The 1,148,661-nt window shown below is 38.7% G+C and overlaps 9 protein-coding genes, 4 long non-coding RNA genes and 15 pseudogenes across 117 annotated transcripts, besides 46 other annotated features; 15 read left to right on the top strand and 13 right to left on the bottom strand.

Moving 5' to 3' along the window:
- Nucleotides 1-8,468: 8,468 nt before the first annotated feature.
- PIGK (phosphatidylinositol glycan anchor biosynthesis class K) lies at nt 8,469-138,910 on the bottom strand. The gene is made up of 11 exons (NM_005482.3): nt 138,790-138,910; nt 129,916-129,969; nt 126,120-126,211; nt 88,740-88,875; nt 86,199-86,310; nt 83,326-83,422; nt 81,074-81,191; nt 80,775-80,885; nt 73,929-74,101; nt 41,755-41,839; nt 8,469-11,970 (listed from the first exon to the last, which is right to left on the bottom strand). Exons 1-11 carry the CDS (start codon nt 138,880-138,882, stop codon nt 11,854-11,856), a joined length of 1,188 nt encoding a protein of 395 aa, NP_005473.1. The 5' UTR covers nt 138,883-138,910; the 3' UTR covers nt 8,469-11,853.
- RPL17P6 (ribosomal protein L17 pseudogene 6) lies at nt 48,573-49,183 on the top strand (annotated as a pseudogene).
- LOC100421400 (alanyl-tRNA synthetase domain containing 1 pseudogene) lies at nt 114,298-114,949 on the top strand (annotated as a pseudogene).
- Nucleotides 138,594-138,703: an enhancer, noted in NCBI's record as "active region_1214". NCBI's record gives its function as "activates an Ori minimal core promoter by ATAC-STARR-seq in GM12878 lymphoblastoid cells {active_cell/tissue: GM12878}" and the evidence as "EXISTENCE:reporter gene assay evidence [ECO:0000049][PMID:35858748]".
- An 89-nt stretch (nt 138,911-138,999) lies between the features above and the next one.
- On the top strand, nt 139,000-171,590 carry LOC105378808 (uncharacterized). Of its 3 annotated transcripts, XR_001738109.2 has the most exons (3): nt 139,000-139,133; nt 140,268-140,473; nt 166,627-171,590. It is a non-coding gene; the product is annotated as an uncharacterized LOC105378808 (long non-coding RNA). The 3 variants fall into 3 exon arrangements; XR_007066176.1 differs by lacking the exon at nt 166,627-171,590 and having other exon boundaries at nt 140,268-153,149; XR_007066177.1 differs by lacking the exon at nt 166,627-171,590 and having other exon boundaries at nt 139,000-139,040; nt 140,268-153,149.
- Nucleotides 184,687-185,204: an enhancer, noted in NCBI's record as "OCT4-NANOG hESC enhancer chr1:77730892-77731409 (GRCh37/hg19 assembly coordinates)". NCBI's record gives its function as "activates a minimal SCP1, AML or CMV promoter by ChIP-STARR-seq in primed H9 embryonic stem cells {active_cell/tissue: H9 hESC(primed)}" and the evidence as "EXISTENCE:reporter gene assay evidence [ECO:0000049][PMID:30033119]".
- Nucleotides 201,359-201,418: a silencer, noted in NCBI's record as "silent region_1001". NCBI's record gives its function as "represses an Ori minimal core promoter by ATAC-STARR-seq in GM12878 lymphoblastoid cells {active_cell/tissue: GM12878}" and the evidence as "EXISTENCE:reporter gene assay evidence [ECO:0000049][PMID:35858748]".
- Nucleotides 201,499-479,446, top strand: AK5 (adenylate kinase 5). 8 transcript variants are annotated; one of them, XM_047417721.1, is made up of 15 exons: nt 202,567-202,693; nt 203,055-203,091; nt 206,421-206,607; nt 213,273-213,440; nt 217,039-217,208; nt 217,314-217,427; nt 259,857-260,048; nt 330,461-330,551; nt 337,119-337,195; nt 402,797-402,839; nt 405,788-405,832; nt 438,044-438,207; nt 441,307-441,423; nt 455,327-455,518; nt 478,082-479,446. In XM_047417721.1, exons 3-15 carry the CDS (start codon nt 206,439-206,441, stop codon nt 478,148-478,150), a joined length of 1,611 nt encoding a protein of 536 aa, XP_047273677.1. In that variant the 5' UTR covers nt 202,567-202,693; nt 203,055-203,091; nt 206,421-206,438; the 3' UTR covers nt 478,151-479,446. The 8 variants fall into 8 exon arrangements, with proteins under 8 accessions (NP_777283.1, XP_005270796.1, XP_016856501.1 ...); NM_174858.3 differs by lacking the exons at nt 202,567-202,693; nt 203,055-203,091 and adding an exon at nt 201,499-201,853; XM_005270739.6 differs by lacking the exons at nt 202,567-202,693; nt 203,055-203,091 and adding an exon at nt 201,499-201,853 and having other exon boundaries at nt 213,345-213,440.
- Nucleotides 231,430-231,931: an enhancer, noted in NCBI's record as "H3K27ac hESC enhancer chr1:77777635-77778136 (GRCh37/hg19 assembly coordinates)". NCBI's record gives its function as "activates a minimal SCP1, AML or CMV promoter by ChIP-STARR-seq in primed H9 embryonic stem cells {active_cell/tissue: H9 hESC(primed)}" and the evidence as "EXISTENCE:reporter gene assay evidence [ECO:0000049][PMID:30033119]".
- Nucleotides 241,724-242,018: an enhancer, noted in NCBI's record as "tiled region #3902; HepG2 Activating DNase matched - State 24:Quies". NCBI's record gives its function as "activates a minimal TATA promoter and a strong SV40 promoter by Sharpr-MPRA in HepG2 cells {active_cell/tissue: HepG2}" and the evidence as "EXISTENCE:reporter gene assay evidence [ECO:0000049][PMID:27701403]".
- Nucleotides 339,806-339,864, top strand: RNU7-8P (RNA, U7 small nuclear 8 pseudogene; annotated as a pseudogene).
- LOC124904202 (uncharacterized) lies at nt 352,213-357,084 on the bottom strand. The gene is made up of 2 exons (XR_007066178.1): nt 356,900-357,084; nt 352,213-352,667 (listed from the first exon to the last, which is right to left on the bottom strand). It is a non-coding gene; the product is annotated as an uncharacterized LOC124904202 (long non-coding RNA).
- Nucleotides 415,965-417,164: an enhancer, noted in NCBI's record as "BRD4-independent group 4 enhancer chr1:77962170-77963369 (GRCh37/hg19 assembly coordinates)". NCBI's record gives its function as "activates an origin of replication core promoter dependent on BRD2, P300/CBP, MED14 and CDK7 cofactors, and independent of BRD4, by STARR-seq in HCT116 cells {active_cell/tissue: HCT116}" and the evidence as "EXISTENCE:reporter gene assay evidence [ECO:0000049][PMID:35650434]".
- Nucleotides 433,825-434,793: an enhancer, noted in NCBI's record as "OCT4-NANOG-H3K27ac hESC enhancer chr1:77980030-77980998 (GRCh37/hg19 assembly coordinates)". NCBI's record gives its function as "activates a minimal SCP1, AML or CMV promoter by ChIP-STARR-seq in naive and primed H9 embryonic stem cells {active_cell/tissue: H9 hESC(naive and primed)}" and the evidence as "EXISTENCE:reporter gene assay evidence [ECO:0000049][PMID:30033119]".
- Nucleotides 473,084-473,378: a silencer, noted in NCBI's record as "tiled region #12904; K562 Repressive DNase matched - State 8:EnhW". NCBI's record gives its function as "represses a minimal TATA promoter and a strong SV40 promoter by Sharpr-MPRA in K562 cells {active_cell/tissue: K562}" and the evidence as "EXISTENCE:reporter gene assay evidence [ECO:0000049][PMID:27701403]".
- A 2,449-nt stretch (nt 479,447-481,895) lies between the features above and the next one.
- On the bottom strand, nt 481,896-602,878 carry ZZZ3 (zinc finger ZZ-type containing 3). Of its 22 annotated transcripts, none has more exons than NR_164775.1 (15): nt 602,742-602,878; nt 561,002-561,135; nt 560,864-560,926; nt 558,929-559,082; nt 551,315-552,885; nt 503,997-504,135; nt 501,459-501,606; nt 501,256-501,368; nt 500,478-500,549; nt 499,007-499,108; nt 498,254-498,349; nt 495,548-495,700; nt 487,812-487,946; nt 485,561-485,661; nt 481,896-485,264 (listed from the first exon to the last, which is right to left on the bottom strand). NR_164775.1 is itself a non-coding variant. In NM_001376148.1 (15 exons), exons 5-15 carry the CDS (start codon nt 552,832-552,834, stop codon nt 485,120-485,122), a joined length of 2,709 nt encoding a protein of 902 aa, NP_001363077.1. In that variant the 5' UTR covers nt 552,835-552,885; nt 558,929-559,082; nt 560,864-560,926; nt 561,002-561,135; nt 602,742-602,878; the 3' UTR covers nt 481,896-485,119. The 22 variants fall into 22 exon arrangements, 19 of the variants coding, with proteins under 19 accessions (NP_001363077.1, NP_001363075.1, NP_001363083.1 ...); NR_164777.1 differs by lacking the exons at nt 560,864-560,926; nt 602,742-602,878 and adding exons at nt 504,247-504,309; nt 602,065-602,138 and having other exon boundaries at nt 501,256-501,371; NR_164776.1 differs by lacking the exon at nt 602,742-602,878 and adding an exon at nt 602,065-602,138.
- Nucleotides 513,897-514,016: an enhancer, noted in NCBI's record as "active region_1215". NCBI's record gives its function as "activates an Ori minimal core promoter by ATAC-STARR-seq in GM12878 lymphoblastoid cells {active_cell/tissue: GM12878}" and the evidence as "EXISTENCE:reporter gene assay evidence [ECO:0000049][PMID:35858748]".
- On the top strand, nt 534,349-534,432 carry RNA5SP20 (RNA, 5S ribosomal pseudogene 20; annotated as a pseudogene).
- On the top strand, nt 564,804-565,098 carry RN7SL370P (RNA, 7SL, cytoplasmic 370, pseudogene; annotated as a pseudogene).
- Nucleotides 581,584-582,083: an enhancer, noted in NCBI's record as "H3K27ac hESC enhancer chr1:78127789-78128288 (GRCh37/hg19 assembly coordinates)". NCBI's record gives its function as "activates a minimal SCP1, AML or CMV promoter by ChIP-STARR-seq in primed H9 embryonic stem cells {active_cell/tissue: H9 hESC(primed)}" and the evidence as "EXISTENCE:reporter gene assay evidence [ECO:0000049][PMID:30033119]".
- Nucleotides 602,194-602,273: an enhancer, noted in NCBI's record as "active region_1216". NCBI's record gives its function as "activates an Ori minimal core promoter by ATAC-STARR-seq in GM12878 lymphoblastoid cells {active_cell/tissue: GM12878}" and the evidence as "EXISTENCE:reporter gene assay evidence [ECO:0000049][PMID:35858748]".
- Nucleotides 602,654-603,073: a silencer, noted in NCBI's record as "silent region_1002". NCBI's record gives its function as "represses an Ori minimal core promoter by ATAC-STARR-seq in GM12878 lymphoblastoid cells {active_cell/tissue: GM12878}" and the evidence as "EXISTENCE:reporter gene assay evidence [ECO:0000049][PMID:35858748]".
- Nucleotides 603,084-603,143: a silencer, noted in NCBI's record as "silent region_1003". NCBI's record gives its function as "represses an Ori minimal core promoter by ATAC-STARR-seq in GM12878 lymphoblastoid cells {active_cell/tissue: GM12878}" and the evidence as "EXISTENCE:reporter gene assay evidence [ECO:0000049][PMID:35858748]".
- Nucleotides 603,084-603,864: a biological region, named in NCBI's record as "H3K27ac hESC enhancer GRCh37_chr1:78149296-78150069".
- Nucleotides 603,091-603,864: an enhancer, noted in NCBI's record as "H3K27ac hESC enhancer chr1:78149296-78150069 (GRCh37/hg19 assembly coordinates)". NCBI's record gives its function as "activates a minimal SCP1, AML or CMV promoter by ChIP-STARR-seq in naive H9 embryonic stem cells {active_cell/tissue: H9 hESC(naive)}" and the evidence as "EXISTENCE:reporter gene assay evidence [ECO:0000049][PMID:30033119]".
- Nucleotides 603,294-603,393: an enhancer, noted in NCBI's record as "active region_1217". NCBI's record gives its function as "activates an Ori minimal core promoter by ATAC-STARR-seq in GM12878 lymphoblastoid cells {active_cell/tissue: GM12878}" and the evidence as "EXISTENCE:reporter gene assay evidence [ECO:0000049][PMID:35858748]".
- On the bottom strand, nt 615,467-679,332 carry USP33 (ubiquitin specific peptidase 33). Of its 16 annotated transcripts, NM_001377439.1 has the most exons (26): nt 679,123-679,332; nt 664,901-665,079; nt 661,097-661,228; nt 660,856-660,909; nt 660,357-660,419; nt 658,745-658,897; nt 655,536-655,638; nt 653,827-653,896; nt 651,629-651,680; nt 650,098-650,211; nt 649,340-649,418; nt 647,775-648,192; nt 645,102-645,242; nt 642,811-642,923; nt 641,504-641,676; nt 641,311-641,405; nt 640,652-640,685; nt 638,076-638,121; nt 637,347-637,527; nt 635,222-635,348; nt 634,094-634,263; nt 632,680-632,761; nt 631,227-631,335; nt 620,849-620,951; nt 617,343-617,411; nt 615,467-616,954 (listed from the first exon to the last, which is right to left on the bottom strand). In NM_001377439.1, the coding sequence occupies exons 8-26, from the start codon at nt 653,852-653,854 to the stop codon at nt 616,797-616,799; spliced, it is 2,292 nt and encodes a 763-aa protein (NP_001364368.1). In that variant the 5' UTR covers nt 653,855-653,896; nt 655,536-655,638; nt 658,745-658,897; nt 660,357-660,419; nt 660,856-660,909; nt 661,097-661,228; nt 664,901-665,079; nt 679,123-679,332; the 3' UTR covers nt 615,467-616,796. The 16 variants fall into 16 exon arrangements, with proteins under 16 accessions (NP_001364368.1, NP_001364367.1, NP_001364359.1 ...); NM_001377438.1 differs by lacking the exon at nt 664,901-665,079; NM_001377430.1 differs by lacking the exon at nt 651,629-651,680 and having other exon boundaries at nt 641,311-641,381.
- Nucleotides 675,879-675,928: an enhancer, noted in NCBI's record as "active region_1218". NCBI's record gives its function as "activates an Ori minimal core promoter by ATAC-STARR-seq in GM12878 lymphoblastoid cells {active_cell/tissue: GM12878}" and the evidence as "EXISTENCE:reporter gene assay evidence [ECO:0000049][PMID:35858748]".
- Nucleotides 679,242-679,521: a silencer, noted in NCBI's record as "silent region_1004". NCBI's record gives its function as "represses an Ori minimal core promoter by ATAC-STARR-seq in GM12878 lymphoblastoid cells {active_cell/tissue: GM12878}" and the evidence as "EXISTENCE:reporter gene assay evidence [ECO:0000049][PMID:35858748]".
- Nucleotides 689,499-689,728: an enhancer, noted in NCBI's record as "active region_1219". NCBI's record gives its function as "activates an Ori minimal core promoter by ATAC-STARR-seq in GM12878 lymphoblastoid cells {active_cell/tissue: GM12878}" and the evidence as "EXISTENCE:reporter gene assay evidence [ECO:0000049][PMID:35858748]".
- Nucleotides 690,209-690,398: an enhancer, noted in NCBI's record as "active region_1220". NCBI's record gives its function as "activates an Ori minimal core promoter by ATAC-STARR-seq in GM12878 lymphoblastoid cells {active_cell/tissue: GM12878}" and the evidence as "EXISTENCE:reporter gene assay evidence [ECO:0000049][PMID:35858748]".
- ACTG1P21 (actin gamma 1 pseudogene 21) lies at nt 693,348-694,359 on the bottom strand (annotated as a pseudogene).
- Nucleotides 695,117-695,641: an enhancer, noted in NCBI's record as "H3K27ac-H3K4me1 hESC enhancer chr1:78241322-78241846 (GRCh37/hg19 assembly coordinates)". NCBI's record gives its function as "activates a minimal SCP1, AML or CMV promoter by ChIP-STARR-seq in primed H9 embryonic stem cells {active_cell/tissue: H9 hESC(primed)}" and the evidence as "EXISTENCE:reporter gene assay evidence [ECO:0000049][PMID:30033119]".
- Nucleotides 699,016-699,105: an enhancer, noted in NCBI's record as "active region_1221". NCBI's record gives its function as "activates an Ori minimal core promoter by ATAC-STARR-seq in GM12878 lymphoblastoid cells {active_cell/tissue: GM12878}" and the evidence as "EXISTENCE:reporter gene assay evidence [ECO:0000049][PMID:35858748]".
- Nucleotides 699,129-799,020, top strand: MIGA1 (mitoguardin 1). 17 transcript variants are annotated; one of them, NM_198549.4, is made up of 16 exons: nt 699,129-699,216; nt 702,718-702,831; nt 720,811-720,988; nt 722,750-722,886; nt 726,455-726,581; nt 733,214-733,347; nt 734,588-734,711; nt 762,787-762,887; nt 778,418-778,536; nt 778,794-778,866; nt 779,520-779,606; nt 780,704-780,802; nt 783,374-783,508; nt 785,818-785,871; nt 792,484-792,600; nt 794,326-799,020. In NM_198549.4, exons 1-16 carry the CDS (start codon nt 699,136-699,138, stop codon nt 794,542-794,544), a joined length of 1,899 nt encoding a protein of 632 aa, NP_940951.1. In that variant the 5' UTR covers nt 699,129-699,135; the 3' UTR covers nt 794,545-799,020. The 17 variants fall into 16 exon arrangements, with proteins under 17 accessions (NP_001257313.1, NP_940951.1, NP_001403049.1 ...); NM_001270384.2 differs by having other exon boundaries at nt 792,481-792,600; NM_001394566.1 differs by having other exon boundaries at nt 702,718-702,747.
- On the top strand, nt 699,384-699,479 carry RNA5SP21 (RNA, 5S ribosomal pseudogene 21; annotated as a pseudogene).
- LOC653631 (axin interactor, dorsalization associated pseudogene) lies at nt 729,248-731,415 on the bottom strand (annotated as a pseudogene).
- Nucleotides 766,560-768,479, top strand: NSRP1P1 (nuclear speckle splicing regulatory protein 1 pseudogene 1; annotated as a pseudogene).
- Nucleotides 772,803-773,363, top strand: HSPE1P25 (heat shock protein family E (Hsp10) member 1 pseudogene 25; annotated as a pseudogene).
- Nucleotides 790,026-790,896: an enhancer, noted in NCBI's record as "H3K27ac-H3K4me1 hESC enhancer chr1:78336231-78337101 (GRCh37/hg19 assembly coordinates)". NCBI's record gives its function as "activates a minimal SCP1, AML or CMV promoter by ChIP-STARR-seq in naive and primed H9 embryonic stem cells {active_cell/tissue: H9 hESC(naive and primed)}" and the evidence as "EXISTENCE:reporter gene assay evidence [ECO:0000049][PMID:30033119]".
- A 1,807-nt stretch (nt 799,021-800,827) lies between the features above and the next one.
- NEXN-AS1 (NEXN antisense RNA 1) lies at nt 800,828-809,019 on the bottom strand. The gene is made up of 3 exons (NR_103535.1): nt 808,948-809,019; nt 807,080-808,748; nt 800,828-801,378 (listed from the first exon to the last, which is right to left on the bottom strand). It is a non-coding gene; the product is annotated as an NEXN antisense RNA 1 (long non-coding RNA).
- Nucleotides 808,049-808,108: an enhancer, noted in NCBI's record as "active region_1222". NCBI's record gives its function as "activates an Ori minimal core promoter by ATAC-STARR-seq in GM12878 lymphoblastoid cells {active_cell/tissue: GM12878}" and the evidence as "EXISTENCE:reporter gene assay evidence [ECO:0000049][PMID:35858748]".
- NEXN (nexilin F-actin binding protein) lies at nt 808,104-863,375 on the top strand. Of its 7 annotated transcripts, XM_005271322.5 has the most exons (14): nt 808,104-808,239; nt 835,535-835,613; nt 837,046-837,237; nt 837,440-837,518; nt 837,605-837,753; nt 844,668-844,709; nt 845,894-846,091; nt 846,196-846,372; nt 848,796-848,984; nt 852,762-852,959; nt 855,303-855,524; nt 861,503-861,688; nt 861,941-862,298; nt 862,380-863,375. In XM_005271322.5, the coding sequence occupies exons 2-14, from the start codon at nt 835,587-835,589 to the stop codon at nt 862,391-862,393; spliced, it is 2,031 nt and encodes a 676-aa protein (XP_005271379.1). In that variant the 5' UTR covers nt 808,104-808,239; nt 835,535-835,586; the 3' UTR covers nt 862,394-863,375. The 7 variants fall into 7 exon arrangements, with proteins under 7 accessions (XP_005271379.1, NP_653174.3, XP_005271382.1 ...); NM_144573.4 differs by having other exon boundaries at nt 861,941-863,375; XM_005271325.5 differs by lacking the exon at nt 855,303-855,524.
- Nucleotides 808,349-808,488: a silencer, noted in NCBI's record as "silent region_1005". NCBI's record gives its function as "represses an Ori minimal core promoter by ATAC-STARR-seq in GM12878 lymphoblastoid cells {active_cell/tissue: GM12878}" and the evidence as "EXISTENCE:reporter gene assay evidence [ECO:0000049][PMID:35858748]".
- Nucleotides 828,773-828,926: a silencer, noted in NCBI's record as "fragment chr1:78374978-78375131 (GRCh37/hg19 assembly coordinates)". NCBI's record gives its function as "represses an EF-1alpha promoter that drives an FKBP-Casp9 reporter gene in an ReSE screen in K562 erythroleukemia cells {active_cell/tissue: K562}" and the evidence as "EXISTENCE:reporter gene assay evidence [ECO:0000049][PMID:32094911]".
- Nucleotides 837,483-838,682: an enhancer, noted in NCBI's record as "BRD4-independent group 4 enhancer chr1:78383688-78384887 (GRCh37/hg19 assembly coordinates)". NCBI's record gives its function as "activates an origin of replication core promoter dependent on BRD2, P300/CBP, MED14 and CDK7 cofactors, and independent of BRD4, by STARR-seq in HCT116 cells {active_cell/tissue: HCT116}" and the evidence as "EXISTENCE:reporter gene assay evidence [ECO:0000049][PMID:35650434]".
- On the bottom strand, nt 863,535-898,981 carry FUBP1 (far upstream element binding protein 1). 31 transcript variants are annotated; one of them, XR_007064840.1, is made up of 23 exons: nt 898,877-898,981; nt 898,365-898,539; nt 889,405-889,495; nt 887,645-887,683; nt 887,107-887,146; nt 886,529-886,578; nt 886,364-886,435; nt 886,174-886,231; nt 884,549-884,711; nt 884,350-884,448; nt 884,126-884,227; nt 883,734-883,836; nt 883,542-883,642; nt 883,054-883,195; nt 882,250-882,410; nt 879,824-879,975; nt 879,664-879,743; nt 876,052-876,180; nt 874,735-874,809; nt 868,635-868,780; nt 866,010-866,056; nt 864,986-865,122; nt 863,535-863,749 (listed from the first exon to the last, which is right to left on the bottom strand). XR_007064840.1 is itself a non-coding variant. In XM_017002739.2 (23 exons), exons 2-23 carry the CDS (start codon nt 898,482-898,484, stop codon nt 865,092-865,094), a joined length of 2,067 nt encoding a protein of 688 aa, XP_016858228.1. In that variant the 5' UTR covers nt 898,485-898,539; nt 898,877-898,981; the 3' UTR covers nt 863,535-865,091. The 31 variants fall into 31 exon arrangements, 16 of the variants coding, with proteins under 16 accessions (XP_016858228.1, XP_047289443.1, XP_047289441.1 ...); XR_007064839.1 differs by having other exon boundaries at nt 886,529-886,581; NR_146539.2 differs by lacking the exon at nt 898,877-898,981 and adding an exon at nt 866,933-867,032 and having other exon boundaries at nt 898,365-898,552.
- Nucleotides 870,608-870,667: a silencer, noted in NCBI's record as "silent region_1006". NCBI's record gives its function as "represses an Ori minimal core promoter by ATAC-STARR-seq in GM12878 lymphoblastoid cells {active_cell/tissue: GM12878}" and the evidence as "EXISTENCE:reporter gene assay evidence [ECO:0000049][PMID:35858748]".
- Nucleotides 885,096-885,298: a silencer, noted in NCBI's record as "fragment chr1:78431300-78431502 (GRCh37/hg19 assembly coordinates)". NCBI's record gives its function as "represses an EF-1alpha promoter that drives an FKBP-Casp9 reporter gene in an ReSE screen in HepG2 liver carcinoma cells {active_cell/tissue: HepG2}" and the evidence as "EXISTENCE:reporter gene assay evidence [ECO:0000049][PMID:32094911]".
- Nucleotides 898,116-898,165: an enhancer, noted in NCBI's record as "active region_1223". NCBI's record gives its function as "activates an Ori minimal core promoter by ATAC-STARR-seq in GM12878 lymphoblastoid cells {active_cell/tissue: GM12878}" and the evidence as "EXISTENCE:reporter gene assay evidence [ECO:0000049][PMID:35858748]".
- Nucleotides 898,236-898,285: an enhancer, noted in NCBI's record as "active region_1224". NCBI's record gives its function as "activates an Ori minimal core promoter by ATAC-STARR-seq in GM12878 lymphoblastoid cells {active_cell/tissue: GM12878}" and the evidence as "EXISTENCE:reporter gene assay evidence [ECO:0000049][PMID:35858748]".
- Nucleotides 898,296-898,355: an enhancer, noted in NCBI's record as "active region_1225". NCBI's record gives its function as "activates an Ori minimal core promoter by ATAC-STARR-seq in GM12878 lymphoblastoid cells {active_cell/tissue: GM12878}" and the evidence as "EXISTENCE:reporter gene assay evidence [ECO:0000049][PMID:35858748]".
- Nucleotides 898,366-898,495: an enhancer, noted in NCBI's record as "active region_1226". NCBI's record gives its function as "activates an Ori minimal core promoter by ATAC-STARR-seq in GM12878 lymphoblastoid cells {active_cell/tissue: GM12878}" and the evidence as "EXISTENCE:reporter gene assay evidence [ECO:0000049][PMID:35858748]".
- On the top strand, nt 898,655-937,444 carry DNAJB4 (DnaJ heat shock protein family (Hsp40) member B4). 6 transcript variants are annotated; one of them, NM_001317100.2, is made up of 4 exons: nt 898,655-899,099; nt 912,234-912,346; nt 932,531-933,099; nt 935,494-937,444. In NM_001317100.2, the coding sequence occupies exons 2-4, from the start codon at nt 912,256-912,258 to the stop codon at nt 935,725-935,727; spliced, it is 894 nt and encodes a 297-aa protein (NP_001304029.1). In that variant the 5' UTR covers nt 898,655-899,099; nt 912,234-912,255; the 3' UTR covers nt 935,728-937,444. The 6 variants fall into 6 exon arrangements, with proteins under 6 accessions (NP_001304029.1, NP_001304030.1, NP_001304031.1 ...); NM_001317099.2 differs by lacking the exons at nt 898,655-899,099; nt 912,234-912,346 and adding exons at nt 899,664-899,802; nt 924,560-924,801; NM_001317101.2 differs by lacking the exon at nt 912,234-912,346.
- Nucleotides 898,806-898,955: an enhancer, noted in NCBI's record as "active region_1227". NCBI's record gives its function as "activates an Ori minimal core promoter by ATAC-STARR-seq in GM12878 lymphoblastoid cells {active_cell/tissue: GM12878}" and the evidence as "EXISTENCE:reporter gene assay evidence [ECO:0000049][PMID:35858748]".
- Nucleotides 898,966-899,025: an enhancer, noted in NCBI's record as "active region_1228". NCBI's record gives its function as "activates an Ori minimal core promoter by ATAC-STARR-seq in GM12878 lymphoblastoid cells {active_cell/tissue: GM12878}" and the evidence as "EXISTENCE:reporter gene assay evidence [ECO:0000049][PMID:35858748]".
- Nucleotides 937,445-962,566: 25,122 nt separating the features above from the next.
- Nucleotides 962,567-963,692, bottom strand: LOC100131495 (nitrilase family member 2 pseudogene; annotated as a pseudogene).
- Nucleotides 964,450-1,057,924, top strand: GIPC2 (GIPC PDZ domain containing family member 2). Of its 3 annotated transcripts, none has more exons than NM_001304725.2 (6): nt 964,450-964,574; nt 1,000,155-1,000,340; nt 1,014,432-1,014,612; nt 1,038,873-1,038,979; nt 1,045,361-1,045,442; nt 1,055,072-1,057,924. In NM_001304725.2, exons 1-6 carry the CDS (start codon nt 964,557-964,559, stop codon nt 1,055,221-1,055,223), a joined length of 726 nt encoding a protein of 241 aa, NP_001291654.1. In that variant the 5' UTR covers nt 964,450-964,556; the 3' UTR covers nt 1,055,224-1,057,924. The 3 variants fall into 3 exon arrangements, with proteins under 3 accessions (NP_001291654.1, XP_047279186.1, NP_060125.4); XM_047423230.1 differs by lacking the exon at nt 964,450-964,574 and adding an exon at nt 965,446-965,964; NM_017655.6 differs by lacking the exon at nt 964,450-964,574 and adding an exon at nt 965,446-965,814.
- Nucleotides 980,737-980,786: an enhancer, noted in NCBI's record as "active region_1229". NCBI's record gives its function as "activates an Ori minimal core promoter by ATAC-STARR-seq in GM12878 lymphoblastoid cells {active_cell/tissue: GM12878}" and the evidence as "EXISTENCE:reporter gene assay evidence [ECO:0000049][PMID:35858748]".
- Nucleotides 980,897-980,976: an enhancer, noted in NCBI's record as "active region_1230". NCBI's record gives its function as "activates an Ori minimal core promoter by ATAC-STARR-seq in GM12878 lymphoblastoid cells {active_cell/tissue: GM12878}" and the evidence as "EXISTENCE:reporter gene assay evidence [ECO:0000049][PMID:35858748]".
- Nucleotides 1,008,468-1,008,563, bottom strand: RNU6-1102P (RNA, U6 small nuclear 1102, pseudogene; annotated as a pseudogene).
- Nucleotides 1,010,886-1,011,675, top strand: LOC100422537 (signal sequence receptor subunit 3 pseudogene; annotated as a pseudogene).
- Nucleotides 1,014,287-1,014,395, bottom strand: RNA5SP22 (RNA, 5S ribosomal pseudogene 22; annotated as a pseudogene).
- Nucleotides 1,045,460-1,066,079, bottom strand: LOC107984997 (uncharacterized). Its single transcript, XR_001738110.3, has 3 exons — nt 1,062,821-1,066,079; nt 1,054,529-1,054,661; nt 1,045,460-1,046,415 (listed from the first exon to the last, which is right to left on the bottom strand). It is a non-coding gene; the product is annotated as an uncharacterized LOC107984997 (long non-coding RNA).
- Nucleotides 1,061,322-1,061,381: an enhancer, noted in NCBI's record as "active region_1231". NCBI's record gives its function as "activates an Ori minimal core promoter by ATAC-STARR-seq in GM12878 lymphoblastoid cells {active_cell/tissue: GM12878}" and the evidence as "EXISTENCE:reporter gene assay evidence [ECO:0000049][PMID:35858748]".
- Nucleotides 1,061,552-1,061,601: an enhancer, noted in NCBI's record as "active region_1232". NCBI's record gives its function as "activates an Ori minimal core promoter by ATAC-STARR-seq in GM12878 lymphoblastoid cells {active_cell/tissue: GM12878}" and the evidence as "EXISTENCE:reporter gene assay evidence [ECO:0000049][PMID:35858748]".
- Nucleotides 1,062,898-1,063,067: an enhancer, noted in NCBI's record as "active region_1233". NCBI's record gives its function as "activates an Ori minimal core promoter by ATAC-STARR-seq in GM12878 lymphoblastoid cells {active_cell/tissue: GM12878}" and the evidence as "EXISTENCE:reporter gene assay evidence [ECO:0000049][PMID:35858748]".
- Nucleotides 1,074,442-1,075,034: an enhancer, noted in NCBI's record as "OCT4-NANOG hESC enhancer chr1:78620646-78621238 (GRCh37/hg19 assembly coordinates)". NCBI's record gives its function as "activates a minimal SCP1, AML or CMV promoter by ChIP-STARR-seq in naive H9 embryonic stem cells {active_cell/tissue: H9 hESC(naive)}" and the evidence as "EXISTENCE:reporter gene assay evidence [ECO:0000049][PMID:30033119]".
- Nucleotides 1,078,088-1,078,618: an enhancer, noted in NCBI's record as "H3K4me1 hESC enhancer chr1:78624292-78624822 (GRCh37/hg19 assembly coordinates)". NCBI's record gives its function as "activates a minimal SCP1, AML or CMV promoter by ChIP-STARR-seq in naive H9 embryonic stem cells {active_cell/tissue: H9 hESC(naive)}" and the evidence as "EXISTENCE:reporter gene assay evidence [ECO:0000049][PMID:30033119]".
- Nucleotides 1,078,619-1,079,149: an enhancer, noted in NCBI's record as "H3K4me1 hESC enhancer chr1:78624823-78625353 (GRCh37/hg19 assembly coordinates)". NCBI's record gives its function as "activates a minimal SCP1, AML or CMV promoter by ChIP-STARR-seq in naive H9 embryonic stem cells {active_cell/tissue: H9 hESC(naive)}" and the evidence as "EXISTENCE:reporter gene assay evidence [ECO:0000049][PMID:30033119]".
- On the bottom strand, nt 1,089,320-1,090,712 carry RNFT1P2 (ring finger protein, transmembrane 1 pseudogene 2; annotated as a pseudogene).
- Nucleotides 1,131,450-1,131,700: a silencer, noted in NCBI's record as "fragment chr1:78677654-78677904 (GRCh37/hg19 assembly coordinates)". NCBI's record gives its function as "represses an EF-1alpha promoter that drives an FKBP-Casp9 reporter gene in an ReSE screen in HepG2 liver carcinoma cells {active_cell/tissue: HepG2}" and the evidence as "EXISTENCE:reporter gene assay evidence [ECO:0000049][PMID:32094911]".
- Nucleotides 1,131,450-1,131,955: a biological region, named in NCBI's record as "H3K4me1 hESC enhancer GRCh37_chr1:78677659-78678159".
- Nucleotides 1,131,455-1,131,955: an enhancer, noted in NCBI's record as "H3K4me1 hESC enhancer chr1:78677659-78678159 (GRCh37/hg19 assembly coordinates)". NCBI's record gives its function as "activates a minimal SCP1, AML or CMV promoter by ChIP-STARR-seq in naive H9 embryonic stem cells {active_cell/tissue: H9 hESC(naive)}" and the evidence as "EXISTENCE:reporter gene assay evidence [ECO:0000049][PMID:30033119]".

Raw genomic sequence — 1,148,661 nt, forward strand, 5'->3', positions numbered from 1 at the left:
GAAACATAAACTTTTCCTCCAGTTCATGATGCTTTAGGGTTTGGAACTATTATGGTCATATTTGCGACCACAAGGGGAGCCACCTTGAGAATGGGGATATTTCAGGGAAGCAGAGCTGAGAGATGCATCTTAGAATATCATTGAGTCCTGGATCAAGCTGAGCCTGAAGACAAATGTTTCCTAAACATTCAGTTATGTAAATAAATTCTACTTTTTATTTAAGGATACTCGAAATGGATTTTCTGTAGCTTCCAAAAAAATTATGACCAACAGATACTCTAATTTAATGACATGTAGAAACCCTTCTAGAGCTCTCTTCACTGGTATCCTGGCTTCCCATCCCCTATTGTAAGTACCTTACAGATAAAAAGTATTTATATTTCATATATGTTGGGGGAACAAAGACACAATATATAGACCAGATCGGCAATAGGGAGTAGTAAAGTGCATTTTCAGTACAAAGATGTTGTAGTGATTCTACCACCCTTTTGGGCACTTTCCTTGCCTGTGGTTCTCTATGCTGTCATTGAATTGGCTTGGTAGGAATCCTGGAGTTGCTAATGTAGGTAGATACAGCTGGGAAGCTGTAAACAGAACTATAATACAGTAGAATACAAGAAGAAAAGATATGCTATTAGAAGAAAGAGTATTGTATTGTGAAACTGTTAATTATATAGATACATACACATATGTGTATTGGGACACAATGTTAAATGTATTTCTTAGTGTGGATGGAAGTACTTTTTTTTTTTTTCTTTTGAGACAGAGTCTCACTCTGTCACCAGGCTGGAGTGTAGTGGCACAATCTCGGCTCACTGCAACCTCTGCCTCCCGGGTTCAAGCAATTCTCCTGCCTCAGCCTCCTGAGTAGCTGGGACTACAGGCATGTGCCACCACGCCCAGCCAATTTTTGTATTTTTAGTAGAGATGGGGTTTCACCATGTTGCCCAGGATGGTCTCTATCTCTTGACCTCTTGATCTGCCCGCCTCAGCCTCCCAAAGTGTTGGGATTACAGGCATGTAATCCCGTGCCTGGCCAGCAAAATATTTTTAAAAACCATTGCTCCAGCTCCCACGAGACAATTCTGTAATACACAATACAAAAGAAAGTAACAGAGGGCATGATATTAGAGAGGGTATTTATTTTACAAAATTTCTTTTTCAGTTATATAGATATATACGTGTATGTATGTATTGAGTCACTATATGAAATGTACTTCTTATTGTGGGTGGTAGCCCAAAAGTTTGAAAACCACTGACTTGCTCTCTACCTGTGGCCTGAAATGTTACAGAACAGTACGATTGTCTAAACTGCAGCCAGGAATGTGAGGAGAAGAAGGAGAGTCCTTAATAACCTCCGCAACTAGAGCTATGTAGGCAGGCAATATATCTGTAGAGTGATTCCTGGGCTTCCTGGCAAGCAGTGAAGTGCTTGTCTACAGGACTGCTTGCAGAGCCAAGGCAGACAACAGAGCTGGCCAAGCCAGGGTATGTATCTTTCCAGCCTGTTTCCATGGCCAACTCCTCAAGGTATCTAATTAAAGGCCACGCAGACACAGGAGACAAGAGCCTTTGGAGAAAGAGGAGCTTGAAGAGGTTAAACATTTTGAACTGCTTGCTACCTTCGGCTTTGGCCTAAAGGAACCCTGAGGGATGCTTTGCAAAGAACCTGGCCTCCGGAATCAAAAGTACAGAGACAATCTACTGGAATGTGTGGCTGCTTTAGTATTTGGAGAATAATAATAAGAAAAGCCAGATGTCTTTAAAAAGCAGGTAATTTGCTTTTCAAAAAAATGTTTGCTCTTCTCATGTTTTAAATTGTTCAGCTCTTGTCTTCTATATTTAGGTTGTTTTGTTCTCTAAATGTTTAGCACTTAGAGAATGTTATATTCCTTTGACTAGATTTTCGCTTAGTTTTTATCTTCCTTTAAAATGTTTCAGCTACCTGGCTTACTCTTTCTATTCCATTTAATTTTTTCCTCCATTGTTTTCACTTGAAAACATTGTTGTTTCCTTTTCTCCTTAAGCTTTATTCGCAACTATATCCTTGAAATTCTACGTTTCTGATTTTAACATCTAAAATTTTAATTCTTTTATCTCATTTTTCCCTAGTTATACTTCTAATTTCTGAGTTCCTGGTTTTCTTTTTTAACCCGTTCAATGTGTTCTGTATTCCTTTTGTTTGATTTCTCTTATTTCAACCTCCATTTTTCTCCTCCACGTTTGGTTTTCTTGGTTTATAAATGTATTTTCTTATTTGTAATTTTAATCATTATGTTCCTTGTATAGTGTACATTTATCAGGCTGACAAATGACAGAAATACAAAGCTTAGGCTTTTAACCTCTATACCATTCAGGCTTAATCTGCAAACAGCTTTGTAGCTAACTAAACTAGAACATTTCCTACACCGATTGGCCGCTAACATGTTTTTTTCTCTTTTGACCTATCTCCCTTATTAGCAGGGTTACAGGGGGCTCCTCCTGCTCCTGAATCTTTCCATTTCCTGTACTTGTCAGAAGAAGCAAGGAGAGGCTGCCTAAAGCTAGAAGAATTCAGGGTTACTAAAAAAAAAAAAAAAAAAAAACAGTCGCTCAGACTCTTGTGGGATGGCTTTCACATATATGATAGGTCTGTGCGTCATATAGACCAGCTGCAACTCCCAGAACGATATCAGAAGGTGGTGCCTTTTCACATCTTTCTTTTTTTAACTTTTATTTTAGGTTTGCGGCCACATGTGCAGGTTTGTTACCTAGGTGAACTCGTGTCACGGGGATTTGTTGTACAGAATTATTTCATCACTCAGGTATTAAGCCCAGCACCCAGTAGTTACCTTTTCTGAGCCTCTCCCTCCTCCCACCCTCCACCCCCAAGTAGTTCCCAGTGTCTTTGTTGTTCCATTCTTCATGTGTTCTCATCCTTTAGCTCCCATTTATAAGTGAGAATATGTGGTGTTTGGTTTTCTGTTCCTGCATTAGCTTGCTAAGAATAGCCTCCAACTCCATCTATGTTCCTGCAAAGGACATGATCTCATTCTTTTTTATGGCTGCATAGCATTCCATGGTGTATCTATAACACTTCTTCTTTATCCAGTCTATCATTGATGGGTATTTAGGTTGATTCCATGTCTTTGCTATTGTGAATAGTGTTGCAATGAACATTCGCATCGCAGGGAAGCCTTCAGAATTAGGGAAGGTGGTCAAGAATGGGCTCTGACCCTTTGTTCATCTCTTTTGGAGAGAATAAGACTTTTCCTTAAACCCAGAGGAATAATCTGAAAAATTTAAATGACCATGGCCAAGAATTTCATCATGTAATACCATCTAGTTTCTTTAAGAACTTGTATCAGTGAAAGTCCAATCAGGACACAGAAATCACATAGTAATTTGAAGAAAGAATTAGAGTAAAGGGGCAGTTGCTAGTGAGAGATAACAAGTACTCTAAAGAATATAGGAATGGCAGGCATTCTCTTGAGCTTTGCTACTTTGGAGGTCTTTGCCCCCAAAAGGGGGAATTCATTAGGAGACAAACAGTAATTTCACTGAATTTGAAGAGAAGATTGCCACCTGGTCATTTGAGGCTGTTTATGTCACTAAACCAATGGGCCAAAAATAAGGAGTTGCTTCACTGGCTGGAGTGATTGATCCCAATTACCAAAGGGAAATTGAATTGGCAGCCCCCTCCCCTAGGACTAAGCCAGAAGTCCAAGGAAGAAGCCAACTCCTCCCAGGGCTGAGATCAGACATCGTTGGAGAGGGCATGGCAAGGCACACTGGCAGAGAAGTTCACTGAAGTGTCGTTGTCAGTGGAGCTTGCTGGAAAACTGCCCTTTGGAGTGCTAAGGTCATATCCTCAGGGAGGAGCCATGTCTCAGAACTCACTGAAAAGCCACCTGAAGGAATGTGGGGAAAGTTGTCCAGAGGAAGGTGCCCTGTTAGCAGCTCTCTGCAAGGAGGTATGCTGGGGGAAGATGTTCATGAGAATGTGCCCACCATCTGTACCTTGCTTAAAATGGCTGGAACCAGTTGCCTGAGGCAGCCATTCAAGTGAAGATGCTTTGCTGGTAGCCCTCCCACTATAAAGTTGTCCACAGGAAGGTGCTCTGTGCTGCCGGCCACTGGGCACTGCAGAAAACACAGAATGTGTGCACACACACGTACTCTCTCTCTCTCTCTCTCCCTCCCCCTGCAGGAGAAGATCACCTGAAACAAGAAGAAAAGCTCCTTTTTTCTGTGATCCTCCAGCACTGTCTATTGACAAAGCTTAGCAACATGTTCACTGTAAAGAAGAAATTCTTAAAGGGGTCAGCTCCATTATCATAGAATGGTAATAAGTGGATTGGGGGTTGAGACAATGAGTTGATAACTGGGAACAGTACATTCCTTTAGCTACTCATTTTCCATATTTACCCTTCACTCATGTGAGTTCTGTACAATGAAGCAACTCTGTGTTTCCACCTAACAAGATATTGCTATTCTCACAAGTGAAGAAATTCTCACCCTTCACAAAATAAAGAGATGCATAGTCCTAACCATCACTGTATCCATTGGCAGCTATAGTCATTACTCCTCAAATTCTATCATAGTTTCATTGATTATTTTCTTGCCTAAAGACTATTATGTATGGTTAAGCACCACTAGTTTGTGTAAAAACAAAAATGGAAAAAGGAGAAACAGCCTACACACATAAACATATAATAGCCAAAGAGAAAATACACAAAGCCACTACAGTCCTCATTTCAGTAGCTGGGCACAAGGCCATAGTTGATACCTCTGGCTTATATTTCTTTTGCCCTTGGCCAGAAGTTCAGCGGGTCAATTCTTTATCCAGCAGAGGGACCTAAACCTTCCTTCAGAAGGGTAAAGTCCTTAGTCATCTGCCTTTTTATTTTTTTTGGTTGTTATAAGAAGTGCTAATGGGCACCCCAGATAATCCCCTGGATTCCACATAATCCTCCTTCTCCCCAGTGTGTAGCAGCAACTCAATATCCCTTTGATAATTGAGATCAATCACTCCAACCAGTGAAGCAACTCCCTATTTTTGGCCTGTTGGTTTAGTGACATAAACAGCCTCAAATGACCAGGTGGCAATGTTCTCTTCAAATTCAGTGAAATTGTTGTATCTCATGATGAAAGCATTCTCCCTCTTGGGGGCAAAGACCTCCAAATTAGCAAAGTTCAAAGTTTCCATTGGATTTGGCAGTTCCATCACTGATAGCAGTAAAGGAAATCATTTCAGGGGAGTAGTGGGAACAAAAGCCAGATTACAAGGGGGTTTACAATGAAGAGAAGGCAAGGCAGGGAAGCCAGTAAGTGAATGCAGCCCACTCTTTCGAAAGAAAAGCTATGAAATTAAGTAGAGGAGAGCTCTGTAAAGCACTCAGAAGAGGACACAGGATTTTGAGAGGAATTTTTAAAATGAGGAAAACTTACACATCTTATAAAATTCAAGGGGAAGCTCTTCTATGTAAAAAGAAATTGAAGGAAGACATGAGTAAACAAGCTCCCAAATGGGATGGGATCAATAACTCAAAGCAGAGGCATCTCTGCCTCAGTATCTGAGCCCAAAGAAGTGGGGTAGGGGTGTGATGGGAGAAAATAAAGGCAAATTTGTAGAAGGTGGAGCAGGAAGTTGAGCTGGTTACCTTCTCCCAGTTTAATTTTCAGATTACAAAGCAAAGCCTTTTGATGAAAGAACTAAGTTGGTAGAGCAGGAAGACTGAAGAAAATGCACAATTTTGAAAAGAACAATAGTGGAAAATAGAGAGGGGCAAGAGATAGAGAAATCTAATCTGGTTGTCTATAAATCATGACTCAAATTTTACTTCCTCCTTGATGTATGCTCTGCCTCTTCAACTGATAGTAAATAAAAGATTAATAATATATCTATATAGCAATTAAAAACAGAAGTTTCTCTTTAAGTGCCTGTCCTATAGCTCTTACATAGCACTCGTCATTTTCTGCTATGTAGTTTTTTTCCTTTCTATAATCCACTGGTAACTCTTTAATTAATTAGATTTTTGTATCCCTCATAAGCATCTACTAGAGTGTGTAACTCATTAACACAGTGTTTCAATAACTAATTGTTGTACAACAAACCACTCTATACTAATGGAGTAAAATAACAATCTTTTGTAATTATTCTCTCTCATGGTTCTGGGGATAACTAAGTGGTTCTCACTTGGGGGTCTCTCCTGTGGTTGCAGTCAGGGAACATCTGGAGGCTCCTTCCTGCACATCTCTGGAGTGTGATGTTGGCTCCTGGCTGGGACCTCAGCCGGGAGGCTGCCCTCCACAATACACATATGTGACTTCTCCATGCGGCTTGGGCTTCCTCAGGGGATGGTGGCTGGGTTCCGAGAGCAAGTGTCCTAGAAAAGAGCTGGGCAGGTGTTATAATCCTTTTTATGATCTCTGAAGTCATGCAGTAGTATTCGGTAACACTCTATTTATTAGAATTAAGTCACTAAGGCCAGCCCATATTCAAGGGGCAGGGAGTTTAGACTCCATGTCTTGATGAGAGGAGTGTCAAGGGATTTGAAGATACTACACATATAAATGCTAATTAGCTGCTTGTTTTAAGCATTTAGTGTATTTTGAAAAAGCCTCAGAAAGAAAGAGAATGAGAGTGGTACACAGTCTTACAAGGTCTGAATAGAAGTCAGGAATAATGCTAAAGAGTCAATTAACCATAAAAGATGCTACCCATGGCTGCTTATTTCGCAAGTGTTTGTGATCTTCTTTTACAATCTCTTTTTAGGAGATAAAATTGAGCTATTTTGTCTAGAAAGGTGTAGTAGGTCAGTGCTTCTCCTACTTTATGGGCACACAAACTCCTCGGGATATTGTTAAAATGCAGATTCTGATTCAGTAGGTCTGAGGTGGGCATCACATTCTGCATTTCTAGGAAGCTACAGGGGGGATACTGCAGCTCCATGAGCCACCCATTGAACAGCAAGTTAGCAGAAAGTAATAAGGGTAACTGCCTGGCTCCTGTGATCCCATCCTTCTCTGGGAGGAGTGCTAATGGGGTATGCCACCAGAGGTCCTTATGGGCTTACAAGACCTTAGCCCTCTGGCCTGTGAACCTGTGATGCCAATAAGGTTAATCTATTCTTCCATAAGACTTGTAGAACTGGAATTAAAGGAAGACAGTAATTTACCTCTCTCTTGTGGTAGAAGCATGGGATATGAGGTTCTATCCATCATGTGAGAAAGTCAGTTTCCAGGAGGAATAAAGGGAACACAGAGAGAGAGAGTGAGTCCAGGTGATACTCCAGTGCCTGATGAGGCTCAGACCTGACCCCACTTCTGAAAGATTATACAAAATATCCTAATATTCTTCTGGCAAATTCCCCTCTTGGCCTACATTTGTTCTACTTTGGTTGTTATCATTTGAAACTAAAAAAGCTCTAACAAAGGGTAGGGAAAGTAGGGGATATGTTCTCTTGGAAATGTAATGCTCACTGTTTTGCAGTACTAGATTATTATCCAGACATCTGCAACCTGAGGGTGAGGAAAGACTGTCCCTTAAATCATGTTAAAGGTATGTTCCCAACAGAGTGGACTGAATATGAAAAAAGAAGACAGTGGAACACTAAGGCTGAGGGAAGATGAGAAAAGCCTCAATCTACCTAAAATAGGAGAAAAATCTAGAAAAGGGAGGCAAGAGAGTCTATGGATTAAAATCGTTGGATAGTATCGAAAGAAACTGTTACCCAAAATTTATGCCTGCTGAAAACAGATGGGAAAAGGACAGTCTAGGAATAGCAAAGCTAATGTTCTCTAAAGAGTGACAAGACCCTGGGCCTGAGTGGAAGTTAAAAGCAAGATAGTCCTGCCCAGCAAAGAACAAAACATTGACTTTTCCTATATGTCAGACATTGTGTGATTTGCTTTACATTTTTTTTTTTTTTTTTTTTTTGAGACGGAGTCTCGCTCTGTCGCCCAGGCTGGAGTGCAGTGGCGCAATCTCGGCTCACTGCAGGCTCCGCCCCCCGGAGGTTCACGCCATTCTCCTGCCTCAGCCTCCCGAGTAGCTGGGACTACAGGCACCCGCCACCTCGCCCGGCTAATTTTTTGTATTTTCAGTAGAGATGGGGTTTCACCGTGTTAGCCAGGATGGTCTCAATCTCCTGAACTCATGATCCACCCGCCTCTGCCTCCCAAAGTGCTGGGATTACAGGTATGAGCCACCATGCCCAGCCAATTTGCTTTACATTTATGACCTTATTAAATGACCCCCCCTAAGAAAGTTTCGCTCATGTCCGTCCCTGAAACTCTAGCACAGTCAAAGCTGGCACTACCATAGTCAAAAGAGAGAAAACTGAACGTGGGTCGTATCATGTGATTCCCACCTGGCAGACCCTATGACTGGGTATACCTCAGCAGGCAAATCTCAGAGTCCTCTGAAGTCTCTGAGACTGCAAACTGTGCAGGTGACACAAGAATGACACTGCCACCTTTCCATGTTTGGAGTAAATAAATTTTTAATAACCAGTTTCTTGGTTACAACTTCATCTATATAAATCCCCTTATTCTAGGATCTACACAGTTAAACCTAATATTTCACAGCACATTTCCAAAACAGTACAGTTTTTACACTAAGAAAAAAAAATAAAAATAAAAGCCTGGTTACCACCAAGGTGTATTGTCCATGAATTGAAAGGCTTTCCTATTTAAGTAGCAGGTACATGTGTAAATAGGGCAGGCAGCAACAGAACAGCAATATTGGAGAACTCTTTCTTTGTAGTAAATGCCCTTGAGTATGAGATGTGACACTGAAGCAATAAGGCCAATTCTTTAAAGCAAAAATGGATACTGATCTCATTGTTTTATAGCCATATCTTGTGGTATGTTTATAACGTATTTCTTTCACATGTTAAAACAGTATCTACTAAAGATGGGCTTAATTTTGGTAAAGTCAACTGAAAAAAGTTATATGTTAATGCAACATTTGTTGTAAAGATTCCAGAAACACAGGAGTCAAAATTTCAAATTATGATTCCCACAGTAACTGTAACTCTGGTATACAACATACATAATGGAAGAAATGTTATCAATATATACCATAGTAGAAAATACTCAGTAAGCAGAAACAAGCTGAGTTATGCTTCTTGTGGGAATCATCATTTTCAACTAGCTGGGAATATATAAAAATCAAAACCATAAATGCATGGATTATTTTTTGCATTTAATTCTAATATTTCTTGATCCAATTTAATCAGCTTTGTATCCAAACTACATTTTCCTTTCATAAACTGCAAATGAATGTCTTTCGTAATTTTAAAATCCACATTATTTGATTTCTTTTTCTCACACAGGCTGCCTTTGCAGGATGGCATCATTATACCCTGTCCCTCCCTGAAATGTCAGGACACATCTGCAGGGATTCATTTATCTACATTCCTTTTCTCTCTGAAGGACACCATGGGGGAGGAGAAAAAGAACAGCAAAGAGAACAAGAATCACATTGAGTAGCTTAGAAAGCTACATAAGTGCACTGTGACCATTAACTTCCCCTTTGGTATCCTCCTAAGCCGACATAAGAACAATAATGCCACCATATATTTACAATTTCAGAAGTGTTTAGTCAAAATACTATCTCATCTGATTCTCACCACAACACTGTGAGAAAGGCAAAAACAAAACACCTTTCTGTTGTTCAGCTTTTGTGACTCAAGTAGAATATATTTAAGGATTTGTTTTTATGATACTGTTTAAAGTGTAGGCCATTTAATTGCACTGACAATATTTCCTAAACGTACTCATCTACCACATGCAGAGGATTTAGTTATTATGAAGGCAGAGTATGCTCTATGTAAAAAGATTATGGTTATAAGTGAAACATTTAACATATTTTAAGCTTTTGGCTTTAACTATATTCTGAAGATTCAATAATGAAACAGAGGAACAACTGCCCTTTGAAATTCTGCTGAGGCAAAATTTATCCTGAATATTTTATCCAGTATTACTTTTCCCAGTTTGGTTTTAACTAAGAAGGGCACCTTCTACAACCTCTGAAGACGAATCCTTTTACTTTCTAGCAGTCTTTACAGGGTATGTTTCATTATATTCAAACTAAATTACTTTGGCTCAAGAACAATCATAATTCCTTTACCACCCTAAATAGCTCCGCCTCACCGTGGTGTCCACGACCTTGTATGAGTGTCTGGAGGGCAACATGGTCAATCTTTTTGTGTCTCAGTGCTACTATAATCAGTCTATTCAATTGCAAGTTTATTTTCCCTTCTTTTCATGTACAGAAAGATCCTTCACATAATCAGACAAAATTTTTCTTCCTCATTTATATAACACATCAATAAAAAGATCAATTAAAATAAAGATTCAGAGCTGGCAAAAAGCCTCAATATCATTTGTTCTAACTAGGGAGATAACACAGTCAATCCTTTGCCTTTTGAAAAGTATGACAATCTTGCATGCAATTAAAAGGTAATATTATAAGTGCAAAAGGAAAAACAAATCTTAAGGAATATTAATTTTAGGAGGTTTTCTTGTGGAGGAAGAGTTGTCTTAATGTTACCTACAATTATAAACAAAATTTAAAAAAAAATCTTTGCACTGAATAAAGATGAACACATAAATTCTTGCATAAAACAGATAAGACACCTGAAGGTATCCCCCCAGACATAAATACTTAACTTTTAGGCTTTTCCTCTACTCATATGCAAAAGTTTGAAAAGAAAAAACAACATCAGGGGTTGGTCATAGCACAGTCTCAATATTATTTCCAAACTAAAATGTCAGTGATGGGGATATGAGCTCTTGCATCTTACCAGAGACTAGAAAAGGGGCTTACTGCCTTATAGGATACATCAGCCAGACATGAAGGCTAGGCCATAAGCATACATTTTCTTCACAGGTCCATCCACTTTATGGGATTTTTCTCAAGGAAAGTATAGATACAGCCAGTGGGCAAGGAGGTTTACCTAAAACAGAATGAAATAAAGTCCTTGTTGGCTCTCTCTTTCAAGATGGAAAATGAAGAGGACGTGACCAATTGTAGAAGATCACAGAACGCTTACAAATGAAAAACAATGGGGTATGTTTCTCTTGAGCAGTCAGTACGTGAAATTATCAAAGGTCTAAAATTTCCCAAATAAACTGACAACAAACATATAAGGTCCTGGAGATTGTCAGTGCCATAGATTAAAAAACCAATTTTTCATCTTTGCTTTTAATTAAAGCTGCAGGATTCCATGAGTGACCAGCAGTAAAATATTAATACATTAAAGAATAAACCAAAGGAAAACATTTGGTACAATGTAAGTGGTCCAACAATAGAAGACTGTGAAATGAATTAAATATTCATAAAGTGAATACTATGCAGTCATTCACAATGTATTTTTGAGAGGGAAAAGGTTGATAATACATTGTAAAATGAAAAAAGACATTACAAAATAGTACATTCCATATGATCTCCATATTGGGAAAAAATATGTGCATAAGTCAAAAGATTGGGAGGATATACAAAAAATAATTAACCAAAGTTACTTCTGTTAGTGAGAATTTAATGTCTTCACAATTGTTTCTTTTCCAAATGAAAAGGGGATAAGGGGAAATTACTATTTTCAAAAACAGTCAATGTATTCTGATCTCTGTCTCATTCGCTTTTATAATACACAAAATACAAAACTGGAATATATTTAGTGCCATTAAGCAGTTGCATTAACAATTATTTTTCTTTAAGTTATAAAATTAATAGTTGATTCAAATTTAGTTTCCTTATACTTATTTCCAATTCATACAAGAGAAACACATTTTTAAAAATATATAATGACATAAATTATTATCCAAGTTTGCAGTCCTCCATGCATTCTTCATTCATCATCAAGTCTAAAAAATGAACTTCATATGCTTAATTCCATAAGTTTTGAAGAAAACCATGATAATAAGTGCCCATAATCCCAGAATAAAGCCCCCAGGAGGATGCCAGTCTTTCAGCTTCGGTTTCTGCAAAACAAGAATAACATGATAAATTTTATAACAGGTAAATAATTCAGCAATCAATAAAGCAAACATTGATGAAAAAGATAAATTTCACTGGTTGTGTTTGAATGGGGACTAGTTAGTCAAATTAAACACATTGGGATAGCAACAATGGTAAAGACTTCAGACAGGGTAAATATCCTACAGGGTAAACTGGCTCCTAACAAAGATCAGTTTCAGCTTATATTTTGTTTCCTCAAAGAGTCCTTCCCTGACTACCTAATCATACCATCTATCCTCACTCAAGTTACTCAGTAGCCTAACAGTCTTTCTCACTTTGGATTTATATATTCATTAATTTGTCGGTTTTATCTATCTCTATTAGACTGTAGTTTCATGACGGTCATCTTATTATATTCCCAGCACCAACCTGCCATGGTGCTTGCCATTCAGGAGGCATTCATATATCATAGTGAGTAAATCAGTGGAAGAACAAACGCTACCCAATTCCATTCAGCTATTCAACACACACTTGTTTAAGTGCCAGTGCCTTGGGTCATGTTTTTCCCTTGAGGTAGAATGCTCCTTAACCTATTCATTGTGCCTATTCAAAACTCACTAACTCAAATGCCTCCTCCAGACTCTCCCACCTGATATGTTATTTTCTTTGAGTTCCCATAGTACCTGAACTATAACTCCTTCTATTGTTACTCCTATTCACTATTATATTTATCTTTATCATTTATCTCCCTGCACACTCCCTGGGATCAAAGTCCATCTAAGTCAATTTTTTATCCCCCTTCTCTATTCCCCACCCCACAAGTGTCACGTATGCTTTTTTGTCCAGCAAGACCAGTCTTCTCCATTTAGTTGTCATTTCAACAGCTACATTACAGCCTTGTAATTGGAAGTTTGTGACAATGATTTCTTTTCTACTTACTGAATTACTGGCCAAGACTGTAATGACAGTTATGATATTAGAATCACATTTTAGACAATAGGGGAGAGAAATAGTAAGCTAAAATTTGCTTTAGTCATCATGTATAATGTCCATCAATTCAAAATTAACTTTTCAAACTAAAAGGAAAGAAAGCTACCTCAATATTTTAACTTGAATCATAATTCTAGAGTTTTCAGAGCTTTTAATCAAATGCTTAATATAAACTGACCTACCAACGTTTAAAGTGGTTACATTCCATCTTCATTCCTATGCTTACCCTCAACCTCTACCAGTCCATCCAGAAAACTCCCCCAAAATTTATCCCAAAATATTAAATCCAATTTTTCTCATGTTATTTTCCACTTAAGAGTCTGCAGTGGCTTCCACTCAACATGTGTGATGATAATGGCAAAAGTCCTTGCCCTCTAATATCCTACAAGACGGTAAGTTCGGTGGTTCTCAAACCATTTCTAATGGCAAAGCTCTTGGAAGTTACAGTGCTTTCTGTGCAATACTGTGACAAATCTTAATTCAATTCCAGTAGAAAATCTAGAATAATTAATAAAAAGCAAAGCTATATTAAAGATAAGTAATATAAATATCACAAGCACGTGTCAATGAAAAAATAAGTGAGTGAACTAAACAAGACTACTGCTCAGTTTTTGTCCTGTTTATTTTCTACTAGTCAAACAATTTGTAATTCACACAAAAGGGTTGAAAATGTTTAAGATCTAAAACTACTTTTCCACATACCGGGAAAAGGTTACCGTTATTCATTATTAGTGGAAGCACATTTTATACAACCTATAGATATTCCCTGAAAGCCCAGTTTAAAAGCACTGACCTAGTTTGAGAGATCAGATACTGATTTTCCCTAACAACTAGGAGTCCCTCATTTATATGGCATTTAAAAACACTCACAATTAGGTTACTACTGTAAAAAAGTTAAATACATATTGTCAAAATCTGGCACCAATGTAAACTCTTAACTAAGGAGAACAGGCTATAGACAATTGTTCCATAAATCCAATTAATGAACTTCAGTGCTAAAAGACTTAAGAAGGCATTTAAACCAAGTCATGTTTTTCAAAAAATGGTGAACATCATTCAAGCTCTACATTCATCAGAGATTATAGAAACAATAATCAAGTAGTTATAGCACATCTTAATTCTGCAGCTGTAATAACTCCAGTTACTTTCCAATGAGATGGACTCCCTGAGGTTGTAATTTTACTATTAAATCTTAAACTTAGCAGCCAGAAACAGTTGCCAGAGATAAGACAACTATGGAAAAAATAGCATCTTTGAAAGTAACTATCATTTTTCCAAAGATTCAACAACTAGTCCTGGCAGCTATTTTGACCCATTATTCCACAGGCTGGCTTGGAGAATTCTGGAGGCACTTCATTCTGGTCTTTCAACCTCCTTGACAGGTATGTGTTTCACATCTAGACCGCTGATGGCCAGGGTAGGAACAAAGAGAAAATCAAAGTGCTATTTCTCCAACAGCAAACTTTAAAAGTAATAATGGAGGACTAAGAAATATATGTAATTTCTGCAAAATTATAATGGAACAGTAAACTTATTCACATGATAACACTGCATAAGCTACCAAAAGCAGCAAATCCTGGCCTTTCAAAACTGCTCTTTGCAGTTGCTATGTTTCTTAATGTTCGTTCAATACATTTTTTTGATTAATAAAAAATGGAAAATGCATTATGAACTAAATGCACTTTGGACTCAGCTTAAGAAGGTATCTGAATAGAATCCCCTAGTGCAGTCTCTCCCACCTTCTCACAATAATCCATACAAAGGCACAGAAAAAGACAACAGCACACCCTACCAAAATTCAGTTAACCTCTGATGAGAAATCTCTGACAGTTTCCCAGAAACAAGGATTAGAAACAAATTAATGGTAGGCTTAGTTTTCTGTTTGGTATATACCATGCAACGGCTTGCTTTGCTCTGTGAAACACAATACTTCTGCAGCTGAGTAAGGGACTTTAGCTCACTCCCTTTTTCCACCTGCTGTTTAACAGACACAGTGCTTATGCAGTAGAAAGATGGCTTTATGAGGCAGCCAGAGTTGTGTAACTCATTCCCAGTTCCCAGTGGCACACCTCTTTATATGTCCATTTAAATATAATTCCCAGCAAGCAATATGACAAAAGGGTAGGGGGGCACTGACAATGGTTCACTGCTTCCTGGAAGGCTTAGTATCACAGGAAAAGCTCTGCAGAGACCAGAAAATGCAGGGAAAACCCTGTTAGTAGTACACGTTTTAAAAATATGTTTTTTTCCATATACTTCACCTTTTTTTAAGTGCCCCAAAAAACAGGCATAAGTGGCATGGTAGCAGATGATCCTAGTTTAAGCCACATTTAGAGTGGTCTAAGAACCAGTCACTTGGAACCATATAACAACCTATTCCTCAGATACAGATTTGAGAAGGCATTTAAACCTAAGTGGATAGTGAAAACCATCCACACACTCTGTTGGCAAATACCAACAGTGTCCAAATAAAAAGGAAAAATTGAGGTGGGCTCTATGAGGAAAAATCCTCCCAAACATGAGAAATAAATTATAATCTGAAGAGGCAGAGAAGATCTCCCTGAGAAAAATTTAATAAGGAACCAAAAATTAATTTTAGACAATTTTTATCTGGCATGGATTTGAATAAAGATTCACAACGAACCAAAAATGAAAGAACAATATAAAGAGAAAAAGAATACATGATACAAAGACAACAGGCTGAAATAAAAAGGGAGCTGGATGACATAATTTTGTAACAGCAAAATTAAAATCCACATTTACAAGGAACATAGTGTTCTAAGCACATCTTCGAGTCCTTCATTCATCCAATTGTATGTTAGATTGATGGGCAAACATGGCCCTAATTACCCATTCTTGGCTGTGTCCATACCCTCTGCAACGTGACTTTATAGAAGCTGTCAGCAAGAGGTAGAATCTATATCCCTATCCTTTGAATCAGCAGGTCTTATGACTTCTTTTGGCCAACAAAATGCAACACAAGTAACAATGTCCCAGCTCTAAGTTAGCCTCAAGAGGCTTGGCTTGCTTCTGCTCTCTCTCAGACCTCTTCCACCACCAGGAGAAAAAGCCTACACTTCCAGCTACAGAAGAGCCGAGCTTCCCTCCAGCTAATAACCAGCCAACTATAAGGGCAAAACCATCTTACTAATCAAGTTGACCACACCACAGACTCATGACGGAGCCTAACTGAGAACACAACTGCCCAGCTAAACTCATCCTAAATTGCCAACTTGCAGAATTGTGAGCTAAATAAATGACTGATGTTTTAAATTACTAAGTTTGGAGTGGTTCATGATACATCAAAAGTTATGAAATACATCCACAGCGGTGACAACGTGAAGAAAAGAAAAACCCTGATCCTTTATCACCATAACAAAACAGAAAAAGTTCCCATCTCCATACTTGTAGCTTCGGGTTTTTCTTTTTTTTTTTTTTTTGTTTTTTTGTTTTTTTGTTTTGTTTTGTTTTGTTTGTTTTTTTAATTATGCTTTAAGTTTTAGGGTACATGTGTTTATTGCGGCATTATTCACAATAGCAAAGACTTGGAACCAACCCAAATGTCCAACAATGATAGACTGGATTAAGAAAATGTGGCACATATACACCATGGAATACTATGCAGCCATAAAAAATGATGAGTTCATGTCCTTTGTAGGGACATGGATGAAATTGGAAAGCTTCGGGTTTTTCTAACAATGGCATAAGAACAGCATGACGGGCAGCAAATCAAGCCCTCAGTTTAGTGGAGATGCAGTGCTGCTCTCCTCTAGCTCTCCTTTATAGTCTTCCGGAAAGAGAGAAACTCCAACTGCCACCATGCCAGGAATTGCTTTCAAGGAAATGACGGTGACACAGGGGAATCTAGAAACTAACTCATCTAGCTTCCCTTTAGGCATCTTCCAACTGAAGTCTAGATCTGAAGTTTGGTTCCTCTTCCCTTTAAAGTTACCAATTAGAGGTAATCACATGTTGCGCCCGTGCTGGAGAAATGCACACTACCCAAGATCTTTATGTACCTTTTTCCATGATAAATGTGCAAGGCAGTTAATGTAATCTAGAAAATTAAGGATGATTTGTTTTCAACTATGATTTGGGTTTTAATTGAAAGATGACCACAGTTTTTCCTTAATCGTGATTTTAACTTTCCTGTGATAAGAACACCCATTGTTAACATTATTAGTTAACATTACTCTGGAATTTCTAGCCAATCCAGACATAACATGTAGGAAGGGAAAGTAAATTTTCATTACTCATAGATATGATTATTAGATATCAAAAAGCTCCATAAAATCAATTCTTACAATTATTGAGAATAAAGGGCTCGGATTTCATATAAATATTTTAAAAAATCATTATCTTTCAAGTATGTCAGCAAATATGAGTCAGAAAATAGAAAAAAATGTCATTCACAATAACAATTAAAAAAAACTATGAATACCCATAACATGAGATGTAAGGTAAACAATCTACATTACTCTACAGAGAGGGGTAAACAGTCAGAAATATTAAAAAATATATATAACGCTAAACAATAATGTGATTCCAATGCAAGTGTAGAAAGACGAATAAAACAGAATAGAAACTAGACAATCAGTCCAGTATCCCAGGATTTAGTATATTATAAAAGGGCTATCACAGATCAGTGGGAAAGGGAATAGTAGTCCTACTGGTGCTGTAAACAATGGATTAGCATTTGGAAACAAAATCAATTTTGTTCCTAACCCAACACTGTAAACAAAAACACACTTTACATGGTTCAGAATTAAATGTAAAAATAGAAGAAGAAAAAAAAGAGATAAAATGTAGGAGAATCTGTACGATAAGGCTATTAATAAGCCTAAAGGCAGTGAGTGAAAATAAAGAGAAGGTGGAGGAAATTTTTTTTTTTTTGAGACAGGGTCTTTGTCACACAGGCTGGTGTGCAGTGGCATTATCTCAGCTCACTGCAGACTCCTCAATCTCCCAAGTTCAAGTGATCCTCCTGCCTCAACACCTCCCTCAAGTAGCTGGGATTACAGGTGTATGCCACCATGCCTGGCTAATTTTTGTATTTTTGGCAGAGATAGGGTTTTGCCATGTTGACCTGGCTGGTCTCAAACTCCTGAGCTCAAGCAATCCTCCACCCACCTTGGCCTCCTAAAGTGTTAGGATTACCAGGGTGAACTACCACGCCTGGCTGCAAAGGTATTTTTACAAAAGTTTTTGGAAAGATCTGTATTTCAAAATGTATAGAAATCAAATTAAAAGGCACATAAATGGAATTTATGACAGAAAAGGGGATAAATTCAATACATGAGGGTCTCCCGCAAATCAGTAAGACACAAGGGTATATCAATAAATGGAACAGGGAAATATTTTCACAAAAGAATAATTACAAATGGCTAACACTTGAAAAAAATCATTTTTCTTCATCATAAACACAATATATTAAGTATTTCTTTCTCTTCTTACAATTAAACCAGTAAATGTTAATAAGGACAGTTAACTTTTCTGGAAAATAACCCATTAACATGTTTAGAGGTCTTTAAAATATTCATTTACTCTAATTCCTAGGATTTGTAACACTTCTAGGATCTATATTAAGGAATTCAGAAACGCTCACAAAGGTTTTCTTCTCAGTGGCTACATAATAAAAAACAGGAAGGAATCTATAGTCACATAATACAGGAAACATTGTACATCCACATATTAATCAATAAAAATATTTTCAAATAATTTTAATGATTTGGAGATGCTTATACTAAAATAGTAAAATGGAAACAAGATGCAAATTGAATCTGAAATATGATGTTTCCTATAACAATATTCAAAGAAGGGAAACATACTAAAGTCTTAGTGTTTTTCTGGGGGAAGCAGGAATACAGTTGGCTTTAAATCTCTTCTCTATACTTACCTAAGCTTTTGAAAATGTTTTCTACAATGAGTATGTCTTACTTTAGTTATTTTGGGGAGAAATTGGATTATGCAGCAAAAATCTGTATTGAAAGACTCCACCTAGAAGAATCTTCATATATTCCTTTCCAAATAGGAGAAACACTGCAGCAACACTGTTTATTACTGATGTCCAACTTTAAGAAAAAGTAACCCGGATAGCATTACAGCAACATAATGTAATAAAGTGCTTTTTCAGTATGTGTTTAATGATATCGCTGACATATGACAACAATGCTATTTTTAAAACAACTATATGTAACCTTTTAGACATTTTACAATGATTTTACTTACAATCAAGTGACAAAATTGGTATAATTATTGCATTTGGCAGTATAACTGCATTTGAGGTAAGTTCATATTAAAGCATATCTTGTAATTTCATTTGTGTCCATTAGAGCTTCTTAAAAAAATGACTGACTTTATGTATTAAGGTACTCTAGTGACTGCCATTAAATGCACTCCTCTTTTTTTAAACTTTCACAATAAGTTACAATACAAAGGTGAAAAGCGTACATAAAACACGGCAATATGTTATAAGCAAACACTTAAAAGCTTAAGGGCTACCCTCTTATTGAAATGCCTTAATATTTCAAATTTAAAAGAGAGGTAGCTAAGCAACACTGTACTTCCAATTGCGAATAGTACTCAGTTTCCCCCTCCATGTTGCTAGGAGAACATTACCACATAACTTTAAAAATAGTTAACAGAGCACAGATCTAAGTATTAAAATTATGTAAAAAGAAAAAACTTAGGATTTTGAAAACTGTACACATTTATTGGGAAGCAAATGGAAAATTTCCAAGGTTTCAATGAGATTCTTAAATGTATAATGAGCATATGAGTTCAGTTAAATTGTATTTTAAGGACAGAAAGTATAAAACAATCTACTAAGGTTATAGTTATAATTATTTCAGAAAATAGCTGTGTTCAACTATTTAATTAGTGGTGGTTTATTAGTATTTCCAGTCTATCTATATCCTTTATATAAAATGCAATTTGTATTTCTCTAATTATATTAATAGTGTAAGTCAAACTGTGGTAGGCAGAATGTAAGACAGCTTCTAAGATTCCCTCAACCTGGGATAAATGCCCTATATAATACCTATCCCTTGAGTCTGGACAAGACCTGTGAATATGATGCACTATCACTCCTATGATTAGGCTGAATTATATGGCATATGAGGGATTCTGAGGATATAATCAAGGTACCTAATCAGTTGATTCTCAGTTAATAAAAAAGGAGATTATCCAGGGCATAGGGAAAGAGGTGGGAAATAAGGCACTGATCTAATCAGATGGGCCCTTTAAAAGGAGGTCTAGATATCAGAGATTGAAGTTGGAAAGATAGATATATTCGAAGTAGCCAAGATGCTCTCCTGTTGGCCTCCCAGAATCAAGCGGCCGTGTTGTACGGTGCACCAGACACAGAATGGCAGACAGCCTTTACAACTGACTGACACCCTCAGTCCTACAAACACAAAGAACTGAATTCTTTTAAACAGTAGGCTTGGAAGAGAACCCTGAGCCTCAAATAAGATTACAGTCCTGGTGGATGCCTTGATTAAAACTTTGTGAGACCCTGAACAGAGGAACTAACTAAGCTATGCCTGGACTCCTGACTCATGGAAAGTGCGAGATAATAATGGTTTTAAATCACTAAGTTTGTTATACACCAATAAAACTAATTCACAAATAAATCTGCCAAACCTGGATGAATAAACAATACATGAACAAGACATGAAACTATTTATTACATCTGATACTAAAAAAAATGCAAGGAATCTACTTGCATTGTTGGCAGAGTTCCTTGGGTGGAATAACACTTAAAGTTATGACATTACCTTTATGTTTTAAAAAAATAGAAGTAAAGAAAAATAGCTGAATTCTTCCTAGTCTTCCATACCTATTTATTATTCTCTAAGACCTACCTCAAATTTCACCTCCAGGTTAAGTCTATTCTCATACCCCAGTAAGAATTAATTTCTTCTTTTCAGGGCACTGGTGATATTTGGTTTATTATCTCACACTACAGCTAATATATGGGTGTGATTCTACTACATTTTGATCTGTTTGTGATACCTATTTTTGAACCTGATCAGGTCCTCACAAGCTCTGGATACAACAGGCCAATTTGTCTTAGTTATGTATTATTTTCCTCTTGAAGACAAGAAATATAAAATACTCAAATATAAACATCATCTATTAAATGCCAATTCATTAATGTTCTTGGTTTTAGGATTTAAGGAAAAATTAAGAATTATAGTGATCAACTGTATAATCTAGTTTAGGATTCCACAGTGAGAAGTCATAAATTAAAAAATATTCTTTTGGCCAGGTGCGGTGGCTCACACCTGTAATCCCAGCACTTTGGGATGCCAAGGCGGGTGAATCACAAGGTCAAGAGATCAAGACCATCCTGGCCAACATGGTGAAACCCCATCTCTACTAAAAATACAAAAATTAGCTGGGCGTGGTGGTGCATGCCTGTAGTCCCAGCTACTTGGGAGGGGGAGGCAGGAGAATCACTTGAACCCAGGAGGCGGAGGCTGCAGTGAGCTGAGATGGTGCCACTGCACTCCAGCCTGGCGACAGAGTGAGAATCCATCTCACACACAAAAAAAATTCTTCTAAAATCATGTAAAAGATAGAATTCCAATGGAGGAGATTAAAAGACTTTCCAATTGGGCAAAGTAACTACAGTTGGTGAAAACATTCAAAGGTGGCAGCAAGACCTGTTGTGGTATTCCATTCAGTGGATCTCATTTCAATGTATTACTTCATTGTGCGATTAATGAAATCCAAGAATCTCCACAGGAGAGGCATCCACTGAAGAGGCATCCAGGCTTAGTTTCCTGGTGACCACTCCTAATTATTTGGATTCTATTATATTTCTAGAGGCAACACCCTCCAATATTGTGAGTGGTATGCTTTAAAATTGAAGATTATGGATGAAATTAAATTTGCTAATCCATTGACCTTAAAATAGTGAGATTATACTGGATTATTTAGGTGAGCCCAATAGTATCACAAGTGTTCTTCAGTGTGGTAGAAGGAGGCAGAATAGGGAGAACAAGAGCGATGACAACTTAAGAAGGGACTCCGGCTGACTTTGAAGGTGGAGGAAAGGGGTCATGAGCCATAGGATGTGGGTGGTCTCTAGAAGCTTGATAAGGCAAGGAAACTGATTCTTCCCCACACCCTCCAGAAATGACTGACATCTTGATTTTAGCCCAGTGAGACCCCTGTTGGACAGCTGACCTTCAGAACTGTAAAACAATACATCTGGGTTGTTTTAAACCACCAAATTTCGGTAATTTGTTACAGCAGTGATAGAAAACGCATACAACAGCAGAAGCTTTTGATGCAGATAGTCCAGATGTTTATTATATGTCTACATTTCAGCTTTTATATTTAAATTTCCAAGAGCTCTTTCTCATACAAAGAAGCTTTTTTTGTTTGTTTTATACCATCCTAGTCTTCTTTAGTATATAAAATAAGGGTCAGATGGCAATGGCATTCTATCTTTAATTTACTTTGAAGAAAATAACTCATCCTAGGATTCAACACTGAGGGTGAAAGAAAGAGGGAAGGAAGCAAGAAACCAAAGTAAAGTCCAGTTGTTTGTGTAAATGCCCTTCAGTTTGGATCCTTCTGATGTTTTCTCATGATTAGATTCAGGTTATGCATATTGTTTGTTTATTAGAAATACTTTGTAAGTAATACTGAGTCCTAATTGTATCACATTATGAGGCATACAATATCAGTTTGTTCCATTATTGGTGATGTTGGCTATGGTGGCATCCTTCAAGTTATAATGCAATAAAATTACTATTTTTACTCTTTGTAATTGGTAAGTAATTTATGGGACAATAACGATTCTCTTTTCTACTCAAAAAAAAAGTAAAGAATTTGAAGTTCAAAGTAAATGAATGTATTTTTTAGTTCTTAACTGAGAAAAATAACCCATAGTCCCCTCAAATAAATAATAAAGCTTCATTTATCAACAGTGTCTACCAGTGTCTGTTTAGGGGTAATCAGAGTTATGCTTCCACCTATGACAAATTAAATGCTAAGGAATTATCTGCCCATCTTGAACAATTAGAAAGTCAGACAAAAGGTAATAAACAATGGTTTTCAGACATTGGACAATTTGCACCAGTTTTCTGATCCCTGAGAAAAACGAAACAAATGAGTCCTTTAATTGCCCCAAGCTCATTGCCTGTAGGCAGTTTCCAAATTACAGCACAAGAAAAGAGACCCAAACACAGCCTGGCAGTCTTCCTGAGTGGAAGTGACACAAATTAGAATTCAGGGAGGTTTAGGCGGTTAGAATTTGCAGGATAGAAGAGGAGGGAGCTGCACAGAAAGAAATACACGAAGGAGCTCCAGAGAGCTGCAGAGGAATCTACCTGCGTTTTTGGCAGAGTTCTATTCTATGCATGCATGACAAGAAACTACCTATAGCTGGTAGAAGGGAAAAAAATATCAAAAGGCCAAACAATTCCCAAAGCTCCTTCAGGGTTGGGAATTGTTCATGTACACACTTAGAGAAATGGACAGACCTTGTAAGATACAAAAGCATCAGGTCACAGCTTATAGTGAGGCTAAATCAGGATAGTGGGGCTATCTTAAAAAAAAAAAAAAAGACTACTCTGGATCTGTTGGTAACAACTTAAGAGCAATTCTTAAAGTGATCAAACTTACCCTCAAACAAAATTCATCACTCACTATATAAATAAAACAAAAATCTAAAGTCCAGCAGCTAACAGCAACAAAAAAACTAAAAACATCTAGCATCCAATTTAAAAATCCAGGCATGCAAAAAAGAGATATATGACATACAGCCAGGAGGAAAAACAATTACTAGAAAAAGACTTATGAAAAAGATGATGATTTCAATGGACAGGGATCTGAAAGCAGATATTTTAAATCAAATGTAAAGAAAAACATGAACACATGAGGAGAGAAATAGAATATTTAAATAAGACACATATAAGATCTTGAGATAAAAAATATGAAATTTCATTTCATATGAAATAAAAAATACATTGGATGGAATTAACAGCAGATAATACACTGGAAAAGAAACATCAGAGAACAAATAAAATAGCAATAGAAATTATTCATAATGAAGCACAGAAGAAAAAGGGCAGGGAAAAAAATAAACAGAGCCTAAATAAGCTATGGCAAATATCAAGCAGGATAATATTTGCCTAATTGGAGTCCCAAGTAGGAAGGGAGAAAAATATCTAAAACCAATAATGACACAGGATTTTCTCGCGCCTTCAACAAACTCGCAACACAGGCACCCTGTTTACTCAGCCCACCATGCTCAACTCCTTGTGGGAGGGAGCATGTGAGCAAGCGAGTGTGGGATCTGACTGGCCGTTCCAGGCACTGGCAGGAGAAAGCTCCATGCAAGGCCAACAGCAGCACCCAGGTGAGGGTGCCCACGACTCTCAAGCCCCAGAGTGGGTGTTACAGTGTTCTCTTAGTTCTGCTGTCTGTAGACAGCAGTGTGTTAGCAGCTCAGTTGGCCCCTTGCCTCAGTGCATGGAGCAACGGGGCGACTTCCCTCTACTAGCGAGGGTAAAAGGCTGGTGTGAGAGCCTTTCTAGGTACCCACGCTTGGTGGGTCCTGAGCTCTTGTCTGGTGTCCAAGAAGAATAAGGTTGTGTAGACAATTGAAGGATGGTGAAGGTAGAGAATGTTATTGAGCAATGAAAACAGCTCTCAGTGGACAAGGGAGCTGGAGAGGGGACAGAAATGGCATGTCATCTTCCCTGAAGTCAGGTTATCTCTTCTTAAGTTCAGCCGTCTCCCTCGAAGTCCAGCCATCTCCCTCCCTACCAACTGAGTCTGGGGTCTTTATAAGCACAGGATGGGGGTGGGGCAGGCCATAGGTAGTTTTGGAAAAGGCAACATTCGATTGGTAAAAAGGCATTATTCAGAAAGAACCAATTGGGAGAGAGTGGGCAAACTTTGGGCCATGGGTTTCAGGCTGTTTGCTTTTTTGGCTTGAAGGTGGGGTTTCAGTGGGGACCCACCCCTATCTGCCTAGAATTTCTCGGTCTCCTGCCTCTATCAATAATAGCTGAAATTTTTCAAAATTTCATGAAAACTAGAAACTACCAGATCCCTAAAGCTCAACACCAAGCAGAAGAAACACAGAGAAAACTACACAAAGGGACAGCTTAATCAAAACACTGACAATGACAGAGAATATCTTTAAAAACAGTCAGAGAAAAAGGGATTTGTTTTTACAGAGCAGGGTTCAGTAAACTACAATACACATGATGGACATCTGTTTTTATAACTAAAGTTTTGATGTAACATAGCCATGCTCTTTCATTTACACATTATCTATTGGGGCTTTCACACTATACCAAAAATTGAGTAGTTGTAACAAACACCATGTGGCCCACAGGCCTAAAATATTTACTATTTGGCCCTTTAAGAAAAAGTTTGTAGTTCCTTGCTACAGAGAAACAAAAATAAGAATGACTGAAGCTAGGCTGTCAGAAGCCATGGAGGGCAGAAAACAACGGAAAGACATCTTTAAAGTGCTGAAAGAAAAACTAAAAATCTTAATCTTGAATTATACGGAAAATGCACCAAGTTAAAAATCCAAAAAGTACATTAAAACTATATTTTACATGGTATCAAAAGAAAACCATCAACACACCAAAAATGAATAATGCTTGTTTCCCGTTACGCAAATATTCCTAAATGGGCAAACAGTTAATGGGACAAGTTTTAAATTTACTATAACAGGATTTTGTTACTTTGCTACTTAAAAGGTAATTCCAACTCCTTGTTTTTAGGCAGAATTTCTTTAACTTCTTTAATATGGATCTCTCAAGAGAATCATCACATGCTTTCAAGTGGAAAAGGAGGACTGGCATCCTCCTTCTGAGATACATAGGCTGAAGAACAAATCATTAAGCCTCCCACTGTGCTTAAATGAAATCACTCTTGGGAGAAAATAGTTAATTTCAGTCAAATTAACTTTTTGGAACACTATTTACTTGTATTAAAAATGATCATAAACAACATTCCTTTTAAAATAAATTATCTAAAGTTTGAAAAAGTATTTTTAACAAAAGTAGTCACTTTCAGTCATGGTAATCATACAAATGTTTAACATATTTGTACAACAAAAATGAATCTTATAATTACTTTTCCCATACTCTACTTATAATGATCTTTCCCATGGATAAAGGCCCTCTATGTGGTTTACTCAATGACAATAACCTGAAACAGTCCTTTTCTGCTTCTATATACTAGTTGAAGACAGCACGCTAATGTTTATTGTCTATTATAATAATTACTTGATAATTTAGTTATACTAGATACAGCTATTTAGCACGAGGAAAATGTTTAGCATCTACATATCAATATATAATTTATACATCTCTCTCTAGCAATGTTACAGATTGAATAACACTACCCTTTAAAAGTAAACATTAATTTATTTGCGTAGAGGTGTTTATAGTATTCTCTGATGGTAGTTTGTATTTCTCTGGGATCAGTGGTGATATCCCCTTTATCATTTTTTATTGCGTCTATTTGATTCTTCTCTCTTTTCTTCTTTATTAGTCTTGCTAGAGGTCTATCAATTTTGTTGATCTTTTCAAAAAAACAGCTCCTGGATTCATTGAATTTTCGAAGGGTTTTTTGTGTCTCTATCTCCTTCAGTTCTGCTCTGATCTTAGTTATTTCTTGCCTTCTGCTAGCTTTTGAATGTGTTTACTCTTGCTTCTCTAGTTCTTTTAATTGTGATGTTAGGGTGTCCATTTTAGATCTTTCCTGCTTTCTCTTGTGGGCATTTAGTGCTATAAATTTCCCTCTACACACTGCTTTAAATGTGTCCCAGAGATTCTGGTATGTTGTGACTTTGTTCTCGTTGGTTTCGAAGAACATCTTTATTTCTGCCTTCATTTCATTATGTACCCAGTAGTCATTCAGGAGCAGGTTGTTCAGTTTCCATGTAGTTGAGCAGTTTTCAGTGAGTTTCTTAATCCTGAGTTCTAGTTTGATTGCACTGTGGTCTGAGAGACACTTAGTTATAATTTCTGTTCTTTTACATTTGCTGAGGAGTGCTTTACTTCCAACTATGTGGTCAATGTTGGAATAAGTGCGATGTGGTGCTGAGAAGAATGTATATTTTGTTGATTTGGGGTGGAGAGTTCTGTAGATGTCTATTAGGTCTGCTTGGTGCAGAGCTGAGTTCAATTCCTGGGTATCCTTGTTAACTTTCTGTCTTGTTGATCTGTCTAATGTTGACAGTGGGGTGTTAAAGTCTCCCATTATTATTGTGTGGGAGTCTAAGTCTCTTTGTAGGTCTCTAACGACTTGCTTTATGAATCTGGGTGCTCCTGTATTGGGTGCATATATATTTACGATAGTTAGCTCTTCTTGTTGAATTGATCCCTATACCATTATGTCATGGCCTTCTTTGTCTCTTTTGATCTTTGTTGGTTTAAAGTCTGTTTTATCAGAGACTAGGATTGCAATCCCTGCCTTTTTTTGTTTTCCATTTGCTTGGTAGATCTTCCTCCATCCCTTTATTTTGAGCCTATGTGAGTCTCTGCACATGAGATGGGTTTCCTGAATACAGCACACTGATGGCTCTTGACTCTTTATCCAATTTGCCAGTCTGTGTCTTTTAATTGGAGCATTTAGCCCATTTACATTTAAGGTTAATATTGTTATGTGTGAATTTGATCCTGTCACTATGATGTTAGCTGGTTATTTCGCTCGTTAGTTGATGCAGTTTCTTCTTAGCATCGATGGTCTTTATAATTTCGCATGTTTTTGCAGTGGCTGGTAGTGGTTGTTCCTCTCCATGTTTAGTGCTTCCTTCAGGAGCTCTTGAAAGGCAGGCCTGGTGGTGACAAAATCTCTCAGCATTTGCTTGTCTGTAAAGGATTTTATATCTCCTTCACTTATGAAGCTTAGTTTGGCTGCATATGAAATTCTGGGTTGAAAATTCTTTTCTTTAAGAATGTTGAATATTGGCCCCCACTCTCTTCTGGCTTGTAGAGTTTCTGCCGAGAGATCTGCTGTTAGTCTGATGGGCTTCCCTTTGTGGGTAACCCGACCTTTCTCTCTGGCTGCCCTTAACATTTTTTCCTTCATTTCAACTTTGGTGAATCTGATAAATTATGTGTCTTGGAGTTGCTCTTCTCGAGGAGTATCTTTGTGGCATTCTCTGTATTTCCTGAATTTGAATGTTGGCCTGCCTTGCTAGGCTGGGGAAGTTCTCCTGGAAAATATCCTGCAGAGTGTTTTCCAAGTTGGTTCCATTCTCCCCGTCACTTTCAGGTACACCAATCAAATGTAGGTTTGGTCTTTTTACATAGTCCCATATTTCTTGGAGGCTTTGTTCATTTCTTTCTATTCTTTTTTCTCTAAACGTCTCTTCTCGCTTCATTTTATTCATTTGATCTTCAATCACTGATACCCTTTCTTCAAGTTGATTGAATTGGCTACTGAAGCGTGTGCATTTGTCACGTAGTTCTTGTGCCATGGTTTTCAGCTCCATCAGGTCATTTAAGGACTTCTCTACATTGGTTATTCTAGTTAGCCATTCGTCTAACCTTTTTATCTAGAAGAAATGGATAAATTCCTCAACACATACACCCTCCCAAGACTAAACCAGGAAGAAGTTGAATCTCTGAATAGACCAGTAACAGGCTCTGAAATTGAGGCAATAACTAATAGCTTACCAACCAAAAAAAGTCCAGGACCAGATGGATTCACAGCCGAATTCCACCAGAGGTACAAGGAGGAGCTGGTACCGTTCCTTCTGAAACTATTCCAATTAATAGAAAAAGAGGGAATCCTCCCTAACTCATTTTATGAGGCCAGCATCATCCTGATACCAAAGCCTGGCAGAGACACAACAACAAAAGAGAATTTTAGACCAATATCCCTGATTAACATCAATGCAAAAATCCTCAATAAAATACTGGCAAACCAAATCCAGCAGCACATCAAAAAGCTTATCCACCATGATCAAGTGGGCTTCATCCCTGGGATGCAAGGCTGGTTCAATGTTCGCAAATCAATAAACGTAATCCAGCATATAAACAGAACCAAAGACAAAAACCACATGATTATCTCAATAGATGCAGAAAAGGCCTTTGACAAAATTCAACCACACTTCATGCTAAAAACTCTACATAAATTAGGTATTGATGGGATGTTATCTCAAAATAATAAGAGCTATTTATGACAAACCCACAGCCAATATCATACTGAATGGGCAAAAACTGGAAGCATTCCCTTTGAAAACTGGCACAAGACAGGGATGCCCTCTCTCACCACTCCTATTCAACATAGTGTTGGAAGTTCTGGCCAGGGCAATTAGGGAGGAGAAGGAAATAAAGGGTATTCAATTAGGAAAAGAGGAAGTCAAATTGTCCCTGTTTGCAGATGACATGATTGTATATCTAGAAAACCCCATTGTCTCAGCCCAAAATCTCCTTAGCTGATAAGCAACTTCAGCAAAGTCTCAGGATAAAAAATCAATGGGCAAAAATCACAAGCATTCTTACACACCAATAACAGACAAACAGAGAGCCAAATCATGAGTGAACTCCCATTCACAATTGCTTCAAAGAGAATAAAATACCTAGAAATCCAGCTTACAAGGGATGTGAAGGACCTCTTCAAGGAGAACTACAAACCACTGCTCAAAGAAATAAAAGAGGACACAAACAAATGGAAGACTATTCCATGCTCATGGGTAGGAAGAATCAATATCGAGAAAATGGCCATACTGCCCAAGGTAATTTATAGATTCAATGCCATCCCCATCAAGTGCCAATGACTTTCTTCACAGAATTGGAAAAAACTACTTTAAAGTTCATATGGAACCAAAAAAGAGCCCGCATTGCCAAGTCAATCCTAAGCCAAAAGAACAAAGCTGGAGGCATCACACTACCTGACTTCAAACTATACTACAAGGCTACAGTAACCAAAACAGCATGGTACTGGTACCAAAACAGAGATATAGACCAATGGAACAGAACAGAGCCCTCAGAAATAATACCACACATCTACAACCATCTGATCTTTGACAAACCTGACAAAAACAAGAACAAGGGAAAGGATTCCCTATTTAATAAATGGTGCTGGGAAAACTGGCTAGCCATATGTAGAAAGCTGAAACTGGATCCCTTCCTTACACCTTATACAAAAATTAATTCAAGATGGATTAAAGACTTACATGTTAGAACTAAACCCATAAAAACCATAGAAGAAAACCTAGGCAATACCATTCAGGACATAGGCATGGGCAAGGACTTCACGACTAAAACACCAAAAGCAATGGCAACAAAAGCAAAAATTGACAAATGGGATCTAATTAAACTAAAGAGTTTGTGCACAGCAAAAGAAACTACTATCAGAGTGAACAGGCAACCTACAGAGTGGGAGAAAATTTTTGCAATCTACTCATCTGACAAAGGGCTAATATCCAGAATCTACAAAGAACTCAAACAAATTTACAAGAAAAAAACAACCCCATCAACAAGTGGGCAAAGGATATGAACAGACACTTCTCAAAAGAAGATATTTATGCAGCCAAAAGACACATGAAAAAATGCTCATCATCACTGGCCATCAGAGAAATGCAAATCAAAACCACAATGAGATACCATCTCACACCAGTTAGAATGGCGATCATTAAAAAGTCAGGAAACAACAGGTGCTGGAGAGGATGTGGAGAAATAGGAACACTTTTACACTGTTGGTGGTACTGTAAACTAGTTCAACCATTGTGGAAGACAGTGTGGCGACTCATCAGGGATCTAGAACTAGAAATACCATTTGACCCAGCCATCCTATTACCGGGTATATACCCAAAGGATTATAAATCATGCTGCTATAAAGACACATGCACACATATGTTTATTGTGGCACTATTCACAATAGCAAAGACTTGGAACCAACCCAAATGTCCATCAATGACAGACTGGATTAAGAAAATGTGGCACATATACACCATGGAATACTATGCAGCCATAAAAAATGATGAATTCCTGTCCTTTGTAGGGACATGGATGAAGACGGAAACCATCATTCTCAGCAAACTATCGCAAGGACAAAAAACCAAACACCACATGTTCTCACTCATAGGTGGGAATTGAACAATGAGAACACTTGGACACAGGAAGGAGAACATCACACACTGGGGCCTGTTGTGGGGTGGAGGGAGGGGGGAGGGTTAGCATTAGGAGATATACCTAATGCTAAATAACGAGTTAATGGGTGCAGCACACCAACATGGCATATGTATACATATGTAACAAACCTGCACGTTGTGCACATGTACCCTAGAACTTAAAGTATAATAATAAAAAATAAAATTATAAAGAAATTTTTAAAAAGTAAACATTAATTATTTCACAAGACTAAGATATCTATTGGCATATTTTAAACTAGAAACACCTTAGTAAATCAAAACTAGGTAACATGGATACTATTCTGTCTTCGCAAAGTATTAATAGCCTTGGATATAGAATTGGTAAATAAAAAAGATACACAAAATCAAATAATTAAATACACTGATTAGGCACTGCTAAATATATATGAATGTAGATTAAATAAAATAGTCTTTTAAAGGAAAATCTGTGTTTATCTAAGAATGATCAGAAATTATAATCTGAGATAACTGACATAATACACAAGTTACCCACCAAACATGACTGGTATGATAAAATGAAAGTTAACTGTGAATGTTAAAAATCTGTAACTAAAGATATTGATTCCTTTTATATAAAATGTGACTTTTCTGACATGCATATACCAGTTTTAAAGAGAATGATAATCTTAACTCTTATCAGGAAGCACATTAAGGTGATTTCAGGTCAACTTAGATGGCAGATTAACTAACTCCTAGTTACATTATTTCAATCAGCTGCAAGTCAGTATCTAAACTACTGCCAAGAATATAGCATGAGGCTGAAGGGAACTGTGTTTTAATTTGTCTCTATCCAGTCAGTTTCTGTATTTATATGAGAAGAGATCCCCCGTTACCAGTGATACTTCTGGTAATGTTTTTGGTGGATCCCTGGATTTGAGTGATGTTAAGATAGGCATATAATAACAAATGGATAAAAGTAACAATGTATTTTCCTCACTTTTTGCTTTTATCAATTTGTTATTATATGCCTATCTTTTTCTTTCCTTTAACTAAGATGTTAACTTACCTTATTACGTTGTAAGTCAAAACCATCCCACTAGAAAAACAGGATGCATTGGGCATGAGTAATTTCATTCTATTTTCTTCACTGTATAATGCACCTTTTTTTCCCTGTACAGTTTCTCTACCTTAAAAGCAGGTACAAATATACAGCTAGAGAACCAAGAAGCACCACTTTTCCATTCCCTGGAGCTGAAAATGGCCCATTTTCTCACTTTCAGTACTGCTTACCTCAACTTCCAGAAAGTCAACATTTATTAAAAACCAACAATCCTCCAGCAAAGCATACATATGCCCCTAATACTATGGTTTACACTTCGCCCTTAAAACAAATACAGTTAGAAAAACCTAATAATATATCAGATGCTATGTGATACATTTTGGCATAAGGGACAACAGAAAAAGAAAACATTCTTCATATTTGGCATAGTTATAAAATTGCAATGAATTTTAAAGGATCAAAACTCAGTTTAGAACAGTCATTATGATTCTATCATGTCTTATTAAAATCAAAATCTACTATAAAGCATATTTAATGTCTTTAATATTTATAAAAAATTTTTAAAAGAAAAAGAAAAATTTATTACATATTATTTGTGAAGAAGCACCAAAAACTTTTCTGAAAGCCTCTTTCTTAGTAACTAAGTTGATGAAGATGTAATAGAAAGGCAGAAAAGTTAATTACTACCAAGTATCTTAATATTCAAAGCAATACAAAGGGTCAAATGTCTAATATTCTTTAGGGATGTTTGTATTCTAAATGTGATGAACCCTAAATTACTATGACTTGTGAAGATGTGTATCTGTCTAGTTGTTTTTAATTACTAATTGTTTTAGTTGTATGTAGCTAATTCTTAAGTATTCAAGGTCCACTCATAAGTTAATGCTTATCAAGGCTCTTTGACACTCATTTTTCTCACAACTTTGGACATTCCACTATGAGCTCCCCACAGTAGTGGGAAAGAGATTTAAAAAAAATAGTACAGGCAATCTTCAACCAGTGAATGAGTTATATTCTAAACATTCTCCTTATCATCAGTTTTATGGAAATTAAAAATGATTTTATTGAAAATTGCGTTATGAATGGTGGCTAGATTATCCAGATAGTTCAAAAATGCCTATTAAATTCTTAAGGCCATTGCACTACTTAAACTACATGGAACCTCAGAATAGGTGACCACATAGCAAAAACTTTCTCTTTTCAAGTGAGCCATCCATAGGCAAAATTTTAAATAAGCAAAGATAATCTTTAGCACTCTCCCCTATCATTTTTTGAACCCACATCTCTTCATATCTCTACATGTCTTAAACCCTCTTTGGGAAGTCAAGTGCAGCTGGGGTGAAGAAAGCAATTGCAAACAGCATTGAGAAGGTGACTCTCTTTAGCCCAGTATCTAAATAAATGGATACTCATTTGCTGAAGAATTTTGAACTAAATCTGTTGATATTTATTCTTCCAAAATACATTTTCAATTCATCAGAACATGAATTACACCTGTTGACACCTCCTTCATCAAAATTTTCTGGAAACAAAGCCTTTGTGAAAAAATGTTCATAAGGAGGAAGTATACCACAGTAGTTAAGAAGATAAATTTTGGAGTCAAACAGACCCAGAATCAAATACTGGCTATCCCACTTATAAGATAGAAGATCTTAGGCAAATTATTTAAACTATTCTGAACCTCAGTTAATTCATGTATAAAATGGGAACAATTTCATCAACGGTACTAGTTATTTTTGGGTGATCATTATCATTATCAACTGTAAAATATGTTTTGCACCTATTTACAGTTGTACAACAAAAATGAAAAGAAACAGATGCTTCCTCAACTATTCTTAGTTTAAAAATCTTTATAAATTTGGTGAAAACAGGTATCTGTTTCTGCTTGGGAATACTTATGACTAGTGACACAATTTCCATTTCTATTATAGAAATTTCACATATCAGAAAAGGGATGTAATGACAAATTTGTAGGTGGACCAAAAATTTTCAAACTTAAAAGTTGATGATAATTATTAAAATGTTGATTGTCATTCTCAAACAGCTTTACCCTTGCATTTATTCCTTGATAAGTGACATTTTTGGAAGTGGCTGTAATAAGTTATAATATGAAAGCTGAGGTTAATTTATATTAATTTAAAAACATATCTGATATTAAGAGATTAGCCCATGACCTTCAAAAAGTTTAGTTTTCATTACTTGCCTTATCACTTGAATAAAAATAAATGAAAAATGTATTATTTTTCACTAGACATCAGTTTTAAAGTTGCTATGGTTAGGGAAAGCGCTACAAGATTTTAAAGCAATATAAGTCAGTCCTGAGGCAGACAGAGTGCTAGGGATTCAGCATCCTTTTGATGAGTTTCCAGATATTGATAATTCAATAGGCACATTTTTTAAAACAAGGTGGCAGAGATTTCTACTTGATAGACATTTCAGTCAACCTTTAGTAAAGTTTAGCTGTAATGGGGTAGGTATTACTGTAATGGAAAAACACTAAAATGCCAAAATTGCAACAGTGGAACAACATGAAGAGTAATGATAAACAAAAACAGAAGAATTGAAAAATTACCACAATCCATGTCATATAATGTAAAGAGCTAGAATTACAGAGCCCGGGACAACATTTCAGGATGCAGAAAAGTGAGAAGAGATTCTCAACTATATATATTTTGAAATATCCCAATTACAAGAGTAAGAGGCTAATTATACAAATAAAATGTTTGTGTATGGGCAGAGACTGCAAATAATTCAAATTACCTGTATTGGTCCTCAACCTGAGGTGGTACTGTGTTCCACAGGCGGGGAGGAGTTCAGAAAAGGTGAGGGCATTTTTTTTTTTTTAGCATCACAATGACTAAGCAGTGCTATTGGCAACCAGTATTTGGAAGGAGAAGGGATGCCAAACATCCTGCGATGCACAGATCAGTCCTGCACAATGAAAGAACTGTCCCATCCAAATACCTAGAATACTCCCAAAGAGCAACAACGGACACACCAGGATACTGTATGAACTGGTTACACTGGAAAAAAATACCTCTAGGACTAAAAAGGAGTAACAAAGAACAGATGAAACAAGACTTTGCAAGATAATCTTCTATGTTTTAAGCAAGAGTCTTGCAGGAGACCCCAGTACTTCTCTCCAAGAAACTAAATCTGTAATGGATACATAGCTCTAATCTTTTGTGCAGCTTATCTTAAAAAAAGAGAATAGTAAGGTGATACTGTACCACCATCATGTACAGTGTGCAGAGGGGCATTAAAAATAGAAATCTTGCAACGTATTAATCTTATCAAAATATTAAAGGATTTGTAGGAGGTCTTGTATCTGAAATAGGGGGAACCAGAGAAAGCCTAGAAGATGGTTAAGAACACAGTGGGGAAAACAATAGATATTTCTCCACCAAGACAAGGTATTCACTGATATATAACATTTGAGTAAGTTAAAGTTTTTTAAAGCATACATGGGTTTATGGCTTTGTTTACACGGAGCCTCTGCCTTAGTGGAGGGACCTAAATTCATGAAGATAAAATTGACTCATAATGGTGACTCCCAGAATTGAATCTCTCACACATCTTTCTCTTTTTTTTTTGAGACAGAGTCTCGCTCTGTCGCCCAGGCTGGAGAGCAGTGGCACGATCTCGGCTCACTGAAAGCTCCACCTCCCGGGTTCACACCATTCTCCTGCCTCAGCCTCCCAAGTAGCTGGGACTACAGGCGCCCACCACCACGCCCGGCTAATTTTTTTTGTGTTTTTAGTAGAGACGGGGTTTCACCATGTTAGCCAGGATGGTCTCGATCTCCTGACCTCGTGATTCGCCCACCTCAGCCTCCCAAAGTGCTGGGATTACAGGCGTGAGCCACCGTGCCTGGCCGAATTTCTCACACATCTTAAACCCCAGCAGGCAAGCATCTACCAAAAGGTTTCTAAACAAGCTGTTTAAATGTGTCTCTGTGTGTGTGTGTGTGTGTGTGTGTGTGTGTGTGCGCGTGTGTGTGTGTGTGTATGCTTGCTTAATATAAGAAGCTGAGATACTAAAGATAAACTTAGTGTCACAACAGAAATAATAGTCATCAGGACCAAGAACAGAGAGACTCCTGGGATGTTTAAGTTCAGTACTTAGTTTACTGAGTTCACACCATGCTGCTGATGCCTTTCATAGCATAGTACAGTCGAGTAATCATATTAACAGTCGAGTCATCATACTTACCATCACACATTTTTGTTAAATAATTGTTTCATAATTATAACTATGTAACTATTGAGACATAAAATATTGATAATATATCTTTTCTTGTATTAACGTAACTTTTACTACTGAAACTACTAGTTGCTTCATTACCCTGTTCACTTAATTTTCTGTTGCTCTAACTAAATCTACTCAACTTTAAAACTTCTTTTAGCATGGTCAGACACATTAGATAATTTGCCACCATTCCACTGACTGCAGACACCCATCTTGGAGTCCTTCATTGTCTTGCTCCAATTTGTACTCTTTACTCTTTAAACTTCTACACAATTGTCACCTCAGGATGCACTTCACCATAAACTTGAGAATTTCACTAGCATCTCACCATGATGGCACAATCTCTTATGCCTTGGATAATTTCCCCTCAGGATTTTTGGTTTGCTCTTTCATTTAATGAATCATATCTCAAGTAGCTTCTTGACAAAGGATGAATAAGAAAAATTATCTATTGAGACTTGGAATGTCTTTCCTATTTTATGATACTTAAACCATAATTTGGAAATGAACAGAACCTTAAGTTGGAAATGATTTTCTCACATAATTTTGAAGACATCACTCCATTGCTTTCTGGTTTGACTGGTATCTTCGGGGAGGAATTCCTCAATCTTCTGCTAATAAAATATAAGCCTAAATTCCAGTGTTCTGAAAGCTAAACAGGAGGAAGACACTTTGGAGGAAGACAAGAGGGTGTTTCTCTTTGCACCCAATCTCTGAGGTGCCTGGTACCTACCTTCCCAGAGTTCTGCAGTATAAACTGGCTGGTTCTTATAGGGCTCCTGTGTGATGGAAGTTAGGGCTCAGCTTTTCCACTCTGCTAAATTGGTTATCATTTATCCAACTACTTTCCTCCTTCCAAATTGTGTTACCACTCTCATCTGTCATTCTCTTTTCCATTTTCTTTGTCTTTTGGGGTTTATCTATTTTTATGTCTTTGTTTTCATTTTAGTAGTGTTCTTCAGGAGGGTAAAGCATAAAAATATGTCTTCAACCTGTCATGCTTAACTAATTTATAAACATACTTGCAAATGTTGGTACCAATTACCACAGTGTCCTCAATTTATGCCAATTTATACTCTCCTCCAGTAGTATCACTGCCTCAGGCATCACTGAGTATTACTACTTTTCATATATTTGCTTGAAGTTAAAAAAAAATGAAACTTTCTGATAAAAATAAACAATTCTAACATCATTAATGAACATCAACATGTTTTTTATCAGTTTATTATGCTCTGCTATTTCAACTTTTGAGGCATGTCTGTGTGAGTCTATGTAAGTTCATTAGGCTGTTCAGTTTTTTGTCATTCTGTAAGAGCTCTTTATATATGAAGGTGTTAATTCCATGAGGAAAATATTTTTCCACTTTGATATCTGCCTTTTCTTTTCTTTCTTTCTTTTTGAGACAGGATCTCACTCTGTTGCCCAGGCTGGAGTACAGTGGCGTGATCGCAGCTCACTGTAACCTCAAAAACTCCTGGGCTCAGGGTATCCTCCTGCCTCATCCTCCTGAGTAGCTATGATTACAAGTGCCCATCACCATGCCTGGTTAATTTATGGTTTTTTTGTAGAGATGGGGTTTCACTCTGTTGCCCAGGCTGGTTTGCCTTTTCATTTCGATGTATAGAAATTTAACATTTTTACAAAGTCAAATATATCAATTTTCCTTTGTAGTTTTTGCCACAATTTTCATGCTTAGAAAGTTCTCATCCAAAAATTTTGCCAACATACTTTTCTAATTGTTTTGCCATTTCGCATTTTTTGCATTAAGCTTTAATCCTATTGGAATGTACTTTTCCATGTATTATGATGCAAGAACATAGTATCCCCCTCCAGTAGTTAATCAACTCTCTCAGCATAATTTATTGAATGATCTTTTAATTTCCCATTGATCTGTGATGTCACCTTTATCATTTATATAAACCATATACGTATTAGGGTATCTAGGTTTGTGATGGTTAGTACTGAGTGTCCACTTGATTGGACTGAAGGATGCAAAGTATTGTTCCTGGGTGTGTCTGTGGGGGTGTTGCTAAAGGAGATTAACATTTGAGTCAGTGGACTGTGAGAGACAGAACCACCCTACACATCAAAAGTTATTACGCATATAAATATTTCTTATCATGAATTGGAATCCATAAAGTTTGAAATTCACTCCTCCATGTGTTCCACTGATCCTCTTGTCTATTCCTTTGTCCATATAATATTTATCTGATTACAGCTGCGTTAGGCTAATATTCTGATATCCGGTAAAACCAGTGCCTCTCTTACATACTTTCTTTGGTTATTCTTGGACATTTGGTCTTCTACATAAATCATGTGGTCATTTTTTCCTAACATTAAAAAAGAAAAACTTGTTTCTACTCTAATTAGAATTGCTAAATTGGGAGAATTTACACTTATACTTTCATCATGTTGTTTATTTGGTATGTCTTTCTGTTTCTGAAACATAGTACTTTCCATGATTCTTATTATACAGGTCTATGGTTTACTTGTTAAATCTAATTGTAATTATTTTATAGTTCTCTTCACTGCTGTGACAGAAAAATTTTCCCATTTTCATTTCTGTGTGTTTACTGCAAATGCAGAGAAGCTATCAATTTTATTTAAGAAGCCAATTTTATTTGGCTATCTCATCACATTCTCTTATTAATTTTATTGTTCATAACTTGAGTCTCCTGGGTTTCCTAGGTATACAGTCATATTTTCTAGGATGGCTAGAAAAATGGTAAATAATTTGACAGCATAAAATGGTAGTAGTGAGAATCCTATCTCCTGATTGTAAAAAGCAGTTTAAATATCACACACAATAAATGAATTACTGAAATGACTGATGCTCATTCCTCTCTCTTCTGTTTCTCAAGTTTCTCCTTCTGTTTCAGCCTCTGTCCCTGCTTTGAAAGCCTCCATCTCTCCTGCAGCTTCTAAGTTGTGCTACTAGTGAGAGTCCTTGGCTTCTGGTGCCTGGGTAGTAGGGAAAAGAGGTGGTCCTGGCTTTCAACATACCATTAAAAATACGTTATCTATCCATTTATCTATACGTTATCTATCCATTTAGAGATATGTATACATAGTACAAAGCAAGATGCTAAAAGAAATATCAAGAAACTGAGACTGTCCAGAAAGATGATAAAATAGGATATATAAGACATAAAAATAAGTAACTCTATTTTAAATAGAAATGACATGAGCTCCTAAACAGGTGTAGGTAAAGTATAAGATTATTTCTCATGAAAATAGTTACAGGGGGAGATTATACACTACAATAATGCTATAATTTAGATATAGATCAAAAAGCTTTTGTGAAACTAGCTAACCTAATTATCACATGTATTACTGTTCTCTTAGGAAAAAAGTTGCATGCATTCATTTATTTATCAAGACAGGGTCTCACTCTGTCACCCAGACTGGAGTGCAGTGCCACAATCTCAGCTCACTGTAGCCTCAATCTGGATCCCAGGCCCAGGAGATAGTCCCACCTCAGCCTCCCGAGTAGGTGGGACTACAGGCACGCACCACTAAGCCCAGCTAATTTTCTGTATTACTTGTAGACATAGGGTTTTGTTATGTTGCCCGGGCTGGTCCTGAACTCCTGGGCTCAAGTGATCCATCCACCTCAGCCTCCCAAAGGGCTGGGATTATAGGCATGGGATACCACGTGCCCGGCCAAAATTTGCTTTTAAATAACGGACTTATCAGTTAATTTCTGGCAACGTAACTCTTATGTTTCTAAAAGACCAGTTGGACCGGCTAATGGTAACAGTCCTTAAGTTGTAGTACTGTCAAAAAAGGGAAATAACAAAAGGAATAAATGAAGAGTCTGCTATTAACAATGACCTGTCCTGACTATTCTTTAACTGAGAACAGAATTCATTTTATTCAATAAAAATAAAATACATAAATTCCTATTGTGTAAAATTTCTTAAAGATAGGTATTTAGTAAAATCAAGTGCTACTGAATTTTAATATAATGTTTGTAATTCAGTGTTAAAATTAACAAAGTCTCTTGTACTGCCAAAAAAATCACAATCTAAAATTTTCACCAGGGTCAAAAATTTTTTATCTTGGAATTCACACAGTGTATAACAGTCAAATGCAGCTGTTACATAAACCAGGTAGTTTATTGGTTCATCCATGCTATAAAAATATTACTGACATTTCATCTGGTCAACCATCTTAAAGGTTAATTCTTGTTTCCTCTTTCAGATTTTATTCTAGGTGAACTGTTCTGGGCAGATTCTATTTACCAATTCTGAGCAAACCACAAACTGTTTCATCGCTCACTCTTACTGTTAAGAACATATTGACTTGCTGCCTGCTCTGCTGTTTAATTCATTTATGCTGAGAGTCAGGCATGAAGACAGAATTTTAAATGTGACATTCGCAGACTGTTAGGTCATTTAAGCTCTGACAACACTAGGGAATTCCTGACATATAAACTGGACCTGATTACCAAGCACAGACGAGCTTCCCAAAGGTGTAAATTTCTGATCATTTTTTGTAATTTCTCACAGAATTGCAATATTAAATTTTAATGTCAATGAAAAATATATATAGCCAACATTTTAAAGTAAAAGCCTCTGTTTCTTTTAATAAAGTTCTAACTGGCACTTCTAATCAATACATATCAGCTAAATAAAAATTATTTTGATGGAAAAAGGCATATGGAAAAACTCACAATAACAATCAACATTCATAACAATTCTGAGAAACTCTGCCATTTAAGGGCTTTAAATATTTACTATAATATGTAAGTTTCTGAAATCTCTGCTAGGTCTAAAGGCTATAACTCTAGTCAACAGAACATTTAAAATTATTAGATTCTGGCACAGCAGGGCAGAGGTTATATGCTGTCAAATTATAGTACAAAGTCTAAGCTTACATGCTTACAACACTGCCTTCTCAATGATTACAGTTATGTAGAACGGATGATAAAATCATTATAATTGGAAATGAACAAATTGCCCACATGACATGCAGAATTATACTTTGCAAGGGTTGATGATTGGGCAGGGTAAAGGATGCAGGGCAAGATTGTTTTCTCTTTTTAGTGACTCCAAAAAATTACTCTCAATGATATTTTTGCAGCTCTTTTTCCTTGTCACTAAGTACTATACACAATGGGTCAAAATGAAAGTTTTCTGAAATTAAATTTTATAATTAAATAATGCACAAAAGATAATCCTTATTTTATCCCATATTTTATGTAAGTAAGAATTCTAGTGTTAAACAGCAAGTAGCCTTTTAATATTGTGCTTTGAATGGGACTTTCAACTGTAATAGGGGTAGTCTAAATAGGGATAGACAGCCCAGAATGCCTTTCAGCTATAGCACATTGATTCTGAAAAACCTAACAAAAGCAATTACTTCTCAGCGATTAAAAATCTTGTTTCTTTCAAAAGAATAAAATGAAATGCAAACCTGGTGTATTATCTGAGCTACAGGAAGTTGTTCAGCATATTTCAGAGGTTCCATTAGTTTCTCATCCATCTGGTCTTCCTTATAGCTGGAAAAGATAATTTAAAAACACAGAGCTAAGGCAAATACTATTTTGAAATATAGCAAATATTTAAATATGTCAAATATGAAATATAGTAAAATGCATAGATTTTTTTTGAAATAATCAGTATTTATCAATAATCTTTGAAACACTACCATTGAAAAATTTTAAATGACTATAGAAGTATTCAGACTACATTAAGTAACTATGCAATAAAATGAGCTAGCATCACTTAATGTTCTCAGATCCTGTCTTTCTCTGAGACAAAAATGTTTCAGAATTCTCTGTCCAAAAGAGGGTGTTTCTTTCATAGCACTTAAAGGTCTTCAAAACCTGGCTCCAACCAAACTCAAGCCTCATCTCCAGCAACCCTTTCTCTATTTAACAGTCTACTGTTTTAGTTATATTTAACTACTGGCCAAACCCCATTGGGACTTGCACCTCCAGGAGTCTCTCAGTTTCCCCGTGCTGTTATATCTGTTTGGACCAACCAACAATTCTCTTCTTTATTTATTCTTCTTTTTAATATATTAATTTGTTTATCGCCATCTAGGTATATTATTTTCACTTCCTTGAAGATGAAACCCATGTCTTCTTCTTTGTATATCTAATATTTATCAAAAAGACTCAAATGTTTATTGACTGAATAATAAATATATGAATAAAATGAAATAAAAATAATTCTGAGAGGTTATTTTATATAGACAATATTTCTAATATCTACATGTACAATGAGATACAAAGCTGATATAATCCATATCTAGGACAATATGAAACAGTAAATTTAAAAACTTTTCAAATGAAGAAAATGTAGTATAATGATTTTTAAAATTACTGACCCTTTCAGAAATAGCAAGTAAACATTTGATTTCAAGACAATAAAACCTAAAAACATTTAAACTTCCTTTTGCCTTTTCTGTGAATTACACATCAGCTTATCAACTTAAAAATTACTAAACTTTAATTATCTTGAAAAATAAATGAAACAAGATTGGCTAAGTCTCTAGGGCTTCAGTTAAGGAATCTAATGAGAACTCTAGAATCTCTCCCATGAAAAAGGCAGATATACAAAAAAAGACAAAATTTTCATATGATTTAAGAGCTTCAAGAACCTCTTATCTAGGTAAAAGTTTGTGGATATCTTGCAGAATTTGCATAAAAATAACTAGCTTAATTTGAGAGAACTCTGAAGATTCTCACTAATGATGGAAAAAAAAAACTGCCTCAAAACATGTTTCACAGAGACAGAAAGCAGAATGGTGGCTGCCAGGAGCTGGGAGGAGGGGACACTGGGGAGTAATTGTTTAACAGATAGAGGTTCCGTTCGCAAGATGAAAAAAGTTCTGGAGATGGATGGGGGGATGATAGTTACACAATAATATAAATGTATTTAATGCCACTAAAGTGTATACTGAAAAATGATTAAAATGATACGTTTTATGTTATGTATTTGTTATGGGCTGAATTGTGCCCTTCAACAAACTCCAAAATTCACATTTTGAAGCCTAACCACCAGTACCTTAGAACGTGACTGTATTTGTAGACAGGGTCTTTAAAGTAGTAATTAGCTTACATGAGGTCATTAGGGTTGATCCTACTCAAATATGACTGGTATCTTTATAAGAGGAGGAGCGCAGGACACCGAGACAGTAAAGATCACATGAAGACACTAGAGGAAAATGGCCATCTACACGTCAAGGAGAGAGACCTTAGGAGAAATCAATCCTGCTGACATCATCTAGCCTCCAGACTGTGAGGAAATACATTTATGTTGTTTAAGCCATCCAGTCTCTGGTATTTTGTTATGGCAACCCTAGCAAACTAATATCTATTAGCATTAGATATTTTTACCTCAATTAAAAAATAAACTAAAGTAAATACTCATTGACCAAAAAAAAACACAACTTGCTTTAAAGCATTTCACAGTGTATCTTTTAAAAGTTTATTTACATTATGTATAAAAAACACATACAGGCCAGGCACAGTGGCTCACGCCTGTAATCCCAGCACTTTGGGAGGCCGAGGCGGGTGCATCTCTTGAAGTCAGGAATTCGAGACCAGCCTGGCCAACACAGTGAAACCTCGTCTCTACTAAAAATACAAAAATTAGCCAGGCATGGTGGTGCGCACCTGTAGTCCCAGCTGCTTGGGAGGCTGAGGCAGGAGAACTGCTTGAACCCGGGAGATGGAGGTTGCAGTGAGCCAAGACTGCGCCACTGCACTCCAGCCTGGGAGACAGAGCAAGAGTCTCAAAACAAACAAACAACAAAAAAAAAAACACACACACGCAGCAACAAAAGAAAAAGCAGACAAACTGTATAGACATCATCAAATTTCAAGACTCCTTTGTTTCAAAGGACACAATCAGAATGAAAAAACAGTCTACAGAATGGGAGAAACTTTTTGCAAATCATATAACCAAAAAGGGACTTGTATTAAGAATGCATAAATACAACTCAAGAATAAAAAAGCGAACAACTCAATATTTTTCCTTCCTTATCAAGGACATTCTTAAGTGCAAATGATGTATTTTTGTTTGTTTCTTTTCTACTGTGGTCAATGGTGGGAAGAATACAGTGACCACTTGTGCAGTTTGATTCCAGTGCCTTGATTCCTGTTAAGGCACCAGCAGTTTTAATAAATATCTTCTGAAAAAATAAAAATTAAATCACTGACATTAATTCTAAGAGTATAAAAGAAATATGACAAAGTCACTCTTCATTGGCTCTTCCAAAAATCTAAAACAAGATGAAATACATTTTTTTCTCACAAAATGTCTCTTACTCAATATAAAAGATATTCTTTAGGTATACAAAAATATTTGAAATCTGGCAACTTGTTTTGAATAACTTTTTAAAATGCCATGTAGCTGTTATGAAAAATTCCAAACATGTTTCTGTATTTTTTATATTATTTTCACGGAAACATTTAAAAGTGAGCTGCAGATACCATGACAGTTCACATCTAAATATTTCAGCAAAATGTTTATCAACCAAGGATATGTCTGAAATGTTTCTTAATAACAGCAGCACTTTTTCCAAATGCAATTCACAAGTAATCTTGAGTATCACTGTGGATATATGAGTATTTTACTTATCCAGTGTTTCATAATCAATTAAAATGATTACTCATTTTTATAATTTCTTAAAAACACATGTCCATTGCTTTCTTGCTTTATTTTGATATCAAGAAGTGTGATGCTAAATTGGTTCTATGTTAATTATTTTCATTTTTAATTACTTTTAATTTTTAAATTACTAATTTATTGGCTTAGAAGCTCAGGCAGCTTTTATTTTCCCTTTTGTTTTAAGGTCTAATACTATATCTTAAAAGTTGATTGTTATAAATCAAGTTTCCCAGGTATACAGGAAACAGGAGTCCTTTCAATATGGAAATTCAGATCTCATTTTATTTCAAAAAAAGTTTTATTATAACTTTAAATACCATATCTGTTAATTTTCCACTTGTTTCCTAGTTCAAGGTGTTGAACTAAATATATGGAAAATTCTCTTTCTGATCCTTTTTATTTCTCTTATTGCAGATTATTTTCTTGGCTCTTTCCATTCTTTACGTCTTTTATTGAACTTTTGGAATATCTATCTTCCCTTGTCTACCTTGTGATTTACTTTTCATTTCTGAGATGATTTTTGTCTTTTTTCACCATTTACTTTCCCGAGTTCAGTCAGCTGCTGTTTCACATATCTTCCTGTTTGTCCATTTCAACTGTGAGTTTTTGAATGTCTGATTCATGGTGTCCTTTCATAATGCAATTGCTTGTTTAATATAGGTTATTCGTGTTCAGATGTTTCATTTCAGTTTTCCTGTTTTGTAATTTTTCTTTGATTTCTTCCCTTTTTATTTGTGCTTTCATTCTGTGTGTGTGTAATTTACTAAGAAGATTTGATTTTAATTTTGTTTTATACTTACTGTGACTTTGTAAAGGTGCTGGCTTCTTTTTCTGTTGAGGATTATTTGTATTGGCTTTTTTAGAATGAGCAGTAACAAGTTATCTTGCAATGGAGGGTGAACGGAGGTAAGCTGACTTACTAGGTTTCTCAGTTCAACAGCACCCTCTTCTGTGGCTTCACTGAAGTGTAGTTGCTTTAATAAGTGGCACTTTTTGTGGTGGGAGGGACAAGATTTGTCTTAAAAAAAAAATCATCTTGTTCCCATAGTGCCCTTATCTTCAGCTGCTTTCTTCTTTCCTTTCACCACCACGACTCCAAGGGACACCACAGCCCCACTCTGTCCTTTGCAAGGTGTCTTCCATTATCCCAGAATTCATGGTTTCCCAAGATTGTCACCTTAAGGTCATCCATACATTCTAAGCCCCATCTTGCAAATCATTATTAGTCAGGTCTCTGACAAACCATATATAATTCAGAATGAGAAAACTACAAATATTAATTTCAATTTACATGTGGCAGCCATCCTAAAGGAACCTGGAACTTTTCTCCTGTAAAATGGTAAAGTTCTCTTTTCTTAAAGTCATCCAAGTGTTCCTTTTACTTAACATTTTGAGTCATTTCAGAAGCCCCCCTAAAAGAATGTTCTTTTTCCATGATCTCTTTCCAAGGTCCTTCACTAAGAAAATCTACTTAAATAACTTAATAAGGGAATAATTTCTACATGGAAAAAGCTGTGCATTCCTTATTTTGCTTTACTATTTTTTTAAATAGAGATTTTGTAGAAGACAACACATGGTATTTGCTTACTTTATAATAGGATTTTGACTCCAATAGAGTCATACTACCATCTCAAATGAAAAGACAATTAAAATACTGTCCAAATCCTCTGCATAAATAAAATACTCCTGGCAAATTATGAAGCCTATGAAGTTAGTCTTTACAATCCCCCTGTGCTTTCTGTATCCTTTTTCTCTTTCATGTTTATCCAGTGCCTGAAAAATCTTTCTCTTCTGTGCTATCCAAGTACTCCTAAAATAACACTGTAAAATTATTTACTGTGTCCACACAGAAGGTTCTCTCTAACTCAGAAAGAGTAAAGTTTATATTCTATAGTGCCACACTGAGATCAGACAATTCACGTATAAAATAACATACAGCCAGGTATGATGGCATGTTCCTATAGTCCCAGCTACGTGGGAGATTGAGGAGGAAGGATCATTTGAGCCTAGGAATTAGATACCAGCCTGGGTTACATAGTGAGACCCCATCACAAATAAATAAACATAAAATTACATAGTTTATTTCAGGTAGAAGGCCAAAGCATCTTTCCAAACACTGGAAATAAAGCCAACAAAACGAACAAGAAAGCAGAGACACTGTGCTATGCTAGAAACAAACTAAAAATTAAGAATATCAATAAATAATTAAAGACACATCATCTAGAGTAATCCAAAATCATTAGGAAGAAATTCTCTACACATACCAAAAATAGGAAGGTAGCCCAATAGTTAGTATAACCTGTTTTGAAAATGACAGCTCAAAGAAGCACTTGAAACTAAAAGGAAATAATAGAGAAATCAAATTAATTTCTTCTTACAATCTTTGGAAAAAAGGATAGAAAAGTTCACACTCCTAAACTGCATTTTTAAATGTTCATATAGTTATATAATAGATAACACATATTGTACAAGATATAATTGATAAACCTGAAAATTTAAAGACACTCCGAGTGAAGAAAACTGAAGTTTATTGGTCAATGGAGACAAACACAAAATGCTATTACAAATTCAGAAAGGTCCCAAGAGTCACTAAAGATTATTTTTGTGAAAACAGATTATACAGCAATGAGAAAACAATTTAATACATTATTTCCCTCAAAATGAGATCCCCTCCAAACTCCCTGCATCACTATTTTTCTAATTATCAAACTAAAAACTTGTGAGAGAAGATATGAAAATAGAACTTCAGTTAAAAGCTACTTTAAAGAAGCACAAGAAAGATGGTAAGCCAGGGAAAAAAGACATAATATGAGGCAGAGAACAGCAAGTTAAGTCCAAAGAGAACTAAGGTTACACTAATTTATGGCCCAACTGTTGATACACATCTTATTTACTGTCAGTTTCCAATGTAGTATAAAAATGCACACACCAGTTAAATAAGAAGACCTGCCAAGCAACTCAGTAAAGCTGATATAATAAAATCCCAGAAAAATAAACTCTTTTTCTCATTTGAGAGACTTTAAAAGTAACTTCTTGTATGGTAAAAATTATAGGCAGGCTTTCCAGAAGTTCACACAACCAGCTAACCTGAATGCACAAGGAACTATCTGTGTAGAGTCAAAGGCAATTCTAAAATAGTAGTGTAGAGTTCTGGGGGATGTCAGAGAAAAAACTTGTCAAAATCATTGAGCACTTACTCTGAACTCTACTAAATCTATCAGGAGTTAATGTATATTGTTCCAGTCATTTTATTTTGCTTTTACACACATATTTATATACACATGAAATATATATAGAATATCTACAAATCATTTCATTAATAAATTATACAGTGTAATTCAGCCACTAGCTTTTTTCATTCAAATGTGAGCTCAAATGTGACCTGTCACCTGTTTCTGTATGTCCTGTTAGCTAAGAATGGCTTTTATGTTTTTGAATGGTTAGAAAAAATAAGTCTAAAGAAAAATAACATTTCATGACTAGTGAAAATTACACAAAATTTGAATTTCAGTGTTGCACTATAACAGCAGAGCTGCATATTTACAACTGAGACCATATGGCCTATGACCTACAAATGCTTTAAATATTTACTATCTAGCTCTTTCCCTAAGCAGCCTGAGGTAATCTGTGAAAATGGTTCGCTACTCACTTGACCCGGAGAACCCCACGAAATCATGCAAATCAAGAGGTTCCAATCTTCGTGTTCACTTTAAGAACACTCGTGAAACTGCTCAGGCCATCAAGGGTATGCATATACAAAAAGCCACGAAGTATCTGAAAGATGTCACTTTACAGAAACAGTGTGTACCATTCCGACGTTACAATGGTGGAGTTGGCAGGTGTGCGCAGGCCAAGCAGTGGGGCTGGACACAAGGTCGGTGGCCCAAAAAGAGTGCTGAATTTTTGCTGCACATGCTTAAAAACACAGAGAGTAATGCTGAACTTAAGGGTTTAGATGTAGATTCTCTGGTCATTGAGCATATCCAAGTGAACAAAGCACCTAAGATGCGCCGCCGGACCTACAGAGCTCATGGTCGGATTAACCCATACATGAGCTCTCCCTGCCACATTGAGATGATCCTTACGGAAAAGGAACAGATTGTTCCTAAACCAGAAGAGGAGGTTGCCCAGAAGAAAAAGATATCCCAGAAGAAACTGAAGAAACAAAAACTTATGGCACGGGAGTAAATTCAGCATTAAAATAAATGTAATTAAAAGGAAAAATAAAAAATAAAAATAAATAAATAAATAAATAAATATTTACTATCTGGCCCTTTACAGAAAAAGTTGCCCAACCTATACATTAGAATAATTATTTAGAAGTGGACTTGCTGGGTCATAAGTTATGTACATTTTAAATTTTGCTAGAAACAAGTAAATTGCTATCCAAAATGACTGTATCAATTTATACTGCCACCAGAAATGCATTAAGTTCCTATTTCCTTTCATCATCACCACTTAAATTTTTATAAGAAATAGTATCTCATTGTTTTAATGTCCATTTCCCTTCTAAAATCACCTTTAGGTGATCACTAACATGAGTCTTTTCCTCTTCTTAAACTGTATTTCTTTTTTCTTCTATTTGGTTTGTCTTTTAAAAAATTAATATGTGGCGTTATTTCGATAATCTAGACAGAAATTCTTTGAAATAGATGTTACAAATAACGTCACCACACTTTTTCTTCTCTTTTAACTTTGTTTGCATTGTCTTTTTTTTTTTTTTTTGCTATATATGATATTCTATTTCGTTAATCTTTGACAATCTTTTTCTATTAGCTGTGATTTGGGTAGTGTGACACCTTTCCCTACTCCTAAGCAAAAAAAAAAAAAAAAAAAAAAAAAAAAAGACATTCTGCAATAATTCTGATGTTTTCTTTTTGCATTTTTATCTTTAATCCATTTGTATTTTGTTTTTACGTACAGTGTAAAGGGGAAATCTAATTTTGTTTCTCCATGGCAAACCAATTGCTTCAACGTAGAATTTTTTGACTTACCTATCCTTTCCTCCAAGTAAAACCATATCTATCACACATATATCGTTATGCATGAGTCTGTGGGGGCTTTATAATATGTTGTATATTTATTTACCTAATCTGAACCAATATCACATTATCTGAATCATCACAACTTTAAAATAGAAAATGCTGGTGTCAGACAGACTAAATGCCTCTCCCACCACTACTGTTCATACTCCTTAGTCATCCAAATGGCTTTGGCTTTTTCTTCCTTTACTAGTCCACATGAATTTGATAGCCAGCTTATTACGTTCCATGAAGAATCCTAGAAAGGCAGAATGTAGTAATAGTTAAGAGAGCATACCTGGAGTCAGACAGCTAGCACTTCCACTTATGAGTTGTGTGACCAGATACAAACCTCTCCACATCTGTAGTCACATATAAAATGACTACATACTCCACAGCTGCTTTGAGGATTAAACAAGTTAATAAATTCAAAGTGCTTAGAATAGTGTTGGGTATTTATTAAATACTGGAAGTTTAAGAGAAATTGAATTGTATTTATTTACAGATAATTTAGATAAAATTATATGATAATTTATTCTTCTCATCCCTAAACATGTTCCACCTCTCCATTTATAGGTGTTCCTTTATGATCTATAATTAATTTTATTTTGTCTCCATAAAGAAGATGTACATCTTTTAAGATGTATAATCGGGTGGCTTATAGCTTTTGTTGCTTATTTTGTATTAATACATCTATAGACACATGCATATATCTATTATATATAAATAATATAGGAATATATACTATTGATTTCCATGTAATGATCTTTTATCTGGCAATCTTACTAAACTCTCTTATTAAATTTAATATTGGTAGATTCACTTAGATTTTTCCATTACATAGCATCTGTGAAAAAAAGGAAGGGAGAGTTCCTGATCCTCACACCTCCTATTTCTTTTCCTTACTCCATTAGTTGAGACTTTTTGTGCAGTAACAAATAGATGGGATTATAGCATGTATTCTTATCTTGTCCCCGATTTTCATCGAAATGCTTCTATAATTTCACACTATATAAAGTTTGCTGCTAGCTTTAGACACATTCCCTTTATTATCTCCCATTTATCTGCAGTGTCTAAGCCACATTGCCTTTTTAAAAAACATTATCATTTATGATTAATGATTTTATTCAAATGTTTTTTCTGTATCTACTGAAATAATTACAAAATATTTCTCATTTAATGTATTGATATGATGAAATACACTAGTATATTTTCTAATCCTGAATCATTCCTGTAATTTTAAGATAATTTCTATTTGGTCATGAAATGTTTTTATACATTACTGAATTTGAATTTTATTTAAGATTTGTACATCTGTGATCACAAGTGAGGCTGACTCTCTATTTTCTTCATTCTCTCTGTCTTGTTTTGGTTTCAGAATTATATTCGTTCCACCAAATGAGGTAGGAAGCTTTTTTATTCTGTTCATATTATGTCAGCACCTCAAGTGGTTAATAAATGTCAAATGTAAAAACCATCTAAGTCTGCTGTCTTGTTTGCAGTTTGTTGGGAAAGGGTACATGTTTTATACAATTAAAAAAGGAGTATCCTTCAGTTGAAGGCTTAATTTATTTCTTTTACTTACTTTCTTTCTAAATCTAAATATTACGTTAGCCACCTCCAAAGTGATTTTTATATCCTTATACTGAAAATGTCTCATGTAAATAGCACATTTTTAGGTTATGTTTTTAATTTAGTATGACTTTTTTCTTTGAAATAGGGTACTTGGTCCAATTACATTTAATGTAATAAGTGATATAGCTGGATTTACAACTACTACCTATTTTCTATCTCCCATCTGTTTGAATTTCCTTTTTCTTCTTTTGAATCAGCCAAATATTTTATTACATCTTTTTTTCTGCTATCAACTTGATAGGTGTATTTTTACCATTATCGTAACAATTACCTTGGACATTAGAACACCCAACTTGGACCTGGTAGTCTAATCAAACTGTTCAACATTACCATTTCTTCAATAATAGTAGTACCTTACAACACTTTGACTCCATTTGTCCTCCTGCCTTTGACCTTATTATTGTCATACATTTTAATTCTATGAATACTTTAAACTCAACAAGATGGTGGGGTTTTTTGTCTGATTAATAGTCAATTATTTTAATTGATATATTTACTGATTCTGGCTCTCTTCATTCTTTACTGAATTTTGTTGTTTCTCTTTATAATCATTTTATTTCTGGCTGAAGAATTTCATTTAGTTTTATTTTATTTCAAGTGCATTGGCAACAAATTCTCTGTCTGAAAAACATTTTGATTTCATCTTCACTTATGTAAGATATTTTTGCTGTGTAGAGAATGATAGGTTAAAAGTTTTCTTCCTTTCACCACTTTAAACATGTCATTCTATTGTTTTATGGTTCTGATTGTAATAATATGTCAGTATTAAAGATAATGTCAGGCTTTCCTTCTCTGTCAGGCTTTTAAGTTTGTTCTCTATGTTTTTTCAGCATTTTGACTATGATGTGGCAAATTGTGGTTTTCTTTGCATTCATTTTGCTTACAATGAATTAACTGAATATGTGGTCCGATATATTTCATTAGTTTAGGAAAATGTTTATTATCACTTTAAATATTGTCTGTTCTTCCTTATTTTCAATCTGTCATCTAGTTTGGGATGTTATTTACACACATGTTGGACCATTTTTCTGTGTCTAACATATCTCGTACTGTTTGTTTTTTCTGTGCTTCAGTTTCAATATTTTCTATTGTACTGTCTTCAAGTTCACTAATTCTATCATCTTCTGTATCCAATTTGCTGTTAAGCCATCGATTGAGTTCTTAACTTCAGATACCATATTTTTCAATATTAGAATGTTCATTATTTTAGTTATAAGCTCTGGTGAAACTCCCCACCTTTTCATCTATTTTCAAGAATATTTTTCCTATTTTCTTGAACATCTTAAACATAGTTATTTTAAAGTTTTTGTCTACTACCTCCAAGTTCTGGATCACTTCTGAGTTTGCTTCTATATTCTGTGTTTTGTTTTTCTCTTGGTATATGATTACGGTGTACTAGTAATTTTTAATTGATGGATGTAGGAAACTGCATACTTAAGAAAGGTTATATACAGTGTTATTTTCCACTTAAGAAGGTCCATGTGTTCCTCTGCTGGGCAGTTAAGAGTGATACTCTGATCACTTTTACTCATTCAGGGACTGAGCTGAATTTAGACCACCTGAAAATTTTGATAAAACTAATTCATTACACCTTAATGTGGCCCTATTCTAATGGTGAGGCCCTTCAAGGTTTTCAGTTGAAAGCCTGGCAGGTCTTTGTCTCAACACAGAGAGAGTAAGACTATAGAGATTTCTAATATAATTTTCAAAGGTTTCTGACTTACATTTTTGGACTATTGTCCTGCACAGCTTAAGAATTTGGCATGCCAGCCTCACTGAACTGCCAAAAGCTGTACTGATCACTCTGTCCCCGTTAGTAACCCTTTATCAGAGGCCAAGCCCAAATTCTCACCTATAGCGCAGAGGTATGTGACTTTTCTATGCAACTAATCACCTCAATCATTATAGTATGAAAGCAGCCATGATGATATGTAAATCAGTGAATAAGGCTGTTTTCCAATAAAACTTTATTTTAAAAAATAGGCAACAAGAAGATTTGGCCCATGGGCCATAGTCTGCTGACTTCTGCTTTTGCTGCACCCGGAAAAAGCAAGTGTACCCAAGAGAAAAAAGTGGCTAGAAACTGTCAGCATTAGTTCACCACAATCTCCAGAGCTGTCACCTCTTACCTGGTACATTCTTAAGGGGCTCTCATCCTGAAGATGTTTATCTCCTCAGTAATACAAGACTAGTAAATTCATAGCTCTGGTTATCAGATGTTTTTTGCTTAGTAATTTAGTTTCCCTTTAGTTTTAGAATTTGGCAAGTATTTTGAAAGGAAAATTGGTAATATGATTGAGGCAAATATCTTGAAAAGGAAAGTTATTTTGAGTGAATGACAATTATGTCACTCTAGCCTAACACAGTCACCAAAAATGTTGCTGGTGAAATTTCTCTATACTCTAGCAGTGGCCCACTGCCAAGCCCAGATTCTCAACCTTTGGTCTACTCCCAGAATTGGCGAATGATTACAGAGAAAAATTGGCTACAGATTCTCAGCTCATCTCTGAGAAGTTTCCCCAAATCTAGATTTTTAGATTCTCAGTCCTCATTGCTTCTACATCTGATATTTTTAAAAATACGATTTAATCTGCCTTTCCTAATTGTTCTTGGTGAGCTCATAAGCCTACTGCAAATTATTCCATCCTGTTCAGAAGTAGAAATTGTACACTACTACTTTTGATATTTTCATTATCACTTAGTCCCAAGTATTTTTTTAATTTTCATAGGTTTTTAAATATTATTCTAAGAATTATTCAAAGAGTGTTTTCAAATTCCCAAATATATGTTTTAAACAATTCTTTTTTACTCATGATTATAACTATTACACTGTGATCCGAAAAAAAATGCTCCTCAAGATTCCAACACCTTATGTTATTAAGACTTACTCTTTTGGCCTAGTATTGGTTAATATTTGTAAACATTACAGTTGGTCTTAAAGAGAATGCTTATTCCCTAATTGTTCAATTTCTTGGCTCAAGTTTATTGATTATGTTGCTTACATTTTTAATTTTAAAACTTTTGGATGGCTCTTTTATTGGTTTCTGATAATGTAATACTGAAATATTCCATTATAATGATAAACTTATCAACCTGTTTTTTAAATATGTAAATTTTTGTTTTAAATATTTTGTGGTTATATTACTAATTAAGAGTTTAACATGCTTTTCTCTTCCTGATGAGATAAACCTTTACTTAGTTATCTTGCTTATGATTAATAATGTTATATGTTATATACTCTATGTACTATGTACTATGTGTATACACATATATGTATATGTACTATGTATATATTTTACACTATAAGTATTTAAGCTTTCTTTTGGTGAGCAGTAGTTGCCTGTAATCCTTTCATTTTCAACTATTTAATATCATTATATTTTCTGTCTGTAGTTATGCCTCTTTTTATCCTAATGCAGTATTGTTATAAACTATTATTATTCACTTATTTAAAATGTGATTAAAAAATTATCATTATTTCTCTTCACTCCTTTTACTGCCTTCTCATTGATTTTTTAATTTCACTTTTTCTCCTGCAATGTTTCTGATCTTATTTCCTCTATTTCTATTCATTTATTAATCACTCTAAAAATGTAAACTGCATACTTTCCTCACTGTCTAAAGCTATTAAAATTTACAACCCTTTTCCCAAAGGAAAAAAAAAAAAAGCTGAAACTCCAGAATACTTTAACCAATCACTTCCTCTTCTCTTACACAATGTTGTTATTAAATACATTAATACTTTGGTTTATCTTACTCCCCAAATAATTATTGTCATTGTCATTATCATCATAATTATAAAATATATTCAGTTTTTGCTTAAATTTACTCACATTTTACCAATTTATTACAGCGTTCCTATTTACACTCAGACCTCTTTTCTGGTTCATTTCCCTTTTTCAAAAAGTGCATCCCTTTAGGTATTAAGGTATTTTGATACCAAACACTCTCAGCTTTTGCATGTTTGAAAATGTCCTTATTTTTCATTCAGTCCTTAATGGTAGCTTAGCCAGCTTAAATTCTAAGCTAATAGTAATTTTCTCTCAGTACTTTATTGGTATTACTGTACTATCTTTTGGTTTCCGCTGTTGCTATTAAGATGTTTGCTGTCGGCCGGGCGCGGTGGCTCACGCCTGTAATCCCAGCACTTTGGGAGGCCGAGGCGGGCGGATCACGAGGTCAGGAGATCGAGACCATCCCGGCTAAAACGGTGAAACCCCGTCTCTACTAAAAATACAAAAAATTAGCCGGGCGTAGTGGCGGGCGCCTGTAGTCCCAGCTACTTGGGAGGCTGAGGCAGGAGAACGGCGTGAACCCGGGAGGCGGAGCTTGCAGTGAGCCGAGATCCCGCCACTGCACTCCAGCCTGGGCGACTGGGCGACAGAGCGAGACTCCGTCTCAAAAAAAAAAAAAAAAAAAAAAAAGATGTTTGCTGTCAACTTAGTTGTTACCCATTGTAGATGCCATTTTTCTCTTTGACTGATTTTTAAATCTCTTATGTACTTAGGGAGTTCTAAAATGTTCACATGAAGTATATACTCCCTGTATTGTGCTTTGGATTTGTTGAACTACCTTCAAAATGCAAAAGTATAAGCCATTATCTCTTATATTGCCTTTTGCTCATTCTATATTTTCTTCTCCCTGGAACTCTAATTAGACATAGCTAACAGTTTCCAATATTATCTTCATGTCTCATAACCTGTCCTAACACTTTCCATCTCTCTGTCTATATTTCATACTGAGTTATTTCTTTAGATCTATCTTATTTTACTAATTCTCCTTTCAGGTATGAGAAATCTTACAAAAATCATTAAAATCTTTTACTCTTTCCTGTATCTATTCATACCTTTTTGAGATACAACTTTGTAGCTCCTTCTAAGAAAAGATACAGTCTGCTTTTCCAGCCCTTGAATTTTACTTGGATTTGTGATTCCTTCTGCACAATAGGATGCAGCAAGAATAACAGGGCTCCAGTTTCAAATCTAGGCCACAAAACGTCTTGCATGCTTTTGGGACCCATGGATAACCTCCTGGAGGATAAAGGACCACATGGGAGCTGAATCAACATCAAAAGCCCCAGAAATGTGAGATAGTATAGCCAAAATCAGAAGTCACTCACTCAACCCAAAGATGACAAATTCTGAGAAAGCACAACATAAGCTAGAAGAACCATGAAGGTTGAGCCCATCCTACATTGTCAACCCTCAGAATCAAAAGCTAAATATGTGGTTGTTATTTAGACATTAAGTTTTGGAATGGTTTGTGATGCATCAATACCTCAATAATATGTCTATTATTTAATCTGTTTATTACATTTTTAATTTGAATAATTGTGGTTTACAAATATGAAAGTCTATTTGGCCTTTTCCAAATATGCCTCATCATTCTTTATCATGTAATCCTTGTGTAATCCTTCATTTCTTTCTTTTGTTTTTATTTTATCTTATTTTCCTCTTTTATTTGTATTTTATTTTATTTTGAGACAGAGTCTTACTCTTGTCACCCAGGCTGGAGTGCAATGGCACAATCTTGGTTTGGCTCACTGCAACCTCCGCCTCCTGGATTCCAGCAATCCTCCTGCCTCAGCCTCCCGAGTAGCTGGGATTACAGGTGCATACCACCACACCCGGCTAATTTTTGTATTTTTAGTAGAGACGGGGTTTCACCATGTTGGCCAGGCTGGTCGTGAACTACTAACCTCAAGTGATTTGTCCACCTCGGCCTCCCAAAGTGCTGGGACTACAGGAGTGAGCCACCACGCCTGGCCCCTTTTATTTCAAAAAATAATTTAAATGGTTATTTTGTATTTTGTAATTGATAAGTCATATATCTAATGTTCTTGTAGGTCTAATTCTCCTGATTATTCTGTATTGTGGTAAGCAAAATTCTAAGATGACCCTCAAGATTCTTATCCCTTGGTGTTCATATGCCCTGTATTGTCCACTTTCCTGGAGAATAGGCAGGACTGTGAATAAGATAAACTTCACTCCTATGATAAGGTTATGTTATATGACAAAAGTGAGGGAATTTTGCAAATATAATTAAGGTCTGAAATCAGTTCACACTTAGTTAATCAGAAGGAGACTGTCCTGAATGGGCTTGACCTAACCAGGCAAACCATTAAAAGGACCATGCCCTTCCTAAAGTTAGACAGATTGAAAATAGGAGAGACTCTACTGCAGGCTTTGAAGACACAAACAGCCATACTGTGAACTGCCTTTGGAGGGGCCATGAGGCAAGGACCTAAGACAGCTTATAGAAGCTATGGATAGTGTTTGGTTAATACTCATAAGAAAATGGGATTTCAGCCCTACATGTGCAAGGAACTGAATTTTGTCAACAATGAGTGAGCTTGGAAGAGGACGCCAAGCCTCAGATGAGACCACAGTATCAAGTGGTCTTTTTCAGCCTGTGAAACTTTAGGTAAAGGACCCAGCCAACCTGTACGCACACTTCCAACCTACAGATACTGTGAGATAATACATGGGTGTTGTCTTGCACTGCTGAGTTTGTGGTAGCTTGTTATACAGCAGTAGAAAACTAATACTCTCACGGGATTAGCTTGCTTTCTCAAATTGTCTGTAATTTAAGAACATGAACACCTTAATCCGTGAGGATCCTGAGGAACCTCAATTGAGAATGATTCCTAAATCGAATTTGAGTTTGCTTCTGTCTTGCTTTGGGTTACTATCAATCTAGTATCACTTCAACTGAATTGCTCAACTTTAAATTTCTTGGGCCAAGAAGGTTAACCATGTTAAATCACATGAGAGTATGACTGATTACATATTCCCAGGGAAGCCTCTTTTACCCCCATATCTCTAGCCAAGGCAAGAGAAACGTCCTCATTTTCTTCCCCTCAGGCTGTTAGATTTTATTCCAGCCCACTCTCTGATTGAGGGTAAAGCCTTAGAAGTTAATGGTTTTATGTAGAGGTCTTAAGCTCAACTGTCAACAAATGGATCCACAGTCTTTTCTCCTAACCCTCACACAAAGCCATTCTAACTCAAAACTCTAGGTTTCTATATTAGTACATGTTAGGCCGTCCTGCCTTCCACATTCATTCGGCACTTGAGTTTTAGCGTCTATGTGTTTTTTCCCAAGAGATTTCCCTACTGTTGAGCAAAGTGGAGCTTCCTCTGTTGCAAGCCACTGTTCAGCAATAGGCTCCTGCGAATACTTTCTGCTACTAGATAAAAAGACCAATAGCAGGATAAGTCACACAGTCCCCTGTAAAGGTTTCTTTAGATGAAGGTGCAGCTGGAAACACCATGGGTTGGATCAAGGAGGAAATTACAACCCTAAATCACATGAGAGCCCTAAAGCAAGAAAGGGCTCCCATAGACACTCCCGCTTTTTAAAGTAAATCTATACTGTCCTTGCAAAAGGAGACAGTCTGAGCTTGCTGCCAACTGCTCAGGGAAGCTGCATGTTTAGAACACCAGCTGTTACTATCTAGAAACACTGTAGGAAGTAGAACCCATGTAGTCCTTACCACTGAATGAGGGGGTGCCACCAGCTCTGCTTCAATGTGGAAGAAGCCAGCAATGCTATTCATCAAATGTTGTTTGTCTCTACACACTTACTTTCTTGGCAGCTCAGCTAAGCATTTAAAAAGATCTTTTTAAAATATAATTTATAGTGCATCTAGGTATCTTGTAACGGAATAATTTTCAGAAAAATCCTGTCAGCAACATTACAAAAGTGAAGTCAATTGATTATTCTTTATTATTAACTTCAAACCATCCCTCTAAACTCATTTACATTAATTTTTTGTTCCGAGAAAGTGAAATGTTGTATCTCATTCTAATATTACAGGGTGTTCTTTTATTGAGAAATGTTTCCTTCTAATGAAATGTGAAACTATGAATGCCAAAGGCTACTGAATTCAAGCTGTATTTTTATATCTGATATAGTTTAGATATTTGTCCCTGCTCAAATATCAGGTTGAACTGTAATCCCCAATGCTGGAGGTGGTGCCTGATGGAAGGTGTTTGGGTCATGAGGGCAGATCCCTCATGGCTTGGTGCTGTCTTCACCATAGTGAGTGAGTTCCCGCAAGATATGGTCGTTTAAAAGTGTGTGGCACCTCCCCAGTGCATGCTCACACTCACTCACTCTTTCTCTCTTGCACTCTCTCCCAAACCCTTGCCTTCCTCCCTCCCTCTCTCTCTTGCTCTCACTCTCTTACTCTCCCCCAACCCCCCTGCCCCGCTCACTTACACTTGCTCCGGTTCTCATTCCTATTCTCACCATATGATGTGCCTGTTCCCCATTTGCCCTCTACCATAATTGGAAGCTTCCTGACGCCTCCCCAAAAGTAGATACCCCTATGCTTCCTGTACAGACTGCAGAACAATAAGCCAATTACCCAGTCTCAGGTATTTCTTTATAGCAGTGCAAGAACAACCTAATACAACATCTAAGGTAAAAGTGGGTTTTTTCATATTTAGTGTTAACTCATGGGAACGTCATGTACTCTTTTATTACCAGAAGTTACCTAATTTCTGGATATTCAAGGTTTTACTATATCTAACTTTCAAAGAAATAGCAGAAAAACAAAACAAAAAAAACCACTACATTTGACACTAAAACCATACAAGATTAATTTTAATCATTTTCTATGATTTAGAAGATACGTATCAGTGTTTTTACATGCAAAAGAGAAATCATTGTGAATATCACTTATTTTTTAAAGCATAAGTTAGAGCTTTCCCTTTAGTTAGATATAAGCTTTTAAAATACCTTGCTTATGCATAGCAATTACAGTAGTTACAACTGTATGTCACACTGTATAGTTCCTTATCACCTGTTTCAGTACCTTAAAGGAAAAGTACCAAAGATTGCTATAAAGCATGCAATCTTTAAATCACCTAAGAGAAATATAAAATACTATTTTCTTGCTCCATCTCTCAATATACATGCTCTAAATATACACATCTTTGCTATAAAGAAATAAACATTATAAAAATTAGATATATTAATTTTAATAAAACCCAGTTTAAACTGCTTACCAAGTATCTCTGAATCTCTGGCTGGCAATATAGTTCAGGCCAAGCAAACTAAGTCCATTACTACTTGCAGTGTAGTACAATATAATTCTCAGCCAGCACACTTAGTTATCATGTGACATAGGTATTCTGAGATCATATCCTAAGAACTCTTATATTTCATTATTTTGTCTGCTCTTTACTTCTTGGGAAATCATACTAGAACATATTAATATTAGAAGCTGATGCCATCAGATAAGGAACAGAGAACGGCTCTTAATATTGAAGTTAAAATGAAGGAACTGAAAAAGGCATTCCATACAATATAAGCTGCACGCTTCCCTTAGTAAAAGTACTTTCAGAATAATAAGTCACAATTTCATCAAATTAAAGAAAGTACCAAGCCTGGAATATCTTTGAGTATAACAAGAACTTTGTATATAATGAATGAATTTAAAGCAGAGAAAGATGGAGCATAATACAGCTCGTCAATGTTGGTAAGTCCCCTGATTTTCCTTTATTTTTATGAGAAAAATAATTTCAAAATGAAAATCTTTAATTACTTGATAGTAATTTATCTATAACATCTGTAGAAAAACATACTTTAAACAATATTTACTATATTAATTTAATAAAAGCTCACAAAAATAACCTTACTTTGACTTTTTAGGTCCACTTTGGCATTATTCAAAAAATTTTTATTATTAAATTTTGATTTTTTTGATTAAGCCCTGAGAAATCAGCTTTCTAACAAATAAAAGTTAACAGCTGTGACCCAAAATTGGTATCCAACATCAAGGATATCATGAGCAAAGATCACAGATCCGTATCATTTACCAGGTCCATTTTTCCCCCACAATAAAAGCCATAAATAGTTCAATACTAATATGGCAATGTCAGAATGAGTATTAAAAAAGACTAATAGGCTATAATACTGAATTAACACTAGTAAGATAAAAACATAAAGAAATAGGCATAAATCCTGAAATTGAGTTGTTTTTTGTTTTGTTTTGTTTTGTTTTTTAAGTCAGCTACACTGGTAAGTATGGGAAAGTCAGGCTAATAATAATTCCTGTCAGAATGGGCTATAGATGGCATGGCTGATAAAAACACAAATCAAGCTATAGAAACAGAACTATAATACACCAAATAAAGATGGCATTGTATTGCTCATTGTATCTCTTGCACTGGAGGAAGACATCAATATGACTGTGATGAGTTTTAGATGGCACACTTTTAAAAAGGCATTGACAAAGTATGTTCATTTTATATACACTACCTTCAATCTTCAAAATAACTCAGAAGGTAGAGAGTAGATCACCCTATGACAGATAAAGTATCTGAGTCTTAGAGAGATTAAATAAGGTACTGTATTAGTCCATTTCACACTGCTATAAAGAAATATCCAAGCTGGGTAATTTATAAAGGAAAGCATTTTAATTGACTCACACTTCCACATGGCTGGGGAGGCCTTAGGAAACTTACGAACATGGCAGAAGGCAAAGGGGAAGCAAGGACCTTCTTCATATGGTGGCAGGAGAGAGAAGTGCAAGCAGGGGAAAGGCCAGACACTTATAAAACCATCAGATCTTATAAGAACCCACTCACTATCACAAGAATGGCATGGGGGAAATCACACCATGACCCAATCACCTTCCTCCTTCTCTCCACACATGGGGATTACAATCCAGATGAGATTTGAGTGGGGACACAGAGTCAAACCATATTGGGAACCCAAAAAAAGCAAAATTTGAATGCAAGTCCATTCATCTCCGTGCTCTTTCTACTAGATCATGTTGCCTTAAAAGTTTCTTCTAGCACTAGGAGGGGGCAATTTGGCCATACTTCACTTGTAGAATATTTGAAAACCCAGTAGCAAGGCACACCATTATGCCAACAAAAATTGACATTTCTGAAATGGGATTACAGATTTATATATTAATGTAAATGTCTTTTCCTTCTTGTTTTACCTAACAGCTACAATCCTAAAGTGTTATTGTATAAATCAATTTTTAAAATGGAATACACTTTCCCCAATGATAAGCTAGAAATAAAGATTGTCTTATTACTAATTAGTAATAAATAATCCTCACACACAAACACCCCTTAACTTTTTTTGACCCTTCAATTTCTTGGTCAAGTATTTAATAACATGGAAACTAATATCTAAAAATATGCCATAAGTATCTGATAGATTCATCTATTTCATAGATAAACTTCCATATTGTTAGGTTTTTTTAAAGCCTACACTTACATATAGAGAGAAATTTTTACCATCCTTTATAAAAAATTTTTGTGACCCAAAATTGATATCCAACATAAAGGATATCATAAGCAAAGACCGCAGGTCTGTATCATTTACCAGGTCCATTTTTCCCCCATAATAAAAGCCATATAAAAAAATTTACATATAGAGAGAAATTTTTACCAACCTTTATAAACTGACAATTCAATATCAAAATTATTTTTCTCTACCAGTTGCCTGAAAAAACAACAATCATAATTTATTTGAAGGTATAACCTACCTTGATCGCCAGCATTTAAAAATATTAGACAGTTCCCTATATACAAATATATGATACTACTGCCATCTTCTGGTACAACACAATTTCCAAATTCTGTATAGTATTTCTATAAATGAGAATCCACCAAATATGAAATAACTAGTTTATATTACTGAAAGCAGAATTGATAACCAGCTAAATGGCTAAAATGCAGTTCAAATAGAATTCTAGCAATAATTAATTTTTATCAGTGTGTGAGATAAGTTCTCTCAATAATACTTAACACTTACTGAGTGCTTCACTATATTTGAGGCATAGAATTAAGTGCTTTCTAAGCAAAATAAAAATTACTTTAATAACTATATGAGGTAGAGTTATTATTCTCATTTTACAGATGCAGAAACTGAGGACAGAAGAGGTCCAGTAGTTTTCCCAAGGTTACATAGCTAGTAAACGGCAGAGGATCTGAATTTAGGAGCTTATTGATTCCAATGACTTTGCTTTTATTATTATATTGTAATATCCCCTATAATGTCAGATAGTAGACAATAAGTAAGTCTGTTAACTCATTTAGAATGGTAAGATTTAATTTAGTGGAGTGGAACAATAATATTACAATTAGTGCAAAGATCAGAAGAGTCACATAAATCAAAAAGACATAAATCAAAGAACTAAAAGAAACCTTAAGGGTCTCAGAATTTATTTTTCCATATGATACAGAACTTTATCGTCTAAAAATCCAAATGAATTTGCCTCTAATTGTTTTATAAATATCATATGATTTGTAGATTTTATACAATCAAAAAGTTTAGGTGCTATGCATTTAGTGTTTAAATTAAAATTAACTTTGCTTTGACATATTTAAGAATATTAATAAACATTAGTTGGAAACTACTACTCCTAGTAAACATATTTGCCAATTTATATTTAGAGATGTTTTATTAACACAAAGGGATATGGTACTATGTTGTGCTATACTATTTATATATACTGATTTCTTAGAAGTCATAAAGCAACTCAATAGACGCTTTTGTTAATTACAGATAGGGCAGTGAAATAAACTGCTAAAAAACAAAAACAAAAAACTACCCATGATATGACCAATCCATTTTGAAACTATAACAATAAGAACTTTATCCATATGCAAAATGACAAAATGAGTAATTTAATTATGTTTTGGTGCCTTTATAAATTAAACGAATCACATCTAATTTCTGAAATTTCATTTTAATGAGCTTTTGAATAACTGAAGTGACAAACAGCTGTAAATAACAATATAAAATAAATGACAAAATAAAATGCTGAGATAATGTGGAATTATACTGATGAGTAAATTAATCACTTTGAAAAATATAGTAACATGTAGAAAAGTATAGGAGAAATCCTGTCAACTGTTACTTGAATCATTTTGGTGAATTTTTGGTTCATAAAGTTTTATAATTGTATCAATTTACTATCAGCAATTTTAAGCGAATCATGTGATCATAGTTTCATATTCTTCACAATCAATTTTACCCGAATCTCAAAGAGATGTTACTATTGAATATGTAAATTTAACTTTTGATTTAATTTCCTAGTAAATATTATAAATAGACTAGAATCCATATGTTCAATAATGTAATATATACTATAGTAGGTCCTTTACATTTCCATATAAATTTTGGAATCAGCTTGTCAATCTCTACCGAAAAATAAAAAAATAAAAAGCCTGCTGGGGTTTTGATTGGAATTGGGTTGACCCCAAATCAATAAGATCTCAGAAAAACAGTCAATATAAAATCAATTGTAATACTTCTGCATTTGAGCAACAAACAAATGTAATGTTTTAAAAATAACATACAAAATGTTTAGGAATAAATTTAATAAAATGTGTAGGAAATATCTACAATAAAACAATATAGAGAAATTACATGAGATCTAAATAACTGTAGAGATATACTCACGGATTGTGAGGACTCAATACTGTTAAGCTGTGATACAGCCCAATATAAAGTTAATTCAATCCCAATCAAAATCCCAGTAGGCTTTTATTCTTTTTCTTTTTTTACTTTAAGAAACCTACAAGCTGATTCATAAACTTATATGAAAATGCAAAGAACCTAGAACACTGAAAACAACCTTGAAAATGAAAAAAAAAATTTGGAGGACTTATATAATTTCAGGAGTTTCTATAAAACTACAATAATCAAGAATGTAATAGTGGTATAAAGATAGAAATATTACAATGCAACAAAATAAAGTCCAGAAATAGACCCCCAAAACATGATTTTTTGACAAAGGGATCAACATAATTCAATGAGGAATAAATACAGATGCTGCTCAACTTATGATGGAGTTATGTCCCAATAAACTCATTGTAAATAAAAAATACTGTAAATTGAAAATGAATTTAATACCATGATAAACCCACTATGAAGTCAAAAATGATAAGTCGAACCATTGTAAGTAAGTTGGAGACCATCTGTAATTTTTTCAACAAATGTTACTGGAATATTTGGATGTCCATATGGAAAAAAAAATGAACCTTAACCCCTACCTCACACAATACTCAAAAATTAATTCAAAATGGATCACAGACCTACACATAAAAGCTAAAACTATAAAACTTCTAGAAGAAAACAAGAAAATCCTAATGACCCTGGTTAAGCAAAGACTGCTTGCATAATAGGTACTAAGCATAAAGAAAAAATAAGTGGATTTCACCAACATTTAAATTTCTACCCTTCAAAAGACATCACTAAGAAAATGAGGCTTGGCACCACAGCTCATGCCTCTAATCCCAGTGCTTTGGGAGACACAAGCAGGAGGATCGCCTGAGGCCAGTAGTTTTAGATCAGCCTGGATAACATAGCAAGACCCTGTCTCTAAAAAAAATGTAAAAGAGGCCTGGCAAGATGGCTCACACATGTAATCCCAGCACTTTGGGAGGCAGAGGCAGGTGGATTGCCTGAGCTCAGGAGTTCGAGGCCAGCCTGGGCAACACGGCGAAACCCCGTCTCTACTAAAATACAAAAAAATTAGCCAGGCATGGCAGCATGCACCTGTAGTCCCAGCTACTCAGGAGGCTAAGGCAGGAGAATTGCTAGAACCCGGGAGGCGGAGGTTGCGGTGAGCCAAGATTGTGCCACTGCACTCCAGCCTGGGCGACACAGCGAGACTCTGTCTAAAAAAAAAAAAGTAAAAGAAAAATTAGCCAGGCATGGCAGCTTGAGCTTGTAGTCCCAGCTACTTGGGAGGCTGAGGTGGGAGGATCACCTAAGCCTGAAAGTTCAAGGGTACAGTGAGCTATGACTCTGCATAGGCAAGAGAGAAAGACCCTGTGAGGGAAGATGAGGGAAAGAAGGGAGAGACAGGAAGGAGGGGAGGGGAGGTGCATTAGTCTGTTTTCACACTGCTGACAAAGACACACTCGAGACTGGGAAGAAAAATAGGTTTAATGGACTCACAGTTCCTCATAGCTGGGGAGGCCTCAAAATCATGGCAGAAGGCAAAAGGCGCTTCTTACTTGGTGGCAGTAAGAGAGAATGAGAGGGGAGCAAAAGCAGAAGCCCCTTATAAAGCCATCAGATCTCGTGAGACTTATTCACTACCATGAGAACAGTATGGGGGAAACCACCCCCATGATTCAATTATCTCCCACCGGGTCCCTCCCACAACACATGGGAATTAGGGAAGTAAAATTCAAGATGAGATTTGGGTGGGGACACAGAGCCAAACCATATCAGGAGGAGAGAGGAGGGAACGGGAGGGGAGGTGAGGGCAGGGGAGAAAAATTCAGACTAGGTAAGTTTCTTCTAACCCACTAACATAAGAGGTGAGTGTTTAGAGTTCATAATGTCTTAGATTCTGTTTTTCCTTAGGTAATTCTATAGAATTTAGACTTCTACAAATTTGGTAACACTAAAATGTGCAAAATTTTTACAGTCACAACCTGGAGGATATCTTCCTAATACAGAAAAGATACAAAACTGGTAACCTCAGTAAAAGGTTTTCTGACACAGAATTACCACCAGATTCAAAAAACCCAACTCTTTGAAGAGGAAGAGAGTTTATCTGTCTGCATACTTATCCAAAGCCAGCCTATGTATACTACGATGAAGCTGTTTAAAATCAAGTTACCTAAGCAAAGCTTATTACAATCAGTCCTTATTTTACCTCATCTGCTCTTGCAAATAAATTACAACACAATTAGTAAGACATATGCAGAAACAAAGGGTTGTTACTATATAACTTTATCTTACTTAACATATGTAAGTTTCAGAAGACACATAAAAACAATTCTTATTTCATAAAGGTACTCCCAATCAGTTTTATGTACTAAAGTTCTCCATCATATCTGATTTTACTCTAGTGTACTACACAAAATATAAAATATGAATAACTGAATCAATGGACTCCACTGTTTCCCTAATATGTGTAGAAAGTATTTCTAACTGTCAATTTTAATAACAGTGTGTTGATAATTTAACCTAAGATTTTTTTAAATGCATATATACTCCAGCCTATAATTTCCTTAATAAAATAGTTTTTTATGATATCTGATCTCTCATTATATACTTTAAATAAACTTTGGATTGCCATTCATATTTGCATGCAAACAGCACCTACATACAATGAGATAATATTTATAGCATCTATGTAAAAATTCCTGAACCACTGGGAGCCTGATTCTCATAAATTAACTGAATAAAGTACACCAATAATTATGAAGCCATCTGGTAAATAGCAACATTGTAAATAAAATTTATTTATAAACACTAGAGGGTGCTCTAATTCAACAGTGCTTGATATCTGGCTGTGATATTTAAAGTAATTTTCTCCTTGATTAAAAACAACAATCTTCGGCAATGACAATTTTTGCTACTGTGCTAATACATACAAATAATTTAAGAGCCAAATTCCATTCTTCCAGAACATATAACAAAACAATTTGTCAACATAGGCAATATAAAAAAAACGCAAATTGTGACATCAAAAATTCAAAATGTCGGGGGAGAGGGAGTTAATGTGCACAGGTTTTGGTTTGTTTGTTTGCTTCTTTTCTCTTTTTTGGTGATTGAAGTTACGTTAGCATCAGTTTTTGTTTTTTGGTTTTTTTTTTTTGAGACAGAGTCTTGCTCTGTCGCCAAGCTGGAGTGCAGTGGCGCGATCTCGGCTTACTGCAGCCCCCGCCTCCTGGGTTCAAGCAATTATCCTGCCTCACCCTCTTAAGTAGCTGGGACTACAGGTGCGCACTGCCACGCTCAGCTAATTTTTTTGTATTTTTAGTAGAGATGGGGTTTCACCATGTTGGCCAGAATGGTGTTGATCTCCTGACCTAGTGATCTGCCCACCTTGGCCTCCCAAAGTGCTGGGATTACAGGCGTGAGCCACCACGCCCAGCCATATCAGTTTTAAATAACTTATTAGAACTATACGATTTTTAATGAACCTAATGGTAACCACAAAGCAAAAACCTATAATAGATACACTAAAAGCAAAAAGCAATGAATTAAAACATACTACCAGGGAAAATCATTTAATCGCAAAGGAAAATAGAAAAAAAGGAAGAGAGGAGTTACAAAATAACTAGAAAACAAATAACAAAATGGCTACAGTAAGCCCTTACCTACCAATAATAATACTGAATATAAATTGACTAAATTCTCCAATTAAAAGACATCATAATTAAAAGACATGACTAACTGGATTAAAAAACAAGACCCACCTATATGTTGCCTACAAGAAACTCACTTCACCTATAAAGATACAGACAAAAAATGAACAAATAGAAAAAGATATTTTATGTAAATGAAAACCAAAAAAGAGCATGAGTAGCAATGCTTATATCAGATAAAACAGACTTTAAGTCAAAAACCATAAAAAGAAACAAAGAAGGTCATCATATAATGATAAAGGAGTCAATTTAGCAAGAGAATATAATAATAGTAAATATGTATATACCCATTGCAGTATTACCCAAATATAAAGCAAATATGATTAGATCTAAAGGAAGAGGCAAACTGTAATACAATAATAGTATAGCACTTCAACACCCCACTTTCAACAACAGACAGATCATCCAAGCAGAAAATCTACAAAGAAGGATTGGAGTCTATACTCTAGACCAAATGGACCTAATAGACATTTATAGAACATTTCAGTCTGCTGCTGCAGATTATACATTTTCCTCATCAGCACATAAAACATTATCCAGGATAGACCATATGTTAGGTCACAAAACAAGTCTCAACAAATTCAAAAAAGCTGAAATCATTTCAAGTATCTTTTTCTGACTATAAAAAAAAAACCTAAAAGTCAATAACAAGAGGACCTTTGGAAAACTATACAAATACATGGAAATAACATTCTCCTGAATAACAAATGGGTCAATGGAGAAATTAAGAAGAAAATTTAAAAATGTCTTGAAACAAATGAAAATACAAACACAACATATCAGAATATGGGATACAGTAAAAGTAGTATTAAAAGGAAAGTTTATAGCAATAAACGCCTACATCAAAAAGAAAGATTTCAAATAAACAACTTAACTATGCAACTTAAAGAACTCAAAAATCAAGAGCAAAACAAATCCAAAATTAGTAGAAGAAAAGAAATAAGGATCAGACTGGGCGCAGTGGCTTACACTTGTAACCCCAGCACTTTGGGAGGCCAAGGTGGGAGGATCGTTTGAGCCCAGGAGTTCAAGACCAGCCTAGGCAACATACGGAGACCCCCATCTCTACAAAAAATAAAAAGAAATTAGCCTGGTGTGGTGGTGCATGTCTGTAGTCCCAGTTATGTGGGAGGCTGAGGCAAAAGGATCGCTTGAGCCCAGGAGTTCCAGACTAGCTTGAGCAACAGAGCAAGACTCAATCTCAAAAAAAAAAAAAAGAAAGAAAGAAAGAAAAAGAAATTGAGACTAAAAAGTATATAAAAGATCAACAAAGCAAACTGTTAGTTTTTTGAAAATATAAAATTGACAAACCTGTAGTTAGACTAAGAAAAAAGATTAAGAGCCCAAATAAATAAAATCAGGGATAAAAAAGAAAACATTTCAACTGATACCACAGAAATACAAAAGCTCCTTAGACAATATCGTGAACAAGTACATGCCGAAAAAACTGGAAAATCTAGAAGAAACATATAAAATCCTGGACACATACAACCTACCATCATTGAACCAGAAAGAAACAGAAAATCTAAACAGACCAATAATGAGTAACAAGATCAAAATAGTAGTAAAAAATCTCCCATCAAAGAAAAGCTCAGGACCTGATGGATTCACTACTGAATTCTGCCAAACATTTAAAGAACTAATACCAAGTCTACTCAAACTATTTCAAAAAACTGAAGGAGGGAATACTTCCAAATTCATCTATGAGGCTAGCATTACCCTGATAACAAAACCAGACAAGGCCACCACACACACACATAAAAAATCTAAAGGCCAATATCTCTGATGAACATAAATGCAGAAATCCTCCACAAAATACTAGCAAACTGAATTCCACAGCACATTAAAAAAAGACCATTCCATCATGATCAAGTGGGATTCATCCCAGATATGCAATAATGGTTCAATACATGCAAATCAATAAACATGATACATGATCAACAGAATCAAGGACAAAATCCATATGATAATTTCAACAGATGCTGAAAAAGCATTCAATAAAATTCAGCATCCCTTCATGATAAAAACTCTCAACAAACTGGATTAGAAGGAACATACATCAACATGATAAAGGCCATACATAACAAACCCACAGCTAATATCATACTTAATGCGGAACAACTGAAAGACTTTCCACTAAGATCTGGAACAAGATAAGAATGTTCACTCTCATCACTTCTATCCAACATAGTACTGGAATTCCAAGCCAGAGCAATTAGGCAAGAGAAAGAAATAAGGCGTGTCCAAATTGGAAAGGAAGAAGTCAAATTATCTTTGTGTGCAGACAACATGATCTTACACTTAAAAAAACCTAAAGAGTCCACCAAAACATTCTTAGAACTGATGAACAAATTCAGTAAAGTTTTAGGATATAACATCAACATACAGAAATCAGTAGCATTTTTATCCAACAGTTATCAATCTGAAAAAGGCATCAAGAAAGCAATCTCACTTGCAATACCTACCAAAGGAAAAAATAATCTAGGAATAAATTTTACCAAAGTGAAAGATCTCTACAGGAAAAACTACACAAACCTGATGAAATAAATTGAAGAAGACACAAAAAATGGAAAGACATCCCATGCTCATGGATTGCACGAAATAACATTGCTAAAATGTCCATACTACCAGAAGAAGTATATTTATTGATCTATACATATGCAATAATCTCTATCAAAATTCCAATGGCACTTTTCATATAAATAGAAAAATCAACCCTAAAATTTCTATGGAACCACAAAAGACCCAGAATAGCTAAAGCAACCCTGAGCAAGAAGAACAAAGCTGGACGCATCATACTATTTGATTTCAAATTATACTACATAGCTACAGTAATCAAAACAGCATGGTATAGGGATAAAAACAGACACACAGACCAATGGAACAAATAGAAAACTCAGAAATAAATCCAAGCACTTACAGCCAACTCATTTCCAACAAAGGTGCCAAGAATATACATTGGGAAAGGACACTCTGTTTAATAATCGTGCTGGGAAAACTGGATATCCATATGCAGAAGAATGAAACTAGATCCCCAACTTTCACCATATCCCAAAATCAAATCAAAATGGATTAAAGACTTAAATCTAAGACCTGAAACTGTGACACTACTAAAAGGAAACACTGGGGAAATGTTCCAGGACATTATTCTGGGCAGAAATTTTTTAGGTAAAACCTCAAAAATCATAGGCAACAAAAGCAAAAACAGAAAAATGAAATTACATCAAGCTAAAAAGATTCTGCATAGCAAAGGAAACAATGTTTAAGGTGAAGAGACAACGTACAGAATGAGAGAAAATATTTGCAATTCATCCACCTGACAAGCAATTAATAACCAGAAAATATAAGGAATTTGAAACAACTCAATGGCAAAAAACAAAACAAAACAAAACAAAAAAACAAAAAAACAAAAAAAATCTAATTATAAAATGGGCAAATCATCTGAATAGACATTTCACAGAAGAAGACAACAGGTATATGAAAAAATGCTCAAAATCACTAATCATCAAAGAAATGCAAATCAAAACTACAAGATATCATCTCATCTCAGTTAGCTTATAAAAAAGACCAAAAAATAACAAATGCTGGCAAGGATGTGGAGAAAAGGAACACTCATACACTATTGGTGGGAATGCAAAATAGGACAGTCATTATAGAAAACAGTACAGAGGTTGCTCAAAAAATTAAAAATAAAACTACCATATGATCCAGCAATCCCACATCTAGCTACATATCCAGAAAAAAGGAAATCAGTATACTGAAGAGTTATCTGCACTCCCATGTCTATTGCAGCAGTATTCACAATAGCCAAGGTATGGAATCAAGATGTGTCCATCAACAGATTAATGGAAAAGGAAAATGTATATATACACAATAAAATGTTATTCAGCCACAAAAAAGAATGAAATCTTGTTATTTGTAACAACATGGATGGAACTGGAAGTTATTGTTAAGTGAAATATGCCAGGCACAGAAAGACAAATATCACATATTCTCATTCACATGTGGGAGCAAAACGAGTGGATGTCAAGGAGGTAGAGGGTAGACCAGAGGCTGGGTAGGGAAAGTGTTTGGGAGGAGAATGAAGAGAAGTTGGTTAAGCAGTATAAAAATACAGTTAGAAGATATAAGTTCTAGTATTTGACAGAATAGTAGGGAAATTATTAACAATTTATTGCATATTTCAAAATATCCAGAAAAAAATAGTAATGTACCCAACACAAAGAAAAGACAAATGTCTGAGGTGATGGATATTCCAGTTACCCTGATTTAATCATTAAACACTGTACACAGGTATCAAAATATCACATGTACCCCAAAAATATGTACAAATATTATACATCAATTAAAAAAAAAGAAACTGTTGTAACTAGAATCAAAGAAAAGCATCTTGTGCCAGTGTTTGAATTTATTCCTACAACATTCATAAGCTCAATTACAAATCTTTGAAATTTTGAAAATTGCTGTAATTGTATATATTGCCATTTTTCAATCCAAAAAAGTTCCCTATAGTATGAGTTTCTAATAGATAGCAACAGATAATCACAAATAACAAAGTTTCATGGCTAACAACATATGCCATTATATATTTCAAGAAAGTAGCTATTGACTGACCCATTATTTATTTCTAATAAAGTATTTTACCTTTAAAAATGGTTACAGAGAAAATAAAACAAATTATAAGTATTTCTAAAATTCACATACCCAAAGTGAACCAATGTCTCCCAACTTCCTCTCTCTTACAAATGTCTGTACTCACTCACTGCTCACTCACATACAATTCACTCCCCAAGGCAGTACCTGGTTTACACTTCTCATTCCTTTCCCTAATGTTACCAGGAGGCCTAACAGAAAATTATGGCGCTGGGATAGCCAGTTATGGGAAAAGTTTTAGGCCTTTGTGGCAAGTATCAAACTGAACCACTAGCAAGATTGTCTTTTGGAGCTCCAACATAATCCTAACGATGATCTTAGTTTCCACTAATATTGATAGTTTTTACATATAAATCTGAAAAGCATACAGCCTACATAAAGTGAAGACTGGGTATAAATGTGTAATTTTATTTACAAACACCAACTTTTGCCTCTTAATACAATGTTTCAAAAAAATGTACAAACTGTGAGACTAGTATTCTATTCAAATAATGGTTTAAGATGAATACCTGCTTTCCATGATTTCTGAATCCTGTTGCAATTTAATAGTCTCTGTTGTAATTTCCACTTTCCGTACACTTCCAAAGAAATCAGTTATCAGTACATTTTTAGGATCCCTCTGAAAAAGATCAGTGCGATGTCCAGGAGTAGACACACACAGACTTTTGGGACATACCTGAAACTGAAAAAATATATAATAATAAATGCATGCATCCACACACATACCACATTTATTAAATCCAATCACATAATTCACTAAACTATAGTGTATTTTTAAAACTCTCCCAACCTAAAGAAGCTATGTGTTCTAAAGACCTTAAAGATTAAAGTTTCATTCCTATCATAATGCTTGGAATTTTAAGAAAACTATACAGACATTAGGACAGTAATAAAAAGGTAGCTGGCCACTGTGGGAAAAGGCATACTCACTTTCTTGAATTATATGCTTCAAAGTGTATTGTGAACCCTTAACTCTGAGAACTCATACTCAACACGATGAAAACAGAATTGCTCTTTTTCTTTGTCTGTATCCATCACAGTGCAGTGTTCTACTAGAATGGTTTTCAAACGTTTTGTAATCATGCCTCTTGATTCAAACTTCAAATTCAAATAAAGTAGTACATGGAGCCCCAATATGTAAAAAACATTTAAGTGGAGTTGCTCTGGATTTTAGAAAACTGAAGCACAGCCTCTCTACTGCATATCCTCTTGCTCTCTGTTGTACTCCTATGTAGCATTTTATATATCAAAGCACTTTCTTAGTTTATTTATGAAAATAAGCCCAAGCTACCTCCACAAATACTCCAGTGCTCCAAAGAATACAGTCTGAAAAGCCACAACTTCACTGCAAAACAGACATCACAGTAATTTTTCTGTTAATCTTATCACTGATACTCCATGTCAGTGAATTACCAAGGACAGACATATATTCACTCACTCAGCAAAGCATATAAAGTGTCTATTACATAGAATTCATACTGTTACTTTCCACAGAGGATACAAAGATTGATAAGACATGGTCCTGTCCTCAAGGATTTAAGTCTAGTTACAGATGAATAAACATAACAAGGTAGAAAAAAATGATAAGTCCCACTTCAGAAAAGGATAAACTTCTTATAGTTTGAGGATGGGGAAAAAACAGAGAGTGAAATTCAAGCCATTTTTTTTTTTCTTGAAGGAAAACGAGGACTTACTGGTGGGAAATAAGAGCATTCCTAATAAAAGAGCAGTTGCAGAGACGTGCAAAGCAAATTATTTAGTTTGGCTGAAGCATGAGAGATATGAGGAAAAATATTATAGGCCTGCCAGGAAGGGTCCAGGCGCACAGCACCTATCCACCTGTAGAGATAAGACTGTCTGCACTGGCAATCACCAATATGAAGGCAGAAAGGTGGAGAAGGGTAGAGCGGCTACAATTTATAAAACACAGTGTTCCAAGCACTGTGCTAAGCAGTTTGCAGATATTCTCATTTAAGCCTACCAATAACTCTGAGGTATACAAAACTTATATCTCCACTTCAAACTAAGGCTCAAAGAGATTAAGTAATTTACCTAATACCACACTGCCAGCAATCCTTGTCATCCCTATTCAGGAAAGCAGTACAAGGAAACACAAAGAAGGACTCAGGATACAAATTAAAAAGGAAAAAAAAGTAAAATGCCAAACAGGAATAACAGATAGAAGATTGGAGAAAAAAATGACAGATAAAATAAAATAAGCAGAGATAAAGTTGAAAGTCCCAAGAATACTGAAGATCTCTTGGGTATTCCTGTATGAACAACTTGATGGGCTTTCTTAGGTACCAGCAGAAGAAAACATTTAAGAGTATAGTCAAATGGGCCTGGGAAACACTGAATAATATTATCCTATTCTTTGCTGCCAAAATAAACATACTTCACCTTATTATGAAGTCACTCCTTTCTTTTAAGAATTTTTATCATATCAATCTGATTTCCTTAGCTCACATAACACAATGACCCACAGGTCCCATATTACTCAGTTTAATTTTCAATAATCTCCTTCAATTACAGAATGTCCTCACTCTAGCCAGGCCATTATCAAAGATAAGAATCATCTATTATTCCAACTTCTGTGTATCTGCACATATTCTATTTCCTTAGTGTATGCTATACCTCTCTTCCTTCAAACCATCCTTCCTTCAACCCATTATCAAAGAAAAGGATCATCCATTATTCCAACTTCCATGTGTCTGCGGGTATTTTATTTCCCTAGAGTATGCTATACTTCTTCTCTTCCTTCAAACCTGTACTTACTTTTCCAAGAAAAAGTTATGACTAATCTCACTATATTTAAAGGAACCATATAAATTGCATTGTTATCATGTCCTTTCATTCATTTAGTAGATATTCAATGAGCATCTACAAATAAACCAGGTACTGTAATTAAGTTCTGTGGAGTGTAAGATGAATATAACATGGTCCTTACACCTCGCATTCAAGAAGCTCAAAGCCTTGAGGAAACATCACAAATATAAACAATTACAGTGCAATACTAAAAGTATAATAAAGGTACATGGCAAGAGTTATATGTTCACAAAGGAAAGAAAATTACCTGGAGGATCCAGACATTTCACATAACAAGTAATGTTTTATAAATGTGCTCTTCAACTGTCACCAATGACACTATAAATTTTTAAGGGGCTAACACCAGGTCTTCAAATTTTGCTACTCCTAAAGCAACTAACATAGTGCTGTGAATACAGCTGATACTCAGCAAACTTTACTATACACATATACTCTAATAGAAAATAGGTATTATTATACAATTGAGCTAGAGATAGGTTAAGTCACTGCCCCAGTAAACTGCCAGAAAATCAATCATTCTTATTGAATAAGATTACAATAGTCATCATTAAATCTTAAAAATAAAGGTGGTAGGGTAAGATGAGGTATTAGTGAGGAATGTTTATTAAAAACTAAATAGCAATTAAGAGCAATAAAAAAATTAGTTTCCTTAATCTTTCCTGTATAATCAATAGAAGTATTTTTTAAACGATCATTAGATATTCAATGTGCAAGGTACATATATTTAAACTTTCGAGATAGCATGTCATGCCTTACATAAATTATAAAATGTACAATCCAAAAATGAGAACTTTCAAATTGAAGTAATTGGAACTTAGGTGACTATAATTTTTTTACAGTTAAAGTAGCATTATCACAAGTTTTAATATTCAAATTCATATCAAGATTTAATAAACATCAACATATATAATCTTCAAAACGAAGTTAGAAAGTAGTTGATATAGTTTGGCTATGTCCCCACCCAAATCTCATCTTGAATTACAGCTCCCATAAGTCCCACATATTATGGGACAGACTTGGTAGGAGGTAACTGAATCATAGGGGCAAATCTTTCCCATGCTGTTCTCATGACTGAATAAGTCTCACAAGATCTGATGGTTTTATAGCGGACAGTTCCCCTGCACATGCTCTCTTGACTGCCACCATGTAAGATGTGCCCTTACACCTCCTTTGCCTTCCACAATGATTGTGAGGCCTCTCCAGCCATGTGGAACTATAAGCCCATTAAACCTCTTTTTTGTTATTTTTGTTTGTTTGTTTGTTTGTATTGAGACAGAGTCTCACTCTGTCACCCAGGCTGGAGTGCAGTGGCGCAATCTCAGCTCACTGCAACCTCTGCCTCCCAGGTTCAAGTGATGCTTCTGCCTCAGCCTCCCGAGTAGCTGGGATTACAGGCATGTGCCACCATGCCCAGCTAATTTTTGTATTTTTAGTAGAGATGGGGTTTCACCATGTTGGCCAGGCTGGTCTAGAACTCCTGACCTCAAGTAATCCGCCCACCTCAACCTCCCAAAGTGCTGGGATTACAGGCATGAGCCACTGAGCCCAGCCTAAATCTCTCTTTTTTTTTTTAATAAATTACCCAGTCTCAGGTATTTCTTCATAGCAGTATGAAAATGTACAAATACAGTAAATTGGTACCAGCAGAGCGGGTTACTGCTATTAAGATACCCGAAAATGTGGAAGTAACTTTGGTACTGGGTAACAGGCAGATGTTGGAACAGTATGGAGGGCTCAGAAGAAAACAGGAAGATGCGAAAAAGTCTGGAGCTTCTTAGAGACTTGTTGAATGGTTTTAACCAAAAAGTCCAGGCTGAGGTGGACTCAGATGGAGATGAGGAACTACTGGGAATTGGAGCAAAGGTGATTCTTGCTATGCTTTAGCAAAGAGACTGGCAGTATTTTGCCCCTGCCCTAGAGATCTGTGGAACTTCGAAATTGAGGGAGATGATTTAGGGTATCTGGTGGAAGAAATTTCTAAGCAGCAAAGCGTTCAAGAGGAGACTTGGGTGCTGTTAAAATCATTCAAGTTTATGTATTCATGAAGATATGGTTTGGAATTGGACCTTATATTTAAAAGGGAAGCAGAGCATAAAAGTTCAGAAAATTTGCATCCTGACAATGCAATAAAAAATAAAAACCCATTTTCTGAGGAGAAATTCAAGCCAGCTGCAGAAATTTGCTAAGTAATGAGGAGCCAAATGTTAATTGCCAAGACAATGGGGAAAATGTCTCCAGGGCATGTCAGAGACCTTCACAGCAGCCCCTCCCATCACAGGCCCTGAGGCCTGTGGATAAAATGATTTTGTGGGCTGGGCCTAGGACCCCCTGCACTGTGCAGTCTAGGGACTTGATGTCCTGTGTCCCAGCCACTCCAGCTGTGGCTAAAATGGGCCAAAGTACATCTTGGCCCATAGCTTCAGAGGGTGTAAGCTCCAAGCCTGGGCAGCTTACACATGGTGTTAAGCCTGAAGGTGCACAGAAGTCAAGAACTCAGGTTTAAGAACCTCCACCTAGATTTCAGAGGATGTATGGAAATGCCTAGATGTCCAAGCAGAAGTTTGCTGCAGGGGCAGGCCCTCATGGAGAACCTCTGCTAGGGCAGTGCAGAAGGAAAATGTGGGGTTGGAGCCCCCACACAGAGTCCCCAGTGGGGTACTGCCTAGTGGAGCTGTGAGAAGAGGGCCACCGTCCTCCAGGTCCCAGAATGGTAGATCCACTGACAGCTTCCACTGTGTACCTGGAAAAGCCACAGACTCTCAATGCCAGCCCGTAAAAGCAAACAGGATGGGGGCCGTATCCTGCAAAGCCACAAGGGCAAAGCTGCCCAAGGACATGGGAGCCCACGTCTTTCATATGTGACCTGGATGTGAGACATGGAGTCAAAGGAGATCATTTTGGAACTTTAAGGTTTAATGACTGCCCTATTGGATTTCTACATGGGGCCTGTAGTGCCTTCGTTTTGGCCAATTTCTCCCAAGTGGAACAGGTGTATTTACCCAATGCCTGTACCCCCATTGTATCTAGGAAGTAACTAACTTGCTTTTGATTTTGCAGGCTCACAGGCAGAAGGGACTTGTCTTGTCTCAGATGAGACTTTGGACTGTGGACTTTGAGTTAATGATGAAATGAGTTAAGACTTTGGAGTACTGTTGGGAAGGCACGATTGGTTTTGAAATACGAGAATAGGAGCTCTGGGAGGGGCCAGAGGCAGAATGATATAATTTGGCTGTGTCCTCACTCAAATCTCATCTTGAATTGTAGCTCCCATAATTCCCACATGTCATGGGAGGGACTTGGTGGGAGGTAATTTAATCATGTGGGGCAGTTACTCTCATGCTATTCTCATGATAGTGAGTTCTCATGAGATCTGATGGTTGTATAAAGTGTAATTCCCCTGCACACGCTCTCTTGCCTGCCACCATGTAAGATGTGCCTTTGCTCCTCCTTCACCTTCTGCCATGATTATGAAGCCTCCTCAGCCATGTGGAACTGTGAGTCCATTAATCTTCTTTTTCTTTATAAATTACCCAGGCCCAGGTATTTCTTCATAGCAGTATGAAAATGAACTAATACAGTAGTTCTATCAAATTTCACAGCCTATAGCAGTGGGCTTCAGAATCTGAGAATTTACCTAAAAGATTTATATATAATTAAAGAGATCAATGCAAAGCTGCTTGGCTGAAGTGCTAGAGGACAGAGCCCTGTCTACTCAGTCTCACCTTCATTCTAAGTCCCATGAAAGCAGGAACGGCATCTGCCTCTTTCATTAGGAACAGCCTGTGCTTGGCACTTAGCAAACACTCAAGAAACATTTATGAAAGAATAAACAGACTATAAATTAATGGAGAAAAGAATGAAAGTCATTGACACATAGTAAATTATCCAGTCTAGAATTGTTGTTTCAAGCTTTTTGTTATGCCTACTTTCAACAGCAACTTCAAAGTAGATTTAATGAAAAGAATCAGCACAAAAAAATTCAGGAAAAAAATCTAAATTAAATTCAACAAGCCTTGTCAAATGACTATACTATAAATTGTAGGGCCCACAAAAATATGTAAGAAAAGGTCTCTCTTTTCCAGGAGTTTCCCATTCAGTGAGAAAGACTTACATTCAATTAGTAAGGTCAATAAAAGACTGTGGTAAATGTTACCAAGGAGAAATAAAGGTCTATGGAGGCTCTGAAAAAAAACAAGAAATTCCCACAGGGAAGAATTCGGGGAGACTTCCTGAAGGAGACACAATCTGAGGTGGCCCCTGAAGAATATGTAGAATTTCAAAAGTTGAATCTAAAAAAAGTACATTTCTGGTAAGGAAAAGAAAATGAGTAAATAAAGGAAAACATCAGGCCTCTTGTAGAGAGACAGAGAAATACTAATATACAGGTAAAAGGTAGATATCAAATAGTTTTAAAAGCTATAATTCAACACATAAAACAAGATCCTCTAGGAGTGCAGGGAATAATACACTTCTTTTCACATTAAGGTTAGCATACCTATGTGCTATAATCAAATCAAGTGAATACTTACAAGGTCATTCATATTAGTTTGGCTAGCTGGGTTAATTTCTTCCAAAAATTCCAAGACATAAAATGTGTATCTATCCATAAGATGGACTCCAATTGCAGGATCAGGTTGATGCTATGGAAAGGGGGAAAAAAAGTATTTCTAACAGTATCATTATAACAAAATGTTTTAAATGTAACCAAAATTTCCTTCTAATGTATTAGTCTAAGAAAGAACAGATACATTCATAAAGCATTTAATTGGTTTCAGAAATAGCTGCACATTCCAAAGACACAGTTTACAAATGGGGAAAATGCACATACCGAGAGTGAATCTTCTCCCACTTGACTACTAGCTAGAGCCATTATGTTAGGAGAATAAAATCGTTCATACATGGATGCTCCTTGGCAAGTATCAATAATAAACAGTAGCTCATTGTAGCTGAAAGAAAAATGATAACATCTTTGACAAGGATCATGCTGTAAATCATACACTAATATTTCTACAATACTTTTGTAAGATGTTTAAATCATATCTTAGTCATTTCATTAGCTAAAAGTTTTCAGCAGAATTCCCAACAGAAATTTGACCTCAGAAAAGTTAAAGGTATAAATTTGTCCAAGGAAACCACAGCGAGTCTTATTGTGCCCAAGGTGGCTGCCCCAGCTCTTTTCCCTCTTCCTTGTCTATGCCATATAATTCAGAATCTAAATGAATATTCCATTCAACAAGCACTTATTTGGCACCCATGCTGTCATAGAAATTGAGCTAGGTTCAGAAAAAGAAGTATGACTTAGTAACTATACTCAAAGAGCATAAACTCTAAGTGGAACACAGACAAACATACAACTACATTGGAACGTGATGAGTACTATAAATATATATTGAGTGCCTACAATGTGCCTGATATTATGCTGGAGATGCAATAGTCCCTGCCCTCATATAGCCTAGAGTCTAACAAAATCAAAGTGTTGAATGAACACTGAGAAAGGACTAAGGAGGAACTGCAAAGAAAAGCAGATCAGAGAAAGGTGATGCCCAATACGGACAATGAGGGATGTTATTTTGTTTTACAGAGAAAAGAAGATGACATTCCAGCAGAGAGAAAAGCACATAATGTAAAAAAGTATAAGTGCTTGGGAACAGATCTGTGTAGCTAGGATTTAAAGTAAATTTGGGAGAATGGAGGGAAATTGGTTTCAAAAAGGTAGAATAGGTTCAATTTGTAAAGGATACCATATGAAGTCTGGATCTTATCCTATAAGTTTGGAGAAACCATGAAAGGTTTTTGTTTTTGTTGTTGTTTTAATGAAAGAATAATATAATCAGGTATCCATTGCACAATAAGCTGGCTAGCTGGCAAAAGTTAAAGTAGAGAGGAGACATATTTTCTGGGAAGTTTTTCTCAGACACTGGGTCTAGGTAAACAGCTAACATGGAACCTAGAAAACAAAGCATTGAATCTTGAACCACAGTATCATCGAAGAAAGTGACAGGAGACACAATTAATATGACACATTTGTTCTGTGGCAAAATATGTGGAGGCTCCTATGCATTAGAAACACCCAAAGTTAGGAGAGGTTGTGGAGTAAACAAGAGAGCAAGCTCTAGGACTGAACCATTTGGGCATGAATCCTAGCTGTGTCAAGTTTGGCAAGTTACTACTAGCTGTGTAAAGTTCCACAAGTTATTTAATCTTTCTGTGCCTCAGTTCACTCACTTGTAAAAAGGGAATAATAATAGTATCTACCCCATAGAGTTGTAAAATTAAATGAGACAATAGATGTAAAATACAGTATGCAGCCCCCAGTATGCATTCTATAACTGTAAGCTATGAATAAGACATAATCAGTGCCTAGTAAAAGCTTCCTCAACACTTCCACACATTGCTTATGCTTTTATTTTAACATTACAGTATTTATTTTGTAGCATCATTGTATACATATTTCTCTTTTCCATTAGATTGTAAACACTTTGAAGGCAGAATAAGCATCATATTCCACTTTCTGCCATAGGAATGGAAGATAGCCTATAAGTGTTTATTGAAAGTAATCAAGTTAAAAGTTTTTTCACTTACAGTCATATGCATGACAGCTTCCAACTAAAGAGATGCTTAGCAAGGGTTACTAACAATCATCCTTAATGTGAGTTGTTACAAATTTTATGCTAATCATAATTTCAGCGATTTTTTTTTCCATAGAAGAAATACGTCTATAACATTAGGGGCCAAAGAATGAGCTAGAAAGAATAGGTACAAGTTGAAAAATAAACAGATGTTCATAATCTCCATAATAATAGCTAACTTGGTTGGAGGGACACTTATTTCCTCTAAAAAAGATGCTAAATAACAAGAGATGGAATCTTAAAAGGTTAACTATTTCATGTTATAGAATAACTCTCAGTTTTTCTTTTAAAAACAACCCAGTTCAGAGGAAATAACAAATGTAAATTTAAAAGAGTCAAAGAAATTGTCAAAATAAGTTAAAAATCTTAAAAAATAAAAATTACAAATCTACGAACCATGTGAAAATTAGGTATGAATATAGCTTATGAAAAGAAGTAATTTGCTAATTACCGTCTTTTCTGCCACATTTGTTCAAAAGCATCCGCGAGTTCTATGTTGGTAATTTCTTCAGAATCTTGAAATTTTAAGAAACCATTTCCACCATGCCCTTGTATAAAGAGTAAAAAAGATCAATAGATTTTTTAATGCAAACTGCATATATCTAGATATATACATTTACTTCATTCATTACATTTTGACATCGCTTGTTATTTTATACTCTAAAATGTATACTATGAAAACAAACAAATTGAATTTTCTACTATGCCAATTAAAAAGAGAATGATAGACTATATAAAATAGCAGATATAATATCTTTAATAGGGTTTCTAATATTCAATTACAGAAACCTATATTTATGCTCTTCCACTGGCTCCATTATTATATCAGAAATGAGTTTCCATTCACAAAATGTTTCAAATACCAGGCAAACATTTTTGATGAGAAAGAAGCTGAAGACATTAGCTAGTCCCACATTTTTACTACAAGAGGTGGAGCAGAAGATTGTGCTATTTGTATGCAATCTAGAGGCAGGTTGCCTGGATTCAAATGGTAACTATGCCATGTTAGTTTAGGAAAATAATTTAATATTTCTATGCTTCAGTTTCCTCAGCCATAAAGTGAGAAATGTATCTGCAACACTATCATTAGCTTACTTATACAGTTGCTTTGCACAGGTTTTTAAAAGGTACTTTCAACTGGGCATGAAAGTAGAAAAAAAAAACTAGTCTCCTCACCTTCCTCTTGGATACATGCAGCCCTGCAGGCTTACAAGTGGTTAGTTGACTATGCCTTTGTGGGAGAAAAAAGTATCCCTCCCTTCCATTAGAATACAACCCTGTGGTAGGGCAGATCGCTTAGTAAGTGTAAGCACATACGAGATTTCAGTTCCCACTTAACACCCTGGCCAGATTCTTGGGTGCACTATACAACCCACACAACCACATACAGCAACCTTGAATATCGGCACCTAAGTCAATGCACTGCTGTGAGAATGAAATGAGTTAATAGCCACAATGATTTAGAATACTGCCTGACGTATACTATGCCTCCATAAATATTATTATCATATTATCATAATTATCAACGTTTTTATTCTCTTACAGACCCTGGCAACCTTCTACAAAAGATCAGGTAGTAAATATTTTTGGCTTGTGAGCCATATTGTCTCTAGCACAACTACTGAACTCTGCTGTGGTAGTATGGAAGCAGTCACAGAAACTGTGTAAACCAAATGGATGCAACTGTGTTTCAATAAAACTTCCAAAACAGGCAGCCAGTTCACAGGCCATAGTTTATCAAATCCTATCTTCAACTACTGGAATTTGTTCCAAGCCTGCAGTTACCCTGAAAGAGTTCCAACAGAATCAGGAAACAAACAAAAAATAATAATAATAAATCCTTTAGTTTAGTACATCAAATAAAGCTAAGCTACAAAAAACTGCACTTCATCTTGTTTGCCATAAAAGCTTGAAAATTCCTTGTAATTTTCAGATAAAGTAAAATAAAATTTTTCCTGGCTTCATTAACTCTATTGAGTTAATTTATAAAGTTTATAAATTAAGCCTTGAAAGTTATAAATAAATGCAACACGATAGAGAAAAGCCACTAAGTAGGGGTCATTAACTATGTTGACATGTGATATCTAAGAATCATTCTGCACCTGCTTTATCATCAGTTGAATGGAATGCCCTCCAAAAAATTTATAGAACATCTTTTGATTAACATCCATATTTACCGAATACTACTACAAGACAGGCAACTGGTGATAAAAAAAAAAAAAAGCAAGAAATATATAATCAATGACATCTTGGAATTCAAAATACAGTGAAGGCAACAGATACCCAAACAATAAAGTAATAGTAAGTTAAATGCTATGAAAGAAACTAAAAATTAACATGGGCATGCACAGAGGAAAGTCCAGACCAGCCAAGGAGAAGAGAAATATCTTTAGATAAGAAAAATGTAAGCTGTGTTATTCATACCAATTCTGAAGGAGAAAGCAGAAACTATTAATAATAACACTGGGACAACAGGTGTAAACTACAACTGTCCCAGGTAATTGGAAACATCAGTCACCCTAGACTTAGAAAGGAAGTCATGGAAGGGAGTGACTCCTGAGCTAAAACTAAAACCATATGGAATAATCAAGCAGGCAAAGTGGACTGAAAAGACGTCATAAGCAAATGCAAGAGCTTAAACAAATGTTTGAAGGACAGAACATTCAAGCTTGGAAGAGAATTAGAAAAAGTATTAAGAACTAAGACAAACTAAATAATATAGCTAAATCATTACATATATTATTATGTGTAATACATATGATAACTATATTATATTATGGTACACTTTATCTCCAATATTCCTCAAAGTATAATCAAAAGACTACTGTATCTCATATCTGAGGAGTATATCCACAATGCAATTTCATGAATCCCAACCCAGATGAAAATTAAGTAAGAATTCTAAAATAAGGCCTAAGTATCTACAGTTGGTAATCTTCATGTACAGCAAAATTTGAGATGGAAAACCATTATAAAGTTTTAAGCAGAAGAGGGACAGATTTGCAATTTCTATTAGACACTTTCACAGGATGATTAGCAGGAGAACAAAACTGAAGGATGCTGTAGCAGGATACCAAGCAAAAGGTGCTAAGTTTACCAAGTCAATAGTAAAAAAATATAGAGATAAGAAAATCAGGAACAGCACAAAATGTTATACTGTTTTCAGATATCATCTCAAATAGTTCTACATTATGGAAAATATAACTACATGAGAAACCATTTTAACCAAAAATCATTTCACGTGTTTAAATTTCTTTCCATTTGCCTTTCTTTTCAAAGAGTTTCAATATACTCTACTATAAAAACTCTAAATTATGAAATTACCTGTCATATAAATTAGAATATTGCTTCTGTCATCAGAAAGAAGACGTTTTGACCGAGGAGTACTAGGTGGGATCCTCCCAGTTAATACCCGTAAAAAATTCTCCACAGTTACCTAAGGGGGAAAAAACAAGAAAAATCAGATGAAATAAAACCTGGGAAATCTTGACAAATTACTTTTTACTTTCAAAAATGTTCATTGTTCTTTCTCCATATATTACTCAGCACCAACTGAAAATAAAACACCCAAAAATTATATAACTCAATTAAAATATATTCATTTAAACATATACCTCCAAGTAACTTTGTTACTATTTTTAAAAGTACTAAAAACTAACAAAGAAGGCAGGCCATGGTGGCTCATGCCTATCAACTCAGCACTTTGTGAGGCAAGGCAAGAGGACTGCTTGTGGGCAGGAGTTCAAGATCAGCCTAAGCAACATAGTGAGACCCCATTTCTATGCACACACACAAAAAATGTTTAAAATAGCCAGGTATGGTAACATGCTCCTGTAGTTCTAGCTACTCAGAAGGCTGAGGCAGAAGGCTCATTTGAGCCCAGGAGTTCACCACTGCACTCCAGCCTGGGCAAGAGAGCAAGACTATGTCTCTTAGAAAAAAACAAAAAACAAAAACAAGCAAAGTAAAACTACCTTGGAGAAAAATAAGTTCTGAATTTAAAACTTTAAATGCTATGTGAAGTGCTGCCTTTAAAAACTACTAAAAAGCTGCAAAATTATTTATCTGGCTGGGCATGATGGCTCACACCTGTAATTCCAACTTCTCAGGAGGCTGAGGCAGGAGGATCACCTGAGGCCAAGTGTTCAAAAACAGCCTGGACAACCTAGTAAGACCCCCATCTCTGGAAAAATAAAATAAATTAGCCAGGCAAGGTGGTGCACACCTGTAGTCCCTGCTACTCAGGAGGCTGAGGCAGGAGGATCACTTGAGCCCAGGAGTTCAAGGCTGCAGTGAGCTATGACATGGCCACTATACTCCTACCTGGGTGACAGAGCAAGACTCCAGCTCTAGCAAAATAAAAAATAAAAATTATTAATCCCTCTGCATAGGCAATTCTGTGGGAAGATACAAAATATAAGAATTTTTAAATAAATTCAACTACATTATTGCAGCTAATCTGTACAACTACTTAGTCAATTATAGATTAACCATGAAATAAAATAGTTCCATGTTCACTACCTGGGTGACAGGCTCAATCATACCCCAAACCTCAGCATCACACAATATACCTTTGTAACAAACCTGCACATATATCCCCTGAATTTAAAATAAAGGTTGAAAAAGAAAAAAAAAAAGTTCCATATATATTTCCCCAAAATTACGTATCTTTAATTTTTGAATGCACTTTGTTGCTCAGATTTTGTTAGTGGTATCTTTAACATGTAAAAAATTCATAACACTTTAAACGAGATTTTCCCAATCTAGAATTTCTATCCCTCTGGGATTCTTTGAAGGCATATTTAAAGTTATAGAGAGTAAAACACTGATTTAAAGCCAACAGCTGAGTCATATATTATGCATATCTACATTTAAAAAGTAGAAAATCTATCCAGTTTTCTTGTTCAACTATTTCCTAGAACATGAGTGTATAAATTGTATGTATACACATTTGTGCGTGTGTAAACTGTTTGATTTACATTTTTCCTGCAAGACAGCAAAATGCTAATTGTTTTAACAGGAATTCTTGTTGGCCAACAAGGAAGGAAAATGTTTGGCCTATATTTTCCTAAAATATGACTAAATAAACAAGTAAAAGGTTAAACATACATATTTAATTCAATGAGCCAACATTTTTGAGTGCCTAACACCAGGCTCTAGGTACTTGCCAGCTATATGATACATGAGACACAGGCCCTCTTAGCTTACAGTCTAGGAGGAGATAGATATGCTTTTAAAATTGCTTCAAAAGTGGTCTAGGAACACACAGGAAATTGTGTCTTACTTTTGGTAGGCTTGGTAAAAGGGGAAGGATTATCTAAGAAGACTTCATAAAAGAAGACTTCAAATATTAAGCGTATTCACAATCTTTTATATTTAAAATGAAGTTTCAAAGGGAGAAAATAGAGTATAATACCATTTTTTACATTTACATTTTTATTTCTTATCACATATTCATAAAAAACACTGGAAGTATATTGAAACTATAGTCACTATAGTTTTTCCACAATTAATACAATTACTAAAACTAATAAACTTGGAATTTTAGGTCAAATATGAAAAATACACATTTACTATAAAATATATTTACTGTAAAAGAAAGTTGACACAGGAAAACTCACTATAATACTCTAACATTGAAGCCAATATAAAGTTTTTCTGTCCTAGATAAAAACATAAAATGTTCATGTTTTAATATTTTACTTATATATCATTGCCTTAATATGAACTTCAGAGAAGTTACATCAAGGCTTCAGTGACAATTAAATTTAAAGAAAAATAATAAGACAATTTTATTCTGCCATTGTTTTAGAGCCTAAAAGTAACAATGCCATTTTAAAAATGTGGCTAGATTAAAGAATTTACCTCGTAACTTCTATAATCCACTTCCACATCATCTCCATACACATTTAGTTCCATATTCTTGTGACTAAACACTGTAGCTGGTTTGGGATTTCTAGGATTACAGGCCATATCATCTGCAAGCATTAGGACAATGTGACTAGGGAAAAAAAATCCAGTAAATATATAATTTAGATAAAAGGAAAAAGTTAAACACAAATTTATTTATATCATGTAGCTACTGTGTTCATTTTTCTCCTCCTTAAAAAAAAATTTTCAACTACATAGTTGAAGGCAATTTAATTATTTTTTTCATATCCTTGTGTACTATATATTTTAAAGTAGAGAAATTAGTGCAATCTGGCATAAAGTTATGAAGGCACTTTAATTATTTTTTTCATATCCTTGTGTGCGATACATTTTAAAGTAGAGAAATTGGCGCAATCTGGCATAAACTTATGAACAGAATTTCAAGTTACAATGTTTTTCTGAACAATGTATACTTTATGCCACATAGCAAAGGGAAGCTAAAGAAACTGTCTTCCTTAAGCATCAAAAATATTTTTTAGTAAAATTTTACATTCTCAAGACTTACAGAGTCCACGTTAAACTATGATGTCCCAAAGAATTTAACTTTCAGAATCCCAAATGCTTGAGTATAAAAACATGCAACTGATCAGCAAGTACAATCAGTTTAGCACAAGAGCACACCTCCAAGCCAATCACTCCTCACAAGATCCACAAATCCACTCCATTTCCCTAACACCAGCAACCACCATCTTCTGGCTAGATGCTGGAATAGCTCCCTACCTGGCATCCTGCTTCTACTCTCACCCTCTTTCAGTTCATTCTCCTAATAGCCCCCAGAGTGATCTTCCTTAAATAAGTCAAATTATTAAATGTTCCCACTTAAAAGTTTCCAAGGACTCCCCATTATATCTTTTTTTATTTTTATTTTTGTTCACCTGCAGTTCCATGCATCCCCATTGCATTTAGAGAGAAACTGCAACTCCTTACATCATCTAAAAGGCTCATATAATCTGGTCTCTGTCTCTCCAACTTCAGCCTCTACCACCCACATTCTCTATGCTACCTCCACACTGGCCTTTCTGTTCTTAGAATATGCCAAGCCTTTCCCACTTAAGTGGCTACTGACCAAATTTAGACTTCACTCCTCCCAGATCTTCATATAATTCCAGCCTTAGCTATGGTACTCTATCTTATTGTGTGTTTTATTTTCTTCAGGACATCTATGAATCTGAAATCCCCATCATCTCCTATCACCACCACCCCCATTAGGATATAAGCTCTCTGAGGGCAGGGGCTATATCTGTCCTGTTCACCACTGTATCACTCATACTACATACTAGGGCCTGACATACAGTATGTACTCAGTAAATAATTTTAAGTGAATGAAATGTTTTAATTTTTGCATATAATTTCTTTAGAAGGAAATAAAATCTCTCTTTGATACTTCTCATCTTCACTCTACCATTAAAACTGGTGAGTAACAATCAGGAAATTCTCCATTCTACCATATCTTGAGTTTCCCAAGCATAAGGGAAAAATTAATGTGGCATACGTAATTAGTTTGGCAGGAGACAGCAAGAAGAAAATGTTCTGCTACATATGTTCCAAATACATTAAAGTTCAAAACTGAAACATTATTTTTCTTGAAAATTGGCTAGATTTCTACTTTGAAAGTGTTCCAACCCTGTCACGTTCAAAGATCAGATCTTCAGCTGTTACTGATTCATTTTCACAGAATAGTGAGTCATTCCTCTTAAAACAGAAAATACATCTTCTCTTTTTTAAAACTTGAGATCATTAATTTACATTAAATAAATATCAATCATATATTCCTTTGTTAAACAAGACTGAATTGACCTCCAAATGGCAATATAAAAATGAATATTTCTGGCCAGGCACAGTGGCTCACGCCTGTAATCCCAGCACTTTGGGAGGCTGAGGCGGGCGGATCACGAGGTCAGGAGATCGAGACCATCCTGGTTAACACAGTGAAACCCTGTCTCTACTAAAAATACAAAAAAATTAGCCGGGCATGGTGGCAGGCGCCTGTAGTCCCAGCTACTCCAGAGGCTGAGGCAGGAGAATGGCATGAACCCAGGAGGCGGAGCTCGCAGTGAGCCGACATCGCGTCACTGCACTCCAGCCTGGGCAACAGAGCAAGACTCCACCTCAAAAAAAAAAAAAAAAAAAAAAAAAAAGAATATTTCTTTAGGCTATGTTTTCTGTTTAGGGTTAATTTCACTCTGTGAAACTAAATAATTATTCAATAGCTATATAATGTCAATATCAATCAGAAAGAAGTACTAACTTCAACTTAAAATCATAAATGTAATCAACATTTCTCTTAGAGATAATTTTAAGCCTCAATATAAGTACTATGACCTGTTAACATAATCAATATATTATAAAACACTGTACTTGGAATAATACGGAAAAAGAGAAGTTGGGAAACAGAATGGATTTCAAACGTTTTGAAGTCCAACCACATATTCTAATTCACTGTTTCTAAAACTTAAGAAATGTACAGAACTCTTTTCTAGAGAAAAAAATAATTCTCATTTGATCCAAGTGTTAAATTATTTATATAACAGTACTTAAGCATATAAATGCAAACAAACTACGTAGGCTTATAGTTCTTACAAAACTATGAAATCAAGAGAAAATTATAAATTAAATTCTAACAAAACTAGCAAACTAATAATACCCTAAAAACATTAATCCCATTGAAGATGACATTATTTTCCAAAAACTAAATGCCTGCTGCTGTGTTTAACAGAAGAGCTTCAAGTCTGGTTCTACATTTAATTTTTTTTTTTTTTTTTTTTGTATTTTGACATCCTTAATTGTTTAAGCAAACTAAAACGGCCTGATAAGGACTCCATACTTCCATATTTGAGTCCTGGTGGACAAACCACAACCTAACTTAATAGGTAGACAAGATTGAAAACCCAATTTAGGAGTATGCACCTGTAACAATGACTGAGTCTTGGCCAATCCCAGCAGCCATACTTCAACCACCCATATACTGCCAAGTGCTCAAACTGTGTTCAAATAAGTAAAATGCCAACCTGTAACCAATCCAGTTGTTTCTGTATCTCACTTCCAATTTCTGTACCTCACTTCGCTTTTTTTGTCTCTAATCTTCTTCCGCCATGTGGCTGCATTGGAGTCTCTCTGAATCTGCTGTGATTCTGGGGGCTTGCCAATTAGTGAATTGACAGCAACTGACCTGGGTGCAGGATCAAATTTGATCCAGTAATTAACTGACTTGAATCCAGTTAGAGGCTTCTTACATCTGAATGGGTCAGAAAGAAACTGGTAGTAAGTGGTAATATTGCAGGGGCTATAAAATTTGGCTTTTAAAAATTCGCAGGGGCCAGGGGTGGTGTGGCTCACACCTGTAATGCCAGCATGTTGGGAGGTGGAGGAGGGTGGATCACGAGGTCAGGAGATTGAGACCATCCTGGCTAACACGGTGAAACCCCGTCTCTACAAAAAATACAAAAAAATTAGCCGGGCGTGATGGCAGGTGCCTGTACTCCCAGCTACTCGGGAGGCTGAGGAAAGAGAATGGCATGAACCTGGGAGGTGGAGATTGCAATGAGCCGAGATCACGCCACTGCACTCCAGCCTGGGCGACAGAGCGAGACTCCGCCTCAGAAAAAAATAATAATAATAATAAATTTGCAGGGATTTTTGTGTTCTACCCCTTTGTTTCATTTTTCTCGTGCACTTAGGTAGGAAAAGAAATCATTGGCTAAGTTAATCAAGGGAACCCAAGAGCAAAGCCAATATTTTTGGTAAAAATGAGATTCTTAATTTCTGAAGAACTGAGTTCCTTCTGGCTTATACATGCATAAATAAGTGTTAGGCCCCAGAAGCAGTGAAGTCTTACAGAAATGGTGAGATCTTACTAAAGATAACTTACAATAGAACATTCCAAATGAACAACGCAGTGAAATGCATTTAAAACAATGAGGCTCCCAAATTAGTCTCATCTACGGATGCCTACTGATATGCAGAAACTTCTAAAAAGATTTCAATATTTTTATTTAAAGCACACATATTTTACTCTGGCCAGAATGGAAAATATTAGAATTCGGGTCCCCCATACAACTGGTTGGGCAGCAACTTGCAAAATTGAGATAATTTTGCCTGTGGTTCCATTATTTTCCTTTGTGATGCAGTTTGGCCCCCAGAACTATGGTGTGGTAAGCAGGGTCACTGAGGCTACTCAGGGAAGGGGAACCCAGAAACCTGACAAGCCAGCAAAAGGGCAAGAATTTCTTACCAGACTTCTGGCCTCTCTCTGTGCAAACTGGTTAAATGAATGGTAAAAATCACTGTTTAGTTCCTCTGTAAAGTTTTAATTAATGCAAAAAAAGGATTCTGAGGCTATTCTTAAGCTGTAGCAAATTTGGTGTCCTTGTCTTTCTGTATGGTTCTGTTATAAAGAGTACTTTAGGAATATAACATAGGCTTAGGACCCCATAAGCTCACTATTAAAGACGGCCCAGCAAGCTGGTCAATAACAAACGTTGCTGCAGTTCCCTGAAACAAACAAAAAAACTGCCTGAGGTCTCCATCTTGTTTTGTCCTTGGGAGCTTAACTGTGTAATCATGTGGTGGTACTTTCTCTTAGTCTCCACCTTCCAGGGAAAAGGAATTTTGGGGTTCATGTCATAGCTAGCTCCGAAAATTATCTTGAGCAGTTAAAAGCCTTTGCAAACTCAAAATTGACTGCTCTAGACTTCTAGGAAGAGCAATGGAAGCTATCCAATATAGCTCAGTAGCTAAGGCCTTGCCTTTTTACAATGGTGGCCTGAGTTCAATTCCTGGCTTAGGGAACGAGTCCTTTCTGGTTTGATATCTGTATGAAACTTACCATCTGTTGATTCTCTTCCCCTCCATAAACTGTATTACAATTTTCTTTCTCTAAGCGAGAAATATTGGCTGTTTTGCCTGGCTAAAGTGGGGTAGTAAGAAATTTAAAAGGACTTTTATAGAGGGCTAGAGTTAAAAGTCAGCTTAATTAAAAGTGGATATTCAAGCTCTAACAGCCTGGGACTCCTTGGGAAAAGCAGAGGAGGCACCACACACCGTGTTTTGGGAAAAACCTCTGTTTTCCTCAAGAAACCTCAGGAATTAAAAGTGGATAGATCCCTCTCAAAATCTAAGACTCTGTTCTGTTTTGTATTGCTTTATCTGATGTTTCCGACTTTGGGGAGTATCGGAAATGACTTTGCATCACAAGACAGCTTTGGTGTGTAATAATCAGGTAGGAAATATACTTTTAGGGATAGCTAATGGCAGTTATGGGGAGATACTCAGCTCTGCACATTTGGATCAGAGAAAGCATGCTCTTGGCCACCTAGAAGTTATGGAAATGTCCCCACCCACCACTAAGAGATAAGACACCCATGGGAGCTTGGCTGATTCCCCCTTTATGGGATCCAGGATCTGATATAAAAATGAGAATGAGACCCTTAATTTCTGAGATCTATTTTTCCTTCCAGCTGTGCCTGCTTATTATATTAATCTGTAGAAACTGCATGTTCCTGGCCCTGTTCCTCCAAGGACTCCACTCTAAAGCCAGTAATCCGATTAAAAACCTTAAAAACTGGCAAATAAAAAATCTTACAACTACTGGATCTTCTTCTGTCTATCTGTATAGTTATGTATGCGTTCTGTGTGTGATGTTTCTATAAAAGAGCTCTAATTAATTGGCTTGAAGAAAAATAGGACCTTAAATCAAATATTTGAAAGAAGAAACCATAAAGCTTTTTAGTTCACGTAACTTTAGTAATCTTTGGGAAATAAAAAATTTTAAAGATTATTGGTAAAATAAAGACATTTGTTCTTAATCAGGCAGGTCAGATATTAGGTTTGCTAAATGCTTTAAGGTCATAAACTGCTTTGACTTTTGAAAATTGTTCAATTTACCTATCTTGGAAATGATAGATTCTAGATAAGGCCTGGGGAAATGTGGAATCAGCCACGTCCTCTAGCTATGCAAAGAAGGTTATAAAGAAAAGAGATTTTATATAAGAAAGGATCCTGTATGGTAAATTCTTGTCCTGAAGTAAAATAACTGGTTGGTTAAAAACAGGGATGCTTAGGACAAGTCAGAAAGTCCAAGCATGACGTAGGTGGTCTGTGTAAGTCATGAAAGGATTCATGAAAGGAAATTTATGCACCAAAAGTAAACGCTGCTAAGAGTTACTATTATAACATGTAATTGAGACTACTGAAATAACAGTTTTACATGCAAGGTGTATAAGGAAAGTAAAATTTGTTTTTGGTAAAAAAAAATTATAAGAAAGCATGAGAATGTAAATTTTTGCCTAGTGTAGAGGGTTAACAGATTGTTTTAAATTAGATAAGACAAAGCTAAATGTTGAGCAAGTTGTGGAAGGTTTGTAAAAATTAATTGTAAAAGAGATTCTGTGTGTAAACATATTGGCTACAGTTAAAGGGATATTATTCAGTTTTTACATAAAGTGAACATTTAAAAAAAAGCACAATAGGTTTTTCTTAGAGCACTGATCTGCTCTTTAACAAAAATTCTAAAGAGTTATAAAAGGTTTGTAAGAATCTCACCTTATGGCCAAACTGATTAAGATTGATAAATTTTTCTATAAAGTTTTATTAAAAATTGAGGTTGACATTAATAGTAGACTTATGAAAGGGTGAAATTTGGCTCTCCCTGAACAAGATTTTCATGTAATATTAAAGGATAATAAAAAAATTTTGTTTGCCTTTTGAATAAACTAGGAAAAAAAGAAGGGAAAGACAAAAGACAGATGGTTTGGAAAGCTAAGTCTCCCCTCTATCAATGAGTAAAAGGTTTTTGCCTTTTTAGAAATTCTTCATCATTTTGGCTAAATGAATGACTATGGTGTCCAGTAATTCTATTTCATATCAAGTGTTTAAAACTCTAACATGTTTGATAGGCTTCCTAAAATCAAATTTCAGCTTCAAAATTATCTTTTCTGACCTCTAACTTTGGGATGCTACAGAGGGCCCCTGAAGAATCCAAAAGACAGGTAAACAGGATTATTTGACATGTTATTTGGGAAGCACTGTAAAAATAAAAAATAATGCTTAACCTTCTTTAGGTTATATTTTAGTGTATGTCATCAATATGTTCCAATATTGCATGGGATTTCTAAAATTCTAATATGTCTAAGTAATGCTATCAATCATAATTATGGTTATTATGTTATTATAGACCACAGAAATTGTCCTTGTCAGCTGTGTTTTTAACTATGACTATTTAAAGTCACTTCCAGTTAATTGCTTAATGCTCCTGCAGTTTCTCAAAACTTGACAAGCACACAAAATCCTAGAATATGGTGTCTTTTAGGAGGTTCATGAAAGGATGGAAAGAACCTGAAAAGCACTCTTGAATACAGGTTCCTGATAACATAAGTCAAATTACCTATGATAACCCATCAGTTAGTTATCAGTGCTATACACCTAAATTGGAAAAAACAACTGGCATTCAAGATGACATAAGTCCAATGTCAAGCATGGACTCTTGGAGAACCAGAACAGCCACCTTGTCCTTCCTGAGTCCTTAAAGTTTTTGTTATTAAAAGTTATGCATTCCAAAACATCATGGAAAAGAGAAAATAATTCAAATTAAATATTGGTGTGGTAACTTACAAATTGCTAAAATAGTTTATAACCAATGTTTGGTTTGTCAAACCCATATTCATGGGAAAACAATCAAAGCTTCAGCTCCATTTGGTTACCTGACGGTAACCAGATGGTTGGGCCACTTAAACATTTTATAAAGGGATTTCATTCAATTGTCATTTTCAATGCATGTTTTCTGGTTGTATAAAAGCTCTCCCATCCAAGTGGGCTGACGTTATAATGTAGACTATTATGCTACAGTGTATTTTCACCAGGTAAAGAAAGCTTTTTATGGTTCACTGAGGACAGTCAACCCCTTCTGTTGGGAATAGGCCCCCAAATCTGCCATAAACTGGCACCAAAACTGGCCATAAACAAAATCTCTGCAGCATTGTGACATGTCTTGAGATGGCCATGATGCCCACACTGGAAGGTTGTGGGTTTACCAGAATAAGGGCAAGGAACACCAGGCCCACCCAGGGCAGAAAGCCGCTTAAAGGCGTTCTTAAACCACAAACAATAGCATGAGCAATCTGTGCCTTAAGGACATGCTCCTGCTGCAGATAACTAGCCAAAGCCCATCCCTTTACTTCGGTCCATCCCTTTGTTTCCTGTAAGGAATACTTTTAGTTAATCTATAATCTATAAAAACAATGCTTATCACTCCTTGCTCTCAATAAATATGTGGGTAAATCTCTGTTCGAGGCTCTCAGCTCTGAAGGCTGTGAGACCCCTGATTTCCCACTCCACACCTCTATATTTCTGTGTGTGTGCCTTTAATTCCTCTAGCGCCGCTGAGTTAGGATCTCCCCGACTGAGCTGGTCTCGGCACCCTTCTGTCTAGAACCCAAAGACTGGATCTTCTGAAAACATCAGAGAAACACTGCCCACACCATCCACACTGCAACAAAACTTTGGAACCTTGAACTTTGGATTCATAATCTCACAACTGGGAAAGATTCCTCCACACTCTTAGAACTGTACACCCATTTGGACCCTTAAGGTAAAGCTAACCAGGAAAGTTTCTCCCCAGAAGAAGATGGCATCTTTTCCCAAGATGACAGCTTTTCCCAAGATCACGAATCAAGACTTCTCTACTATCATGACACTCTTATCTTTGAATGTTTTTTCCTTGTTTATGCCTCTATGAACAATAGAAATAAAAAGGGGGTCTCTTGTGTGCACTTTGGGTATACTTTTATTTATGAAGGATTTTGCAGCCAGTCTTATATACAGATAAACTTATGCCTTGACAGATAAAAAATGAAGGCCCAATGTACACGATAAACTTTAATGGTATATACATTGCCTCATAATCAGTCAGAAACAGACCATTGGTTCATTCCTCTTAACCCACATCACAGGTTAAAGAGAACATTGCCAGGAGGCCTTCATACTTCTAGAAGGGCATCATTTGTTAGGTCCTTTTTCCATGGTTTGGAGTAAAAACGGCAATGATTAGAAGTGTATCCTTAATGATAGGCTCTATAGCAGATTCTACTGTAATATGTATAGTTACACAACAGACTTTAAATTCTCTTATGAAAGGTATGCTAAATAACACAATTGGCTACACAGAAAAGTATCTCTGCAGCTGCTGGCATTTGTGGTCTAGGAGAAATACATCAAACGTAGATTATAGAGATTCAGTTTTAGGGCATTAACGGAGAGACTGCTTAGTTAAGTGAGTAGACTCTTTATCTAGCTCATTCTTTAATCTATTTGATTTTAGGTGATTTGGTTTATGGGGACCCTGGGTAAGGAGCATATTCCAAACTCTTCATATTGTCCTCCTGATAGTCATAATAATAGTCTCCTTGGTGCGCTATATTTTCTCAAAGGTTTTAAATGTTTACAAGTCAGCCATCTCTAAAATGTCAAATGGTCTCTCTTCAACTGGAATGACAAGAGCTGAAAGAAATGTGTGACCATGAGGACACCGTAACCTATGACTGACATGCTGAGACCAGAAACCCAAAATGATGGTAACTGAGAGTGGCACTAATGCCGTAAGTTTTGGTCACACTCTCACCTAAGTGAGAACCTGACTAAAAAGGGGAAATTTTTTTAAAAGTTATGGGTGGCCACTGTTTTGGACTGAGATCATGCGCTAGGCCCCAACAGACCACAAAAAATGGAGCTGCTTGTGCTAAATGGGACAATAAAACTAAGACTTTAAGGAAACACACAAATCCTAGAACAGACCAGGTTTGTTTTCCTCCTGTTAACAAGACGTTCCAACATCAGGAGGTACCCTCTACTCAGTCCTTGGTCCTACCTTTGCAAAACTCACTGTTCTACTGTTTCCCAGTGGGTTTCAAGACCAAATAAGTACATTTATGATAGTGACAGTGACATTAATGATTAAAGTTTTGGTCAATCTCTCAAAATTGAGAAAATAACCAAAAGGGGGGAATTGGTAAAGTGAACTAAATGTGGTCTGAGAAGGACTCTGCTACATTTGAGTCCTTGTGGACAAACTGCAACCTAACTTAATAGGTAGACAACACTGAAAACCTAATTTAGGAGTATGCTCCTGTAACAATAGCTGAGTCTTGACCAATCCCAGGAGCCATACTTCACTCTTATACTGCTGAGTGCTCAAACTGTGTTCAAATAAGGCAAACGCTGAGCTGTAACCAATCCAGTTGTTCCTGTTCCCATTTCCAATTTCTGTACTTCCTTTCCCTTTTTTTTCTCTATAAATATTCTTCCACCACATGGCTGCACTGGAGTCTCTCAGAATCTACTGTGATTCTGGGGGCTGCCTGATTCATGAATCGCTCATTGCTCAATTAAACTCCTTTAAATTTAATTTGGCTGAAGTTTTTCTTTTAATACACTATAAACATAATTTGATGATATAGATAATGTCTGTTCATAAAAGTATGTTGTACACTATGTAATTCATAATTTCCAGGTTCTGTTTACTGTTCAGAACAATCAGATATTATATTTACATAAGCTTTTGCCAATAAACATTCTTTGAATGCCATTTATCATAAGGTCTCATTTGATAACTCAAAGTGTCTTTTTCACTTGAATACCAGGTCAGCATCACAGCAGTTATTTAAATCTGCACTGAATAAGCATCAAGTCAATCACTGCTGAAATCAAGACTCAAAAAAAGAAGCTACTCTAAAGACATACTACTGCATTCCTATAAATAACAGTAACAAGTTTTTGTATCTTATTAAAATGATAAAATTCCCAAAATATCCCCAATAGATACAAGAATATGTTGTTTTTATAGTTTGGCAACCCTATTCTACCATGCATGATGATTCAACTCACACTTTATTCTTTTCAAGCCCCTGCAAAACCTATTTCACAAAACACAGCATACATAATATGACCTTCTCTCAACACAAAGCCAAAAGAAAAAGTGGGCACTGGAATTGTATAGCAAGTGTAGTTACACAGTAGTTATTTATGTAAATAGATTCCACATTTTCAAAATCATGCATTCCTATTAGTTAAAAAAAATGGGAGGGCACATACATATACATCTACTTATTTATAAGTCATACATATTTACTACTTTAAGTATATACAATAAATACTAGTGAAGTGTGAACCCCCAAAATATGAGACAGGTCTCAGTCAGTTTAGGAAGTTTATTTTGCCAAAGTTAAGGACACGTGCCCAGGACACAGCCTCAGGAGGTCCTACCAACATGTACCTAAGGTGGTTAGAGCACAAGTTGGTTTTTATATATTTTAGGGAAACATAAGACATCAATCAACATATGTAAGATCAACATTGGTTCCGTGGGTAGGGAAAGGCAGGACAACTAGAAGTGGGTGGGGGTGGGGGGGGCTTCCAGGTCATAGGTAGATAAGAGACAAATGGTTGCATTCTTCTGAGTTTCTGATTAGCCTTTCCAAAGGAGGCAATCAGATATAGATTTATCTCAGCGAGCAGAGGGGTGACTTTGAATAGAATGGGAGGCAGGTTTGCCCTAAGCAGTTCCCAGCTTGACTTTTCCCTTTAGCTTAAGTGATTTTGGGGCCCCAAGATTTATTTTCCTTTCACAGAAGCATAATTTCTTTCTTCTTTCCTAGATAAAAACAAAGAAAACTGCTAATATTTTCTTCCCTTACCACTTTTTGGTTACTTCATCTAAATAGAATATCTGGATCATGCCTATATAGATATTTTTAAGATCATCATCAATATAAAAGTGAAATTTTAAAAATTCTCAAAAAAAGTAGTCAGGAAGCCCAATCTGATAAACATATATGAAGGGAAAAATAGCCTAAAATAATAATTTCCCATTATTATGTTGCCCAAACACTGAAAAACCAGGTAAGCCCTTCATCAGGGCTGCTAGGCCATTCTTTACCTGCCTCCCTGAAATTCCTCTGCAGCCCAATCAGGAACTAGTGACCGGTAGGTAAAAAAAATATACATATTTCAAATAGATGAACAATCTTTCACAGTCCTGGACCATTAGAGTGTGAAATTTCAAAAAACACAACTTTTCGTTTGTAATAAACTGGTATTACCTTAATAAAAAATTTTCACGGAATGAAATTTAAATAAATTGTATTGGTTAAAATGTTTTTAAACTGTTCGCTTAAAAATGTTATATATAATAATATATAATGTTTTCCACAGCCATGCCTAATCACATACTACCTTAGAGCATTGTTTAGCTACTAGAGCTAAGATCTTCAGGCTTATCTTCCAGAAAAGCATCATCCCAAGCTAGAATAGTAACTGAAATTAACACAGCAGGAAATATGAGGGTCACAGGAATCTCTGATGCCCTCTTAAATTTCTGGGTTTCTGCCTCATAGGTGTTGCTTTTCCCCCTGACACAAATTATTAAGGATACTCTGTAGATTACTGGTTCTACAGCAATGTAATTAGGTCAAGCAAATTCAACAAGTCAAGCTAATCAGCAGCTTAATGCCAGGGTAAATTACCTTTTGGTTTTTCTTCCTCCTCCCTTCCCATGTCTTGAGGAATCTTCAAGTTAATAACTCTAGCCACCAATGCACTGTGAAATTCATCGTAATAAATCTACTAACCACAGATGCTTGACCATCAAGATTTTCTGAATTACTTTCAATTTGCCAAATGTTGAACAATTAGCATTCTTCGATACATGATTCCAGGTATTCTGTACTCATATTATCAGAAATAAAAACTGAAAAAATTGCACTGCAGACAATTACTGACAGACTCATCAGTAAGCAGACATGTTATCACAGAGACAAATTACATGAGGGTAGAGCTAGCTAGCTATAGGCTCATATATTTAAAGTTACATGTGGTTGAATATAACGAAGATAACAGCTAACATTTATTGAGCACTCCTGTGATGGTTACAACTGAGAGTCAACTTGATTAGATTGCGCAAGGGCAGGAAGCATCCAGCAGGGGAGAAAGATGTAGTATTGGAGGCTAGGCCAAGCTAGTCTTTTCACATTATTCTGCCTTCTTTATATTCTAGCCATACTGGCAGCTGCTTAGATGGTGCCCACCCAGATTAAGGGTGGGTCTGCCTTTCCCAGCCTCAAATGTTAATTCAAAAGTTAAACCAAAGGGTTAATCTCCTCTGGAAACACCCTCGCAGACACACCCAGGATCAATCTATCTATCTATCTATCTGTACACACACACACACACACACACATATGTGAGTTTATTAAGTGTTATATATATTTGCATACTATTAGTTCTATCCCTCTAGAGAACCTTGACTAGTATAGATTTTGGTACGAGGAGTGATCCTAGAGGAACAGAATATTAAGGATGGAGTTCTTTCATTGGTTTTGGGGTTTCTGGATTTGGCTGCTTAATATGATCAGTCCCCAAAATGCTAAGGACTCTACTTCTAATAGTATGGAGAACACTGATAGTCCTTAGCATAAACTATTGTGACAGTTATGCAAAATAAATTCATTTGACACACCTGATTCCCTGCTCATGAGAGACAAGGAGTTTAGTAACTCTATACATAATACCTTTGACCATATCTGGAGAACCAAGGAACATAATGAAGCTGGTTGGTTGCTCCTAAGCTTGGTGGACAAAGTGATAAAAAAATGATGAACTCAGGGATTCTGTCTCCCGGCTTCAGATACTGAGCCTCCCATCTGCTAAGATTGCCCTGACTGAGAGTCTTATCTCCTGTAGAGAAAGAGTTGAAATTGTGGAAAAACAGACACAAGTTCTTATCATGCAAGTGGCTGACCTGTAATGAAAAATGCATGGACAGCCTCACTAGGCGTCTATTGTTAAACTGAGGGCATTGATTGGAAAAGAATGAGACCCTGCAACTTGGAATGGGAACATATGGAGGACCCAGATGAAGCTGGGGTCACTGAGTTTGTAAACTCTGATGAACCTTTTCTGCCAGAAGAAACAGCTTCCCCATCCCCAGCAGTGGCAACATCCCCTCTCCGACCCATGCTGCCATAAGCCTTTCCACCTTTGTCTGAGGAGATAAATCCTATGCTGCCTGAGGCAACAGTAACGGCCTCCCCTGAGGCAGTTGTTAGGCAAAATAATGTTGATTCTCCTCAGGAGCCACCTCCAACACCCCTGTTTGCTTTCAGATCTATAACAAGTCCTGGCAGGCCCCTACAGGTGAGGTTCAGAGTGTGACCCATGAGGAGGTGCACTACACTTGAAGTGCTTGAGTTTTCTAATTTTTATAAACAGAAATCTGGAGAACAGGCATGGGAATGGATATTAAGGGTGTGGGATAATGGTTGAAGGAACATAGAGTTAGATCAGGCTAAATTTATTGACTTGGGCCCACTAAGTAGGGACTCTGCATTTAATGTTGCACCTCGAGGAGGGGGAGTTCTAATCGTTTATTTGCTTGATTAGCTGAAATATGGATTAAAAGATGGCCCACTGTGAGAGGTGGAAATGCCTGATCTCCCTTGGTTTAATGTAGAGAAAGGGACCCAAAGGATTAGGGAGATTGGGATAGTGGAGTGGATTAGTCACTTTAGACCTATTCATCCCAGCAGAGAGGATCCAGAAGATATATCCTTGACCAATGCCTTGCGAAATAGATTTCTGAGGGCAGCAACTGCATTTTTGAAGAGCCCTGTTATTGCTCTTCTCTGTATGTCAGATCTGACAGTGGGAACCGCAGTTGCTCAACTACAAAATTTAAATACAGTGGAAATAATGGGATCCCAAGGTGGCAAGGGCCAAGTGGCATCACTCAGCTGTCAAAGGAAAGGTAGGCATAGCTACTCTAATGGACAGCAAAGGCAAAGTGGCAATCAGAATATTCTAACTGGTGTAGAGCTCTGGCACTGGCTAATTAATCACGGTGCTCCTAGAAGTGAAATTGACAGGAAGCCTACTGCATTCCTACTTAATTTAACAAGCAGAAAACTTCGAGGTCAAATGGACAAAAGACTGATTTGAATTACAAAAACAGAGAATCATGGCCCCTCAATCAATTTGCAGACTTGAGCCAGTTTACAGATCCAGAATCCCTGGGATGAAGGGGAGGTCAGGTCCCCTTGAGGAAGGACCCCACTACATAACCAACAGCTTATGCAGTGAATCTTTCTCCCATCCTTCCCACAAGAAAACCTCCAGCCCTTTACCAGAGTAACTGTGCACTGCGGAAAGGGAAATGATCAGACATTTCAGGAACTACTGGACACTGGCTCTGAGCTAACATTGATTCCAAGGGACTCAAAACATCATTGTGGTCCTCCAGTTAAAGTAGGGGCTCATGGAGGACAGGTAATTAATGGGGTTTTAGCTCAGGTCCAACTTACAGTGTGTCCAGTGGATCCCCAGACTCATCTTGTGGTCATTTCCCCAGTGCCAGAATGCAAAATTGGCACAGACATTCTTAACAGCTGGCAGAACCCCCATATTGGCTCCTTGACTGGTAGGGTGAGCACTATTACAGTGGGAAAGACCAAATGGAAGCCATTAGAGCTGCCTCTACCTATAAAAATAGTAAAGCAAAAACAGTATCACATCCTGGAGGGACTGTGGAGATCAGTGCCACCATCAAGGACTTGAAAGATGCAGGGGTGGTGAGTCCTACCACATCCCTGTTCAACTCTCCCACCTGGCCTGGGCAGAAGACAGATGGATCTTGGAGAATGACAGCAGATTATCATAAACTTAACCAAGTGGCGACTCCAATTACAGCTGCTGTTCCCGATGTGGTTTCATTGCTTGAGCAAATTAACACATCTCCTGGTACCTGGTATGTAGCCACTGATTCGGCAAATACCTTTTTCTCCATGCCTGTCTACAAGGCCCACCAGAAGCAACTTGCCTTCAGCTGGCAAGGCCAGCAATATACCTTTACTGTCCTGCCTCAGGGGTATATCAACTCTCTAGTTTTGTGTCATAATCTTATTTAGAGAGACCTTGATCCTTTTTGCTTCCATAAGATATCACCCTGGTACATTACATTGATGACATTATGCTGATTGGATCCAGTGAGCAAGAACTGGCAAACACACTAGACTTATTGGTGAGACATTTGCATGCCAGAGGATGGGAAATAAATCCAACTAAAATTCAGGGACCTTCTACCTCAGTAAAATTTCTAGGGATCCAGTGGTGTGGGGCCTGTCAAAATATTTCGTCTAAGGTGAAGGATAAGTTGCTGCATTTGGCCCCTCCTACCACCAAGAAAGAGGCACAATGCCCAGTGGGCCTAACTGGATTTTGGAGGCAACACATTCCTCACTGGGGTGTGTTACTCCGGCCCATTTATTGAGTGACCTGAAAGGCTGCCAGTTTTGAGTGGGGTCCAGAACAGGAGAAGGCTCTGCAACAGGTCCAGGCTGCTGTGCAAGCTGCTCTGCCACATGGGCCATATGACACAGCAGATCCAATGGTGCTTGAGGTGTCAGTGGCAAGCAGGGATGCTGTTTGGAGCCTTTGGCAGGCCCTCATAGGTGAACCACAGCGGAGGCCTCTAGGATTTTGGAGCAAGGCCCTGCCATCTTCTGCAGATAACTATTCTCCTTTTGAGAGACAGCTCTTGGCCTGTTACTGGGCTTTGGTGGAAACTGAACATTTGACTATGTGTCATCAAGTCACCATGCGACCTGAACCGCCTATCATGAACTGGGTGCTTTCTGACCCATCCAGCCATAAAGTAGGTCATGCACAGCAGCATTCCATCATCAAATGGAAGTGGCATATACGTGATCAGGCTTGACCAGGTCCTGAAGGCACAAGTTAGTTACATGAGGAGGTGGCTCAAATGCCTATGGTCTCCACTCTTGCCACCCTGCCTTCTCTCCCCAAGCCTCCATGGATGGCCTCATGGGGAGTTCCCTATGATCAGCTGATGGAGGAAGAGAAGAGGAGGGCCTGATTCACAGATGGTTCTGCACAATATGTGGGCACCACCTGAAAGTGGACAGCTGCAGCACTACTGCCCGTCTAGGACATCCCTGAAGGACAGCGGTAAAGGGAAATCTCCCCAGTGGGCAGAACTTCGAGCAGTGCACCTGGTTGTGCACTTTGCATGGAAGGAGAAATGGTCCAATGTGTGACTATATACTGATTCATGGGCTGTAGCCAATGATCTGGCTGGATGGTCAGGGACTTGGAAGAAGCATGATTGGAAAATTGGTGACAAAGAAATTTGGGGAAGAGGTATGTGGATGGACCTGAGGGGTCAAAAATGTAAAGATATTTGTATCCCATGTGAGAGCTCAGCAATGGGTGACTTCAGCAGAGGAGGATTTTAACAATCAAGTAGATATGAGGACCCGTTCTGTGGACATCACTCAGCCTGTTTCCCCAGTCACCCCTGTCATCACCCAATGGGCCCATGAACAAAGTGGCTATGGTGGCAGGGATGGAGGTTACACAGGAGTTCAGCAACATGGATTTCCACTCACCAACGCTGACCTGGTTATGGCCACTGCTGAGTGCCCAATTTGCCAGCAGCAGAGACCAACACTGACCCCTCAATATGGCACCATTCCTCGGCATGATTAGGCAGCTACCTGGTGGCAGGTTGATTATATTGAACCTCTTCCATCACGAAAAGGGCAGTGGTTTGTCCCCACTGGAATAAACACTTACTCTGGATATGGGTTTGCCTATCCTGCACACAGTGCTTCTGCCAAGACTACCATCTGTGGCCTCACAAATGCCTTATCCACCGTCATGGTATTTCACACATCATCACCTCTGAACAATGCACTCAGTTTACGGCTAAAGAAGTGCAGCAGTGGGCTCGTGCTCATGGAATTCACTGGTCTTACCATGTTCCCCATCATCCTCAAGCAGGTGGATTGATAGAACAGTGGAATGGCCTTTTGAAGTCACAATTAAAACACCAACTAGATGGCAGAGTTCTCCCAAAGGCCATGTATGCTCTGAATCAGCATCCAATATATGGTACTGTTTCTCCCATAGCCAGGATTCACAGGTCCAGGAATCAAGGGGTAGATGTGGAAGTGGCACCACTCATCATCACCCCTAGTGATCCACTAGCAAAATTTTTGCTGCCTGTTCCTGCAACATTACGCTCTTCTGGCCTAGAGGTCTTACCTCCAGCAGGAGGAACACTGACACCAGGAGACACAACAATGATTCCATTAAACTAGAAGTTAAGATTGCCACCTGGACACTTTGGGCTCCTCCTACCTTTAAGTCAACAGGCTAATAAGGGAGTTACAGTGTCAGTTACAGTGACTGACCCAGACTATCAAGATGAAATCAGTCCACTACTCCACAACAGAGGTAAGGAAGAATATGCATGGAATACAGAAGATCCATTAGGGCATTTCTTAGTATTATCACGCCCTGTGATTAAGGTCAATGGGAAACTATAACAGCCCAATCCAGGCAGGAGTACAAATGGCCCAGACCCTTCAGGAATGAAGGTGTGGGTCACCTGTTGCGGGAAGTCAGGGACCCCAAACGGATGGACCGGCTGAAGCCATGGCAGAAGAATGTAGATTGTGAAGATTTTATGGACATTTTATTAGTTCCCCAAATTAATACTTTTATAATTTCTTATGCCTGTCTTTACTGCAATCTCTAAACATAAATTGTAAAGATTTCATGGACACTTATCACTTCCCCAATCAATACCCTTGTGATTTCCTATGTCTGTCTTTACTTTAATCTCTTAATCCTGTCAGCCGAGGAAGATGTATGTCGCCTCAGGACCCTGCACTAATTGCATTAACTGCACAAATTGTACAGCATGTGTGTTTGAGCAATATGAAATGTGGGCATCTTGAAAAAAGAACAGGATAACAGCAATTGTTCAGGGAATAAGAGAGATAACCTTAAACTCTGACCACTGGTGAGCCGGGCAGAACAGAGCCATATTTCTCTTCTTTCAAAAGCAAATGGGAGAAATATCGCTGAATTCTTTTTCTCAGCATGGAACATCCCTGAGAAAGAGAATATGTGCCTGGAGGTATAGGCTTATAAACAGCCCCCCCAGGTGCGCCTGTCTCTTATGTCGAAACTGCAGAGATGAAATATACTCCAGTCTCCCATAGCACTCCCAGGCTTATTAGGAAGAGGAAATTCCCACCTAATAAATTTTGGTCAGACCGGTTGATCTCAAAACCCTGTCTCCTGATAAGATGTTATCAATGACAATGGTGCCCGAAACTTCATTAGCAATTTTAATTTCACCTCGGTCCTGTGGTCCTGTGGTCCTGTGATCTCGCCCTGCCTCCACTTGCCTTGTGATATTCTATTACCCTGTTAAGTACTTGATGTCTGTCACCCACACCTATTCACACCCTCCCTCCCTTTTTGAAAATCCCTAATAAAAACTTGCTGGTTTTTGTGGCTTGTGGGGCATCACGGATCCTACCAACGTGTGATGTCTCCCCTGGATGCCCAGCTTTAAAATTTCTCTCTTTTGTACTCTGTCCCTTTATTTCTCAAGCCGGCCGATGCTTAGGAAAAATAGAAAAGAACCTATGTGATTATCGGGGCAGGTTCCCCGATAGTCACCCCACTAGGAAAAAAACCAAGACTTGTTAAGGTGCTTGCTGAAGGCAAAAGGAATACAGGATGTATAGTAAAAGAAAGTAGTCATCTATACCAGCTATGATCATGTGACCAGCTGCAGAAACAGGAACTGTAATTGTCATGAGTATTTCCTCCCTCTTTTGTTAAAAACATGATTGTGCATGTATACATTTGTACTTAGAAAATATCTTCAGTTTATTTCCTTTTTCCTTTATCATATGACATAAGATTTATTGACTTCATATCAGCATTTAAGTATTCTTAACTTTATACAACAGTACATTTGGGTTTGGGATTGATGTGTTTCCAGTTGTACAAAGGATAGTTGTATTATGTTAGGCAAAATTATGTTTTTAGGCAAAAGACTTATTATTGTCTTTATTTGAAGATTACATATAATCTCAGATGTGTATGGGTTCAAGTTGACAAGGGATAGACTTGTGATGGTTACTGAGTGTCAACTTGATTGCATTGAAAGATGCAAAGTATTGGTCCTGGGTGTGTCTGTGAGGGTGTTGCCAAAAGAGATTAACATTTGAGTCAGTGGGCTAGGAAAGGCAGACCCACCTTTAACCTGGGTTAGTACCATCTAATCAGCTGCCAGGGTGGCTAGAATATAAAGCAGACAGAAAAACATGAAAGACTAGACTGGCCTAGGCTCCCAGCTGACATCTTTCTCCCATGTTGGATGCTTTCTGCCCTCAAACATTGGACTCCAAGTTTCAGTTTTGGGACTTGGACTGGTTCTCCTTGCTCCTCAGCTTGCAGACAGCCTATTGTGGGACCTTGTGATTGTGTGAGTTAACAATAAACTCATATATATATATATATATATATATATATATATATATATATATATATATATATATACACACACACACACACACACACACACACAGATATACAGATATACATATACGTATATGTATATTTGATTAGTTCTGTCCCTCTAGAGAACCCTAATACAACTCAGTATGTCTCAAGTATTGCAGTCATAAAATAAGCACATTACAAGCATTATCTCATACACTATTTTTATGAGCTATATGTTATTATCATCTCCATTTTACAGGTTATGTGATGGAAGCACACACATGCCCCAGGTCACACAGCTAGCAAGTAGTGGCGTTTGAATTCAAACCCAGATTTGTCTGACATGAACGTCTGCTTTTAATAACTTTGCATTATGCTGAAACTAAGAGAACTGCCATTTGAAAGCATTTAATAGCCGGGCATAGTGGCTCATGCCTGTAATCTTGACACTTTGGGAAGCTGAGGTGGGAGGATCGTTTGAGGCCAGGAGTTCAAGACCAGCCTGGGCCACTTGGTGAGACTCCATCTCTACCAAAAAAAAACAAAAAACAAAAAAAAATTAGCTGATTGTGATATCGCATGGCTGTAGTCCTAGCTACTCAGGAGGCCGAGGCGGGAGGACTGCCTAAACCCAGGAGATCGAAGTTACAGTGAGCTACGATCATGCCATTGCACTTTAGCCTGTGCAACAGAGCAAGACCTTGTCTCAAAAAAAAGAAAAAGAAAAAGAAAAAAGGATTTAATGATATGTTTTTGTCTTAAATTGATAATGGACTCTGACGATTAGGTTAGATACATGACCTCATCATTGCTGTTTAATATTTATGGCACATAATTAAAATAAAACAGGCTCTTGAAATTCTAAATCAAACCATCCAGAGACCTGAGTAAAAATTCTCAAAGAACAGCACTAGAGCATATAATTTCACCTGTAAATGTAGTAAGATACAAATGAAAAATCTCAGTGCCTCAATTGTAAAACTAAGATAACAGAACTTCAAAGAGATAAAGAGGCTAATATTCTAGACAGTCTCCAATTAATTCCCCAAAGCCCCTGACTCATTTCTACAGAGAGGTATTGGGGCTGCATCCTGCTGCTGGTTCTTAGCCATCAGTTCTTTTCAGCCACCAGGACTGCCACTTTCACTCTCAACCATGTGTACCAGTAGCCTACACCTTAAATCTTCACTGCTTCACCTCTACCTTCAAATATTCCCCAATGTTAATCAGTCTTCCAATAGCAGGAGAGGGGGCAAACAGCACAGCCACCTCACCGTTCCCTTCCCCATTCCTCTCAGGATGAAAATCAGTACAGCGTTGACAAGTTCTCCATCTCTTTCTTCCTGTTTTCCATTGCTTAACTCCCCACTAATTAGTTTACTAACTTACTAAAGCACACAAACCTCAGGCTTATAATTCAAATCTGTGCATTACATTACCAAAATTACAAGTTACTATCTTTCTGATCATTTTGGATGGCTCACAGAAATAGTCAAAATCAAGAGTGTTGTAGTCATGAATGTCACTGATCTAGCGTAACTTTCTTTTTGCTAAAATGTATAGGACAAAATTTTTTAAAATCTTCATACATTGCATACAGTCTATCATAACTTAAACTACTATGTGCAATCTTTCACATATTCTCACGTTCAACAGAAATTTTACTTTTGTTATTTTTCCAATAATGATCTGTACTGACTTAGTCAGTCTCCCTAACTAAGCTACTATAATAAAAGTATTTTGGAACCTTGCTTAGCACCAAAAGATTTTAACAGTCTACATCTAACCTCTTTAGAGTGCTGCAAGCAATTTCCTAGGACTTGACCACATCCTGAATTATACATTTTGCCTAAAAAATGTATGCAAACATCACTAATATGCCTTTTATGATACATTTCTAGCGTCAAATGGCAAGAAAATCAAAAGATCTGCTTAGTTTTCTCCAGGCGGAAAGCAAGATAACAAAGATATTCTTTTCATTAAAGAACTCAGATGTCTATTTTTCTTCTGAGCCATCACTTTTATCATTTTCTTAAAAATCTTTTGGCAATGGCCAGGCACAGTGGCTCATGCCTGTAATCCCATTACTTTGGGAGGCCAAGGTGGGCGGATCGCTTGAGCCCAGGAGTTTGAGACCAGCCCAGGCAACATGGCAAAACCCTGTCTCTACAAAAAATACAAAAATTAGCCAGGCATGGTGATACCTGAGTAACCTCCCACTCATGCTCAGGCCAAATTCTTAGAAACCATTAATATAAAACTCTGTGGAATATCTTCCTCCAAAGAAATCGAATTCTATTCACAAATGTTAATTTCACTTTTGTCCCAGCTACTCAGGAGATTGAGGCAGGAGGACTGCTTGTGCCCAGGAGGTCCAGGCTGCAGTGAGCCGAGACCGCGCCACTGCATTCTAGCCTGGGATACAGAGCAGGACCCTGTCTCAAAAAAAAAAAAATCTTTTGGCAAGGACTAAATATAGGGACACAACACTAGTCGTGAAGAGTACTTTGCCACTGCTCTGCTCTTCAGTTTGATCATAAAAGCCAACTAAGACAAAAATTAAAGGGAAAAAATATAGAATGAGGACTGTCACAGATGAAATCAAATTAATTAGAAGATATTAACAAATCTCAATTAAATGTAATTCAACAATACATACATTTTAAAAGCAATATAATGGTGTTCATTCTCATGAATTTGATTTAACTATTACACATTAAATTGTTCAGGCACTTACTTTATCAATATTTTAGATTCCACATTGCAATAAGATTATGGAAAAATAAAATTAAACTTTACGGAATAATGGAAACAAGATTACAGAATTAGCCAGCAAACTTCATTTTCAGGGAGTAGAAGAAAAAATTGGTTTAAACCAGTTTTCTACCATATTGAATAATATGGTAGAGATGACTTGTGAACACATATTTTTAGTAGATAACCACATTAAAAATAAAAGAGAAGGCAGAGTTCTGGATAAGAAACTTTTAAAATTTCTTCCACTTCTAACATAGAAGTAGTGATTAAAATTTAGTCACAACATGCTAGAGTTAATGGGTATAGAGTACAGGATGGTGGAAATAAATACAGAATAAGTCTTAAAATACATTTAGGACTAAAATACATTAGTCCTAAAAATAAGCTCTCTAATAAGATCTTTCTTGATTGTCCTTTGCTTCTTTTCTTTAGATATCCTGTATGGTGAAAAGTTGACAGGTTCTGATTAATATAGGTTTTACTTTCTAAAACCATATCTGAATTTCATGATTGGAAGGCTTAGAGATGGATACCACTTTAAATATATAAGTTAACAGACAGATGTAAGGATTTAACATCAGAGCACCTTTTACTGAATTGAGTAACTTCCCACTCATGCTTTGGCCAAATTCTTAGAAACCATTAATATAAAACTCTGTGAAATATCTTTCCTCCAAAGGAAGCAAATTCTTTTCACAAATGTTAATTTATCCTTTTAATTTCTTTTAAAGAGATATAACATAACACAGTAAGAACAGTTTCCATCAGACTGTTAGCTGACAGTGTGGCATGAGAATGTGTGTGTGTGTGTGTGTGTGTGTGTGTGTGTGTGTGTTTCTCCTAAGCTTTGTTCTTTCCGGTGACAACTCAGGTAGGAGGAAAAGAGAATTACAATGGCTGAGCAGAATATCCACCTTTGCGTAGAAGTTACATGCCACACTGGAGTTTGTGCCTTATGTAGCAACTCCATAAATACAGTTTTCAGGGTGTCTAAAAGGAACAGACTCAATTACAAGAATCATTGCACTCTGGAAAGCCCGAAGATATGTCTTTCTCCTCAGGCATTCATCATTTATTCATCCTAGTCCAGTTGTAGTCATCTAATGAATAAGGGAACATTTTTACCATAAGCAACATTGCCTGCCTTTGTCATATTTCCAAGGGAACAAAGTTAGAAAGCAAACACAAGTCAAATTCTTACACAGAAGGAAAGGGCTTTGTTAACCCTTTTCTATATCTTAATATTTATTCTAGTCATTATTTTTAATTGCAAGGAATCACTAAAGCTAGATCAAGAAAGAAGGATATACTATTCTGGACATAGGCCCTGGCAAAGATTTCATGACGCAGATACCAAAAGCAATTGCAACGAAAACAAAAATTGATAAATGGGACCTAATTAAAATAAAGAGCTTCTGCACAGGAAAAGAAACCATCAGCAGAGTAAACAATCTACAGACTGGGAGAAAATGTCTGCAAACTATGCATCTAACAAAGGTCTAATATCCAGAATCTATAAGGAGCTTAAAAAAATTAATGAGTAAAAAATAAACAACCTTATTAAAAACTGAGCAAAGGACATGAACAGACACTTCTCAAAAGAAGACAAACAGCCAACAAACATAGGAAAAAATGCTCAGCATCACTAATCATTAGAGAAATGCAACTCAAAACCACAGTAAGATACCATCTCATGCCAGTCAGAATGACTATTATGAAGTCAAAAAATAACATATGCTGGCAAAGTTGTGGAGAAAAGGAATGTTTATACACTGCTGGTGGGAATATAAATTGATTCAGCCACTGTGGAAAGCAGTTTGGAGATTTCTCAAAGAACTTAAACTACTATTCAACCTAGCAATCCCACTGGGTACATATTCAAAGGAATATAAGTCATTCTACTTTGCTGTTATATAAGGGATATATAATATCAACCTAGGTGCCCATAAATAGTGGATTGGATAAAGAAAAATGTAGTACATAACACCATGAAATACTACACAGCCATAAAAAAACACACAATTTTGCCCTTTGCAGCAACATGGATGAAACTAGAGGCTATTATCCTAAGTGAATTAATGCAGGAACAGAAAACCAAATGCCACATGTTCTCACTTATAAGTAGGAGCTAAACACTGGGTACACATGGACACAAAGAGGGAAACAACAGACACCAGAACCTATTTGTGGGTGGAGGGTGGGGGGAGGGTGGTGATCAAATAACTACCTATTAGGTACTATGTTTATTATCTGTGTGACAAAACAATTTGTACACCAAACCCTGTGATACACAATTTACCCATATAACAAATCTGCATATGTACCTCCTGAACCTAAAATAAACGTTGAAAAGAAAAAAAAAAAAAGACTCAGTGACCAGGTCATCAAGATTCTGGGCACTGAGAAACGGAAAAAGAACAAAACCAACCTGATATTTCGGACAGGGAACCAGGTGGTCAAATGGATGGACAGAAGTCATGGAACTGAAAAAGCACTGACTACTCCTGCTTAAGTGTGGAGCAGAGGATCACGTGGAAGCAGTGAAAAAGCTCCAAACTCCACCAAGCTCCTGCAGAAGAATAACCTGAATCTGCTCAGAGACCTGGCTGTGCACACTGCCCATAGCAGGAACAACCCAGACTGGTGAGGTGTGGTCATATTACACAGGAAGGAGGGTGATTCAGAGTTCATGAATATCATTGCCAATGAGATTGGGTCAGAGGAGACCCTCCTGTTCTTAACCGTGGGCGATGAGAAAGGTGCTGGACTTTTCTTACTGGCAGGGCGACCTGCAGCTGTGGAGACCTTGGGGCCCAGGGTGGCTGAGGTCCTGGAAGGCAAAGGAGCAGGGAAGAAAGGCTGTTTTCAGGGCAAGACCACCAAGTTGAGCCAGCGGGCGGAGGCACAGGCACTTCTCCAGGACTACATCAGCACGCAGAGTGCTAAGGAGTGAGAGCTTAGGGTGCTCACTTCCTGTTTCCACAGGAATCTTTTGGTCAATAAAATAGTTTGACTCAGAAAAAAAGAAAAGAATGACTATTAAAATGGCACACAGTTTTACGGAAATTCAAGAATAAGGCCTTACAGAGATTACAACTCAAAAGTAGTTCTAGATATATCAACATTAACAACTGGTGGAACTTCACGGGCTCCAGTATTTTGCCACTAATGTGCTAATGTGACTAGTTATTCTGCAAACATCTGCTTCTTTCTCCTTTCCCTGCTAATAGGCTTATTATTCCTGTGACGTCTGTACACAAGTCATCACTAAAAATGGCTCAACTTACAAACATCTACTTTTTATGACCTTTCATATATATACAGAATATATAGAATCTAGATATTTATATATCTATATATTTAAAGTATAAATATATACATTTTTTGACTTTTATTTTGCATTCAGGGGGTACATATGCAGGTTTGCTACATGGGTATATTGTGTAATGCTGAGGTTTGGGGTACTAATAATCCTGCTACCCAGGTACTAAGCATAGTATTCAATAGGTAGTTTTTCAGCCTTTGCCATTCCCCCCAACTCTAGAGGTCCCCAGTGTTTATTATTCCCATCTTTATGTGCATGTGTACTCAATGCTTAGCTCTCACACTTATAAGTAAGAACATGTAGTATCTGGTTTTCTGTTCCTGCATTAATTCACTTAGTAAAATGGCCTCCAGCTGTACGCATGTAGCTGGAAAGGACATGATCTTTGTTCTTTTTATGGCTGCATAGTATTCCATGGTGTATATGTACCACATTTTCTTTATCCAGTCCAATGTTGATGGGCATGTAGGTTTATTCTATGTCTTTGCTATTGTAAACAGTGCTGCAATGAAAATATGAGTGCATGTGTCTTTATGGTAGAACAATTTATATTCCTTTGGGTAGGTGCCCAATAATGGGATTGGTGGGTCAAATGGTAGTTTAAGTTCTTTGACAAATCTCCAAACTACTTTCCACCGTAACTGAACTAATTTACATTCCTACCAACAGTGTAAATGTGTCCCCTTTTCTCTGCAGCCTTGCCAACATCTTTTATTTTTTGACTTTTTAAGTCATTCTGACTGGTGTGAGATGGTATCTCACTGTGGTTTTGATTTGCATTTCTCTAGTAATTAGTGATGTTGAGCACCTTTTCATGTTTTTTGGCCGTTTGTATGTCTTCTTTTGAGAAGTGTCTGTTTATATCCTTTGCCCAGTTTTTAATGGGGTTATTTGGTTTTTGCTTGTTGAGTTGTTTATGTTCCTTATAGATTCTAGAAATTAGACCTTTATCAGATGCACAGTTTGTAAATATTTTCTCCCACTCTGTAGGTTGTCCGTTTACTCTGTTGATAGTTTCTTTTCCTGTGCAAAAGCTCTTTATTTTAATTAGGTACAACCTGTCAACTTTTATTTTTGTTGTAATTGCTTTTGAGGACTTAGCCATGAATTATTTGCCAAGGCCAGCATCCAGAATGGTATTTCCTAAGTTTTCTTCTAGAATTTTTAGTTGGAGATCTTACATTTATATCTGTAATCCATCTTGAGTTAATTTTTGTATATGCCTTTTTATGATCTTTCTAATGATATTTAACACTCTCACAGTAATAATAAAACTAGTATTTGGCATCATTAAATTAATGCCAAGTAAGTTAATGCTAAACCAATGCAATCAACGTAATTAGAAAACATGATAGGCTGATTCAGGAGATTATATAATGAAGCAAAGGAGAACAAAGCTGGGAATTACAGCTGGGCCAGCCAACCAAAAATATTCACCCCTTTTAAGTATTGTTTCCCCTCTAAGTATTGTTACAGATGAAAAAACTAAGGCCAAGAGAGATTAATTTTTCCAAGATCAAAAAATGAATAGTGACATTCTCAGGCTATTTCCAGGTTTACTGAAGGCCTGATGATACAGGAAGAAGTAAAACATGTAAACATGAACCTCAGGCACAGCGAAGAATTGTCTTACGTAATAATAGGTAGAACTTCAGGTGACAAAGCAGTTGTTCTACAGACTATTCTGAATTCCTCTGCCCTGTCTGATTTCTTACTCTCTGCAGGCTGTGCCAACTGCTAAACTTCACAATCACCACAGTGAGAAACAAGGGAAGTAGAGAGGCAATGCAGCCACTCATGTTCTCGTCACATATATGCTTTGTATTACTTCTTTGTTGGTTTGATAGTAATCTGAGTAAAAGCAACTTAAGTAAAGTCATCATTTTTGCCCATCTCTGAAGCAAGGCTAAACTTTGTGGTCTGGCCTAACTCACTAACAGAACCATGATTTAAACTAAAGTAGTCTGATTCTGGGGCTTATATTCTGAAACACTATTAACTGCCTCCCATCTAAGTTGTCATATTCTTATGTTTACACAATCCTTGAAAGCACCTGAATTTTAAACTAGTTTATAATTTATTTTAAAGCAACCATTAAACAAAGTTATTTAACAAAGCCATCACAGGAAACCAAGTTTTTGTACATTATGACATAAATATTAGATATAAGACACCAATAGGTTCACCTTATTAGGAATACCAAAGTGAAAATAAAAATAGTTTGCTGAGTTATCCTCAAATGGAAATAAATAGCTCTAAAGAAAGCTTATTAAAGGAAAAAGCTCTGAAGATAGGCTACTGTAATTTTGGTAAAGTTATTAGATTATTTATTAGTAAATCAAATAAAAATTATCATGCAGACATCAATTTCATAAAGCATATTGGCATTTATCTTTATTTTCAATGAATTGCTTTCATTTATCCTTTTTCTTTATTATTACATTTATTTACACTGATGAATTTGGCAACATAGTATAATATAATCTCAATACCCAATTCTAGTATTAGGTCTGCCACTATGCAGCTGTTAACTGTAAACATCACGTTACCTCTCAATAATACATTTTTCTCATGTATAAAATAAAGAATTTATCTGCACTATTAGTTTTGAGGTCTTTAAAGATTACTTTTATTCCAAATTTTTTAAATATGAAAAGCTTTTGAAGATTAAAGAATGTTTTAAAGGTACAAAGATTTGAAAGGATGAAAACTCATTGTTTGAAGATTTTATGGCTATCAAAAATAAAAATTTATAGTCAATTATTAGAATTAATAGGAGTTTAGCAAGTTGCTAGAACAATATATAAAAATCAACTGCATACACAGCAACAGAAGTTAGAAAATGTATTTTTGGAAAGGTACCATTTACAATAATAACAAAAAATAAGATAACTTTAAAAAGCTACCAAAGATGTTTATGGAGAAAAATTAAAAAATTATAAAACTTGAATGCTATTAAACCCGTAATTAAATAGATAAACCTTATTCATAAATTGAAAGACTTAATACCAAAAAGAAGCCCCTTCTCTCTAAATTAATCTATAAACTCACTGCAATGCCAATGAGAATCCTAACAGGGATTAAGAACTTGACAAACCAATTCCAAAATTAATATGGAAGAACAAGACCTAAGAATAGGCAAGACCATTCTAAAAAAGAATAAAGCCAAGGAAATGAAGTTAACAGATATAAAGATAGTGACAGTAGTAAAGACATTGTGGTATTGGTGAAGGAATAAGCATCTTTCTCTTCAGTATCAAAATCTTCCTATCTATTTACAAATCAATAAAGAAATTTCCCCTATGCTTCATAAACCCCATTCATGGTCTTGTTAGACTTGCAAATTGGTCCTACATATGATCTAAACATAAGAGCATCAAGGTAGTGGCCAAACTTCTCCTTTTACCTTGTCACTGTTCTCCTCAGAACACATTTCAACTTCCTAACTATTCTAAGTGTTTCTCTATTCAAGATATTATACACTTCTCCACAAGGAACATCATGTAGAGTGGCAGATCAGCTGCCAATATGTGAATAAAATGACAGATTGTTCAGAATACATAAGTATACTTATTCAAACACTATTATTTATATTTTTAGGAAGTATTTTAGAAAAAACTGTTGAGAAGTGATAGGAGACAAGAGAAGAACATTCAAAGGCATGAGTTAAAATTATCTTCACAATAACTATGATTGTACATTGCAAATTATTTACAAAACTTATTGCAGGATGGAAAAATCCTTTTGTTCATAAAAAATGAGACAAAATCACCAAATATGATTATCAATATATTAAAATAACATAAAATAGTAATATAATAAATGTAAAATACATTTAGAAATTTTAATAAATGAATTGTAATGGCATAAAAATAAAATCAGTGACCACCCTAATCAGAGCAATCTATGAAGTTCTACACACAGGGAAACAAAGGAACAAAAGATATTTAGATAGAAAAGAACACAAGATATTCTAGGTTTTCTAGGTTCCACAGCATTTACTTATATCACAGCTATCTTCTCCCCAAGAATTACAACAGTTAATATTCATGTAACATTTACAATTAGAAAATTATTTTAATATACATTATCTCATTTTATTCCTATGACACTATACAGATTGGTATAATTATGTGCACTCATCACTAAAATACCTTATTAAATTCTAGGTGTGCTAAATCACCAAAAACAGAAATGAAAGTAACCATGTAGTAGTTGTCACAACAAATCAACAAATGAAAATATTGAGTTGGAATTAATAAAGTAGTTAAGGCCTGAAGCCTGGATGAAAATTTTGGATTTGTTAGAAAGGCAACAGAGTTACTGCAGGTTCTTAATTGTGGAAGTGAAAAGATGAAAGCAGTGTCTGAGAAATAATTCTAACAGTTATGTGTAGGATGAGTTGGAGGGGGAAAGGGACTAGAAGCAGGGAATAAACAGCTACAAAAGGGTTGAAGTACAGAAGCACGTACCATAGCTACAATGTATATTGAAGTACATGAATACTGAAGAAGCATGAAGTACATGAAGCATGAAATAATAAAGTCTTAGACAAAAGTAAAAATAAAAATATGAAAAAAGTAAGAAAATGATAAAATCAGAGAAGCATTTCTTATATTTATTTAATATTAACTATTTTTGCACACCCCCTAGTCACCACATTCAACATATACACATTTTAGAATTTAATAAGGTATTTAATGATGAGTATGCATAATTATACTAATATCTATAGACTGTCATAAGAATAAAATGAGACAATGTATATTATATACATTTTAGAATAAGGTATTTAATGAGTGTGCATAATTGTAGTAATATCTATAGATTGTCATAAAAATAAAATCAGACAATGTATATTAAAAGAATTCATTCATTATAAATGTTACACAAATATTAATTGTTTTAATTTCTTGGGGAGAAGACAGCTGTGCTAAAACAGTAATGCTCTGGCCATAAAGTCAGAAGACCTGAATTCAAATTGTGATCCTATTTTTATTAATATTTAATTGACCTTAAGCAAGTCATTTAACCACTCTGAGCAACCATTTTTAGTATGTAAAATGTGAAAAAACAATCTCTCATAAAGGTCTCAAGGAATAAATAAAATAATTCATTATAAAATTCCTAACACAGTCTCTGAATTATGGTGGATAGTGAATGTGTATTACAAGAGAGGGAGGGGAATCCATTTTGGCAGCTGTTATTGAACAGAAAGCCACAAGTATTTTTAAAGAAGCATTTTAAGGAATTACCATACAGTAAGATTGCTAAACAGCTTATTAACGCTCCACTTCAAACAATGTCCTCTTACGTATAAGGCCAAATCCACAGCAGCATAAAGAGCAATAGGCAAAAGCTATATGATCAACATGATTTAAAAAACAACAATAACAAAAATTAGTGACTTTTTCTACTTACAGAAACATTACCAGAATTTACATAACTGACCAAATAGCTCCTACTTCTAATTCTAATATTTATTAACTGGGAAAGAAGTTAAAAGGGACAAAAGACAAAAAGGAAACAAATGCATCCTGAAGGAACTTAAATGGTAATACATAAGGTCAAGGGTGACTTGTTTTGGGCAAGACTCTTACGGATTTCTGATAGAAATAAATCAATTGAAGTGCCCTGGTAAGATTGCCCCAGCCATAGATCCCTCAAGAATAAGTTAGAAGACAGTTCACAAAAATCAACTATAGCTGGGCACAATGGCTCAAGCCTGTAATCCCAGTAGTTTGAGAGGCCAAGGTGGGTGGATCACTTGAGGCCAGGAGTGTGAGACCAGCCTGGCCAACGTGGCAAAACCTTGTCTCTATTAAAAATACAAAAACACACCTGAAATCCCAGCTACTCAGGAGGCTGAGGCACAAGAATCCTTTGAACCTGGGAGGCAGAGGTTGCAGTGAGCCAAGGTTGCTCCACTGCACTCCAGCCTGGGGTACAGAGCAAGGCTCTGTCTCAAATATAAAAAACAAGAAAAAAAAATCTACTATAGCTCAGCACAGTGGCTCAGTGCCTGTAATCCCAGCACTTTGGGAGGTCAAGGTGGGAGGATCACTTGAGCTCAGGAGTTCAAGAACAGCCTGGGCACCATTGTGAGACATCAACTCTACAAAAAAATTAAAAAATTAGCCAGGCATGGTGGTGCGCACCTGTAGTTCCAGCTACTTGGGAGGCTGAGGAGGGAAGATCACTTGAGCCCAGGAGGTTGAGGCTGCAGTGAGCCGTGTTTGTGTCACTGTAACCCACCCAGGGCAATGGAGTGAGACAATCAAAAAAAAAAAAATACCTGACTAAAAACAACCAGACTATACAGCACTGTTAGCTCAGTGGGGGTTGAGAAACAAGATTAAGAGAATATAAGTAAATGGTATTCATAAAAGTTTCCTTTCTCGTCTAGACTAATGAGGTTCTACTTAGCTATGGGTCTTTAGCACACTATTCATTCACTCATTCACTCTGCAACAACATACCAAAGAATGCACTGTGAGAAATACATAGTATAACATCCAGCCTTGAAGATATAAGATCAACACATGTAACAAAGTGCCAAAAGAGAGGCACAAATACAGTATTTATGCAAGAAAGACCCAGAAAGCTTTAGGGAATTCATGGATTGAATCTGGACATCAGAAAACTAGAGGGGAAGGAGAAAGAAAAGAACTGTAGGTGAGCGACCAGTGCAAGGTAATGAAGGACAATACAGTGACTAGGAAGAAAATGGCTGGAGCGTAAGAGACTGAAACTGAAAGATCAGAATGTCAGATTTGGAATCAGACTGCAAAAAGTCTTCAGTACCAGGATAAGTGATTTGAACTTTATTCTAAATACTCTAAAAAGCTTTGAGTAAGAGGAAATAAAGAATAAAAGTTTTAAATTAGGAAGATTAATCTCACAAAAGACTGAAATACAGAATAAGAAAAAAAACAGTGTTAGATGGACTCAGAAAAGCTATTGGATTTTATAGAAACAATGCATCAGACAGGGATCACTACATAAACTCACATCCACCCAACCTGTAGTAGAGCTAAATTGTATTTTTAAATACATTATATAGACATTTTACTCTGTGAACTAAATCTTTTGCACTCAGCCAAAAGAGCGTGACAGAGACAGATTATGTCTCTCAATCTAATACTAAATGCATTTATTCCCTAGAGTAAACAGGAATGGGAGCTATGATTCTACATTCCCTCAGTCAGCCTCAATTCCCATGTGCTTCGCAGAGCATGGAGAACACAATTCTAGTGTTAAAGATATGTATATTTTTTCATAAACATGGCTCTAATCATAAGTAAACCACTTTATTCACTGTGCAAACGAAGAAAATAGTAATAGCACTGGAGGAAAAACTAGCTGTGGTAGACTTGATGAAAGACAATACTAAACTGCAATTTATGTGCTATTTGGGAAACTTTCAGGAGTGATTGTGGCTCAATGTTTGCTTCACATACTAACCTTAGAACCTAACCCCTACTTAATGCCTTTTCTTCATCTTAATCATACTAAACATACTGAAGGTAGCTAAACAGGGATTTAGTCCAAAACAATTATTTGAGGGCAGAAAATTCCCTAAAAATAATGAAACATTTTAGGAAGCTAAAACCAGGCAAATAAAAACATAATCTCCATAAGGTTAGAGATTTGTGTGGGTACAAAGTACAAAAACCTCACCTGCATGGAACTTAGATAAGAAACTGGTCATACTCGAGCTACAGAGCACTTATGAGGGTCTTATGAGTGTATCTTTGCATTTTCTCCCAGAACCATAATAACCCTTTTCCCTGAGTCAATATTTTCAAATATTAGAAAATTCTGGCAACCTATTTATTAAAATATCTTTAATATCATACTAACATTTTCTAATGCTGGGGGAAGTCAGGGACCCCGAACAGAGGGACCAGCTGAAGCCACAGCAGAAGGACATAAATTGTGAAGATTTCATGGACATTTATTAGTTACCCAAATTAATACTTTTATAATTTCTTACACCTGTCTTTACTGCAATCTCTGAACATAAATTGTGAAGATTTCATGGACATTTATCACTTCCCCAATCATTACTCTTATAATTTCCTATGCCTGTCTTTAGTTTAATCTCTTAATCCCATCATCTTGGTAAACTGAGGATGTATGTTGCTTCAGGATCCTGAGATGATTGTGCTATCTGCACAAATTGTTTGTAGAGCATGTGTGTTTGAACAATATGAAATCTGGGCATCCAAAAGGAATACAATGGCTGCGATTTTCAGGGAAGAAGGGAGATAACCTTGTTATCTCCTGACTAGGGCCTGACTGCCTAAGGGGCCAGACAGAACAGAGTCATATTTTTCTCCTTACAAAAGTGAATAGGAGAAATATTGCTGAATTGTTTTTCTCAGCAAGGAACAGCCCTGAGAAAGAGAATGCATTCCTAGGGAGAGGTCTCTAAAATGGCCACTCTGGGAATGTCTGTCTTATACGGTTGCAGATAAGGGATGAAATAAGCCCAGTCTCCTGTAGCGCTCCCAGGCCTATTAGGATTAGGAAATTCCTGCCTAGTAAATTTAGGCAGACTGGTTGTCTGCTCTCAAACCCTGCCTCCTGATAAGATGTTATCAATGATAATGCGTGCCCAGTGGGACATGAAACTTCATCAGCAATTCTAATTTCACCCTGGTCCTGTGATCTCACTCTGCCCCCATTTGCCATGTGATATTTTATTGCCCTTGAAGCATGTGATCTCTGTGACCCACACCCTATTCGTACACCCCTTCCCTTTTGAAATCCATAATAAAAACTTGCTGGTTTTGCGGCTCAGGGGGAATCATAGAACCTGCCGACATGTGATGTCTCCCCTGGACATCCAGCTTTAAAATTTCTCCCTTTTGTACTCTTTCCCTTTATTTCTCAGACCGGCCGACACTTAGGAAAAATAGAAAAGAACCTACGTTGAAATATCAGGGGCTGATTCCCCTGATATTCTAACACTAGACTAACAAAATTTAGGGGATATAAATATTTTACTTTTAAAATACAAACTGTGTTTGCTTTGCACAACTGATAAAATATTTCCAAATCATACATTTATTTATTTACCCAATACTAGCTGAGCAGAATCTTTTCTATTGATTTCTATTTATTAAATAACAAATGGCTTAAATCACCAACTGTTTAAATCCTTAATTACCCCACTACAAAGACTTCATAAACACAGTTATAGATAAGCAATTATTTGAAACAGAAATAAGCTTTTAAATAACATTCTTCAGAAACCTAAGGACAAACCTACTAAACATAATATACAAAATACATCCTATTGCTATTGTCTATTCCTAAAAACTCCTTCCAAATCTAACTTAAATCATTTAAATATATCTTAATGATTGACTCATAGAAGAAAGATTAATTTACCAAAGAAAAACTATTGCCAAGCCATGCATAGTGATTCTCTAGAAGAGTATATCCAGTATAGACGCAAGAGCCGTTAAAGACCAAAAGCTAACTACATAGGCCTATTTGAGAAAAACCAATTGACAAATGACAAGAATTATATCTATACACTTGATATAACAAATCAACCTCCTTCTCAGACTTAATGTAATTTTAAAATAGTAATATTATCTAGTTGCCATGATTTCCAGATGAAATATGGAAATTATAGTTTTGTCAGTTACTCAGACTGAAATGATCTATTCACAAAGACTGTAATATAACTTTGTTTCCTCAGTCATTCACTGCTTCCTTTCTGTTCCTGCAGCACTTTATGCATAACTCTTATTTGTTTTTACTGGAAGTACTTGAATCCTGAAAGAAGGTACTATTATTACCATGTAACAAATGAGAAACAAGCTTATTATGGTAAAGTGACTTAAAGAAAAATCACCATTAAAGCCAGATTTCAAAGTCATATCTAACTACAAGGCTCTTTCCACACTGACTCACTGGTACTAAATAAATCAAACCTAAATAACTGAATTGACTACAGTTTCTTGCTATAGCTGCTTTGGTAGTAGGAAAAACAAATCTATCATGGACAAAACAATGTAGAAGACATGCTCTGAGTGAAGGTGTGGGGATACCGCCTATTACCTAAACTCACTCCCTACAAGTAGGAAAATTCCCACTTTACGAGTCTTCATATAAAGCAAAGCCCACCTTCCTATATAGAGGCTAATAATGCCATATACTAGCTCTTCCAGTCACCCTGCAGCACAGACATGGGTGCTGAACCTAGACTTTACCAATATAACATTCCCACCAAGACCTCTATAAGAGAGACAGTAAGAAGTTGGGACAGCAAAGTTCAAATTTTGGCAGCAGGAGGCAATAGCAACATTAAGTTTCAAAAGGAAACAAACAGTAGCAGCTATGCAGTAGCTGAGTCTAGGCTTCAGCAATTTGCAGCTCCATTATTGTCACCAGACTGTTTTAGGTCATTTTTTTGCTATGTCTCTTCTAATATCTAGGCTTCCTTGTTCCTGGCTATTAAAGGATACAACCTTCTCACTAATTTGGCAAGGTAATCAATATGCTTTCAATAAATCCCTTTTCCACTTGAATCAATCAGAATTGCACTCCATTATCTGCAATTAAAAACCCTGACTGAGCCATTTACTAATTAAATACATTACACTAAATAATTATATTTTATCCAATCTTTTTACCTTAGCATTTGTTCTTTTATATAATTTGTCATTATGGTCTTAAGTAACATCTAATTTATACATGGTAGTATGCTCTAATGAGAACAAAAAATCTTCAAATCAGATTTTTTTTTTTACCTTTTTCAAAAGTAACACAAAATACAAATATAATAACAATTATCTAAGGGTTATTTTCACTGAAGTTCAAGGTTAAGCTTTATTAAGGCTTCTTACCTGTCAGGAATACCTAGCCTCTTGACACTTCTATAAACAGAAAGGGTATTTGCAACATGTCGATAATTAAACCAGAATCGGGATGTACACACCTGAAGTATTAAAACAAAAACAGAATTTTTATGCATCAAGGCTAACCATGGAGCTGCAGAGTATTTTTCTTTAAGTAGGATACAGAGATCTCTAAGAAACAGTATGCCATAATTCAGGCTTTAAAACAGCAAACACAAAAAATTGTCAGTAAAGGCCAGGCACAGTGGCTCATGCCTGTAATACCAACACTTTGGGAAGCCCAGGCGGGAAGATCACTTGGGTCCAGGAGTTCGAGACCAGCCTGGCCAACATGGCAAAACCCCACCTCTACTAAAAATACAAAAATTACCCAGGTGTGGTGGCGTGCACCTGTAGTTGCAGCTACTTGGGAGGCTGAGGCATGAGAATCGCTTAAACCTGGGAGGTGGAGGTTGCAGGGAGTGGAGATGGCACCACTGCACTCCAGCCTTGTCGACAGAGCAAGACTCTGTCTCAACAAAAAAAGAATTGTCAGTAAAACTAATCGCTCCAAAGAGAAGTCTTTCATAACTAGTATTAGATTTTAAAAAACCATTCAGCTTAAGAGAAAGCATATCTTTGGGAAATTAAATCAAATACTGAACCAACTTAGTTATCACAATTTCTGTGACTCAGTAACATTCCTATTTCTAAAAAATTAAATTCTTTAGAATCAAAGACAATGCCCATAATTTCTTCACAGAATAGAGAAGAAAATTAGCTACATAGGGTTATACAATATTTGTTTCATTCCACATTGCTTCCTTTATTGTGAGAAACGTAGGACACAGGATAAAACATAACATATAAAACAGTTGTAAATGTACATAAGAGAGTGCATTATAAAGAAGCTATTGAACTCAAGAGAAAATTAGAAACAATCCAACCAAGTTTTATAGTTTAAAAAAATTCCTGAGAATTATATTAAAGGTGCTAGGAAAATCTAATTCCATGCCTCAAAAGTTAGTGTTGTTCAGAACCCATTCTAAGGTAGGTAAATATAGATTGGGGTCACTTGGTAATATATCTACCAAGTACAATCCCGGCTTCTATCACATGCCTGTGCCTTTAGTAGGTATAATGACAATTTTGAGAACAGCATAAGTGTTCTTGCCCCTGACAAACAGAAAGGAACTACATGGTTTTTTTTTAAATTAAGTTTTCAACCTAGAATCCAATCAGGAAAAGACTAAATTTTTGACTATATAAAAATGTAAAATTCCATATATCAAAAATATCATAAAATTCTAGCTGGACACAGTAGCTTACACCTATAATCCTAGCAGTTTGGGAGGCCAAGATGGAAGGATCACTTGAGGTTAGGAGTTAAAGAACGGCCTAGGCAACACAATGAGACCCCCATCTCTACAAAAAAAAATGTAAAATTTAGCAAGGAGTGGTAGTTTGTGGTTGTAGTTCTAGCTACTTGGGAAGCTGACGTGGGAGGATCACTTGAGCCCAGGAGTTCAGGGCTACAGTGAGCTATGATCACACCACTGCACTCCAGCCTGGGAGACAGTGCAAGACCTCATCTCCAAAAACTCCCTTTTTAATTTTAAAAAATAAAATATAATTTATTAAAGTTTCACTATACTAATATGTAAAATATTGGACAAAAAAAAGAAAACTGTAGTTGTAATACAATGCTCAGTAATGTTTCTTTTTCATCTTTTATTTTTTACCAGGTTACTGAAATTGAAGAGAGGTTTGGTTAGAGGTTTCCCAGAGCAAGGAAGGCTTTCATATGTGTGTCAGTATAAGCTAACAGTATTTTAGTTCCAAAAGATAAGCCCTTTGCAATTGGTGGTCTGCACATAGGCAGTTATTGCCTCTTGAACATGGAGGGGCTCCTAGTTTCCTGTAGAAAAAGTTTATCCTGTCAAATTGGTAGATGATGGCCTGGCTCCCAATAGTTCTCCTTACTTTTAAGTAGGCATTGAAATCCTCTCTCCTTATCTTTAGCAGTCTTTTCTCAGTAACTTCAGAAAAATTTCTTGTGAAGGGTAGCATATATAAGAGGTTTTTTTCTTGAAGAACAAGAAAATGAGCCATGGACCCATGTTACACTGTCCTATTTAATCACAATGCTATTACATTTAAAACAAACAAGTATAGAACTTGGAATCACCCTATTTACTTATAGGAACCTATAGATAATTCATTATCTATATTTTTATCAAATGTGTTTGTCAAATGATTCTCAATAAATTTACAAAGCCTCAAACTTCATTTGGCGTCAGTAAGTTAATTATAGTCTTGCATGTTTATTCTGCACTTTAAGCTGAATTCCTCTATCCATCTCCTTTACATTCCCACTATATTCTTACCATTTATAATCCCCAGTTTTCTTCCTTTTCCAACATGCATTACTGGCTTTGAGATGCTGTACATTCTCTGCTCCCTTTTTCACAAAATCAGCTTCCTTTCCTGCCTCTTTGAACCTATTCTCTATTTCCCCATTGTTTCTTCCAGTCCAATCCTTGTACATGTTTTTTCATTAAGTCAACATTATATTTTCTAATCATATAAATGCCATTAAATGAAACTCCAGTAATGAAACTATTATCCAAATATTTTCCAAGCATAGGAAAAACAAATTTGATTATGTGAATTCTGTTTGAGGAATTAAAACTACAAATTTCTGAATCCAGAAAAATTAAAGATGGTAATTCACACTAAGGTTGGGCAAAAGGCAGAAGAAAAAAAAAGGGCCAATAAGCAGGCCTTACTAAAAATCAAAACAATGCAAATTAAAACAAAATGTAATGTGTTGACCAGCAGTCAAAAAGTTAAGATAAAAATTAAGAATACATAGCTGACTTGAATTTAGAAAAAGACCCACAGTCTTTCTGGAGGCAATCATGCTCCATGACTTCACATTCTTACACTTAGGAATTTATCCTAAAGAGAAAATCAGTCAGGTCACAGAGTTATGTGTATAAGAATGTTCAACACAGCCCTGTTTACAATAACAAAAAATTTAGATTCTAAATGCCCATAAACTGGAGGTTACAGTACATTCACAAAACAGAAGAAAATACAGCTTTTGGAAAAGATTATATGTCTCCATACCTACTGGCAGGGAAAGATCCCTAAGATAATACTAAAGGGTTGCAAAATAGCAGGTATAATATGATCCCAATTATATAAAATCATATATCTATATATCTTTATGCTTATATATGAAGAGGGAAAGGGCTTGAACAATGCTCACCAAAATATTAACTCTGGGATGTGGGACTTGAAGCCATTTTCCCTGTCTTCTTTAATTGAGGTGAAATTCACAAAACAAAATTAGTCTGCCTTCTTTAAACTTTTCTGTATAACTTGAACTTCTACAGTGGTCATTTATTATTTTTATAAGCAGAAAAAACAACTGAAAAAATTTTAAAAAGTGTAAGTAGAAAGTATCTATCAACTAATACTATAAATAACAGATGCAATTAGTAGTTTCCAGCATTAAAATATTTCTACCTCTTATAAAATGTTTCCTTTAACAATAGCATTCCTAATTTATTCTTACATTTATTTTCAGATCACCACTTGACAGATATTCTGAGGACAAAGAATATTACTAGATTATTATAGTTGATGTGGTCAATTTAAAATATAGCCAAATCAAAATAAAGAATTTCTGATATAAAATGTAAAAAAATAAATTGTATTTTCAAAAATTTGATTCACACAAATTTCTCAGATACATATCTAATGTGAACAGCAAGGTATACTTTTACAGTATACTTACCAGAACAGCCCAGTTGTTTGTATGGCCACTTCTAAAGAATTGTTCTGCTTGATCCTAAATAAAGCAAAACAAATAGAAGAAAAAGGCACAATTTCTCAGAATAAAGACTGATAATGGACAGTTGAGACTCGTGTAGTTTTTACAGTTGTAATAACAATCATCTTACGTAAGTTTATGAAGATTCCAGTATTTGTCATTATGGACTACACAAAGAATCAAAAGAGCTTATTGCTTAAGACACTATAAGGACAAAAGTCCTGAACTGGAAATCTGGAGAACTGGGTTTCATTCTTGGCTTAGACACCAATTAAACAGAGTAACCTTGATTAAGATACTTAACCTCCCTGGAGACTCAGTTTCCTCATGTGCAAAATGAAAGCAATGCCAATCCTACATCACAGGGCTCTTTTAGAGAACTATAAGGTATATGTGCAAGAGCTTCTGCTTTAAAATATTATTTAGCATTACTCAAATGAAAGCATACTTACTATATAACTCATATCTTTCTATTTCCCGTACCCTGAGAATTATTAAGAAAGTAGAATGTATGTTCAATTAAGAACGTACAATCTGCTTGTTCAACATTTAACAAGGCTATTATTTAAAACTGCAACCTCGCCCCACCATTTTTCTTACTATAATTTATTTTTTCTACTGTGTTTATCATCTTCTTACATTATATATATAATTAACTTATTTATTATGTGTATTAATCGTCTGTCTTTCCCAAAACAATGTAAGCTTCAGTAAGGCAGGGGCTTTCATCAGTTATATTCAATGATGTATTCCAAGTAAGTTTGGCATATAGTGGGTTTTTAATAAATATTTTTTGAATTAATGAATCCATGGTCCAAATGCCTTTACTCTCGGTGAACAAATCAAGAGTCATCTATGGAAAACTGAAACCGCATGGTTGATAGGTTCAGAATATGGTAAGAAGGTTATTACATAAAGGTTGTACTATAAAGTTGTAACTTTCAAAATCTCCTTTTAGGTTGTACTCTGATAATTCCTCTATTAAAGTGATCACTCTCTACAGTGAGAAGGCAAGGTAAAAATGCATATGCCAGGAATTTAACCAAAGATTAATATTTCACTTTTAGTAATGCCATACAGATAATTTTTATCCTCGTGAATTGCTTGTGAGATATAATCTCCCTACATCCTCAACAAAAACAAAATTATCACTCTTTGAACTTCTCATAGACATCTTTTTAATCCTTTAATCATTTAATAGTCATCTCAGTTGATTCTCTAAAATCTCTGCAATTATGTTAACCAATTCTTTAATATTGGTCACAATATTAAAAATTAAAGATCAGACAAATGTGCTACAACACCCATAAAGATTGCTGAGGTTTCTTTCTTTCTTTTTTTTTTTTTTTCTGGGAGATATAATTGAAAGAGAGAGGGGCCTGATTGCTTTTAAACATTTTTTCTCAAACACAGACAGGTCTTCTTCATATGCTTCTAATTTTCCATTCAGTCCTGTAATTGTGAATGACTTATTTCATGTCTTCATTCTACACATAAGTTAATATGCTTCCTGTTAAAAATTTCATTCAGTATCCATTCTTACTAGGTACTTTATTTGAACTCACCAATATAGCTGATTGAGCACATCCTCTAGCATTCTGCCAGGGACCACTTCACCAATCTATTAAAGTAAGTCTAAATTATATTTGCCATCTCAAGACACTAAAATTTTCTAACACCATCCTGACACCTAATGAACATGATTTTGATTATATATTAAAATAATAGTGGATATAAGCCATACTGACCTCAGATCAGCTCCCAAACATTAATTACTAGACCTGTCAGAATGTCTAGGTTCGAATCTGGGCTCTATTACTTACTAGGTGTATAAACAGGAAAGTTCTTTAACTTTTCTGTGCCTCCAAATCTCCATCTATAAAACAGTAATAATATTATCTGACTCAGAGAATGTAGGAATAGTGACTGGAACATACTACTAGTCTGAAAAACATTAACAGCTTTAATTTTGAGCTAACAAGAAAATTTCAGGGAGAATAAATTTAAACTTCCACTTGTACACACATCTGTACCTGTGTGTACAAGCACACACACAAGTGTAAAGACCCAAGTATTGTATATGCTGCCTACAAGAAACTCACTTCACCTATAAACACGCATAGACAAAGTGAATGAATGAAAAAGGACATTCCACACAAATGGAAAACAAAAGGGAGCAGGAGTAGCTGTACTTAGATCAGATAAAAGACTTTAAATCAAAAACTATAAAAAAGAGACAAAGGTCACTATACAACGATAAAGGAATCAATTCAGCAAGAGAGCATACAATTATAAGTATGTATGCACCCAACACTGGAGCACCCAGATGTATAAATCAAATGTTATTAGATCTAAAGGGAGAGAAGAGATCACAATACAATACTAGGTGGGGACTTCAACACTCCACTCTCCATTGGACGGATCATCTGGACAGAAAATCAACAAGGAAACATTGAATTTATTTTATTTTTGAGATGGAGTCTCATTCTGTCACCCAGGCTGGAGTGCAGTAGCATGATCTTGCCTCACTGCAACCTCCACCTCCTAGATTCAAGCGATTCTCCTGCCTCAGCCTCCCGAGGAGCTGGGACTACAGGTGTGCATCACCACACCCAGCTAATTTTTGTATTTTTGGTAGAGACAGGGTTTCACCATGTTGGCCAGGCTGGTCTCGAACTCCTGACCTCAAGTGATCCACCCGCCTCAGCCTCCCAAAGTGCTGGGATTACAGGCAAACAGAACTAACAGACATTTACAGGACATTTCTTCCAACAATGGCAGATTACACATTCTTCTCGTCAGCACGTGGAACATTCTCCAGGACAGACTGACCATGTGGTAGGCACAAAACAAGCCTCAGTGAATTTGAAAAAATCAAAATTATGTCAAAAATCTCTTCTGACTACAATAGAAAAGAACTAGCAATCAATTAACATGACAAATTTTGGAAAATGTTCAAATATATGGAAATTAAACAACACGCTCCTGAACAACCAATGGGTCAAAGAAGAAATTAATAAGAAAATTAAAAATTTCCTTTAATACATGAAAATAGAAACACAACATAACAAAACCTATGAGATACAGCAAAACAGTACTAAAAGGTAGGTTTATTGCAATAATCGCCTACATCAAAAAGTACAAAGATTTAACCTAATAACACATCTCAAGGTACTAGAGAAGAACAGACCAAACACAAAATAAGAAAAGAAATAATACAGATCAGAGCAGAAATAAACAAAAGAGAATTAAAAAATACAAAAAAAGTCAATGAAGCAAAAAGCTGGCTCTTTAAAAAAATAAACAATATCAACAAACCTTTAGCCAAACTAAGAAAAAGAGAAGACCCAAATAAATATATTCAGAAACAAAAAAGGAGATATTACAAATGGATCACTGAAGTACAAAGAATCACTAGAGACTATTATAAACAACTATACACAAATACACTGGAAAATCTAGAAGAAATGGATAAATTCCTGAACACATACAAGCTACCATGACTGAATCAGGAAGAAAGAGAAACCTGAATGGACTGAGGCTGAGTAATGCGCTTGAAGCAGTAATAAAAGTCCCTCAATGAAGAAAAGCCCAGAACGGGATGGCTTCACTGCTGAATTCTACCAAACTTTTAAAGAACTAACACCAATTCTTCTCAAACTATCCCAAAAAAACTGAAGAAGGAATTCTTCCCAATTTGTTTTATGAGGCCAGCATTACCCTGATAACAAAACCAGAAAACAAGCATACAACAAAAAAAAGGAAACTACAGGCCAATACCCGTGATGAACATAGATGCAAAAATCTTCAACAAAATACTAGCAAACTGAATCCAACAGCACAACAAAAAGATAATACACCACAATAGAGTAGTGTTAATTGCAAATCAATATACATGATGTATCACATCAACAAAATGAAGGACAAAAAACATATGACTGTCTCAGTAGACACAGAAAGAGCATTTGATAAAATTCAACATCCCCTCACGATAAAAACTCTCAACAAATTGGGTATAGAAGGAACACACCTAAACACAAAAAGGCCATCTATGAAAACCCACATCCAACATCATATTGAACAGGGAAAAGTTGAAATCTTTCCCTTTAAGAACTAGAACAAGACAAGGATACCCACTCTCACCACTCTTATCAACATACCACTGGAAGTTCTAGCCAGAGCAATTAATCAAGAGAAAGAAATAAAAGGCATCCCAACTGAAAAGGAGGAAGTCAAACTGTCCTTGTTCACAAACAACATGATCTTATATTTAGAAAAACCTAAACACTCCACAAAAAACTCTTAGAACTGATAAGACTAATTCAGTAAAGTTGCAAGACTCAAAAATCAATAGACAAAAATCAATGGCGTTTCTATATACCAATAATGAACTAGTTGAAGAAAAATCAGGAATGCAATCCCACTTACAATAACTACAGAAAAATTAAACACCTAGGAATAAATTTAACCAAGAAGTGAAAAATCTCTACAATGAAAACTACAAAATATTGATGGAAAATGAAGAGAACACAAAAAGATGAAAATGCTTCCATGCATTGAATTGGAAGAATAAATACTGTATTGTTAAAATGACCACATCACCTAAAGTGATCTACAGTTCAATGCAATCTCTATCAAAATACCAATGATATTCTTCACAGAAATAGAAAAGCAATCCTGAAATATTTGCAAACTATTCATCCAATAAGGGATTAACATCCAAAATATACAAGGAACTCAAACTTATGCTAACAGCAAAAAAAACCAAATAATCTAATTAAAAACGAGCAAAGGATCTGAATAGATATTTCTCAAAAGACATACAAATGGCCCACAAGTGTATGAAAAAATGCTCAATATCACTAATCACCAAGGATATGCAAACCAAAACCACAATGAGATATCATCTTAGTGCCTATTATCAAAAAGACAAAAAAATAACAAATGCTAGTTAAGATGTAGACAAAAGGGAATTGGGAATTCTTATACACTGCTGGTGGGAATGTAAATTAGTATAGCCACTATAGTGAACAGTATGGAAGCTCCTCAAAACACTCAAAATAAAACTACCATATGATCCAGCAATTCCACTACTGGGCATATATTCAAAGGAAAGGAAACCAGTAGGCCAAAGAGATATCTACACTCCATATTTATTGCAGCACTATTCACAATAACCAAGATATAGCATCAACCTGAGTGTCTATCAGTAGATGAATGGATAAAGCAAATGTGTGTGTGTGCGTGCACACACGTGTATATATAAAATGGAGTATTATTCATCCATAAAAAGAATAAAATCCTTTCATAAACAGGTACGTGGATGAACCTGGAGGAAATTACATTAAGTGAAATAAGTCAGGCACAGAAATTTAAATTTTTTAATTTCAATATCACCCAGATACGGACATTTTTAAAAACTTGATCTCATGGAAATAGAGTAGAATAGAGGCTGGGAAGAATAGGAAGGTGACGGGGGGAGTACAGAGAGACATTCGTTAACAGATACAAAATTACAGATAGCAGGAATAAGTTCTAGCCTTCTATAGCACTTTAGAGTAACTATAGTAAACAATAATTTATTATATTTTCTCAACTACCTAGAAATCTTTTCTAACATTTTGAATATTATCAACACAAAGAAATGATAAAGTTTTGAGGTGACAGATATGCTGATTACTCTGATTTGATCATTTCATATTGAATATGTCTGAAAATATCACACTATATACCCCATAAATATGCACAATTATTGTGCCAATTAAAATATACATATTACAAAAAGAGAGGCATCGCTTAAAGAGAATACAACATTGGTCAGAAAGTAAAGTATCTATTTCTGGAGATTTGTGAAATATCATTAACAGATTTTAGAGTGTACATGTAACCCTCAAGAATATCAATTTTCATTAGAATATCATTTGCTGTAGTAATACAAGTTAATTCTTACGTTAACTACCAATAGAGATGGAAAAAACTGATCTCTGAAATTACTATGGCTAGGATAAAATACCCTTAATTTAGCAAGGCAATAACATAGTATTTCACATTAAATGAAACTATAATGGGTTGTCTATTGTTAAGCATTGTTTCTGATAAATTGACATGATAAATATAGAATAATAACCTGAACAAAAAGTGTGTGTGTGGCATGTGTGTGTGGGGGGGTGTGTGTGTGTGTATTTTTCCCCCTCCAAACTCAACAGCTGCCTGGATGTTAAAGAAAGCAATGTGCTACAGTGGTTAAGCATTGATTTGGGAATTCAAAGACCTAAGCTAAAATTTAGGTCCTATCTCGCAACTGGCTGTGAAATTGCGGTAAGTCATTTAGCTCTTTAGACTTGACTATCCTCATGTCTCTAATGTGCCTTCCACCTCCAAAGTTCTTACTTCTTTCAGACCTTAGTGAAAAAATTTAGATGGCAAAACTTTTTTGTGGTTGTCTAGACAATACAGTCATTATAAAGTTATTCATTCTACATACAGTAAATGCAGCACCTATTATGTGCCAGATACCATTAATATATAGTGATACAAAAATCACTAAAAAGCATGCTGCTTTCTCTCAAGAATCCAGAGTTCAATAAAGAGGAGCATGCAAACACATTACACTATAATTATTACATTCATTAATTCATCACACTCATTGGGCAACATGCCAGTCACTGCCCTGAGTGCTCCAAATACAATGCTGGGCAAAAATAGCCATAGTACTGCCTTCAAATAGGTTACTATCTAATTGGATAGATATACATTTAACAGATAAGGAAAGACACACAATATAATAAGAGTACAACAGAGGGACCTGACCTGGTCAGGAAAGTTTTCCTAAAGAAGTGACTGTTGGGTTAAAATCCAAAAGATGAAGAAAAGAGGAAATACAATTCCAGACAGAGGGGAGACAGCTCTAATGTGAGAAAAAGCTTAAAGGTTTTGAGAAACTGAAAGAAAGTTAGCCTAACTAGAAGTTTGAAAGAGAAAGAAAAAATTTGAAGTGTAGTCAGGGCCCAAAAAATATGCAGGGTTTTTGTTTGTGGGTCATGGTGGAGAGTTTAGAGCAACATTAAGGTGATCTTTTGAGCAACATCAAGGTCCCTGGGTGACATGATTGGAACTGCATTTTTAAAAGTTACTCTGGCTTCAATTTGGAGAACAGATTGAAAGGAAAAAACAACGACTCAAGGCAAAACATTTAGGAAACTGTTGCTCCTATCTCTAAGTGAGATATGATGGAATAACAGTACAAACCATACACGGGTTATAGTAAATGAGTGCTGTATCAAGTGTACAAATTACAAGAGTAAAGGCAAAGGTAAGAGATAGGGAAACGTTCTACAGAGGTTATGCCTTTACTGTATCTTAGCACATGAACAGAGGAAACACAATGTATAAAATATTGTAATGTGAAAAAGCACAGCAATTATGTAACTACAAAAAACAGTAATAGTATCCAAGATGAAGCAGTCAAAGTTAGAATAAAGGAGGGAAACAGAACTTCTATTTACTCATATTTATGTTCTCTAAAAATTATGCTATATAAACATCAAATATATAAATTAACAGTAATTCATAAATATATATGAAGTTCATGCTCAATATCTTTTTTTAACTGATAGGGTGTGTATTCAAAAAGTTTGGAGTCCACTGGTCTAAGCTCAAGGTGCCCAGGTGGTGGGGAGAAGAGGTTCCAATATGGAACACTGGAAAAGTAGGCAAGCACCAGGTCATAACGTTTAGACTTTATTCTGTATGCAATTAATAAATATTTAAAAGATTTCATCAGAAGAATAACCTGATCAGGCTTACATTTCGTGTAGACGAATCTAGCACCAAACTCAGGGAGTATGGAGGCCTATGGAAAACAAGATAAAGTAATCGCAAGAGTCTAGACAAGAAGTGATCACAGCCTGAATTAAGTCAGTGGAACTGGAGAGGTGAGGGCAATTTTAAGAACTCAGATCACAAAATTTAGTGATAATTAGAATATGGGATAAAGAGATTAAGACTCTCAGGTTTCTAGCTTAGGAGCAGCACATCTGGTTGAGAAATGGAGGAGAAAAGGGGTGCTTAGTTTTTCAGTGTCTTTTTAAGAGGAGGTAGGATAAGCAGAAGATAAAACTTTGCACACGGATTTTCAAATGTCTCCTGACTATCCCGGATTCTTAGTCAGCTGGATATGCAGGCCTGAAAAAGATACCAGACATCTAGATTGTAGACCGGGACTGAGGAATCATCAGAGTATGGTGAATAGTAAAAGCATTATAGAGCACCAGAACATCCTGTGTCCACGTTTAAAAATGGGAAGCTGGAGGAGCCCAGGATAAAACTAAGCACCCCTTTTCTCTTCCATTTCTTAACCCAGACGTGTTGCCCCTAAGCCAGAAACTTGAGAGTTTTAATAAACACTTATATTTATCCCATGTTCTAATTATCACTAAATTCTATTATCTGGATTCTTAAAATTGCCCTCATCTCTCCAGTTCCGTCTGACTCCTATCAAAACAGAGGGCTGCAGTTGAGTAGTAGGAAAGCAGTTGCTGCACACTGACATTTCACGAGCCTCTTGCTCGTATTTCACCTAAGAACTGCACACATGTAGGAGCAAAGGATCAGGTCCTCCTCTGTCTCCGAGGGTTTGATTATTTCAATTCATCGTTTTAAAACGCTGAAACAGACCAACAGTGTCCTAACCCGTGCCCAGTGATACCCTCCTCAAACCCAGCCTGGGTCAGGGGCTGATTGACTCCAGGAGGCGTCCCTCAGCTACTGTGTATCGGACATCTGCTGGAGGGCTCACAGCCGGCCTCCCGGCTGTGGTCAAATGAGCCTGACTCCTACCTCGATATGACTAGCGGCCACGCTGCCGAAGGACAAGAGCAACACAGTTGCCAAGACAGTCGCAGCCCGGCTGAGGCTGTCGGTGACGGCCATGTTTACCGGCTTCAGACTTCCCGCACCTGAAGGGGCGGAGGCAGTGCCGTAAAGTAGCGCTGCGGGTTTTTGCGACACCATCCGCGCCTCTTCGAGGTGGCCCTCTGGTCCGGCTTTAGAACTCTGCGGTTTTGTGGAGCTCGAGAGTCCGGGACAAGGTAGACGCAGGATATTGACCTTTTTATTTTTAACTGCATTTTCAGTTTGGAGGTTGTAAAATAGGTATAACATTTAAGAAAAAAAATTGAAAGGTGAGTGGAGGGAAAACCCGTAACTCCTTAAACTTTAAAAACTTATTTCTCTGTTCCCTTATTTATTTTATTTATTTATTTATTTATTTATTTATTTATTTTGCCGAGTGCTGCCAATTCTTTGAAAATATGAAGCTGGATGTGGTGGGAAGAACAAGCGTTTTGGCACAAAAAGATGATTAATTGGATAAACTATAAATGGAAAATGTGGGTGGGCGCTGCAATTTAGAGGCTTGGGGTCTACTACCTGGTGAAAGGATTAACATGGGAAGCTAGTTACGTTTTTGTTTCTTGAGTATCTTCTGTAATTATGGAACTAAAGCCTATCTGGAAGAGACACAGCTGGTGTATATGTATGGTCCACCATTCTCTTTATTATGTGAGTTCAGTTTTAATTTATGCATTTCATCTAGTATGACATAAACGTTTCCACGCTGCTTCCTCACAATTTTAACATTTAATGGTGAGATAAAATTCCATCCATTATTGATGCCTCAGCCAAAGTAATTGTCCCTCTGCTGCACAATGCAAAGTTTTTAAGTTTTACTATGAAAATAATATTGTAAAGAGTATCTTTTGTGTGTTTGGCTTTTTAAATCTGTTGAATTATTTTGTTTGTATAATTTTCCTGAACTAGGAATTTGGGGTCAAAATATTCCAAAACATTTTAATAACTATAAATGATGTTGCTTTCCAAAATGAACAAGCTTACAGCACTATCAGAATACACAACACCAAACCATACCATTTTTTTTCCTTTAAATTCTTTGGTATGAAATGTTACCCCTAGGTAACTATACTTATAATTCTTTGGTTACTATCAAGATCTGATGTCTTTCTTGTGTTTCTAAACTATCTCTGTGTCCTCTGATGTAAATTCTTTGTTTATATATTTATGTTTTGCATATGAATTTGAATAATATATTTATAAATAAGTAACATTAGCCTTTGCCATATTTTATGCTATTGCTTTTCCCATTCTCTTGTCTCTCTTTTCCTTTTATTTGTTTCTTTTGCTATTGCACTTTGTGAGAGGTTTCATGCTATTTAGTCAAATTTAGGTTTTCCGTTACGTGAATCCTAGAAAGTAAATACACTGCCAGAATATCTTCCATGTATTCATTAATTCAACAGATATCTATTGGATGCTGATGATTATGAAACAAAGTAGCAAAGATAAGAAGCCATTTGCTCATTCTGCTCCTTTGCCAGCAATATTTCACAAAGCCCCTGACTCATTGACTGTGAGCAGCCTTGTGGAAGAATGCCTTGAAGACCATAAGCAGGATAGGGAATAGGTTTGCACATCTCTTGCCTGAATCACTGAATTTTTACAAAAGGTAAGTTTGGTGATCCTAGCCCTTGCCTCTTCCTGTACATAAGATAATGTCTGACAAGATTAATGATTATGCCTCAAATTCATGACCAGATGTAACTTCATACCCACACTTTGATGAGACTTTACTTGTATTAACCCATTTTCATACTGCTATGAAGAAATACCCAAGACTGCATAATTTCTAAAGAAAAAGGCTTAGTGGACTCACAGTTCCACATGGCTGGGGAAGCCTCACAATCATGGTAGAAGATGAAGAAGGAGCAAAGGCACATCTTACATGGCAGCAGGTGAGAGAGCATGTGCAGAGGAACTACCCTTTATAAAACCATCAGAGGCCAGGTGCAGTGGCTCACACCTGTAATCCTAGCACTTTGGGAGGCCGAGGCAGGCAGATCATCTGAGGTCAGGCATTCAAGACCAGCCTGGCCAACATGGCAAAACCCCATGTTTCAAAATTAGCTCAGTGTGGGGGCACATGCCTGTAATACCAGCTACTAGGGAGGCTGAGGCAGGAGAATCGCTTGAACCTGGGAGGCAGAGGTTGCAGTGAGCCAAGATCACGCTACTGTACTCCAGCCTGGGCAACAGAGCCAGACTTTGTCTCAAAAAATAAAATGAAATAAAATAAAAATAAATAAATAGATAGATAAATAAAACCATCAGAGCTCGTGAGAACTCACTACCATGACAACATGAGGGTAACTGATCCCATAATTAAATTACTTCCCATCAGGTCCCTCCCTTGACACTTGGGGATTATGGGAGCTACAATTCAAGATGAGATTTGGGTTGGGACACAGCCAAACCATATCATTCCACCCTGGCCCCTCCAAAATCTCCTGTCCTCACATTTCAAAAGCAATCATGCCTTACCAGCAGTCCCCCAAAGTCTTAACTCATTTCAGCATTAACTCAAAAGTCTACAGTCCAAAGTCTCATCTGAGACAAGGCAAGTCCCTTCTGCCTATGAGCTTGTAAAATCATAAGCAAGTTAAGTTACTTCCTAAATACAATGGGGGTACAAGCATTGGGTAAATACACCCATTCCAAATGGGAGAAATAGGCCAAAATGAAGGGACTACAGGGCCCATGCAAGTCCAAAATCCAGCAGGGCAGTCAAATCTTAAAGCTCCAAAATGATCTGCTTTGACTCCGTGTCTCACATCCAGTTCACGTTGATACAAGAGGTAGGTTGCCATGGTCTTGGGCAGCTCTGCCCCTGTGGCTTTGCAAGATACAGCCTCCTTCCCAGCTGCTTTAACAGGCTGGCATTGAGTGTCTCTGGCTTTCCCAGGCATATGCTGCAAGCTGTTGGTGGATCTACCATCCTGGGGTCTGGAGGATGGTGGCCCTCTTCTCACAGCTCCACTAGGCACTGCCCCAGTGGGGACTCTGTGTGGGGGATCCCACCCCACATTTCCCTTCTGCATTGCCCTTCTGCCTTAGCAGAGGTCGTGCATGAGGGCCCTGCCCCTGCAGCACACCTCTGCCTGAACATCCGGGTGTTTCCATACATCCTCTGAAATCTAGGCAGGGTTCCCAAACCTCAATTCTTGACTTCCGTGCACCCACAGTCCCAATATCACATGTGAGCAGCCTGAGACTGCACAAAGCAGCAAGGCCCTGGGCCCAGCCCATAAACCCATTTTTCCTCCTTGGCCTCCTGGCTTGTGATGAGAGGGACTTCCAGGAAGACCTCTTACATGCCCTGGAGACATTTTTCCCATTGTCGTGGTAATTAACATGTGGCTTCTTGTTACTTATGCAAATTTCTGCAGCAGGCTTGAATTTCTCCGCAAAAAATGGGTTTTTCTTTTCTATCACGTCATCAGGCTGCAAGTTTTCCTTTTATGCTCTGCTTCCTCTTGAACGCTTTGCCACTTAGAAATTTCTTCCCTCAGGTACCCTAAATCATCTCTCTAAAGTTCAAAGTTCCACAGATAACTAGGGCAGGGGCAAAATGCCACCAGTCTCTTTGCTAAAGCATAGCAAGAGTGACCTTTATTCCATTTCCCAACAAGTTCCTCATCTCCATCTGAGACCACCTCAGCCTGGACTTCTTTGTCCGTATCCCTATTAGCCTTCTGATCAAAGCCATTCAACAAGTCTCTAGGAAGTTCCAAACTTTCCTACATCTTTCTGTCTTCTGAGCCCTCCAAGTCTCTAGGAAGTTCCAGAGTTTCCCACATTTTCCTGTCTTCTTCTGAGCCCTCCAAACTGTTCCAACCTCTGCCTGTTACCCTGTTCCAAAGTTGCTTCAACATTTTCTGTTAACCTTATAGCAGAGCCCCACTACCTCAGTTCCAATTTACTGTATTAGTCCATTTTCATACTACTGTGAAGAAATAGCCAAGACTGGGTAATTTATAAAGAAAAAGAGGTTCAGTGGACTCACAGTTCCACATGGCTGGGGAGGCCTCACAATCGTGACAGAAGGCAAAGGAGGAGCAAAGACACATCTTACCTGGCAGCAAGGCAAGAGAGAGAGCATGTGCGGAGGAACTGCCCTTTATGAAACCATCAGATTTCCTGAGATTTATTCACTATCATGAGACCAGCAGGGGAAAAACTTGCCCCCATGATTAAATTACTTCCCACCGGGTCCTACCATTGACACATGGGGATTATGGGAGCTACAATTCAAGATGAGATTTGAGTGGGGACACAGCCAAACCATGTCATTAATGTAATTTCTGAGCACATTTGATGTAACTTCTTAACACATGCAGAGCAACCACCACCTATGTTTAAGCTATGGGGTGAATCAATGCTTTGCAGCAATATAACAAACTCTTTGAAAGATTCTCCCAGGTTGCAGTACTCAGTAGGACTTCTGAATAAAATTAACTTTAATTATTTAAAAGCCTGTTTTTTTTTCTTTAGTTGACATAACATACCAGGATATTGTAGCTGGAAATACATAGGAGGTTCTTGCTCTCACGAACCTTACATTCCAGTAAGGAAAACAGACAATAAGAAAAAAGAAAAATGAATACAATAAATTCTCATGGTGATACAAATAAGGTAAGATGACAGAAACTGAAGGGAGAGGGAGACACTACTTCAGTGAGGTGGTCAGTGAAAACCTCTCTGCAAAGGTGGTGTGAAATCTGAGACCTGAATGACAAGAAAGAACTAGCGATGCAAACATCTGCGGGTGGCACATTTCTAATATTTATTTTTTACTAGTTTTATTTTGTGTTAATTTTACGTTTAACTATCTGGAATATATTTTGGTACAGGAGTCCCCCTTATCCAAGGGGGATATGTATCAAGCCCCCCAGTGGATACCTGAAATCACAGATAGCGCTGAACCCTATATGTACTGTTTTTTCCTACATATATGTATCTATGATAAAGTTTAATTTATAAATTAGGCATAGTAAGATATTTACAAAAATAATAATAAAATTGAACAGTTATAACAATATACTGTATAAATCTTATGTGAATGTGATCTCTCTCTCTCTCAAAATCTGCCATACTTACCTATTGCCAGACCACAGTTGACCATGGCTAACTGAAATCATGGAAAGCAAAACCACAAATAGGGAGGGCTACTGTATGTTCTATAAGATAATATGTGAATTGTCTATTGCTACATAACAAACCACCCAAAACTTTGTGATGTGTCCAAGCCCAAGGATGCAAGGTTTCCAAGCTTCCAGATCCCAAGGATACCAGGAAACAGGATTCCCAGGAGGCCATTGCTATAATGATCTACCACTATTTTTACCAAAACTGGTATTTGTATTAGGCTGTTCTCCCATTGCTGTAAAGAAATACCTGAGACTGGCTAATTTGTAAAGAAAAGAGGTTCCATAGGCTGTACAGGAAGCATGATGCTAGCATCTTCTCAGCTTCTGGGGAAGCCTCAGGAAACTTACAATCATGGTGGAGGGCAAAGTGGGAGTCAGTACGTCACATGGCCAGAGCAGTGAGAGAGGAGGGAGGTGATACACACTTTTTAAATGGCCAGATGTCAGGAGAACTCACTATCCTGAGGACAGTACCAAGGGAGATGCTGCTAAACCATTCATGAGTAATCCACTCATCCACCACCACGATCCAATCACCTCCCACAAGGCCCCACCTCCAATATTGGGGATCACAACCCCACATGAGATTTGGGTGGGGACACAGATTCTGTATCAGTGTTGTTATTCAAAAAATTTTGTACATAGTCCTTACCTTTCCCATTTCCTTGTGATATTCCTTTATGAAATTGTTAGAAGAAATAGAATATTTCAGCTGGGTGCAGCCGGTAATCCCAGCACTTTGGGAGGCTGAAGCGGGTGGACCATATGAGACCAGGAGTTCTGAGATCAGCCTGGCCAACATGGCGAAACCCCATCTCTACTAAAAATACAAAAATTAGCTGGGCGTGGTGGTACATGCCTAAAATACCAGCTACTTGGGAGGCTGAGGCACGAGAATTGTTTGAACCTGGGAGACAGAGGTTGCAGTGAGCCAAGATCGCACCACCGCACTCCAACCTGGGCAACAGAGCGAAACTGTCTCAAAAAAAAGAAAAAGGCGGTATTTCTAGGTATTCTGTTCCTTCTACACAACTATTTTGAGGCCAGTGCCATGTTAATTATTGTTGCTTTTAATATGTCCTAATATTTAACCATTAGGGCTAACCATTTTGCTATTTCATTTTTCACAAAATTATTGATTTCACCTGAAAATTTTCTAACCAAATTTTACACAAATTTGTTCAAGTTAAAAGAAATGCTACTTGGATTTTTAGTGGGATTATACAAAATCTATTAATAAGTTTAATAGAAACTGACATCTTTATATTTACTCTTCTCATCTGAGAACATGGAGATCTATTTATTTGAGAGATTTTAAAAAATTATTTTTGGCCAGGCACAGTGGCTCACGCCTGTAATCCCAGCACTTTGGGAGGCTGAGGTGGGCAGATTGCCTGAAGTCAGGAGTTCGAGACCAGACTGGCCAACATGGTGAAACCCCATCTCTACTAAAAATACAAAAAATTAGCTGGGCGTGGTGGTGTGCACCTGTAGTCCCAGCTACTCAGGATGCTGAGGCAGGAGAATTGCTTGAATCCGGGAGGCGGAGGCTGCAGTAAGCCAAGATTGCGCCACTGCACTCCAGCCTGGCGACAGAATGAGACTCCATCTCAAAAAAAAAATTATTTTCAGTAAAACTTTAAGCCACAGATATCGATGATTAAACTATTTCCTAAGTATTTTTAACATTCGTTAAAACACTTAATGTATTTTTTTATTTGGTAGGAAATATATAAAAATTATTATATATGTGTGTAATATCTGTAATATTCATTATATATTCAAATCAGTTATTGCCAATATACAGATCATATTTCATGTCCAACTGTTCTTTCATTATTTTAATAAGAATTATTTTAATAATGAAAATTATTTAAAAACTTTTGTTCAACAGACTGGACTTTTCTAGTTCTACAATGTCTGTCAATTATCTTTTTGTCCCTTTATAGTATTCTTTCTCGATTTCTTTTTCACAGCTTGTTATGGCTCAATATTTATAAAGTTGATAGCAAGTAGCTTTTTTTATTTTGTTTTTGTTTTAAAATTAAGGTTTTAGCAGCTTTTCATTAAGTTTATCATTAGTTATTGGATTAGAATACTCATTATCATGCTAAAGAAGTAGATTTGTATTCCTCTTTATTTGTTTGTTTGTTTGTTTCATTAAACTGCTGATTTTCAAGTGCAGGATAGAGGCAGCTTCCTACCTAAATGAAGGACATGAGCAGTTGTAAACACGATTCAATATTGGAAATAATAATTCCTTTTATCTGTGAGTATATGAGATAGCATTGTTTATAATTTGTATGGTTAGAATTGTTAACCATAGTCTGCGTTTAAACTAGAACTCAATTTAGTTATTCATTAATTTATTATTGAGATATTCATTAAGTGAGTTAATACAATTTGGCAACTAAAACCAAATATGAGTATTTGATTGATCAAAATTACACACACACACACACACACACACACACACACACGCATATATATTTCTGGCTTCTCTAATAAAAGTTTTTATAACTGACCCTCACAGTAAGTCATGCCACAAAGCCTATCCATGCTGTTTTTACTGTTGTTCTTCAATCGAATGACAACTTAAGATTGACCCTACAGAATCTAAGATCACAATTAGATCACTCTTTATTTTATTCTTGCCCCCTCCTCTTACCTATATCCCTTCCATATCTTCTTTTTAATTCTCTTTTTCCCTCTGCTTCCTTATGCACCAGGAACACAATTGTGTTACTCATTCACTCAATGAATATTTATTAAGCACTATGTACCAGGTATTGTGCTAGGCACCAGCAATACAGGAGAGAGCAAAAATTGAACAAGTTCCTGGCCTTACAGAGCTCACACACAGTCCAGGGGAGCCAGACGTTAATAATAGAAGCATTTATAGAAATGTAAAATTCTAATAGGAGACCATTTAAGAAAAATCAGAGTAAGTTTCTCTGAGGAAATGGACTGAGCTGAAATTAATGAGTTAATGAGGTAGATACGGAGAAGAAGGAAGAGCTTTCAAGGCAGAGGAAACAGCCCTTCCAAAGACGTGTGGCATAACAGAGCTTGGCTTATTAGAGGAACTTACAGAATTACACTGGTCTTGCAGTTCAGAAAACAAAGGGGAGAGTGCTAAATTGCTAAGGGGAGAGGCTGAATTGCTAAGCAGGTACCACCTCTCTCCATGGACTTGTGGGTCAGGTTAGATTTTGGTCTGTATCCTAAGGGCAAAAGAAAGCATCACAGTGGGAAAGATTATGTTGCTTCCAATGAGGAGAACTGGGAAATGCTTTAGGTACAGCATTTAAAAGGCCACTGCCACAGTCCAGGCAATGGTAGCTTAGACCAGAGTGTTAAGAGTGGAGATGAAAAGTGGAGGGAACCAATAGGGATTTTAGAATTACAACTCAAAGAACATGATGATGGATTATATTTGGGAAGTAAGAGAGAGGACAATTTCAAGGACGACTTTTAAATATCTGGCTTGTACAACTGAATGCATGGCAGTGCCATTTTTTAAAGCATAGGAACCACAGGAAGTGGAGCAGGTTTAGGATTTATATACAAGTGAAGTCTGGTTTAAATATTTATCCAGAGCTATTTGAAAGGAAAATTTACATAAACCTATTATAAATACTTTTGTGACTGCTAAATAAATGTTGTTACAAAATAAAATAAGTGGAAAAGATACATTTAATCAGGATAAGAATATAGACCCTGAGAGAGATTTTACAATATATTTAATACTATATATTGCTATAGGCAATTCTGTTTGCTACAAAAATCTGTGCCAAAACTATTTTATGGAAGCATTTCATATCTAACAGTCAAAATGTTTTTGGGGGCCGGACATGGTGGCACACACCTATAATCCCAGCACTTTGGAAGGACAAAGCGGGTGGATCACTTGAGGTCAGGAGTTCAAGACCAGCCCGGCCAACATGATGAAACCCCATCTCTACTAAAAATACAAAACTTAGCCAGGCATGGTCGTGGGTGCCTGTAATCCCAGCTACTCGGTAGGCTGAGGCACAAGAATCGCTTGAACCTGGGAGGCAGAAGCTGCAGTGAGCCAAAATCGTGCCACTGCAATCCAGCCTAGGTGACAGAGCAAAACGCCATCTCAAAAAAAAATGGTTTTCAGAGCAAGGTAAAATTCAGTAAAAGGAAAGTATATATGTAATAAAATACAAGTAGAAAAAAGTAAGTAAAGCCAAAGGGCTTTCATTCTAGTGTATTTATACCATTTCCTTGTATTTATATGTATTTCCTATCATGATCTTGATATTGCACCACCTTAAATTCCTTTTCAGTTTGGCCTGAAATACTTTTCTTCCCTCCTTCCAGTGAGCCATTTAACAATAGTTTGTTATTCTGCTATAATCCATTTCCATCTCATGACCTTCTCATTAACTTCAGACTAAGCCATAATAACAGTGCTTCAATACAAGAATAGAGCAACTGCCCTTCAAAGTCTCATTTTTTGAAATCCTGTGCTATTATAAAATGCCATAATGACCTGAACATAAAGCCATGTCAAATGCTTTAGCAATGTAAAACTTGCTGTCTCATTAAGAGTATAGTCCTCCATTGTTAAACAAGAAACCACCAGCTCTGTTGGCATAAAGCCAATCAATAGAGAGTTTAGTTCTACATGAGGCTGAGAATTTTCTACAAGTGCAATTAATTTTATTCAGTTGATTTTTATTCAGTTGTACATTGATTTTATTCGTTAAGCATCTTGTGACACTCTGAAATCCCAGGGACATTTAGTAGATATTTTAATCATACCACATATTGTAAAGTATGGGACATCCTGAAAGATCTCTCTTAGGAAGATATTAGAATAATGGAAAGGGTAGGGAGGAATGTGTGTGTTTTATAGAAAATTGCTAGAAATGTACCATGGTAGGCAAAATAGTGGCTCCCTGAAGATGTCTATGTCCTAATCCCTAGAACTTGTGAATATGTTACCTTATATGGCAAAAGGGACTTTGCAAATGTATTAAAGTAAGGATATTGGGATAAGGAGATAATAATGACTTATCTGGATAGGCCCAATGTAATCACAGGGGTTCTTTTAAGAGGAGGGCAAGGGGGTCAGAGAAGAGAAAGAGATGTGAAGACCAAACCAGTGGTCACAGTGATGAAGGGCCACCAGCAAAGGCATGTCTGTTGCTTCTAGAGGCTGGAAAAGACAAAGAAACTAATTTTTCCCTAGAGTCTACAGAAGGAACACAGCTCTACCAATCCAATTTGGACTTCAGACCTTCAGAGGTGCCAGGTAATACATTTGCTTTATTTTAAGCCACTAAATTTGTGGTTACTTATTATGGTAGCAATAGGAAACTAATACAGGTACCTCAACTGTTAGCCGTGGTTACTCCCTAGAGGTTTGGAAATGAAGATCAGAGTTGAAGAGGACTTTTATTCTCCATTGTTCATGTTATTTGAACTGTTATCATGGATTTATGTTGGTTTTATTATGGATCTATATTGCTTCTTAAATAAAAATAATTAAGAGCAGAAGTAGCTAATATTAAGTGAAAAGATAGTGTAGAAAATTGTATAAAGGGTAATTGTTCAACCATGAAAAAATAGAAAAAAAATAAGAAGGAAACTTACTAAAATGTTATCCAGTTGTTTTTCCTGAGTATTAAGAGTGTGCATGTTCTATTTTCATTTATCCTCTGAGTCACTCAAGTTATTCATTAAGCATCTACTCTGTGTTAAAGAATGTGCTAGGAACTGAGAATGCAGTGGGGAATAAGAGAGACACAATTTCTGCCCTCATGGAACAAGGCAGATTAAACAGATGATCAGACAAATTATTAATTAATTATATTGTAATAAGTTCAATATAGGCAAGATACAGACTGAAATCACCATGCACTAGGGCAACATAACGTAGTCAGGGAATGCTTTCCTAAGGAATTTCAGCTTGGAATTAAATGAGAATTTTCCAGTCAGAGACAGGAAATAAAATTTTTTACAAAGAGGACATACCCCCTTTTTATCAGGAGAAAAATGAACATTTTAAATTTTTTTTAAAAAGAAATAGTTAACATTTCTCTATCCTTTTATATCTGGTAACAGCAGCTGCTCAGTGCTGGAAATGGTCTGCTTTTTCTGCTTGATTTAGCCAAATTCAGTTTAATGATCAGACTTTTTTTTCTCTTGTTCAAGCACTTCAGGCAAATGAAATATTTAAGTGAATAAATTGAGGCCACTAGACAAAAAAGTAAAATAATAATGGTTAAATATCTTCCGTATCCAGAGCTCACATTATTAAACTATTAGATCTAATACTTTTTGGTTGTCAATCTATCAAAAAAAGCTTGTGATAGGCCCTTAATATTGATTGACCTTGACAGAAATAAGACCCGGTGTCTTTGCCAGTTGAAGTTCTGTTTTTATCCAACCAAAACTAAGAAACACAAATGAAGAAGCAAAGAACAAGAATTATTTTGAAATCGACATAAAATGTATCACTAATCGAATTTTTCTCAAAAGAATTTCATAGATGAAATCTGTATCACTGGGTACTAAAAATTAAGAATTTCAAATTTCTCAACTTTAGAATCTTCTCTTATAATTTCCAGATGAGTAGTAATTTTCCAGATGATGGTTTGGGATTACTTTCAGCACAAGAGCAGGGAGAATAACATCTCTGTAATGAATAGGCACTAATGATTTCATAGTTAATGATTAACATCTCTGGAAAAAAAAACAAAATAAAAATAGAGAGCCTATTAATAAATGTCATGCCACCAAAAATCACTACGTGAAATTACGTTAAATTTTTTTTGTTAAAAATTTTATTTACTTGATCCTTTTTGTTTGTTGTTTGCTTGCTTTCCAGTATACTTATGTGTCTGTAACACTTAGAGCAGTAATGTCCTTTAATGAAAATCAGAATAAATATGACTATGTTTAACAAAAAATGTATCATAATGTAGAATTGACTTACAATGACAATGATGTAATGAGAAGTTATGTACTGTATATGACAGAGATTACTAGGTAAATTGCAAATAGAAGATACTATAAACATATCATTGAGAATGTCATGAAAATGGAATGTTTGAAGTTCAGATATTCTTTCTACAAATGCAATAAAATATTTAGAATTTTTAGTTGGTTGAATAGTGTTCCCCCCAAGTTCATGTACTCCCAGAACCTCAGAATGTGAGCAAATTTAGTAATAGAGTCTTTGCAAATATAATCAAGGTAAGGATTAATATAAGATCATACTGAATTATAGTGGTCCCTAAATCCAATATCTGGTGTCCTTAATAAGAGGAGGAAAGGACACAGACATAAACAGGAAAAAAAAAAAGGCCATGTAAAGATGGAGGAAAATATTACAGTGATGCAACTACAACCAGAATGCCAAGGATTGCCAGAAGCCACAAGAAGCAGGAAAGAAGCAAATAAGGATATCTTCCCTAGAGTCTTCAGAGAGCCCATAGACCTGAAAACACCTTGATTTCAAACTTGTAGCCTCCAGAACTGTGGGACAATTAATTTCTGTTGTTTTAAGCAATCTAGTTTGCAATAATTTATATTGTAACACTAGGAAACTAATACAGGATTTAATATAGATAGCCATTTTCATAATCAAGTATTTTTTAGAATTATGTTATCTGCACTCATTCTTCCTCTTTAACCTCTTTTATGGTAGAAAGGGAGATGGACAAAGAGAACAATTTGTTTTGTGATGTTTGTAACAGTTGTATTTGTTCAACAAAAATTTGAGCACTGAATCAGTTAGGATGATTTTGCCCATGAGTAACAGAACCCCTACTAAAAGTGACTTAAGATATAAGGTTATTTAATAAACTGACAAGACTAGCAGTCCACTGAAAGCTTGTTTCAAAGTAGGTGTGCAAACGCAATGACTTCTTCAATAGCCCTCCTGCTCTGCCACCTCAGTATATTGGCTTTGGGATTCTGATTTGTTTCTCATGGTAGCAGAATGTCTGCTGAAGCTCCAAATATTATATGCTTGTCTTTTATCAAGGAACACATTCTTAGTAGCCTCCTAGAAGACAGCTTCTAATATTTGATTGTCCAGGGTTTGGTCACATGCCCATTTCCAGACCAATCACTGACAAACAGTACAGGATTGCTAGAATTAGTCAAGATCAATCACTGTTTGTCCAAGAGGGCTGGTGATGTTGCTTCAGAAAAGGAGTTTGGGTTCTTTGAGCAAGGAAGAAAGAATTGCCAGGTTAAAAGATAGGCATATTTAATTTGAATAGGTGGAGCCAGATTGCTTTCTAAAAGCAAATCTCCATCTAAACTCCCACCAGAAGAGCATGAGGATTCCTATATCCCCACACTTGGCATTTCTCTTTTTTGTTTTTTTCCCATTCTAATAGGGGAAAAGTGATAGTTCAGATACGCATTTATCTGATTACTAATACTTTTGAACATGTTTTCATATGCTTGTTAACCTTTCAGATTTCCTCTTTTGTTAATTACCTGTTCATACTGTTTACCCATTTTTAAGTTGTGTTTTCTATCCCTTTTTTGGTCTATTTGCAGTGATTCCTCACATAGTCCAGATATTTAATCTTTTGTTGGCTTTATATATTTCAGATAAGTTCTCCCCACTCTGTCCTGGTCTTTCAACTTTTTCTTTTCTTTTCTTTTCTTTTTTGGTTTCTTTTTGAGACAGAGTTTCACTCTTGTTGCCCAGGCTGGAGTGCAATGGCACGATCTCAGCTCACTGCAACCTCCGCCTCCCGGGTTCAAGCGATTCTCCTGCCTCAGCCTCCCGAGTAGCTGGGATTATAGGCATGTGCCACCACACCCGGCTAATTGCTGTACTTTTAGTAGAGACAGGGTTTCTCCATGTTGGTCAGGCTGGTCTTGAATGCCCGACCTCAGGTGATCCACCCACCTCGGCCTCCCAAAGTGCTGGGATTACAGGCGTGAGCCATGGAGCCCAGCCCTCAACTTTTTCTATGTTACCCTTCATTGACCAGAAATCCTTAATTTAATAAAATTGAAGTATGCATACCTCATGGAGTTATCGTTAACTTTAAATATGAAGATGTACCTAAACCTCTTGGCCATAGTCGTAAGTACAAAGTAAGAACTCAATGAATAAATCTCAAATATTATTAATTGTTATGGTTGTTATTCATTTGACCCTACCAATTCCAAAAGGATTGCAACTCTCTTTTGTTCCCATAACGCCCTACATGTATTTCTATTGTGGCATCTATTATATTATCTCACATGGTGGACAGATTGAATTATTTCCAGCCAAAGACATCAAAGGTCTTATTCATTTTGTAATCTTGTATTCCCACGATCTAGGACAATGCTAAAAGGTGCTTAATAAATATTTGTTAAATAAATATACACACAAATGAGTTTTCAAAGAAATTCAATGAATAAAGAATACTAATTGAAGAGAGGAATAACTCTAGAAATCACAGAATAATTTTAGATTGAAACAATGAAATAGAAAATATTTCCAAAGACACATCTGGTGAAAGACTTATCTAAAATATACAAGGAACTTATAAAAGTCAGCAACAAGAAAACAACCTGATAAATAAGCAAAAGACCTGAACAGACACTTCACCAAAGAAGATCTACAGATGGTAAATAAGTATATGAAAAGATGTTCAACATCATATGTTATTAGAGAAATGCAAATTAAAAGAACAATGAGATACCACACATACCTATCAAAATGACCTAAACACTGAAATCCTAAACACTGAAAACATCAAATGCCAGCAAGAATGTGGAACAACAGGAACTCTCATTCATTGCTTGTAGGAATGCAAAATGCTACAGCCACTTTGGAAGAACATTTGGCTGTTTCTTACAAAATTAAACATAATCTTACCGTATAATCTAGCAATTGCACTTCTTGGTATTTAACCAATGAACTGAAAACTTAGGTCCACATGAAACCTGTACATAGATATTCATAGCAGCTTTATTCATAATTGCCAAAAGTTGGAAGCAACCAAGATGTCCTTCAAGGGATGAATGGCTAAATAAACTGTGGTACATTCAGACAACGGAATATTATTCAATACTAAAAATAAATGAACTGTTAAGCCATGAAAAGACATAGATGAAATTTAATGCATAATTACTAAGTGAAAGAAGCCAATCTAAAAAGGGTACACATTGTATGGTTCCAACTATATCGCATTCTGGGAAAGTCAAAACTATGGAGACAGTAAACAGGTCAGTGGTTTCCAGGAGTTGGATGGGAGAGAGAGATGAATAGGCAGAAGTCAGAGGATTTTTGAGGCAAGGAAAAAGTTCTGTATGATACTACAGTGGTGGATATATTTCATTATACATGTTTCAAAACCCAGAGAATGTATAACACCAAGAGTGGACCCTAATGTAGACTATGGACTTTGGGTTAAAATGATGTGTTAGTGTAATTTCATTTATTATAACAAATCTATGGCTGTGGTGAGGGATGTTGATAGTGGAAATGGTTGTGTGTGTGAGGCAGCATGGAGAATATGTTAATTCTGTACTTTTTGCTCAATTTTGCTGTGAACACTAAACTGCTAAAAAAAATTCTATTTAAAAATGAAAGACATCAATAAAAAGTACAGATCACGTGATTGTCACTAAAAATAGACAATTGGCAAGGACTAAATTAAGAGAATGAATCTTTTTTAAAAATGACATGGTATATGAGAAAAAAGCAATATGAGTCTATCAGAAAAGTGGGGATATTTAAAAAGATAACTGTAGAATATATAATTTTATTTTGACTAAGTGTTATTGTAACTCCTAACAAATATTTTTAACCATGTCTGCTAACAATTAACAAGATGGATAGATTTTAGTTGCAAATAAACCAAGCAATTATATGGAGCAGTCAGTCAGTGAGAAGGAGAAGAGTAGAAGGGCATGGGCCATCCGTGTGCATAATCATTACCTAGACCTTTAGTGTTGGCTATATAATAACACTTGACAGATTCATCAACTACTGAGAAATTGAGACTCACAAAATTTTTCATCAGCCTAAAACTTCTGCCCAATAAGGAACCTGAATTTACCCAAATGTTACTATTTGCTTGCAGAGTTACACTCACCATTTTATATAGTTTCCTTGAACATATATGAATGAGCAAATGGTCATCCTTCATGCTTAAGGAAGTAAGGGGTTTAAATTTTAGTTCGATAGATTTAGGTTAGACATCAAAAAGAAATTCATGACCATAATGATTTTTAAGGAGGTTGTGAGCTACCCTAATGGTTTTGGCCTCTTCAGTTGTCATCTAAAATTGTATTATTCTATGTGTATGTCTTAATCTTTCTATTTGTGCATTTGGTGTTCTTATTGTTTAAGGAGCATACCTAAAGTGTGGGGCCCCTTCTAAGGACCCCAAGACCAAGAGTCTTAACTAGAAGTGTTTTTCTCAATTTTCTATTTGTTGAATTTCTAAACTTGAACCTAACAATCTTACATATAATCACCATAAATTACTGTTTATGGAGGCCAGTGCTGAATACAGAATCACTAGAGCTCCTCATAGGTCTCTTGAGTCTGTTGTAGCATAGTGATTCAAGGGCAGCGACTAGAGTAAGGACTGCTTGGGTTTTGGTCTAAGCTGGACATTACTAGCTGTATCTCTTTGGGCAGGTTATATACTCTTTCTGAGCTTTGGTTTCCTCATATATGAAATGGTAGTAATAAAAATGCCTATGTTATGATTTGAATGTGTCCCTCAAAGTTCACGAGTTGGAAACTTGATTCCCAATGCAGCAATATTGAGAGTTCCATGCTAATGGTAGGCGTTTCGGTCATGGGAGCATCACCTTCATGAGTGGATTAATGCCATTATTGCAGGAGTGGGTACATTATTGCAAGAGTGTTCTCCTTATAAAAGGATGAGTTCAGCCACCTCTCGCTTTCTTTTTCTTGCACCCTTTCTTTGCTCTTCTGCCATGAATAATGCAACCAGAAGGCTTTCATCAGATGTCAGCCTCTCAATTTTGAACTTCCCAGCTTCCAGAACCATGAGCCAAATCATTGCTGTTCATTATAAATTACCCAGTCTGTGGCATTCTGTTACAGCAGCACAAAATGGACTAAGACAGCCTACTTCATAGAGTTATCTGAGATAATGCATATATACAAGCTAAAGACCTTAGCTCAGTGTCCAGTACATACTGAGCACTCAGTTAATACTAGTTATTGTATTAGTCCATTCTCACACTGCTATAAAGTTAACTGGCTAATTTATAAACAAAAGAGGTTTAATTGACTCATAGTTCTGCATGGCTGGGGAGGCCTCAGGAAACTTACAATCATGGCAGAAGGCAAAAGGGAAGCAAGGCAAGTCTTACATGGCAGCAGGAGAGAGACAGAGATCAGGGGAAACTGTCACTTTTAAACCATCAGATCTCATGAGAACTCCCTCACTATCATGAAAACAGCATGGAGAAAACCACCCCCATGATCCAATCACCTTCTACCACGTCCCTCCCTTGACACTTGGGGATTACACTTAGAGATAGATTTGGATGGTGACACAGAGCCAACCATATCAGTTATTATTTTCCTCTTCTGTCCCCCATTGCCAGCTCTCTTCACTGTCTCTAGCAAGTTTGCTATCTTGTTCTCTCCCTGCCCTACTAGAACACCACATTGCAAGTCTCTGGGGGCAAAAATTATTCTGGTAGTCTGACTTTTATCTGCATTGCAAAATTTACTTCCACTGCCTTCCTGAGTTTCAGTTTGATGATTAATAAAATCATTTCTTTTCAATGTTCTTGTTTATCCCAAAACATTGAGGAAATCTTTATAAAATTCATATTAGTATTTCTAATATTTATATCAATGGAAGTAGCAAAATAAATAGAGTTAAGTTATAATTCACATGGCCAGACATCTCTCTTTGTATTAGCGTATTCTGGCAAAAAAAAACCCATAAAATTTTCATAAAAACTAGATCTTTTATAGACTTTATAATTTTATCTGTCAGTTCTGATGAAAAAGCCTAATCTATTCATATGTGATTTCAAAAGCTTCCTTTCTAATAAGAAACAGATTGTTTTGAATAGAGAAGTACCCATCAGCGAAAGATACGTAGGGCTATAATGTCAGTTAATTTCTATAGCTGCAGTCTTATTGTTTAAAAAATACAAAAATTACTTTAGTTCTTAAGGGCATCATTAAGTATAGAGGTCTCCAAACAAATTTAATGCATTTTTACTCATTTTGTTTTGTGTCAGTACTACAAAATGAATATGAATGCTTTGTTTACATTTTTCGTTCTCTTTACAGTTGGAGCTTTTTATCATTTGAGATCAAAGTCAATTTTTTAAATAAATAAAATAATTTTTAATATCTCCATGTGGTACTCTTTTATTTTCTCCTCTTCTATAAAGGGATTTACAATTATTTATTCAAAAGAAGGTAATGAGGCAATTTTAAGCCAGACTTAATAATTCAAGGACATAATTTTAAAAAGTTATCTAAAACTGACTTTGGGCATCTTAGTAAAAACCCAAGTCATGCAAGATAAAGCACTTTCTGGCTAACTACTATGTGCCAGGCATCACAGTGAGCCCCAAGAATAAGAAACAGAACTGCAGTTCTTAGTTGCAAAGGCTCATTCTGCAGGAAGAGAGGCAGAGAGCAGCCTCTTGAATAAATAATTGTTCAACAAGGTTTTAGAGCCATAATAAAGCTATATCTGAAGTCCTACTGGAATTCAGATAAATTGTTCATTCTAGTTAATGTAGCTAACTTTTTTCTTTATTTCTATAATGGAGACTAACATTACCCCTATCACATAGGATTGTTAAAAAGGTTAAATGAAATAATAAATGTGAAGTGTTCATTACAGTGTCTGGCCTATGGTAAATTCTCAAGGAAAGCCAGTGTCATTTTTTTTTTTAGTATTGCTATAATTATTATTAGGAGTCAGGGAAGACTTTGCTGGGGAGGCAACATTAGAACTTATCAGGAAAGGAAAGAATAAGAAGGAGTAAGGGGCCTGTTTGGAAGAGGCAAGGGGCATTTCAGGCAGATGTACAGAATCAGAGAAAGGCATGTTGTGAGCTTTTGAGGAAGGATGAGCAACCCAAGTAACTGAAACAGAGAGCATGGGCTTGAGTAATAGGAAATGGTGCTCATCTGTGAAGAACCATGTACTCTGCCAGAGTGCTAAACTTCTTCTTGTGAATAGTCCACAGCTATCAATTCAAGCAGCCTGAAATGGTGGCATGAGCCTGTAATTCCAGATGCTCAGCAGGCTGAGTGGGGAGAATCTCTTGAGCCCAGAGTTTGAGACCAGCCTGGGCAACGTAGTGAGACCCTGTCTCAAAAAAAAAAATTAAGCATCAGGGTAACATGATCAAATGTATATTTTAGGAAGACAGCAATAAAGAGACTAGAAATAGACCATAATAATAGTTTATGTGAGAAAAGTAATGACTAACACATAATGCTCATTATGTGCCTATGTTAATTGTTTACCATATATTTATGTGCATTAATTCTTGTAACAGCTTTATAAAGAAGATGTTATTATTTTGTCGTTTTATATATGTACAACTGGGGTATACAGTTTTTATGTAATTTGCCTCAGGTTCCATGCCCAGTAGGTGTTGAAGCTAGGATTCAAACTCAAGTAGTCTTACTCTTGAATTTGCACACTTAATGAACATCCTTCACTGCTTCTCAAGTAAGTGTCAGGCTAGAGTGCTGGCAGGGTGGCCTGCACCCGTATACCAGCTGGTCAGGAGGGTTAGTCAGGAGGATTGCTTGAGCCTAAAGGTTTGAGGCTGCAGGGAGCTATGATGGAACCACTGCATCCAGCCTGAGCAACAGAGCGAGACTCTGACCCTAAAACAAATTTTTTTAAGCTACTTAAAAAAAAATAGGCTAAAGAAAAAAAGTACAAATCGGAAAGGGAAGTTGTATTCAACAGAATTGACTAGCTTGTTTTTTAATGCCATAAAGACTTACTGGGTTCCTATCACCTGGCAACAATGTTGCAGCCATAACAATGAAAAAACAATTTTTAAAAAGCACCTACAACAATACAACAATGAAAAAACCATCAAAAAGCAATGAAAAGGCCTGTTCTTATAAAGTCTGTTTGCCAGTGAAGGAGCAGACAATATGTGGGGCGGAGGCACATTGAAGGGAGGAAAAGTAAAATTTTACCTCTCTCCCCTTAGGGCTTTTTGGCTACGGCTGAGAATTAAATTGACATAAAAGAAACAAGTAGGAGAAAAGCATATGAATTTATTTAATACAAGTTTTATGTGGCACAGGGGGCTTCATAAGAAAGTAAAGACCCGAAGAGCCAATTAGAATCGAACACTTACATACTGAATTGGACAAAGAGTAGTAAATTATGAGACTGTAATTAGGCAAAGGGGCTTGGGCAAGGGTAGTTAACTGGGTAGAGAAGTGAGTAGGAAGATAAGGGTTAGTTTAACCAGGTTTGTTTGTAGAGAATTCTCCCCCCTCAACTTCCTATTACTGAAAATAAGAATAGAACTTTCTTTCTGGTACAGGAGGATTTTTCCATGTAGGGGTTTTATCTTCAACTTTCAGGAAGAAAAAGGGGAGGATTAGAGCGCCTTTCTTGCAGCCACTGTTGTTCTTTTTCTAAAGTGCCTTTATATCAAAATAATCCTTATGCCAAAGTGGTGTATTTGCAGATGGCATATTCTGCCATCCTTCATTTCCCTCCTTTGAACCTTCCCCAAGAAGTTTCATAGTTCAGAAGCTGAGTTGATAGATTGCAACCTTATCTTACTGAAAATCTCTTACTCCTGGAGAACAGGTCAGTTCCATTAAACAAACAGTTGTGTTTCATTTCAGGAGACAATGTTGCAGGTGGGTTCCTACCAAAGTTAGGCCTCCATATGGTCCGAGCAATCAGGCATTCCTATGGAAACAAACAAACAAACAAAAAAATCTGTTTATGAGTCCAGAGGGCAGCCAGTCAAGAAGATTTCTAGATATTGGGCTCGAAGCATCTTCTTTTGCTGTCTGAAAGTCTCTGGTGATGTCACCAGGTGATATGGGTGAACTTTCTGAGTAGTCCCCACAGCAACAGGCATGAAGCTTGTTTATATGTTTATATATGAGTTTTTGTGGTGATTTCTATGAAGTTTATATCAAGTCACCCAGCTTCGGCTTGCAAGGCTTTGGGAAAGGGGCAGTTTTATTTTTTGGTATTTCAAGTCAGAAAGGTGGGAGAAAATTGGAAATGTTAGTTTGGAGAGTCATAGCCAGATATTGGAGGAAACTAGAAGAATTCAGGATACAGTCCAGTTTACAGAAAGATAACAAAACCTCAAAGACAATGAACAAGGCTAGAATTGAATTACTATAGTTTTCTACAGTGCACATAATTTTTCTGTCTATAGTCACCCTCATGTTTCACAAACATAATCATAGTAAGACTAATTTGTTTGTAAAATAAGTCTAGTCTCATTAAATTTGGCCTGATTATTTAAATAAGCAAAGCAAGAATAGTGACTGGTCATATAGACACTTTTTAAATCTGCTTTGCTGGAACTTTTAATAAGGAATCTCTGATTAGACTTTTAAAAGCCTCTCCATTCCAGACTCAATGGTGCATGCCTATAGTCCCAGTTACTCAGGAGGCTGACGCAGGAGGATTGTTTGAGCCCAGGAGTTCAAGACTCGCCTGGGAAACATAGCAAGACCTCATCTCTAAAAAAAATACAATAAATATATATACATACATAGTTAAACATAGAATTAAAAAATAAAATAAAGGCTGGGCCCAGTGGCTCATGCCTGTAATCCTAGCACCTTGGGAAGCCAAGGCGGGTGGATCACCTGAGGTCGGGAGTTCAAGACCAGCCTGAGCAACATGGAGAAACCCCATCTCTACTAAAAATACAAAATTAGCTGGGCGTGGTGGCGCATGCCTGTAATCCCAGCTACTCGGGAGGCTGAGGCAGGAGAATCACTTGAACCTGGGAGGCAGAGGTTGCAGTGAGCTGAGATCACGCCATTGCACTCCAGCCTGGGCAAGAGGAGTGAAATTTCATCTAAAAATAAATAAATAAATAAAATAAAATAAAAATAAAAGCCTCTTCAAGCTATAAAGCTAAGCTAGGGACTTTGCATTAGACTTCACCTACCTATAGATTTAGGTGAATTCCTCATTTCTCAAGGCTCTCAAAATATTATCAGCCTCCTAGGCCTACCAGGAAGTGATGTTCCTTACTCACCTGTAAGGTTGGAATCCTTTGAAGCCAGGTACTAGTCTTTTTTTTTTTTTTTCTAAGTGGCTTTATTGGGTTCATAAAATCAACCTTAGTTCATTAAAGCTGTCTGGTTATATCTGATCCTATGCATATAATTCTCAAATATGACATTCTAGTCAAAGCCTTGGTAATATAATCAATGTTTCCAATTATATCATGTTACAAAGAAAATATATTCTTATTGATCTTATGTAAATAACTATATTGCCATGAAAATAATACTCAATAAGAGTTTCTGAATTTTGGAGGGATCAGGTAGGGAACAGATAAATGCTTCAAATCTGTTTCCAAAGTATACTTTACTAGATTGCTGCAAGCTATAACTAGCTTAAATAAAAACAGAAAAAGTGTTCTTCACATCTGGAAAACAAAATATTAAAGCATTAATATAATGGTTTAATAAAGTCATAAAAATAATAATCATCCTCATCAGTTTATTTACTCCCACTAATTACTTCTCGTTGTGCTTAATCCTGGGTTAGAAGTTTTATGAATCAATCAGTTTATCCACTTGATTTTTAGAAATTCTTATCAAGCTCAGTGGTATGATCTTATAGTTATCAGAAGCCTGCACTTGTCAGAGTCTTTTCTGTGAATCTCTTTAACGATAAAGCAGTTTTGTCTGTAGTTGATTTCAGGAAAACATCAGAGTAAAACAACTATCTGTGAATGACAAATGCTTTTAAATGGCCATGGTCAAAAATCTCATGAGAGATCATTACAATGCAATTGATAAGAAAATTTGGTTATTTCTGTGACATGCAACATTTTAAGATAATAACTAGGATTATGACTGATGACATTATACCAGGACATATCAGATTTCTAGAAATTTTATATAATTTCTTTAACACTTATATTAATAATATATATTCCTACAAATAACACATAACTCTAATTATTTTAATATCTCTCTTTCAGAAAGATAAAAAACAAATCTTTTGAGATTTTCCAGGGGCTCTCTGGAAAATCCCAAAGTTACTTTGAGGTCAAAAGCACTTTAGAATTTGATCCTGGGAGTTCAAATATTGTCAAAAATGTCAAAAGGTTTAAAACTCTTGATAAAATAGGATCACAGATCACTTTGAAACAATACTCAGTTATCTATTGTATTAGTCTGTCTGTGTTGCTACAGAGGAATACCTGAGACTGGGTAATTTATAAAGAAAAGAGGTTTATTTTAGCTCGTGGTTCTTCAGCCTGTGCAGGAAGCATAGTGCTGGCATCTCCTTCTGGTGAGGGCCTCAGGAAGCTTGCAATCATGGCAGAAAGTGAAAGGGGAGCCAACATATTACATCATAAGAGAGGGAGCAAGAGAGTTGGTGAGGAGGGGGGCAGGCTTTTTAAAGAACTAGCTCTTGCATGAACTCATTACCGCTCACTACCACAGGGAGGGAACCAAGCCATTTATGAGGAATCTGCCCCCATGACCCAACACCTCTGGCTAGACTCCACCTCCAACATCAGGGGTCACTTTTCTTTCTTTCTTTCTCTTTCTTTCTTCCTCTTTTTTTCTTTCTTTTCTTCTCTTTTCCTTCCTTTCTTTCTTTATCTTTCTTTCTTTCCTTCTTTCTTTTTTCTGAGACAGGGCCGAACTCTGTTGCCCAAGCTGAAGTGCAGTGACACCATCTCAACTCACCGCAACCTTTGTCTCCCAGGTTCAAGCAATTCTCCCACCTCAGTCTCTCAAGTAGCTGGAACCACAGGCACATGCCACCATGTCCAGCTATTTTTTTTTTTTTTTTTTTTGGTAGAGATGGGGTTTCACTATGTTGGCCAGGCTGGAGGGGGTCACATTTCACCATGAGATTTGGATGGGACAGATTTCCAAACCACGTCATCTATTTAACCACAGTGACAAAGATTTCAAAGACAAATACACAAAGTTGCATACTTGTAAAAATAAAACAAAAACTTTGCTCTTGTAATGTCTTTTGTGTTGTTGTTGAGACAGCATCTCACTGTTGCCCAGGCTGGAGTGAAATAGTGCAATCATAGCACACTGTAACTCTGAACTCCTGGGCTCAAGCAATTCTCACACCTTAGCCTCCTGAGTAGCTGAGACTACAGGTGTGCACTATCATGCCCAGCTAATTTTTCATTTTTTGGTAGAGACCAGGTCTTGCTATGTTGTCCAAGCTAGTCTCAAACATCTGGCATCAGGCATTCCTCCCACCTCAGCCTCCTAAAGCATCGGGATTACAGGTATGATTCACCATGCCTGGCCTTCTTTCAATATCTTTTAATATTTTGTTTTCTTAAGTAATCAAAGACCTGATAAGGACAACAAGGAGAACAAAAAAATTATTTTGATAATTTGATTATTTGACAGGTAATGAAAACTCTTGTACAAAAATCAAGAAAACTTTGTTCTTTCAACAGAGAAAAGACCAAATTCTAGTTTGCTCACTTGCTTGCTTGCTCTTGGCTCTCTCTCTGCCTCTCTCTTTTCCCACCTTTCTATATTCACTTAATTTTTGTCTTTTATTCTTCTCTTTTTAAAATTACAAAACAATCTTTAAATAACCTCTAAACTAGGATAAAATTATTCTCCTTTTCCCTCAACAAAATTCATCTTTTTATACCTCACAACTTTTCTTGCCAAAAACACATCCTACTTTCATTACGTTCTTTGCATACAGAGTTTTGTTTCTTGTTATTTCCAGTAGTTTTATGACATATTTTTGTTTGAATTTTAACCTTAATAACCCTAATTCCCAGTAACAACTAGAAATAAGCAATTGTGAACTTCGTGTTGTGTACTAGCATTCTGTCATAGATTAGGCAAGTTGTGAACAAACCATTTCATAATTTCTGGAGGCGTAGGCCTCTTTCATAGCTTAATTTTTTTAATGTAACAAGAAGAACACATTATTAACAGGTCCAAATATCTTTTGTCTTTGTATCAATTAAGAAGCTCAAGTAGATGAACTTATATTCAGTAATTAATGTTTTGGTATTTCATCTTATTTGTAAATGATCTAAATATTCAATTAATATTTATCATTTAACTTAACATAGTATAACTTTAAGATTTCAAATTTCCAAAAAGATTTTGGAAACTATTTTTAAGCAGATATATTTTTATAAAACATAATCATTATTATAAGGTTTATTTGTAAACTTTTATCCTATTTACATGTATTTAATTGACTTATTCTTTAAAATTATGTTTCAATTACTCATGAAAATTCCATGAGATATTAGACAAAGTTAGTCCTCATTTTAAGCTCTTTTTCTTATCGGTAATTTTTATAACCTATTAGGCAACCATCAAACATCATAGAAGCAAAGCACCAGAAAATTTAAACATATAGCTTTTTTCCCCTTTACCATCACTCTAGACATACATTAAGAAATTTACTTTTGTTGTATGTTTCATTTTTAAGTTGAATTTATAATCTTAAAAACTTAAATGTCAAACAGAGATAACATGGTTTGTTTGACTAGTAACCCCAGATAGAAAAAAATTATATATTTGAATTATATTTGACAACCTGAAGACATGCCTGTTTTTATTAAACCAACAAACTTGAGCTAGCTTTATTTACCAAAAATTATCCCACCTCATATGAGCTTGGAAAACATGTGAGTTAGTCTCTATATTTCTCTATATATAAGCATTTATGTTTTTTTCTTTAAGGCAATTAAATAGAGCTCTTTTACAAGTTACTTTCGGCAATACCATCCAGGGGTAGAAAAAATATTATATATATCAACAATCACACTCATACATAAACGCATAGCCCAGATGCAAACAGAGATATTATAGCTTTCATTCTAAAATTTTAGCCGTGAAGCAGGTATAATAACACAGAACTCACTAGTTTATCACTAGTTTATAAAAGAAAAGTTGGTGCTAAACTGTGTTTCAGGCAGATGGAAAAAGTTAAGTTCACCTGCTCAGATACAGATGACTTTTTAAAAATATTTGTGGAGAGACTTTTAAGATTTTTTATTTGCTTTTGATAGGTAATCTCATGGAGGCTATGAACTAGATTGGGGGAAAGGAAATGTTCCTCATGGTTCGGAGTTGTTTGGTTTTTAAGCCACTTTTTTCTGTTGTTTTTTTAGTTGCAGCTGGGCTGGGCATAGAAATTGTTTTAGTTAACTCCTCAGATGTTTACATTGTGAAGACATAGTAAGGTTTACATCTCCAGGGGACTGAGAAAAGATGTGGGTTTTCTCCAAGAAAGACTTTTGGAATATATTTGCCTATTATTAGGCATATAGGGTAATTTTTTCTTTTTCTTAAATATTTATATTACTTTGAGTGTAATGAGATGCTTCTTAGTGTTTCAAGATGGAGAGTGAATTGGTGTTGAGAAAAGGGGAATTGCTGAGGAGCAGTTGAGTATTATTTCAGAACGAGTGACTAAGAAGATGATGCTGTTTTTACCACAGATGGTGAATACAAATTGGGTTGTGAGGGCTAATAGTGAATTCAGTCTCAAACATTTAGAGTTTGAATTACTTACTTAACCTCTAAGCTAAAAACATTGGTCTATACTGACTTACTAGTAAAAGAGTCAAGGGCAAGCATCAATATTTGTAAGTCATAAGGTGATCCATAAGTGATAATTCCATAAAGGGAGCACCTGCAGATCAGGGCTTAGGCAGAGAAACATCAAAAGCCAATGTGAGGCCGGGCACGGTGGCTCATGCCTGTAATCCCAGCACTTTGGGAGGCTGAGGCGGGCAGATTGCCTAGGTCAGGAGTTTGAGACCAGACTGGCCAACATGGTGAAACCCCGTCTCTACTAAAAATACAAAAATTAGCCAGGCGTGGTGGTGGACACCTGTAATCCCAGCTACTCGGGAGGCTGAGCCAGGAGAATTGCTTGAACCTAGGAGGCAGAGGTTGCAGTGAGCTGAGATGGCGCCACTGCACTCCACACTCCAGCCTGGGTGATAGAGTGAAACTCAGTCTCAAAAAAAAAAAAAAAAAAAAAAAAAGCCAACCTGAAAGGAAGCATTCAGTGAGGCAGAAGGACCAAAAGAGAGGTGGGAGGTGTGCTGAAGAAAACCGAGTAAGAAAAAAATCACAAGGAGAGAAGGAGTAAAGAGAGTACATGCAACAAATGTCAGAAAAGGAGAGGCCTGGAAATCAGGGCTAGATTTGGGGATTCCGATGTCATTATTATCTTTGCAATTAAAAATCATTCTTCATTTTCCACAGAAACTGATGCAGAGCCTCATCAGTTTAATTTCTGCAACAACCAAAAAAATTACTTACATGCAACTGGTATAGATAGATGTTGTTTTTATATTTTATGTTTCTGTTTTATGATTATAACAATTCCTTGTTTTACTTCCTGTTATTATTTTGTGTTTCCAATAGAAAAGGTTCAATTAAGTGGTTGAAAAGCTTCAGGAAGAAATTTAAGCTAAATTGAAATGAGGGAGTAACATCAGCAAGATAATGAAATGGAGGATCCCCTACTATCACTCCCTCCATAAAAATACAACTAGAAACTACTTAAAGACAAGAACACAACCCTGAGTTCACCACAATTCAAGGGAGAATTGAAGAAACCTCCGGGGCCCTCAGAATTGAGAGAAGCTGTGACAGGTATGAAAAATGGCTGTTTCAGACATTGCAGCCCCCTCCATCAAGCTGGCATAATGTCGCTCATAGAGAATTTTCCTAGACTCATGGTTTCTAAGGTAAGAAGAGGGAGTTGGAAGTGGACATACGATCTCCCCACCAGTCTGGGAATCTTCTCAGGAAGCCCACTTCTGCCCCATCCCATGGGAACAATTGGGAGTGTCAGAAGGGCTGACCAACCTTGGATGAAATGAGACAAAGAGTGGGACACTGATCATAGTGACTGGCACGTGGATCTTGGCAGTTAACTCTTCACTCCAATCAGTATGGACACCACATTGAAGAGACTGGCTGGCACCATAGTGCTATAGGGGACACAGTCTGTGAGAAGGCCTGAATCCCTGGACAGATTTCAACAAAGACTAGGTGTTCCCATGGAGCCTCCACTGGACCAGAAACAACTAGAAACGTTGGGATTGAGTTCCAGTGACTGCTTAAGTCTTCCACAAACTGGGAGACAGTGGCAGGGCAGCCACATAGCTCCAGAGCATTGTTAACTTAGTACTCACAATAAGTTTTCCCCACACTGGGAAATAGTGGCAGGGCAAAAGTTAGTTCCAGTGCAGTGATTTAGTTCTGGTACTCACTATAAATTCTCCCAAAAAAAAAAAAAAAAAAAAGAATATCAGCAGTTAAGTTCTGATACTAAGTAGTAAAGGTCAAACACCACCAAAGAATACCTGCAAGTAATGGAAGAGGTAGCTATCTCCTAAAATGTGCAGGTATTAAGGCAAACCCACAAGAATTGTAAAAACCCAGGGAAATATGACCTTACCAAAAGAAATCAACAAAGCTCCAGCAATGGAGCTAGAAGAAGTGAAGACCTAGGAAATGTTAAACAGACAATTCAAAATAATCCTCTTAAACAAATTTAGAGAATCATAAGAAAATATGGATAGAAAAAAAATAAAATTTGGAAAGTAACCCAGGAACAAAATGAGATATTTGACAAAGAAATAAAAGAAATAAGAAATAAAAACAAACAAATCCATTATTTCTAGGGTTTCTAGAAATAAAGAAACCGTAACTAAACTGACACAATAACTAAACTGAAAAACTCATTGGAAAGCTTCAACATCAGACTTGATTAGAGAAAAGAATTAGCAAGTTTGAAGACAGCACATATGAAATTACCTAATCAGAGGAGAAAAAAAGAAAAAAGAATTTAAAAGCATAAAAAAGAACTTTTTAAGAATTATGGCACATGATCAAGCAAACTAACCTCTGCATAGTAGGAATTCCCAAAGGAGGCAAGAGAGAAAAAGGCCTAGAAGACATATTTAACAAAACAATGGTGAAAATTTCCCAAAGATGGAGAAAGAGGACACCATTCAGATACAGGAATCTTGGAGGTCATCAATCAAATTAAACCCAAAGAGGAAATCCCTAAGGCATATCACAATCAAATTAGCAAAAATCAGAGACAACAAAAATACTCAGTGCAGCAAAAGAAAAGAAAAATATTACATTAAACAAAGCACCAATACAGCTTTCACTGGATTTCACAGCAGAAATCCTACAGGCCAGGTGAGAATGGGAAGCTTGAAAGTGCTGAAAGAAAAAAAAAAACTGTCAACCAAGAATAATGTGCCCAGCAAAGCTATTAAAACAAGAAGAGAGATAAAGACTTTCTCAGACAAACAAAAACTGAGGGAATTTGTCAGCACCAGACCTGTGTTACAAGACATGCTAAAGAGAGTTCTTCAATCTGAAAGAAATGGATGCTAATGTGTAACAAGAAACAATCTGCAGGTATGAAACTCATTGGTAAAAGAAAGAAAACAGACCAATTCAGAACACATCAATAGTGAAATTAGGGTAAGTAAATGACCTATATCTTAAATATGAAGATTAAAAGACAAAACCACTAAAAACAATAACTACAATTTATTAAGAGATGCACAATGTAAAAAAAGTAAATTGAAACACAAAAAAGTCAAAATGTGGTGAGAGGATGTTATTAAAGTGTAGAGTTTGTTGTTTCTTATCTTTTCTTTGCAATAAAATATAAGTCACTATCAGTTTAAAATAACTTATTATAAATATAAGAGGGTTTTTGTAAGCCTCACGTTAACCATAAAGCAAAAACCTACAATAGATATATAAAAATAAATAGCATGAAATAAAAACGTACTACCAGAGGAAATCACTTAACCACAAAGGAAGAGAGTGAGAGAGGAAAAGGGAAGAATTCACAAAACAACAAGAAGTCAAGTAACAAAATGGCAGTAGTAAACCCTTACTGTGAATAATAACTTTGAATGTAAATGGATCAAATTGTCCAACCAAAAGACATAGAGTGGCTGAATGGATTTAAAAAACAAGATCCAACTGTATGCTATCTACAAGTACTTCACTTAATCTATGAAGACATTCACAGACTAAAAGTGAAGGAATGAAAAAAGATATTTCATGCAAATAGAAACCAAAAAGGAACAGGGATAGGTTTACTAATATCAGATAAACTAGACTTGAAGCCAAGAGTCATTTTTAAAATGACAAAAAAGAAAGCCATTATATAATGATATAGGGGACAGTACAGCAAGAATACATAACAATTGTAAATATATATGCACCCAATACTGGAACACACAAATATGTAAAAAAGTTAATAGACTTAAAGGGAGAGATTGACTACAATAAATAGTACTAGGAGATTTCAACACCCCATTTTCAGTGATGGCCAGATCACTCAGACAGAAAAGTAACAAAGAAACATTGGAGTTAAAATGAACTCTAGACCAAAGGAACATAACAGATATTTTATGTTATGTTATATTTTATTTTATTTTATGTTACAGATATTACAGAACATTCCATCCAACAGCTGCAGAATACACATTTTTCTCAACAGCACATAGAAGATTATCCAGGATAGATCATATGTTAGGTCCCAAAACAAGTCTTGACACATTCTTTAAAAATCCAAATCATATCAAGTGCATTTCTTACCACAATTATTCCAATTATTCTACCATTCTGGAATAAAACTAGAAACCAGTTTTAAAAAAAGGAACACTGGAAATTGTACAAACTCATGGAAATGAAACAACATACTCCTGAACACTGAATGGGTCAACGAAGAAATTAAAAAGGAAATTTAAAATTATCTTCAGACAAATGAAAATGGAAACATGACATACTAAAGCCTATGTAATATATCAAAGCAGTTCTAAGAGCAGTTCTGTAGCAATAAATGCCTACATCAAAAAAGTAGAAAGACTTCAAATAAACAACCTAAAGATCACCTCAAGGAACTAGACAAGCAAAAACAAACAACACTCATAATTCAGATAAAGTATCTATCTGAACAATACAAAAGATTGAAGTAGCAAAAATTGCATTTTTGAAATAATAAATGAAATTAACAAAACTTTAGCTAGACCAAAGAAAAGAGAGAGGACTCAAATAAATAAAATCAGAAACAAAAAAGGAGATATTACAATGGATACCACAGAAATAGAGAATCATTAGAGATTATTATGAATAACTATATGCCAATAAATTGGAAAAACTAGGAAGAAAAAGATTAATTCCTGGGCCCTTACAACCTACCAAGATGAAACCAGGAAGAAATAGAAAACCTGAACAGACCAATAACAAGTAATGAGATTAAAACAGTAATAAAAAGTATCCCATCAAAGAAAAGCCCAAGATCTGAAGGATTCACTGTTGAATTCTACCAAACATTTAAAGAAGAATTAATGCCAATTCTACACAAACTATTCAAAAATCTTAAAGAAGAAGGAATACTTCCAAACTCATTCTATAAGGCCAGCATTACCAAGATACCAAAACTAGACAAATATACAATTAAAAAAGAAAACCACATATCAATTTCATTGATAAACATAGATGCAAAAATTCTTAACAAATATCATCAAACTGAATTCCACAACATATTTTAAAAGATCATTCCATCATAGTCAAGTGAGATTTATCCAAGAGATGCAATAATGGTTCAACATATGCAAATCAGTAAACTTGATACACCACACTGACAGAATCAAGAATAAAAATTGTATGATCATTTCAATAAATGCTTAAAAAGTATTTGATAAATTTCAACATTTTTTCCATGATTAAAACTCTCAACTAATTGGGTATAGAGGGAACATACTTCAAAAAAATGAAGGTGAATATGTGAAAAACCCACAGCTAACATACTGAATAAGGAAAAACTGAAAGCCTTTCCTCTAAGATCTGGAACACAACAAGGATCCCCATTCTCACCACTTTTTCAATAGAGTACTGGAAGTTCTAGCCAGAAAAACTAGACAAGAGAAAGAAAATAAAGGACAACTAAATTGGAAAGGAAGAAGTCAAGTTATCTTTGTTCATAGATGACATGATTCTAGGTTTTGAAAACTTTGCAATTCCATGAAGAAACTATAATAACTAATAAACAAATTTGGTAAAGTTTCAGGATACAAAATCAACATATAAAAATTAGTAGCACTTCTACATGCCAGTGGAAACAATCTGAAAACAATCAATAAAGTAATCCCATTTATAATAGCAACAAAAAATTGAAATAGCTAAAAATAAATTTAACTGAAGAAATGAAACCTCTCTACAAGGAAAACTATAAAACACTGACGAAAGAAGTTATAGAAGACTCACAAAAAATGGAATGATATCCCATGTTCATGGATTGGAATAATCAATATTGCTAAAATGTCCATACTACCCAAAACAATCTACAAAGTCAATGCAATCCCTATCAAAACACCAATGATATTATTCACAGAAGAAGAAAAAAACAATTTTAAAATTTGTTTGGAACCACTAAAGACCCCAAATAACCAAAGCAAACCTGAGAAAAAGAACAAAGCTGGAGGTATTACACTGATTTCAGAATATACTGCAAGGCTATAGTAATAAAAACAGCGTACTGGCATAAAAACAGACACTTAGGCCCAATGGAACAGAATAGAGAACACAGAAATAAATCCACATGTTTATAACCAAATCATTTTTGACAAAGGTGCCAAGAACATACTTTGGGGAAAGAACAATCTCTTCAATACATGGGAAAGCTAGATATCCATATGCAGAAAAATAAAATTAGATTTCTATCCTTCACAATATTCCAATACCAAATATAAAGGGATAAAAGATTTAAAAATAAGACCTGAAACTATGAAATTACTAAAAGAAAACAGCGAGGAATCACTTCAGGACATTGGTGTGGGCAAAGATGTATGGGGTAAGACCTCAAAAGCACACACAATAAAACCTGGATATAGACAAGTTGGATTACATCAAGCTAAAAATGTTTTACATAGCAAAGAAAACAATCTATAAAGTTAAGAGACAACCTACAGAATGGAAGAAAATATTTGCAAAGCATCTATCTGAAAAGTGATTACTAAACAGAATATATAAGGAACTCAAACAACTCAATAAGAAAAAAACAAATAATTCAATTTTTAAAATGGGCAAATGATCTAAATAGACATTTCGCCAAAGCAGACATACAAATGGCAAAGAGGAATATAAGACAAGTGTTCAGTACTGCTCATCATCAGGGAAATATAAATCAAAACTACAGTGGGATATCATCTCACCCCGGTTAGAATGGCTATTATCAAAAAGACAAAAAATAACAAATGCTGGCAAGGATGTGGCGAAAGGGGAATGGTCATATACTGTTGGTGGGATAGTAAATTAGGCTGCCTCTATGGAAAACAGTATGGAAGTTTCTTCAAAAACTTAAAATTAATCCACAATATGATCTGCTGAGTATATAGCCAAAAAAGAAAGGAAATCAGTACACCAAAGAGATATTGGAGGAAGAAGCAAAGCAAGATGGCCAGATAGAACCCTCCAGTGATTGTCCCCACTGCAGGAATACCAAATTGAATAAATATCTTTGCAAGAAAACACCTTCATAAGAAACAATAATATGTTGAGCCTTCACAGTGCCTGGTTTTAATATGGTATCAAGGAAAGAGGAACTGAAAAGGATAGGAAAGACTGTCTTGCATCGGCTACACTACCCATCCCCCATCCTGGGAAATGCATGGAAAGAAAATCTATGTGCTTGGGGGAGGGAGAGTGAAGTGATTGTGGGACTTTGCATTGGAACTCAGTGCTGCCCTATCACAGAGGAACCCAGCACAGGGAAGAATTCTACCATTGCCCATGGAGGGAGAATATAGAATAGCCTCAGCCAGAGTAGAATCCTCTGCCCCAAAGAAGTTCCAGCTAGCTCCACCATGGACTCACTACAGTGACCTAGAGTCCTGAATATATTTGAAAGGCAGGCAGGCCACAAGGACTGCAGTCTCTAAGCAAGTCCTGGTGCTGCACTGGGCTCGAAGTCAGTGGACTAGTGGACTTGGGGTGCAGCAACCCAGTGAAACATCAGCTGCTACAGTTAAGGGAAGGCTTACATCACCCCTCCAAAAACTCCAAGCAGTACAGCTCAAGTCGACTCCTTCCACTTGCAGAAAAGAGAGGGAAGATTACAGAGGACTTTGCCTTGCAACGTGGGTACCAGCTCAGCCACAATGAACTAAAGCATCAGGCAGATTCCTGAAGCCCCTGATTCCAGGCCCTAGTTTCTGGACAAGCATTTCTAGACCCACCCTGTGCCAGAAGGCAACCCAATACCCAGAAGGCAAAGACCCAGTCCTGGCAGGATTCACCACCTGATGACTAAAGAACTGTTGGTCTTTGAATGAACATCAGTGATAGCCAGGCAGTAGTAACCATGGGCCTTGGGCAAGATATAGCAATATGCTGACTTCAGGTGTGATCCAGCACAGTCCCAGCTGTGGTGGCCAGGGAAGTGCTTGCATCACAACTTCCCCAACTCCAGGCAGCCCAGCATGGAAAGAGAGGCTCCTGTTTGGGGTAAGTGAGGGAAGAAAATGAGAGATCCTGCTTGGTAATCCAGGGGATTCTTCTGGATCTTACCCAAGCCCTCTTTGAGCCTGCAAGTGTCACAGTGTTACTGGGCTCAGGGTGCTCTCTAGTCCAGATACAGCTGCAGTGACCAGAGACTTAGATGACAACATTCAATTCTCTTTGAATATCCCAAAAGTCTTCTCAAGAAAGATTGGTACAAACAAGCCCAGACTGTGAATATTAGAATAAATACCTAATTCTTCAATGTCCAGGCATCAATAAACATCCATAGGCATCAAGACTATCCAGGAAAACATGACCTCACCAAACAAACTAAATAAGGCACCAGTGACCAATCCTGCAGTGACAGAGATGTGTGAACTTTCACACGGGGAATTCAAAATAGTTACTTTAAGGAAGCTCAACAAACTTCAAGATAATACAGACAAGGAATCCAGAATTCTATCAAAAATTTTTAACAAAGAGATTGAATCTTTTTTAAAAAATTAAGAAGAAATTCTGGAGTGGAAAAATTCAACTGACAAACTGAAAAATGCATCAGAGACTCTAAACAGCAGAATTGATTAAGCAGAAGAAAAAATTAGTGAGCTTCACGACAGGGTATATGAAAATATACGGTCAGAGGAGAAAAAATTGAAATGAATAAAAAAGAATGAAGCATGCCTACAAGATATAGAAAACAGCATCAAAAGGGCAAACCTTAAGAGTTATTGGCCTTAAAGAAGAGGTAGAGATATTGAGCTAGAAAACTTATTCAAATAAATAACAGAACTTTCCAAACCTGCAGAAAGATACCAATATTCAAGTATAAGAAGGTCATAGAACACCAGGAAGATTTAACCCAAATAAGACTATCTCAAGATATTTAATAAAACCTCAAAGGTCAAGGATAAAGGATTCTAAAGGCAACAAAAGAAAAGAAGCAAATAACATATAAAGAGCTCCAATGTGTCTGGCAGACTTCTCAGTGGAAACCTTATAGTCCAGGAGATAGTGGCATGACATATTTAAAGTGCTGAAGGAAATAAAATTTTTATCCTAGAGTAGTATATCCAGTGAAAATTCCTTAAAACATGAAGAAGAAATAAAGACTTTCCCAGACAAATAAAAGCTGGCTGATTTTGTCAACACCAGACCTGTCTACAAGAAATGCTAAAGGGACTCCTTCAATCTGAAAGAAAGGGTTGTTAATGAGCAATAAAAAATTATCCAAAGTTACAAAACACTGGTAAGAGTAAGTACACAGATAAATGCAGAATACTCTAACACTGTGTGGTGTATAAACCACTCATTTACTGAGTAGGAATACTAAAAGACAAAACTGTCAAATACAATAACTACAACAAAGTTTTAAGAGGCAGAGTGTATAAAAAGGTAAGAAACAACAAAATGTTTAAAAAGTCAGGGGGATGGAGTTAAAGTGTAGAACTTTTATTAGTTTTCTCTTTGCTTTTTTGTTTTTGTTGTTTTTCTGTAATCAGAGTTAAGCTGTTATGAGTTTAAAATAGTTATATCATTTACAAGCCTCATGGTAACCTCAAATTAAAAAAAACCTACAACAGATACACAAAAAATAAACAGCAAGAAATGAAAGCATACTACCAGAGAAAAATCACTTTTACACAAAGAAACCGGGAAGGAAGGAAAACCAAAAATCAACCAGAAAATAAATAAAATGGCATTAGTGCCATGTGATCCAGCAATCTCAATGCTGAGTTAGAAAAGATAGGAAATTGGTACATCCAAGAGATATCTGCACCCCCATGTTTATTGCAGCACTATTCACAATAGCCAAGATTTGGAATCAACCTAAGTATCCATCAACAGGTGAATGGATAGAGAAAATGTGGTACATATACACCAAGCTGGTCCAACCCATGGCCCATGGGCCACATGTGGCCCAGGATGGTTTTGAAGGCAGTCCAACACAAATTCATAAACTTTCTTAAAACATTATGAGATTTTTGTGTGTGTGTGTGTGTGTGTGTTTTTTTTTTAGCTCATCAGCTATCATTAGTGTTAGTGTATTTTAAGTGTGGCCCAAGACAATTCTTCTTGCAATGTGGCCCATGGAAGCTAAAATGTTGGACACCCCCAAATGGAATATTATTCAGCCTGTCATTTGCAACAACATGAACGGAACTGGAGGACATTGCGTCAGGCACAGAAAGACAAATTTTGCATCTTCTCATACATATTTGGGAGCTAAAAATTAAAACAATGGAACTCATGGAACTAGAAAGTAGAATGATGCTTACCAGAGGCTGGGAAATGTAGCAGGGAGTAGAAGAAAGACTGGGGATAGTTAATGGGTATAAAAATATAGTTAGAATAAATAAGATCTAGTATTTAATACCACAACTGGGTGACTTTATTTTTTTTTAAGTTCAGAGGTACATGTGCAGGATGTGCAGGTTTGTTACATAGGTAAATGTGTGTCAAGGGGGTTTGTAGTACAGAATATTTCATTAGCCAGGTATTAAGTAAGCCTAGTATCCATTATTTAGTTTTCCTGATCCTCTCCCTCCTCCCACCCTCCGAGAGGCCCCAGTATGCATTGTTCACCTGTATGTGTCCATCTGTTCTCATCATTTAGCTCCCACTTCTAAGTGAGGACACATGGTATTTGGTTTTCTGTTCCTACATTAGTTTGCTAAGGATGATGGCCTCCAACTCCATCCATGTTCCTGCAAAGGACATGATCTCATTCCCTTTTATGGCTGCATGATATTCCATGGTGTATATGTACCACATCTTTTTTATCCAGTCTATCGTTGATGGGCATTTAGGTTGATTCCATGTCTTTGCTATTGTGAATAGGGCTGCAATGAACACACACGTGCATGTGTCTTTATAAAAGAATGATTTCTATTCCATTGGGTATATACCCAGTAATGGGAGTGCTGGATCAAATGGCATTTCTGTCTCTAGGTCTTTGAGGGATCATCACACTATCTTCCACAATGGTTGAACTAATTTACACTCCCACCAACAGTGAAAAGCATTCCTTTTTCTCCACGACCTTGCCAGCATCTATTATTTTTTGACTTTTTAATAATAGCCATTCTGACTGACGTGAGATGATATCTCATTGTGGTTTTGATTTGCCTTTCTCTAATGATGAATGATGCACAACTGGGTGACTTTAGTCAACAATAATTTATTGTATATTTAAAAATAACTAAAATAGTAGAATTGGAATGGCACTAATATAAAGAAATGATGAATGTTTGAGGTGATGGATACTCCAATTACCCTGATGTGATTATTACACTTTGTATGCCTATATCAAAACATCACATGTACCCCATAAATATATATACCTATTATATACCCACAATAATTAAAAATCCATTTTTTTAAAAAAACTGGTGCAGTGGCTCATTCCTATAATCCTAGCACTTTTGGAGGCCAGGGTGAGAAGATCACTTGAGATCAGGAGTTCAAGACCAGCCTGAGCAACATAGCAAGACTTTGCCTCTAAAAATAAAAATAAAAAATTAACCAGGTATAGTGGTAAGCACCTGCAGTACCAGCTACTTGGGAGGCTGAGGGAGGAGGATCACATGAGTCCAGAAGTTAGAGGTTGCAGTGATCTATGACTGCACCACTGCAATCCAGCCTCAGCAACAGAGTGAGACCCTGTCTCTATAAAATTTTTTTTTAATTTACAGAGGTATCTGCACTTCCATGTTTATTGCAGCATTATTCACAATAGCCAAGATGTAGCAGCAACCTAAGTGTCCATCAGTGGATAAATGGATAAAGAAAAAGTGGTATATATACACAATGAAATATTATTCAGCCATAAAAAAGAATGAAATCCTGTTATGTGCAGCAACATAAATGGAAGTGGAGGACATTTTGCTAAGTGAAGTAAGCCAGACTCAATAAAATAAATATTGCATGTTCTCATTCATATGTGGAAGCTAAAATGTTGATATCAAGAAGAAATAAGCCAGATTCAATAAGACAAATATTGCATGTTCTTATTCACATGTGGAAGCTAAAATGTTGACATGATGAAGATAGAGAGTAGAATGATGGTTACCAGAGGCTGGGAAGGGAAGGGGCAAAGGGGATATGAAGAGAGGCCGGTTGATGGGTACAAACATACAGTTATATAGAAGGAATAAGTTACGGTGTTTGATAGCACAGCAGAGTGACAAAAGTTAATAATTTATTGCATATTTCTAACTAGAACAGAAGATTTGGAATGTTCCTAACACAAAGAAATGATAAATGTTGGGGGTGATGATTATCCTAATTATCCTGATTTAATCATCATGCATTGTATGCTTGTATCAAAATATTACATATACTCCATAACTATATATAATTATTATGTATCAATAAGATAAATAAACAAATAATAAAATCAAATTGGAAGTAAGTGTATATTTTCCAAAGGGAAATGGGGGAGGGGGTATGGTGGAGGTACTTCAGATATCTGAAAAGACAGATGTCCAAAAGCAAAAAGTAGTGGAGAGGTGGTAATTAGACCAATTTAGTGGACTGGCTAAAGGTTCTTTTATGAATGTTGTTGGCAGTAAAGCTAGAAAGCTCATTAGTGACAGAACACAGAAGAGCTTACATGTAAGACTGAAGATTTTTGTTTATTCTCCTGCAATATACAAACATGTTGTATACTGTATATATACATGTTGTATATACAAACATGAGGGATCCGCACAGACTAGGAAGTAAGGAAGACAAAGAACCAAACTACCATTAATGTGAGGATGGTGTGCAGTAGATTGCGGGCAGCAAGGCAAGTTCGTCTGAAGCCTTTTCCCAGTTAGAGAGAGGTCAGGTGAGAACTAGTCTCTATCAAGTGGAAGTTTCATCAATCAAGTCACATCTAGAGTTGGGACAAGAGACTGAAAAACAAATACTCTGTGAGACACTTAGACCCAGAGCCAGGCTAGAACACCCAAAATCTATTTACCCATCTAAAAAGCAAGTTGAAATGTGGAAACCAAGGTGTAGAGCCAAAACAGGGTAAAAGTAACCGAGAGATCCAGCCAGGATGGACAGGGCAGAAGGAGGCAACAGTAGGAAATTCCTAAGTCAGAGTGCAACTACTGGGCTAATAGGCTGCCACAGGCCCTTGGGGAGAGTCAGAATGCAGATGGGGTTGCAAATATAAGAGATATTTCAAAATAATAATGCATGAGATTTGATGACTGTTAGAAGCCAAAAGCAAGAATAATTGTCAACACCGTGACCAGAAAAATGGGGAGGAAAGTGAGAGTTAGTTTTGAAAGGTGGGGAGAAGATGAAGAGTATGTTTTTGGACACGTTACTTTGAGGTGATGATAGGCCCTAGTAAAAATGTCTTCATGGTCATTGAAATGTGAGATTGGAGGTCAGGATGGTAACCAGGCATTAGTTTGTATAGATATACCACAGGATCGTATAGAAATGCTTGAAGTTTCAAAAAGACAGAGGGTAAGAAGGGAGAACAATCAAGAGCCAAAATCAGAATCTCACTGTTTGGGACAAAACAGAGAAAAAAAAGTAGAAACAGAGAAAAAAGAAGCGACTGAAGTGACTGAAGAGGTAAGAAAAAACTTAAAGCAGACTGATGAAAAAGGTAGGAAGAAAATTAAAATAGATGAAGGTAGTAGAACCTGGAGAGGAATATACAAATGGCAGTGTTCACTAGGTCAGAGTAGATGCCGTGGGATAATAGCTTCAGGTACTCACCAATGTGTCTTCCAGTCCCTTCTACATCCTCATCCTCTGCCCATTCCCTAGCACTTCCTCACATAAGTAGCTCCCACTACTTGGTCAAGACATCATTGCCTCCAGGGGGTAGCAGAAAGAAATGGTCAACACTCATATTTTGAATTTCAAACTAGGCTCTTGAAGTTAATAGGTTTTTGAGTTTTAAGAGACTGAGCTGTAGAACTGAGGTCTGGGATTTCTTCTTATAAAGAGCCAGAGTAATACGCACTTGCCGTCCTCTCAGAAGTTTCAAGAGCAGAAGGAGAAAGCTTAGTCCCTGACAGGTCCATATGGAAGGTCTTTTTCCGGCCCACTCCAAGAACTGGTCTTCGGGAAGTGTGGTGGATACCAGGCCCACCATAAAACTTTGGGGGATTTCCATAAAGGAATTTGTGTCTGCTTCATATCTGCAACTCTGAAAATGAAACACAGATGACCTCAAAGAAGTGCTTTGAACACAATGAGAAGAAGTAGTGGGACAGATAGCCTGATGGCAGCTCTGGGTTGTTCATAGCCCCAAAGAGGGATGAGGCTGACCAAACCTTCCCTTCACTCCAGAGAATAACTTATACAAAGGAAACAGCGAGAGGCCCAAATATCTTATAGTCCATGAAGACCACATCTGAAGATACCAATGTGGACTGTGCAAATAGGAAACCAGATGCAGACCCAGTGTATGTGAGCATGCACAATTACCAGCCACCTCAGTAAATTCCAGAGCAGAATTCTCTGCGTATCCAATGCCATAATGCCATATGCGATGCCCCCAGTCCCTGCCCCCTCGCTAAAAGAGATGCCATCCTGGGAGAAGGGAAGAAAAGAAAGTGCTCTGAACTGGACTACATTTAAACCTAAATAATTGGGAAATTACTGTATTCTCCTGAGTTTACCTCAAGTAACAAGATAAAGCTTTCTGCCATCAGGAGGAAACAGGAGCTAGAAGTAGAAATGAAATTTAGTTATGGGAAAATAAAGTGAGTTGCCATTTTTGCACACATGAATTTGTGTCTGTGAAACTTGTATCTGCTACACATACAAGCCTAACAACTATTTTGATCCATGAAAAATCACAATATTCTATTTTTGATAGAGACAAAAAAAGGCAAAAAATGCTAAAAAAAATTAAGGACAAAATTGTGCCTAAGCAATATGTAACAGTGCTGCAGCATTATATATAAGGTTATGGGTGTTGGTGAAAAATAAATTTGCATTCTGTTGTATATAATTGATACATTCACTTAGTTTTTTATTACTGCTCTTCCAGCGATGGCTATAAAGGGTAGCAAATATCATTTGTACAGCTTAAGTATATGAAATACCATTCAATTTCTATTCTATGAATATATAAATGGAATCTCCCAGAAACAAGTCAATAGAATGTTTTTGAAATTACTTGAACAAAAGATCAGTTTTTACCTCAAAATATCATATCGTGGAAGAAGGTGCTTTTAAAAATTTATTCATTATTTCATCTGAGGGATGTAAGTAAAGTGTAGTGTAATTTAGACTAATGAAAAAAGCTTTATAAAGAAAATCTAACTCCATTTACTACTCTGAATTAATGTCATAGAATACTTATTAAGATAAAAGGAGCAGTGTGCTACTTCAGTGTCAAGCAGTGTTAGATTTAATCAATTTCAGATGTATACAACCCTGGCTTTCCCAGGCACCCCAACCAGATAGCAGAGAGGCAAGGGGGTGAGTATAGCAAAACTAGGTAATGAATGTAGTCTTTGGTGCTGAACTTTTACCCAGCAGAATTACTGAAATTAATCGGTTTTGCACTGCAAAATTTCTCAGGAACCTCAACTCTCTTCTATTTTAGTGTTAATTCCTTTATCAGACAGGGGACTTACTGAGAGGTTCAGGAAGTCTTTGTTCCCCACTGTTTGCTCAAGAGTTCTAGTCTTACCATGCCATTATCAATCTAGATAGATCCTGTCTAAATTTCTGATTAGTCCTTTCAGGTGTCCATTACAGAAAACCCATAATGGGTATGTGGATTAGTTCTACTTCTAGGTGCTTCCTATAGTAGACAAAATGTATTAACCCTAAAATACAAAAGGCATTTCCACTGCAGAAACCCAAAATCCATTCTCTGGCACATGCCATGATACATGATTTATCAAAGCCTAGAAAGCTCATGCCTGCCAGGGGGCTCTCAGAATAAGACCACCATGCTCTCAGCCTCTATTTATCCAATGGCAAGAGTAAGGAGTGGAGGCAGAAAGACTTATGTCCTCTTGAACTCACAGTCCATCATCAGCAAACTCTTATTTTCTCAGTCTCTTCTGTCAACATTTCTCTCACCTTCTTGCTTTACTGTAAACTTGGCTCTCCCCAGAGCCCTCTCATGTGGTAGCTGTTTTTCTTTCATATTCTGAAAATATTATGCCTGCAGGTAACACAGAAGTAGGCGTCCTCCTTTTTTCACTCCAAATAATTCTCTTTTCATCCTCCCTAAAACTCTCTAACTTTGAATCTCATATCACCTGACTAGACAATACCATTGCCTCTTCTTGTTGCAGGCATCCACCAGATTTCAATTACAGATCATGGTCACCCTCTTCAACATTATTACTGTCTTAATTCTTAGTGATTTCAAAATCCACATAGATGATCCTTCCAATACTCTAGCCTCTAACTTCCTTTACCTCCCCTTCTCCAGGATCCTGTTTATCACCACCATTGCTCATTCTTATGGTATATCTTAGACTTTAAAATTACCAAAAATTGCAACTCTTCCTTAACCTAAATTTCCACCATCCGTCTTCCCACCGCCATCTATTTACCTTCCCTCCCCTCCTATCTCCTGCCCTCCCCTCCCCTCCCCTCCCCTCCCTTTCCCTTTCCTTCCCTTCCCCTCCCTCCCCTTCCCTTTCCTTCCCTTCCCCTCCCTTCCCCTCCCTTCCCCTCCCCTCCCCTCCCCTGTCCTCTCCTCCCCTCCCCTCCCCTCCCCTTCCCTTCCCCTCCCCTCCCCTCCCCTTTGCTGACAGTCTCACTCTGCATCCAGGCTGGAGTGCAGTGGCACAATCTCTGCTCACTGCAACCTCCTCCTTGTAGGCTCAAGTGACCCTCCCATACAGCCTCCCAAGTAGCTGGAACTACAGGTGTATGCCACTACACAAGGCTAATTGTTGTATTTTTTGTAGAGACAGGATCTCATTTTGTTGCCCAGGCTGGTCTCTAACTCCTGGGCTCAAGTAATCTGCCTGCCTTGGCCTCCCAAAGTGCTAGGATTATAGGCATGAGCCACCACACTGCCGCTATTTTTCTTAGAACCCTGTCTCCAAAGGTAAGATTTCTGACCATGTCAAAGCCAACAATCTACTGACTCTGCCACCTTTTCACTTTCCCTCACCTCATCAAGGTCCTCACAGCCCTCTTCCTGTAACTTAACGTCTGTGTTCAATTATTATAATCAGTCCTCTTGTATTCATGCTTACTTCATCATGCTTCAGCATACAGCTTACATGCTTGGCTAAAGCCTAAACCTTGTTAAATCCAACTCTTGATTGATAACATGGTCACATCCCATATCGAATCCATTATCAAACATGTCTTCAGAATATAACCTAAATACAACTGATTTTTATCACCTCCACCATCAACAGCCTGGTTTTTATCACCTCCACCATCAACACCCTGATCTAAGCCACCATCATCTCTCTCTGGATCATTGTAATAGCCTCCTGGTTTCTCTGCCCTTGATCCCTAGACTCTGTGCTCCAAACAGTAGCCATAGTCAATCTGTAAGTCAGATCATGTCATTCCTCTGCTCAAAACACTCCAATCACTTCCATCTCACCCAGAGTAAAAGCTAAAGTCTTCAGAGTGACCTACAAAGGCATATCAAACAAATATTTGCAGTAAGTAAATATTTGTTGAATGAATGAACATGTATGCATAAGGGACCATTCAAAAACTCATCCATAGCATCTGGGGATGCCTTCTCTGTGCTCTCCTCCCTTCAAGGCTAAGAACTGCAGACTCAAAATGCATCTGACAGGCTCAAAATTGACATCTGATATACCCTCCAGACCATTAGTGGAATTTTTTTTTTTTTTAATTCGACTTGAACTCTGTGAGGTCAAGATTCAGATGTTTACTTTTATAGCCTTATCACTTAACATGGTGCCTGGCTCAGAGTAGACATGCATATATTTGCTGTGTACACTGCAAAATAAGATATGTTGGGGAGGAAAGGATCTATGTAGAATTGGCAAACCTGCCCAGAGTGGTTGGAGAAATTTAGGAACCAACATTATATAAATAAATCCCTGTCGCTACTCCTCCTAAAGAGTACTGCAAAAAACTCTCACCTGAGAAAGATCTTCATCAGAAATTAGCAACTGCAATTTGAAGGGCCTACCCCTATGAATTTCCCATTGGGATCCACATCTGAAATTCTAGTCTGGTTTCTCTGTCCTTGATCTTTTAATCTGTGTGGAACTTCTTCCAGTTGGCAGTACAAAACAAACTTCCTGTACGTCAGTGTCAGTTGCTTTAGAGGATAACTGCCTACTCTTTTGGAATGACCCATTGGCTTCTCCAAAATGAATTTCATCTCTGTTACACAGTCTGTATTTTAAACCAACCCATCTTAAATGAATTCCTCTCAAGTGTGATGGAATATCGCCTAGGTATTTTTGTATGATATGGTAACAGAGACAAATAGATAGAAACTTCATTCTATTTACATAAAATAAAAGCATATGCTTTTATATTTATAGATACTTTCTGTAAAGAAAAATAAGACCCTACTAATAGTAGGTACCCTTTGGCAATGGGATAAAATGTTGGCATAGAAGGTGAAAAAGTAGAATTTTCTTTTTCACTTCTATATCTTTTGAAATTTTAAATCCTTGAGTCTATATTCTTGATTTGTTAATTCTTTATTCAACAAATATTTATCAAGCATATAATGTGGGCAAGGTGCCTACTTGGCTAGACCAAAAGATAACTATCATTCAGCAGAAAATATAATTTCAACAATAAAAATCATTTAGTGTGCATGGACACTGGAATGTATGAGAGGAGAGGAAGAAATCCCAGGATACGAAGAACAAGATTCTAAATTCAGTTTAGCAGAAGTTCCAGAAGCCAATAGATGTTAGTGAATATTTACCTGCTGCCACTGATGTGGGGTAGTAGCTTGAATTTCTTCATTCACCCTTCACAGTGACATGGAATGTCAGGCTAGCATCTAGCCTGTGCTAGACCACATGCTGGATTCTTCTTTTGACCTAATGGAGTAAGGGGCCACCTGCTGCTCCAAGGAGGCAGGGGGACTCATGGTTCTCCTGCAACCAAACCCTGCTATTGCGTCTCCTTCAGCTTTACTGGGAGTTTTCACCTCCTGCAGATTCTCAGCACACAGGGCATACATACTATATCAGCTGGATTTACACTTTTCTTTTCCCCTAGAATAACACACAGAGGGGAAGGTCAAACTCTCATTCAATGGTGCCTTTTCCCATTAAATCCTCACAGCAGGTGTGCAGAGGAGCTCAATATCATCCCTCCCAGCCACACTTAGTGGTCACTTCTGCTTCTCAGCCTGCATGTCCTTGCTATCTGAACTCCTCTTCTCCTGCTAAAGCCCCTGCCTAGAGTTCTCTTCAATTTGGGAAGAAAGTTGTATTATTTGTATATTTTGAAAATAGCTTAAATTAAGAAAAATCCTGAATTAATCTTTATAGAAATTCTGCAGATGTACTTTGTTTCTGTGTTGCCTTGTCCACTGGTCTCACTGAAGCCACTTCACAATAATAATAACAGCTAACATTTAATGAACACCAATTCAAGCTTTGCATGTATTAACTCATTGAATACTCACAACAACTCACTACAGTAGTACTAATTTTATCCGCATTGTTCAGATGAGGAAATTAAGGTATTGAGAGCTTGAGTCACTTGCCAAAGAGCATACGTGACTTGCTATAAAGGGCAGAGCCGGGATTTAGATCCCATCCATCAGACTCTAGAGTCTGCCTTCTTAACTAGTATACACTGCTTCTTCTTATCCAAAAATTAAAAAGAGATTTTTCTAAGAATAAAAAATAATGAAGTGGACTTTAGTTCATTGCAGGTTTTCAAAGTAAAATTTTGGCCAGCTAGTTTCTATTCCACATTGGTTAAAATACAATGACATATATATTACAAACAAATTAGTAATAAAAAAAGATCCCCAAATCCTGCACAGGGGTGCAGGACAGTTGTCTCGGTGAACCTGGTTTGTGAAATTGGCACAGAGAGAAGGGTCTGGTCTGGCAGAATCATGGCTCTAGGGCAAAGAAAGATGGGCAATACCACCCATACCCAGCCCAGAGGAGAGACACCAACCTGGGGCAACAGGGGCTGTACATGAAGCTGAATGATCTATGGAGAAGAAAGGGTGATGAGTGGGATGTAGAAACAGGATCTTGCTATGTTAACCAGGCTGGTTTCTAACTCCTGGCCTCAAACAATTCTCCTGCCTCAGCCTTCCAGAGTGCTGGGATTACAGGCATGAGCCACCATGCCTGGCCTGGAACTTAGCTTCTTACTGGGAGAAGGCCATCCAATAGAAACTATAAACAACAAACTGTCAAACTGTATAGTTTGTTAGGTAGTGATCAGCAGTATATAGAAAAATAAGACAGGAGAGAGGAATAGGAAGTTCTGGGGCAGTCAGGGAAAGGAGGTTTACAGTTTAAAATAAGGTTGTCAAGGAAGGGAAGGAACCACCGAGAAGAGGACATTAGAGCAAAGGCATGAGGAGGTTAGGGAATAGACCACATGGTAATTTGAGGGAAGAGCAGTCCAGGCAGAAGAAACAGCAAGTGAGAGGCCCTGAGAAAAGAACATACCTGGAGGGACCTGGGAATCACAGGGAAGCAGAATGAAGAAGGCAGAGAAGGATGGGAATAGTAGGAGATAGGTCATGAGGTTAGAACAAAGGAGTGGAGAAGTATAGTTGTGTGTGTGTGTGTGTGTGTGTGTTTAAGGGTGGGTTACATAGGGCACTTTTGGCCACTGTAAAATAATTTTGGGTTTTTCTCTGATGTGTGATGGGTTTTGAGTAAAGAATGACAGGATTGGACTTAATTTTTGACAGCACCACTCTAGTTGCTGAGTTGAGAATAGAGGCAGGCAGCAGAAAGTGAAAGCAGGGAGACCAGCAGGAGGCTACTGCAAAAATGCAGGTGAGAAATGATGGTATTTGGATCAAGGTGGTGGTAATGATGATGGTGAAGAGAAGTTAGATTCTGGATACGTTTTGAAGCTACAGTCAACAGGATGTGAGTGATGAAAGAAAGATTCAAGAATAACCCCAAACTTCTTCTGGCCTAGGCAACTGGCAGAATTCACTTGCCATTAACAGAGGTGGAAAAAACTTCATAAGGACTAGGAGAAGAGGGGATGATCAGGAAGTTGATTTAGGAATATTAAATTGGAGGTGCCAATTAGACTTTAGAGTGGAATTAACAAGTAGGCATTGTATACAAGAGTTTCTGTAGTTTGAGTAAATGTCTAGGCTGAGGACATAAATTTCTAAAGACTAAGGGCATATAGATGGCATATAAAGCCATGAGGCTGGATGAGATCACAAAGGGAGTAAGTCCATACAGAGAAAAACAAGGTGTCCAAGGGCTGAGTGCTGGTGCCTTTCACAATTAGCAGTCAGGGAGATGAAGAGGAAGCAATGAAATAACAAAAAAGGAACCATCAGCGAGGTAGAGAAAAATGTGGGATGTATTATTCTGCTGACACTTGAGTTTATTGCTAATTTGAGTATTAGACTTCTACATGATTCATATATTGATAATGTAAATCAACAACTGATTCTGAACTCCATCTGATTTTTTTCATCTGCTTTTAAAAAAGCAAATATGACAAAAAGACAAGGTGAGGCAGAGCCTATAGCTAGAAAGCACTCAGTGCTCATAGATGAGTGGGGAAGAGGGACTGACAACAGAACATTTGAATTTGCAGGTGCCTCAGAACATCCGGGAGTATGATTGCTATAGTTGTAACATAGAAGAGAGTCATTGTAATCACAGGCAGCAGAAACATCGGGGCAGTATTGAAATTGTGAGTACACATGATTAGGAGATCAGATCTGAACTAAGAAAATTCAGACAGAAATATTTTTATTTAAATAATAAACGATAGATATCTAGGTATAGGAAATATCTGGATGCTTTACAGCTTCTCTATTTTCATATCGATGGTGTGGGTTTGCGTACATTATGTCATCCTGAATTAAGAAGCTTGAATGATGTTTGTTTTTGCTGTTTTTTATTTAATGGATGTTAGTAAACATCTTTTTTGGTGTAGAGAAATGCTATGGATAAATAGGAAAAATAAATTACCAGAAACAAAATCTCAGTATCCTTTGTTATTTACGTGATTATAGAATTGGTAAATTATACTATTTTAGGAATACATTCTTGTTATTTGTTATTCTTTTCACAAATAGCCTGTTTTCTCCATACTTTTTCCATCTAGACATGTACCTATTCAGCTCTTTAGAAGGAATTAAAATAATTTTTTGATGTTTCAGGACAAAATACTCCTACTAGTTTGGAGGAGAACTGGGAGCTAAAAATAATCTAATTGGCAACCTTTTGAGAATTAAATAAAAAATTCTCATCTCTCCATTTCCACTGTCTAAAAAACAAGTCTCAAGGATTTCATTAATGTCTAAAGTTTATTTTCACATTTTATTTTTATTTATTTACCTATGATTTATTAAGGAAGTATATTTTAGCTTAAAGATTCTACAAAGTAATACCAATAACAAACAGACTTTAACCTCAGTGTGGTTCTTGGCAATGCAGGCTGTCTATAATATATAGTAGGAAAATTGGCTAAGAGATTCATCAAAACTTATTCATACAAAGCAAATAGTAAGCAGGGACCAGAGATTCTGACTTCCCTGTTATAGAAAAAGTAAGACTTGCGAGAAAGGTGGGGGAAAAAAGAAAAAGAAAAGTAACACAGCCACAGCATATAGTAATCATACTAATAGTAATTGCCATTGTTTGTGTGTCAGGAACTGTATTTGAACTCTGTGCACGTTATTTTTAATCCTTATACAATCCAACAGGGTAGCTATTATTTTATCTTTTCTAAAGATAAAGAAATTGAGGCAGATAGATTAAGCAATGTGCCCAAGACCACATACATAATAGGTGACAGAACTGAGAAATGAAGCTGCTCTACTTCATTTCAAAATAGGCTCTATCATAGATCGTTTTTCTGCATCACACTACTTCTACAATACATTGCTTCTTAAAACAATGTAATTATTCAGACTTTTTGTGATCCAATTTTTTCTTTACTCAATGTGTAGGGAGTCAGAAATCCAGACTTGAAAACCCAGCTATACAACATCAATATACATACTTTATTTTGTTTATGACCATTCTAGACTTCCCCTGAACCCCTCATTCATTGTCTTAAAGCTTAGTGTCATATAATCATTTAAATACCCATTTGGGTAGTACTCAGTCTTAGATAAACATATATCAGCTCTTAGGCGGCCTTCCCTTGCCTCCCTTCCTGAAATCATCATCATGTGATGAGGGCAAGATGTGGCCTGGTGAGGATGTGACAGAAAAAACTTCTCAGACACCAGATCCTCTGCCTCCTCTGGTCTGCTGGATGATGTCCTTTGTTTAGCTGTTGCTTGACCTAGAGCTATTAGAACCCAAGATCTGAAGCTCATACAATTCATGATCTGGAATCTACTGGCTTAGTTAGGGGTCAGTCTCCCCAACTAACTCTGCCTCATCTCAGGGAAGGGAAAGGGATGAATGTATTCTTACTAGACTACCCAGGGTTACTGGATTGATGCAGTCTTTCCTGGATGTAACCACTGTGCTCTTTTATGACTGCTTCCACCAGTGTGGTGGCAGAGTTGTTGTCCCCTTTCTGTGATTTTCACCATTGATCCAGCTTCTGACCTACTGTCTCAGTATGGGATGAGTGGGGACCCAACAGACTCAGATCCCTAAAACTCTCCATGGTCACTGGTGGTACTTTGTGAGACTGGGCCTGCTCAGTTGGAGAATACCTATTTAGCATGAGGCTACATCCTTTTTATGCAGGGCCCCTTCCTTTCATGCTGCAGCAATCCCCAGCAAGCCTGTGCTCCCTCCCATCTCATAGACTCTCTGCTGTATCTCTTGGGAGTAGTGAGCTTGCAGGGAAAGTTCTTCTCTCAGACCACCTGGCTTACTACAGTGATACCATCTCTTGCCAGTGATCTCTCCCTCACTCCAATAGCCCTAGGGCAGAACAGCAAGCCCTGGGTCCGCAGACAACCACCAGGATTTGAGATGTCAGACTTTTCTTTTCTTTTTTTTTTTTGAGATGGAGTCTTGCTCTTTCGCCCAGGCCGGACTGCAGTGGCCTATCTCGGCTCACTGCAAGCTCCGCCTCCCGGGTTCACGCCATTCTCCTGCCTCAGCCTCCCGAGTAGCTGGGACTACAGGCGCCCGCCACTACACTCGGCTAATTTTTTGTATTTTTAGTAGAGACGGGGTTTCACCGTGTTAGCCAGGATGGTCTCAATCTACTGACCTCGTGATCCGCCCGCGTTGGCCTCCCAAAGTCCTGGGATTACAGGCGTGAGCCACCGCACCCGGCAGAGATGTCAGACTTTTCTTCTGCCAGCCCGTCCACAAACTTTAGGAGGGCATCTCTTGGCCTACCTTCCTTCAGCTTCAAGAAAGGGAAGCATTTGAGTGTTTCCTTCTTTCCTCCATGAAAGAGGAGGAGATAATCCCTAAAACACTCTACTCTCCCAGTCCCCCGGGGCTTCTTATCTTTCTCACTGGTAAAGATCATCAGTTCAGTTTGGCTTCTTTCACCTGGGAATAAACCAGAAGTCTCTTACCAAGAACAGGGCCTCTGTTAAAACTGAGCACTACAAACTTCAGTAATTTTATTCTCAATCAGGTGTTATCTCTTATAACCCCACACTATTTGTCACCTGGAGCTGGAAAAGGTCTCCCATAATACTTCACACTGTCCTGTTAGTCATCCAAAATGATGTCAACTCATTTAAGATTCAAGACATTTTATTCATTTTTCTTCAATTCTTAATATAACTGTGTTTTTGTTTGTGTTTTTTTGTTTGTTTAACAGATTTCTTTCATTTCCCTTCATGTGGTGGTTTCCATTATGGTCACTGAAAGTTTGAAAATTTATAAAATAACTGCCTTCTGATCATTGTTACTGGTATTTTTTAAGGAATAATTTTAATCAGATGCCCTTTGTACAAAACACAGTTTTTCACAAAGCAAGCACAGAATCATAAAACTCAGGTGTAAAAGAGATGTTACACATCAGCTGAACCAAATTTCTTCTTTTACAAATGAGAAAACTAAGACTCAGAGGGTTAAGTAATTTGGCCAGTGCCATATTGCTAGTTAATTAGCAGGGTTTGGTCAGGACTCCCTAGTCCTTCAGAACACATATAAATCTTGTAGCTGGAATTATTTGTGTAATTGTGAATGTACAGTCTGACTTACTCCACCCCCAAACACACATACACACACACACTTAAGCTCTTTCCAGGGAGGAATTATCTGTTTTGTTCTCTGCTGAATCCCCAGTGCCTATCACAGGCTCTTGAATATAAATATCTGTAAAATAAAGGAATGAATGAATGAGTGGATATATTCAACAGATATGTGTGCAGATACTACTATTATGTAGATAGCAGTGCTTGGTTTGGGAGATGTAAAGATGAATAAGACAGGGTCCTGAAGAGAGGCGGACACAGAAACCAAGGGCACAGGAGCCCAGGGGAATGATTCATTCTGGGAAATTGTGTTTCTTCTGGTCCTGCATTGGGAAGACAGCTCTAAGGAATATGTACAGAGAGCTGCAGCCCTGAAGACCTTCATCACCTCCTGCAAGATCCAGCACATAGATCTCCACTCAAGACCTTGCACACTATTTCCTCTTAGACAATTGCATATTGCATTTCTGTTCTGTTTTATTCTAGAAGAGTGGCTCATAGTAAGTTAAAAATATACCAATGTGTCCACAATTTCAGTGGAACAGATGACTCACAGTTCAAATCACATGAAGGGAAATGATTATAAGTCAGCTGTGAACTTATTGGTTCCAGAATAATTTAAGGCACTAGCCTGCCTAGTTCAATGAAGACACTGGTGGAATTTTTTCCATATGTGGTTCATAATCACATGTAGAATTGATTTCCCAGTCTCCTCAGGAGCCTTTTGATGTTGCTATGTGGTGCTATAACATTAGAGAGGCTATGTAATAGTCAGGTTCAATATTTTTTCCATCAGTGAGGGCACCAAAGGAGAGAGATCAGGTTCCTTCTTTTCTGTGTTCACATTCAAACTTCCAGTCATGGGGCTGTGAAGAAGGGAGTGCTCTCAGCTCATAATAGCCACTCAACAAATTATTACCAGATCCTATTTTCCTAACAACTAATGAGAAAGTGGTATGTGCCACTAAAAAAGAATGGTGAACACTTCCCCAGGGGCATAAGTTATGCCCATCTATTAGATTTACCTTCTCTCAGGAGGATGCCCAGGTTGGGCACTCCACCCTATGACTGAGGTAAAGGTGAAGGTGCAGCTGCTATATGTAGAAACGGTTAAAATAGGAAACAAGTTTATATCACCAGTTCCCTCGTGCTAATTTGGGTCAAGTATTTCAATGTGAAATGTCTCATATAGAAATTTAGCAGTGGGCAATGGCAATCAGCAGACTGTTTTCCAAGGGTCATTTGGGTAATATAAGCCTTCTGTATAGAGTAAAATAACTAAGAATGCTGGTTAAATGAAGATAACAGATAAATAAAGAAAAAATGCATATCAAATCTTAGAGAATATGGGAAATATGCAGCAGAGATATTCAATAAAAAATCTTTTGTTAATAAAAGATATACAATTCTAGAGAACCTGGAAAGTAAAAAATAAGTTCTTTGGCAGTATTAACAACAACAAAAAGGGGGTATTTATGCTATATAGTGTGTTTTGGCTGGTAGAGAGAGATAAAATGACCAAGATCTTGAAATTCAATGTCTAGAGGTGCTAAATCAACAGTGTTTTAAAACTCCTGCTAATGACCAATGCAGAAACAATACAAGAAAGCAAACAAAAAGACCTTTTGCTTCAGTGCATAGAGTATGAAAGTATATCTGTGAATTGGGATTAATACGGTAGAGTTGTTCACAGAGTTCATTGGAATCATTTGTACATATTCATATGTAAACTCATATTATACATAATTCAGAGTAGAGATGATAGTTTCTCCTGTGAGAGGAGGTATGATTAGCAGTATCGGTGGACATGTAAAACTATCTGCAACTGTCTACTGGTTTGGTTCCAGTACCTGTGCTCCTTGCCTAGTTGTTGATGACTGCCATGAAATTGGCGATAGTTCACCATAAAATCATATTTACTCCTCAGAGAGCCTAGGCATTTAGTAGAGATCAATGACATTTACTAATATTTGCACAAACACAGAAAGTGATTTTGGTAATAAATGATTTAAATTATTATGTATTCTCAAAGTCCTTGAAATCAAACTTTCTAACAACAATGAGTACCAAATTGCTTCTATAAATATATTTTTTATGAAGATTCAACATATTTATTGGATGAGTGGTCTAATGGCATATGAAGCAAATTAGATTACAGCGAAATCCACTCTTCATTCAATAATTAAAACATTCCTAAGCTCTAGATGCTAACATATTTTCAAGTATTCAAGACTTTAGAGAGATGGTTCAAACAAAAATAAGCCAACAAACCCATGTTTACTAAGAACCAGGGTAACAAATACAGCTTAAAAACACCCACTTTGAAGGTGCACATAAGGACTTATATCAGCTGGTTTTTATATCTGGTTCATTATCACCATTTCCAATTTGCTTTAGAATCAGCTTCCTGAAGAGAATGAGAAGGTAAATGTGGGGAAGTAGAAGTAGCAAGGGCTGACTGAGGGCTGGCCATGGAGAAAACTGATCATCCCTTTTCCACACTCCCTTAGGTTCTTTTCATTTCAAAGTGAAGATTGCATCACCACATCTTTCTCAAGCTCAAATGACAAACTATTGCTACAGTTATAATGTTTTTGATGCACTGATATTAATTACCATTCTTATTCTAGTACTCCATGTACCTTGCTTCATAAAAGCATATTTTTAAAAAATGCTGCAGGATTTTATGGGAAGCAGTTATTTCATGATGCAGAAGCCAAGAAAGCTTTATGAAGAAGATGATATTTCAACAAGATCCTTGAAGCAGGAAGAATTTAGCCACGCAGAACTGGGGAGGTATTCCAGGCAGACAGACTACTCAGAGCATCAGACAAGTGCACCCAATCAATTCAACGTGCATTTACAACGAGGGAGAGGGAGTAATGGTTAATGAGGATCAGGGTCTTCAATGATAGATTAAGAAATTCAGTAGGCAATGAATTGGAATTTGGAGGCTGAGAATTAGATTTAGTTTCAACTCTGCACTTACCAGCTCAATTAACCCTCACAACAATTCAGTGAGCTAGGGATTAATATGCTCATTTTCATAAAGGAGAAAACTGAGGCTTGGACTCGTTAGTAAATTGTGGACATCAGATAGCTGAGTAAGAATGAGACAAGGCTAGAAATTATGACTCCACAGCCTATGCTGTTTCTACTCTGTTTTTATAGTCTCTCTGGTTTAGTAGCCTTTTCCTTTGGGGAGATCATGAGCATTTTGCCACACTGGCTATGACTTTGTTTCCTAAAAACCTAGCACAGTGCTTGGCATATAGTATGTGATCAATAAATGTTAGCTAAATGAAACTATGGATATCTAGCAACCCATTGCCACGGCAGAAGTGGAGCACAGAAAAGCCAAGGCTGAAGATAAACAGGTAAAAACGTCGCCTTCTGAGAGGCCATTGGTGTAACTATAAGATAGATGAGTTGAAAGGTGTTTAGAATACATTTAAAAAGTATTTAATGAATACTTCAGACTGAGCATAAGAATACTTTTTCCTTTTACTCTTATCAAATTGTAGATATGAAATGCCAGGGTGATTGTCCCCATGAAGCCACCAGGGCCATGTTAGGAAACACCTTCTTTTGAAAGTGGGTGCTCAGGATAACAGAGATATACAAAAACTTCTCTTCTGCTTTCATAAAAGTGACAGAGACAGGAGATAACCAAGGATCCCCGGCGAAATCCCACCTTCAAGCCTAAAACAGCCTGAAGGCTGACAGAGCAGACTGCTGGTCCCAGATGAAACCCAGACCCAGAGGGAGAACTGCCCCTGTTTACCCACCCTTTCTCAACTAATTCTTTCTGAATAGTGCCCACATGAGCACTGGGGGGATGGGGTGGAGCCACAGGAATTCGTTCCTTGCGCAGCAGGGAGGAGCCTGGCCTCTTCAGCCCATGGGTGGTGGCCTGGCGTTCTGTTCAATCTGTGAGGTGGGAGCCTATTAGCAGGACCTCTTCTTTTTTTGCTGAGAGCTTTCTTTTAATAAATTCTGCTCTCCTCACCTTTCAATGTGTCTGCATGCCTAATCTTTCCTGGTTGCAGGACAAGAACCTCGTTTTAGCTGAACTAAGGAGCAAAAATGTCTGCATCAAAAGTAGTTCCAACATTGAGACTTCCAACATTTCATTAGCATGAAATAATCTTAACAAATATCACCTTCCAATTTCTGAAAATTACAAACAAGAATATTGTGGAAGACAAGAGGAACACAATACAACATTTCCTTAAAAGGAATATGCCATGGGCTTGTGTTGTATTTTCTGGAGGTGAGATGATTAATGACCTCTGAGAATCTATTTGGAGCTTGTAATTTGAAAATAGATTAACTGATGAGAAGCTTTGTTTTGATCCAAATAATGGAAGTGTAACAACAGGCTAGTTTTTAGAAACGGCACGAACAAGCTCATAACAATCTTTTTCTGTCCTAATGATTGCGATTCTGTAAAACTGGTGACCAGGGACAGCTGGATGGGAAGGACACCTAGCACCAATTATCAGGGATTAGTAGACACTCTATTTGTTTGATTTAAATTGCATCCTGTTTGTTAGCTACAGGCATGAGAGATAATCATGAAGGCAATTCAAATACTCGAGCACAAATCATAGTCATGAATAGAGAAACTTGGGTCTATAACTTGCTGCAATTAGTCTTCTTTTCCCCGACATCTCAAGATTAGTTAATGTTGATAGAATTTGAAAATGATAACCCTAGAAAATAACGGAGCAAATACATTTACAAATTCAAAGCACATCAAGCAATGGGGCTGCATATGCTCACAAAACAGAAGTAATATTTAAATGTATTATAAATTATTCAAATCATAATTTTAGAGTATTTATTATGTACATGATAAACTGCATAAGGGTAAACCATGAAGACACATTTTTGGGTCAAGGCAGATGAGAAAAACAAAGGTACATAAATAAGGAAGAAGGCAGGATAGAGGTACAAGTAACATTCTAAAGAGGATAAAGGAAGAAATCACTTAAATCCATTAGGGCTAAATAAAGATGGCTTTTAGAGAGAAGGTTGTCTTTAAATGGAGCCTTGGAGGTATGGAAATATTTGACTAAGTACAAAACAGGAAACTAATTGTATTTGTCAGGTTGGTGCAAAAGTAAATGCAGTTTTTGCCATTAAAAATAATTGCAAATGGCAAAAACTGCAATTACTTTTGCACCAATCTAATATTTAAGTGTAAATAGCCATGTGACGCTAGTGAGTACCATAATGGATGGTGAAGAAAATGGTGGCCACTCAACATTTTTGCACAAGAGAGGGACATTCTTGGAGAAATGTTTTGGTATTAGTTTTCCTCTGCACAATCTAAAATGTTGATTTATTTGGGGAAGGGACCTCTTTAACTTAATCACTACTCATATATCTCCAATAGATCTTTAATTTTATGATTTCATCTGATTAGAAAAACAGTGTAAATGTTAATTGTATTGCAGAAGGACAATTAATAGAAGAAACGTGGTTAAACAGACTAGCTAAAAACAGGAACAGATGGTAAATTCTGGTAAGTTTTAAAATTTTCCAGCACACCAACATGAATGCCTTGTGACTACTGAGAAAAAACACATTTTATTCCTTGGATGGAAAGATTTTATCTTACTCATCCTCGGCTGATTAGTGTATGCAACACTAATACATTGTTCATGAGACATATAGTAAAGACAAAAATAAGCAATGTAAACAACTCAGAAGGGCATACTGGTCCTGATACATATGTATGACTTAGAAATTTTAGGCCTCTAGGCTCAACAGAATTGCTGCTTGTCAATAATGATAAAAATAATAATATAATAAAAACTTAAATGTGTTATTTGCATTCTGTGAAAACAAATTTTTAAAAATCTGTTTTAAAAAATAATCTGTTAAAAATGATCTGTTCGTTTTTCTCTAAGACCTCCAAAAGCTTTTAGTTCTAAGCATATGTTAGAATATTTCTTTAAATCAAAACAATAATGTTTCTCTCTGTATTTTACCTGCAGCTTTGAAACTTAGAGGGTCTTTGGAGTTCAAGTTGCTCCCTTATTTATATCTATCATAGCCAAGTTAGGATTACTGGTTGATGGATGAAGACTAGATTTGATGGAATTACAGATTTCGCATGGGCAGGTAAAATATTCGTGCAGAATGGACATTGAAGTTCTAAAACATTTAAGTTGAAAGCATATCCTGAAGCAAGTGTAAATTCCCCTCTTCCACTTGCACAGAGGTTGTACAATGTGTGAGTCAACCTAACATGTAGGTTACCTTTAGAGCTCAAATGGCTGCTATAAGCCAAGGGTTGCAGATGAAAATGAAGAAATACGGTCAGTAAGCAGTAGGGAGAACCTACCATCTGCCAGACTCCCTTCAGAGCCAGTTGTCCTGTTGCTTCTCTGGGTTGCATAGAGTTCTTTACCATCTAACTATTAAATAATTTTGTAAGTTAGTAAGCCTCTTGAGGCCAATTAATTGTCTCCACACTATCCTCAGGCCAAAAACCATGAAGTCATACTTGAGGATTTCTTTTTCTCTCATATACTACATCCAAGCTGTCAAGAAACCCTATTTGTTCTATCTTCAAAATATATCTAGGATTTAACCAGTTCTCATTGTCTCTGCTGCCAATATTTGAGTCCATGCCTTCGTCACCTCACACCTGAGTCACAATAGCCTTCCAAGTGTTCTCCCCACTCCTACCTTTTCTCTCTTACATATACCTAAACCAGCAGACAGAGAAGCCTTTTAAAATGTAAGTCAGATCATATTAGTCTTGGCTTGAAACGTTTCTCTAACTTCCCATTAGAGAAGAACTGACAATGGTTTACAAGGTCCCAAGTGCTTTGGCCCCATTCCTCTCTGTTCTTCTCCTTCCTCACCCTGTTCCTGCTACACTAGCCTCCTTGCTGTTGCCAGAAAGTGCCAGGAATCTGCCCTTGCTAGGACATTTGAAGTGGTTGCTCTCTCACTTTCTCAAACCTTTGCTGGAATTTCACCTTCTCAATGAGGCCTTCCCTGACCACTCTGTATAAAACTGAAGCCAGCCTTCTAGTTCTCCTTACCCTCCTCTACTTTTCCTTTTCCCATGGTATTTATCACCATCTAACAACAATTTCATATACTTGTTTATTATATCTGTTGCAAATTATCTCCTGCTCCTAGATAAATGCTCCATGCATGTGTTTTATTCACCTACGCGCCTGACAGCACAGCAGTGCCAGCGATGCCTGGCACACAGGAGATGCACAAGAAATATCTGTTGACTGAATGAATTATCATAAAACACTATTTTCATTGTGACTCGTAAATCATGTATTTATACACCATTATATTTCTAGACATTACGAAGACATTGCTTGAGCTAGATTTTCTCAGCACCTAAACATACTCCTACATGGTAAATCAGGAATCTCTATATATGGCATTTACTCTTTCAAGCCATCATGGTGTAATTTTTAAAGACTTCAACATATTTGTTTTTTAAAATAGAAAGTTTACTTTTTCCTGCTAGGGTACCTTTCTAAATTTCTTTGGCTGAGTCCTAAGCATTCTATAGATACAGCTATAGATATTTTATTCCTCCATTCATCTGTACCTATCATGACTCAGGGAAACATTCCCACCAAGAGTCTGAAGGATGCCTAGCCCTTTGGAAGTCCTAGTCATCATCCCAATGGTTATTCCTTTTTCTTTTCTTTTTTTTTTTTTTTTTTTTTTTTTGGAGCGGAGTCTTGCTCTGTCGCACAGGCTGGAGTGCAGTGGCGCCATCTCGGCTCACTGCAAGCTCCGCCTCCCGGGTTCACGCCATTCTCCTGCCTCAGCCTCCCGAGTAGCTGGGACTACAGGTGCTCGCTACCACTCCCGGCTAATTTTTTGTATTTTTAGTAGAGACGGGTTTTCACCGTGTTAGCCAGAATGGTCTTGATCTCCTGACCTCGTGATCCTCCCTCCTCGGCCTCCCAAAGTGCTGAGATTACAGGCGTGAGCCACCGTGCCCGGCCCCTAATGGTTATTCTTACTCCCATTTCCTCAGCTGCTTCCACAGAACAGACCTGGAGCCTCTGCCCCCTTGTTTCAAATCAACAACTCTGATTTTCGTCATCAGTTATCACTAACTGATATGTTCTTGTTTATGTCCTTCTTTGTATTTTTTAATCACTATGTGATGTTGTCTATGCATTTTTATTTGCTTATTGTTCATCTGCACTTCTTACACACACTCTTCATAGAATTTAAGTTCCTTGACAGCAAGGATCATGTCTGTTATTCACTGCTATATCTCAGAACCTAGCACCCTCTCTCAAGACGTGATGACAAGAGAGTCTATCCGAAGACATCCGACATGCAGTAACCATTTTGATTCATTATAGCTTGCAGGAAAGCATTCCCAAATAAACAAAGGGCCAAGGGCCATGAGCCTTCTATATACCCACACATAGAATTTCATCACAGGGAATGAGAGGCCAGCTTTCCCACAGCAAGGATGTATTTAGTGTTCCTTGTCCTTTCTCTTTCCTCTCTTTTGAACCATTAGCTTGGCTTTTAAGCATTATATCTCTCTCATGTAGCCCCTCCCTACAAAGCCACAACTTCCTTTGCAAAAGTAATTATGAACATCTTCCTCTTTCACGCATCTCTCTCCACCCTGGCACACACCAAAATACACTAATTGTCTCTGCATAAGGCTACTTGAAAACTTGCCGTATCACCATTTACTACATTTTTCAGGCTATCTACAATTTTTAGTGCAGTGCAGTCTTTCTTATCCATTCTCTTTTTACAAGCAAGTTGCCAACACTTGTCCGGTAACACTAAAGTACACTTAGAATTATGCATTTCTTCAAGGGAAGACAGGTGAGCCATGCTCTGCCAGATTCTTGTCTGCAAAGGATGACCTTGAAAAGTCCTGGAGAAACTGGCCTTTTCATTCCTGCGTGTTCACCTCCACTGTGCCTGCTCACAAAGGAAGCCTTAATGCCACGGACCATTGTACTTTTCAAGCATCATTGCATAGGGAAGAGACACTGCCTTCACTACTGCCATAGCCAATCTTAAATAAGCTAAAGAAATACTAGAAGTTGGGACTGTAAGTGAAATGGCATATTCTAAGGGCAAAAACCAATTTCCATGGAACTGAAATACCTGCCTCGTTTAAGGCAACCATATGACACACGGGTTCACAAGTGCTAAAAGTTCATTTACTCCCTCAGGTAAAACAAAGCTGCAGCTGTAGTTAAGGCTTGAGCTGCAGTTGTTTCCGGAACAAGAAATAGAACCAAGAAAAGATCTGCAAAGAAGCACTTGAAATGGACATTCAGACTCTATAGTTTTTTAAAGCAGTGGCAGCGTTGCTTCTTTCTCCAGCCAGACCCCAGATACCAGTGCCTACCAAAGTGTCCTCTCTCACACACCCTCCTACAGTGTTAGGCTTTGTGGGAAGTTAGAGATCATATTCTCCGGGGGCAAGGACTATCTCCCAAATAGGCAATGTGAAGACATCTTAGCAGGGAATTGAGTCATCTTGGGAGCTAGGAGGAAGATGGGTTACACCTTAACAATGGTCTGCAGCAGGAAGATCCATTAACCATTATGCCTTAGCGCACCCACTCATACTCACTCATATTCCCCCAGGGGTGCTCTGATACGACACTGTCCACGGACTGCACACTCTTCAGGTCTAATTAATGATGCCCACCCTCCCCACCTACTAAACACATTTGCAATTTAAGCATCTCTAGCTCTCCACTACCACCCACCTTTCTCCTCCACTGTCCCTTCTTCTCCATGGAGATAATTAACTAGTTGACTACTTATTAGTCCTTCAGTTGATTAGGATTTCAGGCTCACACTAAGGCCTTATCCTAAAGTCTATAAAGATTTGTGACACCGACAGGGTAAAAATTCGAAACCAGCTAGCAAAACTTTCCTGAAGGATAGAGATACTCAAGATCTAAAAATTATCTGAAGGGTTGGATTCCACACCATGAATCCCCTTTTCCCCCTTCCCCACAGCTCCCTATAGTGAAAGATCCGTAACCTTAGGAATAAATGATAAATCCTGTGACTATTAGGTTTTTCCTGGGAGTTCCTCGGAGACCCGGAGGTAACCGTGTATGTGCGTGCGAGTGTGTCTGTGTGCGTACAAGGTCCGGAGAAGCGAAACGGTCGCAGGTTCCTACAGACCCCGACCCTGTTCCCTTGGCCACCTGGTCCCCGGTAGCTGCATCCCTGGGCGGCGCACGCAGTGAAGCGTCGCGCTCTGGCGCCGGTGCCGCACCGAGGGGTATGACTACGACCCCTTGCGCGTGCCCGCCCCCACCTCCGCACCTCGCGCCAGCCCGCGCAGCGTGACCGGCAGCCGCCGCAGACCCGGCTCGGGGAGGCGCGGAGCGCGGCGCGCTGAACCGGAGAGGCGGGCCGGCTGCTGCCTTGCGTTCGCCACGCTGTCCTCCCTCCTCCGCTCCCTGCGCCCCACCCCTGGCGGCCGCGCTGCCTGGCAGCCCGGGAAGCCGCGGCACAGCTGCTCGGCGCCTGCAGCTCCGGCTCGGGGGCTGGAACCGAAGCGGGGGCGGCGGGAGCGCGGAGACCACAGCCCCCGGGGAGAGGCGGAGGGGGTCCCTGGCCTGGGCGGAGAGGCTGAGCTGAGTGCGCGTGAGAAAGAGGGCTGCACCGCTGCTCGGCGCGGACTCTGCCAGCCCCAGCTTCAGCCCCGGCTCAGGTCGCCGCAGCCCGGGAGCCTCCCCGCTTGCGCCCCAAGGCACGCGCGGCACAGCCATGAACACCAACGATGCCAAGGAGTATCTGGCCCGGAGGGAAATCCCTCAGCTTTTTGAGGTAGGGCTAGAGCTGGCCGACGGGCGGTAGCATCCGGGGACTGCATCTCAGGGGTTCGGGTTGAGGCAGCCGCGCCCCGTCCCACCTTCCCCACACGGGGCATGTAATGAAGGGGCTTGTAGAAGCGCACTCGCCCGCTCCCCCGAGGGTAGTCGCCTTTCCCGCGGGTTGCCAGGGTCCTTGTCAGAAGGCTGGGCTTAGAAGCCTGCATCTCACAGATCAAGTTTCAGTCTTCCAGCAGGGTTCTGAAAGCAGCCTGCTCCCATCGCGCCCCTCGGATGTGGACACCCAGGGTGGGCTGCAGACCGCGGCCGGGCCGCACTCTCTGGGGGCGAGGGCCAGGTCAGGTGGCTGCACTGTCGCCCAGCAGCGAGTAAAGACTCGAAACTGAGGGAGCCAGAGCCCTAGTCACTCTGCTGGTCGAGGGTCGGAACCCCTGGGGGAAAGAGGAAATGTGGACGAAGGCAGCCCTTCCTGGAGACAGCTTGGAAGAGAGGGATGAAGATGCAAAAAGCAAAACCCAACCTATCAAGTGCCACCTCCCCGGTGACAGGCCCCCAGCCTTGCTCTGCGCTTTCGCTGAATGAACTCCTGAGCACGTTTTTCCCGTTGCCTAGGAAGGGTTGGGCCGCAGGTTTCGCCAGTGCTCGACAACCCACCTGGAGATAGCGGGTCGGGGAGGGAGCTGCGAGGGGGGCGGACTCCTGTTGCTCAGTCTTCAGACCGCAGCACAGCATCATCTGCACCGGGACCCGGGAATGGGGGGACACTTGGAGACTGAGAGAGAGGAGGCTCGAGGAATGAACCTTGGTCTGTTCTAAGCCACAACCCCTGTCTCAGGTCGTTTGGCTTCCTTTCCTTCTCTTTGTATTTGAATTTAAAAACATTCCTGAATCTCAAGTGCTTTTGCTTGAAGTAGGGGGGAGGAGGAGAAAAGAATAGAAGCAAGCCAGGCTTCCTAAGCGAGCTCTGAAAGGAGAAATCCATTCACTGCAAACCTCGTTCCCCATTTCTGAAAACGGATAGACTGATATCGTAAACTAAAGGTCATGAGGGTTTTTCCCCCCGGTTTGGGGGATTTGTTCTGTTAAAAGGAATTTTAAAGCACCACTTGAGAAAATAATTTTGCCTCAGTTTCCCTAAACTATCTTTAAAATGGGTTGCCATAATTACAGGTCTTCTTTTCTCTCACCTCTATAAGCCACCGTTTTCAGGTCATCTGAAGTCAAGATTTCCAGGTAAACCACTCACTGAACTCAAGCGTGGTATGTGAAGCCCAAATCTAGCAAATGTGTTACTCCTGCGTGAAAATAATTAGGTGGTGTTGCATAAGGACAGGTCTTGAGAATATGTGGGAATCTTAAGAGTTGTTTTTTTTGTTTGTTTTTATTTTCAAAAAGTAAATATGGAAATTAAGAGGCGAAGGTTTTTCTCACAAAGATTACTACTGAGATATATTTCATTTCTACGCTTCTAAAAGAATCATTAAAAACATCTGTAGGAGGACCACGTGATTGCAAAAATTCCTACATAGTACATCTTTTTTTCTTTGTAAATGTGGGTACTGTTTTTCCTCCTTGGTGGAAGGTAACCACAGAGAAGTTTGATAGTTTATTAAAATCTACACTGTGCATGCAAATAAGTTATGGCAGGCCTTTTTGTTAAGGTTTTATGTTTCTTATTTACTTTTCTGCATATGAATGGGATAAATAATGCACACCCAGAAAAGGAAGTCAACTTGCTTGGGTGAAATACAGTAATGGACTTAGATTCACTTGTGGACAATGAGAAGATGGAAGTAGACTGCTGGTGACCTCAAAGGCTACATCCTTCAGTAAGACGAATCTGTGCTATGCGCAGCTCAAGAGGGAAGGAAAATCTGGCAGTTCTCCATGTGATTAGTGTAGACTGTAAAACTAAAAACTTTAGGTTTTTAAAATGGATTTTGCCCACCACAATATTTTAGGTGTACAAAGTTTAACAATTAGCTGTCTACTAAACACCAAGACATTGGCCCCAGCTGTGGATTTTAGACGCTATTACAGACAAACTGACTGATTATTGTATTGACGTATTGTCAGACAAGTAAATATATCTAACTGACCTTTTCAGATTTTTTCCTAATTTGAGACATCATGTAAGCTAAATGGAATATGGGATATCTCTGGTACGTTCATGTTTGAAATGTGTTTCCAGTTTTAGACTTTTTTAAACCCACTTTCTTATTATTTTGTCATGAGTTCTTAATTCTGGCTAACCTTATGGTGTGTATATTGATCTTGTAGCTTACAGCAGAGATTTGGCAATCAATTTGAATACTGTGGAAAGTCAGATTATTCAAGGTCTCAAAGGGTTCACTCAGAGACTGAGCAATAATATGTGCTGGTTGTCTTCAATCCCTGATAGTGGCTGGCTATTAGAAGAAAAGATTTGAATTATCCGTGAAGGAATGGAGCTCATTGTCCCATTTTAAAATCAATGCCCTTTGGTGAACCAGTATTGTTTAAGGACGCTGGAAATGTATATTTTCAGAAAAGAGTCATTGAGAGTGTTCACCCATTTCAGGCAATAGTAGGGATAAAAAGAGGGCATTTTGCAGAGGGCACAGAGAATCTCATGTTTTCTTTTATCTCATATCACGTTTCTGCAACAGGTACAGAGAAGAACATATGGGTTTTGGAATTGGAAACATTGAATTGAAATCCTGGGCCTAGGAGTTTCTAGTTGAGTAAACTAGAGCCATCACTAATATCTCTGAGCCATGATTTCCTAATCTATAAAATGGGGATAATAAAGTCACACAGGGCTGAGAATGCACTGGGTATGCAAATAAATATATGACACAGAGGCTTTTATTTATTAATGAGGCTAATACTGGCTTGGCGTATGGGAAGAATGTGAGAAGCTCAACTGCAATGTGTGTGTATATGGGACAGATTTTGACAAACAAACTGAATTGGATGCCCGGGTAATTTTTTCTGCTCCCTCTGCAATTGAACTTGGCTGATGGAGGTGCACACTCTAGCTTACTCTATTTAGGATTTCAGAAAACAAATGTACCTAGTGAGAATTGCCTACCATTCTGAGGAAATTACACAGGAAATAATTGAAAATAAAATACTGTATTTAAACAGATGTCAGCCCTTCAAAGGGTGTTTTGTATACTAACAATGTATATTGGTAAGAATAATCCTTTATGCATTTTCCATGAAATACTCTAAAGGAAAATATTTTGCACATCAGTCCAGCTTCCAGGAATCAGCATTTCCAAACTGGTAGCATTTTTAGAATCTAGTGCCAGTGACACATCAGACACCATGAACCAAAAAAGTAATAGCAGGATCATGCTTTGTTTCTTTTCCCCTCTGGAATCTCAGTGGATATCGTAGTGACTTACTCTATGTCAAATAGTAATTTTTTTTTTTAGTCTCAGACCTAAATTTTTTTGAGTCTCAGTTAGACTTGAGCTTTGAGGGATTTTTTTTTTCCAATTGGAAAACAGTTAAATATGCACCTACCAAATGCCAGGGAAAGCATCAGTATCTGGGGATTGAAAAATGAATTAGACTCACTCTGTGTTGTTGAAGAGCTTATAGTTTAGAAGAAAGACTATTGCATAACCGAATGGTTTCAGTATAAATGACAAGTATGATGTTTTATGCTGGATACCATGGGAACACAGAAGAAGGGGTTCACAGACAAACCTAGGGATTCAGAGAAGACTTCCTGATAGTAATAATAACTAAAACCAACAAAGTTTATTGGGCACTTACTATGTGCCAAGCATTTAATATGCACTGTACAAATATGAAATTATTTAATTCTTAAAAAACTCTATGAGGTATTTATTATTACCCCCATTTTCTAAAAGAAGAAACTGAGGTTTAGAGACATAAAGGGTGGGTAGGAGTGAGATAAATAATGACCAGGGGCATTTTCACATGCTGCATTTTATCTCACTGTGATGAAGTGAATGGCTCTTCCATTTTAAACTATCTAGTTGCCTGAATTGCTTAAGAGGCAGAGAATGCTGAACTGAAAACTAATTAGGCAAGAATTTAAGGGATTATCTTAATGACTCCATCAGATCGTAATTTCAACTCTAATTGTTTATTAAAAGACAAATGCAAAGGACAAAAACAATCAGAATTCAAAGATGAGCCATAATACTATTTTAACAAAGGTGGGTGGGGTCACGTGCAGTGGCTCATGCCTGTAATCCCAACACTTTGGAAGGCGGAGGTAGGTGGATCGCTTGAGTTAAGGAGTTCGAAACCAACCTGGCCAACATGGTGAAACCCTGTCTCTACTAAAAATACAAAAAGTAGCTGGGCATAATGGTGTGCACCTGTAATCCCAGCTACTCGGGAGGCTGAGGCAGGAGAATCACTTGAACCAAGGAGGTAGAAGTTGCAGTGAGCCAAGATTGTGCCACTGCACTCCAGCCTGGGCAGCAGAGTGAGACTCTATTTCAAAAAAATTAATTAATTAAATTAAATTAAATTAAAGAAAAAACAAAGGTGGGTTTAAAAGATATTTTATTTGTACATATTTTGTTATATTTCAGAGCCTTTTGAATGGACTGATGTGTTCTAAGCCCGAAGATCCAGTAGAATACTTGGAAAGTTGTTTACAAAAAGTAAAGGAACTGGGTGGCTGTGACAAGGTGAAATGGGATACATTTGTAAGCCAGGAAAAGAAGACCTTACCTCCACTAAATGGAGGACAGTCACGGAGATCCTTTCTAAGAAATGGTAATGTATATGGAGAATAATAGACAGTTTTATAGTTATAGCAATTCTCTTTAAAACATGCCATATAGACTATACACAGTGATTTCATTTTTTGAGTTTATAAATGCCTGAAGTCATTGGATCACGATTAATTTTTCTCTGCTACTAATTCTAATCACTTCCATAAAAAGACAAACAAAATTATCTACCATTGTCCAACAATTCACTAGAGGCTTAATGAAATTTTTTATTACTGACTTTATTATTTTGCAAAATAAATTACATTAGCAAGCCATACATACATTTTCCTTAAAATTGCAAACAAGATTTCTCCAAATAAATGAATAGAATACGGGTATAATTGATAGTTATTACATAGCAGTTCAGCATTTTTTATTAGCTAGAAAGAGATTTGGCTTACTAATATTTCCAAGTTCAGAGTTCATATTAATGCATCTGCATAAATGCATGTAAAGTTTATACTAGTGATAAAAGAAAAACTTCAGCCAAGTTAAATCTAAAGGAGTTTAAGTGAGCAATGAACAATTCATGAATTGGGCAACCCCCAGAAACACAGCAGATTCACAGAGAAGCCAGCGCAGCCACGTGGTGGAAGAAGATTTATAGACAAAAAAAGGGAAATGATGTATAGATATCGGAAGTGAGGTACAGAATGGCTGGATTGGTTACGGTTCAGCATTTGCCTTATTGAACACAGTTTGAACACTCAGCAGTGTATGAATGGTTGAAGTACAGCTGCTGGGATCAGCCAAGACTCAGCTATTGTTACAGGCGCATACTCCTAAGTTAGGTTTTCAATCTTGTCTACCTATTAAGCTAGGTTGCAGTTTGTCCACAAGGACTCAAATATAGAGGTACAGAGTCCTTCTCAGGCCATATTTAGTTCACTTTAACACTAGTTAATTCAATAAAAGTGTATTAAGCATCTACTGAATGCAATGTATTAATCTAACACATTAATCTAATCTAGGCATTTGGGTGCTATAAAGGAAGTTGGAGAAGTAAACTTGTTTAAATTTTAGGAGTTGTTTAGAACTAAAAACCGCAGTTCATTAGAGAAGATTTGTGGTGTTTTGATCTCTTTCTGAAATATGTGCTTATCAGAATTAGGGGTTCAACATGAGCCAACCAGCCTTTCAGGCTCTAGATGAATTTGAGACGTATAATAGTATGTGCAAATTAGAATCAGTTCAAATCAGGGGGAACTAAATTCTGTTCTAGTGGCCAAAATCATTATATTTTCAAAACTGAAACCATTCTCAAAAATTGTACAACAAAAGGTTTATGCTATACAGACAGAACCTGAAATGGAGACAATTCTATCTGCAATGAATATCAGCAGGAAGCAATCTTAGTTGCTTAACCTTATTAGTCATGACCTACATAGATTTTATTTGAATGCAGTGTGGGAAAAAGCCATAGTGTGCTAATTTTCAAGGAACACAAGCAAAAGAAGGCAAACAGAAATAGCTTTTCCTCAGAAACATCTCTAAAGAAAAGAGTCCTTCACCATTCATGCAGAAGTCAATGATATGACTCTGACCAAACTTCCCACTGCTGCTGAGAAGTAATGAGATGTCTGAAACTGCTATTTAAAACTAATTTTAGAAACTTTCAAATGTTATAACGGACCAAAAAACAGAGAAATAGAAAATTTTTGATGTGACTATAAGGTAATAAGATTAGCATTCTGAGTCTTAGAGAGCAATTAATCCCATTAACCTACACGGTCTCTCACCACTGTCCATCTTACATAGGCAGGAGGTAAAATAACACTCAGCACAAAATAGCCATGTGGTTACATTCTATGGGAAGTCCTAAGGTAAGGTTGTGTCTTTATATACTTACTAAATCAAATTTGCACCAAATATTTTTATTTGACCCTTAGAAACCTTACAATACCAAAGAGATTTTTCTCTTACCATACAATCTATTCATAGACCCACTTTCTGGTTTGATAACCAAGATGAGTCCCAGGTATAAAGTTCACGCTTTGTAAATCAGCAGGATTTCTGGTTCACTGAGAACAGCCTGGTACACGAGTAGCAAATGAGCAGAATTGGAGTTTAGGACTCCAAACTGTGCAGACACAGCTTAGATGTGCCCTCTTTGTGGGCAGCAGGTACTCATGGTTGTATCTTTAGCCAGTTGCTGCTGCAGCACACCACTTAATACATTACTGCTTTAGTGAATAAATGATATTTTTGTGGGCTTGAACAGTTCATACACATCCCCAGCATATGGGAAGCTTACTTCCCAGGGTGTCGTCATACTTAATGTCTGGCTCCCTGTTAAATACATACCCCATACTTTTGTTACATCAAGGGGGGTAAATATGGGGATCTACTTTCTAAACCTTAAAGTACTAATAAACCTCAGGTATACATTTTAAAAATTAAATCTAAGAAGTTATGACATCTACTTAGTCGGAAAGCTGCTCTGACTGGGTGTAAAAGTGACTGCAACAAAATGAAATCTTGATGCTTCTATTTGATACTATGATTGTACACAGAAGATAGGCATGTGTCAATAGAGAATGGTAAGGACTGTGGTCAAACTAGAGAGAAGAACTAGAGAGAACAGTCATTGTTTAAAAACAGTCAAGTACACCTGTAGTCCCAGCTACTCGGGAGGCTGAGGCAGGAGAATGGGGTGAACCCGGGAGGCGGAGCTTGCAGTGAGCTGAGATCCCGCCAGTGCACTCCAGCCTGGGCGACACAGAGAGACTCCGTCTCAAAAAAAAAAAAAAAAAAAAAAAAAAGTCAATTACAAATTTTGTAAAAATGTCCAGCTGAACAAAACACATCTGTGGGGCTATATTGGGTACACAAATTGTGAGTTTGGAATTCCTGATCTAGCAGGATAAGCTAAAACAAGAATGGAAAATGTAGGCTTAATTTTCATTAAAATAAGATTGCATGTTAATTTTAGGTTCTCCATACCTACTGATACTTTACCAAAATTCCCACACAGGGATCTTTTAGTTAATCATCAAATACAAACTTTTCGTATACCTATGGTGGTAAGAATGTTGCATCACACGGTCTTGTATCTGAAAGGTATGCTAAAAAACGGAAAATGATTTCTAAACTGGTTGGTCCTGTAATAATACAATTCTGTTTCATGAAATGCTTTCTTCATTTGTGCTTTGAAGGTTTTAGCTATAATGTGTGGAATAGTTTATTACATTCAACAAAATTGCTAACTGCCCAGTATCTTAAAGCATACTGATTATTTCTAGAAATGATTTTTGAAAAAATATTGCCATAGCTATGTTAATGTGTTATTACTATGAAAAATTATTCTGTGAAATGAAACATTTTCATCATCTAATCAAGTTACTTTCCTAAGTTAAAATATGATAAAGCAAGGATTAAATTATTGGCTGACTGTCTTTAAAGCATTAAATATGAGATAAGCATCCCTTTCTTTCTGCCACATGCATACAATTGAATAATTATCTGTGAATAAGAGTTCTAATCCCATAACCCCAAACATTCATAGAGCCCATCTTCCAGAATATCTCATTATCTTATATTCAACATGTCCAAAACCAAACACACTATATTTACTTCAAAACCAGCACTTACTTCTTTTCCTGTTTCCATGAAGTCAGCCAGTAAGTCAGTTGGGCAATAAATTAACCATTTATTGAGTACTACTATGTGTCAGACATTCTTTTAGGACTGAAAATACAACCACCAGGAAAGAACAGACATGGCACCTTCCTTTGGGGACCTTACAGTCCAGCAGTGAAATCAAGCAGTAGAAATATAAGCAGGAGCACAATGGCACTATAGGAAAATCATAGGTTAAGGAATTAACCATGTTAACAAAGGGCTGAATCTAACCTAGCTTGGGGTTCAGGGTCGGCTTCCTGGAAGAGGTGATGTGCTTATACTTGGAGCAGAAAGCTAAGTGTGTGTTAGCTAGAGAAGGATGAAAGAGATTGTACCAGGGAACAGAGAAGAGAATTTCCTGAGGCAGACAAAGAGGCTGTAATTTGGTCAGGAATGAGAGAAGTCCAATATTGCTGGAGCAGAAAAGAGAGAGCAGAAAGATACTATATGAAATGCAGTATGGTCCTTATCCTTTTAGACTTGAAACCTGGAAATTGTTTTTGAACTGTCACCTCCTTTCATTTCTCATATTCCAACCCTAATCATATCCTTCAGATCTGGCCATCCATTTCCATTTCCCCTGCTGCCACTCTAGCCTAAGCCTTCATTTCTCATCTGTTGATTACTTTAACAGCCTAGCTGCTACTTTTTCTGCTCTTAGTCTTTCCCTGCTCCAATTCATTCTAACTAGCAGATTAACCTTCCTAAAACCTATATTTCATTTCATTGTTTCCTTTCTCTTACCAACCCTCCCCTGCAAATCCTCCACTGGCTTTCTACTAGATTAAAGCTAAACCCTTTACCATGGTAAAGGATTCAGGGACCTCCATATTGAACCACGCTCTACCCACCCATTTTATCTTCTGAGTTTTCTCTATGGGAAACTATTTCAGTAAGATGTTCTTTTTATTACTAATTCAACAAATATTTATTGGACACTGACCATCTGCCAAGCACAGTTCTAGATCCCAGGGATACAGAGCTCCAGACCGTAGGTAAGGCCCCTGCTCTCATGAAACTTATAATCCAATAGGAGAAGACAAACAATGAATGAATGGATAAATGAAAAAACTCTCAGATGGTGAAGTAGATGCTGTGCAGAGCATTAGAGTGATGTCCCTGAGACTCACTAGGAGGCTGCACTGGATTAGGAAGTCAGCAAAGTCCTCTTGCAGGAGGTGGCCTTTAAGGTAAAGTGTCAATGACAAGAAGCAGTCAGCCATGGGAGCAACAGGGGAAGAACATTTCAGGCAGTTGATTGTGGTGGCAAGCATGGAAGCAGGTAGATCAGTAAATAGTCTATTGTGATATTCCAGGTAAAATATGATGATGGCTTGGGAAGAGTTGTGATAGTAGAGATGGAGAGAAGCATATGCATTTGGTATATGTTTTGCAAATAAAGTCTTGTGAGTAGATGTGCAGAGAGAGGAAAAGAAAGTAATCAAGGATAATGTTTTGAATTTTGTCTAATGTTGGATGAACTGATTAAATTTCAAGGCAGAATAGGATACTGTTGTTGGTGCTTTTCCTGATGTAGCCCTTCCCAGCTCTTTCTAAAAGAGATCTACTGTCATCTGCAGACTACCCAGTGCTTTTCATGAAGCTAAAATGAATCTAGTGGGTCTGTGGTCAATGGCCTTATTTATTGTATCAACAGAGAATGGAAAGTTCTAACAGATCAACATCCCTGGGAGGAGATGTGAGCCTTATGCCATGCTAAGATACAGTAGTCATCTTAGCAGAATTCCTCATGGAAGGGCAGGTGGCCTCCTGTTTGCTTTGTGCAAGTGCCTTTTGGGTAGTTAGTGCTTCTCTGTGCCTCCTGGAATACTGACCCCTGAGGTAAAGAAGAGGGAGCCATAAACTATATATCGACAACAGGTTGAGACCATCTCCCTGGTTTGGACTTGCCAGCCCTGTCTTCCGGTCCTTTTGAGTATGTCATTTGAATTTCTGACTCAGAGTCTTTGTACTGTTCCCACCAACTGTGTTATATTTCCTGCATTTCATCACCTGTGCTTGTCTTTCAAAGTTCAGGTCCTGCCTCCTTTGCAAGTCCTTTCTTACCACTGCAGCCCAAATGTAATTCATTAAATTACCGTGGTGCTTATCAGAGAGATACTCATTTTAACACTTATCGTGGCTGGTGTTCATACAGCTATAAGATATAAACATATAAGCTCTAGTTTATAAGCACTGAAGGGACAGGTCTACATCTTATTCTTATGCCAAATTACTCTTAACACACTAACGTATTGGCATGTTATAAACGGCAACAAATAGCAAATATTTGTTGCCATTGTAGATACAAACTTAAACTTTTACATCTTTTAATCAAGTAGATTAAAAATAATAAGTAAATTGATAAAGTAAAATTAGATGATGTTACAAGATATTCCAATTGTAGGAATTGTTTGCACCCTCCTACTGACCGTGACAGTACCTTAATTTTTTATTCATTATGCCACCAAGCCATTCCATTGGACCACAGTAGCATTTCTGGGTCGTAGAAAGCAGCTTATCTATATTTGTTGAATGAATGAAATACACAATATATAAGCATTAGCTTTATGGACAGGCTGCTGCATATGCTTGTGAAGGTTATGTACTACATAACTCCAGAGAGCACCATTTGCAGAGGCCACGATGTATACAACCTACCAAACAAGACTAGGCAGTATCTGAGAAGGTTCCTCTTAGGGCAGAGGGCGGCAAAGTTTCATGAGCCAAGTTCATCTCACTGCCTGTTTTTATAAATGAAGTTTTATTGGAACACAGGCACACTCGTTTGTTTATTATGTTGTTTATGACCACTTTCATACTACCATGGCCAAGTTGAATAGAAACTGCACGGCTCTCAAAGCCCAAAATATTGACTATCTGACCCTTTACAATAAAGCCTGCTGACCACTTAGGGAGACTTCTTCCAGTTAAGAAAAAAACAAACCCATTTAATTTTAAAATTGCTTTTACTAACTGTTTAAGTGTGAAGAGTGTTTTATTATGGTGTTTTTTCCTTTTCAAAGTTATCTTACTCTTTTGCAGTAATGCCTGAAAACTCAAACTTTCCATATCGGCGGTATGACCGGCTCCCTCCAATCCATCAATTCTCCATAGAAAGTGACACGGATCTCTCTGAGACTGCAGAGTTGATTGAGGAGTATGAGGTTTTTGATCCTACCAGACCTCGACCAAAAATCATTCTTGTTATAGGTATGAGGACAGAAAGCAAAAATTCTCATACCGTTGCTGCCTTTGTTTATATATTTACATTTCAAAAAAGTAAATCATATATGTGCAAATAGTTGGATAATGACAAGCAATAGAAACAAAAGCTCAAGGGACAATAAATGGAAATATTCTTAGTATAAGTTTCAATAAAATAGAAATTGTTATAATTATATAATCTAATGCCTATTGCATTTTCATAGATTCCCAATAAAAGGTCATAGAAATTCTCTATAATGAATCGAAAGTAATACCTTCAAGATTTATTGTCCTGTGGTTTTATTTATTTAATCTTGATCACAGATAACTGAGCCAATTGAAGTTTTCTGAGAGCTGAATGTGGTGGTAGTCCCAGCTAGTAGGCAGGCTGAGCCAGGAGGATCCCTTGAACCCAGGAGTCCAGCCTGGGCAACCTAGTGAGACTATTTCTAGAAGAAAAAAAGAAAGTTTTCTAAACATGATGTGATTTTTCCCCCTTTAAATCAACAAATTAAATTTTTACTCACTATTAACTTTAGAGGGAAAAATAAATAATAATATATTGGTAAAGATTCATATAAATGAATCTTCTTTATGGCAAATTGGCACCTATAATAAATCCAAAGTTTCACTGTTAAAAGACAAACAAATCTAATAGAATAGTGTTTTACATAGCACATAACATCTGAGTATTAACCAAAATAACAATGATAATAGTTCATTTTAAAAGTTGCCACTATGAATCTTATGTTAAATATGGAATTATCGGCCCCATGACATTTCACAAGGAATATAAAATGAAAATGTTTTAAATATTTTTGAAAAATTCCTTTTTGGTCAAGGAGGGAGGATCACTTGAGCCCAGGAGTTTCAGACCAGCCTGGTCAACATAGTGAGACCCTGTCTCTACAAAAAATTTTTAAAATTAGCTGGGCGTGGTGACACACACCTGTTGTCCCAACTATTTGGGAGGCTGAGGTGGGAAGATAGCTTGAGCCCAGGAGTTCAAGGTTGCAGTGAACTCCACTGCACTCCAGTCTGGGTGACAGAGAGACCTCATCTCAAAAAAAGAAAAAAAAATTGTGGCTATTTTTGCAAAGTCTTTCTCAAAATCTATAACAATCATGAAGAGACCTGTGAACATGCAACATGTAGTCATTGTTTTCACATTCCAGTTAGAATCACCTTTCACAGAGATGACCAAAAGCAAAACTCTGGCATGAAATATTCAAAGCTGTTCTAGCCAGTTGCATTAACAGAGTGTCAAATTTATGGAGACCCCATGCAAGGAAGTAGTGCTTCAGAGGACATAGCAATGTTGACAACTAGGACAAAAGCATGCAAATAAACACACCAAGCTATAACAAGAATTTAAGCTCACCAGACTAGAAGGAATGACATTTGTACATTTTAAAGTGAAATGAAAATGAAATTGTAAATATATCTACCTTGAATTGTTAAAAACAAAATTACAGAAAGAGAGTTTAAAGTCAGTTTTTGAAGAGTTAAAATATTTTTATGGCTTTATGGTAGCCGCTGTTACGCCATAAACCTCTATTCTTGCAAGTGGAATACATTCTTTTTATGCTTAAAACTTTCAAGTCCTTACATAGAAGACAAGGAAACACTTAAATAAATGATAGAACTACAGATGAAAAATAATCGGGAAGTATCTCATCATTTTATGATGAGATTTGTACGTGGACAGAACACATTCTTTCTATTTTGTTGTTCTTGCTGCTAGTAATAAAGTATTGGTCATTATTAACAGGATGAACAAATGGAAGCTCGATTGTTCATGAAAATGGTTTGATAGCAAATTAATCTTGTATAAAAGAGCACAAATATTTTTTGTGTGTACTATGAATTTTATATGAAAATGATTAAAATATTTCAATAAACTAAGATCTTCGGAGAATATGTAAATACTCAAATCTCTCCCACTTCACATTTCTTTCTATTCAGTGAAATCAACTTGTTTCCCAAAGTTATGATTCTTGTTATAGGCTTACATGCTGTGTTGTAACATTTTATATATTACAAGAATGATGAAGAACCAATAAGTGTAAATAATTTCAAGAGGATTGAAACAAGGGAAGAAAGAAGAGGGTGGATCTTAGGTTGTCTGAGAGAATTGGGACAATTTTATGACTTTTATGGAATTATAAAATAATTGTACCTGAACCTTACAAATTTGTATTAGTTCCAACCTAAAAATGTGAGAGTGAGGTATAGATGCCCACATGGTTTCTCTTCCAGCACTGCAGAATTTTTTTAAAGCTGGCTCTCTTGGAACAGATACGAATCTCTCTCATGTTAACGTAATCATAAAATTTCAGTGAGATGGACCCTAATATTTATAAGTTTTAGAGATAAGTGAACAGAACAAAATTAAGCCCATTCTGGCTTTAGACAGAAGTAAAATTAATTTGATAGAAACATTCAGTAATTAAGCTCATCCAACAAATTAATGGCAGAGAATATCTCTGTCAATTGTGCCAATCATATTTTTTGTTGTCTACTATTGCCTCCATTAGTTGACAAAAAATTTTTTTTCTTGAAAGTACAATAACATTCTCAATGTGTCTGAATTTTTTAAATTAATGGAGTGTATAATCTCTTAGTTTGGTGGTTGTGATTAAGTGTGGAAATATAGTTTCTGAAAGATACCTGATTCTTCAAGGAATAAATCAGTTTGAATTTGCCAATGGAATTGGTCAGATAATTTTTTTATTTCAAGCCAATTCATGATTTGCCCATATATTAGTAGGTTAAAGCAGCTATTTAAAACCAAAACTTACTTTTGATTTAAAAAATAATCTCATAGAAGTCTTTAATCCATTTTAATTTTATTTTGCATATGACAAAGAGATAGAGATCTAGTTTATTTCCTCTGTATATGGATATGTAGTTTTTCCAGCATCATTTATTGAAGAGACTGCTTTTTACACAGTGTGTGTTCTTGGCATCTTTGTGGAAAATGAGTTCACTGTAGGTGTGTGGATTTGTTTCTAAGTTCTCTATTCTGTTCCATTGGTCTATATGTCTATGTTTACATTGCATAAAACTCTAGAATTCAAAGGATATAAGGCAAGGACAGGCATGAGCAAACATTTCAAAAAAGATTTAAATAAGCTGTGTAAATACTGGTAGGCGTTTGTCTAAAAATAATGGTTACGTTTCACCGAATTACACATTAACTCTGTTGGCATGGAATCTATTATTGTTATTTTGATCATTGTTTTTTATATTCCACAGATTTTTCTTTGATTACAGAGGGAAAAATGTTAGATTTTACATAGAAAAAAGTCAAGATTTCTTTCAACTACACTGTTCAAAAATTTTTTTAATTAGCTATTTGCTCAAATAGGTAGAGGAAAAACCTGTATCTCTCATTTAATACAGTTGGTCAAGACAATTCTTTCCTTGACAAAGTCTCTACTTGCTTTACATTCAAAGGCAGCACTGAGAATGCCACAAATGGAACTGTTAACCACCCTGTCTTGGTGACACAGAATTTGCATCCCAGATGAAGTAGTAGTTGTATAAAAGGGAGGTCCTTATTGTATCAGAAGATCACAGTTTTGCCTGTTTTAAATACTAGGTGGTCCAGGAAGTGGAAAGGGTACTCAGAGTTTGAAAATTGCAGAACGATATGGATTCCAATACATTTCTGTGGGAGAATTATTAAGAAAGAAGATCCACAGTACCAGCAGCAATAGGAAATGGAGTCTTATTGCCAAGATAATTACAACTGGAGAATTGGCCCCACAGGTACTGCTGTATAATTATCTTTTATTCTGCAAAATGTTTTCATACCGATTGAGTATACTAAGTTTAACTGTGGGGTTTTTTTGTCATCCTTTCTGTTTATAAAAGGAAACAACAATTACAGAGATAAAACAAAAATTGATGCAAATACCTGATGAAGAGGGCATTGTTATTGATGGATTTCCAAGAGATGTTGCCCAGGCTCTATCTTTTGAGGACCAAGTAAGAATATCTCCTTATATTTTAAATGAACTACTTTTTGCTTAAAATTTTGGGAATAAAAACAAAAAGACTTCTTGGAAGACTTGCGATGCTTTTGAATGAATTCTGGTCTGAAAACAGGCAAATACATCAGTATGGGTTGGCAGAAGGTCATTTCTTTGGCAAACACTTAAAAATTAAAGACAGTCTCTGCCAAAAGGAAAGATAACTAATAATAGAATTCATTTTATTGAAAAATGCAAATCTCTCTAAAATTTATTTCAAAATACTTTTCATACAATTTTTTTTTATTTTGAATTACTAAGAATAAGCCTTATTCAGTACTGTCCAGGGATGCAAAACATTACCCTGTACTTATATTCATGCCAACTAAGGAAACTTTCTTCAGGTTGTGAAATACTGAACCACCTACGTAGATTAAGATAGGGTTCAGTTGCCAAAATTTGAGTAGGCTATGCCTGCTCAACCCCCAATACATCTGTTTTAAAGGAAAATAAATCAATTAAAATATTTTATATATCTATTTAAGCTTTGAAAAGCTTATGTTAATTGATTTTTCATTAAAAAAAATTAAGGCTGGACTCAGTGGCTCACGCCTGTAATCCCAACACTTCGGAAGGCTGAGGCGGATGGATGGCTTGAGCCCAGGAGTTCCAGACCAGCCTGGGCAATATGACGAAACCCCATCTCTACAAAAAAAAAAAACCACACACACACACACACAAAATTAACCGGGTATAGTGGCGCACACCTATAGGCCCAGCTACTCAGGAGGCTAAGAGAGACTGAGAGGCAGGAGAATCACCTGAGCCCAGGACATCAAGGCTGCAGTGAGCCAAGATGGCACCACTGCACTTCAGCCTGGGTGACACAGCAAGACCCTGCTTCAAAAAAATTTTCTTTTAATTACAGAAGTAATATATGCTCATACAAATTTTAAGTCTATCTGTAAAACGTGAAAGTCCATCAATACCCTCCCATTCCGCTGCTCCTCCTTTCCTGAGAAATAGGAGTACTGTTAGGTTTGTTATATATTCTTCCAGACCTTTTTCTATACTTACATGCATACATACATGTATGGACACATGTGCACATGCTCATATACAAATGCATTCTAAATTTTTATAATGACTTTTCCAAGTTATATCAATGTTGAATGACAGTATCTTTTTCTACAGACCCTTTCCAACCAGATACGATTCATGTTTAAAATTTTTGCAAACCTGATGAGTAAATGGCATTTTGTGTTTTAAATTTGCATTTCATGGGTTACTATTAAGGTTAAGTATATTTTCATACACTCATTGGCCATGTGTATTTCTTCCTTATGTGAATTGCTTGTTCTCCTTTGCCCATTTTTCTACAGACTTTTTAATCTTTTTCTTATTTATTTCAAGGAGCATTTAACATATTACAGATATCGTATTAAACAGTATTAAGTAAAATATGATGTCAGTTTATGCATCACATGAAAGAAGCCTGGAGTTGGGCAGTTCACGGCCAGGGGTAGCTTTACAAAACATTTTTTTGAATGTTCCCATTAACGGTTTTGGATCACCTATTGTGCTAGAATGTCTGCCTCCCCTTCTTAGGTTTCCTCTCCCACCATAAGTCCAGAAACTCTGGTGCTCAGTCAGCTTAAAGGCTTGGTTCTAATTGTTCTGGCTTTGAAGAGAGAAAAACTGGAAAATATCTGATGAAGTTTTGTTATTGCTGTTGCTACCACATTATATTGCTGTTGAAAGCGGGTGCTATGGCAGCCATTCCATGTGATTCTTGATTATTGGTAGAAGTGTGATAGGCAGGGAGGCAGGCATTGCCACCCAAACCTGGTTCTCCCACCCACATATTGAATGTGCTAAACTTGGTAGGTACAAGCAGATGAAGCTACTTGATTTTTTTTTAATTGCTTTTTAAACATGCTATGTTGAATATCTTTCTTTTTTGTTGAATTATAACTCAGGAAGAGTCCCTGGCTTTTCTGGTGACTTAAAAAACATTAACAAAATATCTCATTTTCAGCTCTTAAAAAGTCCAGTCCAATCTAAATCAAAACTTTAATTTCGTATTCACTTTAACATATATCTGCTGTCCCCAGCTTGGACCAGATTCAGACTCAGAAAGCTAAGGTGGTGTATCAGAATCCTGAAATTCCTACTCATGTGACTTGCAGTAGGTGGGAGAGGGAGGGAAGAGAGGATTCCCTCCGAAAAGCATAACCCTCTGGTAACTCTCTGGATACCTGATCAATCTACATCTTCTCTTATATAGCCTAGTCACGGGTAACAGTACCGATTTGGGGTCTGTTAGCAAATTCTATAGGATGGTCTGTTATCTCTATGTAGAATGAGCAGTAACTTACATTTATTGTTTTCAACCACACTTCTGAGGCTGAAAAGTTCCAATTTAACATCTTCTTAGGTTGACATTCCAGCAGCCTAGAGGTTCTTTGCCACTGTGGGCAGTACAGAGGTGTCTGAGGTCAATGTCATCTTTGCTCATCCTGCGGGAGTTAAGCGGGTGTGGAGGCAAAGCTGAAATGTTTATGTAAAGCAGTGTCAGGGTCAGCCCTGATTATTCTACACCCTGTGTAGGCTTAAGCTTCTGGGGTGTCTTTTTTTCTGCTACCACTTCTGAGACCAAATGTGTGGGGTCTTCCACACCAGTTCTCCAATTCTCCAACACCAACTGGGTGCCTAAGAATTCAGTTCAACTTGGACACTATCCAGAGTTAGTTCAGACCCCACAGGTTAAGAGCTTAGTTCCACAAGTCTGTTCCTGCTTCAGACATCAGTTGCAAGTCCCAGCAACCACCTGTACTTCTGATTGACAGTCTATAAATTCAAGGTTTCCATAACACTCTCCACAGGTTGTATAATTCACTGCAGTGACTCAGAACCCAGAAAAACACATTTAGTGGTTTATCATAAAGGATACAACTATATTTTTTTTATTATACTGCATCTCCTCAAGGTTTTGCGTTAACTTAGTTTTTGTTTGTTTGTTTGTTAGTGCAAATGTAGGCACATACACACATGCCAACATTTTCCCCAAGATTTCCTCACAGATCTGGGGTGTGAGAAGAGGTGAATTTCTGGTATCAGCCATATATGGGTGATGGTCAGACCACTGTAACAAAAGGGCCTAACACTTAAATGGCTTTTAGGATGAAGAAGTGTATTTTTCTTCTTTTGGAATAGTCTCCATATGAACAGTCCAGCTTGACTGGGCAGCTTTTTTCCTTGAGATCATTTAGGGACCATGGTTCCTCCCAGGTTTTTCTGCCATCTCCTAGGACACTGTCACTGGCCGCGTGGTTGAAAAAGTGTTGTCATCACATATGGGTTCCAGCTGGAATGGACGGGGAAGAGAATGTGAAGGTCTGAAGTCTCAGATCTGGAAGTGACATCCATCGCTTCTGCTCACAAGGCATTGCTGAGAATTTAGTCCTGTTGGAACTGAGAGGAAGGCCGGGAAGTAGAGTCCAGCTGGGCAGCCAGGTGCCTGGCAGCAATGCTATTACTATGGAAGTCTGGGAGAACTAACTAGCATCTTCTCCCACAGTTTGCCTCTCTGGCCATGCAAATGCTCGCCTGCTCCCTTCTTCCCACACATACAATGTACTCACTCACTCCCCAAGTAAAACAACCAGAGTCCCATCATTTAGTTCAAAAGTGGAGAATCTCTACTCTATATATAGTTTTCTTCATCAGGTCTAGCTTTGACTTCTCATACTCAGCCACCTGGAAACTGAACTTCATGTTATCTTCCTTGTCTACCACTAATAAAGAGTGGAGGAGCAAGCCCAGGACAATGAAATAAAGGCTCCTATTCAAAAAAGGAAAGTTTGAGAATATACACAGTACTCACTGAACCACAGTGAATCCTGTTAGGCAGGGATTGCAAAGGTCCTTGCCCTGGCAGTTCCTCTGAGAAGTTCTTCCTTGTCCATTATCTGCATGACACATTGAAGTAGTATATTGGAGACTAATATGCTATCCTCTCCTTTTTTTTTTTTTCCTAAGTGACAAGATCCTTCTCTGTCAGCCAGGGTGGAGTGCAGGGGCACCACTGTAGCTCACTGCAGCCTCGAACTCCTGGACCACACTCAGCTAGTTTTTTAAAAACTTTTTGTGGAGACAGGGGCTCCCTGTGTTACCCAGGCTGGTTTCAAACTCCTGGCCTCAAGTGATCATCCTCTCTCAGCCTCCTAAGTGCTGGGATTACAGGTGTGAGCCACTGCAACTGGCTGAGACCTATTTTAAGTTAAAAAAAAAATGCCTTTTTTTGGCTAGAATTATGTTTATTTTGGTAAAAACTGTTTCTTTCCAAATTTGGTAGATTTCCTCTCAAAAAGAGGAAAAAGCAAAAAGCTTCCAGTCCGTGCTAGTAACTATATCATAAGTCCTTTTCCAGAGATAGTTATTAAGCTGCTTTCTTTTTTATCTTCCCGTTTTTCCTTTTTCTGTTCATTTTTATAGATTGAGGGTACAAGTGCAGTTTCATTACGCAGATATATTGCATAGTGGTGATTTCTTTGCTTTCTCATTTTAATGACAATTAGCTTCAGGCCATCTAAAACAGCAGGCTTGGGTAGAAAGGCAGCATCCTTAGTCTAGGTTTTGCTTCAGGGCTAGGTGCCCTGTTTTTTGGTGGTAGTGGTGGGTAAATGGGAATTCTTTTTGCAATAGCCTAATCTCCTGCTGTTTGGAGGTATACAGGCAGTTGGCTTTTTTAACCTTGTGCGGTCTTAAATTAGTGGATACTTTCTTTTTTCTTATATCTGCTCGCAAAGCAGTCAATTCTTTCTTGAGTTAATCTATTTCTTGTAATATGTTGCTAAACGCAGCAAAGAGCAGTCAGTGTACACAGACACTCTAGCTCTTTCCAGCCATTTCTTTAGCTATGGGCTCCATTGGAACATGACCTGCCTCCCAAGTTATCACAGTAATAATGATGTTATGCAATGACATAACAGGGGTTATCAATTTTCCATCCTAAAATGTCTGTGCCCTTACTACCCAAGCAAATCAATGTCGCATGTTTTAGTTTTTTTGATATAGTAGCATGCCCCCACTTATGTAACTATTGGCTGTATTATTTAGAGTAAATCCCAGGTGCTATAATAGAAAGACACAATGACACAGTAGCATAATACAGAAACTTATTTCCCTTTTATATAATGGATGGCCTCACTGTGAATGAGGGGAGGACAGTTTTAGTCCTCACATTCATGCAGAGATGCGGGGTTTTTTCCAGCTCATTGTCTTTCCAACTCTAGAGCAACAGCTCTAAAATTTTTGGTCACAGGACCTCTTTACACTTTTTAAAAATTGTTAAGGACCTCAAAAAGCTTTCATTTATATGTGCTATATCTATTGATATTCACCATATGAGAAATCAAAACAAATTTTAAAATATTTGTTAAGTCCTTCAAAATAACAATAAATCCACACAAGTTAACTTGAATAACATATTTTTAGAAAAGTAATCATATTTTCCAAAACTTAAAAAGTGTTGAGAGAGATATTGCTTTATATATTTGCAAATCTCTTTAACTTCTAGCTAATAGAAGAGAGTTGTATTCTCATATCTGCTTTTGTATTCAAACTGCTGTGACATCACACTTCCTGTCGCCACTGCGAAACTCCACTGTACCTTTGTGAGAAAGTGAGAGTAAAAAAGGCACATAATGTCATAGTGTTAGTAGGAAAATAGTTTTGACCTATGACCTTCTGGAAGGGGTCTTGACGATCCTCAGAGGTTTAAGAGCACAATTTCAGAACAACTGCCCTGGGACATTGTAGACATCTGCATGTTGAAAGCTAGGTCACTGCCATGGCCAGGTTCCAGCTGATTGGAAGGGGAAGAGAGTGCAGAGGATCTATGCTCAAATTCTTTTTTAAACTTTTTTTATTTTAACTTTTGTGGGTACATAGTAGGTATATATATTTAAGGGGCACATGAGATATTTGGATACAGGTGTGCAGTGTGAAATAAGCACATCATGAAGAATGGGATATCCATCCCCTCAAGCATTTATCCATTGAGTTGCAAACAATCCAATTACACTCTTTAAGTTATTTTAAAATGTACAGTTATTATTGACTATAGTCTCCCTGTTTTGCTATCAAATAGTAGGTCTTATTCATTCTTTCTAACATTTTTTGTACCCATTAACCATCTCTGCCTCCACCCCCCGACACATCCGCAACCCCTTATTACCGACCCTTCCTGGCCTCTGATAACCATCCTTTTACTGTCTATCTCCATGACTTCAATTGTTTTGATTTTTAGATCCCACAAATAAGTGAGAACATGTGATGTTTGTCTTTCTATGCCTGTCTTATTTTACTTAACATAATCACCTCCATCCATGTTGTTGCGTATGACAGGATCTCATTCTTTTTTATGGCCAAACAGTACTCCGTTGTATATATGTACCATATTTTCTTTTCTTTTCTTTTTTTTTTTTGACATGGAGTTTCATTCTTGTTGCCCAGGCTGGAATGCAATGGCACAATCTCGGCTCACCGCAGCGTCTGTCTCCTGGGTTCAAGCAATTCTCCTGCCTCAGCCTCCTGAATAGCTCAGTTTACAGGCATGCACCACCACGCCCAACTAATTTTGTATTTTTAGTAGACACGGGGTTTCTCCATGTTGGTCAGGCTGGTCTCGAACTCCAGACCTCGGGTGATCCACCCGCCTCTGCCTCCCAAAGTGCTGGGATTACAGGCATAAGCCACCATGCCCGGCCTTATGTACCACATTTGCTTTATCCATTCATCTGTGGATGAACACTTAGTTTGCTTGCAAATCTTAGCTATTGTAAACAGTCCTGCAACAAACATAGGAATGCAGATATCTCTTCGATATACTGATTTCCTTTCTTTTGGCTATATACCCAGCAGTGGGATTGCAGAATCATATGGGAGCTTCATTTTTAGTTTTTTGAGGAACCTCCAAACTGTTCTTCCTAGTGGTTGGACTATTTACATTCCCATAAACAGTGTACGAGGATTCCCTTTTCTCCACATCCTCGTCAGCATTTGTTGTTGCCTGTCTTTTGTATATAAACCATTTAACTGGGGTGAGATGATATCTTATTGTAGTTTTGATTTGCATTTATTTGATAATCAGTGATGTTGAACACTTTTTCACATGCCCGTTTGCCATTTGTATATTGTCTTTTGAGAATGTCTATTCAAATCTTTTGCCTGTCTTTTGATTAGATTTTTTTCTGTAGAGTTGTTTGCGCTCCTTGTATATTCTGGTTATTAATCCATTGTCAGAGGGGTAGTTTGCAAATTTTTTTTGCAACCCACCATTCTGTGGGTTGTCTTTTTACTTTGTTGCTTGTATCCTTTGCTGTGCAAAAGCTTTTAAATTTGATGTGATCCCATTTGTCCATCTTTTCTTTGGTTGCCTGTGCTTATGGGATATTGCTCAAGACATTTTTGCCCAGACCAATGTCCTGGAGATTTCCCCCAGTGTTTTCTTTTAGTAGTTTCATAGTTTGAGGTCTTGGATTTAAGTCTTTAATCCATTTTTATTTTATTTTTGTATATGGTGAGAGATAAGGGTCTAGTTTTATTTTTCTGCATATGGACATCCAGTTTTCCCAGAACCATTTATTAAGGCAGAAAGAGACTGTCTTTTCCCAATGGATGTTCTTGATACCTTTGTTGAAAATGAGTTCACTGTAGATGTGTGGATTTATTTCTGGGTTCTCTATTGTGTTTGATTGGTCTATGTGTCTGTTTTCATGCCAGTACCACGCTGTTTTGGTTACTACAGCTCTGTAGTATAATTTGAAGTCAGGTAATGTGATTCTTCCAGTTGTGTTCTTTTTGCTCAGGATGGCTTTGGCTATTCTGGGTCTTTTGTGGTTCTATATACATTTTAGAGTTGTTTTTTTCTATTTCTGTGAAGAATGTCATTGGTATTTTGTTAGGGATTAGATTGAATCTATAGATTGCTTGGGTAGTATGGATATTTTGACAATATTGATTCTTCCAATCCATGAAAATGGATTTTTTTTTCATTTTTTGGTGTCTTCAGTTTCTTTCATCAGTGTTTTATAGTTTTCATTACAGAGATTGTTTGGTTAATTCCTAGGTATTTAATTTTATGTGTAGCTATTGCTCTAGCTAGGACTTCTAGTACTATGTTGAATAATGATGGTGACAGTAGGCATCCTTGTCATGTTTCCAATCTTAGAGGAAAGGCTTCAGTTTTTCCCCATTCAGTATGATACTAGCTGTGGGTCTGTCCTATATGGCTTTTGTTATGTTGAGGTATCCTCCTTCTGTCTCCATTTTTTTGAGGGCTTTTGTAATGAAGGGATGTTTAATTTTATCAAATGCTTTTCAGCATCAATTGAAATGATCATGTGATTTTTACCCATCATTCTATTCATATGATGTATCATGTTGATTGATTTATGTATGTTGAACCATCTTTGCATCCCAGAGATAAATCTCACTTGGTTATGATGAATGATCTTTCTAATGCATTGTTGAATTCAATTTGCTAGGTTTTTTTTTGTTTTTTTTTTTTTTTTTGAGGATTTTTGCATCAGTATTCATCAGAGACATTGGCTCTTAGTTTTCTTTTTTTTGATACGTCTTTCTCTGGTTTTGGTATCAAGGTAATACTGGCTTCATAAAATGACTTTGGAATTATTTCCTCCTCCTCTATTTTTTGGAATGGTTTGAATATGATTGGTAGTAGTTCTTCTTTAAATGTTTGGTAGAATTCAACAGTGAAGCCATCTGGTCCCAGGCTTTTTCTTAACTGGGAGATTTTTTATTGCAGTTTTGATCTTGTTACTTGTTACTGGTCTGTTCAGGTTTGGGATTTCTTCTTGATAAGTGGCATGCATCTCAGAATTTGTTCATTTCTTCTAGATTTCCCAATTTATTGGCGTATAGCTGCTCATATCAGCCACTAATGATCCTTGAATTTCTACAGTATCAGTTGTAATGTCTTCATTTTCATTTCCAATTTTATTTATTTGGATCTTGTCTCTTTTTTTTCCTAGCCTGGCTAAAAGCTGCAAATATTTTCTTTGTCAATTTCATTTTACTTTTCAAAAAACCAAATTTTTGTTTCCTTAACCTTTTATTGTTTTTTCATTTCAGTTTCATTTATTTCTGCTCTGATCTTTATTTCTTTTCTTCTACTAATTTTTTTTGTTTGATTTGCTTTTGCTTTTTTAAAATTCAGGATGCATCTTTAGATTATTTATTTGAAGTCTTTCCTGTTTTTTGATGTAGGCACTTATAGCTATAAACTTCCTTCTTAATACTGCTTTTGCTGTATCCCATAGATTTTGGTATGTTTTGTTTTCATTATCATTTGTTTGAAAATTTTTTTCAGTTTCCTTCTTAATTTCTTGATTGACCCACTGGTCAATCAAGAAATTATATTTGTATAATTATATATCACATATATTTGTATTTTTTCCAGAATTCCTCTTATTATTAATTTCTATTTTTATTCCGTTTTGGTTAGAGAAGATGCTTGATCTTATTTCAATTTTTTAATGTTTTAAGACTTATTTTGTGACCTAAAATATTGTCTGTCCTTGAGAATGATCCATGTGCTGAGGAAAAGAATGTGTATTCTGCAGCTCTTAGATGAAATGCTCTGTAAATATCTATTAGATACATTTGGTCCATAGGTGCAGATTAAGTATGAAGTTTCTTTGTTGATTTTCTGTCTGGAAGATCTTTCCAATGCTGAAAGTGAGGTGTTGAAGTCTCCAATGCTTCTTCTGTGTTCTCCCTCCCCTGGCACCCAGAGAGGCTCTCAGAACTACACCGCCACTTCCAGGGATGAGGGAGGAGTGGCATCTGCAATTTAGGACTGTTTTTTCTATCTTGTCAGTACTTCTTTCAGCAATATGAAGTTAAAACCAGGTACTGTTAGTGCTCACCTGGTTTTCGGTTTTCATGAAGGTGTTTTTTCTATATAGATAGTCGTCAACTTGGTGTCTTTACAAGAGGGACGATGGTGGAGCTGTCTATTCTGACATCTTGCTCCGCCTCAGGTGATGCTCAATTTCTTAAGTCCCAGACACATCATTTCTCATGCTCCATTGATGAGAATTTAAGTCACATGGCTTTATCTCGACTGTAAAGGAGGTGGGAAATGTGATCAAGTGGTCAGTCATGGGTCTCTACAGAGCTGTTATCATGGAAGAAAGGAAAACAGGTTTTGATAGACAACTAGGAGTCTACCACAAGCCGCTTGCAGTGCATAGCGCCATTTTTCCTTACTTCTCAGCCCAAGAGCTGGACTCTCCCAGTCCCCAGGCCTGTCATTTTAAAAGAAGAGGAGGAGATAAGACTGTACTTATCTGCCATAGTAGCCACCTGGCCCTACTTCTTGGCTTTGTATAGTAGTTTCTCCAGGAGATGGAGCTTGCAGTGAGCTGAGATAGCGCCACGGCACTCCAGCCTGGGCGACAGCGAGACTCTGTCTCAAAAAAAAAAAAAAAAAAAAAATCTTTTTCTCATCTTTTGGCCTGATTGTTTAAAGGTTAGTGAGGGGAAAGGAATCAAGATGGGCAAGCATGGGAAGTCTAAGATCTTTTCACTGCCAACTAAACATGCTGCTAGCCAAGATTTCACTAGATAGCCCAGAGTCCACAGTGACAACCTAAGCGATGTGTTTTTAAAAGGTTATAGAATTTCGTATTTCATGGAATGGGAGTGGGGCGAAAAGGTGGATTTCCATAGGGAGGTTTTATTAACCAAGCAGTAAAGCTGAAACTAATAAGAGCTCCATGACGTTATTATTGAAAATGGAGTTCAAGGCCAGCCTGGGCAACATGGCAAAACTCCATCTCTGCAAAAAATACAAAAATTAGCTGGGTGTGATGACGTGTGCCTACAGTCCCAGCTACTCGGAAGGCTGAGGTGGGAAAATTGCTTGAGCCTGGGAGGCTGAGGCTGCAGTGAGCTGACATGGTGCCACTGTACTCCAGCCTAGCTGACAGAGTGAGACACTGTCTTAAAAAAAAAAAGACAACCGAGCACCACATGTTCTCACTTATAAGTGGGAGCAGAACAATGAGAACACATAGACACAGGAAGAGGACCAGCATACACTGGGGCCTGCAGGGTGGTGGGGTCGGGGGAGGGAGAACATTAGGAAAAATAGCTAATGCATGTGGGGCTTAATACCTAGGTGATGAGTTGACAGGTGTGCAAAGTACTGTGGCACACTTTTACCTATGTACCTGTGTAACAAACCTGCACATCCTGCACGTGTCCTGGAACTTAAAATAAAAATAAAAATTGAAAAAAAGAAAGAAAATGAAGGAGGGAAGTCTATAGCAAATCTATAAACACACACGAACACTCAAATTGATCGTGATTAACAATATATTCAACTATCTGGTCCCAACTAATTTTCCAGTTTTATATACCTGTCTACACGTTCGACATGCTGTACCACTTCCTGTTTTTCACAGTGATCTGCTCCTGCTCTTTCCTCAGTGCTATTTATATAATTCTATAACTTGCTTTTATCACTGTGCATTCTGTTTTTGAGCTTATCTGTGTTGATACATATAGACCTAGCTCATCCTTATAACGATTTCATGTTACACTCTATAAATACATTATATTTTATTAGTGAACTTTCATGTTGCTTTAAAATTTGTTTTATCATCAGTACTTACCTTTTTATTTTATTTATCTGATGGATTAGAAGTGTTTCTGTATCACTATTTTAATTTGCATTCTTCAAATTACTAGTGAACTGAAACATTTAGAAATGTGTTTTTTGGCCACTTGTATTTCATTTTTTGAGAATTTCTAAAACATAACCCTGCCCCCACTCTTTTCTTGTTAGATTGTTTGAGTTTTTAAAATCGATTTGGATGTTCTAGATACTAATCCTTTGCTACATATCTTATAATATTTTCTTTCATTTATATTTTTTCTCAGTCATGTTCGAGATATGTTTTGTCCTGCAGAAATTTTAAATTGGAATTGGTGTATTTTTCATTATTTTCCCTTTGGCTTTTGCATTTGGATCTTAAGAAAGTGTTCCCCATAATCTCATAAAAATCTTCTATAGTTTTCTAGTTATTTTTAGTTTTGTTTTAAAGGTCCAGGTATTTATTCTATGTGCACTAATTCTTTTGTATAGTGTGAGGTAGCAATATAACTTTATTGCATGTTTTGAATGGAAATGAAAAATGTATTCAGTGGTCCAAAGAACGTTTGTTGACTTGCGCATCTTTTCCTTCATTGAAATGACTTATTCCTGTATAGACACTGGTCTGTATATGGTTTCTCTATTCAGTTCTTTCTTCTGTTTATATATTTCTGCACCAATATCATGGTTCCAGTTGAAGAAATCTAAATTATATCCTGATATCCAAAGAACAATCCCACCCCTTCTGTTTTTTTGGTTTTTATTTTTTTTTCTTTTGAGACAGAGTCTTACTCAGTAGCCCAGGCTGGAGTGCAGTGATGCGATCTCGGCTCACTGCAAGCTCCGCCTTCCGGGTTCACGCCACTCTCCCGCCTCAGCCTCCCGAGTAGCTGGGACTACAGGCACTCGCAACCACGCCCGGCTAATTTTTTTTGTATTTTTAGTAGAGACGGGGTTTCACCGTGTTAGCCAGGATGGTCTCAATCTCCTGACCTGGTGATCCACCCGCCTCGGCCTCCCAAAGTGCTGGGATTACAGGCATGAGCCACCGCACCCGGCCCTATTCTTTTTTAAGTTAGGTATGCCTATACATTTATTCTTCTTTATAAATTTTAGTATCAGTTTGTCAGATTCTGCTGAGATTTTGATTTGAATTTCAATATAGATTATATTATGTATATAGATTAATTTTAAGAGAACTCACATATTCCCATCCATGAACATTGTCATGTCACTCTGTTTATTCAAGTCTAGCTTTATGTTCTTCATTAAATAAGGTTTTATAATTTTTCATATAAATATCTTGTATGGTTTTGTTAGTTTTGTTCCTAAATATAATCGTTTATAGGTTTGCTACTATTGTGAATGAGCTACTTTTTTCTAACCAATTCTTAACGCTCCATCTTTATAGAATTATTGTTTGTGTTTGTGGGTATGTCTGTTTGTCTCCCTAGACAGCCTTCTTTTCTGTTCTCTTTACGGCACAGCTGACTCATTCATGTTGTAAACTTCCTTCTTTTCTTCTTCCCTTCTTACCACTGCCACCTTCAGGACCCTCACACCTGCCTGCCAACTTAGAACATTCCTTTACTACACTGAGTTCTATTAAATGTATGTTGATTTGAAGTGGCAAATAAATATTTGTGTCATGGATATTCAGAAAAAGGAAAGATTCAAGTGGCTGCATAAAAAGTGATCTTGAGTTTAATTTCTGAGATTCTTATTTCTCAGCTCCTCATATAAATCAATAGAGTTAATTATAGCATCAGCGAAGTATAGTAGTTTGACTCTCATTCAATGTGTACTACTGGCTAATTTATGGACCCTCTTGAAGCCTCGGTGTTTGCCTTTCAAGAATGAGAATAATAATGTCTCACAAGATTATTGTGAAGATTAAATGATATAAAATATCTATAGTTCTAGTACAGTTTGTGGCTCATGGTAAACACTCAATAAAAGAAAGTCGTTATTGTCGTTAGACCATATTAAAGATAAACACTCCATAGATTTATAAGGAGAAGAGCCAACTCTTCCCTTTCTTTTGTCAGAGCTTTTTCCCCCTGATACTGAATCCATTACTCATTGTCAGAGGCTTTGAAGGCAGAAGAACCAGGTTCCTTCTAGGGACTGTTTTTCAAATTGGTTGATGAAACCCTTAGAGGCCACTTTGAGGTGTTAAAGGCTGCCCAGAACAGTTCTGATTTTGTTCTGTTCTGAGGTTCCATGTAAGACTTTGAAGAAGGTTTTCAACTGCTAAGAATGGCTGGAAACCACTCTAGTGATCTGTCAGCTGGAGTCCTGGGACATTCACACCACTGGGCAAGAAGCATTTAGAAGCCCACTAATGAGCACAACCCATTTCCCTCATCCCTTCCTCCCCTACAGCTCCTGAAGCAAAAAAGAAATAATAATTCGTTATTTTCGGCCAGAAGGGATGATAATCCAGAGTTCCAAAATAAGTCCATGGTAGCAGAAGTAATATTTAGGAAGTACGTGCCAAGTGCCAGGCACCTAGCTGTGGTTTAAATACATGATTACAATTCACGTCAATTCTATGAGGAAGTTGTTGACAATCCCGTCTCTAAATTAGCATTGGGTGGTCTCACTTCTTCTAGGTACATGGATATGGGTTGAGTTGTATAGTCGCTGTGCCCTTCACCATAATCTTCTATCAACTCTGCCTTCTAAGAATTGGTTCCTAAAGCAATCTAAGGCTGGACATGGTGGCTCATGCCTGTTATCCCAGCACTTTGGGAGGCCGAGGCAGGTGGATGACTTGAGGTCAGGAGTTCAAGACCAGGCTGGCCAATATGGCAAAACCCTGTCTCTACTAAAAATACAAAAATCAGCCAGGCGTGGTGGCACATGCCTGTAATCCCAACTACTTGAGAGGCTGAGGCAGGAGAATCACTTGAAGCCAGGAGGCGGAGGTTGCAGTGAGGCAAGATTGCATCACCACACTCCAGCCTGGGTGACAGAGCGAGTCTGTCTAAAAAAAAAAAAAAAAAACAAAAAGTCCCTTAAGCAATCTGGTTCATTCACATCACCACGGATGCAATCAGCACAGACAACCACAGAGCTGAGGTGTTCTTAAATATGCATCTTGGTTTTATATATTTAGTGTAACCCAAAGTCCCTCCATTACACGTACTGTCTTTTTTTCCATCCAGTTTTTCTTCCAGTTTTTCCCTCTGAGGGGTTGATCCCACAGTGCTGCCTTCTTCCCTGTCCTAATTAGGCTTGTATATTCACTTCCATGTGATTTTCATGTGAGGAGTGGTTTCGTGTCCCCAGCTGCCTTTTAAGAACCTATGCAGACCTTCCTTCATAATGATGCTGGCTAGTTCTCTTCCAAATGTGTACCAAAAAAATTATTTCTGTGACCCCAAATGTTGCAAAGATCCAGACTTCTTCTTTCTATTGTATTTATAGACACTGATTGATGTTAAACTGATCTGGTTTTTCCACCATTTCTGTATTTATTTTCTGTTTTTGGTACAAGCAAAGTATATTGTTTCTACAATAGTATTTATATTTGAATGTATACATTTTATTCCTGATTTTTATCATGTTATCACTTTACTCCCCAAGATTAGCTGTCATTATTCCACTTTACAGGTAAGGAAACCAAGGCTCAGATGATAACTTGCTTAAAGCCACCAGCAGGCAAGAACAGAGCTAGGCTTCCAATCTTGGAGGGCATACAGACTCTAGACCACTAGCTTTCTCTAACCTTGAGGTCACAAACAGGCAGCCCTGAGGCTGAATGTGGGCTGCAGACAATTTTTTAGGTGTGCACCAAATTTTAAAATTGGGAGGTTACCAATTCAAAAGCAGACTTTTGCTTTTCTTGAAAATTTTGGAGATTTGGCAGCTTTGAGTCTACATTCCTACATGTGTGTAGTGTCTGTTGTTAGGCAAGGTAGGTGCTCCCCAGTTCACAGCAGCTTCCCTCCCTCCCTAGCCCGGCCCTCTCTCTCCTTTCCATCACCAACCTGGTCCTTATAAGGCGATGGAGTCCATACTCTACAGCACACCCTGTCCTCCCCTGTCTCAGTTATGGCCCTCTGCTGGCAGAACTGGGTTTGTGGGTTTGCTTTCCGTACCCTGTGGTACCATGGCAGCTGCTGCCGTGATTCTTAGGATCCTGTTACTTCTTTTACTTCTTTTTCAGTACAGCCTACGCCCTCAGACAAAGATGCCTGTGCAGTCAGATCCTCTCCCTTACGCTGCTCCCTGCGGGGTATGTCCAGTCCGTCAAGATTCTCCCTAAAGACACAGCCTGTAAGAAAGCAGAAGTCTTTGCCTCTGCCTGCCACATATCTTCCTTGAGGCAATGAAGTACAGAGCTGGCTATTTGCTTGATGGACAAAGGGGAAGAGGGGGAGAAATAATAAAATAATTGTAGTCATAGTAATGACAATATTGAACATATATTGAGAATTTGCTATGTGCCATTGTTCTGAACCCATATATGTTAATATATTGATGTTAATCCTCAAAACAATCTTATGATATGAATTGAAGAGTCGTTCTAATTTTATATGTGAGGAGATGGAGGCTACGTTTTCAAGGAGGCTGGAGAATCTGCTCCAAGTCACATGTATCAAGAGGCAGAGGTGGTATTTGAACCAGGCTAAGCAGGTCCTGAGGCTTCAGTCTTAACTACCACCTACTTTTTTAGAAACATAGATTAATATGCCGGAATATTCTCTAGCTACAATTGTTGGGCTTTTATAACCTAAAATCAACTCATACTAAATGAATCAAACAAACGACAACCAAAAAAATAAAAAAAAAAAAGACCAGGAGAATGGACCAAGAAATACAGATGATATAAACACAATACATTTAAAGATATTATTTTTTGTACTTTTTAATGTAGCTTAATTTTTTAATTGATACACAATCATATATTTATGGAGTACAGAATGATGTTTCAATACATATAGTGTATGGTGATCAGATCAGGGTGATTAGCATATCCATCATCTCAAACATTTATCATTTCTTTATGTTGGGAACATTCAATATCCTCCATCCTCCTTTTAGCTATTTGAAACTATATATTTATTGTTAAGTATAGTCATCCTACAGTGGCATAGAACACTAGAACTTATTTATTCAATCTAGCTATAATTTTGTAAAGGTACTGTTTAATTCTAGCAGGAGAATAAAGTGAATGGGAGAGAGGCGAACACCTGTAAGGTCCATAGTATTCCAGATTATGAAATGACACAGATATCTCAGGAGAAGATGAGAGCTTTTCACATAATCATTCCAAGAAGTTTCATTTAACAACAGATATTTATTGAGATGCTATCATGTTCTAGGCTATTGTACTTTGTCCTGGAAACACAAAGATGAATGAATAATGTACCCTTACGGTAAAATACGTGTACATATAATCATGCATAATAGAGTATAAATACATACAATGATTAGCATATGGTCTCTCATTTTTTTAAACTTTAATTTCAAATAGACAACACATTTAGGTAGCTGAATATTTTAAGGATATAAAATTACATACACTGGAAACTCTCTCTTATTCTTGTCTCCAGGTACCTTCCCAGAAAGCAGACACCTTATCCTTCCAGAGATATTTTATACAAGGAAGGATGTGTATAGATTCTTGCTCTCACATTTTTGTTTTTTTCACTTAACACATTTGGATATTATTCGCCATACTTTTTTGGTCATGCATACTACCAGTAAGTTATTTGAGCCCTTAGTATACATTAGAAAGTGAATTATAAAACATAGAGAATATTTAAGAAGGAGAAATGAAGGTGAAATAACCAATAATTTTAGCAATTTATATTCTATTTTAGTATAAAAATGATTTTATCTCACTAACATTTTAAGCACAATGTGATTTAAAATGAAACTACTTTGAAGAAACTTGGTTAAAACTTTATGAAATAGGATTCAAAGATTTGATTAAAAACTTTATGAGACAGGATTCAAAGGTTTGATTAAAACTAAACTGATTGGATAGTGATACTTGATTTTATTTGTTGTTTTGTCACAAAAAATAAAATGTATCACAAAATATGTAGCTCCTATGTAGGCGACAGGTGACTGATACAGTGGGCGCCACAATGTCAGTCTTTATGCCAAAGACTGGTGAAGCTTAATTTATTCTGCTTGTTAAATTTAAAAAGTCAATTTGAACAGAAGATATAATATTTCTTTTTGCACCCCAATTTATCATCTCGAGCCATCCTCCTGGATGTGTGCACCCTACTTAAGGAATCCCGGGCTAGGGAATCAAACATGTCTGATACCAAACTCTCAGCAATCTTGTGGGGAATGACTGAAGGAATGGTTTCTTTAACACAAATTCAAACTCCTGTCGAAAGCAGCAGTTCATGGTGGTGCTTTTGTTTTCTAAGGTGTGAAGTATGCTGTTTATAAAAGTACTGATGCTTGGTGCTAGCAGACACAAAGCATTTTTACCACGATCATAGTGGAGTGGTCATGATGGGAAGGGACTTTAAAGCCCCCATGACCTCCTAAATGCCACTCTTACTCAGTTGCATTCCTTCTGGCTTCTTGAGTAAGACAGAAAGGACTCCAGGAATTGTGCTTAGGAAGGTTGTGGCCCTGGAGCAAACACAGCCCTTGTGAACTCCATTTGTCATGCATGCATTGTGGGATGAGAGAGTGAGGCCTGCTGAAGCATGTAGAATGACTATCTGTTCATTTTTTTTTTCTTTTTCTATTTGTGATTTCCTCTAGGATCTGTAATTTAGCCTCAGCATTGCCATTTAAGGAGTCTAAAATAGAGTAAGTTCTGAGTTTGAGTGAGTGAGAGTGGATATATGAAAAATTCTCAACTAGATAAATATGGTTTTTTAAAAAACGTTAGAGATAAAAGAAAATTAACCCTCAGAGGGCTATCATCCTACTTGCATAGTGAATTGATTTGACAAACTCATAATTTGATTTGCTGTGCCTAAGGGAGACAAATTTGATTTCCTCCTAAGGGAGAGTGATTTAATTTTAATTATGCAATATGTTTTCTAAGCATTAGCACTTTCATGAAAATATTAAAAGAAAATGTTGATGCTTTCTCCTGGAACTAATGACTTAGCTTGTTTATAATTATTTAATAATTAGGTTTTGAAATTGATAATATGTTAGTAGAAGATGATTATTCATTTATTTTTATTGCAATTTGCTGTGATGCTACAAAAGACCATTAAAGTTAAAAGGCTGATGAGATATTTATAATTGCCTTATGCCAAGTGGAGAGTCAATATCCAAACTTTGTGTAAAGATAAAATTAGAGTCATCTTTGATTTTGCCATGTATATCAAGGCATGGTTGCTGCATAACGAATCAACCCAAAAACTTACTGGCTTAAAACAACAATATTTATAATTTCACGTGCTTTATATGGGTCAGGAAATCAAGAACTGCTCAGCTGATTGGTTTCAACTCAGCATCGCTTTTGAGGTTGCATTTAAATGGTGATTGGGGTTGCAGTAATCTCAAAGTCTTCTCAATCTGTATACCTCATGCTTGGTTTGGGAAGACTCCAACTGTTGAGTGCTGGAACAGCTGAGGCTCCTCAGGCATCTCTTCTCATCTCTCTGCATGGAAGTCTCAGGGTAGCTGGACTCCATAGCAGCTCAGGGCTCTAAAGGCATTAACTTGAGAGAGCCAGAAGGAAGCCCTATCACCTTTTGTAACCTAGCTTCAGGAGTCATACAGTGTCGCTTCTATCACTTTCTATTTGTTAAGAATGAGCCACTGAGACTGGCCTATATTCAAGGGGAAGGGAATTAGAATCCACTTTTTTTTTAAATAGGAAGAGTGTAAAAAAACACTTGTTGACATGTTTTAAACCCCCACACCATAAAGCTCAATAAATAATAAATACCTGCCCATTTTTCACTTTGCTGATATGTGTCCCTTCCCTTCATTTTGTTTCTTGCTCATCTTTTCATGCCAGGTGTTCAGTCCCATCTATTTGAACTTTTAGAGTCTTCTCTTAACTACCTTCCCTGTCCTCATTCTTTCCACATCTAGTCTGTCTGTGTCCTGTGGCCAGACTAATCTTTCTGAAAGACCACTGCCATTAGTTCACCCCTTTGATTGAAAACCTTTCATGACAATTATTGTCCACAAATATGTTTCTCCTTCTATGGTTTGATTCAGAATCAAGTACATGTCTTGTTAAAAAATGTGTATTGTCCAGTCTCCCTGAGAGAATTACTGAATTAGAATTTCTGGTGAGCGGAACCCAAGAATCTGCAAGTTTACAAATCAGCAACTTTTAGTAACGTTTATTCTTAAACACATTAGCATGCAAACTTTAGTCTATAATGGCACACAGCAAAGATTCTCAGCCATAGCATGTTGTCATAGTTATGAAACAAGTGGTCTGTTGCGAATAATAGTGAAGCACTGAAATTGGAGCACATCCATCATTATCCCAATTGTATTAGTTCATTCTCACACTGCTATAAAGAAATACCTGAGACTGGGTAATTTATATAGAAAAGAAGTTTAAGTGGCTCACAGTTCCACAGGCTGTACAGGAAGCATGGCAGCATCTGCTTGGTGTCAATCATGGCGGAATCTTAAAGGGGTAGATGGCACTTCACATGGCTGGAGCAGGAGGAAGAAAGAGAGGCGGGGAGATGCTACACACTTGTAAACAACTAGATCTTGTGAGAACTTACTCATTATACAGGAGCAAGGGAGGATGCTGCTAAACCATTCATGAGAACTTTGCCCCCATGATCTAATCACCTCTCACCAGGCCCCTTCTCCAACATTGGAGATTAAAATTTGACATGAGATTTGGGTGGGGACATGATTCAAATCATAACATCAGTAATGTCACCTTCACTAGTCTTCACACTTTCTGACTGGAAGAGAAATTCCTTAGACTATGAGGAATTTCAAGTAAGATGTGTTCCCAGTATTAATGTCATTAGGTGCATGAGTCTCCATGGAATCACTACCCTAAACAATCTGATTTGAACAATCCGATTTGAGCAGGACCCGGCTTGTTTTACCAGTGTGCCTTCAATACACTTTGTTCTTGCTCCCTCACTGCTTGTCTCTCTTCAGTGGGTCTTTTTTTTTTTCTGCTTGTCCAGTCTCCCCTTCTCTTGGACATCTTCCTTTAGGACCCTAAGAGTTGGAGATTTCTGTCTACTCTCCACTTCTTCAGCAAATTATGTTACAATTTACAATATTTATATGATCCTTATCGTATAATGCTTTATATTGCTAATTATTAGTTCATCATATTGCTGTGTCAGGTTCCAGCAGGAAAGCAATGGCATACTCAAATAGGCTGAACAGAAGAGTGTTTAATAAAGGTGTGCATAGGACATGAGGAAAAAATGGAAAGGTATGTGTGGGACAAACAACAAAAGATAGTTCAATACTACAGGGCTGCTGGAAGTGGGTTCTGTTTCCATCCCAAGGCCTATAGGTTCAAGGAGGAGGAGTAGTTACTTCAACCTAGAAAAAGACAGATGTATGAAGAAAGGTTCCTTATAGGGGCCTTGACCTTTAGTAGAGAGAGGTAGCCAGCTCATGATGATTCCACAGGATGAGAGCCAAGGGAATAAATTTCAAGACTTTCCTTTCCTCCCTTCCTCTGATCTCCTACTGATGCTTACCGTTGGTCAAAAACAGCTGCAAGCCAGAGATCAAGAGAACTGATTTATACATTTCAGAAGAGTCATCAGGGCACAGAATTGGGGAGAGAATGGTAGAGTAGAGCTAGAGGGGCAAAGGGAAAATGGATAACACAATCAGATTTATTAAGGGCTGAAACTCTTTTATCTACTTTTTGTATTTCTCATGGCTCTGCAAGGCACTGCCCACAGCAGTTGTTCAATGACTGTGTCTTCATTCTTTTATGCCAGCACACACTGGTTTGATTCCTCCAGAATGCCTCATAAGGATGAGTGACAAAAGGCTGCCCAGTGGTAACATTTTGTATTTTCTGCACCAAGATTCACTCAAACATAAACTATTGTATTTCCTTAATTTCCAGGCCCAATTTCCTTAATGTCTTTAATAGAAAAGACCAGTTTCTTGAGAAAATGCAGAGACAGTTATAATTTGGATATCTTAAGTAATTGCCAAAAATATAAATTCAAATTAAACTGGCTGTCATATATGTTGGAAGTCCAAGATACTATTCTCAGATCCTACTGATTTAGTCTCACTGACTATAAGCACATTGCATTCTGTGAAGAATGATTATGTGTACAAGTGTGCCCCACGTTATGAGAAAAATGTTAGAGATGCTGAATTTCTAAAATGAATAAACAGGGTAATTGTTTATTCTACAGAAGGTGTATTAGTCCATTCTCATGCTACTATGCAGAAATACCCAAGACTGGTAATTTACAAAGAAAAGAGGTTTAATTGACTCACAGTTTTGCATGGTTGGGGAAGCCTCAGGAAACTTAAAATCATGGCAGAAGACAAAGGGAAAGAAAGGCACCTTTTTCACAGGGCGGCAGGAAGAAGTGCTGAGCAAAGTGGGGAAAGCCCCTTAGAAAACCATCGGGTCTCATGAGAACTCAGTATCATGAGAACAGCATGGGGGTAAATGCCCCCATGATTCAATTACCTTGCATCTGGTCCCTACCTTGACACGTGGAGATTTTGGGAACTACAATTCAAGATGAGATTTGGGTGGGGACTCAGCCAAACCGTATTGGAAGGATTTCTACCATAACGGAAAGATTAAAATGGGATTTTCATTATGTGGGTAGAAATAAGCATACTTCATTTTTACAAGAGACACTTTTTAAACAATTAAAACGCAGATTGAAAGTAAAGGATTAAAAAGGTATAACCAAGCCAGGTGCGGTGGCTCATGCCTGTAATCTCACCACTTTGGGAGGCTGAGGCAGGTGGGTCACCTGAGGTCAGGAGTTTGGGACCAGCCTGGTCAATATGGTGAAACCCCATCTCTACTAAAAATACAAAAATTAGCCAGGTATGGTGGTGCATGCCTGTAATACCAGCTACTCAGGAAGCTGAGACAGGAGAATTGCTTGAATCCGAGAAGCAGAGATTGCAGTGAGCTGAGATCACGCCATTGCACTCCAGCCTGGGTGTTGACAAGCAAGACTCTGTCTAAAAAAAAGGTATACCATGAAAACACTACACATAAGAAAGCTGGAGTGATGTTACTGACATTAAAGTAGACTTCAGACAGAGTATCACCAGAGACAGAGGAATACTCCATAGTGGTGAATGCATCAATTCATCAGAAAGACATACAATTTATAAATGTGTATATACCTAATAAAAAGTTTCAATATCCATGACTCAAAAATTGATAGAAATAAAGGAAGAAATAGACAAATGCAAACTCATAATTGGAAATGTTAACAATCTTCTCTCAGTATTTAATATTAACAACTAGGCAAAATACCAGTACAGACATAGAAAATCTAAAGAACAATAGACATGTCTAGAACACTGTATCAAACAACTGAATAATGCACAGTGATTTTGAGTGTGTATGGTACATTCACCAAGATAAACCATTTACTAAGCCATTAATACAAGTCTCGGCCGGGCGTGGTGGCTCACTCCTATAATCCCAGCATTTTGGGAGGCTGAGGTGGGCGGATCACCTGAGGTCAGGAGTTTGACAGCAGTCTGGCCAACACGGTGAAACCCCATCTCTACTAAAAATACAAAACAGCCAGGTGCGGTGGTGCCGCCTGTAGTCCCAGCTACTCAGGAAGCTAAGGCAAGAGAATCACTTGAACCCGAGAGGCGTAGGTTGCAGTGAGCTGAGGTCTCGCCACTGCACTGCAGCATGGGCAATAGATAGAGCGAGACTCCGTCTCAAAAAAAAAAAAAGTCTCAGTACATTTTAAAAGCTTGATGTTCTTTTTGATCATAGTAGCAGAAAAAGCATTTGACAACATTGAACATAAGTTCATTAAAAAACCAGCAAATTGGGATTGGAAGGGAATTCTCCTCTAATAGGGAGCATCTACAAAAACCTATATAGCTAACGTCATACTTAATGGTAAAATGTTGAGTGCTGCCCCCTAATATTGGGAATTGTGAGGGTGTCGGCTTTTACCATTTCTATTTAACGTTGTTAAATAGAAGTAGTAAAAATTCTAAATAGTGGTCTGAGAAGTTCTAAATAGTGCTCTGAGACAAGAAAAAGAAACAAAAGGCATAATACAGGAAAGGAAGGACTAATATTGTCTATATTGTTGAAATACATGATTGTTTACAAAGAAAATCCTAAGGAATCTACAAAATGTGTACCAAAACTATTAGTTAAATTTAGCAAGGTCATGGAATACAAGGTCAATTTACTAATCAATTGTATTTCTATATATTAGCAGCAAATTTTTATGTACTATGAAAACAGGGTGAGCCGTGTCTAGCTTATTATTTAACTTTCCATGATGATTATTTCCTAAAATATTGACTGAGAAGAATAATATCTTTATTTTTAAAATAGCATTGTTTGAATACATAGTCATGGGTATTTGTCCAAATACGTGGATGGGATAGAGGGTGATATGCTTGTGTTTGCATCAGAAGAATGAATAGTGACTAATTTACTAATGTGGTGAGTAGCCCTTGATTATAGGATTTAATCTGTTTGTAGTCCTTGGTTCTTTTTTTCTTCTTTTTTTTTCTGTGAGTCATGGCCTAAAGAAATTCTTTCTCTTCATTCTTTAACTAATGGTCTCCATGAGTACATTGATTCATAGAAGAGTAACTCAAGCACAAATTTTACCGGCTACTTTATCTGGCTTCAGGTGACTGGTGGTTCCTCCCTCTGGGGGTTGCTGAGTCATTGCAGAGGAAAGCAAACCTAGGCAAACAGAAGCATTTTCTCAATCAACTGATGCCAAAAGTACAGCTTTACCATGTGGAGATTCTTGGGATTTTAAAAAAAGCAAAAACAAAGACAAAAAAACTTTAAAAACGGTCTTTGAACTAAAAAAGATTGGTAGCTACTGATCTCATTTTGTAAATGAGAAAATTGAGTCCCAGAGAGATTAAATGACTGGCTGGAATTCACACATCTAGTTAACGTGAGAGCTAAATTACGCACCTTACTGTCTTTTCTCCAGTGCTCTCTCCACCCAACTATACTATCTCCCTAAGCAATAAAAAAGGTCGATCTAGTCTCAAAGGACTGCTGTTTAGATTCAGAAGATCCTGTCTGAAGTTAGATCCCAAAATGCTCTGAGCAGTGGACAACATATTAAAGTGAATTTTTAATTTTCCAAATGCCCTATTTTGTAAGAGAGAATGCATTTAGTTTCACAGAGAATGCATTTAGTTTCACAAGTTCTGCGCTGTTTATTTCAAAATCTTTGTTTTTCTTTTCTTTTTTTTTTTCTTTTGAGACAGAATTTCGCTCTGTCACCCAGGCTGGAGTCCAGTGGCACAATCTCGGCTCATTGCCACCTCCACCTCCCAGGTTCAAGCAGTTCTCCTGCCTCAGCCTCCTCAAGTAGCTGCGACTACAGGCATGCACCACCACGCCCGGCTAATTTTTTTTGTATTTTTAGTAGAGACAGAGTTTCGCCATGTTGGCCGGACTGGTCTCAAATGCCTGACCTCAGGGGATCTGCCTACCTTGGCCTCCCAAAGTGCTGGGATTATAGGTGTGAACCAACGCACCCAGCCTGTTTTTCTTTATAGTCATCTCCTTATAACTGTTTCCCATGCATGTAAAAGAGTTTTTAAATAGCATGTTGTCTGCTTCTTTTCTGCTGAGTAAATAAATTTGCATTTAAGAAAACAATTTTGAATTTATATAGGAGAAACATCTCCTTAAAAGTACCATAAACATTAGAGCAAATTATTAGAGCCAATCATTGATTCTTCTTGTCTGAAAAGTTTTAGGAATTCTTTAATATTATTTTTGTACATATAAACACTCAATATTTACTGAATGAATGATCGAAATGAACGAGCAAATGAATAATTAGAATGAATAATGGTTTAAAATCCCTAGCAGGCCTTTCCATATCTGAACTTCTTTGCTTTCTATTATAATTTAATAATAAGCCTTTTGGAAATTAACTCAAATATATTCCACTTGAACTACCAAATATTCTAATAAATATCATTCTTTAGTCAGTGTGTGTTTATGTATGTGTATGTGTGTGCATACATACACGTGTGTGTAGATAGATATAACACACACACAGAGAAAGAAATAGAGGAGAGAAATATTTGGAAAGGGTTTCCAGTTCAGATTAGTTTCTGTCCAAATCACTCATACATTTCCAAAAATAAGGAAACAATAAAGCACCAAATCAATAATCTAAAAATATCCTGTGAGAATGATTACATTTCAGTGCTCTGGCTCCCTGCTGGAGCAGAAGACCAGGGTGAAAGCAGCTGCTGCTGCTGCTGCAGCCAACAGAGACTCAAAAGTCTGGGTTCAACTCAAGGCACCAGCACAATTTGAAAAGACCCGTTCTTATAATAGCTATTGCCTTGTAGAGCCTTGGCAATCTACCCATTTACTAATGAGAAAGTAGGGTGAAGATTAGCCTGCTGAAAATGCCGAACATTAAGAAATGGCATGAACAATGTTAGGAAATAACTTCTCTGATTTTAATGAAAATGTCTCTTCTGTCCACCACTGCTTTAAAAATTCAATTAATTAAGTGTGGAACATATTAAAAAAAAGTTCACCATTTGCGTGTGTGTGTGTGTGTGTGTGTGTGTGTGTGTGTGTCTTACTCATGGCTATAGAATAAGACTAAAACTAATTTTCGTGTATGCCTATAGAGCCACCTCATTTATGTGTATAAACCAATGGTGGCAAAAAGATTTCATCTTGTGTACCACATTCAAATTGCAACGACTGCCTAACCCAGTATGCTGAGAAGGATTCTGAAGCTGTATCTAAAGTGCAGTGATAATTAGTAATGATGATTCTCTGCTCATCCCAGATATAAACCCACCTGAATGGGGCCACACCCCCCAGGATGTAGACCGCAGAGTTAAACCATTTGAATTCTCATCTCAGATGTTCTAGAAACTCTGAATCTACCAAGACATTTATTAGATCTTTATAGGGAAAAAAAAAAAACCTCTACCCTCCTCCTGGAAGTAGGGTTGTAGTTAAAGGGGCATGAGGCGAGATGGGGAAATTGTTGAACAGAGACTGTTCCTGATTGTCTGAAGGAGACTTGATTTCATGTATTCTGCAGATCGTTTCATTGGGTAGTCTCTCGGCTTAGCTTCCTCTTCTGGATGTGATGGTGGCTACCAGGCCATCAGCCTCTAACTTGAAGCTTGAATTCATCATTCTCTATTACATCAGAGCAATTTAGAGCTGGATGTCAGATTACGAGCTACTTTTTTTTTTGAGACGGAGGCTTGTTCTGTCATCCAGGCTGGAGTGCAGTGGTGCAATCTCGGCTCACTACACTGCAACCTCTGCTTCCTGGGTTCAAGCAATTCTCCTGCCTCAACCTCCTGAGTAGCTGGGATTACAGGCACATGCCACCATGCCTGGCTAATTTTTGTAGGTTTTTTGTTTTTTTTTTTTTTTGTATTTTGTATTTTTTGACGGGGTTTCACCACGTTGGTCAGGCTGGTCTCAAGCTCCTGACCTGGTGATCCGCCCACCTCGGCCTCCCAAAGTGTTGGGATTACAGGCATAAGCCAATGCACCTGACCACCACTTTTTAAATACAAAATGCAACTATTATATTTCTGGTAGTAGTAGAATAAAATCTCACTAATGACTGATAGAAAGGTAATTTGATTATATCATCAGGGTTTCTCACAGACCCATTTTTGCCTGCCAGGACACAACCTTGGATGTAACTCCTTATTTTCTTCCTCTCCCTACACACTTTTACGGGAAAAGCAGAGTCCTAAAAAGTTGCTGGGGAAAGACAACATGCCATATGATCATGTGCTGCTCACGTCGACCACAAGTTTCCAGACCTCAAGGCCCTCTTCTCTACCTCTGTTACACCCTGTGCTGGTCTCCATTTTGGGACTATATTCCAATATAGTGAAACTTCCATACAATTCCACTGTATTGAAATAATATTTTATGTGTCTGCTTCTACAATGGATTGGGAGAACCTTGTGGGGAGGGACTATATCTTGCCCATTTTGCATCTCTTTCATCTAGTGTGGTATTTGGCTCATAGCAAATGCTTAGTAAATGTTTGTTGAACTGAAGTGGACACCTATCAGTGCATTTCCAGGTGGTTTTAGAACCATACTTGTCAGAAAATGTTTAAAAAGAAAAAGAAATGAATGAAGAATAGTGAGCTAGTTTAACCTGTTAAAGGTACATATTAAACAATTAATAAATGTTTATGGATTGGAGTGGAAAAATGAGTGATTCTTCCTTAATGTTTCTTATATGTAGGATGTGCAAGAAAAATTTGAGAACAAGATGCACTAAAGATATATTATCAAATTATGGCTGGACTTTAGGTGTTACTTAATGCCTCAAATATTGGCTGATGATATGTTTAAATTATTTTTTCATTACCAATATGAAAGAGGAGAGTTATTCTGAGATAACTCTCTGAGATAAGCGGAGAGATCTGGTTAAGACCTAATGAATAGAGTGCAATACCATCACTCCTCCATCCATTAATAACTTAATAGCCTTATGAATTTCTTTGGAGACAGTCTTTGTGTTTGAGTGGTAAGAAATAAATGTGGATAAGTGTGAAATAGGACTATATTAAGCATGAATCTTCTTTTGAAGTGTTAGCTTCTTTCAGCTACGTAAATCAAAGTAACTTATTCCTAAAAAAAAGATACCAGTTTGCCTTTGGAATAACACCAAAGTTTTTTTTTTTTAAAGTACTTTCATGTAAGTTTCAAATGGAAATCTTTAATAATGACATTTTGTGTCAAGTTTTTAGTCTATTTTCCATTCAGTAGGTTTGTGCATGAAGTATTAATGGTGCTATCACATAATTTCTCACTCTTTTGTATTCTCCCATTATCAGTTCACATTTAATATACTCTGGAGTTTTATTTTCCTCCAAGAAATGCTTTTAAAAGATTTGAAAATGTGCTTCTTCCTTTAAGAATGTCTAAATCACTTTTCTAATACTTCCTTTGAATAGATGCAATATGTGTGAAAGTATAAAATCCAGTTGTCCAAAGTAGGTAGATCAAGGAGAAATAACACTGTTATTTCTTTTTTAAATGAATACAATGAAACTAAAGATACATATTTTTAGTTAGCTCCAAATTTTTTTTGAAGATTAATTGCTATGCAGATTAAATAGGAATTTGGACCACATGATCTTTAAGGATTCTTCTCAATCTTTGCTTCCATGAATTCATGAACATAGTAGTCAATATACGTCAGGATTGTGTTCACATACCAATAACAGAATCTCATGGGCAATCATTCCTATAGTCAATATCATGAATTTAAATGTTAAATGTTTGTAAGAAGGCAGGTAGAGAGAGCTGGCTTAGAAGTTTGCTAAATGGGGCAGGGTGCAATGCCTCATGTCTGTAATCCCAGCACTTTGAAAGGCCAAGGTGGCAGGATTGTTTGAGGCCAGGAGTTCAAGACCAGCCTGGGCAAACCAGGAAGACCCTATCTCTACAAATACATAAGTAAATAAATAAACTGGGCATGGTGGCATGCACCAGTAGTCCCAGCTATTCAAGAGCTGAGGTGGGAGAATCACCTGAGCCAAAGAGTTTGAGACTGCAGTGAGCTATGATTGTGCCACTGCATTCCAGCCTGGGCAACAGAGCAAGATCCTGTCTCAAAAAAAAAAAAAAAAAACACATACACACAAAGAAGTTTGCTAAATGGTGACATTAACAACATGCTGAAGAAAATCTCTGCAGTGATTTTTCCTGGCTGAGTCTGGCAACATCGGCCAACATTATCGTCCAGTCATTTGACTGCTTCTTAATAGACACTGTTTGCAGTTTATTCAATCATGCATTACATGCACTAGTAATGAGGAATCCATAAACTGATCACCATGAACCAGGCAGGCATAGCTCACCCCACAGGTGTAGAAACAGCTGATGTATTTTTTAACTTTACTCATTTGCCTTCGTTTCTCCCTCCCCTCCAATTTCAGAAAGTTATTTTGTCTAATCTCAGTGCTGTTTGCCTAGTGTTAGCACTTATGGTCATAAAGATCATGTTTTACATTATATGTTATTTGCCCTCTATTCATAAAGGGCACATAATTATAGACAGTTCAGGCTCATTAGCTCTTCCAGATGATCTGTTTGCCTCTAGTCTCTCCCCATCCAGTCTGCTGCCTGCACTGCCATTAGCACTCTAAAGGACAAAATAAAATATATTACTCCCATGTATATGAAACAAAACCCCAGCTGCTTAGCATGGAAGACAATGCCAGCCCATCTAGTCTCAGTCTACCTTTCCAGAACTTCACTTCTAGCTCATAATAGGATCCTAGTAAATACTAGCTGAATAAATGTATAAATAAATGAAATAGATGCCTGAATAATCAAGTTAGCAGTGAGGAAAAGACATCTTGGGGAAAAGAAATAGCTTTGTAACTTTACATTCATTTCCTTATTGTCAACCTGGTATATACTATTCATTAAAACTTCAGGCCAGGTGCAGTGGCTCACGCCTGTAATTGCAGCACTTTGGGATGCTGAGGTGGGCAGATCACGAGGTCAGGAGTTCAAGACCAGCCTGACCAACATAGTGAAACCCTGTGTCTACTAAAAATACAAAAAATTAGCCGGGCGTGGTGGCGGGAGCCTGTAATCCCAGCTACTCAGGAGGCTGAGGCAGGAGAATTGCCTGAACCCAGGAGGCGGAGGTTGCAGTGAGCCGAGATCGCACCGTTGCACTCCCAGGTGACAGTGTGAGACTCCATCTCAAAAAAAAAGAAAAAAAAAAACTTCAACTTTTTCCTCTTTATTAAAGTCCTATATCTTGAGAGCCTAATGTACCCCAATCACTCTTATTGAAATGAAGATTTGAGCCATAAAAATGAAGCCACAGAAATGTATGTTTCATAAACTAATTTTAATGATATATTTTTGAATCCACTAACGATATACTCTGTTCAGCAGATATGATTAATTAGGCTTCTGAAAGGACAGAGTAACTTAGTAACTAACTTATTTACTAAAGTAGTAGAACAATATGCATTTGGGGCTGTAAGAGATTACCACAGGATCATGGAAATGGATAGTGTCTTAGTTCCTTTTATGCTGTTATAACAATACCACAGCCTGGGTAATTTATAAAGAACGGAAGTGAATATGGCTTATGGTTCTTGAGGCTGGGAAGCCTAAGAGGCTGTTGCCAGCGTCTGGCAAGAGTCATCCCATGGCCGAAGGGTGGATGAGAGAACACAAGACAGCAAAGGGGGCTGAACTCCCACTGTAATGGTATTAACCCAATTGCCTCCCAAAGGCCCCACCTCTTAATACCAATAGAATGGCAACTAAATTGCCAACACGTGAACTTTTGGTGGACATACTCAAACAATAACAGATGGAGCGCAGCTTTTCAACAGGAAATGGCTAAACCACCAAAATAAAGATTCATATACTAGTTGTCTCCCTCAGTGAAAAAAAAAAAAAAAGCTTTTTTTTTTCATTTTCATGGTTAATCATATTGATACACTTTGGATTTTTATTGTTGTTATTATTTTACTTTTAAATACCCTACAACTTCACTGAGGTCCCATCTTGACCACTCATTTCTGTGTAGAAAGTTTCTTATAATATAAAGAAGAGGTTAAAACACACTTTCATGGGTCCCATTTCCAGAGATTCTGGTTCAATAAAGCAGAATGGAGCCCATAAATTTGCATTTTTTAAATGGGGTGTTTCTGTGTTGCCCAGGCTGGTCTCAAACTCCTGGGCTGAACTGATCATTCCACCTCATCCTCCTGAGTAGCTGGAATTACAGGTGTGCCACTGTGCCTGGCCATATGAATTTGCATTTCTAACAGGCTTCTAGAGGATGCCTGAACAAGGGCAACTAGTGCAAGGACTACCTTTTCAGAAACAAAACCATTCCTTTGCTGTGAAACTTTGTTATCAAATCCAAGGGGAGTCCCAAAATGCTATCTGAACCACATGAAGAATTCCTTTTATCTGGGCTGGGGATAGCCTGGAGCCTGGGACCAAAGCTGACCAAAGCCTCCTCCAATCCTAATTTCACCCCCAGTCTCAGGTTGCCGTGCTATTGTCACAAAAATGTTGATTCAGGCAATGCTAGTGGAGAAGAAGCCAGGAACTGGAGCCAGAGAACCATAAACTCTGTCAGCTCTTAGCTGCCCAACAGAGGTCTTCTGAGAATTAAGTCAGGCAGATCTCACTAGCTGCATAGAAAAAGCAAGTTCAAAATAGAAAGATGAGCAGCAGACAGAAAGAAAGATGGATATTCTCCAGCCTCTTGGAGATAAAAGAGAGGCAAACCATACCTCTGCTCAGAATTGTAGCAGAGTGAAAAGTCTTTCTGACCAACTGTAGACAACTATTTTCTCCTCAAAAATGAAGAGAGGGAATGAGGTTGGTTATACGTGTGGCAAACATCTCCTGTGTAGCTGACATTTTCTTACTCTTAATGGAGTATTTTAATAATAAGTGTGTTTTTCTCTATTTTAAAGCAATCTATTTTATCAAACTTTTCTTTTATGGTTAGAGTTTTCTAGGTTCTGTTTGAGAAATCCTTACCAACCCTAAGATATAGAAACTATTTTCTTATGTATTATCTTCTAGACTATTTATCATTTTGTCTTTCACATTTAGATCTGAAAATCCATCTAGAATGAATTGTTTGCATATCATATAATGTAGGGAGTCCAGAGTCATTGTTTTCCATATGGACATCCACTTTACCCAGTACCATTTGTTGAAAAGACTGTCCTTTTCCCTACTGCATTGCAGAGCCACCTTTGCCATAAATCAGACTCCCATATATTTGGGCAGTGAATCTGTCTCTAGGTTCTCTCTTCTGTTCCAGTGTTCTACTAGTTTTCCTTACAGCAATACCACACTATCTATTGCTTTATTCTTTTTCCTCAAGATTGGCTTGAAGATCACCTTGGTTATTCTTGATCTTCTGCATTTCCAAATAAATTTGAATCAGCTTTCCAATTTCTGTATCCCTCCCCAGAAAACCTGTTGGAATTTAGGGATTACATTTAATCTACAGATCAATTTGGGAAAAAATGACATATTTTATGATATTAAGTGTTCCATCCATGAATATGGCACATGCCTCATTTTAAGTCTTCTTTAATGTCTACCAAGATTAGTATAGTGTTTTTGTACCATCCTTCATTAGATTTTCCCCCTAGGTAATTAAATGACTTTTTAAAATTTAATATTTTTATTTCCATTTTAAGTTATTTGTTGCTAGTACATAGAAATAAAGTTGATTTTTGTATATTAGCCTTATGCTAATATACAAAAATATAATATGCTAATATACAAAAATATAATATAATTATGCAGACCATGCTAAATTTGCATATTCTAATAGTTTTAAATTTTTCATTTTTATATATACAATCATATCATATGCAAATAATGGCAATTGTATTTCTTTCTTTCCAAACTTGTGTTTTATTTCTTTTTTGTGTCTTATTGAACTGTCTAAAATCTCTATTACAATGTTAACTAGAAGTGATGATAATGAGCATCTTTGTTTCAGTCCTGATCTTGAAGGGAAAGGTTTCAACATTTCCCAATTAAGTATGATGCTTGCTATTCATTTTGTATATTTGTTCTTTATCACATGAAAGAAGACCTCTTGAATTCCTAGTTTGATAAGAGTATCATGAATGAATGTTAAATATTACCAAAGCTTTTTCCGTATTTATTAATTTATTAAGATTATCAAATGATTTTCCCCTTTATTCTATTCATTTCATAAACTACAGTGCTTGGTTTTTGAAAGGTAAATCAATTTTTCACCCACAGGTTAAATCCAAATTGGTCATGATATGTATAATCCTTTTTATATATTGACAGATTCATTTGCTATATTATTAGAATTTTTGTGTCTATGTTCATGAGTGAGATCGGCCTAAAATTTTTTTTTCTTCTAATGTTGTTCTCAGGCTTTGGATTATGGTAGCCTCATAAAATGAATTGGAAAATATTCCCTTTTTTTGGTATTTTACAGAAGGCTTTTGTTAGATTGGTTTCTAGTACATTTCACCAGTGAAGCCACCTAGGTCTATGGTTTTGTTTTTGTGAGAGTTTTGAATTATGGATTTAATATCTTTCATAAATATAGGACTATTTAGACTTTCTGTTCATTCTTTTGTCAGTATGGAGAAGTTGAGTTTTTCTAGAAATCTGTTCTTTCTTTTTGAGACAGGGTCTCATTCTGTCACCCAGGCTGGAGTGCAGTGGCACCATCATGGCTCACTGCAGCCTTGACTTCCCCAGGCTCAGGGGATCCTCCCACCTTAGCCTCTTGAGTAGGTAGGACTACAGACATGCACTATCATGTCCCACTGAAATCTGTTCATTTTATATAACATTTCCAAATTGTTTTCATAAAGTTATTCTTAATATCCTCTTTTAGTATCTTAAACTTTATAGAATATTTAGAGATTCATTTATTTTTATTTGCAATATTATTCGTGCCTTTCCTCTTTTTCTTCATTAGTTTTACCAGGGATTATCAATTTTATTAGTCTTTTCAAAAAACCAACCCCTTAGCTATAATATGCTTATTTTATATTTTATTACTTTCTACTCTTTATCTTTTCTTCTTTCTACTTTTTAGTAGACCTTAAAAGGTCTAAATTTTTCTTTTTTTTTTTACCATTTTGACACAGATAGATCACTGATTTCAACCTTGCAAATGTTTTAGAATGTCACAATTTTGTTATAATTTAATATAAAATATTATTTTTTGCCATGGTGATTTTTCAACCCAGGAAATATATTATTAGTGTGTCATTTAATTTCTATACATGGGGATTTTCTAGTTATATTTTTATTATTTATTTGATTATTTATTTATTTATTTATTTATTTATTTTTATTATTTATGCCGAGCTTATTTCTACTACAGCCATTGATGATTATATGATTTCAATCATTTCAAACTTGCTGAGGCTTCCTTTATGGCTCAGAATATATTCAACTTTTATGACAACTTCTCTGTGTGTTTTTAAAGACTTTATCCTCAACTGGATGGTTGCAGCATTATAAATAAATGTTGGTTTGTTAATTGTGTTGAAATATTCTGTACTCTGAGTTTTTTGCTACTTATTCTATCAGTTGCTCAGAAAGATATATTAAAATTTGCTACTATAATTGTGGATTTGTGACTTTCTCCTTTTAGTTCTGTTCAAGTTCAGCTTTAAATACTTTGAGCTAGCTTACTAGATCATGCAAATTAAAAGTTATTGTTTCTTCCTGGATAATTAAACCTTTTATCATAATGACATGGCACTCTTTAGCTCTAGGTAATACTTTTCTCCCTACAGTCTACTGCTGTGTTTGATATTTGTATAGTTTTACGAGCTTTCTGTTGTTTAGTGTCTTCATGGTATGTTTTCTCATCCTTTTACCTTTAGCTTTTTCACATCTTTAAAGTGTACTCTGTATCAAACACCTCTGAGGCCCCACCTCATAACCTCTGAGTCCACCTTTTACTTAGCCGTTTTTGCTGTGACTAGCTTTGTGCCGGTGTGGCACACATGCACAGGAGAACCCAGCCTAAGACACTCTTATGAACAGCAAGTACTTGAGTTTTGTTTTTGTTTTTATCCAGTTCATATTTTTTTAATTAAAATATTTATTCTGTTCAAATCTAATGTAATTACTTATATACTTAGGTTTAAATCCAGTATTTTACAATTTACCTTCTATTTGTTCCACTTGTTTTGTGTTTCTTTCCTCCTTTCTTACTTTTTTTGAATTAAGCAATTTTTATTTTTAAATCTCCCCCCCACCATGCTAGTTGATTGTATCTTATGTGACAACTTTTTTTGTGATTATTCTAGAGCAGGGGTCAGCAAACTATGGCCCATGTGCCAAGTCCTACTGGCTGCCTGTCCTTGTAAATAAGTTTTATTGGAACACAGCCATGCCCATTATTTTGCTTATTGTCTGTGCTACTTGCACGCTACAAGACCATATGGCCGGCAAAGCCTGAAATATTTGCCATCTGGTCCTTTACAGAAAGAGTTTACCCACTCCTCTTCTAGAAATTATGGCATATTATCATTAACTAACTTATTAATGTCTCATAGAAATCAGTACTTTTACAGTGGTAAAGGTACAATTCCTGAACAAGTAAAAGATTTTAGAACAGTTGAACTTCATTTACTGCCTCATGATTTATGTACTGTCTTTATTTGTAAATACCACAAGATACTTTTACTATTCTTTTATATGGTTAATATTTATTTAGGTTTACCTACATATTTACCATTTTCATTGCCCTTCGTTCATTCTTCTGGGCCAACTTTCTATCCTGGATCATTTTTCTTCTACCTAAAGAATACTCTTTGATGTTTTAATTACTATAGAATTTCTGATGACAAATTCTCTCAGTTTTTGTTTGTTTGGAAATGCTGTATTTAGTCTTCAGTTTTGAAAGATTTTTTTGCTGGATATAAAAATGTAGGTTGGCAGTTATTATATATCAACACTTTAAAAAAATAGTGTCATTGTTTTCTGACTTTCATTGTTTCTTTTGAAAATTTAGCTGTCAGTCTAATTGTTGCTTCTCTGAAAGTAATCTCTCATTTCTTTTTTGGCTGCTTTAAAGATATTTTTTGGTCTGTCTAGGTTTTCAGTTTTACTATGATGTGCTTAGATCTGAGTTTTCTGCTTATTATTGTTGGTTTTTGTATTGCTTCTTGGATCTGGGACTTGATGGCTTTTGTCAGTTTGGAAAATTCTTAGGTATTATATTTTCAAATATTGCTTCTTCATTTTCTCTCCGTTTCTAGAGCCTTCTAACCATGTCTCAGGTGTCTCTTTTGCTCCTTTCCATATTTTTTCTACCTTTTTCTTCTTTTGCTTCATTCTGGATTATTTTCTTCTGACCTGTCCTTTTTGTTCTCTTTTCATTTGTCTCTGTTAAACACATTCAATCACCTTAACACAATAAGAGTTTGAGAGTATCCTAAATGAAATTTAGTTATCTAAGGGTGGTTCACACATACTCTGATGGTATACCATTTTGGAGTCCAACAAAAGCCTGGGGGTGGGGTTTGGTGTGGTTACTTTCTAGAGCCTCTTCCCCTGGGTGGGCCCCATATATCACTTTTTGTCCCCTAACCCTGTGATCTGTTGAAAGCTCTGTCCAGAAATTACCTCCATGTTAAATGATAGCAAAGTCCAGTTGTCTGTCTTTTTTCCTTTTTTTAGAAAGTTTTTGTTTCAACTGTGATTTTCTCTTTTCTTTAGTACTTTACTTTCTGTTTTCTGACAGTTTAGCTTATCTGAATTATGGAGTCTAGACCTTCTAACACTTCTTCATAAAGAATAGGGCAGTCAAAAGTACTGACAGTTAAGAACAAGGAGCATTAAAATGAGCTCACTTTGCAGTCTGACACAATGAATATGTCTTTGCTTATACAAAGGCAGTCACAGGTTCTTTTAACAGAACAGTCATTCAAGTAAAGGCTTTAAAAATGGACAGAGGAAGATTGAGTTGTCTGTGTAATGAAAGAAGAAAAAAAGACTGAATTTGTTGATTCCGCAGGAGAAACAATATCAATAATTTGAAAGTTTACTTCCATGTAGACAAAAGTGATGCCTCAGTTTTTTGGGTTTTTTTTTTTTTTTGTAACTTATTTATTCACTCATTCAATCAGCACATATTTTTTGAGAACATACGCTAAGGAAAAGGATGCAAAGGATCTTATGACCACTGTTTTGTTTGCTGATACTTCTCAACATTTCACAGTGAATTTCTTAAAAACTTTCTGGGGTCTTCACATCTTTTAAAATAGAATGATGTCTGCTACTAAAGTTTTGGGAAAACATAAACAATTTAAGTATATTTTCCCTTTAAAATGGAGCACTATTGGAGAACATCAGGCCATAATGTATGCAGGGGTTACAAGGAATCCCATGAGCATCCTTATGGCTGGGGTGGAGCAGTCAGCTGATTACGCCTACCTGCTGTGGTGATCTTGGCTATTTTGTATTTTAATCTTTTTTACTCCCAGTCATATGTTATTTATCTATTTATCCAGGCTTAAAAACAGTGGAAATTTACTTCTCACAGTTCTGGAGGCTAAGAAGTGCAAGATCAAGGCACTGGCATATTTGGTGTCTAGTGAGGGCCTGCTTCCTGGTTCATAGCGGTCTTTTCTCTGTGCACTCACATGGTGAAAGGGACAGGGAATCTCTGGTTTCTATCTTATGAGGGCACCAATCTCATTCATGCTTTTTATTTATTTGTGTATTCATTGTATGTTTTTTGGTTTGAGGTTACCATGAGGCTTGCACATACTATCTTATAACCCTTTTTTTTTTTTTTTGAGATGGAGTCTCACTCTGTTGCCAGGCTGGAGTGCAGTGGCGCGATCTCATCTCACTGCAACCTCCGCCTCCCGGGTTCAAGTGATTCTCCTGCCTCAGCCTCCCGAATAGCTGGGACTACAGGCATGCGCCACCACGCCCAGCTACTTTTTGTATTTTTAGTGGAGACAGGGTTTCACCATGTTGGTCAGGATGGTCTCGATCTCTTAACCTCATGATCTGCCCACCTCAGCCTCCCAAAGTGCTAGGATTACAGGCATGAGCCACTGTACCTGGCCATAACCCATATTTTAATCTGATAACAACACTGTTTGCATAAACAAGCAAGCAAAAAGACAACTAATAAAAACTCTATGCCTTAACTTCATCCCCTCATTTTTAAACTTTTTTGTTGTTTTTATTTATATCTTATGTCTTGTAAAGTTATCATCGTTATTATTTTTGACTGGTGCATCATTTAGTCTTTCTACTTAGGATAAAAGTAGCTTACACACTACAGCTACAGTATTATAATATTCTGTGGTTTTTTTTGTGTGTGTGTACTTACTATTGCCAGTGAGTTTTCTACCTTCATATGATTTCTTATTGCTCATTAACTAACTTTTCTTTCTGGTTGAAGTACTCCCTTTAGCATTTCTTGTAGGACAGGTCTGGTGTTGATGAAATCTCTCAGCTTTTGTTTGTCTGGGAAAGTCTTTATTTCTCCTTCATGTTTGAAGGATATTTTTGCTGGATATGCTATTCCAGGGTAATGGTATTTTTTTCCTTCAGCATTTTAAATATGTCATGCTACTCTCTCCTGGCCTGTAAGGTTTCCACTGAACTAGTCATATGGCATTAATTTATACCAAGGAAAGACAGCAAATTAATCACAGTTATAACATTAAATAGCTTAGCAGATTCATTTCAAGGTCATCTTTTTCAGGCCTGAAGTTGCATTTATTGATCAAAAATCTTATGTATTCCACTCAATTTTTCTGTAAACCTAAAACTGCTTGGAAAAAGTCTAACTAAAAACATACATAAACAAAATGCAATTTTATTCAAAGTATTAAAAAACCACATAAATTTCAAGCTGTCGCTAGTGTTTCAAAAGCCAATACCTGTAGTAAAAGACAAAATATAGTGATGATTGTAATTGTTGTAGTAATCCCACATAGGTAGAAGGCTATCCATGGCCTTACTGTGTCAAGCAAAGAGAAGCACTTACATTAACAGACTAAAATAAACACAAAATGTATTAAAGTAAAACATTTCAGTGCAAAATGCAAAAATTTAAAAATGCAAGTTTTTATCTGCATTCAATGCTGAGTTAGAAGTTTTTTCTTATATTTTAATATGCGTTATCTCCAAACCAAGCACAATATATCATTTTATTTGTCAAAAAAATTTCTTATGTAATTTATTTAAAGTAAATTTTAAATTATATCTTTTATTATAGTGGCTGAAGCTGGATGTTACTGGTAATTATGTTAACTATGAATTTTATAACATAATATTTGATAAAAATAAAAGCTTTAACTTCAGGTAATCTCTTTATCATATATCATACAAATACTACAAGTGATTCTCTAATTTTTTAAGGTTTCTCAAAAATGATTTGCATGTTGTTTAAAAATTGGGAAATACTAACTTCTGAGTTGGGAGTTTATTCCTTACTTTGCAGCGGGGAAAACTGAGGTTCAAAGGGATTGAACAATTTGCACAAGGACAAACAACGAATAGAAGGCAGATTCTAGATTCAAACTCAGTATTGTCTGATTCTACAATCCATGCTCCTAATCACCTTTCCTAGCATACGCCTGTGCTTACACAGTGGCAATGAGAATTGAAGACGAGACATCTGAACAATGTTTTCTTTTTATTTTTTTTTTTTTTTTGAGACAGAGTCTTGCTCTTGTCACCCAGGCTGGAGTGCAATGGCACGATCTCAGCTCACTGCAACCTCCGCTTCCCGGGTTCAAGTGATTCTCCTGTCTCTGTGTCCTGAGTAGCTGGGACTACAGGCACACGCCATCGCACCCGGCTATTTTTTTTATTTTTAGTAGAGACGGGGTTTTGCCATTTTGGCCAGACTGGTCTCGAACTCCTGACCTCATGATCTGCCTGCCTCAGCTTCCCAAAGTGCTGGGATTACAGGCATGAGCCAATGCACCTGGCCATTTGAACAATGTTTTAAAGACAAAATCAATAGGCAACAGTGATAACTTGGATAGATAGAAGTTTAGATGGGTAAGGGTTAGAATAGATACTAAGTCTTCTAGCTAAGAGATTTAGGAAAGGAGTGTTGCTACAATAAAAATAAATAAGTTGAGATTTTATTTAGGTGGGAAGTTGCTGAGATTAATTTTTGGTCTTGCTGAGTCACAGGTAACATTCAGATGTAAATAGAGCTGTCACATAGACATTTGAAAACATAGAACTGGGTACTATTGAAAGTCAGTGCTGACAGTGTAGATTTGAACTTTATCAGCAAAAGGTAGTGGTTGAAACCAAAACAGTGGAAGGGCACTGAAAGAGTGAGAACCTGGAGAGGGAAGAGTATGATCTAAGCCTTGGAAAACACCCCCACTTCAGGGATCTGAGGAGGAACAAATGTGAGCAGAGGACAAAACAACAAAATAAAAAATAAGAAGTTAAAGGAGAACCAGGACCACATAGAATCATGAAAACTAAGAGATAGTAAATGTGGCTAAAATGTATTGAGCACCTGCCATGAAACATACATGCTATGTATTTTATATTATTTAATCTTCATAATAACTCAAGGAGGTAAGTTCCTGTATCTCTATTGACAGATAAGGACATAGAGGTTTAGCAAGATTAAATTATGTGCCTGTTGTTCAGCTAGTAAGTCCTGGGGCAAAAAAACTGGAATCCATGTCTTCCAGCCTCCCAAGTCCATTTTTTAACTAGTGGTCTCCAGAGTGCACAAAGCAAACCACTGTGATATGGGAAAAAAATCATTAAAATTACAATAATAGAATCCCATCCTTTAAAAATTGTATTTTCATATATATATTTTACAATGTGCATTCTGCACTAGTATAGTAATACATGCATATCATATGTACATGCATAATTTGTAAATTAATAAGTAATTGCGGCATATGCTTAAAACATTTACTAATGTGAAGAGGCAGTAAAACACTTTGGAGATTATTGCTTCAAACCACTATGCAAACTGTCTTTTTGCCTCGTCCCATTCTCAGTTGTAAGCTGCATTCACTTCATATAGTCGTGCTATGTTTTAAATGCAATGCTAGTTCTAATTTAGTTAAATAGAAACTTTTTACTTCATAGGTTCTTTTCATCCTACTTCTTAGTATTTTCTGAAATTTATGAAGACCTTTGGGCCTTTTAGTGCTTTGTGATAGTGAAAGGAACAGAGGCCTTAGACCAGACAGACTTGAGTTCAAACATTAACTTTTACTTTACTGACCATGTGATCTCAGACAAGTACTTAATTTCTCAGAGCCTCAGCTCATCTATGAAATGGAGATAACATTTACCTTGCAGATTGTTGTAAAATTTAGCAATATCTTTTTTTTTTTTTTTTTTTGAGATGGAGTCTTGCTCTGTCACCCAGGCTGGAGTGCAATGGCACAATCTCAGCTCACTGCAACCTCCACCTCCCAGGTTCAAGCAATTCTCTTGCCTTAGACTCCTGAGTAGCTGGGATTACAGGTGCGTGCCACCACCTGTAGAGACGGTTTCACCATGTTGGTCAGGCTGGTATTGAACTTCTGACCTCATGATTCTCCCGCCTCAGCCTCCCAAAGTGCTGAAATTACAGGTGTGAGCCACCACGCCCAGCCAGCAATATCTTAAGGAAACAGCATTGGGCCTGGCATACAGTAGATAATTTTTAAATGGCACCAAATAGTAATAATAACAATAGTACTTGTTTGCTGTAGAGAACATCTGTGGCCCAGTAGTTCCTCCCATCTAAAATCAAGTTGCATATATAATATTTTTAGCAAAGTTTGGCTGAGACTGTTCTTAATTCAACTTGGAAACTTATTTGAGCATATATAAAAAGTGTTGGCTACTGCATATGGCCACATGAGTTAGAGAATGCTATTTACATGGACTACAGTGGGAATGGCTGCTCCTGGCCTTGGGTAGAGCAGCAGCCCTGGAAATACACTGTCAAAAACATAGAGGGCCAAATATATGGCAGCCTCCACAGAACAAAAGGAAATGAATGCAGCTGCCCACACATGCATTAGTTGGTATGTTGAATGCCTCTCTATTTGTTGATGCTCTCCACAGATCTGTACCCCCGATTTGGTGGTATTCCTGGCTTGTGCTAATCAGAGACTCAAAGAAAGATTACTGAAGCGTGCAGAACAGCAGGGCCGACCAGACGACAATGTAAAAGCTACCCAAAGGAGACTAATGAACTTCAAGCAGAATGCTGCTCCATTGGTTAAATACTTCCAGGAAAAGGGGCTCATCATGACAGTAAGTTAGCTCGACTTTTACAAGTCCAATACAAGAGCGCTCTTTCAGATTTCTCATTAGCCCATGTTCTCATGTAGAAATCCTCTTTACCTTAAAAAGTGGCTTTTGGGGGGTACAGAACCAATGGAAAAAAATGTATCATTTTGACCTGATTTGCCTTTTTAAGCCATCATGTTTTTTTAAAAAAACTTTCTTTTTAATTTAATTGATTTTTATGAAAGAAGATAAATTTTAACCTTGGCCAAAATTCTGTAGTCCTCAAGTAAAAAAGTGTTTTAAAGTAACTGTCTGGGTGATTGTAAGCAATATTTGTCCAGTCTCTCCACTCTTTTGTCTGTCTTTGGAAGCCTAACAAAATTGATAGACTTATAACCACACAGTTGATGTGGGGTTATAATAGATTTAAGCGTTGTTTGTCATGATCTACTACATAAAGAAATGAGGTTCTGACTTCACAGAAAAAGTTTCCTAAGGGTTTGACTTGTCATAAAGAAGTGATAATGTATCAAAATGGGAGGTAGTCACCCTTCTGCTCCTTTGATACAATGCAAATATTAATGTTTTCCTAAATTTTTAGTTTGTTTTATGGCTAATGATATTCAATGTGCCAATGAAAGATGACACTGAATCATTAGTTTGTACAGTTTTTAGAATCTAGAACATTAGAGGTGAAGGTTCAGCTAAATTTATGATAATCACAGCATCAGATTCCAGCATTAAAGCGTAGAGGAGACAAAGAGGATAATGGGTCATCTGAAGAAAGCACTTTATGCAAGAGGACACTAAAACCACAGCAGCTGCTTGACAGCTAGATGGTGGCAGACCTTGGCAGAATCCTCCTCTCAGCCCTCGGGCCCGGGCCAGTGGACCAAAGAGTTTTGTGTAGTTGGGTTACAAGCCTCTGTAGAGAATCTAATCAAAGCGATGCATGCCCATCCCAATAAAAAGCACATAAAGACTTTTTTTCACAAATTTTAGGTAAATCAGCTGAAGCCCATCCAGAGAGCTCCTGTGATCTTGACAATTCCTGGGTTAAAACTCTCTTCATTAGACTAGGATGCCCTTAGACCTGAAAGAGACAGACATGACATTTGAAGAATAATTTCTTTGCAATCTTTTTAGCACCATAAAGAAATATTTAACGTGATTTGCTCTTTGAGTCAAAGTTGTCATGTCGCAGAGTTGTAAGTCTGATCTGGAAATTGTTCACAATGCCAGGGTTCATATTTTGATCTAAAGCAGGCATTGAGTAATTGAAAAGATTTGGGAAAATCAGGGTGGATGCTTCTGTGGCTATGTTTTGTTGGGGTTATTGTTTGGTTTTTGTTTTGTTTTGGTTTGGTTTTTTGAGTTGGAGTCTTGCTCTGTCACCTGGGCTGGAGTGCAATGGCGTGATCTCAGCTTACTGCAACCTCCATCTCCTGGGTTCAAGCGATTCTCCTACCTCAGCCTCCCAAGTAGCTGGGATTACAGGTGCACACCACCACGCCCAGCTAAATTTTTGTATTTTTAGTAGAGATGGGGTTTCACCATGTTGGCCAGGCTGGTCTTGAACTCCTGACCTCATGATCTGCCCACCTCGGCCTCCCAAAGTGCTAGGATTACAGGCTGTTGTTTGTTTTTCTCACCAGTTACCAACACTAACTTCCACATTGTATCATAAAAAAAGAAATTTGCCCTACAAACCAAACCCCAACTGTAAGGTGCAGGGCCAGATTTAATTGATGTTTGTAAGGCTCAAAGGTGTTACCAGAGTGTCTCTGATTACTCCCTGCTTGTCACATTCGTCATCACAAGCAGAGCAGATTTCTCAAATGAATGCGGAGTGGATATTATTAATTTACTAATATTTTGCATGGAGGTGAAATGCCATTGCCTCTAATTGAGGGAGTCAATAACAATGTGGATGACAGCCTGTAACCTCACTGCTAAAACCAAATGAGCTTTAAGATAAATGCTTCTAATTACTGACAGAAAACTTGCCTAGTAAAGTCGCCTTTTGGAAAGCAATGAACGCAAACACAGGCTAAGCTCTGGGGAATATAATTTGAAAAAATTTGACAAAGAAGCAAAACATGTGTCCTCTTTTAGAACCTGGATCATAGTTTATTGCTGGAATTAAAATATATTTGGTGACACTTCTGCTTTTAAAGATGAGTTAAATAATAAAAATGATCATTTGTATTAATAATAAGCATGTTAAGATTTTAATAAAAATCTGGGGGTTAATAGATCAAACCCAAATATTTCCTTTTCTCTGTAGTTTTTTTTTTTTCCTTTTCTCCCACCTGCCCCTCCTGATTCATTCATTTACTCATTCAGTAAATATTTACTGAAAACCAGGATACTCTGCTAGGGGACAGGGGTGCAGAGCTAAATAAACAAAGGGTAAGGATCTTTATTTTGGCACAGACATATTGCAGACACCTAGAACAGTACCTTCTCACTATATAGTAAGCTCCAGGAAATGAACAGAGCTTGCAGTGTGTGGAGAAAGAGACATTAAACAATCAGTTATTAAGTGTGATGACTGTTGAGTTATGTGTTATAATTGTGATGGATTATTAAGTGTGAAAATGTGCAGGGTGTCCTCACATATGTCATGCACTGTTTTAGGGATTGGGATTCCCTGTGGTGAATAAAATAGACTGTCTCCACACTCCAATAGCATTAATCACTTATCTCTGCACAAAGTTCTTAAGGGCCACAGAGACCATGTCCCTGTTTAGTCCAGTTGAGAAACTTCATGTTAGTACCCCTCTTCTCTGGCGCTTTGGTGTCTGAATCCTGTCACTTGGAATCTCAGTTCCGTTGCCATTTAATAATTTCATGATGCCCTACAAGGTATAGCCTCTAGGACTTGATCTCTCTATCTCTAAATTGGAGACAGTGTTACCTACCTCATAATATTGTTGTGTGGGTGAAATGAGAGAATATGTATAACATGGTAGATGATAGTAATGCAGAGAGCGTGTTTTAAGATGCTCCATGCAGCCGCTTTGCCTGATTCAGATTCCAGCTGCACCACCTACCACCTGTGTGACTTTCTGCAGGTTACTTATCTGCTCTGCAACTCGTATGCCTTACCTGTAAAATAGGTATAATAATCAATCCTACCTCAGTGTGATTATGAGGAGTAAATGGATGTCAAGAGCTTAAAACGGTGTCTAGAATATTGTAAGGGTAAATGACATGATTGATATTATTGTACAGTTTTTATATTTCTTTGTCTTTCTTCCTTCCCCAGCAAATGCTCATCTTTTAGAATCTACAGTAACCACTAGCAATTCTGTGCCCTTTGAGGGAACTCTGTTGCCTTTTCTCCAATACATAGGTTATTGAAGAAATCCAAAATGAATAGGTTGTAAAAACTTTAGACATAATTCATCTTTTTCTTTAAAAGTGTCTATTAATGAGTTGTAAGTTTGACTCAGTGTCTTCTTTAGATTCTATATTGTCCGTGTAATCAAGCTACATAGTGGCTGTGTCTGAATAGTAACAGACATCATTCCACTCTTTTCTTTTTTACCTCATTGACTATATCTGTTGGCATATTTGACTAGAGAACAAACCCAGTTTGACTGAAAAGAAAGCCTAATCAGATTAGCCAAGAAAAACATGCTGTTGCTTGAATACTGTATCTTACTGACATAGTTTCCATTACATGGACTTCTTCATTTTTGTTCTTGTATTATACATGTCCATATGCAGTCATGTGTGCAAATATGAATGAAAATAATATGAAATCATAAGGCTAGTATATTAGAAACTTCTTCATAGAACTTTCTCAGACATATTTATATGTTGTCTTTAACTTACCCTGAAGTTGGATGTAATTTCTCAATACATCTTTTACTGCTTTATGCTTGTGATTAAAGATTAGGATGCTGTGAGTTCCCAATGTTTGGCAGAAGATTTTTCTTGTAGTTAGTTTAGATATTGCTGGATCTAGGAAAGCTACTTTTACTATTGCTGAGTAAGCTGTGTCTCTTGACATTTTGGAGCACTTGGACTTGAAACTGTATAACTCTTGAATAATAATTTCCCTTTTATAGATTTTTACAGTTCCAATAAAATGTCTGTTTCATGATAATTTTTAATCTTTCTTGTAAAAGTTTTTTTCAACTAGTCTTCATTTCAATCAGTCTCACCAAGTTGGAACACTTTTTTTCTTTTTTTTAATTTATATTTATTGTACATGAATAAGTTCTTTAGCGGTGATTTCTGAGATTTTAGTGTGCCCATCACCTGAGCAGTATTTACTGTACCCAATGTGTAGTCTTTGATCCCTCATCCCCCTCAGGAACCCTTTTCTAAGAAACAGAATTAATTAAGACAAGTCAAGTTTTTGTAAGTTTTATGAACTTTTTAAAAAATATATGCAATTTTGTTTATTTTTAAAGAAAAAGGTCTTCTTAAATTGTGCAAAAAAAAAAAAAGCTCAGATGCAATGTATATGTTATTTTTTCCAGAATGCATTCAAAACTTTGTGCCATTAGATGTTCTATTCAGCCAGAAAAACATGGATTTCACCAGGGAAATGGATATACACTTGTGTGCATTGAAAAAATGCTACTGAATATTGGTAATAATCATTAAAATCCACATTTAGCTTTAGACTGTGAAGTAAACAAATAGTCATTTTCCTTCTGGACTTTTTGTAGGAGTATAACTTGAAATCAGAGGTAAGCTGTGGTCACAGGATGTATGAAAAGGCCTACTAATTCATACGCAGGTTTACCAACTAAATCTCTTCAGCCAGGAAAGGCAGAGGCTGAAAAAAGGTTAAAATCAGGATTATTTATTGTTCACCAATACCAGGTTTCCTGGGAAGTGGTCAAGGAATGTGGGAAGGGCTACACTGCTATTTAGCAAGGCTGTATAGACCAATGTTTCCCTAATTTTAGTACTTACTAGACCAGAAAAAATATTTTTTAAGTAGGGGTGAGATGACTTTTTAATTTTACGAAGTGAAGGCATTAGAAAAAAACTCCCAATACTTGCCTTATTTTTCTAATTTTGCTGTGGATTGGGAAACACTCATCACAAACCAGCATCAGTGCTGGGAAACGATTGACATAGAGAGCACAGGCCTGTCAAACTACACCATTGTTTATTACCAGACATTGTCCCCAAGTCCCAGATAACCCCATTCACACTACGATTGCTTCATTTGCCCCATATCACTTCCTTCAAATTTGAGAATCCCCGCATTATGCATTTCAAATTTACCACTGAAACTATGCACAGTTGACCCTTGAATAACGCAAGGATTGGGGTGCCAGCTCCCATGCAACTGAAAATCCATGTATAACTTTGAGTCCCCCCAAACAGAACTACTACTAATAGCCTACTGTCAACCAGAGCCTTATCAATAACATAAACAGCTGATTAACACATATTTTGTATGTTATATGTATTATATACTGATTCTTACCATAAAGTAAGATAGAGAAAAGAAAATATTATTAAGAAAGTCACAAGGAAAAGAAAATATATTTATTGTTCGTTAAGTGGAAATGCATCATCATAAAGTTCTTCATTCTTGTTATCTTCACACTGAGTAGACTGAGGAGGAGGAGGAAGAAGAGGGGTTGGTGCTTCTGTCTCAGAGTGGCAGAGGTGGACCAAAGTGGACCATGCCCTTCAAACCCCTGTCGTGAAGGATCCACTGTAATTCCCATCCCATCAGACACTCCTAGCCACAGGAAAAATAAGTAGGAATAGTAAAAGTTAATTTAGAGAGAACTGCTGAATAATTATTTGTTAACTGACTTCACATTTCATAGGAACCAACACTAACATTTAAAGTATAATAATACATTTATCCCTAAACTCTCAACGTACAGCCATTGGTTAATTATCACCAACTCCACTTAGCATCACTGCACATATGGTGGAAATGGAAAGAAAAATAACCCAAAGGAGAAAAGAATTTTTTTGTGGGGGATAGGGTCTGGCTGTGTTGCCCAGGCTGAAGTGCAGTGGCGTGACCTCAGCTCACTGCAACCTCTGCCTCCCAGGTTCAAGCCATCCTCCCACCTTTGCCTCCCAAGTAGCTGGAACTACAGGTGTATGCCACCATGCCCACCTAATTTTTCGTATGTTTTGTAGAGACAGGGTCTCACTTTGTCCCTCAGGCTGGTCTCGGACTCCTGAGCTAAAGCAATCCACCCACCTCAGCCTCCCAAAGTGCTGGGACTACAGGATGAGCCACCACACCCAGCCAGGAGAAAAGAAAACTAAACAGCATGAACACTTATCAGCAACCCACCTAAACATAAGAAAAGCAAACAAACATTTGATAACAACTTGCCCCAAAAAACCCATTCTCCTAAAATTACTAGGAAAAAAATTCTGTTACAGCGTCTCAATAGGTAAGGGGTTGATGAGTTTGTAATGTGTTACATAATGAAGCTGTATTTCCTTTGAGTACCATCACTTATATCCTGTTTGAGCATCCATTGTCATGTAACCAAAAGCTCCCACTAATTCCTATTTCTGGATTTAGTGACTAAGAAAATAGTCGAGGAAGAGTTTTTAAAGGTTAATAGGAAAGGCCATGGAAGTATTCTGGAAGATATTTACTTAGGTAACAATGATATCTATATTCACATGGATATATGGTCCCCTAAATTGCTTTTCAGTTGCCAGAGTGTGTTTAAATTAAGTAAACAGTGCCTTCTGGCACAAAACCTGATGCTGATAGAACCTCAGTGAGAGCCCTGAAGCAACATGAGAAATACCGTATCCATTTTTGACTGGAATAAAGAGCAGCTTAAAAGGAATCACATCCTCTGGGCAACAAGCACTTATCAAATCTTAACTGTGTGTAGAGCTGCCAAGATGGTGCCGTTCTCAGAAAAGTCCTGTTGCTTCCCTAAGGAGCTTGCCATCTCTGGGGATTACTCAGTGTTGCCCACTTAATTTACCTATTTACATACCTATCTGTAATTTTGGTTTTAAAATATCCAGAACTAAATTGAAAAGTGAATCTGATTACTTTCATATACTGTCATTATTGTGGGCTCTAAAACCTAAAATACCGTGATCACAATTTCTCTTTCAATCTTTTGGATAGAAAGGAAAATAAAAGCACAAAGATAAAGCCATTTGCTCACAAAATGGCAACCCGCATATAGCAAAGTATATCATCCACTGTCCTGGGCAGCAAATTCTGCTAGTTCCTGAACAGCATCAAAACAACAGGAAGAACAAGCAGATACCACATTTATAGCTCATCCTGGCAATCTGTCTCTGTCATAAGCAACGCCCTGACTCACAACTTTTCCATCCCCAAAGCTCCCTCACTTCCAGTCGTCTTCACACCCCGTAGACAGAAAGCAAACCAAATGACTCAGCAAATGCATCTCTCTCGAGGTTGGAAACTGCTGCTGATTATATGGCAGTCCTACTGTCAGCATCGGATGAGAAGAGCTCTTGCACCAAAAATGCAATATTTTATTGTGATGTTTTATACAGGTATTAACAGGAAAAATAAGGAAGAACTTTAAAAATGAACAACTTCCTCCCCCAACAGAATGTAAAATATTTTTCTGTTGATTTTATTATTACCGACACTCATAAAACAGAGTCTGAAGAGCCCCATGAACAATTTTTTAATCATCTGAAGTAGAAAGCAAGGCTCTCACATGATAACTATAAAACAAATAATGTGGACAAAATCGAGATAATTCAAGTGAAGACCTTTGGAGGTTCACATTAAGAAAATTCTGTGTGTTCTCATTGTTCAATTCCCACCTATGAGTGAGTTTTGTCCTTGCGATAGTTTGCTGAGAATGATGGTTTCCAGCTTCATCCGTGTCCCTACAAAGGACATGAACTCATCATTTTTTATGGCTGCATAGTAACATGGCACATGTATACATATGTAACAAACCTGCATGTTGTGCACATGTACCCTAAAACTTAAAGTATAATAAAAAAAAAATTCTGATTCCAAGAACTGTTACTGACAGGTCTATCTACAAATACTCTAGTTAAGGTCTGTGCTATTTCTATGGGACTGTCTTCAACAATAGCTTGTCTTTTTAATTTTTTTAAAGCAAAAGAAAACAAATTACTAAATAGTTGGTAGCTGAATGTCATGTCATACTAACAACTTCCTATAAACTGCTGTTTCAACCCTGCAGGTTCTATATGTATACACACCCACACACCCACACACCCACACACACACACAAACACATATTTTTAGCTGGTTATTCTCCAGGAGACACTCTGTGATCAGAACAATAATGTTGACAATAATGTCAACAAATATTCCAGACTTCAGAGTTAGGTCTTCATTTGAAATGTTTTACTAAGACTTACTGAGAACATGTGTAAGAAAATAATACTTTTGGTAATGTCCCTAGACTAAATTTTTTTCATGTTTAAGGCCAAACTAATTGGAATTAATCAATATCTTTTAAAGAGACCTGGCACTATAGTTAAATTAAATGTCCCCCCTCCAAAAAAAAGAAGACAAAATAAAAGAAAAAGAATAAGCATTTAAGGCTTGCCCGTCAGGAAAATACAACAAAATATTATGAATAGATGGTGCCTTAGGAAACAATAGCTAACAATTCCTGAATGCTTAATACGTGCCTAGTACTATTCGGAATGTTTCTGTTCTCACTTATAAGTGGGAGCTAAACATTGAGTACAATTACCTATATAACAAACTTGCACATGTACCTCTGAACCTAAAATAAACATTAAAAAAAACTAAAAAACAAACAGAAAATGTTTCACATACGATAACTCATTATTTCTCACCTAATCTTGTTGGGGCAGATACTATTATTATCTCCATTTTGTAAATGAGAAAAACGAAAGCACATGAAAGTGTAGCCTACCAGGATCCCACAAGAGCAGTGGAGTCTCAACCCAGATCACACTGCTGGCCCCAAAGGCTGTTTTGTGATCATTCTGTTGTTCATTCATCAAAATGCTTTCTCCAGGCACTTGTCATTTGACAGGCATCTCTATGCAGCTGTAATCTCTTCATTTCTGTTTTTTAGAAAAGAATAAATGGGAAAATTAATTATATTGGTACATTACATTGAGAAGTTTTAAAAGTAATTTTTGCTAGGTAATAGATGTAAAATAATTAAGATAAATCATAAAATTGATTAAGCACACATTAGAAGTGAAGAAATTATACTACAAATGGCCAATTGTTGGACCTTGTATTTTTGTTTATCTATACTACTATCTCTTTCTTACCTATCTCCTTCTTGCTCAGTCCTACAAATCGAACGTAAAACTGAGGCTTCAGTTCTGGGACAGGCAAAGCACTGTCCTTGTCTCCCTTAAGTCTTACGTTCCATTTCCCCATTATGATAGTCCTTTTATAGTCATTCATTCAAACCATTTTATTGAGGGCCTATGTATTCATGGCACCCTTTTCATCAGACAACAGTGATCCTCCTTTTACTCAACAGCTATCTGTTGACATGCCTGATCATGACATTTTCCCATATCCAGGGTACCACAGCAGGCACTGCAAGGAATACAAAGATGATGTGGAGCCAGATCCTGTCTTCAGGGAGTTTGTGACGCAGGCACAGAGATGATAGAAAGATAAATAACTTGAACTCAGCTGGAGAAGTGGTATGAGCCACCACACTGAAGTAATAGAACAGGCCAGGAAGAATAAAGGGCAGGGAGTGACTTCTTCCTGGAAAGATTAGGGAAGGCTTTCCTGGAAACATTGACCCTTGAGAGGCAGGAAGGAGTTGGAACCCAGAAATAGGAAAGAAGGTCATGATAAGCAGACACGTGTAGAACAGAGTAGTGAGAAGTAGAAACCAGGGGACAGAGGTGCTGTCATCAAACTGAGCAAGGCACTGAAGTGCTAGGCTAAGGAGGAAGGGTTTTTCTGTTGGCAAGGGCCACATTGAAAGGCTTGGAGCATGGGAGTGACACAGCTAGAAATATTAAGCTGGTAGCTGTGTGTGAAACAGTGAATGGAGGAAGCATCTGGAAGAGGCGTGACAAGGGCCTGGACTGGAATAGTGACTGACACAAGGTTTTACTTCTCCATATGGCAGATCGGCAACCATCTGGCACGGATGGCAAACATGGGAGTAATTGGAAAAGTTCTCTAAGGGAAAATAGCACTCAAAAATCACCTGCATCATAGGCGTAACATACATTTTCCCAGTTTAACCATTTTGGTTTACCCTTTGGATAGTGTTCATGGCAAGGCTGAAAGGAAAGGAGATAGGGAAGGAAAGGGAATGTAATCAGGACTCTGACAAGCTAAAGCATTATCAAGTGACATTAAAATCCAAGCAAAGGGAGAGTAGAGTCAGTTGAATCACAAATTTTTCTTTCCACTAATAACTGTTTCAAAATAGTTCATTAAGTAAGTTAATGAATTAATTCAATCGTTATACATGGAACCATTTATTTTCATGGCAGACAGCCCTGCACATCTTGCAGCAGTGAGGACATAATTCCATTAAAGCACTGTGCAATAATTGGTCTTCACCAAAAATAAAAGGTTTGTTTCATTACAATAAAAGAATAACTGGGCCGGGCGCGGTGGCTCATGTCTGTAATCCCAACACTTTGGGAGGCTGAAATGGGTGGATTGCTTGAGGCCAGGAATTGAAGACCAGCCTGGGCAACATGGCGAAACCCCATCTCTACCAAAAATACAAAAAATTAGTTGGGCATGGTGGTGCACACCTGCAGTCCCGGCTACTTGGGAAGCTGAGGTGGGAGGATCACTTGAGCCCAGGAGATGGAGGTTGCAATGAGCCATGATTGCAGCACTGCACTCCAGCCTGGGCAACAGAGCAAGACCCTGTCTCTAAATAAATAAATAAATATATGAATAGCTATGGCTTAAATTAACAGGTTTATTTGATGTGTGTAAAAATATGTTCAGAGATGGACGATCTAGGAGTAGTACAATGACTACATGGTGTCATCAAGGACCCAGGCCCCTTCTGTCTTTCTGTTCCAACATCTTTAATGCTTTCTCATAGTGACAAAATCATCCAGTCTACCTTCCACACAGAAAAAAGGTGAGATAGTAAAGGGCTGGGAAGCCACAGCTATTGCCTTTCTTTAGGAAAGCAAAAGCTTTCCCATAAACCCCCTCTCCCTCCCTCATTGACTGGCACCTGTATCTCATTGGTCAGAAGTGGAGCATGTGTTTCCCCTACCTTCAGGGGAGGCTGCAAAACGGAGTTTTTAGCTTTACAACCTCTGATGTAGAAGAAGACAAAGGAGAAAGGAGCTGGAATAAATGAGTGAGCCAACCTACAATAACCACCAAAAGGTTAAAAATAATCCTTTTTTCTGTTTGAAAAGATACGTAAAATACATCTGCAAGTAATTCTTTTTTTTTTTTTTTTCTTGAGATGGAGTTTCGCTCTTGTTGCCCAGGCTGGAGTGCAGTGGTGCAATCTCGGCTCACTGCAACCTCTGCCTTCCGGTTTCAAGCAATTCTCCTGCCTCAGCCTCCCAAGTAGCTGGCATTACAGGTGCCTGCCACCATGCCCGGCTAATTTTTGTATTTTTAGTAGAGACTGGGTTTCACCATGTTGGCCAGGGTGGTCTCGAACTCCTGACCTTGTGATCCGCCCACCTTGGCCTCCCAAAGTGCTGGAATTAAAGGTGTGAGCCACCATGCCCGGCCCATTTGCAAGTAGTTCTATGAAAAATGGTTAAAATAGAAAATGTGCTTAATAATATTAGCTACTTTTCAGTAAGCACTTTCAATATACCAGACTCCTTATTCATCTTATATCTAATTCTTCCAACAGTGTTTTAAAATTAATGAAAGAAACAGAGGCCCAGAGAAGGTCAGGAACATGCCATAAAGCCTGAAGCCAGTAAACAAGGGAGCTGAGGTTTGAAATAGATTCTATGTTAGAGGATCCCTCAGTTAATGACAGGGAATTCAACCAGAACTTATGTCCAAGTAGAGTTAAACACCCCTCTCAAAACAGCCAGAAAATATATTGATAATGCCTGTTAATGTGAACCTGCAGGTTTTTGCTGTTTGAGAAGCAATGATACCTGTTAAAAGGTGAACTGAGGCACAATAAAATTTGAAAGAGTTTATTTGCACAAACAGCGACTGATAAATTGAACAACTCCAAGCTGGAAGTGGTTCAGGAGATCCAACCAGGGAACACCAGGGGAAGGCTTTTCTAGGGCAAACACAGAAGGAAGTGAAGAAAAGAAAACATTTGATTGGTTACTGTTATACAGTTGCCTTATTTGATCTATCTTGCTGGAAAGTCCTTAGTTAAATAAGTTATTTGGCAGCTTCTGATAGGTTAGTCTTAAGTTTCATTTTTTCTTTAATACAGGCATTTACAAGAAGTAGCACAAGTTTGGTTTATGTTTGCAAATTGAGCAAAGTTAAGGTCACTTATGAGACCTAATTGGCTTTATCTTCTCAGAGATTCTTCAAGTCTGGTCTCCATTTTAATTTACCTTTACATACTTAATTATTTTTTTAAAAAAAATAAGAAATTTGTTTCTAAGAGATGTGAAGAACTAACATACTGTATCCAGTGCAGCGCCAACTGATTTACACATTTTTAACTATTTTAATCACTCACCTCTGTCATGTAGGTATTAAAATTATTTAGTGCCAGCCAGGCATGGTGGCTCAAGCCTGTAATCTCAGCACTTTGGGAGGCCAAGGTGGGCGGATTGCCTGAGGTCAGGAGTTCAAGACCAGCCTAGCCAACATGGTAAAATCCTGTCTCTACTAAAAATACAAAAATTAGGCAGGCATGGTGTTCCATGCCTGTAATCCCAGCTACTCAGGAGGCTGAGGCAGGAGAATCGCTTGAACCCAGGAGGCGGATGTTGCAGTGAGCCAAAATCGTGCCACTGTACTCCAGCCAGGGCGGTAGAGCAAGACTCCATCTCAAAAAAAGAAAAAAAATTATTTAGTGCCTTGTGTGTGCCAGGTGTTTCTATTTAGATTATCTCATTTCAGGTAAAGATAGGGACTTGCTACCTTTTCTCAGATAAACTCTAAACTGCGCAGTCTTACTCTTGCCTTACCCACTCTGCGTCTCACTCTGACATTACTCCTTGATCCCAGTCTGCCCTGTTTCACCCTTCAGACTCAACTGCTGTTGTCTTCCTCAATATAATGGGCTTCCCTTGTCTGTGTTTTTGCCTCCCACTCAGCTGGCCTCTGGAGGGCCCTTCCCCAGGCACAACTGCAGGATGCTTCCAGCTAGTTTAACCCAACCTGGCAGGTGGGACACAGGCAGGTACACAGACACGCCACTGCTCTGAGGGAGCCCATAGAGAAAAGGGAGGAAAGGAGATCAGTGAGTGGCCTCATTGCATCTGACCATTGTAATGATAGGAGGAAGGATGTACAAAAGGCTGCAGGAGGGAGTAAATTGCACCTGCCTTTCCATGATAACTCTGGTGGGACTGGATGAACTTGACACTCTGGAACAGAGATTATTCCATGCATTCAAGAAGAAATGAGACATCTGAAATTTCTAAGTGGAGTTACAGCCATTACCAAGTTCAGGATTGGAAATGGGAGTAAGTGGTGGGAAAGACAGAATCAAGAGATAAGCAGCCAGGGAAGGAGTAGGGAATAAAATAAATTTTATCTAAACCATTCTAATTTCTTGTTGCTCTCTCCCTGCTCAACAACCCCACTGAGGAATTTAATTTAGCTTAGTATAAAATAATCTACAAATATATTCATTCATCAATTTCTTTTTAGGCAATTATTCTGAGATTTCTAGCTAATGGGGGGGTACTGAAAGATGTATGAAAATGTTGATTTTTGGCTTTAAGAGCTCCTATATGAAGTAAGAAAGCCAACTCTGAATTTAAAGGGATGTCTGTGGAAGGGAAGCTTGAATGTGTGTAAGTTGTAATGTGATGCAGGCTATTCTTTTCAGTAGTCCACTTAGTAGGGACTGTGCAGCCAGCGCAGTGCCAGACTGTAGTGGGTGCTTTGAATTATTTGTTAACTTAATGCATACATTAATGAATTGTACTACATCCGTTCATCCTAATAAGCTGAGAGTGAACAAGAACCTCTTTAGACTTCATTCACTAGGATTGAATAAACAGCTTTTCAGTAATGCTTCAAATTTGAGCTTTCAAAAATTCATGCTTTCCACTGTGGCCTAGTCTCTAACCATTGCCAATTCACAGGTTATTTGAAGGTGTCAGCAACCATGAGAGATTTCTCAGAAAATACCACAGAGTGTTGCTTCAAAGAATTTCCACAATTGCTGTCAAGTTCAGGATCAAGGAGGAAAAATAGAAGTAATAGATTTTTTTGTAAAGAAAAAATCTTGTATCTTACCTGAAAGTTTAATTTCAAAAGATAAATAGTGCTGTGTATTATAAGATATGATTTTTCCTCTATTCTGAAATTTATGCTTAAAAATCTGAATACAGACATCACGATCACTTGATATATACTTGATAATGTTTATTTTTTCGTTTTTTTACCAAAGCTTTATTTAGAGTTCATATGTTCATGACAAATGAATTCTAGCAGAAGCCCAAAAAGATGATATGGTCTCATACAACTGAATGATTAATGCAGCAGTAATTTCCAACTAAATTCTGTCTGTCTCAGAAGATTTTGTAAAGCCTTAGGTGAAATCCTTTTGGCTCAGTGAGCAGTTGCTGCATGACTGCAGCGTACTTGTGATTGCTGGCTCATTTCATCGGTTCAATCTGAATTCTTAAAACAATGAAATCTGATATTAAAAATATCAAGTAGTGCATTTTCTAAAATCCCATGGATAGGTAATTCCACAGTTGTACTGCTCCACTTCATATTCTGTGAAATGATAGCCCTACTTTAAAATTGTAAGAGAAGAGACAAAACATAGGAAACTTCAGTTATCTCAAATTTTCCTCTGTTACTTGTAGTTGTTCAAAATGGCATTCTCTGCAGCTAAGGACTTTTCCCTCTCCCTGCAGTCCTGATCAACCTCATCACCCTGTCTTGACCTGGATTCTTCTGGGAAGCCACCCTGATGGGGACAGATGCCCCCACTCTGAGGTCCCATAACACCCCATTTTGAGTCCATTCATGGCAATTATGTTATTTTATAATTCTACTTCTTTATGATTCTACCATCTTTCTACTATAACTCTGTCTTTATAATTCCACTGTCTGCTCTCCTTTTTATAATTCTGCTGTCATCATCAATATTTTATTTCCAGCAGCTGGCTTGGAGCCCATAAATTCACCTTCAATATATATTTACTAAATGAATAGACATTACTGGACTGTGAATTTTTTGATGACCCTCATTAAATACACACACACACACACACACACACACACACACACACATATATATATACACACACTTAATATATATAGTTAATATATATGGGGGAAGAAAGAGCAAAAACAAAGCCTGAAAAAATGTTTCCACTTGAAAACCATTTTTCAAATCTTCTCTGCAGTTGATCATAGGTAACACCTTTCAAGATCTCTAGTCTTTAAATTGCTGTAAACATGCTTTGTTTTCATTTTAAGACTTAGATCTCTTGGTTAAACTGCACATCAAATTTTGACATTTTTTGCTTCTACACTCGCATAAAGTAAATTGAAATTCTTCAAATAATGCAAATTTCAGAAATAATGTGTAATGTCACTGAAACAAAAGCTCTATAAGAGAAAGTATTTTGACTGAATTCTTTACTATTGTATCTCAATCTCCTAGAACACTTGGTACATAGTAAGTGCTAAATAAATATTTGTTGAGCGAAACATAGATTTAAACCAACACCCTAATCACAACCTGGATTTGGAAACATAAAGAGAAGAATATAGAAAAAATGAACAGGACCAGACAAGTGAAAGCAACTCTTGTCTATCAAAGGACAAAAACAGGGCTGGTGATTAAAAACTCAGAAGTCAGGGGCAAACAGATCACAGTTCTAGGCCATTCACGAGTTCTTGACCTTTTGCACAAGTTTTTGAAACTCTTAGGGCCTCAGTTCTACCATCTGAAAACTGAATCTCATAATGCCTGCCTCCTAAGTGGGCTGTGAGGACTGAGTGAGAAAAGGTAATTAAAGAACTAAGCACAGTGCCCAGCACAGAAAAAGCACTAACAAGACACAGATATTCTTATTATTTTGATGAGATTGGCCTTGGTACTGTCCAGAAGAATTATTAGTGCTATGGTAGCCATATGTGCTATGTACTTTCACATACTGATTCTTTCAATGTATTGGATTTCTGACAAGAGAGAAATTCCCATAATCCAGTGGTATTTTTAAAATCTCAGGAAAGTGGCTCCCACAGCTCCTATGAAATGATGAGCTGAGAAAAGTGAACACAGCTTAACAGTCAGAAGAAGTGTTGCCAAGCCTGTCACCAACTATAAAAGCCCTTCAGAAGCTATTTGATAAGCTCTTGTGTTGATTTTTTCTCTCTTCTTCTGTCTTCTTCCGATTTGGCTTCCACTGTCTATTGATTTTTTTCCCTTCTCTCTCTTTGAGCATGGTCTCAGTAGACACCAAGGACATTGGGTAGGACTGCCAATTTCATATTTTGTTCATGCCTATGTTATTCACAAACCTTCTCAATTTTTATTATATTCAAATAAACCTTATGCTGGTGAAATGTTGCAAGGAACTCAATGATAAATATTACATTAAGCAAAATGTAGTTTGGTATGGTGATCCAAGGGCTGACTTTGAAGTCACAAAGACAAGGGTTTGAATTCTGGCAAGTCTCTTAATCTCTCTAAGATGAAATGTCCTCATCTGTAAAATGGGAATGAAGGTAAGTGACTTGCAAGATTAATTAAGGATTATAGATAATATATATAAACCTCTCATATCACATGAGTGTTGAAATAAATTATATCTGTGGTTATTAGTGTAATCTATAATAGCATATACTCCAAAACATAAATGATCTAATCAAAATATGTGCTAAATAATGACAAATAATACCTTACATTCATTGAGCACTTCACTGAGCTGGACAACATCATGCAAATATGTTTTAGGAAGATGATAGGTACCTGGTGATCAATTCTCTTCTACTGCATGCTCAGTTATATCTAAGGTATATCTATTCAAAGTGATGGATTCCATGAGAAACCTGAAATCCAGTTCTGAGAGCTACTCATTACTTTTCAAAATGACTAAATCAGAAGACAACACCAACAGCTACTTATTTTAATGAAGACATTTTTCAGAAGAAATGTCAACCACAAATCTGTCTTGGCAGTTGCACGCCATGTTATTTTCTATCATTTTACTTTTCAACATTGGCAAGCGGGAGCTGCCTGAAGGATGAGCAGCTTTCAAGTTTCTATCAAGAGAAGGAAAATGGAGTCTGTTTACTTCTGTTTTTAGTTCTTTCTATCTAAAAATCTTACAGTTCCTTTTTAAAACATGTAATATTTATGGAGAGTAGTGTGTGTGTGTGTGTGTGTGTGTGTGAGAGAGAGAGAGAGAGAGAGACAGAGAGATCAAGCGTGTGCTCATCTATGGGTGGGTGCTGCTGAGGGTCAAGAATGCAGAAGAATATAAGAAGAAAGTAAAAATCACCCATTATTCTGAAGCCCAGAAATAACCATTGTTATCATTTTGAGTCTTTTTCTGTGCAGTGTTTTTCTATGATATTTTGACAGTATGATGGTTGAAATCATATTGTACTCTGCTTTAAAAATTTTTTAACTTAAAATTATTCACAAGCATGTTTACAAGGCATCAATTGGGCAATTTATTTACCCCCAAAAGCCTCAGTGGTAATGACCCAGTGTTTCTACTTCACAGAGTTGGCATGAGGTTCAAATTAGAAAACACGTGAGAACCCTTTGTAAGTCACTTACAGAACGCACAAATGAAATTATTTGTTCTCATCTCCATGTCTTGAGGAGTCAAAAGGTCCCCATTGATTAAGCAGCTGCAGAACCCTCTGCAGATCACTCTGAGGATCTAGAAAAGACCAAGACAACTATTGGTCTGAGAGTTTACAGAATGATCCCAGAGATAAAGCCAAAACATGAAAACATTAAGGAAAAAAGTAGAGGCTTAAACTCTCCTTTTGACACAAGTAGAATTTTGTCTTAATTACTTAAAAAGATTATCCAATACTGAATTCCTTCTATCCTTAGCTCTTTCAATTTGAAAATGAGTCATGCTTCAAAAAATTATTTTTTCTTACCTCAGACAAAATTATAATTTTACCTGCAATAATGTGATTTGTCAGTTGAATAGTAAGTTTCCTATCCCCTGAAAAAAAAAAGAGGAAAGAAAAAGCCTATTTTTGTAAATTCAGATTATTTATAAGGATTGGTTTAAATTAAAACCAGTGTTTTTACTGAGGAAAAAAAATCTTGAACTAAAACAAAAAAAAAAGAAGAAGAAAAGGAAAAGAATAAAAGAATTACAGGCGGTGCATGGTGGCTCACACCTGTAATCCCAGCACTTTGAGAGGCTGAGGCGGGCGGATCACGAGGTCAGGAGATCGAGACCATCCTGGCTAACGCGGTGAAACCCCGTCTCTATTAAAAATACAAAAACTTAGCCGGGCATAGTGGTGGGTGCCTGTAGTCCCAGCTACTCAGGAGGCTGAGGCAGAAGAATGGCGTGAACCTGGGAGGCAGAGCTTACAGTGAGCCGAGATTACGCCACTGCACTCCAGCCTGGCGACAGAGCGAGACTCTGTCTCAAAAAAAAAAAAAGAATTATAAAAGAGAACCCATTAAGATTCTATTAATTTATGTTATAGAAAAAATTAAAACTATTTGTTTTCACCACAAGCATATAAAGAATATTTTTTCATAATTAACATGTTACTATGGAAAATCCATATGTAGCATGTTAATGCCTGGAAGTTAAAATGGTTTTTATATTTTTTCTTATCCTTTTCTACAAATTTTTTATATGTATTCTGTAAACTTTTTTGTAAAAACTTTTCTGTAAATTTTTAACATGTATACTGTTGATAATCTGAAAAAAAAATGGATAAAAATGGTTTAAAACAGCATATACTTCAAAGTAAAACATAACAGTAAACCAGCCAGCTGAAATAAATGAGGAATGGGAGAATTCAGCTCAAACAGACAAAACATAGCAATATGGTATCTGCAGGAAACCAATCAAATATTTGCCATAAGGGAAAGTGCATGCATAACTTATTCGAACTTTTTATAAATCCTCTCCCTATGTAATTCGCTAGCTTTACTTCACATTATTTATTTGGTTTCACAGTATGTCAAACAGCTGTCAAATACAATGGCAGTGTTTTTTCCTGCCTTCATGAAGTCTACCAGGAATATAAAATATCAGAAGTTGTCCAAAGTTAAACAACTTTGTCAGAGCCGGGAATTGAATTAATAGGCCAAGGGACGAACCTTGAGTTAGCTGGAGCTGAGAGATAGATTGGTAAGGGACCAAGTAGAGTTTACCAATACTCAGAAGAAGATGAAGAATAACACAGGAAAAGAGGTCAAATGAAGCAGTCAGCACAAAGAGAGGGAAATGGATTTTCTTAGGGGCCAGCCCATAGAAAGCACTAGGTTGTTTTCCCATTCATTAATTCGGTAAGTATGCATTACCATTGGTGAATAGATTAGAGTTGAATAACATTGACTAGAGAGCAACAAAACATCTGAGCCAAAGCAACATCTTAGGACTGATAGAGGAAGAAGAGTCGGGGAGGGGAAGAGAAGGTGGTCAAAGATGTGAGAGAAAATGAGAATTGGGATATCATAGATGCTAAATTTAAAATGTTCCAGGGAGAGAAATGTCAACTGTCCAAAGTTGCTTCTCTGAGAAGTCAAGCAAGATGAGGACAGTAAAAGCCTGTTCATTTCAACAGCTGGCAGGAAGTTTGTGAGTTTTATCATCTATTGCTTGTTTGGTGGATTGACAGAGACAGAAACCAGGATAGAGTAGGCAGAGAAGTTAGGGGGGGTGGATGTCAGAAAATGGAGTTGGATGAGCAGATGCAGAAGACTAAAGACATCTGACTGCAAAGGAAAGAAAAAAACTAAGGCAGCAGTTAGAAGGGGAAAGGAGGAATGGAGAAAAGAGTTTTTGGTGTGTTTGTGTGCTTGTTTGGTTTGGTTTTGTATTACATTGGTTTTGTTTTTGGGAATGAGAGACTTGAGCATGCTTCAGTGCTGGATGAAGGTACACATTTGAGAGGGAGAGACTGACTTTTAATCTGTGACTGTAAGCAGCCTTGTTGAAAAGTCTAGAATAGATCAAAACCAGCAATTCAGCTAACTTCAACGAATATGTGTTATTCTTATGGGCCAGGGATCAAACATGAACAAGATAAACTCCCTGCCTTTTAGAAGCTATAGTTTGGGGAAAACTTGCTCATAGGAAGGATATTCAGGCAACGGGCAGGAGGCCACATAATGAAAATGTGACAAAATACAGTCCAGAAGAAAATTACCAGAAAAATAAAGACCAATGCAAGCCCACAAGCCACCACAAACTCTCCCTTCTAGCTTGGCCTCCTAATGCTCCCTGTCCAGTTTTCCCATCCAAGCTTTGCTGCTCACTTGAGATGCTCTGGCTCTTCTATTCTACCTTTCAGATCCTATATTTTACTGTCATTCATTATTTCACCTATTTTCCCTGACTACTCAAGCCTCTACAGTCTCCTCTGTTTCTAAATTCCTTTACTACTTAATGTTCGTAACAGACATTTTGGTTCTTAAGTATTTCCTGAGAGGCAATGTGGTATTAAGGGAAGGAGCTCTAACTTTGGTCTCAAAGCGACCTGGTTCAAATCCAGCTTCTATCACTTACTACCTATAGGACCTGACAACTACTGTATTTAGTTTCTCCATCTCTAGAATGGACAGAGAAGTTTACCTCTGATGGTTACTATTAAGACTAAGTGAAATAATATGTATAAAGCAACTATTAAGACTAAGTGAAATACTATTAAGACTAAGTGAAATAATATGTATAAAGCAACTTATACAAAGTTTGGGCAACTTATACAAAGTTGTGTGTATCATGAGCCCTGTGTATTAGTCCATTTTCATGCTGCTGTTAAAGACATACTGAGACTGGGCAATTTATAAAAGAAAGAGTTTAATTAGACTCACAGTTCCACGTGGCTGGGGAGGCCTCACGATAATGGCAGAAGGCAAAGAGGAGCAAGTCACATCTTATGTGGATGACAGCAAGCAAAGAGAGCTTGTGCAGGGTAATTTCCATTTTTAAACCCATCAGATCTCATGAGACTCATTCGCTATGACAAGAACAGCGCAGGAAAGACATCCTCACCCCCGCCGTAATTCAGTCACCTCCTACCGGGTTCCTCCCAGGACATGTGGGAATTGTGGGAGTTACAATTCCAGGTGAGATTTGGGTGGGGACACAGCCAAATCATATCACCCTACTCTGCTGTGGCATCTTGGGTAGGTAACTTACCATGACTGTGCCCCAGATTCCTCCTTATAAAAAATGATTCCTAATTGGTATCCATCTCATAGAGTTGTTGAGAAGAATGGGGCAATAAGAAGAATGAGGGAATACACATATGGTGCTTAGAACAGGACCAGGTTCTTAGGAAATAAATGTTTGTTGGATTTTTTTTCTTTACTGCCATTATGTTATCACAGTAAAGGATAGTTTACTTAAAATGTTTGCAACTCACCCTCAAGCAATATTGACATTCTTATTTTCAGATCATTTCACTTCAGTGAGCACAATGTTTTAATTTTTAAAAACGTTTTTGCATTCTTTTGATTTTTCTCTTACGTGGTTTAAAAAGTGGGCTTTATTATATATGCTTCCTCAATTGTAGTTCAATACTTTAATACTTTAAAACCGCCATTATCTGTCCAAGCATATATTAATTAAATGACCTGGTCATTTAAATATATGTCATTTAATGTCACAACTCATGAGCCACCGGAAGGATCACTATGGTATCAACTAATCTTTCTTCATAGCCTATACTTCCTTATTGTATACCAAAAAACCCAAAAGATTATAAATAATTAAGACTCATAAAGTTACACATTATGCAAATCACAATCACTTTTTAAAAGCACCCCAACAGAAAACTTTCTCTAAGCAGGACATGAAGCATGAATGCACAGAAGAAATAGAAATAATCATCAAACAAATTATAAAAACTTGTTTTACAAGTCATCAGAAAAATCAAATCAGTAGTAAGACTCCATGTTTATATGTGTCAAATTAAAAGAGATTGCTTTAAAGCATAATGTTCAGTGTTGGCTGGTAATATAAATTGCTGCCACTTTGAAAAGTAATTTGGTAATATGAATCAAAATCCTTAGCCATGTGCATACCCTTTGACCCAATAATTTCACTCTTAGAAATCTGTCCTGATGCAATGACCATAGATAAGGATAAGTGTTTATGAAGAAGAATATTCAAACACATAATCACTTCCTTGGTGATCTCATTTACCCTCATGTTTATAGACATCCCTATACAATGCTGACTCTCAAATTTATATTTCCAAGCTTGACCTCTTCCTTGAACTCTGGAGTCCTATATGCAACTGCCCATTGACACCTCCACTTGGATGTCTAATAGGCGTCTCAGGTGTAACACATACAGACTGACCCCCTGCCTTCTCAGCCCCCAACACATACAACCCTATGCTACTACCAGTCTTCTCCATTTCTGTTGGTGGCACCTCTATCCTTCTATAGGAGTCTGAGCCAAAAGCTTTGTGGTCTTTTTCAATAAGTCCTACTGGTTCTTCCTTCAGAACATATCCAGAATTCCACTGCTTCCCACAGCCTCTACCACTACCACTCTTGTCCAAGCCACACCATCTCTCTACTGGATTCTTGCCGTGGCCTCTTAACTGGTCTTCCTGCTTTTGACCTTGCCCTCTTGCAGTCTAGTCACATAGCAGCCCAAGGAAACATTTTTTAAAGTTAATAAGATGATGTCACTTTCCTATTTGAACCCTTCAATGACATTCACTCTCACTCAGAATTAAATCCAAAGTCATTCCCATGTCCCAGGAGGCCTTCTGTATGATGTAGTATCCTGTTCTCTCTATGACCTTATCAGCTCCTGCTTTCCTCTTTGTTTATCCCACTTCTCTCACTGTCCCCCCACTGTTGTTAGAGGCCCCATGCACAATTCCACCTCAGGGCCTTTTGCTGTTTCCCTCTGCTTCCATGCTGTGCCCTGATAGTCACATGGCTTGCTTCTTACTCTCTTCAAGTCTTTGTTCAAATGTTACCTTCTCATTGAGATCTTCCTTGACCCACTATTAAAAATGCAACACCCCTTAACCACACTCCTGATCCTTCCTACCTGCTTTATTTTTCTCCAGGACATTTATTACTTTCTAGTATACCATTTCATTTATGTTATTCTTTGTCTACCTCTTCTGGTTAGATTGTAAGCTCCATGAAGGCCGGGATTTTTTTTGTCTGTTTTATTCATTGCTGTGCAATGCCTAGAGTGGTGCATGGTACGTGGAAAGTGTTCAATAAATATTTGTTGAATGAGTTAATAAATTTACAAGAGCAAAAAAAGGAAATAAAGTCCAACAATAGAATTGTCAATTATATCATGGTACATTCAAACAATGATATGTTAATGGACATTAAGAATTAGTTTTCAGAGACTTTTAATACCATAGAAATGTATGGAATTAAAGATTATCTTAACACATTATACTTTTTAAGTTTTATTTTTTAATTGACATATAATAATTGTACATATTTATGGGGCACATAGTGATATTTCAGTACATGTAAGGTGCAATGATCAGATCAGGGTAATTGGGTTTTCTGTCATTTCAAACATTAATCATTTCTTTGTGTTGGGAACATTAACTATCTTCCTTCTAGCTATTTGAAATTGTATGATATGCTATTGTTAACTATAGTCATCCTATAGTAGTATGTAACTCTAGAACTTATTCTTTCTATCTAGCTGTAATTTTGTAGCCCTTAACAAATCTCTGTATCATCCCCTTCCCCCTACTCTTCCTGGCCTCTAGCATCCTTTGTTCTTTTTACTTTTGTGAGATCAACTTTTTCAGCTTCCACCTATGAGTGAGACCATGTAGTGTTTAATTTTCTGTTCCTGGCTTATTTTACTTAACATAACGTCCTTCAGTTCCATCTGTATTGCTGCAAATGACAGGATTTCATTATTTTTTGTGACTGAATAGTATTCTGTTGGATGTGTATAGGACATTTAGTTTATCCATTCGTCTGTTGATGAACATAGGTTGATTCCATATCTTGGCTTTTGTGAATAGAGCTTCAATAAACATGGGGGTACAGCTGTCTCTTCAGTATACTGATTGCTTTTCCTTTGGATAAATGCCCAGTAGTGGGACTGCTGGACCATACAGTACTTCTACTTTTATTGTTTTTGAGGAGCCTCCATACTGTTCTCCATAGTGGCTGTACTAGTTTACATTCCCAACAACAGTGTATGGCCTACCCCTGTTTTTGCACCTTCACCAACATTTGTTGTTTTTTTTATCTTTTGATAACATTCATGCTACCTGGTGAGATGATACTTCATTGTATTTTGTTTTGCATTTCCTTGATGATTAGTGATATTGAACATTTTTTCATATATTTGTTGGCCATTTTTCTTCTTTTAAAAAATGCCTGTTCAGGTCAATGGCTCATTTTTTAATTGGATTGTTTGTGTTTCCGCTGTGGAGATGTTTGAGTTCCTTGTATATTCTGGATCTTAATCTCCTGTTGGATGAATAGTTTGCAAGTATCTTCTCCCATTCTGTAGGTTGTCTTTTTACTCTGTTAAAAAAAATTTTCCTGTCACCTGGGCTGAAGTGCAGTGGCACGATCCTAGCTCAGTGCAGCCTCAAACTCCTGGGTTTGGGCAATGTTATACTTTGTTTCATCTTGAAGGAAATATAGCAAATTATTAACTCTGGTGTTCTGTAGGTCAGCAGTCCCCAACCTCTTTGGCACAAGGGACCAGTTTTGTGGAAAACAATTTTTCCATGGGGTTGGGGGATTGTTTCAGGATGAAACTGTTCCACCTCAGATGGTCAGGCATTAGTTAGATTCTCATAAGAAGCACACAACCTAGATCCCTTGCATGTGCAGTCCACAATAGGGTTCACGCTTCTATGAGAATCTAATGGCACTGCTGATCTGACAGGAGATGGAGCTCAGGCAGTAATGCTCCCTTGCCCACTGCTCACTTCCTGCTGTGCAGCCCAGTTCCAGCAGGCCATGGACAGGACCAGTCTGTGGCCTGGGACTTGGGGACCTCTGCTCTAGGTGATGTTTCCAAGAGGTTTCTTTTATCTCTTTTGTAATTCTCTTTTATTTCTAAATATGCACATTGCTTTTATAATCAGAGTTTTCTTTCAAAAGCTATATAATTCATGTTTCTTTTCAAAAAAACATGTAATGGCACTGCTTGGGCAATGGGTGCACCAGAATCTCAGAAATCACCACTAAAGAACTTATCCATGTGACCAAACACCACCTGTTCCCCGAAAACCTATTGAAATAAAAATAAGAAGACTGGAAAAAATGTAATGGAAATTAAATCATAATAATAATTATAGCTACTATTGATAAAGGGTATCAGAGACTTTATGCACAAGGGCTAGGTCTTCTATGCCCATTATGAAAGAGACAGAAAAAAACAAGTTTTATAGTCAGGTCCTACTTAGTTTCTTTAAGCCTCTATTTGCTCATCTGTGAACTAGCCTAACAATACCCCCAGAGAATTTCTCTGCAGATTAAATGAGGTTAGGCATATAAAATATTTGGTCCAGTGCCTAGCACATTATAAGCCCTTGATAATTTGTAGGTGCTATTCCTATTTTTGTTTTGGTTGCCATCATTATCTCCCATATGTTTAACAACCTTTAATTATAATATGGATAAGACTATTATATTTATAGAGATAAAATAATTTGTCCAAGTTCACACAGCAAGTGAGTGATAGATCCAGAATTTGTTTCATCCCTGCCAAGATGCAAAGCCCATGCCTGGTCTCTCTACCACACCATTCTACCTCTACCCCAGGAATAAGGGTTGCAAAGCTTTATTTTCACAGTGAGCACCAAAGTGTATGGTATCAAGTTATTCATACTCAGCTGCCTTATTTTTGACATTCTCCTCTGGATGAATGTGTGAACATGAACCATATGTCTTAGAGTTAAACTTTCAGGAAAGAACGTGTGATTTTCAACTTGTGGACAATTTTTAGTTTATAGTATCTCTACTCTTCAGTAAGGTCAAATCATAATGACAAGAGGTTGTCACCGGGCTACAATGCTGGTAAATTACTCAGTGACTTAAAATTCGCTTTTAACTTATATATACCTTAAGCAGAAGACTTAGTATTTTTTCCATCTTTAAAATAAAGGTTTTTATATTAGCCTTCACCCATCATTGTTAAATGTCAACGGTCTACCTGTGAATAGTATCATCTTCACTTCAGAAATGCCAAGGCTCTGAAGCTATTTTCTGTTGGTCTTTGGTTCCGAAATTAATCATTCTCAGGCAAACTTGTGAGGTGTATTAAAGGAGGCTCTTTATTTCTTCCAATTGAATCATGAGTTCATTATTTAATAGTTATACATGCATCCTTAAGGATTAATATAGTATATGGGTTGAGTATCCTTTATACAAAATGCTTGGGACCAGAAGTGTTTCAGATTTGGGGTTTTTTTTGGGGGGAGGGTGGGATTTTGGATAATTTGCATATACATAGTGAGATATCTTGGGCATAGGACCCAAGTCTAAACATGAAATTTATTTATGCTTTTTGGATTTCTGGTTTTTGTTTTTTGAGACAGGATCTCACTCTGTCACCCAGGCTGCAGTGCAGTGGAGCAACCATGGCCCACTGAGACCTCCCAGGCTCAAGCCATCCTCCTACCTCAGTTTCCCAAGTAGCTAGGCGCATGCACCACCACACCTGGCTAGTTTTTTTTTGTTTGTTTTGTTTTTTTGTAGAGACAGGTTTTCCCTATGTTGCCCAGACTCATTTATGTTATTTTTATATATATATATATATATATAATATATATGTTATATATGTAATATATATGTAATATATATGTTATATATGTAATATATATGTTATGTTATATATGTTATATATATGTTATATATAATATATATGTTATATATACGTTATATGTTATATATATGTTATATATAATATATGTTATATATACGTTATATGTTATATATGTTATATATAATATATGTTATATATAATATATGTTATATATGTTATATATAATATATGTTATATATATTATATATAATATATGTTATATATATTATATATAATATATAATATATGTGATATATAATATAAAATATATGTGATATATATTATATATAAAATATATGTGATATATATTATATATAATATATATGTTATATATATATATATAGCTTCAGAGCCTTGGCATTTCTGAAGTGAAGATGATACTATTCACAGGTAGACCGTTGACTTTTAACAATGATGGGTGAAGGCTAATATGAGTCAAAAACCTTTATTTTAAAGATGGAAAAAATACTAAGTCTTCTGCTTAAGGTATATATAAGTTAAAAGCGAATTTTAAGTCACTGAGTAATTTACCAGCATTGTAGCCCGGTGACAACCTCTTGTCATTATGATTTGACCTTACTGAAGAGTAGAGATACTATATATATATATATATATATATATATATATATATATAATATATATGTTATATATATGTTATATATGTTATATATATGTTATATATAATATATATGTTATATATAATATATATGTTATATATGTTATATATATATGTTGTGTATATATATACACACACACACACCTTATACACATAGCCTGAAGGTAATTTTATGCAATATTTTAAATAATGTTGTACATGAAACAAGGTTTGTGTACATTGAGCCATGAGAAAGCAAAGATGTCACTATCTCAGCCACCCGTGTGGACAATCTGCGGTTGTTGGCATCACCATCATTCCTGACTCTGAATTCATATGCTAATGATAAGCAATCATTTTCTTACACTTACTCACACATAGGACTTAATGGTAAAAAATATAGCATATCATTAATACAGTGAAAAAATAATGTGTTCCGTGTAGCTAAGCAGCACAGTAGCATCACCAGAATCCCTGTACGGGTTGAGCCTTCCTAATCTGAGTATCTGAAATCTGAAATGTCAAGTGTGGAATTTTCCACTTGTGGCATCATGGCAGCACTCAAAAAGTTTCAGATTTTGTTCATTTCAGATTTTCAGATTAGGGATGTTCAACCGGAATATATAATCTTAATTTTATGATCCAGCTCCATTTAACAATTAAAGGTGGTTATGTATCACTCCTTAGTCAACCTATAATATTTGCAGTTTATGTCAAGTCTACCAAATGCTTGATTTATTTAAGTGGTGCTCATTCATCCTTATTAAAACCCTTATTCAAAGTGTTTGAGATGATGGATATACTGATTACCCTGATCTATTCACCATAAATTATATGTATCAAAACATCACTATGTATGCCATGAATATGTACAATTATTATTTGTCAGTAAAAAATAAAATTATATTTTAAAATGTTTTATAAAAAATTATATTCAAAGGAGTTTTTGTTATCCACTTTACAGATCAGAAAGCTCAAGTTCAGGGAGGCTAAATAACCTTTCTAAAATCAGACAGTCAGTGATAAAGCCAGGCTTCAAACCAAGATCTGTCTAATTCCAAAGCCTGTGCTCTCCCCAGTCCACAAGCTCAAAATTATTGAGAAGAGTATACATTTTTATCAAGATCCAGTTTTAAAATATAGAGAAATATCAAACATTTTAGAGAAGTGTTTTATTAGAAAATTGTTTTTTCTTATGAAAGCAGATGCTCCTATTATTTTTCCCTAATTTTCTTCTTCAAATAAATAATACATACTTCTCTCTTGGAATGTTGTAGGCTTTCCCAAATTATTCATAGTAATACAGTCCTCTGTTGTCATCTTGATCTGCCATCACATGTATTAATCTTTTTGTCTCCTATATCAACTGATCATGAGAGTTATATTAATTATGGCCTCTTTATATAATCCGAAGATAAAAATGGGACCATACTTCCTTTTGCATTATATACAGTATAGAAAAATGGTAAATGTGAATTCTTTAAAATAAGAATGTACAATATTAGAATTACTTGTATTATAAAGAAATAGTATTTTACTTTAGAGGTAACCATTGCTTTCTAAAGGTAGGAAACATTTGAGTAGTTTCAAAAAGTGTTTTGACAAAAGCATTAAGGATAAATTTGTCATAAATTATTAAAGGAAAACAAACAAGTTTTAGAGTTAAGAGTGTAGTCATGCCCTTCCACAAAACGCACTTTAATGCCGCTGCCAATAAATGGCATTTGCAATATGGCATTTGCTATTAATGTGAGATAGCAGTTATATCTGCTTTGAGAAAGTCATATAATTTCTCCATGTTGCTTTCCTTCCCAAAGCAGCATCCAGTGTTGTAGGGAGGAACTTTTCCCCGCAGCTCCTGTTCTGTCCTTGCAGAATAAGTCCAAAGTGGCAGGAGCTGCCTGCTGTGAGCCTGGGAGTAGAGACTAGACAGGTGTCTTCTAGAGGGTTCTGATCCCACCCTGCTGGTCCTCACCTGCTCACTCCTGTCCCAAGCCACGGGTACACAGCTTTTGTTTTCACACTTCACCTCCAGCTCCGTGGAGAACTCCAGCAGTGAGCTTGGCTGCCCTAACACTTTTCCCCGTAAGTCACTGAAAAGCTCAAATCTCAAAGCTGAAAGGAAGCAACTAACAGACAAACTCTGTCTCACAAACTCACACGCAACCTCAAAGCCCTACAGGCTCTCTCAAAGTAAACTTTCACACCATGCAGAAAAAACTACAAACAGACTTGGGGGGACTTGGATCACAATTTATTTTCCAACTTTTTGCATGATTACTAGATAATCCACCACATTTTAATGAAAGGGGTTTAAAAACTTTAAAGATGAAAATAAAAATTAAAATTAAAAAAAACTTTAGAGATGGATCAGGATTCTCAAAGGGGACAGTGGATAGAATGGAATGGACATGACATTCTTCCTCTTGGCTGTTCTCCCATTTAGTACAGTCTCTTGTACTGGAAAGTCACAGAGAGTGGAAGGAAAGAAGTCTTTTACCGCACTGTGGGTAAAAAGTGAGTGCCAGACTCCAACCCCAGCCCAGTCCAGCTGGGCAAACCTGCCAAGCAGTGCCAGGCCAGCAGCTTAGGAACCAGATTCTGGGATCCTCCATCCCAGCTGCACATAGCTTCCAGACAGGCCAGGGCCTCCTGAATCATTCAAGTGCTCCTGAAGTTATTCTGGCTGTCCATTGCTATCCTAAGTTGACAATGAGTGCCATACTTTGTTCTACAGCTTCTTTTGAAGTCTTTCTTACCAGTTATGCTTTCTTCTTTCTAAATCATTTATGTGTGGCTGGATGTCACATTTCATTACCTATGACTCCATCCCATGCTGACCCAGAGAGGATGTGGGTATGAAAGGAACTATAAATATTTACACTCCCTTTCCATTTGCATGTCTTCACACAGTTAAGGCACATCCCCCTTGCAGTCAGAATTCTGCTTAGGCTCTGATTCATGGTAATGTGCTTTTATTCCTAACCACAGTTCTCACATGACCAGGACCCCTTCTTGGCACCATTTAGCATCTTCCAAGGATATATTTATATGGGTTATTTAAAGGAGCAGTCCCACGCTGTCCAGGAGCTGGTTATCTAGTCTGTCTATTCTCTATGCAAGAGGACGAAGGGGCTCAATATTATAATTTTCCCTGAAGCCAGGAGATCTCCAGGTGGAAAGAGTACTTTACAGCACTGGAGGTGCTATTTGGAAAGGGGGTTTCAACCCAATGACACTATCAGTCCTGCTGGTAAGTCCTTCCCTATCTTGAGTACCTTAATCTGGTTAATTTTTTTTTCTCATGGCCACCCACCCCACAGGCATTTAATCGTTCACTTGAGAGTATAGTGCAAAGAATGTAGGCTTCCAAGTTGGGAAGATGTAAGTGCTGACCTCTGACTCAGCTGACACTGGAGCAATTTACTGTCCATCTGGGTCAGCTTGCTTCTTTACAGGCAGAAATGAATAACTCCTCCTCTACAGGTTATTAGAAGGACTTAAAAAGATAAGGAGCTTGGCATTTAATAAATGGAAGTCTCTATGATTTCACTATTCCATAGATAGTATGCAGACTAAAGAATAATGGAGGGAAAAGAAATTAATAGTTATTAAGTTCTGATACTTATTAACACTCCTTGGAAAGATCCATCATGGGAGAAGGAAGAGGGAAGGAAGTAACAGAATTAGGTGATTTGATTGGTCAAACTGCTTGACCTCTCAGAAGTGATCAGTAGAAAGACTTGCACTTCCCCATGAAGGTGTGAGTTCATCTGAACTTTTGGGTTTCTTTTATCTGCTTCTGATTTTGTTTATCAATCTTTTTCCCAATTCTTACTAATGCAACATGTGCTGTTAGCATGTCCTTATCTTTGATAAACCACTTCAAATAATACCACATACTTCTCATACATTTTTAATCACTGTCACTTACCAGACCTTGAATAATAACACTAGATTTAAAACAAAAAAAAAATTCCTTGGAAATGTTACAGTGAATTTTAGAAAAGTGCTTAATGAAAATCTAACAACAAAAATTGCACAACAAATAGAAATGGATGCCATTTTCTCTTTCACAGTAAGTTATGAAAATGCAACCATTAACCCAATCATGATAATAATTTTTATGAGCCCTTGAACACCAAAATTTAGACATCCAAAGACTTCCCACACACCACTCTCACCTTTTTAATGGAAAAACAGTTATTACATTTCAACACTCCAGGAAATTAAAAGAAGAGGCATCTTCAACAAACTAGGCTTGTGGTTAAATCTCTATGTTTAATATTCTGAAAAAGAAGTATGACTCTTAGTCATTCTTAATACATTTAACTTACAGTGTCAAAATATCAATGTTTCCTAATGAGCTTCTAAACCTTGTGTTTTCTTTGATCAAGAAGAAGTATCTACCAAATCACTTTGGATATATAAGGACTCAAAATTACTCATGCAAAAAGTAGTATTGGGTAAAAGAGACTGGGAAGTCTTGTAGTCACCTGAATGTCACAATTTTCAAACATTTTGGTGTTCTTTCTAAATAAAATGTGTGTGTGTGTGCGTGTGTGTGTGTGTGTGTGTACATGTGAGATGAAAGCATCTTGTATATATGAGTTAGTGCCAAATATTTGTTCTTAGAATTTTAATGTGAGCATTGACCAGTGACAAATCCCACATAAACACCACTTCAGTGGCCGCCTTGTATTCTATTATAGGGATCTATGTCATTTGTTTCACCATTCTTTTATTCTTTGATGTTTAGGTTTCCAAGTTTTTAACCATTATAAAAATGTGACAAGCATCTTTGCTTTCTTTATGTCCACACTTTTAATTATTTTTTTGGAATTGTGTCTAAGAAGGAAATTTCAGATTATTTTTTATCCTCTTGATACATATTGCAAAATTACTTTCCAGAATAAGCTTGTAACCGTTTATACTCCCACCAGTTGTGTAGGAAGTTCCCACTTCATAACATCCTTGCCAGCATGGGCACTCTCATTTAAAAAAAAATATTTTACATTTGAGGCATAGACTTCAAAGATGAGAGTCTTAGATGCCATTTAGTGTAACCTTTTATTCAATAATTTGTCCTCCCAATGCTCTAACCGTAAATTCCTTGAAGAGGATTCCATGTTATCTATTACTATAATCCCCAATTGCTTACATATATTAATAGTAATACAGTAATATTTGCTGAGGTAGTGAGTGAATATGTGAATTAACATATGATTGAGGCCAGCTGCGATTGCTCATGCCTGTAATCCCAGCATTTTGGAAGGCCGAGGCGGGTGGATCACTTGAGGTCAGGAGTCGAGACCAGCCTGGCCAACATGGTGAAACCCTGCCTCTGCTAAAAATACAAAAATTAGCCAGGCATGGTGGCAGGAGCTTGTAATCCCAGCTACTCGGGAGGCTGAGGCAGAACAATCGCTTGAACCCGGGAGGTGGAGGTTGCAGTGAGCCGAGATCGTGCCATTGCACTCCAGCTGGGGAGGCAGAGCAAGACTCCATCTCAAAAAAGAAAAAAAAAAAACAAAAAACATATGATTGAATAGATGTCCTTAACAGATAGTCATCTAATTGTGAGATCATTATTCAAAATTTAACTGTGTACTCCCTGAAGTAAATTGTAAATTTACTTTTGCTTTTGAAGTTACCATATTCTTCATTTTTTAAATTATTGCGAAATCTTAAGCATTACACTGTAATAAGTATATCAGAAAAGCCTACTTAAAATATTATCCTAACATCAAAAATTGCCCAAGAAACTATATGTATGCCTTTCAGCCCATAAAATACATATATAGAGTAAATGTGTCATTTCTGAGATTTTCATTTAGAACACTGTCATTTCCCAACGGAATTAATTCTAGCTCATAGTCCGTAAGAACTCACCTGAAATTAGATTGGTATCTCAGCTTCTTTACTGAGGCATGTACCAAAAACATAGAATTAAGTTTTAGCCTCTTAATTTGCACCATTCTCAATACTGTCTCATAATAATTCAAAGTGGGTTTTTTTGTTCTCTTGGCCAAGCAAAATGCCCTTGGGCTTGCTTTTACTCTTTCTCTTTTACCTTACTTGATAGCAAAGTGTCCAATTAATTCTCCAAGTAGTTATCATGAAATCCTCCCAAATAGAATTTCCTTCAGATTGAAGTTCTCATTGCATTTCAGTTCAGTCCTTTTATGCCAATTGAGGTAATGCTTTTTTTTTTTTTTTTTTAAGAACCAAGAGAAGGAAGCCCAAAGGTCAGGTTTAGTAATACCCCTTCCAAATATGTTTTATATTCCTGGGTCTCTTCTTCTATAAGTACGACTTTGTTTTAAAGAAAGAGTATATAGTAGAAAAACTTAAAAGTTGTCATTGAGGCTGAGGTGGAAAGATCACATCAGGCCAGTAGTGCGAGACTAACCTGAGAAGCACAATGAGACCCTATCTCTACACAAAATGTAAAAATTTAGCCAGATGTGGTGGCACCTATTTGTAGTTCTAGCTACTCAGGAGACCAAGGCAGAATGTTGCTTGAGCCCAGGAGTTCAAGGTTACAGTGAGCTATGATCTCACCACTACTCTCCAGCCTGGACAACAGAGTGAGACCCTGTCTCAGAAAAAAAAAAAAAGAAGAAGTTATTGAAAAATCAGTTAAATATTCACTACAGTTATCTGATTTTCTGATTTGTCCATTTTAATTATATTAGTAAATGCATTCTTACCAAACTCTTAAAATTAATTATTTTCCTTTTGACACGGGCCTATGTACCCTCAGTAACAAGGTCACCATTTATTCTGTGCTTATTACATGCCAGGCAATGAGCTAAGTGACTCATATTTATTATCTCATTTAGTCCTCTCAATAACGCTGTACTATAGGGTATTATTAGTTTCACTTTATAAATGAGGAAACAGGCTAGAGACACTTGAAGATACTTGGCCAAGTCACTGAGCTGAAGAGCAAGAGTGTTTTAATTGAGTCAAGCCAGGTCAGACCTTACGCTCATGATACTTGGAGGTAACACAGAGTAGTGCAGATCATCAACCTAAGCAGGAATTACAAAATAATTTTATCTGGCATGCCAAACTTGATCAGTAGCCCATTTACGTGCTGTGTTGAGGCAGGTGAACAATTTGAGTTCTATCAGAAAGAGTGTCACATTCTGCAGTAAATGCAGGAAAAGGACATCGGGGCATGCATGCTGGGGATCTGCCATCCCAGGCCTAAAAGAAACAATATCAAGTGGAAATAAGAACAGCCTCAGAGCTGTACTTCCCTAGGTGCTGATGCTCCATGCCCCATCTCCTACCTTCTCCTTGGGCTTTGTTAAATGTGCCAAGAGATTTTCTTTTTACAATCTATAGGTTACAAATGTTTTGATGGACTGGATCTTCAGCTATTCTGCAAGTCTTCCTAGGTCCCTGTCTAGGAGTATTTGCAATATGTCATCTGTAGAGCTGGGAAACTGAATCATCTTAGTGCTGCACTTGGCCCTTTCCTCCTACAGCCACACAATAGAATGCAGCTCTTTAGAGACGCTGTGATAATCAAATAGATTCAAAGCATTGGTTGTGTATGGGAGATAGTGTAGTGCAAAGGATCATGGTTTGGAATTTGGAAGCCTGCGACTGACTCTTCACCCTGCCACTTGCTACATGTGTAACCTAATGACTGAACATCTGAACCCCTGTTTTCTCATCTGTGGGAATAAATAAATCATGTTAATATTTATTTCCCTAGGCCGCTGTGATGCTTAACTGAGAGAATGAAGGTACAAATGTATTGTAAACTATCAAGACCTCGTTATTAGAGATTGGTGTAGTAGCTAATGCTGATATTTTTAAAATGTTTAACAGTTTCTTATGCAAAATACAGCAGTAAAATTTATACTGCAGTGTCGAACACATTCAGCACAGCTTCAGACTCCTGGCTGTGCGTGAAAACTCCAAGAGGATACCACTGGTTTATGTCACTTGAGACTCCAGACATTGAACAGTAATTAGGGAACATGACAGTAATTTGATTTAAAGTCTGCAGCCACAGAGTTCAGGCTCCATCCCTCTCTCCATCATTCTCCCTGAGTGCAAATCCAGAGGGAGGGCAAGTAGGTCGAAGCAGACTCTGATGGTGTTTACTTACTTGCCAGAGATTAGAGAAAGTGTGCCCACTAGGTCTACAGTAGTGCAAAACCAAGCCAAAAAGTGAGCACTTCAGTGCACTCAATGCCAAAAAAAAAAAAAAAAACAAAAAAAAAAAACATGTCTTACTTTTTTTGTCATTACTGACTTCATGAGTAGTGCATGTAACTATTTCTATGGGTCTTCTCTTTGATTTTTTTTCTCTTTGATTTTCAAAAAGAACCATTAACATTTTAATGTTATATTTACTGAGAGGTTGCATGATATCAGCCAAAGTAAAAGGGATATGGATGAAATAAGAAATACAGAAGTCTGGCCAGGCACAGTGGCTCATGCCTGTCATCCCAACACTTTGGGAAGACGAGGTGAGAGGATCACTTGAGTTGAGGAGTTTGAGACCAGCTGGGCAGCATAGTGAGACCTCCTGTCTACAAAAAGATAAAAAAAATTAGCTGATCATCATGGCTCCTTGGGAAGCTGAGGTGAGAGGATCGCTTGAGTCTGAAGGTTGAGGCTGCAGTGAGCCAAGATGGTGCCACTGCACTCCAGCCTGGGCAACAGAGTGAAACTCTGTCTCAAAGAAAAGAAAGGAAATATAGAAGTCTCACTTTAATCATTAAGTCACACCATTAAATAACACTGGTCCGTACTAAAGCTGAAATAAGCAATTATATGACTCTACTTGAATACTTAAATAAATATGACAATAATTTGCCCCAGCAGTACGAAGCAGATCCTCTCCCATCTTTTGTGGGCTGTTTCTCCCCTCAGATTCTGTGTTGTCTTTCTTGGTTTCTCTCTTGACTCTTGTCATACTCTTTATGGAAGCTCAAAACACATATACCAGACTCCCTGTCAGTGGGGTCCTCTCTACTTGGGTGTCACACAACCAACTGAGTTTAACACAGTTTATCCAAGACTGAATTTATAGTTTCTTCCCATCCCCAAACATGCTTCTTTCCTATGTCCCTTACCTCAATAAATGTCAACACCATCTCCTAAGATGCTTATGTCAAAAACCTCAGTCATGCTAGACCACCCTCTCTCACTTAGGCCCAAGTTCTCATCACCCCAACCTCTTGATGTCTCTTCAGGTCAGCCCCTCCTCATTAGTCCTGCTGCCACTGTTTTGATTTAGTCTCTTCCTCCCTCCCATGCCATCTTTTCTTGCTGACATTACTACAATAACTCACTGCTTTCCCTTTTTCTAGCCTAGTCCTTTCCAACCAATATCCACATGCTTCATGGGCAATGTGTATGATCATGTCACTCAACTGCTTAAAATCCTTTAGTGCTTTCTTATTATCTCTTGGGTAAAATGAGGATCTCTTAGCATGACACTTAGGGCTACTCTATCATGTTATCTTCTGACTGTATAGAAATACTAATGGTTCCTTAAGCGGGTGATATAGTTCCATACTTCTGTGCTTTAAGAGATGTTCCTTTACATGCCTTGTTTCTTTTTTTATTTAATTTTTCTTGTTATCCTGTTAGCATCCCAGTATACCTTTGCATGCCTTTTCCCCTAGGAGAATGCCCAATGACTCTTTAAGCCTTAACTTGAATATCACAATCTCTATGAAACTTTTCTCCTTTGTGTTCCTATAGCAACCTGTAAATACTTCCTTGATAGCACTTATCATGTTGTTTTATTATGAATGTTTTTTTCTAAACATCATGAGACAATTTTATTCAAATTTCTTATATGCATCTCTAACATCGGGTATATGTCATCATAAAAGCCACTCTTTAAGTTCTCTCAGTTTTCCAGAATGCATGAAACTCACTTCCACGTAAGCTGTTTGAGACACAGCGCTTTAAAAATCCATGTAGGGTGTTATGAAAATTTTATCCCAAGTCTTGAATACCCATTTGAATAACATTTAATTTTTTTCATTCTTCTTATATGTGCATATTGATAATCTCTGCAATGTGATGACTTACATTGTAAGGTCCTTACACTACAGGAGAAACAGTATAATAGTATTTTTTTTTTAGATGGAGTTTCGCTTTTGTTGCCCAGGCTGTATGCAATGGCACGATATCAGCTCACTGCAACCTCCGCCTCTCGGGTTCAAGTGATTCTCTTGCCTCAGCCTCCCAAGTAGCTGGGATTACAGGCATGCACCACCACGCCCAGCTAATTTGTATTTTTAGAAGAGATAGGGTTTCACCCATGTTGATCAGGCTGGTCTCAAATTCCTGACCTCAAGTGATCCACCCACCTTGGCCTCCCAAAGTGCTGGGATTACAGGCATAAGCCATCGCACCAGGCCAGTATAATAGTATTTGAAGGCAGACTCTGATTAACTAAAAATTCATATTAAAGCAAGTTTGGATTAATAAAAAACCTGGAGAGAGAATATGTGAAAAAAATATGCAGATGGAACTGAGAGAGCTCTCCAGGGAAGATAAAGGAGCTATTAAGGTAACAAGAACTAAGGTTGATGCAATTAAAATGTCAGGAATGCTTACAATCTCTAGGCTGAGGGGAGTTTTAGATAGGCAGGACAGCAAACTGCCGTCAGTCTGAATAGAAAAGAGGTAAAATAAACAGTATTGGAAGTGGGTTGTTATTCCAGCTGTTATGTTTGAGATGGGCCTGCTTTCATAGTCTTGGAGGTCTGGGCAGAAACACACCACAGCAGGCACAAGAGACAACATGCTGGGTTGCTGCTCTGTAAAAATCATGTTTCCTAATCCTGCTCCCCAGGCCCACAGTTTTGTGGCCAGAACCTGTCATGTGTTCTTTGATCTTTGTGGGTCTGGGGTGATCCAGCATGAGAGGAACCAGCGGTTGAACAGGAAGGAGCACTGTGTGGCAGGGGTCCCTTGCTTTGGGTAAGCCCTAGCAGAAAGCTTCCGATGGCTGTCTTCCCCATAGATAAATACCTCCCTTGCGATGGATGCAGTTGGCATCTTCAGCACCCCTTCTGGAGACTTGCCTACTGTGGTTCACAGAGCACATTAATCATCATCATTATCGCAGATCCCAGAAAGGAAGAGGCTTTAGGTTTCTTGCTTCCTTTCTCTGCTGGCAGCAGGTGACAGCAGAATTATTTATCCTTTGGACTTAGGAGTCCCATAGATTAGCGTCAGAGATTTGGCCTAGGACTCTGCACAGATTTAAAGGGCCACTGGTTGTTGTATTTAGTGTCCTTTGTTCCTAGTAACCCAGGTAACCTTCATGGTGGCAGTATGATCCCCTGATACTGCAGGAAACGTAAGGGTGAAGGAGCATGTTCTGTGTTATAAATTTATGACTTAATTAGTTACTTTCTTAACATCTTAGGTAGGAATTTGGGCTTAAGCAGGGCACATCTATCTTTAAAGAATACACAAGTTTTCCAAGTTGAAATTTGAAAGTAAAATAAATGTAAGGAACAGAAACAAGAGAGATTATATACTTCATTACTGCTGTTTGATCTCCATGCTTTCATTGCATGGTAATTTTTCTCAGATTTTAACTTGTATATTACATGAATCTAACAAACATAAATAACGTATCTGGGTCAGTATTTAACATATACATTTCGTAAAGGTCTTGAAAGCCAATGGGGTCTAAAACATGTTTGATTATTTATTGTAAGAAGGCTGGATTTTAAATCTGCTTCTGTAGCATCTCAACAGCTTGCAGGGTTCCAAGGAACTCATAATTATTAATGATAAATCCTGAAGTGTCCCACTGAGCCCACAGAGTAAAGAATGCTTGAGTAAAGAATACTATTAAGAAGGCAGACACTGAATGAGCCAGCTGAAATGCAAAGACACGAGAGTGCAATTTCTCTTTGGCATCCTCCTCGGCAAGGTGGGATGCCAGAAACAACTGCTGAGTACACCATCATGCCAGCCCTGGAGGTTGGAAGGATAATGGGGTGACAGGCAAAACCCAAGCCTAGAGCCCCCAGAGCAGTAATAATAGCTCACGTTTATCAAGCACTTGCTGAGTACCAGATTCTGTGCTAAGTACTTTATAGCCAATCCTCTCAAAATACCCTCATTTTTGAGACTAGAAAGGGTAGGTAACTGCCTCAAGTCACACAACTAGTTAAGTGATAGAGCCAGGACTCTAGAGCCTGCATTTCCAACCAGTTGCACTCTACCATTCCCCACATTTCATCTGGAGGAGTCTCACTCAGTTCCTCAAATATTTATTGACCATTTACAATGTACAACACATGTGCTATGCCCCAGTGGAAAACTGTGAACATATTTACTGATTTAATCAACAATCATTTATTAAGCATCTTCTCTGTACCAGGCACTGTGCTAAATAAGCACTGGGGAGTGCAAATATGACTAAGACATGATCCCTGACCTCAAGGAAAGTATAGGCTAGTGTTGGGCACAGACAAGTCACTCAACAGTCCTGGGTACCATGTGCTGTCAAGATGTGTGCCGCAGAGACAAGGCCATCTAAGAAGGTCAGAGAAAGTCTCCAAAGAAGAGATGGCCCTGAGCTGAGTCATGAAGGGAAGATAGGAATTAGCTGGGTGAAGTGTGGGGACCAAGGCATCCTAGCCAGAGAGAGCATGGAGGTGAAAGTGTGGCATGGTGAGGAAACTCCATTGTGGCTGGAGTTTAGAGTGAGGTAGGACTTTGAAGAAGTGACTCTGAAAATCCTAACTCCACTTTTCATTTTAATACTGTTAATGCTTTAAGCTTGAGGGTCTCTCGGAGCATTAATTCTCTCTTTCTTAAGCAAAAGATTCATTTTAGCACATGCTATAGATTGAATGTTTGTGTTCCCCCCCGAATTTGTACATTGGAACCTAGCATGTAATGGAATTAGGAAGTTGCTTCCACATCAACAACCTTTGGAAGGGGCTAGAGAGACCTTTGGGAGGTGATCAGGTAATACCCAGATGGCTCACTTTACCCTTCTACCCTGTGAAGTTATAGCAACAAGAATGTTTATGAACTGGAAAGAGGGCCCTCACCAGACACTGAATCAGTCAGTGCCTTGATTTTGGACTTCTCCTCCACCAGAACTGGGAAAAATAAATTTCTGTTGTTTGTAACGGACCTAATCTATGATATTTTGTTATACCCAATGGGCTAAGACAGCCCAGATTCCAGTCACTTATTTATTTCTTCAACAGATATTTAACACAGGCCAGCTATGTACAAGACACATGTACAAGACACCATGCTTGGCACCAAAAGAACAAAACATGGTCCTGCTTTGAAAGACATTGTGTACAGGAGGGCAAGACAGACATGCAAACAAGCAGTAGCAAAATATTACTTTACTAAGTGCTCAATAGTGGGATATCCTTGACTTCACAGGGGTTTGCTTAACAGGTCTGAACAAAGGAAATCTGAACAATTTTCTTCAGCTTATAAATATTTGGGGTTCCCAGGTAACTCTATTTTATCATTACCACTATTCTCCTACTATTACCCACTAGAGCATTCAGAGTTCTCTATTTTGTATATTCAGCTAAATTATAGAGACACTTATTTAAAAGTAACTAACATCTTACTAGGTGAAATAAATTCCACATTGACATGGAAGCAACCCTAATAAGGATGCTAGATAGCATTAAAATAAACAAAGTAGTAGATTAATGAGAAAAAACTTAAATGCATTATTGCTTGCCAGACCTCCTCCGCCATGCACATGCCACACCCCTCCACCCACCCTCTGCACAGGGAGAGGCTGCCCAGGTCAAAGGTGGTTGCTGCATTGCCTGGAGATCTCGGACAACCATTTTCACCAGTTCCTCCATGAACTTTTATAAAAAAGATTTTCAGACATTCTTTTCATTAAGAAATCTTTTTCTGCATTAAAAATGATATTAAGTCCTTTCAATCGTTTTCCCATAAAAGAACCCAGATCCTTTTACACTTTCTCGTAAGACCCATTTTATAATCTTTTAATTTTTTTTTTTTTTTTTTGCTTATTTCTGTTTATAAATTATGCTCAAAATGCAAAACTGGAGCAAATGATAGTACCAGATTTAAATATTGCCATTTCCACTAAAGATGTAAAACACTTTTTTAAATTTTTCATTTGTTTTAGAGACAGGGTCTCACTCTGTCACCTAGGCTGGAATGCAATGGTGTAATCACAGCTCACTGCAACCTCAAACTTCCAGGCTCAAATAATCCTCCCATCTCAGCTACCTGAGTAACTAGGAATACAGGCACGCACCATCATGCCTGGCTAATTTTTAATTTTTTATAGAGAGAGGATCTCACTCTGTTGCCCAAGCTGATCTCAAACTCTTGGCCTCAAGTGAGTCACCCGTCTCAGCTTCCCAAAGTGTTGATATTACAGGCATAAGCCAGTGCGCCCAGCCTAGAACACATTTTTGTATGTTTTTATTCTATTTTATCCCACCAACCATCTGTGGATTCTTGGGCAAGTCATTAACATCTTGGGGCTTTGGTTTCCTCAACTGCTAATAAAGAGTTAACATGGATACTAAGCACTGTCTAACAGATCTTCTAGCCTTCAAACCCTATAGTGATGGATGTTATTGTTAATAATAATACTCTTTCATCCAGAATCACAGTATTCTTGAGACACCTTTCATCTTGAGCCTAAATCCTGCCAAGTTGATTGCTAAAAGTAAAGCTTGTTCAGACAACCCACTTATGGTCCTAAATAAAAGAAATACAAAGAGAACAAATGAATATGTTCACAAATTCATTTGTTATACCTAAATAAAGTGTATCCCTAGAACATAGTTTAGTACCATATTAGAAAAACCATTATTATGATAAATGTCAGCAGAATGATTCAAAAACATCATAATGAGTATTTGAATAGATTGCTTTAAAAGACATTTGATTAAAGTCGTACATTTTTCTGGAGTTTTTGAAAAGTAAAGTTTAAGCATAAAATTACTCTTAAAGTAATATTTACTGAAAATTAAGAGTCACTATACTTAACAAAAATATATTACACACATTTCCAAACAAAACAAGAGTACACTTTAGTGCACTCAAGTTATCTATATTATTAAGGATTCCTGCCACTGTGAGAAGTCATAAAAAATGGGGGATTAACACAGGAATAAAGAAAGACAAAGATTACCATTTGCAAACCATTTATGGTTAGGAAATCCAGGGTAATAAACTGAAAGCTATGTGTGATGATCTAGAAAATCTAGTAAAGTGATCATAAAATGAACAATAATGAAGGAAAAGAGATGCCATTCCCCGTATCAAAAAAATGCTAAATATCTGCTACTTATGCTAATATGGCATTCTCTAGCACTGAATAAAAAATATTATGAAACCTTCATGGGAAAAGCAAAGGACTATTTGAGTAAAAGCCAATATATTTCTTGTTTCTGACCCTAATGTTGAAGAACCGTCAAAGTTACTACAATTCCAATTAAAATATCAAAATGTAATATCAACATGTAAAGAACTTTATAAAATATGAAATATAGAGATATGTTAAATCAAGTGTTTTTAAGTGATAATAATGCCCTATGAAATGAGTAGCTATCAACATTAAGAAAAATAAGCCACAATGAACTCTAGTTGAATGAAACAGTTAAATATATGGGGTTTTTCAATTTAAAATGTAATATAATTGCTCCAGTTATTAAGGAAAATGTATTTCCCTTCACTATTGAGCAAATAGAAAAAGGGTGGATGAATTTCATTATTAAAAGATTAAAAATGTTATATTAGAGATATAATAAAACCACCATGAATATGACAGTTTCTTCATATCTAAATTTCACATTTTTAAAAAAAGCCATAAGCATAATAGCAGGCCCTTATTCTACAGATGGGCACGAACAGACATTATTTAGAAAAAAGTTCATACTTGGCTGTTAATCAGGGAAATATTAAGTAACTCAAACGTGCAGTACCACCTCACAACTACTTAAATTATCAAAAATAAAGAAACTCTACAGCGACAGAGCTGTAGAGTATATTCATACATTGCAGGCAGCAGTGTTTTACACTATGGTTGTAAAAGATAGTTGAAAGAATGTAACAAAATCTTTCAAAATCCTTTTTAAGTGCAATATTTCTAGAACTATGTAGTGATGGTGATAATTATATCTACTACACTTACTGGAAAACTAAATTAAGCCCTGCACTGGACACTTTATAGATATTATTTCATATCCTTACTGAAATGCTACAGGTGGACATTACTGACTGTGTTTTAAAGATAAGGAAATTGAGACTCAGAAAGGGACTCAGAAAAGCTACATAAGTCGATCAGATCAGAGAGATTCAAGTCTTGGTTTACCCAAGCTCTTTCTACCACCCCATGCTGCCTCTGAAACAGTGCAAAAGAAAAACAGAAGAGAAAATAAGGAAAAAGAAAGATGAAGGAAAATAAAAGAAATAGGACACCTTTCTGAACTAATCCACATGCCTCATAACAGAAACTAGAAATAATTCAATGCCCAACAGTCACTATGGAAGTGAGTTCAAAGTATATAATAGCATCTATCAAAATGGACACACCCCTCGTATGCAGCAATACTTCTAGGATTCGGTAATGATGACACTACTACTACTACAAGTGATAACCAATTAGTGAATAGCAGGACTGAGGGTTGTTTGGTAGTCGTGGAGTGAGAGGCAGAATGGTATAGTGGAAGTACATCGCCTGGGTGCAAGTCCTAGCTCTGCCCCTTACTAGATGTAGAACAGTAAGTTTAACTCTTAAACTCTATTCATCAACAGCCAAAATTTGTTGATTAATATATTGCTATTAAGTGGGTGAGATGCTCAGGACAGGGCAGTTTTCTTCATGTATCAGTGACATTTTGGGTAGTCTGACTTCATGAAGGTAAATTGAGACTTTACAAAGTGTTTTTTTGTTTTTGTTTTGTTTTGTTTTGTTTTGGAGACAGAGTCTCGCTCTGTCGCCCAGGCTGGAGTGCAGTGGCACAATCTCGGCTCACTGCAAGCTCCGCCTCCCGGGTTCACGCCATTCTCCTGCCTCAGCCTCCCGAGTAGCTGGGACTACAGGTGCCCGCCACCACGCCCGGCTAATTTTTTGTATTTTTAGTAGAGAGGGGGTTTCACCGTGCTGGCCAGGATGGTCTCGATCTCCTGATCTCATGATCCACCCACCTTGGCCTCCCAAAGTGGTGGGATTACAGGCTTGAGCCACTGCGCCCGGCCAGACTTTACAAAGTTTTTAAGTGTGTGTTTCTGTTTCTGTCTTCTCCCTCTTCTCTGCACCCCTCTCAAAATAATAAATATTTTGGCTACATTTTACTATTAGGCATCAAATTCCCACTGTTCATAAATATGTGTGGTCAACGAAAAGGCCTTTTGAGGAAAGCTTTCAATATGAATGCAGGTGCAATATACACAACAAAAAGCAATGAACCTGGAAGAAATGGAGGTAACACAGGAAATGCGAGAAAACATTAGCAGCAGTCTAGTTACATCTTCAGAGAAATATGAGAAAGTAGTGTCACCACAGAACAGGAACAGGATTCCATGAGAGAATGAATCATGTAGTAGAAAAGAGTGGCATAATAGTATTTAGAGATCACAACCATAGGAGGTGAAAAGTGGTATAAGAGATAAATCCTAAAACTGAGAAATCAAGAAATAGCAGTCAAATATATTGTTTATAATGGCAATAACTTCCAGCGGAAACAGCTAAAATAAAAATAAGTTTGCCTGCAAGAGAGTAGACTGCTATTTTTCATGAAGCCTTTTGATATCATATTATCTTTCTTTTCAAACTCTGTGTATATATTACTTTGATTTAATTATTTTTAAATTTTTAAGAGGCTTGGAATAGTCATAACCTTGCTTAGTATAATAGTTGTGTTCCTGGCAATCACAGAGTAATTTTTAATAAATCAATATTAGTTTTCTTTGAGCCCTTAGTAAATCAAATACATTATTTTAGGCTGTGTGTGAAATTTAGAGACTTGCAAGAAGTCCATTCCTTCCAAGAGTCTATCATTTATTCAGGATGGCAATATTATAAGGCAACATATTCCAAATATTAAATAAGAGTAACAGACTGACACTGTCTGTCTCTGGACTTAAGGGTGGAGATGATGTAGGCTTCAGTTCATGGAGAAGGGGGCTAGAGCTGAGTGTTTAAAAGAACCTTGTGATTACACAGAGGAGTGTGGAGGACTGTGGGGTGAAAGGGAGCACACAGGAGCAGAGGCAGGCAGCTCATATGACACTGTGAGATGAGTAGTAAGCCAGGTTGGCAGCAGCATAAGATATGTATTGAAAGGGTGGGGGAAAATCATTATGAAAGGGCAGCCTGAAGATACCATGTCAGGGGAGGATTTTATCTCATAGGAAATAATAAGTCCCTGAATGTCTTGTATGTGTTTGAAAATTTCTGGAGTGTATGATAAAAGCTGTTACATATGTATAATGTGTAGTGATCAAGTCAGAGGTATTCAGGGCATCCATCACCTGAGTACAATACATTTTTGTTAAGTATAGTCATCCTACTCTGTTATCAACATCATTTAATTTATTCCCTTTATTTTAACCTATTTCTCTTCATCCTCCCCTCTCCCTGCCTGCGCTCACCCTTCCCAGTCTCTATTATCTATTTTTTTCACTTCCTACCTCTATGTGTTCAAATTTTTTCTCTCTCACATGTAAGTGAGAACATGCAATATTTGTCTTTTTGTGTCTGGCTTATTTCACTCAAGATAACGACCTCCAGTTCTACCCATGTTGCTGCAAATGACAGGATTTCATTCCTTTTATGGCTGAATAGAATTCCATTGTGTAAATGTGCTACATTTTCTTTGTCCGTTCATCTGTTCATGGATGCACAGGTTGATTTCATTTCTTAGCTATGGTGAATAGTGCTGCACCTGAATGTTTTTGAGCAAGATATAGGCAAGATCAGCCTGCTGGTAATATGTGGCTTGCTGTGACCAGAAGACTAAGCCAGAAGTCAAGAAGGAGTTAAGCAATTATAGCAACCTTTCAGCTAGGACATGAGCATGACTTTAACTTGAACAATGGCATTGGCAATGGAAAGGAGGAATATTAGAATGTTAAAGATACAAAAACTTAGGGATACACAATTTTTTCATCTCTGAGGAACATTAAATATTATTTTACCCTAATTGTCACTGTAAATTTCTAGAATGTCATTATAATCAATCAGAGCTTTGACCAGCATGAGTTAACCACTATTACTACTAAGTTGACAAGGCCAAGCAAAGAAACTCAAGGTTTTAGCTTACATTTAGAGCATCTTCGTGACATAAATACAATTCCCATTAGGCATTCTGAAATGCAAAATATTTTTTAAAGTAACTTGTGGATGCTTATCACTGCTTTCCTAAACCCCAATCATACTCCCAGGCTGGAAACCACTGACTGGACCTAGAACGTCTTCATTTATAGGTGAAGAAGCTTAATCACATGTGTCTGAAAACATACTCCAAGTGATGAGCAGCATGGAGTCAAAACAAGCCTCTTGCATCTTGCTTAAAGTTAGCTACATTCTGCTGGGAATTAACAGGACTTGGTATCTGATTAGTAACATTTTTAGGGAACAACTGAATCATTTGAAAAGCAAATAATCATCCTTTCATTTATCTTTTGTTTAAGACTGGCTTTCCATTAGTAAAGGTTTGCTCAGAGCAATGTAAACCATTATTTCTGTGTTAAAATTGGCTGCTAAAACCACCACCTGGATACTTTTGTCTAACATTGATTTCTCAGCTGCTTATTTTCTTATTATCCTGCCATTTTAAATGACAAGCATTACTGTTTCTTGATCCATTATGACATAATGCCATATTAACAATCATATTGTTTGAAAGTTCCATTGTCATGCACATATATAAATGAGGCTTTAAGAGACTCAAGGTTTGAATTCCTCTTATTCTACTCTGTAACATTTTTTCTTCCATAATTCTGCAAATACAATATCACAAGTGTTGGGCATTAATTGCTTATTCAGATCAATCTCACTGGTCTCCGTAGTGACATGCATATTTTATGATACAAGTCAAGCTGCTAGATTAACAGATGTTTGTCTTTAAAGGAAAGGAAAAGTGAAACAGCAGTCACAGCATCTCTGTCCCTGTATGCATTCAATGTTAAATGCTACATTTAGAGAACAAATTAATAGGTGTATTATCTCTGAATTATCATCACCCCAAGCACTGTCCTCTGTCAGTAAGTTATTTTCAGCATTCAGGTAGTCTTTGCCACTAAATCTTTAACATCTGAGAAACCCAAAGCCATGTAAAAGAACCTGGTCGTTCTTTTGGTTGTTTTGTTGTTGTTGTTGTTGTTGTTTTTGCATTAAGCATTCCTCATGTATGGGAAACTATGATAATTCAGAATGAAAAACGTGGGAGAAATACCTTTAAAATGTTATCAGCTACATAAAGCCTGACATTTAAGAAAACTATTATGCTCTACTGAAAACAATGTGGGAAGCATAAGCTCTATGGAAAAAAAAAAAAAAGATTAATTACAGCCTTGAACTTTCTCCACTTGGCCAAAAGGAGAATAAGAGAATGTGAAGTGTGAAAGCTCTTTTGACGTGGTGACTGGAAGGGCTGCTGTTGCAATGGACAGTCTGAATCACAGACCGCAAATGAAGGAAGCAAATTCAGAATATCAGGGAAGTGGAGGAAAGTAGAAGAGAAGAACCAGGAGACTGGATGGAAGCAGAGCTAGCTCCGAAATGAGAACTACCTTGTCTGGAAAAAAGAAGGCTTACTGATAGTCAAGCAGCATAATTAAGGATCAGTGAAGCTTACAACGTTGAGAATAGTAACTGACTTCTTTGACTAGAGAGCAGCCTGAATTGGAGGGGACTGTACTGTGGGACCCTGTGAGGTATGAAAGTGGATATCCCAAGGCTGCCTTTCTGATGTCTCCAGAGAGAGACTGTAGAATTACTTTGATGTGATACACTATTGGTAAAAGCCAAGACCACATCTGCCTGAGAAAAGAAAATGGTGGAAATGAGGGAATAGAAACATTCCATTTTCAAACGTGTAGTTAAGATGTTTGCAAATTCTTGTCCCAAACGCCAGGAAAGAAAGTGGATGAATCAATGGCTACTGCAAGAATAGTTTCTGTGCCTTGCTAATAGGGAAGAAGGAAGTATCATTATCTGGGCCACTGAGGCTGCCTGAAACAGGAGAAATGCTGGATTACATAAGTTAAATACAGAAAAGTGACAGAAGGATGTAGTGAGGAGGAGAAGATGACTGCAGAAAAAAGGAAGATGGAGGAAATGAATACAATTTTAGCTTTTCATAGAAACTGATAGTGTGATTAATAGGAAATTTGTGAAAATTTGGGAGGTTAAATAATTGCAAATTATTTTATGCATAATATGACACCACAGTGTCTCTAAAATTTGTTTTTTAAGGCTGGGCACGATGGCTCATGCCTGTAATCTCAGTACTTTGGGACGCTGAGACAGACAGATTGCTTGAGCCCAGGAGTTCAAGACCAGTCTGGGCAACATGGTGAAACCCCATCTCTACAAAAAATACAAGAATCAGCTGGATGTGGTGGTGAATGCCTGTAGTTCCAGATACTTGGGAGGCTAAGGTGGGAGGTTCACTTGAGCCCAAGAGGTGGAGGCTGCAGTGAGCCATGATCTCACCACTGCACTCCAAGTTGGGCAACAGAATGAGACTCTGTCTCAAAAAGAAAAAAAAAATCTTTTTTAAAAAAAGAGTATAATTTCATGGCAGGCAGACTTCAAGCCTTTGGTCTGTCCAAATTCAGGAGTGAGAAGAGGGTCTCAGCTGGACATTCAAGGTCTATTTTAACCCTGTAATTCTGTGATTTGGTGAAGGATCACCAGTTATGAAGGATAATTAGCCATTCAGTAAGAGACCTGCAGAATATTAAGAAATTCATTCTGTTCATTTCTGACATTCCTACCCAGGTAAAATCAGTTATGTTTAGTTTCTTTAAAAAGCCACATAAGCACAGTTCTAATGGTGTGAAATCCCTGTACCAGGCATTCATCTATAATTATTTATAATTGCATTATTTGTCATGGTTTACAAAACACAGATGCAAAAGTTTTTACTAGAGCACATATTTCACTATGTGAAAATTATTTCCCTAGACTACTGCATATATGTTGGATGGCCTCATTACTCAGTATCAGTAAACAGTTAACTGATAAAAATGTTATTCTGGACACTCAGGTGAGAGGGGAGAAGCCCATTTTAGCTCAGAGTTGATGATGCTAACAACTTACTCTTACACAAAAGGACAAGCCCAGACCACTTGTAATGAGTGAATGAAAAAAAGGCAATAGGAATAAACATGGAACCAGGGAGATCATCAAAATCACCAATCTGTTTTAAAAAGTAGAAAGGATTTTATTTCAACTTTGGAAGAACATAGGAAATAAAAGCAAACACAAAATGTTTAAAAGTTCTTAAATAATATTTTTGTTCAACTTAATTTACATCTTTTTATGTATATAATACTATATGTAGAATAGCATGATTTTTTTATGTTTAAAGATGAAGGAGCTCTAAAAAAGCTAAAGTAACAAAGAAAGGCAGAGGCACCTTAATAAGAATACTTAAAATGTTTGTGTACAATCACTTTGGAAGAACAATAGATTATTTGTGTCTGTGTATTTTAAGGAAGCTGTAGAAAGATTTGGTTAGCCATTATTTATTTACTTGAAACCTGTATTGCTGTCAAAATTATTATCAAAATAATCCACGGACAAACTTTGTCTTGGGTTAGATCTCCTGGCAGCAGACCCTCTGACAAGGTCTGTTGAGGGAGTTCTCTCAGAAGACACCTGTCATTGAGCGAAGGGAAAAGCAGAAGGGAGGAAAAGGAGTCAGACACAAATAAATGGGTTCAGGAGAAGTCCAGCCTCAGCCTGGTTGCATGGGCAGGTAGGATGATTATGGAAACAGCCCCAGGGGTTGAGTCCTGCTCCCAGACAGCACCCATTAGCTAAGAGCAGTCCTCTAGAGAAGGGTGCAGAAGTGAGCTCTTAGCTCTTAGCTGCCAACACTCACAGCAGCTGAGGCATAGGCACATCACCCTGGTATACATTTATTTGTCTGTCTCAGTACTTTATGCAAAAAAAAAAATATATATATATATACACACACATATATATGTATATATATACATATATACATATATGTGTGTGTATATATATATACACATATGTGTGTGTGTATGTGTGTGTGTGTATATATATATATATATATATATATATATATATCTCCTCAGGCTGTTGTTGCAGTATCTATCCATCCCAAGTGTTCAATTAATAGCTAATGGGTGAATGAACAGATGGATAGGTGCTACAAAAAAAAGACACTGAAGAACCAGATTCTAAGAAATAAATCATAATAATAACCAGCATCTAGAAAACATTTCCCATGTGCAGACACACTGCTTGGATTATTTTCATCAGGTAGGAATTGTTATTATCTTGATTTTATGCCTGCAGAAACTGAGATGGATGTTTTCCAGAGCCACATGGCTGGTGTGACATCAGAGCTGACACATTTAACTTCTTCGTTACACCAAATGCTCAGAAATTAGGAAGGTGAAATAAATGGGGTGAAACAAATATTGATAACTACTTATCCTGAGTCATTTATAGCTTCATAGAGTGGCTTTGTTTTCCTTTTAAAAGATAGAATTAACAGCTGCATTTTCCTCGTTCTACAACAAATGGACAGGTACGTAGACTCCAACATACTCCTTGAATAAAAATGAGAAATTCTAGAATCCTTGGATCATGCAGAGTACTTGAAACATCCAGAAGATTCTCAGTATTTTTGTCTCCGCTATATTACAGATTAACCATTGACTGTGAAGATATATAATTATACAATCTAAATTGATTATGTTTAGGCCTGCCTGTAGTTTAAAATATACTATGAGTATTATTACAAGGCATGAGATTAAAATGGATGTTAATTTTTCAGTATTCCTCCTAAGCACAAGTTTCCAAGCCCAAATCTCATGAATGGAATGTGAAAGAGCCTCTGATACATTTGAGGCCTTTTTAATGAGTTGCTTAGCTCTTCTTCAGGGTAATTACTGATTTGTTCTGTGCTGTATATGAGATAACTGACTTAAAGTTTAAGCCAAAATCCCTCTGTAATTCACTTGACATATTAGAGAAAGAAATAAAATAACACATTTTAAACAAACACTAATGTTTTCTTAAAGTGAGATAAGTATCTGGCTACTTACAAATCATTAAAAATTATGTATCTGGATTTTAGAAAGAGAGAACCTATATTGGTTTCTCTTCCGTGTGTGCCCAGGGAGTTGTGTTCAACTCTCTCGGCTGTCATTCAGCTGTGTTAATTGTGACTGGCAAACACAGAATCCAAATCCGCACATTCATAATAATAGTTCTGACTCTTCTGACAAGACCGCTAAGTAGGTCATGATTTTATGCCAAAAGGAAATGGCCTTTTGGTGGCCAAAGGAATGATTGCTGGGTTTTTTTTTTAATATAATTCATGGAAATCTATTCTGCAATCTAGTGTTAATGTCATTGTTGTAGTTTCTCATTCCAAATTCATCACTTTGCCCACCATGTCCCATTTTGCCCTTCCAACCAGGACATAGTAGTGGGATTTCCTTTAAAATATTTTATTTATTTATTTAGATTTATATTTTTGAGACAGGGTCTTGCTCTGTCACCCAGGCTGGAGTGCGGTGATGTGATCACAGCTCACTGCAGTCTCGACCTTCTGGGCTCAATCAGTCTTCCGACCTCAGCCTTCCAAGTAGCTGGGACTGCAGGTATGCCCCACCACACGCAGCTACTTATTTTTATTTATTAATTAATTTATTTTTTGTACAGACAGGGTCTCACTATGTTGTCCAGGCTAGTAAAATCTTTTAAAACTGAGGAAAGCATTTTGTGATACTGTAACTATAGTTATTACTACTTCAGAGTAAACACATCAATCTAGCTAGTTGTCAGGGCATAATTTTTGTAATACCTTTTACTTCTTTTGGAGGAAAAGCCATTGAGACAGCAATTCATTTATTCACTTGCAGGGCATCTCCTTTAAGTTAGTGTCTGCTTGATTCAAAAGCGATTATGGAAATGTGAAAGCTAGGCACAGATTGGGACAATTTGTTGCTATTGTGGCTTTTCTTTTATCATTGTTATAATGGTATTTATGAAATAAATGTAAAACGGGATTTTTAAAAAGTAGTGATCATGAGAGCTAAGAAGTTGTCAGAAAGATATGTAAGTCATTTTGGACTTAAAAGAATTTATCCCACCTCAAATACTTCCAGAAAACGTGATTCTACATAGACAACCACTTGCCACTTCCCAGTGTGGTAATTGGCAACACTTAGATTTACTACATGCAAAGTTCTGTACTAATAATGGATTTTCTACCTTTCAGCATTCCATACCCACATGACACTATTTTCTAGACGAGGAAAGAAGCTTAGAGAATCAGTAACTCCTCCAGAGTCACATAGCTAGTAAGGTGTGCCTGGGATTTGATCCAGGTGGTCTACCTCTCCACCTCATCACTTCCCTTGAGTGTGACCTGTGGTCAAAGAGAAACAGTGCATTATTGTTGATATTATTAAGAAACTGATTTATCAAGCCAGATTTTAAAATAATGTAAATCTTGGCCAGGCACAGTGGCTCATGCCTGTTCATCCCAGCACTTTGGGAGGTTGAGGTGGGCCTATCACTTGAAGTCAGGAGTTCGAGACCAGCCTGGCCAACATGGTGAAACCCTGTCTCTACTAAAAATACAAAAATTAACTGGCTGTGGTGACGTGTACCTGTAGTTCCAGCTACTCGGGAGGCTGAGGCAGGAGAATGGAGTGAACCCGGGAGGCAGAGCTTGCAGTGAGCTGAGATCATGCCACTGCACTCCAACCTGGGTGACAGAGCGAGACTCCATCTCAAAAAAAAAAAAAGAAAAAGAAAAAATGTCGTAAATCTGAATGTGTGCTTTGTGATTCATGAATTCTTGTCAGATAAAGAGTATGTGGTGGGGCAGCCACAAACTCAAACAAGGATCTTCATGGGCCTGGAATATTGTGGGCTCAAATTCTCTCTCTCCTATGACACTTTCTTTAATCCTCATTCCCACTTACTCCACAAAACCTTCTTAATCCTCCTTCCCTCTCTGGGACCAGTTAATCCTTCTTTCTCTTTTGATCTCCTACTGTAGTTCTCTATACAGCTCTGTGACAGCCCTTATTTTGCATTAATGTTAGGGTTAAGTAAAAGTCTCCCTCATTGGATTGTGGACTCTTTAAAGGCAAGAGTCCTATTTTACTGAACAATGAACTCTAGTGCATGGCATATAGTAGGTGCACAACAAGTTTTTGTAATGAATTAATTAATATAAATGGCCACACAGTAATGTCACTTTCTCACTCATCTCTAATGGAAGTTCCTACTTGGACAGGGAGAGGACATTCTTAAAAGGTCAAAACATAATCTATATTATATGATACTAGAGAAAAACATCTTTTCATACTATCCGCAACAAATGTATGTACTCAATAAATATTGGTTGAGTCATAATCAACTGTTAAAAACTTCCAATGAGCTTGCGAATTCAAGAATTTACTGGGAAGTTTACCAAAAAATTAATTGTAACTCACATAGCTTTTAAGAGACACAGGATCTAAGAATACTCAGGACAAGAGACCTTTAAATCTGCACTCCCCTCAGTAATTTTAAAAGTGAATATGAGGGCCCTCCTCTCCCTCATTTGTTCCTGCAGTGAAAGAAGGAGATCACTTTGGGAGAGTTCAAACATGATATTGATCTCCTACACTGCTGAGAGACATAATGGATTCTTTTTTTTTTAGGATAAGAATGGAGCTTTGTTTGGAAGAAAAGGGGTCCTGCAAAATGTGATAAACTTTCCAAATATCCTACAAAGTCTCTTTGTCATTTTGTAAAAGTGGACATACTGCCTTTGTTTTTGTGTGATCAAGTTTGACTCATTCTGCAAAGCCTGAGGGTTGCATTTAAAATTGGCATTAATTTTGTTTTTCACAGGCTTAGCTTTTTTCCCTGAGGCTTCTAACAAATTCTAGTTGGCTTCTGTCTCTATTATTGACCATGTGTACCAAGTGGAATATTGTCTATAAAAATTTGAAGGCATCTGTTGCTTTGCAAAGACTATGTGCCTTTTATGCCTTAGGTAAGCTTATCAATTCCAGTCCCCTTTAAGAGGAGGCTGACCATGCCCATGGTTGCAGAGGTGAAAATATAAAGAGAAGCAGATGTGGCTTGAGGCAGCAGAAGGCTAAGAGGCTCTTCAGAGCCTGTGCTCACTTTGTCTTTGAGTGAAGCTGCATCTTTGCAGAACAGCATCTCTCATTGCAAATGTCTTTGGAAGGCTCAAGCATATTTGAAAAAAATAAAAGAGGCATAACTAAACAAAACATAACCTCAAACAAAAGTGATAGAGAAGGTTGAGCCAGGACACATATAAACAGGTTTCGATGGGATGAGAAGTTATTCGAAGGCCTCCAAATAACTGTAGGAAGCCAGAAAGAGCATCGTCTATTTCTTCTCGGATAATCCCAAGATTCTTATCTATATCCCCTGACTCACTCCTCTTCATCCCCTCTATCAGCCCAACTCAACTACTGCCTGAAAGATCTATCAATACCATTCTTACTCAACAGGATCAACATTAGGCTATACATGATTCTGAACTTGCTGAGTTCATAGTTCATTGATATGTGGCTAAAAAATTATTTTTCTGTATGATCCACAATTCAGAAAATAAAATATAGGTATGGATGGCAGGTAATCTCTTTTTCTACATGTTGCTTCCTGTCAAAGCCAATTCTTCTGCCATTTTAGTGGAAGAATAAGAAGAGTAACTACCCATAGAGTTGAGTCAGCTAAATTCACATAAAGTCTTAGCATCAAAAGCATTTATAAGGATTTTTAAATCTATTTGCATATTTTCTTCCTCTGCCCATGGAGGTAAATGTCAATTCCATTATTGTAAATCTGATTTCCAGTCTCATAATTTTCTTTGTCTCTCCTGCTTCATTTATACTTTTCCTAAAACTTGGGGAAAAATTGTTCAATTACACAAAGAGCCCAGTAGCCCAGTGGCTATTAAGTTGTTAAACAAGCCCCCATTCTGTTTTCATTCTGTAATTATTTCTTAAATCAAGCCTGTCATAGCCATCTTGCTAATAAGTTAATTATCCTGAAACAAAGATCAATTTGGTGTTTTGGGAACTTGGTACAAACAATATTAACACAAAGTTATAGACCTGGGAATAGTGAGTAAGGGAAAAAATGAGGATGGTTGTTTAAACGGCTCTGAATTTGGAAATGACCCTCAAGCTAAAAATAGGAAGGAAAAACAAATGAATGTGGGATAACTAGGAACATAGGATTTGTTCTTGCAGAGCTGAAATAGCTTAATGCTTAAGAGCACAGGCATTGTAGTAAGACAGACTTGAGTTCTTATCCAAGATGTGTTCTTCCCTAATTGTATGACCTTAAGTAAGTACTTAGCCCTTTAAATTCTTTCCTTGGGAAAGTGTTACGTTGTGATTGTTCTGGGATTTAACTGGGATGTTTGCAAGATGCTTTGCCTATTACCTAGCATATATAGTAAATGCTTAATAAATGGTAACTCGTGCCATGCACATGAGCCCACCTGTCACATTCCTGTGTGCCCATCACAGCACCCACTCACTACAGACACATGCCCAGGGATTTCTGGTAGAGAATAGTCAGCTACCAGGTGTTAAAATCCCAAGAAAGCCTTCAGATAACTGTAAGAAAAGGACATCTCCCCTTCTCAGAATAATCCCAAGATTTTAAGGCAGAGGCACCCTCATCTTCTTCAAAGAAGTTACATCTTTCTTACCTTCATTTCTTCTCACGGCACTTCCTCTCCCTGGTATGCCCTTCCTTTCCTTTCTTCACCTGCTTAGTCTCACTTGTTCAGAACCTCCCCGAGCCCCACATTGCCACACGTACCCACCGCCTGGCCCCCAGGACCTCCAAGCACACCTCCATCACAGCCCTTCCCACAATGAAGTAATGATTGTCTTAGCAGTCTCTTGGCGCTTCCTCCGTCATGAGGGCAGAGACGTTGCCGTGTTTGACTGAATTAAATTATTTCCCCCAAGTCATCCTTACTTTGAGTCCACTTCTCCAACAGGGGGAAACATTAGCACAATTTTTCTAGCAGCTACTTTACTATCCAGAATGATTGTCCACTAATCCAATTAAATTTTTTTAATAAACATTAAGCTTCTCACTACTGGCAACATTAAATGTGTGTATTAACTAAAAAGAAATTTGGGCTGGGAGCACTGACTCACATCTGTAATTCTAGTACTTTGGGAAGCCAAAGCAGGAGAATCACTTGAACCCAAGAGTTCGAAACCAGCCTGGGAAACATAGTGAGACCTTGTCTCTACAAAAAATTTAAACATAAAAAATTAGCCAGGTATGGTGCCACGTGCCTGTAGCCCCAGCTACTCAGGAGGCTGAGGCAGGAGCATCACTTGGGCCCAGAAGTTAGAGACTGCAGTAAGCTATAATCATCCCACTGCACTCTAGTCTAGGCAACGGAACAAGACGGTCTCTAAATAAATAAATAAATAAAATTAAAATCTAAAATCCAAATGCTTTTTCTACTTTATTAGTGGTATCTCTCATCATAATGTCCTGTCTTCCTACTGCAAGATGCATTCCCCTTAGTTTTCCATCTTCTAAGCTGTTCTTTTTGATTCCACTTGATCTCCATTGAATCTTACAATAATTATGAACTGACCATATTTGGCCATGGTAGTTAACGTCAAAATTGCAGGAGATAAATTTTTTTAAAGGATGAATCACATGGACTTAAACAAGTAATAATAAAAGGAAAGAGAAGGAAAAATAATAAAAGAAAATAGAATGAGCCTGATCTTCCCAGGGCCTAAATTAGCCCCTAGTCACACATCTGTTGCTCAGGCAGCACAGCGGGTTTTTTTCAGGCTTTCAGGGTACCACTTAGAGCTCTGTAGCAGGGAGACACTCGAGCATTAAAGAGAATGGAGCCTGTAATTAGGAGAGGTACCAATGTCACATGAGGCTGAAATTTGACTTCTGAGGCTTTAACGAATTTCTTTAGTTTGGAAGCTTTCTTGGCAAAGCTTTAAATCTCAATGCCACTACTTTGTAGTTTTGCAAAGCCTCAAATTGCTGGAATGCTGGGAGGAGAGAAGAGAAAATAGAAAGGGGAAAAGGGTATGTTAATTAATTTAATTTTCTGGTTAATTCAGCTTGACGAGTATTTGTCTAACTGCTGGGCTCAGAATGCTGTAGGTGCAGTAGAGAAAAAACGAGAACTGCACAGTGTAATTCTTGTCTAAAACGAGCATATCATTTTTCTCATTTTCTCCCTTTAACGCTTTCTTTACCAAGTCATTTCAAAGTATTTTAGTCCTCACTAGTGGTTTAATAAGTACAGAAAAGCCAATATGATTTAATCTTGCTTCCATGCATCTCCAATGATCAGTCTAATACCTAGAACAAAGTAGGTGTTCAATATATCTATATTGAATTGCATCCTGTAGGTGGTATACGAGATTGGGTCCAATCTATATGGATCTCAAGAGATATTCTAAAAGTTTATTTATTTGACGAAATCTATTAATCACCCTATTTTCTGGGCTACAGATCCCTTTCTTAAGCAACTTTTGATTGAGAAGCAATGCATTATCTAGTCAGTATCATCTTAATGAAATCTTAAATCCTCTTGGTATTTACTACATTGGGGTTTATTTCAGCTACCCCCAATAGAAGTAAGTGCTTTCTGCAGCAACTTAATTTTAGAAGTGTTCTGTCATAGTACCCAAAGATTAGCGAGCAGAATATTGGGCACTTGATATCTGCTCATGATCTGGACATTGGTCAAGCTAAGGATGTTTGCTCTGGGGCTGTACCTGAATCTATAAAATTTAGACAATCGGCCACTGCAGCCACCCTCCCTTCAGCTAAAGAATTGTTCCGAACCCCGATTACCACCACTGACTTGGATTCTTTTCTCTTGGGCCCTTTTCTCTCAACCACAACCTCCTGCATGGCCTGAAACCGAGCCTCTCCCTTCTTATTGTTAGTGGTCTGGCTTTGAATCGACTGTCTCCTAATTAGACAGCCAGATCAAGGGGCTCTGGGAAAGGAGTCTGGAATGCTTTCTCTCAGTCAAAGGGGATAGGGGGCCAAAGCCCTGGTTGGGCTGTGAGGGAGGGGCAGCTAAGCTGGGCCCATGTGTGTGGGTGCTGGTGGCTGGAACTCTGGGACAGAACCAGAGCAGCTTCTTTAGGAAGTGCCAGACCAGACATGGCCCATATCAGAAATCCATTCTCCCATCTCAGAGAGGCTCTTGGAAGGAGGCTAGGCCCACTCTTCCTTTGATTCCTGAGGGAGACCGAATAGTGATGAGAGGAGAAAAACAGAATCCATGCTAGATGACCTCAATCCTCTCAGCAAACTAAAAGGCAGGGTTATTTGCAAAGAGGTTTAGAAGGCTGCTGTGGGGTGCAACTAGAGTCAACAATAGACAAAGAGGATTGCTGGGCAGTAGCCAGTTTCCCTGTAGCTTTAAGCTACCAACCCACACAGACCCATAGGAGTTGGGAAGTCATCTGCCTCTTGCAGTCAACTTTGCCTGCCCTTGCTCCTTCTGATTTCCTGGCCAGTCTGCAGGAAGGTTCTTCTGCCAACAACCACAGCCACCCAGCAAGGTACATGCATCATGCAGAGAAACAGAATCACCTACTAAGGTCCCCAAATGGGGAAGAAGATAAAGAATATTTCAGTATATTGCATCTGGACCTGGCTTGGCACAGTTTCTGAGGATTCTTGGGGGTCCATCCTAAGACTACTTCCAAAAGCCCTGCTTTGTTCTGCAAGTGCCCAGCTAAGATCTGATCCTGCCAGCCTTGGCATCTGCATCTGTCTGATGCAGACAGATGTGGATTTGGATCCTGGCTCTGCAATGTAGTTACACAACCTGGACAAGTTATTTAATCTCTTTGAGGCTCAGTTTTTGAATCTTTAAAATGGAGATAATGTTTTATAATGTTATTGTAGGAATCGAATAAATCCATATAAAATCCAAGTGATAAATTAAAATTGATAAAAAATGTATAAAGAAAACCTCTAATGCAGTGTGTGGCACATAGTAGTTGTTCAGTAAATGGCGTTACCTGGTGCTCCTGTTGTTGAGTGCTGATGAAGATTCCAAAAAATATTCTCTGAGCTAATGTCGTAGGAATAATCAAAGTTATCTTAAGTTAACCTTCTCTGCTAGGTTTCTATAGCAGAATAAATCAAAGTCACTATTACAGTGTTAAGCTTCATGTTCAAGGAGAAGTTTTTCATAAAACAGTTCATAAATATCACAACAATTTTCTCTAGTATCTCTTTATTGTGTTGACTTTTTCCCCACAAAGTTCTCTGGGTGCTGCCTATATCCAGTGAAATAAAGATTCTGTACAGAAGGCTTAGAAAATAAGTGTTTTACTCAGATATACACAGCCTTCAAGTGTTCTGTACTCATCCCTTTGCATACCAATCATGTCTGTTTTTAGATCTGTCTTCTTTCATGATTTGTCCTTCTTTCATTCTGTTAAAAAAAAAAAAAAAAAAAAAAGTATGTTCCGCCAAGCTTGGTTCAGCAGGGCTGTACCACAGGAATTCTCATCAAAACATGGGACTGACTCTACTTTCTCAGAGAATTGTTCCCACCCATCTCACTCACCACGTCCACTTAGGTGTTTCTCTTTCAAATTTTGTAGTTAATTATGAGGCTTTAGAAATATGGTTCTGCAAAGTAGTCTCAATGGTTGTTACTCCATTGCTGATAACTTCACTCCAGGAGCCATGAGTTTTTAAAGTTTATTACTCTTTTAGTGCAATCTTCAATTTTTAGTTGAAGAAAAACAAAGTCACTGCAAAGAGAACACCAATCAATCAATCTTTTGGAGGGACATCTCCAAACATATAAAAGAAATTTTGAAGGGCCAGTTATTTGCATGTTGAAGGAGCTTCAGTAACAAACAAGAAATGCCATTGGTGGAGAGCCTGCTTAATTGAAATCTCTTGCATGAATCAAGGGAGAAGTAAAAATTTCAAGAAGCTCATTTGGTTCTTAGAGAATGACACTTATGGGATATATAACACTGAAACAAAACAGCCAATTGATTTCCCCATCAAGAAGGAGAGGAAAAAAATGGGAGACAGACCTAAGTTTAATCAAAAGCAGAATCGCAGAGGAAAGATTGAACTGGTACCATCCCTTTTCAGTCCATTTAGGGTGTCTCATAGACATAACATTGCTCATTATGTGGCAAGCCCTATCTCTATTGCAGTTTGAAAATCAGAGCCAAAAGAAAATAAAAACAAAAACTCATTTCCGCCATTAAAAATGCAAACCATGATTATAGTTTTCTCCTCAGATGGTGCATAATTCTCCTCCCTCTGCTATAATTCCCTTTCCTAATCTAGATATATTTTGTAGACTTTTGAAAGTTGTTACTGCATTTGTTATTCAAATTAAAACATGTGTTGTGAATGAACTAGGGAATTTGGTGAGCATTTCATTTTGAAATTTCCAATTGACCTCTCTAGCCCTCTTATATTAAATGACATAAAACAGATTATGCAGACCACATCCTCTGCAAATTCTGTCCTTAGGAATAAGAAAAGGATTTTCTTAAGATTCCTAGACATTAAATAACAATTACCTAAAACATAGCATCCATCTAATCACAGAATTTCAGAGCTGTGAGCAACTTTAGACATCATCTGGTCTATTGTCCTGCAATTATATCTCCCTGGATCCTTTTCTGACCCATGAAATGTAAATAAATTTTTATTCCTAGAAACTCATCACTCTACCTATGCTACCGCTGCAGCACTATCACTCCTGCTACCCTTTGTATTTTGAAGTTAACATCCAAGGTTCTTGTAGCTGAAAACTTTTTCATTATTATTATTATTATTATTGTACTTTAAGTTTTAGGGTACATGTGCACAACGTGCAGGTTTGTTACATATGTATACATGTGCCATGCTGGTGCGCTGCACCCATTAACTCATCATTTAGCATTAGGTATATCTCCTAATGCTATCCCTCCCCCCTCCCCCCACCCCACAACAGTCCCCGGTGTGTGATGTTCCCCTTCCTGTGTCCATGTGTTCTCATTGTTCAATTCCCACCTATGAGTGAGAACATGCGGTGTTTGGTTTTCTGTCCTTGCGATAGTTTGCTGAGAATGATGATTTCCAGCTTCATCCATGTCCCTACAAAGGACACGAACTCATCATTTTTTATGGCTGCATAGTATTCCATGGTGTATATGTGCCACATTTTCTTAATCCAGTCTATCATTGTTGGACATTTGGGTTGGTTCCAAGTCTTTGCTATTGTGAATAGTGCCGCAATAAACATACGTGTGCATGTGTCTTTATAGCAGCATGATTTATAGTCCTTTGTGTATATACCCAGTAATGGGATGGCTGGGTCAAATGGTATTTCTAGTTCTAGATCCCTGAGGAATCGCCACACTGTCTTCCACAATGGTTGAGCTAGTTTACAGTCCCACCAACACTGTAAAAGTGTTCCTATTTCTCCACATCCTCTCCAGCACCTGTTGTTTCCTGACTTTTTAATGATTGCCATTCTAACTGGTGTGAGATGGTATCTCATTGTGGTTTTGATTTTCATTTCTCTGATGGCCAGTGATGATGAGCATTTTTTCATGTGTTTTTTGGCTGCATAAATGTCTTCTTCTGAGAAGTGTCTGTTCATATCCTTCGCCCACTTTTTGATGGGGTTGTTTGTTTTTTTCTTGTAAATTTGTTTGAGTTCATTGTAGATTCTGGATATTAGCCCTTTGTCAGATGAGTAGGTTGCAAAAATGTTCTCCCATTCTGTAGGTTGCCTGTTCACTCTGATGGTAGTTTCTTTTTCTGTGCAGAAGCTCTTTAGTTTAATTAGATCCCATTTGTCAATTTTGGCTTTTGTTGCCATTGCTTTTGGTGTTTTAGTCATGAAGTCCTTGCCCATGCCTATGTCCTGAATCGTATTGCCTAGGTTTTCTTCTAGGGTTTTTATGGTTTTAGGTCTAACATTTAAGTCTTTAATCCATCTTGAATTAATTTTTGTATAAGGTGTAAGGAAGGGATCCAGTTTCAGCTTTCTACATATGGCTAGCCAGTCTTCCCAGCACCATTTATTAAATAGGGAATCCTTTCCCCATTGCTTGTTTTTCTCAGGTTTGTCAAAGATCAGATAGTTGTAGCCATGCGGCATTATTTCTGAGGGCTCTGTTCTGTTCCACTGGTCTATATCTCTGTTTTGGTACCAGTACCATGCTGTTTTGGTGACTGTAGCCTTGTAGTATAGTTTGAAGTCAGGTAGCGTGATGCCTCCAGCTTTGTTCTTTTGGCTTAGGATTGACTTGGCAATGCGGGCTCTTTTTTGATTCCATATGAACTTTAAAGTAGCTTTTTCCAATTCTGTGAAGAAAGTCATTGGTAGCTTGATGGGGATGGCATTGAATCTATAAATTACCTTAGGCAGTATGGCCATTTTCATGATATTGATTCTTCCTACCCATGAGCATGGAATGTTCTTCCATTTGTTTTGTATCCTCTTTTATTTCGTTGAGCAGTGGTTTGTAGTTCTCCTTGAAGAGGTCCTTCACATCCCTCGTAAGTTGGATTCCTAGGTATTTTATTCTCTTTGAAGCAATTGTGAATGGGAGTTCACTCATGATTTGGCTCTCTGTTTGTCTGTTATTGGTGTATAAGAATGCTTGTGATTTAAAACATCACTATTTCAATTTCAAAACACTGTTTAAAAATCCCAAAGTCAAGAAAACCTAATGTATGTAAGGGCTTCACAATTTTTTCACGACTGACATTTTATGAGATGGGACAAATCTTTGTTGTGAGGATGGCTGTCCTGGGTACTGTAGGATATTTAGCAGCATCCCTGGCAAGTAGCCCCCTGACCCCCTGCAAGTGTGACAACCAAAAATGTCTCCTGCCATTGCCACGTTTCCTTGGGGGAGTGGGGATCGTTTCTGCTTGTTAAGTATCAACATATGTTGTTTATGAAAAACAAGTGAGAAAAAAAGGTTGATGATCTAGAAGCCAGTTCTCCCTTCACCATACACACAACCTCTCCAACACTGAATGTCATCATTTTGTAAAAATCTTTGCCAATTAAGTGGCAATTATGATAATATTCAATCAGAATGCTCTTCAGGGTTCAGTGCCATAATATTTGCTAAAAGAATTAAAAGAAAAGTCCCATGCCACTCTGGAGTTGTAGAAGTGAAATGTTGTAGAAAATGAAATCTGACTTAATTCTGTGGTCCTGATATAAGAGTAAATTGGCTTCAGCAGCATCTGCGCCATCCCATGGCTGAGTTGACTATATGAATGTTATCTTCATTCCTCATGGCTCTACGTTTGTATGTCCAGAGCTTAAGTGGTCAGTTGAAGAATCCACATGTGAATAGCTAGTACATAGTAGTTATTCAACAAATACTTGTTAAATGATTTTATGAATTGTGCTTTATCTTTTCCTCTTGAATTGGACAATCAGCCATTTTAGTCTATGCTGGAAATAAAAATATTCTTGTTCAAATTACTCGGAGGATATAAGACCCCCTAGAAAGTCTCAACGTTTCTTATATTCCTCACTCTACATCCCCAAGTTTTAAAAAAATGTGTATGTGTTTGAGAGAGGGAGAGATCATATGCATGTATGTTACAGAAGCAATCAAAAATATATGGGACATGGTCTCTCAGCCGTAGGGTCTCAAAGAGAGAAATGAAAGTGACAATTTGTGTCAGGCTTTATGCTGGGATATTAAATAGACCATCTCTGTAGTCCTCACAACAATCCCTTGAGGTGGATATTATCACCACTATTGTATAGATGCTAAGAAATAAGTTGCTCAAAGTCAGACAGCTGCTACACGGGAGAGCAGAAACTCCAGTTAAGCACTAGCTGTGTTTTCAGCTGTCTGAACCGGGTTTACAAGCCTCCCATGGCTCACTTGGCCTCATGTGCCCCCTTGGCCTCGGTTGCTTCTTGAATGGAGAGCTCTGTCTGCTACTGCCCTGACTGTCACCGCATATCCTAACCTTGGTGATGGCCCCAGCCAGCCTCTTCAAGGTTGAGGGCTGGACCTCATCATTCTCACCATTGTGGGATCTCCTGCAGAGCCAGTACCTAGACCCCAGCAGACCAGACTTACAGAGGTGCTGGCTCTTTCAGCACTTCTAGATTCAGGGGCTGTGCTGCTCCCTGAGCCCTGGCTTCCCAGTGGCTGCTCAGAGAGGCTGGGCAGTGTAACCAAGAAGTGGAGGGATCCAACTCCCCCTAGGAAAACTTGGAGCAGTGAAAGACAGGAGACTGGAGGAACCAGCAGCTGAAGTCCCCTCACTCCCTCCCCCTACCAGACTGGCCTGAGATAGAGTAGCTCCATGTAGCCCTTCTGGAGACCATGTTGCCGGCTGTGTTTATTAATGAAGCTGGGGTGCAGCTCATAACATTGCCCTCCTTCTTTGCCTTACTCCCCTTTTCCACTTCACGCTTAATGCCCACACACTTAAAATGTTAACTTGGAAGTTTTGCCTTAGTTTCCATTTTCTAGGGAACCCTGGCTAAAACATAAATCTTTAATTTATAAAATGACAGTGCTGCTGCCCATCCCTCAAAAGTTCAAGGAAAAATAGAAACAAAACCCCTGTTAGTAGATATTGCCCCAGACTGATGATAACTAACAGATATCTGAAAAGAAAAACAGCCAGCATATGTAGATGTGAAAAGCAGTGCATTGAGATGGCACTCACTGTACCTTTGTGGCCACCTTGTATCTGCCCTAAACTACCAGTTTTCAAGACACTGGACATCAAGCAATGAAGTGGTCCCTGGTAGAAGGGAAACAAATGCAGTGAGCCCTGTGATTGCTTCAGAGCCTGGAGATGTTTCCAGGCCACGGTGCAGGAAAAAGGAAACCCTTTGGAGGCTGGTGGACTCCATGAGTTGAGGAGATGGAACTGAGAGTCCAAGAAATCAAGGTGGCTAGAGTTGCAGGACAAAAGTATCAGAGATGAGAGAGATACACAGTTGACTCTGGAAATATGCAGAGGGCCTAATCAGATATTCAGTGGCCACCTTGTATCTGTCCTAATGATATCCTGTTTTTTCCCCCTTGCTTTTAGACAGAAGGGCTGTGTCAACACTTACTGGAGTAGAATGGCTGCCTTTGTCTTACTATAATGACCATATGCCACCTGGTAAGATGGAAAGTGTCAGTCATCCCAAGTTCAAATCTTAGCTCTTCTGCATGCACATGAGGAAATTGCCTGATGCTGAGGAAAAAAAAAAAACATACAAAAGGATTAGAGAAAACAGTACCTGGTGCTCACACCAGGCTTGGAATAGTGCCAGTGTCCTTCAGGCAGACTGGAAAACTTCATAATTCACAAAACATGGGGAGAGGCTTTGCTCAACAGTGGGGAATAATTAGCCCTAAACACTGCTCTGATCCAACCTAACAAATCTTAAAAGCAAGACCTGAAAGATGAAACTGTTTCCAAGTAACTAAACTGCATTCCAGAACAAAGCTCAAGAATATTTATAGAAATACAAAAATATCCAGCATCCAACAAGGTCAAATTGTCAATGTCTGGCATCCAGTAAAAAATTACCAGGCATGCAAAGAAACAGGAAAATATACCCCATAATGAGGTAAAAAAAAAAAAAAAATCAACTGAAACTGACTCAGAACTGACACAAATGTTACAATTAACAGAGAAAGACATTAAAAGTAACTGTAATTTTATTTCAGATGTTCAAAAGCTTAAATGGAGACATGGAAAATTTTTTTAAAAGGCTCAAATCAGACATTTAGAGTTGAAAACTACAATGTCTGAGATGACAGATATCCAGGATGGGCTTAATATATCCACACAATGGAATACTAATGAATAATGAAAAGGAATGAACTAAGGATATAACAACATTGATGAATCTCAGAATAATAGTACTGAGTGAAAGAACCCAGACAAAAATAGTTGCATACGGTATTATTCATTTTATGTAAAAATCTAGAAAATGTAAAATAATCTGTGGTTACAGAAAGCAGATAAATGGTTACCTGGGGAGAGGAGAAGGAAAAGGGATTCCAAAGGGGCATGAGGAGTCTTTGGGGGGTGATGGGTATGTTAACTATTTTTATTTTTATGATGGTTTCACGGGTGTAGACATATATCAAAACTTATAATTTGTTTTTTTAAATATAATTTCAATTTTTATTTTGATTTGGGGTACATGTGCAGATTTGCTACCTGGGTATGTTGCATGCTGCTGAGGTTTAGAGTATGATTGACGCCATCACCCGGGTAGTGAACACAGTACCCAATAGATAGTTTTTCAAACTTTGTCCCCCACCTTCCCTCCCCTCTCTAGTAGTCCCCAGAGTCTGTTGTTCCCATCTTTATCTCCCTGCATAACCAGTGTTTAGCTTCCACTTATAAGTGAGAACATGTGGTATTTGGTTTTCTGTTCCTTTGCTAATTCACTTAGCATAATGGCTTCCAGATGCTTCCATGTTGCTGCAAAGGACATGATTTCATTCTTTTTTATGGCTGTGTCTTATTCCATGATGTATATGTACCACATTTTCTTTATCCAGTCCACCATTGTTGGGGACCCAGGTTAATTCCATGTCTTTGCTATTGTGAATAGTGCTGTAATGAACATATGAGTGCATTTGTCTTTTTAGTAGAATGATTTATTTTCTTTGGATATATACCCAGTAATGGAATTCCTGGGTCAAATGGTCAAAGAACCTGTTTTAAGTTCTTTGAGAAATCTCCAAACTGCATTCCACAGTGGCTGAACTAATTTGTATTCCCACCAATAGTAAAAACATTTCCTTTTCTCTGCAGCCTCTGCAGCATCCATCTTTTTTTGTCTCTTTAATAATAGCCTTCTGACTGGTGTGAGATGGTATCTCATTGTAGTTTTGATTTGCATTTCTCTGATGATTAATGATGTTGAGCATTTTTTCATGTTTTTTGGCCACTTGTAAGTCTTTTTTTGAGAAGTGTTTATGTCTTTTGCCCACTTTTTAATAGGGTTATTTGTTTTTTGCTTGTTGAATTGTTTAAGTTTCTTATAAATTCTGGATATTAGACCTTTGTTGGATGTGTAGTTTGTGAATATTTTCTCTCATTCTGTAGGTTGTGTGTTTGCTCTGTTGGTAGTTTCTTTTGCTGTGCAAAAGCTCTTTGGTTTAATTAGGTCCCACTTATCAATTTTTAAAACTTATAATCTGCATATTTTAAATATGTGCAGTTCATTGTGTATCACTTAGAACTCAGTAAAGTTATTTTTATTTTTGTTTGTCATGTTATCTATTTTTTTCTTTTTTAATTTTTATTTTTGGTTTGGGGGCACATGTAAAGGTTTGTTACATAGGTAAACATATGTCATTGGGGTTTGTTATACATATTATTTCATCACCCAGGTATTAAGCCCGGTATCTAATAGTTATATTTTCTGCTTCTCTGCCTCCTCCTACTCTCCCCGCTCAAGTAAACCCCAGTGTCTGTTGTTTCCTTCTTTGTGTTCATAAGTTCTTATCGTTTAGCTCCCACTTACAAGTAAGGACATGTGGTATTTGGTTTTCTGTTCCTGCATTAGTTTTGTAAGGACAATGACCTCCAGTTCCATCTGTGTTCCCACAGAAGACATGACTTCATTCTTTTTTATGGCTGCATAGTATTCCATGGTATATATGTACCACATTTCCTTTTTCCAATCTGTCATTGATGGGTATTTAGGTTGATTCCATGTATTTGCTATTGTGAATAATGCTGCAATGAAGATTCACGTGTATGTGTCTTTATGGGAGAATGGTTTATACTCCGCCAGGTATATGCCCAGTAATGGGGTTGCTGGGTCAAATGGTAGTTCTGCTTTTACTCTTCGAGGAATTGCCGTACTGCTTTCCACAATGGTCAAACTAATTTACACTCCCACCAACACAACCTCACTACCATCTGTTATTTTTTCACTTTTTAATAATAGTCATTCTGATTGCTATGAGATGGTATCTCATTGGGGCTTTGATTTGCATTTCTCTAATGATCAGTGATATTGAGCTTTTTTTTCATATGCTTGATGGCTGCATGTATGTCTTCTTTTGAGACATGTCTGTTCATGTCCTTTGCCCAATTTTTAATGGAGGTATTTGTTTTACTCTTGTAAATTTGTTTAAGTTCTTTGTAAGATGCTGGATAGTAGACCTTTGTCAGATGCATAGTTTGCAAATATTTTCTCCCATTCTGTAGGTTGTCTGTTTACTCTGCTGGTAGTTTCTTTAGCAGTGCAGAAGCTCTCAAGTTTAATTAGATCCCACTTGTCAATTTTTGCTGTTGTTGCTATTGCTTTTCATATCTTTGTCATGAAATCTTTGCCCATTCCTGTGTCCAGGATGGTATTGCCTAGGTTGTCTTCTAGGAATTTTATAGTTTTGGGTTTTACATCTAAGACTTTAATCTATCTTAAGTTCATTTTCATATATGGTGTAAGGAAGGGGTTCAGCTTCAATCTTCTGCATACGGCTAGCCAGTTATCCCAGCACTATTTATTGAATAGGGAGTCTTTTCTGCATTACTTGTTTTTGTCATAGTAAAGCTATTTTTAAAAACTAAAGGGACAAAAATGTGTTAACAAACCACTGAAAAACTCAGAAAATAGAGAATTCATAAATATAACTATGTCATTTTAAAATATTTAAAATTTTGTAAATTTTAGAGAATTATAAAATAAATATTTAAATCTATAATTTTTGTTATATCTAAATCCATAGAATCCACAGACCACATCTATAATATTGTATCTAGTATAGTATCTGAAATTTGGTTTGGAGGTTTTGTTGTTGTTGTTGTTGTTTTTGGAGACAGAGTCTCAGTCTGTCCCCCAGGCTGGAGTACAGCAGCGCCATCTTGGCTCACTACAACCTCTGCCTCCCGGGTTCAAGTGATTCTCGTGCCTCAGCCTCCCTAGTAGCTGGGACTACAGGCACATGCCACCATGCCTGGCTAATTTTTTTGTATTTTTAGTAGAGACGGGGTTTTGCCGTGTTGGCCAGGCTGGTCTCAAACTCCTGGCCTCAAGCAACCTGCCCACCTCGGCCTCCCAAAGTGCTAGGATTACAGGAGTGAGCCACTGCACCCAGCCTCTTTGTGTTTTTGTTTTTGTTTTTGTTTTTAACAATAAGTTTAGAACATCTACTGTTTAGAACTATATATTTTCATGTTTTTCAAATTAGAAAAATGAAGTCAGAAAGCCACAAGATAAATTTCAGTTAGTTTTTCCAAACGTGCTCCATAAATTAAGAAAATATTACACTTTTTTTTAACCATAAGTGACTGTACATTTATTCCCTAATACTCTTCTCTGTTCGATAGGAGGTCTGGGCTTAAAACCCTCTAAATGTCTGATTAAAGACTCAAATGCTTTAATTCCTGTTGTTCTGCTTCATTAGAGATACAGTTGTGTGATGGATGCTCATTATATTTTTGAATTAACTAATTTGTGTATTCTCACATTCCAAACTTGTCTGTCCTGATTTCCCCCAGTTTGATGCCGACCGCGATGAGGATGAGGTGTTCTATGACATCAGCATGGCAGTTGACAACAAGTTATTTCCAAACAAAGAGGCTGCAGCAGGTAAGTCACTGTGTCCTTTAGACAACAGTACGCCGTGATCACCTGCCAAATGTCTGGGGCTTTGTATTAATGGTTGAAGTTCAACAAACTGCTGCAAGTTTTGAAGGATGACAAAGTCTTATACTTTCTGGTATAAAAATAAAAGTATAAAACAAAGTAGAGAGGAAAGGCTATAAATCTGTTCCTTATAGTTGCTGCTTTTCTTCCAGTCATTGCACATGTAAATTACCAGGTAGTCACAATGTAACATAGGGCCTATGTTACTATAATAGAAAAATATCTAACCTAACCCATACTTTGTACAATTAAAATTTACAATATCTCCAGGACCCCCTAACTCATACGATAGGTTTCTACCTCATTGCCTGGATAAAAGCATCCCCTCCAATCTGGTAGCCACTCCCATCCCAACCCACAGCTCCTGTGTGACCCTACCTCTTCTCTTCCTAAGTGCTCTTGCCTGGAATTTTGACTTTGGACTCTGATGTAGAGTAATCATACCTCCTAATGTAGGCAGTACTCATGGTTCTGTCCTGACCCCCCTCTCATTCTCTCCGTACTCTGACCCTGAGCCAACTCATTGTCACAGGTGGCTTCAACATCAATTCTATGTGGATGACTCTCCAATCTTAGTCTCAGTCCTGACCTTCTTTCTTCTGAGTAATGATCTCAAAGGGTAAAGACCAAAAGCTTGGGGCCACAAAGAAAAAAGGCTAAACACTTAACATTTTAAATCACTATTTGAAGCCACCTAAGAGTAGCTTCAAAGAAAGACAGAATTACAAGGGTAAGGTGGTAGTCTTTCTGGGCAGACCCACAGAACACAGATAACCGATGTAAACTCATCTGCCTAACTTTCTGATGAGATTTATAAAAAGTTGGCCTATTGCAAGAAAGATGAAATATTGAGAATCATTTAAGATTATGAAAACATGACTACTGCTGCTCTGAAAAATACTATGACTCTGTGCTTTTCAAGTTAATATTTTATTTAGAAGATGCTTTAGAAGTGACTACCTCTAACGACAAATATCTAACTGCTAGATATCCTCAGTTTGCTAATACAGTGGGATGGAGGGGCTGATTTAAGCCACCCCTTCTTTGGGACACCCAGCACTTCGTGGCTCCCTAGCGGTGTTTCTCCACTAGGGAGCCTTGTGCCCTGCAGTGATGCAACTGTGCTGGTTTCTGTACCAATAGGAAACCGCCTGAGGACACGTGCTGTGTCCTCATTCTCTTAAGGTCCCCTTGGTAAAGTGCATAGTGCCTGAGCCTTAACAGCAGTTTCCAGGTGTCTACTTTCTCCTCTCTGTACCTCAGAGCTCATAAACAGAAGACTCTGTGCTTGCAGCCTCAACTCCCGCTAACTCTTCCACTCCTGAGACCCCCTGAAAGCTGGCTTCTGCTTCAGCCTTAGAATAAGTTTGTTTTCTCTAAAACAGCCCTAGGTGAATAAAGTGCAGTAAACTAGAAGTAAATGGTGCCTCCCCTGCAGGAGGCAGATACTGTGTAGCTCCAGGAAACTGTCGCTGTTAAGGAACAATGGTGAAATCTCCTGGCTTATAAATGTTGATGACTCACCCAATAAATAAGTCATATCCATGGCCTCTGCTCTATGAATTGTCAGCCTCCAGGTTTGGTCCCGCCACTGTTTTTTTCTCTCTCAACTCTCTTTCTGCAGAATCTCAGCTGCCCCACAGCTCCCATATCGCCTCCTATGAATGGCATCCAATTCTCTTTCTCTCACCTTGACCTTTCTCCGGGGAGCCAGGCAGAAGTGTTCTTGCCCTCACACTCCACACTGATCATCAATCCACGGGGGCACCTTGGGAGTCCAAACCTTTGTCTTTATTCCCACTGCAGTCACCAAACGCTTTGTCATTCCTCATCCCTGGCCTCTCCTGTCTGTCATGAATGTCCTGCTGCCATGGAGATCTTCACAGAATGCAGCTCTAATCATCCTGCCTTTCTGAAAAAAAAACAAAACAAAACCTTCAATGACTCCTGCAGGCTGGCCACGAGTACCCTTAGCACAGAAGAAAGCCCCAAATCCTTTGCTTTCCTGCAGTGGTCCTGTTACTGCCATAACATCCCCTCCCCAACGTCACTGGCACCAGCTTCCCCCAGTTCTCTGAATACCTCAAGTTCCTTCCTGCCTTAGGCATTTTCCACCTGCTCTTCTCTCTGCTTAGAAAATGCCTCTCCTCATTTGCATCCCTCTCACTCTCCCAACCCCATAGAGCCCCATCCTGCACCTGGCCAGATTCTACTTTGCGCCTCAGAGTAAACGTGGTGATTTTCTCAAGGAGACTTTCTCAGACCCCACCCCAGACTAGATTAGGCCCTTGAATAGCACCCTGTGACCCACAGGTGTACCAGGACTTTTCTTAGAGACTACCATTGCTCTGATCGTCTGCTTCTTCAAGGCCTGTCTACAGTGTCTCCCCCTCAATGAAGCCCTCCACCCACACTTCTAGCAAAGCCATCTGGCTGCGTCACTCAACTGCTCTGGGCCTCCATCTCCTTATCTATAAAGAGGGGATAATAATAGCAGCTACCCCAGAGGATTGTTCTGAAAAATAAATGGTTTCTGTATGCAAAGTATGTGGTTGTCACATTGAAAAGGCTATCTATGGGTTCCTGTCTTTGCAGCAGATTTGAGGGCTCATGGGGAGAAACCACATCTTACACAATACAACTTTCTCCACTTTTCCTGGATCTACTTCTTCTCTCTTCTCCTTCTCTGCCCTCCTCCCTGCCCCAACCCTGTCCTGGAGTAACTGAAAAACTCCCCACTTCCCCTTCTCACCCAGAGCAACCCATCAACACCCAGATCCCTCAAAGAGTTCTAGTCCCAAATACCGTCAGAATATTTTTCCAAGTAAATACAGTGCTCTTCCTACACATTGTAATGAACACTTTCCATGCCTGTGGAATTCGAGCTGGCCTCTCAGTGCTTAATGCAGGTCAGGCACTTATAGGAGACATTTAATGTTTGTAGCATGGATCAATGAGAGCAAGACCTGTACAGGTAAAGTGGAAGTGTCCTTTCATTTTTAGTCATTTGGTACGTATGCATTGAACACATGTACCTTCTAAGTTTTGTTCTTAGATTCAGAAATGAAACACAACCCTTACAGGTTTAATTTTCGTTAAAATTAAACTGTAACGAAACTGTTAATGAAAATAAAACTGTAAGCTACGCTGTAAGGGACAGGACAAGGGAGAAACTGCTTTCCTCAGAGGGTGCAGTTTAAGGGTTGGAGGAGTTTTATTTACGGACACCCTTCACTGCTTAAGAAGCCCTGCAATTGTAGGAGTGTCTTTATGGGGTACTCAAAGTGGGAGGAGGATTTTCCTAAAACTTTGAGTTAAAGATCCACTAGGAGGAAAAACATCTGTAACGTTGACCCAGAAAGTAATATGGTTAGCCTCTGGTACCTCTAAAGCTAATTTGTATCACCTTCCCCCTTAAATTTAAGGAGCCAACCTGAAAATAATATTTCTGAAGGCCATTCTAAAACTAGCAGCACTGGGTGCTTCCTCTAGGGTTCTGTATTTCAGCGCATACCTTTCTCTGTCATCTATAGAAATAATATTTTTAAATCTGGAAAGAAATTGAAAAATTCAAAACGGGGAAAATGAAAGCTACACTATCACTTTTTCGTAACATCCTAATTTTTCTGTCTTTTTTGAGTAACAATATCATTGCAGTTGTTTTATGTGTTAAATTATCCAACGAAAGAAGGCAGTAATGTGTACATTTGTCTATATTTTCCCTCTATTTTTTGTGTCAAACCTTAGAGTATTATTAAAGGTCCCATTTTCAGCAAACCAAGAAACCAATGCTAAAAGAAAATGAAAGCCATTCAATCATTATCCAAGCTGATAATGATATCCTTTGTCTGTTGCCTCCTATGATATATTAATCCTGTTGCCAGGAGTAACAATGTTTCAAGAAATTTCATCCCTAATGATACAATATAATTCCTGTTGAAAGCATCTTATTGCAACAGAGGGAGACTCTGTCAAAAAAAAACAACATACATTTTATTAGGAAATCCAATCTCTTCTTACTTATAAGCATGAAGCTTTCTTTTAAACAAAGGTATTTTCATTCTACCATTGCTGATGATAGTTTTCTAATTATCTTGCTCCGTTTTCAAGTATTAACGTGTAATATCCGTTAACTGAGTTGTTTAAGAGCCTTTCACATTGTCGTTTTTGAAAACAACGGAAAGAACACTTTGTAATTAAATAAAATAAGTAGGACACGGGTACTAAAAGCAGCTATATGTTTAAAAAGATTTCATGTTCAGATCACAGTACTCACTCCACATGAATCACTCTAAGTACAGGTGAAGCAAAGGTATCATTTGAATCCAATAGCTATCACCACTTCCACCAGTCAGTGGCAGATAATAATCATATTGTGGAAGTAAAGAAAGCCAGATAAAATTTGTGTTATCTTTAATGATGCTTTCAATAGCAGCCACCTAGAAGGGAGCATTGATTGTTACCAGCTTGAATGAGACTCCTTAATTCCACTTCTGATTCTTCCATTTCCACAGCCACCCTATGACCTGCGTCATCATCAACCATTCACTGTTCCTCATTTTCTCAGCACATGGACTTGACAGCATGCTCCTCCAGGTCCTTTCCTGCAGAGCACTGTAGCGAAAGAGGGTCTGTATAAACCCATTTCGATTGCCCTTGCTTAGAATTTGGAGTCAGCATGGTGTGTTATAAAGAGAAGTAGGAGCTACTGGCTCTGCCTTTGGTCTCAGGCACTTTCTACATGACCTAGGCCAAGTTTTTTAACTTCTCTGCATCTCATTTTCCTCTTTTCTAAAATGAGAAGTGGGATTCTGTGAAACAGACGTTGAAAGTAGTGGCAAAAACCACAATTTCTTTTGCACCAACCTGATAGTTCTAAAATGTCTATTATCTTATAATGGGAAAAATACATATATAGATTTTTTTTTTATTTCTGATACTTACTGCCTCACAACATAAGTGCAAACTGACCTTCAAACTGGGCTTTACGACGGCTGAGTATTTTGGCCCCAAAATACACCTTACAAAATTATTTATTTGAAAAAAATACCAAAAGTACAAAGGTAGAAAAATTATGTATAATCCCACTAATGTTAAAATACATATGTAAATTAAAGTTTCCCACCTCTACCTTCTAATCTCTGTTAATAGTATGGTGGGTAGTCTTGCCAACTCCATTCTAGCAGCCATCTTATGAACAGTGGTCTGGCAAGGGCTGTGCTGACAGCATGACTAGCATCACCCAGGGTTGTTCTGAACACACTTATGCAACTGCAACTCTTCATGGCAACGCTATGATTACTTTTCCAAAATGGTTTGATGGTTTAGTATGTCCATTTTGAAAAACTTTATCATCCTGTAAAAAATGTAAAGATATAAACACAGTAAACACTGGCATTACTGCTTAGAACTTAATCAATTTGGTAATGGCTATTACTTTGTCAAGTTGGTAGACAGCAGGGACAATGATAAGAGAAGAGAAGGGGGAAAAAAGAGAAGAGATGAGAGAAGACTGTGTAAGGACATACCCCGACTCATTTGGAAAGAAAATATGAAAGCAACATCGGGGACAGGTCTATATCTGAGAAGTGTATGAGATGCTTAACATTTTTTACAAATTTATATTCATTATGCATTACTCATTGGATATTCTGACTAAGAATGATTTGCCAAGGCCAAGTTTACAGTGAAACAATGTTTTTTCACAGGATATATAATATTTTATGGGCAGCACTGAATTCAGTCTTTCTGGGTAGTTAGATGATATATATTTCCTAGCAGGAAAGAGTTATTAAATGAGAATGATGAATCAGTTGTGCTTCAGAAGTCCCATTGTAAAAATTACCAGTTTAAGTCTGAGCCTTGGGGATTAATGGGTAACTGATTTAATGAAACCTGTAGTACCTAAGGGAAATAATCTCTCTATTCATACATTAAGTTAACCCGATTTTTCTTACCTTCAGCAACTAAGGTGACCCGAAGGCTTGAGGAAAAACTCGAGTTTTCAGGGAGTACGCAAACTTAGCCCTTCCTGTTTCTGGAAACCCCTTACTCTCCTCCCACTCTGTACTTTGCTCATGGTGTTCCTTCTACTTCCATTATTGTTGCAAATCCTGAAACTGCTCCCCCTCCTGGACAACCTGTATTCACCCTCAAAATTCAGGATCATAGATTAGTACCTCATGAAGAATCTTAACTCCACCATCACCTCTACTACTAATCAGAATTAGTAGCTCACTCTCTTGGGTTGCTGAACCTTTAATAATAACTCTTGTTGACAAATTATTCTTCCTCACAGTATTTTCTTCTTCTTAAGGATGCAGACAGTGTCCAGAGTCTCTGCATTTTGAATCTCCAGCAAAACATTGTACCTGGCAGATGAGAACAGTCTAGAAATGTTTGTGAATTTAATGTGATATAGGAAAATATGGAAACCTAGTGAGAGACTGTTTGCTTTAGAAACATACATAGACAACCTCCATCCACTTATCTTTTCTTTCCTAATCTTAGGTTCAAGTGACCTTGATCCTTCGATGATATTGGACACTGGAGAGATCATTGATACAGGATCTGATTATGAAGATCAGGTAATTAAAATCTGAAAATAGTTCTCTATTTAAATGTTTTTAAGTTGAACCTTTGTAAATGTTTTATGAAAATTTGAATTATAAAAACTCATTTTGTGAAATATATACAGATAACTAATAACATATTACATGATAAATTACAGTAGTCTACAGTTTTCATTCACTAAGTTTGGCTTTTTGGCACTCCCTTGTCCTAAGATTCAAAACACAGTGAATTAAAGAAAGGTTTATCATCAAACGTTAACATGGGATAGAAATGAGGTTCTCTTGCCCAAGAATTTGCCTGTGTCTCTATCCCTTCCCACTAATAAACTAATAATATTTACTGAGCATCAGCTACAGGTTCAGGGCTCTGCTATTTTATCGCTAACTGTATTAGTCCATTTTCAAGCTGCTGATAAAGACATACCCAAGACTGGGCAATTTATAAAAGAAAGAGGTTTAATGGAGAACTCACAGTTTCACATGACTGGGGAGACCTCACAATCATGGCAGAAGACAAGGAGGAGCAAGTCACATCTTACATGGATGGCAGCAGGCAAAGGGAGAACTTGTCCAGGGAAACTCCTGATTTTAAAACCATCGGATCTTGTGAGACCCATTCACTATCACAACAGCACAGAAAAGACCCGCCCCTGTGATTCAGTCATCTCCCACTGGCTCCCTCTCACAACATGTGGGAATTATGGGAGCTACAAGATGAGATTTGGGTGGGGACACAGAGCCAAACCATATCACTAGTCTGTGGAAGGGAATGATGAACGAGGAAAGCATAGCCAAGAAGTTAAATACATTTTCTCTTTGAATAAAACTGAAGACATTTATCTGGGTCATTTTCCTCTCAGCAGAAGAACTCTCTCTGCTGCTATATTTTAATGAACCAAAATAGTTGGCAAATGAGCCAACCCCCTAATTAGGCTTTATTTTTAAAAAAGAAAAATGTCCAAAACTTTCTTCCGCCTCTCATCAGTGCTCCTCAGCAATGGCTAAAAGCCAAGTGAACATGTTCTTGGGGGAGGCTTTGTTCCCATCTTTAACTAATATTCATCACAAATAAAGCAAACAGATCAGACCAGTGTCCATGTGTAATGGCTGGCTGTATATTTCATATACGTATTCAGGAGCTATTTTCTTGAGTATAAAGTTCTTTCCTTATAGCACAAAGCAAGGAGATGATGTTGGCAAGTGCTATAATAGCTACACATGTTTATAGTAATTTTTAACATCTATTAAGCACTTATTACATGCAAAACGTTGTGCCGAGTTTCTTATATTAACTCAGCAATTCTTCACAACATCTCTAGGAAGTAAGAATTATTATCTCTATATCACAGACAAAAAAAAAAAGGACTAGAAGAGTAATTTACCCAAGGTTACATAAATAGTTTCACAATAAGGATGTGAACTTAGGGCACATTCTCTAGCATACCCAAGACTGGGCAATTTACAAAAGAAAGAGGTTGTGCTGCCTCTGCCACAATGTACTGCCTCCCATCCTAACCTCCAAAGACAGGTCATTCAATGATATGTATTGGGAGCCTTTTCAGTTGCTGACCCATAAGACTCCAGCAGAGGCTAATGCAAAACAACCACTTACAATCTAAAATTACAGACTGCACAAAGAAATGATTCACAACAAGGAAGCCAGCTAGTTAAAGAAATGGAAGACTCCACACCCCCCAAGAACTAGAAAGAACAGAAAAATCTGAAAGAAATCATAATATAAGGATATTCAAAATATTGAAAGGGAAGATTAGAAGCCATGAAACAAATACATGAACAAATGGAAAAGAAGAAAGAAAAAGGGAAGAAACAGGCATTGTAGGCACACACAAAAATATCGTCAATTGAAACAGAAATTCAATTAACGGTTGAATAGTAAACTAGATGCAGCTAAAAAGGCACTTGATAGAGTAGAGGAAATTGCCATAGAATAAAACACAGAGCTAAATAGTTGTCAAATATGAGAAAGAACTTAGGAGACATTGAGGATAGAATGATTGGTTCAACATATTCTAAAAGGAATTCCAGAAAGAGAGAATGGAGGTGATGGAGCCGAGGTTATTTTTTAACAGTTAATAGTTGAGAATTTTACAGTTATTTTTTAACAGATAATAGTTGAGAATTTTACAGAGATGAATAAGACAAGTCCCAGTCCCAAGATGGAAGGAACATATCCAGTCCTGAGCAGGATTTTTTTTTAATCCTCATCTACTCTTTTTTCATTTAATCATTCAACAAGTATTAATTGGACACCGACTGTGTGCCAGTTTCTGTTTAGGCACTTAGAATATAATTACATAAAAGAAGCAAGGGCTCTTGTGGCAAGAAGCTTACATCAGAGTGCAGAAGACAGAAAGTAAACAATAAACATAGTAAATTAGTCAGTTTTCTAGATTGTCAGAGGTGATAAACTCTATGAGAAAAGAAAGTAGAAAAGGTAAGGGGGTTAGGAATGCTGGGGGAGGAACAGATTACCACATTAATCAGGATGGTCCATATTAAATGGTATGCCCTCATTAAAGAGGTGAGATTTGAGCAGTGACTTAAAATATAATGTAAACCAGCAGAAGATGGAAGAGAAAACTAAAATATTAAAAGTGAAAATATAGTGTTACAGCTCTTTTAGAATTTGTCTAGCAGGCTTTCTAGTTTTTGCTGGAAAGCCCAGAAAAAAAAATTCTTTTAAAAAATTAAAAAGTGAAAATGCAGTTACTATAAAGGAATGACAATTTTGTTTGCAGCAGATTAAATGAAACAAGAACTTGCATTTATTTAGCACCTACTCTAAACCAGGAATGTGTTTTATGGTTTACATGCATTATTGCTGATCCTTACAATAACTCAAGAAGTAAGCTCTGTTAATCCCTAATTTGAAGCCAAGGAAATTGAAGCTCACAAAAGTTAACTGACTTCCCAAGACCATAAAGCTAGCAAGCTGTAGAGTCAGAAATCAAACTTTGATTTGCCTGGCACCAAAATCTATTCTCCACTTTCCCCACTCCAATAAAGCCATTAACAAGCTCACTAGTAATCTTTTGCCAATTCCAGTTAACCCTTTTTAGTTATCTTTCTTGACCTTTGCTGCATTTGACACCGTAAACTAGGGATCACCACACTTTTTCTGTAAAGGACCAGGCAGTGTAAATATTTTAGGCTTTGTGGGCCCGTATGTTATCTGTTGCAACTACTCAAACTCTGCCATCATTGAGCAAAACAGCCATAACAATATGTAAACAATGAATGTGGCTTTGTTGCAGTAAAACATCATATGTGGATACTGAAATTCAAATTCCATATAATTTTCATGTCATTTATTTCCACCATTTAAAAATGTAAAATTCATTCTTGCTGAAAGGCCATATAAAAATAGGCAGCAGAGTGGATTTGACCTGCAGGCCATAGTTTGCTGACTCCTGTCGTGAACCATTCCCCCATTCCTGACATTCTTTCCATTAGCTTTCAACATTTCTAGAGCTTTTAATACTTGTCGGTGTGCTTCATATTTATTACCTCATTTTATCCTCAGACAACTATATTATTATTATCCCAATTTTCCTGATGAGGGATCTGAGGCACAGAGAAATTAAGAAGTTTACTCAAGGTCACATGGTTGGCAAGAGGTAAAGCCAGGATTCAAAAGGTAGAGCTAGGATTCAAATCCAGCTGTGTGACTCCAGAGCCAGGCGCAGGAAAGATAGGCTAGGTTATGCTGGTATAATTAATAAAACTCAAAATCTGAGAGCTTTCCTTCCAGAGTTCCTTTTACATGTGATCTCCAAAGGGATTATGGATGGGAAGGAGAAGAACTTGAGGAAGATGCACCTGCATTTAATTGCACATTACCTCATCTCACATTCAGTAGCAACCCTAGTCACTGGCTCTACCTAGATGCAAGGAGGCTGAGAAATGGAGCTTATTTATATGCCCAGGAAGGGAGAGATGGGTTTGTTGAGCACCAAGCCAGTCTCAGCCACAAAGCTTCTGCTCCTAACCACAGGCTGCAGCACCTGCCTCCATGTGATCCCTCCCTCTTACTTCTCGCTTCACTCATTCTTGGTTTCCTTGCTGAACTCCTCTCCATCAGTCTATTATTTAACTGTGAACACTCCCCAGCATACTGACCATGGCCCCTTCTCTCCTAACTGCACATGTTCTCCTGTGAGAGGCTCAGTCACAGCCATGGTTTTGACTTCACTTAAGGCTTCCTGGTGAGCTCCTGTTGCATATGTCTGACTACTAAGTAACACCAGTTGGATTTCCCATGTGCATCTTGAATTCAACATGTCCAAAACCACGCTCACCATCTTCCCCCACAAAATCTGTTCTTCCTTCTGTTCTTCCTATTTCTGTGAATGATACCACCATTCTCCAGCTGCCCAAGCCAGACACAAGGGCGTCTTCCTAGCCTCCTTCCTTTCTCTCTCTTCCTACATCAGTTTGATCAAGAAGCTACTCAGTTCTCCTGTGCAGGAATTGCTTCTCCCACTCCACTGCCCATGCTTTGGTTCACACCCTCAGCCTTCCTCCCTGGGACCATAGGGCCAGCCTCCTAACCAGTCTCCTTCCCTCAGTCTGCTCACCCATCAAATTATCTTCCTGAAAGCACACACAATCATGGCATTCCATGGCTTAAAACTTTTCTTGGCTCTTCATCGATTTCAGAATTAAACTGGAAGCTCTTAGAAGATTCATAGAAACTTTCAAATCTGAATATGACCCCTACATTTTTCTCCAAACTCATCCATTGCCACTTATCAAAACACACTGACTGCTCCAGCCACACAAAGCCATTCTCAGGTCCCTCAAATGGGTCATGTTTGCACAGTCCCTTTCCTCTATATGGAAGTTTCCTCAACCCTATTGCTTCTGTCCCGTGTGACCTCTACTCATGCACCATCAGGACCAAGCTTCCCCTCTAGGAAACCCTTCTCTTGTCACAGGTTTGGTTCACCTTCTCAGGGGGCCCGTGATACTCTGTGTTGTAATATTATCTTGCATTTCAGGTACTATGTTCTGCTCTCTGTATCCCCAGTGCCTGCCACGGAGCCTGGCATATGGCATATGCTCAATAAATGCCCATTTGTTTAAAGCCAAGAACATGAATTCCAGTTCTTCTACTTAATGTGTGATGTTTTTATGCCTTACTGAGCCCCTTTTGGGCCTCAATTTTCCCTTCGAGAAAATGGTGGTGACAACCCCACTTAGAAGTACTGTTGGCTGGGTGCGGTGGCTCACGCCTGTAATCCCAGCACTTTGGGAGGCCAAGGTGGGTGGATCACGAGGTCAGGAGATTGAGACCATCCTGGCTAACATGGTGAAACCTTGTCTCTACTAAAAATACAAAAACAAAAAATTAGCCGGGCGTGGTGGTGGGCACCTGTAGTCCCAGCTACTTGGGAGGCTGAGGCAGGAGAATGGCGTGAACCCGGGAGGTGGAGCTTACAGTGGGCCAAGATAGCACCACTGCACTCCTGCCTGGGCAACAGAGCAAGACTCCGTCTAAAAAAAAAAATAAAAAAAAAAGAAGAACTACTGTTGTCAGAGGTAGGGAGTGCAGGGTACCTTGTACAGAACAAATGCTGCATAAATGTGAGTTCCCTACCTTCCCTCTTTCAAATATGACTGAACTTTTCAAGATAGCCTTCTATAGCTGACAGAGGCCACCTCTTCTTCAACTAAGTGAATGCCAGTTGTCTGAGCACTTCTGATTCCTGGACTGGCATGTGAGGCACTTAGAAGTTGCTGCTCTATCCTAACAACCAGTAAAAAGCTGAACAACTGAAAATAAACAATCACTCTTAGATCTGTCAGAGAAGTGAGGTTACAGGACAAACCCTTACCCCAAAGATTGGAGAGACAATCAGAGAATCACAACTTACCCAAACAGAAACCCTCAAGCAGAAACGTCTGTAGAAGCCTGTACCAGGGCTGGAAACACTGAACAGTGATAATAGCTGGAGGTTCAGTGTGGACAATATGAGAGTTAAAAATCCCAGAGAGATCCAGTCATGGGACCCCACACTTCTGTAAGTTTTACCTCCAGGAGCTTTGCCAGGTCCTCACAGTGAATATCTGGAAAAATTCCCCTCAGTCTTCTGGCCGTGGGAGGAGAAAAAAAAAACACTTTGAAATATGCTAAAGCATTCTGCTCCTTAACAAGGCCTGCCCTCAGAAGAAACTACTTTACCAGGGCATAACATTCCTAGAGCAAGAGAAAACCCAACTCTAGCCACCTCTAGCCATCCTGTCCCACCCAAAGGGAGAAAAGTATCGAAAAACACTGGCAGAGTTCACAGTCCAGGGCCACAGGCTCACCAAAAGACTGAGACCTAATTATAGGACTGTAGAACAATTCCCCGGCCCCATACTTTATCACAGCATTACTAAAGATTATTTACTGTGGTTCCTTTTATTCAGTATATCAGGTCCATCTGTCAAGGAAAAATTACAAGGTATGTCAAAAGGCAAAAAACATGATTTGAATAGACTAAGCATCAGAACCAGTCATATATAGCAGGAATGTGGGTCATCAGACCAGGAACATTTTATTTTATTTTTTAGAGACAGACTTTTGCTGTGTTGCCCAGGTTGAAGTGCAGTGGCATGATCATAGCTCACTGCAGCCTTGAGCTCCTCAGCTCAAGCAATCCTCTTGCCTCAGCCTCTTGAGTAGCTAGGACTACAGATGTACACCACCATGCCTGGCTAATTTTATTTTTTGTGTAGATGAGTCATGCTGTGTTGCCCAGGCTGGGAATTTTTTAAAACTATGATTAATATGCCAAGGACTTTAATGATAATAAATAGACAACATGCAAGAACAAATGGATAATGTAAGCAGAGAAGGAAATTCTAACACAGAAGCAAAAAGAAATTCTAGAGATCAAAAACACTGTAATAGAGGTGAAGAATGCCTTTGATGGGTACATTTAATAGACTGCACATGGCTGGGGAGAGAATCTCTGAGCTTGAGTATATGACAATAGAAACTTTCAAGGCTGAAAAACAAAGGGAAAGGCTGAAAAAACAGAACTGAATATCTGAGAAACATAGGACAGCTACAAAAGATGTAACATATGCATAATGGGAATACCAGAAGGAAAAGAAAGAGAGTAATGAACAGAAGCAATATTTGAAGCAACATTAACTGAGAATTTCCCCTAGATTAATGAACAACACCAAACCACAGATCCAGGAATCTCAGAAAATATCAAGCAAGATAAACGCCCCAAAACAAAAGGCCTTTATATACAAACTTCAGAAAATCAAAAATAGAGAAACAAATCTTGAAAGAAGCCAGATTTTAAAAATGCCTTACCTGTAGTAGAGCGAAGATCAAAATCATTTTTACTTTCTTTTCAGAAACTTTGCATGCAGGAAGAAAATGGAGTAAAATATTTAAAGTGTTGAAAGAGGGGAATAAAGCACCAACCTAGAATTCTGTACTCGACAAAATTATCCTTCAAAAATGAAGGAGAAATAGAGACTTTCTGAGATCAACAAAAATTGGGGGAATTTGTTGCCAGCAGACCTGCCTGGCAAGAAATGTTAAAAGAACTTCTTTAAAGAAGAAAAAATGACATAGAGCCAGGCATGGTGGCTCACGCCTGTAATCCCAGCACTTTGGGAGGCCAAGGCAGGTGGATTGCTTGAGGTCAGGAGTTTGAGACCAGCTTGGCCAACATGGTGAAACCCCATCTCTACTAAAAATCCAAAAAATTGGCCGGGTATGGTGGCACACGCCTGTAGTCCCAGCTACTCAGGAGGCTGAGGCAGGAGAATTGCTTGAAACCAGGAGGCGGAGGTTGCAGTGAGCCAAGATCATGCCACTGCACTCCGGCCTGGGTGATAGAGCAAGACTCTGTCTCAAAAAAAAGAAAAGAAAAGAAAAATGATGTAGTTCAGAAACTCAAATCTATGTAAAGAAAGGAAGAGCATGAGAGAATGAATAAGTGAAGATAAAATAAAGAAATTTTTCTTATTCTTAATTGATCTAACAGATGAGTATGTTCAAAATAATAGCAACAATATATTTAATTATATATACTTATGATTCTGTATACATGTTTATGTGTAAGTGAAATAAATGAGAGCAATGATACAAAGAACAGAAAGGAGGAATTAGGAATGTTTTGTTATTACAAGGTACTTGCACTACCCATGAAGCAGTAGAGTGTTATTTGAAAGTGGACTTGAAATAGTTGCAAATGTTTATTGCAAATTTCAGGACAACCAATTTAAAAAGTGAGAAAAGAAGTATATGTGGTATGCTCATAAAGGAGAGAAAAAGACTCATAATGCTCAAATAAAACTACAAAAGGCAGAAAAAGTTTGCCAGACAAAAATAGGAACAAAGAACAAAAGCAACAAATAGGAAACAGTAACAAATATGGTATATATTAATCCAAGTATATCAATAATCACTTTAAATTTCAGTGATCTAAGCACACCTATCAAATGACAGAGATTGTCAGAGTGGATCAAAAATCAAGACCCCACTATATGTTGTCTACAAGAAACCCACTTTTAAGTATAAAGACACATATAGATTAAAAGTAAATAGAGAAAGCTCTACCACGCTAACGCTAATCAAAAGAAAGCAGGAGTTGCTATATTAATTTCAGACAGAGCAGAATTTAGAGGAAGGAAAGTTATCAGAGATTTTTTAAAGCATTACATAATGATAAAGAGGTTAATTCTCCAAGAGGACATAATAATTCTTAATGTGTATGTGCCTAACAACTAAGCATCAAAACACGTAAGGCAAAAACTAGTAGAATAGCAAGGAGAAATAAGTGAATTCACTATTATAGCTGGAGACTTCAACACTCCTCTATCAGAAATGGACAGATCCAACCAGAAGAAAATCAATAAGGTTGTAGTTGAACTCAATAATACCACCAAACACCACCAGTCAACTGGATATAACTGGCATCTATAGACTGCTTTATCCAACAACAACAGAATACACATTCTTCTCAAGCTCACATGGAATATTCACCAAGACTACATTCTGGGTCATAAAACATACCTTAACAAGTTTAAAAGAATATAAATCATACAGTGTCTGCTCTCAGAACACAGTCAAATTAAACTAGTATTCAATAACAGAAAGATAGAAAATCCTCAAATACCTGGTGATTAAACAGCACATTTCTAAATAACACTTGGGTCAAATAAAAAACCTCAAGAGAAATGTTAAAATATTTTGAACTAAATGAAAATGAAAATTTAACAAAATTTGTGAGATGCACCAAAAGCAGTGATAATGGGGAAATTTATACAATTGAATGGATATATTTGTATATACATTGAATTCATATATTAGAACAAAAGAAAAATTAAAACTAATAAAAGCCTCCACTGTAGAAAACTAGAAAAAGAAGACCAAATTAAGTCCAAAGTAAGCCAAAGAAAAAAAACTAATAAAAATTAAAGCAGAAATCAATGAAATTATAAATAGGAAATCAAAACAGAAAACTAACAAAACCAAAAGCTGGATCTTTGAAAAGATCCATAAAATCAATGAGCCTCTAGCCAGGCTAACCAAGGAAAAAATAGAGAAACACAAATTATTATCAGAAATAGAAGATGGGAAATCACTACAGATCTCATGGACATTAAAGGGATAATAAAGAAATATTATTAACAATGCTATGCCCACGAATTTGATATGAAATGGACCAATTCTTTGAAAGACACAGCCAAAACTCATACAAGAAGAAACAAACTATCTGAATAGGTATATATTATTAAATAAATTGAATCAATAACTAATAATCTCCCAAAACAGAAAGCTCTAGGTTCACTGGTGAATTTTACCAAACATTTAAGGAAGAAATCATACCAATTCTCTATCAGAAGATAGAAGCAGAGGGAATATTTTCTAACTCATTCTATGAACCATTCTCTATATACCAACACTAGACAAAGACATTACAAAAAAAGAAAACTGCAGACCAGTATCTTTATAAGTGCAGATGTGAAAATCATCAACAACATATGTAAAAAGCCTACAGCTAACATCATACTTAATGATGAGAAACTTGAAGCTTTCCTGCTTTTCTGCTAAGAAAAGAAATAAGGCAAGGATGTCTCCTTTCACCATTGCTTTTCAGCATTATACATAGAAGCCCAAGCTAATGCAATAAGACAAGAAAATAAAAAGCATATAGATTAAGAAGGAATAAATAAAAGTGTCCTTGTTCACAGATGAACACATAAAATGGGAACTCACTTATTACCACAAGGACAGAACCAAGCTATTCATGAAGGATCTGCCTCCATGACCCAAACACCTCTCATAGGCCACATCTCCAACAGGGGAGGTCACATTTCAACATGAGATGAGATGGGACAGAACCTCCAAATCGTATTAATGACAGTGGCTTTTTAGATATAGCACCAAAGGTATAATCCACAAAAGAAAAAGTGCATAATCTGGACTCCATTAAAATGTAAAACTTCTGCTAATGGTCTGAGCAGAGTGTGTAGAGTTGCTGAGCCCACACACTAAATCTGAAAATGACACCAGATTGACAAAGGTCACACCAAGGAAAATGTGTGCTGTTCCTCTTCTCTGTGTACTTTTTTGTTCATTGAAAATACCTGCTCAACACAGAGAAAACTATCACTTAGGTTCTCAAAACCTGAAGCCACACTTCTGCAGCTTCAGCTATCCAGAGGAACAAATGCCCCATCAATAAAAGTACTGACTTTTTCCCATAGGATGAAAAACCAAAACCAAAAACACTGATGAAGGTGATAGCCCAGGCCTTCCACTCCATTATTAGGCTTATTTGTACCTTTGTCCATTCAACCAGCTTCAAAGGAGGAGGTGTGCAGCTTGTCTTCAGGTTTATGCTCTATCCAAGTTCTTTTTTTTTTAATTTTTTTAATTATACTTTAAGTTTTAGGGTACATGTGCACAACGTGCAGGTTAGTTACGTATGTATACATGTGCCATGTTGGTGTACTGCGCCCAGTAACTTGTCATTTAACATTAGGTATATCTCCAAATGCTACCCCTACCCCCTCCCCTCACCCCACAACAGGCCCCAGTGTGTGATGTTCCCCTTCCTGTGTCCATGTGTTCTCATTGTTCAATTCCCACCTATGAGTGAGAACATGCGGTGTTTGGTTTTTTGTCCTTGCGATAGTTTGCTGAGAATGATGGTTTCCAGCTTCATCCATGTCCCTACAAAGGACATGAACTCATCATTTTTATGGCTGCATAGTATTCCACGGTGTATATGTGCCTTTTCTTAATCCAGTCTATCATTGTTGGACATTTGGGTTGGTTCCAAGTCTTTGCTATTGTGAATAGTGCCACAATAAACATATGTGTGTGTGTGTGTCTTTATAGCTGCATGATTTATAATCCTTTGGGTATATACCCAGTAATGGGATGGCTGGGTCAAATGGTATTTCTAGTTCTAGATCCCTGAGGAATCGCCACACTGACTTCCACAATGGTTGAACTAGTTTACAATCCCACCAACAGTGTAAAAGTGTTCCTATTTCTCCACATCCTCTCCAGCACCTGTTGTTTCCTGACTTTTTAATGATCGCCATTCTAACTGGTGTGAGATGGTATCTCATTGTGGTTTTGATTTTCATTTCTCCAATGGCCAGTGATGATGAGCACTTTTTCATGTGTCTTTTGGCTGCATAAATGTCTTCTTTTGAGAAGTGTCTGTTCATATCCTTTGCCCACTTTTTGATGGGGTTGTTTTTTTCTTGTAAATTCAATGTGCCAGACTCTATATGAGGTGCTGGGGATACATTGGTGGGCAAAAGATGGCACAGTTCCTGCTATCATAGAGCTTATAGTAGAACTAGACAAGAATAGAATAGTCAGAGAAATAAAGTTAAAACTGTGAAGTACTTGGGAGAATAAGTGCATGGTGCTGTGTGTAGATGTGGTTGGTGAGGTGAGGAAAGTCTTCTCCAGGATGGTCTAGATCTCCTGACCTCGTGATCCGCCCGCCTCGGCCTCCAAAAGTGCTGGGATTACAGGCGTGAGCCACTGCACCTGGCGGGCAAGAGATTCTTGAATTGAGATCTGTAAGATTGGTCATAGGTAACCAAGTATGTATGAGAACAGGAAAGAACTGGGGAGAAGAGAAAGGGATGTTCAAAAAGAGGAAATAGCAGGATGAAGCAGGAAGAAGCATGGCATCCAAAAGAAGACCAGGATAGCTGGAGTGCAGATGAGCCTGGAAAGTAGGGCTTTGTAGAGCAGGTTAGGGGTTTTGACTTTATCCTAAGAGCAATGGGGAACCTTGAAGAGTTGGGGTTTCTGAGGAGGGAGGAGAGTGTGTTGACATAATTATATTTGTGTTTATTTTTTAAAACATTTTTCTGGCTGCAATGTGGAAAACACATTGGAGAAAAGCAATCTATGGAGTTCAAAAAAAAAAAACAAAAAAACAAGGCATCTATGGAGTCCAGAGTGGGAGGCTGCAGTGGTCCAAACAAGAGTTGATGGTGACACTGGAGTAAAAAAGGGGACAGAGAGAAAGAGGTGTATTTGAGAAGAACTTGTGACGAAAGTCAACAGGACTTCATGTTGGAATGGATATGGGAGCCAACAGGGGGTGAGCTGTTGAAGATGACTTCTGGGTTTTCAACTGGTACAGCTGGGTAGACAGTGGTGGCATTCACTGAGAAAAGACGAGTTCTGTAAAGATAGGGCATGAGTGTAATTTTAGACATGCTGAGTTCAAAGTGCCTTAACATATCCAAGTAGAAAATTTCAGTGAGCAATTAAATATATAGGTCTGGTGTTCAGAGGAAATATCTGAGCTGGAAATACAAATTTGTGAGCCTTTTTAATATAGATAGGACTTGAATTTGTGAGTGGAGATGAGATAGAGAAAGAAAACAAAATTGAGAGAAGAGGCTCTATAGCTGAACACCGAGGAAATTTAAAGTCTTAGTAGAGAAAGATGAAAGAGCAGAAAGACGTAGAAGAAGCCATTAGAGAGATATGAGGAAAATCAGTAGAATGTGGTGTTCCAAAAGCCAGAGAAAACAGTATTTCAGGAGGCAGGGAGTGCCAAATGTGGCTGAGAAGATAAGGAAGAGAGAGACTGGAAAATAATCATTGAATATAGAAACACGGAGGAAATTGAGAACTTTACAAAGCGCTATAAAGTGAAGACACTTAAGCATGTTTTAACTCACAGGAAAGGTCTACTTGTTTGTGAAAAGGAGAATATACAAGTATAAGAGAGAGGAAAGTCTATCTGAATGTGGTAGGACTGGGTTCTCCAGCCCTGGTGGAGAGACTGGCATGAGACCAAAAGAGTCTCGTGTGGGTTAAGACAGAAGGAACATTGATAGGATAGGAGGATGGGTTTGTATATTTAATGGTGGGAAGTCAAAGAGTTCCTGTAAGATGACTTCCAGAGGCAAAGCCATCTGTTGAGATTTCAGGGTTTCAAGAGAGTAGAAGCCTGAACTGTTGTGAAATCTAGCAGGCAATGTGCTAAGGAAACACAACAGGATTACCAAGCATTTCATTTGATATTAGTGAATTGAGAGCCCATTTGACATTAGTGACTAGAAATTTATTTTGACGAATCAATCATTTTCATTTTTTTCATTCCTTTAGCAAATGTTTATTGGGTGGCCTTAGGTGCCAGACACTCTTATAGGCGCTATACTGAGTGTTGTGGAATTCTAGCAGGACACAGAGAAGGTCAGTAATTTGGTTCACACAGTGATGGAATTTTAGCAAATATGTGGTTCAGAAAGGCAGAGAGCAAAGCATTGGCAGAGTATAAGTGGTAATGAGCTGAGGATTCTAAGCAGTTTAGGAAGGAAGTGGGTAGAGAACAATTAGGAGCCAACGCCCAAAAGCACTAGAAGCATATTTGACTTCTTTAAAAATATAACCCTATGTCACTCTTTTAAATCAAGAGTGCTATCTCTTGGTTTAAAAGAATATTTGATCCTAGCAAATTGTGTCATTCTAAATAACAGAGAGGGAAATTCTCTAACAGAAAATGATATTTATTCAGAAATGGGCATTGCAATAGGAATATGGGTGCCATTGTAAACTATGTGTGTATTCAGGGAGGTAAAGGAAGACAAAGGTCTTGTAAGAAAAAAATGAGGAGGATTACATAATAGTTTTGAGATAATTATCCTTGGCTACAAGGATAAGTAACAAAGGTGGTGTCAGTCCAAGTTTGGAAAGGCAATTGCTGGGCAGATGTCCTCAAAGAAGTGTTTTCTGTGTAAGGTTGTGATGGCCTTTGTGTGAAGTTGTAGTTTTTGCAGAATTTTTTGTGGTAGTTTTGTTATCAAGAACTTGTGCGTGAGAATCCTCCCTTTATGGCCTTCCCAAGCACTGTTTTTCAGCTGTTTTTGGTTTTGTTTTTTTCTTGTTGACACAAGTGACTCTATTTTGATTCTGATAACTTTCACATTTCCCCCCTTTTGATCAAGATCTTTTTCTGAAAGTATCACCATTCAATCATCCTGTAGTTAGATTTTCATTGTCCCTTGGTGCCAGGATGTGTCCCAGATTGTTGGTCTGGTCCCATATCAGAAGACGTGATTGGTGAGTAGGAATCTGTGTCAAAAGCGTTCTAGCCACATTTGAGCAACAAGGGAGGCTTGGAGGAAATGGCTCTCAGGCTAAGTCTACCTGGAATTTATTGCTATGTTCAGTTTTGTCTATTCCATAGTATTTTGGCCACAATCTCAAAGCACTGGGCCAGCATTATTCTGTTAGGAGTTGTACTTCTGCAGAAATTTAACAAGCAACAGGTACAAGTTTTAAAAACAAAAATATAAAATAAAATTAATAGTAATATGGTAAATCCAAGTTTGTATAATGGTTTTGAGCCATGAATCCAGTCTTAAAGACAAACAATTGAATAAAGCAAATGACCATTGAGAATTAGATGACATCTGTTGTTACTGTGTGACCCATTTAAAAAATTCTGTGGATATGGGCCTCAACTTCCCCAGAGGAATTTACCCAAGTATAACATGTAGTATTAGTGGAAGCGTAGACTTTTTTTTATTTAAACAATAGATACCTAAGAGGTCATGTTCTTTTAAGTTATGAGCAGAAGCTGCTGATTGTGAAATCTGAATTACATCATTATCTTGCCAAAGAAAAAGGTAAGCATAAGAAAGGAAAAATTAAGAGGGGCAAGAGTCTCATTTTGATGGAGTGTCTTGGGAAACGCTGCCTATAGCATGAAGCCATCAACTTCTCTTGGCTTGCAGTTTGAATTCTCTGCTATGGTATCAGGTGGATTGGTGAACTTTCTGTGTGGCACAAGACTTGTCCTTCTTTTTTCGGGTATGAGACTTGTCTCTTGAAATTTATATCAAGTTGTCTAGCTTCATCTTCTAAGGCGGCAAGCACAGAGCAGTTTTTGCTCTTAGTTGGAGAGTTGCAGCCAAATATTGAAGAAAATTAGGAGAATTCAGGTTCTGATCAGATCTACAGGTAGAAGAGAAGAACTTGAAAACAATGCACAGGGGCACAGCCTAATAATAGGTGTATTATAGTTTTTTTCTTTAGAAACATAACATTCTCTCTATAGTCATCCTTATTTTTACCAAAGATAATCACAGTAAGACTAATTTGTTTGTAAAATATGTTTAGTTTTATCAAATTTTGCCAGCAAGAATAGTGATTTGACCATACGGTAATCTCAAACTTAAAAACTTCTTGAGGGTAGGAAGCCAAACCAAAGCTGACTTCAGACTTTATCTGTAGTACCTATAAACAATTTAAATATGACAATTTAGTCAAAACTTTTGTGATAAAACCAATGTTTCCACTTGTATCCCATAATAAAGAGAACAGATTCTTATCAAACTTAAGTAAACAATCATATTGTCATGAATAGTTTTCCCATTTTGGAGGGATCAGGTAGGAAGAAAAAGTAAATGCTTTCATTTTTGTTCACAAATGTTTACTTTACCAAGCAGCTGTAAACTATAGATGGCTTAAGACAAAAAGTTTTCTTCAATCTGGAAAACAAAACATTGAGGAAAAGAACCAGCAATGTTTCAAATAAATAGGCTATAAAATTTTTTATCAGTTCATTTAATTTCATGTAATTAATTCTTTTCCTGCTTGAGCTTGATTATTAGTTTCATAAATTTATTAGTTTCTTCATTAGAGTTCTGAAAATTTTTATTTAGTACATAATTTTTATTTATTTTATTATCTAATAACTTTGATCTTAAAGTTATTAGAAACTTATATTTAAGACTACTTCTTAGAGTCTTTTCCATGAATCTGATTGAGTATGTCTTTAGAAAAGAACTCAAACCAGTAACCGTGGATGACAAAAAGATAGAAAACAACCGTGGCTTAAAATCTGATGAAATCAGAAAAATAGAGTGCAAAGCATAAATAAATAAATAAATAAATAAATAAATAAATAAATAAATAAAATTTGATGAAAGTTCATGATAACCAGAAATTGACAAGGAAATTTGGTTACTTTGCGGCATACAACATAATAAGAATTCTGACTGATATATTAGATTTCTAAGAGTTTTATATGATCTTGGAACATTCATATCAATAACATACTCATAAATGTAACTGAAAAAAGATCTAGCATCACTTATCGTTTGACAATGCTTCCCATACAATTTACTAAGTAAACCTAATCATTTAATATCTCTATAAGTTGAGAGATACAGTCTTTGAGGCTCTCCAGGGCCCAACTGGAAAAATCACAAAATTAGTTTTAGGTCAGAAAGATTAAACTTAGAACTTGACCCTAGGGAAAACTTTCAAAAACTGTCAAGAGGCTGAAAACACTTGATCAAAATTAGATTACAGAAAGACTTCAAAAACAATACAGAAAGTTCCATGGATATAAAACAAACCAACAAAAATCCTTAACCTTTCCAAAGCTCAGTTTTCCTAAATAATCAAAAAACATAATAAAGACAATGTGAAGCACAGGAACTTACAAAAATCTTCATCTTAGGCCAATTACCAAAAGGGGGAAAGAAAGAAAAAGCTTCCTGCAATATAATTGCTTCTTACTGGAAGCCCGTTTAAATAACCTGGAAGTCTAACCTGATGAAAAACTACTTGAATTTAATCAGACACAAGAAGAGTGGGTCCAGTGGTATGAGTTTACATCATATCATAGAAGAAGTAAACAAGAAAACTAGTACCTTGAGCAGAGGAATACATGGCTCTTTAAAAAAGTGAAAACATGAAATTGCCTGGTTAGATGGAACAATTCAAACATATCAAGAAAAACCAAGATTGCAGAATCAAGATATACTGGAGGGGAACATTGCTTTTCTAGGGCTTCAAGACAAACATTTGAGCATCAGGTCATAACAGCAGAGCTTGAAGTAGAGAAAAAAGTTTCAGGAGCTGACGAAAAAGTTGAAGGAGCGAGTTATCAACCTAGCCAAGCAAAAAGATGTATCCTCTCAAGGAGGGACAGGAAGAGCAGAAGGCAGTGTTGTATGACCTCAAATCCTGTGCTGCAAGATACAGCAAAAATTGTACTTCTGAGATATGAATCTGAAAAGCTTCAAGAGGAAAACTTTACCTCAAGAAATGAAATTACCATCCTAAATGAAGAACATAGCACTTTTAATTTGAAACTAGGGAAAGTAAATAGACTGTAAAACAGAGGCTGGGCATGGTGGCTCACGCCTGTAATCCCAGCACTTTGGGAGGCTGAAGCCAGGGGATCACAGGGTGAAGAGACCGAGACCATCGTGGCCTACATGGTGAAACCCCATCTCCATTAAAAATATAAAAATTAGCTTGGCATGGTGGCGTACACCTGCAGTCCCAGCTACTCAGGAGGCTGAGGCAGGAGAATCGTTTGAACCCGGAAGGCAGAAGTTGCAGTGAGCCAAGATGGCGCCAGCACTCCAGCCTGGTGACAGAGCAAGACTCTGTCTCAAAAAAAAAAAAAAAAGAAGCTGCAGTTTAGAAGATGGCTGAAATTTTACAGAATTAAAAATCAAAGACTTTCACAAATTTTACTAAGAGCAGATTAGTACTTCAAGAAAACTCTGTTGTTCTAATATAAGAAACCAAAATCTTAGTTTTATATCTTAGTTGTAAATTAAGTTTTAACTTATAAACTAAGTTATGTATATAATCCTTAATCCTTAGAAAGATATACATAATTCCCTTTTATTTATAGCAAACTTGATTACACACACAAAACTCCTTTTATAAAATTCATCCCTCAAAAACCTTTCACGATCTGCACAGACCTTTGATGGCATGCTTAAGCCGTTAGTTTTGTCCTATACATTCGCTTTTTAAAATAACAAGTCACCTTAGGATAAAAATTTACTTTCCTTGTTCCCTTGTTATTTTGAAAAATTATTCACTTCTAACATTCCATGCCAAAAATACATCTTCACACTTAAAACTTTCTTCACATCTCTGTTTCCTACTTACTGGTTCCTTTCTGTCTTGTTTCTATTTCCTTTCTAAATTCGTATTTTGAAACAATCTTTAAATAACCTCTAAATTAGACAAATTTTTCTTTTTCTCAACAAAGAACATATTTTTATCCCTTTCTTATAACTTCTCCTCCCAAAACACATTTTACATTTATTGGTATGCTTTGTATACAGAATTATATATGTTAATTAAAATTCAAACTCTTAGTAACATTAATTTCTAATGAAAGTGTAGGAAGCAAGAAATTTTGAACTGTTCCATATCAGTATTTTATATATAAGAATGATTTTATAATTTTGGAAACATGTTTCCTCATAATTTTAATGTGTATTAATGAACCCAAATATATTTGTTTTTCTATAAAATTTAAGAAGCCAAGAACAAACTTATATTTGTGTTCAGCAATTTGTTTCAATATTTTATCTTATTTTGAAATGACCCAGATACTTAATGAGTATCTGTTACTTAATTTAACATAACTTTAAAATTTTAAGTTATCAAAAAGATTTTTTGAAACTAAGAAGAATTAATTTATAAATGATTATACCATTTACATTCACCTAATTTGTTTATTTTTAACAATTATAACTATATTACTTATGAAAACTAAGATATTAGACAAGGCTAGTAATTATTTCAGGCTAATTCCTTGTTAGCCGTTTTTACAGGCTGTGACTATTAAGCATTCCTCACCCAACTAAGAACCATAAAGTTAAATACTTCAGTATCTTGCCAATAACTCAGAAAATACAGCTGCTTTCATTAAATCAACAATATTAAATTAGTATTACTTATCAAGGAATTACATAAACAAAGATCGTTCTCTTTTTAGGATGGATTCATAGTTCTATGACATTCATGTCAAACACTGACTCCTTAAAATATATCTAACAAAGATAAATGTAAAACTGCCTGACCAGTAAACTCAGGCACAAATCTTTGCTGACAATTCTTAAGACATTTCTGTTTTTATTTTATCAACAATTTTAAAATCAGTTTACTTATCAAACATTTACCCAAGTCAGGTGAACTTAAAAACTTTGAGGTGGCTATTATGTTTTTGATAACATACTTGATTGAAGTGCTTAATTTTTCCCTTTAATTAATTAATTAATTAGCTCTTTGATATATTTTGGTAGAAAAATACATACATGCAACATAAAAACATACAGACAACATGAATACATCGAAGCAGATTCTTTAGCTTTCATTTTGAAATGTTAATCATGAGACAGCAAAACATAGTAATTTAAACTTACCAGTTTATAAAAGGACAGTTGAATCCAAATTATATTTCTGACAAAATGGGACCTGTTCACATGGCTAAATTTTATTTGCCCTGATAGGTGATCTTATGAAGGCTGTGGACCAAAGCTTTGGGTAAAGCAGTTTCCACAGCAGTTTGATTTTTAGAAACCTCTTTTTCTCCTTCAAGTTTTAAACTGGTACAGAGGTTAAATATTCAAACATTTTCATTTTAGATAGCACCAACTAAATTGTGTAGAAAAACAAAATACCCCGGTGGCCTTGAATTCCGGCAATAAATTTATCTTTTTATTTGTTTGTCTGATTTACTTGATTAGTCGATGCAGGCAGGAAAGCATTTTAGAAAAAGGTATTTAAAGGGTTTTTTTTTCCCCTCAGCTTTTCCTGGCTCACATACAGCAGACAAAGCAAAATTTTTATGTCAAAGATACCTTCTATTATTCCCCTGAGCTCAAGATTTCGACCTGTTTGATCTGAGAGCCTAACTTTTGTAAACCTTAATCTAGTTCTTTCCTTCTTAGACTATCTAGCTTTTAATTAACTAAAGCAATTGTTAAATCACCCTAAGCAATTGCTAGTCAATCAAAACTAAATTAACATTTCCAAAAGGGATGACTCTTAGGTGTACTGGATAGCTTGTTGGCTGTCATGGAACTACTGTAATTTGAAAGCCCTCTCTTTTTTTGTTATTTTGGCTGAAATGCTCTTTAAAAAACTTGTAAGTAGCTTTGGAAACTAGCAAAATTAGGTTATTTTAATACAAGTGAAAAAGCAGATTCAGAGAAGCAGAGATGGGGAAAAAAAGGAGAAAAAAAGAAGTTGAGAGCCTCTACATACCAGCATTTTGTTTTAACCCTATATTTGGTACAAAAAAAAAAAAAAAAAAAAAAAAAAAAAACAAGCTTGGGGAGTTCAAATAACGCCTAAGATGGCCATTGGTTTAAAAACATGCATGAGGAAAAACCATGTAGCTGGCTGGAGTCCCAGAAAAACTGGCATGCCTTAATGTTTGAGAATCTCGTTTTGTTTCTTATTAATCTCTTGAGAGAAAAGAAATCTATGCATTCTATCAGGGAATGTCAGGAGTTTGGTATTTTAGATAGTGGCTTTTAATTGGCCATCTCACACCTACCACTTTGTATGTTTATTTTTGCTCTGGGAAGATGTTCAAAAGCAAGCAAGAAGAGAAAAAAAGTACAAGATTCAAATTATTTATAGATGTGCATAACCAGACCAAAATGAAACCAAAATTAGAGTGCTCACAAAAATGTTAAGCCAGGCATGCTAATCAACCAAAATATCAAACTAGGCATGCAGACCAAAAGTGAATTCACCAGAAGAGACATGCATCACAAACAAAGTACACGTTCTATAAAAACCAGAGTACTCGAACCAGAAGAACATTGTCCTTAAACCAGAAAGGGCTTGCCAGAAAAGACAAAAGTTTTTATCATTCCAGGGGGAATGCAAGGTCCATTATTAAGGTGGCCTTACAATCAAATCAGATCCCAAATAATGTCCAAAAAACTCACCAAAGGGAGAGAGTCAGAAAATCTGAGAAGAAATTCTCCAGGACCAAAAAGGCGACTCGTAGAAACGAAGAGCACAAAGGGCTCAGGTGATACTGCTCTCCATTTCAGGGGCTGATAATCTATCTAAGGTGAGCTGACTTAGATCTCACTTCTGACACCATTTATATAATCCTAAATAAGAGAGAGAGAGACTCTCTGAAAGAAAATAATATTTATTTGGGAATGTACATTGCCATGGGAATACATTTGCTGTAGTAATCTATGTGCATATTTAGGGAGGCAAAGGAAGCGAACATTTTCTAAAGGAAAAATGAGGAAGATTACATAATTTTTATTGATACATATTGTACATATGGGGAACAGGTGATATTTTGGTGCACGCATACAATGTGTAATGATCAGGTAATTAGGATATCTATCACCTCAAACATTTATCATTTCTTTACATTGGGAACATTACAAATCTAGCCATTTTGAAATACACAATGAATTATTAACTATAGTCACCCTACTTTGCTATCAAAAACTAGAAATTATTCTTTTTATCTAACTGCATTTTTATACCCATTAACCAACCTCTCTTCACCTCCTCTCCCTCATCACTCTTCCTAGCCTCTGGTAACCAACATTTAACTCTCTGCCTCCATGATATTTACTTTTTTAGCCCTTGCATATGAGTCAGAACTGTGATATTTATCTTTTTGTGCCTGGCTTATTTCACTTAACATAATGTCCTCCAGTTCCATCCATATTGCTGCAAATGACAGTATTTATATAAAATTTGGCCATAAAAAAGAATATGTATGTATATACATATATATGTATGTATACATGTATATGTATATACATACATATATATGTATGTATGTATATCTCATTTTCCTTATTCATTCATCCATTGATGGACACTCAGGTTGATTCCATATCTTTGTTATTGTAAACAGTGCTGCAATAAACTTGGAAGTGCTATATCTCTTCAGCATACTGCTTTCTGGGGTTTTGTATATCCTTTGTTCTTGCTTTCTTATTTATTGTTATTGCAGTTTGGTGGGTTTTTTGTAGTGATAAGCTTTGATTCTTTTCTTTCTCTTTGGTGTATCTATTCCACCAGTGAGTTTTATACTTTCATGTTTTTTCGTAATGATGATGATGATCTTTTTGCTTCCAGGTGTAGGGCTCCCTTGAGCATTTCTTGTGAAGCCAGTCTAGTGCTTTCAAATTTTCTCAGTTTTTGGTTGTCTGGGAAAGACTTTATTTCTCCCTCATTTCTGAAGGGTAGTTTTGTTGGATATGCTATTCTTGACTGACAATTTTTTGCCATTCTTTGAATATGTCATCTCATTTTCTTCTGGCCTATAAGGTTTCTCCTGAGAAATCTGCTGTTCCTCTAATAGGGATTCCCTTATAAGTAGCTCTATGCTTTTCTCTTACTGTTTTTAAAATTCTCTCTTTGCCTTTGATTTTTGATAATTTGACTATAGTGTACTTTGGAGAGGACTTTTTGGGTTGAATCTGTTTGGGGACTTTTGAGCTTCCTGGATTTGAATGTCCATATATCCCCTCAGACTTGGGAAGTTTCTAGCTATTACATCATTAAATAGGCTTTTTTACACCCTTTACAACATCTTCTCTTTCTGAAACTTCCAACTTCCAGAATAAAAATATTTGTTCACTTAATGGTGTCCCATAAGTCTTGTAGGCTGTCTTCAGTCTTTTGTCTTTTTCATTCTTTTTTTTTCTCTAACTGTATAATTTATAATGGCCTATATTCAAGTTCAGAGGCTCTTTTTTTTTTTGTTGTTTTGTTTTTTGAGACAGTCTCACTCTGTCACCCAGGCTGGAGTGCAATGGCATGCAATCTCAGCTCACTGCAACCTCCACCTCCCAGGTTTAAGCTATTCTTCTGCCTCAGCCTCCCAAGAAGCTGGGATTACAGGAGCCCACCATGCCCAGCTAATTTTTGTATTTTTAGTAGAGACGGGGTTTCGCCATGTTGGCCAGGCTGGTCTCCAACTCCTGACCTCAGGTAATTCACCTGCCTTGGCCTCCCAAAGTGCTGAGATTACAGGCGTGAGCCACCGTGCTCAGCCAGAGGTTCTTTGTTCTGCTTGATAAAGTCTGCTTTTTCAGCTCTCTATTGCATTTTTTATTTCATTAATTGAATTCTTTAGCTGCGGGATTTCTGTTTGGTTTTTTAAATGATATCTCTGTTGTACTTCTCATTCATATCATGAATTGTTTTCTTGATTTTATTGAATTGTCCATCTGTATTTTCTAGTACATCATTGAGTTTCCTTAAGATAATTATTTTTTAATTCCTTTTCCATCAATTCATTGATTTACTTTTTATTGGGGTCTCTTACTAGAGAGTTATGTTCCTTTAGTGATATTAAACTTCCATGCTCTTTTATGTTTTATGTGTCCCTGCATTCATGTCTGTGCATTTAGTGGAACAATCACCTCTTCCAAACTTTCTAGAGTGGCTTTCATAGAAAAAGACTCATCTACAGTTGGGTCCTGGTGTGCTCGTTGGGAAAGATGTGGTGACTCTGTTTCCAAGTAGGTGCCATTTTATAGTCTCTCTGCAGCTTCTCTGGCTGTGTTGAACATCAGTAATAACTGTAGGCACCTCAGTGGTTTAGGCTGTAGGACTTTGTGGTAGCTGTAGTGGCAGTGTTTATTGTTAATATCCTCAGTGGCAAGGGCTTCCGGGGTCTTCCTATTCTTATTTTCCCCACAATGGGGACACTTAGCTGAGAGGATCCTTCTTGATGTCAGGTCTGACACAGCCTAGAAGCAATTGCAGTGGCACTGGTCACAGAGGCAGGTGCCCAGAGTGGCTGTGGGGCCAGAGTTCTGTGCTCAAGATCTCTCAAACCTATTGTGACACTTGGGTATTGGGGTGCAGATTTGCTCTCTGTGGCAGCGTTGGAGGTAGGTTGTTCACAGAGCCAGGATCTGTGACTCTGAGGTACCCCCTAGCAGCTTGGGTCCAGGAGGTTGGGTTGTAGCTGTGATTCTGCCCTGGGAGGCAGGGCACAGCCCTGGCCTGACTCCAAGAAATAAAGGATACTCTGGAGGTTTTAGCCCAGGGCACAGGATATGGCTGCAATTTGGAAGCCTGAACCAGTAGGGCTTGGTGGCAACTCGGGTCCCTAGACATGAGGCACTGTGTAGTGGTAACAGATGGGGAAAGGTATGACAGTGGCTCAAAACTCAGCTTAGGGATGTCAAGCCATGGGCAGGGATGATTCAAAAGCAGTTTAGACTCAGGGATGAAAGACTGCCATGGCTACTCGCACCCAGAGCAAGATACACTCCAGCAGTAATTCCATTTCCAAGATGGTGTGTAGGGCAGTAGCCATGTGGGCACAGAGGGTGGGGCTCCTTCTCTAGAGGGAAGAGAGCTATATGGACTCCAGGCAGCTCCTTCAACTGGGCTTAAGTGCTTGTGAGGGCTGCAGAGGACCCCAGTGGTAAGGACTGTAGGTATCCAAGGTGCTGACAGGAGCTGCTGCGATCCTCTTGCTTACTTTTTCCCTATGGAGAGAAGTTCCTCCAGGTTCCCAGCTTATCCTAGCTGGGGGATAGGGTGGTGGAAGTCAGGTGTTTCCTTCTGTTCTCTGTGTGACCATCCTGAGTTTCTGTGCTCCCCGGAGTTTCTGTTATTGTTTGGATGTACTTCAGTGCCCTCCTTCAGTTATTTTTATTAAAATGTAATTATTTCTTCATTGTTTTATCTGTCTTTGTTGAGGGGACAAGCGCTAAGGACTTCTAGACAGCCATCTTGCTGATGTCACCATCTGCATAATTGTTTTGAGATAATTATCCTTGGCTGCAAGGATCAATAACAAGGATGGTGTCAGTCCAAGGTTGGATGGGCAATTGCTTGGCAGATGTCCTCCCAGAAGCATTTTTTGTGTCAAGTAGCAATGGCCTTTGTGTAAAATTGTGGGGTTTGCAGAATTTTTTTATTGTTTTATCAGGCATTTGTGCATGAGAACCCTTCCTTCATGACCTTCTCTGTCTCCATTTTTCAAGGTTGTTTTTAACACAACTGACTCCATTTTGATTCTGACAACTTTCACACCTACCGGGATTTAAAATTAAATTCTGCATCTTCTGACTTGAGATCTTCTGTAATAATTAAACATTAATTTCCTGCCACTGAACTCCTAAAGCATTAGAGGCTCATACCTTAAGTCTTAGCACTTGATTATACATGTTGAGTATCTCTTACTCAAAATTATTGAGACTAGAAGTGTTTGGGATTTCAGATTTTTTCTGGTCTGGGGTGCTCAACTGGTATTTAATTTTATAATTCATTGTGTACTGACTCGTATTACTCCCTAACTGTCTCCTGTATGCTATATGCATCCATTACAAACAAGAGCATGGAGTCTTAACCCAGATAGACATGGATCAAATTGCAAGGTGCAAGATACTTAACCTCTTCAAGCCTGCATTTGTCTGTAAAACTGACATAACTTGCAGACTATTTTGATTAAAAGAGATAATCTATGTAAAAGCACCTAGCACAGTAGACCATCCAGGAAGTATTTCTTCTTCTTTCTTTCCTTCTTGAGAGGGAGGGCCTATCAGTACTTCTTTTGTGTCCACTGCACTGTGACAGGGACACTGTAGAGATCCAAATAGATTTAATGAATAAAATAATAATGCCGCATTCCATGGCCAGAACAGAGTTTACTGTGGGGAGTCTGTGTGTGTGTGTGTGTGTGTGTGTGTGTGTGTGTGTGTGTGTGTGTTCAACTGAATTTCCATAGTGATATTGAGCTTCTAAATCAAGAAAAATATTTTTTTCTAATTTATTTTTTAAATATTTTAAGTAAACTTTATTGTATATGTGTAAGGTATACAACATGATGTTAAGAGATACATCTATATAGTAAAATAATTATTATAGTGGAACAGATTGACACATATGTCATCTCACATAGTTACCTTTTGTCCTACCCACCCACCCAAGACATGAGCAGCTATAAGATACTTATTTAGAAAAAATCCTGACTGCAGTACACTATTATTAACTATAGTCCTCATGTTGTACATTAAATCTTTTCACTTATTCATCCTACATATTTGCTACTTTGTATCCTTTGACCTATAGCTACCCATTTCCTGTCCTCTCCCTGCCACTGCCCAACCCTGATCCTAGTAACTGCTATTTTATTCTCTCTCTCTCTCACTCTCTCTCTATATATATGTCAGATAAGTGGTATATATATATATATATACCACTTATGTATATATATATAGTATATATATACACAACATATGTGTATATATATAGTATATATACACAACATATGTGTATATATATAGTATATATACACAATATATGTGTATATATATAGTATATATACACAATATATGTGTATATATAGTATAAATATATACTATATATAGTATATATAGTATAAATATATACTATATATAGTATATACATAGTATAAATATATACTATATATAGTATATACATAGTATAAATATATACTATATATAGTATATACATAGTATAAATATATACTATATATAGTATATACATAGTATAAATATATACTATATATAGTATATACATAGTATAAATATATACTATATATAGTATATACATAGTATAAATATATACTATATATAGTATATACATAGTATAAATATATACTATATATAGTATATACATAGTATAAATATATACTATATATAGTATATACATAGTATAAATATTTATATATTGTATAAATATATACAAATATATGTATATATTTGACTTTTCTGTAGAGATTGGGGGGAGGGTCTCACTTTCTTGACCCCAGGGGTCTTGAACTCCTGGGCTCAAGCAGTCCTCCCACCTTGGCCTCCCAAAGTGCTGGGATTATCAGGTATAAAACACCATCGCTGGCCAATATCTGATCTTTATTTAAAGATTCCACATATAAGTGAGAGATCATGCAATATTTTTCTGTGTCTGGCTTATTTCACTTAGCAGAATGTCCTCCAGATCCATCCATGTTGTGACAAATGGCAGGATCTCTTTCTCTTTTACAGATGAATGATATTCTATTGGTATATCTAGATTGTTTCCATATCTTGGCTATTGTGAAAAATGCTGCAATGAGCATGGCAGTACAGACATCTTTATGCGGTGGTGATTACATTTCCTTTGGGTATGAAAGGAAGAGATTGCTGCATCATATGGTAGTTCTACTTTAAATTTCTTTAGGAACCTCCATGTTGTTTTTCATAATGACTACAGTATTATACATTCCCACAAACAGTATACAAAAGTATTCCCTTTTCTTCACACCCTCACCAACACTTGTTATGTTGTCTGATAGTAGCAATCCTAACAAGTGTGAAGTGGTATCTCATGGTGGTTATTATTTGCATTTTCCTCATTATTAGGGATGTTGAGTACCTTTTCATGTACCTGTTGGCCATTTTTAATATCATCTTTGGAGAAATGTCTATCCAAGTCCTTTGCCCATTTTGTAATCAGCTTATATATTTTCCTGCTACCAGAGTGTATGAGTTCTTTACAAATCTTGAATATTAACCACTTATCTGACATATGGTTTGCAAATACTTTTTCCTAATCTGTAGGTTAACCTTTCATACTTTATTTTTTTGAGACAGAGTCTCACTTTGTCACCCAGGCTGGAGTGCAGTGGCATGATCTCAGCTCACTGCAACCTCTGCCTCCCAGGTTCAAGCGATTCTCCTGCCTCAGCCTCCTGAGTAGCTGGGATTACAGGCACCTGCCACCATACCCGGCTAATTTTTGTATTTTTAGTAGAGATGGGGTTTCACCATGTTGGCCAGGCTGGTCTTGAACTCCTGACCTCAAGTGATCCACCTTCCTCGGCCTCCCTAAGTGCTGGGATTGCAGCCCTGAGCCACCACGCCTGGTCAGCCTTTCCTATTTTTTATTGTTTCGTTCACTGTGCAGCTTTTTAGTTTGATGTAGTTCCATGTATTTATTTTTGCTTTTGTAGCCTGAGCTTTTGGTGTAATACACAATAAATCATTGCCAAGGCCAATGTCAAGATCTTTTCTCCTGTGTTTTCTTTTAGGAGTTTTATTATTTCAGTCTTACTTTTGGGTCTCTTATCCATTTTGAGTTGAGTTTTGTATCTGGTATAAAATAAGAGTCCAATTTCACTCTTTTGCAAGTGGAAATCTAGCTTCCCTAGCACCATTTATTGCAGAGACTATCCTTTCCCCATTGTGTCTTTTTGGTGCCCTTGCTGAAAATTGGTTGACCATATATGTTTGCAATTATTTCTGGACTCTATTCTGTTCCACTGGTCTATATTTCTGTTTTTATGCCAGTATCCTACTGTTTTGATTACTATAGCTTTGTAATATAATTTCAAATCAGGAAGTGTGATGCCACCAACTTTGTTTTTCCTCTCAGAATTGCTTTGGGTATTCAGGATCTTTTGTGGATAAATACAAATTTTAGAATTGCTTTTTCTATTTCTGAGAAAAATATCTTTGGGATTTTTATAGGGATTGTATTGAATATATATATTGCTTTAGGTTGTATGGCCATTTTCACAATATTAATTACTCTGATCCATGAGCACTTATTTGTATCCTTTTAATTTCCTTCATCAATATTTTATAGCTTTCAGTATACAGGTCTTTCACTTCCTTCGTTAAATTTATTCCTAAATATTTTACTTCTTTGATGCTATCATAAATGGGATTGTTTTCTTGTTTGTTGTTATTGTTGTTGTTGTTGTTATTGTTCAGGTCATTGGTCAATAAATATTACATTTAGATGAAGCATGTGTTAGCTTATATTTGTAAAGCCGATTTAAAATTAAAATGTGCCATTCCCAAGGCAGTATATTTCAGTAACACAGTGCTGATTATAATTTGAGGACTTAGCAAGTTGTAGCTGACACACTGAGTCCTGTTCCAATAGGTAAGTCGAGGGTTTGGGGCAAGTCCTATGAGGATCAGCTGGAGCCGGGAAGCTGGAATGGCCGGGTTTGCCTCCCGGCTCTGCAGGAAACACTTGTGCTTGATGTTGAAAGTCATTGGTGGTCTACTGCAAAAATAAGAACAGGGATATTGAAGAGGAACAGAGGTCAAAAGGATGTAAGTCCAGCTTTCCCCAAAGACTGAAATAAAAATACTTGCCACAGTTGGTTCAGGCAGCCAGCAATTCCTGGCTATCTCCATTGGCCCTGGGGCCTTAGGGCTAATTGATTCTGTAAGAAGAAAGACAAGTTCCACTTTTAAACCTCATAAATTCATATGGATAAATTTTCACCATTCTTGACTAAAAAGTCAGAAATGTCCTTCATAGCTTCAGTATAAATATTAAACAGTGTCAGTATATCACTTAGGTTGCCAATTCTGAGCAAGGAATTCAATAGATTTCCACTCTGAAGACATAAAAGTGAATGCCTCATCACTATGCATAGCTGGCATGCTCTGTCACAGGAATATAGGAGAAACCTTTGCAGAAGGAAATGAAAACTCATAGAATTATTTATTTCAAAGCAACAGGATATACTCTAGGGTTAGAAAACATATGAAGGACTGATCAGTAGAGACTGTTTTCTTTTAAAAAAAACCCTGTTATTCTTGTCAGACAGGTATTATAATTAATTTCGTGGCTTCTCTAACATCTTATTAACCAGATGACCTTGAATGCCAAGTAATTCTGAAGGCAAGATGAAATCATTTGTGATAACACAATAGTATCACTGCCTAATAAAGAAAAGGAATTAGAACTCAGGTGTAACCCATAATCTGGTATGTCTTGGAGCCTTAAAAGACAGGAAACTGTTGTTAATGAGAAACCAAATAACCTCCTGGGATTATTGTGTATTTACAAAAGGATTGGGTAGTATGCAAAAACCTGGAAACCCAGTCTAAAAGCAAACATAGGCTTATAGGCTTATGCAAACTTAAATGTGGGTGGTAGGAGAGAGATGTGATGAGGTTGCCCTTTGTTCCTCATAGGTAGTTGCCAAGGAGCAGAAGTTACCATTGTCTAACCATTGTCCATCCAGGCTTAGGGCACCGACGAGCATGGAAGGGAGGCTGACAGGGGGCTTAGGGCTGCTCAGCTGAGGCCTACAGGTCCCCCTTGACATGAACAGCCTGGGCACTGTGGACAGCGGGTTGATGGCAGTAGGAAAAAGACATGCCCTTGGGTGGAAAGGGGCGGGTCCTGGTGAAGCCCCACCTTCACACCAGGGATGGCCTGAAGCATGGGGGCCAGGCTGCCAGTTCACAGACTGGAGTAAGAACTTGTGGTGCTCTTTTCAGGCCCATCCATGGCTTCCCATGGGCCAATCAGCATGCCCTTCTTCCCCTCCAAAGCCCATAAAAATCTCAGACTCTGCCAAACTTGGGCAGACGATGGGACAACCTGCCTGCAGATAGGAAATACCCACTCTGGGTCTCCTCTCCGCTGAGGGCTGCAGAGACATTGGGATGACCTGCCTGTGGACAGCAGCTACCCACTCCAGTCTCCTCTCCACTGAGGGATACAGAAACATCAGGACAACCTGCCTGTGGATAGGAACTACCCACTTCAGGTCTCCTGAGAGTGGTATTGTTGCTTAATAAAGCACCTCTTTGCCTTGCTCACCCTCCAGTTTTCTGCATACCTCATTCTTCCTGGTTGCAGGACAAGCACTTGGAACCCATGGCAGGACTGAAAGAGCTATAACACAAACAGGACTGAAACATGCCCTTCACTCACCACATTGCAGACAACAAGAAGGAGGGAAGAAAGAGAGAAGAGCTGTGGCCCTCTGGGGAACCCAGACTTAGGAACTCCCTGAGCCAGGGCTGTAACACCCTCTTTGAGGCTCTGTGGTTCCAGTGTCTCCGAGCTTCCAGGTGCCACCATGTTCCCTGGTGCTCACAGTGGAAGCCACTTGCAGTATGCCTGGTCCAGCCACAGCAGAGAGCTGGCAACAAGAATTGAGGTTTGGGAACCTCCGCCTATATTTCAGAGGATATATGGAAATGCCTGGATGTCCAGGGAGAAGTTTGCTGCAGGGGCGGGCTCTCATAGAGAACCTCTGCTAGGGAAGTACAAAAGGGAAATGTGGGGTCAGAGCCCCTACACAGAGTCCCTACTGGGGCACCACCTAATGGAGCTATGAGAAGAGGTCCACTGTCCTCCAGACCCCAGAATTGTAGATCCACAGACAGTTAGCACCATGCACCTGGAAAAGCCACAGACACTCAACACCAGCCCATGAAAGCAGCCAGAAGAGGGGGGTATACCCTGCAAAGCCACAGGGGCAGAGCTGCCCAAGACCATGGGAATCCACTTCTTGCATCAGTGTGGCCTGGATGTGAGACACAGAGTCAAAGGAGATCATTCTGGAGCTTTAATATTTGACTACCCTGCTGGATTTCAGAGTTGCATGGAGCCTGTAGCCCCTTCATTTTGGCCAATTTCTCCCATTTGGAATGGCTGTATTCACCTAGTGCCTATACCTCCATTGTGTCTGGGAAGTAACTAACTTGCTTTTGATTTTACAGGCTCATAGGCAGAAGGGACTTGCCTTGTCTCAGATGAGACTTTGGACTGTGGACTTTTGAGTTAATGCTGAAATTAGTTAAGACTTTAGGGGACTGTTGAGAAGGCATGATTGGTTTTGAAATGTGAGGACATGAGATTTGGGAGGGGCCAAGAGTGTAATGATAAGGTTTGGCTATGTCCCCACCCAAATCTTATCTTGAATTGTAACTCCCACAATTCCTGCCTTTTATGGGAGGAACCCAGTGGGAGGTAATTGAGTCATGGGAGGGGTTGACATGCCCTGGAGACATTTTCCCCATTGTCTTGGGGATTAACATTCGGCTCCTCATTACTTACGCAAATTTCTGCAGCCAGCTTGAGTTTCTCCTTAGAAAATGGGATTTTCTTTTCTATTGCAATGTCATGCTACAAATTTTCCACACTTTTATGCTGTTTCCCTTTTAAAACTAAATGTCTTTAACAACACCCAAGTCACATCTTGAATGCTTTGCTGCTTAGAAATTTCTTCCACCAGATACCCTAAGTCATCTCTCTCAAGTTCAAAGTTCCACAAATCTCTAGGGCAGGGGCAAAATGCTTCCAGTCTCTGCTAAAACAGCAAGAGTCACCTTTGCTGCAGTTCCCAACAAGTTCCTCATCTCCATCTGAGCCCACCTCAGCCTGCACCTTGTTGTTCGTATCACTATCAGCATTTTTGTTAAAGCCATTCAACAAGTCTCTAGGAAGTTCCAAACTTTCCCACATTTTCCTGTCTTCTTCTGAGCCCTCCAAACTATTCCAACCTCTGCCTGTTACCCAGTTCCAAAGTCGCTTCCATATTTTCAGGTATCTCTTCAGCAATGCCCCACTCTACTGGTACCAAATTACTGTATTAGTCTGTTTTCACACTGCTCATAAAGACAAACCCCTTCTAACCAAATGAGAACACACTTAAAATGTCCAGTTTTTCACTGAATATTCATACTCTTTAAGAAATATCAGAGTCAACAGTTTTTATTAAGTGCCTATCCTGTGCCAAGAGTTCTCATGATCTGGTTTAATCTTCACAACAGTAAAAAAATTATCATTATCCCCAAGGTCACACAACTAATAACGTCCTCACTCTAAGTTCATCACTTTCCAATAAGGCATGCTGCTGCCCCAGAATCTATAATAACTATCCTCAACAACCTTCTGCTAACCCCCTCAAAAAACTAGCTTGATCTTAACATCATATTTGCAATCATGTAAGTTAATTTCTTCACGGGTTTGTAAAATGAGCAAGTTATATAAACATATGCCTAAGATTGTAAGAAATGTCAAGTTTGTGTTTGCTTGTCTTTCAAGCATAATACTCTTTGATTTCCTTATTTTGTTAAATTTAATAACTTTTTTATTATTTATAAAAGCAAAACTAAGCTGGTGCAGTGGTTCACACCTGTAATCCCAGCACTTTTGGAGGTCGAAGCAGGAGTATCATTTGAGCCCAGGAGTTCAAGACCAGCCTGGGCAACATAGTGAGCCCTCATCTCTAAAAAACTTTTTTTAATTAGCCAGGCATGATGGTATGTGCCTGTAGCCCTAGCTATTCAGGAAGCTGAGCTGGGAGGATCACTTGAGCCTGGGAGGTTGAGGCTGCAGTGAGCCATGATTCTACCACTGCACTACAGCCTAGGCAACAGAGAGACCCTGTCTCGAAAAAAAAATAAATACATAAAGACATAAAAGCAAAACTACATGCTATGGAAAATTTGAAAAAAAATACAAAAAGTATAAAGAAGAAAATTAACATTGACATTATGAAGCATTTCCTTGATTGATAGACATTTAATAATGTTATAATCAGATTTTGCATTTAATAATATAGAATTTCCCATGTCATCAAATAATTTTTGTAAACACATTTTAATGGCACTATAAAATATAATTCTATAGGAACACCATATTTATTTTCATCATTCCCTTATTGCAGAACGCCTGTTTTTCCTTTCATCTTTTCACTGTTATAAATAATGCTGCCCTGGCACATCATGGCACATAAACTTTTCCTAAATCTCTGAATATTACTCTAGGAGTAAATAAGGACCAAAGCGTATAACGGATAGCATTTTCAAACCCTCTGAATCTCAATTTGCACATGTAAGTACTTGGGTACATAGGAGCTGCTTAATAAATAATCTTGAATGAATAAACATGACAGTAACGTCAGTCTCTCAGGGTTGTACTTGCAGTTTTCCAAATCATTCTCTTCCTCTCAACCATGCTTTTGTATATTCTATATTCTGTCGGCGATTGCCTTTGCACCATTTCACCTGGTTAACTGGTGCCTGTCCAGAGAAATCTCTCCTGACAAGACCCTCCTACCCCAGGGACCTGAAATCTGTAAGGTACCCATTTGAAGCAGTCTGTGCTTACTGAATTAATCATGTGGAACAATCACATGTTTCTACCTATGTCTGCCCGCCAGATTGTGAGTTCCTTGAGGACAAGGACTATGTTTTATTTCTTTATTTATGTACTTTTCTCAGGTGCAGAGGCCCAAGTTAAACATATCTTTCGGTTCAGGGAAAATTGCCATTATTTCTGTGAAAATCCACTTCGTATTTTCCCCCTTTGATATATTACTTTTTAATTTATTCTTTTTTATATCCCCGTAATCATCTTCCATTTTTCTCTCCTGCACAAGCATCCATTATAATGCAATTATATGTATCTTTTTGTTTGTATGTATTTTCAAAATGAGCTATGTTGTTCTATATATGTATGTCTTACTTAATTTTAATGAATCGACATACTTCTGTATCAACACTTGTTCATGACTGGCATATCTTTAATTTTCAATAAATGCCTGTGGAATTATGAAGAAAAAAGGATAGCATTGCAATATTCTCCTTCTTTCTTATCAGATATACTTTAATAATAAATCAAGGATTATTGATTGGGCAAAGGACTCCAAAAAGGAAGATTTTTAGATAAGGCTGTTTATTTAAATGTTTGGAGTAAGAGCTGTCAGATTGGATCCAATTTAGTCCCACATGACTCATGATGCAGAGTATATTAAATGCTAAAATATCTGCAGTCTGTTGATCAATAAGGTAGTTCTCCAAAATGCCAGTCACCTATGCGGCCAGGCTAGATTAAACGGTGCCACAACAACATGCATTAGAGCCTCTCATGCTTTTCCATGGAACAAGTTCACTCCACATTCAGTCCTTCATTCAGCCAAGCATAGATAGAACAAACAAGTTTCACTGGGCCTGGCTGTCTGCTAGTGCTTCCATGAGCTTCTAGAAACAACAATATTATTCAAAACATCCAAGAGTTCTTGTAATTTCCAAGCACACATGCTTTCTTAAATACCTACAGCCAGAGTCCAGAACATATCCATTTATCTTCCTATGTTTCATTTGATCTCATTTTATCTGTGGAGGCAAATGTGTTTTTATTAAAAAGAAAAGAAATTTGTGGACACTAAACTAGGAAGCAAAATTAAATAGATTGTATAAAATATTTCATACAGACTAAAAGCTATAGAGAATGATATAACAAACATCATTTATCCACTGCCAAGCTTAAGAAATAAAACATTGCAAATAACTGAAAACCTCTGTGCATCCCCTCTTTAGTCACATTCCTCTGGCCTGTCCCCAGAGATGTCCCCGTTCTGAATTCAGTGTTTGTCAATCCCATATTTGTCTTTCTATTTCTGCTGCATGTGTAGGTATATCTGTAGAATGTGAGTTCCCAGAAAGCAAGTACTTTTCTCTGTTCACTGATACATCACCAGCACCTAGAGCAACACATGGCACATGGCAGGTTTTCAAAAAGTATTTATTGACTGTTGAATAAATAATGTATTTGTAATAATGTCAGGATTTTTTCATATTTTAACCCCTTATAAAGTGTTTCATATTGTATATATCCTTCTGCAACTTAATTTGTTTGTTCAATCTATGCTGATAATGTAACTTGGCTCCATTCATTTCACTGCAGTATAGTATTCCAATGTAAGATTAGAAGACTATTTATTTATCTGTTCCAATCATGGGCATCTAGGTTGTTTCCGATTTCTAATATTGTAAATTTGTTGCAGTGAATGTCCTGATACTGTTTTTTTGCTCCATTGTGTAAGAGTTTTTCTATAATAAACAGCAGGGGAGAAAGTGAGAAGGGACTGACTCTTGCCTCTACTATATTTCTTCCTCTTCCAAATCTCTAGGTGAATGGGAAGTTGGGAAATCAGCTCAGCCCTCTGGGCATCAGCTTCCTCACAAAGAAGATGAGGCCAGTTGGTCAGCCAATCTTTTAATGGGTTTATGTATCTTCGACTTTATTATTAGCAACAACGGTATAAGTAGTTAGGAAAGGACTAATTTCCTCCATGTAAACTTTCTGTATTTTTCTGAATCAGTTTCATTCCATAGCCCTATTCTTATTGGTAAAGGAACTTTCATTCTCAGTCATTGTACGGGGAGCCCCTTTTTCCTCTTCTCCAGGGTCTTAATAGGGTCTGGAAAGACTCACCTGGTCCAAAAAGTTTGAGGAAGAAGCTTCTAGTCTTCAGCTCTGTAGGGTCAACATGAGATGCTTATTGTTCAAGCCTGTGTGATCCACCCAAAAGTAGGCTGCTCTACTACGGCATCCATGCTGCTGTGACCGGATGGACCACAGGACAGTTGAGACCCCAGCTAGATATCTGCCAAACCCAGGACTGTCAGCAAGGGAATAGGGTTCAGGTCTTCTCCATTTATAAACTACCAACCCCTCTTTACTCTGGAATATTCTCACTCTCCTGGCTGGGATAGACAGTGTTGGCTCATTCCACTCCCCTCAAATCCTACTCCTAATTGTATGCCATCTTGGTCAGTATTACTCCATCCACCCCAGGAGCCCAGAGCCTAGCCATTCTCTCTCTCTCTCTTTCATGAACCAACAGCAGGAAAAGAAAAAGATATGGTTACTTTCTCATCACATATCTAGCTAGCTTTATTTCTAGATATTTTAATTATTTGTATTTTCATCTGCTTTATTTACTCTGAAAATGATTGCATTCTAACAAAATATATTTAAATTCTGTAGACCAGACCATAGCTATTTTGTTTAATTTATACTTTCCAAAGAGAATTAATAGATTTACCAAAATAGGAAATTAATGTTTATCACCAAAACAAATCATTATCAGGCAAAGTCAAGTTGAATATATAACACTTATACCCGCAGCTCTTCACAATGGAAAAGTTTTAACTGATTTCATCTCGCACACAAATAATTTGATGACATTAGTCTTACACATTTTCTTGAGTGGGTCTAAGTTGCCATTTAAATGGATATGTTCTCTCTCAAGTTTTTTTTTTTCTTTTGTGGAGTTTAGTTCATAAATTACAATCCTTATCAAGAGTTAAAACTTCAAGTGTCATCTTCTCTCTGGACAAAGATGTTGAGCAAGATAGTTAATCATGTTGCCTTTCCTTTTTTGCTCTATGATAAGAAGCTTTTTCCACTATCCAAGCAATGATGATTAACAGCTCACTTTTGCTGAGCACTCAATTTGGGTCAAGTATTAAACTGAGTGTTTCACATACTTCTTTATCCATACCAGAGCCCTATCTAGCGGGCATTAGTAAGCCCGTTTCATAGATGAGAAAACTGAGACTCTGAGTGTGAAATTACTTGGCCAAAAACATCTAGTATATCGCTAACGCAGGAATTGAACCAAATCTCCCTGACTTCAAAACTGCTGTAATCTGAATGATTGTTTTCCCCCACAATTCACCTGTTGAAACCTAATCACCAATATGACCGTGTTGGGAAGTAAGGCCTTTGGGAGGTGATTAGGTCGTGAGGGCAGAGCCATCATGAAGACATGAGTGCCTTATAAAAGAGGCCCCAGCTTGCCCCAGCAAGCTGCCTTGCCCATCCCACCATGAGAAGGAATTCCACCATGGCAGGCAATGTTTGCTGGAGAAAATGAAGAGGGGAAGCCCCTAAAACAGCAAGTAATTCCTCAATATAAGTTTTGAGATTTAATAGTGAGGGCACAGCCAGAAGGCATCATCTATGAACAAAAAAACAGGCCCTCACCAGACACTGAATCTGCCAGAGCCTTGAACTTCTACTTCCCAGCATCCAGAACGGTGAGCTATAAATTTCCATTGCTTGTAACTCACCTAGTCTATGATGTTTTATTATAGCAGCCCAAACAGATGAAGGCAAAAACTACTGCTCTGTACCCAATAGTCATTACCCTAGCTGCACATTAGAATCACCGGGTGAGCTGTAAAACCTCCCCACGTTCACGCCCCACCCCCAGAGATTCTGAGAATGAAGGCTGAGCAAAGTTAGGTTTTGAAATCTCCCCAGGTGATTGTAATGTGTGTCTGGCATGAGACCCACTGTAACTAGCTAGGAAGGCTGACAGCTGAAAGGGATCAAGTCTTCCAGAATAGAGCAGATCAAAAGCACCAGGAGTGGTGGTCTCCAAAATGTAAGAAAGTATGATTTTTAAAATTCATTTAAATGTGAAGGAAATGTGCTAATTCATGAAAGTAACCCATAAAATCAGAGAAGAGTACCTGAAGTGCCTAGGATTGTGCAGTTTCCATGCAGTTATTCAGCTCGGACTTTGTCCACTCTAAGGCAATGTCTGTTTGGAGAAAATGAACAGTGGAAGCCCCTAAAACAGCAAGTAATTCCTCAATACTAAGAGTGAGGTTTCATAGAATTTAGAGAACTGTAATGATAAGACTCTACTACCGCAGTTGTTTCCTCAGCTGATTGAGCCCTGTGGCAGATTTTATCTTTGTTTTTCCACCTGCTTAAGGACACTAGTTTCTGATCTCCCAGGAAACTGGGAGTAAACCCCAACCTGACTGCAGCTCTCACCTCAGCATGGAGAGGTTTCACTTGGCATCTGCCTGAATACAGATGTCTCCGAAGGTTAACAGCCTGTTCTGGTGTTACACCTTGCTAGAGAAGAGAGCCATCTTGACCTGGATACATTTCTCCATCTCCAAGCTTGGGCTGGGGCTCAGGGGGAGAGTAAGAAATGACTGGGCAGAGAGCATGTGCCAGGGAGCAAGAACAGCACCTTCGAAGGCACAGACTTAAAAGAACGAGGATGGGCCTCAGTTCCAAGTATGGAGACCAGCTGTCCCAGCTTACCTGGTAAAATGCCCCATCTTAGGAAACCTCTTCATCCTGAGAAAATGGGATGGTTGGTCACCCTAGTTCCAAAGAACCATGCAGAATGGGGAAGGAGTGACGTGCAGGGCATCACTGAAGCCTAAAGCCTGCTCTTCTCACCTGCCCCATGCAGCCTTTTCTGAAAACCAATTAACTCCTCTGTGTGGGCCTGGTTGAGCCTCATTCTAGTATCTGGGGTCTGTTGTCTTCCTCTCTATGCATCACTTCACTTTTCTGGAGCACATCCTGTAGTAGTTTCCTTAAAAAAAAAAAAAAAGTCAATGGGAGGTACATTTTCTAAAAGTCTTCCATTGCAAATGGCTTTATTCTTTCCTCATAATTTTCTGACAGTTTGCCTGGGTTTTTAATCCTTGTGTTCGCAAATCAGTTTTCCTCCAACATTTTGAGCCACTGTCTTCTGCCTTGCCATATTGTGGTCAGGCGTTGTTCTGATTTTCAGTCCCCTATCCTTGTGACCTGTGCCCTCCTCTCTCCTCACATTCCTGGAAGTTTTAAAGATCCTGTCTGTGTTCCTGGTGTTCTGAAGTATCCCACTGATGTACCTTGGTGCAGATCTTCTTTCATTCACTGGGCTGCACACCTGGTGTGATCTCTCAATGTGGAGACGCAGGTCCCTCGGGCTTGGGACATTTTACAGTTGGTTTTTATTCTTTGCTCATTTTCTACCCTCTGCTCTTTCTGTTCTTGCTTTTTAGAATTGGATATAAGGCTTTCAGAATTGATTCTCTCCTTCTCTACCTAAATTTTCTCTCATTTTCTACCTAAATTTTCTACTACCTTCTGCTTGCTGCAGACTTCCTTAACTTCACCTTCCATCTGTTCTATTGAGTTTATTTCAGCTATCATAGTTTTAATTTTCAAGAGCTCTTTCTTTCTTTAACTGTTCCTTTTTCAAACCATATGTTTTTAGTTTTGTGGGTGTAATATCTTCTTGTATCTTTCTGAGAATAATGTTTAAATTGCTTTCTAAATTTTCTTTGTCTGTTGCATTATTTTTGTTTCCTTTGGATTTTGTTTATTGGGACCTCTTTCCTTTATATTTAAAAGTTTTCTCCTAAGTTTTGAGATTCCTGGCTGCCCATTTGTATTCGTGTGTGCCTGGGGGCCACTGGAGTAGGAGGCTCAGCCAGTGGTGGGCTTTAGTCCAGCATATTTAGGCCGTCTATTAGCTTCCTATTTGCTATAACAAATTACCACAAACTTAGTGACTTAACACAAATTTATCATCTTATAGTTCTGGAGACTGGAAGTCCTAAAGTCAAGATGTCAACAGAAGCCAGGCATGGTGCCCAGCCCCTGTGGTCCCAGCTACTCAAGAGGCTGAGGCAAGAGGATCACTGGAGCCTAGGAGTTAGAGGCTGCAGTGAGATATGATTGTGCCACTTCACTCCAGCTTGAGAGGCAAGATGAGGCCCCATTTCTTAAAAAAAAAAAAAAAAAAAGGGCAAAACAAAACAAATGTCAGGGGTGGTTCCTTCTGGAGGCTCTAGGGGAAAATCCATTTCCTTGCCCTTTTCAGCTTCTAGAGGCTACACACTCCCTACTTTATGGCTCCTTCTGTCATCTTTAAGGCCAGCCTTTTCAAATCTCTCACTCCTCTATTGTCCCCTCTCTTCCTTGCTTTCTCGCACTGCTTCTTTCATTATGTCTCCTCTCTGACAGTGACCCTCCTGTGCACCAAACCTGAGTAGTCAGTATCATCTCCCCATCTTAAGATCCTTAACTCAATCACCTCTGCAAATTCCCTTTTGTAATGTAAAGTGTATTCGTCCATTTTCATGCTGCTGATAAAGACATACCTGAGACTGATCAATTTACAAAGGAAAGAGGTTTAATGGAGAACTCACAGCTCCACATTACTGGGGAAACTTCACAATCATGACGGAAGGCAAGGAGGAGCAAGTCACGTCTTATGTGGATGGCAGCAGGCAAAGAGAGAGCTTGTGCAGAGAAACTCCTGTTTTTAAAACCATCAGATCTTGTGAGACTCATTCACTATCAGGAGAACAGCATGGGAAGACCCACCCCCAGGATTCAATTATCTCCCACCAGGTCCCACCATATGGGAATTATGGGAGCTACAAGATGAGATTTGAGTGGGGACACAGAGACAAACCACATCATAAAGTAACATATTCACAGCTTCTGGGGATTAATACATGAACTTCTCTGGGAAGGGGAGTGGCATTATTTAGCTTACCACAGGCAGGGACCAGTCATTCCTAGTAGACCTCCAAAGCCAGAAGAGAGAGAATTTGCTGTCTTTTTCTAAACAGGGAACTTCTGGTGTCTTGCCCAGGGAGCAGGATCCTGGCTGTTGGTTCCTCACTGCACAGGGAGTTGGTGGTCTGGTTGCCACATAAGCACATTTTAATCTCATTTTCAGCCTCTGGATTCCCTCAGAGGTCCTGGGACCTGGGGCCTTTGTCTTCCACATGTATCCTATGTGGAAAATGTCCACATCACACTTCCACACTTTTCTCCGAAGGACTCAGACATCTTATTTTTAAATAGATCTAAATTTATTGCTGTCTTCCTTAAAACCCTTTTAATGGCTTCTCACTGCCCTTAAGATGAATTTCAAACTCCTTACATGGATTATACTTTTCCAAATGGTTAGGCCCTTGCTCACCTCTCCAGCCTGTAACAGTTTTCCAAGCATTCTTTACGTCCCCTGCTGCAGCCAGTTTTGGGGTTTGTCTTTGCCAATTTATTTCTCTGTGTGCCCCACCACCACCACTACCCCAGTAGACTGGAAGATCCACAAAGGCAGAAACCACTGTCTTCACTCATCTGCTTAACCCAGTGGTTCTCAAGCTTTAAGGAGCATGAGAATCATCTAGAACACTGATTAGAACACAGTCTGCTGGGCCCCATCCCTACAGTTTCTGATTCAATAGGTCTGAGGTAGCCTAAGAATTTGCCTTTGTAATGAGTCCTCAGGTAATGCCGATGGTCCAGGGACCACACTTTGAGAACCACAGATTTAACAAATACTTATTAAGCATTATCTTGTTCACCTCTATACCCCAGCAGCTATCATAGTATCTGGCTCATAGTAGAGCCTCAGTACATGGTGGCTATCATTATTATCATGACCAATAAAAGGAGTTAGAAAAGGAAGTGGGAAGAAGAGCTACTGTGTACATTTTTCTAGAGTTTCTTGAACTAGAAAATAGTTGCTTAACTGTGACTTCTGAATCATTAAAATACATTTTATAATATTTTAAAGAAATGCAATTTATAATCTTTAATCTAGTATAATGCAAGTACCAAGAAGAAACACTGACATTCATTGAAACCTGTCAAGGCTCTAGATCTTATGGTCTTAATGAGCAGAACAATCACTTCAGGCTCAAAGTACATCTGGTATCTCAGAGATATGACACACTTCCTGAACTTGCACAAGAATGCAAATTTCATTAATAAAGGAGTCACTGAGGCATCAAGACAAAAATAAAGAGTATTTTAAAACACAAGACTGTGTCCAATCAATGCTGATAAAGTGATTCAGACCTCACAGAATGGGTCACCATAGTCACAAATTAAGCAAAGGTGTAGATAAGAGATTATATTATTGCTAGCTTCATTACAAAAGATGAATCAAATGAAGAGCATTTAGAATAGTAGCAAACGTCACAGGAAATATACAAAGCAAGACAAAGAAGGAATGGATATTTGTATATAAACACATTCCTTCCTCATTCAAACAGATCTGCTATTGAATCCAAATTAAAATTAGAACATACATTTGTTTGTTCATAGACTTTGGCTCCAGTAAAAATGAAAGAAATATAATCTCCACTGTCTTTTAGAAGTTAATTTGCCAGTCCTGAGAATGCTCTATATTTCAAATTCGTTTAAAATGATTCAGAAGGACAATCAAAATGTTGTATGCATACACAATGAAATACTATTCAGCCATAAAAAAGAACTAAATCCTGCTATTTGCAACAATATGGCTGAACATGGAGGACATGATCTTAAGTGAAATAAGCCAGGCACAGAAAGACAAACACTGCATGATTTCATTTTATGTGGAATTTTTTTTTTTTCTTTTTGAGACAGAGTCTCACCCTGTCACTCAGGCTGGAGTGCAGTGATGCAATCTCGGCTCACTGCAACCTCTGCCTCCTGGGTTCAAGCTATTCTCATGCCTCAGCCTCCCAAGTAGCTAGGATTACAGGCACGTACCACCATGCCTGGCTAATTTTTGTATTTTTAGTAGAGACAGGGTTTCACTATATTGGCCAGGCTAGTCTTGGGCTTCTGACCTCAAGTGATCCACCTTACTCAGCCTTCCAAAGTGCTGGATTACAGGCGTGAGCCACCACACCCAGCCTGTATGTGAAATTTTTTTTTTTTTTTTTTGAGACGGAGTCTGGGTCTTTCGCCCAGGCTGGACTGCAGTGGTGCTATCTCGGCTCACTGCAAGCTCTGCCTCCTGGGTTCACACCATTCTCCTGCCTCAGCCTCCCGAGTAGCTGAGACTACAGGTGCCCACCACCGCGCCTGGCTAATTTTTTGTATTTTTAGTAGAGATGGGGTTTCACCGTGTTAGCCAGGATGATCTCAATCTCCTGACCTCGTGATCCACCCACCTCGACCTCCCAAAGTGCTGGGATTACAGGCGTGAGCCACCGCACCCGGCCCTGTATGTGGAATTTTTAAAAGTTGATCTCATAGAAATAGAAAGTAAAATGTGGTTACCAGAGGCTGGGGTGGTTAGTGGGGAGGGGGGAATGGGGAGATGTCAGTCAAAGCATATATAATGACAGGTAGAAAGAATACATTCAAGAAATCTATTGTGGCCGGGCACGGTGGCTTACGCCTGTAATCCCAGCACTTTGGGAGGCCTAGGTGGGCAGATCACGAGGTCAAGAGATCAAGACCACCCTGGCCAACATGGTGAAATCCCGTCTCTACTAAAATTAGAAAAATTAGCGGGGCATGGTGGTGCGCAACTGTAATCCCAGCTACTCAGGAGGCTGAGGCAGGAGAATTGCTTGAACCCGGGAGGTGGAGGTTGCAGTGAGCAGAGATCGCGCCATTCCACTCCAACCTGGGCAACAGGGCAAGACTCTGTCTCAAAAAAAAAAAAAAAGAAAGAAATCTATTGTACAGCATAGTGACTATAGTTAGCAAAGATATATTGTATTCTTGAAAAATGCAAAGAAAGTGGATGTTAGTGTTCTCACCACAAAAATGATAACTATGTGAGATGATATATTTGTTAATTAGCTAGGTTTAGCCATTTCACAATGTATATATACTGCAAAACGTGTGTGATGAATACATACAATTTTATCTGTCAATTTAAAGTGTTCTAGGAACATTATTTGAAGAATGAAAAGTTTTCTTTATAGAAAGATAAATAGTAGTCTTTAGAAAAACATTTCTGACTTTATGCTTTCTAAAAAGATTTCCTATTTTTTCACAAGCTCTTATCCTACTCGAAATTCATACACAGGAGAGCCAATGGTGTATATTATACACACCATAAACTTTTAGCATTACAACTTCCACACAAGAAAGTGATCAAGCCAAGGAACCCTCTCACTGCCTTGATCCAGCGAGGCTGGACCTGGCATGTTGTAGATGCTTAACAAATATTTGTTGGATAGATGGATGGATGGATGGATGGATGGATGGATGGATGGATGGATAGGTGAATAGGCAGATGAATGGATGATTTATATGTGAGTCCTGAATTTTCCATTTAAATTTTTTTACTTGAGCAATACATATTCATTTTATAAATATTATAAAATATAGATACTTAAAAGGAAAAGCATCTATAACCATGCACTCACATTTAAGCTATTTAATATGCTAACATCTTTTTATTATAAATTCTTGTGAATATATATATACAGTTTTATAAAAATGGGATCACAGTATATCCACTATTTAGTTACCTGTCTATTCACATAATATGTTATGAATCTCTTTCAGTATTAATACACATGCTTTCTCACTATCATTTTTAATAGCTGCATAAAAGTAGGAAAAATACAATAATTTGGGTATTTTCTGGGCTTCCTAAGCCTCAATTTCAAAATTATAATCAATAAATATGGTGGTACTGTTCCCTATACTTTAAAACAATAAAACCGAGTTTGTTGAAAATACCATTGAGATAGCTAAGAAGACAATTATTACTGATAACTTGAACCCTGCTTTACTGGAGAAAATAATTTGTCTCAATTCTTCATAAAGTGGAAGCTCTGCAATCCTTAAAGTTATCTTAAAATTCATTCTAGCTTATTGTGACTAGCTTGATTATACCCCTGCTGCCTTATTTGCAATTTAGTACCAAATCTTTCTTTTTATGATGTGCAAAGAATCTAGATTCTAATGGGATTCTCATAAACATGGATTACTTGGGTATGGATTAATGAACCATTACAAATAAATTATAGAATTTATAGACGTTGGAGGGGGGAACTTCTTCTCTCCTAATGTTTAAGAAGGGCCCAATAACAAGCACCCCAACTCCTCCCTGACTGACTTCTGAACAACTGAGAAGTCTCCAAATAATCTCTCCTTCTCTGGGGAGGAGTAAGTGAGGGATCAGAGCACAGCACAGTTAGTCTGATCATGATCAGCTTGGTTCACATTGATTTAGAGCTTTATGGTTTTTGTACATCTCACTTAATTCAAGAAAATGTCAACGTGTCAATTCAACAAGCACATACTGAACATCTACTAAATGTCAGGCACTATGCCAGATTCTGGGGTTACAAAACTTAATCAAGATTTACCTAGTCCTTGCTTTCAAAAATCTCAGTCTCTTGGGAAAGACAGGCAATTTAAAAACATTCCTTCACTATGTGAGTGTCTTGGTTAAGATTCTTTAGGTTGTAAGACACAAAAACCTGTTTAGCTTTAAAAAAAAAAAAAAGGTAAATTTATTGTAAACCTATGGAGTCCTCTCAAAAATCCAAGAAAGAATGCATCTGAACCCTAGGAACAGTGTGGAACTGGGTGTGGAAAGGTCATTAAGAATTTCCCTCCGTTGTGTGTCTGTTTCCCTCTATTTTTCCCTTATTATAGGCCTGTTTCTTCCCTTAGTTACATAGTAAAAGCATCTACCAACTGGTACAGCCCCCAGCAGGGAGGCCAGTCTCTTTCAGTCTGAATTCCTAGAGAAGGATGCTCATTGTCCAAGCTTGGTTCAGGTACACTCCTCATCCAATCACCTGTGGTCAGGCTTACATGATAGGGGTAGGAGGGGTGCTTAAGCAGAGTCCAATAGGTATCCAGTATATTGAGAATTATAAAAGTGCTATGGGTTAATGAGGAGGGAGCCACTTACTCTGCCTTCTATGTTCAAGGCACTATGAAAGATGAAAAGTTGAATAAAATACACAACTAATTCTGACATAGGACAGAGTATTGTTGTAGCACTTTTGCTTAGTTCAGCTGAAGACAGGGTCCTTTGTCCCACAGCCATGAAAATTCAGGCTTGCAGACAATTTGAATGGTAAGACAGTTTTAATGGGTGAAAAGGAAGAAAAGGGGGAAACAGGGACTCTCTCAAGGCCAGAGTCCCCTGCTAGAATGCTTCCCACCTGGCAGATTGAATGCCAGGTTCCACACAGGAAGAGGAGGGGCCAGGCTCCTTCCTGCTGCAAAGGGTGCCAACTTCCCCGAGGCTCCACCCCAGTGCGCAGGCCGGTTGGAGTTTTTCCGGAGACCTCCTCCCACCTGGCTGTTTCAGTACGATGTGATGTGCACAGTTACAGAGATGTAACATGCTCAGTGAACACATTGGAGAGGAGATTGGTTCCAGTGGGGGAAGAAGAGTGACTTGAGTTCAGTCTTAAAATGAGTCTTTTAATGAGATGAGTTGGGTAGGTAGCTAGGCAGATCATTCTAGGTGAAGATGATAGGCTGAACAGAAGACAGGGCATATTGAGGGACAGCCGGGAGGATGTCTGGGCTCATCAGTGGCAAAGATAAGCCTACGGGATAGGCTGGCCCAGATCAGAAAGAGTTTTGCATACTACAGTAGTGTAAAGTCCCTGGCAGCCTTGGAGCAGAGCGATAACATGGAAACATGACATTGCCACTCATGTGGAGAATGGACTGAAGTGGAGAGACTGGTTTCAGGGATGCTAGTCAGAGGGCATTTTAATTATTAGGCCAAAAGAGATGATGGAGGTGCAGCCAGGGGAGAAGCAGGGGGAATAATGAGAGGAGAGAGAGATTTAGGAGAACAAGGGAGAGCGAATATCCAGTACCTTTTATCTAATTCCAGAATTAAATTCTGATGGCAGACTTTGGGAACTCTTTGCCAAGAACCAGGGTGCTAACTTTGTGGTTGCTCTTGGAAAGAGGGAGCAGCGTCTTCCCTTTGCTTCTCTGCTTCTCACTGTGCTTGCCCTCCTGCTCTGCACACTGCTTAAATATTGTTAGCTGGTGCAAGGTTTGAATCCTGATGAAATTTCCAAACCCTCTCTTCCTGGGATATAGTTTTCTCATTCATGAAATGGAAGTGCTGCCACTTCAGGGTCCTGTAAAGAGATAATGCTGATGCCAGGCCAGGGAAAAAAGCAGTACTCAAGATCACCTTTTTTTAAAGTTCACTGCAACATTCAGTAGATGAAAAATGTGTAGCTGTAATTCATTGAAGGCAATGAGTAGTCTGTTCTTGAGTTACCATGGCAACTGCTCAATTAAGTGAAAAAAAATGAAAAAATAAATATACTACAGTTTCTCTTGAGCTTAACATCCTTTAAAAAGAAACAAAAGAAAGTAATATGCTTGGTGAGATATTTTCCCCAAAGCTTTCCTAGGACTTTGCATTTCTTTGCTTTACCTCTTAACCGGGACGTCTTATTCACCTGCTGCATACTGGGCTGAATGCTAGAGTTGTTGTTCATGGTTGGGAACACACACACCTTAAATTTTCCCCTCAGAATGCTCTTTGGTAATGTTTCCTTACACCGATGCTTAAACAGAATTCTGAGGTGGTGGAGTGGAGCCTGTATCAGAAGGGTAAGTGGGAGTCGTGGCTGGGTTCTAGCACTGGATGTGACCCCAAACTTTCTTTGTAACTTTAAACAAGCAATATGACTTCTGAAACTATGAACAATAGCTCCTGCCTTGACCATACTAAGAAACAAATGATATAATGATAACATCTTACATTTGTACAAGAATTTACAAAATTCTTGCGATCATCTCATTTCCTCTTAGTAGCCACCCTCTGGAGTGAACATTGTTCTTCCCACTTGAGACAGAAGGAAACCTCCAGGCCATGCTTTACACAGAATCTAGAGTGATCTTTTTTAAAAAGCACAAAACTGATCATGCCACTTCCCAGCTTCCAGCCCTCTAATGTCTTACTTCTCGTTGCTCCTGGGATAAAACCCGACTCCCTCACCATGGCCCGTGAGGCTCTGCTGGAGTCCTCTGTGCAGCGTCTTCCCAGCTCTCTGAGCCCCAGCCTCACTGGCTTGCTTTCAGCTTCTCTAAGGCATGTGCTGCTCTTCCTGCAGCCCTTTGCATCCGCTGGTGCTCTTCCTGGGACATGTTTGTCACTCCCCACCCATTCACCCTTCCTTTTCCTTCCCTTCTCCACTTGCCCAACTCAGAGTCCACTCCTCAGCCCAATCCAGATCAGAGCTCCTGTTTTAATCATCCTAGAACTCTATACTTTATATACACCCATGTTCAACATACATTTACTTATATCGTTACCTAATATCAGTTAGCTAGACATTAGACTTCATGAGGAGAGGGACCATGTTTGTTAATCTGCCATTGCACCCCCAGCCTGGGCACAATACCTGGCAGATCAGGACAGATCACGCCCTCAAAGCTGAATAAAGACCTCATTGATGTTAACAAGAGTCCAAAGCAGAATTTGACCCAAACCTAGTGACTTAGCCCATTTTGTGCTGCTGTAACAAAATACCACAGACTGGGTGATTTATAAAAAACAAAAATTTAATCCTCACACTTCTGGAGTCTGGAAACCAAGATCAAGGTGCCAGCATCTGGTGAGGGCCTGTTTGCTACGTCCTCACATGTTGGAACACAGAAGGGCGGCAGAGAACCCACATCCACAAGCCCTTTTTAAGAGGGCTCTGCCCTCATGATCTAAACACCTCCCAGTGGTCCACACCTTCTAACATGGTTGCGCTGGGGATTAAGTTTTCAACACATGAGTCTTGGAGGGGACCAAAACATTCAAACCATAGCAACCATAGCACCCAGGGTAGGGATCTAGTGCTTTTGCCAACATCCCACACTGCATTGCAGGTAGCAGAAATGAAAATATTTTCCATGTATAAAGCAACATATACATGCAAGACACTGAAATTTAAAGAAAATACAATAGCTTCTATGGGACCACATTAACTTAGATGTGAACATGCATCAAATTGTAACTCTCCCTGAATTGTAACATACTCCTGTATAGAAAGTAATATCAAATTGCCTCTTTTATTCATTCCTGGATAGGGAAAAATGCATGGAGTCTTTGGAGTTCAGTCCCCTGGGTCAAGGTATCAGCTCTCTTACATACCAGGTGTGAGACTTTGGTCCTTGTGTCATTCCCTCACCCAAGCCTCACTTTCTTTCCTTGTAAAGTGGAGGCTCCTAGTTTCTCCTTCATGGGTTTCTGTGAACAGACTCACACAATGAATGCATTCACAACAATGAGAATTTCTCCTTCCACCCCACAGACTTCTGTTCTGCGCAGAGCCTGCTGCTCAGTAATAAGTAGAAAATGAATAGGAAAAACACTTCGGAAATCCAAGGCTGATGATTTGGAAATGTGCCTTTGTGAAGCTGATGTTCAAAGATAAAAACTGTTTTGAGCATAAAATAGTTATTTTACAGTCCACTTAGTTCTCATATGGTAATTTCATACCTGATTTTTTTTCTAAAATATATACTAATGTGTCAAATCCATGGCATAATCTTCTTCGTATTTACTCCTCTTTAAGGCTTTTAATTCTTCGATTTTAGTACACATAAAGAAAAGCCATGAAGAGGCATTGATGACAAGTATTGATTCCAGCCTATGAAATATTCCCACTGTCCTTTAAAGTTTTAGGTCTTTACAACCTCAGGGGAAGGAGGAGAGGAGGCTGCTCTGAATTCATACGGTATATCTGAGAGGACCAGCCCTGTCCTCTCTCAAGGTGGACTGGTTTCAGAAGCAGTGAGCATGCCCTGCACTTACATCATCCCTTCCTCATCATCCCTCACCCGGTGCTCATAGCAGTATCATCATGTAAGCACAGGAAAGGAATGGCTGCTCTATTAGGAGTCACTGAAGGCTGAGACCAGCAGCAGCAGCAGCTCCAGAATGTTTACAGAAGAGGGGCTTAAGTGCTGGGGTAGGGTTAAAGGGGGTCTTAGAGGACTGGCCTGAGGCCACTTTAGTACACCAAGCCTCTTGGCTTATAAATGGAGGCATGTTTATTTGAACTCTTGAGGGGGTGGGAGATGTGGTTGCAGTGTCTGACTGATACCATTGAAGCAGCATTTGCAAAAGCAGTAAAATTCTGCTTTGCTTCTTTTTCCCTGTACTCTCTTTCCTTAACATTTAATATGGAAAAAATTGATAAACCTTCACCTCAAGTCAGGCCACTGCTAGCCCATATGGTACTTTTGTGCAGATTAGAAAAAGATCCCCGTCTTGGCAGACACATCAGTGAGACACACAGGTTGGTAACTGGATTCAGTCCCTACTCAGCTCCTTAGCCAGGAATATTTGTGAAGTGCACAACTGTAGAGCTGTACCTGGCAGCCGTGCCTCAGAGGCAGGCCTGTGGCTTCAGGCCCCAGGAAAGGGCTGCCTTCACTCAGTGGCAAGGGTCCAGCCCTGGATTTTGAATTTCCCAGCTTTTAAGAGTTAACTCTCATGCTTGCTTTTCTGTCCTGAGCCTCTTTCATTTCTGCTTTTGGCAGTTTTCTTTTTTCTATACCACATTATATATGATGGACTTTCAGAAGTAGAAAAGAGCAGGCCGGTTTCCTTGGCTCTTCCATCTATTTGTGTTTGGTACTTGGTTGAATGTGTGCTTTTCCAGATGATGTCACCATGTCTTTAAATAGTCCTCAAATACTCTTTGCTAAAGGCTTTTCAAAAGACAGTAAAATGTTTCTCTTTACCTGCTTTGGAGCTTAGTACTGTGATTTTAAGACAAACAGGAGCTATAAAGGCTGGCTTTTGAGTTCAACACGTTTCCAGGAGGCACAGAGCTAGGCTAGGTCACTCTAGAAACCAACCTGGTAGCTGTCTTCTGCATTGTCTTGGGGAAATTATAGCAGACAGCCAAAATAGAAAGGGTAAAAGTCCTTGGGCTAAAGGATTTTCGAATATTGTTTCAAAGTAAGAAGTGCTGCATATGCAGTTAACTGTTGCTGTGTCACTGCCTAGATCTTAATGGCTTAAAACAACATCCATTTATTATTCCTCTTGGTTACTTTGGAGGGAGGGAGGGTTGGCTGAGCAGTTCCACTGATCTAGGCTGGGCTCTATTGATCTCAGCTCACTCACACATCTGCAGTGGGATGGACAGTTTTGTGTGTCAACTTTGCTAAGCTATTGTACCCAGTTATTTAATCAAATACTAATCTAAGTGTTGCTGTGAAGGTGTTTTGTAGATTTGATTAACATCTACAATCAGTTGACTTTGAGGAGAGTTCCTCGATAACCTGGGTGAGCTTCATCCAATTCATTGAGAAGCCTTAAGAACAAAATTGAGGTTTCCCAGAGGAAGAAGGAATTTGGCATATGGCCCGCAGTGAGAGCTCTTGCCCAACAGTTTCCAGCCTGCCCACCTGCCTTATGGATTTCAGACTTACCTAACCAGCCCCTACAATTGTGTAAGCCAATTTCTTGCAATAAATCTCATAGGCATAGACAGCAACATAAATAAACAACAGGTTCTGTATCTCTGTGGAACCCTAACTAATCCATGTGGTCAGCCGCTGGGTCAGCCAGAGCCTTGCTGATCTGGGACGGCCTCAGCTGGGATGACCCAAACTGTGCTCCATATGGTCCCTCATTTTCATGTCCTCATGACAGTGGCAGGAGCCTAAGGGAGGAAATGGAAGCATGCAGGATACTTGAAGCATAGCCGTGGAACTAGCATACTGTAACCTCTTCCTCATTCTATTGGCTGAACAGCAAGTAACAAGACTGGCACAGGTTAAAGGGTCGGGGGAAAATAATCACCTCTGGATGTGAGGATCTACAAAGTGACACTGTAGGAGGCAAGAATGCAAGGAAAAGTGAACATCTGAGGCTACAGTTGTCATTGATCTGCCATAGACAGTTTGGTACAATGGTGCAGGAAAGGACAAACATCGGAATGTTTTGTAACTTCCAATATGCCTTTTTCCTCTCCTTAAGGGAGTTAAAACTATGAAGTAAAATACTCATAGTCTTAATTTTCTCACTTACAAATAAAGGATAATGAAGCTTACCTTGTGGTGTTAGCATGAGAATAATGAGATAGCTACAAAAGCGTCTGTTGCACTACCTGTCAGGAGCTCAATAAATAATGCATCCCTGGCCGGGCGCAGTGGCTCACACCTGTAGTCCCAGCACTTAGTGAAGCCAAGGCGGGAGGATCACTTGAGCTCAGGAGTTCAAGACCATCCTGGGCAACCTAGCAAAATCCTGTCTCCACAAAAAATACAAAAATTAGCCAGGCATGGTGGTGTGTGCCTGTAATCCCAGCTACTCGGATGGCTGAGGTGGGAAGATCACTTGAGCCTGGGAGGCGGAGGTTGCAGTAAGCTGAGATGATGCCACTGCACTCCAGCCTGGATGACAGAGTGAGACCCTGACTCAAATAATAATAATATTAGTAACAACACATCTCTTTACCAGCAACACTTGAGCATGTACTGCATGTAAGAATAAAGAAGACAAAATCAACTGGAGGCACAGGACTGGAAATTTTATTTAAGTGTCTTTGTAGAATCAATATTCATAGGTAAAAACTCTGTTCAATAGAAAATATTTGTTTGACAAATAGTTAAGTCTTATGTGGTAATTCCAACAAAGTTTTGAATTTATAGGCAAAAAACACCTTATGAGCACAAACACAACCCAGTCCCCATAATTTGTCTTCATGATTTTGAATTTTCTCATTTTAATGGCACATTTAGAATATATATATATATATATATATATATATATATATATATATATATATATATTTTTTTTTTTTTTTTTTTTTTTGAGACAGAGTCTCATTCTGTGGCCCAGGCTGGAGTGCAGTGGCATGATCTTGGCTCACTGCAACCTCTGCCTCCTGGGTTCAAGCAATTCTCCTGCCTCAGCCTCCTGAGTAGCTGGGACTAAAGGCGTGTGCCACCATGCCTGGCTAATTTTTTTTTTATTTTTAGTAGAGACGTGGTTTCACCGTGTTAGCCAAGATGGTATCAATCTCCTGACCTCGTGATCCACCCGCCTCAGCCTCCCAAAGTGCTGGAATTACAGGCGTGAGCCACAGCGTTTGGCCTAGAAGACATATTTTTTAAAGCTGGTGCCCAGGTTTTGGAATCAAGCAGACCTGAATTCGAACTCTATCTCACACACTTTCTAGCTCTATGATTGAGGCACATCCCCTAAGCCCTAAGACACAGCTTTAGATCTGTCAAATGGGGATAATACCTCCTTCAGTTGGCTGCTGTGGTAAGCAAATTAAATAATACAAAGTAAATGTAGTTATTGTTATTGTAACCATATAGTATGATGACAGAAACATTCATTCAGGGTTTATAGTGCACTGACATGCTTTCTAAATTGTTTCCACTGCCCACTTACTTCACCTGTTCATGCTTTTCCCCACTGCAATAGTACTGACCTTTATTAAACTAGCACTTTGGGGCTGGTTAGAGACCTATCTTCTGCAACTGGAGTAGTATGGAGTTTCATCTAGAAACCATAGAACTTGTGGGTCTTAAAGCCTATCCCCAAAGATATCCAATGCAAAGGAAGTATCTGTCATTGGAGTGCCAAAGGACATATGGAATGCCACATAAGGTGGCATTAACACCCCACAGCAAATTAAATTGGTAGTAATGAAGATAAAGTCATCATAATTAATAATGAAAAAGCAAGAATAGCAGCAAAATGCATCCTTCCTGAAAACTGTTAAGATTGCCAGTTTCAGTATGTGTACACATTCTGTAGGAGCATTGAACATTGTCGGCCTTGTACAGCGGCCAGATTCTTAAGAGAATGCTGAACTGGAGTTCTCCAAAGCTCTACAAACATGCTGAGTTAAGTTATGGATTCCAAATATTCTTAACCCTTAATAACTTATTTATTAGATTAATGATAAGTGCCTTTTAAATGTAAGCCAAAAATGAAATTGTATATACTCATACCAGTATTCACCCAAGAAAGGATTTTGCAATTGTGCATAAGTTAAGCAGTATTCAGTGAACTTGCTGCCTGCCACCTGCAAGTAACCTAGCTAAAATTGTCATAAACAATTAAAAATGTTATTTTCTTCCTTACCCACATTTTAAAGGTAGATGATCCCAGAGTTGGTCCAGCAGGGACACAAGGTCACATGGGGCCCAGGCAGTTTCCCTATTTCCATCTGCCCTCCTTAACGCATAGGGGATGCCTCCTTTTGTGGTCGCAGGGTGGCAGTGGTGGATCCAAACGTGGCATCTCACACAACCACTTGTAAAACCAGAATGGGAGAGTGAGGCTGATTCTCCCATGTGTGTCTCTCTTTTTTAATAGAGAAAACCTCTTTCTCCCAAAGTCCCCCAGAAGATTGCTTTTTCACATCCTCTTGGCCCTGATTTGGTCACAGACCCATACCCATAATGCAAGGGAGGATGGAAATGCAAGGATCTGGCATTTTCTGCATCCAAAAAGAGAGGTGGGCTCTACCTGCAAGAAAAGAAGAGGAGGGAGGGAGGGCCGGGCACAGTGGCTCATGCCTGTAATCCCAGGACTTTGGGAGGCCAAGGCAGGTGGATCGCTTGAGCTCAGGAGTTCGAGAACAGCCTGGACAACATGGTAAAATACCATCTCTACTAAAAATGAATTTTTTTAAAAAAGACTGGGCGTGGTGGCACACACCTGTGGTCCCAGCTACTGATGAGGCAATTCTTCTGGAGGCTCTAGGGAGAAATCCATTTCCCTGTCTTTTTCAGATTCTAGTTGCCCACATCCCTTGGCTTGTGGCTCCTTCCATCAGTGGCATCATTCTGACCTCTGCTTCTGTTGCCACCTCTCCTCTGACTCTGACCCTCTTGACTCTTTCTTAGAAGGACCCTTGTGATTGCGTTGAGCCCGCCCAGATAATCCAGGATGATCTTCCCATCTCAGGATCCTTAACTTATCCACATCTGCAAAATCCCTTTGGCCATGTAAGGTAACATATTCACAAGTTCCAAGTATTAGGACATGGACATCTTTGCTGGGGGTGGGAGGATTATTCTACCACAGAACTCAGTAAATATTGGTTGAATTGTTGCATGAGCAGTAGAATCTCAGCATTGGAAGCTTCTTGGGGTTTTTTTTTTTTTGGTGTTTTGTTTGTTTTGTTTTGTTTGAGACAGGGTCTCTGTTGCCCAGGCTGGAGTGCAGTGGTACGATCACAACTCACTGCAGCCTCAAACTCCTTGTCTCAAGCTATCCTCCCACCTCAGCCTCTCAAAGTACTTGGATTACAGGCATGAGACACCATGCCCAGCCTCAGAAGCTTCTTTAGACAGCACCTAATCTAACCTCCTACACGGTCTAAGAATCTCTTGACTGCCAGATAGTTAATCTGCCTCCACCTGAATACCTCTGGTGCTGGGATCTTCCAAATCTACACTTCCAGGATTGGACAGCTACGGACATTAAACATTTAGACCTTTCTAATTGCCTATGCACTGATATTACTTCTGCCCTTCTTCCTTCTGGAGAAATCTACTGATTGTATCTTCTCTATCACTATTTTTACTATATTTTGAAAAAAGAAGCTGTCTTCTTATATTCATCATTTACAAATCTTTACTTAGCATGTCTCTGTTAGTCATTTGGGTGCAAAAAGATAAAAGACAGCCCCATCTTTGAGAAGGATTTTGGAAAAACGAATTCTGCACATATGTAGTTAAGTAGCAATACAATTAAATGAGATCATCTACGTAAAGAGCTTAGTGCTGTCCCTGGCATACAGCAAATGCTCCAAAAATGCTCTTGTTGCTCTTCTTACCACTCACACATGCTCTGAGCCAAATGGATGATTCATGGGGAGTTTGGTGAGGGTAAAGTGACTGGCAAAGGCTCAGGGAGGAGGGGAGGTGTAAGAAGGGGCAGAATGTAAACAAGCTCAAGGCAAAGGGGAAGGCATTCCAGGCTGGACAAACAATAAGCAGGGGTCCAGAAGGCAGATTAAACGGGTCAAGCTCTGGGGAAATTAATGGACTCATTTGTCTCATGTGGAGTTTATCTTAACTAGCTTGGGCAAACCAGCCAGTACTTTATAAATATTGTCAATAGTAGCTATAGATAGCAACTGCTCAGCAGTCTCTCCCGAATGTCTCCTCCTGAGCCCTTCTCAGGCTGGTAGACTCAGAGTAAAGCCTGTCACCTCAGGCCCCCATATTGTTTCTAATGGGAAGAAGACTTCTTTTGACCTGCCTCTTTGATTCCCAACTCCGACCTGGATATCATCTTTCATTCCTCCCTGGCTCTATGTCCCACTGCCACTAACTAGCTCTGTCTCACTTTCCACTCAGGCTTACCCTCTAGAGCCTTGGGGATTGAACACAGACATTCATGTTGAGGAATAATGAAAGCAGGAGAAGTAGGGTCCAGGTCAGACTGTAGGCTTCGGAGTGGTTGATGGAAAACTGTTGCTTCTATGACAGTGATGATCAAGAAGTGCTTCAGGCTGCAGGGAAAGCATTAATTAGGGTACAGTGTGACCAATGGAGGAACTCAGAAGGAAGAGGACTGGAGAAGGAGTTGTCAGTCCCTTAAGCTCTCCACTGGCTCACCTCATCTGGACCCACCTTCCCCCAATCTTACTTCCTTCTTAAAGAAAGGTGATGTGACAAAGGATGATGCCTCTGGGTGATCCTTTTTCTCCCTGAAAACACACAAACACACATATAATGTGTTTTATTCTTTTATTTATTTATTTTTGAGACAGAGTCTCTTTCTTTCACCCAGGCTAGAGCACAGTGGTGCAATCACAGCTCACTGCAGCCTCAAACACTTAAATTCAAGTGATCCTCCCACCTCAGTCTCCTGAGTAGCTGAAACTATAGGTGTGCACCATGTCTAGCTATTTTTTTAACTTCTTTGTACAGACGGGGTCTCACTATGTTTACCAGGCTGATCTTGAAGTCCTGGCTTCAAACAATCCTCCCACCTCAGCCTCCCAAAGTGCTGAGATTACAGGTGTGAGCCACTGTGCTCAACCTAGTGTGTTTTATTCTAATAATAAATCTGATTTTCCATTTTGCTAGGAGTATGTGTGTGTGCATGTATATATATATATATATATATATATATATGTGTGTGTGTGTGTGTGTATTCTATATACTCCATATATAGATATATAAAGGCTCCATATATAGATATAGAGAGAAATATATATATTACTCAGGGAGGTGGGGAGGTAGAAGGGGCAGAATGTAAACAAGCTCAGGGCAAATGTATATATATACATATATATTATATATATACAAATATATATTATATATATGTATATATATAATATATATGTATATATATACTATATATTATATATATGTATATATATTATATATATACAAATATATATTATATATGTATATATATTATATATATACAAATATATATTATATATATATGTATATATATTATATATATACAAATATATATTATATATATATATGTATTACTCTCTCTGTATATCTATATATGGATCCTGTATATATGTATGGCACCTAATAAAAGTTAAGAGACAAGCCAGTGTGCTCTGTAATTCCCAGTGACTGAAGCTCAGCTTTGCCATTTTATTTCTGTTTTACAAGGAATTAGAAAACAAAGAGGTAAAGGTCAAATAATTCCTTGGCAAGACTAGTCAGATGTGACTTTATGGCCAACATTAACTTTACATGAAATTAAAATGGGAACTTTGCCCCTTCCTTTAAACCACCAGCCTGACAAAGCTCTTCTTAACAATGGTGCTACATTTGGCATCTGAAGACAAGATCAAAGTGTTTCATAATCTTCTAGCAGAGAGTTGAGTTGAACACGTATTTGAGATGATGAAAAAAGGAACTTAGAGAAAAACAGTGAGAAAATTTTTTTCTTTAAAATTTCTTATTAGAGACACTAATATTGCAATTTATATGTAAGAGAAGAAAAATACCATTTCTCCTAGAGAACTAGGTCTGTTAAAGCAGTTTATATAGAGAAACTGCAATTTAATACAACTGGAAAAAGTTAGCCTAGCATCTACCACATTTTTTTCAACTCTGTTTACTCAGTTATACAAGTACTTTACAGCAAGCAGACCTCTAATTGTGTAGTTCAGTGAATGAGAAATGGGACTTGCTGCGGAATAAATTCTGGGGTGTAACTAAATTACACACCATTTCCCATACTTTTTTTCTTTCAAATTGCCCATTACTTTAAATGAAAACATGGTTTAGAAAAGAACTGTAACCACTCAAAATTTCTGAAGGACCAGTCTCCCTTCTCCCTGGTGATAAAATGTACTTATGTTTGTATTTTTCAACATTCTCCTGCTGAAGTTCCAAGGGATTTCAAAACTTCATTCACAGTTTTCCAGTAAAACCTGTAAAATTCATTTTCAGATCATTGGTTTAGCATGATCCAGCTTCAGCTCCACTTTTAGCAAATGAATCCATCTTCGTTTCTATTCATATGACACCAGGAGCATTTCTAACGATGCCCCTCCCTGCTCACCATACTCCGTCATCCTGCACTTATGTATCATCTCACGCCAGCCGGGTCAGCCGGAGGAAGGCAGAACATGGGCTTGGGGAATTGGGAAGCCCGACCCACCAGGGCATCCTGCACAAGTTGCATAAGCTTTCTGAGCTTCAGTTTCCTCATCTGAAAAATGGGAAACATCAAACTTGCCTACTTCCTAGTTTTTTTCTGAGATCAGATGAGATTGCACATGCTGAAAACACTCTAAGTACTACTGAAATAATAGTTCCAGTAATCATTTTCTAAAATTGTTTAATGTGTGAGGTGTTTTGCTGTTTTTTTAAAAAAAAAAAACAGGTATAAGGAAAGTGCAAAAAAATTCATTTTCAGGTAAAAAGATGAGGAAATAGCCTGATCTATTTTTGATTGTTCTTTTTAGTGTGTGTGTGTGTGTGTGTGTGTGTGCGTGTGTGTGTTTCTGAGACAGGGTCTCACTCTGTCATCCAGGCTAGAGTGTACTGATGCAGTCATGGCTTACTGCAGCCTCAACCTCCTAGGCCCAAGCCGTCCTCCAGCCTTAGCCTCCTGAGTAGCTGGGACCACAGGTGCACACCACCATGCCCAGCTAATTTTTTAAATTTTTTGTAGAGCAGGGTCTCACTATGTTGCCCAGGCTAGTCTCAAACTCCTGGGCTCAAATGATCCTCCCTCCTTGGCCTTCCAAAGTGCTGGGATTATAGACATGAGCCACCACATCTGGCCTGGTTGTTCTTTTTAAATTATTATTCCATCCTATTAAGATTCTGCCCCTCAATGAAGTGAACCCTTCCAAGAACTTACACGATATTTTTTTGCTCCACCTCTATCCCCACCACTCTGCTATTACTTCCTGTAACCAGAGAGAAGTCACTAGACCAATTTAAATAGAAATCTAGGAAAATCCTCATATGCTAGCATTTCATGGTTCATGATTCTTCCAGAATTTGAGTTATTCTGTTTAGTACTCATTGAGGTAAGAAAAAATTAGAAAAGACTGCTCCTTACATTATCTTAGAGACTAAGGAATCACTTTTAAATCCTTTTTTCTTTTTTCTTTTTTTTTGCATTTTGAAGTTATCTATGTTCAGTGTCAGAAAAACAAAGTCTCCTTTTTTTGCAGCATTCATTTGTGAATTTTAGAGCAAGAAATTAATCTTAGCTGTAACATTTTAATGTCAAGTAAGCCCCTTTCTCATAACCCCATTTGAAGTTACACATTTTGCTACCATGAAACACACATGCTGGTTAATACAAACAAGTTACTCTGAACTGGGAATACACCCCCAAAATGACCTATTACTTCTTTCTCCTTCTCAGGAGAACTTTAATTTTGTGGCCTCCAAAAGCATTTTTAAAAACCAAAACGGTTTAAGGAAGGACGGTGGGCATATCTGAATACATGATTGTCATCTCCAAGAGCAGTAAGAGGATGCTGCTGAGGAAGCAGAGGTTAGTGTCAGAGAGCTGACTTCAAAGTTCAGCTCACCTCTTGTGCCATGGGAAGCCCAGGCACATCCCCATCCTGTGCTCCCTCAGAATCTCAACTACAAGTTCCTCATCCATGAGGTTGCAGTGAGGGTCCAGTGAGATCATATCTGCAAACAGGCTTGCAAGCTGAATTATTTAAATGTCAGCTTCTTATGATGAGGTGATCTGTGATATGGTTTGGCTCTGTGTCCCCACCCAAATCTCATCTTGTAGCTCCCATAATTCCCACATGTTGTGGGAGGGATCTGGTGGGAAATGATTGAATCATGGGGGCGGGTCTTTCCTATGCTGTTCTCATGATAGTGAATGGGTCTCAGGAGATCTGATGGTTTTAAAAATTGGAGTTCTCTACACAAGCTCTCCTTGCCTGCTGCCATCCACATAAGATGTGACTTGCTCCTCCTTCTCTTCCGCCATAATTGTGAGGGTTCTTCAGCCACGTGGGACCATGAGTTCTCCATTAAACCTCTTTCCTTTGGAAATTGCCCAATCTCAGGTATGTCTTTATCAGCTGTATGAAAACAAACTAACACAATCTACTGTGGCAATGCCACAGAAATTGGTTCTGTCACCAGGAGCAGTCACTATGCTGTAATCAAACCCAGTTGAAGAAGATAGTTTCTTAAAATTGGTGAACCCATCTGTGAGACTAAGTTGTTCTATTTTGATCTCCCTCATTTAAAATTCAATAATTCAAGGAAATGGAAATGACTAGACATGAATATCTTAAGGTGGTGATGATAGGCACCCTGATCCTAAAGGAAAGCACATATATACCCCAATTAGCCACTCTTCATACAAATGATAGTACCAGAACCCAGCCTTGCAAAAGTAGTTTTTTTTTTTTTTGCATATACACCTACACAGGGAAATAAGGTTGAATGTGGGTTCCTTTTGCCCTCCTAATGGGTCTTGATTGACTGGAAGATGAGGGATAGAGACCAAAGCAAGTCTCTAATCCAAATCTGCAGTTTTCCATAGCCAGTAATCCCACTTTGAAATTTTAAATGTGTCCCTTCAATAGAATTCTAGATTTCTCCTCATCAATTACCAACATATTACCCAATCTATAGCATCAAAATGAGGTAGCAACCTGAAATTGTCTTTTTTTTTTTTTTTTTTTTTTTTTGAGGCGGAATTTCGCTCTTGTTGCCCAGGCTGGAGTGCAGTGGCATGATCTCAGCTCACTGCAACCTCCGCCTCCCAGGTTTCAAGGGAGTCTCCTGCCTAAACTTCCTGAGTACCTAGGATTACAGGCATGCGCCACTATGCCCGGCTAATTTTTGTATTTTTAGTAGAGACGGAGTTTCTCCATGTTGATCAGACTGGTCTCAAACTCCCAACTTCAGGTGATCCGTCTGCCTTGGCCTCCCAAAGTGCTGGGATTACAGGCGTGAGCCACCGTACCCGGCCTGAAATTGTCTTTTGGTGTTAGTGGGTTTGCTGCAGCTTCTCCCACCTTAACAGTATTAATCACAGCATTGCAGGCTGTGCCTTGGCGCCCCATACATGTGAGTCTTAAAGGTCACTTAAATCAAATGTGTGACTATATTTATACTCTCTCTCTCTCTCTTTGTCAGTTCAGAAGATTTAGTATCCCACTTCATGTACCTCAAAACCTAGTTTAATACTATGGAAAGTCACCTATGTCCCGTTGTGCACACAAAGCCTAACTCCATAATTCAGACTTAAGGTGACAAAGGGTGGACTAGATGGAGCCTCAACACAGAAAAAGGCCAGAACACAAAGAGGCACCCACAGACACTCAGAGTGGTGGCTAATGGGTTGAGTCTTCTCAAGTGATGCCTCATTGAAGAGGAAGCTCCAAGGCGACTGAGCATAAACACCTGATCAGACGTCTCCTGAATAAGCCTACAGCCTTTGGTTCCTTGTCCAAGTGACATTCTGAAATTAATGCCTTTCATGCAGAACACACCCAACATTTGAAAAGTAACAAGATTTAGTGCTTACAGGGGCTGTTTGGTATCTTTTTCACCAAAACCAGAAGTGTTTCCCATTCACCCCGAGTGTGTGTGTGTGTGTGTGTGTGTGTGTGTGTGTGTGTAAGATGCCAGATTAATTTTGTTTACAAAATATTCACATTGGAACCATGAGGTTTATTGAGAGTCCCTGGTTACACCCTCCAATCAAACATCTCATTCACCTGGGCTTTCATGTCAGTGCACCGCATTCCTGGTGAGAGTTGATGACAGTTGCATCTATGTCCCAGCAGCCTGTTCACTATTGATGAATTAATGAAAATAAAGCTGGGGCTCATGTGAAACATTTGAGCAAGTGTAATAGAAGGCTGTGAATAATAGCTGTGGATACAAATAGGTCAGACTCAGGAAGCCTGGCAGAGGTCAGATGGGCCCTTTTACAGTGGGATGCACTGTTTCAGGAATTCACATTAACCACGATCAGACTCCCCAAACATGATAGCCATGTAGAAGAAAGATCTAATACAGCCTAGCCTATAAGGTGGGTATAAGTCTGATAATCTAACAATAATATTAAAAATTGAGGGAGAGGACTCCATGGTTTCCTCTCAACATTACCTAGATAGATTCAATAGCTGTTTGACAAACAATAAGAAGATTTAGATTAAACAATCCTTTTCCAGGAAATACTCTTGAGCCTGTTCTATGCAGCTGCACCTTAGGCAAACTTATTAATTGCTTCAAATAGGTCCCTGTCTTAAATCCAAAATTCCCTGAGAATTTGGGAACTCCTCAAGGTCCCTGTCTTGAGCAGTAATTGATATTTTTCCCCTAGAAGCAGAGCCTGAGACAAGAATTCTCATGCAAGTGCATTATTAGGGAGCCCTCTGAGGAGAAGCAGGATAGGGCAGGGGTAAGAGCTAAGCAAAGATGTGGTCCTGGCTCCATCCTAACTTCAGCCTGAGACCATGGTGAGCTCTGGGGCTCAGCTTGCACCATGGATTCATCCCAGCTTGAGGCAGGGAGCCAGACTGTAGTGGGCCCTTAGCAGCAGTTCGGTGGCTGGGTGCCTGGCCAGGTGAGCAGAGGAGAGGGGATGCCCCTACACTGATGAGACCAAATGCATAGCAGCCATGCAAAGTGGTAAAAGAAGTGGTTCTCATCCCATCCTGACGTCACTAAGGACATGACGGCATGGCCATGGGCCCTTCGCATGACCTCTCTGAACATCAGTTTCCTCATCTGTAAAATGGAAGAGTGGGTGGCAGGATTGGATTAGGTGATCCCTAAACTCCAAGCTCTGAATTGCGGTAATTTCAACAAGGGAAGTGGTGGAGAGGCTTGTTGAGGAATAATTGATGTTTTTTCTATTCACAGAAGAGAATTCATTAATGTAAATGTGTCCCTGAATGACCACTCTGTTAATAGCTCTTCTCTTACCTGGAATAGCACTGAATGCACAGGCAACTCTAAGAAGATGAGCAGTAAAATTTCCCTGAAGGCATATATTCTAAACAGGACAGCAAGAATCTGTCTTTAAATAAAGTGTTTTGAGGGCGGTTTACCTCAAGGGAGTGTTAATACAACCAGACAACCTCATTTAACTGACTCAGGCATCAAAGTGAATTAGAGGCAAGAGGCCAGCATAAAGCACAAGCCAGAGGCTGTCCCTTCAAAATGGTACAACCTCTGTGGGGAGCAGTTTGGCAAAATTCGATCAAAATTATAAATACATTTACTCTTTGACCATGCAGTCCCCTCTCTCGAAATTTAGCCTGCAGTATGAAATGATATTTATGCCAATTTACTCACTGTGCCACTTTTTCCAAAAAAAGTTTGAGACTGGAAACTACTCACTGATCCATCAATAAAGGACTAATTAAACAACAACAATTATGGTACCACATATACAATAGAATGCTGTGCAACTGATGATATTTGGTACTGAGAACATTCTGTACTTATATGGAAATTTCTCCAGGATACATTGATCAGAGAAAAAGCAAGTGGAGGAGCAATGTATTATAGAATAGTATTATATCGTAAACACATATGCATGTATAATAAAAGTATAATGCTTTTGTATAAGAAGTGGAGATCATAATATCTATTTATGTTCACATGTATCCCTGGATATCTAGAAGTCATTTTTGTTTGCCTCAAGAAAAATCTGTATAAGTGGTTACCTATGAGGGGTGACAGAGTGGAGAAATGATACAGGTGAAGACATAGGTGAGAGTGAGAGTTCTCACCTAGTGCCTTTTTATAAAATGTTTTTCTGAATTTTTTTCCAACCACCATGGGCTACTCCATAAGGAATAGAGCATCTGTTTGATTAAATTATTTTTTAATGAAAACTTTAAGGTAGGAATCAATAAAAACTGATCACCCCTACTTCCTTTATTTCATGCTTTGGTTCGGGGATTGGCAAATTATGGCTAAATAGTTGCCCTGTAGGGGCCGGGCACGGTGGCTCATGTCTGTAATCCCAGCACTTTGAAAGGCCGAGGTAGGCAGATCACTTGAGGTCAGGAGTTTGAGACCAGCCTGGCCAACATGGTGAAACTCTGTCTCTACTAAAAATACAAAAATTAGCGCAGCACGGTGGTACATGCCTGTATTGCCAGGTACTGGGGAGGCTGAGGCCCAAGTTGTTTGAACCCGGGAGGTGGAGGTTGCAGTGAGCCGAGACTGCACCACTGCGCTCCAGCCTGGGCAACAGGGCGAGACTATGTCTCAAAAAAAAAAAAAAATGGTAGTTGCTACAGGGGACATGTTGCTCACAATGATGAAAATAGTTACTATCTGGCCCTTTACAGAAAACTGTTTCCAACCCCAGCTTTAAAATTTGGAGTTACTCATAAAACCGCTGTGATCACACCTACCACTAAGCTTCTGATACCAAAGGATTTTGTCTTCTTGAAGTCAGCCTTCCTGTCCACAGATAGTTTTTGCACTTTAAAAAAAAAAAAAAAAAAAAAAAAAAAAAAAAAAAAAAAAAAAAAAAAGAGGTGAGATACTGTACTGGTTAAGAAGAGAGCATGTACTTGGGACAGATGACCCAGGTTTAATTCTGAGCTCTGTCCCTCACTACCCTGTCACCTTTGGAAAGTTAACTTTTAGAATTCTCAGTGTCTTTGTCTGTAAAATATTGTCCCTCATAAAATTGTTTGGAGGTGCCTCCCTCTTACAGTTGTTAGGAAGTTCAAGTAGGCCAGTGTTGCCAAGGAGTTCAGCAAAATACCTGCTGTTATTATTATCTAATATTGTGATTTTTTTAACAGGGTGATGACCAGTTAAATGTATTTGGAGAGGACACTATGGGAGGTGAGTTTTCCTTACTGATCAGATCAAAGTTGTCATTTTAGTAACTTTGACCATGCCTTTTTAATTAAACATCAACTTGAGAGAAAAAATATTAACAGCATCACTTTTTCCTTGGCCAGGGAGCATGATTAAGAGTAGAACTCTTTGGGTCTTTCCTGCCTCCATCCATGTAAAGAACCAAAGGGGTGCATTGCTAAGTGATGCATTTCTTAACTGCCCAGAGAACATGATTCCCGAGAGGCTCAGCGAAAAGAGGATGCTCTACTCAAATATCTTTGAAACATGCTTAACACCAACTCCCCACTGGAAGATCCAAGTATATAATAGCATCCAAAGCTCCCACAAGTCCTGCAGTAAAAAGAGTTGTTAAACTTTAATTCAACATTCATTAAACATAATTGAAACACAAAAATATTTTTCCTGCCTGGTAGTTACTATTCCACGTGTACCTTTGGAACTCAACCTACCCTACACCAGGATTATACTGCTTTGTAATTTTTGTCATATTAAAAGTTTTGCAAATGGCCAGGTGCAGTGGCTCACGCCTGTAATCCCAGCACTTTGGGAGGCCAAGGCGGCCGGATCACTTGAGGTCAGGAATTAAAGACCCTGGCCAATATGGTGAAACCCTGTCTCTACTAAAAATACAAAAAAATTTAGAAAGGCATGGTGGTGCACACCTGTAATCCCAGCTACTCAGGAGGCTGAGGCAGGAGAATTGCTTGAACCCAGGACGATGAGGTTTCAGTGAGCCAAGTTTGCGTCATTGCACTCTTGGCGACAGAGTGAGACTACGTCTCAAAAAAAAAAAAAAAAGTCTTGCAAAAAGTAAAAATTCCACCCATAACTAGCTATGCATGTAACTGAAAATAGATATGATTATGTGAATTTGGGACTATCCAAAAAAGAAAAGGTTCATAATTGTCCTAAGTAAAAATACCTTCTAACATATCTACCCTGTAATAAAAGTTATAATATAAGTCATGGAAATATGTTTATAGTATTGATTCTAAACACATATAAGTAAGTGATTTAGCTTTTTAAATAACCCCAGCTCTAATCCTGCACAGATCCATGAGCACAAGGTGGTGGGTAAAGTGTCATTTGATGATAATGGCAAGAGCAGTATGTGAAAATCACAGTCACCAAATGACATCTTGGTGATTCATGAGGAGAGGTACAAATATATGAGCCATAACTTAGCTGTCACTTAGCTAAGTGCAAATAATCAACTTGGTCTCAACTGGATAGGGGATGACTGATTGCCTAAGAAATTTTCTCTTTTATTCTAGTTATAAAATTAACACATACTATAGAAATTTTTTAACGTATAAAATAAGAGCCATTTAAAACCTTATGACATAAATTATCATGGTTAACATTTTGGTACATTTCATTCCAATGCATTGCCTATATATCTATTTTTACATAGTTGAGAATGCATGTGTATATATAAGTATCTCCAAATGTTTTGTATATATCACAACATAAACATGTTCCCATGTCATTAAAAACTATATACTTAATTTGTAATGACTACATTAGATGAATGTCATGTACCATCATTCATTTTAAAACAACTATTTTTTAAAACTGAAATAGGATACAATCATACCAAAAAAAATCACAATAATAACCAGGACCATTTTCCTAGATTGCAAATAGGCTCAGAGTTCCTCAGCTTCGTAAATGTAAACTCACAGGCTAGAGAACCTGAGATGACCATCTGGTTCCACATGTTAGGAACACCAGTGTATCTGCCTTTAATAGAAAACTCCAAACAATGTAAGGTGTTTCCTGTCACCATGGGTTATTCTGTAAAGAGACTGGATTTGATTTAAAAATTCTCTTTGTTTGTTTGTTTTTTGTTGTGGAAACCATATGGTTTCAACGATCCCAAACTTACTTCTATCCTCTGTTTCCAGCTCTTTCTCCTCTCTTTGTCCCCAACCCAATTCATCATGCCCCATGCTCTCTCTTTCTCTGGTAGAGTTGGGGCTTCACTCAGCTGATTGTGAATTCCTACAAAATGTGGTATCGTGCATATAAATGAACTACCCCAATTTCACTAAAAAATGTTTCCTGTCAGAATAATGATCTAACTTTCAAAAGTAGTTATCTACAGAAAATATGAACTGCTGTTACTCAGATACATTTATTTTAAAAGGAAATTTTATATCACTACCTTAAATGTAAAATAACATTATTTGCTCTAAGTGAAACTATTTTTTAAAATATTATTTCCCAGATACTCTACTTGTGTTTTAACCATCTGTATATAAAGGAAGCTTAGCAAATGTTTTAAATGTGAAATAACACCAAACTGAGATAGTTAGGATGATTTAAAAGTAATTTTTAAAAATAGCTTTCTTTGTGATTCATGCTATTAAATGACGTAAATTTTTGCCACCAAAAGTTGATCGTGCATGTTAAAATAAAAATACATTACCGGGGTGGGGGAATAAGACTGAAATAAGCAGGGCACGGTGGCTCACACCTGTAATCCCAGGACTTTGGGAGGCCAAGGCAGGTGGATCACTTGAGGCCAGGAGTTCAAGACCAGCCTGGCCAACATGGTGAAACCCCCTCTTTAATAAAAATACAAAAAGTAGCCAGGTGTGGTGGCATGCCTATAATCCCAGCTATCCAGGAGCCTGAGACAGGAGAATGGCTTGAACCTGAGAGGTGGAGGTTGCAGTGAGACAAGATCGAGCCACTGCACTCCAGCCTGAGCAACAGGGTGAGACCATCTCAAAAAACAAACAAACAAACAAAAACACTGAAATGGTCATTGGTGCCTACTAATTGTAGCCTATTCACACATTTATTCAACTTCAAGCTTTTTATCAAATAAAACTACAAGGTTTGGGTTTTTATATAATATGAGTAAAACCAGGGCTTCAGTACAGTTTTTCTTGCCAATAACTTAAGTTATTCTTATTTTAAAGGTTTCATGGAAGATTTGAGAAAGTGTAAAATTATTTTCATAATTGGTGAGTAACAGCCCTTGCATTTTCTAACAATACAATTGCTAATAATAAGAATTTGGTAGTGGGCCAGGTGCGGTGGCTTACACCTGTAATCCCAGCACTGTGGGAGGCCAAGGCGGGCAGATCACGAGGTCAGGAGATCGAGACCATCCTGGCTAACACAGTGAAACCCCATCTCTAGTAAAAATACAAAAAAAAATTAGCCGGGCATGGTGGCGGGCGCCTGTAGTCCCAGCTACTCGGGAGGCTGAGGCAGGAGAATGGTGTGAACCCGGGAGGCAGAGCTTGCAGTGAGCCGAGATCGCGCCACTGCACTCCACCTGGGTGACAGAGCAAGACTCTGTCAAAAAAAAAAAAAAAGGAATTTGGTAGTGAAAGAGACTATTTATTTCTCATCCTGTTTTGAAGTCTTTTTGGTCAAAATAGTACCCCAAGTTTTCCGGTTATTTCTTTCACGTATGCAGTTGTATATTGCTTTGGGATTTGTATCTTTTCAGCATGGAAAAAGTAGGGCTTGAAAGAATGTCAAACTTCTGAGTTTAGCTCTACAATAACAAAGTGCATTAAAAAGGTAAGAGGTTGTCATGTATTAAAATCTAACACACATCTTTTCAGTTTAAACACTGACCCCCTCCTTCCTAAACTGAATGCATCAATTGCCTCATGTTCAAATATAGCTCAATAGCCAGATCCTGATTCTATACAGCAAACAGTAAAAACTATCTAATTTGCTCTTTGCTCTAGTACAGTGAAACTTATTGATGGATTAATTGTGGGAGAAAATGTGTTTGAGGTTTACCAACATTTTCTGAGCACCCACTATGCTCCAGGTTATCTCAATTAATCCTTATACAATCCCATTACCTAGTCTATTCCTATTACATATCTATTACATAGACAAGAAAAATGAGACTCACAAAGGTTAAGGAATTTGTCCAAGATTATGAAGCTAATGAGTGTGTGAGGGCCAGATTTCCAGTTTTCCTCATGGAAATAAAGGGAACTAGTTGTGCAGTAGTTAAAAATGCATAAAAAAAGGACAAATATTATCCTTTCAAAACTTAGTACTTTTTCCTCTAATCATTCAAGTGCCTCAAAAAATTAGTACACCTACCTGTACATTTTCCAGAAAATGTCTATTTATATTCAGAAATAATGAAAAGGTCCACACCTCCTCAATGAGTGGGAAAAGAATGGTTGTCAACACTACAGAAATATAATCAGATAAACTTAAGACTCTTGCAAGTTAAGATCAGAGTGCCTCCTTGGAAATCTCTGGGTAAAGTTCTCTCATTGTTAGATGAGGAAACTGAGGCCCAGAGAAGTTAAGGGGTCTGATCACAGTCATTCAATTAACTGGTATCAGGGAGAGGACCAGGGTCTCTGACTGTAGTTCCTCACTCCAGGCTTCTCCCTCCTCTGCCACTCAGTTGTGTTGGTTGTTAACCTGAACGCAAGCTGTCTCACACATTCAGCCATCTGACACATGCTTATTGACTGTTGGACCCCTGCTGGGCAGTGAGGAGTCACAGAGCTGCCATCTTAGATGAAGAGAATAATGGATATATCATTAACCTTGAAAAGTATTAGGAAGGAACCAAAGAGCTGAAATAGGGAACAACCTGGGTCAAGTGTTTGGAGTAAAATTAGGTGATTACTTTAGAGAGGGTGACCAGGGAAGGCTTCCCTAAGAATGTAACATTTAAGCAGAGAGATAAAAGGAGAGATGGGCCCAGTGAAGGGATGAATGGGAGGTGAGAGGAGGCAAAGAGAACAGTATGTGTCAAGCAGTGGGAATTCTTGAGACCTACCTTAGTTCCAGTTGTCATCTGCTTACCTCTAGCTGACCTTAACTGTGGAAACTGGATGGACTCTTCCCACACTTATTTTACGTTTTTTTCAGAAAGTAAAACTATATATTGCTTATATCTCTTATTGAAGAGTAACCCAATGTCATAATTGCAAAGGAAAATTAGTTGTGCTATAGATTACTAAAATTCCCTTTTCCACATAAGTTTTAATAATCAATTTTCCTGGCATCCAGACCATACAGAGTCTTATATTTTCTATTCAATCTTTATATTAGGAGCCAAGTTAGGAAAAGGGGAGACCCTTTAAACTTGACAGCTAGGAATTCACAGTAGGAGCCTGTATTAGTCAGCGTTCTCTAGAGGGACAGAACTAATAGAATACATATATACATATAGGAATTTATTAAGTATTAACTTACGTGATCACAAGGTCCCACAACAGGCTGTCTGCAAGCTCAGGAGCAAGGAGAGCCAGTCCGAGTCGCAAAACTGAAGAACTTGGAGTTTGAGGGTAGGAAGCATCCAGCATGGGGGAAACATGCAGGCTGAGAGGGTAGGCCAGTCTCTCCTTTTCACATGTTTCTGCCTGCTTTATATTTGCTGGCAGCTGATTAGATTGTGCCCACCAGATTAAGAGTGGATCTGCCTTCCTCAGACCACTGACTCAAATGTTAATCCCTTTTGGCAACAGCCTCACAGACACACCCAGGATCAATACTTTGTATCCTTCAATCCAATCAAGTCCACTCAGTATTAACCATCACAGAGCCCTTTATTATCACATAGAAATCTGTGTTTTTAATAATGTGGTCCAAAGAAGCTTCCAAAAATAATACAGTATGTTTTGTGGTGGTTGTTACTGTCTTGGCAGTAATATTACTTCAGATTTATCCATTGTTTAACACTCACAGTTGAACTGTGAAATGCGTTGTCAAATGCCACTTCCTTCTCTCTAGGCATAACTAAAGACCTCACCTGTTACTAAGTCCTGTGCCCTTCAAAAGGTCAAACAGCACAGTAGAAGATCTTTGGAATTAGACAAAGCTCGAAACCTCCAAGGGTCCACAGACCACCCTCTAAGAATTGCTGCACTGAGCAAAAGATTTTTCTTCTATCTAACAAAACTCTCCTGTATTTCAATTTACTGATCAGTCACTCTTCTAGTAAAAGAGATTTCAGCTTGCTGTTTGGGCCATAGAAGGTACAAAGCCACTGTGATACAAGGGAAAACGACTGCTCTTCTTCTACTGTACATACTGAACTCTGAGAATTAAGGCCTTAGTTCTAAATATGTCCTTGACAGGTGGCAGAATGGTATTTTGGGACTGCTTTATTGTAAGTCAATTTAACCTTATGAAAATATTCCAGATGTCATAGACACACCCATAGCTGTTTTGATGAGTTCACTTTCAGTGAAACAGAGTGGTTTTGTCTATTTGAGAAGATGACTGGATTGTCACTTTTCAAATTATTGTCTTGGCATATACCCGAAAAACATTGGGGCTGCAGTATTAGCCAGAGTCTAGGTTGACATCCTCACTATTCGCCTTAAGACAAAATTAATATGCCTAAAGCATTCTTCCCCTGTTTTAACATATCCATTAGATCCTTTTTGTCCACAGAAAGGTCCAGACTTCTTAGACTGGCCTTCTGGTCTTTCCCATTTCCCGCCACACTCCCATGTCAATCTTTGGCTCCAGCCACACCTGCATCCTTATTATCGCTTGAGCTTGTCGCACTTTGCCAGCCCTTTCACTTGAAATGTCTTCTCCCCTATTAATCATGCCCCAAGGTCAGGGTTAAGTTCTAGCTCCCTGAGAACTCCGCTGTAATCACCATCCTTCCTCCTCTGCGCTCCTCCTCCCTTGTGTCTACATCATTCATTTGGGTACTACTTAATGACTAGAACAACAAATATTTGTTGGAATAATGAATTCTTTAAGAAGCAGTGTGGTCTGTTTCCATAACAACCAAAATTGCAATTGGAATTCCTGGCCTAGAACTGACAAGCAGCTTGTTGCTGCTGTGGCTGTTTCTTGCAGGATGGTTTTCATGTTAATTAGGAGCCTAATCAGATGCTCCTTTCTCCATGAAGCTGCTACCCTCTCACTGAGAGCAAGCAAAAGCAACTTTTCCCCTGAGCTGGTGCTGTTTCTTGCTCATTTGCAGGGCAGTAGTCACAGGTGGGAGCAGGTGATAGCCCTGATGGTCATCTGAGTGGAAAAAATGTTCAGGGCAAGTGTACCATCTGCACCAAAGGGGAAGGTGGCAAGGACGGACCCAGTCCACCCTTTGAATAATGTGTGACTATATATTCTTGTTCCCGAAGAAAGCAGCTCAGTAGCTGTTTATAAAGAAATACTTTTCAAAAAACAAAGAAGGGATTCCCACAGGGTAGGACCAGATGATCCAAAGGATTGAAAAAGATTCTATGGACTTCAGTTGTTCACATACAAGATATAAGAACCTGCACTGATATACAAGACAGGAGCTCAATCACTTCTGAAAACTGAAAATTATTTGGAAAATGTAAAAATAGCCTTTAAAGGGCCTCATTATGTCCCACTAACAGGTTCCTACAGTTTTTCACAACCTTTTCTGGTACATTTCTTTCCTTTTTTCTTTTTTTTTTTTTTTAAATCTCTTGATCATTATTTTGCTATGAGCCCATTTATTCTGGCGTCTTTTTCCCTTCTCCATTTTTCATTGCCTGCCTATGCCCAAAATGTGACATAATCTAAATTCCTACTAATTTATATCCAAAGCTTGGGTAGAAGTGCTCCAATTTGGGAAACACATCTGACTTTTCAGGTGAGGTATGGTATTAACAACATAATGATCAAGACATCATTCAAAGGCCATAGCTTTCAATGTGTCTGGGACACACGTGGCCTGGTGTACATTGGCATTGATGCTGTGATAAACTGTTTTTAAGTAGTGAACTTTGGGAGGTATTTTGGCAATATTTTATGTTAATTTGTGCATTTTTAACCACTACAAAAATAGTCCTATCTATTTTCCTAAGGAAAACTGGAGTAATAAGAATTTTTGCTTAAAACTCAATATTGCAATGCCTGGCACTATTTCATTATAGCCATGTTGCCATTTCATTATTGCCTTATTATTAAAAAAACATGAATTGAATTTTTTTTTTTTTTTTTTTTGAGATGGAGTTTTGCTCTTTCTCCCAGGCTGGAGTGCAGTGGTGCTATCTCGGCTCACTGCAACCTCCGCCTTCTGTTTTCAAGTGATTCTCCTGCCTCAGCCTCCCGAGTAGCTGGGATTACAGGCGCCTGCCATGGCGCCCGGCTAATTTTTGTGTTTTTCGTAGAGACGGGGTTTCACCATGTTGGCCAGGCTGGTCTCGAACTCCTGACCTCGTGATCCACCGGCCTTGGCCTCCCAAAGTGCTGGGATTACAGGCATGAGTCACCGTGCTCAGCCATGAATTGATTATTTAAAGTATCTACCTGCTGCTTAACATGAGCACTTTTGATGGAATTGACCCACGTATTTGGTTAAATTAAATATGAAAGAACTCGGATTATTTTAACTCAGTGTAGCTGTAATAGCAGTCAACATTTATTGAGCAGTTAACACGTACCAGACACTACATAAAGCACTTTATAATGTTATCTTATTGAATGCTCCTATCCATCTTCTGGAGTAAGCACTATTACTCTCCTGATTTTTCAAGTAAGACATTAGGGAGTTCAGTTATTAGATACTAAGTGGTGGATCTGGAGGTTGAAAGCATGGATTTTTGCAAAAATCACTGCCTGTTGTTTTTGTTTTTTCTTGAAGTGACAGGCTTTATTTATTTTCAAGAAAATTTCTGCCAGATTCTCAAGTCTGAAAAAAACCACAGTTCGTTTGTTAGATGCTCTTTCAGAAAGTAGATACAGTGTTCACTTTTAAAAGCAACTGATTCAGCTACTTAAATAATCACACAAGTGCTTTTCCCAAAACAAAAGCAAAAACCATAGGTGTGCTAAAGGGCCTTATGCGTATTTCCCATTTTGTCACACAAAATATTAAAATGATGTGTGCTTAAGGGTAAAAATTAAATAAAATGTGTCTTTTTTACTGCTTCATCAAGGGCATTCTTATGTAACATTGGCATTTTCTTTCTTTTCTCTGTTTTTTACTGTGAGTACATGGTAATGAAGCACACAACTAGTACAGCAGGACTAATAACACTGCTGCCGTGCACCACAGGTTTACAACCATTGCTTCTGCACCACCTCCGAAATGCTAATAACCTCTTAGTGTTATAATGAATATAGGGGACCTCTAATGTCTGTGGACCACACTTTGAGAACCACCACCATGGGGTTACTTGGGGGTTGGGGTGGGTGTGTTGAGCACATACATAGGACAGAGAGAAACCCCAGATTTAGCACTTAGGGATCTCAAAGGGAAAAAGTTCCTTGTGCCTTTCCAAGCAAATAACCTCAAAAATGTGAGGAAGATGTCAGGGGGAAAATAGCGCATCTGCTGAAAGCCCTGTTTCTCTGGGCTCCTGTAGGCCTGGAAAAAGTTCTGAGTGTTTCTCTGTGCCCAGTAGTGCAAGGGATAACTAAAAGGAAAGTCTGTGCACTTGTCAGAAGAAGACAAAGAGGACTGTAGCAGGAGGTCCCAAAGCAGGGGGCTGGATGGAAGGTGGAGGGGGTACAGCCTAGGGGAGCAACAGCACCAGGAAGAACGAGAACTGAAGGGAGGGCAAAGAAAACCTGCAAGGTGGGAGAATGGCCCTGACATGGAGACTGAACTTTGAACTGGACTATCAAGGTTATCAGAAATCACTGGATTGGACTAAGAAAACCCAGACTGGATTTGATTGTGTTTCCACTCTGAAGTGAAATCGGGCAGCTCATGAGCTAGGGGCAGGTGTGATGGTTAATTTTAGGTGTCAACTTGACTGGGTTAAGGGATACACAGCTAGCTGGTAGAGCATTATTTCTGGCTGTGTCTGTGAAAGTATTTCCAGAAGAGATTGGCATTTGAATCAGTGGACTGAGTAAGGAAGATCCACCCTCACCAGTGTGGGTGGGCACCATCCAATCTGTTCTGGCTCAGCTAGAACAAAAAGGCCGAGGAAAGATGAATTTGCTCTCTCTCTTCTGGAGCTGGGTCATCCATTTTCTCCTGCCCTTGGACACCAGCAGCCCCCCCCAGGTTCTCAGGCCTTTGGACTCAGACTGAACTATACTCCCCCACCTTCCCTGTTCCTCTGCTTATAGAAGGCCTATTATGGAACTCCTTGGCCTCTATAATGGAGTGAACCAATTCTCATAATGAGCCCATATGTATATATGGGCTTATAATGGGAATAATAAGCAACAGGATATATACGTCCAGTCGCTTCTGTTTCTCTGGAGAACCCTGACACATACAGCTGGGATCACCTACAAAATAAGTTGCCATCTGACTCTCCAGCCTTTGGCCTGGCCCAACTGGAGCACTGTTCCAGCTCCAAACACAGACACCAGATCTCCACAGTTCTTTCTCTCCTGAAGGGATGCAGACACAAGGGCCTCTTTCACACTCTTCCAGGCCCGACACCTGTATTTTCAAAGTCCAGGCCATTCAGGATGGTAGAGTAAAGAAAAAGAGACATTGGACTACTTTCCAAGAGACCCTCAAATGCATTTACCAACTAATGAGATATCTTTCTAATGTTGGAGAAATGTGGGCATTTTGTGGTGACAATGAACCTACTTAATGATACAAACCTTTTCACTGCAAAAGGGTTCCAAGTAATGTTGAACTAGAATGCAATGCATTCTTCATTTAATCAAAGCAAATTAATAAGCCTTTATCAAGGGCTTATTATGGTCAAAGAACCGTGAAATTCAAAAAGACATAAAACAGTCCTTGCAACACTGCATGACATGGCAGGAATTTAGGACTCATCTAGAAGGGCAAATTACTGCTAAACAGAAAAGAGCCCAAGTACATGAGGTTACCAGTAAAGGGAATGGAGGCCTCATACTCATTGTGTCCCTACCCATTGGTTGAAATCTTTGGAAGCACTATTAATTCACCAGCTGAGTCACCTGATGAAGTTTTAGGTATTTGGCCTGTTCACTAAAGGCTAAGTGTATTCAAGGAAATGGCCAATGTTCCTTGTCTGTGTTATCCTGGTTATTGATTAGCAATTGAGTTAAGGGACATCTCCAGGCTGACTCACTGAGAGCCTCTTTTGCTTGTTTAGAGAGCCACTCTGAATGATCAGGGGGCAGTAGCAGATGCTGCAGGATCTAGCAGGCCCCAGCACTGGAGAGGAGAGAATACCCAAAGTCTTGTGTTTGTATCCAAGTTCTGTGTACCCTTGGGCCAACCCCTTATCTCCTCTGGATTTCTTTTAAAATAACAAAATCTCTGTCAACTCCAAATTTGAGCGACTAACAAGTTAACACATTGTTAACTGTTCTCTTAATTGGAAACTTGTACAACAGAGACATAGCCCAAGGAAGTGAAGCATGAAGGCAATTAAATAAGTCAAAAACCCCATCCTCTAGCCTAAAATATTCATTTTTATTACCTAATAGCAAGATTAAAACTAACATATACTGGTGACTTACTGTGTTCCAGATACTGTGCTGTCTTCATATGCAGTATCTTTTTTTTTTTTTTGAGACGGAGTCTTGCTCTGTTGCCCAGGCTGGAGTGCAGTGGCTCTATCTGAACTCACTACAAGCTCCGCCTCCCAGGTTCACGCCATTCTCCTGCCTCAGCCTCCCGGGTAGCTGGGACTACAGGTGCCCGTCACCACGCTCGGCTAATTTTTTTGTATTTTTAATAGAGACGGGGTTTCACCATGTTAGCCAGGATGGTCTCAATATCCTGACCTCGTGATCTGCCTGCCTCGGCCTCCTGAAATGCTGGGATTACAGGTGTGAGCCACCGCACCCGGCCCCCATATGCAGTATCTTATTTAATCCTCACACCAGTCATCAGCACTCATATTCTTCCCCATTTTACAGGGAAGAAATGGAAGAAATCAAGGCTCAAAAAGGTTAAATAACTTTCCCAAGGTTACACAGTTAATAAGTGACAGAATTGAGACTCAGACCCAAGTTTCTCAGACATCAAAGCCCATGCTCTAGAAGTTTCTGTAAAAGCAAGGAAACCAAAATGTAGGTGAAGTTGTGGGAATATAGTGGGTGAGAGACGTTTGCCATAATTATTTGAATAAGTACTGCAATTTTCTGTTTTACTTTGCGCCTATGTATCTAGCCATTGGTGTCTGAAAACAAAGGTCAAATACGATAGCAAGTGAATATTAATGACAAAGACCTCTGTCTACCCCAGCCATGTTTCTCTCAAGTATGTAAAATTCCATTTTAACTTCAAAACAGGAAACAATTTGAACCCATAAAAGTACCCTAAACCATCACTGAAAGTACAGTGATTTTAGAATTTATGCTATGTCTTTTACCGTAAAGAAATAGCATAGGCACTTGTTTTGTGAGCACTGCCAAAACTACTTCTGAGGGCCATTGGCAGCAATCAGCAAGTGTTTGAGCGTGTGATGCTGAGTGGGTCTGAGGGAACCTGGTCATGCTGAGATTTTCTCTGTGGGTGGGATGGAGAAGCTCCCCTGTATACTGATCTCAAACAGTGGCCTAGTATGGAGGTGGAGGGGGAAAATCCTACACAAGCAGATATATAGACTTAAAGGGGGGTGCTTAAACTCCCCACATGATAAAGATATTCTCTCTCTGCTATAGTACATTCATCTGTTAGGTATATATGGCTTTGGGTGAATTTTGTTAGTTCATTTGACACATTTATTGAGTTTCTACTATATATCAGCAAAATGGCAGCCTAAGGATACAAAGATGAAAGGCAAGTCTTCCCAGTCTAAAGGAGCTCATGTTGTAGGGAGGAAGCCAACAAATAGCACAGCTTGGCACACGCAATGGCAGAGGCACAGGCAATGGGGAGCAAGACTGAAGTAGGGATCAGAGTTGAGAGAGGAAGTCAGAGCTGAGTCCAAAAGAAGAAAAGGAATTGGCCAAGTGCTAACTGGGAAGAAAGTGGGGGTGAGCCTAAGGCAAGGACTGAGGGAATGGTGTGTGCAGGAGGCAGCCTCAGAGATGAGATGGATGGGAAGTGGTAAGAGCAGAGCTGAAGACAAGGCAAAATCTGGGTCATGAGAGACTGTGATCCCAGGAGAGATAGTATGAACTTCATCCTGTGGCAGTGAGGTGCCATGAAGGCTTTTACTCAGTGACACATCATCAGCTTCCAACTTCAGATGGAGCACTCTGCCAACCAGGACAGGAAGCCTAGGCTTCAGCAGGAGGTCAGCCAAGGTCATCAGAATGGTCATTCAGGTAAGGAAAAAGGAGACAGTTGAGGTGAAAAAAGAAAAGCAGATCCAAGAGATTTAGGAGGCAGAATCAATGGACCATAAAGATCCATTATGGGAACAGGTGAATGAAAGGACCTGAGCATGTCTCAGAAGCAGCTGGTTTAGACAGCCACATGGATGGAAGTGAGAGGTGAAGCCAGCTGGGCTTCTGGGTTGGGTGGGGACTTGGAGAACTTTTGTGTCTAGCTAAAGGATTGTAAATGCACCAATCAGCACTCTGTGTCTAGCTAAAGGATTGTAAACGCACCAATCAGCACTCTGTAAAAATGCACCAATCGGCATTCTGTAAAATGGACCAATCAGCACTCTGTAAAATGGACCAATCAGCACTCTGTAAAATGGACTAATTGGCACGCTGTAAAATGGACCAATCGGCACTCTGTAAAATGGACCAATCAGCAGGATGTGGGCAGGGACAAATAAGGGAATAAAAGCTGGCCACCCCAGCCAGCAGCAGCAACCCACTGGGGTCCCCTTCCATGCTGTGGAAGCTTTGTTCTTTCGCTTTTCACAATAAATCTTGCTGCTGCTGATCACTTTTTGGGTCTGCACTGCCTTTATGAGCTGTAACACTCACTGGTGGCTTCACTCCTGAAGGCAGCAAGACCACGAACCCACTGGGAGGAACAAACAACTCCGGACGTGCCACCCTTAAGAGCTGTAACGCTCACTGCGAAGGTCTGCGGCTTCACTCCTGAAGTCCCCGAGACCATGAACCCACCGGGAGGAACAAACAACTCTGGATGTGCCACCTTTAAGAGCTGTAACACTCACTGCAAAGGTCTGCGTCTTCACTCCTGAAGTCAAGCAAGACCACAAACCCACCGGAAGGAAGAAACTCCGGACACATCCGAACATGTGAAGGAACAAACTCCGGACACACCATCTTCATGAACTGTAACAGTCACCACGAGGGTCCGTGGCTTCATTCTTGAAGTCAGTGAGACCAAGAACCCACTGGAAGGAACCAATTCCAGAGACAGAAGTGCCATGCAAAGAGAAGGAATTTGCAGAAGAAATAGAGTTTGAGAGACAGATGAGTTTAGTTTTAAACTTTTTTGTTTGTTGTTGTCAGCCTTTCTCACCCAGGCTGAAGTGCAGTGGTGCAATCATGGCTCACTGCAACCCCGACTTCCCAAGTTCAGGTGATCCTCCCACCTCGGCCCCCGGAGTAGCTGAGACTACAGGCACGCACCACCACGCCCGGCTTATTTGGTAGAGTATTTTGTATTTTCACCATGTTGCCCAGGCTGGTTTTGAACTCTTGGGCTCAAGCCATCCACCTGCCTTGGCCTCCCAAAGCACTGGGATTACAGGCATGAGCCACTGCACCTGGCCAGTTTTAAACATCTTAAGATTGAGATGCTTATGAGATATCCAAGCAGTGATGTACATTAAACAAGAGATTTTTCACAGCTGACACCAAAAATACAAGTTCTGGCTATAGACACAGATGTGAAGCCATGTGTGTGCAAGAAGTCACCCAGTGAACTTAGGGAGGGTGAGGCTGGAAGAGAGCTAAGACCTGAAACCTTCCCAAGAGCCCTGCCAGAGCCAGAGGAGAAGAGCACAGGGAGGAAAGGGGGATATCTAGAGCAAATGGCATCACAGCAGGCAAGGGAGGAAAATTTTCTTCTGGGAAAGGTTCACTAAAGTATAATGAAAATTGTCTGTGGGGTTTGGCAACAGGTGAGTTATTGGTGACTGGTGACAGCAGTTCCAGAGGAATGGGAAGGGGTAAAGCCAGACGGTTACGGGTGACTAGGAAGTAAGTAAATGGGGATCTGTACAGACAACACTTTCAAGAAAGTTGACTCTGAAAGAGTCTGAAAGAGACTGTTTAAAGCAAAGTGAATATTCAGGGTGGAATATTTTTAAAACGAGAGACTCAAGGTCATTTTTATAAAGAGGGAGGCATTACAGGCTCTAGTCAAAAGCAACACTACATGAGTTCGAATGTCGGCTCCTACATGTACAGCTGTGTGACCTTGGGCATCATCCTTCCACTCACTGTTCCTCAGTTTCTTCACCTGTCATGTGGAAGTATTGATTGTGTCTAGGTCATGGGGTTGATGGGAGAGTGAAATGAGTTAGCACATGCAGCAGGGCTCCTAGTGAATACAAACATTACCTGTCACTGTAGGTACTCTATGCAGAGTGAAGGGAGACATCCAATGAGAGGGAGAGAGTCTTGAGAAAAGGAGGATGAGGATGGGTTCAGAAGTGAATTGGAACAAGGAAAGGAACAAGATGAGGAAACCATAACAGAAGTTTAGAGGTTAAATTCCTGTTTGTTTCCTCAATGTTTCTTCCTCAACATTTCTTGTTAAAATTAAACACTCCCTAAGGGACTGAGCTGTTAAGTGGTGTTTCACCTACAACCAGCTGTAGTTGGCTGAGATCAATCAGTTGAAATGAGAATGTGTCTCTGAAGCCCTGGGCTTAAACTTGCCTATATGCTGCCATTTCCTCTAGCTGACACATTCTTGCAGTTGTCAACAACCCAGCCCTGTAGGAGACCATTTTACCATAGGAGATCATTTTTTGCCTTGAAGAATGAAGCAGAGTAACAAGCCAGTGATTAAGGAGTCAGTGACTATTTTGGCCCTCCAAATGTAACACTCACAAAGTATTTCCTTTCCAACTTGCTCCAGGCTCCTCTGAACCAGGAGTCTGAGTGTTTTCTTAGCTGCAAATGAAAACATATTTAAACCAACCTTCAGGTGGTTAAGGCAAAAAAGGACTCTTTCCTCTTGTAACAGAGTGTAGCTGTTTTGCTTTACTGTGACATGTTACTGCGACTCAGGTGATATTTTTTCTCATATTTGTCTGGGGCACTGACTCTGAAGATGTTCCTCCTGGTTCTGCCAGGCTGCAGGGAATCCCTTCAACTAGGAAGTGGATCACGCGTTACTGCCACGCATCCACCCATCACCACCGGCCCAGCGACCTTGGTGTAAAGTGCATTGAACCTATTTGGGCCAGTTGCGTATGACCCTGTTTGGACTATTGTAGTCAATGCAGGGAAAGCTGGTGGGGAAGAGCCACAAGCAGAACACCCTGGTTTTTTTGGAAGTCCTCAGCATGGTCTGGGTGGAGCTGTTGAGGCAAGCACTGAGACTGCCTCTCATTCCAACATCTGCTGTTGAGAAAGGAAGAGAATGTTCAGCAGTGAGAAACCTGGCCGAGGCCAGCCATCAGACTCCTAGAGAGACCCCTTGGGAACCTCTTCAGAGGACGATTTGCTAGAAGGCCAGTGATAGCCAGTTGATTGGAAGGTGACCTTTACTAAATCTCCTAGATGACAGAGACCATGCCCTTTTTCCATTTTTTTTTTTTTTTTTTTTTTTTTTTTTTTGGTTTGCTTCTGCAGCACCTATCAGGATGCCTGGCATTTAGTAGGCATTCAGTATATGTCTTTAGAATGAATGAATGGAAAATGATGAAAGCTCAGATTAAGTTACTTCCCCCCAAGTTCCTCAAACTCAGGTGTGACTAATACAGACCCATTATCAGAAGCAAATGTACTAATCTGTCTTCCAGTAATAACCATCTCAGAGCCATAATGATAAGAGCAGAGGCTTGAGGTAAAACAATGAGGCATGGCTATTTTTAAGAACTAACCATAACTAAGAAACTCTTCCTCTGGTCCTGAAGGATCAATGCGGAGTCTTTATAAAGTCTTTATGGCCCCTTCCCACAAAATAAATAAAACCAAAAAAAGAGATACAGCTTTTGGTAAATTTGGCTTAGTAAAGTAGCACACGGTTTCCGTATTAGACTCAGGTTTTAGTCCACCATTAGGTAGCTGGCACCATGAGGAAGCAAAGTCAAAATACAAAACAGATAACAGTTATATTGATGATACAGGTCCCAAATGTCACCATCCTTCAAAGAATGGAGTGTGTACTGGAGTTGATGTGTTGATAAAGTGTCCATTAAAGACAAAAGAAGGCAAGGCACGGTGGCTCACTCCTGTAATCCCAGCACTTTAGGAGGCCGAGGCAGGCAGATCACCTGAGGTCAGGAGTTCGAGATCAGCCTGAGTGAGCAACATGGTGAAACCCCGTCTCTACTAAAAATATTAAAAAATTAGCCAGGTGTGGTGGGTGCCTATAATCCCAGCTACTCGGGAGGCTGAGGCAGGAGAAACTCTTGAACCTAGGAGGCAGAGGTTGCAGTGAGCCGAGATTGCACCACTGCACTCCAGCCTGGGCAACAGAGCGAGACTCCATCTCACAAACAACAACAACAGCAACAAAAAAACAAGCAAAGGCTGAATTATCCATCGTTGTGATAAGTACAGTGAAGTTCGTTTTTTGTTTTGTTTTGTTTTTTTTTATGTTCCTACCCATCCCAGAACCTATAATCTGTTCAGTGAAGCCAGAATTCATGCTTATGAAAACTTCAGAGCCCATACAGCGCAGTGTAGAATTAACTGAAAAAGAACCATTCGGTGAAGGTTACCAGGGGTAAGAGGACAAAGAAACCACAATGGTTGGAGTCTCTTCCTAGAAAAGCTGAGAATCGAGGGGAGTCTCAAAGAATGGATGGGATTCCCTAAGTTTGAGAGAGGGCTGAGGAGAGAGGGATTGCAAGCAGGGAGATTCCAAGTTAGGAGCAAATCACAGCAGTAGGGCTATGCCCCTCGTAGCCCAGGAACGGGAAGGAGATGGGCCAAACCTTGAAAGGCCTAGATGCATGAATGTGATGTTGACTGAAGACCAGTCCAGAGCTGGTGAGCAGGGCAGGCAAGGAAACACCAGGAGGACAACTGCCCTCCACGAATTCTCCCATATACAGTCATGCATCACTTAACAACAGGGGTGCATTCTGAGGAATGCCTCATCAGGCAATTTCCTTGTTATGAGAGCATCCTAGTGTGTACTCACACAAACCTAGACAGTGTAGCCTACTATGCGCCTAGGCTACATGGTATAGCCTATTGCTCCCAGGCTGCAAACCCATACAGCATGTTACCATAACAAATAGTATAAATACATAATAACACCACGGTAAGTATTTGTGTATTTCAGCATAGAAAAGACACAGTAAAAATACAGTGTATTATAATATCATGGGACCATCCTTTATGCAGTTCATCATTGAGCGAAATGTTGTTATGCAGCCCTTCTCCTTTTACTTTTTTCTTTTAATACTGTCCATGAATGTAAGGGTGGAAGGATGCAAATATAGAAAAAGGTTTACATTTAAAGTAGGGCTCAGGTCAAACAAAATTAGAGCCCTTGTCTTCTAGTCTTCTCCAAAGAAGAAAGAATCCTGAACTAAAATATCAGCCCCAGCACTGCACAACATCACTAGATAGTGTAAAATCAGAGACTGTGCCTATTTCACTCACTCCTGTTTGGCAGGAGGAGCACAGAGCTCAAAGAGAGGTTAGTCTAGCTTAATTCCCTAATCAAGTCAAGAAGTGAGTCTTGAACATCACTGACAGATAACTATCTAGTCTTGACTTCAGTATTTTGAGTGTCAGGATATTCACTATCCTATTAATAATAGATGACTAATAACAATTGCCCCACTTGGAACTTTGAATCAGTTAGGATTTTGTTTGGCTGAAAGTTTTTAAAAAAATAACTGAAGTTAAACAAGGTAGAAATTTATTTTATGTAAATTTTAGGTACAAGCAGTCATAGCAGTGGTATGACATGCTATGGCCTCAGAGACTCAGGTTCCCTATATTTTTCTGCTCCTTTGAGTGGCTTCTCCAGAGTTATCTCATGTCCCAAATGGTTGCTGAAGCTCCAGCCCTTATGTCCTAAGCCCATTAAAAAGGAAAGAGGAAATGGGGCAGAAGAACTTGCTTCTTCCCTTTAAGGACCTGCCTGGAAGTTGCATTCACCAGTTCCACTAACATCTCATTGGTCAGGAGGACACTTTCACCTGCAAGGGAGGCTAATAAATGTAGTCCGTATTTCAGAGAGCCTTGTGCCCACAATAAAAATCATGAGGTTTAATTTTTTACAAAGAAGGAGAAAGTAGATAACATGTTTCTATGACAGAGTCTAATGTAGGCCTCCTCCTGGAAAATCCAGGAAAAGTGGATTTGGCTTTTAAAAAAAAAGTTTTGATTTTTAATCTTCCCTGGTAGGACCATGCTCACCAAAACAATAGGAAGAAGATGCTCATCTGTGGAGTGGCTGTTACCAACTATGTCCATGGCAGCAGCAGAGTTTAGCTGCACCTCCCAGAGGCCTACAGTTTACTCTCAAAGTGAGAACATAGCAAGTAGGCAGAAGCTGCACCCCTGCTTTTGAAGTCCTTCTTTTGGAGCTGCCCAACAATCCCTCTTGGACTACTCACCAAAGCCCCAGGAATGCCACCCCCTCTCACACCCTGCTGTGGTATAGGTGAACTCAGGTGGCACTGTCCTAGCCTTGAGCCCTAGTAGAAGACGCTGGCTGCATCCACTTGGTCTCCCCAGCAGAGGAGATGGTGTGTTTCTATTGGGCATCTGTTGTCCATAGGAAAGTCTTCCTAAGACTGCGTCAAAACCTGCTCTGTCAGAAATTCCAATATTTAGGCATTTCTGTCTGGTGTCCTAGGCTCTATATCTAGTACATAATTAAAATCACCTATCAGGTTTTTCACCAAAGATAAAAATTGCTGAGAGTTAACATTGTAACATGTAATTAAGACTACTAAAAACCATCAGTTTCACATGCCAGGCCTGTGAGGAAGTGAAATGTGCTTTTAGTAAAAGATTATAAGAAGATACGGGAATGTACATTTTTGCCTAGTTTAGAGGGCTAAAGGATTGTTTTAAATTAGATATGATAAACCTAAATGTTTGAGCAAGTTTTGGAAGGTTTGTGAAAAATTAATTGTAAAAGAGATTCTGTGTATGAACATATTGGCTAAATTTAAAGGGGTATTATTCAGTTTTTTCCATGCTTTTGGAATAAAGCACAACATGGTTTTCTTAGAGCATGGATCTGCTCTTTAACAAGAATTTGTAAAGGGTTATAAAAGGTTTATGAGAAGCTCACCTTATGGTTAAACTGATTAAGACTGGATAGATTTGTCTATAAGGTTTTATTAAAAATTGGGGTGGAGGCCGGGCACAGTGGCTCAAACCTATAATCCCAGCACTTTGGGAGGCCGAGGCAGACGGATCACCTGAGGTCAGGAGTTCGAGACCAGCCTAGCCAACATGGTGAAACCCTGTCTCTACTAAATATACCAAAAAAATGAGCCAGGTGTGGTGGCGGGCGCCTGCAATCCCAGCTACTCAGAAGGCTGAGGCAGGAGAATTGCTTGAACCCAGGAGGTGGAGGTTGCAGTGAGCCGAGATTGTGCCACTGTACTCCAGCCTGGGTGACAAGAGACTGTCTCAAAAAAAAAAGAAAAAAAAATGGGGTTGAAAAAAATTTTTCACTGTTTAGTCTAGTCCTGCCATACAGAGAAAATTAGCTTTCTCTCCACCCTGCCGATTCAAATATTTGAAGACATATACACTTTTCTTGTGATTTATGTCTTCATCCAATTAAAAACATGCAGCTTTTTCTGTTGTAAATTGCAGGTTCCTCAAGAGCAGAGTGCTATCTTCTTGTCTCTGTGTCCCCAGTCCTTACACTGCCTAGCGCATGTGGATTCCTCACATTTTCTTGTGGAATGAATGAATAAATTCTACTTTTATTATTTCCCCCTAAGTCATGTCTCTTTAGACACATGCAGCCCAAATCTCTCCTAAAACAGATTGGCGAGAACATTTTTAAATTTAAGGATTTCTTTTCTTTTTACAAAAAATAATACATCTTCATTCTAGAAAACGTGTATCAACAATAACAAAATCACAAACAGCCCAATACCTGGGAATGAATACTATTAGTATTTTGATTTATATTCCTCTTAGTTTTTTTCTGTGTATATATATATTTTTTTTAATATACATTTTTCATCAGAATGAGATCATATAATTTAAAAACCTACTTTTTATACTTAACAAAACCTCATGGGCATCTTTCCAAGATAGTATTCCTGAATATGCCATGTCATTTTTTAAAGTTCTTTTGTAATTCAACCGAAATACAAAAACAGAAAAGTGCACAAGTCTTAAGTATTCTGTTTGATGAAATTTCACTAATTGGACGCATGTGTCTTACCAAGATGAAGATCAGAAAATTGAACGTGACCAGAACCTCAGAAATCTCCCTTGTGTCTCCTCCTCATCACTACTCCCTGCAAGGACTACCATAGGCATTTTTTAACTTCCATAGATGGAATCACACTATATAACTGTATATATTATTTTCTAGCTGTCTTCTTTCAGCACATCATTTTAATGACTGCATCCTATTCCTTTATTTTGCTGTAATAGAATTTATTCAGTTTATACCTATGATTGTGTTGTCATAATACATTATTTTTTCAACTTTTGCTTTTATTAAAAATTCTGTAATGAATATCTGTGTCCTAAAACAGTGATTTTTTTCTCTTACGGTAAAATTCACAGATATGAATTAAACTTTTAAGATTTGTTTACTTATATTGCCAAATTGCCCTTCAAAACAGTTGTGCCCGTTTTATGTTCCCATCACAATGTGTAAGACTTCCAGTTTCCGTGATGTGGTCTAGAATTGAACATAAAACCTCAGATGTAATCCAGCTAACATTTGCCCTGAATGTCTCACTTCCCTTTACTGTGCACAAATAGACTGCAAGCACAGATAATCTCGAAGTTCTCTGACAAAGACAAAAGTTAGGGTGATAGTGCTGGAAATGACCTTGGAACAGTAAGATACTTATTTTCCATCAACAAGCTTATTTTCAGATGAGAATCCAGAAGCCCAAAGAGGTGAGATATCAGAGCAGACAGATTCCCAAAGAAAACCAAACTAGAAAACCACATGTAGGAAAAAAGCAGCAGAGAAACAAAACAAAATGTGTCTTTAGCAGTTACCTATGGGGAGCGAAACTATTTTTCTTCTTCTTTTTACTTTTCTGAATTATCTAAATCTTCAGTAAGGAGCATATATTTCTTTCCCAGTGGAGAAAAAAAGTATTTCTTTAAAACAAGAGGGCCGACATGGTGGTGCACACCTGTAATCCCGGCACTTTGAGAGACCGAGGCAAGTGGATAACTTGAGGCCAGGAGTTCAAGACTAGCCTGGCCAACATGGTGAAACCCTGTCTCTACTAAAAATAAAATAAAGTAAAAAAAAAAAAACAAAAATTAGCTGAGCATGGTCTTGCATGCTGCATACCTGTAATCTCAGCTACTCAGGAGGCTGAGGCACAAGAATCACTTGAACCTGGGAGGTGGAGGTGGAGATGGCAGTGAGCCAAGATCGGCAGCCTGGGCAACAGAGCAAGACTCCATCTCAAAAAATAAAATAAATAAATAGAAGGAAAAATAGAAAGGAGGAGGTAAATTTGTAATTTCCTATTCTATACACTTAATATATGCCTAAGACCTAGTACAAAGTAGGCTACAAAGTAGGAAAAATGGTGTGTTTAAAAATCTGGAAGAGGCAGGGCACTCTAGAACAATGAATTCCAAGAATTCAGAAACCCAGGCAAGCAGAACCTGAGTGAAGTGACTTTTGAAAAGCAGCTCTGGTCTGTCAATTTGGAAAAATAAATGTGCTTGATGAGCTGGGTCTGGAACAGGCGCTGGAGACCTCTGGGTGAAGAAACAAAGGATCGGTGTTTGGTTGGTTGGTTGGTTGGTTGGTTGGTTGGTTGGTTGTTTTTTTTCATTTTTTGGGGTTTTTTTAATTTTTTAATTTTTCTGTAGATTCATATTCAGCTGAAAGGACAAGTGATTTAATGGTGTTTTCTTATGAGCAGTTTGGAAATCTTGTCTGTGTCTCTGTTCAGAGATGGGGGTAGGGTGAAGATGGGGTTAGGGTGCTGTGAGCTGTAGGAGGTCACCAGCTTCATGGGGTAAAAACATTTCAGAACCACCACCAACAGGCACCAGGAAAGGTATCTGCCCTTTCCTGTCACCTGAGACCTGAACCTTCCTCATTTTCTGTCCATGTAAGAGCTGGAGTCATGGCATTTGGTTTCAGAGTCTTGATTAATGAGGGATTTCACATCTCGCTGTGGCTATGGTGGGTGTTGGCTGAATGAATTGTAAAATCATAGAGTGTTAGTTAGAACATAGATGAAATCACATCCCTAAAGTCTACTATTCATTGTTAATGGGGCCGGGCACGGTGGCTCACACCTGTAATCCTAGCATTCTGGGAGGCTGAAGCGGGCAGATCACTTGAGGCCAGGAGTTCGAAACCAGCCTGGCCAAGATGGCGAAACCCCATCCCTACTAAAAATACAAAAATTAGTTGGGCGTGGTGGCACAAGCCTGTAATCCCAGCTATTCTGGATGCTGAGTCAGGAGAATCGCTTGAAGCCAGAAGGCAGAGGCTGCAGTGAGCCAAGATCACACCACTGCACTCCAGCCTGGGTAAGAGGTTGAGACTCAGTCTCAAAAAAAAAAACCACATAGTTAATAAATAATGGGGCCTGATAAGGTTGCCAGATTTAACAAATGAAAATACAAGAGCCATAGTTAGATTTGAATTTTAGATAAACAGTGACATGGCCTTTAGTCTAAGTCTCATGCAGGATTTGACTGGGTGTCCTGTATTTTATCTGGCCACCTGACGGGGCCATGATGAAAGCCCAGCTCCCAGTGACCATTCCAGTCAACTGCAGGCTGTGCAGTGCATTTCCCAAAGGAGGTCTGTCTGATTTCCAGAAAGACAGGCCAGAAGTGCCCCACATATGAGAGGCTGTAGAGTTTAATGGTACCAGGACACAGTTGGCCCTTGGCATGGTTTCTTCATCTTGTTATAGGATTACAAACAGCACCTGTTTCAAATAGCTGTTGTAAGAATTAAATAATTACAAGTAGAACACATAAAACAGATATTTATTAGATAAAATATCAAGCCAAAAGTATTGTGACTTTTATCTGAGTAGTCTGCAATGACTTCTCAAACATATTTGGTCTCTCAACTATACCACTGGTGTGAAATAGGCCACAGTTCCCCTACTATTCTCTCCAGCTTTATGCTGAGAAAACCAAAAATTCCTCTCATCTGCAAGAGAGAGGTATGGCCCTGATTTTGATAAGGCAATAAGGATTTTTATTAACCATCATAATAATTATTCATTCATGATAGAACCATTATCTTAGCATTATTACGTTGTAAATATAAAAAGAAAAATCAACAAAGACTTCCTGCAGTGACATTGGAGAGTTCACAGCAAATTGCCTTCCTTAGATTATCTAATCTAGAAGTTCCAAATCAGGCTAACCATCAGAATCACCTGGGGAATTATCCTTTTTTATTATGAAAATATTTCAAACATACAGCAAGCTGAAAGAATATTACAGTGAACACTTGTATACCCACCACCTAGTCTTCAATCAACATCTTACTACAAGCTGAGTATCCCTACTCCAAAAATCCAAAATCCAAAATGTTCCAAAGTCCTAATCTTTTTGCATGCCAACGTAACGCTCAAAGGAACTGCTCATTGGAGCATTTGGGATTTTGAATTTTAGGATTTGGGATGCTCAACTAGTAAGTATAATGCAAGTATCCCAAAATAAAAAAAAATTAAAATATAAAACACTTCTGATCCCAAGCATTTCAGATAAGGAGTGCTCCAACCTGTATATCTTGTCTTGTTATTTATCTGTCCCTCTATTCATCCATCAGTACATCTCTTTTTCCTGTCCACTTCCAAGTAAATTGCAGATGTCTGTACACTTTCCCTGGGGAATTTTCTAAAACTATAAGTTCCCAAGCCTCAGCCCAGAGATGTACAGATCTGCTAATTCAGGAATTTTTCCAAACAACTCCCCAGCTTCACTCTGGTAACCATGCTGATGGAGCCCTTATTAGCCGAAACATTACCAGTCTCATGGCAAAGGGAAAAGACCTGGCATACCATGTGCTGGGCGTAAAAACCTCTGCTCCAAACCAGTACACATCCACCTCTGCCCACATTTCATTGACCAAAACAAGTCCCTTGGAACTCTTAACTTCAAGAAGTTTGGGGCAGGCTGGGCACGGTGGCTCTCACCTGTAATACCAGCACTTTGGGAGGCTGAGGTGGGTGGATCACCTGAGGTCAGGAGTTCGAGACCAGCCTGGCCAACGTGGCAAAACCCCGTCTCTACTAAAAATACGAAAAACAGCCAGGTGTGGTGGTGGGTGCCTGTAATCCCAGCTACTCGAGAGGCTGAGGCAGGAGAATCACTTGAACCCTGGTGGCGGAGGTTGCAGTGAACCAAGATCATGCCATTGCACTCCAGCCTTGGCGGCAGAGCGAGACTCCATCTCAAAAAAAAAAAAAAGAAGAAGGTGGGGATGAGTAATCCTTCCACAGGCATGGGGAGAAGCACTATGGAAGGAAAGCTGGGATATTTAAGAAAGTAATACAATCTAACACAGGAAGCCACTCATTTAATTCAGCTTCTTCACTTTACAGACAGAGAAGCTAGCACCCAAAGAGGCAAAGTGACTCTCCCAGAATCACTCGACTAGTTCAAAGCAGGAGTGGTCAAGAGCCAAGGTCCCCTAATTGACTTTCTTGTCATGTACAGGGTTGCCTCTGTGAAGCTCACAGATAGTCCATCATTCATTCACTGATATACTATACACGGGCACTGATAAATAAGGCATGGTTTCTGCTATCAAGACATTCCCAGTCCCATTTAAAGTTTTTCCATATAACCTTCAGCTGACCCTGGCATATTTCCACATATTCACCAAATAACCTGAAGCAGTCAGTGCTTTTCAGAACTAATAAAGATGTTGTCTTTGAGGATAAAGATCTATTTATCTCAATTGTTTTCGGTCCAAGAGTGTCAGTTCCCAGCAACAGCCTGCTGAAGCTTGGCACAGTGATGCAGCTCTTCCCAGATGGAGAAGGTTTCAACTGACCCATGGGCCCAGAATGGTTGAGGATCATTCTTAGGGCACGGTCAGTTCATGATCTGATGGCATAATAATTTTTCTCAGAAAAGAGTCATTCGGTCACAAAAACCTTAACCCAACATAGGGACCTATTTTCATTTAGGGAGAAAGAAATATTTCAACAGGCAGAAATATGATAGATTTCTAAAATATGAAGATTAGAAATAAGATAGTTTGATTTGCAAAAGATATTTGATCCTCTCACAAGCTGTAACTGGGAAGGCTATGCACCTTTAAAGGTGTTAAAACAGTACCAGGATATAAAACTGCTGTGTCCAACCTTTGTAAGCTCATGGAATTTTACTGGGAGTAAGTTAGAAAGAGTTAGAAAGACTTTTAAACATCACCAACAGTAGCTGCCTCATTTTGCAGATAATAATTATGATGTTTATTGTGTGTTTCACTTTGCCAGCTACCAATCCAAGAGATTCACATGCATTATTTTGTCCTCACAACCAACAGGTATTGTGACCACCCCCATTTTGTAACTGAAGAGGTTGAAGCTCAGAGCAGATATGTGACTTGATCAAAGTCATCTAACCAGATGGAGAATGGCCTGAGGTGTGAACCTGGAACTCAAGCCCTTGGGTCCAGTGATCCTTTTATGTGAAAGGAGCAGAGTTGTCATTTTTGTGGGGCCACAGGCTCCTGGACACTGGCTCTTGTTAACAATTGTCTATGACACTGGGCCAGGTTCTGTGGGGATGCCAGCCTAAGTGAAGTGGTTTCTGCCCTCTGCGAGCTTCAGCCTGGCAAAGAAAGGAAGAGAACGTGAGCAAACTGTGTGTGCTAGAGGCCAGAGAAAGAGAGAATTTTGAGATGTTGGTCGTTGGTGTTACAGAGTCAAAGGTATCAAAGACTAGAAGCAAGCCAAAAAGTAATATGACAAATATGCAATCACTGTTGAACTATAAAAGAGCAATTTCAGAATGTGATGAGGTATGAGATAGTTTCCAAGAGGATAGGGAGTCAATAAATGAAGAAGAAATGGAAACAGGCAGTTTTCCGCTGCTAAAAAAAAGAAAAAGAAAGAAAGAAAAAGAATACAAAGATAACTCAGAGGACACACGCAATGGTAGAAATATTTTCATTTGGACTAGGGAGAACCGAGCTGATGTTATACAGAAGAAAAGATGCCAACCGAGAGAAATATATTTCATATGGACAAAAAAGAGAGCGTCAAGTTCTTGGAACAGGCAGGAGAGGATCCATTTATCATTAAATTTTTTAGTCTTTCAGCTGCTATTATAAAGTGTCTATTATATTTCAGGCACTGTGTTTGTGCACCATGACGAGCAAAGCAGACCCAGATCCCATACTCAGATACCATAGAGCCTAATAAGGAAGACAAAATTTTAAGTAAATAATATATATCATACATATAAACTAGATACATGTATCTGTACATACATATGCTTTATCTATTAATATATTTTATATGTATATAATTTCCCTGCTTTGTCTCCTGTAAAATATAATATATATATTTACATTATATATATTTCTATTTTATTTATATTCATATTTATATTTTACGGGGCCAAAGCAGGGAAATCATATATATAGTACCACAATAGCTGGTAAAATAGTACCACAGTATAAAAAAAGCTGCATCCAACCTTTGTAAGATTATGGAATTTTACTAGGAATAAGCTAGAAAGGTTTCTAACCATCACCAACAGTAACTGCCTCATTTTACAGATAATAATTCTGATCCTTATTGTGTGGACTGGGGAAAACTGAGCATGACATTACACAGAAAAGAAGCTGCCAACCAAGAGAAATAAATTTCATCTGGACAAAAAAGAGGGTATCAAGTTATCTGTAATATATGTATGTATTTTATGGGAGCCAAAGCAGAGAAATTAGCCTTAAGCTAAATGGCATAAAGTTTTCCAAACAGGATAAAGAAGGATGGAGGGCAAAGGATAGAAACATCAATGTTTTGAAAATGCTGAGGAAATGAGACAGTCTTCATCTTAGTGAGTAAGAGGGTTAAAAATGTTAAGAGTGAGAGGAATGAGGATGTGTTGAAGGACAGTGGGAAATATTAGCATCCATTCATGGACATCCAATTGATGTCCAACTTGATACCAGGAGAAAGAAGGATATTTGCCAAGAAGCATTAAAAACTATTATGAAGTTAGATAGCATGACTCAGTTGGCTCAGTTTTTGGACTCTCTCAAGGGAACTCTTAGCAGCCCAGAGTAGATGCAAATAAAGCCTATGGTGGCCTGGGCAGGGAGAGCAGGCTGATGGTGACACGGCAGGTTCCATAGAACTGAAGTAGGGCAAAGGATTCAAAGTTGCTAGAAAGGGGCTGGCGTCCAGCTAGCTAGGGAGGTAAGTGGAGCTCAAAGGGAATGGGCCAACCCTGTGAGGTCATAACGACAGCAAGGAACAAGTTGAGAAGTGAGGTCAAGGGAAAAGTGAAAGGGAGAGAAAGATGCTATCAGAGTGGGAGAATAGATCCAAATAACGAACGCTCAGTTTCAGCTAGAGCTGCAGGGGGCTGAAATTGGGTTAGTGATGAAGGTCATTGGTGCTGAGGAGGCTTAAATACCTCTCAGACTGGGGTGGAATAGGAATTAAAGCCTAGAAAGCTTTGTTGATAGCAATTAAACCCAGACAATACTGTTCTCTCTGCTTTGAAACTTAGAGAAAATAAACGTTGAGTTCTAAACTAGATACGTATATCTTCACATACGCTGTCACATATATACGTATGTGTGTGTGTGTGAGAGAGAGAGAGACAGAGAGAGAGAGAGATCGTGCACACACGGGTATATCTTAAGTACCTGCAAGTGGCCTGGAAGTCTGGAATTAATGGCTAGTTCCCAAATTCATTACTGACTTTGGATTATGTTTAATTTAAACCTTGATGTGCCAGACAACGTAACTCAGGAAGAGCTATAGAGGTGTATAACCCCCCTTCATTGTAAATAGCTTTTGCCAAGCACCAATATTTTAACAGAGAGATGGGAATAGGAACATTTTTGTTGACATTTGGGGGAACGGGACAAATTTCAGAGACTTTTTTTTTATTATACTTTAAGTTTTAGGGTACATGTGCTAGTTCAACCATTGTGGAAGTCAGTGTGGTGATTCCTCAGGGATCTAGAACTAGAAATACCATTTGACCCAGCCATCCCATTACTGGGTATATACCCAAAGGACTATAAATCATGCTGCTATAAAGACACATGCACACGTATGTTTATTGCGGCACTATTCACAATAGCAAAGACTTGGAACCAAGCCAAATGTCCAACAATGATAGACTGGATTAAGAAAATGTGGCACATATACACCATGGAATACTATGCAGCCATAAAAAATGATGAGTTCATGTCCTTTGTAGGGATATGGATGAAGCTGGAGACTTTTCAAATGTAGACTTGACAGAGCTTGGCAACTGATCAGGTATGGGAGATGAGGAGGGAGACCCTAAAGTGGAATGAGGCAGAAAGTTGGTGATTATTTCCCCCCATTTTACAGATAAGAAACTAAGATTCAGAGAAATTAAAAGATTGCTCTATAACCACGTGACTAGTAAGTGGTGGAACCAGTGTTGATTGTCAGATCACCCATCCCGTGCCCTTCATGATACTTCATACTCCTCCACTTCCACCCCTGTGCAGATGCAGAGCCCTTTCATGCTCCAAGTTCCATTACTGAAGACACCAGGCTCAGCCTTATGCCATCTTTCCCACACTTTCCTTGTGCTGGCAAAGGTGATTAATTACCCTTCCCCTTCCTAAGGAGTCCCAGCCAGTGCTTCTGCGATGGTGTTTACAGCCCCCACTCATAGAACCTATCACACTGCTGTGATGATGGTTCCCCTGTCCATCCTCCCCACTAGATTGTGACCTCTCTGATGGAAAAGACCCAGTTCTGGGTCTTTTTATTTCTAGTGCTTAGCAGTGTCAAACCCATTCTAGCTGTCCAATAGATGTTTCTTTAAAAAGAGCTGTGTTAATTAACTTCATGCTTAATTCCAGGTAACATCCTGGAGTTAGTAAGATGCAATAAAATGTCAACAAAAGTCATTTTAGGCCAGGCCCAGTGACTCACACCTGTAATTCCAGCACTTCGGGAGGCCGAGGTGGGCGGATCACTTGAGGTCAGGAGTTCGAGACCAGCCTGGTCAACGTGGTGAAACCTTGCCCCTACTAAAAATACAAAAATTAGCCAGGAGTGGTGGCACTCGCCTGTAGTCCCAGCTACTCGGGAGGCTGAGGCAGGAGAATCGCTTGAACCTGGGAGGCGGAGGCTGGTCCTTATCTTAAGGAGTCCAGCTCAGGATGCTGAATCCAGGAGCTATCTCACAGGAGAGGATTGCTCCTGTCAATACAAAGCAAACTGGAAAACGTGACCCACGTGGGCATGCCGAGGTGATGCAGATGGTTTCAGTTCTACTTCTCAAAGAACACCAGGTACCGAAGAGAAGGCAGACTTAGACTCCCTGGGCTGGCAATTCCCATACAGTCTCTCCCCTCCCTTCCTTCTGTGGCAATGCTGTCGAGACCTGTAGGGAAATGACTTACTCAGATGCAAATTGGGCGTTCACAGTACATGCACTTTTCACAATATATAGCACCTTTGGCCTCACAGGGAACGCTTTTTACATTTTTCCACCTTTTTTTGAGGTATTCACAGACAACTTCAAAATAGAATCTCATATTCCACAATCTCTTTGTGAATCATATCACGTGGTATGGTGTATGGGCTTATTCAGGGGTTCGAGCCTTGGGTAATGGTACACTAAAAATGAGTGAGATGACAGTAAATGTGACAGCTCCTGTCTGTCATCAGTCGTCTTGCCACCAGAGGACACAGCCCACTCATTCTGAGATGCGGTTCCTCAAAATATCTTTTGCCGGGTAACAAATTATCCTGGAGGGATATCAAGGCCCCATTGTTTTTTTATTTAAAAGTCATAAGTTAAGACCTCAAAGATATGTCGGTGGCAGTATATGAAAATTTATGTTTCTACCAGCAGTTTTTGTGCTTTCACTGCAGTGATAAAATCACTTTGTTTTTCAGTTTGGAGCCAAGGGAAGAATCAAGCTATTGTGTAGATTACTTAAAATTCCACAGTGCCTGCGCCATTTGGCCAAAGAATGCTAAAAATTTGCAGCTGTTGCTCCCACGAAAGTTTCTAACTGGGGCAGCGGCTGCTGTTCAACACACAGCTGTTGTTAATTTGAGCTGAAGATTTTTAATTGCCTTTGTGTCGAGATTTATTAAATAACATTTTAGAGGAACAAAAACTGTAATAGTCATATTAGCAGGATGCTAAAGGAAGAAAATAATTGGAACATGGCATTTTTGCCTTGTAAGCCAAGTCTGAAAATATCTTTTCCACATGGAGGGCTCCCAACCATCCCAGGAAAAGCATTTCCAGGTAAATCCAGCCACAGAAGCCCTGATGGCCTTTTCAGGAGCTCAGCCACTTGCACCCCTTAGTCATTTACCTGGAAGCACCACTTCTCCAGAGTGGCCACCTTGTTCCCACACTCTCCATTCCTATTATACTGAGAGACGGGAGGCATAGTGCTTACAGTAAACATAGCATTAGCTGGCAGTTGGCTGCTTCTTTAAGTGGTCTGCATTATTTTGGGGAGCCTCCATAATTGCTGTTTTCCTATTACATCCAGCCCATCCCTGACTCCCTGACAATACTATGAGGGGTCTGACCTCCTCCCCATTTGGCTTAGAGCAGCTGTATAGATGAGCAGAAGATAGAAAACTCAGACCTTTCCTGGATTTTCTGGCAAGGCAAAGAAGGGGGAAGGAGGGGCCCTTCTATTAGAAAGGGTCAACAACTAATGTTGTCCCTTAAGAGGGAAGTTGCCAACCGCACAAAGAAAGGAGTTTTAAGTATGAAAAAAGGCAAACCAGGAAAACCGCAGAATGAGTTGTAAATCCTCATTACCATACTAAAATTTCAATCATGTTTTGCATGCTGATGGTAAATGTTTCCTTTTAGCAAGAAAACTTTGTCAGGCATTTATGGTGCACTTACGATGTGCAAAGTGCTGTGTGATGTGCTCAGGGCACCCAGAGAAGCTTGCAGGGCCGGCGACCAGTGAGGGAGCTGCAGCCCAAGAGTAAGACAGGCAGGGAGCACCCGGCGCTGTTTACAGCATTGGCTCCAACAGAGCTGAGGGTGAGAGGTCTGGCTCCTGCCAGAAGGGGGAAACATGTGATCTGGACCTAAGGGCTGAGGACGACCTTGATCATTAAAAAAAAGGATGAATGTGACCGGGCACAGTGGCTCAGGCCTGTAATCCCAGAAGTTTGGCAGGCTGAGGTGAGAGGATCGCTTGAGGCCAGGAGTTCAAGACCAGCCTGGGCAACATAGCAAGAGACCCTGTCTCTACAAAAAATCTGAAAATTAGCTGGGTGTGGTGATGTGCACCTGTGGGACCCGTAGTCCCAGCTAACTCAAGAGGCCAAGGCAAGAGGATTGCTTCAGCCCGGGAGTTTTGAGTTCAAGGATGCAGTGAACTGTGATTGTGCCACTGTGCTCCAGCCTGGGGACAGAGCAAGACCCTATCTCAAAGAAAAAAAAGAAAGAAAGAAAAGATGAATGGGTAAAAAAATGTGCTAGAATATAGAATATTATTCAGCCATAAAAAGACAGAAATCCTGCCATTTGTGACAACATATTGGAAGACATTATGCTAAGTGAAATAAGCCAGGCACAGAAAGACAAATACTGCATGATCTCACGTGTACGTGGAATCATAAAAAGTCAAATTCATGGAAGCAGATTGTAAGAATGGTGGTTGCCAGGGGCTAGGGAAGTGAGGAGATGTGGTTCTGGAGACCTCATGTACAGCATGATGGCTACAGTTAACAACACTGTATTGTATACTTGAAATTAGCTAGAATAGATGTGAAATGTCTTCAGCACCAGAAAAAAAAAAGATTATGTGAGGTGGAGGTTTATTAACTTGATTGTGGTAATTATTTCACAATATATATGTATATCAAACATCACATTGTACATCTTAAATTTATAGTTTTATCAATGATACCTCAATAAAGCTGGGGGAGAAAACAAAGAGAAGAGGAGGAAGGAAGGGCCTTTCAAGCTGAGGACCAAGAAGAACAAAAGCGTGGTAGCCTGGAAAAGTCTGTGTGGGCATAGGAGGCCATTGAATGCTATGGAGGTGGGAGTGCCCTCCTTTCCAGGCACATGGAAAGCATTGAAAGTCCAAGAATTGTGTTAGTTGGACATGACAGTGCTGGAGGAGGGTAAGAAATGGGGAGAGGGGCCCGGCACAGTGGCTCATGCCTGTAATCCCAGCATTTCAGGAGGCTGAGGCGGGTGCATCACTTGAAGCCAGGAGTTCGACACCAGCCTGGCCAACGTAGTGAAACCCTGTCTGTATCAAAAAATACAAAAATTAGCCAGGCATGGTGGTGCGCACCTGTAATCCCAGCTAATTGGGAGGCTGAGGCAGGAGAATCACTTGAACCTGGGGGGTGGAGGTTGCAGTGGGCTGAGATCACACCACTGCACTCCAGCCTGGTCGATAAAGCAAGACCATCTCAAAAAAAAAAAAAAAGAAGAAGAAGAAATAGCGGGGAAAGATGCTGGAGAGGTAAAGTCGGACTAGATTCTGGAGAGTTGGGGTGCTGCTGTAGGGAATTTGAATTTTACTCTGGGAGCATAGGAGGCCATTGAGTGCTATGGAGGTGGGAGTGCCCTGCTTTCCAGGCACATCATCCTGCTAGCAAGTCTGTGGGGCTCCAAAGCCCCTCCGATTCTGACATGCAGAGGTGGAGTGATTGCCATACGCCAGGCGGAGAAGATGAGGACCTGAAGTGTGGCCAGGTCAATGTGGCCACAATGGGGAGGAGAGAAGGGAACACCTCTGAGAGTCAGAGCCCAGGCTTCAAATCCTAGGCTTGCTACTCACTAGCAGTGCAGCCTAGGCAATGGATTTAACTTCTCTGTGCCTCTGCTTCCTCGTCTGTAAAATGGGAATAATAACAGTGCATGCCTCTTAAGGTTATTTTATATAACCTTGTACGTAATACCTAAAATGTTTAGAATAATGGCTGGTACAGTAAGCGCTTGATAAAGGTCAGCTATTATTATTATTTTCAGACATAAAATCCTATGACATACTATTATGAAAGGGATATGGCAGATACTCAGAATTGATAATAGCTAAGGAAAAAAATAAGGTAATAAAACATATTGAGGGACATTCTACAAAATAACTATTCATAATCTTCAAATGTGTCAAGGAAACCCACAGAAACTGTTCTATACTGAAGGAAAGCAGAAGGACATGGCAACTAAAGGCAATGTATGATCCTGAACTTGACCCATTGACTTCAGAGGACATTATTGAGTCAATTGGGACAATTCAGTTGAAATTTGTAGGGGTCCAAGGATATCATTATGATGGAGGATATGCTTGTTTCCTTGTTTGTAGGAAATGACACTAAAAGGTTCTGGAGTAAAGAGGCATCCAATTAGCAACTTATTCCCAAGTGTTTCTGAAAGTTCTTTGTCCTCACAACCCTTCTGTAAGTTGGTGATTGCTGAAAATAAAAACACTTATTTTTTTAAATTAAAAGCTAGCATTTGTTGAGCATTCACTAAGTATCAGGAATTGTGGCCAGTGCTTTGCACATGAGTGGGTTCGGTTCTCCAAGGAAACTTTTCTGACTTTGCATCTCTACCAAAACGGAGCCAAGTACCCCTCCTCTGTGCCCCGATAGTAGGCTGTACTCATCTTCACTAACTGCCTGTGACCATGGGTTACAAGTGGTCTATGAAAAGTAACTGCTTGTTTTTCTGTAACACCTGCCCCCTCCCGCTTCATGGATAATCTAAGCTCTTTAAAGGCAAGGGCTGCATCCCATTCTCCACTTGCATCCACCACTCTCAGCACAGCTCCTGGTATAGCAAATCTCAAGTTCCCAATACATGCTTAGTGACTGGAACACTGAGGCTTGCTCACCATGGTGACTACCATTAAAAATGAGGCACCAGACTTGGAATGCATGTCTGACACATGACTTCTTTTCAAGGTGGTCCTGGCTCTGGCAAAGGCACACAGTGTGAAAAGCTGGTGGAAAAATATGGATTTACACATCTCTCAACTGGCGAGCTCCTGCGTGAGGAACTGGCATCAGAATCTGAAAGAAGCAAATTGATCAGAGACATTATGGAACGTGGAGACCTGGTGCCCTCAGTAAGCAACATGGCCTGACCCACATTACTGCCTTTCCTGTCTGGGGAGACCTTTGGGGTTTTTGTAATGAATCTGAGCTGCTGGAACTAAGAAACCCAAAGAAACAATAGCTGTATATTATTTCCCTCCTTTGCAGCAATCCAGATGCAGGCAGGTCTACAGCAGACAGACCTTCTACTCAACCAGGTCGAGCTGGCCCAGGCTCCTTCCATCTTGTTGCTCTACCAGGCCCTCAAATGTTGGCCTAATTTCACATTTTTCCCCTAAATTCATCCCACTTTAGAATTGGAAAGGCTTCAAAATAGAAGTGAGTGTGGTGCAGCAGAGCCTAGAATTAGAAACCCCCAGAAAATATAAAATAATGCTTTGGTTTAGTTCTGGGAGGTATGATTATCTTGAAATTTGGTATCTTCTTGTGTAATTTAAGAATATCCCCTTTTCTATCTTTTTTCTTCTAAAGTCACCATCCATCTCTAAGAAGCTGAATGGTAGGGATATCAAGAAATATTCATCCCTGCCACACTGGGTCCCATGATAGGCTCTGTAATGAGGGCCGTATGATACAGTCTCTGTTAGCAACAGAGCTGTCTGATTTCTCTATAACCAGCTGCACTCTGTTTCCCACCTGGAAGCCAGAATGGTCCTCATGAAAGGAAAACAGACCATTACAGCTGCCACTTAGCTGGCCTCCTGGAGCCCACTCTTTTCCCTAAAGTCTCCTCTTTTCACAGCAGCTGTTACCAGAAAGGGGTCCCAATCCAGACCCCAAGAGAGGGTTCTTGGATCTTGTGCAAGAAAGAATTCAGGGCAAGTTGTAAAGTGAAAGGAAGTTCATTAAGAAAGTAGAGGAATAAAAGAATGGCTGCTCCATGGACAAAGCAGCCCCAAGGGCTACTGGTTACCCATTTTATGTGTTATTTCTTGATGATATGCTAAACAAGGGATGGATTATTCATGCCTCCCCTTTTTTACCATATAGGGTAACTTCCTGACATTGCTGTGGCATTTGTAAACTGTCATGGCGCTGATGGGAGTGTAGCAGTGATGACAACCAGAGGTCACCCTTGTTGCCATCTTGGTTTTGGTGGGTTTTACCCAGTTTCTCTACTGCAACCTGCTTTATCAGCAAGGTCTTTATGACCTGTGTCTTGTACTGACCTCCTATCTCATCCTGTGACTTAGAATGCTTAACCTGGCAGGGCGCAGTGGCTCATGCCTGTAATCCCAGCACTTTGGGAGGCCGAGGCAGGTGAATCACGAGGTCAGGAGTTTGAGACCAGCCTGGCCAACATGGTGAAACCCCATCTCTACTAAAACTACAAAAAATTAGCTGGGCATGGTGGCGGGCACCTGTAATCCCAGCTACCTGGAAGACTGAGGCAGGGGAATTGCTTGAACCTGGGAGGCAGAGGTTGCAGTGAACCAAGATCACGCCTCTGCACTCCAGCCCAGGCAACAGCGTGAAACTCCATCTCAAAAAAAAAAAAAAAAAAAGAGAATACCTTAACCTTCTGGGAATGCAGCCCAGTAGGTCTTAGCCTTATTTTATCCAGCCTTTATTCAAGATGGAGTTGCTCTGGTTCAAACACTTCTGACACAGCCAGAATGATTTCTTTGAAACATTTATCAAAGTGTGTTATTCCCTTCCTCAAAACCTTCCAATGGCTGCCCGCCACACTTAGGATGAAATCAGAGTCCTTTCTGTAGCTCTGGCCTCCAGCTCCCTCTCCAGTGTTATTTCTCACCACTCTCACCTTGCTCACTCCCACCCACCACTAGCCTCCTTGTTCCTCCCACAAGTCAGCCTGTTCCTGCCTCAGGGCCTTTGCATTTGCTGTGTCTGCAGCCTGATGCTCTCCCTTCATACAGTCACATAGTTTGGTCCTTGACTTCATCCAGATCTCCACTTCAGTGTTACACTTTATCAGATGCCTTCCCTGACCACCCTATAGAAAGTAACACCTCTAGCATTCTGTACCTCTTTGTCCTGCTTTAATTTTGTACCTATCAGTTATCTTCGCTGACTCTTCATTATATATTTATTTGTTCATCTATGGTCTGTCTTCTTCATTAGAATATAAACTTCATGAGGACTTCATTCACGATTATCTAGGGATAGATTCTAACCACACTTGCAATGGCCGCATTCCCCAAGCCCCTGCCAAAAGCCAGAGAGCCCACGAAAAGGGAATTCCTCCACTGGCAGCTGATTGCGTTTTTCCTCTACCAATTTCCAGACTCTGGTGTATTTCTCCTACTTCATTTACCATAGCACTTGCTAAATACAAATTTTCAACAAAGAAAGTGATGTTACTTGAAAATGCTACTTTACATCTACCTAAAGTCTTTTAAGTCAGTAGATGTCAAATTTTATAAAATATTTACTGGAAAAAAAGTTAACAGTAAGATACCTTTTTTTTTTTTTGAGACACAGTCTCGCTCGTCACCCAGGCTGGAGGGCTGTGGCAGGATCTTGACTTGCTGCAGTTTCCACCTCCCGAGTTCAAGCGATTCTCCTGCCTCAACCTCCTGAGTAGCTGGGATTACAGGTGCCCACGGCAATGCCCGGCCAATTTTTGTATTTTTAATAGAGATGGGGTTTCACCATGGTGGCCAGGCTGGTCTTGAACTCCTGACCTCAGGTGATCCACGCACCTCGGCCTCTCAACATGCTAGGATTACAGGCATGAGCCACCGCACCCGGCCAGTAAAATACTTTTTATACCATGTTTTGTCTAGTTTTAAATTGCCATTATGCCTAATTCATGGAGTGCTACCATATGAAATGCAGCTACCTTACCTCATCTAATCTAAGATGCCAATATTTTAAGACAGATAACTGGTAAGAATATACCAGTAAGAAAAAAACACTAACAATTAAACTATGACTCAGAACTGATTATAAATACCTGCCAATTTCATAGATATTAAAATATGGGGTGGAGGTGGAAGAGTGAAATGAAATATGGTCAATTGCTGTCTGCTGTTAACCTTACCTGAACCTTCCTCCCTCCCTCAGTGGATGACTGAAGGAGACTTGGGGTACTTCTAGTGTTCTGTGAAAGAGCTCAGGTCCTGACCACTCTCGCTTTGCTCCAGGGCATCGTTTTGGAGCTCCTGAAGGAGGCCATGGTGGCCAGCCTCGGGGACACCAGGGGCTTCCTGATTGACGGCTATCCTCGGGAGGTGAAGCAAGGGGAAGAGTTCGGACGCAGGGTGAGTGGTTGTTACGGGCATCCTTCCAGAAGAAAAATAGGGGACATCCTTGAGGTTGGGTGATAATTCAAAGTCTATTTCTTTCCCAATTACATTAATGAAAACTTTAAGGGGCAGAAACTTGACTCAAACTAGAAATTTAAAAAAAGGAGATTTATTGACTTAAGTAACTAAAACACCCAGCAGTGGTTTAGATTTGGTTGACTCCAGATATCCAAATGTGTTCATCAATTGTCTGACTCTCTCTCTCTCTCTCTAATTCTCTTTCCTTTGTGTTGGTCTCATTTTCTTCCTGATCAAGGCTTACCTTCTACCATCTAAGTGGCTTCATAGAAAAGTGTTTCTGTTTCCCAGTGGGTCCAGCAAAAGACCCAGAGTTGTGTTTCCTATCCTGGATTTGGTCACAGTCCCATCATCACTGAACCAATTACTGAGGCCGAGAGGGAAGAAGAGGGAATACGCTGGCTGGCCCAGCCTGGAGGACCAAGGAAGGATGGGAAGGGAGGAGGGAGCAAGGGCACCACACCTGAACCACACAGGGAAGGAAAATTACCCCCAGGAAAAGTAGGGCTGCCCTTACAAGAAGACGGGGGAATGGGTGCTGGACAGGCAGAATCAGAACTACACACCACCCTCCCACTATCCTCCCACCATCCCACCTCCCTGCCCACCCTCTCCTAGTGAGGAGGGTGGGTCAGGGATACTCACAGGGGAGCAGCAGTAAGTAAAAACCATTGTGGCTGCCACGTATTGAACCCACTCTGGGCCAGATCCTGTGCCCACACTTTATAGAGAGTACCTGTAATCTTACAAGTCCAGGCAAGAAGGGTAAAACTGGCCTCATTGTTAAACAAATACTGACTTGAGAACTTAAAAGAAATTCATATTTATAGAGATATCTCTTCAGACTAGTTTTGAAACATTTTTCATATACAGTTTTCTCGTTTTTTTTTAATAACCTTTTTAGATAGATAGGGGAAGTATTGTCCTCATGTTAAAGGTGATGAGTGAAGCCCAGAAAGGGTTAATGACTTCCCCATGGCCACACAGCTGGTGACAACTTACTGGTAAGTGCCAACTGCTAGCAGGACTAAGATTTTGCGGGACCCATCGCCATCCACTTCTAGTAACATTGATTGAGGTGAATTATACTTGTGTGTCTCTGGGGGTTTACTTTGACCTCCTTCTGAGCCTGTTTCATTTAATTTCCTTAGTGTCAAAATACTTCAAGGTCAATTGCTCATCTTCCCCTACACTTCCTACATGAAACCAGAGTCAAAGAAAACATGTCTAGGTCTAGTTGGCATGGGTGGACCCTGGACCCATTCTGGCTGTCCCTCGACTCCAGAGCTTCCATCAGCAAGATGGGGGTGGGCAGGGAGAAGTGGATTTGCAGAGCAGAGCCCCATTACTGTGGAAGTTTTAGGCAGTTCTTGATGGGGGACACTCACATGCCCAAGTTCTAATGAGCTTTTTCCCATGAAAAAAATCACTTCAAGAGCACAAACCTCAATATAAATTAACTAGTTTTTTACAAGATGGAATTGGGAGCGTTGTTCTACTTTTTAAATAATTGTGGTAAAATAGACATAACAAAATTTGTCATCTTAACCATTTTTAAGTGTACAGTTCAAGGATGTTAAGTACATTCATATTGTTATGAAACCATCACCACCATCTTGAGAACTCTTTTTATCTGCTAAACTGAAACTCTACCTACTATTTATTTTATTTATTTTTATTTTTGGAGACAAGGTTTTGCCCTGTTGCCCTGGCTGGAGTGCAGTGGTGCATTCATAGCTCACTGCATCCTCAACCTCAAGGCCCAAGCAATCCTCTCACCTCAGCCTCCTGAGCAACTGGGACTGCACCACCACACCCAGCTAAACTTTTTGATTTTTTGTAGAGATGGGGATCTCACTCTGTTACAAGGGCTGGACTTGAACTCCTGGGGTCAGGTGATCCTCTCACCTCAGCCTCCCAAAGTGCTGGGATTACAGGTGTGAGCCACCGCACCTGCCTGAAACTCTACCCTCTCCCTCCTTTCCCCAGCTCCTGACAACCACCATTTTTCTTCCTATCTCTGTGAATTTCACTATTCTAGGTACCTCTTATTTCACTTAACAAAATGTCCACAAGGTTCATTAATGTTGTAGCATGTGTCAGAATTTCCTTCCTTTTCTGGGTCAAATAACATTCCATTGTATGTATATGCCACATTATTTTTATTCATTCACCTATCGATAGAGACTGGGGTTGCTTTCACTTTCTGGCTATTGTGAATAATGTTGCCATGACTACATGTGTACAATATCTGTTCAAGTTCCTGCATTAGTTCTTTTGGGTATATACCCACAAGTGGAATTGCTAGATCATATGGTAATTCTATTTTTAATTTTTTGAGGAGCCACCATACTACACATATACATACATACTGCCAGCCATAGTGGCCACACCACTTTACATTCCTACCGACAATGCGTGAGAATTTCAATTTCTTCTCACCAACACTTGTTATTTTATGGGTTTTTTTGATAGTGGCCATCCTAATGGGTGTGAGGTGGTATCTTATTGTGGTTTTGATTTGCAGTTCTCTAATGATTAGTGACATTGAGCATCTTTTCATGTGCTTTAAATGAAGTTGTTTTCTTTTTGTTGTTGTCTAGTTGTAGGAGTTCTTTATATATTTTGGATAGTAACTCCTTATCAGATATATGACTTACAGATATTTTCTTTCATTTGATAGGCTGTCTTTTCACTCTTTTGGTTGTGTCCTTTGATGCACAAAAGCTTTTCATTTTGGTGTAGTCCAATTTATCTATTTTTACTTCTGTTGCCTGTGCTTTTTGTCCTGTACAAGAAGTTATTACCTAATCCCCATGAAGCCTTCCCTCCGTATTTTCTTCTAAAAGCTTTGTAGTTTTAGCGCTTATATATTTAGGTATTTTGATCCAGTTTGTTTGTTTGTTTCTTTGTTTGTTTGTGATGGAGTTTCAGTCTGTCGCCCAGGCTGGAGTACAGTGGTGAATCTTGGCTCACTGCAACCTCTACCTACCAGGTTCAAGCAATTCTCGTGCCTCAGCCTCCCAAGTAGCTGGGACTACAGGCACATGCCACCACGCCTGGCTAATTTTTTTGTACTTTTAGTAGAGACGGAGTTTCACCATGTTGCCCAGGCTTGTGTTGAACTCCTGGCCTCATGTGACCCGCCTGCCTTGGCCTCCCAAAGTGCTGGGATTACAGGCGTGAGCTACCATGCCCAGCCTTGATCCATTTTCAGCTAATTTTTTATATATGGTGTCAGATTATTTTGCATACGGATATCTAGTTTTCCCAATGCCATTTGTTGGAAGAATATTTTCTCCTACAGAATGATCTTGACATTTATGTTAGTCCGTTCGCATTGCTATGAGGAATACCTGAGGCTGGGTAATTTATAAAGAAAAGAGGTTATTTTGGCTCATGGTTCTGCAGCCTGTACAGGAAGCATGGCATTGACATCTGCTTCTGGTGAGGCCTCAGGAAGCTTCCACTCACAGCGGAAGGTGAGGGAGAAGCCAGTGCATCACATGTTGAGAGAGAGATGGCAGAGGCCCCTGACGCTTTTCTATAATCACATCTTCCATGAACTTAGAGAATGAGAACTCAGTCATTACCACGAGGATAGCACCAAGCTGTTCATGAGCAATCTGCCCCCATGACCCAAACACCTCCAACTGGCCCCACTTCCAACACTGGCGGTCACATTTCAACATGGGATTTGGAGGGAACAAATTCCAAACCATACTAGCATCCTCATGAAAAATCATTTGACCATATATATGTGAGAGTTTATTTTTGGACTGTCTATTCTATTGGTCTATATATCTGTCTTTATGCCTGTACCACATTCTTTTGATTACTGTAGCTTAGTAATAAGTTTTGAAATCAGGAAGTGTGAGACCTCCAGCTTTGTTGTTCTTTTTGGTGATTGTTTTGGCAATTGAGGGCCTCTTGAGATTCTATATGGTTTTAAAATGATGTTTCTATTCCTGGAAAAAAAAATTAGGATTTTGATAGGGATTACATTAAATCTGTAGATCACTTTGGGTAATATCGACATCTTAGCAATATTAAGCCTTCCATGGATTGTTTTAGATTTTGTTTATTCTAATCTTCTAGCCAACGTCTAGGCTGTGGATAAGTCCCTAGGGATACATTCTAAGTAACTGAGGAACAGGAGTATTTTTCTTACACCACCTTAGAATCAAGGCCTGTGCAGGGCTGGGGGGTTGGAGGGGAAAGGAAGAGGAAGGTGTGGTACAAACGTTGAGAAGCTTCCTGTCTATGAGGATTGGCAGTTGTGTAAACATGACACTAACATACAATTGTAGATGTGTAATAACTGCTGCAGGGTCAACAGTGTTTCAGGCTTTTCCCACTTACCTTGCCCTTGAACTTAAGGTTAGAAGAGCTCTGAGAGACCCTCCAGGAAAGTCAGGACAGGTCCTGCGCATGTTTGGAAGCGATGGGAATAAAAGTCTTTTTTTTTTTTTTTTTTTTTTTTTTTTGAGACGGAGTCTCGCTCTGTCGCCCAGGCTGGAGTGCCGTGGTGCGATCTTGGCTCACTGCAAGCTCTGCCTCCCGGGTTCACGCCATTCTCCTGCCTCAGCCTCCCAAGTAGCTGGGACTACAGGCGCCCGCCACCACACCTGGCTAATTTTTTGTATTTTTAGTAGAGATGGGGTTTCACCGTGTTAGCCAGGATGGTCTTGATCTCCTGACCTCGTGATCTGCCCTCTCAGCCTCCCAAAGTGCTGGGATTACAGGCTTGAGCCACCTCGCCTGGCCAAGTCTTTTTTTTTTTTTAATTGCTCTGAGAGGTGGTAGAACATTCTCTTGAAACCCTCAAATGATCGAGGACAAGATGTATAGTAAATAAATAAGGTCTCTCTCTCTCTCTCGGTCAACAACAACAAAATTAAATTATAATCCTTATTCTTCTTTGGGGAATTTTAAAATTGAGTCTGAAGGCAAACCCCAGAACTTAACGCCTATGGGGTTCCACATCATTTTGAGCAATGACAACCCTGGACCTTCCCAAGGTGGAATCATTAAAAGCATGTCACTCGTGTACTCTGGAGTCAGAAAATCTAGGTTTTCACCTGTCATTTATTATGGAGATAATAATACCTGTTAACACCTATTTAAAAGGTTTTGTAAACATCAGATCATATAACATGCATAAATGTCTTCTAAGCTATAAAAGTTTATAAAATATTATCTAGTTTAGCATCACTCATTTGTTAATCACACCTCATACAAGCCTCTAAAATTCCTGCTCCATCACCACTTCCTCCTTTGCTTAAAACCCAGTTAGGGTGAGCTCAGAGCTCTATGCAGCCCATTGGTCTGTCCTCTGGCGTAAGTATGAATTCAAATGGTCCATGTGATCTTCCCTAAAGTAAAGCAAAAAACTTCCTCTCCCACTGTGGTCCCCGTTCAGACCGGTTTTAGAATGTGGCAGAGAAGAAGCCTAACTAGAACTAAGGAACAAGAAAGTCATCAACATGGTGACTGGACAGTTACACTCAATGCTAAAATTCATGATTCCATTTCAAACAACACACAGGTAACACATTTCATTACTGAGCATACAACCGTTAAGTGAGATTTTAGACATCTACAAAGATGATTTCTTACATACTGCTAGGAGGAACTTACAGAGACCAAGAGTGACATTGATTTGTCCCTGGGTACAGTAACTTTAGAAGATTCTAGTATCAATTAAGCAGGTGTGCAAGAGAACACATCCAGCCCTCCAGAATGAGCTCCTGCTTTAAACCTGACCAGATGGCCGGGCACGGTGGCTCACGCCTGTAATCCCAGCACTTTGGGAGGCCGAGGCGGGCAGATCACCTGAGGTCAGGAGTTTGAGACAAGCCAGACTAACATGGCGAAACCCCGTCTCTACTAAAAATACAAAATTAGCGGGACGTGGTGGCACATGCCTGTAATCCCAGCTACTTGGGAGGCTGAGGCAGGAGAATCGCTTGAACCCAGGAGGCAGAGGTTGCAGTGAGCCAAGATCGCACCACTGCATTCCAGCCTGGGCAACAGAGTGAAACTCCATCTCAAATAATAATAATAATAATAAAACCTGACCAGATGAACAAAGATGCTACAAACACAGAATGAGCTACTGTTGACTCCTTAATGCCCTGCAGGGCCCTTCATTTGTAGCTCCCCTCCAAATTACAAGCAAGAAATTCATTTGAAATTTGACAAAGACAAATGCAGACATCTGATTTTCCCCAGAGATTCAAAGTAATCAGCTTGGTTGAAAGCATAGTATTTCCCCTAGTGCATCAGGCCTGCAACTATGTTTGAGGTCCATTCAAGCCTGGAGAGGTTTTAACCAGCCCACAAAAATCTCACCAGCCTTTCTGTGTCACCGAGATTGATGCGTCCGATGCATTGGACCATCAGTTCCTTTAAAAATTCAGTTAGTTAGGCTGACACTTTTGCATACCTGTAGCTGAGTTCTCCGAGATACAAGGTCCTTTGAGGATTTCCTTGGACACTGCATATGACATCGCTAAAAATCAAATGCAAACTAATGTCCACAGCTTAAGGGTAAGTCTATGTGTGGTTTCTGTTACCTTCCTATCTTCTATTCCCCAAGCTGGTTTTATCCCTGTTGAATTACAACCTATACCTTCAGTTTACAGAATGATTACTGGGGGAGGGGCTGTGTATATGTACATGTATGTAATGCATGTATGCATGTAGATGTGTGTAATGAGGCAGAAGGAATATGAGGGAGGAGTCAGGGTTTCTGATCACCATCCTCATTCCCCACTCCAGCTGAGAACCCCTGGTTATAGTGACTCTGGTGTGAACAGGCCTGTATTTGGAGCCTGGCTTTGTAATTCATTGGCTGGTAAGCAAGTCAGCTAACTTTGTAGATCTCCTTCTCCTCTTCTACAAAATGTTGGTTGGAAATACATACCTCAGTGATTGTTGGGAAGATTGGATGGGATCCTTGACAAGTGCCTTTACACACTTATAAGCCTACATATGGTGTTCAATAAGTCTTTACAGTTTTTTTAATAATGTGTATTTTTTCTGACTATAGAAATAAAAATTATATAGTATGAAACAATACACAAAAATATAAAACAAAGAATAACTAACCACCCAGTGATAATACCTATTAATATTTAATGTATGTTCTCCCCAAGCTTTGTTCTGCCTGTTTTTGCTTAGTTAAAATCATACAGAACATAGGAATAGTAATTATTTTTTGAGTACTTACAATGCGCCAGAAACTGAACTTGATGCTTTACACATTTCATTTGATTAATTTTTACAGTCCTACTTAACAGGTGTTAGGACCCCCGTTTTATAGGTTTTTTTTTTTTTTTTTGAGACGGAGTCTTGCTCTGTCCCACAGGCTGGAGTGCAATGGCGTGATCTCAGCTCACTGCAACCTCCGCCTCCTGGGCTCAAGTGATTCTCCTGCCTCAGCAGCGGGGATTACAGGTGCCCACCACCACGTCCAGCTAATTTTTATATTTTTAGTAGAGATGGGGTTTCACCATGTTGGTCAGGCTAGTCTTGAACTCCTGACCTCGTGATCTGCCCACCTCGGCCTCCCAAAGTGCAGGGACTATAGGCGTGAGCCATTTTATAGATTCTTACCATCTTGAGAAGGGCTCTGTGCTTAGCCTGACTCCCTGGTGTGAAATTGAAATGCTTTCCTGTATTAAGCCAATCTCATACTCAACATCAGCCAAATTAACCACATATTAACAGAAGTCATATTAACAAAAGTCATATTAATGGAAGTCATATTAACAGAAGTCATATTAATGGAAGTCATATTAACAGAAATCATATTAATGGAAGTCATATTAACAGAAGTCATATTAATAGAAGTAGAATGCATGGGTTTGCTCTTGGCTTTTCCCTCCCAAAAGACTCTTAGCTGAAATTCTGCCTTTAGCCAGAATATGTACATAACTCTCGTGGAGGTGGGAATGATGGCTTCACAGTGATCCCTCTGCCTTACTACTCTCAACTATCTCATGACACTTCATTGACAGAACCAGTGTTTCTGTTTATAAGTGTATTCTAATCTTCAGAATGAGCTCTTAACACACACACACGTGCACATATGCACACATACACAAAGTTTGAGTCTGGCCAAGGGAATGTCCAGTTGGTGTGTTCTAGTTGTTTAGAATTGTGGGGAGCCCTGGAGGCCACATAGGATTTTTCACTTGAGATGTTTCTGCTCTCTTCTGATTCCCGGTTCACTGCAGAACTTAGAGCTGCGTAATGGTGTGTGGGGGGAGAAGTTATATATCAATTGAGTAGTATTACTATCATTAGGGTTGTGTATTCAGGAATGCTGGAATGACCCAGATATTCCTCCTCTAGTGAGGTTCCCCCAAGGGGACATACCTCAAGGTGAGAGCAAATGAGAAATAGGCATGCCACTTTCTTTTCAGCCAGGGCCCTTTCCTGCCAGCACAGGGAGACTCTGGTAAACATGCTGTAGCATGCGACTTAGGCTAAAAGCCTGAGTGAGGCCGCTGACTCTTTCTAGACCTAAATCTGACCAGTGGGATACTTTACAGGTCAAAAGGATGACTATGTTGCAAAGCCCACCTTAAATAACATTAGCTCCCATTTATGTAGTGTTTGAAGTGAGTCAGGCGCTTTACATGTACAAACTCATTTAACCCTCACAATAGTCCTGTGAGTCAAATACTATTATTATCCTCATTTTTAAATGAGGAAACTGAGGCATACACCAAGAATAAGATAGTTGTTATTCTCAACAAAGAGTTCCTGGATGGCATGGAGAGCTCCTGCCCACTGGTAAACGTGGCCTAACCCCCATTCTGACTTAATCAGAAGAAAACTAAGGTGGGGGTGGAGTCAGAGGGCAGGAGGGCAAACTTCTCCTCCCGCTCCACTTGCTGGAATGACCAAAGCAAAACCATGATCACAGTCCACAATGCTCATGTCCTTGTGCTGGTGGGCTGCCCTCATGCCCTGAGGGGTGCAAGGATGAGTGTGGTCCTGTGTCCGGAAATGGTGGGTTCTTGGTCTCACTGACTTAAAGAATGAAGCCGTGGACCCTCGCGGTGAGTGTTACCATTCTTAAAGGCAGCGTGTCCGGAGTTTGTTCCTTCTGATGTTCGGATGTGTTCGGAGTTTATTCCTTCTGGTGGGTTCGTGGTCTCGCTGGCTCAGGAGTGAAGCTGCAGACCTTCGCAGTGTTACAGCTCATAAAGGCAGTGTGGACCCAAAGAGTGAGCAGTAGCAAGATTTACCGCAAAGAGCAAAAGAACAAAGCTTCCACAGTGTGGACGGGGACCCCAGCGGGTTGCCACTGCAGGCTAGGATCTGGCCCCACCCACATCCTGCTGATTGGTCCATTTTACAGAGAGCTGATTGGTCCGTTTTGACAGGGTGCTGATTGGTGCGTTTACAATCCCTGAGCTAGACACAAGTTTTCCAAGTCCCCACCAGGGTAGCTAGATACAGAGTGTGGACACAAAGGTTCTCCAAGTCCCCACCAGAGTAGCTAGATACAGAGTGTTGATTGGTGCATTCACAAACCCTGAGCTATCCACAGGGTGCTGATTGGTGTGTTTACAAACCTTGAGCTAGATACAGAGTGCCGATTGGTGTATTTACAATCCCTTAGCTAGACATAAAGGTTCTCCAAGTCCCCACCAGACTCAGGAGCCCAGCTGGCTTCACCCAGTGGATCCTGCACTGGGCCACAGGTGGAGCTGCCTGCCAGTCCCGCGCCCTGCGCCCGCACTCCTCAGGGTGGATGGGACTGGGCGCCGTGGAGCAGGGGGCTGCGCTCGTCGGGGAGGCTGGTGCCGCGCAGGAGACCAGGGGGAGGTGGGGGGGAAGGCTCAGGCATGGCGGGGGCTGCAGGTCCCGAGCCCTGCCCCGCGGGGAGGCAGCTAAGGCCCGGCGAGAAATCGAGCACAGCAGCTGCTGGCCCAGGTGCTAAGCCCCTCACTGCCTGCGGCCATCCGGCCGGCCGGCCGGCCGCTCCGAGTGCGGGGCTCGCGGAATCCACGCCCACCTGGAGCTCTGCGCACGCGCCTGCAAGCGCTGCGCACAGTCCCGGTTCCCGCCTGCGCCTCTCCCTCCACACCTCCCTGCAAGCTAAGGAAGCCGGCTCCGGCCTTGGGCAGCCCAGAAAGGGGCTCCCACAGTGCAGCGGCGGGCTGAAGGGCTCCTCAAGCGCGGCCAGAGTGGGCGCCAAGGCGGAGGAGGCGCTGACATCGAGCGGGGGCTGTGAGGGCTGCCAGCATGCTGTCACCTCTCAGTCCCACTAGATCCCAAGAGGCAGCAGAGGCAGCTTCTGAAAAATAAAATAAGTGAGTAGGCACCCCACCCCACTCGCTCCCTTTCCCACGGCCCCACCCCCCTCTCCTGGTTCCATTTGGCCCACTCAGCTTCTTGCCCAAACTTCATTCTGAAGGCGTTGGCTCTCTCCATCAGGGTGAGGTCACCAAGCTTTGGGGTTACATGTATCTGCTTCAGGCCTGTCACTCACTAGTCCCTAGTGACCTTGGGAAGGTTAACCTCTGAGGGCCTCCATTTCCTCATCCTTAAAGTGGGAATAATCATACTTCCCGGCAAGAGCGCCAGAGGGCTTATGGGATGGCTGTTTGTAAAGCCCTTAGCACAGTGAAGCATAGCCAGCTGCTGAAATGTTGCTGATGGCATCTCAGCAGCCCTTCCAAGGGCACTTGTGCTCTAACTAAGGTCCCCTGAAAACCAAAGGCCATGGAGAATCCGGTGAGGCTGGTGCCAGAGCCCCAGGGTGCCAGCAGGGTGATGTTGGGGGCAGGCCAATGTCCCCAAGTCTCTGATTCATTCAGCCAAGGGCAGAGTTCTCTGCTCGTCTGCTTACTTGATGTTGAAGACTAACCACAGTCCGGTGAAAACAAGAGCAGAGCTAGGAACCAGACAGCTACTCCAAGGGACTTTCTAATGATACATAGCGAAGCATTTTGAAAAAAATTAGATGGTATCTCATTGAAACATTTCAAAAAATTTTAGGTATTAAAAACAAATGGTTCAGGTCACTTCCAAATAGAATAACTGATCGATAGCTTTTTATATAGGAAGAGAGTGCTGATTCCAGGAGAGAGAGGTTAGGTCAAACCCCCTAGTTTTGGCACAGGAAAATGGCTTGTCAGAGTAGCTTCTCAAACTATGATGCTGTGAAGACTCACTTAGGGATCTGGTTAAGATGCAGACTCTAGGCTGGGTGCGGTGGCTCACACCTGTAATCCCAGTACTTTGAGAGGCTGAGGTGGGTGGATCACTTGAGGTCAGGAGTTCATGACCAGCCTGGCCACCATGGTGAAACCCCGTCTCTACTAAAAATACAAAAATTAGCCGGGTGTGGTGGTGCACACCTGTAATCCCAGCTACTTGGGAGGCTAAGACAGGAGGATTGCTTGAACCTGGGAGGCAGAGGTTGCAGTGATCACATCACTGCACTCCAGCCTAGGCTGCAGAGCAAGACTCTGTCACCAAAAAAAAAAAAAAAAAAAAAAAAAACAGATTCTGCTTCAGCAGGTCGCGTGTTGTGCCTGAGAGTCTATATTTCTAACAAGCTTCCAAATGACATGCTGCTGGTCCGTGGGCCACACTTTGGGAATCAGTGTGGAAGAAAAAGCTACCTCTCTGCCCCGTGCTTATTTTGGTCTAAAAGGTCATTTGCTGCCGGCTCCTGCTCAGTGACATATAATCTCTGTTTGTACCTGTGTCCCTGAATTATCTTTCCTGTCCCCACAAATGGCCTGAAAATAACCCCACAATTGGAAAAATCGCCTGGCTGTCTCATGCAACCCTAACCCAAAGTTGTTTCAGGGAGAACATTAAGCCGCCTCCCAAGCTCGCCCTCTGCTGGTGAACAAGGGTCATTTTTTTCCTAAACCCTCACCCAGCCTTTCTTGCTGCACAAATGCTCTTTTTTTTTTTCCTTCCAATTAATACAGACAGAAAAGTCGCATGACCTATTCCAGAGGTTTATTGCACTGTTGTCGATTTTGGAGAATGTTTCCACTCTGTTCCTTAAAGTACACCCCTCAGAGGAGGTAGATAAATGTTTGACCAACACTGTCTGGCAACTCACGATATTACGAGTTCTCCGTGTTGCCTAAACATCCTCTTCTTGACTGAACTTTGTTCTCATCCCACCCCACACACTTTCTACAGTGGTGGCAAGCCTTCATTTACTCACAGCTCGAATGTGGCAAGGTCAGGGGGAGTAATGGTTTCCTCTGATCCAGGGTTGGAGGAGGATGCAAAGTAAGCATGTCCCAGAGACAAAAGAACATTTAAGAGAAGGATATGGAGATGGGGAGACTCATAACACAGATCATACCACCATCACTCATTCATTAAAACATTTCTTCATCACCTACTGTGTGCAAGACTTGGGACTAGGAGCAGAGAATTCTTAATCCCTGCACACGGGGAACCTAAGCCTCATAGAGGAAATAAGCGTAACAGTGAATCGTTAGTGAGTGTCTGCTGTATGCCAAGGAGCATACGTATGTTACCTTATTTAATTTTATTTCATCCTCACAGCAATCCTATGATCATCCTCATTGTATGAATGAGAAGACTCAGATGCAGAGAAGTTGAGTCAGACTTCTAGTTAATGAGGAAGTCAGTTTAAATGAACAATATGTAAGTCTGGCACAGTGGCATGTGTGTGTAGCCCCAGCTACTCCGGAAGCTGAGGCAAGAGGATCACTTGAGTTCAGGAGTTCAAGACTGTATAGTGCACTATAATTATGCCATGAATAGCCATTGCACTCCAGCCTGGGCATCAGAGCGAGACCCCATCTCTTACAAAAGAAAAGAAAATAAAAACTTTAAAGAACAATTTGTTATTATCTCTCGTGGTTCTGGAAGTTATGGGGCTCAGCGGGCTGGTTCTCACTTGGGGTTCCTTATGCAATTGCACTCAGACAGTGGCTGGGGCTGAGATCCATGTCTGGAGCCAGGGCTGGGATATCTAAAACAGTTGGGGGCTGGTAGGGCATCTCCGTCCACATGGCCTCTCCACATGGCTAACTTGGGCTTCCTCTCAGCCTGGCAGTCTCAGGATAGTTGGACATCTTAGATGGCAGCGGACTCCCCACTGCAGCAAGTGTTCCACAAAACCAGACAGAAACTGCAAACTTTCTTGTGACCTAGACTCTAAAAGCATGGACATTATTTCCGCTACAGTCTGTTGGTCAAAATAGTTACAGGTCAGATTCAAGGTGTTTCTGTGTCTCAGTGGGAGAGTAGCTTACAAGTAAAGTGAGATAACGAATTGATGAAGCCCATCCTGGAGACAAGTCATGACACCAGGGTTTGACCCTAAGCAGCCTGATTCCAGCCTCTGTGTGCTAAAGCATTATGCCCCACTCACCTGACACAGTACAGGCACAGCCACAGAATGCCACCTGTGGCTGTTATATCACGGTGGCTTGAAGGAGAAGTGATTAGCTGTGCCTCAGGTGGTCAGGAAAGGCTTCACATTAGAGGAAACACCCCCTCACACATACATACTCCTTTCTTCTCAGTGCAGAAGAAGACAGACAGTGGCTGCAGTGGGTGGCATATACTCGTCTGCATCACGTGAGGTGGCCTAAAAGCTGAGGGCAAGAGACAGCTCTGAGGCAGTGTGTAGAAGGGAACTGACCTGGAAGGGGGGAGCTATGGAGTCCAGTCCCAGCTGCACCATAGTGTAATGCTGGGACCTTGAAGGGAACCAGAAGGCCAAGAAAGGAAAAACCAGAGGCCCTGGGCCTTTCCAGAACATCAGCAGGGTGAGGTTTCTGACTGTGTTGTGCTCCACTCCCATCTCCAGATTGGAGACCCACAGTTGGTGATCTGTATGGACTGCTCGGCAGACACCATGACCAACCGCCTTCTCCAAAGGAGCCGGAGCAGCCTGCCTGTGGACGACACCACCAAGACCATCGCCAAGCGCCTAGAAGCCTACTACCGAGCGTCCATCCCCGTGATCGCCTACTACGAGACAAAAACACAGCTACACAAGGCGAGTCACTTCACTTTCTCCTCTGAAATGAGCCGCTTACCTTTTTTTTTTTTTTCCAAGAAAAGAGAAAAAGCTGAGAACATTTTAGTTAAGGGATCTGGGAATTAGAACTCTGTGCAGCTGCAGCACTGGGGCCAAAAGGCCCAGCACAGTGGCTTATGCCTGTAATCCCAACACTGTGGGAAGTCAAGGCGGGTGTATTGCTTGAGCCCAGGAGTTCAAGACCAGCCTAAGCAACATAGTGAGACCCCTGCCTCTGCAAAAAATTAGCTGGGTATGGTGGCACATGCCTATAATCCCAGCTACTCAAGAGGCTGACGTGGGAGGATTGCTTGAGCCCCAGAGGTGGAGGCTGTAGTGAGCTGAGATTGTGCCACTACACTCCAGCCTGGGCAACAGAGCAAGACCCTGTCTCAAAGAAAACAACAACAAGAATTTGGACCAAATTATGAATCCCTTACTCTTCACTTCTATTTCAATCAAAATTAAATATCTGTCGTCATATAGACCATAAAAAGGTGGTCATATAATTTTCACAGATCCCCTTATAGTTGCTGAAAACAACTCCTTTTTCCCAAAAAAGAGAGAGAGGGAGAGAGGAAGGGAAGAAGGCAGGGAGGGAGGGAGGCATAGATGAGACGTAGGCTCTGCCACTGACTCTGGACTGTGAGATTATTCACTAGAGCTAAGATTCAATGACTTTGAATTTCTATAATTTTACATCGTTCACAATTGGCTCTTGGCTCCTTTGCCTCAATTTCTTGTGATAACCAACATTTTTAGAAGAAGCTGCATATGGGGCCAGGAGAGCAGGTAATTAAGTAAAACAATGAAGATAGTGTGAGGAAATGAGTGTATCAACCTAGTGATCATGAGCTCTCTGCTGAGTCACCATCAGTTTTATGAATTTGGGAAAACTGCCCAGTCCTCATCCTTCCACTCATCCCATAACTATGTATCAGGAACCCATAGTCCATCAATTGCACTAGTGGTTTGGATGCAAATAAATAAGATTCTTGAATCCTTGCAAAGCTTAGGGTTTCAGTAGGAGAGAGAGACAAACGTGTGATCACACAATGAGATCAAAGCAAGCACAGAATGTGTGGCAAGGGCCCTTTCCTCCAGTGTAAGGGGAAAGGAAAGGATCCAGGAAGGTGGCCTGAGGAGGACTCGGCTGAGTCTCTGAAGCGGGGGTGCACGCCACACCAGAGAAGCCCCAAGTGGAGAAGGTCAGGAAAACCAAGTAACTCCACGAGGCTGTGACATAAAGTGCCAAGGAAAAGAGGGTTAAGAGATGGAGATGGAGAGGCAAGCAAGGACTAGATCAAGATGGATCATATGTAGGAGCAAATAATTGTCCTCTGAGTGATGGGAACTACCAAAGGGGCAGGAATAATCAGGATTTCAATCTAGAAAGCTCAATCCATCATCCTTATGGGGAATGGATGCAAGAAGGTAAGGCTAGGAGACCACTGAGAGGCTAGAACAGTATCCAGGAACAAATCCATAAGGATGACAGAGTGAGCTTTTGTCCAGGAACAAAATCCTGAGTACTCGAACTGGAGAAGGGAGAGTGGGATCTCTTGCTGTTCACAGGATAAGAGACATCATCAATAAATAACAAACTTGTCTCTGAGGAAGCTACATTACTGATTCCTTGGGGGAAAACCATTGATAATGAATTCTTATCTTCTAACTCTGTTAATGGTCCGCTTTCCAGAATCCTAAGAAACACTGGGTATAGAAGTCTGAAAGATGCCTCTGCATTTAACTGAGTGTCAAATATGTGGCATGAGAGACATAATCCCCTACTTCCACATCCATGGCCATTGCTAGTTGATCCCAGCACTGTTTCTCAGTCAGCAGGTGTGGCCTGAGAATGTTTGTCAACACAGCACTCCAGGCAGCTACTGCCAATTAATAGGACTTGATGTGCAACCTGAGACTTATTTGTTGTGCTTTATATAACCTCTGGCTGCCACATTTTAAAAATAAAGACTTCGATCTTTAATAACAGGGCCAAGTGCAATGGCTCACACCCGTTATCCCAGTTCTTTGGGAGGCCAAGACAGGAGGATTACTTGAGTCCAGGAGTTTGAAGACCAGCCTAGGCAACATTTCGAGACCCTGTCTCTCCAAAAAATGCAAAAATTAACTGGACTTGGTGGTATATGCCTGCAGTCCCAGCTACTTGGGAGACTGAAATGGGAGGATCACTTGAGCCTGGGAGGTCAAGGCTGCAGTTTGCCATGATCGCACCACTGCACTCCAGCCTGGGCAACAGAGCAAGACTGTCTCTCAAAAAAAAACAACAACAACAACAAAAAAAAAAAACATAAACAAAAGTGTTTTTGTTATATAAGAGCAATGTCTTAAGAATTCAGGGCTGCAAAGGCCTTTCCAAAATTAGATTGTCTAGTGATTTCCACCTTTTGAGCAGCCTGGAACATTAAAAAAAAAAAAAATCCTGGTGTGGTGGCGCGTGCCTGTAATCCCAGCTACTCAGGATGCTAAGGCAGAAGAATTGCTTGAACCCAGGAGACAGAGGTTGCAGTGAGCTGAAATCACACCACTGCACTCCAGCCTGGGTGACAGAGAGTCCCTGTCTCAAAAAATAAAAAAAAAAATTAAAAAAAAGAAAGGTATTTCTTCCACTTTTAAGATTTGTAAAGGTGGGAAAATTCCTAAGTAATTCAGGATTTAACCACTTTTAGAGTTGGAAAATCCCTCTTAGCTCTCTGTTGTATTATTCCAACCTGAATTCTACAAACTCACAAATGACTGCTCGTGAGTACAGGGTTGAGTTCTCAGACAAATCTGATTTCTGGAATCTTCCTTAGAGCTTTCTAAGTTAGTGGTGTCCAAAAGACCAGATTACAACACATTTAAAGATCTTCATTGGCTTTTATTCATGATTCTAGAATTGGGCAGACCTCAGGACCAGAAAAATGTTTGAAGAATAAGCCACATGGTCAAGCAATATTTATGTTTAGAAAACAGAAGTGAGGAACTGAGGTTAATTAGTTACAGCCTTATGTGAATCAGCTGGCTACCTACTATTGACTTAAGCTCAGCTGCTGGAACTACCAAAACTCAGCCATCTGTTACAGTGTGTACATCCAAGTTGTTTGTTTCATTTAGCACGGATGACTCCACGTTGGTTCGGCCTGTTGGGCCCAGAACGGGAGCCTAGTCCAAACCAATGGCCTCCTACAAATTTTATTTAATGGTGGAAAAGAGGTTTGCAGTCCCCTGGCTCATCTCTTCAACTTCCCCTGCATTTTGGAGATGCTGGCTGCTGGGTGCGTGGTGAGGTAACATTATGATCCACTGCACAAATATGTAAAACCTCTCCAGCCCGGACTGCAGAGCAGCGTGAGCTTCAGCCTTCAGGACTCCCAGAGAGTCTCAGGGAGGCTGCTTCATCCCACTGCCCCTGCCCAGGGCCATCCCCTACCCACACAGCTGCAAAGATGAACAGTCCTCCCTACACACCTAGCATAGAAACAGTGTGTGCTGGGCCCAGGAAGCTGAGATTTGTCTGCAGGTACCCGTGGGGTTTGCCAGTAGCTAGGGTGACAAGAGCGGGGACTGCAGGAGAAGCAGGGGAGGGGACAGGATTGTTTGCCGCTGGAGAGGGAGAAAGCCACTGGCCCACTCTGTTGTCTGGCCTCTGGGTTTTTGCCCAGTCCTCCTGCATCAGCTTAATCTCCCTTGGTTCCTAAGTAACAGCTTGTGGCCTGCTCCTGTGATGCTGTTTGGATTGTTTGCCCCTCCTCCCTGTTGTTTTACTGGACCCAAGACAGGGCTGCTCACCCAAGAGGACCTCTGGGTCACTTAAGGAGCTTTCTTAAAACTAGGTGGGGCTGGTGAATGCACTTCAAGAAAGCAAGTGAGATGAATCAGCAGTTCTGTGAGATTTATTTAGGAATTAAAGCCACAGGGGGGGCCAACCCATGCAGCCCACAAATAGGCCACAAGCACCGCCCTCAGGCCTCTACCCAGCAATGCTGACATTGAACCCATCATCTGACACCCTCCATCCCCCACTCCATGACAAGTCAGCCCTTTGGCCACCAGCTAGCTAAGGAAAGTGCAGCAAAATTTCAAACAAAGATAATTTTTAAAGCAAAGCAGAATTTATACAGCCACTCCCTTATTCTTTATGTCATCATAATGCCATCCTTGTACAATAAAGTTAGAACTTCTTGTAACGTGCACACCAGAGATGGAAGTACATGTGATACAGGTGTATCCCTTTCTGCCTGTTTTTCTCCCTCTCATAAAGCAGAGGTTTGCCCTGCATCTGAGAAAGAATTAGAACAGAACTTTCCTCCATTTCATTCCCCACCTCACTACACTTGGGCCAGGCAGCGTTCGCCAGTCATGGCACTTCCTACCAAGTCTGAATGCTGTCTCAGAAACTTGCTCAACACAGCCGTATGGACCATCACCCCCAACTGACTAGAATTAGCCTACAAGAAGAAGTTTTCTTTCACCTTAGTGAGATAATTTATTATGGCCATAAGTAACTGAAATGTAGCATTTGGGGATGAAAAGCACAGTTACCAGCCAAAGACTCCCTGGGGGATGGCGGGGGGAATATGGGCCTGTGCATCAGAAAGCCCCAGGCACACTTTCATCAACTTCGGTGAGTCATTTTACTGCTTCACCTCTCAGTTCTTCTTCCTAAAGTGGATAGAACACGATCTACTAGAATTGACCAAGTCTATTATTATAAAAGTAACACATACTTGCTTTATAAAATATAGAAAACTGGTCAGGTGTGGTGGCACATGTCTATAATCACAGCAGTTTGGGAAGCCAAGGAGAGTGTGGGTCACTGGAGCTTAGGAGTTTTTTTTTGTTTGTTTCTTTTTTTTTTAGAGATGGAGTCTCGCTCTGTCACCCAGGCTGGAATGCAATGGCGCAATCTTGGCTCACTGCAACCTCCACCTCCTGGGTTCAAGCCATTCTTCTGCCTCAGCCTCATGAGTAGCTGGGATTACAGGCACCCACCACCACACCCAGCTAATGTTTTGTATTTTTATTAGAGATGGGGTTTCTCTTATGTTGGCCAGGCTGGTCTCGAACTCCTGACCTTGTGATCTGCCTGCCTTGGCCTCCCAAGGTGCTGGGATTACAGGCGTGAGCTACCACGCCCAGCCAGGAGCCTAGGAGTTCTTGACTATCTTGGGCAACATGGCAAAACCCATCTCTACAAAAAATACAAAAGTTAGCCAGGCGTGGTGGAACACATCTGTGGTCACAGCCACTCAGGGGACTAAGGTGGGAGGATTATTTGAGCCCAGGAGGTTGAGGCTGCAGTGAACCAAGATAGTGCCACTGCACTCAACTGGCGAGATCCTGTTTCCAAAAAAAGAAAAAAGAAACAAAGAAAATGTAGAAAACTAGGTAGTCCCACCACTCAGAGGCAAACATTGTGGGGCGTTTTCACCACATCTTTTTGCTGTGAATTTTAAAAACATGATTGTGATTGTAGGTAATACTGAGCCAGACTCTGTGGTTGTAGGTAGCAGGTGCCAACTCCCGCTGGCCTAACCTGAAACACAGAACTTCATTATAAGGTTAGAAGACTCAAGGCTGAGGCACAGCAGGCCCTAGAAGGCGTGTGGGATCAGGCCTAAAAGGCTCACAGTGCTCCCTACTGCTTCACAAACACCGTTTCCTTCTCTCTAAGCTGGGTTTTTTTTCTTTCTCTGGCTTATAAGCCAGAATATGCCCACCTGACAGCTTTCGCATTTGCACATTACCACGGCACTCTGATTCCCAGCTCCAGATTCCTGAGAGAAATGATGTGGTTGGCCTTGCTTTGCTCAGGGTCTCCTTGGCTCTCTTAGCTGTGGACAGGCAGCTGGGGTCACAGGGGGCTTTTTTATTTTTTTCTGTACTTTATTGAGTGCATATGGTATGTGTGGGACACGACACTTGGTGCTGGGGACACAGCAGTCAACGTGACAAAGCCCCTCACTGAAAAGAGAAAAACAGGCCAGGCACGGTGGCTCACACCTGTAATCCCAGCCCTTTGGGAGGCCAAAGCAGGCAGATCACAAGGTCGGCAGTTCGAGACCAGCCTGGCCAACATGGCAAATGTCTCTACTAAAAATATAAAAATTCGCTAGACGTGGTGGTGCGCATATGTAATCCCAGCTACTGAGGAGGCTGAGGCACGAGAATTACTTGAACCTGGGAGGCGGAGGTTGCGGTAAGCCAAGATCACACCACTGCACTCTGGCCTGGATGACAAAACGAGACTCGGTCTCAAAAAAAAAGAGCAAAACCGTATACAAGAAAATAAAGCAACCACTAACAAGTTCTGTGGATAAAACAAAACAGAATGCATTGTTGGGAGTGAGCACTGTGGGCAGCTGTTTGGAAAGTCTGAGGAGGTAGCATTTGAATTAGGACCTGACTGATATAAACATGGTTACCTGGGACTCTTCCCTGTGAAGCAGATGGAGGACAAGGAATACCCAGAGAGAAGGGCTCGTTGTGAGCTGAGAGAAACCACAGAAATAGCTATCTCAAGTGGCATAGGCAGAATTGTATCAAATGATATTTAAAGCCTCTTTTTTTCCTAAGTATAAGTAACAACTACACATTGTTTAAAAAAGAAACAAACTAGAAAATTTAAGACTATAAAGGTAAACATTAAAATTATTGAGAATTATTCCACCCAAAGATAATCACCAATGAACATTATGATATATTTCCGTACATTTTGGTTTTTTTCCATTTTTATATACATTTTGTTCATGGCATAATTAGCCCAGAAACACCCCAGGCCATAGATGAAGAGGGCCTGGTAACAGATTATTTCTGTCCCTGCGTTATTTGCTACTCTTAACTGATTAAAAAAATAAAAAGAGAGCCCAGTGACTCATTAAACATGAGTTTTGCAGACAGACAATCAAGTTCCTTGGCAACTCTGCTTTTGTAGAGGAGATAATAAGCTTTTTTCCTCAGCAATTCTGCTGCTGCAGTGTCTCAACTTTGTAAATAGTTTGACCGTTTCCATTAGGTCCTGAAATGCAATGGTCCACATTGTTCTGGTCACCATGCTGTCAGGAGAAGCCCTATGAATTGAGGCAAGAAGAGTGAGAAGTTTCTGCAGTTTCTGGTATTACTGAGGAAAGTGGAAGCAGAAGGTACCATAAGGTCACATTTCACCGCTTGGTTGCAAAATCTACTGGGTAATTCATAACTGACTGGATCCCCAAGTTTGGAGTCTAACACAAGTAAAGGAAAACCCAAAATTACTTGTATACCTTGAATTCTCTGTACTAAATTCTTAATTTTGATTCTTCTTTCAGTTGGCTAAAGTAACTCAACTAATTTTGAGTTCAATTTCTCATTGAATATCTGAGAATGCCATTATAGTGGCTTCACACACAAATGACAGTTTGACTGGACATAATTTAAGTCATAATAATTATTTTTCTACCAAAAGTCAGTAAACATTGCTCTATTTTTTTTTTATTGTTTGTTTTGAGACAGGGTCTCTCTGTGTTGCCTAGTCGGGTTTGCAGTGGTGCAATTACGGCTCATTGCAGCCTCAACTTCCCTGGGCCCAAGTAATACTCCCACTTCAGCCTCTCAAGTAGCTGGGACCATAGACATGAACCACTGGCGATAGGGAGCAGTCCAAGTTTTCAGAATTCTTGTGACTATTCTCATTTATGGGGGTCTTCAGGAGTATTTTCGTAGGAAGCTGGGAAGCTGTATTGGGATGCTGGCCAGATTCCATGCGAGGTAAGAGCAGGGACAATGGAGGGAATATTTTCCATCTCCGGTTAGTTGAATCTGCAGGTGCAGAACTTTGGATACAGAGAGTAGACTGTATATATTTATGTGTGTATGTGAGAGTACACACACACACACACACACACAGTCATGCATCATTTAACAGTAAGGATACGATCTGAGAAATGCATCATTAAGCAATTTTGTCATTGTGCAAACATCAGAGAGTGTACTAACACAAACCTAGATGGTATAGCCTACTACACACGACAGCCTGTCACTGTATTGAATACTGTGGGAATTGTAAGACAATGGTAACCATTTGTGTATCTAAACATATCAAAATATGGCAAAGATACAGTAAGAATACAGAATAAAAAATTTCAGTGGTAAACTTGCTGTATAGAGTGTTTACCATGAATCCAGCTTTCAGGACTGGAAGGTGCTCTGGATGAGTCACTGAGTGAATGTGAAGGCCTAGGATGTTACTGTATACTACTGTAGGCTTTATAAATGCTGTACAGTTAGGCTATGCTACATTTGTAAAATATTTTTCTTTCTTCAATAATAACTTTGGCTTACTATAACCTTTTTACTTTATAAGCTTTTAAAATTTTTTCACTTTTGACCGTTTCATAGAACTTAGTTTAAAACACAAACACATTGTACAGACGTACATAAATATTTTTTCTTTATATCCTTATTCTATGTTTTTTTCTATTTTAAAAAAAGTCTTTTTTTTTTTACTTTTTAAGCTTTTTTTCTTAAAAACTGAGATGGAGACACACACATTCGCCTAGGCCTGCCTACACAGGGTTAGAATCATCATGCCACTGTCTTTACCTCCGTATCTTGCCCACTGGAAGGTCTTCAGGGGCAGTAACATGCATGGAGCTGTCGTCTGCTTTGATAACAAGGCCTTTTTCTGGAACATTCCTGAAGGACCTGCCTGAGGCTGTTTGACAGTTAGCTCTTTTTTAACAAGTAGAAAAAATGCACTCTGAAATAATAATTGAAAGTATAATATAGGAAATACATAAACCAGAAACATAGTCATTTATTGTCATTATCAAGCATTGCGTACTTTACGTGATTGTACGTGCTATACTTTTCCAACACCGGCAGCACAGTGGATTTCTTTACACCAGCATCACCACAAACATGTGAGTAATCCATTGCGCTGTGACATTGTGATGGCTACCACATCACAAGGCGCTGGAAAATTTTCAGCTTCATTATAATCTTATGAGACTGCCATTGTATAAGCAGTCTGTCATTGACCAAAACATTGTTATCAGTGCATGACTATATATACCCACACGCCCGCAATTAACAATGCCCTTCACAACCTTGCCTCCCTCAAGTAACCAATGTGAACAGCTTATTGTGTATCCTTCCACCTCTCCTCACTTCCTCCTTTTCCTCCTCCTTCTGTTCTCTTTCTCTCTTTCTTTTCTTCTTTCCTCCAGCCCCTCATTCTTTCTCTCTGAAATCAAACTTTTTACTACAGACACACACACACAACCATGGTGGGGGAGGGCTGATTTCATGCAAATACTCCCAAGCTGTACGCATTTCTGTGAAACACCTCCAGGTTAACACATCACAATATTGTTTTCTTTTTAATAGCTATATAATATGCCACAATATAGATATTCTACAGTTTATTCAACTAGGTTGTTTCTAGTTCAGTTTGGTTGTTTTTACCTACTACTAACAACGATGCAGTGGAAAGACATGCTTAATTAGATTTTTTTCTAGTAGGAGCGACTGCTGAGCTATTTTAAGCAAAGGCTGATTTTTTTTAACTCATTCATTTCTACTCCCCTGGCTCTCCATGTTGCCCTGGGAAGAGTTCTTTGAAGTATAACAAGTAAAACAAGGAGCTTTGGAATTTCCCAGCTCCTTGATGCTTAGCCTCTTTTAGCAGTGCCCCACCTTCACTGGGGGTGCCTATCAGTTTCAAGTCTGAAGCGTCCCTGCATTTCATCTGGGCCTGCCTTGGTTGACAACTAGAAACCTAGATTTAGATACAGCCCTCCCTCCTGCTGGTGCAGTGAAGAGAAAGGTGTGCCTGAAGGAGAGAGTGACTTAGAGGAACCCTAAGGTTCTATCCTCTCACTTGACAAATGAAGCATAAGTCTTCCATCTGGCTCTGAGAGACTTAAGAGACTTTTTCTTTATGACTCTGCTTAAAATAGTCTTCTCTCCACCCCCTTTCCTTCCTGATTGTCAGACCTTCACCAGATTCCCGCAAAGACGTTTTGATTCGATGCAATACTGTTTGCACCCCTGCGGTCCTGCTGAAATGAGTTGTGCTTGCTGCGTGTGTGTCTCCTCCCCAAACAGCAAGCAGAAGAGAATTCCAGGCCCTTTTGACTCATCTGTACACACTCTTGATTTCTTCCTCTGTGGTTGCTATAATCACATAGCAGATTTTGCCTTTGCCCATGTTAGGGCACCCCCTTCACTGAGGTCCACTTTAACTCAGAACCCCTCCCAGAGTCACTGACATGAATTCTACCAGCAAAGAATTGGCACCATTCTATGTAAGGTCTTTGACATGCTCAGCAGACATTTACTGGGCATCTCTAAGGTCCAAGGCATGCCACTTAATGTTGGGAATTCATAGGAAAAAGACATGTGCTTGTAATCCCAGCACTTTGGGAGGCCGAGGAGGGCAGATCTCTTGAGGTCAGGAGTTTGAGACCAGTGTGGCCAACATGGTGAAACTCCATCTCTACTAACATTACAAAAATTAGATGGGTGTGGTGGTGTGCGTCTGTAATCCCAGCTACTCGGGAGGCTGAGGCACAAGAATTGTTTGAACCCATGAGGCAGAGGCTGCAGTGAGCTGAGATCGCGCCACTGCACTCCAGCCTGAGCGACAGTGTGAGACTCTGTCTCTACACAAAACAAAACAAAAAAGACTTGTGAAACTCTGTGACACATGAAACCCCAGCGAAGTAGTAGGTGCCATAATAGGATCTACAGAATGCTCCAGGCCTTTGGGGCACAGAGCTCGGGCCTGGGAAGGCAAGTAAATGCTTCAGAGAAAAGAGGACATTTGAGCTGGGTCCTAAAGGATGAAGAGAAACTCAAGCCAGATGAAGGAGAAGGAACAAAGCCACTGACACGTGAAAGCGCCAGGAATGCTGGCCCAGATGAAGTGCCAAATAGATGAATTAAAGTCGTGGCAGATGAGACTAAAGAGCAAGATTGAAGCAAGTGGTGAAGGGCTTTGAATCCATTCATTTATTCATTCTTCCTGCATTCAGTAAATTTGCTAGATCAGCACTGTCAAAAGAAATAGAATGTGGGCCACATGTATAATTTAAACTTTTATAGTAGTCACATAAACAAAAGTAAAAAGAAACAGGTGAAATTAATTTAACAATATATTTTATTTAACTATTTAACCTAATATATCCTAAGTATCATTTCAACATGTAATCAATATAAAGTTCTCTTTTTTTTTTTTTTTTTTTTTGAGACAGAGTCTCACTCTGTCACCAGGCTGGAGTGCAGTGGCACGATCTCAGCTCACTGCAACCTCCGCCTCCTGGGTTCAAGTGATTCTCCTGCCTCAGCCTCCCAGGTAGCTGGAAGTACAGGTGTGTGCCACCATGTGTGGCTAATTTTTGTATTTTTAGTAGAGACGGGGTTTCGCCATGTTGGCCATGATGGTCTCAATCTCTTAACCTCTTGATCTGCCCGCCTCGGCCTCTCAAAGTGCTGGGATTACAGACATGAGCCACTGTACCCAGCCATAAAATTCTTAATGAAATATTTTTACATTTTTTTTATGAACTATGTATTCAAAATCTGGTACTTAGGGCTTTACCTCAAATTTAGTTGCTAAGTTTCCATAAAAAATACTGGAACTATATTTATATTTCATAAAATTTACAGTTGAAAAGTAGATTTCACATACCCAAGTCATTCCAAATATAGTTCTTAATTTTCCAAAAATTGGATCAAATGCCAGGTTTAAATTTTAGATTAATTTTAATTAAACAGTATTAAAAATCAGTTCCTTTCTTGTGCTAGTCAGATTTCAAGTGCCCAGAAACCACGTGTGGCTAGGGGCTACCATATTGCATAGTTCTAGACTACCCAAGGATGTTTGGACTGAATACTGAAAGTACTCAGTTCTAGGAGGGAAGCACTGAGTAACTTTAAACAGGAAAATGATTGAGCAGGTGTTTTAGAGAGGTCATTTTTAGAAAGGATGATTTTTTTTCATATCTGCTAAAAGATGTTATTCAAAACTTTAGGCAGAATGGAGAGGAAGAGAAAAGGAAAAACAGTTACTTAAAACGTTTAAGTGGACAGACTGCACGTACTATGGGAAGTCCTATTTATAGACAGGCCATTAATGTGCTGATTATAAGTCATCCTTATATTTTTGCTGAAGTTTGTCCTTAAATCTCTCTACAGTCAATGTATATATAGTCCTCCTTCTTTCTATGGCTTTGATAACGAGGAGAACTGTGTGGCCTGACTGGATATGTGAACTGGATGACCCCCATGAGCAGTCTTTTACATAACCCCAACTTTTGAAAACTGCATTTGATGATTTTCCCCAGATCATGCCCAGGTTCTGCACACTGAGGTCTACCTTGCTGAGCCGCTGCTGTTATCCTCTGGCAGTGAGGGATCCCTGTGGTGTGAGGCTGTGTCTTGTTTAACAGGGGACAAGATTAGAAAAGGAAGGTGCTGGCACACAGACCGTGATCCTAAACCATGCTGTAACAGCTTGGCTTTGTCCCAGAGGTTCCATGGTGCCAATACATGAAAAATAAAATGAAACTCAAGCAATGGTTTCAACTGTCTGGGAAAATTCAGGAAAAACACAACTAGACATAGGCAATGTTTGGACCAGCCAACTGTTTTATGATTTACAAATCCATGGAACTAAAGAGGAAGAGTAAACAAAATGTGTAATTCCCAAAGCAGTGTAATTGCTTTCCTCATTTAGTCATATGTTCTGTTGACTGTTGGGTAGAAATATTATCACTGACTGCTCTACTTTTCCTTCAAGAAGTCAGGTAAAAGCTCAGAAATTTACTATTTCCTGTTCACTTGCTTTTAGCTTTTTTTTTTTTTTTTTTTTTGAGACTGAGTTTCATTCTGTCACTCTGCTCACTGCAACCTCCGCCTCTCGGGGTCAAGCGATTCTCCTGCCTTAGCCTCCCGAGTAGCAGGAATTACAGGTACCTGCCACCACACCCGTCTACTTTTTGTATTTTTAGTAGAGACTGGGTTTCACCATGTTGGCCAGGCTGGTCTTGAACTCCTGACCTCAGGTGATCCGCCCTCCTCGGCCTCCCAAAGTCCTGGGATTACAGGCATGAGCCACCGTGCCTGGCCTGCTTTTAGCTTTTTAATAAAATAATATTTTGCTACACTGGTCAGAACATCACTTACTGTGGGATTTTTATATCATGTCTCAGACCAAAAATGGTAAATTCTTTTTTTTATGTTTATTTCTTCCTTAAAACTTTTAACTTTTGTGGGTACATATTGGGTGTATATATTTATGGGGTACGTAAGCTACTTTGATACAGGCATGCAGTATGTTAGGATCACGTCAGGGTAAATGAGGTATCTATCACCTCAAGCGTTTGTCCTTTCTTTGTGTTATAGATAATCCGATTATAGTCTTTTAGTTATTTTTAAGTGTACAATAAGTTATTGTTGACTAGAGTTACCCTCTTGTGCTATCAAATACTAGATCACATTCATTCTATCTACCTAAATTTTTGTATCCATTAGCCATTCCCACTTCCCCCTCTCCCTTCCCAGACACTGGTAACTATCAATCTACTATCTGTCTCCATGAGTTCAATTGCTTTAATATTTAGCTCTCAGAAATAAGTGAGAACATTCGAAGTCTGTCTTTCTGTGCCTGGCTTATTTCACTTAACATGACTTCCAGTTCCATACATGTTGTTGCAAATGACAGGATCTCATTCTTTCTTATAGCTGAATAGTACTCCATCATGTATGTGTACCACATTTTCTTTTTTCTTTTTTTGAGACAGGATCTCACTCTTTCACCCAGGCTGGAGTATAGTGGCACAATCATGGCTCACTGCAGCCTCAACCTCCTAGGCTCAAGTGACCCTCCCACCTCAGCCTCTTTTATTTATTTATTTTTTTTTTTTAAGGGACAAGGTCTTACCCTGTTGCCCAGGCTGGAGTGAGTGCAGTAGCTCCATCACAGCTCATTTTAGCCTTGAACTCCTGGCCTCAAGCCATCGTTCACCTCAGCCTCTCCAGTAGCTAGGACTACTGGCATGTGCCTAGCTAATTTTTTTATTTTTGTAGAGACACTGTATTTCCCAAGCTGGTCTCGAGCTCCTGGGCTGAAGCAATCCTCCTACCTCAGCCTCCTAAAGCATGGGCAGTTTACAGGCGTGAGCCATTCCATCCAGCTGGTAAATTCTTGAAGTCAGAAGCAAATCTACTTACCTAGTTTCTAACTAAATTAAATACATTAAGACCTCATACATTCTGATTTTGCTGACTCAGAATTGCAGATCTTTCGGAGAAAGGTCACGATGAAACTTACTTTTGACTGTTCATGATAAAAGAGGGTTACTATAAATTAATATTATAATAATTGATTATAGAGGAAACACACCCTATATTGCAGGACGTATTACTTTTAAGTTTACACAATTACTGAGGAAGTCTCATTCACAGAAAACAGTCAGTAAGCTGATTGTGCAGGATTGTTCTCTGTTTGCTAAGGACATTAAACACCAGCACCCTTATAAGCTAACTGGTTTAAATTTGCTAAAGCTCTAAGCACGAAGAAAAGTTCCTGTAACTTTGAAAGCATTTAGTAAATTGGTTCTTTTCCATTTCTTTTGAGTTGCAGTTATATACAAAAAGATAAATGCCACTTATTCTCTTAAAATACTCTCCACATGGGAATTAGATGAGCAAAGAGAATCTACTTTGAGACTTAGGAAGAGTCGAGCTAACCTGTAGAATGAAAGGAGAAATTTGGAGAGTAGATAAAAGGTTTTGTTCCCACCCAATTCAACTGGGCTCTCTTTTGCTCCTTAAAAATACACTTCAGGCCAGGGGCAGTGGCTCCCACCTGTAATTCCAGCACTTTGGGAGGCCAAGGCAGGCAGATCACCTGAGGTCAGGAGTTTGAGACCAGCCTGGCCAACATGGTGAAACCCCGTCTCTACTAAAAATACAAAAATTAGCTGGACGTGGTGGCACATGCCTGTAATTCCAGCTACTCGGGAGGCTGAGGCAGAAGAATTGCTTGAACCCGGGAGGTGGGGGTTGCAGTGAACTTAGATCATACCATTGCACTCCAGCCTGGGAGACAAGAGCGAAACTCCATCTCAAAACAAAACAAAACAAAAATGCATTCAGAAATCCAGGCCTTTCCCAACACACACACACACACACACACACCTTCTATAAGACAACAGAAATTGCCTCACTGACTTTATTCTCAGAACTTGGCATCTTGGTCCTAAGGAGGATCCCAGATAACTTCACAGAGTTTTCTAGTCACCCAAGTAAAAGACTGCTTTTCCCATCTAGAAAGCCTTATCATTTGATTTTGTCTTTAAACCTACCCATATCTTTGGGCTCCACAGGGGCAAGCACTACAGTACATGACTCTGACTGGTTGGCAATAAGCAGGTTTTTAATTTCATTAATAAACCCCCATATTTAAGCCACACAACAAAATGAGGAGGGGGATTGGGGTTGGAAATAGAGGTGGGCAATGGTCCACTGAGAGCTCTGGGACCCTTCCCAGCTCTCCCCAAAACATTAGCTCTGGCCTGATTGACAGAAAGTAACTAGCACTGCCCTTGAGGTGCTGCGTGCTGAGTCCTCTGTGCTGAAACCAAGTCGCCTTGTTTTTAGAAGGCAGAATCCCTTCTCCTTCCATAAAGCCTAGACTACAGAAAATGGGCTCTAAGAACATGTTTCCTCCCCTACAACAGTTCATTTCTATGAGGAAAGAAAGAGCAAATGTGGGAATAGAGGATACATTCTTTTGTTTACCTTTTTTGTTTTTTGCCTTTCTACCTAGAGCCAGGCACGGGGGGATACTACACTGAGTAATGACCTCGTGCTCATGGAGCTTATTGTCTAGCTGGATGTTGACAAAGGTTCTCTGCTGACCAAACTTTAGTCAAACTCTTAAACCTTCTCCTAGGCCCATCTGTGCACTTCCTCGTAAAACCCAGTTTTAGCAAAGAACTCTGCTAAATCACTTTAGCAAGATCCCCTACTCTGAATATCTGATTGGGGTGCTCATCCTCCATCATCCCCAGGTGCTGTCTGATCATATTGGTCTGTCTTCAGCAAGAGTCCTGTTAGGTCGGTGTAGCCAGAACTTTCCTTACTCCTGATGTTATTACCTCTTAGTAATTTTCCATCCACTGACTCCCAGCCTGCTCTTTGACTATAAATTCCCACTTGCCCACGCTGTATTCAGAGTTGAATCCCATCCCTCTCCCCCACTGCAAAATTCTGTTGCCGTAGTCCCTATACCCATCGTAATGGTCCCCAATAAAGCCTCCCTTACCGTGCTTTAACAAGAATCATTGAACATTTTTTTTCTTTAACAATATACAAATACTTGGGTTAAGACTGGGTTTTATCTGGCCAAGAAGTGAAAAGTTAAATGTTGCAGTGAATTGCAACAAGTAAATGGCCACTGTGATAGTCAGTGGGGAAGGTAATACAGAAAGAGCCTTTAGTTCACTGTGATAGTAAAAGGCAGAAGGTAATAGAGTGCATTCAAAGGTTGTTGTAATGAGCAAATGTGTTTTTATCAGAGTCTAAAAGAAATCCTGGACAAGGATCAACCCAATTTATGTGAGTGTAACACTGGCATTATGTTGAATGACCAAGTTATCCATTATGAAACACAGAGGAAATAGAACATAATGCATGTGTTCTTGGCCAGGCACAGTGGCTTACACCTAAAATTTCAGCACTTTGGGAGGCTGAGGTGGGAGGATTGCTTGAGGTCAGGACTTCAAGCCCAGCCTGGGCAACATAGCAAGACCCCATCTCTACAAAAACATACAAAAAATTAGCTGGGCATGGGGGCACACGCCTGTAGTCTCAGCTAATCAGGAGGCTGAGGCAGGAGGACTGCTTGAGCCCAGGAGTTAGAGGTTACAGTGAGCTATGATCTCACTACTGCACTCCAGCCTGGGTGAGAGAGCAAAACCTTACCTCTTAAAGAAAAAGGGGGTTCTTTAAAAAATTTGTATATTAATAGTGTTAAAAGACACATTACGAGTATGAGAAACATAGGTATGGTTTTCTTTTGGAAAGAAGGTAAATTTGGAAAATCATATATAAAGTTGGGAATGTTAAGTAGTATTGGTTGCAGAAGACAGATTGGAGGAGAGAAATGTTTCAGGGCCAAGGAGCAGAAATAGACCATGCTAAGTCAGTTAAATGCAAGGGACTGGTGGAATTCAGCAAGAGGCTGGAGAACAGATAAATAATGAGGAAGATGCTGCAAAATATCTACCACTTGGTGAGGACAAGAACGGGCCCTAGAACACAGTTGGGTTTGTACAGATGAAGCAGAGGGCGTAACTGAGGCTGAAAAGTCCCACTACACATGTGCCTCAATTAGGTAGTGATATTGTAGTGAGAAAATTCACATGCATTTGAAGTAGATGGTCACTTGGGATCATTCCGTAGGCTAATTATATTCCTCTTCTGGGGAAGATATGGAGCTGATTTGGGGCAGTGTTTGTGCCAAAGACAAAAAATTGGATCACTAGGGTGAAGAACTTACATTATGCACAGAAGAGTTGTATTTGAGTCTGTCCTCATGGAACTTCTTGGGGACCAGTGACAGACCTGATGCATTTTCCACTGATACGATCATGGACAGTGTAAATAATAAATCAAGCGTTTGTGGATTTACACCTTCTTACCCGTCCCTGCTACAGGGGAGGAAACTTGAGAAGGGGCGGGAATGTGAGTTAGCAACCCCTTCCTTTCCTCCCTCCTCCCAGCGTTTGATAAGGCGAGCTCAGGTGACTGTATAGTGGGCTGTGGGCAGAAACAGATTTGCTGAAAAGAGATGAGGAAGGCAGACATCCCAAGGCATGTTTGGAACATTCGGGTTAAATGCAGCATAGCATTATTCAGCAATAAAAAGGAATACAGTATTGATATCCACTACAACATAAACGAACCTTGAAAACATTATGCCAAGAAACCAGTCACAAAAGACCATATATTGTGTGATTTCATTGATATAAAATGTCCTGAGTAGGCAAATCTATGGCGACACCTCATTCCAACCTATTTTTCCAGCTTCCTCTTTTTATCTGCCTGCCCCCATCACCCCATGCAGCATTTGCTCTGTCCTCAACAAATGACCCACTGTTCACTGAAAAATCTATGTGCTTTCAGATCTCTACACCTTTGCCACCTTTATTATCTTCCAGTACATGTCTATTCTTCTAGGCCGAGCTTAACTGGCAACACCAAACTAAACTGAACAATCCTGACACCTGCTGAGAGGAGCTCATCCCCACTAAAAAGTGAGCTCAGATTTGGAATAGCATAGAACATCCAGGCTGGAACCAGACCTGGAGGTTATCTAGTCCTAGTTCAGTCCCTTCATATGATAGAGGAGGAAACTGAGGCCCCAAGAGGATGAATGGCCTGTCAAGTCCTGAAGCACACTGAGGGCAATCCCAGGCACGCCTCATACAGGGCTCTTTGCCTTGCACTTCAACCTTTCTGCAGTTTTTTTGTTTTATTTGGGTTTTGTTTTTGTTTTTGTTTTTGTTTGAGACGGAGTCTCACTCTGTTGCCCAGGCTGGAGTGCAGTGGCGCGATCTCAGCTCACTGTCAGCTCCACCTCCCGGGTTCACGCCATTCTCCTGCCTGAGCCTCCCGAGTAGCTGGGACTACAGGCGCCCGCCACCATGCCCGGCTATTTTTTTTTTTTTTTTTTGTATTTTTAGTAGAGACGGGGTTTCGCCATGTTAGCCGGGATGGTCTCTATCTCCTGACCTCGTGATCCACCCGCCTTGGCCTCCCAAAGTGCTGGGATTACAGGCGTGAGCCACCATGCCCAGCCTCTGCGGTTATTTTTGATGGAACAAATATTTATCAAATATTTGCTGTGTACCCATATTTTATGATGTCAGCCCATTCCTTAAAAACTCTTACATGGGCTGGGCACCTGTAATCCCAGCACTTTGGGAGGCTGAGGTAGGCAGATTACTTGAGGCCAGGAGTTCAAGATCAGCCTGGCCAACATGGTGAAACCCCATCTCTACTAAAAAGACAAATGGCCAGGCATGGTGGCACACACCTATAATCCCAGCTACTCGGGAGGCTGAGGCAGGAGAATCGCCTGAACTTGGGAGGCAGAGGTTGCAGTGAGCTGAGATCGTGCCACTGCACTCCAGCCTGGGTGACAGAGCAAGACCCTGTTTTAAAAAACAAAAAACAAACAAAAAAACAATTCTTACGTGGTTCCTCATTATCGTCATGCAATAGGGTACATAAGCCTCTTCATAGCCTAGCCTGTCCCTACAATTCCAGCTTCACTCCTTGCTACTCCCCCTCATATCTGGCCATCCACCATTTTGAACTGGTCAGCATAGTGTAATGTAGTCAACACGTGCAAAGACTTCAGAATCAAAGGCCTGGGTGTGAACCAGTTCTCTCCACTTACTTAACCACATTATCTTGAAAAAATTTAATTCATCTTTCAGAGCCCCTGTTTCATCATCTGTAAAACTGGGATAACAATACTTCTAAGATCATTGATAGGATTACTTTGGTTATTTAAAAAGCATTCCTGTGCCATTACTAGTAATATTTATCATTTTAAATGATGACAATTATTACTTTCCTCAGAAAGCTTCTCTGCCCTCCCCACATTATGGAAGGTGCCCTTATAGCTCCTGTGCTTATCTCCTAACAGTGTAAATTCCTGTTGAATGTTCATCTCTACCACTGAGCGTGAGCTCTTGGAAAACAGGACCATTGTTTCTCGTTCAACTTGGTTAACTGCAAAACATTGATGATAACCAGGAAATGCTTGTTGGTTGAAAGGAAAAGAAGAAAGAAGTAAAGCAATAAGCAAGGTGCTGTGGGGGCCATGAACATGGCAAAGGCAAAGCCCCTACCATCCAGATGTAGAACCTGTAGCTGGACAGACAAATTGCAGATTGCTATCTTTGAGTCTCCTGTAAGGATGAAGTATATTTATGAGAGGGGAAAAAGAACTTTAAAAAAACTTATTTTTTCCTTATTGTGGGCTATATCATACATACAGGAATGCATAAAAGTAGTATGTAGAGTTTGAGGAATAAAATGAACACTCATGTAACCACCATGCAGGAAAAGAAATAGAAGAGAGTTGCAGAAGCTCCACCCTCCCCATATGTCTCCCCTGTCACAGCTTCCTTCCTCTCCCCAAGAAGTAACTCATGTCCTGGATTTCGTGATAATCATTTCCTTGCTTCTCTTTATGACTTTATTGCCTATGTATGGATCCCTAACCAATATAGCTTTGTTTTTGAACCTTATATAAACTGAACCATACTGTATTCATATTCTTGAGACTGGCTTGTGTCTCTCAAGTTTGTGAAATTAATCCATGTTGTTGAAGATAGCTGTGGTTCTTTTTCTTTTAATTACTATAGTATTCCATTATATGACTATGTCACAATTTATCCATCTATTGCTAATGGACATACAGGATTTTTCCAGTTGGGGAACGACAAACAGTGCTTCCGTTAATATTGTTGTATCCATTTTCTCCACTATCTGAACATGCAGCATTCTTTTTGTTGATATTGTTGAGAATTCACTCTACCTCTGGAAGCAGTGAAAGCCCTAGGGGAAGAAAAATTCAAACTAGTTTGCACAAAGAAGATTTAAATAGGTAGACAAGAGTCTCAAAGTGTGCTTGTAAATGTGTGTTTGAAAACTTTGTGTTTCTCAAAGTGTGCTCCAAGATGGCCCACAACAAAATCATGTGGAGAATTTGTTAAATATACAGATTAAAGACCCAGCCCAAACCCACCAACCAAGACCCTCTGCAGTTATGGCCTGGAAAGCTGTGTTTTAGCAAGCTTACCACCGCCCGCCCCCCACATGACTCATGTAGATCACCAACCCTCTACCTTTTTTTTTTCCTTTTTTCGTTTGTTAGCATTTAGTTAAGCTCCCTCCTTGTGGCTTGAAGCCACCAGAACACAGCCTCCCTACCTCCCCCCACATATACACCCTTAATCTTCTCCCAGCTCTCCTGCCGAAGAACTTGGCCTTCGTGACAGCAGGCTACTTTGGGAGTTTCCCTTCCTCAGAATTCTGCAGTAGCCCATAGCACTCCATCAATGATGGGAGCAGCTCCAGCCTGTTTTATTTATTATTATTTTTTTTTGTCAGCGTGTGATTACTCATGTCTCCTGACTGACCAAGGTCCACATTTGTCAAGGTCAAGAGTTGGGCAGAAGCTCTGGTTTCTCTTTAAGAGGTAATGCCTCATAACCAACTTTACCAAAGTAACCTGGGTGACACTCATGGAAGTTGATGCATACCACCAGCATTTCCCTGGCCTCCCAGGTGCTTCCCGTGCTTGGCCAGGCCTTTACTTTCTGTAGATGATACAGGTGTAATGGAACAAATCTCAGCGGTGGGTGCGTTAGGAGAGGAGAAGGGGCAGTACTTTCGTGCCCAGAAAATCAGCTTCCCTTCATATGTCCTCCTTGGGCTAGCATGCCAACAGTCTCCAAGCGGACTCTACCTTAGCACACCTACACACTGCGGTCCTAGTCTTTTGCTTTCTTCTCCACATCTCTCTCCCTCATCCCTCAATCTCTCCCCTATTCCCAAATGCTGCAGAACACTCAGAAGTCTCATTTTAAGTAACTCCGAAGTCTTTCCATGACCCCTAGCAATGTTTTACCTAAATAGGCACTTATTGTTTTAAATAGACTTTCCTTTTTAGAGAAGTCTTAGCTTCACTGCAGAATTGGGCATAGAGTTCCCATATACTAGTTACACTGCTCTAAAAATCCTGTGCTCTACCTACTCATCCCACCCCCCACCGCCCTCTGTTCATCGATCATTGATCTTTTTAAACCTGCCTCCAGTTTTGACTTTTCCAGAATGTCATATAATTGGAACCATACAATATGTACCCTCTTCAGAGGAGCTTGTATCACTGAGTAATATATATTTAAGTTTAGTGCTGAATAATATTCCCCTGTCCATCTGGATATATCAGTTTATCCATCCATTAAAATACTGAAGATCATCCTGGGTGCTTCCAAGTTTTGTCAATTATGCATGAAGTTGCTGTCAACATCCATATGCAGGTTTTTGGGTAGATGTTCAGGTTTCAGCTCATTTGGGTAAACACCAAGAAGTGCAATTGCTAAAAAGTATGGTAAGAGTATGTTCAGTTTAAGAAACTGCAGTGTCTTCTGAAGTGGGTGTACCATTTTGTGTTCCCACAAGCAATGAGTGAGAGTTCCTATTGCTCCATGTCCTCACCAGCATTTGGCGGTGTCAGTGCTTTGGATTTTGGCTATTCTAATAGATGTGTAGTGGTACTTCATTGTTTTTTTAATTGAGACACCTAGTTTTAAAACTACTCTTCACTTTTTTCTCTGTGTTTTGGGGGGGGTCTTGTGTTTTAAAATTTTGCAGAGCAAATTATGAGCAAGTGATAGTGTTCTTTCATTATTAAACATGATTTACAGATATTTCAGACTAACTCTCTTTTTTTCCTTTTAAATATAGATAAATGCAGAGGGAACACCAGAGGACGTTTTTCTTCAACTCTGCACAGCTATTGACTCTATTTTCTGAAGGCAAAAATGCATGTTTGTTAGAATGGAAACAGAAAAACATTAAAAAGTTCATTCCTTAACACAATGTTTCAAGTTAAACCTTTTGTGTCACCGCCCCCACCAACCACCACCTCCTAAATCCTGACAGCACTGTTTGCTTCCCAGCTAGACCTGTGTGAGAGGTGTCTGGAAATCATGCATGGTGTATTTGGGACTATATCAACCTATTCTCCACACTTCAGACAACTGTCTGCACTCACGGCACACACACTTTGTATCATGCAGGCCACACTCAGAGCTAGTCAGTACATGAACAGTGGTGCGGTGCCAGTCTGTGTCCGTTGTGATCACAGGCCTTGCTAGACCCTGATCATCTGGTTCTCCTCTCATTAAGCATCCCTAACCCCCAGTCACACCTTCCTCTTACATACTGTTCCCCAATGGAGGCCCCTGGCATAGGGGACAGCCCTGGGCATCTTCCTTTGGTGTCTGGCTGTTTTGTCAACTCTCATCCACTGGTGGCTCAGAGCCATAAGGTGGGTTGATTACACAATGCCTTGTACATGATATAGAGGCATCAAGCAAGTAAAATTTGACAGAAATTTTAAAATATGAAGATGTATAGCTTTCCCAAGATGATGGTAAAACCCAGGTTAGTCATCAGTAACCTTCTCTATTATTATTATTTTTTAGAAACTTGGAATACTGTCGTCATGGCTAAGAGAACAAATCTGATAAATTGTGTAACCTAGTCTCTTCTCTACATGGTGATGCATTTCAGCAATTATAAATTAATATAAATGACCAAAAGTAACTTAAAAGCATGAGATATTTGCTATTTCATTCATTGGGCACATATCAAATTATAATTTTGATTTTAAATGGTCACCCATGTATTTATTTGTTGCCAAGCAAGTAAAAAAATACCCTAACAAACCTGATGTGGGTGGGAGGGGCATGTCAGTAAGTGGTGTGTTCAATGTGTTTGTTTCATATGGGCCCTTTCCAGGAGTTTGCAAACCTTGTCATACCCATATGCAAAACTGTGTTTCCTTGCATTAAACCAGTGAAGTTTGGGTTCTCTTTTGTGCTATCAATCAGTTGTAAAATCAGAGCTGCTTATATATTCTACTGGAATAACTGCATCTTCCACTCAGTCACTACAAAAAAGCATAGTTTCAGTTTGCATGAATTTTTTTTTTTTTCTTCAATGGCTGTGCAGATAAGGATCCATTTCTGGGATAGAATTGTATTTTTTAAGTCATTTTTTTTTCTTGAAATGGATATGTACAAATAAAATAAATGGAAGACAGGATAACTCTTTTTCTATTTATTTGTAACTCACATCATTCTGGAAAGCATTTGAAGCCTTATTCCAAACAGAATTAGAAGCGAACACAGAAATAGTCAAGATGATTTACGATACGCTTATATGGTTTTAATTTTAGCTATAGATCAGTTTTGAGTTATTACAGAGAGAACTCAATGTATTCATGATACATGGTAACTGTCATATTTCCTCTTTCTCTAGCACTCATTCTGAAACAGAAATGTTAGTGTTTGCTAAAGAAGAAATTAAATTTCTTTGGTTACAGTTACGCCTCTATTAACAAAAAGGGGCATGTTCCCATAACTCCCAACAGTTGTCAAATACTTTAATACTACCCCAAGTTGTCACACTCTCTATCGGGGAGCATAATAAGTACCTGAGCAAACTGGAAAAAAAAAAGGTTACAGGATGAAAATCATCAGTTGTGCCAGAAAACATAAAATGACTCTTTGTAGGGATTGACATTCTTGAAACACATACCATATACTGGCAGACACAGTCCATGCCCAGCACAGCTCTGACTGCACAGGTAAGGAAAATGAGACAGCAGAGGGGCAGAAAGGTCCAGCCATCTTTTACAGGCTTCTACGGCTGTAGCTGACAGCCACCTTGAAAAATTTAGCAAGGGTAAATGGCTTTGCCCCTGAAGAGTATCTAGAAGTGCAAATCAACTCTTCTCTAGAACACATTACTGATTTGAATGGCTTGAAATGATATCACTACTTTAAAGTCATAAGATTTTAATACTGGAAAAGACCTTAGAGGTCTCTGTCTAGCGAAAGACCTGTGTGTATGTAGAAGACATCAGAACACAATCTAAACTCCTTTACAATGATGTGTTTTCAAGGCCACATCTGAGCTGGCTTGTGCCCTCTTCGACGCCATCAACTACTACTCTCCTCTTGCTCATTTGGCTTAAGCTACTCTGGCCATCTTAATGTTGCCAGAACAAGCCACGGTCTACTGGCTCAGGGCCCGTGTGCTACTGCTATCCTTCTGCCCCTTCCTACAGATTATTCATGCAGCAAATTCCCTTGCTCTATTCTGGTTTCTATTTGAATTTACCCTGGCCAATAGAGGATTTCTTTGCTTATTCCATCTAAAATGGCAGACTATTCCCCATTCTCCCATTATTATTTTTCTCTGAGCATTACTTATCTTCAAAGCATTTATCCCTGCCTGAATTGAAGTAATAGTTTTTATTTACTTACTTATTGCTGGTCTTCTGCATTAGATTATAACCTCCATAAGGACACGGCTTGGTATCTCCAGTCCCACACACAGTAATTATTATTGAGAGCTAACATATTTAACATACTCTCTGCACCTCCAGTTTTCTCATGTATACAATGGAGAACATAATAGTAATGAACCTCATAGAGGAACTGAGGATTAAACAAAAGTTAGTAAGACACACGAATCATTTACTAGCTCCTAATGTGCAATGAAAGGTAGTTCTTTGTCAACACTTACTGAGTGCTTCACTTCCACAACTGGGACTAAGACCCAGAATTTTCACTCCAGTGTCCTTTCCATTACCTTGCTTTTTTTTTTTTTTTTTTTTGAGACAGCGTTCTCCCCCAGGCTATTATGCCATGGCACCATCTCGGCTTACTGCAGCCTCAACGTCCCAAGTTCAGGTGATTCCCCCAAACTCAGCCTCCCGAGTAGCTGAGACTACAGCCACGTGCCACCATGCCCATTTGTTTGTATTTTAAGTAAAGACAGGGTTTTGCCATGTTGCCCAGGCTGGTCTCAAACTCCTGGGCTCAAGCAATCTACCTGCCTCGGCTTCCCAAAGTGTTGGGATTACAGACGTGAGCCACCATGCCCAGCCCCATTACACTACTCTTAAAAACATGGAAGAGAATCAAGATACACAGCCTATCTAGGGTCCCACAGAGAACCAAAACCACCTCTGCCACCCAGGGTTGAATCACAGCCTTTGGGTAAGATAGAGTCCAATTCCCCTGTCCTCTCACAGAACTGTCAAGATGACCTTCTGATGCAAGGCCTCTAAGGATCTCACAGACACACTCAATCATAGGTGGTGTCTCTCAAGTTCCTGGAGGAAAAAAATGTAAACTCACCAAAATGTTGGTCATACAACCAACACATATTTATTGAGAATCTATTAAATGCCAGGCCCTAGAGATACAGACAGACATGGATCGTCTCTGTTCTCATGGAGCTAAATGTATTATAACTCTGAAAACTCTAGTTAACTAGCTACATTAACTGTAGAAAAAAAAAGTTGTATCTTTTTTCTGGGATCATATAAATAGAAGAACATTTTTCATCAAGAAATAAAAACAGTTTACAGCCTAAACAGAACAATGTCTTCATAAGCTTGTGGAAAACCCTACTGAAATCTGAAGACTTCCAATCCCATCCAGTGCATCTATAGATGAACAACAGGCTTCAAACTTCAATATCCACAATAAGAAATAGTTTTATATAGCACACAACACATATTTATGATTGAAAAAGACATTTCACAAAACAATATTTATCTTTATTACATGTGATGTACCATTTTCTCTATTCCATTTTTTCAAATGTTCATACCTAGTAAATTTTTGTGTTCTGTGAATCAATTTAAACAAAAAGGGGAAGGGGGGAAAACAGACAAGGCATACTATTAGGTTAAGTGAGAAGCACCCAACATGCATAGAAGAAAATCCTACCCAAGGCAGGAAACACAAGCCTTAGTCCCAGCTTTGCCTGAGACTTTGCAAGCCTGGACATATGCTCAGGTTTGTACTCTTAGGAAGCACACCACATCAGGAAAACAGAATGTAAGGCAACATCTGCACACCTCCACTCCTAACACCTAGTGTTGCCTGACACAAGGGGAAATTCCTGCTCAGGAAACAGGATAGTAAGGCAGACGCTGACTCTGAAGTAATCTGCCTAGGTTAAAATCCAAGCATGACCACTTTACTAACTATACGACCTTGGGCAGGTTAATTAACTTCTCTCTGGCGAGATTTCCTCATATGACAACAGGATAATAAATGACCCTGCCTCATAGAGTTGTTAAGAATTAGTTATCATATGCTTGCTTGGCACATAGTAAACACTGTATCAGTGTTTTCTATTATTATGCATCACACAAAAGGAAACCTCCTCTACCTAAATCTTACAACAATGGTTTTAGATATTAAAAGTTTCTTAAGATGTGCAAATAACTTGAGCACAATATATCAGGAAATAGATCTTATCTACTGAATACCACTGAATAAGCAATGCTTTAGCAAGTAGGTCTTTTACAGTCTGTTTTAGCTTACAGTCCAATAATTCTATGTAGGCAGATGGTAGCCTACCGGCAAATGACAGCTCTGCCCATTATTCCTGCAACTCTCAAATTAAAACAATAACAAAACACTACCTACTACTATCTGAACTTCAGGGCCTTTTAAAGCCATGGGGGCTGTTTCCTTGGAGCTGAAAAATGCAAAACAAACACATCTTCTGCTCAAGCCGAAAAATCTTCTTAACTCAAAAATCTCAAAAAATGTTTGCCCTAGAAAAATGCATTCAAATGGTTTGTCTATTCCATTTATATAACAATTGTATCACTCATATCCCTCTTCCAAAGCATACATCATACTTTATGGAATTTTTGAATGGATCTGAATGGCTTTCCAAAACTAACTGGTATTATTTCTACACAAACATAGAAGTTACCATCAAGCATTACTATCTTGCCTAATTACAAGTTGAAGGCAGATCTTCTGGCATATTCACAAAACATTTAATATAAAAACGCCCAGAATGCTAATGATTCCCCTCTTCACCCACTAATAATTCCAGGGTGAGAAGTTAAGCTCAAGTCCATTTACTTTCCTTCTGTTATGATATATTATATCTATATCATCAGTGATCTTTAATCAATATATTACTTTAAAATTCTCATATTTCTATATTTAAAATTCTATTACTTTTCTCAATTAAAAAAAATTCAGGGTATGATTTTAGTACCCTGCTATGTACTGAAGAGAACTAGTAAATAATGTTCCCTTGATTTAAAATAGGAAAAAACAGGTGATTCTAAAAATTGGGTCAAATATAACAATCAATCTTAGAATATTTATACTATCTTTTCCTATAGTTAATAGTAATTTCCAGGAAACAAGGTGATTTTTCAAAAGCCATCTGTTTAAATACATGGGGGCTTATCTTCATGAGACACAACTAGAAAAAAAATTTTCAACTTTAGTTTTCACACCTGAGCATTAATAATTGCCTTTTTCTTTAACCATGGTCCGTGTTTCCTTTTTGTAAGCTAGTTTAATTTAGTGTTTCAGCACACACTGAGTAAAAATCTTTACCATTTTTTACAGGGTTGCTTAAGATCACCCTCTTTTCCATAATACATTCCTTATTCTTCATAAATGACAGAAAGAAAACTCTTAAATATGTGAAGCAAACCATTTTAAAAAATACCAATTTCTGGTTTTAACACTGGTAAAAAAAAAAATCCAAAATCTAACCAAAAGGAAGTCACAACAAGCATTCTATAATATAAACAGACAGTATCCACATAGTTTATTTCTCACAGTTCTCCTGACAAATGAACATCATTCAAGAACATACTGTATACACAGATAAGAAGAAACATACAAAATGTTTTAAATGATGCACAACAAAATCCAGCAGTATAAAAGAATGCATGTGAACCCTTGCTCACTGTGCAGACTAAATTTAATCACTTGTTTAAATAGTAATAAAAATACAATCTTTTATGGATCTTGTGCAGACTACAAAAGAGGGAAATTATTACCATATATATGATTTTTATATTAGGCAGTTTTCTTTGATGAGTTGTACTGACAACTCCAAATACAGAGGCAGAAGGCTGTGTATTTTAAAGGAATTAATGTTGTGAATTAGAAACTTTACACAGTTACTACCACTGGCACTTTTCACCATAGTTTGTACACATCACATGATCATCTTATATAACATTACATTTAAAAAATATATCTGAGTGACAATTTTATAACATTCACACACCATGAGCTGGTTAAGGAAGCAATGCCACAGTTGCCTCCTGTAGTGCTTCACTGTTGGTAATTAAGGACAATTCATTGTGGTTAAAAGAAATTAGATATCAATATGATTAAGCAGCTCCAATTTACTAAAGGCCATCAATGACCACCACTGGGACAGTGAGTTCTTTTAAAGTGTATATCCTAGAAGCAAACACCATCATTGGTTAAAACTTTGTCTAAAGAAGTCAGTTTCTGTGCTGAAAACTATTTTCACAAAACTGAAGGCTACTAAACTGTTTTAATATAAATACTTTGTCTTCTCATTATCATATTTATGACCAAGTTCTTTGAAACCTTTGGAATTTACTCTCTCTTTAATGTGTGCTCTCGTTCCATCTCACCCATTTAAGATCACCACCTAAAACGCAGTGGTGAAAAATTCACCAGGGAAACCTTTGCTCACCAGGAATGTTCAGCTGCTGAACAGTGATCTAGAGCCACAACGGTGCAGAGCTGTACTTGACGAGAACACTCAGGAAGCTCTCATGCTGTGAGTGTCATTTCTGGGAAAGCAGAGAATCTTTCCAAACTGTGCACATAATTAACAATGATACCATTGCTATGTGTTGAAGAGGACTAGTAAATGATGTTCTCTTCCATGTCATCTGTTTGCTGGAAAGTAGTTTGGGTCAAGGTAATTGTAACTGGTGCCCTGAGACACACAGTAGTCTCTGTCTAAGAATGTCTCTGACCTATAAATAGGTTCTAATTGGTGATCTTCCTTGTGAATATCTGTTTCATGTAGACTGTAAAGAAAAAAAGACACACATCATTACATGGTAGTGGATGCATTTTAGTCTGTGTATTACAAAGCTTCCTCACAGCTCTCCCTGTTTAAATCCATTAATCTATCAAAATCTCCAACGGAAAGTTACTTGACATGTGGTATGATTACAGAAAAAAATTAATTGCCTAGAACAACAAAATTTAATTCACTAAGTGTGGGTATTAATATTTTCTATGTTTGGAAATCAAATTCACTAATGGCTGAGAAGCTCTTTTCTTGTCTAAGTTGAAGACTGACAATGAAGAAAACACTTACCAGTCTGAACAAGAATCACAGAAATCCAAAGACATTTCTGGAGGACAATCCTGGCAATGCCACCGAACACCCTGGATGGGTTCTATGCCACAGTTATCACACTATAACAGATTCAGAGAGAAAATGTATTAAGTTATACTGTTCCACGATCTTTTTTATTTTCCACAAGGAAACACATGATGTGCACACAGACATCTTCTCTTCTCTCTCCATGCACAGGACAGTAATATAACACACAAATGGTTATGTGTTAGAGACAATTTCTAGCAAACTAGGTAAAATTCCATCCACTCAATATCAAGATATGGGTGAGTGAGAGGAACATTGGAAGGGATAATCTTCAATCAGCTTAAATTTATTTAAAAATTTTTAAAAGTAAATCATCTCCAACTTGGGTGTTTTGTTATTTGTAATCATCTACTTGAAAGGTACCTCAGACCACTGTATGATGACTATGGTTGAGAAACAGAGAGTTAATACCATAGTTAAAACTATCCAAATACTGGTTAAGGAAGCAATGCCACAGCTGCCTCCTGTAGTGCTTCACTGTTGGTAATTGATACAGAATTGTTTTAGCAGGTTCTCTTGGCTAACATAAACCCAGGCAACAATGAAATTCTGTCTAAACTTTTATCTCTTATTGAATCGCTCTCCCAAAGCCTAAAGACTCCTAATAACCAATGCCCATCATGTCAAAAAGGCAGATCTAGCTCTTTCTCAGCGTGGTGGCATTGTGACAGTCCTCAGTGTGTTCTGTGCACTTTTGGAAATCAAAGGATCTATCATTTCTAGTTTCTTTGATCATCTGGTCAACTATAGTGGCTGACAGAATGGCAAACAAGCCATGGCTGGGTTTTGCAGCAAAATTAGGAGAAGTGAAGCAAGTTTTTCTGAAAGGCCAGAGCTGCCAGTTAGGAAAATCTCTATTGGAGAAACAGGGTCACTGAAAGATCAAGAGGGAAAATCATTTAATATAGTATGGTTACTGGCTACTCTAGAGGATCAAAGGTATAACTTTGTTTTTAATTTGGTTTACCAGTCACAGCACACATCAGTACTTTCATGTGCACCCACCAACACCACCAAGTTTATGGTCTCATTATTACTTCCTCCAGTCCAACCAAGTCAATTCTAATGCCTAAAGGCTTCTCAAACTTGCCAATCTTTATTTCCATGGCCACCAGTCAAGTTCAGGACACCCTCCTCTTTTGTCTAAATTATCAAAAGAATCTCTAACCAGTTTCCTTGACTCTAGTCTTGCCTTCCTCTAATTAAGTTTCCATACTATGGCCAAAATGATGAGGGGAAAAGCTGGTCAGTTCCAAACCCACTGCTTTCCTAAAGATCATCACCCCCAATAGTTTAAGTAACTAGAATGATTCTTTCCAAAACGTAAATGTCATGTTACTTTCTGCTTAAAATCATTCAATGGTTCCCCCCACCAACCTCTCAGGATAGTGTGAGCTCCTTGGCAAAATTTATAAGGCGGTGCAAGCAGCCTCTAACTACTCTCTAGTATGTACTCTAGCCACGCTCAACTATTTTGTTTAACTTCTCTAAATTCCTTATGAGAATGAAAACAGAGTAAGGGCAAGAACTGAGTCTGTCTTGTTTACTGCTGAATCTCTAGCACTTAGCAAAGTGACTGGAACATAATGTGTATTACAAAATTCTGCAGAATGAGTATATGCATTTCTATTAGCCTCTCAATCAGAAAGGGAAAAAAACCCATTTCTGACCCATGAACAACAGCAACAAAAAGAGAAACGGCTAAACAAAAGCCCCTCACATTTTACCTCAATTGATAGCTACCTGTATGTCTGTCTTCACTCTACTAAATAATAAACTCTTCACATCAGGAACGATGGCACCACTGCTTTGCATAAATGAATGGGATAAAAGATAACTTTTTCCTACATGCTTAGCAATTCTGGAGTTTAACACTACAGAAACCACTTTAAAGTATCTCTTATCACCCTTTTAAAATTAAATGAATACTGCAGCCTGGCCAACATGGTGAAACCCCCATCTCTATTAAAAATACAAAAATTAGCTGGGTATAGTGGCACACACCTGTAATCCCAGCTACTTGGGTGGCTGAGACACGAGAATCGCTTGAACCCGGGAGGCAGAGGTTGCAGTAAGCTGAGATCACGCCACTGCACTCCAGCCTGGGCAACAGAGTGAGACTCTGTCTCTAAATAAATAAATAAATAAAATGAAATGAATCCTAAAATTAAATAGAACTTACCTTAAAGCCCACATGTTGCACAAATCCACTTTCAGCTTGCATTTGCTGAAGTTTCTGCTTCTTTAACTTTTTAAACTGTAATAGTTCTTTATATTCAGGTAAATTCCTATACATGATAGGAATACTTTCGTCATCCTATCAAAAAAAAAAAAAAAAAAAAATGTTGGTTTGGTAATTAAAATGAATTAAGTGTAAGTAATACTGATACAGAATATTTTTCTACTGATATTTTTCATTTTTAAAATATCTCTTAGTACTCATAGAAAATTAGTGCTGTTATTAGCAGTATTTTCCACTAATGCTTTTGGACTTTTTTTTTTTTTTTTTTTTAACACAACAGTAATTCTGAATTGTAGCAGACTACTTCAATGCAGGTAAAAGGGAAGCACGGCCATGATTACCACCTCTGTCACACACTATTGCAAACCCAATCCCATCTTTATATTTTCACGGTTACTTGAGTGACTTGTAATCTACTTCTCCCTCATTTAAGGAAGTTCCTCTTCTCCAATCTAACAGATTTTTACATTTGCTCCTGTAAACATGACACTTTCTTAATAACAAGCAAACCAACCTCTGCTCTTGTTTTTTGCTCTGTACTCCCAATGATCAAAGTAGAACATTTCTCTCCTACTCAACAAGATGAACTGAGTTACAAAGACGACTATTTAGAATGGACTGTAAGAGACATAAACAGTAAAAACTATATAAATGTATTAAGTAGGCTAGGTGCAGTGGCTTATACCTGTAATCCCAGCACTTTGGGAGGCCGAGGTGGACGGATCACTTTAGGTCAGGAGTTCAAGACCAGCCTAGCCAACATGGCAAAAGCCTGTCTCTACTAAAAATACAAAAATTAGTTGGGCATGGTGGCACGCACCTGTAATACCAGCTACTCGGGAAGCTGAGGCAGGAGAATTGCTTGCACCTGGGAGGCGGAGGTTGCAGTGAGCCAAGACTGTGCCACTGCACTCCAGCCTGGGAGACAGAGTGAGACTCCGTCTCAAAATTAAAAAATAAAATAAATGTATTAAGTTGAAGTATCCCTTAATAAACTGGCCTTCAAGGTATAAAGTCTATTTATGATTCCGAACTTTTAGATACATATGTTCGGGACCATCCCCCACCTCCCAAATTGACAAGTAGCTTTCTACTCAAAGTATTAACATGCAAAATTTGTCTATTTAAAATTGCTGACAACACTGTGGTTCATCATCCTAGACAACTTCAAGATTATCACAGATGCCCAACTCGCTATTTCTGGCCTCTAATCTTACACTGATTCTACTGAAATAATCTTCATCTTCATTCCTTCTCAGAGTCTCCCACTCCAACAGCCATACCTTGGACCTTGCCTTCAACTATAAGTGTTTTACATCCCAAATATTAAGCTTAGATTTCCTACCTCCACTGTTATTCCTACTTCTCTCATATTCTCACCCCAAATAATCAGCTTATTTTTTTAACCTCATTGAAATTTCTAATCACTATTCTGCTTCCTATTCTCCCAATTCATTTGTGCTCTGCCACCCAGGTTCCATTTCTTTTCTTTGCTACCTTATGACTGATCCCGTGCTCACTTATTTCCTAAAAGCATCCCCAATTCTCTGATCCATGCTCTGTAAATTCCCAATCCCGGACCAGACAAGCCCTACCCCACCCATTCCTCCTGCTACATTAGGTATTAAGTGCTATGTTTATTTTATATCAAGTAAACAAAAGCTTACACAAAGCAGCCCAAGTCAGAAATCTAAGTGTTATCCTCAGTTTTTCTTTTTTTTCTTTTTTTGAGACAGAGTTTCACTCTGTCACCCAGGCTGGAGCGCAGTGGCGCGATCTTGGCTCACTGCAAACTCTGCCTTCTGGGTTCACACCATTCTCCTGCCCCAGCCTCCCAAGTAGCTGGGACTACAGGTGCCCGTCACCACACCCAGCTAATTTTTTTGTATTTTTAGTACAGACGGGGTTTCACCGTGTTAGCCGGGATGGTCTCGATCTCCTGACCTCGTGATCTGCCTGCCTCAGCCTCCCAAAGTGCTGGGATTACAGGCATACCACACCTGGCCTATCCTCAGTTATTCACTCTGTCTTATATCGAATGTAACAAATCCTGTCATTTCTTAATACTTTCTACAATCGCTTTCAAATCGGTCCTCTAGTATCCACCCCCTCCTTTGCCCCTTACCATTACTTAAAATTTCCCAATGGTTTCCTGACTATCTACAGCATCAAGTCCAAAGTCTTTGGCTGAATAAAAGATTCTTCACAATTTCACACTTCATCTATCTTATCTCCCACTTTTTCCTGTTATTTTATTTTTATTTTTATTATTTTATTATTATTATTATTTTTTTGAGAGAGGGTTTCACTCTGTCACCCAGGCTGGAGTGCAATGGTGGGGCTCTCTGCAGACTTGACCTCCCAAGCTCAAGTGATTCTCCCACCTCAGCCTCCTCAGTAGCTGAGATGACAGGCGCACACCACCAAGCCTGGCTAATTTTTTTTTTTTTTTTTTTTTTGTAGAGACGGGGTTTCGTCATGTTGCTCAGGCTGGTCTCGAACTTCTGGGCTCCAGTGATTTGCTCATCTAGGCCTCACTTATTGCTGGGATTACAGCATGAGCCACTGCGCCTGGCCCCACTATCCATTTCAAATTCTTGTCAACTAAAGATGTTTGATGATTGTTATTACCATACTATGTCACCACTGAGAAAGACAACATTAAGTAATGCTATACACTAATAAATAAGTGACCCGAATAATTAGATAATATAGTAAGACACGTCTTAATGAAATTTACTTAATTCAGATATTTTGCAAATGCAAAGAGTGTAAACACTTTTAAATTTTTAGATTTGCATTTAAATGCTAAGGATATTATTAAATGTGATCAGCAAGGCTAAGATTAAGAAAAGTTAAATCACCTCACACCCAGTAGGTGGCTACTACTGAAAAAATAAATAAATAAATAACCAGTGTTGGTAAGGATGTAAATAAATTGGAATCCTTATGCACTGTTGGTGAGAATGTAAATGGTACAGCTCCTATGGAAAACAGTATGGTGGTTCCTCAAAAAATTTAGCATAAAATTACCATACAATCTAGCAATTCTACTTCCCAAAAGAACTGAAAGCAGGATATTTGTATACCTATGTTCACAGTAGCATTATTCACAATAGCCAAAAGGTGGAAGCAACCCAAGTATCCATCAACAAATGAATGGATAAACAAAATGTGGCATACAATATTGGGAATATAATGCAGCCTTAAAAAGGAAAGAAATTGTGATACATGCTACAAAATGGATGAACCTTGAAGACCATACGCTGGGTGAAACGAGCCAGTCACAAAAGGACAAATACTGTATGCTTCCACTTATTTGAGGTATGTAGAGTAGTCAAATTTATAGATATGGAAAGCAGAATAATGACTGCCAGAGGCTAGAAAAAGGGGTGCTGGGGAGATGTTTAATACATACAGAGTTTCAGTCATGTAAGCTGAGAGCTCTGGAAACCGGTTGCACAATAATGTGACTGTACATAGCATTGCTGAACTGTATACTATAAAAATGGTGAGGATGGTAAATTTCATGTTATGTGTATTTCACCAAAATTAAAAGAAAAATTTTTTAAAGCCTCATAGATTTCCTAATCATAATCACTTTAAACTTACTTAAAGGGGACTAATATCAAATGGAGCTAAAACTGTATACAGATTTCGAAGCCACGGGTAAATAACATGTAAGTAAGTGTTCTATCTATTGCTTTTTGAAAAGAGAAACTAAAATCTATAAACTTTTCCACCAGATGCTTCATAAATATACATCTTGAGTAGCTATTTTAAAGTGATCAGAATAATTTGAACTGGCACTCATTTTTAAATAAATAAACTCAACAACAACAAAAATTACATCAAATCTAATCCACTCTATTATATTTTGCCAATTTGTCAAACTGTACCTTTGGGTTTTGTTTTTTGTGGGTTTTTCTGAGGGTTTTGGGTTTTTTTGTTTTGTTTTGTTTTTTGAGACGGAGTCTCACTCTGTCTTCCAGGCTGGAGTGCAGTGGCACGATCTCGGCTCACTGCAAACCTCTGCCTCCTAGGTTCAAGTGATCCTCCTGCCTCAGCCTCCCGAGTAGCTGGGACTACAAGCATGCACCACCATACCTGGCTAATTTTTGTATTTTTAGTAGAGACGGGGTTTCACCATATTGGCCAGGCTGGTCTCCAACACCTGACCTCATGATTCATCTGCCTCGGCCTCCCAAAATGCTGGGATTACAGGTGTGAGACACTGCGCCCGGCCTTTTTGTTTGTTTTTTTAAGACAGAGTCTCCCTCTGTCGCCCAGGCTGGAATGCAGTGGCGTCATCCAGGTTCACTGCAGGCCCAATTTCCCAGGCTCAAGTGATCCTCCCATCTCAGCCTCTTGAGTAGATGGGACTTCAGGAATGCACCACCATGCCAGGCTGATAATTTTTTCTTTTTTCTTTTTTGTAGAGATGGGGTCTCACTATGTTGCCCAGGCTGGTCTTGAACTCCCAGGCTCAAGCGATCCTCCTGCCTCAGCTTCCAACAGTACTAGGATTACAGCTGTGAGCCACCACACCTAGCCAAATTGTACTTTTTTTAAGTACTCCACCACCACTCTTCATCTGGCCAATTTTTATCCATACTTCAAGTACCATCTTCACTGTCACCCTCTCAGGTCTTCCACTGAAACTCTCAATCTAAATTAAGTACCTCTTAAATAATTATGTTAGCATCTCTTTTTCCTTTGAAGCATTTTTTAATTTATTTTTTTGGAGCTGGAGTTTTTGCCCTTGTTGCCCAGGCTGGAGTGCAGTGGTGCAATCCCAGCTCCTGGCAACCTCTGCCTCCCGGGTTCAGGCAATTATCCTGCCTCAGCCTCCTGAGTAGCTGAGATTACAGGCATGCACCACCATGCCCAGCTAATTTTTTTTTTTTTTAAGTAGAGATGAGGTTTTACCATGTTGGCCAGGCTGGTCTTGAACTCCTGACCTCAGGTGATCTGCCCACCTCAGCCTCCCAAAGTGCTGGGATTACAGGCGTGAGCCACAGTGCCCGGTCTGAAGTACTTTTTTAAATGTGTGATTTACTGATGTGATTACACATTTATCTCCTCCCATAGACGAAAATTTATGAGCACAAAGATCAGACATATTTTGTTCATAACTACGTATCTAATCCCTAGCAAAGCCTGATAAATAGTAAGTTTAAATAAATATTTCTCAGATGTACAATTCTAATAATCACAAAGTATGAAATTATACACAAATGCTGTTTAAAACACAGCAATGATAGTAGTCATTTTTCAAAAGACAAGTTTAAAAGGAAATTTTAAAATTTTTATGAATACAGTTATTAAGGTAGTTTGATGCCAAAGTATACAATCAGTATTCGATTAATCTAGCTATAGAACAAAGGAGCTTACTTTTATTTGATAACTTTTCATTAAAATATCCTTTTCCAATTCTATATAATCAGAGTATTAAGGAAGATATAGGGTGATCTTTATGTCCTTTTAAGCAAGGAATCAGAATCAGGTTAAGTATTGAGAAAATAATTTCAGGAATAGTAAATAATAAAAAATATTAACAGCAACAAAAAGAAATCCCTATATATGTAAAGTAAAATAAAGTGAATTAACCTAAATTAATATCCAACCATGGCAACAGTGAGAGGGATTATTTATTCCAAGATAATTTAAAAACCAATTTGACTTTACTTCTGTAGTGGGATATATATATATCTATAGATATAGATATATATATAGATAGATTTACATATAGATATATATAGATTTATATATAGATATATATAGATTTATATAGATATATCTATATATATGGCAAAATAAAGAACTGAAAAACAAACTGTTTTCAGGAACCATATTAATAGTAGTGTTGGTTATTAATATATTCTGAGATTGTTCTGGGCAGTGTGAGACAAAGGAAGTAAGTATTACATTGATGTCATTGAGAACTATGATTTTTAACCCGCAGAAAGGAGATACATATTTAAGATCGATTAGGGTAGATAAAAGTCCTAGAGTTCTTAAGTTGAATTTGCAATTAAAATATGAACTTAATGATGTCTTTCATCCTTAAATAAAATAAAAATGTATCATATTTCCCAGCTCTGTCCATTAACAGGCCTACAAACAATGATGAACCCAGCAGCAAGTAACATTCCTACAGTCAGGATATAGTCTCTAAATACCATTTCCCAGTAAAAAGAAGGACTGACTCTGGGTCTGAGGCAGGAAATATACAAGATGAGCCTGGATTTTCCTTGTTAAAAATGGGTATTAAGCTATTAAACACTATTAGAGTCTTATCAAAAGAACTTATAAGCCAACTTAAATAGGCTACAACAAACCAAAGATGGGCCACTTTGAACACTAACAAAGGCAGTAACATCAATGAATTGAAATACATTAAATACATTTAGGGCCAATAGTTCATAAGAATACAAAAAATTTTTAAACCTCATTGGTCATCTTTGAAGGATATGAGAAAATGAACTCATTATTTTAAAAACCAGAAAACAGGCCAGGCATGGTGGCTCACGCCTATAATCTCAGCACTTTGGGAGGCCGAGGCAGGCAGATCACGAGGTCAGGACATCGAGAATATCCTGGCCAACATAGTGAACCCCCGCCTCTACTGAAAATACAAAAACTAGCCGGGCATGGTGGCACATGCCTGTAGTCTCAGCTACTCAGGTGCCTGAGGCAGGAGAATCACTTGAACCTGGGAGGCAGAGGCTGCAGTGAGCCGAGATTGCACCACTGCACTCCTGCCTGGGCGACAGAGCGAGACTCTGCCTAAAAAAGAAAGAAAAAGAAAAAAAAGGGAGAATTGAGCAATTATCCCACCTTTTCTATATGTACCTCAGAGTAACCAAATAGTTGACTAGGGGGCAGGGGGATTACTTTTAGAATAGTCCAGCAAGTAAATGAAGAAATGATAGCATAATCACTATTCTGTAACATCTAATGAATTAATCAATTTAGTCAATGATCAGTGGCTGTTATGCCAAAAAAAGAGACAACCAGGCTGATGAAAGTAAACGTGAAGTAGTCCTGCCCACCCTAACAAACAAATACATCTGAATCTCATCAATGCTCTTGACCTACTATGAATTTACAGGAAGTTCAGAAAACAGAGGAACAGATTAAATGACAAGAAGATGTAATCAATAAAATCCATACTGCAAAATTCTATAAGACAAATGAACCAGTTCTTCAACAAAAACATTGGGAGAGGGAAAAAAGGAAAGTGAAAGAGGGAGAATGAACCTATTGTGATTTATGGGCTTTATTTGGATCCAAACCCAAATGAAGAAATTAGAAAAAAAATCATGAACAGTGACTATATATTTCACTGTATAACAAATTACCTTTTATAAACATGATAATTATATTGTGTAATATCTGGGACTTGCTCCAAAATAATCCAGAGCAGAGTTGAGGTGGGTAGGGAGTAGAGATTAAAATAAGGTAGCTTCATGTTGATAATTGTTAAGGTTCATTATACTATTCTATTTTTGTATATGTTTGAAATTTTCCTCACAAAAGTACATTACTTAAAAACTATACATTTGACTTGTTCATTAAAAGAAACCAACATTCTCTGAAGAGTGGAAATAATTAGAAAATCCTACTCTCTTCTATACCTTGATGTATATAACAACTTGATGTGTATAACTTACTGATGCATCTTCAACAGCAGTGTTCATGTGGCTATGAAAACAAGATCGGTCATCATCTTCATCCATATACACTGGCGGTTCATGTGAAGTCATGAAAGTGGAAGGCTTAAAGAGATGCTTATTAAGAGGGTGCTGTCGTCTGCTTGTTGAAGACTAAGTAAGAAAACAAATTTTTAATTGGTTCAGTGAAAAATCATTACAAGAATCAAAAATATAAAAATACAAATGTTACTTCCAACAAGTCTATCAGAAGAATTTCACTCTATCCTTTAGCATACTCTTATGTTGTTGCTTTTTCTGTTTTCTGCGTTTTTAAAGCATAACTAGCTTTAAAAAATTTTTTTTAAATGTAGGGGAAATACCCCAACAACGGTAAAATGGACCACATGTTTAATATCTAGCTTATATTTGTATCCCCAGCATTTATCATACTCTTGGCAGTCAAATGCTGGCTGCACTGAATTCTTATGATCATCTTATAGAAGATCAGACAGGATGAAGTGGCCTATGCCAGACATAAAACTATCCAGTAAAAAGTAAAAGGAAAATTTCTATAACATTATGAATATCTGAAAATACTTATCTAACATTGATTGACTGCTTATTCTATGCCAGGGTTGTCCAATCTTTGGCTTCCCCGGGCTACATTGGAAGAATTGTCTTGGGCCACACATAAAATACACTCACACTAAAAAAAAAAACAAAAAAACAACAAAAAAAAAATTTCTTGTAATGTTTTAAGAAAGTTTACCAATTTGTGTTGGGCCACATTCAAAGCTGTCGTGGGCCACATGTGGTACGTGGGTCATGGGTTGGACAAGCTTGCTCTATGCCAATGTCATTTAATCCTTACAACATTCCTATAACGTAGTTATCATCACCTCTAATTTAAAAATGAGAAAACTGAGGACAGGGAGGTTAAGTTTCTTGTTCAGTGTGTTGCAGCTAGATAGTGGTAGAACCAGGATTATAAACTAGGCCTATGTGGTGCCCAAATTCTCACTTTCCACCACTATGCAGCCTGCCTGTCTTGATCAATAGCACAGTCACAAAGAACACCCTCAGCTACATGAAGAACCATCATTTCACCTGTTTCCAAATTTAAACTCTAACAATGGCAAGCAATCATTGTAAATATAGCTGTACTAGATCTTCACAGCCAAAATACAGTACACCTAAGGGAAAAAAACACATGTACGTTCTCCAGTATTCCTTTTGTTATCATTATCCAGTGTTAATGATGAAAACATGGTTACATCTATAAAATTAGCTTAGAAATTAACCATGAAAATAAGAGCTCTTACATTAAACACAGGTTAATGTAAGGTTCCAATATTCCACAGTTATAGGATGAACTCTACAAATCTACACAGGTTGTGCTATATTTGGTGGGAAACCCAAAATATTTAAAACAATTGGCAAATTAAAACAAGCTTCCAAAGCTCGGTTAAAAAAAATTTTTTTTTAATGTGTAAAACATGAAACTGTATAGACAATATTCTTAATGTAAAATTACATGAAATAGCTTCAGTATGGAAGGATAACAGCACTAGATATACTCTTAGCTTCTCTTTATGAGAAAGATGTCAGTGGTGGGGAGGGAAAAGTAACAGGATAACTTATTAAGAAAATTTAAAACAGCCAATTAGGTGTCTTTATTTTTTGCGATTACAAGAACGAACAGCTGGGACTGCAGGTGCGTGCCACCACACCCGGCTAATTTTTGTATTCTTAGTAGAGACGGGGTTTCACCATATTGGCCAGGCTGGTCTTGAACTCCTGACCTCGTGATCCACCCGCCTCGGCCTCCCAAAGTGCTGGGATTACAGGCGTGAGCCACCGTGCCCGGCCGAAACTGGCTACATTTTAATGTAGTGTCCTGTTTGGGAAAGAAACAGTAGCTTCTCCACTGTAGAAAGCAACAGAGAAAAGTGGAAAAAGTGTGGCATCAGAATGGGAGAGAATCAGTGGTTCCCAGACTTAGCAGCTAAGCAACTAGATAATTCACTCAACATACCTGAGGGCCCAGTTTCCTTACCAAATAAAAGGTTATAGAACAGTAGAGTCTGGCTCAGAGCCCTCAATATAACAGCTAGCTATTAATATTATGTCAGTAAAGTGAAGATGATAAGACTACTTATATTTCAAGAATTGTAGAAAGGATTAAATACAATATTTTATTTTTTTAAAGATACGGGACCTCACTATGTTGCCTAAGTTGGACTCAAACTCCTGGCCTCAAGTGTTCCTCGTGCCTCAGCCTCCCAAGTAGCTGGGACAACAGGTGCACACCACTGTGCCTGGCTTTAGAATATCATAATAAACCTTTCTATTCTTGGATTTATGTAGCATTATCTACAAAACAGAAATTGATCTATTAAATTTATTAAATGATTGATTTATTAAATAATCAAATATCCTAAAAACTTTACCCTCACAAAGGCCTTTCTAACATATTTTGAATCTAAAATCTTTCAAGTAGCACTCATTCACATTACTCCAAAGAAAATAATGAAGAATCATGAATTTCACTGAGCAGCAATAATGGAGTCCTTACCCTCCACTTTTGCACAATATAAGGAAATGCTTAGAATGAACAGAAGTTTTAAAATACAACACTATTCTGTCAAATGTGTAGATTTTTACATAGCAATTCTTACTTTAATAAATTTAATCTACAGTTTACTTTCATGTATTTTCTTTTACCTTTTTGGAGTATATATATAAGTTTGGTGTTCTGCCTGGTACTGGAATGCCAGCTTTAGTTAGCTTTATGAAATACTTCTGTACTCGGCTGGCAACCTAAGGAAACATGACAAGTCTCTTAACACAATGAGATGACATACAATACCTGAGTCGTTTTTAAAAATTAAAACGTACATGAGTATCTAATGAATGCTAAGAATTCAATACTCATCATGAATCTAGAATTAACAATAAACTGCCACCAAATACACATATATTTTAAAATCTAGGCCAAACAAAAATTATTCAAGTAAATTTAAATTTGATTCTAAAGCTAAACACATATTTCAACTTGTGAACACTTACATTTGTAGTATAAAAACACATCTATTAATATAGATGGGAATATGAAGGAGTAAACTGCAAGATACATTTTTAGAAAGACAACCAGGAAACACTAAGGCAATGAAACAAATCTGTTTGCTCAGTATAACCAAAAAGTATACAATTAGTATATTTAGTAAGCATTCAAGAGAAATTAAGTCCATTATATGTTCATTTTTTAATATTTCGTAATGATCCAAAGCAGAAGTATCTCAAGTTGTTTCTGAAATCAACGAAAATATATACAATTTTTTTAAAAAAACACCACATACTACAGCACTCTGTAGCTGAAAGTGTTATGGCAGATCGCCCAATGTCAGCTGCATTATTCTCCTTTATTAAAAAACTACCAAAAGCATACCAGCAATCTGCAGTCATCTCCTCAATTACCTGTTTTGCTGTCCTGTTGCCCAATTCATCTGCTATCTTCTGCCAGCGTCGAGATTCTACTTCTTCAGGAGGGTATTTGATGAGTAGCTGTTCCAGCTTTTTCTAAGCCATACCCAAGACCAAATTTAAGAAAATATGTATTTAATTTTAAATATTGGATTTCTAAATAAATACATTCACATTTCATTTCAAAATGTAATACTCTCTCCCACCTTTGGGGGTTACGTAATTAGAAATCCTCATGGTAGGAAAAATTTCTAGTTAGAAACTTAAGACTTCACAGGGAACAATGAAATTAGAGAATAAACTTATGAAAGAGCTTAGAAAAGTTTTCTATTCACATAAGTAAAAATATCTCATAAGAAAACAGAAAATAAGTAAACAAATTGGTAGATTACACATTTTAGTGATTTCCACTGAAATCACTAAATCCACTGAAATCCAAGAAAAGATGGTCAATCTTTTCTTACTTTTCTTTCCCCTACAGTTTTAACAAAAACGTGTAAATTCACTTAAATTTCGACTATTAAAAGAGGCTTTTCCTTCTTTTGTATGGTCCTTTATTCAAATATTTGATTTTAATATTCCTTCTTGTCTCCTGTATCTTCTCATAGTCCTAAAGATGCAGAAAAATCTGGATGCTTGAAATAAATAGATTTCCCAAAGCTTTTTATAAACTGTTAAATGTATAGCTGTGGGGTTAATAGCCATATGAGACAAAGATGTGCCTCAAACTTCACCCACTAACAACCCTAGCCATTAGCCAAAAAACAATTCTAAACTGTATGCCAAAACTGACTTGACTTCCTCACCTCCCTTCGACAACAAAAATAAGAATGCACTTTGAAGCTCAGCTTTACTGGCCTCAGGTTTTTCTCTCTCCCAAAGCTACATTACAAAAACATCTATTTTATTCTATCCACTTCTACTCCCCTCTCAAAACCCAGGTTCCTTCTTTTAAAATTATCCCCAAACAAAAGTTTACACATTCTCAAAATCCAAAATTCTTGACGTATGCAAAAAGGTATACAAAAATAAGCCTAAATATTTAAAACTCATGGCTAACAGGCATCACATACAACAATATACACCTGACTCAAAATACAGGCTCTTTTCTTTTTGAGATGGAGTCTCACTCTGTTGCCCAGCCTGGAGTGCAGTGGCATGATCCTGGCTCAATGCAACCTCTGCCTCCTGGGTTCAAGCAATTCTCCTGCCTCAGCCTCCCGAGTAGCTGGGATTATATATGCACACGCCATCACACCCGGCTAATTTTTGTATTTTTAGTAGGGTTTCACCATGTTGGCCAGGTTGGTCTTGAACTCCTGACTTCAAGTGATCCACCCATATCAGCCTCCCAAAGTGCTGGGATTACAGGCGTGAGCCACTGGACCTGGCCTCATAATACTGACTCTGATGTTAACTGTTTACTTGTTTTTTTAAGCCTACACGATTTTGAAATATTTATTACCTGTTCTTCAACAGTCCACAACTGGTTAAATGTTTCAGGTTTGGTATCATCACACAAGCGTCCTCTTATCATCTGCACATAAGACAAGGCTTTTGTCAGAGAGAAAATAACAACACCTATCCTTTGATATAGCCAAATAACACGCAAATTGTGGAATTTTTAAATTAATTTCAAAATATTTGAGTAAATTTGTTTTTTAATGTATATGCTTTTTTTTTAACTGTTTACAAAATGCCTTCACATTATTTTATTTTGTTTGGTTTTATACTCTCAGCAATCCTGTGAAATACATAATAGTACTGTAACTTCATTTTTTAAAAAAGGGAAAGGAAATGTGGGCTCAGAATTGAAAAGTAACATGTCCACTGAGGTTCATCTAACTAAGAGTGGCAAGGCCAGGACTCAAATCCTGGTCACATTTCACTACACACAAAGGAACTACTATTTTTAGAGTAAATACTATGTGTCGGATACTGTACTAGGCACATTGCATATACTACCTATTTAACCCTCACCAACAACCCTACAAGATAGGTAATATCAACTACATTTTATACAAAAGGAAACTGCAGCTTAGAGACTTCAACGTAAATGATGTCTGAAGGTTCACGGCTAGTAAGTTAGGACTCCAACCTAAGTTTCTCTTAATTTCAAAGTTCTTATCTCCTTTATCTTCCAGTGAAAGACTGCTTTAATTTTAAGAACACAAACCAGCAAAATGTTAAATTGTTTTGTCTAAAATTCAAATTCTCCTACTCCAATATTTCACACTGCTTACCTGAGGACGACTGCTTGAGCCTTCTGGACCATCACTCAAAGGCAACATAGAATATGAAAGGGACTCTCCATCCTTCTTAGGATCTAAAGGACTTTTTGGTCTAGCAGGTAAACCTACTGAAAAATAAGACCACATACAGAACTGTTAAAGCAAAACATTGCCAGATATTTTTCTACTTAAATTCTTATCATATGATTTCTTACCTTTATCAAAAACTAGCTTAACTCTTCTAGTATGTCTTTTACGATTTTTAAATTCTCTTTCAAAATTCCCAAGGCTATGGGTATATTGGTCCCATACGATCTCAGGCAATTGAACAACTCTCTGTGGATATGGAAGCCCAATATCAGCCTGGAGGCAGGGGAGAAAAAACAAAATAAAGTAAAAGTCTAAATTTAATTAAAGAAATAATCCACCACAGTCAAATTTTCAGATGACTCCAAATCCAAATAATCAATGGGGCATTTCTATTCATGTTTAAATCCAAGAGACAATAAAGTTAATTAATATAGTCTAAATATTAAATGCTAAAGATGATAAGTAAAGAAATGAATTTAGCAAAACCTAAGTACGACTTCTAGTTGGAGGGCAGTGTCTTTTAAAATAATGATAGTAATATAAAATAAAACTAACAACCCATAAATGTTCTCTGCATTCCATATACCAATATATATCACCAGTTTCATTAATATGAACTAGGAGGAATTTTTTATATGTCCACTAAAACAAACAAGTTACCAGTCAACAACATAACTAATATGATAAACCTAAATAAAATAGGCAAATTGAGTTGGCATGAGCAAACCCAGAAAAATAGAAGAATCAATCTTTTAAATTAAACCTAGTAGGAAAATTTTTTTCCAAAGAACATAGGACTTTCATGGTAATTTTTTTCTTTTTTTTTTTTTTAAGTCCCAGACACTGATAACCTCATGGTTATTAAAATATCTTAATTTAATATATTTCCATGTAATTGTATAAAAAATTATTAAGATGGTCAACATCACATCTTTATTTCTGAAATAAAGTGAAAAGAAATTCCATTCTAGGCTGAGCGCAGTGGCTCATGCCTGTAATCTCAGCACTTTGGGAAGCCAAGGCTGGTGGATCACTTCGGGTCAGGAGTTCAGACCAACCTGGCCAACATGGTGAAACCCAGTCTCTACTAAAAATAAAAAAATTAGCCAGGTGTAGTACAGTGCATTTGCAGTCCCAGATACTCAGGAGGCTGAGGCAGAAGAATCTGTTGAACCTGGGAGGCGGAAGTTACAGTGAACTGAGATCAGACCCCACTGCACTCCAGCCTGGGTGACCTAGTGAGATTCCATCTCAAAAAAAAAAGAAAAAAGAAAGAAATGAAAGTCCGTTCTAAACTAAACCTGAAAGTGAAGAATCAGGAAATAATCAACTGCATGCAAATCTAGTAAATATGCCTAATTGCATCTTTTTGCCTACCCGGGAAAGTAAATGAAATGAAATTAAGGTTAACAAATTTTTCATTAGTAAAGTAAAAATTTCGTTTCAAATTTTTACTTTACTAACACCATCTGTTTTAGTTGAATCCATTGTAAATAACCATTATAAGTCTTATATCTTTTTGTACCAGTAAATTATTTAATAACAGCAATGCAGAATCAATAAACACTTAAAGGGGCCTCATTTTAACACAGAAGGTACACCAAAATTCTAAAAACCTTAGAAGTTTTAACAAATCAACATATAGGCTCTATATCTATTACGATATTCAATGTTTTCTAAAAGCATGAAGAGAAAGAAATGTTTACCAACTAAATAATATACCTAGGAAAATTCAAATAATAAATTAACACAACTAGTGAAATAAAGTCCCCAGGGCTGCTCTCCTAACACCTGGTAGACCACTTTTGTAACTCACTAAAAACAGGTAACTCATAAAGATACTAAAGTTGTCATACAAGATAAGGTTTCGTTTCTTTTTTAAGAAGAGGATTCTTTTTCATCATTTTTCAGTTTTAATCTTTTCATACAATGCTGATTAACATTATACCTCTCAAATTTAATGAACAATTAGTGGGTCCCTATTACAGCACAAATGCACATCAAGATCATCTCCATATTTACACACCAAGAAACTCATTATAAAAACCTGTATCGCTTTTAAGTGGTTAAGTATTAAACACGAAAGTTCTGTTTTCAGAAAAACAAAATTATGGAGAATTTTCCCACTTAAAAAAAGCATTTTAAAATTAAGTAAAATTTATACTTCTTCCTCATGGACTTGGCTATCGTAACTCTAAAGATATTTAAAATAGATTTTGTTTTGATCACCATTGTTTTCTCTCTCAAAATGCACAAAGGTACTAGTGTGCAAAAGTAGCCCAGAAACAGAAGTAGTTAATCAATTCTGAAGTACTTTTTTCTTTTAGCTTTATTAATCCCTAAGTCCTGAAACAGAGGAGGAAAAATACTCAAAGAAGGGGAAGATAACAGGAAAAGCTAGAAAAAAAATGGCTAAGGAATAGGACAAGTTCCCATACAAATATCCAATAAAAGCTTCTAGCTATTTTCATTTGGATATATTTTATTGTGTGCCTGGTGGAGGTGGAAGAAGTTGGTATCTTGCCTTAAGTAGTACGGCTAATTATAGACGAAAAAAATTAAACATTTTAAAAAGTATATACCCATAAAAAAGAATTAACCAAATTCTCTTAAGCTATTCCCAAATAGATCTTAGTAAATCTTAAAAACAGTTCAATGTATACCTTCTTCTGGAGTTTTTCCACAAATCCAATGGGATTTTTCAGTGCTTCTCTCTGGTGCCTGCCTAAACTTTCAAGGTCTTGGACTGCTTGAGAACGCTGAGCCTCGAGTACAGCAATCGTCTGTAATAGTCTCTGATAACTACAGAGACAAAGAAAAATATTTCACAAAAATTTTCTAGTAACAACAATAAATAAAAACTGAGTTCAAGCCATGATCTACTATTAAGTCACACAGTCTTTTAAGAGTTACCTGAAAGAGTTTAGTAAAACATATTACTGGGAATAAATGAGGTCTTCCTGAGTTACGAAGTACCTACAGAAAATAAGAGTTAGAGAAAGCAAAGCCTTCTTCCCCCATCTTAAGTTTTTAATTCTTGAACCTGAACAAGTACCAAAATAAAAGAGCATTTTGATCTTCCAACAATCAAAGTCGTTAAGAAACTGCTAGATAAAAAAAATATAATTAAAATGATAAAATCTTAATACTAGGAGGAATCACTCAATTCAGGCACTTGGTTGTACTCTGTTGAAATAGGGAAATCTGAGGTATGTTTTCTCGCCCAGAGACACATGACACTGTCACATAATTCCAATGTGATTTTAGTCTCATGATTTCCATTTGCTCTATTATACCCTCCTTCCTATTTTAAAGGTTTACTTTTCCATCAACAAATCTGCTGTTTTTTTCCTCTGCATGAAAGATAAAGACAAATGTTCAATTCTTAAGTATTAATCATTTAAAGAGAAGAAAGGCCATAAAGATATTTATACTTTCCTGCTTGCAAAGGTCCATTTGGCACAACAAACATATAGTTTTACCCACACAAATATATTACATGTCATTATCCTGAAATCTCACTACAATACATCTATTCTAATATTCTCCCTCTGTTTAAATTGTCCTGCCTCTCTAATATTTAACTTCACATTATCAATACACATAGAGAAATACATTAAACCCAAAGCTCCGAATGCTCAAATACATTTTGCAAAACAACTCAAGGAAAAGTCACTCCAAGTTCACTTTAAAATAACTGGTTAAATCCTTAAAGTATAAGCAAAGCACAATTTTTCTATATGGCTTCAGATAACTTTCATTTTGTTTCCTACTAGACTAAACTCCATAATGGCAAGTTCATCTGTTTTGTTCATTGTTTTGTTTAGCTAGTATGCAACATACTTCCCAGCACATAGATGTTCAATAAATATTTTCTAAAGGAATAGATATTCTGCGAATCTTTTAAGTTCTGAAGTAAGCAAACAGCAGAAGTATCAAAGGTGAAATACTGCAGTTTTGAAGTTCACAGGCCGTCATGGCAACATGATGTTCTCTATCAGAATACTTTTCACAGCCTCCTCTCTAAAACAAATCTTATTCTTGTTTTCAAGTCCTTGTTAACTAATCCTTGATGAAATTTTTAATAATTAAGGTAAAACTGCTAACATTGAAGGGCAAGACTCCTCTCCAGCTAGAGATATTTCATTTAAAACTAGAACTATGAGTGGGAAAGGTAGAGCTATACTAAGTCACTACTGGATAAATTACAGAGGGTAAATCTAAATTCACTTTCACTAAGCCTTCTTTTGCTTTGAGGTGTATGCAGTGTACAAATACTGTCTCAGCTGGCTGTTTCTACTAAGCAGGCTCACATAGGCTCAATCTTAGGGTGATGGTAGTGATCTGAATGCTAGAAGCTGTCCTCTCTATATAATACTCTTAACTGTCATACTTCACCTTCAGAATTCCTATCCCACCAGCTGAATACAACCAAAGACTTATATTGCCTCTATCCCTGTTTTAAGCAGGAGTTACACACTTCGGTATCACTTTAAAAACAACTGTGAATCTATTAAAACTTCAGTAAATGCTGTAGGTACAGTAACAACTAATAAGGCACAAGTAAAAATAGGGTTACAAAAAAACAAGCTTGAAAAAGGTGCTACAGTCAATTACATTGGCAGCCGTCTTTTTGTTAGGTTTGGAGCAAACAGACACTGGGAAGAAGGGCCTCTAATTTGAAGCCAACAAATTACCACAATTTTACAGTATGTAAATTTTTCCACAATAAATCTGACTTAAAAAAAAATTCCAACAAAGATGGCAAATAAAGTACAGTTCTTCAATTCTGCTTCCATTTAGTTAAGACAAAATGATTATCAGATTGGAAGGCCTATGATAAACATTGGTAAAGTCTTCAAGCTCAAAATAATGAAGACTCTAAGAAAATAGTAAATTCAAGTCTTCTATCCCAGATAATTGGAATTATTTCCCAGCATACTCAGACACTGCACCAGTAAGATTACCATATATATCCATGAGCAGATATGGAAGAAATTATTTAAACAAAACTGGGGTGACATCTAAAAAACAGTAAATATAGACAAATCTATTTTCAATCCTGCTCACCCACCTACACAAGCAAACTACAGAAGCTGATCCAGGCATAAATCCAAGGCAAGATTCAATTTTTCATTAATTCAACAATTATCTACTTAGAAAACAAAGCATTATACTAAAAGCATTAGTAATTATCAAGATAAACCAGGCATGGAGTCTAAGTGTAATAGAGGAGCTACAATTATACCACGGAGGAACTAGATGAAGTACAAATACGGCTGGATTGGTTGTGTTGCTGGGGATGGAGGATGGGTGTATGAGGGTCCACCATACTAGTCCATCTAGTTTTTTATGTTTTAAATTCTCCACAATGAATGTTTAAAAATCAACTCCAACTTTGACCCTTTTTTTTTTTTTTTTTTTTTTGAGACAGAGTCTCGCTCTGTTGCCCAGACTGGAGTGGGCAGTGGTGTGATCTCGGCTCCCTGCAAGCTCTGCCTCCCGGGTTCAGGCAATTCTCCTGCCTCAGCCTCCTGAGTAGGTGGGACTACAGGCACCCGCCACCACATCCGGCTAATTTTTTGTATTTTTAGTAGAGATGGGGTTTCACCATGTTAGCCAGGATGTTCTCGATCTCATGACCTCGTGATCCGCCCGCCTCGGCCTCCCAAAGTGCTGGGATTACAGGCGTGAGCCACCGCGCCCAGCCCTTTGACCCATATTAATGGGGGAGGTGCCGACTGTACTACTCCTTCTGGGCTGATCAGATCACAGCTGTCACTGCATTCAGCTACGCTTTAAGAAAGACAAACAGGTTCATAAATAGACAAGATGGATGAGAAACAATGTAAGATGAAATAACAATACAGTTGGCCCTTGAACAACACAACACAGTTCGAACTGCGTGGATCCACTTATACACAAATTTTCTTCTACCTCTGACATCTCTGAGACAGCAATACCAACCCCACCTCTTCCTCCTCTACCTCAGCCTACTCAACGTGAGGACAATGAGGGTGAATACTTTTAGGTTGGTCCACTTTCACTTAATGAATAGTAAATGTATTTTCTCTTTATTTTGATTTTCTTAATAACATCTTCTGTTTTCTAGCTTACTTTGTTGAAGGAATACAGTATAAAGTACATGTAACAGACAACATTTGTGTTAATCAACTGTTTATGTTATATAGTAAAGCTTCTGGGTCAACAGTAGGCTATTAGTAGTCAAGTTTTAGGGGAGTCAAAAGTTATACATGGATTTTCAACTACACAGGAGGTCTATGCCCAATCCCTGTGTTGTTCAAGGGTCAACTGTGGTGTCTAACATTTACTGAATGCGTACTACATGCCAGACAAATGTTGCATTTTAAATGTAATAACTCAATCCTCACAATAAATTTATGAGCCCAGTACCAACATTCTTAATTTTAAAGATAAGGAAACCAAGCACAGATTAAGTAACTCCCCAAGATCATACAAGCTATTTATGGTGGAGCTGCAATGTGAGGAATGGTTAAAGACCCTGAGAATATTTAGTCAAGAAATGAAAACCTCCACTAGAATACCACTTCCATTTTTACTTAACAAACAGCTATGCAGGAAAAAAAAAAATAGACTTGTTTTATAGAGTATAAAGGGTCAAACCAGGAGCAAATTGTGATAAAGACACAATATGAAGAAAAACCTTGTCTCAGTCAAAACTAATAAAAGATGGTAGGATAGCACCCAATCACCATAGATGTTCAGACAGATATTTAAAAGAAATTCAAGCACTAAAAACCTGAAACTCTTTAATTCCAATAAATATCCTACTTTTACTTTTGCTACTCACTGAACCAAGCAAGAGAATAGAATAACTCAAAAAAAAAATTACACATATTTTTGCCTGGATAAAATCATAGTTATACCTTTTCCGTAAGGATAGCTTTGTATTAAATCTATTAAAATTATTTGTTATTTATGTCTAAATCTAAATCTTACACAATGCTAACAACAGTGAACTTACTTGTGTCAAAGAATTAGGGTTTTCTTATTTTCGCCTTTTGAGACAGGGAGTCGCTGTGTTACCCTGGCAGGTGGGCAACGTCAGATCATGGCTCAATGCAGCCTCTACCTCTCGAGCTCAAGCAATCCTCTCACTTCAGCCTCCCACGTAGCTGGGACAGGTGTGTACCACCATGCCCAGCTACTTTTTAAATTTTTTGTAGAGAAAGGGTCTTGCTGTGTCGCCCAGGCTGATCTCAAACTCCTGGTCTCAAGCTTTCCTCCCACCTTGGCCTCCCAAAGTGTTGGGATTATAGGCGTGAGCCCCCACACCCAACCAGAACTGTTTTTACTTTTACATCTCAAACAGAAAGACATTTTAGCTTTATATATTTGGCCAAAGTATAAATGCCCCTTCAAGTCCTTATCTAAGTTATTTTTACTACTTTTCAATACCCAAGTCCTCTTGAATTATTTATATTCATGAATATAAAAACATTTATATGAAAGAGTATACAGGTAAAAATCCTGACATCTGAAGAGAACATCAAGGAATTAGCAATCTGGAGGTTGATTTTATTTATTTATTTATTTATTTATTTATTTATTTATTTATTTATTTGATGGAGTCTCACGCTCACCCAGGTTGAAGGGCAGTGGTGCAATCATAGCTCACTGCGGCCTCAAACTCCTGGGCTAAAGTGATCCTCTCGCCTCAGCCTCCCGAGTAGCTAGGGCCACAGGTATGCCACCATTCCCAGCGAATTTTGTTCTCTGGGGTTTGGTTTGGTTTGGTTTTTTTTGTAGGGACAGGGTCTCGCTTTGTTGCCCAGGCTCGTCTCAAACTCCTGGCTTCAAACACTCCTCCCGCCACAGCCTCCGAAAGTGCTAGGATTATAGGCATGAACCACTGTGCTCGGCCTATAAGTTAATTTTACTGTCCAATTTCTAGGCAGTAATATTACATACACAATAATCAGGGAGGGATGGAAGGAAGGCGTGCAGGAGGGAGGCACAGACAGGCAGACAGAAACAGAAGGAAAGATTTTATATTCAACTGCATCAGAATCTTTTTAAAAAAACTAGATTTCCATTTCTACTGTGGTAATAACCCTTAAGATTCCATGGGCATTTGTAATCTAAAAAAACTAATGGAGAAACATTTTTAAAAATCCATATCAAGGACACTCTGCCAAAATATCAGCCTGATTCTTCAAAACTCATTAAATAGTGTCATTAAAAACAAAAAAGAGGGCCAGGTGCAGTGGCTCACGCCTGTAATCCCAGCACTTTGGGAGGCCAAGGCAGGCGGATCACCAGAGGTCAAGGGTTCGAGACCAGCCTGGCCAACATGGTGAAGCCCCTGTCTCTACTAAAAATACAAAAATTAGCTGGACATGGTGGTGCATGCCTGTAATCTCAGCTACCTGGGAGGCTGAGGCAGGAGAACTGCTTGAACCCGGGAGGTAGAGGTTGTTGTGAGCTGAGATCATGCCATTGCTTACTCCAGCCTGGGTGACAGAGCAAGACTCCGTCTCAAAAAACAAAAAGAGGGACAGCTATTTTACAATAGGAGTCTAACTAAAGTTTTATTGGAACATAGCCACACTCATTTGTTTACATAATTTCTATGGCTGCTTTCTAGCTATAATGACAAAGAGGAGGAGCTGCAATAGAACCACATTATCCACCAAGCCTAAAATATTTACTATCTGGTCCTTTAAGAAAGTTTGCCAAGCCATGCTCTAGATTAAAGGACACAAGGACATGACAAGCAAATGTAATGCATAATCTTGGGCTAGATCCCCCCAGGGGGTTAAACAGCTATAAAGGACATTTTTGCAGATAAATGGAAAAATTTAAATATAGATTGTGCAGTATATAATTTTATTGTACCAATGTTAAATTGCTGGAGTATAATAATGGTATTTAAAGTTATACAGGGAAATGCCCTTCTTTTTAGGAGATATTTGCGGAAGTATGAGTGATGAGTCTACAACCTACTTTTAAATGACTAAGCAATTTTAAAAGTACATTGTACCAGATGGGAAGGAGAATAAGGGTAAAAGGAGAGAAAATACATTAGAAAATGTTAAATTGTTAACAACTGGTGAATTTAGGTGAAGGTTATGCAGATTCTTATCATATTACTGTTCTAGTTTTTCTAAGTTTTATACTTTTCCTAAATAAAAACCAAGGAACAAAAAGTCTTCATTATACTTTGCTACTCAAAAAGAGCAGCTTGATTTCCCTATGAACACTGAGCCTCATTAAACATACTGAAAACAACCAGAGGACATAAGGTGACGTAACGATAAATATATGTTATGCAGCACGCAAAATTTTAAAAATTATTTAGTGAAATAAGAGCTGTATAATAAGATGCTTTCTCTTCCTTAATGAAGGGCTCAAAGAGTTTACAGGAAGTGCAAATTCAGTAACTCACAAATAATCTCCCACTTTCTTTCTCTTTCTTTTCTTTTCCTCCCTCCCTCTCTCCTTCTCCCTCTTCGTTCTTTTCTTTCATTATAGATGGTGTCTCACTCTGTTGCCCAGGCTGGAGTACACAATCATAGGTCACTGCAGCCTCAAACTCAGGGCTCAAGTTGTCCTCCCACCCCAGCCTCCCAAGTAGCTGGGACTACAGGCGCATAGCACCATGCCTGGCTAATTTTAAAAACATTTTTGTAGAGACAGGTTCTTGCTATGTGGCTCAGGTTGGTCTTGAACTCCTGGCCTCAAGGGATCCTCCCAGGTCAGCCTACCAAAGTGCTGGGATTACAAGGCATAAGCCAGGCCCACTCACTTTCAATAAAACTCCAGAAGTCAATGGTGATCAAAAGCCTTTTATGATATTCTGTGTTAAGACATAAACTAATACCTCAGCTCTCAATAATATGTCTTCCAGGTATAAAGATCAACTCTGTATTGAAAATAAGTAAAACCCTGAATTTAAAATGAGCAAAGAAAAAAACAGGTACTTGTTTATTTCAGAAGTATGGACAAATCAGCAAGATACTAAGCCCAAAATCTAAGTGAAAGAATAAACTGACAGGGGCAAAAGGAGAACTAAAATTGCTTTTGGCTTGAGGACAGGTACTGAACCATGCAAGCTTGAGCTCAATTTTCTAGACTTCACTTGGCCAAGGAACGTAAGACAAAGCCACCAAGATAGATAGTCTCTCCCCATTAAGCTGGGACCCTATCCCTCACTCCAGCCCCCAAGGAGAGTTGCCTTGGGACTGAGGAAAGAATACATATTTACTGCCCCAAATTATATTAGCTGGGTGGTCCCCAAAACCTCAACCCATGACTACAGTTTAAGTCAATGGCCCTGGACTGGGACACAACTCCCTCCCACCTCCAACCCTGAATCAAGATACCCACAGAAGCAAATGCAATCCTGTCTAGAGAAATATGTTTTCATCCTGGGCCTCAAAGATAATCCATAAGTAATTTTCCAAAGAAAGTGAATAGCTCACATTAAAAAAGTTTCGCTCTGTCCCCCAGGATAGAGTGCAGTGGCGTGATCTCAGCTCACTGCAACCTCCGCCTCCCGGGTTCAAGTGATTCTCCTGCCTCAGCCTCTGAGTAGCTGGGATTACAGGTGCACACCACCACGCCTGGCTATTTTTTGTATTTTTAGTAGAGACGGGGTTTCACCATGTTGGTCAGGCTGGTTTCGAAATCCTGACCTCAAGTGACCTGCCCACCCCGGCCTCCCAAAGTGTTGGGATTACAGGCGTGAACAACCGTGCCCAGCCTGCTCACATTAAAAAATTATCAAGCATGCAAGAAAGCAAGACACAAAGAATAAGAATAAAAGCTGAGCTCAAAAATATTTATGAGGTATAGGAAACTACAAAAATTGAGCATGTAGCTTCTAAAAGGAAGCAAATAAAATATTTAAAAATACAGTAACTAAAACTAAAAGGTCAGTCGGTTCAAATTTTCACTTCTGGAAAACAGACGAGGCAAATTCAGAACAAACTCTTCCCTGAAGACAACCAATATACAGCTGGAGAAAATATTTGAAAGTTCTTAAAAGCATCAAAGAGCTAACAAAATTGTGAGTTATTACGAGGTAAAGATCCACAAGAAGATGGAAACCAGAAAGATAAAACATGTTTTTGGGGCACTTTTGCCTGGAGCAATTTATTGATCCAGAAGAGAGGACTGAGAGGCTGAGCAGTCCTTTTGACAGCTTAAAACAGTAGAAGATCAGAGTTGGAGTCTAGGGCCTATCAAGAGAGAACTTTGAAACCAGCCCAGCCCTTGGGTTGGGATCCTGAAAGGCTATACCTTAGAACTAAGGGTGAACAGGAAACAAACAGCTTTCTCAGAACAGACTAGAATATCTCAGTTTGGAATTAATTAGTAAAGTTGAAGATGTACATACCCTAAGATCCAGACATCCCATACCTAGGTACGACCTCAAGAAACTCTTGAATATACACAGTATAAGACATATGTTCATAGCAGCCTTATTAATAACCCCAAAGTCCATCTAATACTAATGCTTAATATAGCAATGAAAATGGACATCTATTTATATAAACACATACAAATATCACAAACATAATGTATTACAAATGAACAGATACAGTACGGTTCAAAAGCATGAAAAACTAAACTTTATTGTTAAAAGGATACACATATAGGTGGTTACAAGTTTTTAAAACAGCAAAGAATTATTTTCTCAAAAGTAAGATCATATTTACCTCTGGGAAGAGGAAAGGGGCAAGGTATAACTGAAGAACTATTCCTAGGAGACTTGTAAAGTGCTATCAATATTTTATTTCTTAACCTGGATAGTGATTAAACAACTATAGGCTATTTGATTTCATAATTACTCTATAACTGTGCATAAATACTTCATTAGTCTTATATGCATAAGATATTGCACAATTTTTTTTAAGGGAAAATAACTTTTCTAGGAAGAAAATGTTACAAAGAGATCACCTGCACTCTTTAGAACTTTTTAAGAGTCCTAGTTCAAGTCCCAGCTCTACCAGCAACTAACCATGGAACTTTATTCAAGTCATTAAACCTTGGGTCTTGCTTCTTTGTCTTTAAAATGAAAATGGACAAAATGGATAATTGCAAAAGCTTTTTTTCTAAGCAAAACATTCAAGGATCCTAAGATACTTGTACCACTCAGGTCACTCATTACTATATATTCTTTCTGAGTTGTAAATGGATTCCATTTATGTTGTATACACAAATACAGCATTAAGTCTCCACTTTCTTCATACAGAATCGTATCTGACAACTGGGCTTATTGGCTCTGCCCACAGCTAGAAGTATGCAAAGTTACTGCCTTCAAAGAGGAGAATATTTAAAAAGACCTATGTGATAAGTTTCTCCTACTTTATAGTGTCTACTCATGAGGCATAATAACTTTTCTCTCACAAAAGTCACTTCTAAAAGGAAATTATCAGGAATATTATGGCTGGTTTATGAAGAGACTGGCTGTTCCCTAGGTCACTAAACAGTATACTGCCTGAAGGCAAAAATTTTTAGGTACACCTATCCCTTTAGTTCTTAAAATGAATGTCTTATTTTATTATATTGTGTGATTTTTTAAGAGGAAAGCCATTTTTCTACATCTTTAATGCTGTCCCATAGCATAGTAAGGTTCAAGAAACAGAAAGTGCTCATAAAAATGAAAACAGAAACTACAAAAGAAAATAAGAGCTGAGTAGTTATACAGATGGATGACTCTTCAATGACGACAGTTCAGATATAGTTCTAGACTATATTTAGAGCACTGTTTTAATATTCTGTTTATGACATCTTGGGAGTTCTTTAAGTATGCTAAAGGAACATACAAGCCTCAATTCTTTTCAACACTTAACACTTAAATGAACACATAAAAAACAAACTTGCCAAATTTATGAACATGAAGCTGAGAAGGATAGCAAATACTATAGATTAAAAAAATCAGGATTAAGAAATAACAGGCAAGCTAGAAAACTAGACCAACAACAAGATAACATTTAACTACATAAACAAAAAATATGGCATTGAATTACAAAACAACCAGATAAGTATAGGATGGTATGAACTTGCCTTGACAGGCCCAAAAAAAAAAAAAAAAAAAAAAAATTGTGGTCCTCTCAGCTGGATCATTAGCTTACTATGAGGCAAAGTATAAAGTGCTGCTCAACAAACATTATTTGTAATATTATCTTGAACTTGCATCAACCCATTCAAACACTTACCATGCACATTCACTGTATGTTCTGTTACATCAACCATTCTAAAGGAGGCACATATAACCAACATGCAGCACTACCTTCAAGATCATTACAATTTAGGGAAGAAGATGTGACTGTGTGAACAGTAGTTGTTTATTTAAATATTGAAAAATAAGAAAGCTTATAAAATTCTTAGTGAATTCCTAGAATTTGCCAGAGTTTTAATGATTAATGTACTCTAAGAGAAATACACATATGCAAAATTTAACTAGCCATGATGAATGCATAAGCATGTTATGAACAAAATGATCATTTCAGGGAGATACAAACAATGCATCATATAAGAAGTAAAAAGCAAGTTGAATCCTGAAAAATAGATGGGATTTCAAAAGGAAAGGCAAAAAGAGGTTAAGACATTCTAGACAGAATATCAAATATTACACCTTATCAGGCTTTTAGTTTCCTCTTCTACAAAATAGGAGACTCTCTAAAATCTCTGTCCAATTCCAGAATCCCCAGGAAGTAGAGCATCTATATATTTTTTAAAACTCCACAGATTATTGTGAAGCATGCCCTTCACAAATTATTGTAAAGTGTACCATTCTAATGCAATACGGAGTAAATGTAAGTTTTAAACAATTAAATGATGATACAAGCAAACATTTGCATTTGGAAGGCTAATATGATCACAATGTATAAGATAAATTGGAGAGAGATGAAAATGGCAAAGGAAACTTCAAAGAAAGCTATGTAGCTGACGTATAAAATTACACTCTGAGCATCCTATTTAGCACCGAAGTTGTTAACTAACTGAAAAGCAGAAAACTTAAAGAAGAGGGTATACTGAAAAGCAAAAGAGGGTATACTGAAACTGCATTCAAGATACGAATACTTGCTACGTAGAAAAGAGAACAGACCTATTTCAAGTCATCCCACAGTCAAATCCAAATCACTGGGTAGAATTTCTGGGGAGGAATTTGAGGCTTAATACCAAGTAAAGAATTTCTGTTATAACAAACAATGGTATGTGCTACTTCATAAGCTAGTGAATTCCCTAGAACTAGATAAACTGAAACAGATATTGAATGACTGACCATCAAAGGATGCTGCAGAGAGGTGGTATATGAGATGAAAGTTTGGATTAGACTTTAATCAAAGTTATTCTAAATCAATGTTTCTAAAGATACTAGGAAAGAACATTAAAAAATTTTTCTTCAGTCTAAAAGGCTACATATACTTTATGATTCTCATTATATGACAATTCATAAAAGGCAAAACTACAGAGACAATAAAAACATCAGTAGTTCCTAGAAGTTCAATGGGGTTGGAGGAGGATTGCATACATGAAGCAAAGGGAATTTTTTTTCAGACTGGTGAGGTGAAACTATTTCATATAACACTGCAATGTTGGGTATATAATACCATGCATTTATCAAAACCCATAAACCTTTTAAGCACAAAGAATTAACCTTAATGTATACAAATTTTTTAAAAGTTATTTACAAGTTCAGGAATAAAAGAATCTGACTATATTACGAATGTCTCAAACAACCTCACTGAGGGGCAGGAAGAAAAGGCGCTGACCTATGTAATTGGAAATGAGTGGCATCTGTAAGACCAAAGGCAAGAGGAACTGTACATAGCACTGTATTCTAGTTGATAAGAGTTTTTCACAATTCACAATTAACAATTCTGATACTGATGTCCATATATAATGAAATTAAATAATTAAATAGTTGACAGGTGGCCAGGATTGCCACTTCTGGAGTGGAATTGTACAGATAAACAAGGGAAGGAGGCTAGAATGATCCATGTGGTGATGGATTAGAGTTGGGAGTCATTACATGAACTCAGGTTTAGCTCAGTTTATAGATATGTGCATATACATGGGTTCATATACACAATTTTCTTGCTCTATCAGCTGAGACAGCTAAATAAAAGCAACAATAAACACATTTGGCACCCAAATTTTGGTTTCTAATACCATTCTCCAATAGGAACTAGGGTTCCCTGGACAGATGGCCGATTCTAGAACTAAGGGAGGAAATATACAAAATGAGCGTCAAGTATTTTATAGTGTCAAAAAGTAAGAAGCACTCAAAAAACAACAAAAAAAGACATCACCTTGATGGGGTTATATCACAGGGACACAAAAGCCAATAGAAAGGTTCCCAACAACCAAAAGCTGGAACAATTTGAGCAACAATAAAGCAGTACCACATTATAATCCAAAGTATAAAACTGTCAGTCCACACTGATATAAATAAATGAGTAAATAAATACATGAGGAAAAAGAGAAAAAGTCTCCCTTGAAGAATTCCAAATAACTTATGCAGACACTCTGCCCTCAAGAATAGGGAACGCAGCTCCCCATTCCTTCAGTGTGGCCTGTGCATAGTGACTTCCTTCCAAAGAATACAGTATGAAAAGGGGAGGAAAAAAGAATAATTACAGTGGAGAAACCTGACCAACACTACCCTCAGCTGGGTGATTAAAGTCACATCAATAGCAATAAATCTTATTGCTAGTATGCACCCTGGTAGCATGTGATAGAAATGGCATTTTACTTCTATTGTTTTCCTTTCAAAAACCCATAACCCCAGTCTAATCATGAGAAAAATATCAGACAAATTCAAATAGAGAGGCATCTGTAATACCTGACTAGTACCCCTCAGAACTGTTCAGATCAACAACAAGGCAAGTCTGAAAAACTGCTCCAGCCAAGCGAAGACTCAGGAGACATGAAAACTAAATGTAATGTGGTATCCTACATGGGATTCTGGAACACAAAAAGGACATTAGGTAAAAACTAAGGAACTCAATAATGTATAAAGTTGAGTTAATAACAATGTTGATTCATTAATTGTAACAAATGAACCATACCATACTACTGTAAGATAGTAATAATACAGGAAATTGGGTATAGAGTATACAGTAACCCTGTAATATGTTCTAGATATTTCTGTAAATCTAAAACCATGCTTTTTTAAAAGTCTATTTTTAAAAATAAATAAATACAGTCGACCCTTGAGCAACAACAGGGGTTAGGAGCACAGATGCTCCCACTGCAGTCTAAAATACTTTTGACTCCCGAAAACTTAACTACTAAGACTACTGTTGACCCAGAAGCCTTACCATATAACATAAACAGTCGATTAACAGATATTTTGTATGATACCTATAATACATACTATATTCTTAAAATAAAGTAAGCTAGAGAACAGAATATGTTATTCAGAAAATCATAAGGAAGAGAAAATATATTTACTACTCATTAAGTAGAAGTGAACCATCCTAAAGGTCTTCATCTTCATTATCCTCACATTGAATAGGCTGAGGAGAAGGAAGAGGAGGGGTTGGTCTTGCTGTTCCAGGGGTGTCAGATGCAGGACAAAATTTGCACATAAGTGGACCTGCGCAGTTTGAACCCATGTACTGTAAATATAAATTTATCAACCTTCCTTGTAGCCACTATTGCTTTATCTTGGAACAGCAAATGAGAAAGTATTTAGTTAAGGTACATATTTAAGATTGCACCAGTTGAAATATCACAATTTAAGAGATCCCGTCTGATTAATTTAAAATTTACCTTTTTATGTTAGCAAATTTATTGCCATTTATTTCTGGTTAAACATTAAGACATAGTGCAATCATGCCACCAGTTCCGGAACTCAACAATTTGTAAATAATTCTCAGCTGCTATCTAGACTCAATGGAGAGATTTATTCGAAATACCTTTTTAGATATTATCTCTATTTTACTTAAGAGTGACAGTTGCTAAAGCATTTCCCATGTTGTAAAACCTTTCTCCAACAAATCTAATCTTTAGACCTACTGTAGTTATATAACTTTAGCTATTAAGTAAGTACACTTCTACTGTTTCAATTTTAGTGCTTTAGCACAGTAGTTAAACCGGCCCCATTATATCTGGCACAGCTACTATATATTCTTAATACATTCTGATGAGGAGGCTGGAGAGACGACAAATTCAAGGGCAACAGTTCCTTCAATTTAGTAATGGTAGTCCTTTTATAGAATCATATTAGACCAACTTAAGCATTTACATGACAGTGGTTTTTAAAGAGTATTTAAATAAATAAATAAATAGTAAAAGTAGTATTTAGGTATATGAGCATCTGGTAAAGGCTCAGTTTATATAAATTTTAAAATCACAAGACAAAATTAAAACTTGTAAAGAAATTATTATATAGCTATTTGCTACCTTATATTATTCATTATACTTTTACAATTCTATTAATTTTATTCTTTATACTGGTATTACCTAACTTATACACTCATTCCACAAATATTTATTGAATATACATTAGTTATGATTACATATGTAATCATACTTATACTTGATGAAAAACCCTTTGAAATAGGTATTATTACCACTTTACAGATGACATAAACAAAATTCAGAAAAGTTAAGTATGGGTGGAAGATTCTTGCCATACAATTCTTTTCATAATATAATTATTTACAAATACTAATTTATCTGTAATACTGAGCTCAGATTTTATACATTGGGACAGTTAACCTACATCTAAAACTCAGAAATGATCCAAAACCTAAATGAGGCCTTAATTTATTGCCTTACTTTTAAATACAGCAGAACGAGTAAAAAAATTAGTCTGTTTAACAACTCTTCCTGCTCTTATTCATCTGCTAGTACAAATACTAATTCAGTAACAGAATACAAAGGCAGAGAAAGAAGAGTACTAGATTTTTAAAAAAATTAAATGTATATATATCAGAGTAGACAATCTTCTAACAAAACATGTCATCCATAATTTAAAAGTTTTTATAACCTCAAACAATTGTACAAAAACACCTGCCTCTTTCCAAAAAGTCTTCATTATATATGTTATCTATGTTAGCCCTCAGAAAGAAGTATATTTTCTAATGTGTTTCAGATGTTATTTTCTTTTGCATGAAAGGTTTCATCAACAATCCTGAAAATATAGCCATTCTTTCAATGGCCTCTATTACAATGGTTACCAGGTTTCTCTTCCCAGAATCTATCCTAATTTGGAAGGTAGACTACATCCACATTAGAGTGCACAATATGTATATGTCCCTATAAGACTTAAAAAAAAAAAATCATGTTTGACAGCTAAGCTATATTTTCCTTGTTTTGTTTATTTGGCTTAAAACTGTAAGAAAAGATTAGCCACTTGGTGTGGTTTACATAGAAGGCTTAAATAAGCCAAACATATACTCAGGCTAAAGTAAAGATGTTTAATATCTTTTTTCTTAGTTCTAAATACCTGAAGAACCAGCAAGATTTCACCCATTTATTCATTAATTCATTTTTACCTATTAAGCTAAGGTACGGTACTAAGCACTGGAGATATAACAGTGAACAAATAGACAAAGAACTTTTCCTAACAGAGGATATCAGTCAAGGGAGAAAGCTGAGAAAATTATATTTATTTGCACAGTTAAGTAAATAAAATACGAGGTGTTAAGTGCTAAAAAGAGAGAAGCACATAATTTAGGAGGGCATCAAACAAAAATCTCTAAGGGTCAGGGGTGGCTTCCCAAAAGAAGTTCAACAGAGACCAGGCAGAAGAAAGACAATTAGCTAAGAAAAGGTAGTAAAAGGGAAAGGGTTCCCGGGGTTGTTCCAAACAGAAGAGATAACATGCAGAAACGTTTTTAGGCAAAGCACAGGACTTTAGGACCACAAACAGCTTTGGCGTGACTTGGAGTGAAAAAAGAGTTGAGACTCAAGAGGAAGAAAGGAATCAATTACACAGTGCTCTATAAAACCAAAACTGTACTCAGACTAGACTAACTAGGACGGAGTTTTAAAGACAGGAATCAATTACACAGTGCTCTATAAAACCAAGACTGGACTCAGACTAGACTGAGTTTTAACCTGAGTTTTCAGTCAGACTAGGATGGAGTTTTAACCTGGAGAATCACAAAAGTTTTGCATTTTACAAAGATCATTCACATCAGAACAAGAAGAATGGATTAGAATGGAACAAGACTCTAGAGAAAGACCAATTAAGGAGCTGTTGTGATAATCCAAGAGAAAGTGGACTGTATTAAGGTAGTGGGGATGGAGATAGAAAAGGTAAGTAGGGTGAATTTGAGAGCTTTGTAAGATAGGCCCTATAGAACTTGGTGACTGTCTAGACAAAAATAATACCACAGAAACTGGAAAAATGTTTCAAGAAGGAGGGTATGACCTACCAAACCGACTACTAATGAAGAATCTAAGGTAAAACAATGAGATGTCTCCACTGGACTTCACACAAGGAAATCACTAGTAAGTCATTTCAGTGGAGTGATGAGGGTCAAACCTAGATTTCAATGGTAAGAGTAAGTGAAAGATGAACAAAACAGAAATAGAAAATAGAATCAAGTTATTCAAGAAATTGCGATGGGAAGAAAGTAAATAGAACAGTAGTTGCAAAAGTATACAGGATATAAAAAAGAGGATTTTTTAAATAAGAAAAAATTGTATCATGTTTAAATGCTGATAGGAACAGGGCCAATAGAAAGGTTGATTTTGAAAAATCAGTGAAGAGTAAGAATACAGCAAGGTCCCAAAAGGGATAGGACCCAATTCACTGGCAGTAGGCTTAGCTTAGAGTAAAAGAGAGAAAGAGATCCCTTCATTTCCCTGTTTAAAAGACGGTTTACATTATCATCATCATTTTGCATTGAAAATTTAGTACTTATAAGATACTATGCTAAGCCCTTTACAACCTCTAGGAGTCCTATAAGTATTACTGCCCTCACTTTATAGATTAGGAAACCAAACTTCAAGAAGGTTAACTAACCTTGCCTAAGGTTTCAAGGGTGGATTTGAACCCACCTAAGCCTGACTGCCAAGAGCATAATCAATAGGCTATATACTCTCAGGAAGGATGGGGACAGATACAGACAAATTAGGTTTGGTGGCAAGATGTTGGCTAAGGAAGTTCCGCTCTGCTAATCTGCTGAATGAGGATATGGCAGCTTAATGAAAGTGAAAAAGATTTTAAATAAACATAAATAAAAAGCTACGTAAGAGAAACATGGAAGGTACAGGGCACCTGAGAGGCTCCCAACTATAATTGGAAACCATGCCTTTAGAGTTGTAGCAATATGCAGAAATATGTGATTTTTCCTCAACAAGAGCAAAGACAATGGGAGAAAGGAAGAAAAACTGTTGGCAAGAAAGCTATGCACTTTAAAGAACAGGCCATCTAAGCCACATAAGTAAAGGAAGCAAGTATAGGTAAGGGGAAATACAGAAAAGGTGCAGCTGTAACAAAATAAATAACTTCATGTATTCTTCTATGTATTTATCTCTCAATTATTACTTGTCCACCTATTCAGAGTAAACCAACAGCAGTACAGAGTGCATATTTGTTTGATTGATAAAATTAAAGACTCTATAATCTAAAGCATTGGGGTTGACCACAGGTAATTACTCTAGCACTGAAATATTATACTTGGAATCCTAAATCATAATGCCAGTGACCAACCAGAATTTCAATTATCATTAAGAACACTAAATAAGAGAAAACAGATGCAGGTCCAGACACAACCATTATTTTTACTGATTTTTTTTTTTTTTTTTTTTTGAGACTGAGTCTTGCTCAGCTGCTCAGGCTGAAGTGCAATGGCGTGATCAGGGCTCACTGCAACATCTGCCTCCTGGGTTCAGGCAATTCTCCTGCCTCAGCCTCCCCAGTAGCTGGGATTACAGATGTGCATCACCATATCTGGCTAATTTTTGTATTTTTAGTAGAGACGGGGTTTCACCATGTTGGCCAGGCTGGTATTGAACTCCTGACCTCGTGATCTGCCCACCTCGGCCTCCCAAAGTGCTGGGATTACAACATGAGTCACCACGCTCGGCTACATGAGTTATGAGTATGATGAACAGGGTACTGCAATTTTTTTCACTCTATCTTCAAGGCAGTTTTAAATTAATTAGTCAGACCTATGACTCTGAACTTAAATAAAAATTGCCATATCTAGCAGTGAAAAAAAAAAACTTCTGAAAACCAGAACATACCTATTTCTTTAAGAACCTGTCAACTTTTTTTTTTTAAACAGAGTCTTGCTCTGTTGCCCAGGCTGGAGTGCAGTAGGATACGATCATGGCTCACTGCAGCCTTGATCTCCTGGGCTGAATCAATCCTCCCACCTCAACCTCCCAAGTAGCTGGGACTACAGGCGCAAGCCACAATGCCCAGCTATTTTTTGGATTTTCTGTAGAGTCAGGGTTTTACCATGTTGCCCAGACTGGTCTTAAACTCCCGGGCTCAAGTGATCCTCCTAACCTTGGACTCCCAAGTGCTACGATTATAGGAATGAGCCACCATGCCTGGCCCCAACTATTAATACAATAGAAATCATACCACAAAAAACCATACCTATGTTTTCTTTGCCTCAATAATTTTCTTCCAAGCAAAGTGAAGATTGTATTTCTCTTCCACCTGCAAAAGTAGGGTCATGGGAATCTCTTAAGAATAAAAGAAAAAGCTTCTAAGGGTCAGGTTTCCCAAAGCGGTGTAAGGACTAGATTATGTGCATGAATATCCCCAAGATGCAAAGTTAAACATCCGGGTGCCCATTTCCTGTCCCTAATCTACTAAAACACTCTCTAAATGCAGACCTAGGAATCTACATTTTTAACAGGACAAGGCAAAATTTTTTTATACTCAAGGTCTAATACATAAGGTAAGTTTTATATAAAGATTATGAGCCACTGATTCGAAGAGCTTCTTAAAAAAAAAGAGGAATATTTCAGATCTCAGATCTTATTTCTGACATAAAACTTTTAACAACAAAATTATTATTTCCGACAACAAAATTAAACTAAAATATCAAGCAGGCTGGGTGGAGCAGCTCATGCCTATAATCCAAGCACTTTGGGAGGCTGATGCAGGAGGATTACTTGATGCTTGGATTTTGAGACTAGCCCAGGCAACATAGTGAGAACCCATCTCTACAAAAAAAAAAATTTAAAAATTACTGGGTATGGTGGTCCACACCGGTAGTCCTAGCTACTCAGGAGGCTGAAGTGGGAGGATCGCTTGAGCCCAGGATTCAAAGCTGCAGGCTGCTATGTCTCCAATTATGAGTAGCCACTGCACTCTAGCCTAGGCTAGAGATATTGTAGTGGGACGCCGTTTTAAAAAAAATTGGTAATAGAGATGACTGAGGCTTCACAGATTAATTAAATTAGATTCTCTAAGGCAGGGCTAGGCATTCATATATTTTTATAACATCCCAAGTGATTCTAATATGCAGCTAGATTTGAAAACCACTACACTGTATCATTCTTAAAAAGAAATAGATTCATTAAGAATTACTAGTAATAGAGAACAAACTGCTATTCATAAGTAAAATGAAAGAATGAAATAACTCTAAACATTAAGGTACAAAGATAATATATAATTGCAACACAATTTTTTTAAAGTATTTGCAGGCTAGATTTCTAAAATCTTCGTAAATCAAGAAAGCAAGAATTACCAGCATCATCTACTAGAAGTAATATTTCTAGTAAACTACGTGAGAACAGGCAACTCAAGCATCCCCTATGTTCTAAATCCATTCCCTTAGATCGATAACCTTGTTGAATGGCTGTATACTTTTGAATGTAAACATGTTTAAATTAAGGCTTACCACACCTCAAAATATTTCAATAAGCATTTGATAGTATCAGTTTACACTTAACCATATTCTTTTTCCTTTTTTTCTCTGCCACTGTAGTGCAAAATACACTTAACCACATTCCAAAGTTTCCTATGTTGTATCTGATAAAATTTTCTAAAAGAATGCTTGTCATTGTTTATAGACCAGCTCCATTATCCATTTATACACGTATCCCTGCCAACACACAAATTTTTTTAACTGCAAAGTGTAGGAGAAAATGTTTCACTTAGAAGATTTTGACTGAAAAAAATCCTAAAGAGGGGCAGAGCAAGATAGCCGAGTATAAGGCTCCACCGATGGTCCCCCCAAAAAGGAACACTAAATCTAACAACTATCTACCCAAAAAAACAGAACCTTCATGAGATCCAAAAATCAGGTGAACACTCACAGTACTTGGTTTTAACTTCATGTTGCTGAAAGAGGCACTGAAGAGGGTAGGAAAGACAGTCTTGAGTTGCAGATGCCACCCCTTCCCTATCCCCCAGCAGTGACCACAAGGCACAGAGAGAAAATCTATGATTAATGAGAGAGAGGGCACTCATCATGAGACTACATCAAATTCCATGCTGCCATCACAGTAGAAAGCAAAACCAGGCAGCTAACGCCCGCTCACACCAGCCCTAGCCAGAGGGCAATTGTTCATTCAGTTCCAGCAACCCTGGCCACCTGGACTAAAGTGCTCTAGAGCATTAAATAAACTTGAAAAGCAGCCTAGGCCACAACTGCAGTTCCTAGGCAAGTTCTAGTTGTCAGCTGGGCTCGAAGCCAGGAGACATGGGGGGCATGTGACCTACTGAGACTCCAGCCAGAGCAATTAAGGGAGTGCTTGCACCACCCTTCCCCTAACCACAGGCAACACAGCTCGTGACCCCTTTCTTTCACTTGAGGAAAGGAGAGAAGAGTAATGAGGACTTTGTCTTGCATCTTGGTTATAAGCTCAGCCACAGTAGGATAGGGAAACAGACAAGGTCATGAGGCCCCCATTCCAGGCCATAGCTCCCAAATAACATTTCTAGACACACCCTGGGCCAGAAAGGAACCCACTGCCTTGAAGGGAAGGAACCAGTCCTGGCAGCATCCATCATTTGCTGACTAAAGAGCCTGTGGACCTTGAATAACCAGCAGTGACACGCAGGTAGTACATCATGGGCCTTGGGTGAGACTCTGAAATGTGCTGGCTTCAGGTGAGACCTAGCACATTCCCAGCTATGATGGCTATGGTGAGAAACTCCTTCTGCTTAAGAAAAGCAGAGGGAAAAGCAAAGTGGACTTTGTCTTGTACCTTAAGTATCAGCTCAGCCACAGTGGGATAGAGCACCAAGCAGGCTCTTGGGGTCCCCAATTCCAGGCCTTAGCTCTTAGATGGCATTTCTGGACTTGCCCTGAGCCAGAAGGGGGTCCACTACCCTGAAGTGTTACTCCCCAACCTGGCAGCATTGACTACAAGTTGACTGAAGAGGCCTTGGGCCTTCAGTGAAAATTAGTGGCAGCCTGACAGTACTCCCCACGGGCCTGTGGTGATGGTGGCCATGGGGTGAGGCTCCTCTGCCTATGGCATGCAGGGAAAGGTGGGAAGCACCATGTCTCATGGTTTGAGTGCTAGCTCGGCTGCAGGAGAATAGAACACCAGGTAGATATCTAAAGTTTTTTACTTCAGTCCCTGGCTCCGGGATGGCATCTCTAGACCTCCCCAGAGTCTCAGGGAACTCACCGCCCTGAAGGGAAGGACACAAGCCTGGCTGGGGTTGCTACATGAATATAAAGCCCTAGAGCCTTGAGCAAACATAGGCTGTAGCCAGGTAGTGGATATAGCGGGCCTTGGGTGAGACTCAGTGCTGTGCTGCCTTCAAGTCTAACCAAGCCCAGTCCCAGTGGTGGTGGCCACAGGGGTGCTTGTCACCCCATGCCCAGCCCCAAGCAGCTCAGCACAGAGAAAGAAACTCTATTTGAGAGAAAGTAAGGGAAGAGAAAAAGAATCTTTGCCTGGTAATCCAGAGAATTCTTTCAGATCTTATCCAAGACCACCAAGGTAGTATGTCTGTAAGAACTACAATGTTACTGGGCTTGGGATGCCCTCTAATACAGATATAGCTTAGATCACAACACTCAAGTCCTTTCAAATACCTGGAAAGCCTTCCCAAGAAGGACAGCTACAAACAAGCCCAGACTGAGAAGACTAAAATAAATACCTAACTCCTCAATGTCCAGACACTGTAGTAGATGTCCAAGCATCTACTACAAGCATCAAGCCAACACAGGAAAACAGAACCTCACCAAATGAACTAAACAAGGCACCAGGGACCAATCTTGGAGAAACAGACATATGTGACCTTTCAGACAGAGAATTCAAAATAGCTGTGTGTCTGTTCTCATGCTACTAATAAAGACATACTTGAGACTGGGTAATTTGGACAGGAAAGCGGTTTAATTGACTCACAATTCCACATGGCTGGGGAGGCCTCACAATCATGGCTGAAGGCAAATGAGGAACAAAGTCACGTCTTACATGGGGGCATGCAAAAGGACTTGTGCAGGGGAATGTCCATTTATAAAACCATCAGATCTTGGGAGACTTACTACTACAAGAATAGTATGCAGGAAACCATCCCCATGATTCAATTATCTCCACCTGGCCCTGCCCTTGACACATGGGGATTATTACAATTCAAGGTGAGACTTGGGTGGGAACACAGCCAAACCATATCAAACTGTTTTGAGGAAACTCAGAGAAATTCAAGATATCATTGAGAAAGAATTCAAAACTCTATCAGATAAATTTAACAAAGAGATTGAAAGAAAAAGAAACAGAAATTCTGCAGCTGAAAAATGCAACTGATATACTGAAGAATGAATCAGAGTCTGTTAATAGAAAAACTGATCACACAGAAGAAAGAATTAGTGAGCTTTAAGACAGGCTATTTGAAAATACAGAGAGGAGGCCGGGCACAGTGGCTCACCTGTAATCCCAGCACTTTGGGAGGCCGAGGCAGGCAGATCACAAGGTCAGGAGTTCGAGACCAGCCTGGCGAACATGGTGAAACCTTATCTCTCCTAAAAATACAAAAATTAGCTGGGTGTGGTGGCACGTGCCTGTAGTCCCAGCTGTGGGAGGCTGACGCAGGAGAATTGCTTGAATCTGGGAGGCAGAGGTTGCAGTGAGTTGAGATCATGCCACTGCACTCCAGCCTGGGCGACAGAACAAGACTCTGTCTCAAAAAAAAAAAAAAAAAGGAAGGAGGGAAGGGAAAATACACAGAGGAAACAACAACAAAAGAATACAAAACAATGAAGCATGACTACAGGATCTGGAAAATAGCCTCACAAGGGCAAATCTAAGAGTTATTAGCCTTAAAGAGGAGGCAAAGAAAGACATAGGGGTAGAAAGTTTATTCAAAGGGATAAGAACAGAGAACTTCCCAAACCTAGAGAAAGGTATCCAAGTACAAGAAGGTTCTAGAAAACCAAGGAGATTTAGCCCAAAGAAAACTACCTCAAGTCATTTAATAATCAAACTCCCAAAGGTCAAGGATAAAGAGAGGATCCCAAAAGCAGCAAATGAAAAGAAACAAATTACAACATAGCTCCAATATGTCTGGCAGCAGACTTTTCAGTGGAAAGCTCACAGGCCCAAAGAGAGTGGCATGACAAACTTAAAGTGCTGAAGGAAAAAAATTTTACCCTAGAATAGTATATGCAGTGAAAATATGCTTTAAACATGAAGGAGAAATAATGACTTTCCCAAACAAAATCTGAAGGATTTCATCAACATCAGACCTGTCCTACAAGAAATGCTAAAGGAAGTACTTCAATCAGAAAGAAAAGGACATTAGTGAGCAATAAGAAATCATCTGAAGGTACAAAACTCACTGGCAATAGTAAGTACCCAGGAAAACACAGAATAATATAACACTGTAACTGTGGTGTGTAAGCTACTCTTAAGTAGAAAGACTAAAAGATGAACCAGTCAAAAATGACTATAACTTTTCAAGACATAGCACAAAAAGATATGAAACAATAAAAAGTTAAAAAGCAGAGGGACAAGGTTAAAGTGTAGAGTTTTTTTAAGTCTTGTTTTTGTTTATTTGTTTATGCAGGCAGTGTGAAGTTGTTATCAGGTTAAAATAATGGGTTAAAGATAGTCTCTGCAAGCCTCATGGTAACCTTACCTCAAATGAAAAAACATATAACACATACACAAAAAATAAAATGGTAGAAATTAAATCACAACACCAGAGAAAATCACCTTCACTAAAAAAAGACACGAAGAGAGGACCACAAAACAACCAGAAAATAAATAACAAAATGGCAGGAGTAAGTCTTTACTTATCAGTAATAACATTAAATGTAAATGGACTAAATTCTCCAATCAAAAGACACAGACTGGCTGAACGGATGAAAAATAAACAAGACCCATGGATCTGCTGCCTACAAGAAACACACTTCACCTATAAAGACAGACATACACTGAAAATAAAGCGATGAAAAAAGATATTTCCTGCCAATGGAAACCAAAAAAGAGCAGGAATAGCTATACTTTTATCAAACAAAATAGATTTTAAGACAAAATCTATAAAAAGAGACAAAGAAGGTCACTATGTAATGATGAAGGGATCAATTCAGCAAGAGGATATATCAATTAGAAATATATATGCACTCAACACTGAAGCACTCAGATATATAAAGCAAATATTGTTAGAGCTAAAGAGAGAGATAGACCCCAATACAGTAACAGCTGGAGATTTCAACACCCCACTTTCAGCATTGGACTGATCTTCCAGACAGAAAAATAAACAAAGAAACAGCAGACTTAATCTGCACTATAGACCGACCAAATGGACCTAACAGATACAGAACATTTCATCCAATGTCTGCAGAATACACATCCTTTTCCTCAGCAAAAGGGTCATTTTTGAGGACAGAATATGTTAGGTCACAAAACAAGTCTTAAAACATTCAAAAAGACTAAAAATAATATCAAGCATCTTCTCTGATCACAATGGAATAAAACTAGAAATCAGTAAAAAGAGGATTTTGGAAACAATACCAACACATGCAAATTAAACAATATACTCCTGAATGACCCGTGGGTCAATGAAGAAATTTAAAAGGAAATTGAAAAACTTTTTGAAACAAATGATAATGAAAACACAACATACCATAACCTATAGGATACAGCAAAAGCCATGCTAAAAGGGAAGTTTATAGGTATCAGTGCCAACATAAAAAACAAAAAACTTCAAATAGATAACCTAAAATGCATCTTAAAGCAAGAGCAAACCAAACCCAAAATTAGAAGAAATCATATAGATCAGAAGTAAATGAAATTGAAACAAAGAAAATAATACAAATGATCAATTTGAAAAGACAAACAAAACTGACAAACTTTGGCCAGACTTAAAAAAAAAGAGCACTCCAAATAAAATCAGAGATAAAAAAAAAAAAGCAGACTTTACAATCAACACCACAGAAAGTCAAAGGATCATTAGAGCAACTAATTGCTCTAATTGGAAAATCTGGAATAGATAAATTGCTAGATATAATCTGCCAAGACTAAGCCATGAAAAAATCCAAAACCTGAACAGACCAATAACAAGTAACAAGATCAAAGCCATAATAAAAAGTCTCCCAGTAAAGAAAACCCTGGGACCCAATGGCTTCATTGCTGAATTCTACCAAACATTTAAAGACGAACTAATACCAATCCTACTCAAACTATACCAAAAAATAGAGGAGGAGGGAATACTTCTAAATTCATTATATGAAGTATTACCCTGATACTCAAACCAGACAAAGACACGTTAAAAAAAGAAAACTACAGGCCAATATCTCTGATGACTGTTGAAACAAAAACCCTCAACAAAATACAAGCAAACAAAATTCAACAATACATTAAAAAAAAAAATTCATCATGGCCAATTAGGACTTATCCCTGGGATGAAAGGATGGTTCAACATATGCAAATCAATGCGATACATCATATCAACAGAATGAAGGACAAAAACTATGATCATTTCAATTGGTGCAGAAAAAGCACTGGCAAAGTTTGACATCCCTTCATGATTAAAAAAAAAAACTCTCAACAAATTAAATACAGAAGGAATGTACCTCAACACCCTCAACACAATAAAGGCCATATACAACAAGCCCACAGCTGACATCATACTCAAGGGTGAAAAGTTGAATGTTTTTCCTCTAAGATCTGAAAAAAGACAAGGATCCCCAAACCACTTCCATTCAACCCAGTAATAGAAGTCCTAGACACAGCAATTAGTCAAGAGAAAGAAATAAATAGCATCTAAATTGGAAAGGAAAAAATTAAATCATCACCATTTGCAGATGACATGATCTTATACATAGAAAACCCTAAAGACTCTACCCAAAACACTTTTAGAATAAACAAATTTAGTATTAGTTAAGTTGCAGGATACAAAAATCAACATACAATAATCAGTAGCATTTCTATACACTAACAATGAATTATCCAAAAAAGAAACCAGGAAAACAATCCCATTTAAAAATACCTACCAAAAAAAAAAAAAAAAAACAACCCACATGCAAAAAAACACAAAAACTCTTAGGAATAACTTTAACCAAGAAGGTAAAAGAACTCTACGCTGAAAACTATAAAATACTGATGAAAGCAACTCAGGAAGATAGAAATACATGGGAAGAATTAATACTATTAAAATGTCCATACTACTCGAAGCAACCTACAGATTTAATGCAATCCCTATCAAAATTCCAATGTCATTTTTCATAGATATAGAAAAAACAATCCTAAAATTTGTATGGAACCACAAAAGACTCCAAATAGCCAAAGCAATCTTGAGCAAAAAACAAAAACAAAACCCAAAGCCGGAAGCATCACACTCAATGATTTCAAAATATACTACACAAAGCTATTACAATCAAAATAGGATGGTACTGACATAAAAAACAGAAAATGAAGTAAAACAGTGCAGAAATAAACCCACGTGTTTGCAGTCAATTGGTCTTTGACAAAGGTGGCGAAAACACACAATAAGGGACAGTCAGTTCAATAAACGATGCTGGGGAAACTGGATATCCACAAGCATAAGGACAAAATTAGACCTTTATCCCATACCATATACAAAAATCAAATGAAAACGAGTGAAAGACCTAAATATAAGACCCAAAACCATAAACTAGAAGAGAACATAGGAGGAAAGTTCCTCAACATTGGTGTTGGCAATGATTTTTTGGGTAATACACAAAAAGCTTAGCTACAAAGGTAAAAATAAATGAGACTAGCTCAAACTAAAAAGCTTCAGCGTGGCAAAGGAAACAAACAACAAAATAAAAAGGCAACCTACAAAGAAGGAAAAATGTTTGCAAATCAAATATCTGATAAGGGATTAGTATCTAAAATTTAAAGACAAATAATCCAATTTAAAAATGAGCAAAGGAGTTGAACAGATATTTCTCCAAAGACATAAAAATGGTCAATGGGTATATGAAAAGGTACTCAACATCACTAATCATCAGGGAAATGCAAATTAAGTCCACTATATGATATAACCTCACACCCATAAGGATGGCTGTTAGCAAAAAGACAGATGATAATAAATGCTGGTTGAGGGTATGGAGAAAGGAAACCTTAGCACACTGTTGGTGGAAATGTAGATTGATACAACCATTATACCAAACAGTATGGAAGTTCCTAAAGACATTTTTAAAAGAACTACCATATGACATAGCAATCCCTCCTCTGGGCATTTACCCAAAGGAGATGCCCAGAGGCATAAAGATATCTGCACTACCATGTTCACTGAAGCATTATTCACAATAGCTAAGATATGGAAACAACCTAAATGTCCATTGACAGACAACGGACAAAGAAATGTGGTACATATATACACAATGAAATACTATTCAATTTTTTAAAAGGAGATACTGCCATTTGCCACAACACCAACAGACCTAGAGGGCATTATGCTACATGAAATAAGCCAGACACAGAAAGACAAATATTGCGTGATCTGGTCTATATGTGGAATATTAGAAAAGAAAAAGAGCTCTAATACACAGAGATAATGAAACAGTGGATACCACTGGCAGGGGGGTGGGGAAAGAGAATATGAGGAGACATAGGTCAAAGGATACAAAATTGTAGATACCTAGGATGATCAAGTTTAGAGAGCTAATATACAGCATGAAAACTAAAGTTAATAAATTATATTAGAGATTTTTATTAAGTAAGCAGATTTCAGTTGCTCTTGTCACCAAAAATGTAGCTATATGAGATGATAGATATGTTAATGTGCTTCACTATAGTAACCACTTACTACCTATATGTATCCTATAACATATTACTAACTTCAAATCTACACAATAAAATTTATTATTTTGTAAATAAAGTGTCTGATAGTCTTTACTTCCACCAATTCTTTAGGTTGTAGTTGACACATTTTGCCTTCAGTAAATCATTTAAGACATCATATAGATGTTGGTAACTTCTTCATGGATTATTAGTCTTTAGTATGAACCACAGAAACACTAACAACATAGAATACAGGGATTACTCTTCCATTTGCAGAAAAAATGTAATCATAATTGAGATTTCTCTGAAAGAGAAATTTGTTTTCATTTGCATTTAGTTGAGTTACACTTTCAAATCCTAACCACACAATTAACCTGTGAAGACTAGGTCTTAAAAAGCAAGATATTTACTACATTATTTATTAGAACCAAGATAAATAAAACTCATTATTCTTCACTGCTATTCCACGCCTTTAAAAAAAAAAAAAAGCATCTATTTTTAAACGCTGCTTCTCAGGTATCTATCATTAAAGAGTTTCTTGGTATATGTTTATATGGTAGGTAGAGACTGAGGAACCAAAATGTCTCCTCTCTAGTGTTGCTATGCAATTGTAAGGAAGAGAGAGTAAGTAAAGAGACTTTTTTAAAGGAGGAAATAAATTAAATTATCCATTTATTAGAATAAAATAAAGACATCCAGCCAAGGACCTTTCTCTTTTCTCCTGACCTTCTCCATTCCCTGCCACACACATACCAAGAGTGCTATTCCTACCTGATAAACTAAACAAGTTATATCCTACATATTGACTTTTCCCCTATGTCGAATATATATTAAAATTTGAAAATCTAGGATCTCTTTAAGCATAGTCTATAATACATTTTTAATATATCAAAAATTTCAAAGGGCCCTTAGACTGAATGCCACAATAACTTAATAACAAATACAAAACAGTTAAAGCTCTGCAGTGCTACCTCTGATGCAGACTGCATGACATCTTTTTAAAAACATAGCAAGCCCACAAAACATAGCTATAAACAATAAATAGAAAATTATTTTAAATGCATCTCTCAGCTAAGGTCTTCCAGTAATACATACAGATTAATGACATGACACTAATGTAAAATATTTTTTAAATATGCTTTTTAAACATATGCAGATTGCTATCAAGACTTAAACACAACCCTTAAATTACTTTAGCCACAGAATGTTTCTGACAGTAGCTTATCAAGATACATCCAATGCTGTAAAACCGGATGCCTCTCCTAAGCCGACTCTAGTGGAACAGCAACTACAGATGCCACGTAATCATAGAGTAACAAGGCTAGAAGTTACCACCTCAAGGATAAACACAACCTCTTCATCTCACAATTGAAAAAATGAAGTTCAAAGAGATTGACTCCTTCATGATTACCCAGCTAAGGGCTAAGACCCCCATTAACGTCTCTTGATTCTGTAACTTAGTTCTGTTTCCTCATCAGCACAAGAAAACTAAAGTTGGTTTCTTTTTAAATCCCCTATAATATCTTTATGAGACTAAATTTTGTTTTTCATTATTTAAATATTTTCTAATTATATTACAAGACAAACTCAGTGCAAAAATGTAAAACATGAAAAGAAATAAAGTTCCAATAATCCTAACACTATATATCACTTTTTTAAGCTTTGAGAAAAAATAAATTTTAATAAGTTAAATATACTGTAAATCAATATACAGGGGAATATGTTACTAGATAAATTTCTTGTTCTAAAGGTTCCAAATCCCACACAGTATTTATCTACTTTCAAATCAAAACAGGACTTCAGGTTCTAACCATGGTCATGAAACCAGATGTTAAAATCTATTTCTAATATTAATGAAGAAAATATAAATAGAACATTCATGTTTATGGCCATACCAGCCCGAATGTGCCCAATCTCATCTGATCTCAGAAGCAAAGCAGGGTCAGGAGTGGTAGGCTTTAAAAAAAAATAAAAATTCATTCTTCAGAGAAGCATTAACTGAATGGGGTAGCAGTAGTGCAGATGACACAGTGGTGGCAGCAAGAGTGGAGGAATCCAGAGCAATCACTGCCTCCACACTGGTACAACTGCTCACTCTTTTCTCTATGCTTTTACAATTGATGATCAATAGACCAAACAATTCAAGGAAGCTTTCTTCCTACCTAACAACAAAAATGGTGACATCACAGTAAATGAATTTTGGATAGCCAAGGGTCATTCGAATTTCAACAGATGCAGAATTACAAAATATAATCAAAGAAGGTTATCAATAACAGTATGAATTCCCAGAATGCTTTTTACCAATATGTTTAGAAAAAGACACACAGAGGGGAAAAAATATCCACACAATATTCTGAATCTTTAAACAAGTATGACAACGGTTAAAATCAACATGGAGAAAGTACATCATAGAAACAAACTTGGCATCTAGCTTCAACAATCTCACAATCTAGGAAAAAAGATGGTTAAATTAACAGTCCACTAAGTGTTACATGCTATATGGTGCGTATGCAAAATGCCTATGGAGTTGTTCTGCTAGAATTCTTTAGAGCCAAATTTATGAGTCACATTTAGTTCAGGTTAGTGAGACATGAAAGGACATAAGTTTCACTACTTATAATTTTATTTTTGACAAAAAATATATTTCTCCATGTTACATATTTCTGCATAATTAAAAATTCTAGTAAAAATTAAATATCCTTTAAAAGGAACTGCCACCACTGAGGATATTCTGCAAACTGTTCCAAAAGTTGAGTTCCAAATATATTTTGAACAACAAGGATTGAGTCCAGTAAAGTGAGGTACTGATTCTTATAAAGAGGAAAACATTCTATTTGGTTTTATTTTTTAGATAAAACTTGGTAATTCAGTAGTGCTACCTTACAGGCATATGCTACCTAATGTAACCACTACATAATTCCTGTGTGTCAAAGGGCCCCCCCACCACACACACACACACAAAATTAACTAGTTTTTCTTTTTAATCACAATTTTAAAAGGAAATAACCACAATGACATGGAACACACTGTGTATAATGTTTATACACATTATACACTGAGTTATTTTTATCTAATAATTTGTCTCTTAAAGAATTCTCATTAATTAGTCAGACACGCTTCTTACCCCTGCTCTTGAGGAAATCATGACTCTTTCCCCCCTCAATCGTTGATTTTTCTTTAAACGCCAAATGTTCATACTTATTATCATTAGTGTTATTGGCTTCATAGTTTCTGAGTATAAAGAACATTAACAAGTTTCTAATGCCCAAGAACACTCTGGTGCTCTTCTTAGGAACACCTGCCACATTTAAAATGTCAGTGCAGTTTTAAAAGATGACACCATTTGCTTAAAAGCAACCCAAGTTATTTTCAAGACTGTTAAGTAAATGTCCATTGAACCCTGTAGTTTCTCTAAATGTGTTACTAGGATTCTGTAACCTATATACTTCAAGAGAATCTGGCACTGTGTTTAAAAACTTCCCCTAAATGCTGAAGTAAAAAATTATTGAGCAATAGGTGGCTTTTCCTTATTAAAAACAACAATTTTCACACTTTTTGCTCTATGCATCTCTACTGGTAAAAAATTAAAATTGTCAGCCGGGCGCGGAGGCTCACGCCTGTAATCCCAGTACTTTGGGAGGTCGAGGTGGGTGGATCACGAGGTCAGGAGTTCAAGACCAGTCTGGCCAATATGGTGAAACCCCATCTCTACTAAAACAAATACAAAAATTAGCCGGGGGTGGTGGCACCCACCTGTAGTCCCAGCCCAGGAGGGAGACTGAAGCAGGAGAATCGCTGGAACCCAGGAGGCGGAGGTTGCAGTGAGCCAAGATCGCGCCACTGCACTCCAGCCTGGGAAACAGAGTGAGACTTCGTCTCTAAAATAAATAAATAAATAAAATAAAAATAAAAATAAAAATTGTCAGGCATGTTCCCAATATATGTACACTTACTTATAAACTATATGTTCTACTATACTTAAATGCATTACAAATATATGTTATAATGTATTTCAAAAAACCCAGACATTCTTAAAATGAGCAAAAAACCTCTAAGTAGTATTTTCTTCTATCTCCCAGTGGATGATCTTGTGCATACCCTGGTATGCACTAATCCCCCCACGCTTTAGTTTCATCTGTCTGTGGTAAAAATCACATAAAATTTACCTTTTTAACCATTTTAAAGTATATAATCCAGTGGCACTTAGTACATTCACAATGTTGTGCAACCATCACCATTATCCAGTTCCAAAACATTTTCATCACCCCAAAAGGAAATCCTATACACATTATGCAGTCAGTCCTCATTCTACCCTTCCCCGACCCCCTGGGTAACCATTCATCTGCTTTCAGTCTCTATAAATTTGCCTCTTCTGGATTATTTCATATAAATAGAAACATATATGACCTATTGTGTCTGGTTTCTTTCATTGGTACAATGGTTTCAAGATTCATTCATATTGCAGCTTCATTCCTTTTTACAGTTGAATACAATTCCATTGTATTGATATACCTTGTTTTGTGTATCCATTCATCAGCTGATGGACACTTGAACTGTTTCTACCTTTTGGCTATTGTGAATTGTGCTGCTGTGAACATCTGTGTACAAGTTCATGTTTAAACACCTATCTTTCATTATTTGGAGTATACATCTAAAAGTGGAATTGCTGAGCCAGACGTGGTGGCTCATGCCTGTAATCCCAGCACTTTGGGAGGCCCAGGTGGGTGAATCATTTGAGGTCAGGCATTGGAGACCAGCCAAGCCAACACGTGAAACCCTGCCTCTACTGAAAAAAAAAAAAAAAAAAATTAGCCAGGCGTGGTGACAAGCACCTGTAGTCTCAGCTACTTGGGAGGCTGAGGCAAGAGAATCACTTGAACCCAGAAGGCGGAGGTTGCAGTGAAACAAGATTGCACCACTGCACTCCAGCCTAGGTGACAGAGCAAAACTCCATCTCAAAAAATAAATAAATAAATGTGGAATTGCTGAATCATATGGTAATTCTATGTTTAACTTATTGAGGAACCACCAAACTGTTATCCACAGTGGGTGCACCATTTTACCCTGCAACCAGCAATGTATTAGTGTTTCCATATCTTATTTTATAAACAATTGACCAAGAGTACAATTTTACCCAAAAAGCTAAATGGTCTATAATGGGCATGTTTTGGCAGCCTACCAACCTGCCCACATACCTTTTTGCTGGAAGATATACCCTTGCTCTAGAAGAGTAGACCAATGCAGCCTTTTTTTTTTTTTTTTTTTTTTTTTTTTGTCCAATAATCCCACCCCTGACAATTGATAATTCGGCCAGGGATGGACTGACCAAGGAAGCCAATCTATTGGATAGTCAAGAACCAGGTTCTCTTTAGAGACTGTGACGAGGCTCTGGGAATAAAATGTCATATAAAGTTGGGATCATGACAAGCACAGTAGGAAGCCAATGCCATCTGCAAAATGAAATTTCAGGGGAAAGGAAGAAAGTGTGCAAAAAACATTAATAAAATAAGAAAAACTAGCCTGTACTGTACAAAGACAAGCAGTGGTGAGAGAGTATATATAATCTTGAATACTGACAGGTTATAATTTCATGAGGTCTGCCTCGAATTTGTTTTCTGATCATGAGTATTCGCAAGATTGTTTGCTATCATTTATTTAAAATAAACCCCTTTGTTGTTTGAGATACTCTGAGTGAATTTCTGATTCCTGCAACAAGCTGCAAACAAGTTCTGATTACCTTAACTTTATTGTCCTTGTTAGTTTTAAATAGCTTAAAGAAGTTATTTACTAGTCACTGAATTTAAGTAACTTGTATAGGAAATTTTAAAACAATCTGTCAGTGTTTTTTAATCACATTATTATAACCTTCAAAAAATGGTCTTTTTCCCCTGAAGACTCAAAGATTCTTATGGGAACAGACCTTAAAAGATGACCTTTTCAATTTATCCCTAGGTTCTGCTTTTCTAAATATATGCCACAGAATTCTTGAGTTTTCTCTCTTAAAATAGAAAGCTAAATGCAACTATATTATAGCTAACAGAATAAAAATTTCACAATCATCTAGAAAAAAACCCCTGACAACCAGTCAGATCAAGATTCCCTTGATATTTCCCTACTCCAGAATTTTAGATTACCTATTCTATGAAACAATCCACTGTAAAATCTAAAATGTTTACCTCTTATTCTAGTATTACAAATACATAAAAGTTTCATATAACAGAGGCAAGTTAGTAACTTCTAGTTAAAAACTAATACTGTAACAAACAACATACCTCAAATATAGCCCAAACTACATGTATGTTAAACTATATGTAGGCTATCATTTCATAGTAACTGCAAAGACACAGCACATGTCATTTTAAATTAATTGTAGCATCTACTCAAAATTATGAGTTTTTAACCAAGAAAGTTGAGTACTATCCTCTACTGAAAATCTTTAATAGAACAGACACACATAAAAAGGCAAGGACACACATTTTCTTTCAAGTCCTTCAATTCAGTAAAGACAACCACAATCAAATTCTTAACCACTCTGTAGGCTTCTAATGCCTACTGGCAAAACTCTAGATTGTAAAATTGTATTTACAATCATATAAAACATTCTGATAATACCAAACCTAAATTTATTTTATAACACAATGACTTCTCTTTGGGAGTCTGGTATTATTAAAAACTGAACTTACATTTCTTATATGACCATGTAAAAACATGATTTTACCACTAGGTAACAAACTCGGACAACTCATCTGTAAACATGAGACTCCTCTTATATGTCTCCACATAGCTGAGTTAAATTAACCATATGAATGATGATATCGCATATTTTTCTTTCGAAAATTTAAATGTTAAAAAATCACTAACACTATATAAAATTCAGAATCTTGAAAGTCAAATAATGGTATTTAAATTTTTCTACTATGAAAAGCATGCTAAATTTTTCTCTGACATTTTCAAAGCAGTATAATGCTTGAAATTTCACCACCGATACATCAACCAACCAGACAGACATGATTCTCTCAAAGAGCTTATGGTCTCTTGTACACATTTACAGGCAATTATAACTACAACACAGCACACAAGGAGCAACTAATAATCAGGCCTAAAGATAAGATTTCTCAGAGAATATGATGTCTAAATTCAGAAAGGCTTTGTAGAAGTAGCACAATAATCAAGAAAACAGGGAAAAGGTAGAGCAGGCAGTTAGGCATATGAGGAGGGCCTAGAATGAGAGAACATAATTAAGGAACTAAGGAAATCAAGATTCAATTGGAATAGAATGTACAGTGAGAGGCAGACAGTAAAAGACATGTTTAAAAATCATGCAATGATTCATTTTAAAGAGTCGATTTTATTCTAAGACATTTACTCCAGCTACAGTATAAGAATTCATTGGCAAAGTAAACTAGCACCACAGAAAGCAAATAAGGAAGTATGTTAAGTAATCCAGAAAAGAGATGACAGTGGCCTACATTAGAAAGAAAGAAAGAACGAAAGAATGGAAGGAAGGAAGGAAGGAAGGAAGGAAGGAAGGAAGGAAGGAAGGAAGGAAACTGAGCTGAATCAGTAAGAACAGTAGGAGAGGAAGGTGTAGTAAACAAGTAGTTGAAGAATACTTTGCTTTTTCTGGATTGGGCAAGTAAAAGACTCCACCAAATCAAGGAAAAAACGTGAATATTCAATGTGAGTATGAAAGAAGCAGTAAGTTCAGTTTCAGACATGTTCCACTGGGTATACTATGGGACATGGAAATGCAGCTATCCACTAAATGGTCTGATACTCAAGAATAATCTAAGCTGGTGATAGGCATTTCAAAATTCATCAGTATATAGATAGTAATTTAAGCCACAGCAGTGAGTGGGAACACCCAGAGAGAGGATGCAAAGGAAGAACAAAGCCAGTAACTGAAGCCTAAGCAGTGCCAAAAATAAGGGCAAGAACACAGAAAGAAGTGAGTCCAAAACCATGTATATAATACACTAATTATAACTACAGAAATCAAAATAAAGTTTTTTTGTAGAAACAAAAGCTTAGCATCATACTGCCAGCGAAAAATAATTGGAAGGCAGTTGTAGAGTTCCTCAAATCTAGCCCAATCACCTTGATTTGGTAAATAATTTAAAGATAAAGTTTAACAATATAGTGAGATTCTAGATCTAAATAATATAAGCATCTTGAAAATAAAAACATTATCTAGTTATAATTAGTGTCTCAAAAAACACTACTGGCCAGGCACAGTGGCTCGTAACTGTAATCCCAAGACTTTGGGAGGATCACTTGACACCCAAAGTTCGTGACCAGCCTGGGCAACACAGAAGGAGCCTGTCTCTACAAAAAAATTAAATAAAATTAGAAGGCTGAGGCGGGAGGATCACTTGAGCCCAGGAGTTCAAGGCTGCAGTGAGCCATGATTGTGTCACTGCACTTGAGCCTGGGTGACAGAGTGAGACCCTCCCTTTAAAAAAAAAATCCAGTGAAGAAAGAGTTTGGGAAAAAATTTAAGAAATAAAAATTTAAATTTAAATTTAAGTTAAAAAAAAAAAAAAAAAGTCCAGGCATGGTGCCTCACACCTGCAATCCCAGCACTTTGGGAGGCCAAGGTGGGCGGATGGCTTGAGCCCAGGAGTTTGAGACCAGCCTGGGCAACATGACAAAACCCCATCTCTACAAGAAAATATAAAAATTAGCCACGTGTGGTGGTACGCACCTGTAGTCCCAGCTACTTGGGAAGCCAAGGCAGGAGGATTTCCTGTGCCCAGGAAATCGAGGCTGCGGTAAGGCATGATCACACCACTGTACTCCAGCCTGGGGAACAGAGCAAGACCCTGTCTTGAAAAAATATAAATATAATAACGATAAAAGAAAAAAGAATATACTTCCAGTTTTTATTGTAATCTTAACTGACATCTTACACTTTTTCAATCTCACATCTCACATGTTAAGACGGTAACATGATCCTTCCCTCCAACTAAAAGTTTAAGCATAATCTTAATTATGTTTTGAGAACCTTTAGTTAAAATATATGAATGCGTTAATAACTGAAGGGTCGGGTGTGCTGGCTTATGCCTGTAATCCCAACACTTTGGGAGGCCGAGGAAAGAGGCCAGGAGTTCAAAACTAGCCTGGGCAACATAATGAGGCCTTGTCTCCACAAAAAAAAAAAAAAAAAAAAATTAGCCAGGTGTGGTGGCACACACCTGTAGTCCCAGCTACTCAGGCAGCTGAGGTGGGAGGATTGCTTGAGCCGGAGGGGCTGAGGCTGCAGTGAGCCTAGACTGTGCCACTGCACTACAACCTGGGTGACAGAGTGAGAACCTGTCTCAAAAGAAACAAAACAAACAAAATAAACTAAAAGGAATGATAATGTAAAACAAATGAAAAATAGCAAAAAAAAAAAAAAAAAACCTGAATCAAATTTTTCCAACACAAATGGTAAAAATTAAAGTACAAGGAAAAATAGATTTCTCCAAAATACTTTACATTTAAATTTATTTAAAAAGAAAACCATCTACTAGAAACTGGATTGAAAAAGAACATATTCACCATGGCTTTATTAAAATATTATACAGCAAATCTGGTACAACAAAAATCCTTGAAATATCTGTGAAAAATAGCTAACAAATACGTAATTTCTTAGACTCTTAGAATTACCATTTGAAACCTAGTAAAAAAGTTTCATATCTTTTTGTATGTCACCTTCTCTCTTTTACCCATCCTCAAGAACTTTATCTCACCAGTAACCTAATTTTTATTTCTGTTCCAACCTCAGCAATACCTAATCATAACTAAAACAAGTAGGTAGAAGTTACCATCATTCTTCAATTAAAATTCTTACTGTTACAATTTCTGACTTCAACTTCTTTAAAAAAAAGAAGTTGCTGAAACTATTTTTTAAGGTATAAGTAAAAGCTCGCCCACAGTAATCCCCAGATAATCAAACTGCAGGCTTGGGTTTGAGTATTATAGGAAGAAAACATACCCAGTGCATACTAAAATTACATCAGAGACATCCACTTACAGTCATAACAGAGTAACTGACACAGAATGGCCATCCTGCCATCCACAACTACAAAACTGGAGAAAATATACAAATAATAACTATTTCCAAACATTAGACAACAGACAGCATGTAACTGTGATCTGTGAGAGAAGGCAAACAGATGAAATAAGCCCTATTATCACCCTCTCTTTCTACTTGGAAGTACTGTCAGTACTATAGAACAGGGAGGTGTGTTGCTCAGCAGAGAGACAGAAAACAGTTTGGGGAAGCTGAAGCGGCTAGAATTTGTGGGACGGAGTATCAAAAAGGAAGAAGCAACACAGAAAGACAAACAATGCTATCTGCATAGAGGTCCTCTTGAGTCTGGCTGAATATAATGCTGCACACACATAAGATGAGACTCCACAAACCAAGCAAAGAACAACTACCAAGGAGCTATATAAAGAACAACTAACAGTGTCCTCATAAGGCTAGAAACATTCATGATTCTATCAACCATAGTAAATTACCTCTTTAAACAAGATATCACTAAGACCATACTATAGAAGGCTAACCGAGATCTAGAGAACAGGCTACTCTGTACTTCCCCTAACAAAGGTAAGCATAAGCCTTAACAGGACCAAGTTTATCCCCAAATTAACTGCCTGTCAGAACAAATGTCAACATTTTTTAAGGAAAGAAAACAAAATCCTGACCCTCAGCAACATATGTACAATGTCTATAATCCAATTCCCAAGATTAGTAGACATGTGAAAATTCAATCACAGCACACCACAGAAAATCTTGCCTGAGAGGGTCCTGCACAAATTATTAGTCTCCTCTGGCCACATTCAGATTTTCCCTATGTTAAAATCAGAGAATAAAGAGACAAACAAAAGCAGCTTTCCACAGTAAAAGAAATAAAAGTTAAACAAACAAAAAGATTCCACTGAAAAGTAAGACCAAAAAAAAAGAGAGAAGTAGATCACAACACAGATCTTCCCATTTATTACTATACATTACAATATCTGATAACATGAAACAACACAAAAAATAGCATATATGGTATACTCTTCTTACTAATATGTAAAAATACAACATTCCTAAGCCTACTTGTGAAATAATAAAAAGTAAATATATTGGTCTCTACTCCCAGTTCTGGGCATAGAGCTCCTAAAACTCTTGTAAATAGGGATGCTAGAAAAATCTTTGTTCCTAATAGTTGGTCTTTGATCCCAGTTCCTGACACAGAGCTCCTAAGACCTCTACAATTTCCTGAGTGACAGGAGTGCCTGACACAGAGTTCCTGAATCCCTTAGAATTTCCTGGATGATAGGAGACCCTTTTGTTCTAATAAAGTCACTCTGGGTGGAGTCCTGGGTGGAGGATGGTCATTACAAAGAGCAAGCCATCATTACAACTTACAAGCCCCAACCCTTGTGTGCTCTGGGGAGGTTAGAAGAGCTGGAGATTGAGTTAATAATCATGCATGCCTGAGAAATGAAGCTCCATTTTGAAAAACCCCTAAAAGACAAAGTTTAGAGAGCTACTAGATTGGTGAACACATCTACGAGCTATGAGGGTTGCTGACCCAAACTCCACAGGAAAAAAAGCTTCTGTGCCTGGGACCCTTCCAGACCTTGCCGTACATACATATCTCTTCATCTGACTCTTCATTTGGATCCTTCGAAATATCCTTTGTAATTAATCAGCCGTAATAAGTAAATTGTTTTCCTGAGGTCTGTGAGCCACTCTAGCAAATTATCAAATCTGAGGAGGGGGTGGTGGGACCCTCCAATTTGTAGCCAAGTCAGACCGAAACTGTGGGTAACCTGAGGACCTACCATTTGTGATTGGCTTCTGAAGTGGGAGGCAGTCTTGTAGGATGGAGACCTTAACCTGTGGGGTCTGCACTAACTCCAGTTAGTGTCAGAATATTGAATGGAATCATAGGACATTCAACTGAGTCAGAGAATTGGTCAGTGGGAAAAACCACCACAAATCTGGTCACAGAAGTGTTGAGTGTGAGTAGAGAGAAAAACAGTTGAGGTTTCCTATAGATCTGGTGTCAGAAGTGAAGTACTGAGACAGAGTGAGTATAGAAGGAAAAAAGTTGGGTTTTCTGTACACTTCTATAAAAAATTACCAAAATTAAGTTTCTGCAACTAAAAGCTAAGCTTCAATTAGTGTCAAAATTGTAGATAAATAATTGTTTTAGATGGGGTTTATTGCTAAGTGAGTCTTTCTTACCATATATATAAGGAAATAATTATTGTTTCTCTGTTCAGAATTTAGATCTGGTAACTTACATGAAACACAGCCCCTAAACCGGAAAGCATACAAACAAGAAAACACAATCAAACATCCCACACACTAACACATATTCATTCAAAGATAAACTCCTCAATGTATCAATCACTAAAGAATCATGAGACATAATTCTGACAAGTGTTATTCTGATATCCAATTTCAGAGAAAACTAAAAGCAGTCAATTAGAAGGAAAGTCTTAGTTACTAAAGGAAGGTGACTCATGAAAGCCAACAAAAATGAAGAAAACAATAAAAAGTCACAGAACTTAGAAAAGAACATAGAAAAGAAACAGATTATAAGAACATAAAAAACCAAGTAGCCCAAAATAATTTATCACAGGAAAAAAACAGACCTATTCTGGCAATGATGCCAGAAAAGTATTACTTCATAACCTCTGTCAAAAAGATGAACCTAAATCAAAAAGAAAAGGTTAAGCCAGGCATGGTGGCTCACACCTGTAATCCCAGCACTTTGGGAGGCTGAGGGGGGCGGATCACTTGAGGTCAGGAGTTCGAGACCAGCCTGGTCAACATGATGAAACTCTGTCTCTACTAAAAAAAAAAAAAATACAAAAACTAGCCGGGTGTGGTGGCACGTCTGTAATCCCAGCTACTCAGGAGGCTGAGGCAGGAGAATCACTTGAACCTGGGAGGCAGAGGTTGCAGTGAGCTGAGATGGCACCACTGCACTCCAGCCTGGGTGACAGAGTGAGACCCTGTCTCAAAAAAAAAAGAAAAAAAAGAAAAGGTTAAATTATACTTGGGTACAAATATACTTGGATTACAGCAGAGAATCACTTTTAGATACCATCTACAGTAGTTGAAACAAAACAAGTTGGTATTCAAAGGAAAAAGCAAAAAATTCACTTAATGTTTTGGTTAGTCAATGGCTTACTCTACTTACAAGCAAAAATTACATATTTTAGAGCAGCAGTCCCCAACCTTTTTGGCACTGGGAACTGGTTTCATGAAGGACAATTTTTTCCACAGACTGGGTGATGGGGTTGTTTCAGGATGATTCAAGCACATTACATTTACTGTGTACTTTATTTCTATTATCCTTATTATTCCATTGTAATATCTAATGAAATAATTATACAACTCACCATAATGTAGAATCAGTGGGAGCCCTAAGCTTGTTTTCCTGCAACTAGACGATCTCATCTGGGGGTGATAAGAGACAGTGACAGATCATCAGGCATTAGATTCTCATAAGGAGCGTGCAACCTAGATCCCTCACATGCATGGTTCACAATAGAGTTCGTGCTCCTATGAGAATCTAATTTCACTGTTGATCTGACAGGAGGTGCTGTTCACCTCCTGGTGTGCAGCCCAGTTCCTAACAGGCCATGGACTGGTTGGGGACCCCTGTTTTAGAAAGCTACCTCTCTCTTCCCATTAATCTTTGTGCCAGACCAGAGGGGTAAATCCGGCTATTATTCTACAGCCTTTTCTGGTGAGTTGAGAAGGTACACCAAGCATGAGTTTTCCTTAGTAATCTTTGACTTTAATATACCTACCGCATTCTAAAATACCCCAGAGTATTCTTTTCATATTATTCAAATCCTCTATTTGAAATCAAGCTACAGCCATAGTTTTATTTCACCAGTTTATTCTTCACAAATAAGATGTTCTTTAAAATAATGAACATGAAAGTATTTCATTCAATAAATAAAGCAAAGTACTTACCTATAATGCTGATTCTGTAACAAATAAAAATCAGATAATCATGACTACAATTACAGAACCTAACCTCAGGGTAAAGAATTCCTGACAACTGAGTCCCCAAGATCTGCTCCATGAGGGTTCTCAACATAGAAACCCAAAAGCCCATGAAGTAAGTCCTCACTGGATGAGGTAACCAAGTATAGTTCAAACTAGTAATTAAAAGATAGAAGTTTGATCCTATTTAGTAATTCATTATATTACTTAAAATTAATAATCTAAAATTCTTAATTACGAGTTAGGAAATGGGGACTGTATAACGGTGCCTATCCTGTCTACTTTCAAACTGTCATGATAGTCAAATGAGAAACTAATGAAATTGCTTTGTAAATTATGAAGCACAATACAGATGTAAAATTATCTTATTCAGGGTAGGATGACTCCTCTAGTGATTTTTAAGCAAGATCCTGGAGTTTTTCTGGCCCCTTGAAAGAAATTACTTTGACCAACAGTAAAAGTAGACTCTCAATAAGTAAATCTCCAAGAACTGATTAAGATTTTCTCTATGCAGCTTCCAAAATTGATGAAAATATCAAATGTTTGTTTAATCAACTATGAAATAAGCATGGTGCAATAAGAAGGACATATTATAATTATTTACTATCATTAACGTTTTCCAAAATCCAAGTTTAACACAATTCTTAGAAACTCTTAAACGTGACTTGAAAATAATATTCTCACCTGCAGAGTACCTGAGCAACACTCTTAGATGAGCAATAACTATCTTACAGGTTCATTATCTAGAAACTTAAGAACTGGTATAAATGTTAGCAATCTGTTATCAATGAGTTAATCTTTGTAAGAGCTCAAGAATCTAGAATCCCTAAATTTGACTTTTCACCCCCTTATCTGTTCATGAAATGTTATAATACCAAAGATCCTTAAATGAAGATACCCAAGGTCTTTCAAACACAAATTTATTTAAGTAATGTTGCACAATGATAATTCAGAGGCAGCTGACCAAAGCACATTTTCATTTAGAAGTTTATTTTCCAGTGATTACGTTTTGAATTGGAAGAAACGCTCTGAACATTAAAACCTAAGACCTAAAATCTTCCACACTTGTGCTTCCTAGAGCCAGACCTTCAAAATTTAGAGATCTGTTTCAGTGCTCCTGATTCAAAAATTAGCAAGGTCAATTCCGAAACAGAAAGGGCAATCACAGTTAAGTAAATAATCTCATTCAGTGAGGCTATTTAAGCCTAAAAAGAAATCATTAGGTACTGTATTATCTAACACTTTAACAGATTCTATCAACCCTGAAGATCAAAGAGCCTTCAGATAAAGAATATTTCTTTTGATCCTCCACCCCTAATCTTTCAGAAGGCATGTCTAATAAAATAATCCACAGATGGAATCTTGCCAGAGAAAAAGATATTCTCTGGTCCCTTTCTCACAGTGGGGTTCTCCATTTGGAAAAATAAATATATAAAAGCACACTGTGGATTTATGCGCTAGAGAAGAGGGATGGCATCTAGAGAGGCATCAAGCTAGTACCCAGAACATCCACAGATTTGTTTCCCTGGTCTAATGCCTAATTTACTATAAATCACATCTAAGACTAGGATTCTACACAATACTTTCGCAAACATTTACAAGTGATCGGATGACCTTATATGGGATATCTTTGCACACAAGACAGATAAACTGTAAGCTGAACACTAGGATAGAAGGCTGTTGATCACTGTTAGGTTAGAGGAAAAGTTTCAACTAGAATAACACAGAGTTATGTCCTCCTGGCTCTAGACAAAGAATTATGCCATGCTCAGTATTTTCTATTAACAACTTACTTTTAAAACTGGCTATCAAGAAGTATTCATTCCCTACTGGTAGAGATATTCATATTTAGGCTGGGCAATGCTCAACCTCGGTTTCAAAAAGCAATTACCTGGAGAACGTTTCTAGCACAGGGAGAATAAGGAAGAGAAGTAACATTTGACAAGGTATGTACATATGTGTGTACAGGAGGAGAATAAACCATCTCCTTCAAGTGCCTTTTTTTAAAACCCAAGTGCTTTTTAACATCATTTTCAAACTGCCAGAAATTTACTTGAGACTTGAAAGCACCAGACAGGTGTCATGATGCTACTTTTAGCGATGGCAACTTGGATTAAAAAGAGCCAACATTATATCCAACCAACTCTTGGCTCTAGACAATGAAGGTATGGGGGAGGAAAGAGACTTTACTGAAAGAGATTAGATCTGACATGATCAAACACCCTCTCCCAATTTTCCTTAAATTAGCTCTGAGATGCTAATCATGATACTCCATCTCATTTCTGATTTGCTTCCTTTGAAAAAAAAGAAAAAAGAGAAAAGTCTCAAAAGTGCGATCCTAGCCAGGTTAGGTGGTTCATGCCTGTAATCCCAGCACTTTGGGAGGCCAAGGCGGGCAGATCGCTCGAACCCAGGAGTTCAAGATCAGCCTGGACAACATGGCGAACCCCTGTCTCAATTAAAATTACAAAAAATTAGACAGGTGTGATGGCGTACACCTGTAGTCCCAGCAGCAACTTGGGAGGCTGAGGTGGGAGGATAACCTAAGCCTGGGAGGTAGGTCAAAGCTGCAGTGAGCCACGACTGTGCCACTGCACTCCAGCCCGGGTGGCAGAGTGAGACTCTGTCTCCAAAACAAAAAACAAACAAACAAAAAAAGTGCTATCCTTCAAAAGATCTGGAGCAAGGCAAAAAGGCAAGAATCAGTAATTTTTTCCCCAATGTCACCCAATGAGGCATTAATTTGAAAACACTGTTCTAACAAAGCAACTAGCATCCAAATTCCAAAGGAGTCTCTATATCTTAAGGAACACATGAAAAATAAACATATAAAAGCACACTATATAAAATGTATAAAAGCACCAATTAAGCTGTATTGTTCTCATCCTCAAAGGGTTATGAATGTGGAATATCAATGTTATGACTGTATCTTTAGGTAACTGTTTTATGTGAACATCATCCTTCAGAATTATTATCGGGCAATCTCTTACAAAAAGTAATACTGTAGTGAATTACTAGAAAAAAAATTTCCACAATCAATAACGAGTCAAGACTAAAACAATAAAAAGCAAAGAACAGAACTAACATATATCATTTTATAAAAATTCACATTTCTTTAGTTTTTGGTATTTTCCTAAGACATACGCTCTCCTTCCCTGCACTGCAGATAAACAGGTCTACTTTTAAAAACTGATACTAGGCCAGGTGCAGTGGCTCATGCCTATACTCAATACTCTGGGAGGCTGAGGTGGGAGGATCAATCGAGCCCAGGAGATTAAGACGAGCCTGGGCACCATGGTGAAAACCTGCCTCTACAAAATACAAAAAAATATTAGCCAGGAGTGGTGGCATGTGCCTGTAGTCCCAGCTACTTGGGAGGCTGAGATGGGAGGATTGCTTGAGCCCAGGGAAGTCAAGGTTGCAGTGAGCCATGATTGCACCTGTGTACTCAAGCCTGGGCAACAAGTGCGATGCTGTCTCAAAAAACGAAAAACAAAAACAAACAAACAAACAAAAAAACTGACAGTATATATGAACAGCAGAACTCAACTTATTTCTAATACAAAAAAAACTTCATTTATGAGTTGTTTTGCTATCTAAAACTGGACTTCAAATATTCCAAATACTCGAGACTCCTAACATTTTCACAAAATTGTAAAATGCTCAGATGACATGAACTATCAAATACAATATTAAGATAGTATTTCAAAAGAAAGCAGAAGAAAACTTTTCAGAAGGGGCCTATGCTGAAAGACCACTGTATTACCATATACAAATCTACACTATCTACAATGCATGGCAAAAAAAATATTATGTCCCACAACCAGGATTTGATACTTTGATCTGACACATACCAGGGTCTGGCAATTGTCACAACAAAACCACTAGAAATGTTCCTCAAATCAAAGTATTTATGTACAGTCTATATAATCTGGTTGTGATATTAATTCAAAAGCCTACCCTGTAGCAATAAAGGTAATTAACTTATTACATAAGTCTGTCTTTTATTGTTGCTAATCATGATATTTATGATGAGCACTGTGTGTTCTAGTTCTTTTCAGGATTATCTAGACATAGTAAGCTCCAAATCTTTTGTGTTATGGCCCTGAATACTTTATAGGAAATCTAGGCAAGAAATATTGTGAAAAATTTGGATACAGAATTCTTTATTTACAACAGTGACTTAGCAAAGGTTGAGAGCTGATAATATTTTAAGATAGTCTTCCTTTATATTTAGTATCAGGAAAAGCTATGTCAAATGTTTTATGTAAACTATCCAGTAGACTAACCCTTGCTAATATGCTAATTACAATATACTGTCATAGTGTTAATAGTAATATCCACTTCTCTAAGTCAAAGTCAAAGATGATGCATAAAGCACATTTTTTAATAAAAAATTTTAATTGGGAATTAAATGTAAGTAAGATAAAAGTAGATGTCAAGCCTGCCAGACTTCACATATCTGGATGATGTCTAAGCACTCATTAATTGTCCTATGCTATCTAGAACTATAAATCAAAGCATACTGTGGTAACTCAATGTGTTTCCATTGTATAAATTAACTAAAAATGATATAAAACATATTAAAAAAACAAAAACACTACCAACCATGTCTTTTCTAATTGAGACATGAAATATCAGAACTGGAAAGACCATGTTGTCATAGAACACACGTGTAAAGTTGAGTTTAAGTCTTTTTTTGGAGTTTTTCTAAGAGTTGAGAAAATCATATTAAACCTAAAATTTTAGTGAAAACATTAATTTTGGCTGTAATAAAAACACTACGAATAGATACTGAAAAACTTGGGGAATAATAAACAAAGCAGAATTCATGGTTACCATATTTACACATACTCTTTGTTGTGTTTCAGTGCCACATGATCTGATTCAAAGTAATAAACATCAGGATCATCATCTTCCTCTTCTGTAATGTGCTGACTGGCACTCTCTTTGGCAGATGGCAAATGTCCAATATTGAGTCTTGCCTCTGAGGGTGGTTTACTTACTCCTTCACTTCCATTATTTTGAGAGTCACAACATATCCCTTTTTCATTTTGAGAAATTTCACCAGGATTTGTAGGAGATTGACTTACATTATCACTAACAGTTGCATTTGTTTCATTAGGACTAAGATTATTCTCCTCAAATTGTCCATTTTCTCTGTAAGGAGAACTGTTTTTAGTGGGACTACCTCTGGTAGGGGCTGCCCTTCGTGGTGAGGTTCTCAGAGTATAACGATGTTCTTGAGGTTCTGATAAAGACATCATTTGAGCTGAAACACAGTCTAGAACAGGAGATGGTTCAGGTTCTCCGGAGGCTGGCATACTCTCAAGACTTGTGTCCAGTTCGTTATTGGTGTTTTCTTTACACTGCTCTTTTGAGGCACTGCTATCTCCCACCACATCTACTTCCTCCTCAGAATCCCTTAAAGATGACTGAGTTTCAGAAAAGGGCCCTGTAGCTGGCTCAGTAGTCAGCTGATTAACATGTTCCACAGGCAAGCAGGCAGTTACTATTTTGTGGTCCTCCAACTTGACCTGCACTTGTGAATCTGTGCAAGGCACCTTATGGTCTATATAACTGTCCTCCTTCCTACTATCAAGGAACATTGAAGTTTGGGTATCCGTATCCCCATTTTCAGCTACTGATTTTTCCTGTAACACATAGGAACCAATGCTATTTTGTTTAGTGTTCCCATCAGGCTGACAGTCATCACAGTTTATAACAGCTGAATCACTGTCATCAACACCATTGACAGCCAAATAGCCTGTGATTTCTTCAACTACTGCAGAATTAAGTGGCCCTTCCTCACTGACATTCACCTTTTTAATTTCCCTTTTCTCACAATCATCCAGTATAAGACATCGACAAGCTCGTTTAGTCCCTTGAAAATCTGCATCATTGTCCACTACTGTACTCCTCTGTTCTACTGACTCCTTGTCTGATTTTATAGGAGAATCTTCTTCTGAACTGTTTGGTGCTTCAGATCTAAGACAACGCTTAATTCTTTTTAAAACTGGTGAAACAGGTTCTGTTTGCCTTCTCTCACAATTTTCTATAGCCTGCCTTTCTATGTTATCCTTTTCTGAAGAAGAAAGTCCTCTTTTCCTAGGGCTTACCCATGATTCTCGGGTACTCTGCTGTTTTAAATCAGTGGTTCTCCCATTATTATTTCCTTTCTGAATTGGCACAGGCTCTGGTCTCTTCTTTGGTGATCTTGATCGTACTTGAGAATTAGAAGAGATTTCTTCAGGATGCGCAATGCTACGATTCCTTAAAGTTCTACCACAAAAAGATTCATCCAAGCCGTTTAACCCCACTGTTGATCTTGTAACACGAGTAGATCGGGAAGCAGCCATACTATGGCAAGTCCCTACAATACGGTCATCATGATCCACTCATTGGGAAACCTTCAAAAATGTAAACAAAATAATGAGAAAAAGGTAATAGTTAATATACCCAGAACGAAAGTATAAAGCTATAACTTTTTAATCCAAGTATACTTGGACATTACAGTCTATAACTATCTATATAACTGCCAATATTAAATTATGTGATAAAAATTCTTTAACGTTTCCAATAATGATATAAATTATAGCTAACAAGCATACAGTACTTAATATGTTCCATGAGTCTTTCTATATGCCTTACATACATTAACTCACTTAAGTCTCACAACAACTCAGATAGGTGCTACTATCATCCCTACTTCACGAATGAGATTAAAGCACACTCTGAATATTCTATCCAAGGTCACAACTCTAGTAAGTAGCAAGGCAGGGCTCTAGAGACCATAACTGCCTCACTGTGTATCTGCCTCTCAGGCATAAAACACCCAGAAGAGATCTATCCTAAAGATGTGATTTCATTTTGGTCATTAAAATAATAATCTTCGGCCGGGCGCAGTGGCTCACACCTGTAATCTTAGCACTTTGGGAGGCTGAGGCGGGAGGATCATGAGGTCAGGAGTTCAAGACCAGCCTGACCAACATGGTGAAACGCTGTCTCTACTAAAAATACAAAAATTAGCCAGGTGTGGTGGCACACGCCTGTAATCCCAGATACTCAGGAGGCTGAGGCAGGAAAATTACTTGAACCCGGGAGGCAGAGTTTGCAGTGAGCCGAGATCATGCCACTGCACTCCAGCTTGGGCGACAGAGTGAGACTGTCTCAAAAAAATAAATAAATAAATAAATAAAATAAATAAAATAATAATCTTGAACTTATATAGCAGCTATCTTTCAAAAAACTATTCCAATCATTTCTCGTGTTCTTTCAAAATGTTCCCGGTATACAGAAAGGCAGGCTCTCCTCTTTTTAATTTACTTTTGCTAAAATGAGTTTCAGATCAAATCCCTTAATAATAATCTGGCATCCAAAAATTTTTTATTGCAGTATAATTTTTCATAACTAAATAGACAAAAATCACAATGCTAGCTTGCATTGGCTAAGAACAAAACAAAGCAAACCCAAGCCTTCCTAGTCTCTAGAAATAAAGCCATAAATTAGCAAGTGAAAGGGAGTGTTCCAAAGACCAGAAAAGAAAATGGGGAAGAAGCCTCTGAAGCAAATACTTACATTTAAGAAATCAAGACTACTCCTGTAATCCCACCCTTTCCTTCTTTGAACTCCTGTGTATAGCATATGCCAGTGCCAGTTTTAATGTGTGGTTTGGGAGATGAGCAGGTATTCTGGTGTGGATGCTTGAGGTTTATATGACAGAAATGTAAGGGATATAGAAAAATGCCTTGATTGATCCATTTGGGTAAACTAGTGATTTGGTGATATTTTCCAGAGGCTCTCCCATCAAGCAGAATAAAGGAGCTGTTAATATTTGAAGTCTCTATTCCCCGACTCCTCTTCTGTTTAGTTTTCACAAGGTACCCTGTCATTTTATTTCCTAACTTTGAATGAGATGCAGGATGATTAGTTAGAGAAAGAGGCCAGTGGTGGCAATAGTGCAAAGTTTCACAGTCCCTTCCTCCTGCCTTTGGTCATCAACAGTCTCCCTTCTCATGTAAACCTCCAAATGCCATTCTGACTCCTACCCCTAAAAATCAAACACAATTTCTCCTTGCTTCAACTAGAACTATCTAACAGTGGAAAGTTTGGAAGAATTATAGAAGACACAGCAACATGCTACCACATATAAAAAAGAAACACTACAGGAAATAATCTCCCTGTTCCTGCCTGCTGACAAGTGAATTAAGTGAGAAAGTACCCTGTAAAATATTTAAGTTGCCTGAGTTTAGTGTTGTCTCAAAGTATGGCATACTTTTAAATTTTTAATTAACAATTTTTTTAAATCTTATAAGAATCACAAAACTAGCCCTGGAATTAAAGCATGGTTATATGTTCTACAGAATTTCATAGCAACCAAGTGAACAATAAGTACAAGACACAAATCAGAACTTAGAAACACATTTCTTACAGTAGTAAACTTTCATTGTTTGGGGGATTCATTAAAAGAACAGCTGACATTTAATTATCGTTTGCTAATATATTATCATGAAGATTACAATCTGTTTCTTTCATGGGTAACAAACACTGAGTGTCCCATAATTTTCCACTTTTAATTGTAAAACATTTAAGTTAAACTTCAAATGATGTTTTAAAAGAACACAAACTGGCCAGGGGCAGTGGCTCATGCCTGTAATCCCGGTACTTTGGGAGGCCAAGGCAGACGGATTACTTGAGGTCAGGAGTTCGTGACCAGCCTGGCCAACATGGTGAAACCCCGTCTCTACTAAAAATACAAAAACTAGTAGGGCATGGTGGCACATGCCTGTAATCCCAGCTACTCGGGAGGCTGAGGCAGGAGAATCGCTTGAACCCAGGAGGCAAAGGTTGCAGTGAGCCGAGATCGCGCCACTGCACTCTAGCCTGGGCAACAGAGCGAGACTCTGTCTCAAAAAAAAATAAAAAGAAAAGAACACAAACTGAAATACATGAAAAGCAACTTACTTGTTTCATGTATCCAAATCTGGCACTCTAAAGGGTTAAGATTACTTATTTTTAAATATTAAATATGTATGTAAATGCACAAAAAAAGCATAAGGCTAAGTTAAATTTAATAACTAAAATGCCTACAAAATCTAATACATATTATCTTTAATGTAAATTCAACTATACTCATAATTTATGGTTCAAAAATAATACTGACAATAGAAATACTTTATAAACACACAAAAGAATCTGTTAGTCTTTACTTTTTAAAATGCAATCCCAATTAAGGGCATAAAAACCTCTTAAATTATTCCAATAATAAGACTTCCTTAACCTTTTCTTTCCACACCAATCTGAATGGGAGCAAAATTTGCCTTGCAGTACAAACTTCTCAAAGAGAGACTATTTTGGATGAAATGAACCTATTATTAGTAGTACTAAAAACCTTTTTTTTATACATATATTCTTTACTATAAAATATCACCTATAAGCTGGTCATGGTGGCTCAGGCCTGTAATCCCAGGACTTTGGGAAACCGAGGTAGGTGGATCACTTGAGCCCAGGAATTCGAGACCAAACTGGGCAACATGGCGAAACCCTGTCTCTACTAAAAATACAAAAAATTTATCCAGGTGTAGTGAAGCCTGCCTGTAGTCCCAGGTACTAGGGAGGCTGAGTGGGAGGATCACTTGAGCCTGGGAAGTCAAGGGTGTAGTGATGTGACTGCCCTTCAGCCTGGGTGATGGGAGCAAGGCCCTGTCTTGAAAAAAAAAAAAAAAAAAAAAAAATCACGTATAGTAAGGCCTATCTTAATTTTTCACCATTCCACTGATTAAAATATGAAAACACTGATTAATACAAAAGTTAAATAAAATATGAAAACACTGATTAATATAAAAGATTAAGGTTCTTTCCATTTCTTCTGTACCCTAAAAATGCTTTTATTTCACTCAATAACTAGAACAAAGCCCTAGTGCTAGGATTGTCAAATTCTGTGCTATTGGGCTGTATTGAAAGAGAACTTGTTTTATAACAAGGATCCTTGTGGTACCTCAGGCTCTTGCAGCTCAATCACGGGCATCTCCTGGAAGCTTGTTAGAAATGCAGAATACGAGGCTCCGCCCCAGACCTACCAACGAATTAGGCTCCTAGGTGATTCATGTATGTATTAGGGTTTGAGAAGCACTGCCTTAGGCTAGTGAACCCAGACAGAATTCTAATAAGATAATAGTCATCAAGTTTCAAACTAAATTAGAACTATTTATAAAATACCCTTTAATTTCTTACTGGATCCTAATAATAAAAAAATTTATAAATAAGACCAAGGAAGCACCAAATGGAAGACTATAAAAAATCTTACCTGAAATTAACATGTGATGTGCACTTGAGGTAATAAACTGGTTAAAATTATTAAGATCAGAGTTAAACAAAATTTTGCTAATCTTCCCTCTGATCATTTTTTTCTGTTCTAACCTTTTTCTTCATATCTTTTCTATTTTGGATAGGCATATATAAAGGTACACACTTTCTATAATTATCTAATAAACTGAGTGCAAAATTCAGTTAATAAAAAGGGACCAAAAATGTCTAGATTAGCCAGGTGCAGGGGCAGGGAAGTGGGGGCACCTACAGTCACAGATACTCAGGAGGCTGAGGCAAGAGGATCACTTGAGCCCAGGAGTTTGAGAACTGCCTGGACAATAGTGAGACCCTTTCTGTTAGAAAATAAAAAATAAAAAGTCTGTATTATCTCAACCAAGTCTCAACATTGTTTTGCCAAGCTTAGCAAAATATTATAGACTAAAGCAGTTGTTTTCCTCATTTTAGCTGCATTGCAAAATGTTTCTTAAGAATACAATAAAGAAGCTTAGAGTACAAAATTATATTTCTGCCAAATATTGTTAAGGAATAAAAATGAACTTATTTACAAATTATCTCAGGAAATAACCCTGTTGGCTAACAAAATAAGAGGTATATGGTAAAAACCTTAGCCAGCATCCATCTGAAATTAGAAATGCAATCAATCTAGTTTTAGAAATAAGGGAAGCCATTAATTAACATATTCATATGGGCAAAACGCAATCTAACTAACAACTACACTGGAGTTTTTCCTATATGTTATCTACCAAATAATGAATGGTTGCACTTTCTAGAATTCAGAGAAAAAAGAGTGTGGTCAGTAACTAGAATTAACCAGACTCCCTCCCTCTCTTCCCCACCTTCATAAATTCTCATCCTCTTGGAGGCCATATCTGAGAAGGACTAGTCAACCGAATTTCAACTTGTCCATTCATATTAAGCCCTCAATCCTACCTATAATTTCACATATCCTACCCACATATTTGCTGCTGAATTGCCCTCTCATAAATTTGAATCTACTGTTACCCAAATATAACTATAGGATTCTGAAAAACACTCTTTGAAGCATTATCAGCTACATTTCAGGTCATAAATTTCCAGCTCCTATGATCATACCTGTAGAACTGTACGCATAAGAACTAAAACAGATAATAATTATTAAACAAAAAAGGCCCACCTAATGACACACTTCTCCAGCTATTTACTTAAGAGAAAGAAATTTCAAAAAGATATTTCAAAGACCTTGCCTATAAGCTTTTGTTCCTACTATAATCACCAAAGTGGTACAGTTTATTTTGGGAATTGAGCAGCTGGCAATCTTCCATCACACCAATGGTTTAGCTGATATTTATTATCATAATATTTAGTTTTATTAAGTGAAAAATTTTTAGTAAACTGGTCATGATACCAGAATATATTCACATAGACAAACCAAAGTAAAAGGAAAAAAGAGCAAATGCAACTGGAAAGTGTAACCAATATGATTCTTTTTCTAGTTGTCTAAACATAAACTATTTAATAACGTTGAGGCCATGTTTGTCATATAATTATTTTAAGACAATACCTCAGCAGTGCAATTACCACCATATCTATAATGTTAAAAGTAGAAGAGTAAAACCTGGCTGGTAACCCACCCATGCAATTCAACTTAAGGTTCTTAAATAGTCACCTCTTTGAAGTCTGGGAACTCTATTATGCATTGTTTTACATAAAGAGACTTCTTATTTCTTTCCCATTAAGAGAAACTGATATATGACAGATGGTCGGTAGGTAGGTAGGTAGGTAGGTAGGCAGGCAGATAAGCGGACAGTCAGACAGACAGACAGACAGATAGACAAAAGTAAATGAACACACACTTTAAAAGACGATCAGGAAAAGGAAGTCAAGGAATTTCACAATGCCTCCTGAGTAAAAAATTCCAACATAATCAGTCACTTCATTTATACCCCATTGAAAAAAAAAGGGAGGGAAATATTTCATTCCTAACCCATTCCCTGCAGCTCCATACTCCTATAAACAGCCAGCCAAACTACAAGTTGCCACCCAGAGGATGTATGGAAAAATAACAAGTCTCCCCATCTCAAAAAAAAAAAAGAAGAAGAAGTCAAACTATAGCTGTCTTCACTACTGCAAAACTAAATAACTTACCTGTACAACCAAAGATCTATCATTGTGGAAATATAATCTCTTTTCCTTATATCCTGAAGGAGTTGGAGCTATGATCTAGAATGGAGCTTAAGCATCAGGGTTTCAGACTCTCTCAGCTTCAGCCATGAAGAATACTAGAACCTCCTAAATTTTTCTTTAAAATAAAATAATGAAAAAAAAGGATTAAAGAAGATGATGAACTTATGCTAATAGATTTACTCCTTCTATAATAAGAAGAAATACAGGTACAGAAACTGTTCATAGTGACATCTTTCATGCTTCTCGGTAACTCTGTAGCCTCAAGAATACTAAGAAACTGAAATAGGATTTTTAGAAATCAACAAAAGCAAACCAAAAAGATACTAAAATATACCAAATCCTTACAACTCAATATTAGTTTGAACTGAGTCAAAATGTGACTTGCTCTTTTCTAGACATTGCTCTAAGGGAGTATTTTTTTTTTTTTTTGCGGTGATAAAGGTTGCCCTTGATAGCATTTCTCATAACAGAATTTATAATATCATCTCGTACTCTTGTCCTAGAGGACTTCCCAAATTCTCGACATCAAGTATACATAACCATTTAGGTTATGCATAAAAGAATCACACAAATAATCAACCAAATCTTCTATACCTATAGGAAAACCTTGATGCTTATTCAAGTGCTACAAAATTCAATTACAAAAGGACATTTCTATTATTTTTGGCATATGTATTTTTAACAAGAACAAGAACAACAAGGATTTTCCGGTTTTAGTACCCAATTAGCCAGACAATTTAATTAATCTAATTACATTCCATTTCTTAGAACAGTCTGGTTAATTTTTACTATATAATAATTTATTATGATATCCTTTTCAAAGAATGTACAGGCCAGGTGCAGTGGCTCGCACCTGTAATCCCAGCACTTTGGGAGGCCAAGACAGGTGGATCACAAGGTCAGGAGTTCGAGACCAGCCTGGCCAACATGGTGAAACCCCATCTCTACTAAAAATACAAAAAATTAGCTGGGCATGGTGGTGTGCGCCTGTAATCCTAGCTACTCAGGAGGCTGAGGCAGGAGAATCGCTTGAACCTGGGAGGCAGAGGTTGCAGTGAGCCAAGATCACCCCATTGCACTCCAGCCTGGGCAACAAGAGCAAAACTCAGTCTCAAAAAAAAAAAAAAAAAGAGAGAATGTACAATCTGCTAAATGGGTTACTATGAGTGCCCATCTGAAAACAAGGAAGAGGACTAAGAAAACGACCAGCAGATGTTTATGACAGAAACTGTCGCTTTATTATAAGCATAAAACTAGATATTATAATAGTGATACATTTTGGGGAAAGCATTACAACTTAAAGACTGATATAATTACAAAATCTTGTAATTACTAGGCAGACTTACTGCATAATAAAAATAGGTTACTGCTCTAGTCAGCTAGAAAGAGAATAGGGATAGTAATATCTAATATCTATAGATGCCACCTCTCCCAAACATGCCCTGGAAATGCTTTAAAAAGCACAAGGTAGGAAAATTGTCTAATAACCATTTAATACTACAGTACATTAAGAAATGTTCTAAGTTAACATGGGGAGAAGCTCAGCGAAAACATGATCCTACATAAAGTAACCCTTGACTTGAAAACCCACTCTTCTTATAACAGACTCCAAGTGACAACTCCTTTGTACCAAACACTGAAGCCTTTCACAAACATGGCAAAACATTACGTTTTACAGTGTGTGATGGTAGTAGCAATCATCAAAAGCAAAGAACATCTACAACTTAAAGTATATCTCTGAGCATACTGGAATGTGCCCTAGTAGCACTCTATCAAGTTCTAATCAACCACATAACTACTCTATTTGAATAGAGTTCACTATAGGAAGATTATCCACTACGATATTTAGCAGGCAAGAACATCTGCAACTGTTATTTTCACAGAACTGATACTTACAGCTGAGCTCTATCAGCATTAAGATAGACAGGATCCTGCAGTGTTTCTTAAAAGCCTGATACACTGAAAAAGAAACTTCAATCAATTACTTCTAACTAAACCCCACATGGCCTTAATTAAGATTACATTATTTCTTACCTTTTAAAAAGCGTTTTGCCTAGTATTTGATCCCCATGCGTCTGTATTTATCTGTCATCACTGTTAATTGTCCATGTTACACTGAGACTTCAGGTATTATTTATTTATATGGTTGTACTAGAATAACTTGATATCTGTGAAGAGAAACCATAATATAGTCACTATAGATGTGTTACCGTTTACAAATTTGTGAATAAAATTGGTAATATTTCCAAACACTTATATAGCACACTTCATTTTCTACTAAACTTCACAAGTAATTCCTTACATTTAGCTGTGAAATATGTGTCTTCAACAAACTAAGATGATTGGCTAACACTTCCAAGTTCTTCTCAGGGAGTACCCACATACAAACATTCTAAATTTAATTCCATACTTAAACCCTTACAAATTGAAGAGCTCCTCAGGTTCCTTTTCTTACCACCAATATAGACATATGTCATTTTCCTTAAGTCTACAATTACTCTCCATTAATAGAAAAAGTACTTTTTTGTGTGTTTTATATTTTAGGGAATAAATCTATAATTAAAAATGAAGTAAAAAAAAGATAATGACGGTCCTTTAAATGTCACTTTAAACATCTGATATCTTTCTTAAGTAATTTTGGAAGTAAACAGAAAATAAATGTTATTTAAAATAAACTGACATGTAGGTATACAAACATTCCTTAAAGGTAAGCTTCTTAAAAACAGACTTGGTTGACGGTTACAAGTTGGAGAAATAGATCTACACACTTACATTGATGACCAAAAGCACCGTACAGAATTTTAAGTCATTTTAACCAGTTTATCAGTGAAAAAAAGGAGCTACAAAAGAATGTTCATTCATACATATCAAAGAAAGCAGCGTATGAATGGCATTCCAAAATGTTTCATCATGCTGTACCACTCCATTACACAGTAAAAAGAGTACAAATCTACGTGGAAAATACAGATAACCTAGCAAGGCATGGTGGCTCATGCCTGTAATCTCAGCACTTTGGGAGGCCAAGACAGGAGGATCCCTTGAGCTCAGGCATTCGAGACCAGCCTGGGCAACATAGTGAGCCCTCTTCTCTAAACAAAACAAAAAAAAAAAAAATGAAAATTAGCCAGACGTGGTTGTGTGTGTCTGTAGTCCCAAGTACTTGGTTGAGGTGGGAGGATCATCTGAGCCCCGGAAATTGAGGCTGCAGTGAGCCATGATCGTGCCACTGCACTACAGCCCAGGCAACAGAGTAAACCCTATCTCAAAAACAAAATTTTTTTTAATGAAAATGCAGATAACCTTACACATGCTTTCTGGATAAAACTTGTTATTAGGGGTGTCAACCATTCAGATATTCTCAGTGAGAAGTTTCATTAACAATAGAGCGATTAAGAAACATCTATCCTCAAACACAATTCCTTATTCACTTGTTTTCAAACATTAAAACTATATAAGTAACACCATAAAAAAATTAACACTTTGGGATGCCAAGGCAGAAGGATCGCTTGAGCCTAGGAGTTTGAAACCACCCTGGGCAACAAAGTGAGGCCTCATCTGTACAAAAAAATAGAAAAAGGTAGCCACATGTGGTGGTGTGCGCCTGTAATCCCAGCTGCTAGGGAGGATCCTTAGAGGGGCAGTGAGACCTGATTGCATCACTGCATTCCAGCCTGGGTAACAAAGAAAAAAAAAAAGAAAAAACCGATCTAAGTATTTTTTAAGTTTAAAAATTGTCATGACATCTCTTGTAACAAAAAAGCAAGGAAATTAAACTAGCCAAAACTCTTGTAGCCCCTGTATTGTGTTCTTCACCTCATTCAATATACATTTCAAACTCAAGCATTCTGCAAAACTGTTATATGCTTTTTGCAGCAGAAACACTGCTTTGAATTATGACAATACACAGTAATTTTTTCATTTGAATTATTTAACTACAGTTACTTACTTCTAGAAGTTTAAAAAACAGCATTTTGTCTTTTAAAAAGCATACAAAATAGAAAACAAACTATCCAAGTCCTATTCCTAAAGCCATCTTATTTATTCCCTTGGAACAGAGCTTTGCTTGTTTTCATGTACTAATAAAATTCATTGACTATTCAAGCATTCCAAAGCAAACCCAAAACCAATCTTCACTGAAAAGAATTACTTTTCCTACTTCTTGCAGTCTTAACACTGGTACTACTGTGTTAAATAGATTACGTGATCTCAGATTCACAGCACACATGTAATCACTTCAAAAGACTACGTAAATCTCACTAGAAGATACAGCCCTAGTGATATAACCAGGGTATAAGCCACACAACTTACTATTAAAATAAAACAATGAAGTTCAAAGTTAAGCACAATCCCTAAATTCTCAGGCAAATTATTTTTTAGTTTTATAAGAGCTTGGAAAAAATTCAAAAGGAAGGTCATACAACAGAGTCATATTTATTACCTGATTCTTCACTTGTTGTAAGTGAAAGTATCACATATAGGCACTATACTATGATTTTAAATGATTTTATAAGAAAGAGACATTCAACGTCAGTTGTAAAAAGCATAAAGATATGGTCAAAGACAGAAATAACTTTCTTTTTTTTTTTTTTCTTTTTGAGACGGCGTTTTGCTCTTGTTGCCCAGGCTGGAGTGCAACGGTGCGATCTCGACTCAATGCAGCCTCTGCCTCCTGGATTCAAGTGATTCTCCTGCCTCAGCCTCCTGAGTAGCTGGGATTACAGGCGCCTGCCACCACGCCCATTTAATTTTTGTACTTTTAGTAGAGATGGGGTTTTGCCATGTTGGCCAGGCTGGTCTCAAATCCTGACCTCAGGTGATCCACCCACCTTGGCCTCCCAAAGTGCTGGGATTACAGGCATGAGCCACCACGCCCAGCCCAGAAACACCTTTCCTAGACAATTAAGCTTTCACAGCTACTTGCTATAAAGAGCTGAACCGAATTTTCATTTGGTACAATAATCAAAGAAGAGTACATTTTCTGCTCAGAACCACATGTTCAGTGTCTTGGATGCCTTCTATAGATTTTCAAAGATAAGCCTATTTCACAGCCAATAGAAAGACAATAGGAAGAATATAGGATTTGGTGGAAGGAGACAGAAATGTGATTCTCTGTCATCAATAATTATTTCGCCATGAGCAAGTCACTTTGCCTATCTGTACTTTATCTATAAAATGAAACACATAATACCTGCCTACTACCTCTCAGGGTTATTGTGAAGTTCAAAAGAGATCACATCTGTGAAGTACTTCAGGTTACTGACTCCCAAATTTTAGTGTGTCTAAGAAATCCCTGGACCCAATCACCTCATAAATTCAGATTCAGAAGGCCTGAAGACAAATGCATAAATTTTCATTTTCAATTAAGCACTTCAGGTCATTCCAATGTATGGGCTCCCAGTGATGATCATACTTTGAAAAAACTACATCAGTTTCTTCTAAAACTTTAGTGTTCGGGCTGGGCACAATGGCTCACGCTGGTCATCTCAGCTCTTTAAGAGACCGAGGCAGAAGGATCACTTTGAGGCCAGGAGTTCGAGACCAGCTTGGGTAACTTGGCAAGACCCTGTCTCTACAGAAAAAAAAAATGCACACAATAAATTAGTGGGGCATGGTGGTGTGCACCTGTTGTAGTCCTAGCTACTCAGGAAGCAAGAGGCCTGGAGTTCAAGGCTACAAGCTACAGTAAGTTATGATCACACCAATGCACTCCAGCCTGGGCAACCAAGTGAAGCCCTGTCTCTAAAAAATTAACTAATTAATCAATTAATTAAAAGAAATAAAACTTCAGTGTTCATAAGCATTAAATCTAGGTACATGTTTAAAATACAAATTTCTAGCTGGGCACAGTCACACATGCCTATAGTCCCAGCTACTTGGGAGGCTGAGGGAGGAGGATCGCTTGAGTCCAGGAGTTCTAAGTTGTAGTGCACTATGTCAATCAGGTGTCTGCATTAAGTTCGGCATCAATATGGTGATCTCCAGGGAGCAGGGTATGACCAGGTCGCCTAAGGACGGCAGAATGGGCCAAGGTCAGAAACAGAGCAGGTCTAAACTTCCATGCTGATCAGTAGTGGGACTGCACCTATGAACAGCCACTGCACTCCAATTTGAGTAAAACAGACCCTGTCTCTTAAAAACAAAATGAGAAGAAAATGAAATAAAATACAAATTTCTAAACCTCATTCTTAAAAATTCAGATTCAGGCGAGGCGCAGTGGCTCACGCCTGTAATGCAGCACTTTGGGAGGCTGAGGTGGGCAAATTACCTGACGTCAGGAGTTCAAGACCAGCCTGGCAAACGTGATGAAACCCTGTCTCTACTAAAAATACAAAATTAGCCAGGTGTGGTGGTGTGTGCCTGTAATTCCCAGCTACTCGGGAGGCTGAGGCAGAAGAATTGCTTGAACCTGGGAGGTGGTGGTTGCAGTGAGCCGAGATCACACCACTGCACTTCAGCCTGGGCAACAGAGCGAGACTCCATCTCAAAAAAAAAAAAAAAAAAATTCAGATTCAATAAACTTGGAATGGAGCATACAATCTTCATTTATCAACATTTAGGAGATTCAGATGTAAATGAGTTATGATACACCCTTTTAGAAATCCTAAACTAGATTCTTCCTCCTAAATATTTCTCAAATTGTTCCTACCTCTGTAGTATCATCACCCATGACCAACCTTAGGCTCTGATTTGAACTAACCCAAATGCCTTCTAATTAGTCTAAGTTTTTTGTTTTTTGTTTTTTTTTCTTTTGAGACAGGGTCTCACTCTGTTGCCCAGGCTGGAGCGTAGTGGCTCAATCACCACTCACTGCAGCCTTCGACCTCCCAGGCTCAAATGATCCTCCCGCCTCAGCCTCCCAAGTAGTTGAGACTACTGGTGCATGCCACTACGCCCAGCTAATTTTTGTATTTTTTGTAGAGACAGGGTTTCACACCATGTTGCCCAGGCTAGTCCTGAACTCCTGGGCTCAAGTGATCCTCCCACCTCAGCCTCACAAAGTGCTGGGATTACAGACATGAGTTATGGCGCCCAGCTCTGCTTTCGTTAAGTCTTATCCTTTAAAAATGCATGCTCTACAGAATGATATGTCATTCTCCTACCTAAAATTCTTCCAAGAGACTTATGCTTCTTGCCAACATAGAGTAACAGGGATGAAACTTATGCTCCCACCTGAAACAACTAAAAATCTGGACCAAAAAAAGTATGAAAATTATTTCTGACAAAAGAAACAAGACAACACAGGACAGTGATCAATGAAAGAGAAAAAATAAATGAGGTAAAGCCTACAATTGTCCCCAGTTTACTTACTGGAGAATTTCTAAGCTGCAGAGAAAGGAAGGTGTCCCAAGCAAGCTCAGTGGTTTTCTGGAGTTAAGATAATGAAGTGAGGAGTTTAGGGGAGGCCAAGGTAGCTACAGTCTCCCAGAACATAGTACCACAGAGGAGAGAGCAGAAAGGAGAGGCAAGATCTCAGATAATCTGCAGGGGACCTCCTTAAATCTTGAGCTGAGTATTGATCAGTAAAACAGGGAAAGACATCCATAGGCAAGGGTATGCCAGAAAACATGTAATAACTGAAGGGTAAGTAGTATGTAGTTCCTAGTTTATAGGGTTACTAATGTTTGTGGTATATATACTTCCACCACAGCCAATTTCAAGCTACTGACATATCAGTGAATAAGAATCGGAAAAAAATACATGGCAACACATTATACATTACATAGTGTTTCTACCATAAGGACATAATAAGGCTGGCTGCAGCAGCTCACATCTATACTCCCAGCACTTTGGGAGGCCAAGGCAGGCAGATCACTTGAGGCCAGGGGTTCAAAACCGGCCTAGCCAACATGGCGAAAACCCATCCCTACTAAAAATACAAAAATTAGCAGGGCATGGTGGTGCACACCTGTGGTGCCACCTACTCAGGAGGCTGAGGCATGAGAATCGCTTAAACCCGGGAGGTAGAGGTTGCAGTGAGCTGAGATTGCACCACTGCACTCCAGCCAGGCCAACCTAGTGAGACTCTGTCTCAGGAAGGAAAAAAAAAAAAAATACCCAATAGATATAAATTACCATGAGTGCACAAAAACAGTAATATAAAATAATATAATTATATGAGGTAATGAGTTCTGAGCATTTACTACCTTTGTTCGTAATAAGTGATTTAATTATGCTTATATAATTTAATTATCTTAAGAATTAAGCTAGCTCACAAACTTCCTGATATTTTAACAATCGGCTCTCATGAGCCAGCTCAAGGCATAACACCACACGTGGCTCACATATAGTCAGGAACAACTGGTTAACCTACTAGCCACAGTAGACAACCTCATAATTTGTGGGACATGAAGTACAATGCTCAGTACCACACTGCATCAGTAGTGGTGCAAACTGAGCTCTAGACTAAAGACTATTCTGGTCTCACCTAACAAAGATGAAAAGCAAGCCTCAAAAGGATAAAGCCATTTCCAGTGAACTCCACTGTGTCCCAGAACACAGGCCAAGAATATTTATGGGAATTAAAAAAAATCCAGCTCCAAACAAGGTAAAATTGAGAATGCCTGGAATCCAATCAGAAATTACCAAACAGGCCAAGTGTGGTGGTTCACACCTGTAATCCCAACACTTTGGGAGGCCAAGGTGGGTGATTGCTTGAGCCCAGGAGTTTGAGACCAGCCTGAGCAACATGGCAAGACCCCATTTCTACAAAAATTAGCCAGATGTTGTGGCACATGCCTGTAGTCCCAGGTTCTTGGGAGGCCGAGGTGGGAGTTTTGCTTGAACCCAGGAGGTTGAGGCTGCAATGAGCCACGATCATGCCCCTGTACTCCAGCCTGGGTGACAGAGTGAAATCTTGCCTCAAAAAAAAAAAAAAAAAAAAAATCATATAAAGAAGCAGGAAAATATCACTTAAAATGAGAAAAAGCAATCGACAGAAAAAGAACTGTACATGACAGTCACTAGATAAGAATACTAAATCAGTTATAACTGTAGTTCTTATGTTCAAAGCAGTAGATGGATATATTAAGCAAGCTAAGTAGAGATACGTAAGTCTTTTTAATGTGAATTGATTCTTCTACTTAGAAAAACACAGAGTTTGGAATGAAAAATATGCTGGGATTAGACACTGAAAGAAAAGGTCAATCAATCTGATGCCATAGCAATAGAAACCTAACAGAGAGAAACAAGAGTGGAAACAAAACCATGAATGAGATATAGAATATCATCAAGACGCCTAAAACATGGGTAACTGAAGTCCCCAAAAGACTGAAAGAGAAGCAGAAAAAATACTGTAAGAAATGATCCCAAACTTTCTAAATATGATGGAAATGACGAATTCACAGATCAAAGAAGCTCAATAAGCTAGGCATGGTGGCTCAGTGCTGTAATCCCAGAACTTTGTGAGGCCAAGGAAGGTGGATCACTTGAGGTCAGGAGATTGGGTGGGGTTCAACATAGTGAAATCCCATATCTACTAAAAATACAAAAATTAGCCAAGAGTGGTGGTGTGTGCCTGTGGTCCCAGCTACTTGGGAGGCTGAGGCACAAGAATCACTTGAAGATGGGAGGCAGAGGCTGTAATGAGCCGAGATTGCACCACTTCACTCCAGCCTGGGTGACAGAGCGAGACTCCATCTCAAAAAAACAAAATACAAAGAAGCTCAATAAACCCAAGCACAAGAAACATGAATAAAACTACAGTAAGCCAGCTCATAACCAAACTGCTTAAAAATCAATAATATAAAGAATATCTTAAAAGCAGAGAAAAACAACACATTACAGGCACAGAGAGAAAAATAAGAATGACAGCTGACTTCTCGGTGGAAGCACATGCCAGAAAACAGTGAGGTATATCTTTGACGTACTGAAAAAAGTTGTCAACCAAAAATTCTATACTCAATAAAATGTGTTTCAAAAAGTAAGGTGACATAAAAATTATTTCAAACTTAAAATAGTAAAAAACCTATCATAGACAGACATGCATTATAGGAAATGTTAAAAGAAGTTCTTTAGGCAGAAGGAAAAGACACTAGATGGAAGTCTAGATATATCCAAAGGAATATAGAGCACCAGAAATGGTAAATATGAAGATAACTATAAAAAACTTTTCCTGGCCGGGCATGGTGGCTCATGCCTGTAATCCCAACACTTTGGGAGGCCAAGGTGGGCGGATCACCTGAGGTCGGGAGCTTGAGACCAGCCTGACCAACATGGAGAAACCCCATCTCTACTAAAAATACAAAATTAGCCGGGTATGGTGGCGCATGTCTGTAATACCAGCTACTCGGGAGGCTGAGGCAGGAGAATCGCTTGAACCCAGGAGGCAGTGAGCCGAGATTGCGCCATGGCACTCCAGCCTGGGCAACGAGAACAAAACTCCATCTCAAAAAAAAAAAAAGCTTTTCCCCTTAGTTTTTAAACATAAATAACTGACGAGCAAAAAATATACCAATATACTGTACAGTTTATAACATAAATGGGAGTAAATGTAATAGCACAAATGTGGGAAAGGGGACATACAATGTAAGATTCTTATACTACATGTAAAGTGGTATAACAGCACTTCAAAGTATGCTAAGATAAATTAAGATGTATAGTATAAATCTTAAAACCACCACTAAAAAGCAGATGAACAGAGAAAAAGTAATAGTAAAAAAGCTAACAAAAGAAACAAAATGAGAACATGTTTAAAACACTCAATCCAAAGGACAGCAACATAAGAGAAGAAAGGGAACAAAAAGCATATAGAAAAAATAAAAAGCCAATAGCAAGGTGACAGATTTAAACTTTATCAAAAATCACTTTCATACAGCCATTTCAATTATAAATAGTCTAAAAATAGTTTCAAGCAGTTTAGTTATTTGGAAGCAGTTACTTGGAAGGAATAACAACAAATGAACATTAAAAGATTCAAGTCATTTAAACTGTGACCACGATGAAATTAAATCAGAAATCAGTGATAAAAAATACAACTCGAAAATCCTCAAATACCTGGAAATAAATAACATGCTTCTAAATGACCCATAAGTCAAAGAAGAAATCAAAGGGAATTAATGCAGCATATCAAAATCTCTGGGGAACAGCAAAAGCAGTATTTACAGAGAAATCCAAAGCAGTAAACATGTGTTAGAAAAAAAGGAAGGTCTCAATGATGTCAGCTTCTACCTTAAGAAACTAGAAAAAAAAAAAAAGGATACTATAATCCACAGAAAAAGAAGAAAAAATAACAATGAGCAGAAATCAATGAAATAGAAAACAAAAAAGCAATAGAGAAAAATCAATGAACCAAAAGCTGATTCCTTAAGAAAAATCAATAAAATTGACAAATCTTTAGACAGACTCATCAGGAACAAAATTATCAATATTAAAGAAAAAAGAGATGTTGCTATAGATTCTATAGATGTTTTAAAAAGATGGTTCTATAGATATTTTCACAACAAGGGTACCAAAACAATTCATTGAGGACATAATAATCTTTCCAACAAATGCTGCTAGGACAACTGGATATCCACCTACAAAAGAATGACATTGAACCCCTACCTCACACCATATACAAAAATTAACTTAGGATGAACCAAAGACCTAAATGTAAGCACTAAAATGATAATGTTCTTGCTGAGCATGGTGGCTCATCCCTGTAAACCCAGCACTTTAGGAGGCTGAGGGAGGAGAATAGCTTGGGCCCAGGAGTTCACGACCAGCCTGGGCAACAAAGAGAGACCCCATCTCTACAAAAAATAAACAACATTAGTTGGGCGTAGTGGTGTGTGCCTGTGATCCCAGCTACTTGGGAGGCTGAGGTGGGAGGATCACTTGAGCCCAGGAGGTTGCACTGAACCAAGATCACGCCACTGCACCCCAGCGTGGGCGACAGAGAGAGAGAATCTGTCTTTAAAAATAAAAAAACACTAACAAATCTTTGTGCAAATAGGTGCAAATCTTTGTGACCTTGGATTAAACAAGTTTATTACATATGATGCTAAAAGCATAACCAACAAGGACAAATGTGTGATTCCAATTACTACGTGAGTTTATCTAAAATTGTCAAATTAATAAAAACAAAAAACAGAATGGTGGTTGCCAGGGACTAAGGGAGGGGGAAATGTCACGTCATTGCTTAATGAGTACAGAGTTACAGTTATGCAAAATGAAAAACATTCTGGAGATGGACCACAGTGATGGTTACACACAATGTGAGACTATATTTAATGCCACTAAACTGTAACCTTTAAAAATGGTTAAAATGGGGCTGGGCACGGTGGCTCAGGCCTATAATTCCAGCACTTTGGGAGGCCAAGGCAGGCAGATCACAAGGTCAGGAGACAGAGAACATCTTGGCCAACATGGTGAAACCCCGTCTCTACTAAAAATAGAAAAAATTAGCTGGGCGTGGTGGCGTGCATCTGTAGTCCCAGCTACTCTGGGGCTGAGGCAGGAGAATCACTTGAACCTGGGAGGCAGAGACTGCAGTGAGCCAAGATTACACCACTGCACTCCAGTCTGGGCGACAAGAGCAAAACTCCATCTCCAAAAAAAAAAAAAAAAGGTTAAAATGGTAACTTTTACGTTACATATATTCTGCCACAATTAAAACATAAAAATTCAAAAAGCACAAGCAACCAAAGAAAAATACAGATAAATGGGGATCATCAAAATTAAAACCTTTTGTGCTTCCAAGAACTCAAGAGAATAAAAAGATAACCCATAGAATGGGAGAAAATATTTGTAATTATCTCTCTATCTATAAAAACCCTTACAACTTAATAAAAAGATAAACCTAATCTAAAAATGGGTAAAAGACTTAAACAGATATTTCTGCAAATAAAATATACAAATAGCCAATAAGCACATGAAAAAATGCTCAATATCATTAGCCCTCAGGGATATGCAAATCAAAACCACAGTGAGATACTTCACACCCACTAGTATTGCTATAATAAAAAAGACAACAAAAACATGTGTTGGCAAAGATGTAGAGTTATTTGCACCCTCATACATTGCTGGTAGGAATGCAAAATGGTGCAGCTGCTTTGGAAAATAGTTTGGCAGTTCCTCAACAAGTTAGACATACAATTACCATATGACCCAGAAATTCCATTCTTAGGTATACACCCAAAAATAAAGGAAAACATATGTCCACACAAAAACATGTACAAAAATGTTCATAGCAGCATTATTCATAATAGTTATAAAGTGGAAGCAACTTAAAGGTCCATCAACTGCTGAGTGAATAAACAAAACAAGGAATATCATATCAACACAATGAAATACACTTAAGCCATAAAAAACAGTGAGGTATTGACAAATGCTGTAACATGGATGAACCTTAAAAACATTATGCTAACTGAAAGAGGTCAGTCACAAATGGTTACATATTGTAAAATTCCCATTTATATAAAATACCCTGAATAGGCCAGGTGCAGTGGTTCACACCTGTAATCCCAGCACTTTGAGGGGCCTAGACAGACAGGAGGATCACTTGAACTGCAGGAGTTCGAGACCATCTTGGGCAACATGGTAAGACCTTGTTTCTACAAAAAATTAAAAAATTAGCCAGGTATAGTTGCACATGCCTGTAGTTCCAGCTACTCAGAAGATTGAGGCAAGAGGACTGCTTGAGCCTGGGAGTTTGAGGCTGCAGTGAGCCACGATTGTGCCACTGCACTCCAGCCTGGGCAAAAGGGCAAGATTCTGAAAGAAAAAAAAGGCAGGCAGGCAGGCAGGAAGAATCCAGAATAGGCAAATCCATAGAGACAAAAAGGAGATAAGTGATTGCAGAGACTGTGGGAGGGAGGAAATGGTAGAAAGTGAGTGCTATAGGTATGGGGTTTCTTTTTAGGGTGATGCAAGTATTCTGCAATTAGGTACTACTGATGGTTGTCCTACTTTGTAAATATACTAAAAATCACCAAATTGTATAATTTAAAAGGGTGATTTTTATGGTTAAGTGTATATCTCAATGTTTTTAAAAGATAAGAGAATCGGCCAGGCGCGATGGCTCACGCCTGTAATCCCAACACTTTGTGAGGCTGAGGTGGGTGGATCACCTGAGGTCGGGAGTTCAAGACCAGCCTGACCGACATGGAGAAATCCTGTATCTACTAAAAATACAAAATTAGCCAGGCGCAGTGGCACATGCCTGTAATCCCAGCTACTCGGGAGGCTGAGGCAGGAGAATCACTTGAACCTGGGAGGCGGAGGTTGCGGTGAGCCTAGATCGTGCCATTGCACTCCAGCCTGGGGAACAAGATTGAAACTCTGTCTCAAAAAAAAATTAAAAAAGATAATATTACAAATAACTTCATGTCAATAAACCCAACTATTTAGATGAAATGGACACATTCCATGAAAAACTGCAAATTCCCCAAAACTCACTCAAGAAATTATTTCTTAAATATCCTTAAAGAAAGTGAAGCTAGGCCAGGCACGGTGGCTCACGCCTGTAATCCCAGCACTTTGGGAGGCCAAGGCGGGTGGATCAAGAGGTCAGGAGGTCAAGACCATCCTGGCTAACACGGTGAAACCCCGTCTCTACTAAAAATACAAAAAATTAGCCAGGTGTGGTAGCAGGCGCCTGTAGTCCCAGCTACTTGGGAGGCTGAGGCAGGGGAATGGCGTGAACCCAGGAGGCGGAGATTGCAGTGAGCTGAGATGGCGCCACTGCACTCCAGCCTGGGCAACAGCGAGACTCCATCTCAAAAAAAAAAAAAAAAAAAAAAAGTGAAGTTATAGTTAAAAACTTGGCAAAAATAAATTCCAGGCCAAGGTGAGTTCACTGGTAAATTTTAACTATGCCACTTGATATACATTTAAGGAAAAAAATAATCCTAATTCTACCCAAACTCTTCTAGAAAACTGAAGAGGAACATTTCCCAACTCATTCCATGAGGCCAGGATTAGTCTGATTTCAAAACCAGACAAAAAAATTACAAGAAATTTGAACTACAAACCTATATTCCTCATAAACATAGATGTAAAACTCCAAACAACTTTTTAACAAACCAAATATAATAATATTTTTAAAATAATACACCATGACCAAATGATGTTTATCCCCAAAATGTAAGACTGGCTTACATGTACATAAGGTTGGTTCAATGCAATTCACTCTATATTAACAGACTGAAAAAACAAAACCGAAAAGAAAAAATAGGAAATAAACATAACTGGCCCTTTTGACATCAGGCCTTACATATTGCCTTATGTTTGGTACCCACGCCTCTCCATAGATAGATGGATATCTTTTCCATCTCTATGAAGCTTACTCCTTTTTCTATGCTTATAACAGAATACCAGAAATTGGGTAATTTGTGGAAAATAAATTTCTTCCTTTCTTTCTTTTTAAATAGAGACAAGTTCTATGTTGCCCAAGCTGGTCTCGAACTCCTGTACTCAAGCAATCCTCCCACCTTTGCCTCCCAAAGTGCTGGGATTACAGGTATAAGCCACCACACCGAGCCAAGAAATTTATTTCTTACTGTTACAGGGGCTGAGAAGTCCAAAGTCAAGGAATTGTCTCTGGTGAGAGCCTTCTTGCTCATGAGGATTCTCTGAAGAGATTTGAGGTAGCACAGAGCATCACAAGGTGAGAAGGCTGAGCGTGCTAATGTGCTAGCTCAGGTCTCTCTTCTTCTTATAAAGCCACCAGTTCCCCTCCCATGATAACCCATTAATCCATTAACCAATTAACCCATTAATCCATTCATGAGGGCAGAGACTTCATGATCCAATCACGTCTTAAAGGTCCCACCTCTCAATAGTGCCACACTGGGGATTAAGTTTCAACATGAGTTTTGGATGGGACATTCAAACCATAGCATATGATAAGCCAATAAAAGAGTTAATATTTATATAATGTGATCAAGTAAAGGGTTTTTAAGATCAAAATTAATTTTCTTCTAGAATTACCTTTACTTTGATTGGGTTTAGTCAAGTTTAAGCCCCTTCAGCCATGTGAAGACACAGTGAGAAGATGGCCACTTATAAACCAGGAACTGGGCCGTTGCCAACACTTAATCTGCCCTTGGACTTTTCAACCTTCAGAACCATGAGAAATAAATGGCTGTTGTTTATTTGCTACCCAGTCTATGGTTTTCTGTTACAGCTGCCCAAACAGACTAAGACAATAGCTAATGAGACAGACAAACAGACAAGGCAGATAGATAAAACTCTCCTTCAGGTAGCAACAAATAAAGCTGAATTTGTCAGCAGTAGAGCAACAGAAGCAGAGCACTAATATGACATCATTTAAACGTACTGACTTAGCTCAGCCTGAACCAGACAAACACCCTGGACTTTTCAGTTCCAAAAAATCCCTTTGTTGATCTATGACTTAGAAGAAGAAATGAGATGAGAAGGCACCATATATCATTCTTAGGTCCAAACCAGCTTGTTAAATCCTGGAACAGACTAACTTGAAAATGATTATTGGACTAGCAAGACTGATTCATTTCAAGATACATTAGTTTAGCACACACAGTGTACTATGTACTTATCATTAAGACATAATCTCAGCTCTGGACAGCCATTCATCTTCAATGGACATTCATAAATGAAGCATAAATAATTCAGCAAGGCCTAGGTGAAATGCCTGATGTAAAGATCCATCTATATATTTAATTTTTACAAATGTTTCCCTTTCATCAACTTACAGTTTTCCTCACAACAATATATTTTATAGCTGCCTAACTGTATACTGCATTTTGAAAATGCTTACAAAAAATTTTAATTCTTGGCTTGCTTTAAATATTTTTTAAATTTGTCAGTTAAATTTAGGAAAAAAGTCAAAATTTCCATTAATTTTATTTAGTGATACTTATCCTTAAGGATGTTATTTAATGTCAATTTTTTTTAAGGCCAGTGACAGGTAATAAATAAATGACTACTTAATCCTCTCTAAAAGCCATGCTCCATCTGTCTTAAGAATTCTCAATGGTTTCTGTCAACACAACAATCAAAAAGACTAGGAAAAGTCTTAAAAGCAAATAAAATAATCTAAAGGAGACGGATCAAGGTAAAGATTCACAATGAGTTAGGATATTTTACCATTTCTCATGGGACAGAGTCCTCCCTGAAATATCTTTTGATATCAAAGTCAAGGTCTGAATATCAAAATATTGAGACCTTGAATCTTATCAGATATGCACCATTGCTCTAAATTCTTGAATTTGTACTGTCTTCAGAGGGCACAAAAATTTTTACCAGCATATTAACCAACCTCTAAGCTGGACTCTCCGTCACCTCTAAGAATCTACAGGACAGGTAAAGCAGTTCCCAAGCTAGTTTCAGTATTTCAAAATCCCTAAGTGCCATAACAGATCATATATAGTTGATTCTCATAAAGTTGCCATGAGCACTGAATTATCAAATACTCAATACAAGAGAAATTCAGAGTGAAGTTCCTGCTAGCCTCTGACTAAAACATTTTCAACAGCCTAACAACACATATCCTTGTTTTATCTGTACTTTTATTTAAAAACACTTTTATTTCTTTATTTATTTACTTACTTTTCGAGACAGTCTCACTTTGTCGTCCAGGCTGGAGTGCAGCGGTATGATCTCGGCTCACTGAAACCTCCGCCTCCCGGGTTCAAGTGATTCTCATGCCTCAGCCTCCTGAGTAGCTGGGATTACAGGTGTGCACCACCACGCCCAGCTAATTTTTTCTATTTTTAGTAGAGATGGGGTTTCACTGTGTTGGCCAGACTGGTTTCTAACTCCTGGCATCAAGTGATCCACCCACCTCGGCCTCCCAAAGTGCTAGGATTACAGGCGTGAGCCACCGCACCCAGCCTAAAAACACTTTTATATTGCTGATTCATAAACACGGAACTCACAGTCAACAGCACTATAACTTTTCATCACAGCCTTCTTGCACTTAGGAACACTATAGACAGCACTTTAGCACTACACTTAGGGGCAATTTTAAACAGTGAAACCACCTCTAAAAAAAAAAGTGGGAAAGATGTAGCACTAAGTAAATAGACAAGAGAGCTAGAACAAGGCAGCAGAGAGTCATTTTGTTTAACCTCATTTGGAAATGTGTACATCAAGCAACTCAAATTTCACCACTCTGAACATGTCCGCAAATGACTGCGAAAGTGCCAGACATATTGATTTGGGGGTTACAAATAAATTTTAGCCAGTAAATGAGTTCACAAACGTGGAATCCAAGAATAATGAGAACAGACTATAGTCATCCCTCAGTATACGTGGGGGGGATTGGTTCTAGGACCCCAAGTATAGGTATCCAATAAATAATTGTTAAATTATTTAACAAGCATATAGTATCCAATAAATGTTAAATGAATGGACAATTATACAAAATACAATAATTTAGACACATCCACAATATAAAGTACAAATATAGCTTACCCCATTTCAACAACCACTTAACATACTAGTGTAGGTCTGGGTGCGGTGGCTCATGCCTGTAATCCCAGCACTTTAGGAGGCCAAGGTGAGTGGATCACCTGAGGTCAGGAGTTTGAGACCAGTCTGGCCAACATGGCAAAACTCTGTCTCTACTAAAAATACAAAAATTAGCCAGGCTCAGTGGCACACACCTGTAATCCCAGCTACTAGGGAGGCTGAGGCAGGAGAATCGCTTGAATGCAGGAGGCAGAGGTTGCGGCGAGCTGAGATTACGCCACTGCATTCCAGCCTGGGCGACAGAGCGAGACTTTGTCTCAAAAAAAAAAAAAAAAAAAAAAAACACAACATACTAGTGTATTCTCTTCCATTCTTATTTCAATGTGAATTTTAAAAATCAGAATTCACACAACACACACTTAATTTGGCATCCTGGCATTTATTCCCCACTTAAGCCACATAATTAAGGGCTAAATTGTCTGGGATTTTTTTATTTTTTAGAGACAGGGTCTCACTCTGTCACCCAGGCTGGAATGCAATGGGGAGATCACTGTTCACTGCAGCCTTGATCTCCCGGGCTCAAACGAACCTCCCAGCTTAGCCTCCCAAGTAGCTGGGACCTATAGTCATAGGTGTGTACACTACCACATCCTGGCTTTTTTTTTTTTTCTTCTTCTTCTTTTTAGTAGAGACAAGGTCTCCCTATGTTGCCCAGGCTGATCTCCAACTCCTGGGCTCAAGCGATCCTCCCGCCTTGGCTTCCTAAAATGTTGGGATTACAGGCGTGAGCCACACCGCCCAGCCTAAAATTGTTAATGGCCATATAAAAACTGTATAAATAGTTTATAATTTGACCATTTCCATTCTGTTAGGACATTTAAGCTGCTTCTGATATTATACTATTTATTATTTAAAATGCTGTGATTAACATTCTTGTACACTCTATGTCTGCATTTGATTATTACCTTAAAACAGACTTATTGGGTCACAGCATATAAATGTTTCCATCCTTGAAGGACACTGTCAGGTGGCTTTTAAGATAAAGCTTCATTTGTTAAAAATTCTAAATGCATTTTTAAATGACTATGCAAGAAAGTTCATTAAAATATACTTCTTTGGGAGGCCGAGGCAGGCGGATCACCTGAGGTCAGGAGTTCGAGACCAGCCTGAACAACATGGAGAAACCCCGTCTCTACTAAAAATACAAAATTAGCCGGGCGTAGTGGCACATGCCTGTAATCCCAGCTACTAGGGAGGCTGAGTCAGGAGAACTGCTTGAACCTGGGAGGCGGAGGTTGCGGTGAGCCGAGATCATGCATATATATATAAAATATATATTTCTGAATCATACTTTACATAGAAGACTTAATAGGCTTTACTAATTTGCTATCACTCAATGTAGCTTTAAGTGTTTTAATATTACTAATGAAAGAAAAATGTTTAATTTAGTTTAATTCGATTTATTATCTCATTGAATTTTTCTAATATACTTAATCAATTTTTAAATTTAAAAAACCAGTTGATCCAGGTGTGGTAGCTCACTCCTGTAATCTCAGCACTTTGGGAGGCCAAGATGGGTGAATCACCTGAGGTCAGGAGCTCGAGACCAGCCTGGCCAACATGGTGAAACCCACCTGGCCAACATGGTAAAACCCCATCTCTATTAAAAATACAAAAATTAGCCAGGCGTGGGGGCACGTGCCTGTAATCCTACTCAGGAGGCTGAAGCAGGAGAATCACTTGAATCCGGGAGGTGGAGGTTGCAGTGAGCCGAGATCACGCCACGGCACTCCAGCAGCCTGGGTGACAAAGAGAGACTCCATCTCAAAAAAAAAAAAAAAGAAAAAGAAAGAAAGAAACCAGTTGAATCCTATGTTTTGATTACCCAAAAAAAAAAAAAAGTTCCTTTTAAAGTATTACTAGAGGAGTGAGGATTGGGGGAAGGCAGAGCTCAGTTGTTGTGGTTTTGTTTGTTTGTTTGTTTGTTTTTGAGTCAGGATCTCACTCTTGTCACCCAGGCTAGAGGGCAGTGGCAGGACAATAGCTCACTGCCACCTCAAATTCCTGGGCTCAAGCGATACTCCTGCTTTAGCCTCCCAAGTAGCTAGGACTACAGGGGCTTGCCACCACACCCAGCTATTTTTTAAATTTTTATAGAAACAGGGTCTCACTATGTTGCCCAGGCTGGAGTGGTACTCCTGGCCTCAAGTGATCCTCCAATCTCAACCTCCCAAAGAGCTGGGATTACAGGCATGAGCCACTGTGCCTGGCTGACATTTCATTTTCTAGCAGGTAAAGAAGAGTATGCCTCGTTAGTGAGAGGTAAGTTACTTCTCCCCTCCCCAATATTTTTTTTTATTGTGGTAAAATACACATAACATAAAATTTGTCATCTTAATCATTTTTAAGTGTATGGTTCAGTGTAATCCAATACATTCATAATGCAATCATCACTACCATCCATCTCCAAAACTCCATTTTGTAAAACTGAAACTCTACGCTCCTTAAACATTAACTCCGCATATCCCCCACCTCTAGCCTCTGGCAACTACCTTTCTACTTTCTGTTTCTATGATTTTAACTACTCTAAATACCTCATATATGTGGAAACATACAGTATCTTTTTGTGACTGGCTCATGTCACTTAACATAATGTCCTCAAGGTTCATCCATGTGGCAACATGTCAGAATCTCCTTCCTTTTTAGAGGTAAATAATATTCCCTATGCATATACCACATTTTGCTCATCCATTAATGGACACTTGGGTTGCTTTCACATTTTAACTATTGTGAACAGTGTGGCTATGAACACAGGTGTACAAATCTCTCTTCAAGACCCGGCCTTCAATCCTTTCAGGAATAACCCAGATATGGAATTGCAGAAGGCCACATTACTTCTATCCTATTATTTTAGGCCCCAACTCTCAGACTGCTTCTCTCTACACTTCATACTACCATCATGACCAAATTCAAGCTTTCTACCATTCTGGACTAATTTCTATTTCTTCCAATTATATACAGAAATAGTTGATCTAAAAAGAATCACACATTTATGAACACACAATAAACACAAACACGTATTTTTCATTTATAAATATTTTTCTAGGAAACTTCAAACCCAAATTCCTAATTTACTCTAAGTGCATTTGTTACCCTAATTTGCCATCATTAAATTGAGCTTTAATTGCTTTAACGCAAAAAAAAAAAAAAAAAAATCATTGAATGCCCTTTAGGAAAATCACTCAGAACACCATACAGTTAACAATGGTACAGAGGCCAGGCGCAGTGGCTCATGCCTGTAATCCCAGCACTATGGGAGGCTGAGGTGGGCAGATCATGAGGTCAGACCTCGAGACCAGTCTAGCCAACATAGTGAAACCCCGTCTCTACTAAAAAAACAAAAATTAGCCAGGCAGAGTGTCGGGTAACTGTAATACCTGCTACTTGGAAGGCTGAGGCAGGAGAATCGCTTGAGCCCAGGAGTCCGAGGCTGCAGTGAGCCAAGATCACGCCATTACACTCCAGCCTGGGCAACAAGAGCAAAACTCCAACCAAAACCAAAACAAAAACAAAAACAAAAACAATGGTACAGAAAAACCAAGTAAATTTCCAATGCAATGACTAAAAGGGCCCTCAGAAGTTATTTAGCCTAGAAAACATACCATACTGGCTTTTCTGACACTTAGCTGCCCTAATCACAGAGGAATGATTAAGGGCATTGCAGTTAGATACCTGGTAAAAAATTACAACCTCTCTGAGGAGAGATTAACTACTTTTCTCTTCCATGAAAGAAAAAGGCACACCAATCTTGAATAATTATCATTCCATATCAGATTATGGAATGTCTGGCATAAAGTGGGCACTCAAAATTGCTTTCTTTTTCCAAGTTAGAGGAGTCTCTTAAATCACAAGACACCCCCTTTTCATCTCTTGATTATAGTTTCAAATTGCTAACAAGGAATTTTTTTTGTTTTCCAGACGAGGTCTTGCTCTGTTGCCCAGGCTAGAGTGCAGTGACACGATCATAGCTCACTGCAACCTTGAACTCTTGGGCTCAAGCAATCCTCCCACCTAAATCTCCTGAGTAGCTAGGACTACAGGCACAAGCCATGATGCCTGGCTTTTTTTTTTTTTTTTACTTGGTTTTTCTGTACCATTGTTTTTGTTTCTGTTTTGGATGGAGTTTTGCTCTGTCGCCCAGGCTGGTACAGTGGCGTGATCTAGGCTCACTGCAACCTCTGCCTCCCAGGTTCAAGCGATTCTTATGCCTCAGCCTCCCAAGTAGCTGCGACTACAGGCACACACCACCACACCCGGCTAATTTTTGTACTGTTAGTAGAGACGGGGTCTCACCATATTGGCCAAGCTGGTCTCAAACTCCTGACCTCATGATCTGCCCACCTCAGCCTCTCAAAGTGCTGGGACTACAGGCATGAGCCACCGTACCCAGCCTGGCTTTTTTTTTGTAGAGACAAGTTCTCGCTATGTTGCCCAGACTGGTCTCAAACTCCTGGGCTCAAGGGATCCTCCTCCCCTGGCCTCCCAAAGTGCTGGGATTACAGGCATAAACCAATGCACCTCACCCAACAGGTATTTTTAAACATGAAGCAAAAAAACTTAAGATATCACAAATATGGAAGGGTGGGAAATTTGAACATACCCTGTAGTGACTAGAATTGGAAGTATCAGTGTACTCACCCTGAATCTAACCACAAGAAATTCAAACTGAGGGACACTAAATACCTGGCCTAATCTCTTAAAAAATGTCAAGAAATTTGAGGCCAGGCCGGACATGGTGGCTCAGGCCTGTAATCCCAGCTACTTGGGAGGCTAAAGCAGGAGGATCACTTGAGTCCAGGAGGTCAAAGCTACAGTGAGCCGAATTCATGCCACTACACTCCAGCCTGGATGACAAAGTGAGACCCTGTCTCAAAAAACAAATACATAAAATAAAGAAATGTGAGGCCAGGTGCTGTGGCTCACGCCTGTAATCTCAACACTTTGGGAGGCCAAGGCAGGAGGATCCCTCGATCTCAGGAGTTGGAGACCAGCCTGGATAATATAGTGACGCTCCGTCTCTACAAAAAAACAAAACATTAGCCAGGCATGGTAGCACGCACCTGTAGTCCCACCTATTCGGGAGGCTGACGTGAAAAGATTGCCTGGGGCTGGCAGGTGGAAGTTGCAGTGAACCATGATCACGCTACTGCACTCCAGGCTGGGTAACACAGTGAGACCCGGTCTCAAAAAAAAAATTAATAAAAAAAAAAATTTGACTAACTGTTCCAGATTAAAGGAGACTGGAGAGACATGAAATCAAATGCAATGTATGATCTTCGATTTTAAAAAGCTATAAAAATAATTATTAGGATAATTGAAAAAATTTGATTGTGGACTGTAAATTAGATAATGGTATTAATGTTAAGTTTCCTAATTTTGATCACTGTAACTGCAGTTAAGAGAATATCTTAGTTCTCAGAAAAAAAAAGTCTGGTGGTATCCTGGATCTAATTCTACCCTGTAGAACAACTCATTACAGCCCTGCATTACCTGAAAACAACTGTCCCCTTCCCTCCTTCACTCATTCCTGTCAAGTCTTCCTTCTCCACAATAAGCACTCTCAATTCCTTCAAAGGTTCTCATGGGTTACCCTCCTCTTGACATATCTATCTTTTCATTTACTTTTCTTAAAGTGTAGCTTTCAGAAATAAGGCCAACATTGTAAATGTGTCCTAACCAACATGGAATGAATATCATATCCCTTATTATGGACAAAATCCTATTACTGCAGCCTGGTACTTCATTTGTTTTTTCTTTTTTAAGCAACTCACCAGTTGGATGTCTGAGACTATATAAAACTAAACTCCTAATAATATACAATCAGTAAACCCTATTTTTTTTTTTTTGAGACGGAGTTTCGCTTTTGTTGCCCAGGCTGGAGTGCAATGGCGCGATCTTGGCTCACCGCAACCCTCCACCTCCCGGGTTCAAGCGATTCTCCTGCCTTAGCCTCCTGAGTAGCTGGGATTACAGGTGCGTGCCACCACGCCTGGCTAATTTTTGCATTTTTAGTAGAGACGGGGTTTCATCATATTGGTCAGGCTGGTCTCGAATTCCTGACCTCAGGTGATCCGCCCGCCTCAGCCTCCCAAAATGTTGGGATTACAGGTGTGAGCCATGGCACCCGGCTAATAAACCCTACTTATTCTATCACCAAAATGTCTTGGAAAAAAAAAAAAACAAACTATCTACTCTTTCTGTTCTATTGTTATTGCTCCAGCTCAGGCCATCATCATTCTATTTAAACAACTGTAGTAGCCTAATTAATCTCTCATTCCAATTTACTCTTTATTTGCCCACAAATATATCTGTCTTAATAAACACTGTCCTGAATCTGATTTTTCAGTACCTTAAAGAAGAATGGGGAGGGAAAGAAAGGAGATGACTTTCTCCCCTCTTCAATTCCTAGAAAACTCTTATTCCTCAAAGGCCAATTCAATGATCCATCAGAATTAACTACTCTCTCCTTTGCTCCCATAATGCTTAATAATCCTATCATAAAATTACAATGTATAGTTTGATATATCTATATTCCCCATTCAATTATAGGCTCCTCGAAGGAATAGAGCAATACATTTTTTATTCTCTTAGTACATACAGTGCCTTAACATTAATTGAACAAAATTTTACTCATGTAATTTTTTCTATCTGAATTCCATATTTTTTTAATTCCACACTTTTAAGCAGCTCACACTATAGGTTTCTGCCTGTAGTTTCAGACAGAACTTACAAGTTGTTTTAGTTATCCTTGCCAGCTAAATTGTTCTGACATTTTATAAGCACAACTGTACATTTATTCAAAACATTAATGAAAATATTAAAAATGGACAACAAAAAGTACCTTTTTAGATACTTCTCTCAAAGTCTGACATTAATTCCTTCTAACAGTATTTAAGAAAGTTTATTTTACACTATTAATGAAATGTTCTTAATGCTGATGAGCTAAGCCTGTACTTCTCTGCCTCTTCTCCAAGGCATACCTAGGAAAACAATCTCCAAAACTACTGGTTTCCTTTTTAAAAATAAGACCTTATGCTGTTTCTAGTCTTCTGGCATACTTTTTGTTACAACAAATTAACAAAAGCTATCAATACCTCTCAGTTCCTTAATGTCTTTAAATGATCTAAAACCTGTGCTATCAGCCAGACAGAAAATGGATTCCTGGAATCCAATCAAGTGGTGAAATAATCTGGGTGAGGTTTACAAAACTTGATCTGGCAATAGAGTTAAAAAGCAATTACAAAACAATTACAAAAGGTCTTAAACTTCAATTCAGAAGAAACCAACATCAACTTAGAGTTCCACTGTTACCATACAGACAATTTTTACTGACAGTTCATTATGTCCATCTGTGACATGAGAAAAACCACCTAGACAAAGACAGCTTCCAAGGCCAATGTCAAGCTGATAAACAGCCTGTCAAGAGATGGTAACTGAACTGTGGACATAAAGTATGTCACAGGAATCTCAACTTGCTGAAGACAGCAAAACTGTTCCCGAAGGTAAGTGACTGCCCAACGTCCATGATTAATTAGAATATTGAAATTACGTATATCAAACTCATGATACTAATACTGTGTGGTTTAAAACTATCCTAAATATTTTTAAGTTCCTATAGACAATGATAGTTTCTAAATTTAAAATAGTAACTGACTTCACGCTTATGATTTTAAGTTTAAAAGTGTATGAATATTTAGCTTGGTTAATAAGAATACTGGAATGTTTAAGAAAATTTGTGATTCACTGTCTCATTCATTAAATTTAAAATTTTTATATTTACCAATTATAACTCAATAAAGCTAGAGAAAATATAAAATTTTAAAGTTTTAAAGTATTTGGGAAGCCAGGTGTGGTGGCTCATACCTGTAATCCCAGCACTTTGGGAGGCCGAGGCGGGCGGATCACCTGACGTCAGAGTTCAAGACCAGCCTGGCCAACATGGCAAAACCCAGTCTCCACTAAGATAAAAAAATCAGCCAGGCGTGGTGGCACACGCCTGTAATCTCCGCTACTCAAGAGGCTGAGGCAGGAGAATCGCTTGAACCCAGAAGGCGGAGGGTGCCGTGAGCCGAGATTGCGCCAGTACACTCCAGCCTGGGAGAGACAGCGAGACTCCATCTCAAAAATAAATAAAGTATTTGGGAAAATCCTACTTGTTGAAATTTACTCCACAAGGAATAGTGCTTAAAACTAAAACAGTATATCAAACGTATATACGGAATGTAATTAAGTTAAGCAGCAGTAGCAGTGGTAATAGCTAATATTCACACTGCAATGTTCCTAGGGCTCACAACCTTGTTCCAACACTTTACAGTATAAATTCATGCATTCTGGCACGTTGGCTTATGCCTGTAATCCCAGCACTTTGGGAGGCCAAGGCAGACAGATCACTTGAGGTCAGGAGTTTTAAGACTAGCCTGTTCACCAACACAGTGAAACCCTGCCTCTACTAATAATACAAAAATTAGCCAGGTGTGGTGGTGCACGCTTGTAATTCCAGCTACTTGGGAAGCAGAGGTGGGAAGATCGCTTAAACCCAGGAGGTAGAGGTTGCAGTGAGCCAAGATCGTGCCACTGCACTCCAGCCTGGGCGACACAGAGCCAGACTCCATCTCAAAGAATAATAATAATATAAATACTTATATGGACTAAACGTGTGTGTCCCCATTCATGTGTTGAAATCTCGCTCAATAAATAAATAAATAAATTCAGCAAGTATTCACTGACCATCTCCCATGAACTAGGCATCATTCCAGGCTCTAAGAACTGCAGCAGAAAAAACATAATCCCATCCTTCATGGATATTATATTCTTAGAAGAGACAATAAACATCAGGTATGATCATTACTATTAAGAAAAACCAGGGAAAGTGAAGGAAGAAGATACTATTTTAGGTAGTAAAATGAGGTTCACACCAAAGAGCACCATTCACATTGAAGTCTATGTAAATGATGTCCCTTAAAAACTCCCTCAGGGAAAACCTTTCTAGCTGAGGTAACATTTGAACCACAGAAGTGAGGGAACAGGCCATGAAAATATTTGAGAAGAGTATTCCAGGAAAATAAAACAAGTATAAATGCCATTTTACTCAAGGATATTTTAAGGGAGACTTACTGTTCAATTATAATTACTAGGCTATTAATCAAAGTCTTCTCTCACTCAGAAAAAGCATTCTTAGTTTACAATGTGCTAGTTAATAGAATAAGAAAATATATAAGTTGAACCTGAAGACAAGTTTTTACATTGATGATTTTAATTACTCAATATTATTTTAGAAAAGCAAACACTGTGAACAGCTCTACAACCAAAAGCAGCCACTGACATCAATAAACTCAAACTGACACTTCATTGCTCTAAGTATTTTACTGGAATTGGAGCTCTAAATTTCTTTAATGAAAGTAGATGCTTTTTATCATGTAACATACCAAGGAATAAAACTTTGTCTTTAGACAGCTTTTTTTTAACCGTCTCCCTTGCAGTATGAAAACCCTTCTCCTACACTTAAAAGTAAAACAGAATTTGGGTATTTCTCATTATTTAATGTTATCTCCCTAATCAAAAGCCTTCTTTCTTCTTTATTGACTAGTCCTTTTTATTGTCCTTAAGCATTTTTACAAGCCTTACCTCATTCCAGCTCTATCTAGCCTACCTACATTCCTAATTATCTTCTTTTTTTCCTCCCCATTTCCTCTTCATACATTACATAGATTGTGAATGCTCTATTAAGTGAATGAAAGAATGTTTCCTAGCCCTAAACACTACTGTTCACATCACTTTAAATCCTATCAATAAGTCAAATGATTTTTTAAATTAATCTTATATACCATTAGTTAAATGGGTATTCTTTTTTTTTTTTTTTTTTTTGAGAGAGAGTCTCGCTCTGTTGCCCAGACTGGAGTGCAGTGGCATGACATTGGTTCACTGCAACCTCCACCTACTGGGTTCAAGTGATTCTCCTGCCTCAGCCTCCAAGTAGCTGGGATTACATGCACCTGCCACCACGCCCGGCTAATTTTTGTATTTTTAGTAGAGACACAGGGTTTCGCCATGTTGGTCAGGCTGGTCTTGAACTCCTGACCTCAGGGGATCTGCCCACCTCAGCCTCCCAAAGTGCTGGGATTACAGGTGTGAGCCGCTACACCTGGCTAATGGGTATCCTTGATATGTTTTTCTTTTGAAAAAATTTACTTATGAGGAAGTCATATTAATTTCTTTAGATTACTCACGTTTTTCTTCCCCAATGGAATTTTTTTTGTAATTTAAATAACAGGTTTCATTTTTAAGAGCCTATCAGTATTGATTGCTTAAACTATCTGTGGTCATTACCAGTTTCTTTTCTGAACTTTCTGAAACCTGCTTTTCTGGGAATTGCTACCTAAGGTAAACTCCAAGACAGCATAGAATGATCACTGTCTTTTGATTCCCATCATTTCAATTTCTAGCTGGGAGGCATGGAAAAGCATGGGCTTTGGAGTCAGATATTTGTCAGTTACTAGCTGTGTGACAAACTTCTCTGAGCCTCTGTTTCCACATCAATAACAAAGAGCACTTACTGAGCATCTATTTTATATCAAGTACATTATATACTCTCTATATAAGTAGAAAGTACCATATCTATTTATAATAAGGAAAACAAAGCTTAGAAATAAGTAACTTGCTTAAAATTATAGAGCTCATATGATCGCACCACTGCATTCCAGCCTGCGTGACAGAGCAAGACCCTGTCTCAAAAAAAAAAAAAAAAAAAGTTACAGTGCTCTCAGTGCTAGAGCCAGGATTTAAATCAAAGTCTATCTGATTCCAAGTCCATGTTCTTTTTACCACACCACAAAAAAGTGACTATAAACACAGTCCATTTGCCCAAAACAGATGTTCGATAATGGTTAATTCTATATCTAAGTGTTCTTCCTTGTTGGTAAGAATCAATTTCATATCAGCAATTCTCTTCAACTTTTAGGAGATTAAACTACCAGCAAAAACAAGAATTTATCAGAAGCTCTGATCTTTATTATTAGTGAATTATTTAATTAATCAAAACCAAAAACTGTATCAAACTATGCCAAACATATTCTTCAGATATTTTTGTGTTACAAAAAAAAAAAAACAGCCTTATGCACAACGATATCCTAAGTCAGCACACTGTGTGATTATTCATCCCCAGAGTTCTTAAAACACATAGCTTGTAGAGATAAAGCTCTTAAAAGAAAGTGTCATTCTTGAGAGGCATTCAGATCAAGACAACAGAAACACACAGTAGTTTTCCAGAATCCAAATAACCACCACAGACAAGAACTCTGAGGTTGTCAGTATCATCATGGAACTATAGATATCAAGTTTCTCTTATCTTCTCTTTCTCTTCTCCCCATTTCCTCTTCATACATTACATAGATTGTGAATGGTCCATTAAGTGAATGAAAGAACATTTCCTAGCCCTAAACACTACTGTTCACATCACTTTAATCCTATCAACAAATTAAACTGATGTTAAATGAACAGAAATTAAGAGCTAGAATACCATTAAACTTTCTTTCTCAGTTTTTTTTTTTTTTTTTTTTGAGATGGCGTCTCGCTCAGTTGCCCAGGCTGGAGTGAACAGGCGCAATCTCAGCTCACTGCAACCTCCGCCCCTCTGGGTTCAAGCGATTCTCCTGCCACAGCCTCCAGAGTAGCTGGAATTACAGGCACCCACCACCATACCTGGCTAATGTTTGTATTTTTAGTAGAGAGGGGGTTTGTCCATGTTGGCCAGGCTGGTCTTGAACTCCCAACCTCAGGCGATGCACCCACTTCAGCCTCCCAAAGAGCTACTATTACAGGCGTGAGCCACTGCGCCCCGGCCTCTCCGTTTCTTAAAAGTTTAAAAAGGTTTATAGATTAAAGTCTATAGGTTGGTTTTATTACTAAGAACTTCTAAAATGCACCAGCTGATTTAAAAAAAAAAGAAAAGAAAACTGTAATAGGCTGAAGGTGGGAATGACTTAAAACAGGTAAAAGAGATCATTTTGGTGTGACAGAAATGTTCTAAAACGGGATTGAGGTAATAGTTGCATGGCACTGTAATTTTACTAAAAAGCACTGAATTGTGCACTTAAAAAGAATTAATATGACTAACAAATTCCCCCAAAAAACCTATTAATATAATAAATATTGTGACCCCCCCCCCCCATATTACTCCCTTGAAATTAACACCAGCATTTAGGTCTATTATCAAGCAAATCTCCATGTTTTACTTGAATTAAACTCCAAAGCATAATTTTAGTACATGGGAGCCTCCAGATACTGAATTGCATTGTTGTCCTCTTTAATAAACCAGTACTGTCCTTGAACATACAACATGCAATTTTTTTTTTTTTGGGGGGGGGCAGAGTCTCGCTCTGTCACCCAGGCTGGAGTGCAATGGCATGATCTCGGTTCACTGCAACTTCCGCCTCCTGGGTTCAAGCGATTCTCCTGCCTCAGCCTCACCGAGTAGCTGGGACTACAGGCACACTCCAGCATGCCTGGCTAATTTTTTGTTTTAGTAGAGATGGGGTTTCGCCATGTTGACTGGGCTGGTCTCGAACTCCTGACCTCAGATGATCCGCCCACCTCGGCCTCTCAAAGTGCTGGGTTTACAGGCATGATGAGCCACTGCACCTGGCCTAGCATGCAAATTTTTACCAGAAACATTAACCAGTAAGAGCTGCCTTACTGAAATTACACACAAAAACAAAATCTATTAAGGCAACAAAGAGTTTGGATGGATAACAACACCTTGATGAACAGACTTATATGAAAGTTATCAGAATCAAACTGGAGTAGTAGTAGTGTTTGTTCTGTTTTTTTTTAAACAAAACAAAACAAAAAAAAAACACCCTGACAAACAGCCAGGGAAGGCTATGAAGGAAGGGCTGTCATGCGGGTATGCATGATAAAAACTATCACAAAAGACTCTGCAAAAACTACAACCTTATACAAAACGTGAAACAAAAACAAGCCAGGTGCATGGTACATACACACCTATAATCCCAGCTACCCAAGAAGCAGGAAGATTGCTTGAACCCAGGAGTTTACATCTAGCCTGGGCAACACAGTAACACTGTTTTTTTGGGGGGGTGGTGGGGGTTGTTTTTTTTAAAAAAAAAAAAACTTCTGTGAGGACATCTGCCAGCAACTGCCGGTCCAACCTCAGAATGGAGGCACTTTATTGACCCTTGTAGCCAAGAATAATTATCTCAAAATAATTATGAAATCCTCCTCATTTTTCCTTTAAAAACTTTGGTCTTCTTTTACCTCCCTGTATATGCACATGGTTTACTGTAACAACAGAATTCCCACTGCAAAGCCCTATTCCCAAATAAACATTATTTTCTTTTAGAAAGCCTGTTATTTAGGTAGACAAGATCAAAGTATTCAAACCACAGCTATTTCCACTTCTGATTGTTCTGATGAATATGAGACTTGAAAGAAAATTCAAATGTCACTGTAAAATGTGATACCAAAAAAATTCATTAGAATATAATCTATGGCACTGAAACAAGGAAGGACATACATGCACACAAACAGTACTGAAGATACATATGAAGATAGCACCTCAAACTCCAAAACTCCACAGTTTGAGTGCTTAGGTTCAAATCCCAAACCCTCCATTTAGCACCTGTGTGACACCGAGCAAGATATGAAACCCCTCTGCTTTGATTTGCTTATTTATAGAATGAGGGTTACAGTAACCCTCTGTATAAGGTTGTAGGGAGTACTAATGATAATGAATAGAGTATCTAGCATGTATCTGGCCCACAGCAAATATCCAATAAATTTTAGTTATTAGTATTACTTCTATAAGAGTTTTTAAAATCACCTAAAGCAGCTCTTTTCAATCTTCAATATACATACAAACCACCTATGAATCTAGTTACAGTAGTTCCCTCCCCACATCCACAAGCGATACATTCCAAGATCCCCAGTAGATACCTGAATATGAGGATAGTACCAAACCAGATATATACTATGTTTTTTCAATCTGATAACTGAGATGGCTATTAAGTGATTAACCAGTGGGAAGCATACAAAGTATGGACACACTGGACAAAGGGATGATTCACATAACAGGCACGACCAGAGGGACAATAAGAGATTTCATCAGGATACTCAAAAGGGCACACAATTTAAAACATGAATTGTTTATTTCTTGAATTTCCCATTTAGTATGTTCAGCCGAAGGAAAGCGAAACTGAAGAGTGCAGTAGAGACTACTGTAAAATGAGATTCTGATATTCAGAATCTGTTATATGAGAGCTCCGAGTGCAGTGTGAAATTTGAATTTCTAGTAAATTCCCTGATAGGTGCCAGGGAACTATAAAGTTACAAGGATGGTTGTCAAACTTTAGCACACACCAGAATCCTCTAGTGGTTTAGTTTAAAACACATATTTCTGGGTTCCATCTCCAGAGTTGGAGAAAATCTGCATTTGTAAAATTCCCAAGTGATGCTCTGCTGCTATGCCCAGAACCATATACTGTATTGAGAACTATTGATCAAAGGTTCTCTCATCTAGGATATGTAACAGAATCACTTGTAGGGTTTTTGTCTGTTCATTTTGTTTTTTAATGCAGAAGTCCTGACTATACCCAAGTAGTGCTACTCAAAGTGTGGTCTCCTGACGTACTAAATCTGAAACTCTAAGGGCAGAGCCCAGAAATCTATTATTTAAAACAAACAACTTTCAGGCGATTATGATGAATGATAAATACTGAGAACCACTGCCATATAGCTACAAATAAATCAAAATATCCTTGGTGAAATTCTCTTAACTACAGAAAGAGAAGTAGCTACCCATGTGCTTGGCTTAGGTCAAAGTGGAAAATGCTCTGACTAGTTCACTAGGTAGAACAGCATTTATTCAAATTTAGAAGTAACTCTATAACCATTACAAAAGTTAGTTCATCTCTCCCCCATTCTTCAGGAGATAATGTTCCCCTATTGCATGATGTTTCCCCAAAGTCAGACATTTAAACTCTCCAGATTAAAAAACAAGTGATTTTTTTTTAGAAAGTAGGCTAAAACTTTACAATCATTTAATTTCCACAAAAGCTCAGCAAATAAAAGATGACTGAAGTACAGGACTGCTAAGTATACACGTCACTCTTAATCATGACCAAAATACCTAATTTCAACAACTATTGGCCATTTATAATATTCTGGCCCTAACACTTACTGACTGAAATAACTAAAATTCACTTAAAAAGGAAATTAAGCATATCATCCAGGCATATCATAACCATAGGACTTATATGAAAGAAAAATTATGTGCAGGAATACAGTCATAAATCTTTCACTATGACTTTCCTTAAAATTAAGAAAGTGAAATGAGAAGAAAATACAAAAGGAGAACTCCTGAGAAGAAAGTTGCACTTTACGGCCAGGCAGGGTGGCTCACGCCTGTGATCCCTGCACTTTGGGAGGCTGAGGAGGGCAGATCACCTGAGGTCAGGGGTTCGAAACCAGCCTGGACAACGTGGAGAAACCCCGCCTCTACTAAAAATACAAAAATTAGCCAGGCATGGTGGCAGGCGGCTGTAATTCCAGCTACTCGGGAGTCTGAGGCACGAAAATTGCTTGAACTCAGGAGCTGGAGGTCGCAGTGAGCTGAGATCGCGCCACTGCACTCCATCCTGGGTGACAGAGTGAGACTGTGTCACACACACACAAATAAAAGTTGCACTTTACACTTGAAGCTAGCTTGAAAGGGGTTAATAAGCAGGTAAGTCTCTTAGCTGATTCCCAATTTTTTACCAGCCTATTTGATTTTATAATCTACACACCACAATGTTGTACTGTTCATAAATATAAAAGTTGTACTGTTCATAAATGTTAAGTATTTTGAAAGTAAAGTGGCTTAAACTTAAATTGGAATCTTTTTCTTGGTGGGGAGGCTCACAACATGCTTTGAAATAACTGAAGATACTACATGGTATCATAAAAATTAGAATGGGAATCACTGCTTGAGGAATTCAAAGAATGAAAAGCAAGCTACCAAGTCATAAAAGTCCAAAAAGCCATTAGCTGGCCAGGAATCCTGTACCATAGTTTTTAAAACAAAATTTTTAAGTAGGAAAAAAAAAAAAAAGCAGCTGAGGTACTGCATAAGCCATCAGTGACATAAATTTTAAAATCTACTATTTACCCAAATAGCAATAAAACACAAAAAAGGTCATTAAAACACAAAAAAAGGTCTACCACAGAGTTTAAAACAAAGAAGGCTTTTATTTGATGTCCCCTCCTAGGAGTTCTTGAAAACCATGAATGCCATGAGAAAAATGTCTAAGTGTTGAGATCTCAAGGTACAAATCAGGTTGAGTTATAGGATTTCTCAGGTTACTCGTATCAGAACAGGATGAAGACACAATAAAACAGCTGAATCTCACAAACATAACATTGAGCAAAAAAGGCCAAACACAAAAACAATACATACTGTATAAATCCTAGGCTCAAAAGCAAATAAAATAATTCTGTGGTACTAGACATCAAAAGAGTGATTTCTCTTGGTGAGGGGTGGCACCTAGGGACCATTAATGACCGGAATAAACACACAAGTTTCTGGAGTTCTGACAGTGTTCTTCTTAGTGACGATTACACCAGTGTGCTCACACTGTGAAAATTCACTGAGGTGTACATTTATGAGAACTTTCTGTGTGTATTATACTTTAATTGTATTTATCTTTATTTAAAAAGAAGGAAAAAGAGGAGATTTCTCCTTAGGAAAAGACACATTGGCCGGGTGCAGTGGCTCACACCTGTAATGTCAGCGCTTTCGGAGGCCGAGGTGGGCAGATCACTTGAGGTCAGGAGTTCAAAACCAGTCTCCCCAACATGGCAAAACCCCGTCTCTACTAAAAATACAAAAATGAGCTGCACATAGTGGCGTGTGCCTGTAGTCCCAGCTACTCAGGAGGCTAAGTCAGGAGAATTGCTTGAACCCAGGAGGCAGAGGTTGCAGTGAGCCGAGATCACACCACTGCACTCCAGCCTGGGCAACAGAGTAAGACTCGGTCTCAAAAAAAAAAAAAAAAAGAAACATTACTGCAAAAACACCATAAAAATCTACATATAGTGAAGACAGTTCAGGTAAGAATCATAGGTTTGGGGTGGAGAGTGGAGAGTTAATATAGAGAAGTATTACATCCCCAATAATCTATGGAAATAAAAAAATGTAAATAAAAAAAGAGAGAAGTATTACAAAGTTCTTCAAGGGCTATTAGTGGATAAATCTCACACACACCCCTTTGCCAGGAGAAATAATCTTGGTAGTTCCCTCTATAATACAGCCAAGCCACCTAAAAGCATTATTTCATTTTATTTATGAAACACATCAATCTGCTTTCCAACGGGAAAGTGTGTAACAACGGCAGGATCTATTTTCCTTTAACTTCTGACCAATTAAAAAAAAAACTTTAAAAACTAGTAAGGAGGGTAAATAGTGCCAGAATATAATTAGCAACGCTATTTCCTGGACAATTTCAGTGACATTTTGAAAAAGCAACTCATCTCTCATGTGGCAGCCGAATTCCAGTAGGAAAAAAAGGTGTTAAGTTATGTTCCAATCCCTTTAAATCTCACCATAACCCAAGACAGAAGGAAATTACATCACATCGAATTGTTCATCTTCAGTTCTCTGTAGGTGTTCTTCAAGCACAGGACACACTTTTTTTTTTTTCAAATATTTATTATTTTTTCACACTCAAAGTTACTTAAATCTGGCTTTTCTTACTAGCATTATTGTAACCAGAAAAATCTGTAAACAGAAAACATTAAAGCCATTTAATAAAATTAACAGCTTTGTAGCCATCACAATTTCAAAATGTAAACAAACATAAATACCTTTTTTCAATTATTTTGAGATCACAAATTATTTCATAACAGAAAAAAAGGCATCATAGTAAACAGTAAGCACTCTCAGTATTAAAAATGCTCTTTGACATAGATACCTTCCTAAAGCTTACCTGAATGTCTATGCTATTAAATTTCAGTAAATGTATCATATTGCTATCTCAACATTTGAAGAAGGTATTGTGATTCTGTAACCTGAGTCCTACAGCTGTTAAATGAAACTTTTTCACTAAATATCTTAGAGGTATATGATATCAAGTTGTATACTGCTGTTTAACACTTTAAGCATACATCCTAAACTGTTAATCTTAGGAGTTAATTTCTCTAATTCCCCAAAATCTGCCAAAGTAGTTTTACTCCTTACAGTCTCTAGTACTGTACTTGTTGGTTGGGGGTTTTTTGACAAGGGTCTCACTGTGTCACCCAGGCTGGAGTGTAGGGGCGCAATCTGGGCTCATTGTAGCCTCAATCTTTTGGGGTCAAGTGATCCTTCCACCTCATCCTCCACAGTAGCTGAAAGTACAGGCGCACGCCACCACACCAGGCTAATTTTGTGTATTTTTTGTAGAGACGAGGTCACACTATGTTGCCCAGACTGGTGTCCAAATCCTGGGCTGAAGCGATCCTTCCACCTCAGCTTCCCAAAGTGTTGGGATTACAGGCATGAGCCACTGTGGCCAGCATAGTACTTTTAAGTAGTTTCACATTTTATCTCTGTTCAAAAAGGGGGAAATTTTCATTTAATGCAACCAAATTATGTGGTATGGAAAAATCTTATTTCAAATTCTGGCTGACAAGAAAAGGAATTATAAAACATTGTTTTGTTAAAAAATAAACTTTATTATCCTCAACTTACAGTAATCTTAAAAATAAATAAGGAAACAAACACCACAATAAGAAAGCCAAGGCAAAAGATATTAAACATATCACAGAATCATCTAAAAACAATATGAATGTTCTTAAGGCTTGGGGTAAAAATAAACAATTTAAAATAAAAATGATTAAAATGTAAAAATGAAGCATAACAAAAAAATGAGAAAAATTAAAAAATTAAATAAAGCATTATTTAACAGAGTTGAGAAAATTACCAATTTGGAGGAAAACATTTAGATTCTCATTTCACACCAATGCCAGATGAGGTAAAAACTTAAATTTATTTAAATCTAACTTAGAAAAACTAAACAAACAGAATTAAACCAATATTGTTTATTACAGTTCTGAAAAGGGAGGAATTTCATAAAATCAGCAGAACAAAATTATATCAAGATGTTTGGGCCAGGCACCGTGGCTCACCCCTGTAATCCAGCACTTTGGGAGGCCGAGGTAAGTGGATCACCTCAGGTCAGGAGTTCCAGACCAGCCTGACTAACATGGTGAAACCCCATCTCTACAAAAATACAAAAATTAGCCGGGCGTGGTGGTGTGCATCTGTAGTCCCAGCTACTCAGGAGGCTGAGGCAGGAGAATTGCTTGAACCCGGGGGGTAGAGGCTGCAGTGAGCCGAGATGGTGCCACTGCACTCCAGCCTGTGCAATAGAGCAAGATTCTGTCTCAAAACAAACAAACAAAAAGATGTTTGACTGCAATAATGTTAAAATCTATTTATCTTCAAAGTTCACAAGATAAATACATCTATAAACATGCTTCACCTCAGTAATTAAATAAATAAAGCACAATATGTCATACACCCCCATTAAACCTTTATAAAAAATGTTAAATGTTGATGAGTATAGGGTAACAACCACTCGAAAGAGAATACAAATTTATCCCTTTTGATTAATATTGTTCAGTATGTTTTAAGAGCCTTCAAAATGTACCTAAAAAATCAATTCTGGCAATATACAAGAGAGAGATAATACTATATACAAGAAACATGTATAAATATGTTCTTCACATAGGGGAATAACATATGTTCACTGCACAGAACATTTTACAATCATTTATAATGATAGTTATTAAGATGCATTGTGAGAATGGGAAAGTGGTACCTAACAGTAGGTTAAAAAGCAGGACATGAAATTAAATGTTTTTACCCACAAATACATAAAAAATATACATTAAAATAATGGAAGAAATATATCAAAATGCTAATAATTGTTATATTAATTCCCAAAATCTAATTCCTCAAACCAGCTTTCAAAATCATTAAAATACATACACACCCCTTATACACAAGTCAAAGACTATCTACTTTACCACTAATGGAAGCATAAGGTTTAAATTAACATAGTAAATGAGACAGAGGAGGCCAGCAATGCAATGAAAAAAACTCACTACAAAAACCTGGCACCTTAGGACACTTGGGCTAATAGACTCAATACCAGGATTCAAAACTATACAACTGAATCATATGCATAGGTCATTTACTAATTCTAATTATCTGCTTTACTATCTTCTCCATTAGCAAATGTGCTAATCTTTAGGCAATTGGTTGTTCATTACTGATATCAAATATTAAATGTAATAGAGCCTTGTTTGGGAGTAATTCCTTGAAATATTAAGTAGAAAGATAAATAGGTTAAAATAATAAAACAAAGGAAGTTCCATACACAGTAGCACCATTTTTATTTGGTGTCATCTGATAAGGAGAGATCTACACGTAAATTTTCCAGAAAATTGAAACTTAACATTTAATTAACAGAGTTTTGAAAATGGTTACTTTTATAGCAATCTCAAAAGACACCAATTTCTTACTTCCTTAAACATAGTACACAGAATAAAAGTTCATTATTAAAGTTATCATTGTGATGCATCAACTTACTAGGCTGCTCTACGATACTGTCATTCCTTCAGAAGTTAATGATTATAGGAGTGTATGTATTTATGTAATGGCCTTAAAACACTATTCTACTATAGTTCCACCTACTTTTTAATAGTTCTTCCTTTTCCCCTGTAGATGACATTTCAGCTGCCAATGTCCCTAACTCCAATGGCCAACACTGAAGATTTTTATCTGTGGACTAATTCCAATTAGTAGTTTCCTAATAAAGGCTAATGGCTTATTATACTTGGTTGCAGTCATTTTGAAGGCTTAGAGATTTTTTTATGTCCAGGATTGCTGTTATGTTTCAAATGGCTGAGGTCATTAGCAATAAATGTCAGCTGAATTACTGCCTCTAACTTACAAATATACTGAAGTTCCAAAACAACAGTAATAATAATATCTGAATAGTTTGATTAATCACAAAGTGATATTCTCCTCAAGGCAAGTTAGTCAACTCACTCCTCTCTAATAAGACAAAAATTACCTACATAAATGAGAAAAATCAGCTGAAAAGAAAAACAGAAAGGTGAGAACGAAAGGGTCAAACAAAATAATCAAGACTTTGGACTTTGGGAAATATTTACTGAGAGTGGTTTTCAGAGTACAATTATAGTGGTTATCAGAGCATTAACTACAGAAATTTGCACCAGAGTATATACCAAATCTCTAGTAAATACTACTATAAAAATGAAACTCTTCTAGCAACTATTTCTTGTAGGTGACTCCAAACTGAATTTTCATATGAAATTTAGGTGTTTTTATTTTATTTTTGACACAGGGTCTCACTCACTCTGTTGCCCAGGCTGGAGTGCAATGGTGCAATCACAGCTCACTGCAGTCTCAACCTTCTGGGTTCAAGCAATCCTCCCTTCTCAGCCTCCCAAGTAGCTGGTACTACAGGCGTGCACTACCAGGCTAATTTTTTTTCTTTTTTGGTAGAAACGTGGTCTGACTATGTTGTTGCTGGTCTCAAGCAATCCTCCCACCTCGGCCTCCCAAAGTGCTTGTATTACAGGCGTGAGCCACCAGGCCCAGCTTAAGGTAACTTAAAGTTACAGGTCTGTGGAAATTGGCATGGTGTCAGACCTTAAGGAAAAAACTCAAGTGAGAATAAATCAGTATTATTATATTATCACTGTTAATAGTTTCCTCTGATCACTGAAGTTCATTAGCTCTCATCATTTATATGACCGTAATAATTGAGAAAAGTGAAAATTAAATTTCTTGGTTATTTAAATTTTACTCAACCAAACACAAACCATGTAAAAATACATTTTTCCTCTTCCTTGGATTTTTCTCAGTATATTTCTACCAAGTACCTCAAATAATTTCGTGTCTGTAAAAGACTGGTATTTCCCAAGACCCAATACTGAAAAGTTTATAAAACAAAAGTTCTAAGAACAAGGAACATATATTATTTCATAGATCAGATGCACGTGGACTATTAAAGGCCCAGTTACCAAGCTAAACTTATGTAGATACCTTTGCAAAGGCCATTGTAGAACTGTGACCTTCAAACTCATTGTCATTTTCACAATTTCCCACTTCTAAAAATAATAATAAAACGTACTTAACAAATGTTATTTAACAGAATAGCTTTATCTAAAGTAAAGAATTCACAAGGTTTCAATTAAGTATAACCTTAAGCTGCTGACTTTTATGACAGGAAATATCTAGCAATTCTGTGAATAGACCCAGAACTATCTAAAAAAGAATAGGAGGAGAAAGTTGCCTCAAATACCGACTCGGGCTGTCCTCCAACTATTATGAGCCTGACTATTCTTGCACCATGGCTCTTGCCTCACTGTCAACCTTCTACATTCCTCTTTTCTCCCCAACTTGTCCAATTCCATTTCAGTATCAACCTCTACACTCCCAATGTCCCCTTTTCCTCTTTCCAACATCATACCTCTCAACACTCACTTCTATTCCTCAACATTTCTACTTGCACTGTTACAACAAAAAACCACATTGCCCAAAGAGTGGACAATTCTCTTATGTGACTGGTCTGATAAATATTATTACTGGTAGGTTTGGCGGGGGGAAATTACAAAAACAACACTTACAAAATGATAGCCGCTTAGCAACTTCAAGTATATATACCTTTGTTTGTACTAACTACTAATGTCTACCACTCTCCAATTGAGATCACTAAGTTGCATGGTCAAACTATCATTTTAATCACAGTGATAAACTTTTAAAACGTCTGAAAAACTCCTATATAGTTAGGTTACAGTTTAGAATATATAATATATAAAGTTAAATACATAACACACATTAAAGATAAAAATATAAAACTCAAGTGATAAAACATTAATTTATTTAAATCTTGTTTTACATGTACTTTCTTTCTGTGCAAAGCTACCAAGCACAATAAATCAACTTTACTGCAAAAATAAGTTACTTGTGATATTTTCACAAGATTATACTACCAAAAAAATCAGTACAAACAAAAAAAATCTGCGTAAGTATGCATACGTAAGTCTTGACAAACAGGCATATATCACTAAATAAAAATTTAATTTAGTTAAAAAATGTTTACTGATTGCCAATATTGTGTTGGTACCCCATTAAAACAACACTTTCTCCCCTTCATTTAAGAAACAAAAACTAAACCAAAATATGGAAATATCTGGAATGATACACAGCAACCACAAAGGCTGGTTACAGAGATTTAAGACTGAGGAATGGAACTTTGTGGTACCGTGAAACAAGCACTGTGTTACTCTATACTATATACCTCTCTGTATTATGTATAGGAAAAAAAAACACTTTTGTAGTTTTAAAAAACAAACTATGAATAAATTAACTAGTCACCTGATTCGTTTTGTAATTAACTCCCCACTCCTTATTTAGTACTGCAACTACTAAATAAAATCCAAATACTACTTAAGAATACGAAAAAACAAAGGTATACTGTAAATTCACTTCTGAGACATTAGGGAATTGGAGAGAAATATTAAATTGATTTCAAACTCATTTAAGAAAAATAAAGCTCAAACTCTGATGCCAAAATTTATGAGTTTGCTCTTTACTAAAAAGTTGACCTGAGGCCGGGCGCGGTGGCTCACGCCTGTACAGTGCTGAAATCCCAGCACTTTGAGAGGCCAAGGCAGGTGGATCACTTGAGGTCAGGAGTTTGAGACCAGCCTGGCCAACATGGTGAAACCCCGTCTCTACTAAAAACACAAAAATTAGCCGGGCGTGGTGAAGCGCGACTGTAATCCCAGCTACTCGATACTCGAGAGGCTGAGGCAGGAGAATCGCTTGAACCCGGGAGGCGGAGGTTGCAATGAGCCGAGATCGCCCCACTACACTCCAGCCTAGGCGACAAGAGCGAGACTCCGTCTCAAAAAAAAAAAAAAAAAAATCACATGAAACAGTCTGTTACCTTAAATATATAACCTAAAACAACCATCCCTAAACTTCAAAGATGGCAACCTCAGTAACACAGTAGTAATTAAAACCCTACCGATAACTGAGTTAATAGGCACGTACAAAATGATGAAAAGCAGGATTTTATTCTGACCACAGGTGTTGTCAGAGACATAATGGGCCCTCCAAATACTGCCAAAAGTTACTGAAAATACGAAGTCAGGGTGATGAGTAAATGACACCCAGAGAAAATAGATGGGAGGAGTTCTGTTTCAGGAGACTGGAGTCAGGTACTGCAGCAGAAAACGCGACACAATAGTTAACCGGTCTGGAATACTTTAGAAAATGGCAAGAAGGGAAAAACTGACAAGAACATCTTAAAGTAAGAGGAACGGTATCCAATGGAATCATCAGGTCTGCGCGAGCACGGCTCCCGGACTTCCAGTGAGTGGGACAGGGTGGAACTATCACTGCGTGGGGAGAAGGACCTGGCTGAGGGGTGCATATGCTTTTGCAGGTGGTGGAGCGCCCGCAGGGGGATGGGGAGGGCAGTGTTGCCTCAATGGGGTTACTGTATTCCCTTCAAGACTATGGGAAGCTGATGCAGCACGTATCCCGGCACCAAGAGGCACTCGCCCCGGGCCCCTCCCTAACGACTTGCCTTGTAGAAAGAGTTGCAGGTCCCAGGCCCCCGGAACCCAAGGCTCCGCCATCCAGGACAACTGCTCTGCCAACGAGGTCCCGCGAGAATCGAGAGATCTCGCGATACAAACCCACTCGCATCTCGCGAGCTTCCACTAGACCCAACATGGCGGTACAGAAAAAAATCAGTATTTCGGAACTTAAAAAGCACTTCACTAACGGAGTAGTGAACATTTAAAACACTGAGACAGTAGGAAGTCTTTCCGCTTTATACGTCTCCTCCTTTCCCCTTGTACAGAAAAGCAGAAATCTTAAAAACCTCCGATTACCACGATTATACTACATAAACAGAGCGCAGTGCGCTGCCCCAGGCAGCCTCCCTGTCACGTGGAAACATTTTCGGCGTGCCCGTCACGTGGGCCGCTACTGAGCGAGCGCGCTCCCGACGCCCTCCCAAAAGCCCTCCCCGCCCCCCCTTTCGCCCGCGCACACGTGCGCGCGCACCCCCGCCCCACGTGGGGGCTTCGCCGTCGCAGCCGTCGCAGCCGTCGCAGTCGTCGCCTCCAGCCCACCCCCTCCCGGTACTTGGCTCCAAATCCGGGTCCCAAGCCGATCGTTTCCCACCCCCATTCCCTCCCCCTTCATTCTCCCTCCCCCGTGTCTGGCCCTCACCACGTGTCCCGAGCTCTTGCTCACCTTTCACGCGGGGTCGGACGCAACGGGCCACTTGGGGAGGCGCCGCCGCCGTGGCCGCTCTCCGCCCCCGCCACGGCACTTGCTCGGGTGGCCACCGCTGCAGGAAGCTCGATAGCGGCGCCGCGGCGCTTCCAGGTGGGTCCCCGCCTCCCGCTCCTGCCACTTCCCGCAGCACCAGCGGCTCCTTCCGGTCCCCTCCTTTCTCCTCGTTGGGACTGGCGGGCGGCGGCGGCGGCGGCGACCGCTGCTGCTGCTGTTGCTGCTGCTGCAGGCGCGCTCACTACACCGCCTGCTGGTAACCGCGGCCCGTGCAGCGCCCGCGGGTCGGGCGCCGCCGAGGCCCTCCCCGGCCAGTCCCTGCCCCTGGGCGAAGTTTGGTCTTCCGAGGGCGGGTTGCAGTCCATCCCTTGCAACCGTCCAACCTGGCCCTAGCAGAGGAAAGGCGTCCTCGTAGCTCCGCCATTGGAAATCGGCTTCATCCTGCCCTTTGTGGCCTCCTGAGAGATTTGTAAACCCCACCTCCCTTAGCACTGTGGTCTCAAGCCAGGAGAACATCCATACATGTATTTATGATCGTGCTTCTGCCTCGCCTCGTTCACCTCTGGCTTGTACCACAGCACGCAGGCTCGAACCACTTCGGGCCTTTGTGCTTGCCGATTTCTCTGGCAGAACATTTCCTCCAGATTTTTTTTAACTCCTCGATGTTCGATGCATATTTCAGGTCCCTTCTCAGAGGGCTGCCCAGACCACTGTATCCAAAAAAAGTACACCTGCACCATTGCTTTAACTCTTCACCTGCTTTTATTTCTTCATAACAGTTACAACTTCCAGACCTTATTTGTCAGTATCCTCACCACCAGAAATGTAAAATTTTTAAAAGCAGGGACTTAGTAAACTGTTTTGCTCATTGCTGTATCCCCAGAATTGTGTCTGGCACAAAGCAGTGCTCAGTAATATCAAAACAGATCTACCAACTATATTGAGCATGTAGGAAAATAAAGCCCAACACACATTAATGAAGATAAATAACTTCATCATTTATGAGCTGTGGAAAAACAGCTAAACCTCCTTCCGTGGCTATAAAGATTATGTTCCAAAAATATAAAATCCAGTGGTAGAAGCCGTTAACTGGGGCTCTTCTTTGACAATTGTCCAGTGCTGTTTCATTACTTTTGTTTTCCTTTGCAACACTATTTTTTTTTTCGGGCAAGTGGATACGTGTTGTGCCTTCTTTTATGTTGCTAATAAAAGTTATTAAATGTTTTAAATGGTGTTTTGTATTTTAGCTTTGAGTTCAACTCAAAGTAACATCTACTTCAAGAAAAAGGGTTACATGTTTTTAACACATCAAGTATTTATTGAACATACTAGTGTTTCTGGGTGGCAGTATGTCAAAAAAAAACGGGGGTGGGGGAGGCCGGGCGCGGTGTCTCAAGCCTGTAATCCCACCACTTTGGGAGGCCTTGACAGGCAGATCACCTGAGGTGTCAGGAGTTAAAGACCAGTCTGGCCAACATGGCGAAACTTCGTCTCTACTAAAAATAGAAAAATTAGCCAGGTGTGGTGGCACACGCCTGTTATCCCATGTAATCCCAGCTACTTGGGAGGCTGAGGCAGGAGAATTGCTTGAACCCGGGAGGTGGAGGTTGCAGTGAGCCGAGATCGTGCCACTGCACTCCAGCCTGGGCGACAGAGCAAGACTGTCTCAAAAATAAAAAAGGAAAGATAAAACATACTAGTGCCCTATGCTAAGACTAGAGATACAAAAATAAACACGTTTCCCTACCTTGCTCTTTCTACTTATAGAGCCAAATCCTATTATAATAACCATACTTAGCATGCTTTTGATTCCTATGTGCCAGGCCAAATGCTGTGTACTTTTCTATGTTACCCTATTTTAGGCTTCTGACAATCCTATGAGATATATACTATTTGTGGTAGGCCTTGAGATGCACTTTTCAGACCCCACTTCAGGAATAAAGAACTGAGCTGCTGCTGCCAAGAGTCATACCCACAGCCAGCCATCGGTTGTCAGCCCCTTTCAGGCATGCCAGTGTCACAGAGTCATAATGTTCTCAGAGAGGCCACATCCAGTGACTGATCAATGCAGGGATAAAAGGCTCAGCCCTCTCACCTCCATTTGGTACAATTCTGATGGATTTTCTCCTCCTGCAGAACAACTTGCAGGATCAGCTAAGGCATTCCATTGAGACTTCACTGAAGTCCAACTTCTGCCCAGTTCAGCTTTTCTTCCCTCCCACAAGTAATGATCCCAAGAGCATTCCCTAATAAATCTCCTGCACACTAGTCATGTAAGAGTGTGCTTCCTGGGAACCGAGCCTGTAATATTATTTGTATTTTTCTATTGATAAAGCAAGTAACTTGCCCATTTGAACTGCAGAAGTTTCTATATAGATACATAAAGTACTGTGGGAGGGGAGGAGGGCTTCTGGGAAGGGCTTCTTACAAGGATTGGCATTTAAGTTACAGGATGACTTTGCTAAGAAGAAAAAAATAATTCTTGGATGAGGGAACTGCATGAATGAGTATGTGAATGGGAGAAAACTACAAGTAACCCCAAATGGCTGGACTGTAGGGTCTTTGGGGTAATCCCTACAGGATAAGGAGAAAGCAGTTCATGGATGGTAAAGAGGGTAGCCAAGAAAAAACTCTAGGCCTGAGAATAACTCTTAGCCAAGTGGAAAGGGATGGGAGCCCCTGAGATCCTCAATTAAGAGTAGGAAAGAGAAGCTTCATTGCTCCTGGAAAAGGGAACCACTGCCAACCTTGCTGGCAAATACCACTCCCTAATTACGACATGTATATTCCTACATGGCCTTTGTTATTTTTTTTTTCTTTTGGAGACAGGATCTCGTTCTGTCGCCCAAGCTGGTGTGCACTGGCACAGTCTAGGCTCACTGCAGCCTCCTGTGTCCCTTGTAGCTGAGATACGCACCACTGTGCCCAGTTAATTTTTGTATTTTTTATAGAGATGAGGTTTTGCCATGTTGCCCAGGCTGGTCTCAAAACTCCTGGCCCCAAGCTTCCACCCACCTCAGCCTCCCAAAGTACTGGGATTACAGGCGTGAGCCACCACGCCTGGCCCCCTTTGTTATTTTGACCTAGGATCACGTTATATTGAAGATGGAAGATACATTAACATCAACTAATTCAGCAGTTTGTACAATATTTTCTGAAGCACTGGAAATTTCTTGTATACTCATATTCTTATGCCAGGATCCAATATTTGAGCCAAATAAAACAGGACCTGGGAGGAGGCAACCAGCTGACATTTTCCTCAGTCCCTTACCACGACACATAAGATGCTACCTCAGAACACACTTTGAAAATCATTGATGTAGTTCATTCTTTCAACAAATATGCCAGGTGCCATACAAGGTGCTAGAGATACAGTGGTGAACAAAGCAAGCACAGGCCCTACTCTGACAGAGCTCACAGTCTAGGGAGGGAGGCTGACATTTAAAATATAATCACATAAATTCAAACTGGTTAGTACCATTCATGAAAAGTGCAGGTCACCCGTCTGGGAAGTGAGAAGCGCCTCTGCCCAGCTGCCGCCCTGTCTGTAAAGTGATGAGCCCTCCTGCCTGGCCGCCCAACTGTCTGGGAAGTGAGGAGCGCCACTGCCCGGCCACTGCACCATCTGGGATGTCAGGAGCCCATCTGCCCGGCCCGCACCGTCTGGGAAGTGAGGAGCACCCCTGCCCCGCCGCCTCACCTTCTGGGAAGTGAGGAGCACTTCTGCCCCGCCCCCATCCCGTCTGGGAAGTGAGGAGCACCTCTGCCCCGCTGCTCCACCATCTGGGAAGTGAGAGCACCTCTGCCCCGCTGCTCCACCGTCTGGGAAGTGAGGAGCGCCTCTGCCCTGCCCTCCCCCCTCCACCCCCCCCCCACGCCCCCCGCCACCCCACCGTCTGGGAAGTGAGAAGCACCTCTGCCTGGCTGCTCCACTGTCTGGCAAGTGAGGAGCGCCTCTGCCCAGCTCCCGCCCCGTCTGGAAAGTGAGGAGCGCCTCTGCCTGGCCACCCAACTGTCTGGGAAGTTCGGAGCGCCACTGCCCGGCCACTGACATCTGGGATGTCAGGAGCCCATCTGCCCGGCCTGCACCGTCTGGGAAGTGAGGAGCGCTTCTGCCTGGCCCCCACCCCCTCTAGGAAGTGAGGAGCGCCTCTGCCCAGTCCCCCCATTGTCTGGGAAGTGAGGAGCGCTTCTGCCTGGCCCCCACCCCGTCTAGGAAGTGAGGAGCGCCTCTGCTCGGCCCCCACCCCATCTGGGAAGTGAGGAGCGCCTCTGACCGGCCCCCACCCCGTCTAGGAAGTGAGGAGCACATCTGCCCGGCCCCCACCCCGTCTGCGAAGTGAGGAGGGCCTCTGCCCGGCCACCACACCGTCTGGAATGTGAGGAGCAAGTCGGGGAAGTGAGGAGGGCCTCTGCCCGGCCGCCCCGCCCCCCACCCCTCCTTCCATCTGGGAAGTGAGGAGCGCCTCTGCTGGCCGCTGTGCAACCCTCCAAGTGTGAAGTGACAGCCTTGTGCGTGCTCTTTCTGCCCTCCCCAAGTTTGCATTTTCGACATTAAAGTTTACTTTTTTTTTTGAGACGGATCGCTCTGTCGCCCAGGCTGGAATGCAGTGGCGCGATCTCGGGTCACTGCAAGCTCCGCCCCCCAGGTTCACGCCATTCTCCTGCCTCAGCCTCCCGAGTAGCTGGGACTACAGCCACCCGCCACTACGCCCGGCTAATTTTTTGTATTTTTAGCAGAGGCGGGGTTTCGCCGTGTTAGTCAGGATGGTCTCGATCTCCTGACCTTGTGATCCGCCCACCTCGGCCTCCCAAAGTGCTGAGATTACAGGCGTGAGCCACCGCGCCCGGCCTTAAAGTTTACTTTTTAATTAAAAGTTTTAAATTGGAGAATATACAAAAAAAAAGCGCAGGTCACTATGAGAATATGTCCATATACCCAAAAGTACATACATGTTCTAAAGTACTTCTGAGGAAGCAACATCCAATCTGAGATGAAGTATGCATTCACCACTTCTAAAGTGTGAATGCATTTAGGAGTTGGGCAAAGGTGGGAAAAACACTCCAGAGAAAGAGAACAGTTGATGCAAAGCCCCCTACATGGGATGGAAGTTATTATTTATTTACTACTACTACTTACTATTGCCTGAAAGAAACCACTGTTTTTTTTCCCACGTATATAAAATCTAAGATGAAGTCATATATCCTAATTTCTTTCATTGGATCATAAGCTTTTTTCTATGTCATTAAATATTCTTCAAAAACCCCAAGAACTGGGCCAAGCATGGTGGCTTACACCTGTAATCCCAGCACTTTGGGAGGCCAATGTGGGAGAATCACTTGAAGTCAGGAGTTCAGGCCTAGCTTGGGCAACATAGCAACATCCCATCTCTATAAAAAATATTTTAAAATTAGCCAGGCTTGGTGGTACACACCTGTACTCCCAGCTACTCTGGAGGCTAAGGCAGAAGGATTACCTGAGCCAAGGAGTTTGAGGCTGCAGTGAGCTATGATCATGCCACTGCAGCCCAGCCTGAGCCAACACAGTGGGACCCCATCTCTAAAAAATAAAAATAAACCCTGATAAATGATTGCATAATTTATTTAACCACTTTTCTGTTTGGGGGCACTATCATGGCATTATGATTGGTTTAATAAGTGCCCTCATGTCCAAACGCAGTATATGTCCAGATCTTTTGGGGGCTGAATCTCTTAAGATTTGGGTGGTTGAATTAGTGGGAAGTGAAAGGAGAGTCTAGGCTTGGGTGACCACGGAGATGGAGGTGTTATTGATGACCACAGAAAATACTAAAGTAGGAGCAAGTTTAGATGGGGTAATGATGTGTTTCATTAGAGTATACTGAGTTTCAGGCAACCCCAGTACATCTAAATGAAGAACCCAAGAGTCAGTTAGATACATGTCGAGGATGCTGGCTTCAGGTCTGAGCTGGAAGTACAGGTTTGTGAGTCTTTAGCTTAGAAATAGTTAACTGGAACCTGAGGTTTAGATTTGGTTACCCAGGGAGAGCAGAGTGAGAAAAACAAAATCAAGAACAAAACCCTGAGAAGCACTGACATTGTTGAGGTCAAGGAAGAAAGTAAAAACTACAAAGGAGAAATGAGGGACCAGAACTGTAAAGGAAAACTGAACAGTGGTAACCAAAAACCAGTGAGGAAGAAATTTGAAAATGGAGTCCTAAATGTGAACTTATTAGACAAATTTACCAGGAACCTATTTTGTCTCATACATTATGTTAAACACAAGGGGGTGAACAAGACAAAACCTTTTGGTGCCTACTGTCTGGTGGGGAAGACATTGCTGTACATCACCAAAAAGGCCATATTTTTAATAACTATACCTTGCTTCTTTCTAAAAAGACATGTAGCTTACCCAAAAAAATCAGTATAATAGGTAAAATACAATTCAAAATAATTAAAATGGGAAATTTAGGGCAAAAAGAAAATAGAAACAAAAATGATGCACAAAAATACATGCTTGGTTGGATGCACTGGCTCACACCTCTGTAGTCCCAGCACTTTGGGAGGACAAGCTAGAAGGATTGCTTGAGCACAGGAGTTCAAGGTCAACCTGGGCAACATAGTGAGACCCCATCTCTACAAAAAATAAAAATAAATTAGCCAGGTGTGGTGGTGCATGCCTGTGGTCCCAGCTGAGCCTGAGGTGGAAGGATTGCTTGAGCATGGGAGGTTGAGGCTGCAGTGAGCCATGACCATGCCACTGCACTCCAGCCTAGGCAACACTGCACAACTGTCTCAAAATAAATAATTTAAAAAAACAAAAACAAAAACCATGCTCTAAGGTCCTGAACACTTGCTTTAAGCTTTGTAGCAGATGTTGTAACAAGGAAAAACAAAATCAGTTATAACAGGTTCAGTATGCCTAGGGTAACAAATATTTTGCCCACAGGAGGCATTACTACTCCAGGACTAAGACTAAAGATGAATTTCTCTCAGTTTCTCACAACGACAACATCATGTGAAGAGTATCCTTAACAGCATCTTTCTAGTAAATCCAACAGTTAATTTTATAGGACTCCTTATTACAACATCTCTCAGTCTAGGCTGAAAGCAATTCTGTGGGCTTGGAAGAGGTAAACAGCATATCCTAGGTAGGAAACTCTTATAGTCTGTGTGTGTGTGTATGTGTGTGTGTGTGTATGTGTGTGTTTCAAATTAGCATGACTTCAACCCTAAAAACCAGCATTTCTGCGTAAATTTCCTAACAAGGTTGTTCTCCTATGTTACTGGTTATCATACTCAAGAAACTTAACATTGATATATTACCTAATATCTAATACATATTCTATATTCAAATTTCCTAAACTGTTCCAATATTGTTCCTTAGATATTATCTTTTCCAATCCAGGGCCCAACCTAGGATCACACATTGCATTTAGTAGTCATGTTCTCTTAATCTTCATCTAGCCTTTTTCTGTCTATCATAACACTAATTTTTTAGAATCCAGGCAAGCTGGGTTTATAAAATATGCCTTTAAAAAAATTATCCTGGCTGGGCGCGGTGGCTCACGCCTGTAATCCCAGCACTTCGGGAGGCCGAGGTGGACGGATCACCTGAGGTCAGGAGTTCAAGAGCCGCCTCACCAACATGGCGAAACCCCGTCTCTACTAAAAATACAAAGAAAAAATTAGCTGGGCATGGTGGCAGGTGCCTGTAATCCCAGCTATGGGAGGCTGAGGCAGGAGAATCGCTTGAACCTGGGAGGCGGAGGTTGCAGTCAGCCGAGATCATGCCATTGCACTCCAACCTGGGTGACAAGAGCAAAACTCCATCTAAAAAAAAAAAAAAATCCTGAGGGCTGGGCACAGTGACTCACGCCTGTAAGCCCAGCACTTTGAGAGGCAGAGGCAGGTGGATCACTTGAGGTCAAGAGTTTGAGACCAGCCTGACCAACACGGTCAAACCCAGTCTCTACAAAAATACAAAAATTAGCTAGGTGGGGTGGCGTGCGCCTATAGTCACAGCTACTCAGGAGGCTGAGGCAGAAGAATCACTTGAACTGAGCCAAGATCATACCACTGCACTGCAGCCTGGGCAACAGAGTGAGACTCTGTCTCGAAAAAAAAAAAAATTATCTTGAGTAAACAGACAACCCATAGAGTGGGAGAAAATATTCGCAAACTACGCATCTGACAAAGAACTAATATCCACAATCTACAAGGAACTCAAACAAATCAGCATGAAAAAAAAATAATCCCAGCAATAAGTGGGCAAAGGACATGAAGAGACAATTCTCAAAAGAAGATATACAAACAGCTAACAAACATATGAAAAAATGCTCAACATCACTAATTAGCAGGGAAATGCAAATTAAAACTGCAATAACATACCACCTTACTCCTGCAAGAATGGCCATAATTAAAAAGTCAAAAAACAATAGATGTTGGCATGGATGTGGTGAAAAGGGAACACTTTTACATTGCTGGTGGAAATGTAAACTAGTACAACCACTGTGGAAAACAGTATGGAGATTCCTTAAAGAACTAAAAGTAGAACTACCATTTGATCCAGCAATCCCACTACTGGGTATCTACCCAAAGGAAAAGAGGTCATATGAGAAAGACACATGCACATGCATGTTTACAGCAGCACAATTCGCAGGTGCAAAGATATGGGACCAACCTAAGTACCTGTGAACTAACAAATGGATAAGGAAAATGTGGTATATGGGCACTATGGCTCACACCTGTAATCCCAGCACTTTGGGAGGCCGAGCCAGGCAGATCACCTGAGGTCAGGAGTTCTAGACCAGCCTGGCCAATATGGTGAAACACCGTCTCTACTAAAAATACAGAAATTAGCTGGACGTGGTGGCGGGCACCTGTAATCCCAGCTACTCGGGAGGCTGAAGCAAGAGAATTGCCTGAACCCAGGAAGTGGAGGTTGCAGTGAGCTGAGGTTGCGCCATTGCACCCCAGCCTGGGCGACAAGAGTGAAACTCTGTCTCAAGAAAAAAAAAAAAAGGAAAATGTGGTATATATACACCATGGAATATTATTCAGCCATAAAAAGGAATGAAATAATGTCTTTTGCAGCAACCTGGATGGAACTGGTATTCTAAGTGAAGTAACTCAGGAATGGAAAACCAAATGTCATATGTTCTCACTTATAAGTGGAAGCTAAGCTATAAGGATGCAATGGCATAAGAATGATATGGACTTTCGGAACTGGGATGTAAGTTTGGGAGGGACTGACGGATACAAGACTACATTTAGGTAAAATGTACACCGCTCGAGTGACTAGTGCACCAAAATCTCAGAAATCACTGCTAAAGAACTTATCCATGTAACCAAAAACCACCTGTACCCCAAAACTATTGAAATTTAAATATAAAAAGTTATCTTGCTTCTCTTCTCTTCATAGATTCAGATTCAACATTTTTGACAGGACTCTTACATAAATAATGTTGCATCCTTAGAAATTACACATTTTGGGCCTAGCACGTGGTGGCTCACGCCTGTAATCCCAGCACTTTGGGAGGCTGAGGCGGGTGGATCACTTGAGGTCAGGAGTTTGAGACCAGCCTAACCAACATGGTGAAACCCCGTCTCTACTAAAAATACAAAAATTAGCCAGGCATGGTGGCGTGCACCTGTAGTCCCAGCTACTCGGGAAGCTGAGGCAGGAGAATTGCCTGAACCTGAGAAGCAGAGGTTGCAGTTAGCAGAGATCACGCCACTGCACTCCAGCATGGGCGACAGAGAGACTCCATCTCAAAAAAAAAAAAAAAAGAAATTACACATTTTGAAAAGGAGAAAGAGAATGATGAATTACATCACCGAGTGCCAATTATGTTGTATATATTATATATAATACACATAATTATCATAATCCTATGATTAAGTGTGGCAGCCATGAAGATTGCTGTTCAGACCCCTCTTCCAGAAAGCACTTGCTGCGCAGCTGAGAGGAAGAGGGTTGGGTAACAACCTCTGTTAGCTCCATCAGGGTCAAGCTGAGTGTATTCTCCTTTCCAGGTAGCCACTAGTCAGTGACAGAACAAGGCCTAGTGACAGTACAAGGACCTAGTCATTTCTGCCCAATGCAGGGCTCCTCCAATGGGTAATCTTAGCTCCATATTGCCTTATGGAGACCTGGCAGAGAATTTGTCAGGTCTGCATCATTCTGGTTACTCCTCCTGCTCAATCCTGTTTCTCTCATTTCTTTCATCTGTGTTATTCCCCAACAAATCATATGCATGCATTAACACTATCTCAGTGTCTGCTTCCTGGAAAGCCCAAACTACAACATTCTCATTTAGCAAATGAAGAAAACTGGAAATCAGAGAACTTTAAATATTGTTCCAAATCATAGTTAATATAGCTACTAGGACTTGAATTTAAACAAATGGACTTCAGGGCCTCAAAAGTAATCACCTTCATATTATAAATCAAGACTCTTTTTTCTTTTTTTTTTTAGATGGAGTTTTGCTCTTGTTGCCCAGGCTGGAGTGCAGTGGCACGATCTTGGCTCACTGCAACCTCTGCCTCCCGGGTTCAAGCAATTCTCCTGCCTCAGCCTCCCAAGTAGCTGGGATTACAGGCGCATGCCACCACGCCAGCTAATTTTGTATTTTTAGTAGAGATGGGGTTTCACCATGTTGGTCAGGCTGGTCTCAAACTCCTGACCTCAAGTGATCCACCCACCTTGGCCTCCCAAACTGCTGGGATTACAGGCATGAGCCACCACACCTGGCCTATAAATCAATAGACTCTTAACACATATAGGCTCTCACTAGCCTTTGATTGCAATTTTCCTAATTCTCAGCTTATTTCCAGGAAAATCATCCTTAGAGAAACTATTTATTTTATCCCACATCTGTCAACACATAGATCAATTTTTAGCTATGAGTCTATGGTATTGCTAGACCTTTACTGAACATATTATGTATTTTGACAATTATAATGTAAAAAAAATTGGCCGGTCATGGTGGTTCACGCCTGTAATCCCAACACTTTGGGAGGCCAAGGCGGGTGGATTGCTTGAGTTCAGGAGATCGAAACCAGCCTGGGTGACATGGCAAAATGCTGCCTCTACAAAAAATACAAGAATTAGCTGGGTGTGGTGGCATATTCTTGTAGTTCCAGCTACTCAGGATGCTGAGGTGGGAGAATTGCTTGAGCCCAGGAGGTCGAGGTCGCATGTGAGCTGAGATTGCACCACTGCACTCCAGCCTGAGCGACAGAGTGAGACCCTGTCTCGAAAAAACTATTAAAAAAAAATATATATATATATATATATATATAAGCTCTTAGGGACCAGTATCTTTATCTTATTATATATCCCAATAACAGACACTACTGATATGACTGATACCACAACCAGTTTCAAAGGAATTCATTGGGGATTACATTATGGTAAATAATTTTCTGACTACTAGTCTCAATTTAAAATAGGCTCTTTATTATATAAAGCCATGAGTTGGAGTCCTGTATCTGCCACTTCTTTGCTGTATGACTTTGGGCAAACCATTTAACCTATATCATAGAGTTGTTAGGAGGATTAAATATAAGGAAATAACTTTAGTAAAATGACTGAAACATTCTAAGTTTCAATAAATAACAATCATTAAAATCAAATCTTTTTTGACTAACCACTAAATACTAGACAATACACTAAATTCTGGTGATTCACAAAAAATCAGTAACATTCAGACCTTGAGGAAGATCATATTTTACTATAGTAGAATCATATTTTACTATATATTTTTTAAAACTTCAAATAGATCTTAAATGGCTGCTTATTAAAATTCATTTCATTAAACATCAAAATTTTACTACACTGATTACCAGCCCAAGCAATAAAGTCAGACTTTACAAAAAATAAAACAAATTATCCAGGTGTGGTGGTGCACACCTGTGGTCTCAGGTACTCAGGAGGCTGAGGTGGGAGGATCGCTTGATCCCAGGAGATGGAGACTGCAGTGAGCTGTATTCAACGCCAGGCACTCCAGTCTGGGTGACAGAGCTCGAGAGACCCTGTCTAAAAAAAAAATAAAATAATAAATAAAAACCAACTTTACTAGACTGAATGACTTGTTTGCATACTTCTGATTAAGAAATAACAAGAGGCCGGGTGCAGTGATTCACACCTATAACCCCAGCTTTTTGGGAGGCCGAGGTGGCTGGATCACTTCAGCCCAGGAGTTTGAAACCAGCCTGAGCAAAATAGCAAAACCCCATCTCTACCAAAAAAAGAGATAAAAATTAGCCAGTCTCATAACCCAGTCTCAAAATAAATAAAAATTTTAAAATAAACTGGCTGGGCACAGTGGCTCACACCTGTAATCTCAACATTTTCGGAAGCCAAGGCAGGTGGATCACCTGAGGTCAGGAGTTTGAAACTAGCCCAGCCAACATGGTGAAACCCCATCTCTACTAAAAATACAAAAATTAGCTGGGTGTGGTGGCTCATACCTGTAATCCCAGCTACTTGGGAGGCTGAGGCAGGAGAATCACTTGAACCTGGGAGGCGGAGGTTGCAGTGAGCCAAGACTGTGACACTGCATTCCAGCCTGGGAAAGGGTGAGACTCTGTCTCAAAAGAATAGATAAATAAAATAAAATAGGAACAGCAAGAAGGTATTAATATTAACAAACTTTGCACCTTTTACCTTTAACATCTATCAAATAAATTCAACATTCAAGTTTTACATTTTAAAGACATTTTTATTGAGCTAATTTTAACAACATTGCTTTAGCTGGTGACAGCTGCCCCAAACCAAAACAAAGCCATCATGAATGCTATTCAACATCCTCAATGTAATCCAGTATGTTTTTGTACTTGGAATATAGTTAAACTTTTGACATTACATAATCAAGCAAATAGCAGTGCATACTATATTATTCAAAAAGACTTTATCTATTTCATTTAAAAAATCAAGTTGCAAGTGGCCTCAGCTTTATCAACAATCGTAGTGACACATTCCACACTTCATGCTCTCAAAATAAAAAGTGCCCTAAAACTAACTCTAAGTTTTTTAGTCACTGACATTAATACTAACCAGGTTACAGGAATTGAAGTTTAACATTGTACAATATAAGCGGCAATAAGTTACTGATATCTGCTGACAAATTCCACTCAAACTAAATATATCCTTGATACATTCAAAAAGACATTTTGTAAATTTTAATAAGCTAGTTAGTGTATATGCTGCAGTGCAAAAAAAGTGACACCCTAGTTTCCTGAGCTTTAGGAAATTAACAATTTTCTGACTACTACTTTCAACTTAAAATAGGCTCTTTATTATATGAAGCCATGACAAAACTATACAATTAAATTGGGCTTTTGGAGAACTGAAAGACTGGTCAGAGTCAGGGTGATTTAGGACAATGAAAAAGTTTTCAAAGCAAAAGTATTTACAACACTACAAAGGATACTATGGATCTGCATGTAGTGTAAAGATTAAAGATAACCTACTGATTTCACAATTGTCCCTCCTCTTTCAAAAATATTACACTGGGCCAGGCGCTGTGGCTCACACCTGTAATCCCAGCACTTTGGGAGGCCGAGGTGGGTGGATCACCTGAGGTCAGGAGTTTGAGACTAGCCTGGCCAACATGGTGAAACCCCATCTCTACTAAAATACAAAAATTAGCCGGGCATGGTGGCAGGTGCCTGTAATCCCAGCTACTCGAGAGGCTGAGGCAGGAGAATCGCTTGAACCCAGGAGGTGGAGGCTGCAGTGAGCTGAGGTAACACCACAGCACTCCAGCCTGGGTGACAAAGCAAGACTCTGTCTCAAAAAAAAATTACACTGAAAGACTTTATGGTAAGTATTTAAAACTAAATATACCAACCTGTGGTATATTACACATTTTAATATATTCTTCCATAATGCCCACTAAGAAGAAATAAATGGGATAAATGATGAAAAAAAATAAAGCAAATAAACACGCTTTTAGGAATGTTTTCGCATGTGTACATGTCAGGGCACATGAAAATGATTCCTCATTAGAACTCTCTACATCCTAAAAATTACAAAGACCGAGTTTCTACTTCAATTTTTTCTTCTGCTTGAAGTATATCTGGATCAACATGAACAACCGGAGGTCGCAGGATAACTTCAGGCCCTCCACCATAAATAGACTGCAGAAAATTCCATGTTTCTTCAGAAATCTGGCCAGAATCTGCTCCTTAAAATTACGTAGAAGAAATAATGTTTACAAACCTATATATTCATATTGCAAAAGCGTTCATAATGTACCCCCCAGCATGAATCTTCTCGGGATAATTGAGAACTTCTGGAACATGAATCTGCAGACTACCAGCCCATATTGTTATAAGCTGAAACATATGGCTTGTCTTAAAAAGTCAGAGATGCTTTTGCTTTGCTCTTAACAACAGCCTTAAGACCTTTCCTCAGATAAAAAAAAAGTGGCTGCTTTTCATTACTTGCCCTAGTTAATGTATGGATTACATTCTTCAGTTGAATAAAAAAGTACTATAGATGACTAATGATAACATATTTCTAACAGTGACAAATCACTCACAAGTAAAAGCTTAAATACGAGTCAAACTTACCTTGCCTAAGCATCACATTACCACATTTAGTGACTGCAATCTTAGTATTGTCAATAGGACCTGGAGGATCTAAAGGAAAAAATATCAAAATGTATTTTTCAAAGAAATGTAACAAAAAATTGCATAATTTTGTGCTTGACAAAATTGTGACCTATAACTACATTATCAGACTGGTTATTTCTCAGGCAAATTATTATAGTTAATTCTTTTTTTTTTTTTTTGAGATGGAGTCTCGCTCTGTTGCCCAGGCTGGAGTGCAGTGGCACCATCACAGCTCACTGCAACCTCCGCCTTGGGTTCAAGTGATTCTCCTGCCTCAGCCTCCTGAGTAGCTGGGAATACAGGCACACACCACCACGCCCGGCTAATTTTTGCTTTTTTTTTTTTTTTTAGTAGAGATGGGAGTTTCACCATGTTGGTCAGGCTGGTCTCGAACTCCTGACCTCACGATCTACCCACCTCAGCCTCCCAAAGTGCTGGGATTACAGGCGTGAGCCACTACACCTGGCCTATGGTTAATTCTTAATGTCTTCTCCTGAGCTTCTTCGTTTTTAGTTCTTAGTTCCCCCAAAACAGAACCAGGAAAGAAGGTAAGAGAGGCTCGTTCACAACCATCACAGTTTAACAGAAATGTTTTGTTTTTTTTTTTTTTTTTGAGACGGAGTCTCGCTCTGTTGCCAAGGGCTGGAGTGCAGTGGCATCATCTCGGCTCACTGCAAGCTCCGCCTCCCAGGTTCATGCCATTCTCCTGCCTCAGCCTCCCGAGTAGCTGGGACTACAGGCACCCACCACCACGCCCAGCTAATTTTTTGTATTTTTAGTAGAGATGGGGTTTCACCGTGTTAGCCAGGATGGTCTTGATCTCCTGACCTCGTGATCCACCCCCCTCGGCCTCCCAAAGTGCTGGGATGACAGGCATGAGCCACCACGCCCGGCCCAGAAATTATTTTTTAACTCTCCATTTGGGGATTACAAGTCAAAATGTACCACTAATGCTATAAAATAGCAATTCCTTTGTAATTTGAAAGAAATTATACAATTAATTTGCTTCAGATTATCAAAGTAACATTAAGAACAATAAAAGCATTATAAAAGAAACCGTTTAAATACATTCTTTTTAAAATTTAAGGCAAAAGTGAACCGCATGGTCATCATCAAAAGTTGTAAAAGCAACTTAAACAAATTTACAATTAAAAAAACCCAATTAGAAAGTGGACAAAGAACATGAACACTTCTCAAAAGAAGACATTTATGTGGCCAAAAAAACATGAAAAAAAGATCAACATCACTGATCATTAGAGAAACACAAATCAAAACCACAATGAGATACCATGTCACATCAGTCAGAATGCCAGTTATTAAAAAGTCAAGAAACAGGCTGGGCCCAGTGGCTTATGCCTGTAATCCCACCACTTTGGGAGGCCGAGGCAGGTGGCTCACTTGAGATCAGGAGTTTGAGACCAACCTGGCTAACATGGTGAAACCCCATCTCTACTAAAAATAGAAAAATTAGCCAGGCATGACAGCGGCACCTGTAATCCCAGCTACTCAGGACGCTGAGGCAGGACAATCGTCTGAACCCAGGAGGAGGTTGCAATGAGCTGAGATCACGCCACTCCACTCCAGCCTGAGTGACAAAGTGAGCCTCTTTTTCAAAAAAAAGAGAGAGTCAAGAAACAAGAGATGCTGGCGAGGCTGTGGAGAAATGGGAACACTTTTACACTGTTGGTGGGAATGTAAATTAGTTCAACCATTGTGGAAGACAGTGTGGCAATTCCTCAAAGACCTAGAACCAGAAATACCATTTGACCCAGCAATCCCATTACTGGGTATATATCCAAAAGAACACAATTCATTCTATTATAAAGATACATGCACACATATGTTCATGGCAGCACTATTCACAATAGCAAAGATAAGGAATCAACCCAAATGCCCATCTATGATAGACTGGATAAAGAAAATGTGGTAAATATACACTATGGAATACTACGCAGCCATAAAAAGGAAAGAGATCATGTCCTATGCAGGGACATGGATGGAGCTGGAAGCCATTATCCTCAGCAAACTAATGCAAGAACAGAAAACCAAACACTGCATGTTCTCACTTATAAGTGGGGGCTGAACAACAAGAACACAAGGACACAGGGAGGAGAACACACACTAGGGCCTGTTGGTGGGGGTTGAGGGATGAGGGGTGGGAGAACAACAGGAAAAACAGCTAATGCATGCTGGGCTTGATACCTAGGTAATGGGTTGATAGGTGGAGCAAATCGCCATGGCACATGTTTACCTATGTAACAAACCTGCACATCCTGCACATGTATGCTGGAACTTACAAAATAAAAATAAATTTTTTTAAAGGTGTAGAAAAGCCAGATATGGTGGTGTGCACCTATAGTCCCAGCTACTCAGGAGGCTGAAGCAAGAGGATCGCTGGAGCCCAGGAGTTTGAGGCCAGCCTGGACAATACAGAGAGAACTCAGTAATTCAGCACTTTGGGAGGCCAAGGTTGGTGCACTGCTTGAGCCCAGGAGTTCCTGGGCAACACTGTGAGACCATGTCTCTACAAATAATTGTAAAAAATAATTTTTAAATTAGCCAAGTGTGGTAGTACATGCCTGTAGTCCCAACTACTCAGGAGATGGAGGTAGGAGGATCGCATGGGCTGAGAGTTCAGGGCTGCAGTGAGCCATAATCATGCTGCTGTACTTAAACCTGGGCAACAGGGTTAAGACCTTGTCTCTATTAATTTAAAATTTTAAAAAGTAAATACATAAATACAAAAAGCTTTAACTAGGCATATTGTTGCAGCCTTTTTCACATATCAGAATCTTTTTTTTTTTTTTTTTTTTAAAGACAAAGTCTTGCTCTGTCACCCAGGCTGGAGTACAGTGGCATGATCTCAGTTCACTGCAGCCTCCGCCTCGTGGATTCAAGCAATTCTCCTGCCTCAGCCTCCTGAGTAGCTGGGATTACAGGTGACTGCCACCACACCCAGCTAATTTTTGTATTTTTAGTAGAGACAGGGTTTCACTATGTTTCAGGCTGGTCTTGAACTCCTGACGTCAGGTGATCCACCCACGTCAGCCTCCCAAACTTTTGGGATTATGGGCGTGAGCCACCGTGCCTGGCACATATCAGAATATCTTATTTTCATATTATTAAATATTGTCATACAATTTTACTTTAAAAGTCCACTGTATTGAATAAACCATACTTTAAGCAACCTCTTATTCCTTATAAAGATTTCTAAAATTTTTTCAACATTAAGATCACAGATTTACTTTGTTCAGTCCTCTTATTCCTGCTATAATTCATAAAATAAGTTTAACAAAATTTACAACCAACAGAATATAAACTAGAACGTAAGATCCCTGAGGACAGGATCTTTTTCTCTTCTGTTCAATAGTGTAATCCCAAGTGCACACAGATATTCAAGAAATACTTGTCAAACAAAAAAACAAATAATTTACCAAAAAAAAATTTTTCAGTCAACCACTTACCTCCATCTTTACCCTTCACAAAACTTTCCCATTCTCTAAACCACTGCATACTGATGCAATAAAAAGTAGCTGGAGAGTCCTCTTTTTGGAACGCTCTGTTAAGCTACAAGGGGGAAAAAAAACAGTCATCTAATATCTAAAACTTGCTTTATGGCAAAACAATACCATCATTCCACTTCAGTGTTTGATAACTCAGCACTTTGGGAGGCTGAGGCAGGAGGAGTCCTTGAACCCAGGAGTTCCAAACCAGTCTGGGCAACATCGTGAGAACATCTCTACAAAAAAAACATTATTTTTTATTTTTATTTATTTATTTTTGAGATAGAGTTTTGCTGTTGTTGCCCAGGCTGGAGTGCAATGGCACGATCTGGGCTCACTGTAACCTCCGCCTCCCAAGTTCAAGTGATTCTCCAGCCTCAGCCTCCCGGGTAGCTAGGATTACAGGTGCCTGCCACCGCACCTGGCTAATTTTTGTATTTTTAGTAGAAATGAGGTTTTGCCATGTTGGCCAGGCTGGTCTTGAACTCCTGACCTCAAGTGATACCTGCCTTGGGCTCCCAAAGTGCTGGGATTACAGATGTGAGCCACCACACTCGGCCTACACACACAAAAAATTTTTTTAATTAGCTGTGTGAGGTGATTTGCACCTGTAGTCCCAGCTATTCGGGGAAGCTGAGGTAGGAGGATTACTTGAGCCCAGAAGGTTGAGACTACAGTGAGCCGTGATTGTGCCACTGTACTCCAGCCTGGGTGACAGAACAAGACCCTGTCTCAAAAAAAAAAAAAAAAAAAAAAAAAAAAAAAAAAAACCAGTGGTACAGTAAGATGTATGCTAACTTAGTACTAGAATACGTGGTAGCATCTATGAATAAACAATTCTAGGTTCTGTCTCAAAATTTAACAAGTATACATAAAAGGGGCATAAAGACTGGGTAAATGAAGATGGTCAAGACAAAGTCTTCAAAACAATAAATACGCCACATATTTATTAAAAATCTAATGTGTAAACTTTATGTACACATACTATATCCACAGTCTATACTTTTTGTTTACTTAAGATACTGGTAGACAACTTGCTATTACCATGCTGCAATGAATGAATGATCTTGTACATGTCATTTCACAAGCAATATACATAAATGTATAAGTAAATTCTAATAAGTGGTGGGACAGTCCCTGAAGACCAATTCCCTCTTCCAGCCCTCAGGCCTAAGGAATGGGTATATGACTCAAACTATACACAACTCTGTCAGAAATAAAAATCTTCAGAGAAGTGACCTAATGGTTAGAATGGAATCATTCCAATGTCAATTCAGGTAGATACTCAGGGCTACCTTAGTTCTCAAACTTTTGGAGGTCTGGTTTTTCAATTTTTATTCTTAGTAAATTTCTTTTTTGCCAGGTTAGCCAGTCTGGCTTCTACCACTTGCAATTAAAAAAAAACCCAAGTGAGAGAAAAACTGATATAGAAAGAGAAGCACAAGCAAAAGAGGCTCGGGAAAATTAAGAGTATTTGGAATTAATCTAATTGTAGTAGTGTGTAAGTAGTGTGTAAGTAGTGTGTAGTAGTGTGTAAGTAATTGCCCATCTCATGATGGGCAATTCAATCCATGGAACACACTACCTGTGGACAAAGACAACCAAGTTCAGATTATATAATTCCTCTAACCAAATTAATCAAAACCCTGTAATTATTCACAGATACCCTTATAAAAATAGCCCAGAAGTACCTCCATGATCTCACCCCATAATCTGACCTCATCTTCTTTCTTCCTCATTTTTCACTGGTGATCATACTGGCCACTTTGTTATTGCCAGAACCAAACAAATACACCTCTGCCTCACAAGCCTTTTGCACTAACCCTTCTTTTTGCAGGTGTCTGAATGACTATCTCCCTTACCTCCTTTAAGTCTTTGCTTAAATGTCATCTTCTCAATGAGGCCTATCTTGACCACCCTGTTTAAAACTCCAACCTGGGCCAGGCGCAGTGGCTCACGCCTGTAATCCCAGCACTTTGGAAGGCCAAGGCAGATCACCTGAGGTCAGGAGTTCGAGACCAGTCTGGCCAACATGGTGAAACCTCATCTCTACTAATAATACAAAAATTAGCTAGGCATGGTGGTGGGTGCCTGTAATCCCAGCTACTTGGGAGGCTGAGGCAGGAGAATCACTTGAACCCGGGACGAGAAGGTTGCAGTGGGCCGATATCGTGCCACTGCACTCTAGCCTGGACAAAAAAGCAAGACTCCATCTCAAAAGTAAAATAAAATATAAAACTCCAACCTGACTCCTCCCCCTCACCAGTGTAATCTTGGTGCCTCTAATTCTGTTCAATGTTTCCCTTTTCCATTGTACCCATCACCTTTTAATATAACATATAACATATTTATTAAATATAAGCTCTGGCATGGCACAGTGGCTCACTTGAGACCAGAAAATTCAAGACCAGCCTGGGCAACATGGTTAAAACCCCATCTCTACTAAAAATACACAAAAAATTAGCTGGGTGCAGTGGCACATCCCTATAGTCCCAGCTATTCATCAGGAGGCTGATGTGGGGGATCTCTTGAGCCTGGGAGATCAAGGCTGCAAAATTAACTGGGTATGGTGGCACACGCCTATAGTCTCAGCTATTCATCAGGAGGCTGATGTGGAGGATCTCTTGAGCGTGGGAGATCGAGGCTGCAGAAAGCTGTGATCATGCCACCGTGCTCCAGCCCGGGCAAAAGAGCAACAACTTGTCTCAAAAAAAAAAAAAAAGTATATATGTGTGTGTGTATGCATATATAAGCTCTCTGAAGGCAAAGATCTTTCTGGGACACAAGGTAGCTGCTTCAATGGAACAATGAAATGGAAAATGCTGTGGCAGTCTCTGATGGTTAACAAAGAAATTAAGGCATATTTGTCTCAAGGCATGGAATTAAAGTTCGGGCTTTCTGTGATGTGCAACTTATCCCTAGAGAACTGAGAGTTCTAAAATGTCATATCAGACTGAATCTGCCAGATGCTGGATTCTAACAACCATTAAATTCATACCACTACCATGTTTGAAAACTTTCAGGACTTACTTTATCTTTGGTATTAAGAAGTTACTTCCTATGTGTTTAGGTAGGCGCTTTTTAAAATTTAGTTAAGCACAGTTACCTCATTAATTTAAGGATGTGTTTCTCTCTAGTTCTGGAAAATTTATCTAAATGGTTACTCTAAATGTAGTTCTCACTCTGTTCTCTTTTAAAAAATACATAATAGAAAAACAATGGATCCTATAGCTATCCAACATGTCAAAACTTTTCTTCCTTCTGTTTATCTTTTTGTGCTTCACCTTAGAAGAAATCTTTCCGCTATATCTTTCAGCATACTCATTTCCTCTCCAATAGTATTTATTTTGCCATTCAATCAACCCATCTATTGAGGTTTTGTTTTGTTATTTAGGATACAATATCCTTATGTATCTCCCTGAATATCAATCATACTTCACATGGTCTACACTCACTGCTCTACCCAGGCAGATACCTTTATACTTGCTGCCTGGTACAGTGCAACAGGCAGAATGCTAAGGTCATCATCCGTATCTGTCACTTCCAAAATTAAAGCCCACACAGTCATTTCCTGTGGCCCTTGGCTTGCTTCTTTGATCTGATCCTATCTGCTTTTTCGGTTTTTCAGAAACTTCACTTAGCTTCCAATCCACTAAGGGCACCTATTTTTATATTCCAGTGTTATTTCTGTTAACACAAATGCTTTGTTTAAAAAAAAAAGGGGGGGGGCTGAATAAAACAAAAAAAACCCTAATATTATAGAATAATAATAGGTTTGCACTTTTTATTTTTTATTTTTTTTTTTGAGACAGAATCTCACTCTTTCATCCAGGCTGGAGTGCAGTGGTGCGATCTCGGCTCACTGCAATCTCCACCTCCCCAATTCAAGCGATTCTCCTGCCTCGGCCTCCCTAGTAGCTGGGATTACAGGCACCCGCCACCATGCCTGGCTAATTTTTGTATTTTTAGTAGAGATGGGGTTTCACCATGTTGGCCAGGCTGGTCTTGAACTCCTGACCTCAAGTGATCCGCCTGCCTCAGCCTCCCAAGGTGCTGGGATTACAGGCATGAGCCACTGAGCCCAGCCAATTTTATTTATTTTTAAAGACAGGGTCTTGCTCTGTTGCCTAGGCTGGAGTGCAGGGTCATGGTCATAGCTCACCGTAATCTCCAATTCCTAGGCTCAAGCAATCCCCTATTCTCAGCCTCCCAAAGTGCTAGCAAGGCATAAGCCACCTTGCCCAGCCCCAGATTTGCTTTAAAAAAAAAAAAAAAATTTTATTAAGGTGTAATCCTCCCACTCTTCGTATGGACTTTAATGGTTTTCTGTAAATTTATAGTTGTGCAACTGTCACCACAATCCAGCTTAGAGCCCTCCAACACCCACAAAAGCTGTCTTGCACCAGTTTGCAATCAATTCCCCTTCTCTCAGCCCTTGAAATCACTGTTTGTCTCCACACTTTTTCCCTTTTTAGAAATTTCATATAAATGAAATTAGACATTATATAGTCTTTTGTATGTCTTACACTTGGCATAATGTTTCTACTATTCATCCATGTTGCTTCATGGATCAGTACGCCATGATCTTTTTACTGCTGAGTAGCATTTTATTATACAACTATAACACATTTTGTTTATCCATTTGTCAGATGATAGACATTTCAATTGTTTCCAGTTTTGGGCAATTATGAACAATACTGCCATAAACATTTGTTTACATGTTTTATGTTAACATAAATTTTCATTTCTCTGGAATGAATACCTAAGAGTGGGATTGCTGGGTCATGTACTAGGAGTTGAACCTACAAGAAATTACCAAACTGTTTATCATGTGGCACACAGCATTTTGCATGCTCATCATTGATATTCATAGGAATTCCCTAATGACTGACACTGTGTACTTTTTATGTGCTTATTAGACCTATCTTCTTAAGGGTAATTCCTATCCAAATTTTTTGCCTATCTTCCAATTGGAGTATTTGTTTACTTACTGAGTTGTATGTTCTTTATATACATAGTCTGGATATGAGTCCTTTGATGACACGTGATTTGTAAACACCTATAACTTACACTGGATTTAGGTCTACCTTCCTAACCCAGTGTTTTACCACGTACCACTATTCTTGGACTTAGTGAATGACTCATTCGTAACCATAATATCCTACATTGGCTCTGACCATGGAAGTCATTTTACACAAAAGAAATGAAGAAACAGGCTTACTTCCATAAAATTCACTGATCTTACCATGCGCTATCATGCAAAAGATGTTGGCCTACTGGACTTAGTTTTTTTGTGTGGGTGGCAACACTTTGTGGGTTTGGTACTATCTTACACGATGTAGTATATGCTCCAAATTAGAAACCAATATATGGTGGTTTTTCCCATAACTGGAATACATAAACCTAGGAGTCAGGTAAAGGAAATAAGAGAGCTCATCTACTACTACCTACTGACATATTCACACAAGTTTTGCTTCCCATACTCACAACTTCGGCCTCTACTAAATGTGGAAGATTTATATCCCAAGTGAACACAACAACAATTTGACTGGACTAAAAGTTGAGACAGCCCCCTGGCCATTTTGAGTTTCTCATGTCACTGAATCAGCAAGCAAAGAGGAGGTTACAGTACTGGCTGCAATGACTGACCCCAGTTATAAAGGGTAAATAAAATGAATACTACATTACTACATAGTAGGAACAAAGAGGATTATGTTGGGAAACCAGATTATACCCACTGTGTTAGTTTCAGAGGGATGCTATAACAAAATGCCACAAATTTGGTAAATGAAAAGGTATTTATTCTCTCAGTTTTAGAGAACAGAACTCCAAAATCAAAGTGTCAGGAGAACCATTCACCCTGCAGAGGCTCTAGGGGAAGACTCCATTCCTTGCCTGTCATGCTTCTAAAGCTTCTACCTTGCAGCTGCATCATTCCAATCTCTGCCTCCATCTTCATGATTTTCACCTCTTCTCTGCGTATCTCTCTGCTGTGTATCTCTGTGAAGGGTCACTTACTGGATTTAGGGCCCATTCAGACAACTGAGGATGATCTCATCTCAAAAATCCTTACATATGCAAATACCCTTTTTTCAAGTAAGGTCACATTCACCAATAAGGTTAATTTACAGAGATTAGAGTATGGAAATATCTTTTTGGGAACCACCATTCAACCCACTATAGGCACCATTTAGTATTTCCATACTCAGAGAGAGAAATTTAATACAGACAAGACTACTAAGGGTTCAAACCCTTCAGAAATGAAGGTCTGGGTTATTTTATGAGGTAAATACATTCACAACCAGCCAGGGTATTGGCTGAGAACAGAGGAAATAAGAAATGGGTAGTGATTAGCTATAGATACATATTTCTTCCTTGCTCCACGTACATATTTATAAATATTTACCAGATGTTGAAATAACTACCAATTTATTTTTTTCCTTTCATTTGACTACTATAAGGTATATTGGTGGTGGTTAACGTTACTGTTCATTCTTTAGATTACAGACCATAACAGGGAAAAGTGTGACTATACTCTCTGAACTAAAAGATTTATGAACATCATTTAGAAATAGGTATAGTGACTGGTGGGACTTTGGGTCTCCCAAATATGGGGAAAGGGCAAATGCAACACATACTGGTGCAGGAGCTAGTTGTATTACATCAGGCAGAAGCATGATATTGTTGCTACTGTTGTTTGGTTGTGTAAGTGCATATGGGTGCTGAGTTGACAAAGGGGTAGGCTGTGCTCTATTATCTGTTAATGAACATCATTTTCATGTATTCATATACTCCCTTCTGTGAAGACAAGCCTACATTTTGCAGGATCCATTGCCAGTAGTACACCAGACTATATATAACCATGATATATGAAATATATGAAAGGTATAAGAGAAAGAAAAATGATTTTCCCCTCTGGTGGCAGCTTTGGGCAGGCTTGAGGCATCCACAGATAGCATAAGTAGGGTTTTGCCACCACTTCTAAGCATCTTCCAAAGAATCCAATCTCACTTAGTATTGTATGCAGCTAACATCTTTAACAGCAGCATCCTGTGTCTCCTGGGCGTCCTCTTGAATAATTCACTTGGGTCCTGATAGTAGCAGTAGCTTCTCAGGTTTCTGAGCACTGCCATAGGCAGACAGCTGAAATCGTTTCCAAGGGCTTTATGCAGTTTTGAATTTTTTAAAACTCTGAAGCAATCTGAAACTTATAGGAAAACTCCAAGTATACAAAGAAATTTTCTTTACCTAGTTTGATTTCAGAATAAGTTGCTGAACAGATGTTCCTTTCCTCCAAATAGTTTGTTGTTTTATAAAATGTCCCTCAATTAGGGTTTGTGACTTTCCTCATTTGAGATTCAGGTTATCCACCTGTGTACCAAAAAGTGGTGCCATGTTCTTCTAATTGTATACTATTCTGGCACATAATTTTGATTTTGTTTCATTTCTTTCTTTTTTTTAAGATATAAAGTCTCGCTATGTTGTCCAGGCTGGTCTTAAACTCCTGGGCTCAAGTGATCCTCTTGCCTCCGCCTCCTGAATATCTGGAACTTACACACCAGCACACCCAACTAATTGATTTGTTTCATTTCTAATGATGCTCATTTTATCTTCATCGAGATGGTGTCAGGATTCTCTGCTGAAAGTTAGTCTTTTCCGTTTGTAATTAATAAGTGTTTAATGAGGGAGTTAAGTAGAAATGATATAAGCATTCCAATCCTCATCCTTTCCATTTATTCATTTATTTATTTATACCAATATGGATGCAGTATCTCCTATTTTATTTAATGAGGTTATATGTTACTGTAATTTATTTTGAGGCTAGGCACAGTAGTTTATGCTTGTAATCCCAGAGCTTTGGGAGGCAGAGGCAGGAAAATCACTTGAGGCCAGGAATTAGAGACCAGCCTGAGCAAGACAGCAAGACACTGTCTCTACAAAAAAATTTATTTTTTAAATTAGCTACACATGGTGGTGTGCATCTGTAGTCCTAGCTACTCGGGATGCTGAGGCAGGAGGATCCCTTTAGCCTAGGAGTTCAAGGTTACAGTGAACTATGACCAGCCACTGCATTCCAGCCTGGTGACAGAATGAGACCCTGTCTTTTAAAATAAAATTTAGAAATATATAGATATATATAGATACATATCTATATATCTATATTTTATATACATGTTTAATTTTAACATTCTGTAAATATAGAACATATTCTCTCTCTATATAAAGCTACATATAGATCTATCTAGATAGATCTATATATATATATGTCTCTGACAGCTAGGTATGATCAATCCTACTGGAGTAATCAATAGATTGGAGTAATCAATCTATATATAGATATAGATATCTATATAAACATATAGACATATATATATCTGAGAGCTAGGTATGATCAATCCTACTGGAGTAATCATTGATCCAAGGCACTTTCAGTGAGAGTTAAGAAATATCAAGTTTCTATACATGCATACACATACACACACACACACACACACACACACACACGTCCATATTTACTCAGCTATTATCATGAGTTCACAAAGATACCCATAACTCCAATCCAATAACAACACAAGGTACAGTTTAGTTTTCTCCTTTTCCATATTTGAAACTTCCTCATCTGACAATGAGAAACTTGGTACTCATTACACGTATGTCTTGATCATTTTCCCATATGGAACCAATCGCTCACTGCCACTACCACCACTATGCTGTACCCTTGTAGCCACCAATGTCAGGCCAACATGGGCATCCCTTCTTATCCTGCCTGGGCTCTAACACCCTTGACTGGGCTCATGCCACTCACTATACAGAAATTCTCTTTACCCTCTGTGGTTATAAACACCATTCTTGGCCACTGCTTCTCTCCCACCCACAATGTGGTACCCTATTCCACTTTTAGATTTCCTGAAAGTCAGCAGTGGTCTTCTTGACCTTCACTGCCCAGTCCTTTCAATAGTAATGTACATCTCTCATTCCCTACATTCTGATTCTATTCAAAATACTTAGAATAGCTACTATTAATCAAATCCTGACAGACACAGTCATTAGCCATTATTTAAGCATTGATGGAAAAAACTATTTTTAATATTCAACTAAAGTTTGCTTCCTTAGATTCAAGAAGCAAATGAAGCCCATGTAAAATAAATAAATCTATACCTGCATCTTTTTTATGTAAAATTTACTTTACTTTAGGCAAGGGCACAAAAAAAGCCCTGAATCAATGAGGAAAAGCAGGTGTGTGTGTGTGTCTACACATGTGCAGGAAATGAATAATACAAAACATACTGGACATCTTATTTTGATCTGCTCAATATCTTCTCCACTGCTTTTACTAAAAGAATCCCAATTTTTTTCTTGCAGTATTACTCCTCCCCATAATAGTGTCTCAGTAGATTTATGAATAAACGTGTCTCTCAAGTGATCCAAATTTTCAATTGTCTTAAATAGTTGGAGTTATGTTACTGACAACAGTACTGCAGAGACTTCTTGCTACGTCAATAATTGGAAGGGTACTAGTCCTTGCCCATAAAACCTGGTTGTTCATGCTTTTGATTTTATGACCACACTTTCTGTTGCTTACAATTAAGGGACACCTCATAATATGCTCAGTTTGTGAAAAGTGAGTATATTTATAAGCCCAGGAGTCCCTCAAAAAAACAAAAGAATATTATATCTCACAAAAGAATCAAAGTAGTACATGCAGTCTGGATAGACTACAGACAACACTAACTTAAGGAAACCTGTAATTTTCCATTTCAATAAGATTTCTGCCAGTGCCAATACATTAAAAAAAAAAAAAGTATTGTCAATCCATAAAAGCAAAAACCCACAAAGGGGCCAGGAGCAGTGGCTCATGCCTATAATCCCAGTACTTTGTGGGGCCAAGACAGCAAATCACATGAGGTCAGGAGTTCGAGACCAGCATGGCCAACATGGCAAAACCCTGTCTCTACTAAAAATACAAAAATTAGCCTAGCGTGGTGGGGCATGCCTGTAGTTCCAGCTACTTGGGAAGCTGAGGCAGGAGAATTGCTTGAACCTAGGAGGCAGAGGTTGCTGTGAGCCGAGATTGCACCACTGCACTCCAGCCTGGGCGACAGAGCAAGATTTTGTCTCATACACACACACACACACACACACACACACACACAAAGGGAGAACATAACTCAACAGAACTGTAGTGAACTGCCTGAGGTCATTCACCATTATGCACCTAGAACACTTGAAATCTATTACAACTCTTTCATCTAATCATTTTATTAATATCATATAACTCTGATAATTGTCAGGTCTTCATCTTTATCCTAGATCAATTTGAAAAGCATCACTTTTTTACCCGAATAAAAATTTCCAATTCAGTTTTTCTTCTTTTTTCAATTTTCTCCGCCTCAATTTGGCAAGTATGACAAATGTACAGATGGTTGACAGCTGGTCCTCCACCATACCTAAAGCATGAAAAATTTAAGAATTAATGTTCTAGGAAGTTTGTTTCTAACATTTAAGTCAGTGGCCAAATACCCAGTAAAAATAAATCCTCTTAATAAAATTCTCAAAGTAATATAAAAATCAAAAATCATATAAGGACTTGTTATTATGTTTATTAAGGTCAGTGACTTTATCAGTTTATTGCTTAACCTGCTTTATCTATATTTCAACTTTCCCTTATTTCTGCTCCAAAATGTTAGAGCCAACAACAAACTAAAAGAAGTGGTTTCAAAAAGTATCATACAACATATAAATCTTAGTTACACATCACAGTCATAGTCAAGTTTTCATCAGATGAAGGCCTCCCCTGGCCTCTCAAGTAAGAAGCATTCAATGTATGAATTATTTTTAATATTTAATTAAAGAAAACATAATTAGTAGGAAAACTGTGGTGGAAAATGTTTTAAAATAAAGGTCAGGAGTTGCGAGACCAACCTGGCCAATGTGGTGAAACCCCGTCTCTATTAAAAATATAAACATTAGCCAGGCATGGTGATGTGTGCCTGTAATCCCAGGTACTTGGGAGGGTGAGGCACAAAATCGCTTGAAACTGGGAGGCAGAGGTTGCAGTGAGCTGAGATTGCACCACTGCACTCCCGACTGGGCGACAGAGCGAGACTCCATCTTAAAATTTTAAAGTTTACGATGTTAAGGCCAGGCCCAGTGATGCATGCCTGTAATCCCAATACTTTGGACTTTGGGAGGCCAAAGCAGCCACATGGCTTGAGCCCAGGAGTTCAAGATCAGCCCAGGAGTTCAAGATCAGCCCAGGCAACATGGCAAAACCCCATCTCTACAAAAAACACCCCAAAATTAGCCAGACATGGTGATGCACGCCTGTGATCCCAGCTACTAGGCAGGCTGAAGTGAGAGGACCACTGGAGCCTAGGAGGTCGACGCTGCAGTAAGCCAAGATCGTGCCACTGCACTCCAGCCTGGTTGATGGAGCAAGACCTTGTCTCAAAAAAAAAGAAAAAAAAATTTACAATTTAAGAGTAAGATACTCAATTGTGTGAGTATATACATATGTAAAATTTTAGTGTGGGGATATGCAAAGTATTTTAAACAAGGTACTTAAATTACCACAGCATACCTTCACAGATAGATAATTAGAAAAAATTAAAATTAATTATCTAGACTATGCCACAGTAGCTACAAAGTCTTCCTACTCACACTTTAGAATGAATAAGTAAGGGAAAAGAATAAACACATAGCACAAGGAGCATCTCTGAAATAATCCAAACCCCTTTTAACCAGTTTAACCGACTTTCACAACACTGTATGGTCTGATTTAAAAAACAAACCTGCTATATAGGTTATCCCAAATGTTCTGAGGCAGCATCAAAACCAGGTCTTCAATATAACCAGCTTTTCTTGGAGGAACACCTAAAAAAATATATAAACATATCTGTTTCATGCTTTTAATTATATTCCTTTCAAACATTAAACTCATTTTTTTTTTAACAGTAACTAAATGACAGATCAATCATCATTGTTTTTTTAAGTGGAAGGGTCTTGTTCTGTCACCCAGTCCAGAGAGTGCAGTGGCATGATCATGGCTCACAGCAGCCTCAAAATTCCTGGGCTCAAGGCATCCTCCCACCCCAGCGTCCTGAGTAGCTGGGACTACAGGCATGCTTCAACACACCCAGCTAACTTTTCTTTTTTTTTTTTTTTTTTTTGTAGAAACAGGCTCTCATTATGTTGCCCAGGCTGGTCTCAAACTCATGACCTCAAGTGATCCTCCTGCTTTGGCCTCCCAAAGTGCTGAGCTTAGAGGCATGAGCCATTGTGTCTGGCCATTTTTTTGAGTCAAGGTCTCACTCTGTCACCCAGGCTGGAGTGCAGCAGCATGACCATGGCTCACTGCAACCTCAAACTCTAGGGCTCAAGGAGTCCTCCTGCCTCAGCCTCCTGAGACAATGAGATTACAGGTGTGAGCCACTGCACCCAGCTCAATCATTATTCTTACACTCTCTCTCCCAAGAACGGTAATTATAAAGCATTTTTGGTGATTGTGTTTCCTCAAGATGAACATACACCTTAAAATTTCTATGTCCAATACAGGTATCCCTATCCCTTCTGGTTTCACTACAAACATAATTACCATGAATATCCCATCTTCAACCTTGAAGTTTAATTGGCATCACACAAAGGTCCTATTTATTGTAGAAATAAACATTAACACAGCCAATCTCACAAGGGCCAAAGTTATATTTAATTATGAGGCTTTTTTTTCTTAAATCCCAGATACATTTCCATACTTGGGAAAAAAGCCAGCTATTCATTTAGACAATGGGGTTAAGAACCACCAATATAGTCGATAGATAAAATCACCAGCACAGGAATGCCTCAGGTAGGAAAAATGATGTATAATAGAGGAGCTCACTGTAATGTAAACAGCTGTTTATGTATCTTACTCTACTATGAAATTAGAGCTTTCACAGAAGAAAAAGGATTTTTAGTGTCCTTAGGCACTAGCAAAAAGTTTAGAAAGCATGTACTCAGTAAATATATGTTCAATAAAGAAGCTAGAGATTACCTACAATTAAAAAGGAAGGGTGAATTTCTGAAACCATATGGAATTAAAACACATTAAGTTTGAATGCAGGTGGGGAAATGGGAAATAAGTGGGAGAGGAAAATTCTTGGCTCTCCTAATTTGCAAATTATTTTACAGCAAACTTCTACTACCGGTTTGCATTACAGGAGTTCTTACCTCCATGAATACAAAGAAAGTCATTATTTGAAATAGGGCCAGGTTCGGCAAAGGTCTTAAATTTATTAAGCCACTGTCGAGAAATATAAAACTGAAGGAGGCTTGGTTCCATTATGTTCAATAAATTTGATATCCTTCTCCTCTCTTTTTGTGCCTCTTCGCTGCTCTTCCTATTAAGGACAATGATTAGTTAAATTCAATATGCATTTTACTACATTACTAGTAGATGGATTTTTCTTCTTATTAGACTTAACACACATATTAACACTATCTTTATTAGGTCTTGGGAATTTCAAGAGAAATATACTTTGTATTATCCACCAAATACATTATATACTCATAGGGATGAAACTGTATCTTACCTACAGGTATCCACATAACTACTGGAACACAGTAAGCATTCAAATGTTTGTTAATAAGATCAAGCTAAATAATTAATCTGCTTCTGTTTCAGAAGCTAGCATCTTCTTTTATAAGATGCTAAAAAAAAACAAATATTTTTATAGTAATACTTTCATTATTAGCTACTTTGGGAGAAAATTTGGTACTTAATTCAGACCATCAATGCCTAATTTTTAAATTAAACCTAATCTTTCTTTTTCTTTTTTTTTCAGATGGCGTCTCACTCTGTTGCCGAGGCTGGAGTGCAGTGGCGCAATCTAGGCTCACTGCAACCCCCACCCGCCGGGTTCAAGCGATTCTCCTGCCTCAGCCTCCCCAGTAGCTGGGATTACAGGCACCTGCCACCACACCTGACTAATTTTTGTATTTTTAGTAGAGACAGGGTTTCACCATCTTGGCCAGGCTGGTCTTGAACTCCTGACCTCGTGATCCACCCGCCTTGGCCTCCCAAAGTGCTGGGATTACAGGCCTGAGCCACTGTGCCCGGCACTAAAATTAATCTTTCTAAAACAAAATATATCCCTTTGCTCTTCAAGTAAATGATTTAGCATTTTCTGAACAAAGAATCATTCTACATATACAGCCTTTCACTGTATTTTACTGTAATGAAATAGGAGGAAAACAATTCCTAATCTTGACTCAGCAATCCATTAGAATGTCTTAGAAGTCACTGATAAGCCCAAAATGTGAGAGATGTCCTTTCGCATCTACACTTATTTCCATTACCTATAGAAAAGAACGTAAGCTTCTGCATTTTGTACAGTAGATTCTGAAACTTCAGTGACACTCTGATCATCAAATTCATACCAGAGATTATTTAGATTGTTTCGGCAGTAGGCTATATAGTGTCCACCTGAATTTGAGGGAAAAGAAATCATTACAGTAATACAAAAACAACAGAAGAAAGGAGGATAAACTTTTTATATTTCCAGTGCCTAGCACAGTAGCTGGAATATAGGAAGAATTATGCTTGTATTTTTTTTTCAGTTTGCACGCTTGCCACCATTCCTTCATCACCTGACGACAGAACATGTAATTTTTTAAATTTTTTTATTTTTTAATAGACACAGTCTTGCTCTGTTGCCCAAGCTGGCGTTCAGTGAAGGGATCACAGCTCACTGCAGCCTCAAATTTCTGGGCTCAAGCTATCCTCTTGCCTCAGCCTCCTGAGTAATTGGAACTACAGGTGCACATCACCACACCCAGCTAATTTATTTTTGTTTTTTTACAGATGGGGTCTTGCTATGTTGTCCAGGCTGTTCTCAAACTCCGAGCCTCAAGTGATCCTTCTGCCTCAGCCTCCAAAGGTGCTGGGATTACAGGCATGAGTCATTAACACCTGCGGGGGTCTGTCCCACAGACCCTGACCCAATGACGGATGAATAAAGTACACTGACACAGATATTCTGCTTTGCCAGTCTGGCTAAGCATCTGGGCCACTTACAGACTCCAAGAACAGTGCTGTAAACAGTTGCAGACAGCAGCCTCGACGAGCCAGTGAGACTCGCATTTATTCAGTACAGATTAATTGACAAAGCCTTGAGTCAACACCACTAGAGGGTAATTGATATTGCAAACCTCCCCAGTAGAAAGCAATTAAGAACCCGGTAAATCAAAGGTTAGTCTTAGGACCACATGGGTAAACAAGCTAGTGAGATAAACTCCCCACATTCCTTTTCTAATCTAATTTACTTAACTAAGGGGACAAGGCTGCCTTCAGCCAAGTACTGTATGTAAAAACTCCCAGCCCTCCAGAAGGGTTTGTGTATATTTTCTAAAACTAAAATTTTTCCCACCAGCCTGACTGCGCCCCCACAAACACCCAGCTATTAGAAAACATATTCTTTTTTTTCTTTTTTTTTTTTTTGACATGGAGTTTTGCTCTTGTTGCCCAGGCTGGAGTGCAATGGTGCAATCTCAGCTCACTGCAACCTCCACCTTCCAGGTTCAAGCGATTCTCCTGTCTCAGCCTCCCGAGTAGCTGGGATTACAGGCGCCTGCCATCATGCTTGGCTAATTTTTTGTATTTTTAGTAGAGACGGGGTTTCACAATGTCGGCCAGACTGGTCACGAACTCCTGACTTCAGATGATCCACCTGCCTTGGCCTCCCAGTGCTGGGATTACAGGTATGAGCCACCACACCCAGCTAGAACACATAATCTTAAAAAATCCAGTATAAAAATCATGTTAGGGCCAGGCATGGTGGCTCACACCTGTAATCCCACCACTTCGGGAGGCCGAGGCGGGCAGATCACGAGGTCAGGAGATCGAGACCATCCTGGCTAACACGGTGAAACCCCGTCTCCACTAAAAATACAAAAAAATTAGCTGGGCGTGGTGGCAGGCGCCTGTAGTCCCAGCTACTTGGGAGGCTGAGGCAGGAGAATGGCGTGAACCTGGGAGGCGGTGGTTGCAGTGAGCCAAGATCGCGCCACTGCACTCCAGCCTGGGCAACAGAGTGAGACTCTGTCTCCAAAAAAAAAAAAAAAATCATGTTAATGCCTTATTAACTGTATACAATTTTCAATATTGGAAACATCATAGTAAAAATATTTAATTGCATAAAATTATCTGACATGTTTTTAATAATTAGCAGTAACATCTGTTTTTAACATTTTTTCTTTTATTCAGATATTATTTAAAAGATTAATTAGGATGTTTATTTATTTATTTTGTAGAGATGGGGTTTCACTATGCTGCCCAAGCTGGTCTCAAACTCCTGGCTTTAATTAAGTGATTCTCCCACCTCATTCTCCCAAAAGGCTGGTATTACAGGTATGAGCCACCACGCCCAGGCTTATTTTAATTTTTTTTTAAATCTAGGAACAACTGTTAAACCTATATACTTACTACTTGCAGTTCCATGATGGCAAATGACTGACAGAAGATCATATGTCACAATTTGAGCTGGACTATCCTTAGCAAGAAATGGCTGAAGATCCAAGCCTTCTAGCGGAAATGAAACATGGGTACTGATTTTGGTGGAAAACATTAGTTCATGTCTGAATCTTTTAAGGTGGATGCACAAAATCTAAAAAAGAATAAAATTCAAAACTAATTTGTCAATACAGAAAACAAAAAGCATTATAACAGGTAAAACTTAGTAACATTTTTATTCAACAAGCAAGAAACTGAGGTGTTCAATCAAATTACAATTATGAAGTTATTTAGATTTTTATTTCGTTTTAAATGCTAGATAAAGCAGTCTATTCAATATATACTGAAGTGTCAAGGTTAAGTATTGATCTGCAATTATAACCTGCTTCCAGAGATGTTAAAAATATGGAAATGGTGAAACATGGTACTTTCTAAGTTCACTGCTATTTGTTTTTCTAATTTTACACTTTAGACCTGGCAAGATCCTGCAAGTATGATTAAACTTTGTTCAACACAGCACATTGTTAAAGGGCACTTACGGTATTTAACTCAATATTTTAAAACTGAATAATCTTAAAAAGGCATGCATAGCAATCATTCAATTCTTCAACCAAGCAAAGAGAATTTATTACTACATTTTGTTACATTAATACTTTATGTTCCTACCACACAATATAAGTTGAATTAAAATAATGCCCATACCTCAGGAAAGTTTTGTACTTTACAAAACTTCACTCCATTTCTCAACCTAAGGGGAGAAAAGAGAAAATCAATTAGTCTACAAAAAAACTTAGTATATTTAAATTTGCAACAAAAATCTTTTAGAAAATGCAGAGATCCAGCCTGGCAAACATGGTGAAATCCCGTCTCTACTAAAAATACAAAATTAGCCAGGCATGGTGGCACATGCCTGTAGTCCCAGATACTCAGGAGGCTGAGGCAGGAGAATCACTTGAACCCGGGACACGGAGTTTGCAGAGAGCCAAGATCGCACCATTGTACTCCAGCCTGGGCTAGAGTGAGACCCTGCCTCAAAAAAAAAAAAAAAAAAAGAAAGAAAGAAAGAAAATGCAGAGACAAAAGATATCAGACTAGAAATACTTGCCACTGAATTACGTTACATGTATACATTAAATATCTTAATCAAAACACTGGAGTCCCTTATTGTAAAAAATAATTTAAACTGGCCAGGCGCAGTGGCTCACGCCTGTAATCTCAGCACTTTGGGAGGCCAAGGCGGGCCGATCATAAGGTCAGGAGATGGAGACCATCCTGGCCAACATGGTGAAACCCCATGTCTACTAAAATACAAAAAATTAGCCGGGCATGGTGGCGCACGCCTGTAGTCCCAGCTATTCATGAGGCTGAGGCAGAGGAATCACTTGAACCCAGGAGGCAGAGGCTGCAGTGAGTCAATATCGTGCCACTGCACTCCAGCCTGGGGACAGAGCAAGACTCCATCTCAAAAAATAACAATAGTAATTTAAACCAAGATATCGGTAATCAAAAATTTAGAGAGCTGTATAACTCTTTGATGAAAATTGTTTTGTTTTAACAAATGTGCTACTGTCTGTGGTGTGGCTATGCCTTTAAAACATCTAGATATTAAGTAAAACCAGATAAAGCAAAACCTCAGTTTTATAAAATTTGTAGTTCAAGTCAACATATCAAACTCTTGGCCAGGCACCGTGGCTCACGCCTATAATCCCAGCATTTTGGGAGGCCAAGGTGGGCAGATCACCTGAGGTCAGGAGTTTAAGACCAGCCTGACCAATATGGCAAAACCCCATCTCAACTAAAAATACAAAAATTAGCTGGGTGTGGTGGCGGGCACCTGTAATCCCAGCTACTCAAGAGGCTGAGGCAGGGAAAATTGCTTGAACCCAGAAGGCAGAGGTTGCAGTGAGCCGAGATCACACCACTGCACTCCAGCCTGGGCGACAGAGCAAGGCTCCCTCTCAAGAAAAAAAAAAAAAAAAAAGTCTTGGCCGGACACAGTGGCTCACGCTTGTAATCTCAGCATTTTGGGAGGCCAATGTTGGCAAATCATGCAAGCCAAGGAGTTCACAAACAGCCTGGGCAACATGACAAAACCCCATTTCTACAAAAAATACAAATTAGCCAGGCATGGTGGCATGCATCTGTAGTCCCAGCTACTTGAGAGGCTGAGGCAGGAGGATCGCTTGTGCCCAGGAAGCTGAGCCTGCAAAGAGCTGTAATCATGCTACTGAATCTTCAGCCTTGGCGACAGAATGAGACTATGTCTCAAATGAAAAAAAAAAAAAAAAAAAAAAAAAAAAACCTTTATTCTTACATGTGGAAAAAAAGATAAAGGATGGTTATTATTATATAATCAAAATTAATATACATTTGACAGATCTCTACTTTGAATATGGAGGTAGATGCAAGGTTCTTTTCCATCTTCACTGTTATCTTTTTCTTAGTATGCTTTGCTTTACAAGGAACAATCCCCTTCCAAGCCAACTTCCTTTTCAGCAGTCAGCTAGGGCTTCAAGAACAAAGTGATACTTTCTCCAAAAGTAGAAGTCAGCTTTTTCATCTTTATCAACCAAATAGTATACCATTCCTTTCTGTCATGTCATGATCAGTTGCAGATCAATGTTTCCTTTAGGTTACTGCCAAGAACTAGAAGTCTGTATTATCCCAGATCTTATTAGCAAGCCGTTGCATTCCTATTACAGAGATTGAGAAGAAATTTCCAGTTCACTTTGCCTCACAAATAGTTGCTTTTCACCAAGTCTTCCAACACTTTTTTCTGACTTACCACTAAGAAGCATTAAAAGTCTAAATTGATTACAAGACAGAAAAAGGCAGCTGGTAGTAGATGTAAACAAAATCAGACTTTAGCTGTCTTTCTCGTATGCCATTGTTAACAGCAGATAACATCGAAGTCGGTATAACCTTTAGGAATTTTATGTGGATATGAAACTTTGTACCTTTCACTTCCTGAATCTAGCCTGTTAAAATGGTAATTCAGAAGAAAATATTGCCTTATTTAGGAAAACGTTTTATGCAAAATCACATACAGATTTCATCCCTCAAAATATACTCTCTCACATCTTAATAAGCCTATTAAATTTGTCAAATTTTTACCTCACATTTGTTTCACAAAACAGCTAATCTCTATTATTACTAGGATAAACCTTTCTGGCCTACATTTTTCTAAATACAGTGGCAAATTTAACTCCACATACCCAATTCTAAAAACCAAGAAAAATACACAACATGCAATTAAAAGCACTGTCAATGTCACTTACTTTTTGCATTTTTCACAACTGTACATATTGTCACCTGCAAATAAAACAGATCTGGCATTGGTTTCAAATTAACAGCAAATTGCTTATTATGGTCCTGTAATTATTTGATTTTGCCCCATGCTGACCTCCCAGCACAGAAAAACAAGGTTCCATTTTTTTAATCTATGCTCATGAATCAGGTTACTGTTTACCTTCCCCTCCCTTAACTCCTGCCAACATTGAAGACCTACCTCAAATAATATCTTTTCCATTTATTCATTGAACAAAACTTACTGACTGCCTGTCATATGTCCAAGCAAGGTGCTAGACACACAAAAATAGTGAATGACCTTAAATGATATGGAGTAGTTCACAATTACAGACACACAAATAAGTCCATTATTTTGGTTGAGTTTGCCCTTCTATGGATCTCAGAACAGCTTTAAAACATTTCACTTATCATTTGTCTTATACTACAGGAATTCACATGAATTCCTTCAGGATGTGATTTTTCTTGTTATATTTATATTATCAAGGTAGACACTAACCGAATGCCAATATGTGAATGTACTATTAAGCTGTCTTAAAACTGAGCTTTTATGAATACACTTTATTATTTAGTCCCACTAGTATTTTAGATTTACCTACAAAAATTTAGCCATAGATATTATATTTCTTACCTTTTAGTTCATCTCTGGCAAAGAAGGCAGCAAGACAATCTTGCAAGGTTACTACTGGACCCCAAAACCAGCTAGGGACACATGAGACAACAAACCTGAAACATCATTGATAGAAAAAAAAGGAAGTGTTCTGCCAGTACAGCAGAAACAGCAGGTTTAACAATCATGTAATACAAAGAAAATAAATACATACCTCTTCACATATTCCATGAAAAAAGCTATCCACCCTTGTGGAGCATATGCTTCGCCACATGATCCTGCTTTGACTATAGAAGTTGGATGACTTGATGAATGCAGCTTAGCAAGGTCTTCCTTGCCAGGAATTGGCAAGGACAGATCTTGAAAGGTCTCGAGGGTTACAGACACCTAAAATTGTTTTGTGTTTTAAAAATGGGATGAACATAATGCAGTAAAACATTTCCAAGGTTAGATTTTAGACTCTAAAGATCAAAGCATGTTTAAATAAGCAAAAAAAACAAAAAACAAAAAAAAACACGCAAATTGAACTGCTTTCATAGTCATAATAGCAAAAAAAAAAACAAAAACAAAAAACAAAACACACTTGCTCTGTACCAGGTATCTTCACGTAAGTCCTGTGCAGTAGTATTAGCATCCCCATTACAATCACAGACACTGCAGCATTAAACACCCCAAATCCAGCCACTGCATCTTGAGGTCCAAACTCTTAAGCACTATTGTATTTATTTTTGAAAATTGACCTTTGATGGTAGTTTTAAAATATTTTTTTAAAAGGGTGAGACAAAATCTGGCATCTAATTTTAAATAGCTAAAAACATGCCTGATAATTCCACTTAAATATTTAGTACCAAAATAACCTACATTAAAACGACCCGATTGAAAGTTCTTAGATTTGACTTGAGATTCTAACACAATAATTGAAATCTTCTTTTTGTTTTTGAGATGTTATTTCATATTCATCATTGCACTAAAGTAAAACTGTACTTAAGAAAAGCTCAAAGAAACTTTGAAGAAGTGTTATTAAAAAATTCATGATGATTTTAATGTATGCTTTGTTATTGTCTATGAATTTGATACTACCTTTAGTATCTGAGTCCCATCCTAAACATGGAAAAATATTTACAAACCATATATGACCAAATGTAAGAGATACATTCACAGCTTTGTACCTGTGAATATCAACAGATTCCCAGTATACAAATTTCATCAGCCTGGGAGAATATGCAGGTGTTACCAATTCTTGTTGCTGAGCAACTTCTCACCTTTATATGTAACCAAAATAGATGACGAAGGATAATATGTGCCTGTCCAATGATGGGTCACCATCCTTTAAACAGGATGCTGCTACTTCCAAAAAAAATTCTACACCTAGAATCAAATTTGTGTTGATGTAAACACAATAAATGCATGTATGCTCATCAATAGCAAAGAGAAGGAATTAAACTTTTCACATCATCTTGTCACATTTTTAAAAATCATTTGACACGAATTTTCTGTGTATTCTAATACCCTCATACTCACCCTGTCACAAGTCAGACACTGCACTGAACTAATGATTGTTCCATCAAATATGTCTGAAATAACACTTCTGTATTTCTTGTGCTGTTTTTTTCTCTTTGGAGATGCAGACTGAGCTAGGATTGAAAAACATTAAAAAAAAATCAAAGCAGCTCCTTTAACATTTTTCTCTGGAATCTTTTTTTGTCTTGTCAATCTTACTTGTATATGATCTCTAGAATCCTTAAACTGTAAAAATTACTGTGTTGAAAATTTTCAAAATACTCTTCAAAAGAGCATAAGTATTAAAAAAATAAAAGAAACTAAGCAGACAAGGCTTAAGATATTTGTTGTTTTTTTTTGTTTTTTTGTTTTGAGGTGGAGTCTCGCACTGTTGCCCACACTGGAGTGCAGTGGTGCGATCTCGGCTCACTGCCAAGTTCTGCCTCCCGGGTTCATGCCATTCTCCTACCTTAGCCTCCCAAGTAGCTGGGACTACAGGCGCCCACCACCACGCCCAGCTATTTTTTTGTATTTTTAGTAGAGACAGGGTTTCACCATGTTAGCCAGGATAGTCTCGATCTCCTGACCTCATGATCCACCCACTTCAGCCTCCCAAAGTACTGAGATTACAGGCGTGAGCCACCGCACCCAGCCTGTTTTTTTTTTTAAAGTATAAATGATCCTTGGCCACCATAAATGTACATATGAGAAAATGAACAAAATTCTAAATTAGCACAAAACCACAAATGCTTCATCACTGGGATGTTTACTTAAATGTTTTACAAGTCAAAAGAAGAGGGGAAGAGGTTAGAAAGTGAGGGAAAGATGATGAAAGTCATCATCAAGCTAAAGATGAAATAGAAGGGGTTCGGTCTCCCTATCCTGACTTGAGAGCAATTCTGTTTTCACTTATTTGTTTTTGTCTCCAGGTAAGGCTTTATTTGAAGAAAAGATTCTATTATTTAAAGTTTTTAAGAGTTCTTTATATATTTCTGGATACATGTCCTTTGCTAGCTATATGATTTATAAATACATCCAACCTTATCTTTCCATTCTCTGAATGTCCTTTGTCAACAAAAATCTTTAATTTTTTTCTTTAATGGATCATGCTTTTAATGTCTTTAAGAACTCTTTGTCTAACCCAAGGCCATGAAGACTTTCTCCTATGTTTTCTTCTAAGAAAACATAATACTGGAACTCCCATATATACCTGGAAGGAATACTAAATGGTAGACACTCTGGTAAAAAGTCTGGCAGTTTAATACAACTATAAGCATTAAACAAACATAAAACCCAGTAACCCCACTTCTAGGTATTTGTCCTAGACAAATGAAAAAATGTTCTTACAAAAACCTATACATAAATTTTAGAGCAACATTATTCATAATTGCCAAAAATTGGAAACAATTCAAAAGTCCACCAGTAGGTAAATAAACAGTGGTATACCCATAAAAAATGAGATATTAGGCCGGGCATGGTGGCTCATGCCTGTAATTCTAACACTTTGGGAGGCAGAGGTGGGGAGATCACAAGGTCAGGAGTTCGAGACCAGCATGGCCCATCTCTACTAAAAATACAAAAAATTAGCCAGGCATGGTGGCGTGCACCTGTAGTCCCAGCTACTCGGGAGGCTGAGGCAGGAGAACTGCTTGAACCTGGCAGGCAGAGGTTGCAGTGGGCCAAGATTGCACCACTGTACTCCAGCCTGGGCGACAGTGAGACTCCATCTCAAAACAAAACAAAAAAAAAGAAACATTACTTGGTAGTAAAAGGAACAAACTATTCAGACACGCAGTAACATATCTGAATTTCAAATGCATTATCCTGAGAGGCAAACCTGTTTCAAAAGACTACATATGAAAAGATTTAAAAAAATCAAAAGACTACATACTATATGATTTCATTTATATGACATTCTAGGAAAAGGCAAAACAATAAGAAAAGAGGATCAAGGGTGCCAGAACATAGGAATAGAGAAATGATCTGATTACAAAGTAGTACTATGCAGGAATTCTTTGGGGTGTTAGAGCTGTTCTGTATTCTGTTTGTGGTGGTGGTAACAAGAATCTATGCTGCAAGTGTTAAAATTCATAAAGCTCTATACAAGAAAAAGTGAATTCAACTGTATGTAAAATTTTAAAAGCAGAGTACCAACACACAAAATTTTTAATCATGTCTATGTAAAATTATGCTATCAATTTTAAAAGATCAAATCATATTTCATAATTAACACTTTAAATTATCAAGTACCAAAACCATCATTTTAAACTAAGACCCAAAGCAAAAGAGACTGAATAAGAGAAACGTTTTACCTTTTTTGTGTGGTGGTGCCAATCCTGGCCACAAATTGCCTGATTTAGGAGGGCTTGCCGATAAACGTGGATTAACACCTTCATTTGATGGAAGGATCTGTGGTGTAGACAGGTCATTCGAATGGACATCAGTGATATATTCTGTAAGATTTAAAATTTGCATTATTACCTTAAATAGTAAAATTATTCTAACTGTCCAATAATGTTAAAGGTTTCTTAATTTGATATTTTGAACACAATCATATTAACAAATGTCAAGTTAAATACTTAACAAAGTGCTTACTAAGCAAAATAACAGTAATCTTCTACCCAGAAATCCAACTAATTTTTGTTTACTTGTTTTTTTGAGACAGAGTCTCCCTCTGTCCCCCAGGCTGCAGTGCAGAGGTGCGATCTCAGCTCACTGCAACCTCCGCATCCTGGATTCAAGCGATTCTTCTGCCTCAGCCTCCCAAGTAGCTGAGATTACAGGCATGTGCCACCAGGCCCACCTCATTTTTGTATTTTTAGTAGAGATGGGGTTTCACCATTTTGGCCAGGCTGGTCTCAAAGTCCTGGCCTCAAGTGATCCACCCACTTTGGCCTCCCAAAGTGTTGGGATTATAGGCATGAACCACCGTGCCCAATCCCAACTAATGTTTATAACACACGACTATTACAGGCAGTTTAGGAAGTGAGCAGTGGAAATACAAAGCCAAAGAGGATCTTGTTTGTCCAAATATAGCATTAAAAAAAAAAAAAGAGGCTAGGCTGGGTGGCTAACGCCTACAATCCCAACACTGGGAGGCCAAGGTGGGAAGACTGCTTGAGCCCAGGAGTTCAAGACCAACTGCGCAACATCATGAGACCCCCATCTCTACAAAAAAATCTAAAAATTAGCTGGGCATGGTGGTGTACACCTGTAGTGCTGGCTACTCAAGAGGCTGAGGTGGGAGGATCACTTGAGCCCAGGAGGTTGAGGCTGTGGTGAGATGTGATCATGCCACTGCACTCCAGCCTGGGTGACAGAATGAGACCCTGTTTCAGGAAAAAAAAAAAAAAAGATATTCAGGACAGGTTTTTAGAAGTTCTAAAACCATGTGAAAGAAAAATCGATTATTCTCCCAAACTAACATAATAATCAAAATCAAGAAATGTAGGTATAAAGTAATCATAAGTTATTTTATCTTACTATAATAAAAAATACACCACTTCATCAGGAAAGAATCTTTTTTTAGAATTAAATTATAAGATGAATCAAGAAAATATAAGAGCTACCTTGATTGTTTGCTTTGGATTCCTAGTGCCTAACATATTCCAGGGCAAGGGAATGTGCTCAGTAACTATTTGAGTGAAGAAAAGAGAATTGTTCGTAAGAGATCTGGAAAGGGGATGTACTCAGAAATTTTTCCAGATAATGCAAAATCATTTTTCACACAGGCATTTCTCAATATTTCAATCATGACTAAATCAGACTGCATAATATTGGGAGTGAAAAAACAACTCACTCTAGGACTTTCTGAAGGGAATAAAGTTAATGAGATTTAGATGGGGAGTTGGCAATTTTTTCCTCTAACGGACCAGAGATGAAGTGTTTTAGGTTTGTGTGCCTTACAGACTTCGCCAGATTTTTTTCATCAAGCCCTTAAAACACCTAAAAGCTCAGACTCCTGATTTAGGTCATCCCCTTGTTACTATGTGTAAGAACAAACCTGTTACAGAGCAATCAAAGATGAGTATGTCCCTAATCAGGCTTAACTGGGCTTTTGACAAGAAAAGCCTGGACAGCAGTCAAAGCTAAGTCTTTCAATACTGATACCTGACATATTTATTCACTAACAACTTCTACACAAGATCAGTATAATTAAGGAGCCTAACACTCCTAGTCTTCCCGATTAGAAAGCATCTGTGCACTTTACCCAAGTGAACCACAAGTCTTCCTATAGTTAATAATATTTTCAAGAAGAAATTTTGGATTCATTCAAATACCTAAATAAATTGCTTAGTTACTCTCACTCTTCAGTAATTACAGAAAATAAACTTTTTTACATTACATGTCTGCCACTTATTTTAAGATCACATAATTTGAACCTCTAATGGCCCAATTTTGTGTGCTTTGGAAAACTACATACCACATTTTAAGCCAAGATAAGTTAACTCTTGAAGAGATAAATTACAAAGCAATTCAACTTTCATTTGGCCACATGCTCTTTCTCAAAGGAACACTGACTAGTATCATGGCATAATCTATCACAGCAGGGCTCACTATAGTTAATTCAACTTCTACACTAAAACACATCTGATGTGACTCCAATGACAACAATCTAAATCTACTAGTGTATATAATTAGAAAATTGCAATTTGGGTTATTTGCTTTTTTCCAGGATCGCAACATAATTTGCTTAAAATAAAAGAGAAAATTCTGGGGAGCCCAATTTTTTAGATTACTGCATGACTACACAAAAGACATCTGATGAAATGTTTACTTCAAAAGGAGGATTAATTTCTTATATAATTAAATGACCCAAAAAATTCCTTTTATCCTCGGGTTCTATAATTTTATGACTAATACTCACATGCAAATACTGCTAAACTATAATTCTAATTAGAAATACCCAAAGTAACAATTATTTAAACACCCATGTCTACAAATGAAATACTATCATTTTCATGAACAAACTACTAAATTGTCACCTGAAGCTCTGCTGTGTATTTGCACTTTGACAGTTTCCTGGTTGTTTAAGTCGACTGTTTCAGATATAGAGTCTCTATCTTTATCAAATTCGCCTTCAGAATTTACTTTATTAATCTTATTGCACATCTTCTCTTTTTGCCAATCCTTTGACATTTCTGAATTGTTTTCATCATCCTGAATTAACATTGTTGTTTCATTATTATCTTCAGAAAAGCATCTAGAGCCATTTTCATTTTCTGCTCTATCACTGTTGCTACAAGATTCACAAGACTGAAAATCTACATCCGACTGGCTCTTGTCTTCTTCCATTGTCTCCTCAGTGGTTATGGTTTGCGGATCTTCTTCTACTTCCATGACTTGCTCTTTCAATTCTTCATGAAGCAAATCCATTAAACATCGAAGGAATTCTTGAGCATCCTAATATATCAGCAACATAATGTTAACCACTTCATTACATGTGTATATAGAAACGTAAGGGAAAATATACAAAATGTCATTACAAACTTATATATGAAGGTACAGCACTATATTGAGCAAATACCAGTTTGGAGAGCATAAGGCACTAGATAAATGAGATGCATTAACTTCCAAAAAGTTATGTAAATAAAAGTTTTCTTTTTTTGAGATGGGGTCTCATTCTGTTGTCCAAGCTGGAGTGTTGTGGCATGACCACAGCTCACTGTAGCCTCGATCCCCCAGGCTCAAGCAATTCTCCCACCTCAGTCTCCTAAGTAGCTGGGACCAGATGCACGTGCCACCACACCTGGTTGATACATATTTCTAAATTATTTTTAGAAATGAGGTCTCCCTATGTTACCCAGGCTGGTCTCAAGCTCCTGGGCTTAAGCAATCCGCCTACCTCGGCCTTCTGAAGTGCTGGGATTACAGGCATGAGCCATCACGCCCAGCCAGATAAAAATTTTAAAAAACTAAAGATGATCTGAAGATCAACTTCCGCTGGATGCAGGGGCTTATGCTTGTAATCCTAACACTTCGGGAGATCAAGGAGGGAGGATCGTTTGAGTCAGGAGTTCAAGACCAGCCAGGGCAACATAATGAGACATTATCTCTCTTAAAAAAAAAAAAAAAAAAAAGGCTGAGTACAGTGCCTCATGCCTGTAATCCAACACTGTGGGAGGCCGAGGAGGGTGGATTACCTGAGGTCAGGAGTTCAAGTCTGGCTTGGCCAACATGACGAAACCCTATCTCTACTGAAAACACAAAAATTAGCTGGGCGTGGTGGCACACATCTGCAATCCCAGTTACTCAGAAGGCTGAGGCAGGAGAATCGCTTGAATTCGGGAGGTGGAGGTTGCAGTGAGCCAAGATTGCACCACTGCACTCCAGCCTGGGCGATAGAGCAAGACTCTGCCTCAAAAAAAAGATAAAGATAAAGGAAAGTTGAAAAAATATAAACAATAAACATGAAAAAGGGTTACTATTCTTGGCAAAAGAAAGACACAAGGAGTGATGACCCCAAAAGATAAGTAGACCCAAAAAAAACATAATGGCATTTTCCAAATTTATTTAGATTAAAATTACAAATGAAAAGCAATAAACTAACCTGCTGAGAATACCCCCGAAATGTTGGATTTACAGTTTTAATTCCTTGAAACAGAGTAGTAGGCACAACAGATCCTGGCCTGAGCAAGAAAACATTTTTAAAGAGCAATTTTTGTTATTTTTAATTTTCATTTTAAAAATTAACTACCAATAATTCAAAGTGTTAAATAAATTGAAAAGTATGTTTCAAAAAAATCATTCAAAACTGCCTAATATTATGTTTCACAGGCACATCAGAACACCTTATCCTTGATATTTTAAGTGATATTTTACTGCTATCCTCCCTCAATTAAATGATTATGCTTCACCCCATGACTTTTCAAAAATGCAAGTTTCCTGAATAGTTCTAAAACAAAATTATTAACATATTACAGCAAACTATGATCCTAATGCTAAACTTTAGAACAAATAAACATAAGCAGGAAAATATTCATATAGTATTTAGGGTCTGATTTTATCATTGTGAGAATGGCTGCTCCTGAATGCAAAACTCTAAAGTTCCAGTAATAGCAGCTTTAACATTCCAACACTATATACTATATCCAAATACTTGTAGACTTCTATGACACCTTCATCTGCTTCTAAACTTCTATGACACCTTACATTCAGCTTCAAATGTAACATGCCTGAAACAAAGCTGTCTCTAATCTATCTCTCTTCTACTTTTTTCCGGCTCCATAAATGGACCTGCAACCTTTAAATATTTATAATATTCATTTAAAAGTTTAATAAAGAAGAAGAGTATATTAAGTTACATACCTGCTTTTATGCCACAGCTCTGTCATTAGTTTGAGATAACTTTTACAAATGGCAGGTTTCTTATCTGTTCGAGCTAGTCCTCCACAATCAAGAAAAAACTGTGTCAAAGGTGGGCTAATTTTAAAAAGAGAAAAATGTTAGAGTGGAGTCAAAGCTAATACTGATTATTTCTAGTCATTCAATTAACTGACAACACATACATTCCTTTAGCCGTTATTTCTTTCTTTGATCCCTCTTACAGCTTCACTTTCATTCCTTCATAAAGAGCTCAATCCATTCAAATCAGATTTGGCCCCAGCATATCAAGAGTCCTCCATGCTGCCAGATACACTTTTCAGTCCCCACTCAGTAACATTTGCCACAGACAACTATGCCCTCACTCTTGAACAAACATTCTCAGGACTATTGTAATGCATTTTCCTACTTTTCCTCTTTAGCTCTTGAAACTCCTTTTCCCTCTCTATTGCTCTTTTTGGCCTCAGACATGTAAACGTAAGGATTCCTCGGGACTTGATCCTATGACATTTCCCTATATACTTTTTTCCCCTGGGCGATCTAAAATTTTCAACCATATTCCAATGATGGTCAAATTTATATAAAGTCAACCATGTCATCTAAATTTCAGATTTATATGAAATGCCCAAACTAAACAGGATAAAAATTTAACTTTCAAGTGAACCTGCACTTCCTCCAGCCTTCTACATTCCATCATTTGGTATTAATATTTGTTGGTGGCTCAAGTTAGCAATTTATAAGGAAGTATAGTCTGTCTGTCGTGAGTTTGATTAGCTTGAGGGAATCTCCATAAATCTATTTATAGGAAACTGATTAGGCAAAGGACCAAATCCTGACCTACATAAACCAAACCTCCTATGAAGGCAGTTAGATAACTACTAAGTCATCTCTTTGCCAAGTGTAATCTTTTTTTTTTTTTTGGTAGAGACAGGGTCTTGTTATGTTGCCCATGCTGGTTCCAGAACTCCTAGGCTCCTCAAGCAATCCTCCCACCTTAGCCTCCCAAAGTGCTACAGGCATGAGCCACCACACCCAGCCACCAATAGTGTAATCGTATCAGCCACATCTTTTTCAATGAAATCAGAGGAATTACAAAGTAAATCGGTGGAAGCAGTATTGTGCAGTAATAAACAAAACATCTACAAAAACAAACATACACGTAAAAATCTCAGACTCAGAATTTTGTCCCTGCCAGGCATGGTTGGTCATGCCTGTAATTCCAATACTTTGGGAGGCCAAGGCAGGACATGACTCAAGGACAGGAGTTCAAGACCAGCCTGGGCAACATAGCGAAAACCCATCTCTACAAAAATTTTAAAACATTATCTGGGAGCACTGGCATGCACCTGTGGTCGTAGCTACTTGGCAGGCTGAGGCAGGAAGAACCCTTGAACCCAGGAGTTCAAGGCTTCAGTGAGCCATGATCGCTCCACTACACTCCAGCCTGGGTGACAGAGTAAGACCCTGTCTCTAACTTAAAAAAAAAAAAAAAAACCAGAATTCTGCTAGTACTTACTAGCTGGTTATATCGGCAAAGTTATTTAAACTTCTGTGTCTGGTTTTCTTATCTGTATAAAAATAACAATAGTATCAACCTACAGTTCTCTTATCACAGGTTTGTACTGTTAAACTTTGAATCTCCTCTCCCTTTCTCTAGTTACTCTACCCACATCCTATCAATCAATCATCCTCCTAAAAGTGTTTATCTCCAATTCCTTCACTCTTTTCCTACCACCCTAGATGATGTAAACTACCACTACTTCTTGCCTAAATCATTATCATAGTCTCCTAGCTGGTCTTTCAAATTCCACTCTCTTCCCCCTCCAATTCACTGTCCACATAGCAACCACAGTAATATTTTAAAAATATAAGAGAGATTATTAGCTACCCTACTACACAAACACTTCAATGGTATCGTACTACTATGAGAATAAAGACCTACATCTTTAATGTGGTCTACATAACCTAGACCCATGTCATTCAGCCCTATGATTACTGTACCCCGTCACACAGATTTTCTTCCAGTTCCTCAAATGTGTCAAGCTCTTTCCCATCCCAAGGCTGCTTACAAGGAGCATTCTGCTAGGAATGCTCTCCCCATCCTTTCAAACAACCAACCGATACTCATTCCTCAAGTTTCAGAGTAAATGTCTCTTCTTTTTTTTTTTTTTTTTTTTTTTTGACGGAGTCTCACACTGTCACCTGGGCTAGAGTGCAATGGCATGACCTAGGCTCATTGCAACCTCCACCTCCAGGGTTTACACAATTCTCCTGCCTCAGCCTCTCGAGTAGCTGGGATTACAGGCACACACCACCACACCCGGCTAATTTTTTGTATTTTTAGTAGAGACAGGGTTTCACTATGTTGGCCAGGCTGGTCTCGAACTCCTGACCTCATGATCCACCCGCCTCAGCCTCCCAAAGTGCTGGGATTACAGGCATGAACCACCACGCCTGGCCTAAATGTCTCTTCTTTAACGTCCGAGCACAGTGGCCCATGCCTATAATCCCAGCACTTTGGGAGGCTGAGGCATGCGAATCACTTGAACCCAGGAGTTGAAAACCAGCCTAGGCAACAAGGTGAAACCCCATCTCTACAAAAAATTTAAAAATTAGTCAGGTTTGGTGGCATGTGCCTGTAGTCTCAGCTACTCAGGAGGCTGAAGCAGGAGGATCACACAAACCCGGGAGGCAGAGCTGCAGTGAGCCAAAATCGTGCCACTGCACTCTAACCTGGGCAACAGAGTGAGACCCAGCCTAAAAAAAAAAAAAGAAAAAAAAAGTCTCTTCTTCAAAGATGTGTTCTCTGATCACTTAATAAAAATTAGGTTATCTTTATTTCACAAGGTTATGAAACATAAGAAAACTGAAGGCAAAATATTTATGGAGGGTTATGTCTAAATAAAAATTAGATTATTTGGGGAAGAAGTACAGCTTTAATATCCCTAATACAAAATACAAAATTCAAAATGCTCCAAAATCCAAAACTTTTTGAATGCCAACACGATATCCAAAGGAAATGCTCATTGGAGCATTTCAAATATTGGATTTTTGGATAAGGAAAGCTCAACCAGTAAGCATAATGCAAATAAATACTCCAAAATCCAAAAAAATCTGAAACACTTCTGATTCCCAGCATTTCATATGAGGGATACTCAACCTGTAGACATACGTTCAATCTCCAATCACTGCTCTATAATTTAATCCAAGGGAAAGGGTAATGTCAAAGTCATTGATTTCTGAATTTTGGTCCAGACTCAATGCATCTAATTTCAAGGGTAATATCACCTGACTCAATGCATCCAAACTTGAGTAAAACCACCTGACATATCTATTTTGTAAGACTACGATTAAAAAAAAAATCTAACTCCTTTATTAAAGGCTTTCCATCTACAGAAAAATATAAAATATTTTCATAAGATCTCTGAATTAAAAGTGATCTGAATAATTAGCTGACACTCATTTTCTAGATGTAAGAAACAATAACTTGCTCAAAGACACACAACTACCCAGGGTTTACACAAGGACCAGCAGCCTCAAGAAACTACGGGTATACATAGAGTAACATCGTTGGGACAAGAATGGGTTATGTCCCAAACCAGATTCTTGCCTGTTCTACCTTGAGTTAGTCAACTACTATAGTTGCAAGGTTTTCTGCTCAAAAAATAACTTAAAAAATTATACAAATAAAACAAAATTAATTTCTCTATTTACCAATTAGAAAGAGCCTGCAAAGCTGCATTCATGTAACAAGTATTTCCAATATTTTTCAAACCTGTAAGACCTATTAAGAAAAAATATACATGAAGTCATCATTCAATAATGCAAAATGACTCAATTTTAGGGGTCATTAATATGGTTCCCAAATTACATTAAGGACCACGGAAATACAATATAGCAACTTGAACAATTCAGAGAGGTCACACTTTGGGAAGCCTTACAATCACCAAAATTTTGAGTTTTACATAAATTCAAGGATTAAACAGTTCAAACTTTGAAATTTGCACAGGAAGAACAGTCTTTCCTATTAACATTTAAGACTACGTGTTTTTAAAAAGCATTAATTGAGACTTTTACATTTCTTATTATAACTAAAGTTTAATTATTTTGAGAAAATTAATGACAATGCAAAAAAACTCGTCATGATAAATGATAAGCAAACACCCTTTTCCTTTCCATTTCAACGTATTGCACTGAAAGTAGTATTTATGCCGGGCGCAGTGGCTCACGCCTGTAATCCCAGCACTTTGGGAGGCTGAGGTGGGTGGATCACGAGGTCAGGAGATCGAGACCATCCTGGCTAACATGGCGAAACCCCATCTCTACTAAAAATACAAAAAATTTGCCGGGCATGGTGGCGGGTGCCTGTAGTCCCAGCTACTCGGGAGGCTGAAGCAGGAGAATGGTGTGAACCCAGGAGGCGGAGCTTGCAGTGAGCCGAGATTGCACCACTGCACTCCAGCCTGGGCAACAGAGCGAGACTCCATCTCAAAAAAAAAAGAAAAAAAGAAAGTAGTATTTATTAGGTTGAACCATAGGAAACTGCTGACAATCTACAAAAATGGCAATTTCATATGGTTCAAGCTAATATTAAAACGAGCCATTGAATGACTGTTATCTCTTCCATATATAGTCAAGTTCACTTTCATCAGTTTACTTTCATTATTAAAAGATGAAATAAATACTACAAAAAATTATAAATGCTATTTGGATTTGGAGCAAAATGAAGAAAATTTAAAATTCTAAAAATCTCTAAAACAAGACTGAATTACCACTTATTGATAAGTATCCAGTAAAATTAATAGTGTGAGCTAAATTAATGGGTTAAAACTGGGAAATACATAAAATATTTATAACTTATCTCTAGTCATGTTAAGCTTAAACCAAAGTGTTAATTTCCAGATAATTATCTAAATATACATTCAATGTACCACTAGTATCAATTATAAAACAGAAAATTTTAAGCTTATACTAAGAACAGTGGGCCTAAAAGAATATGAAAAATCCAAATAGACCGGTTCTCAATTTAGGGGAAGAAGGGAGAAGTGTATCACCTGATTCTTTTTCCAAATGTTTTCCCCGGAACTTCTGCTAAGGGAATACCTTTATACCTAATACCTCCCCATCACTGACAATAGAAAAATGAGAAACACTGTTCAAACAGACCTCAAAAGGCAAGTTAAACAAAAAGATCATAAGGCTCAACTGCAAAAGAGTAAGTAGGATCCTACCTTTGGTAAACTGACACCAGAGAAACCAAAAGTTTGTTTTGCAAATAAAATTTTACTAGGCCAAATTTCAGAGTCCTTTTGTTTTAATTATCAAGCCCATTTTACCTCCACATTTTGAAACTTTTACATTATATGGTTTTCTAAAGAAATGGGCAGTGCCATACAAAGAAGCGTTACACAGGATTAATTTACCTCTGGCCCTAAGTTCATCTTCTTCATCCGCTTCTATATCCAGATCATCAAATACGGCAACCAGAGGAGTTTTTAATGTTGTATTACTGGGTATTTTAAAATCCTTGATAACAAAAAAAGATAGCACACTTGAACAAATCCTTAAATTTAAAAAAAGTTTTAATTGTAACTTATATAACATCTATACCATAAAAATTATTGAGATGTTATTTTAATAGTGGAACCATAAGAATTTGTGGTATTAGCAATTAAACTTACATTTATATTTTGAAGGAAATAAAACCCTAGGGTAATAGCATGTCAGTCCCGCTTTATTAACATATATATTTGAGTTAAAAAGGCACTTTTTACAACCGAATTTTCTGAATTAAAACTCCACAATAACTGCAATTATGTGACAGTAAACCATAGCTAAAAAGATCTCCGAAGGATACTATCCTACACTGTCTTCTCAGATCTCATTTTCAACAGGGAAAAAGGCAAAAGTTTTTCATCATAACACATTATCTATAGACTTCTACAATCTCTCCTGATACTTATTACTGTATTTACTTTGCACACTTTTTTTTTTCCGAAACAGAGTCTCACTCTGTTGCCAGGCTGGAGTGCAGTGGCACGATCTCAGCTCACTGCAACCTCCACCTCCTGGGTTCAAACGCTTCTCCTGCCTCAGACTCCCAAGCAGCTGGGACTATAGGTGCATGCCACAACGCCCAGCTAATTTTTGTATTTTTAGTAGAGAAGGGGTTTCACCATGTTGGCCTGAATGGTCTTGATCTCTTGACCTCATGATCCGCCCACCTCGGCCTCCCAAAATGCTGGGATTACAGGTGTGAGACACCACACCCGGCCTGCACACTTTTACGTATATTAAATAGTTCAAGCACTTACTTTAAATAATAATATTCTAATATTAATTTCCAACAATTGGCTTGACTCAGAGGTTGCAACTGATAACCTGTTAGCCAAATGCTAGTAAACACTTTAAAAAAAAAAACGAAAAAAACTTTGAGCTAAAGTTTAAAAAATTCGGAGACGACAAATAAAAATCAAAATTTGAAAGTTCTCTTGTAATATCAGAAGATTGAACTACAATGAACCAACATTCAGCAACACCCAAACAGAGAAGGAAACTGAATAGCAGAAAGAATTTAGCATGTACTCTGGTTCTCCAAGTTATTATAGCCTTACTTTACCTCTAAAATGCAGGCATATGCACTAATTCCCAACGATTTTACTTTCCTGACATCTGTAGAGACTGGACATTTGAGTGGACTTCATACTTTCATTTTGTTTTCATAAAGTAATTGCTTTTAAAAAGATACATGCTCACTACAAAATATCTAAATACACAGAAGTACAGAGGCTTAAATCACCTGAAATTTTACTATCTAGAAAAAATGTCTATTTGAAAAATCTTATTAATATTTGCATGGCCTCCAATATTTTACTATTTTGCAAATATCCTGTGGTAAACTGGATTTCAACAGCATATAAGTTTTGGACCACTAAAGAAATCTATCTGAACCACTGTTTTCTTCTGAATAATTTCTTCAACAATGGGATCATAAGGAAGTTGAATGAAATTAAGTTTATGCCTTTTATGTGTTAACATATTTACAAGTCATCAGAAAATTATTAACAAGCCATCAGGAAAGTATCAGTATACTTATTCTATCAGATTCAACATTTATTAAAGTTTGTAATCTTGATCTTTTCTGGCAGAAATGGCAACAGATAGCTTATTTAACTTACTTCTCTAGTAAGTGATGCTGATAGTTTTGCCTTTATATATTATTAGTTCCTTGTGTGATTAAACTTTAGTCATAACATTACACTTTTTTCTTTTTTAAAACTTTTTCTACTTATTACCATTCAGCTATCTTCAGTGGGACAAACTTTTGTTAATAATGTAAGAGGATTCAACGAAACGGCCATTTTCATACTATCTGGACTTTTGAAAAAGACTAAACATGTTTGTGAATGATAAATAGGTATAAGTGGGAGAAACAGTAATGGTTATAATTAACTAGAGCCATTCAACTGAGAAACTGAAAATGCAAGAAATTATTCTTTGACTAAAATCTAGCCATCTTTCATGTGTAAGGCAAGCAAATTTATTATCACAAATATCTACCATAAGAATGTGATACAAACATACAACAGAAAAACCTGACAGTTGGTATCAATGAACAAGTACAGAAATATGTGATTTCTATAACACACATGAGGAAAAAAACTTGCTGTTAATCAAATCTGATCAAATTCTGATCAACTGATGATCTGATTAAGAAGCCAACTATTCTAAGTTAATTTCCTTTTTCCTATTTTTCTATGACTTTAAGAATTCTGAAAATTAAGTGATAAATTCTGCAAGCAAACCCATGTGTTTTCTAAGTCTCTTGATCCAAAAGGAGAAAAATCTTTTTTTCTTTTTTTTTTTTAGATGGAGTCTCACTCTGTCACCTAGGCTGGAGTGCAGTGGCAAGGTCTCGGCTCACTGCCAGCTCTGCCTCCCAGGTTCACGCCATTCTCCTGCCTCAGCCTCCAAAGTAGCTGGGAATACAGGTGCCCGCCACCACACCCGGCTAATGTTTTGTATTTTTAGTAGAGACGGGGTGTCACCATGTTAGCCAGGATGGTCTCGATCTCCTGACCTCGTGATCCAGCCGCCTTGGCCTCCCAAAGCACTGGGATTACAGGCGTGAGCCACCGCACCCAGCCCAAAGGGAGAAAAATCTTTAACCCAAAGACTGATGCTAAGCTTTATTATATTCTACTTTGTTGTCAATAATAAGTAAAATGTTCACAGTAATACAAAGGGGATGGAGGGGAGGAGAGAACGGGGAAGAGAGCTGAATTAGTAACTGCCATATGCTATCAAAGAAGGCCCACCACCTTTCTTGAAATCAGACTTACCAGAAAAAGATAAAGACTACTTGAGTCATTTAAAAAAAAAAACTTCAAAAATTCATTAGGGCCTTTTCCATCTTCAAACAGGTGGGCTTCAATCTCACCCTAATCTAGCACTCTAAGCAACACAAGAAAGGGGAGTCTGAGTGCTTTATTTGAGAGAAAAAAGGCACATTACAGAAATTTTCAAAGTACAGGTTAGGCAGTATTCCTTTTGAAAATTTCAGCTACATGACAAATTCTGAAATTATTACCGGAATGTTTTACAGCTTAACTAAGTGGATCTAGATTATTACCTGGACACTGTTTTCTTGTATTTGGTGAGGTTGTCTTACATGAGGCAATGAAGGCTGAGTTCCTAATTTCCTATCCAAAAATACTTCTTTGCTGCAAGCATAACACCATACTCGAAGAGTGGTAAGGTTCACAGTTAGATAATGCTTTGTCTCCTATATAATTTCACAGTAGAGGGAAAAGAGGAACCAAAATTACATATACTTGAAAAGACTTCTTCAAAAGATAACAGAAGATAAACTGCTTGCCTTTGATGAGTAACAATATACTCAAAAGCTAATTTAGAACATGAAAAAAATTCTTTAGATAAACTTCTAAGGTATAATAAACAGTAACAACATCTAAGCCTACTCTAGAAATTACTCTGCCATTCTCCCCTCACTATTCATTATACAAAAAGATAAACGCAAGAGTGTAAGACCTTGCTTTGCAGTCTACAAATAAATATAACACAAGAAAATAATTAACAATAGCAAGTAACTATTCTAAGAAATCAGAATGGCAAAAGAACACAAATGACATGAGTCAAGGCATAAAACAGCTCTAGCAATACAGAATATATAATCTTGGAAAGATAAAAGTCTAGCCTTTCACAACCAGAGTTCTGCTACAGAATTAAGCCCTACAAAAAATGATCTGAGTGACTAATTTATCAATTCTCCCAATGGTGGTACACAGCAAATACCATCTTAGATGCACAGAAAGAGGCAAATGATATACAATGATGACTCAGAGCTTGGGTATTCAGGCTTAATTAATTCTATAGAGGAATCCTGGTTGAGAACAGTTGATGCTGTAGAGGTATCAATGTGCATCTTAAAACAAAGTCATTCGAGAAACTTTCCATTTAGAATGGGAGCTCTACATAACACTATAGAAGAGGCATGCCAGAGTTACATGGGAAGTACCAAACAACCAGAGCAAAGCAGAAAGGTGAGTCCAGTTAGGACTATGTGCAGGAAAAGGCAATATGACATGAGCTGAGACTTAAAGAAGTTAGCCAGGCCATGTCATAAACCTAAGCACCCACTCTCTCTTGGGCTTCAACCTCCTAATATGCCAGCTATCACCTTCAAATATCTGGATATACACTTTTTTTTTTTTTTTTGAGATGGAGTTTCGCTCTTGTTGCCCAGGCTGGAGTGCAATGGCACGATCTCGGCTCACTGCAACCTCCGCCTCCCAGGTTCAAACAATTCTCCTGCCTCAGCCTCCCGAGTAGCTGGGATTACAGGTGCCCACCACCACACCCAGCTAATTTTTTTGTACTTTTAATAGAGACAGGGTTTCGCCATGTTGGCCAGGCTGGTCTCGAACTCCTGACCTCAGGTGATCCACCTGCCTTGGCCTTCCAAAGTGCTGGGATTCAGGCGTGAGCCACCATGCCTGGCCGGATGTACACTTTTGAAATCAGTGCTTTCTTAATCACAACCTCATTCTAATGTTCATCCTCCTAGCAATTCCCTTCCCCATCCTTCACAGAGAATGTAAGTGAAGTTTTAACTTAGAGTGCAAATTTGAATTACAACTTGAATTAATAATGTTATACTGGCTTTCCCTTTCCTTCAGGCACTTTTTTTAACAAGTCTTCCATTAAATTTTTTATATACATACCTGAGAATGTATGGTGCTGTGATCTACTTGTGATTCACCACAGCCAACATATGAACATCTATTCTATAAATAATTATATAGGAAGAAAAATAAGGTACTTTATAATATACATGTAAATTTATAACAGCATTACAATTACATTTACAATTAAGTTTGGATTACCTGTTTTACATTCAATGAGTAAATGACTTTCCAGTCATTAAATTTAACCAAATGTTTCCAGGCACAAAATAAAACCAGGATATATTTCTAAGCTAAAAGCTATGTCATTTCTAATAAAAGGCAAGCATAAAATAGCTGAGTGATTTACTAAAAACTACAAAAGCACTACAGATTAAGATCTTTCCAAAGTTTAATTTTTGTTATTAATAATGACCTTTTAAAAGCAAGTTTAATTTACAAAAATCACTTTAAGTATCAAAAATTTTCTGGTTATGATTATTCAGATCCAAATTTATTATTATTATAGCAATCTTTTCAGGAAAAAACATATACACACCTCCAGACATGCCCAAAGATTTGGTCCTTGGACTTTACAATCCTGACAAGTACCCTATAAAAAGAAATTAAAAAGACAACATTGGTTATATTGACACAAACACATACAATTCACTAATGCACTAATGACATCATACATATTTTTAAAATACTGCTCATAGAGTATTACAGTAATTTATGAAAATTACACATTCAAGAGAAAAGTGAATAGTTTTTCAAGGAAGAAAAAACCTGTTTCTTACAAGGGATTTTTGTATCAAATCTTCTTTTGTTATTTCACCAACTGAATCCAAATGTGGACAATGATTTCGAAAAGCTGACATTTTGTTAGGAATTTTTTCCTGTTTCCCAAGACTTTCAAAATGAGGTAACACCTATAAGAAAAGTAACACACACAAAAAAATTAATAAATGCTTACAATGCCTGCAAAGATTCCAAAAAATAAAAAAATTAAAATGTTAACATATTAAAAATGATTAAAAGATAACATAAGAATGATATAAGTTTGCCCTGTAAAAAGAGTGTATTCTCAAACATAGATGAGTTTTCAGAATTGAAGTTAATCTGAACACTGGAAATTTCTCTACTACATAAACATTTTATTAAAATTGACATCTATAAACAAATGTAAGTTTGTTTCTCCATGACTTTTGCTGCTTTTCCCCTCTCATTTCACTTTTTATAGATAAATAAAAGGGGGGAATATTCAAGTTATTCAACTGTGAAGCACTTTTATCCTTTTAAAAAAAAAATTAATCCTTAGGCTGGACTAGGAGTTGAAAAAAAAAAACTTCAAGTAGAAAGCTTCATTTTTCTACTAATAGGACCCCCTACTGATGGCATAAATTAAATCATCTGGTATCCTGGCCTTATACCAGGATAAGCACTTTATATCAGGGTTTCTCGATCCCGGCACTATTGACACTTAGGGCCAGATAATTCTTCGCTGTGAGGGATTGTCCTGTGCACTGCAGGTTATTTGGCAACATTCCCACTTCTATCCACAAGAGACAGACAGACCATCCCTGCCACCACTCTGAACTCTGATGACCAGTGTCTCTAGACTGTTTTAAATTATACCCTCTGGGGGACAAAATCTCTCCAGGTTTGAGAACCCCATTTTCATGATCTTTACAACCCCTGAAATAGGCACCATTATTAGCTTCATTTGCACATAAGGCTAAGAGATGCAAACTTTACTGATCCACAGTGTTTGGTTCAAGTAAAGCGAGTGATTTCCAAAGGTCTCAAGTCTAATTTGGTATTCCTAGATCTTTTGGTTGTACCTTTTTAATAACAGGGCTTTTCATGCTCTTAATTCAACTTTGAGGTTTGAGAACACTTTCCCAAAAAAAGTTTAGAACTTGCTAGGATAGAATGAAACAGTTTAAAAGTTTGAACTTCAGAAACACTGTAAATTTAATTTCCTTTGTGGTTTATAAGTTATTCAATAAACCATGCAGGTCTATGTAATAGTTTATAACTATATAGAACCCCTTTGTTACCCTGTAGCTTATATAAGAGTGTCTGTCTGCCTTTTATTATTTATTTATTTATTTATTTATTTATTTATTTATTTATTTTTGAGACAGAGTTTCACTCTTGCTGCCCAGGCTGGAGTGCAATGGCGTGATCTCAGCTCACCGCAAACTTCACCTCCCAGGTTCAAGTGATTCTCCTGCCTCAGCCTCCCGAGTAGCTGGGATTACAGGCATGCGCCACCACACCCGACCACTTTTTTTGTATTTTTAGTAGAGATGGGGTTTCTCCATGTTGGTCAGGCTGATCTCGAACTCCCGACCTCAGGTGATCCACCCGCCTCAGTCTCCCAAAGTCCTGGGATTACAGGTGTGAGCCACTGCGCCTGGCCTCTGTCTGCCTTTTAAACCCATTGCAATAAATTTGCTGAAATATTAACACATTAGTAAATACATTTTTTTTATTATACTTTAAGTTCTAGGGTACATGTGCACAATGTGCAGGTTTGTGTAAATACATTTTTTTAAGAAAAGTTGAACAAAATCAAATCAAATAATCAATTCACTATTACGCTGCAACACACAAAATTCACCAGGAACCACTCTAGGGTTAATAGTGCAAACATTTCTTTTTTCTTTTGAGACAGGGCCTCATTCTGTCACTCACACTGGAGTACAATGGGGCAAACACAACTCACTGCAGCCTCAACCTCCTGGTCTCAAACCGTCCTCCTGTCTCAGCCTCCCATGTAGCTACAACTACAGGTGCACGCCATGTGATTAGACTACCCCAAGCCAGAGAAAAAAACCACGGGAAAGGATTAGGTAAAACAATTCTCAAAGCCTTTAAGGGTTGTTGGTATTCTCATCAGCCACAGTTGAAAGACACCATAATAGAGGAAATAATGCACTCAGAATGGCATTGCCTCAATAATCGGAAGAAATTATCCTTAATCTAAAGGTTACTTTGGTTCTGTCTTTAAAAAGTTCAAAAAGGGCTGGGCGCAGTGGCTCACCCCTGTAATCCCAACACTTTGGGAGGCCAAGGTGGACGGATCACGAGGTCAGGAGATCGAGAACATCCTGGCCAAGGGAACCCCATCTCTACTAAGAATACAAACATTAGCTGGGCGTGGTGGTGTGCACCTATAGTCCCAGCTACTCAGGAGGCTGAGACAGGAGAATTGCTTGAACCCAGGAGGCAGAGGTTGCAGTGAGCTGAGATCGCGCCACTGCAATCCAACCTGAGGACAGAGCAAGACTCTGTCTCAAAAAAAAAAAAAAAAGTTCAAAAAGAAGTCTTAGAAGGATCAAACTGTTCCAAAGGAATTGTGTTCGGAACAAAGCTTAAGGACATTTAAAGGAATGAAAAAATTCAGTACCCATCAAGGTAAAAATCACAATAACTGGCATCTAATAAAAAATGACAGGCATTCTAAGAAGGAAATTCTGACCCACAGTGAAGAGAAAAAGAAGAAACCAAGAAATAGCACAGATGACAGAACAAAGATAGACTAAATCTTAATCTTAAAAATTAAATCAGAACATCAGTGATATAGGGGAAAATGTTCAAATTTGATGAAAACTAGAGCCCTACAGATCCACAAGCAATTTAAACTCAGCACAAAACACACAAACTACACCATGTACATCAAAAACAAATTACTTAAAACTAGTAATAAAAAGAAAATCTTAAAAAATAGCCAACAGGCTGGGTACAGTAGCTAATGCCTATAATCCCAGCACTTCGGGAGGCCAAGGCAGGAGGATTCCTTGAGCTCAGGAGTTAGAGACCAGCCTGAGCAACATAGCGAGACCTCGTCTCTACTAAAAATTTAAAAAATCATCCAGGCATGGTGGCACGTGCCTATAGTCCCACCTACTCACGAGGCTGAGGTGAGAGGATCACCTGAGCCCAGTAGATGGCAGCTACAGTGTGCTGTGATCACACCACTGCATTCCAGTCTGAGTGACACAGCAAGATCCTGTGCCAAAAACAAAAACAAATTTGGAATAAGTGCGACACGGTGCTAAGAATGTATATTCTGTTGATATGGTGTGGAAAGTTCTGTAGATGTCTATTAGGTCCACTTGGTGCAGAGCTGAGTTCAATTCCTGGACATCCCTGTTAACTTTCTGTCTCGTTGATCTGTCTAATGTTGACAGTGGGTGTTAAAGTCTCCCATTATTATTGTGTGGGAGTCTAAGTCTCTTTGTAGGTCTCTAAGGACTTGCTTTATGAATGTGGGTGCTCCTGTATTGGGTGCATATATATTTAGGATAGTTAGCTCTTCTTGTTGAATTGATCCCTTTACCATTATGTAATTGCCTTCTTCATCTCTTTTGATCTTTGATGGTTTAAAGCCTGTTTTATCAGAGACTAGGATTGCAAACCCTGCTTTTTTGTTTTCCATTTGCTTGGTAGATCTTCCTCCATCCCTTTATTTTGAGCCTATGTGTGTGTCTGCACATGAGATGGGACTCCTGAATACAGCACACTGATGGGTCTTGACTTTTTATCCAATTTGCCAGTCTGGGTCTTTTAATTGGGGCATTTAGCCCACTTACCTTTAAGGTTAATATCGTTATGTGTGAATTTGATCCTGTCATTACGATGTTAGCTGGTTATTTTGCTCATTAGTTGAGGCAGTTTCTTCCTAACATCGATGGTCTTTACAATTTGGCATGTTTTTGCAGTGGCTGGTACCGGTTGTTCCTTTCCATGTTTAGTGCTTCCTTCAGGAGCTCTTGTAAACAAAATTGACCACATAGTTGGAAGTAAAGCACTCCTCAGCAAATGTAAAAGAACAGAAATTATAACAAACTGTCTCTCAGACCACAGTGCAATCAAATTAGAACTCAGGATTAAGAAACTCACTCAAAACCACACAACTACATGGAAACTGAACAACCTGCTCCTGAATGACTACTGGGTAAATAATGAAATGAAGGCACAAATAAAGATGTTCTTTGAAACCAATGAGAACAAAGACACAACATACCAGAATCTCTGGGACACATTTAAAGCAGTGTGTAGAGGGAAATTTATAGCACTAAATGCCCACAGGAGAAAGCAGGAAAGATCTAAAATCGACACCCTAACATCACAATGAAAAGAACTAGAGAAGAAAGAGCAAACACAGTCAGAAGCTAGCAGAAGGCAAGAAATAACTAAGATCAGAGCAGAACTGAAGGAAATAGAGACACAAAAAACCCTTCAAAAAATTAATGAATCCAGGAGCTGGTTTTTTGAAAAGATCAACAAAATTGATAGACCGCTAGCAAGACTAATAAAGAAGAAAAGAGAGAAGAATCAAACAGATGCAATAAAAAATGATAAAGGGGATATCACCACCAATCCCACAGAAATACAGACTACGATCAGAGAATACTATAAACACCTCTACGCAAATAAACCAGAAAATCTAGACGAAATGGATAAATTCCTGGACACATACACCCTCCCAAGACTAAACCAGGAAGAAGCTGAATCCCTGAATAGACCAATAACAGGCTCTGAAATTGAGGCAATAATAGCCTACCAACCAAAAAAAGTCCAGGACCAGACGGATTCACAGCCGAATTCTACCAGAGGTACAAAGAGGAGCTGGTACCATTCCTTCTGAAACTATTCCAATCAATATAAAAAGAAGGAATCCTCCGTAACTCATTTTATGAAGCCAGCATCATCCTGACACCAAAGCCTGGTATAGACACAACAAAAAAAAGAGAATTTTAGACCAATATCCCTGATGAACATCGATGCAAAAATCCTCAATAAAATACTGGCAAACCGAATCCAGCAATACATCAAAAAGCTTATCCACCACGATCAAGTTGGCTTCATCCCTGGGATGCAAGGCTGGTTCAACATACGCAAATCAATAAACATAATCCATCATATAAACAGAACCAAAGACAAAAACCACATGATTATCTCAATAGATGCAGAAAAGGCCTTCAACAAAATTCAACAGCCCTTCATGCTAAAAACTCTCAATAAACTAGGTATTGATGGGACATATCTCAAAATAATAAGAGCTATGTTATAATATTTCACTAGTACTTTAATTTACGTTATCCTGACAACCAGTAAGTTTGAATGTCTTTTCATAAATGTTACAGCTTTCTGGATTTGTTCTTTTATTAATTGCTTCTTTAAATCTTTTGCCCTTTTTACTATTGGGTCCATAACCTCTTCTTTTAAAATTAATCCTCTATCCTCTATATTGCAAAATATTTTTTCAAACTTACCTACCTACCTTTTTAATTGTGGTAAACACCATGCTGAAAAGATTGCCCTCTCCCCACTGAATGGTCTTGGCATCACTGTCAAAAATCATTTGATCATATATAGTACATAAGGATTTATTTCTGGGCTTCTGGGCTTTTTTTTTTTTTTTTTTTTTTAAAGAGATGGTGTCTTGTTCCATTACTTTCATTACTCAGGGGAGTGCAGTGGCATGATCATAGCTCACTGCAACCTCCAACTCATAGACCCAAACAATTCCACTGCCGCAGCCTTCCAAGCAGCTAGGACTACAGGTGTGAGCCACCCCACCTGGCTAATTTTTAACTTTCTTTTGTGGAGACAAAGTCTTGCTATGTTGACCAGGCTGGTCTCAAACTCCTAGCCTCAAGCAATCCTCCTAACCTTGGACTCCCAAAGCGCTGGGATTATAAGCATGAGCCACTGCACCAAGCCTATTCCTAATCTATTCCATTGGTCAATATGTCTGTCTTAATGCCAATACTGTTATTAACTTTCTTATGGTATCCTTTACCATTAAAAGGTCTTAATTTTTGTAAAATTAAATATGCCTCTTGTAATAGCTTCTGAGTTTCTTATCTTCACATTTCCTTTACCCTAGCTTGTATAACTAAACCTGGAGAATAACCTTAAGTATTTCTATAAGGCTTTGATCCATCTGGAATTTATCTTAAGATAGGAACCCAATTTTATTTTCTTCCAGATGGGCAGACAGTTGTACCAGCACCACTTATTAAATAATCTCCCCATTTCCCATTGAACTGTAATACTACCTTTATCTTTTATTAAATCTGCACATATACTGGATTTCTGGATTCTCTATTTTATTCCACCAATCTATGACAATACCATATTAATCTGATTACAGAGGCTAGATACAATATTTTGGTAACAAAAGACACACCTCCTCACTAATCCTTTTCATGGTTTCCCTGGCTACACTGTGGCTGTAATGGAAAACATAAGTTTTCCATTTTTATTTTGTTTCAACCTTTCAAAAAGTTTTACTTCTTTTCAAGGGGAGGAGTTTTAGTTCTTATTTCAAGGGGAGGAGTTTTAGTTCTTATTTTCTGATATTAACACCATTATTCACTTTTACTGTTTTAATGCATTTACCAGAACCTCTTAAGACAATACTGAATACAAATGTGATCATGGGCATCCCCAAGTCCCCATCAAGTTTCTAATTTTAATGCTCTTGACATTTAGGATATTTGCTGTAACTTCCCTCTATTCTTACTTTACTTATTAGAAATGGTCTTGATGGGCTGGGCATGGTAGCTCACATCTGTAATCCCAGCAATTTGGGAGGCTGAGGCGGGTGGATCACAAGATCAGGAGTTTAAGACTAGCCTGGTCAATATGGTGAAACCCCATCTCTACTAAAAATACAAAAATTAGCCAGGCATGGTGGCAGGCGCCTGTAGTCCCAGCTACTCAGGAGACTGAGGCAGGAGAATCACTTTAACCCGGGAGGCAGAGGCTGCAGTGAGCCAAGATTGCGTCACTGCACTCCATCCTGGCGACACAGCGAGACTCCGTCTCAAAAAAAAAAAAAAAGAAATGGTCTTGATGAACTATGGCTAATATTGTATTTAGAAATTTTGCATTTCTGGGCATAAGTGAGACTGTTCTTTTTTGGCAGCATTCCTTCCCTCCCCCCCCCCCCCGTGCTTGAATCAGGATTGGCAGCATTTATCAGAGATAAAATATGTGTGCTTCACAGAATGCATTGACTAGCTTTGCATTCTTCATCATGGAAAAGAGAGTTCCTTTTTATTATAATGATGTGTTGTTCTTCATAAATGAAACTCAGCTGTGAAATTATATGCTATGCTGCCTCTGTCAAGAACCAATCTTCCATCATTTTTTCAAACCTTTCATGGGGATTGGGCAATTAACATTTTTACTTCTTGGGTCAATTTTACTCATTGACATTTTGCTATAACAACATCCATTTTCTCTTGAAATAACTTTGACAGTATAGCATTACATGTATATTCTCAAGAAAATCTGCAAAAGATTCCATTAATGTCTCCTGTATTTGGGGTCTATGGTGTTTACTCATTCCCAATCTTGTACATTTTTATTCCATATCTTTTTCTTCTACAAGATGTTTATCTAGATCATTGGTATTTGCAAAGAACCAGATTTGGGATTTATTTATCTTCTCCACTATTTTTGTTCTGATCTGTTTTCAATTCCATTAATATCCATATCCTACTTGCCTTTGGTTGTATTTTTTTATGTTTTTTGTTTTGTTTGTTTTTTTTTTTGGAGACGGAGTCTCGCTCTGCTGCCCAGGCTGGAGTGCAGTGGTACAATCTTGGCTCACTGCAACCTCCACCTCCCAGGTTCGTACGATTCTCTTGTCTCAGCCTCCCAAATAGCTGGGACTACAGGCGTGTGCCACCACGACTGGCTAATTTTTGTATTATTAGTAGAGATGGGATTTCACCATGTTGGCCAGGCTGATCTCAAACTCCTGACCTCAGGTGATCCACTCTCCTCAGCCTCCCAAAGTGCCGGAATTACAGGCATGAATCACTGCACCCAGCCTGGTTTTATTTTCTTAATCCCTAAAGATGAGTACTGAGCGCTTTGTTTACTGAAAGTATTTAAGCTATGTATTTTCCTCTAAAGTAAAAATTCTGCATTTGCCAATGAAATGTAGATGTTCTTCTCACTGCTTTTTAGGCAATACTATTTTGCCTCAGAGGAAAGAAATGGGATCAGAGGATTGAAAAGAAACTTCCAAGATAAATATTTTTTTCTAAAATCTCAAGCAAAAAATAAGATTAAAATAAATTCTCTCTGCTGATAGCTGAGATGAAAAAAAGAATAAAACATAAATACATTCTCTCTGCTCTGCTATTAATTTTGCATTATCTAAACAATTTAATAAGAATTGGCTGGGCAGGGCCAGGTGCGATGACTGTAATTCCAGAATTTTGGGAGGCCGAAGTAGGTGGATCACCTGAGTTCAGGAGTCTGAGACCAGCCTGGCCAACATGGCAAAACCCCTTCTTTACTAAAAATACAAAAATTAGCCGTGCATAGTGGTGGGTGCCTGTAATCCCAGCTACTCGGGAGGCTGAAGCAGGAGAATCACTTGAACCCAGGAGGCAGAGGTTGCAGTGAGCCGTGATCACGCCACTGCACACCAGCCTGGGCAACAGAGCAAGGCTCCATCTCCAAAAAAAGAAAGAAAGAAAGAATTGGCTGGGCAGCCACGCATGACAGCTCAGGTCTGTAATCCCAGCACTTTGGGAGGCCAAGGCGGGAAGATCATTTGAGCTGACGAGTTCAAGACCAGCCTGGGCAACATGGTGAAACCCCATCTCTCTACAGAAAATAGAAAAATCAGCCCAGCGTGGTGGTGCACACCTGTAGTTCCACTGAGGCAGGAGAATCCCTTGAGCCCAGGAGGCAAAGGTTGCAGTGAGCCAAGATTGCACCACTGCACTCCAGCCTGTGCAACACAGCAAGACCCTGACTTAAAAAAGAAAGAAAGAAAGAAAGAAAGAAAGAAAGAAAGAAAGAAAGAAAGAAAGAAAGAAAGAAAAAGGAAAAGAATTAGTGCATGTAAACAAAGGCTAACAATTTGTCCCAAGGATATTTAGTATCCCGTATAATACAATGCTATCAAAATAGAAAACCCTTAGTATTTTCTTTGCCTAGTTTTACTCAGTTTATTTACTAAGGTAATAAAATCATTCTTTTATTCCTTTATTTGACAAATGTTTATTGAGGGTAGGGCATTCAGATATAGTAGGGTAAGACAATGGGAGTTCTTAGCTACTTCAATTTCTTCTCAAATTGTACACCAAAAGAAAGAAGGCATGTATGCTTCCATTCTTGTCTGATAATTTAATCACAGGAGATGAGTATTAGACATTAGAAAAAAACAGAAAATGGTTGTATATGGAAATGCTATTGTCCAATCCACAGAAGTAGATTTTGCAAAACTAAGACTCCTGTAGAAGCTTGTGACTTACAAGTTGGAAATCACAAAGAGTGCACAAGATTTTATCTGTTTGTCCTTATCTTTGTAATCTTGTATCTGGCAGCTTTTTCCTCTATCTGCCACACTAACTGGACTACTGGAAGTTTTCTCACCAATAATGATGGCAGCAACACCAACTGAAAATTTTTCCAGATGAAAACGACTGCACTCACGCTCTATGATGTACAGCTCCGGTGGCTAAATTGCTCATCTGCATTAAAGTAAATGCAAAACTGCTTCTGGGCTGGGCATGGTGGCTCGCACCTGTAATCCCAGCACTTTAGGAGACTGAGGCGGGAGGACTGCTTGAACCCAGGAGTTCAAGACCAGCCTGGGCAACACGGCAATACCCTGTCTCTACCCCAAAAAAATACAAAAATTACCCAGGCCTGGTGGCATGCCCCTGCAGTCCCAGCTATTCAGGAGGCTGAGGTGGGAGGATCACCTGAGCCCAGGAGGCAGAAGTTGCATGCAGTGAGCTGTGATTGCACCACTGCACTCCCGCCTGAGTGACAGAGCTAGGCCTTGTCTCAAAAACAAAACAAAACTGCTTCTGAAGATATTACCTTTTTTTTTTTGAGACGGAGTCTTGCTCTGTCGCCCAGGCTTGAGTGCAGTGGCGCGATCTCAGCTCACTGCAAGCTCCACCTCCCGGGTTCACGCCATTCTCCTGCCTCAGCCTCCTGAGTAGCTGGGACTACAGGCACCCGCCATCACACCCAGCTAATTTTTTGTATTTCCAGTAGAGATGGGGTTTCACTGTGTTAGCCAGGATGGTCTCGATCTCTTGACCTCGTGATCCGCCCACCTCGGCCTCCCAAAGTGCTGGGATTACAGGCTTGAGCCACCGCGCCGCGCCCGAAGATATTACTTTTAAGGGGAGAATATTTTCGTAGTACAATCTCCAAATTCCAGGTTGAAATTCTGACCCCTTATCCTAATAGAAGATAATCAATCAGCTATTCAAATTTTAATATTAGGAAAAGTATAGGGAACCATGTTATTAGTACAATTTTTTTTTTTTTTGAGACAGAATTTCACTCTGTCGCCCAGGCTGGAGTGCAGTGGCGCAATCTCGGCTCACTTGCAACTTCTCCCTCCCAGGTTCAAGCAATTCTCATGCCTCAGTCACTTGAGTAGCTGGGATTACAAGCATGTGTCACCACATCCAGCTAAATTTTTGTATTTTTAGTAGAGACGGAGTTTCACCGTGTTACCCAGACTGGTCTCAAACTTCTGGCCTCAAGTGATCCACCCACCTCGGCCTCCCAAAGTGCTGGGATTACAGGAGTGAGCCACTGCGCCTGGCCTTAATATAATAATTACACATCAGGACATAGTTGGTAACCTAAGGAGCTTTTAATATTGAGAAACTGCCTGAATTCCATTGCCTAGTCTATTCCAAAAAGTAAAGCTCTTCATAAAAAGTCAGATTCACATTACAGAGAAAAAAAATTATGTCAGAAGGATTGGTAGCTATTTAATAGTTACATATAAGATTAATATGAATGCAGGAGGTCTTCACTAGCAGGTGTCAGAACTGCTCAATATTTTTAACAATAACCTGGATAAAGCTACAGAAGGCAGGCTAGTAAAATATAAACTTAAAATTATAAAAATAAGTTTTTAAAGAAAAATTAAACTATTTTTTAAAATAAGCTAAAATTGGCTGGGCGTGGTGGCTCACACCTGTAATCCCAGCACTTTGCGAGGCCGAGGCCGGTGGATCACCTGAGGTCAGGAGTTCATTACCAGCCTAGCCAACATGGTGAAACCCTGTCTCTACTAAAAACACAAAAAATTAGCAGGGCGTGGTGGTGTGCGTCTGTAGTCCTAGCTAGCTGGGAGGCTGAGGCATGGGAATTGCTGGAACCCGCGAAGAGGAGGTCGAAGTGAGCCAAGATCATGCCACTGCACTCCAGTCTGGGTGACAAGAGCAAAACTCCATCTCAAAAAATAAAAAATAAAAAAAATTAGCTAAAATTAACAGGACGAAATTTAATAATGATGGATGTGATATTCGACATTGGGATTCAAAGAATCAACCATATAAACTGAGACCAAAAAAGGGGGTCAGGTATTTGGATTCTAGACCCTTGAAGAAGTAGCAATTCCTACTCAATTAATCAACAGAACACTAGGTTTCAAGGTTTCAGAATAAAAAGAGTAACCAGTCTTGCTGGGTATGGTGGCTCACACCTGTAATCCCAGCACTCTGGGAGGCAGGGGCATGAGGATCGCTTGAGGCCAAGAGTTCAAGACCAGCCTAGGCAACAGAGTGATACCCACCCCCCATCTTTACAAAAAAAAAATAATAATTTTTTAATTGAATAGAGTGGTGAAAAGGGGAAAAAATAATAGCCAATCTTAATGTTCGCATAAAATAAGTAGATTATATCTGGAATACAGTATTTTATTTAAGAAGAATACTAAAAGCTACAGAATAAGAGTGCCTCTCATAGAAAACCTTAAAAGAAATAATTTGAAAACTGTATCTTATAAGATAGCACTGTACTAAGAGTAAAGTTTCTGGAGCAAGGCTCCACTATCTCCTAGATTTGGGACCAGTGGTAAGTTTCTTCTCTTTGCCTTAGCTCCCTCATCTAAAACACTGATCTAATTACAAATATCTACTTTCTAGAGTTTTGGAGAAGATTAATATATAATATTTTAAACTAATTATATAATTACACATAATACGTTAATATATAATTACATATTATATATTAGTATATATAAAATACTTAGAAGAGGGTGATATAGTAAGTACTCAGTAAATGTCAACCATTACGAACTGAAAGCATGGATGTTTAAACAGCAGAAGGCAAAAGATGCCAGGACTTGATACACATGTTCCAATTGAACATGATGACCAAAGGGATCCTTTCTTTTCTGTGCAACTTGAGAAAGTCAGAACAGCATATTCAATCAACGGTGAAGACTTCGGTTCAAATACAGATGAACTTTCATGGAAGGAGCATGTTCCCCATAATTGTTACACAGAGGTTGGGTAACTGTCAGAGGTGCTTCAAAGGACAGCAAGCACTTTGCACTAAAAACTCAGAATTGAATTAAGATTCTATGATTATAAAAAAATTGATTTGTCTTTCAACAGTTTCAATCTAGACTATGGTTCCACGAGTACTAGTCCAGCAGTACCATATGAAATATTACACTTTAGCAAAAATACAATGAAGGAATAAGCTTATGGCTTATCTTTCCATATTTATCATGGAAGAAAATTGCTACCCAATAAAAGCAAGCCAAAAAAACTGATGAATGGAAGGAAGTTATCAATGAAGAGTGCAACAACAAGCAGAAAAGTTTATTTTATTCTCAATCCATAGTAAGTGCTCAGGGAGACTTTTCACAAAAGAAATCAGCTGACAAGCATTTTAAATAACTGTTTCTTTCCCTTTAAACAAATATTCTGAGAATAAAATCATTCAAACCTCTGTGAGGATTTGAAGATCCCACAAAGTCCTATAATACTTACCTAATCATTCTTAATTTTCATTCAAAACCACAACACAGAAAAAGAAATGTAGTGCTAATCTTTTTATTTCTCTTTTACTAGAAAATCTGTCTCATTGATCCTTAAGAGTCTAATTAATGAGAGCCTTAAGGCTATTAAAAGAAATACGCAGTCTTCTAACTGAGTTCTCTGGCTACAACCTATGTGTTCTACAATCTATTCTTAACATTACCACTATTAATAATACCAAAGTATAGCTCCAATCTGGCAATCTTCATTCCAAATAACATCCTCTAAATGAGATTTGTAAATATTAATTAGCATTTCCTATAAAGATTTTTAAAAATCTGTCCAATAATGAATGGCAAAATATGGTCAATTCTAGCCTTATCTCGTTGAAATAATTTTGAGAAATATTGGAAGAGAGAGGAAATAGAAATGAATTAATGAATATGACAGAGTTCTAACAGAGTCTCAAATAAGCTGATGATAATTTTCACTCTAAGTCTCACTTTTGAGCAAGATGAAGAGTTAATATACTGGCATTACGGAACAGTCATTAAAAATATTCATGTAAACCACATAGAAACATGGAAAAACCTAAATCTTCAGTTCAGCTTGTGAGCAAAAAGAAAAAAGAAAGAAAGAATATGAGAAAACAAATGCTATCACCATATTCAAATGAGAACCACCATAAGAAAAATTATCAATTCTTTTATTGTTTACCAGACTATAATATTGATTTTAAAACTAATCAAAACTGATTCATCTAAACACAGTAATGCTTCCATAAAAAATATAAGAAATTCCAGCCAGACATGGCAGCTCATGCCTGTAATCCCAGCACTTTGGGAATCCAAGGTGGGAGGGTCACTTGAGGTCAGGAGTTTGAGACCAGCCTGGCCAACATGGTGAAACCCCCATTTCTACCAAAAAATACAAAAATTAGCTGGGTATGGTGGCGTGCGCCTGTAATCTCAGCTACTCCAGAGGCTGAGTGGTGAGAACTGCTTGAACGCAGGAGGTGGAGGTTGCAGTGAGCCAAGATCGCACCACTGCACGCCAGGCTGGGCAAGAGTGAGACCCTTTCACAAAAAAGTAAAATATATAAGAAATTCCTCTTCTAGGATTTTATAAAAGTTAAAACCTGTGGGAAATGGTCTTATTTTAGGTCACATTCAGCCCTATAGTTTCACCACATTACTGTATTTCAGGACTGTGATAAGCCCTGGGGGATAGAAATTAATTTAACAAATGCTTATAATCCAGCATGGGCCAGACATTATAAGTTTGTGGGGATGGCAGCATTGTTCAAGTCTCCACCCTGCTTTCCTTTTGAATGACTGGTCATCAACACTCTTATCATCACTCTCCTGAATACTATGCAATTTTTTCACTTTCCTTAAAAAACTAATTTGAAAGTCAGTGTCCTTCTGTCAACCCTTCTTTTTCACAAGTTAACTAACTTTTAAACCTCAGTACCATCTTAGATCCCTCCTTACTTTTTTCATTTACTTTTTTTGAAATGGGAGGCTCTCTATATTGCCCAGGTTGGACTTGAACTTCTGGGCTCAAGCAAATCTCCTGTTTCAGCCTCCCAAGTGACTGAGACTACAGGCTCAAGCCACAGCACCTGGCTCCCCTCCTCACTTTCTATCAGTTTCTAAATTCGGCATTTTTTTTTTTAACCACATTTCATCTCACATTTCTTCTAGGTCTCTATCTAAATTGAGGCTTTTATTTCACATCTGGATTATTCAATGAGAATGCCTGTTAAGACACAGAGTTGATACCTGGACCATCTCCTTTCAGCTCACTTCAATGTTTACTTGTAGCTGGTATGCACAGTTAACACACTGACAACTTCCCATCTCAACTACTTCTCTCCTCAGCTCTCCAGCACCTCAGGAGCTTGCCAAGCCCTACCTAACCAGTGTACCTGGGAAGTTCTGGGAGCCTTTTAGATAAAGGCAATCTTTATCAGTGAGGATTGACTGTAGATGGAAAACCACCCAGCTCCCCTTCATTTGGGGCAGTTATACAAAACTCTGAGGCAGTTATACAAAAATCTCCAAAGGCTTAAGCAGCCTCCAGTTGGCCTTCCACTATTAACCTTTTTTCCTCCTTCTCTGATTCTACCTGCTTCCTCACTTGTGCTTTATAGCATCTCACCTGCACCCATGTCATCTCAGGTCCAAGTTCAAGATGCACTTCAGAGAAACCATAAGGGCTACAAAAATAATGGTCACAATCTAGCTTAACATAAAGCCACCCCAGCAGTCTTCCAGTCTCAATCTTCTAACAGTTACAGCTCATTTTCCTTTCATGTGGATCACATACCTCTTCTGATCAAACACCTTCAGTGAAGTCTTTCATAATTTGTCTTCTTTATCTATTATTAACTTACATAAACTATGAATATCAGCCACATTGTTCTACCGATGTTTTCTCAAATGTAAGTTGTACCCTTCAAGGAGCTCATTAATCTGTTCACATTACAAATATCCTCCAATATTTACCTTTCAAAGCTCACTCATCTCAAATACTACCTTCACCAAGCCCCAATCACAAGTAATGTCTACCTCACCTAAATTCCTAAGGAACTTTTATAAAAACTCATAAGGCATTTACTGTTGTGTAAAAAATTGCCTCACTTGACTACAAGTTCTTTGAAGGCAGAAACCACGTTTCATTCTTTTTGTTTTCCAAAGGGCCTTGTCCTGGTAGACTCAAAATATTGACCTAACTTAACCTTCTGAACATTTGACAGCATGATTTATTTTGATATACATATTGTTTCTTAAAGACTAGTTCTCAGTATACAATATAGCACATAATTCATGTGCCTTTTTATAGATAGTTAAAAGCAACTGTACTCATCTCACACTCTTTGGAGTTTTCCCACTTATCAAAATGTTCCTGCAGACACATGTACACTTTTAAAGTTTAAAAACTACACTAAATAGAGCTGTTACTTATTCCCTTCCTTTTTAGAAATGGTTACATTTCACATTTCTCACCAAAAATCTTTCAGCATTTTATGTACTTCATTTTCTTGTGAAGAGTCCACAGTCTTGTCATATGTTATAGTTCACAGTGCTCCAATCTTAATCTATCTGAATTCCCAATCTGTATCAAAAGCTGCTTTGGCAACATTATTTCAGGCTTTACGAAATTCTGATCCTTACACAATCTTGAAATGTTTCTGTCATGGGGAAAGACTTTATTTCTTGGCATTCGGAGCTCAGAGGACTGGCATGAGGATCAAGTAAGACTGTGTAAGTGAAAGGTCACAGAAAATTCTAATACTACTACATAAATGTAAGAATTATCATCTCAATTCTGAATTTCAAATATTTAAAATCACCTATTTACTACAATCTAATGTCATTAAACTGCAGTTATATAAAAAGACTTGCTTACTGTTAAGTTATAAAAAGTTCAGAAAAGACAGAAAAAAAGTGAAACTGGCCATAAACCAGATCATAAATAGGAAGCAATCTTAAGTAGACTATCCCTCTTGCACATATCAGGTCAAATATTTTATTCCAATAATATTTTTTGTACTGTCCTTTTTTTTTTTTTTTTTTTTTTTGAGACAGAGTCTCGCTCTGCTGCCCAGGCTGGAGTGCAGTGGCATGATCTCGGCTCATTGCAAGCTCTGCCTCCCGGATTCACGCCATTCTCCTGCCTCAGCCTCCCAAGTAGCTGGGACTACAGGCACCTGCCACCATGCCCGGCTAATTTTTTGTAATTTTTAGTACAGACGGGGTTTCACCGTATTACCCAGGATGGTCTCGATCTCCTGACCTCGTGATCGTCGGCCTCCCAGAGTGCTGGGATTACAGGCGTGAGCCACCGTGCCCAGCCCTGACCTTTCTTTCAATCCTGCCAAAGTAATGAAATAATACAAAGCTCCTAGCATTGTGTAACTATTTCTATTATTTTTTCATAAAACTAGCATTGTCTTTAAGATTCCTATTTTCTCTCTTATTTATAATAGTATGAATTCACTAACAATATTTGTATTATGCTCAAATCAAATAGCCTATGACGATAATGTGACTTGGTCAGACCTTTCCAAATAAGACAGTAGGAAAAACGGAACTAGGACGGCCTTGTTACTTTTTGTAACACGTTTTTCTTAAAGGAAAAATAATCTGATTAAACTTAAAAATTCTCTACATCCACATAGTTATTAAGCAAAAGGCCTAGAGATCGTTACGGTAAAATTCACCTTCAATTTAAGTCTATGCTCCTGCCAGAATTTCACCCTCTGGCTCAATTTTCCAGGCCTAATACTGATTCTATGAGAATGTAAACTCCAACGGTACTTGAGTGCAAAACACCCAGGAAAATCTCATCGTCCAAGAGCTCAACGTAAAACCCTGTAAATATTCAAATGAAGAGCGTTTTGTATACGAGAAATATAAGTAAAGGTCTGGGAAACCACACACTATGGATCTTTCATCCAAACAAAGGCTGCAGATGGACAGAAGGTAAGGGGTAACCTCTCAGTCAAGATCAAACATTGGTCGAAGAAAAATTCCAGGGACGATGACACCTCGGTTTTTCCGTTCACAACAACAAACAACGGGGCCGGCCCCCTCAACAGCGCCGAAAAGCGAAACCAGAACCCAGGAGCCGGCGCGCTGCAGGGCTTTCAGTCACCCACTGAGAGGGACTGGCAAGCCTGAGTGGGGAGACCGAGGAAGGGAGCAGAGCCCCCGCTTCTCGGGCTCACCTGCACCTCCCGCTTCCAGGGAAGAACCCCTGAGGACCCTTCCTCAAATCAACGACCGGTTCCCATCCTCCACCGACCGTTGACAGGGCGACCACTAGATTATCTCTGCAACGCAGAGCACCGAGGGGCCAAGGCCTTCTTCCCGCCCGCGAACCCGCCGCCACCCAGGACCAAGAAAAAGAGGCTGCTGCAGCGGCCGCAACCCCAGCGCGCGGAAGCGAGAACAGAGACCGGACCCCGGACGCGAGCGAAACGCCCTTGGGCCCCGCGCCCCTCCCAGCAGCGCCGCGCTCACCTCCACGGCCTGGCCCGCGGGACCCGCCAGCTCGACCAACAACGGCCTGCAGCCGCACCTCCGCAAGCTCCTCTTTTCCTTCTCAGCTCTCGGAGAGGGGCAGTGTCGCGTCAGGAGGGCCGGAAAACGGCCCCGCAGCGCTGCCCTCGGGGGGTCCGCCTCCTGAACTGGCCACTTCCCGCAGCAGCCGCGGCTCCTTCCGGTGTCTCCGGGGCCGCCGCAGGCGTCTCCGGCGATAGGGGAGGTGGGGGCGGAGCCTCGATGGGAGCCCGCCCCAGGGGCGGGGCCACGGGAGCCAGGCCCAGGTGCGGGGACCCAGGCCGGCTCCCTACTCTGACTGCAAACTAACTGTACAGGGTATGTGCAGCAGTTTGAGGCTGTGAGCTTTTTTTTTTTCGTTTTTCACATGTTTTCTCCTTCTCTTTCACAGTCACACACTACGACCATTATAAGGTCTTGTCTCGATGCATTACAAAAACTGCATTAAGGCTGGCCACTGAAGGGCCTCAGGTTTCCAAACTTGAGCAAAGAAATATTAGACTTAACTTATCCCAATTCAACATTGTATTTCCTCCTTTCATCTTTCTTCCCCCAACTTCTTAGGACCTAGATTCTCTGAAAGCAATTATGTTTCCCTTTTCCACCTATGCAAAGAAGAAATTTATCTCACCATTTTCTCCTTAGGCTAAAATCAAGAGGATCAAATCAAATATTTATTGAAACCTTAGTATCTGCTTAATGCCTGGAGCATGGAAGGAGTCCTGCCTTCTAATTATGTAACTGTTAAAATGCACTCGATTGAGGTTCAAATCTATGAATAAAAAAGGTTATATTAATAAAAAATTGTTAAAATTGCCAGTTTCAATCTGTCTCATGACATCTGACTTTTTGGTCTCCAAAATGGGAGCATGTACCAAAGTATCATGCAAGATGCTCAGTCTCCATTGGAATAGGTAGAAAATATAAAAGCTTCTACTTATTTTTATGGTAAAAATGAAATAAATTAACCATGATACAAAATTCTAGGTAGGGATTGACACTCAGGCCTCAATTTGCACCACAAATGATTGCCTATCCTCGGTTCACTGAGGAGAATAGAAATTTCACAGAATAGAAGTTTCACAGGCAGGCGCCATGGTTCATGCCTGTAATCCCAGCACTTTGGGAGGCCGAGGCGGGTGAATCACTTGAGTTCGAGACTAGCCTGGGCAACATGGCGAAACCCCATTTCTACTAAAAATACAAAAATTCGCCAGGCATGGTGACAGGCACCTGTAGTCCCAGCTACTCAAGAGGCTAAGAGTGGAGGATCACTTGAGACCAGGAGTTTGAGGTTGCAGTGAGCCATGATTGTGCCACTGCACTTCAGCCTGGGTGACAAAGTGAGATATTCTCTGGGAAAAAAAAAAAAAGATGCCGTTAGGAGATGAAAAGTTGTCTCCAGCCGGGCACAGAGCCTCACACCTGTAATCCCAGCATTTTGGGAGGCCAAGGCGGGTGGATTACCTGAGGTCAGGAGTTCAAGACCAGCCTGACCAACATGGTGAAACCCCCATCTCTACGAAAAATACAAAAATTAGCCAGGTGTGGTGGCGCGTGCCTGTAATCCCAGCCACTCAGGAGGCTGAGGCAGGAGAATTACTTGAACCCAGGAGGCAGAGGTTGCAGTGAGCCAAGATAGAGCCACTGAACTCCAGCCTGGGCAACAGAGGAGGACCCTGTCTCAAAAAAAAAAAAAAAAAAAAAAAAAGCTGTCCACAGAGGAGATCTACAGAAGAAAAAAAAAGAAGAGAGACAGAGAGAGAAGAAAAGTTAGGCCAGCAAATAGAATTTATTTGAAATACATATAATTGAAAAGGGGCTCAACTCCATATGTATTTCCAGAAATCAATTTTTAAAAAAACAGGCGACCAAATAGAAAAATAGACAAAAGTCACTTCCCCAGAAATTCTTCTATTGAAAATGTATCAGGGGTATTCTGTTCTTACAGTGTCCTAGCAAATTCAATTCAGCCTCCAAGTCCCACCACCATCCTGCTTAGTAACCAAGGTTCTCTCTGGGCTTACCTGTCCTGGAGGAGTTCTAGGGCAGTGTCAATGCAAGGAAGACAACTGACAAGGCTGTTCAAGATCACCAGGTGCGGTGGCTCATGCCTGTAATCCCAGCACTTTGGGAGGCCCAGCAGGGCAGATCACCTGAGATCGGGAGTTTGAGACTAGTGCGTAGATAATAGTAGGCAAGTACTTCTCAGGTGGACACCAAGTGAAGTCCTTGCAGTGGACAAGTTCTCACAAAACAAACTCACTCTGATAGAATATAATGTAATACCTCTCCCACTTTTAACTTCCGTGAATTCCTGCCTCCCACCCTTGGGTGTTTATCCTTTCATCCCACAGTCCAGATTGCTTATCTTTTACTTTTCTTCAAACAATATCTCCTGATGGCTTATAATGGCTTATAAGGAAGAACACTATCATTAGGAAATAAATCAATCAACTTCCCCTTGAGAGAATAGATTATACATTCCAAAGTGTGGACACCCAGCTGAGTCACTGATTCTGGAGTAGAATTCTAGAGGGTGTGTGGACACCCAGCTGAGTCATACTGATTCTGGAACAGAATTCTAGAGGTGCCGTTCATGGAGAATATAATGTAAATAGTATGACTTAGAGTTGTGCATCAGGCCAGGTACTGAAGTCTCTTCTAATGAAAGGGAGAAAAAAGAAGAAATGAAGAGTAGGAAGAAAAAGAAGAAAAGAAGTCTCTTCTAATGAAAGGGAGAAAAAAGAAGAAATGAAGAGTAGGAAGAAAAAGAAGAAAAGAAGGAGAGATACAAACAGGGAGGGAGGAAGACAATTGAATGGTCCTATCAAAAACAAATACCTTCTCATTTTTGTAACTGAGTAATGGCAAGTAAAAAATAGCAACGTAGAAAATATACATTTTGGTGCTTATGTACCTGAGACTAAATAAAGCTTTGTAAATGCTGTTTCCTTAGAGACAATTTTACAGATACTCCCAACCTCTATCCTTCCTTCACCTGGCTAACTCCTACCTAGATATTCTCTGTTTAATACAGAACTCTTTACCCCATTATTTCCGGTTTCAGCATCCTGCTTGCTTCCTTTAGAGAATGTATTATAATTTGTAATTATCTTAAATTTTTTGGTATACTTAATTTTTTGCCTGTCTCTCCTGAACTCCTCAATGGGAGCAGTGAGTATTTATCTTATTCACAATATTCCCAGAGCCTAGCATTGAAGGACTCAAAAACTTGTTGGCACTCAACTGGGGGTGGTTTTGTCCCCTGAGTGGATAGTTGGCAATATTTCTGAAGAGGATTGGTGGGAGAAAGAATTAGTAACATTCCTTTGCATTGATATTACAAGAGAGTCCCAGACATCATTAATGCCACTATTGAGAAACTCTGATTTAAGCTGGGGCTTTAAAATATGTCTTTGGGCCGGGCCCAGTGGCTCACGTCTGTAATCCCAGCACTTTGGAAGGCCGAGTTGGGCGGATCACCTGAGATCAGGAGTTCGAGACCAGCCTGGCCAACATGATGAAACTCCATCTCTATCAAAAATACAAAAATTAGCTGGGTGTGGTGCAGGTACCTATAATCCCAGCTACTCGGGAGGCTGAGGCAGGAGAATCGCTTGAACCCGGGCGGCGGAGGTTGCAGTGAGCTGAGATGGCACCACTGCATTCCAGCCTGGGCAACAAGAGCAAAACTCTGTCTCAAAGTAAAATAAAATATGTTTCTGGGCAGGGCGCAGTAGCTCATGCCTGTAATCCCAACACTTTGGAAAGCTGCGGCTGCTTGAGACCAGAGTTCAAGACCAGCCTGGGCAACATGGCGAAACCCTGTCTCTACAAAAAATTGCAACAATTAGCCGGGCATGGTGGATCATGCCTGTAGTCCCAGCTACTATGGAGGGTGAGGTGAGAGAATCACTTGAGCCCAGGAAATTAAGACTGTCATGAGCCATGACTGTGCCACCCCTCTCCAGCCTGGGCAATAGGAGTGAGACCCTGTCTCTCAAAAAACAAAAACAAGAACAAAAAAAAAAGAAAGAAAGAAAAGAAAAATATATTTTAAAACAAATCTTAGGCAAAGCATTTTTGCTTTTCCGCTCACTGTCACATAATTAAAAAGTCCACCAGGCCAGGTGTGTTGGCTCATGCCTATAATTCAACACTTTTCAAAGCCAAGGTGGGAGGATCAGTTGAGCCCAGGAGTTCGAGACCAGCCTGGTTAACAAAGTGAAATTCTGCCTCTACAAAAAATTTTAAAAAATAATACCAGGATACGATGGCACATGCCTGTAGTACAGCTACTCCAGAGGCTGAGGCAGGAGGATCCCTTGAGCCCAGGAGTTTGAGACTGCAGTGAGTGAGCTATAATCGTGCCACTGTACTCCAGCTTGGTGACAGAGCAAGAGCCTCTCTGTCAGAAAAAAAAAAAAAAAAAGTCCTCCAGTAATTTTCTAGTAATAAAAAAAAGTGGCCTTTTGCCCCTAGTATTAGAAAAAAATCCTGTCCAGTGCAATATCAAAAATTCTCTGCCATTTCCTCTACCTTGTTCTCCCTTCTCCCTGGCTTATTGGCTTTTTGTTTTGTGCCCCTCCACAGTTGAAGAAGACAAGAACAGAAAGGATCTTTCTGGACTGACACAGTTTTAGCAGTCAGTGACTTTTGGGAGTGGCTGAGGTCTGAAGCTGACTCTTTCTCTCATGGAGTCCATCACTGGAACCCTCACCTACAGTCTCTTGGCTCAGCAATGTATCTTCTGGATGGCCACCTATGACCTAGTCCTTAGTCCCCTGATTTCCAGGGATCCTCTCACCCAAACTGACAGTCCTTTTGGACAGACATTTTCAAGGTGACCCAGTCCAAATCTCTTACATGAGGTTCTCACTTAGTCCACAAAAAGCATACAAGTATCTTGCACAGAAGTGTGAACTGTTCCCAATCAGCCCTATATGCATTTTGTGTGTGTGTGAAAGTCTCGCTGCAGTGCAGTGGCACAATCCTGGCTCACTGCAACCTCTGCCTCCTGGGTTCAAGTGATTCTCCTGCCTCAGCCTCCCGAGTAGCTGGGACTACAAGCAGGCACTACCATGCCCGGCTAATTTTTGTATTTTTTTTTTTTTTAGCAGAGACGGGGTTTCGTCATTGTTGGCCACGCTGGTCTTGAATTCCTGACCTCAAGTGATCTGCCTGCCTCAGCCTCCCAAAGTGCTGGGATTACCGGCATGAGCCTCCATACCCAGCCCCTATATGCATCTTCTGCTCAGAGGCGGCCTCAGTCTCTTGATTTAGAACTTTTCAAATGTACATCAGTTACCAGATATCATCTCTGTAAGATTCAAGGGGCACATCTCATCTTTTCCAAATGGTTCTCTTGAAGCCCCTCAGACTTGGCTTGAGATGAGACAGAAGCACCTATTTCCCCACCCATCATGGAGGTATCTTAACTTAAGATGTGTAATTTGGCACTGACATTTGAAGTCTCTGCCAAGAATCTGTTATCATCTATTCACTCTTAGAGTAACGATTCAGGTTACCCTAGCTCAAAGTTTCTAAAAAATGACGCGACACGGACATTTTGGATTAAATAATTCTTTGTTGTGGAGGGTGGTTCCTGTGCACTGAAGGATATTTAGCAGCATCTTTAGTCTTTACCTACTAGATCCCAGCAGCACCTCCTCCAGTGATAACAAACAAAAATGTCTCCAAACATTGCCAAAAGTCACCCAAGGGGCAAAATCACACCCAGTTGAGAATTGGTGCTCTAGTTTAGGCTAGTGCTTCTCAGAGTTTTCTTAGATTATCAGATCAGGTCATTTAGAAAATTATAATACACTGGGATCAATAGACAAGGATGCTTGCTGTTAGAGGTTTCCAGCAGGGATCACTGCCTTGGCATACCTGTAAGCCACTTGAAGCCCATAGGTGAACTGGGATACAGAATTTGGATGCCCTAACTTTGGCAAAAAGGAGGTTTACTGGCTTATAGAATCCAAGGAATGATAGCTAGAACCAGGGACTCAAACATTGCAAGGGCTTTCTAATCTCTTTACCACTCCCTTTTTTTTTTTTTTTTTTTTTGAGGTAGGGTATCGCTGTGTCACCCAAACTGAAGTGCAGTGGCACAATCATGGCTTACTGCAGCCTTGACCTCCTGGGTTCAAGCAATCTTCTCGTCTCAGCCCCCCAAGAAGCTTGGACTACAAGTGCACTCCACCACGCCTGGCTAATTTTTGTATTTTTTATAGAGATGGGTTTTCGCCATGTTGCGCAGGTTGGTTTCATACTCCTGGGCTCAGGTGGTCTGCCTGCCGTGGCGTCCCAAAGTGCTGGGATTACAGGTGTGAGCCACAGTACCTGGCCCGTCACTCACTTTCTAATTTGCCATCTTATAGTTTTCTCCAAAAGCAGAGTTCCCGGTTTAAAAAAAATCCCAAAGAAGGGATTTACTATCTTCACCTGGGTCCAGTGCCTGTCCAAGAGCATTCAGCCAGAGGGTCAGTGTCATGGAAGAACAGGGCACCTTCCATGACAATCAAGTAGATGAATGGAAGACACAATATCATAGATAGCCAATACTGGCTTACAGGCCAAGAAAAATTTCTTACTTGGCCCACCTCGCACTCCCGAAGTGCTAGGATTATAGATGTAAGTCACTGTGCCTCGCTGAACACAGGCCTTTTTTTGGAGTAGCACAGCATTCTCATAACTACTGAGGCAATGCAGTGAAAATATGCTCTAGGTCATTTTCCAGCTTCAGATCTCCAGATTTTACCATTTTCACAATCTTTTCAAGCCTCAATTTCTTGATCTTAAAAATGGCAATAATTTTTTTAATAACAGCTTTATTGAGATATATACACATACCATACAATTCATCCATTTAAAGTCTACACCTCAATGGTTTTCAAGTGTACACTTCCAGAGGAGGAGAGACATTTTTGGCAGAGGGAGGAGAATAGGCAAAGGCACATCAGCAAGAAAGAATATACTGCAATTGGGAACTTACAAGGGGTCAGTATTGCTAAGTAAAGATTGAGAGCAGGGGATAGGGGAAAAGACTATACAAGAGAGGCAGATCATAAGTGGCCTTGTCTGCTAAGTAGTTTTTCTTCTAAGGATACAAATAACTTTGGGAAAGAAAGCAACACAATGAGATTTACATATTGGATTACTTGGATGGTAATGACTGAAATAGAGTAGAGACAGGCTACTTATTGTAGAATCCAGACAAGGGAAGGTAAGGGCCTAGCAGTGGAGATGGTAATGAGAGTTACTTAGGAGTCTAAAATAACAGACTTTTAATTGACTGCATGGGAGATGGAGCCTAGGAGGGCTCCTCTGTACAGATCCTCTAAATTCTTACCTGGGTTATTTTAATAGCTTCCTCACATGTCTTTCCGACTCTATTCTCAGTCTCCTTTAGTCCAATGCCATACTTCTAAACATAACTTTCTAAAACCTGTATCTAGTCATGTAAGTCTTCAATGACTCTTCCCTGCTCCCAAAGAGTTTTTTTCTCACCAAGGTCCTAGGATGAGGCAAATAAGTTGCCTAGAATGCAATATCTAAGAACCCTATATTTGCAGGAACCAGCAAATACTTCTAACTGTATGCCCTAGGCACCTTGCTTGCTTCCTAGGTCCTCATGGCCTTAGTTTGACCCAAATTTACTCCACCTACCTAGTATTTTGCTATGCCCAATCAAACACCCTGTCCTCAAGCTACTCTAACTTATATTTCGTTTTTCTGAAAGGCAAAACATTTGCTTGTGCCTCTCCTACTTAGTGCAACTTTACTTATACAGGGAATGCCTTTTCTCTCAAAAGTGAACTCCATTCCATTCATCCTTTAAAGGGACACCTTCTGGGGCAGCCATGTTCAACCCTTTGAATGCAACAACTTTTTTGCTGATCCATGGTGGTGGATATCATGAAAATTATGCACGGAACTTTTTTTTTTTTTTTTTTTGAGACAGAGTTTCACTCTTGTTGCCCAGGCTGGACTGCAATGGCGAGATCTCGGCTCACTGTAACCTCTGCCTCCCGGGTTCAAGCGATTCTCCTGCCTCAGCCTCCCGAGTAACTGTGATTATAGGCGCCCACCACCACACCCAGCTAATTTTTTTTATATTTTAGTAGAGACGGGGTTTTACCATATTGGCCAGGCTGGTCTCTAACTCCTGACCTCAGGTGATCCACCCACCTCAGCCTCCCAAAGTACTGGGATTACAAGCGTGAGCCACTGCATCTGGCCTTCACGGAACATTTTTTTTTTTTTTTTTTAGCTCATCAGCTATCGTTAGTGTTAGTATATTTTATGTATGGCCCAACGCCATTCTTCTTCCAGTGTGGCCCAGGGAAGCCAAAAGGATGGATACCCGTGTCCTAGGGGAAGCCTCTTCTGACTTTTCTGTGCTGTGTGGGCCTTTCCTTGCATTCTGTACCATGTTCCTTAGTGATTATTACTGCTGCTTGATTATACAATATAACCTGTAATGTCATTATTACACATAGCAGTGATTTGTTCACTTTTCCATTTCCTGAACCAAGCTGTGGGCAGGAATTTTTCTTACTCATTCTAGTATTTCCAGCTTTCAGCACACCACAAGGCACGATGTAAGAAATGAACAAATCAATAAACCTATTACTGAAAAAGACGAATGAATGGGAAAATATGAAAGAATTACAAGATACATTTTTTAACTTAGAGAAGCAGTAATTTTCTTGTACTTCTCAAAATTTCCATCATTTAAATGTATACACAGCAGATGCAGCTCTTTTTAAAAAATAAGTTTAGAAATGACACACGGTTTTCTAGGGTTTTGAAGTCGTAAGATTTTTTAGAAATGCAAAATATGAACTCTTGTTTCTTGGTAGTTTAATTTAAATTTTATGTTCTTTATGTTAAAGTAACTTTAGAATAAACTTACTTGCCTAAACTCTTACTTGAAAAATCTCTGTGGTGTCTATTAGTTATTTTACATTTTGATGTAAATACCTTCCAATAGAACACAGATGTCTCTCTCTCTCTCTCTCTTTGAAAAAGGATCAAACTGGGAGGATAACTTGAGGTCAGGAGTTCGAGACCAGCCTGGCCAACATGGAGAAACCCTGTCTGTACAAAAAATACAAAAATTAGCCGGGCATGGTGGCATGTACCTGTAGTCCCAGCTACTCAAGAGGCTCAGGCGGGAGGATTGCTTGAGCCCAGGAGGCAGAGGTTGCAGAGAGCTGAGATCACATCACTGCACTACAGCCTAGGTGACAGAAGGAAACTCCGTCTCAAAAATAAGTAAATAAATAAAAATAAACAATAAAAATAAAAAATAAATAAATAAATTTAGAACATTTTCACCATTCCCGAAAGAAACCCTGTATCCTTCTGCAGTCACTTAAATTTCCCCTCAACTCTCCCAGCTCTAGGCAATCACTATGCTGCTTCCTCTTTGTATAGATTTGCCTATTCTGGACATTGCATATAATTAGAACCATATACAATATACAGTCTTTGTAACAGGCTTTTTTTTTTTTTTTTTTTTTTTTTGAGACAGAGTCTCCCTCTGTCGTCCAGGCTGGAGTGCAGTGGTGCAGTCTTGGCCACTGCAACCTCCACCTCCTGAGTTCAAGCCATTCTCCTGCCTCAGCCTCCCAAGTAGCTGGGACTACAGGTGCACACCACCATGCCCGACTAATTGTTATATTTTTAGTAGAGATGGGGTTTCACCATGTTGACCAGGCTGGTCTTGAACTTCTAACCTCAAATGATCTGCCCACCTCCACCTCCCAAAGTGCTGGGATTACAGGCGTGAGCCACCGTGCCCCACCTGACAGGCTTCTTTACTTAACATAATGTTTTAAAGATTCGTCCATGTTATAACATTTATCAGTTCATTATTCCTTTTTATGACCAAATAATATCACATGAATATATCACATTTTATTTATTCATTCATCAGTTGATGGACATTTGAGTTGTTTCTATGTTTTGGCCATTAAGAATACTGCTGAGGCCGGGCGTGGTGGCTCACATCTGTAATCCCAGCACTTTGGGAGGCCGAGGCGGGTGGATCATGAGGTCAGGAGATAGAGACCATCCTGGCTAACACGGTGAAAATCTGTCTCTACTAAAAATACAAAAACAAAATTAGCCAGGCATGGTGGTAGGCGCCTGTAGTCCCAGCTACTCGGGAGGCTGACGCGGGAGAATGGTGTGAACCCGGGAGGCAGAGCTTGCAGTGAGCCGAGATTGCACCACTGCTCTCCAGCCTGGGCAACAGAGTGAGATTCCATCTCAAAAAAAAAAAAAAGAAAAGAAAAATGCTGCTAGGCAAGGCACGATGTCTCACGCCTGTAATCCCAGCACTTTGGGAGGCCCAGGCTGGAGGATCACTTGAGGCGAGGAGTTTGAGACCAGCCTGGCCAACATGGTGAAACCCACTCTCTACTAAAAATTCAAAAATTAGCTGGCATGATGGCGGGTGCCTGTAATCCCAGCTACTCGTGAGGCTGAGATGGGAGAATCACTTGGGCCTGGGAAACAGAGGTTGCAGTGAGCCGAGATCGTGCCACTGCACTCCAGCCTGGGTGACAGAGTGAGACTATGTCTCAAAAAAAAAAAAAAGAATAATGCTGCTATGCATATTCATGTACAAGTTTTGGTATGAACGTATGTTTCATTTCTCTTGGGTATTACCTAGGAGTAGAATTGCTGGACCATATGCTAACTCTGTATTTAACGTTTTGAGGAACTGAATCTGTAGTATTTGGATATGTACATACCACTATACTCTGAATAGATGTTCTAAATTAGCATCTAAAACCATACTTTGAGTTCTAGATGCCTTGGTTAGCTTAGTTCTGACTCATAGAAGGGTCCTGTAAAATACTTTCAGAGGTTAGTGAGACTAAAGCTATAATGGCCAATATGTGACCTATAGCATTGTATATATTTGAAAGGAGGCCCTGAGGTATTTCTGGGGACTGCCAAGTTTTTGCAGTTAGTAGAAAAAGTAATTGGAGCTACAAATTACCTAAAAGTGTTCATCTACTTAGGTGATATAATTGCTTTTACAACCTCAATGTGCTAGACTTCTTTCTTCAGGCTTAATGTCGTCACTTGATAAATGTTGTTTCCACTAATCAATCATTCATGAAGTACATTGGCCACATATTGTTTCAGATGGAATGAGCAGTGACCCTAACTATTCTTAGTTTTTTTTTTTTCGAGACGGAGTCTCGCTCTGTTGCCCAGGCTGGAATGCAGTGGCGCGATCTCAGCTCACTGCAAGCCCCGCCACCCAGGTTCACGCCATTCTCCTGCCTCAGCCTCCCGAGTAGCTGGGACTACAGGCCTCCGTCAACACGCCTGACTAATTTTTTGTATTTTTAGTACAGACGGGGTTTCACGGTGTTAGCCAGGATGGTCTGGCTCTCCTGACCTTGTGATCCGCCCGTCCTCGGCCTCCCAAAGTGCTGGGATTATAGCTGTGATCCACCGCGCCCGGCCGACCCTAACTATTCTAAATAAAGTATCAGATATACCCAACCAGTGCAATTAAATCTGACTTTGATGCTGGGCACGGTGGCTCACGACTGTAATCCCAGCACTTTGGGAGGCCGAGGTGGGCAGATCACTTGAGGTCAGGAGTTTGAGATCAGCCTGACCAACATAGTGAAACCCATCTCTACTAAAAATACAAAAATTAGGGCCAGATGCGGTGGCTCATGCCTGTAATCCCAGCACTTTGGGAGGCCAAGGGGGGGCAGATCACAAGATCAGGAGATCAAGACCATCCTGGCTAACATGGTGAAACCCCGTCTCTACTAAAAATACAAAAAATTAGCTTGGCATGGTGGCGGACGCCTGTAGTCCCAGCTACTCGGGAGGCCGAGGCAGGAGAATGTCCTGAACCCGGGAGGAGGAGCTTGCAGTGAGCCGAGACCACGCCACTGCACTCCAGCCTGGGCGACAGAGCGAGACTCCATCTCAAAAAAAAGAAAAAGAAAGAAAGAAAAATTAGCTGGATGTGGTGGCATGAGTCTGTAGTCCCAGCTACTTGGGAGGCTGAGGAAGGAGAATCACTCAAACCCAGGGGGTGGAGGTTACAGTGAGCCAAGATTGTGCCACTGCACTCCAGCCTGGGTGACAGAGCGAGCGAGATTCTATCTAAATAAATAAATAAAAACAAGTCTGACTTTGGTACCTTCTGCATGTGGCTCACTCCTAGATGCTGGCTCTTTTCTTGTCCCTTTTGTATGTTCCTCAATGACTGTCTCCTTTGCTGGGGACCTCTTACTGTTTCATTCCCCAATCCTGGACAAAAAAACCTGTGGCTGAACATTTAGATGGTCAATTTAAACCTGGTTTGAAGATACAACCTTCTAATATAATTCAAGCCTGGCTACATTCTGTGACACTCACATGGTCCACAGGAAAATTTTTCTTGCAAAGTTGCAAGTACAGGCCCCTTCTGTTGTAGGCCTCTCTCTCTCTCTGTTCTGCCATCAAAGGCTTCTCTAGATAGCCTATTGCTTTTAGACTTTTCCAGGTAACATAAATCCAGGGCACAGAGTCAACCTGTCTGAATTTCTTAAAGTTCCTTTACTTGGCTTGAGGTGGAGATGGCGTGGGATAAGCACTCTCTTCTTCCCACTCCTGGGGAAGGGGAACAAAAATGCACAGCACTCCAGAAAACTGTCTCCCAGGCTTTTTTTTTTTTTTTTTGAGACAGGGTCTGGCTCTGTCACCCAGGCTGGAGTACAGTAGCACGATCTTGGATCACTGCAACCTCCATCTCCTGGGCTCATGCCATCACCCTCCCATGTCATCCTCCCACCGCAACCTCCCGAGTAGCTGACACTACAGGTGTGCCCAGCCACACCCAGCTAGTTTTTGCATTTTTACAGAGACTGGTTTTCATCATGTTGCCCAAGCTGGTCTTGAACTCCTGGGCTCAAAGTGATCCACCTGCCTCAGCCTCCCAAAGTGCTGGGACTACAGGCATGAGCCACCAAGCCTGGCCCTTCCAGGCATGTTTATTCTACAACCTTCTTTCATCAATCCTGACATATCATTCCTGGGAGGTGTGTGAGAACTGAGGATTGCTAAACTGGCTTCACAGTCTTCCAGCATGTCCTATGGGGATGGTCTGGCATCCTCTTTTAGAATGCTCAGGGTACTTCACATTTATTTTTCTCAGCTTTGGAGCCTCTGTTAAAAGACGCACTGAAGGGTCTCATTTAATATGCCATATATCTTAGAAATATGTGCCAGGATTGTTCTATGTTCTTTTTTTTTTTTTTTAAGGTGTGCACTTTTATTCAACTGGTCTCAAGTCAGTATACAGGTAAGCCCTGGCTGCCTCCACTCACTCCCAGGGAAACCAAAAGCCTTCATCATACATCTCAAGTTGGGGGACACAAAAGGGGGCCACAAAGGCTGATCATTCAAAATAAAACAAAATAAAAAAGTATTAAGGCAAAGATTAAAAAAATTTTGCGGCGGGGCACGGTGGCTCACACCTGTAATCCCAGCACTTTGGGAGGCTGAGGCAGGCAGATCACAAGGTCAGGAGATCAAGACCATCCTGGCTAACACAGTGAAACCCCATCTCTACTAAAAATACAAAAAATTAGCCGAGCGTGGTGGCAGGCGCCTGTAGTCCCAGCTACTCGGGAGGCTGAGGCAGGAGAAGGGCGTGAACCCAAGCGACGGAGCTTGCAGTGCGCCAAGATTGCACCACTGCACTCCAGTATCGGCCACAGAGCGAGACTCCATTTCAAAAAAAAAATTTGCATTACATAATTTACATGATAGCAATGCTGTCACCTCCCCTGTGTGGACTCAGGAGAGGACTGGGCCGTTCTCCTTAGAGAGAAGTGGGGTGACTTTTAGGAGGGCAAGGGACTTCCTGTAACAATGCATCTCACGATATTTGGAATGACTATTAAAAAAAAGAACAATGTACAATCAAAGTCCTGGGCCACACTGTAGAACTTTGGGGGATGCTCACTTGCTCACTCCAACTGACTACTCTCACCTTCACCGTTCCAGTTTTAAAATACTGAGTCAAGACACCCCCTCAAAAAAAAAATAAAAATAAAAAAAGTCATGCCAATCTCATCTTGTTTTCCATGCAAGTTAGCTTTTGTCAAGAAAGGGTGTAATGCAACTAAGTAAAAGTCTGCTTAGAAGCATTTGCGGTGGACAACGGAGGGGCTGGAGGGGCTGGACTAATTGTATTCCTGCTTGCTGATCCACATCTGCTGGAAGGTGGACAGCAAGGCCAGGATGGAGCCACTGATCCACATGGAGTATCTACTCTCGGGAGGAGCAATGATCTTGATCTCCATCGTGCTGGGCCCCAGGGTGGTGATCGCCTTCTGCATCCTGTCAGCGATGCCAGGGTACATGGTAGTGCCGCCAGACAGCACTGTGTTGGCGTAGAGGTCTTTGCATATGTGCACATCACACTTCATGATGGAGTTGAAGGTAGTTTCTTGGATGCCACAGGATTCCATGCCCAGGAAGGAAGACTGGAAGAGCACCTTGGGGCAGTGGAACCGCTCCTTGCCGATAGTGATGACCTGGCTGTTGGGCAGCTAGTAGCTCTTCTCCAGGGAGGAGCTGGAGGCCACCGTGGCCATCTCCTGATCCAAGTCCAGGGTGACGTAGCACAGCTTCTCCTTGATGCCATGCACGATTTCCCACTGGGCGGTGGTGGTGAAGCTGTAGCGGCGCTCCACGAGGATCTTTATGAGGTAATCAGTCAGGTCCTGGTCAGCCAGGTCCAGAAACAGGGTGGCCTGGAGGAGGGCCTACCCCTCGTAGATGGGCACAGTGTGGGTGACCCTGTCGCTGGAGTCCATCACGATGTGGCCAGAAGCGTACAGGGACAGCATGGCCTGGATGGCCATGTACATGGCTGGGGTGTTGAAGGTCTCAAACATGATATGGGTCATCTTCTCGTGATTGGCCTTGGAGTTCAGGGGGGCCTCAGTCGGCACTACGGGTGCTCCTTGGAGCCACACGCGGCTCGTTGTAGAAGTTGTGGTGCCAGATCTTCTCCATGTCATCCCAGTTGGTGATGATGCTGTGCTCTATGGGGTACTTCAGGGTCAGGATACCTCTCTTGCTCTGGGCCTCATCACCCTCGTAGGAGTCCTTTTGACCCATGCCCACCATCACACAGATGTGGAAGGGCAGCGGAGCTCTGTGCTCGCGGGGTGGACGCGGTCTTAGCAGTCTGTTCTACATTCTTAACCTTTTTTTTTTATGGACCTCTTGGCTTTCTGGTAGAGTCTGGGACCCCCTTTTCAAAGTAATGCTTCTATGTGCATAAAACAAATACATGGGATTACAAGGCAAACCAACTATATTGAAATACAGTTGCCTCCTTGGATCCTATGGAGGTCCAAGTACTCAAGTGAAAAATTTCCATAAGAGCTGGGTGCGTTGGCTCACACCTGTAATCCTAGCATTTTGGGAGGCCAAGGCAGGCGTACTGCCTGAGTTCAGGAGTCTGAGAACAGCTCAGGCAACACAGTGAAACCCTGTCTCTACTAAAATACAAAAAATTAGCTTGGCATGGCAGCATGCGCCTGTAGTCTCAGCTACTTGGGAGGCTGAGGCAGGAGAATTGCTTGAACCCGGGAGGTGGAGGTCGCAGTGAGCCGAGATCGTGCCACTGCATTCCACCCTGGGCAACAGAGCGAGACTTCGTCTCCAAAAAAAAAAAATTTTCCATAAGATTCTTAGTTCTTTCTAAGCATTACTATATTTGTCTTTCTTTTTCTTTTTATTTTTTGAGACAGAGTCCTGCTCTGTTGCCTAGGCTGGAGAGCAGCGGCGTGATCTTGGCTCACTGCAACCTCTGCCTCCTGGATTCAAACGATTCTCCTACCTCAGCCTCCCGAGTAGCTGGAATTACAGGCACGCACCACCACATCTGGCTAATTTTGTATTTTTAGTACAGATGGGGTTTCACCATGTTGACCAGACTGGTCTCGAGCTCCTAACCTCAAATGATCTGCTCACCTCGGCCTCCAGGTGTGAGCCACAGTGCCAGGCCTATATTTGTCTTTCTAACATGCCAGGAGGAAATTGAGACATGAAAAGGGTAAGTACCTTGCTGAAGACCACTGTGACATAAAAAATACATATTTGGGCCAGGCACTGTGTCTCACACCTATAATCCCAACATTTTGGGAGGCTGAGGTGGGAGGATCACTTGAGCCCAGGAGTTTGAGACCAGGCCCTGGCAACATAGGGAGACATTGTCTCTACTAAAATTTTAAAAATTAACTGGGCATGGTGGCAAGTGCCTGTAGTCCTGGCCACTCAGAAGACTGAAGCAGGAAGATCACTTGAGCCCAGGAGTTCTAGGCTGCAGTGAGCTATGATCACACTACTTCAGTGCAGCCTGGGCAATAAAGTGAGATCCTGTATCAAAGCAAGAAAGAAAGAAAGAGAGAAAGAGACAAAGAAAGAAAGAAGGAAGGAAGGAAGGAAGGAAGGAAGGAAGGAAGGAAGGAAGGCGGGCGGGCAGGCAGGCAGGCAAACGAGACAGACAGAAGGAAAAGAAACAAAGAAAGAAAAGATATATATTTGCTCTCTGTCCCCAGTCCTGACACAGAGCTCCTAAATCTCTTGGAATTTCCCGGTTGATAGGAGTGTCTTTTTTTCTAATATTCTTGTTGGGCTCCTGGATAGCTTCAGGATAGGGGCTGGTCACCAGCAAATTCAAGCTATGATTAGAAGCTTAAAAATGTTGGCCCCATACCTACCCTATCCTCTGTGGAGGAGAGAGTAGTTGAAGATTGAGTTAATAATCAATTATGGTTACATTGTCAGAGGGTTCAAACCAGAGCGACTCCGTTTTGAGTGCGGGCTAGGAAAATGAGGCTGGGACTTGCTGGGCTGCATTCCCAGAAAGTTAGGCATTTCTAGCTTCTAAACATTTACAGTTAAGGGAACAGATTGATAATGTTTACTAAACAGACCCAGACTTGGGAGTGTCCTGATGTCCCTGATACCTTGAGAGCAAAAGCATTCCTAATTTTGCTTTAAAGATAATAATATTAATTCTTGCAAAATATGGTAATTAAGAAAATTAATCTTTTACCACAAACCCTCGTAGCAGAGCACATCTTCCCATGATCTTTTTTTTTTTAACTCCTCTATAAATGAATATTGTACCTAGAGTGGATGCATTCCTCTTCTTCCTTTTGGGAACGCCCTACTCTGTCTATAGAGTAAGTGGACATTCACCACTTCACTGTCTTAAACTTGCTTTTGCTTTGGACTGTGGACTTGCCCTGAATTCTTTCTTGTGCGAAATCCAAGCACCCTCTCTTGGGATCTGGATTGGTACCCCTTTCTGGTAACAACATTATGAAGCCTCCACAGAAATCCCTGAAGTACGGGGTTCTAAGAGCTTCTGAGTTGGTGAACACATCCATATCCCAAAAAGGTCATACACCCTGATTCCATGGGGACAGAAGTTCCTGCACTTAGGATCCTTCCAGATCTTGTTTTATGTACCTCTTCATCCGGCTGTTCATCTGTATCCTTTGTAATATCTTCTGTTATAAATCAATAGACTGGTTTGGGATGGGAGGAGAAGATTGTGGGAATTCCTGATTTATAGCTGGTTGGTCAGAAGTACAAGTGACAACCTGGGATTTGCAATTGGTATCTGAAGTGGGGGCAGTCTTGTAGGACTGAGCCCTTAAGGGTTTGGTGCATAGTATTGAATTAAATTTAACTGTACAACACCCAGTTGGTAGACACTAAATTAAAGAGTGGAGTTTATAATAAGAAATAATTGGAGACTTGTTTGGTGGGGAAAAACCTCCACACATTTGGAGTCAGAAGTGTTGAAACTACAGAAAAATAGCTTTGTGTTTCTTTTCCTTTAACAATGCATCTAGTAAGTGGCCAAGAAAGGATTCAAACCCAGGCAGTCTGACTTCACAGTTTTGTTTTGATATTATGCAGATAGGATCCCCTAAATTCATTAATGGTTGCTGTAGCATGTATTGCAGTACTTGTACAGAAGAAACAACTGGTAGTACTCCATGAACTCCATTCTCTGGTTTAGTGAGCATTACACGATGGCTTGGTTATCTGGGGGAGGTACTGGCCTTCAGAATTAATCCAGGCTCCAATTTTTTTTTCCTTGTCTCCAATATCAGAAGACATTGAGTCCCCTGTCCTTCTGGTTTAAACCACTACTTGTTTGGTTTTCTTTTACTTGTAGCGAATATGTTAACTAATATATCCAATAATGGCTAAGATTGAGTGCAGTACTCTGCCAAACCAGAAGAAGGGAGGCTTACAGCAAATTACATTTGGTTTATAAACATAAATTAAATGTGATATTTCTATTTTATATATTTTATTATTATTTTGTAGAAATGAGGGTCTTGCTATTGCCCAGGCTAATCTCGAACTTCTTACCTCAAGGGATCCTCCCTCATCGGCCCCACAAAGTGTTGGGATTACAGATGTGAGCCACCTCACTTGGCCTAAATGTGACATATCTTATTCTCATGCTAAAGAATAAACTCTGTACCCACCGTGTAATACTATTTTTCTCATAATGTTTATTGTGGAATTAAGGAGATAATATGGTCTCAGGAAAGTTGTGTTGAGTGGTAGTCATCATCATTACTGCTATTCTCATTACGTTGAATGTTTGGAAGCTGTGGGAAATGGGAAAGAGGAGGAAATTGGGAAAATAAATGAAAATAGCCTTACAAATTTCAGGTTCTTCAAGTCTCAAGAGCTCCATTTACCCTATAAGTGCAAAATATTTTCACATAAAACCCAGTCTGTGGATCGTTAGTTATTATTAATCTAATAATATCATAAATTGGTACTACTATTCTATTTTCCATTTGGTTAAATGGGAATTTTGAAAACAGAATTATTTTGGCTTTTCACCACAAATATGCTCAGCAACTGGAATTCTTAAATCTGCAGTTTTTTTGTTTTGTTTTGTTTTGTTTTGTTTTTTGTTTTGAGACAGAGTCTCACTCTAGTCACCCAGGTTGGGGTGCAGTAGCACTATCTGGGCTCACACAACCTCCGCCTCCCGGGTTCAAGCGATTTTCCTGCCTCAGCCTCCCGAGTAGCTGGGATTACAGGCAGGTGCCTGGCTAATTTTTGTACTTTTAGTAGAGATGGGGTTTCGCCATGTTGGCCAGGCTGGTCTTGAACTCCTGACCTCAAGTGATCTGCCCGCCTTGGCCCGCCAAAGTGCTGGGATTACAGGCTTCAGCCACCGTGCCCCGCCTAAATCTGCAGTTCTGATGGAATGTTTTGACTGAAGACTGAACGTAGAAACAGTACCTTGGGTTTTGTTGTTGTTATTTTTTCCTAACCCGGCCCCCTATTAGTTTACTATGTATTAGAACCTGAGAGAGGTGACTACTCTGCCAATAAATTGCCACATTCAATATTCTTCGGTTGCCTAATTCAGTGGGAAACACAGAAAAAAAGGTAAAGAGGACATGAAATCAATAATAAATGCATCATCTATACCGGATTGGAATGCCTCTTAACACTCATTCATCTGAGGGCTGAGGGCCTGTGGTAGAAGTTCTTAATCTTGTTTTCAGGGTTTTGAAATTGTGTAACTTTTTTTTCTTTAATGTAATGAGCATGTGTATACACATTTTTTTTTTTCCAGGGGAAACCCTCCATAATTTTTACCAGATTGACAACCGTTCTAGATCCCCCGACAGGTTACGAACTACAATACTAGTTTTTTTTTTTTTTTTTTACCGGTTTGTAAAAGGATGCAATTCTTCGAATATAGTTTTTGCATCCACTTGACGAGGAAGGAGCCTCTACCCTAAACAAAAATGGCGGGAGCTGCTTCACACGTAGTCCCTCACGCAGAAAGCCTGGAAGGCCCCCTCCACTTTCTCTCCACCTTCGCACTCCTGACCCCGGAAGGACTCCGCCTTCTCCATGTCAGACTGCTGCTCAGCGCCAGGCATCAGCTGGGAAGCTGGCGTGGGCAGGCCAGCTGTACCTGGCCTGGAGCTCCAGGTACAGGGCCAGGGGCGGGGTGGGGTGGAGAGGCGGGCGGGAGGAAGCGGAGAGTTGAGCGGCCACGCAGTTGGGGCAGAGGCCTCGGGGCAGGGGTGGCGCGGACTCCATCGCTGGCGTTAGCTCTCGGAGTGCCAGGTGGAGCGGCGGAAAGCCAGAGGGTCTACGGCCGTGCCACCCTGAACACCCCCGACCTCGTCTCATCTCAGAAGCTAAGCAGGGTCGGGCCTGGTTAGTACTTGCATAGGAAAGCAGGAGGGTCCCCACGCCAGAGGGAGGCCTGCAAAGGAAGCGCGGAATTGGGATGGGCTCGCCACTGCTCTGAGCCAGAGGAAGGGTCTGGACGGCCGAGCTGGAGGGACCCCCTTTTCTGGTGTTCTTGGCAAAGAAAAAGGAAGACAGCAGAGGAGAGCTCCGCGAGGGGCTGCTGTGGGGTCGGGGGAGAGCGCGCTGGAGGTAGGGCAGCTGGTGAGGTCTCAGGTTCGGCTTGGATGCGGGTGGTTTTGAGCAGGGAGTGGCTTTTGGATGTGAAAGATTACTCTGCTTTGCAGGTGCTTTAAGAGAATAATTTAGCACGGGAGTATTGTGGTGTCAGGTCCTTCTGTAAAGTTGTTAAATTATCTATTTTCCAGAGGGAAGACTCAGCTTGTTTTTGCACAGGACTTTGAAACCTTTATTATTGTTGTTTTATTGTTGTTGTTATTGCAGCTAAACATGTTTGCTCTGTTCAAAGTGTCAGAGTTAGGTTATATAGATTTGTGCTTCACGTCAATTTTCTTTTTGATACTTCAGACTTTCCTTCCTGTTGGATTATAAAGTCAAAGTTGCAGGATAGAATTTTAAGATGTCTAAGAAACTGTTTATGACACTTATTTTTAATTCCCCAGTAGTTGGAATGTAGAGGAGCAAGTAATATCACACAGGACAATATTTTTGGTTATGTTTTATAGATTCCGTCTATAAATTTGAATAATCATGAAACCCCCTTCATGTTTATTTTTATTATGCTTCTGAAAGCAAATGAAATGACTAGTTTTTTGTTTTTTTTTCTTTAGTTTTTCAATGAATAATGATTAGGTTTGGAATCAACTTCCTCAGTAATATTAAATGAAAAAGAATGAGGTAGTTAGAATGCAAAAATAGAGGTTTGTCATAATATTTTTTCTTTTTTCTTTTTTTTTTTTTTTTGAGGCGGAGTCTGGCTCTGTCGCCCAGGCTGGAGTGCAATGGCGTGATCTCTGCTCACTGCAACCTCCGCCCCTAGGGTTCTAGAAGTTCTCCTACCTCAGCCTTCCGAGTAGCTGGGATTACAGGCGCCCGACATCACTCCTGGCTAATTTTTTTGTATTTGTAGTAGAGATGGGGTTTCGCTATATTGGCCAGGCTGGTCTTGAACTCTTGACCTCAACTGATCCACCCACCTCGGCCTCCCAAAATGCTGGGATTACAGGCGTGAGCCACCACGCCTGGCCGAGGTTTGTCATAATCTTTTAAGAATATCTCTGCAGCCAATTAAAGTGTTTGCTTTATTTTCTTTCTATTCTGCTTAAAAATTTGGAATGCTCCATTATAGGGAAAATTACTTTGGGTGAATTACTCAATACGTTTTTTAAATGCAGTAGCATAGATTGCTTAATGATCCAGAATCTAATTAGTAAAAATGTTTCTCAAAATAAAATGTGTTAATATTTAGGGAGGGGGAAGAATAAATGAGCTTCCCCCCACTTCCTTTTTACTGTAGTAATATTAAAAAAGTAATACATGTAGGCAGGTTTTTAAAAATCAAGTATTACAAACAGACTTATAAGGAAAAGCAGTCATTCTTTGCCCAGCTTTTCTATATCCCTTGTCTTATTCTCCAGAGGACCATTTTTCACTTTCTTAACTGTTCATGGTTTCCTCTGTACTTTTTAATCATATGTCTCTATCACAGGTTGTTGACTGAAATAAATGTATGTCAAGTAGAACTAACTATACTGAATCTAAAAGTTGTACTTAGAACACTGGTAGGGGGGATTAAGTTTATACTGCTGTATCCCTAGTAAGGATTAAGGGAAGCATCAGTAGTAGTAACCCACCCTAAGAGGTATTGCTGTGTTTGATTTTAAAGGAAACCACTACTTAATCAGTGGTTTTGACACTTGTCTGAAAACAGGTGGGTATTAACAGAAGGGGATAGTCTATTGGAGTATAGAAAAAGAGAACATAGAAATGTATGCAGAAATGAAGGGCCTAAAAAAGTGTAGCAAATAATTTTTTTTTTTTTTGGTGTAGGCAGGGTTTCACCATGTTTCCCAGGCTGGTCTCGAACTCCTGGGTTCATGGACTCAAGCAATCCACCCATCTCGGCCTCCCAAAGTCACTCCCAAAGTGCTCAGGCATGAGCCACTCACTGTGCCCAGCCGCAAATAAACTTTTATAGAGGGATTGCTGGTAATTTTTATATTCTGTTATGTAATATACAGCACTACCCAAATAAAAGAAATAATAAATTTGGTAGACATAAACATTGTGGTTATTAGAGAAGCCCATTCTCTTGTGCATTAGAGATAATGCTTAGGCGTTTTCTTGGCCTGAATGAAATATTCCTCAGGACTCTTGATTTTTGCACTCATCAGGCAACATTTTTGACTTATTAGTTCAGCTTCCTATGGTCTTTTATTTCAGGGATGGTATGTTTTGATAGAATATGTACACTAGATCGTTTATTTCTTTATTATAAATAGATAAACTTGTAAAGTGATTTATGCATCAATACCATGTAAATTTGTTTAACATGTGTTCAACTGGGTACAGTGGTAAAATTACGTTTCTGGCTCTATAAAGCAGAGACCCAGACCCTGAACCACTGCCTTAATGACCTCTCTTTGTGTGTCAACTGCTTCTCTGTACTCATCTGACTTTTCTTTTTTTGTTTAAGAGAAATAATACGCATTAAAACTATACCAAAATCATATAGCATATATGTGGCATTTCTTTGAAGATCTTTAAAATGAGACAATAGGAGAATAAATGCGTGAGTTCTGGAGTTCAGTCAGTGAACTCTGAGGTTCTAGCCCCAAGATTCTGTTCCAGATTCCATTCAGCAACCTGCCTGCCACCTACTCTCACCCCCGCAGTTATATGAAGGAAACCAAATGAATGAGAAGTAAATTTTAAATTACTCCCTAAAAAGTGTTAAATTTTTATGTAACCAGAAAAGAGAGAATCTAGAACTCGCAATTTCCTAAGGAAAATTTGCTACCCGGACTCAAAGTTTAAATCTAGCTTTTTTTTTTTTTTAACTTCTTATTTTTTATGCTATCTCCTACAGGAAGGATAGCTTATTGTTTCTTTTACGCGTTTGGTGATTAATAAATATAATTTTAGCTCAAGTGTAATGTCATCAATAATTGACTGCAAAAATAAGCTGATAGAATTAAATTTTCAGTTTGTACCTTTCATTGGTAAAGTAACCAGAAATCTTTGTGGCTAATTTTTTTTATGTTTCATTTAATGAAGATTAGAAGAGGAGCCATGTCAGAAGAAACAGTAAGTGAATCACAGTTTTCCTTGAAGACAGCAGCGCTAAGAGTGTTTGATCTTCCTCTGACTTGGTACTATTCTCTCTCCCAGGTAAATAAAAGAAGCAAACAGGAAGTTGAATATTAAGCTTATTGCTCAGAGCATATTTTGTTTACATTATTTCAGTTTTATTTGAGGTTTCTATATAGTACAGTCAAAATATTTATTACAGTAGTTAAAAAACCTACTTGGTTATTTCACGGGTTTTTGTTTTTGGTTTTGGTTATTGTAACTCTTAAAAAAAGGTTATGTTACTTAAAAATTTTTTTCTGTCTTAAGCAAACTTACATAGTCCATTATTATTACTTTCAGTGAATTATGTTATTCCAGTAGGCCTGTTCTCACTATTAACAATCCTTTAAATTTTATTGTGGTAAGGTACAAATAACATAAAATTGACCATTTTGATCATTTTTAAGTGTATAGTTCATTAGCCTTAAGTACATTCACATTGTTGTACAAACAATATCCAGAATTTTTTTCATCTTGCAAAACTCAAACTCTACAACTGTTTATCAACATCTTACTGTACCTCCTTCCCGTCATTCCCCACCACCATTCTGTTTCCTGTCTGTATGAATTCGACCAGGTACCTCACAAGTAGAACCCTACAGAATTTTTTTGTGACTAGCTCACTTTACTTAGCATAATGTCCTCAAGGTTCATCCATGTTGTAGCATATGTCAGCATTTCCTTTCTTTTTAAGGTAGAATAATATTTCGTTGTGTGGATATACTACATTTTGCTTATGTGTGTGTTTGTTGATGGACATTGGATTGCGTCCATGTTTTTGCTATTGTGAATAATGCTGCTATAAACATGGACATACAAATATCTCTTTGAGATCCTGCTTTTAATTATTTTGTGTCAAGTGAAATTGCTGGATCATACAGTAATTCTACTTTTAATTAAATTTATTTATTTATGTATTTATTTATTTATTATTATTTTTTAGAGGCAGGGTCTTGCTTTGGAGTACAGTGGCAAGATCATAGCTCACTGCAGCCTCAAACTCCTGGGGTCAAGCAATCCTCCCACTTCAGCCTCTCAAGTAGCTGGGACTACAGGCATGTGCCACCATCTCTCCACCAGTTTTTAAATTTTTTGAAGAGACAGAGTCTCAGCATGTTGACCAGGCTGGTCTTGAACTCCTGGCCTCAAATCATCCTCTCACTTTGACCTCCTAAAGTACTGGGATTATAGGTGTCAGCTGGTTCACCCAGCCCTATTTTTAATTTTTTGAGGAACTGCCATACTGTTTTTCACAGTAGCTGTACCACTTTACGTTTCTACCAATAGTGCACAGTTTTTCCACATAGTGCACAGTTTTTCCACATCCTCATCAATGCTTGTTATTTTCTATTTCATTGATAGTAGCCATCCTAATAGGTATGAGGTTATATTAGTCCGTTTTCATGCTGCTGATAAAGATATACCCAAGACTGGGCAATTTACAAAAGAAAGACGTTTATTGGACTCACAGTTCCACATGGCTGGGGAGGTCTCACAATCATGGTGGAAGGTGAAAATCACATCTCATATGGCGGCAGACAAGAGCTTGTGCAAAAAAACTCCCATTTTTGAAACTGTCAGATATTGTGACACTTACTCATTATCATGAGAACAGCAAGGGAAGGACTTGTCCCCATGATTCAGTTACCTACCATTGGGTCCCTCCCACAACACGTGGGAATTCAAGATGAGATTTGGGTGGGGACACAGCCAAACCATATCATTCTGCTCCTGGCCCCTCCCAAATCTCATGTCCTCACATTTCAGAAGCAATCATGCCTTCCCAACAGTCCCTCAAAGTCTTGACTCATTTCAGCATTAACTCAAAAGTCCACAGTCCAAAGTCTCATCTGAGACAAGGCAAGTCCCTTCCACCTATAAGCCTGTAAAATCAAAAGCAAATTAGTTACTTCCTAGATAGAATGGGGGTATGGGCATTGGGTAAATATGGCTATTCCGAATGGGAAAAATTGGCCAAAACAAAGGAGCTACAGGCCCCATGCAAGTTTGAAATCCAGCAGGGCAGTCAAAAATTTTTTTTTTTTTTTGAGAGGGAGTTTGGCTCTTGTTGCCCAGGCTGAAGTGCAATGGTACAATCTTGGCTCACCGCAACCTCTGCCTCCCGAGTTCAAGCGATTCTCCTGCCTCAGCCTCCTGAGTAGCTGGGATTACAGACATGTGCCACCACGCCTGGCTAGTTTTGTATTTTTAGTAGAGATGGGGTTTCTCCATGTTGGTCAGGCTGGTCTTGAACTGCTGACCTCAGGTGATCTGCCTGCCTTGGCCTCCCAAAGTACTGGGATTACAGGTGTGAGCCACTGCACCCGGCCAGGGCAGTCAAATATTAAAGTTCCAAAATGATCTCTTTTGACTCCATGTCTCACATCCAGGTCATGCTGATGCAAGAGGTGGGTTCCCATGGTCGTAGGTAGCTCTGCCCTTGTGGCTTTGCAGGGTACAGCCTCCCTCCCGGCTGCTTTTATGGGCTGGCATTGAATGTCTGTGGCTTTCCCAGGTGTATGGTGCAAGCTGTTGGTGGATCTATCATTCTGGGGTCTGGAGGACGGTGGCCCTCTTCTCACAGCTGCACTAGGCGGTGCCCCAGTAGGGACTCTGTGTGGGGCCTCCGACTCCATGTTTCCCTTCTGTACTGCCCTAGCAGAGGTTCTCCATGAGGGCCCACCCCTGCAGCAAACTTCTGCCTGGGCATCCAGGCATTTCCATACATCTTCTGAAATCTAGGTGGAGGTTCCCAAACTCCAATTCTTGATTTCTGTGCACTGGCAGCCTCAACACCATGTGGAAGTTGCTAAGGCTTGTGGCTTGCACCCTCTGAAGCCACAGCCCAAGCTCTATGGTGGCCCCTTTCAACCATGGCTAGAGTGGCTGGGATGCAGGGCACCAAGTCCCTAGGCTGCACACAGCACGGGGACACTGGGCCTGGCCCCTGAAACCACTTTTTCCTCCTAGGCCTCCTGGCTGGTGATGGGAGGGGCTGCCGTGAAGACCTCTGACATGCCCTGGAGACATTTTCCCCATTATCTTGGGGATTAACATTTGGCTTCTCTTTACTTATGCAAATTTCTGCAGCCTGCTTGAACTTCTCAGAAAATGGAATTTTCTTTTCTATGGCATTGTCAGGTTGCAAATTTTCCAAACTTTTGTGCTCTGCATCCCTTATAAAACTGAATGCCTTTAACAGCACCCAAGTCACCTCTTGAATGCTTTGCTGCTTAGAGGTTTCTTCTGCTAGATACCCTAAATCATCTCTCTCAAGTTCAATGTTTCACAGATTTCTAGGTCAGGGGCAAAATGCCACCAGTCTCTTTGCTAAAATATAGTAAGAGTCACCTTTGTGCCAGTTCCCAATGAGTTCCTCATCTCCATCTGAGACCACCTCAGCCTCACTTTATTATTCATATCACTATCAGCATTTTGAGCAAAGCCATTCAACAAGACTCTAGGAAGTTCCAAACTTTCCCACATTTTCCTCTCTTCTTCTGAGCCCTCCAAACTATTTGAACCTCTGCCTGTTATCCCGTTCCAAAGTCACATCCACATTTTTGGGTATCTTTTCAGCAGCACCCCACTCTACTGGTACCAATTTACTGTATTAGTCCATTTTCATGCTGCTGATAAAGACATACCTGAGACTGGGCAATTTACAAAAGAAAGCTTTATTGGACTTACAGTTCCATGTAGCTGGGGAGGCCTCACAATCATGGCGGAAGGTGAAAGGCACGTCTCACATGGCAGCCGCAAGAGAGAGTGAGAGCCAAATGAAATGGGTTTCCCCTTATCAAACCATCAGATCTCGTGAGACTTATGCGCTGTCATGAGAACAGCAAGGGAAGGACTTGTCCCCATGATTCAATTACCTGCCACTGGGTCCCTCTCACAACACATGGGAATTCAAGATGAGATTTGGGTGGGGACACAGCCAAACCATATCAAAGGTAGTATATCCTTCTGGTTTTGATTTGTATTTCCCTGATGATGTTGAGCATCTTCTCATGTGCTTATTGACCATTTATATGTATCCTTTGAAGAAATGTATATTTTAGTCCTTTGCCCTTTTTTTTTTTTTTTGTAAGACAGAATCTCACTCTGTTGCATGGGCTGGAATGCAGTGGTGCAATCTCACTGCTCACTGCAGCCTCGGCCTCCTGGGTTCAAGCAATTCTCCCTGCCTTAGCCTCCTGAGTAGCTGAGATTACAGGCGCCTGCCACCATACCTGGCTAATTTTTGTATTTTTAATAGAGTCAGGGTTTTGCCATGCTGGCCAGGCTCGTCTGGAACTCCTGACCTCAGGTGATCTGCCCGCCTCCGCCTCCCAAAGTGTTGGGATTACAGGTGTGAGCCACTTGTGCCTGGCCCCTTTGCCCATTTTTGAAATTGTTTTGTTCTCGTGGAGTTTTAGTTCTCTGTATAGTCTGGATATTAATTCCTTGTTAGTTATATGATTTCCATATATTTCTCCAATTCTGTGAATTACTTTTCTTTTCTTTTTTTTTTTTTTTGAGATGGAGTCTCACTCTGTCACCCAAGCTGGAGTGTAGTGGTGCAGTCTTGGCTCACTGCAACCTCTGCCTCCTGGGTTCAAGCAATTCTCCTGCCTCAGCCTCCCGAGTAGCTGGTATTACAGGTGCCTGCCACCACACCTGGCTAATTTTTGTATTTTTTCTTTTTTTTAGACAGAGTCTCGCTTCTTCACCCAGGTTAGAGTGCAATGGCGCAATCTCGGCTCACTGCAACCTCCGCTCACTGCAACCTCCGCCTCCTGGGTTCAAGCAATTCTTCTGCCTCAGCTTCCCAAGTAGCTGGGATTATAGGCATGTGCCAGCATGCCTGGCTAATTTTTGTATTTTTAATAGAGATGGGGTTTCACCATGTTGGCCAGGCTGGTCTTGAACTCCTGACGTCAAGTGATCCGCCTGCCTTGGCCTCCCAAAGTGCTGGGATTATAGGCATGAGCCAGTGTACCTGGCCTAATTTTTGTATTTTTAGTAGAGACGGGGTTTCACTATGTTGGCTAGGCTGGTCTCGAACTCCTGACCTTAAGCGATCCACCCACCTTGGCCTCCAAAGTGCTGGGATTACAGGCATGAACCACGGTGCCCAACCCTGTGAATTACTTTTTTATTCTGTTGATGGTGTCTTTTGATGCACAAAATTTTAAAATTTTCATCAAGTCTTGTTTGTATCTTTTTTTTGTTGCCTGTGTCTTCATTGTCATATTTAAGAAGTCATTGCCAAATCCGATGTTGTGAAGCTTCTTAGGGTTTTAGGACTTATATTTAGGTCTTTGATCCATTTTGAGTTAATTTTTGTATGTATTATTAGGTAAGGGTCCAGTTTTCCCTATACCATTTGTTGAAAAAACTCTCCATTTCCGACTGAATGGTCTTGCACCCCTGTGGAAAATCATTTGATGATATATGTGAGGTTTTATTTCTGTGCCCTTGATGCCAGTACCTTACTGTTTTGATTACTGTCGCTTTATAGTGAGTTTTGAAATTAGGAAATGTGAGTCCTCCAGCTTTGTTCTTCTTTTTCAAGTTTATTTTGGCTATTCTAAGTCCCTTGAGATTCCGTATGACATTTAGGATGGGTTTTTCTATTTCTGCCAAAAAATCATTGGGATTTTGATAGAGACTGCATTGAATCTGTAGATTGCTTTGGGTAGTATTGACATCTTAACAATGTTAAGTCTTCTAATCTATGAACATGGGATGTGTTTCTGTTTATTCATGTTTTCTTTAATTTCTTTCAGCAACGTGTATATATATATATTTTTAAATTGTAGAAGTCTTTCACATCTTTGGTTAATTCCTAAGTATTGTATTCTTTTGGATAATAATCTAAATGGAATTGTGGGGGGCGGTTGCTTTTTTTTTTTTTTTTTTTTCTTTGAGACGAGGTCTTGCTTTGTTGCCCGGGCTGCAAATCCCGGCAGTAAGTCATGGCTCACTGCAGCTGAATCCTCCCAGGCTCAGGTGATCCTTCCACCTTAGCCTCCCAAGTAGCTTGTACTACAGGAGTGTACCAACACACCCAGCTAATTTTTTTTATTTTTTGTAGAGACAGGGTTTTACCATCTTGCCCAGGCTGGTCTCAAACTCCTGGATTCAAGCGATCCTCCCGTATTGGCCTCCCAAAGTGCTAGGATAATGGGTGTGAGCCACCGTGTTTGGCTTTCTCTCTCTTTCTCTTTTTTTAACCAGATTTTAAAATAACAAGATGGTTCTGTAGTATCCTTCACAGCCAATCAATGAAAGTTTTTTAAAAATCGTTTTGATCTTATGGATTTAATTGTATTTGATGTTTTAAACCATTGCATTTATTTATTCTTATTTATGCTCAAATGATCTCATATTTGGCCAGTGAGAGTCTATTCAGGTTGGTTCCTGAGTGCTCTTGATAAAACCCTCGTAATCCTTGCTATCTAGTATAAAATGGCACAGGCTTATCTTGTACTTTTCCTGCTCCATACCTAGAATCAACCACTTCTTCAAGGACCCCTTTAGTGTAAAATGATAAAGACAACAAACTAGGTACCATGAGTCAATTCAGATTACAGTGAATAGTTGTGAGAAGGAAAACAATCCAATTATAAAACCCTCCCAAAAGTTCTTTGGTTTGAATTATTCTGGATTAGAAACTAGGTTGGTACAGCTTATTTTTAAAAACTTTATTTTGAAATAATTATAGATTCATAGGAAGTTGCAAAAATTATACAGCAAGGCCCAGTGTACCTTTTATCCCATTTCCCCCAATGGTTACATTTTATATGACTATAGTACAATATCACAATCAAGAAATTGACAGTGACAATGTATGTATATAATTCTATGCCAAGCCATTTTATCATATGCATAGATTTATGTAACCACAGCCTCTATCAAGATCCAGAACTCTTCTATCACCTTAAAGATTTACCTCTTGCATCCTCTTTATAATCACACTCACACCTTTCTTTTTTTGTCTCTGTCCTCCAGGCTGGAGCACAGTGACGCAGTCTCAGCTCACTGCAAGCTCCGCCTCCCGGGTTCAAGTGATTCTCCTGCCTCAGTCTCCTGAGTAGCTGGGACTACAGGCTCCCGCCACCACACCCGGCTAATTTTTTGTATTTTTAGTAGAGACGGGGTTTCACCATGTTAGCCAGGATGGTCTTGATCTCCTCACCTCGTGATCTGCCCGCCTCGGCCTCCCAAAGTGCTGGGATTACAGGCATGAACCACTGCGCCCGGCCCCCACCTTTCTTTGCACCATTCCTTTTTTTTTTTTTTGAGACAGAGTTTTGCTCCTGTTGCCCAGGTAGGAGTGCAATGGTGCGATCTTGGCTCACTTGCAACCTCCACATCCCAGGTTCAAGCGATTCTCCTGCCTCAGCCCCATGAGTAGCTGAGATTACAGGTGCCCACCATCATGCCCGGCTAATCTTTTGTATTTTTAGTAGAGATGGGGTTTCACCATGTTGGCCAGGTTCGTCCCAAACTCCTGACCTCAAGTTATCCACCCGCCTCAGCCTCCCAAAGTGCTGGGATTACAGGTGTGAGCCACTGTGCCTGGCCCCTCGCACCATTCCTAATCCCTGGTGAACCCTAATCTGTTTTCCATCTATAGTTTTGTCATTTCAAGACTGCTATATAAGGCTGAGAACAGTGGTTTATTCCTGTAATCCCAGCACTTTGGCTGGCAGGAGGATTGCTTGAGACCAAGAGTTTGAGACCAGCCTAGGCAATATAGTGAGACCTTGTCACTACAAAAATAAAAATAAATATAAGCTGGGCATGGTGGTAGGTGCCTATAGTTCTAGCTGAGGAGGCTGAGAAGAGAGGATCACTTGAGCCCAGAATTTCAAGGATGTATTAAGCTCTGATTGCATTATTGCACTCCAGCCTGGCAACAGAGCAAGACCCTGTCTCTTAAAAAAAAAAAAAAAAAAAAAACAAAAAACTGCTATATAAATGGAGTCACACAGGCTGTTACCTTTTGAAATTGGCCTTTTTTCACTCAGCATAATGCCCTTGAGTTCCAGCAAAGCTGTTGAATGTATTACCAGTTTGTTCCTTTTTATTTTGTACTCCATGGTATGTATGGATGTACCACAATTTGTTAACCATTCATTTACTGAGGGTCATTTAATATTACAAAATAAACCTGCTTTAAACATTTGCTTGTAGGTGTTTGTGTGGACATGTTTTTATTTTTCTGGGATAAATGCTCAGAAGTAGATATTTAAGTTTTTTTTTTTTTTTTTTTTTTTAAACAGAGTCTTGCTCTGTCACCCAGACTGGAGTGCAGTGGTGTGATCTTGGCTCATTGCAACCTCAGTCTCCTGGGTTCAAGTGGTTCTTGTGCCTCAGCCTCCTGATTTGGTGGGATTACAGGCGCACACCACCATGCCTGGCTAATTTTTGTATTTTTAGTAGAGACAGGGTTTCACCATCTTGGCCAGGCTGGTCTTGAACTCCTGACCTCAAGTGATCTACCTGCCTCAGCCTCCCAAAGTGGTGGGATTACAGGCATGAGCCACTGCGCCTGGCCCAATACTTAGTTTTTAAAGAAATTACAAAATTAATTATTGGCTGTATCATTTTACATTACTACCATCAAAGTATGAGAAGTCTAGTTTTCCCATATTCTCACCAGCATTTGGTATTGTCACTTCAAAATAATTATTTTAGATGTTCTAATATAACTGAACAAAAGTCTGGCTGCTCACTGCTTGAGGACCAAAACATGAGAAAGAAAGAGTGGTGAAAGGAAAGCAACTTTATTGAAATGCTAGCAGTTGGGATAGGCTAGGCTTATGTCTCCAAAAGACCATTTCAAGTGTTAGGCTGAGGGAAGGGGTTTAAAAAGAGGAGACTTGGTATGGGAAACATAAGAGTAACACAGGATGCAGGTTCCTATGTGTTGTTCCAAGGACTATCTCGAATTATTGTCTGCCTGGAGTACAGGCTGGTGCCATTTTATTTGCTGCTGAGTTACAGATTATCAGTTTTGAGGTAATCTCCCTGTAGAGGAGAATTCATTCCACCGCTGGGTCTTTTTGCCTGGGTTGTTGTAGCCCCTGGAATTTCTTAACAAGCATGCAGTTAGGTAAGTGTGCATGGTGCAAGGGAGTGTCTGGTGGGAAAGAGAGGGGAGCAGAGTTCAAAGAAGATTTCAAGGCCATATTTTAAGACTTAGGACACAAAGTTTCTACAGTTTGTTTCAAGGTTACATCTTAAGACTAGAGAAAAAGGATAAAAAAAGTTTTAAAATGCATTTCAAAGCTGAAATACTCAGTTACACTAATAGTTTTGTACTGGTATCTCACTGTGGTCTTAATTTGCATTTCCCAATTGGCTAATGATGTTGAACATCTTCTTGGGTTTGTGTGTGTTTGCCATCTGTATATCATCTTCAATGAAATGAAATGTCTCTTCATGTCCTTTGCCCATTTTCTAAATTGGATTGTTTGCTTTTTTTTTTTTTTTTTTTGAGATGGAGTCTCACCCTTGTAGCCCAGGCTGGAGTGCAGTGGCGCGATCTCAGCTCACTGCAACCTCTGCCTCCCGGGTTCAAGTGATTCTCCTGTCTCAGCCTCCTGAATAGCTGAGATTACAGGCATGCAGCACTATGCCCGGCTAATTTTTTTGTATTTTTAGTAGAGACGGGGTTTTACCACGTTGGCCAGCCTGGTCTTGAACTCCTGACCTTAGGTGATCTGCCCGCCTCAGCCTCCCAAAGTACTGGGATTACAGGCATGAGCCACAGCACCCGGCCTGTTTTTTTTGTTTGTATGTTTTTTGTTTTTTAAAGACAGGGTCTCTCTGTTGCCCGGGCTGGAGTGCAGTGGTGTGATATCGGCTCATTGTAGCCTCAATCTTCTGGGCTCAAGCAATTCTCTCACTTTAGTCTCCTCATTAGCTGTGACGCAGGCATGCACCACCATGCCTGGCTAATTTTTGTATTTTTTGTAGAGACGGGGTCTCACCATGTTGCCCAGGCTGGTCTGGAACTCCTGAGCTCAAGCAGTCTGTCCGCTTTGGCCTCACAAAGTGCTGGGATTATAGGCATGAGCCATGGTGCCCAGCCTATTTGCTTTTTTTACTGTTGAATCCTGAGAGGTTTTTTTTGTTTGTTTGTTTGCTTGTTTGTTTTGTTTTGTTTTGAGAAAGGATTCCCTCTATCATCCAGACTGGAATGCAGTGGCACAATCTTGGCTCGCTGCAACCTCTGCCTCCCAGGCTCAAGTGATTCTCATGCCTCAGCCTCCTGAGTAGCTGGGACTACAGGCATGCGCCACCATGCCCAGCTAATTTTTTTTTTTTTTTGTATTTTTAATAGAGATGGGGTTTCACCATGTTGCCCAGGCTGGTCTACCTGACTTCAAGTGATCTGCCCACCTCAGCCTCCCAAAGTGCTGGGATTACAGGCGTGAACCACTGTGCCTGGCTGCTTTACTAAAATTTTATCTTTTTTTTTTTTTTTTTTTTTGAGACAGGGTCTCACTCTGTCGCCCAGGCTGGAGTGCAGTGGCGTGATCTCAGCTCACTGCAACCTCTACCTCCTGGGTTCAAGCAATTCTCGTGCTTCAGCCTCCCAAGTGGTTGGGATTACAGGTGAGCACCACCGCACCTGGCTAATTTTTTATTATTTTTTGTAGAGGTGGGGTTTCGCCATGTTGGCCAGGCTGGTCTCGAACTCCTGACCTCAAGTGATCTGCCCGCCTCAGCCTCCCAAAGTGTTGGGATTACAGCCATGAGCCACCGCGCCCGGCCTTAAACTTTTATTTTGAAAGAATTTTATTTACCAAAGAGTTGCAAAGATTGTACATAGAATTCTCGTGTATGCTTTGTATTAACATCTTAATATTAATGTCTGTTATAACTCTAATACAACTATCAAAACTAAGATTAACATTGTAATCTTAATTTTGTAAGTAATATTCTTAACTACACTATAGACTTTATTTAGGTTTTATTACTTTTTTCCACCTTATATCCTTCAGGATCTTATCTAGGTTCCCACATTGCATTTAGTTGTCAGGTTTCCTTAGTCTTCTCCAATCTGTGACAGTTCTTTCAGTTTTCCTTGGTTTATATGACCTGCTGCTTTTGAAATATATAGGATAGGTATTTTGCAGAATGTCCCTCAGTTGAGTGTGTCTTATGTTTTCTCAGGGTTGGATTCAAGTTATGCATTTTTGGCAAGATGTCACAATATCAGGGGATACATGATGATGTCTGTGTGCCTTGTTACTGGTGATAGTAGCTTTGATCACTGGTCAGGCATGGTGTCTCATTCCTATAATCCCAGCACTTTGGCATGACAAGGTGGGAGGATTACTTGAACACAGTGATGCATGTCTGTAGTCCCAGCTACTCTGGAGGCTAAAGTGGGAGGATCGCTTGAGCCCTGGAGTTTAAGGCTCTGGTGAGCTGTGATTGCACACTGCACGCTAGCCTGGGCAACAGAGCGAGACCCTGTCTTTTGAAAAAAGGCACACACACACACCCCTTGATCATTTAGTTAAGGATGTGTCTGCCACACTTTTCCACTTTTTCTCCTTTGTAAATAAGAAGTTTGGAGGTAGAGACTTTGACACTGTAAGATATCTTACTTTAGTACTTATTTCTTGATGCTGCCTTCAGGAGTTTTTTGTTTTTTTTTTAAGATGCACCCTTGCTCTGTTGCCCAGGCCGGAGTGCAGTGGCGTGATCTCGGCTCACTGCAATCTCCACCTCCCGGGTTCAAGCAATTCTCCTGTCTCAGCCACCCGAGTAGCTGGGACTACAGGCGCATGCCACCATGCCCAGCTAATTTTTGTATTTTTAGTAAAGATGGGGTTTCACCATACTGGTCAGGCTGGTCTTAAACGGCTGACCTCAGGTGATCCACCTGCCTCGGCCTCTCAAAGTGCTGGGATTTACAGGTGTGAGCCACTGCACCCAGCCAGCAGTTCTTACTGAAGTGTTTATTGGTGATTTTCTATTTCCTTCATTACTTCTACATTTATTATTTGGAATATTTTTCTTTTTCTTTTCTTTTTTTTTTTGAGATAGTTTCTTGCTCTGTTGCCCAGGCAGGAGTGCAGTGGCACAATCATGACTTACTGCTCGGCTCAAGCAATCCCCCTACCTCAGCCTCCAAGTAGCTGGGACTGTGGGCACCCACTGCCATACCCTGCCAATTTTTGTATTTTTGTTAGAGATGGAGCTTCACCATGTTGCCCAGGCTGGTCTCAAACTCCGGCTCAAGTGATCTCTCCACCTTGTCCTCCCAGAGGTGTGAGCCACCATGCTGGGCCTGGTATATTACTTTCTTTTTTTTTTTTTTTTGGAGAGATTCTCACTCTGTCGTTGAGGCTGGAGTGTAGTGGCATGATCTCGGCTCACTGCAACCTCTGCCTCCTGGGTTCAAGCGATTCTCCTGCCTCAGCCTCCTGAGTAGCTGGGATTATAGGTGTGCGCCACCATGCCTGGCTAATTTTTTTTTGTATTTTTAGTAGAGACGGGGTTTCACCATGTTGGCCAGGCCAGTCTGGAACTCCTGACCTCAAGCTATCCACCCGCCTCAGCCTCCCAAAGTGCTGGTCATATTGATACTTCTGACTTCAATCCAACAACAGATATTTCATTTTAGCATTCCTAGTTGGATCATTTGTGACGTGTTTATTCAGCAGTGAGACACCTGGCTCTCATTAACTATAGTGTATTACTCATAATATATTTACTTATTATAATATCTAGTGTACACATAAAGAAATTTCAGAATTTGCACCCCAATACTCCTCTTTTTAAAATTCAACTTAATTTTTTTTTTTTTTGAGATGGAGTCTCTCTCTGTCACCCAGGTTGGAGCACAGTGGCATGATCTCGGCTCACTGCAAGCTCTGCCTCCTGGGTTCACGCCATTCTCCTGCCTCAGCCTCCCAAGTAGCTGGGACTACAGGCGACCGCCACCATGCCGGCTAATTTTTTTGTATTTTTAGTAGAGACGGGGTTTCACCATATTAGCCAGGATGGTCTCGATCTCCTGACCTCGTGATCCACCCGCCTTGGCCTCCCAAAGTACTGGGATTACAGGCGTGAGCCCACCGTGCCTGGTCTTAATTTTTTTTTTTTTTTTAAGAGATGGAGTCTCACTTTGTCACACAGGCTGGAGTGCAGTGGTGCGATAGTAGCTCACTGCAACCTCGAACCCCTGGGCTCAACTTATTCTCCTGCCTCAGTTTTCCAAATAGCTGAGACTACAGGCAGGTACCACTGCAGTTGGCCCCAGTACTCCTTTGAGAAACAAATTTACCAACAGGTTACAGTATTTATGTCTAACTCTTTTTGTCTGTAGTCTTACAATATCCAGGCAAAACACTGTCACTTAGGTCAGCGCCTTTCTTCCTCACACCTTTCAGTGTGCTTCATTTGGAACAAAGTTTGATTTACTTTTCACAGCCTGTGATTTATCTTTGGATCCATCTGTGATCCCATATCCTGGTTGATTTTTTTTCAATTGACATGGAGCACAATTTGTTCTTTGTTGTGCCCAGTTCTGTGTGTTTTTACAGCTGTGCAATCATGTGTCCATCACCACAGCACCAAACAGAACAGTTCTTCATCCCCAGAGTTCCCGTGTGCTGCCCCTTTGTGGTCACCTCTGACCGCTAGCTGCCATTGATGTTTTCTGTCCCTGTAGTTTTATCTTTACCCACAAATGTCACATAAATGGAATTAAACAACGTATAATCTTTTGAAATTGGCTTTTTCCTTTTACCATAATGCATTTGAAATTCATCCACATTGTTGTTTGTCTGAATAGTTTGTCCTTTTTTGTTGATGAGTAACATTCCATTGTATGAATGTACTACAGTTTATCTGTTCACCTGTTGAAGGGCATCCAGGTTGTTTCTGATTTTAGGTGATTATGAGGTCATACATATTTTCTCCTGTGTTTTCTTCTAGAAATTTCTTCTTTGGATTTTCTTTCTACCTTTGACAAAAATAGATTGACTATATGTTTGTGTGTGTTTCTTGCAGGCTGTCTATTCTACTGTATTGATCTATACGTCCACACTGTATTGCCTGTTGCTTTACAGTTAAGTCTTGAATTCAGCTATTTTGAGTTCTGCAACTTTGTTCTTTTTAAAATTGTTTTGGTTCCTCTAGTTCTTTTGCCTTTTCTTAATTTTTTAAAAATAAGCTTATCAGTAACTACAAAAATTTTTCTGGGTTTTTTATTTGGATTATGTTGTTTATGTAGATCAAATTGGAGAGAAAAATTCCTATAATCCATGAATATGATGTCTCTCTCCTTTTATCTTCTTTGATATCTTTTGTGTTTCATTGTTACCTAGCACAGATTTTATTAGATTTAGCTCTAGTATTTTCCTTTTCTTTTTCTTGGTGCTATTATAAATAGTATTACTTTTTGAAATTCAAATTCCGGTTGCTTATTGCTTTTATACAGAAATACAGTTGATATTGTATATTGACTTTGTATTCTGTTATCTTGTGAAACTTACCTACTAGTTATAGGAGCTTTTTTGTAGATTCTTTGTAACTTTATAGACAGCTGTATCATATGTGAATAGTTTTACTTCTTCCTTTCTAATATGTATTCCTTTTATTCCTGTTTCTTAATTTTTTGTACTGGCTAGTACTTCTAATACGACATTGGTGAAATGACATCCTTGCCTTGTTCATGATCTTATGGGGAAAGCATTTAGTTTTTCACCATTAAGCATGATCTTAGCTACAGGTTTTTAAAATAAATACCCTTTATCAGATGGAGGAATTTCCCTTTTGTGTTAGTTCCCCAGAGTTACCATAACAAATTACTACAAACTTGGTGACTTACAACAATAGAAATTTAATTTTTTAATTATGGAGGCTGAAATCACAGTGTAGCAGAGCCACACTTCCTCTGAAGGTTCTAGGGGAGAATCCTTCCTTGCCTTTTCCAGCTTCTGGTGACTCCAGACATTCTTGGCTGTAGCAGCATGGATTAGTCAGTTCTCACTCTGCTGATAAAGACATACCTGAGACTGGATAATTTATAAAGAAAAAGAGGTTTAATGGACTCACAGTTCCACATGGCTGGTGAGGCCTCACAATTATGGTAGAAGGCAAAAGGTGCGTCTTCCATGGCGGCAGACAAGAGAGAAGTGAGAGCCAAGCGAAAGGAGTTTCCCCTTATAAAAGCATCAGCTCTTGTGAGACATATTCTCTACCATGAGGACAGTAGGAAACTGCCCCTATGATTCAATTATCTCCCACGGGGGCCAACTCACAACACGTGGGAATTATGGGCGCTACAATTCAAGATGAGATTTGGGTGGGGATGTAGCCAAACCATATCACAGCATAGCTTCAGTGTCTTTACATGGCCTTCCCCTTTGTGTATTTATGGCTTACAAAGATACTCTCATTGGATTGAGGGCACACCCTAATCCAGTATGGTCTCATCTGAATTCTTACTTTAATTATATCAGCAAAGACCCTATTTTCAAATATGATCACATTCTGATGTTCCAGGTGGACATGAATCATTCTGGGACACTATTCAACCTACTACACCTTCTATTCCTAATTTGCTGGGAGTTTTTAAGTAGTCATAAATGGATGTTGAATGTTTTAAAGTGTTCTTTTCACATCTGTTGAGATAATATTATGGCTTTCTTTAGCTGATATTATGGTAAGTTACATTGATTTTTAAATGTTGAACCAGATTTGCATTCCTAGGATGTATACCACTTGGTTATTTATATATTTTTTAATATATTGATGGATTTTATTTGTTAATATTTTGTGGAAGATTTTTTGCATCTATCAATGAGGGATATTAACCTATAGTTTTATTTTTTGTGATGTCTTTGTCTGGCTTTGATATTAACTGTCCCCAACTTAACAATTTTTTGACTTCAAGATGATGCACAACCATTGCAAATTTGACATAATGTACGGTATTCAATAAATTACTTGAGACATCTAAGACTTTCTCATAAAAAGGCTTTGTGTTACATGATTTTGCCCAAATGTAGACTAATGTATTAATAAGTGTTCTGAGCATGTTTAAGATAGGCTAGTTTAAGCCATGATGTTTGGTAGTTTGGGTTTATTAAATCAATTTCTGACTTATGTTTTTAAACTTAGGATGGGTTTATTGGCTATAACCCCATTATAAGTCAAACAGCATCTGGACTAGATTGATAACATGATTAGGACGTATCCTCATTGTGAAATTGATACTGTTTCTTCTTTAACTACTTGGTGTAATTTGGCCTTCAGTTTTCCTTGTTGGAAGGTTTTTAACTACCTATTCAATTTCTTTAATAGATATTTAACTGCTTGTGTTACCTGTTTTTTTTTCCGAGTGAGTTTTGATTTTGTCCTTTGTGGTCATAGAATTGTTTATAGGATCCTTTTTACAGACCTTTGTGAGGTCTGCAGTAATGACTCCTCCTCTTTTTTTTCTGATTTTGGTAATTTGTGTCATTCTTGCTTTTTTTTCTTAATAAGACTGGCTAGAGGTTTTATTAGTTTTCCTTCCAAAAAAAAAAACCAGCTGTTGGTCTTATTGATTTCTGCTTTAATCTTTATAATGCTTCCTATATCCTGCTTGTTTTAGGTTGAATTTGTACTTCTTTTTCTAGAATCTTAAGTCGAAAGCTTAGATTACTGATTTGATATCTTTCCTTTTTTAATATAAGCATTTAATGGCATAAATTTCTCTCTAAAGTTAAAGATGCATCCACAGTTTAAGGCTTTTGTTCTTTAATGGGGATAGAGGAGAAAGGTTATGGTGCTGGTTCATGCCCTCCACAGAAGCTGCTGTTTCCCTCCCTCTGTACCATTAGGGAGACTTTTGTAGGACTCTTTCAGTATTTTCTACGAGTGCCTGGTGATTCTTGATGATAAGATATGCAAGAAAGGTGTGGATTTCACCTACATTTGCAGCACCTCTCTCCAGCCTCTCAACAGTGTATTCTTTCTCCACCAGATTTGAAACGATGCTTGCTGACCTCTTCTTGCTAACGTCATGCTATGTCTTGTCCGTGTAAGCCAATGCTAATGTCTTACCTCTCTGCAAATGCCTGTCTCGTTAGTTTAGGGGGCAATTGGTTGCCCTCTGATCTCCGTATTCTGATGGAGTCAGAATACTTTATTTTGTTGTTGGAGGGTTGAAAGTGACATTCTTTCCAGCTCTCAACATTCCAAGCCTTTAGCTTTATTTTAGAGTTCCTTTGCTTTTAGGTATTTAATAGTGTTTGTCTCCCAAGAGAAAGTTAATCGCTTCTTGCTCTGATGTTAGTACTTATATAACTTAGTACTTGTATAACTGTATTTATCACATTATGCTGTAATTATTTGCCAATATATCTGTCTCCACTCTTAGCACACTGCTTGAGGGAAATAGAAGAGTATACGCAAAATGCAAGATCTGTGACCTCTGTATACATAGTGCTTCCTGATTGGTTGTAGGCACTTATTATGTGCTCATAGAATAGAATTACAGTAAGATTTTAATTTATAACACAGTCCTGGTACTTTAAGATTCTGAAGAAATATTTGTTAAATAATTTGTGAATAAAATGGCTTATTTAGAAAGTATTTAGAAATGGATTTAGCTTCTATTTCCTCAGATTTCCAGATAGTTTTTTTTAAAGCTCAGTTTAATCATCCCTGTAAAAAATCTTGCTGTGATTCAGACAGAAGATTCAGTTGCGTGAATTAATCCTTAATTGCTCAAAAAATATTAACGGGGTTGAATTATTTTCTGCTCCTATTGACTTTGGGGTAATATTGTTTACCTGAGATCTTCAGAGTAGTGAGTAATAAATTACAACATTTAAGATATTTTTTAAAAAATCAAATTGGGCTAGCTTGTCATTGAAAGAGTGAAATGATATTCTCTTGATAGTATTTAGAAATAGGTTAGATTAAGAGTAAGTTTAGTTATTAGGTCCTTCTTTTAAGTGAACAAATTAAAGAGATTTTTTTCAATTTTAACTGAATCTTTTCCAGATCAAATTTTCTCCGGTGGCTAAAAAGTTGTTTGTGGTAACTGCAGTGAGTGCTATATCTGTAATTTTTCTGGCTCATCACTTTAAAAGAAAACGTGGAAAGAAGAAAGGAAAAATATTACCATGGGAACCAGAGCACCTCATACTTGAATACACTAAAAGAGCAGCATCAGACAAAGGTATGTGGAAATAGTTGAAGTAAGTGTACAAAAGTGTGTAAATCATAACTGGAATACAGTGATTTTGGTCTTTTAGTCTCCAGAATTTTCTTCCTAATATATTATTTAACTCAAAAGTAGTACAGATTTATTTTAGAAAGATTAGAAAATGTAGATAAGCAAACAAAAAATTAAAATTACTTGACATTCTGGTACCCAGAAATAACTACTGATAATACTTTCATGTATATCAGTCCACTTATATTTGTATTTAAATGTCATATTGAGACATAAAATGTTATATACAAGTAAATTATTTATGTATTTTAAGTAAAATTGTAATCAGACATTTTGTAACCTGCTTTTAAGATATTTGACAGTGTGGAAGAATGTCTTTCCAGGTCAATAAATATCCCTCTGTGCTATCATTTTTAATATATAACTAGTGTTAATTTGTATGAATGTACCCCAATTTATTTAATCATTTCCCCATTGTTCCCTTTAGGATGCTTGTGTTTTTCTTATTTTGTGTATCCTTGTCTATTTTCCTTAGTATGTAGAGTTCAAGAAGTAAGTTGCTGTCTTTTAAAGGATCTTTAATTTTTGGTAAAGATATCGTATGAATAAAAATAATTCCTTAAACATGCTGAGTTTCTTAGTTTTTTATTATTTAGTGAGTGTGTGATATGCTTTTGTGAGTCATCTGTCCAGCATACAATTAATGAGTGACTATTTCGTACTGAGTGCAGTGAACATTGCAACAGTAATGATTGCTGTCACTTGCTGAGATTTTATTAGGTCTCAGGTAAGTGCCATATATTCAGTGCTTTATTTAACCTTACAGCAATCCTGTGAATTAGGATTATAGTCTTGTTATTGTTTCTATATTCTACATAAAGAAAACTGAGATATGCAAAAGCTAAGTGACTTGCCCAAGGTCATATAATTTATAAGTGCCGGGATTTGAATCCAGGAACATCTTAACTGCTGCATTAAGAAAAACTTGTGCAGCATGGTGACTCGTTACTATAATTCCAGCACTTTGGGAGGCCAAAGCAGGAGGATGGCTTGAGCCCAGTAGTTTAAACCAGCCTGGACAACATAGTGGGACCACATCTTTACAAAAATAACAATAAAAAAATTGTTTTTTTTGGTGTGGTGGCACAGCTAGCTAGTCCCAGCTACTCGGGAGGCTGAAGTGGGAGGATCACCTGACCCAGGACGTCAGTGCTGCAGTGAGACATGATTGCACCACTGCACTCCAGCCAGGGTGACAGAGTGAGATCTTTTCTCAAAAAAAGGAAAAAAAAAAACCAAGAAACTAATGTCAGTCTTAGAAGAATGGATAGATGAGTAGAAGAGGCAGAAGTATAACTAATTTCAATGCAATGAGATTTGGGTAAGGTTTAGATGTAATTCAGAAAAGGAAATGCCTGTATTTTGTTAAATTTACAGTTTAACAAAATTGTAAATTTAACATAGTCACCAGTATTTTTATACTGGTTACAATAGACCATTCAAATACCATCCTAATTTATTAGGTGAATATTCTATTCTTCATTTCAGAAGCAGATTTTAGCAGTGTTGAAAAAAGATTATATAAGATTATATAAAGATTTAGATTTTAATAATGATGTACATGTAATAATTTACACAAGTGAGTGATGCATGTTTTAAAATTAGAAGCTTTCTGGGTGAATATATTATAAACTCTGAAATTTTTACCTGAAATTTATCATTGGCGTTATTGATATTTTTAATATTAGTATGTTTATTTGATAGGTTCAAGTTGTTCCAGTAGCAGACAGAATTTGACATTATCTTTAAGTTCTACCAAAGACAAAGGATCTCAAGTTTGTAACTATGCTAATGGAGGACTTTTCAGTAAATATTCAGGTTCTGCACAGAGTTTGGCCTCTGTAAGTACAGAAAAAATATTAATTTTTAAAATTTTTGTTTATATGTCTTCTGTGATCTATTAGTTTAAGTGTCATATACTTATAGTTCTTAGTATGGAAATACTCTTAAGAAATCGTCTGAATGTGCTTTCTTTAGGCAAGTAAAATACCTTTTTGCTGACTATTAGTCAATTTGGTTCTAGGTTTCTTTGAATAAGTGATGTGGTCTCATGGGGTCCTGTGAAAATAGTGTTGATGTGGAAGTATTGCTTCAAAATTAGATGTTCTTGTTTTCACTTATTTGTGGGAGCTAAAAATTAAAACAATTGAACTTATGGAGATAGAGAGTAGAATGATGGTTACCAGAGGCTGGGAAAGGTAACGGGGGGTGGAGGGGAAGTGGAATGGTTAATGGGTAAAAAAATATAGGCAGATAGAATAAATAGGATCTAGTGTTTGATAGCACAATAGGGTGACTGCAGTCAACACAAAGTATTATACATTAAAAAGTAACTAAAAGATTATAATTAGATTGTTTATAACACAAAGAAGGGATAAATGCTTAAAGATAAAGGTGATGGATACCCCATTTACCCTGATGTGATCACTACATGTTGTATATATCAAAATGTCTTATGTACTCCATAAATATTTACACCTACTATATATCCACAAAAATCAAAAATTAAAATTAAAAAGAGTTATTAATTTAAAAGAATTAGCTGTTCTTCAAGAAGCTGGACAATGCAGCCAGACTTTGTGCTGGGTCACAGTAATCACTTGATGAGCCTACATAGGTGAAAGTATTTGGTTTGCTGAAGCCAAGTGTGAGGTTCTTCACCTCCTTCTTTGAATCATTAATACAGTATTGACTGACAAGCAGGAGGCTGCCCATCTTTATTTGGAGCATTACTATTAATGCTGATTGACAAGTGAGGAATGAAGTTAGTATTTGTTTAAATCTAATGTGATTTAAACATTAATTTAAAAAACAGGTAGAATATGTACCTGCTATTAAATACAGAACAGGCAAAAGAATATACAATGAGAGCTGGGTGCTGTGGTGGTGCCTATAGTCTCAGCTATTCAGAAGACTGAGGCAAAATTGCTTCAGTCCAGGAGTTTGAAGACAGCCTGGGCAACATAGAGAAACTTTGTCTCTAAAAAAAATAATAATAAAATAAATGTGTTCCTGATCCACTCAATTCCCCGCCATGGAGATAAACAACATTAACAATTTTTTTTTTTTTTTTGAGATGAATTCTTGCTCTGTTGCCCAGGCTGGAGCGCAGTGGCGCGATGAGCTGGAACTCAGCTCATTGCAACCTCCACCTCCTGGGTTCAAGCGATTGTCCTGCCTCAACCTCCCAAGTAGCTGGGATTACAGGCATGTGTCACCACACCCGGGTAGTTTTTGTGTTTTTAGTAGAGATGGAGTTTACTATGTTGGCTAGGCTGGTCTCGAACTCCTGACCTGGTGATCTGCCTACCTCAGCCTCCCAAACTGCTAGGATTACAGGCATGAGCCACCATGCCTGGCCTGTATTCATTTTTTCTTCATAGTTTATAGAACACCATATTCTGTTCTGTACCTTGCTTCCATATTTCTTTTTTTTTTTTTTTTTTTGAGACGGAGTCTCACTCTGTCGCCCAGGCTGGAGTGCAGTGGCACAATCTCCGCTCACTGCAAGCTCTGCCTCCTGGGTTCATGCCATTCTCCTGGCTCAGCCTCCCGAGTAGCTGGGACTACAGGCACCCGCCACCACGCCCGGCTAATTTTTTGTATTTTTTAGTAGAGACGGGGTTTCACCGTGTTAGCCAGGATGGTCTTGATCTCCCGACCTCGTGATTCACCTGCCTCAGCCTCCCAAAGAGCTGGGATTACAGGCGTGAGCCACCACACCCGGTCCCTTGCTTCCGTATTTCACTGGAATATATAGCTGCCCTATTCTGTAATGCCTAAAAATGTACTAAATTTTTAAAGGCTCTTCTAGGATAGGAACAGCTAGATCAAAGGCCTACAGACTTTCAGTTTCTCTGTGAAACCGAGCAGCATAATGAAGAATATGCCTATTCTTTTTTTTTTTTTTTTTTGTCTTTTTGGCAGTGTATTGATGGAATATACCTATTCTTTTTTCTTTTTTTCTTTTCTTTTTTTTTTTGAGATGGAATCTCACTCTGTTGCCCAGGCTGGAGGGCAGTGGTGTGATCTTGGCTCACTGCAACCTCCATCTCCCGGGTTCCAGTGATTCTCCTGCCTCAGCCTCCCGAGTAGCTGGGATTACAGGCGTGCACCACCACACCTGGCTAATTTTTGTATTTTTGCATGGTTTCACCATGTTGGCTTGGCTGGTCTCGAACTCCTGACCTCAAGTGATCTGCCCGTTTTGGCCTCCAAAGTGCTGGGATTACAGGCGTGAGCCTCTGCGCCTGGCCAGAGTATGCCTGTTCTATAATGTGAACTTCCTCAGTGTCTGAGAAGTGCCTCTTCTGAATTTCCTCAATTGAAAGTTGAAGCCCTTGTTGACTAGAAGTAGATAAGGTGAATTTCATGATAATAGTGTAACAAGTCTTTAGAATCACTGTACTGTACTTGCCTAACTGAACTAGTCATTCCTCTTTTGTTAAATCTTACAATTTAACAAAAATATAAATTTAACATAGTTGCCAGTATTTTTATACTGATTACAGTAGAACATTCAAATACCACCCTAATTAATTAGGTGAATATTTTACTCTTCATTTCAGAAGCAGCATAATCTGTAGGCTATATGTTGTAACTTGTTGCTCCTAGGCTACAAACCTGTACCACATGCTACTGAACTGAATAATGTAGGCAATTGAAACACAATGGTATTTGTGTATCTAAACATATCTGAACATAGAAAAAGTACAGTAAAAATACAATTTTGTAATCTTACGGTAGGGTTGACTGTTGTATATGTGGTCCGTCGTTGACCCAGATGTTGTTATGTCGAAAGTGTCTGTAGTTAGTTTGAGATGCCAGCAGAAGAGCCAAATGGAGTCACCTAAAAGGCAAATGAAAATGTGGGCTTAGATTTCTCAAAACTGAACTGGAATTAGGACAGAACTGGAGTTAGGAATTTGAGAATCATCTGCATAGAGGTGATTGAAATGATTTGCTCAGTGGACCTTGCTAGGAGAGGGCATTTACAAAGATGATAGTGGCTTTTTTATTTTAGGTATCATTTAGCAGAGAGTCAGCATTGTAAAACATTCTAAAAGAAAAATAAGCTAGCTAGCTTAAATCACAGTAGGTATAGATAAAATTTATAAGTGAATGCTTAAAAGAATAAATGATATAAACATAACTGCCTGATTTCTGATGGAAATAAGTGATTTACATTCAAAATACTACTCTTCTTGTGTATTTTTGAGCAAACAGGCTTAGAATAGAGTCGTGATTTCTAAGTTTGATTGATTATCATCAGAATTATTTCTTCATGTGGAAATTACATGGATTGTCTTACCACTAATAGGATTTATAAAAATAATTTGTAAATATGAAAGATCACAACATACTATCATGAGAGAGATTTGAAGTAACTTCTATCCATCTTAATTTTAGGTCCAGAGTGTCAATTCTTGTCATAGCTGCGCTTGTGGCAATTCTAATTCCTGGGACAAAGCAGATGAAGATGATATTAAACTTGTTAATATTCCTGTGACTACTCCAGAGAACTTATACTTAATGGGTAGGAATGAGATGATAACATTTTAAGATACTGTGCTCACATTTAATTTGTTTTGTTCTTGTTTTTTATTTATTGAGACAGACAGGGTCTCACTCTGTCACCCAGGCTGGAGTACGGTGGCGCGATTACTGCTCATTGCAGCCTCAACTTCCTGGGCTCAAGTGATCCTCCCACCTCAGCCTCCTGAGTTGCTGGGACCACAGGCGCATACCACCATGCCCAGCTAATTTTTAAAAAAAATTTTGTAGAGATGGGGTTTTGTCATGTTGCCAGGTTGGTCTTGAACTCCTGAGCTCAAGCAATCTGCCCGCCTCAGCCTCCCAAAGTACTGGGATTACATGCGTGAGCCACCACGGTTGGTGGTAAGTTGAAATTAAAAAACTGAATTGTTCTAAGAGAAGCAACTATAATTTTAAATGTTCTTATATCTGTTGTATCTAGTCTTCATAACGTCATACATTGTGTTAGTTTAAACTAATACAACAAAATTAAAACAGCAGAAAGAGTTTTGGAGGCTAGAATTTCATTATCACTGGGCTGAAATCAATATGTCAGTAGAGCCATGGTCTCTCTGGAGGCTTAGGGGAGAATCTTTTCCTGGCCTCTTCCAGCTTTTGGTGGCTTCCAACATTGTTTGGCTCGTGACCACATCATTCCAGTCTCTACCTTTGTCTTCGTGTCACATTCTCCTCTGTGTGTATCAAATCTCCCTATCTCTCCCTCTCTCTCTTTTTTTTGAGACAGAGTCTCACTCTCGCCCAGGCTAGAGTGCAGTGGTGCAACATCGGCTCACCGCAACCTCCACCTCCCGGGTTCAAGTGATTCTCATGCCTCAGCCTCCCAAGTAGTTGGGCTTACAGGTGTGCATCACCACCCCTGGCTAATTTTTTGTATTTTTAGTAGAGATGGGGTTTCACCATGTTAGCCAGGCTGGTCTTGAACTCCTGAGCTCAGTTGATTTACCCGCCTCGGTCTCCTAAAGTGCTGGGATTACAGGCGTGAGCCACCTCACCCAGCCACCTTTCTCTCTTTTTTTTTTTTTTTTTTATTATACTCTAAGTTTTAGGGTACATGTGCACATTGTGCAGGTTAGTTACATATGTATACATGTGCCATTCTCTTATAAGGACACTTTTGATTAGATTTAGGGCCCACCAGATAAAGTAGGATAATCTCCCTGTGTTGGGATTCTTAATTACATCTAGAAAGATGTAAGATGTTACCTTTATTTATAAGGTAACATTTACATGTTCTAGGAATTAGGACCTGATATCTTTGGGTGACCATTATTCAGCCTACTACACTATCTTAACCTAACCTGTTGACTGTTATATAATGAATCTATCAGAACTCACTTTACTAAATATGTTTTTTCTAGCTATCATTTGTATTATATCCAGAAAAAAATTTTAAATAGAAAGAGGCTTTCTGTGTTTCACATCTCAGTATTTCTTGACTTGACCATGAACATGTCTATGGAGCCTCACTGGAGCCCTGAAGAAGAACCAAATGAACCTGTTGTTGAATCAGAAGATTCAAATGCTTTTCCCTGTTCTCTGTTCTGTTTCAGGCTATCCTCCTTTTAGTGGAAATGCATACTAAATAAAAAACAAAACCAGTAAACTTGATGTGGCCTTGGCCAGTGAGCAATGAAGGGTTGATGGCTCTGTGTAGAAGGACTGAGTGCCTCAGAATGCATTCCTACTCTCTAGAATAGTTAGACTATCTCATCTCCAGTGCCATCACAGTGGGTATTCCTATGGGGAAAGAAGGTCTCCAGAGAGTTAAATTCACATATTTCTAGATTACTCTGTGTCTAGGAAACTTAACATTCACAGCTTCTGTTAATATTACAAGTTTATGGCTGGATATGGTGTCATGTACCTGTAGTCTTACCTACTTGGGAGGCTGAGGCAGGAGGATCACTTGAACCTAGGAGTTCAAGGTTACAGTGAGCTAATTGTGCCACTGCACTACAGCCTGGGTGACAGAGCCCGTTTTCTTAAAACAACAACAACAACAACAACAACAACAAAAACCTCAGAATATTAAAAATTCAAATTGAAGAAATGTAGAGTAAAACTAGAGACGCCACAGGGGGGTCTTTGTGTTACAGGATTAAGATTGCAAGGAGCCCTGTGGACCACCTGGTATCATCACCCATCTGTTTCAATTCTCTTTATAAAATTGAAGACCTTAAAAAAAGATTGGTGACATATGTTTGACTTGCTGTTACAAAACTGATGATATTTGGTAGTCTGGACTATATAGTGAGGTAGACATAGTACTTCTTGAGGAGACAGGTTTTATCTTTGTGTTATACAACTCTGCTGTAAAATAATTCTTCCTGAAGCCAAGTGTGGTGGCACATGCTTGTAGTCCCAGCTACTTGAGAGGCTGAAGTGGGAGGATCCCTTGAGCACAGAAGTACAAGACCAACCTGGGGAACATTGTAAGACCCCATCTCTAAAAAAAGAGACCAAAAAAAACTAAAAAAAATAAAATAAAATAATTATTCCTGTGTTCATATGTTCAGCCAAAATAATAAGTGTATAGAAGGGATAGTGTGAGAAAAGGATGAAGAAATTAGAGTTGCATAACTTGGAGAAAGGAGAATAGATAGTGATATAATTGGTTTTTATGTGCATAAATGTTTTTTTTTTTTTTTTGTACTATGAAAGTTTTATTTATGCCCCATTAAGTCAAAAGTAAATTATAGTAAGCTAATGACCTGCATATTTTCATATGGATGAATGTCAGTATATCTAAATAGGAAATAAATGGCGATCCTATCTACCTATATAAAAAAAATAGAATATCTTTCCAGATTTTGCATACTCCTCACTGTAAGAAGAGGTATGCAGGTTTTAAGGTTTCACAATCAGTTGTCAGAAAAACAGCACTTATGCCTGCAGTATCTCGTTAGCATCTGACTCAATTATTTTTAGATTACATTGTTTAGAAGACATTGTAAACCCATCTAAAACTTTGTAATTATTTTGAGATGGTTCCAATGTTAACCCTAGAATCATCATCAGAAAGAGTAACAATGTGATGTAGAAGAACAGCTAATCGACATGACTAAAAATATGCTCATTTTCAGAAAAACAATCTGGTCATCTGGAAACAATCACAGCTACAACCTAGGGAACACTCCCATGTGGGATACTGATCTGGCCAAGGCACACTTTCTAAGCAGGAAAACTATCAGATCAGGGTGAATTTAGGCCACTTCAGAGGTGCTGCCTATAAACATCCAGACAGACCTTCTTAGGCAGCAGAACTGGTCCCATTCCTCTCAAAGCAGTTTGACACTACCCTACCCACATCAACCCAAAGCTTGACATTAAGTCAAAAGAGCATATTGGAGCAAAAGTGAACAGATGTGTAAACTCTAGCACATTCTTATTGCTGTATTAAGTCTGAAGATGAGCACATCCTACCCACAACAGTATTGTTCCAGGAAGCAGGGTAGGAGTAGTGGTAAATTAGAAAATAGACTATTAATTGCACAATTAATAGAAAAGTAAAAACATGTTTCAAAATCTACAATAAACCTGTATCCCAAGGAGTCCTATACGTCAGTGATGTGCTGGACTCTGAATTCTGTGGTACAGCTTTGCATTGGACTCCGTCCGGCCTACTGGTCTGGGTACGGCTTGCTTCCTGCCTGTTGAAGGGTGAATATGCTACACAGAGCTATGATGGTTTCTACTGAGTGGTAAAATTCACAGAAGTTCCAGGTTCATCATGTCAGGATCATTCCTTGTGCAAAGTTTGATGTAGATGAAGATAAAGTGGTTTCTTGGTCAATAATTGCAATTTCTTTCTTTTAAAGTCAGTGGGTTTCTTGTATAGTTCTATTACAATTGGCCCAGGTTTAATTTCATCCATCTCCATGAAAGCAAAACACTTGGTGCTGGTAAACCTTTTTTTAGGCTTGTAGGGTTTGAATTCAAAGAAGATAGCTGCACCTTTGGTTAATTTTTCAACATGCTTCTGGAGCTCAATGTCCACATTAAAATGAACATATGTATCTTCTTTTCTTGAAGCCACAGGAGTATCTTGCACAGGAGTTAAGTCTATGCCATTCAGATCCTTTACACTAACTGTAATATAGGGATCGATGCACTGCCCAGCATCTTTCAAACCAATTTTCGCAATTCTGATAGTGAGTAATGTCATTCCTGGTTCCGATGGCAACCTTGGTAATAAAGTACCGGGAACTCTAGCAGGAAAAGAATCAGGAGACCCTGCTCCAGCACCACCCTCTTCTTCATCTTCTTCAAATTCCAAATTCTCTTCTTCACCAGGTGCCAAAATTCTTCTTAATGGGACAGGCTGAACATCAAATGGGAATTCTTTATTATATGTAAGAATATTCTTTAGGATTGGTTCTAGCTTCTTCAGGTCCTCCAGTTTAAATTCTTCTTGAGACTGTGTGGACTGTAAAGCTGCACTTCGCAATTCCAAGCATGTTGCAATTTTGCCTATGGTTTTCTTTTGTTCTTCTGTGAATTCAGAATTATTGTGTTGAGCTTGGGCCTCCTTTTGTAGATGTCTTGCTAATATCTGATACTCGTCTATCGCCTCCACCAGCTGGCCCCAAGAGTCGAAGTCGGCGCCTCTCCTAAAACTGGCGCCCCAGCGCTGCAGCAGACTCCGGGTCACCTCCGACATGGCCGGTCCCCACCCCGTCCCCTCCCGCCCCTACCCCAGCAAGGCCGGGTTCTAGGGCGCCATCCTCCCCCGGCCTGGCCCCGACATTAACAGGGCCAGGAGGAACCGCTACGGCCACCACCGCCACCTGCCGAGGAGCCGCCCAAGCCCATTTTGCATAAATGTTTTATGAGGAAGATTCAAAAGCTATTTTTTGCTACAGAAAATCAAACAAGAAGGAAAGGCCTGCATTTCATTTTAAGAAATTTTAGGCCAGGTGTGGTGGCTCACACCTGTAATCCCATAACTTAGGGAGGCTGTGGTGGGAGGATTGCTTGAGCCCAGGAGTTTGAGACCAGCCTAGGTAACATAGTGAAACCTCATCTCTACAAATAAATAAATAAATACATTTAAAAAAATAAAAGAGGCTGGGTGTGGTGGCTCACGCCTGTAATCCCAGCACTTTGGAAGGCTGAGGCTGGTGGATCACCTGAGGTCAGGAGTTCGAGACCAGTGTGGCCAGCATGGTGAAACCCCATCTCTACTAAAAATACAAAAATTAGCTGGGCATGGTGGTACATGTCTGTAATCCCAGTTACTTGGGAGGCTGAGGTAGGAGGTTGCAGTGAGCCGAGATGGTGCCACTGCTCTCCAGCCTGGGCAACAGAGTGAGACTCTGTCTCAATAAATAAATAAATAAATAAATGAATAACAAATAAATACGAAATTGTATTCATTTAGGATTGTAGGTTCTATAGGTAATTGAAGAAATGACTTGAGAGGAGAGGTATTTTTTAGCTACCATATCTTAAAAACATCAAGAGAATGACTTGCCCAGATTCTTAAACAGCTTTTAAAGATCTTTTTCTTTAATATTTAACATCTTAAAAATACTTTAAAAGTTGAAGTTTTAAACTATTTTTGTTTTGTTTGAAGTGCATAGTTATTTTTGTAAGCCTTGTTTTTTAATTTGGAGAAAAGGAATCACATGTTCATTTTTTTTTCACACAAAGCTTTCTCTCAGCAAGGAAAGGAAATTCCTACTTGGACTATAACTAACTTTTGATGGGTTCATTCAGTATCTTGCAGATTTTTAACTCTGGCCCACCAATTTATCCAAATCCGCCTGTTGGGATCATAGTGGTTCAGGACACCCTTTAAGGGACAAAAGGTGGAAAAGGCTTTTATTTTAGACTTCTATATTATTATCTTTTCTTCAGCTTTACTTTCTTTTTTTTGAGACAGAGTCTTGCTCTGTCACCTAGGCTGGAGTACAGTGGTGCAATCTCGGCTCACTGCAACCTCTGCCTCCCAGGTTCAAGCCGATTCTCCCGCATCAGCCTCCTGAGTAGCCATGATTACAGGCACGTATCACCACACCTGGCTGCTTTTTGTATTTTTAGTAGAGATGGGGTTTTACCATGTTGGCCAGGCTGGTCTCGAACTCCTGACCTCAGGTGATCCACCCACCTCGGGCTCCCAAAGTGCTGGGATTACAGTCATGAGCCACCGCGCCGGGCCATCTTCAGCTTTACTTTGTTCTTCTGAGAACTTATAAACCCGGTAGCTTTTTGTAAACTGGTTTCTTCTATCTTCCCATTAGTTTTCCTTTTAATTTACAGGGATATTTTGAAACATAGTTGTGTGGCTATAAAAAATAGCTATTACTGTGGAACTTCTGATGAATTCATTATATTCTTTTAGAAAAATTCTGAGCACCATATACATTTGTGTTATATTTTTAAAGAAATGAAAACATATTGGCCATTTTGTCTCTGATTTTTGGTTAACTGGAACCATAGGCTGAGAATGTATTGGGAAACTAAGATTCTGTCATGAAATGATGTATGATTCTTTAGTGTCAAAATTAGACTGTGACATCAGTGATAATGTATGAAAACATTTCAGGCCCCAATAATTTTATTTTGGCATTGATTTTGCTCAGTTAAAATTGTTCTGTTCTTAATTTTTAGGTATGGAATTGTTTGAAGAGGCATTGCGTCGATGGGAACAAGCTCTGACCTTTCGCAATAGACAGGCTGAAGATGAAGCCTGTGGTTCCATTAAACTGGGTGCAGGAGATGCCATTGCTGAAGAAAATGTAGATGTAAGGGTGATTGATTTGAGTGGTCTTCATAATATTAGAAGAATCAAACTTTTTTTTTGTTTTTTTGGTAGAGGTAGGGTCTCACTGTTGTTACCCAGGCTGAGTCTTGAACTCCTGGGCTCAAGCGATCTTCCCGCCTTGTCCTCTGAGTAATTAGGACTATAGGGATGCACCACCATGCCAGGCTAATTTTAAATTTTTTGTAAAGATGGTGTCTCACTATGTTGCCCAGGCTGGTCTCGAACTCCTGGCCTCAGGCAGCACTTTCACTTTGGCCTCCCAGAGTGCTGGGGATTATAGGCATGAGCCAAGGTGCTGACCCAAAGTATTTTTTAATGTTGATTCAGTGTATTTGCTTTATGTGCATTTAATAGAACTGTTTTTTTCTTCTTCCTTGGGACAATGTGGGGTATTTCTTATTAGTCTTTTTCTATCCAGGTAGTTGTTAAATGCCAGATTTACCATTCATCAAGTTTATTGACTTTCCCAGGATATGCAAAATAAGCAGATTGATTTCTAAAGGATTTTTTTTTAAAGAAATGGGGTCTTGCTATGTTGCCCAGGTTGGAGTACAGTGGTTGTTCATAGGAACAATCATAGTACACTATACCCCAGAACTCCTGGGCTCAATCAATTCTTCTGCCTCAGTCTCCCAAGCAGCTGGGACTGCAGGCACATTCTACCTTGTCTGGCTTGGAATTTTTTAAAGTTTGATTTGTGCTTTGGGATTAATTAAGTGCCATTATGTTCATTAAAATCACATAAAGGTGTAGAGCTAGACTAGTCCTTATTGATTATTTAGTTAAGCTAGTGGTTCTCAAACTTGAGAATGCATAAGAATCACCTAGAGGACTTGTTAAAACACAGATTTGGAGGCCCTACCCCATGGGTTTCTCATTGACTAGGACTGGGGTGGATCCTAAGAATTTGCATTTCTACCAAGTTCTTGGGTGATAATGAAGCTGCTGGCTCAAGGACCTTACTTTGAGAACTGCCAATCTAGTCTAACTCCTTAATTTTATAGGTAAAGAAACTGAATCACTAAGAACTAAGGTAATTTTGCCAAAGACACAGCTAGAACCCAGGCCTCTTGACTTCTGCTGCTGTACTCTTTCCACCATCTCTCAGTTGTTTTTTTATATTACTCACTTTCTTTGCCTTTTATTTAAAAGTGGGAAAAATATTTAGAATTTTAACATTAGAATTTAATTTGTTCTGTGTACTTTTTCTCTCCTTGTAGGATATTATTAGTACTGAATTTATCCATAAACTCGAAGCTCTGCTGCAAAGAGCCTATCGTCTCCAAGAGGAGTTTGAAGCTACCCTTGGGGCATCTGATCCTAATTCCCTTGCTGATGATATTGGTAAGATGGATATTTCATATGGCTTTTATGAAATGTTTACTTTTCTTTTATATCCTTGGAATCATCTGCATAAGTGTCTGTCTTATGTAATAATAGGTTACTTAAAAAAAAATAAACTAGCCAAGAGAAAAAATTTTTATCATATTTCTTTTTTCTTTCAGTTTTAATTTTCAAATGAACTAATGCCCTTAAGATACAAATTCAAGTACTTATCATAGGCAGGCTGTGACATTATTTTAAAATATATTGTGGGTGAAAAAATCTAGTTAAGAGTGTTGGAGGGAGAAAAGAATAAAAATACACAAATGGGACAGACTCAGCACTTCAGAAATATGCATATAATATTACTTAAAATACTTTAAAGAATTATGTATGTTGGGACCCACTTTAATCGCAGGATAGCTGTTGATGTAAATAGTCAGTACATACATCGTTATGGGTCATTACCTTTGTTTCCTACTTTAAAGAGAAAAGAGTTTTAAAGATACTTTTTAAAAAGTTTTTTATTTTTTATTTTTTTGAGACAGGATATCTGTTGCCCAGGTGGGAGTGCAGTGACACGATCACAGCTCACTGCAGCCTTGACCTATTGGGCTCAAGTGATCCACCTGCCTCAGCCTCCCAAGTAGCTGGGACTATAGGCACATGCCACCATGCCTTGCTAATTAAAAAAATTTTTTTTGTGGAGACAAGATGAGGTTTTTCTTTTTTTCTTTTTTTCTTTTTGAGGCAGAGTTTCACTCACTCTGTCACCCAGGCTGGGGTGCAGTGGCATGATCTTGGCTCAACTCAAACTCCGCCTCCCAAGTTCATGCAATTCTCTTACCTCAGCTTCCTGAGTAGCTGGGATTACAGGCATGTGCCACCATACCCAGCTAATTTTTGTATTTTTATTAGAGGTGGGGTTTCACCATGTTGGCCAGGCCGATCTCCACCTCTTGACCTCAAGTGATCCTCCCACCTCAGCCTCCCAAAGTGCTGGGATTACAGGCGTGGACCACCATGCCTGGCCAAGGTGAGGTTCTTGAATGAAGTCTTGGAAGAAAGGAATGATTAAAGTTGCTTCTTCAACTTCTATAAATGCCCCCAAAGAAAGAAAGAAGACAAAATTACATGGTTTTTTTGGTCAAAAATAATTTAAGTCTTTTTTAGTATGAAGAGGATTATTATTTTCCAATTAAAATAAAAGCTAAGGAGTTTTAACTTTTTCCACATTAGTACTGAAAGCAGCTGAACTTTGAGATATTTATATCTATGCATTTTGAGTTTAGGTAAAAGATTTTGTTTGTATTAGAATTATGAATTACTGTGTATATGTCATAAGGTTATATGAAATCTCTTTGGTCTCTGCTTTGTCGTACTATTATTGTCACCAAACATTATTTATTAGACTTGAGTGTTTTTTAATAGCTTCTCTGCTATTAGCATAGGCATAATGTTTTGACATAGCTAGGAGATTACAGTCTAGAAAAAAAGTAGGCAGTATTCGTATCAACAAATATAATTTGTCAAAGCTTTATATTAATTTTTTCTACAGTTTCTTTTGTAACTTTAATTAGAACGTCATTTGTGATACTAAGTAGGAGAAAGAACCGAGAAAAGAAATTTTTTAAAACCTCAAATGTAGAATAAGAATGGAACAACTAGAAAAGTTAGAAAAATGGTGAAGTGGCACGGAATGCCACAGAGAAAAGTAAGTAGGAAAAAATTATAAGGAGGAAAGAGGAAGAGGATCCTGGGACTTTTAATGTCTTACTCTAGGAATGGAGGCTTTGTCTACACTGTCTAATCTTTGGCAGTTTCTTTTAGCCTCATTATAAGGATCTTGTGGATGTGTAGTTCTTGTTCCTTTAGTCTTGTAATATTCATCGCGGATTTGGTTCTGTTTGGCATGCCTGGGCACATTTTTTCTATATCCTTCTGTAGAGGTTGACTGGGTCCGTCTCTTATTTCTTCAGGTTAAAAGGATTCCTTGGGTACAGTCTCAGAGGTCTGCTTTAGATTCTTGTTGCTTTTAGACAAGAATACCTCTGGGCATGTGGCTTAGTTTTTGGGGTCTTAGTTTTGGGGGCTTAGTTTTAGGGGCTTAGTTTTGGGGTCTTCAAGTTGTTTCTGAGGCAACTATTGTTAATCTGGAGCTCTAAATGGATAGGGTGGGACCCACAATCAGTCCATGCACTTAGTTAGCTTAGGTTTGGAATAAGTTCCTGACCCCACTCATGTTTTAACCTGTGCTGTCACTGCCTACTAGACTGATGTGCTTTTCTCTGTAGCCGTCCAGTTCGTTGGCCTCCTGTTGCCCTGGAGATTCCATTTAATGTGAAGCTGTTATATTTTGTTCATTTTGGGGAATTGTTTGGATATTGCAAGTTTGCATTTTTGAACTTCTGGATCAAAAGAGCTGAATTTATGGCTGAGACTCTGGGAGCAGCTCTTTTACAACTGTTACTTGACATTGATCAAAATTGCCTAGAAGTCAGTTAACTCTCCTCATTCTTTAAATCCAAAATCATTGTATACATTTAACTTACTGAGAGGCAACTTAAAGTTAATAGTCATAAATTAAGATAGTGTAACAAATGCCTTCAGAGGCTCGGGGCGAATGTAAACCAAGTATCTATCTGATGTCAGTGAATACTTCATTGTTTTGGAATCTGCTTTGTCTAATTTGATGAACTTCATTTTTTTCCCTTAAGAATCTGGTAGGATTTCAAGATTGGAAGATTTTTTTTTTTTTTTTTTTTGCAGCAGTCTTTCTCTGTCACCCAGGCTGGAGTGCAGTGGTGTGATCTCAGCTTACTACAGCCTCTGCCTCCTGGACTCAAGCCATCCTCTCACCCCACCCTCCTGAGTAGCTAGGACTACAGGTGTGTGCCACCACGTCCTGCTAATTTTTTTTTTTTTTTTTTGAGACAGAGTTTTGCTCTTGTTGCCCAGGCTGGAGAGCAATGGCATGATCTCGGCTCACCGCAACCTCCGCCTCCCAGGTTCAAGCGATTCTCCTGCCTCAGCCTCCTGAGTAGCTGGGATTATAGGCATGCACCACCATGCCTGGCTAATTTTGTATTTTTAGTAGAAATGGGGATTCTCCGTGTTGGTCAGGCTGGTCTCGAACTCCTGACCTCAGGCGATCCACCTGCTTCGGCCTCCCAAAGTGCTGGGATTACAGGTGTGAGCCACTGTGTCCTGCTGAGATAATTTTCATTCAGAATATAACAGTACCTGACCCAGAGAAGACACAAGGATGTACGTGAAGTGCTTAACAAAGGGCCCACCTAGTACATGGTAACAAACAATAGTGGCTACTAGTTATTAGTAGCTACTATTAACTAGCTTCCCCTAGCTATTAACACACAGGGGGAAAGATGAAATTAGATGATGGCTAAGAAGTCTTTCCTGGCTCGACATGGTGGCTCATGACTGCAAACCCAGCATTTTGGGAGACAGATGTGGGAGGATTGCTTGAGCCCAGGAGTTCAAGACCAGCCTGTATAGTTCGAGACCAGCCTTGTATAGTGAGACCTCATCTCTAGAGGAAACTCTAGATAAAAAATTAGCAGGGTGTTGGCTGGGCGTGGTGGCTCACGCCTGTAATTCCAGCACTTTGGGAGGCTGAGGTGGGTGAATCACCTGAGGTCGGGAGTTCGAGACCAGCCTGGCCAACATGGTGAAACCCTGTCTCTTGTAAAAATACAAAAATTAGCTGGGCATGGTGGTGGGTGCCTGTAATCCCAGCTACTCGGGAGGCTGAGGGAAGAGAATCGCTTGAACCCAGGAGACGGAGGTTGCGGTGAGCTGAGATGGTGTCACTGCACTCCAGTCTGGGCGATAAGAGCAAAACTCTGTCCCAAAAAAAAAAAAAAAAAGAAAAAGAAAATCATCTCAATCCCTACAACAACTTTTAGGATATAAATATACCTATCATCCCTATTTTTCAGATGGGGAAAGTGAAGTACAGAGGCATTAATAACTTCCCCAGGGTTACACAGCTATTAAGTGGAGGAACCCGGGTTTGGACCCAGTCAAGCTAGCTTTAGAGTCCTTCCTTTCCTTTTCTCTTCCCTTTTCCCTTTTTCCTTTTCACTCTTGTCACCCAGGCTGGAGTGCAGTGGCGTGATCTTGGCTCACTGCAGCCTCCACCTCCTGGGTTCAAGCAATTCTCCTGCCTCAGCCTCCTGAGTAGCTGGTATTACAGGCACGTGCCACCATGCCCAGCTAGTTTTTGTATTTTTAGTAGAGATGGAGTTTCACCATGTTGGCCAGGCTGGTCATGAACTCCTGACCTCAGGTGATCCACCCACCTTGGCCTCCCAAAGTGCTGGGATTACAGGGGTGAACCACTGCGCCTGGCCTATTCTTTATTTTTTTGAGAGAGAGGGTCTGGCTGTGTTGCCCAGGCTGGAGTGCAGTGGCTCGATCTTGACGCAGTACAACCTCTGCCTCCTGGGCTCAAGCGATCCTCTCACCTTAGCCTCCCAAGTAGCTGGGACTACAGGCACTTGCCACCATACCTGGCTAATTTTTATTTTGGGTAGAGGTGAGGTTTTGCCGTGTTACCCAGGCTGGTCTCAAACTCCTTGGCTCAAATGATCCACCCAACTCGGCCTTCCATACTGCCTGGATTACAGGTATGAGCCACTGTGCCCAGTCACACAGTCCATTCTCTTAATCACCATGCTGTATTGACTTACCACTTATAGGACAGACGTCTTCCTTGAATGGGAGGATTAACTGTGAACTTTTTGTGGACAAAGTATGCCTATACCCAAAATTCCCTGTAGGAAAGGTCAGCTTAGAGCAGGCAGCCTGGAAATTCCACAGCTGACAGAGTAAGGAGACTTTTATTTCTGGTGGTGGTATGCTTTTGTGTAGATCTTTTTTTTTTTTTTTTTTAATTTTTCTTCCTCTATACTCATGTGGTGATCTGTAGTTAGCTCATGTGTCTTTCTTCCTTTCTCAGGCTTTCTAGGCAGATTTCACACATTTTGTAGAAAGAAATTGTCAAGGTTTAATCCAAGAACAAAAGAGGCAAGCTATGTGAGACAGAGGGCCTGACTGTGACCCTGAACTTAGTGTAGTGCTAATGAGTTACTCTGACGGATTATCCTACATCTGTATAATAACTAAAAGTACAGACTGTGGATGCAGACTAACTGGGTTCAACTCCTGACATTTCCATTTATCTGTGTGATTATAAAACCTGTCTAAGCCTTGGCTTCCTCTTCTGAAAAATTAACATATAGAGTACCAATTTTATAAACTGAGGATTAAATGAAAGTTCTAGGAACAGGGTAACAATGTGTATTGGCTCGGAATTTGGAACTTCTCTAGGACACTCAGGAAGACCATCATTTTACCTCTAGAATCTTAGGCTGTCGTTTTTGTTGTTGTTGTTGTTCTTATTCTACCTTTCTGATCCTGTATTTGCCAATTTCAAGACGTTCTTTAAAATTTCTGGTCCACTGATATCCTATTCATGTTTTCCAGTGATGCTATACTTTACTCCATTAAAAAAAATTTCTTCTGTCCTTCTCAATGGGCCTTTGGGAGGAAAGAGAAGTACCTTCTTGAACTAGAAGGTAATTTGCCTACCATGTTGAACTATAAATTCTGGACATTAGGCCAGGCATGGTGGCTCATGCCTGTAATCCCAGCACTTTGGGAGGCTGAGGCAGGTGGCTCACCTGAGGTCAGGAGTTCAAGACCAGCCTGGCCAACCTGGTGAAACCTCGTCTCTACTAAAAATACAAAAATTAGCTGGGTGTGGTGGCGGATGCCTGTAATCCCAGCTACTTGGGAGGCTGAGGCAGGAGAATCACCTGAAGCTGGGAGGTGGAGGTTGCAGGGAGCCAAGATTGTGCCATTGCACTCCAGACTGGGCGACAAAGTGAGACTCCGTCTTAAAAAAAAAAAAAAGATAATAAATTCTGGACATTATAATAATAGAGTCTAAGGTTTACATTGGCTTTTGGTGAACTTATGGTTAACTAAAATTTCTAAGTTCTTTGTTATTGTTAGTTTCTTACCATTAAGCCACATCTTCCCTCATTTATTCCTGTGCAGTTGTTCTTTTGGACCAAGGGTATAGGTACTGTATTTATTATTCTTACTAAATTGTTAGTTCTGAGTCATCATTCTGAATTGTTAAATAGTTTTAGATTTTTTTTTTTTTTTTTGAGATGGAATTTCGCTCTTGTTGCGCAGGCTGGAGAACAATGGTACGATCTCATCTCAGCTCACCGCAATCTCTGCCTCCTGGGTTCAAGCGATTCTCTTGCCTCAGCCTCCTGAGTAGTTGGGATTACAGGCATGCACCACCATGCCTGGCTAATTTTGTATTTTTAGTAGAGACAGGGTTTCTCCATGTTGGTCAGGTTGCTCTTGAGCTCCCACCTCAGGTGATCCGCCCGCCTCCGCCCCCCAAAGTGCTGGGATTACAGTTGTGAGCCACCGCGCCTGGCCAAATAGTTTTAGATTTTGATTTGACATCTAACGTATTAATTATTCTTCTCAACTTTGTATCATTCTCTAATTTGGTTAGTTTTGTATAGTTGGTAATGAGTGCTGTCATTGAAATCATTAATAAAAATTGCTAAAATGGATAGTGTCAGAGTCAGAGACCTGAGGCATGACACTGTCAAATTTCCTTAGGTCACAAATAATTATTAAGATACTTTGTAAGCTTCAGTTATTCAAGATGAATAAATTCTGGAGATCTAATGTATAGCATGGTGACAGTAGTTAATAATACTGTGTTGCATATTTGAAGTTTGCTAAAAGGCTAGAACTTAAATCTTACCTTACACACCACACACACACATACACACACAATCACTCTATAGAGGTGGTAGATACATTAATTAGCTTGATTTTGGTGGTCATTTCACATTGCATACATATAAAAAAAAATCGTACACCTTAAATATATACAGTTTTGTATGTCAGTAATAGCTCATAAAGCTGTTAAAAAAACACTTTGTTCAACCAGCTATGAATTCAGCTTATTCTGTTTTTACGTTTTTCATCTTGATTATAAAGAGACCATGGGGCCGGGCACAGTAACTCACACCTGTAGCCCTAGTTCCTCAGGAGGCTGAGGCAGGAGCTTCACTTGAGCTCAGAAGTTCGAGGCTGTAGTGAGCTATGTTGGTACCTATGCACTCTAGCCTGGGTGGCAGAGTGAGATCCTGTCTCTAGAGAAAAAAAGAGTGAGAGAGATCATGGGATACTTTTTTGTATATCATAACAAAATGTTAACTGGGAATTTAGGAAAATACAGAATTTTTTTGAAAAAGAGGCTGATATTAATTAACACTATTTGGAAATATTGCTGAGGCTGAGTTTTTTGCAGCTAGGGATTTGCCATCAAATGTTCATAGCTGGTTCTATACTCACTTGCAAATCATTTTAGTATTGGAAGGCTAATGTGTCAGATTTTATTTACTTTAGAAGAGCCTTAGCAAAATTTATTTTACTAATTTGGAATTCAAAATTTAAATAAGGATTCTACTTATTATACATTTGTACTATTTATAGAAGAGTAGTTTGCCAACTTAACATTATGGATAAGATTATAGGCGGACTGTTTAAATCCTTTCAGCATGTTTTTTTTTTTTTTTTTTTTTTTCCGAGACAGAGTCTTGATCTGTCGCCCAGGCTGGAGTACAGTGGCACAGTCTTGGCTCGCTGCCACCTCCACCTCTTGGGTTCAAGCAATTCTCCTGCCTCAACCTCCCGAATAGTTGGTATTATAGGCGTGTGCCACCACGCCAGGCTAATTTTTGTATTTTTAGTAGAGACGGGGTTTCACCACGTTGACCAGGCTGGTCTCGAACTCCTGACCTCGTGATCCTCCCGCCTCGGCCTCCCAAAGTGCTGGAATTACAGGCGTGAGCCACCACGCCCGGCCCAGCATGATTCTTTCAGCATTTTTCTTTGTAGATAACAATGAATTTATTGAAAATAAATGATGTCTATTCTCCTTTTTTTTTTTAAATAGCAGATCCAAAAAACTTCTGAGTTATCAGTATTGTGAATTATTTGGGGTTACTTTTGGTAGATGAAGTTAATAACATAGATTTTGAAAAACATATAGTATGGTTCTAACACTGGATATGGTAACCATTGCGCAGCTCTATACATTTAAAACTAAAACACATTGCACACTTAAAGGGGGAGAATTTTGTGGTATGTAAATTATACTTCAATAAAGGAGTTAAAAATACACTGTGGATGGTGTTAAGCTAAGCTTAAGTAAGTAGATTTTCATGAATTTGAAATAGTGCAGAATAGCATTTCATGTTAAATTGAATGCAAATCCCAAATTTTTGTTTTGGGTTTTTTGGTTTTTAGAGACAGGGTCTTGCTTTGTCTCCTAGGCTTCAATGCATTGCCACAGTCATAGGTCACTGCAGGCTCAAACTCCTGGGCTCAAGCAATCCCCCTGCCTCAGCCTCCTGAGTAGCTAGGACTGCAGGTGCATGCCACTGTGCCTGGCTAATTTTTTAATTCTTTTGTAGAGACGGGGTCTCACTTTGTTGTCTAGGCTGGACAAAATTTTTAAAAAGTTCTTTAAAGAATCACTTAGTTTCAAAGCTGGTGGGCCTGTTGAATTCTAAACTCTGTTTCTCTGTTGCCACATAGGTCGTGACACCTCAGCTGGTAACCAGAAATATTAACTATCCTTTGTGAATAGCCTATAAACCATACTGTTGTTTATACGCATGGGAACTTCTGCAAGTGATTTGGTTGTGTTGTTGTTTTTACTTTGGTTAAATTTTAAATCTATTTTCTATTCCGTAACATTGCCATCCAAGAAGCCATTAAATATGATAAATACTGAAAAGAAGATCTGACATTTCTGTTAATTTAGCAGCAAACATGCTGGAAATATTAGAACTAATGCTGAGAAAATAAAAGAGCAGTATTAAAATAGGAGGACTTTTATTTTTAAAATGAAAAACTTCTGACAACCTGGCTCTAAAATTGCAAACATTCAAATGCATTCCTAAGCTGTGCTGTCATCTGTGTTAAAATAGAAAACAGGCTGGGTGTGGTAGCTCATGCCTGTCTGTAATCCCAGCACTTGGGAGGCTGAGGCAGGAGGGTTGCTTGAGACCAGGAGTTCAAGACCCAGTCTGGACAACATAGCGAGATCCCCGTCTCTATAAAAAAATTTAAGCCAGGAATGGTGGTGTGTGCATGTAGTTCTAGCTAGTCAGGAGGCTGAGGCAGGAGAATCCCTTGAGCCTAGGCATTCGAGGCTTCAGTGAGTTACGATTGGGCCATTGTACTTCAGCCTGAGAAACAGTGAGACTCAGTCTCTAAAAATAATTAAAATAGGAAATATTTTTGATATTTTGGAAGGAGGTGATACTGATACAAAATGGTTTACTAGTAATATTTTGTGTTTTAAAAGCATAAACACAGATTTTATTATAATTATTGTGGTTTAAAAGTATGCCTGCAAAAAGAAATATAGCACAGTAGTTGTATTTCAAGCCATCTTTACAATGTTTCCTATGATAAGAAAATAGCTTTGCATTAGGCAGGGTTTGAATTATGTTTTAAGGAATGAATTCCACCCATAAAATATAACCCACTCCATATTCTATAATTTATTGTTTGCCATGTTCCATGCTGCATTTCCTTAACCATCCTGAATTAATGAGTCATTATTGCATGCATTTCTAAGTGCTAGTGCACCAAGAGTTTAATACAGGCTTAAACAATAGTTATTTGTTCTATTCCTCTTTTTTTTTTTTTTTTTTTTTTTGAGATAGGGCCTTGCTCTGATGCCCAGCCTGGAGTGCAGTGGCATGATCTTGGCTCACTGCAACCTCCGCCTCCAGGGTTCAAGTGATTCTCTTGCCTCAGCCTCCCAAGTAGCTGAGACTGCAGGTGCGCTGGGGACTACAGTCGTGCCCCACCACACCTGGCTAATTTCTGTATTTTTAGTTGAGGCGGAGTTTCACCATGTTGGCAGGCTGGTCTCGAACTTCTGGCCTCAAGTGATCTGCCCGCCTCAGCCTCCCAAAGTGCTGAGATTACAGCATGAGCCACGATGCCTGGCCCTGTTCTGTTTCTCTTATAGGAATATAGGAGTTGTGCAATCACAAACAAATGAAATGAAGATTTGAGTTAGTTCTCTAAAAATGAAAACGTTTTCCTTATTCACTTATAAGACCGTTTAGTGCTGAATGTGAGATGTTGAAATCACTAGAGGGCAGCACGTTTTATCTACATGTTGGATGCCTGTGACTCAGGTGCCATTCTGTGTTGCTACTTGTAGCACTGGGAGTTAAATATAAGTCAACACTTGCTGGCAGGCTTTGTATGCACCTGGTACTGTAACTCAGAATGAGAAAGAACGTGGAAGTTATGCAGAGAAGACATGAAATAACATTACTGTAAATTTCCATTATTGTGCAAGTTCTTCTAGCTAAAAGTATCTGGAAGTGTTATGTTTATGTTTATTTGTAGCTTCTATTTTCAGAGATTGTTAAATTATAATTGATAAACTTTTTTTTTGTAACTTCTGAAGGCTTAACGAAAACCTCCAATATGATTTCAATTATACATAGTATAACTTAGTAATTAAGAATATGGGCTTTGGAGTCAAACAAGCATGGGTTCAAATCCTGGCTCTACCCCTCTTGCTAGCCGAGACATTAAGCAAGCCTTGACTTTGCTTAGACTCAGCTTTTTCATCTGTAATGTGTAGGAGTATATTAGGATCAACTTCATAAAACTGTGAGGATTAAGTGAGATTACATAACATATTTAGCATAGGCACATGGTAAACACTTATCTATTCATTATTATAATTATAGTCTAGCAGTTTAAAGAGGCCTGTTCTAAGCTGGTTTAAAAATTTCATAGTTATAGATAGGAGGATGTCACATGTTCATAAGTTGTTTTACAATGATATTGTTAGTCAATTCTGCAGACAACATTCTTTTTTTCTGGGAATTAATTTGATTTTTCTCATAGTAATATAAATTTGTATTTAATGAAACAAGGTAAGCCATGTTTAAACTTATTTTTTGGTAAAGTAAAAAAAGGTGCTTTTTATAAATCTACCTTTTTCCGGGTTAGAAATTATCTGAAGGGTTTGAAAAAATAATTATTCTAGATGTAGCTAAGATTACTGATTTTCCCTCATCTCTGACCTTGTCATGCGTAGGAGGAAAATAAAAAATGATAATGGATATACTGCCTCTTGCTGGCATATCCTATTATTATTAATTATTATTATTATTTGAGACAGGGTCTTGCTCTGTTGCTTGGGCTAGAATTCAATGGTGCGATCATGGCTCACCACAGCCTCAACTTCCTGGGTCCAAGTGATTCTCCCATTTCAGCTTCCTGAGTACCTGGGACTACAGGCGTGAACTACCATGACTAGCTAATTTTTTAATTTTTTGTAGAGACAGGATCTCACTATGTTGCCAGGCTGGTCTCGAGCTCCTGGGCTCAGGCAGTCCTTCTTCCTTGGCATCCCAAAGTGCTGGGATTACAGACATGAGCCACCATGCCAGGTCTGGATTCTGAATAAATTAAGAACACAAAAAGAGCCTTTTTTTTTTTCTGAGATGGAGTCTTGTTCTGTTGCCCAGGCTGGAGTGCAGTGGCACATTCTTGGCTCACTGCAACCTCTGCCTCCTGGGTTCAAGTGATTCTCCTGCCTCAGCCTCCCGAGTAACTGGGATTAAAAGCGCCCGCCAGCACGCCCAGCTAATTTTTTTGTATATTTAGCTGAAATGGGATTTCACCATGTTGGCCAGGCTGGTCTCAAGCTCCTGACCTCAGGTGATCCACTCAGCTGGGCCTCCCAAAGTGCTGGAATTACAGGCATGAGCCACTGCACCTGGCCAAAAAGAGCCTTTTTTTTTTGAGATGGTGTTTTGCTCTGTGGCCCAGCTGGAGTGCAGTGGCACGATCTCCGCTCACTGCCTCCTGAGTTCAAGTGATTCTCCTGTCTTAGCCTCCCGACTACCACGCCTGACCTAAACTTTTTTTCTTAATAGCCAGATTGGACAATGTGTTAAGGATTTTTACAACTTCTTCCTTTCCCCTCAAAAAAATTCTCTGGAAGCTGGGTGTGTTGACTCACGCCTGTAGTCTCAGCTACTTGGGAGGCTGAGTGGGGAGGGTTGCTTGAGTCTTGGAAATCGAGGCCGCAGTGAGCTATGATCACACCACCGCACTCCAGCTTGGGTGACAGAGTGAGACCCTGTCTCAAAAAATAAAATAAAATAAAATAAAAAATTATCTGGAGAAGAGAATACAGAGCAAATTAACAACATACTTACCCAGCCAGCTGCGTAGAGATTCCCTGCCTGCCTTACAATTTCTGCCAACACTTTGTCCAGCTCAGAAGGAGTGAGATCCAGAGCAAAAGTGAGGATGGGTTTGCAGACCCTGACCTTTCTCTAGAAAGTCTGCGAAGGAGAGTGAACTAGTACACACCAAGAACTAGTGAACATTAATTTTATCTTATTTTCCTCTACCTGGTTAATTGCATGCAGGTTCTCAGCATTAGCCAAGTTACTCTTCCCATGGGGAGGAGCAATTGAAGAGGTGAAGGGAGCAACTTAAAATGTAAAACCAGAATAGCTGCTTCTTGGAGATTGGAGTGGAAGTCCTATATGAAATATGAAGGTGGGATACAAAAATTAGCTGGGTGTGGTGGTGTGCATCTGTGGTCCCAGCTACTTGGGAGGCTGAGGTAGGAGTATAGCTTGAACCCAGGAGGAGGAGGCTGCAGTGAACCAAGATTGGGCCACTGCACTCCAGCCTGGGCAACAGAGTGAGACTTTGTCTTATAAATAAATAAATAAATAAATAAAGGTGGGTGGGGAGGTTTAATGGTTTCCTTTGTGACATTGATTACTCTTGACAATACATTATAATTATTTATGTACATATCCAGTGTGTTATGCTAAACCTTAAACTCCTTGTGGGCAGAAGACATACTTAATTCTATTCAGTGTCTGAAACTGGTTTGAATGTAGTATAGATAGTAGTAGGTCTGTGGGTCTTCTATGATGTTTATCAGAATCACCTTCATAGGTTTTGCTCTAGACCTACTGAAATTGAAACTTTGGGGTTGGGACATGAAGCTTTGGGTTTGTATTTCCTAGTTCAGCAGGTGATTCTCATGTGCATTTCTGCTTACGAGGCCCTGCAGGTAATATCTGAATGATAGATATTTGGATGGATAGACAAGATGGGTATCATTAAGGTTTTTTGCAATAAATTTAAGTAAATGGTATAATTTCAGCTTATTAAATACAGAACTTTATTTTTAGTGAAGTAGAAATTTAAAACTAATTTTTTAAGTACATGAGGAAAATATAATGTATGGTTCATGTGTATTTTATTTTAAGCCTCAAATATATAAAGTACTACTGCCAGTAAGTCTGTTTGTCTTTTTGTTTTTTCTTTTTAAAAATTTGAAGCAGGGTCTCACTCTGTCACCCAGGCTGGAGTGCAGTGGTGTGACCATAGCTTACTATAGCCTTGAACTATTGGGCTCAAGGGATCCTCCCACCTCAGCCTTCCAAGTAGCTGGGACTACAGGCATGTGCCACACCACCCAGCTAATTTTTTTTGTATTTTTTGTAGACATGGGAGTCTTCCTGTATTTCACAGGCTGGGCTCGAACTCCTGGGCTCAAGTGGTCGTCCTGCCTCAGCCTCCCAAAGTGCTGGGATTACAGGCATGAGCCATTGTACCTGGTCCCAGATATTTAATTTTAATGTCATCACATTTTTCATTCTTTCCTATATGGTTTGTGCTTTCTATGTATTGTTTAGAGGGATAAAGATAATTCTTTTGTATTTTCCTTGGAAAGTGTTAAAGCTTTGTTTTTCATATTTAGGTCTTTATTCTTCTAGAAGTTGGTCAGGTATGGTGGCTCATGCATGTAATCCCAGCACTTTGGGAGGCCAAGGTGGGAGGATTGCTTGAGGCCAAGAGTTTGAGACCAGCCTGGGCAATGTAGTAAGACCCTGTCTCTACAAAAAAATAAGTAGAATAATTAATTTTATAAAAGTAATTAGCTGGGTGTGGTGGCATGCGTGTATATGCCTGTTGTCTCAGCTACTTGGGAGGCTGAGATAGCAGGATCTTTTGAGCCTGGGAGTTTGAAGCTGTAGTGAGCTAGGATGGCACCACTGCACTTCAGCCTTGGTAACAGAGTGAGACCCTGTCCCTTAAAAAATCTTCTAGAAGTTTTGTTTGTTTGTTTTGAGACAGAGTCTCGTTCTGTCACCTAGGCTGGAGTGCCGCGGCGCGATCTCAGCTCACTGCAACCTTCACCTCCTAGGTTCAAGTGATTCTCGTGCCTCAGCTTTCCTAGTAGCTGGGAGTACAGGCACCTGCCACCACGCCCAGCTAATTTTTTTGTATTTTTAGTAGAGACGGGGTTTCACCATGTTGGCCAGGCTGATCTTGAACTCCTGATCTCAAGTGATCCTCCCATCTCGGCCTCCCAAAGTCCTGAGATTACAGGCGTGACCCACTGCGCCCGGCCGTAGAAGTTTTTTTAAATGTATTTTATTGTTTTGTTTTTAATGTTTGGATGGGTAATTGCCTCAGCACCTCTCTTTGAATAATATATTCTTTTCTGACTGATTTGCAAAGCCCCCCCACCCCCCACCGTCATATGTCAGGTCTCTTTCTGTGTGTCTTTTCTGGGCTCTCTATTTTGTTCTGTTAATCTGTTTCCTGCATTGGTTTCACAGTGTCTTAATTACTGTAGCTTTATATAGCTTTATAATAAATCTTGACACTTGGCAGGGTGAGTCCATTCACTGTGGGGCTTTTTGAGACTTGTCATGACTATTCTTAGCCCTTTGCTTTTCCATGTGAAGTTTAGGACAGCTTGTCAAGTTTCATGAAAAACTCTCTTGGGATTTTGATTATTATATTGTATTTATAGGTCAGCTGTAGGCAAATTTACATTTTCATAATAGTAACCTTTATATCTGTGAACATGGTATGGTTCTTTACTTAGGTCTTCATTTATATCTTTCATAATGTTTTATAATCTTCTTCATAAATGTCTTATATGTCTTTTTTCCTAAGTCCCTTACAGTTTCATTGTCATTATAAGTGGTTATCTTTTTAAGTTTACATTTTCTAATTTGTCATTGCTGGGATCTTAAATGTAGGTTTTTGCATTTGAATATTAACAACTCTTGTGAACTCTTATTAGTTGTAATACCAGTAATTTGACATAGGTTCTTTTGGAGTTTTTATTTAGACCACATATTATCTGGGAATGATAACATGTTTATTTTTATTTCATCTTTTCACCACATATTCTTTCATCCCTCTTCCGCACCCCCCTCCCCGCAACCCTGCCCTATCTCACCGCTTTGGGTAGAGTGTTATAATCTTTTTATGTCTGAAGAGAGCTGTGTCAGAAAGAGGACCATAAGTCAGCTGGCCCACTATACAGAATCAAAGACTATATTTCCCTGTGGCTATAGCCTCTCATTAAGGTAAAGGAGCATTAATGGCAGAGATACACATGGAGACTTTAAAGCAGATATAGGTTAAAAATCAGTTTTTAAGTATTTATTTATTTGCTGTGTACCTGACACAGCAAACAAATACTTAAACACAACTCTGAAGCATGTGATGAAATTCAGATGAAATAAGGGCTAATGTGCCTATTTTCAGGTTGCTTGTAGTCTGGTGGGGTAACTAACACTTACACTTATGGAGCAGTTAAAAAGCAATATAAGTTAGTATATTCTTCAATACCGAGCAATTAGACTCAGAGCCTAACCTCCATCCACAAAGTCGAAGATCCTTCTTTAACTTTTCCTCTCCACTTCCATTTCTTCCCATACCTCACAATTGATGTGCCCTCAGCCTGTTTAAGAGCCTAAGATAAGAACTTGAAAGTAAACAGATCTTGTTTGGGACATATGGGTTAATTCTTTAGTTATCTGCAGCTGTTTTTTGCTGCAGTATCTGAATATCTATGAAATTTATTTGGGAACTCAAGTTTCACGTAAGAAGATATGTACAGTGTATTTCTGCATGATAGTGTTACTTTCCTTAATAAACAAGTAATTTTGTAAGCTTTGAAAAGTGGCTATAAATGGGTAGCAAATGCAAAAATGTTTGTTTTATTATTTTGAGTCCAGAAACATGTCTATGCTATGTAGGTAATTTTTATACATTTCAAATATCACACAATAAAAATATATATTTATATATTTTATAATAAACAGAAATTTTATTATCTGAATTATTTTGGTAAAAATTAGGCTTCAGTTGGCCACAACAACTGAGAGATACTCTACCAATCTCTCATGAGGAAATTCTCATCTTCCACCAAAATGTGGGATCCTACCAATCTCTAAAACCAGGAATAACTTATACTTTAGGAGACTTCTGTTACTGTCATATCATGACGAATGTTTGTGATTACATGCTTTGGAAGTTTATTTTTGTAACAGTAGATTCAGGAATTAACATTATTCTTTACGCACTTTGGTTAGACTATTTGGGCAGGAATAAATTGCTGGATTTAATGCCAGTTTAGAAATAAACTGGGTGTGAGGTGGGAGGATCGCTTAAGCCCAGGAAGTTTAGGCTGCAAGACCTTGTCTCAAAACAAAACAACACCAAAAAAGTAAACCCGATTAACAACAGATGTATCTTGTCCACAGTTTCTTGGGGACATTATATAGTTGGTATGGTTTAAATGAATAAAGTTCCAACTTATTAATCTCTAATTTCATTTCCTTCTAAAATTAATTGGGCTTCATATTTTGTGTAGTTACACTTCCTGTGAAGAGTAGTATATATGTACAGTAGTAGTATTAGCAGGCAACACTGAAGCCTGTGTGATAAATGTTATTTTTGTGGCTGAAACAGAGGACTTTGAGATTCTTTTATATTGATGTGTAGGAACAGATTTAGATCTTAAACCAGGAATTTTTGTGGCTTTATTGAAAGCATTGCTTCACATATTTCAGATAAGTGTTTAGGCATCTTCCTAATCTATGTTTTTACAGAATGAGCTCACAGAATCTTGGGTCTGTAATATTTATTTAGCAAACATTTAATTTCCTAGTATATGTCAAACATGGTATAAGACACTGGAGAAATAAAGATGAAGATTTCATCTCTGCCTTTAGGCAATGCAGAGTCTAGTTTTGGAAACAGGCATTAAAAAATACACAGACAGTGGAGTAAGTACATAATAACATGTTTATAAAGTGCTATGGGAACACTAAGGAAAAGCATGTGATTATTCATGGAGCGGGGCTCATGGGAACGTTTCACAGGAGGAGTGACACTTAAAGAAAGATGGTCTGCTAGGGAGACAGTTGAGAAAAGAGCATTCCTAGCAGAGGGAAGAACATGGATCAAGGTGCAGAGTGGAGCCTGTTTAGGGAACTACAAGTTCTTTGATATGTTTTGGAAACACAATATAGGTGGGGAGTGGTAGGAGATGAACCTAGAAAGCTGGGCAGGACATAAATTATGAAGGTCCTTGCTTTGTACCTTTAGACAAAAGGGAGCCGTTGAGGATTATAAGAAGTCATAATCAAATTTATGAGTTTGAAGAAGTCTGGAAGTGTGGCTGGCACAGTTTAAATATTTTATCCATTTTTGTTGCTGCTCCTTTATAAGATTTTATTGAGTCAGTGAGACATCCTTTAAGGGAAAATTAGAGATTTTGCCAGCTTAGTACTGACTGCACAAATTCTCTGGCAGAGCATAGGAAAAGCTGTCAAGTAGAACCTCTTGACCACTAGAGAGATGTTATTCTTCTTTTTTGGTAAGCAGCCAGATAGAACATTTAGAAATACTGAATGAACTTGGCAACAAGAGGAAATACCTCAGCCTAACATCTTACATCAAATGTCAGCCCCAAGTTGAAGCTCTGAGACCTTGTCCTCTCCCATTCCTGCAGAATCATTGTGGTTGGAGGATAAACTCCCTGAGGGTTTATTTTTAGGGAATGATATGAATTGCCAGCTTAAGTTGTATACTCAGACATCTAAATATACAGAGTACACATTGTACAACATATGAGAAATTTGGCTTAGTAATTTCCTCCCATGTGTAAGGCTCATAATCTTATTTTTAAAGGGTTTAGTAATAACACAAAATGAAATCTAACTGGTATTATACAAGTTAAAGTAGGTTCAGAGAAGAAAGCAATATAATGAAAATTGTTGGGGTCCCAGAAACATGAGAAATTTCTGGTGCTTGCCTTTGCCTGTTTTGTGTTGAAGTTATGTCTTAACAGCTTGGATTTCTATGTCCAGGACCATCACTGCCCATATAAGGCCTTTATGTGATTTAGACAAAGGGCCATCCATGTAAGCCCCTTGGGAGGGGACCTTTGTGCCAAGAAGAAGGTCCACTTTCCTTCAGGAAGATGCAGGTCTAGTATTTGGGCTGGATTTCTGCCCCGACTTATTCCTGTGGCAGGGGACCTTTGTGTAACATACAGAATGACCAGTTGTACCTCGTGGCCCTGCTCAAGTCTCTGTAACTGCAGACCTAATCTTAATGACTTCTTGCTCCAGTTTGGGTTAATCTAGTCACTTCTTTCTTCTTTAAACAAAAGGGGGGAGGGTGTAGAAAATGCTGTTACTCTTCTAAAGTGTTTGAATGGTTCCCATTCCCTTTCCTTGTGTTACTCACTTTGCATTGGCAGCTGTACTTCCCAGTTAGGAATCACAGTTGTTGTGTTGGTCAATCATAGTATATAAAAATTTTGATAAATAGGGAATGCCAGAGACAACTATTGTGGAAATCTTCTTTTGGGTAATATCAGGCTGTTTTGTACATACATTATTTCACATGGGTGAAACTTTATACGTCATCACAAATCAAGAACTTTGACAAGTTCTCCTTTTTTCTTTTTTTTTATTATTCCCACCACCTCATCATATATAACTTTTTTTTTCTTTTTTAGAGGAACAGGGTCTCACTCTGTTGTCCAGGCTGGAGCGCAGTGGCGTGATCCTAACTCACTGCAGCCTCAAACTCCTAGGCTCAAGTGATCCTCCTGCCTCAGTCTCCTGAATAGCTGGACTACATTGTGCACACAACCATGCCTGGCTAATGTTTTTATTTTATATAGAGATGGGATTTCGGTATGTTGCTTGGGCTGGTCTTGAACTCTTGGGGTCAAGTGGTCCTCCCGCCTCAGCCTCCCAAAGCACCAGAATTGCAGGCATGAGCCACTGCACCTGCCCCAAGTTCTCTTTTCTTTTGTTTCAGTGGATTTTATTGTTTCTCTTTTCAATATTGAGGCACATTGAGGTTAAAAATCAAGAAAATATTATAACTGTCTTAGTTTTTCACTTTCTGAAATTTTGTTGTTTCTGATTTTTATATTCAACTTTGTTCTTTCTCTCAAATTATACTGTAGTATTTTAAAACAAATCAGAAAGTAAAAATTATCCACAGTATGTATGGGCAGATAGTCATACAGAATAAACAAAGAGCAGCAGTGGTTTCCTAGACTTGATTATTTAAACAAATTATAACAGACTCTGTTTGGAAAATAGCTCATCTTGTCGACAGCAGAAGCTTTTCCATTGTTAATAAAAGCATAGAAAGGACAAGGTTCCAAGTCATATTTTAACTGCTGAATATCACCTGGAGAAAAGCTGTTGACATAGAAGTCAGATGACGTTGAGACAATTGGCAGGCTTCCTCTTGTTGCTCCTGTTATAAAATCTGCAGTGGACAGCCTGGATTTTAAAAGAAGAGTGGCATCTTTGGAATCTCTACTAGAATCTGCTGAGGTTAAAATAGACCCAGTGTTTTCTAAGTGACAGAAAATAGAATGTGCCTAGGGATGGCAAAAGTGAAATGTAGAAAACCCACTTGGATTGGTCTAAGGAAGTAGATCCAGGCCTGAAATTCCAAGTTCCAGGACTTCTAGTTTTCTTTAAAACTTTTAAAGCAAATCCTGCTTTGGAAAAAAACTCAAGTAATATGTGAATTATGAGATTGTGAAAGAAGGGTAAGGCTTGGATCCAGTCAGATTTTTGGCCTAGAATATGTGACAATTGAGTTAAGAGTAAACATTGTGGTGTTAATGTACTTCCAAAGAATATCATCGTTGATATCTGTGTACAGTGAATGCTTTAAAAGTTCTGGGTGATTGAGACAGTTTAAATTTTTTTTAATTATAGATTTACTTATTTTAAAATGTTACCAAAAATAAAAAAGAGCTACTTCACTGAGAGCCAGTGTGGTAATTTACAGAGTATTTTAAATTTAATGTACAATCAACCAGTTTGGGGAAAGCTTTTTAAAATGAACTTCTAATGTTCATTATCATTCATTAAGGAGTGTAAGCTGCATATTTCAGGTTTACAAGATAGTAGTATAAGTTTAGTTAATTTAGGGCTGGCTATTAGAAACATAAGAAATAAGCCAGGTGTGGTGGCTCACAGCTGTAATCCCAGCACTTTGGGAGGTCAAGCCGGGTGGATCACTTGAGGTCAGGAGATTGAGACCAGCCTGGTCAACATGGTGAAACCCCATCTCTACTGAAAATACAGAAATTAGCCAGGCGTGGTGGTGCACACCTCTAATTCCGGCTACTTGGGAGGCGGAGGCACAAGAATCGCTTCAACCTGGGAGGTGGAGGTTGCAGTGAACCAAGATCGCTCCACTGCACTCCAGCCTGGGCAACAGAGCGAGACTCTGTTTCAGAAAAAAGAAAAAAAAGAAAAAAAGAAAGAAACGTAAGAAATTTAACAGGGTTCTGAAAACAAGTTAAAGTCATAGGCAAAATGAACCAGAGTAAGTATATGATAGGCTCTCTAGAGATTTTCATGTCCTGGGGACGGTCCATTTATAATAATAAATTTTAGTTTACATGAACAAATATGTAAGTGTTTGTTATGTGTTCAATAATCTCCCGAGAACTGTACGAACCACCAGGAAAAACAAAAAGGGAAAAGAAAGAAAGTAAAGTCCCTCCACTCAAGTTATATTACAAATGGGAATATTGAGGAACAGAGAAGATAAGAAACTTACTCAAGGTTACACAGCTAATAAGTAACAGAGTCAGTATTGGAATTCAGCTCTAGAACCCATGGTTTTAACGCTTTTGCTATACTGCCTTACATAGGAGCAAAAAATCAGATAAATTTTGGAGGATGTTTACAGGGGATAATACTTGAACTGAGTATTAAAAAAAATGTGCTTATGGGTAGCATAGGGCAAGGGAGCAGAAGGAGAGTAGGATATATGTAGAGTAGAAACAGGAGGAACCAGAGGCTTGAATAAAGAATGCGTTTGGTAATGATAGTAATAGAAAAAATTATTTTATACTCACGATGGACCAAGTACTGTGCCTCCACAAATCTCATTTAACTTTTGCAACAACTCTAGGAAATTAATATTGCTATCCTCAGTTTACGTAGGTGGTAAGTAGCAAATCTTAGGATCAGGATCCAGGTGCTGGCTGGCTGAATCAGAAACCACGCTTTTACCCATTACATTACTGTATGACAAGTGGGGATATGGTCAACATACCCTCAGATAAAGCAGTAAGTTTTTTTCTTTTTTTTAAAATAATTGATAGAAAAGAACATTGGATAGGTAGGATAATCAGAGATAATGGAAAGCTTTGGAAACCAATAGAGGAGCCATTTGATTAGAAAATGGCTTTTTTTCCCAAGTTACAAAAACTCAATATACATAATTAGGCTATTCTTCTCTAATGATTACATATGTCAAGTAAAATAGTCTGTGAAAGCACTTAGTATTACTTGGACACGTAATAGTGACTCAAAAACTATAAGCTGAATCTGAGTCTTCTAAAGAACTTGTAAGCTCTTTGCACTGTAGTGAAAATATGAACAACAAATGCTCTAACAGCAATGTCCAATAGAAATATAATGTGAGCCACAAATGTAATTTTAAAATTTCTAATAGCCACATTAAAGGCTCGAAAGAAACAGATAAAATTAATTTTAATAATATATTTTCTTAAACCCAGTATGTTTTAATAAGATGTTTTCTCTTTTTTGTTGCTAAGTCTTCAGAATCTATTATGTATTTTATACTTACTGCACATCTCATTTCATGTGTTTAATAGACACATGTAACTAGGAGCTACTGTATTGGACACCAGGGCTCCGTAGTTTATAGCATAGCATCTGGTATCAGATGACCTGAGTTTGAATACTACCATTCTCTTTCTTAGATGTGTAAGTATGTAGCAGCTACTTGGCCTCTCTGTTCCTTAGATTCCTGATACATAAAATGAGAAAACTAATAGTATCTACCTCATCAAAGGGTTATTGTGGGGATTGAAAATAAGGTAATATATGTAAAGCATGTAACTTGGTATCTGGCAAGTACTGAGTGAAAAATAAATGTTTATTTTGATTAATTGCATCACGCTTCTATTGTTATGATTAAATAGCAGACATTCCTTAGTTTCCATGTCTTCTCCTTCTTGAAAGTGTTTGGTTATCCCCACTTAAGCATTCCCACTTAAAATTCTAAACCAATCACTAAATAGCAAAGTAAGGTTGCAGAGCTGGAGAAAAAAGGTTATGAGTGGTATATACTTGGCATTATACACTACTACTATTGTTGGTATTCACTACAGGGTACAAATAAATTATTTTCAATTTGCTGTTATATTTAACACTCATCAAGTCTTTTGACTTTTGAATCTAGCATCATTATATATGCTTTCTCAATCAGGTTATAAAATTCGTGTCTGGTAATGATTTACAGCATCATTGGCAACACTGAAATATAGAAAGCATTCATTGTCTTACCCTCCTTCCTCCTGCCTTTGAAGCTCTGATTGAGCCTTTTCTGCTCTCAGCTATTTGGGACCAAGACATATAGTTGATATTGCTTTCTTTTCTTTCCTTCTATTTAAATCCTTAGAGGAAAGTGCACAAAGCAAAAAAGTACAATTATTTATCACACATTCTTATGTAACTATCATGTACAGCAAAATGTAAAACATTGCCAACTTTCAAGATGGCTCTTCTTGTAATCCCTTCCAGTCACCTGCAGAATGAGCAACTGTCCTGATGCTCAGGCTAATTACCTTTTAGCTTATTTATTTATTTATTTATTTATTATTTATTTATTTATTTTGAGACAGAGTCTCACTCTGTCACCCAGGCTGGAGTGCAGCTGTCCTGATGCTCAGGCTAATTACCTTCTATCTTATTTATTTATTTATTTTTTATTTAGAGACAGAGTCTCACTCTGTCACCCAGGCTGGAGTATAGTGGTGCGATCTCAGCTCACTGCAGCCTCCACCTCCTGGGTTCAAGCAATTCTTGCGCCTCAGACTCCTAAGTAGCTGGGGTTACAGGTGCCTGCCACCACACCTGGCTAATTTTTGTATTTTTTGTAGAGGCATGGTTTCGCCATGTTGGCCAGGCTGATCTCGAACTCCTGACCTCAGGTGATCCACCCACCTTGGTCTCCCAAAGTGCTGGGATTACAGGCATCAGCCACTGCACCCGGTCACCTTCTAGCTTTTAAAAATAATTTTATCACTAAGTGTGTTTAGTTTTGTCTGTTTTTGAATTTTGCATGAGTGAATTTAATAATAGTTTTTCATTATGAATGAATTCTGCATGTAATTCTTCACTCAGCATATTGTTAGATTGATCCATGTTACTGCATGTAGCTGCAATTCATTTATTTTCATTGTTGTGTAGTATTTCATTGTATGAATATACTACGGTTTGTTTATTCTATATTTGGACATTTGGTTTCTTTTCCAGTTTGGGGCTATTATAAACAGTATTATTATGAACACTCTTATGCATATAAGCATGCATTTCTGTAAAACACACCCACGGGTAGAATTGCTAGGTCATAGAGAAAGCCATCTTGAACTTTCATAGGTAATGCCAAACTTTTCAAAGTGGTTCTGCCAGTTGTTTCCACCAGTGGTGTGTGAGAGTTTCCACTGACCGTACATCCTCGACCAAAATAATAATAATAATAATAATAACCATTTTCCACCAATTTTAGTGATTCTGGTAGGTGTGTAATGATATTTCCCTGTGGTTTTAGGATTTTTTTTTTTTTGGCTGAGAAAAATTTAGAAGTTTCTGAAAATGTTGACTAAGATGAAGCCTTTGGTTTTTTTCTTTTTTTTTAGAGACAGTGTCATTCTGTCACCCAGGATGGAGTGTAGTGACACGATCATGGCTCACTGCAGCCTTGAACTTACGGGCTCAAGCGATTCTCCCGCATCAGCCTCCCGAGAAGCTGGAACTTTAGGTGTGCACCACCACGCCCTGCTAACTTTTTAAATTTTTTGTAGAGCTGGAGTCTCTCTCTATTGCCCAGGCTGATCTTGAACTCCTGGGGCTCAAGTGATCCTCCCGCCTCAGCCTCCCAAAGTGTTGAGATTACAGACGTGAGCCATTGCACCCAGCTGCCTTTGGTTTTCCGTTTTCCATGCTGTCACTGTCTTTCAGTACCACAGTCGAGTTGATAAAACTTTTTATTAGTTTTGTTTTGTTTTGAGACGGACCCTTGCTCTGTCACCCAGGCTGGAATACAGTGGTGCAATCTTGGCTCACTGCAGCCTCTGCCTCCCAGACTCAAGTGATCCTCCCACTTAGCCTCCCAAGTAGCTGAGACTACAGGTGTGTGCCACTGCACCAGCTAATTTTTTGTAAAGACAGGGTTTTGTCATATTGCCCAGGCTGGCTTTGAACTCCTGGGCTTAAGAGATTTGCCTGCTTCAGCCTCCCAAAGTGCTGGAATTACAGGCGTGAACCACTGTGCCTGGCCAAGAGTTTATGACACTTTTAAGAAAGAGTATTTTAAAATTTAATTGGATGCATGAAAGCAGTTAGTTTGGGATATTGCCCAAGATTCTTTCTTTGTACTTTTTATTGTCGTATCTAAGAAACAGAAGTATTATTTCTCTTTGTAATCATTTAGCTGCCATTCCAGGAATCATAACAATTACTGAAATAAGAGGTATAGTCTATGGTTTATGGACTTGGATTTAATGAGTAAATCCTTCTAATTCCTCTGGAAGTGAGCCATTTTTCTTTGTTAGATTTTTTAAAAAATAAAGTACAAGTATGGTAACTGATCTGGATGACATTGAATAGCTGGTTATTGTTGACTAAAGTAAAACAGACTTTTAACATCAGACATGGGTAATGTCTGAGAGGTAAAGTGACACTAGATAAATGTCTGTATTCTACTCTGAAAATAGCAAAAGCCATATGGAAACAAGAGTTAATTGACTTGTAAATTTAATCCCACTCTCGGCCGGGTGCAGTGGCTCTCACACCTGTAATCCCAGTACTTTAGGAGGCGGAGGCGGAGGCGGGCGGGTCACCTGAGTTTGGGAGTTGGAGACCAGCCTGACCAACATGCAGAAACCCCGTCTCTACTAAAAATACAAAATTAGCCGGGCGTGGTGGCACATGCCTGTAATCTCAGCTACTTGGGAGGCTGAGGCAGGAGAATCGCTTGAATCTGGGAGGTGGAGGTTGTGGTGAGCCAAGGTCGCGCCATTGCACTCCAGCCTAGGCAACGAGCAAAATTCTGTCTCAAAATAAATAAATAATAAAATAAAATAAAATTTAATCCCACTCTGATAATGCCATGACATAATGAAAATTGTAAAACTGTGATTTCTTTTTGTGAAATACTGAGAATGGAAAATAATTAAGATAACGCTTTGAAGGTTGTACACGAGGATTAAGTTTTGTATAAAAGCTCAGTGTGTGTGTATTTGTGTTTAAAAAGCCTTAATATGCACTGAAAAGAGAATTATGGGAGTTTTTCTAATTGAGTGTCCCAAAATACCAGTTTGATAGCTATTTATAAGTGTGAAACAATTATGTTGTTTTATTCTCTAGTTTAATGGAAAAATGTAAATTTCTAAAATATTTTTATAATGGAATAATTTAACCTCAGATTTTATCCCATTAATAGTCATTTAGTAGTAGAAAGATTTTTAAGATGAAAAGTTTTAGGTACTTTAAAAGGATTGATGTAAACGTCATCTGAAAACAATTATAATTTAAACTTGGAAGGTAAATACTTAAAATGTAAAGTCTGATCTCACCAAACATAAAGTAGGAAAAAAATATGTTACATGTATGGTTATTTTTGGTGCTTAATAGGAATGAACCTTGTACCAATTGTGGCTTATTCTGTCTTCTGCTTGTGGTAGAAGCAGAATATATTCTGCTTCTATACTAGGAATTCTATACTAGGAATTATATTCCAAGTAGAGCTTGGAATATAATTGATTGTACAACTTTTGATTTAAACATTTAATTGAAGCCAGATTGATGCTTTGAATAAAAAAAAAAACCCATACTTCCTGGGTAGAGTCACAAGTTGTGTTTTTTGGTACTTAGGGTTTTAAACAGAATTTAACAGATTTCTAGTAGAGGTAATAAATTTTAATTTTGGGAAAATTGTGAAATGAAAATTTGGATGAATCAAAGCCAAGGAGACTTCTGCTTTCTTTCTTTTCTTTTCTTTCTTTGTTCCTTTCTCTCCCTCTCTCTCTCTTTCTTCCTTTTCTTTTTTCTTTCTTTTTTTTTTTGACAAGGTCTCACTCTGACATCCAGGCTGGAGTGCAGTGGTGCAGTCATAGCTCACTGCAGCCTCAAACTCCTGGAGTCAAGCAGTTTTCCTGCCTCAGCCTCCTGAGCATGTGCCACAACACCTGGCTATTTTTTTTTTTTTTTTTTGGACGAGGTCTCACTGTGTTTCCCAGGCTGGTCTCAAAACTCCTGGACTCAAGTGATCCTCCTGCCTCAGCCTTCCAAAGCACGGGGATGATTACAGGCATGAGCTACCTCAGCCAGCTGGTTTCATTTTAAAGAAGATAGTGTCTGACAAATTTGGCAGATTCAGAATCAAAATAAGAAAAATCTATATATGTTTTATTCTTTGCTCTTTCATACTTATGATACATTTTGAAGTTTATCACTTGTTTTCTCCATTATAGTCACATATGTAAGAAGGAAAGTATTTGTTTGAAAATTTAATGTTAACAATTAGATTCCTGATAACAGTACATGAGGATATTCATACCCACATTCCGAATGACAAGTATTGCTAACAGCCTGTCTTGATAGGGCGAGATTAACCATTCCAAAGAATTTGAACTTTTTCAACCTTTTAAAATTTTGGGGGCATTTATATTTGACCCTCAGGTAAGCAGAGTAAACATCAAGGACCTAGGTCTGATTGTTTTTGACCATTCAGTTTTTAAAGTAGGTCTCATTAAAGCCTGAAAAAGTCACAAATATCTTCTTGAATTGTTTTTTTTTGTTGTTGTTGTTTTGAGACGGAGCCTTGATCTGTCCCCCTGGCTGGAGTGCAGTGGTGTGATCTTGCCTTACTGCAACCTCCACCTCCCGGGTTCAAGCAATTCTCATGCCTCAGCCTCCCAAGTAGCTGGGACTACAGGTGCGCACCTGGCTAATTTTTGTATTTTTTTAGTAGAGACGGGGTTTCGCCATGTTGGCGAGGCTGGTCTCGAACTCCTGATCTCAGGTGATCTGCCTGCCTCAGCCTCCCAGAGTGCTGGGATTACAGGTGTGAGCCACTGCACCCGGCCGTGAATTGTTTTAATTGATCAGCTTATCACAAGTGACAGGCTGGATATTTTATGTTAATAATATAGTTGATTTGAATGAACCTACAATGAACCTACAAGTTCTTCTAATTTGGGCAAGACCACTTGCAAATAAATTGCTCTGTTTCAAACTAGCTGTGATATATGCTGACTTCATCATGTATAGTAGATAATCCAACTCTGGTTATAATGTACTAAAAAGCCCTTTTAATAAAAAATTAAGCTTAATTCCTTTTTAAATTAAAAATGAATATTTGCTTTGTAACATTGTCTCCCCTACTTGTCAGAGTTTCAGATTCAGTTAAACAATGGATACTTACTGTTTTCTTTTTGACACTAGTAGTCTAAATAAAGACTGGGGGAAAAATCAAAATCAAACTATGGAATGTGAAATACCACAATGATGTGGAATATCACTTTCTGAACTTTTCACCTTTTACTTTTAAGATAAAGATACAGATATCACCATGAAGGGTAATGTGGAAGACTTTGGCCTGCGAGACACCTTGAGCATCGCATCCACGGATTCCTTTGCTTCCGCAGCAGAGGTAGGACATATGTGTTCCTAATGAGGATTTCTGTTTCTTTTTTGGTGGAAACAACAGTCTTGTCATTATACTGTAATTCAGTTTGGTCACTATTTATTTAGCACGTACCATGTGGTAGGTGCCAGGATACAAAAATGAATAAATCTAACATGAAAATAAGCTCCTACAGGAGCTTACACTCTCTTTAAGGAGATGGACCTGTAAACACATGGTTTAGATGGGCACTTTCATATACTGTAGATTATGGGTGAGGCATATAAATTAGTATGTTAATGGAAAGCAATTTTTCAACTTATATCAAGAGTCTTAAAGATGTTCAATTTCTTTAGTTCAGAAATCATACTTCTAGATTTTTGTTCTAAGAAGGTGATCAGATTCAAAGATTATATATATATAAATATTCACTGTTGGCCAGGTGCAGTGGCTTACAACTGTATTCCCAGTACTTTAGGAGGCTGAGGTGGAAGGATTGCTTGAGCTCTGGAGTTTGAGACCAGCTTGAGCAACATAGTGAGACCTTGTCCCTACAAAAAATTTAAAAAATTAACCAGATGTGGTAGTGAGTAGCCTATAGTTCTGGTTATTCAGGAGGCTGAGGTGGGAGGATCCCTTAAGCCCAAGAGGTCAAGACTGCAGTGGGCCATGATCGTGGCACTGCATTCCAGCCTGGGTGACAGAACAAGACCCTGTCTTAAAAAAAAAAAAAATATATATATATATATATATATATAGATAGATAGATAGATAGATAGATAGATATAGATATATATGTATATACACACACACATACACACATTCACTGTGGCATTTTAGTAACAATGAAAAACTGAAAACAACCTAATGCCAAATTATGACACATCTGTAATTAGAAATGTTATAAAGCTATAAACATGTTTCCAATAATTTTAATGACATGGGAACATGTTAAGTGAAAAGATTAGTATGTAAAGTTTTATATAGATTGTATGATTATAATTTTGTAAAAAGGAAACAAACGTGCGTGATATATAAGTATATAGGCAGAGGAAAAAAGGCTAACCATAAATAAACAGTAGTGATTACTGAATTATAAATCTGTGGATAATTTATTTTTCACTGAGATTTAAATTTTTTACCAAAAGAGACTGCTTGCAAAGAGGTCATCTTTTTGTTTTAATTTTTGTACTTAAAACAGCTTTAAAAATTACGTGTGGCCAATTTTATCTCAGAATATTTGCATTTTTTACAGTAGATTTTGGATATAATAATTTTAGGTGCTCTTTTTTCATAGAAATAGTATTATGCATCTGGCCAGGCACAGTGGCTTATTCCTGTTATCCCAGAACTTTGGGAGGCCAAGGCGGGCCTCCTGAGGCCCTGAGGTCAGGAGGTTGAGACCAGCCTGGTCAATATGGTGAAACACCATCCCTACAAAAAATTAAAAAATTAGCCGGGCATGGTGGTGCATGCCTGTAATCACAGCTACTCAGGAGGCTGAGGCACAAGAATCGCTTGAACCTGGGAGATGGAGGTTGCAGTGTGCCAAGATCGCACCACTGCACTGCAGCCTGGTCAACAGAGTGAGACTCTGTCTCACACACACATGCACAGAAGTAGTATTACACATCTATAACTGATGTGTGAATTTTATCTCTAGTTTGGAAGCTTTAGATATTCCAATACCTGTACCTTAAACTTTGGATCTGCCTTTTTAAAAGTAGTACTGATTCATAATATCTTTTATCTTCTCAAGGTTTTTCTATATGTGTATATTTCAGCCATCACTTACAGTATCATCTCCTAATTGTTTACATTAAAAAAATTTTTCCACTTATAAGTTTGCAGTAGACAGAATATATTTTCTTGTTCTATGGGAAAGCTGTTTCCTCTTCCTTTTACTGTTCATTATATACATATTTGTCTTTCTATTCTGTAGATACTATGTCCTAGGTCGTTTGTAAGGAGAAAAATTGCTATTCACTTTGCACTTTTTTCCATTGTGAGGAACAATATACCTAATTGCTCTAAAGTTTTTTTTCTAATATGCAACTTTAAAAAATATTTTGCTAAGTGTTCATTGTACTCACTTTAAATTTATTGTTTAATAAAGTTTAATAAAAATTATTAAATACTTGTGGAAAACAAAATGCATGAATATACATGAAAAGGACTTACTATTCAAGAAATACCCTAAGAATGCTTCCATGGTATAAATGTATGGTCTCAGAATGTGAATGTTCCAAGATAAATTATTTTATAAGAAATGTTTGTTAAATTATTTTTAACTATATGCCAAGCACTTAAGGTTAAATTAGGGAAAATTGTTTTAATGAAGAAAATTACTAAGTTAATAGAATCAGAATGCTTTGGGAAGTTAAACAAGTTTTTGATCGTTCGAAAACCTTTTCAGGATTACCAGAAAGATTTCTTGCCTAGTTAGATTAAAACAATTTCTGGTATCGGTTTTTCTATAAGCTAGATCAATCATTTGTGAAAGTGATTAACAAGATTTTCCTGTATAAGCTTTGCCAAACATTGGTTTGGAACCACGGATGAAAAGCTTTTTTTTTTTTTTTTTAAATATAGCTTTCTTGACAGTAATTCACATGCCATAAAATTCACCCTTTTAAAATATAGAGTTCAGTGGTTTATAGTATGTTTATATAGTTGTGCAGCCAGCACTACTTTCTAATTTCAGAACATTTTTATCACCCTAAACACAAACCCCTGCCCAATAGCAGTCACTCTCCAACTCCCTTTACCCCCCAGCCCTTGGCACCCAATACCTTCTGACTCTATGAATTTGCCTTATTCTGGACATTTCTTATAAGTGGAATCATACCATGCGATATGTTGTATTTGGCTTTCTTTCACTTAGCATAATGTTTTCTTTCAAGTTCTGAAAAGTCTTTTTGATGTTGGGATACCTTCCCATTTTACTCCTAATTCTTCCATCTGTTAAAGATATTGTCATTTAATAGGTAGAAACTAATATTGCAGAGAGCAGTTTTTAGCTGTAGATTCCATTTTTTATAGAATTACCACTCTGCAATTGTGTATATGTATTTAATAGAGAAATCATAGGCTTCTCTTTAAAAAGAAAATTTTATTTAAAAAAATTTTTTTAAATAGAGGTGGGGTCTTGTCAGGTTGCCCAGGCTGGTCTCAAACTCCTGAGCTCAAGCAATCCTCCCTCGTTGGCCTCCCAAAGTGCTGGGATTATAGGTGTGAGCCACTGTGTCCAGCTGAAAATTTTATTTTTTATAATTCAGATACCTCGGCCGGGACTGCTGGCTCACACCTGTAATCCCAGCACTTTGGGAGGCCAAGGCAGGCAGATCACAAGGTCAGGAGATCGAGACCATCCTGGCTAACATGGTGAAACCCCTCCTCTACTAAAAATACAAAAAATTAGCCAGGCATGGTGGCGGGCGCCTGTAGTCCCTGCTACTCAGGAGGCTGAGGCAGGAGAATGGCGTGAACCTGGGAGGTGGAGCTTGCAATGAACTGAGATTGCGCCACTGCACTCCAGCCTGGGCAACAGCGAGACTGTCTCAAAAAATAAAATAAAATAAAATAATTTAGATACCTCTACTTGTACTCTAAATGGAACCTTGGAAAGCTTTTGCTATATCCACCTCTCTGATTTGACGACACTTATTTATAGCAATCCAGAAACTACACCAACAGTAGGGCCACGTTCAGTAGATATGGGAACAAGATGGTGATTCTGGGCAGGCAGTATGGGTTTATTTTGCCAAAGAAAACACAGCAGTTGCATCCTGTTTTGCAAAAACCGTCAGTGTTTGGGAATGATTCTGATGATGATGATGAGACCTCCATGAGTGAAAGCCTTCAGAGGGAAGCTGCTAAGAAGCAGGCCATGAAACAGACCAAACTGGAATCCAGAAGGCCCTTGCAGAAAATGCTACTGTGTATGAATATGACAGTATTTATGATGAAATGCAGGAAAAAAAGGAGGAAAACAATACTAAATTGCTTTTGGGGAAAGACTGAAAGCCCAAGTATATTCACAACTTGCTAAAAGCAGTTGAGATCAGAAAAAAGGAACAGGAAAAAAGAATGGAAAAGAAAATACAGAGAGAACGAGAAATGGAAAAGGAAATACAGAGAGAAAGAGAAATGGAAAAGGGAGAGTTTGATGATAAAGAGGCATTTGTGACATCTGCATATAAGAAAAAACTGCAAGAGAGAGCTGAAGAAGAAAGAAAAAAGAGGGCTGCTGCGCTGGAAGCGTGTTTGGATGTAACCAAGCAGAAAGATCTCAGTGGATTTTATAGACACTTACTAAATCAAGCAGTTGGTGAAGAGGAAGTACCTAAATGCAGCTTTCGTGAAGCCAGATCTGGTATAAAGGAAGAGAAATCAAGGGGCTACTCTGATGAAGTAAGTTCAAAAAACGGAATACCACAAGAGAAATGCATTCTTCAAACTGATGTGAAAGTAGAGGAAAACCCAGATGCAGACAGTGACTTTGATGCTAAGAGCAGCAAGGATGATGAAATAAAGAAACTAGAGTGAACTGCAGAAGGGAAAAGGTCGTAGAGACCCCTGAGAATCACCCCCAAGCACCACAGGAATCAAAACCACTCTCAGTCACCTAGTGAAGAAAGAGGGCACAGTGCCAGACACCACACGAAAGGATCACGAACATCGAGAGGACACGAGAAAAGGGAAGATCAGCACCAACAGAAGCAATCCAGAGACGAGGAGAACCATTACACTGACCGTGATTACCAGAAAGAAAGGGATTCTCATAGGCACAGGAGACCAGTCATAGAGATTCCCATTGGAAGAGGCATGAACAGGAAGATAAACTAAGGGCGAGGGACCAAAGAGAAAGAAGTGACAGAGTGTGGAAAAGGGAGAAAGATGGGGAGAAATATTCCCAAAGAGAACAAGAAAGAGAGACAACAAAATGATCAGAACCGACACAGTGAGAAAGGAGAGAAGGAAGAGAAAAGCAAAGCAAAGGAAGAGCGTATGAAAGTAAGGAAAGAAAGATATGAAAATAATGATAAATACAGAGATAGAGAAAAACAAGAAGTAAGTGTTTGATCTTCAGAAAGAAATCTTCAGAAAGGAAAGCAGCCCAAGTTCTAGGGCAAAGAATAAATTTCTTGACCAAGAAAGATCCAACAAAATGAGAAACATGACAAAAGACAAAGAAGGAAACCAGGAGAAACCCTCTAATTCTGAATCATCACTGGGAGCAAAACACAGACTCACAGAAAGGCAAGAGAAGGGTAAAGAACAAGAGAGACCACCTGAGGCAGTGAGCAAGTTTGCAAAGAGGAACAACGAAGAAACTGTAATGTCAGCTAGAGACAGGTACTTGGCCAGGCAGATGGTGCAGGTTAATGCAAAGAGCTATATTGACAAACAAGATGATTGATGGCTACCCCAAGAGAAAGATTTAAGGAAGCACAGAAAACTGTAATTCCTGGAACCTGCTGCATAAAACCATAAAGGAGTGTGTTACCAGTAGTTTGGAGGGCATTTTAAAATTTATTTTCAAAATTTTAGGTTAAAATCAAAAGTCAGTCTTACATCTTGGATGTTTGGATGTGGATGTTTGGCTGAATTTATATAGAGTATGTACTTATCAATACCACATTCTTTGTTGTATTCCAGAATCATATTGTGCTAATTCCCTGTAGGTACATAATGAGGAAAATTGGCTCCACTACAACCATTAAAAAATAATTTTGGCCAGATGTGGTAGCTCGTGCCTGTAATACCAACATTTTGGGAGGCCGAGGCAGAAGGATCACTTGAGGCCAGGCATTCAAGACCAGCCTATGCAAGATAACGAGACCTTGTCTCTATTTAAAAAACAAAAAGCCTGGTGTGGTGGTGCATGCCTGTAGTCCCAGCTGTTCGAGAGGCTGAGGCAGGAAGATCACCTGAGCCTAGGAATTTGATGTTACAGTGAGCTATGATCATACCACTGCACTCCAACCTGGGCGACAGCGGGACCCTGTCTCTAAAAAAAACCTTTTTTTAAATAAATAATTTAACTCTTCTAATAATGTTGGTTTTGTTGCACGAGCTGTTTGTTTTATAAATATTGTATTTCAGATAAAATATGGATTTGAACAATAGAAAATACACTTTACGTTCTGAAATTTGTATTAAAGTGTAAAATGTGAATCATACATCTTGTCTAAATAGCTTACAGCATAGTTGGCTTAAATGAAAATAAAAAATAGTGATATGCTTAAAAAATACACCAATAATAATGTACAAAGTGACAAAGATGAATATTTAGGATAATTATAACCTGAAAAGGGAGAGAGGGCTACATCTATCATTTAAAATTTTTCTTCTATGAAAGTATGAAGGCATGGCCGTCCGTGGTGCTCACGCCTGTAATCCCAGCACTTTGGGAGACCGAGATGGGTGATCACCTGAGGTCAGGAGTTCTACACCAGCCTGGCCAACATGGTGAAACCCAGTCTCTACTAAAAATACAAAAATTAGCCAGTGTGGTGGCACACGCCTGTAATCCCAGCTACGTAGTAGGCTGAGGCAGGAGAATCGCTTGAACCTGGGAAGCAGAGGTTGTAGTGAGCCAAGATTGTGCCACTGTACTCCAGCCTGGGCAACAGAGTGAGACTCTCTCTCAAAAAAAAAAAAAAAAAAGTATGAAGGCTTGACTGGGGCTGAAAGATCTGTTCCCAAGATAACTCACTCCTATGAATGGAAAGTTGGTGCTATCCATTAACAGAAGACCTAAGTTTCTTACCACATAGACTTTTCTATAGGACTATTTGAGTATCTTTACAGCATGGCACCTGGCTTCCCGCAGAGGGAGTGACCCAAGAGAGGGCAAGGTGGAAGTGATGACTGTTTTGACCTATCCTCAGAAATCTCATTCTTTCATTTCCACAATGTGCTGTTGGTTACACAGGTTAGCCCTATTCAATGTGGGTTGGGATGTGAGTAACCAGGGTGAGAGAATCATTGAAGACCCAATTTGGAGGGTGGCTATTTTAAGTTCCTATTGTCTATTAAGGGATACAGATTGGTAACAGCCTGCTTTCTTTAACTGTAAGTCTTATTTATAATTTTAGGTGATTGATTTGAAAGGAAAATGTAAACATGTATAAAATGGTCCACATTAAAATAGAACTTAGCCTATTTCATGTCCCTACTTGTAATAATCTTGAAACTTCAGACATTTCATTCATGGTCATTCAGAGGACCTGGTCTGGATTAAGGCTTTTAAAAAATATTACTTCAAATTTAGCAAAGTCATTACATGCCAAGGAGGATAAGGCTCAGTCCATCTTGTACCTCATGGGGCCCAAGAGAAGTAATTTAGGATGTTTGAAATCTTTAGCTAATCCCCAAACACAGTTTTCACTGGTTGCTTCATATGTGGGAATTATCTATTTTTCTGTTTTTATTGTTGCTGTTGTTGTTGACTTGTTTGATTTCTTTCTTTCTTTCTTTTTTTTTTTGTTTTGTTTTTGTGAGATGGAGTTTTGCTCTTGTCACCCAGGCTGGAGTGCAATGGCACGATCTTGCCTCACTGCAACCTCTACCTCCCGTGTTCAAGTGATTCACCTGCCTCAGCCTCCCAAGTAGCTGGGATTGCAGGCACCTGCCACCACACCCAGCTAATTTCTGTATTTTTAGTAGAGATGGGGTTTTGCCATATTGGCCAGGCTGGTCTTGAACTCCTGACCCTCAGATGATCCACCCACCTCCGCCTCCCAAAGTGCTAGGATTACAGGCATGAGCCACCGCGCCGGGCCTTGTTTGATTTCTTTTATGGTCATATTTATGGTACTTCTGAAATATGGGAAATAACAAAAGGTAGGATGATGATTTGGTGTAAACAAATATAGTATTACTTTTCTTTTTGAAAATATTAAAATGAGTTTTTTTTAAATGTAGCCTTTTGGGAGAAGAATAATTTCAAAATACATAGGAAATTTCAGCTAGTAAAAAAAAGACCCCCTTTTAATAGTAAATTGCATGTTCCATAGCTGAAATTAACTGCCTTATTGACCGCTGCTTCTGAAATAACTTCTCAGCTCTATTTAAATGTTAATTTTTTTCTAAAACCTTTTAAAACATGTTTGGGAATTTTGTTGAGAAATTCTTCCTATGTGATGTATTCTGAAATAAGAATTTCAACCAATGTTTTAATGAGTTTCTTTTTGTTTAAAAAAGTTTAAGATTAATGATTTAAATAAATGTTTCTAAGCTGGCATTGTCTCTGAAGAGTCAATAATGTTAGCTAGTATCAAATCTTCAACATGATATATTCTCACAGCTGCAGTCTTATTTTAGGAGGCTTCTTTAAACGATTACTTAAACCAAACCAACAAATAAGCAAGGTAGATCAATAATTCAAGACTCAACTCTGGAATCTCCCATTGTTGGATTGTCTTCTTATTATTGTTAGAAATTATTTCATGTAGAGGGTTTAATTGGAGCCCAGTTTAGTTTTCTTTCTTTTTTTTTTTTTTTTTTGAGACAGAGTCTTACTCTGTCACTCAGGTTGGAGTGTAGTGGTGTGATCTCAGCTCACTGCAACCTTGCAACCTCTACCTCCCAGGTTCAAGCAATTCTTCTGCCTCAGCCTCCCAAGTAGGTGGGATTACAGGCATGTGCCACCATACCCGGCTAATTTTTGTATTTTTAGTAGAGATGGGGTTTCGCCATCATGGCCAGGCTGGTCTCGAGCTTCTGACCTCAAGTGATCTGCGCACGTCAACCTCCCAAAGTGCTGGGATTACAGGTGTGAGCCACCGCACCTGGCCCCCAGTTTACTTCTTAGGATTTTTCTCTAATAGAGGATAGAGAATACTAATAGTACATGTATGTGGGTCTTATTTGTTTTGACAGTGGTACAAAAATTTAAACTGTTTAATATCTAAAGAATTTTCATTCTAAGTTATTTTTAAAAAGCTGTTTAGTTTTGTTAGCCTCAAGAAGACTTTGCCCTTTAGCATAACATATATTCCTTAAAATATGAGGGGAAATGTTACTTAAAGTAGAGAATATATACTGTGAGATACTGTCATCTCTTCATACCTTTTTTTTTGCATCTGGCCTAATGGACATATTTATGTATCATAAATATTGCTGATGCTGAAACTTCTTATCCCTTGGCTGTTTGGATAAGGCTGATAGGAAGGGTATAATTTGGTGCTTAAGTTCTGGAATAATGTGCCTGGGTTTAAATTTTATCATTTAGTTGTGGGATTCTGGGTAAGTTCCTGCTAATTTAATCTCTGTTTCTTCATCTGTAAAATGTGGATTATTTATTTATTTGTTTATTTGAGAGAGAGAATCTCACTCTGTCTCCCAAGCTGGAGTGCAGTGGTACGATCTTGGCTCACTGCAACCTCCACCTCCTAGGTTCAAGTGATTCTCCTGTGTCAGCCTCCCAAGTAGCTGGTATTATAGGCATGTGCCACCACACCTGGCTAATTTTTGAATTTTTAGTAGAGGCGGGGCTTCCCCATGTTGGCCAGGCTGGTCTCCAACTCTTGACCTCAAGTGATCCGCCTGCCTCGGCCTCCCAAAGTGCTGGGATTACAGGAATGAGCCACTGCACCCAGCAAAATGTGAATAATAGTACTTACTTTATGAGCTTTTGTAAGGGTTAAATAAATCAACTGAAAGCATTAGCACAGCACTGGCTGCATGTGAAATACCAAAACCAAAGCCTTGAGAGTTACTTCTAGAATCATAGCGTAGACATTCAAAAGTCTCCTCCACAAAGCAAAAAATGTCAAAAACAAAATTTTCAGAATTCTGAAAATGGATAAAAGACTTGCAAAAATTCAGAGAACATTGAATCAAGTAAAATGGCTGAATCTCCATAAGAGCAGTGAGCTTTGTGGATTTTTAATTTGCTCTCTTCCTTTTTAATAAAAAAATGTTTTGGGTGTGAGAGCAGAGTACAAGCTGTAGTGTCAGGAGTCATGGCAGGACAAGCATTTGGAAGTTTCTTCCACCCTGACCAAGTATTGGTTGAAAGATGTGCTGCAGAAACTACAACCAAAGGAGGCATTACGGCTGGGCACTGTGGCTCATGACTGTAATCCCAGCACTTTGGGAGGCTGAGGCAGGAGGATCACTTAAGTCCAGGAGTTAGATACCAGCCTGGCCAACATAATGAACGCTCGTCTCTATGAAAAATTTAAAAATGAGTGGGAGGATCACTTGAGCCTGGGAAGTTGAGGCTGCAGTGGGCCATGATTGTGCCACTGCACTATTGCCTGGCTGACCTGACAAAAACAAACAAAAACAAACAAAAACCCAAAAACAAACAAACAACACACACACACAAAGGAGGCATCATGCTTCCAGAAAAATCTCAAGGAAAAGTATTGCAAGCAACAGTAATAGCTGTTGCTGTTGGATCAGGCTCTAAAGGAAAGAGTGGAGAGATTCAACCAGTTAGCATGAAAGTTGGAGATAAAGTTACTTTCCCAGAATATGGAGGCACCAGGATTATCTCTTATTTTATTTTTCCATTAAGTTATTGGGGTACAGGTAGTATTTGGTTACATAAGTTCTTTAGTGGTGATTTGTGAGACTTTGGTGCACCTATCACCTGAGCAGTATATACTGCACCATATTTGTAGTCTTTTATCCCTCACCCCCCTCCTACTCTTCCCCTCAAGTCCCCAAAGTCCATTGTATCATTCTTATGCCTTTGCGTCCTCATAGTTTAGCTCCCACTTATCAGTGAGAACATATGATGTTTGGTTTTCCATTCCTGAGTTACTTCACTTAGAATAATAGTCTCCAGTCTCATCCAGGTCACTGCAGATGCTGTTAATTCATCCTTTTTATGGCTGCACAGTATTCCTTCATCTATACATACCACAGTTTCTTTATCCACTTGTCGATTGATGGGCATTTGGGTTGGTTCTACAATTTTGATTCACAATTTTGCTATTGTGAACTGTGTTGCTATAAACATGCATGTGCAAGTATCTTTTTCGAATGATGACTTCTTTTCCTCTGGGTAGATACCCAGTCGTGGGCTTGCCGGATCAAATGGTAGTTCTACTTTTAGTTCTTTAAGGAATCTTCACACTTTTTTCCATAGTGGCTATACTAGTTTACATTCCCACCAGCAGTGTAGAAGTGTTCCCTGATCACTGCATCCACACCAACATCTACTGTGTTTTGATTTTTTGATTATGGCCATTCTTGCAGGAGTAAAGTAGGTATTACACTGTGGTTTTGATTTGCATTTCCCTGATCATAGTGATGTTGAGCATTTTTTTCATGTGTTTGTTGGCCATTTGTATATCTTCTTTTGAGAATTGTCTATTCATGTCCTTAGCCTACTTTTTGATGGGACTTTTTTTTTCTGATTTGTTTGAGTTCATTGTAGATTCTGGATATTAGTCCTTTATCAGATGTAGAGATTGTGAAAATTTTCTCCCACTCTGTGGGTTGTCTACTTACTCTGTCAACTGGTCCTTTTGCCATGCAAAAAGCTCTTTCGTTTAATTAGGTCCTAGCTATTTCTTTGTTTTTATTGCATTTGCTTTTGGGTTCTTAGTCATGAAATCCTTGCCTAAGCCAATGTCTAGAAGGGTTTTTCCAATGTTATCTTCTAGAGTTTTTGTAGTTTCGGGTCTTAGGTTTAAGTCCTTAATCCTTCCTGAGTTGATTTTTGTATAAGATGAGAGATAAGGATCCAGTTTCATTCTCCTACATGTAGCTAGCCAATTATCCCAGCAACATTTGTTGAAAAGGGTGTCTTTTCCCCATTTTATGTTTTTGTTTGTTTTGTCAAAGATCAGTTGGCTGAACTATTTGGGTTTATTTATGTGTTCTCTCTTCTGTTCCATTGGTCTATGTGCCCATTTTTATACCAGTACCATGCTGTTTTGATGATTGTGGCCTTATAGTATAGTTTGAAATCAGGTCGTGTGATGCCTCCAGAATTCTTTTCGCTTAGTCTTTCTTTGGCTATGCAGGCTCTTTTTTGGTTGCATATGAATTTTAGAATTGTTGTTTCTAATTCTGTGAAGAATGATGGTGGTATTCTGATGGGGATTGCATTGAATTTGTAGATTGCTTTTGGCAGTATGGTCCTTTTCACAATATAGATTCTACCCATCCATGAGCATGGGATCTGTTGCCATTTGTTTGGGTCGTCTCTGATTTTTTTCAGCAGTGTTTTGTAGTTTTCCTTGTAGAGGTCTTTGGACTCCTTGGTTAGGTATATTCCTAAGTATTTTATTTTATTTTTTTGTAGCTGTTGTAAAAGGGGTTGAGTTCTTGATTTGAGTCTCTGCTTGGTCGCTGTTGGTGTATAGAAGAGCTACTGATTTGTGTACATTAATCTAGTATCTGGAAACTGCTGATTCTTTTATCAGTTCTAGGAGCTTTCTAGACAACTTCTTAGGGTTTTCAAGGTAAACGATCATATTGACAGCAAACAGTGACAGTTTGACTTCCTCTTTACCGACGTGGATGCCCTTTATTTCTTTCTCCTGTCTGATTGCTCTGGCTAGGTCTTCCAGTACTATGTTGAAGAGGAGTGGTGAGAGTGGGCATCCTTGTCTTGTTCCCATTCTCAGAGGGAATGCTTTCAACTTTTCCCCATTCAGTATTATGTTGGCTGTGGGTTTGTCTTAGATGGCTTTCATTACACTAAGGTATGTCCCTTGTATGCCGATTTTTCTGAGAGTTCTAATCATAAAGGGATGCTGGATTTTGTCAAATGCTTTTTCTGCATCTATTGAGGTGATCGTGTGATTTTTGTTTTTAATTCTGTTTATGTGGTGTGTCACATTCATTGACTCACATATGTTAAACTGTCCCTGCATCCCTGGTATGAAACCCAGTTGATTGTGGTGGATTATCTTTTTGATACGTTGTTGGATTCAATTAGCTAGTGTTTTGTTAAGGATTTTAGCATCTATGTTCATCAAGGATATCGGTCTGTAGTTTTGTTTTTTGGTTACGTCCTTTCCTGGTTTTGGTATTAGGGTGATGCTGAATTAGGGAGGGTTCCTTCTATCTTGTGGAATAGTGTCAAAAGGATTAGTACCAATTCTTCTTTGAATGTCTGATAGAATTCTCCTGTGAATCCATCTGGTCCTGCACTTTTTTTTAATCGGTAATTTTTTAATTACCATTTCAGTCTTGCTGCTTGTTATTGGTCTGATCAAGGTATCTAATTCTTCCTGATTTAAGATAGGAAGGTTGTATTTTTCCAGGAATTTATCCATATCTTCTAGGTTTTCTAGTTTATGTGCGTAAAGGTGTTCATAGTAACCTTGAATGATCTTTTGTATTTCAGTGGTATCAGTTGTAATATTTCCTGTTTCTTTTCTTAGTGAGGTTATTGGGATTTTCTCTCATCTTTTCTTGGTTAATCTTGCTAAAGGTCTATCAATTTTATTTATCTTTTCAAAGAGCCAGCTTTTTGTTTCATTCCTCTTTTGTATTTTTTTTTGTTTCAATTTCATTTAGTTCTGCTCTGATCTTGGTTATTTCCTTTCTTCTTCTGGGTTTGGGTTTGGTTTATTCTTGTTTGTCTAGTTGCTTGAGGTATGACGTTAGATTGTCTGTTTGTGCTCTTTCAGACTTTTTGATGTAGGCGTTTAGGGCTATGAACTTTCCTCTTAGTACCACCTTAGCTGTATCCCAGAGGTTTTGATAGGTTGTGTCATTTTTGTCATTCAGTTCGCAGAATTTTTAAATTTCCATCGTGCTTTTGTTTTTGACCCAGTGCGCATTCAGGAGCAGGTTATTTGATTTCCATGTATTTGCATGGTTTTGAAGGTCCTTTTTGGAGTTGATTTCCAGTTTTATTCCACTGTGGTCTAAGAGAGTGCTTGACATAATTTCAGTTTTTAGTATTGAAATGCGAGGTACTATTACATTCACTCTGCTCTTTGTTGCCTGTGTACTTTGGTTTTTTTTTTTTTGTTTTTGCTTTGTAACTTGTATTGTATTGTATTGTATTTATGTATTTATTTTGTGACGGAGTTTCACTCTTGTTGCCCAGGCTGGTCTTGAACTCCTGACCTCAGGTGATCCGCCTGCCTCAGCCTCCCAAAGTGCTGGAAGGTGCTGGGATTGCGGGCATGAGCCACTGCACCTGGCCCCCCCTAATTTTTTTAATTAGAGGATGTGGTGGTGCGTACCTGTAGCCCCAGCTACTCGGGAGGCTGAGGCAGGAGGATCACTTGAGCCCAGGAGTTTGAGGCCGCAGAGTTATGATTGTGCCACTGCACTACAGCTTGGGTGACAGAGCGAGATCCTGTTTCTTCCAAACAAAACACTCTAGAAGTTTTCTAGAAGTTTTCTGGGTTGTTGTTTTTTTTTTTTTTTTTGCTTAGCTGGCTACTCTACAGTGTTTGCAATTGTTTTTTAATGAACTGTCAGAAGATTGGAATTTCATATGTAGAGTTGTTATGCTAGCCAAAAGCACGACTGTCTTTCAGTTATACAAAAGTTAATCAAAGCTACATATAAGGAAATATGTCTTAGAATAGCAACACTGAGCTTATTTTGTTGTTTTTGTACTAAGTTTTGCTTCATTATAATCATAGGTTATAATACTTGTAAGTAATCTATGGATGATAAAATTCTCCTCCTCTTTTTAAAAAATGCTTCTTCAGTTGTTCTTTTTGGTGAACTATAAGATACAGTATTGCTGGCCAGACGCGGTGGCTGACGCCTGAATGCCAGTACTTTGGGAGGCTGAGGCAGGCGGATCACTTGAGGCCAGTTCGAGACCAGCCTGGCCAACATGGCAAAACCCCATCTTTACTAAAAATACAAAAATTAGCTGGGTGTGGTGGTGCATGCCTGTAATCCCAACTACTCTGGAGGCTGAGGCAGGAGAATCGCTTTAACCTGGGCGATGGAGGCTGCATTGAGCCAAGATCCTGCCACTGTACTCCAGCCTGGGTGACAGTGAGACCCTGTCTCAAAAAAAAAAAAAGATACAGTATTGGTTTTCTGTATGTTCTGTGGATTTAAATAATTGGATTCAGAATGAACTAAGCTTGTTAAAAGTTTTACTCTTTTTAACAACTCTATTGAAGTAAAATCAATTCAGATTTTATTAGCTATAAAATCCTCTTGAATGGTTTTTATGGTTTAATCAAATTTATTGTATTTTGATGTTAGCAAAATCCTATTTTCTTTCCTTTATAGTTTATCTTCTTATATCAGTGTATTCTGCTTTTTGGTTTTCTGGGTTTTTGTTTTGTTTTGTTTTTGAGGCAGGTCTGGCTTTGCCAGCTAGGCTGGAGTGCAGTGATACAATCACAGCTCACTACAACTTCAACCTCCTGTGCTCAAGTGATCTTCCCACCTCAATCTCCTGGGTAGCTAGGACCACAGGTGCATGCCTCCACACCTGACTAATTTTTTTAGATTTTTGTAGAGACAGGGTCTTACCATGTTACCCAGGCTGGTTTCAAACTTCTGGGTTCAAATGATCCTCCCAAAGTGTTGCAATTACAGGCATGAGCCACTGCACCTAGCCTGTATTCTGTTCTAACCCACCGTGCTCTTAGCTTGCAGAACACAGAGAAGTACGGCATACCTACAGCCTGGAGTCCCTTTGTCACTGCCCATTTTACGAGGAAGCCATGCATTTAGTTGAAGAAGGAAAAATTTACTCCAGAGTACTGAGGTACCATTTCAGTTTTGTTTATGTTTATGAAGGATATTAAGGTGTTTGTGTGGTACTTACTAAAAATGTTTATGAAAATAGGAGAAAATATGTTTTTAGGTCCAAGTAAAGAAAAAATTATTTTTACATGTTCTGTCAGTATTGAAAAAACATGTTTTATATTAAGGTCCTGAGGTTAAGCCTTGTTTGAATCCAAATTTATAGTAGGCTTGATCTTGAATGTAGTTTAACAATTGTCTCCCCTGTTTATTACATAGAACTGAAATGTTGGAGTGCCTAGGAGACAGTGATTTTCTTGCCAAACTTCACTGTATTCGACAGGCTTTTCAGGTATTTTTTTAACATTAAGTGACTTCACCCAGCCACTCATCCCCACCCTCATGCTGTAGAGTCCAGTGCAAATAAACAGGACAGCTCTGTGCTCTTGATTATCCCTATTCCTAATGACAAATATAAAGTCCACTAAACTTATTTTTCCTCCCTGCTACTTGCCTTCATTTGTTTCCATATTTCATTATCCTCTCCCATGGCTTCCCAGGCCCACGACACTTTGTCAAAACAGGATATTTTGATACTTCAGGAGTGTAAAAATGGCTGCTTAAAATAAAAACACTCTTTCTTATTAATTAGTGTGTATTTGAGATTTAATTTCAGTCAATTATAAAATTGATTTTCTAAAAAGAAAATAACAAGAATATATTTGTTTTCTTATGTTTTGGGGCTATAGGAAATTTATTTGAGACTGTAATATGATTTTGAACAGAATTTAAATTCAAATTTAACTCCCTTTAATCTTTTTTTGACTATAGGTTTCAAGAGTTCTTTTTATTTTAGTAAATTAGGACTTTCTCTGTGAGCTGCCTGTTGAAATAGCACCACATGCAATGCATTAACTGTTTTAGGATTATTTGTGCTATTAAGTTGAATGTCCATTCACATTCATTATAGGTCTCTTTTTTCTTTGGGGATGAATATTTTTTCAGGTAATTCTTTCAGAATCAGCTAACAGGATATTCCTCGCTGAGAGCGGAAGGAAAATTTTATCAGCTTTAATTGTGAAAGCACGAAAGGTAAACTTGTTCTGTTGGCAAGATTTTTACCATTTACAAAAGTTGTTTTTACCCTTTGAACTGAAGATTAAGACATTAAATTTTTGATAGAAGAAAAATTTTTGTGGATAGTTGAAAAGGGCATTAAGTTATGCTCGGGTTGAACTATGTATAAAGTCCACACTATTTCAACCAAGTTGTTTCTCATAAATTATTTCCAGTTTGCCATAAACTCTGTAAATGTCATGGTGAGAATTATCATTAGATCTGCTGCTATAACCATCACTGTTATTATTACTAATGCCTCCTCTTTTATTACCTCAATCCTGTTCAGGAAGAGGGTTACAGGAAATAGCGTAGGTCTCAGAAATCTGGAATACAAATTGAACTGCCTCATCTTCATGTAGTTGAATGAGGCAGAAGCAATGACAAGAACTTCATTCAGACTGTAAGGAACCACCTTACTTTATGCAAGGTTTGTCCAGATGATGATAAAACAAAACAAGCCTTCCTTGAGCCATTTGCACACCTAGTTTTCAGACTCAATCCCTTTGAACTTTAATTCTTTCATTTATATAATAGAATTGTATTTATATTACCTCATTTCAGAGGGTTTTTAGGATGATTAAATAAATGATAAATGGGAAGCAACTTAAAGAATAAAGTGTTAAGTAGTGTAAAGCTAAGTATATGTAAGGTGATACTATTAATACATGCAATTCCCAATGTAAGTCTTGTGTTGCTTTCTTGGCCTTCTCATGACAGATAAACTCAGTGATTTGAACTAGGGTTCCTCCAAAAGAAGCAGAACTGCAACAAAAGCCTCACATAATGTCTGCTATAACCAAATTTTCATTTTAATTACTGACCAAAATAGGCATACATATTTGAGTAATAAATAGTTTGCTTGTGACATTTTACTGACATTCTTTATCTTGGCTTCTGCAAAATGTTGCAATAGCAAAGTAGTAAACCAGATAAATTTGGCATACCTTTAAAATGTATTTTAGTTCAGTTACCTAGTAGAATTAAGATCTACCAGACTTATTTGAAGAGTAACTTTCTTTGTAGCTTGTTATAAAGTTGAGTTTAGGGTTAAAATGTGTTTTCTTCTTCAGAATCCAAAGAAGTTTGAAGATGTTTTTGATGAAATGATCTATTTTTTAGAGCAGACCGATCACTGGGGTAGTACTGAAATGGAACTTGCTGCTAGAGGGGTAAATTCAAATTTTTTGTGATATTTATTTTTCTTAGTTATTTGCATGTAATTTTATATGAGTTGAGACTACTGTTTCATTGTCCTTGTTAAATAAAGCCAATTGTATGGTTGTGGGACATCTTTTTTTCTGACGAAGTCATAAACCACACTCCTTGTACGTTGGGGCAGTAGTTGTAAATTGTTTTCTAAGAAGCCTTTTTTGCTGTTGTTGGCTCCTTGCTTCCTTCCCTCCTGTCCTCCTTCCCTTGTTCCCTCTCTTCCTTCTCTCCAAAAGTCATTGGCAGGCCCCTAGCAGGACAGGAATGGTGGCCCATGCAAGGACAGCTTTGGGTAGTACAACAGCAGCAGCTCAGTAGGGCTGGGGAATTGGCTGTATACACAAGACTGAACAAATAAGTATACTGAGAAAAATCAGAGCCAGCTTTTCCCTGTGAGAGAAGGGAGGTATAAAATGCTGGGATTGGAATTGGAGCTGTCAGTGTGAGTTCACAGTTTATAATATATATGTAGATACAGATATAGAAATAAATATCGGTCCAGGCATGGTGGCTCACGCCTGTAATCCCAGCACTTTGGGAGGCTGAGGCGGGCGGATCACCTGAGGTCAGGAGTTTGAGACCAACCTAGCCAACATGGAAAAACCTTGTCTCTACTGAAAATACAAAAATTAGCTGGGTATAGTGGCTCACGCCTGTAATCCCAACTACTCGGGAGGCCAAGGAACGAGAATTGCTTGAACCTGGGAGGTGGAGGCGGCAGTGAGCCAAGATCGTGCCACTGTACTCCAGCCTGGGTGACAGAACGAGACTCTGTCTCAAAAAATATATAGATATAGATATTGGTCAGGCATGGTGGCTCACGCCTGTAATCCCAGCACTTTGGGAGGCTGAGGCGGGCGGATCACCTGAGGTCAGGAGTTCGAGACCAACCTAGCCAACATGGCAAAACCTCATCTCTACTGAAAATACAAAAATTAGCCAGGTGTAGTGGCTCACGCCTGTAATCCCAACTACTCGGGAGGCCAAGGAATGAGAATTGCTTGAACCTGGGAGGTGGAGGTGGCAGAGAGTCAAGATCGCGCCACTGTACTCCAGCCTGGGTGACAGAACAAGACTCTGGCTCAAAAAATATATAGATATAGATATCGGTCCGGCATGGTGGCTCACGCCTGTAATCCCAGCACTTTGGGAGGCTGAGACGGGCAGATCGTGAGGTCAGGAGTTTAAGACCAGCCTGACCAACATGGTGAAACCTGTCTCTACTAAAAATACAAAAATTAGCCAGGCATGGAGCGCATGCCTGTAATCCCAGCCTGGGTGGCAGAGCGAGACTCCGTCACACACACACACAAAAGGAATGAAATCCCAGCACTTTGGGAGGCCGAGGCGGGCAGATCACTTGAGGCCAGGAGTTTGAGATCAGCCAGGCCAACATGGTGAAGCCCTGTCTCCACTAAAAATACAAAAATTAGCCAGGCATGGTGGTGCATGCCTGTAATCCCAGCTACTCAGGAGGGTGAGGCAAGAGAATCACTTGAACCCAGGAGGTGGAGGCTGCAGTAAGCCGAGATCGTGCCAGTGCACTCCAGCCTGGGTGACAGAGCAAGACTCTGTCTCAGAAGCAAAAAAAAAAAAAAAGAGTGAGTTTACAAGCAGCTGAAAGGCCTTCTAGGCAGAGAAAACAGTGGATACAACAAATACATGAAGACTTAATTTTTCCTTTTCTAGTGTTCCCTTATTCAGGAAATGAAATCAGTATCCATTTACTTCTGCAGGCCAGCAACCTGAGACTCATCCTTCACCTCTCCCTGATGCTCACCCATTTTATCATATTCATCTCTAATTTTGTCAGTTTTAACTCCTAAATATCTTTCAGTTTCTTCGACTTTTCTCTCTTTCTGTCACCCCTCTTGGCCTAAGTGCCTGTTGTCTTTTCTCTGGGCTACATCAGTAGTCTTTATATTTCCCGATTCCCTGCTCACTCCTTTCCTCCCTGCATTCATTCTTTCCCCTGTTTCATTCTCCACATTTCTGCCAAAATGATACAGCACACTATACTTTTTCCTTTATTGTGCTTCACACAGTTCATAATTGGATATTTGCAGGATTATTTTGTTGCTGTTTTCCCCACTATACTCTAGGCGTCTAATTTGCTTACTCTAGAAGTTTGAGCACTTGGTACAGCATGTAGTATGTAGAGTGTGTATGTATGAATGAATGAAAGAGCAAGATGTTCATGATCTGGTGGGGAAGACAGGCACATATACCAGTAACTAAATAACAAGGCAGAATGAGCATCCTGGATGTTATAATAGAAGCGTGAACAAAGGACTCCTAGAATAGAGAGGAGGAGAGATTATTTTCACTTGAGATCTAGGAAGGAGCAGCGATAATGTGAATTCGTAATTTCTAGTGGCGAGCTTTCATATTTATCTCTCCTTTTATTTTTTATTTTTGAATAAGCTGATTAAAAAAAACCCCTGCTGTTATAAAACCATAAAGCCCTGGCTCAGATTTTATTTCAGCTCTATGTAATAATAATTTCTGTTTCAACTCATAATTTAATGCAGGTGAAAAATCTAAATTTTTATGATGTTGTTCTGGATTTTATATTAATGGACTCCTTTGAAGATTTGGAAAACCCACCCACATCCATACAGAATGTAGTAAATAATCGATGGCTAAACTCATCCTTCAAAGAAACAGTAAGTGGTGGTTAACCTTTCTCAGCCTTTTAAGTTTGATTAAAAAGTGAGGCTGGGCGCAGTAGCTCACGCCTGTAATCCCAGCACTTTGGGAGGCCAAGGCAGGCGGATCACCTGAGGTCAGGAGTTTGAGACCAGCCTGGCCAACATGGTGAAACCCCATCTCTACTAAAAATACAAAAAAAAAAAAAATTAGCTGGGCATGGTAGCGGGCACCTGTAATCCCAGCTACTCGGGAGGCTGAGGCAGGAGAATTGCTTGAACCTGGGAGGTGCAGTGAGCTGAGATTGAGCCATTGCATTCCAGCCTGGGCAACAAAAGCAAAACTCCGTCTCATAAACAAACAAACAAACAAAAAAGTGGTTGGCCAGGCGCGGTTGCTCACACCTGTAATCTCAGCACTTTGGGAGGCTGAGGCAAGTGGATCATTTGAGGTCAGGAGTTCGAGACCAGCCTGGCCAACATGGTGAAAGGCTGTCTCTTTTAAAAATACAAAAATTAGCTGGGTATGGTGGTGGGCACCTGTAATCCCAGCTACTCGGGAGGCTGAGGTGTAATAATCGCTTGAACCCAGGAGGCAGAGGTTGCAGTAAGCCGAGATCGTGCCGCTGCACTCCAGCCTGGACAACAAGAGTGCAACTCTATCTCAAAAAAATGTCAAAACTGGGTAGATTGTTAAGATTTACATATACATCTGTCTGTGAAATAATGTATGGAAACTGAGCTCATCCTTTGATATTCAGCTCAGGCATATACGGCATAACATCTTCAGATGAAATTCTCTTTTCAGCTTCTGTTCTTTTCTGTTCTCAAACCTGTTTGACATTGGTTTTTGTTGGGCTTTAAGTGTGCACCTGGAAGCAAAGTAGGGTGGATATATTTTATGATGCAGTTTGGATACCTTTAAAAAAATGTTCCAGTTGGCAATTTCACAATTATTTTGGAACTTACTGATATTAAACTTAAAAGCATTTTAAATAAATTCATTTTGCCTCAATTAAGTATGTTTTAATAATAAAAGGTACATGTTCTCCATTTCTGTAACTGATTTGGTAAAGTGACCTTGATCAAAGCTGGGTCATGCCAGAGTGGGGTCAGATTTTTCTTTCTTTTTTTTTTTTTTCCTTCCTGGAATCACCTCCAAGGGTCAGATTTCTTCAGGATCCACTGGGTGCTTTTGTCCTGTCATGGTTGTATTTCCTAGTTCTTTATTTGGATCAAACTGTTAGCTCTATTCACAAATATTCCAATAGTACTATTCTTGAAAAAAAATTACTTTAGGCCAGGTACAGTGACTCATGCCTGTAATCCCAGCACTTTGGAAGGCCGAAGCAGGCCGATTACTTGAGCTCAGGAGTTTGAGACCAGCCTGGGCAACATAGTGACACCTCGTCTCTATAAAAAAAATACAAAAATTTGCCAGGTGCAGTGGTGTGTGCCTGTGGTTTCAGTTACTCAGGAGGCTGAGGTGGGAGGTTCACTTGAGCCTTGGAGGCGGAGGTTGCAGTGAACCGAGATCACTCCTTTGCACTTCAGCCTAGGCAATGGGAGTGAAACCCTGTCTCAAAAAAAAAGAAGAAGAAAAATTACTTTATTATTACACATAGAATATTTATTTGTGTATGTGAATTCTATATACACATATTTTCACTTTTTTCCCTTAAGGAACAGAACTTTAAAACTCTGAAAATTGAATCTCCTTTGTTCCAGAGTGCAGTCTTTTTCCTTTAGTGGCTTTGTGTTTAATTTTTTAAATATTATTTTACTTTTTTTTTTTTGCCCTTGCAACATACAACTTTGCTCATGATTTAAAAATTTATAAAAATGAAATACCTTTTCATTAATATTTTCAAACAATGTGAGGACCCTGACTAGTTTTGTTTTTTGTTTGTTTGTTTGTTTTGAGACAAAGTCTTGCTCTGTCGCTAGGCTGGAGTGCAGTGGCGCGATCTCTGTTTACTATAACCTCCGCCTCCCGGGTTCAAGCAATTCTCCTGCCTCAGCCTCCCGAGTATCTGGGTCTACAGGCATGCGCCACCATGCCCAGCTAATTTTGTTTTGCATTTTTAGTAGAGATGGGGTTTCACCGTCTTGGCCAGGATGGTCTCCATCTCTTGACCTCATGATCCACCCGCCTCGGCTTCCCAAAGTGCTGGGATTACAGATGTGAGCCACTGTGCCCGGCCGACTAGTTCTTATTAGTAATGAATGTATTGAACGTTTTAGACCCATAAACTTTGAATTTCTAATAAAAATGGAAATGTTTATATAGCTATATATAAATCTTTCTTTTCTCTGCATGTATTTAGGCTGTGGCTTCAAGTTGTTGGTCGGTGCTGAAACAGAAAAGACAACAGATGAAGGTAAAATTCGTTATGTCCTGAATTCCTTTGTTAAATCATTTAAGGATTCTGTCAAAGCAGCTTCTGAGTCACTTCTCCGGTGGGAATTGGCAGCTGTAGGAGGGGTAGGAGGGACTGTCCCTCAGGCTAGATGAGTGACTTACTGGTAGTGGGTTGGCTTCTTTTTTGAAGGCCTTCTTTCTCATCCTTAGTATTGAGGCATGCATGGTATTTCAGCTAACTGGGAGAGGGGTTTCGAGTTGGAAACAGCTCTGATAAGTTTTAGGTTTTTGTTTTTTCTCTTAATGATATTAATTTTTTTTTTTTTTTTTTGAGACAGTCTGTCTCTGTTGTCCAGGCTGGAGTGTGGTGGCGCGATCCTGGCTCACTGCAATCTTTGCTTCCCGGGTTCAAGCGATTCTTCTGCCTCAGCTTCCCAAGTAGCTGGGACCGTAGGTGCCACCACACCCGGCTAATTTTTTTATTTTTAGTAGAGATGGGGTTTCACCATGTTGGCCAGGCTGGTCTCAAACTCCTGACCTCAGGTTATCCGCCCGCCTTGGCCTCCCAAAGTGCTGGGATTACAGGTGTAAGCCACTGCACCTGGCCAGTATTTTTTTACAGTTCTTTAATATAGTGGATTCCCTTCGTTTAATCCAATTAAGAAATAAAGATTTGATTCTAATAGCTGCTTTATTCAGTTTGGAGCCCCTACAAATAAAAAGTCTCAGAGTTTATATCCTGCCTTCACGCCTCACACCCTGTAACCTGTCTTACCTGCTAAGCATTGTTTTCCTCATACACTCCTAGTAGTAAAGGGCAAGGACTCTGGAGTGAGACTACTGGGTTCAAATGCCACATACTAGCTATGTGACCTTAGGCAAGTTGCTTACCCTCTCTATGCCTCAGTTTCCTTATCTCTAAAAATAGAATAGTAATAGTATCTACCTCATAGTGTTTTGTTTTGTTTTAGAGATAGGGTCTTGCTCTGTCATTCAGGCTGGAGTGCCGTGGCATGATCATAGCTCACTGCAGCCTCTATAACTCCTGGGCTAAAGCAATCTTTCTGCCTCATCCTCCCTGAGTTGCTAGGACTACAGGTGCACACCACCATGCCTGGCTGATTTTTTATTTTTGTGTACAGATGAGCTCTTGCTGTGTTGCCCAGGCTGGCCTCAAACTCCTGGCCTCAAGTGATCTTCCAGTCTCGGCCTCCCAAAGTGTTGGGATTACAGGCGTGAGCCACTGTGCCTAGCCCTCATAGGGTTTCTTGAAGATTCAATGTGAAGTGCTTAGAACAGTGCTTGGCATAGTGCATTAAGCAAGTATTGACTGTTACAACATTATTATTTACCCAAGGACCTGTAGTATTTTATCATATCCATATTTTTCAATCTTATAACTTTGAGACAGTATTGCCAGTTGCAGTGATTTTAAAGTATAGTCCTCACAGCATCTTTAGAATGTGCTGGTAGAAATAATTCTGGAGCCCCTGTATTTGAATAATTCTTATTTAAAATGATTCCAGAGACCCATATTTTAAGCAGGTTTCCTTAATGATGATGATGAACTCTAACGTTAGGACTAGGAACAGACTTGTATACATGGGTTTGATTCTCACACTAGCTAGCATGATTACAGTAAGTTACTGACCATCAGCTTACCCTCAGTTTTCCCATTTGCAAAATGGTGTTAATGCCTACTTAATAGGACTGCGGTAAGGATGAAAGCGATGATATCAGCAAGCTTAATTTAAACATTAAACATTTAAAGAGTTTAGTAAGTGGTAGTTATAATAATAATGATATATTATTAACATGTCTAACTTTATTTTTCTACTTCTTAGAATAAATATTGTACTTTTTTTTCTTTTTGAGACGGAGTCTCACTCTGTCGCCCAGGCTGGAGTGCAATGGCATGATCTCAGCTCACTACAACCTCTGCCTCCCAGGTTCAAGCGATTCTTCTGCCTCAGCCTTTCAAGTAGCTGGGATTACAGGCGCTTGCCACCATGTCCGGCTAATTTGTATATTTTTGGCAAAGATGGGGTTTCATCATGTTGGCCAGGCTAATCTCAAACTCCCAGCTTCAAGTCATCCACCTGCCTTGGCCTCCCAAAGTGCTGGGATTTCAGGCCTGAGCCACTGCGCCCAACCTATAACTTTCTATATCCATAGATACCTATATGTCTCACCTCTTAGGAACTATTTCCTATACCTGAAATGCCAAATTCCCTCTGTACTTAAATAAATCTTACCCATCATTGAGCTCAGCTCACATTATTCCTTGCTGAAATTTATCTAGTCTGCTTCAGCCCACACTAAGTTCCCACTTCTCTGAATTCATAATACACTTCAAGTCTGTATGGTATTTAGAACTTTACTATATGTAGAACATACTTTTTGGCCCTCACTAACTAGCTGTGTGTGAATTAGGGCAGTTTATTTAACCCCTCTCCAATATCACTTTTCACATGTTTAAAATGATGTTAACATGACATACTTTTGAAGGAATGTTATAGTAAATTAAATAGAAACTAGCACATTTTCTTTTTTTTTTTAATTTATTTATTTTTTTTTTTTATTGATCATTCTTGGGTGTTTCTCGCAGAGGGGGATTTGGCAGGGTCATAGGACAATAGTGGAGGGAAGGGAGGGAAGGTCAGTAGATAAACAAGTGAACAAAGGTCTCTGGTTTTCCTAGGCAGAGGACCCTGCAGCCTTCCGCAGTGTTTGTGTCCCTGGGTACTTAAGATTAGGGAGTGGTGATGACTCTTAACGAGCATGCTGCCTTCAAGCATCTGTTTAACAAAGCACATCTTGCACCGCCCTTAATCCATTTAACCCTGAGTGGACACAGCACATGTTTCAGAGAGCACAGGGTTGGGGATAAGGTCACAGATCAACAGGATCCCAAGGCAGAAGAATTTTTCTTAGTACAGAACAAAATGAAAAGTCTCCCATGTCTACTTCTATCCACACAGACCCGGCAACCATCCGATTTCTCAATTTTTTCCCCACTCTTCCTGCCTTTCTATTCCACAAAACCGCCATTGTCATCATGGCCCATCCCCAATGAGCCGCTGGGCACACCTCCCAGACGGGGTCGTGGCCGGGCAGAGGGGCTCCTCACTTCCCAGTAGGGGCGGCCGGGCAGAAGCGCCCCTCACCTCCCGGATGGGGCGGCTGGCCGGGCGGGGGGCTGACCCCCCCACCACCCTCCCGGACGAGGCGGCTGGCCAGGCAGAGGGGTCCTCACTTCCCAGTAGGGGCGGCCGGGCAGAGGCGCCCCTCACCTCCCGGACGGGGCGGCCGGCTGGGCGGGGGGCTGACCCCCCCACCTCCCTCCCGGACAGGGCGGCTGGCCGACCCCCCCCCCGCCTGCCTCCCGGACGGGGCGGCTGGCCGGGCAGAGGGGCTCCTCACTTCCCAGTAGGGGCGGCCGGGCAGAGGCGCCCCTCACCTCCCGGACGGGGCGGCTGGCCAGGCGGGGGGCTGATCCCCCCACCTCCCTCCCGGACGGGGCGGCTGGCCGGGCGGGGGGCTGACCCCGCCCACCTCCCTCCCGGACGGGGCGGCTGGCCGGGCGGGGGGCTGACCCCCCCACCTCCCTCCCGGATGGGGCGACTGGCCGGGCAGAGGGGCTCCTCACTTCCCAGTAGGGGCGGCCGGGCAGAGGCGCCCCTCACCTCCCGGACTGGGCGGCTGGCCGGGCGGGGGGCTGACCCCCCCACCTCCCTCCTGGACGGGGCGACTGGCCGGGCAGAGGGGCTCCTCACTTCCCAGTAGGGGCGGCCGGGCAGAGGAGCCCCTCACCTCCCGGACGGGGCGGCTGGCCGGGCGGGGGGCTGACCCCCCCCCCCACCTCCCTCCCGGTCGGGGTGGCTGCCGGGCGGAGACGCTCCTCACTTCCCAGACGGGGTGGCTGCCGGACGGAGGGGCTCCTCACTTCTCAGACGGGGCGGTTGCCAGGCAGAGGGTTTCCTCACTTCTCAGACGGGGCGGCCGGGCAGAGACGCTCCTCACCTCCCAGACAGGGTTGCGGCCCAGCAGAGGCGCTCCTCACATCCCAGACAGGGCGGCGGGGCAGAGGTGCTCCCCACATCTCAGACGATGGGCGGCCGGGCAGAGACGCTCCTCACTTCCTAGATGGGATGGCGGCGGGGAAGAGGCGCTCCTCGCTTCCTAGATGGGATGGCGGCCGGGCAGAGACGCTCCTCACTTTCCAGACTGGGCAGCCAGGCAGAGAGGCTCCTCATATCCTAGACGATGGGGGGCCAGGCAGAGACGCTCCTCACTTCCCAGACGGGGTGGCGGCTGGGCAGAGGCTGCAATCTCGGCACTTTGGGGGGCCAAGGCAGGCGGCTGGGAGGTGGAGGTTGTAGCGAGCCGAGATCACGCCACTGCACTCCAGCCTGGGCACCATTGAGCACTGAGTGAACGAGACTCCGTCTGCAATCCCGGCACCTCGGGAGGCCGAGGCCGGCGGATCACTCGCGGTTAGGAGCTGGAGACCAGCCCGGCCAACACAGCAAAACCCCGTCTCCACCAAAAAAAAAAACGAAAACCAGTCAGGCGTGGCGGTGCGCGCCTGCAGTCGCAGGCACTCGGCAGGCTGAGGCAGGAGAATCAGGCAGGGAGGTTGCAGTGAGCCGAGATGGCAGCAGTACCGTCCAGCTTTGGCTCGGCATCAGAGGGAGACCGTGGAAGGAGACCGTGGGAAGGGGGAGAGGGAGAGGGAGAGGGAGAGGGAGAGGAGGGAGAGGGAGAGGGCAGCACATTTTCTAGAATATAATGGGTACTCATTAAATGGTAACTGCTGCTATCTTATATTTTAAAAATGAGGTTTAGGCCCGGCACAGTGGCTCTTGCATGTAATCCTAGCACTTTGGGAGGCCAAAGAGGGTGGATCACCTGAGGTCAGGAGTTCGAGACCAGCCTGGCCAACATGGCGAAACCCCGTCTCTACTAAAAACTCAAAAATTAGCTGGGCATGGTGGTGCACGCTTGTAATCCCAGCTACTCAGGAGGCTGAGGCAGGAGAATTGCTTGAACCCGGGAGGCAGAGGTTGCAGTGAGCCAAGATGGTGCCACTGCACTCCAGCCTGGGCGACAGAGTGAGACTCCGTCTCAGAAAAAAAAAAAGAAAAGAAAATGAGGTTTAGAAGATTGTCTTGGAGACTGTAAAATAGAAAATAACCCCCGCCCCCCAGGAGACAGAATCTTAAGGTGTAGTTTTCTGTAGTCAGTGCTGTATAACAAATCCCACAGTGTGTTATTTAACAAGGGAAATTCAAAAAGTTATAAATATAGAGTTTCCTAAAACACAGCTATATTGACTAATACTTCACAGGAAGAGGCAATTACACAATTAAATGCTTAAATAATATAGGGTTCCTTAATTAAAAGTTAGGATTCTAGTAAGAGTAATTTAGCTTAATCATTTTACTAGTTTTTTTTTGGTCAGTTAATATAATTAAGTGATTGAGTTGGGCTTTTAAATAGCTAAAACTTTGATAGTCTTAATAATCCCATAAAACTTATACAACTAAGGAACACTGTAGCATTCTTGTTGTTGCTTCGTTGCAAAGCTAATATGATTGCCCTTTTTTTTTTGAGACAGAGTCTTACTTTGTCACCCAGGCTGGAGTACAGTGGCATTATCTTGGCTCACTGCACCATCCAATTCCTGGGCTCAAATGATCCTCCCACCTCAGTCTCCTGAGTAGCTAGGACTATAGGTACACACCACCATGCCTGGCTAACTTTTGTATTTTTTGTAGAGACAAGGTTTCACCATGTTGCCCAGGCTGGTCTCGAACTCCTAAGGGTCAAGTGATCCACCTGCCTTGGCCTCCCAAAAGTGTTGGGATTATAGGCATGAGCCACCATGCCTGGCTGGATTGCTTTTTTATGAAGCATTTTTATGAGGTAAAAACAACTTTTAAGGGCGGGGTGTGGCAGCTCACGCCTGTAATCCCAGCACTTTGGGAGGCAAAGTAGGGAGGATTGCTTGAGCCCAGGAGTTCAAGACCAGCCTGAGCAACATAGTGAGACCTGTTTCTACTAAAAATAGAAAAAATTAGCCAGGAGGGGTGGCGTGCACGTGTGGTTCCAGCTACCTGGAATTTTGAGGTGGGAGGATCACTCAAGCTTGGGAAGTTGAGGCTGCAGTGAGCCATGACTGCACCAGTGCACTTCACCCTGGGCTACAGAGTGAGACCCTGTCTCAAAAAAACAAACAACAAATACAGAAATGTGTCTCAGCACATATGAAACTGTTGGCTAGGATATGAAATCTACATAAAACATTCTATGACTCTAAAGGTTACTTGTAACCTTATTAACTTTCTTAATAGCATGGCTCATGACTGACTCTTGGTTTGCCCTCAAAAAGAGCTAGTCATGAGCCCTGCACTATAGTGCCTGCCTGTAGTCCCCACTGCTTAGGATGCTAAAGCCGGGGGATTGCTTGAGGCCAGGAGTTTGAGGTGTTGCTAGACTCTGGTTCTAAAAAACAAATTTTCTTAAACTCCCACTGGTCATATAATGAATAGCAACTTCAGTTTCTGTACTAGAGAAAGCAAGTAACAAGAAGGTAGAAGTAACTTGATTCTCCTTTACTTCCCAGCAGATCCCAGATGGATTTTTTGCCCATTTTTATGCCATTTGTGAACACATCAGTCCTGTCCTAGCCTGGGGCTTTTTGGGTCCTAGAAATTCTCTGTATGATTTATGTTGCTTTTTTAAGGTATGTTCAGTCATTGAATCATTTCTCTTTTTTTTCTAAATCAAAAAGGAGATACGGTTTTATTCTGTTTTGTTTTGCTTTTGTAGAAGAACAAATGTTATTTAAGAGTAAAGTTATAAAAGTCACCTAAATTCAGCATTTAAATGTCAGTGTTAAATATTTTTGGCATTTTATAATACCACTATTATTATAATGGACCAGTATTTTATAGATTTGGTGCTTTATTCTGGAGTAGACTCAGCATATCCATTCACCTTATCAATTCCCTAATGCAAGGGATACATGGTCTTGCATGGTGTTGCCATGTGACAGTCAAATCAATGTAGATAGTTGGTTTTTCATACCTGGGCACTTTTGAAACTTACAAACAATATCCACCTTTATTGCACATGTGGTAATATAGAATAAGTTGTGGTTAAAGGTGAGATGAATGATAAAATCCAAGTTGTGAGAAATAAAATGGGGGTTTAATGTTATCTCCCAATGTCAGCAGTTTTAGTTTGCCAAAATACAAGTTATAGCTCCTTATAGAATTTTCTGGCTGGCAAAGTGACAAGGAAAGTCTCGCTATGTAATAGTCTTGAGTTTAGGCTGCATTTCAAGGAGCAAATAAAAGTAAACATAATTGAGTATGAATTTGAAAGTTTGGATGTTTTACTATACCATTCATTTTTTAAAATTATGTTTATGTGCTGTCAAGGTAATATTTTTATAAATGGTTTAGAAAATGTGTATTTTACTGTCATTCAGAACACGTTGATTTTTGTAGTTTACTTGACCACCCAAATGTAAGGTATGTGTTTTAGGGGTTGGGAATTAAGTCTGTCATCAGTGAGCATTCTGACTTGGGGCAAATCATTCTTTGATGTTCCTTTTATCTATAAAACGAGGGAGCCTAACAGGTTGATCGCTAATGACCCTTTCAGATATAAAATCCAGTGAATCAATGAAGTGTGTCTTCTTAGTACTTCTTAATAACGTTTGGAAGATACGTTATTAAGAAAGAAGATAGAAATTAAATATTCCTGTTTTTCGCTCTTTGAAATTACTTTTTTTCTATTATGGTGACATAATAGCTGAGACTTAATACTTATTCGTATACAGTTTGCTTACAGTGAGTTTCAGTGTATATAATAACTTACTGAAATGAAATATCCTTCAGGATCTACCACTGATTTGAGACCTGAAATGTTCTTTATTTTTCATGTGCCTTAAGGGTTTTTCTTGTACAAAAAAAAAAAGCACATTTAAAATTATAACGTATTATTTTATTATTATTTATTTAAAACTATTACTGGAAATAGTTTATTCTTCTGTCTTAGAGTAGAGGCAATGCTCAAAGGTCACATTGAAGGGAAAGGACTATAACCCCTTACATTTAAACAGTGCTTTAGAGTTTACAGGCACTTCTTATAGATTATCTTTTTTTAAATGTTTCCCCACCTTTTCATGGTATCACATAGGTTATCTTTTTTGATCATCATGTCATCCCTGAGTAGTAAGTAGGGTGGGTGGTATTAGCCCTATTTCACAGAAAAAGAAAATGAGCCCCCAAAAAGGAAAGGTTAAATCACTTGTGCAAGGTCCCTTTTCTAATGAGATATGAAACTAGCACTGGAAGTCAGGTCTTCTGAGTCCTGATTCAGTGCTCATTATAATATTAGAAGCTTTCTCAATGTAACTTAATTTTGGTCTAATAAATGCCAATTTATGTTCATTTTCCAGAATCAAGTTCTTTTATTTCTCAAAGACATTTTTGACTTTGAGAAGGTGCGCTATTCAAGTACAGAGACTTTAGCTGAAGACCTCATGCAGTTACTCATTCGCCGCACTGAGCTTTTAATGGCCTATCTTGAAGCAGATGCCCTGAGGCATACAAGTAGTTGTCTAAGCAGTCATGGTCATGTTATGTCCACTGGGCTACTGGAAGCCAAAGTACAATAAGTACCATAAGAATCATACAATTTGAGTGTGCTATGAAATATTTTAAGGTAACTATTGATTTTGTAACATATATTACAAAGTTAACAGAATTGATGCATGTGGATTCAGGGAGGAAAAAAAAATCTACTAAAAAATGAGCAACTGTACTGTATTTATACAGAAGTTCTGTCATTGAATTCCTGTGTAGTGTAGTCATAGTGGCTTTTTGCATTCATTAGGTAATAATTGAAGTCATGAAATGTATATTTTACAGAAATATCGCTTGAATTGAAGCCAATATTTGGGAGTTAATTGGTTTGTCTTCTTGAAGCTGTCATTCTCAAAAGCTCTGTTTTTATGCTTTGCACCTTTAAAATGTACACTTTAGCCAAGGTCTTTGTGGCCCACACATGCAAGAATATATTACTTCTAATGTCAATATATTTAACTTTGCCTAGAAACATATTTTTAATTATAAAGTTATTCATTTGTTTAATCAAGTTTAGGCAGTAATGATGTTTAATATGTACTGCATACATTATTGCTTGTGCATTTGCTTATGTATTTGAATCAAAGAAATTGTAATCACTGAATATTGTTATAGAACATTTAAATGGGCCACTTGCAGTGGCTCATGCCTGTAATACATTGGGAGGCTGAGGCAGGAGGACAGTTTGAGGCCAGGAGGTTGAGACTAGCCTGGACAACATAAGGAGATGCCTGTCTCTACAAAAACATAAAAATAAATTAGCTGGTATCAAGCAGAGTTCCATGGAAATATTAAAATTTTTTTAAAAAATAAAAATAGGCTGGGTGTGGTGGTTCATGCCTGTAATCCTAGCACTTTGGGAGGCCAAGGTGGGCGGATCACCTGAGGTCAGGTGTTCGAGACCAGCCTCCCCAATATGGTGAAACCCCGTCTCTACTAAAAATACAAAAATTAGCCAGGTGTGGTGGCGGGCGCCTGTAGTCCCAGCTACTCGGGAGGCTGACACAGGAGTATTGCTTGAACCCAGGAAGTGGAGGCTGCAGTGAGCCGAGATCGCACCACTGCACTCCAGCCTGGGCAACAAAGTGAGACTCTGTCTCAAAAAATAAATTAATTAAATTAAATTAATTAGTTGGGTGTGGTGGCATGTGTCTGTGGTCCCAGCTACTTGGGAGGCTGAGGTGGGAGGATCACTTGAGTCCAGAAGGTCAAGGCTGTCATGAGCTGTGATTGCATCACTGCACTCCAGCCTGGGCGACAGCAAGACCCTATCTCAGAAGTGAATAAATAAAACAAATACAGCATTTAAATGAATTGACATTGAGAAATTTACAATTTACAAATTTATATTAACTGTAGTTTCCAAAATATGTTACTGTTGGTCCTGTAAGTTACAAAGAGACTGAAGAACTTTCTTTTTATACATTAGAGCATTTTCCCCTGGAATGAGTATTGATTAAAAAGATAACATTTATTAATTAATAAAGGCAATTTAAAATTTAGTGTTATTTGAAGACTGTCAACATCTGAAGGTATGAAACTTGGTACAGTGAAATAATTTCTCCTTTCTCCTTCCTTTTAGTTATTCCCACAGAAAACTCAGCCCAGTGGGAATTTGTCATATTATGCCCATGTTTTAAAAATATTCATAGTTTGAATCTTATTGACATTTTAAAGAAGAGTTTTTTCCTCCCTGGAATGTAAAACAAAAATATTTTTTAATGATGTGGAAGTATATATTTCATGTTCATTATGATAAATCTACAAACAAATGAATTGTTTTTATGGGTGGAGTTCTTCTATAAGAGTATATTAAATGCTTTCAGAGTTGTATTAATTTTGTTTCTAAATAATATACCACTTATTTGGAGTGACTAACTCAGTATGTAAGTAGATGAGATTTGTTGATTTTGCCCCTAAAACGGGCTTTAGTCATTTTAGGAGTGAGTTGCACAAAAGGACCTAAAATGCATTGTTTTTTGCCTTCTTTTAAGAGATGGGGTCTCGCTCTATTGCCCAGGCTGGAGTGCAGTGTGCTATCATACATAGCTCACTGCAGTCTCCAACTCCTCATACCAGAGGCATGTGTCACCATGTCTTACTCCTAAAATGCATTTTTAAAAAGCGAATTTTTAGATTAAAGTGCCTAGTTTCTGATTAATAAATAGAAGATGAAAAAAGTGGGCGGGAAAAGCATAATCTTTTAAGATTTGTAATTTTCTGTATGTGCCACATTTATGTAAATTAACTATAAAATATGGAATTCAGGATCATGCTGTTTTGCATGTACTTTATAGGTTATATAGCATGAAACATACAAATTATCACTGTTCTTTAGTATATAGCTCCTTGCCTTTTCTTACATAGATGCTTAATTTAACAATTACCTATTTATAGTTCTTATTATTGACGGGAATATGATTAGAAGTACCAAAACTAAAAATTCCATTATGTACTGTTTACTTTTTATTTAATATTACATGTTTTTACCTTGTTGCGGTATCTTTGGCCTTCACACACACATGTGTGCGTGCACGTGCATTTCATTACCATGTAGACAAGACAGTTATTGCTTATAGTAATTTACCCATTTGAGGGCTAAGTGTTTTAAGCTGTGGTTTTATAAGCAAAGCTGTAAGTAAATGTAATTTATTTTAGAAAGATATTATTTGAAATCAATTTTGAAGAATTGCACTATTTGATAATGCTGCTACTACATGAGATAACTCTGGGGAATTAATTTTATGAGATAAGATGAATGGCTTTCTAGAAGGTGTTGCTTTTTGTTTTTTCTTTTTCTTTTTTACATTTCATCTTAGAAAAAGTTGCTTATATTCAGCAGGTTGGTTTGTCAAATTCAGTGTTTGAGTTTGTTTCTGGTCAGTTCAGTAGCTGCTACTTTAGCAAGATGTGGCCTTTCACAAAAGAGGTAAGAGTGACCAAATAGAATTTTAGGACAATAAGTATAGGAAATATCTCTTTATCGTAAGATAAGAAACTTGAACTTTTTAAAGGAAATGTCCTCTTGAAAAGAACATTTCTGACTGCATGCAGAAGGGTACTTAAGACATATATAACAGGCCAGGAGCAGTGGCTCACGCCTGTAATCCCAGCACTTTGGGAGGCCCAAGTGGGCAGATAACCTGAGGTCAGGAGTTTGAGACCAGCCTGACCAACATGGTGAAACCCCATCTCTACTAAAAATACAAAAATTAGCCAGGCATGGTGGCGCATGCCTGTAATCCCAGCTACTCGAGAGGCTGAGGCAGGAGAATCGCTTGAACCCGGGAGGCGGAGGTTGCAGTTAGCCGAGATCGTGCCATTGCACTCCAGCCTGGGCAACAAGAGTAAAACTCTGTCTCAAAAAAAAAAAAAAAAAAAAAAAAAAAGACATATGTAACGGTTTCCATTTGCCTTAAAATTGGGTTAAATAGCAAAAGCAATGTCTTTAAAAATGATTAGTTTAGAGCCTTTTAGGGTAAACCCTGTTTAAACACTTAATCATGGAATTGCCCTTGCCACCATGAGCTCTACCATCCACTTCCATATGTAAATTATAAGAGGGACTTCAATTAAGTCACTCCTGAGAAAATATCCTTTTTTCTAGAAGAAAGAAGATAAATTTTGAGGCAATTTACATTTGGTATTTCTTTTAATTTCATTTTTTGTATTTTAATTTCCCTACATTTTTGTTCAACTAAGAGTGCTTATTTCTTCTTGAAGGTTAACATTATGTTTATTAAGTATCAAAATGGAATTATCTTTTAAAAAAGAAGACAAGTTTTCCATACTGTCACAGTAAGCTCCAAAGAACTTTGTCTTTCTCATAAAGTAATATTCTTTATTTGCATCCATTTACTATGATTCCGTTAATTTGTTGAATTAAATGCCTTTATAAAAATATTTACAAATGTTTTCTTGCCTTAAAATGTAACATTTTCTACTTAAATTTAATTTCCAAGAGAGTGATTATTTGCATTACAAAGGAATTCTTAATAATTCCTGTAAGCCTAGGAAATAGGAATGCCAAAGTAACATTTAATGTACTTCTCTATAACTTTTCATAATCAGAAATTTTAAATTATGTTTATATAACCCATTTACTTTTATTTTAATGTGAATATATATTCAGAAATTATTTGATGTAAATTTCAAAATGATTATAGGAATTAAGCTGAATTCTAATTTTTTTGCTTAGATTTAGAAATATGTATGTGAAATTTAAGAATTTATATAATCTGTGATTAGTGGAAATAAGAACATCCCTACTTTGTTCCTAATGAGTATATTATGTTATTGTTTTGTTTAGTTTGTGAACAACCATGTATTAGCTTTACTTAGCTGATGTCAGTAAATGTTTCTGTCTCCTAAATGTAAGGACTGTACTCATTAATTTGTGTAAAAGTAAAACACTACAGTAGCAGAAAAAATTGCACTGGCTCTTTAGCCAAAATAAGCACTGTAACATGGATGTATTACTATTACTGCCAAATAAAAAAGTGATGGTACGTCTTGCTGATGTATTGAATATTTTAAACAATGTTAATATATAATTATGAAGTCACACTTGTCTCATCAGATCCTGTATGAGAATATTCAGTCTCCATAAGACCCATATATATGGCATAGAGAACAGGACAACTGCAGAAGCATTATAATCAAATATAAAACTTTATCATTAAAATAAAAAATAAAAGGCCGGGTGCGGTGGCTCATGCCTGTAATCCCAGCACTTTAGGAGGCCGAGGCGGGTGGATCATCTGAGGTCAGGAGTTCGAGACCAGCCTGGCCAACATGGTGAAACCCCGTCTCTACTAAAAATACAAAAATTATCTGGGCATGGTGGTGGGCACCTGTAATCCCAGCTACTTGGGAGGCTGAGGCAGGAGAATCGCTTGAACCTGGGAGGCAGAGGTCGCAGTGAGCCAAGAGTGCACCATTGCACTCCAGCCTGGGCAACAAGAGCGAAACTCTGTCTCAAAAAAATAAAAAATGAAAACAAAGATTAAAAATTTATTGTTTCTCCATGTACTGATATGGGGAAAAAGACAGTTTTGTGATGAATAAAGTGAAAATACTTGTATTTTAATTTAAGTGTTTGGATGATAATGCCATCAAGCATAATATAAACTTATATTGATATATTGATGTATATGCATCATTACTATTCATATATGACCTGAACCTCTCTTCTCATCAATTCTTCAAAAGGCTTCAGATATATGGCCGGGTGCAGTGGCTCATGCCTGTAATCCCAGCATGTTGGGAGGCCGAGCAAGGCAGATCACTTGAGGTCAGGAGTTTGAGACCAGCCTGGCCAACATGGCGAAACCCTGTCCCTATTAAAAATACAAAAATTAGCCAGGCATGGTGGCGCACACCTGTAATCCCAGGTTCTTGGAAGGCTGAGGCAGGAGAATTGCTTGAACCCAGGAGGTGGAGGTTGTAGTGAGCTGAGATCACGCCACTGCACTCCAGCCTGGGCAACAGAGTGAGACTCAGTCTCAAAACCAAAAAACAAAAGGGTTCAGATATATTTAGTCAAGGAGAGGGGTGCCACCTGGATACCACCATAGTCACCAGATGGAAGTCACCTGGATATGAAAACAGATTCTTAGTTTGAGACTTTTAACAAATGGGTTTATTTTAGAATAATTATATATGATATAGATAAATATAGTTATATTTTTAGAATTATTAAACATATAAAGTGAAATATATTGATAAGAAAACCATATAAACATGAATAGAATCTTTCCTTAGCTAGGATACAGGGTTGGAGTGCAATGGGAAACTAGAGCAGCATCTCATTCTCATTTTCTGTTTTGTCATTATCTGCCATACTCTGTTGTCTCATGCATCTTCTTTGATCCTGAACTTAATGTTCAGGATCTGAACTTAATGTTTTGCACTTTAAACATCTGTCTCTGAATTCTTATGTATATTTAAAATGCTTCTCTGCAAACATCTTAGTGCCCTATTGTTAGACTTTATAGGGCTTTGCTGGAAATCTTTATAAATCACTTTGTTAATCTTTCTAAACTAACTGTTCTTATGCTGCTTTTGACTTCTGGTTTTTTCTGCAGTGTTTCTTCCTATGCCCTGTATTCTCTGATACTTTATCCTGCCACTTCTTCTCCCTTGATCTCTTTCTCTTCTTACGCTACTGACATCTTTGATCAGGCTACACAAACTCTTCTGTCTGCTAAGGTTCTTTCTTTGGCTTTTTCTATATCTGAACAGTGAAAACTCTACAGTAACCATCATCTGGGCAGGGAAGGACTGTATTCTACTACAGAGAAGAAAAACAGCCTTCCTTCTATGACACTTTTTATTCTTTACTTAAAAGCCACAGCAAAGCAACTGGTACATCAAATATGTCTTTTATGTGTGTCACAGAAGCCTTTCACAAAGTACATTTATATTTAGGAAATTACAGAACTTTTATAATTTGCTATGTTTGAAATGATACCATAGTACTTGAATATAGAGAAGCACTTTGAATTAGAAAGCACTTGAAATATATGACTTTCTGAACTTTGCTAATTCTTATTTAATAATAACTCTGTGTGAGAATGGTCCCAGGGGCCAGGTGCGGTGGCTCACGGCGTGTAATCCCAGCACTTTGGGAGGCTGAGGCGGGTGGATTGCCTGAGCTCAGAAGTTCGCGACCAGCCTGGGCAACACAGTGAAACCCCACCTCCACTAAAATACAAAAAATGAGCCGGGCGTGGCATTGCGTGCCTGTAGTCCCAGCTACTCGGGAGGCTGAGGCAGGAGAATTGCTTGAACCTGGGAGGCAGAGGTTGCAGTGAGCTGAGATCACGCCATTGCACTCCAGCCTGGGCAACAGAGCGAGAATCCATCTTTAAAAAAAAAAAGAAAGAAAAAGAATGGCCCCAGGAGTTTTACAAAGGACCAATAAAATAATGTGGTAGAAGATGAAGATGGATAATAAATGTTAAAGCAATTATATTCACAATCTGTTACAACAAATTATCCTAAAATTTTAGCAGCTCGAAACAACAAACATGATCTTACACAGTTTCTGAGGGCTGGGAATTCAGGAATGGCTTAGTCTGGTGGTTCTCTCCTGAAGTTGCAGTCATCTGAAGGCCTGATTGGGGCTGGAAGACTCACTTCTAAGGTTTTCTCATTCACATGTCTGTTTTCAGGAGGCCTCAGTCCCTTGCCATTGGCAAGAGACCTTAGTTCCTACCAACTAGACCTCTCAGCTGCCTGAGTGTCTTTTAAGACATGACAGCTGGCCAGCATGTCTTTTAAGGCATGAGCATGGTGGCTCATGCCTGTAATCCCAGCGCTTTGGGAGGCTGAGGCAGGAGGAATGTTTGTTTGAGCCTGTAAGTGTGAAACCAGCCTGGCCACAAAATGAGACCCTGTCTCTACAGAAAAAAAAAAAAAAAAAAGACGTGGCAGCTGGCTTCCTCCCAGATAAATAATCCAAGAAATAGCAAGGTAAAAGACACAATGTCTTTTATAACCTAGATGTGGAAGTGTTGCCACTTCTGCCATTGGTAACACAGACCAACACTGACACAATGTGGGAGGGGATTACACAGGATGCGAGTACCAAGAGGTGGAACATTTGGGGTTGTCTTGGTGGCTGGATACCATGGCAGGGAATCATAATAAATTATACATAATGATGTAGACAAATTACTTTTTTTTTTTTTTTTTTTTTTTTTTTAGGAGATAAGGTTTTTCTCTCTCCCTTACCCAGGCTGGAGTGCAGTGGTTCTCACTGCAACTTCTAACTCCTGGGCTCAAGTGATTCTTCTGCCTCAGCCTCCTGAGTAGCTGGGGCTACAGCCACATGCCACCACACCTGGATTATTTTTATTGTTTAGTAGAGAGGAAGTCTTGGTATGTTTCCCAGGCTGGTCTTGAACTCCTGTCCTCAAGTGATCCTCCCACCTCAGCCTCCCAAAGTTCTGGGATTACAGGCTTGAGCTACCATGCCTGGTTGACATTTTAATGTTAAATGAATGAATGTACTTTCTTTGGCCAATCTTTTGATATAGTATCAAGGCCTTTAGTTGGGAGTATGGATTCACTCGATATTTCAAGATATCTTTGTTACATAAACTAAACCGCTAAATCAGTGGTCTCCAACCTTTTTGGCACCAGGGGCCAGTTTTGGGGAAGACAATTTTTCCATGGACGGTTCGGGGGTGGCTGTGGTGGATAGTTTTGGGATGAAACTGGTCCATCACAGATCATCAGGGATTAGATTCTCCTAAGGAGTGCACAACCTAGATCCCTTACATGCACAGTTCATAATAGGGTTTGCGCTCCTATGAGAATCTAATGCCATCGTTGATCTGACAGGAGGCAGAGCTCAGGTGGTAATGCTCACTCGCCAGTCCTCACCTCCTGCTGTGCAGCCTGGGGTTTGGGGGCCCCTGCCCTAAATCATCATCTGGAATTTCGAGTTTTCCTTACTTTTAAAGGAGAGAAAAGGTACATTAAAAAGCACTGACTGCAGAATCTCCCTAGATTTGTACAATTTTGTACCCAATCTTTTACATTTGTCTTCTCCACACCTAGCTTGGTGGTAATTTTTGTAAGCTATTTGCCTTTATCAAGTCTTTTCAAAGCATTCAACTCAGCTTTTATAAAAAACTATAACTTTATTTTTGCTTTTATAATTTCTTTCTTTATTTTTTTTTTTGGCACGATCTGGGCTCACTGCAGCCTCCGCCTCCTGGGTTCAAGCGATTCTCCTGCCTCAGCCTCCTGAGTAGCTGGGATTACAGGCACGTACCACCATGCCCGGCTAATTTTTGTATTTTTAGTAGACGGGGTTTCGCCATCATGGCCAGGCTGGTCTCGAACTCCTGACCTCAGGTGATCTGCCTACCTTGGCCTCCCACAGCACTGGGCTTACAGGTGTGAGCCACCATGTCTGGCCTATAATTTCATTTTTTAAATGTTTACTTTGTATAATTTCAAAACCGTGCAACTGACATAGAACAAACCTAATCACTCGTGATAAGTATACAAGTAATGCTTATACAAATGGGCAGATCTTGGATTTTTAGTAATCTCAAACTTAGCATGTCAAAACTGAGCTCCTTACCACCCCTGCCTAAACCTCCTCTTCCCACAACCTTCCCTATCTGAGTAAATTACAACTCCATTCTTCCAGATCAAAGGCCCAAAACCTCCTTTCCTCACACCTCACATTCAGTTACAAAAAAAAAAAAAAAAAAAATCCTACCATTTCTACCTAAAAAGGCAACAAGGAAAAAAAAATATGCCAGGTATTTCTCACTACCTTCACAACTATCACTTTGGCCCAAATCCCCATTCCTCATTCCGATTATTGTGGAAGCCTCCTAATTAATTGATCTCCCTGCTTCTTCTCTTGCCTCATTTGGTGTATGTGCAGCACTTAAGCTAGAGAGAGTAAACATGTCAGATCATGTCACTATGTTGTTCAAAACCTACCAGAGACCACCCATGTTAGAGTAAAAACCAAAATCTTTACAATGCTGTACAAAAAGAGGCTGGGCACAATGGCTCATGCCTATTATCCCTACTCTCTGGGAGGCCGAAGTGGGAGGATGCTTAAGCCCAGGAGTTTGAGACCAACCCAGGCAACATAATAAGACCCCATTTCTACAAAAACTAAAAAATTAGCCAGGTGTGTTGTTGCATGCCTGTAGTCCCAGCTACTCAGAGAAGCTGTGGCAGGAGGATCGCTTGAGCCCAGAAGTTAGAGGCTGCGGTGAGCTGTGATTCCACCACTGCACTCCAGCCTGGGTCTCTAAAAAAAAAAAAAAAGGCCAGGCATGTTGGTTTACGCCTGTAATCCCAACACTTTAGGAGGCCGAGGTAGACGGATCACCTGAGGTCAGGAGTTTGAGACCAGCCTGGCCAATATGGTGAAACCCCATCTCTACTAAAAATACAGAAATTAGCCGGGCATGGTGACAGGTGCCTGTAATCCCAGCTACTCGGGAGTCTGAGGGAAGAGAATCGCTTGAACCCAGGAGGCGGAGGTTGCAGTGAGCAGAGTTTATGCTACTGCACTCCAGCCTGGGCGACAGAGCGAGACTTATTCTCAAACAAACAAAATCCTACGTAGTCTTGTCTCCTGCTCCCCACTGCACCTCCTATTACCTCACCCTTCACCTACTCAGCTTCACTCGCACAAGCCTCCTGGTTCTTCCTAGAACATGTCAGATAGAATCCTTCTCTGGGCCTTTGTATCTATCCCTGGACCACTCTTCCTCCAAATATTTGCTTCTCCAGATATTTACATAGCCTACTGCCTCACTCTCCTCAAGGCTTTTACTCATATGAGGCTTTCCTTAGCCACTCTATCTAAAATTACAACATCTACTCAGCCTGCCTCCAGCATTCTCTACTTCCCTGCTCTGGTATTATCCATATTGCCATATTACATGTCACTAAATACTACATAGTTCACTTATTTGCTTATTGTCTGCCTTCTTTCACTAGAATGTATGTTCCATAATGGCAGGGATTTTTCCTTTATCACTGCTGTATCCTTAGCATATAGAACTGAATATCTGTTGAATGAATGAATGATGAATTGGTGGGAAAATAAGCAGGCCTTGCATGCTGTGAGTAGCTATCAGTGTTCTACAGAGAGAATGGAGAGCTTTGTTTAATCTGGTGAATCTATTGGGTGGATATAAAAATAAAAAATTGTTAAGTTTCTAGTTATTTATTTATTTATTATTTTTTGAGACAGAGTCTCACTCTGTCGCCCAGACTGGAGTGCAGTGGCATGATCTCGGCTCACTGCAACCTCCACCTCCTGGTTTCAAGCAATTCTCCTGCCTCAGCCTCCCGAGTAGCTGGGACTACAGGTGCACGCTACCACACTCAGCTAATTTTTATATTTTTAGTAGAGACAGGATTTCGCCATGTTGGCCAGGCTGGTCTCGAACTCCTGACCTCAAGTGATCCACCCGCTTCAGCCTCCCAAAGTGCTGGGATTACAGGCGTGAGACACCATGCTCAGCCAACTCACTTCTTTAAATCACAGAAATAAATATGTAATTATAAATTGATATGTATAGGGGCAGGGCACAGTGGCTCACACCTGTAATCCCAGCACTTTGCGAGGCCGAGGTGGGTGGATCACTTGAGGGCAGGAGTTCAAGACCAGCCTGGCCAACATGGTGAAACCCCATCTCCACTAAAAATACAAAAAGTAGCCAGGTGTGGTGGCACGCGCCTGTAATCCCAGCTACTTTTGAGTCAGGAGAATCGATTGAACTGGGGAAGCGGAGGTTGCAGTGAGCTGAGATCGTGCCACTGCACTCCAGCCTGGGCGACGGAGCGAGACTACATCTCCAAATAAATAAATAAATAAATAAATAAATAAATAAATAAATAAGCAAATAAATAGGAATATATATATATAGGGAAGAGAAAGGTGGGATGAAAGGTGAGGTGCAAGGTGGGGAGAAAGGTGGGATGCAAGGAAGCCTTCTCCGAGGAAGCAGCATTTAAGAAGAGATCGGGAGGATATGTTGAAGTTAGGTGAAGGGGAAAGTGGGAGAAAGGATTTCATGCAGGGAACAACTTATACAAAGGCCCTGCAGCCAGACTGCCCATAGAAAGTTTCATGAACTGAAGAAGGCCAAGGTGATGGCATCAAAGAGAGCAAGGGCACAAGCAAGACTACCAAGACCACCTATCACTATCCGTAGTTCGGTACATTTAAATAATTTTAATTACCAATTTTGAACTTTTCTGTAATCGAGGAATGAATGGCTTACCCTCCTTAGAAAAGTTTCCATCCTGAGTAAATACTGTGGGGATGGGACTGGGGAACAGAGTTATATTTGAGTAGAAGGCCTTTTGTGTGTACGGGTGTGAGAGAGAGAGAAACAGAGAGAGAGAGGGAGTTTCACTCTTGTTGCTCACGCTGGAGTGCAATGGCGCCATCTCAGCTCACAGCAACCTCAGCCTCCCGGGTTCAAGCGAAGTGGGTTCTTCAACCTCAGCCTCCCAGGTAGCTGGGATCACAGGCGCACGTCACCACGCCCGGCTAATTTTTTGCATTTTTAGTAGAGATAGAGTTTCACCATGTTGGCCAGGCTGGTCGCAAACTCCTGACCTCAGGTGATCCACCCGCCTTGGCCTCCCAAAGTGCTGGGATTACAGGCAGGAGCCACCGCGCCCGGCCTTTTTTTTTTTTTTTGGAGACAGAGTCTCATTTTGTCACCCAGACTGGAGTGCAGTGGGATGATCTCTGCTCACTGCAACCTCCGCCTCCTGGCTTCAAGTGATTCTCCTGCCTCAGCCTCCTGAGTAACTCAGATTACAGGTGTGTGCCTCCACACTAGGCTAATTTTTTGTATTTTTAGTAAAGACGGCCTTTTGCCATGTTGGTCAGGCTGGTCTTGAATTCCTGACCTCAAGTGATCCACCCGCCTCGGCCTCCCAAAGTGCGGGGATCACAGGCATGAGCCACCGCGCCCAGCCCAGAAGGCCTTTTCAACATCCCTGAAATATAACCTGAGCACCGCTGTCTGCTTAGGGCCTGAAGGTGGAAGTGGTTACCTTTATTCTTTATCTGGATGTCATTTCGATTTTTTTTTCAAGTGCAGTGAAGAATTAAAGATCTCGTCCACCAAAAATACTCCGAGTGTGCATTTCGGGTTTTAATATGGTATTGTCTGATGGGTTTGACAGGCTGGCGGTCCAAGTTGAAAAAGGTCTGTGGGTGTCTAATAGTCAAAGATGCCTTTATGAAGCTTTAGAAAGACCAGATATGGTTTGCCTTCAATTAAGAAAAAGGTGGAATATAAAGATATTTGTACTTATATAAATATATTCCTTCTTTTCTTCTCCTCCTCCTCCTCTGCCTTCAACTTTCTTCTTCTTCTTCTTCTTCTTCTTCTTCTTCTTCTTCTTCTTCTTCTTCTTCTTCTTCTTCTTCTTCTTCTTCTTCTTCTTCTTCTTCTTCTTCTTTTTTAACTCTCCTTTTAGAGTTAAAGACTGGAGCTAAGAACAGGGGAGCAATAGACAGATGAAGTGTTCCCGGATTGCTGCCCCACGCTCTTTGTAATAAAGGAAAACTTGGCCAAAGGTCAATGCTTAGGGTAGTAGAAGATATGTAGTGGCTTGGCTTCTTGACTGGAAACTAGGACGGGTAGAGTAGCTGAGAGAAGTGGGCCCCAGAGCAAACTGGTTGCGGGTAGGGGGAGCCAGCTTCAGCCCGGTAATGAAGCCCATTTCAGCCTCATTCCTTTCCCATGGCGGAGGCAGCCTTCCTTCCCCAGGCCTGGCTGGAGGTGGAGGCAGGCCCAAAGTTAGGGGGTCAGCTCGCGCACCTAGGGCCGGGAGACAGACAAATTCTGGCGGAAAGTTGGCAGCCACGGTCCCCCTCCCCTGCTTTTCTCCTCAACTCTCCACCCCCACTCCGGGTGATAACGGCGGAGGTGGGGGGTTGGGGGAACTGGCCTTGTGTTTTGGAACAGCTGCAGCCGGCGCTGGGCCCGCCTGGAATGCGGGAACAGGCTGCACACCAGGACTTTTATGGAAACTTGCTGCTGGAGACGGCGGCGGCGGCGGCGGCAGCGGCAGCCAGAGGACTCCCAGCGGCTGGAGCAGAAGTGTTAGCGGCCAGAGCTCCCAGACCCCTACCCACAGCCAGGCGGGACGCGCACAGTCCCTCCACGCGGAAAGAAGTACCTTCGCCGGTCACCGGCTCCTGCAGGGTGAGAAGAGTTGGGGGAACGTGGGCTGGGGGGAGTGGAGACGGAGGTGTCGGGTCCCCTGGTGGGGGCGGGGGCGGGAACGGCGGCTGCAGAGAGGCGCTCGGGGTCTGCGGCTTCTGGCCGTGCTCCGCTGCAGCTCCGGAGGGCGCCGGGCGCCATACAGCTGTGGTCCGCGCTGGCCCCGGCCCGGGCGAACCCTGCCTTGGAGCCGCATCCTGCGGGCTCGGCGGGGTGCCTACCAGGGGCTGCCCCAGGGTCTGAAAGTGTCGGCCGGCCTTGGGCTTCTGGTTGCAATGTCTTTGCCCTGCTCCCCTGCGCCTTGTCGGCTGAGTTTCGGGTGCGTTCCCTACTGTAGGGAGGGAGCCCTCTGTGAGCGGAGTGGGTGCCGATCCCTCGGCTGAACCCTTGGGGTCCTTAGGGAAGTTCAGTGCCGTCCCCCACCACTTGCCCCAGCCGCGGTCTCCGTCTCTGCCAGCAGTGCCAGTTAAGAAATCCTTTCTGATCGGTCTCTGTGGAAGATGGGGAGAAATATGATTTAACAGCCTATTACTCCCCCCCCACACCCCCGCATATCCCCCCACTCCTGTCTCCAACCCTTTTTTTTTTTTTTTTCGTGATTCTGCCCGAGGTGGGATGCTGGGGGTTGAGCAACTAGGGCTGGAAGTTTACGAAGTTTACGTAGTTTAAGTGAGTGAAGAATGTAGTCACCTCTTGAGAACTCCCTTTGCCTATATGCTTTTGAAAACGCCAAACCATTCCAGCTGTTTGTAAATTGTGAAACGTTCTACAAATGCATTAGCATTGGCATTTATAAAGAAAATGACGAAGTTGAGAGGTTATAGTTGGTTACTGCAGTGACTTAGAGATGCTCATTTTATAGTTATTAAAGCACAACGTGAACCAAGTTGGCAGAGAGATAACAAGGTAAAAATAGCATAAGGATATGTCCTAACAAAATGTCCTTGGTGAAGACACAGGTAGAGAAAAGAAGCCATAATAAAGAAATTAGTTCCCTGACCAAAACAACGGGAATATCATTCATCGTTAAATTTTGTTAATGAATTCATGTAGCAGCGGCCCATTGGCCTTCGAGTCACAACATAACTATGTCTTAGGTAATGTGATTAAATAAACTTAAGTATTTATACTTAAGTTCATATCTTAGTCACACGTTATTTATATCTTAGTCACACGTTATTGAGTGGACCACATAATTTCCCCCGCTAAACATTATCCTTTACAGGTTAAACTGCTGCAGTTAGAAAACTTTGTCTCAAATTCTTTTGAGTTTGGGGTATTGTTAAGAAAAAATGCATAATTAATCAAATGAGAGAAAGGTTTTTTGGGGGGAGGTATAATTTGTATAAGTAAACTTTGATTAACCAATGTAGCTGTTTAAGTTTCTTCTTCCTTACAATTAACACCGTATTTTTGCAGATATTTTATATTTTGACTAATGCTTCTGAGGAACAATTTAAAGAAAAATGCATGCAATTATGTAGTTTATCTGCAATTCCCTTAAAGAATTCTAAGCTAAAACCACAACAAAATTATTTTAAATCCAGTTTTCCTCATCATAGTTACAATGTAATCCAGTTTTAATAAAAGATTCATATTTTAAAATCCATTTTCAATTGAAATGTAATGAATAGCAATTGTTCCTGCTCACCTTAAAATGGAATTTGTGCTATTTTTGAAAATTTGACATGTAAGGCTGATCATTGTCAAAATGTATGTCATCTTGAGATGACTATATTTAGCATCAACAAAGGAATGCATTATCTAGGTTTTTGAACAGTCTTTTTCCCCTGAAATTTCACTTGAAGTATTTAGGTTAGGGTTTCATTTTTGAGCAGAATAAAAACTAAATATGCATATTTGGAAGACATTAATTGGGGATTCAGATTGCTTAGAATCTGAGCGGCCTATAATGACATACTTCATTTATTAAAAAAAATACCTGTTATCTTTGAAATACCCTAAAAGACAAAAAAAAGGGGGATTATTTAAATATGAGAGTTGTGCACACCTAAAAGAAAGAAAATAATGCAGTGAATGTGGAAAAGTATGTAACAGACAGGTAAAAGTCTAAACGTTTTTATAGAAGAGAGGACTGTTATTTTATAGTTATGTAGGCCACACACACACAGAACATCTTGGTAGTTTATAATTTGGAGAGAAAATGATTTATAACATTCTTAACAATTTCACATATTTCTGTTCTTATTTAATCAATCTGCGGTCCATATCACCTGTGTAGTTTCTTTCATGTTCTCTTTCTGGGTTTATAATTGCATAGTTACATATTATATACATTTGAAATGGCTACATTTTCCTTTATTATTTAAATATTCAGTGTATAGTTTGGCTTAATTTATAGTAGTTTACTTTCTATACTCCAGGGTGGGTGGATTTGTACCCAGAAATCCACCTTAAATTTTAGTTTAATTTGTATTATAATGTTAATACACCATGTTATATTTATGGTTAAAAATTATGGAGAATGGAAAAAGGGGCTCTTGTAATCTGACACTCTTACTGTTAGGATTTTGATGTATTTCCTTTAAGTCTTTTTCCCATGCATAGAACTCTTTCTTTTTGCATTGACATATCTCAATAAAACAACATGTGAAAGCATCCCATGCAGTGTCTGCCATCCAGTAAGTGCTCAACAGGTGATTCTTTTTCTTCCTCCTTTATTTCCTTCTTGACATCTCTTCCTTTTTACTCTTAGATTAGAAGACAAGCAGATTGGGGCTCCCTATATGAGGTTTCAAGGTTGGTGAAATTCACTTCTCACCGTCCATCCTGGGCCTCTTCCCTGTCTTTTCTTCCCCTTCACTCTTTCTGGCCAAAATAGGCCTCCCCTTTGACCCTTTCCATTTTGTCAGTGTTGTCTATTCATTTAGACTAAGGCTATGGCAGTCAAAAAGTCGACAGTCAAAAAGACACCTTTTACTTCCTGATTACCAAGTGTGGAAAAAAAGTAAAAAAAAAAAAAAAAAAAAAAATCAAAAACAAAAAAGACACTTTTGGGGCTGGGTGTGGTGGCTCATGCCTGTAATCCAAGCACTTTGGGAGGCTGAGGCGAGAGGATCCCTTGAGCCCAGGAGTTCAGGACCAGGCCTGGCAACATAGTGAGACCCACCCCCATCTCTACAAAAAATTTAAAAATTAGCCAGATGTGGTGGTGCATGCCTGTAGTCCCAACTACCTGGGAGGCCGAGGCAGGAGGATTGCTTGAGCTCAGGAGGCTGAGGCTGCAGTGCACCGTGCTTGTACCACTGCACTCCAGCCTAAGCAACAGAGTGAGGCTCTGTGTCAAAAAAAAAAAAGACACTTTTAGCCACAGACATACTTAAAAATTGGTACATTTTACATTAAAATATCGATTTACGTCCTCTCTTAAAAATTGGAAAATCTGGGCAAAATCTGGGTTCACTTTTTTAAAGAAATTATTTTTATTTCAGTAGCTTTAGGGGTACCAAGTGGTTTTTGGTTACATGGATGAATTGTAAAATGGTGAAGTCTGTCTGGGTTTTTAGTGTACCTGTCACCCAAATAGTGTACATTGTACCCAAAGGTTAACATTTTTGCACAGGAACAATATACTGGAACTAAATAGTGGCTGCCCCACAGACAGGCAGGTCACATGCTCTGCATTTGACATAGTCTCTGAGATTCCCTATTGTTTTAAACAAGTCATACACTCATTTACATTACCTGTCAATTATATTACATAACATTACCTTACATTACATTTACATTACCTGACCCTGAATACTTGAGTATGCAGTCCCCGATCTAAGTATTAGGGCAAGTATATCTGATGCATCATATGATGGAAAGTCTGCTGTACTTAGCAACAGGAACTGGGACTTTAAACATTGTAGATATATTTTGGTTAGCAAACCTCTTAAATAATGTGATCATGGGAGTGGGAGAAGAGATTAGCATTCATTGACACTAATTGTTAGTGTCGATTAGAGCTGGAAGGGACCATATATTGCTAACCAAAACAAATAAAATACTTTCCCTGGTGGGATTTTAGAAAGCATGGGGAAGATATTTCTGCTAAGGAAGTATTTCCTAGGATCTTGTAAATAATCTTTTTTTTTTTTTTTTGAGACGGAGTCTTGCTTTGTCACCCAGGCTAGAGTGCAGTGGCATGATCTTGGCTCACTGCAGCCTCTATCTCCTGGGCTCAAGTGATCCTCCTACCTCAGCCTCCTGAGTAGCTAGGACTACAGACATGCACCACCATGCCTGGCTGATTTTTTAATTTTTTGTAGAGATAGAGCCTCACTATGTTGCCTAGGCTTGTCTCAAACTCATGGTCTCAAGCAATCCTCTTGTCTCGGCCTCCCAAAGTGCTGGGATTACAGGTGTGAGCCACTATGCCTGGCCTCCTTAAAAATTCTACTCCCTGTCCATTTGAGAAGTGTTTAGGAGAGTTTTTGTGACTCCTACAGCTTGGCTATAAAGAGGAGTTTACTGTTTTTCTTTTGCCTCCCCATTCCACTGACATGTTTGGAGCCAGAGATCCAGGTCTTCCTATTCCCAGCTGTGTCCTTCAATGAAAGATCATCTTCCGCTTGCAGAGATGGTGAGGAGGCCCAGACTCCAGTGATTACCACATCAATTTGCTTGGGAACAGAACTCCTGAAGCCTCAGGTTTCTGGTTGTTCATGGTATTTAGTTTAGCATAAATTCACCCCATTTTATTTTTTATTATTTTAGTTAGTGCATCTAGATCATCAGTCTTCCTTTTGTAGATAAGAATCATGTGTCTTATTTGGGATGATTTTGGATCAGACAGTTTTCCTGTTATCTCTTTGTCATTCATTCACTAGCTCAAATACGAATAGAGCTTGTACTATGTCCTAGGTGTTGTGCGAAACACTAAAACTATAGAGAGGAATAGAGCAGTTCTTACCTTTCAGGGGCTCATAGTTTGGTGGATATACTTCGAAAAGTATCACATACTGTCATATAAGGGCAAAGTGTTATTTATACTTATTGCGGAAGGATATCAAGGCAGGTTGAAAGATTCAAAAGATTCTTGATTTTCTTTCTTTCTTTTTTTTTTTTTAGACAGAATTTTGCTCTTTTGCCCAGGCTGAAGTGGCACCATCTCGTCTTAGTGCAATCTCCACCCCCTGGGTTCAAGTGATTCTCTTGCCTCAGCCTCCCGAGTAGCTGGGATTATAGCCATTCGCCACCACGCCTGGCTAATTTGTATTTTTAGTAGAGATGGGGTTTCACCATGCTGGCCAGGCTGGTCTCGAACTCCTGACCTCGTGATCTGCCCACGTTGGCCTCCCAAAGTGCTAGGGTTACAAGCATGCGCCACCGCACCTGGCCTTTTTGTATTTTTAGTAGAGACGAGATTTCACCATGTTGGCCAGGCTGGTCTCGAACTCCTGACCTCAGGTGATCCACCTGCCTCGGCCTCCCAAAGTGCTAGGATTACAGGTGTGAGCCACTGCACCTGGCATAAGATTCTTGGTTTTCGGTGAGGAATTGTGTATTGGTAGGAGGGAAATAGATCACTACTTCGTATAGGTGAAATAGGATCTAATTTCATATTTTTGAATTGCAATGAGGTTTATGACAGGTTTTATAGTATCATTTTTACTTCATTATTATTTTTTGGACATTTTATAGTATCATTTTTATTTCATTATTATTATTTTTTGGAGACAGGGTCTCGATCTTTCACCCAGGCTAGAGTGCAGTGGCGTGATCAGGGTTCACTGCAGTCTCTATGTCCCAGCTTCAAGCAGTCCTCCCGCCTCAGCCTTCCGAGTAGCTGGGACTACATGTGTGCACCACCACACCTGGCTAATTTTTCTGTTTTTTGTAGAGATGGGGTTTTACCATGTTGCCCAGGCCTCACCCTCCTAAAGTGCTGGGATTACAGGCATGAACCAATGCACCCAGCCTATAGTATACTTTTTTTTCCTTTTTTTTAGAGATGGAGTCTTGCTCTGTAGCCCAGGCTGGAGTGCAGTGGCCTGATCCCGGCTAACTGCAACCTCCACCTCCCGGGTTCTAGCAATTCTCCTGCCTCAGCCTACCAAGTAGCTGGGACTACAGGCGCACACCACCATGCCTGGCTAATTTTTTGTATTTTAGTAGAGATGGAGTTTCACCATGTTGGCCAGGCTGGTCTCGAACTCCTTAGCTCGGGCAATCCACCTGCCTCAGCCTCCCAAAGTGCTAGGATTACAGGCGTGAGCCACCATCCATGGCCAGCCTATAGTGTAATTTTTTTTTTTTTTTTTTTTTTTTTTTTTTTTTGAGATGGAGTCTCATTCTGTTGCCTAGGCTGGAGTGCAGTGGCACAATCTCAGCTCACTGCAAACTCCGCCTCCCAGATTCACACCATTCTCCTGCCTCAGCCTCCCGAGTAGCTGGGACTACAGGCACCCGCCACCATGATTGGCTAATTTTTTTGTATTTTTAGTAGAGATGGGGTTTCGCCGTGTTAGCCAGGATGGTCTCGATCTCCTGACCTCTTGATCCGCCCGCCTTGGCCTCTGAAAGTGCTGGGATTACAGGCATGAGCCACCGCGCCCGGTCACCTATAGTGTAATTTTTAAAGTATAAGGTTGCAACCTTCATTAATTAAATGCAATAAAGTTACATTATACCTAAGTTTATGTTTCCTGTACAAGTGAAAAATGATAAAAATTTAGGCTCATATTTTATGAAGCTCAAAACAATTTTGTTGCTTGTTCCAAAGACTGTAAGAATTAGGTTTCAACATTTACTTGTAGCATATAGTTAAGTATTACGTTTAAAATCTTCTTAAAAGTTGGCTGGGCACTGTGGCTCACGCCTGTAATTCCAGCACTTTGGGGGTGCAAGGCAGGCGGATCTCTTGAGGCCAGGAGTTAGAGATCAGTCTGGTCAACATGGTGAAACCCCATCTCTGCTAAAAAATACAAAAATTAGCCGGGTGTGGTAGTGCACACCTGTAATCCCAGCTACTTAGGAGGCTGAGGCATGAGAATCACTTGAACCTGGGAGGTGGAGGTTGCAGTGAGCTGAGATAGTGCCATTGCACTCCAGCCTGGGCGACAGAGCAAGACTCCATCTCAAAAAAGAAATCTTAAAAGTTGACAGCCTGGTTGGGCACAGTGGCTCACATCTGTAATCCCAGCACTTTGGTAGGCTTAGGTGAGCAGATCACTTGAGGTCAGGAGTTGGAGACCAGCTTGGCCAACATGGTGAAACCCTGTCTGTACTAAAAAAAATTAGCCAGGTGTGGTTGCATGTGCCTGTAATCCCAGCTATTCGGGAGGCTGAGGCAGGAGAATTGCTTGAACCCAGGAGGCAAAGGTTGCAGTGAGCAGAAATGACACCACTGCTCTCCAGCTTGGGTGACACAGTGAGACTTTGTCTCAATAAATAAATAAATAAATAAATAAATAAGTTGTCGGCCAAGCACAGTGACTCAGAAACTGAGCTCATTTTCTGACTTAAACATGCCTTTTAATTTAATCTCCAGTTAATGGTAACCCTGTTCACCCATTTGCTCAAACTAGAAACCTTGGGTTCATCCTTTTTTATTTACTTGTTTGTTTGTTTATTTCTCATCCTCTGACTCTTGCTTGGGTTCATTCTTGACAATATTCCTCTCCTCACCTCTACCCCTCCAAATCAAATTGGCCAAACCTCTTGCAATTGTGCCCCACTACAGTGTAAGTTCCATCAAGAAGGCTGGGCATGGTGGCTCACACCTGTAATCCCAGCACTTTGGGAGCCCGAGGCGGGTGGAGCTCAGGAGTTCAAGGCCAGCCTGGCCAATATGGTGAAACCCCATCCCTACTAAAAATACAAAAATTAGCTGAGTGTGGTGGCAGACAGTTGTAATCCCAGCTACTCGGGAGGCTGAGGCACAGAACTGCTTGAACCTGGGAGGCAGAGGTTGCAGTGAGCTGAGATTGCACCACTGCACTCCAGCCTGGGTGACAGAGCAAGACTCTGTCTAATTAAAAAAAAAAAAATTTAGAAAAGAGAGAAGAATCAAATAGATGCAATAAAAAATGATAAAGGGGATATCACCACCGATCCCACAGAAATACAAACTACCATCAGAGAATACTACAAACACCTCTACGCAAATAAACTAGAAAATCTAGAAGAAATGGATAAATTCCTCAACACATACACCCTCCCAAGACTAAACCAGGAAGAAGTTGAATCTCTGAATAGACCAATAACAGGCTCTGAAGTTGTGGCAATAATCAATAGCTTACCAACCAAAAAAAGTCCAGGACCAGATGGATTCACAGCCGAATTCTACCGAGGTACAAAGAAGAGCTGGTACCATTCCTTCTGAAACTATTCCAATCAATAGGAAAAGAGGGACTCCTCTCTAACTCATTTTATGAGGCCAGCATCATCCTGATACCAAAGCCTGGCAGAGACACAACCAAAAAAGAGAATTTTAGACCAATATCCTTGATGAACATTGATGCAAAAATCCTCAATAAAATACTGGCAAACTGAATCCAGCAGCACATCAAAAAGCTTATCCACCATGATCAAGTGGGCTTCATCCCTGGGATGTGAGGCTGGTTCAATATACGCAAATCAATAAATGTAATCCAGCATATAAACAGAACCAAAGACAAAAACCACATGATTATTTCAATAGATGCAGAAAAGGCCTTTGACAAAATTCAACAATGCTTCATGCTAAAAACTCTCAATAAATTAGGTATTGATGGGATGTATCTCAAAATAATAAGAGCTATCTATGACAAACCCACAGCCAATATCATACTGAATGGACAAAAACTGGAAGCATTCCCTTTGAAAACTGGCACAAGACAGGGATGCCCTCTCTCACCACTCCTATTCAACATAGTGTTGGAAGTTCTGGCCAGGGCAATTAGGCAGGAGAAGGAAATAAAGGGTATTCAATTAGGAAAAGAGAAAGTCAAATTGTCCCTGTTTGCAGATGACATGATTGTATATGTAGAAAACCCCACTGTCTCAGCCCAAAATCTCCTTAAGCTGATAAGCAACTTCAGCAAAGTCTCAGGATACAAAATCAATGTGCAAAAATCACAAGCATTCTTATACACCAATAACAGACAAACAGAGAGCCAAATCATGAGTGAACTCCCATTCACAATTGCTTCAAAGAGAATAAAATACCTAGGAATCCAACTTACAAGGGAAGTGAAGGACCTCTTCAAGGAGAACTACAAACCACTGCTCAATGAAATAAAAGAGGATACAAACAAATGGAAGAACATTCCATGCTCATGCATAGGAAGAATCAATATCATGAAAATGGCCATACTGCCCAAGGTAATTTATAGATTCAATGCCATCCCCATCAAGCTACCAATGACTTTCTTCACGGAATTGGAAAAAACTACTTTAAAGTTCATATGGAACCAAAAAAGAACCCGCATCACCAAGCCAATCCTAAGCCAAAAGAACAAAGCTGGAGGCATCACGCTACCTGACTTCAAACTATACTACAAGGCTACAGTAACCAAAACAGCACGGTACTGGTACCAAAACAGAGATATAGATCAATGGAACAGGACAGAGCCCTCAGAAATAATGCCACATATCTACAACTATCTGATCTTTGACAAACCTGAGAAAAACAAGCAATGGGGAAAGGATTCCCTATTTAATAAATGGTGCTGGGAAAACTGGCTAGCCATATGTAGAAAGCTGAAACTGGATCCCTTCCTTATACCTTGTAGAAAAATTAATTCAAGATGGATTAAATACTTAAATGTTAGACCTAAAAGCATAAAAACCCTAGAAGAAAACCTAGGCAATACCATTCAGGACACAGGCATGGGCAAGGACTTCATGTCTAAAACACCAAAAGCAATGGCAACAAAAGCCAAAATTGACAAATGGAATCTAATTAAACTAAAGAGCTTCTGCACAGAAAAAGAAACTACCATCAGAGTGAATAGGCAACCTACAAAATGGGAGAAAATTTTCGCAACCTACTCATCTGACAAAGGGCTAATATCCAGAATCTACAATGAACTCAAACAAATTTACAAGAAAAAAACAACCCCATCAAAAAGTGGGCAAAGGTTATGAACAGACACTTCTCAAAAGAAGACATTTATGCAGCCAAAAAACACATGAAAAAATGCTCATCATCACTGGCCATCAGAGAAATGAAAATCAAAACCACAATGAGATACCATCTCACACCAGTTAGAATGGCGATCATTAATAAGTCAGGAAATAACAGGTGCTGGAGAGGAGGTGGAGAAATAGGAACACTTTTACACTGTTGGTGGGACTGTAAACTAGTTCAACTATTGTGGAAGTCAGTGTGGTGATTCCTCAGGGATCTAGAACTAGAAATACCATTTGACCCAGCCATCCCATTACTGGGTATATACCCAAAGGACTATAAATCATGCTGCTATAAAGACACATGCACACGTATGTTTATTGCGACACTATTCACAATAGCAAAGACTTGGAACCAACCCAAATGTCCAACAATGATAGACTGGATTAAGAAAATGTGGCACATATACACCATGGAATACTATGCAGCCATAAAAAATGATGAGTTCATGTCCTTTGTAGGGACATGGATGAAACTGGAAACCATCATTCTCAGCAAACTATCGCAAGGACAAAAAACCAAACACCGCATGTTCTCACTCATAGGTGGGAATTGAACAATGAGAACACATGGACACAGAAAGGGGAACATCACACTCCGGGGACGGTTGCGGGATGCGGGGAGAGGGGAGGGATAGCATTTGGAGATATACCTAATGCTAAATGACGAGTTAATGGGTGCAGCACACCAACATGGCACATGTATACATATGTAACAAACTTGCACATTGTGCACATTAAAACTTAAAATATAATAATAATAAAATAAAAAAATAAAAAATAAAAAAACAAAAAACAAACAAAAAAATTTAATCAAGACAGGGACTTTGACTTTTTGTTCCCTTTCATCTCCCCAAGCTTAGGATAGCGCCTGACACAAAGTAGGAGCGTAAGAAATATTTGTTAAATAAATAATGAGTCACCATGTCCTGTCAATTCCACTTCCAAAATGTCTCTTCCAGCTTTTCATTCCTAATGCTAATGTCCTAATTCAGGCCCTTATCTTCTCTTACCAAGGTCATTGTACTTGTCCTCCTTCCACTAGTCTTTCCCCATTAAACTCCATTCTCTACATTGCTATGAGTTTCTTTTTCTTTTCTTTCTAGGATACATCTTTCAGTCATGCTCGTTTGCTGGCTCTCTATTGCCTATAGTATTATTAGGTAATATCTGAACTTTTTATTAATATGGTGCACAGTATTCATTCTAGTCTGTGCCCAGCCTGTCCTTCTAGTTTTGCCATAGACTGACTGGACAATTTTATAGCTCCCCAGATTTGCAATGGGTCACCAGGCATTGGTATTTTTGTTCATTCTGGTTCTTTTTCCTGGATGCCTTTACAATCTTTTCCACTTTGTGAAATTCTACTTATCTGTCAAGGTCTAACTCAAATGTCATTGTCTCCGTGAAACCTTCTTTAACCCAGCCTCTTCCTTAACCATACCATAGTCTTTTCCATGTTTCTATAGCCTGGTTATAATACTGGTATTATAGCATTTACTACATCATATAATAATTAGTACATCTATTTCTGTCACCAAAGCTATTTGATTCACAAGGGCTAGCTCTTATTTGTTTCGTATCCCATTGCCAGGCATACTTTTTGGCATACAGCAGATTCTCCTTTTCACAAAAATAATGTATTGTAAATACAGACCTCATCTGTCAAATTTGAAAAAATGCAGCTTTTTTGATAAATTGTGTATGGGTTATACTAATATTGCAATATTACCTCTGAAACCTGCGGTGGATACATATTCGTCTTCATTTAACATGAATGCTTAATGTGTTAGAATGCCATTACTAAATCTCTTTATCATCCCAGCCTTCTCTATTATGACCAAACTCTTAGAACCACCTGTTCCATCTTATCTTTTGATCACTGGTTTCTTTCTAATCGTATTCTTGATAACGATTCAATTGACTTGCCTGGGATTTTAGATACATAGGTGTAATGGAGCTGAATTGTTGGGTTGCTGCTGCCCCTTTAAGGTGGCCAAGGACATTGCATCTGCCTACTCAAACAAGAAAAATCACTTAACGCTAGAAGAAGAAAAGCCTGTTAAGATTCCAGATACAAAGTCTCTTGGCATTCAGGTCACTGAGTATAGGAATTAAGTTGTTAAGCCAATCTCCATTTAGCATTCTAAAATACATTTCTAGAATGAGAACTTGATATGACTCAATTAGGATGTTTTTCCTGTAACTCAGCAAATCTCAAAATGTGGTCTTAGAACCCCTGGGAGTCCTCAGTACCATTTAGGGGTCCATAAAGTCCTTCCTTTTCCAACTACATATTAGTATAAGGTCATATTTTCTTAGAGACTTCAATCAAAACAACATCACCGTAGTTTGAATGCAGAAGCAGATATGAGAATGTATTTTTCCTCTATTAAGCCAGATACCAGAGATTAGCAAAAATGTAAAATTATTTTCCTCTTCTTACTAATTATTTTTATGTTTATAAATAATGGTTTGTTATTGTTACTTTAAATGACTTTATAAGTACATATTAGAATATTTTGTTTTAATTTCTAATATATTAAAGACCTATTGTTATTATCCATATAAACAAAACCTCTATTATAACCAAACTCTTAGAACCACATGTTCAACCTTATCTTTTGGTCACTGTTTTCTCTCTCATCTTATTCTTCATAAGAATTCAATGGACTTGCCGGGGATCTTAGATACTTACAAGGTGCAATGGAGCCGAATTGTTGTGTTGTGGCTGCCCCTTTAAGGTGGCCAAGAACCACCTTAGGATCCTCAATAATGGGCCCAGACTTTAGGTCCTGAGCCCCAAAAGTTTGAGACCCACTTTATAATACATAGCCTTTCTTTTTGTGGGGGGATTTTCTTTAACATCACAGATCTTATTATTTTATTTAGAGATGGTGTCTCACTATGTTGCCCAAACCAGATTCAAACTCCTGGGATCAAACGATCTTTCTACCTCAGTCCTCGCTAACTAAGCTGGGACTACAGGAATGCACCCAGCTAAAGCTAATTTTTATGTGTGTTTACACACTTTCAGATGTTACCTAAATAAAGCCTTTTCTAATCTAAAAATGTAAGCCTTATTATATTTTTGATAGTTATATTTTATCTCATCTAGACCATAAACTCCATAACAGATATTTTATCCTATTCGTTATTATTTATGTAGTAGCCTATATACTGTACCTAGCACATTATAGAAAAATGTTCAATAAATGTTTCTTGAAAAAACATCAATGTTCACTAATTTATCTTTTTCTGTTTATTCTTAGTTCTGTCATACTCATCACTCTAAATTTATAAAGCATATGAAAATCACCTAGTTTATGGTACACAATAGGTATTCAATTTGTTATTTTCTCCTCCTTTATTTGGTTTAGAGGTTTCAGAACTTTCCTTTAACGTACTGCAGTTTTAAAAAAATCCTTAAATTTTATTTGTACATGTAACTTTTCATTACTTTATTAATGACTTCATCAAATGAAAGTTTACCAATTTTCTTTGAGTGGTTAAAGTTTTCCCAAAAGAGAATAAAAGGCAAGAATTATAGGTTTTGATTCTGTTCATATTCTGAGAGGATAGGAGGATGTACTACATAGAGCCTAGGATATGGTGAGTACAGGTAGAATATTATTTAAAACATCTATAAAGATGTGTTATGCTGAAATAGGTGTTGCACAAAATAAATGAAACAGACTTTGTATTGCCTAATACAGTGGAAAAAGCTGATAATTGTTGAAGCTTGATATGGGTGTATGGGGGTTCATTGTATTAGTCTCTTTCAGTTTGTATGCCTGAAATTTTCCATAATAAAAAAGTAAACAAAAAAGATAGATTAGACTGATATGTCTGAGATGTTTACCAATATAAAAATGTTTAAAGTTTATGCCAGATACACCTAGAAATCTAAGCATATTTAGAGGTCTCAGAGACTGAAGGAGAAAAAACAACCATGTTTAAGATGAAGTGGAGAAAAATCACCATTTCCATTATAATTAGTTTGGGAAAATACCTCCTTGGTAAAGAAGTGACTTAAGAAAGGTCTTGGAGGTAGAAAAAGGCTACTAAATAGATTTGTCTAGCTGGAAGGTTGAAAAAATGGAGAGAAGACAAAGGAAACTGAAGAGTCTGAGGGTCTGCAGAAGGCCTGTCAAGCCCAGGTGAGAATTTTAGTTCTGATCCATGATGCACTACACAGTTAACATCCTCAGAGTTAGAGTGATACACTAGAGCACAGAGAGGTAGAGATGGCAGTAGTTGAGTAGAGAACCTAGTGGGCCTGGTTGAGGGCAGAAAGAATGGTGGGCTGTTATCCTATCATAAGAAATGAAAAAAAAAAAAGAGAGAAATCAGAACAATCATGGCTAGAAGTTCTTCTGGAACTTTTAAAACCTATTTTTTTTACCAATAATGTATACTTAAATTATTATTCTATTCTAATACAATATGTATCAGTTAAGAGTTCTGAAGAAACTACATTAAAGTAGCTGCCCTATAGCAACTGAAGTTAACTATGTCATTACACTTGGATTCCGGCACCTATTGAAAAGATTGAATAATTTGAAAATGTTTATCAGGATTCCGAAGAAAAGAAAACCAGTAAAGTGAATACTTTGAATTTTATAGCTTCTCATTTTGTAAGTTTATTAATGAAAATTATAGTGATACATATGAAGACTAAATAGAAATAATTTCTGGCAAGCATAATTATATGAAATTGAAGGAGCAGCTGGGGCCTTTTGCTAAATAAAGCAGCAAAATTAAGTTTATAGACTGGTAACTGAAATGTTGACTATTAATATATATAAGCACGAAACTGGGAAGACTGACAAGCCATGGGCAATATGATGAAACCCTGTTTCTACAAAAAATACAGAAATTAGCTGTGTGTGATGGTGTGTGCCTGTAGTTTCAGCTACTCAGGAGGCTGAGGTGGGAGGATTGCTTGAGCCCAGGAGGTCGAAGCTACTGTGAGCTGTGATTGCACCACTTCTCTCCAGCCTGGGCGACAGAGTGAGATCCTGTCAAGAAAGAAAGGAAGTGGGAGGAGATGATAAAATAAGTCAAAGATTAAATTGATATTTGAAATTTTTAGTTTTTATTTTTATTTTTTTGTGACAGAGTCTTACTCTGTCACCCAAGCTGGAATGCAGTGGTGCAATCCTGGCTCACTGCGACCTCTGCCTCCCAGGTTCAAGGGATTCTCCTGCCTCAGCCTTCCTAGTAGCTGACATAACAGGTATCTGGCACCACACCCAGCTAATTTTTGTATTTTTAGTAGGGATGGTGTTTCACCATGTTGGCCAGGCTGGTCTCAAACTCCTGACCTCAAGTGATCCGCCCGCCTTAGCCTCCCAAAATGCTGGGATTACAGGCATGAGCCACTGTTCCTGGTGATATTTGGAATTTTTTAAAAAACCACCTTATTAACATATGATTGACATACCAAAAGCTGTATATATTTAATGTATGATATTTGGCATTTGAGAATATGTTTCTAAAAGACTAATAATCTGCTATAAATGTTCAACAGAAGACTTCTTTAAAATATAGTATAGACAGTTTGTTAAGAGAATGAAAAGTTGAATCAAAGGAACAGAGGATCTTTCAAACTTGCTAGTTTTTGCGTGAATATTGAAAAGCTTTATGTGATAGCTTTTGGGGGTTATTTTAAATTATAATTTAATTGAACAAGATACTGGAAAGCAACTGATCCCCTGCAATCTGGGAAGGGAGCGTAGAGTCTACCATGCGTACAGAGGAAAATCAGGGAGTAAGAGAAGTGCAAAATATGGACTGAGAATGGAAATCATTGATCTTAGTCATCTAACTGGAAGTTGGGGAATAGTGTATACTGCCTTTCAATTCTATAGTAGGCATGGTTGATGTTAGAACCTTACCTGTGTTTGCAAATAGCAAATCAGGCTGGACCACTTAAAAATCCGGTTCCAAGGCTTTTGTTGAGAGTTGTTGCAAAGAGACTGTTAATAGCATGAGAATAGAGACCATGTCTGTGTGTTCAGTGTTATATTTCTCAGTGCCCAGTAGAGTGCCTGGCATAGTAGATGCTTAATAAATACTTATGGGCCAGGCATGGTGGCTCACGCCTTTAATCCTAACACTTTGGGAGGCCAAGGTGGGCGGATCACGAGGTCAAGAGATAGAGACCATCCTTGCCAACATGGTGAAACCCTGTCTCTACTAAAAATACAAAAATTAGCTGGGTGTGGTGGTGCGTGCTTGTAGTCCTAGCTACTCAGGATGCTGAGGCAGGAGAATCGCTTGAACCCGGGAGGCAGAGGTTGCAGTGAGCAGAGATTGCGCCATTGCCCAGCCTGGGCAGTGGAGTGAGACTCCGTCTCAAAAAAAAAAATTAATATAAGTGGCATGTTGTATTTATACAATATCCCTGCATAATGATAATCATAATGATAGTCATGCCTTATATCCAGATAATCTTTATCTGTTCATAAAGTGATTCACCTTGAAGCTGGCAAGATTTACTTGTTCAGGGCTGGGCATGGTGGCTCATGCTTGTAATCCCAGCACTTTGGGAGGCTAAGGTGGGAGGATCACTTGGGCCCAGAAGTTAAAGACTAGCCTGGGCAACATAGTGAGACCCTGTCTCGACAAAAAAATTCAAAACTTAGCTGGGTATGGTGGTGCAAGCCTGTAGTACCACTCAGGACGCTGAGGCAGGAGGTGCTATGGATATAATGGTGTACAAAACACAGTCACTACTCTCAAAGACCTCACCTTCTGGTCGAGGAGGTTTTCAGGAAGGTGGGTCATTACTGTACATTGTGGTCAGTGCTACAATTAGGGTAACCATGGGATGCTGTGTAAGCAAACAGGAGAAGCACTTAACCTAGTCTTGTGGAATCAAGGAAGGCTTCCTGGAGAAAGTGACAATTCAAGAATTAAAGGATGAGTAGGAGTTAGCTGAGTGATAAGGGAATGAGAATAGCATAAAGCTGAGGGAGCCAGCTCTGCAAAGGCTTGAGTTGTGCCAGTATTACAGTATGGGTGATAGAGTGGGAGGGAGGGGTAAAAAGAGATGAGGCTACAGAAGTAATTTAATCTACTAAAGTGTATTAAATCACAGAAGAAAAAGTGGACAATGAGAAGAAAAGGGCAAAGATTGAAAGCTGGGGGCAAACAACATCTAAGAGGTAGAGAGAGGTATAGAAGCCCTCAAAGGACATAGAGAAGGAATGCTCAGAGACATGAAAAAACAGAGGGAGAATAGTGTTATGAAACCAAGCAAGGAGGATTTCAGGAAGAAAGGAGTGACTGAGAGTATCAAGTGTAGCAGTGAAGTTCAGAAAAAGGGAACTGTTCATTTTATTTGGCAATATAATGAGAAAAGCATTATTAGGCCCATTTTACATATAAAACTGAAGTTCACAGAAGTTAACTGGCTCATCCAAAATCACATATCTAATAATTAACCTAAACAGAAACTCTAATCCAAGTTTTCTGGCTCTAACTCCAGTGCTTCTTCCACCGTCAATGTTTTCTTAATGTGCATGAAAAAACCAACAGTTAACTATATAATTATCATTAGGATATAATTAAATACAAAGGTTATTAAGCGCAAAAAGTTCTAGTAGAATATTTTGGGAGATTTCAAATTATTTTTGTATTAATATTAAAATTTAAAATATATGTGGGTTTGGAATTTTTATGAGGGGGTTTATGAAAAGTTATGATAACATTGAGCCTGTATATGTCATTTGTTCTAAAGTTGTTTTTTGTTTGTTTGGTTTCTGTTTTGAGACAGGGTCTTGCTCTGTTGCCCAGGGTGTAGTGCAGTGGTTCAATCATAGCTCACTGCAGCCTTGAACTTATGGGCTCAAGTGATCCTCTTGCCTCAGCCTCCCAAGTAGCTGGGACTACAGGGACATGCCACCACACCCAGATTAATTTTTTTTTAAATTGTAGAGATGGGGTCTTGCTATGTTGCCCAGGCTGGTCCCCAACTCCTGCCTCAAGTGATTCCCCTGCCTCAACTCAGCCTGGATAACAAGTGTGAGCCATAACACCTGGCCGGGAAATGATTTGGAGAGAAGGTTTGATAATAGTATTTACCTTGAAGTGTTGTTGTAGGAAATAAATGACAATGCTTGTTAACTACTTGGCACATTACCAGGCACACGGTAAAGACTTAACAAATGTTAACTTGGATTATCTTCATCATTAATTTTATTCATGTTTTGTGACTAAAGGATGTATTAGTGAAATAGTGGGTTTAGATAGGATAATACAGTTAATGACTAGGGAACAGAGTTTTCCTGTGAAGTTAATAGGCCAAACAGAGTCAAATTCACACCTTTATCCTTGTGTTAACACAGATAGGTAAATGAGTTAGCAACTGAAATGCACTGTTGTTTCTACCAAGGCAGTGTCATACTTCCCTTTTAATTAACAATAAAGGAATCTTATATGTATTTACAGTGTCTACGTAATTATGAAGTTTTTTCTCCAACATAAAAATATTTAAGAGATGTGAGTTCTATTGGTTTGTAATTTGCACCTTAAGTGCAATTCCATAACACAAAAAGGTCATGAACTTATTTTGCTACAACTTTTTATCCTCAAAAGGCAGAACAGAGCAAACTTTGAGTAAAGGATCACTTGCTTATATTTTAACCAAAAAAGTTAAGGCTAGTGCTGTTCAAATTTTCACTGAGTTTTAAAATGAGAGCTCAGAATACTAAAATGACATTTTAAAAAACGATTTTAAGTGGTTTTATTCATAGTAAATTTTTAAAATCAATTTTATTTTATTCTAAATCTATAATTAAGTCAAGATATAATTTGAGGATTTTTTACAAATTAAATGAAGAGGTCTAGCTGATTCATTTATTTTCTAGGACTATTCTTGACAGATTAATTATTCACTGTCAGTAAGCCACCCAATTTTCTTTCATTTCACACACACACAAAAAAAGCCTTTTGAAGTCCCTTCTGGCCAATTAATTGACCTAAAATTATCAGTTCTTATGATCCCATGATTCCAAGTTTTCCTCATACCCTTTAGTATTACTCTAAAAAAACTGCATGAGAGGCTCGGGCATGGTTACTCATGCCTGTAATCCCAGCACTTTGGGAAGCTGAGGTGGGAGGATCACTTGAGGCCAGGAGTTCGAGACCAGCCTGGGCAACAGAGTGAGACCCCTGTCTCTATTTTTTTTTAAAGACAGTCTCATGCTTTGTTGCCCAGCCTGAAGTGCAGTAGCATGATCACAGCTCACTGCAACCTTGAACTCCTGGGCTCAAGCGATCTTCCTGCTTCAGTGTCCCAAATAGCTGGGACTACAAGCATGTGCTATGACACTTGCAAATTTTTAAATTTTCAGTAGAGATGAGTCTCGCTATGTTGCCCAAGCTGGTCTCAAACTCTGGGCTCAAGCGATTCTCCCACCTCAGCCTCCCAAAGTGTTGGGATTACAGGTGTGAGCCACTGCACCCACCCCCACCCCTCCCCTACCTCTATTTTTTTTTTTTTTTTTTTTTTTGAGACAGAGTTTTGCTCTTGTTGCCCAGGCTGGAGTGCAATGGTGCGATCTCAGCTTACAGCAACCTCTGCCTCCCGGGTTCAAGCAATTCTCCTGCCTCAGCCTCCCGAGTAGCTGGGATTACAGGCATGTGCCACCACTCCTGGCTAATTTTGTATTTTTAGTAGAGATGGGCTTTCTTCATGTTGGTCAGGCTGGTCTCGAACACCTGAACTCAGGTGATCTGCCCGCCTCAACCTCCCAAAGTGCTGGGATTACAGGCATGAGCCACCACAATTGTGTAAGTAATACATTATATATGCTCACTGGCAGGGAAAGATAGGTTTTTTCCTAAATAGAGTAAATTCTAGTAGGGGAGATGAATAGTAATAAAATTAATCAAAGTTATTGATATCTACTAATGTTAGTTATTATTCCAGGGTTCTTCATATAATGCTCTCAGCTAATCCTAACTAAGCAGTTAACAGATTTGAAATTTGGATTTAGGTCTGATTACCAAATTTTGGTAATCTAAATGTGAGGTGATTGAAGGTCTGTATTAGTATGGAGGCCGTGGAAATATGAAGTAATATGTAAGAGAAGTTTGAAAGCAACATTCATAAATCTTGACAATCTATTAAAATCTAGGAGATATAGAAGAATGAATCAAAAATAACTGCAAGGTTTGAGAAGCCATGAGAATGAAGGGTAGGTTTTGTTGGTTATATAAGAAGAAATATCAGGCCAGGCATGGTGGCTCATGCCTGTAATCCCAAAACTTTGGGAGGCGAAGGCGGGTGGATCACTTGAAGTCAGGAGTTCAAGACCAGCCTAATCAACATGGTGAAACCCTGTCTCTACTAAAAATACAAAATTAGCTGGGCGTAGTGGGGCATGCCTGTAATCCCAGCTACTTGGGAGGCTGAGGCAGAAGAATCGCTTGAACCCGGGAGACAGAAGTTGCAATGAGCCAAGATCACACCATTGCACTCCAGCCTGGGCAACAAGGGCAAAACTTCATCTCAATAAATAAATAAATAAATAAATTAATAAAATATCTAACAGGTAACTTTAGATATGATATAATGGCTCAAGTAAGACAACAGGACTAGTGCTATTTATTATTTTTATCTCAGGCACATAAAATTAGGTTACTCATAAACCTTAGTTCATGACACACTCATGTATAGATGGATTCCTTTAATTTACTCCTTTATTTTTAATAATGTCATAAGCACCGACAGACCCACTAAACAAGAAAAGTTAGGATCTTATTAATAATTACAGGGAATCATGTCCCATCCTCTCCCCCATTATATTGTCTCCTTCCCATAAAGAAAACTTCAGTCCCACATGGCTTCACTGGGGAGTTCTTGCAAATATTTAGGGAAAAAATAATACTAAATCCTACATGAACTCTTCCAGAAAACTAAAGAAATAATTCCCAACTCATTCTATAAAGACAATATTACTCTGTTAATAAAAGCGGACATCACAAGAAAAGATAACTTACACAACCAATAATTTATCATAAATACAGATACAAAACTTAACAAAATTTTATCAAATTGATTCCAGCAATATATTAAGAGGATAATGCATTATAACCAATTGGGAATTATCCTAGGAATGTTAAGGTTGATTTAACACTTGAAAATCAGTTAATGTAACTCACAATATTAATAAATTAAAAATGAAAGCCATATGATTATCTCAATAGACACAGAAAAAGCATTAGATAAAATCCAACATCTGTTACTGATAATTACTCCAGTAAACTTAGTCTGATAAACGGCATCTAAGAAAAGCCTACAGCTAACATCTTACTTAACAGTGAAAGACTGGACATATTTCTCCTAAGATCAGGAACAAGACAAAGATATCTGCTCTTACCACTTCTATCTAACATTGTACTGGAGGTTCTAGCTAGTACAGTAAAGCCAGAAAAAGAAATGAAAGGCATCCAGACTGGAAAGGAAAAAGTAGAACTGTGCTCACCGATGATGTGATCATCTATGTATGTAGAAAATCTGATGGAATCTATGAAAAAGCCAATAGAACTAATAAGTTATTAGGCTGGGCTCGGTGGCTAACGCCTGTAATCCCAGCATTTTGGGAGGCCAAGGCAGGCGGATCACGAGGTCAGGACTTCGAGATCAGCCTGGCCAACATAGTGAAACCCTGTCTCTACTAAAAATACAAAAATTAGCTGGGTGTCGTCGGTCGCGCCTGTAGTCCCAGCTACTCGGGAGGCTGAGGCAGTAGAATCACTTGAACCCGAGAGGTGGAGGTTGCAGTGAGCTGAGACTGTGCCATTGCACTCCAGCCTGGGTGACAGAGTGAGACTGTCTCAAAAAAAAAAAAAAAAAAAAAAACTAATAAGTTATTTTAGCAGGGTTGCAAGATATAAAACCAGAATACAAAAACTGTATTTTTTAATTTTAATTTTTTTTCTTTTAGAAATAGGGACTCACTCTGTCACCCAGGCTGGAGTATGGTGATATGATCATAGCTTACAGTAACTTTGAGTTCCTGGGCTCAAGAGATCCTCCTGCCTCTGTTTCCCAAGTGGCCAAAACTACAGACACACACCACCAGGCCTGGCTAATTTTTAAATTTTTTGTAGAGATGGGGTCTACTATGTTGCCCAGGTTGTTCTTGAACTCCTGGCCTCAAGCAACCCCCCTGCCTCAGCCTTCCAAAGTGTTGGTTTGGATTAAAGGAATGAGATACAGCGCCTGGCCCCAAAATTATACTTCTGTATGCAGGTTGAATATCCCTAATCTGAAAATCTAAAATCCAAATGCTCCAAAATCTGAAACCTTTGGAGTACTGACATGACGTCACAAGTGGAAAATTCCACACTTGGCCTCATGTGACAGATCAGTCAAAACATAGTCAAAACTTTGCTTTGGCCGGGCAAAATGGCTCACGCCTGTAATCCCAACACTTTCAGAGGCCAAGACAGGTGGATTACCTGAGGTCAGGAGTTCGAGACCAGCCTGGCCAACATGGTGAAACCCTGTCTCTACTAAAAATACAAAAATTAGCCAGGCATAGTGGCGGACACCTGTAATCCCAGCTACTTGGGAGGCTGAGGCAGGAGAATCGCTTGAACCCAGGAGGTGGAGGTTGCAGTGAGCCGAGATTGCACCATTGCACTCCAGCCTGGGCGACAAGAGCAAGACTCCATCTCAAAAACAAAACAAAACAACTTTGCTTCATGCAAAAGTTATTTAAAATATTCTATAAAACTACCTTCAGGCTATATGTATAAGGTGTATATGGAACATAAATGAATTTCATGTTTAGACTTGGGTCCTATCCCCAAGATAGCCTGTTTTATATATATATATATATATATACACATATATTCCAAAATCCAAAAAAGATCTGAAATCTGAGGCCAGGCACGGTGGCTCATGCTTGTAATCCCAGCACTTTGGGAGGCTGAGGCAGGCGGATCACAAGGCAGGAGTTGAGACCAGCCTGACCAACATGGTGAAACCCCGTCTCTACTAAAAATACAAAAATTAGCTGGATGTGGTGGCACGCACCTGTAGTCCCAGCTACTCAGGAGGCTGAGGCAGGAGAATTGCTTGAACCCGGGAGGCAGAGGTTGCAGTGAGCCGAGATTGCACCATTGCACTCCAGTCTGGGCGACAGAGTGAGACTCTGTCTCAAAAAAAAAAAAAAAAATCTGAAATCTGAAACATTTCTAGTCCCAAGCATTTCAGATAAGGGATACTCAACATGTACTAGCAACAATCATTAATTTAAATCTAAAAAACAACACCATTTACAGTAGTATAAACAACTATGAAATTATTTAGGGATAACTGACAAAAGATGTGGAAGATCTGCACATTGAAAACTACAAAACATTTCTGAGAAATTATAGAATATGTATATAATGGGGGGGACATACTGTGTTCATGGATCAGAAGACTTAACATTATTAAGATATTAATTCTCCCTAGATCCATCTACAGATTCAATGCAATCCCAATCAAAATCCCAGCATATTATTTTGTGGATATTGACAAACTGATTCTAAAGTTTATATGAAAAGGGAAAAGACTTGGAATAGCCAACACAGTGTTGAAGGAGAAGAACAAAGCTGGAGGACTAACACTACTCAACTTTAAGACATACTATAAACCTACAGTAATTGATACAGTGCAGTGTTGGTGAAATAATAAACAAAAAGATCAATGAAACCGAATAGAGAGCCCAGAAATAGATCCACGTAAATATAATCAACTGATCTTTGACAAAGGAGCAAAGGCAATAAAATAGAGAAAAGATTATTTTCAACAAATGGTGCTGGAACAACTGGACATCCACTTGCAAAAAACTGAATCTAGAAATAGACCTTACATTCTTCACAAAAATTAACTCAAAATGAATCACAGACTTACAGCATAGAACTATAAAACTCCTAGAAGAAAACATAGACAGAAATCTAGATGACCTCAGATTTGGAGTTCACTTTTTAGCTATGATACCAAAGTCACAATTCATGAAAGAAAGAATTGATAAGCTGGACTTCATTAAAATTAAAAAATTCTGTTCTGCAAAAGACACTGTGAAAAGAATTAAAAAATAAGCCATAGACTTGGAGAAAATATTTGCAAGTGACATATCAGATAAAGGACTGTTATCCAAAATACACAAAGAACTCTTACAACTCTGTAATAAGAATACAAACAACCCAATTAAAAAATGGACCAAAGGGCTGGGGACAGTGGCTCACGCCTGCAATCCCAGCACTTTGGGAGGCCGAGGTGGGCGGATCACCTGAGGTCAGGAGTTTGAGACCAGCCTGACCAATATAGCGAAACCCCATCTCTACTACAAATACAAAAATTAGCCGGGTGTGGTGGCAGGTGCCTGTAGTCCCAGCTGCTCGGGAGGCTGAGACAGGAGAATTGCTTGAACCCGGGAGGCGGAGGTTGCAGTGAGCCGAGATCATGCCACTGCTCTCTAGCCTGGGTGACAGTGCAAGACTCCATCTCAAAAAAAAAAAAATGGACCAAACAAAGATCTTAGGAGACATCTCACTGAAGAAGATACAGATGGCAAATAAACATATGAAAAGGTGCTTTAATATATTATTTAATATAATTCTAATTTAATATTTATTCATTTAATATATATTCAAGGAAATGCAAATAAAAATGACAATGAAATACCACTCCACATCTATTAGAATGGCCAAAATTCAGAACACTGACAACATCAAATGCAGGTGAGGATATGGAGCAATATGAACTCTCATTCATTGCTGGTGGGAATGCAAAGTGGTAAGCTACATGGTGGTTTCTTATAATACTAAATATGCTCTTACCATATAATCCAGTAATCATGGTCCACAAGAACCTGCATACAGATATTTATGTCAACTTTATTCATAAACACCAAAACTTGGAAACAACCAAGATGTCATTTGGTAGGTGAATGGATAAACTGTGGTACATGCAGGTAATAGAATATTATTCAGTGCTAAAAAGAAATGAGCTATCAAGCCATGAAAAACATAGAGGAAACTGAAATGCACATAACTATGTGAAAAAAGTCAATATGAAAAGGCTACATACTGTGTGGTTCCAACTGTATGACATTCTGGAAAAGTCAAAACTATGAAGACAGTAAAAAGATCATGGTTACCAGGAATTATGGGGGAGAAAAGCATAAGTAAGTGGAGTAAAGAGGACTTTTAGGTCAGTGAAACTGCTCTGTGCAATACTGTAATGATGGACACATGTCATTGTACATTTACCCAAAACCCACAGAATGTACAACTCAGGAGTAAACCCTAATGTAAACTATGGACTCTGGGTGATAATGATGTGTCAGTATAGGTTCATCATTTATAACAAATGTACCACTCCAATAGGTGGTAATAATGGGGTTATCCAGTGTTGATAATGGGGGTGACTAAGCATGTGCAGGGACAGAACATATACAGGAAATCTCTATCTTCTACTCAATTTTGCTGTGAACCTAAAATAAACTCTATTAAAAAAAAAGTTGGCTAGAAAATTCCAAAAGAAAAAAACAAAACAAGATAAAACAAACCTAAAATAAATATTTAAATGATAGGCCTAAACTCATTGATATTAATAATTACATTAAATGTTAATGAACTAAATGCTGCAATTAAAAAAACAGATTTTAGGCCTGGCACGGTGGCTCACGCCTGTAATCCCAGCACTTTGGGAGGCCTAGGTGGGTGGATCACAAGGTCAGGAGTTCGAGACCAGCCTAGCCAACATGGTGAAACCCCATCTCTACTAAAAATACAAAAATTAGCTGGGTGTGGTGGTGGGAGCCTGTAATCCCAGCTACTCAGGAGGCTGAGGCAGGAGAATCGCTTGAAACTGGAAGGCGGAGGTTGCAGTGAGCCGAGATCATGCCACTGCACTCCAGCCTGGGCAACAAGAGCGAAACTACGTCTCAAAAAAAAAAAAAAAGAAAACCCAGATTTTATCAGAATTGATTTTTGTAAAAAGCAAGGTCCAAACATATGCTGTGTCCAAGACATATGCTTTACATATAAAAACATAGATAGAGTGAAAGTAAATAGCTAGAAAATTATATACCATGCAAACTGTAAACCTAAGAAAGTTGGGGGCCAGATGCAGTGGCTCACGGATGCAATCCTAGCACTTCTGGAGGCCAAGGTGGGAGAGTTGCTTGAGCCCAGGGTTTCAAAACCAGTCTAAACAACACAGTGAGACCCCATTTCTATAGAGAAAAAAAAAAGAGCTGGGCATAGTGCTGCATGCCTGTAGTCCCAGCTACTTGGGAGGCTGAGGAAGGAGGATCGCTTGAGCCCAGGAGTTCAAGGGTACAGTGAACTGTCATTGTGCCACTGTACTTCAGCCTGGGTGACACAGCGAGATGCTGTCTCTAAAAAATAAATGTATAAATAAAAAGAAAGCTGGTGGCCGGGCATGGTGGCTCATGCCTGTAATCCCAGCACTTTGGGAGGCCGAGGCAGGCGGATCACGAGGTCAGGAGATTGAGACCATCCTGGCTAACACGGTGAAACCCCGTCTCTACTAAAAATACAAAAAATTAGCCGGACGTGGCGGCACACGCCTGTAGTCCCAGCTACTCGGGAGGCTGAAGTGGGAGAATGGTGTGAACCCGGGAGGCAGAGCTTGCAGTGAGCGAGATGGCGCCACTGCACTCCAGCCTGGGCGACAGAGTGAGATTTCATCTCAAAACAAAAACAAAAACAAAACAAAACAAAACAAGCAAACAAAAAACTACATAGTTGAAGATTGATAGAAATAGCCAAAAATTAGTAAAAATACAGATCTAAAACATGATCAACTACCTTCAGCTAGTTAATATTTATAGAGTAATACACTCAGTAATTGCTGAATACACATTCTTTTCAAGTGAACTTAGTATGTTCATCAAGCTATTCTGGATCAAAAACTTTCAGGGATCTTTTACCATCATGCACCTTATGTTTTCTATACCATGAATCTTGGGAAAAAGAGCTAAAGGTTATCACAATTTATTACTTGCTTGAATCATGTCAGTATTTTTTGAGGGGCAATTAACTGCTATTTCTATTTATAAAAATACATAATATATTACAAATAAATTAAAATTTATTATACAATATAAATTTTTTTCAGGTGCAAATATATACAGAGCTTCATAATCAGCCCAAGACCACATAGAGCAAACATGAATGATATTTCCCAAAAGGCTGAGGTAAGTCTCAAAAGTAAAAATAAAAATAAAAGAGGGAAATGTAGAGTTGACTGTAGAATTGCTGAAAGGACAGTCATTTGGTGGAAAGGTCATATTTAGGAGTTCATAATTAATAACATAATGGCAAGATGTAAAACAAGAAGAGATACAATTCACCAGCTGGTCTTGGGCTAGTATTTTCATTTGGGTTCTAGGAAATTCTACAAAGCATGAGTAGTAAATTTGTGAATGATAGTGAAGTGGATGTGATAGCTAGCATTCTGAGTAGAATTTTAAATATTTTGTTCTTGATAACTCTTAGAAATTATTATTTTAGTATTAAAACAAAGTTTGACCTATACTCATAGGAGAAAACATAATTCCCTCTTAGGTAAGGAACCTTTTTAGTGCCTTATATATATATTTTAATTTTTAGCTTTCTTCTGGTTCTTGACTGTAGATACTGAGAGTTGTAAGAAGAGCTCAGTTGCTGACACCTCAGAATTATAAAGTTAACCCTTAAATGGCCAATGACACATAATAGATTATAAAATACAAGTTGGATGTGCCACAAATTAATTAAGTAATTGTCATTATCACTAGGAAAAAGGATTTGGTGTTCTGAGGCACACATTTTATTTACTGAAATTTCATTTAGAAATCAGCTTAATTTTCAAAGTGGTGAAAATAATTTGCTCTTCTGGTTTTAGAGTGGAGGAAAATCATTTCTTCAGTCTTCTACCAGATTCCCATTCTTTGTGAAGCTGTTGCCATATGGAATTCCTCTTACAGCCCGCCCCCATATAGAATGATATAGCCTTCTTACACATTTTTAATGTGGCTTAAAGAAGTTATAGATGGGAAGTAATAGTAACAACATAAATCACAGCTTGTGCACACAGACCACGGTGTACCTCAGCCACAAATAAGGACTAAAGGACTGGCCTTTGGTTTTGCTTATATTGGATATAGAAACCAGGAAGGGGGTAAAATGTGAATTAGGCTCAAACTTTAAAGCCTAAACTTTTGCTTTGTTTTCAACTTCACCAAATTTACTGAAATTAGTTTGGGTACTTTTTTAGCAAGTGATATCAAATCTGAATCTTTAATAATGGAGTTAGACAATAAAAGACAGTTGTTTTTAATTAGAATTCAGAATTTGATTTTTATATTTTACTGGCTTTCAGCTTCAGTGGAATGCTACCCACAAAATGAGATTTCATTACTATATAACAGTGAAATTTCTACTCTCATATTTTCTGTAATGTCATTTTTCATAGTTAGGTTTTAGAAAGTATCTAATCAGGTTGTGATGGTCAAATAAAGGGTTCAAACACATTTCTATTTTCTGTTTCAATAAATATTTTTTATATTGCTTATTCTTATCTATCTTTACCTAATTTCTTCCTATCTTTTTCGTTAACTTTCTTTTTTTTATTTTCTTCTAATGAAGATTCTGCTTTCTTCATCTAAACCTGTCCCAAAAACCTATGTACCAAAACTTGGCAAGGGTGATGTAAAGGATAAGTTTGAAGCCATGCAGAGAGCCAGGGAAGAAAGAAATCAAAGGAGATCTAGAGACGAAAAACAAAGAAGAAAAGAACAATATATTAGAGAGAGAGAATGGAACAGGAGAAAGCAGGAGGTTATTTTATTTTACTTTATTCTCGTGAAAATATTTGTTTGCATTTTTTCATTTAAATTGTATTTATTCACATTAACCACATTTCACATTAACTATAACTAAAATACTTTTCTGTATTTGTAACCTAATTTAAACTCTGCATATAATGTGATTTAGTCTAATTTTTGGACATGTGCTCACATTAATTTATTTAACCATCTAGATTAAAGAAATGCTTGCTTCTGATGATGAGGAAGATGTATCTTCTAAAGTAGAAAAGGCTTATGTTCCAAAATTAACAGGTAAGAAGCTTGAGGGGTAAATAGTAAATTAAATTGCAAAATAGAAACATAACCAAGTATCAAACTTTTTTTTCATATATTTTTAGGAACTGTGAAGGGTAGATTTGCTGAAATGGAGAAACAAAGACAAGAGGAACAAAGGAAGAGAACGGAGGAGGAACGAAAACGCAGAATTGAGCAGGATATGTTAGAAAAGAGGAAAATACAGCGTGAATTAGCAAAAAGGGCTGAACAGGTATCACTGAAGATTAAGTTCGTATTTGTTTCTGAAACTAACTGTGCAAAGTAAAACTAATCAGTATGTTGCCTAATTAAAATATTTTAATGTAACATAAACCTATTAAAAAGCAGCTAACCGTCTGGGAATGGTGGCTCACCTCTGTAATCTCAGCACTTTGGGAGGCCAAGCTGGGTGGATCGCTTCGACATCAGCCCGGGCAACATGGCAAAATCCTGTCTCTACAAAAAAATACAAAAATTAGCTGGGCATGGTGGCAAGTGCCTGTAGTCCCAGCTATTCAGAAGGCTGAGGTAGGAGGTTCGCTTGAGCCTGAAAGGTGGAAGTTGCAGTGAGCCAAGATCATGCCACTGGACTCCAGCCTGGGTGACAGGGCAAGACCTATCTCAAAGAAAAAAAAAAAAAAAAAAGGCAGCTAACCTGAAAAGATCTGCAGGAAAAATATTTAACATCAGATGCCTAGAAGGACATGGGCAGAATATGCCTATTTTAAGGTAGAATAGTGAGATGATTTGTATCATATACAATCTTACCGCTCTATCCACATTCCTCACCCCGTCTACATTCCTTATTTTTCTTTACAAGTTAGAGAATTTTACAAAGATGTAAGGCAATTTCACATATAAACTATCCATGAGTACCTAACAAAGTGCTGGTCTTCTAATAACAATACTTTTAAATGCTGGTATATTAGTCTGTTTTCATGCTGCTGATAAAGACATACACAAGACTGGGAAAGAAAAGAGGTTTAATTGGACTTACAGTTCCACTTGGCTGAGGAGTCCTCAGAATCATGGCGGGAGGTGAAAGGTACTTCTTACGTAGCGGTGGCAAGAGAAAATGAGGAAGATGCAAAAGCGGAAACCTCTGATAAAACCATCAGATCTCATGAGACTTATTCACTACCATGAGAACAGGATGGGGGAAACCACCCCCATCCCCATGATTCAAATTATCTCCCACCAGGTCCCTCCCACAACACGTGGGAATTATGGGAGTACAATTCAAGATGAGATTTGGGTGGGGACACAGAGCCAAACCATATCAGCTGGTCTTTTAAGGCATACATTAAGTGCTTTCAGTCTTTTTGCTATGCTGCCTTCAGTTTCCATTACCTTTCTGAAAAGAAAAGTGACGATGAAAGCAAAGCATATGCTATACTTGCATACTAAAGAAATGTATTTACCCTGGATTTGCAAAGTGGGGTACAGGTATTGGGTAAATACAGCAGTTCCAAATGGGAGAAATCATCCAAAACAAAGGGGTTACATGGCCCATGCAAGTCTGAAATCCAGCAGGTCAGTCATTTTTTTTTTTTTTTTTTGAGACGGAGTTTTGCTCTTGTCGCCCAGGCTGGAGTGCAATGGCGCAGTCCTGGCTCGGTGCAATCTTGGCTCACTGCAACCTCCACCACCCAGGTTGAAGCGATTCTCCTGTCTCAACCTCCTGAGTAGCAGGGATTACAGGTGCCTGCCACCACGTCTGGCTAATTTTTGTATTTTTAGTGGAGACGGGGTTTCGCCATGTTGGCCAGGTTGGTCTTGAATTCCTGACCTCAGGTGATCTACCTGCCTTGGCATCCCAAAGTGCTGGGATTACAGGCGTGAGTCACCGCACTGGCCTCTTTTTTTTTTTTTAATTGAGACGGAGTCTCGCTCTGTCACCCAGGCTGGAGTGCAGTGGCAAAATCTCGGCTCACTGCAACCTCTGCCTCCCGGATTCAAGCGATTATCCTGCTTCAGTCTCCCGAGTAGCTAGGACTAAGGCACATGCCACCACTCCCAGCTAATTTTTTTGTATTTTTAGTAGAGATAGGGTTTCACCATGTTGGCCAGGCTGGTCTTGAACTTCTGATCTCAGATGATCTGCCCACCTCGGCCTCCCAAAATGATTACAGGCATGAGCCACCGCACCCGGCCTAGTAATTTTATCTTGTAAATATGTAAAGTTTAATTTTCAAATCTAATTAAGTACATTTTCCACTGTACTCCAATATAATTTAATGTATCTTTGAATATAAGGAGTAAAGTATGGCATAGGTAGTCAAGAAGAGTTTTAATGTTTGCTTGTAAAATTTATTTGTATAAATCCATATGCAAGAATGCCATAAAGGATTCCTGAGTCAGAGGGTAGCTGAATGACTTGGTGACCTACAAGATTTGGAGATTCTAGGATCTTATAATGAATTAAAAATGAGAGCTGGACATGGTGACTCATGCCTGTAATCCCAGCTCTTTGGGAGGCTGAGGCAGGAGGACTGCTTGAGCCCAGGAGTTTCAGGATGCAGTGAGCTATGATAATTTCACTGCACTTCCAGCCAGCAACAGAGAGACCCTGTCTCTTAAAAAAAAAAAAAAAAAAAAAAATGGTGGGGGGTGGGTGGGGATTAATAGTAGATACAGTGGATGTTAGAATCAATTTGGGGAAGAAACTTGATTTGATATTATCTGTTTATCTTTGAGGATACCCTGATGAGCAAAGTTAAAGTCCATCAGCTTAGAAAAAAGAGGAGTTACTGGTGAGGGAAGAGAAGGAGATGTTGAAAAGAAAAGGGAGAGAAGGAAGTTGATTTGGGAAGAAGCAAAAGGAGTTTCATTTTTTATAAAGCAAAAGAAATAGGAAGTAGCTCTTCAATATTGTCTTCTGAAAGTCAACACTATACCTGAACTTCTGAATATCTGGTCTCTGTGAATATACTGACACCATGGCTACTTAGACAGATTTATCTTTTTCCTAGTTTGTTGGAAAAAAAGTATTCTCCAATGTTTTCTTGTTTTGGTAATGGTTTAAAGTGAGCAAAGAAGAAAGCAAAAAAAATCTTCAAACATACTTTATTATTTTACCATAAGCTAATAAAGAACTGGAAGCAGGCTGGGTAACAACATAGTGAGACCTCAGCTCTTAAAAACAGACAGACAAACAACTTAGCCAGGAGGTGGTGGTGGGTGCCTATAGTCCCAGCTACTTGGGAGGCTAAAGTGGGAGGATTGCTTGAACCCAGGAGGTTCATGATCAGGCCACTGCACCAAAACAAACAAACGAACAAACAAAAAACCTGGGTTTGGGAAGGTTGTAGCAGCAGCAATAAAAGAAAGTTGAGTTAATAAATTTAGTATTTCTCTTTTCTATATTCTCAATGTCTGGCTTCTCACCGTATCTCCTGGATCTTTTTATTTTTTATTTTTTAAGACAGAGTCTTGCTCTGTTGCCCAGGCTGGAGTGCAGTGGTGCAATCACAGCTCATTGCAGCCTCAACCTTCTGGGCTCAAGCAATCCTCCTACCTCAGCCTCCTAAGTAGCTGGGACTACAGATGCATGCCACCATGCTTGGCTAATTTTTTAAAAATTTTTGGCCAGGTGTGGTGGCTCACACCTGTAATACCAGCACTTTGGGAGACCGAGGCAGGTGGACTGCTTGAGCTCAGGAGCTCAAGGCCAGCCTGGGCAATACACTAAAACCCTGTCACTACAAAAATTAAAAAAAATTAGCTGAGCATGGTGGCGCATGTCTGCAGTCCCAGCTACTTGGGAGGCTGCGGTGGGAGGATGATCGCCTCAGCTCAGGAGGCAAAGGTTGCAGTGAGCCAAGATTGCACCACTGTACTCAAGCCTGGGCAACACAGCAAGACCCTGCTGTCTCTACAAAAAAATCTACCAAAAAAGTCTTTTTTTGTAGAGATGGGGTCTCACTTTGTTGCCCAGGCTCGTCTCAAAATCCGGGGCTCAAGAGATCCTCCCACCTCGGCCTCCCAAAGTTGGGGGAATACAGGCATGAACCACCATGTCCAGCCTCCTGGACCTTTTTATTGAGAGATTAACATGATTTATACAGGAGTTGTGAGTATTCTTTTAAAAAGAGAAGTCTTTTTTTTTTTTTTTTTGAGATGGAGTCTCGCTCTGTCACCCAGGCTGGAGTGCAGTGGCACGATTTCAGCTCACTGCAAGCTCCACCTCCCAGGTTCATGCCATTCTCCTGCCTCAGCCTCCCAAGTAGCTGGGACTACAGGCGCCCGCCACCATGCCTGGCTAATTTTTGTAGAGAGGAGGTTTCACTGTGTTAGCCAGGATGGTCTCAATCTCCTGACCTCATGATCCGCCTGCCTCGGCCTCCCAAAGTGCTAGGATTACAGGCGTGAGCCACCGCGCCTGGCCTAAAAAGAGAAGTCTTTTGTAATTATTTTATTATAGATCCATTAAAGATTTTTAGTATAATATATAATTCAACAAAGCCTTCACCATTTACCTAGCATGTCAGTGTTAACAAGTAATTCTATAACAAAGCAAATTATTCTAAATAAAATATTTTACAGTATACAAAATTATTCTTTTTTTTTTTTTTGAGACGGAGTCTCGCTCTGTTGCCCAGGCTGGAGTGCAGTGGCACGATCTCAGCTCACTGCAAGCTGCGCCTCCTGGGTTCATGCCATTCTCCTGCCTCAGCCTCCCGTAGCTGGGATTACAGGCACCTGCCACCACGCCCGGCTAATTTTTTGTATTTTTAGCAGAGGCGGGGTTTCACCATGTTAGCCAGGACAGTCTCGATCTCCTGATCTCGTGATCCGCCCGCCTCGGCCTCCCAAAGTGCTGGGATTACAGGCGTGAGCCACAGCGCCTGGCCACAAAATTATTCTTAATAAAACTATGAAAATAAACTATTAAAGTATAAAATAGATTTATTTTTAACAAACTTTGCTCAGAATAATTTATTTTTCAAGAAATTGGGTGTCTTTTTTTTTTTTTTTTTTTTTTGAGACAGGGTCTTGCTCTGTCTCCCAGGCACGCTCATGGCTCACTGCAACCTCCACCTCCCAGGCTCAAGTGATCCTCCCACCTCAGCCTCCATAGTAGCTGGGACTACAGGTGTGTGCCACGACACCCAGCTAATTTTTTTTTTTTTTTTTTTGTAGAGAGAGGGTCTCGCCATGTTGCCCAGGTTGGTCTTGAACTCCTGGGCTCAATCGGCCTGCCTCAGCCTCCCAAAATGCTGTGTTTACAGGCATGAGCCACCATGCCTGGCCAGGTATCTTAATAAAATGTATTATTTCTTTCTTGAGAGAAAATATAGAAAAGTGTGATGATGAGAGAACAGGGACTTAGCCTAGTTCCTAGTATGAAGCAGGGTACAACAAAATTCCCTTACACTGCATGAGGAGTTAATGAACTCTTTAACCACTCTTTCATTGGTTTTAAAAGTCAAATTAAAACAATAAACAATCTGAATTCTTACTTTTTTAACGGTTCCATTTTCCCATTGCTTTTGTTTTCTTTTCCTGAGATCTTAAACACTGCATTATTTAAACCACCTATCTTCTCTCAATTATGTTTGCTAAGAAGAGTACATTAGTCTTCCTCTAAAGCTAAACTAACGGTATTTCTTATGAGTAATGGGTAAATTGAGCTCTCTTTTTTTTTTTTTTTTTTTTGAGAGGGACTCTTGCTCTGTCAGGCTGGAGTGCAGTGGTGTGATCTCAGCTCAATGCAACCTCTGCCTCCCGGGTTCACACGATTCTCCTGCACCAGCCTCCCGAGTAGCTGGGACTACAGGCGTGTGCCACCACACCCAGCTAATTTTTCTATTTTTAGTAGAGACGGGGTTTCACCATGTTGGGCAGGATGGTCTTGATCTCTTGACCTCGTGATCCGCCCGCCTCAGCCTCTCAAAGTGCTGGGATTATAGGCGTGAGCCATTGTGCCTGGCCAAGCTCTCACTTTTTAAATGAGGAGCTTTCCTACTTAGACCTCGTCAAAATATAGAGAAAACATGACTATCAGAATTATTTTCCCTTCTAAACTATTCTATCCCAGCTGGGCATGGTGGCTCACGCCTGTAATCCCAGCACTTTGGGAGGCCAAGACACGCAGATCACTTGGGGTCAGGAGTTGGAGACCAGCCTGGCCAACATGGTGAAACCCCATCTCTACTAAAAATACAGAAATTAGCCAGGCGTGATGGTGCACACCTGTAGTACCAGCTACTCAGGAGGCTGAGGCAGGAGAATTGCTTGAACCCAGCATGCAGAAGTTGCAGTGACCTGAGACTACGACACTACACTCCAGCCTGGGTGACAGCACGAGACTCCATCTCAAAAAAAAAAATAAACTAGCCTACATCTTTCACTGCACTGTTATTGTATCAGTTTTATTTTTGCCCTATATTTATGTTGTAAAATATAATCATGACAAGTATTAGATTGCTAATGGATAGGTTTTCCTTTGATGGGGCAGTGACAAAGAATGGAGAAGTGTTTCTATGTGTCTTGGTTTAAATTGCTAATTAAATTAATAATTGCTGCTTGTAAGCTCAATAGCCTGGTCATAAGAGTTTGGTCTGTTATTCAGTTTCTGGGTTACAGAGGGTAGGCTTTATCTTAATTTTTTCTGTTTTTTTTTCTTTTTTTCTTGAAACAGGGTCTCACTCTGTCACTCACACTGGAGTGCAGTGGCATGAACATGGCTCACTGCAGCCTGAACCTCCTGGGCTCAAGTGATCCTCCTGCCTCAGCCTCCAGAGTAGCTGGGACCACAGGTGCGTGCCACCATGCCCAGCTAACTTTTGTACTTTTTGTAGAGAAGGGATCTCGCCATGTTGCCCAAGCTGGTCTTGAACTCCTGGGCTCAAATGATCTGTCCACCTTGGCTTCCCAAAGTGCTGGGATTACAGGCATGAGCCACCTCGTCCAGCCTGATTGTTTTCTTAATATGTTGTTTTCTGGATATTGATATTGATATCAATATGCAACAATAAATATAAAGGATATATTTGGCTAATTTGGAACAACATAAACATATTTCAAAAATTATAAATTTGAAAATTTACTATAAGTCACAACTAAATTACTTTCCAGTTGTTGTTTAAAAGCAAAAAGTAGAAATCTGATGTAATGTAATGATATGAAATTCTCATTCAATAGATTGAGGACATAAACAATACGGGAACTGAATCAGCATCAGAGGTAAACAGACATTTCCTTTAATGAAACATTCACCTAAAATTATCTGATTCACAAATTATCTTTTAGTATAAGAAAAAACTAAAAGAGCTTTTATTATTTTTATTATAAATGTAGAAATAACAAAAAAGTATGTTTTGCAAAGCAAGAGCATACTTTTGCACTTTCAAACACTATAGCTTAGTGTTTTTAAAGAAAAGTATGTTTTGCTTTCATAGTCAGGTTAGAAAGACAAGCCTTATTAGTCTCAGTTTGAGATACTCTGCCAAGACAACGTATTTTTTGAACTGTTACTAACAGCTGAGATTGTTGAACGCTAACATTTATAAAAAGGCAATTTTATTTTCATCATTTGTCTTCTTTCCTCAGAGTTCCTGAGAGTTTATGTTTTGGTTTTTATATAATAGTACAGAGTGCAGTATCTGTTACCAAGAAGAAATGTTCAACAACCACAAAAATTTTAGTCATCCCTTTTATCTAACAGAATAAGTTAAAAATCTTTCAATTTGATGGTGTGCCCAAAACTACAGCCCATAAATTGGGAGCAATTTTATCTCAGGGCCATGTGTTTCATTTCACCACTCTTCTTAGTTTTTAAAAAAGTCAGAGGCAACAACAGATTATATAATTAAAATGAATTAAATAATAATTTTAAAATATTTTAATACAATCAAATACCAGAGAGTTTATCTATAATATATATAAATGTTTAATAAATCACTTGGAAATACTGTGTTTTTTTCTCACTAAATACTGGTTTCATTAAGTATTTAAAAGCTTGCATAGAGAGAAAAATCATATGAGGAAACTTTTTTTTGTTTAAACTGAATCTATCCACCATCAAATTGATTTAGAGTATATTCACATGCACATTTTGTGGATTAGTGCACAAATAGCTTAATTCAGGCAATGTCACTGCAGTTTCGTTATCCAAACAGCTGTATTAACTCCATCTTCTAGGAAATAGAATGCTTCTTGAACCTCGTCAGCAATGGATTTCAGCAAGATTAACTCATAATGCACAAAGAATTTAGAGTAGGAGATATTTAATAATAATCTGTAAAAAAATGTTCTTCATAATAACATTGATGACAGTGTAATGAAATTCACCTATGATGGAGGTAAAGTCCCATGAAACCCAATTTTGATTAAGAAGAAATAGGCTAATTATCTATTTTATAAAATAGGAAGGAGATGATTCACTACTTATAACTGTGGTACCTGTCAAATCATATAAAACATCTGGAAAAATGAAAAAGAATTTTGAGGATCTAGAAAAAGAACGTGAAGAGAAAGAAAGGATCAAGTACGAGGAAGATAAAAGAATAAGATATGAAGAACAACGACCATCTCTCAAGGAAGCAAAGTGTCTTTCATTAGTTATGGTAAATTTTTGTTTGTTTGTTTTCTAAGAAACAAATCAAGGCAGTTTAAGTTAGCAGCATTTTCCTTTATGACTAAAAGGTGGGTTTTCATAACGTTTTCTTAGGATGATGAAATAGAAAGTGAAGCAAAAAAAGAATCACTTTCTCCCGGAAAATTGAAACTAACTTTTGAAGAACTGGAGCGACAAAGACAAGAAAACCGAAAGAAGCAAGCTGAAGAGGAAGCAAGAAAACGTTTAGAAGAAGAGAAGCGTGCTTTTGAAGAAGCAAGGCGGCAAATGGTAAATCTACATATTTAAACCTTACAATTAATATTAATGAAGTTAGCCGACTTAAGATAAGGTTTACTACTACAAATTCAAAGAGATTTTACATATAGAAGGGCTGATTTTCTAATTGTATTCATATTTCATATATAAAATACATCTAGGCTAGGCACGGTGGCTCATGCTGTAATCCCAGCACTTTGGGAGGCCAAGGTGGGTAGATCACCTGAGGTCAGGAGTTTGAAACCAGCCTGGCCAACACTGTGAAATCCCTGTAATCCCAGCTGCTTGGGAGGCTAAGGCACGAGAATCACTTGAACTTAGGCGATGGAGGTTGCAGTGAGCTGAGATCACGCCATTGCACTCCAGCCTGGGTAACAGAATGAGACTGTCTCAAAAAAAAAAATCCATACTGTTTTCCAGTTTTCACTCTGGGGCATTTTACCCAATATGCTTTAAATTTTTATTTTTATACATTGTTATTAATGTATAAATATGCAAAATAATTACTCAATGAACCTGGTTTCCTTCATCTGTTAGTTCAATCTGCAAAGTACTTAATGACATGGGTGCGGGACTGATTATAAGTGTAAACTTGTCCTCAGCAGTCCAGTTTTTCAACTGTTTGAACATATCAAAATAACAGTTTACGGTGGAATATGCAGTTTGTCCTATTAAGTGTATGTGTGTGCATATTTGTGTGCATGCCTCTGTGTGTGTGTGTCTGTGTGTGTGTGTGTGTGTGTGTGTGTGTGTAGTGTGGTTAAGAGCATGGATTGTGGGGCCAGATTGTCTAGATTCAGATATCAGCCATTTACTAACTGTGTAACCATGGACAACTGTTTTAATCTCTCGCTGTGTTAATTAATTAAATCTCTCTTAGTTTCTTCATTTTTAAAATGGTAAAAATGAAAGCGCCTACTTCTTTTTTTTTTTAACTTCCACAATGACTTGGATTTTTTTTCAATGCCTATTTCTTAAATGGTTAAACAAGTTAATATCTAGGAAGCACTTAAAATGGTGTTTGTTACATATACTAAGTTCTTTGAAAATGTTAATTATTACTATGGTATTAATAGATTTATCAACAGAAAGTAAAACTGAAATAAGAAAACACTGATTCCAAACCTCGTTTTAAGATTTAAAAATGCGCCAGGCATGGTGGCCATGCCTGTAATCTCAGCACTTTGGAAGGCTGAGGCAGGCAGATCCCTTGAGCCCAGGAGTTTGAGACCAGCCTGAGCAACATGTGGAAACCATGTCTCTACAAAAACAAATACAAAAATTAGCCAGGTGTGGTGGCACAGACCTGTAGTCCAAGCTCCCCGGGTGCTGAGGCGAGAGGATTGCTTGAGCCCGGGAAATCAAGGCTACGGCGAACTATGAATGAGCCACTGGACTCCAGCCTGGGTGACAGAGTGAGACCCTGTCTCAAAAAAAAAAAAAAAGGATCTAAAAATGGAATATTTGTAATTTTAAAGTTACAGAACTTTCTTGATCAGCTTTCTTGAATGATGTTCTAAGAATTATATATATAAAAATTTAATTTTCTAGACATTTATTTGAAAATGTTATTACTCGGGTATAGCTGCATAATATCTGCACATTTTAGATATTTCTGGTGGTCAACTTAATAAAGAAATAGTATTGTTAAATAAATAATACATTTCAATTGATATTATAGTAAATTTAATAATAAACCTTTAATGATAAAATCATAAAGCTGGAATTTTACATAAAATAGTTCTAGATAATAATCTTTTATCTGATTAGTATAAGGTACCATAGTTCACAGTAAAAAAAAAAATACAAAAATTACAAAATGAGAACATTATTTTACTACCAAAGAGATTCTGTGTAGATATACTTGAACCCCAATTATAGTACACACATACGCATTTTATATTTGTTCTGGGAAAGTTAATACTCAACAGTAACCCCTCACTGCAGCCTCAACCTACTGGGCTCAAGGGATCCTCCCACCTCAGCTTCTCGAGTAGCTGGGACTACAGGCACACACCACCACACTGGCTATAATGTGTTTTTTGGTTTTTAGTAGAGACGAAGTCTTGCTATGTTGCCCAGGCTGGTCTTGAACTCCTGGGTTCAAGTGATCCTCCTGCCTCCTAAAGTTCTGGAATTACAGGCGTGAGCCGCCACAACACCTGGCTAAAAATGTTTTAATATTCAATTTTATCTATAGAAATTTGGCTTATTTGAGAAGTTTTATTTAACCTGAGTACATCTTTATATGGAATTTCTCCAAATTTGAATATTTTATCATAGAAGACATTAAAAAGGAAGGGGATTTAGGTCAAGTATATTAAGGGCATTGAAACTCCTGTGTGATAGTGGCTAATTCTGTGCCTTTTGATTAATAATTCATTCCTTTTTCTGATGAACCTCAATTCTTAGTAATGAATTGTTTATTTGGTTAGGTAAATGAAGATGAGGAAAACCAAGACACAGCAAAAATTTTTAAAGGGTACCGCCCTGGTAAACTCAAACTCAGTTTTGAAGAAATGGAAAGGCAAAGAAGAGAAGATGAAAAAAGGAAAGCAGAAGAAGAAGCCAGAAGGAGAATAGAGGAAGAAAAGAAGGCGTTTGCTGAAGCAAGGAGAAATATGGTAAGACAGAAGCTAACTGGAGAATGCTATTAGAATTCACCTTTGAGAATATGTTAATAGAATCATTAGACTTTAGAGAATACCCTATTATTTCTGGAAACTGTGCCAAGAGTAGAAATGGCAAATATGTTTTAAAGTCTCCCATGGAATAACACCAGTTGGTTGAAGGTATTTGCTTCAATTTAGTGTTCAGAAGATTCTGCTTTAAATTGCCATGCTTGGCACAAAGGATGGAATATTATCTCCCTTCTCTGGGAAGGCATGTTTTCCAGAACTAAGTATCCAAGGAAGAAGAAGAAGTAGGGAGTTTCCTCCCTCAACTTTTCTTTCTTCCTCTCCATTCTTTCGCCACCTCCTTCCCATACTCCCTTTCTCCCTCCTTCATTCCTTTATTTCCTTCCTTTCCTTCTTTCAGTTTTCATCCCACCTACTATATATTAAATGACCTGAGTCATTTAATCAGAATTATTTCTCTCTTCAAAATGCTCACTCATCACTCCTGGAAATTGATACCTAACTTAACTGTCACAAGGTTATGACTGTACTTCCTATACCAGTTTTATGTTTGTACAATGTACAGTTATCTGACAAACAATTTTGAAGCAATTTGAGACTAGAGCACTGCATCTCCTTCTTGAAACACTGTAATTAGCTTTGGTGATATCGTAACCTGGTTTTCTTCCTCTGTATGGGTGAGCATCACACACATATGTCCAAGTGTTTATTTGGCTTTATTGCCCACACAGATACTCAAATCAGAAACGTGGAAGCCTGAAACACTTCCATCTTCTTATTCATGCCTGATGTCCAACCAGTCACTAAGTCTCGTTTATTCTACCTCCTAAATCACTATGAAATCTGTCAGTTTTCCCCCCATTTTCACCGCCACTACTATAATCCAAGTTACTGTTACAACTTGCCTGGGGCCAACTCCTCATTAACTTGCTTTCTTACCTGTAACCTATTCTTTCCTGTAAGGCCAGGAGTGATCTTTAAAAAGAAAGAAATTTTGATTGTGTTTTGTTACTGTTTTGCTTAATATTTCCCCACTTTTCTTAAGCAAAAATCCAAAAACTTCTAAAACAAATTTCTTTATAGTCTTGCTCTTGTATATTGCTCTCGTTTCATTTCTTGATTCTTCCTGAATCTGCTCTTTGTTCCAAATATGCTGAATTTGTTTGTATTTCTTCAAAGTGAGACTCAGCCTTCACACTGTCTGAAAGATGTCCCTCACTCCTTTCCCTATGCTCTGCTAACTCCAATTCATAACTTTCCATTTCCTCTGGAAAGCCTTTCCTGATAATAAACACCTTCCATGAATTCTTACAGCATTTAGTACTCTTCTATCATAGCGCTAATCCTGTATTGTTACCACTTATGGCTGTCTTTTCCACTCCATGAGGCCAAGACTGTTCATCAAACATGTGGCACAATGCTTAGCGTAGCAGACCTCCAATAAATGTTGATGGAACAAGTGATATTGAAATCTTACGTGCAGTAGGTAATCCCTGATTCATAAATGGTTTCTACATAGAAGTCCTACAGACGTTGTGAATGCACTTAATTTTTGGAGAATAAGCAGGTTTAGAAGCGGTAGAAGAAGCCGGGCGCGGTGGCTCACGCCTGTAATCCCAGCACTTTGGGAGGCCGAGGCGGGCGGATCACGAGGTCAGGAGATCGAGACCATCCTGGCTAACATGTTGAAACCCCGTCTCTACTAAAAATACAAAAAAAAAAAAAAAAAAAAAAAAAAAAAAAAATTAGCCGGGCGTGTTGGCGGGCACCTGTAGTCCCAGCTACTCAGAGGCTGAGGCAGGAGAATCGCATGAACCTGGGAGGCGGAGCTTGCAGTGAGCCAAGATCTCGCCACTGCACTCCAGCCTGGGGGACAGAGTGAGACTCCGTCTCAAAAAAAAAAAAAAAAAAAAAAAAAAAAAGAAGCGGTAGAAGAGAAGTAACTGTGAAGATTACTAGACCTAGTCCTTGGGGCAGATTTGTAGGCCAATACTGCCTTTTTACCATGATTCACTAGCGGAAAAAATGCAGGCGAGAAAACTGCATTAAAACAAAACCAAGTTTCCTAAAGACATTTCTAAAGAGAAGAGAGAAAACCTTCCTCTTACATTTATATTGTTTTCTTATCCACAAATAAGTATTGTAATTTATCCAGGAATAAGTATTGTAATTTCATACCATAGCTTAGTTCATGCATATGTAAAATTTAAAAATTTCAGGCAATCTTTGAATTGTAAACCACTTAAACATTGTTTCTGAGTTGAAATAGTTCTGTGGTAAAGCCTGGATTACCTTGATAAAACTTGGAGCAAATGAATAATACCCCTTGCCTCTCTCATTCCCCTGTGTGTATTTCAACCACAGAGTCACAGTTCAGGCCAGAGGGTTATGTTATACCGCGCCCGGCCTATAATCTTTTGTTTTTTTTGAGATGGAGTCTCGCTGTCACCCAGGCTGGAGTACAATGGTGCAATCTCGGCTCACTGCAACTTCCACCTCCTGGGTTCACGTGATTCTCCTGCCTCAGCCTCCCCAGTAGCTGGGATTACAGGCGCCCACCACCACACCTGGCTAATTTTTGTATTTTTAGTAGAGACGGGGTTTCACCATGTTAGTCAGGCTGGTCTCGAACTCCTGACCTCATGATCCACCTGCCTTGGCCTCCCAAAGTGCTGGGATTACAGGCATGAGCCACTGTGCCCGGCCTATAATCTTATTAGAAATATTTTGAAGTTTGAATCCCAGCTTTGCCACATAGTATTTGTGTTGACTTTAGACAATTACTTTTCAGTGCCTCAGTTTCTTTCTCTGTAAAATGAGGATATTAGTAACTACTTCATAGGGTCATAGGATTAAATAAATTAATACATTTTACATGTATTAATACACTTTACGTGCTTATAACTGCACTTGGCAGCTCCAAGTATTAACTATTATTATTTCTTTAAAATTAGCCAGACAGCAAATAAACAATAAACTCATAGCACTAAGAATGATTTTTGCCTGATTATGAAGAGATCATGATGGGTTATCTAATTCATTCAGACAAAATCATGATTAACTTAAATGCTTTAATTACCAACCTGGGGAGTCGTTTCAATCCAATTAAAAAATGTTCTCAAATTAGGAAATCTTAATGTCTAATTTAAAGTACTCATGGTATGAATAAATTATTTCTTTGTCTTCACTGTAATGGAGAATAGATGGTTACCATTTCCTTCATAACCACAAAATACCTCGGTCTTACATTTTCTAATAATTCTTCCCTTTTATTTATTTATTTTTGAACACTGTGTTGAGACTTCCTTGTTTACTGTTAAGTCCCCTTGTTTTTTGTTCAATGTGAAACCTATTTAAGAAATCTGGCCGGGTGCGTGGCTCACGCCTGTAATCCCAGCACTTTGGGAGGCCAAGGCAGACGGATCACCTGTCGGGAGTTCGAGACCAGCCTGACCAACATGGAGAAACCCCGTCTCTACTAAAAATACAAAATTAGCCGGGCGTGGTGGCGCATGCCTGTAATCCCAGCTACTTGGGAGGCTGAGGCAGGAGAATCGCTTGAATCTGGGAGGCAGAGGTTGTAGTGAGCTGAGATCACATCATTGCACTCCAGCCTGGGCAATAAGAGTGAAACTCCATCTCAAAAAACAAAAACAAAAACTAAAAACAAACAAAAAAAAGAAATCCCAGTTTCTTCAAGAAATAGTCCCTTTTTAGTATGTGTAATTCTGGCCAGAGTGATAAAATAATTATTTTAAATAGGTAGTAGATGATGACTCCCCAGAGATGTATAAGACAATCTCTCAAGAATTTCTTACACCGGGAAAACTGGAAATTAATTTTGAAGAATTATTAAAACAAAAAATGGAAGAAGAAAAACGACGAACAGAGGAGGAACGGAAGCATAAGCTAGAAATGGAGAAACAAGAATTTGAACAACTGAGACAGGAAATGGGAGAGGTAAGATTTTAAGAAATATCTATATTCCCCATATTTATTAAGCTAAATATTTTACTTATATCACCTTATAATAACTTTGTATTATTATTCACCTTTAGGATAGTTGACATAGTATTATGAGGTGCTTACATGGTACAGGCGTCTGCACAATTATGTGTACTTTCTAGTCTGCTTTAACTACTCCTTCCTTGCTAGTTTAATAAAAAAGTATCTAGGTTTGCAAGTGACTGAGCTATTACTATTTATTTATATTTGTAGTTCATAAATATGCATATATTCAATACATATATTATATATAGACTATACAGTGCCAGCTTCATGGGCATGCACCTTGTGCACTCACAAGACGCCATGTTCAGAAGGCCTTGCATTTGGGGTTTAATGCTGAGGTTACTGTCTTCAAATCCTTTTTGTGGTGTGAACATGGCTCACTGCAGCCTCAACCTCCCATGCTCAAGTGATCCTCATGTCTCAGCCTTCTGTGTAGCTGAGACTTGGGGTGCACGCAGCACCATGTCTGGCTAATTTTTAATTTTTTTTTTTTTTTTGAGATGGAGTCTTGCTCTGTTGCCCAGGCTGGAGTGCAATGGCACAATCTTGGTTCATTGCAACCTCCACCTCCCAGGTTCAAGCAATTCTCCTGCCTCAGCCTCCCGAGTAACTGGGATTACAGGCATGTGCCACGATGCCCGGCTAATTTTTGTATTTTTGGTAGAGATGGGGTTTCACCATGTCGGCCAGGCTGATCTCGAACTCCTGACTTCAGGTGATCCGCCCACCTCGGCCTCCCAAAGTGCTGGTTATTACAGGCATGAGCCACCGCACCCGGCCTTTTTGTTTTCTTTTCTAAAGATGGGGTGATCGCACTTTATTGCCCAGGCTGGTCTCAAACTTCTGGCAAGCGATCCTCTGACCTGAGCCTTCCACAGTTCTGGGATTACAGGCATTAGCCATCATGCCCAGCCACTGTCTTGAAATTCTTAATTTTACCTTTGAATTTGTGTGTTGTATGTAAGTGAAAACTGATTGGACGATGAAGCATGCCCTATATAGGAGCTTTTGCTCACTAAAGCTTTACGCTGTCTTTCCTGCCTCCCTGGAATGGGTTTTCATCAGCCCCCTTTCCCAGGGCCCTGCCTAACCTTCTTCCCTCTTCGGACTCTGCTGCCATCCCTCTGGGTGGCCCAGGTTGCGTGGGCAGCAGAAGAGAAAGGTAGAATGGGGGCGTGTATTCGCCATCAGCCTTGGCCCCTGCCAGGGGCCAGGCCACACACATGAACAGGGTCAGGGTCTAAGATGTAGCCTCATGACTTGGACTGGCAATGCTATGGCATGTTTGGCAGGCAACTTGGAGGGGTCCTCTCACCAATTTATAACCTAGGAACCAGAAATACTTAATTATTAACTTGAGTATTAAGAGTGATGTTTACTTTGTAAGACTACCATAAAATCAAAAGTAGGAAAAATTTTAGATACTGTGGCTCTATTTAGAGATGAAGAAAATCATACAGTGGGTAAGTAACTGGGCAAAAGCCTGCACAGTATCAGAGCCAGGACTAGAACTCATATGACTCCTAGTCCAGTGTTCTTTTTTGTTTGTTTGAGACAAAGTCTTGCTGTGTCACCCAGCCTGGAGTGCAGTGGCACAATCTCGGCTCACTACAACCTCCACCTCAGCCTCCCAAGTAGCTGGGATTACAGGCACAAGCCACCATGCCCGGCTAATTTTTGTATTTTTAGTAGAAAGGGGGTTTCACCATGTTGTCCAGGCTGGTCTTGAACTCCCGACCTCAGGTGATCTGCCTACCTTGGCCTCCCTAAGTGCTGGGATTACAGGCGTGAGCCACTGCACCCAGCCTAGTGTTCTTTCAATTATTTTTTGCCTTCCCCTAACAAAGATCTTCCTACAACTCCTACAAAAAGCTAATCTTGTCATGAATATTTTAGTTTTAGCAAGTTATCAAGGAATGTCAGAGGATTTTAGCCATATTTCCTAATGAGAATAGCATTTTAAGTAGAATGTTTTCAATAATGCCTTAAATTTGTAGCACCATTTTGAGTTAGTAAATTTGGACCCTGCATTTAGAGAAGAGGTTAAACTGTATTTTTGGTTTCAAATAAGAAATAGTGCACATCTTTTGGATGGTTTCTTGTACAAACTAATATGCTGATATTCAATCTTTTTTTTTTGAGTCACACATGGTGGCATGTGCCTGTAGTCCCAGCTCCTTGGGAAGCTGAGGCAGGAGGATTGCTTAAACACAGGAATTCAAGGCCAGCCTTGGCAACATAGTGAGACTCTCTCAAAAACAGCAGCAACAAACTTATTAATTTTTTTTGAAGGAAGAGGAAGAAAATGAAACCTTTGGATTGAGCAGAGAATATGAAGAACTGATCAAATTAAAAAGGAGTGGCTCTATTCAAGCTAAAAACCTAAAAAGCAAGTTTGAAAAAATTGGACAGTTGTCTGAAAAAGAAATACAGAAAAAAATAGAAGAAGAGCGAGCAAGAAGGAGAGCAATTGACCTTGAAATTAAAGAGCGAGAAGCTGAAAATTTTCATGAGGTATATTACCTTTATATTTAACATAGTTATGGTACAGTAATGATAATAAATTTAACAGAAGTAACATTGGCTTTGAAATAAGTTTTAGTACTTAAAATTAATCATTGGTATATACAGTAATCTGGGAAGTAAATAGCAAAACACATGTAGATCTTAGACTTTGAAAGACTAGCATTGTTTCAAAATCACCTTTATCAGTGTTAAAACCTATAGTGAATGTCAAATGGTTCACTCTAGCAAAAATGTTCAAAAATATTTTTTGGCTGGGCGTGGTGGCTCACGCCTATAATCCCAGCACTTTGGGAGGCCAAGGAGGGAGGATCACATGATCCAGGAGTCCTAGGCTAGCCTGGGTAACAAAGTGAAACCCCATCTCTACAAAAAAAGATACAACTAAAATAATATATTTTTTGGCATATGTTTTAGTTGAGTCAGTAGAACCAGTGTATATTCAAGTTAAACTCCAGATTATTCATAATTTCTTAGATGAAACCCATAAAGCCTCTAGTATTTGCTCAAAGTTACAGTAGTAATTCGGTGTGGAAGAGCCTAAATGAGAATTCTGATGACATGAATTTGAATTATCTTCAAACATAAAATAAAGAGGCAATCACTGACCTGCAACATCCCTTCTAGCTTAAGGACTATTTCTGTGATTATGAATACTAGTTTAAATGAGATCTAGAAATTTTTTTTCTGCCAGAATTGCCATCCTATAATATTTAACAGAACTTAACCTATATTCTATTTTGATCAAATATTCAGCTAGCAAAACAGGTATGGGAATTTGGGAGGGCCTTCAGAGGAGACTGAATAAAAGGACAGAATGAAGAAACTGTGTGCCAATTATTGGGACTATAAGCAATTCATTATTATTGAGGCATGCACGAGTGCGAAGGACAGCAAAATGAAGATGCAAGCATAACTGAGATGATCATGGAGTCTTAGATGCCATGTGAAGGGATTTTTAAAACATGGATATTGTCTGGGCACAGTGGCTCACACCTGTAGTCTCAGCACTTTGGGAGGCCGAGGTGGGTGGGTCACTTGAGCCATTTCAAGACCAGCCTGGGCAACATGGCAAAACCGTATCTGTACAAAAAATACAAATTATCCGAGCACAGTGGTGCATGTCTGTAGTCCCAGTTACTTGGGAGGCTGAGGTGGGAGGACTGATTGAGCCTGGGTGGTTGAGGCTGCGGTGAACTGTGATTGCACCACTGCACTCCAGCCTGGGGGTCAGAGCAAGACCCTGTCTCTAACACAATAAAGCATGGATATTGTCAGACAGATATTGTCTATATAGCTGGATCATGCTGAAGCTATATGGTCTTAGATACATGCATTAAAAAAATTATTTGAGGCCAGGCACGGTGGCTCACGCCTGTAATCCCAAGCACTTTGGGAGGCCGAGGTGGGTGGATCACCTGAGGTCAGGAGTTCAAGACCAGTCTGGCCAACATAGTGAAACCCTGTCTCTACAAAAATACAAAAATTAGCCAGGCATAATGGCGGGTGCCTATAATCCCACCTACTAGGGAGGCTGAGGCAGGAGTATTGCTTGAACCCGGGAGGTGGAGACTGCAGTGAGCTGAGATCGCACCACTGCACTCTAGCCTTGGCGACAGAGCGAGTCTCCATCTCAAAAAAATAAAAAATAAAAAATAAAAAAAATTATTTGAATGACTACTATGTTCCAGGGACTGCTTTGGACACAAGACATCAGTAACTAAACTTACAGTCCCTGTTCATATAGTGTTTAGAATCTAATGGATGGGTTGGGGATTGGGAGGGATAGAAAACAATTATCAGGTGGTTAACAAACAAAAGCTATTAAGATTAATAAAGCAGAGTAAGGGAAATAAGAGTATGTGTTACTGTTTTGTACAGCGTGGTCAGAGGCGGCCTGAGGATTTGAACTAGGTCTGGTATGGAAAGGACAGGTAAGTATGCAGGAGTCAAAACTGGCAGGACTTGGGGATGGTGATGGAGAGGAAGAGGAAGGAATCATAGTGACAGGGTATACAGTAACAATACGGGAAACCAGACTAGAGTTTGGAAGGAAAAGAGGTTCCATAAGCTATTTGACACAAATGGAGATGCTGTGAAACATCAACCAATCAATCTGATTTGCATCTAAGCTTGTGTGACATACAAGCCTAAGGCCTGGGTTAGTTGTAGATAAACCTTTTCATCATTGCCAAAAGCAAACACCATTTCTATTTTTTAACATCTACAAAATGTTGAACATTTTTAACATGTTGGATCTGTTGTTTTGGGGATATATATGTGGATATAATAAGCATTTAAGAAGTTTAGTCTACAGCCGGGTGCGGTGGCTCACACCTGTAATCCCGGCACTTTGGGAGGCCGAGGCGGGCGGATCACCAGGTCAAGAGATCGAGACCATCCTGGCCAACATGGTGAAACCCCGTCTCTACTAAAAATACAAAAATTAGCTGGGCGTGGTGGCACGGGTCTATAGTCCCAGCTACTCAGGAGGCTGAGACTGCACTCCAGCCTGGCGACAGAGCAAGACTGTCTCAAAAAAAAAAAAAAAAAAGTTCAGTCTAATGACGTATGATGAAGAAAATTCTAATTATTCTAAGTACTATAATAGAAGTTATTACAGAATCAAATTGGGTGGTCAATATACCTAGGATATGTTTAACAGGGCCAAGAAGGTGACATTTAAGGTGAGTGTGAAGGCTGAATAAAAGTTGCAGGTAAAGAGGAGAGACATTCCAGATAGAGGAGAAGCCTTCCAGATTAACTCAGAGGTTGTAAAAATGTATCTGGGGAATGGAAAACAGGTTCAAAGGACAAGGCAAGGTTCACAGAATAAGTGATAGGATACAAGGTTGTAAAAATAGGTTGTGGCTAGTTAATGAAAGTCTTTTTAAACCTTGCAGGCTCTATGATCTGGGCAACAATGTTAATAACTTTTTAGGTCAGAGTAATAAAATATTTATGTTTATGCAAGAATTCTGGGACCATGGAGGATGAACTGGAAGACAGGCATGAAGTTGGGGCCAAGGGAGAAAAACAGACCTAAATAACAAAACTAGGTTAGACTCTGGTATGGATAGGAGTTGAACAAACAAAAAAGGGTTATAGGTTGCTTTTTGGGCAGTTGGTTGCGGAGGGGTCTACCATTACTTCAGGATATCTAGATGATGCTATAGAGAAATCAGGTCTGGGGAGTTGGGGTGAATAGTTTTGGCATGTAAAGTTTGAGTGATATTTGGATAAGGTAAAGGCAGTCTAACAAAGGTCCTGAACTAAGGTGAGAGGCAAGCAGATACCAACTTTTACAGACAGCACTGGAAAGTACAAGTAGATAAAGCTGCTTATAAAGTTAATTGTTGAAAGTGAATTAAGCCCTGGAGAACACCAATATTTAGTGGATGACTGGCCAAACATCAGCCTTTATAGGTGTAACATGGAAGGTAAAGAAAAGTTCAATCAGCATGCACTTGCTTCCTTTTGTTAATGGTAGTGAAACCTTAGCAGTTATACCTATACCTACAAAATATGTAGGTAATAACAAAAATAAGATAGGTGACTTCTTGTTTTTGCTATTACTGGCTCTCTAGTATACATGGATGTGGTATTAGGACATGGCTGAACTTTTATACCCTATCAGAATATCCTGAATGGAGTTTCCTCTGGAGGACAATGAAGTCCCTCCTATCATATCTTTCTGGCTTAAAGATTATTGAAATCGTATTTAAAAACTTGTTAGCGGCTGAGCGCGGTGGTTTATGCCTGTAATTCCCAGCACTTTGGGAGGCGGAGGCAGGCGGATCACCTGAGGTCAGGAGTTCGAGACCAGCCTGGCCAACATGGCGAAACCCTGTCTCTACTAAAAATACAAAAATTAGCCGGGCGTGGTGGCAGACGCCTATAATCCCAGCTACACAGGAGGTTGAGGCAGGAGAACGGCTTGAACCCGGGAGACAGGGGTTGCAGTGAGCCGAGATCACGCCACTGCACTCCAGCCTGGGTGACACAGCGAGAAATATCAATGTTCAATGTGTCTTCAAAATGTTTATATTCTTTCAAGGCTCAACTCATTTACATAACCTTACCTAATCAAAGAATTCCATCCCAGCTCCTGTAGCACTTAAACATGTACCCCTCATTTGGTACTTAAATGCCTTATATAACATTTGAATTTCTAGTTAGATTTTCCAATAAAGTCTACTCCAAAACCACCTTATGCCCCATTGTATCTCAAGGAAAATACACTGCCTAACTGCTGACTTTAATATTCATGGGCTGAGAGTACCAATGCCCTATAAAGAATGTACCTACAGAATACCATTTATATTACTATCTTAGATTTCTTTCCCAGAAACATGTTTTAACCTGGCTTTTTAGGAGCTCAAGAAAAGTTGACAATTGTACTTGACTGCAGAACTGTGCATAAATTTTCAGCTCAAGAGAAATTATTTTACTTACTCAAATTTATTTTCTAAATGCAGGTTTGAGGCAGCTAAATGAATAGTTATGAATTTGCATAAACAGGCTAAAATCTGAAAGGCAAGTTATTAACTGGGAGGGACTCAGAATAGCAATTATTGTACCTGCTGAAATATTCCATCTTAAAGGTTCATTTGGTAAACAACAAAAAAAGTGTATACTGTGAACAAAGAGGTCCTTTTTAAATTTAAGTCTCAGAAGTCTGTTGAGATGAAACTACAGTAAGCAAATCATGGTTTAACATGTATTTTTCTTAGTCTTTTATGTATAATAATTTTTTAAAAAATGCTGTTCATTCATTCATTAGCAACAACCATAGTCAGGCATTATATTTATCAACTGAAGGTAAATAATGGCACAAAATAGAATTTACGCACCAGGTAGCAGGTTGTCTGATGTCCCATGATTTTCCAACATCAAATAAAAAATCTAATGCAGAACCAGAAAAACCATGCAACTACTTTAACCACCTTCTACTCCTTTCATCGGAAATGAGGTAGGTACAAGGTACGAGGTGTGAGGTGCAACACCTCAAACTGAAGTGAAACACCCGAACCAAGATTTTTCTTATATAGGCAATTAAACTGCTTGTTTCAAATTTCCCTTTAGTTGGATGTGGCAATCTGGAGCAATTTCCTCATAGTACTATGAAATATAAATGGTGAGATTTCCAACTAGATCCACAAATGCCTAGGTAGTTAGAAACCAAAAGTCAAGAAACCAAAAGTCAACAACTGAAGTACTTTAGAAACCATGAATTAACTACCCACATTAACCCCACTCCACCAAAACTGCTCTAGACCTTATCATTACCAAATTATTATTTTCCTAGACACACTATTTGACAGTTGAGACTCTGCTCTTAAATCACTCCCTTATTAGCATTTCGCCCTTCCAATTCACCCCTCAGATGACTCAAACATATTTTACTTAGTGATTTCCCCATGTTTCAGCCATTGCCTCTTTCAACAGTTGTCTCTACCTGTTTTTCTACTTGTAAACACCCTTCCCCTGCCATTTCACCATCAATACATTATTTGGAGGGAATTCATTAGGGACATAGTTCTAAGAAGGGTAAAGAAGGAAAATCATTAAGTGAGAAAACATTTATTATGCAGTAGGGAATGGTATGGACTTACAGGAATCAAGGGAGTACTTTTAACAATTATTTAGAATGTATAGCATTCTGACCTTTTTCAGTTAAGTGCTATCAAAACCAAGCAGAGTTGGTAGGACAAACAGGCTAGGATCCCAGTGATATTGTGATCTTTACATTTGGAGAAAAAGTCTATAACTAAGAGAATGCTTCATAAATGTATCTATCACTTTTCCTGAACTGGAGAGTTAGAAAAAATCTGAGTGTCTGCAGTGTAGCAAAAATATGCATTATAAACATGTTAATCATTTTGTGCTTCTAAACACCTTTAGAACTAGTAACGCTTCTTTGTTTTTAGAAGGCAAGCAATTGTTAATCTTGGCCCACTTTCTTGCAGGAAGATGATGTTGATGTTAGGCCTGCAAGAAAAAGCGAGGCTCCATTTACTCACAAAGTGAATATGAAAGCTAGATTTGAACAAATGGCTAAGGCAAGAGAAGAAGAAGAACAAAGAAGAATTGAAGAACAAAAGTTACTACGCATGCAGTTTGAACAAAGGGAAATTGATGCAGCACTACAAAAGGTACCAGGCTTATGTATCCTTTATTTTCCAAAGATGCCCTCTTAAAACCCATAGTTTTATAATTAGGTAGGTTAAAAAAATGTTTTAATGGTTTTCTTTCAAGTCACTGGAATGTACTGTTAAGTACACTTTGTAGTAGGCACACTTGTATGTTCTTTACTTAAAAAAAAAAATTTCATTTCAAAATTGTTACTAAATCGCTGCCCTGAAAATACTATAAATGCCAACCTGAATGCATTTATTTTAATACAGAAAAGAGAAGAGGAGGAGGAGGAAGAAGGTAGCATCATGAATGGCTCCACTGCTGAAGATGAAGAGCAAACCAGATCAGGAGCTCCATGGTTCAAGAAGCCTCTTAAAAACACATCAGTTGTAGACAGTGAGCCAGTCAGATTTACGGTTAAAGTAACAGGAGAACCCAAACCAGAAATTACATGGTGGTTTGAAGGAGAAATACTGCAGGATGGAGAAGACTATCAATATATTGAAAGGGGAGAAACTTACTGCCTTTACTTACCAGAAACTTTCCCAGAAGATGGAGGAGAGTATATGTGTAAAGCAGTCAACAATAAAGGATCTGCAGCTAGTACCTGTATTCTTACCATTGAAAGTAAGAATTAATCACTCTTTTTATCTTTTATTCTATTAATTTTTTTTTCCTTAAAATCACTTTTCTTCTTCTCTTTTTTAGCTGATGACTACTAGCTCCCCTCCCCTCTCCCTGGAACTTTCTCTTTCACTCCAACTTTCTTACTACATCCATCTTTTCTGTGGCGGGGCCAAAAAAGGAAACCAGGAGTGCCACTATGCTGACTTCTTATTCCTTTTCATAACAGTCTTCAAAGCACAGCTCATCTAAAGAATGCCTACTTCTTTTCCAAATAAGCATCAGATTTATCGCCTATTATGCAGTAACAGTCAATAAAATGTACTTATGGGGGGGAATTACTCAATTATTCTATCAGAACCTATTATAAAGACTGTATTTCCCATAGACGTTTACAGCAACTATGTTTAAAAAACAAAAACAAAAAAAAAACACACAAACCTAAGTAGAATACATTATTTTGCATGAAGGAATGTCATTTCTGAGCTTTTTACACCTAAAATTAGGCTGAAATAGCTGAGATAATTAATTTGGAACCTATCAATTTGAGTGGACTTTTTCTTTAGTAGTACACCATTTTGGTTGTTGTAGTTTCAAAGTCTTTCTGAAGCAGATATATTGGGATTGGAGCGGGGTGGGGAAAACTGTCACTCCTTTCAGAGGAAAAGGGGAGGAGCATGGAGAAAAACAAAAATTAAAGGACTTAAAGAATGGCTATACAGTGTTGAGTGTTGAGGATATTAAACATGTTATTTTTCAAACGTATGTAATATATATTAAATTTATAAAGCAAATTTATGTTGTGATCTTGCCTGAACAAATTATATTTTAATGAAAAAACTTTCTATTAATAGTTCACGCAAGAGAAAACACTTTCAACATAGTCGAAGGCTTCAAGATCTAAGTGTATCAGACTTAGGGAAAAAGTGGCACAACCTTCGATTTAAAATTCTAGTCTTTAAAATGAGTTTGTAAATAATTAGCTATTACGTTCTATTAAGTTGTTTTATATTTTAATTTTCTGGAAGACAATTTTATTTTACAACGTGAACCCAAATAAAGTAACTTCTGTATTTAAAAGTCTTTCTGTATTTTAAGACTTGTGCAACCAGATGTTACCCTTTTATCATTAAAACTTTTTAAAATCATTTTTTCTCACAGTAAACATAAAAAAAAACCCAGTCAAGTAGAAAATTTTACCATGTAATATATGTATAAAAAACACAAAGCACTCCTTTATAATAGTCATCAATGTACATTTATTGAGGAAACCATAATGAATACAAAATTACAGCAATCATGTGACCTTTTACATACAATGTCATTAAAGCAAACTCTAAACCACAGTTGTAAAGTATTCAATTTACCTCAAGTCCAAGCTGCATCTCCCTAAGACACTGTTCCCATCACAGTAGCCATTTTAAGCCAATCTTCTTTTTACACACGGGTAGTTTCTGTAGAGAACATTTTTCTCAGGACGAAAATGCATCGAGCATGCATAAGAAAATATATATATATATATGCGCAAATACATTTAAGAGTTTCTATAGGGGTATCACTGAAGAAAATAAAACCCTGGGATTTATTTGCTTATTAAAAGCACCAATTTAAAAAAATCCCTCAAAAGCTTATATTGTGGCAAGAAAAATGAAGTCACTAACTCAACAAAAAATAAGGTAACTTTCAGAGCCAAAATTATCTTTAATTAGGTATTGTTATAATGCATTTTAAAGTGAGGCAGAGTTTGCAGAAAATAAAAACAAGACATCCTCACTGATTAGTAAACTCTACATCATTATTCTACACAACAGATAACTTTCTAAGTACAGCTGATTTTACTGGCAGAGTATTCAAACAAATAAAATGCTATCACTTCTGAATGACTCCCCTTTCCCTCTGAAAGTACTCTGCTATTCCTACCCAAACCCACCCTTATGAATTAACTACCAAGATAATTTGTTTAAAAGATATATTTTACAATGTTTATAAACAACTAGTATCAAATTACTAGTTTTAGTATTAAAACCATTTTTTATATTAAAAAATAAAACTATACTTCTCATTTCTAAAAGAAACATCAAACCATAGAATTCTAAGTATCACCACACTAAGCTGTCTTAAAAAAAACTAAAAACATTGTCAAATTTTTGTTTAAGTGCTAAATAAGTCAGTTCAGTTTCAATCTAAACTATACATTGTTTCTAACACTAATATCCAATGCATTCAAATCAACTGGCTCACCTTTTCTGCTTTCCATTTATTTCAGACTTAAGATCAGCGTCATTTAAAATAATGCTTATAGTATCAGTGAAGGCTTATGGTAATGAATAAAAGAATTCTCATGAGACAGAAACAATGCCCCAATATCTATTATCATCAATCTATCTGTATTTTTTTTTATAAAAATGCAATCTACAACTAACCAAAACTCAACAGGCTCTCAAGTTTCAATGAGCCCCTTTATATTATCAATTGTACATACCTATCATTGACTATTAAAACATAACATACACATAAATGTGGTGTAGTAACTATGTAACTTAAGAAATTTAACAGTTCATGGAACATTTAAGATCAAGTGAATAGCACTTTAAAATGAAAAGTGATCAAAAGCAGGTACATTACACCCTATACCATATTATGTATGGGAATACATTTCATATTTCTCAATTATGATTTGCCAATTTTACCTTCTACATTGAGCCCTTCTATGGTCCATGCTCATCGGCTCACCAATGGCATACACTCAAAGGATTCCTCTTTATGGGTAACTATCTCAGGACCTGATTTTATGAGCTATGATTTGGTGCTTGCAGCATCTTCAGCACTGTGTGTGAAAATGAAGGCAGTATTTTTGAATATTTTTCTTTGTTGCAGAGATAAGCAGGAGTTTTAAAAGGATCAGCACATTTTAGAAATCGAATAAACAAAACTGATAAGATGCTGCTTTCATACATTCAACTTAACTCAAAATATGTACCAGTTAAAATCATCTATAAAAACACACAAACATTTTAAACTGGCAAAAAAATTAAATGCAGCGTCAGTTATTAAAATATTATTAAATCAGAAAAATACTGATTGCTACAGATTATGAAAGGTTATTTGCTATACAGTTAACATTTCACTGATGCACATGCCTTTTATCAAAACATACTGCCTTATAACTTTTTCCTTCTTCAGCATATAACTTTTGTCTAAGAAAAAAATCATAATAAAATTCTAACCCATAATATCCTTACTGAATTATTATAGTTTAAGAATAAGAAAAAAATAAAGAAATTATAATTTTGGAGGGCAAAGAAATTTTCTGTCCATCATATAAAACAGATTGTGAAGGCTGTTGAAGTTTCTAAACAAGTGATTTCCTAAATCTTGAAAACTGTGTAATTGTCCTTTCTTAATATTAACACTTCTATATTTGGGGAAAAAATACAAAAAGATTTGGATGTAGTTCAATTACTGCAGCAATCTACTCATCATTTTCTTGTCTTAATAAAAAAAAAAAAGTAAAATAAAAAACATTACCCAGAAATGTAAACAGTTGCTTTAACAACTTACAGACTTTCCACTAAGATGGTAGCATAAAATAACAAAATACATTTTGGGGAAGCAGTAGCAGATTGCCTTTGAATACACAACCACAAAAACCTCACAGGGACAACATTAATGTATTGAAATATTTATTTATATATGTCCTTAGGTTGTGCTTACCTGGTGCTTTTTGCAGCAGAACCTAAGGTGGAAGGTCTGGGAAGGCACTGTGAAGTATAAATAATTGCACTGTTTGCAATTAATAAAGATTTTAAACCTTAAATGAATCAAAATCAACAGCCTCCAATTTGTGAATTATGATACTGAATTCAACTGAACTACTTCTTCAGTTCAATTAATAAATGCACCACTTTCCTAAAAGGTCATCTATAAAACAGTATCATGCAAAATACTGCAATTGTTCACGTCAATACCCTACTCTTAAAGATAACAAATAGCTAACTCCTTAACTATTAAACTTCATACTAGAACTATATATGCAGATCTAAATAAGGGTAAGGGAAGTCACTCTAGGTTATATAAAACAATCAAAAACATTTCAAAATATCTACAATGAACTGTACTGCTATTTCCATCCTGTAGGTAATCTCAACATTTATGTCCTTGTACCTCTTCCTTTAAAGTATATTCAAAACAACAAATGGTGCTCTCCACCAATGACAAAATATATATTTATGAAATGTGTTAAAATTGCTACATTGCTCATTATTTGCAAACTGAAATCCCCTTCTGTCTGATACATTTCAAGACTTTCATATTAAATATAGAAGATATGCATATTTTACACTGAAAAACAATATTTTAGGAGCACCAGTGAATAATACTATTCAACTTTGTTAAGTATCAGTTTTCTTTAGCTATAGCTAAAGCATATAAAAAATACTTACCCATTAAGCTCACTTTAAAAAAAATACAGAACTATGTATTATTCTATGTTAAATTAAGAGGCAGTTATGGTTTTCCAAGATATCAGCACTGTATTCCAACATAATATTCACACAACGTATGGCATTTGCATTATGTGGAACATTGACAAAAAGATACTGTTGCAGTTCATCAATTTGTCATTCTGATGTACTTACAGTGCAATGCTCCTTGAAGGAACACAATCAAGGATGATACACAGCACAGTCCTCCTCACCCCTACAGAGCTAGTTCTATACTGGCTGGATCAAACCTGCACTTCAACAGACAATGGCAAGACAGACTGTATTTGCATGTAGTCTAATATATTAATATGCAAAGAGCCAACAAATATGCAAAGAGTAAAACAATGGATTTCAACAAAATATCAGAACTTCAGCATGAGTGTTAAAGAGTAATAAAATGACTTCAAGTACATAAAAAAATTAAGTTGATTCAATGATTGGACTTGTGCATTTACAAAACAAAGCTTATCTATACTGCATAAAGAAAAAAAAAAAGCTTGAACGTTTCCATACCCCATTTATGTTTCAATGGCAGATGCAATGTAGCTATACTTTTTGCACACTATTCACTTTTCTATCCTAAATTTAGAAAGAAACACACTAACATTATATACATTGAAAGAGTTGCTTCACATGGAAAAAAACTGTTCTTATTAGACTACTCATATTCACTATCTGAAAACTGTTTAAAATTAGTTATGCCGAAACAGTCTTGGAAATCAAGTATTATCAAATTAAGAACAGAAAGGTTAACTGTTATAGCAGCAGTACAGGTCTGAAACAGTGGTCATGTATAAAAGGAAATTTCACTGTTAATGCAATGGAAGTATGCCAAAAGATCATTGTACACACATGCAGTTTTTAATCAAACAGAAGGAAAAAAAATGAAGATATCAGGATTACTTGTGCTGAAAGAGCCAATACAATAAATGGAAAAGATCCTCCAATCTACCACTATACTGCAAGGGGGGAAAAACATGCCAGTGTTTAAAAACTCAATATTTCATGGGGAAAGCTTATATATTTGTGTATATGTATCTTAATTTATCATTGCTAAGAAATTATGAATCCTTTAAATACCCACATATCCAACTTACCGACACAGGAGGTTTCATATCATTTATTGTAAAGCACAAAACAGGCATTTTAAAAGTGAAAGTATACATTGAAAAAGTACATTTATATCACAAAGCATCAACCACATAATTGCAAATACATTTGCTGGAATGTGTACATCTACACTAAATACTAAAAACAAACCAATTTTCATTTCTACACAGAAATATTAACCTCCTATCAGTAGTGATAGATATTTTGTACATTTTCAAAAAAAAAAAAAAAAAAGGAAACACTATTTTAAACCAAAAACAAAATTAAGATCTTCATCAAGTCGTCTGCATCCATATATTTAACAAAGGTTTTTTTCCCCCACACAATGAAGCAAATACTGTATTGTCCACTTCTTATTATTGGCCCTGTGCAGAAGAGATACATAAGAAATACACAAAAAGTTAAAGAAAATCCTTGAAATGGAGCTAATTCAGGAGTGAATCCTTTAAGAAAGAAAAAGTGGTTAATATAAATGGTGGTGGCTTCTTGCATGATTTGCAAATCCCTGGGGGAAGAAAATTTATTTTTAAAATCAAAGGCATTGCAGAAATATTCACCACTCAGATGCTGGAAAGCATTATAAAAAACAAAAAAACCCAAACAATACACCGTAGTACTTCATTTAAATAGTTATTATACTTTGCCAGATAAAAATTTAAAAGGCAAACACTCCCAAACAGACAAACAGTAAACATGCAGAAAACAGACTGGAGTAGAAATCAACAAATTAGCAATTACATTATACCTGAGGTGCTGGAGGATGCTGTGGCATTCCCTGGGGACTTGTCTGGGCATAATAGGCTGCTTGTTGTCTATAATACTCAGCCCAGGCTGCACTATAATCTGGCTGACCACCTGGAGGAGCCCCAGTCGGAGCAGGAACTGCCTGACCTTTGAAAAAAAAGAACTTTGTTGCTGTAACCACAATTATAAGCCCAACATCTCATTTCTAATAAAAACAATACCTTGCTTCTTGTAATATTTCTCCCAAGCCTTTGAATAATCTTGTGTTTGCCCTTGTTGACCAAAAAAAAAAACCCCTAAACTTTAATATAAAATTACATCCACTGTAAGTACAGGTTATAAGACAAAAGCACAGAGGGTCAGAATTACTCCTGTTTTATTTAAAATATTCATTTAGTAGTGTCAGGAAACTACTCTGCAATTAGAAAAAAAAAAAGAACGCTCTTTTCTTTTTGCCTTATAATTAATCGTTAACTTTTAGTTCTAGAGCGTCATTATTAGTAAAAAAACAGAATCAACCCCAAATCCACACTGCTTTAGCTAAGGAAGGTAAAGATTTAGGCATAATCTTAATTCGATTCCAGAATTACAAAAAGAACATTTTTGAAAAACTTTAAGCCCACTTAAAGGCAATGATTTAAAGACTGTATTAAGACCTAGCCAAGACTTTTTCCTGATTAGTAACCTATAAAGTGTATGTACACACACACATAATAAGATGTTAAAAGTATTAATAATTTATTCCAATTACAACACAATGTTATTAAAAGTAACCTGACAAGGAATAAAGAACAAGATCAATGAAAACACATAAAACTCAGCTTTCACAATCAGGTCTTTTTCCAAATAAGGTGACTTTGCTGAATTAAGAGATTAAAGAAATATAGCAATGAAATGCAACGCATGAATCTTGAATGTACTCTGAATTAAACAAAACACACAGACGACAAAAGACATATTCCTGACAACTATGGAAATTTAAATATAGTCTGTATGTTTGTGATAATATTGAGGGTATTTATTTTCAGACAGGGTCTCACTCTGCCACCCAGGCTGGAGTGCAGCGGTGCAATCATGGCTCACTGCAGCCTCAACCTCCCAGGGCTCAGGTGATCCTCCCACCTCAGCCTCTAGAGTAGCTGGGACTACAGGCCCACCATGCCTAGCTGACATTTTTCTCTTTTTTTGTAGAGATGGGGTTTTGCCATGTTGTCCAGGCTGGTCCTGAACTCCTGGACTCAAGTGATCCACCTGCCTTGGCCTCCCAAAGTCCTGGGATTACAGGCGTCAACCACTGTGCCCAGACATTGAGTTTATTTAGAGCAAACTGTCTTGTCTGCAACTTACTTTGAAATGGTTCATACACAAAAAACATACATATAAAGCGCATACAGCAAACTTTTAAAAAATGATGAAGCTGAGTGTCTGATGCCTTATTTCCCCAATTTCTGAAGGTATATAATTTTCTAAATAAAAAATTGAGAAGAGAGAGTATATGTTCTCCTATTCAGTTTCTTTACTTAAGCACTATTTTATTTCGTTTGTAACTCGCTTGGCTTTGTGAAATAACTACCATAGACAAAAATACTGGAGCATGGACACACAGGAAGCTCTTTTTATGTTTGTAGGATGCTGCCAACAAGACCAATTTCATAGTTTCAGAAAGCAGTCTATCACCATTGTAAAACAGGTCACAGACTCAAAGCAACTGAGTGAAAGAATTTAAGATTTATGATTCTTTAAAAATGCCTGAAAAAAACCCTCTTTTCTTGGGTAACAGAGAACTCTCATATACTATTAAAAATTCTCATATTTTCCTGTCTTCTATAAATAACTGTTCTCAAAGAGGAAGTAAGTTTAACATTTTCCTCTTACAAGACACAATTCAAGCAAATCTGAAACAGGTTTCAATATCTAAAAAACTGGTGTGACAATAGCAATAAAACCACACATTGTCTCTTACAGGGTGCACACTTGAAACCAAACCTGATCAAGGTAGCAATCAATAGTCTTCAGGTTTTAAACCCCATTGTAAGAGTTACTCATTTTAGAGGCAAATTAACAATGTAAAATGGTAGAAACAGGCATATGCATCAAGAAAATTCATTGATGTTCCCTTAAAAAACTACAACCTCTGCAAACTCCTATATCCCTGTGGAAAGCTAATAGTAAACACTTTAGACTTTAAGAAAAACCAAATTCTTGGTAAATAAGTTGGTAATATTTGACACTCCAATCTTAAAAGATGTTCAAGAAAAGCTTATTTCACTCTTCCAATCTAAAGGGCAAATGTGATTTATTTTGCCCAGTTGGAAGTAGAGAAAGAACTCTTTCCCTGCCCCTTCAGACATGTACTGCCTTACCTTGCGCTCCCCTTATTCCTCTCTTTAGTTACTGGATTTTGTTTTGAGACAGGGTCTTGCTCTGTCACCTAGGCCAGAACACAGTGGCAGTGGTGTGATCATGGCTTAGTTACTGTTTGATGCCAGATAGTTGAGTTTATACTTCAGTAGAACATTATCTAATATTTATTATAGTTTTATAATTATAATGTATAAAGTTTAGCCTTAAATTTCTTTCATCCCAAAGATAAAAGACTTGCTCTAGAGTTAGCTTGCAAGATTCTATTAGAGCCTAAGAGCCAGCCTTGCATGAATAGATTTTCACACTCAGTTGTCTTCCCATATAACTGTACCTTTCCCACAAGTCCTCACTCTACCCTCCTTTAGGCTTAAGGTACCAGATTCTTCAGGGTTCAGAGTCTACCACATCAGTCCTTATCATAATGGCCTTCCTCAAGTCAAACTTTTCCCAAATGTCTTCACTTCTCCAAACAAGAATTACTCCTTTCTATTTTGAAACCCTGTTTGTTCTCTTAAGGGTCTTAAAAAAATCCCTGTATTCTAGCTTTAAAAACACCCATCTTTACTGCTGTTCCTTATAAGCCTCTGAAATCTTATCAAGATTTTCTCTACTTGGGAGGCTGAGGCAGAAGAATTGCTTCAACCTGGGAGGTGGATGCTGCAAGTGAGCCGAGATCATGCCACTGCACTTCAGCCTGGGCGACAGGGAAAGGCTCCATCTCAAAAAAATAAAATAAAAAAAAATAAAATAAAAATTTATCCTCTTAGTTTGGTGTTATCCTTGGGAACTTAGAATTGTTTTGAAATATAAACCTAATTTTGGGAAACTTAACCCACACCTGTTTTCAATAGTTTTTTTTTTTTTTCAGTAAATAAGCAAATAATGACAAATTAAAATCTATGAATGGAGTTTTCTGTTCTTAACAAGAAAAACTTAAATTAGGCTCCAAAAGCTGTGAAAGCCTGCCTAGTTTGGCAAAAGGGGCACTAGGATGGGGAATCAGGAAATCTGAAGTCCTAGCATCATACCCCTGCCACTGGAAAAGTCAACAACAGTTGGCTTTGAGATAAAGATATCTCCCTATTATTCCCTTTCTCCTTCCATTTAAGAAATGTGAAGACTGAACCAAGTTTTATGCTTTAAGGTTTCTTATTTGTGGTAAAAAGATCCTGATGACAGGTAAGGTACCTAGAAGAAATTAAAGCAGTTAAGCAACTAATCATTTACAAAAAGAACTTTTATAGAAAAAGACAAATTGACTCCGTATGATGATGACAAATGCTCATCAAGCACCTGACTAAATTACCTAGCATTATTTCCTTTAAGATATACACATGTGGCCAGGCGCAGTGGCTCACACCTGTAATCCCAACACTTTGCGAGGCTGAGGCGGGTGGATCACCTGAGGTCAGGAGTTCGAGACCAGCCTGGCCAACATGGTGAAACTCTGTCTCTACTAAAAATACAAAAATTAGCTGGGTGTGGTTGGGCGCCTGTAATCCCAGCTACTTGGGAAGTTGAGGCAGGAGAATAGCTTGAACCCAGGAAGCAGAGGTTGCACTGAGACGAAATCGCACCATTGCTTGGGGAGTAAGACCAAGACTCCGTCTTAAAAAAAACAACAACAACGAGATATGCATGTGAAGGACTTGCCCAACTAATCTGTTTTGCTCATAAAATTAACAGGTGAGGCTGGGTGCAGTGGCTCACACCCATAATCCCAACACTTTGGAAGGCTGAGGCAGGTGGATCACCTGAGGTCAGGAGTTTGAGACCAGCTTGGCCAACATGATGAAAGCCCGTATCTACTAAATATACAAAAAATCAGCCGGATGTGGTAGCAGGCGCCTGTAATCCCAGCTACTTGGGAGTATGAGGCCGGAGAATCGCTTGAACCTGGGAGGCGGAGGTTGCAGTGAGCTGAGATTGCGCCACCGCACTCCAGCCTGGGCGAGAGTGAGACTCCCTCTCAAATAAATAAATAAATAAAATTAACAAGTGATTATTGTGGTACTACAGAACAACAACAGAAAAGGTGGGGTAAGGAGGTTCTTTAGTCATACAGCATTATTATTTAACATCTAATTATTATTTAATTATTTCTATGCCATGTTTTCCTACAGAGGATTCAAGACAGTATAGTATAGTATCTCTAACTGGCAGGGAAATGGTAAAAAAAAATAAAAAATTAAAGACAAGGTAAAATGTCTTCCCTTAACAATAAAAATTAGAATTCCACCCACCCACTCATTTTGAGTAAAACATAAAAAGTAAAACAAAAAAGACTAAACAGTAAATGTATTAATGGCCATATTACAAATAATCAATATGGTAAAATAAAGCACAGAAGCCAAACTCATTCCTCCATAATTACCTAAATCCATTAACAAGCCTTTATTTTTACCTACTTAATAATAACTAGGGACCCTATCTAGGGGACATTACCCATTGAGAAAATAGAAGTTGAAGTTAGTGATTTTTAACCCAAACACGTGACCAGGTCTCACTATGATGCCAAGGCTGGCCTCAATCTCCTGTGTTCAAGGAATCCTTCCACCTTAGCCTCCCAAGCAGCTGGGACTACAAGTGTGTGCCACCGCACGTGGCTCATGCTCAAGTCTTTTAAAATGGTGATGCTATTTAATTAAAGTTAAGTTGATTACAGGTCCTGACCACAATGCTGTCAGGGCATGATTATTAATAGCATCCCTATTCATTCTAAAAAGGATCCCAGTTCAGAAAATAAATTATGTAACCAACCTTAATCAGAGTATGCTGTTTTTAAGTTAAAAGTTTCTTTTTGCCGAATTGTAGCTACTGTAGATCTGCCTAAGCTAGGTCACAAAAACATAATCTGTTAAAGCCTCAGAAAGAGACGGAACATGACTCTCCTAGGAAGCCATTCTAAGAGGAAAAACAATTTTTCTTTAAAAAGAAACCAGTTGTGCAAAACAACTTTATCATCAGGTATATGTAATTTTACATCTAGAAGATTAAAATCATCACCTTTCTGGAAATTTTTCTTTCTGTGGAGAATGAGAAACATTCTTTGGCAAAGAAAACATTGAAAATCCCAAGTAGACCGTTCTCTTATGACAAAACTCTACCACCTATAGGTTCTTTTTCTGCTAGTGAAGGATAACCAAGCTTACCAATTTAGCTTTCATTTGTGACATCTAGCTGTGGTATGTAATAATTTTAAATGACTAAGAGCAAAAGCAGCTGAAATATAGTGATTTGTCCAGAAGTATAGTATCAGGTTCCAAATGGTTCCTAAAGAGACAAATTTGGGAGACAAGCTTGGGACTCAGACCCTCTTGGAAGCCAGATTCTGGTTCCATCACTTGGTTACTTTCCGTCACTGCAGATTACTTCTTACCTGCTTATCTTGCAGCAAAAATAATGGTATCACACACAATTTTCGCCTGACACATTAAAATTTAACCTTATGTCATTTAGACTGATAATATATATAACTGTCATTGTCAAAAGTATAGTAATGTTAATATTGTATGTACCAGTAAGGACATTTCTAGTTTCAATTAATAACTGGTTGACAAATGCAATTAGAAAAAAAAATTTCCTTGCCATATAACCACAAATTTAAAAACTATAATTTACAACTGTCTTGATATGTTTACAAGTCCAGTGATTTTATTCAATTATTCTCTTCCTGAAGAGAATAATTTGTTTCAATTTAATTAAGTATGTATTTTCAAGAAATGTATAAAACATACCCATTTTCTTGTAGTACTCTTCCCAAGCCTTGGTATAATCAACCTGTCCAGCTGGGGCTGGATTCTGCTGATCTCCTTGTTCAAGCAAAACAAAACAAAAAACAGAATTAAAGTTTTTAAAAGGCAATTTTGGCCGTTTCCTTGGGTGCAGGAGCTGGCAGGGGCCTGCAATGTGACAGTGAGGGTAGGAGGGAAGTACTATGTGGTGGTGGCATCCCTAACAGTGCCAAAGATAGAAGGTACTGGGGGTACAGAGGTGGTGGACAGAAAAGAAAACCAACCTGTTTGAAGACTGGTTATGTTGAACATATAAGTAAATGCATGTCAAATAAGGAAATACACTGAGGACACCAGGTTTCTCACGTTTGTAAACAAGTACAAAAAAGGAAAAGGCTTGAAAACCCCAAAATGCTGAAACGGATGTGGTGATATGAACATAGTTTTTAAAAATATATACATATATCGATGTTTATGTGTTTTTTGGTGTGTGTATGTAGGTATGCATGTATGTAAATATATTTCCTAGTTCTGCCTGTTGAAAGAAGCTAGAAGCAATTACACCTCAGTAGCAACAAGCATACTCAAGTCTCGTTTCTAACTACCATACTCTACTAAAAGGAATAAGAGCTCCTTGAAGAAATAGCTGACTCGAGGGCTGGAGCCCAGAAAGCACAAAATAACAATCTTACTGTGCCAGACAGTATGGAAGTGCTTAAAAGAATGACAGGTATTTCAAAAGGATATAGGCACCACCCTGAATATACTCCCTGACTGGCCAAATCCAGGATAATCTGATTATCAAAATTATAAAAATACTTTAAAAATATAACCTACTGCAAAAATCAGAAATCCATAATGATATAAAGAACTTAATATATCAATGTTGACTTACTGATTTGGAGGGCTGTATGATGGTTATGTATTTTTGAAGAAGTACCCAACAGGACATCATGTCTACAGTTTAGTCTTCAGTGATTTCTTTCAGAACTAATTATGCTGGATATAATTAGCTTCCTTCAGAACTAATTATAATGGATATTTAAAATAAATACAGATACACATGTATGATATAGATGGTAACAGAGTAAACAAGGGAATAAAACATTAACAGCTGGGCTATCTGGGTGCTCCGGGTATTCTTCTTACAACTTTTATGAAAGTTTGAAACTATTTCAAAGTAACAATTTAAAAAAGGAAAAGTCTGCTTAAATTATAATTAAATAATGTCAGAAATTTTAGGTATTATACAGTGATGTACTTCATATATAATTCCAAGCACAACTTTTGGCTTTCACATACAATAAGTTCTGTAGTTACCTTGTCCATTAGTTTGAGTTGTAGTTGGTGCACCTGCAGGGGCTGCTGGTGGTGGCTGTGCTTGCTGTTGATAATAGTGAGCGTAATAAGCAGCCCAAGCTGCTGAATTTGGATCCGTTCCTGCCTTAGCTAAAATAAATGAAAGTTCAAGGTTTGCATGTGAAGTCTGTAATTCTCTCTCACACACACACACACCACCCCCCCGCCCAGCTCTCTGGCAAATATACAGCCCCCAAAATTAACTAGAACATTAAAAAAAGTATATGAAAACTTAAATTTTCTATTATTTTTGTTGTCACCATCAGCTTTTATTAAAGAAAACCAAGTCTCAGAGACTAAGTGACTTTCCTAGGTTAAAAACTACTGAGTGGCATAACTGGGATATGAATAAAGGTCTTTTGGCTCCAAATCCAATGCTCTGTCTCAAACCATCCTGTGCCCTTGTTTTTTTCTAAATTGGTTTCGCCTCAAGCACAAACAGCTCTATCTAGAAGATGACTAAAGAAAAACATTTCTAGGGACTAACCTGTATAAGAAAGAAAATTATTTTAGAACAATGAACTTTGTCCTTATTTTCAATGAAGAGAAAATATAAAAATCTTAAAAAAGATTAGCCACATTTCATCCTATTTCACATTGAATGTTATAAACTTGATGTCATCCTACTTGAAATTCTTCATTCTCTGCAATCTTCAGGATGTTCAAAGCTTAAGTACAGCCTATCATTCAACATCTTTAACAGCCTGAAGCCCCTGGCTTATCCTTTCCATTTCAGCCTCATCTCTCCCTTTGGTTGTATCTCTTCAACACCCAAGCTCCAGCCACAACACAGTGCTTGTACTTTTCAGAAATCACTATGCCCGTGTCTCGGCTTTTAGCTATGTTGTCTCCTCTACACTTGACTGACCCTCACTCATCTCCCACATCAACTGAAGTGCGAACAGTTTGAGACCTTTCAATCTTCTAGAAACCAGAAAAAACTTGATTGTCTTTTATACTAGGAATACCATACAATTAAAACTTTTAAATTTTCTATTATACCTTCATTCTGAACAGTAGCAATTCTCAGCTGCTTAATAAAGGTTAGTCAAGTTTGAGAAAAATGAGCAAGAATTTCTAGAAAAAGAAAATTGCAAGGTAATATAATTGTAAGGTGTTATTAGGACACCTGCCAAACTTTTCTCAATTGCCCAATGTACTGCTTTTTTATGTTGGATGTTTACATATCTCAATAGTGTCATTATCTGTATTTTTTTTTTTTTTTTGAGATGAAGTGTCTCACTCTGTTGCCCAGGCTGGAGGGCAGTGGAGCAATTCTCAAGGAGTTCTCCTGTCTCAGCCTCCTAAGTAGCTGGGATTACAGACACCTGCCACCACATCCAGCTAATTTTTGTATTTTTAGTAGAGACAGGGTTTCGCCATGTTTGCCAGGCTGGTCTCCAACTCCTGACCTCAAGTGATCCGCCCGCCTCAGCCTTCCGAAGTGCTAGCGTCACAGGTTTTAGCCATGGCGTCTGGCCATTATCTGTATATTAATCAAGAAATCTAGGTATTTCACTTTACACTATGCCTGGATAGAGAATTTGAGATAAAACAGACTTTAGGAAGTGGTATTTCTACTCCCAAATGTGAAAACCATACCAAAAAACCAGTCTCACAGTTACAAATAACTAGTATGTACTAAGAATTTACTAAATATTCACTCAACCCGATTCATTCATTTATTAATTTATAGATAAGAAAACAGAGGCTTAGAGGAGTTCAAAAACTTGCTTGACATCTCACAATTAGTAAACTGTAGGACTAGGACTGATATAGGTTTATTTGACTCTGAAGTCTAAATTCTTGACCACTACATAAATCCATTAACAGACCACTCTTTTTTTAAAGAAACATTTTAGTTCATATAATATTAAAACAGTATGCTATTCTAAGTCTAATATAAGCAATATCCACCCCCAGGGACCCAGTAACCCTTTGATAAATCTGAGTGGGGCCAACCAGCTGGTTTTAGTTAAATGGGTTACTTCTTGCCCAAAGGCCATGCTGCAACCACATTCACTGACCAGCTCTTACAGTAGTGACTTCACTACTACTCCAAGTGAGAAATTCAACTTGTGATACAAAGACCACTTCCACTTCTTATTCCCATCATTTTTCCTCAATCATGCTAACCACCCAGTAGTGCTCAAAAATACAATCCTGGCAGATCCAAGTTACCCAATATGAATCTGCCTTTTAACCTACTCAAACTCTTCAATCCCATTAATTATACCATCCCAATCAGCCAACAAGAGGGAAAGAAAAGCCCTTTCATTCTCCAAAAATTAGTTGTTAAGAGTATTATATCCTGTACCCTGTGAGCCCCTTCCATCAGTGTTGCTTACGCTGGGAGTGCATTCTTTTGCTATAGAACACAACCCCAACTTTGCACACCTATATCCTAGCACAACTCAAGTCATGCTTGGTAACTGTCATGCTGTGTCATCATATTCCAAACAGCACACTTCCTATGAAGTTAATCAAGCAATTTCATTTACATAAATTACTTCAAGTTTTTTTGGGATAAATGTATTATGTGTAGAAAGTATTCCATAATTGAGTATATTTTCCTTGAAACTACACGAGTGAAAGAGGCCTAAAAGGTAGGTAGCAGGTGAGAAAAAAGGATCATAAATAAATGTTAATTGGTTTCAAAGAATGACTCTTTGACCAAGATGGAAAGCAAACTACAGGGTATGGAAAGATGCCAGAATATAATAGGATAAAAATAAATCTGAATATAGAAAATAATTAAACGTATTTGGGCTTTAGCATGCAGTTATTAAATACAGGCCTGATTTTTACTCACATGAAGTTGTCATATGAGGAGTACTAGAACAGATATCTTATTTGACAATTTGGAAGTTTAATGCCCCAATACTTAACACTCTGTTGGACTGTTATATATATATATTTATATAGACTGTTACATATATACATAATTTTTTAAGAGATGGGATCCCATTCTGTTGCCCAGGGGAGTGCAATGGTGTGCCCACAGCTCAATACAATCTAGAACTTCTAGGCTCAAGCAATCCTCCCACCTCAGCCTCAAGTACAGGCACATACCACCCTGCCCGGCTAATTTAAAACAAATTTTTTTAGAGATGGGTCTTGCCATATTGCCCAGGCTGGTCTCAAGCCTCAGCCTCAGACTTCTGAATAGGTGGGATTACAGACGTGAGCCTCAGTGCCCAGCCCCTATCACATACTTTTCTAAATAAGTAAAAACTATTTTTCCACAGATAATGTCACAATGAACATACTACACATTTGACAGCACTGGTATCCAAAACCTATGACACTGTGCTCTTTCCTGCAGCTTTTAGCTTTTATCATTCTACTGTATCAACTCATAAGCCAAAGGCAAGTAGAAAGAAATTCCATAAAAGCAGAGCTCATATTCATGTCAGTCCTATACACTGGGGTAGAGGCAGTGCCTAACACTGTTGAAAGAGTAAAGTGAGTGAAGGTGATGCATACAAATGTAGAATCAACACTAGAAAATTTAATAATGTAACAGGAGTGGAAAATAATACAGATAACACACAAATAATAAGCATCTTCTACCTGGATCAGGAGGAGCCTGCTGCTGCCAGTGTGGATATGCATTTCCCCATCCCTGGGGAGCATATGGGGCTGGAGGACCACTGAAAAGAAAAATCAGCATAAAAAACAGTCCCAAAACTAGAATCTTTGGGGAAAGCCCAGAACTAAACCCAATACTTACTGAGGAGCCGGGCCTGGTGGTCCAGGATTATAAGGTGCAGGGTTGTATGGTCCCATTGGAGTTCCAGGCCCTGGAGGCCCAGGAGGTCCATGGGGGCCTGGGACACCATGGGGCCCATGGGGTACAGGTGGCCCTAAAGGATTTACTGGGCCCTACAAAAAAAAGGATGACATAGAAAAATCAGAAAAACACAGTAATGGTTAAACAACTCTACGGCCAAATAATCATCCATTTCTACCCTCTTATAGTCACAAATAACAAATTTTAGGTTTTCCTTCCTTTCCTCATTCATTTTGCAAAAACTATTTCATCTGCCATAATAATGAGACATGTAAAATTCACTAAAATCAATAGCAGTAGCAATTAAATGCAATTTAAATTAAATTAAATTTAAATTAGCAATTAAATTTCCTTTAGCTTGTTTGCGGACAGCAGTAGTTCCCTTTCCTTTTATCATTCTTACTTTTACTATCTTTTTCCATCTTACTCACAGAAATCAGGTCCTTATCTTCAGCTCTTCTCTCTATATCTACTTGCCTAACATGAGACAACCGTCTTGACAATATATTCCCAAACCGCTTGGGTCCTGTATCATCGTCTTCTGAACATTTCACTGATAACGTTAATAGCTAGTTGTTTCACTATGAAACTAAAATCCACCTCACAACCTATTTCTGTCACTAAAATCCCATTCAGATCAATAATTTATATCCTTTTTGGCCTTTCATGTATCATGATGTTTAATAGCACAAAAATTCCCTTTTTAATTCCTTCAATAAATCAGGATATTTTATATCCTTATCATGCATGCATGCCACATCATTAATAACGCTTAACTGATTTCTGTTTGGTTAAGCCAACAAAGACATTACACTTAACTGTCCTAAAATGCTCCTTCTGAGTAGTTAACACAACCAGGCGACATGTTGGACAAAATGCTAACACTACATTTTGTTGTAAATTTCTCACTGCAAAATAGGGAAACTAAACTTCATGACCTTTAAAGTTCTTTTTATTAACTTGTCTCTTTAAATCTCCAATTGCTGTCATCTCTCACTTACTATCCATGACCTATTCTTTCCAAGTAGTAAAAATAATACTGAAAAAGTAGCAACATTTTTTAGGGTTATGTGGCAGGCATTCTTTTAAGTGACACACACATGAACATTCATTTAATCCCTACAACTCTATGAAGTAGATACCATTATCTTCATTTTACAGGAGGAAACCAAGGCACAGAAAAGCCTGAGTAACTTCTCCAAGGTCACAGAACCAGTAAATGATTCACAGAATTCTGAACTGAGGCAACCCGACTACAGAGTCCATGCTCTTAATCACCACACCAAATTGCTTCTCCAAAACAATCTATCTTGTTTTTCCATGAATCCAACAGAAATCCTGACGCATGCATGTTAGGCTAATACTGTAAAATAAAAAACCAAGATGAGTGCTATTCATTTTTTTGCCATGGCATCAACCTCTATCATTACTCTACAAACATCCTCTTCATTTTTTGAACCATTAAACTATCCATACAACAGAACTCACAATGTTTGTGTACATTTTGTAAGACGTTCCTTAAGCGTCTTTTGTACATCTATTTTTGTCTTCCCAAGTTGACAGAAACAGTGTCAACCTTGTTTTGCACGCACCCCATTCACAGCATGGCAAACACCAAAAATAATTTTTCCTAGGCAATTCTAATAATTTAAGATGCCCCCTGCACACTTTGTGTTAAAAACTCCAGTAAGACACTGTCTGCCTCACTTACAAAAAAGCAGTCAAAGCGTTTCATACTTTTTTGTTCTAACAGAAAACTTTCCTGGAGGAAAAATTTCCAAATTTGTCTGTGCACCAGAATCACCCAAACATCTATGTAAAATTAGATGCTGGGCCCTATCCCAGACATTTTGAGTCAGGTCTGTCTCTGTATATTATGTGTAGGAGTGGGAAGCACCCAAATAGTCTACATTTTAATACCCCCAGATGATCTGTGAGCCAGTCCAAAACCTAGGATTTATGAATTTCTACTGTAGAGTGGCAGATGTATCTGATTTATCTTGTTTGCCTCGCTGGGGTTCAGTAGAGTAAAATCTTAATAAATAATGAATTCCCGTTAACTATGTCCTTCAAGTATGTTCCACAATCCTACACCAACACTAATATCATGCCTACAGGTAACACTACCCTCCTCTTATCTAGCCACACCCAAATGTAAGGTTGTTCTCAAAACCTGTAACTACACATTTAATTAGGTTATTTTCATTGCTGGAAAATCTTCACGTTGTATCTATTATACATATCATGAAATCTATAAATGCTGACTAGTAATGATACATTTTCCTTTGATGTATTTGAATAAACGTCTTAATTTAACTACAGTCTAAGGGTCTACACTAAAAATTAAAAGTTTAAAGTATACTCACACCAATCTTTTCTTCTATGAGTTGCCGAGCATAGTCTATCTGTTGTGGAGTGCCACGAATTGTAAATAACTTCATATTAGGATCTGCATTTGGTGGAGGATTTCTCTGAAGTTCTATTCTTGCACCAGACTGCTGGCTTATGCTTTTTATGGTTTCACCTCCTAAAATCAAAAGACAGTAATTTCTCTAAAGGTTTCAAGGGTGTACTAGGAGCTATTTAGAAGAAAATGGTCACAATTAAATGGGCCATTAAAAATATGGTTTGGTCAGTATCCTAATTGACAATATTGTATTAAGATTTTTCATTTAATATTCTACACTGAAAATCAAATTTTAGGAAGCATTTCATGCTTCTCTTAAAATACATTTACATTTACTTAGTATGTTTAAACATAAACTTAATGTGATTATAATAAAATATTTGAATTAACTGCTTTTAAAAGCAGTGTAAATATAAACTAATACACTTATAAACATTCAAATTTTTAAAATATGAGTCGGGAAAAACCAAAATGCACAAACAAAAACACTCAAACCACTTTTTGGGTCAAAAGACATTTCTTATGCTAATAATTATCTCTTAGTTCGCTTTCTCTAGAAGCTAGTAAGATTAAAATCCTGCTCTTTCTCTAAATATACATGAGATCCCTCATTTATGTTTTACTTGTTACATATTAACATAAGAATTCTTTTCTACTAAAATACGGTCAGAGAAAAAGCATTGCCACTTGTTTACGACAGCAACAGAAAGTGTCCAGAAAAATGAATAATGTGTTAAAACATTAAGAGTTTAAAATACATTGCCTTTTCCTATTATTAATCCAGTTTTCCCAGTTGGCACAATAAAATTAAATTCCTGTAGTCCACCAGGTGGTCCCATGTTCCAGTTGCCTTGACCTCTACCTCTTCCTCGACCACCAGGTCCAGGTCCACCAGGATTACCAGCCTATAGAGAGGGAAAGACAAGAACGAAGAGTCAGCACAGAAATACTTTTGTTTCATGATAAAATTATTAAGTTTATTTTTCCCAGCTCTCATATACCTGAATCAGAAATGTAGAGATGAACTGGCCCTAATAAGTAATAACATTTTTTAAAATACAAGAGTAAATAAGGTAGCACTTAAGGTAGTAGTTCTTCCTGCTCCAAGATCTTTACCTTAAAGCAATTTAAACTTTCTCCATTAATAAAGCATCATCAAGCAGACTCTGATATAGAGGTAACTTCAGATTTCATGAAGGAAAATACTTTTCCATAAAAACAAAAAATGAAAATGTTAACTTTCTATCAAACCTGAACACTTCGAAGAAGGTCTGTAATAATTTCTGCAGCATGTTGACATCGGTCTGGAGGTCCTGTTATTTGTGCTATCCTTTCGGGTGTTGTCCCATCATCTTCAAAACAAAGAAACAAAATTAATTAAACAATAAATGTATGTCAAAACTCACTGCTGCCAACACTTACAAGATTATTATATGTACTCACCTGGCTTAAACTGAATGCGAACACCAGCATCATTTTGTATTTTTTTGATCATCTCTCCATTTCTTCCTATTACAATGCCAACAGCAAATCTTGGAATGGGGACCTTATGTAAAAAAGACTAAGTATTAAGAAAGCTAGCTTCTCAGGGTTTAAAGTAAAAAAAAGTATTTTAAAAAAGCGCCATTTCCTGAAAATCTGCCTCAAATCATAAAAGTACATATAATTCTATATTTATAGTAAATAGGGTAACAAGATATATAGAATTCTGTATTCTAAAGTATAAAGGTGAAATAAAAGGATAACAATGTTAGAGCTACTTAACACAAAACAGAAAACACTATTATATTTATGAATTAGCATACAACCATTTCTGAATGGGTATTTTTACTTACATCTATCCCTTCATTTCCTCCTATTCTTGACCCATACTCATTCCGAACTTCTCTGAAACCGCCTTGATCACGAATTAACTCTAACACCATTTCCTTGGCTTGCTAAAGCAGAAAAAGTTAGCTAATTTAGAAAGCATGTCTCAAAACATTTTAATTATTCATGCATATTTTGCCCAACCCCATTCAACCCACTCTTTCTTTATAAAGTATAAAGTTAAGTTTACTTGAACTTTATATGGGTCTCCTGTAATCCTAAGAGGTTTGTCAGCACCAGTGTTCTGCGGCCCGTCTTGAATCATAACCATTTTAACTCCAGCCCGTTCCTGTTACAATCATAGAAATAATATATATTAACAAAAGGAAGTGGACAAAAATGGGCATCAAAACAGATCAAAAGTAGCCATTTCACAAAAATAACAATACCTGAAGCTGTTTAATAGTTTCTCCCCCTTTTCCAATGACTAATCCTGCCTTGCTAGCTGGAATCATGATTTCTTGAACTGCATTTCCCGGTCCATCGCCATGATGGAAGCCAGGAGCTGGTCTTCCTTTTTCAACAATCTGGTCCAGTAACCGTTTTGCTGACCTGTTAACAAATTAATATTTAAATAGTAAGCTGTAGCATACCCAAGCTTATTCAAATAGAGAAATATAAAACAATATAACCAAGTACTCCTCCTATCCCAGTTCAGGATTAGGTGCCTTGATGCTAACTTTAACAATGCTTTTACTTTTAACTGAAAGAAAATGCCATCAAGGGTCAAAGATTGAGAGATTATGCAAAAAAATTTTCTAGATATACAATTTTTATTTTTAAGAATAGTCCAAAATTTCCAAGAAAGAACTCTAATGCTAAAGTTATCTCAGAATTAAACTGATTCTTCCAAGAACTAAATGATTTATTTACATTTTTAAACTACCATTTTGCTTACTCATATGCTACAATTATTCATTCAACAAATATTTAAATATCAACTATGTGCAGGTGCTATTCTAGGTAATGGGGTAATAGCACTCAAAGAAACAGGGTTCCTGCTAGAGTGGCTTCATTTCATTAAATAAGTAAAAATAACATGTCAAATGAATAACACATTATTTGGAAAGTGCCATAAAGAAAATCAGGCTGGGGGAAGTGGCTCACGCCTGTAATCCCAGGACTTTGGGAGGCCGAGGTGGGTGGATCACGAGGTCAAGAGATTGAGACCATCCCGGCCAACATGGTGAAACCCTGTCTCTACTAAAAAAATACAAAAATTAGCTGGGTGTGGTGGCATGCACCGGTAGTCCCAGCTACTCGGGAGGCGGAGGTTGCAGTGAGCCGAGATCGTGCCCCTGCACTCCAGCCTGGCAACAGAGCGAGACTTCGTCTCAAAAAAAAGAAAAGAAAAAACCTAGTAATGAGGGAGAACTAACAATGCAGAAGAAAGTACAACTGCAAGCTGAACCTTCAGTAGGAAGAAAGGGCTGGCTTTAGGCACTCGAACACAAAAGGAAAGCAATTACCTGAGTACTATGTGAACAGAGGAAAAATGAAGGCTGGTAGGTTTAGTGGTAGGGAAAAAGAAAAGCTTCTTATCATTTGCTTCCATTTTCTCAGTAAATAAGCTTAAGTGGGAGAGCGTGGGGTTAGATGCTGAAGATTTGGAGGTGGGGAAATACAGTATTAAAGAGCCTGGGAGAGGAGTGGAAAAGTGAATGGAACTAGGGAAATGCAGGCAACACAACAGTCCACTTGAGCTTAATGTCTGAGTTTTAAGTGTCACCAGTCGACCTGACTGTGCATTCTTCTCCAGGCTACACGTGGCTTTACAAGTAGAGACTGGAGTAGATATGGAGTTGTTTTAACCATTTTCTGTGTTTAATGATTCAGATGATGAACCCCACCTGAGAAAGGCATGAGGCATAAACTTCAAAGGAGTTGGAGGACTTTGAGGGAAGGTGGCAGCGAAACCACAGTGTAAAATAAAGCAGTAACAAAGAGAAGAGACAAAATTCAAAGAGTTCTGCTGTTGTTACTTAAGTAGATTTTTAAGATTTTTCAAACTTACTGGACAGATTCAGGTGTTCCAGTTAACATACAGGACCTTTCTGGAAGGCCACCACTGTCTACAATTTAAAACAAACAGATAACTTCAGGTCAAAAGATTAAAAGTAGCATTATTGTTACTAGAAGGCTTAAAAAAAAAAAAAAGCTAGTTTTCTAGTCACACTGAAAATACCATGAGAATGTAACATTACCAGGAGCTATCTGTATTTTGCATCCAGATTCCTGTTGTATGCGTGAGATCTGTTCACCTCCTCTGCCAATTACTAGTTAGAAAAAAAAAAATTTTTTTTTTGGTTGAAAGATTCTAAAGTATGTTTTGATCATGTTTTCAAAACTTTAAAAATCAAGTTACTTACTGAATCCAACCATTCCATCTGGAACTTTGTATTCTTCTGTCATTACAGATCTGCTAAGAAATAACAGAAAGCACCATTTTCCTTCAATGAAAGATACTTTGTTTACAAATAAAAGATAATCTATTAATAAAAATGGAAGTCTAATGTCTCCCAATGGCTTAAACTAAGGTTCTAGGCTCAGACTCATGTCAAAAAATATGATCTTATTACTTGAGTAGTTAAATTAAGAAATTTAAGATGACACATCAAGTGAAGAAGGGATGATGAATGGAACAGTCTGAAGGCATTAACTGTAAAGAAGTTGAAGTGGAGTTTAGAGAATGTCATCTTAACAGTTACTCTAATTCACCCCTGTTCTTCTAAAATGTGGTTAATTCCACCTATCTCTCCAAATCACAAATTTTTCTCACTCAAAAGAAAAATCATCACTTTATGGTACCTTCCCAAGGGGAGTGATATGAACTAGGTACACCAAAAAATACACAGACACATATTCAATATACACCAATGTGGTTGTGTTTTTACATACAGCTCAACCAAAACTTGCAGAGTACTTTTTGAAAATCTTGTGACTATACCTTTGCTGCTGATGCATCGGTGGTAACTGTGTTCCAAAAGCTATCAAAAAATTAAATAAAAATAAAACAAAAATTCAAAATTTAAATTTACTTATATATTTAACAACACAATCACATCAAACATTCAAAAATCTCTCCCTAATGCACAGACAACACCTTGAAGAGAGTCAAATTTTTTACACAATATTTATATTGGCATTGACAGGGGCAAGAGAGCCAATGAAAGGGAAGACATTATATTAGCAATGGCACAGAACAAAATAATTTCCTTTTTCAAGTTGTACAAGTATAGATCAAGAATTGGAGTTGTTAAATATGTAAAATAATTCAGCAACCAATCTTTACATATACCCGGCCACAATTAATGGGACAGATTGTAAAATAGGAGAAAAAGGTATATATTTACAAAGAAATTCAGGCTAGCTGATCCAAAATACTCATAAACCAACTAACTTCAAAGATACCCAATAATATGAACAAAATCTTAACATTGAAATTGTTACTTTAGCTTTTGACCCAGTTTAAAAGGAATACTTACAGTCATTTTGAGGAGCAACTTTCTTAGCATCTGGTTGATCTGCAAAATTAAGTGTCTTTTAATTTTTTGCCAATTAAGTACAAAGCTTCTCCCCTCCCAAACAAGAATAAATAACAATATAAACATTTATTGAAATATCTGAAGGTATGGTTTATCATTTGAACCAAAACTGCCAAAATTCAACCCCAACTCAGTAATCTAAAAAAGAAACGATACTTCATTCTCTTCACGTTCAAAAGATGCACAGACATTAAAATAGTTATCTGATTCTTAAGAAATCACTGACCTTAATGTATGTTAAGCACATTAGAATGACACAAGACAACGTACTTTAGGTCCATTACTAGCAAAATATCACATGCTAAAGGCTAATGATGCTTCCACCTCAGGAACTGAAGACTGGGGGGAGAAAAGCCTATCAAACTACAAAAATCTGACATATTAAAGTGTATCTGACAGTGACCACAAAGCTATGCCCAAAAAAAAAAAAACAAAAAAACCCCCCACAACATTACAAGGCAATCTCAACCTAAACTGTTCTATTATTTATAAACAAACATTTCACTGCATAAAACTTTAGCAAAAAAATAAAATCTCAAAGCAACTACATGACTACCTTCACCTAAATCCATTACACAGATGAATACAATGCATACCTTGGAACAGACAACCTATAGCTCAAAGTACTACATTCTCCTCCCCCCTTCAAACTTAAATGATTAAACATCAGAATGTTGTGCAGCAAAAATAAAATATGCGCAGACACATAATCCAAGAAATATTTGTGTCCATTTAAGAATCCACTGGTTTATTTCACGTTTACATACTGAACACAGGTAATAAATAAAAATTCCTGCCTTTAAAAGGAGAGGGCATTCCCTCCCAGTGTGTTGTACTGCTCGGACTTGTCCAAGAGCCATCTACACATAAAATAAAAAGAATACATTACATACAACATCTGAAGCATCATTAGCTCATTTTTTTTCTACATTAAAAACCTCACTATAAATATGAAAGACACTTAAATAAAAGGAAACCAAGTTCTCCTGGTCAAAAGCTACAAATACATTCTATAGCCTCAGTGAGAATCCTCCCTTTAAAAAAAAGGGTAAAAAGAAAATGTATCAAAACTCATATATCAAACCTAAAACAAAAAATACATGCAGACTTCTAAGTTCAGAAGCTTCAACGATTACGATTTTTAAAAATACATAGCACTGTAAATCCACTGTTTTAATCCACAGGTTTAAAGCTAAACGTGAAACACAAAAGTACTGAAAGTAAAGAACATTAAAAAAAAAATGGTATAACCTGCAACACACTAGAGTAGCAAACTATAGGAATTTCAACCTTTAAGGTGCAATTGGAAATAGAAAAATGACGAAAATACAGCATATTAAAATCCATTCACGTATGAGTAAAACCAGTGAAGTGTCTTCTAAGCAATTTATATGTTTTTTAATATTATTAACAAGACGTCTGTGCAAACTTTCAATCTGGCACAATCCTAAAAGAGGGAAAATAAATTGTTTTCTATTAAGACAAAACTTCCTTTTTTAAAAAATTTTTTAAAAAATTTCTTTCAAATTTTACTTACCTTGTCTAGTTTTCTTTCCCCCCTTTTAGGCCAATATACAGCTTACAATTTTAACAACCTTATAATAAAAGTTAATATCTCAATAAAATAACAGAAAAATACCGAGAATCACTTCAACTAAACACTCTGAAAAACAATTTAAAATACTTAGAGTATAACTTACCTCCATCTTCTAAAGGTCTTTTTTGTCCCCCATAACCATAGTCATTTGAATTCAGTGATGTCCCTGCATCACCTCCAATTTTTGCTGCAATCTAAAAAAAAAAAAGAAAAATACCATCATAAACTATTATATACTATTCATTACTAAATTACCCCCATTTACTTCCTGATACATGTATATGTGAAATATTTAGTATCACATAAGAAAATTTACTTGAAAAATTAAAATTATAGTTCAATTTATTGCTACCATTAATACTTCAGGCAGTTAACATAATAATCATAAGATTATTAAACTTCTGATACATCCCTATAAGAAGCAACAAAGAAGTAATCAACTAGGAATCCGGAAGAGAGACCAGATTTAAAGAAAATCTGGATCCTATCTGGCTCTGTCATGACACTTCAAAAGATGTGTGTAAACACATAGAATGTGAACACTTTGTGGGACTCAAAGGCTATGCTATCTAGTAAGGTAGCCACTAGCCATATGTGGTTATTGAGTACTCAAAATGTGACTAGTCTGAAATGATACTTGCTCTAAGTGTAAAATTACTCACTGAATATTGAAAACCTGGAATATAAATCATCTTAAATTTTTATATTAAGCACATGCAAAGGGGGTAATATTTTGGATATGCTGGGTTAAACAAAACATGTGGCTCACATTGTACTTCTATTGGACAATGTTGTTCTAAGGATATATGTAGGAGTCCAGGGAGCTCGAGTCTTAAAAAAACCTCAGCTGCAAAACCATAATTCTTAGAAGATTTTTAAATTTTAGAGTAGGGCAAATAATTTATTGCACCTGACTGAACCAATTTAAGAAATACCCAGCTTTGCTGTCATGGTGGCTCATGCCTGTAATCTTAGCACTTTGGGAGGTGGAGGTGGGTAGATTGCTTGAGCTCAGGAGTTCGAGAGCAGCCTGGGCAACATGATGAAACTCCATCTCTACTAAATACAAAAATTAGCCAGGTGTGGTGGTGCACGCCCATAGTCCCAGCTACTCGGGAGGCTGAGGCACGAGAATCACTTGAACCCAGGAGGTGGAGGTTGCAGTGCACCAATATCATGCCCCTCTTGGATGACAGAGCAAGACTGTTACAAACAAAACAAAACAAAAAAAATAAAAAACAAAAAAAAAAACCTGGCTTCAAGTCACAAGTAGGGCACAATCAGCAGATACTTACTGAATTTTTCTATAAAAGGACAACCGAAGTAGTTCCCATTTCCATGGGGAATCATGGAGTGGTTCTGCCACATTGCTGAGTGGTCAGCAATAGGCCAAGCTCCACACTGCAATGCTGTACATTCATTATTGATGTGTGATGGGCTCATGAGAATTTATTATATAATTCTTTCAATTTTGAGTATATTTGAAATCTTCCATGAAAAAATATTAAAGAAAACCTAACTTTTGGTGACTGGGATTCCCCAAAGAGATCCCCATATGGATAACTGCTTCAAGTTTTTATTATCATCAGACAACTGGAGAGGGTAAAATTATAGTTAAGTGCTGAAGTCATAAATTCAACATGGATCACTTAAGTCTATGTATCAGTTCCCATATACTAACTTCATCAGACAACTGGAGAGGTTAAGATTATAGTTAAGTGCTTAAGTCATAAATTCAACATGGATCACTTAAGTCTAATTACATATCAGTTCCCATATACCAACTGTATTTCCTAGGACTCATAGATTTCCCTTTTCCTCATCTAAAAATGCAAACACCTACCACAAAGATTATTAGGATCAAGTACTAGATTGCTTGATAAAAAAAAAAAAAGGTACACTCTCAGCCGGACACAGTGGCTCATGCCTGTAATCCCAGCATTTTGGGAGGCCAAGGCGGGCAGATCACTGAGGTCAGGAGTTCGAGACCAGCCTGACCAACATGGAGAAACCCAGTCTCTACTAAAAATACAAAGAAATTAGCTGAGCGTGGTGGCGCATGTCACCCAGCTACTCGGGAGGCTCAGGTGGGAGAACTGCTTGAACCCAGGAAGTGGAGGTTACGGTGAGCCAAGATCACGCCACTGCACTCCAGCCTGGGCAACGGCATGAGACTCTGTCTCAAAAAAAAAAAAAAAAAAAAGGTAAATTCTCGCTTTGGTCAATCTAACCTTCTTTAACCATCTTTCACTTTACCAATTACAAACCTGTTTTTGTTTCTGGGTGTCTAATTTAAATCTTATTTTCCTAATAATGCCTGAAAACACTGCTTTTCCACCCTTAGGTCTTAAAGCACTTAGCATTTGAATTGTTCCTCAGGAAAGTAAATACACTGCTGGGTATCGACAGGCACTAATAGTAGAAGGAAAGTATTTCAGGCCAGAGAAAATGGTGCTACCAAGAATAGGAAACGGTTTAGCCTATGAATACCTTCTGCAGTTAGCTTTTATAAATACTCTATGAGTTTGCAAAGCAGCACTCCTTGAACTCCAAGACACTTCTATACAGAGAAAAGACACTTATTTATACAACTTTACCCACTGAATAGTTCAAAAACTAACCAAATGAAAATGAAAGCTGAGGCCAGGCGTGGTGGCTCATGCCTGTAATCCCAGCACTTTGGGAGGCCGAGGCAGGGCGGGGGGGATCATGAGTTCAGGAGTTCAAGACCAGCCTGACTGACATGGTGAAACACCACCTCTACTAAAAATACAAAAAAAAAAAAAAAAAATTAGCCAGGCACAGTGGTGCGCACCTGTAATTCCAGCTACTCGGGAGGCTCAGGCAGGAGAATCACTTGAACCCGGGAGGCAGAGGTCGCAGTGAGCCAAGATCGCACCACTGCACTCCAGTCTGGGTGACAGAGCGAGACTCTGTCTCAAAAAAGAAAAAAAGAAAAGAAAAGAAAAGAAAAGAAAAAATGAAAGTTGACAGTTCACACTAAAGAAACAGTAACAGCATTTCAAAAACTGAGAACTGTTACAAAGACATTAGAGAAAAGTGTTTAATAAAAATACCAATAAAGAAGCCAGGCTCAGTGGCACCTGCAGCCCCAGCTACTTCAGAAGCTGAGATGGGAGAACTGGCTGAGGCCAGGAGTTCAACGCTAATACAGCAAGACTCCATCTCTTAAAAAAAAAAAAAAAACTGAAAAAACAAAATGAACTGTAGATTTGATAATTTTCTAAGATCTATAGAAAATACACAATTCCTAGGTGACTACAAGGATAGTTAATTTAAGAAAAATAGTAATTCCTAAAAACCAACCTCCAACTATATTCAACTCCTTTTTCAGAGTACTTGAACTCAACATATTCAATTTTTATTAGACATTTATGAGGTGTGGGAAACTTTTTACTTTATTTAATTATTATTATTATTTGAGATGGAGTCTCAAGATGTTACCCAGACTAGAGTGCAGTGGCGTGATCTGGGCTCACTGCAATGTCCGCCCCCCAAGTTCAAGCGATTCTCCTGCCTCAGCCTCTCGAGTAGCTGGGATTACAGGCGCCCGCCACCATGCTCAGCTAATTTTTGTATTTTTAGTATAGACAGGGTTTCACCTTGTTGGCCAGGCTGGTCTTGAACTCCTGACCGCAAGTGATCCACCCGCCTCAGCCTCCCAAAGTGCTGGGATTACAGGCGTAAGCCACCATGCCTGGCTACTTTATTTAATTTTAGTTTTACAAAAATAATTCAAGCTTTCCATCTGGACCATTATCTACTTCTTGAATGAGTAAGTTATTTTTCCTGTTTTCACTACTTTAACATTTCTCACCTCTATTGAGGAAGCCAAGAGGTGAGAAATCCAAGAATTTGGGAGTTGAAAAGAAACTTAAAAGACACAGTAGTCTCTTTATCTTCAGTTTTTGCTCTTCACGGTTTCAGTTACCTATGATATAGTACAATCAGATATTCTGGGGTAGGGGAGGGTCCCCTCATTCATATAACTTATTATAGCATATTGGTTTAATTTTTTTTAAATTTGCCCTTCTTGTCCAGTAATACAGTGTATTGTTGTAATTGTTCTATTTTATTTTTTTAATTAAATTAAAATTTTGAGACAGGGTCAGGCTGTTGCCCAAGGATGTAGTGCAGTGGCACGATCATGGCTCACTTATGCAACTACATAAAGGACCCAACATTGTCAACATTCTAGACTTGACCTCCCAAGTTCAAGCAATCCTCCCACCTCAGCCTTCTGGATAGCTGGTACTACAGGCAAGCACCACCACGTCTGGCTAATTTTTTGGTTTTTTTTTTTTTTTTTTTGAGATGGAGTCTCGCTCTGTTGCCCAGGCTGGCATGCAGTGGCGCGATCTCGGTTCACTGCAAGCTCCACCTCCCGGGTTCACGCCATTCTCCTGCCTCAGTCTCCTGAGTAGCTGGGACTACAGGCGCCCACTACTCCCGGCTAATTTTTTGTATTTTTAGTAGAGACGGGGTTTCACCGTGTTAGCCAGGACGGTCTCAATCTCCTGACCTCGTGATCCACCCGCCTCAGCCTCCCAAAGTGCTGAGATTACAGGCGTGAGCCACCGCGCCCAGCCTATTTTTTGGTATTTTTTATAGAAACAGGGTTTCACCATGTTGCCTAGGGTGGTCTCAGACTCCTGGGCTCAAGCAATCTTCCTGACTTAGCTTCTCAAAACACTAGGATTACAGCCATGAGCCACCTTGGCTAGCTGATTTCTTTTCAAAGACAACGTCATAGTTAAAGTGTTAAGATTATAGGTGTGAACCACTATGCCCAGTCTTGCACTAATTTATTATTATCGTTAATACTGTGTCTGATTTAGAATTTAAACTTTATAGATACATATGTATAGGAAAAAATATTACCGTGTATATATTGGATTCAATACTATCTGTGGTTTCAGATATTCACTGAGGTTCTTGGAATGTATCCTCCGAGGTTAAGAACAGACTATTGTAGTTTACTTAATTAACTTCTGAGACTCAGAAAATCTCTAAAATCAGGTGGTATGATCAACTATAGTCCCTCAGTATCCCTGGGGGATTGGTTCCAGGAACCATGCAAATACCAAAATCCACAGATGCTCAAGTTCCTTATATAAAATGGTACAGTATCTGCATATAACCTACGCAAATCCTTCAGTATACTTAAAGCATCTCTAAATTACTTATAATACCTGATACAATGTACATAGTTGTTGTATTGTTTTTATTCATATTACTTGTATTGCTGGACTGTTCTTCCATTTTTCTAATATTTCTGATCCATGGTTGGCTGAATTTGCAGATGCAGAGCCCACAGATACAGAGGTCTGACTTGTACTGTAATTCATTAAAAATGTTTATTGATTTAATTCAGTAAATGTTGAGTACCTACTATAGGCAAGGTCCTGATGGAGTTAGTAGTTCCCATACACCAGACATGTGAAGAAACGTGGACACTAGAAATATTACCATACCATAACTTGCTTATCACAAGCCTTGCTAAACTGTCACAAAATGATTTAAAAAAAGAATCATGCTCAAATGTTAGTTTTCACTGAAGAGACTGATGGAAATAAAAAAAAAAACAGCTCTAGTCTATATTTTCATTTCATTCAAACAACATTATGCAGCCTAAATCACTTTTATAACTGTCAGAGAAGAGACTGCAAGAAGGATCGAATACATAATGACTAATTTCATAGTTGTCTAGAGGGGAAGGGATGAGGGTTAATAGTCTCGCTTAGCTAATCATCTAGTCTGATTCATTTCTACCTTCATATAACCTCGAGGAAAAAAACGGTAGATAAACACATTTTAATTTTCCAATGTTCTAGAGACAGAAGTTGCTATTAGTACCACTGCTAAAGACCCAATCAAACAATCCCAATCTCTGGAGTTACAGCTTGATATACACAAAAATAAATTTCTTAAGTGCACAGGCTGGAAACCCTGAACTAAAGCAGCAATCTGGTGTCCCTGTGTTGAATTTAGCTCAGGATATTATAAAAATCTAAAAATTTCACATAAAAGCCAGAAAAAAAAAAAGAAGATTGGCAACTAAATGACCAGATGTCAACAACCAGCTAGAGTTAACATTACTGGCATTACCAGGTACGGACCAGGAATCATAATTACTTGTCCTGCTTTTCTGAATAACAACTATCCAGCTAAAAATACCAATGGCATCCCCACTGGTACAGCCTTTGAAGCTCCTTGAGAGCAGGAAACTATGCCTATATCTCTTCCTTCCAAAAACAAAAACAGCATAGTATTCTAGACAAAGAAAATAAACTTAGGATTAGTTGAGGATTCTAGAAACTTAAGTCAATATTCTCTTAAATACACAAGGAGGAAGTAGTTCAGATATTAACCTAACTTTTGTCTAAGTACGCTTCTGTATATTCCACTTATATCATCAGAGTAACAGCTACAACTGACATTTAGAGATATCATCAAATGTAATGGGTAATTCCAGGCAAAAACTAAAGTTAGGGAGCTCAGATTTAAGATCATTTTTATAAAGAAATCATTACAGCAAAGACATCAGGACAACTGATCTATTAGCATTATACAACAATAAATTTCACAATTTGCCAACAATTTCTATATTTTAAGAAGTATAAAGAAATTATGGCTTAGCCTAATAATAAAATCCAATTTTTTTTTTTTTGAGACAGGGTCTCGCTCTATGACCAGGCTGGAGTGCAGCAGCGTGATCTCCACTCACTGCAACCTCCACTTCCCAGGTTGAAGCGGTTCTTGTGCCTCAGCCTCCCAAGTAGCTAGGACTACAGGCACAGGCCACCAAGCCCGGCTACTTTTTGTATTTTTTGTAAAGATGGGGTTTCACCATGTTGGCCAGGCTGGTCTTAAACTCCGACTTCAAGTGATCTGCCTGCCTCAGCCTCCCAAAGTGCTGGGACTACAGGCGTGAGCCACCGTACCCGGCCTGAAATCCAATTTTTAATTAAAGCATTGCAACACAAGGTCTTCCAGTATCTGGATCCGCTTGTACCTTTCCTTGCCTCGTTTCACGTCCTCCCACCCCCATCTTCTAGCGACTTCACTTCTGGGTCCTTGCCATTCCCTCAAGTCCCCACACCTCTGCGCATGCTGCTTCTTTTCTTCACTGGCCAAACTCTCTTTCATTTTATAATGTCTTGCTCATATATCACCTTTACTTAGGAAATTGGGCATCCCCTCCTAACAAACTCTATAAACACTTATAAAGCAAGTGGATGAATTAAATATCCATATTTTGTCTGCTCTCGTTAAAGTATTAATCAGATAATCCTGTTCATCTGCATTTGGTCAAGGAACTATATCATAGCTTCTTAGTAGGAAACAATTCATGCATTAAAACAAACAAACGAAAAAAAACAAGGCCGGGCGCAGCGGCTCACGCCTGTAATCCCAGCTTTGGGAGGCCAAGACGGGCGGATCACGAGGTCAGGAGTTCGAGACCAGCCTGGCCAGCATGGTGAAACCCTGTCTCTACTGAAAACAAACAAACAAACAAAAAAAACACAAAAAATTAGCCGGGCATGGTGGCGGGCGCCTGTAATCCCAGCTACTCGGGAGGCTGAGGCAGGAGAATTGCTTGAAGCCGGGAGGCAGAGGTTGCAGTGGGACGAGATCGCACCACTGCACTCCAGTCTGGGCGACAGAGGGAGACTCCGTCTCAAACAAAACAAAACAAAACTCCAGTATCTACCTACAGTGTGCGATACCAATTAATCCAATGTGCTGGTTCTGGTAAAATAAAATAGTTGGTTCCAGTAAATAAAATAGTTCCCTTAAGTTTTACAAATCAATCTAATAAAACACGCTAAGAGTGTTTGTCATAGTTATATGCTTGTTGCTAAACATGTTCAGAATTTCTTAAATTACGTGGAAAAAACCGCAGAACTAATATTAATGATGACCTTTTGTTGACTACTCCTAGTATTTCTGGTTATAAAAAAGTACAGGTACATGTTTATAATGCGTTCACATTAGATGTGTTACAACGGATTTTATGAATTCTAATTTTGACTCAATGTTCCTTCAACTGTCCCGGTAAAAAGTTAACTAAGTGAACTCCTAATGCAACGAAAACACAGCACAACACTGGTTTCTAATTATCATTAGCTTAAAACTAGTAAAAAATGCCCAGCACCTAGTACAATATGCATAGTGTCACAGAGAATAGGATTCTTTTGCTTACATGCAAATCTATACCAACACCATACATTTTGAAATGTTAAATATATTAGGGGACTATCTAAGAATGTAAAGTTCAAATTAAGGTATCTTTTATTTTCCTGGAATACACGCACTATTTTAACAGCTTTCGTCTGGGAAAGTGGTGCCTTCAGGGCAAATGCACGCACTACGTAATACAAAGAGGTCTGGTCAGTTTACGACTCTGAACTGAGAGGCAGATTCAAATTGAAACCTCTGGTATAATGGGCCTGAGGCCATTTTGAGAAATAAGGGGGGCGGACTGGTGGAACAGACTGACACGTAAATCCCGCCCAGAAAAAGGCTGCTTTCAAGTCCCTTCCTTGTAGAGGTGTGACGGTGAATGGTACTGAAAGCGGTTTTAATTGCGAGAGAGAACGGAAATGAGCTGTAAAGGCTACTTTAATGATAAATCCCTTCCCTTGCTATGGCTCCAGGACAGACCCTAGTTCTTTCCCAAACTCATTACCAGAACCTTCCATTAAATTGTGTGAAACTAACTGCGCTTTATCCCCTGGAAGAGGATCTTTATCTAAACTAGCTCACTGGAGACACGCGAGTGCCGCAGAAGCGGGAGAAAGACTTCAGGCCTTCTTTGCGTAGCACGCGTCGGGGTTCTAAGTGGATTAGGCACCAAGAACACAAAACTGGGTTCTGGTCTCTAATCGTTATTACCAACATGGGGAAACGTGTCTCTTCACATTTCAGCCCGGAAGAACACCTCTTTCCTCTTCCTCATGCGCTTAAGGGTAGCGGCCTACTCAGTCAGCGGCCAATTACCGTGAGCTTTCGGGATTCCGCCGCGCGGTCCACACTTACCTGCCGGGCTCTCTGCAGTGCATCTTTGAAAGCGTCGTTAACTCCTCCACCACCACCGCCGCCACCACCGCCACCAGCTGAGCCAGAAGAGGGGGGAGGCACTGTTGAATAGTCTGCCATGGTTGCACTATAAGAGCCGCTGCCGCCTGTTCAGAGACTTCCTCTCAGCTAACAGCTAAGAAAGAAAGAAAATGGCGGCCGTCGAAGCTCTATTACATTCTTGCGCGACCATCGTGCCGTAAAGGGGCGGAGACTGAAGGAACAAAATCTCGCGATGTTTCCGAGGCAACGCGCTGGTGTGGGTTAGGGCTGAGAAAGAACGACAGGAACAGAGACGTCGCGAGGATTAAGTTTAAGACTTCGCGAGAACAGAATTTCTTTTGGCACCTCCTCTCCGCGCGTTCTTGGGGTGAGGCTGGGTAATTGTTCCTGCAGGGTGGTGGGTGATAGTGGCCAGTTGACTGCGACTGTGTTTGGGTGGTGGGAAGCCTGAAGAAAAGGTTGTTTCTTACCGGTCGCTGCCTCAGGGAGGTAGTGCGGTAGAATTTTCCGCTATGGGTCATTCTCGGTGTCCGCGGGGAAGGGCGTGACAACGACGGGCGTGACGGCGAAGCAACAGTGTCTCGAGAGCGCTGCCGCCCGGAGGGCGCCAGGAGAAGTGCGTCCGAGACGCCGCGCGGTGATGCTCCTGAAAACGTCTGCCCGGCGTAGCGGGAACCCAGCATGATTTTCAGGGTAGTAAAGTGTCCCTGTATTTTACTTACAGACTGTCCGATTTTTTAGTTTTATCACGAGGGTGGGTGTTGAATTCAGGCTGGAAGCCTGTTAGTTCTCGACCATATTTTAAGTTTTTTGTTTAAAATAATGTGGATGAGGCTCTAAAAGTATGACTGCCCTTTTCTTTATCCAAAAACGTGATTGTTCTTAAAGTTCAGTGTTAGCCAGATTTAATAACCTAGTATATGTATGTGTCCATGGCCATTTTTATTAAGGGTTTTTTTTTGTTTGTTTGTTTGTTTTGAGAGTCTCGCTCTGTTACCCAGGCTGGAGTGCAGTGGCGCGGTCTCGGCTCACTGCATCCTCCGCCTCCTGGGTTCAAGCGATTCTCCTGCCTCAGCCTCCCGAGTAGCTGGGACAACAGGCGCCTGCCACCACGTCTGGGCTAATTTTTTGCGTTTGTAGTAGAGACGGGGTTTCACCGTGTTAGCCAGGATGGTCTCGATCTCGTGACCTCGTGATCCACCCGCCTCGGCCTCCCAGAATGCTAGGATTATAGGCGCGAGGCACTGCGCCCGGCCTGTTAAGGTCTCTTAAGTTAAGAACAGCATTGTTTCTTGACCAAAATAGATTTTGTAGCTTCTTAGGCGTAGTTTCTCCCACCCCATCCTGTGGGTACTCAAATGTAAGATCATATTCTGAATTGTCATCACAGGACTAGGTATATATATATATATATGTGTGTGTGTGTGTGTGTGTGTGTGTGTGTGTGTAAATTGGTATTTTATGTTATGTACTTCAGTTACCAAGTAATGCCAGACATTTCTTCAGACCTTCTCCAACATATCGTGGCATGTAATTTACTGTGTTAATAGTAGTAAGCTCCAGGAATCGTGAGGATACTTTAGAAGTCTTACTCTTTATTATTGAGTATATCACAGTGACTTTTTTTTTCCAAAATTATTTGTTTAAATAACAAACAATGAGGTAAAATGAACTTTCTCGACTTTGTGGCATTTTGTCTTACTTGGTTAGGTCTAAAAAAATACTTTTTCAGCAGCTCTTAAGAGTAATTGTGAGAAATATATATATGCTGCATTCTTTCTGAAAACCTAAAAGTAATGTGTTCATTTGCTTAAGCACCAAAATAGCAGTTAATATGAATGTAGATACAGGTGAGCCATCATTTCCCTTTAATCAGCTTTTAAGGCAGTAGTATCCATTTATAGCTCTGATGATCTTTTTCAGTGTTCATGGCCATCCCTATAAATTTTGGTGGAATTTGCATTTGAAAAATCAGTGCACGTATGGGACTACAGATTTAATCATAATGTATAGAAAAACAGTAAAAGCAGTGTTGGGTGTGCGGCTAGGTAGAAATTTTCCAGTTGTATTTTGAAAATGTCTTGATTTTTTCATATTTTATTAATTAGGCAATACAATCAGATCTTTTGATCAATGTAATTTACCACAGTGCTATAATTTACCCTCAAAACAAATTTATGTATATCTCAATTTATTTTAGTTATCACTGAATATTGAAAATATGTAAGGACCTCAATTTTTTTTTTTTTTTTTTTTACATACTCGCTCTGTTGCCCAGGCTGGAGTGCAGTGGCACGATCTTGGCTCACTGAAACCTCAGCCTCCCAGGTTCAAGAGATTCTCCCACCTCAGCCTCTGGAGTAGCTGGGATCACAGGTGTGCACCACTATGCCTAATTTTTTTTTTTTTTGAGACGGACTCACCCTGTCACCCAGACTGGAGTGCAGTGGCATGATCTCGGCTCACTGTAACCTCTGCCTACTGGCTTCAAGCAGTTCTGCCTCAGCCTCCCGAGTAGCTGGGATGACAGGCACCCACCACTACGCCCAGCTGATTTTTGTATTTTTAGTAGAGACAGTGTTTCACCATGTTGGCCAGGCTGGTCTCGAACTCCTGACCTCATGATCCACCCTCTTTGGCCTCCCAAAGTGCTGGGATTACAGGCATGAGCCACCGCGCCCAGCCACAATAAAATTCTTGATAGCTTAATCTTTTGGAAAAATTAATGCTTGAGACAAAGGTTCTTTGTGAAAATATAAATAAACTGCTTTTTAGGATCTCTTCAGTGAAGCTGGGAGGAATATTTGGGGGGTTGCTAAGGTGTCATTCCAAACTTTTCAGTGTTCTTCAAATCTAATAAAAGAACAAACATCTTTAGTGTATTATACAAAAGGCCTCTTTGAATATTAATGGAGTATTTGTTTGGTCACTCCACACATTCATTGCCAGGATCTGTCCTTTGATTATGATCATGGGAGATATAACAGGGCATCATAGGATATATAGGAAATAGATTATTAATTTTTAGAGAAAAATTTGGAGCTCTCCACCTCTTCTTGTAAGACAACACTCCCAGCTTTCCATTACTTTAGGTAATAATGTTAGATTGAAAGTTTGGGACTCCTGAAAGCATCTGTCTTAAATAACTGGCCTTATCATCCGGTTCTTAAGTGAGTTTAGCTTATTCCATAGCATACATTACAATAATTTATAATAAAGCTGCTATATACAAATATGCACTAATATACTTGTAATTTCCTGTAAATTGATCCTATACTTGTTTCCTAGATGTTTCCAAACAGCTACCTACAAAACTTTGGTTTTACATGTTGCCTCAAAAACAAAATGTCTAAAATTCATATATTTACTGTTCTTATTCTCCCTTTTTTTGTGGTCAAAACATTTATTGTTTCTTTTCCTATTGGATCATATATTTAGATAATCAGTTCTTCTATTACATTTATCTTTTTCATTAACCTTTAGCTAAATAAATCCAGATTAAAAATAGTCTTTTCTCATGAAACTTAACCTGACTAACCAATTGCAGTGACCTTTTATTTATTCAGTGGTTACCCACATTGGCTACAGGGAGCTTTTAAAAAATATGAAAGGTAGGCTGGGCGAGGTGCCTCATGCCGAGGCGGGTGGATCACCTAAGGTCAGAAGTTCAAGACCAGCCTGGCCAACATAGTGAAACATCGGCTCTACTAAAAATACAAAAATTAGCTGGGCATGGTAGCGGACGCCTGTAATCCCAGCTACTCGGGAGGCTGAGGCAGGAGAATTGCCTGAACCCGGGACGGGGAGGTTGCAGTGAGCTGAGATCGCACCACTGTACTCCATCCTGGGTGACACAGCGAGATTCTGTCTCAAAAACGAAAGAAAGAAAGAAAGGTTAGCCCTAACTCCTACTCCCAGAAACTGATTTAATTGGACTATATGTGAATCCGTAAAAGCTTCCTGGGTTAATGTAGGGGTGGGTTGCCCCTCCACACCTGTGGGTGTTTCTCGTAAGGTGGAACGAGAGACTTAGGAAAGAAAAAGACACAAAGACAAAGTATGCTGAACCAGCGTTCAGCATATGGAGGATCCCGCCAGCCTCTGAGTTCCCTTAGTATTTATTGATCATTCGTGGGTGTTTCTCGAAGAGGGGGATGTGTCAGGGTCACAAGACAATTGTGGGGAGAGGGTCAGCAGACACGTGAACAAAGGTCTTTGCATCATAGACAAGGTAAAGGATTAAGTGCTGTGCATTTAGATATGCATACACATAAACATCTCAATGCTTTACAAAGCAGTATTGCTGCCCGCAGGTCCCACCTCCAGCCCTAAGGCGGTTTTTCCCTATCTCAGTAGATGGAACATACAATCGGGTTTTATACCGAGACATTCCATTGCCCAGGGATGGGCAGGAGACAGATGCCTTCCTCTTGTCTCAACTGCAAGAGGCATGCCTTCCTCTTATACTAATCCTCCTCAGCACAGACCCTTTACGGGTGTCGGGCTTGGGGGCGGTCAGGTCTTTCCCTTCCCACGAGGCCATATTTCAGACTATCACATGGGGAGAAACCTTGGACAATACCTGGCTTTCGTAGGCAGAGGTCCCTGCGGCCTTCCACAGTTTTTGTGTCCCTGGGTACTTGAGATTAGGGAGTGGTGATGACTCTTAAGGAGAGTGCTGCCTTCAAGCATCTGTTTAACAAAGCTCATCTTGCACCGCCCTTAATCCATTTAACTCTGAGTTGACACAGCACATGTTTCAGAGAGCACAGGGTTGGGGGTAAGGTTATAGATTAACAGAATCTCAAGGCAGAAGAATTTTTCTTAGTACAGAACAAAATGGAGTCTCCTATGTCTACTTCTTTCTACACAGACACAGTAACAATCTGATCTCTCTTGCTTTTCCCCACAGGTTAATCCTAAAGTGCAGACACACTTGAGAACCACTGAAATACACAAGTGTACAAGCTCTGGCCGACTTTTGCTTATTTTTAATGGCTTGCAGTTTGTTTCTAGTTATGGGTATATAGTCTTGAGATGAATTCAGGGTCTAGAAACAGCTTTTTTTAAACTGTTAAAATAATTAAATGGGAAGTGATTAGACTGGGGTACCTCCAGTGCCCTGTGTTCCTACATAAGCAAACTGAAACCTAATTCAATGTAAACTGTCTTAACCAATCAGAAACTGCCAATTAACCTTTAACTAGGGACTTTTCACTGGAATGGTCCAAATCAGGCTGTTGCTCCACTTTAATCAAATGTTTTCTTTGCCTTGTTTCTGCATTCATCCTGTGAAAATCCTCCTTATCCCTTCAGCCCTAAGTCATTGAACTACTTTCAATTGGGGTCTGTCCTATTCATGAATCAATTGAAAGTTTTTCTTTTAACTGGACTAACTCAAACTTTTTGTTAGCTAGACTAAGGCAGAGTTTCTTAACAAAAGGTCACCAGCATCATCAAGAGTGCTTTTTAGCCGTACGTGGACCTACTGAATCATGTTTTGGGGAATCTATATTTCTTTCTTTCTTTCTTTCTTTTTTTTTCCAGAAAGCATCATAGTTGATTCTACTCATCAAGATTTGAAAACTACCCTTTTACACAAAACATATTTAATATTTGAGGAATTAAAGTGAATTAAATTTTGTTTCCCTGGCTAGATTGTAGTAAATGTTATGAATACAGAAATTTTGTCTTCTCCCTTTTCCCCTCCTCTGTATAAAAGAGGGCTTGTCAAGGACCGCGTCTTATTCTTTGGTTTGCCCAGTATGCTTTTATGTTGGTAAAAGTTTAATAAATATCAAGTTGAATTCTTTATTCCACTTATCATTTTCCTACAAAGCTACATATGATTATGAATGTGGAGGGCCTTTGAGGCCAGATGGCACTGAAGGGTAGTTTCACACAAACTTTTCTTAGAATATCAGTCTTGGAAAGACCTTGAAGGTAATCTCGCCCATTTGTTTCATTTTATATTGGAGGAAACCATAACACAGATTGCTGAGTGCCTTCTACAAAGTGCCAAGATTAATTGCAGAGCCAAGACTAGATTTCTAATCCAGTGCTCTTTATTTTGTGAACTGTCTTCTATATGAAGCATCGGTGTTTGGGTTGGAGGTTTTCTGCTTCTTAGGTACAAGAGGAAGAAGAATCTGTACAGAACCAAAAACATCTTAATTTTTGTAATCAGGATGTCTACCTTTACTGACAACATTTACTGACAACATTTCCTTCTGAAAATAGGTTATTGAAAGATCAAGGATCTTTGCCAGTGAAATCCTTAACTGGAAGTGGGTGGGTACAAGATAGAAAACTCATTTGGTATAACAATTTTGTTGTTTTTTAGTGGAACCTTGCTTCTCTGTTCTGACATTTCCATGTCTCTATTTATAGTAGTGATCTCTTTGGAATTTGCCTTCTGATTCCATTTGTTCCTTTATGTTGCTTCATATTAACTGATATTCTCACTTCATTTAAAAAAAATTTGAAGGGACATGTACTTAAGAAAAAGGAATTAATTTTTTTATAAGAAATATCTGGAGGTACTATTTTTCTATGGTTTATCATAATCATTGTTTATGCCAGGTTATCTAATTGTAGCAATAATATAAATACTATTTTTTCAAGCAAGAATGTTAGTTTTAAAAAATTTATGTGCATATTAAGCTTTAGACACCTTTTATCCAGGACAGATATTACCTTTAGATTCTTAACAACCTTGCTCCTTAACTATGCACTTTGATATAAATGAAGATTGAGAGGTTTTAGTTAGAGCTTTTAAGTGGTAAACGGTCAAGGGCAGGAGCTATCTTATTTACCTTTGAGATGACAATAATGCCTGGCATCTAGTAGGTCCTAATTAATCTATTCATTTATTCAATTCAACAAAAATTCTGGGCATTGTTCTAAGTGCTAGAGATACAGTAGTAAACAAAATAGACATATATCTCACCGTCTTGTCTTGAGCATGCTAGTGAGTGAAGGTGGATTGAAACCATGGATCACTTTGCAGAGACTCCCTATTGTTTTCAGACAATTATTTGTATCAGTCTAACCAATAATATCCTGTAGCTAATTAAGCAATGGTTTGAAGAGTCAGAATGGGAGAAGCTGAATGATCAGATAGATCATTCATTCATTAAACATTTAATTTCCTAGTGTATGTTAAATTATTTGAAACAAGCTAGTGAATGTGAGTCATTGTCATCCCAATTGTCAGCCTGATTCTTGTGCTCTGTTTATATCTTGGGGTAAAGACTTCAAGCTTCTGGCCAGGTTACAGCCCGGGAACTTCATCTCAGATCACATACCACTGAATCCTAAGTGCATAAAATAATGTGTGCCATGTAGTAAATATTACTACATTAATCCTTAACTACTCGAAATGCAATTTCCTCACTACTTATGGCCACAGCCTGCATCTAGTCTTCATCCAGACAACTCAAACAATAAAAATCTTCAAGTCTGATATTCTCCTCAAGATGACCTCTTGTCAGTTTGTTTCCTAATGTACTTCTTCCGTTCCTCTAGTCTCTTGACACTTCTCTTTTCTTTCCATCTCTTACTTGCTGGCTTTCCTTCTTTGCCATTCACGTCAGTAATTCTCAACTCCCACTCCCCTTTGTCTTTTAGTTGTGTCCATTCTTTAAATCAACAACTCTTAATCAGTTCAAATTGACTTTGGAGTCGGATGAACTTCAAATCACCATTTGCTACTTCAGTGACCTTGCCAAATTCTTTAACCTTTTTTGAGTTTGTTTACTCCTTGTCACCCTAAGCATTGTTTTGAAAATTAAATGAGATTATTGTATCCAGATACTTTTGACCACAAGTAATGAAAACCCTTATTAAATGGCTTAAATAATAAAAAATCCAGGGGTAGAGTGGCTCTAAGGCTGGTTGATGAGCAGCTCAACAATTTATGAGGTACCCATGTTTTTTTCATCTTTGCCTTCTACCACCCTCAGCTTCTTGACTTTACTCCCCTAATGATTGCATAATGGTTGCCACAGTTCCAGGTGTCATGCAGTCATGATTGTTAAATGGAAGGGGAAAGTTTCTGCTACCAGTGTCCCTACCCTCCACCCCTGCCACAACTGCCAATCTTATTAACCTTGTCCTGACCAGAGTTGAGTCACAGGCTTACTCTATCAAGTGTCATACTGGCTTAGAATAATTAGGATTCATCTCAGGGGTGAGGGAGAGGCCCCACTTTCCTAGTAATAGTTATTCTTACTACTGCATTTGTGAGTGCTAGGACTCAATCCTTGTGCCCTTTTACCCTATCTATGATTCTAGTAATTTCCTCTAGTCTCATGGTTTCAAATATCACCTACACTCTTCCCAAATTTTTCTCTTTTAAGAGACAGGATCTCTGTCGCCCAAACTGAAGTGCAGTGGTGCAATCTTAGCTCACTGCAGCCTTGAGCTCTTGGGCTCAAGTGATCCCCCTGCCTCAGCCTCCTGAGTAGCTAGGACTACAGGCATGCATCAGCACACCTGGCTAATTTTTAAATTTTTTGTAGAGATGGGGGTCTCGCTATGTTGCCTAGGCTGGTCTCAAACTCCTGGCCTCAAGCAGTCCTTCTGCCTTGGCCTCCCAAAGTGCTGAGTTTGAGCCACTGTGCCTGGCCCCATGCATCTTTATTTTATATGTCCAATATTGAACTCCTCAGTTTCTCCCTTCTCCCCTCTCTATTTTAGTAAGTAGCAAGTCTGTTCTGTGTTTGCTGAAGTTGAAAAACCTTGGTGTCCTTATTGGTTTTTCCTCACATTCCCTGTTTGATTCACCAGGAAATCCTGTTGACTCTACCTTTAAGATATATCCAGAAGTTCACCACTTCTCATCACCTCCACTGCTACATCATGGTCCAAACCACCTGAATATATATGTATATTGCTACTTCAGTGACCTTGCCAAATTCTTTAACCTTTTTTGAGTTTGTTTAGTCTTTGGCACCCTAAGCCATATGTATATATGTATATATATTTTATATATGTACATATATATACATAAAGATTTTATATATATACATAATATATATGCATACATTATATATATACATAATATATATGCATACATTATATATATATGTGTGTGTGTGTATTTCCCCCCCCCCCCAGACAGTGTCTCACTTGGTCACTCAGGCTTGAGTGCAGTGTATAATCAGAGCTCACTGTAACCTCAAACTCCTGTGCTCAAGCAATCTTGCCTCGGCCTTCTGAGTAGCTAGGGTTACAGGCATGTGCCACCATATCTGGCTGACATTTTTTATCTTTTGTAGAGGCAGAGTATTGTTATATTGTCCAGGCTAGTCTGAAACTCGTGGCCTCAAGCTATCCTCCTGCCTCAGCATTCCAAAGTGCTGGGATTACAGGTCTGAGCCACTGTGCCCATCAGTTCTTATTGGTCTTCCACCCTTGCCCACCGTCTTTCCCACGCTGTTAAGAATCAAAGTGACCTATCATTCGCGTAAAACTCTCCAATGGCATTGTATCTTCCCTCAGAATGTAAGTCAAAGTCTTTAGTGGCCTACAAGCCTCTGTATTGCATCTGTTATTTCTCTGACCATCTTTCAACCCCTTCACCATCTCTATCATTCTGACTCAGCCACCTTGCGGTTCCTCAAAGATGCCTTGCATTCCCTCACTTCTAGGCTTTGGTGTTTGATATTTCCCTCTATCCAATAAGTTCTACCATATGGATGCATAGCTTTCCTCCTTTCCTTTCAGATTGTAGTGCTAATATCATTTTCTCTGAAATCATTTCTGGCTACCCTATCTAAATTTTGAATCTCCTTATTTACATTTTCTGCTTTATTTTTCTTAGCTTTTATCACCGTCTAACACAACTTACAGTATTTAAAAATTTTTATTGTATCTCCCCCTACTAGAATGTACAGAGAATGAGGCAGGGATTTTTGTTCATACTGTATCCCTAGCACCTAGAAAGGTGCCTTGGCATATGAAAGGTCCTTAATAAAAATTTGTGAGTAAATGAATGTTCATTCATTCTGGTTTCAGCTGGGTCCTTAGTGGGATTTAGTAATTGTTTGTTTCTGATCAGCTGCTTCCCTATTTTCCATAATTGACATACTGAACTACCACCATTCTTATCAAACACCCTACTTTACTCTGAATCCTTAGCAGTGGATGTCCCCCCACTCCTCTCTTTTTAAACAGAGTATTGATACTGTGTATGAACTTCTTGGTCTTCCTAGTCCTTTTACTTTCAAATTTATAAATTGTCGTCGTCTACTTCCTTTTGCTCTCAGAGCCCACCTCTAATTTTATTCACGTCTCATCTACTGGTACTCTTGGTATCAAATCGTATCAAATTTTATCTTCTTTGAGATGTCATTTAAGCAATTATTTCTTTTATTATATGTCTTACATGTTTTTAAATATCCTCCTCTATATTGTTTTCTTCTTCTCTGGACTATCTTAAAACCTCTTTTATCCTTTCCTTATTACAAGTCTATCTCCTTCAGACAACTTGTTAGAAATATTTAAATTTACCATTTCATTTTCATTTCCCTCTTAATGTTCAATTTACCACATTCTAGCTTTTATTGGTCACAATTCTATCTACCTCATAGAATTCTGAGAGACTAAATGAGGATACATGTGTTTTTAGGTTAATATTTTTTTGAGGGCTCACCAGGATTAACTATTACTACTGAAGCCAAAATCATTCTCACTCTTACAGATACTTTTCTATCATCTTTATTTACTTTTCTGTATCCCTCATGAAATAGCTTCTGTCTTTTGGTTTTTGGACACTAGTGGTGTCAGGATGCCTTCAGCTCCAAGTAAGAGAATCTCTTAAGTCCAATGATAGGTAGTTCCAAGATTGATTTAGAGATGCAACACTGTCAAGTTAGGCTCTTACTGTCTTTGTATTCTGCCGTTTTCACTGTGTCATAGACGTCTACCTTTAGGATTGTAAGAATTTCATTATTCAAAAACAGGATGCAGTGCTGGGGTTTCTCCTTGGTGGATATCTCCTTATAGGGAGGAAAATCCCCAGAACATCTCTCTTACATCTCATTGGCTAGAACCATGTCACATGTCTGCCCTTAAACAATCACTGGCAAAGGAAATACTACTGTGATTGATTTAAATCAACCCTGAGCCATCCCCAAGAGACTGGGGGATGCTCTCACCTTCCTTGAGTTCATTACTCTATTTCTGGGAGAAGATATCTGTTAGCTAGAAAGAAGATATGAATGGTTCTTTGGTATGTAACCAGCAGTGTCTGCCGTAGCATTCTCACCTGGTTGATCTCTGATGGTTCCTTCTGTCTTTTTTATTGTCTCCTGTTGATTGATGTGCCCCTTAAATGCTGGTCATCCCAAAGTTCTGTCTTTGATTCTTTCCAAAAATTGTTCCTCCTTCACACTATAAAATATCACTTGCATTAGGATCCTTTCTAAATATTTGTCTCCAACTAATATTTCTAAGCTCCAGTTCAGAATATCTCCTGGATGTCTTCATCCACGTTCAATTCAAATGAATATTGTTGTGTTGGTTTTTGGTGAGTCAAAAATTAAATAAAATTTACCTTATATTATCTTACATTTTAATGAGGTAGTTAGCCAGAGAAATAGATAACTAGGAATGCAGTCTTATGCAGCAAAACTTACCAACTATTGAAGTAGCATAGATGAAGGGGTTATTAATAAGGTTACAGGAATGTTCACAGTAGAACTTGTCTTTACACTTAAAAAGTACTCTTCTTATATTCTATACTTTCATTAGTAGCACAACTGTGCACACCTTTGTCAATCCAGAAATGGGCAGTCTGAAATCCTTCCTCTTCTCTACATCCAGCTGATGGGCAAATTATACAGATGCTATTTCTTACTACTTAATCCTACCTGTTGGTCTGGTTATATCATAGTCATCCTACTTTAGGTTCTTGTTATTTCTCATCTCTTTGTGATTCATTCATTCAGTAAAAGTTTATTGAACAGCAATATATTGTAAACGCCTTGTTCTAGAAATAAAACAGGACCCCGCTGGTTACAATCCAGTGGATGAGGCATAAACACACAGATGGTTATGTAAGGTGATGTGTAATACAGTGGAGATATGGGGGGAAGTGTAGGAGCTCAAGGTCCGGGGAATCTAACCCAAGTTTGGGCTTCACAGAAGCCCATCTACAGGGTGAGTCTCAAAGCAGAAGTAAGCTAGGTGAAGGGCTCCTGGAGTAGGGAAGAGGGAAATACACCTACACACATGCCCTATTTGCTTTATATATAACAAATATCCCTTCAAAGGTATTAACTTTGGTGCCTGTGTACTCATTAATGTTACCGTTGTTCAAAAACAATTTTTTAACTGATTATGGTTAATGCAGAAGATTCTCAGTAATGATATTATTATACAGTTGATTCTCATTATTTGTCAGTTCTGTATTTATGAATTTGCCTACTCACCGAAATGTATTTGTAACCCCAAAAGCAATACTTGAAATGCTTTCAAGGTCATTTTTAGACATACGCATGTTCAGAGTGGCAAAATATTTAAGAACTAGCTGAGCTTTGCACAGAGGCTCACATCTGTAATCCCACCACCTTGGGAGGCTGAGGCAGAAGGATTGCTTGAGGCCAGGAGTTCAAGACCAGCCTGGGCAACATAGTGCAACCCCTCCCACCATCTCTACACACACAAAAAATGAACTAGCTGAGGTTGAACAAGTCAGTGGTCTGCCCTCATGTTTCAGCTCTCATACTTTTAAACAAGTCTCCTTTTCATGGTCCATTTAGTGCCACATTTTTGTATTTTTGTGCTTTTTTTTTATTGGTGACTTTACTATTTAAAATGGCCTCTAAGCATAGTGCTAAAGTGCTGTCTAGTGTTGCTAAGCACAAGAAGGCTGTGATGTGCCTTACAGAGAAAATTCAGGTGTTAGGTAAGCTTCATTCAGGCATGAGTCATAGTTCTGTTGGCTATGAGTTCAATGTCAGTGAATCAACAATATATATTATTAAGGTATCTTTAACAGAAATACACATAGAAGAGGTTATGTATTGACCAGTTGATGAAAATGTGACCAGAGCCTGGCAGGAACCTAACACTGTATTTCCCTTAGGGGCAGTGATTCACTATTCTCTAATTTAGCATTTGGGATGATTTTATAGAACATAACCATGGCAAATGTTTTATAGAACATAACTATGGGTTTTATAGAACATAACAAATGAGGCCGGGCGCGGTGGCTCACGCCTGTAATCCCAGCACTTTGGGAGGCCGAGGCGGGCGGATCACGAGGTCAGGAGATCGAGACCATCCCGGCTAAAACGGTGAAACCCCGTCTCTACTAAAAATACAAAAAATTAGCCGGGCGTAGTGGCGGGCACCTGTAGTCCCAGCTACTTGGGAGGCTGAGGCAGGAGAATGGCGTGAACCCGGGAGGCGGAGCTTGCAGTGAGCCGAGATCCCGCCACTGCACTCCAGCCTGGGCGACAGAGCGAGACTCCGTCTCAAAAAAAAAAAAAAAAAAAAAAAAAGAACATAACAAATGAGAATCAACTACTTCAGGGTAAATTTCATTTTGGGAAATAGCCATTATCATTTATGACCAGGACCGATGAATTAGATGGGAATGGTCAAGGGGAACAATACAGAGGTATGATTATTAAACAGTCTTTCTCTGCCTTTTAAAACACATGCCACCCTTTTTGATAAGCATCTCACCTCACACTTTAAATATTCTAATATATTCCCTTTAGCAGTCATGTCCAGGTTGAGAATCAGCGTATAAGTTTTATTTTACCATCAGACAAGCAAAAACAGGTTGACCTTTATTCTTTTTTTTTGAGACAGAGTCTCTGTTGCCCAGGCTGGAATGCAATGGTGCGATCTCAGTCACTACAACCTCTGCCTCCCGGGTTCAAGCGATTATCCTGCTTCAGCCTCCCGAGTAGCTGGAATTACAGGCATGTGCTACCACACCTGGCTAATTTTTGTATTTTTAGTAGAGACAGGGTTTAACCATGTTGGCCAGGCTGGTCTCGAACTCCTGACCTGAGGTGATCTGTCCGCCTCAGCCTCCCAAAGTGCTAGGATTATAGGCTTGAGCCACCGCGCCCGGCCTATTTCTGAGTGTTTATTGTAAAAACTATAGTTTTTAAAGTTTGCCAGATGCAATAAAATTTTATCATGTTTAGTGCTTTATTTAGACTTTGCTCTCCCTCCAGCGAAGAATAATTTGTATAAAGCAGAAGTTGGCAAACATTTCCTGGTAAGGGCCAGACGGTAACTATTTTAGGCCTTGTGGGCCATACAGTCTCTGCTGCAGCTACTCAACTCTACCGCTGTCTGGCAAAAGCAACAATAGACATTAGGTATTACTTTATATAGTTATAGTATAAACTCCTTTTTCTTTTATTTTTTTTCTTTTTTGAGATCGAGTCTCGCTCTGTCACCCAGGCTGGAGTGCAGTGGAACAATCTTGGCTCACTGAACCTCCACCTCCCGGGTTTAAACAATTCTCCTGCCTCAGCCTCCCAAGTAGCTGGGACTACAAGTGTGTGCCACCACATCTGGCTAATTTTTTTGTATTTTTAGTAGAGATAGGGTTTCACCACGTTGGCCAGGCTGGTCTCGAACTCCTGACCTCAATTGATCCGCCCTCCTTGGCCTTCTAAGGTGCTGGGATATAGGCATGAGCCACCGTGCCTGACTTATTTATAGTATAAACTCCTTAAGGGTAGGGACTATGTATTATACTGTTTTATCCTTCATGTTACATGTAACAGTATAGCACAGTGGGGTCTCAGTAATGGTTGGCTTGATATGCTGATTTGACCTAGATAACAAAAAGTTTATATTTTTGAAATATTAATAACTTGAACATTAAAACCCATCCATTTACAGTTAATTTATTTTAGAGATATATTTTTCTCTAAATATCCTTCTTTAGACAATTATAATAGTTCAAGCTTATGCATTTGGAATTAGGTAGTCAATGGCTGAATTTTATAGTAGTTGGTAAATACTATAGGACATACGGGCTTATTTATATAAATGTTCTAATACTTATATTTGGTAGCCATTATTAAAGTCTTCGAATCATAGTTAAGTCTCCATGGTAGCAGTGGTTTCGTGATTATGTTTTAATGGATGCAGTATACGATAAAGTTAATTCATAGTTAAAGTTTGGTACTGATTTAAATTAAATCATTTGAGAGGCCAGGCACAATGGCTCACACCTGTAATCCTAGCACTTTGGGAGGCGGAGGTGGGAAGATAGCTTGAGCCCAGGAGTTCAAGACTAGCCTAAGCAAAATAGGGAGACCCTATCTCTACAAAAGAAAAAATAGCTAGACATGGTGGCACATGCCTGTAGTCCCAGCTATTTGGGAGGCTGAGTTGGGAGGACTACTTGAGCCCCGGAGGCTGAGACTGCAGTGAGCCATAATGAAACCACTGCACTCTAGCCTGGGTGACAGAGCAAGACTGTCTCAAAAAAAAAAAAAAAAGAAAAAAATTATTTGAGAATTGTAAACAATTAGCTAAACAAACTTGCTAAATAATCAGTTTGTTGCAGTCTTGGCTAAGAGCCTAATAATTCAATGAAACAGCTGCATATCCTCTCCTCCTCTTGGGCTACAGACATTTTTTTTCTGTGTACTCCTTAAACTACTCTCTCTCTTTTTTTTTTTTTTTAACTACTCTCATTTTTCTAATGAGCCAATTAAGATGACATCTCAGGCCACATATAAGAAAAGAGTATGAGAAGAGACATTTTAGAAAAGATAAAAGTGAAAATCACGTAGATTCCTCATTTCCAAGTGTTGCTTTTACAATTAAACATTGTGAAAGTGTATGTCAACTGAGCATGTGTAAATACATTCCTACTACCTTAAGTGTAAAGTATTATTTTGAAAAAAATTATCATATTGTTTATATGGATGAACAATGTAGTACTATTTTATAAGTAAAATAGAGTTCACCTGTTAAGACTTTATTTACCCTAAATGTGCATGTGAGAGGTATGTATGTGTGGTATACTTGGGCTGAGATTCACAGGCTGAGATTTCTGAAAAATTGGATTATAGTACTGCCGACTAGAAGGAACCACTAGATCTGCACTGTCCAACACAGTAGCCACTAGCCACATGAGACTCTTAAGCTACTGAAATGTACCTATCTGAATTGAGGTCAAAGTGTAAAATACATGCTGTATTTCAAATATTTAGTACAAAAAATAAAGAATGTAAAGTATTTCATTGATAATTTGTATTTTGATTATATGCTGCAATGATAATATTTTGGATTTACTAGGTTAAATAAAATACATTATTAAAATTAATTTCACGTTTGTTTTTACTTTAAAAAAATATGGTTTCTGGAAATGTGGCTTGCATTTGTAGCTTGCTTTATATTTCTGTTGGACAGCACTGGTCTAAATAGTGTGATCTTTCAACACAGGCAAAATGTTATAATGAAATATTAGTTTATCAAGACCCATTTAAAATGATGTAGAAACTCTAGCTCTTTTTAAAATTTTTTGGCTAATACAGTGTTTTTGGTTTTGAGACAGTCTTGCTCTGTTGCCCAGGCTTGAAGTGCAGTGGTGTCGTGATCATGGCTTATTGCAGCCTCATCTCCCTGGGCTCAAGTGATCCTCCTGCCTCAGCCTCCCAAGTAGCTAGGACTACAGGTGCATGCCACTACATCTGGCTAATCTGTTTTATTTTTTGTAGATACGAGGTCTCACTATGTTGCTCAGCTGGTCTTGAACTCCTAGACTCAAGTGATCCTTTTGCCTTGGCTTCCTAAAGTACTGGGATTACAAGTGTGAGCTATCACCCTGGGCCTAACTCAGTGTTTAAAATCAGTGTAAAGAACACTTTATTTTAAATTAGCTGGGTGTGGTGGCACATGCCTGTAGTCCCAGCTACTTGGGAGGCTGAAATAGGAGAATCACTTGAACCCGGGAGGCGGAGGTTACAGTGAGCCCAGACTGTGCCATTGCACTCCAGCCTGGGCAACAGAGTGAGATTCTGTCTCAAAAAACAAAACAAAACAAAAAAAGAACTCTTTAAATTATTTCAAAATGCCAGAAAAGTATATTAGCTCGCCATACATTCACTAGTCATTAGCAAGCTTTCAAGGACTTATTGTAAAAGAGGGTAACAAAGAAGGGCTAGTTGTTGCTTGAATATTTTATTCATCCCAGTTAGAATAAGTTAGTTCTATACTCCCCAAAAAAGGAAATGATATATATATTTTTTGGATACAGGGTCTTATTGTGTCACTCAGGTTTGAATACAGTGGCATGATCACGGCTCACCTGCAGCCTTGACCTCCTGGACCCAAGCCATCCCCCTGCCTGAGCCTCCTGAGTAGCTGGGACTACAGGCACATGCCACCATGCCTGGCTGATTTGTAAATTTTTTGTAGGGATGGAATTCTCACTTTGTTACCCAGGCTAGTCTCAAACTCCTGGGCTCAAGTGATCCTCTCACCTCGTGCTTCTAAAGTGCTGGGATTACAGGTGTAAGCTACTGCACCTGGCTGATTTATTTTTTTAAGTATAAAATATGTCTGATCCCCTGGGTGTCTCCAAATCTAGTAATTTCTATACATTTAAAGCAATTTTATTTTCTTGTTTTTTGAAAGGTAGGTACTTTTTAATTTTTTAAACAATTTAAAATCTTGTTTTAAAGACCACTAGACAAAAAAATTAAATGTATATATTATAGTGCTTCGGGGAAAGTATTATAAAACCAAGCCATGACACAGTATCAACATTTGAAAACTTGGGGAATTACTAATATTACTGTAGCGATAAAATGGAAATTTTGATGATACAGACAATAGTCCACAGAGAATTATGACTAAAATTATTCTTCCTACCAACCATTTTAAGTTAGTTTGCCATCTTATGTTGGTGCTCTTGGAGGCTTACAAATTATTATTATTTGAGACAGGATCTCCCTCTGTCACCCGGGTGGACTGCGATCACGGCTCACTGCAACCTTGAGCTCCTGGTCTCAAGTGATCCTCTAGAGTAGCCAGAACCACAGGCGTGAGCCACAGCGCCTGGCCAGGAAGCTTACAGATTATTAATGAAACTTTGTTAAGAACCCTTTACCTTACTGACAACCAGAAAAGTAATTTCACTGGTTTGGGAATAAATGGACACTTAAGAAATGAAGCAACCTCTTCAAGTAATTTTTTTTCAAAGACCAAACTATTGAATTAGTGCTTTTTGAAGAGCATAAAAGAGCAGTCATCAAGTGTGACATTAAAAACTTTCAGCTGGGTGCAGTTGCACATGCCTGTAATCCCAACACTGGGAGGTTGAGACGGGAGGATTGCTTGAGCCCAGGAGTTTGAGACCAGCCTGGGAGACATAGTGAGAACCTGTCTCTACAAAAAAAAAAAAAAAAAAATCTATATCTATATCTATATCTATATATCTATATATATATTAGCAAGATGTGGTGGTGGTGTGAGCCTGTAATACCAGTTACTTGGGAGGCTGAGCCCAGGAGAGATCATGGCTGCAGCGATCTGTGACAATGCCACTGCACTCCAGCCTCGGTGACAGTAAAACCCTGTCTCCATAAAAAAAACTTCGAACAATCTGACCGTAACTTATTTTCTGCCAGCTTCCCAGGGCAAGCCTTCCTAATTTGCATGCATTAATCTCACCAGTATTTTTGCTGTATCAAATACATTTTATGCTCTTTTGCTTCTTGACTTAGTGTTCCTGATCCAAATTGCAAATTCTCCCTTTCTCTGTCAAAATCTATCAGTCTTTCATGACTTTGCTCACAATTTTCTGTTCTGAAGTCTTTCCTATCCCCACCACTCCAGCCCAAGTTGAGGATAATAATTAACTTTTTTTTTCTTCTTTTCTTTTTGAGACAGTCTCCCTCTGTCACCCAGTTTGGAGTATAGTGGCATGATCTTGGCCCACTGCAACCTCCACCTCCCAGGCCCAAATGATCCTTTCACCTCAGCCTCCTGAGTAGCTGAGACCACAGGTGCACGCCACCATGCCCAGCTAATTTTGTATTTTCACGGGGTTTTACCGTGTTGGCTGGTCTTGAACTCCTGGCCTCAAGTGATCTGCAGTCCTTAGCTTCCCAAAGTGCTGGGATTACAGGCGTGAGCCACCGCACCGGCCTCTGTTTGACTATCTTTAAAGCTCTTAAAACGATCTCATTTCGTTATTAACTTTTTATTGTTTGTCTTCCCCCTCTAGAATGAGTTGAATGAGAGCAAGGATAATGTCTATCTAGTTAACAGCACCTAAAATAGTGTGTGACACAAAATAAACACTCCATAAATATTTGCTGAGTGATTGAAATACTTTATTTGTGGAAAATGTGCACTATGATAACCACCTTTTTAAACAGTTTGTGTACCCATCAAATACTATAAAATGGACAGTCAGATACTGTTGACAAATTCCAAATATAATGAATCCAAACTACTGTCATTGCCTAAAAAAGGACATTTACAGGTAAGGGGCGTGGGAGAGTAGGATTTCTAAAACAATTTAAGCTTAAATGGATAGGGCTTAATGTCTTAAAGACACTTGCCTTAAGTTTATGTATTTCAGCTTGTAACGTAGATAAGGTAAGAAGTGAATCTCTTTAAAATTTCTCAGCTGAGTGCGGTGGCTCAGACCTGTAATCTCAGCACTTTGGGAGACCAAAATGGGTGGATCGCTTAAGCCCAGGAGTTCTAGACCAGCCTGGGCAACATGGCGAAACCTCATCTGTACTAAAAATAGAAAAATTAGCCAGGCATGGTGGCATGCCTGTGGTCCTAGCTACTCTGGGGGCTGAGGTGGGAAAATGGCTTGAGCTCAGGAGGTCGAGGCTGCAGTGAGCTGAGATTGTGAGATCAGGAACACAATCAGCCTGGGCAACAGAGTGAGATCCTGTCTCTAAATAAATAAATAAATAAATAGATTTTATGGGTCTGTATCTTGGCAACACATACACAATAAATAAAAATTTCCCTATTTTTCCCCTAAAGACAAAGTTGCATTTGTAGCCATCACAAAATTAAAAGGTACTGTAAGTATTATGCTCTGGAACCTTTTCACAGGAATGAGAATTGAGGGTCTGAGTTGCAAACTTACATCAAGCATTTGCTCTATAGCAATCTATGGTAATGATACCTCTTAGTGCTTACTGGTTTTTTAGGAAATTATAGTATGTAGAGGTAAGATATAGTCCGTTATTAAATGGCCAATAATTTGATTTTATATAACTATTTAGATATTATCTTAAAAACAGGTGAAACATTAGGATAGACACAGCCTAGTACCCTCTAGTTTTATGTAAATATTGGAACAGTGTATGTTTAAGAATTGTCAAGAATATCTTAGCTCATTATTAGACTGTAGCTATAGAAAAGCTCTTTGAAATCTTATCACTTGAGTATCAGATGTATGTGAGAAAGCATATGGAAGTATTTTATAAACTGTAAAGTATTATATAAATGTTATTATGGGGAAGGCATAGAACAGGTTTTTTTTTTTTTTAACACTGAGAAGATAGTAAAATTCAGAGATAAAGGTCTGAAAAGGGAACTTGGCAAGAGGCAAGATCTTGGGGGATGCCAGACTCCTTTGGGGGTGAATCTGGTAGTTACTTTAATGCTTTATGCCAAGTAAAACTTCCTGAGTCAAAGGAGACTATTTGTCAATAAACATCCAAGTGGTAGCAAAATAGTTTATATAGCTTAAAATACTGAAAATAATGTATATGTAGATGTCATATAAATTGTAGTGCTGACACATGTACTATCTCATCTGACTCTCACAATAATCTTTGTGAGTTAGGTATTCAGATAATTTAAATGATTCATCTAAGTTACTCACCTGTTAAGTGGGAGAACTGAGATTAGAAACCAAGTATTCAGATTTTTAAGTCTTTATTCTTTTGTACTAGCCCTCTAAGAGGAATTGATAAATAATGGTTTCCCCTAGATAATTTTCAAGTAATTTGGTACGACTGAGATATGTGAGGCATCAACAGATATTAAGGCTGGACAGATCTTCTGATTCCAAAATCAAATATATATACTTTAAGAATATAAATATTGGAACTGAAATACAATGAATGCTACCTATGGGAAGTTTTAATGATTTTAAATTTTAACAAAATCAACATGAATGAGTAGCAAATATTAACTGGAATATTTAGAAATACCAATTGGACAGCTGTGTGTGTATGTGTGAGTGTGTGTGCATGTATGCTTATAAATAAGAACATTTTGTTATGCATATGGTATAGTAATTTTCCTGGAAAAAAAATTTTCAAGTTCATATGAGATCATCATCATGATAAGAGTAGCCAGCACTTTGGTATTCCTCACTACGTGCCAATCACATTTAAGTATCACACATTGATTGCATTTAATCCTCACAACAATCCTAAATTGGTATTAATGTTACCAGCTTAACAGTTAACAGAGTTAACTCTGTTTGACAGATGAGGAAGCTGAGGTCAGAGAGATTTAAGTCCAAGGTCTTACAGCTGTAAGTAGTATTACCAGGATTCTAACCCAGGCACTCCAGCTCCAAAATCTATGCTTTTAACCACTATATTATGAATATTCCCTGGGTGTCACCTCGGCAAATATAATCACTTTTACATACTCTGAGGTTATATATTCAAATATCTAAAGCACTGTTAACAGAGTTTAAAAGAGCCTCAGTTTATTTGCTTATTCTTGGACAGGAATTATTGGGGAATGGAGGTCATAATTTTCTAATATGAATGACTAAGAAATTTCATGGCCAGGCGTGGTGGCTCATGCCTGTAATCCAGCACTTTGGGAGGCCAAGGCGGGTGAATCACGAGGTCAAGAGTTCAAGACCAGCCTGGCCAAGGTGGCAAAACCTCGTCTCTACTAAAAATACAAAAAAATTAGCTGGGCGTGGTGGCACGCACCTGTAATCCCAGCTATTCGGGAGGCTGAAGCAGAGATTTCTTAAAACCCGGGAGGCGGAGGTTGCAGTGAGCCGAGATTGTGCCACTGCACTCTATTCTGGACCAGCCTGGGCGACAGAGCGAGACCCTGTCTCAAAAAAAAAAGAAATTTCAGGGTCCAAGCACCCTGGTTTATGCCTGTAATTCCAGGATCGAAATTTCAAGTACCAAGCACCCTGGTTTATGCCTGTAATCCCAGGATCTTGGGAGGTCAAGGAAGGAGGATTGTTTGAGCTCAGGAGTTGGAGACTAGCCTGGGCAACATAGTGAGACCTGGTCTCTATAAGAAATTAAAATAAGCCAGATGTTGCATTGGCCTGTAGTCCCAGCTACTCGAGAGGCTGAGGCAGCAGGATCACTTGAGCCTAGGAGTTCAAGGGTGCAGTGAGCTATGATTGTGCCACTTCACTGCAGCCTGGGTGACAGAGCAAGCCCCATCTCAAAAAAGAAAAAAAAAAAAAATTTAGGACTAAATATGACCCATTTAAGAATTAAATATTGCCAGGAAAAGTTATTCACAGGTGCGATGGTAAAATATGAGAAGTCATTTGTCCTCCAGCATTTAAGTGATGATCTGAATTTTGATGTAATTTCTTCTGAGACTCATGGCATTTTATCTTCTTCTGTACTATTTTATTATAAACTGAGAAATGATTTGTGAGTTGGAAAAAGAAAACTTGTTTTTTATTATATATGAATAAAGTCAAAGTAGAAGATGAAGATGACATCAACTGAATAACAAATTATACTTTTAGTTTTTTGTGGTTAAAATGCTATCTTAATTTCCATTTTTTAAAAAAATTAGTTTTTAGTAGAGATAAGGTCTCATTATGTTGCCCAGGCTGGTCTTGAACTCCTGAGCTCAAGTGATCCTACTGCCTTGGCCTCCCAAAGTGCTGGGATTACAGGCATGAGCCACCTCACCTGACTGTACTTTTCTTATAATAAAGGGAAGATAATTGTGTTTTCATGGAATAATCTTACCAATGTTTGAGTAGCAAAGTAAAAATTTAAAAATGCAAGTGCTAATTTTTATATCTTTGTTAAAAATGCAGCATTCTTTAGTTTTAAGGGAAAAAATGTATGTCAGTTACTAACTCAAGCTAGTTTTTGTTCTCTTCAAACTTTCCGTCACACATACATGTAAGCTATAACATCATATAAGCAGCATTTATGTGATATCTAAATATTCCATATAGACTATTTCTATGTATTTTTTTGGTTTTATTTTAACCTTTAAAAAAGCTTTTATTTATTTTACTTTTATTAAATAAGCTTTGATCTCAGCTCTTCTCTGTTCCATTTCCCCTACAGGCTACCACTACTCTCCCTTTTACATACTCTTCCTGTTTTTGTCATAATTATTTGCAGGAATGACAATCCCAACCCCTCCCCCAAATTGCCGCATTCATATCATACAAACTTGGATGACCAAGATTTAATGTAAAGTGATCGTATTGTATAATGGATTTTCAACTCCTAGGTAGTAGAGAAGACATCTCAGTCTGAAAAGGTGAATGTAAGGGTAAAATATCTCCAAAATGCTATGTACTTTTAAAGATGATCATCTTGATGCTTTACCCTATTTCATCTATTTGCAATGGGTATATTTGTACATATAATTATTGTCTTTAAATTATTTTCTAAGGATAAATTCCAGGTGTGGTATTTATAGAGCTATTAAAATAATATTTAGTGGCTTTTACTATTGCCAAATGTTTGAATTATTTACAAAGCTTTACAAAGCTATAAGTGTGCAAGTATCTGTTCATTTTACCAAAAGCTAGCCAGATTGTTGTATTAATACAACAATCACGTAATACAACAATCGCGTAAATCACGATTATATTTGCTTTCTTATTAACTTGAAATGTCAAAGTTGAGGTGAATTCTTGCTTTTCAACTTTACAATTACGATTCTTATGTGTGTGTGATATTTAAAGAAATGTGAAAATCCCTTTTCACCCTTTTCAGTGTCTAGGGAGCCAGATTTCTTTCCGTCTGTTAATATATAATACAATTTCTCACAAATATGAAAGACCCGGTCTTCAGGTTCTCTAAAATAATTTACTGTGTCAAGTTTTGATAATATTCCTAGCTCTCTGAAAATGATTGAATCAAATAAGTGTCTATTTTTTTTTTCTGCAAACACTACCCGCCAGAACAATTTCCGGTTGTTAAATAGTAAAGTCACCGTTCCTTTGGTAAGGAATATTTAAAGGAACTCCCTTGGAAATGAATTTTGTAATAGGTGATTTTTATTCTGTTTTTACTCTATGTGATACTGATCCTTGCACTGGATTTCAGTTTGGCAATATGCTTTTTAAAACTGGGAGTCTTAAGGTGACTGGATATTAGCATTTTTCACTAAGTTTTTTGGATTTGAAAGTACCTTTTGATATTATTTCTTGGTGAGGCTAAAAAAATTGATAAATAGCTGACAAACCTCTGTAACCTACAGGTAGGCTAGATCAATGTTATACATTTCTAATGTCATGGTGTTGTTAAAGTAGAGAATTTTGAAGAGTAGAAAATCGTAGCTGTCAAAATGCACAAAGATGAACATTCAGAAAGAATTGCTGAATCATCATTGCTTGGCATATAGAGTAGGCGTTCTCATTTCTTTAAAGGTTAACACATGATTATTACCCTTTATTATATTCTAAACATATATGTACATTTTCTTTTCCTCATAAAGGTTTTCTAACATTTTATTTGGACTGTGTGCAATTCTTCTGACTTTTCTTATTTATCTCTCTAATAGAAATGGGAACATTTTTGAAAAGATGAGAAAACCATACAGGAGATAAAAGATGAGTTATATACATAGAAAATGTCTCATAAATACCTGAAATATGTTATACTTTCAAAAGCAGGCATCAAAAGGGTATATAAATGCTATGATCTAACTTTGTTAACAAAAAATTATAAAACTACAGCAAATAACCATGAAGATTTATAGAAAACAGAATTAGAAGTAAATACAGTAATATTTAACAGGGATTACCTAAAATGATATTATAGGGAGATTTTTAAAAACTTTTTTCTGCGTTTTCCAAAATCTCCAACAATGAATATATATTTATAATTAGGGAAATGTGTTTTTGAAAGAAAAAATATTTCTCATATTACTGCCCCTTAAGTGGCATATCCAAATTTTACATTGATGCAGTTGCAGTTAAGTCTTGTAAGGAACATGAGTATGTACTGTCTGTAACCTGATACTTTGTTCTAGCTTTCCTGCAGCACCACAGTTCTTTAAATAGGGATCCTGTGGGGCGGCTGCAGGGGACGGGGGTTGAGGGGTGGCAGGGACCTCATTCAGTTTTAGTTTAGTTGAAGTAACTAAGTTCAGATACTAAAATTTCAAAAATAAGTATTTGTTTGCCAGAACTATGAACTCATGTATACTAGAAATAACTAGTTAGCTAAAATCATGTTTAAGTCCTTTACTTATTTTAAAATAACGCATTTGAATTTTATTATAGATACTCCCTTAACAATGTGAAACTAGTACACAAACTTTCTGGCGTTTCTGATTGATAGACCCCAGGAATTTTGAAGACGACATAAATTACTTGGAAATCCTAATTTAAACAACCTGCGTTTTGGTATTATATACTTAACAGACAAATAGCTTAAAATTAAAAAATCCCTAAAGTAGAATTGTCGTTCCTTTTATCTGTATATTAACTTTAACTTCTTTTAACATAGGGTGTTTAATGACTGTGATGATTTTCACCTAGTATGGAGTACATAAATATATAGTTGTGACATTCTGTGTTGAAATATTGGCATGTTAACCCATTTGTCCTGTTTAATTAGGAAATAAAGACGGTAGAGCTAGTCGGAAAATGAATAGTTAATCGTGGAGGAGGAGAAAACATAGCTCAGTACTTTGACTAGAGGCAGCTGGGAAAGTGACGTCCTGTAGCATTTGCTGTTCTAGAAAGTACAGAGACACGTAGTGAAAATGGGAGGATCTAGAAGGAGGCTGTCTCCTGTGTAGTGTATATTTATCTGTAAGTGAGCCGTTGGGGAAGGATTGAATACAGAGACGCTGTCTGCTTGCTGCCTTAAGACAGCTAGCTGAATTGCTGATTAACTTTTAAAATACCCAGCTTGGTTTATTTTTCTTAGAATCTGTTGCTAAGACTGGGGACGCTGTTTTCTTTTACAAAGGGAAATCTAAGTTAATTTCAAGGCATTCGAAATGGGGAAAGACTATTATTGCATTTTGGGAATTGAGAAAGGAGCTTCAGATGAAGATATTAAAAAGGCTTACCGAAAACAAGCCCTCAAATTTCATCCGGACAAGAACAAATCTCCTCAGGCAGAGGAAAAATTTAAAGAGGTCGCAGAAGCTTATGAAGTATTGAGTGATCCTAAAAAGAGAGAAATATATGATCAGTTTGGGGAGGAAGGTAAGTATTCTCTGTATATCTTTCTGTCTCTTCAGCTCTGTCTCTTTTTTTTTTTTCTCTCTCTCTGCCAGCCTTTTTCCCCTCTCTCTCAGCTTGTTAAGGTTATCCTTAAATTGGATTCTCAGTCATATCAAAAGTAGAAGGACAAATGTATAATAACAAGGTTTCATCTCTGATCATATGAATGAGTATTGCAGAGCCATGAATGAAATGTCCTTGTTTGCCTTTTTTATTTTAGCATTTTGTATTATACATATTTTATCATTAGACTTACAATGTTAACAATGTATATTTTAAAATAAACCTTGAATTCCCATACCTATTAGTAAATTGTGTCAAAAGTCTTATGAAACCTGTTTCGTTTTCTAATGAATTTTCTGCCAGAACCAATAAAGAGTCTTTAGTCATTTAAAACCTTAAGATTGGCATTTCAGATTCTGAGTAGTTTATAGCTTATTCACAAAAACAAAAAGTAGTTTTTTGCCTTTCTTATAGCAAGGCTAGTTTAGACTGAACAAGACAGAGTTGTGACTCTCAGAAGCAGAAGGCGCAGGCATTTAGCTTCTAGTTGTTTTTGGCATTCTGCCTGGAGAGGAAAGAATTTTCCTGATGTCATAAAATACCAGAACAAGTTTTTAGCTTAATTGTAAACAATAATTTTGTGCCAAGAAAATGAAATCTCAGAAATACAATTTTTGACCTAAAATGGCCACCTAGTTAGAATAATTACTGATTTACTTTTAGATAACATTATTTATTTAGAAATTTTACTATCTAGGTATAGAGAAAAACATGACAACTTCCCTTTCCTCTCCCTGCCATACTTTTGTTTTTTGCATTGTGAGATCAAAAACTAGTGAGCACAGTAAAGGAGGATAATTTCAGATTATCCTTTTCTCATTCTGCATTTTAAATCAGGTTTGTCCATCACTTCCATATAAACGGGGCTATGAAGTAAGACTATTTTAAATTGCTAATTGATAACACAAAAAACTTTAACTTGTACTGTTTTGGGGATTTTCAACTTTTAACATCAGGACTAAGTTATTTTATTATTAGTTTTTCTCCCAAAATACTGGCTTTCAAATCACTGTAGCTATGAAAACTTGTTATCCCTTTGATTCCTTTATTACATTTAACATCAAATTTTCCTAATTAGAAATATATCCTTAAAATATAGTCAAGCAGTGACTGCTTATTTTGAATGAAACAAATTAAATGTAGACAAGCAGGGTGATTGTATATAGAGGGTTTTTTCCTTTTTGTTTTGTTTAGCTTTTTTGGTCTATGAGTTGCCCAAAATTGAAGTTTATGTTGCAGGTTTTGGTGTGGTGAGGACCTACAGTGTCAGGTTCTTACAAAGTAAATATTGAAAAAGGCAAATACTGGGCAGTTCAATCTTGCATGATACCTATGGCCATATTACCCAAAATATCATGACTTGGTTTATCTCAAAAGCTAAGCAGGATTCTGAGATACTACCAATAATGTACTACTATTTCTAAAGGAGTAATTTTGTAATTTTGTAAAGAAATTCACAAACATGGAATGACACTGTGAATTCCTGTGAAAAAGCAGATATCCACTGCTTTGTATTTAAAATATTTTGCAACAATTCACTGATAGCTCAAGTTTGTGGCTAAGCCATTGGATCCAGGGTTTAGTAAGGATATTTGTCTTCAGAATTTTCAAGTCACCAAATGATACATTTTTCTTGATTTAACATTATCTCTTAATAGTGCTTTTCTAGAGTGATTTTTCTCATTTAATTTTTATTGGTCATTACACAATGAGTGAATTTTTTAAAAACTAAATCACCCTGAATCTGTATACCCTGGGTTTTTTTTTTTAACTTACATAATTGATATAAGTGATAGAAGGAAAGAGTGAGGAGAGAATGCCTTTTTTAAAACATAGAAATATATTATGCAGAAATACCATTCTCTAGTTATAGGTTACTTGAAAATACAATTGAATGGGCCAGGCGCCGTGGCTCATGCCTGTAATTCCAACACTTTGGGAGGCCGAGACAGGCGATCACCTGAGGTCAGGAGTTCGAGACCAGCCTGGCCAACATGGTGAAACCCTGTCTCTACTAAAAATACAAAAATTAGCTAGGTGTGGTGGCAGACACCTCTAATCCCAGCTACTTGGAAGGGTGAGGTAGGAGAATCACTTGAACCCAAGAGGCAGAGGTTGCAGTGAGCCGAGATCGAGCCACTGCACTTCAGCCTGGGCGACAGAGCGAGACCTCATCTCAAAAAAAGAAAAGGAAAAAAAGAAAATACAATTGAATGAAAGTTATTTGAATTATTTTTTAGAATTATTCTTCCTTCACAGGAAAGTATTATATTTGTTTGCCGTTTATTCAGAATATCTCATTTATTCTATTAAAAAATCCCATTTAGATACACTGTGAAAGTAGGGGAAAACATTTTTTCTCTTTGCCTTTTATTTATCTCCAGACGTGGTTCCATAGGTGTCTCCAGTAGTAACAAAACACTGAACTTTAGGACTATGGAAACACTATTAATTTACCTGGTATCCTTCTTCCCGCTCCCCCCAAGTTATTACAGTCTTGGGACTTAGAGCTGGGATGGTGGGAATAAGGAACCATAAACTGAAAAGTATGTAAGTTGCATATGCTAAATTTATGTATTTAGGAGTGAAAGAACCAGTAATCCAGAACACAGTATATTTGTGTTCTGAATATTCACAATTTAAAATGCTTTGTTTTAAAAACAGTTGGCTAGCTGGGTGAGGTGGCATATGCCTGTAGTCTCAGCTAATAGGGAGGCTGAGGCTGAAGGATTGCTTGAGCCCAAGAGTTTGAGTCCAGCCTTTGCAACATAGCAAGACCCTACCTCTAGAAAAAGCAAAGGAAAGAAAAAAAATACGGATAACTCAAATTTACTTTTAGGAATCTATAAAAGGGAAACAAAAACATGTCCACACAAAGACATGTACCTGAATGCTTATAGCAGCATTATTTATAATAGCCCCAAACTGGAAACAATCTGAAAGCACCATAAATTGGTGAATTAAACAAAATGTGCTATATACATTCAATGAGGAACTATTTAGCAATAAAAGGACCAATTTGTGAAACATGCTACACCATTGATGAACCTCAGAAACTATGCTAAATTAAAGAAGCCAGATGTAAAAGACTATATATTGTATGATTTTATTTATGTGAAATGTCTGGAAAAGGCCAGTATATAGAAAAAGAAAGCAGATCTTTCTTGCCTAGGACTTGAGGTGGGAGCGGGGATTAGCTACAAATAAGAACTAGAGAATTCTTTGGAATGATGGAAATGTTCTATAACTGGATTGTGATGATGGTTATACAGCTCTATCAATTTACTATAATCAATTGAATTGTATTTGTACAATAGGTTAATTTTATATATGTAATAAATCTTTTTAAAAATAAAATTTCTCTATAGTTGAATCATTTGAAAACAAAAACCACAGAACTACAGAAATTTAAAATTGGATTCTGAACCACTCTCTAAAGTTTTAGGTTTAGTCTTGAATAGTTTAGTGGATGTCAACAAAAATTTGTGTTAAGAGATTTAAAAGAAAAGATTTTCAATAACACATCCTCATTTATTCTAGTTTTCTAATTTTTCTTTTTTTATGCTTTCCTTATTTTGTTATTGCATATGATTTATTCAGTAACTTCAAATATTAAAAGGTAGTGTTTAAATGATAAAACTTGTATTTATTAATCTTTATACTAGTTCTCTTCTGTTCTTTAACTTATATATTTAGCTAGCTGGATTTTTTTTAATTCACTGTGTGTTCTAAAAACATGTAAGTAAATTTGATTTTTGTGAATTAAAACTGTTTAAAAAATCTCAGAATCTCATTATTTGATAACTGAAGTCTTGCTGTAAATCTGGATTTTTACATATTAGATCTCCTTGGATGGAGTAAGAGTTATTAAAGTATTATCATGTTTTTTTCTTTGCAATCTGAATTTTTCTCCAGTGTTTCTTCTTTTGGAAACTTTTAGTCAACCTTAACTAATTAGTGGGAATCATTGTTATAGATAGTATTCCAAACACATATTTGGTTTGGGACTGCAAACTGGTTGACTGGTTAGTTGTAAAATAATAGCAGTCTTGCTAAATCATAGGCAAATGTTGCTTCTCTGGTGCGTTTTTTGATCACACAAAGTGATGACGATGTCTAGAAAACATTTTGAATAGCAGAGGGAATCCAATTGGATATTAAACATTTCCATTAGCGTTCAAAATGTACATGATTAAGAACTGACCATATAGTTAATGTGACATTACTTATAATTTTATGTGCTAGACAATGCAAGTGATACTTGCATAATAATGTATATTAAAGTGGCATGAATTTTGGTAGGATTTTTTTCTTTTTTTTGTTGTTTTTGAGACAGAATCAGTCTCCTGAGTAGCTGGGATTACAGGCGTGCGCCACCACGCCTGGCTAATTTTTGTATTTTTAGTAGAGACGAGGTTTCACCATGTTGGTCAGGCTGATCTCGAACTCCAGACCTCATGCTCCACCCACCTTGGCCTCCCAAAGTTCTGGGATTATAGGTGTGAGCCACTGTGCCCAGCCTAGGATTTTTTTCATTCATTAGAGTAGCTTCGTTCTTTGTCTGAGCTGCATAGTTGACTGTTTAATAGTGTCTAGGAAAACCTCAAAGCTGCATTGGAGTCTTTTTATCAGCTTTGGTAAGTTACTTCAGACTTTGTATGAATCTTCTCAGAGACTTTGTAATTATGACCGAATTGCCCTTTTTGGCAGAGGAGGAAGAGGTTTTCCAGAAAGCCAAACCCATGATGTAATAAATTAAAACATTATTCTTTCTTTTCATGAATTCATTATGGGTGCAAGTATTTAAATTTTGTCTTATAAGAGGCTAGATTGGGCAGGCTGATTTACCCAGTTTACTTAACTCAGTTAAATAATTATACTCCCTTAAGTCTATGGGATGAAGGATAAAATTATTTAAATAATTTAAGCATTGGTTGAGTCACTTTGGTCATGACCTTGAGCTACATATTATTCTATCATTAAAAAAAAAATCTGCCATTACCTTTTTAACATTTGGAGTTATAATTATACTACTAAAATTTATAAAAGGGAAATTTGGATGAGCTGCTTATGAAAAGATCTTGTCCTGCTTATACTTGTCATTCTACAAGGAATTTCCCTAACTGCTATTTGGATATATTGTTCAATACATATTTTGGCAATTTTCAGATTATTAGGTCTCTCTTGATCTCTCCAGATTTCTATTCATGGATGAAGGTAAAAATTTTAGATATCACTTGAGACCCTGTTAGATGAAATAGAGTAGATATATACCTTTTAATGGAAGAAGCCAAATGCAGAATAAGACGTAAGCAAAACTAAGTTTCTTTAAAGTATGCTGTGTGTTAGTGGCATTTTAAATTGTTAAATCTCTCATATATGTATATGTGTGATTATATTTTACATTGTTTTTGCTTCTGCCTTTTTCTCTGTACCGATACTCAAGACACCTTTTTTAGTTTTGATTTAGAAGGACTTTAGGAATTAGTTCATTCCCTTCATTCACTAAGCATGAATACCTACCATTTTCAGCCCTGTATGCATGAGCAGTGCAAAATAAATATATTTCCTGCCTTCAAATCACTCACTGTTTGGAGATATTAGAATCTCCTAGCTTAATCTGTTGGATTTTTCATAGTTTTATGATTTTTAGATTCTTTTCCTGCTTGTTTCTTGATCTGTATTGACCCCTTAAAAGATCACCATACTGTTGTTTTTTGAGTTTTAGTAGAACATTTCTTTCATAGTGGAAAATGTTGTTTCAAATATAATCTTTTGTGGGTTAAATATTACTTAGTGGAACCCTTAAGCAAAGGGTCAAAAAGTCACTATATTGTTGCCTGAGGTGGACTGTTCACAAGAGACAGAAATAACCCATATAGAGGCCTTACGTGTCAAAGTTTACAGCTCTTGATTTCAGTCTTCTTACAAGCATTGAAATTAATGCTAAGATGTGATATGCCTAAAAAATTTGGTATCTAGAGTAGGAATGACAATCGTAGTGTCTAAAAAACCATTTTTCATAGAATGTCCTCATTATTAGAATTTTTTTCACTCTCTGACACAGAGTTCTATTTTAATTCTTTTTTTTTTTTTTTTGAGATGGAGTTTTGCTCCTGTTGCCCAGGCCGGAGTGCAATGGTGCAGTCTTGGCTCACTGTAACCTCTGCCTCCCAGGTTCAAGCGATTCTCCTGCCTCAGCCTCCCAAGTAGCTGGGATTATAGGCATGTGCCACCATGCCCAGCTAATTTTGTATTTATAGTAGAGACGGGGTTTCACCATGTAGACCAGGCTGGTCTCGAACTCCTGATCTCAAGTGATCCACCCGACTCGGCCTCCCAAAGTGCTGGGATTACAGGTGTGAGCCACTGCACCTGGCCCTATTTTAATTCCTAAACAGTAAAAGATGATCTGAAATAAAACTAGTTAGAATGAATATGGTATTTTTATTACATTATATTTTTACATATTTCTATTTTATTTATATATAAACAGTATGAATATGGTATTTTATATTTTGCTATATATTTTATTAATATATTTATATTTTTAAATGTTATATATATTGTTTGATTGTAATAAAAATTAAAGATTTAAGTTCTGCACTTTGTGTTGATTGCTGAAGACCTTCCAACTGACATCTTTTAAAAACTTATATATTTATAAGTAGATACTTATATAATTTATATACTTCAGCATGCCAGATCAGTAGTTTATAAGGAGTTCCCAGTTTTATTTTCTTTTTCTTTTCTTTTCTTTTTTTTTTTTTTTTTTTTTGAGACAGAGTCTCACACTGTTGCCCGGGCTGGTGTGCAGTGGTGCGATCTCAGCTCGCTGCAACTTCTGCCTCCCAGGTTCAAGTGATTCTCCTGCCTCAGCCTCCTGAGTAGCTAGTATTACAGGCACCTGCCACCACACCTGGCTAATTTTTTGTATTTTTAGTGGAGGCGGGGTTTCACTGTGTTGGCCAGGCTGGTCTCAAACTCCTGACCTCATGATCTGCTTGCCTCGGCCTCCCAAAGTGTTGGGATTACAGGCATGAGCCTCTGCGCCCGGCCTTATTTTATTTTTCTTACTTACCCGTGGAACAAAGAATCAGGAATAAATATTAGAGATGCTGATTTGGCCGGAAGCAGTGGCTCACACTTGTAATTTCAGCACTTTGGGAGGCCAAGGCAGGCAGATCACCTGAGGTTGGGAGTTCGAGACCAGCCTGACCAACATGAAGAAACCTCGTCTCTACTAAAAATACAAAATTAGCCGGGCGTGGTGGCACATGCCTGTAATCCCAGCTACTCGGGAGGCTGAGGCAGGAGAATTGTTTGAACCTGGGAGGCGGAGGTTGCGGTGAGCCAAGATTGCGCCATTGCACTCCAGCCTGGGCAAACAAGAGCGAAACTCTGTCTCAAAAACACAAACAAACAAAAATGCTGATTTGGAGGAAGAATTTGAAAACTTAACAATTTAACTTAGGATGTAATCATCAAGAGTTTTATAGCTGTTCTGTATTTAGTAAAGTGGCATTTCTGGCCAATATTAATACATTTTAATGTAAGTTAGCCAAAATTTATTAGCAATACAGTTTTTGAAAGTTTAACTTTTAAGAGTTGCAAGCTTTTTTCTAATCATGCTTATCTCTTCAATTAGGGTTGAAAGGAGGAGCAGGAGGTACTGATGGACAAGGAGGTACCTTCCGGTACACCTTTCATGGCGATCCTCATGCTACATTTGCTGCATTTTTCGGAGGGTCCAACCCCTTTGAAATTTTCTTTGGAAGACGAATGGGTGGTGGTAGAGATTCTGAAGAAATGGAAATAGATGGTGATCCTTTTAGTGCCTTTGGTTTCAGCATGAATGGATATCCAAGAGACAGGAATTCTGTGGGGCCATCCCGCCTCAAACAAGATCCTCCAGTTATTCATGAACTTAGAGTATCACTTGAAGAGATATATAGTGGTTGTACCAAACGGATGAAGATTTCTCGAAAAAGGCTAAACGCTGATGGAAGGAGTTACAGATCTGAGGACAAAATTCTTACCATTGAGATTAAAAAAGGGTGGAAAGAAGGCACCAAAATTACTTTTCCAAGAGAAGGAGATGAAACACCAAATAGTATTCCAGCAGACATTGTTTTTATCATTAAAGACAAAGATCATCCAAAATTTAAAAGGGATGGATCAAATATAATTTATACTGCTAAAATTAGTTTACGAGAGGTAAGTTGGTAGGACCTAAAATCCTAAGACCAAATAATTATGTAGTTGATCATAGGGAGTGTATCTAGATAATAGCTAACATTTATTTAATGCCTATTATACGTTAAAAATAATTACTATAAAAATCCTCTAAGATAGTACTAGTATTATACCTCTTTTATGGATGTGATTATATTTTCTAACTTTAGTTACTTATAATTAAAGTGTCAAGTGTTAACTGGATTATGTACTATGAGGCTGCTTTTACAAATGTGGTTTATGAGATCTGCATTGGTAATCTCAACACATTAGTCTTTGTATATAGGGTTTGTTCTAAATTTGTTAATATGGAGTAATAATTGCATACCAAAAAAGATTAGAAGAAAATAATTTATAATTCACTACAAATTTGTATACATTTATATTAATAAAAAATACATTTATAAGTGCATATAAATATATACATTTATAAATTATAATGCTACTATGTTAATACAATTATTATTTGAGTTCTTATTTGCACTATTTCTTTTTTTTTTTTGAGACAGAGTCTTGCTCTGTCACCCACAGCGCAATCTCGGCTCACTGCAACCTCTGCCTCCGGGTTCAAGTGATTCTCTTGCCTCGGCCTCCTAAGTAGCTGGGATTACAGGCGCCCCCCACCACACCTGGCTAATTTTTGTATTTTTAGTAGACACAGGGTTTTACCATGTTGGCCAGGCTGGTCTTGAATTCCTGACCTCAGGTGATCCACTTGCCTTGGCCTCCCAAAGTGCTAGGATTACAGGCATGAGCCACCACGCCTGGCCTATTTGTACTATTTCTCAAATTGGATTGTAACTTTGCAAATATGGTCATAGCAGTTCCCTGCTTCAAATTCTTAAATTGCTCTATATAACCTCTACCATAAAGTCCAAACTCTTTAGCTTAAAATAAGTCATTTTAAATCTGATGTCTACCCATAAAATGTATATGCACTTCCCCAAGTTTGCTCTATTATTATTATTATTATTTTTTTGAGATGGAGTCTCGCTCTGTCACCCATGCTGGAGTGCAGTGGCACAATCTCAGCTAGTACTGCAGCCTCCACCTCCCAGGTTCAAGTAATTCTCCTGCCTCAGGTTCCTGAGTAGCTGGGATTACAGGTGCCCGCCACCATGCCCAGCTGATTTTCATATTTTTAGTAGCGATAGGTTTTCACCATGTTGGCCAGGCTCGTCTTGAACTCTTGACCTCAAGTAATCCGCCCACCTCGGCCTCCCAAAGTGCTGGGACTATAGGCATGAGCCACCGCACCTGGCCCAGTTTGCTCTATTATTATCTTGTATACTTGAGCTGTACTCTATGGAACACTATTGTTTCTTACCCTGCTCTAATACCTACCTGCTACTGCCCAATGCTTAGTTCAAGCATCCTCTACTCCCGGAATCTAAGGGGTTAAGTTGGGTGCTCTTTCTCTTACAAAAGACCTCCATGCTTACCTCTGTTCTTACACTATACAGTATTATAATGGCTAGTTTGCTTCTATGTTTCTGTGAGTTCCTTGTGCATTCCTTGAGCTGGGGTCTGTGTTCATGGTCCCTATAAGGCTCACCATCTAGCCAGAATGTGTGGCATATAGTAAATGCTCAGTAAACATTTGTTATCTAAAACAAATATATTTCTTGTCCTAATACTTTCCAGAGAAATAGTTGCTCCTATCCAGTTCTTTCTAGTCCTGAATTTCTCCCTCTTCTCCCATTCCAATCCCTGCATCTTGAATATATTAATAGCAGCTTCAAAATAACCATGTCATTCCAGGGCAATGTGGAATATATCCTTTACTTCTCTTTTACCTTTTCTTTTCTTCTTCTTTTTTTTTTTTTTTTGTAACATATCTAATAATGCATGTCCTGAAGGAATTTTCCTTTTTTTCTTTTCTTTTCTTTTTCTTTTTCTTTCTTTCTTTCTTCTTTTTTTTTTTTTTTTTTGAGACAGTTTTGCTCTTGTTGCCCAGGCTGGAGTGCAATGGCACGATCTCGGCTCACTGCAACCTCCGCCTGCTGAGTTCAAGTGATTCTCCTGCCTCAGCTTCCCGAGTAGCTGGGATTACAGGCATGTGCCACCACGCTCGCCTAATTTTGTATTTTTAGTAGAGACAAGATTTCTCCATGTTGGTGAGGCTGGTCTTGAACTCCTGACCTCAGGTGATCTGCCCGCCTTGGCCTCCCAAAATGTTGAGATTACAGGTGTGAGCCACCGTGCCTGACCTCTGAAGGAATTTTCTAATGAGGAAAAAAAATTTATAACTATTGTTATTCTTTTGGAGGTTAAAGTTTTACCTTAGTGGTATTATCCTTTACCATCTGGTAAAATTTGTGCTTAGATTTTTGAGTTTTGAAGTGTTTTCATTTTATTTTATTTGGTCCATTTTAGGCATTGTGTGGCTGCTCAATTAATGTACCAACACTGGATGGAAGAAACATACCTATGTCAGTAAATGATATTGTGAAACCCGGAATGAGGAGAAGAATTATTGGATATGGGCTGCCATTTCCAAAAAATCCTGACCAACGTGGTGACCTTCTAATAGAATTTGAGGTGTCCTTCCCAGATACTATATCTTCTTCATCCAAAGAAGTACTTAGGAAACATCTTCCTGCCTCATAGAATGAAGAACTTTGTTACACATATTTTGATAAGGCACTGAAAATATAAAAGGACTGGTAGTTTACTGATGTAGATGTGAATTCTGTATAAAGATGTGTAAATTCTTTTGAGGGTTCATTAAATTGCATGAATAGAGACGGGTCAAATAAATAGGCAAAAGGGATTTTTACAGTTAGAGATAAAAGAGAAAACCATTCACTGTATTTTATTTCATTTCTCCTGATTCAGATATTTTTAGTAATTTGCTTATATGTAAAAGTTGTTTTTGTGGAGTCAGTGGATATATTTCTAATGAAGTGCTAGACTATCCAATTACTTAATTTCTTATACCTTTAGATAATCAGTATGAAAAGTTCCCATTTATAATGGAAATGAAAATTCTTAACTAAACTATACATGTAATATGTATTTCTAGAAGAGAATAAAAACCCAAGTCAGTTATTAGATTTAAATCACCTTCTGAAATGCTGCTATAGGGCTGGTATCTGTAAAAGAATATCCTGATGCATCTGTTTCACCATTTTGATTTTTAAAGTATGCTGTAGCATTTCTTAATAACATCGTTGTGATGTTCTTAAGGCAGATCTTTCTTCATAAAAAGGAAAGTAATGGCAATTTCTCTCCTGTGGAAATCCCAATTGCTTGAATTACTGATATTTTAGAATAGACTTTTTAAAATGCCATATGTAATTTTATGCAAGTTGACTATATATCTTGTACTTAATAAATTATAGGCTCATTTTGTTCTCTGCTAGTTTAAAGTAATTCGTTTAATAATAGATGTGTTTTTAGAGGAAATGCTGTTACTTGGAATTAATTTTCCAGTTATACAGTCTTCTATAACTTACTAATAATATTCTATATGTACTTTATGTAATTTCCCTAAAAAGAATGAACTACCACTACACTATGGTGTTAAACCAAAATATAGGGAAAATAAACACTAACTGCTGCTTATGGATAATGTTGCAACTACTTGTTATGCATATAAATATTTTACTTTTTCACATGTATAGATTGCATTTCTTAGGTGTTTTAATTTTTTAAATATATTTATGTTTTAAAAATTTAGTTTTGTTTTCTGTTTTATAACTATAGTGAGAATGATGTTTTGAAGCAAAATTTTTGGTTATAAAATAGTTTTCAGGATTATATATATATATACTGGATCCTATCGCCTTTTAGTAGAATATGAAATATTCTTTTAGAAATCCAATATAAATAGGTTATAATAGCCATATTCTTTATTACTTTATTGAGATATAATTTACATGCCATAAAGTTTACCCTTAAAATATATAATTCAGTGGTTTTTAGTGATATTTACAAAGTGGTACAATCATCATCACTTTCTAATTCCAGAATATTTTCATCACCCCAAAAAGAAATCCTAAATCCATTAGCAGTTACTTCCCATTCTTCCCTTCCTCCAGCCCCTGAAAACACTACCATCTACTTTTCATCTGTATGGATTTGTCTGTTCTGGACATTTCACATAAATAGACTCAAACAATATATGGCTTTTTTTTTTTTTGGTCTGGCCTCTTTCATTTAGCTTAATGTTTTCAAGGTTCATCTATGTTGTATCACGTATCAGTACTTTATTTTTTGTGTGGCACGTCATATGGATATACCACAATTTGTTTATCTTTTCATTAATTATGGGCATTTGGCTTATTTCTACTTTTTTGGCTATTATAAATAATGCTGCTGTGAACATTTGTGTGCAAGTTTTTGTGTTTCAATTCTCATGGGTATATACCTAAAAGTGGAATTTCTGGGAGTAACCATATATTTGAGTTGCAAATGGAAAATGCTTGAAAAAAATGCCACAGAATTCAGCTAATCGTATTTATTACTCTAATTCATAAATGATTCCTCTATAACTGTCTCTCTGAATGACAGTTAAAACTCCCTACAGAAGTGTGAACATTACAGAAATTTTCTCACAAGTCTAAAGATCTAGATCTGAAAAGCATCAGTCAACGTGGTGAATGATAGTGGTTTCTGTTTTAAACCCATCATTATTTATTGCAATTTTCTTGATTAAGCATTTTCTCCCAGGTAAAATAAATGATTTATAGATAGATATATAATAATCTTTGGATTAAAAAGTTTTTTTAAGCAGAGAATTATTATTCTAGTAGTAAATAAATTTACATAACTACACAAAACCAGTATACCAGTATCTCTCTTATCTTAAAGGATATTGACAATGCTTTAGCATGTAGTAACTGCTCAGTTTTTATGTGTTGAATGTTGAATTAAAAGTAGTAATGAGTAGAGTTTTAAAGTTTTTTAATTTATTTTTTCAAATTATGAGAGTACTTTTTATTTTAAAATGTTTTCTTTAAATTCAACCAGGTTCTTGGATAGCCGGAATAGTTTTGAAGTACTATAGATCCCATAAAGAAGATGTTTATCTTCCCTAAAAGAAAAACCACAAATTGCTTATGTTAAAAAAAAAAAAAAAAGAAGAAGACGACGAAGGCCAGGCACTGTGGCTTATGCCTGTAATCCCAGCACTTGGGGAGGCTGAGGCAGGGGAAAATCAAAACTTGAGTCCAGGAGTTTGAAACCAGCCTGGGCAACATAGTAAGACTCCATCTCTACAAAAAATTTAAAAATTAGCTGAGCCTGGTAGCATGTGCTGTAATCCCAACTACTTGGGAGGCTGAGGTGGGAGGATTACTTGAGCCCAGGAGGTAGAGGCTGTAGTGAGCCCTGATTGCACCACTGCACTCAGCCTGGGTGACAGAGTGAGACCCTCTCTCAAAAACAAAAACAAAAAACAAGTATAAGCCAAGGTGATTAATGGCCTGCTAATAGAGGTATTTTGTTTGGCCAGCTCAGTGGTTTAAAAACTATTTTTTAATTAGAATGCTTTTAGGCAAGACATGGACTCTTCTGTTGCCACTGACCTACCATTATCTATTGCGTTACATAAAGCTGCTTCACATGTTTAGTTATGTTGCCTGGGCCTCTGAAAGCATCTGAGTTAGTCACATCTACTGTAGCTCATCACTCCTGCCTATTGTTAGCCTTCCTTGGAGACAAGGAGTTGAAAATACTCTTGTTTGTTTATTTTTGGGAAACTGTCATTCAAATAGTTATGATGGATAAAGGAAATTAATATATGTGATTAGACTCAGTAAATGGCTCAGAAGGGACTATCTTCATATTCCAAGGACTATTTACATAACCTCAAAGAGTTAAGACTAAATATCATTCTTAATCTAAAAATAATTTTTATCTACTAACGTGTAATGTAGTATACTGCCTATATGTCTGACTTCATGTATACATGGTTTATTTTTTACCCTTTATGGAGAAGTATAGAAAAAAAATGTGGTATGTTACTTTCAAATAATAGCTTAATCAAAATGTGAGTAAATAGATGAAGTTTTATAGAGTAAATATTTCAACCTTTTAAATTTTTTTGTGATACTTCATAAAATTCATAAAACATTTGGAGCTGGAAATAATTTTTAAAATCCCATTTTCTAGATAAAGAAGTAAACCCAGAGAGGCTAAGTGGCTTGTCTGTAGTTAAAGAGCAGGTTTGATGTATTCGAAACTCTTCTGGTCATTAAAAAATAAAAGAAAAAAAAAAAAGGAGAGCAGGCTGGGTGCAGTGGTTCATGCCTGTAATCCCAGCACTTTGGGAGGCCGAGGCAGATGGATCACTTGAGGCTAGGAGTTCGAGACCAGCCTGGTCTACATAGTGAAACCCCCTCTGTACTAAAAATACAAAAATTAGCCGGGCATGGTGGCAAGCACCTGTAATCGCAGCTACTTGGGAGGCTAAGGCAGGAGAATCGCTTGAACCTGGGAGGTGGAGGTTGCAATGAGCTGACATCATGCCACTGCACTCCAGCCTGGGCAACGTGGCAGAGGGAGACTGTCTCAAAAAAAGGAAGCTGGAAAGGGAATTCTTATTCTCAGTGCCATTTTTCTCCAGTATGCCATTGATATCCCCTGTTTCTCAATTTCCAAGACTAGATTAAATTCTTTTACAGCTCATTTGCTGGCCAAGTGTGGTGGCTCACACCTATAATACTAGCACTTTGGGAGGCTAAGGCAGAAGGATTGCTTGAGCCTAGGTATTCAAGACCAGCCTGGGCAACATAGCAAGACTCCATTTAAATATTAAAAAGAAAAGTTCATTTGCCTATTTATTTATGTAGTCTGTGTAATTTAGCATATACATTTGAAATATATTCGGTCATTTAGGAACATACAAAGTTATAATTTGGTGCTCACTAGAAAGCTTTTGAAACATTAATTACAAAAACAGGCTTTTTCTTTTTAAGGATATTAATAGAAGTAATAGTCCATAATTGGGCTGTGTCCTTCATTAGTTTACAAATATATATGCCAATGTTATTCTCAAAATAGTGTAAGGCCACATCTGAGCAAAAAACAAGCATATTATTTTAATTTACATAAATAACAAATGAAGATTTTTACAAGTAAAATACTATTCAAATATTAAATTATATCATTGTAAAAAGAAAAGGAGAGAGAGGAAAGAAAAAAGGCGAGAGAAAAAGAAGGGGGGAAGAAAGGAAGAAAAAAACCCTGCAGATTTTATTGAGAAGAAAAGTTTGTAATGACAAATAACATACGGAATCTCTACAAACATTTGCAAATATTGTAACTCCTCCCAAACTAAAAATTCGTTAGTACATCTTCTCTCCAGCCGTTAGAATTTTGGTTTGTATAAACTTAGTTCTTGAAGTTTTTTTTTTATACTTTAAGTTCTAGGGTACATGTGCACAATGTGCAGGTTTGTTACATATGTATACATGTGCCATGTTGGTGTGCTGCACCCATTAACTCGTCATTTACATTAGGTATATCTCCCAGTGCTATCCCTCCCCCCTCCCCCCAACCCACAACAGGCCCTGGTGTGTGATGTTCCCCTTCCTGTGTCCAGGTGTTCTCATTGTTCAATTCCCACCTATGAGTGAGAACATGCGGTGTTTGGTTTTTTGTCCTAGTTTGCTGAGAATGATGGTTTCCAGCTTCATCCATGTCCCTACAAAGGACATGAACTCATCCTTTTTTATGGCTGCATAGTATTCCATGGTATATATGTGCCACATTTTCTTAATCTAGTGAGTTTTTTTTTTTTTTAAGGCATGGTGGTGTGGCCAGAGCGCAGTAGTGCAATCTGGGCTCACTGCAGCCTCGACCTCCCAGGCTCAAGTCAATCCTCTCACTTCAGCCTCCCCTGAGTGACTGGGATTACAGGCGTGCCCCTCCATGCCTGGCTAATTTTTGTATTTTTTGTAGAGATGGAGTTTCACCATGTTGCCCAGGCTGAGCCATTATTAATTGAGATAATTTTAAGAAGAGGAAACCAGAGGTTGGAAAAAAGGAAATGAGAGTAAAGCGAATGGTTGAGGAAGATGAGAAATTTTTGATGCAGACTTACACATAAGAAATAAAGCCAAGGCCGGTTGTGGTGGCTCATGCCAGCACTTTGGGAGGCTGATGCAGACAGATCTCTTAAGCCCACGAGTTCGAGAACAGTCAGGGCAAAATAGCACAACTCCATCTCTACAAAAAATACAAAAATTAGTCCAGTGTGGTGGGGCACTCCTGTAGTCCCAGCTACTTGGGAGGCTTAGGTGGGAGGCTGATTTGAGCCCAGGAGGCAGAGATTATAGTAAGATCACGCCATTGCTCTCCAGCCTGGCAACATAGCCAGACTGTGTCTCAATCAATCAATATAGCCAGAGGTACAAACCACTGCTGCTGTTTTTGCTAAAGGGATGCCATTGAAATGGATACAAAAAGCCTGGATGGGAAGTAGTTTTGTAAGATGAATTTAAAATTTATATAATAATATAATTTCTATATAATAATATAATATAAATTATATTATATTATTATATAACTTTCTCGAGCTCAAGAAATATTTATTTTATTTATTTATTTATTTATTATTTTTGTTGTTGTTGTTGAGACGGAGTCTTGCTCTTTCGCCCAGGCCAGACCTGCAGTGGCGCTATCTTGGCTCACTGCAAGCTCCACCTCACGGGTTCACGCCATTCTCCTGCCTCAGCCTCCTGAGTAGCTGGGATTACAGGCGCCCACCACAGCGCCTGGCTAAATGTTTGTATTTTTAGTAGAGACGGGGTTTCACCGTGTTAGCCAAGATGGTCTCCATCTCCTGACCTCGTGACCTGCCCGCCTCGGCCTCCCAAAGTGCTGGGATTACAGGCGTGAGCCACCGCTCTCGGCTTAGTTATGTTTATCTGAGTCACTTAAGTAAAAGTTGTGTAATTGTTTTTTATCTTAAGTATACATTTTGCATCTCTGTGACTGGGGATGAAGAGGTTCAAGAAATGAGATTGGCCGGATCAATGGCTCACGCCTGTAATCCCAGCACTTTGGGAGCCCGACGTGGGCAGATCACTTGAGGTCAGGCCTTCGAGATCAGCCTGGCTAACATTGCAAAACCCCGTCTCTCCTAAAAATACAAAAATTAGCCAGGCGTGGTGGCAGGTGCCTGTAATCCCTGCTACTTGGGAGGCTGAGGAAGGAGAATCACATGAACCTGGGAAGTGGAGGTAGCAGTGAGCTGAGATGGAGCCACTGCACTCCAGCCTGGGTGACAGAGTGAGACTCCATCTCAAAAAAAAAAAAAAAGAGAGAGATGAGGTTAACTGAAAATCATAAGATCTGAAAAGTTTAAACATTAGGAATGAGGTTAGACTTTTTAAAAATCGCCTTCTTGATGTGCCTATTATGTTTAACAAACCAAAAATGAATTTGCAAGCATTTTATTGAAGCTATGAAAATGGGAGATCCTGAAAAATTTCTAGTGATCAAGGAATTGTAAATCATATAGTATTTATTATTACTAATTAAATTTACTCTTATCCTCTTTATTTAATACAATCTTCATTTTAGTGAATCTAAAAACTGTCTTCTTAGGGTTCTGCCTAAAACTATTTTTTTTCCCTTCACAACTTAAATCCTAATCGTTTTCTTATCTCAGTGTTTTCAGAAACATATCTGCTTCAGACTGGGAAATTATATTTTACTATGGCTTTTATACATTACACTCCCTTACTTATGAAGGAAACCTTGAAAATTGGCACAGCTAACTTCAGAGTAGTAATTACACAATAGGAATAGTTAGACATTTTATACTTTTTTCCCAGAATATTTTATGTATAAATTTTGGAAGAAATTAATCAGATGTTAAAATTGAAAACCAGGCTTAAGATGGGGCTTAGTATTATTTAAAATTAGTTGCTAGGTTATATAGGCTTATTCTCATTAAGTTTGAAGATGGTATATAAAGTTATATCACTTCTGTTTTGGCACCAAAAAAAGGTAGACTTATATATCACAAAATTTATACAATATAAACTGTATTATTTAACCAAAATAATGTAACTTAAAATAAGTCAAACATTTTAAAATGAAATTGATATCTTATTTTGATTTACAGTTAGAATCTTGAGGTGTTGCGTATGAGAAATGAATTTATTTTACTTATTTATAGAAATGAGGTCTTGCTCAGTCAACCAGGCTGGAGTGCTGTGGCACCATCTTAGCTCATTGCAACCTAGAATTCCTGGCCTCAAACAATCCTCCTGCCTCAACCTCCCAAGTAGCTGGGATTACAGGTGTGAGCCACCATGCCTGACTCAGAAACTTATTTATTTTCTTTCAGTTTTCAAATTTTAAACAATGACTTACTTAATATTATGAATAGATACCAGTCATCTCATTTAATAATTTGTCTTAATAAATGTGATGGGTTTGAATATTAAGAAGATGAACCATTAGCCAGGAATTCTAATTTTATGTTGCTAAGAGATTTTAAAACTTTACCAATCTTTTAATTAATATAAAAATATTTTATTTTTTACTTGTATTTTCGATAATTGTAATGGATTTGAATTATTTCAAGACCTATATGTAGCTTTAAAAAAAGGAATATAGACCATATATACTATGTAAATATCAATAATTTCTTTACATAGGTATTTGATTTAAAAATGTGTTTTTTGTTCTTATGAAATAACATTTTATTAATTTTTTTCTCTTTAGTCAGGGTCTCACTCTGTCACCTAGGCTGGAGTGCAGTGGCATGATTATGACTCACTGCAGCCTCGAACTTCTGGGCTCAAGTGATCCTCTGGCCTCAGCCTCCCATGTAGTTGGGACGACAGGCAAACACCACCATTCCCCTATACTTTTTGTATTTTTTGTATAAACCATGCCCCAATAATTTTTGTATTTTTTGTATAGATGAAGTCTTGCCATGTTGGCCAGGCTGGTCTTGAACTCCAGGGCTCAAGTGATCTGCCTGTGCCCATGGGCATATCCCAGCATGAGCCCACGCCTATAATCCCAGTACTTTGGGAGGCCAAGGCAGGTGGATTGCTTGAGCCTTGGAGTTCAAGATCAGCTTGGCCACATGACAAGACTCTGCCTCTACAAAAAATATGAAAATTAACCAGGCATGGTGGTCCACATCTTTGGTCCCAGCAACACAGGAGGCTGGCACCAGATAATTGCTTAAGCCTGGGAAAGTGAGGCTGCAGTGAGTTATGATTGTGCCACTGCACTCCAGCCTGGGTGACAAAGCAAGACCCTGTTTCAAAAAAAAAAAGAAAAAAATTTTTTTTCAGAAAAGGCACTAAATCAAAGAGCAACATATAATTCTAACTAGTAAATGTAGTTAGACTTAAATACTTTAATGTTAAATATATCTAATGTTAAAACATTTTATTGTATCTAGAGGCACATGAAAGAAAAAATATTTCAAAATTACTGTGAATGTGTGACTATTCTGAAAAGATTGAACCAAGTATCTTATGCCTACTTATATATTGCTGTAAGTACTTTTTTCTTTACATTGACAAATAAAATTGTATGTATTTACTCTGTAAAACATGATGGTTTGAAGTATTTATACATTGTGGGATTTGTAAGTATTTTTAAAATTCGAAATAAAGGCCGGGCATGGTGGCTCACACCTGTAATCCCAGCACTTTGAGAGGCTGAGGCAGGCGGATCACCTGAGGTCGGGAGTTCAAGACCAGCCTGACCAACATAGAGAAACCTCATGCCTACTGAAAAAAAAAAAAAAAAATTAGCCAGGCGTGGTGGCTAATGCCTATAATCCCAGCTACTCGGGAGGCTAAGGCAGGAGAATCACTTGAACTCGGGAGGCAGAGGTTGTGTTGAGCCAAGATTGTGCCATTGCATTCTAGCCTGGGCAACAAGAGTGAAACTCCATCTCAAAAAAAAAAAAAAAAAAAATCAAAATAAAAACCCTGCCTGCTTTTGATTTTAGTTTATGAAATACTAACTTCATGAGAGCATAGAGTGCAAACACATAGTTCATAATCAACATTTTCAAATACGTGGCCCAATATTTTTGTATAGTAATTGATAATTTTGTGAAGTAGTTATTTGTTATTACTACTTCATGTGGCAGATGAGGAAACAGAGATTCAGGCATTCTTAAGTCCTCTATCCCAGATCACACAGATAGAGATGCAACTGAGATTCACGCCCAGATTGTGATTTTCGACCTGCTATTTCTACTGTTCATGGCTACATGGTTGTGAAGATGGTAGTTGTCTTCATTTGTTCTGCCTGAAAAACCTGAACCAATCCTTCCATATCCACTGAATTATTTAGGATAATAATTTTAGGAGATTGACAGAAGCCACCAATTTCTTTCAATGAATAGTGACAAATTCATTATGATGCCTTGCTGTTGTCAGTGTCAGAATTTTTTTTTGCATAGGGCACCAGGCTATGCTGGGGTCACAGATAAGAATGATCTTTATAAAGGCCTTCATAAACTTGAGAATTGAGGACATAATACATAAAATGCATGACAGTGGAAATGTACCATATGCCCTCCTCCTATGAGAAATGTGTTTTCTACCACTAGTAGTTGTTTCTGCCTAGGTATCATTTAGGGGCAGAACCAAGAATATGAGGTTATTTTTTCCTTTTGTCTAAATTGTATTAGTTTTATGATACCCAAATACACCTCTTTTCTCCTGCTTTGCACAAATTAAGGAAAGATGGGGAAATTTATTATTTTACATTAATTTGATAGACATAAAATAAAAATTCATTTCTCCTCTGTGCCAAGATCTGTGTTAGATGTAATGGTGAATTTAACCAACCTGTTCCTTACCCTCATAGAACTTATTATTATTTTTTATATTTTTGAGATGGAGTTTCATTCTGCCCCCATGCTGGAGTACAATGGCATGATCTCGGCTCACTGCAACCTCTGCCTCCTTTCAATACAGTATGTTTTAAAATTTTTTTCTTTTGAGATTCAGGGGATACATGTGTGGGTTTGTTACATGGATATTTTGCATGATGGTGAAGTTTGGGCTTCTAGTGTACCCATCACCCAAAGAGTGAACATTGTACCCAATAGGTAATTTTTCAACTCTTACCCCATTCCCACCTTTCCTCCATTTGGAGTCCCCAGTGTCTATTATCTGTAGGTCCACATGTACCCATTATTTAGCTCTCAAGTATTTTATTTTCTGTTTCTGAATTATTTCACTTCAAATAATGGCTTTCAGCTCCATCCATGTGGCTGTAAAGGACATGATTTCATTCTTTTTATGGCTGTATAGTATTCTATGATGTGTATATACCACATTTTCGTTGTCCAATCAACCATTGATGGACACACTTAGGTTGATTCCATGACTTTGCTATTGTGAATAGTACTGTGATAAACAAACAAGCACCAGTGTCTTTTTTAATATAATAATTTATTTTCCTTTGGGTAGATACCCAGTAGTGGGATTGCTAGGTTTAATGGTAGTTCTATTTTTAGCTCATTGAGAAATCTTCACACTGTTTTTCATAAACGTATCAACATTTATCAGTTATCAAATCACCTTTAGTTAGTTGTTAAACAAGTATTTACTGAGCACACTGAGGCTATAACATTGTAGGTGCTAAAGATACAGTCCTACCCTTAAAGACCTTACATTCTAATCATAGAAGATAAACACTAAGAAACATTACTTGCATTAAAAAACAAGTAAGTCATTTTTTTGAATAATGATAAGCATTAAGAAAAGAATGATAACGGCATAGAAACTGACTGGAGGGGGAAGAAGTGTGTTACTTTTTAGCTAGAGTCATCAAAGACAGCCTCTCTGGGGAGAGAGACATTTGCATTCAGCCCTTAATGATTCAAAGCGGGCAGCTGTTGGAAGAAGATTTAAGGAAAAAGGAACAGCAATGACAAAAGTCCTGAGATGGGAACCTTTATTGAAAAGCAGAAAAATATATAATTTACTTCCTAATTTTCAAATCCTGTTGATGTTATGTTTCCTAATACATATCAAAGAGGCAGAAGTAGATGTCAGATAAAGAAAATGGGACTAGAAAATGTCTTTTTTTTTTTTTTTTTTTTTTGAGATAGAGTCTCACTCTGTCACCCAGGCTGGAGTGCAGTGGTGTGATCTCAACTCACTGAAACCTCCACCTCCGGGTTCAAGATATTCTCATGCGCCATCATGCTGGCTAATTTTTTGTATTTTTAGTAGATACGGGGTTTCACCAGGTTGCCCAGGCTGGTCTTTTAATCTTACCCCATTCCCACCTCTCCTCCATTTGGAGTCCCCAGTGTCTATTATTTCCATCTGTAGGTCCACATGTAACCATTATTTAGCTCTCAAGTATTTTTATTTTCCGTTTCTGAATTATTTCACTTCGAATAATGGCTTTCAGCTCCATCCATGTGGCTGTAAAGGACATGATTTCATTCTTTTTATGGCTGTATAGTATTCCATGATACTTGGCCTCCCAAACTGCTGGGATTACAGGTGTGAGCCATTGCAGCTAGCCAAAGATATGACTAGAAAATGTCAAGTGTTGGCGCCTGATCCTGGCTCTTGCTGTCTATAGAGGCCATTTCTTTTCAGGCTTGTGTTTCCTATTTGTAAATGGAGAATACTTATCATATGTACCTCTTAATAGAATACAGTTCTCTATAAACAATACTAGGTATGGATGAGATAATGTTGAAAGAGAAGTTTACTCAGACATTTTAAATTATGTTACATTAAAATGTTATCTTTGTTCAAATTTTTTTAAATGAAGATTTTAAAAGACATATGATTCTATATTTCTCAGGCTGCTGATTCATATATTGATAGTCTCCCTCATACTCTTAAATTTTGAAATGCTTTACCTCTTGAAAATGAAAATAAAAATTAAATTACAGATAAGATTCATAATAAAAATTTTAAAGATCATGGGTATACTACATTAAAAATTTATTTCATAGCATTGGTTCTAAACTTTTTACCCCAAATAGGCCTTTTATTACATTCTTACCCCCACCCATATTAAATTAAACTTTTTTTTGTGATGAACAGACTGTATTTATTAATAATTATTATATTTATATTTGGGGATGGCTGTTAGAATTATTATATTTAGGCCAGGCACAGTGGCTCATGCCTGTAATCCCAGTGCTTTGGGAGGCTGAGGCAGGAGGATTGCCTGAAGTCAGGAGTTCAAGATCAGCCTGGGCAACATAGTGAGACCCCATTTCTACAAAAAATAAAAAAAATTATCCGGGCATGGTGGCACATGGCTGTGGTCCCAGCGACTTCAGAGGCTGAGACAGGAGGATCACTTGAGCCCTAGGATTTGAGGATGCAGTGACCTATGATCATGCCACTATACTCCAACCTGGGTGACAGAGTGAGGCCCTGCCTCTGAGAAAAACAGAACTATTATTTTAATATATCCAACATAATATGACAGCTAGTCAACTACTGATAAACAGGAAGTGAACAGCTAGAAACAAAAAATGTGATTTTATCTTTTTGTACAGACAAGGTCCTTGCTATGTCACCCAGGCTGATCTTGAATTCCTGGCCTCAAGCAATCCTCCTGCCTCAGCTTCTCAAAGCGCTGGCATTACAGTCATAAGCTATAGCACCTGGCTAAGAATGCTATTTAAAAAAATTCACTCTATAACCTGTTAGGTGTGTGATTCCCATTAGGTGATTTCCAATACTGAAAGTAGCATCACTTATCTATATTACCTACCTCCTTTGTAGTCTCCTTGGGATGTGGAGACATCAGATTAGGAGCTACTAGCCTTGGCTTTGATTATAATTTTGGTGACGGCCGTTAGAAGGAGATGACATTAGATGAGGTCTCTCCTTCTGTAGACGAAACTGCCTTTAGAGATCATACCAGAGTTCACCCTGGAAAATAGACTAGAGTAAAATTTAATTTGTTAGTGTGTATTTTTTAAAAATCATGGACTAGAAGTTTGTGTTGTTAAGAAATTTGGAAGTGTCGGCAAGTATCCTAACAAAAATAAAAAAATAATAATGTTAGGGTAGAAAAAAAAACTTGATGTTCTTTTTAATGTTAAGAAATCACAGTAAATGATGCATGGTATTAAAGTTAGGTAGTTGACTATTTTACAATGCTTTGTTTAAAAAAGCTTGTTACAAAGCTTGTTTACAATAAATTTTTAAATATCCATCCACTTTATAACATAGTATAAAATTTAATAACCACAAACATTTAATAAATAAGTAAAACTACTCTGAAATTCAACAGAAATAAAAACTCTTTAGGCTATTTTCTAGAACTATGTAATATAGAGAGCATTCTTGGGTGTGTGTGGGGGTTGTTTTTGTTGTTACTCTTTGCCAGTAAGAATACATTTTACGGGCAACCCGCTCGGGGCCCCTTCCACACCGTGGAAGCTTTGTTCTTTTGCTCTTCACAATAAATCTTGCTACTGCTCACTCTTTGGGTCTGCACTATCTTTAAAAAAAAAAAAGAATACATTTTACAGTGTCATCTACTAGTTTACATTGTGTGTGAATGTATGTGTATATTAGTTTAAGCCATATGAAATCACAGATACTCAACTTTTTTGATCTATAAAAGTGGCAATATGAAATTACCTATCTTTTACCTATGAAAATAATAATTTCATTTACATATATGTATATAAAATGGAAGTTTAATAAACCATTACTTACCATTCCTAGATAGAATAACTCTGATGTTTTAAAATTATACTCTAGTTTATTAATTTTTTTCTAATTGCATCCCACGGCATTTATTTCATGATCTACATTTGTGAAACAGCTCCACAGTTTGAAAAACACTCCTAGAATTCTCATAAGGATATAAATGTAGTAATTGTTAAATTTTAAAACTTAAATGTCAATTTGTTTAAATTCATTTAAAAACTACTGACTGGAAAATTTTTACTCATTATTTGATTGTTGGAACAGCAGTAGATATAGCTATATAGCTATTTTTGGGTCATAAGACAAATTCTAATAAACGACCATTATTTTGATTAGTTTATAGATGAGTTTATTTCCCCCTTCAACTTAAGATAATTATAGATAGGAAAAGTAAATTTCTGTTGAATTTGCCCTATTAAATTCTCATGTCAGTGGTGACAATAACATTCAGATTTCCTTCAAATTCTGTCTATATAGTATTTTAGCAAACCTATGCTAGTAACATTAGAAAAAAAATAAATTTACTAACCAAAGACTTTATGAAGGTCATACATGAAGAAATGGGTGTTTTAGTAAGAAACAGAAATTTCTTAAGCTTCTCATTAGATTTCTTTAGATTTTAGTTCAAAATAGATTTGAGTGAGTTTATTTCTGATGCGTTGCTTTACCCTGATTACAGAAAAGAGAACTTCTAAATAAATCACATTTAAAAATTTTTAAAAATTCACTGGGGCTGGGTGCGGTGGTTCATGCCTGTAATCCCAGCACTTTGGGAGGGTGAGGTGGGAGGATTGCTTGAGCCCAGGAGTTCAAGACCAGTCTGGGCAATTTGATGAAACCCCATCTCTTCAAAACACAAAAATTGGTTGGGTGTGGTGGTGCGCACCTGAGGTCCCAGCTACTGGGAGGCTGAGGTGGGAGGATTACTTGAGCCCTGGAGGTTGAGGTTGCAGCCAGCCATAACCACAGCACTGCACTCCAGCCTCGGTGACAGAGTGAGACTCTGTCTCAAAATGAAAAAGAAAAATAAAAAAGAAAAAAATTTACTTTAAATTTTAAAATAAGCTTAAAATTTACTTTAAAAAATTTCTACTCAGTTTGCCAGCATCACAACCATTCCTCTAAGGATTATATATGAGAAAACAAAACACCATTAAAAGTATCTGACTAGGCTGGATGTGGTGGCTCACACCTGTAATCCCAGCACTTTGGGAGACTGAGGCGGGCAGATCACCTGAGGTCATGAGTTCGAGACCAGCCTGGCCAACATATAGTGAAACCCCGTCTCTACTAAAAAAATACAAAAATTAGCTGGGCGTGGTGGTGCATGCCTATAGTCCTAGCTACTTGGGAAGCCGAGGCAAGAGAATTGCTTGAACCTGGGAGGCGGAGGTTTTAGTGAGCTGAGATCATGTCTCTGCACTCCAGCCTGAGAGACAGAGCAAGACTCTGTCTCTCAAAAAAAAAAGTATCTGACTAAATTTTATTTTCATATTGTTTCTTAATTGTATGGTTATCATCAGTGACCACAAATATAATGTAGAGGAGAGTTATTCAATGGCTTTCATTTCTAAGCATTCAGTGTAATCTTAATGTTTTAGGAGACTGTACATAGTATCTATGTGTAGCCTGTTAGAATCCATAGACCTTTAGGTAAGTATCCTCTTTATTATTGCTATTTCAGTACAAAGTGTGCTTCTGGGATAGAAATAAATGGGCCACTTAAATACATCTCTGAGGCAACAGCCAAGAATTGTCTAATAATTGTTTTTATAAGTAAGTTAGAAATTAGAAAATTAATTTGCATTAAGTGGTGTATGTGCATACATGTATATTTTTCAAAGCCATCAAAATATATTTTCTTTTCTTTTTTTTAAATATATTTTTAGGGGCTGGGCACAGTGGCTCATGCCTGTAATTCCAGCACTTTGGGAGGCCAAGGCAGGCACATCACCTGAGGTCGGGAGTTCGAGATCAGCCTGATCAACATGGATAAACCCTGTCTCTACTAAAAATAGAAAATTAGCTGGGTGTGGAGGCACATGCCTGTAATCCCAGGTACTCGGGAGGCTGAGGCAGGAGAATTGCTTGAAGCAGGGAGGCGGAGGTTGTGGTGAGCCGAGATCGCGCCATTGCACTCCAGCCTGGGCAATTAGAGCAAAACTCTGTCTCAAAAAAAAATATATACATATACGTATATGTGTGTGTGTGTATATATATATATATATATATATATATATATATATAGAGAGAGAGAGAGAGAGAGAGAGAGAGAGAGAGAGAAAGAGACAGGGTCTCACTATATTGCCCGGGCTGCTCTCAAACTCCTGGCCTCAAGCAATCCTCCTGCCTTGGGCCTACCAAAGTTCTCAGATTACAGGCGTGAGCCACCACACCTGGCCATGAAAATGTATTTTAAGAAAAACTAAAAGCTTCTTTTTAGAAGAAAAATAACAGAGTATTAGTTGACTGAATATATTTGGAAGATATTAGACCTATTAGGTAAATTGTTATACATATTAAGCACCTCAATGTATGTGGTTATTATAAAGAAGTATGTTTCTTTTTCTTATTTCTTACAGAACACGGAAGGAAGTCATAGTTGTTTCATTTATTACATGTATTACCTCTTTTAAAGAAATAAGCACCTATAATAGTGTTTGGCTCAATAATAAACATTAGCTATTATTAGTCACAGCATCTCTTCATTTGAAAGTGGACTTAGATTTCTGGTTTCAGAATTCAGTTGCCAGAATTTATTCATTCAATATTAATTAAAAATTTAAGAACAAACCATATGCTAAGTATGTTTCATGAGAATTTGAGGGTTTCTGGTTTCTGGCCAAGATAGGAAAGCAGCGGGAGTGGCAAGCTCCCTGTTGCATAATCAGCCCTGTAGAAACTATAGAGCTAGATGGAAGCTAGGAATCCTTGTAGAGATTTAAGGCTGTTTTGAACCATTTTGAGTGTTAGGGTAGGCTGGTGAGAGGGTTAGTCAGAGGAAAGCTTTTTAAGTCTGCCCTTGACTTTTTCCAGAATTACCTTGTAACAGATATTGCCTGCAGCTTCACTGCCAAAATTGGAGACAAAAGCTCAGGGTGTGCATGCTGATACTGCAGAGTATTATCAGGGCAGTGCAAAAGCCTTGGTAGCAAGAAGTGTTGATGGAAACAAATGTAGACTGACTTGTAGTCCTTGGATATTCATTTCTCCTCCTCTTTCCTGTCCAAAACCCTTGGGCTGGTGTATTCCTCTCCCAAGGAGGCTTCTCACTAAGGATTTAAAGTAAAAACTCTGACACAGGAGTTGCCTAATGTATAAGCAGCAAACCAGAATGATCAGTAGTATTTACGTGGTGCCTGGGGTTCTGTGGCTTTGGGCTCATCTCCCACGCCCTTCAACTCACTGATTCGGCCAGGGTCCTTGTTGCAGCCCCTTCCTCAATTTACCTTATCAGCTAGAGGATCAAGGGGAAGTGGCCAAGGTAAATAGATATCAGACCATTTTTCTTTCATTCAAAGTGGACAAGTGAACGGCCATAAGTTCTACAGCCTAGGGGGAATTTCCTGTTACCATGCCTTTCAGGGCCACCCATGAGTGTAGTAGCTGTCTACTTCTGGCTGTTCCAGTGTAATGTGCAGAGCAGGCCTGAACTTTTTCTCTTTTATTAACTAGTCATTACGTAGGTCCAGTCTTGCATATATCATTCATATTAAATAATGGAATGCATGTCTCAACTTGAAGATTTCGTTGAGGAGTAGCTCCAGTCACATCATCACTTGGCAGTCTATCATAAAGTTGTCAGTCTCTCCCAGAACTCACCAGCAAGTCAGGAGCTGCTTTTCAATGGGAAAAAGCCTGTTGGCAGCAGAGGACATGGCTTACTCCAAAACCCTAGGACTCTGCACCCGGATTCTCCTATTGGGATTTGTTAGAAGCTCCATATAGCTATATCTGCCACAACACTTCAGATACTCTTGAGTGAATTTTGAATGAGCAGGGAACTCTCAGGCTGCCATGTTGGGAAAGTGCTTTCTAGGAGTTCCATGAGCAAAGGGCACAGTGGTGTTTAGGAACTTCTAGCACTGTAACAGAGCTAAAGTATATCATTTAATTTGGGAGAGAGGTAGAGAAATATGTGGGGAACCAGTGCTGAATGTATGCTATCCTAGGTATTTATATTTTATCCTGTAAGCCAGTAGTTTCCAAACTGTAGGGTGCATCAGAGTGCTGGGAGACTTGGTAAAACATGGATTGTGGGTTTGGGGTGGGATCAGAGATTTTGTATTTACAAAAGTTCCTGGGTGATGCTGATAGTGCTGATTTGGGAACTACACTTTGAGCACTACAGAAAACAAGTAGTTTTAAACAGGAGACTAACACAATCAGATTTAAGTTAACCAAGATCACTCACAGGTAGACGTATGGCAGATTGATAGGAAAGATACAGCACAGGAGAAATAAGGCTAGTTGGAAAACAATCAAAATGATTGTGTTAAGAAAGTAAAGGGCTTGCGTTAAAGTTAGCAATAGAATTGAGAAATAGGGAAAAAACCTCATTTCAATGAGTATTTAGCACTTAGTAAATGCCAGGTACTCCACTTTGAATTTTGATGTCTCTCTGGATTTTTTCAAAGCATCTGAAATCTTGGCAGAGAAGGAAGTACTATAATGGCAGAGAACGAAGTGCTATAATGGCCGAGAATGGGATAAACTTTCTTTGGGGGAACATAAATGTGATTTAATCCCTAGAAAGAAAATGTTTGTAACAAACTTAGAACCAGGTATCAGCAAAACTAAATCATATTTTAACCACCACAGGATAGAAAAATTTTAGATTTTCTATTTAAGAAGGAAGAATCCATTTTCACCTTCTAAATGATGCTGAATGACAAAAAGTTATGGTTCTATAGTTTTATATTGAATTATAGAATTATATTACTCTTGTATATAAAAGAATCACATCATTCAGTCAAACACTTAGCTTTTGGTAATATATTTTTTTAAACAAGTGAGGAAAACATTGCGTAATGCTGGTAAATGACTTCCCACAAGCTAATGGGTAGTAGAGCTTGAACTGGGTTTACTCAGTGCTGGTCTGGTGTTCTGCAGTAACCACACAATTGGTTATTGCCAATGGCTAAAAATAAAATTCAAACTTCTTCCTAGTATTTATGACTGTTTGCAATCTGATATCAACTTACCTTTTCCGTTTTACATATTGAAACTCCAACTCTAGGCTTGTTTGTAAGATAAGCCATACATAAACCATCTACTTATGTTTAGTCTCTGCAAGAAAGAATGCCCAACAATTTTTCTCTTCATGGGGTTCCCATTCTACTCCCATCTTCTATTTGTCAAAATCAAGGTCCAGCTCATGTGTGAGACATTTCTGATGTTTTTGAGAACCAGTCATTTTCTTATTCTGCTCATCTCCTTGTAGAGCTTATTACAATCTGCCTTGCATAATAATAATTATGTTAATCTTCCTCATTAGATTGAGCCTCCTTGAAAATGGACTTTTCTTCCCCCACATTTAGGTCAGTCCTTATAGAAAACAATTTTTCAACAAATGTTTGTCTAATTTATGCTGAATAATTGAAATAGTAAACATTTTGTGAAATTAATTTGTTCATATTTTTATTTAAGAAAGACATCCAAGGAGGCAGATTATATAAAATGTTTTTGAAACACAATGAATTGGAATAATTTTAGAAAACTAGACTATTCTGAATTAAATATTAAATACAGTTTATCACAGTGATAGTTTAGTTGATAACTTGAAATATTCATTTGTCAAGTAAATGTTCTTCAGGACTCGAATTAATAAACAGATTAAAAATGTGATTAGCATGCCAATTGTTGAAATTTCCAACTAAACTTCAAAATGATTGCAAGTGTTTTTAACATTTCTCTTATAACTTATATTCACTATTTAAATAAACTTTTCTTAGTCCAAAATGCTTGAATTAGAATATTGTCATTCATTATTTTTGAACAACTTAAATATATGCCATGTTCTGATAGCCTACTTTCAATGCTTAAGAGTACAATGAAATATGCCATATGAAAATTATGATAAAAAACAGAGCATGTACTTGATTTAGAAGATACTACATCCAGCCTGGGTAACAGAGTGAGACCCCCCATCTCTACAAAAAAATTAAATATAAAAAATTGGCCAGGCATGGTGGCACATAACTGTGGTCCCATGTACTCAGGAGGCTGGGGCGGGAGGATCACTTGAGCCCAGGAGCTCATGGCTGCAGTGACCCATGTTTGTGCTACTGCACTCCAGCCTGGATAACATAAAGCGAGACTCTGCCTCAAAAAAAAAAGAAGATACTACAGGATCTTAGAGTATGCCATTCATTTTCATTACGAACATCTATTGTGCAATAATAATATTTTAAATCATTTATTATGTGGTAGGTACTGTCACCTGATACACAAGTATATTTACAGTATGTTTTATGCAATATTTATTTTAGCTATAAGAACTAAATATCTTTAAGTGTGAAAAATTAACCGAGAGATGAAAAGATTCGCCCAAGATTGTAATCGATTACCACTGTACAAACAGCACAATGACTTGAACCAGGTCTCTTGGTTCAATCTAAAACTTGTGCTCTTAATTGGCATACTGAACAGCTTCCTTCAATTATAATAGTTGTGGAAATGATAGAAAAGTGACACATCTCATCATTTCAATTTGTTAACTTGAATTCTGAAGGAAAAGTAGAACGCAGAAGGCCCACCAAAAAATTTTACTTGGATTTTCACGTTATCTCTAGTCCATATAAATCAACATTCTCTGCATTTTTGATTGGCAGATATAAACTTCAGCCCTGCTTCTGGTAAAATTACAACAAAACCTTAATTATGTTATATTGAACTATTAGGGTTATATTTTAATGATGGTTTTCAGGTCAAATTCTTAATTTAAAAAAATGTACTGGGTAAGTTCAGTGTTGTAAAATTAATTACCAAATGTGGCAAAATATTTTTGGATAACATTTACTAGCATTCCTTTTCCAGTATAACTGAGGAACAAAATGAAAAATATTTGGCGGTTTTTGGGAACCTACACTTTGCATTTATTTCAAGTTTAAAATGGAGAAAATTATCTCATTACCAGCTAATGACTTTCAGGGTTTGACAATCTTTTACCTCCCCCCTACCCCAGCAAATGGAAGGAAGATTGACTCCAGGTTTTATGTTTTTGGTCTACAATAGAATTACTCAAAAATTTCTACTCTTATATGAAATGTTTTTTTCTTAAAGACATTATATTTCTTTTTGTCATTGCTATATCTTGGCCTTAAAATTACTGTAATGATTATCTTCAATAGCTTTAAGTTATTCTTTTCATTGAAAATATTTGGATTGGGTGCAGTGGCTCATGCCTGTAATCCCAGCACTTTGGGAGACCAAGGCAGGTGGGTCACGAGGTCAGGAGTTCAAGACCAGCCTGGCCAAGATGGTGAAAACCCGTCTCTACTAAAAATACAAAAATTAGCCGGGTGCGGTAGCAGGTGCCTGTCATCCCAGCTACTTGGGAGGCTGAGGCAGGAGAATCGGTTGAACCTGGGTGGCAGAGGTTGCAGTGAGCCAAGATCGTGCCACTGCACTCCAGCCTGGGTGATAGAGTGAGACTCTGTCTCATAAAAAAAAATAAAATAAAATTGTTTAACTCTATCCAGTATTTTGGGTCTGTATAACAGAAATTATTTGTTGAACTCTGAGTCATCAAAGGCTTGTATGTCAACCAATTACTATTACTATTTTTCAGTTTTGCATACAGTGCTTGAAGATTAAAATGTGTGACTTTGAATGTGGCTGTGCGTTAAACCTCGTGCAGTTTTTCCATATGTATGTTATTGTAGAACTAGTGTTAAATTAGCTTACTGTCCACATTTGTTCTTGTCTCTTCAATGTTTATTCACCATAACCTTGGAGATGTGGAGTAATCTGGAGTCCATGCCAGAGGGTTTCCTCTAAGTATACACAGATGAGATAATGCATGTAAAATATTGAGGACTAAGCCAGACACACAGTAGTTGCTTGCTCATGGAGCACCTACATATTCTTATTATTAAATTTATTCTTCCCCCTCTATCACCCCACCTCCTTTTCCTCTTTCCATTTTCCATTTCTGTATTTCCAATTACTCATAATAAAATTTATTTGAATTTCAGCTAAGAGTTATTTCCTCCCCCATTTGCCACCTTCAGTTGTTCATTGTTGCCATGCAACTATAAAACATGCTATCTTTAGTCCCTGGGAAAACTGCATATGGTTTAACAAATCCTGTGTTTATTTTCTCCCAAGTATTTGCTTACTGGATACATACATAATGGAGAGTGGGGCATAGAGGGAGGTGATCAGTGTGTGTTTCTTCAGAACTCCTAATGTTACATGTTGTAATTAGAGGCTATATTTGCTGGGAAAAACAAGTTAGTAAATTTATCTTATGATTCATTTATAGCTTCTTATAAACAAGACAATTTCTTATAAACAAGACAATGTCTTATAAATAATATTGCTTTTGGCAGACAATCATAGAATTTTTAATGACTCATACTTGACTTTATAGTTGATACTTTAAGGTTGTTGGGAATACCAAATGCTGAGTGGAAATATTGTAGATTGATAATGTGGGTTGAACTCTAAGCCTAGATATAAATTGAAGACCTAATACTTTTAATTAATTGTTTTTAATTTATCTTAAGTAGTAACAAAGGTTAATCAATGTTATCCAATTATATTTACTGATATCTATTATATATATAATACTATGGGAGAATCTGGACAGGATACCAAAGAGGAATATGGAACATGGTTTCTATCATCAAGGACTTATCTTGCTGGATTTCATAATTTACCGTATATGAAAAAAGTCAGTATATATACAAACAAAACTTTGTTGTAAATAAAGTTTTTTACAATAGATGTGTATTAGGAACTCAGAAAAATGAGAGACTAGGTGGGCTGATATGCCACCGTTTCTATTTACATCTCTAGATCCAACCTCCAACCCTCTCCTCTCTCCTGGAGGCATCTGCAGCCTGGGCCATATCAGCAGAGACTCCATTCCCTCTGGCCTTGGGCTTAATTCAATGTTGAGTCTAGGTAGGTAATCCGAGGGTGGGACTGGAATGAGGTCGGTAGGCACATTTGTGGAACCTGGGACAAGAATACAAATAGAGACCCAGATACCATAAGCCTAACTATTTAAAACTGCTTGATAATCAACTGTCAAATAATATATGTTTTATACTTCTATTTTGGCCAATATATCTTCATAGTGATCGGAATGGATAAGTCCAAATTTAAGTGATCGGAATGGATAAGTCCAAATTTAGAGTTCTCCAATTCAATAGTTCCACACTGGAATATAGGGATGTGGGAGAAACAGGTCTCTGCCTGAAGCGTACCCCATTCTTTTTCTATCCAGCTCTGTTCTGTCCTTCCCTAATCCCCACTTTACCCTGGCCAAAAGCTGCTCCTTAGCCATCTCTCAGACATAGGGATGCTGGCTACCTGGACCCTGGTGAAGCCTATGCACATTCTGGAGGCAGGCTGGGGGCCACTTGGGCAGGGAAATCAGGGATCCTGGGTGTGTAGAATGTGGTCTAGAAAGGAGGGCATGAATTCTGGGTGGCCATTCCCCCTTGCCCTTGTGGGCTCCCTACCTTGGGTGGTATGCAGCTAAAGGAATGCCAGAGCAGAACTTCTGCCCAGCTCTAAGGGTAATATTGGGTCAAGGTATTAATTTCCCCAAGTGCTTTCCTTCTAGATTGCCTTGGCCTACATGTTTCCTTCAAGCAAATGTCATAGCTCCTCTTAAAATGAACTCTCTCTACAGAACTTTTTAATTCCTCATGTCTTTGGATTTGGGGATAAAAACAGCCCTGGGGGCCGGGCGTGGTGGCTCATGCCTGTAATCCCAGCACTTTGGGAATGCAAGGAGGGTTGATCACGAGGTCAGGAGCTCGAGACCAGACTGACCAACATGGTGAAGCCCTGTCTCTACTAAAAATACAAAAATTAGCTGGGCATGGTGGCGCATGCCTGTAATCCCAACTACTTGGGAGGCTGAGGCAGGAGAATCGCTTGAACCTGGGAGGCGGAGGTTGCAGTGAGCTGAGATCACGCCACTGCACTCCAGCCTGGGCAACAAGAGTAAAACTCTGTCTCAAAAAAAAGAAAAAAAAGAAAAGAAAAGAAAAAAAGAAACAGCCCCGGAGTACTAATATTATGCTTACTCTCTGACTACCACCTGCCCAGTCTCTTTATTAAACCTTCACCAAATACCTTAACTTGGATGTACCATTTGTTTCCTGTGTGAGCATGCCCAATACAGCTGGTTCCTTAAGTGAGATTTTACAGCAAAAGTGAATTCGACATAGCCTTGAGGGGAACTTTCACTTTCTAAGTAAGAAAAAACAGAATTTAGAAATTGAAAGGGCACAAAAGATTATAGAATCCAACCTTTCCACCCTATGTCAATACACTGGCTTCTTCCTTTGATATTTTGACATGGCTGAAAGATATTCTTCTCTTTGAAGTTTTTCTTAGTTTCACACCTTCTGGTGTTCTGTCACATGCTCGCAGATATTGATAATGAATCTGCCATGTACCTTATGATGATTCACTTCTCTTCCTACTTTTCTTTAGTCAAATTTCTGTGAGCTCTTTATTCATACAATGCATTGTGAAGTCATTGTGCTTTCACTTGATGGGAATGCATCATTTGCTTAGTATTATAGGTTTTCTCTTCTCTTTTCTCATTAGTCCAAGACAAAGTAATACTATTTAGTGCTATAGCAATCATAACCATGAAGGCAAATTTGAGCCCTGAAACTCTGTGGTAGTATCCTGTTTTCAAAGAGTTATTCAGATGAACCAGAATATATTACATTACTTTTTGGGGAGGAGGTGGTAAAATATGTACATTATCTTCATTGAAGTGGTTTATCACTCTCTCTCTCTCTCTATATATATATATATATGTCAGATTTTACCAAACTGTACACCTAATTTTTTAAAAAAAGTCAGTACAGGCCAGGTGCAGTGGCTCACACCTGTAATCCCAGTACTTTGGGAGGCTGAAGTGGGAGGATTGCTTGAGCCCAGGAGTTTGAGACCAGCCTGGGCAACATAGGGAAATCCCATCTCCACAAAAAATCAAAAGAAACAGAAAAGTCCATACAATTATGTATCAATTACAAATTTAAAAATATTTAAAAAGTCATTTGTCTTTTTCATTCTTGTTCCGAGTAACCAGTGCTGTTTTCCAATGGTTAAATGATACAATGTCTTTATTACACCAGCTCCTGAGAGCTGATTGTGTACAACATTCCCAACTCTGTTTAGAGGTGTCATGTAGATAGCTGGAACTCAGCCATGGTGAAGTATTTACACAATGAAAATTAGCAAAATCGAGGCTTTTTCATGAATAGCTGGTTAAACGATTACCAGCCCATCACTAGCTGTTAACATAAATAAACAAAGACTCATTGCAGTCCTATAATACATATATATTTTTGACATGGGGTCTCAGGTTGAACTCAAGGTTCTGGACTCAAGGGGATCCTCTGGCCTCAGCCTCTCAGGTAGCTAGGACTACAGATGCCTGTTACCACGCCTGACAGTCCTTAATTTTGTGTGTGTGTGCGTGTGTGTGTCTCACTCTATCACCCAGGCTGGAGTGCAGTGGCATGATCTCAGCTCACTGCAACCTCTGCCTCCCAAGCTCAGGCGATCCTCCCACCTCAGCCTCCTGAATAGCTGGGATTACAGGCATGCACCACCACACCTAGCTGATTTTTTTTTTTTTTTTTTTTGGTATTCTTTTGTAGAGACAGGGTTTCACCACTTTGCCCAGGCTGCTCTCGAACTCCTGGACTCAGGCTATCCTCCCGCCTTGGTCTCCCAAAGTGCTGGGATTACAGGCGTGAGCCACCGTGCTGGGCCTCAGTCCTTAGTCTATATTTGAAAATTTTATTTTATTTTTTATTTTTTTGAGACAGTCTCGCTCCGTTGCCTAGGCTGGAATGCAGTGGTGAGATCTCGGCTCACTGCAACCTCCACCTCCCGTGTTCAAGCGATTCTCATGCCTCATCCTCCAGAGTAGCTGGGACTACAAGCGTGTGCCACCACGCAAGGCTAATTTTTGTATTTTTAGTAGAGACAGGGTTTCGCTATGTTGGCCAGGTCCTGGCCTGCCTCTGCCTCTCAAAGTGCTGGGATTACAGGTGTAAGCCACCACGCCAGGCTTCAGTCCTTAATTTTTAACTGTGTAAAAGAATTCTGAGACCAAAAAGTCTAAGAATCACTTGGTACAGTGATTGCTTATCTATGGAGCGAGAAAGTCTTACTAGGGGAAAAATTAAAAAAAAAAAAAAAAAAAGGGACTTTGGACTTCCAGACACTCGACCCTATCAAATCTTTTGCAGATTCATACTGTTGCCTTCACCAAATGCCACCACTGCCATTCTCCCATGGGGGTCATTGTTGACCCAGTCTTTCCCCCAAAGACCAAGAGGGTCTGGGGTTGAATGATGAGCTTCTTCTTAAATTTGAAGAGCCCAAAGGCTGCTAGGAAGGAAGGGGCTGCAACCTCCCCTAGCAAACACCAAAGATCTATCACCTTACGTCCTATAGCTACTTGTGGACAAAAAATGGAACTTTAAGGTACTGCTAGGAAAAGAATGGCATCAGATCAAGTTTTCCAGATAATGGATTCCAACTCCAGCAAGTGGGATAAGAGGTTCATGACACAAATATATTTGTATTAGGTGAATCAATCACCAGGATACCAAGATCGGTTACTTTCACAAACTGCTCTGAGGCAACTTAAATACGGAAGGAACTTCAGAGCCAGCTCTTCGGCTCCAGGCTCCTTTTTAACTACTTATTGTGGTGTGGAAAATATCAGCTTGCTGAGGATTTATCATCTTAATAGAGAGCTCCTTGGGAAGGAAAAGGGTGAAATTTAAAAAAAGGATCTTCATTAAAGAATAGGGAGTTGATTATGTTGCAGAATCGTATCTTCTTGTTTTGCGACACGTTGGAAACATAAACTTTAGAGCTTTTTCATCTCCACTGCACAGAGGTCTGATTGCTTCTGTTTAAAAATGGGGATCTGCTGATGGATTTCAGCCAGCTTCTTCAGGTCTATGTCTGAATACATGATTGTTTCTTCCTTGAGAGCCCTAGCAGCAAAGGTTCACTACAGTGCTGTGTCCCCAGGCAACATAGGAGGCTTTGTCATCTTGGGCAGGAGAATGTGGCCACATACACCTGATTATCAAGAGCCTGAAGCAATTCCCAGTGGGCTGGTCCAGTGGTCAAACTGAAAGCCCCTGGATAAACCAACAGCTGGCAGCCTTTCCGTGTGTAGATTTGTGCAAGCTCTGCAAACCAGTGTCATAGCAGATGCCCCGACTCATTCTGCAGTAAGGAGTATCAAATGTGGAGAAACTGTTGCCTGGACTCAACATTGTGGATTCTTGAAACGTCATTTTTCCAGGAACACCAGTGTTAAGCAGATGGACCTTTCTGTGCTTTACTAGTAAAGTTCCATGAGGTGCAAACACAGCATAGGTGTTATCTAATTTCCCAGCATCCTCTTCAGGGATGGAACCTCTAGTGAGGTTGTATTCCTTTGCTACTTCAGAAAGCTTCTGTGTGGATTTACCAGGAATTTTCGCTGCATATTCAGGAAAATATTTTGTGCCATATGGAGAATTAAAGCATTCCAACAAAGAAACCATTTTGGCTCCTTGCGTTGCTGTCTCCCGGACAAGGCTACAAGCTCGAGTGTTGTTATCTGATTTGATGAAGAAACTTGAAGCTGGATGAGGGCCAAGTGGAAAGTTGCCCTGGCTCTCCTGGGAAGCAACAGCAGCAGCACTGGCTGAGTGCAGGTGTCCCTGTATTACTTTTCTAAGTCACAGAAACATAAAACAAAAATGTTAAAGTTATCCTAAAGTTTTTTTTTTTTTTTCATCTCGCTCTGTTGCCCAGGCTGGAGTGCAGTGGCACAATCTTGGCTCACTGCAACCTCCGCCTCCCGGGTTCAAGCGATTCTCCTGCCTCAGCCTCCCGAGTAGCTGGAACTACCGGCATGCGCCACCACGCCCGGGTAATTTTTGTATTTTCAGTAGAGACGGGGTTTCACCATGTTGGCCAGGCTAATCTCGAACTCCTGACCTCAGGTGATCCGCCCGCCTCCACCTCCCAAAGTGCTGGGATTACAGGCGTGAGCCACCGCGCCGGCCTCCTAAAGAATTCTTAAGACTCTCCTCCCCCAGTACATCTGCTAACCTTAAGTTGAGAAATATGGATTTTCGGGACTGAATTGATGTGAGAGGTGAGGGAAGAGGAAAAATCCTGATACGACGACTCCACAATGTCTGGTCTGGGAGTGCTTGGTGATCCTATTAACTGAAATCAGGAGTAAAAAAAAGAAAAGATAGATGCAGGAGAAATGATGAGGTCAGTTTTGTTCAGTCTCAATTTGGGTTTCCTACAGTACATTCCCTTTCTGGTAGAATAAGCTGGAGTTGGAGACATTTGGTAGACAACAACGTCTGTGAAACCGAGAATGTTGATGTGACCATACAGGAAGAACATGCAAAGCTAAGTAAGAAGGGAAGTTTGTCGAGGAAAAACTGTCGGTGAATGCAACTCCTGGAGACTAGCAGTTAGCAAGGAGCAGGGTGGGGACGGGGAGAGGAGAGGTAAGGAAGCCAAAAGAGGACAAAATTTAAGAAGAATGAAATGGGCAACGCAGACCAAGTAAGATAAAAACCTAAAAGAATTACTTGTATTTGGTAATTAAGATATGATAGTGATTTCACTCCACTGAAATTGCATAGTAAGTGAAATTTCAGTAGTGTGGGGGCAAAGTCTGATCACAGTGCTTCTAAGAGCAGAGAAGTGAGGAAATTTCGTAGCTAATAATTCAAGACTGTTTTGCTTTGTTGTAAAAAGCGTAGTTGGAGGGGACTGGACTTGAAAACAATGCAATAAACGCGAGGTAGGGAATTGAGGGAACTCACACTTCACACCGAATGGCCTCAATTTTCTTTGTACTATATGAGGCAAGGTCCTCTGTAGAGACTAAGAAGGGCAGAGCTGGGGCAAATGGCTTTGGAGGCGTGCTGAATGTTGGGAGAGGAAGCAGCCCAGGAAATAGGCAAAAGGGAAACTCAGAGGTGCCAAGGACCCGGCTGAGGGGGTTTATGAATACAACGTAGCACCAAGCTCAAGGTTATGTGACTTTCTCTTCCAATTCTGCCCTGCAGAGCGTAAGACGCAGAAAATGCAGACGAAGGTTGACTTCTACTTAAATCCCTATCCCCGAAAGTCCAGACGTACGGACCCGAAGGCCTGTGGCCAAATCATGCGTGGGTGCCTACTACAGATTTATGAAAAGCAGAGAAGGGCCAGCGTGTTTGCCTTCTAAGGCGTATTGTTCTGTAGCGTCGGCATCCTCAGGCGTTCACGTAAATAGAGCCATTTTTTACAAGGAGTAGGGATAAACCTGGTGATAGGATGAGGGACTACGTAACTTTCTTTCTCTCCAGATCCATCCCGGGGGAGGCTGGGCGGGCGGGCGGCTGCTCCGGTCCAGGGGTGGAGGTCGGGGCCCTGACCCGACGCAGCCAGGCGGAAGCGCGGCTGCCATTGGAGGCTGCTTTTACCTGCGCGGGGCCCGGGGCGCAAAGTCCGAGGCGCCGGGGGGAGGAGGCGGCGGACGGCAGCGCAGGTGGGCCCGCGCTCTCGGCCCTGCAAGATGCCCCTGAAGCTGCGGGGGAAGAAGAAGGCCAAGTCCAAGGAGACCGCCGGGCTGGTGGAGGGCGAGCCGACGGGCGCGGGCGGCGGGAGCCTCTCAGCGTCCCGGGCTCCCGCACGCAGGCTGGTCTTCCACGCGCAGCTGGCGCACGGTAGTGCCACGGGCCGAGTGGAGGGCTTCTCCAGCATCCAGGAGCTCTACGCCCAGATCGCGGGCGCGTTTGAAATCTCGCCGTCGGAGGTAAGGCGCCAGGTGCTCAGGCTCTCCCGCCTCTCCGCCGCGCCGCGCCGCGCCGCGCGTATTTCTGTGGGCCCAGGAGGGTTGAGCGGCGTTTCCCGGAGCGCGAAATCCGATGCCGTGTTGAGTCCGCCGGGGGCGTCCCGGGGGAAAGTGAGTGTGCCTTCCCTGGAAGGGAAAATTTAACTTGGCAGGACCGCAGAAAGTCACAGTCCCCCTTGCTCCGAGATCTGGCCTTTGGGAAGCGGGTTGAGGGAGGCAACCTTTCTTCCGCTTGCAAATGTGTTTGCTCCAGATGTCCCGGATTCCGCCGGCCGTTCAAGGCGTGAGCACCTTCCCAGACTCGAGATCTGGCGGGGCAGATTAATACCCTCCACTTCATCTGGACTTTACTCTCCTGTTTCCTCCGCAGGCGTGAGAGTCACGCAGGTCATCTCCCTAGATTAACGGGGGAAAAAAAAAATAGAAGTGCCTTGCAGGTGATACCCAGATTAAGTGGGGGGGAAAACATTGAAGAGCCTTCCAGGTAATACCAAACGGAGGCCCACTTTCCCCCAATCTGTCATTTCTAACATCAGCACCAGAAACCCTTTGGTGGTATTTCCAAGAAGTTTAAAAAGCTGGGCTGTTATTCCAAGAGTGGATAACCTAGAGATTCATACTTAATCACGTGGGACTAGTTAACAAAATTTTCATGAGGAAGATCAGCTCTTTTACATCGTATCCTTAAAAAGGGACTGAAATTTGCTTTAATTAGATTTCATGGGGGCCTGGAACTAAGTTTGACACAGGCATGACCTAAAGCACTAGTTTATGTGAACGTTTATGTGACCACTTTATTTGTGCTAACCCAAGTGAACTGCAAAGGTAGGTGTGAAAAGTTAGCTCAACAAAATATTTTGTCCACATTTCTAGGAAAAGCATATAATTTTGTTGCCCTGGACTCAGAGGAGTGCAGAGAGCTGTCTTTGAGGCCTACAGCGGCACCTGGAGTTCTTTAATTAGTTGTTTATCAGGTCTGTTCAAGGGAAATTGAGGTCAAGGCAAAATTCCAAGAGGAGACGAAAGAGAGCTTAAAGTGTAACCCTTTGTTCTTTCGAAGTTCCCAGGCACTAAGGGGCAAATCGCAAACCCATCTGTGAATTATTTGTATTGATATAGGATACTAATAATACTTCACATTTATATAGGATTTTTTTTTTTTCAAAAAACACTTTCACAGGACACTTTCCTTTGATCTCTAGGGGAGGCAGGTGGCAGGTTAAATACGATAACTTGGACATGGAGCCAGGTTCTACCCTTTACTAGCTGTGTGGACTTGAATGAGTTTAACTTCTCTCAGTTTTCGCCATCTGTAAAATAGAGATTAGAATATTTGTCTTGAAGAGTATTGTGAAGAGTGGAGTCCGTATGTAAACGTATCAGATTGCATAGTTTATGGTTAGGGCTTAATACATGGTAACTAATATGATTAATACCTAACAGTTAAATGAAGGACTGAAGTACAAAGTGATTGGCCCTTAGCCAAGGTCACATACCTAGCAAAAAAAAACTTGACTGTAATTTAAACTTGGATCTTCTGATTCCTAAGCTAGTGAGCTTGTTAGCATACTTAACTGACAACTTTAAATGTCTTTGCTGTAACCAGGGACTTCAGTTTTAGTTACAGATGGTCCTGGGTTTATGATAGTTAGACTTAAGATTTTTGACTTCGCCATGGATTTATTAGGATGTAACTTCCTGGACTTAAGATTTTTCCACTTTATGGGTTTATTGGGGTATTAAATGCATTTTTGACTTATGATATTTTTGACTCACAATGGATTTATTGGGACATAACACCTTGGTAAGTAGAGGAGCATGTGTATTTTGCATTAACACTTCTCATCATTATATATGACATTATTCTGAGCTCAAGGTACATGATTTTATTCAATCTACTTAATCCCTAAGAAGTAAGTATTATTATTAATATCCCCACTTCACAGAGAGGAAACAGACTTTGAGGTTCAGAATTTTTCCAGAATTACACATAGCAAGTGGCAGAGCCTGGATTTGAATTCAGTGTATTCTTTTTTTTTGTTTTCTGTTTTTCTTTTCTTTTTTTTTTAATGAGATGGGGTCTCACTCTGTTGCCCAGGCTGGACTGCAGTGGTGCGATTATAGCTCACTATAGCTTCAAACTCCTAGGCTCAAGCAATCCTCCTGCTTCACCCTCCCAAGTAGCTGGGACTACAGGCATGTGCCACCACATCTGGCTAATTAAAAAAACTTTTTTTTAGAGATGTGGTTTTTCTGTGTTGCTCAGTGTGGTTTGAAACTCCTACTCTCAAGTGATCCTCCTACCTCAGTCTCTTGAATAACACAGACACGGAGCCATTGTGCCCATCTTTTTTTTTTCCTCCCATGAAGCTATATTGTTACCCAAGTTTTCCAGAGTCTCAGCAATAGCTTGGTAGCCACGTTCAACATTTTCAGTGCACTGACTTGCAAGGTCAGTTTCCAAGATAATATACACGAGTTGTTTTCATGTGTTAGATCAAAGTTTATAACATTTTATAACCCGGGTATATGGGTAAAACCCCAGTTTTACCATGTTTATGCATATAACCAACATTAATGCAAGTTTTCCATCTGGATTAGAAAAAGTTAATTATATGCAGAATAAAGTATTGGTCATCATAGCATAGTACGCATAATATTTCAGTGGTTCACTCTGAAACAGAAGTAACTCACTAAAATGAAATGCACACCAAGGAGATTCCATTTTCATAGCCCATTTCCCCAGCAAGCAATTACCTCAGCAATAATGATGTAAACAACTTTTTTTGGTTGGTTTTTGTTTTTTGAGATGGTGTCTTGTTCTGTCGCCCAGGCTGGAGTGCAGTGGCACGATCTTGGCTGACTGAAACCTCCACCTCCTGGGTTCAAGTGATTGTCCTGCCTCAGCTTGCCTAATAGCTGGGATTATGCACCACCATGCCTGGCTAATTTTTGTGTTTTTAGTAGAGACGGGGTTTCACCATGTTGGCCAGGCTGGTCTTGAATTGATATCCTGACCTCAGGTGATCTGCCCGCCTCGGCCTCCCAAAGTGCGTGAACCACCACGCCCAGCCCTGTGATGTAAATAACTTTTGAGATGTCAGTGGGGACAAAAACATTTGCCCCCCTTAATGGGATTGAATAGATAGTTAACTCAGAAGTCCTGCCTTTTTTCTAGAGTGGTGGCTGTAAGGATATAAATAGCACTACATGAAGAGCTAGCCACTCTTTATTGAGGAGAAAGGGAAAAGACTTGATGTCAAGTGGAGCAGATAATCAGGGCCCATAATGTGCCCACAGCTGTGCTAGGCCTGTAAGCCTACAGTGTGTTCACTCCATCCTCACCAGAATCTTTTCATTTTACAATTTAGTGAAGTGAGACTCTGAGAAGTTAAATAGGCTGGTATGTGGCTGAGCCAGGATTTGAATTCTGGTTTCCTGGTTCTAAGTCTATTACATAGCAGCTGTGAGATTCTTGGTAGCTGCATTCAAATTCCAAATACGAACCCAGAAAAACCTCTTTTTTTTTTTTTTTTTTTTTGAGATGGAGTCTAGCTCTGTCGCCCAGGTTGAAGTGCAACGGTGTGATCGTGGCTCACTGCAACCTCCGCCTTCTGTGTTCAAGTGATCCTCCTGCCTCAGCCTCCTGAATAGCTGGGATTACAGGCACACGCCATCATGCCTGGATAATTTTTGTGTTTTTGTAGAGATGGGGTTTCACCATGTTGGCCAGGCTGGTCTCAAACTCCTGACCTCAGGTGATCCGCCCACCTCGGCCTCCCAAAGTGAGCTGGGATTACCGACGTGAGCTACTGCACCTGGCCGGTTCCAAGTCTATTACATAGCAGCTGTGAGATTCTTGGTAGCTGCATTCAAATTCTAAACACTAACCTGGAAAAACGTCTTTTGTAAACAAATTTTTTTTTTCAATAAAAGCCTCAGACTTAACCACAAAAATATTTATTGCCTCAAAAAGATGTTGATGTGAGACTGACAGTTGTGGACTTCAGCTAGTGTTTTGTGGTCCCTGAAGGAATAAGCTAATGAAGGCTGTGAATCAGTTAAGATTTGTTATTAAGTTGAGACAGATGGCCAGTTATGCAAAAATCCCTCATATCTGATGCCTTTTTTCAAAACAATTAAATGAACAATTCAGTAAAAAGAAAAAAAACCCTGTAAATTAATCTCATCTAAAGAACAATTAACTCCTACATAAATGCAAAGACTCTTCTTGAGAAAGTTTAATACATACCATCTTTTTTTTTTTTTCTTTTTTTTGTGACGGGAGTCTCGCTCTGTCGCCCAGGCTGGAGTGCAGTGGTGCTATCTCAGCTCACTACAAGCTCCGCCTCCTGGGTTCATGCCATTGTCCTGCCTCAACCTCCTGAGTAGCTAGGACTACAGGTGCCTGCCACCATGCCCGGCTAATTTTTTGTATTTTTAGTAGAGGCAGGGTTTCACTGTGTTAGCCAGGATTGTCTCGATCTCCTGACCTTGTGATCTGCCCGCCTCAGCCTCCCAAAGTGCTGAGATTACAGGCGTGAGCCACCGTGTCCGGCCAATACATACCATCTTTTAAAATATCCAGGTTACATGAAACTCTCGAGCTATGGTCATACATTTTGTTGAAGGGGCATTTTGAATATTTGACTACTGTAATTGTTTGGCAAGTAGTTTTTACCATGATATATTTTCCTAATTCTCTATTATGTGGAAATATTGTAGGAAAAAATAATGAATGTGAAAACTTAAGAAAAGACGTATAATAAAAAAAAGAACCCCACTTTGCTCAATACATTCATTTTGTAAAATGTAAAAAAAAAAAGAAATGATGTCATCATTATTGATCCTTGGACATTAAAAGAATAACAAAGAAATATTATTAACAAAAAAAAGATAAATTTTATAGTTAGAAATTTTACATGTCCAGAAACTGGAAATTCAGATGCAGTTTCTCTGCAGAATTCAGAAATTACTTCCTTTTACTTGTTTAGATTAGTTTGCGTGTGATATTAGATACCAAATAGTTCATTGAATAATAAATGAGTAATTCAGTGACTTATTCTCTCCCCATACATAAAGCAGTCAAAGAAAGCAGAGTACTTGAGAAGCAGAAAAGGCAAGAAGTGTTATTCTTTTTTTTTTGAAATGGAGTCTCACTCTGTTGCCAGGCTGGAGTGCAGTGGTGTGATCTCGGCTCACTGCAACCTCTGCCTCCCGGGTTCAAGTGATTCTCCTGCCTCAGCCTCCTGAGTAGCTGGGACTACAGGTGCATGCCACCATGCCCAGCTAATTTTTGTATTTTTAGTAGAGACGGGGTTTTGCCATGTTGGCCTGTCTTGAACTCCTGACCTCAGGTGATCTGCCTGCCTCGGCCTCCCAAAGTGCTAGGATTACAGGCATGAGCCACCGCACCTGGCGTAGAATTGTGATTTTTAAGGTGAGATTTTATCCTCACAAGCATGCTGTTATTTCTCTTAAACAGACAAACCTTCTTTTGACACCTGTTCCCATCCCCTGTATTACCACCTCATTTCTCCTTTTTAGCAAAACTCTTCAAAAGTTGCTGTCTCTGAGATACAATTTGTATCTCATTTTCTGCTCTAAACCTTTCATGGCTTCCCCTCTCACTTGGAACAAACCAAAATACTATGATGGGCTACGGGCTCTGTTACCTCTTCAGAATCGTTGTTCCTTCTGCTCCAGCCAGACTGGTCTCCTTGAATGCTGGAGCCTTAAGACTTTTGCATTGGTTTTTGCCTCCGCCAGAACCTCTTCCTACAGAATGCCCTTCCTTAAGTCTGTTCAAATGTCATCTTCTTGGTGAGGCTAGCACTGATCATCTCTAGGTGCAACACTCCCTGTTCCCTTCTCTGCTTAATTTTTCTCCGTAGCATACTATCCTATGTATATTTAACTTATTTTGTTTATGGTCTGCCCCCTTGCCCCAATAGAAGCTCCACAAAGGCAAGGATTTTTGTCTTTGTTTACTGATGTGGCCCTCAAGGGCCTAGACTTTGCCTGAAACATATTATAGTTGGAGTTTAAAAAATAGTTGTTGAATAAAAGGATCCTCACCAATTCAGTAGTTAAAACCTAGTGTCTTTAGCATAAAGCTTTAGTATTGATTACAATACTAATATCTTATGTAGGTGTTAATTTTTTTTATGTTCTGCTATGAGGAAAGAGACTAGCCTTTAGGTGGGGGTAGTGAGGAACATCACTCATATCTTTAAAATTTTTTGAAAATAAATGTATATATTTAAGGTATACAACACGATGTTTTGATATAAATAGTGAAATAATTATTACAGTCAAGCTAATTAATATATCCATCTTAGAAACTATGAAATTTGAGGCTCTGTTTGCAAGCATAGTCACTTCCTAAATGAGTTACAGCATATGAGGAGCTGCTTCCTGAGGCTTCCCAGAAGCTGCTTCCTTTTCTCAACTTGCTGACACTAGCACTGAGCTCTTTTGAAAGTCAATATTCTGTATTTATGTGGTACTTCTAGAAGACATGAAATGTTCTGCAGACTTTATCATTTCCCAGCAGTGCAAATAACTGGCAAGTGGAACTGTTATCTTTCTGGTTCACAAATGGGAAACTAGGACGAATAGAGAAAATAGGGTTTTACTGATTTGCATATAGCACCCCCTGCCCTGGAAAAACAAGTTACAAAAATCTACAAAAAATGAAAGAATTGGGAATTGGGTGTGAATATTACTATTGAGGTCTGAGGAATATGAAGTAAGCCCGTCAAAATTGAGTAGAAAAAGTGTGAGAAGCAGTCCCTGACATCTGGTAGGGGCCTTGGCACTTGCAGGAAGGCCTTGGCATTCTGTTGCACATAAACAATTGCACAGCATGTCAACAGCAGATAAGACTGCTCTGACTGTGGTAATTTCTCCTACCTTACAGATAGGTTTACTAAGATTCCTGGTCATAGAATTGCACCCATTTCCTGACAGCACCCTATCCAGAACAAACCCATGCTTTGGACCCTCTCCCAAATCACCTAACACAAGCCCAAATCCTTTGTAATGTCTCTTTCTGAAACCCCCAGGATTTCCCATAGAGTGCTGTCACCCTCCTCACAAGGAGCAATAAACTGCAGGTGAGAATCCCTGGTGGTCTTTGCCTGGAAGGTGTTGGCAGTTGTCACTTGTCACTGTTGGGTTATTACAATGCAGATTCTAAAGAGGCAGCCTGAATTTGGTTTCCCTGACTCCACTCATCCTCTTTTAGTATTTTAATGCTGTGATCATACCAGTCTAATCTTAGCACTTTGGAAGGCTGAGAAGGGAGAATCCTTGAAGCCAGGAGTTTGATTGACAACAGCCTGGGCAACATAGTGGTACCCTGCCTCTTAAAAAAAAAAAAAAAAAAAAGCCAAAAAAAAAAAAATTAGCCAGAGGTGGTGGTACGTACCTGTAGTCCCAGTATTCAGGAGGCTGAGGTGGGAGGATCACTCAAGCCGGAGTTTGAGGCTGCAGTGAGCTATGATTGTGCTGCTACACTCCAGCCTGGGCAACAGAGCAAGACTGTCTAAACAAACAAAAACCTGCAAGGGGCTCCTCATTACTTACAAACCAATTACTACCAGCCAAACAATGTCTCATATTCCTGTCTGCCTCTTGAGTCCTCTCCTATGCCCACTGTTCCAATCTCACTTCTTAATAATCCCCTTTACATTCAACAATATTTAACTGTTTCATTCCATTGTGCTTTTTCTCATGCTGTTCTTTGTTCCAGTAACTCCTACTCACTTTTCTAGTCCTGTAATTTCCTCCAAGAAGCCTACCCTGTGAATCCAGAAATCTGGATACCTGCTATTGCATGATTTTTAACATAGCATTTGCACATAAGATTGAATTTAGTTACTCCTCTGTTTCTTCCTGAGGGCTGGGACTTTTTTCCTTTTTAAATCTTGTTCTTAGATGGTTAGCTAGATGGTTTAGCTGCTCCTTAAAAGTTTACTAAATAAAAGTAGATAATGGATATAGTAGGAGAGAAAGCTGAGGATATAGATAGTAGTAAGACTACAAATGTCCTTGAAGTTGTATGGATTTTATTCTGTAGGCAATGAGAATAACTCAGATCTTTTTCGGAAGAAGCAAGGATCCCTGACACATATTTTACAAAGTAGAAGCACACTCAACCATTCATTCTCTGTATTTTCTTTCTAAATAATATTCAGTTTAAATGGAATATAATGGTATTTTCTGGATTTACATCATACCATCTGAGAAGTTATAAATATATCACAGTCATTATGTAGGCTTGATATCCCCTCCTGAGCACCAGCCTCATTTTTATATGAAAAATTCAGGCAAGAAAAACATGACTCATTTTGAGAAGTGGGAGGAGAATCCAACCAGCTGCCTTATAGACCTCATTGCTGTCAGGAGGGTATGAAATGGATAAGACTGCTGTTGTGCTAGAAGTACCCTGAAGAAGATATCTGAACAACCCTAAAATAAAGTTTACACCCTTGGGCAGGGGTAGACTCCTCTTCAAACCCTGGCTACCTGTAGGTTAATAGCCAGCCCCTTCACATTCTCCCACCTGCAATCACCAACCCAGCTACCCTGAGTGGAGTGGAAGGCTCTTGCAGGTTATCTTGGGCAATTTGTATGTATGTATATGTCTGTCTGGCTGCTGTAACAGACTATCAAAAACTGAGTTGCTTCTAAACAACAAAAATTTATTGACTGGGAAGTCCTAGATTGATGTGCCGGCCATGTGGTATCTTGTGGGAGCCCACTTCCTGGTTCATAGACAGCCATCTTGTTGCATCCTCATGTAACAGAAGGGGAAAGGGAGCTCTCTCTAGGGCCTCTTCTATGCAGGCACTAATCCTATTCCTGAAGGCTTGACCCTCATGACCCAGTCACCTCCCAAAGACCCCACCTCCAAATACCGTCACCTGGTAGGAGGTGGGGGATTAGGCTTGGGGACACACACATGTTCAGTCCATATAAATATTTATATTAAAATGTATAGGGAGGTAAGGAAGCTTAGGACAGCTTCTGCAGCTGCACAGTCAGGTTCCATGGACAGTTGGAACGTTGCTCATTCTGTTCAGGTTAAAGCAGTAGCTTTATACTGTAGAGAACTGAGAGCAAGTCTAGTTGTCCTTAACCTTCCATCTCAGCCTCTCTCTCTCCCTGCTTATTCTACTTTTGACTGATTCTTTCTTCTCATCCTCTTGACTTTGCTCCTCCCATTATTACCTCACCCCACTGTGTCTTTGTGTTTCTTTACCTCTCTACTTTCTGTGCCCTGCCTGTGTATCTTATTAAACTTCCTAAGAAAGAGTCTTTGTTGTGTCAGGGTACAGCACAGGTGGGACAGGACCCTTGGGCCTGTGGGTCAGGTTCATCTCTGCTCCAGCCTACAGGGTCATGTGGTACAGAGGTAGGTGAGCAGTGGATAAGGAGTCCTGCAGGAGAGAGCTATGCACATGGTAGATATTCTGAGACATCTTGATTTAGGGGAACGTAAATGGCAGACACCTTCCATGGCCTGTTTAGAAAACGAAAGTATTTTCCGTTCTCTATGACCTTTATGCATTGTTCTCTTTATCTGGAAATCTCTCCCCTACTCTTTCCCTGTTAACTCCTACTTGTGCTGCAGGACTTGCAGGTCATTACCTGAAGCCTCCCCACTACCTCAGGACTGGGTTCTGTGCCTATCCTCTAAACTTCCATAACTCTTATCAGACTTTATGGTCATCATTGCTTTAATGTCTGTCTCTTCCATAAGATTGAGAGCCACTCTGGGCAAAGACTGGCAGTTAGTATGCAGTAAAACTTATGGCTGGGCATGGTGGCTCACGCCTGTAATCCCAGAAGTTTGGGAGGCTGAGGCAGGAGGATCACTTGAGCTCAGGAGTTCTTGACCACCTGGGCAACATGGTGAAACCCCGTCTCCACAAAAAATACAAACAAATTAGCTGGGAATGGTGGTGTGAGCCTGTAGTCCCACCTACTCGGGAGGCTGAGGTGGGAGTATGGCTTGAGTCTGGGAGGTGGAGGTTGCAGTGAGCTGAGATTGCACCAGTGTACTCCAGCCTGGGCGACAAAAGCCCTGTCTCAAAAAAACAAAAGAAAAAATTATTACAGAAATTTTAAATACATGCAAAATCAAGGAAATAGTGTAATTAACTCCATGTGCCCAGCTTCGACAATTGTCAACATTTGCCAACATTTCTTTTCTTCCCTCATTAACAAAATTTTTATTAAATATAACACAAGTAGAGAAAAGCACATAAAACAAATGTGTAAATTAATGGATAAATTGAACACCTTTGTAACCACACCTGTGTCAGGAGATAGACTTTATCAGCCTCCTGAGAACCTTCCATGTGCCCCTTCCCACTTGCACCCAAGAGTAACAACCATCCTGACTTTCATGGTAATGAATCCCATTATATAGTTTTTTCATTTATGTGCTTTCCTAAACACCATAATTTGGACTTCTTTTAAATATGTTTTTGAGTCTTTTTTAATCTATAGATTCCCCTTCGTCTTGTTCTCTTTCCAGTGTATTTGTTGAAGCAGCCAGATCTTTTACCCTGTGTGTTTCACAGTTTGTTTTTTGCTGATTGCATTCCTGTAGTCTAGTTTGGCATCCCCAGTCACTGTATTTCCTATAAATTAATAGTTGTAGTCTAGGTTTAATCAGTTGGGGTTTGATTTTTTTCCCGATGAGACAATATCAAAAGTGTAGTTAAAATTTTATATTGAATGAATAAAATCAACAGATAAAATAGGGGTCTTACCTTTTAAAATGTCATCAGTTCTATTCTACTGGAATAGACTCCATCCCATTTTGAAAAGTCTCTCCTATGTTTTTTATTTCAGTTGTCTGTACGGTGAAGCAACTGTGTTTTTCTATAACCCTCTGAATGTATGGCTGGGACTATCTGTGAGCCCTTCATCCCTAAGAAACCCTCTCAGCTATACCCTCAGCAGAGCCAGATGTGCTTTTCCTACATCTGAATGCTGGCAGAATTTTTCTGATGCATAATTGTACATATTTATGGGATATGTGTGAGATTTTGATATAGGCATGCAATATGTAATGATCAAGTCAGGGAATTTAGAATTACTGGTGGAATTTTAATTTTTCAAAAGAAATCACTGTGGAGATATTTCTTCCTGTTATGTGTATAAAGAACCAAATACAGGGAAGAAAGAACTAAAAACCCTGTAATAAAAGGTGTGTACCATGTCAAAAAAGTTTACTTTGATCATTTGTACATGTTATGAATTTATAGCTGGAAAGAGTGATTATAATACAGTTTTAAAATGGAAGGTAGATAATTTAGGCATGTTCAATCTTATTCTTCATTAGAAAACTTATTGGTTATTGGCTTTGTGCCAGTCACTGCCCCAAATGTTGGGATACATCAATGAATAAAACAGACAATAATCCTTGGCCACATGGAGCTTACATTCTAGTCCTCCATCCTATGAGATGGGTACTTCTTGAGTCAATGAGACTGAATGCAATAGACATTGTTGGGTTATTCTCTGAACTCTTATAAATTATAGGTTTTCTTTTTATACCCACATTTCTTGCCTTAAGGACCTAGAAAAAAGGACCTAGAAGCTTTTGCTAAGCAAGAGGAAAACATAAGTATGTTTATACTTTTTGCTGGAAAATGTTCCATCATTTATATGGCCACTCTTAATACCTCCTCTGTGCCATATACTCTTAAACCTCCCTTCTGTTTGGAAGCATGGAATTATAGTATAGCTTAGTGGTTAGGAGTGCCGCTTACTATCTCTGAGACCTTGGGCAAGTTATTGGCTGCTCTTTGTTTCTGTTCCTCATCTGTTAAGTGGGGTTAATGATACTTGTCATCACAAAAGGTTGTCGTGAGGGGTACATGAAAAATCATGTATGTAAGATCTGTGCCTGGCACATAGTAGGTATTTTTTAAATGGTAGTTATAATTGTAGAGTTGGAAGAGTCTTTATTGTATTCTAACTTTTGAACTTGTTTACCAAATAGACAACCATCTTTAGTTACTTTTAACTGATTTTTTTTTAATTGAAGGATTCACTCAGAGCGCTTATTAGGAGTTCAGCATTGTGCTTGATGCTGGGAACTTAAAGGTGAAGATGACATAGCCCCATCCTCCAGTGGAGTGTGGTTCAATGACAAACAATTTGACAAGCTAGTGTGGGTTTCCTAAAATGTGTTCCAAGCAACATGAATCCCTTGACATATTATAGAAAAAATGCCTCCAGTTGTCAAATAACTTTGGGAACTGTATTTTGTAAATTCATGATACATATTAATGGCTTTGAGAAGTCCACTAAAAATTTAAATATCCAAGAATCTTGGTGTTTATTATTCCCTTCACTTATTTGAGTATCGTGCTCTCCCTTTTTTCCTGCATAACAAACACTCCGTGGACCAATATTCCAAGATATATACTTCAAAAAAATGCTGGTATGTTTTTTCAAAAATGATTCATCAGTTATTCTGTGATAAAAAGGGACTCTATGGTAACTCATAACGTTCTGTTATAGTGAATGCCCATTTAGCACCAAAGAACTCTGCCAAATAGCTTCCATTTCATCCTTGTCCTTTACTGATCGTTTTGCTGCCCTGTCCTCCTCACTATCCAACTTTGGGCAAGTCTTCCCTCTTGTTGGGGTGGGTGAACTACACCAGTGGTTCCCAAAGCCAGTTGCCTCTTAGAATCACCTTGGTGACCTTTTTAAAGAACACAGGCTTCTGGGCTTCACCCCTACAGATTTTGACTAGGGCCTGAGAATGTTGTCATTTTAAAAAAGCTTCCCTGATATACTTAGGTGGCTGGCCTGTCATCCATTGGTAGATTGTGTGTTTGGGAGCCACTGAATTAAATGAAGAGATCCAAGGTCTTTTCTAGCTTGAATGTTCCTCCAGAGCTTGTGCATTCAATTAAAAATATTCCAGTGTCATCTTTATGTACAAAGTATTGAGGGACATACAATGATGACTATGACAGTGTTTTGCAAGTGGCTTGACTATAGAAATCCTTGAAATGGTAGAGACCCTGGTGTATCTAAAGTCATTTAGGCTGGGTGCAGTGGCACATACATGCCTGTAATCCAAGTACTTTGGGAGGCCAAGGTCAGCGGATCACTTGAGTTCAGGGATTCAAGACCAGCCTGGGCAACATGGTGAAATCCCCTCTCTACAAAAAATACAAAAATGAGTAAGGCATGGTGATGTGTGCCTCTAGTTCCAGCTGTAGTCCCAAGTTGAAGCTTGGATAGGACTCGGGAGGCAGAGGCAAGAGGATTGCTTGAGCCCAGGGAGGTTGAGGCTGCAGTGAGCCATGATCGTGCCACTGCCCTCCAGCCTGGGTAACAAGAGTGAGAAAAAACAAAAAACAATAACAAAAAGAAAAAAAGAAAAAATAAATAAAGTCATTTAGAGATCACTTCTTGTTAGAGACGTGCTAGACAGAGAATTTAAAACTGAAGTGCCAATAGCACTCTGTGAATTAGAGATTAAAAAATGAAGATGTAGTATTTTTGAACTTAATGAGGACTTTTGGAAAATAGAATTCTATGAATATAATTCAGTAAGGCATAGTAGTATAAACTTGACATAAGAATTTTTTTAGAAGCTGAAGCATATTTTCTGCTTTTCTGACATCAAATGTAATGTTTGGAAATTTGGGATGGTGATATCACACAAATTCTTTTATAGTTGTTTCAAAGCTTTATAGGTAAAGGATATAGGTGGGCTGTAATCAATTCGTAAGATCTATTCCTAATCTAACCTGTTTCATCTCTCTTTTTTTTTTTTGAGACCCACAGTGATCATCACTTACTGAAGCCTCAACCTCCTAGGCTCAAGTGATCCTCCCACCTCAGCCTCCCAAGTAACTAGGATTATAGGTGTGCACCACCATGTGTGGCTAGTTTTTGTATTTTTAGTAGAGATGGGGTTTTGCCATGTTGCCTAGGCTGGTCTCAAACTCCTGAGCTCAAGCAATTCTCCTGCCTCAGCCTCCCAAAGTACTGGGATTATAGGTGTGTACCACTGCAGCCGACCGACCCTCTTTCATCTCTTGATTTTATCTCAGTGTTAACTGCAACCTACCTCTCAAGTCCTCCTCTTCCCATTAACCTGTTGGCTCTCAGTTAATGAGGGCATCCATAATGTTTGACCAGAGGCTGCCAAAGGAAAGTGATCTCTTGCTTTTGTGCTGCATTCATTTACTGAAGTTACTAGCAGAAATTACTCTCTATAAAGCTGAAGTCCACTGTGGAGCTACACAGTAAATGATTATTTTAGTTGAAAAAGTAAGGTATATAAATTGAATTTTTACATGGTAAACATCCAAAAGATGTGGGCCACCCAGAACCATCTATTGTAACCACTTTCTTTACTGTCCTTCCAGAAAAATACTCTATAAATGTGTGTGTGTGTATATAGATAGATAGATAGATAGGTAGATAGATAAACATTCATATCTGTGTGGGGGGTATATCCCCCCACTTTATCTTCTTTTTTTTTTTTAACTCAATTAAGAGCATATTGTATTCTGTTCTGTATGGTTGGTAGTGGGAGAAGAACAGGAGTAGCCCTAAGAAAGAAATGCTGAGGCCTGGGAATGGCAGTCACTGTATCCTTGCAGTGTCTCATAGGGCCACCAGGGAGTCCTTGTGCAAGGAGAGCTGCCACTGTGTCTTTAATGGTGATTAGACAAATTTTAATAATTTCTAAGAAGTCTACCTGTTTCCTGAAAGGGTTTCCTGTGCTGCCTTTGTTTCCCTGTGTCTTCTTGGTGTAAACCCCCATCACCTGATATAACCAAACGTGTTCCTTGACACTGCTTATTCAGAGAGAAGTAACTAACAAACACCTTTGGGCTAGTTGCTCACTTAGACAAAGAAAAGAGGAAGCCAATTGAAGGTGGACGGCTCTGTCACTGCTTGTCTGAATTGGGATCCAAGAAACTGGCCTTCATTACTCATCTCAGAAACTCTAGCCCTGCTGTTTGGGGTGTGTGGAGTATTCTGAGGTTTGGGTGATTAAAATGTGGAGTGGGAAGTTGAAGGGACTTAGAGCTTTGTCAGTGGTAGAATGGTTTTTTTTTGTTTGTTTTTTTTTTGTTTTGTTTTTGCGATGGAGTTTCCTTCTGTCGCCCAGGCTGGGGTGCAGTGGTGCGATCTGGGCTCACTGCAACCTCTGCTTCCAGGGTTCAAGTGATTCTCCTGTTTCAGCCTCCTGAGTAGCTGGGACTACAGGCGTGAGCCACCAAGCCCAGCTAATTTATAATGAAGTGTTCTTTACACTAATTTTAAACAGGCCCCAGTTTCAAGTGATTTTCCTGCCTCAGCCTCCTGAGGAGCTGGGATTATAGGCGCACACCACCATGCCCGGCTAATTTTTGTATTTTTAGTAGAGATAGGGTTTTGCCATGTTGGCCAGGCTGGTCTTGAACTCCTGACCTCAGGTTATCTGCCTGCCTCGGCCTCCCAAAGTGCTGAGATTACAGGCATGAGCCACTGTGCCCAGCCTGAATGTTTGCTTTTTAGAAACATATTTGACCCTCTGTAGGTGGTGTGGCTAAGAGGCTTAAGAACTCAAGCATTCAGAATGTGTATTTGCTATGTGTATAAAAATCTCCCTGGAGATAAATCAAAGCACATGGAGAGGGATGACTAAAATCCAGGCTCTACATCTCAGTCTATAAAAGTCACAGGTTCTTAAGTTACAGTGTTAAAGTAGCCTTAAAGGGATACACAGTAACAAAGTTGAGGAAATGATAACTGTGTATCTATTCTTAAAACAGGTTACATATCCATATATTTCATTAATGTAGTAGTGGTTGTATAATTGGCGTTAACACTATGTCCCTCATGATCCAGGGCCAGAACCTTAATTTAACCACCTGAAGCTTCTCACATTTGATACTAGCAGTGTGTTCTGGGTGTGGTTGGGTATTAGGTGCTGGTCATGATTCCTGTTATTTCCTTCCTTCTTCTGTGTTCTCTGTGCTTTCCCCTTCCTTTCTCCATTTTCCTGCCTGTATGTAAAAGTGGGTGGAGGAAGGGAAGCATTTCTTAAGAATTGAGGAGAAGGGAATTACTGTGTTTTTTCTTTTTCTTTTTTTTTTTTTTTAATTTGAGAGGGGGTCTCAGTCTGTCACCCAGACTGGAGTGCAGTGGCACCATCTTGGCCCACTGTAACCTCCACCTCCCAGGCTTAAGTGATCCTGTCACCTCAGCCTCCTAAGTAGCCGGGACCACAGGCGTGCCACAGTGCCCAGCTAATTTTTTTTTTTTTGTATTTTTGGTAGAGATGGGGTTTCATCATGTGGCCCAGGCTGGTCTCGAACTCCTGAGCTCAGGTGGTCCACCCACCCAAAGTGCTGGGATTACATTCATGAGCCATCGTGCCTGGCCAAGGAATTATTGTTGAACACCTATTACCACTTAACCTATGCTATCTTAACGGAAATGGTAATTCTTGCTAGAACCACCAGAAATTATTACAATCTATAGAAGAAGCAACTGGAGCTTAGAGTAAAAGTAAATTACTCAAGTTTCACAGCCCAGAGGGATATCTTTGACTTGAGGTCTATCTGACGTCAAAGTCTGTATTCTTTCCTTTACGTAAGTGATTCTTAACCTTAGCAGACCCAAAGGCTTCCTCTAATAACAAATATTTTGTGATACCGTCTTTACTTTCCTGAAATAGGATTTTAAACAATGTTTTCTACCTATACGCATAATTGATTCCTTAACTCTAATATTAGAAACAAACTTGGATTTTAATATCCAAGTATTTGGAAAAGTTATCTTAAAAGGCATCAAGCAGCTGGGTGCAGTGGCTCATGCCTGTAATCCCAGCACTTTGGGAGGCCGAGACGGGCAGGGGTCAGGAGTTCGCGACCAGCCTGGTCAACATGGTGAAACCCCGTCTCTACAAAAAATACAAAAATTAGCTAGGTGTGGTGGCATGCATCTGTAATCCTAGCTACTCGGGAGGCTGAGGCAGGAGAATTGCTTGAACCTGGGAAATGGAGGTTGCAGTGAGCCTAGATTGTGCCATTACACTCCAGCCTGGGCCACAAGAGCTAAACTCCATCTCAAAAAAACAAACAAAAAAAAAACCAAAACAAAAAACATGAAGCAGTTGCTTGTATCTACTTGTAGTGAATACATTTGGATTTGAAAAGAGTAAGAATAAGATGAGATTCAGGTTGGGTGCAGTGGCTCATGCCTGTAATCCCAGCACTTTGGGAGGCTGAGGCGGGCAGATCACTTGAGGTCAGGGGTTCGAAACCAGCCTGGCCAACATGGTGAAACCCATCTCTACTAAAAATACAAAAATTTGCCGGGTGTGGTGGTGCATGCCTGTATTTCCAGCTACTCAGCTACTCAGGAGGCTGAGACAGGAGAATCGCTTGAACCTGGGAGGTGGAGGTTGCAGTGAGCTGAGATTGTGCCGCTGCACTCCAGCCTGGGTGACAGAGCAAGACTCTGTCTCAAAAAGACAAAAAAAAAAAAAAAAAAAGATGGGATTCAATTGATTGTTTTTGTCTCTTTTTCCTCATATTCAACATTTTAAAATAAGAGATATTAATGTTTGTAAATGCTCATAGAATTGCCATAGTGCAACAACAGGAGCAGACTGATATAAATGTTTTATGTTACAAATCCAAATAACATGGGCAGCATTGCTGTCAATGACTTGATTTTCTGAAACGATAAATAACTCTTGGTAAGGCACTGCATAAAAAAGTACAGTCTTCCCTTGATTTACATGGTAATTGCAGCCCATAGAAATTCAGAATAAAAAATACGCTGTGTGTAACACAGAATTAGGGGCTAGGCTTAAATAGTTGATAGTTTCCCCCCATCCTTCCAGCATGAATGTCTAATAGGACATTTGAGCATCATGTGGAATACAAAGCAGTTCTTCATGAAGCTGGGCTTCTCAAGCATTGCAATTCAAACAGAATCCTTGACCCATGCCCTGCTTCCCTCAAATGCCAGTGGTGCCATACAATCATTTTAACAATCAAAGAGACCCCTTGATATTTCCACCTGTTTCCTTAGAGGCCAGTATTGGCTGTCACCTCCAGCAATACTGTTTTATACTTGGTTGCTAGAGGTTAAGTAATTGTCCTACACTGTGAAGTTAGAAGATGATAAAAAGGGAGGTGCGGGAGTGAGTGGGGATGGGAAACAATAAGAGGGCGAACAAGGAGAAAGACGTCCTGTTGGTTTTGTACTTTTAGTTTTAGGATCCATCTTTTTAAAAATGTTTTTTAGAGAGAGGGTCTTGTTCTGTCACCCAGGTTGGAGTGCAGTGGTACAATCATAACTCATGCAACCTTTTTTTTTTTTTTTTTTTGAGATGGAGTCTCACTTTGTTGCCCAAGCTGGAGTGTGGTGGCACAATCTTGGCTCACTGCAATCTCTGCCTCCCTGGTTAAAGCGATTCTCTTGCCTCAGCCTCCCAAGCAGCTGGGATTACAGGCACATGCCAGTACCCTTGGCTAACTTTTTTGTATTTTTGTAGAGACAGGGTTTTACTATGTTGGCCAGGCTGGTCTCAAACTCCTGACCTCAAGTAATCTGCCTGCCTTGGCCTCCCAAAGTGCTGGGATTATAGGTGTGAGCCACTGTGCCCGGCCCTCACTGAAACTTTGAACTCCTAAACTCATGTGATCTTCTCGCCTCAGCCCCTGAGTAGCTAGGACTATAGACAAAAGCCACCACACCCAGCTAATTTAAAAAATTTTTTGTAGAGGTAGGATCTCATTATGTTGCCCAGGGTTAGTCTTACAGGACTGTAATTAAAAGAGTAGAACATGTGTTTGGCTTGTTAAATTTGTGATATTCTTCCTATGCACTGACAATGGTCAAGCTGAGAACCAAATCAGGAATGCAATTTCATTCACAATTACCACATGAAAAAAAAAATACCCAGGAATACGGCTAACCAGGGAGGTGAAAGATCTCTACAAGGAGAACTATGGAACACTGCCCAAAGAAATCAGAGATATCACTAACAAATGGAAATAGGAAGAATCAATATCATTAAAATGGCCATATTGCCCAAAGCATTTTATAGATTCAGTGCTATCCCTATTAAACTACCAAGGACATTCTTCACAGAATTAAAAAAAAAAAACTGTTTTAAAATTCATATGGAAAGACAAAAGAGCCTGAATAGCCAAGGCAATTCTAAGTGAAAAGAACAAAGTTGGAGACGTCATGTTATCTGAGTTCAAAATATACTATAGGGCTATAGTAACCAAAATAACTTGGTCCTGGTACAACAATAGATATATAGACCAATGGAACAAAAAAGAGAACCCAGAAGTAAGGCTGCATGCCTACAATTATCTGGTCCTTGACATACCTGACAAAAACAATAGGGAAAGGATTCCCTATTCAATAAATGGTGCTGGGATGACTGGCTAGCCATATGCAGAAGATTAAAGCTGGACCTTTTCCTTACACCATATACAAAAATTAAATCAAGATGGATTAAAGACTTTAACAAAATCCAAAATTATAAAAGCCCTGGAAGACAACCTAGGCAGTACCATTCTGGACATAGGAATGGGCAAAGATTTCATGATGAAGACATCAAAAGCAATTGCAAGAAAAAGCAAAAATTGACAAATGGGATCTAATTAAGCTAAAAAGCTTCTGCACAGCAAAGAAAACTATCAGCAGAGTAAACAGACAACCTAGAGAATTGGAGAAAATATTTGCAAACTAGGCATCTGAAAAAGGTCTAATATACAGCATCTATAAGGAAAGTTACAAGAAAAAAAACCCAACTCCATTAAAAAGTGGGCAAAGAACATGAACAGACACTTTTCAAAAGCAGACATACATGTGACCAACAGTCATATTAAAAAAAGCTTAACATCACTGATCATTAGAAAATGCAAGTCAAAACCACAGTGATATACCGTCTCATACAAGTCAGAATAGTTATTATTAAAAAGTCAAAAAATAACAGATGCTGGTAAGATTGCAGAGAAAAAGGAACATTTAAACACTGTTGGTGGGAGTGTAAATTAGTTCAACCATTGTGGAAGACAGGGTGGTGATTCCTCAAAGACCTAAAAGTAGACATACCATTTGACCCAGCAATCCCATTACTGGATATATACCCAAAGGAATATAGATCATTTTACTGTAGAGACCCGTGCACATGTATGTTCATTGCAGCACTATTCACAATAGCAAAGACATGGATTCAACCTAAATGCCTATCAGTAGTAGACTGGAAAAGAAAATGTGGTCCATATACACCATGGAATGCTATGCAGCCATAAAAAGAACAAAATCATGCCCTTTGCAGGAATGTGGATGGAGCTGGAGGTTATTATCCTTAGCAAACTAATGCAGAAACAGAAAACCACATACTGCGTATTAGCACTTATAAGTGGAAGTGAAATGATGAGAATGCATGGACACATAGAAAGAAGCAACAGACACTGGGGCCTAGTGGAGGGTGGAGGATGGGAGGAGGGAGAAGATCAGGGAGAATAACTAGTGGGTACTAGGCTTAATACCTGGGTGATGAAATAATCTGTACAACAAACTCCCATGACACAAGTTTATCTGTACAACCTGCACATGTACCCCGAACTTTAAATGAAAAAAATCATGTAAAATTGAGTAGCGATTTTAGAAAAATTTGTGATGTCTCAATCTTTTGTAATATCTTGAAGTGTCACCTGTTGCTGTGGCTATTTGACAGGTTTATAGAGTCCTATAGCAGGTGCAAAAGTTAGGGTGGAATGATAGGGAAGCATAGGGTTTGAGATCAGATGGGGAGGAGGGTTTCAGGGTAGGGTGGCCTGTCCTGGGTTTGATTCCTGTAGATGACACCTTCTAGCCATTTTCTCACTAATAAAATGTACAATGAATTACCTTATAGGTCTGTTGTGAGAATTAAATGAAATAGCATGTTAGGTGTCCAGAACAATGGTACAATGGTTCAATAAATGTTACTCCTGTTTTCCTCAAAAAAGATGCTGGATGACACTTATTTTTGCAAATTTTTCTTTTCTTTTTCTTTTCTTTCTTTTTTTTGAGATGGAATCTTGCTCTGTTACCCAGGCTGAAGTGTAGTGTCGTGGTCTCAGCTCAATGCAACCTCCGCCTCCCTAGTTCAAGCGATTCTCCCACCTCAGCCCCTGCGACTAGCTGGGATTACAGGTGCCCACGACCATGCCCGGCTAATTTTTGTATTATTAGTAGAGACAGGGTTTCACCATGTTGGCCATGGTGGTCTTGATCTCCTGACCTTGTGATCCATCTGCCTTAGCCTCCCAAAGTGCTGGGATTATAGGCGTGAGCCACTGCACCTCGCCTCAAATTTTTCTTATAATTTTTCTATTCTAGACCAGGTACAGTTTTCATTCTCCCACCCTTTGCCTACATCCAGAAAATAAGAACAAATTTAATGTCTATCTCTGTAGATGGTCCTCAGTCTAAACTACCTGTTTGGATTCTGTTATAGTAACTAACCCGGACTCTCTGTGGATGGTCCTTAGTCTAAACTACCTGCATGGATTATTTTATAGTAACTAGCCCGGACTCTTCTGATGAGGGCTCTTTCAATCAAATTTAGTATAAACCTAATAAGCAATTTCAGTCAACTAAGTTGAACATTTCAGTTAAACTTGGGCAATAATACAATTTATTCAGAATTGTTTTGTATTGCATTTGTCAATGCTTATTCTTCTAAGCCAAAAAAAAAACCTTTTAGTAATACATGTAGTTCTTCATGTCGTATTTCTAGGCATAGAGAGTACCTGTGACAGAATTTGTTTCAGCATATAATTCTGTTATTCTACTTCTTTCCCCCACTGAACATTTAGAGTTAATATCCAACTCTCCCCATACTCATTAAGTCTCCTAGAATCTTGGTCATTATGCTCAAGTTGTGGGGACTTGTATTTTCTCCCAAGAAGCCCAGGATTGGGGCATGTGGGGAAGATTACTTCAATACCAAGGGATAGAAGAACTCTACCACTGCCTTTCCTCAACATCCAAATCACATGACTTTCCTTTTATCCCATGCTGTCTTAGTCTCAGCATCTTGAAGTGGGAGCATTCTTATTTGATCAGCTTAATATAAACAGGTTAGTGTAAAATTGATATTTCAAACCAACCCAGATGCTTCAGAGAGTGAAAGAGATAGTATCTATAATTACTCTGGAACAACAGGGATAAACTGGGACCTAGAGTTATCCCAGTTATAACCAAACTGCTTGCTAGAAAAGGAGAAAGAAGAAAAATATGATGTGAGAAAGTTTATCATATAATTATTAATTGCCAACAATATATAAGCCATTTTCCTGGGGAATAAGGAAGGTTTTGCATTATAGGCATTTTTTGGAAGGCTAGGGAGAGGGAGTATGTGTGCTCATAAAAATAGAAGCAGGTAGCAAGGGCTCAGTGTCAGCACCCAGACTGGAGCCAGGAGACTGGTACTCCTCATCCTGGCTCTGGCTTGGTGACACATTCCTGGGAGTTGAGGATGGAGTCCTGTGGTAGCCTGTCAGCTTCTTCAGCTCCTGCCCCTGCTTGGTCTTCTCCCTCTCTTTTCTAAGTGCTCTGCCTCCCCTAGCACCGGGAGTCTTGCAGGCAGGAATGGCGGTAATGTTGGCAAGCAGAGAGTTGGAAGAAACTGCTTGGTGAGAGTAGGGAACAGGTTGCTGATAATCAACAACTCCGAGCAAAGGTCAGTCAGCCAGGGCAGTGCCTGGGTATCTCCAAGTCTGTGACAGAATTCTGTTCTTGGCTGCTCTTCACCCTTTCCCATTCTCAGTTTCCTGGGCTTATTCTATCCCTGGGGCAGGAGATGGTTCAAAATTGAAAAGCCTGAACCTAGAAGAATCCTCACATACACTCCAGATTGAGGGCTAACCTCACTTGTGGATTCAGTCCTGTCAGGCCCACCCATAGGTGAATTTTCTTATGCTCTCAAACTTCCTGATGAAACATATAAGTGTGTGAGGTGGTCAGTGAATTTGCCTTCACCCTTTTCTCCCAGATCATTTGGCTCCCTCATCTAGGGAACCCTGTAGTACTTTTTTTTTTTTTTTTTTTTGAGACAGAGTCTCTATCTCCCAGGCTGGAGTGCAGTGGTACAATCTTGGCTTACTGCAACCTCTGCCTCCCAGGTTCAAGTGATTCTCATACCTCAGCCTCCTGAGTAGCTGGGATTACAGGCACCTGCCACCACACCTGGCTAATTTTTGTATTTTTAGTAGACACGGGCTTTCACCACGTTGGCCAGGCTGGTCTTGAACTCCTGACCTCAGGTCATCTGCCTGCCTCAGCCTCCCAAAATGCTGGGATTACAGGCATGAGCCACCGCACCTGACCCCTGTAGTACATTTTTATGATGACTTTTAGGTGTTTTAGTTTAGAAGAAACATCTTTCTCTCTCAAGATGTTTGATATTTTCTCAGGTGGCCCATATTTTCCCCATAGAGTGCTCATCTCTTTCTGTCAGAATTCCTGTTGTAGGGTGTAGTAAGGAATAGACTGTCTTCCCCCATCACTCCCTCTGACACCTGAATGGCTCACCATGCTTACTTTCCAATTTTCCATGATTCATTTGGGTGGTTTTTAAATATCACACTCTCTTCAGACATTTCATTGTAGGGGTTAGAATTCAGCCTCGTGGGCCAAAAGGAACACAGTGCTCTACGAACTTCTGCCAAACAAATTTTAAAGTTTTGTTTAAGGATCCTTTTGAGGTCTAATGGCAATCTTTTACAAGTTATATTTGTATATTTGGTAATTTGGAACGTTTAATCCACAAATCTCTTTACTAATAATTATAATGTATAATTATGATGTTTTATAAACCATCCTATTCCAGCATATAAAATGTCCCCTGTTATAGTCTCTCTTTGCCTGTTTAGAATCTCTTCCATCTTTAATGTTAAACAAGAGGAGGCTTTTAAGAAGATAAGTGGTTCAGAAAGCATGGAAAATTTAACAGCACCTGACGGGGGAAATAGCAGTGATTTATGATGTCTTTCAAATTGGCATGCAATGTTGCAGCATTATTAGACTAGGATAAGCTCAGGTATCTCCTCTGAGTGTAAAAAGATTGTGGGAGAGGATGATATATATATATATATATGGCTATATGCATTTGATTTATTTTATTCGTTGGTTTAGTATTTGTGTAATGTCCACAAAGGCAAGACTTACACCTATTCCAATTCTTTATCCTTTTCTTATGTCTCAAGGATTGCTTTGGGATTTTGATTTTCTTGGATACACAGTTCCCTTTATTATATTTCATTAGTAAAGAAAGTGTTCTTTTGGTTATGCTGGGAAGTCATTTGGTAGATTCAAAATATGAATCTGACTGTTTTTCTTTTTTTGGATAGAATTCTTATTTGTCATATTATTTTACTCATTAGTAATACTGAAAAAAGTAGTTCTACTGGAGAAGAGCACAAAGAGTGATGATTCACCTTTTATTTAAGGCTTGCCACTGCTGACCCAGGGCAGCTAATTTAGAAGTGAATCATTTATAGAAAGTTCTACACAGTTCAGGACAGAGCTTTATACAATATACTCATGAAGGTCTAAATAGAGCATACGGTATCAGGTTTCTAAATATCTGTCTTGTCGCCAATTTTATGTCTTTTCCAGCCTGTGAAACTTGTTTCTAGATGACTGTAGCTATTGACAAGATGAAGTCAAAGGCACTGTATATATATAATGATGCATATTTTAAAACTAATCCTAGAAATTTAGTACATGCATTATACTGGGAAAATAATAGGCTGAGATTTTAAATTACTGTGTTTATAATACAAAGAAACAAATGTAACTAGTCATTTTTAAAACTAGTTGGAATAAATTTTAAAATCATTTATAATAATTTAAATTAAATAATGTTATTGCTATTTTGATATTTATGTTTGGCTTTTAAAGTCTAATTATAAATAGTTATATTATGCAAACTGTCTTACTCCTTTTAGAAAGTGAGGGGTTTATTAAATGAACACAATATATTTGGTTCCATACAGAGTATAAAACTGTATAGTCTCTTCTAGAAGGTTTTTTTTTTTGCTCCTCCTCCTCTTCTTCCTCTTCCTCTCCTTCTTTCTCCTCCTCCTCCTTCCTTCTCCTTCTTCTTCTTCTTTTTTCTTCTTCTTCTTTCTTCTTCTTTTGTTTCTTCTTCTTCTTTTTTTTTTTCTTTAAGAAAAGAAGAGGTCCCACTGAGTTGCCCAGGCTGTCTCGAACTCCTGAGCGCAAGTGATCCTCCTACCTTGGCTGGGACTATAGGTGTGTGCTGTCACGCCTGTCTTCTAAAAGTTTTAAATTCAAAGCTGTGTTTATATTTACATCACAGCTACAGTATCATGGGTTAGAAAAAGCCCGAATTCTAGTTCTGACTTTGTCATTCGCTAGCTGTGTGACCCTACACAAATCACTTAACATGTCTGAGCTGGTTTTCTTTTCTGCACAGGGCATATTGATACTTGTCTTCAAGACCTGACTCACAAGGATTTAGTTCAGCTAACGCATTAGGAAGTGACCAGTAACTTAGATGTCCCCACACAGATAATAGTTGTCAGAGAGGCATTGCCGGGAAAACACCCTGGAGTTGGACAACCAGGGTTGGAGTTCCAACTGCACCAATTACTATATATGTGACCCTACACAAGCCATTTTCTCCTCTAAACCTTTGTTTTCTAATCTATAAAAAAATGGTATTATGATACATCTCACATAAAATTGTTGTTGATAATTAAATGAGGTAACATATGAAAGTAGCTGGTACATTAATCAGTGTTTCTTGGACCTTAATGTTGATTTTGAAAAAAGTCCTTGCTGACCTTCCTCTCCCCAGCTCATTTACTTTCACGATACAGCATTTCACTGGAAGTGGGAGCCAGTATCCAAACTGTGTACAAATAAGAGAGATGAGCAGTTTCCCAGTCTATGCATATAATTGAAGACTAGTTTGAGTTCTAGAAGTTCCTTGATATGACACATTTACCAAATATTTTGGGGGCAATTATGTAGCATAAGACACTCAGCTTTTTGGAAGAGTTTTGAGCAATGTGATTCTGTCCCTGTGGCTTAGGTAGAGCTGATCCTTTCTTTTCAAGCACTTAGGGTACATGACTATTTTTTTTTCTCCCCCATAATTATTTTATTCTTAGTTTCAGGTTGTTTTTAATTCCTATAACTTTAAGGACAGTAATTTAGATGGAGGTCAAATAATTATTATTTTTTCTCTTTGAAGAAAAGTCTTTGAGACTTAGATAATAAGAACAACCCAGATAAAACCTTAGTCACTAACAAAGGAACCATAATCCAGGTGGTTTTCTTATGTATAAATATGTGGTACTAACTCCTGAGGAAAGTATGGTTTCTTTTCTCTCTTATTATTATTTTTGAGACAGAGCCTTGCTCTGTCGCCCAGGCTGGAATGCAGTGGCATGATCTTGGCTCACTGCAAGCTCTGCCTCCCGGGTTCATGTCATTCTCCTGTCTCAGCCTCCCGAGTAGCTGGGACTACAGGCGCCCACCACCACGCCCAGCTAATTTTTTTTTTTGCATTTTTAGTAGAGACGGGGTTTCACTGTATTAGCCAGGATGGTCTCGATCTCCTGACCTTGTGATCCGCCTGCCTCGGCCTCCCAAAGTGTTAGGATCACAGGCATGAGCCACCATGCCCGGCCTTTTTTTTTTTTTGAGACAGAGTATCACTCTGTTGCCCAGGCTGGAGTACAGTGGCCCGATCTCAGCTCACTGCAACCTCTACCTCCTGGGTTCAAGCAGTTCTCCTGCTTCAGCCTCCTGAGTAGCTGGGACTACAGGTGCACGCCACCACACCTGCCTAATTTTTAAATTTTTAGTAGAGACGGGGTTTCACCATGTTGGCCAGGCTGGTCTCGAACTCCTGACCTCAAATGATCCACCCATGTCAGACTCCCAAAGTGCTGGGATTTCAGGTGTGAGCCATTGCACCCAGACTTTCTCTTTATTTTCTATAATGACATTGGCTGATATTTCTATAATGTTTATTTGAGATACAGTATAAAAAAGTAAGCAAAATTTTGGGGGTAGATTGAGATGTAGGAGGGTAGTCATATAAAAATAATAATACTGCTTATGTTTAAAATCACATATACAAATAATGTAACTCTAGCTGCATAAGCCCATAATTTGTTCCAGAGATCTTTGGAACATGTAGAATCTTTGGCCAGCTCAGTTCCTGTTTAAGGAAGGCATTCAACAAAAGAAAGTTGGAAGTGGACTTCCTGGCGTTTTAAACATGAATTTGATGTGTTTTGGGAGAGATTTGTTAACCTGTTTGTGGACCAGAATATCTTTTGAAACACTAATGACAAATAATTTATTTAATGCTATTCACAAAGCACATTGTGGAGTATATAATGGTGCCACCAGAGAAAAAGCAATATTAATTGATATTAATGGCTCTGTGCGATAGTTCAAACTTTTATCTTCCTAGCCATATTGAGTTTCAATGATGAATAATCATAACCATGTGGTAAGAATTTGAAAATACTGAGGAAAGTAGCAATTTAATATAAATGCACAGCAAGAAAACTGTCTGCAAGTTATTCTTCAACAACAACAAAAGTTGAAGGATAGTTTTTTTATGAGGAGAAATGCAATCTATCCTGGTTATGATATTAAAAAGGAGCAAAATCTGATACTTCAGGAAAGTTCATGCACTTTAAGAAGCTTTCAAGCATAAGTATAAATATCATTGTTCATGAAGCCCTGTATTCCAGTAATAATAATAAAAACCTTTAAATTGAGCCTTTTTATTTATTTACTTATTTTTTAGAGATAGGATCTTGCTTTGTCACTCAGGCTAGAGTGTAGTAGCACATAGCACATAGCTCACTGCAGTCTTGAACTCTTGGGTTCAAGCAATATTCCTGCCTCAGTCCTAAGTAGTTGAGACTACAGGCATGTGTCAGATAATTATTTTTTTATTTTATTTTAAGAGGTGTAGTCTCGCTGAGGCGACTAGGCTGGTCTTGAACTCCTGACCTTAAGCGATCCTCCCACTTCAGCCTCCTGAGAGCTTTTTAGTTTAAAAAGTATATTTATACACTTACTGAATTTTTGTAATGACCATTTGATGTAGACCGAACTTTAATAATGCCACAATTTACGTGAGGATCAAGGAGGCCAAATGACTCAACTAAACCCCCTGAGACTGAAGGGTACATAATTGAAACTAGATCCAGAACTCTTAACTCTTAATCCATTATTTTCATCTCTTACGTTTCTTTTTCTCTTCTTTCTATTTAACACATTACAAGAATGAGACTATTCCAGTCTATCGATTTATTTATTTTACTGATATTGGAAGTAAGGAGGAGAGATTGTCTGAAATTTTTGTTAGGGGTGATAGAATATGAAATTAGGATGCCATAATACCTCAGCGTATTAAAAGAAACACAATTCACCATGTACTTTAGATATTTTTTAAAGGATAAAATGAGATGGTAGGCAGAAAGAACTTTTAAACTATGAAGAATTATAAAGATACAAGGCATAATGATTCTATCAGTTAGGAACCTTTTAGTTGAAAGTAACAGAAAATCCAACCCAGGATGGCTTGGTGAAATTTATTGACTCACGTAACTAAACATTCTGGGATAGGACTGTGTATCAGACAGCGTGTTTTCAGCTGCAAGTAACAGAAAACTACTTACTCAAACTGGCTAAACCAAGATAACTTAACTTATTATTTTACATAAAAGAGAGCTGTGTGTGGTGGCTTGTGCCTGTAATCCCAGCGCTTTTGGAGGCCAAGCAGGAGGATCGCTTAGGCCCACAAGTTTGAGACTAGCCTGGGCAACATGGTGAGACCATGTCTCTATGAAAAATAAAAAAATTAGCTGTGTTTGGTAGTATGTGCCTGTGGTCCCAGCTACTAGGGAGGCTGAGGCAGGAGGATCACTTGAGCCTGGGGGGTTGAGGCTGCAGTAAACCATGATCACACTACTGTGTTCCAACCTTGATGACAGAGTGAGACCCTGTCTCAAAATAAATAAGAGGTAGAGTGGGCTCCAAATTGGTTAACTGAGCAACTCACCGATGTCACCAAGGACTTAGGTTTATTTCTTCTTTTTGCTTTGCCATTCTTGGCATTGGTGTCTTTCTCAGCTGGCAGGAAGATGGTGGTAGAAATTCCTAGACCACACACAGATAAGGCAAAATACAGAGGAAGAAAGGGACTGTCTCTTTCTGTGTTTCTTTATTAGGCGTGAAAAAATATTTTCCAGAGCTTCCTGGACATCTTCCTCCTATATCTTATAAGCTGGCATTGGGCCACATGCTTACACCTAAACCATCACTTAGGCTAGTTCACTTTTATGCCTGGAATAGGGGGATGTGAGTCATTTTCCTCCAAAGTGCTTGCAATCTGTACACATCTGGGAATTGTGTTAGGAGGGGAAAAGAGTGGACAATCTCCAGTGCCCACCCCTGACTGTCTCGAAGTAAGACTGGAGCCAGAGGCTCTGCTTTCCTCATGTCAGCGTTGTTGCCAGGCCCACTCTTCTAATGTTTGCAGTGATAACTGCAGTCATTTTAGACCTCATATAATTTAGAAGAAGTGAGGGACACAGAACCACCGTTTGGTAGCTTCTATGGAAAAGAGAAGAGGATTCTTTCCCCAAACCCCCAATAAGTTCATTCTTGGATTTTCTTGGCCTAAATTGGTAGTCATTAAGCAATTTAAACCTGAGGATGTGGTCACTCCCACCCAAGCTACCATATGGCTTAAAATGGGGAAGAGAAGTTTCCAAAGGAAAATTAGGGGGAAAGGGAATAGATACTGAAGATGTTGATGTCTAGCACAATAATAACAATTCAAGGCCCTCCATCTTCTGGCCCCAAAGGGCAATAGCTTTCTCCTTCAATTAGTCTGTCTTCCATATAGATGAGGCAGAGTGATAAGCATGCAGTCCCCAATCTTTATGGCACCAGGGACTGGTTTCATGGAAGACAGTTTTTCCATGTATTGGGACAAGTGGGATGGTCTCTGGATGAAACTGTTCCACCTCAGATCATCAGGCATTAGATTATCATAAGGTGCAGGCAATCTAGATCCCTCGCATGTGCAGCTCACCTTAGGGTTCATGCTCCTATGAGAGTGTAATGCCGCTGCTGATCTGACAGAAGGCTGAACTCAGTCAGTAATGCTTGCCTGCCTGCTACTCACCTCCTGCTGTGTGGCCTGGTTCCTAACAGGCCAAGGGCTGGTACCAGTCTGCAGCCTAGGGGTTGGGGACCCCTGCAATAAGACAAATAAGTCTAGTAAGATAAAATCCCTACCTACTAAAAGGTTTTATTTTAATTTTATTTTTTTTGAGATAGAGTCTCGCTCTGTCACCCAGGCTGAGGTGCAGTGGTGCAATCTCGGCTCACTGTAACCTCTGCCTCCTGGGTTCAAGCGATTCTCCTGCCTCAGCCTCCTGAGTAGCTGGGATTACAGGCACCTGCCACCATGCCTGGCTATTTTTTTTTTTTATTTTTAGAGATGGGTTTTCACCATGTTGGCCAGGCTAGTCTCGAACTCCTGACCTTAGGTGATCTGCCTGCCTCAGCCTCCCAAAGTAATCCCAAAGCCTGGGATTACAGGTGTGAGTCACTGCGCCCAGCCTAAAGACATGAGATTCTAAAGCTGAACTGCCCAATGTTGTAACCACTAGCCGAATTTGGATACTGAGAACTTTAAATGTAGCTGGTTCTTCCAAATTGAGACAAGATGTAAGGGTAAATACATGCTGGATCTTAAAAACTTAATTTAAAAAATGAAAACCATCTTAATAATTTTTACATTGATTATAGGCTGAAATGACAATATTTTGGATATACTGGGTTATATAGTTTTAAATTAAATTAATTCAGCTATTTCTTCTTACTTTTGTTACTGTGACTATTAGAAAATTTAAAATTATTTAGCTTACATTGTATTTCTATTGGGCAGTGATGCTCTAGAAAATGAAATAGTCATGGGTACTCCATCAGTTATGGAAATAGGCAATGATGGCAGTAAAGCAACAAATACAGATTACCCCAGAAGGTGTTAAGGATTTCATTGTACAATGAAAAACATCATTAAGATTATATCTACTGAATCAGTCATTTTCCTTACGTTGTGTGATACCTTGTTACGAGTTTACTTTCCAAATCTTTTTTGATTTAGTTTAGTTTGTCCGTCAGAGAGTGTTATATTTTAAAAAAAAGTTAAATGCTGCCTTTCACTGCCTGTTGTGTAGCGTACTTAGATTCTGGAAGCAAATATTTCTTAGAGGAGCATTGATAATATGGCCACTTCACTGTTAGTTTTATTGTTTTCATATGAGTATGAGTGAGGGTATGAAAGCTCACAGTAGCTTCTTAAGGTTCCTTCTGACTTAAATGTTCATTATCTTTTGATGAGTGAATGAGCAGGAACTTTGCATTCTTTAGAAACTAGTGTATCACGGCCGGGCGCGGTGGCTCACGCCTGTAATCCCAGCACTTTGGGAGGCCGAGGCGGGCGGATCACGAGGTCAGGAGATCGAGACCATCCCGGCTAAAACGGTGAAACCCCGTCTCTACTAAAAATACAAAAAATTAGCCGGGCGTAGTGGCGGGCGCCTGTAGTCCCAGCTACTTGGGAGGCTGAGGCAGGAGAATGGCGTGAACCCGGGAGGCGGAGCTTGCAGTGAGCCGAGATCCCGCCACTGCACTCCAGCCTGGGCGACAGAGCGAGACTCCATCTCAAAAAAAAAAAAAAAAAAAAAAACCTAGTGTATCACTTTCTTATTTTGCAGTTCAAAATATAAAATCTTTGAGGATGCTTGAATTTCTAGACCTTTATCATATACTTAGAGGTATATTTGCTGATAGTTGTGCATTGATACTGTGATAGCTTCTTATTCTCCCGTGAAGAACTGATCTGAAGTCATGGAGCTTTAGTTACCTGCTGCTCTTATTCCACCTTGCAGTGGCTATCACATTCCTACAGGTTTTCAACACAGCTTCCCATGAAGTTCCATTCACTGAAAGATATAGCTGGCTCCATTCCTTACAGAAAAAAGAAACTAATGCCCTGCTTGCCAACTTTTGGCTGTCTAGAATGGAATGTTATTCTGCACGGGAGGAAGCACGATGGAAAAGGGTTCTTCTACCTGCAGGAAATCTAATGTTTGCTTTGTAGTGAAGCATGCGAAAAGTTGAAAGAAAGGAAGCAAAGGAAGAGGCTTGGTCATTAGAAGTTCAGTTTGTGTGAGATTTCCTTTTTTTCCTTTTTGTTTTTCTCTATCCTGTTATACCATCATGGTATTTTAATTTTTTTTTTCCTAGCTAATGGGTAAATTGCTTTTATATTGGTGTTTGGGACCCACTGTGAATACCATGGACAGATTCACCGGAAAAAAAAAAAAAAAAAACAACAAACCAAGGAGGAGAAAAATGTTGTTTCTTCTACTTACTTCCCATCATTTTGTGAAGGAGAGTCAGAAAAGCTGTTTTCTACACATACTCCCTTCTCCCTCAACCCATTCACAGTGATTTTTGTCAGCAAACTAATATGCCATTGATTTTACAGTTAGGATCAGAAATATGCACCATTCTTGACTTAACCGATTTTTTTCCCCCTGAGAACAATATCATTTTTACACTAGAGAATATGTGCAAAAACTTATTATCTACAAAGCTGAATGTATTTTGCCCTTGCCGGGAACATAAAGGGTTAAATTGAAGGCTCAACAAAGACTGGGATGAAAAGAGGACAAGTTGGGGGGCCATAGTTGTTTCCTGTAGGCATTCACTGTTTTGTAGCCAGTGGCATTTTTTTTTGTCCTCATCACTAGCTCCTTTAACACACCTCTGGGATTTGCTCTGAGCTTGGCTGAACACTCTTGACCTTTGATTGTATAGCAGGGACAGCTTTATTTTATGAAGCTCTTCTGATTCAGACACATTTTGACATGGCCTAAAAAGCCATTCAGTAAGTAGTAAATGCACCCTATTTCTGAGTGGGATGCAGGTTATGGATGTGTTAAGGCTCAATCAAGGTTCTGTTAGGAATTAGGACTGGTGTGAAACTCCAGGATACTGGGAGAGGGTTGAGAGTGAGGCCTGAGGTAAGGATCCGGGATGGAGGAAGAGGCTTGCAATGCCTGTGGTGGACATTATCTGATAAATTTCATTTAGTGATTTCGGCATGAAACAGCCATATTAAAATGCCCTTTCTGGCTTATTAAATAGAAGCTACTCAGTACATGTTTGTTGAACTTAGCTTCTTAACCGATGATACCTTTTCAACCCTGCTTCTCTTCTTCTATAATTTGGGCCCCACAAGTTACCCAGATTATGGTTGACAAACTTGAGTAGCACTGCACATTTTAGTCAAGTGAGTCATATTTTTGAAGGAAAATGAGGTCAAATAAAGACTTGGTAAACATAAAAAGCCCCTTTGAAATCTCCACACAACTTTTCACCATTTGGTTTCTTTTTTGCTCTCTTTTTACTGTCACATGAATTGGTACAAGTTGTTTTAAAATCTCCAGACCCCAATTCCATGGCCCCCCTCCCCCCTTTTTAAATTGGGTTAATAGTCTTTAAAGTCCATTTTAGTTCTAAAACATACTGATTTTAACACCTCATTCACTAAATAAATTGCTTTTTTTCAGGCACTATAATGCAAGATAAATAAAATTGTCTATATTTAAAAATGTATTTACCAACTTTCAAATATAGGCTTGCCTATATTTTAATTGTAGTGTATGCATGATGCAGACCTTTGGGACTATAACCTTTGATTTCAGCATTATAAAATGTCAGGTCCCTTGGCAGAAACCACTTTAAAATGGGTGAGACCTGAACTCAAATCCTTGGCTCTGACAAGTACTGGCTGTGTGACCTTAGGCAAATTACTTATTTTTACCAGGCTTCAGTTTCCTCATTTGTAATATGGTGATACCAATGTCCTTTATAAAGTTACTGTAAAGATGAAGTGAGATAATGGGATGTAAATTGTCTAGCGTGAAGCCTGGCCTACAGGAAACCCTCAATACATGTTACCTAATGCTACTGTCTGAAAATGTGTCCCAGAATCTCTCTAGCCAACATAAAAACACATTTTATGATGTAACTCTTTACATCATAAATTGAGGAGTATTTCAGTCAATAAATGTTTATAAATAAATTAACGGTCAGATGTATTCCAAGTGGAAATGGACCTGACATTTTATTTTTCTTTGCAGATCTTATATTGCACTTTAAACACACCTAAAATTGACATGGAAAGACTCTTAGGAGGACAACTAGGACTAGAAGATTTCATATTTGCCCATGTGAAAGGAATCGAAAAAGAAGTGAATGTGTATAAATCTGAGGATTCACTTGGTCTCACCATTACAGATAATGGTGTTGGCTATGCTTTTATAAAGGTAAGTTTTAAAAAATAACAGTGTAACCTAATTGAGGATAACATTTAAGAAAATCTACCAGGCCAAAGAAAGTTAGAAATGATCTTCAGAGTGAGAGCCCGCTCAGCAAGGATGCATGAATTGGTAATGTTTCACTTTCATTTTAAAAATGTTCAGATGTCAGTTTGTGTTTACTATTTTCTTAATTTCTTCCCTTTAGTTTAAACTTCCCCTAGAATTTAGAACTAACTGAAAGGAAAGTCTAACCCTGGTGCCTACTCATTATCCATATAAGCTTTTCCATGTCTGTAGGTTTTAACATCTGATGAATTTCTGGCTTATTTCCATTGAATTAGTGTTATTTTCCAACTGTTCCTAGTTTTGACTGCCTTATTTACTTCTTTAAAAATGCCCTTCAAAATTTTAGGAAGTATATAAAGTTGGATCTCTGTATCTGTAGGTTCTGTATTAGTGGATTCAACCAACCACAGATTAAAGGTAGTTGAAAAAATGGCATCTGTACTGAACATGTATGGCCTTTTTACTTGTCATTATTTCCTAAACAATACAGTACAACTGCTTATGTAGCATTGCCATTGTGTTAGGTATTATAATCTAGAGATGATTTAAAGTATATAGAAGGATGTGGATAGGTTATATGCAAATACTACACCATTTTATACCAGGGACTTGAACATCAGTGGAATTTTAGTATTGATGGTGTGTCCTGGAACCAATCCCCCATGGATACCCAGGGCCAACTGTAATTCCTTTATTCAAATACAAAGAGAGCGATATAGAGCTTCAAAGGCAAGATAAAAGTTTGAAATGGTGTGAAACTAAGAACTGAGGAGAAAGGTAGTCTCATCTCTTAAAAATAACAACTCTATTATTGTAATAGTTATAATAGTAACAGACTTATATTGAATGCATGTACTAGGCACTTTGCATACAATTTCTCACTTAATTCTCACAATTCTATTTGGTTGGTATTATGTTTTTTCTTTGTATTTATTTTTTTGTTGCAGTATAAGACATTTTTAATGTACAGCTTAATGAATGTTTACATACTTATCCCTGTTTAACCATCACCCAGATCAGGATAAATTGCATTTCTGCCACTCAGAAGGCTCATTTGTGCCCCTTCCCAGTCAATAATCTTTCCCCGCAAAGTAGCCATTATTCTGGCATCTATTGCCATGAACTTCATATAATCATATATTATATACTCCACTATTTTCGGCTTCTTTTGCTCAAAAAGATGCCTATGAGATCCATGGATAGGTACTATTTCCAACCTTATTTTACAGATGTGGAAACAGGCTCAGGAAGGTTAAGTAGCTTGCCCAAAGTTATACAGCTGGACACATTCAGGATTTGGATCTATGAGGTCTGACTTCAGAGCTGGCACTTCTATTCACTCGATTAAGAATTAATGATAGATTTCATGCAACAGGGAATATTTTGTGCCTTTATTTTGTCCAAATCTTGATTTGCTGATGCATTGTCACCATTAAATAATCTTAGGGAAGTTATCTTCTTAACTGTAAATGGGACTTTCGCTACCCACTTGATAGAATGGCTATTTTTAGCTCTGCAAAAGATATGACTGTGCTGAAGGTTGAGTGAGTGACCAAATGGAAAATCTGTGACTGGGAAAGTCATATGGGATTATCCAAGGGAAGCTCAGGACATGAGGCACAGGCAGCAGAGAAGGGCTTGGAAGTTTCACAAACGTGTGTGGATTTTTAAAATCTTAGCCTCTGACATTCAGAGCTTGTCTTTCTATTTTTTAAAAAATGCTTTGTCAAACATGTGCCTGACTCAGAGTACTAGTCACTAGCCCTGTGGAGATATAGGGCATGTTAGCAAAGGAGAAAGCAAGGCATAATCTAAACTGCCAACATATAGTTCAACTTAGAAGAGAGATGCACATTATACTGTATACATGGTTGATGAAATTTTTTAAAAATTGGGAGAGGATAATTTCAAACTTACATAAAGATTGCAATAATAATACAAAGAACTCCCATAAATCATTTATCCAAATCTCCAATTTTTACCATTTGCCATGTTTGAGTTTTTTGTTCTGTCTCATACACACACATATATATATATATACTCTTTACCCCTTAGTACTTCAGAGTGTAATTACTAAGAACAAGGATATTCTCTTACATATAACTACAGTACAATTATGAAATTCATACAGTCTAATATTGATATAATACTTTTAAACTAATCTATAGTTCACATTGTAGTCTTATCAGCGTCCTAATTGTGTTCATTATTTTCCCCTCATACAGGTCCAATTTAGGATCCTGTATTTCATTTATGTCTTTTTAGTCTTCTTTATAATCTAGAATAGTTGTCATGTCTTTTTAGTCTTCCTTAATCTAGAATAGTTCCTCAGCCTTTTATAGGATGTCCCTGAATTTGGGTTTTTCTGATGTTTCCTCATGTTGATAAATAGATTGTGCATTTTTGGTAGGAAAATTACATAAGTGATGCTGTGTCCTTCTCAGTGCACCACATCAGAAGGTACATGAAACTGGTTTGTCTCATTGTTTGTGAGATTAACTTTTGTCACTTGTCTGAGGTAGTGTCCACTAGTCTTTTTCACTACAAAATTATTTTCCTTTGTGATACGTAATTGTGGAGAGATGCTTTGATATCATGAAAATACCCTGTTTTCTTACTTGCATGGCACAAATTTAGTATCTGTTGATGAGTCTTACCTGAATTAATTTTTCCTATAATGGTTGAAAAAATGATGATTTTTCTAATTCCATCACTCCTTATATGTTTCTCTGAAAGCATTTTATGGTAGGGAAAAAGCTGCCCTTATTTATTGTCAACATGGGTACATGACTTCGTGTTTTACTGAATGGTTTATAGTCTGTTACTATCAATTATATTGATGCTCAAATTTCCTGAGACTTGGCCTGCAGGAACCCCTGTAAGTGGGCCCCCATGTCCTTTTGACATGGCTCCTATCATTTTATTGAGTAGGTTCTTACTTTCTAGAACACAACAAGATATTCTAGACCCATCTTGTATCTCCTTTTCCCCTGACCTAGAATCAACTATTTCTCTCAGAAGCTCTGATTTTTACTAGAGATTGATAGTCAAGTTCTGGTGTTAGCTGTGCTCATACACTGAAGTCAAGTTCTGGTGTTAGCTGTGCTCATACACTGAAGTCAAGTTCTGGTGTTAGCTGTGCTCATACACTGAAGTCAAGATTGATAGTCAAGTTCTGGTGTTAGCTGTGCTCATACATTGAAGTCAAGTTCTGGTGTTAGCTGTGCTCATACATTGCTATTGGAGTGCATTATTTCTAGATCCTTTCAGTGGTAGAATTAGAGAACATGTTTATTAGAAGTTATGAATTGGGCCAGGCATGGTGGCTCACACCTGTTATCCCAGCACTTTGGGAGGCTGAGGTAGGTGGATAACTTGAGGCCAGGAGTTCGAGACCAACCTGGCCAACATGGTGAAACTCCATCTCTACTAAAAATGCAAAAATTAGCTGGGTGTGGTGCACACCTGTAATTCCAGCTACTTGGGAGGCCAAGACAGGAGAATCACTTGAGCCTGGGAGGTGGAGGTTGCAATGAGCCGAGATCATGTCACTGCACTCCAGCCTGGGCGACAGAGGGAGACTCTGTCTCAAAAAAAAAAAAAAAAAATTACGAACTCGTAACGATGCTTCTAATTGTCATCCTGCCCCACAGGGTTATTTCTTGGCTTCCCCATCAAAATTTTTACTTTCAAAGTCATTAAAATATTTACTCATTGTAGAGATCTTTCACCTTCCTGGTTAGCTGTATTCCTAGGTATTTTATTCTTTTTGTGACAATTGTGAATGAGATTGTCTTTCTGATTTGGTGCTTGGTTTGGCTGTTGGTGTATAGGAATGTTAGTTAGGGATTTTTGTACATTGATTTTGTATCTTGAAACTTTGCTGAAGTTGTTTATCAGCTGAAGGAGCTTTTGGGTCAAGACTATTGGGTTTTCCAGATACAGAATCATGTCATCTGCAAACAGAGATAGTTTGACTTCCTCTTTCCCTATTTGGATGCCCTTTATTGCTTTTTTCTGCCTGATTGCTCTGGCTAGGACTTCCAATACTATGTTAAGTAGGAGTGGTGAGAGAGAGCATATTTGTCTTGTGCTGGTTTTCAAGGGGAATGCTTCTGGCTTTTTTCCATTCAGTATAATGTTGGCTGTGGGTTTGTCATAGATTGGTCTTATTATTTTGATGTATGTATACCTAGTTTGATGAGAGTTTTTAACATGAAGGGTGTTGAATTTTATCAAAAGCCTTTTCTGCATCTATTGAGATAATCATGTTGTTTTTGTCTTTAGTTCTGTTTATGTGATGAAGCACATTTATTGATATGCTTATGTTGAACCAATCTTGCATCCTGGGGATGAAGCCTACTTGCTCATGCTGGATTAGGTTTTTGATGTGCTGCTGGATTTGATTTGCAAGTATTTTGTTGAGGATTTTTGCATCAGTGTTCAGCAAGGATATTGGCCTGAAGTTTTCTTTTTTGGTTGTGTCTCTGCCAGGTTTTGGTATCAGGATGATGTGGCCTCATAGAATGAATTGGGGAGGAGTCCCTCCTCCTCAGTAGTTTCTATAGGAATGGCACCAGCTTTTCTTTGTATATTTGATAGAATTCAGTTGTGAATCCATCAGGTTCTAGGCTTTTTTTTTTTTTTGGTTGGTAGGTTATTTATTACTGCTTCAATTTCATTATTGGTCTGTTCAGGAAATCAGTTTCTTCCTGGTTCAGTCTTGGGAGAGTGTATGTGTCCAGGAATTTATTCATCTCTTCTAGTTTTCTAGTTAGTGTGCATAGAGGTGTTTATAGTAGTTTCTGATGGTTATTTTTATTTCTGTGGGGTCAGTGGTTACATTGTCTTCATCATTTCTAATTGTGTTTATTTAGATCTTCTCTCTTTTCTTCTTTATTAGTCTAGCTAGTGGCCTGTCTATCTAACTAATTTTTTTCATAAAACCAACTCCTGGATCTATTGATCTTTTGAATGTTTTTTTTTTTTTTTGTCTTGTTCAGTTCAGCTCTGGTTTTGGTTATTTCTTGTCTTCTGCTAACTTTGGGGTTGATTTATTTTTGCGTCTCTAGTTCTCTTAGTTGTGATGTTAGGTAGTTAAGGTTTGAGATCTTTCTAACTTTTTTAATGTGGGCATTATAGTGCTATAAGTTTCCCTCTTAAAACTGCCTTATCAGTGTCCCAGAGATTCTGGTATGTTGTATCTTTGTTCTCATTAGTTTCAAATAATTTCTTGATTTCTGCCTTAATTTCACTATTTACCCAAAAGTCATTCAGGAGCATGTTGTTTAATTTCCATGTAATTGCATGGGTTTTAGCAATTTTCTTGACTTCTATTTTTATTGCACTGTGGTCCAAGAGTATGTTTGGTATGATTTCAGTTCTTTTGCATTTGCTGAGGAGTGTTTTATGTCCAGTTATAATATGTGGTCAATTTTAGAGTATATACCATGTGGTGATGACAAGAATGTATATTCTGTTGTTTTTGGGTGGAGAGTTCTATAGAGGTCTTTCAGATCCATTTGGTCCAATGTTGAGTTCAGGTCCTGAATATCTTTGTTAATTTTCTACCTCAATGATCTGTCTACTACTGTCAGTAGAGTGTTGAAGTCTCCCACTATTGTTCTGTGGGAGTCTGTGTCTCTTTGTAGGTCTTTAAGAACTTGCTTTATGAATCTGGGTACTCCTGTGTTGGGTGCATATATATTTAGGATAGTTAGGTTGTCTTGTCAGATTGAACCCTTTTACCATTATATAATTCCCTTCTCTGTCTTTTTTGATCTTTGTTGGTTTGAAGTCTGTTTTGTCTGAAACAAAACAGGGATAGGATTGCAGCCCCTGCTTTTTTTTGTTTTCCATTTGCTTGGTAGATTTTTTTCTCCATCCCTTTATTTTGAATCTTGGGTGTTATTTTGTGTGAGATGGGTCTCTTGAAGACAGCATACCGTTGGGTCTTGGTTCTTTATCCAGCTTGCCACTCTGTGCATTTTAAATGGGACATTTAGCCTGTTTACATTCAAAGTTAGTATTGATATGTGTGGATTTGATCCTATCTTTGTGTTATTAGCTGGTTATTATGTTGGCTTGTTTGTGTGATTGCTTTATAGTAACACTGGTCTATGTGTAAGTATGTTTTGTATTAGCTGGTACAGTGCTCAGAGAAATTAGAGAAGAGACAAACACATGGAAAAATATCCCATGCTTGTGGATAGGAAGGGTCAATATCATTAAAATGGCTATACTACCTAAATCAATTTGCAGATTCAATGCTATTCCTATCAAATTACCAATGACATTCTTCACAGAACTATAAAAAATTATTTTAAAATTCATATGGAACAACAGTGACAAAAAAGCCTGAATAGCCAAGATAATCCTAAGCAAAAAGAACAAAGCTGGAGGCATCATATTACCCGACTTCAAACTGTACTACAGGGCTACAGTAACCAAACAGCATGGTACTTGTACAAAAACAGGCACATAGACCAATGGAACAGAATAGAGAGCCCAGAAATAAGGCTGCACAGCTACAACCACCTGATATTTAACAAAGCTGACAAAAATAAGCAATGGGGAAGACTCCCTATTTAATAAATGATGCTGGGATAGCCATATGCAGCTAAGAAATGATGCTGGCTAGCCATATGCAGAAGACTGAAGCTGGACCCCTCCTTACACCATATACAATAATTAAGATGAATTAAAGACTTAAATGTAAAATTCAAAACTATAAAAACTCTGGAAGACAATGTAGGCAATATCATTCTGAACATTGGAATGGGCAAAGATTTCATGACAAAGACACCAAAGCAATCAGAATAGAAGCAAATATTGACAAGTGGGATCTAATTAAACTTAGGAGCTTCTGCACAGCAAGAGAAACTATCAACAGAGTAAACAGACAACCTACAGAATAGGAGAAAAATATTTGCAAACTATGTATCTGATAAAGGTCTAATATCCAGCATCTTTAAGGAAAGTTACCAGAAAAAAAAGACAACTCCATTAAAAAGTGGACAAAGGACATGAACACTTTTCAAAAGCAGACACACATGTGGCCAACAATAATATTAAAAAAAAAGCTGAACCTCACTGATCATTAGAGAAATGCAAATCAAAACCACAGTGAGATACCATCTCACACCAGTCAGAATGGCTATTATTATTAAAAAATAAAAAAATAAGTTGCTGGTGAGGTTGCAGAGAAAAGGGAACCCTCATACACTGTTGGTGTGAGTGTAAATTAGTTCAGCCATTGTGGAAAACCGTATGGCAATTCGTCAGCTAAAAGCAGAACTACCATTTGACTCAGCAATCCCATTACTGGGTGTATACCCAGAGGATTAGAAAGCATTCTACCATAAAGACACATGCATGTATATGTTTACTGCAGCACTGTTCACAATAGTAATGACATGGAATCAACCTAAATGCCAATCAGCAGCAGACTGGATAAAGAAATGTGGTACATATACACCATGGAATACTATGCAGCATTAAAAAGAATGAGATCATGTCTTTTGTGGCAACATGGATGTAGCTGGAGGCTATTATCCTCAGCAAACTAATGCAGGAAGGAAGAGAAAACCAAGTACTGCATGTTCTCACTTATAAGTGGGAGCTAAATGATGAGAACTTATGAACACAAAGGAGGAAACAACAGACACTGGGGTCTACTTGACCCCAGTCATAGTGAGACTCTGTCTCTACAACAAATAGAAAATCCCTTAACCCCAACATAGTGAGACTCTGTCTCTACAGCAAATAGAAAAAATTAGCTGGGTATAGTGGCATGCACCTATAGTACCAGCTACTCATGAGGCTGAGGTGGGAGAATTGCTTGAGCCTGGGGAACTCAAGGTTGCAGTGAGCCATGATCATGCCACCACTCTCAGCAAGACACTGTCTCTTAAAAAAAAAAAAAAAGTCAAACTATAAAAAATACATTCAGAGATGTGTCACTCCTTCTCCTAACTCTTCTATCCCATTACTTTTCCACACTCCTTAGAGATAACCAATTTTATTAATTTCTGTTTTATCCTTCCTGTGTTTCTTTTTGCCAAGATAAGCAAAATGGAATGTTTCATGAGTTTGCATATCACCATGTGCAGAGACCATGCTGTGTGATTATAATTTTAATGTATGTGCTGCTGAAGTGAGCACTTGGTATGTTTTTAACTTGGCTGGAAATAAGAGTAGGTTAAAGTCACAGTAGGACAGTGTGGTAGGTGTTCAAATGAGGGTGAGCATTCCACGGTGAGAGAGGCATTACAGTGCGGTGCATAGGGGCATGGACTTTAGAATCAGATAGGCCTGCTTTCAGTCTTAGCCAGATCACTTATTTACTGGCTGTGTAACATTGGCCAAGGCATTAAACTTTTCTGAGCCTTCTCTCAAGTGGGAATGTTAGCACCTACTTTATAGTATTATTTGGGGGTATAAATATAATGACACGCTTAAAATGTCTGCAGTACTCACAATTAATAGCTAATATTTTAATATTAGTTCTAACAATAAACTATTACATAATTAGGAGAGATCAATGGCAGAAAAATGCATTTTATAGTTTTGTATGGTTCACACAGATGAAACTGGTTTTTTTGTTTGTTTGTTTTTGTAGAGACAAGGTTTTGCCATGCTGCTCAGTTGAGCAGGGCTCAAGTGATCCCTCTCTCTAGGCCTCCCAAAATGCTGGGGTTACAGGGATGAGCCACCATACGTGGCCCAGATGAAACTTTTTAGGTGAAAAAACAACCTACTTAAATGTTCATGATTTTATTATCTAAGTCTCAACATTTCTAAGAACAAAAAGTATATAAATACCTTAATCAGAAAATTAAGAGCATACTTATAACAAAACCTGTATATAGTTAAGGCAGCAGCTGGAAAATGTTTTCTGTAAAGGGCAGATGGTAAATATTTTGTGCTTTGTGGGTTATATGGTCTTTGCTGCAACTACTTAACTAAGCCCATGTAGCACAAAAACAGTTACAGATAATACTTAGATGAATGAGCATGCATGTTTCCCAGTGAGAACTTACTCATAGACACTGTAATTTGAATTTATTATAATTTTCACATCATAAATCTTCTTTTGATTTTTTTCCGAACCATTCAAAAAGGTAAAAACCATTCATAACTCATGGGCCATATAAAAACAGGTGGTGGCCCATGGTGGAGGGTACACATCACCCTGGAGTTCTGCTGTGAGCCATAGTTTGATGACACCTGGTTTAAGAGAATAGACTTGTACTTTAATTAATTAATTAATTTACTTACTTACTTATTTATTGAGACGGAGTCTCACTCTGTCGCCCAGGCTGTAGTGCAGTGGTGTGGTCTTGGCTCACTGCAACCTCTGCCTCCTGGGTTCAAGCGATTCTCCTGCCTCAGCCTCCCGAGTAGCTGGGGTTATAGGAATGTGCCACCATGCCTGGGTAATTTTTGCATTTTTAGTAGAGACAGGGTTTCACCATGTTGGCCAGGCTGGTCTTGAACTCCTGACTTCAGGTGATCTGCCCGCCTCACCCTCCCAAAGTGCTAGGATTACAGGCATGAGCCACCGCACCAAGCTGAGACTTGTACTTTCAAATTTAAAATAAAAATAAGGATTTATAACATGCAATTAAGAAATGAGGCTAAATTGATTTTTAAAAACCCACCTGACTTTGTTTTAAATTGAAATAGTTTGACTAACCACAAAACTGTCATTCTCAGAATATCTCCTTCAGATCTTTATGATTTGCCATACTTTTGCTTTAGTAGAACCACATTTTAGAGTGATCATTTCGAGAAATATGATACTTACATATTTCTAACATTTTACTTGTTCATTTGCCCAAACTAAGAATCAGCAAGACTGGAAATATAGGAAGTCAAGGGGGCAGAGGATTACAGGATGGAAGCTAGGATCTGAGCAGAGGTCTGTGAAGCCAGAATAGACATGATGATTTGTGAAAACAGGTACTGTTTGAGATCTGGAGACCATGATGAGGTGTTGATGAGAAACAGCTTTAGTAGAAATAAGGAAACGGAAAATGGAAAAATAAGGCTGTCAAAAAAAAATTTCAGAGTTCAAAGGTGATAGATTATTTTGGACATTTATAACCCAAAACTTTGTACTTTAGGTCAGAAGACCTTGGGTTCTATACCTTTTTTAAAAACATTTTTAATTTTAAAAATTATGTCACCTCTGTTTAAGACCTAATTCTGTTGTTTATTAGCTGTGTTATCTTGGGCAAGCCATGTAATTATTGTGGCTTAAATTCCTCATTCATTAAATGGAATGATAAATATCCTTTTCCTAGGCTTATTGTGAAGACTAAATGAGATAACTATTTACAACTGTATGACTGTTAGCTTATTATTATGGGCGAGGTTTGAGGACAGTGTTGGAAGGATCAGCAACACAAATCTCAAAGTTGCTGATCATGGCGACTGGACATGTAGCTCAGAGTCTGGTGCTTAAGATTTTAGGGAGAGTGGAGCCGATAAGGCGGCCGCAGGGGCGGAGCCAGGGGCCTTTGCCTGGCTTGGTGGCTGGCTCTACCTTCCCTGTTTTCACCTCCCGCTGCGCTAATGGCTCCCAAAGGCAGCTCCAAACAGCCGTCCGAGGAGGACCTGCTCCTGCAGGATTTCAGCGGCAACCTCTCGGCCAAGTCCTTCGCGATCTTCTTCGGGAATGCGTTCGTCGTGTCTGCCATCCCCATCTGGTTATACTGGAGAATATGGCATATGGATCTTATTCAGTCTGCTGTTTTCTATAGTGTGATGACCCTAGAAAGCACATATTTGGTAGCCTTTGCATACAAGAATGTTAAATTTGTTCTCAAGCACAAAGTAGCACAGAAGAGGGAGGATACTGTTTCCAAAGAAGTGACTAGAAAACTTTCTGAAGCTGATAATAGAAGGATGTCTCGGAAGGAGAAAGATGTAAGAATCTTGTGGAAGAAGAATGAAGTTGCTGATTCTGAAGCTACAACATTTTCCATTTTCTATTAACAACACTCTGTTCCTGTTCTTGGTCATTTTTGCTTCTTCTTCGTTTTGAAGAACTTCAACCCCACAGTGAACTACATTTTGTCCATAAGTGCTTCATCAGGACTCATCGCCCTCCTGTCTACTGGCTCCAAGTAGACCATGTCAGCTTCACCCCCCGGCTTTGTGTCTGTGGGTGGCCTGTGGTATATGGAAAAGTAGCAGGGTGTTCAGGATGGGAGACACACAAGATGTTTTTATAGTCTAGAGCCTTTAAAAAACCCAAGGGAATGTAATTGAAAGGGGAAAAAAAAGATTTTAGGGAGAGTGTATGCTGCCCTAGACTTCTGCTGACATCTGTGATGAGAAGGCAGAATTCTCTAAATATATGGGATGAACATAATGGAAGATATTATAATAATGATCTGAAATGGTTGGAAACCTCTATGTTTAATAATGTAAATCCTATCTTCCAATAAATAAATAAATCTTCTCTACCTTTTGCACCATCAAGCTTCAAAGACAGGTGAAAGTTCCTGAGTGTTATAGAGAATAGTATAAGTAACTCAGTAAATAAAGTATAGCATTAATGCCTCTCTTTTTTCCTTCTTATTCCTTTGCATCTGATTAGTGCCTTTGGCAATATTATTAATCTCTGTCAAGTTATTTTATGATTATCAAAGCACATTAGGTTTCAGAAACTTGTCTCCATTGCTCCCGTATTGTTTATTCTGCCCACTTTGGAGGCTAAGGCTCAGGTAACCCATAAAATATATAATCCATGTCTCCAACTTTGCTTCTTTATCTGGTTCATCTTCTCCAAGTTTCCTATATTGATTTTCCTGTGTCTTCATTCCAGATTCTTATCTGCTGCCTCTGATAGTGAAATGTGCTGTGACTTTTCTCTTGCTACCTGGATTCTCACCCTGCTGTCTGCTCTGACTTCCGGTGACTGCCTTTCTTCCCTCTGGGCACTCTTCTGGTTGCTGAGGCATCTCTAGGATTACTGAAGTGACTCATGGGCCTCTGCAACCCTAGATTTCTGTTACTCTGACCTTTAATTCCCTGGTGAGATTCAGGTGTGTCTTCAAAGTCTTTAACTTTTATATAATGCTTATTTTAAATAAAATTGTAACTCTAAATCTTAAGCTAAAAATACTGTGTGGTGAGACTCTGAAATTTGTATGGTGTAGTTGACCAAATAAAAAAATAAATTCAAGATGTATCAAGAGATAAATTAGAATAAAAACTAAGAAAAAAAATCAAAGTATAGATTATTGAATTCTTTGATGAATTATGAATTGTGTAAAATATTTAATAGTTTTTTCTTCTTTAGACTCTAGTCTTTTCTTTAATCTTGTTTATTTTTCTATGACAGTTGAGAAACTCTAGTTGTACTGAGTGATTCCCATTGTTTCTGTTAGCGATATAAGTTTAATATGGGTTTCTAATAAAATAATGTTGGTAGATTATGAAACTTCTGGTATCTTTGTTTAACTATTTCTAATGACAGTGAGCTCTGTTTAAATTGGCATTATTGTGACATTTGCATATAGCATGTTAACAGCCACTATTAGAATGAATGAACATAGCAATATTCTTAAAATTTGGGATAAAAGAGAAATCTATTTTGAGTTTTGATTTATAATAATGCAATTTAAACATTAAAAATGCTTAACCTTCCTAAGTTATTCTTGTTCCTGATGACAATATGACGGAGATGCTGGAGGTAGTTGAGATCAGTTTTCTCCTAGCTCTTGGACACAATGATCAATCACCCTGCTGATTCAGAAGATGTTATACTTCCACCTAGCAAGGGTAAAGAATACACAACCTTTATTACACAATAGCAGCCACTCCTGATATTGCTATCATTCCTATGAAGGATTTGGGACTTCTGAGACAGATTATGGCCTTCATTTTGCCTCATTCCTCATCACTGTGGAAGAACTTGTACATCCTCTGCAGGGCTGTTTTCTGCAATTCTGGAAGATTTTTCTGGAGCTCCTGCCCCTAAAATCCTTTCAGAAATTCTTGGTGCCATCTTGGGAATACTAGATACCATTTTGATACTTTACCCTACAGATGTATTGTAGAGAAGTAAGATAGATTTAAGAAAGACCAACTTGAAGTTTCTCCTTGGGGTCCTACATTCTGTTCATCTAAAATACATAAATGAAAAACAATAGCATCAAATCACCCTTACTGGCTCCCAAAATGATAACCATACTTATCTTTTATTGGGTATCAGGCGTCTTAGCTAAGATGGTATTATTCTTTGTGTCTTTGCATCTGTAACTAAATGCAGCCAATTGAAAAAGCTCAAGCTCTATTCTTATGTGATGGGCCTCAATTGAAATGATTCAGTAATCACTAATGAAGGGACTTTGCAGATATTGTGCTAGGCACAGACATGCAGTAGTGAATAAGACCATCTCTGTCCTCAAGGATATTAGTTTAGTAATGGAGACTGAGAAGTAAATGAACAATCGCACTGTGGTATGTTGAATCTGGCAAATTACTTGATCTTCTGAAGCTTTAATCTTCCTGACCTGTGACATGAGAATCTCATAAAGGTTGTTAGAATTAAATGAAATAACAAATGTAAAGTGCTTAGTTTAGAATTCAGCATATACAGCAAAACGTACTGTAGAAGCATGAGAGTGGCACCTTACCCATTCTTGGTGGAGTGGGTTGGGAATGTCAGGAAAAGCTTCCCAGAGGAGGTGGTGTATGAGTGAGCTGAATTCTGAATGATAAGGAAGACGAAGAATGGTTGGAGGTAAGATAGTGGTTCTTGGTTGCTCAGTCTTCCATCTCTAACTGAGCATCAGACTGCATTGTTATGTCAATACATTGTATTTAATGTCTCAAAAGCATAAAAAGTACTGTTACACAGTTTTTTTTTAAACCTGTAGCATCTGATATTCCCAGGCAGTCTCCCATCCAAGTACTAACCAGGCCCAAACCTGCTTAGCTTCCAAGATCAGATGAGATTGGTGCATTCATTACACAGTTCTATTTTATATTATGTTATCATCAATTTCCTTTCAGAGAATTAAAGATGGTGGTGTTATTGACTCAGTTAAAACAATCTGTGTTGGGGATCATATTGAATCCATAAATGGAGAAAATATTGTTGGGTGGCGTCACTATGATGTTGCTAAGAAGTTAAAGGAATTAAAAAAGGAGGAACTCTTTACTATGAAGTTAATAGAACCTAAGAAGGCATTTGGTAAGTCAGGGGTTGGTGGGCGGGTGTGTGAAATGTTTGCTTTCCCTGGTTTATCTTTCTAAGGGAAATGAGTACTGTGATATGGTGCTATGTGCTTTTAGTGTCTTCTTATCTAACATATCAGTTAAAAACATAGAAAATGGTAGCACTACTTATAAGAAAGACAACTATTGAAGGAAGAAAAAAGAGAAAATTATTGCCTTGTAAAAGGACATTTTCCAAACATTTGAAATTACAAAGTCTAATGTCTAGTGACTGAATTTGATGTGGCTGTTCCTATCTCTGAGAACAGCACATTGTATTGTTTTCATTTTGCTGAGCAGTAAGATTTTTGACTGAGCTTTTAAACCATAATAACTGTTGCTCATGGATCTCAGCAGCAAAAATTATAGTTATATACAGAATGGTATTTAAAATAGTTATCTAGTCCATTTTAAAGACCCCCTTCCCCAATACCTTTCCTCCATTGGCATTTTGAATTTGGCAGCATGGGATGGTATGAAATTATTTCCACTTTGGGGTGACATCTGTACTTGCTTGGTTTTAGCCATGACAGCTGTATTCCAACTGTTGTTCAATCACCCAGGGCTATCTCATCTACAGAAAAATGTGCCAGCTTCTCTCTTACCACCCAGAACTATTTTAATAAGCCAAACCAAGGCCTAGCATTCATCAGCGTTAAAATATCTGTAGCAGAATCATCTCAGGCTTGCTGTTACTCATCATGACCCCACGCACCCTATGTTCTTTCCTTTGTTCACAGAACATAAATATTCCATTTAGTTTGTCTCTAATGCCATTTTCTCAGGGCAGTTATTGGAAATAATGGAAGAATGCAGTGGATCTGGGGAATTATGTTTTCTGTGTCTTAGCAAGTAAGTGACAGGTCCTAGGCATGTGGAATTAGAATTTTTTCTCTGCTTCTACATGCTTCTGCACCATTTAACAGAAATACAAGTGTAGGTTATATTACCTGTGGGAGGCAGTTTTCCAGAAGGTGTAAGAAAAAGATGCCTTATACCAGTACCTCCTGGAGGGAGCACTCTAGGAACTACCTCTGTAGATGCTGTGATTCTGCCTGGTGCCTTGCAGCATCTGAGCTCACTTCTCACAGAGGAAGGAAAGCAGCACTCAGGTTTCTATCCAGTAACTCCTTTCAAGATGGCTTCATTTGGTAACCTAACTCCCCAGATAGCATGGTGAAATAAATTGACAGGGTGTAGATGGTTTGAGATAAATATTCTTATTTGATTTAGACTCTTTGTAAATCAAAGCCATTCTATTAGCATAACTCAAGAAATCTATTTTTTTCTGTATTGATCTCCACTACATAATCTGTTTCCAGAGTAAATTTTTCTGTTTTTTTTTTTTTTCCCATTGTCTGCATCTAGATCTTTTGGTCCTCATGTCTTTGTAGAAAGTTATTGATATACCTTAACTTGGATGCTAGGTTGGTGATAGTCTTAAATGTTGCAAAGGTCGTTGTATTTAGCTATTATTGTTCCATGATTAGATTTTCCCTTCAGTGTTGTAGACATGAGTAGAGTCAGTATACTTCACTGCCTTATGTACCTAACTACTATTGAACCGGCTGTTGCCTCATGAAATCAATGGACACATTTGCAAAGTACCCTGAGTAGGATTTTCCTAATAGAGGTATATTATTTGAGCATCCTGAATTCTGGTAGGGCTGTTGGTTAGAACATCCAGAGATTGACTTTGGAGGAATAAGTTTTTATTTTCCAAGGTTTCTATGGAAGTTTAACTCAAGCTGCTGGTCTTTATGCATTTTCTGTGCTGTGGATTGATTCTTGACTCTGGGCCCTAGTGTGAGGGGTTTCTTTCTTAAAAGTAAGCCTGGCTGCTCTGCCTGTCCTCCAGCCCTGAATTTTTCTGCTTATTGTTTTGCCTCTGGGATAAAGACAAAGCTACTTTGTTTTTCATCCTTTGGCTTCGTCCCAGTGCTTAGCTCTTTGCCAGAGAGGGGAGCATATATCAGGGGGTACTTGGGGAATCAGGCTTCCCCCAATTCTCTTGGTTCTAATCTTATCTTTTGCTATGTTTCCTTTCTTTTTTTCCTGTATTTTCTGGCATTATTATTGACTCAGGGCCAAGAATTCAAATTTCATAGTCCTTCATGATTGTCTGATTCTCTGTCCTCTTGGATTTCTACCAGGAGAAGGGCCAGTCTTAGTGAGGCAGAGTTTTCTCTGCATTCAGATAGGCCACCTTGGCTGTAGCTAAGTCACTTATAGGATTTTAACAAAAGCTGTCAGAAATGGCTATATACACCAATATTTTGACATTTTCCTACCAACTTCCCTAAAGACTTAGCCTGGAGAGGCATGTGGACTATATCCCAAAACACAAGAGGAAGGAGCATAGTTGGCTGCTTTGCAATGGCGTAACTAGGACTGCAAGCACCACTTCTTTGTAGTGGTTAGGGAAATCCTTTCTGCCTGCCTTCATTTCCATATTTTAGGTCCACCACTAGCTACACTCCACTTCCAGGGGCCATTATATGTGTTAATATTCTTTGATGGAGAGCTACGTAATAAACACTGTCTAATTTCAGGAGAAGGCATTTATTAGAGACTACCATGTAGGTCCCAGAAACAGTCAATTGAGCCTTGACAAGGTCAGGAACCAAGCCTGTTTCAGGGGTGTGTGTACCAGGAACCATTCATGGCACTGGCTGAATTGACTCTTGGCAATTATTTTCTGTTTTCATATCACTTCACTCAGGATTCAAATTCCTGGGAGAGGTGGAGCAAGTAAGTAGGTCTTGTACCCATCTTGATAATGGGGAAGGCAGGCTATATGATACACCTACCAAAATCACACATAACATGAAGGGATAAATTTCCTTATAGGTAGGAAAAAAGTAGCAGATGCCCATTTTGCTATTTCTTCTAAGCTGTTATATCTTGTTCTGCAGCCACAGCAGTATTGATTTTCTCTTGATTTTGAATCTGACTGTAGCCATGTATGATATCTGTCAGTCTGGGAGTATTGGAATGGATTTGGAGGGAGAAGCGTATTGTCAATTGTTGTGGGTGTTTGACCTTAAGGATTTTATTTTTCTGCTATGAGTTGGGTGCCACATACATAGCTGTTTGGCAGTGGACTATCTAGAGATGATGACAGCATCCAACTTTCTTTCAGAGAAAGAGTAAAGTCACATTTTCCTTGGTGCTGGCCATCAGATTTGGAGGGGACCAATTTTGACTATACTTACCAATTTTGACTATACTTAACAATTTTGACTATAATTACCAATTTTGACTATACTTCTAGGAAGATTTTTAATTATCTGTAAATTATTTTTAATTTATCTATCTCACAAATTATTTTTAAATTATCTATCTCACAAATTATTGAGACTCTTCTGTGTTTCAGGTACTCTGTGTGGCATAGAAAATACTAAGGAGGAAGACTAAGTTATGGCTCCTGCCTTTCGAGGAGCTCATGGTCTAACAGGAGGCTGTTATGGGCTGAATTGTGTCCTTCAAAATTCACATGTTGAAGTCCTAATCTTCACTACCTTAGAATGCAACTGGATTTGTAGATAGGGGCTTTAAAGATGTAACTAGGTTAAAATGACATCATTTGGGTGGGCCCTAATCCAATATGACTGGTGTACTTATTAGAAGAGGAAATTTAGACACAGACACAGGGAGGATGCCATTTGAACATGAAGATAACTATCTATCTGTAAGTCAAGGAGAGAGGCCTCAAAAGAAACCAACCCTAGAGAAACCTTGATCCTGAACTTCTGGCCTCTAGAACTCTGAGAAAATAAATTTCTATTGTTTAAGCCACCTAGTCTATGGTACTTTGTTATGGCAGCACTAGGAAATTATAGAGGATAATAGGAAAAAAATTACAGTACCAGTTCTTTGACTATGGAAGTAGACCTTGGGCTTCCTAATAATCTAGAAGGTACAGGTATTTTAGCATTCCTCTGGCCTTGGGAAGATAGCAAGAGCATACTAATATGTTTCCATTCAGACATTTGTTGAGTAATTAGTATATGCTTGTCTTAGGGTATTAGTTGCCCTAGACAATAATAGTTACCATTTATTGAAAGCCTACTGTATACCATCACCATACCACCTGCTTGGTACATGCATGAATAAGATCCAGATCTAGGAACTCATGTCTAGTGAGAAGAGATGGATATGAAAAAAATAAATAAATTTAATAAAGGCGATTAGAGGTGCTAAAATATACTGGATGTGTAAAGGTGGGAGACATCAAGTGTGCTTAAGAAGTTCAGGAAAAGCTTTCTTTTCTTTTCTTTTCTCTTTCTTTTTTTTTTTTTGAGACGGAGTTTTGCTCTGTTGCCCGGGATGGAGTACAGTGGCACGATCTCAGCTCACTGCAACTTCCGCCTCCCAGGTTCAAGCGATTCTCCTGCCTCAGCCTCCCGAGTAGCTGGGACTACAGGCACGTGCCACCGTGCTCGGCTAATTTTTTGTATTTTTAGTAGAGACAGGGTTTCATTGTGTTAGCCAGGATGGTCTCAATCTCCTGACCTCGTGATCTGCCCACCTCGGCCTCCCAAAGTGCTAGGATTACAGGCGTGAGTCACTGCGCCCAGCCAGGAAAAGCTTTCTAAGGAAAGAGATTTGAGTTGAGTCTGAAGGTATGAATGGTGCTTACTTAGTGGATGAATTGGGGAAGGTTGTCCTAGGAAGTGGGAACAGAATAAGCAAAGTTACAGAGGTACAGAATAGCATCATGTATTTGGGAACACCTTGTTTGCCAGTGTTTTTGGTTAGAGGTTATAGGTGGTGGCGTCACAGGAAATGAAGCTCAAGAGTCAGTAGAGAACAAATATATCAAGGGCCTTATATATGAAGACAAAGACTGGGCAATGAAGAGGCAGAGGGGTAACATGGTGAGTCTTTAATTTTACAAAGATATTTTGGAGACTGTTAGATAAAGGGATATAAGATAGAGTTTAGGAGATCATAAATGTTCTATTAACAATAATAGCTATAATTTGTTCAGTGTGAGAGACATGAATTAAGGCAGTGCCTGTAGGCATGAAGAGAAGAGAAATGGTTTGGAGGAATAGATGGTGGTGTGCTGGAGCCATTTGTACACATCTCTTCCCAACTCCTCCTTCATTGACATCAGGTTAATTGTTTTAAATGAGCTATAATGGGATATTTATAAAAGAGAAATAGGTAAGCCCTGTAAGTCAGGGCTCTTTATTTTAATTTTTTTAGTGCAGAGAGCTGATTGTTAAATGTACCTGCACACCACTGAATAATAAGATTGAATTGGTAACCTGTTGGACATAGAAGTAAAGGAAGGAGAGACTGCAAATGATGACCTCAGATTTGTGGCTTCAGGGAGGGAGTATGCTGTCATTCTTTGAGATGAGGAAAGCTGGCAAAGAAATAGATATGGGCGAGGAGATAGGATAGGAAAGAAATTATAAATACAATTTTGGACTAAATGAATTTGAAATCTGTGGAACGATTCAGTTAGACTTGTACAAAAGGGCTGGGTGCGGTGGTTCACTCCTATAATCCCAGCCCTTTGGGAGGTTGAGGAGGGAGGGTCACTTGAGGTCGGGAGTTTGAGACCAGCCTGGCCAATGTGGTGAAACCCTGTCTCTACTAAAAATACAAGAATTAGCTGGAAATGGTGGCAAGCACCTCTAGTCTCAGTTGCTCGGGAGGCTGAGGCAGGAGAATCACTTGAATCTGGGAGGTGGGGGTTGCAGTGAGCTGAGATCACGCCACTGCACTCCAGCCTGGGCAACAGAGTGAGACCCTGTCAAAAAAAAAAAAATACACACACACACACACACACACACACACACACACACACACATACACACGAGGTAGATGAGCATTGATAATTGGGGCCTAGAGAATGAGATTTATGAGTAATTTTCTTTGATTGGTCGCAGAAGCTATGGAAATAGATTCAATCACTGAGAGTGATAAAAGGACCAAAAACAGAGCAGTGAGGGGAACATCAGCATTTAAGGGGCAGAAAGAGAAGGAGGAGCCAGCACTGAGGAATGGCCAGACATGGAGGACCTGGCCTTCTGGGTAGCCTTTATCCAAGTACTCAAGATCAAGTCACTTGTCCCACGAGCAGATGTTCCATTGCACTTTCCCAAGTTGGCTGTGGGGCTCTGAGGGAGGAATAAAGGCCATTAGAAAATGTACCCTCAGAATCTTCTGTGCTGGTCAGAATTTAAATTACTGTTTTTCAACCAGTAGGTTTCAACCAGTGTGTTTAGAACACAAAGTAGAATAGAGTTGAAAATATTGTGCTTTGTACATTGCAAATATTGTTTCAGTTACAAATAAATATGTGTATTTCAGTTTTATTATCTTTGTGTATATTTATGGGTCATGATATAACGTATGTATTTTTTACTGTGGGTCACAGAAAAAAACATTTGAAAGCCACTGGCTTAAATGACTCCCTTGTTGAAAGTTTGTAGTTGAATGGGAAATCTTTCCCATACTTAACATGGTTCCCCCTGGTCAGCTGGTTACTGATTCAAATTTTCCTTGTTCTAGCCATGAGCTGATGGCAGCATTCCCAGTCCTTATCAAGTATCGGCTGGAATGTCTGTAGTGGTATTTTTTAGGGCATGGCTCACTTCCTTTCTCCTTTTGCCAATGAAAAGGAGCATGGCTTTACAATGAGCTCAACCTTGCAGAGTTTGCCCTGTAAACCTAGATTTTCCCAAGGCCATGAAAATCCCTCTTCCATTTAAATGACTCTAAGACCAGACAAGACCAACTCATTTGTTTTCCTATAAGGTCTTTTAAATGCAGAAAAAGAACAAATCCATAAAGCTTTGATTTGGTTTTACTTAAATGAGTCTCGACTTCATTTATCCTGCAAATTTCCAATTTGTGATTCTTGCGTGCCCTTTATGGAAAGAGGTTTGAGGAAGGAGGCCTGAAATATTTCTGTAAGAGTTTTCAAAAGCAGGAAGAAAATTGGAAGAAGAAACTTACCTCCTAAAGCATTTATGGTCTTTATTTTAGGGTTGGATTTTGTAACAGATCATTGGGTTATATCTTCTTTTAGAAGATTCATTTCTGTGCGGTGTATCCATCAGAATAGGATGTTAAGTATGTGAAGTGCATCTTAGTCTTTTGAGTCATTCACAGCTGGAAAACTCGGACCTCATCTTCGTGATTCAGCTTAACTGATGTACTCACTTCAAAGGCTAAGCCTATTTGATATTAAGAGATAAACTGTGGCTTTTAAGTTTTATATGACTTTTTGGATAGACATTTCAAACATTTAAAAATTACTTTTTATTATTCATGCTGTATCTAGGGAAAAAATTTCAATCAATTAATACTTTTGGTACCTTTTCATATATACTGAATTCTACAAAATATATTTGGGAATATGAAAAAAGTTACAAAAGAGATGATAAATTTCAGTAGTTAAGTGTGTAGTCTCTGCCAGGGACTGGCTTATGATATGTGACATTGGGTAAGTTATTTAACCTTTCTGTGCCTTGGTCTCCTCATACAAAATGTGAAGATGTGTCTACCACATTGAGCTGTTGTGAGGATTAAATGATTAAACATGAAAGAATCATAGAGCAGTCCCTGGTATATAGTAAGTCTTCAATAAGTTATCTGTTATTATTACTATTATTATAAAGGTGTATCCTTTTCTTTAAGGAATAATTTTAGAAACAAGATAAACCCACTGAAACAGGAAAAGCAATGTGGATGAATTGGTGATCAACAAGTATTTGTTGAGAACTCTGGCACTGTTTGGATTCTGGAAAGACAGATGGCAATATCACATCTCATATCAACTAAGGAAATATGTCAGTACATCATAATAGTAGCTGCCATTCGCTTTTCCTAGGACTTTCTAAGTAGGAAATCATTTAGTCCTTACAACCAACCTAAAAGGTGAAGCAGTTTGCCCAAGGTTACAGCTAGTGAGCGAGGGAGGCACACTTCTAAACCAAGCAGTCAGCCTCCAGAGCCAGCTCTCTAACAGCTGTTACAGTGAGTCAACATGCTTGCTGTCCTCAGGGAACTTACAGTTTACATAAAGAGGCAGATACATTAAGAATCAAGTAATTCTACTAACAATAATAGCTACCATTTGTTGAATGAAATATAGTATAGCAGTGAAGAGCATAGACTGTGAGCTCAGTTACTTAGGTTTGATTCCTATCTTTGCTGCTTTTAAACTGTGTGATTTGGGGTGTTATTTAACCCCTCTATAAGCCTGTTTACTTACCCATAAAGTATTTTGAGGATGAAATGAGTTAATGTATGTATGTGCTTAGAACAGTGTTATGTAATTGCAACCCATTGTGACTAGGACTACTGCTATTATGGCCTGACTTAATAATCCTCATGCCATTCCTATGAGGGTTTTTCAGCTAGGTAAACTGAGGCTTGGGCAGTTAATTCATTAAGACTGCCCAGTGGCAGGCGTAAGTGTGGGCATAGCACTCCAGTCCTGTTTGCTCTCGAGGCTTGTGCTCTGAACATTATGTGTTACTGCTTCTTCAGAACATAATGCAGACCATGATGCATGCTATAGTGCAGATTTAAAGAGTGAAGTTTATCTGAGCGCTGACTTGTCCATGATTGGGAGGGGTTCTAAGGCTTAGAGAGTGATAGGGATTGAGAGGTAGTAAGATTGGAAAGAAACTCCCTCAACAAAGAAAGCTATGAGACAGGTGATTTATGGCAGGTCCCACCAGTAACAGGGATCAATGTCCTGTTCTCATGAAAGGCGACAGGACATCTGATAGAATGGCATAAGGATATTAGAGCTTTTAAGTGCTGTGGCTTTGCGATCTCAGGTGAAAGGCCCTTGTACACACTGGGTGTGGGTGTGGGGGTGGCCTGTGAGTGCACACACTGACTTGGACGTAGAGCTTCATGGTCTGGTCTATGATGGACAGAGTGCAGCATCAGCCTTTTGAAGCCTGGGAGATGGGGAGAGGCCTTCAAAGCAAAACCAAGAGTAAATTTCTCACCAAACCTGTGCCATGCCAGTGGTGTGTAGAGGGGGGAGAGGGGGCCGGGGGTGGTGCTCAAAGTCAGATTCAATTAGGCATTTCTTACATTCAGAATTGTGGAGTAAAATTTAAAAGCCACTACAGAAATCTGTAGCAAATCAGGCTGCAAAAGCCGCTCAGGACCCTATTAATAAGAGCTCTGAAAACTCTTATTTTTCAGAGCTCTTATTAATAGCTCTGGGTTCTGGTGGGGAACCCAGGCTTGTTTTACAGAGTAATAGGGAATCATTTAGATGATATTAGAACTGAAGAATGACATGATGAAGCAGATATTTGGGAATTAAGCCCAGGAGACCAATGTGGCTATATATGACTAGAGGATAAACCATGTAAGAGGCTGTTGGAACAGTTCAGGAGGAAATGATCAGGACTGGGATTAGGGGCAGCAGTGGGAATTCAAAGGAAATAAAAAGTGTGAGTAATATTGTAAGGGTAAAAATGGGGTAGGAGGTGGATTGATGACACTTAGCTAAAGGGGAGAAGGGAGAAGGTTCAGAAGCAAATGTCACTCCCAAGATTTCTATCCTAGGAGCCTGTGATAACAATGATGCTATAATTGGAAATGATGCAGTTGGGATGTAGAAATGGTTTGGGGGACAGTCAGGGATAAAAGTTCAGTTTCAGGTGTATTGCATTTTATCTGACAGTGATACTCTCTTTCATGTATTTTTTGGCAAAGTAAGTGTACACAGTGACAGATTTTGAGGGGCAGAGCATACTGTCGATCATCTTATTATGTAGTAGAGTTTTTCCTGGCCTCTTCGTATCTAGCTACACTTTGGCTTAGCATTTGTCACAAAGATACTATGGGAGAAGATGAATAAAAAAATCCAAGTTCCCTTTTGTGGAGTGTCACAGATGTGTTAGACAAGTGCTGAGTGTAATTGATAAATTGGTTTTCAAGGTAGAGACCCAGCTGGATACCTAAATATAGATCCTTTCTACTCTAGTTGTAAACTTGCATTAAAATTTTTTTTATCGAATGCTCAGTTTTTAATCTGAGAAAAATGAAATTATTATAATCTATAATACTAAAAACTTTGTAAGCTATATTTTTCAAGACATTTACCCTAAACAGTGATTGATGTCTTGTAACTGTAATTTTTTTTTTTTTTTTTGAGATGGAGTCTCACTGTGTCACCAGGCTGGAGTGCAGTGGTGCGATCTCAGCTCACTGCAACCTCCGCCTCCTGGGTTCAAGCCATTCTCCTGCCTCAGCCTCCTGAGTAGCTGGGACTACAGACACGCACCACCACGTCCAGCTAATTTTTTGTATTTTTAGTAGAGACGGGGTTTCACCATGTTGGCCAAGATGGTCTCAATCTTTTGACCTCGTGATCCGCCCACCTCGGCCTCCCAAAGTGCTGGGATTACAGGCATGAGCCACCTTGCCCGACCAGAACCGTAATGTTTTTTAAGGACCATTTAGAGTTAATAACAACCATGAATAGGAGGTACATAATAGTTTTCAACTGTTTTTAAGCTTATTAATTAAAACAGCAATGTGAGATGAAGGGGTAAAAAATGATGCTTAAATGTAAGTGGCTTTTCTAATCTGAATAGTATGACTATAATGTTATTTATTAGAAAACAGCAATTATATAAATAATACATATTCTCCCCAAGAGTATTTTTACAACGGGAATTGTCATTTAATTATAGGAAAATGGATCTAATAAATTATGTTAAAAATCGTAGTCAGAGTATGTTTTCAGATAAGTTAGGCAGATAAGCAATTTGATTTATGTGTGGAAAAATGTTTGTGAGGCTGGGCGCGGTGGCTCATGCTTGTAATCCCAGCACTTTGGAGGCTGAGGTGGGCGGATCACCTGAGGTCAGGAGTTTGAGACAGCCTGGCTATTATGGTGAAATCCCCTCTCTACTAAAAATGCAAAAAATTAGCCGGGCATAGTGGCAGTCTCCTGTAATTCCAGCTACTTGGGAGGCTGAGGCAGGAGAATCGCTTGAACCTGGGAGGCGGAGGTTGCAATGAGCTGAGATCGCGCCACTGCATTCCAGCCTGGGTGACAGAGTAAGACTCTGTCTCAAAAAAAAAAAAAAAAAGAAAAAAATGTGAAAAGGCAGATTACGGCAGGGTGTGGTGGCTCACGCCTGTAATCCCAGCACTTTGGGAGGCCGAGATGGGCGGATCACGAGGTCAGGAGATTGAGACCATCCTGGCGAACACTGTTAAACACCATCTCTACTAAAAATACAAAAAAATTAGCCAGGCATGGTGGCAGGCGCCTGTAGTCCCAGCTACTTGGAAGGATGAGGCAGGAGAATGGCATGAACCCAGGGGGCGGGGCTTGCAGTGAGCAGAGATCGCACCACTGCACTCCAGCCTGGGCAACAGAGCAAGACTCCATCTCAAAAACAAAACAAAACAAAACAAAACAAAAACAGATTACAACACAACGTGCTGTAATATCCCAGTTTTGCAAAAACTTTTTAAGTGTAGAAGAAAAATACCTTACAGTGGATTTTTAATTTTATTTATTTATTTATTTGAGACAGAGTTTCGTTCTTGTTGCCCAGGGTGGAGTGTGATGGTGCTATCTCGGCTCTCTGCAACCTCTGTTGCCCAGGTTCAAGTGATTCTCCTGCTTCAGCCTCCCAAGTAGCTGGGATTACAGGCATGTACCACCATGACTAATTTTGTATTTTTAGTAGAGGCAGGGTTTCTCCATGTTGGTCAGGCTGGTCTCGAACTCGCGACCTCAGGTGATCCACCTGCCTCGGCCTCCCAAGGTGCTGGGATTACAGGCATGAGCCACTGTGCCCGGCCTAGGTGGCGAGTTTATGGACGGCTTTTCTTTCTCTTTCCTTTTAATTTCTTCTCCCTCCCTCCCTCCCTTCCCTTCCTTCCTTCCTTACTCTCCCTCCCTCTCTTTCTCCCTCCCTCTTTCCCTCCCTTTCTTTCCCTACCTTTTTCCTTTTCTTTCCCTCCTTCCCTCTCTCCCTTGCTCTCCCCCTTGCTCCCTCCCTCCCTCCTTCCAGGGTCTCACTCTCTGAGGGTGGAGTGCAGTAGTGCAGTCACAGTTCACTGCAGGGCTCAAAAGATCCTCCCACTTCAGCCTCCCAAGTAGCTGAGACCACAGGTGCAGGCCACCAACCTAGCGAATTTTTCAGTGTTTTGTAGAGATGGGATCTCACTCCTTTGCCCAGGCTGGTCTTGAACTCCTGGGCTCAAGCAGTATGCCAGCCTTGGCCTCCCAAAGTGTTAGGATTACAGGCATGACCTACCATGCCCGGCTGACTTTTTTTCTTTAGGCTTATATTTTCCACATTTTAAATATAAAACAAACACATTAACTTTCATAACAAGAAAACAATTATTTTAAAAAGGAAGGCTGGCCAAGTGTGGTGGCTCATGCCTGTAATTTCAGCACTTTGGGAGGCTGGGGCAAGCAGATAACTTGAGGTCAGGAGTTCGAGACCAGCCTGGCTAACAGGGTGAAACCCCATCTCTTCTAAAAATATAAAAATTAGCCGAACATGGTGGCACGCACCTGTAATTCCAGCTACTGGGGAGGCTGAGGCATGAGAATCACTTGAACCTGGGAGGTGGAGGTTGCAGTGAGCTGAGATGGTGCCAACGCACTTCAGCCTGGGCAACAGAGTGAAACTCTGTCTCAAAAAAAAAAAAAAAAAAAAAAAAAAAAAAAAAGAGCTAGCATTCTAGGAAGTAGAAGAAACTTATTCTACGTATTGTAGCTTTACAGTTTTCAACTATATGATGCTCCTCATTAAACAATTTTATTATAAATAGTTCCATGTGAGAAATGTGGTAGAATATGTTATCAACTCTTTACATTTGCAGGATCTGTTTTGGTAACTATTTTTCTTAACTTTGTAAAGTCTAGGGGGAAGGTCCAGGCTGTGTAATAAACCAGTAATAAAGGTGAACAATAATTTTTATTTCTTGAATTCCCATGATAAAATCATATTATAGGGTAAAATAAGTGAAAGGATAAAACGAAATATTTTAGCTATCATTCTTTGTTAAAAGAACGACCTTTTACCTTTCCAAATTAGAGTCTAGAGGTTTGTAATCTTTTTTTGTAACACAGTCTCCTCTGGATTAAAGGTATGAACTTTTTCCCCAGAGATGCACATTAACTTGTGCCTGCAATTTCAGGGAGTTATGAAAACAGCGTTGGGGCTTTCTTAAATGACATCTTAACTAAAGAACAAGAAGATTTCTGGCACAGTTATTGCACTTCTGATATGCATCACACCCTGTTCTGTCTTATCGACGGAATGGTTGAGCCACCTTTGTGTGCTTGTGGGGTTCATTCATATGTGGGCAGCTCTTTTGATCCAATAGACAACAACTGACACCTTCATGCAGGTGGCATCAGTATATGCCTCCTTTTCCTTGCCTTTGGTCTGTCTCAGCACCCTACTAATTGTATTTTTTTAAAGCCTATTCTAAAGAAGCTTCAGAAATATTGGAGAGAGGAAGGATGCAGGGAGAAAGGGAGTGTCGTTAAAATCTTAAATTCTGAGACACAAGCTAGATTTTGTGTCAGCTATCCTGAGGAGTGTGTACATAGGTTGTGGGTGAATGTGGGGTAGGGAGCATGTGTTTATGGACAATGCTGTTGGTATGTATCTAAGCATTGGAAGGTCTTTTCAGATGGGTTGCCTCATTACTTGGACAGAATTCTTTATCTGTGAGGTTTCTTTCATTTGGAGACCATGGTAAACCCTACTAAACTGGCTTAAGCAGAAACGGGAATTGTACAAACCAGCAGTCCATGAGTGATGCTGGCATTAGCAAAGCTCTGTGTGGGGCCCATACAATGTGACTAGGACTCAGTTCCTTGCCTTTTCTCTCTTCTGATGTCCTGTCTGATGTACCTGATTCATCATTTAGGTATCATCATATTAAGGTTAGCTCCACACTGTGTCCCAAGATGGTGGTCAGCAACTGCTGGGACCATCTGCTTTCTTATTCATGCAGAGCAGAAAAGGAGAGAGACTTTGGCTCAGAATTTCTAGCAAAAGTCCTGAGATTTATTCTGACCTTGCGGCCTTTAGTCACATGCTTGCCTCTGAAACAATCACTGTGATGAAGGGGATCAGTTTGGCTTAGCCCATTCTTGTGTCCCATATCTGAAGCTAGGAGCAGTCAGCTTCCCCTGATCCGCAGTGATCCTTAAATGACCAATGGGTGCTAAAACAACCAATGAGAGTTATTTACCAATGGCAACTCATAACTTTTAATAGAATGCAAAATGAGGTAGTGTTTCTAGGGTGGACCTGCCTGGCCTTTTATTCCAGCTCTGCCCACTTACCTGGTTGTCTGTGATCCTGGTGAAATCATTTCACTTTTCCAAGCCTTGGTTTCCTGAATCATGAAATTAGGATAATAATCATACCTATCTCATAATAGTTTTATGAGTATTAAAAACATGTAGATAATTTTATATGCTGTTACCTGGGATATAGTCAATGCTTGGTTAATAAAAAGGCATTACCTTTGACTTACCCCAAATAATTTACCTTGACTATCCCTAGATGAATATAGTGTGTTTTTTTTTCTTTTGAAATAAAATTGGTCTTGAAGAATAATGCTAGTTTAGAACCAACTCAAATGTCCAACAATGATAGACTGGATTAAGAAAATGTGGCACATATACACCATGGAATACTATGCAGCCATAAAAAATGATGAGTTCATGTCCTTTGTAGGGACGTGGATGAAGCTAGAAACCATCATTCTCAGCAAACTGTCGCAAGGACAAAACACCAAACACTGCATGTTCTCACTCGTAGGTGGGAATTGAACAATGAGAACCCATGGACACAGGAAGGGGAACTTCACACACGGGGGCCTGTTGTGGGGTGGGGGAAGGGGGAGGGATAGCATTAGGAGATATACCTAATGTAAATGACGAGTTAATGGGTGCAGCACACCAACATGGCACATGTATGCATATGTAACTAACCTGCACGTTGTGCACATGTAACCTAAAACTTAAAGTAAAAAAAAAAAAAGAAACAGCCTATAATGCTTGATAGGTAGCCATCTGTAGAGGGAACCTCTATACCTTGAGAGATATCTGAAAATGGGGGCAGAAAGCCACAAAGCCCAGGTAGAGCTGTTGACTCTAATTATTATTGCTTTGTAGAAATGTGTCATTCTCCAAGAGAAACCAAAAATTTGAATTTTTATGAGAAATCACCCAATATTTAAAAGGTTGCAACTAATTAAAAAATTTGAAAACACTGCACATCCAACAAATATGTCTGTATACTATATGTAACTGTGAACTCCCTGTTTGTAGTCTTGTCCTGAGAGAATTGTCCTTAATGCCAAAGTCCTTTGCTCTGGTGACATGCACACTAAACCTCTCAGGTAACCCTGTGAGTAGAAAACTTCAAAGGAATCATTTCTGGAAGGGATAGAGAACGAATGAACTGAGAGTTGCCTAGGTGGGAGGGACTTGGAAATGTAACCTCTCCATTCATCGCTTTTGGAATCTTTGAACTTGCTGAACTATATAGCCTGGAACACTTTCCTCTCTCTACTCCTCCCCTTTACCCATCTAGCCTTGCTGTCTTTACCTGTGATGGTTGAGTCTCTGCTTATGAATCACTTTCTCCAGGAAGTCTCAGGCATGTGAGAATGAAGCATGGGAGCCCACTTGGGCCTTTGATAACATCTCTCCCTATGGATTAATAAACTGATTTGGTGAGATCTGTTCTTTGTGAATTTGGCTAGTGTGAATCAATCGCTAAGATTCAGATCAGCTCTGGGAACACTGAAAAAAATAAGCATTCCTGGGTCTGCAATACTGAGGATTGCTGGTGCGCACATCCTGCCGAGTGCTGCTGAGTTGCCATCTGGCCCACCCTTTGATATTTCTCTTGGTGCTCTGTAACTTCAGAGATGGAAAGTACAGAAACTGTTGGTTGAATTTGATGAGATAGCTGAGTTCACCCTGCATGGGTGGTTAGGGGAGGGAGCTGCATGTTTACTTTTCTGGGATGGAGTGGTGATATGGATGGTCACTTGCCCACATGGTGTGATAAAACTGTAATAGGGGATATTGGGGCGGCGGGGGGTACTGGACAGAGACCACAGAGTCCAAGGATTTTACTCTTTTCTCTGGGCCCCTCAGTGGGCTCTTCTTCCCCTTCCTCACTAGAAGGAGCCCATTACAAAGTGCCCTGTGAGGGGCTGGGCTTACACTCATCCACTTTAGAGGACCTCAGATGGAGCAATGGGAGGGGCCATCTGTTGTTTCCACCCTCCTCTAAATTTTAGGGAGAAATCATACTGTTTTAAAGAAGAAATAAAATAGAATAAAGAAGAGACCTTTGCCCCTGGCCTTTCAAGTGACAGCTTTCTGAACATTTTACGAGGAGCCTTTGCATGTTTCATTTTTTAGAGAGAAAATCTATATAAGTTGTTTTGTTAGGAGACAGTGGAAGGGCACATTTCCCTCTCTCCAGGTTGAAACACACCAGCAGAAGCAAATTATAAACTCTAGCAGCAGCGTTCTATTAACGTGAGCCAGGCCAATGGGCAAAGCATCTTTCATACAGTGGTCATTTGAGTACTTAAAACTATGCTGTAAATAGGTGTAAATATTTTGTAAATAAGAACTTATTCCTCAAGTTCACACAACTTGCAAGGTGAGGAACTGGGGTTTTAACTAAGGTGCTCTGATTCCAAAGTCCATGTTCTTAACCACAACACTGTGGATAACAGTACAGATTGAACCAAAATACTAATTTTCTTATAAGTAATCCCAGTAGATATCAGTGATCAGAATGCAATTGAGAGCATTACTTACAAGCATCGTGATACCACATTTGAAAACAGAGTGATGGTAGAGATAATCAGACCTCAGTACTAAAGTCCTTGTAAGATGTTTTAAGAGAGCCAGATAATATGCTTTTGAGAAGTCAGGAAAATTTTATCAGGGTCTCACTTTCAGCAGAGATCTAATCAGAAATATTAGAACAACTTTCATTTCACAGTTTGGAACTGAAAGTAATTGGTTTGTTTCCTTTTTGTCACCAAAATGCCACTCATTATTTTTTTCTCCTACCTCATTTTCACACAGGCCCTCAGCCCACTACAGTGTTCCCCCTTTACAACTATTTCCAGATGTTCTCAAGGGCTTCACATGTGCTCCAAGGAAGTGTGATCCTGTTAGGCAACCTTGTTGACCTTCTCTGTGTCCATAGCATCCCATTCTTCCCTCTGGGCATCTTTGGGCTATTTCTTGTTCACTGAGCAACTTGGATACAGCAGTGTCCATCTGTGCCCACTTCATGTTGAAATTATGGTCTCTGCCCAGGCCCCATAGGTGCTGCTCCATACTCCAGGCCAACCAGGGCTCTCATGGGACCAGAACAAGGCCTCGTTCTGTGCGGAAGTGGGGAGAATATACAGCCTCCCCACTGCTTGGTCCTTCCGTCAGTTGAGGATCTAAGCCGTGTTGCATGTGCTACTCCTGAAAACAGTGCTTTTGTCTTCTGTCAGCACTTCTTTCCCTAGGGCCGAGGCACAGGCTGTTGGGAGGAAGACAGATCCTTTCTGCCTTTTCCATTTCCCTTTCTCTCTACCTGAGCTTCATCAAATAGCAAAAACTAGGGGTTTGCTTGTTTATTGAAAATGTCAGTTAAAATAGGCTCTTGTAAAGAATGATATATGTATATATAAACATTTTATTTTAATTTAAAACATAGATGTGAATAGTGAACAGCATTCGTTATTTGGGTGATGGGTACACGAAAAGCCCAGACTTCACCACTAGCAGCATATGCATGTAAGAAACCGGCACTCGTACTCCCGACATGAAAACTAAAAATCAATGTTTAGGTTCATAGCAAAACTGAACAGAAAGTACAGAAAGTTCCCATTTCTATGTTTTAAAACATAGAAGTGTACATTCTTTTATCACTCTTAATGTAAAAGGCCTTTGAGTAGAGGACACAAATTGGAATTCTAAGATGTCTGTCTTATGTAATCACAACCTTAATGCATATGTGTGGGTTCTATTTCATTAAAAAAAAACAGATATGTGAAATGATGGCTGTTTAAAAATATTTTTTCTTTTCAATCATGGTTCACTGCAGTCTCAAACTCCCAGGCTTAGATGATCTTCACACCATAGTCTCCTGAGTAGCTTGGACTACAGGCATGTCCCATCATGCCTGGCTGATGAAATATTTTGTTTTTCTTTTCTTTTTTTGAGACAAGGTCTTGTTCTGTCACCCAGGCTGAAGTACAGTGGCGTGATCACAGCTTACTGCAGCCTTGATGTCCTGGGCTCAAGCAATCCTCCTGCTTCAGCCTCCTGAGTAGCTGGGACTACAGGTACATGCTACCCTGTCTGGCTAATTTTTGTATTTTTTTGTAGAGATGGAGTTTCACCATATTGCCTAGGCTGGTCTCGAATTCCTGGGCTCAAGTGATCCGCCACCCTTGGCCTCTCAAAACGCTGGGATTAGAGGCGTGAGCCATGGCACCCAGCCTAAAATTTCTAATAGAGACAGGGTCTTGCTCTGTTGCCCAGGCTGGTCCTGAACTTCTGAGGTCAAGTGATCCTCCCGCCTTGGCCTGCTAATGTGTTGAGATTACAGGTGTGAGCCACTGAACCCAGCCAAAAATATTTTTTCTAATCTCCTAGAGTCATCTTGCCCATACCTATTTTTTTTTTTTTTTGCAACTCATTCTTATGGAGTCTATCCAAGGCAGTCAACCATCAACCTAGTTTTCATAGCATTAATAACTCCTTGTTTTACACTCATTTCATCAGCTCATGTACTTTTAAATCAAAGCACATAATTAGAGTAACAGATACAATTGCCACAAAAAGGTCTGGGAACAAACCTGATTGCTTCTAGGCTATGTGCAACTCCACTGTGGGAGCGGTTAGGCACCCACAAGCCGTGCATTCCTGTGCCCTAAGTGACGTATGACAGGCGGACGGCCAGTACACTCAACTGGGAGCCCTGGTGCATCTAGCGAGTCAGCTAGCTAGCTGCAGGTGCAGGCTGGTTACCAGTGCCTACTGTATCCACTGCATCCCTGTCATAGCTCAGCCCCAAGAGAAGCCTTGTGCAGATCCGTTCATGTGAAGTGACTGATTTAGGGCTTGGCCTGGTTGGCCAGACGTGCTTAGACAGGCCAGCACCCCAAAAGTAGGCCAGGCTATAAATATATGTGGTCTCCAAAACATTTCAAAAACACAAAACCTGTTTTTTCCCCTGTGGATGAACAGGACCATCCTGCTTGTTTTTGTCTATAAACAGATTGATTTATGTACCTGGATCATAGGCTCATAGACAAACACGGCTTCTGTTTCCTTAGAGGTGAAAACTGCCCTCTGGAGGCTGGTCCAAGCCAGAATTTAAAATTTAACTTTTGCTTTGGTGCCACCAAGTGGTTAGCTTTGAGATGGCTTGGCAAATACATAATGATAAAAAAAAAAAATCTGGGATGTATAGGAGGAGCTCAGAGGATTTTTAGGGCAGTAACACCATTTTGTATAATGCTACAATGGTGGATATATATTATAATATACATTTATTCAAATTCATAGAATGTGTAACACCAAGAGTGAACTCTAAACTATGGACATTGGGTGATTATGATGTGTCAATGTAGGTTCATCAGTTGTAGCAAAAGTCTTACTCTGGTGTTGGAGGTTGATAATGGGAGAGGCTGTGCCTGTGTGGTGGGGATAGGGAGCATATGGAAACCTTCTGTACTTTCTGCTCAGTTTTGCTCTGAACCTAAAACTGCTCTATCAAAAAAGATTTATTAATGAAAAGTCTTCTATGCTACATACATTTTCCCTTCTGGCTACCAGTGTTGCAGGTAAGAGCAAGATAAGATAGAAACGTCATGTAGAGAGGCCAGCTGACTTCTTGGGCAGGGATGATACAACCTTTATGAAGCCCCACACTCCAGAGGCTGGGTCCTTAGCTTTGTAAGTCCCAGAAACCTTTTTATTTTTATTTTTTTTTCAATGTATGTAGAGTTGTTCAGTTTTTCAGGGCTATATCATGCTCACCAAACTTACAAGAGACACTTTTTGAAAAGTCAGATTGGCAATATATTATTTTACAATTAGAAATGTGTAATCAATGGTAAACCAAAGCACATGTGGTAGATGAGAAGTTCATTTTTCACCCTGCAGGAAATTTATATGGGCAGACAAACCATACCAAGTAGGTTGCTTGGTGAAATTGCAGTAGGGTCGGGGAAGGAGGTTGCATGTCTTAAGGTTACTACCATTAAGACGAAGCTATCTTCACCACTTTAGGGATATACATGACTCTGGGCTGGGGATACTTACATTGCTAGGCAGTACGGAATCCTGGACAGTGCTGATGATAGGTCAACTTAATCTTTTTCTTTGGATACTCTTTTTGAAACTCTATGCTGAGTGCATGATAATTCTTTCTTCCCTCACACAGGACATACTATAACTGGCAAGGCCAATACTGTAGGCTTGCTGATACAGCTCTGGTCTCCTGTGAATGTTGGGTCACCTGGATTAGCATTTGGATGTTTCCCAAATCATCAGCCACCATTTATAGGTTTTTGGTTAGGCGGGGCTAGTGTACTAATTACATGCTAATTTTTAATAATTGTATTCTCAGAGGAAGACTTATGTTTTATGTTTTGGTGATTCTGTTCCTGAATATAGGTCAAAATTAATATGCAAAATTAATATGCAAACTCCTTAATCACTTTGGCATAGATTCCTAATAGCAAAACAGTACTTGGCTGAAGATGGGAATTATCCTGGTTTATTAGTCTGTTCTCACACTGCTATAAAGACATACCTGAGACTGGGTAATTTATAAAGAAAAGAGGTTTAATTGATTCATAGTTCCACATGGCTGGGGAGGCCTCAGGAAACTTAAAATCATGGCGGAAGGGAAAGCAGGCATGTCTTATATGGCAACAGACGAAAGAGAGCATGCAAGAGCAGGGAAAACTGCTTTACAAAACCATCAGATTTCATGAGAACTGATTCACTATCATGAGAACAGCATGGGAGAAACCATCCCTCTGATCCAATCACCTCCCACCTGGTCTCTCCCTCCACATGTGGGGATTATGGGGATAACCATTCAAGATGAGATTTGGGTGGGAACACAGAGCCAAACCATATCACCTAGGTTCTTTTTTTCAATTATTATTATACTTTAAGTTCTAGGGTACATGTGAACAACGTGCAGGTTTGTTACATATGTATACATGTGCCATGTTGGTGTGCTGCACCCATTAACTCGTCATTTACATTAGGTATATCTCCTAATGCTATCCCTCCCGCCTCCCCCCACTCCACAACAGGCCCCGGTGTGTGATGTTCCCCTTCCTGTGTCCAAGTGTTCTCATTGTTCAATTCCCACCTATGAATGAGAACATGCAGTGTTTGGTTTTCTGTCCTTACGCTAGTTTGCTGAGAATGATGGTTTCCAGCTTCATCCATGTCCCTACAAAGGACATGAACTCATCAGTTTTTATGGCTGCATAGTATTCCATGGTGTATATGTGCCACATTTTCTTAACCCAGTCTATCATTGATGGACATTTGGGTTGGTTCCAAGTCTTTGCTATTGTGAATAGTGCTGCAGTAAACATACATGTGCATGTGTCTTTATAGCAGCATGATTTATAATCCTTTGGGTATATACCCAGTAATGGGATGGCTGGGTCAAATGGTATTTCTAGTTCTAGATCCTTGAGGAATCGCCACACTGTCTTCCACAATGGTTGAACTAGTTTACAGTCCCACCAACAGTGTAAAAGTGTTCCTATTTCTCCACATCCTCTCCAGCACCTGTTTCCTGACTTTTTAATGATTGCCATTCTAACTGGTGTGAGATGGTATCTCATGGTGAGAAAGTTTTTGCAATCTACTCATCTGACAAAGGGCTAATATGCAGAATCTACAAATAAACAAATTTACAAGAAAAAAACAACCTCATGAAAAAGTGGGCAAAGGATATGAACAGACACTTCTCAAAAGAAGACATATTGCCTAGGTTCTAAGTAAGAATGCAGGCCACTTCATGTCTGTGTCATGAGAGCTTTGCACAGACCTCACTGCCTACTGGTACTCACCAGCCTGTCCTGTGATGCCTCTCTGGAGTGCTCAGTTGTCTCCGGTTCTTTAGTGCAGGGGTCCCCAACCTTTTTGGCACCAGGTACTGGTTTCATGGAAGACAATTTTTTTCCACAGATGGGGCAGGCAGGAGAGAATGGTTTTGGGATAAAACTGTTCCACCTCAGATCATCAGGCATTAGTTAGATTCATAAGGAATGTACAACCTAGATCCCTCACATGCACAATTCACAGTAGGGTTCATTTTCTGTGAGAATCTCATGCCACTGCTGAACTGAAGGGAGGCAGAGCTCAGGCTGTAAGGTAATGCTGTGTGGCCCAGTTTCTAACAGGCCATGGGCTGGTACCAGTCTGCGGCCCTGGAGGTTGGAGACCTCTACTTCAGTGCAGCATCCCCTCCCCACCTGCCTCTTCCCCTGAACTGCTGCCATGTGGAGTCCTCAGTCAAGGAAGCGCACGGTATTTGCAGAGGTTATAAATTAGTATCCTGTGGTTGGAATCTGACCCATAGATCTCTTTTGTTTTTGCCAATATGTTGTTTTTAAAAGTTTGATTTAATTGTCCAAACTTAAAAAATTTAAAAATCCGGAGATGCACACAAAACTCTGAGTATCCTCTTTCTTTCCTTCTTTCTCTCTCTCTCTTTTCTTTTCTTTTCTTTCTTTCACAGGGTCTCACTGTGTTGCAATCATGGCTCACTGCAGCCTTGACCACCTGAGCTCAAGCTATCCTCCCATCTCAACCTCCTGAGTAGCTGAGACTACAGGTGCGTGCCACCATGCCTGGTTAATTTTTGTATTTTTAGCAGAGATGGAATTTCACCCTGTTGCCCAGGCTGGTCTTGAACTCTTGGGCTCAAGCGATCTGCCTGCTTTGGTCTCTCAAAGTGCTGAGATTCAGGCATGAGATTACTGTAATCGCTCTGGCCTGAGTCTCCAGTTTCATTGCAAAAAAAAAAAAAAAAAAAAAAAGTGGATGATCTGGCTATGCAGGGCTTATATTCCCACAGCACAATAAGTTATTGGAGTGGGGCCTACCAAAAAAAAAAAAAAAAAAAAAAAAGTGGATGATCTGGCTATGCAGGGCTTATATTCCCACAGCACAATAAGTTATTGGAGTGGGGCCTACATAGGGCACATTTCTTCCAATTATCCTCTTTCTTCGCCCTTCCCTTTCACTCATTTATGTTACTGCTTGGTAACATATTTGGTGGTGACGCTTAGTTTGTTGCAAATGCAGGATAAGACACAACAGAAAAAACAAGCATAAGGAAAGTAGTGGCTCCCTGTGAACTCTTGCTCCCTGCTCTTGTCCTTGCTGTCTGCAGGGAATTCCTTCCTTGGAACCTGCTTTCAGGCTCTTTTTCTTTTGGACCCTATTTCTGTTGGTATGTCAACTCTGATTTTATCCCTTGTGCTTTCAAGAGGTGTGGGCTGGAGCGTTGTTCAGGAAAGCATATGAACTTTGAAATCTGGTTTGTATCTGCAAGACCTCGTTTTGAATCCCAGCCCCATTTCTTACTGCCTTCAGTTCCCTTATCAGTAAAATGAGGGCAATCACCGGTCTCATAGGTTGGTATGAGTATTAAATGGGATTTTTTAATGTAAAGCATCACACAGAGGGTAGATCCTCAAATAATAGTGCTCTTGTCCCTCTCTTCTCTCTTTTTTTTCCTTTAAATTTTTTTTTTGTTTCTTCTTTTTCTATTGGTCCATTGGGAGAAGAAACCTCTCTTCTTTCAAGACATGATTCTTTCCCTTTTTTTGTGACTTTGATGAAACCACTTACTCCTCTTTACTCTTTTTGTAGAGCCTACTGTTTTTTCTTCCTTGTAACTTTGTCTTTCCCATCTGTACATTTCACATATTCCCTTTTCTTGGAGTTAGAACTCTCTCATAAAGACTCTCTTATAAGAATAATGGATGACAAGTACATTTATTTTGCTTCGGGAAATTCTATAAGAAGGCCTACGTTTTATCAAATTTCTATAACAATTGTATATAGTTTTGTGATAGAAACTACATTAGCCTTCACAGTAATCTGTTGGGATGCTTTCTGTGTATATGTATGTTTCCCTGTTCATTGTATTGTAGAAATAGAGCTGAGGTCAAAGGCTGGAAAGTCATCAGGAGAAAAAATTGGTTGTGGAAGGGCAACACTTCGCCTGAGATCAAAAGGTCCTGCCACCGTGGAAGAAATGGTATGTTATGTTCATTTACTTCCTGTTCTGCTTGGAAATGTTGAGTTAGATAAAATTCCATTCATTCTAACCAAAACTTGGACTTTTAATTCACTGTCTATTTAAACAATCTGGAAATTACTGAAGGTATTTAAAAAGGAAATATAGAAATTAAGGACATGAGAAGAGATTGTGATCTATAGAAATTCTCAGTTACCTGTAGGTGACGTTTCTAGACTCTATAGACAGCTGGACTCTCTCAAAAACTTAAGTCAACCAAAGCTCTCTGAGAACCAAGAAAATGTTTCAGAGCCACCTGTAGGAGTAAACAAAAGAAGATATTGATAATGAAAGATTATATTCGTAAACTCCTCTTCTCACATAAAACACCTGTAGTCATCTTTGACTCTTTTCGTTCATGTCCCATGTCGCTTCCATCAGCAGATCCTAGTGGATCTACCTCTATAAGATACTGGAGTCCAATGACTTCTTACCACCCCTGCCCACCACTGTGCCCCAAGGCACCATCATCTTATCCTGGATTTTGCAATCACCTTCTGTTTAGTCCACCTGTGTTCACCCTTGCCTTCTTTCCACCTGTGCTCAGCACAACCCTCAGAATGATCCTTAAAATATGCAAGAGAAATTATGTCACTTTTCTGTTCACAACCCTCCAGTGGCTTCCCATGACACTCAGAATAAAACCTAAAGTCCTCAGAATGACCAACATGACCGAACTCCGTATTTCTTCTCTGTTCTCATTTCCCATCCCTTTGCCGTGGCTTCCTCTGCTTCAGTCATGCTGATCTCCTTGCTGTTCCCAAACACTCCAGGTGTATCCCCATCTCAGGCTCTCAGTACTGCTGTTGTCTCTGCCTGAATGTTTTGCCCATTTATCTGCATAGCTTGCTCCCTTGCCATCATTAGGTTTCTGCCCACACATTATCTATCTCAAAGGCCTTTCCCGAGCATCCTGTATAAACAGCAACTCCCTCCACCCCTCCCACTGCCCACTCTTCCATGTCCTTAATTTTTGTCAAAGCAATTGTATTAGTCTGTTTTCACACTGCTAATAAAGACATACTTGAGACTGGGTAATTTATAAAGAAAAAGAGGTTTAACGGACTCACAGTTCCACATGTCTGGGGAGGCCTCACAATCATGGTGGAAGGTGAATGAGGAGCAAAGGCACGTCTTACATGGCAGTAGGCAAGAAAGCATGTACAGGGGAACTGCTCTTTATAAAACCGTCAGATCTTGTGAGACTTATTCACTATCATGAGAACAACGGCATGGGAAAAACCTGCCGCCATGATTCAGTTACCTCCCACCGGGTCCCTCCCACAACATGTGGGGATTATGGGAGCTACAATTCAAGATGAGATTTGGGTGGGGACACAGCCAAACCATATCAGCACTAAACACACTAGGACTCTATATCTTTGATTAATTTTGTCTACTGTCTAGCTCCTTTGCTCACATGTCTTGTTCACTGCTGCATCCCCAGCACCTAGAATAGGACCTGATATACCAAAGGAATGGAAATCTTTGGTGCATTAATGAATTAGTAAACGATTCCTTTTAGTTTGAGAAAAGCAAGGATTTTTCCCTTTGAATGACTTTGTCTATATATAGGTCAGTGTTTGAGTGAAAAACACCAGAAGGAGAAGTGACAACTAGAGGCAAGAAGGGTGGAGGAAGAAAACTGCAAGTTTGGGGTGGCGATGGTAAGGATTCCAAGTGGCAAGCAGCAGGCCCACAACAGCAGCAAAGGCATGGGGGTCAAAGCCCTCCCGTGGGCAGATGGGATGTCGAGCAGGTGACTGATGCCTGTGAGCTCGGGGGGGCAGGGGCAAGGCTCTGGGCCCTTCTAGGGTCTCTCTGTATGTGAATGCTGTCTGGGTTCCTATGTGTTTGAAGGGAAAAACAGACAGATGAACAGTTTTGAGGCTGTTTCACAGAGTGGGATCTCAGAACTTGTTGGGTGACAAGGTCCAGGGTTGGTCATGGGGGTGGTTTGTTGAAGTAGACACTTAAGGAACACATGAGGCCAAGGCTGTCCTTAGGAATGTCGAGGCACCCACGGTGTTGTCAGTTTTGGGGGGATCTAGAGGAAGATCCTGAGTCAAATGCGTGGGTTCTGGGAGAATGAAAGGACCGATCAGAGGCAAATGGCAACGAAGAGATCTGATAGAGCAAAAAGTGTTTTGAAAAGGAGATATGATGAGGTATGTGAAGGAAACCCAGGGCAGTGACTTCTGGGCATTTGGAGCCTTTATTTTCCCTCTGTGGCCCAGCACACTGCCTGGTATATTGCTGAAGGCCAGTAAGTGTTTATTGAATGAATAAGCAAATCTCAGTGGAAGAAAGGAATTTATCAGAGAAGGGAAGAACAGAGGGAAGTTGCTGGCTGTGAGGAGCCAGGAGAATGTCAGCTCTGCCTTTTGCTGGAGGCTGTGAGGAAAAATGAGCAGACCTTTAAACAGCTCACAAAGGAAGCAGGTCAGCAGGAAAAATGCCACGTCCCTTCAGGAGGAGGAGCATCTTCTAAGGGTTAAATCATTCGTCACTCTTTGTTAAGCACCTGCTGTGGCAAAGGTGCCTGAATGGAAAAGGAGCAGCTTAAGATCTACCTGGGGAGGTAGGAAAGATTCATTCAAAGATAAACATCTAAAAATCTATTCCTATTTTCATAGTCTGTTTAGTAAAATAGGGCAATTAAAAATAGCTCATAATGAAAGGAAAAAGCTGTTTGGTGCTAATATTAAATTTGATACAAATGACATAAAATCTAATTTCAAACACTTTAAGAATTTAAAGGACTTATGGGATTTAAAACAAATCACTCCTTTAATCACCTAGCACAAATTCTGAAAATGGTGTAAGATTCTCTGTATTAGTCCGTTTTCACACTGCTGTAAAGAATACCTGAGACTGGGTAATTTATAAAGTAAAGAGGTTTAATTGACTCACATTTCCGCATGGCTGGGAGACCTCAAGAAACTTACAGTCATGGCAGAAGGTGAAGGGGAAGCAAGGCACGTCTTACATGGTGGCAGGAGAGAGTGAGTGTGCAGGAGAAACTGTCGCTTTTGAAACCATGAGATCTTGTGAGAACTCCCTCACTATCACGAGAACAGCCTGGGGGAAACCACCTCATGATGCAATCACCTCCCACCAGGTCCCTCCCTTGACACGTGGGGATTGCAATTCAAGATGGGATTTGGGTGGGCACACAGAGCCAAACCATATCAATTCTCCACTTGCATAACCTCATACTTTATTCAATATGTGCTTGCTGAGACAGGCACAGTCTAAGTGCTGGTGATACAAAGAAGAATAAAAACCCTGTTTCTCTTCTAAAAGGAGAGAAGCATGAAAAGAAGCTATTACAACCCAGTGGGATAGGGTTAATGGAAGCAGGTGCAGGATACACAGTGTCACAAAGAAGGGGCTGATCAGCCATTGACAGGGATTGGGGAAAGAAAGGAGGTCAGAAGGCTGGGTGCAGTAGCTCACGCCTGTAATCCCAGAACTTTGGAAGACTGATGTGGGTGGGTTACCTGAGGTCAGGAGTTCGAGACTAGCCTGGCCAATGTGATGAAACCCCATCTCTACTAAAAACATAAAAATTAGCTGGGCATGGTGCTGGGCACCTGTAATCCCAGCTACTTGGGAGGCTGAGGCAGGAGAATCACTTGAGCCCAGGAGGCGGAGGTTGCAGCGAGCCGAGATTATGCCATTGCACTCCAGCCTGGGTGACAGAGTGAGACTCCATCTCAAAAAAAAAAAAAAAAAAAGGGTCAGGAAGTGTTTCTCTCCGGAAGAAATTAGTGAGTGAGTTCAAAATGGGGAAGAAGAGTGTTCTAGGCATGGAACAATAATGGGTTTTGGGGACCTGTAAGCTGTTCATGAGATTGGAGTGTGGGGTGCTGGAAGTACTGGTTAGGTAGGGGTGATGAGGCTAGAGGCATAGGCTGGGGTTAGGATATGAAGGGCCTTGTGGATAATGAGGGAGCCATTTAAGAATTATGAGGGGAGTAACACAATCAGTTTTGTGTTTTAGAAAAATCCCTTGGTTCCAGGGTATGGGTTGTTGAGCAGCTTGGATTTGAGAGGGTGAAGACCAAAGGCAGGGAGACAAAATAGGAAACCTCTGCAAATCAGAAAAGATGAGGACTAAACACTGGCAAACAGAATGTGGATGGAGAAGAGGTGATAGATCCAGATCTGTTCCGTAGCAAATAGGAAATATTAGAATGGTAAAATATTGGTGGCCATTTGGGTATGAGGAGTACTGACACTTGTCACCGTAACTTAAAACGTGCCTGGATAGATATAAAGGTTAATACCTGTTAATTTGCATAGCCTGTTGCTTTATACAGACAATTCAAGATACATTGTAATGAAGGCAAGAGCAATATATTGTCTGTTATTGTTTTTAAGGTTTAGTTCTTGTAAATAAAAATGTGAGAAAGTTGTATTAATATCTTCAAGGAAATAGATTTTTATTTGCTATAAAATGCATGATTTTAATAAAATTTGAGACTACAAAACAACATATATTTATAACAGTATTGAAAGTAACATGAAATTCTTATAATCTAAATAATGAATTCTACATTTGCATGTATAGTTGAGTAGTTAACATCTTTGGGCAATTCCATTTTCAGCTATGATGCCATTTAAAGCCAAGTATTGAAATAAACTGAGCAGAATTTACCAAATATTAAACCAAAAATTTAAAATAATATTTTTACTGAAATGTTTAGTAATCATTTCGGGAAGAACAAAAATGTTTTGGTACCATTAATACATAACACAAAAATGATTTAAAAAGTATTATTTTATCATCTCATTCTTATAAAATTTCCTTTTTTGGTGTATTTTTATAATCTATACAATATATTAATATGGTAATACATGTGTAATTGATAAGCAATACATACAATAAAGTTAAAAATACACAATAAGGGTATTTGTTCAGAAAAGTTTTACTATTGGGATGAGCCATCAAACGTTTGGAGACCCTGGCCTGCACCATAAAGACCAAAGTCCTTTTCATGGTACACAGGACTCCTCAAGATCTAGTCATATTTGTCACTGTGTTCTCCAGCTACATGGGACTTCTGGCATCCCTCTAACATGACTCTGTGACCTTACTTAGACTTTGCCTATCTATTGCATCCTACTTGAAGTGTCCTCTCCTGCTTATCTCCTCTTCATCATTGAAAACACAGTTCTTGGCTGGGCGTGATGGCTCATGCCTGTAATTCCAGCACTTTAGGAGGCTGAGGTGGGCGGATCACTTGAGTCCAGGAATTGGAGACCAGCCTGGCCAACATGGTGAAACCCCGTCTCTACTAAAAAAATACAAAAAATTAGCTGGGCATGGTGGCGCACGCCTGTAATCCCAGCTACTTGGGAGGCAGAGGTTGCAGTGAGCTGAGATCACACCACTGCACTTCAGCCTGGGCAACAGAATGAGACTCTGTCTCAAACAAAACAAAACAAAACAAAGCAAGACAAAAAAACCCCGCCACAGTTCTTAAGACATCCTTCTTTTTCTCTGAGACAGGGTCTTGTCCTGTTGCCGGGTTGGAGGGCAGTGGCAGAATTATGGCTCACTACAGCCTCGTCATCCTGGGCTCAAGTGATCTTCCCACTTTAGCCTCCTGAGTGGCTGGGACTAAAGGTGCATACCACCACACCTGGTTACTTTTAAATTAAATTAATTAATTAGTAGAGATAGAATCTTGCCATGTTGCCCAGGCTTGTCTAGACCTCTCAGGTTCAAGTGATCCTCCTGTTTCAGCCTCCCAAGTGTCTGGGATTACAAGCATGTGCTACCACACCCAGCTAATTATTTTAATTAATTAATTAATTTTTTTTGTAGAGATGGAGTCTCACCATGTTGCCTGGGCTGGTCTTGAACTCCTAGGCTGAAGCAACTCTCCCACCGTGGCCTTCCAAAGTGCTGGGATTACAGGTGTGAGCCACTGTGCTCAGCCAAGTCACCTTCTTTCTAAAGTCTTCCATGACTGTTAGAGATATAAATTTGCTTCCTCCCCTGTGATGCTTCTGTGCCTTTTATATCCTTTAAAAACTGTTACATGTTATTTATTTTCACATCTGTTTCCTCTTCTAGATTGTTAGCTACTTGGGGATTGTGTTCCTGGCTTTTCTTTTTTGAATCCGTAACACTTAGTGCTGACACTAGAAATAAGTATTTACTGTATTGATTTGTATTTAGTTACAGAGCACATTCTAGATCTATTTCCATTAAAATTAGCTGAAATACACAATTATGAACCGGCTCCACATCAGGCTTTCTCTTGTGTATGCCCTGACAATCAAGAGATTTTGTTGTATAATATCTTATTTCTCTCTTTTTTGATAAAGCCTTCTGAAACCAAAGCAAAGGCAATTGAAAAGATTGATGATGTTCTTGAGTTGTACATGGGAATTCGAGATATTGATTTAGGTAAGATTATACTATTTAAAAAAGTCTTATATCTCTTAATCTGCTTAATGTTTATGTCTTGTTTATACATACAGCCAATTATACTTTTGAAGATAACAATATTTGTGGTATGATGAAAAGAATAACAGACATAAAGATAAGAATAATGAAGACCTGTTCCTTACCGCTTTCTAGCTATGAGGTCTTAGTGCCAAGTAAACTTTAAAACATTTTAGTTAGTTCTTAGTCATTAAACTGTGACTACTATCTCCTTTAGTGTTGTTTGTTTGGATTTAAAAAATATACATAAAATGAATTTTGTAGATGATACATATAAAAGGCATTATTATTTGATATATCAGAAGTGCATTGATTGAATTGCACCCTTTAACAGGGTTACTGAAGCCCTATGAACAAGGAATTAGAAATATGAAGAAAGGGGACACACTTGGCATATGACTGAGAAGGGCAGTTGAGCAGTTGAATTTCTGCGTATTTCTTATGTCATCATTAGGCTGTCAGGGTCTTGTTTATCAGTTAAGACTCTACCAGTTGCAAATGACTAAAACAAAAACCAAACAAAAAACCCTAATTCCAGCTGGCTTAAGGAAAAAAAAAAAGGAGAAACTTATTGGTTCTTATAATTGAAAAGTCTAGCGCTAGACCTTGGCTTCAAGAATGGCTGGATCCCAAGTTCTCATGCTGTCATCAGGATATGATTTCTCTTCTCTCAGTCTTGGCTTCATTTCAGGCCCCTGTGGTATCCCCTGGCAGCTTCAGTCTCTCCCTCATGGGGCCAAAATGACTGCTATTGCTCCACCCTCTGCATCCTCGTGGCATCAAGCACAATGAGAAAGAGGGAGGACCTCTTCCAAATCATTCAAACAAAATGCCCAATATTGTCGCTGGTTGGTCTGATTGGCTCAAGTGAGCCAGTCACTGAGGCCAAGAGGATGGTAGGTCTGGGTTGAACGCTCTGGAACTGACAGTGACCCTGAAATACAAGGGTCAAGAGTGTGAAAAAGGCCTGACCCTTCCCATGCAGAAGCAAGATAAATGTTCCACTAAGTAGGGCAGTTGCATGCTGGGTAGAGAAAAGAGAGTAAATGTACACTCCAGTGTGGGGGTTTATGTCTGCATGCATCCACAGGTATGCATTTGAATCAGGTACTTTCTACATTTTTTAAAGGTAAGAACTTGACTATTTTGTTTATCTGCTACCAGGTAGAGTATTTGAAGCTCATTTATCCTTTTCTACTTCCACTCATATTCCATTTTCCTTATAGAATTACCAAAAGACAAAACAAATTTACCTTAAAAATCTCAACTGGCTTTTATTTGCAACTCTAGTATCAGGCAACACCTCAAAATGAGTGCTCTGATGAGCTGAGCAGAGGAGGTTGACTTTAGAGTCAGAAAATGGCTGAAGAAATCAGAAACATAACAAAAAGTGGGTTCCTGTTGCAAGGTTACTTTCTTCGTAAAGGTGAAAACAGAGGGAATTTCCTTATCATGCCAGCTAAAACTGGCCCATTTGGGGATTTGGCTATTACCTGTCTTTCTCCTGATTTTGTGGAAGGTCAGATAAACAACTTAGTTTGGCTTAGTGAGTGGAACTTCAGCATGAGTAACTCCATTTTGGTTTGGTCTGTTAGGCCTAGTATAGGAGCTCAGTCCAAACCAATCACCTCCTATAAATTTTATTTAACAATCTATTCTTATTTTCTTTCTTGCCTGTGTGAACTTTTATTTATCTTCTAATTTTTGAGACAGGATCTCACTCTGTCACCCAGGCTGGAGTGCAGTGGCACAATCATAGCTCACTGCAGCCTTGATGTCCTGGTCCCAAGCACTTCCCCTACCTCAGCCTCCCACGTAGCTAGGACCACAGGTGTGTGCCTCCATACCCAGCTATTTATTTTATTTTACTTTAACAAATTTTTTTTGGTAGAGATGGGGTCTTGCTATGTTGCTCAGGCTCAAGTGATCCCCCTGTCTCGTCTGTCAAAGTGCAGGGAGAGATTACAGGTGTGAGCCATCATTGCCAGCCCTGAGAACTTTTAAAATAAAATTTCTGTACTGGATATAGAGATGCTGTCTGCAACTTAAAAACATTGGTAGTTTGTTCCTTGCTCCTTGGAGAAAAATACAAAATTTTCGTGTGGATGCTTTTATCCTCTGTGCAGACAAGAAGTTAAAGCTGAAAACCAATGTCTGAGAACTTCTCTTTCCAATCCTTTTGCCTGGCTAATTTTTTTAATTTTAATTTTTGTAGAGCTGGGGTCTACTTGTGTTACCTAAGCTGGTCCTGAACTCCTGGGCTCAAGCCATCCTCTTGCCTTGGCCTCCCAAAGTGTTGGAATTACTGGCATTGAGCCGCTAAGCCCAGCCTCAGTCTCCTGTTTTGAAATTGCAGATCTCAAGGAACAATAGAATCCATGCTGTGGTCTGGAGTGAATCACAGACACAGGGCCTAGGAAAAGATCTAACTAGGAATAAAGACAGACATACACATAAACATGAATACTTTTAGACATATAAGGAAATATGTAACATATAAATAGAGGCATCAACGTGTACATAAATCAAATTTAGAATAGAAATGTTTATTCGTACAACAGTCTAGACTGTGGGCCATTCTTTAGTGGTATTTTTCCATACAGGAGGGAAGCAAATGTATATATGTGTACATGAATTTTTACATATACATACACACATACGCATAGATGTATTTATGCTCACATACAGTGAAAGAGATATGATATAGTATTGCTTACAGGCATACATATTTGGCTTGAGGCCCTAACCCTAACCCTAACCCTAACCCTAACCCTAAAAGAGACCAGCCTGGGCAACATAGTGAGATGAGACCCTGTCTCTACTAAAAAAACAAAAACAAAACAAAACAAAAAAATTAGCCAGGCATGGTGGCATGCACCTGAAGTCCTAGCCACTTGAGAGTCTGAGGCAGGAGGATCGCTTGAGTCCAAGAGTTTGAAGCTGCAGTGAGCTAGGATGGCGCCACTGCACTTTAGACTGGACAATAGAGTGAGACCCTGTCTCTAAAAATAAATAAATAAATAAATAAATGAAAAAAAAAAGAAGAAAATGCAGCTTAAAAAAAGGAAATTCAGGGCACTAAACATTCCTTACAAATTCTTTGTAAATTAACCAGAAATTTATTTGTAAGGTGAATTAGTTATCTGTAACAAATTCCTCTAATTGACATGAAAAGCCATTATCATTACACATGATTAGCAATGTAATCAGTTACCTAGAGAGGTAAAGTGTAAGGAAAGTAATTATTTGAAGAATGTAAGCCATTGTTAAATTAGGAATTTCTTTCATTATTCAGATCTGATTAGCATGAAATATAAATCACAAGTGTGATACTGATTTAACAGACAAATATATTTACTTGTATAAATATTCTCAGTATTTCTTAGCTTTCAGAAATGTTAATTCTTAATGCAAATTACACTGACATCACATTTTTCTGTATTTGTTAACGTAAGTATATATCTTAAAAATTTAAAAAGTAATATGGCAACAACGTGACTTAAAACACTATCCTCAAAAAAAGATTAAGAGGTGTTTATTATTTGAAAATGGAAAATAATTTAAATGAATTTTTGTAGAGAGTAATCCTGAAGATGAAAGTGCTTCATTTGATTGTAAAGTTAAGTTGTGAACGATGACTTTTCTACCAGCCAGTGTCAACATGGGTCACCTTGGGATGTTATCCATGAAAAAAATTAAGCGTTCTAAAAGATGCTGAGTCCTATAAGACCTCACATGGTCTTGACCTAACTCAGTGGAAAGTTGTGTCATACAAGTTTCTTCTTGAATGTTTAAAGAAACTGTGTAAGTTGTGTATAGAACTATAATGTTTTCTGATGATACCAATTTAGGAGATCATCCAAGCAACTTCAGAATTTTAGGGTTTCAAATTTATTGAGATCCTGAGATGTGTGGAAAGAAGATTTGAATGATTGTTTCAAAGTCATTTATTCTATAAAATCTTTTCTTTTTTTTTTCTTTTTAAAAATTTTACTACTTTGCTTTTGGAGCAGATATGAAGTCTGTTATAGCTCTTGAAAAAGTATGCAGTAATGGTGTTTTAATAGTGAGAATTACATTTCTTCCTTTCTTCCTAGGATCACTTTTTTTTTTTTTTTTTCAGACAGAGTCTTGCTCTGTCACCCAGGCTGGAGTGCAGTGGCACAATCTCGCTCACTGCAACCCCCGCCTCCCGGGTTCAAGCGATTCTCCTGCCTCAGCCTCCTGAGCAGCTGGGATTATAGGCGCCCACCACCATGGCCAGCTAATTTTTTGTATTTTTAGTAGAGATGGGGTTTCACCATGTTGACCAGGCTGGTCCCGAACTCCTGACCTTGTGATCCACCTGCCTTGGCCTCCCAAAGTGCTAGGATTACAGGCATGAGCTACCATGCCGGGCCAGATCACTTTCTTTTTATAGTGAATTCAAAACAATGAACACTATAGAAAGTCATCCTTTTCAGATAAAGCCAATGAAGTTTTAGAAATTTTCATTAAAAATCATTCTACATTGACTGCATTTTTGATGTTTGACTTGTGAATTGTTTGAAAAGCATTGATATTTATAAAAAGTCTTAGGAAAAGTAAGGCCTGAAGACCTTCCATAGAATGAGACGTAGTTGCATATTTTATGATTAAACTAGCAATAATGATGACTAATCTTCAAACCCTGCTATTTGCCATTTTATAGATTTGAAAACTGACATTCAGAGAAGTTTGATAACTTGCCCAAAGTTACCTAAGAAGTTAAAAACTAAGATTTAATTCTGAAACTTTGATACCAAGATTTTTAACCGTAAAGATTTTTAACCGTAAATATCTTATATTTAAAAGTTCTGTTTAAGTGTTTAAAAAGTTAATGGAAATTATATGTTGATCTGTATCACCAAAACAAGTTTGTCATTAATAATAATGTAAATGTAGTCCAGTGGCAGTAATAAAAATGGCCACTAGAGGTCAGCACTTAGCTGCTATATGTGGTAAAAAAAAATTCTCTTTACAGTTAAGAAAATTCTTTTTGAGATGGGGTCTCACTATGTTGCCCAGGCTGATCTCAAAATCCTGGACTCAAGCAGTCTCCCTACATCACCCTCCCAAGTAGCAGGGATTACAGGTTAAACATTTACTATTTTTTAAATCTATTTTTTTCTTTTTTTCTCATGTGTTTCTAAACATTATACTGTAAGAAAATTCTACTTTTTTTTCTTTTTTCTTTTTCTTTTTGAGACAGAGTCTTGCTCTGTCGCCCAGGCTGGAGTGCAGTGTGGCGCGATCTCGGCTCACTGCAAGCTCCGCCTCCTGGGTTCACGCCGTTCTCCTGCCTCAGCCTCCCGAGTAGCTGGGACCACAGGCGCTTGCCACCACGACCAGCTAATTTTTTGTATTTTTAGTAGAGATGGGGTTTCACCGTGTTAGCCAGGATGGTCTCGATCTCCTGATCTCGTGATCCACCCGCCTCGGCCTCCCAAAGAAAATTCTACTCTTCTAATGGAATATTTTTTGCCAGATTGCATTCAGGTTTATTATTGCAGTATATTGTAATTTTATTATAATCAACAGATGAAAATAATCTTAGTGGCTATCTTATGTTAATATGCTGTACCTTTATAAAAAGTGTTTTATTTTGCTAAATTTTCTTTTGCTTTTCTCTTAAATCAGAGCTATAATATTTTATCAAAAAGGATGAATTTTACCATTTACTTATCCTGTAAAGATGTCTTAAAAGCTATGTTCACCAAACCCAGCTGAGGATGAGAAATAAAATAAAAAAGCGATGTTTATACTTTATGTATTAGGAAAAATATATAACATATTTAGCTGCATGCTGCATTTTTGAATTCATATAGCAAATTACTGGTTTTTAAAAGATGTATAGAGCACTGTATTACATGCAGTATTTCCAGCACAATTATGTAGCTGTGTAATTGGCATTTTTTTGTTGTTTCTACAAGATCAGGTATTTTTTGAAGGCAGATACCATATCTTGCTCAGTTTTAATCCCAGCTCTTACCACAGTACCTCTCCAAGAGTAAGTACTTGATAAATGTCTGTTGAGAGTCACAAAAGTAGTGAATTCACAGGGAGCATGAGTCCTAATTTTATTAGTTTGGAGCTTTGGCCCTTGGGCAAATTATTAAACTTAGAATCCTAATTTTCACATCTATAAAAGGGACATAATAAAAATAATCTTATAGGGTTGCCAAGGAATCAAATAATCTGTATAAAGTCCTGTCACATCATAAATAATAATGGGTGTAGGTATTATCATTCTTAGTGATGATCACTAATGATGATTACTATTAGTAGTTGTAATGGCAGTGGTAATAGAGGGAGAACATGTGGAGCTGTATAACTAGACTGTATCAGCAGCTCTGGGCAGTACTGAGTGTGGGGGTTTTTCTTCACTTTTCTGCTGTGCCAGAATGAGTGCATGAGCGAGATTATGCATTTTGGACTGTGAGGTTAGACTATGGGCATCTTGAAGCAGCATTTTCTTTCATTTTTGTGACTAGAAACCCAAAGCAGACATTGCAAGTCAGTGCAGGTGAAATCTACAACATGGAGTTCCCGGGCTTAGTGCACTAGACAATGCTGCTGAGCTTCCTGAGGTATAAAAAAAAAATCATGTACCAAGTTGTTTCTTTTTCCCTCTTATAGCCAAGGATGTGTGTGTGTGTGTGTGTGTGTGTGTGTGTGTAGAGAGAGAAATTGATTCAGTGTCCATCAGTGAACATCTGCATCCTTGTCATTGTCTCCCCCAGCATTTAAGAGTGTCATCTATACTGTTAGTTTCTGTTTCTGAATGGTCCGTACATTTTCTTATGTCTTTTATCTGTATGCATCTTATTTCTTCCTCAGCTAGCTTTCTTAACATGTGTTACCCATATGTCATTATAATCTTTAGGTAGTTGTCTTAATAAATGCTACCTGTAAAGCCTATGAGAAAGAGTTAAAATGGTAGAGTAAGCAAAATTCTGAACTGGAGTTCTACTTCAGCAGTACTTCACCTTAACATTCTGGCTACTCTTCTTTTACATCCTGGCTATGAGACCAGAGTTCTGGACTTCACTTTCCCCAGTGCATGCTAACTGTGCCTGTGCAAAAAGTATGTAAGTGTAATTACACACCCTCCTCTTGCACCACCCATTCACTAGCATTTATTATGCATGAGACACTGAATTAGTTACTACGGGCATAAAAGACTGAGTAAGCTACTCAAGATCTGTTGGGAGTTTATTCTTTTAGTAGGAGAGAAAAAAATACACAGAAAAATAAATGTCAGTGCAGAGCAATGTTGAATTTGCAGTCTAAGACCTTTTTATTGAAAGTGTTTCCTGAGGACCAGCATCACCTGGGAGTTGAAAATGCAGAATCTCAGGGCTGCAGAACTACTGAACCAAAATCTCCATTTTGCCAAGATCCTAGGTGATTTGTTTGTGCATTTAAGCATGAAAAACACTGGCAGAAGGGTTTAGAGAATGGGGATATCTCTTCCAGCTGTGGACAAAGGATTTCATGGAGGAGAGAGCCTTGAAGGAGAGAAGGATTTTGATGGTGGTGCTGGTGGCTAGGAGGAGGTTATCCTGGGCAAAGGCAGAAAGCAGCGAAGATAGCATTTTGAGTGGTCAGATTTATGAGGGTACAGCATTAATGTAGTGTAGTGTAGTGAGAACCAAGGGTTCTGTAGATTAGACTGCCACTAGGGTTTAGTTTTAAAGATAAACATTGGTTACACAAGGAAAAAAAAATTGTGTGTGTGTGTGTGTGTGTGTGTGTGTGTGTGTGTGTATGTATGTATTATGGATTCATGGCTTCCTGTTCTATTCACTGGAGTTATAATATATTACCATCATTACTTATTTGGATATTTAAATTATCCCTGATTTGGTCAGTGTGAACTCTTGCACTCTGACATCTATATCCTTTTCACATGTTCCCATCATTTTGTGACACTTTCTTACTTTCTGGTACAAGATAGTCTTGGTTCATATTGCACTTTGCCTGCTCTAGCCCTGGAATCTGCCATTTTTCTGAGGAAGTCTTAGTCTTTCTAATGGAGAATGGTATTTAAGAACCAAGATTTCGGTGCTTTGTGTACTCATTGTAGTTGGGATGTCATGCTTCCAGGACTGAGGAATGTGTATACACATGCATGTATGCATTTATGTCTGTATTTTTATAACACCTCAATTGGAGATATATATATATTTCCAGTGATATCTACAATTCTAATTCCATAGGGTTCATTCTTATTTTCTCCCTTTCCCTATTTATCCTTTTCTGGCAGTGACAAACTTGATTCCTGTTGTTCTGTATGTATGTGTCTGTGTATGTGTGTATGTATGTGTGTGTGTGTGTGTGTATGTATGTGTGTGTGTATGTATGTGATCCATCTCCATATGTGTAACTAATCTCTTATCACCGTGGCTGCTGCCCTCCCTCCCCATTCCCATGCCATCCTCACCACATCTGTACTCTCCCACCCCATGCCAGGCTGCCTGGCCATATAGAAGCCCTCCTTACCTTACTAGAGGTTTGATCCCTCTACTAGTTCACTGCACCCCCACCCTACTTCTGCTCTGATCCTGGTGCTCTTCTGTAGGCCACATCTCTCCCTTTTCTTCCTAGCCTGCCTTGTGTTAGGACTGAACTGATGGGAAGAGGCATAGCTTTTATCTCTCTAGACCTTGTGGCTCGTTCAGAGAAGTCATACAAACTTGGATTAGTTCATCCTTAACCTGGAAGGAAAGGAGATGCTGGAGCTTTTCCCTGGGGCTTTGGCGTTTCCCTTTCACATGGAGGTTTTTCACCCAAGTCCCACATCACATATACACCATCTCTTTCTGGTTGCTGGTGCTTCTAGGGTGCTGAGTGGAAATCCACTGAGCCTCTTGGGCTCCCAGACAGCTGGGGCAAGTCCTAAGTACTCCTGAAGATGCTGGTTCCAAGACATAGAATATGGAACCCAGGCAACTTAGTAGAAAAACTGAACAAGGCCGCCACTTTCATGTTCTATCCCAAACTGGAGAGGGGCTCAGAAAAGGTACCTTGATTCCACAGGTAGACAGATGTCTTCCTCTGCTTCTCCCCAGCTTGACTGCTCCAGTGCAAGCTGTCATCCTTTGTCTTTTTGTCTTTGGGCAGGGAGGACTGGACTCCATCTCAGTTGGCAGTGGGGGACTGGTGGAGGAGGGAGGGAGAGTAGTGACTATTAGGAGGTTGGGGAAGGGGTGTTCTTTAAGTTTCCTGCTAGGGTTAGTCACAGCCACAGGGTTTCTTTCAGGGGATCTTGTTCTACCCATGGGAATGCCAGAGGTTCCCAACTGATGGGCTCCAAGGTTGGGTAGGGGGCAAGGGTGGCAGCTGCAAACCTGGGTTCAGTGGACACATTGTTGAAAAGTATCTTTGCCACCTTGATGTGTGTGTGTGAGAGAGGGTATCTTACTGTTTTAATTTGCATTTAATTTTGCATTTAATTTGAAATATATTTATGCATGTTACTTTTAGCAAGTAATTTTCCTGTTGCCATTTTTCTCAGTCCTTTGATGCTATTTCATTTATTGTTAATTTTTTAATATTATTTTTGATAGCCACCACAATGTTTGAAGCTGGAAAGGACAAAGTAAATCCAGATGAATTTGCTGTGGCACTTGACGAAACTCTTGGAGACTTTGCGTTCCCAGACGAATTTGTCTTTGATGTTTGGGGAGTCATTGGTGATGCCAAACGAAGAGGATTATGATGTGTACACTCCATCTCTGAAGAAACAACCCATCGTTCTTTTTTTTCTCTTTTTTAAAAAGTCCTATAAGATCTGTTTTTGGACACCTTTACTAACTCTGGTTTAATTTCATGTGTATGGAATATATTCTTTGAAATATAATTTTGGTAATTTTGATTTCTGGGCACTTTTTAACATTGCTGATGTAGTATGCTTAAGAGAAATGACCTAAATAAGGATCAATTGTAATATTCATTCAAAAGGTTTTTAAAAGTAAGTTTTAAGGAGTATTTCTCGACAGATGATTTTCTTCTCCATTAATACCCATGCTTTGTTTTTCACATATAAATAGATGATTTCAATAGCTTTGTAGTTTTTTTTCAAAATCTTAATGTAAACTAGGATTGGAGTATGATTTACCTCATAGTATCTTCACTGTGTTATCCTAGTTTGAACAGGATATGTTCAGGAAATGAAAGGTGAATTATGCCCCTTATTGGTCTAGAAGCATTGGTTTTTTTTTGATCCTCTGAGTAAGGGAAGGAAGATTCCTGTGGCATGTTGATTTCTATGGCCAACTTTCTCTCTTTGTAAAACAAAGATTGATTGATTTTCTTGTATGCTTCTTTATACATGCTCTTAAAACTTGTGGTTGAAATCTGTGCTGTGTGTGTGTGTCTCTGCATGTGTAAAAGAAGGGTAAAAAAGAGATGGGTAGGGTAGAACTACTTGCATTTGATTTTTTTTTCAGTCCTTAAAACATTATTTCTTTTTTTCACTCATAGCCACTTTTATGTTACCTTTTATAAGCACTCCAGGGAAGATTTTATATTTTTTTGTAGAGTTTTTGGAAAGATATTTACTCAAAATAACTATGCTTTAGAACTTTTTTTTTTTTTTTTTTTTTGGTTAAACAGCAGCACTTTTTAGTTCCCTAAACTTTAGAAGAAATGCTATCAGAAATAGATTTCCTTCCAGTGGAAAGAAAGGAGGAAGGGAGAATTGAGAAAATATATTAGTCTATTATTTTAGAGTTCTAATACACTCTAAATTAAAGAGAAAATTGAGAGTAAATGACTGTCTTATCACTCTTATTTGACATTTCGTAGGTGTAAGAGAAATGGAAATGAATGGTTTCAACAAAGATCATTTAATACAGCAGAGCATGGCATGACCAAGCATCTTTGTAAAGTGTTAGATGGAAAATGCTGTGTGCTGCCATGGTAATCAGAAATAATAACCTGTTAGGGATGTATTCTAGGAAATCAGAAGTAGTTCTCTTTTCTTGCTGGATTATTGCTTAGATAACTCTTGTTTTCTGGTAAAACTTTAGTTGTATTGCCATCCACTCCTTTTTCAAATGAGTTTAATGCCATAAAGCTGATATTCTTTGTCCGATTAATTTGAAATCTGCACAGAAGCTGTTTTAGTCATTAATGTGTAACAAAAGTAGCTTATAGAATATGGACTGCCTTATTGCTGTTGCTTATCATTTGAAAATAAAATCCAGCTCAGGTTGTAACTTGTTGGTACTCGTTTAGTGAGTTCGTTTTGGAGGTTCTGAAATACCTATTAATTCTTAATATTACCTCTCTTGGAAAGACACAAAAAAAGAGCTGTTATTTTTAGGCATAAGATGACTTAGGAGGCCCATAGAAACATTCTCGTTTAAACAACAACAACAAAATAAATTTATCAGCACTAGATATTAGATTTGAAATAAGTCATTGTTCATTATTGATGGTTGTCAGTTTCTCCTTCCTTTTTGGGCATGCATAAAGACACACTTGGTGCTGATTCCATGTGATTTATGGAATGTCATTTTCACAATGATCTTTCTAGAATTTGTGTGTAAGGTTGTGATATCCATGTACAGCTGTAACTATATATACTTGTCTGTTAGCATTCAGTGGACCATTATCATTACTATCATCACATTACCTGGGCTTCAACTGGGCCCAAGTACTCTATATACTGCCTGTAATAGGTTTTTCCTTGAAATATCCTTATCTTTCACCTCTACAGCTAAACTGATAACAAGGTCAGTTTCTTTATGTCATTTTATTCCCATACCTAAAATTGCATCTATTTGTGAGCTTTCTGCCTTTTTGTAACGCTCAGTGCACCAAAAGCGTCTGTTTTTAGTGCAGTCACATAATATATAAGTGTGGGATACCCTTCTGCAGCTTCAGTGAGACAAATCACTTTTTAAAAAACATTCCATTTTATTGGCATCACTAGATGTTTTTAGGACCCTGTCCTTTTCACTTTTCTGTAGGCTTTTTTTTTTTAAATGGAAGATGATTATTTTGTTTGTTCTTGATTTCCTGTTATTGAAAACAGCATCTTCCTTCTTGCAATGGCCACTAATAGCACACAATGCGTTTTCTTTGATTGTAGCAGAAAATGCAAATGATAATTGTATGTTGGGCTCGATGAGGCCTTGAACATAGCTGAGTCCTAATCAGATGTATATACTCTGATGATTACAAATAGGTACATGTTGGGTTTCTGTGATGTTTCAAAAATACAATTATATAATTATGATGTAAACTCTTTAAGAATTCAATTATAAAAGCAATAATCAGGTAACCTCTATTTGGAGCTGCTACATCCAATATTGTGACTGAAAATTAACTAAAGAGAGATAATTTTTCAAATGATGTATAATTTGCAATATTTTCCCTTGCAACTTTAGCAAATACACATATTCCAAGTAAAACTTTATTTAGTCCCATGTTATTTATTTGTTTATTATTGACAGGGTCTCACTCTGTTGCCCAAGTGGGAGTGCAGGGGTACACATATTCCAAGTAAAACTTTATTTAGTCCCATGTTATTTATTTGTTTATTATTGACAGGGTCTCACTCTGTTGCCCAAGTGGGAGTGCAGGGGTTTGATCATGGCTCACTGCAGCCTTGACCTACCCAGGCTCATGTGATCCTCCCACCTCAGCCTCTCAAGAGCTGGGACTATAGATGTGCACCACCATGTCCAGCTAATTTTTGTACTTTTGTAGAGATGGGGTTTTGCCATGTTGCCCAGGCTGGTTTCAAACTCTTGGGCTCAAGAAGTCTTCCCGCCTTGGCCTCCCAAAGGGATTACAAGCACGAGCCACTGCACCAGGCCAGTCCCATGTTATTTATTGCTAGACCTTTATCACTTCTAGAGACTCCCTGGTCTCCTTCAATTATTGCCTGTCTAACGTAGTAGCAAAATGGAGTTTTCAACGTAATGGTTCTTCTAAAAAGAGTACAGTTATCAACCAAAGATGTAAAAGATTGATCATATAATGGCCCTTTTGCTCTGTGATATATCTAAATATATATGGATACCAATAACATTGCCATTACTCTGGTGGAGATACTAGGTTAGAAGGACAGTTAAGTGTTTTACCCAAGCTATTAGTGAATAGAGACACAAGAGATGCTATTCAACTCACAGTTCCAAGTATTAGTGCCCTGTATAAAATGCACATTTATTATCTTCTTGACACAGATTGAAGGAGATAAAGTAATTACAAGTTCTTACACATGTCATGGTGATAAAATATTTCTAAAATTGTGAAGTGTACAAAATGGTACAGCCTGTCCCTACCCTATTACCTGAAAACCTAGTTCTAAGAAATGACTCATGGTTATTATCTGCTAGGAGTGTGAAAATTGAATGTGACATCTTTAATTCAGTTGGATACAGTCTTCATAAGACTTAAGTATAACCATAGATATTTTTCAAGCAGTAACAGAAAGGAGAAATTTGAAAAAACTTCTTAAAGGTAATTTTGAGTCAATATTTAATGTTTTGAACTGTTTGTGCCATGCAATAGTATTGACTATGCAGATAAAACATTCTATTTTTGTGGGAAAAAAAGGTTTTTCTTTTTTTGATGAAAATCATTACTTAAACTTTAAAAACTTTTGAGATTGAAATTTGAGAGTCTCTTAATATATGAAAGTGTAAATTATATTTTGGAACCATTCTAAAATGTATTGTTTACTATATTTATATTAATAGATGTACAGATTTAGTCATATGTTGATCAAAAAGTGAATTATTTGTAAAGCTATTTTATATATATATATATGGTTTTTTTTTTTTTTTTGAGACGGAGTTTCACTCTTGTTGCCCAGGCTGGAGTGCAGTGGTGCCTTCTTGGCTCACTGCAACCTCCGCCTCCAGGGTTCAAGCAATTCTCCTGCCTCAGCCTCCCGAGCAGCTGGGATTACAGGCACCTCCCACCATATATTTAAAATATGACTCCTTAAAATAAGTACTTTTTCATGAAAAAACTGATGACTATTTTCATCATAAATAGAGTTAGAGTTTTAATAATTTTAGACTCTTTAATATTGTTTAAATAAATGATAAGGATAACACATGTGATTGTTCAGGCCTTTATGGTTTTAACATATCTTTGGTATATTTTTTCTTAACATATTTTATAGAAGGTATAACCTCTAAGTTCTATTTAAAATCCCCAAATTATTTGCCGTGATTCAGTAAAGATGCATAGATAAGCACTGCCATAATACTGTTAATATAAAATAGTCATAAGCTGTTTGTATTATAAGATGGAGGTTTACCCAGGGTGACACTTTATCCTTTGTTCCTTCATTCAACAAGTATTGTGGGAGTAGTTTCCGAACAATAGTGTAAGTCGATAAGTAGAAGAAATGTCAACCTATAGTTGTTAGGCAGTATGCCTTTGGGATTTATTATCTTCATTGATACAGTTTGAAAGGCCTATTAGAGCTGTTGGAAATCCTTGCAAATACTATGCTAATTCCATATGTTAAGGGGGGCCCAGCAATCTGCATTTTGACATGTCCTCCAGGTGATCCTAATGGAGGTGAATCCTAGACCTTTACTTTGAGGTCTCTGAAGGCCCTGACGTAGCACTACAGTGAGAAGATAGACATGACTTCAAGAACTTATGATCTGTCAAGGTAAGCAGAGACATGAAGAGATTTCTAATACAATCAGATAAGTGCTAACATGGACTATAAGGTAGTATGACAAAACGCTGCCTATGACAGTAGGATAGCTCTTAATTTTACAAAGTAGCCAATTTTCTAAATATAACTTGGTATGCTGGAATAATTGGTTACCTTAGTGAAATAGACTTCTTGATTGACACACTATGGATTAATCCATATGATGGTTTTGCCTCGGTTTATATGCAGTGTTTGATGCTTACCAACGATACAAATAAATATTAGCTATTTACTTACCCTTGTAAGGTATTTTATCCTCTTATAGTTTTGCAGACGAGGATCTTCTGAAACAATGGTTTTCAAAGAACATTTCTGCTTTTCGTGGAATGGAATTGCTATGCACGATAAGAAGACTGGCCTCTCTCAAAGACAGCAAGTGCTATGGTTTTGATTATGCAAAAGCTAAGCTTATAAAAATGCTACTTTAATTCTCCTTGTCTAGATTTTCTTTTAGCCAGCATCCCTTCATGTATGAGGTAGGGTACTGAACACAATTTATGCTTTATCTTATATGTCATCTGAAAAATAATGTTTCTGATTTTTAAAAATTACAGATTCAGTGAATTAATTTAGCCTTGGAAAGTGGTTTCCCTAAAAGTTAGAATTTCTACCCCCTTGTGGTTTAGATAGGTTATTATATACATAGTTTGATTAGTTTTAATTCTTAACAACTATTCAGTGAAAAGTAAATGGAAATATACAAATGAAATAAACCAAATACTTTCTTTCCCATAAAGCAAAACATGACCTCTTCTGCAGTAGCACTGGAGAAAAATGCGGAAATAAAATTCTGCAAATTCGGGGAATGGTGGAAGAATGCTGTGATATTTGAGAGAAGGTCCATGGGCACCTCGTAGCCATCTTCTGGCAACATCCCTCCTTTCTTACTCTTTTCTTTGCTGGCTCTCTTCTTCTTTATTCAGCCTCCCTCCATGGAGGCTCCTCAGGTGTCTGACCTGGGTTCCTTTCCCCCACCCCACCCTCTTTTCTTAGGTGACTCATTTATTCCCATGGCTTTTAACATCTTTATGTTTATGACTCCAAAGTACATATCCACAGTCCAGACCTCTCCTCTGAGCTCGGAACTCAATTCCACTTCTTCCTTGACATCTCCACTTGGTGTCTTGAAACTTTAGCATGTCCAGGATAACACTTTAGATTTTTCTTAAAAGTTTTGTTTCTTTCAGTTTTCTCTGACAGGAAATGGCATCAGAATTCCCCTCACTGCTCCTTCACCTGCTGCACCAAATGCATCAGCAAGTTCTTTTCATTGTATCTCCAAACTACTTCCCCAATATGGCCCTTCTTCTCGGTTTCACTGTCACATCTTCACATCTCTGGGCTGCTGCTCCTTCTTCAGCTCCTGCCCTCCTCCATTTTGGACTGTGAAAATGCTATGGCAGGACATGAGGGTGAAGCTTTTTTTTTCCCTAAGTGAGAATGTAAATGTCTCATTTCTTTCTTCTCTGGAAGGGCTTGATATTAAGCCCCTCTGTCTCTGAGGGAAGAGACACTTGTTTTTGGATGATTCATCTTCTGCCACTGTAGGGCCCACAGAGTCTACTGTGAGAAAGCTGGAAGGACAGAGGAGGCAAAAGGAAGAACTTTCACAGGTGTAGACTAAAGGCTATAAAGAATGTGTGTGTGTGTGTGTGTGTGTGTGTGTGTGTGTGTGTGTGTGTGTGTGTTTAGGATGGGGAGAGTGATGCCTTTAGACATTCAAATAGAAGAAGACTGGTCCTTGATTTTTCATACGCATATTGTGGCCACATGGAGCGTTTAGACAGGAACAAAAGTCTTCAAAAGATCCTGATCTTTCAGCATGGCACAGATCAGGAGGAGTTTTTTTTATAGTGACCACAGCGAGGTGTGGGGTGGGAACACTGGAAGGGTTCTTGGAAACAGAAACAATAGGATGGAGATATACATACAGCTCCAAACAGAAACAGTAGGATGGAGATACACACACACACACACACACACACACACACACACACACACACGTATATATATATAGATGTACATATAGATATACACACACATCTCCACATATATACCTACACAAAGACAAATATATAGATATGAACATTATAGGAATTGGTTCACATGGTTATAGAGGCTAAGTCCTCGAAAGTCTGTTATCGACAGCCCCGAGAACCAGGAAAGCTGGTGGTGTAATTCAATGTGAGTCCTAAAGCCTGAGAACAAAGGTGAGGATTTTGCTTGTCAGCAGCCTTGCCTGTTACTGTCCAGCTGGAGTGTCACCCCATCAGCCTAGACTTTTTTGGCTTATATCTGTGGATGCCCCACTCCCAGCCTCTTTATTTGCGATGACATGACCTAACACATGTAAGACTTAGAAAAAGAGAGGTGGTTCCCTGGACACCTGGTGGAATGGTGGGGAAGCCTTTGTGCCTGCACTTGGGAGGCTGACCTAAAACTAGCATGAGAACCCTGTCTAGGATATGAGAGAATGATCCTTTCTGCTACACATTAATGGGATCACATCCCTCCTCTTCAGGCTTCTTTAGTGGCCTCTACGGCCCTGTCCACCCCATTGCCATGCTCCCCCTAGCTCTATGCCCTGGTCACATTGAACTTCCTTTCACTTTCAATATCTTACCTTTCTCAGAGCTTTTTTACTTGCTGTTTTCTCTGCCGTGAACACCCTTCCTCTTTTTGCATGGCCAGGTCCTTGTCTTCCTTTGGCTATTAGCTTAAATGCCACTTCTTTGGAGAAGGCTTTCTTGGTCTTCTTCCTTCCCTTGTTCTCTGTGTTCTCGATTTCAGCCCTTGTTTGTTTCCATCATAACACATCGCTGTTTGTAATTATTGTATTAGTAGGCTTTCTATGCTATTCTCTACTTGAATATCATTCAGGATGAGATCGTTTCTGTCTTTCTCACTGTTGTAGCTGCAGCAATTAGCATGGAGCCTGGTGTATATTGAAAATTAAAAAAAAATTGTTGATGAGGAACTTCAAATATTTGTTGAATGCTTACTGAGTGCCCAGCACAGGAAACGGATCACCTCACCTCATCTTTACCAATCCTTGAAGTAGGTAATGATTACCCCCACTTTAAAAATGAAAAAACAGGCCCAGAGAAATTAAATTATTTGCTCTAGGGCACATATTTGGTTAGTGGCAAAGACAGGATTTGAACCTGGTTTTAAGTCCTGGATTCTCTCCAAAGTTGATTCTGTTAATATTTTACCAGAACAATGTAAATTGTACTAGTCACTTGACTAAGAAAGTTGAGTAGGGGATTAAAGCCTGGAGACCAAAGTTATAGATTCAATTAACTGCTCTCTACAGCCTGAGTAAGGGAATAGCTTCACAGCGGTCAGGCCAACACGAAGTAGATTTAAATGGTTATGTGATGGATTTTAGGTTGGAAATCATATGCTCAAGGACTTTAGTGATTCTTTAGGTTTGAAAATATTAATATTAGTAATTATTGTCTGGAACTTTTTAAAATCCTGTGATCACTGGCATAATAAATTCTTACTAGTATGACTTAAGGAAAAAGATTAAGACAAGAAAGGTTCTGACCATTTCTTGGAGAATGAGGATGAGGGCTGGCCTTAGAATCCTTCCAAGCTTCTTCTGGTTAAGGTGATTTCATGGTTTAATTGATTTGACTTGGACAGTGGGTATTTTGCTTTCTGGAGTCATTATTGTTTATGTTTCAGAAAAGGATGATTTCTCTGTTCTTTAGGCTTTTTTATGACAGTATGAAAGAAAATTTTAAGAAGTAGCAGCTTGTTATCAAATACTTTGTGTGCCATTTACCATTTGAAAATGGAATTAGCATTTGAGGTTTCATGGACCATGGAAAGTTATTAACTTCTTATAAAATTCTGAGGATATTTAAGTTCTGAGAAATGAATTGGGAAGTTATATTGCTTCAGAAGCCCACTTCTGGACTAAAACTCTAATTTGTATGCCGAAGGAGTGAGTTTGTAGAGATGATTCTAAATTCCCTTAATATATTTGCTACTCAATGCTTTCCTATACATAAAGTCAGTCAATTTCAACATATTAACTTGTGCGTTAATGAATAAGGAATACTCATGAGGCTTCCCTCAATATTGAACTCAGACTGTAACTGTGTTGATTTAAAAAATGAAATCAATCATGTTCCTTTCCAGAGAATCAAATATTCATTTGTAATGGGGACATCCTTATTGAATTCCAATTTGAATGAGGTCCAGGGAAATTCTGAAATAGGAAGATAGACTGAAATAGAGACAGTGGCATTTTAAAGAGGGCTCATTCTGAAATCCTATGGAATGTGTCTGTGGTTCTCCTTTTCGACTTTTTTGATAAACATAATCACTTTGGTTTATTCTTTTAAAATTAAGTAGCTATATTCCAGAAAGGTTATTGCAGATGATCTGATGTTTATTTCACTAATTAGAAGGAGATTTTGCACTGTGTCACAACACCAAATGGCCTAGTATGGCTGAAGTTAATTCACTAGGCTATTTCTTTTTTCTACCTTGGCTGACCAGTAGGTGGCATTGCCTGCCCTGGCTGCCACTTCAAGTCTTCTGTCCGCTTGGGAACCTGAATAGCCAGTCAAGCATTTGTTATCTTCTTGTATCCATTCTGATTTGTCCAATCTGATTTTTGAATTCATTTGTGATCCTGCTAAGGATCGCCCCTTGACAACTAAAGTGTCTTTGACACCCAGATAGCTTCTTTTTCAAATCTTGGGGATTATAATCATGTAGTCCCAGAGGGTATTCAGAGTGAATGACTAATTCTACCTAACCAACCAAGGTTCCTCTAGACCTGAGAGGTGAAGAAATGACTGAGTGCTGCAGTGCTTCAGAGGTGATTATGGTTAATATTCTGTGAAAGTTACAGATGACTTCATACCAAGCATAAAATTAAATAGGTACATTAATAACTTTAAAACCTTATTCATGACTTTAAAACTTTTAAATGAGATTCAAGCAAACAGTTGTGAATTAAATTGTCCTTTGCTTGAATAAATAAAGTTGAACTTCTTTGCATTTAGTAATCAATATTAGATGATAAATCATATCACAAAAGCCTTTATTTTGTTGAGATAAAATTATGGCCAGACATCGACTCATAAGATGACTATTTTGGCAGCTCTCAGTTGAACTAACTTTTTCTTCTTTCTGATGTTTTTCAGATTCAAGTAAATTACTAACACTTTTGAGCTATAACACTGTGTATCCCTTTACTTATTGTATATTAGCTCTATTATCATCTGCTCTTACTTGGGAGACTCATTAGCTATAGTTAAATGACATTTGTTAGAAACAAGAATTTTAAAAGTTAGAACCATAATGTTGTCTAAAAATCATAAAAATATAAAACTTCTTCCTAATTGACCATATTTACCAGTTCTTGATCTAGGGACTGTATGAATGACTTCGTGCTGCTGTATGAGGTAGAGTTGCCTGTAAGAGAAGAAACTGAATCACTGATCAGTACCCTCAAGTTAGAATGTTTTCTCTGAGCTTTATAACTGGATGTGGCATATTAGAGGATTACAGGGAATAGCAGAGACATAAAAGCAAAGGGGAAGTTGAAAGGAATCAGTGGCTTCTAGAGCATTTCCCTTCACTGCACCTACTGAAAAGCCCTGTTGTAACCATTGATCTTACTTTAAATGTCTGAATTCTTCATATTACTTTGATAATAAGGATTTCATAATTTCCGGAGCTTAGTAATTGGTTCCAGGAGTAGCACAGACAATTAGGTGGTGAATGTCAGACACTAAATTTTTGTTAGATTTATTAACATAGCAGATTTGTGGCTCATTTTTACACTACTGTTTGTTTTCTCTGTCCACAGTGTTTTATTAGGTATGGCATGTTCCTCCTAATTGGAACCAAATATCCCAACCAAACATCAGAAATGGATTTTAGTAGCCTGTGAGAAATCATCTTCTCCTAATGGACAGTCACAGGGGGTTATCTATGTGCCTCATTTTCTATGGATCTGGAGAATTATGACTCATCTCTTTGAAGCCACAAAAAATCTCCACTTTGGGCATCAGTCTCATTGCCGTTGAGAGAGTATGCTTCTTTTGATGATCTTGGGACCTCTTATTGTTTCTGGGCCCGATATATGGAATTGTATAAAAACCATCCTATTAGTCAGGATTCAATGGCAGAGAACAGAATCTGCCCTGTTTTAAGCAGGAAGGGATTTAGTATAGTTTATATTAAACAAACCCCCGTAATTATTAGTAGGACTCAAGAGAAGACGCTAAGCTGAGAAGACAGACACTAGGATGAATTCCCAAAGCCTTACTCCCCAGGTGGGCTACTGAAGGAGCTGCTGCTCTGATCAGGAAGCTTCTCCTGCTGAAGTGGTACCAACTCTGGGACCACCACCAGTTCTGCCCTGTCTGCACGAGCACAGGCAATGCCTCATACCTGATCTTTCTCACAATTAACTCACTTCTGAAGTCAAGTCTTGAGTGCGTGTGACTGACAGAACTTTAATCCTATCCAGAACACATAGCTGCAAGGAAATCTGGGAAAGGTAAGCTTTAGGTTTTTGGCCATGATCGTGTAAGGCTAACACGAGGAGACTGGATTAGATGGTGAGCACGCCAATCCACATTTTTTTTTTTTTTTTGCCATTACCAGTAGTCTGTATTTAAGTCAGACCAACTCAAACTTACTTTCCAAATTGGTAAAAATCTATTCATCCAGACTTTCTTTTTTGGCATGATGGATAGTAACCAGATAGCCAGAACATATTTATATAGGTTGGTAAACTATTTGTTCTTTAAATGCTGCTATGCTTCTCCTTTTAAATAAAATCAGTACTTTAGTGAATAAGAAATAGCTAACATCTCTTGTTGAGGCATATGTGAAAGTGGTGAAGGTAACTATTGGACACAGGATAAAACAGTACCACCCAAGCAGACACCATTGCCTTAAGACAATGTCATCTATATTAGAGGATTTTATTCTTGAAGACATGAAGTAAACGTGAACATCAAAGATTAATTGTTTTGGTGACTATAGCCTTAAGTATAGTTTGAAATCAGGTAGTGTGATGCCTCCAGATTTGTTCTTTTTGCTTAGTCTATCTTTGGCTATGTGGGCTCTTTTTTGGTTCCATATGAATTTTAGAATTGTTTTTTCTAATTCTGTGAAAAATGATGGTGGTATTTTGATGGGGGTTGTGTTGAATTTATAGATTGCTTTTGGCAGTATGGTCATTTTTCACAATATTGATTCTACCCATCCATGAGCATGGAATGTGTTTCCATTTGTTTGTGTCATCTTTGATTTGTTTCAGCAGTGTTTTGTTGTTTTCCTTGTAGAGAGGTCTTTCACCTCCTTGGTTAGGTATATTCCTAAGTATTTTATTTTTATTTTTTTTGCAGCTATTTTGTAAAAGGGGATGAGTTCTTGATTTGATTCTCTGCTTGGTTGCTGTTGTTGTATAGAAGCATGGTACTGGTATAAAAATAGGCACATAGACTGATGGAACAGAAGAGAGAACCTAGAAATAAACCCAAATACTTACAGCCAACTGATCTTTGACAAAGCAAACAAAAACATAAAAGTGGGGAAAGGACACTCTTTTCAACAAATGGTGCTGGGATAATTGGCTAGCCACATGTAGGAGAATGAAACTGGATCCTTATCTCTCACCATAATCAACTCAAGATGGATTAAGGACTTAAATCTAAGACCTAAAACTATAAAAATTATAGAAGATAACATCGGAAAAACCCTTCTAGATATTGGCTTAGGCAAGGATTTCATGCCCAAGAACCCAAGAACAAATGCAGTAAAAACAAAGATAAATAGTTGGGACTTAATTAAAAGAAAGAGCTTTTGCATGGCAAAAAGAACAGTCAGCAGAGTAAACAGACAACCTACAGAGTGGGAGAAAATCTTCACAATCTATGTATCTGACAAAGGACTAATATCCAGAATCTACAACAAACTCAAATCAGTAAGAAAAAAACAATCCCATCAAAAAGTGGGCTGAGGACATGAATAGACAGTTCTCAAAAGAAGATATACAAATGGCCAACAAACATATGAAAAAATGCTCAACATCACTAATGATCAGGGAAATACAAATCAAAACCACAATGTGATACCACCTTACTCCTGCAAGAATGGCCATAATCAAAAAATAAATAAAAACGGTAGACGTTGGTGTGGATGCGGTGATCAGGGAACACTTCTACACTGCTGGTGGGAATATAAACTAGTACAGCCACTATGGAAAACAGTGTGGAGATTCCTTAAAGAACTAAAAGTAGAACTACCATTCAATCCAGCAATCCCACTACTGGGTATCTACCCAGAGGCAAGGAAGTCATTATACGAAAAAGATACTTGTACACATATGTTTATAGCAACACAGTTCGTAATTGCAAAATCATGGAACCAACCCAAATGCCCATCAATCAATGAGTGGATAAAGAAACTGTGGTATATACATACAATGGAATACTACTCAGCTATAAAAAGGAATTAATTAATGGCATTTACAGTGACCTGGATGAGATTGGAGACTATTATTCTAAATGAAGTAACTCAGGAATGGAAAACGAAACATCGTATGTTCTCATTGATATGTGGGAGCTAAGGTATGAGGACGCAAAGCCATAAGAATGCTACAGTGGACTTTGGGGACTGTGGGGGGAAGAGTGGGAGGGGGATAGGGATAAAAGACTACAAATAGGATACAGTGTATACTGCTTGGGTGATGGATGCACCAAAATCTTGTAAATCACCACTAAAGAACTTACGTAACCAGATACCACCTGTACCCCAATAACCTATGGAACACACACACACACACACACACGCACACACACACAAAGATTGTTGAGTTGTGTGGCATGTGGCATCTTGTTGGTAGACACCTTTCTCTGCATTTCTCTTTGGTGATATGGCACATATCAGGGCTACTTTTAGTTTGGAACTCAGTGGGAAACCATCCGCTGTGTTTTTGTTTTGTTTCAGTTGTATTTTAGTTGCCTTATAGGGTGATTGAAGTGTTCCAGTTTTCTTTTCTTTAAAAAAATCCTTTGTTCTGATACAAAGTCTTTTACTTGAAAGAATTTTATTAGGCTGACTTCGTTATTACAGAGTATCTCAATGCAAAGGATATAGAAAAATCATATTAAAGAACTAATAGGCTTTTAACTGATTTAAATGAACAAAGGCCTTTTTTTGCTTCCTTCTTGTCCATGCTCAAGCATCTTCCCAATCCCAATAAATTACGTATTTACTTTACAAATTGGATTTCACAGGCAATGGTAAATATTAATGATATTTTCCATTATTTATTGTAAGAACTGATCCAATTGAACGCTTTTTCTTCTTCAGTTATTCTAGACACTGTTAATTAGTGAAATTCTATCCCTGATTATTTGATTGTCAAGGCACTAGTTCAGCCATTCTCATAATAGACATTTTCACTTTTGTTTTAAAATCCGTAGATAATGTAATGTTTTAAATGTCCTATACACTGAGAAATTCATAGTGCTGTAAATCTCTTGGCTCTAAGATATAAAAGCAGCAGTGTAAGTGAAAATATCATTGCTATATCATTTAACGTACTACAGAACAAGCCCTGCACTTAGAATTTCATTTTGGCAAGAAAATGTTGTATAACATTTTAAAACTGAAAATGTACAACATTTTCAGTTTTAGGAAAAGTCTGGGATTTCCTAAGCCTATGCCTCTTGACACATTGTGGTGAAGGTTTTGGTATCTTTTTTTTTTTTTTGAGGTGGAGTCTCACTGTCACCCAGGTTGGAGTGCAGTGTTGCTATCTTGGCTCACTGCAACCTCAGCCTCGTGGGTTCAAGCTATTTTCCTGCCTCAGCCTCCCAGGTAGCTGGGATTACAGGTGTGTGTCACCACGCCTGGCTAATTTTTCTATTTTTAGCAGAGATGGGGTTTTACCATGTTGGCCAGGCTGGTCTTGAACTCGTGACCTCAGGTGATCCACCTGCCTCGGCCTCCCAAAATGCTGGGATTACAGGTGTGAGCCACCACGCCTGACCTGGTTTTTGTATCTTATAGATTCCTCTTTCTGTAGGATCTGTAAGATCCTGTAGATCTTATAGATTCCTTTTTTTCTTTTTCAATTCAGACTCTTTCACCATCTGTTACAGGTGAGAGAAATATTTGTAAACATATCCAATTAAATAATACAGTGAAGAATGGCAGAGAGAGAAATGGCTCATAATAGGAGACAACATTGCATCACAATTAAGGAAATGGGTTGAATAAATTACTTAACTCCTCCAATATTCCATTTACTCAACTCTTAAATGGGACTAATACCACCTGCTTGTTACGAGGTTGTTGTAAGGATTACATTAGGTAATATACCTAAAGCTCTTAGCACAGTATCTGGAACATACTAAATATTCAATACGTTTATTTATTACTGTTTTTTATACTCTCTGGGCAGACACTGAGTTTTCAAAAGCTGGTGGAGAGATTTCTGAATATGATGGCAGCTACCTAGAAGTGCCTGATTTGTCTTCTCCACCTTCTCATTTAAATAATCTTGAAATATATTGAAAACTAGAATATTCAGCAACAATCTGCCTTACTTGAGAAGAAATTTTGACCAATAAATGACAGAAAAAAGCTATAATTTTCTGAAAAAATCCTCAAATTGATTCACTGTGAGTAGAAAACCTGAATTATTCAATGACCCTGGGGGAATTCCCCCCCACCTTCCTAATGATGCTGTGTGCAAATAGTTAGAAAAATGGAAATTTTTAAGTTTTGGAAAAAGATAATCTTGTTTTATAGAAGCTGTTGCAGAGCACAGATATATTGTGCTGACATTTTATCAATTAATTTACAAATGTAGTGTGATGCTGACACAAAACTTGATAAAAAGGGGTTTAGAATACTTGAGCAGAAATTTGGGTCAAAGATGATCACTGGGTTAGAATATCATTATAATACTATGTTTGCAAGACATTTAATGTCGTGAGAAAATGTATTATGTTTAGTGAAAAGGGATGGCACATATCCTTATATTCAACAGGATCCTTTTTGTTAGTAAAAAAAAAAAGTAAATATTAGCTTGGTGCAAAAGTAATGGCAGAAGCTGCCATTACTTTTGCACCAAGCTAATATTAACAATAGTAAAACCTGGATAGTACAATTGTGAGTGACTTTTGTGTTTTTCCTTGTGCCTTTGTCTATTTTTGAAATTCTCTACAATGATTATGCATTATTTCTATAGTTAGAAAAGGAATATTATTTAAAAAGAAGACTCCGGCCATATCAAAATGGAGGCAAGAATATTGCAAAATTGAATTGTTTATGAAAAAAGATTGGTTAGACAATTTCCCGTGACTAACTTTGTCCTTAGTAAGCTTTGGGAGGTTTCACTTTTATTTCTTTTCTTCATTTTCGATTTAGTCCCTTAAAACATTTTTTTTTAAATGGGTGAGTTCTATCTGCTCAAGTTGTGTAGGACACCTAATTAGAATATAGCAGGTAGAATATTCCTAATTGGAATATTCCCTAGGTGATGTTTTAGTGATGAGCTTTCTGTTTGAATTTTTTTGTCTGCTTCCTGTAATGGATAAAAACGGAAGAAGGCTAGTTTACTGAATATTCAACAGCAAGTAATTTATAACAAAAGTTTAAGGTATATAAACAGAAATTCAATAAATTAATTAGAAAACACTGTTGGACTTTAAAAATAGGAAAACTTTACATGCTAACTTGTATTTACATTAATGTCAAACTAACAAATTGAATTTAGAACTATAGAGGTCTCTCCCTGCATACAACAGATACTCAATAGTACATGAAAAAATGAATTTGTTTTTAAAATTTTATTAATTTGTACTCCACTTATCTCTCTTGCCCCAAAGAGATTTCATCAAGGATTCTAGAGTATTCCTTCTCCCTTTTGTTCTTAGTCTTAACAGATAGTATTCTTACTGTGTAAGATCATTGTACCATTCTCCAATGTTCTACATCTTCAAAAAATCCACTTGTATCAGCTGAATTTCAAAATAATGTAGTATTTTAAGGATTACTTAAAATTCTACTAGGAATTTGTGAATAATATTGGTCACATATATTAATTAAATATCAGTAATACATATATTTTAGATACTGCTTTGTTGAGAGGAGAGAAAAATTTAATGTATTAATTAATAAAGTATTCAAATTCTGAAAGTATTGTGAAGAGGAAGAAAAATCACTTGAGATTTTTAATACCCAATGATAAATGCTGTTAATATTTTGGTGTGCATACTTCTGGTATTATTCCTATCTGTTTGCTTATATATTTTAACATATTGGGATCACATTATACATATCATTTTAGATCCTGATTTTTTTCATTTAACCATATAGAAGGCATTTCTAATAAATATTCTTCTACAGCATGATTTTAATGATTGAATATTATCCCATCTGATGACTGTATCATGATTTATAGTCTTCATTGTCTGGGCTTATTTGTAGCCATCCTTCTTGGGAAGGATTTCCACATATTTGAAAGAACTTGAGTGTTGTGATCTAAGCTGTTTCTCCTTTAGGGGCTACTCCAAGCCCAGTAATGCTGTGGTTCTTGCAGACTCGTAGAGGTCTGCCTTGATGCTCTTGGACAAGATCCGGGAGAATTCTCTGTATTACCAGGCAAAGACTCTTTTTCTCTTCCCTTTCTCCCAAACATACAGAGTCTTTCTAAAGCTGGGGGTGAAGTGACACAAGCACCCCTGTGGCCACCACTGCTTTGACTGTGCTGGGTCAGACCTGAAGCCAGCATAGCACTGGGTCTTGTCCAAGGCCTGCTGAAACCACTGCCTGGCTACTGTCTATGTTTGCTCAAGGCCAGGGGCTCTACAATCAGCATGTGGCAAAGCCAGCCAGGTCAGTGTCCTCTTCGGGGTGACGAGGTCCCCTAAACCCTGGGTGGGTCCAGAAGTGCCATACAGGAGTCAGGGACTAGAGTTAAAAACCTTAGAAGTCTACCTGGTGCTCTATTGTATTGTGGCTGAGCTGGCAGTCAAACAAGACACAGTCCTTCGCACTCTTCCCTCCGCTTTTCCAAAGGCAGAGGAGCCTCACTCCATAGCCACCACTACCCCTGGCCATGAGGAGTACTGTCAGACTATCATTAATGTTCCCTTATGGCCCAAGGTCTCTTAAGTCAGCTTGTCCTGAATCCTGCTGACCCTTGGAGTCACCCTTCAGGGCAGTGGGCCCTGCTCTGGTGCAGGGCAGGTCTAGAAATTCCATCCAAGAGTCAAGTCCTGGAATCAGAGACCCCAAGAGCCTTCTTGGTGCTCTACCTGCTGTGGCTGTGCTGGTACGTGAAGCCAGCAAGACTGAGAGGCTCACCCAAGGTCCTTAATGTAGTATGATGCCTCACGATTGCTGTGTTCTCTCTGCCCCTCCTCCTGCACCTTGGAGGGAGTGGTGGCCTGAGTGACTCAGGATTATTTTTTCTATCTCTTTAGTGCCTCTTTCAGCAAGATGAGGTTAAAACCAGGTACTATGAGTGCTCACCTGATTTTTGGTACTTATGCAGGTGTTTCTTTTTCTTTTTTTTTTTTTTTTGAGATAGAGTCTCGTTCTGTTGCCTAGGCTGGAGTGAAGTGGTGTAATCTCATCTCACTGCAACCTCTGTCCCCGGGTTCAAGCAATTCTCCTGCCTCAGCCTCCCAAGCAGCTGGGATTACAGGCACCTGACACCACACCTGGCTAATTTTTGTATTTTTAGTAGAGACAGAGTTTCACCATGTTGGCCAGGCTCATCTTGAACTCCTGACCTCAAGTGATTCGCCCGCCTCAGCCTCCCAAAGTGCTGGGATTACAGGCGTGAACCACTGCACTCAGCCAACAGGTGTTTCCTCTGTGTAGACAGTTGTTAACTTGGTGTCCTTGTGGGTGGTGGGGGGCATAATCGGTGGAGCCTTCTACTCTGCCATTGTGTCTGCCTCTGTATCATGATTTATGTACACTGAAAAGTTAGGTTTGTAAAAATAGCTTGTTGGTATTACAAACGACATGGAAGTTTTTCCTTTTCCCACTAAAGGGATATAAGATTCCCCAGACATATACAACCCCCCAAATCCATCAATTTATCATCATAAAAAGACAATTCTTGAATGATTTATTTTATCCCAAACTTTAAAGTGTAAAGCAGAACACTTGATTTTTATTGTATTATTTTTATAAATTTATAGACTATGAAGGAAGGGAAATTGCAGGCTATAAAAGAGGAGGACTGATTGTAAGGTATATCAGAGAAATGGAAAAAAATGCTAATTGAAAAGCATGATGTGGTAGGCAGACTTCAAAGATGGTCCCTATCTTCTGCTATTCATGCCCTTGTGTGATCTTTTATCCTTGATTGCAAGCTGGACTTAATGACTTGTGTCTAGCCAAAAGAATATGGCGAAGGTGGTGGAATGCTGCTTCTGTGATTAGGTTATAAAATATAGTGCCTTCTGTCTTGCTAGCAGATCCTCCCTGTGGTTTTCTCAGCTTGCATGCTTTGATGAATTGAAGTAAGCTGCCATGTGGAAGAGGTGCATTGTTAAGGAAATGAGGGCAACCTCTGGCCACTAGCTAGCAAGGAAGTGAGGTCCTTTGCCCAACAGCCTGTGAAGAAGTGACTGCTATGGACAATCACTGCGTGAGCTTGGGAAGTTGCTCCTTCGTCAGTCAGAGCTTCAGATGAGACTGCAGACCCACATCAACACCTTGACAGAGACTGCAACCCAGAGGACCCAGATAAGCCGTGCCCAGACTCATTTCCCATAGAAACTGAGATAGAAAATGTGTGTTGTTTTAAGTTGCTAAGTTTTGGGGGTAAATTGTTATGCAGCAATACACAATAATACAGATTTGACTAGAAAAAGGAGGCAAGAGCAAATTCAAAGGCCATGAAAAAGATGCATATACTGAACATTGTAGAAAATATTGAACTTTTACTTTTTCAGGATATCTTTTGCTGACTGGATGATAGTAGCTATTTTCTTTATACAATTATTTTAAATCTAATAAAATAACGTTCTTATAAAACTAAAAATATGGAAAAGTTCAAAGTAAAAGTAAAAATTACATAATTTCATCACCAAATATAATTATAATTATTAATTATTATTTTGGTTTATCTTTGTCTTCTCTCTGCCTTTTTTTCCTACAAAATCAGGATTGTACTCTAATAGTGTTTTGTATCTTGTCTTCTAATCTACCACATATTACAGACAGTTTCAATTTCATATTCTTCCACAACATCTTTTACATGGCTGCATGGTTGCCTGTTGTCTGATGTTTTATGGTTTATTTAATCACACTTCTATTATTAGACACAATACTATATTTAAATACACAAAATTGGACTACCCCAGAAAATCAAGGTTACATGGATGACAGTTGTGTTTTGTTTCAGGCTTTGCTTTATCTCAGAGACATGATATATTTTCAGAGCTGAAGGAAGACATAATTTTTAAAGCCAGTTCTCCCAGGTAGACTGCACATTACTCTCTAGAAAGTCTCATCAGGGCCATTTCTGTCTCATGTTAGATGAAAGGACTCGATAATTGAACCAAATGACTGACTAGTGGTAACAAGTTTGGGAAAATATTTAGCAGCTATGACCTCGTTATTTAAAAAGTCTTAGACTTTGGGGGAAAAGATGTCACATTGTGAAATCTAGCTGTTGTAAAGCCATAGAGAAATGTCAGAATAAAATACCTGCCTCTTGTCTGCTTTAGTTGAACTTTAAGACTCAAGCAGTTGACCAGGCCAGTGGGACAGAGATCACACTAGAACCAGGAGGGACATGTGCTTGTGACCATGATTTTCACCCTTTGACACAGAAGTAATATACATGTGATATTTTTCAGTTTTTTCTGATTTTTATTCTTGTCTTTTTCAGTGTTATCTAAAATCAGTTTCAAAACAGATGTTTAAAAATTTAAAAAACATATATCAGAATTTCCCAAATAACTATTTTCCTAAATATCATACTGTACCTCCTTGGTTTTTGGCAAGTAATTTTTAAATTGAAGTTGGATGTAAAATTACCAGCAACTTAACAAATGCTAAATTCAGACTTTCTTTGCTTATCTCCAGACACATTTCATTAAACATAAAAAATTAACAAAACATGGATAGTCAGGCACCTGATGCAGTGTTTTGCTCTAGAATCTAGCTGATATGTTAATGCCTGTCCAATTCTAAATTTCTGTGATTTTATAACTTCATCAGTAAGAGTGGTTAGAAATATTACTGTGTGACTCCTAAGGTGGGGTTCAGTTTTCATTCATCTCTGACCACACCTCAGTCCTAATGAAGTCTCCTTTTTTATATCTGCTCCTAGTGAGTTGACTTTGTGTCCACACAATTTGACTTTGATGATTCTTTCAAAAAAGTGGGATTTGAAGAATCTCAAGGCACTTTTTCCAGATGCAAAGTTCTGGACCCTGTGTCCTGGGCTAGCAATTGTGCTCTTGTTCTGAAAGCTTTGAGATGAAGAATTTATTTAATTGAAGCTGTACATGTATTGATTGTGAAATTTTTGGATTTCTTCCCAGGAAATGTACTATATGAAATGGAAAGATTTTTGTATTGCCATAAATATATCTACATGGGAATTCTTGTGGCTTTGAAGAGTGTCCAACCTCTGATTGCATCAGAATTCCCATAATGCTATACATAAAGTAAAGCTGACCTTGCATTTCTAATTAGAACTGAGAGGAACAGAAATCCTAGTGTGTGTGTTTTAAAAAAATATTTTTCAAGTTGAAGACAAAGCCCAAATATTTGAAGGTGGTAGAAAGAAATATCAGAAAAGGACAATTTGAAATGAATATTATTTTCCCCTAATTAACCTAGAAAGGTTACACAACTTTTTAGGGGAAAAAAAAATGCCAGGTGAATGGGGAATGTATATAGTAGGGGTTCTTAAATATTCAATTTTTGATATATTCTATTGCCATAGGGAAGAATTTAAGTATTTCTTGAACTAAAGAAACATCAGGCTTTGATCCAAGATAAAATTTTGGAGTCTCAGCTTCTGTGCCTACTAAGCCTGTAACCAAGCCACATGACATGCCTGGACATCACATGCCTTTCTTTTACCTTCTATTCCCTTCTGCTAAATTACCTTTCTAAAAGTATCCATTTTTTTTCAGCTTCAAAACAATTTAATGAGCACTTATTATGTAGGTTTGCATTATACCTCATGCTGGGATCATAGATGTGTGATCCCTGCTCTCAGGGGAAGCCTAACTCAGACGTAGACTTAACTCTGACTGTTAGCTCTGAATGTAGGATATGGTCGTTTGTTTTAGACATCACTTTTACAAACCTGAAGTTTAATTTCTTTTTTTAACCAGGCATTTTATTTGCTGCTGCTTGTAATTTTGTCAATAATCATCACCACCTGATTTAAGTTGTCCTTTCTGCCTCCTCAGTACTCATTTCTCTCACTCAGGCATTTTTCCCTTGTCTTTGTCAATATGGTGAATATGAAAAACAATAAACTTAAGTAAGATATTTTATCAGAAAGATTAACTCTGAAAGAGTTAATGTTAAATTTATTATGTCTTAGTAAGTTAGAGCATTCCCTGAGGACATAGTAATTGAAAGTCTACATTTAAATTAGACTTTAAATGTTGACTTTCAATTACTAACTTTGAAAATAAGAGATACAAATGTAAATGACATCCCTAATTGCTATAAAGGGAATTGTAGGTTCTTAAGAATTTGGGACTATGAAGTACTATTATTAAATTCCAGACTAGTAAAGTTACTATAAGAAAAAGAGTTGAGAGAAAAGTTTGTTTTAAAATGTTATGTATGGTGATCTTGGCTCACTGCTACCTCCGACTCCCGGGTTCAAGCAATTATCCTGCCTCAGCCTCCCGAGTAGCTGGGATTACAGGCACATGCCACCATGCCCAGCTAATTTTTGTATTTTTAGTACAGATGGGGTTTCACCAAGGATCCGTTCCAAGATGGCCGAATAGGAACAGCTCCGATCTGCAGTTCCCAGCATGATCAACACAGAAGATGGGTGATTTCTGCATTTCCAACTGAGGTACCTGGTTCATCTCATTGGGACTGGTTGGACAGTAGGTGCAGCCCATGGAGGGCAAGCTAAAGCAGGGCGGGGCATCACCTCACCAGAGAAGTGCAAGGGGTAAGGGGATTTCCCTTTCATAGCCAAAGGGAAGCCATGACAGACTGTACCTGGAAAAAACGGGACACTGCCACCCAAATATTGCACTTCTCCCAAGGTCTTAGCAACCAGGAGACAAGGAGATTCTCTCCTGTGCCTGGCTCAGTGGGTCCCACACCCATGGAGCCTTGCTCACTGCTAGCGCAGCAGTGTGAGATTGAACTGTGAGGCGGCAGCCTGGCTGGGGGAGGGGCATCCGCCATTGCTGAGGCTTGACTAGGTAAACAAAGCAGCTGGGAAGCTCGAACTGGGCAGAGCCCACCACAGCTCAACAAGGCCTACTGCCTCAGGACTCCATCCTCTGTGGGCAGGGCTTAGCTGAACAAAAGGCAGCAAATAACTTCTGCAGACTTAAACCTCCCTGTCTGACAGCTGAAGAGGGCAGTGGTTCTCCCAACATGGCGTTTGAGCTCTGAGAACGGGCAGACTGCCTCCTCAAGTGGGCCTGAACACTGTGTAGCCTAACTGGGAGACACTCCCCAGTAGGGGCCAACTGACACCTCATAAAGCCGGGTGCCCCTCTGGGACAAAGCTTCCAGAGGAAGGATCAGGCAGCAATATTTGCTGTTCTGCAGCCTCCGCTAGTGATACCCAGACAAACAGGGTCTGGAGTGGACCTCCAGTAAACTCCAACAGACCTGCAGGTGAGGGACCTGTTAGAAGGAAAACTAACTAACAGAAAGGAATAGCATCAACATCAGCAAAAAGATCATCTACACCAAAACCCCATCTGTAGGTCACCAACATCAAAGACCAAAGGTAGATAAAACCACAAAGATGGTGAGAAACCAGAGCAGAAAATCTGAATATTCTAAAAATCAGAGCACCTCTTCTCCTCCAAAGGATTGCAGCTCCTTGCCAGCAATGGAACAAAGCTGGATGGAGAATGACTTTGATGAGTTGACAGAAGTAGGGTTTAGAAGGTCGGTAATAACAAACTTCTCTGAGCTAAAGGAGCTTGTTTGAACCCATCACAAGGAAGCTAAAAACCTTGAAAAAAGGTTAGATGAGTGGCTAACTAGAATAAACAGTGTAGTGGAGACCTTAAATGACCTGATAGAGCTGGAACCATGGCACGAGAACTTCGTGATGCATGCACAAGCTTCAATAGCCAATTTGATCAAGTGGAAGAAGGGGTATCAGTGATTGAAGATCAAATTAATGAAATAAAGTGAGAAGAGAAGTTTAGAGAAAAAAGAGTAAAAATAAATGAACAAACACTCCAAGAAATATGGGACTATGTGAAAAGACCAAATCTACGTTTGAAAGTGATGGGGAGAGTGGAACCAAGTTGGAAAACACTCTTCAGGATATTATCCACGAGAACTTCCCCAACACAGTGAGGCAGGCCAACATTCAAATTCAGGAAATACAGAGAACACCACAAAGATACTCCTTGAGAAGAGCAACCCCAAGACACGTAATTGTTGGATTCACCAAGGTTGACATGAAGGAAAAAATGTTAAGGGCAGACAGAAAGGTCGAGTTACCCACAAAGGGAAGCCCATCAGACTAACAGCGGATCTCTCAGCGGAAACTCTACAAGCCAGAAGAGACTGGGGGCCAATATTCAACATTCTTAAAGAAAAGAATTTTCAACCCAGAATTTGATATCCAGCCAAATTAAGCTTCATAAGTGAAGGAAAAATAAAATCCTTTACAGACAAGCAAATGCTGAGAGATTTTGTTACCACCAGGCCTGCCTTCCAAGAGCTCCTGAAGGAAGCACTAAACATGGAAAGGAACAACTGGTAACAGCCATTGCAAAAACATGCCAAATTGTAAAGACTGTCGATGCTAGGAAGAAACTGCATCAATTAATGAGCACAATAACCAGCTAACATCATAATGACAGGATCAAATTCGCACATAACAATATTAACCTTAAATGTAAATGGGCTAAATGCCCCAATTAAAAGACGCAGACTGGCAAATTGGATAAAGAGTCAAGACCCATCAGTGTGCTATATTCAGGAGACCCATCTCATGTGCAAAGACACAAATAGACTCAAAATAAAGGGATGGAGGAAGATCTACCAAGCGAATGGGTAACAACAACAACAAAAAAAGCAGGGGTTGCAATCCTAGTCTCTGATAAAAACAGACTTTAAACCAACAAAGATCAAAAGAGACAAGGCCATTACATAATGGTAAAGGGATCAGTTCAACAGGAAGAGCTAACTATCCTAAACATATATGCACCCAATACAGGAGCACCCAGATTCATAAAGCAAGTCCTTAGATACCTCCAAAGAGACTTAGACTTCCACACAATAATAATGGGAGAGTTTAACACCCCACTGTCAATATTAGACAGATCAATGAGACAGAAGGTTAACAAGGATATCCAGGACTTGAACTCAGCTCTGCACCAAGCAGACCTAATAGACATCTACAGAACTCTCCACCCCAAATCAACAGAATATACATTCTTCTCAGCACCACATCACATTTATTCTAAAACTGACCACATAGTTGGAGGTAAAGCACTCCTCAGCAATGTAAAAAAACAGAAATCACAACAAACTGTCTCTCAGACCACAGTCCAGGACTAGACGTATTCACAGCCGAATTCTATCAGAGGTACAAAGAGGAACTGGTACCATTCCTTCTGAAACTATTCCAATCAATAGAAAAAGAGGAAATCCTCTCTAACTCATTTTGTGAGGCCAGCATCATCCTGATACCAAAGCCTGGCAGAGACACGACAAAACAAGCGAATTTTAGACCAGTATCCCTGATGAACATCGATGCAAAAATCCTCAATAAAATACTGGCAAACCAAATCCAGCAGCACATCAAAAAGCTTTTCCACCACGATCAGGTCGGTTTCATCCCTGGGATGCAAGGCTGGTTCAAAATACGCAAATCAATAAACATAATCCATCACATAAACAGAACCAACAACAAAAACCACACGATTATCTCAATAGATGCAGAAAAGGCCTTCAACAAAATTCAACAGCCCTTCATGCTAAAAACTCTCAATAAACTAGGTATTTATGGAACATATCTCGAAATAAAAAGAGCTATTTGTGACAAACCCACAGCCATTATCATACTGAATGGGCAAAAACTGGAAACATTCCCTTTGAAAACTGGCACAAGACAAGGATGCCCTCTCTCACCACTCCTATTCAATATAGTGTTGGAAGTTATGGCCAGAGCAATCAGGCAAGAGAAAGAAATAAAGTGTATTCAATTAGGAATTGAGGAAGTCAAATTGTCACTGTTTGCAGATGACATGATTGTATATTTAGAAAACCCCATCGTCTCAACCCAAAATCTCCTTAAGCTGATAAGCAACTTCAGCAAAGTCTCAGAATACAAAATCAATGTGCAAAAATCACAAGCATTCCTATACACCAATAACAGACAAACAGAGAGCCAAATCATGAGTAAACTCCCATTCACAATTGCTACAAAGAGAATAAAATACCTAGGAATACAACTTACAAGGTATGTGAAGGACCTCTTCAAGGAGAACTATAAATGAACTAAGAGGACACAAACAAATGGAAGAACATTCCATGCTCATGGATAGGAAGAATCAATATCTTGAAAATGGCCATACTGCCCAAGGAAATTTATAGATTCAATGCCATCCCCATCAAGCTACCAATGACTTTCTTCAAAGAATTGGAAAAAACTACTTTAAGTTCATATGGAACCAAAAAAGAGCCCACATTGCCAAGACAATCCTAAGCCAAAAGAACAAAGCTGGAGGCATCATGCTACCTGACTTCAAATTATACTACAAGATTACAGTAACCAAAACAGTGTGGTACTGATACAAAAACAGATCTATAGACCAAAGGAACAGAAGAGAGCCCTCAGAAATAACGGCACACATCTGCAACCATCTGATCTTTGACAAACCTGACAAAAACAAGAAATGGGGAAAGCATTCCCTATTTAATAAATGGTGCTGGGAAAACTGGCTTAGCCATATGTAGAAAACTGAAACTGGACCCCTTCCTTACACCTTATACAAAAATTAACTCAAGATGGATTAAAGACTTAAATGTTAGACCTAAAACCATTAAAACCCTAGAAGAAAACCTAGGCAATACCATTCACGACATAGGCATGGGTAAGGACTTCATAACTAAAACACCAAAAGAAATGGCAACAAAAGCCAAAATTGACAAATGGGATCTAATTAAACTAAAGAGCTTCTGCAGAGCAAAAGAAACTACCATCAGAGTGAACAGGTAACCTATAGAATGGAAGAAAATTTTTGCAATGTAGCCATCTGACAAGGGCTAATATCCAGAATCTATAAAGAACTCAAAAAAATTTACAAGAAAAAAACAATCCCATCAAGAAGTGGGCAAAGGAAATGAACAGACACTTCTCAAAAGAAGAAATCTATGCAGCCAACAGAAACATGAAAAAATGCTCATCATCACTGACCATCAGAGAAATGCAAATCTAAACCACAATGAGATACCATCTCACACCAGTTAGAATGGCAATCATTAAAAAGTCAGGAAACAACAGGTGCTGGAGAGGATGTGGAGAAATAGGAACGCTTTTACACTGTTGGTGGGAGTGTAAATTAATTCAACCATTGTGGAAGACAGTGTGGCAATCCCTCAAGGATCCAGAACTAGAAATACCATTTGATCCAGCAATCCCATTACTGGGTATATACCCAAATGATTATAAATCATGCTACCATAAAGACGCATGTACACGTATGTTTATTGCGGCACTGTTCACAATTGCAAAGACTTGGAACCAACCCAAATGTCCATCAATGATAGACTGGATTAAGAAAATGTGGCACATATACACCATGGACTACTATGCAGCCATAAAAAATGATGAGTTCATGTCCTTTGTGGGGACATGGATGAAGCTGGAAACCATCATTCTGAGCAAACTATCACAAGGACAGAAAACCAAACACCACATGTTCTCACTCATAGGTGGGAATTGAACAGTGAGATCACTTGGACACAAGGTGGGGAACATCATACACTGGGGCCTGTTGGGGGGTGGGGGCTAGGGGAGGGATAGCATTAGGAGAAATACCTAATGGAAATGACGAGTTGATGGGTGCAGCAAACCAACATGGCACATGTATACCTATGTGTCAAACCTGCACGTTGTGCACATGTACCCTAGAACTTAAAGTTTAATAATAAAAAAAAAATGTTATGTGTGTAACATTTTCATTTCTTAATTTAATTTAGTCTTTAATTTAGTCTCTAATGTGTGACATTAGTCAGTTCTGTGCCTCAGTTTCTTCATCTTAATTATTGAGATACTAGGGTTGTTTGGGGATTAAATTAGGTACAGCAAGGAAAGGAAAGCATTAATTTTGATGAAAGGTGTGACCATTTACACCCATTCTGGGCCTTCCTTGTTGTCAGCATTCTATTCACTCAATAGCACGTGGGGTCGGGATGTAGTAGATGGATGCTCTCCTTAAAGACCATGGCCTGCAGGGGACTCAGCTCAGCCTTCCCTGATGAGGCTAACAATTTTGTATTCTTGACATCAACCATAATATGCTAATACTCTCAAAATAATGGCTCTTAACTTTTTTTTTTTTTTTCAGATTCTCGCTCTGTCACCCAGGCTGGAGTGCAATGGCGTGATCTTGGCTCAATGCAACCTCTGCCTCCCAGGCTCAAGCAATTCTCCTGTCTCACCCTCCCAAGTAGCTGGGATTACAGGCACCTGCCACCACACCCAGCTAATTTTTTGTATTTTTAGTAGAGAAGGGGATTTGCTATGTTGGCCAGGCTGATCTCAAACTCCTGACCTCAGGTGATCCACCCGCCTTGGCTTCCCAAAGTGCTGGGATTACAGGTGTGAGTCAGTGTGCCCGGCTGGTTCTTAATGCTTATAATATGAAAATGTTTTAAAATGTAAACCATTAAAAATTATTCCATCAACTGAAATGGAATCAACTGAAAAATTATTCCATCAACTGAAAACAAATAGTGGAAAAAAGCTTCCAAGATTTCAGGAACATTTTAAAGTGAATTTATTTAAGAAACTAAGGCTGAGTGCTGTGGTTCATGCCTGTAATCCCAGCCACTAGGTGGGCTGAGGTGGGAGGATTGCTTGAGGCCAGGAGCTTAAGACCAGCCTGGGCAACATAGCAAGACCCTATCTCTACAAAAATTAAAAAAATAATTAGCCAGGTGTGGTGGCATGCGTCTGTAGTCCCAGCGACTCAAGAGGCTGAGGCAGAAGGATCTCCACAGAGTGAGATCATGTCTCTTAAACAACAGCTGGGCTTGGTAGCTCACACCTATAATCCCAGCACTTTGGGAGGCCGAGGTGGGTGGACCCCTTGGGTCCAGGAGTTTGACACCAGCCTAGGCAATATAGTGAGACCCCATCTCTACAAAAAATACAAAAATTAGCCAGTTGTGACACATGCCAGTAGTCTTATCTACTTGAGAGGCTGAGAGGCTGGAGGATTGCTTGACCCTGGGAGGTTGAGGCTGCAGTGAACTGAGATTACATCACTGCACTCCAGCCTTGGTGACAGAGGGAGACCCTGTCTCAAAAACAAAAGCAACAACAACAGAGAAACTAAAGTATTACTCAAGGTCCCCATTCACCTCAGGTGAAATTTGGCTGGAACTCCATTTCCAGAGCCTTATAATGCTGTAGCATGCAAAGTGCTGTTAGTTTTTCTTTGAGTTTCCCCCTCTAATTCCTTATATTTTGCTTTATTCCCACTTTTTTTTTTCTGTCTGGGAGGAGCCCTGTGTCAAATCCAGAAGCTCAGCCTTTTAACCATTTTCCACAAAAAATTTAACCATATACAGAATTTTATGATTGTGGAAATTTTCCTGAAGCCCTGAGAGGTTCCATTGCTTTCCATACAGCCTTAGGCTGTCTTACTGGCTCTACCCCTCTCTCTTCTACTCAGGGCCTTTCAAAGCCCATGCTCCTACCGTGACCCCTGTCATTGATTATGTGCCCCCCCAGAAAGTAAGGCCCCTCCCTCCCTCTGACAGCTTCTACCACAGAGTGTGTCCCTGGGAGATTAGCCTGCCTGGCTTCCCTAACCTGCTGACATTCTGTTACTCATCAGTAAAGTATCTATGTGTTCATGTCAACTGGTAGAACATATGAGTTAGGCATATCATGTGTACAATCCATAGACAAGGCTCGATGTGAGTATGTATTTCCAGGTCTTGTAATAATTGCAGTGGCCTCTAGGCCCTAGAACCTAACTGATTCAGGATCACTCCCCCAAAAGTCTACTTTCAATAAATTTTTATGGAGACATTATGGATTTATTTATCTTTTCATTCTGGTTTGCTCTTGTCTTAGTTAACTAAAACCTAAAGTTTACCCAAATGAGACAAAATTTGTACGTATTTTTATTTTCCCTAAATTTGTCCTCATTTAAATGTCAAATGTATTTCTCCTTCTTTATTATATTCCAGATCTTAGTAAACAAATTTGGTTTACTTCAATATTTTATAAACATTGATCTTTTCTACTTTTGGCTTTGGCCCTTCTCTACTGAGTAATGCTGATTTGTCTATGTTTTAGCTTCCAGAACTCTTAAAGCACCAATGTGGGAACATTACAGATAGTCAATATTTCTTCCCCATTCAGCTGCCCGAATGTTAATACTGTTTATTAATGGTGTTGATATTAGAAAGGGAGGCAACTCCCCATTTTCCCCTTGCTGGATTTTGTAAGAGAATGCTGACATGATGTTAATAGAGATTCTTTTATAAAAGATTGTTTTGCAATAAAGAAGATTTGGAGCTTTCAATCTCTTTTAATCAATAAGCTAAGATATTGGCTTATTGGACAGTTTTAATTTTTGTTATACAACTACACACTATTTGGAACCAGGAATGTAGCACTATTTTTACTTTCCTTGTGCACCCTCACTTAATTCTCTTACAAAATTGCCCTCCTTCCTTTCCCAGGAAAACATCATATATCACCCAACAATGAAGCTCTTGGCCAAGGAGAGGGTTGCAGTGTTGTGTGTAGATTCAGTGTCTCCAGTGGCTTTTGAGTTTTACATTCCGACATTCAGAAAATACTTACTGAACATCCACCATGTACCTACAAATTGCTATACTTGATACCAGAAGTATAAGAAAGGAATAGAAACACTCCTGGTCTTCAGGGAGCTTATGGTTTAGTGTAGAGATCAGACAAGACCAGCAAGTCAGAAAATAACTATGATGCAAAGCAGAAAGTGGTAACTTCCTCAGGACACAGAGAAAAGAAGAGACTCTAAAGAAGGGAAAAGATACATCCCACTGGAACCAGGGAAGATTTCCTGAGTGGAATCTTAGTGGCACTGTAAACAGGGGTTAGTGATAGGTCAGGGAGAGAATTCGAGGCAGAGGACAAAGCATGGAAGTGCAAAAGTGCAGGATAGGTCTAAGAGCAAGAAATCGTGTGAAGAAAAGTAATGGAATTTCAGCCTGCAAAGGTAGGTTGGATCCGATCAAGAATGATCTTCAGGATCAGGTTAAGAAAGTTCAGTCATCTTGGATTCTCTCCTAACCTCCATAGATCTAGTGAGTCCTATTTTTATAGTAGCATGTGCCCTTATGGTTAACCTGTTTATGTGCCTACCTCTTGCATTAATCTGGGAGTGATTTGAAGTCCTGGTTGATCATTTATTTTTCTATCATAGGCACCTATCAGAACACCTGTCACACAGAACAAGTTTGGTAAATGTGGCCTTAATTGAAGCCCCATTTCAGATTTTGTTTTGTTGCATGAATACCATTTATTACCTGAAAAAATATATATCTCTCTGATATACACATGCACACACACACACACACACACACACACACACACACAGTTTCATGAAGAGGCAGATATTACATGTTGGGAGTTTTTCTCTGATAGTTACTGATTTCTCAATGAATTTGGCAGGACTCATTTGATACGAGTTGCAGCTTTAACAGACTGCAAAAGCTGTTGTCAGCCTGGTGATTACATTTTTCACATTTTCAATTTTGGGGGGGCAATAATATGTGAAAGTTTGGATTTTTAGTTACTTTAGAAGAGCAGATTACTGGCAGCATTTACTATAGCAGTTTTAAATAGAAGAAAAAACACTTTTTTTAAGTGGTCCCCATTTTCTGTAGAATAAAGTCCAAATCTTTGCATGGCATTCAAGACCTGCAGGAATTTTCCCAAAGGAATCCTTCAAGCTCATCTTCTGTCACTCTGTCCCTCATGTCTAGAGAAGTCCTCACTCTCGTCAGGCTATGTCATGAATTCCAATCTTCCTGTCTTTGCCCGTGCTTTTCATTCTGCTTGTATATAGATTAGGGTAACCTAGCAATAAACTCCCAAATCTCAGGGGTTTAATATGGTTAAAGCTGATTTATTTTTTGCTCAGTTAGTAGTCAAATGCAGTTGCTTCTAGAGGGTGGCCTTTCTCCACCCTCAGGGACTCAGGTTTTCAGGGACCCAGATTTCTCCATCTTTGGATCAACCATCTTCACACTGACTCCTAAGATTGTCCTAGTCATCTCCAGTGTAGCCATTGGAAGAGAGGGCACAGAAGGTCATGAGTCAGAGGCTTAATGTACCAGGCCTGGTGCCCACATTTCATTGGTCAGAGCAGAGACACATATTATGGCAGCTGTAAAGAAGCCTGGGAAGCATAGTGTAGCAGTGGGCCTGGGAGAAAAAGGAAGTGGTTTTTGGAGACTAGCTAACCAGTGTCCTCCACAGTCTTTCCTTCTGGTCACAAATGATCTGTTCTTCCTCTCTTACACAGAACACACTTACACTTTCCCCAGGGAGGCAAACCCAAGACCCGGACAGGCAACCCCAAAACTCATGAGGTCAATGCAGCTGCAGCAGCAGCAACAGCAGCACAAAGTTCAGGGTCTGCATATGATGCTCCGTCTTCTCCATGGTGTCTGGATGGGGCTTCTGGTGGCAACCTGTGAATAAAGACAGGCTATTCATCCCTTCCTCTCTCAATACACAGTGGTGGAGCAGGGGCAGGAGGACTATTGTAAAAACTATCTTTTATTTTTATTTTTAAGACAGGGTCTTGTTCTGTAGCCCAGGCTGCAGTGTAGTGGCAAAATCGTGGCTCATTGCAGCCTCGCCCTCCTGGGCTCAAGCCATCCTCCCACTTCAGCCTCCCTAGTAGCTGGGACTACAGGCATGCACCACCACGCTGGCTAAATTTTTTTCTATTTTTTTGTAGAGATAGGGTCTCACTATGTTGCTAGGCTGGTCTTGAATTCCTGGGCTCAAGCGGTCCTCCTGCCTTGGCCTCCCAAAGTGCTGGGACTCTAGGTGTGAACCACCATGCCCAGCCAAAACTGTCTTTTAGAAAAGAGAAGGAAAGACACTCAGCAATTACTGGTTGCTGGAACATATGGAATCCTATCAAGCAGGCATTATGAAGGCAGTCTATCCTGTGGGTGGGGAAGTTCCTTGATTAGATTCTGATTCTGCTTTCTGGGATGGACTCCCTAGCCCACGGCCCTTGGTCCATCCCCTGGGAGGGTCTTCATGTCTTGTCCTCCATGGCCACATCTGAAGAGGCTCTTTGAGAGTGTATTCTTGAGGGCCTTCCTGTTTATGTAAGTGTGGGGTTCTGAGGATTGCTTTAATGCTCAAATAGTCAAAGACTTTTTCAGGTTGGGATCATATTTATTTGGTGTACAATTTACTCAGAAACTTGGGAAGTTTCTGACCTGTTGGCTTCCAGTCAGTTCCCCGTGCTGGTAAATATATCCAAAGTTTGGCTAGATGTCCTTCTCAAGTCCCATTTATTTATTTGCTTCCTTACCCCCATGCCCTTCTTTCTCAATTTAATAGTAGTTACCTTGAGGCCAGTAGGTTTGGGTGGAAAGGCCACATCTTTAATGTAATATTTGCAACAATGCTGAGGTTTTTAAAAAATTTAAATTATTCTTATTTATTGCTAATTTTATTACAGAAAGTAATGCAATATTAAAATATGTCATCAGTAAATTAGTATTTACTTAAAAATCTGTTACAGGTAAAATGTAGCATATAGAACGTTCATTAAACATAAATTTTTGGAAAATTTTAAGAGTTTTTGAGAATGGAAATTATAAGTTTACGCTAAAGAGAATTCTACTTTTTGATAAGATGTGTCTTAAAATATTTTGAAAAATATTTTTATCCTGAAAACTGCATCATGGAAGACTACCCAGATTCCTCTAAAACCATGGTTTCTAGTCATCCAATTGCTGTTTTGGTAACATTAAGAAGAAAATGCATTTACAATTTTATACTGCAATCATCTGTTGAGAAATTAGGATAGAATAAATGTTGAAATATACATCAGGCTTACCATTACTTATAATTTTAAAAAAAGAGAATGCGTTTTCATTCATTTAATCTTTAAAAATGCACAATTGAAATGTACACTTAAATCTTATTCTAATATTCCAAAATGCTTGGAATTTTCTTGTAGCACTGAAAATCCAGCCTAATGCTTTTAGTAATAGTCATTGTAACCAAATGAAGTTAGTATTTTGTGGGGTTAATAGTTTACAGGACTTAATTTCTTTGAAAGTGTGATGAAGTGGCCCATCTTTCCATTTGTGTATATAGTCTGAAAATATGGTTCTGCACAATGGACATATTTTCTGTTAAACCATAGGGCACTGGACTATTTATAAAATGTTTGTGAACTGATGGGAAGAATAAGCTTCTGAAATTCCACCTGATGTATTGAACACATCTGAACAAGCTGCTCAGTAACTTTGTTGCATAAAAAATATTCACAAAAACCTATTTGAAAGTTCCAGATAGCCAAAAAATCCAAAAACTTTAAAATGAGGTAGAATAAAGCTGGGCATATCCTGAAAATCTATCTGGTTATATTACCAAACTCTCCATAGTCAGTAAGGTAACAAGACCACAGTGGTGTGGGAATAAAATTCAGTAATACTGACATAATTTTTCTAATAGGCATATACCAGTAAACCCTCGGATTTAAAAAGGTATGATGAAATAAGGCATCAATATTACTCTCTGTAATATGATTAGCAATACATAAAAAGAGCTTATAAAAAGAAATTTTAGAATGAAGTCTGTAATTCCAGTAATCCAAAGTACTTCCTAGAAGCTCAAGCGATCCAAAGCAAGATTTAGAAAGATTAAGCTGTCAGAAAGTGACTGGGAATGAAAGAGAACAGAAGGTCCTGCTAAGAATACCAGTAACCAAGCATGCTGACTTTGAGCACCTCTCTTTTAGAAAAGCCTGATTTACAATGCTTTTGTTTGCATGCATAAATGTTGTTAGAAGCCAGTTCCAAGAGAAATTCCTTATATTTCTGGAGCTTGGATTCTCAGTACATTATTTAGGTGTGGAGTTTAGCCAGATACAAACGTCTCCAAAACTAAGGCAACAGTTTTACCAAATGTTTCGCCTGTGTTTAATGTGGGCGTTCATCTTTATAGCTCTGTTATAGTAGCCTCTCTAAGTCTTGAAATCAAATGGTGAAAAGTCCCTCAACTTTGTTCTTTTTCAGTTGTTTTGACCATCATAGGCCCTTTGCAGTTCTACAAGGATTTTATTTTTCTTATTTTTTGAGATGGAGTCTCGCTCTGTCACCCAGGCTGTTGTGCAGTGGCATGATCTCTTCTCACTGCAACCTCCACCTCCCAGGCTCAAGCGATTCTTCTGCCTCAGCCTCCTCAGCTGGGATTACAGGCACCCACCGCCACACCTGGCTCATTTTTGTATTTTTAGTAGAGATGGAGTTTCACACATGTTGCCCAGGCTGGTCTTGAATTTCTGACCTCAAATGATCTGCTTACCTCAGCCTCCCAAAATGCTGAGATTACAGGCTACATGGATTTTAGAATAATAATTTCAATTGCTCAAAAAAAAAAAAAAAACTCTGCTGGGATCAGGAAATGAAGCTGGGAAAGTAGGGGCTCAGAAAGTAGAGTTGGTGAATCAAGAAAGAGTGACTAATAGCCCTCTTGAAATACGGGCCTGGTGCACTAGTCAGAGCTCCATGGAATCTGCTGGGGAGGGACTGCAAAGGGGGCTAGTGTAGATGTCTACAGAAGCTTGTGGCCTGTCCTAGCTGTTGCCTCTGTGGGTTTGCAGTAGGCATCTGGTCATGGGTTCTGTTGGTCAGCAGGGTTGGCTGATGGGAAGAACAGCTGGGTGCAGAGGCAGAAGAGGATGTAGAATTGAGAGGAAGATCAAGGACAGGTTGATACCTGCTGGCACCTGTGTCTGTCTTTTATCGCCTTTAACAGTGATGACCTTAAGAGTATAATGGCTACTGTTTCACATCACCTTACAAATCTTGTACAATTTTCTCTTTTGGCCCAACCTAACCCAGATTCAAATAGGGAAGGAGATTCTAAAATGTAGTTCCAACTTAGCCAGACTGTTACAAAATGAAACTACCTTATCTTTTACTGCTGTCTTTGCCTTACTATCTTCACTTAGTCATCAATTCCTGTTGATTCACATCCTTAATATCTCTGGATTATGACTCTTTCTCTTCTTTGCCATCGCCCTCCCTTAGTTCAAACATTCATGCATTTTATGCTTGAATTACTGTATGCTGTGGTTTGGATTTGGTTTCTTTGTCCTTACTGAAACTCATGTTTTAATTTGGTTCCCAATGTGGCAGTGTTGGGAGGTGGGGCCTAGTGGGATGCATTCGTTATGAGGACAGATCCCTCATTAATGGCGTGGTACCATTCTTTCAGTAGCGAGATCTTACTCTTAAGAGACCAGATTAGTTCTTGAGGGAAGGATTAGTTCCCCAGAAAGTGGGTTGTTATAAAGCCAGGAGCCCCCTCAGGTCTTCTGCTCTTTGCATGTGTCAGGTTTCTGTTTGACCTTCAATGACATGTTGTGAGGGAGCACAAAAGCCATTTTCAGAAGCAAGTGCCATGCCCTTGAACTTCTCAGCCTACAGTACCGTGAGCTAAATAATCCTCTTTTCTTTATAAATTACCCAGTCTCAGGCATTTTGTTATAGCAACATAAAATGGACTAAGTCACTGTAATAGCGTCCTAACTGGCAGGTTCATGAAGTATGGCTATGTAGGTTGTGCATTGCACAGCACCAGGAGTTGCCATTCACAGACCACAATTTAATGGCTCTTCCTAGAGTTGTACAGAATACAACGTGCAGATGCATAAATAGTGGTCCTGTCTAAGGTCTGTCCCCTCCCCTCATCTCCAGTAGTTTGGACAATCCTTTAAAAAATAAAATTCACCATGTCATTCTCCTACCTAAAATCCTTCTTGTTCTCTCGCGGCCTTCAAGGTAAAGTTCAAATTCCTTAGTGTAGCATAAAATCCGTTCATGATTAGCAGATGAGCCTAGGCTCTGGAATCAGAATTTCTAAGTTGTGGTACTATCTTATCCACTTGCAAAATATATGACCTTGGATAAGTCACTTAGTCTCACTGGGCTTTTTTTTCTTTAGCTGTAAAATGGGGAAAGGGAGGATAAGAATAATGCTTTTTCATCATTTTTTGTCAGGATTCAGTAAGATATAATGCACTTAGTAAAGTGGCTGGTACATGCTAAGTTTTCAATAATATATGTTGAAATAGTATTATTATTCTTTCTATAGTGCAATCTCTCACCACTGTCCATCCCCAGCCCAACTATATTTCAGCTAAACCAAACTTCTTGTAATAGTTCTCCATATTGTGACCCATTCTGCCTCTGTGCCTTCTACCTGAAATACCCTTTTTTTCTTCTCCTGTATAGAATCTGCTCATTCTCTAGGACCCAGGAACTCATTGTCACTTCCTTCTGGAAGACTCCTTTGATGTTTGGTTTGTCAGCCTCATTTAGTGGCTGCTACCTTGGACTGTCAGTCAGTGTTTGATGACATTACAATAAATTATATTTTTCTGTTACCTTCTTAATTCCCCCCACTATATAAATGTATTAGTCAGGATTCTCCATAGAAACAGAACCAATAGGATATAGATGTATAAAGGGAGATTTATTGTGGGGATTGGCTCATGCACTTATGGAGTCTGAGAAGTTCCATGATATGTCATCTGCAAGCTAAAGAACTGGGACAGTTATAATTTAGTCTGAGGCCAAAGGCCTGAGAACTGGTGGGCTGCTGATGTAAGTTCCAGAGTCCAAAGGCATGAGAACCAGGAGCTCTAATGTCTAAGGGCAGGAGAAGATGGAGGTACCAGCTCAAACAGAGAGAAAATTTGCCCTTCCTCTACTTTTTTATTTTAATCACCCATCAGTGTATTGGGTGATGGCTTGCCAACAGTGGTGGGAGCATCTTCTTTATTCAGCCTACTGATTCAAATGCTAATCTCCTTCAAAAACACCTGCAGACACACCCACAAATACTATTTTGCCAGCTATCTGGGGATACCTTAACCCAGTCAACTCAATCCCACAAAGTTAACCATTACAATAAACTATAGACTGTCTCTTCTACTAGACTATGAACTCTAGACAATGTTTTCCTTGAGGGTTAGAACTCTTTTTGTCTTTGTATCGTTAGCTCCAAAACTATACCACAAAGTTCTCCTAAATGTTTGCTAGCAAGTTCTTAAAAATGTTTATTGAATTAATGAATGGTGATAAATGATGAAGAATCTAACAGGCATTGCTATACTTGTTGAGAAATATGAAGACAATGCATAATAGCAGGAATTTTTAGAATTCTGAAATGTGATGATTTAGTAGATTTTGAAATATAATTGTTCTTATTAAGAATGGAAGTTCTCTTAATAGAAAGAATTATTAAGGAGTTTTTCTTGTCAAGGTATTGTTTATAGAATTTGTTCAATATCCATTACTTTAAGGCCTCTTACAAAAATATTGGATAATCCATAAAAATTTCTCTAAGAATATTTTGTTTGTTAGTGGTCAATTTTAATACTTAAAAATATAAAGTTGCTATCCTTGGCAATCTGGATCAACATCTTGGCAGCTATCTGTTAATTATATAATATCTGTATGAGCTCAATATTTTGACAAGTTACCTTACCTCAGTCAGTAGTTTATTCTTGAAGTTTCTGATGATACTCTTTTAATAAAAAAAAAAGTAATTACTTTCTGAGGTATTTTTTCCCTCTCAAATGTCAGATTTCCATGTACTGAATATGCTTGAAATAAAGTACATATGTAAGATTTTTTATATTAAAAATGTCTGAAGCAAAAATCAGTAACTTAAAATTTGAAATAAAAATGCAAGTGTATAACTTGATATCAGAAGATATTAAGTCTAAGCACTTTTGTGGGCTGTAAATCTTGACCTCTTCTAATAACCTGTCTTTTCTTCAAATAGGTTCTTGCATTGGTAAAAGTTTAAAGAAATATGAATATATATGACTGTGACAATAAGAAAATTAAAAAAATGAAAATAATCACTCTCAACAGCAGTATTGTTTTTTGTTAGGCTCAGTGATTCTAACTGCCACCTAATGCATCAGAATTCTAAGATTAAGAAGAGTAAGTTGCACCCGGTGTGGTGGCTCACGCCTGTAATCCCAGCACTTTGGGAGGCCAAGGCAAGCGGATCACACAGTCAGGAGATCGAGACCACGGTGAAACCCCGTCTCTACTAAAAAAATACAAAAAATTAGCTGGGCGCGGTGGTGGGTGCCTGTAGTCCCAGCTACTCGGGAGGCTGAGGCAGGAGAATGGCGTGAACCCAGGAGGCAGAGCTTGCAGTGAGCCGAGATCGCACCACTGCACTCCAGCCTGGGTGACAGAGCGAGACTCTGTCTCAAAAAAAAAAAAAAAAAAAAAAAAAAAAGAAGAGTGAGTTGCTTTAAATATTTTTGCGTCTTACAAATGAATAAGAATAAATGAAAATCTCATTAGAGAAATGGGCAAGCGCATATCAAAGGAGTCAGAAAAGAAGAATAAAAATGGCCCATAAATATATGAAAATATTTTATTTCTATTTTTATTTTTAAAAATTAATTTATTTTTGTTTGAGACGGAGTCTCGCTCTGTCGCCTAGGGTGGAGTACAGTGGTGCAATCTCAGCTCACTGCAAACTCTGCCTCCAGAGTTCAAGCAATTCTCTTGCCTCAGACTTCCGAGTAGCTGGGATTACACACGTGAGCCACCACGCCTGGCTAATTTTTGTATTTTTTTAGTAGAGATGGGATTTCACCATACTGGCCAGGCTGGTCTCGAACTCCCAACCTCAGATGATCCGCCCGCCTTGGCCTCCCAAAGTGCTGGGATTACAGGCGTGAGGCACCGTGTGCAACCAGTATATGAAAATATTTTAATCTTACTAGTAAAGAAATGGAAGCTAAAACAATGTGAGATAACATTTTTAACCGATTGCAATAGCAAAGTGTTAGAAGACATGGACATTTGCATCCATTGCTTTTGGGAGTGTAAATCTGTAGTCTTTCTCTGCAAGTTGATAGTATATGTGAAAAGGTTTAGAAATGCTGTTAGCTTTGCCTCTGGAATCTTCTAGAAATTTATTCTAAAAAATTATAGGACAAATGCACACATGTATACATTATAGGATATTCACTGCAACATTGTTTATGGAATGATACTGGGTAAGTGACCTCCTTTTGTCTGGCACCCTGTTTCTGTGTGGAAGAATAGCCACTTCTGTAATGCTTCTGAACCCACTTCCACCACACAATTCTCTCCAGGGGAAAAGAAGTAACTTGTTTCGTTGATGAGTCAGGGCTCTGCTCTCTCCATTCTTCCACTTTGGGATCTGTCTGCTTGCAGACAGCTGTGCTCTCATGGACTCCCTGCCAAGTGAAGCTTTTATAGGGAAGGCCTCCTTTTATGGGAGAGGCTGGCAGTTTTCCAATTCTGCTTGTGCCTGTGTGGAAAACCCTGTTTCGTTGCAGGTACCGTGTTTGGGCTGCACACCTGAGACATGTCATCCATCCAACTTTAATTTTAAAAAAAGGCTGATGTTTTGATTTCCATTCGTCTGACTCCCCTCTATTGCTTAGTTGGTATTGAACCAGGGCTTCTTGACACCCCAAGAAGTAACCATAATAACAGCAAAACAAAAACTGGATATCCCAAAATATGGGATTGATTAAAATGGTATGTCTGTAAAATTGAATAGAATGCAGTTATTCAAAATGATCCTGTTGAGGCATATACTGGTAAATAAGGAAAAATGAATTCTAGCAGAGCATTTTGCATATGAACACACCTATCCATGTATATAGTCTGCTTTTTCCTCTCTTTTTCTCCCTTCTTTCTTCACCTATATTTTCTGAAGCTTCTGTAACTATTTTTGTTAAAAGTAAAGTAAAAATGGGTTAATGACATTCTTGCCTCTGGTTGATGGGGGCTGGCACATGCTTTACTTTATTCTTTTGTCTCTCAGGCAGTTTCCTTGGTGGGGTAAGCAGGGTCTTGGTCACAGGCAGGTCTAGAATTGATTCAGCTTTCCCTAGCTGGTCACCTCCTTTACATGGCCACCTCTCACAGGACAAGAACGCCTGGTGATTTGTGGCTACTGACTCCAGCCCCTTACCTTCTTTGCAGATTCTCACCTGGTCAGAAAGAAGTTCACCTGTGGGCCCAAAGGAGGCAATAGTCATCTCACTCCTCCACTGCCCTGTTTCATCTCCTTCCCAGGAGGCTGAAGCTTCTGCCTGAGGAGAAAGCCTCAGCCTCCCTGGAGCTGTGGAGGAATGAGAAAATACTCCCACTCAGGAGAATAAACCTGTAGATAATAACAAGATCAGGGTGGGGAGCTGGTGCACGGAGTAACCTCTAATTCATGGAGATGCCTAAATCATCATCATTTGCAGTGGCTCCTGGGAAATGGAATTTTCCACATAACTGAATTCTCTAGATAGCTAGTGTTTACTATTTTAAGATCCTATATTTTCTTAATCATTTTTAATGGAAATCTTATGGAAGCATTTTCAATTTAGTTCAATAAACATTTAACATGTTCTTGATGACTCAGTGTCATCCTTGTAAGGAGTATTTTATTGTGCTCTACAAGGGTGATGTTCTTTGAGCTCATTAAACCATGGAATCCTGAAGCGCCACTGCTGGTTATTGTTCTTTCAAGGTCACACCTGTGTTTTTTAGACCGTTGGCCTACTTGCCTTGCTGAGAACTGTTCCATCTGAGAACTTGTGTATTCTAGTTCTTTTGAGACCCTGCTATATTGTGTAAGCATTTGATTGGGAAGGGCTCTGATTGACATCAAGATTCAGCAGCTCGTGGCAGATATATCTCTGCTGATGTGAGGCTGTTTTCATTTGTTTATGAGTTTGCTGCTGGGTTTTGGCTACTGTGGTTATGGTGGTCAGCAATCTGATCTCTGATTGAATAGGTCATTCTTACAAGATTCCTATTCATCTTTTTCACAACCAAATTAAAACACATTTTCCTTTACAAACAGGCTTCCTTATAGATTAATGATCATTTACATGATAATTGTAGAAAGTGTGTTTCAAACAAATGCAGTAAAATTTCTAATCTCATTCACAATAAAACATTAATGAAGTTCAGAGTCTGTTCCTGAAGCTATACGACTGGAAATCACAAGCTATTTCTAAGAGAATTCCATGGAAACAATTGAATGATCATGCATTCATTAATTATAACTATTCAACTTAACTAAATAGATTCTTTATTGGGTTTCCATTGCCTTAAGTATAAAGCTCAATGTCTTTAACATTGTATCTGTTAGTTTTGCTGTCTAAAACCACCCAAAACATAGGCATTTTAAATAAAACAGTGTTTTATTACATTTCATGATTATATGGACCAGTGAGCAATTCTTTTGGTCTGAGTTGGCTTGGCTGGAATTGGATGGTCTAAGTTGGCCTCACTAACATGCCTGGGGTCTCACCTGAGATGACTGGGATGACTGAGGTCTCTCTCCACAAAGTCTCATGCTCCAGGAGGCTTGCTTGAATATGTCACATGGTAGCAGGAGGGTTTCCAGCAGCAAGAGAGGGCAAACTCCAATACACGTGTACCTCTCAAGTTGCTACTTGTGTCACATTTGCTAATGTTCCATTGGCCAAAGCAAGTTACAATGGCTTGTATTTGTGGGGATGGGACTAGGCATGTGCATGGATATGGGAAGGCATGGTTTGTGGGGGCCATTACTGCAACCACGGACCACAGCATGTTCCAAACTATTACTCTAGCCCTGCAGTTCCCAGACTGGCTGAGCGGCCCAGGGATGCCACAGTGAATTCACAGGGGTGTTGTGGGATTTTTTAAAGTTTCTAGGGACACATAGTTATACTCAACGACTACTGGACATCTAACAATCTATTGGCTTTATGTAGTTTGCAATGTCAACATCATTATATTCCTTTTGGAGTGAGCTGTCATGTCTTTGTAAAGCTGGATTTTTGTGGTTGCTGTGATAAAAAGCAAGTACTGCATAAAAATCAATGTGGAACAGCAGATAACGGTCATGGTGTCCAATATGATCCCAAGATATCAGAAGTTATGCAGTGCCTAATGCCTAACAGGTTCTTATATCCCATTATTGTGGTTAAGAGTGAAACAAAATATTATCTTAAAAAATTTGTGTATTTTTTTTTTTTTTTGAGACGGAGTCTCACTGGGTCACCCAGGCTGGAGTGCAGTGGTGCGATCTCAGCTCAATGCAACCTTTGCCTCCTGGGTTCAAGTGATTATCATGCCTCAGCTTCCTAAGTAGCTGGGATTACAGGCATGCGCCATCACATCTGGCTAATTTTTGTATTTTTAGTAGAGATGCGGTTTTGCCATGTTGGCCAGGCTGGTCTTAAACGCCTGACCTCAAGTGATCCACCCACCTCGGCCTCCCTAAGTGCTGGGATTACAGGCATGAGCCACCACACCTGGTCGTGTATTATGTTTTAAGTGTTTAAATGTATTATGTCTAAGTTGTTAGAACATACATACTTACTAAGTTTTCTGTATCGAAGCACTTATGGAGCTATTAGGTATTTCTTTTGGTCTGGGGTATTGTGAAAAAATCAAGACACATGCCATGAACCAAGAAAAGTTGGTAACTTCTATTCTAACCAAATTTTCTACTGTTCATGAAAGAAGAAAGTTAGGAAATAAAGCAAATTTTATGAAAAGGTGAATGGATTCAGTTTTGGATATATTGAGTCTGAGAATCTTGTGAGCCATTCAGGAAAAGGTACAGTGAGTGAGATTCAACAGAGTGTTTGGAGTGGAGTGAATTTCATCCTTGAATAATCATGTGTATGCACTCTTATTGATTGCTCTGAGTCTTGTACATACTCAAGAATTAATTAGAAACGAAAAAGTCAATTTATTTTCCATATAATCAGTGCTCAATCCCAGAGAGGGATTAATAATATCTAAATAAAATTTATAATATCATTTGCTAGACAGGATAAATATTAGGGAAGGAACCTAATATTGATCGTTATCTACTGTGTACCAAATGATGCTAGTTGCTTTACATATGTTAATTTGTGAAATTCTCAAAACAAATTTGCAAAAAGGACATTCTTGGTTTACTTTTTCATTGTGGTAAAATATTTACAACATAAAATTGACCATTTTTGCAGCTTTTTAATGCATACTTTAGTAGCATTAAGTATATTCACATTATTGTGCAACCATCACCAGTACCCATCTCCAGGCCTTTTTTCTCATCCCAAATTGAAACTCTGTACCCATTAAACAGTAACTCCCATTTTCCACCTTTTGCTTCTATGAATTTGACTTTTTGGGTACTTTATATAAGTGCAATCATAAAATATTTGTCCTTTTATGTCTGACTTGTTTAACTTAGCACAGTATCTTCAAGGTTTATCCATGTTGTAGCATGTATCAGAATTTCATTCCTTTTGAAAGCTCAATAATATTCCATTGTATGTATACCACCATGTTATGCTCATCCATTCATCTGTCGGTGGACATTTGGGATGTGTCTGCCTTTTGGCTTTTGTGAATAATGCTACCATGAACATTGGTGTACAAACATCTCTTCAAGTCCCTGCTTTCAATTCTTTGGGGTATATACATAGAAGTGGAATTGCTGGATCTTGTGATAGTTCTACGTTTAATTTTGTGAAGAAATGTCATACTGTTTTCCACAGTGGCTGCGCCATTTTGCATTTCCTGCAGCCATGTGCAAGTGTTCCAATTTCTCCACATTTTTGCCAACACTTGTTATTTTCTGTGTTTTTCATGATAGCCGTCTGAGTGAGTATGAAGTGATAGCTCATTGTAGTTTTGATTTTCGTTTCTGTAATGATTACTGATGCATCTTTTCATGTAGTTACTGGACATTTGTATTTCTATTTTGGAGAGATGTCCATTCAAGCCCTTTGCCCACTTTTTAGTTGGATTGTTTGTTTTCTGTTGTTGAGTTTGGCTTAAAATTTTTGCAAATGTTTAATAGATGCATTTTAATTTTCCTCTTAAGTCTTTTTTTTTTTTTTGTGTGTGTGTGTGTGTGCAAACAGCAGGCCTCTAAGGGGGCAGCATGAGGTTCATTGTCCTGGGGAGAGAGAAGATGAGCTCTTGTCTCTTGACCTCTTAGGTGTTGGAGAGAGAGAGAGAGAGAGAGAGAGAAAGAGAGTTTGCTAAATTACCTTATTTACTATTTCCCACATTGCTAGCTGAGCCCAGAAAACTCTTACCATAGAAGTTCTCCTCCTATGTAGAGAAGACACCCCTGTGCATAGTAAGGCTTAACTCTCAGATTAGCATCAGGTAGTAGGAGGCTATGACATAGAGAAAGTAAAGAAAAGCCTCACCCATCCCCTGCCTTTTTGGCTAAGAAGGTTGTGGAATGGAATAGAGAGAAAAGTAATTTTTTGTAATTAATTTCTATAATTTTTTCCCACTTGGCTTGGAAAGAGGGAGCTGTGTTACAAAAGTGAGAGGAATAGCAAGGGCAAAGAGGCGAGCTATTGCTCATTTCCAAATTGAGTGTCCTAGAAAGTACATCTCTTGTCCTGCCCACCTGTACCAACTTAGGGTATGACTACAACATCTTGGCCATGCAGCACGATCAGACAGAAGGAGAAATTGTGGCTTTGTTTTCCTAAGTTTCTCCCAGTTTCCATGTTTTATGGACACTCTGACAAGAACCAGTAGGGTTTCCAGGTATCCTCTGCCTATCCTGCCTCAACAAGTCAGGGTGGACTACCAGACCAGTGGACTGGGTGAGAGAGAGAGCAGACACTCCTCAGTCTGTAGCCAACATAGCAGGAATGAGACTGATTCATGTATAGGTGCTATTAAGTCCTGACCAAGCAAGAAGCCCCAGTGAATAATTGTCATTGTCCTGGTGACCGGTAGTAACTTCCTGATGCATGTCAATGGCCAGTATGGGGAGAGGAGGCTCTTACTCCAGTGCCATGATGACCCATCAACACTCCCTCTCCTCAGATATCCAGATGCCATCTTAAGGAAAGGAGCAGGGGAAGGAGGCAACCATCTGAAGGCCAGGATTGGCTGGTCCCAGTGCAAAATGAAAATGCAAGTTCCTTGTTCTAAAATTTAAAATTTCAATACTGTGTCAGCAGAGCATTAAACCAGGTGTGGGGTCCTTCTGAGTATAGGTCCCTGTGCAACTCCACAGGTCGCATGCCCATGAAGCCAGTTCAGCTGAGAATCTAAATATTATTTTTTTCCCTAGAGATTGAGATTGTCAGCATTACCCAAAAGGATTATTTTAATGATCAGATTGGATTAAATTTAAACTGCATCGGACATATAGTTAATTCTTTTTCCATTAACCAGTGAGTGAGTTTTTGGGAGAAATGCCAGATTAGATTATGGATAATCAAGACATTAGTGAGTTGAATATGAGTTAAATTTGTGGTCCTGTGGTAAAGAGCTAATTTTCTCACTTTTATAGGAGAAGAACTGGTGATCAGAGAGGTTAAGGGATTGTTCAACGTTGCTCAGGTGAAACTGAGTACATTGAAGTGAAATTGAAATTTAAATCAAAATGTGATTCCAAAACTTTGACTTGTTTCCCCTCTTCTGATGCAGATGATACTAAAATCAAAGCTAAGCCTAAAACTTGAACTTTGAAGTGAGATTTTTTTTTAAATATGTTTGTTTTCTGAAGCACAGATAAAAGTAAACCTTGGCCAGATGTGGTGGCTCACACCTGTAATCCCAGCACTTTGGGAGGCTGAGGTGGGCAGATCACGAGGTCAGGAGATTGAGATCATCCTGGCTAAACGGTGAAACCCCGTCTCTACTAAAAATACAAAAAATTAGCTGGGAGTGGTGGCATGTGCCTGTAGTCCCAGCTACTTGGGAGGCTGAGGCAGGAGAATTGCTTGAACCCTGGAGGTGGAGGTTGCAGTGAGCCCAGATCACGTCACTGCACTAGGGGACAGAGAAAGACTCCGTCTCAAAAAAACAAAAACAAAAAACAAAAATTAGCTGGGCATGGTGGTGCATGCCTGTAGTCCCAGCTACTTGGGAGGCTGAGGCAGGAGAATGGCTTGAACCTGGGAGGCAAATGTTGCAGTGAGCCGAGATCGCACCATTGCACTCCAGCCTGGGGGATAAAGCAAGAATCCGTCTTAAAAAAAAAAAAGTATACCTTATTATGAATAGAAATGATACTGGGGGCATTTTGGACAATTGGAGAAATGTTTTTGGCTGTTTGAGGGAATGCTTGAGACATTTAGTGGGCAAAGGCTAGGGCTGCTAGAATATTGCAATTTGCAGGGCAGTCCTACACCAGGAAGAGTTATTTAATGTTCTGCATAACTTGAATGCATAGCTAGTGGCTCAGGTAAGTGAAAACTTGTTTATAATTATGAATCTGGAATCTAATTACATTTTACAAATACATCCACAGTATTTTTTGCATGCTTTAAAAATAGGCTGAATTTTCCGTGACTACTACTTTGTAAATTGATGAAAGTATACATTTGACTTGTTTGTAAGTTTTCCAAGAGTTGTTCCCTATTTTGGCAAACCGTATTACCCAAAGACCATGCTGCTTTTGGCATTCCAATCACCAGCGCAACACACCTAAATCAGTATGCATTTGTGGATGACAAATTCCCACTGATTCCATGTGTAGATGCATTGGCTACTTCATTGTGTCTTCTGGAATAGCTGTGCCTGAGCCTCTTGGCATATGTATTATTTTATCATAAATTCCATTCTTTTCATTTCTCATTTGTAGTATAGTCAGGGCATTACACCGTTTTGTTAAATTATTTGTATATGCAGGTTACAGTTTTTTTTTGGATTCCCATTTTAGGACAGTAAAGGGAGCATTAAAAAAATTTGCTACAGAAGGGGATGGGGCCTCATTGACTGAGAACCAATGAGGTCAGAGACATAAACATTTGGAATCAGTGAAGAGCAGATTTCTTTTTGCAAGAAAACCTGAATTATTGAACTTTCCCCATAGGGCTTATTGGCTATGAGGGCAATATTCTTGGGCTTGATGTGAAAGGGTTACTAGATAGATCTTTCAAGAGACTATATTCTGTGAGTTAGGAGTCAAGATGCCTGACACAATTTACTCAAGGAATTGGACTTTTCAGGTGACCTCCTTTTTTTTGTATAAGTTAATTTTTGGTCTCGGCTGGACAAAAGAACTGTATTTTTCGGTTGAGGGAATAACCTTGGCAGAAAAAAAGAAAAAACCTCTTCTGAATTAGTTTCTTGAGAAAAATATCCCTTGAGAGGTAAAATAACAGCTGTGTGAAACATTCATATTGAAACCCGAAGGGTCCCTGTTACTAATTGTTGTGAGGAGGCTGAAATCAAAGAGCTTGGGGTAAGATGTCTCAATCTGCTGAGTTTCCTGCAGGACCACTTTCCTTATGTAACCTCAGGATTCTGTCCTTTTTGTATAGGGGAGTGTGTTATTGCCTATTATTAACAATGCTACTTTTGCCAGTCAATCATGTAAAAAATTGCTGAAAAGAAGGTTAAGAAAACCCACAGTACTTTACTTTGGGTTTTAGTCACATCTTCCAATCAGGGGGTTAGTCCAACTCTAGAATGACTGCTCTGCTTGATTTGACTTAGCCACCTGCTTAAAGACAGTGAGTGTTACGTTCTAGAAACTTGGGGTCATTCTGGGTAGTGACCTCTGTTATGGTCATTAAGGAAAACTCTTCCTCTCCCTCCTTCATCCCCTCTCTGTTGGATCTCCCCCTTCCCCACTTGCTGCAATGTCTCTTTGGGCCCTTGAATGCTTCCTTCCCCAGACGCTTGTCTGTTAGTCATCTCAGTCTCTGGTCTGGGTGATTGGTCAATCTGGTTGGAGAAAAAGGTGGGATGGGAAAATGCCTGTGGATTTTTCAGGCAGAGTTTTTATGCCATAGAGTAGGCAGTTTAGTGTCATGTTTAAGAGCCCAGTCTCTAGAACCAGACAGCCTGGATTTCAATTAATCTGGCTCAACAATGAATAGTTGTGTGACTTAAACTCTCTGTGCTGCAGTTTCCTCATCTATAAAATATAAATTCAAATAATACCTAATCCTAGGGGTTGTTATAATGATTAAATGTGTTTATATATAGTAACTAGGAAGCAAGAAGAAAACAATTTTTCTACGACACTTAGACATTTAAACAGAAGAATGTTTTGTTTGCCTGTTTCCTAGTTGGTGTTTTATGGAAGATTTTTTAAACTTAATTGATTTGTTTACTCTTTTGGATGATGGGACTAGGAGAACAACGTGATAATGCAAGGTAGAAAGAGTAATCAGATTGGGCTTTAGATTTACGAGTTGGGCTTGTGAAGTCTGCACCCCAGGTGGACCCATCTTAGCCCACATGAACTAATGACTACAGAAAATGACTGAGCTAGTGAAGTATCATTCATTTTACTTATTCAAAAATATTTATTGAGCATCTGCAACATTTCAAGCATTGTGCTAAGTAAGTCCTGTGGCTACACTGATGAATAAGGCAAAGGGAGTAAACAGACCATAAATAAATACATAAAAAACTAAACAAGATAATTTCATGAGGTATGAATACTTTGAAGACTATAAAACCAATTTTATGTGACATCTAGTGACTGGGGATAGGTGGCTACTTTAATTATAGGGCTTAGAGAAGGTCTAATCATTCTTTTATTGTTATTATTATTATTATACTTTAAGTTTTAGGGTACATGTGCACAATGTGCAGATTAGTTACATATGTATACATGTGCCATGCTGGTGTGCTGCACCCGTTAACTCGTCATTTAGCATTAGGTATATCTCCTAATGCTATCCCTCCCCCATCCCCCCACCCCACAACAGTCCCCAGAGTGTGATGTTCCCCTTCCTGTGTCCATGTGTTCTCATTGTTCAATTCCCATCTATGAGTGAGAACATGCGGTGTTTGGTTTTTTGTCCTTGCGATAGTTTACTGAGAATGATGATTTCCAGTTTCATCCATGTCCCTACAAAGGATATGAACTCATCATTTTTTATGGCTGCATAGTATTCCATGGTGTATATGTGCCACATTTTCTTAATCCAGTCTATCATTGTTGGACATTTGGGTTGGTTCCAAGTCTTTGCTATTGTGAATAGTGCCGCAATAAACATACGTGTGCATGTGTCTTTATAGCAGCATGATTTATATTCCTCTGGGTATATACCCAGTAATGGGATGGCTGGGTCAAATGGTATTTCTAGTTCTAGATTCCTGAGGAATCGCCACACTGACTTCCACAATGGTTGAACTAGTTTACAGTCCCACCAACAGTGTAAAAGTGTTCCTATTTCTCCGCATCCTCTCCAGCACCTGTTGTTTCCTGACTTTTTAATGATCGCCATTCTAACTGGTGTGAGATGGTATCTCATTGTGGTTTTGATTTGCATTTCTCTGATGGCCAGTGATGATGAGCATTTTTTCATGTGTCTTTTGGCTGCATAAATGTCTTCTTTTGAGAAGTGTCTATTCATATCCTTTGCCCACTTTTTGATGGGGTTGTTTGTTTTTTTCTTGTAAATTTGTTTGAGTTCATTGTAGATTCTGGATATTAGCCTTTTGTCAGATGAGTAGGTTGCAAAAATTTTCTCCCATTTTGTAGGTTGCCTGTTCAGTCTGATGGTAGTTTCTTTTTCTGTGCAGAAGCTCTTTAGTTTAATTAGATCCCATTTGTCAATTTTTGCTTTTGTTGCCATTGCTTTTGGTGTTTTAGACATGAAGTCCTTGCCCATGCCTATGTCCTGAATGGTAATGCCTAGGTTTTCTTCTAGGGTTTTTATGGTTTTAGGTCTAATGTTTAAGTCTTTAATCCATCTTGAATTAATTTTTGTATAAGGTGTAAGGAAGGGATCCAGTTTCAGCTTTCTACTTATGGCTAGCCAGTTTTCCCAGCACCATTTATTAAATAGGGAATGCTTTCCCCATTGCTTGTTTTTCTCAGGTTTGTCAAAGATCAGATAGTTGTAGATATGCAGCGTTATTTCTGAGGGCTCTGTTCTGTTCCATTGATCTGTATCTCTGTTTTGGTACCAGTACCATGCTGTTTTGGTTACTGTAGCCTTGTAGTATAGTTTGAAGTCAGGTAGCGTGATGCCTCTGGCTTTGTTCTTTTGGCTTAGGATTGACTTGGCGATGCGGGCTCTTTTTTGCTTCCATATGAACTTTAAAGTAGTTTTTTCCAATTCTGTGAAGAAAGTCATTGGTAGCTTGATGGGGATGGCATTGAATCTATAAATTACCTTGGGCAGTATGGCCATTTTCACGATATTGATTCTTCCTACCTGTGAGCATGGAATGTTCTTCCATTTGTTTGTATCCTCTTTTATTTCATTGAGCAGTGGTTTGTAGTTCTCCTTGAAGAGGTCCTTCACGTCCCTTGTAAGTTGGATTCCTAAGTCTTTTATTCTCTTTGAAGCAATTGTGAATGGGAGTTCACTTATGATTTGGCTCTCTGTTTGTCTGTTGTTGGCGTATAAAAATGCTTGTGATTTTTGTACATTGATTTTGTTTCCTGAGACTTTGCTGAAGTTGCTTATCAGCTTAAGGAGATTTTGGGCTGAGACAATAGGGTTTTCTAGATATACAATCATGTCGTCTGCAAACAGGGACAATTTGACTTCCTCTTTTCCTAATTGAATACCCTTTATTTCCTTCTCTTGCCTAATTGCCCTTGCCAGCACTTCCAACACCATGTTGAATAGGAGTGGTGAGAGAGGGCATCCCTGTCTTGTGCCAGTTTTCAAAGGGAATGCTTCCAGTTTTTGTCCATTCAGTATGATATTGGCTGTGGGTTTGTCATAGATAGCCCTTATTATTTTGAGATATGTCCCATCAATACCTAATTTATTGAGAGTTTTTAGCATGAAGCATTGTTGAATTTTGTCAAAGGCCTTTTCTGCATCTATTGAGATAATCATGTGGTTTTTGTCTTTGGTTCTGTTTATATGCTGGATTACATTTATTGATTTGCGTATATTGAACCAGCCTTGCATCCCAGGGATGAAGCCCAGTTGATCATGGTGGATAAGCTTTTTGATGTGCTGCTGGATTCGGTTTGCCAGTATTTTATTGAGGATTTTTGCATCAATGTTCATCAAGGATATTGGTCTAAAATTCTCTTTTTTGGTTGTGTCTCTGCCTGGCTTTGGTATCAGGATGATGCTGGCCTCCTGAAATGAGTTAGGGAGGATTCCCTCTTTTTCTATTGATTGGAATAGTTTCAGAAGGAATGGTACCAGTTCCTCCTTGTACCTCTGGTAGAATTCGGCTGTGAATCCATCTGGTCCTGGACTCTTTTTTGTTGGTAAGCTATTGATTATCGCCACAATTTCAGATCCTGTTATTGGTCTGTTCAGAGATTCAACTTCTTCCTGGTTTAGTCTTGGGAGAGTGTATGTGTTGAGGAATTTATCCATTTCTTCTAGATTTTCTAGTTTATTTGCGTAGAGGTGTTTGTAGTATTCTCTGACGGTAGTTTGTATTTCTGTGGGGTCAGTGGTGATATCCCCTTTATCATTTTTTATTGCATCTATTTGATTCTTCTCTCTTTTTCTTTATTAGTCTTGCTAGCGGTCTATCAATTTTGTTGCTCCTTTCAAAAAACCAGCTCCTGGATTCATTAATTTTTTGAAGGGTTTTTTTTTTGTCTCTATTTCCTTCAGTTCTGCTCTGATTTTAGTTATTTCTTGACTTCTGCTAGCTTTTGAATATGTTTGCTCTTGCTTTTCTAGTTCTTTTAATTGTGATGTTAGGGTGTCCATTTTGGATCTTTCCTGCTTTCTCTTGTGGGCATTTAGTGCTATAAATTTCCCTCTACACACTGCTTTGAATGTGTCCCAGAGATTCTGGTATGTTGTGTCTTTGTTCTCGTTGGTTTCAAAGAACATATTTATTTCTGCCTTCATTTCGTTATGTACCCAGTAGTCATTCAGGAGCAGGTTGTTCAGTTTCCATGTAGTTGAGCGGTTTTGAGTGAGATTCTTAATCCTGAGTTCTAGTTTGATTGCACTGTGGTCTGAGAGACAGTTTGTTATAATTTCTGTTCTTTTACATTTGCTGAGGAGAGCTTTACTTCCAACTATGTGGTCAATTTTGGAATAAGTGTGGTGTGGTGCTGAAAAAAATGTATATTCTGTTGATTTGGGGTGGAGAGTTCTGTAGATGTCTATTAGGTCTGCTTGGTGCAGAGCTGAGTTCAATTCCTGGGTATCCTTGTTAACTTTCTGTCTTGTTGATCTGTCTAACGTTGACAGTGGGGTGTTAAAGTCTCCCATTATTATTGTGTGGGAGTCTGAGTCTCTTTGTAGGTCACTCAGGACTTGCTTTATGAATCTGGGTGCTCCTGTATTGGGTGCATATATATTTAGGATAGTTAGCTCTTCTTGTTGAATTGATCCCTTTACCATTATGTAATGGCTTTCTTTGTCTCTTTTGATCTTTGTTGGTTAAAAGTCTGTTTTATCAGAGACTAGGATTGCAACCCCTGCCTTTTTTTGTTTTCCATTTGCTTGGTAGATCTTCCTCCATGCTTTTATTTTGAGCCTATGTGTGTCTCTGCACGTGAGATGGGTTTCCTGAATACAGCACACTGATGGGTCTTGACTCTTTATCCAATTTGCCAGTCTGTGTCTTTTAATTGGAGCATTTAGTCCATTTATATTTAAAGTTAATATTGTTATGTGTGAATTTGATCCTGTCATTATCATGTTAGCTGGTTATTTTGCTCGTTAGTTGATGCAGTTTCTTCCTATTCTCAATGGTCTTTACATTTTGGCATGATTTTGCAGCGGTAGGTACCGGTTGTGCCTTTCCATGTTTAGTGCTTCCTTCAGGAGCTCTTTTAGGGCAGGCCTGGTGGTGACAAAATCTCTCAGCATTTGCTTGTCTGTAAAGTATTTTATTTCTCCTTATGAAGCTTAAGAGAAGGTCTAATCATCCTTGAACTGATTGGTAAATATAAAGATCTGGGAGGAAAACATTGCAGGTAGAATGAATACCAAGTGTAGACAAAGTCCAGTAGATGTGGGACTAGTCAGATTATTATTACTATTATTTTTATTTCCAACTTTTAGGTTTGGGAGTACATGTGCAGGATGTGCAGTTTTGTTACATAGGTAAATGTGTGCCATGGTGTTTTGCTGCACAGATTGTCCCATCACCTAGGTATTAAGCCCAGCATCCATTAGCTGTTCTTCCTGCTGCTGTCTTTCCTCCCACTCCCACCCTCTGACAGGCCCCAGTGTGTGTTGTTTGCCCAGTGTGTCCATGTGTTCTCATTGTTCAATTCCCACTTATAAATGAGAGCATTCGGTATTTGGTTTTCTGTTCCTGTGTTTATTTGCTGAGGATAATGGCTTCCAGCTCCATCCATGTCACTGCAAAGAACATGATCTCGTTCCTTTTTATGGCTGCATAGTATTCCATGATGTATATTTGCCACATTTTCTTTATCCAGTTTATCATTGATGGGCATTTGGGTTGATTCCATATCTTTGCTATTGTGAATACTGCTGAAATGAACATACACATGCATGTATCTTTATAGTAGAATGATTTATATTCCTTTGGGTATATAATGGCCAGTAATGGGCCAGTAATGACCCAGTAATGGGCTTGCTGGGTCAAATGGTATTTCTGGTTCTAGATCTTTGAGGAATTGCCACACCATCTTCCAGAATGGTTGAACTAATTTACATTCCCACTAGCAGTGTGAAAGCATTCCTATTTTTCTGCAACCTTTCCCACATCTGTTTCTTGACTTTTTAATGACTGCCATTCTGACTGGCATAAGATGGTATTTCGTTGTGGTCTTGCTTTGTATTTCTCTACTGATCAGTGATGTTGAGCTTTTTTTCATGTTTGTTGGGCACATGTATGTCTTCTTCTGAGAAGTGTCTGTTCATGTCCTTTGCCCACTTTTTAATGGGGTTGTTTTTTTCTTGTAAATTTGTTTAAGTTCCTTGTAGTTGCTGGATATTAGACCTTTGTCAGATGGATAGATTGCAAAAATGTTCTCCCATTCTGTAGGTTGTCTCTTTACTCTTTTTTTTTTTTTTGAGATGGAGTTTCACTCTTGTTGCCCAGCCTGAAGTGCAATGGCGCAATCTCAGCTCGCTGCAACCTCTGCCTCCTAGGTTCAAGCAATTCTCCTGCCTCAGCCTCCTAAGTAGCTGGCATTACAGGCGTGTACCAAAATGCCCAGTTAATTTTTGTATTTTTAGTAGAGACAGGGTTTCAACATGTTGGCCAGGCTGGTCTCGAACTCCTGACCTCAGGTGATCCATCCGTCTTGGCCTCCCAAAGTGTTGGGATTACAGGATGAGCCACCGTGCCTGGCCAGTTGTCTGTTTACTCTGATGATAGTTTATTTTGCTGTGCAGAAGCTCTTTAGTTTAATTAGATCCTATTTGTCAATTTTGGCTCTTGTTGTCTTCATTATGAAATCTTTGCCTGTGCCTATGTCCTGAATGGTTGCCTAGGTTTTCTTCTAGGGTTTTTCTAGTTTTGGGTTTTACATTTAAGTCTTCAATCCATTTTGAATTGATTTCTGTATATGGTTTAAGGAAGGCGTCCAGTTAAATTTTCTGCATATGACTAGCCAGTTCTCCCAGCATTGGGAGAATAAAGAATCCTTTCCCCACTGCTTGTTTTTATCCTGATACATAAATAGTTGTACACAAGCATTTATAGTACCTTTATTTGTTAATGGCCAAAATCTGAAATAACTCAAATGTTCATCCACAGGTGAATGGATAAACACGGTGTGAAATAACCTTTGTCAAGGATCAAATGGTTGTAGGTGTGTGGTCTTATTTCTGGGTTCTCTATTCTGTTCCATTGGTTTATGTGTCTGTTTTAGTACCAGTACCATGCTATTTTGGTTACAGTAGCCTTGAAGGATAGTTTGAAGTTGGGTAGCGTGATGCCTCCAGCTTTGTTCTTTTTGCTTAGGATTGTCTTGGCTATGCAAACTCTTATTCAGTTCCACATGAATTTTAAAATAGTTTCTTCTAATTCTGTAAAGAATGTCAGTGATAGTTTGATGGGAATAGCATTGAATCTATAAGTTACTTTGGGCTGTTTGGCCATTTCCACGATATTCATTCTTCCTATCCATGAGTGTGGAATGTTTTTCCATTTGTTTGTGTCATTTCTGATTTCTTTGAGCAGTGGTTTGTAGTTCTTCTTGAAGAGGTCCTTCACTTTACTTGTTAGCTGTATTCCTAGGTATTTTATTCTTTTTGTGGCAATTGTGAATGTGAGTTCATTCATGATTTCGCTCTTGAGGTTATTTTTTTTTAAGTGAGCTTGGACAATGTGACTTTCAAGAAATTTTTCCATTTCATCTAGGTGGTTGTATTTAAAGTCATGGAGTTTTTCATACAATTTTCTTATGCTTGTATTCTCTGTAGGGTCTATTGTAATGTCTTCTTTTTCATTTCTGATATTTTGTAATTTTGTGTTTTCCCTCCTTTTCTTGATCAGACTGGCTAGGAGCTTACCAGTTTTTTTCTAAGAATCAGCTATTTGATTTTTGACTTTTAACCCATTTGTCATTTTCCTCAATAATACTCTTCTCTCTAATCCTAATGTAATATCATGCATATTTCTGTTACATTAGGTTTAGAGACAAGTTCAGTTTAGAGATAACTTCAAGAACAGTTTTTATATTTTATTTTCACATTGAAATTCAGTCAGATTCGCCTCAGCCTCAAATAGCATGTTTATGTAAAATTAAATGAGTGCTGGCAGTGAGTTGCACTTTTTTTTCTAAACAGGAAATGGGTTAAATAAATTTTCTACTCGATTTTATTGATTTTTTGCTGTTTTCCTTATTCTTTCCTTCTTTCTACTTGCTTTGAGTTTACTTTGCTCATTATTTTTTCTACTTTCTTAAGGTAGAGATATTGATCATTAATTTGAGAATTTTCTTATTTTCTAACAAAAGCTTTTAATGCTCCAAATTTCTTTTTAAGTACTGTTTTTGCTGCATATCACAAATTTTGATATCTGTGCTTTCATTTGCATTCAATTCAAAATTTTTGATTGAAAGGCAGACTTCTGGAAATGGTCATACTTACTGTTTTGCTAGGCCTTTATTGTGGGGTCTAGCAAACCCATGGAAGTTTATTGACTTAGTCTGTTTGAGCTACTAAAACAGGATACCACAGACTGAGTAATTTATAAAAAAACAAAAATTTATTCCCACAGTTCTGGAGGCTGGGAAGTCCAAGATCAAGGCTCTGGCATCTGGTGAAGGACTTCTTGCCTCATCCTCACAGGGCAGAAAGTTGAAGGGCAAGTGGGGAGTGAATGCTGTGTCCCCACATGCTAGAAGAGCAGAATAGAGAGAACCCACTCCTGCTAGGCCTTTTACAGCCACATTAATTCATTCATGAGGATGGAGACCACATGACCTAAAAACCTCCCATTAGTCTCCACCTCCCAATACTGTTGCATTGGGGATTAACTTTCTAAAACATGAACTTTGGGAGACACATTTAGACCATAGCATTCTGTCCCTGGTCCCCCAAATTCATGTCCTCACATGCAAAATACATTCATTCCATCCCAATATTCTTAAAAGATCTTAATTTTCTCCAACATCAACTCAAAAGTCCAGCGTCTCATCTAAATCAGATATGGGCAAGACTCAAAGTTTGATTTGTCATGAGGCAAACTGCTCTTTAGTTGTGAGCTTGTGAACTCAAGCAAGTTATGAACTTTCAAAATACAATGGTGGGACTGGCATAGGGTAGACATTCCCATTCCAAAAGAGAACAATAGGAAAGAAGAAAGAAGTAACAGTTCCCAAGGAAGTCCAAAACCCAACAGGGCAAACAGCATTACATCTTAAGGTTTGAGTATAATATTTGACTGCATGTCCTGTCTTCCATACACACTGTGGCAGGAGGTTGGGCCCCAAGGCCTTGGGAAGTCCCACTTTCATGATTTTGCTGGGTGCAGCCCATGCTTCGGTTTTCATGCGCTGAAGTTGCATGGCTATGGCTTTCCCAGGCTGGTGTTGTATGCTGGTGGCACTACAGGTCTGACTGAGAAGTCATTTGGGCCTTTTCCCAAATTTGGTATGTTTATATCCTATAATTATTTTCCTTTTAACAAGAAGAAAAAGTTTCTTCATGCCCTTTTGTAATCACTGCCTCCTACTTCTCTTTTTCTACTCCCTTTCTTTGTCCCCAGGAGTTACTGAACTGTGTCTGTCAGTGTAGATTCGTTTGCATTTTCTAGACTTTTGTATAAATGGAATCATGTGGATTGTACTTTTTTTGACTTTCACTCTCGATTATTATTTCAAGATTCATCATGTTATTGTGTGTATCAATAGTTTATTTTTATTGCTCAGTAGTATTTCACTTAAGTTATTTCACATCGTGTTTATCCATTCACTTGTGGATGAACATTTGAGTTATTTCAGATTTTGGCCATTAACAAATAAAGGTACTATAAATGCTTATGTACAACTATTTATATATCAGGACATAGGCTTTCATTTACCTTGGGTAAATAACTTGGAGTGGAACGGCTCGATCGTATGGTAGGTGTATACTTAACTTTTTGAGAAAATGCCAAACTGTTTTCCAAAGCTGTTGTATCATTTACAACCAGCAGTGTATGAATTCCAGTTACTTTGTATTCTTATCATCTCCTGGTGTGGTCAGTTTTTTAATTTTTAGATATTCTAGTGTAGTCATATTTAATTGTCATTTTAACTTGCATTTCTCTAATGACTAATAAGTTTTATTTTTATATGTAGAGACAGGATCTCGCTCTGTCACCCAGGCTGGAGTGCAGTGGTTCAGTCGTAGTTCACTGCAACCTCTAACACATGGGCCCAAGCTATCCTCCTGCCTCAGACTCCCAAGTAGCAAGGACTATATGTGTGCGCCACCATGCCCAGATAATTAAATTTTTTTTTTTTGTAGAGATAGGGTCTCACTATATTGCCCAGGCTGGTCTTGAACTCCTGGTGTCAAGTGATACTTCTGCCTTAACCTCCGAAAGTACTGGGATTACAGACATAAGCCACCATGCCTGGCAATTGAGTATCTTTTCATGTGCTTATTTTCCATTTGTGTATCTATTTACTTTGGTGAAGTGTCTATTAAAATCTTGCCTATATTTTCATAGACTGTTTATGTTCTTATTAATGAGTTTTGAGGGTCTTTCTATATTCCAGATATAAGACCTTCATCAGATATGTGATTTCCAATGATCGTCTCTCAGTCTCTTTGATTTGTTGATTATTTGAAAGTGTGTTAGTTTCCAAATATTTGGGGATTTTCCAGCTATCTTTCTGTTCTTCATTTATAACTGAATTCCTTTGTGGTTAGAAAACACACTTTGTATGACTTGAATCCTTTTAAGTTTATTGAAGCTTGTTTTTTTATGGTCCAGAGTGTAGGTCATATCTTGATACTTTGCACTTAAAAAAAAGTGTTTTCTGCTGTTGCTGGGTGGCGTATTCCATAAATGTCAATTGGGACAAATTGGCTGAGAGTTGTATTAATTCCTAGAGACACCATTACAAAGTGCCACCAACTGAGTGGCTTAAAAGAACAGAAATTTATTCTCCTACAGGTCTGGAGGCTAGAAATAAAAAATTAACACATTGGCAGGACCGTGTTCTCTCTGAAGGCTCTAGGGGAGGATCTTTCTTTGCCTCATCCTAGCTTCTGGTGGTTGTTGGCAATACTTGGCTTGAAGGTGTATCACTCCAACCTCTGCCTCCGATGTCACATGACATTCTTCCTATCCATGTCTAAATTTCCCTATTCTTATGAGGATACCAATCGCTGTATTAGGAACCTTCTCCTTAATCCAGTATGACTTCATTTTCACTTGGTTACATCTGCAAAGACCATATTTCCAAATAAGCTCACATTTGCAGGTACTGGGAATTAGGACTTGAACATATCTTTTTGGAGGATACAATTCAACACACAATAGTGTTCTTTAAGTCTTCCATATTGTTACTGATTTTTCTGTGTACTTGTTTTATCAATTATTGAGAGAGGGATATTGAAATCTGACTACAATTTGTGGATTTTTAAATTTCTCCTTGTAGTTCTCTCAGTTTTGTTTCATGAACTGTGTTCTGTTATTAGGTGCACAAACTTTGATGATTATTATGTACTTTGAGGAAATGACCCATTTATCGTGATGAAATGATCTTCTTTGTCCTTGGTAACATTATTTGCTCTGAATTCTACTTTGATGTTAATACAGACACTGAAGATTTTTTGGATTAGTGTTAATGTTAGATAGTTTCTCCTGTTCTTTTACTTTCAATTTATTCATGTCTTTATATTTAAAGTGAGTTTCTAGTAGGCAATATATAATTGGATCTTGCCTTTTAATTCAATCTTCAAGTTTATTTATCTTTTCTTCTGGGATGTCTAATTTATCATTAATCTCATCCAGTGTATTTTTTTCCTCAGACACCATAGTTTTTCTTAAAAAAAAATCTTTCATGTCTCCACTTAATATGTTCAGTCTTTCCTCTACTTTTCTGGCATATGGAATATGGTTATAAAACTTTAAAAATGCACTTATTTATTACTATTTTTTAAATAAATATTTTATAATTTAATTTTTATCTGAAACAATTTTGATTATTGGTTTCTCTCCTTCTAGGTTATATTTTCTAATTCATTTGCATGCTGGGTAATTTTTGGTTAAATGCCAGACATTGTGAATTTGAGCTTTTTGGGTGCTATTTTTGTATTCCTATAAATATTCTCAAACTTTGTTCTGGGATGTAGTTGAGTTACTTGGAAACATTTTGATCCTGTGGGTCTTGCTTTTCAACTTTGTTAGGTAGGACCATAGTAGAGTTCATTTTAGGGCTAAATTTTTCCCCTTCCTGAGGCAAGAACCTTCTGACTACTCTACCTGATGCCCTATGAATTATGAGATTGTTTTCCAGCCTGGCTGGTGGAGACGAACACTATTCCTGGACCTGTGTAAGCACCAGGTATTGTTATGTAATGGTTAATTTTACGTGTCAAATTGGCTGGGCCATGGTGCCCAGATATTTGGCCAAACATTATTCTGGATGTTTTTGTGAAGGTGTTTTTTGGATGAGGTTAAAATTTAAATGGGTAGAATTTGAGTAAAGCAGATTACCCTCCATAATGTGGACAGTGCTATGCCAATCAGTGAAAGTCCTTAATAGAATAAAGACTGACCTCCCCTGAGCAAGAAAGAATTCTGCCAGCAGACAACAAGGGGACTCAAATTGCAACTCTTCCCTGGGTCTCCAGTCTGTTGACCTACCCTGCAGATTTTGGGTTTACCAAGCCTCCACAATCACAGGAGTCAATTCTTTAATAAATCTCTCATGCTGTATGTACACAGGTTATATTGGTTCTGTTTCTCTGGAGAACTCTGACTAACATGGTTACCTCTAACAATTTCTGGTGACTCCTTTCTTAGCTTCAGAGGCTGAGGGGCAATTTTTGGGCTCACCTTGTTTGTTTTTCATCTTTCAGGGACCATGGTCACTCATTGCCTAGCATCTAGTATCTTGAAAACCATTGTTTAATGTATTTGTCTGTTTTTTTATTCAGTTGTTTCAGGTAAGAGGGTAACTGGTCCTTATCACTCCATCTTGACCAGATGTTAAAGTTCTTAGGTGTGTCTTCTTGCTTTTTCTCCTCTTACCCAATCTGGCTTGTTCTCTTTGTATGCTAGATTTATATCCACTCATAGCTTTTACTTACTCATTGTTTCAGTTTCCTTAAAACCGTGACTTTCTTATTGCTCTTTTCACCTTTCAAAAATGTTTTATTTTTAATTGATACATAATTATAGATATTTATGGGGTACAATGTGATATTTTTATGTGTACATTGTTTAATGATCCAATCAGGGTAATTAGCCAATTCACTACTTCAAACTCATCTTCTTTGTATGCATCTCTTTAGCTTCAGTTCTTGGAGTCAGTCTACAGATGAGCTGCCCTTGTGTTAAATTCCCTTCTCTGACTGGAGCTGCCTGGATGTGGGGAACAGGCTCATGTGAAATAAAACAAGGCTGAATTTGTTCCCTCTATAACATGATGCTGGACAGTCTTGCTTAGAAGAACTATTGGACATGACAAGTCCTATGGAGAACAAAGCCCATTTTTATTTTATTTTATTTTATTTTATTTTTTGGAGACAGGGTCTGGCTCTGTCATCCAGGGTAGAGTGCAGTGATGTTATCTTGGCTCACTGCAACCCTCACCTCCCGGGCTCAAGCCGTCCTCCCACGTCCGCCTCCTCAGTAGCTGGGACTACAGGCATGTGCCACAATGCCTGGCTAACTTTTGTAATTTTTGTAGAGATGGGGTTTTGCCATGTTGCCTAGGCTGATCTCAAACTCCTGAGCTCAAGCAATCTGCCTGCCTTGGCCTCCCAAAGTGTTGGGATTACAGGCATGAGCCACCATGCCCAGCCCCTATTTTTATTTTATAGAAGCAAAATAATAGATTAATACTTCAATTTACCTTTGTCACATCTTATGCCCCTCTACCATACTAGAGTGTAAGCTCCTTGAGAGCAGAGACAGTGTCTAATTTATCACTGCATTCTCATTATCTTGTAATGCCTAACCTGGTTTTTACTAAATCTGTTTTTAGACTCTCCCTTTTCCTTTAATCACCTAGCCTTGTTTCCACAAGCTCCTTTAAAACTGCACCTAAGTCAGGCGAAGCCATTAGATTAATTCTTTTTATCTACCTCACTTGTTTGTTTTTGCCTGTTATGTCCTGTGCGCCTTCCTACTCCTTTCTCCTCACCTCTTTCACAACAAGACGTGTATTTGCAAACACCACTTAGAAGGCCAGTACCTCCAAAGAAGTCTCCTTTGCAGTTAATTTATGTGTACTGTTCCTAAAGCCAGCCCGTACCCATGAAGAGCAACACAATCTGCTAGTCCCAAAAGCAAGAAGTGTCGACCTTGCAGCAAGATTTAGATGCTTCAGAAGCCAAACTAGATGTAGAAGCTCCAAAGGTGCAGAAAAAGAACTCCAAAATGTTGACTTTTACCTCTGTCCTAAGAATCACCCTGATGCTAGCTGTCAAGATACTTATCAGTTTTTCTGCCCTGATTAGACATGTGTAACTTTAGCCACCTACTCTAAAAGGTCAACCAGATCTTCATTCCATAACTCGTGCTTCTCGTCCTAAATTATGTACTAGAAAAAATTGTAATCCTCTTACTATAACTGTCCATGACCCTAATTCAACTCAATAATATTATGGCATGTCATAAAGATTAAGATTTTATATCCCAAGATTTGATATTAAGACTATGTTCACCATCCAAAAAAAATCCTAGTCTCATAGAGCCCACCCAAGCCAATCAAGCCTTTAACTGCTCTGTGACCCTATGTTCCAGGAACCCCCTGACAAAGTTGATTTAACTGTTCCTCCACCATTCTTAGTCATAAAAGATACACTCCAAAAGTTCAAAAAAATCTAAATAAGCACCAACAGAAATGAGAAAATAACATCCCCTAGTATCAAAACATGTTCAACTAGAAACCCTCCTAACTACTTTAATCACTAAGTTAGCTAGACCTCTTCTCATCATACTATTAAGTTTAATTTTTAAGCCTTATATATTAAATTAATTTCTTAATTTTATAAAACAATGCATAGCTTCTGTCAAACTTATGTATCTTAAGACTCAATATAACCCCCTTGTTATAACTAAGGAATCAACGTTTTGATTCCCCAAAAACACAAGTGAGGAATGTAATGCCCAACCTGGTTTTTACTAACTCTGTTTTTAGACTCTCCCTTTTCCTTTAATCACCTAGCCTTGTCTCCACCTGAATTGACTCTCCCTTAGCTAAAAGAGCCAGACAGACTCCATCTTGGCTCTTTCACTGGCAGCCCCTTCCTCAAGGACTTAACTTGTGCAAGCTGACTCCCAGCACATCCAAGAATGCAATTAACTGATAAGATACTGTGGCAAGCTATATCCACAGTTCCCAAGAATTCGTCTGATTGATAACGCCCAAAGCCCCAGGTCTATCACCTTGTAATAGTCTTAAAGCCCCTGCACCTGGAACTGTTTACTTTCCTGTAACCATTTATCCTTTTAACTTTTTGACTACTTTACTTCTGTAAAATTGTTTTAACTAGATCCACCCCCCCATCCCCTTCCTAAACCAAAGTATAAAAGTTAATCAAGCCCTTTCCTTGAAGCTGAGAAAATTTTAAGCGTTAGCCGTCTTCCAGTCACCAGCTAATGAAAGACTCTTAATTTGTCTCAAAGTGTTGCGTTTTCTCTAACTCGCTCAAGTACAACAATCTCCTGTAGTGCTTGGCACTTAGTATCTATTCTGTTACCTATGGAATGAATGAATGGATATATTATACCCTCTGCCTCCAAGTTGTCTTATCATTTATGTTTCTCTGTCATAAACATAATTCAACATATTCCTTTTGGTTGTTCTCAGACTTTCTTAGCTTTCTTATAATTATATGCCATTCTTGTTTTTCATGACGTTTTACATCGTGAATTTCACTTAGAAGATGATTATTTTGGGATGATTCCTTCACCTAAAAGAAGCTAAGGGTAAGTGCATTTAGAGAGAGATTGTTGAGAACCCTTTAGCCCTAATGCATTTATTCAGAGTGCACTGGACTATGTCTTTGCAGAACTTGTCAAATTGTTGTGGTCCTAATGTCCTTTTAGAGTGTTGTTCTTTGCTGATTTGTAGTTTCTAAGCAACATTGTTAGGATTATGGATTTCCAACTCCACTTAACAACTGGTAAAAATGATACGTGGGATAAACTCTAGTCTAAATTTGTTCTTAGTAGACATGAGTAGCCTCTGGTTCTGCACACTCAGGCTTAGCCTAAAAGAGGGTTAAAATAACACTTTGACAACAAGAGCTGTGGGCATGGAGGAATGTTATCCATTGAAATGTTTCCTTGATTTTAATAATCTTGACTCAAATGAGCTCATGTTATTTTTATTTTTAAAGAGCTTAGCACACAATCTGGCACAGAATGAATGTTCGATAAGTGTTAGCTATTATTATTGTTGTTATTGTTAACAAAGCATTTTCCTTTGCATCTTCTTCCTTAGGTCTTTCTTTCTTATGATTCTTTGATATCCCATTACATGCAAATACATCTTACTGAAAAGATCTGTGAACAAATGGTTGACTCATGCTTTTTATTTTGTGCACTGTTACCCTTTGGTCTTTTTGCCTGCATGAAGGCTGTTGTCACTCACTATTGCTATGGGTTGTGTTGCAGCACTTTCCCATTACACTATTTGTACCATCTTCATCCCAAATCAGCCCTGTCTCTTGTTTATCTTAATATGGTCAATCAGTTGCTACAGCTTCCTCACACACTCATAGCCAAAGACTCCCTGTTTGACTAGGGGATTACAAAAAACAACAATCACCACAATAATAACAGCTAATATTTGTTGACTGCTTTCTCTAGGCTAGGCTGTGTGGCACTTAACATCTGTTATGTCATTTAATTAACACAATAAATTGATGAGGTAGAAATCAGTTTGTAAATTACAGTGTTCTGCTAAGGTAATGCTACTGTCATCCCCCAAATTTTGGTCAAGTCTTGTTTCAGTGCTCTAGCCATGTCATAGCTTTGTTACTGGGTATCAGTGCATAGATATATTGATACTAGGTCTGGGGTTGAAAGAGGGAGCTATCAGCTCTTAGAGGCCAGAGGGGACATGACATGATAATGAACAAGAAACACAAGGGAAAGTGTATTAGTTTTCTGTTGCTGTTATAACAAATCACCACAAATTTAGCTATTTAAAACAACATAAATGTGTTACAGTTCTGTAGGTCAGAGTCTGGTGTGGTGTAGGTCAGAGTCTGGTGTTAAAATAAACTAAAACTTTATTTTAGTTTGACCTAAAATAAAGGTCAGACTTTATTTTATTTGGGCCAAAATAAAGATGTCAGCAGGGATGCATTAATTTCTGGAAGCTCTGGAAGGGAATCAATTTCCTTACCTTTTCCAGCTTTCTGGGGCTGCTGGCATTCCTTGGCTTGTTTCCCCTCCTATCTTCAAAGCCAGGAACATTTGAGTGGGTCATTCTCATGCTACCATCACTGTCACTTGCATGCTCTTTTACTTCCCATTTCCACTTATAAAAGCCCTTGTGGTTGCATTGGAGTCACCCAGGTTATCTAGGATGATCTCCCTATATCATACTCAGCTGATTAGCAACCTTAATTCCGTTTACAACCTTAACTTCCCTTTACCATGTAACCTAATACATTCACAGCTTCCAAGGATTAGGACATTTCTGGGAGGTCATTACTTTGCCACAAGAAGTTGAATCCTTAGGAACAGAGTTGGGACACTATGGAATAACCACTTCTGTCCCATCCCAGGAGATTATCCTTATAGTGTCAACATTGGTGACCTTTGCTATTCTTTCTTTTTTTAAATTTTAAATTAAAAAAAAATTGTTTTTGAGACAGGGTTTTGCTTTGTCATGGCTGGAGTGCCATGGCACGATCATGGCTCATGGTGGTCTTAAACACCTGGGCTCAAGCAATCCTCCTACCTCAGCCTTTTAAGTAGCTAGCACTCAGGTGCATGCCACCCACCACACCTGGCTAATTTTAAAAAACTTTTTTTGTAGAGATGGGGTCTGGCTATGTTGCTGGTCTGTAACACCTGGCCTCAAGTGAGCCTTCCTCCTCTGCCTCCCAAAGTCTTGGAATTACAGGTGTGAGCCATTGTGCCCAGTTAACTATTCTCATATTAAAGAATACAGACTTGGGAGACCTGGCAAGATGGCAGAATAGGAACAGCTCCAGTCTGCAGCTCCCAGTAAGATCAACGCAGAAGGCAGGTGATATCTGCATTTCCAACTGAGGTACCCAGCTCATCTCACTGGGACTGGTTAGACAGTGGGTGCAGCCCACAGAGGGCAAGGCAAAGCAGGGTGGGGCGTTGCCTCACCTGGGAAGTGCAAGGGTTCAGGGAACTTCCTCCCCTAGCCAGGGGAGGCCGTGAGGACTGTACTGTGAGGAATGTTTCACCCCAGCCCAGATACTCACTTTTCCTGTGGTCTTCACAACCCACAGACCAGGAGATTCTCTCGGGTGCCCATGCCACCAGGGACCTGGGTTTCAAGCACAAAACTGGGCGGCCGTTTGGGCAGACACTGAGCTTAGCTGCAAGAGTTTTTTTTTCATACCCCAGTGGCGCCTGGAATGCCAGTGAGACAGAACCATTCACTGCCCTGGAAAGGGGTGCTGAAGCCAGGGAGCTGAGTGGTCTAGCTCAGCAGATCCCACCCCCACGGAGCCCAGCAAGCTAAGATCCACTGGCTTGAAATTCTCGCTGACAGCATAACAGTCTGAAGTCGACTTGGGATGCTCGAGCTTGATGGAGGGAGGGGCGTCCACCATTACTAAGGCTTGAGTAGGCAGTTTTCCCCTCACAGTGTAAACAAAGCAGCCAGGAAGTTCGAACTGAAAGGAGCACACCACAGCACCACAAAACCGCTGTAGCCAGACTGCCTCTCTAGCTTCCCTCTCTCTGGGCAGGTCATCCCTGAAAGAAAGACAGCAGCTCCAGTCACAGGCTTATAGATAAAACTCCCATCTCCTTGGGACAGAGCACCTGCGGGAAGAGGTGACTGTTGGCGCAGCTTCAGCAGACTTAAATGTTCCTGCCTGCCAGCTCTGTGCAGTGGATCTCCCAGCACAGCACTCGAGCTCTGCTAAGGGTCAGACTGCCTCCTTAAGTGGGTCCCTGACCCCCCGTGTCTCCTGACTGGGAGACACCTTCTAGCAGAGGCTGACAGACACATCATACAGGTGAGCTCCAGCTGGCATCTGGTGGGTGCCCCTCTGGGATGAAGCTTCTAGAGGAAAAAACAGGCAGCAATATTTGCTATTCTGCAGCCTCTGCTGCTGATACCAAGGCAAATAGGGTCTGGAGTGGACCTCCAGCAAACTCCAGCAGACCTGCAGCAGATGGGCCTGACTGTTAGAAGAACTAACAAACAGAAAGGAATAGCATCAACATCAATAAAAAAAAGTCCACTCAGAAACCCCATCCGAAGGTCACCAACATCAAACACCAAAGGTAGATAAATCCATGAAGACGGGTTCAGCGCAAAAAGGCTGAAAATTCCAAAAATGAAATGCCTCTTCTCCTCCAAAGGATCACAACTCCTGTCCAGCAAGGAAACAAAACTGGATGGAGAATGAGTTTGATGGATTGACAGAAATAGGCTTCAGAAGGTGGGTAATAACAAACTCCTCTGAGCTAAAGAAGCATGTTCTAACCCAAAGCAAGGAAGCTAAGAACGTGGAAAAATGTTTAGAAAAATTGCTAACTAGAATAACCAGCTTAGAGAAGAAAATAAATGACCTGATGGAGCTGAAAACCATAGCATGAGAACTTCATGAAGCATACACAAGTATCAATGGCCGAATTGATCAAGCGGAAGAAAGGATATCAGAGATTGAAGATCAACTTAATGAAATAAAGAGTGAAGACAAGATTAGAGAAAAAAGAATGAAAAGGAACAAACAAAGCTTTCAAGAAATATGGGACTATGTGAAAAGATCAAACCTACATTTGATTGGTGTACATGAAAGTGATGGGGAGAATGGAACCAAATTGGAAAACACTCTTCAGGATATTATCCAGGAGAACCTCCCCAACCTAGAAAGACAGGCCAACGTTCAAATTCAGGAAATACAGAGAACACCACAAAGATGCTCCTTGAGAAGAGCAAGCCCAAGACACATAATTGTCAGATTCACCAAGGTTGAAATGAAGGAAAAAATGTTAAGGGCAGACAGAAAGGTTGGGTTACCCACAAAGGTAAGCCCATCAGACTAACAATAGATCTCTCTGCAGAAACCCTACAAGCCAAAAGAGAATGGGGGCCAATATTCAACATTCTTAAAGAAAAGAATTTTCAATCCAGAATTTCATATCCAGCCAAACTAAGCTTCATAAGTGAAGGAGAAATAAAATCCTTTACAGACAAGTAAATGCTGAGAGATTTTGTCACCTCCAGGCCTGCCTTCCAAGAGCTCCTGAAGGAAGCACTAAACATGGAAGGGAACAAATGGTACCAACAACTGCAAAGACACACCAAATGGTAAAGACCATTGACACTATGAAGAAACTAAATCAACTAATGGACAAAGTAACCAGCTAGCATCATAATGACAGGATCAAATTCACAGATAACAATATTAACCTTAAATGTAAATGGGCTAAATGCCCCAATTAAAAGACGCAGACTGGCAAATTGGATAAAGAGTCAAGACCCATCCGTGTGCTGTATTCAGGAGACCCATCTTATGTTCAAAGATGCATATAGGCTCAAAATAAAGGGATGCAGGAAGATCTACCAAGCAAATGGAAAGCAAAAAAAAAAAAAAAAAAAAAAAAAAAAAAAAAAAAAAAAAAAACAGAGGTTGCAATCCTAGTCTCTGATAAAACAGACTTTAAACCAACAAAGATTAAAAGAGACAAAGAAGGCCATCACATAATGGTAAAGGGATCAATTCAACAAGAAGAGCTAACTATCCTAAATATATATGCACCCAATACAGGAGCACCCAGATTCATAAAGCAAGTTCTTAGAGACCTCCAAAGAGACTTAGACTCCCACACAATAATCCTGGGAGAATTTAACACCCCACTGTCAATATTAGACAGATCAACGAGACAGAAAATTAACAAGGAAATTCAGGACTTGAACTCAGCTCTGGACTGAGCAGACCTAATAGACATCCACAGAATTCTCCACCCCAAATCAACAGAATATACATTCTTCTCAGCACCACATCACACTTATTCTAAAATTGACCACATAATTGGAAGTAAAACACTCCTCAGCAAATGCAAAAGAATGGAAATCATAACAAACTGTCTCTCAGACCACAGTGCAATAAAATTAGAACTCAGGATTAAGAAACTCACTCAAAACCACACAACTACATGGAAACTGAAAAACCTGCTCCTGAATGACTACTGGGTAAATAACAAAATTAAGGCAGAAATAAAGATCTTCTTTGAAACCAACGAGAACAAAGACACAACATACCAGAATCTCTGGGACACAGATAAAGCAGTGTATAGAGGGAAATTTATAGCACTAAATGCCCACAAGAGAAAGCAGGAAAGATCTAAAATTGACACCCTAACGTCACAATTAAAAGAACAAGAGAAGCAAGAGCAAACAAATTCAAAAGCTAGCAGAAGACAAGAAATAACTAAGATCAGAGCAGAACTGAAGGAGACAGACATACAAAAAAATGCTTCAAAAAAACAATGAATCCAGGAGATGGTTTTTTAACAAGACCAACAAAATAGATAGACCACTAGCCAGACTAATAAAAAAGAAGAGAGAAGAATCAAATAGATGCAATAAAAAATGATAAAGGGGATATCACCACTGATCCCACTGAAATACAAACAACCATCAGAGAATACTATGAACACCTCTACACAAATAAACTAGAAAACCTAGAAGAAATGGATGAATTCCTAGACACATACACCCTCCCAAGTCTAAACCAGGAAGAAGTCAAACCCCTGAATACACCAATAACAAGTTCTGAAATGGAGGCAGTAATTAATAGCTTACCAACCAAAAAAAGTTCAGGACCAGACAGATTCACAGCCAAATTCACCAGAGGTACAAAGAGGAGATGGTACCATTCCTTCTGAAACTATTCCAAACAATAGAAAAGGAGGGACTCCTCCTTAACTCATTTTGTGAGGCCAGCATCATCCTGATACCAAAAGTTGGCAGAGACACAACAAAAAAAGAAAATTTCAGGCCAATGTCCCTGATGAACATTGATGTGAAAATCCTCAATAAAATACTGGCAAACCAAATCCAGCAGCACATCAAAAAGCGTATCCACCATGATCAAGTTGGCTTCATCCCTGGGATGCAAGGCTGGTTCAACATATGCAAATCAATAAACATAATCCATCACATAAACAGAACTAATGACAAAAACCACATGATTATCTCAATAGATGCAGAAAAAAGCCTTTGATAAAATTCAACACTCCTTCATGCTAGAAACTCTCAATAAACTAGGTATTGATGGAATGTATCTCAAAATAATAAGAGCTCTTTATGACAAACCCACAGTCAATATCACAGTGAATGGGCAAAAACTGGAAGCATTCCCTTTGAAAACTGGCACAGCACAAGGATGCCATCTCTCACCACTCCTATTCAACATAGTATGGGAAGTTCTGGCCGGGGCAATCAGGCAGGAGAAAGAAATAAAGGGTATTAAAATAGGAAGAGAGGAAGTCAACTTGTCTCTCTTTGCAGATGACATGATTGTATATTTAGAAAACCCCATTGTCTTAGCCCCAAATCTCCTTAAGCTGATAAGCAACTTCAGCAAAGTCTCAGGATACAAAATAAATGTGCAAAAATCACAAGCATTCCTATATACCAATAATAGAGAGCCAAATCATGAGTGAATTCCCATTCACAATTGGTACAAAGAGAATAAAGTACCTAGGAATACAATGCACAGGGATGTGCAGGACCTCTTCAAGGAGAACTACAAACCACACTGCTCAAGGAAATAAGAGGGCACACAAATGGAAAAACATCCCATCCTCATGGGTAGAAATAATCAATATTGTGAATATGGCCATACTGCCTAAAGTAATTTATAGATTCAATGCTATCCCCATCAAGCTACCATTGACTTTCTTCACAGAATTAGAAAAAACTACTTTAAAGTTCATATGGAACCCAAAAAGAGCCCGCATAGCCAAGACACTCCTAAGCAAAAAGAACAAAGCTGGTGGCATCACGCTACCTGACTTCAAACTATACTACAAGGCTACAGTAACCAAACAGCATGCTACTGGTACCAAAACAGATATATAGACCAATGGAACCGAACAGAGGCCTCAGAAATAACTCCACACATCTACAACCATCTGATCTTTGACAAACCTGACAAAAACAAGAAATGGGGAAAGGATTCCCTATTTAATAAATGGTGTTGGGAAAACTGGCTAGCCATACGCAGAAAACTGAAACTGGATCCCTTCCTTACACCTTATACAAAAATTAACTCAAGATGGATTAAAGACTTAAACATAAGACCTAAAACTGTAAAAACCCTGGAAGAAAATCTAGGCAATTCCATTAAGGACATAGGCATGGGGAAAGACTTCATGACTAAGTCATGAAAGCAATGGCAACAAAAGCCAACATTGACAAATTGGATCTAATTTAACTAAAGAGCTTCTACACAGCAAAAGAAACTGTCATCAGAGTGAACAGGCAACCTACAGAATGGGAGAAAATTTTTGCAATCTATACATCTGACAAAGGTCTAATATCCAGAATCTACAAAGAATTTAAACAAATTTACAAGAAAAAAACAAACAACTCCATCAAAAAGTGGGAAAAGGATATGAATAAACACTTCTCAAAAGAAGACATTTATGCAACCAATAAACATGAAAAAAAGCTCATCATCACTGGTCATTAGAGGAATGCAAATCAAAACCACAATAAGATACCATCTCATGCCTGTTAAAATGGCGATCATTAAAAAGTCAGGAAGCGACAGATGCTGGAGAGGATGTGGAGAAATAGGAACATTTTACACTGTTGGTGGGAGTGTAAATTAGTTCAACCATTGTGGAAGACAGTGTGGTGATTCCTCAAGGATCTAGAACCAGAAATCCCATGTGACCCAGCAATTGCATTACTGGGTATATACCCAAAGGATTATAAATCGTTCTACTATAAAGACACATGTACACATGTGTTTATTGCAGCACTGTTCACAATAGCAAAGAGTTGGAACCAACCCAAATGCCCATCCATGATAGACTAGATAAAGAAAATGTGGCACATATACACCATGGAATACTATGGAGCCATAAAAATGATGAGTTCCTGTCCTTTGCAGGGACATGGATGAAGCTGGAAACTATCATTCTTAGAAAACTAACACAGGAACAGAAAACCAAACACCGCATGTTCTCACTCATGAGTGGGAGTTGAACAATGAGAACACATGGACATAGGGAGGGGTACATCACATGCTGGGTCTTGTCAGGGTTTCGGGGGCTAGGGGAGGGATAGCATTAGGAGAAATACCTAATGTAGATGATGGGTTGATGGGTGCAGCAAACCACCATGACACGTGTATACCTATGTAGCAAACCTGCACGTTCTGCACATGTACCATAGAACTTAAAGTATAATAAAAAAGTACATATAGTTGCAACTTATCTAAATAATAAAAAATATTAAAAAACAGAATATAGACCTTATTTAGTGTCTATATGCAACATGCCACAGCAGCCATAGCATATGTTTTACTTACATTACCTCTTTTAGCCTCCATCACAATCTTGCAATGTGGCTACTATGACCATTTTACATATGAAGGCATATAAGCTTTGAGAGGTTAAGGAGTGGCTTCAAGTTCACTCAGCTATTGTATATTAATTTTATTTGTTGCATAATGTGTTCCTACAAACTTAGCAGCTGAAAATAACACCCATTTATTAGCTAACAGTTCTGTAAATTAGAGGCTTAGTCATGGTAAGGGTGGTTTTTCTGTTCACATTCTTGAAAGTCTGAAATCTAGATGTTGCCCAGGCTGCCATTTCTTTTCTGGAGTCTCTGAAAAAGAATCTGGTCCCAATATCCTTCTTGTTGTTGGATGAATTAAATTCTTCATGGTTGTAGCTTGCTGTCAGCTGGGGCGACTCTCAAGTCCTATCTTCTGTATTCCTTGCCACATGGCTTCCTCCATTTTCAAAGCTATTAAGAGAGACTCTCCCTTGTGTTGAATCCCTCTCATGCTTCAAATCTCTTGCCAGGGAAAGCTTCACCTTTTTAAGGTTTACCTGATTAGGTTGGGACCACTGAGGATAATTTCTCTTTTTGAAGGTCAAATGTGGTATATAATATACACCAATTAAAGAGAGTTTATCCTATCACATCCCTAAGTCCCTCCTACACTCAAGGGGACAGGACTATACAAGGATGTGAGTCACTAGAGGATCATGTTAGAATTCCACCCACCACAAAGAGGTAAAGTCAGTCTTAAATTTACATATATTGGATTCCAAGGCCCATGCTGTTTCACTAGGATAGCCTGCATGCAAAGACAAAGACCTTTATTTTTTCTCAAAATAATAGTGATATAGTCACAAACATGTCTATATCATTTTGCTATTTTAAAACCTCTGAGGGATGTCTTCTTATCTTATTAATGTCTATTTAACATTGAATTCCTGGAGGCATTCGTATTAAAATAATAAATAAAGCAAAGATGCCTACTAATTACCATTTTAAAATTTAACATTGTTTTGGAAGTTATGGTGAATTTAATAAGACCTGAAACAGAAATTAGGGATGTATATACTGAAATGGATAATATTATTATATTCAGAGGATATTATTGTGCACCCAGAAATTCCAAGAGAAACAAGGTTGTAAATAATTGGGATTAGAAAGTAAATGTTTAGTACAGTAGCTAGACATATCTATCAATAGGTAAAAAATCCAACAGGAAAAAGCATCCCAACTGAAATAATTTTAGAAGACATAAAAATATCTTGATGAATAAATAGAACTTGCATGAAATATATTGAAAACTCTTCTGAGAAAAATAAAAGACAAATAATTAAGAGATATACATTGTTTCTTGACTGGAGTACCAAAAACTTTGAAGATATAAATTACTTCAAATTGAAAATTTATAGGTTTATTATAATTTAAATCAAATATCACAATTGAAATTTTTAAGGAACCTTAAAAAAACTGATTTGTGGCAAGATGGCTGACTAGATGCAGCTAGGAGGAACATCTGCCACCAAGGCCAGGACACAGGGAAGACTGGTGCAGTCCAAGCAGATCTTCAGAAGGATGGCATTGAGAGTGGATGGAGGCAGGACACAGACACTGGGCTAAAGGGGGAAGAAGGTGTAACCCTGCATGGGGCTACTGTAAACCAGGACTCATTCCTGGCCCTGAGTGACTCCTAGGGTAGGGGTGAGTTGAGCAGACAAAAAGTGACCCACCCTCCCCATGGACCTCTGAAATCTGGGCAGCAGGTGAGCCCCATGACTCACATGGAACACATGAGCTAGCAAGGAGAGCTGCTTAGAGAGGTGGTAGGGGCAGGGCTCCAGTCTGTTTGGAGTCCAGAGGGTTTGGTGTGGGAACTTCTGCAGGGAAGTATGGCCAGGGACGCTCATCCCCCAAGGCTTGCTTTGCTCACCTACAAGACTCTAGCCTTAGGAGAACTGTTGGGACTGAACAGAACAGGATGATCTCGCCTGTGAGACAGGGCCAGTCTGACCTGAATGCCTTTCTGTCTCCTGGCCTCTCCTGGGGCCCCAGCCTGGCTGTGCCTGCTTTCAGTGCATCCTGGGGTGCCTCTCAGAGGCCACATCATAGCTCCTGTGCTGGTAGAACATGCCTGACAGTCAGAGAGCTCCAGCAGAGTGGACTTTCCTGACATGCACCAGCCCGCTTGTACCCTCCCCCTACTGCAGCCTTCCCTGTGCCACAGCCACCCCGTCATAGCTTTACCAGTGCATGTGTGCATGGGTGGACCTCACCTCCCTTTCTCTGCTGGTGCGTGGGTGTGCATGCACCCCACTGTGTCATTGCCGCTGGTATGAATGCACCCACCACCCTCCACCACTATGCTGCAGGATTGCCGTTGCCCTGCCCCATGATGACACTGCTGCAGGTGCTGATGTGCACACAGACCCCAGCAGTTCCCGCCCTTCAACTCCCACCTGTGCCAACACTGCCACAGCTGCTAATGTCCATACAGAGGTTGGCAGCCCCAAGCCCATCAGTGCCCCACCCCAGCTGACAAGCATGCACCCTGTTTCATTGCTGTTGCTGCTAGCATGAGCTGCCACCACTCAAAAAAGTGCTTGGAGTGTTGGGGCCAGCAGTCCAGGAACACCTCAGCCCCTCCAGTGAAACAGGTTCCCAGCCTTGAGGGGGCAGAGAACAATGCCAGGGGCCTGATACCAGCTCCCCGAGGTTACAGCATGCAGCCCAGGAGTGCTGAGCTATGCCTTCAAATATCTACTAGAAACAAATATCTGCTAGAAATGAAGAAGATAAAAGCAAAAACCCCACAAACCTATCCAAAGGATGGCAACTTCAAAGATGGAAGAAACATCAGCCCACACAGATGAGAAAGAAGCAGTGCAAGAACTCTGGCAACTCAAAAAGCCAGAGTGTCTTCTTACTCCAAACAACCACACTAGTTCCCCAACAATGGTTCATAATCAGGCTGAAATGGCTGAAATGACAGAAATATAATTCAGAATATGGATAGGAATGAAGATCATCAACATGCAGGAGAAAGTCAAAACCCAATCCAAGGATTCTTAAGAGACGCAATCAAATGATACAGGAGATGAAAGATGAAATGGCTGTTTTAAGAAAGAACAAAACTGAGCTGATAGAACTGAGAAACTCAATTCAAGAATTTCAGAATACAATTGCAACTATTAATAAAATTGGCCAAGCTGAGGAAAGAATCTCAGAGCTTAAAGACCTGCTCTCTGACATAACTCAGTCAGACAAAAATAAAAAAAAAACCCATAAATAAGAATGAACAAAATCTCTGAGAAATTTGGGATTATCTAAAGAATCCAAATCTATGAATCACTGGTGTGTCTGAAAGACAGGGAGAGAAAGCAAGCAACTTGGAAACCATATTTCAGGATATCATCCATGAAAACTTCCCCAACCTTGCTAGAGAGGCCAACATTCAAATTGAGGAAATGCAGAGAACTCTGGTGAAGTACTTCACAAGAAGACCATCCCCAAGAAACATAGCCATCAGATCCTTCAATGTTGAAATGAAAGAAAAATGTTAAACGGAAAATGTTAAAAATGTTAAGGGAGCCCCATCAGGCTAATAGTGGACCTTTCAGCAGAAAGACTGCAAGCCAGAAGAGAAGAGGGGCGTATATTTGGCATTCTTAAAGAAAAGAATTTCGAGCCCAGAATTTTATATCCAGCCAAACTAAGCTTCATAAGTGAAGGAGAAATAAGATCCTTTTCAGACAAGCAAAGGCTAATGGATTTTGTTACCACCAGACCTGCCTTATATGAGGTTCTGAAGTGAGTGTTAAACATGGAAAGGAAAGACCATTACTGGCCACTACAAAAACACGCTTAAATACATAGACCAGTGACACTATAATGCAATCACACAAACAAGTCTGCATAACAACCAGCTAACAACCTGATGACAGAAACAAATCCAGACATATCAATATTAACTTTGAATGTAACTGGGTTAAGTGCCCCAATTAAAAGGCATACAGTGGGCAAGTTGCATAAAGATGCAAGACGGAAGATCATGGCAGATGGGAGGCAGGACTAGATTGCCGCTCTGGACAGAGTAGTGGGAGGTGGCCCACACTGTGAAGTTTAGCTCCAGATTGACTGCAAGAAGAAACCAGCAATCCTGAGAGGATCCACAGACCCTCTGTAGGAAGTAGACTGATCCTGCAGGACCCAGGACACCCCTCAAAACTGCGAGTGCCCAACTGTGGATGTGGGAAAGGGAGACTCTCCTCTCCCGAACACACACCCCCACTAGAGAAGCTGAAGGTCTGTTTGTGGGAGAAGTCTCCGACTTTACCTGGAGCTGAGTCAATTCGGAGAGCTGAGTGAAATACAGGGGTAGAGGAAGCAGCAGAAAGGCCCTGGGAGCTGGCTGGGTCTCCTAGCAGGCCATTCTTGTCTGGCACCACAGGGATCCAACCAGAGAGGAGCAGGGGGTAAAACTACACAGGAAGAAGCAAATCTCTAGCTGAACTTTCTAACAATTTGAATGGGGTGAGAAGCCTCCTGACCAGAACTTGGGGGAGGGTGCATCTGGTGTGCAGACTGCACAGGTGGGGAAGAACCAAGCCCTTTTCTTTCATATCTGGGAGGCGGATAGCCTGAGGCAGGTTTTCAAGCCCATATTGCTCTCCACCTGGAAATGGTCTGGAGGCTGTTGGGGGAGGGGGCATGGTGGGAGTGAGACCCAGCCCTTTGGTTTGCATGGGAGCTGGGTGAGGCCTGTGACTGCCGGCTTTCCCCTACTTCCCTGACAACCTGCCTGACTCAGCAGAGACAACCATAATCCTCCTAGGTACACAACTCCATTGACCTGGGAATCTCACCCCCATCCCCCGAAGCAGCCGCAGCAAGACCCGCCCAAAGAGAGTCTGTGCTCAGACACACCTAGTTCTGCCACCACCTGATGGTCCTTCCCTACCCACCCTGATAGCAGAAGACAAAGGGCATATAATCTTGGGAGTTCTAAGGCCACACCCACTGCCATTTCCTCCCCATAATACCACAGCTGATGCTCTTTGGAAAGTGCCACCTCCTGGAAGGAGGCTAACCAGCACAAAAATAGAACATTAAACCGCCAAAGCTAAGAACCTTCAAGGAGTCCATTGGACCCCCCTGCCACCTTCACTGGAACAGGCACTGGTATCCATGGCTGAGAGACCCATAGATGGCTCACATCACAGGAATCTCTGCAGACAACCTTCAGTACCAGCCTGGAGCCGGGCAGACCTGTTGGGTGGCAGGACCCAGAAAGAGACAACAATCACTGCAGTTCAGCTCACAGGAAGCCACATCCATAGGAAAAAGGGGAGAGTACTACATCAAGGGAACACTCCGTGGGACAAAATAATCTGAACAACAGCCTTGAGCCCTAGACCTGACAGGTCTGACAGAGCCTACCTGTTAGATATGAGTTCTAAATTTCTCTTCAAAGAATCAATATGTCAGTTTGTTCAATTCTTTGCCTTCTACTTTTAAACTTAACTTCCCCATAAAGCAACCTTTTTTGATTACCTGCTCCATCTGACTCATTCTGATTACCTGCTGATTCTCCACCCTGACTCATTCCGATTTCCTGCTCTGCCATAACCATTTTTCCCACCAAACCACTCATCCCATCACTCTCTTTAAATTAGCCAATCAGAATTAGTTTAGCCTGTGCAGTCTAACCCTAGCCAATAGGGGAACAACACAGAAGCAGGTGCCATGTACATCAAGGATAAGGACCCCTTCCCTTCCCTTGTCCAAGTGTGCACTCACCAATTGCTCCATCTGTAAGGGTGCACCCTTCTATAGAAGTACATTGTTTTGCTGAGAATTAAAAAGAAAATTTTATATTCAAGGGCTATTTCTTTTGTGGCATCAAAACTTTATTTATAACATACCCAATTGAGAAGGAACTGGAATACCAACCCTGGTAATATGACAAAGCAAGCCTTTTCCATACACCCCCAAAATCACACTAGTTCACCAGCAATGGATCCAAACCAAGAAGAAATGCCTGATTTACCTGAAAAAGAATTCAAGAGGTTAGTTATTAAGCTAATCAGGGAGGAACCAGAGAAAGGCAGGGCCCAATGCAAGGAAATCCAAAATGTGATGCAAGAAATAAAGGGAGAAATATTCAAGGAAATAGATAGTTCAAAAAAAAAAATTCAGGCAACTTTGAACACACTTTTAGAAATGCACAATGCTCTGGAAAGTCTCAGCAATAGAATTGAACAAGTAGAAGAAAGAAATTCAGAGCTTGAAGACAAAGTCCTCAAATTAACCCAATCCAACAAAGACAAAGAAAAAAGAATAAGAAAATATGAACAAAACCTCCAAGAAGTCTGGGATTATGTTAAATGACCAAACCTAAGAATAATTTGTGTTCCTGAGGCAGAAGAGAATTCTAAAAGCTTGGAAAACATATTTGGGGGAATAATTGAGGAAAAATTCCCCAGCCTTGCTAGAAACCTAGACATCCAAATACAAGAAGCACAAAGAAAACCTGGGAAATTCATCGCAAAAGGATCTTCACCTAGGCACATTGTGATCAGGTTATCTAAAGATAAGCCAAAGGAAAGAATCTTAAGAGCTGTGAGACAGAAGCACCAGGTAACCTATAAAGGAAAACCTATCAGATTAACAACAGATTTCTCAGCAGAAACCCTACAAGCTAGAAGGGATTGGGGCCCTATCTTCAGCCTCCTCAAACAAAACAATTATCAGCCAAGAATTTTGTATCCAGTGAAACTAAGCATCATATATGAAGGAAAGATACAGTCTTTTTCAACAAACAAATGCTGAGAGAATTCACAATTACAAAGCCACCACTATAAGAACTGCTTAAAGGAGCTCTAAATTCTGAAACAAATCCTGAAAACACATCAAAACAGAACCTCTTTAAAACAGAAATCACACATAACAGAAATAAAACAAAAATACAAGTTAAAAAGCAAAAACCAAAAATCCAAAGTACACTGGCAACAAAGAGCATGATGAATGAAATGGTACCTCACATTTCAATACTAACATTGGTTGTAAATGGAACAAATGCTCCACTTAAAAGATACAGAATCACAGAATGGATAAGAACTCACCAACCATCTGCTGCCTTCAGTAGACTCATCTAGCACAAAAGTACTCACATAAACTTAAAGTAATGGGGTAAAAAAAGGCATTTCATGCAAATGGACATCAAAAGCAAGCAGGGTTAGCTATTCTTATATCAGACAAAACAAACTTTAAAGCAACACAGTTAAAACAGGTAAAGAGGGACATTATATAATTATATTATATAATGGCCTTGTCCAACAGGAAAATATCACAATTCTAAACATATATGCACCTAACACTGGAGCTCCCAAATTTATAAAACAATTACCAATAGACCTAAGAATGAGATGGACAGCAACACAATAATAGTGGGGGACTTCAATACTCCACTGACAGCACTAGACAGGTCATCAAGACAGAAAGTCAACAAAGAAACAATGGACTTAAAGTATACCTTGGAAGAAATGGACTTAACAGATATATACAGAACATTTCATCCAACAACTGCAGAATACACATTGTATTCAACAACGCATAGAACTTTCTCCAAGATAGACCGTATGATAGGTCACAAAATGAGCCTCAATAAATTTAAGAAAATTGAAATTATATCAAGCACCCTCTCAGACCACAGTGGAAGAAAACTGGAAATCAACTCCAAAAGGTATCTTCAAAACGATGCAAATAAGTGGAAATTAAGTAACCTGCTCCTGAATAAGCATTGGGTCAAAAACAAAATCAAGATGGAAATTAAAAAATTATTCGAACTGAATGACAATAATGACACAACTTATCAAAACCTCTGGGATATAGCAAAGGCAGTGCTAAGAGGAAAGTTCATAGCTCTAAATGCCTACATCAAAAAGACTAAAAGAGCACAAACTGACATTCTAAGGTTACACCTCAAGGAACTAGAGAAACAAGAACAAACCAAACCCAAACCCAGCAGAAGAAAGAAAATAACCAAGATCAGAGCAAAACTAAATGAAATTGAAACAACAACATCAAAAAATGAAACAAAAAGCTGATTCTTTGAAAAAAATAAATAAAATTGATAGACTATTGGCAAGATTAACCAAGAAAAGAAGAGAGAAAATCCAAATAACCTCACTAAGAAATGAAACAGGAGATATTACAACTGACACCACAGAAATATAAAAGATCAATCAAGGCCACTATGAACACCTTTATGCACATAAACTAGAAAACCTAGAAGAGATGGATAAATTCCTGGAAAAATACAATCCTCCTATGTTAAATCAGGAAGAATCAGATACCCTGAACAAACCAATAACAAGCAGTGAGATTGAAATGATAATTAAAAAGTTACCAACAAAAAAAATCCAGGACTAGATGGATTCACAGCAGAATTCTACCAGACATTCAAAAAAGAATTGGTACCAATCCTTTTGACACTATTTTACAAGATAGGGAAAGAAGGAACCCTCCTTAATTTATTCTCTGAAGCCAGCATCACCCTAATACCAAAACCAGGAAAGGGCATAACCAAAAAAGAAAGTTACAGACCAATATCCTTGATGAACATAGATGCTAAAATCCTTAAAATACTTGCTAACCAAATCCAACAACATATCAAAAAGATAATCCACTCTGTTCAAGTGGGTTTCATACCAGGGATGCAGGGATGGTTTAACATACACAAGTCAATAAATGTGGTACACTACATAAACAGAATTAAAAACAAAAATCACATGGTCATCTCAGTAGATGCGGAAAAAGCATTTGACAAAATCCAGCATGACTTTATGATGAAAACTCTCAGTAAAATCAGCATACAAGGGACATACTTTAATGTAATAAAAGTCATCTATGACAAACCCGCAGGCAACATAATACCGAGTGGGGAAAAGTTGAAAGCATTGCTTCTGAGAATTAGAACAAGACAAGGATGCCCACCCTCACCACTCCTCTTCAATGTAGTACTGGAAGTACTAGCCAGAGCAATCAGACAAAAGAAAGAATTATGGGCCATCCAAATGGGTAAAGAGGAAGTCAAACTGTCATTGTTTGCTGATGATATGATTGTTTACCTTGAAAACCCTAAGGATTCCTCCAGAAAGCTCCTAGAACTGATAAAAGAATTCAGCAAAGTTTCCAGACACAAGATTAATGTACACAAATCAGTAGCTCTTCTTTTTTTTTTTTTTTTTTGTGAGATGGAGTCTCACCCTGTCGCCCAGGCTGGAATACAGTGGTGCACTCTCAGCTCACTACAACCTCTGCCTTCCAAGTTCAAGCAATTCTCCTGCCTTAGCCTCCTGAGTAGCTGGGATCACAGGCATGCGCCACCACGCCCAGCTAATTTTATTTTTTTTAAGTAGAGATGGGGTTTCACCGTGTTGGTCAGCCTGGTCTTGAACTCCTGACCTGGTGATTCACCCACCTCAGCCTCCCAAAGTGCTGAGATTACAGGCATGAGCTACCACGCCCAGCCACAAATCAGTAGCTCTTCTATACACCAACAGCGACCAAGTGGAGAATCAAATCAAGAACTCAACCCCTTTTACAATAGCTGCAAAAGAAAAAATAAAAATAAAATACTTAGGAATATACCTAACCAAGGAGGTAAAAGACTTCTACAAGGAAAACTACAAAACACTACTGAAAGAAATCATAGATGACATGAACAAATGGAAACACATCCCATGCTCATGGATGGGTAGAATCAATATTGTGAAAATGACCATACTGCCAAAAGCAATCTACAAATTCAATCCAATCCCTATCAAAATGCCACCATCATTCTTCACAAAATTAGAAAAAACAATTCTAAAATTCATATGGAACCAAAAAAGAGCCCACATAGCCAAAGCAAGACTAAGCAAAAAGAACAAATCTGGAGGCATCACGGTATCTGATTTCAAACTATACTATAAGGCCATAGTCACCAAAGCAGCATGGTACTGGTACAAAAATAGGCACATAGACCAATCGAACAGAATAGAGAACCCAGAAATAAACCCAAACACTCACAGTCAACTGATCTTTGACAAAGCAAACAAAAACATAAAGTGGGGAAAGGACACCCTTTTCAACAAATGGTGCTGGGATAATTGGCTAGCCACATGTAGGAGAGTGAAACTGGATCCTCATCTCTTACCTCAAGATGAATTAAGGACTTAAACCTAAGACCTGAAATATAAAAATTCTAGAAGATAACATTGGATAAACCCTTCTAGACATTGGCTTAGGCAAGGATTTCATGACCAAGAACCCAAAAGCAAATGCAATAAAAACAAAGATAAATAGCTGGGACCTAATTAAATTAAAGAGCTTTGGCACAGCAAAAAGAACGGTCAGCAGAGTAAACAGACAACCCACAGAGTGGGAGAAAATCTTCACAATCTATACATCAGGAAATACAGTCTTTCCGTGTTTTCAAGAAGAGGTGATGAGACTCGTGAGCATCTAGCTGGTCTGCCACAGTGCTTTATTACTACTCAGCCATAACTATTAAAACCCTTTTGGAACAAATAGGGATCTTAGAATTTGGATCTTACCAACCTTCTTTATAGGTTAATTTTCCTCCTCTTCTATCTTCTCCCAACTTACTCCTCTCGTTCCAACAAAAGGAGCTATGTGCTCTTCCCTGAACAATCTTCCAAGTATGTAGGTTTTATACTATGCCAATTTAGCTGAACTATAACTATGAATCTCAGAATTAACGTCTGTATGGTTCTGCATTAGAGTTGGTTCCAAGAGACATTTGTGCAGGATTTGGGAGGTGGAAGCAAAGCAGCAGGCATCATGCTCAGCAGGGCAATGCAAGGCCCAGAGCCGGCTCACCTGGAAGATGTGGGACAACTGCTGGACCCACAGCTCCTCCAGCTCTTGCCACTCTTTCAACTTCTTTGAGCCCTGGGCCAGGAATAAGTGTGTTTTGTGGTGAAGAATACCAGCTTCTTCCACACGGCACCTGCACTATTAGTAAGAGACAGATGCTGGTTGCACTTTGTCTTTGTATGTTCCAACTTGTTTTTAAAGGTCTTCTTTGTCTTGTACCTTAAGGTTTGTCCTTGCTGTCTCATGATTTGTGTCCTGATTTTTTTTTTAAATCTTCCACACCTGATGACCCACAGCGACTTTGGACCAACCACTAGACACAGAGACAACCACCTTCCATTGCTTTTTCCACCAGTTTCCATTTTTTGTTGTCTCTGATCAGTGACGTTTTCCTGATCCTCCATTCTTCCCCTTCCAGGCTTTTACATTCCTAGCTTCTCCAACAACTCTGTTAGGTTTAATTTCTACAATAAATCTCTTATTCCATACCTGTCATACTGATTGTGCTTCCCTGATGGAGCCCTATATGAGGGAATGTCTCTGAGTCTTTGCATGTACTGCCTCCTCTATCTGGAATGTCTTTTTTCTTTTCTCTGTTGTGTTGTAATTCATACTTCAAGGTTGAGCACAGATATCACCTCTTTTATTAGTGTGATACTGTTCCTCTTAAGGGACACTGTTACTTCTTCCTCTGAAGTTCTACAAGGCTCTGAACATACTTATGTTAGAAACTTCTGCTGTCTTATAATATCTTTATTAGTTCGATCGTATTTTTAAAAGAACTCTTTAAAAAATTCTTAAATTTCTATCCTTGAGAAAAAGCAGGTTTAAATAGAGAAAATAAAGAAGTAGCATTGTACCCAGGGTTGTAGAGTGGCTCTCACACAGCTCTAGTGACTTCCTGGGGTTTGCCTATTTTGTTGTTGCAGACGTCCCTGGAATCCTTGCATTTGGAGTTGTCCAGAAGTGGCATTCCTGACCTTTGATCCCCAGCCTTCCAACAGTGGTGTACATCTTCATTTCTCTATGTTAAAGATTTTCTTATTAAAAAATTGAGTGTGGTAGAGGACTGACTTGGTAAAGGATGGGGGGACATTATGTATTTTGGTTCATTTAGCAGATATTTTTGAGCTCCTACTAACTGCTAGACATGGTGCTAGATCTTGCATAAACATGACGAACAAAGTAGCAAGGTACTTACTAGCCTCATGGGGCTAGTGTGGAAGTGAGTTAAGCAAATAAACTCATATGGGATATATCTTTGTAAAGAGTGGCCAATGCTTTGAAGGCAAAGAAGAGGGTGCAGTAGGAGAGCATAGTGTGGGAGATGGGCTTGACATTAGTGGTCAAGTAAGGCCTCTCCAAGAAGTAACACTCTTAGGCTGGGACCGGCTGGATGAGGAGACAGCTGAGCAGGGGATGTGCTGGGGAGACTGAGGCAGATGGAGTGAAGGGTTCAACCTGAGAAAAAACTGGCACATTTGAGGAACCAAAATAAGGTCACTGCAGCTGGAATGTTGGAGTGAGTGGACTTTTTTCTTTTTTCTTTTCTTTTCTTTTTTTTTTTTTTTAGTGGCTTGCAATAAATCAAGGTAGTCAGGTGGTTGGGGAGGGGAGTTGGGGAGAAGAGGCAAGTCATAGGTAGCTCGAAGCTAGATTAAGAAGCACAGATTTATATATTAAAAATCCGACTCTTTCTCGAACATAATTTTCCCCCTCATGTAAATTTTGTTTGTGTTACTATCTGTCATTTGATCAAGGAAAATAAATACTTTCTGTAGGTAAGTATTCAAAGATTATCTGAAGTCAAAATGCTTTCTCTGATTAATCTTGTTCTGTTATCTGATTGTAGCAGAACATTTTGTGTTGCACAGTTATTTGCATGCTAGTCACCTTTGGACTGGGTTATTTAATATTCACAGAAACGAATGCAGGACAGTTTGTGTGCTTGAAGAAAGTAAGTGGGAAAAAATGTTACAATTTTATAATTAACTCTTGGTTGTTGTGTAGCATTCTTGAATGAACTATAGAAATGATCCCTGAAAGTATAGTCTTTGTGTAGGATTCTCTTTGATTAAATAGTATTATACATAATTTAAAAATATTCCAGAGATTTTTATTTATGAAGGCTGTCTGATGTTCCTAATTATTTTGAATTTATGATTCATTAAAAGCTTACACCATCATTCAACCAGAGTTACAACATTTTGCGTTGCTATGTCTATCTTAACTGTCATCAAATTCCTTTGGTCAAAGGATTTTTTCCCCTCATTTTCCAAGGCTTACCTTTTTCTTAGTTTTGCTGTCTTGTATTTTGAAGATATGTTTTTCATTCTTTCAAGTGTGTTCGTTAGGTATATGTGGTAGAGCCTAATTTGAGGACCATGTGGTATGGTTAATGGTATAGTGGAAACAGCATTGGCATTGGAGTTAGGCAGACCTGGGTATGAATTCCAACTCCTCTATTTACTTAGCTATATCATATTTGTTTAGTTATTTATATTTTGAATCTTAATTTTTTTGTCTGTAAAATGGAGACAGTAATCTCTTTCTCCTAGGGTTGGCAGGACCAAGAGAGACAATGTGCATAAAACACAGCACAGTGCCTACCACTTGGCAGGTGCTAGACTGTGTATGTAGTCTTTGGCAGATCAGATAGCATTTCTTAGAATTATATTTCTAATAGAAGAAATAGATCTGCACTGATTCTTCTGTGTTCTTTTACCTTTACCTTTATGTCCAAGGACACATACTTATTTCTCACTTGGGAAAAAGGAGAGGGTTACTGCATGGAATACAAGGCTGGCTGTGGCCAGGAGGGACAACAGAATGTCACACTACCTTATTTCAGAAGACTTTACAGCTGGGGTGGGCTGCTACGGGAAGCCCAGGCCAGTGTTTAAGCAAAAGTGTGCCCCAATCTTAGGAGAAGAAAGTGTGGTTGGAAGCCGACTTAAAAAGCAAAATCCAGGGCTATAGCCAAGAAGCCAGGTTATTCATTAAAAAAACATTGATTGGGAAACTTCCATGTGTCAGGCACTATGCTAAACACTGGGTTTACTAAGTGGGGCACAGTGTGCCAAAGAGTTTATGATGTAGAGAGGAGTCCAGTAATTACAACACAGGGTGGTAAGTGCTACCATAGTTATGCGAAGCAGGGAAATGGCAGGGATCTGAGAATTTGAAGGTGAGATGGCCATTTTATATTGCTAGGAGGGGGCTGAGAGAAACGGCTCAAGAAAGCCACACCTAGGCCAAGAATAAAATGAAAAGTTGAACAATAAGAAGATAAATTGTGGGTCACTTGGTGAAGAATGGGTTCTGAGCCACTGTGGTTTCTGGTCCTTAAAGGGGGCAAGGAGTAAAGCAAGCAAGGTAATGAGATTGATTCCGATAGCACCTATGGGATGCTCTCTGGAGGGCCAGACATTACTCAAAGAACAGAGAGATGCTGCCTGGGCCATAGGAAACCGAAACCTTGACCTTGCTTTCATTGACTTGAAGTAGAGATTATTTAAACAGTGCCAGTGACCTGAAATAGTTTGTATGTAAGTTCTGTTGGATGTAGCTGAAAAACAGGATAATATTTACTTACAGGGTAATAAAAGTTGATATTGATTTTACAGGATGGGAAAAATGGCAGTGAACTACTTCTTATTCTGGAAATTATAGTGCACCAGTGTATTTGGGAACATTTTTGAATCTTGGTTAAGTATTCTAAATCCTAACTGGAATCTCCTCATTAAGGATTTTTTTCATGGTTGTGGGAGACTAAGAGATGGATTAAATTAGTTTATTTCTGTTCACCTTGCCTGGCAATGTCTGGCTGCACAGATGTAGTGTGAATGTATCCTCCAGATGTTGATGTACAAGAGAACACATAGCTCCTCTGTGGGAATGGAAGATCAGTCATTAGTTCAGCACTGGTTATTGTAATTCTATTTTTCTTTAAAATGCACTCTCAGGAGACCTATCTCTGTGATTGCCTGAGGAAAGATGCAGCTGAGAGAGTAATGGTATTTATCAGAAACTAGAGACATTTGGCATCTTTCTCTGCAGACAAAGTTTGTCAGGTTGATTTCCTAGTAAAGATTCACTTGAGAATAAGCAGGAATACTAACTTGTGTTTACATTATGAATTTCAGAATAACTGCATTCCAAAATGTTCTCAGTATCATAATTCTGGGAAAGTGAGGATTTATATAGAAAATACTTGATCTACTTTTTACTACAGTCTATTCCTGTAATTCCTATGGTTCTCCATTCTTACATTTTATAGACACAACTATTTAAGGCAGTAAATATCTGGAAGTTATCTGAGAGGTGAATCACAGGTACTCACTAGTTGAATTATTAAAATCTGTAAATGTAATTTAAAAACCATTAGGGGATCTAAAAGTCACCATTTCAGCACATCACTCCTTTCTGATTATTACATAGAGAACTCTGTTATCTGGCTTGTTGTTTTAAGCCACCAAGTTTTGGGGTAATTTGTCATGCAACAATAAATAACAGAAACTGTGGATCAAATAGCACCTGGTTTATGATGGGTAGCTGGAGTCTCATTCAAGCATTTTATTTCAACTATGCCCAGTAGCAAGCAGGGAGCTATTTCTTAAAAGGTAAAACTGAAGTTATCAGCAGAGGAGAACCCCAGGGGTGTTTGCTGTGATTCCTTTATTAGGGATTGCCAGAGACTCCCTGCCATGTCTTTCTTTACCACAGGCACATGGAGTTCCCCTGGATTTCCTGGTCATGAGGAGTGGGTAGCAGGATGAAGCGCCTCCAAGCTTGGACCTCCTGCAGAGACTTCTTTAGTTCTGGCCCCACTCAAAACTAGCAGCCTTAGGGCTATTCGGTAAGTGAGTCAGAGCACCATGTCAACATGCGAGATCAGTTGTCTCCTATACCCAAAACAAGGCTGAATTTCTTTCCAGGGGTTATAATTTATTCTCCCACTGGCAGTTTATGAGAACCCCCAGCCCTTCACATCCTTACACATGCTGGTTATTGAGCTATCTTTTAATGTTTGCCAATCTCTTGGGTGTCAAATAAAATCTCATTGTGTTGTTGATGCATTTTGCTGGTTACTAATGAGGTTGAACCTCTTTTTTACATTTTTTATTGGCAGTTTTATTTCTTCTTGTTGGAAACATCTGTTTATGAATTTTACCCCCTCTTTCTATTGGATTGTTCATCTTTCTTATAGCTTTTTTGATGTCATTTATATATTTTGGGTAGAATCCGCATTTGCTTACTTTCTCTTGGCTAGAAAAAATAAATGGTGAGCTACAGTGAAGAAGATTCCCTTGTCAAGGGATCTACCGTATTTTCCTGGCTGCTACTTCCCTTTTCCATCTACTTATTGCTTCATTGAGGTGATTAGTGAATTTTCCCAGGACTTTGTCACCTTACCTTTTGCCCCACGTACTGCTTGAGAATGGGTTTGGTGGATTGGCGAGGTTAGGAGGAGAGTGTAGTGGGAGGAAACAGCTTGATTTCTGGAATCTTTCTATTTCTCTTTGACTAGTCATTGTTTTAAATGTTGACTTGAAGTTGTGTCCCTTGTTTTGAGTGTGCCTGGTTTTTAACATGTATTTGGTATTCATTTTGTTAGGTTTGACTGGGCAATGGCCTGTATTCTGGCTTTATTCTTCCATTTGACCCTGGAAGTCTCTGGGACTACTTTTGAGGCTGCCCTTGATGTTAATTTTAAACGGACGCTCTCAGGTTAACAATGTTGGAGAGAAGAGATTACTTTTACCCTTGGCTCTGTGTTTCTATAGTATGGCCCTGACAGTGGATGCAAGACTCAGCTAGAAGATGTTGGGGTGGAGACGGATTTCACATACCATAAACTTGACAGTGTAAAAATGAAACCTCTCCTTCCCTCTCTAACTAAAAATGTCTAGCCTGAACCCCTATTCTGTCTGAGGCAGAAATCTTAATCCAACAACTTAGCAATAGTGTCAAGCACTTTTGACATTTTTTCTCACATATTTCAGGTTTAAACTTAGTTAACTTTAAGATTTTTAACACTGCTTTCTTCAATTTTCTTGCTTCTGGGGTTGATGCCAAGCTTGGCTTGGGGAGGGGTGCAAATGCCATCTCAGATAGGTGGGAGATTCCCATATCTCCTTCAAAAGCATCTTGGTCTCTGTTGCTGTCTTCTGGGAATGTGCTGTCTTGCTGAGCCTTGAGTGTCTCACCCAAGCTACCCATTTCCCATCCAGTGCTTAGCCCCATGACCCCATCTCTGCATTCTCATTCCTAGCTGTGTTTATTAGTTTTCTATTACTACGTAAGTGACTGCAAACCTAGTGGTTTAAAGCAACACCCCAATATTATTTCACAATTTCTATGGGTAGGAATTCTGGGCACTGTTGAGCTGAGCCCTCTGCTTAATGTCTCACAAGGCTGAAATCAAGGGGTCAGCCAGGCTGTGTTCTCACTCAGAAGCTCTGGGGAAGAATCTGCTTCTACGCTCATTCAGGCTGTTGGCAGAATTTATTCCCTTGTGGTTGTATGACTGGCTTTTTGTCTTCTTGCTAGGAGCCAGTTGGGAACATCTCTCAGCTTTAGGACGGCCTTCAGAGCCTTTCCTGTGGCCCTCACAGGCTTCCTCACATACCACCCTTGGCTTGTTCCAGGCCAGCAGAATAATCTCTCTTACCTTCAATCTCAGGGCTCATCTGATTACATCACACCTCCCAAGATAATCTCCCTTTTTATTAACTCAAAGTCAACTGATTAGGCACCTTAATTACATCTTCAAATTCCTTTCACTTTTGCCATGTAAGATAAGCTAATCATACTTGTAAAATCTTGTCACATTCACAAGTTCTACCCACACTCAAAGGCTGACACCAGGGGCTGGGAATCTTGGGACTGTTTCAGAAGTCTGCCGACCCCACTGTTGGACCCTTGAAGTTATAGTTTTTCTGCTAGCTTTTATATCTCCCTTGGCTCTGGGGCATGGGAATTTCAGACATTGTGCTGTGCCACTCAGGGACTTGGAGGAAACTCAGGGCTCTATACACTCCTGTTCTGTAGTCTACCTTTCTTGTCTGTAGCTGACAGAACTGCAGGGCTGAAGGCCCTCTCACTAAGGTCCATCTCATATCCTCAGGCTTACAGGAGAACCACCTCCTTTTAATCCCACAAGTCTGTGGGTGGGGTGGGCAAAGAATAGGACTCATCTTTTGCTTTATCTCCAAACTCTTGCTACCTCCTCTAATTCATAAAGGTTTTATTTACTCTTCCCACTGGGGGATGGGGAGAGACAGAAGGCATGGCTAGTTAAATAGTCTTTGAAATGTATTGCTTATGCCAAGTCTTCATGTCTGAAAGCTTAAAAGCTAAAAATTAACTTCTTTTGCCTCAATTTGCATTTCAACTATGGTCTAGCTTTTCTGGGGGCAGCAGAGGCCAGGATTAGTTTAAAGTGGGGGTGGGAGCTACAGGGTAAACAAAGGGATTGCAAGGCTATCTCATGTCTCTCTCTCCCCTGTTGTTTGTGGGTTAATACTTCATAAACAACCTGTCACAATAGTTTCGAAAACAGTCTAGGTTTTCTAAATCATTTTGAGAACTGGATTAGTTCCATGTAAATATTTATGCCTCATCTACTATATTCTTTATCTATGAACATTTTTTCCCTTTCTCAGAGCGAGTGGAAACCCCAGAGAAGGGCAAATTGAAACAATTCTAGAAATTAACAAAATGTTAATTAAGTTTTCCCTTGCTGAGGGGAGAGTAAAGTTTGGCAGTGTTTCAGAGACGATAAAGGACTTGTGCTTGTACTAATTAAGAATATTACTCAAGTGAAATAATTGGAAGTCAATAGAAACCCCAAAGCTTAGTAAATGTAGAGAACGGTGTTGGGTTGGAATCAAAAGGGTAAAAGGATATGTCCAAAAAGCAGTTGGTATTTTTCACCGGAATAGTTACGTTAGGGCAATTTTGCACTTAGCTACTAACCAGTACTTCTCTCCATCCCTACCCTCATTATCCAGGCTTGATTGTCACATAAACAACCTGCTAATCTATAGCCATGATGGAAGTCATGGAAAAATCTCAAAGGAGCACACTTTAAACTCAGTTGGCTTGTTTTCTCAAAGCCACATAGGAACATTTTCAGGCTGTTAATTCACCAGGCAGAGCTTCCACGGCATTTCTCTTTTTCCTTTCCCATTTTTCTGCCCTCCTGACTACCTTCTTCATGTTCTTGCATCCAATTTCTAAAAGTATAGGTTTATCCTGGGAAAAGTCTATCTCATTTCTACATGGCTCATTTTAGAACCCTCATAGCTTTCTGATTTTTAAACTATATATTTTTTTCCCTTCTGAATTTTTCTTTGCTTTACCTGGATAGTATTACCTTACTGTTGAGGAGTAAATTTTTATCTTTGTATCTCCAACATTGATATGAACATCTGGAAAATAGTAGTTGCTAAAATATTTGTTTAATATGAACTCATCAATGAAAGACATATCTACTTACTTGTCTGACTGTCTCCCCACTAAACATAAGCACTTTGAAGGTAAGGACCTGTTTTATTCATTTTTGGATCCCTAGTGTCTAACATAATGCTTGGTATATCATAGATTCTCAAGCAAAGTTTACTGAAAAAATG

Source organism: Homo sapiens, chromosome 1 (genome assembly GCF_000001405.40).
Source record: "Homo sapiens chromosome 1, GRCh38.p14 Primary Assembly".
NCBI classification, from domain to species: Eukaryota; Metazoa; Chordata; class Mammalia; order Primates; family Hominidae; genus Homo; species Homo sapiens.

What these genes read in the sequence shown, in the direction of transcription:
- PIGK (NM_005482.3), bottom strand. Translation starts at nt 138,882, where the DNA reads ATGGCCGTCACCGACAGCCTCAGCCGGGCTGCGACTGTCTTGGCAACT. An exon ending in CAAATGTGGCAGAAAAGACG is followed by an intron (nt 81,192 to 83,325) that starts GTAATTAGCAAA and finishes TTTTTCTTTCAG; the next exon opens with CTACAATGAGCTACTGTTTA. An exon ending in AAACTAATATGAATGACCTT is followed by an intron (nt 74,102 to 80,774) that starts GTAAGTATTCAC and finishes ATATTTTTTCAG; the next exon opens with TTTCAGGTATGTCCCAAAAG.
- AK5 (NM_174858.3), top strand. Translation starts at nt 201,794, where the DNA reads ATGAACACCAACGATGCCAAGGAGTATCTGGCCCGGAGGGAAATCCCT. An exon ending in AAATCCCTCAGCTTTTTGAG is followed by an intron (nt 201,854 to 206,420) that starts GTAGGGCTAGAG and finishes GTTATATTTCAG; the next exon opens with AGCCTTTTGAATGGACTGAT. An exon ending in AAAAATCATTCTTGTTATAG is followed by an intron (nt 213,441 to 217,038) that starts GTATGAGGACAG and finishes TTTAAATACTAG; the next exon opens with GTGGTCCAGGAAGTGGAAAG.
- ZZZ3 (NM_001376147.1), bottom strand. Translation starts at nt 552,834, where the DNA reads ATGGCTGCTTCCCGATCTACTCGTGTTACAAGATCAACAGTGGGGTTA. An exon ending in GCTCAAGCAGTCGTCCTCAG is followed by an intron (nt 500,550 to 501,255) that starts GTAAGCAGTGTG and finishes TCTTATGTGCAG; the next exon opens with ATGATAAGAGGACGCTTGTG. An exon ending in GCAACAGGACAGCAAAACAG is followed by an intron (nt 498,350 to 499,006) that starts GTAATTGAGGAG and finishes ATGTTTCCTTAG; the next exon opens with GTTGCCAGCCGAGTACAGAA.
- USP33 (NM_015017.5), bottom strand. Translation starts at nt 664,942, where the DNA reads ATGACAGGATCAAATTCACACATAACGATATTAACCTTAAAG. An exon ending in ATCTTTGGGCATGTCTGGAG is followed by an intron (nt 660,420 to 660,855) that starts GTGTGTATATGT and finishes AATTATTTATAG; the next exon opens with AATAGATGTTCATATGTTGG. An exon ending in ACAGCACCATACATTCTCAG is followed by an intron (nt 658,898 to 660,356) that starts GTATGTATATAA and finishes GAAATTATATAG; the next exon opens with GAGACAAAGCATTATCTAAC.
- MIGA1 (NM_001270384.2), top strand. Translation starts at nt 699,136, where the DNA reads ATGTCAGACTGCTGCTCAGCGCCAGGCATCAGCTGGGAAGCTGGCGTG. An exon ending in TTCCCTTGCTGATGATATTG is followed by an intron (nt 734,712 to 762,786) that starts GTAAGATGGATA and finishes TTTACTTTTAAG; the next exon opens with ATAAAGATACAGATATCACC. An exon ending in ACTCATCCTTCAAAGAAACA is followed by an intron (nt 783,509 to 785,817) that starts GTAAGTGGTGGT and finishes GCATGTATTTAG; the next exon opens with GCTGTGGCTTCAAGTTGTTG.
- NEXN (XM_005271322.5), top strand. Translation starts at nt 835,587, where the DNA reads ATGAATGATATTTCCCAAAAGGCTGAG. An exon ending in TAGCAAAAAGGGCTGAACAG is followed by an intron (nt 837,754 to 844,667) that starts GTATCACTGAAG and finishes CTCATTCAATAG; the next exon opens with ATTGAGGACATAAACAATAC. An exon ending in AGTGTCTTTCATTAGTTATG is followed by an intron (nt 846,092 to 846,195) that starts GTAAATTTTTGT and finishes ACGTTTTCTTAG; the next exon opens with GATGATGAAATAGAAAGTGA.
- FUBP1 (XM_017002739.2), bottom strand. Translation starts at nt 898,484, where the DNA reads ATGGCAGACTATTCAACAGTGCCTCCCCCCTCTTCTGGCTCAGCTGGT. An exon ending in AAACTATTAAACAGCTTCAG is followed by an intron (nt 884,449 to 884,548) that starts GTATTGTTATTT and finishes TGATTGTAACAG; the next exon opens with GAACGGGCTGGAGTTAAAAT. An exon ending in TCTGCTGCAAAAAGCACCAG is followed by an intron (nt 865,123 to 866,009) that starts GTAAGCACAACC and finishes TTTCACACACAG; the next exon opens with TGCTGAAGATGCTGCAAGCA.
- DNAJB4 (NM_001317099.2), top strand. Translation starts at nt 924,591, where the DNA reads ATGGGGAAAGACTATTATTGCATTTTGGGAATTGAGAAAGGAGCTTCA. An exon ending in TGATCAGTTTGGGGAGGAAG is followed by an intron (nt 924,802 to 932,530) that starts GTAAGTATTCTC and finishes CTCTTCAATTAG; the next exon opens with GGTTGAAAGGAGGAGCAGGA. An exon ending in CTAAAATTAGTTTACGAGAG is followed by an intron (nt 933,100 to 935,493) that starts GTAAGTTGGTAG and finishes GGTCCATTTTAG; the next exon opens with GCATTGTGTGGCTGCTCAAT.
- GIPC2 (XM_047423230.1), top strand. Translation starts at nt 965,575, where the DNA reads ATGCCCCTGAAGCTGCGGGGGAAGAAGAAGGCCAAGTCCAAGGAGACC. An exon ending in TTGGCTATGCTTTTATAAAG is followed by an intron (nt 1,000,341 to 1,014,431) that starts GTAAGTTTTAAA and finishes ATTTCCTTTCAG; the next exon opens with AGAATTAAAGATGGTGGTGT. An exon ending in AATTCGAGATATTGATTTAG is followed by an intron (nt 1,045,443 to 1,055,071) that starts GTAAGATTATAC and finishes TATTTTTGATAG; the next exon opens with CCACCACAATGTTTGAAGCT.